Source organism: Castor canadensis, chromosome 11 (assembly GCF_047511655.1).
Source record: "Castor canadensis chromosome 11, mCasCan1.hap1v2, whole genome shotgun sequence".
NCBI classification, from domain to species: domain Eukaryota; kingdom Metazoa; phylum Chordata; class Mammalia; order Rodentia; family Castoridae; genus Castor; species Castor canadensis.
The window spans coordinates 140,027,298-141,062,811 of record NC_133396.1 but is presented as its reverse complement, the minus strand read 5'-3'; the positions used below and the strand labels follow the sequence as shown (position 1 = coordinate 141,062,811).

At 44.3% G+C, this 1,035,514-nt stretch overlaps 6 protein-coding genes, 2 long non-coding RNA genes, 4 other non-coding genes and 4 pseudogenes across 24 annotated transcripts; 7 read left to right on the top strand and 9 right to left on the bottom strand.

The window, feature by feature from the left end:
* Nucleotides 1-86,692: 86,692 nt before the first annotated feature.
* On the bottom strand, nt 86,693-88,843 carry LOC141414128 (uncharacterized). The gene is made up of 2 exons (XR_012439217.1): nt 88,406-88,843; nt 86,693-87,199 (listed from the first exon to the last, which is right to left on the bottom strand). It is a non-coding gene; the product is annotated as an uncharacterized lncRNA (long non-coding RNA).
* Nucleotides 88,844-130,126: 41,283 nt separating this feature from the next.
* LOC141414532 (small nucleolar RNA SNORA26) lies at nt 130,127-130,248 on the bottom strand. The gene has a single exon (XR_012439547.1). It is a non-coding gene; the product is annotated as a small nucleolar RNA SNORA26 (small nucleolar RNA).
* A 3,303-nt stretch (nt 130,249-133,551) lies between these two features.
* Nucleotides 133,552-204,367, top strand: Ahctf1 (AT-hook containing transcription factor 1). Of its 4 annotated transcripts, none has more exons than XM_020151975.2 (36): nt 133,552-133,903; nt 146,143-146,270; nt 148,399-148,652; nt 150,076-150,256; nt 151,569-151,776; nt 153,454-153,570; nt 158,130-158,214; nt 159,418-159,568; nt 161,627-161,759; nt 161,855-162,036; nt 162,646-162,707; nt 163,520-163,648; nt 166,630-166,720; nt 167,784-167,873; nt 170,088-170,228; nt 170,910-171,014; nt 172,100-172,193; nt 173,965-174,088; nt 174,195-174,251; nt 175,077-175,223; nt 175,771-175,958; nt 180,364-180,508; nt 180,585-180,716; nt 181,321-181,471; nt 181,790-181,940; nt 182,164-182,271; nt 185,290-185,482; nt 187,250-187,453; nt 188,094-188,496; nt 190,029-190,128; nt 191,645-191,742; nt 194,277-194,485; nt 195,813-197,613; nt 200,538-200,668; nt 201,719-201,801; nt 202,761-204,297. In XM_020151975.2, exons 2-36 carry the CDS (start codon nt 146,150-146,152, stop codon nt 202,951-202,953), a joined length of 6,762 nt encoding a protein of 2,253 aa, XP_020007564.2. In that variant the 5' UTR covers nt 133,552-133,903; nt 146,143-146,149; the 3' UTR covers nt 202,954-204,297. The 4 variants fall into 4 exon arrangements, with proteins under 4 accessions (XP_020007564.2, XP_073904914.1, XP_073904913.1 ...); XM_074048813.1 differs by having other exon boundaries at nt 187,250-187,501; nt 194,280-194,485; XM_074048812.1 differs by having other exon boundaries at nt 187,250-187,501.
* LOC141414547 (U6atac minor spliceosomal RNA) lies at nt 155,902-156,011 on the bottom strand (annotated as a pseudogene).
* Nucleotides 203,876-255,085, top strand: LOC109675838 (kinesin-like protein KIF28). Its single transcript, XM_074044802.1, is given in 28 exon segments — nt 203,876-203,917; nt 203,982-204,152; nt 213,924-214,118; nt 220,401-220,493; nt 220,588-220,882; nt 220,970-221,145; nt 222,749-222,784; nt 226,291-226,515; nt 227,839-227,987; nt 231,646-231,757; nt 233,830-233,897; nt 235,584-235,656; nt 235,658-235,688; nt 236,961-237,082; nt 238,574-238,664; nt 239,668-239,726; nt 241,451-241,570; nt 242,503-242,647; nt 243,721-243,770; nt 243,772-243,840; nt 244,642-244,749; nt 246,986-247,260; nt 248,556-248,690; nt 249,512-249,678; nt 249,860-249,966; nt 250,168-250,315; nt 250,587-250,726; nt 252,474-255,085. Coding segments are annotated over 28 exon segments (3,558 nt in total). The 3' UTR covers nt 252,630-255,085.
* A 37-nt stretch (nt 255,086-255,122) lies between these two features.
* On the bottom strand, nt 255,123-281,852 carry Sccpdh (saccharopine dehydrogenase (putative)). The gene is made up of 12 exons (XM_020151904.2): nt 281,534-281,852; nt 279,471-279,583; nt 275,308-275,388; nt 272,474-272,603; nt 268,726-268,775; nt 265,346-265,476; nt 263,647-263,764; nt 262,746-262,865; nt 262,601-262,657; nt 258,923-259,034; nt 256,700-256,781; nt 255,123-255,663 (listed from the first exon to the last, which is right to left on the bottom strand). Exons 1-12 carry the CDS (start codon nt 281,772-281,774, stop codon nt 255,558-255,560), a joined length of 1,341 nt encoding a protein of 446 aa, XP_020007493.1. The 5' UTR covers nt 281,775-281,852; the 3' UTR covers nt 255,123-255,557.
* A 38,776-nt stretch (nt 281,853-320,628) lies between these two features.
* Cnst (consortin, connexin sorting protein) lies at nt 320,629-406,453 on the bottom strand. Of its 3 annotated transcripts, XM_074048806.1 has the most exons (12): nt 406,122-406,451; nt 369,886-369,958; nt 367,255-367,684; nt 348,112-348,302; nt 344,040-344,070; nt 342,120-342,206; nt 341,338-341,452; nt 338,558-338,579; nt 338,300-338,396; nt 334,198-335,093; nt 325,515-325,650; nt 320,629-323,065 (listed from the first exon to the last, which is right to left on the bottom strand). In XM_074048806.1, the coding sequence occupies exons 3-12, from the start codon at nt 367,631-367,633 to the stop codon at nt 322,860-322,862; spliced, it is 2,160 nt and encodes a 719-aa protein (XP_073904907.1). In that variant the 5' UTR covers nt 367,634-367,684; nt 369,886-369,958; nt 406,122-406,451; the 3' UTR covers nt 320,629-322,859. The 3 variants fall into 3 exon arrangements, with proteins under 3 accessions (XP_073904907.1, XP_020007270.1, XP_073904908.1); XM_020151681.2 differs by lacking the exon at nt 369,886-369,958 and having other exon boundaries at nt 406,122-406,450; XM_074048807.1 differs by lacking the exons at nt 367,255-367,684; nt 369,886-369,958 and having other exon boundaries at nt 406,122-406,453.
* A 50-nt stretch (nt 406,454-406,503) lies between these two features.
* On the top strand, nt 406,504-432,048 carry Tfb2m (transcription factor B2, mitochondrial). Of its 4 annotated transcripts, XR_012439118.1 has the most exons (10): nt 406,504-406,950; nt 408,420-408,508; nt 418,378-418,531; nt 419,213-419,361; nt 423,066-423,155; nt 425,745-425,883; nt 425,997-426,081; nt 428,168-428,230; nt 429,455-429,615; nt 431,237-431,377. XR_012439118.1 is itself a non-coding variant. In XM_020151573.2 (8 exons), the coding sequence occupies exons 1-8, from the start codon at nt 406,638-406,640 to the stop codon at nt 431,412-431,414; spliced, it is 1,197 nt and encodes a 398-aa protein (XP_020007162.2). In that variant the 5' UTR covers nt 406,504-406,637; the 3' UTR covers nt 431,415-432,048. The 4 variants fall into 4 exon arrangements, 3 of the variants coding, with proteins under 3 accessions (XP_020007162.2, XP_073904911.1, XP_073904910.1); XM_020151573.2 differs by lacking the exons at nt 425,745-425,883; nt 425,997-426,081 and having other exon boundaries at nt 431,237-432,048; XM_074048810.1 differs by lacking the exons at nt 425,997-426,081; nt 431,237-431,377 and having other exon boundaries at nt 429,455-429,592.
* On the top strand, nt 414,407-414,536 carry LOC141414438 (small nucleolar RNA SNORA3/SNORA45 family). Its single transcript, XR_012439466.1, has one exon. It is a non-coding gene; the product is annotated as a small nucleolar RNA SNORA3/SNORA45 family (small nucleolar RNA).
* Nucleotides 427,063-427,158, top strand: LOC141414133 (small nucleolar RNA U13; annotated as a pseudogene).
* Nucleotides 432,049-441,357: 9,309 nt separating the features above from the next.
* On the top strand, nt 441,358-1,009,059 carry Smyd3 (SET and MYND domain containing 3). Of its 4 annotated transcripts, XM_074048803.1 has the most exons (12): nt 441,359-441,612; nt 540,255-540,318; nt 551,184-551,291; nt 552,148-552,205; nt 555,682-555,818; nt 870,876-870,943; nt 872,058-872,160; nt 880,449-880,559; nt 911,473-911,560; nt 917,769-917,943; nt 991,748-991,856; nt 1,008,669-1,009,059. In XM_074048803.1, exons 1-12 carry the CDS (start codon nt 441,449-441,451, stop codon nt 1,008,768-1,008,770), a joined length of 1,287 nt encoding a protein of 428 aa, XP_073904904.1. In that variant the 5' UTR covers nt 441,359-441,448; the 3' UTR covers nt 1,008,771-1,009,059. The 4 variants fall into 4 exon arrangements, with proteins under 4 accessions (XP_073904903.1, XP_073904904.1, XP_073904906.1 ...); XM_074048802.1 differs by lacking the exons at nt 991,748-991,856; nt 1,008,669-1,009,059 and adding an exon at nt 921,290-957,430 and having other exon boundaries at nt 441,358-441,612; XM_074048805.1 differs by lacking the exon at nt 991,748-991,856.
* Nucleotides 524,965-525,068, bottom strand: LOC141414353 (U6 spliceosomal RNA). Its single transcript, XR_012439406.1, has one exon. It is a non-coding gene; the product is annotated as a U6 spliceosomal RNA (small nuclear RNA).
* On the bottom strand, nt 541,517-541,617 carry LOC141414366 (U6 spliceosomal RNA; annotated as a pseudogene).
* On the top strand, nt 632,059-632,137 carry LOC141414241 (U4 spliceosomal RNA; annotated as a pseudogene).
* On the bottom strand, nt 635,163-635,296 carry LOC141414506 (small nucleolar RNA SNORA51). Its single transcript, XR_012439532.1, has one exon. It is a non-coding gene; the product is annotated as a small nucleolar RNA SNORA51 (small nucleolar RNA).
* Nucleotides 888,561-899,036, bottom strand: LOC141413994 (uncharacterized). Of its 2 annotated transcripts, none has more exons than XR_012439116.1 (3): nt 898,473-899,036; nt 892,375-896,038; nt 888,561-892,030 (listed from the first exon to the last, which is right to left on the bottom strand). It is a non-coding gene; the product is annotated as an uncharacterized lncRNA (long non-coding RNA). The 2 variants fall into 2 exon arrangements; XR_012439117.1 differs by having other exon boundaries at nt 898,730-899,036.
* Nucleotides 1,009,060-1,035,514: the final 26,455 nt, after the last annotated feature.

The following is a 1,035,514-nucleotide window of genomic DNA, read 5'->3' as shown; positions in this document are numbered from 1 at the left end:
GCTTGTGGCAAGGAGCTTCTGTACCTCAGGGAAGACTGGAATCACAGAGAAGGTCATAGATACAGCCCTCCAGGACTCACTCCAGTGACCTACTTTCTCCAGCTAGGCCCCACTCTCAAAGTCTCCAGACCCTCCCAAAATAGCACCATCAGCTGGCGAGCAACCCTTCAGTACATGAGCCTTTTGGGGGACATTTCATATTTAAAGCATTACACAAGGCAGAGGCAAGGCTCTCAGTAGATCAAGCAAAAAGTCTCACACTGTCACTGCTCTCACATATTGACCAAAGCAAAATTACGAGTCTGGGTTAGATTCAGGGAATGGGATTTTGCCTCTGGATGGAAGACAATATATCCTAAAGGGCTTGGATAAAGAAAGGTATGAATGTTTGTGCAAATTATTACATATACTACAAAAATTACATTTAGGGAATGTCACGCCAGAATATCAAGAATGTAAGGAGCCAGGTGTGGTGGCTCCCCACACTCAGAAGGATGGCGCAGGAAGAATGAATTTGAGGCAAGACTGAGCTACATAGTAAGACTCTGTCTCAAAACAAACAAAACCCCCAAAACACAGGAGACGATTTTCAAAGTGCCAAATGGACTGCCACCAGTGGGGCATGGCCACTGACCAATCACAATAATGGCAACTAAAAACAATAGCTATATGGCCAAATTAGTGTATGCTGACTGACCTGAAAGAGATGGTATTAAGGATGAAACTGATTAGGATGAAGTCAGGGACTACCCAAATTCTAACCTTGTTCAGGAGGTACCCAAGAGAACTACATGTCCAAAAAACACAGCAAGGTGCTCATCATGAGCTGGAGCTTTGGCCCTAACTTCTAGCAAAGAACTCAAGTTCTCTCTGAATAGCCTCAAACCAAAGTTGGACAAAAGGCCTACTTGAGTCTCATGCATTTTTATTCTTCCACCTGGACAGAATGTGAGGCAAAATATCCAAAGGGAGAGCTAGAAAGGGAAGTGGTTTGTTCCAAAGGCTAAGCCTGTCTACCTCAAGTCTTCTCAGATGAGGGCAGAAGCACATCTCAGATTAGTTGCAGAATGAAGAGGAATAGGGACAAGTAGCTAAAGAGAGAAAGATGCTTAGGGTTTATCACACCAGCTGCCTCATGTATGCTAAGCAGTGATCTACCAATGAGTCACATCCTCATCCCCTCTGTAGCTCGCTAGGCGAGGAATCTAGAAGAACCTAGCAGAGAAAATCCTTGAGTACCAAACACTTTAGCTCAGCATAATGAGGGCCAACCACCTGTTGGCACAGTGGCCAAGGAGTTGTCCTTAAAAATGGCGTCTATCCCATCAGCTCAGAGTAAGAGGTTGGGTGAAGGAGAGGAACACAGAGAAGACTGGAGACCAACATTATACGGCACTTACTTGACAAAGTTATTTCACAAATATTTTCATGTATAAGTTCTCTTAACAACATCTGCAACTGTTGTAAATCCCTGTGAATTTTACTTTAATAGTCAAGTTTCCATAAAATATCTCCAGTCACTCATGAGTATTCACTGGGGGCTGTGATTGTAAACAACAGAAGCCAAGTCTAACTTCAGGACTTTGCTAGAAGCTTATGTGACAACATAAAATCACTGGACAAGCAGAAGAATGAGGGAAGTTGTAGGACTGAGGCAGTGAGACTGATAACCTTTTCTCCCAGGCACCAGTGACAGGATAAATCAGCTCTGACATTTCTGGCCCTTATGTCATATGACACAAGAACCAAATCTCAAGGAAATAATGTCTGGCTGACCTTGATTGCCTGGTCATCCGTGGGACAGAAAAAAGGCATGACCTAATGAACAATTGATTTGTAGACAGCAGAGACTAATTTCTCATTTTCTAAAAGAATAGAAAAAGTTGTTGAGCCATCCAACACAGTCCACTGTGAGGTCACAGTCCCACGTGAAAGTTCTGACTGAAGAAACGCCACAAGAGCAAAGAGGTCCTGGGACTGCAGTGTGTGTGATAAGCGAGTGAGTAAAAATGGCTTCTGTCTGAGCAGTCTATATGGATAAAGAGAAATGCAGGAAATTTATATTAAATTACTGTTTAAAATTAAATTACTGTGTAAAAATACACCCAGGACTTGTTTTGGGCAGGTATAGTAAGACCCAGACACGTGAAGGAAGACACTTTTCATCTCTAGAAACAAGAGACCTGGCCCCCCCCCCACAGCCACTCTGGAAGCACTGAAGCAAGGTGAGCAGGCAGAGAAAGAGGGAACGGCAGGTGGGAGAAAGAATGGGCAAAGCAAGGTGAGTAAGAAGGATAAGCTTATGATCAAACAGTTCAGGTGACCTCAGTGGGCTCTGGGCCATGCATGGTCTATCAGTGTTAGCTGGCCCTCTAGTGATTGATGGCTGATGAAAGTGGGGAGTATGGGCTGGACTGGCTGGTTTGCATATGAGCTTGCTATCTATAGGAATTAGGTACCCCTTGGAAAGGTGGTGCTCAGGGTTCACAACACCCCAAATGCCAGAACATCAGGAACAGACAATGAGAGAATATAGTTAATAAAACCAAGGTATTCTTTGAGCTGAAATACAACCGATGACAGTCCTAGAGATAACATACAGAGTGAAGCAGGAATGTCATTCACTGTAAGCTCCATTTTGCCCACCATCCAATACAGACACCACAGACGACACAGTCTATTCAATCTCCTTCCTCCTCTCATCCTGTCCTTCCTCTAGCCATGTTCATCGTGCACAAATGACAGGTTATGTATCGAGACAGTTGTTACAGCCACAGTTAGTGTGTGAACCTATCTTCAACCACGAGAGAATGGTTTATTTGGAGTGACCATGAATGGCATATTTTCAGATTCAGAAACCCCTCTCAGATATAAATTAACATATACGTGATCTTCCAGTTTGATGTTAACATATAATAAATTCCTTGTCATCAAAAATATTTAGTATGTGAAACTAGTCCAATTTTGGGGGGTTTCTTTGTTTGTTTGTTTTGGCAGTGCTGGAATTTGAACTCAGGACCTCACACTTGCTAGGCAGGTGCTCTACCACTTGACCCATACCCCCAGCTCGTTTTTTTGTGTTTATGTATTTTCAGTGCTGGGGATCAAACTCAAGGCCTCACACATGCTAGGTAAGCACTCCACCACTGAGCTATACCCCCAGCTCCAATCTTTTTTTTTCAACTTTACTTTGATAGATCTCTGTCTTCACGTTTATTCAGTTTCTCTACTAGAATCATATTCTTATTTATTTTCTCTGTGTGCATTCTTGGGATATTTCTTCTCAGTAGACATGCAATATCCAGCTTTACTGTTTTATTAAATATATCAAGCAGCAGAGTCTCTGGATAGTAAGCCAAAAGTTGCCGCAGGGTGTATTTCTTTTGTCTACTGTGAGCTATACCAGCAGGCTCAATAGAGTGGAAAGACCATTTTATACTGTTAGCTAGATATGAGAAGCTGCTCTTGCAAGGAGAGTTGTGCTGTAGCTTTATGCCATCATCAAGAGGAATTTAAGCATTTTCTATTTTTCTCACAGACCAAATGCATGTTATCTCTGGCTTTTCTTCTATTGAGTTTGGTTAATCCCTTTCAAACTGAGAAACTGACTTAAAATATGTAGACTCTCCTTAGCCCTCTCTTCCTTCTCTTGCCCTGCCTTCTTCTTGCCAACCCTCCCCCGCCCCCACCCTGTCATTTTAAACATGCTCACACAACTTGTCTTAATTTGTATTTAACCATACCAAATTTCATCTGTTTCTAAGCTGGTTGATTTTCAGCAGTTGAAAGCGAGTCGGTGTAAGACTTCCAAAGATCTTTTATAAGCAGCGATGATCCAATGTCCCCCACAATTATTACTCTTAAAGCTATCTAGTCCTCATGCTGATGCAAGATGGGTCTGCTGACCCTGACTCTATCTTAAATCAATTCCCCAGTATCTTCATAGGACCAGAAGCCTCTCCCCCCAAATGTCAAGGTTTTACCTCTGAATTTTACACTTACTCATTGCACAAAGCTGGACAAATTACTTTCATCTTTTATTGCCATTTCCCCAGATATAAAAGTCCACTGTGTCACCACCACAGAGCACATTGGTAAATACACAGAAATCATGGTGTTCTGCAGCTTTGGTGGAGGGGAGAAACTCCACAAACGGTGGGTTGCTCCAGTCTCTCCCAAACCCTTCTCTGATGAGCCCACAGTTCCTACAGATCTGCAGCATTTCAGGTTCATGTTTCTTGCCTTTAAGGATGTCACTGATACCCACGAAGTTGAGTCCTGCACTGCTCATGCCTCAGCATGTCTGTTTCCTAAATAAAGGCACGGAATGACTTTGCTCTTGTATTCTAGAAACTACAATAAACTCAGATTATGTTTAAATAGAATTTAGTAAATCATTATGGCCACCCCACCTTCATAAGATGGCAGAATGTTAGCTTTGAAAGAGAAATGGAGGGCATCTCATCTCTGCATTTTATAGATGAGAAAACAGTTTGGGGAGCTTGAGAATCGACAAAAGTGCCAACATTAGTAAATGGCAGATATACATAGATATACATAATATGTGAATAATAAAAGTGTGTATTTATGTATAAACACATATTTTTACACATACAATTTATATGTATAATTCCCAAAACATGCAATACTTATTTCACTTTAATTAGTTTATTTTTATAAAACCATCTTTAATATACGTGTTTAAAGTTTTCAAATCTCACAACACAACTAAAATGACCTGGGATGTCTCATTTCTTTACTAAAGAATTAGTACTGTTACTTATGCCTTTGTGTCTGATTTCTAGGCTGGGGATATAGTTCAGGGGTAGAACACATGCTTGGCTTGCCCAGTGCCCTGGGTTCCATCTCCAGTTCTTCCACCTCAAAATAACAGTTTCTAAGCAATGGAATATTCAGAGGTGACGCCACGTGTTCAACATTAGTTCATCACGGTCATTGCCCGACAATTTGCATGTCTGTCTTGGTTCTACCGGCTGTATATGAGCCTGGAGTACTACTGAAAAACAGTGTCCTGTACTAGAAATGAGAAACCATTGGAAGGCGATTGCGTCATAATGAAGATATAATAGCTAACAACCTCCAAGCTATATTATCTCCGTTTTGTGTTTGTTCTACAAAATTTGTTCTTTGTCCAAAATTTAAAGAGGTAACACAGGGTTTTGTTGCCACGCTATTTCCAGTGGATTAGCTGCTAGATTTAGCTACTGGTAAAGGAAATAGAATTGAACTTCTGGAGCTGGTAAGATTGGTTGCTTCCCCAGGATAGAGTTCTTAGTGTACTATAAGATACACGTGGCTACAGATGGCCATGTATGCAATTCATGGAGTCATCATACTGAACTGGGGTGATGATGAGATACAGACTTTGTTAGCAATGTTAAGTGCAGGCTGATTTACTGAGGAAGTTTTGAACAATGCGGGTTTCACAGGTCAAGGTAGAAGTGCACTGGGCGACTTGCTTAACTGAACACGTCTGAATTGTGACACTCCTTCACCTACCTCCTTGCACATTTTCATTGTTGGGGAGCTCCCTGCTTTATGACGCAGCCTGTTTCTCACTCAAGAACTCTATGTGTGAGCTGGGCATGGTGGTACACAGCTGTAATCACAGCATTCTGGAGGCTGAGTCAGGAAGATCTCAAGTTCCACGCCAGCCTGGGCTGCATAGCGAATTGAACATAGTGAGTTCAAAGCCAGCCTGGGCTATTTAGCAAGGCCCTGTCTTAAAAAAAATAAATAAAACAAAGAGCAGCAACAGCATCTCCTGGAAACGGGTTAGTTACACAAATTCTCTGTCCCGAGTGAGAAATCCTGAGAACCGGGCTCAGCAATGTTTTCGCAAGCCCTGCAGATGAGCTGGAGCATGCTAAACTTCTAGAACCTTTGCCCTATATATAACTACATGGCAGAATTAACAAGGACACTATCACAACTCTTCAGGTTGCAGATATTGGAGATATAGCTATATTAAAATAATTAAATAATTTAACTGTATTTAAACCCTCTGTTCCCTCTTTAAATTTTTGAGACAGAACAAATTGTATTGAACAAACTTAAGACAATAAAAACATTATAGCTTTACTGATATCATTGTATTTTCATTGTAATGCAATCACTCTCAGGATTATTTACTTATTTCTAGCACAAAGCACTATATATATATATATATATATATATATATATATATTTTTTAGTGCAGTGCTGGAGATTGAACCCAGCATCTCATGGATAGCTACCAGACAGGCACTCTACCACTGAGCTGCACCCCTAGCCTGGCATTGTGTATTTTTGAGTAATACACCTGGGTTCAGGTTCAGCTGATAAGACCAGGACAGACACACCACTGTTAGCATAAAACAGAGTATCTTAGTTCGTGATGACAGGATAATAGGGCCACTCAAAGATCGAGGGGATCAGGTAGGGTCTACAGGACTGAGCTGGTGGGCCTGGGAAGGAGCCATGTCCCACTTCCTTTGTGCTCCCTGTGAGTGTACTGCCTGCATCTCCCTCCCTGCCCTCATTTCTCGCTCTGCTGCTTACGGCCTCTTCTACCGCACACAGTTCTGCCACCATGGAAAATATGACCGCCTCCCGGACCCCTCACCACACACATACCTTCACAGCCTCCTAGACCTTGACTTGCTCCTCCCCAAGCTCCAAGTCAAGAAATCCCAGAGAAGAGCTCCTAGGGCAGGAAATGTTAACAAAGGTAGGTGTTGGGAAATTTTGCTGAGCAGACAAATAATGACACCTACTGTAGTCTATTGCACAATCTATGGTCAGTGTTACTATGAGAAAAGGAAGCTGAGAAAGACCAGTTGCCTGGCTCAGATCACTCAAGCCAGTGAAAATCAAATCCTAAAAAATCTAGATGTAATCATATTTAAGACCATACTGTCGTTGCCCATTTACTAAAGTTCTTCCTAGAAAAGTTTAGTTTGGGTCTTAAGATATTTCTACTGAATAGTTTTGTAAAAATAGTTTCATGGATCTGCAGTAAAACAACGGTGAAAGAAATACAATTTTTCCTATTGCAGACACATGGCTGAGATTTTCTTCATTTATGTCATTCAAAAATGATTGTTTCAAACATCAACCTTAGCAGGACTCCCCGTAGAGGAAGGGGAAAATCAAGCCATCGAAAACATGAAGATGTAAAATAAAGTATAAAAGAACGAGTACAAAATTTTATGGGTTTTTGGTAAGAACTTTGACTTAAATTTTCCTTATTCAAAATGTTTCACTTGAGGATTCTGCTTTAGTAAATTATTATTTTATTAATGTGACCTCTACCTAACCCCAGGGTGAAAGCGTGTTAATGAAGCATCCAAGCTAGGACCATATGTGATCAAAGCATAAAGAATTCCAAAGATTCTTAAAGTAATACTCATGTGATCTCTTCAGTCATAAGCTGGCCATCTCATTTTCCCTTTGAACAATATCATAGCACATTATGGTTTATATTTTTAGGGCACAGTATAAACCATATTAAATGTGCTACATAGCTGAGTCAACATAGGAACTGTAACTCTGGAATTTCCTGATTCTTGAATGTCTAAATTCATAACATGCTGTGTTGTACATTCATGGATACTTTCATTAAAATAAGCATCGCTCTAAGTGTGGTTTCGCCTTCTCAACTTTCCGTTGACTTGCATCAGTTGAGTGGCTGTGGCTCTCCAAAACAGCCTGTGACAAGGGCTCCCGTGGGGCAAAGCAGATCTGAGCTAATACACGCCACAGGGATTCAGAGATTGAAGCTCTTATCAATATTTGAGAACAATTCTGTAGGAAATAATTGGCTCTTTTAAGTCTTAAAATCATTGTGGCCTCTTCCCCAAATTTCTGTCAAATGATCAAGCAGGGCAAAAAGTAAAGAAACCTGGGTGGCTCTTAGGTAAAAGTCAAATCTTAGTGAAATGTAAGCTCTCTATTTTTCACGACCTTTTGCATAAATGTTAAATTTGAGAAAGTAGAATAGAGGGATTCAACTTGGTTACCCTGTTTATTCACAATTCCATTTTAGTAGATAATTGGCCAAAAAAATGAAATCAGAAAAGTCTCATTCTTGTATCCATTTTGGATGCTGAAGAAGTCCACCCACACCATTTTCCACAAGCAGATTATTTCTGAATTGCTAAATCCACATCTCTCCATGCATATCCCCAAAGCCACCTGGATCTGCTCTCTCTCGTCACTCTCAACTGGGACTCAAAACTGATGCCATCCTAGAGCCACTTCTTGTTTTAGTGGCCACATCCACAAAGCCTCTGGCTTGGGTTGGAGCCTTGCTTGAAGATGTGTTTTCCTTGTGGTGCTTCTGTGCACTAACTTTCTTCTCTACTAGGAAGTCTTGGCCAGTGAGGATTAGTACGTCCGATGATTTTCATGATGACGAAGATGACATCTCGGTTGCTCTACTGGCGCCTAGGAACAGCCGGTCACTGCACTAAGAACAGCTTGTTCTCCCCCATTCCTATCTCTGGTGCAGATTAGTTCAAACATTGGAAAATAGGGGAGTGCCCAGTAGAGTGGGACTGTGCTGACTTGTGTGTGATCCCCCATGTTAGTATTTTGTAGCTCAATGCACACACGCTGATATTCTGCAGTTCATTATACACTAAGAAGCTTTAAAACGGGACATCACGAAGTACTGAGCGGGCGCCATCCATCCCACTTTCTTCCTCTTGGCTCTTCAAAGTGCCCACCGGGAAGTGTTCCTGGATTTGGTTCATTCTGCCCTCATCTCTGTAACTCAGTAGCATTGGCCTTCATACCCTCCTCCCATCAAGCAGGTGTCATCTTCTCTTAAAGCCGTGTGTTTAGACGTTTCCCTTGATAGCATTTTAGTACGAACAGAATTAATGCCAGTACTTTGGTTCCTGAGCTGTGTAGTTCTAGAATGGCCTGTCTCAACTCTGCTTTTCTCCCCACCAAACCCTCTTACTTTTGGTGTGCAAATTTGTAAAACAAGTGGTTTGTGTTTCTGTACATGTTGCAGAAGTGCCCGTCCATTACTCAGAAGGTCGTATTCAGCTCGTGCTGCTTTTCCTTTTAGCTAATGGGAGAGGACCAGAGTGAGAACACAGGCAGGAGTGCCCATGGGGCGGGAGCAGTGATCTGCCCGCCATTCTCCAAGACGGACAGTACTTCTTTACATTTAGCATGGAAGATCGCCAGAACATCTGTCACTATTCCAGATAAAGGCCCATGAGAGTAAGTTAAATGTAGGTCAGCTGGGGAGGCTGGGGAGCTCCACAGGAGAAAAGCAAAAGTCAGGCTGTGCCTAACCTGGCTTCATGGTAGGATGAGTTAGCACATTCCAGGAAACAGAAGTTGAAGATTCAAATTAAAAAATAATCCCAGAAAAGACTTCCTACCGCCCATCGCGTTCCCTTTAGAAATTGACTTGAGGGAAGCACTGCTCTCCTCACAGATGAAAACAGTGCATTTTTAAAGAAATTGTTTTACGCCGTGCGATTCTAATCTTATTACATTGAAATACACACGCAAAACCTTGGAACAGTAAACAAGATATTAATGGTATTTATTAATGTCTGAGTGGTACAATTATTATGTTATTTTCTTTTTTGCTAACATATTTTACAAAATGTCTGAAATGAACAAGTGGAATTCTTCTAACAAGAAATGATGAAAGTTAATTGTTTTTTTGCAGGTGCTGGGTTCAAACCCAGAGTCTCCCACATATGCTAGGCAGAGTGTTCTACCACTGAGCTATACCCTCAGCTCTGAAAGTTACTTTTGAAACAATTTTTAGAAGAACTTTGTTACTGTCTTTTTTGAAAATGATTAAATTTGTATTTGGGAAAGGAGTTAGTTTTTTGGGTTAGTTTTTTTTTTTTTTTTAAGATACATCAACCTTTTAAAGATTGATGTCACTCAACCTTTCTGGCCTAGAAAATGTCACAGACTAATACTGACTTTTCTCTCCTCTTTATTTCAGCTGTTCTCCATTGGCTGCCATGACAGCTGCCCTGGGCCCCACCCCCCTCTGGACCCATGTCCACACCCGAATGCACACCCCTGTGCTTGGTGACATCTTCATTTGTGTGTTTCTCTCAACACTAGCAATGACTGCAGTCTACGAGGAAACCCTGTTGTTAGGGACTCTGCAGGATGAGTCCTTCTCCCTGGAGTATCATCCTCGGCTGCTGCCCACCCGGCGTCCTCGAACAAGCGGTACCCATCTTACTTCTGAGGAACCCATGTGTTTGACCTTGGGCAGAAGAAGGCAAAAGTGGAAGAGTCCCCACTCTGTGGCCACAAGGCCACTGATGACCAAAAAGAGCTTTCCCTGAAGCCCTGGAGACTCCTGTATTTGTTCCAGGTCCATGGTAAAGAGTTGTGTTGAAGGTGGCTTTTATATTCAAGTGCAGCCCCACCCTTTCCATGGCCTCCCTTCAACCAGTTGCTGTGTTGTGCTGGTGCCTTTGGGAAGCCCTGGGGCACGGTGGCTAAGTCATCACGTTTGTCCACACCAAGCTGCAGAACAAAGAGCACATCCTTGAGGCCTTAGGCAGGGCCAAGTTCAAGTTCTCTGGGCACCAGAAGATCCACTGTGGGGCTTCACCAACTCATTCCAGTGGCTGTGAGGTCAAATACATCCCCAGTTGCGGTGTCCTGGGTAAGCTGGAGTTTTGCACTCCTGAGGGACTTTGTACTGTCCACTCCTTAATCACAGTCACCAGTAAATTCTACTTCCTGTCCAAACAACAACAAATCCATTCCTAAAATTCCCCCTGTTGCCTTTCACTTATTTGTTGCTTGGTTGCAGAAGCAACATGGCTGTGTTGCCAAAAGCCTAAAGACTACCCCTGCAGAACCTTTGCCTTTCCTTCTTGTTGACTATCACTGGGGAATTACAATAACCCACAGACCTGCCCTCACAAGCCACTTCTTAGCACCTGGGGAAAACTGCTGTACTTCCTCAGAGGTTGTCTGCGGTTGTGTCTACGTCCACCCATGAATGCTGGGATGTTCATTTTCTGCCTTTTGACAGGATGGATTTTAACTGAGCATCTGATGTTCTCACCAGTTCCTGTTCCCTGAGTCAAAGTGTAATTAATTCAGAAGCTCAGCATGATGGTCAGCTCCATAGATGACTGAGACGGCAAGGCCCCTCTGGGCTGTGTGCTGACAGAAGAGTGACCACAGTTCTCTGGAAAGATAGGGACTGTATTCCTCCAGCTCCTAAAAGAAAAGTGGCTTTCTAATGGTGTTTAGAAAGATTTATGCTAACCACTGCAATAGTGACATTTCAAGTTACGTTAGAGGCTGTTGATCTAGTCCAGTAAAGACTCAAGGTCTTAGGTTGCACTGTAGCTCAGGGTTAGAGCTCAACCCCCAGGACAAAAAACCAAACAAGGCAAATAAACAAACAAAACCCCCAACAATTCCTGGTCATAATGATGCACCATCTGGATGTAACAGCTGTAACTGGGTGGCCCCACTCACTACCTGCCTTGATCCATCTCATTTTCCCTAGGGCCATACAGGTGAGTTGATGGGGACATGGTGGAGGTCACCACCCTCGCATTCCCTTACCCACTCTTGGAGTACATAGGCTTTGGTTTACTATCCTGCTGGAGGAGGGAGTTTCAAATTCTTCCACTTGGCCCTGTCTTCCATGAGTTTTTACTCTACAGGCGGGCTATGCATTGTAAGGCTCTGCTACTGTTCACTATTTTCATCCCAGTTGTGTGACTGGGTACTGTGGTGATAAATGACAAGCTGCACTCACTGTCATTGGATCTGGGTCAGGGTTCTGTCTATCGCCTGGCTTCCCTAAGCTTCCACCATAACGGCATTTTGAATCCCCTATATCCAACAGCCCTCAAAAGACCTGGTCATTCCCTTTTTTCCACTATACATTCATTATGACACATAACCATGATCCCGTCAGGGAAGGAACAGGAAAATAATAGCTGTATACCGTAGGGTATTACCTCAAAGGGACCCAGCCTCTCCTTCAATCAATGGCCTCCGGGAGAGAGAACTGGAAAGTAGGCGAGGAGTCAGGACTTTCCTCTTCTGCAGTTGATGCCAGCTTTCTGCTCACCAAGCTCTCCCGGGCTTCTGGCTGCACATGTGAAGGGACTTCTTAGTTAGCTGCCCTTCTGTCTTGTTCCCGGATTGCTGTGGTCGATGGCAAGGCAACTGGCTGAGACTCTAACCTTGCACTTATCTGTTAAGTGTGCCACCCGGTCCCTGCTATTCTAGAATTCTCTCACCATCACCAACACTAGACAGCTCAGTTCCACAGCGGCAGAATGACTTCTGCCCAATGGAGGAGAGCCACACTTTCAGCTTCTTGAAGACACCCGTGGTCCCCTCACTGGAGCATCCTTACTGCTTCAGTGACACAGATGTCCCTTAGATCCCATTTCAGAGGATGGGTTCTCTTTGTCACATCATAAGTCCATTCTCAAACTTCCGTCTCCCTGAGCCTTCCAGCCCCTCTCACTGCTCTGCAGGACAGTTGAGCATCTCCAGCTCAGGTACTGTAGGTGTTCATCATGGTCAATTTTTAGGCAGCCATCTCAGCACGAGGACTGGCTCAGATGTCCTTGGTGGGACATGAAACTCCAACTCGTGGGAGACCATGTCACTAATGTACTCTCACCTAGCCAGCCTCACATGGTGCCCTCCCCAGTCCAACTCTCTCCAGCCCTACCCTCCATGCACCTTCCACTTCCTACCAGTGACAGAGGAGTTAGGAAACTTGATGGCTGAGAACGATGGCTTGGATGCTGATTTAAAAAAAAAAAAATCCCGTCTTGCCCCACTGACATTGACAACTTGTGACACACAGCAGAGTCTTGCTGTTGCAAAGTCCTTGTATCCCTGAGAAAACGACAGCCCCGGTCTGCACATCCAGGGCCAAGAGCTCGGGAGGAGTTGAGGATTCATAGCCCAGCCTTTAGGAGTTGATGACACAAGAGCCAGCTTCCAGGACTGACCACTTCCGTGTCCATGTCCAGGCTCCAGTGAAACCTTGGGCTTGGGACCCTCAGTGCAGACATTCCTGCTTGCGCCTTCTAACCGTCCCTTTGCTGTGCATTACTAAACCTGCTCCTGCTCAGGTTTCCTCCACATCCATCCTTGAATTCTTTCTGTAAGGAGACCAAGAACTTCCGGCCCCCAATTCAGTGACCCGGATCTATAACACCAGTACATATTAGCTGGCGCTGGAGGTGGGGAAGGGAGAGAGCAGACCCTGAGGAGGACACTCAGCATCTGTGAGGCCACTGCCTCAGGTGGGGCCTTTACGGGTCTCTGGGGTAGCAAGGCTCCTGTCCTCCTCATAGGAGACTCACTACCTCTGTGGAGGTTCGGGAGGACCTGGGGGCTCAAACTTTGACAGCTCATCCTCCCAAACGCTCCCTCCCATGTCCCAGTATCTCACACTCCCTGTCATGGCTCCAAGTCTGGCACAGAGTTATGCACTCACTGTTGTTGGAGCTTTGCCGTCCTTGTAATCCAATCCTGGGCCTGAGTGACAGACACATGCCTTCTTAAAGGCCACCATGAAGGCCTTTGGGCTTTCACCACAGGTCCTAAGTTGACAGTTGACCAACCTGAGCCTTGTATAGTCTCTATTTCTAATAGTTAACAAGACTCAGCCAACTGCACATCTGCTATGGTTTGTCAGTTGTCTGTCCCCCAAAAAAACTCATGCTGGAGTTTAATCCTCAAAGTCATGTGTCGATGGTACTGAGGGTGTAATCCAACAGGGTGTTTAGACATGGGGCCTTTGGGAATGGATCAAATTAGATCAGATCTTTAGGGTGGTGCCCCCATGATTGAATCCTGGTGCAACAGAGATCAGGCAGATACAGAGATGCACACGTGTTACCTCCATGCTGCACTGCAGCCCTTCCCAGAGCCTGCACCATGCTGTTTAGACCTTGTATCTCCAGAAATGTGAGCCAAAAGAAACCTCTTTCTTTATAAAGTAGCCTACCTCGGGTGTTTCATCAAAGGAACAAAAAGCTGATATGATATCCATACAATACACAAGTTCCCATACCATGTAAGTGCCAATTACTATGACATAAGACAGCAGTTCAGCACTCACTTGCATCTCATCCCAGTCTGTCACTGGTGAAAGTGACAGACTCAGGCATCAGGATGCCGCTATAAGCCCGAGGTCATTTCCACACCACTTATGATAAGGATGGGTGAATGATTGAGATTCCTTCTGAAGCCTTGTTTTTTAGGGTCACTGTTGGTATAATTGCCTTAGCCTGAGATTCCCTAAAAAGTGGGGCCTAAGACAAGGGTTTACATGCAGGTAATTTACTTTGGGAAGTGATCCCAAGGAATAAGAAGGGGGAACTAGAAAGAGTAAAACAGGGAAGGATGGAAAGCCACCCAAAGGTGTGTCATTAAGCCAGTCATTACTGTGAGCAGCTAGGGCTTCATCCTCCCAAGAATTCTGAGTGTCCACATAAATGCTATCATCCCACTCTGGTCAAGGATTGCCATAGGAAATGAAATTCCCTGCTGGGTTTGCACCGCAATTGTGCCAGAATGGCTGACCAGTTTGTCCTTTCAGCCCACAGGGCAGAAAGTGAGAGTCATGGCACAGCAGAAGGTGCTGGGGGGTCACACCTGAACATCGCTGGTGAACTTCGTGGTTAGGACATTGCGGCAAGTTAGCCTCATATAACCCCACCGACACTAGTCACATCACAGGGCTAGAAAGAAGAGGTGGGCAGACGGGACGAAGACACCGTGCAAAAGGCTGGGGTGGAATTCAGTGGTGGAGCATTAGTCAAGCCTGTGCAAGATTCCACCCTAGCACTGAAAGACTACATACATACATACATACATACATACATACATGTATGTGTATATGTTTATGTGTGTGTATGTATATGACACCACACAAGATGAGTCTGATAGGCACCTCTCACATTGCCTCATCTTATTCTCTTTGTCCGAACCTCTGTTTCATTACCTGTCACTCCAATCCTCCTCAGACGCAGTCTCAGCAGGGAGGCCTCCTCCGCCTGTGAAGATGGACCCAGCACCATCCTCAACCACTTTCTCTGTAGTTTCCTTTGAGAATTATCAGATTTAAAATCTTTCCTCAGGTTCCCTCTCATCTCATTTAACTTTCCCTGTTCATAAACTATGCAAAGGTGGCAAAGGTTTCTTAGGTCAGGTCCCCAGAGGCACAGACTTTGAGACAGGAAATTTGTCAGGGGGTGTCTTTGGGGAGGGACAGGACTGGGATTGGATGGAGGGAGGAGCTGAATTGGGATACGGATGCAGCAAGCGCCAGGCTGTGGCCAAAGAGCAGCCCAGGATGGCCTGCCTGTCCCATGCCATGCAAAGCAGCCTGGCTTTTGTGTCCTGCATCCATTAGTCATTGGCTGGGAACTGGCCCCAGAAGGGGTGCGTCATTGGATGAGGACTGAGAGCATTTCCTGGACAGTGACTCAGCTGAGAGGCTGCAGTGGCCAGCACTCCTAGTTCTGATGGAGGATCTAGGCAGTGCATCCATCCTGGGGTTAACACAGTCCACTCTGTTGCTGGGATTCTGCTCTGTGTGAATTAGGTTCTGCAGACAGCTGCTCTAGTACTTTGATTAGTTCTTTTTTTGGAAAGTTAAGACAAGCATTGGCTGGAAAAGCTACTGCTTCTGACCATGCAGCAATGGATCCCAAGGCTCTTCTGGCTCCTTTTCTCTTCTACCAGCCATTCTAGAGCCCCATCACCTTTAGCTAGCATCTCTGCTGGTCCCAGTGGCTGACCTGGTGGGGTGACCAGGACCCTTGTCTGTGATGGGTCTAAGACCTTGGTTGCCAAGATGAGGCTGCAACTGTGACACTTGTACACTCACCATCACAGCTGGGAAAGGGAGCACAAGGACATTCCCCTGGAGTGGACGTTAGTGACAGACACTTTCCCTGGTGCCACTGTATATCAGCAGTCCTACCTCCTCTTGGTGATCAGGGTTTATTAAGCCTGCTGAGTCCCCAGTATGATGCACTCTGGAATGGTAGCTCCTCTTCTCTAGTCTCTGATAACAGAAACCAAGCAACTGGGCAGAAACTGTAGCCTTAAGATTGATTTAGATGGATGAGGCTGTGTTCTCTCATGGAAATGGTTTCTCTTTAGGGTATGACACCTTCAAACCCACAGAGTCCAGAATTGCAAGGACAGAAAGCACGAGCTCCTGATTGTCACCGATAGCAATGACAAGTGCAGTTACCTCGAAGTCTATCTTGTATCCTAGATCTACACACTCTTCCTGTGGAGGACATGGCACTACATAGAAGTATCTGAATTAGGGTGTGTCCTGTGACCAGCAGAGTTGATGCCCCATCCTCCCGGTTTATCACCTTCAAGCCTGAGCTTCAGTGGCCCCTTCAAAGGCCATCCATCCATAGTATCTGACAGAACCCATGGTCCTGTGCCCACTTTTACACTCCTTTCTGTACAGTGGGTCCCTTGAATGGATACAATGTCAAATGGGATTCCATATTTGTGGATCAAACACTGTTATCATTCAGAAGGGGGTCCTGGCTGCTGCCCAGCAGGCAGGAAAAACAAGCCCATATCCATATATATGAATTCCTGTCTACATGAATGACTGTCCCTTCCAGGTGTGGAAAGCATCCAGTGTAATCAACTTGCCACCAAATGGTTACTTGGTCTCTGGTGGAAGATGGCGCCATGCTGGGTGTGCAGAGTTGAATCGTGTTGGTGTGAAGTTGGACATTTGGTATTTGCAGTAGCCGGGTCAACCTTGCCGACAGGAAGCCATGCATCTCCCCATGGTGGCCTACATTCCCTACCATGGCTACCACTTTCCTGTGTCCGTTGTGCCAGCACTGTGCCAACAGGGCATAGCTGGTTAAGCCATTCTGTCCACTTGATTCTCCAGCACCTCTTGCTTGGTGGATGTTCTCTGACAATTGTAATTGTTAACAATGACATTCAAAAATCTTCACCCTTTGGGCCTGGCCAAGAGGCCATCAGCATGCTTCTTCTCTGAATATTTTAACCTCAGTCTTCCAATCTTCCTGCCCCGTGCTTCTGACCAACCAGTGAAGTTAATTTATAAAGGTATCAGGCTAGGTGCACTGCCCAGAAACCTCTGCCACCTGTCTTCTAAGGCCTCCCACTGTGGGACTACAGAGGCGCCATATTGCTGAGTGACAAGTTTTCACCTTGCATCCACACACCGTGCTGTGACCCTACCAGGGCCTTTTCTTTCCTCTGTCTCCTGGTCATAGGCAGCCTCTGTGCTCCGTATGTGTGTACTGAGGACGAGGAGCCAGTGCAACAGAGGTGGAGAGCGTGAATTCAATCTTCTGGAGCTCTCCTTTCATACTTAAATACTGGACCTGGGCCTCGGTGTTTTCTCGCTCCAGTGGTAGGCTAACAGTCTGCTTATCCTACGTTCCAAGGATAAAACTTGGAATATGGATAAGCTATGTTCCAAGGAATGCCTGGCTTTGTTTGTTTGTTTTTAGCAATACTTGGGTTTAAACTGAGGGCCCCACGCTGGCTAGGCAGGTGCCCTACCATTTGAGCCACGCCCCCAGCCTGGCTTTCTGATTGTTCACTACTCACCCTCGGCTTTTTTGCTTCTCTCCAATACATGAAACGTTCACAGCAACGGCCATCTTTCCCCATCTCTCATAATTACTACTTCCATGGACTGCTCAAAGCACGCAATCACACATGATGCTGCATTACCTGCCCCCCGGCCCCTTCTCAACTGACCACCAGTGAGAGCGCTCATGACCCCACAGTGCTGCATAGTAAGCCCTGTCTGCACGCCACCAACCATGATGGCCTCCTCACTGCTAGTGTCCATGGGAGACACTAACAGCTCTAAAACCCACTTCACAGTTAGCTCCCTCAGTCTATTTCTGGAAACAACTGCCGTAGAGTCACCAAGAAGCAGACTCTGAGGTAGGGATTAGCATGCGGTACATTTCTGGCAAGGGGTGGGGCTGTCATCAGAGCCATGTCACTAGCAGAGGAAAGAAGGGAGGAGAGGAACTGCATTAAAACCACAGCAAAGGCTTCAGCTGATTCCACAGAGCTCTGGGGATGAGATGGGGCCACTTCAGGGAGGCAGTGGCTTTCTTTGATTAATGGCAAGTCCCAGAACATAATTCAGATGAGAGCAGGGAGCCACCACCACTCCCAACAGCTGACTGAATCAAGGCCCCAGTCTTGAAATGGCCTGTGGGCACCATGCCATTGCATCTACCACGAGGCAAATTCTTCTGCTCAGATGAAAAGAAGCAGTAAGCATATAAGTTCCTCCAGTACAAGGAAGCAGACTTAGCCCGGATAAATCAGGCCTAAAAATATCGGCAGTATTAATAACACAGTCATTGTGAATGACCTCATATCATCCCACGGCTGTAAAGGGAAAAGGATATCTTCTTTCACTCCCAGGATATCTTTTCCTATAATAATGGCAGGATGGAGAAGCAAAACCCTGTCTTCAAAACTTCCTAGGAACTTTTAAGATGAGACTTAAAATCAGTCCAACTTTTGACACAGGCTCTTTTATTTTTTTAATTTATTTTGAGACAGGGTCTCTGTAGTAGTCCAGGTTGGCCTTAAACTCACAATCCCCCTGCCTCCAAGTTCTCCTGAGTGCTGGGATTATAGGCATGGACCTCTACACTTGACTCTGCAGGCCCTTTTTAAATGTATTCTCCAGCAAAGTAATTCTGGAAGAGTTGAGGGCGGACTAGCCTTTCTGAATACCTCTTCTCTGAATGAGTGATACTGCTCTTGTTCCTGTGTTCCTCTGCAAATCCAGTCTTCCTGCAGGAATGTCCTTTCTTTCACCTTTTCTTCCTGCAGAATTCTATTCATTTTACAAGAACCTGACCAAGTATTCATTCATTCACTGGGGCTGGCAGAGTGGCTCAAGTGGTAGAGCGCCTACCTAGTAAGTGTGAGGCCCTGAGTTCAAGCCCCAGTACCTCCAAAAAAAAATGTAATTGTTAAGTATGCATTCATTTATAAGATTTCCATATTTCATAAATAAAGATACCCTGGTCAGATCTGAATTTCTGAATATGCCATGTGAGGTTTTCCCCACATTTCACGCAGCCTCCTTATCCATTCAAATCTTTGCTAGGCATCAGCTAAGTGCCAGAAACTACTGAGCACTGCGACTAAAAGCAGTGAATAAAATCTCTCCAAATTCCTGCTCTCATTGAGTCTGCATTCCAGAGCATGGAGCCAGGCCTTGATAAATAGATAAGTGAATATGCAATACTATCATTACAGAATATATAAGAGCCACAAAGAGCAAGGTGAGGACAGGAGCGCAGGAGTGTTGGACTGGAAGGAGGCAGTGCTGCTTTAGAAAGATCTCACCCATGAGATGAAATTCAGCAGAGACCTGGAAGGGAGAGAGTAAGCCCTATGAAGATCTGGGGGAGTGCCTACTCCAGGCAGGGTGAACCCCAAATGCAAAGTCCCTGAAGTGGAGGTATACCCGGCCTATGTGAGGAACAGCAAGACCAGTGTGGCCGGAAGACGATAAGCAGGAGGGGTTAGCTAGGAAAGGAGGTCAAAGGGCGGCCGTTGGGAGGACTTTGCCTTTGCTCTGGAGAGACGTGTCACATTTCACATGGAGCAAATATTCCTTTAATAAACATTTGTTAAATAAATTATTTCTACGTCAAAACTGACTCTTCTTGTGGCGGGTGGGGCAGAAACGAGAACATGCATGAGTCACTGGAGTGACCCAGGAAAGAGGTGGTGATCCGTGGCACCATGGTGGTTGTGGCAGAGTTGGCAAGGAGTTGGTTCCTGAACCTATTGTGGAAATACAGCGACAGGGTTCGTTGATGGATCACATATGGGATGTGATCTGCAATGTCCCCAAAGGCCCATGCATTACAGCTTCAGTCCCCAGCGTGGTTCTATGGGAGGGTGTAGAAACTCTAAGAGTGGGGCTTACAGGGAGGTCTTCAGGTCCTTGAGGGTGTGACATGACCTATCTCTGTCTCTCCCCTGCCCCCTACCCCCTGCCCCATTCCCCGCCAGGAATGAACGGACTTCCTCTACCACTCACTGCACTGTGCTGCCTCACCCTCACCACAGGCCCAGAAGCAGCCTGCTTGTCTCAGGAATTTTGTTACAGTAACAGAAAGATAATTAATCCAGGGTGTAAATAAGGGAGTCAACACAGAGACTTGAGCCTGTGGAGGATGCAGTTGCCATTTTCTGAGCTTGGGAAACCTACAGATGGCGCACAACAGGGCAGCTGCAGGAGCTAGGAGCTCAGCTTCGTGCTTCTGAGCTCTGATATGCCCCTTAGAAATCCAGGGCAGATGCTGAGGTTGCAACCGGACATTAAATCTGACGCTCAAAGGGACCTGGACCAGCTGGCAATGAGAATTTGGAGGCCACCAGCAGCATGTGGGGCCAGTTCACATGTGACTCTGAGGTCTGCAATGAAACCGCTCACTTTGTACAATTAATATATGTGATAAAAACTGATACATAAAAAGTAATAAAGCCATGGGTACCGATGTGCCCCCCGGGGAGTGGGAGGGAGTAGAGGAGAGGTGCAAGGACTGATCCCCAATCTCTGAGTGTTTATGGGTTGGGGAGATGAGTGCGAACAGAAAGTCATCACCCCCGTGGGAGGAGAAGCAAGAAAGAGCATCCCAGATGCTAACACAAAGAAAGTGGTCAGGAAAGAAGGCATGACCATCCAGGTCAAAGCAAAGGTTTCTGAGAGGTGAGGTTAGATGGGGCCAAACACTGGACTGCTCAGTGATGACTGCCTCAGTAGGGTGGTAGGAAAGAAAGTCTGGTTGGAGGAAGCTCAATAGAAAATCAGTCAACTTGGACCTGGTGATTCACACCTGTAGCTCCAGCTACCTGGGAGGCTGAGACAGGGGGGATTGCTTGAATCCAGCCTTGGAAATATAGTGAGACCTTATCTTAAAAAAAAGTGGGGGAGGGAAAGTCCAGAAAATAGAGATAGCAAAGATAGACAATGCTTTCACGGGGCTTTGCTATAACGTGGGAAAGATACAAAAATTGTCGGAGGGAGAAATGATGTTGGAGAGGAGAGAAGCAAGACCAGGAGCAATTCCCTGAGCAGGGGAGGGAAGGGAGGACCCAGACCTGTGACAGGCACACAGCAAGAGCCACGTGCAGAAGCACCAAGGGAAAAGGCCGTGCACCTCGGGGAGAGGTGTGGGCAGCTGGGCCAAGCCACCCAGAAGCGAGGAGCAACCGTGAGTTCTCACCATGGCACATTTCCTTAGCAAAAGGATGGAGGCGGAGAGGAGGGAGGAAGGCTGTGTCCTCAGTTTGGAAGAGAATATGAAGTGGCCAGGGAGGAGAGTGGCCATCCCAAAGCCGAGGATGGCCAGGCAGCACTCAGGCCTGTGTGGTCAGTGGCTGTGACTTTAAATCAGGACCACAGCCTGGTGGAGTTTCCCTCCAGTCTCATCCAGCTGTCCAATTGCTGTGCAATTCTGGCAGCCAGCAGATATGTCGACGTGACGGAGGAGCCAGGAGGCCAGTGCGTGGGCAGAGAGCGTTTGCAATGACTGCCCAAGAAGTCTAAATCGGGTTAGGAGGAGATGAGGACGGCACAGGTGGGGGCGGCAGACAGATGGAGTCCAGGGGGTTGCAGGGTTACGGGAACAAGGGTGCCAGGGAGGGCTGGAAAAACAGGAAGCAGTGGTCACTCTGGAGGGTGTGTTTGTGCAGGTTTCAGTCGTTGCAAATATGAACTCCAGGCTACAGCCAAGGGAATGAATGACTGACATGGGGTGGTGACCACTGTAGGAATGAAGCCCAAGGAATGGACAGACGTGACCCCTGGACGGACCTCCACTGATACCCAGATGTCACCAAGAGTTACATGTTGGAGTGAATGACAATGGCCAGTGTGCCGGTTTCCTATCATCACTTTGAAAAACTACAGCAGCTAACTCTGTGCAAATGCATCCTCCTACAGCGTCAGAGGTCAGGGGCCAAAATCAGACTCACCAGTGTACAGCCAAGGCGTCAGGTTGGTTCCCTGTGGAACTCAAGGCCAGAACCTGTCTTTGTCTGGCCCCTTGACTCAGGACTCCTTTCTCACAATGGCACCCCAACCTCTGCTCCTTCCCCGGCTCCCTCTCACTTACGCCCTGTGCTGATGGTGGCCCCACCGGGCTCTTCCTTCCCGCTCTTAACTCACATCTGCAAAGTCACTGTTTCCCACCTGCATGTTCACAGGGGCTGGGATGGTGACCTGATGCCTTTGGAGGGTCATTCTTCAATCTACCACCAGGTACGCCTTTCTTCCTCTGAGTCTCCGGGTTCTGATTGTCCCACTGTGCCAGGCTGAATCAGTGCACGATCCTTTCCAGTCACCTTCAAAGAGCATTTTTATATTAGATGCTAAGACCTCTATATTGGAGCATTTTGTGGTGGGTTCTGGATTAATTGCTGGTAATAGAAATAGATTCAATGCCTTAAACTTTCTCACCCTAATTGGAAATGTGAATTTCTGTGTCCTTTGCCCCAAGTAGACTGCAGAGCACACCAGGATGGGAACAACTCACTTCCTTCTCCATGCCCTAAGAGTCTACCATGATGCCTGGCATACCTATGCCTTTTTGAGCCTTTCTGAATGTTAGTAACACGAGCACTTGTGGTTCATGTATATGAGAAAAAATGATTTTCAGAATCCTAATCCAGTTTCAAGAAAATACTAAATTAGCACACCTTAGTGTTCACATGTGTCATCTCACCACTGTGTGTGCCCATCCCCAGATGTCTGGAACCAACGACTAAGCTTACCAGCTAACATATTAATTTAGGAGCACTTCAACATGAGTTTGCAGTGGTTCCACCCAGGCTAAATTTAGGAATTTTATTTTATTTTTTTACATTTGGTGGTACTGGGGTTTGAACTCTGGGCCTCTTGTTTGTTAGGCAGGTGCTCTGCTGCTTGAACCACATGCCTAACCTAAATTTAGGAATTTTAGATAGGTCATATCTCCAGGGAACTTGCCTGAATTAAAGAGGAAAATATCTTCCATCTTTTGTTCAATTAACAATTAAAGGATGAACAAGATATGCAAACCATCATACAAAAACCAGAATCCCTCAAAGGCAGGCTGGGAAAGTAATAAATAATGTCATCTACAAAATCAACTGTAGACATCTACAAAGTTCACCTCCTTTTATGATTATTATCTCAAAGATGGTAGATTACAATGAGGACTTTTTTTGTTTACTTTATTCTTATTTTTGGCAGTCCTGGGGCTTGAATGTAGGGCCTCATACTTGCTAGGCAGGTGGTTTTCTACTTGAGCCTCTCCACCAGCCTCCAGTGGGACTTTGATCTCTATAATAGCAGATGATGGTGAGTCTAGATTCCGGACACTGCGTCCACAATAAATCTTTTGTATATCAAATTATCAAGCCATAAATCATTTTTTAAACCAGACAAATTGCTCCCTTCAGCTGTGCAATCCTATAGCTGTGGGTATGTCCTTAATAGATTACAGACATGCATCAAAACTCCATCCGAGCTGGTGTAGCTCCATGGTACAGTGCTTGTCAGCCTGTGAAAGACACTGGTTTTGATCCACAGCACTGCAAACTAACACCTCAACCCTCCCAACTAAGTAAGTGTCAAAAGCATCAAAATTATATAGGCTCTGATCTGGCTTATGAACCCCAATCATTGACAAATTATGACACCTAGTTACTGCTAGGGTATTAGCATTCTCCCCACCAGGTATAGACAGATGTTGTCCTCATTGTAAGAAAACATCCCTTGAATGATCATCTAGTGCACTGGATATTCCTTCAAAATGCCAGGCCTGTTTTGTGTCAACAAATTACAGAGTCATGCTTTCTAAATTTAGACTTTATGCAAAGAACACACATATCTTGGGCTCCAGAGCAGCGCTGGTCACAGGTGTTCTGGTTTTAGCTCTTTAGAAAAGTCACCAAAGCAACTCACTCATTCAGCAGTCTTTGATTCCAGAGGCCAAAGCCACCCAAAGGCCAAGCTGTGCTCCCCTGATGTAGACTCAAGGCAGGAGTTCCACAGAGTACCAACTTGTCCCTAAAATCAGAGAAGGTCTGGGCATGTGTCCTACTGTGAAGAAGGGACACCCTCAAAGGTTCAGGGAGTGCTGCAGGTAACATCAAGGGTGAACGAGGTCAGATTCCACTCACCTTTGTGAAAGGGTGCTCGTGGGAGGTGCTGTGGTCTCACTTTTTGTCTGGGGAGTATCTACACTGTTAGCAAGCATATACACTGAGCTGAGATGATTTGTGCACAGTTCCGTCTGTATGTTACACTTCCATAGTTTAGAAAAAAAGAAAAGGGCAAGAGACTTTTGCCCAAGCTCTGGTGGAGTTGACACTGCCACTCACTCGAGTGCAGTCCACCAGCCTTGCAGCACGGATTTCTGGGTGCGAGCCAGAAATGCAGGTCTTCAGGCCCCACTCCAACCTGGCTGGGTCAGAATCTGAGCTTTCACAAGATGCCCAGGTGGTTGTTTTTATTTAATTTTTTTAATTAGTATTATTATTTTGGGCAGTACTGAGGAGTGAACTCAGGGCCTGGCACTTGCTAGGCAGGTGCTCTACCACTTAGCTACAACTTTTTGTTTCAGTTATTTTTCAGGTAGGGTCTCACATTTTGTTTATTTTGTTAATTTAACTTTTTACTACCATAAATTAATTATCCAAAGGGATTTCATTGTGACATTTACAACATGCATGTAGGATCCCACAGTTTTGCCTGGGGCTGATCCTCCTGCCTCCACCCCAAGTAGCTAAGATTACAAGCATGCATTTTACCACGCCTGCCCCACTTTAAGTTACTTTCAATGGATACATAAACACCTAAAATTACACGTATGGATGGGGCATCAACACATGCATACAGTTAGGGAATGTTTAAGTTGAGCTAAACGTATCTACCCCATGTGATCTGAATGCACGGTAGAAGTCAAGAAGCCCTGATAAACTTGTGAACAGGAAAACTCAAGATGAGAAGAAGGTAGTGAGAGGCTGGATCGAAGAAAACCCAGGGCAGTGTGCAGGCCAGAAGAGGCCCCTCTCCCCGACACCAGCTCTGTACCCCACCCCAAGCTCGCTCTCCAGCGCAGTGATTCTGGGAGGATGTAATTGAGAACCGCAGGTTTGCTACCTGCCTTATTTATGGTTTATCATTTTAGCCAAAAGTAGTAATTGGTTTGGCTCAATACAAAAGAAGCCTGAATCTCAGGCCAGAAAGAGCTGTAGTTGTTTAAAAAGATAAGAGGTCTGTATGGCTAGGGACAAAGAAATCTAGGACGGTCACAAGGAGCAGCTGATAGAGGAGCGCCTCGCAAATAATTAGTGGCTAATTTTAGTCCATCAGCTTGCCTATTTTCATTAGCCAGTGAAACCAAGTTCCAAAGGTGTAAAAATACAATCCTGCCAGAAGAGCCCCCAAATAATACTTAAGATCCAGTGATGCAATCTTAGGTAACAGATCCTGAAAGCAGGACAGCACCCCAAGTGCAATGAGCCACTGCTCCCCACTTCTGCTTGCCAATCCTATCGTCACTGTTGTTGAGTGCACAGGAATATTTGCTCTTTTAAAAGATGAGGCTATAAAAAATAAACTCCAAGTGCTAACAGTTCTGAACATCCCGGGGATGATTTCTTGTCTCTGTGGCATGATCTCTTTAATTCACCCCCGAGCCACAGTTGGTTGTTTTCATTACCATGCCACAGTGCTGACTCATCTGGCTCGAGGCCCACTCTGACATGGGAGCACTTTCTCCTACATTTTTGGTTCTTCAACCTACTGCTGTCTTGTGCCTTACACTTCTCATTCCTAAAGCTTTTTGGTCTCTGCTGAGATCAAAAGCAAATCTGGTCATCAAGGGACACTTCCTGGTAGGGCCTCTCCCAAATTCAGTATTTTCATCAAGTTAGTGATTAGACGCCCTCAGGTTCATAAGGATCCAGGAGTAATAACTCCTTAGAAATTTTCTACAAATCCTTACCAGCATCTCAGCAACTGGCTTTGAATTCGAAGTGACACGGATTCAACTGCTTACTTACAATTCCCCTTGGTCACATTGCTGCCCTCCAGCACCCGCCGCCCAGAACTGTAGATCCTGCCCCTCTAGCACAAAGGAAATAACAGTGGTCTGGCGTAATCCTCCTCTCACCAAACCCTGCCCTGGCATTAAACCCTAAGGAAAGAGGACCGCTTTCTCTGTGATCTGGCGCTCTGCAGCAAACCCAGGGTGGTTTCTGAGCAGCGTCCAGTAAGTGGGACAAAGAACGGGCTGGGCCACCAGATGCCCAGAAACACGCACAGGATAGGACATTTTTTAGTAAAAATGGTAAGAGTGATTCAAGACCTGAGGTCACATCAGAGGGCCAGGCAGCCACCCCAGATAACATCGGACCTTTTCCCACAATTCTCCTCAACGGTTTCCTGGCTCACAACGGGCTCCAGCCACAGCCGGGGAAGCTCCCAGGGTTTTATCTGAAACAGAATCGCAGACGTCAAGCGAAGACAGCCTCACACCCTGTAACGGGAACGCAGACGTGGCTGGGTTAAATTGTACCTTAGCCATGTGCAGGCAGGCCCGGCCGACAGGGGACAATTCTCCTCTGCTTTAACTTGTCCTGATTATTTACTCTGTGGCTCAAATTCCTGTCATTTCCATGAGGCTCCCTGGGGAACTATTCTCACTCCCTGGAACCCTGTCCTTTTCAAGAAGTAAGCATCATTCTTCCTTCTCCCGTTCCGACTTGTTCAAGGTCATATATCTGCTCTTTGCATGACTGGTTCCTTTTCAATGGCAGACTCGTTTCAGTGGTGAGCAGCTACATGTCAGGGAGCTGTGTGTGTGTGTGTGTGTGTGTGTTTTTCTTAATACAAGTGTTCCTCATCATGAGCTGATAGGATCTCCCCGCCAAATTTCAGCAATAGAAAAGAAATAAAGAAGAGAAGGCCAGGCCTGGTGGTGCACGCCTGCAACAAGACAGGAGGATGGGAGAGTTTGAGGTCAGCCTGCAGCTTGGGCTAGACCTGTCCCCAAAAAAAGAAACAAATCAGTGTGTATAGAGGGGGGGAAGTGGAGAGAGAGAGAGAGAGAGAGAGTGAAAGAGAGAGCAAGAGACAGAGACTAAATTTCAGGATTTAGGAATTCCTTTTTCATTAAATTCAGTGGATTGAACCTTGCTATTGAAACATGGTAGGGGGCGGGAAGCACCTGCTCTCCTCCAAGCTGAGAGCCACAGAGCATCAGAGCCTTGTTGACACCCTGACTCCTCAGCTGATACACTGACCCCTGCCCCAGCCGTCCCCTCGGTCACCAGTGCCGGAGCTTCTAGGCCAGCCCCAGAGGGCCCACCACGCTCCCTTGACAAATGCCTGGGAACCCCAGGTCCCACCCCCCCTTCTAGTGCTCCCCATTGTCTTCCCAAGCCTCCGCCCCCCTGGTTCAAAGGCCTAATGTTCTTCCAGCTCCCCCGACACCCTGTTCTGGACCCTGAGTCCTAACATGGCCTCCTTTGAATTAGTCTAGCCTCCCCAGACAGGACCCATGCCATGGAATCTCTTCACAGCCAAGTGAGCTGCGTTCCACATCGAGCCCCAGTGCGAGGTGGGGTTGAGATCAGCCCCACACCTACAGCTTGCGACCAGTGGCCCCTGTAGGAGGGGATTTTTGGCACCCAGAGGACCCACTGAATTCTGCGGGTCTGACAAAGTATTCCTTCATTCACACTCCCTCGTTCGTACCTCAGACTTAGTTTAAAAGCATGTGTTAGCCACCAACCACATGCCAAGCGAGGAAGAGCCAAACCAATATTGTTGTCCTCAAGAAGGTCACAATCTTTCAGCAGGGCAGATAAGTAAAGATAAATATGCCCAGAAAGCAGAGGGAAGAGCAGTGACAGAGATGCAGAGGGCACCGTGGGAGCCCGGAGAGGAGAGCTGCCTGGCCTGCCAGGCTCCGGGAAGACTTGGACGGGGCAGGGGGAGGACCCAACTTATTACTTGGTATGAGGCAAATCCAGAGCTGAGATCGCCAGGGAAACCAGGCTTCATCTCGGAAAATCAACTTCAGCCCACATATGGGAAAATGGGTAGCATGGGGTTATCGACCAAATGCATCCAGTCTTAGGCACGCAGCTTCTGGTATAGAAAGGTCGGCTTCTGGTTGTCGCTGTTCCTTGGGAGCTGTCTGGAGGACTCCAGGTCCACACCCCCGGCCCTGGTCGTGACTATTTCACAACAGATCTCCAGCGGGAGCAGGGTGCAGGAGACTGAGCCGTGGTTACCTCTGACGTCAGAAAGGCTGAGCGCGAGCTCAGGGAAGGTGTAGGCGTGACTGCTGGCAGAACCTCTCCTACCTAACTGTCCCTCACTGGGACACAGCAGCTCTCCGCACCACGTGCACGTAAGCCACAGGCCGCTTCCACCCAAAATGAGATCAACTCATCTGACCCACAAAAATCCAATTAATTTATAATAAAGACAATTAAGGAAATTCCCATGGAATAAGCTAGCTTGGGCTTTCAACTAGTCCTGGGAAAAAGTGGGAGGCCTAGTTGAGGTCTCTTATGTCTTAAGAGGGATCCCTACTATTTTCTTAGTGACAAGCACTTGCATTTTCCTAGTCCCCCACACACCAAAAACAAAGTCTTGCTTTTTTTTGGCAGGACTGTGGTTTGAACTCAGGGCTTCACACTTGCAAAAGCAGGCGCTCTACCGCTTGAGCCACACCTCCAGTCCATTTTTGCTCTGGTTATTTTTAGAAATGGGGTCTCATGAACTGTTTGCCAGGGCTGACTGTGAACCTCGATCCTCCCGATCTCAGCCTCCCAAGTACACATGGCTGTGTCTTGCTTTTTGTATCCTCAATGTGTGACTCTTAGAAAAGCCAGCAAGTTGGACTTGGGGTGTAGCTCAAGTGGTAGAGCACTTGCCTAGCAAGTGGGAGGCCCTAAATTCAATCCCCAGAACTGGTAAAAGAAAAAGAAAACAGAAGAAGTTAAATAAGTGTTTACTGAATGAATTTTAAAGCCCTAAATTTGGAGACAGGGTGAATGGAGAGGGAGGAAGTAGTTTGGTCTCTGTTTGCACAGGGTGGCAAATCACATATACTTGGCCTGGGTCCAACTATCCTCACCCAGAACGGAAGAACAAATCCTTATCCCTGTTCCCTTGAATTCTGAATGCCAGAATTCAAGGTCGTGTTTATTTTCTGGGTAGGGCCTCTGTTTGTTTGCGTTTCCCTCAGTGTTGTGGAGCTCTGTCCCTTCATTTGATTGTCTGCCCAAGGCAAGCTTAGGTGCAGTGGAAATGAGGCCTGTTTCAACCCCACAGCTCTCAAGTGGTACTTAAGGCACTGCTTTGAATGGAGCGTTTGGGTGACCCTAATGAGTGACACCATTCTAAATGAACTGAATACCCAAAGAAACAGCCTCTCTCTCTCTGGAAGAATACTGAATGACATCAGTGTTTTTCAAAGCACAGAACATCATTCAGGAAGCATTCCTTGTTGCTTTGGAAGTCTCTCCGCCATGCTCCAGAGCCGGGTTCCACGTGTCTGGGGCTCAGCAGAGGGAAGAAGGTAGACATGGAGAGGCCACCACATCACTGCTCTCTCCTGGGGCCAGGGCACTGTCACATACTTCCAGCATAAAAATGACTACGTCCACCCACCACTGCCAACAAAGCTCCCAGCAGAGACAGGGGCTGGGCAGCTGGGGAGTCGTCAGCCTGGGGGAGCTTCCACAGGGCTGGGAAGGACTTTACAGAGCACATGTTAAACGTCCAGTTCCACAGGTCCTCCCGAGACCGATCCAGAGGCCTGGGCTAGGACCTGGAACTCAGCTACTCCCGGAGATGCTATGGACAGAGAAGGGGCAGAAGCACTGATTCCAGACCAACCATCTGACTCTAGAGGTCAGGAGATTGAGGTGAGAAGACACAGTGACTTGGACAAGGTCACACAGTCTATATTCAAGCTTTGACTAGACCATTAGAAGCCTCTTTTTTTTTACTTCATCCTTTGATTAATGTCCTGGAAATGAAGACTTTTATATAAGCCAGTTGGTCATGTTATCTTCAGAAAGTACTTGAAGCGGTGTCATCCATGTGGGTTATTTCCACTGGAGTGGCTGCTGAAGACAAAAATGTCCCCCTGGGTACCATCTGCTGGGATGTGCACAATGAGAAGCAGTCTGCTACATGTGGAGAGAATTTAGAAAGAAACACGGTAAAAACAGAGTGGAGAAGCATGTTCTTGGGCTGGGGATGTAGCTCAATGGGAGAGCACTTGCCTAGCATGAACAAGGCCCTCGGTTCCATCCCCAATGCGACCACACTCCTCTCCCCCCAACAAAAATGCTCTCCTTGTCCAGATCCATCCACAGTGTTTACAGTTACCTTCTGTGTTAGTCAGCTTTCTATCACTATAATAAAATACCTCAGGCAATCAACTTAATGGGAGGACAAATTTGTTTCCACTCACGGTTTTGGAGGATTCACTCCATGGTCTTTAGCCCCATTGCCCCGGGCCTGTGGGAGATAGCATATCATGATGGCCGCCAGTGTTGGAACTGATGCTTACTTTACAGCAGCCAGGAGGTGAAAGGCAGAGCAAGAGGAGGGCCAGGGTCCCATTACCCTGCAAGGGCTGTCCCCAATGCTGACGTCCTCCCAGTAGGCCCCAGGTCTTAAAGGTCTCACACCTTCTCACAAGTGTCCAGCTGGACACCGAGCCTGTGACACAGAGTGTTGGGGAACATTCCAGATCCAAGCTGTAGCACCTCCTTTTGAGAGGCTGCTTTTGCCTCTGAGGTCAAGCTGGACTTCTTTTTTTCTTTTATTCCTATGTGCATACAATGTTTGGATCATTTCTCCCCCTTCCCCCCACCCCTCCCTCTCCCCCCGCCTCAATACCCGGCAGAAACTATTTTGCCCTTATTTCTAATTTTGTTATAGAGAGAGTATAAGCAATAATAGGAAGGAACAAGGGGTTTTGCTGGTTGAGATAAGGATAGCTATACAGGGCATTGACTCACATTAATTTCCTGTGCGTGTGTGTTACCTTCTAGGTTAATTCTTCTTGATCTCACCTTTTCTCTAGTTCCTGGTCCCCTTTTCCTATTGGCCTCAGTTGCTTTAAGGTATCTGCTTTAGTTTCTCTGCGTTAAGGGCAACAAATGCTAGCTAGTTTTTTAGGTGTCTTACCTATCCTCACCCCTCCCTTGTGTGCTCTCGCTTTTATCATGTGCTCATAGTCCAATCCCCTTGTTGTGTTTGCCCTTGATCTAATGTCCACATATGAGGGAGAACATACGATTTTTGGTCTTTTGGGCCAGGCTAACCTCACTCAGAATGATGTTCTCCAATTCCATCCATTTACCAGCGAATGATAACATTTCGTTCTTCTTCATGGCTGCATAAAATTCCATTGTGTATAGATACCACATTTTCTTAATCCACTCGTCAGTGCTGGGGCATCTTGGCTGTTTCCATAACTTGGCTTTTGTGAATAGTGCCGCAATAAACATGGGTGTGCAGGTGCCTCTGGAGTAACAGTCTTTTGGGTATATCCCCAAGAGTGGTATTGCTGGATCAAATGGTAGATCGATGTCCAGCTTTTTAAGTAGCCTCCAAATTTTTTTCCAGAGTGGTTGTACTAGTCTACATTCCCACCAACAGTGTAAGAGGGTTCCTTTTTCCCCGCATCCTCGCCAACACCTGTTGTTGGTGGTGTTGCTGATGATGGCTATTCTAACAGGGGTGAGGTGGAATCTTAGTGTGGTTTTAATTTGCATTTCCTTTATTGCTAGAGATGGTGAGCATTTTTTCATGTGGTTTTTTTGGCCATTTGAATTTCCTCTCTTGAGATAGTTCTGTTTAGTTCACGTGCCCATTTCTTTATTGGTTCATTAGTTTTGGGAGAATTTAGTTTTTTGAGTTCCCTATATATTCTGGTTATCAGTCCTTTGTCTGATGTATAACTGGCAAATATTTTCTCCCACTCTGTGGGTGTTCTCTTCAGTTAGAGACCATTTCTTTTCTTGAGCAGAAGCTTTTTAGTTTTATGAGGTCCCATTTATCTATGCTATCTCTTAGTTGCTGTGCTGCTGGGGTCCACAGCAACTAAGCTATACCTACTAACCTACTAACTCCAGAGTATTTCCTACTCTTTCTTGTATCAACTTAAGAGTTTGGGGTCTGATATTAAGATCCTTGATCCATTTTGAGTTAATCTTGGTATAGGGTGATATACATGGATCTAGTTTCAGTTTTTTGCAGAGTGCTAACCAGTTTTCCCAGCAGTTTTTGTTGAAGAGGCTGTCTTTTCTCCATCATATATTTTTAGCTCCTTTGTCAAAGATAAGTAGCTTATAGTTGTGTGGCTTCATATCTGGGTCCTCTATTCTGTTCCACTGGTCTTCATGTCTGTTTTTGTGCCAGTACCATGCTGTTTTTATTGTTATTGCTTTGTAATATAGTTTGAAGTCAGGTATTGTGATACCTCCAGCATTGTTCTTTTGACTGAGTATTGCCTTGGCTATTCGTGGCGTCTTGTGTTTCCATATAAATTTAACAGTAGATTTTTCAATCTCTTTAATGAATGTCATTGGAATTTTGATGGGAATTGCATTAAACATGTAGATTGCTTTTGGGAGTATCGACATTTTTATTATGTTGATTCTACCAATCCATGAGCATGGGAGATCTCTCCACTTTCTATAGTCTTCCTCAATCTCTTTCTTCAGAAGTGTATAGTTTTCCTTGTAGAGGTCTTTCACATCTTTTGTTAGGTTTACACCTAGGTATTTGATTTTTTTTGAGGCTATTGTAAATGGAATTGTTTTCATATATTCTTTCTCAGTTTGCTCATTATTAGTGTATAGAAATACTAATGATTTTTCTAGGTTGATTTTATATCCTGCTACCTTGCTGTAGCTATTGATGGTGTCTAGGAGCTTCTGAGTAGAGTTTTTAGGGTCTTTAAGATTATAGGATCATGTCATCTGCAAATAGGGATATTTTGACAGTTTCTTTACCTATTTGTATTCCTTTTATTCCTTCTTCTCGCCTAATTGCTCTGGCTAGGAATTCCAGTACTATGTTGAATAGGAGTGGAGATAGCGGGCATCCTTGTCTGGTTCCTGATTTTAGAGGGAATGGTTTCAGGTTTTCTCCATTAAGTATAATGCTGGCTGTAGGTTTGTCATATATAGCTTTATAATGTTGAGGTACTTTCCTTCTATTCCTAGTTTTCTTAGAGCTTTTATCATGAAATGGTGTTGGATCTCATCAAAGGCTTTTCTGCATCTATTGAGATGATCAAGTGGTTTTTGTCTTTGCTTCTGTTAATGTGGTTTATTACGTTTATTGATTTTCGTATGTTGAACCACCCCTGCATCCCTGGGATGAAGCCTACTTGGTCGTGGTGAATAATCTTTTTGATGTGTTGCTGAATTCGGTTTGCCATTATTTTGTTGAGGATTTTTGCATCAATGTTCATTAAGGAGATTGGCCTATAGTTCTCCTTTTTGGAGGTGTCTTTGCCTGGTTTTGGGATAAGTGTAATACTGGCTTCATAAAACGTGTTAGGCAGTTTTCCTTCCCTTTCTATTTCATGGAACAGTTTAAGGAGGGTTGGTATCAGTTCTTCCTTAAAGGTCTGATAGAATTCAGCAGAGAATCCACTGGGTCCTGGACTTTTCTTTTTGGGGAGACTCTTGATTGCTGCTTCAATTTCATTTTGTGTTATAGGTCTATTCAGGTGATTAATTTCCTCTTGGTTCAGTTTTGGATGATCATATGTATCTAGAAATCTGTCCATTTCTTTAAGATTTTCAAATTTATTTGAATATAGGTTCTCGAAGTAGTCTCTGATGATTTCCTGGACTTCCATGGTGTTTGTTGTTATCTCCCCTTTTGCAATCCTGATTCTACAAATTTGGGTTTTTTCTCTCCTCATTTTAGTCAGGTTTGCCAGGGACCTATCGATCTTGTTTATTTTTTCAAAGAACCAACTTTTTGTTTCATTAATTCTTTGCATGGTTGTTTTGGTTTCTATTTCGTTGATTTCAGTTCTTATTTTTATTTCTCTCCTTCTGTTTGTTTTGGGATTTGCTTGTTCTTGTTTTTCTAGGAGTTTGAGATGTATCATTAGGTCATTGATCTGGGATCTTTCAGTCTTTTTAATATATGCACTCATGGCTGTAAACTTTCCTCTCAGGACTGCCTTAGCTGTGTCCCATAGGTTCCGGTAGGTTGTGTTTTCATTTTCATTGTCTTCCAGGAACTTTTTAATTTCCTCTTTTATTTCACCAATGACCCATTGTTCATTAAGCAATGAATTATTCAGTTTCCAGCTGTTTGCATGTTTTTTGTCTTTACTTTTGTTGTTGAATTCTAGTTTTACTGCATTGTGATCAGATAGTATGCATGGTGTAATTTCTATTTTCTTATATTTACTGAGGCTTGCTTTGTGCCCTAGGATATGATCTATTTTGGAGAAGGTTCCATGGGCTGCTGAGAAGAACATATGTTGTGTAGAAGTTGGATGAAATGTTCTGTAGACATCTACTAGGTCCATTTGATCTATTGTATATTTTACAGCTTGGATTTCTTTATTGATTTTTTTTTGGATGACCTATCTATTGATGATAATGGGGTGCTAAAGTCCTCCAAAACCACTGTGCTGGAGTTAATATATGCTTTTAGGTCTTTCAGGGTATGTTTGATGAAATTGGGTGCGTTGAATTGGGTGCATACAGGTTGATAATTATTATTTCCTTTTTGTCTATTTCCCCTTTTATTAGTATGGAATGTCCTTCTTTATCTCGTTTGATCAATGTAGGTTTGAAGTCTACTTTGTCAGAGATAAGTATTGCTACTCCTGCCTGTTTTCGGGGGCCATTGGCTTGGTAAATCTTCTTCCAGCCTTTCATCCTAAGCCTATGCTTATTCCTGTTGGTGAGATGGGTCTCCTGTAAGCAACAAATTGTTGGATCTTCCTTTTTAATCCATTTCGTCAAGCGGTGCCTTTTGATGGGTGAATTAAGTCCGTTAACATTAAGCATTAGTACTGATAGGTATGTGGTGATTACTGTCATTTAATTGTCTTAGTTGTTTGAAGGTTTGATTGTGTGTACCTAAGTTGAGGTTACTCTCTACTGTCTTGCTTTTTCTTTTCCTGTGGTTTGGTGCTGCCTGTCCTTTCATGGTTATGTTGGGTTTCACTTTCTGTGTGCAGAATCCCTTGAAGAATCTTTTGTAGTGGTGGCTTTGTGGTCACATATTGTTTTAGTTTCTGCTTATCATGGAAGACTTTTATTGCTCCATCTATTTGGAATGATAGTTTTGCTGGGTGGAGTATCCTGGGGTTGAAGTTATTTTCATTCAGTGCCTGGAAGATCTCCCCCCACGCTCTTCTTGCTTTTAATGTTTCTGTTGAGAAGTCTGCTATGATTTTGATGGGTTTCCCTTTGTATGTTACTTGTTTTTTCTCTCTTACAGCCTTCAATATTCTTTCCCTAGTTTCTGAACTTGTTGTTTTAATGATGGTATGTCGTGGGGTAGTTCTGTTTTGATCTGGTCTGTTTGGTGTCCTGGAGGCCTCTTGCATCTGTATGGGAATATCTTTCTCTAGATTTGGGAAATTTTCTGTTATTATTTTGTTGAATATATTACGCATTCCCTTCGCTTCCACCTCTTCTCCTTCTTCGATGCCCATGATTCTCAAGTTTGGTCTTTTGATGGAGTCAGTGAGTTCTTGCATTTTCTTTTCACAGGTCTTGAGTTGTTTAATTAATAGTTCTTCGGTTTTTCCTTTAATTACCATTTCATCTTCAAGTTCTGAGATTCTGTCTTCTGTTTGCTCTATTCTTCTGGATTGGCCTTCCATTTTGTTTTGCAATTCTGTTTCGTTCTTTTTTCTGAGGTTTTCCATATCTTGAGTTCCTTCCTCTTTAATATTGTCTATTTTCATACTGAGTTCATTTATCTCTTTATTAATCATGTTCTTTGTTTCACTTTGGTGTTTATACAGTGCTTCTATGGTTTCCTTTATTTCTTCTTTTGCTTTTTCAAATTCTCTATTTTTGTTGTCTTGGAATTTCTTGAGTGTCTCCTGTACATTTTGGTTGACCCTATCCAGTATCATCTCTATGAAATTCTCATTGAGTACCTGTAGTATGTCTTCTTTTAAATTATTTTTGTGGGCTTCATTGGGTCCTTTGGCAAAATGAAGTTTATCTTCATTTTGTTGGAGTCTGGATCTGAGTATCTGTTTTCTTCATTCCCCTCTGGTTCCTGTACTAATTTTTTGCTGTGGGGAACCGATTTCCCTGTTTTTTCTGTCTTCCCATCATTGCCCTTGGTGTTGTTATTGTCCCTGAACTGTGTGCAATTAAGTATTTTCTAGCTTGTAATAATAGCACTAGTGATATTTAGAATGGAAGGGTGAGAGGGGATAGAAAGCAAAGAAGTTAAAGGAAAGGGCAAAAACAAATAAACAAGTAGAAAAAAACAAAACAAAGAAACAAACAAAAAAAGTTTCAAAGATATAAACAGGGAGACAGTGTACTAATCAACCTTAAACTGAAAAGGCATTAGAGTGACAGAGAGAGGATTGAAAATAAAAAATAAAATAAATAAATAAATAAATGAAAAAAAAATCCCCAAGTTCAAATGCAATAAAGTTTCAGTCTTAATAATTTTGGTGTTCGTCCCTCAGCCTCCAGTCCTGGAGATGGTGCTTCAGAAGTAGTTCTGTCATTGTCTCATCAAAGGGGAAAAATAAAATAAAACAAAACCGCACAAAACAATAAAAACACCACAGTGTCCCAAGTTCAAATGCAGTAGAGTTTCAGTAAGTTTTTCAGCTTGCAGGTGTAGTTCAGTTGTTGTCTCATCAAAGGTAGGGAGAGAGAGAAAAAAGAGTCTGGAGACAGTTCTGAGAATGGCTATCTGTGGCTGTGGCTCGCCTGCCTGCTGCTGTCAGCCTGCTGTAGCTGGCGGTGTTATTTATGCAGATCTCAGGGTGAGCTTAGCACTCACCTGGCCGTGCAGGCGTTGGTTACTCAGATTTCTCCTGTGCAGGAGCCTCTGCTACAAGCTTTCCCCTTTCCAAGCACTGGGGGAGGTGACACTGCACCCGCTTTCTCAGGCCTGCGTGTTTGTTTACAGTTCATGTGGGAAGAGGGTCTTCCCCCCTCTCCCGTGGAGTTTTCTTCCCACTGCCGCTTTTACAAGCTTTCCTGCTCCTGGTTGCTGGGCGATGCTGCTGCTCCTTCCTTCTCCAGCCTGGCTTGTTTATTTACAGTTCTGGAAGGGATTCCTTTTCTCCCCTCTTCGGAGCTCAGGGCGCCCCACCCTCTTTGCTATGTGTCTTTTTTGTTATTGCTTCTCAGTTTCTCTTTTTTTCCCCAGGTGGGGGTTGGTCTGTCCAGGGGGCTATGCTGATCTGGCCCAGGGTTGTCTGTGGGAGTACCACATACCACTTAACTCACTTTGTGGTCTGCGTCTTCCCAAGCTGTCTGGGTGCTGGCGTCTGGCGGTGGGGAGGCCCTCCTGGTTTCTCCTTTTAACGTGAAGTGGAGATGTTCTGCGCAGGCTGGAGGTGTGGAGGGGTCAAAGTTTTGTCTCTTCTCGGTGGTTTTTCCTGTAAGGTGTGTCTCCAGCATCTCTCCAAGATTTTACTTTAGGAGGCACGCTTTCTGCTTCCGCCCTCTAGCCACCATCTTGGAATCTCCCACAAGTGACTTGTAGACACACGCCAACAACTAAAACCATTACACATGGAGCAACCACAGACACAGAAAGAGACAGGCTCACTTTTAGGACAGCCTGCTGGCATGTGAATGAGCTCAGTCCTGTGAGAACGTCTGTGGTCCCTTCTGAAGGCAGTGTCCCCAGTCATGTCCCACCAGAACCCACCTCTTAAAGGTCCCACCAGCTCTCACTGTGGCCGCACGGAGGACCAAACTTCCAACACAGGAACTCTTGGGTGGAGGGGCACCTTCAGTCATTTCAGACATCAGCATTTGGCACACAGTGCCTTCAGCAACCTTTGCCAGTCCTTCTGCCAAATCTCTCTCCAGCCAGCCAGCCCTGTTGCTGAGTGATTCATGATCCGCTGAACACTGCCTGCTCTCCTGTGGTTTGTGCCTTTGCATATGCTGTTCCCCTGGCCAATTTTCCACTCCCCTCATTCCTCTTTGACTGTCCACCATGTCTCGGCTTACACCCTGCCTCCTCTGAGTGATTTCACACTTATCTGTTTTAATGTTTGGGTTCACTTAACTGCAAGTATTTTTATGTACCTCGGCAGTGACAGTGTGTGTCACAGACAGGTTGATCAATAAACAGCAAAGGAACACAGCCCTGGAGCCAGGATCTATAATTATAAATAGTTTTAAATAATCTCATTGAGAAACAATTCAAATACCATGCAATTCACCCAGCGAAAGTATACACCAAAGTGGTTTCCCGTAAGTTCATAGGATTCAATAGCCATCATGAATTTGTGATTCTAGAACTTTTTTGTTCTGCTAGAAAGAAACTCCACACCCACAGCCATCACCACCACCTGGTCCCAGCAACCACTGGTCAGCTTTCTCTGTGGACCACCTGACCCAAACACTTCAGGAAATGGAATTACATGACCTGAGGTCTTGTGGATCTGGCCTCTTTCTCTCATCACGTTAAAGACACACACGTGGCAATGCCTCGTTTTGTGGTAGACTGCTGTACTAATGCTCCATTGCCTGGGTTGACCACATTTCATGTATTCACTCATCACTTGATAACCATTTTTTTCTTTAAATTAGCTCTTATGAATAACATTGCTTTAAACATTTAGTCACAATTTTTTTGTGGACATTGGTTTTCATTTCTGGGGGGTTTTTTTTGGTGGTGTTGGGGTTTGAACTCAGAGCCTCCCACTTACTAGGCCAGCACTCTACTTGAGTCTTCCCCCAGACCTTGTTTGCTTTAGTCACTTTTCAGATAGTGGCTCTGTCCAGGGCCAGCCTCGAACAGAGATCATCCTACCTATGCCTTTTGTGTAGCTAGGATTATAGATGTGCACGCTGGGCTCATTTGTTGGGAATTTTGCTAAATTTTTGCCTGGGCTAGCCTCAAACTTCCATTTCCAACTCTACTTCTGAAAAGCTGGGGTTATAGCTGAGAACCACTGAGCCTGGCCCCAGTTTCATTTCTTTTGAGTAGAATGGTGTGGGGTGGGATTGTTGGGTCAGGTGGTAATTCTGTGTGGGGTTTTCTTTTGTGTGTGTGTGTGTGTGTGTGTGTGTGTGTGTGTGGTACTGAGGTTTGAACTCAGGACCTTATGCTTGCTAGGCAGGTGCTCTGCCACTTGAGCCCCAGCCCTTGTGGTCCAGTTATTTTTGAGATGGGGTCTCACTCTATGCCTGGGCTGACCTGGACAGGGATCCTTCTATTTATGCTTCCCACATATGTAGCTGGGATGATAGACATGCACCACCAAGCCCAATTTTTTATTGGTTGAGATGGGGTCTCACTGACCTTTTGCTATGGGTTGGTAATCCCTGTGATCTCTTCCTCCTGAGTAGCTGGGATTATAGGCTTCAGGTACTACACCTGGCCTTGATAACTCTGTTTAAACTTTTAAGAAACTGCCGGACTGTTTTCCAAAACAACTGCACCATTTTCCACTCCCACGAGCCTTGCTCAGCAGGCTTCCTCTCTCTAGGAAGTCCTACTTGAGCCTTCCATTCTGCTGCTTCAAAGCAAGCCCCCATCCAAGTGCATCAATTGCATACTCAGTTTGCATCTCACATCTGACACTCATATGTTGAGTTTCTTGGTAGATCAAGGTGGTTTCAGTAGGGTTAATTCATTTTCAACATATACTTATTGAACACCTGCTCTGTGCCAGACTTTGTTATTGGCTCAGGAAATACAGCAATAGACAAAGAACATATATTTTGGGGGCACAAATAAGCAAAAATCAGCAGTCCAGTAATAAAGTAATCCAGGAACTGAGAATGCTATAAGAAAACAAAGTGGGGTGACAGAACTGCAGATGGAAACGAGGTCATATTTTAGATAGGTTTATCAATGTTGGCTCCCAGAGAATGGTATTTGAGTGAGTCCTAAGGCTGAGGAACAAGCCACAGGCAAGTCCAAGATGGTACAAATGAACAGGACAAAGTGACAGCAGATTCCAGGGCTCCAGGAAGGCATCAGAGCCACAAGAAGGCAAACATGGCTGCAGTAGAGTTGGGGAGGAATCAGGGGGAGCAGGTCAAGTTCAAAGAAGCTGCAGGCAAGGTCATGCAGCACTTTGTAGACCAGGGTGAACAGTTTAGATTTTATTCTACAAGTAAGGAAAGCCCTTGGAGAGTTCAGGCAGGGAGAGGAGGCTCTGATTTACACTTGAAAGAGTGCTGTGATGGAAGAAAACAGAACAGAAATCTTTGTGACCTTGAGTTAGGCAAGAAGTTCTTCGGTACAACACACAGAGACTTGATCTACAAAAGGAGAAAGAAAAATTGGATTGCATAAAAATTAAGAATTTCTATGCCCTGGAGTGGGGGGAGAAAGTATTTCTGTTCTCTGAGAAACACTTTAGAGGCCCTGTTATGGGATTCTCCAACAGAGACACAGGACACCGAAGCAATTTAGCAGGAAGCAACGTTTTATTGTGCCAGCACAGACTCAGCAGACTCATATCCAAAGGCTGAGCCCTGAGAACAAAGTGGTCTCACCTTCTATACCCTTGCAAGCAGGTTTCAGAAGCAAAAAGCAAGGTCTAATCCACATATGGTTATATTCAATTCTATAGGCTACTTTATCTTAGTGCTACATGAACTTCTTCACATTTATTTTTAAGTTTTATCCCCCTGCTACATTATCAGAACCCAGATTTGCTTGCTTCTTTTTTTGGCCCTCCTCCCCCTTTGATGCTTGGACTCACCTAGGGTCCAAGAGCATCATCTTGATTTAAGGGTTTGTATTTCCATAGCATCATTACATGTGAGGCTGTTTTTCTTTCAATCGAGGCCTCGATGAGGCTGGAGACAGAACTTGCAACCAGGGGAGCCAGGCAGGCAGAACCAGGCAAGCCCCTAAAATCAAAAGTATAACACTTATGAGGGTTTTGAGTCCCCCAAAAGTTGAAAATCACTCCCCAAATAATATCCTGGGGTTCCAGCCTTTCTAGGTCTGGACTGGGATGCGGGCGATTTTTTCCATTTGGTCTGTGATTTTTTTATGACCTTTCCTTTATTAACTATCTGGAAGCAGCAGGTGCTCAGGTGATATCTTTTACAAACTCCTCCCTCAGAAGCCAGTGAGTAGTCTCAGGCCAAGTGGCTCTGATGGATGGCATCGCGCATCTCAGTAATTTGCTTAGCAATAAATCGAGGGCTCTTGCAGTTTCATTAGTCACAGCTTCAAACCTGATGATACAGTGTAGCATATAGATGGGACCACGGTGTCCCCAAGACCCATCCTGTACCCAGGTGGCTGGTCCATAATAATGGATTATACCCTCAGCGGGATTCGTCATCCTTCCAGTTGCCAATTTGCAAGGCAGGCTGTTTTTTTCTGGGCTTCCCAGCTTTTGTGTAATGGGACTCCTAAGCGTTCCCCCTGGCAAGTGGGAGCAGGAAGAAAGACGGACAGATGGCTCCCTACACAAAAGACACTGACCAGTTCAGGCGAAGTACAGAATAGGCTGTTTTCCCACATATCCAGTACAGTCCACCTGGTGCTTGTCCTCTGATGTCAGCACTGATGTCGTTTCAGCCTTGCTGAAAGTGAGGGAAGCAGGACAAGGGATGGGAGTTTGGTTCAGTATGGTTTGGGGATCCCCACCATTGGGTTTTCCAGGTGGTTGCATTACAGAATCTTTGGCCCAGGCATCTCAGGCTTCCAACAGAAGTTGGAAGTGTTCAATCCTTCTCCCCATCGGGCAAGACAGTTCTTTTCAATAATTGAGGTTTTTGAGAAGCCAAACCCAGTGGCTGGTGGTGCTTCCCTCACTGGTTCCTGCACCTTATTGGTTCTGTTGTGTATCCAAGGCCCTCACCCTGTCTTGCTGGGAGTGTGAGTCCCTCCTCTGGATCAAATTCTCTGTAAGCAACTGGTGAGATCAGTTCTCCCAGCGGTCCAGGGGACATACCCAGGCAACAAGGGAGGTGAAAAACACCATCTCCGAAATCCCAGACAAGCCTCCAGAAATGTTGTGGAATTCTTGAACAGGGACATGGGACACTGAGGCAGTTCAGCAGGAGGCAATGTTTTATTGTGTTAGCACAGACTCAGCAGACTCAAGTCCAAAGGCTGAGCCCCAAGAACAAAGGGGCCTTACTTTAAATATCCTTGCAAGCAGGTTACAGAAGCAAGAACCAAGGTTTAACCCATGCCTGGTTGCATGTGACTCTGTTGGTTAATTCACCCCCAGTGCTACATGACCTTCTTTATGCTTAGATTCTTTAAGTTTTATGTCTCTGCTATGCCATCCCCTCCCTCCTGCTACATTATCAGAACACAGACTTGCTTGCTTCTTTTTTGGCCCTCCTCCCTGTTACAGCCCAACCTGTAAGAAGCTTGGGAATCACAACTCTAGCTTAATGATGTAAAGAGCCAAACGAATTGAAAAATGAACAGTTATTTTCAGATGCATAAGAAAGTGAGGTCATGGGGAAAACTAGAGAGACGGGGATAAACAGAGACTCACAAATGACTGCCACAGAAACCCATAAGCAGAAAGCACTTCAGGAAGAGTGTAGGGCAAGAAAACTTGAACTGTAATTGATGGATGTTGGAGGCTCAGTAAAGATGAGACTGAGTTAAAACCTACAGGGGACTCAGTGGAGGAGGGAAGCACACTTTTGTGAGTTTTACCTCTGAGAGGCTGACCAGGTTCTCACAAGAAATATTGGAGAAAAATTCCCTTATTCTTTTCACCAGGGAAGGGAAAGAAACCATTTTGAAATGCAATTGTGCATTGCTTGACAATCAGGATATTGTCTGAGAGATGTGTTGCTGTGTCACCAAAGAAAGGAAAAGATGAGGAGGATCCCAGATAAAAAAGAGCAAAATCTTCCACTTAGCCTCCCAATTTCCATGCAAATCACAGGAACTGGAAATCCACAATGAAAGGCATTTCCAAAAGTTTCATAAAAAAGGAAACTCACAAGGCAAAAGTTTAACAAGGATTTGTTTGGCAAAAATGGGATAAAGTAGGGTGAAATAAAAAAGGGAAAAAAGAGCACACACACACCTTGCCACACAGCAGGTGGGAGAGAGGCAGGTTGAGGTCAGGAAAAGTTTGGGACAGCTCCCCCACCTGGCTCAAGGAACTCCTCCCCTTAGCCCATAGGTCAGAGGAGACAGGTAATGACCTACTCTTTCCCCACCTCCAAGTTCAAGATAGGAAAAAAATGATCTAGTAAAAGACCCCAGCCTCTTTTTTCTTCTTCTTGCTCTGCAATGGCTTCTCACATCTAGCAGAGCTGGTGGTGCTTCCCTTTGCCTGAATAAAACTTTTCTACATCACCACATTCACTCGTTCTTCTTGGATTCATCAACAGAAGAATGCAAGAACCAAGGTCTTCTGGAAACACCATTTGCTGTTAACAGGGGCAGAAAGGCTCCAAATGGCAGTCCTTGTCCCTGGTGGGTTTGTACCTTCTGAGCTGTGGAGGATTCCAGTGTGAACCTTTACCTAGACACCTGGTCATGTCACCTAGCAAGCCTTCATAGTTTTGCTGCGTTCCCAAGCATGGAGACAGTGGGTTTAGACCTGGGATGGATCTCACTATTACTTAAAACACGTAGAATGGGTGTAACATTTAGGATACTCCTTTACTCATTCAAAGAGATTGCAACTTACTAACACCTAAAGAAGTGGGGGGAGGGAGAACACTAGCTACTCTTAGTGCTTTTCACCTTTACTGCCTGGTTCCATCTTATTTCTTGAGTCTAGCCTAATTTTTGATATGTATAATTTTTAAAAATTCTCCAGTTATCTTATCTATTTCTCCTACTTCAGTTGTGGGAGTATTATAGGGTATACTTTCACAAATCTAGATGGGATAGTCAATATCTCCATGTGCCTTTGGGCTATGGTCATAGGCCAATGGTGGGGTATGTGCTTAGCAGGCATTGTAGCAAGGAAGAGGATCAGAAGAAAACAAACGAGGCCTGAGTTCTGATAAGGTAGCAGGGGGGGAAGGGATGGCATAGCAGAGAGATAAAACCTAAAGAATTCAAAAGTGAAGAAGGTCACACAGCACAAGGGGTAGAAGGGCACTTAGCACCAGGGTGAAGTAGCCTATAGAATTGCATGTAACTATATACGGCTTAAACCTTGCTTTTTAATTTTATTGCCTTGTAACCTGCTTGCAAGGGTATAGAAGGTGAGACCCCTTTGTTCTTGGGGCTTAGTCTTTGGTCATGAGTCCACTGAGTCTGTGCTGGCACAACAAAATATTGCTTCCTGCTAATTGCCTCAGAGTCTCCTATCTCATTTAGCAAACTCTCACAACATTTCTTGGGGCATCATCCAGGATTGGGGAGATTGTGAGTTATCACCTCCCTTGCCACTGGGGTGCATCCCCCCAGACCACGGGGAGGAGACCCCACCAGGTGCCAAAAGACAGCTTGATCCGGAGGGGGATTCCTCCTCCTATTGGGTTGGGTGAGGGCCTCAGATGCACAATGGAACCCAGTGAGGCTCAGGAACCAGCGAAGGGAGGGTAGAACCGCTCATCGGACTGGTAAGAACCCAGGTTCGAATTCAGGCCTGCCCCAGGAGGCAGAAGGGGGGACTGATCACCTCCCAATGAGACAATCTAGTAACCACCTTTTTTGGTGTGAAACCGTGTCTCTCAGGGTCAGGGAGCAGAGTGGAAGTACTGTGATGTATGATAGTGTGTGAAGGTGCAAGCTGAGAGGCAGGCTGTGAAGTCAGTGAGGAGTCCCTATCCTCGGTGGCGAGCTCAAAAGGTCAAGGGTGAGTCCCAACGGGGCCTCCAGTCTGGGGTTTATACAGATTCACTATGGTCAGAGAGACGCCTAAATCCCCACGAGGGGAGACAGAAGAAGCAGCTGCTTTTCCAAAACCTGTCCCCCTCTGTGTCTGTCTAGCAGGCTGGTAACAGAGGAGATGGGCAGAGGCCAGAGTAAGAACACTCCCTTGAAGTGTATGGTTAAGAACTTTAAAAGGGGATTTAATGGAGATTGTGGAGTTAAGTTAACTCCTAACAAGCTAAAGGTCCTTTGTGAAGTAGATTGGCCTACTTTTGGTGTAGGATGGCCCCAGGATGGGTCACTAGATAAAACTGTGATTAATAAAGTTTACAGAGTAGTTGTAAAAAAAAAAAAAACCTAACATCCAGAAAAATGGGAAAAGTCAAGAGGCTAAAATTGGTCTTCAAAAACAACCAGACTCTGTTGTTTATTTAAATTCAGGTAGCAATTTATTCAGCAAACTGAGGAGAAATCAGAATTTTCCAGTCTTGATGGGTAGCTTTGGTGCCCCAGTTTGCACATCCTCACCCAAAATGGGCATCCTGAAGGACTGAGGCTCAGCACTAACTGAGCTCTTACAAAAATTAACCCATGAAGGATGGACTTGCACTGATACATAAGATCTGGTCTGATCTGAAAGAAAAGGAGTGATGCAGAAGGGTTGTGAATGTAGAGAGAGAGAAGTGGAGGAATGAAAACAAAATTGGGATGAGGTCTTCATGGATGAAGTGAGGAAAGAGGGGAGAGAGGGAAAAAAATGTCATAAAATGTTTGGAGACAGGAAAACATGAAAGACTTAATACACTCCTTCACTTGAGTTTTTATGTCTTGAAAATAAAAATTAAATAGAAAACAATTTAGGATTATTAAAATATGCCAGAAATATTAACTTGCTGGCACCTTTACTTCTAGGTGTATAAACAGGGAGAACATACCTAAAAGGGTGAGAAAAAAAGAGCAACTTTGTTGCTAATAAAAAACTGTTCCAAAAGGTTGGTGCAGTGAGCTTGGTCTGTTATTGAGACAGTCCTGAGATGCTTATGTTTCCCTTGCTAATGGCTGGTCATCTACTGGTGTGCTCACAGTGTGTGTGCGTGTGTAAGCATCTTCAAAATGGTTCTTAAACTGCTGCTATGAGGTTAATATGATACTTAAGGTGACAAAAATCAGGGTTTTTTTTTTTTTAAAGATCTCTATTATAAATTGCTTAGGCTTTTTACACATAAATATACAAACATCTTGAGAACAGTTCTTATTATAGAGTCAATGTAAACAAATTACTACTCTGTTCTGCTGCTACTTTTTAAGAAAACCAGTTTTCAAACTTATTTCAATCAAGTATAACGAAGATGCAGGAACTCAGGGGTTAAAACTCCAGCTCAGAACAGAGTGGGGGAGAAAAGGTAAAGACAAGCTCCCCTGAGGGATACAAAATAAGTTGTCATAAAGGTACAGAGTAAGTTATCATAAAAGATGGAGCATATAGATCTTATGTAAGTGATTAAATTAACTAAAATCTAAGAGTTACATTAAAGGTTTTGTGAGGTTAAATTTTAATGTGCTGATGTTAAACTAAAAATTCTCTAAGCTCATAAGAACAAGACTATCTTTAAAATATTGTATTGTTCTTGATAACTTTATTTACAAAAAATTGTCTTAAAATGGTTTTTGTTGTGTCAAGATAACTGTCAGGAAGTTTTGGTGCTACAGGTTAATCCACACACTTGTCAGGACAACAAGAGTTTATTAAAACACAGAGAGGCAAGAGGCAGCTGAGCACAGGGAGTGCTGCTGCACTGGTATGAGGGTTAAGACAGATTTACTTATGTAAAGCAAAGTAAAAACAAAAAACAAAGCCAAAGTGCTCCCTCCAGACAGGATAAAGAAAAAAAAAAACTCAAAAGGAGCACTACACTGGAGGTCAAGACCTCCAGTTTTTATTGGACTCAACAGAGTGGAGGTGTTAGTCCCACTCCTTCCACATGTTGGATGGAGGGAAATTTTTCCCTGGGATGCCAGATTGGGCCTGTTATTTTAGGGGGGCTTCACTGACTACAGGTTGGTGGGATCCTGCTGTATGTCATGAGCCATGTGTTAATGTCAACAATCTGTGATGTGATCCCTCATCAACATCTGAGCCATGATTCTTGGTCATTAGGTTTCCTAACTCCACACTTAGTCCCTATAAATATTTACCCGTGTTATCTGGTGATTTTGTCAGGGTTTTAACTACTAAGGTAACTAAGTCATGTTCACTTAAGAGTTGGTTTATGTTGGGGTTAACAATGAGGACAGCCAGGTTAGGACTAAACACCCTCCCCTTTGCAGATGGCTTACCTTTATCTTCCTGGATAGATGCCAAGGACAGTTGGGGAGACAGTGACCTAACTACAACTTCTCTTTCTTGGTTGCCCAGCAACGTTATCCCTTAGTGACCTTCCTGGTACTTTTCCACTAGCCCCCTATATCTAGCCCAACCCTGTGTGTGGCAGTGGGCTCTAGCTCTCTTGCCAGGGTCCCCCTCCACAGGCTCCTGTCCAAACAATAAACCCTGTGCTGGTGTTTGAGCCATCTCTCTGCCTCTTCCATGCCTCTTATTTTCTAACAGTTTATATAAAACTTTCTAGATGACCTCATGGTTAAACAACTGTTGTCTTGGGTGATTCTAATACAGTTGGTACCCTATATGTGTCTGTGACTGGGATATTTGGGTTTACTAAAACAGTTTTTTCCCCTAAAACTAATAAAAATCAAAGGTTTTACTTCAAGAGAAACACCTAAACTAATATGTATATATAACCTCTATAGAGCTATGACACTATTGCTGGTTCCTTATACTAAATATATTTATGTTTTTCAAGTATATCAAGCCTTCTAGAATACAAAATTTAGATAAACATGGTAATAAAAAGTTAGTGGTACTGATATACTGTTCTGTTAGTTGCTAAATTGTCCATCAGAATTTTAACCATGACTCTTAAGTTTTTGTCATTACAGTTCTGATCCTTCTGGGACATTTACAATCAAGTCCATAAAAAAAATGACTCTAATAACTACTTATGTGTCAACCAGGTTAGCTTTTTAGACATCTGCTTCTGTTAGATTTTGTTTTGTATTATCCTTGTCTAGAAGCCCACTGCCTAAGAGCCACTCCTTCTAAGCCTCTTTGTTGCTTAAATTTGGCCAAAAGGGTCTAGTTGGCACTGACTCCCCTGATCTGTTTGTTATTCCCTCCTGATATGGGACCAAAACCAACCAAACAAACAAAATCTAGAAAAGAGCAACCAATCAAGAAAGATCTTCAGTCTGAGGCCATATCACCATGAATGTGTCCAATCTTGTCTGATCTCAAAAGCTAAGCAGGGTCGGGCCTGGTTAGTACTCGGATGGGAGAAAGATCTTCAGAGGAGACTGCTCAGAGACAAGCAGTTTGGAGACAAGGGGGGAATGCCATCAAAGTTCAAATGGAGTCACTCATGCCAGACCTCTCAAAAATAACCAAGGCCGAGAGCATTGAGGAAATGGTTCTTATGCATGTGTGGCTGTCTGACATTAAAGCCCTTCCAGGCACAAACTCATATTTTTAGACAGGGTCTTCTACTTAGAGACAAAATAACTATTTTTACTGGCTCTAAACATGTCTGTTGATACTTCAAGATGGTGGTTTTAACTTTTTTAAAACATGTTTTCTTGGACATACGTACTGATAATATATTGTTGCCATGGTAATTCTGCTCAGTTTTAAAAAAAAAACAACCAAACAAAAACAAAAGACAACGTCTGGGTAAAAACAAATAAATACATATATAAATAAAATGTCTACCCATTAAAACCCCATTGGAGGGGCCCTTTTGTTGTTATCTTGTCTACTCCCACCATAGTTAAAGTAGCAGTGATCGCTCCTTGGATCCACACAGTCGAGTCAAGCCAGCTTCTCTGGAGTGGGAGTGCATCCCTGATCCGGCTTCACCAGGCAGGATCACCCTCTGGAACCTGAGCACCCTCCCTCGGCAGGACCCCGCTTCCCAGGAAACAATGGAGGACCAAGAACAACGGGATGACAGCCCTGCTCTAGTCACCCTGAAAGCTGACTAGTCTACGCATGGCGGAAGCTTGAGGAGTCACCTCTCCAACAGGACAAATGGGTGTTTTTCACACCAGTTATCTCACTGTAATGCATTGTCACCCCTTGTCTGTATCTGTTGCTGTTGTTCTCACCCTAGTCTTTGCCATAGGCTTGGCAGAAACTGCCCTGCTGATTGGTCTCACGGTGAAAGGTTTTTATTAGCTCTCTTCTACCTCTTTTGGGCAGGATGCATATTTACCATTTATTGTTACTGATCTGTTTTCCTTTCCAGGCCCTAGAGCCCTCCTCCTGTGACCTATGTATGAGTACTACTCAGGCAGGAAGTGTTGTCACTAGGACTTTGCTTTTCCATACTCACTATTCCTGTGCAGGCTCTGTCATCGGGTCATGCATCACAGTCACACCACCTATTTAGTGTGCTCCATGGTAATCAGCAAATCTGCTTCAGCCCCACTTACCGCCCTCAGGAGCGATGGTTAGCGATCTGGAGTGTCCACCACTATGGGAACCTCGTCAGCCGCAGCCAGGCGTTTAGCCCCGATAAACCAGTGTCAATGCCCTTTGATGCATGTGTGGCCATAGACAAAGGTAGGTGTGGGGATACGGGCTGTGGCTGTGGAGGCCGAGCTTGGGAGAGAGCCTGTATGTCAAACGGTAAGTGTATGTGCCGGGGAGACAACTCTCGGCCATGTGATGATGTGGGTTCTTATTATTGTCCTTATTGGGTTTGTGTTTCATGGGCCACATGGCAGAGGGCTGAATATGCAGCTCTCCTTCACAAGGGGACAGCCGCCCCGACTGCACCCATGGCACCTGGAACCCTGTAAATTTCACTGTACTTAAGCCATCAGATTAAACACAGGGAAAAGTAATTAATATAAAAATAGATAAACAGGGCCTTGACCCTGGGACTCAGATGCACCTCAAATTAGTAACTGTTACCCATGAGAGCTCCTCCTACCAAGTTTTTCACTCCTTTTATGAGGAGATGAAGAGTGAATTTTCCATCACTACCAAAGCCAAAAATGACACTGAATGTCACTCCATGTTATGTTTGTGGGGAGACCAACACTGGAGACCACTGGGCTTGGGAAAAAGATGACAAATGGCCTCCTGAGCAAATCATCCAGTACTATGGTCCTGCCAGTTGGGCAGAAGACAGGTCCTGGGGCTATCGCACCCCTATATATACGTCAACCACATCATCAGCCTACAGGCTGTTGTTGAAATTATAACTAATGAAATGGCAAGTGCTCTCGATTTTCTGGCAAAACAAAGCACTAAGATGCACAATGCCATCTATCAGAACCGTTTGGCATTAGACTATTTGCTGGCTTCTGAGGGAGGAGTTTGTGGAAAATTTAACCTAAGCAACTGCTGCTTACAGATTGATGATGAAGGAAAGGTCACAGAAGAGATCACAGACAGAATGAGAAAGCTTGCCCTTGTCCCCGTCCAGACTTGGAAAGGACGGGATCCCAATGACCTGTTTGGAGCATGGTTCTCTGCCTTAGGTGGATTCAAAACCCTGATAGGAGCAATGGGCCTATCCTGGGAGCGTGCTTATTCTGCCCTGCCTGGTTCCCTGGTGCTGCAGTCTATCAGGACTATTATGGAGGCTATTATAAAAAAGAAAATGGCCTCACATGTAATGATGCTATGGAAATACAAACCCCTAAATTTTTGACCCTAGGTGGGTCCTAGCATCAAACGGGGGGGGGGGGGAATAATGTAGCAGGGAGGAGGATTAGAAGAAAACAAGCAAGGCCTGAGTTCTGATAAAGTAGCAGGGGGGAAGGGATGGCATAGCAGAGATAAAACCTAAAGAATTCAAAGGTGAAGAAGGTCACACAGCACTAGGGGTAGAAGGGCACTAAACAACTAGGCTGAAGTAGCCTATAGAATTGCATAGAACCATATACGGGTTAAACCTTGCTTTTTTTATTTTATTGCCTGCTTGCAAAGGGTATATAAGGTGACGCCCCTTTGTTCTCAGGGCTCAGCCTTTGGACACGAGTCCGCTGAGTCTGTGCTGGCACAATAAAACATTGCCTCCTGTTTATTGCCTCAGAGTCTCCTATCTCAGCTAGCAAACTCTCGCAACAGCATAAGGCCCTGGGTTTAACACCCACAGCAGAAAAAGAGAAAGAGATAAATGAGATGAACAGGAGAGACAGGAGGCTGCTGCCTGCAGAACATCGCACACTGTTTCATGGTAAAACTTTTTCTTTACACTGCTGAGGGTCAAACTCAGGACCTCACGTATGCTAGGCAGGTGTTCTACCATCGAGCTACTTCACCAGTCCTATGGTAAACATTTTTTATATATGGGAGTTCAGCCTAAAATAATGATAAAATTCATAGTACAGTGAATATATAAACTAGAAGCAGTCATTTATTATCATCAAGTGTAATAATTGCACGTAACATGCTTCCGTAGGACTGGTAATGCAGCTGGCTGCACGTGGGGCACTCATTGCACTGTGAACTTATGAGGGCTATGACATCACTGATTTGATAGGAATTTTTTAGCTCCTTTGTAATTCTCATTGTGTGTGGTCTATAGCTCACCAAAATGAGCACTCTATTATTCTTAGCAAGGTCTGCCCTTAAAAGAAATGATTTCGTGAGAGCCTAACCTGAGGGAGGGTTTTCTGAGGAAAGTGAGTACCCACTGTAGTCATCCTGTCCAGCCTGTGGGGTGAAGGGATTAAGAACCTGTGAAGCTCATAGTCTAGGGCAAAGGCTCGCCAAAACTCTGAGGCCCAATCGAAGGACTTTTGCAAACTCACCTCCTACTACTCACAGTGGACCTCCCTTCCCTCTGCATCCTACCAGTCCATTGCCAAAGGTCTATTTACCACAGGTCCTTTTACATAGTATATTATGTCCAGTAATCAAGATGAAATTACAAGGCATACTTTAAAAAAACTCAGTTCAAAGAGCAGAGAAAGCAGCCATGCTAGACTCATGAATAGCAAGGATGTTGTGAGACTCAGACTAAGAATTTAAAGCAACTATGATAAATAGGCTAAAAACTCCAGCTCAAGTGGACATCTGCAAGGACAGATGGGACAGAAATCCTAAGAAAGATTCAAAAAGACCTGCTAGAGATGAAGAACACAGTGCTGGAAATGAGGAATGCCTTCCACAGGCTTCTCAGTAGACTGGGCATGGCTGAGGAAGACTCTCAGAGCTGAAGGACAACTCAATGACAAACACCTGAAGAAGGGACGGGGCGGGAGGAATGCCAGTTGCTCTTAGTGGTCAAAACCAAAAACTGAGTGAGAAAAGAACCAAACAGAACAGAATTCCCCAGGCCTGTGGGGCAGCTACACAAGTGTAATTTATACAGGATAGGAATTTCCAAGAAAAAAAGGAGGGAAAGGAACAGAAGAATATATAAATAATGATTTATTATGTCTTCCAAATTAATGTCGGACACAAAACCACATATCCAGGAAACTTAGGGAACACCAAATAGGATAACAGCAAAACACAAAACAAACTAACAAACAGAAAGTACCCCCAAAACACCTAGTTATATATATTGAAATTTCAGAAAATCAAAGATAAAGAAAAAAATCCTAAAAGAAGCCATATAGAGCACACCAAAGATAAAAATTACAACAGACTTCTCAGAAACCAGGTGTATTAGTCAGCTTTCTGTCACTATAATAAAAGACCTAAAATAATTAACTTACAAAGAGAAAAGGTTTTCTTTGACTCAGTTTTGGAAGTTCCAGCCCACATGCTTTGGGGCTTGGTGAGGCATCTTCATGGCAGGAGTGTGTTGTTAAACAAACTCACCTCCTCAGGAAGCAAAAGACCAGGGACCCGCAACCCCATCAAGGGGATTTAAGAAGAATATTGCTTTAGGCCCCACCTCTGAAGGCCCACAGCACCTCCCACCAGTGCCACCCGGGGATCAAGCCTTAACACACGGGTCTTTGGGGGACATTCAAGATCTGAATGATAGCCTCACAAAAGAAAGAAGGAAGAGGGGCAAAACTTTTAAACTGTTCCAAGAAAAAGAAACCATCAACCTGGAATTCAGTCCTCTGTAAGATTATCCTTCAAGAGTGAAGAAAAATAAATACTATTCATACAAACAAAAGTTGAGGGGACCTGCGGCCAGTGGACTTTCCCTGCAAGGATTGGGTAAAAGAATCTCCTAAGAGAGAAGGAAAATGGGACAGGTAAGAAACTCAGACTGATAGAAAGAGAATTGTTCTTATTCTTAATTGATTAGACAGATAACTGTGTGTTTAAAAAATAGCAATGTGCTTAATTAAGGATGTGTGTGTGTGTGAGAGCGTGTGCATGTGTGTGTTTATGTGTAAGTGAAATGAAGGTCAGTACTTGGGGGGGAAGCCTATTTGATTCATTATTATCCATTTATTATGTAAATAAGTAATCAGGTTAAGATCAAACCTTACAACTTTTCTTTTTTTTGGTGATCCTGGGGTTTGAACTCAGGGCCTCAAGCTCATTAGGCGATACCACTCCTCCAGCCCAAAACTTACAACTTTTGAATGACAGCAAGGATACAAGGGCCATATATTTTTTATGAATACAAAGGCCATACACTTTTTATCTTATGTTTTATTTTTTTGGTGGTACTCAGAGTTTCAGGAATTCAAGGATTGAGAAGGTGGAATTGGGATTATTACTACCCATTAAGTAGTATAGTTATATTTGAAAGTGGGCTTAGATTAGTTGTAAGTATAGATTGCAAACTGTAGTTAAAAAGTCAGCTGAGATGCTAAGAAAGGAGAGAAAAAGCAATCATGGTTGATTAAGACCACAGAAGACAAAAATAGGAACAAAAAGAGAGCAATAAGTAGAAAACACTGACATATATGATAGATTACTGATACAGCAATCACTATGAACACCAATGGCCTAAATATGCCAATTAAGAGATAGAGATTAACAGAGTGGATCAAAACACAAAGCCAACTGCACACTGGCTGTAAGAAACCCACTTTAGGCCAGGCACCCAATGCCTCAAACCTGTAATCCTAGCCACGGGTAGGCTGAGATCAGGAGGATCAAGGTTCAAAGCCAGCCCAGGAAAATAATTCATGAGGCCCCATCTCTGAATAACCAGATGAATAATAATGGTCAGGAAGTGTGGCTCAAGCAGTAGAACACCTGCCTTGCAAATGCAAAGCCCTGAGTTCAAACCCAGTGCCACCAAAAAAAGGGGGGGGGGGAAGAAACTTTAAATAAAAAGATGCACATAGATTATAAGTAAGTGGGAGATCAAACATTTAAGGAAGAAATTATCACAATTCTTTACCATCTTTTTCAGAAGATAGAAGTGGAGGGGATAGACTGTGAGGCTAGTATCACCCTAGTACCAAAATGAGAAAAGACATTACAAGAAAAAACTACAGACTAATACCGCTCATAAATATGCATATGGAAATCCTCACTAAATACAAGTAACTTGATCCCAACAAGGTATAAATAGAATTATACAATACAACCAGGTGCGCTTTCTCTTAGGTATTCAAGGCTATCTCAACATTTAAAAATGAATGAAGCCAGGTGTGTGGCACCCATATGTGAGGCCACCTGCTTTGGGAGGCTGAACCAGGAGGATTGCTTGAGCCTAGGAATTTGAGGCCAGCTTGGGCAACACAGCAAAACCTCATCTCAAAAAAAAATGGTGGGTGCAATGATTCATGTCTATAATCTCAGCTTCTTGTGAGGCAGGAGGATCCCAAGTTTGAAGCCAGCCTGGGCAACTTAGTGAGACCCTGTCTCAAAATAAAATTAAAAGGGCTGGGGATGTAGTTTCTTAACATAAGTGAAACCCTAGATTCACTCTCCAGTACCACACACACACACACACACACACACACTCACTGTAATCTATTACTTCAACAAGCTAAAGAAGAAAAATCACATGATCACACAAATAGAAGTGAAAAAGACAATGAATGAAATCCAACACCTTTTCACGATAAAGCTTTCAGTAAACTAGAATTACAGAAGGATTTGACAAGAAATTTCTACACATACTCACACACAAAACCCTACAGCTAGCACCATATTTAATGATGAGAAAGTAGAAGCTTTTCCACCAAGATCAAGAACAGGACAAAGATGTTCTCTACTTTTCAACATTACACTGGAAGTCCTAGCTTATGCAATAAGACAAGAGAAGGAAATAACAGGAGGAGTGATTGGAAAGGCAGAAATAAAACTCTGTTCATAGATGACACAGTCATTTATGTGGAAAGATCTAGAGGAACTGGGAGGAAAAAAAACTCCCAGAACTGCCAAGCAATTATTGAGCAATTATAGGATATAAGATTAATATACAAAAGTCAATTTCTTCCCTATATACCAGCAGTGAGCAAGTGGAACTTTAAATTTTAAATGCAATGTAATTTACATTAGCGCTCCCCAAAAGGAAACACTTAGCCATAAAGCTAACAAAATATGACTTGGATCTTTAAGAGGAAAACTATAAAACTCAAAGGAAATCAACTGACTACAGAAGGGCAGAGATATTACAGGCTCGTTATTGTGAAGATGTCATTTCTTCCCAAGTTGATCAATAGATTAATGCAATCCTAATTTATCTTTGTGTGTGTGTGTGTGTGTGTGACTGGGGTTTGAACTCAGGCCTTCATGCTTGCAAAGCAGGTGCTCTACCACTTGAGCCACACCTCCAGTCCACTTTTGCTCTGGTTATTTTGGAGATGGAATCTCTCAAACTGCTTGCTCAGGCTGACCTCAAACCAAGATCTTCCCAATCTCAGCCTCCCAAGCAGCTAGGATTGATCACAGGGTGTGAGCCACTGGCGCCTGCCAAGACTTATCTCTGACAGACGAGCAGAGGAAACAGGATCAAAAAAGACAGTGTTCTCAACAAATGGCTCTGGAACGACAGGATATCCACATGCAAAACCAAAAGTAAATCGAGATGCAGACCTCACACCTTCAAATGGACTCAAAATGCATTGCAGGCCTACATGTAAAGGACCAAACAATAAAACTCCTAGAAGACAACATAGCGGGGAATCTAGATGACCTTGTGTTTGGCCAAACACCTAAGGCTCAATCCATGAAAAACTAATTGATATGTTAGACTCCATTAAAATTAAAGATGTCTTCTGGTTAAGACACCATTAAGAGGATGAAAAAAATCAGCCACCAATGGGGAGAAAATATTTGCAAAATACATATCTGTTAAGGAGCCATTACCCAAAATATGCGAAGAACCCTTTTTTTTATTCATTTATTCATATGTGCATACATTGCTTGGGCCATTTCTCCCCCCAACCCCTTGCCCCCTCCCTCTCAAAGAACTCTTTAAACAATAAGAAAGTAGACAGAATTTTAAAATGAGCCAAACCCCTTAATAATTCCCCAAAGAAGATATGCAGATGGAAAATAAGCAGAAGAAAGGCGTCCAGCTTCATGTATCATCGGGGAGATGGGAATTAAGACGACAGTGAGGTAGCATCACCCATTGGAAGAGACCACCCCATGGCTGCTGGGAATACGGAAGGACCCAGTCGCTTTTGAAGACAACCTGGCAGTTTCTTAAAAACTAAACATACCCTCAACATGCAACCCAGCGTTTGCCCTCCTTGGTGTTCACCCAAACGAGCAGGAAACATGTCCCCCAAAACCAGCACATGCACGCTGACAGCAGCTTCACGTAAGCTGCCAAAATCCGGAAGAACAAGGCGTCCTTCAGGAGGCGGATGGGTAAGTAAACCACGATCCACTCAGAACGGAAATAAAAGAGCTGGCGAGTCACAAAAGAACCGAAGGGGAACCTCGAATTCGCAGCACCAAGTGAGGGGAGCCGACCCAAGAGGCCGCGTGCCGGAAGGCTCCAACTCAGTGACATTGTGGAAAGGCAGAACTACAGAGACAAGGAGCAGACGGGTGGTAGCAGGGCAGGGGGACAGAGGAATCTGCAGACAGCACACAGGCTTCTTAGGACGGTGACCCTGTGAGGAGATACGTCATCGCTCACTTGTCAAAATCTGCAACATGCTCCTCTCAAAGAGTGAGTCGTGCTGTCACCTCTGGCCGTGGGTGATAACGGTGTGGTTGTGTGCATCCGTGGTGACATGGCCTGTCGTGTGGGAGACGTTACTAGTGGGGGGCTTCACCCCGTGAGCCGGTTGTAAATGAGGTCTTCATCCCTTCCACTCAGTTTTGCTGTGAACCTGAAACTTTTCTAAAAACCAAAGCCTATTAAAAAAAAAAACAAGGCACACATTAGGATATGTGAATCACATATCCGTCAAAGGACATATGTCTAGTTTTGGGGTTTTTTTACTTTATTTTACTTTATTTTTTGCAGTGCTGGGATTTGAACTCAGGGCCTCATGCTTGCTAGGCAGGTGCTCTACCTCTTGACTAATGCTCCAGTCCTAGATTAAAAATTTTTTTAATGTTCTAAACTCATCGGTTAGAAAACAACCAATCTAACAAGAAAATAGCCAAAGTCACGGACACTTTACCCAAGCAGGTAGCCAGGGAGCAGAGAAGCCGCAGGCGGTGTTTGACGTCATGGCCGCTGGGGAAGGGCAAATGAAAAGCCAGGTGAGCGTCCACAGCCAGTGGGACCTCTGGGATGGGAAGCAGTGACAAGATGAATGCCACAGAGCCTATGGGACAACTGGGTGTCACACGTGGCTGGGGGGATGGAAACGCCCCCAAGGTTTACACACTTCCTGAAGCTCTGCGACCCTGGTCCCCAGTCCTTACCCGAGAGAGACGAGAGCTCACACTCGCTCAAAAAGCCGTTCGTGAGGGTTTATAGTAGCTCTATTGAGAATCGCCCCAAACTGAAACAAGCCGAAGTGTCCTTTGGTGGGCAAGTGGATGGACGTACCTCCCTTGGCACGGAATACTACTCAGTCACAAAAAGCAGTGAGCGTAGAAACACTCCAGCATGAACGAATCGCAAATGCACTGTGCTGAGTGGAGGAACAGAAAGACCGCAGCCCGTGTGGCTCTGGAAAAGGCAAAACTCCAGGGACAGAAGTCAGGCCGGTGTTTGCTGGGGGCTCGGGGTAGGAGGGGGGCTGACTCCAAGGGGGCTAGGGAATATTTTAGGGTGATGGCGCACGTCTATATCTTCACTGTGGTGTTCAGAGGATGCACGCATTTGCCAAACCTGCAGAACGAGTGCCCAGGTTTTGGGGGTGACGGGGGGGAGGGGGGGAGAGCGAGGCTTGGGGTGTGCAGGCGGTGGCTCGCTTTCGGGTACAGTAAGCTCCAGAAGCCCAGCAGACACTAAGTGGGAGCCTGCACGACCCTGGAGTTCAGCAGGGAAGTCAGAGCGGGAGGGTCATTTGCAAGTCCTCACCATTTTCATGGCACTTTTGGGTCACAATCACACAAGATCCATGTCCCCTAGATTATTTCTACAGTGGCTGGTGTCGGCCTGGACATTTTCTTCAGGAGCACTGAGTCAAAGGGGATGAGGAGGAAGCCATGGCCTCGGGGTTGCTCAGCCTAGGTGTAGCTGGTCAAAGGCGAGCGAGCGCCTGCAAACGTCACCTCTGAGCCACATGTTTTGGAAGCAACAAGTTGCAGTGCTGAGTGCTTCGAAAGTTTGAACGACCACAGTCCACAAACGAACGCCAAATTCAGTGGTCCGGGAAGAGTGAGTGATTTTCTCCATGCATGTGTGCAAAGCTTCTTCAGCAAACCGAAAACATACTTTAAATGTGTGGAAATTAGCAGAAGTAACATGAACAACAGATAGTCAGACAGCCAGCATACTGGATCCCCTAGCTCCAGGGAAGAAGGAAAGAAAGAAGGAAGGGAGGGAGGGAGAAAGGGAGGCAGAGAGGAAACTGCTTACACAAATCTCTTCTATGCAAATAAAAAGTTAAAAGGAAAAGCCGGCTCCGGTGTTTCATCTTCACAGTCAAAAGCATTTTATTTTTGTTTTGTCTTGGAATTGGCTCCCTTACATAACCCACAGCAAAAATTCTGGGGAAGTGCAGTTAGCCACTGCCAGCTGACATCCCCACCCAGCAAGGACAGTGACCTCCTGGCTCCTTTTCTTCTCACTGTGGCATTGGGAGCTGGTGGCTGGAACCGGGCAGGAATTAGCACTAAGAGGACAGAATCCCAGGCTTGGCCTTCTAACTTCACAGCTATCATTATTTCCTAAGTCCCCCGACAGACTCCGGGTCGCTCTCACTCAGGCCGTGATCTGCAGGAAGGTTGCTAGGTTCCCGCAGGAACCCCACCTTGCTAAAGTGCAATTTAAAGGAAGAGGGAAAGGTGAACCAAAAGGTTTTTATGGACTTAGGCACAACTCTAACATCTTTGCTGGGTTACTTCATCCACAAAAGGAGGAGGGCATTGACAGCCTACCTTAGCACAGTGGTGCACGCCTGTAGTTCCAGCACTCAGGAGGATTGCTTGAGCCTAGAAGTTCAGGGCCAGCTGCGCAACACAGTAAGACCCTATCTCTTTAAAAAAAAAAAAAAAAGCCTACATTATAGAAGTTGTAAACAAACCCACAAACAACTTCTTGTCCTATTTCCACCAAATGCTTTCACAGGCACCTGGCAGTCCCTCGGTTCCACACCCAGCTCACTGGGCTTTTGCCGATTAGGCACTCAGAGAACCTTCAAGCTGCGTCCCTTACACGACTAGAAAGTGCCACCAAGGGGGCACTGGCAAAAGATTCCAAGTGAAGTCACCCCAAACTCCCAGTGTTAATGGTGGGAAGTAAACCTCAAGCTCTGACGCCCCCTCCCCAGCTCTCACACAAGCTGAATTCCTCTTCTCCACCTTCGACTCATCGACCGACTGAAATTTATAGGTCATTAGAGTGTAAGAAGCAGCACCGGAGATCGGAGGTAAGGAATCCGTGGTCCTTATGCTCAAGAAGTTAAGAGTTCAGTTAGGAAAAGTTTTAGATTCAGAACAGCAGAAAAAAAAAAAAAAAAACAATGCAAACAGGAGCTGAAGTGTGGTTCAGGGGTACAGCTCGTCCTTGGCATAGCTTAGCAGGAAAGAATTCTCCAAGCCAGGGTGCAGAATGGCTCGAGCGGTAGAACACCTGCCTAGCAACCACAAGGCCCTGAGTTCAATCCCCAGCACCACCAAAAAAATTTTAAGAAAGAATTCCCCAAGCCAATTGACCCAGTGCTGAGCTAGTCCTGTAGCTTTCTTGTGACCACAAGTTCTCCAGAGACCAAAAGTATTTCATTAAATTAAGAGACACAGAACTGAATAAAGCAGGTTCTGGCCTCAAGGAGCACAGTGACAGAAGGGAAGTAAGACTTGATGTGCCTGTCGGCTTTCCGCCACCGTAACAAATACCTGAGAAAATCAACTTATAAAGAGAAAAGGTTTTCCTGGCTCACAGTTTTGCAGGTTTTAGTCCAGGCTTGGTTGGCCCCATGGTTTGGGGCCTGTGGTGAGACAGCACACCATGGTGGGAGTGTGTGTTAGAGCAAATCCACTCACCTCATGATGAACCGGGGAGCAAAGGGAGAGAGGAAGGTGCTGGAGCCCCGCGGTCCCCTTCGTGGGCACACCCTCAAATGACCTAAAGATCTCCCACTAGGTCTCAGCTCTTATTTAAACCTTTGGCCGTACTGGGCTTTGAACTCAGGGCCTTGCACTCACAAGGCAGGTGTTCTACAGCTTGAGCCACACCTTCAGCTCTTTTTGCTCTGAGTATTTTAGAGACAGGGTCTCACTTTTTGCCCACACTGGTCTGGACCACCATCCTCCTATTTTAAGCTTCTCGCTGGTCACTGGGATGACAGGCCTGTGCCACCAATGCCCAAGTTTTTCCACTGACATGGGGCCTCGCAAAACAAACACCCCACACACACTCTGCCTGCTGGCCTGGAAGCACGAACCTCCCCATCTCAGCCCCCCGAGTAGCTTGGGATGACGAGCTATTGGTAGAGACGGGAGGGTCTCACAACCTTCGTGCCTGGGCTGGCCTTGAACCATGATCCTGCCGAGTTCAGTGTCCCAAGTAGCTAGGGTTACAGGCGTGAGCCACTGGCACCCTACTGGCCCTGCCTCTTGTAGGATCCACCACCTCCCAATAGCAGCACTCTAGTGAACAAGCCTTTACCACACAGGCCTTTGGGGGGACGTTCGAGATACAAAGTATAACACCTGTGCACAAATGAGCATAGAGCAAAATAAAGAATTGCAAACAGCCCAAGAGGGGTACAGCCAAAGGAGCTAGAAGTTTAAGGAAGGGACAGATTGCTTCTGTCAGAAGGTTTTAAGGATGCTTCTTAGGCTGAGCCTTGGGGTAGGTATATGGGAAAATCCCTGAGGGCTGAAGATGTCTTTAGGTCCACTGAGCCCTCACTGCATGACCTTGAGCCAAGGTCAGCTGGAAAGACCAGCAAAGGCCATGTCAGTGATGGATGTGTTTATGGGAAATAGAATAGTCTGATTAATACTGAAGTGTAGCTATCGTACGACTCTCTGACGATGTACACCTGGGCATGACTTAATTCTAAGACAAGCCAAAGAAGTGTGTATGCAAAAATGAAAAGTCACTTCACAAAAACAGAGCAACAAAGTCAAGCTTTGGCCATGTCTCATAGTTCAGAAGCACAGCAGGTAGACTGGGAATGGTTGTGCCTGCATTGAAATAGGGGTTTTCAGAGGAGCTGAAGAAGCGGTCCACTAATTTGCTCCCCTTTGGGAAAAGGCTGTCACTTAGGAAAACATGAGTGAGAGCCACACTTCAGGGAACAATACATAAAATGACAGGACGTCTCTGAGGTCCGTCGAAGGACTCGAGGGTGGACAGGGTTGGGCTGACATGATCAGGGTAAAGCCAACACTGTGGCAGCAAAATACTGCTCCCATGTGGCACGCGTGGTCCCTCGTCAGTAAATAGACAGAAAACAGTGATAGGTGAAATGTCAGCTCAGGTGCTCCTCGGTCTCTACCTGAGTGACCACGAAAATACAAAGACGTCTGTGACTTACAGCTGGACCATCGCATCTGGCAGTGGTCCTCTTCCCGTCTCCTCATCTATGTGGTTTTCTATCCACACAGTAGGTAAAAGCATTTGTTCCGTGTGCTCGAGTATGCTGAAGAAGCTTCTCAATGGCTAGAATTAAAACTTTTTTCTAATCTCACAGCTCGCTACTGGCTGCAAGCACTTTTCTCAGCTTCTTTCTAAACTCCTGAAACTAAGGTCCGATGTCAAGGGAAGAGATGGCTCTATTGCAAGCAGAGATTTTAGGTGGTCACCGGTCATCAAGATCTTCAGGACTGAAGTGGTGCCCCCTCGAGACTTGTAGAGGGTGCTTTAAAATTAAATGTGAATTGTCCACTGAGTGTACAGCTGAACTCCATGCCCTCATTTGCACAAGATCCCATAAATCCAGCCCGTGTCACTTTTCTAGGCTGATCCATTAGTACAGGGCATGAAATAAATCAGGCAAGGTTAATTGTTAAGTACCTTAAGAGTAGAACTAGCTTTTGTTTGACAAAATCCCTGATTCAAAACTCCTTTTCTTTTTCTTTTTCTTCTACCTTAAGAGTAGAACTAGCTTTTGTCTGACAAAATCCCTGATTCAATACTCCTTTTCTTTTGCTTTTTTTCCCTGCTAACTCCAGAACACAAAGGCTGACACCTAGTCAGAGACCATTCAAATGGAAAGACAGCCACACATCAGGGCTGGAGGTGCAGCTCAGTGCTACAGTACTTGCCCAGCATGTGGGAGGCACCACAAAAAAAAAAAAAGAAAAAAACTCACATGTCGAATTCAAATGGGGCAGTCAGTTTCTACTTGGGAGGCTGAGATCAGGAGGATTGGGGTTCAAGGCCAGCACAGGCAAATAGTTTACAATACCTCATCTCTAAGTAACCAGAGAAAAATGGGTTGGAGGTGTGACTCAAGCAGCGGAGTGCCTGCTTTGCAAATGCAAGGCTCTGTGTTAAAATTCCAGTCCTACCAACAGAAAAAAAAAGAAAAAGTAAAAGAAAATTATTTGTTGTTAAGAACAACAAAGGCTGGTGAGATTGTAGCAAAACAGGAACCCTTATAATACACTGTTGGTGGGAATGCAAATTAGTACAACCACTATGGAAAGCAGTATGGAGTTCCTCAAAAACCTAGAGATAGAACTGCCATACGATCCAGTGATACCGCTCCTGGGCATCTACCCAAAGGAGCGTACACAGGGTACAGTGGAGACACCTGCACACCCATGTTCATCGCAGCACTACTCACAATAGCCAAGCTTTGGAAACAACCCAGGTGCCCAGCAACTGTTGAATGGATCAAGAAACTGTGGTGTATTTACACAGTGGAGTATTTATTACTCAGCCATAAGGAACAATGACATGGAGTTTGAAGGTAATGGATGCAATTGGAGGACATCATGTTAAGTGAAGTAACACAAAAGCCACATCTTTTCTCTCATATGTGAAAGATAGATCCAATGTTAAACATATACACAAAAACAAGCATGATCATATACAAACTCAGATGTAGAACATGCTTGTGACAGTGGAACTACTCTGTGGAACTCAGGGAAAAAAGGAAAGGAAAAGAAAATGAAACAGCAACAGTAATATCAAATAACATAAGATGTGAAGGTAGAGGATGTAAGGATGTGTATTGAAAGCTGTTGAAAAGTGGGGGGGTGGGAGGTGAAGGGGTAAGGGAGAGTAATGGAAGGGGTTGGACTGTCAGTGGAGACACACTGAGAAACCCCTTTGAACATCGACTTAGATGTTAATAACGAGATTCCAAGATGGCGGCTAGAGGTAGGAAGCAGAAAGCGAGCCTCCTATAGTGAAATCTTGGAGAGACGCTGGAGACACACTTTGCAGGCATAATCACCGAGAAAAGGCATAACTTTGACTCCTCCACATCTCCAGCCGGCGCAGAGAATCTCCACTTCACGTTAAACGGAGAACCGAGGAGGCCCCCGGGCCGCCAGTGGCCGGCGCCCATACGGCTTGGGAAGACGCGGACCAGGTGAGCTTCGCGGTACCGCGGTTCGCCACAGACAAGCCTGGGCCAGAGCAGCATAGCCCCCTGGACAGACTGACCTCCACCCGGGAAAAAAGAGAAACTGAGTACTAAGCAGTAAGAACAGTTAAGACGCGCTGGAAAGAGGGTGGGGCGCCCTGAGCGCTGAAGATTGGGGGAAGGGAAGCCTTCCCGGGACTGTAAATAAACGAGCCGGGCGGGCCGGAGAGGCTCTGGCGGGAGCGGGGCGCGCCCAGCAACCAGGAGCGGACGCTTGTGAGAGGAGGGAAGACCCACTTCCCACGTGAACTGTAAATAAACACGCAGGCCTGACAACGCGGGGCAGTGTCGCCTTTCCCAGTGCTTGGAAAGGGAAAAGCCTGTAGCAGAGGCCCCCCTCCCCGCACAGGAGAACTCTGAGCAAACAAAGCCTGCGGGACCAGGTGAGTGCTAAGCTCACCCCAGAGATCTGCATAAATAACGCCGCCAGCTACAGGCGGAGAGCAGCAGGCAGGCAAGCCACAGTTGCAGATACCACTCTCAGAACTGCCTCCAGACGCTTTTTTTTTTTTTTTTCTCCCTACCTTTGATGAGAGAACAACCGAATTACACCTGCAAGCTGAAAAACTTACTGAAACTGTATTGCATTTGAACTGGGGACACTTGGTGGGGCTTTTTTTTTTTTTCTTCTGTGTGTGTGTGAGTGTAGTTTTGTTCTACTTTATGCATCCCCTTTGATGAGACAACTACAGAACAACATCTGAGGCACCACCTCCAGGATTGGAGACTGAGACGGACACCCAAATTATTAAGACTGAAATTGCATTGCATATAAACTTGGAAGTTTTTTGGTTTTTTTTTTTTTTTTAATTTCCTATTTTCCATTTTATTTTAATTCATTTTTATAAATAGATATTACTTTCATATACTTATTTTTTATTTTTTTTATCTTTGATTTTCAATCCTCTCTCTGTCTCTCTATTGTCTGTTCAGCTTACTGTCGATTAGTACACTAACACTCCCTGTTTATACCTTTGAAACTCTCTTGTCTGATACCTTGTTCTGCTTTCTCCCTCTTGTCTGTATATTTGTTTTCCCCTTTTCTTTAACTTCTTGCTTTGCATCTCAGCTCACTCTTCCGTTCTCAATATTACCATTGTTATTATTACAAGCTAGAAAATACTTAATTACACACAGTACAGGGACAGTAACAACACCAAGGACAATGACAGGAAGACAGAAAAAACAAGGAAACCAGTTTCCCCACAGCAAAAAATTAGTACAGGAACCAGAGGGGAATGAAGAGAACAGAAACTCAGAGCCAGACTCCAACAAAATGAAGATAAACTATGCCAAAGGACCCAATGAAGCCTACAAGAATAATTTAAAAGAAGACATACTACAAGTACTCAATGAGAATTTTATAGAGATGATACTGGATAGGGTCAACCAAAATGTACAGGAGACACTCAAGAAATTCCAAGACAATAAAAATAGAGAATTTGAAAAAGCAAAAGAAGAAATAAAGGAAACCATAGAAGCACTGTATAAACACCAAAGTGAAAGAGAGAACACAATGAATAAATGGATAAATGAACTCAGGACAAAAATAGACAACAATAAAGAAGAAAACAGCCAGGATATGGAAAACCTCAGAAAAAAGAACGAAACAGAACTGCAAAACAAAACGGAAAGCCAATCCAGCAGAATAGAACAAACAGAAGACAGAATCTCAGAACTTGAAGATGAAATGGTAATTAAAGGAAAAACCGAAGAACTATTAATTAAACAACTCAAGACCTGTGAAAAGAAAATGCAAGAACTCACCGACTCCATCAAAAGACCAAACTTGAGAATCATGGGCATCGAAGAAGGAGAAGAGGTGCAAGCGAAGGGAATGCGTAATATATTCAACAAAATAATAATGGAAAATTTCCCAAATCTAGAGAAAGATATTCCCATACAGATGCAAGAGGCCTCCAGGACACCAAACAGACCAGATCAAAATAGAACTACTCCACGACATATCATCATTAAAACAACAAGTTCAGAAACTAAGGAAAGAATATTGAAGGCTGCAAGAGAGAAAAAACAAGTAACATACAAAGGTAAACCCATCAAAATCACAGCAGACTTCTCAACAGAAACATTAAAAGCAAGAAGAGCGTGGGGTGAGATCTTCCGGGCACTGAATGAAAATAACTTCAACCCCAGGATACTCTACCCAGCAAAGCTATCATTCAAAATAGATGGAGCAATAAAAGTCTTCCATGATAAGCAGAAACTAAAACAATATGTGACCACAAAGCCACCATTACAAAAGATTCTGCAAGGGATCCTGCACACAGAAAGTGACACCCAACTTAACCATGAAAAGGCAGGCAGCACCAAACCACAGGATAAGAAAAAGCAAGACAGTAGAGAGTAACATCAAGTTAGGTACACACAATCAAACCTCCAAACAACTAAGACAACTAAATGGCAGGAATCACCACATACCTATCAGTACTAACACTTAATGTCAATGGACTTAATTCACCCATCAAAAGACACCGTTTGACAAAATGGATTAAAAAAGAAGATCCAACAATTTGTTGCTTACAGGAGACTCATCTCACCGACAGAAATAAGCATATGCTTAGGATGAAAGGCTGGAAGAAGATTTACCAAGCTAATGGCCCCCGAAAACAAGCAGGAGTAGCAATACTTATCTCTGACAAAGTAGACTTCAAACCTACATTGATCAAACGAGATAAAGAAGGACATTCCATACTAATAAAAGGGGAAATAGACCAAAAGGAAATAATAATCATCAATCTGTACGCACCCAATGTCAACGCACCCAATTTCATCAAACATACCCTAAAAGACCTAAAAGCATATATAAACGCCAACACAGTGGTTGTGGGAGACTTTAACACTCCATTATCATCAATAGATAGGTCATCCAAACAAAAACTCAATAAAGAAATCCAAGATCTAAAATATGCAATAGATCAAGTGGACCTAGTAGATGTCTACAGAACATTTCATCCAACCTCTACACAATATACATTCTTCTCAGCAGCCCATGGAACATTCTCCAAAATAGATCATATCCTAGGGCACAAAGCAAGCCTCAGCAAATATAAGAAAATAGAAATAATACCATGCATACTATCTGACCACAATGCAGTAAAAGTAGAACTCAACAACAAAAGTAAAGACAAAAAACATGCAAACAGCTGGAAACTAAATAACTCATTACTTAATGAAGAATGGATCATCGATGCAATAAAAGAGGAAATTAAAAAGTTCCTAGAAGTCAATGAAAATGAAAACACAACCTACCGGAACCTATGGGACACAGCTAAGGCAGTCTTGAGAGGAAAGTTTATAGCCATGAGTGCATATATTAAAAAGATTGAAAGATCCCAAATCAATGACCTAATGATACATCTCAAACTCCTAGAAAAACAAGAACAAGCAAATCCCAAAACAAATAGAAGGAGAGAAATAATAAAAATAAGAGCTGAAATCAACGAAATAGAAACCAAAAAAACCATACAAAGAATTAATGAAACAAAAAGTTGGTTCTTTGAAAAAATAAACAAGATCGATAGACCCCTGGCAAACCTGACTAAAATGAGGAGAGAAAAAACCCAAATTAGTAGAATCAGGAATGCAAAAGGGGAGATAACAACAAACACCATGGAAATCCAGGAAATCATCAGAGACTACTTTGAGAACCTATATTCAAATAAATTTGAAAATCTAAAAGAAATGGACAGATTTCTAGATACATATGATCATCCAAAACTGAACCAAGAGGAAATTAATCACCTGAATAGACCTATAACACAAAATGAAATTGAAGCAGCAATCAAGAGTCTCCCCAAAAAGAAAAGTCCAGGACCTGATGGATTCTCTGCTGAATTCTATCAGACCTTTAAAGAAGAACTGATACCAACCCTCCTTAAACTGTTCCATGAAATAGAAAGGGAAGGAAAACTGCCAAACACATTTTATGAAGCCACTATTACACTTATCCCAAAACCAGGCAAAGACACCTCCAAAAAGGAGAACTATAGGCCAATCTCCTTAATGAACATTGATGCAAAAATCCTCAACAAAATAATGGCAAACCGAATTCAGCAACACATCAAAAAGATTATCCACCACGACCAGGTAGGCTTCATCCCAGGGATGCAGGGGTGGTTCAACATATGAAAATCAATAAACGTAATAAACCACATTAACAGAAGCAAAGACAAAAACCACTTGATCATCTCAATAGATGCAGAAAAAGCCTTTGATGAGATTCAACACCATTTCATGATAAAAGCTCTAAGAAAACTAGGAATAGAAGGAAAGTTCCTCAACATTATAAAAGCTATATATGACAAACCTACAGCCAGCATTATACTTAACAGAGAAAAACTGAAACCGTTCCTTCTAAAATCAGGAACCAGACAAGGATGCCCACTATCTCCACTCCTATTCAACATAGTACTGGAATTCCTAGCCAGAGCAATTAGGCAAGAAGAAGGAATAAAAGGAATACAAATAGGTAAAGAAACTGTCAAAATATCCCTATTTGCAGACGACATGATCCTATACCTTAAAGACCCAAAAAACTCTACTCAGAAGCTTCTAGACATCATCAATAGCTATAGCAAAGTAGCAGGATATAAAATCAACATAGAAAAATCATTAGCATTTCTATACACTAACAATGAGCAAACGGAAAAAGAATGTATGAAAACAATTCCATTTACAATAGCCTCAAACAAAATCAAATACCTAGGTGTAAACCTAACAAAAGATGTGAAAGACCTCTACAAGGAAAACTATACACTTCTGAAGAAAGAGATTGAGGAAGACTATAGAAAGTGGAGACATCTCCCATGCTCATGGATTGGTAGAATCAACATAGTAAAAATGTCGATACTCCCCAAAGTAATCTACATGTTTAATGCAATTCCCATCAAAATTCCAATGACATTCATTAAAGAGATTGAAAAATCTACTGTGAAATTTATATGGAAACACAAGAGGCCACGAATAGCCAAGGCAATACTCAGTCAAAAGAACAATGCAGGAGGTATCACAATACCTGACTTCAAACTATATTACAAAGCAATAACAATAAAAACAGCATGGTACTGGCACAAAAACAGACATGAAGACCAGTGGAACAGAACAGAGGATCCAGATATGAAGCCACACAACTATGAGCAACTTATCTTTGACAAAGGAGCTAAAAATATACGGTGGAGAAATAGCAGCCTCTTCAACAAAAACTGCTGGGAAAACTGGTTAGCAGTCTGCAAAAAACTGAAACTAGATCCATGTATATCACCCTACACCAAGATTAACTCAAAATGGATCAAGGATCTTAATATCAGACCCCAAACTCTTAAGTTGATATAAGAAAGAGTAGGAAATACTCTGGAGTTAGTAGGTATAGGTAAAAACTTTCTCAATGAAACCCCAGCAGCACAGCAACTAAGAGATAGCATAGATAAATGGGACTTCATAAAACTAAAAAGCTTCTGTTCATCAAAAGAAATGGTCTCTAAACTGAAGAGAACACCCACAGAGTGGGAGAAAATATTTGCCAATTATACATCAGACAAAGGACTGATAACCAGAATATACAGGGAACTTAAAAAACTAAATTCTCCCAAAACTAATGAACCAATAAAGAAATGGGCATGTGAACTAAACAGAACTTTCTCAAAAGAAGAAATTCAAATGGCCAGAAAACACATGAAAAAATGTTCACCATCTCTAGCAATAAAGGAAATGCAAATTAAAACCACGCTAAGATTCCACCTCACCCCTGTTAGAATAGCCATCATCAGCAACACCACCAACAACAGGTGTTGGCGAGGATGCGGGGAAAAAGGACCCTCTTACACTGTTGGTGGGAATGTAGACTAGTACAACCACTCTGGAAAAAAATTTGGAGGCTACTTAAAAAGCTGGACATCGATCTACCATTTGATCCAGCAATCCCACTCTTGGGGATATACCCAAAAGACTGTTACTCCAGAGGCACCTGCACATCCATGTTTATTGCGGCACTATTCACAATAGCCAAGTTATGGAAACAGCCAAGATGTCCCAGCACTGACGAATGGATTAAGAAAATGTGGTATCTATACACAATGGAATTTTATGCAGCCATGAAGAAGAACGAAATGTTATCATTCGCTGGTAAATGGATGGAATTGGAGAACATCATTCTGAGTGAGGTTAGCCTGGCTCAAAAGACCAAAAATCGTATGTTCTCCCTCATATGTGGACATTAGATCAAGGGCAAACACAACAAGGGGATTGGACTATGAGCACATGATAAAAGCGAGAGCACACAAGGGAGGGGTGAGGATAGGTAAGACACCTAAAAAACTAGCTAGCATTTGTTGCCCTTAACGCAGAGAAACTAAAGCAGATACCTTAAAGCAACTGAGGCCAATAGGAGAAGGGGACCAGGAACTAGAGAAAAGGTTAGATCAAAAAGAATTAACCTAGAAGGTAACACCCACACACAGGAAATCAATGTGAGTCAATGCCCTGTATAGCTATCCTTATCTCAACCAGCAAAACCCCTTGTTCCTTCCTATTATTGCTTATACTCTCTCTACAACAAAATTAGAGATAAGGGCAAAATAGTTTCTGCTGGGTATTGAGGGGGGGAGCGGGAGGGGGTGGAGTGGGTGGTAAGGGAGGGGGTGGGGGCAGGGGGGAGAAATGAACCAAGCCTTGTATGCACATATGAATAATAAAAGAAAAATGAAAAAAAAAAAAAAGAAGTTATTCATCCATATCAAATGCTTATAAAATAAATTTCCAACCCTACAGGTTCAGGAGAAGAAATAAATATGGTGACATATTGCTTATGTAAAAAAAAAAAAAAAAAAAAAAGATGTTAATAACGAAAACCAGGACTGTAAAATAGGCAGTGGGGGGAGTTACTTGTGGGAGGAGGAGGGTGAAGGAAGGAGATGAAAGTGAGGGAAGATGGCAGATGAACTTCATATACTTACATAAAATAGAACTAAGAACCCTCTTGCAGTCACTTTAAATGGGACTGGGAGGGGCTGAGGGGAAGAGACGGTGGGGATGATCTTACCAATGTACCACGTAAGCCTATTTGGAATTGTCGCTGTGAAGCCCCCTATACAAAGAATATACCCTAATTTGAAAAATAAATAAGTAAAAGGAAATTCTTTACCATCTAAGTTTGCATATTGACTGGCCTAAAGGTATTCACACCATTCCTTTTCCGGGGCAATGATCTGTGACTTCGTAAGTCTGCTCTGTATGTGTGGCTGCATCATTTTTATAGTTCCTAATATGGTTTATTTGCACGCTTTTTTTCTTCATGCCCTTGTTAAATCGGGTATCCATATTAGATCCTTTCCAGGAGCTCACTTCTGCTTACATTTATTTATTCTGTTATGGCATTGCCTGTCTAAGCCTTCTTTGTTGTCAGTTTACTATGGGTCAGATGAGGCCCCTCCCCTAACATGTGTTGAAATCCCAGCCCCCACTCTACAATTTCACCCGGAAGTAGAGCCACTCACGTGCAGCTGGTTAAGTTGAGAAGGGGGTCCCTAAACCAGAAGAGGGAAGGCAGGGAGTGGGCTGTGCACAAAGCCTGGTTGCAGCCCCAGTGCCACAGGAAAAAAAAAGAAAAAGGAAGAAAGAAGGAAGGAGGGAGGGAGGAAGGAAGGAAGGAGAAAAAGAAGCAAGAAGACGGAATTTGGAGACCAAGGGCAGGTCCTGTGAAGACACACAGGGAGAACACCTGTCCAGTCGGGCTAGGAGTGACATCTCAGGACACTGAGACCTCCTGCTGAGGGAGCAGGGCCCTGCCAGCCCTTCCTCTCAAACTCTGGCCGCAGGACTCCGAGAGTGCATTTCCGTGGGTTTGAGTCACCTGGTGTGTGGTACTTTGTCATGGTGACCTCAGGAAACTGATCTGCTTTTCTCTCTTCCCTGCGTATCTCTCTATTGTCACTCTGCTGTCTATGGTGACAGACTAACTTGCATTCTTTCATGAATAGGAGTAAGGCTGTACATTTTCCTTTATACCCTGCTTTGTTTGCACCTGCCATTTCTAGACATTTTTATAATTTTCATTGCCATTTCCTTTTTAACCATGAGTTACTTGGGAGTAAATTTTTAAGACTCAAAACACATGGGAATTTAAATTAGATTTTAGTGTTGATTTCTATTTAAGTGAATTATTGTCAGACTAGAGTCCATATAATACTGAGTTTTTTAAAAAATTGTGATGAGGTTCCTTTTTAACCTACATGTGATAACCTTCTTTTGTGAAAGTTCTACCAGGGGCTGGCGCAGTGGCTCAAGCGGTAGAGCACCTGCCTAGCAAGTGTGAGGTCCTGAGTTCAAACCCCAGTGCTACAGAAAAAGAGATGACATACCAGGTTTGTACACATCTGTAAATTTCCAATCCCAGCCCTCAGGAGGCTGAGGCAGGAGGATATTGAGTTTGAGCCCAGCCTGGGCTACATAGTGAAATCCTATTTTTTAAAACAAATGTCCACAGATACTTGAAAAGAATGCACTGTATTTTCTTTGCATACTTCAGGGTATTTTATAAATTCAATATGTATGTTAGATAAAACTTGAAAAATTTTGCGTTCGAATCTTCTGGGTAGTCACTTTTTTTTTTTGCTTGACCTGTCGAAAGTGTTTTAAAATCCTTTGCCATGATAGCACATTGGTAAATTTCTCTCTAAGCCTGTCAATTTTTTCGTTATATATTTCAAAGTGCTGTCAGCTTTATGAACATCATATCAGCACACATTGCCTACTCATTTTTGTTTATAAATTCTATTATACCTGACATTAAGATTTCATACCAGCTGTACTGTTCTAAATTTTATACTATGAGCTATTTTCAAACCTTTATTTTTTTATTTTTTCATACAGCTCTGTTTTGTAGTATGCAGCTCATTTTAGGGGTTTTAAAAAATTCATTCTGATAATCTTTTTTTTTTTTTAGGTCAAAAGTTTCCCCCAGATACTGGGGTTTGACCTCAGGGCCTCATGCTTGCTCTGCTTTTAGTCAGTTGTTAACACTCCTAAGGTTCTGAGGTTGATCATACCTCAACTTTTAGCTCTGACTGTTTCCATTTTATATCTATCATTCTTTGCTTTTTTTTTTTTTTTGGTGGGACTGGGGTTTGAACTCAGGGCCTTGTACTTCCAAGGCAGGCACTCTACCACTTGAGCCACACCTCGAATCCCTTTGGCTCTGGTTATTTTGGAGGTGGAGTCGAGAATTATTTGCCCTGGCTGACCTCAAAGCACAATCCTCCCAATCTCAGCCTCATTACAGGCGTGAGCCACCAGTATCTGGTTGAAAACATTCCGTTTTCTTCTGCTGTTGGCTTGGGAGCTGGGTGTGGAGTTTTATTTCGTTTGGTCATCGTCCCTACATTGTTCTTTACAGCTCCATTTCCTAAGAGCCTCTGAAGTTACAGCACTCTCTCCTTTTTCACCGCCGTGATACTGATCTCAGCAGCTGTTAGTTTGCACTGAATACTTTTCGACCTCTGTTTTCATCTTTTACCCCCCAGCTTCTCAATTATTGTCTAGAGTTTTAGTTCATCCTTTTTCAATTTTTGTTTTGTCAGTACTAGAGTTTGAACTCAGGGCCGTGCACTTGCTAAGAAACACTGTTCCCCTTGGAGGTTTTGTTAAGAAGATTAACCTCGGTTTACTAAACTCGTTTATCAACTTCGGTGATCGTCACTGTGACCGCCTTGGTCCCTTTTTCGTGTGCTGAAATGCATTCCTTTAGTTACTTTCTGAGGGGTGTGAGTGGGGAGACCTTGACCATTGTTCTCTTGAAAATGCCTTTATCGCTGTCCCGTTGAAGAACCGTTTTGAAGGCCGGTGGCGGCAATGTGAGGCATTCCTCCACTGTCCTCTGGGGAAGCTAGCCATCAGCCAAATTCTCATTCCTATGAGGGTGACCGTCTCTTCTACCGGGCAGCTTGGAGCTTTCTCTTTCTCTTTGATATTAGACAAGGTCACTGAGGTGTGTGGGTTTCTGCACGTCCTGCTTGGAGTGCTGCGGGACCTTTCTCCCTGAGACCCCTTACCTTTTTTCCTAGCTATTAGCCTTCTCCACCATGCCTTTCACCTGAGCCTCTGAAACTCCTCGTGGCCAGGCTGGAGCCCATCACGGGGTCCCCAACCTCTCAGCTGCCCCAGGTGTTTGTGACGCCCGTGTCTCTCAGCATTGTCACGAATTCACTACCGTGTTTGCTCTTTCCGGTCCATCGCTTGTCTTATCGACTTCATTTTCACTTTAATGACTGTATTTTTCATTTCCAAGGTTTCTGGTTGTTCTTTTTACAGTCCCTGCTGATTCCGCTTCTGCTGCCATTTTCTCACCCTGTCTTGCTTCACGCATCTCTTGGCACACTCTAAACCTTCGCTCACATTGCTCCTAATGTAATTCCCACGGCAGTGGACTCACGTGTTTTTCTTTTGCTGGCTTTCTCAGCATTGCATTTCAGCTGAGGAGCTCACTTTCGGCCAGGCTCGGGCTCTGTGTCCTGTCTCTGCCTCCCTCCCTGGCCTGTGGTTTTCTGATGGCTTCATTCTGCACTTGGCTGGGACGCCCCAGCCAGACCCAGCTCTTCCGAGATCCCACCCTCAGTGACTCTGAGGTCGACACGGATCCAGGAGCCCCACCAGGGAGCGGGCTGCTCCCTTCCAGGTCTCAGGCCACAGCCCGTCCTCTCCCCAGGCCACAGTGGGCTAAACGCCGGGGCGGGGAGAGCGCCCACCGCAGCTCCTTTCATGAGCAGAGGGCCTGCCCTGCCTCTGGCCTCAGGCAGCCTGTGGCTTCAGTGTCCATCTTTTATTTTCACTCCCTCTGGAAGACCAAACTCTAGCCAATATCGTGTGTTTCCAGAACAGAGCCCCACAAGCTTGCAGCCTCTGCTCAGCTCGTGGCTTTGTGTTTCTGCGCCAGTTCCGGGCTCCGAAGTGCATGTGTAAGGGCCGCTCCCGATTACTTATTTTATCATCAGACCGGTTTGCAGTTTGCAGTGAAGATGTGTCGAAGAAGAAACTTCCATGGCCCTCTGCACTGTTCACAGAAGGCTGCGATGCATCAGCTCAGGGTTAGTTCACCTTTGCATAAGAGCAGGTTTTAGAAGATCAGCCCCTAAATAAACACTCTTCTTTCCTAAGCAGACCACCACACTTGACCAACGACCAATAGCTCCTGGGCTGGGTTGTAGCTCTGCAGCGAGTGCGGGCCTAGCACTGCAAAAATAAATAGCAGTTCTTTAAATAATCTTTCCTCAGCATCTGCTTACTTAATCATTATCTTAGCGAGTGATCCAATTCGATCATCACAGTATTGGAATAGTCAACTTTTTGCATTCCACTTAATTTTCTAATCTACACTTTTATAGAAAAATGTTGGGACTTTTCTTTTTTTTAATAAAAAGGAGAAATGTCATTTCTTAGCTCCTGAAATCTGGAATTTTCTATGATGGTTTTACCCAGTAAATAAGGCCAGGAGTACATGAAATGTGGTTTACTGCTCTTGCTTCCTGGAATTTCTTGCAGCCAGGGCAGAATTACAGCATCTCAGAGTTGGAAGACATTCTTTATATGACCACACTAAATATTTTTTCCTGTTGGTCTGCAATGAATTTATGGAGCTTAGTGACTAAAAGGCTGAGACTTTCAAGTCCTGTGGCCAAGGTGAAAGCCCACTTCAAAGGAGGTTTGGACACCCCATTGGTCCCTTTGAAGAGAACTTGTTTCCATGAAAAGTGTTCTGAAAACTGTCTGAAGGGACCAGGCCGGGCGGAGGCTGTTCTCCTCCTCTGTTACAAATGGAGTTGTGCTGCCAGTGGTGTGTCGGTACTCTCAAAAAAGGAAGAAAAAAAAATAACAGGGAAGAGTTTGTAAATCCACCAGTGGCTGACTTTAAGCTGGCAACTTGTCCTTGTTCTCGGTCCTCAGAGAACTGGGAAGAGATGGCCACAGTTGGATCTCCGGGCTGGTGAGAGCCAGCACTGGCACACTGCCATTCCAGACCCCACAGACTCTGCCCAGACCTCTGCCTGACCTCTCAGCAGGACCCACCATAGCTCTTTGCACCATTATTGAAACGCTGTTCCCTCCATCTTGATGTCACCACCTTGCCCTCCCCTTTCTTCTGGACTCAAGCTTTTGGAAGTCTTGGCCAGGCCTTCTCCTCTCCTGCCTCCCTGCATGAGAGGCACTCACACTCCATCTGGATCTGTTTGTGTTGCCTCTCTACACTTTCCCCTGGGGATGTCATCCAGCCCGGTGGCTTTAAATACCAGCAAAGTGCTGCCCAGCCTATTCAGCTGTCTCCTGTCCAGACCCCTGTTCTGGGCTCCAGGCTTGTGAGCCAACTGCCTCCTCAGAGAGCTTAGCAGCAACTCAAACTTGACTTGCTCTCCCCCTCCATCTTCCTTATCTAAATAAATGGAACCGCCATCTGTTCATTTGCTGAAGCCACAAACCTGCCTGTCCCCTCGTGTAGCAGCCAACCGTCACCAAACACGCTGATTGCACTTTGTAACGGTTTCTCAGACCCGTCCACACCTCTCCATCTGCACACCCATCGCCCCTCCAATGGACCATGCAGCCCAGCGCCCACGCCCATCCCGACTCCCGGCCCTCCCTGTGTGCACCCCCCAGCAGCCAGGCAGCATGTGAAATGTGCTCTGAGCGTTTCCCAGCCTTCCCACTGCCTTCGTGGTTTACTTACGGTGCTGGGGATGAAGCCCAGGGCCCCACGCTCGGTAGGCAAGCACTCCACCTCTGAGCTACACCCCCAGCCCCATTGCATTAAACTGAACATAAAACCTCAGTCCTACGAGCACCTGTGCGATCAGATTTCAGTTTAGTTTTTTCTCTTCATCTCCTCATTTACTACACCCCTGCCACGTGAGTTGTCTAGGCTGTCAACACAGAAACTTGCCCCACGCCGTCACATTTTCATTGAAACGTCCCCCTTTCCCTCCGGACTTCCACCTGAAACTCACCCTCTGCTCTCCACTCATCACTTTTTCAGAGAGGCCTTTCTCGGTCCCCACTTCCGGTGTCCATGACATTCTGATCACCTCTGTGTAGTGCCTAACGTGGCTGTCGTCCAGTGTCGAGCTGTCTGCCTCTCTCACGTCTTCCCGGGGCACCGGACACTCTGCGAGCACAAGGACCAGTCTGCTTTGCACTCGATGCCAGCCAAGCCATAGCAAGTGCCCAGAGAAGGCTTAGTGACCAATGAGTGAGTGAGACAGGTTCTCAGATGAACCTTGTAGGTGACACGCACACAAAGGCGACATTGGAGTGACCGCTGGCATCGAAGCTTTCAGGATGCTGTGATTGCAAAAGCAATCACAGTTCCTTTGATGGTGGGACTCTTACAGCCATCTAAAGTTGGATTAATTTGTCCCTAGGAAAGGCACCGAGGAAAAGAATGCATTCCCTGAGTGTGACTGAAATTCAGAACAAATCGAGTGGATTTGTCTTGTGAAGTCGGTGCTACAGGAGAGGTCTAGCCGGGAGTTTAGACCACACGCCCTGGAGTCACAGTCCATTCTGCCATCGGACCAGCTAGTGAACTTGAACAAACTCCTAGCCTTTCCTTTTCTTTGTCTCGAAGGCAGGGTCTCTACTATCGCCTACTTCTTAGAGTTATTGTGAGGTGCGTCAAAACATTCTGTCACCAAGTTCATTCTATCTTTAGTTTGCTTAATGTTTCTGAGCCCCAGTACTTTCATTATAAAAACGACTGAAACTTGACTTCTTTAACACCTTCCGGTACAGAAGTTCCACCTTATTCCATATTTAGTCATCCCTCAGTACCCCTGGGGATTAGGTCCAGGACCCCACAATCACCCAAGACTTCAGGTGCTCAAATCCCTTAGATGGAATTTCAATATAACCCACACACATCCTAAGTCATCGCTAGATTACATATGACACCAATCTAATGCAAATGTCATGAAAACAGTTGTTACATTAGTTAGGGAAGGATGACAAGAAAAAAGTGCAATTTTCTCCAAATATTTTCGGTTGAAGTTGGTTGAATCCATGGATGCAAAGCCCATATTTATGGAGAGCTGACTGTGTGTCCACGCCTCAGAGCCGTCCCTGCTGACCTGTGAACGAAGGGCTCTGTGCTGAGAGGGCCTCTGTGGTGCACCTGGCAGCAACAGCGTCGTGTGAGGAGATTGCAGCCTCGTGGGAGCTTGCCCTCACCCCACCGCGCCCTAGAATTAACTCACAAATGTTTTGGAATTTTTTTCTTTTAAAGAATAATACACGCTGGTTACTTCATTGCAGCAGGGGGCCATAGTCATCTCTCTTGTATCATTTATTTGTTTATTTATTTATGATGGACTTTACCTTTCAGAGCAGGTTCACAGCAGAATTGAGGGAGGACGCAGAATTTCCCATCTAACTCCTGCCTCTCCTTCCCACGCATAGAGAGCCTTCTGCCTAATCAACACCCCACCCCTCAGAGACCCATTTGTTACAGTTGGTGAACCTACACTGACACATCGTTGTCCCCAGAGTCCATAGTTTACATTAAGACACTCTTGGTGGTGTGCACTCTGTGGACTTGAACAAATGCATAATGAGATTTTTCCCTCATTAGCCCATCAGAGTAACTTCCCCGCCCCAAAACTCCCCTGTGCTCTCCCTGCTCAGCCTTCCCTCCCCCAGCCCTTGGAAACCACTGGTCTTTTTACGGCCGCCATAGTTCTGCCATCTCCAGCGTGTCACACATTGGACCGACACAGTGCATAGCATTCCCACATTGGTTTATCTCACTGAGTAAGATGTGTCTAAGATTGCTCTGTGTCTCTTCCTGACTGGCTACTTCCTTTGCAGTGCTGAACAATATCTGCATAGTCTGTATTTTCCTTTATTCAGTCACCTACAGCAGGACACCTTGGTTGCTTTGACAATCATGAACAAAGCTGCTCTCAACCTTTGTATGCAGGCTTTTGTTTGGACATAATCTGTCAATTCCTTTGGGTCAACACCAAGGATCGAGATTACTGGAACACGTTAGGAGTTTGGTTTTGTAAGGAGCCACCAAGGCGCCTTCCAAATGGTTGAGCCATTTTGCACTCCCAGCAGCACTGGCTGAGTGTTCTGCTGTCCCTCGTCTTCCGCTGCACTCAATGTCGTCAGCCTCTGGATCTGGGCCATCTTAACAGTTGTGTAGGGACAGCCCGTTGTTGTTTCTGCTGGCATTTCCCTAGTGGAGTGACAGGACATGTCTTTCAATCCTTGTTTGTCATCTCTTTTGCTGAAATGTCTATGAAGGACATTGGCCCATTTTGGAATGCAGCTGTTCAATTTCTTATTTTTTAAAAATAATCCAACTGGGTACCAGTGGCACACCTGTAATCCCAGTTTCTCAGGAGGCAGAGATCAGGAGGATTGAGGTTCAAAGCCAGCCTGGGCAAACAGTTTGTGAGACCCTAGCTCAAAAAATATCCGTCACAAAAAAGGGCTGGCGGAGTGGCTCAAGTGGTAGAGCGCCTGTCTAGCAAGTGTGAAGCCCTGAGTTCAAACTCCAGTTCCTCCCCCCAAAAAAAGAAAAAGAAAGAAACCTGTACCCCAGCCCTAGGCAGCCATTATTTACTTCTTGCTTCTATGAATTTGCCTGTCCTGAGCATTTTTTTTTGTAGTACTGGGGTGCTCTACAATTGAACCACACACACCCTCACCCCTTTTGTTTTGTTATTTTTGAATAGGGTCTTGCATTTATGCCCCAGCTGGCTTTGACCACAATCCTCCTATTTATGGTTCCTGCATAGCTGGGGTGGCAGGCACACACCACCACACCCAGCTTTTACTGGTTGAGATGGTGTCTCACTAACTTTTTGCCTGGGCTGACCTTGAACCATGATCTTCCTGAGTTGCTAGGATTACAGGCGTGAGCCGCCAGCACCTGGCCTATTCTGGGTGTTTCTTATAAATTGAATCACAAAAAATGTGATCCTTTAAGACTGAGTTCTTTCACTTAGCATAATGTTTTCAAGGTTTGTTGACTTGTTGCATGGGTCAGAACTTCATTTTTTATCACCGAATAGTGTTCTATTGGTTACACTGCATTGTTTTATTTCTTCATTTATACATCTGAGTGCTTTTACAACAGACATTCCTCCGATTTGTTGACCTTAGCTGACATTCGCTGTCCACATTCCCAGGCACCTCCTGGGTGGTTCCACCTGCACTGACACTCAGAGCTCTGCTTTCCCCAGCATTCTCTAACAGTGATGTCAGCATCTGCCTTTTCCCGGGGACAGCTTTTCACTTGCACCTGTCTGTGTGAGCAATAGGACATGGGAGCTGACACAGACGCCCAGGTTCTGTAACAGAGAATGGCTTCCAGGTTCAGCGTGGTTTCCCCTCGACACCAGGCACCGCCTCCACAATGCATTTTACCCTTGCTGTCTGCTCAGCAGAGAGGCGGTTAGGCTGAATGTCATCCTGTTCTATCTGAATTAAATAGGCTCTGCATTAGAGGAGCCCACGAGCAGATGCTGCTGAGTTGTAGGACACTGTTGAGTCCAGTGGGTGTAATTTCTTTACTAAGGGGTTCCACATCTAGTCCCTGCCTGGTGCGAGCTCCCAGCTGAAAATCAGCCTCAAGCCTGGGGACGGCCATGCACCTTGGGCCCCAGTGTCTTGGGAAAAGTTTACTTTTGTGGACAAGGTCTACAGACCTGGAGAGGCCACGGAAATTCCACCAGTCTTCTTCCAAATTGTTGTGTGGCCATCCATGAGTCATTTCACAGCCACTCGGTCATTTCTTCATTTCAGCACAGAAGAAGGTAGGAGGGCCTCAGCTTCTTGAGATCATCATGAGGAAGGGGAGAGTGGGGGACAAAGAAATTGAACTGCAGATATCAATTCAGTAGTGAAAAACAGGCCAAAGCAGCGTGGGAGAACCGAGCATGGCACGGCCAGAACCGAAGGCTTGTTTTGTTACGGGCAGAAGGGAGCAATGTCTGATTTCAGCATTCACAGTTCAAACCCAGGTCTTCCAAGCCCTTCTCCTGCTCAGGCCGGCGGCAGGAGCCAGGACCAGGGGCCGAGTCACAGGAAGCAGATGTTGGCCAGGGTTACTTTTAAACCTGCAGAGGACACAGGCCAGGGATTTTTTATTTGTAATTTTATTTTAAAGAACATTTTCATTCCTTCTTGCCACAGAATTTCATGGACTACGTTTATTTTTCCTTCTCAGGCCATAGTGTATGGATCTCCTTGCAGTCAGACGTGAGGATCAGATCCATTTCTTGAGGCTTTTATTTCTCATTCCTTACGAAATCTTCTCGACTCGTAGGTGGAGCTAAAGTCTAGATTGAATCTTAGAAGAATCATACTTCTGATGTGATCACTAAATTTCTTCAGCGGAAGAAAAAGGATAGCATCACCTTCTGACTGCTCAGGGCTGAGGCTTAGCTCCTGATTGTAATTACAGGCCGTGGCGACACCCGCGACAGCGGCAGCCCGGGTCTGTTTGGAAGAGTTCTGTCAACCAAAACCACCCGTGCGAGTGCACTGCTTGAGAGGAAGGTTCCGGAAAACGGTCCCCTCCTCCAAAGTGTCAGAGGCTAAGAGTTCAAGTCCCGTGGGTTTGCTCAGGTGCGAGTACGCACACATCTTGGTTGAAGAAGTGGTAACATTGCATCATGGAATTCGGTCCATCCACACCTGAGTTCTGGCTACACTTAAACAAATACCTACTCACCTCAGGTCCTGGGCAGAGGCGCCACATTCCAGAAGGCCCAGGAAAGCTGGTTTCCACCCTTCCCGCTCCCTACCGGCATTAGCCCGACTTCCACCATCTAGACAAGGTCTGTACTTCCCCCATTCTTTAATATTTTGGTGGCACGGGGATTTGAACTCAGGACCTCATGCTTGCTAGACAAGTGTTCTTACCCCTTGAGCCACCCCACCAGCCTTTTCTTATGATGGGTTTTTTCAAGATAGGATCTCAACTATTTGCCTGGGGCTGGCTTAGAACCATAATTCTCTTGATCTCTGTTTTCTGAGTAGTGAGGATTACAGGTGTGAGCCACCAGCACCCAAGTTAAAATTTGATATACCTTTATCTCCGGGCCTCCTTTCCCCTCTCGGTTTTCTTTTTTTTCTGATTTTTCATGGAAATAATAATTTTCAGATTTAAAGGTATGTTCCTAGGCTGGGCATAGTGGTGCGTGTCTGTAATCCCAGCTACACAGAAGACAGAGATAGAAGGATCACAGTCCAAAGCCAGCTCAGGCAAAAGCATGACACCCAATCTGAAAAATAGCTAAAAAAAGCAAAAGGGCTGAGGGAGGGGCTCAAGTGGTAGAGCACTTGCCTAGCAATCTCAAGGCCCTGAGTTCAAACCCCAGTACCCCAAAAGAGAGAGAGGGAGAGGGGAAGGGGGAAAAGGGAAAGAGAAAGGGAAAGGAAGAAAATTTCTTGCACTGATAATTCATTGGAAGTTGGCCCCACTGAAAGAAAATGTAACTATAGGGGCGTGTGACCTTAGGATGGGGCATGTGACCTTAGAATAGGGGCATGTGACCTTAGGATAGGGGCATGTGACCTTAGAATAGGGGCATGTGACCTTAGGATGGGGCATGTGACCTTAGGATAGGGGCATGTGACCTTAGGATAGGGGCGTGTGACCTTAGGATGGGGCATGTGACCTTAGGATAGGGGCGTGTGACCTTAGGATGGGGCGTGTGACCTTAGGATGGGGCGTGTGACCTTAGGATGGGGGCGTGTGACCTTAGAGTAGGGGCGTGTGACCTTAGGATGGGGCGTGTGACCTTAGGATGGGGCGTGTGACCTTAGAATAGGGGCGTGTGACCTTAGGATAGGGGCGTGTGACCTTAGGATGGGGCGTGTGACCTTAGAATAGGGGCGTGTGACCTTAGGATGGGGCATGTGACCTTAGGATGGGGCGTGTGACCGTAGGGTAGGGGCGTGTGAGAGATCTTAGGGTCCAGTCCACAATGCCTTGAATTCCTATAGCATTTTATTGTTCACAAATCACTTTACATATGTGGTCTCCAAAATTTTGTCATCATAGCCATTGGGCAGCGTAAATATTGTGCCCAACTTACAGACAGAAAATGAGGTGGAAGACAGCAGGTAGGGTGACTGCAGATCATGATAACACAAGAAAAGATTTTGAACATTTTCTTCACAAAGAAATGACCACCATTCACGGAGACGGGTGTTTTCCTGGTTTGACATTATGTGATGTATTTACTTATCAAATACAGGGAACCCCATAAATATATATGATTTTTGTGTGCCAATTTTTAAATAAAATAATTTTTAAGAAAATAAAAGAAAAATGAGACTCAGAGGATTATGAAGCTTTCTCAAACAGGCTGGGATGCAGCTCAATGGTGAGCTCTTGCCTGACCTGTGCAGGGTCCTGGGTTCCATCCCAGCACTGTCCCCCACCAAAAAATCCACAAGACCTTCTCAAAATCACATAGCCAGTTAGTGTCAAAGGTGCACTTTAGGCCTTCACAACTCCCTAAGCTTTTGTCACCATATTGACATGGCTTCGTGTGTGTGTTGATGGGATGGAGCCTGGGCCTCACACATACCGTGAAAGCACCCTACCACTGGGCTACATCCCCAGTCCAAAGACTGTTTCTGTCTTTTTTCTTTTTCTTTTCTTTTCTTTCTTTTGTGTGTGTGTGTGTGTGTGTGTGTGTGTGTGTGTGTGTGTGTGTGTGGCAGTACTGGAGTTTGAACTTAGGGTCTTGCTATTGATAAGCAGGTGTTCTACCACTTGAACCATAACTCCAGCCCCTAGGATTGCTTCTAATAGCAAAAACTTGCTATAGAAACTTATTGACACTCCAGGTTTTGCTGCCAGCCCTACTTTTTTGAGTTATGCTTGGCAATGCTCCCGCCATCTTGGAAAGAAAACGTGTATGAAGCTCTCTGCAGACATTGAACTGTCAACCGTTGAGATGGATGGGTTAAATTATCTTCTTTCCTACAAATGAAGGAAAACAACTGACTCTATGCCCTCTTGCTCCAAGAATGCTTGAAATTAAAAATATCCCAGTGCTGTGACTTGAAACTGAGTACAGGAAGTTCTGCTTTTTAAATTAAGAGTTCAGCCATTTTCTTTGCAGTTGCTCTGATAGCCAACAGGGCTCTGGACAAAACCTTCCCAGGAAAGCTGTGCCTGTGTAAGATAAAGACAGTAACAATGGCTGTTCCCTGCTACCTGACAGAAGTGTTGGGAACAGCTGTGTACTTGAATAATGTGTACTTGAGCTCTGAGCGCATAGAAAGGAAGACAGGGCTTATGAGCAAGGTGTTGAGTCACCGGTGATGTCGCGCTCCATATGTGGCTGTTGCCTAAGACACCACTGAGTTCAATGTGGCTGACATGAAGATGCTACAGGAAATTAGCAGAAGAGTTGGACAGGAAGTTATCTTTTCCTTTTCAATTCCTGAAGGACCAAAATTTATTTTGGGCTATCTGCTCCAGCTGGTCTTCCAATTAGGACTGCCTCCAAGGTTCACCAAGCACTCCTCCGCGTCTTTGTCAGTCAGGCAGTCCCTCCTCTAGCGGGCCAGGGTGCTGAGGGGCCTCCAAAATTTAGAAACCCGAATGAAGGACTTGTGTGAGTGTGAGTGCGTGAGTGTGTGTGAGAGTGTGTGTGCGTCTGCGATCTGAACTCACGACCTCACACTCGCTAGGCAAGTGCTCTACCACTTGAGCCACTCCGCCAGCCCTGGGTTCTTTTTCAGATAGGGTGTAGCCTCTTTGCTGGGGCTGGCTTCAGACCACGATCTTCCTGCCTATGCTACCTGTATAGCTGGAATTACAGGTATGAGCCACCACACCCAGCCTTGAAAAAACAACCAAAAACTTTTTTCTAAAAAAGTGGCAACAGATAGGATGATTATAGCTATGAAAATATGATAGAGAGAAAAAATATTAGAAGCATACCAAAATTTCAATTGTGGCCACTGGTGGCTTCTACTTTCTATTTTGCACATGAGTTACTTCTATATTTGGGGTGTAAACTAAAATAAACTTTGTTCTCAAAAATAAAAGAGCAGATCTTTTCCCTCTAGCATTTGTTCCCAGGAAGAACAAGATCCCAGCGTCAAAGGAGCAAGAACGAATGCTGCCCAAACAAATGAATCAGTTGTTTTCTGGCTTGCATTTTGGGAGGCTTATTCCTGGTCTCTATCTGACTGAAGAATCTAATTACCTGAGCTCAGACACCCCTTCTGGGCACACCTATAACCCCAGCATTGAGGAGGCTGAGGCAGGAGAATCAAGAGTTCAGCACTAGCCTGGGCTGCATAGCGAGACCCTGTGTCAAAGGTAAGATGAAGGTGGGAATAAGGGTCTAGGTGTGGTAGAGCTCCCGCACAGCACCAGGCCCTGAGTGCAAACTCTGCCAGAGAAAGAGACAGAGAGAGATGTAGACAGAGAGACAGACAGACAGGGACAGGGACAGAGAGACCCCTTTCCTGTGAATATATTGACAATCTTCAAAAGGCCCTGGGCAACCATGAAAGCTGTGCAAATCACTGGCGATCAAGAATTAATTGACTGTAAAAACCAATAATAGAGAGATTACATGGAGTCAGTGTCCCCAGGTTCTCGAATTGCCCCTCACCCTGAGGTGTGCATTTCCATGGCGGTTCCAAAATAAAGGGATTTTTCCCGCGTCCTTAGTCACTAATTTCCAGTTCTTCCCCTAGGATTCCAGACACCCCAGAGCTGCCTCCCGCACAGTCCAGTGCTGGGGCTGGGGCTGTTGCTGGACTCTTCGGTGCCAGCACCAGCCACAGTGACATTGACCCTCTCCTGGAACTTCATCCGTGGCCTCTGGACTCACTCTCAGTGTTTGGACTTTCACAAGCAGAAAGCTCCGTTCCCAAGAAAGGAAGTCGATAAAAGACCGTGTTTATCTCCCTTCCTCCCGCCCTGCATCCTAAGTCATTCTCAATTCACAGCACAGGAAGTAAGTCCCCTGCTGCACTGCCCTGGCCAGCCACCTACAGAAACCTGTGTGGCTGCACACCGAGGGCACCTCGCAGCCTGCTGGGCATCCTGCCCTGCCTCCCGGGCCACTGTCACACAGCCACTCTGATTTCCAGTCAGTGTGGCTTTCATTGAGAGGTCAGTTCTCCCTAATGAAAATGGGCCTTTTCCACCTCCAGGCTGGAGGGAAACTGCCCTGTGTGTCCCTCGGGGGCACGGTTCATGCTCAGAATGGCCAGTCTGTCTGGCCTGACTGTCCCTTTACAGAATGCAGTGGTCCCCTTATGCAGGGGAACATGCTCCCAGACCCCGACTGCATTCTCAAAACCACAGACAGCACCAAATTCTACCCATACAGCCCTATGGGAAAGGTTAACTTACACAGTAATCACAGTGAGAGACTCACAATAATGACAGAATAATTAAAATGATAGACACAAAAGAAGTTATTTATAAGATGTAATCTGTTCATTTGTGGGATTTCCATTTACTATTTTTGGACAGTGCTGACTGCAAATAATTGAAACCATGGTAAGTGGGGTGTGCCGTCTGTTGTCGTTGTGCAGACAGTCACCCCAGCCACCCTGCCTTTAAACATCCTTTCCTTTTGGGGACAGCCCTGACGAGGGGAGCCAGGACTCCATTCCTGTTTTAGGTGCCTCATTGCTCCCGCAGCCAGGAGACCAGCCTGTGGCCAGGACCCCCCAGGGCTGGGACACCTGCAGGGAGACAGACATCACCTCCGGCACTGTGCTGGGTACTTGAGTGTCCAGCTGCGTGGTGACAGTGTTCAGTGGTGACAGCCTGTCCGGAAGCGTCGTCAGCATACTCTCCTGGTGACTGCTGCTGGTTCCTCTCATCACCAGGGTCCCCGGCCCTCCCAGGACTCTTTCCACCGCAGCTCCATCTCCCACTGGAGGTTCCCCCAGTTCCGACTGGCATGCCAACCTTTCCTGCAGGAACACAGGGTCAGAGACAGCTTAGCCCCGCGGACCCGCCCGGGCTATTTCTTCCTTCATACTGGATCTCAACTGTGTGCACTCCGGGAATAACCACAGACGACGTGGGAAGACAGTGCCACAGAACCCCAAGTGACCCAGACAAATGACAAGGACAACAGGAAGACGGGCCCAAGGGCTTCTGAGCACCAGGGAACGCATTGATTCCTCTTTGGAAACGAAGTTTATCTTGCTCTGTACCCCAAGTGTAGAAATATTCATGTGCAAAACTGAAAGAGAAAGATCACCTGTCATTCTATCAGTCACCAACAGTCATAACTCAAGTTTTTCCTCCCTAGGACGCTCTTTCATCCTGGTCTTTCACCATTGTTTTAATATTTTTTAGCTGCTTTCTCAAGACAAGGTCTCACGATGGAGCCCAGGCTGGCATCGAACTCTTGATCCTCCTGCCTCAGCCTCCCAAATGCTGGGATTATAGGCTTGAATCACCACACCTGGCTGCCTACTAAAATTTTGAAAAGAGCAGGAATATTGCCAGGACATGCTTGCGTGCGTGTGCGTGCGTGTGCGTGTAATACCTATGTAATAAATATTTGTACACACGCAAGTGGAGACACATGGATACATCCCCGCTGTCCAGAATATAGGACAGTGAATTTTATCTTTTGATTGAAAGCAGCATTTCTCAAAAGCCTCCCAAAACATTCATTCCTCTGTTTGTTAACAGCAACTATAGCCAAAGTTTAAAGTGATCATTCCCGGGTGGGAAGGAGGATTGAAGCCAGGGCCTGATGTGCTGAGCTCTGTGACCCCTGGGTCACAGATCATTGTTGGTTTTTTAAGACCAGGGTCTCCCTATGTCACCCAGGCTATTCCCAAACTGCTGGATTCCGGCAATCATCCAGGTAACTAGATAATTTTTATTTTATCTTTTATGCTTTTTGTCCACCCATTTTACATAATAATAGATATTTTGATAACCAAAAAAATTTTTAATGAAGTTATAAGCTTGTTGGGTCAAAATAGTCATTTATTGTCTAGCCCTCTCCAGAGGCTACCTCTCCAAGAATTTATCTCACACAGATAATTAGTGCCACCTATTGCCCTTGTCCTAAAAGGGTCCTGCACACACTGGGTCCAGCTGGGTGGGACAGGCAAGGAGGGCTACAGAGAATAGGGAGGGGAAGCTGGACCCCTCACCCTGGCTGAACACGGTGGCAGGTGTCCTCATCCGCATGGGACTCTGTCCCCGTGGGCTTTGCTCAGGAGCCTGGCAGCCTCTGGGCTCTGACACCCTGACTTCCTAACATGATAGGCCCTGAGCAAGAACAAAACAGGAAAACACTGCAGAGCCTTCGGTGCCCAGAAAGGAAGCGAGGACACGGTGTCAGCGGTGACTCAGCGCTGCTGCCAGGGACACCAGCTGTGGCTCCAGAGCACGATGGACTTGTGGAAGGGACTCACATATGCGCACAGACAGACCCAGAGACACAGACACAGACACACACAGTTACAGAGACACAGACACAGTCACAATCACACACACACACATACATACACAGATACAGACAGGCACAGAGACACAAAGTCACACAGACACACACACACTCAGACACATCACAATGCCTAGAGAGTGACAAAAACTCTGACATTTGGACAACGCTGCAGCCAGGACACAGAACCAAAGGCTTTGGGAGCTGCAGACAATTGCAGAGCATGCAAGGACGTTGGACCCTGGCCACCATATCTGCTAAGACCCCAAAGGAATTGGACAGTGGTCAGTGGGGCCAAGTCACCAAATCGGAACCAGTTTGTGCTGCAGCCATGGCCCCATCTCAGGGAGTTCCTTAGGAAAAACCACAAGGTGAAATTCAGGGACTGTGGTGAATCTCAGTAAGAAGTTCCACCCTCTGAGTTGCTGGCGGGCCTGGGAGAAGATTGTGCAGACTGCAAAGAGAGTGGGATCTGCCCCACCAGCGGTAACTGTCTGCAAATCTATCATCTTATTAAAAGATGCACCTGTGACCCAGCATGATGATGCACACCAGCAAACCCAGATGCTCAGGAGGGTCAAGGTTCAAGGCCAGCCCAGGCAAAAAAAAGTTATCAAGATTGACTGAATTTCAACCAATGAGTCTGTGTGGTAGTTCGTGTCTGTAATCCCAGCTACATGGGAGGCATAGGTAAAAGGATTGCAGTCTACAGCAACCCAGGCAAAAAACGGGAGACCCTATCCAAAAAATAACTAAAGCAAAAAAGGGCCGGAGGGGGCCTTGACTCAAGTAGTAGATCACCTGCCTAGCAAGCACAAGAGCCTGGGTTCAAACCCCAGTGCCCCCCAAACACACACACACTAAAAATTTGCATTTGTAAATTCAGTCTTGACCTCAGTCCTGGAGTCTGTCAGTCTGGCTTCAATCTCCTGAATGCCTCTTCTCCACTGGACCCAAAGCAAGAAACCTCGGAGCAGAGCAGGTGTGCACCACCAGCCACCAAACCTACTGGCTGGACCAGCACGGGATGGGGTCAAAAGCAGCTTTGTTTTCTGTCGTCTGCTGCTTCTTTGAATTTATCCCACCATGAAAGCTTTTTCCCGCCATTAGATTAAAAACTCCAAGGACTCCAGAATTTTCCTGCTCACTCTGAGGTCTTAGATTACCTTTTGAGTATTTTATTTTATTGTGGTGCTGGGGATGGAACCTAGGGCCTGTGCACACCCCCAGCCCTGTATGGACATTAAAATCACAAAACACACTCTTTTTAGGAATTAGGAAATTAGGAGTGTGGCCAAGTACAGAGCGCTGACACTGTGGTACTCATTCCAAGATGAGGTCTCCCACACCCTACAGAACCGCCCCGGTGCCCGCCTCTCTGCCATCTCAATCGCTGGCCTCGGCTCTCTGGGCCACGAGGCCTACATTCCTTGGTCCCTGCTCTCTGTGGCAGCTCAGTTCTGTCCTAAATGTAGCGCTATTTTCTCTTCCTCCACCTCCTCCTTTTGCCAAGGCCATGCGGCTCCCCGGGAAGTCCCAGCGCGCTCACACGGGGAAATAAGCAAACGTTACAAGTTCAAGTTAGAGCCTTCTTTCCCTGCCCCAGCCAGAGCTGACCGCCTGCGGCCACGCGCAGGTGAGCCTCCCTACTGGGCACTTCTGGGGCAGCCAGAGGCTAACGGCTTCACTTAGCAATGAACTCCCTGGGGCAGCTGAGGGCAGCACCTGTTTTCTAGGAAAAGTGCTTTCCTAGCAGGAATGGGGAGGGGGTGGGTTTGTGCTTCTGGGAGTGGGGACAAAGACCCCCACCGAGGCCAGCTGCTCCACATCAGGCCTTTTCCTGAGCAGGGAGATGGCCCTTTGGCTGAGCAGCAAGTCACTCCAGCCGCACGGCTGTGCTCAGCCCTCTAGTCACTGAAAGCACGAAAATCTGTGCTTCATGAGAGGGGAACAGAGGGGCTTCAGTAGCCTCCTGGGATGGCGCTTGCCCAGGGGCTGCTGTGGGCATGCAGTCTAGGTCTTGTTCATCTGACTCAGCAACTTTCCCATAACTGGAGACTGTGCCAGGCTAGGAGAACAAGGCCAGAGTTGGTGAGAGCCCAGGCTGAGGGCCTAGGGCCTGACTGTGACAATTACAATGGTCCCTGAAGAATGTAGGGTAACAGAGTAAGCCTGTGAGGAAACCCTGAAACACCCTGTGACAACAGCGCAGTGAGTGAACAGTTGGCAGTGCCAAGCTTCTGAAGGGCCATAACTGTGCTGGAATCGGGGCAGAGCCCCCCAGGAGCAGGGAATCTCCCCAGGAGTCTGTGGCCTGGGAGGCTGATACTCCATCTTCTTGATCCCTAAGGCAGGGAATGTTTATAAACTGAATCCACCTGTTCTCCCTCTTGCTCCAGGTTGCTTTCTTCTCAGACTCATGTTCTTCATGGAAACTAGTTTTGGGTGCACGTGCAATTTCTGCCAGCTGTGTAGCCATTAGGTCGCTACTCCTGCCCAAACCTTTCTATTATCTTAGAAATTGAGCCAAGTGCACCATTCTAAAAATGTTAAGATAGCTACGCTGATCTCACTGACCTAGGTCCCTTGTGTCCTCCTGGGGCACAGAATCCCTTGCAAGGACACCTTGCGACTCGATGCAGAAGAGGACACAGTGTCGGCGGACAGCTTACCCCTGAAACTGAGGAGGGACAGCACCTAAGATGAGCCATTTCCATCTTTGTCATGTCACAAGCAATGTGGGAGAGAAGCTGACAAACACCGGCCCTGCTGGTTTTGTAAAACTGGATTTAGGACAGTATAGACAGGAGGAAGGGGACACTGAACGCTCACTGGGCAAAGGGTATCTGATTTGGATGTCGGATAAACAGCAGCTGTTAGGAGATGGAAACAAATTACCTATCGCACGATCCACATTAGCCAAGAGCGATGCTAAGAAATCTGGGAGCAACACTGTCCCCACCATGCTTTCTCAGGCTTAAAGGACAACTATCCCACATCTGCAGGGAACAGAGCACCCTGAAACCAAACGTATGTTCTGGAACAGGGGTGCAGCTTAACAATAGAGTGCTTATCCAGCATGCACGAGGCCCGGGGTTCCATCCCAGCACCAAGAAGAGAAAAAGTAAGGCCTGTTCACAGCGTTCACCTGCCTGACTTCCCAGCACAGAGGTCCCTGGCCTGAGTCTACCTTGTTGGGGTTGCTAAGGACCTCCTGGCTCTACTGGGCCAATTTAGACCTGACCGCACTCATCTGAAATGGTGAAGACACCGCCTCCACCCCTGAGGTGTCAAGTCTATTACCATATCCCATCTAATGTCGATGTGCCTTAAAACACAACCACAACCCAGGCCAGGGAGCCCTGAGCACCCCGCCATCTTTTCTCATGGTAAATTCTTACACAGACCTTCCCTGTTTTTAGGATGATGCAAAAGCAACAAGCAGACAGGAGAACCCACACTTAGAATTTCAACTGTGCTCTTTTCCTGGCTAGTGTATGGGTATAACACTCAAAGACTGCTGACGCTGGACAGCAGCAGTGACCCCCAACTCCCAGGCAGCCTGCGACCCTGAGCGTGACCGGCCGACACTGCAGGGTGCAGTGGTCCGCTTAGGATGCTTTCGACTGTCGATGGGGTGAGCGGGCCTAGCGCCATCCCGAGCCAAGGAGCATCTTTACCTGTCTTTGCACGTAAGTCGCCACGGTTTCTCAGGTTTTATTAGTATACATCAATTGTACACAATTTCACTGTGGCATTTCCGTATGTGTGTGATGTGCTTTGATCCTAACCACCCCATCACCCTCCTTTGTCCCCTCCATCCCCCTGCCGGTCCTCTCCTTCCCAAAGTCTCCTATTTTCATGACTTTTTTAAAATCTAGATTCCACATGAGAGACGAGAAAACAAGCAATACTCGTCATTCTGAGTCTGGCTTATTTCACTTCACATGATGACCTCCGCTTCCACCCATTTTCCTGCAAAAGACATGATTTTGTTCTTTATGGCTGGACGGGGCTCCACTGTGTATATATACTACATTTGGGTGCCGGCCTCCTAGGCTGACTCCATAACTTGGCTATTATTTTGTACTGTGAGTCACCAAATATTTCCCATAGTTCATAAAACAGTCCTAGACCGAAGGTCCGTAGGGAGAAAGCAGTACAGTCTCTACTTTGATTATCTGGGGGAGGACAGAAAGATTCCTAAGACATGTTGAAAGTGAACAGTGTAAAAGGAAAGTATCACTTTGAGAGATACTGTGTAAACTTCCCATATGTGAGGGTGTAATAAGGACAGAGAGAGTAATACAACTGGGTGTGTGCACAATGCATTATCATCTTACAGGGAAGATAAAAGCTTACACCATAAAGCTAGGCAGAGACCACTCTGCTTAGAATGAAAGTCCCAGCGCAAAGACCGGGTTTTGTTGTAGGAGCAAGAGAGAGAGAAGGCAGCAGGTACAGCCCTTTGTTCTCTGTCCTGAGGGGGAGGCTGTGGATTAACACAAGGGATCTGGGGATTTTCCTCCCAGGGTCGGAGCACATTGTTTGGGGAAATTTACTGAGCAATGAAAACAAAGAATGCTTCTCCCCCTAAGCCCTCCCTTCCTTCCTGAGCAGGGCTTCCCACTTCCTGCTCCATCTCATTCACCCCCAGCTCTTCAACTCCAAACTGCTCCGTGTATCCTTGCTGCAGAACCCTGGCAGGGTGGGAGGGGGCATGCAGGGATGCCAACCAGATACTCAGCCAGCTCATGGGGGACAAATGCCACGGAATAGTAGGGATGAAAGAGAGGTGGACTTAGGACACCCTGAAACATGGCTTTCAACATCAGTTATGATGTGAAATTTTGAGACACACATCTGTAATCCTAAAAAATAAACTAACTGGGCACTGTGGCATGAGCCTATAGTCCCAGCTACCAGGGAGGTTGAAGCAGGAGGACCAGCCTAGGCAGCAACATAGTGAAAAGTAAAAAAAAAAAAAAAAAACTCTAGAAATGCGAAAGTCAAGTTGATTTACAAACAGGGAAGTAGACAGGGCTCACTGTAAGGCCAGAGAAAACACCTTCTGGGTTGAGATACACTCTGGTGCCCCTTCCCAAGCACCACCAACCTGCCCCCAACTACTGGAGCACAGAGAAGTGAGGTTGAATCTACTCCATTACAAGTGTGCATGAAGCACAGAACCGGGCAAACCCTGGCCTCTCCTGCCCTTTGCTCTCACCTGGCACACAGAGAAGATGCAGCCACCAGTCCTATCTTCACCGGTGCTTCTTAAAGTACAGTCACCACCACCAACGTCAGCACCACTACAACTTGGAAATGTAAAGCCTCAGGTATTGACCCTCATTGTCTACACAATCAGACATGGGGTGGGGGAGTGGGTGAGGGGGTCCACAAATCTGTGTTCTCTGGGTGATCCGAGGCACATGTAAGTTTGAGAACCAAGGTTCTAATGGAGACCCAGGAGTGTGGTTGGTTAGTTAACACAAGAGCCTGGGACCAAGTTTCACTAAAGCTTGACACTCCAGAATCAATACTTCCATCCCATAGCCTCAGCTCCCACAAGGGCCAAGCAATGTGTCACCTCATCCAGGCCACTCCAGCAGTCTATGCACCTCAGAAACTGGTTATCGCCCCTGGGAACTGGAACAAAGCCACCAACCACCCGCAGAGAGGCCGCTGGGGACCCTGTATCTCCTTACTTTGTTTCCTAATCTTTAGGATCAGTGGTTCACTTCCTAGCCCAGCAAGAATGGCTGGCAGGCCCAACAGTGCCTGGAACACTGCGATCTGGCTGCGCACAAAGGAAGCAGTGTGGTTCCACTTGGGAACCACGACAGCTGAGAGCCACCAGCACACCCAGCAACCAGAGGGGGAAAGCCATTCATTCTAGCGTTGTTCTCTTCTGAGAAATAGAAAAGTTGAAGAAAACTGTAAATAATACTGTAACTAAACCCTGCATTCCCACCACCTACAATTAATAGCTGTTAGCACCATGTCAAGTTAAAAAGCAGTTTTTCAAAGTTGTGAAAACACGTCTGGCTATCTGTGCGGAGAGGGTGGGAGGGCAAAAAGAGAAACTTTAGAATAACAAGAAATGAGCGGGGTATTTCCGAAATATTTTTGAACAAAGAATGTCCTCCTCCTCTTATCAGAAAACATTTTGAATATGAGCCTTCCCCACCGCTACTAGGAATAGCCTGTAAATTTGCCTCGCCGGAGGCTGAGAATTGGAATTTACAAATAACAAGGAGCAGGGACAGTCAGAGAACAACATGCTCTCGGACAGTCCCATTCCCCGACTCTCCCCAGGGAGAGCGATCAGGCTGGAAGACCGAGAAGAGGGAGCCACGGTGAAGACCACTCCCTCAGCGCAGACCCCTACGACTGCTTGGTTTGACTACAAAGCAAGCGGATGTGAGGAGGTTGTGCTGAAGGTAAGGTCACTGCTCCTGCTCCTGGTTTTTGGGGCCACGGAGCCTGGGGACTGGTCTCCAACCCGTGCTCAGCTGGGCAAGAAGCAGAGCTTTGCTCTGACCCAACCAGGTCTGCTGCCACCAAGGCAGCCCCTACAGTGACATCAGAGGCTCTGAAGTGCTATGTCCCATCGTGAAGGGAAAAAAACGTATGAAAACCCTCCTCCGTCCCTCTCAGCCCCACCTGGGAGCCTCATTCTTGCCTAGACAAACCCATGGCCCCTGCAGGCAGGACAACGTGGCAGGAGGAGCTGAGCCGGGGGAGGGGAGTGCACCCCACATCTAATGTCCTCATCGCAGAATTTAATAAGGGTGAGTACGCGGCTCAGTGGGCAGCCTTGGATCACCTGCCTCTCCCCACCCAGAGCCCAATCCCACCAGCCAGGCCATCCCATCCCAGCCATGGCCCTGTGAAGGTCAAGTGCACTGACCCCGCACTCTGCTACTTCCTGGACCGTCTGGAACCTCAGTCAGTGCATTGAGAACAGTTTGCCCAAGCAAACTGCCAAGGGTGTCCACAGAAGTGTTGGACCCATTAAACCAGGAACGGGGAGTGGACTTTTCACCTGGTTTCCTATGGAGGAAACATATGGGGGAGGAAAAAAGTGTGCAGCGCAAGTGTGTGGCTGTGTGCACCGCCCCACCTCAGTCGCAAACACCTTCTTCCAGCAACCAACGGTTTTGGTGCCTACTGTGTGCAGAGCTCTGTCTGTGCCAGATTCTGCTGACAAATTTGAGTGGACTTCATCCCCGACTGCCAAGAGCTCAGTACCTGGAGGAGACAAATCATGTCAAAACTAAAATTTATACTGTAAGCCCTACATTAAAGGCACGTTCATCTAGTCAGCAAAGATTTATTGTGTCCGACGTGTCACCCTCAACTGTGAGCAAGTGATTCTGAGAGCCGGGGACGAAACTAACAACCCTTCCTCTCTCAAACAGGAGAGGGGAGGCTAGGGCTGTAGCTCAATGGTAGAGCACATGGCGAGGCTCTAGGTTCAGTTCTCAGAGCCAAAACAAACAAAAAACCAGGAAAGATGTGAAAAGAAGAGACCATATGGATTCTTGAAGGATGTGGTTCACACCCTTTAAAAATCCCTCATACCTGATGTGCGCTGGCAAATACTCAATGACTATCACTTGCTCTGCCCAGTGCAGTGGTACACACCTGTAGTCCCGGCTGCTCAGGAGGCTGAGGCAGGAGGATCATTTAAGTCCAGGAGTTTGAGACTAGACATATTGAGATATCTCAAAAAGAAAGAACTTCTGAAATTATATATGTGTGTGTATATTTATGTGTATATAAATGTTTATATAGATATTTGGTGTACCAAGGTTTGAACCTAGGGCTTCATGCTTGCCAGGCAGGTCCTCCACCACTTGAGCCACTCCACCAGCCCTTTCTAACAAATGAAGTGAAAAGCAAGCAAAAGTGAATAAAAATGAATGCATAAAGAACAGGCTTTCTGCCCCATTTTCCAAGAGGCATTGCCCCCCACCCAGTCAGGTGGACAAACATGGAGCATCTAAAAATCAGGCAGCTCTCAGCTCCGGGGAAACAGACGTGACGCTAATCTGAGTCTCCAAGGATGCATGGGAATGGAAGCAAGCGGCGTGCGTGGGAAGACATCCGTCCAGGCAGAGAGCAGGCTAAGGAGGACCGGAGGGACACAGAGGGAGGACAGGTCACTGTCCTGAGCTCTGTGTTTCGAGCGCTCCCACAGAGCTGCAGTGCGGGGTCTGGTGGCCAGCTGTTCCCATGAGCTTCAGATTCCAGATCCACCCAGAGGATGCCGAGTGAGCCTGAAGCAGAGCCATCTTCCGTCACAGAGCCAACCATCTTGTCACCTCAGCCACGCTGCCCGGCCACTGCCCCCGCAATCTGGACGCTCCCCAACCCTGCTCGAAGCGGCCTGGGCCCTGGCCATGAACCCTCTCGCTCAAGGCAGGATTCCCTATCTGCTGTGCGCTCTTGACCTGTCTGCAGCTCTGACCCAAGACACACTCTCCTCCCTCCACGTCCGGCCACAACGCCTTCCTGTGTCCCCACGTTTCTCCTCGCTGCTGCTCAGGTCCTCTGGCCTCTTCCTTTGCCTCCATCAACCTGCAGCTGACAGCTTCACCCCGTGCTCTGTCCACACCGCGACTTTAGTCGCATCTGTGAAATCTCACAACTACCAAATCACCGTCTGTGGCTCCAAAGAACTGTGATAAAATTTACCACCATGACTAATTTTGTAAAAATCATAACCAGGCCAAGCACCGGTGGCTCACGCCTGTCATCCTAGCTACTCAGGAGGCAGAGATCAGGAGGATCCTGGTTCAAAGCCAGCCCGGCAAATAGTTCATGAGACCCTATATCGAAAAACCTACCACAAAAAGGGCTGGTGGAGAGGCTCAGGGTGTAGGCCCTGAGTTCAAGCCCCAGTACTGCACATGCACACAAAAATCATAGCCAGGGCTGGAGGTGCAGCTCAGTGGCAGAGGGCTTACCTAGCACATGTGAGGCCCTGATGTACAGCACGGCCACTATCCATCTTTTCATCTTGCAAATCTGAAACTCTATGGACAACCACATGGTAACAACTCCCCACCTCCCCCTCCCCACGCTCTCACTGCCACCATTCTGCTTTTCGTCTCTATGAGTCGGACTACTCTAGGTGGCTCATCTAGGTAGAATCATACAGTATCTGTGTTTTGTGACTGGCTTCTTGTACTTCACACTTCATCCTCATATACATCCGTGGGATGTATATTGTGGGATGTATCAAATTTTCCTTCCTTTTGATGGCTAAATAATATTCCACTGTAGTATAGACCATATTTTGTTTATTCATCTCTTGATGGATATTTGGGCAACTTCCACCTTGTGGTTATTGTGATGTGAATCATGCTACTGTGGACATAAGTGTACAAATATTCCTTTGAGACTCCACTTCCAATTCTTCGGGGTGTATACTCAGAAGAAGAATAGTCATTCGAGGAACCGCCATCCTGCTTTCTTATCTGTACCATTTTACCTTCCCACCAACAGTGCACAAAGGTTCCAAATTCTCCCCATCCTCTTACCACTAGTTATTTTCTGGGTTTGTCTTTTCTGTGGTAGTCATCCTAATATGTGTATGAGGTTCAAAGTTTAGACTTTTCTAAACTCTAGACTTGCATAACAACTGCCTATTGGACTCTTCATCCAAAAAAAATGACCCAGGTGGGGGGAACCTTTTTATTTTTAGTTTTTGAAACAGGATCTTGCCATGTAGCCCAGGCTGGCCTCAAACTTGAGAACCTCCTGCCTCAGCTTTCCGAAGCCTCCTGAGTGCTGGGATTGCATCATGGTGCTTGACTTCCTGGGGAACTTTGGATTCAACTTGCCCAAAACTAACCTTTTTCCCCAAAATTTGAGCTCCCTGGTGTTCTCTATTCTGCCAAATAATACCACCATTCTTCCAAGTGCCAAAGCCAGAAATCAGAATGGTTTTCCTGTCAGTTCCAGCTCCTTGATAGAGACAGCCTGAATCTTCCCACTCCCCCCACACCCTAGTCCCAGCCTAGTCTTGACTCAGACCAGGACCATCTTATATGAACTCCCCTGAGAGCCTTCCTGCCTCCCTCTCTTGCTCTCACTCACTCTCGGTCTCCACTGTTTCTCTCTTTCTCGCTCTCTCTCTGATTTACTCTTCTAAAACACAGATTTGATCCCATCCCCCTTTTCCTTATAAAATCCCTGGGGGCTCCCAGTGTCTCCAGGACAGAGCTAAGCATTTAAATGAATAGCTATTTAGCTTAGCCGTGTGGGACCTGGTCCTCGCTCTTGGTCCAAGCCTTATCTCTTATCACTTCTCACTTTGTCGGTTGGAGCTCCTGTTGAATGACTTGCAGTCCCCGAAACGTGTTCTCCCCAAGAATTCTTGGCCTGGAACACTCCTCCGTCCCTTCCTTCTCCTGCCCCCGCAATCTGGGCTGTGTTCTCTTCCTCACCCATGCTCCATCACGGCACTCACCTCCCCACCCTGTCCTCTTCCCTGGAGCGCTTTCTGGCTCTGGACCCAGGGCCTAGCACAAAGGCCTACACTCCAAATGTCCATCAAGATGGTCAATGAAGTCTTCCTGGAGGTGACGACAGCCAACCTGCTCCTAATAAGTGGCTATGAATTGGCCAGGTGAAGACAACTCAGCCAGCCAGCTACCTGGCAGCAGGGTAACTGCACCGGGCCACTTCCACTCTGGGAGAAGCAGAGTTTTGTCCTTCCCGGAACAGACACGTCCTCTGGGTGCAGATGTATTGCCTGCACACAGCGCACTTACAGACTGCCTCCCCACCCTCCTTCCGATCAAGGAGCTCACTTCATAGCACAAGAGTCACAACAAGGGCTGTGCTCACTGAGCTCGTGGCCTTCCACATCCTGAGGTGCTAGAGTGCCAGGTGCCACTCCTCACGGGCTGGGGAAGCCTGGCCAGAGACGCTGCGTTCTGAGTCAGCGTCCAACACATGGCGCGGTTTTTCCAATAGCCAGGACTTCAGGGGCCATGCATGCATCAAGGGATGGCGCCACTCACCATGACCTCCAGTGACCCATGAGCGAAAGGTCTGCTTCCCTGTTCCCAGGACCTCACACTCTGCTGGCCTTAGTTTGAGAGGGAGGAAGGCGTCCACCAGGAGACGCAATGACTCCACTAAACCAGACCACTCTGGGCTCCTCGAATCAACACACCAGGAAGAGACTTGGGGCGTTGGTGGGGTGGCTGACCTAGATTACCAAGGGGAAACTGAGCACTCACCAGTCAGTAAGGAAGAGTCTGGAAAACGACACCACCACCACCAATGCCGGCAGCCCCGCTAATGACCAGGTCCTCCAGGAATGAAAGTGCAGGCCACCTGGGGGATAAGGGAACATTCCTGCTGGGCCACCCTGCCAAAGGCAGACAGGGAATGGGTGAGCAGTGGGAGAAGGTGGTCACAAACACCAGCTACGACCACGTGGCCAGTGACAGAAATGAGAACCGTCATCACGAGTATTTCCTCTTTGTGCTGTTATAAATATGTTTGGGCACAGACGTGCATATTAAGCACACACCTTTGGTTTTTTTTTTCTCTCACTCCCTGGTCATGTAATTTAAGATAAATTGACTTGATATTAGTATTTAAATATTGTTAATTTTGCATCCCAGTGTTTGTCTGGAGAGCAACAAACATCGCTCAAGGGCCTTGCTTCCCCTTCTGAGGCAGAGATTATTGCGTGTCCAGTTGTAGGCAGCAAGGATGCGTCGTGTTGAGTGGAGTTATGACCTGACCTTCTCAGTGTCTTTATTTGGAGATTAGGCATGGTAAGGAGATTACATGCCAAATTAACAAGGTGGGGATTAGTGACAGTTAAAGTTCTGTGTCAATTAGACTGGGCTGGTCTAATTAGTCAGGGGTGATGGCACCTGCCTATAATCCCAGCTGCTCAGCAGACTGAGGCAGGAGGATTGTAAGATCGAGGCCAGCTTGGGCAAAGGTAGTGGTGAGACTGAAAACAAAAGGTCTGGGGACAGAGCTCAAATGGTAGAGCCCTTGTCTATCATGCAGGATCCTGGGTTCAATCCATAACACTGCAAAAGAAACTTGACTGGTTAAGGCGTGTCCAGATAGTAAAACATTATTCCAGGTGTGTCTGTGAGGGTGTTTCTGGAGAGGTCAGCAAACCAGGAGACTGAGTAAAGATGATCCTGAATGGAACAAAAGGTGGGAAAAAAGTGGAAGAAGGGCAAACTTGCTCCAAGTTGGGACCTCCATGGTCTCCTGCTCCTGGACTCCAGCAGTCCTGGTTCTGGGCCCTTTGTACTTGGACTGGGACTTATATACTAACTGTCCTGCTCCTCTGGCCTTTGGGCTCAGATTCAATTATGCCACCAGCCTGAGAGGGCAGACAGAGGCTCCTCAGCCTCCATAATCACATGAGGCAAGTCCTGTCTATTTTAATTTCTATCCTGTTGGTTCTGCTGCTGGAAGAACCCTGAGCAATACAACAGGTGAAGGAATAGCCCCAGCAATAAAGGCAACAGGTGAAGATGCAGGTGTGAGACAGAATGAAGCATCAGAGGTCACTCGGGGTGACTGGAGCACAGGATGCTCAAGGAAAAGAGTGCTCAAAGAGAGACCAAGTTACACTTCTCAATCAACTCAGAGGAGAGATGCTATAAGAAATCCAGCCAGGGTGCCAAAGTATGGAAATACTGTACAAGACCAGTTAGAGGTGACCTAAGGAGCTAATGACTGATAGCAGGAAGCTTGCTTTCCTCACAGGGTGTGTTTGGATTAGGTGATGGGTGGCCCACTGCTCTAACCCAAAGCCCCAGGTGTTAACGGCTTGGTCACCAGCCTGTGATGCTGTTGTGAGGTGGTGAAACCTTTAAGAGGTGGGGCCCAGTGGAAGGAAGTTAGGTCTTTGGGGTCGTGACCTTGAAAGGGACTATAGGACTCCAACCCTTTCCTGTCTCTCTCTTTGCTTCCAAGCCACCATGAGGCCAACAGTTCTCCTCTGCCACATGTTCCTGCCATGAACATGCCTAAAGCAGTGGGACCAGAGGACCATGGGCTGAAACTTCTGAAACTGAGCCAAAATAACTCTTTCCTCTTCTAACTTAATTATCTCAGGCACTTTGTTACAGTGATGCAGAACTGACTAGCAAAGTACTCACTGTAGATCCTCATCACGTTTGCTGAGATGATCACACTAATGCATTAAGATTAAAAATAATAAAATACAGCCAGACGTGGTGGCACATGCCTGTAGGGAGGTTAAGGCAGGAGGCTCGTGAGTTCCAGGTTTGCCAGGGCTACATTGCATGACCCTGTCTCAAAAATGTAAGTAAATAAATAAAAATACACCTCATAATATATGCTACAATATAATAAAGGCAACCACAAAGGTGTGACGTGAGATCATGGCTCTTTCGGCATCCATCAGAGGTTGAGGAGGTGGAAGGAAGGGGCTCCAAGGTCCCTGAAATGGAGAACTACTAGTTGTTTCTACTTTCTAGGGACAAGAATCCAGAAAGTGTCAGGGGTAGGAGCAAGAAGGGCGGAGAGACAAGACAGGAGGTCGAAGGGGTCAGCACTCAGCAGAGGAGGCTGCTAATGCTTTGTAGGCCACTGAGTAAAGCTGGTCACACAGGGACAGACATCCAGAAGGCACCAGCCTAAGGCAGGACAGATCAGGGAAACTGAGGCACGGGAAACAGCAGCCAGGAACTCAGAGATAAACACTGTACTAATAAATGCTTCGATTAAAAGCCTGCAACACTGTTTCTTTGCTTGAAGCCTTACACCCCTCAACAAGCTGCAGCATTTAGTAAAAAGAAAACGGGGGGTGGGGGGTGGAAGCAGCTCCCTCTCACCTTGCGGGCTTGCTCAAACAGTAGGCGTGCTCTGGACATGAGCAAGGACGTCCTGAAGACAGACACTCCTCCTGGAAAAACCACCTGGGAAAATGACTCTTCTGGCCACAAGAAGTGTCTACAAAGGACAACCCATCGCAAGGACGGACACCTGTCTTGCGGGAGCGTCTGGCAGGATTCATCCTTTGTCTAAAGGGATGTTCTAACACCCATGTCACAGTGACTCAAGTTTATTTAATAAGCAAGCCAACCTTGAAATTCTTGGGCCCCACTGATAAAACAGTGTAACAGCAAAATAATCAAATATACCAGTTGTCAGAACAAAGAGCAGCACTTGTCCTAAGTGAATTCGAGCCAAACCCCCACCCCCTTTAAACACCGGTGTCGTTGAGCATCTGGCCCCTGAGGTCGATGCGCCCGCACGCAGGTCTGGGCTGTGGATTCTGTCTGTCTCTCCTTTGCTTTGCTTTACTAAGAGGCCTCTGGGTCTCCACCTCCACGTGTCCTACAATTCTCTGTACCCAAGGCCCAGGCGAAGGCGTCGCCCTTTTGGAGACCTCGCTGGAGCTCGCCGGGGCCCTGCAGGCCACAGCCCGGCCTCGGTGGAAAGCGCGCCGCGGCAGAGGCCGGAGCCGGCTCGGGGTCCCCGGGTCTTGGCGCTCTTCCCTCGCCCTGTGCCTCGGTTCCCCTCCCGCGCAGCGCCAGCTGCGGTGTCCTCGCCCAGACGGCTGCGCCGTGGCCTTCAGAGCGCATCTGGCCCGGAACCCTGGGGACCCGCCCGCCGCTCCTGTCCCGCTCGGCGAAAGGCCGCCAAAGCTCCGCGGCCAGGGCGAGGCCGGCCCAGGGGAGGTGCCTGGAGCCGGGGAAGGCGGGGCGGGGCCCCAGGTGGGCGGGGCTCGGGGCGGGACCCGAGAAGGGAGGGCGTGGCTCCGGAGGGGAGAGGAGGGGCTCGGGGCGGGACCCGAGAAGGGAGGACGGGGCTCCGGAGGGGAGAGGAGGGGCTCGGGGGCGGGGCCCGAGAAGGGGGGCGGGGCCCGAGAAGGGAGGACAGGGCTCCGGAGGGGAGAGGGGGCTCGGGGGCGGGGCCCGAGAAGGGAGGGCGGGGCTCCGGAGGGGAGAGGAGGGGCCCGAGAGGGGCGGGGCGGGGCGCGGGAAGGAGGGGCACGGCGGCGCTCTTCTCGCGCACCACCCGGCTCCGACCCGGATGTGACCTTCTTGCTCCACGTGTTGCCCCTCCAGGCGGAGCTGAGAACTGCAGGCCCAAGACAAGGGTGGGGTAAAGGCGACAGTCACAGGTCCTTTGATGCAAGCGAGAAGCCTGCGCATCTCCGCCTCCAATCCAGTGTCCGGTCCCCTCCACTCGGAATCCTCAGTACCTCTCCGATTTGTCCCACTTCCCCAGCTCCACCGCGCTGTCTCCTGATCAAATCACCCTCCCTCCATATTCCTGAGTACGTGCTTTTCCTCCCTCAGTCCGTTGTCCACACAGCGGTACAGAACCACTCCCCCGGCTTTTTTTTTTTTCTTTTAGTTATTTTTGAGATAAGATCTCCAGCGTTTTTGCCCGACTGACTGGCCTGGGACTACAGATCCCACCTCTGCCTCCTGCATAGCTGGGTCCCCTGGCGTGAGTCGCCACTCCCACCTTGTTTGTTGAGGGAGGGTCTCTATAACCGCCTTCCCTCGCTGCGCACGGCGGTAAATGACAGGTGCGTGCGTTCATTTATTGATGGCTCCTCCCCGCAGGCTGTGAACCCCATATCGCTAGTACCTACCATGGGCTCCAGCAGGTAGTAAATGCTGAATAATTGTTTTTGGAATGAACTCGACTGGCCTGTGGATCTCTTACCTGGCTTGCTCAGTGAGCACAGATGCGCACTGCCTGTGCAGCAGGGCAGGACAGGGGCTCCCGGTCTCTCAGTGGCCACAGTGGCTTCTCCCTGAACTTTCTTGGACCGTGTCACTGAAGCCCAACATCTGCTGCTCCTCTCTGGGTGTCCAGGGTGGTAGGGAAAAGGGAAAGCTAAAGGCCCCATAGGATGAAAGGAGCCGAGCTGGGCAAGGCAGTGGAGAGGGCCATTAAAGTCAGAAGACCACTGGACTGATGGCTTCAAAAACCTTGATGGGGCTGGGGATTGGATATAGAGTGCTTGCCTACCATGTGTGAGGTTCTGGGTTTAATCTCTAGCACTGCAAAAAATAAATACAATGGGCCAGGTTTGGTGGCTCACATCTTTAATCCCAGCTACTAGAGAGGCAGAGATCAGGAGGATTTTGGTTCAAGGCCAGCCCATGTAAAAAAAAAAATTAGCAAGAGCCGGGCACCAGTGACTCACGCTTGTAATCCTAGCTACTCAGGAAGCAGAGATCAGGAGGATTGCAGTTCAAAGCCAGCCCCGGCAAATAGTTTGCAAGACCCTATCTCAAAAAAATCCATCACAAAAAAAGGGCTGGTGGAGTGGCTCAAGGTGTAGACCCTGAGTTCAAACCCCAGTACTGCGTGTGTGTGTGTGTGTGTGTGTGTGTGTGTGTGTGTGTGAGAGAGAGAGAGAGAGAGAGGAAGAAAGAGAAAGAAAGGAAGGGAGAAAGGAAGAAAGAAAAATTAGCAAGACCCCCATCTCAACAAAGAAGCAAATGTGGTACTGTGTGTCTATAGTCCCACCATGCTGGAGACATAGGTAAGGAGGACCATGGTCCAGGCCAGCCTGGGCAAAAACTCCAGACCCTATCTTAAAAAATAACAACAACCTAAAGCAAAAAGGACTGGAGGCATTTGCCTATCAACCACAACGTCCTGAGTTCAAACCCCAGTTCTGCAAAACTAAATGACTATCGAGTAAAATAAACTCGAAGCACCCCAGGTACTTTCCCCAGGCCTCAGGGTGAGTGTGCTGTTTGAACAGTGAGGAGGAAGGTGGACACCTGCTTGAATGTCCTAGCCCGGGGCTCAGGTTGATGGGACCATTCCTTTATTGAGCTCCTGTTCTCTAAGACGTTATACGTGCCTTTAGTCCCCAGAGGGCACCCGAGAGGTGCTTCTGGCTGCTTGTCCTGGACTCAGGCCCTGACCAGCTTCCAAGGCCATTGAAGCCAGACGTAAAAGCAGCTGGGGTCCAGCCCTGTGATTACAGAGCAGACTGGGCAAGGGTGTATGGGGCAGTTGCTGTGTGTGGTCCCCAGTGGTCAGATGGGTCAATCAACATACAGCAACGTCACAGGCGCCTGTGGGGTCCAACGCCTGTTTTACCTTTATTGGAAGCAACACCTGATTGCCAGTTCTGGAAATGATATGTCCTGGGTCCACAAATGCTTTGCTGTAAATGCAGAACCTGCCTCCCTCTCCCCAGGCCTGCCCAGACAGGACAGATTCACTGACACCAGGCCCAGCTCCCTCTGCTGTCAGTGGTGGGGGCATGTACGGGGAGGACAACAGAGGGAGTTGTGCTGCAGGGGTCCTGAGAAGTATGCTTTGGGGGTCTTGGTTTTAAACAACAAACCAGTTCTAACAATTGAGAGTGGAAATAAACACACCAAAAAGATACTAGGAGCACACAGAATTGCTGGAAAGACGAAAAAATCAGACCTGGACGTCTGAGACACAGAAAGAAACAGGTCAGGCAGCACAAAGAGGGAAACTGAGGCACGGGAAACAGCAGCCAGGAACTCAGAGATAAACACTGTACTAATAAATGCTTCGATTAAAAGCCTGCAACACTGTTTCTTTGCTTGAAGCCTTACACCCCTCAACAAGCTGCAGCATTTAGTAAAAAGAAAACGGGGGGTGGGGGAGTGGAAGCAGCTCCCTCTCACCTTGCGGGCTTGCTCAAACAGTAAGCTTGCTCTGGACATGAGCAAGGACGTCCTGAAGACAGACACTCCTCCTGGAAAAACCACCTGGGAAAATGACTCCTGACCACAAGAAGTGTCCACAAAGGACAACTCATCGCAAGGACGGACACCTGTCTTGCGGGAGCGTCTGGCAGGATTCATCCTTTGTCTAAAGGGATGTTCTAACACCCATGCAATTAGGCCCTGAAATTTAGTTAGCCTTGAAAAATCTCTGGGTCCAATTAACAAGGTAGTATGACTGCAAAGATGACTGGAAAACAGCAGATGTCAGAACAGTAAAGGTAAAACAGGGTAAATTATGGTCAAACACCCAACCCACTTTTCACCATAAATACCCCTGACAGTAGAGCATTCGTTACACCTGTTATTACATGTGCCTACACCCATGTCAGGCTGTGCACTCTCTTTGCTTTGCTTTACTAATAAACTTTCTCGGTCTGTACCTTGATGTGTCTTGCTGAGGTGTAAGGGGAACTGACCTGGTTAGGAGTCAGGGAAGGCTTCCCTGAGGAAGTGACATTGAGCTGCGTGCTATTTAACAAATGGGTAAAAGGTCAGGAAGAGCTGAAGGAGGCCCGTGTGACTAGAACAGAGAAATCAAAGGTGGGCTGCACTGGGAATCGGTGGGGACCAGGGAGGCTGGCTTAACTTTTGAACAAATACGCTGTTTCCTAAAGCAAAAGGAAGCATTGAGAGGTTTGTGCTCGTGAGAGAGGGGTAAAGCAACACAACTGGTTTGCCGTGGGAAGACTTCTCTGGGCGAAAGAGTCCATGGGATACGCCAGTGGGGAGTGGGGGAGCTGCTGCAGCACCCAGGAGGAAGGAGAGGCCAGGCTGAGGACAGAGGGTGGCAGTGAAGAGAGGCAGGCAGATGTGGGAGACCCTCAGGAGAAACAAGATTTGGGGTGGGTTTTATGGGGCAAAGGAGAAGAGGGTTGTTGTGGATGACCCCTGAGTTTCTGGTTCTCATAAGTGCAGGCACCATAGGAAGTGCTAAGGAAACAAGTCTCTGCCCCAGACCTCTGTGTTCCTGCCTCCACTCCTGCCATTCCACACAGCATCGCCTCCATGTTATCACTGTGTACGTGGAAAACCCGAAGGGAAGGCCTGAGACAAAATGCTGGATTCCTGCTACTCAGAGTGAGCAGGGCTTTGTCCACCTTTGCATTATTTACCAACCATTTGGATGGCAAACAGCTTCCCTCATGCCCAGCTCTGTGTGTGTGATTGGCAGCAGAGTGAGATGGTGGGATCGGGAGAGAAAAGGAGAGGCAGAACTGTGGGAGGAGAATTGTGGAGTCCTAAGGAGCCCAGCACTGTCGCTCTCTCTGGTCCTGGTGGTCCTCTTCCTGCTCCCACTGGCTTACATAGCAATTCTGATCCTGAAATACCGGGTGTGATGGTGCACCCTTAGTCCCAGCTACTCAGGAGGCTGAGGCAGGAGAATCGCTTGAGCACAAGAGTTCCAAACCACCTTGGGCAACAACTGCGAGACCCCACCTCTAAAAAGATAAATAAAGAGCTTTCAAAAAGAAAATTTTAAATGTCCTTTATAGAAAAAAAGAAATATCCCTATAAGCCCAGCTGCCCACCCTGGTCAGACCATCCCCAGGAAGTGCCTGTGTATAAGAGTCAGCCAGTGAGGCCTGCTTCACGTCTGGGATATGTCTCTTTTATCTTTTGGTGAATTTCCACAGTTTTCCCTCACTTCATCTAATCAGCATAAGTCCAGCATTCATTTCTCTTCAGATTTTCCAAGAACCCATCACCCAGCTACTCTACAGCAGCTAATGGGTCTCAGATTACAACTCCTCTCATTCTCTCAAAAACCAGAGTGAGCTGATCAAGTCACCCTGCTGAAGACCTCCCAGGGCCTTCGTCCTCGTAGGAAAAGAGCCAACTCCTAGCCATGCCTTCGAGGCCACTGCAGGGAGTCTGATCATTTTCCTGATCTGGGCCTCCTCCTCCCTCAGTGTTCCATCACCCAGTCTTCACTCACCTCATCGGTGTTAGGTCCCTGGCATTCTTGGGGCAGGCAGAAGGTCCCGAGGCTAGCACCAAAACCAGACCCCCTGACTTATGACTGCTTGCCCAACTCCCCTGCTTTTTCTCTGATTGTTTCTCTGCTTACAAAATCTCAGGAACTTCCAGTTTCTCAACTAGCCAGCCATGTCGACCTGTTCCATCTGGTGGTCACAGATAATCAGAGACCAGAGACTCTCTCCCTTCCTCATGGCTTGGCCCTTCCTATAAAGTCCACTACTCATTCCAGCCAAGCCACTGCTCCCTGAACCCGAGAGTGACAGCCCTGTGGTCTGGTTCCTAATAAATCTTTCTTTTCCACACGTGGCGTGGTCTTTATTCGGCAGTACCTTACAATCGGCACTAAGCATTTTAGAGGTTCTAGCCCTTGGGAATTTCCTCTCCTGTGTGCACCCCTTCCTCCATTCTTTCCAATCTCATCATTTCCATGTCAGTCTTTATAAAGAACATGGTTAATTACCCCTAATTACCTCCACCACCTCTGTCATCTTTATTGTCCCCAAACCCAGCCCATCCAAGAGGGACAAGAATTTAATGCATTTTCTAGCACTCTCTCTGCCCACATTTGCAATCAGGCCAGTTATCTGAAGTCCTCTTTCCCTCAGGTGGGTCCCCTCTGAGGTCTTTAGTTTTCTCAGTGGCAACTACTCCAGTTCACCAGAGATTCAAAAGAAAACACATGGCTGGGATCTCTAGCCCCTTCCTCTCTGACTTGAGTGCTTTGTTATTGTTGTTTGCTTTTTTTGCAGTGCTAGGGATGGAACTTGGGACCTTGTTGAAGGTTCACATCCTTCTTCATGACAGTGCCCCTGAAACAGTCCTATTTCTAATTCACACACAGAGTTTCTTATTCTTCTAAAGGGACTTGTCTGACTGGGTGTGTGGCTCAAGTGGGAGAAAGCTCCAGGCCATGGGTTCAGCCTCTAGCACAACACACGCACACGCAATGTCTTTCTTTCCTCAATTTCTACTTATTCTCCCACTTGAAGCAGTGTGTGAGGACTTGACTTTAATGCAGGATAAATTTATAAAAGTGACTTGGGGGCCATTGGTTGTTAGAAACGAATTTGAGATATTGAGATGTCACTCAAGAGACGACACAACTCAAGTCAATAGGCAAGGCAAAATTTACTTCTGCAGAAGGGTAAGCAACCAAAAAAAAGTCTGGTAAGTAAGCACACCGAGCGGAAAGTCCGCTAGGGTTTTAACACAGGTCTGCCCCTCACCTGGATTGGACAGGTTTCGGGTTCACAGTCTATGTTGTTGACTAATTGGAAAGGGGACATGTCAGGAGGGGGCTTTGAAGACAAAGAAGTTTAAAAATTTAGGGAAATAATAACTGTTCTAGGTTATCAGCTCCAGAACCAGGGTGTCTAGCGGAATTTTGCCTGGCCGAGGATAAAAACCCTTTTCTCTTAATAGAAACTTTTATCAGGTTAAGCAGACTCCATGAAGCCAGCATACGGGAAGTCAGTTAGTGAGGTGGTTATTACTGATTAAATCTTTTGACAGAAAAGATCCAACCTCAGCTGATACTTACATGGGTGAAGGTTTGGCAGGGATTTGAGCCCAAGACAATGATGGGCAGTGGTGACTTTGATAGTCTCAACTTTTGTGAGAATGCTGTCAAGGGAAAATTAAACTCAAGCCTCTTTTCTTGATGAAAGATTCTGTCATAAACTGCAGTCTTATGTATTCTATCAATAGTTCCTGAATTTGGTGGAATTTGTTTAATTCTAATTCCCAGTTTATAATTTTAAACCTGTCTATACCTTCTTCATAAATTTTTAGGAAAAATCATTGAAGATGTATCTCCACCATTTTGTACAAGTTCTTTCAGATCTGAATAACACTAAACTTGTTTACAGCCAAGGGGTCGAATGCCTGTCTAGTAAGAGAAGGCTCTGAGTTCAAAACCCTATACTGCCAAAAAAAAAAAAAAACCCACCACAGTAAGAGCTTATGAGAATATCACCCTGACAACTAAGTACAAAGCAGAAAAGGGCAGGGGCAGAATGAAGAAAACCAGTTACAAGGCTTTGGTAGTGGCTCAAATAAAACATGGCGGTGTTTTGTCCTAGAATGTTATAGTTGAAGAGACCAAGTGGCTAGACATATGGTAGACAGGATTTACCTACGGACCAGTTTGGGACATGGAGGGGAAGGAAGAATGAAGGCTTTGAGGAAGAGTGGGTGTTAATGTCATCTGCAGAGATGGCAAGCTCAGGAGGATAAAGGCAAGGCAGTAAAGAATCCATTTTGGCCAGACATGGTGGTGTGCACCTAGAATCCCAGCACTAGGGAGACTGAGGCAGGAGGATCCAGAGTTCCTGGCCAGCCTGGGCTACATAGTGAGACCCTGTCTCAAAAACAAAACAAACAATAAAAGAATTCCATTTTGGGTCACATTACATTCTAATATGCCCATTAGACAACAAGTGAGGATATCACCAGGTCACTTGTAACCCATCAGCAGAGGACTAAGTGACATCAGAGGGGGACACCCGGGAGGAGAAAGACATATAAAAAAAGGGCACCTGCTGAGGACACAGCAGAGTGCACTCTCCAACGTCCTCCGAGCTCACAAGCAAGGTATACCAGCATCAAGGGACTCCCTGCTGCATGTGCCTCTCTTCTCCAGAGGACCCCTCTCTCCTGAGTGACAGAGGTCCTGCCATGTGACAGCTCTCCCTCCTGAGCGATTCTTGGTGGGACTCCCCATGGAGTACAAGCCTTACCTGCCATGGGGCCCTGTGAGGTGACCGTCTGCGTGTAGTGACTCCCCGTTGGACCATGTAACTGCATTTGAAGTGTGAATAAATGTTGCACTGACCCAAATGTCCGAGTGGTCTCTGAAGGACATTGCTGTGGTTTTGTTGCCTCTGCCCTAAGTCAATCTTGGGCCCTATCCCGATCCCATCATAGGAATACTGGCCCGGGTTCAGGACACCACTAACTTCTACCTTGTGGGAAGAAGGATAAAGTCCTGTTCAAGACACCTAAGGACCTCTGACCTTTGTGTCCCCAACTCTGCAAGATCTCTTGGGTTCTGTGTGTGTGCCTACCCCTCCCCCCAGTTCCAAACTTGCCCTCAGGCAAAAGCTGGACAACTGTGGGTGCCACTCGTTTCTTTCTCTCCTCTCAGAGATCAGCTCTAATGCTGACTGAAGGCACCCTGTCTGAACACAGTGTCTGGTTCTCTGGCTGTTTATGCCAGGAGGCCCAGTCCCATCCCAGTGAGTCCTTCAGGCCAGGACAGAGGTCACTGGCTTGTTTCTCAGTCTGAGTCAGTGCATGCTTTATCTAAAATAACTGAATTAAAAGATCTTCTTGGGCTGGCAGAGTGGCTCAAGCAGTAAGAGCACCTGCCTACACTATTCACAATAGCCAAGTTATGGAAACAGCCAAGATGCCCCACCACTGATGAAAGGATCAAGAAAATGTGGTATCTATACACAATGGAATTTTATGCAGCCATGAAGAAGAACGAAATGTTATCATTCGCCGGTAAATGGATGGAATTGGAGAACATCATTCTGAGTGAGGTTAGCCTGGCCCAAAACACCAAAAATTGTATGTTCTCCCTCATATGTGGACATTAGATCAAGGGCAAACACAACAAGGGGATTGGACTTTGAGCACATGATAAAAGTGAGAGCACACATGGGAGGGGTGAGGATAGGTAAGACACCTAAAAAATTAGCTAGCATTTGTTGCCCTTAACGCAGAGAAACTAAAGCAGATACCTTAAAAGCAATGAGGCCAATAGGAGAAGGGGACCAGGAACTAGAGAAAAGGTGAGATCAAAAAGAATTAACCTAGAAGGTAACACCCACGCACAGGAAATCAATGTGAGTCAATGCCCTGTATAGCTATCCTTATCTCAACCAGCAAAAACCCTTGTTCCTTCCTATTATTGCTTATACTCTCTCTACAACAAAATTAGAAATAAGGGCAAAATAGTTTCTACCTGGTAGGGAGGGGTTAGGGATGATAAGGGAGGGAGCGGAGGGGAAGAGGGGAGAAATGACCCAAACATTGTATGCACATGTGAATATAAGAAAAAAAGAAAAAAAAAGAGCACCTGCCTAGCAAATGTGAAGCCCTGAAATAGGAGAGTGAGAGAGACACACAGAGAGACAAAGAGAAAGTGAGAGAAAAAAAATTTTTTCCTTTCTGTCCTAAAGGCTATAATAGCATAGAAACTGACTTACAGGGAACCATGGTAGGAATTCTAGGGGAAGGAAGGGAACTTCGAAGGCTTTTAGGATGAGATACTTGAGTTGAGTCTTTAAGTGTCTCAAACATTATAAGGCCAAGCTTATAACCCTGATCACCCCAACCCTGCTTCTGCAAGCCTCCCCATCTCACCCAAGGGCAGCTCCATCTTTTAGAGAGGCTCAAACCAGAAACCTTGACTTCACCCTCATCACTGCTCTTTCTCTCTCATCCTTCATTCGACCCATCACCACATCTGGTTGGGCCCGTTGTAAGCAGAGGCAGGTGCAGCCATGTTTAGCACCTGGGCTGAGCCCCCAGGGTTTCTTGCATGGATGTTTCCCATGGCCTCCTAACAGGTCTCCTTGCTTCTACCCTGCCTATTTTCAACCCACCAGCCAGAGCGATCCTTTTATCCTTTTCATATGTAACTCCCCCACGCAAACCCTCCAGTAGCTTCCATCTCATTTAAAGTCTTCTACCATTCTCTCCTCTGCCTGCTGTCCTCAGTGCACACTGGCCTCCAACTCCTCAGACATCGAGGTGTGCTGCTGCTACTGGGTCTCTGCCCCTACTGTCACCTTCCCCTTACTATTTTCTCCCAGATTTCACATAGCGCCCTCCTTTCAAGACGTTGCTCAAATGCCTTTCTCCTTGAGCCTTCCCTGAGTACATGTGATACCTTGACTTAAAATATAAAATGTCAGTTTTGGTCTTGGTCCTAGCTCCTGGCACAAAGCTCCTAGAACCCTAATAAATTCTTGGGCAATAAGGGTGCCAGAGCTGGGGCCAGTGGCTCATGCCTATAATCCCAGCTACTCAGGAGGCAGAGATCAGGAGGATCATGGTTCAAACCTAGCCCAAGCATATAGTTCTCAAGACCCTACCTTGAAAAAACCCATCACACAAAAAAGGGCTGGTGGAAGTGCTCCTGGTGTAGGCCCTGAGTTCAAACCTGCGTACTACAAAAAAAAAGAAAAAAAAAAAACGGGAGAGGGGGTTCCAGAAGATTCTTTTCTACGAATATGTGGTCTTTGAGGAAGATAGTACCAGAATTGAGTTAAATCATCAGACCCCCTTCTGGTGTTGGAGAACAGATGTGTTGGTTGATTTCCTTTACTGTAACAAAATACCTGAGGTAACAGAGTTTAAAAAAGGACAGGTTTATTTTAGTTCACAGTTTCAGAAGTTTCAGTCGGTGACGATGGCCCCATGTCTTTGGGGCTGTGATGAGGCCATTATTCATCAGTGGTGACAATGTGTGGCAGAGAAAATAGCTCACCTCCTGACAGCCAGGAAGCAAAAGAGAAAGAGCGGGGAGGCACCAGAGCCCCAATATCCAAGGGCCCGCCCCCATATGACCTCCAACTAGGCCCCGCCTCTTAAAGGTTCCACCACCTTCCAGTAGCTCCATGGGGGGAGAGAGGGCCAAGCGTTTAACACATGGGCCTCTGGGGGACACTTATCCAAACCATAGTAACTGGACACATTTTGGCAAGGAGAGGTCTTCACCTCTCGTGTTGTGTGAAGAGCGTGAAGTAGAAGAAAAAGCGATTGCTCTTCCTCTAACGCACCAGCCCATTTAAAATTGCATTAACAAGCCAGGCACTGGTGGCTCACGCCTGTAATCCTAGCTACTCGGGAGGCAGAGATCAGGAGGATCGCAGTTCGAAGCCAGTCCGGGCAAGTAGTTCTCAGACCCTATCTCGAAAACACCCTTCACAAAAATAGGGCTGGTGGAGTGGCTCAAGGCGAAGGCCCTGAGTTCAAACCCCAGCACCACAAAAAAAAAGTGCAGTAATGGCACACCTGCCCCGGCACTCCTGTCCTCCTTCCCTGCCGTTTTCCTTTGCGCTACCTTCTGGTCTACCATAGAATCCGTTCTGCTCATTGCCTGTCGCTCCCCTCCAGAGCCACCACTAGATGGCGACTCTCCACACGGCTTTGCTCGCACTCACGGATGTCCAGCACCTGCTGACAACTCCTGACACCCGGCCAGCCTGGGGAAGCGACTCAGGAGCAAATGAAGGCGGGAGCGGGGGACGGGGGAACGGGGGGCAGGGGGGATGGGGAGACTGGGGGATGGGGGAGGGGGGACGAGGGGACGGGCTGACGGGGGGATGGTGGGACGGGGGAACGAGGGGACAGGGGGCGGGGGGATGGGGAGACGGGGGGTATGGGAGGACAGGGGCAGGGGGGATGGGGAGACTGGGGGGATGGGGATGGGGGACAGGGGGACGGGGGGACGAGGGGACAGGGGGCAAGGGAGATGGGGAGACGGGGGGACGGGGGGAGGGGGGGATGGGGGACAGGGGGACAGGGGGACGAGGGGACAGGGGACAGGGGAGATGGGGAGACGGGGGGACGGGGGACGGGGGGATGGGGAGACAGGGGGACGGGGGAAGGGGGGACAGGGGGGACGGGGAACAGGGGGCAGGGGTGATGGGGGGACGGGGAGGCCAGGGGGACGGGAGCGGGGTGGGGGTGCTTTTGAAGCATGACCATTTCGGGATGAAAAGCACTGAGGGGCGAGAGCACGACGTGACGGGGTGGAGATTAGTTAGATGGCCGTAGCGGGAACGCTGGGCACCAAGGCCGGTCGGTCATGCTAAGGTGCCTGGACTCGGCCTAAGGGCACGGAGGTGTCACAGAGAGGTTTTAAGTGGGGAGGAGGGGAGCAGAAAGATGGCTCTGTCACCCATACAGAAGAACGAAGTTGTGGCATTTGCAGGAAACTGGATGGGACTGGGAATCGTCAGGTTCAGTGAAATATGCCAGACCCAGAAAGACAAATATCGCACGTTTTCTATCTATTCTCAATCTAGATGTTAAAAAAAAAAGACATGAAAGTAGAAGGGGGACTCTTTGGGAAAAGGAAAAGGACCAGTGGGGAACAAACAAATTTAACATAAGATTAATACAGTAAAAATAATAAAAACATTACTTTTTAAAAAAAAGAAATCCCCCCCCTGGCAGAAGACATCGAGGTAGAGGTGATGAGGCCGTGTGCAAGGAAGCAGGGAAGGCTGATGGTGAGTCAGGCTGATGACCAATGATGAGGGCCTTGCTTGGGTCAGGGTCCAGAGCCATGGAAAGGAAAGGAGATGGGTCCCCGAGGCACTTAGGAAGTGCAATCTTCAGGACTGGGCAAAGTGCTGGTGAGATGCCAGGCAGAGGAGGACTCTAGGATGACAGCCAGATTGCTAGCTTGGGTGACTTGAGGGGATTGGTGTCATTGGCTGGATGCAGATGGAAAACGGTCACCCAGCCTCGCTCATCTTCCTGTCACAGCTCTGCAAAGTGCCAGTGATGATGGGGCACAAAGCCCAAGCCACTCATTGCCAGCTTAACTGGTGGCAGGAAGACTGACCTGAGCACCATTAGTCACCAGCTTCCCTTCCATTATGAAAGGCCACGCCTGAGGTATAATCTTCAATTTGAGGTATAATCGTCAATTTAGTGTTTTAGACAGGGCTTTGTGGGTTTGCCCCACATCAACTGCCCTATGGAGCAACCAGAGAAGGAAATTACACGTGGGTTTCCCTAAAGAGAAGTTCAGATGTGTCCAAGTTTAGAAAGGTGCAGGCAGCAGAGATCATCACTACCATCTTCTGCCATGACCACAGGCACTTACGCAAAGTGCAGTGCTGACACTAAACTTAGCTCTGTGCCCTTGGGTTGCCTCTGACTTCTTGATACCAGCGTTCCCTTTAGCCGAGCGGGAGGGGAATGGTTAAAGGGACACTTAGCAAATCATCCTGGTCAACTTTGGGTCAATGATCCCAGTGGTCAGATCACCCTTGCCACAAAGTCCAAGCTGTCCCTCAGTTGGCTCTGGGTGGACTAAGTGGGCAGACTGCAGGATGCAGAGCCCAGGGACAGCCCTGGGACGAGAATGTCAAGCACCTTTTACTACTGGAAGGAGAAGTGGATGGGTGACAACTGTGTCTGAAGCAAAAGGACTGGAAGCAGAGATAGCAAGGGGAGGGGAGTCGTGGATTTGGTAGGGCAGGTAAGCTTGTGTTGAGAAGCAGAACCTGCCTGTGAGGATGAAAAGACTGTTTTGAGTCGTTCACTGGGACACCAGCAGCTCACACAGCAATGGCCCTACGTTTTCTGAGGTGGAGGTGGCAGGCAGTGGTGAGCGTGAGGTTTTGGATTTGAAAGCATACACTGGAAGAAGGTAGGATATTTACATCCATTTAAAAGCCTTTATTGAGCTCCTCTGTGCATGTGAAATAATAAGTAGCAATGTAAGATTGTCACATGAGTGAATAAGCTGATTATTATACACGAGTGGAGCTGGAGGTGGCTTTATTGCTTACATAACTTCTAATGAAGCGTTTCACCTAGCAACAGGGAGGACTTGTGTATAATTTTCTAGCCATGATGCTGAAGATGGCAGCTCTTTGATCTTAAGAGTCACCTGTCACGGCTTTGAGGTAGCTAACTCCTGGACCGTCGGTGGACCCGGTTGCGAGTTTCAGTGTGTGAATCAAGTCAGGAAGCACACCTCTATGACGAACGTTTTGGAAATCATAAATGAGGCCAGCACAGCAGAGCTCCTTGTACTCCCACATACTTGGGAGGTGGGAGGATCACTTGAACCCCTGAGTTCAAAGATCAACATGGGCAACAGAGTGAAACTCAGTCTCAAATAAATAATAAATAGATAGACACATAAATAAACATTCTGAGCTTAAAAGGTCTTCATAAAGCTGGGCACTGGTGGCTCACGTCTGTGATCCTAGCTACTCAGGAGGCAGAGATCAGGAGGATCGTGGTTTGAAACCAGACTGGGCAAATAGTTCGTGAGACCCTATCTTGAAAAACCCTTCACAAAAAATTGGGCTAGTGAAGTAGATCAAGGTGAAGGCCCTGAGTTCAAACCCCAGTACTGAAAAAAAAAAAAAGTCTTCATAATTCCTTTCCTGTTGCAGCATTTGTGATGATCTTTGGAACTGTTGAGACCTGACCTGAATTAGCGGACAGAAACGAAGAAAAGAACCTGTCTAGCACAGCCAAGCAGAGCTTGTATGGTGGCCTTATCATTCTAAATGGAAATAGGTTGTTACTGTGACAAAACACCTGAGATGACCAAATGATGAAGAGGGAACATTTACTCTGGGTCATGACTTCAGAGGCTTCGGCCCATGGCCGCAGGGCTCTGTTGCTCTGGCCCTGTGGCAACACTGCAGCCTGGCAGACGCACAGGGCACAGGAGGACTGTTCATGTCCTGGGAGCCAGGAAGCAAAGAGAAAGAGGAAGGCGCTCTCACTGACCTCAGTGACCTCACTTCCTCCCACAAGGACTCACCTTGTAACAGGTTCCATGTTCCAATAGCAACACAGGCAGGGAACCAAGCCTTTATCACATGGGCCTTTGGGGGACATTCAAGATCCAAATGACAGTGTGCATGGAACCAACTTGTCTTTACACATGTGACAACTGGCATTGGAAAAAGCAGCAGGCCACTGCAAAAAATGTGAAAAGCTCTGTATATATTATAAAATATACAGAATATATAATTCTGATAGATCACTATATATTTTCCCCAAAGCACTGTCCTAACTGCTGGAATGCAGCAAAACACGCATGGGGTCCTGGGAACTCACAGGATGGCACAGCTGGTCACCCTGCACATAGTCGTGTTTCAGACACAGCTACGGTTCCCGTTTGGCTGCTTGTTTACCATTTCTTTGAACAGAAAAGAGGAAGTATTACAATATGCTTCCTTAAATAATGGCAAAATCTGTGACCTCTAGCAGGAAAAGCAGAAGATTCTAAGTGAAGTCTCTGTGAAGTGCATTGAGCTTTTGTCCTGATGGAAGGTGGACTGACACTGCTCAAAACTGGGCTTCTCACGCAGGTGGTTTCAAGGCTCACCTGTGAGATGCATGGCCTGATACACTTACAGGGATGGAGCTGAGGCGAGACTATTTCAAGAGGACAGATGACAATCCACCAAAATGTCTGAGCACAGCCATGGAAACTAACGCATTGTCACAAAGCTGAAGGATGAGCTACTCTGCTTGTTCTTGCGGTGGAGGAAAAACTCCACTTCCTCTGCCCTCCTTCAGAACTGCCCTGGAAGACCTGGGGCTGTGGCTCAGTGGTGAGCGCTTGCCCACATACAGAAGGCACTCCATTCCGCAGAGACGCAAGGCAGGCCCAGAATGGCTGCCTGCCTTCTCCCCCACAGTCAGGGGCATCAGCTGGAGACACGGGAGGGGGCCGGGATCACTGGCTCACGTCCCATGAGAGGAGCTGATGCTTGCTCCTGGCTGGGGGACAGCTGTCAGCCCTGAGACCCTCAGGAGTCCTCTCCTGACACCAGGATGCCGGAGTGCTAAGAGCAAGCATCCCGAGAGAGGGAGAAAGAGATGGAGGTTGTATCTTTCTTATGATCTAAACTTCAAAGTCATGCATTTTTTTCCTAAGTCAGGCATAGTGGCACATGCCTGAGACCCCAGCACTTGGGGAGGCTGAGGTGGGAGAATCGTAAGTTCGAGGCCAGCCTGGGCTACATAGTGAAATCCTATCTCAAAAAAATAAAAATAAAAATTGTTGGGTGCTATGGTTCACACCTGTTATCCTAGCTACTTGGGAGGCTGAGATCAGAAGGATTGTAGTTTGAGGCCAGCCCAGGCAGGCATATATGTATATAAAAATTAGGATTAGAGGCCTGGCTCAAATGGTAGAACGTCTGCCTAGCAAATGTAAGTCTCCAAGTTTAAACCCCAGTACCATAAAAAAGTGTGTATATGTATATACCATTTATATATACAAATTGTTTTTAATTTCTATTAAATTTAATTTTATATTAACTTATATTTTAATTCATATATATCAATTAAACTAAATTAAAATTTTAAACCCAAACTCTTTTGTGACTGGCACATGCCAATGCTTGGAGCCGTCACAAACCCTGCCCAGACTCAAGGGAAAGCTTCATAGAGAAGGTGACTCATAGGAAAAGTGTGTAGGATACAATGAATTCATAGATGCAGCCACCTTTAGAAAACACAATCCGCCATGATGGGCTTCTAGAAAGGTAGTAGAGATTATCTCATACTTGCTGCATGATTTAAAATTTAACCCTTTTTTTTTTGTGGTGCTGGGGATTGAACCCAGGGCCTGGGGCATGTTAGGTAAGTGCTCTACCTTTGTGAGCTACATCCCAACACAAACCCCCCTGCCTCTTTTTTCTTTTAAACAAGTTCTCTCTTTGTAGCCCAGGCTGACTCTGAACTCACAATCCTCCTGTATCAGACTCCAGAGTGCTGGGATGCTAGGCATGTACCACCACACCCAGCTTAATATAGTTTATTTAAATAGGATATCAGCCCGCATAGAAAATTTGTATTACTAGAAGCACTGAGCTGTCCCCGGTCACATCTGCTGTTCTCTTCTGTGGGTTCCTCCACTGCTGCTCTCCCCACCCTTCAGTGAGACATTTAAGAGCAGCACAGAGAACACAGTTTACTCTCTATAGATCCAGCAAATATTAGTGTTGTCCACAGCCCTGAGTTCAAACCCCAGTCCCACCAAAAACATAGCTATATTAATATTCTATAGTACTGCCTCTCTCTTTTCTTCTTGCTGAACCAACAAAAACTTAATTTTAGATATCATTATGCCACCTGTAAGCATTGCAGTTGCAGTCTGCATCTCCTAAGAATGAAGACACTAACCTAACAATCACATCGACACTATCACCAAGAAAAATAATAACGGCTTCATGGTGTTAGCTGTATGAACATTTCCCTAGTCACCCCATGACTGTCATTTTACAGATTTTTAAAAAATCAGCATCCCATAAGGTCAGGTCCAGTAGTGTGCACCTGTGGTCCCTGCTACCCAAGGTGCTTGGGCAGAAGGATTGTTTGAGTCCAGGAGTTTGAGGTTTGCTTGGGTATCAAGATGAGGCCATGTGACACACACCAAAAACAGACAGCGAGTAGAGTGGAGTGTTTGCTCAGAAATGCAAGGGCATGGGTTTGATCCCCAGCACCAAACTAGCAGAAATCACCAATACGGAGCAGAATTTTTTTTTTTTTTTTGGTGCTTAGGGCCTTGTGCACACTCACTAATGCCACCCCAAGCCCAGAATGGTAAGAGCGCATCAAAACACTGAATAAAGAGCTTCTGCTTCTAAGTCAATGAGATTACATGTGTGAATTTTGTCACATAGCATCTGCTAAGCTTGACTGTCCCGCTATGATTTTCCCCTAAAACCACATGCAGAGATGGGGAGGCAGCTTGGACAGGACAGGGCAGAAGTCATGTGATCCAAGCCCCCACAGTTACAGGTGAGTTCACAGTGACCTCTTCAGGGGACCGTGCATGAAAGTCAAGGCTCTACACACATGGCGTCTCAAGTCTGGCAGGTTGGATAAGACAACTGGACCCTCGTGTTAGCCTGGTCCCCCGAGTCTGTTATGTGGACCTTCTCGTTTGTCCCGTGTGGACTTTGTGCAACGGTGACCGCGAGTCTGATGTCAATCTTATGCCCAGCAGGGCAGTGAATCTTCTGCAGCTGGGCACACTGGACTTGGAGATCAGCTTGGAGCCTTTCCCTGGAAGAGCTGGAAGGCATTGCCTGCCCCTGTCCTTGGCGCTCAGCCTCTGGCCATGAGGTTAGGGTGTGCAGGCCAAGAGGCCAGAGGTTGTTCTCATGGAGCAGAGCTTTGTGCTTTTGGCTCTCAGGGACCTCAGGACAGGCTCCTCCTTGCTGACCCGCCTGGCAAGGGCGTCTGCGCAGCTGAGGACTGACTCGAGTCATCTGCTCGGCCATGCACTGGTGTCCCTGCACTCCAAAACAGTTTGAAGATGACGAAACAGCAGACTTCAGGACTGATAATATACCAAATGCCAATCCTCTTAGGACTTTAGGGTCCTAGGAGACTCCCGTGTGTTACCCTTACCCTGCCTGAGTCTTAGGTTCCTTTGTTTTTATTACTGAGGCTATCCTGTGGGTTTTCTCAAAATAAACACTTGGCCTGATTGTGTGTGTGTGAGAGAGAGAGAGAGAGAGGCCTCACACAAGCTAGGCAGGCACCCCACCACAGAGCCACATCCTCAGCTCTATAGAGAAAGAGCAAGCTCCTACACAAATATTCTTTTCTTTTTGTCAGCACTGGGTTTGAACTCAGGGCCTCATGCTGACTGGGCAGCTGCTCTGCTACTTGAGCCACTCCGCCAGCCCCCTATGCAAAGGCACCTCCAAGGCACCTCCAAGCCGCTGAGGCTGCAGGAAGCAAACCCGTGTCTTGGAACACCTCCAATGTGGGGAACTGTCCTAGATGTATAACGTGGACACGCACTAGTTGTCACTGCAAGTCCCCGAGGTGGGCGCCATCATTACTCTAAACTTACAGATGGAGACATGGACGCCTCAGGAACCAAGCCTTGGAGTCTTCAGAGCAGCGAGGTGACAGTGGAGCGGAAGCCTCGCCTGTCGCCTCTGTGGCTTCCTAGGAGCCCGCTGATGGTTCCACGGTGGCTCTAAGGGCTAAGTGGTGCAGCTGAGGCTGATAGGAACAGCGGGGACAGGGCTGCTAGTGTGCCAGCGCGCCAGTCCCTTTGCCCGCACGCGACTTAGTCGTGGCAGCAGCGGCCCTGGGACGCTGGCTCTCCGATTTGCTAGCTGAGTTGCAGCCTGAGGGCCCTGCTGCCTTCACTGAGGAGAAAAGCAAACGACCTCAGCCGCGAGCTCACACTCTGGCCCGGTGTCCTCTGCCCTTGCAGTCTGTCTGTCCATACGGTGGGAGGACCGCGCTAGGAATAGCACTGGCTCAGAGAGGCTCAGGCTTATCGCTCCTCACCTCCCAGGTAATGCGTGGTGGAGACAGAATGCCAGCCCAGGTGGGACGGCGCTCCTTCCCGACCCCACACTGCACGATCCTCAAAACTCCCTCCTCCACAGGGCTTGCTCTCTCAGTCTTTCCATAATCGCAGTGCACTTGTTTTGTTGGAAAAGTGGCTTTCGTAGTGCTCTATTACGGTAATACACGCGTGTGCCATTGGCATGAGTGAGAGCTTTACACAAGGTCTGAAAATTAAACGAATGGAATAATGCCCATCACAGCTGGACCTGGCCATCAGCCGGTGCGAAGCAGGTGACTGCGTGGAGAGCTGTGGGTAAGAAGTGTGAGCACGGTCAGACAGCACTTGTAGCGCCCTGGGAACAGTCGCAGACACAGCCTGGCCACATTTTCCCCAGCAACCCTATCTGTTGTACTGTCTGTCTGACCTCAGAATGGCCATGGCAAACCCAGTGTGGACAGGAAGCCAGAGATTGTTCTCTGGTGAGAGACAATTCTGTGTCACCTGGCTTCCCAGACATGGGTGAAATCTCTATAAGCTATCAGAAAAGGGGGTGCTGTGGGTTGGGTGAGCCTATAAAGATCCTATTCAAGACAATGAAATACTCACTGCTTTGGGGCATGGTGACACATGCCTGTAATCCCAGTACTTAGATGGCTGAGGCAGGAGGATTGTGAGTTCAAAGCCAGCCTGGGATGCATAGCAAGATTCTCTCTCTATATATTTTAAAAAAAAACCACTTGTAAATCAGTAAGTCAAAATTTTTGTTTGTGTATAAACTTCCTAGGAATGTGGATGTGTGTGTCCTCACGTCACTCTCCTTGAGACACAAGCATTCTAGGAGTCCTGGCATGGCCACATTTTCACCAAGCCTAGAGTCAGGTCTATGATGCTGTTACCATGAGAGGGCTGCCTGGGCCATCAGCCAGATGTCACCTCTGTCATCGCCCCTTCTTTCAACTTTCAAAAACAAGCACAGGGTTGGCTGTATAAAATGTGTGTGTGTTGGGAGTGAGGAAGGAAATTTCAGAACCAGAAGCAAGACAGGAGCCAGATGGAATTAGAGTTGAGAAATGATAGGAAATGAGGAAGGTGAAGGTAGGGACCTTATGGCTCGGGAAAGAGGCAAAAGGAAGGAAGAAGCAAAGGCTTAGCACAAGAATGAATATGAAAACACGCTGCAGGGGGGCTGGGGAGTTGGGGATTGGGGTGTGGCCCAGTGGTATCTGGCATGGTTAATGTGCTGAAGTCCTGGATTCCATCCTTAGCACCAAACAAAAAAACAAACAAATAAAAACCCCACATTGTAGGAAGATGGGAAAGTTTTCATAGTGTTGATTGGAGACATTTTATCACAGACTGAGAGATGGGCCCAAGAAAAATTGAGACGAAATCAGGATGGTCAATGGAAAGACCTAGCTGGGGAGGTGAGGCTGGAAGTAGAAAGGCTAAAATGCAATGGCAGGAGGACTCCAACCTCTCCCATGGGCCTTGCATTTCCATTGCTCCTTCTTGTAAGGGGATGATGAACTGTAAACAAAGCTCAAACACCCACATTTATTAGAACTTTGTTTATTACAGCTTTAGATACAACTGGATTTATGATAGCTTTTGGTATTATTGTCTTTTCCTTATCTAAAACTTCTCAGGGCACCTGGAATTCAAAACAGCAATAGACAGGAGGACTTCTCTAATGTAAAAAGTTACAATCAGAACCCCAAGAAATCCCAAGTTGCTACCCAGTGAGAGCCTTCAGCTGCTTTGATGACAGTATGACAGAGAATTCTGCTTGATCCAGTGCTGGATTTCATGGTTGGAGAGGAAGATCTCCACCAGCTTCAACCCAGCAGTCAGCATGAGTTGTAAATGAAAACATAGTTCTTGGAGTTGGGGTTGTAGCTCAGTGGTAGAGCACCAGCGTAGCAGCTGGAATCCCTGGGTTTGATCCCCATCACCCCTAAAACAAAACAGAAAATCCCCCACCAGATATTAGGGAAGATCATCCTATACTTGTTTTTATTAACACGTGTCTCCTTGTATTTCTTTCTTCTATCTGGTTTCCTAACAATGGGTAGAAGAGAAAATGTATTAATTTATTCACTAAAATAAAATGAAAAATGAAAACATGCCAGGCACTGGTGGCTCACTCCCGTAATCCAAGCTACTCAGAAGGCAGAGATCAGGAGGATCGAGGTTCTAAGCCAGCCCCAGCTAATAGTTCTTGAGATCCTATATAAAAAACAACCCTTCACAAAAAAGGGCTGGTGGAATGACTCAAATGGTAAGAGCACCTGTCTAACAAGTATGAGGCCCTTAGTTCAAACCCCAGTGCCACAAAAAGAACAGAAAATTTAAAAGAAGTAAACAAATATATTTAAGGCACTGATTTTTGAAGAAAAACAATGACAAAGGCACTGTTTTGCCCTAACAAAGCTCACAGTGCAGTTAGTAAGATAATTTATATGAAGTTACTAGAGTGGTGCAGTGGTATGTGCCTATAATCTCAGCCCCTGGGGAGGCTAAGGAAGGAGGATCGCAAGTTCAAAGCCAGGCTGGACTCCACAGGGAGGCTTTATCTCAAAAAGCAAAAGCGGTAAACAGTGTGATGGATAGATGCTGCCACGGATTCTTGCTCCATTTCCTGGGTAAAGGCGCCAGGATTGTTAACTGTGGGCTTATAGCAACTGTGTTCTTAGCTTCCTTGATCTGGAGCCCCTCTGTGAACACGTCAGATAGTAGTGTAAGTCTTTCCTGGTTCACTGAGCTGGATGGGGTTTGTTGCTTCTTTTTCACATCTACTTTGTGTTATGTTTCCTATCTGATTATTCTTGTTGGGTTTTTTGATTCATTTTATTAAAATATTTTTATTTTTAGCTGGGCGCCAGTGGCTCACACCTGTAATCCCAGCTACTAAAGGAGGCAGAGATCAAGAGGATTGCGGTTTGAAGCCAGCCTGGGCAAAGAGTTCAGCAAGACCCTAGCTCAAAAACATCCTTCGTAAATAAGGGCTGGTAGATTGGCTCAAGGTGTAGTCCTTGAGTTCAAGCCCCAGTACTGAAAAAAAAAATTAAATTTTATTGGTATTAAATTTTATTGGTATTTTTAAATGGGCAAGACAATGAGCTTTTTTATTTTGCTTGCAGTTGTGTCCTAAGGGTCATTAATTTTTTTCTAGAGAATAAAATGAGAGACAGAATCTTAGGAATGCTGTCAGTGTCTGTCTGAAAATTAAGCACAATTTTGAGCAAAAACCTTGACATTGAAACAAGTTGGATTAGGTAATTTCTTTTCTTTTCCCTTCTTTCTTTTTTGCCTTTTCTGCAGTACTGGGGCTGGAGCTCAGGTGTCCAGCATGCTAGACAAGCATTCTGCCACTTGAGCCCCAACCCAGACCAAATCATGTAATCCTTAAGAGCTCTTCTGACTCTGATAATCTATGATTTCTAAATGAAGTTATACATTAGATGGACTAACATTCAAAATCAATGATCAAGCCAGGCACCGTGGCACATGCTTGTAATTCCAGATACTCAGGAGTGAGAGAATTGCTTAGGCCTAGGAATTCTAGTACAGCCTGAACAAAATAGCAAGATCCCATCAACAGGAGGAAGAGGAGAGGAGGAGGGGGGGAGAGGAGGATAAGGAGAAGAAGAATATCAACAGCAACACGCTAGGTGCCAGTGGCTCACTCCTGTAATCCCAGATACTCAGGAGGCAGAGATCAGGAGAATCACCATTCAAAGTCAGCCCAGGGAAACAGCTAGTGAGACCCTCTCTTGAAAAAAAAACACCACGAAAAAGGGCTGGTGGAGTGGCTCAAGGTGTAGGCCCTGAGTTCAAGCCCCAGTACCAGAAAAAAAAAAAAAAAAAAAAAGAACATCAAAACAAAAACAACAGCAACAATGAAAGACAAGGAACTTTAAAAAAAAATTTAGGGCTGGGGATGTAGCTCAGCTGTAAGGCCCTTGCTTAGCATGCACAAGGCCCTGGGTTCACTCCCCAGAATCACACACACACAAAAAAGGTAATGTTTAAATGCACATAATCCAGTGACAGAGGGTAGCCTGGCATTTCTGTAGAACAACTCACTAAACAATGGAGAAATATACTCCATGCTATCACTTACTGCTCTTCTATTTTTTTTGTGATGGTGGGAATTGAACCAAGGGCCTCATGCACACTAGGCATCCATCCTACCACTGAGCTACACCCTAGCCCTGATTTTGGGGGTACGGGGGTTTGAACTCAGGCCTCACACTTGCTAGGGAGGTATTCCATCACTTGAGCCTCTCTGCCAGCCTTGTTTCATGTTGGGTATTTTTGAGATGGGGTTTCCTGAACTATTTGCCCAGGGTTGGCTTCGAACCTCAGTTCCTGTTATCTATACCCTCGGCCTCCCGAGTGGCTAGGATTATAGGCGTGAGCCACCGGTGCCTGGCTTTTTTTTTTTTTTCTTTTGAGAGAGGTCTCTCTTTGGCCTGGAACTCCCAATCCTCCTGCCTCAGCCTCCTGAGTGATGGGATCACATACATGGCCACCATACTGGGCTCCCCTGCTCTTAATGGCTTAGTCACCTGATGGCAAATATTTGGTGGCAGTTCAATGCTTACTACATTGCCACACAAAATCTTCACAATGGATGAGGACACTGAGCTTGGACAGTAATTTAAGGTCCCTATCCTTGGATGCACAGACAGCAAAGGATCATATCAGAGTCCTGACTCTGACATCTTTTCCTCCAGATTCACACTTTCCACTTTTCAACATGTTCCCACCGTGTTTCACACGCTCAAGGGGAGTCTCAGAGAGTGCTGGCTCCGTTGCACTTGCGGTCTGAGTCTGGTCTACACTAGGACTCGGCTCATGGTGGTGGTCCTGGCCTGCAGCTTCTGATGGCCTGGGGAGAGCAGAAGGTAGGTGAAGTTAGGAGACCGTAAAATCTCCTCCTCAGGAAGTGGACGGACATGCTTACAGTGCGTCCCATCAGCAAAGGCTCTTGGCTGTCACGGACCCCACCTGCACCGGCCACTGCCCACTGTGTGACTGATTGAGATAGACTCCATCAGCCCACAACATCCACACCAGCTGGGATTACACGGAAGGCGGCTGAGGTGGCTTTTCATACATCATTTTGTCCTTTGATGTGTCTGTAGCACAGCTCTGTTTGTCTTGTGGAGTTAGCAGGGCTGCATTTTATTCTTTGGAACCTTCGCAATCATCAAATTGCAAGGCTCTGCATCTTTTCCCAGTCCTTCGACACTGTAACTCAAAGAGACAGTAACTGCTTCCCTGTGGATCTGGTTGTCCCCTCCACCTTCCTTTTTTAGAGGTTGTTCCCACTGCCTCCTCTGCTGGGGTGACAGCTCCCTACCCTTAGTAAAGAGTGGGGTGTGGCTCACTGGTAGAGCCTGCATGGGACCCTGGGTTCTATCCCCAGCACCAACCACACCCTCCCCCCAAAACTGATGGATCAAAAGATGAGACACTGAAAGAAATTCTACTGAACACACTACCTGAGAACCATATTCTTATGGTTTCATTAAAGTTCTTTACTGCTTTCTTCATTACACAGGGATTATGTGGTCTGCTAGGAAGTAATTAACTTCCAAACGCTAAAGACTCCCACATTAAAACTTATTCTCAGAAGAAGAGGACACTAGGGCGTTTTCTGTCCATTGCTGAGTCTTCACTTAGAGCACGCTGGTTAATGTCTCACTTTAATTTTCACAAATATTCCATCATGAACAGTTGAAACCATATCACCTACACTTTTCTCTAATCAAATCCAACAAATCTACCTGAAGTTTATTTAAAAAAAATATATAGGAGAAAACCTGGAAAAGACAAAAGCCAAAAACAAAACAAATACCTTCCCTTCCCCTCAGTCTATAACTTAAACCATGTTTAAGATATTTTTGACTAATAATTTAAAATGCTTTGTGAACTTAAAGCACCATGCAAACACCACAGTCAACATAGGATGTGGAAGTTCAAAAGGATTAAAAGACACAAAGTAAGGCTGAGACTCCATCCAACAAGCTTGGCACAAAGCGTTTGTTACAGTGGGTGATGAGTCGCTCAGCGGGAGAGCAGGCTTGGCTCTAGCTCCATCACCTCCCACTTTCTTCCTTAGGTTTCCTTAGAGGCAGGGAGCTTCTAGCAAGTGAAAAATTAGTGACTCATGAGCAAAACTTGCAATACTATTGACCAAAGGAGCACGCAGCTATTGTGTATCCTCTAATTAACGCCCCTAGACGGGCTTGAGTCTGCAGGAGAGAGAAAGACTGAAAATGAAAATGCACTGATGGCTGAAGTGTAAAGCGCTTTCCTGAGTTTGTTCCTAAGCACTGACACAGAAAAGGGAAGGAAGGGGAAGGGAAGAGGAAAGAAAGAAGGATACACTGATATGGGAGTATCTGGCCTGAAGCGGACTAGAATAGCATGAGAAGTTCCATTGATGGCATTCTTTCAGCTCAAGGAATTGAAAATCAGAACTTGGATTGTCTTAGTTAAAATAAATAGATTTCATTTCTTTCTTTTTTGCTGGGGTTTGGACTCAGAGCCTTCACCTTGAGCCACTCCACCAGCCCTATATTTATGAAGGGTTTTTCGAGGTAGGGTCTTATGAACTATTTGCTTGGGCTGGCTTTGAACCGTGATCCTCCTGATGTCTGTCTCCTGAGTTGCTAGGATTATAGGTGTGAGCCACTGGCACCTGGCTTATTTATTTATTTTTAAGAGAAGGGGTCTTGCTATGCTGCCCAGGCTATATCCAAACTACTACTGGGCTCCAGTGATTCTCTTGCCTCAGCCTCCTGAATAGCTGGGACTATAGGTATGTATCACCACACCTAGCAAAATGCACAGATTTTTTAAAAATGATGTGAAAGAAAGGGAGAGGCAGAAAGCAGAAAGGAGGACAAGTTTAGGGTTTTTTTTTTTTTTTTAAGCAGTACTGGGGTTTGAACTCAGGGCCCTGAGTGTGGTAGACAAGTTCTCTACCACTTGAGTCATGTGAAAAAGAGTCCATGTGCTATTATATAAATGACATGTTATCAGCGTTTGGAAAAGAAAATAAAACTTGTGACTTTTGGTAGTACCATTTGTGCAAACAACTTTTCATATACACAAAGACTACATTCTACCAGGCATGCTGGCACATACCTGTAATCCCAGCACTAAGGAAGCTGAGACAGGAAGATCTTCAGTTTGAGGCCAGCCTGGGATACACAGGGAGACCTTGTCTCAAAAAAAAAAACCACCCAAAACCAAAACCAAACTCAAAACTATAGATTTTGTTTAATGTTGAAGGGTGGCAGCATAGAAGACCCTATAATATGCCACTTTGGCATAAGGCTTGTTTTGAAGTAAAGGCACTTGAAAAACAGCAGATACAAAAGAGACCCTCAGGGCTGAGGAGTAGCTCAGTGGGTTTGAATGCAGGGCCTACAACTGAGTCACTCCACCAGCCCTTTTTTGAAGGGTTTTTTGAGATAGGGTTGCACGAACTATTTGCCCCGGGCTGGCTTCAAACCTCCATCCTCCTGATCTCTGCCTCCTGAGTAGCTAGGATTACAGGTGTAAGCCACCAACTCCTGGCTCTACTTCCCTGCCCCACCCCATCCCTAGTTGTGACTCCGGACAGGACCCAGAGAGGAATTTCCAAGCTCTTTTTTGGGTTTTATGGAAATTTCCTTTACACTTCTGTGTTAGGAAACCCTAACCCTAACCCTAACCTTAAGAGGGTACAGGAAAGGGAAATTTCTTTTTTTTTTTTTTTTTTGGTGTTGAAAAAAAATTTTTTTTATTTTTTTGGCCATGAGTTCAACTTCATGCTTGCTAGGCAGGTGCTCTAACATTTGAACCACTCTGCCAACTCAAATGTCTACTTTTTAATCAAAACGAAGAATACCTGTTCCTCAATATTTGGGGCAAATTATTTGATAATTTGTTTTCCCATCTATAAAATGAAGTGTTCAGCCTAGAATATCTCTAAGTTCACGTGAATTTGATATTGCATATTTTGTTTTTGGTGGTGAGATTGATAAGTATTTATTCATTCACTAAACATTATTTTAGCACTTGTTTATATCTCCAGTAGCCCCTCTCACTCGCTGAGTTTACTATCAACCAGAGAAGCCAAGGGTGGGAAGTGCTCTGCAGAAATGATGAAAGCATTCCTGTCAGGATAAAGGCAAGGATGTCCACTCCAGACGATCAAGGAGCTCTGTTTTTGTTACTGTTGATGAAGTGATAACATTTTTCCATTACTGTGCATCACTTCAGTGATTCTAATTCTTTGAAATTTGATGGCTGTCGGTCGCTCTCTAATAAAACACTCCACATGGAAGCGTGAGGGTCTGGACTAGGTATTACCATGGTCTAGGCCTTTTACCAACTGTGCTGTAACTTACAACCACAAGTGAAAAAGGAATGAGGGTCGGAGCCAAGCCCACACTGGCCTTTAATCCTGCAACAACCTTGTGAAGGAAGCACAATCACATTATCTTTTGTTCTTAGCTGAGCAAACAGGCTCAGAGTGAAGTGATGCAATTAAAGCCATGTAGCTTAAGGCAGAGAAAAGCATCAAACCCAAGCTTGACTGCCTCCAAACCCCGATTCTTCTTAGTGTTCTGCTTTCTCTTGCCTCTGAAATAAGGCAAGATGTTCCCCAAGTATAGCTGGATGCCATAGGCAAGCAATCTGGGGGAAATGCCAAGCATATTAAAGTAGTACATTAAAGAAATGCTTCATTTTATTTAATCATCTTTTCCCTAAACTCTGTGAACTACCAAATTCAGATTTTTTTCATTTGCCATTTATTATTATCTCTTGAAACTAATTAAAATATGACATATGCTTAGTGAAATGGCTGAAACAGGAAAAATATTTAAGTCAGAAATTCAGCTTACAAAGTAATAAAAATAAAGCAAGCAGGGATGAAGGACGCATTTTCAAAAGATGTAGTCTGTGCTGTCAGAGTGGCTGGGAGAGGGGGTGGTGGACGGATGGAGGCAGTCAGAGGCGAAAGGGAAACAGACAAGACACGGTGCTGCCAGCACATTTTTCAAGGCAAGTTTTTAAGTGATTCAAGTGGGCTGAAGTGTAAGGGAAGAGTTCAGAGAAAGAGGCTTGGGCCAGCCCCAGAGGGATGTAAGAGAAGGGTGTGGGGGCACATGCCTATAATCCCAGCACCTGGGAGGCTGAGACTGAGGCCAGACTGGATTTTATAGGGATGCTCTGTCTTAAAAAAAAAAAAAAAAAAGTGTGTAGGTGTAGTGAATGATGGTAGCATGGTAGCCCTGGCTATAATTCTCAGCACTGGGTGGGGTGGAGAACAGATTTAGACAGGGAAGAAGAGGCTGGAGGACTGCAAAGGTCAACATGTTTGGAGGAGAATAAATAAATGATTCTCAGAAAGCACGTAAAAAAAGACAGGTCAGGTTAGTTCAGGTTTTAGACAATTAGAGAAACCTGTTTGTCAGCCAGCGTGAGGTACATGTCTGTAATCCTAGCCATCAGAAGTCTGAGGCAGGCTGGGCACTGGTGGCTCACACCTGTAATCCTAGCTACTCAGGAGGCAGAGATCAGGAGAATCATGGTTCAAAGCCAGCCCGGGGAAATAGTTTGTGAGACACTATCTCAAAAAAATCCAACACAAAAACAGGGCTGGCAGAGTGGTTCAAGTGACAGAGTGTCTGCCTCGCAAGCATGAGGCCCTGAGCTCAAGGCCCAGTACCGGTGTCCCCCCTCCAGGAGGGTCTTCATCGTGAGACCAGATGGGCTGAGACCCTATCTCAAAAAAGAAAGAAAGAAATCTGTCTGTTGGTAATGATAAAGTCAGAAGGGCCACAAAGAAGATCGGCTTATTTGGATAGTAAGTATGATGAGATGTGTCTTTACAACTGATAGGGATTTTAGACCAAAGTAAATTAAGTGTTCCTACAATGAATCCGTCAGTCCTAATCCCTTCTCTCTTGCTGTCCAGATCCTGGTTAACGGAAGTCCAGAAAGATCCCTTGATTTTCTTGTCATAGCTCTTGGGTCGACACCTCCTGTCGTCTGAGTACCGAGAGGTGCAGCCCTCAGGAAGTGAGCATAAAACAACTCCAAAGGGCGGAATGTGGGGAAGGCAGGACAGCGAGCCTACGGGACAGAGGGACGCTTCTGTTGAAGAGGTCTACACAGTGGGGCTGAGGGCGTGTGGATCGGGGTAAAGCGCCAGGTCCTGGCTCCAGCCCCCAGCACCAAACAAACAAAAAAAGAAATTAAGACATCTAAGCAAAAACCTTAGGGTCCTCTCGTAGCCCTTTTCATGCCACAAATTAGCACAGTGCCTTGTGCAAACAAAGGTTTGCCGTCAGTAAAGAAAAAAGAATTCCGCGTCTGGTCTTTATCTCACAAAGCACATGGAGAGGGGGACCGAGGCTGACTCACGTTAGCGATAAGATTGCTGCTGGTATCAATTTACAATCCTTATTTGCTACTTGGTATCACAGACATCCGACAGCCAGTCGTTGGGTGCTGGGACTAGCGTCTAAGAAAGATATCAACAACCAGGAGGTAACAAATTGAGGCCATTTCTTTCCCTTCCTTCCTGTTCGGAGCTGGGGCAGAATCCAAGGCCTCGTGCACCCCAAGCACGCGTTCTTAGCACAGCTACACCCCGGAGCATGGAATAAAAACCTGAGAAGGGTGATCACTTGGCTGCGAGCGGGAAGGACCACACCGTCACAGCGCGCGCGAGCCTGCGGCGCTGCGAGGAGGCGGTGGCCTCGGGCGACGACTGCTGCTCCAAGCGCAGGCCACGGAGACTTGCCGCGCAAGGCATTGTGGAACCTGTAGTCTTTTTCCTTCCGCACGTCGGAGGCGGGGATATCCTGATTTATGCAAACGAGCCTCTCTTCCCAGCCCGGCTTCCCTGTCCTCCCTTCCGCTCTGCTCACCTCCTTTCACGGAAAGTTTGAAAATTCCCGCGGCGCCGGCGCCGGAAGCCGGAGCCCTCGCGAGATCTCCGGCCCCCTCAGCGCGATCTGCGCTCCTCCTCCCCTCGCGGGCCACCCTCCCTCCCTCCGGGTGTGTGTGGCTCTCTGTCCGCCCAGGGTAATGCGCAGAACAGGGCCGGGGCGGTCCGAGCGGAGCAGGCAGCGTCGTGAGGGGCGGCGGCTGCGTTTTAACTGCTGAGCGGCGTGCCGTTCTGCAGCCGGCGAAGGCACTCGGGCTCCGGGGGGTTGTGGGGCTGCCGGGAGGTCGCAGGCGACGGCCCGGCGAGCAGAGCAGCAGCTTCCGCGGGCGGAGCTGCGCGCGCGGCCGTGTCTCCCGGGAGATGCTGTGACGGACCGCGCGGGACAGCTCGCGCCTCTTCGCGCGCCCAGGACGCAGCGGCGGGGCCCCGCGGGCTCAGGTAGGCGTGCCGCGAGGGCGGCGAGGGCCACGAGGGCGGCGAGGGGCTCGCGGCCGGGGCCTAGGCCGGGCGCGGGGAGCGGCGGCCGGTGCGGCGGGCTCCGGCGCTGGGCGGTGGTTACATAACCTGCTGCGCGGCGGCGGCGGCACATGGCGGCGGGGACGAGGCGAGGCGCGGCGCGCACTCTCCGCCCGGCGCGGTGGAGACCCTGGCTGGCCTGACCCTGCGGGAGGCGGCGGGCGTGCCCAGCCCGCCCCGGCGCCCCGCGTGGGTCCCGGCCCGGGCCCGGCTCCGGTGAGTCCCGGCGGGAACAAAGTTTGGCCCGTGATTCCTAAACGTGCGGCGCACGGTGGGCGAGCGGGGCTCAGAAAGGACATTTAAATACGACCGAGCCCGGGCGGACGGGGCTTGCCTCCCCGCGGAGGGTTGGAGGCTATTGCTTTGCCATCGGCCGGCTTGTTTTTGGGGGGATCGGTTAGTTTGGTTCCCAAAGCCAGTGAGTCTCGGGGCATCGGTGCGTGGAGAGAGGAAACGAGCGTGGTTTTACTTGTTTTTAGTCCGGGGATCGAACCCACGGCCTCGCGCATTCTCGGCACGCGCGATCCCCCAAACTGCACCCCAGCCGCTATCTTTTTAAAGAAAATAATCAGTTGGAGGGATTTTCGAAAGAACGTGGGTTCTTTAGAAACTGATCTTCAGCTTGTTCTCAATATCCTAAAGAGCTCGTGGATGTTAAGAATTGTTTTCCGAGAGCTTTCCCGGAAAGGCTGTGAGAACAGAAGAAATTCGGGTAGGTTTCCTTATCTTGAGGTATTCGTCAGGGATGACAAGTGTGCTCAGTGCTGTGGGAACGCCTGTTCTGTACTGTGATTTTTGATATAATTTAGTATTACATCCAATAATGTAATACTAAAATACTTCAATTCGCAAGATAGCGTGATTATTTTGTGCAACATTTGAAAAGATTATTGTATAGTTACGGGGTGGGGACACATGTCTTAAGAGGTTTTTTTTTTTTTTAAGTTCCTAACGTGAGAATTTTCAGACATTCCTTACTTCCCCCAGAATGAACTCTCCTGGCCCAGGCTGGCTTGAAGATCTCTGTAAGCCTTTTCCATCTAGCCTGGTCTGCCCACAACTTTGATTCAGTTCTCCTAAGTTTGAGCTTTGATGCTTTTTTGCTCATCGGATGGTCTTCAGCTTAGTGTCAAATCACCCTTGTTGCTATCTTTTCTCTGCACTCCCTGACTTCCCCTTAGCCCTCTTCTTCCCTGGGATTTCACAGCATGTACCTCTATTGTACCGATTATTCTTTGTATATATGTGATAGACTCGTGCTCGATGATAACCTCTTCCAGAAAGTCAACTCTGAGGTCAGGAGGTGGGGTCTCTGTCCTTACATACTGGCAGTGTTTTAAAAGTAGTTGGTGATTAATAAATGCTTTAATTATATGTGAAAGAACTGCTTAAAAAGCTGTAAGTTTCTCGGTCCACTCATAGTTTACATTTGAATCATAATATAATTAAAAATTTTTTTTGATGACACTGGGGTTTGACTCAGGGTTTTGCACTTGCAAAGCAGGCGCTATACTGCTTGAGTCACAGCTCCTGTCCATTTTCTCTTGTCATTTTGGAGATGGGGATCTTGAACTCTTTCCCTGGGCTAGCCTTGAACCATGATCCTCCTGATCTCAGCTTCCCAAGTAGCTAGGATTACAAGTATGCACCAATGGCACCCAACTTAAATCATGATTCCTCTAGTTTGTTAGCCAAGAAAAATTGCATACAAAATGTTTTGTAAAAATGTTTACATGTATTTATTGAACTAGATTAAAGTTGTTTTTTGTGGTGGAGTTTGGTTACTGTGGGGTGTGTGTATTTCACTCAGACAGCTGATTTATGGTATTCTGTTTAAATATCCATTTTAGTAGTCTGATGAATTTTGACTTCATACTGAAATAATGTGTACTTACAGGTAAAACAGGCCCAATGTTGAGGTTTTAAAAATTGTCACACTGGAGGCATGGCTCAAGATTTCACTGTGTAACATGATCCTGACGGCATGCTGTTATTCTGCTGTTCTAACTTACTGCATGTTTAAAACCTGTTAGGTGCAAGACATTGTGACTGTGAAATGCCTGAGGTTGATTTTGCCTTTTAGGAATTCATCGTGAAGTTGAAGACAAGCAAACACATAGAATTATTAACCTCCCACCTCCCAGTGAAGGTCTCACAGTGTTTCCCAAGCTGGTCTCAACTTCTGGGTTCTAGTAGCGGGGACTACAGGTGTGTCCCACCACACCTGGCTATATGCAATGATTTCAGAAAGCTTACATAAAGGTGGAAAGGCGTGAGCCCAGAGATGAGATTGCACTTCTGGGAAGTTAGTCCTTGAGATGGAAGATGAACGGTATAAGCAGGCATAACAGTGCGGGCACAAGAAACCCGTGAAGGAGGGGCTTAGGGAGCAAGGCCTAATCATATGTCTGGGCTGCTAGGACACATAAAGAGTATCAGCCAGTTACTGAAGGCTCTCAGGACTAGAGCTCATGAAGAAGATGAGTAGTAATTCCACTCACAGCCAGCAGGATGTCTGCCTGTCTAGACTCCAGAAGGGAGTTGAAACCTTGTAAATTAGTTTTTTGAGGTTGCCAATGCTGGCATGTCATAAAAGTCTGGGATCCTACAATACTTAGTTTTGTACAATACTGGGTATAGTTTCTTTATATGCATTTGTGTTTTTGGTGTCTTTATGAGATGCTCTTTCTAATAATCTAGTCTCTTCCACTTGAGCCACAAGGCCTGGTTATTTTGGAGATGGGGGTCTCATGTCTTTCCCCGGGCTGGCCTCAAACCTTAGTTCTCCCAGTGTCAGCCACCCAAGTAGCTAGGACTACAGGCGTGAGAGTTGCTGGTGTCCTCTGATAAGTCTTAAAAACCAGTTTTGCACTACATATTCACAGGTTAACTTTCTAAAAGAATTTAATGAAGGGATGAAATGAAGATAGGAGAACAGGAAGGGACTGTGCGCTAAGGATGGGAAGTGATGGTTCCAGTGTTCATTCCAGTATTTTAGGATGCTTGTAAGCATTTGTATTGGCTGAATGAATTCAGAAATAGACTCAGAAAAATAAACAGGTTAGTTGCTGAATGTGGGAGGTAAAAGAAGGGATCAGGAGAGTGGGGCAGCTTTAAGTTTCTAAGGATACCACTGACTTCACATTTTTACAATGTTAATCTTTTGGGGAAATATCTGGGCTGTAGGCCAGATCTGTAGGAGTGCTTCGAGCCTGCTCAACACTTGAAGACATGAAGATTGGGTTAGTCCAATTTTCTGGTCCTACAGATCTGGGATTAATGCAATATGTAATTGAGGCACCAAAGAATAATATTATAAGCAAATTGGAGTACAGATGTTTATGTGAACATTTTTATTCCTTTCCTTTAGATTAACTGTAGGCTCATAACTGTAGGCTCATATAAGTTCTATTTTAAGTCACCTCTCTTTTATCTCTTACAGTTTAAAACTTCTTGAGGTGGGCACCGTTGGCTCACACCTGTAATCCTAGCTACTTGGGAGGCTGAGACAGGGAGGATAATGGTTTGAGGCCAGCCAAGGGGAGGGGAGGAGAGTTCAAGAGACCCCCATCTCAACCAATAGCTGGGTGTGGTGGCTTGTGCTTGTCTACCTAGCAATGGCAAGAAACCTAAAATAGAAGGGTTGTGGCTAGGCAAAAAAGGAGACCTTATCTCCAAAATAACCAGAGTAAAAAGGGCTGGATGTATAGCTCAGGCAGTATCAGGCCTGTACTGCCAAAAAGAATAAATTTTCCTGTTGGGTTTTTCTTTTCTTTTTTCCTCATTCTAGACCATCGGTTTTCCTCATCCTCTTGGGGGTAGACACTGAAGCAGGTTTTTCCTCAAAAAGTAGCGTGGTGTGCTGTACTTAATACAGATGGCCCCAGTGATGTATAGTCAAAATGTGATACCAGAAACCATAGAACAGACATGGTGTTGGTTTTACCTTAATATTTTTAAGTCTGATTAGTTCCTGGTACATAGAAGTTTGTTCTTAAATTATACCTTCCTTCCCTACCACTTCTGAGGGGAGAGGCTTTGCATTCAATTTTCCATTCTGTGTCATTGAGGAAGGAATTTTTATTTCCAGAAGGGGTAATTGGGTTGTCCCAGGACATTATTAAAAGTTGATAATTTTCACAATAAACTGTTTATCTGTTTTTTAGTTTTGGTTTTGTTTTGAGACAAGCCAGGCTGGCTCTTGATGGTCCTGAATACTGAGACTGTTTATCTTTGTGATAATAAATAGTGCAGTGTCTGGTCTGTTACTTTCATTGATCGGTTTCTCTGTCAGTGTAATATTTTTTAATCTCAGAAAATCAGCTTTGATTTTATTTTTCTTTAGTTTTTGTTTTCCATTTCGATTCTTTTGCTCATATTGGGTTTAAATTGTTCAAGTTTTTTTTTTAATTAAGATAAAAGCTTACATTATTGATAATAAGGTCTTCTAGGTGTTTAGTGATAGGAATTTCTCTCTAAGCACTACTTCAGCTATATCTCATAACTGGGGGGGTGGTGCTGGAGATTGAACCCAGGTCTTGTATATGCTAGGCTAGAACTCCACCACTTGAGCCACACCCCAGTGCTCTTAACAGACTTTTTTTTTCACTCATATGGTAGTGTGCTTATTAAAGTAATGACTTTACAAATAATAAACTCATGTCACACTGAATATCATATCATGAATATATTTGTATACATTGAGATTAGTTTTGGGGTTAGTGTTCTTCCTCTGGTTCTTGTGATCATTCCAGGAATGAACCTCCTGTTTGATGTGAACATCCAGTGGCAACAGCTTCTCTAAATCCCTGAGGTGGGATTTGGATCAGTGCTGTGAATTCCTTCAGGCTTGGGGATTTGTACAATGGTGCCAGCCCTAATACAGGAACCAGCAAGGCCTGATTTTAGTCTGTCTGTGTTGTATTTGGTCAGTTAAAATTACAGCTAATGGATTATTTGCAAGGCTGATAAGTTGCTGGGTAGGCCAATTGGTAATGGGGTGGAAGGGCTAGGAAGAGGACAAGCAGTACCATCTCCTGTCACTAGTCAGCCCTTTGCATGATCTGCATGGAGGTAAAGTTTGTGCCAGCAGCTGTGTAATCATGACAATGAAAGTTACAAACATGGAAGAGAATATTTTTAAGAGTGAAATCCTCGAAAGCTTCCTGGTGTTCTGTTCTGTGTGTGTTCCTGATGTAAGTTGAAGGTGCTAAGTGCTGGTAGTGCAAGATCTGTCTCTTCCATCAACTATAAAGCTCTCTCTGTGACCCCTGCCACTCCACTAAAACAAGCCTGTTGCATGCTTTGCTGGGCCCCTAAGGCTTCATCTGGGAGGTCCTCAGTGGCTGCAAGCCTGCAGAGATCAGCCTGTAGGAACCACTAAGTCCTTTGCATTTGCCTTACAGATTTTGATAGGTCATTTTTATTTAGTTGAAAGTACTTTCTCGTTTCCCTTTTGATCTCTCAATTTGATCCGTGGTTCACGTAGAAGGTTTTTCCTGTTCAAGTATTTGGAAATCTTCTAGGTGCTTTTCTATTAATGGTTTATAGTCTGTTTTTTTTTTTTTTTCTTTCCTTTTTTTTTTGTGGTGGTACTGGTGTTTGAACTCAGGGCTTCACTTTTTCTTTTTTTTTTTTTTTTTCATTTTTCTTTTATTTATTCATATGTGCATACAAGGCTTGGTTTATTTCTCCCCCCTGCCCCCACCCCCTCCCTTACCACCCACTCCACCCCCTCCCGCTCCCCCCCTCAATACCCCGCAGAAACTATTTTGCCCTTATCTCTAATTTTGTTGTAGAGAGAGTATAAGCAGTAATAGGAAGGAACAAGGGGTTTTGCTGGTTGAGATAAGGATAGCTATACAGGGCGTTGACTCACATTGATTTCCTGTGCGTGGGTGTTACCTTCTCGGTTAATTCTTTTTAATCTAACCTTTTCTCTAGTTCCTGGTCTCCTTTTCCTATTGGCCTCAGTTGCTTTAAGGTATCTGCTTTAGTTTCTCTGCATTAAGGGCAACAAATGCTAGCTAGTTTTTTAGGTGTCTTACCTATCCTCACCCCTCCCTTGTGTGCTCTCGCTTTTATCATGTGCTCATAGTCCAATCCCCTTGTTGTGTTTGCCCTTGATCTAATGTCCACATATGAGGGAGAACATACGATTTTTGGTCTTTTGAGCCAGGCTAACCTCACTCAGAATGATGTTCTCCAATTCCATCCATTTACCAGCGAATGATAACATTTTGTTCTTCTTCATGGCTGCATAAAATTCCATTGTGTATAGATACCACATTTTCTTAATCCATTCGTCAGTGCTGGGGCATCTTGGCTGTTTCCATAACTTGGCTATTGTGAATAGTGCCGCAATAAACATGGATGTGCAGGAGGGCTTCACTTTTTCAAGTCAAGCTCTCCATTACTGTGCCACATCCCCATCCCTTTTTGTTTTTAGTTGTTTTTCTGGTAGAGTATTGCTCTTTTTGCCCCTACCTTCACCTCCCATAGCTGGCATTACAAGAGTATACCACCAGGCACTGGTGACTCATGCCTGTAATCCTAGCTACTTGGGAGGCTGAGATTGGAAGGATTGAGGTTTGAGCCCAGCTCTGGAGACCCTGTCTCCAAAATAACCAGAACAAAATGGACTAAAGATATAGCTCAAACAGTAGAGCACCTGCTTTGCAATTGTGAACCCCTGAGTTTGAACTCCAGTTCCACCAAAAAAAAAAAAAAAAAATTGCACCACCACACCTGGCCTATTTTTTTTTTTTTATCAGCCTAGCAATATTTTCTGCTCAGAGTTCTTGGAATCCAGCTTTTTTTTTTTTTTCATTTTTCTTTTATTATTCATATGTGCATACAAGGCTTGGTTCATTTCTCCCCCCCTGCCCCCACCCCCTCCCTTACCACCCACTCCACCCCGGAATCCAGCTTTTTAGAAAAAAAATCTAATTTGACAATCTCTCCTTTTAAATAGGAATGCTCAGATCATTTAGGATGAATGTTGACCTAATATGGTTAGGTTTAAATCTTATCAATTTTCTCTCTTTTTTTTGATTTGTTCATGGCTGGGTAGGAGGGACATCTTTTGGGTTAAATTTTTTTATTGTATTTTATCTGTTTCATTTCATTGGCTTATTAATTATATGTATGTGCTTATAGTATATACCTTTAAATTATTATAGTCATTCAAGCAGTATAGCATTTTGTGTATAGCAAGAATCATGCAAGATTGGCTCCAGTTCTCCTCTCTGGGCCTTTGTGTCGTTGTTACATGTAAGATTAAGAAAAGAGGTTTTTATGTTTACTCACCATTTCTTGCATTTAGTGGCCATTATTTGTATATAGGTTTAGACTTCCATTTGTACAGTTTTCCTCTGCCTGAAGGGATTCCTTTAACAGTCCTTGTAGTGCAAGTCTGCTGATAATTATCTTTTCTGCCTTGTGTATGTAAATGGTCTTCACTTTTCTTTTTTTTTTCTGTTTTAATTTTCCTTTTTTGGTTTATTTTCAAAAGATTTTCTCTAACTGGAGATAAAATTCTAAGTTGGTAGCATTTTTTAAAAAATAAGACTTTATTTTATTTTTGGTGGTGCTGGAATGGAACTCAGGGCCTCGTGCATGCTAGGCAAATTACTCCAGAGCTGCATCCCCAGCCCAGTAAATAGGCTTTACACTGTCAGACTTTAAATATGTTTTCCGCTGCATTCTGGATTTGCCTTGTGCTCTTACCTTGGTTCTTCGTCTATTCGTGTGCTCAGTGCTTTTTTCTCTGATTACTGAGATGTTTTCTTTGTTCCTTAATTATGTATTTTTAAATTGTTTCATCACATCTCTTGAGCTTGAGGTGCACTGAGTTTTTAGATTTGTAGGTTTATAGTTTTCAGCTAAATATTTGGGGGATTTTTTTGGTCATTATATTTTCAAACGTTAGACTTTAGTTTTTCTGTCTCTTCCTTTTGAATCTTGTTAATGTTGCCCATGGGATTTCCTTAACTGTTTTCCTCAACCTTTGGACAGAGGTTGAACAACAGATTTAATGTCTTTGTGTAGTAATTCTCACTTCAATTTTATTTCTAGGTCTGCCTTTTTTTTTTTAATTTTTTTTTTATTGGACTGGGGTTTGAACTCAGAGCTTCGAGTCTGCAAAGCAGGTACTGTACTGTTTGAGCCATGCCTCCAGTCCATTTTGCTCTGCTTATTTTGGTGGTACAGGGGTTTGAACTCAGGGCTTCATGCCTGCTAGACAAGTGTGCTACCACTTGAGCCACTCTGCCAGCCTATGCTCTGGTTATTTTTGGAAGTGGGGTCTCTAGAACTATTTGCTGGCTTTGTACCACCATCTTCCTCAACCTCAAGTATCGAGGATTACAGGTGTTAGCCATCTGTGTGGCTCTCTAGAACTGTCTTTTGATTGAATATCAGACACTACAAAATTTACCTTCTGAGTACTGATTTCTTTTTTGCATTCCTTTGCATATTCTTAAGCTTTGTTTTAAGATGCAGCTAAATTGCTTGCATTTTGAGTCTGTTTAAACAGGACTAGAACAGCCTCTAAATAGCCTTTCAACCTGTGACTTTTCTCCACTCCAAAGTACTCAGTCCTGTCTGAGTGCCCGGTGCCCCAGGAGGTGGACCAGCCTGGAGCCATCTGGCAGCCTGCCTTCACTCTGTGCTTATACTGACCACATGAAGATCTTGGAGAGCCCCTACAGATCTCTGGAGCTTTGCCTTTGCCTCTGTAGAGTAGAAATCTCAGCCCTGCTCCTGAATTCAAGGAGACCCCTCCGCTTCTTCCTGCTCTCTGTGCTAGACTCTGTACAGACAGTAAGCTGGGACAGTCCCAGAGGTCACCCGGTTTGTCTTTCCCAGGGACCCGTGTCCTGTGCTACCTTGCCAGTGTTGGAACACTTTGTCCTGCTTTTCAGCTGGGAGGGTATACCTGGAATGGAAAAATTTTCTGTGTTTATGCAAACTTCTGCATCGTGTTTGTTTCATATTAAAATAACGACAAAAGACCACCCAGCTTAAGAACTAGAACACTAACTATATTTCTTTTTTTTCTTTTATTCATACGCACATACAATGTTTGGGTCATTTCTCCCCCTTTCCCCAACCCTCTCCCTTACCTACCCCGCTAACTGTATTTCATTTCCAAGCATTTGCTTAGTTATTGTAGTATTTTTTCACGTGAACTTTGTAATTGCCTTATAAAAGTCTTAAAAATTCTTTAAGCAAGAAGTTGATTGAATTACAGTGACTGTGGAACTAGATGCTAGATGTCCATTTGGCTCTCCTTTCAATAAATACACTTTGGAAAAAGCTGCCACGTGGAATTCTGATGGTTTTGGTTCTGGAGAAATGTCTTTGGTTTTCTGCTTTATAGGAAAAGGTTTTAACTTCTGTTTGCCATTAAACTGGTTTTGTCAAGGTTGTGGAAGGCCATTAGTGGGAAAAGTAAACTGGATTCTGGCCTTTCCACCTAAAATGGTCTTTGATACTAAGACACTGTGGGAGAGAGAGAAGTACGAGTGTGTAAATAGATTGTGTAAATATAGAAGGTTTTATTATTAGAGCTAATGATTGCTACTTCCCATTGACAGGTTGGTTTTTTGTTGTTTTTTTTTTGTTGGAAATAAGGTTTGAACTCAGGGCTTCCTGCTTGCAAAGCAGGCACTTTACCACTTGAGCCACACCTCTAGTCCATTTTGCTCTGGTTATTTCAGAGATGGGGTCTCATGAACTATTTGCCAGGGTTGGCCTGGAACTGTGATGCTCCCAATCTCTGCCAATCAGGTAGCTAGGATTACAGGTGTGAGCCAACAGCATGCAGCTTTTTTTTTTTTTTTTTTTTTTTTGGTGGTACTGGGAATTGAACCCAGGTCCTTGAGCCCTGACAATTATTTATGCTTGCAATTTGAAAATACTACATACTACACTCTTCTGACTTACACTGCTGTTGTTGAAAGTCATTTTTATTTGTGCTGTCTGAGAGTCACTGGACTTGTTGGTTTTGGGGAGTGGTGTGTCTATACAAATTTGGGAATCATCTCTTAGACTGTTGCTTCCTTGCTAATACATATTTAGGGATTTAATTAGTCATGTGCTGTGTGACTTGGCTGCTACTTTCTCCTAGCTTTATTGTGAATAAGCTTTTTATGCTTGCTTTCTATTTACTGTCTTTGAGTTTATGTTCATTAAATATTAGTGTGAACAAAATAATTTATTTGGTGAATGTATGTGACAGAATATTTGTAAAAAGCCATGATGCAGTGAATATCTATGTACAGACTTAGGATCCTTATCCAAAATGCTTGAAACTAAGGGTTTTGGAATATTTATGTATTCATAATGAGATGTTTTGAGAATGGGCCACAAGTTTAAGCATGAAATTCATTCATTTAGGCAGTATTGGGATTTGTACTCAGGGCCTCATATTTGTTAGGCAGGCACTACACCATTTGAACCACTCTGCCAACCCTTTTTTGTATTGGCCTGGAACCTCCATCCTCCCGATCTCAGCCTCACAAGTAGCTACAATTGCAGGCATGAGCCACCAGCTAGCCCCAAAGTAATTTTTGACAGTATATTTAGTGTTCTGTGTTTTTTGTTTTTTGACTGTGACTGTCACATGAGGTCAGCTGTGGAATTTCCCACTTAAGAGTGTCGTGCCAGCACTGTGTTTCAGATTTTAGACTTTTAGATTAGGAATGTGCAACCTGTACCACCTCTTAAGTTTTGAAGAAAGAGCATTGCCATTACTTTGGAGCCCCTTGTGTATGCTCCTTATTTCCTTCCTCTCAAAAGTGCCACTGTGCTATTGCAAACTTTGAGTTTCTTTCTTCCTTTCTCCCCACAGTTTTGACACATACTCACATCTCTAGGCAGTATTTTCTGCTACTCTTGTTTAATTTTATATTCTGATATTCATATTGTTGCATGTGGCTGTAATTCTCATTGCTCTATTGCGTTTTTTCATGAGTTTTACATTTGATTTCATTTTTAATGTTTGGAAGTTCTCCTGTTTTTCTTATTAACTGACCGTTTACTTTATAACCGTAACATTAAAGACTCATTTTCTGTTCGGATAATTTCAATTTCTAAAGATGTTGATAGTCTGATTTTGCTGGCTGCTGATCCAGCTTTCCTGTGTGGTGTTGTTTTGATGGTAATCTCGTTTTCTTTGGAACTTCATCTTTGCAAATTCCTTGAGTTTCTAGAAGATATTTGGTTGTTTCTGTGGGCTGCATTGAGTCTTACCAGCTTGAGATTTACTGATTTAATAATAAGTAGAATAATAGCATGCATGGTGGCTTCCTTCTGTAATACTAGCTACTCCAGAGGCGGAGATCAGGGGAGAACACGAGTCAGGGCTCCTTGGAGCTTAACTCTGGACTGTCTGTCACCTTCTACCTCTCTGGAGATGGGTGCTCTAAATAAGTTAGGTCTGCAGGCTCAGACCTGGTGACTCCCAGAATTCCTACTTCTCTTCACTTCCCTGTGGCCATCTCAGTCATTCAGGAAGGCACTTGGCATTCTAACCAGCAATTCTGGTTATTTGTAAGAGAGGAATCATCTAGGGAGTCTAGTCCCCTACACTTGGAAATGAAAGATGATTTTAGACTTTCTGTCTAGTAAAAGATACAACAAACTCAATTTCTGAGATTTCTGTGAGTCTAGACATTTTCATGGAGTTTCTTTTTATTGAAGCGGTAACTTTCTGGGAGGATATATCTCAGAAGCTCTGGTTCAGTCCCCAGCACCCCCCTCCAAAAAACCAGAAAGGACTGAAGGTGTAACTTTTCTAAAATCAACACCTCCATGTGTCTCTCTCTCTCTTGCTCTCTTGCTCACTTGCTTTTTGTACGAGTGAAGTATTCTTTGAAAGTAGCTCAGGCAGTAAGATGAGTGATACCGTGCGGTTTTCACAGAGTCTAGGGACTAATATATAGGACATCTGGCTTAATGGTGTTTTCTAAGGCTGTATAAGAAATACTGTCTTAGAACATACTGTTTCTTAGGGAGACTGTATCTCAGACCCAGATGCACACAATACATATTTTGTCATCAGATTTTAGTTTTATTTTACTTACTTTTGTATACTGCCTAAGTGTGGCTCGCTTTTAGATGTATCATAATGTCGTTATCTTTCACAATATTTATAGTGGAAGCATGCGAGACTTAACCGCCCAAGTGACCAGTGGTCTCCTGCAGTTCCCAGAAGTCACTGTTCAAGCCCTCGGAGAGGATGAGATCACATTAGAGTCTGTGCTTCGTGGAAAGTTTGCTGCAGGTAAGCAAATGTTGCTGTAAATTTCATTTCCAATACAAACAATGTTTTTAGTTTCTTTCATGTCAAAGAAGAAAACATCACGGGTACATATGTGATGTTTACATATGCTGGAGCACATCAATGAGTCTGTGGAGATTAGAGTAAATTTTTCCTAGTCTCGATTTGCTGTTGTATACCTGTACCTTTTAATATTCAGTATTTGTATTTGGAAAGCAGAACTAGAACAACTGGTCTTTCATTATAATAGTAAGTTGTTATTGGTGATAAGTTTAGAAATTAGAATCTATACAGTCATATATATATATATATATAGAAACATCTGGCCTACATAGCACAAAACTCTGAATTCAAACCTAAGTACAGCCCAAAAAAAAAAAAGAGAAGAGAGAAAGAAAGAAAAATCTGGATGTAAGGTCCTGGGTGATAAATAAAAAAGAATTTTCTAGGAAGTTTTGCTTCCTAATTCCATCTGAATAAGATCTTACCATATAGCTTTTAGATTGTCTAAAATCGCAGAGAACCATACCAAAACAGCCATGATAGAGTTTAGTCTAGTGAAAGATACCACAAAGGGCTTCTGAAAGTGAGCATCACAGCCATGCTTCCCAGCAGGAGGGCAGGAAAGCACATACATCAGCTGTTCACGGTGCTGCTGTCTTGAATATTAAAAGTAGGAAAGTGTCTGTGCTAGGCAGTGCCGTTTCCTTTCACTAATACAGGTATAAAACTCTTCCAAATGAGCATTGTTCTGTGCAGCTGGGAACCAACTAGATTAAGAACTTGATTCGAGAAGAATTAATTTAGAAGGTAACACACATGTATAGGAAAGCAATGGGAGTCTACTCCCTGTATAGCTACCCTTATCTAAACCAGCATAAAACCTTGGTCCTTCCTATTATTGCTTATACTCTCTCTTCAACAAAGTTAGAGGTTAGGGCAAAATAGTTTCTGCCTGGAAGTGAGGGGGTAGGGGAGGAGAGGAAGGAGTTGGGGGGGTTAAGGGAGGGGGTGAGGGGTGGGGGGAAAAATGACCCAAACATTGTATGCACATATGAATTTAAAAAAAAAAAGAACTTGATCCTAGTTCCATAGGTAGCAAGTGGCAGAAAAGAGTTTGATTGAACCCTAGGGTTTCGGTTCCCACTGTGCCTTACTACTTTCTTAAACTACAATATGTGCAGTATACCCAGCTATCTATGTGGATGCACAATGGACACTTCAGATTTAGTAGTAAAGTTGCCATCATTCTAGTTGCTTATGTGAAAATTCAGTCTGTTCTTTTTCTTTTTCCTTTTTAAAAATGGTGCTGGGGATGGAACTCAGGGCCTTGGGCATGCAAGGCAGGTACTCTTAACACTGAGCTTGTTCTTAATACTATTTTTATTCATCCTATGTATTTAATTCACCAACAAGTAAATTCTATTAGTTGTACCTCTAAGGTAAATCTCCACGTTTCTCTGTCTCCTGCTACCAGCAGTTTGTCACCTTCCCCATGCTTCTACTCTGTGTTCACAGAGTAACGTTTAATAGCAAATAGATCATTACTGACCTGCTTTAAACCTTCCAGAGTCTTTCTATCATAGGCACAATGAAATTTGAACAGGACTAGAAGGCTGAGAAGGAGTTCTGATATTTCCTATTGCTATGTAGTTATATCTTACCTCAGGTTGTGAATTCTTCAGGAATAATAATGTTGAATTTTATGTCTGCCATAACTCCTACTTTAAAGCTTTTAGGGTATAATCTAGTACTTAAAGTGTGAATCTTAGAGTTACACAGATTTACAGTCTATTGTGCTATTTTGTGACTGTGTGACTTTAGACAAATTTAAACCGAATTAAGCTTTTTTAGTTGCCTTATCTCTATATTGAGCTATGATAAGTGATAAATGAAACGATGTATTTAAGCACACAGTCTGTGCTTTACTGAGTGATTTTGTTGTGTTTGTAGTTCAGTTTCCTTTACTAATTGGAAGGCTGCTCTTACAAATGATTAGATTTCAGTTGGAGTATGTGAAGTTTGTGTGGAATGAGCTATATACAAGGTGCATGTAAAACAGCTAACTGCTGTTTTGCTGTGTAGTCACAGCATTAAAATGAGCAATATCCCCGTGCTTCTTTCCTCCTAGGGAAAAACGGACTGGCTTGCTTGGCTTGCGGCCCACAGCTTGAGGTGGTGAACTCTGTGACAGGAGAGCGGCTGTCTGCCTATAGATTCAGCGGGGTCAGTGAACAGTCTCCTGTAGTCCTGGCAGTGAAAGAATTTTCCTGGCAGAAGAGGACCGGCTTGTTAATAGGATTGGAAGAAGCAGAAGGAAGTGTTCTCTGTCTTTATGACCTTGGGATATCAAGGGTCCTTAAAGCCGTCCTTCTGCCTGGAAGGGTAGGTGCTGTTTGATACCTGGATGTTCTGCTTTGAAAGCTCAAAGTTGATAAGAATATGTTTACTTTGAAAATCAGTGGACTGTGCACTTAAAATTGTTGTCTTTTTTTATATAAATTCATTACTCTTAAGTAAAAAGTTAAAAATAAAAGGTTTAAGATTATCAGCTTAACATTTAAAATATAATTTTATTAGTCTTGATTAGGTAATTCCAGAGCAATAATAGTTATAAATGACATCTAATGTTCTAGTAATCCTTCATGTGAAAAATATCACTGAGTCTTGTTCTTATCTCCAGTTGTATGACTATACAGCGCACAAATGTATGTATATGCATACGCATAATGTGTGTAACATGTATGTTGTATTATAAGTTATCTAATTATATACCATATATACATTATGTAATGTATACATATGTGATGCGTACAATCATAGAAAAATAGAATTTCTAAAGTTCAAAGGGAGATTAATGACAAAATTACAGTTACCTGAGACCCTGTGAGATGATGTAGGGGTCTGAAGTAGTTTATAGTCTGGTGTTTGTGCTTCCAAATTGTGAGAGACCGACTAGATTGCATGTATGTATTTATTTATTTTTGGTGGTACTGGAGTTTGAACTCAGGGCTTCATGCCTGCTGGACAAGTGCTCTACCACTTGAGCCAGTCTGCCAGCCTAAACTCTGGTTATTTTTGGTGTCTAGAACTATTTGCCCTGGCTGGCTATGGACCTCAATCCTCCTGATTTCTACCTCCTGAGTTGCTAGAACTTACCGTGTTCTTTATTGTGGGAGGTTTTGTTTTGGCTTTTAAAATGTAAACACTATGTTTTTCTGCAATGATTTGTTTTTACTCTGGTATTTTGATACTGGGTTTCACTGTATAGTGTTGCTGGCCTCCACCTCTGCCTCAGCCTCTCTCATACTGGGATTACAGGTATGCACCACCATGCCCGGCTTATTCTTAGGAGAAAGAGCTGTATGAATAATCCTAGAGTGGCTGTTTAGGAGTGTTAAAGTGAGAACAGTTTAGGTTTGTTTTACACTTAATAATTTTATGGGTTTTTTAATAACTTGGTTAATGGGCTAAGCCTTAGGTTATTTCATATTTAAACCGAGATATAATTATAGATAGTCCAATATGAAAGAATTATGAACATTTAATGAGCCAATTAGCACAAAGACTAGCACATAATAAGCTCTCAGTCAACATCAGTTACCTAATTGCATATAATACCTTGAAATAATAGTGTAATTGTTAATATATCTGAGATTTCATTATGTTGCTTGTATTAACAAATATCAAATGTACCAGTTCTATATTTGATAATACTTAAACCTTTTGTAGCTAGTAATATGCTTTCACTTCAGGATTTGTTTAGGTGGTTGGTTGTATTTTCTCACCTTCATGTTCTATTTCCTAGGTTACAGCTATTGAACCCATAATTAATCATGGGGGTGCCAGCGCGAGCACACAGCACTTGCACCCAAGTCTGCGGTGGCTTTTTGGTGTGGCAGCGGTGGTCACTGATGTTGGGCAGATCCTTCTTATTGATCTGTGTTTGGATGACTTGTCAGGCAGTCAGAATGAAATACAAGCATCAGGTAATTGGCCACTCTTCACTCAACACCAGAAATTGAGCAGCTGAGCATTCTGGTGCAAGGCATGGCTTATTGGCAGCCCAGGTTTTCTGTAGAGCCAATTGTTTATATCTGTGTGCATCTGAGCACTAGAGATGGTTCTAGCACGAGTTGCTCCACTTTGTTGAAGTGTTCATACGCTACAGTAGGATATGTAAACACTTGGAAGCTGAGGGGAGGGTCCTGAGCTCCAAGCCATTGTGGGCTACAGAGCAATACCTTCTGAAGGAGTGAGAGGGAGAGACAGAAAGAAGGGTAGAGATATTGATTTGTTTGCAGATATATACTCAGATAAGATCTGTGAAGTAAATGTAAGAAAAGGACCAATAGTACAAAAATCAAAAAAAAAAATAAAGTTCTTTCTGGTAGAATTGGGGGTTGGATCCGGGGCCTTCTGCTTCCCAGGCAGGCGCTCTACCCTTGAAGCCACGCCCCCAGGCCCTTTTTGCTTTAGTTATGTTTTCAAATAGAGTCTCCCATTCATTCCAGGACTGTCCTGGAATGTTACTCTCTCCCTGCATAGGTGGGATGACAGATGTGCACCACCGCATCCACCTTATTGGTTGAGGTGAGGTCTCTTGAACTTTTTGTTCAGGCTGGTCTTGAACCATAGTCCTCCCGGTCATTGCCTCCTGAGTAATTAGGATTACAGGTGAGAGCCACCATGCCCAGCTTTTAACCCTTATTAACTTATATGCATTTATCTAGCTAGGGCTGTTTGGTTGCCCTGAAATACAGTTTGTACAGAAAAAGCAGGGTAAATGTGTACTGTTTCTTTAAGTAGTGTTTTCACAGTAGTAAGTTGATATTTGAATACCTAACGATGATCTAACAGGTCTTCCATAGACGTAGACTTCCTCTTCACTTCCCCTTTCTTCCATTTCTTCCTGAGTATCATGATGGTATAATGCTTTTATGTCCACACTGTGCTGATAAGAGATCCCTTATGTTGTCTGACACATTCTCCTTTTGTTTTTGATACACACTTGATATCTGGCATAAGATGCACCAGGGTCATGGACTTACTTCCAAACCTGAACCAGCCATTCCCAAAAAGGGTTCTACCTTAGATGATATTTGATGTGCTGAATTTCTAAAATTACAGCGTTAAATAGAGAAATACGGCTGTTTTCTAGCTCAGCATGCTTTAATATCACCAGTCTTCTTATTCTAATTGACTATAAGTTCATTTGATTTGTTGTTTAAATAATGGATAATATTTTTTGTGTGTGTGCTTGACACATAGTTTACTCTGATTTGTCTCACTTTTTATTAGACCTTGAAGTTATAACTGGTATCCCAGCTGAAGTGCCACACATCAGAGAGAGTGTGATGAGAGAAGGCCGCCATCTGTGTTTCCAGTTAGTGAGTCCATCCGGAATAGCTGTTTCTACTCTGAGTTACATTAGCAGGACAAATCAGCTTGCTGTGGGTTTTTCTGATGGTTGTCTAGCTCTTTGGAATATGAAAAGCTTGAAAAGAGAGTAAGTACAACTTTTTTCTTTATCTATAGTTTCTTCTTAAATATTACTTGTGTCTAATTATTATTTGAAAATTAGCATGAGAAAAGTAATTGAATGTGAATAATTTCCATTGCATGAAATCATAATTTGATATAATGGATCTGGGCAAAGAGTTCTTGACACCCCCATCTCCCAAATAACCAGAGCAAAATGGACTGGAGGTGTGGCTCAAGTGGTGGAGCACCTGCTCTGTGAAGCCCTGAGTTCAAACCCCAGTTCCACCAAAAAAAAAAAAAAAAAAAAAAAAAATATATATATATATATATATATATGGAACTAATACAGCATGTAAATGTAGGTCAGTTCTTCAGTGTTTAAAAAGCACTGCGGTGGGGGCTGGGATGTAGCTCGGTGGTACAGCGCTTGCCTAGCATGCGTGAGGCCCTGGGTTCGATCCCAGCACCAAAAAAGAAAAGACAAAAAAAAAAAAAAAAAAAACCTCTCCCCAAAAAGCACTGCGGTGGGAGGGTCAGGAGTTTGAGGCTAGCTTGGCTCCATAACAAACCCTGCCTCAAAGAAGAAAACAGCTGGATATAGGAGGCACACCTATAATCCCAGCACTTGGGAGGCTGACTGAGTACCAGAGAAGCTGAGGCAACTTTGGGAGACCCTCTTAAAAAAAAAAAAAGCAAAAGCAAAGCATTGCAGTAATTGGGGTGTATCCTATGTGGTTTAATTGTATGTTTGCATAGCATGACTTTTTTTTTTCCTTATGGCAGTACTAGAGTTTGAACTCAGGGCCTTGGATTTGCTGCGCAAATGCTCTACCACTTGAGCCATGCCCCAAGCCCTCCAGCTTCTTTCAGAAGTGTGTGGTCTGTGTAAAGTAGCCATTCCATAAAGGGTTTTTTTTTTTTGTTTTTTTGGTTTTTTTTTTCTTGCAGTACTGGGGCAACTCCACCGCCCCTTTTTTGTGATGAGTATTTTTGAGATAGGGTCTCATGCCTGGGCTGGCTCTGAATTACAATCCTCCTGAGTTGCTAGGGTTACAAGCATGAGTCCCTGGCGCCTGCTCCTCCCCCCCTTTAAAAAACAAAAGTTATAAAAATACTTGAATTACAAATTTTTTATACCATCAAAAACCTCCCCAAAATATACTTTGACACATTTTATGTAGTAGTTAAGAATTTCTATAATACCGAAGGAGATAGCAAATAGGCATTGTGGTTTTTTTGTTTTGTTCTTTTATTTTTTTTTTAAGCTAAGAGTTAAGTAGATGTTTAAACTGTCCAATCAACTTTTGTTTTTGAATTGCTCCTAAGCCAGCCCCTGGAGAACCTGGCTTTTATAGCAGTTTTTCCTCAACACTGTTATTGCTTAGCTAATAATGCTTTTCTTTTATTATTCCTCCTGAGATAATGTTTATTGTGTAAGCCAAGTTGGACTTTAACTAGATGAGTAGGCCATGTACTCCAAGTCACTTAATTTTGGGGAGTGTGTAAACAGTGGTTGTGGGCTGGAGGTGTAGTTCAAAGAGCAGAGCCCCTGCCCGGCAAGCAGGAAGCCCTGAGTTCAAACCTCTGCATGCCACCAAAAAACAACCCCAAACAGTGGTTGCTTAACCCACGTTCTTACATGAGGCAGGCACCTTTCTGTATTTAAAGCTGAGTGCTGTGCTAATCTTCTTGTCTGTTTTAGATACTACACACAGTTAGAAGGTGGAAGGGTTCCTGTGTATGCTGTTGTTTTCCAAGAGCCTGAGAATGATCCTCGTAATTGCTGTTACCTGTGGGCAGTTCAGTCTACACAAGATAGGTTAGTGCGATGCATGTGGTTTTTAAAAATACTTGCCATAACGGAAAAGGGTGTTTCACTGCTGTGATCCCAGCCAGGTTCTTAAGAGGCTCAGGCCTCAAGCCAGCTGCAGCAATTGAATGAGACCTCGTCTCAATCAAAAGAGAAGGGGGGGGGGGTGTGTATGTAGCAAAGCACTTCCTTGCATGTGTGAGGCCCCAAACAATGACAAACAAAAAAATTACCTTATCAAAAATGGAACCATTTCTTTAGGGAGGCTTTCTACTGTGTTGTTTCTTTTAATGAAAGCAACATAATTCAGAGAATTGGTAAGTGGTAGTTGAAATTATTTTAAAAGTTGAATGTGCTACATGCTTGAATAATTCTAAGATAACATTAAGAAGAAATTGTACTTATTTTTCTTGTTCAAATGCTATTTGAAAAAGTAAGCCAATTAAGATAAGTAGGCAGTTACCGTAGGCAGTTTATGGCCTTCTACTCACAAGAACACTTTTTCTCATTTGTAATTACATCCTTCTCCCTCTGTTTTTTATTTGCCTCTCCTGTGTTCTCTGGTCCTTCTACTCGCCTTCCACAATACGTTCCTATGATGAGCTTGGTTCATCTTCCTCTGCATTTAGCTCTAGAGAAATCCTGTCTAATTTCTAACTATGAAGTTTGTTCATTCCAGTGCTGGAACCCCCTATCCTGTGGGGGTTCTTTCTTTGAGGAAACCATTAGGTTTGTGAAATAAATGCTGAAGTCTTGATAACTTACTGTTGTAGCTTCTCTTCTGTCCAACTTCAAATGCTGCATGCCCGAATATTGGTCAGCTTGGGGTTTTGTATTAAGTATCTACTTTCAGGTTTTGTCTTACCTACACTGCAGTTTGCCACCAGAATCAGTTTGCCACTTTGTTGTTAATGGTGGAGAAAATTGCAGTGAGATTGGAATCCTCCCCTTCTTGAATTTCATCCATAGCCCATCAGTCTGGTTGGGATGCCAGTCAGGCACTTGAGAAATGCGACTTGTGGAGGCCCCACGTGGTACGGAATGAAGGAGGGTTCACCCACTAAGTGGTGGGGAGCACTCACTCACACAGTTTTGTCGTCCATTGTTTCTCCCTCCAGCACCATCCCTTGGAGTGATGAATTCTATACACTCATTTTTCTTTTTCTAGATTCTCAACAGTAAAATTGAGAGGGATTCCCTCTTACATTGTTTTGGAACCTGTTGAATGCATCTGTGTCTTGATTTCTGGATTTTTATGGAGCTTTAGGCTTTTTAATTACTGCGATGCCCACTTTTTCCTGATTTTTTTTCTAAATTCTTATGAACTGATTTTGTATTGTTTTCAGAACTGTATATCCATTCAGACCTCAGATGAATCCATTTTAAATATGGGCATGGTAGATCTTTCTGTTTTTCTTTTTTTCAGCAGTACTGGGATTTGAGTGCAGGGCCTGGTACTTACTAGGCAGGCAGTCTGCCACTTGAGCCCTCCCCTAGCTCATGGCTTCTGTCATTCTTAACAGTACTGCCTAGTATCTACTTATCCTTATTGTTAGATCACAGCACATCAGGTAACATGGGAATAACTCTCTGTTGACTTTTAAACTAATTTCTAGTACTTTGTTTTTTCTTTTAATGAGACAGGTTTAATTTTATTTGTAATTTGGATTATTCATAAATTGTTTACTTTGTAATTGTTAGCATATTGATATTATGGTTCTTAAGGTCAAGTAGATATTGGTGGTACTGGGGTTTGAACTCAGGACCTTCTTGCTAGACAAGTGCTCTGCCACTTAAGCCACATCTCCAGCCTTGAGATCTGACATTTTTGTCTTGGGTTATGGTAGTGGGACACGCACCTGTGTGGGAATCTAGGGAAGCCTTTTAGTGTGAGTTCATAATGCGTGTATGCGTACTCATTTGTTTAAGTGACTGTAAGTCACCTTGCATACAGTTGAAGGGAGCTCATGACCTACCCAGAGCCACCTGTGGGACCCAGGTCAGGAATCCTGCTCTCAGTCATTGTAAGACTGATCTCTTGCTTTATAACTGTGTATGTTGTTGTCTGTTCTCCCAGTCCCCTGGTCCTTGAGTCTCCCAGCACTTAATGGTATTTTAAGTTGACTCAAATATGAATATAAAGTTAGTACACAAGTTAAATTAAGATTTGTGATGTGGTCTTTTTCCATTTTTATGAGGGTATATTCATTGTACAGGGGTGATTCTTTGTGACAGTTCCAAATAGTTTTACATTGTACGTTAGTTAGATTGGCTAATCTAACTATATCTTCCCGCAAAACTTGCCCTGCCCCACTTAAAGCAATTGCAAGAGATTTCATCAAAAAATGATGGTTGGATTCCACAAAGTAAATGAGCAGTGCCTTACCTGTCAAGCCCGACAGCCTCTTCCATCCTTTTTAAGGAGAGTGCTAACCTCTTCCATACATTACAGTGGTATGGTCTATTTTCCCCTGTCAGAAGAGTTTTTTGAGCAAAAGAGGGAAAAAAGGAAGAATCGCTGTGGAATGGATGTCACCATAACATTGCATGGGTATAGATTTTAAATTGTTGTCATGCTGCTCATTGATTATAACAAAAACATGCTGGTTTTGTGTGGTCTGTCCTTTTAATATCTGGGTTTTAGGAGCTATTTGTCTTTGCGTTTTAGTCATGTATTTACTCATTCAGCAGCAACTGCCCTTCAGCATGTAACAGTGCTTAACACAGATCATTTCTGTCCTTGTAGTCCAGTGGAGAAGAGAGATAATAAATGTGTAGGTACTGTGTACATTTATTTATTATTTATTTATTTATTTATTTATTTTTAAGGAAGGTGAATTCAAGTATGATGTATTTGATAGATTGTAAGAACTTTTTCTTTGCGATACTGGGACTTGTACTCAGGGCCTACACCCTGCATCACTCCACCAGCCCTTTTTTGTGATGGGTTTTTTTGAGATAGGATCCTGAGAACTGTTTGCCGGCACTGGCTTTGAACCACAATCCTCCTGATCTGTGCCTCCTGAGTAGGAAGGATTACAGGTCTGAGCCACAAGCATGTGGCTGTAAGGACTTTTGTAAATGGCACAATGTATTCCCAGCACAGCAATAAAATACTTGCATACATACATGTGTATATACATACATAAATAATGAAATAAAATTGTTACCAGTAGGAAAATCCTTTCTTTCCACATGAAACATAATCCCACAAAACCATTCAGCTGTTCAAAACTTTTGCCTTTCAAAGACAGGCAGCATAGGTCTTGCCCCGGTATGAGGGGGGAGGTGGCGGGGAAAGGAAGGAGGGTGAATGTGGTGCCAAGTGTGTACATGGAATGTAATTCAGATAGTGATGTTAAGTGTTGCAAAGTGGACCTGGGATAAGATACATAGGGTGCAGTAGGGTAGCAAGCATGAAGCCCTGAGTCCACATCCAAGCATGAAGCCCTGAGTCCACATCCTGGTACTGCCCCCCAAAAAGAAAGAATATGGTAGAGTACAGAGAAGTGCTATTTTTAGATAGATTTGAATGAAGTTAGGACTGGAAATGGGGAGAGATACAGAAGGGAAGAATACATAAGTCCTAGAAAAATGTCTGAAGGAAAGCAAGACCAGGATGGTAGAGCACAGAGTAGTTGTAGACGAGGCCAGAAAAACAGAACTTGTTCATATAGATAGATGTTGAAATCAGGATGAGGAAAATGTTTGAATTTGGTCTGTCTCCCTCCTACCTGTTAAATTAATTTCTGGTGGGAAGTCTGAGCGTTCTCTAGTGAGTCTAAAAACCAAGCAGGGTTGGGAACCTCAGCCTAGATTGAGTGACAACACTGGGGGAAAAGAAGAGAGCTGGAACTGAGTCTTGTGACCCTCAGATTCTCAGAGGTACTTGGAGATTGAGAAAAAGTGCACAGGGGAGCCAAGGATGACTGAGGAATGGACAGTGTTATGCTGGAATCCAAGTAAAGGTGTGTTGAAGGATCTGCTAGTAACAGGAGTTGAGGTTGAGGTGAAATAACTGCATGCTCAGCACTTCACATTGCACGTGTAATATAGGTGACCGAGTCCTTACTGTGTGCTCCTCATCCTCTTCATGACAAATTGGAGGGAGAGACCAGGAAGAAGGAACAAAGAACATGTCCCCTAAGGGACACTCTGTAGTCCATGGAAGCATTGTCCTCGCCTCCCTGTTAGCCACAACTTGGCCAGGAATACCATGTCTCGCCACAAAGGAAGGACGGAAATACAACTGACATTTCAGGCAGCCAGGTGCCTAATTAAAACCTGTTGAAGGAGGATTGTCTGAGAAAGATTTTTGGGTAAAAAGCTAGAGTTGCTGCCACATAGATATAACCTACAGTGCACAGACAACATCAAGCTTAACGAGTTAGAATCAATAAAAGGTAAAAATTGCTTCAAAGGACTACGTTTTGTGAAAACAACCACATAACACCAAGTTCTTCACAGTGACAGTTATGATTTGCGCTCAGTGTGGGGTAAAAAACTCAGATGGTGAGATGTTTTAGTGTGATATTTAGTGTGTCTTTATTGATTTCCCTGTCTTTCAGTGAAGGGGATGTTTTGAGTTTACATCTGCTTCAGCTGGCCTTTGGTGACAGAAAGTGTTTGGCATCAGGACAAATCGTATATGAGGTAAATGATAATTAAAATGCCATCTTTTTGGTTTTTGTTTCCCGTTTTATGTGTGTTGCCTTTAAGGTAGTGAAAAGTGACTTTTTAAATTTTTTTATTTTTGTAGTACTGGGGTTTGCACTCAGGGCTTCACCTTCACCATGCAGGTGCTCTACTGCTTGAGCCGTGCCTCCAGCCCAGGAAAGTTCTTATATTCAAGTTAATATTGCATTCATAATAGGGTGAGAGAAATAGTAGATTACTGATTGAGATGTCTAATCTGTTTTACCATTGTAGCACTCTCACCTAATTTCTCCAGATACCATTTTCTTCCAGACAGGGAGACCGGATGACTCAAATGTGACCTAATTAAAACCCTAACTTTGCTGTTCTGACTGGCATGAAGCCATGAGCTTGAGTGGCTTAGAGAGGAAATGTACCTAGACTCTCAGGTGATTGAGTTCTTGACCTAGTGTTTGAGGGTGGATGGGTGGCTTTTAGGTTATCCATTGAGTTCCTGAACTATATGTTGTTGTTGTTGTTTTTGTGGAACTGAGGTTAGAACTTGGGACTTGGTGCTTTCAAAGCAGATGCTCTACCACTTGAGCCACACCTCCAGTCCATTTGGCTGTGGTTAATTTGAAGATGAGGAGCTGCTTGTCCAGGCAGCCTCCCAAGTGGTTAAGATTACAGCATGAGCCACCGGTGCTAGTATTATATGTAGCATTTTTAAGGTTATGCATAGCCATTTTGTTAGATTGTTAAAGGAATCATTGAGTTAAAAAATGTATAAAATCTATTCTAGACCAAGAATTTGAGTGAGAACAAATAGGTTCTGCTGACCAATGGTGTATGCATGTGTAATTTTGTTTGTTTTGATGATACAGCACTGGGGATTGAACCCAGGGCCTTGTGTGTGCTAAGTATGTGCAGCTGCACCTCAGCCCTGCATACTTTGGTGGTTATTCTGTTTGCACTCCAGCTGGTATCTCATGAAGTTTCCCATGTGTGATGCAACTTTACAAGATGAGTCTAAGTTTAACTTTTAATTTTCCCTATGGTATGTGTCTGTATACACACTATATACTTGTACGGTCTTAGAGTCTTTTTCAGTGATTTCTTCTCTTTAGTCTTTGTCTTTATCTTTGAATTGTATGAAAAAAATCATTAAATTTGGGGAATGTTTACTCCTATTAAGATGTGTGTGTACATTTTATGTTACAGGGATTAGAGTACTGTGAAGAGAGATACACCCTGGACCTGGCAGGTGGCATGTTTCCCTTGAGAGGACAGACTAGTAATACCAAGTTGTTGGGATGCCAGAGTATAGAGAAATTTCGATCTCATGGCGAGAGGGAAGAAGGCGTGAGTGAAGGTTGGTTAAAAGTACTGTATGGTGCTGAGCTGTGTCTCAGGTGGTAGAGAGCTTGCCTCCCATTCGTGCAGCCCTGAGTTCAGTCCCCAGTACCACAAAAAACAAAACAAAAACTTTTTAAAAAAGTACTATACCATGTGAATGCTTGGTTGAAGATTTATGATAGGTGTTGATTTATAGTTATCAAGCCTGACAGTTAAACAAATTAGAGTGCTGATTTTGGTGTTTATTTAGACCTGCATCACATACTACGTATTTCTTGGCTTTGCAGATTGCTGTATAGAACTCAAGAATTGACTACATTAGGCTAATACTCTTTTTAAAATTTATTTATTTATTTATTTTTGTGGTACTGGAGTTTGAACTCAGGACTTTGTGCTTGCTAAGCAGATGCTGTACCACTTGAGCCATGCCTCCATTTTTTGCTCTGGTTATTGTGCAAACAGGGTCTTACTTTTTGCCCAGGCTGTCCTGGATCTCAGTCCTATTGTATGCGCCCCACCATAGCTTGGATGATAGGCCTGTGCCTGTCTTGAGATGGGATCTCAACAAACATTTTTGCCCGGGTGCCCTGGAACAATGATCTTCTTGAATACAGCCGCTGATGTAACTCAGGATGGATAGGCTTGCACCACAGGGTCCAGCTGTTGGTTGAGATGGGAGTCTCATGAACTATTTGCTCAGGCTGGGCTCAAACAAAAATCCTCCTGATGTTATCCTCCCAAGTAGCTGGGATTATAGGCATGAGCCATCAGCACTCAGTAGGACCCTTGTAATTTTAATCCAGATCTTAAAACAAAGTTTGTCTCTTTTTTTTTTCTTTTTTCACAGTACTGAGGTTTGAACTCAGGACCTCATGCTTGCTGGGCAGGTGCTCTTACCACTTGAGCCACTCTGCCAGCCCTTTTTAGTGTTGGATATTTTTGAGATAGGGTCTTGTGAACTACGTGCCCTAGGCTGGCTTTGAACTGAGATCCTGTTCATCTCTGCCTCCTGAGTATGTAGGATTACAGGTGTGAGCAACCAGCACTTGGCTGTGGTCTCTAATCTTAACTAGTGTAAACAGTCTCTCTCCCCTGTGTATACTTTGAGCCATATATGGTAAACATGTTGTGTTACCTTGAATTTTTTTTCCTTGTCTCCTTTAGTCCTCCCATCTTCCTTGTAAAATATCCCGGCATAGATTTTTCCATGCAGCATTGCTTCAAATTCTATCCCTGTCACTATGTATGACCGTCTGTAGGTTACATTTCTGAGCCCTCTTTGTCCACTTGTAAGTGGGCTGATACATGCACACCCTTTGCAAGGGGTGGTTGTGAGGTTGGAGTGCTGGAAACGCTCATTCATGCTGTTGGTTTTGTGCTGTGCTCCGAGGTTCACTCTCACAGTGAGCTCATTCCTCCCAGAGATGCTCATTTCGTATTTCCCACATCTGCATGTGATCTTGTTTTCATATCCAGTTAAACATGCCCAAAGCAGAATGTAGCGGGCTCCCTCTTCATTTTCCAGCCACATCTTCCCTATTCTATTTCTCATTGGCAGTGTCTCCAATTTTACTTCTCCCTTGTCTTGGTGATATCCCTTACTCTAGTGCCATTCCACAGCCTCTGTCCATGTATGCTTGTCTTTTTTTTCTCTTCACTGTAAAGTTACATCAGTAACTTTACCAAGGTTCCTCTAAAGAGCTAAGCCCTAGTGCCCAGAGGTACTCGTGTCAGGCAGTGAATTAACTTCTCTGGAGCTAGTTGTGGACCATCCCTGGGAGAACATTGTTTAAAGTTACTTTCTACTTTCTGCTTCCAGAATCTCAAAGTTCCTAAAATGTTAACTGGAAACAAGTCAGGCCAGAACTTTTCTGATGAGTACTTTTCAATAATGTCTTAGAAAAGAGAAGCAGTCAAAATATAAGTGAATTAGTGTTTTCTTACATTCAAATGATAGAAGTGTGTTTTGACAACTCTAAACCTAAATTTAGGAGAAAATCTTATGGTTCTGTTGATGATTTTATATTGAGATCCTTCATTTTAAAAGTGTCTTTTTTTTTTTTTTTTCTTTCAGCTCTATCTCCTGATACTAGTGTTTCAGTCTTTACCTGGCAAGTGAATATATATGGACAGGGAAAACCTTCTGTGTACTTGGGGCTTTTTGACATAAATCGTTGGTATCATGCACAAATGCCAGATTCATTAAGGTAATGATTATTTTGTTTTTCTTCTCCTCCTCTCCCTCCCACATTGGTGTGCATAGCTGACCAATGACTTAGTAATTTTTAAAATTTTCTTTTAGATCAGGAGAATATCTGCATAATTGCTCTTACTTTGCATTGTGGTCATTGGAGTCTGTTGTAAGCAGGACTTCTCCACATTACATCTTGGATATATTAGTACATGAGAGAAGTTTAAGTCGAGGCATTCCTCCTTCATATCCACCTCCAGAGCAATTTTTTAACCCAAGTACATTTAATTTTGGTATGTATGTTCTTAACTTCACCTTTTAAAAAAAGTAACATGCAAAAGTAGTGTGTAGATTATGTAAAGCTGGTGGAGTGACTCAGGTGTAGAGCACCTGCCTAGCAAGCATGAGGCCCTGAGTTCAAGCCTCAGTACCACCAAAAAAAAAAAAGAAAGAAAGAAAAACGATGGTATTTGTACATAGAATTATGTTCATATCTGACTTTTTTTGTGTGTGTGATACTGGGGCTTGAACTCAGGGCCTCATGATTGAAGGCAAACACTAAACCACTGAGCTATATCCCCAGCCTGATTGTTATTTAACATGGATAATTTAGGGGATAAACTTGATACACATATGTGAGAAATTTGGTACTTAACGTTTATAAAGAAATTAGCACTTAGTTTGAATGTAGTAGAAAATTTTGTGTCTTTCATAGTCAGTGCACTCATGATAAGGGTAGTTAATTGTCAGGGTGAAAGGGCCTGTAAAAGTTTGCTCAAGCATTTATTGTAAGTAGCAGTTTGGTTGCCTGGCAGTCTGTTAGCAGGATGACTTTTGCTTTAAGTGCATTCATACATGACATTTATGCAGACGCTCACTGCCGCACTTGTTTGCTCACTCAGATGCCACTTGCCTGTTGAACTCAGGAGTTGTCCACATAACCTGCACTGGCTTTCAGAAGGAGGTGAGTAGCCACACACAGGTGGCTCCTTGGTTAAAGTGAAGGCATGAGAGAACACGTGATGAATGTACTCAACCTTGAGTGTGCATCATGCAAACTGTTATTCCATCCTAAATGGGACTGTCTGCCACGTCTTTGAGATTAGCAGTTAAGTAGCATCAGTTTTAGTGACAACCTGCGGAGGAACAATTGGGATGTTTTAGCAGCTTTATGTGGAAGTTACCACCATTTTTTCTTCAAATCCTTTCTTCTTGGATCTTTTCTAAAAGTTGAATGAGGAGAAGGTACTGGCACAGGGAAGATGAAAAAAGAAATCAGTATATAGAAAAAGTCTTCCCTGGGGAATGGTGGCCGCCCTTTCTATTGATAATCAGCCAAATGTGAATGAATACTGTATTTATACTTTATCTCCAATCTCTGTCATGTTAGACATAGAAATAAAAGTTCATACATGTCAAGTGTCAAGATGTGTTACCAAATGCATCGGCTTTAGAGAAGGTTATGTACTCTACCTAAAATGCCTTCTCAATATCATTCATAAGTAACGAGCATCAGTTGAGTTCAAGAATCTAAAAGCCCTGGGCTGGTGGAGTGGCTCAAGTGGTAGCGTGCCTGCCTAGCAAGATTGAGTTCAAACCCCAGTACTGCCAAAAAAAAACAAAATCTAAAAACCCTTCTCCTTGGTCTTGCAATGTAGTCTTTCCATTAGGCATTTTTGTAGTTTTACTCAAGGTTTAAGTACATTTTTAATTATTCCTAAATTTGATGATTATAACTTAGTACTGATTGATGTCTTAAATATTTATATATTGCAGACTTTGACTTTTTTAAAGAAATCAGGACCATCACTCGATGAGGTCATTCCTGATGGTTATAGTCGTTGTCTTGTAGCTGGCCTTCTCTCACCAAGACTCAGTGATATTCAGCCTTCCAGTTTAAGTCAGGTGAGATGGTGTTTTTTGACTGTATTCTTTCTGTTGGATTGCATGTTACTAGCTTGCTATGCTAATAAAAATCAGTGGATAGTGTCATGCCCACTTTATATAATTAGTAGTTGTTGTCTTGGGTTTGGCTTAGGAGGTTATACTTCCAAGGTTCAATAGGCCATAATTTGGCACCAGATTCAGTTAGCTGTGTAGATGGGTGTATAACAGGAAACACACCATGACATCATCAGACATGTCATGAACAGAAGTCCTATTGCAGACTAGTGGCCATTTTCCAGCCCCCGGGGAGAACAGCATGAGTGAAGTCACATGAGTGCAAACCAAGTTGAATTTCATGACCTATATCAAAAAATGCTTCCCCGGGAACTTGTTAGAAATACAAGTTCTTGGTTCCTGCCTTACAGGTATTGAATCAGAAACTTTGGGAGTAGATGCTACCAATCTGTGTTTACCTTACCATTTGAAACTACTGACCCTAGCTCTGTAGAAACCTGAATGATATAAAAAGCCTATTAGTGACCATCCAGGTTCCTCTAGTAAAGGGAATCAGGCTCAGGAACAGAAGCCAGAGTCTTAGCTTCCAGTGGATTTTTGTATTCCCTTCCCATTACCAGTACCTTGTACCAATAATAAGGAGATACCTTACTATATAAGCAGTATCACCTGGTGACACAGGAATCCTCATTTACTCCAACTTATTTGTGAAATGTGTTCAAAGAAAGTAAATCCCATGCTTACTAACTCTTCCTCCACAAGTAGTGTTTAAGCTATTTAAATACTTACAGATACGTAATATAAGGAAATCCTAGAAAAGGAGCCTTTTAAATATCAGATGAACTATAAATACTGTGTGTGATGGTTTATCTCCACAGTTGGAATTTAATACTTGAGGGGAAATAAGAAGAAACGTGTTAATACCAGATCTTCCCCATTCCCCATGTTCATACTGCTGTACTTATATATTGTACACCATATAGTCATTCAGTAGTCTGTTGTAACATTTTTTCTTGTATAACCTTTGTTTTTCCTGGAGTTTCCAAGTGGCTTTTTTTTTTTTTAAACTTGTCCAGTCTCTTTCATACAGCCTTAATTTTTTCTTCTCTTCATCTTGATCTTTTTCTTTGTATAAAACCCCAGTAGACAAATGTTGAATATTCTGAATTAATCTTCTAATGGCTTTTTACTTTGCAATAATTTGTCTCTTGCCTCTGGCTGTACTTTCCAGGATATTTCTTCATCATTTTCCCTTTATTAGCTTTTTGTGGGATTGGGGTTTGAACTAGACTTTGTGCTTTCAAAGGAGGTATTCTACCACTTGAGCCAAACCTCTAGTCCATTTTACTCTGGTTTATTTTGGGAGATGGGTTCTCATGAACTGTTTTCCTGGGCTGGCCTTGAACCAAAATCCTTTCATCTCTGCCTCCCAACTAGCTAAGATTTCAGGTGTTAGCCACTAGCCCCCGACTTCTATTAGATTTTTTTAAAAATTAGCCTTCATTTAAAATTTCTATGAGCTCTTGTTATTTGATCATCTTTTTATAATATTCTGTTCTTCCTTTATGGATGGACTGTCTTCTATGTATATTTAAAATTTTTACTTAATTTCCTTCATTATCAATTTTCTCAGCAGTCATTTTTACTTTTATTACTTTGGTCTTGAAGCTAGTGCTGTCTTCAATTGTTTGGAAGACCTAGGTAGGCTGTCTTGTCCACGTGTAAAGTTGAGTCAGTTACAGATTGTGTGCTTCTCTCTTTTATGAGCAGAATATTCCTGGTACATCCTTTCTTTGTTTTCTGTTTTGTTTTTTGCAGTACTGGAGTTTGAACTCAGGGCCTACACCTTAAGCCACTCTGCCAGCCCTTTTTTATGATGGGTTTTCTTGAGATAGGGTCTCGAGAACTATTTGCCAGGGTTCAACTGCGATTCTCCTGATCTATGCCTCCTGCCTGAGTAGCTGGGATTACAGGCATGAGTCACCAGCATCTGGCTTCAGATATAGTCTTTACTTTAGTGTAATAGGTTAGATGTAGACTTTTTTTTTTTCCGCAATATTGTTGTTTGAACTTGGGACTTCATGCTTGTGAGGGAGGTGCTCTACCACTTTGAGTCATACCTCCAGTTTTCCCAGTTTTTGTGTAAGTGTTGCCAAAGCAAGGACCACCTTGATAATGGAGTGCCACTTTTGTTTCTGGGGCCATTCAAGTTTTTTCAAAGAAATAGGTAGGACTATCTGGCCTCCAGGTCATTTGCTGAAGTGTCATAGAAGGGCTGGACTCTTTCATGCTCACTTTTAACTTGTTTTCATATCATGTTTGGCACCCATTTCCCTGTACTTTCTCTGAACCTAGTTTCTTCTAGAACTTAGCCTAATAGGGTTCTGACTGCCAGACTAGCTCTGCTGTCCTCTGCAGGCTTCCCTGTGGGACTTGAGATCATAGTTTCCTTCACACTGTCATCTATTCCATGCTGCTTTCAAATACCTGTGGAGCTCTTGCCCATGGTACTTTGCCTTTGTCCTTGTTGAGTTATGCCTCTTTATTCCTTGTGATCATGTCTGCTTCAAATTTTTATTCACAAACAAGAACTTTCAAAAATGACTTCACACAGCTCAAATTTTGTTTACTAAAAGGATTCAGGAAAGTATTGCCCTATGGCTCATACCATACAGCAATCAGTGGGCATGCTGTATGTTTCTGCTCTTTGGTGTTTATGATCTTTCTTGTGAAGGTTTTGTGTACGTACTTGATTTCTCTTGAGTATGTATGTAGGTTTGGAAATGCTGGCTCTGTTCAACATATTAAAAGAACTGCCAGACTGCTCTGCAAAGTAGCTGTACCATTTTACATTTTTGGCTCCTTACCAGTGCCTGTTACTATCTGAATCTGATGATAACCATCCTAGTGGGTTATGATGTTTGTAGCCTTTTGCCACTTGTAATCTCATACTGTCATTTTTTCTTTCTTAACGCACGGTTTAGGAAGAACAACTAGAAGCTATATTGTCAGCAGCAATTCAGACAAGTTCCCTGGGACTTCTGACTGGTTGTATCAAAAGGTGGATAGTAGAAGGTAATGTCTTCTTGGTAATTACAGTCCATGGTTTGCTGTTTTTTCTGTGAAATGATTGTGGACTCACAATAAAGTTGTGAGGCGGGATACAGAGAGCTGTGACCCCCTTGTACCACAGTTTTTCTGCAGGGGTACAGTCTGCTAAACCTCCAACACAGGATTGCATCCAGGACCCTCTTGCTGCCCTCCCTACCTACTTCTCCTAACCCACCCTCTGACCCTATAACCACCAATTTGGTCTTCATTTCTAAGCTTTTGTCATTTCAAGCACGTTCATATAATGAAGTCATACAGTAAGCTTTTGGGATTAACTTTTTTCTCACTGCAAAAATCCAGTGGTTGTGTGTGTCACTCTCACTTGTCACACATACATAACCCCTGCACTCACGCGTGCTATCTTTTCTTCTGAATCGTGAGAATAAGTCATCAAGCTTCTTTAATATATTTCTTTATTATTTTCTACTTAAAACAAAGATTCACTTATAAAACATCATTGTGACTAGGAAAAAAAAAAAAAAACCCAAGAAAGTTAACACTAATTAAAGTCTTACGAATTGTTCCTTTAATGTCCTTTTATTGAAATTGAGGGTGAGGGCAGTCCAGAATCATGCTTTATATTTAGTTTTAGGATTTCACTGTGTAACTCAGGCTAGCCTCAAATGCTAGATCATCCTACTTCAGCCTCCTAGTGCCCACCACACCTGGCTAGTTTTCATATCTTTAATCACCCTCAGTCTGGTGCAGTTCTAATCCTTTGTCCTTTACAGAAATTCAGCTTTTTTTTTTTTTTTTTTTTAAAGCAAGCACACAAGTATGCTGTTTTATAGGCTACCTTTCACTTTGTATTCACTGATCTTCCCTCCCAGTCAGATCCAGGTTTTGTACTGTTGGCAGCACGACACATGAAATAAGGTATTCTTGGTGTGATGCACTGAGCAGGGTCCACTGTGACCCCATTAATGGTGGAATTTGGCTAGGGGCTCTGCCAAGTTTCTCCACTGCAAAGTTACCTAGTTCAGTTTGTAATAATCTTTTTTTTTCCCCTTTCATATTTACAACTAAGAACAACCAAATTCTGCTGCAAATTTGCGCTTTGTTCTTGAATGGACATGGAATAAAGTGGTTTTCACAAAAGAAGAATTTGATAGATTATGTAAGTATTACAAATCTAGATTTGGGGGCAAATTTTAATAGTTAAAATAAATAATCTTAGATTATATTTTAAGCATATAATAATAATTTCAATAGTTTTTAAGTTGTAAACCTAAAATTTAAAGTTCTAGAAGAAAATACTTTTACATTAAAGTAACTCAGATAATTTTTATTACACTTTTTTTTTTTTTTTCTTTTTTTCTGTTTCCTGTACTGAGGGCTTGGTAGGCACACACTCTACCACTTAGCCACACCTCACGTCTCTAGAGTAATTTTTGACCAAAATGTCAAAGCAGATTGTTAAAGTGTCAACATGCTGATATGCCACAAGTAGCAAGCTTCACAATTACCTTTTTATCTTTTGGTTTCAGGAGTTTAATTTACAAAATACACTTGTGAGTGGAGTAAGAGGAATGTGCCATTTGAAAAATCCTCTCCTTATTGACGTTAAGAATACTCACACATATGAAGAAGCCAGTGTGTCACCAACAGATGTTGTATTGCTGTGACAAGTCATTTTTACTGATCTGTTGTACACATTTGAGTTTGAGGTGTGCAGTGAATATTAAAAATCTCATTACGTTCGATTAGTACAAAAAAGAAGGTTGAAAGCACCATTATAGAATTGGCAGTATTTTTTATTTCTTGGTGGTTTGGGGATGAAACCCAGCATCTCACACATGCTAGGCAAGTGGTCTACCACTGAGCTCAACCCCAGCCCAGTACAATAATTAAAGATAAATGATTACCCAATAAGAGAAATAAAAAGCTTGTTTAGATGTACATGTTTTTGGTCATTTCTTTTGTGTCATGACAAATGAACAAGCGGACTTCTAAAGATACTTGATTGTAAGTAGCTTAACACAAGTTATTCTCAGTAGAGAATTTTTATTTTTAACTTTAAAAATTTTTATTTTTGGCCAATACTGGAGGTTGAACTCAGCAACTGCTTGCTAGGCAGTTGCTGTATCACTTGAGCCACACCACTAGCCCTTTTTTGCTTTTTTTTTTTTTTTTTTTTTTTTGACTAGGATATATTCATTCTACAGGGGGTGGGCAGGCAGTTCATTGGTGACAATTCCAAATAGGCTTATATTATACATTGGTTAGATTGTCCCCATCATCACTCTCCCTCGACCTCCTCCTGCCCCAGTTTTTTCTTTCTTTCTTTCTTTTTGGATAAGGACTTAAGTTTTTGCCCTGGGCTGGCTGCCTACCTATTGCTCCCAGTAGCTGGAATAACAGGTACACACCACCAAACCTGGCATCAGTAGAGGATTTTTAAACCAACAAAAACTGACTTGAATACATAGAGTTCTATAGTATTTTTAGGTCATGCTTAGGAATAATAATTATGAATGTGAAATAATTAATTTTGAATTCTTTGGCCCCAGCTAGTATAGTCAAAGTCTGGAAGAATGCCTGATAATTCAGGCAAGAGTAAAAATGTTTTTTTTTTTTTTAAGAGGAAAATTTCAGGCTGATTACACGTTTACATGCCTGTTGTATTTTGAGCGTTGTGTGGCATTTCAGGGTCTCACTTTGTAGCAGGTATTGTGGAAGCTGTGAGCTTTTGTTACTGATTAATGGGGTTTGTTGTTTTTGTTTGTTTTTTTTTTGGGGGGGGTTTGTTGTTTATTTAGCGGTATTAGGTATTGAATTCAAGACCTGTTTGAGCCCGCCCCTAGTCCTGGAGGCTTTCTTTAGTTTGAGAATAATTAAAATATGGCACATAATAAGTGTCATAAATGTATTGGAAATAAAGAAAATTAGAATTTGATTGAGGAATGATTTTACAATGAATATCATCATTGTCCAGTCCCAGAGGTTAATGTGGTTAAATTGGCATTAGAATGAATCCCTATCATGACATGTAATGGTTATGAAATCTGCTACAGGTTTTCATTGGCTGAGCTCAGATTCACATTCCCTCTCTGTCTTTGTGCTGCCTGGGGCTTGAACTCTTGCTTTCTAGCCAAGTTCTGAACTGCATACATGCATCAGGCCTCCAGCCACTTGCTCTGACTTTGCTGGTTTTATGTTGAAAGCACATTCTAGGTTTCTTTAGGCTATTTGCCGTTTCTGCCTTGTCTTTGTAAAGTTCGTAAGAAGTAAAATAATTGTTTTGAGGAATAGGAATGTAAATCTGCATTTGTGGTTTTAATCCATTCAGATTTACTGTGTGGAAACTAATCTTGTATTTTCTCTTTGAAAGGCGCACCATTATTTGACGGTTCGTGTCGTTTCATCGATCCACAAACCATACAATCTATCCAGCAGTGCCATTTGGTTCTTAGCAACCTTAATACTGTCTTAGGTTGCTTTGAAACAGAGGCACAAGAGATCACCCAGAGAGGTATGCTCTTTGTTTTCTGCAGATAAGCGTCCTATTAAGTTTTACTTCTTGACTTAAAGAAAGAATATAGCTCTTATTTCCTAGGTGAATCATTGTGTAAACAGGATGTCATTTCTCACTGCTAGCGTTTTTTAATGTAAAGCTACGGAATCCTGTTAGATGTAACATGAGCCAGTGTTAAGATAAGCTTCAGAATTCTGGGCTTAGCACAGTTCATGATTGTTAAAGAAATGTACTTCCAGTAGAATTTAAGATAAGCTTCAGAATTCTGGGCTTAGCACAGTTCATGATTGTTAAAGAAATGTACTTCCAGTAGAATTTCAAATTCTGAAGTTACATGTTCTTTTATTCAGAGAAGTGACTATTTGCCATTTCACATTTCAACAAAGGAAAAAAGACCAGTTTCACTTAAAGGCCCAATTTGAACAACCTATATTGATGATATTATACTTATTGGTATAAGATGTCCACTTTAGTTAATGACTTAATCATTTTAGTATGTGGAGGTTTGGATTAATGTCATTTTGCACCAAAATAAATTGGATACAAGCCGAATTTATTTGCAGCAAACATACTGTTAAAAATCAGTAAGCATTTAGGTTTAAAAATTGTTGAGCGTTTTGATTTTTCACTTGTGGTTGATAAGTTGAAAACTAACAACTGCTACGAACTCCTTTATAGGACTGGTGGACTTGAGCAATAAACACTTGGTTACCCGGCTCATCTGTCAGTATGCACAAATGGTTCTTTGGTTCTCTCATTCTGGGCTTTTACCAGAAGGCTTAGGTAAAATATTTATTTAGTTGCAATTACTAATCCATATATTCTTAACTGTAATTTTGTTGTTCTGGCCTGTTCTGCTTCCTTTCTTCTAACTTGTTTCCTTACATTCTTCTGTGTTTCATGCTTCACCCCCAATGCCTGATAACAGGGTCTGTGGGTTATAGTCATTGTTTTGAAAGGAGATCAAATTTGAGACAACATTTCTGTGAAAATAATGCATCTGGGTATAACTAAATATCACTAACTATAATTATATCCACGGACTATGTTTTTTATTAACCTAAGTTGCTGACCTATTCCTCATGTTCTGTTTTTTGTGGGACTGGGGTTTGAACTCAGGACTTAGCGCTAGTGTAGCAGGAGCTCTACTTCTTGAGCCACACCTCTGTCCATTTTGCTGAGGATAGTTTACAAATGGGGTCTCATGAACTGTTTCCATGGGCTGTCCTTATACTGTGATCCTCCAGATCTCAGCTTCCCAACTAGCTAAGATTATAGGTATGTAATACCAGTGCCCGGCATAGTGTTCTTTTAATATAGTTGTTAATATTTGCCATCAATTAAATACTTCCTTTTATTTAATAATTAATGCCATTACCAAGACTTTTAAAATTCCAGTATTGACTTCTGCACACTGTTTAGAACATACTTCTAAAGGTTCTACTTTACTGCATTTCCAGGCAGCACATTAGATCTTACCTTAGTGCCTCGCCCACTTCACTGGTGCTCTTACTCTTCCATAGTCGTCTTACATTCTGATTTGAACAGATAGTAAATATTGGCTTTCCTTCAAATTATTGTTTGTAGCAAGGGAGTAAAATTATTTAGAACAGTTTCCAGGGCTTAAAGCTAGCCAGCATTCTTGTTGTTACAGACTTTCATGAGGAGTCAGTTTCCTCTTTGTATATCTATTTGAACTTTAAAAAGGGTGTGCTTTATTCTTGTATTCACTTTGTCAAGCCCTGTGAGCCAGGCAGTATTATGAAGACATAGTAAAAACCACGTGGGTAGAAGGTCTGCTGTAACCTTAAATGCTACTGGGGCACTTTGGAATATGACTCACTTTTTCCAACTCTTTACCCATCCAGATGACGCTTTGCAGCTGTCGAGGCTGTGCTACAACTACCCTGTGGTCCAGAGTTACTACACCAGCCGTCGGCAGAAGTGCGGGCGCTCGCCTAGGTACAGTGCGTGTTCATAAGTTACTTCTGTCAGTCTGTGCTGTAAAGTGATGGAACAGGTGGAACGCTCAGTGAATGTCAGAATTTGCCCCTGGAATCAACATTTTAGTTGCATCGTTTGCTTTGACCTAACTTGTATACTAGACTGTGGTACCATTATTTCCTAAATAAAATTATTTGAGTTATTTGTTAAGAGAACTTAATAAGCTAAGCATTTCTTCCCTGAAAATTCTTATTCAGAAAAAAGACTAGAGTTTTCTCTTCATAAAAGCACAAATATATCACCAAAGTTCTTTTATTTAAGTTACTTTTCAAAACTTCGACCATTCTTTCTTTTTTTCTTCTCTTCCATCTTTAATGCATTGCTAGATACGAAATATCAGGCATAGTAAATACCTGAAAGTATTAAATACTTTGGATCAGCTTTTATACCTTAGCATTAAAAAACAACAACAACAACAACAAAAAAAAAACAGTGCACAACGAGTCCTGGGTGTGATTTTTATCTCCAGTGACTGTGGAAGGTTGCTGATTTGTTATTTTAATGGGCTTTCCAAAATTAGCAGTGATACTCATTCTTGCATGTCTGTTTTATTCTTGCACTTACTCATACAAACAAGAGAGCCAGGTGACCTGCAGGTGCTTATCATTCCATAACCCTAGATCTGTGCAGGCCCTGATTGCCCTCCTTATTGGAGTGGCAGCAAAAATACAGTGCCAAGCCCTGGGTGAGGTTCTGTTGGTCATGGTGTAAATGCTAAAACAAAGTGTGTCTGTAATTCTATAAATTCTACAGCAACACATTGTCTTTGGTCAGTTTTCTTTTGTTCTTGTTTCTTTGTATTTATTTTAGTTTTCTCTTAAAAAAAAAAATAACCAAAGATGAATAGCCTCATTGGTTCCTTTGAAATAAGTATTGGAAGAAGGGGTAGTGTTTAGAGCTTTTGCCCAACTCTTAGCAATTAAATAACCTTCTTCCTCCAGTTGGAGTGAAAGAATTGTAGAGCAGCAAATAACATTTTGAGGAGTGATTCACAAACATGGATTCCAGGTTTCTTAGATCAGAATCTCCTGTGAGTCAGTGCTTAAAAGGCCATGGCAGCTGTAATTCTGATGTGTGTAAATTTTGGGAGCCATGTTTACAGTAGCCAATATGGGTCAGGAACATGACTTGGGAGATTGAGTAGGTTTATTTAAGATTGTGTACCTGTGATCTCACGAGTGTGTATGCTCAGGTTTGCTACATTTCCTCATGCTGTTAGTGAATTACAGCAGCAGCGTAAAATGTACATAAAACACGTACAGGGCACTTGCTACAATAGCTTTTATTGCTAGCAACCGCTGCTGCAGATGAGGAAGGAGATAGGACAGCATATGCTCACTGCGTTGCTGGTGCGCAGTGGTAAATTTCTGGATGCAGGAATACGAATGAACAAACCAGCCCTAGAGGTGGAAAGTACAGCTCTTTGAACTGGGATGTTTCCTACTACATGGGCTGCCATACTGTGGTAATTTGTTTAAGAGAAAGGAAAATGGAATAGTCTCTGGCATTTGGCTAGTTAGACCACATTCTTTCCTAGGACTTGATCTTGTGAACTGGCTGAACTTGAGGCAGCATCTTTGTTTATCTGACTAATGCTCATTTGTTTCTGTAGTTCTCATGATGCTGAGTGAGGTCCAGTTACTTCTTTCTTTTCCCTTTTTAGAGTTTGTTACTTGTTATCAGTTACTACCATTTATATTAAAAAGTCCGTAATGTTTCTATATTACAGAGGGAAGTGGAGCCATGATTGCTTGATGATCGATGGATTGGTTTCTCAATTAGGAGATCAAGTTGAGCAGTTGTGGAAACGGGATGAAGGAGGCACGGGAAAATATCCCCCTGCTAGTCTCCATGTAGGTTCACAGTAAACGTGCCACCTCTTACAGGGTCTGTGAACGGAACGCTGGGGGGCGCTAACGAATAACTGAGATGGCTGAAGCTTTATCCTTTCTTTGATAGGCACTGCTCGACATATATTTATTAGACAACATTGCTGAAGCAAGCAAGCATTCCATCGTATCCTTCAAAGTGTTGCCAGAATCATAGGGTGTCAGAGTAGTGTGAATATTGTGTATCTAACTCAATATTGATTAAAGAAATGTTTTTTAAAGATGTGTTCCATGTTTGTTTTTCTAGGAAAAGGGTGCTTGGCTTTTATCATTTCCTCAAATGTGTCCTAAGACACTTCAGAACAACTGATTGAAGACCAGAGTGGGGGGAGGGGAGGCAGTTCAGGGTACTTGGCGTAGCATGTGCAGGGCCCTGTCCCCATCGTTCACACACACTTCACCCAGAGGAAAAACAAGAATGTGGTGAGTTCTCATTCTCCGTGCGGTTAATTTACACAGAGTTTAGAAGGATAGGTTAAGAAGCAAAATAAAGTGAAACCACCCGTAAGACTTTATTTGCTGTGTTGGAATGCATTAATAAGACCTTAAGCATTAGCTTCATGATAATGTTTTTGTGTTTCTTGGTCTATTATATAGTTCATTTGCAGTTTATCAGCTGTTTATAAGCTATTTGCCCGATAACTGGAATTTGATCTATAGCTTTGTTTTTGCACCTGCTAAGCAGGTGTCTTAATTTGTCTCTTTGTGCAGAGTGCTTTATGCTTTAGTCTCCTGTGGTGGTGGCAGTAAAATACTGAGAATAAGTGAGATTGTCATGGGACTGACTGCACCCACCTCTGGTGAAATTGCTCCCGTGGCTGCACGTCTGTGATGGCCTTGGTAATACAGTTTTGAAGCCTTTTTTAGTGGTACATTCTGTTGCCACCTATTATAAATATGTACGCACAAGTTTTCCTTTTTCATTTATTGTCCTTAATCCTTTTTTTAAAAGACCATTTATTTGCTACTTGATATTATGTATTCCTTTCCAAACAAAACAGATACTCCTATTGAATCTTTCCCAACTGCCTTTGCTATTTCTTGGGGCCAGGTTAAACTTATTCAAGGATTTTGGCTGATCGACCACAATGACTATGAGGTAAGACTGTAGTTCACTTAGTGTGTAAGCTTTGGTAAATTACTAGCATTTTAGAAAGCAAACAGATTGAATTTGATGTTAATGATGATAGCCTATATCTAGAGGTAATGTAAGAAGAACTGGGTTTAATCAGTGTCTTCATTGAGAAGTATCTCAGGCAGAAGGATACAAGGGTATGGCAGCTCAGAACCTCAGGCTACTTACTGTCTAAAGGAGGAAACAAGCAGTGAGCAGTTAAGAAAGTATACATCTGTGACTGTTAGGTTAGAGATGTCTTTGGGGTGTTGGGTGAACCATAAAAGGCAAGATTTGACACTCATAAGAAATTGTGGTAGGAAGATTTAATGAATCCTCAAAGGTATGAGACTTCATAAAACTTTTTAGAATAAGATATGCCATAGATTAAATAGCTCATCCTAGCTTGTATGTAAACTTAATTTTTAGCTTGATCTGTATAATTTTTGTTACTGCTTGCCATCTTAAAGGCTGATGCCTCTGACTAACTGCATAGGACTCTATTAATATTTAGCACTTACCATTTTTACAGACTGGTTTAGACCTTCTGTTTCACCCAGTCACTGCAAAACCTGTGTCATGGCAACATTCAAAGATCATTCAGGCTTGCATGAGTCAGGGAGAGCACAGACAGGCCCTGCGATACATCCAGACAATGAAGCCAACAGTGTCCAGTAGTAACGAGGTTATCCTTCATCTCACCGTTTTGCTTTTTAATAGGTAAGTACAATCCTTCAAGGTCTGGGCGTGGCAGCTCATGCCTGTAATCACAGCTACATAGGCGTTAGAGATGAGAGGATTGTGGTTCCATGCCAGCCAAGCAAAAAGTTAGCTGTATCCCAGCTATGAGAGAGTGGTAGAGAAGAGAGGGTCAGGTTTTGATGCAGGCCCTGGACAAAAAACATAAGACTCTACCTAGGAAATACACTAAAGCAAAAAGGGATGGGGTATGGCAAGTGCAAGGCCCTGTGTTCAAACCCAGTTCTCTCCCCCTTCCCCAAGAAAAACAACTCTTCTAATAAAATGGGATTTATGAAACAAATGGTAAAAAAGGATGTTTTACTTTGGTTGCATTATGCAATGTTATTTATGCTGTAGTGCCTTTTATCTGGAGTAAGACACTTGAAGCACCTTGAGTCAAAGGGTGCTGAGCCGAGATCAACAGTTGTGTCTGTTGCTAGTGGAACAGCATTGATAGTCTCCTGCATGGACATTTGAGGGCTGCATGTGCTGAAAAAAAAGAGCCAGGACAGACAGAAGGAAGTCATATAGAGCTGATGAATTTATGTTCTTTCCTGGGATTTTTTTGGTTTTGGTTTTGAAGGGTCTTAAACTGAAGATCATTGTGTCTCAGCCTCCATAGTGCTGGGATTAACAGGCATATACCTCCATTGTTACTATGTTTGCCATTTACTCTTCATAAAAAGAAAATGTAGGCATTTGCTTAAATTATTTAAGTATCAGCTTTTTGTGACTTAATACTTAAACCACATTTGAGCAAGTGATATGTTTGTGTTTCTTCCTTTTGCAATATCTTAGTGTTCTAACCTTCATATTACAGTTTATGTTATAGCCTTACATATCACTATAGTAATTGACAAGTTAATTGGCTGAGTGCCTGTAGTCCTAGCTACGTGGGAGGCTGAGATCAGGAGGGCCGTTGTTCAGGGCCAGCCTGGCAAATAGTTTCCAAAACCCCATCTCCAAAATAACCAGAAAAAAAGGGGAAATGTGATTCAAGTCGTAGGGTGCTGTTTCACAAGTGAGAATCCTTTCACTCAAACCCCAGTCCCACCAAAAGAAAGAAAAAAACCATGTTTGGGTATGTGGTGGTGCGAGTATTATATTTTCTTATGACTAAGTTAGTTAAGAAAATAGCTTGACCTGAAATTTCCTTCTAGGTTGTATGTACTAGCATATATTCCTTGATCATTTTTGTACTTTTGAAATTGTACTTACCCCAGATTATATGAACCAATGATCACTTCACTGTCAGCACTCTAAAGATTAAATTTTCTTTGTTCTTTTAGTTAGGTAATTGCATGCAGATGAAAAGTTTGTGTTCTTACAAGCAATGAATAGGGATGCAATTGCTAAGGTGGTCTGGCTTAGCAAAAGTGTTTAGTTGTCTTCATAAATCTGGAATCAAGAGCAATCAATTGTTTTACGAAATTCACATTATAGTTTCAATAGGTTTTATAATAACAACAAAATGTTAATGGTTGAATTAGTGGGTAAGAGCTGATGGAAGATCCTGCATAGACCACCAGCACGTACATATTTCCTGCAGCTTCTCTTTAGGGCTCTGAAGAGTTGATCTCTAGTGCTTCCACCCAGAGAGCACATAGTGGGTCCTTGAAAGAAGCATCCATGAAGGGCTGCTGGTCCCTCCCTATCTCTTTTTTTTTTTTTATTCCATCCTCTTTGATTCATCCATAGCATGTTTGTCTAGTTTGCTACACTCACTTCATTTTTTGTAGGTTATATAGTAGTCAGATCTAAATAGTTCAATTTCTTGTAGTGTTTCTCTTGAGTAAAGCCTCAGTTACCCAGTCACCAGAAAACTAGCCTGGGAAAATGTCCTGTTCATTAAGTGCAGAAATAAAACCAAATAATAATTCAAAATGCCATGTGTAGTTGAGTGTGGTGGTGCATTCCTGCCTGTAATCCCAGCACTTAACAGACTGAGGCAGGAGGATCATGAGTTCAAGGCCAGCCTAGGCTCTATAGCTAAACTCTGTCTCAAAAGACCAAAAAAAAAAGCCACCTGTTGAGATTGCTTGTGCCACATTGGGTGTTTTAAAAAATGACTAAGGGACAGGATGTTAGCTCAGTGGCAGACAGAGCTTGTGCTTAGCATCCTAGGTAAACTGACGTTCATGCTGTCTTGTGGTCAGTTCATAACTTCCCCATATACCTGTATCTCTAGTGACAATCACTCTCCTTGAACCCTGGGGCTAAACTGGTAAACTGAACTGAAAGCAAGAGAGGCCAGGCCACATGGTGGTCTAACACCCAAGTGCCATGATTTCATAATGGTAGTTAAAGTAGCTGCTGAAGTATGAGAACACTAACTCGTGTCCCAAAACTCAACTCTGCTAGACACAGAGGGGTTGCTGTTTCCTAACTATTAGTTTATTAGTCCTGAGGTTTATTAGTTAATCTGAACCCTTGAAACTGTTATTAGAGTGGCCACTATTGTGGCAAAGATGTTAAGAGGATAGTGTTTGTTTTGACAGTACTACCGCTTGAGTCATGCCTCCAGCTCTTTTTTCCCTCTGATTATTTTGGAGATGGGTCTCTTGAACTATTTGTCCAGGCTGGCCTCAAACTGCGATCCTCCTGATCCCAGCCTCCCAAGTAGGTAGGGTTATAGGCATTAGCCACTGGGTCCCAGCTTGGTTTTGTTTGTTAATAATGATAAGATATTCACCTGATTCAACATTTATGAATTATGAAAAGATAACACTGTAGATTTCCAGATTTCTAAATTTCTTCTTGGGGCACAGCCATTGTTAATCCCTCTTGAGATCTACTGGGCAGCTGTTTACCAAACACAGCACTATATTCTCCCACCCTCCCTGTGCCATCCCCTCCCTTCCCCCCAAAAAAAAAACCTTCACTGACACGTTAACCTGATAGGAATGAAGACTTTTAGAGAAACCCCTGAATGCTTTACTCCCTTAGGGTGGGCTCCATGAACAGATGGTCCAGACCCTCCCGGACACCTCCCCTGGTGTCTCCGAGATTTTCCTAAATTACTCATTGCCATAACTGATTTTGTCTACCTGCTAGAAAGTGAACATGTGTGTATGCTGCCCTCTTGTGCTGTGAAGTTGTCAGCCCCTTCAAACCTGTGACTGACTGCCAGATTAAGGTGGTCAGTCTCACCGTATACCTTTCAGAACCTTTCTTATACACCTAAATTAATCTGTAATTTTCCCAGTGCTGGGGATTGAACCTAGGGCTTCACACATGCTAAGCAAGCACACTACCACTGAGCTATATCCCCAGCCATGTTGGTTTTTGGGGGGTGGTGTTTCATTCTCACTTTTATTTTTGGAGCTGGGTCTCACTGCATTCTCCACCCTTGCCTTCAAGTTCCAGTCCTTCCATCTCAGCCTCAGTAGATAGGATGATTAGTGTGTGCCACCACACTGGGCTTTTGTAACCATTATTTACGCTATTTTAAACTTGCTTTTTGTAAACTTAATCATGGTTTTCAAAGTTAGTACACAGCCTGCCTCATACAGAGCTCACACACAGTCCATCATTCCCTGTCTAGTCTTACACATAAATCTTCACGCGGTGGTACTGGTGTTTATGCACACTGTCTTCCTTGAAATGGGATTATTGTTTCATAGCCTATAGGTAATTTTAATTTCCATAGATACTCCCAAGTGACTCTCTAAAACAAGTCTGTCCGTGGGGTCTGAATTGAACACTGACATTTTTTCTCTAAAGGTCACAGAGGCCCCTTCTGATTCTCAGAAGCTTGTATGTAACAAACACTGCTTTGTTTAAATTATCTTAGAAGGAGAGAAGGACATTTCAGCACCTTCACTGGTGTCTGTGACTGTCAGATTTGACTCAGGTTCTGCAGTCAGACCGACTCATACACTGCTAAGCTATGTCTTTCACCTCCCCATGAAGGCAGTACGCTTTTTCCCACCTGTCAGTCTTCACTTGTTCTCGTTTCCCCTCTCCTTATGCTCAGTATCATGCATTCGGTGCCTGGCCCTCTGTCACTCTACCAATCTTCAATTCTGTCCAGCCCACCTTAGCTTTCAATCTTGGGACGTAATAATAACATGAAACCACATAAAGTTAAGATGCCTGCTTGTCTTGCTAGCATAAGGAGCAAGATTCGTAGTACAGCGATTAGTATTTGAAAAGTCTTAAAAGTATTTTTAGATTGCATTTACATATCTTTGAGATTCTATAGATAGATGTCTTTGTACATTTTAAATATTTTTTTGGGGGGGTGGTGGGGATCAGTAGAGGCATTTGAGTTTAGGGCCTCGCACTTGCTAGGCAGGCACTTTTGCACTTAAGTCACTCTACCAGCCCTTAAATAGAATAAATAGAATTTCTAAAACTGAACTTTGATAAATACTGATTTCAGGTGCATGGTTGAGGCCTGGAGCTTATTGCGACAACATTCCACTCGAGTGAATATAGAAGATTTACTAAAGCATGCCTACGAAGTCTGTCAGGAGATGGGCTTGATGGAGGACTTACTGAAGTTACCATTTACAGCCACTGAGCAGGTAAACCACTTGTCAATGTAAACTTGCTGGACCTTCAGGCAAGTTGATAGTTAACAGATGTGTTTTGTTCTTCTAGGAGTGTTTAGTGAAATTTCTGCAGTCCAGTGCCAGCGTTGAGAATCATGAATTCCTCCTCGTTCACCATTTGCAGCGTGCCAATTATATCCCTGCCTTGAAGCTGAACCAGACTCTGAAGATTAATCTTATGGTATGATAAAGTCATTTTCGTTCTGCAAGCCAAGACAGGAAAATTGAACACTTTTGTTTTGTTTTTTATGTGTCAGCTTCCTTATTTTGCCTTGAATTTGGAGCATCCTCATTTCTGGCACTGTTGGGGACGGGGTACTATTACTTAGTTCTTTCATATATACCATGTATTTTCTGATGTGTGCTCACCATCTTGCCAGACTAACCACCTCCCTCAGGGAAAAGGAGAGGAAAATACAGACAACAACAGGAGCGCTACATTGCAAAGAGCATTGATCTTCAAGGTTTAGACTGATTCTTAATGTGCCCTGAGTGCTTGGGACACTTCTGTAAGATGGCAGTATCTTTTTGTGAGGTTGTGAGGTTGCAGAGAGGTATGTGTGAAGTAGCATATTGCCTGACACATTAAATTCTTAGTAAATGATAAACGTGTTTATTAGTTGTGAAAGGTCAAGATTTGGTAGTAGAAATTTGGAATGTGTTGGTAGGTAAGCAGGTAGGTGTGTGCACCCAGTCTTTGGTTTGGAAAAATGTGAGAAGATATTCTTGGATGCACACATTTTGAATGAAGATAATGTTTTCATTAATTATGATGTGTTCAATAGAATGACCGAGATCCTCGTCTGCGGGAGAGATCAGTGGCTCGAAATGCTATATTAGACCAATATGGGAAAATCCTTCCTAGAGTTCAACGAAAGTTAGCCATGGAGCGAGCCAAGCCTTATCACCTGTCGACATCATCAGTTTTTCGAGAAGGTAAATTTTTACTGAAGAATGTTGTAAATTCTTGTGCTAGCAAAGCACTGACTGATTACCTTTCTGAAACTCATCATCTTAAATACCACTTGTACTGATACATGCTCAAATTGAACAGTCTTTTTTTTTTCTTATTGGCTACTGTTTCCAGGAATAATAGTGCTTTCTTACGAGTTTTTACAATTTATTTATCAGTGTAGCACAGAAGAAAAGAACTCACCATTGTGTTCTGTGTTGTCCAGTCAAGGTTTCTTATTCTTTCATTAAAAATCCTGTTTGTTAGTGATGCAATTAAATCCTGCTTTCTCCATTTTACAGTTTCTAGACCCAAACCATTATCAGCATTTCCAAAGAAAGCTGTAGCAGGGGCAGTGGTAACAAGATCTGCTTTCATCAGTAATGTGTTATCTAGAATTGGAGAGGTGTGGGCAAGCAGTGAGCCTAGCAACGGCGCCCCGCGCTACAACAGGTGCGTTTTTCTTTGACCTTCTAAAGTCTTGCTGCTGTGTCTTCCCTGGACTTCACGAATGCTTATGCTTAATTTAGAAGTGGCCTGTGCTCGTTGTTTGTGAATAATGCAGAAATGTGAGAAGTAAAGGAGGAAGGTGCTTTGCTCTTCATCTAAGCTCACCATGCACTTTTCAGCACTCCATATGATGAATAATCAAATTAAAATTTTGTTTTCTTTGTAGTCCTAAAATAGAGCAACCATCTCCTGTAGTGTATTCTTTCCCACATCCAGAGCTGCCTGAGGCATTCGTTGGAACGCCCATTTCAAAAACCTCACAGAAAATTTCTAGGTGAGACTTTATTCAGTCTTTATCATGCTGTCTCTCTACCTCTTGAACTACACCGCCAGCCCTAAATAATTCTTACAAACACGATATTGACCAATAATTACAACTGTAATTTTTAATTGTCTTTACCATTTTATAGCTCCCATTTTGATTTATTAAAAACTTGAATCTGTATTTGGGCACAGGTACACTAATTTTAGGAAATTCCCTCTCAGTTAGTAGTATAGTAAAAATTTCTGCTTCGAAAATCTCAAACAACTTAGTGCAAAGAAACAGACTTTTTAAAACCGTGAGGCAAGCCATAGGTTTATGATTTTTATTTTCTTTATATTAGGTCTTTGTTATTTGACCTGAAAGAAGGTTGTTTTTGTGATTACCAGTTAATCTTTTTTTTTTTTTTTCTTTTATTATTCATATGTGCATACAAGGCTTGGTTCATTTCTCCCCCCTGCCCCCACCCCCTCCCTTACCACCCACTCCACCCCCTCCCGCTCCCCCCCCCTCAATACCCAGCAGAAACTATTTTCCCCTTATCTCTAATTTTGTTGTAGAGAGAGTATAAGCATTAATAGGAAGGAACAAGGGGTTTTGCTGGTTGAGATAAGGATAGCTATACAGGGCATTGACTCACATTGATTTCCTGTGCGTGGGTGTTACCTTCTAGGTTAATTCTTTTTGATCTAACCTTTTCTCTAGTACCTGTTCCCCTTTTCCTATTGGCCTCAGTTGCTTTTAAGGTATCTGCTTTAGTTTCTCTGCATTAAGGGCAACAAATGCTAGCTAGTTTTTTAGGTGTCTTACCTATCCTCACCCCTCCCTTGTGTGCTCTCGCGTTTATCATGTGCTCATAGTCCAATCCCCTTGTTGTGTTTGCCCTTGTGATTTTTGTGATTACCAGTTAATCTTGATGGGCTCATTTAAGCTCTCTCTTTTGTAACAGCTTCTACTAAAAGGTCTTACGCTGAGTCCCACATTGACCTGTGGTATTAGAAAAATAAAAATAGTGAAACCTGAGTCCACATCCGAGATGGAATTGTGACTGTAAGCACGTATCTAAGAGTGTGGGTAGCTGCAAAGTATTCACGGTCATTGGTGCTGAGAATGGCTGTCCTCGTCCTCAGTAATCCCCATGATGGTTGCGGACTTGACTGTTTTAACGAGGACAAAGTTACATTATTTTACAGAAATTGAACTACCTTGAGTTTTTTGGTAACTTGAGATGTGTTTATAAGGGACAAACAGTAAGGCCACAGACATCGGTAGACCATGGTAAAGGAGACATACTGTCAAAACTTGAAAGGGTTTTCCATCTCTTAGCTAAATTTACTATTTCTACCAAATCAATCTAATTTTTTTCACCAGAAGTCCCTTTTGCTTGGTTCCCTTTTAGTTTTAATAGACTGGGGTTCAGCAGGAGGCAATAAGATACTTTTGAAAACCCTTAACTAAAAGTCCCTGGGTCTAAAGAAGCATTTTGAGAACCGATTAATGTGAATATCTGCTGTGTATAAAAATCACTCTTAGCAGGTACCAGGCAGCTCACTCTTGTACTCCCATCTACTCAGGCAGAAATCAGGAGGATCGCCATTCAAAGCCAGCCTGGGCAAAACACCCAACGCAAAGCGGCTGGTGGAGTGGCTCAAGTGGTCAAGCTCCTGCCTAACAAGCGTGAGGCCCTAAGTTCAAACCCCAGTGCTGATGCATAATTCTTTTCCCTAATTCTGTACTTTTCTTCTGGTTTACACTACTGGGTAGTAAGTAAATACGAATTGTGGCCATATGCCTTTCATTGAAGTTGCGTAGATAGCTCAGTGGACCCTGCATGTGGTAAGGGGTGAGGGCTATTTTATGCACCTTGTGTTATGTTTATGTGTGATACAGAATGTACTTCTAACGTGGATCATGCGCAAAAGTTGTTGAGGACATCCTGAGACCTAGTACAGAACTTCACATTTCCTTCAGAAAATGCCCTTCCCATGATGCTGGCATGGACTCAGGGCCTTGAGCTTGTGCCACTTGAGCCTCCAGTCTTTTTGCTTTTAGTTCATTTTTTCAGGTCCAGCTTCGAGCAAACTTTGCCCCTGCCTCCCCTGATAGCTGGGATTACAAGCACACACCACCATGCCCAATATATAATAAATAATGTTAAGTATATTACTCTTGTTTATGGACCCTGCTCCATAAACAGTGACATAATGCAGATTGAATAGATTACATGAAAATGAGCAAACTGTTCAAAGTTCACGATTTAACTAATAGAGCAAGGAGGAGGCGGAACAGAAAATAGAGAAAGAAATGTGCAGAGTGAATATCTTGGTGGAAATTTCAAAGCTGGTCTTGTACATAGTAACAAGTGTGAAGACCCTGTGTTAAGAAAGTGCTGTTTTTTAGGAATTTGAGAAAACAGTAACCTGTGCAAATGATCTACTAGAATTTGTGACCTGAAAATTTTACTCTTGCTAAATTATTGAGTGAGAATTCTATTTATTTATTTAGCAATGGTTTGAGCTCAGTCTGCTGGCTAGGCTGTGCTTACCACCTGAGTCACACCTCCAACCCTTTTTGCTCTAGGTTTTTTCAAATAGGGTCTTGAATTTATGCCTCAGCTACCTGGATACCTCAAATCTCCCTATTTCTGTTGTCTGTGTAGCTGGTAGCTGGATGACAAGTGTGCACAACCACACCCAGCTTTTACTGGTTAAGATGGGGTCTTGGGATGTTTTTGCTGTCTGGTCTAATACCACCATCCTTCCGATCTGCCTCTTGAGCATTGAAGATTACAGGAGTGAGCCACTATGACTAGACTTTTAAATTGTCGTTTAGAATTCCTAAGTCTTTTTTCTTTTTTACTTTTTAAAAGTAATGCTAACATTTGGATGACAATACAATTGACTGCAGTTGTGATATTTACTAGTGAATATGCAAATCTGAACACTGGGATCATTGGTTGATTGTTTCCCTGGGATAACTCAGTACTGGTTACTGGGAATTCTCTCTTCACTGGTTATTTTCTGGTTACAGATTGCTGGACTTGGTTGTCCATCCTGTCCCCCAGCCTCTTCAGTGTTTGGAGCATGACCAGCCAAGCCCCACAAGCTCACCTCTGCATCTGCTGACCAGTTCAGTGCCGTTAAGCTCAAAGTGTAGAAGGTCGCATCAGAGTCCCTCCAGGGCTTCAGAATTGCTTCTACTGGAAACTCCTCTTGTGGTTAAGGTTGGTATCATATGCCTAGCCTTCCTAGTAGAGTTGGAAAGCTCTTGTTTTTCAGGTAGCACAGAGAAAATAAGCTATTTATAGTTGACACCTCTGGGTACTCAACAGCCTTAATAGTTTGTTTTCATTTTAATTTTTCATAGCTGCTGTTACAGAGTACTGAATGTTTACATTCTTCTTAAACAGTGTTAATTCATTTAACCTTTCCCGCTTAACCTTAACAACACACATTGTCTTGAATGTGATGCAAAGTTGTATATGGTTATTATAAATTGTTCTTTGCAAAATGCTCAAAAGCTTTTTAGAATCCTCTGTATAGCTCAGGTTGGCTGCAGTCTTGTAATCCTCCCATCTCAGTATTAGGAGTACCGGTCTGTGCTATTGCACTCGGTTTTAGTTTCATATAATCTTCGTTGCTCATAACATTATGCTACTTTTTCTTCCTTCCATCAAATAGTTTTTAGGTTTGTTACTTATTTTACTTTCCTAACTCCTTTGATGAAACTACCAGTTGATCAGTCTTTAAATCGCCTTCCCATCCACTCTCCCTGATAAGGTATCAGCCCACTAACTGAACACAGCTGCACAGGATTGGCAGCAGTGGCTTCGCACCTTTCCATCTTCAGAGTGTTTTTATGTACATGTCCAGGGTTAAATTGCAGAAGCTTTTTTGCTGCCTCTGCTGTTTTGTTATTCGTTGGTTCCTTGATTCTCCATTCTGCAGATTCAAGAAACGTTTTGTGAAATGAGAGAATTCGGTGCTGGAGGCATGACTCAAGTGGTAGAGCACCTGCCTAACAAGCTTGAGGCCCTGAGTTCAAACCCCAGTACTGTGCCCCCCAAAAAAGGAAACTAGAGAGTTCTTATCTCAAATCAAAGAAGACCCCTCACTAACTGGGATTCTTACGATAATTATGAAAAGGTTAAGATTATTTGGTTCTTGACTTCAGTGTCCAGTACAGAATTTCTAGCCGCTGTTTCATCTGTAAGGGGGAGGGTGGAATCACATTTTGTATTCTCTACAGCTAGGTTCAAATGAAACTAAAACGGGAAATAATTTTGTACCTCTTGCCAAGGTAGTCTAGTAAGAAATCATTGCAGTTTTGTGATGTGTCCAACAAAATTCATTCATCTATTGAGACACAGTAATCTGTTTTCCAGTGTTTTAGTGGACAAGTGAAAGAAGTATTCATACTAAATAATTGCTGATTCTAAGTTGTTTTGATTCATTATATTGAATCTTTAAAGAGTCTAATACGTAATGTAATTACTGAATTCCTGTGGGAGTTTTTTCTAAGACATACAGGTGTTGCTTCCATAATTTATCTTACTAATTGGAATTGTATTTTTAGTTGAATTTATATTGGAACTAGCCAGGGCCTTTTATTATTGTTTTGCCAGTGCTGGGGATTGAACTTGAGGGGTTTGCACATGGTAGGCAAGTTCTTTTCCACTGAGCTGCCCCACATCCCTAAACAGGGCCTTTTTTATTATTATTATTATTATGCTGGGTTGGAGGTACATTGAAGTATTTATAAAAACCAGGACCTTTTAAAAGGTTACAAATAGTTTTATGTTTTATAGCCTTACAGTCAGCAGTCTTTTGTAGAATTTTGAATTTTCTTCTGACCAATCAGAAATAAAGTTTCTATTCATGTTTGTTAGAGTTGAACATATGCACACTTAGTGGCTCAAATTAGCCAGTCTGTCCTTAATGTAAATGCCTGTACAAACTCTAACTGTGAAATTCTGTTTGCTCTTTCACAGAAAGCTAAAACTTTGGCTATGTCAGTTACTTCTTCTGGATTTGCTGAGTTTACTCCTCCCTCCATCCTGAGATCTGGTCTTCGAACAACACCTTTAGGATCTCCATCTCTGTCACCTGGAAGGTCCCTTACTCCACCTTTACGACTTAAAGAAACTAGAATTTCCTTCATGGAAGAAGGCATGAACACTAAATGGGCTCTTGGAGTAAGTGATAATATGGAGCAACAAGAAGGAATCTTCAGATCCTGCATGGTGTTTACTTTTCATTTAACTTTTTTTGAAATAAGATCACTTTAGAATTTTTTTTTATTGTCTTGCAGATAGTCTTGAAATTAGAAAACAGTTCTGAAAGAAACCTTAGGGCATTGGCTCAGTTGTTGCATTGTTGTACAAGTAAAGAAAACAGGGCTTAATAGCATGCCGCATAGTGACCTAGGTGGGTGGTGGCAGAAATAGGACAGAACACAAACTCCTCAGCCTTAGTCCATGCAGTCTGGTTGTTTACACAGTGTGATGATGTTGCTTTTCTTAAGTTCCTTATTGTTTTTATATCCAGGAGAGTATATCTTAGGATCGCCACTGTAGGTTCATTGAAGCCTACTTGCCTGGTAACTATCAGTCACCTGGTCTGTTAATTTTAACCTTCTGAAATGAATGCTTTACAATTGGAGACACATCAGCAACCATTGCTGCTTGATTATGCACCTAAAGGGAATGGATTTGGAATAGATGAATTTTAATTAAGAAGAGAACTTAGAGAAGTGAGAAGTGTAATCACGGTGGCTATGATCGCCGTGCACAGCACAGAGCACACTGACAACTTTTCTTTTCATAATCCTCACAGGCTGCAGATGACAGTAGCACAAAAGCACCTTTCCATAAATGTGAACTTGCCACAGAAGCCAGATGGCTGAAGAGTAAAGACAAACGCACACCCTTTCCCCTGAATATCCCTGAGGCAGACCACGAGGGAGTGGATGCAGGGTTGCAGGATGCACCTTCTGAGCATGTGGACAGGCCAGATGTGAGCATAGTCAACAGCAGTGCCTCAGCCACGTCCGACCAGACCACCTTAGAGTATCAGGATGCCCCATCACCAGAGGACTTTGAAGATAGCATCTTTGTGACCTCCAAGCCAGTAGGCTCCTCTACTGAGCTGATCGCTAGTGCAACTGAACACACTGGGAAGGATGCTGATAAAGGCGTGTTGGAGTCTGAAACCATGCCATACGTGGAGAAACAAATGGGTAAGACCTCCACATACTCAAGATGGCTATTTGGTATCCCACAATAAAGTTTGCAACAGAATGTTTTCCACCATAAGAAAAGCATCAGGGGCAAATAGTGATTGCATGCTTATAGTGTGCTAGGTCCTAGAGAAAGCACAGATCTTGTTCTTTGGGTTTATGAGGATGGCTTATCTTGATTGCTTCGTAAGTAGAAATGAGATTGGAAGGGAGGAGGACCTCTGCTCCTCTAATCCGGCAATAGTGTTTGGAAAAGAACAATAACCCTGAAGTGGGGAGTGTCTGCCTTAGGAGGCCTTCCAGGAGTGGTGGGAATACTGACACTGACTTTGTAGGCTAGATTGCACTTACCTAGCAGCTTCAGAAACTCCTCCAGAATAATCACTGGAAGCAAAATGAATACCCAGCGGCCCATGAATTTGTCTTAACATGTATTTGTCAGTTAAGTTTTTTTAGCCATAGCTTTTGGTTTTCTGCAGTACTGAGGATTGACACCAGGACTTGCCACGTGTTAAGCAAGCTTGGTTTTTTTTGTTGTTGTTTGTTCAAAAAAATTTTTGAGTCCCTGAAGTATATGCTCCAGTGAGCACCCTGTGTGTTTTCTAGGTGTTGAATACCATACTGAGTACAATGGACACACATCACGTAGAGCCCAGTGGACTGTATTAGCAAGCATGTACTACTCAGTTTGATCAACACTTTTCTCGGCAGTCTATGAGGGACTATGGAAGCACCAGGAAGGGAGACTTGGCTTAGGATTGGTAGATCAGGGACCTAAGCCCGTTTTTATATTTTACTCCATACACAGTTTTAGCAAGTTTATTTAAATCTGTAAAAGCAATTTTTCTTCCAGGGCTGAACTAAGTACAGCTTCTTTTGATGTTTGGATTGGGATTCCTTCTGCCTCCTCTCCTATCCTTTCGCTTACCTTCTCTCTCTCACTGGAGAGAAATTTGCACTGCCTTCTCCCCTCCTTTCCCTGCCAGGCTGGGAAAGAACCACACTCCCAGCCTGCTGTGCTTTTGTGATGTGCTGTGTTCCCCTAAAATGTTTAAATGATAAATATTAGATAGAATGTTCATATCAGGTTCTTCACTGATTATTCCTGCAGTATTAGACAGTGTCCAGTGGAAGTCTTCATGGTTTTTATGTGGGAATCATGTAGCACAAATTCTAGAGTGGAACAGGGTCAGTTTGCTTAGCTTACCAGTCACACTGTGCCGTCTGAGGGGAGCAGTGTGACCTTGGCTTCAGTTCTGTCATCTCTACCTCTTGGGCGTTTAGGATTAGCAGCATCTAAGCTAGTGAGTGGGACAGTCATGGTAGTGCCTGTTAAGATGGAAGTAACAAGTGTGAAGCTGAGGAGTTTTGAGCTCAACCCAGAGAATTAGGATGAGCTGCTCACAGTTTAACGCTAAGCAACTAAACTGAAATGAACAAAAAGCAGTTCCAACAGCTTCTTGAAAAGTAGCAGTCCAAGACTACGAGTAAAACTTTCAGCATAAATAACATGGTGTCTGTATGATTTATAGGCCCTGTAGAAGTTGCAGAGGAGGCATTTTCAGAATTAACTCACTTAAGCCCTGTTCAAGGAGTGGAAGCTTCGCTTTGTGTGTCATCAGTCCATGAAGGGTAAGTTGTGGAGACAAATTCAAATCCCTGTAGAAGAGGTTCACTGAAATCAAACCCATGGTAAAATATCCTGTGCATGTTAGAGCTTGCTTCGATCTTTGACATCTTCATTTTGGTATGTCTGTTGTGAAAGAACTTTCTTTGAACAGTTGTATATTACACAGTAGTTACCATGAAGTCTTATGGTGGAGTATTCAGAGACAGAAATTGAGACCGAACTTTTAATGTTCTCTGGTGACTGTTGAAGACCTGAGGCTTCACTCACAGCTATGGCATTCTTGCTTGCTTCCCTTAGTAGTGGTTTTTGGTGACGTGTTGAAACCCTATGTCAATTTTGTTGACAATTTGTGTCATAAAGGTAGAGTAGTAGAAGATGTAGGGCAGTGCTAGCTGTTCAAAATATGGTGTAGCCAGGTGTGGTGGTGCCCTCCTGTAACCCAAGCACAAGGAAAGCAAGAAGATCTGAATTTTGAGCGAATAATAAGACCCTGTCTCAAAAAGCAAAACAAAACAGGTACAAAAAAGCTTCAGTTATCAAGAGGGAGTTAGAATAGTTTAGTGGACTTTACCTGCATAAAATGTGGTAATTTAATACCCTGTAAATGGTTCATTGCTTTATAAACAAGAGTGGGAGTGACTCTGCAAACCACCCACAATGTTGATCACTGTGGTCACCACTACACCATCAAACTCCTTCACGTTCTTCACTTCTCAGAGAAGGTCTACATGGATAGGTCATGCTTTCACTTAAAAAGTGGCAGGCACCAGTAAGAGGCTTGTCCAGGTTTTTTAAATTTTAATAATAATGAATATTGGCGAACATTAAGCAAGAATCTAGGTGAATATTTGGTACCCTGGCAAGCTCATTGCTTTTTAAATATAAACTTATCTGGTATTTTGTGGAAATTTATTGTTGGTCCTTTTGCAGTTATTTTTGCTGTAAACGTTGGGATTATAATGAGTCTTATAGCCATATATATATATATATATATATATATACATATATATATATATATGTATGTATTTCAAACACCTTTCTCTTAAACTTTGTTAGTGTTTGTCTAGTTTTTAAAAGTTAATGCTCTTTAGTTGGATTTTAGGTAAAGGCCAGCTCAGAATAGTGAAGGATTCCTGTTAGCATATTCTGTAACTTATTTCTGTCTTACCAGCCTTCCAGGTAACATGAAAAAAAAAAACCTGATCCTACTGAGTTATAGGAAATATTCATACTTAACCAGGTTTATTTGAAGAATATGGACACTGATTTTTGAAAATCGTCTAAAGTATAATTTATGCTGATAAGCACTTAAAAATAATTTATCTGTACTGTAAGGCCATCCCATTGTTACAGAAAAGTAAAATAGTAAGAAATAGGAAAAAGGAGCAGCATAATTGTTTCTAACTCACTTGTCAAGTTTAAGTATTCAATGAGCTCAGGTGGAGATTGCACTGAGCTGTGGTTTTCATCAACAAAATGACAGGTCAGCCACTGAAGTGTACATTTCTGTTTCTAAAGGAAAGTTCTTGCTTCAGAGTCCAAGGCACCCGATTTGGATGAAGGATTACTCTCTGTTGAAACCTGCACCTCTACAATGAGAGCAGACCATAATGAATGTATGTACACTTTGACTTTAGCTGACTTCATTTTAGTGCTTTTAGGACAAAGGAGTCTATTACCAGACTTTCTTTTAAAAAGCATTCTAAGAAGATAAATCCACTCTTAAAGCAATGGGTTGCTTACAAGGCATTCCATTTTCTTGGAATGGTTTGTGTGGGCATGCTTGCTTTCCTTGGGAACATGAAAGTAGAGCAAAGTAGATAATCAGTCCTTAGCAGTGTCAGTATGTGGAACTCATTTAAATTTTGTATCCAGTCAGTTGATTTTTGCTTTTAAAATACCTGTTTTCATTTACTGGCTGCCAGAGTCGAGGGGAATATTCTCAGTGGGTTCTGGCATGGGTTTTGGCACATCAATTCCCAGAAGCATTTCCTATGTTTGCTCTCATTTAATTCTCACTGCTGTGATGTAGCTGTTATCTGACTCTAGGGTCCATTCCTTTAACTCTTAGACCTTTCCTTTCTGCAGTCACATGAGTAGGGCCTGGAACAAGCTTTGAGCTTGCCTGGTTTTGCTGCTTGATAAATTCATGCTACTATCTGACATGTAAAATAGAAACCAAGGTTACTCATTACAGTGATCTGACACTAACAATTGAAAGTTTCTTTTTTCTTGGAACTTTTCTGAGTATATTTTCCCATGTGTTGAAAGAGGAGATTTGCAAGATGGCTAATGAGTGCAAGGGCTTGAACCATACTGGCCCAGGTTGCAAACCCAGTTCTTCACCTAGCTCTTAGGCCACGAGAGGCGGGGGGCTCAAGTGGTAGAGCACCTGCCTATCAAGGCCCTGACTTCAACCCACTTGGGTGGGGTATAACACTAGGGTTTGCTAGGTAAGCAGTTTGAGACTTGAGCTGTGCTTCCAGCCCTGAGGCCCTGAGCTGAAACCCCAGGGGGGAAAAAGAAGCTACTGTGGGCTCTTCCTTTGTATGCCTGTTACTTATGGACAGTTTTAAAGGGGAATGTTGATAGGATCCAATTGTAAGAAAACTGATCTTTTCTATCAAAGTATTTGTTACCTCTTAGATTACTTAAAAATTCCTCAGGTCGCCATCTTAGGTGACTTGCATGTTTAAAGGGTCCTTGCTGCTTCTTCCAGATTCCTGTATGACTCCTTTGTCCAGCAAACTGTATGCCCTAAGCCATCCCCAAACCTTTAGCCAATCAGGGGAGACTGTGAGCCTTTGCCCTGGACAAATCCCAGGTGAGGGGCAGGTACAACTGTGTCAGGGATATAAGGAGGAGCCATGGTTGGCCATTTTGAGCTCGAATGTCTGCTCAGCTGGAGTGAGCACATGCTTGCACCCTTTTGATCTAAAGAAATTGCCTTGTCAAGATTTTCTCTGTCCCTCGTGTGTCTGTTTTCGGCACTGAAGGGTCTTTAATTCCAACGCCTGTCATACTTGTTAGGGTTAAGTTAGTTGCAAGTAATGCTTGACACGTAATAAAAGTCGGCACATGTTAGCTGTTAACAAACAATTATCACTTTTATTATCAGAAATAAGTGAGCCTTATTTAGTGTTTTGAAGACTTGCGTAGCAAGAATGGGAACTGATCACGGCCTTCTTATTGGCACTAGTGATGTTCTGTGGAGCGCTTAGCTCATTGCTTATTCTAAACATGGGCTCATTACCAGTTTTGATTTTTTGTTTGTTTCGTTTTTTTATTTCTACAGTGAGTATTCGTGTGTGTGTGTGTGTCCTGAAACATGCAAACTCAGGGCTTCATACTTATTTGGTAGGTGCTCTTCCCACTTGAGTTACTCCACCAGCCCCTTGAGACATTCCATGGCAATATTTCTCTTGGTAGACTTGGATTTGCAGAGTCAGAGGACACACAGATTTCTAACACTTTATTGTTGTCTTTGATGAAAAGGAAAGTGCCCGTTTTCTGACACTAGAACAGACCTTTTTTATTTTGTTGTACTAGTGCCTGTGTATTAGGAATAATAGCCCCAGTTTAAGTGGTAGAGAGTACCCTTCTGTGCCTGTTTAGATGCTTTCTGCCCTAAGGAAGAAGCTCATCCCATTTCACAATCCTGTCAAAGTAGTTGTCAGGCCATTAAACTTTCACAATAAGGGTGAGAATTATATTCCAGTTGAGAAATCAGTTTTGCAATTTTTTGTTTTGTCTTGCTTTCTTTTAAGTTTCCAAAGAAGGTCTAATGAAATCTTTTAAATTCACTACTTTCCAATTTGCACTATAGGGATTTAAGCTGAGGACTTTGTACTTACTACCAGTCCAGCCACAACTCCAGCCCAATTTTGCAACTTTTAAATATAAAATTTATCTTCTGCATTCTGTCTTTGTGGAAGGCATATCCATGTTGTTTAAACTAATAGCACACTGAAGAAAAATGGATTTGTGTATAAGATCAGATCTTCACAAACTTCTCACCTTTTGGATATCAGACTTTGTGGCAGTGTGACCATTTATAGATAGTATTCTCTTTTGCTTCACTTTCTGAATTGTATATCGGTTATGTTTTTCAGTTTAAAATGCAAAATGTTGACGCTGGTTTTTCTTTCAGCAGTGGCTAACATCGCTGGTGACAGTGGGAGCTCGGGGCTCGTTACCTCTGAAAGTCCTGTTGTCTCTGAACATAGGCTTGACGGGGAGATAGCATTGAACTTCAGAGAAGACCAGGAAGTAGAAGTTAATGTCCTAAAAGAAAGTATCGCCTTGCCAGAAGAAAAGCCTCCAATTTCTGACAGTCCTCCTGATACTCAAGAAACTCATGTAAAAAAAATAACTTTTTACTTCTTTGATAGTCTTTCAGTTTTGGTTTAGTTAGGTTTCAAGACATGATAGTTCAAACCTAATGTATATGTTTATTTGACCTCCATATGCTGATTTTCATGAAACCCAAAAGGCTGTGTTAAAGAAGCCACAAATTAACAACCTGATTTTTACTTATTATCTGCTTCAAATGAAAGGCTTTTGAGCCATAAGAAAATAATGATTATACCCGAGTCAAGTATGACATTTGAGTTCTTAAGGGCATGTGTGTAAAAAGAAGTGAATACAGTTAAAGAGGATTTTTCCCTGCATGCACATGTGTGGGAGAGTGACATTTACCTAGTTAATGTTCAATTTCTGTACACTCCATTAATAATTTCTTTAGTACTTAAATTCTTATCAAGAGAAAGTTTGGACAAATGAATTTATGACGAAAATAAAAACCCCTTCTAATTGTTTGTAGAAGTATGGTCGTGCAGAATTTGAGAAGCTTATTAACTCATGAAATCGTTGATTACTGTACTCATCTTCATGAGTATTCCTCGTTCCTTCCATCGGGAGGCTAGGACAAATGTGGGTGTGGAGTTGTGGGAATCCTCATCGATAGGCTATTTCCAGCCTGTCATCTCGCTGAGTGTTTGGGGAGTGGGCAGATGTCATTGTCTACGTGGGTGGTAATGTTCTACCTTCTTGGTCAGGAGATCTCTCTGTTACTTTCTACCTCCTCCTTTTTCTCCCCTTCCCTTACCACAAGGTAAATGCAAGGACCATTCCTCCTTCCACCAAACCCTTGCAGGAGTGGTACTGAACTTGAGAGCCTTAGGAATTTCATGGTTTATGCAGCCCCAGCAAAGGGAAGAGGATTGAGTCTAGCCCAAGGGAGCTTATGTAGGTGAATCGTTCTTCAACCTTCTGGGGAAAAGTGTGGATAGTTAGGTGATTTGGGATTGTCATTAATACAGTTTGGGGGTTTATTTTTCTCTGGTTAAGTTTTTTCTGGGGGCAGAAGAACTAAGTCCTTAATTGTCTCAGAACTGTTAGAATCATGATTTTCACGGTTTTGCTAATATTGTCTTTTTAGCAAGGGAAATGTAGAATTTCTAGTTATTTCCAGTCATAATCTCAAAATCTTTTTCTGTCTAGTTATTTTGAGTGAGGTCTGCTTGCTTAAATGGCTATTTTATAAAGTAAACCCATTAGTGTATGCCATGTATCAAGTGCAGTTTATGTTAAGAATGCACACACTAGAATGAGGCCACCATTAAATCCTCCAGGATTAGGTGTTTTACAGTTCATTGACCAGTCACTTACCTTTCATTCATTTCAGGTGATTGGACAGGAGAAGCTGGGAGTTCAGAATCCAGAGGAAGAGGCTCAGGATCTTCCATTTAATGAGCTGTGTCCCTCAGGAGCTCTCTCTGAGCTTCAGTATAATTTTGATACTATTGAGCAGCAGTTTTGTGACTTGGCTGATAATAAAGACTCTGCTGAGTGTGACATTGCTGAAGTAGATGGGGAACTTTTTGTGGCCCAGAGCAACTTCACCTTGATATTGGAAGGTGAAGAAGGAGAGGCTGAGACAGGTGATTCAGCAGCACTTAATGTGTTCTCTAAAGCAGCTCCTGCAGCAACCAGGGAAGAACGTGTGAACCACACAGAACGGGTTGATGAAGGACGTGCTGCAAACGTGCCATCTGTCGTAACTAGTGACCAGGAATCCCAAAAGGTAGAGACTTTGCCATATGTGCCTGAACCAATTAAGGTAGCAATTGCAGAAAATTTATTAGATGTAATTAAGGACACAAGAAGTAAAGAAATTACTTCAGAGACAGTGGAGCAGTCCATTCATAAACACGTACCTTTGATTAAGCAAAAGGTAACGTGTTCCACCACATCAGCCAAACCTATGGTTAAGACTGTTGAGGAAATGAGTCCAGTGACTACAAATGTCAGCCAGGTTGAAGACACAGTTTCCTCTCGAATTCGCACAAGAAGGCAGCACGTCCAGAGCCTGAATCTCACATCCAAGCAGCAGGAGCCAGCAGATGTCGCTGTTCCTAAGACGCTGGGACCACCAACTATAAGGAAAGCCAGGAGAACAAAAGAAACTTCTGAGGCTTCTGAAGGAGCCTCTTCTGATGGAAGAGGCTCTCAGAGCACTCTCACTCCTAGGAGAGGAAGAAGGAAAAAAGAAATTCATCAAGACACACTAGGAAGCACTGCTGCTGTGGAACAAGTGCAGGTCACTCCAGGTCGGAAACCAAAAAGGTTAGAGCCATCTGAGCTGTTGGAACCAGCAATTGAAGTAACTCCTCTTAGAAAACAAGTTAAGCGCTCATCTCTTGTAAAAGAGACTCCTAAAAGAGCCAAAAAGTCTATAGAAAATCAGCATAGTGCTGAAATTATAAACCATCTAAAGATTAGTAAAGCAGCAAGTACTAGCAGGTCTGCCAGAAAGTTGAGAGGCACTGATTCAGAAGTTTCTCAGAAAACGGGATATAAGCAAGATGAGGAAGATGGGAAATCGACTGACCAACAGCTGCCTTGTCAGAGCAGAAGGGCCAAAGAGAAAGAACCTAGTAGGTCGGATATGATGGAAGAGTCTGAGCTCGATTCTTCCCAGTTACAAGCAGAATTTGATATGCCCATTACACCTAGGAAACGTGGTAGAACAAGGAAAATAAATCCACCAGAAGATGTTAGATCCAAGGCTGTCAAGGAAGAGAGAAGTCCCAAAAAGAAAGATGTTCTCAGTGTCCGAAGATCTACAAGGAACACCCCAGCCAGGAAAGAAAATACTGATGTTGGGAAACCAGCTTTAGAAAAATCTGTTTTAGTGCCAAATGAAGAACTTGCAGTGGTGACAAGCTCTAGGAAAAAGCTTGCCAAGAAGTCTGAAAGTTCGAGCCAGACACATCCATTAGGCTCAGTATCAGAAGAACACATAGATGAAAAGACACCCGAAGAGCCAGATGACCAAGAAGAGAAGTTGCTCGCCACTCTTACTCTTCCTTCCCGTGGCACAAGGACTAGATCTAACAAGGCCCTCCTGTTGCCGGATCTTTCTGAACCAAAAAATGAGCCTTTACTTTCTCCTCCTGCTACAAAGGTTCCAAGGAAAGTAAAAGGTGCTTTTATTTTCATTCATAGGTTTTTTCCCCTCAGGCTTCTCAGCCTAAAGTTTGACTATTTAAATGTTCTATTTGTTTGATTTGAAGTATTAATTATTTGTACTAAAAAGTAATTTGTATTTACAGATCTCCACACCCTCACTTCAGAACCCCCCCCCCCAAAAAAAAAGAAAAAGCCCTCAAACAAGACTGCTCTTAAAGATTTTATGTTTCCAAGTTTGAGATTCAAGAATTCAAAGCCAGGCACTAGTGGCTCACACCTGTAGCATCAGCTACTTGGGAGACAGAGATCAGGAGGATCATAGTTTGAGGCCAGCCCAGGCAAATAGGTCATGAAACTCCATCTCTTAAAAAGGACTGGAGGTGTGGCTCAAGTGATAGAGTACCTGCTATGTAGTACAAAGCCCTGAGTCCAAACCCAGTTTCACCAAAAAATAAATGTCTAAAAAGGTGATAACCAGCAAAATGTCCATACTGTGTAGCTCACCAGGTGCCATTTGTGGAAGCGATGTGACAAGCATGCAGAATGTAGGAAAGTCATGGTTTGACATTTGAGTCTGAGCAAAGCACCTGGGGGCTTTGCTGCTTACCATATGAATTTTGTAAAGCATTACCAAACCTCTTGTGTAGTTGCCTACTGGCTTAGGATGGCCAAGAGAAAAGTTATTTAAAACCTGCAAACTGAAATGCTGTATCTACAGAATTAACTGTGCAAAACTCCTTAAAATACAGTGTATGTTTGCAGTCACATGACAGATGGTGAGCCTAGGAAAGTGACCCCCCCCATAATTGATATTTGCCTCAGATTGGTCATTGCAGGAGATACACACGTACCCTGGTTTTTGGTGTTTTGGTTTGTTACTAGATCTTTGATTTTAGCAGTGCTGTATTTCACTTCATGATTCTTAGGAAAGTGGTTTCTACCCACATGTTTTGCATGGTGGAAAATGAAGTGATAAAATGTGGGATATTTTAACTAACTTTATTAAGCTACTATTTTATATAAAAGTTAAAAATCAGTGACAGAACTTTTAAACTTTTCTCAGACAAAACTGTGGGTGATTTTGGTGTAACATAGCAAACATCTTTCAGTTGTTCTGGTCTTTGTCCTCTACATAGTTATCTGTACCCCTGCTAATTGTACATTTCTTTAATGGAGTAATACACGCCATCTGCAGAAGTAAAAGTTCATCCAGCCGTCTAGAGAACCGGTACCGCTCATATTCTCCTGAATGTTCTTACCAGTCATTAGTTTGTTAAAAACCAATAAACTGGATGTGGTGGTGCCCACCTGTAATCCCATAATCCCAGTACTAGGGGAGCAGAGAGGCAGGACCGATCCAGAGTTAGAGGCCAGCCTGGGCAACATACCAAGACTCTGTCTCAAAAAAAAATTTTTTTTAGTATGTGTTTCGCCTACTTATTTCAGACCATTTTTGGATACTTTTTGGGGGGGTGTGGGGAAAGGGTGGATTGGGGTTTGAACTGAGAGCCTTATACTTGCAAAGTAGGCACTCTGCCACTTAAACCACACCTGCAGTCCATTTTGCTCTGGTCGTTTTTTGGAGATGGAGTCTCTCGAATTATTTGCCCAAAATTCAGTCCTCCTGTTGTGTGCCTCACCTCACCCCGCCTCACCCTGCTGGCACGGGACAAGACAGGAGTATGGGCTGAGCACCTTTCTACGAGACTAGTTTTGTGTTCCTCTTGTTCCTTTGAAGTAAGTGTGGAAACAGGTGGAAGTTGTGAGGGACTCTGAGAAGCCGAAGGAGCTGCTGCTCCAGGTAGGCAGAATGATAGTGTATCGTTTCCTAGAAAGCATGTGCACTTGTGTGTCTTAGCCCCAGAAGGGGGCTGTTACCATCGGTGGCCCTTCCAGGCAGCAGAGGTGCCTTGTCAGGTGCTTGAAAAGCAGAACGTGACATCTGATGGAATTCTTGACTGTAACAGTGGGTGAAAGAACATTGAATTGTCTTTCAGGGGTTTCTAAATTTTTTGATTCTTCAGGTTTTTGCCATGTAGCTCAGCCTCCCAGGTGCTGGGATTATAGGCATGCACCACCATACCCAGCTAAGAGGTTGCAAATTACCTATTTGAAATAATACATTAGATGTAAAAATCTATTATTTGTAAAGCGCTTTGCTATATATTGCTCTAACCTTTGAATCCTCACAGTAACTTTAAGATAGGTGTCGTCATTAATCCTGTTCTATAGAAATTGAGGCATGGGGAAGTTGTAAGTAACTTCCTTTTGCTGTCACAGCACTAAGTCCAGAAGCTGGAATTTGTCCTGTCAGAGAGCACTGTCCTGCTTGCATAGTTAGTGCGGTGTGACCAATGCCTTGGAAACTATGTAACAGACCCATATTAACCATATTTCTTTCTTTTCTTTGTTTCTTTGTTTACTTTCTTTCTTTTTGGCAGGACTGGGTTTGAACTCAGGGCCTCATGCTTGCTAGGCAGGCGCTCTACCTACCACTTGAGCCACTCTCCCATCAGCCATATTTCTTTTTATTACTTTGCTTAATTTTTCCTCCTATGGCATGAATTTTTCTGTCTCCTTGATGGGAACAAGTAGCTCAGGATAAAGAGGCTGAGAAGAGGGTTTGACTCTTACCTGTAAATGGCAACCTTGTCCACAGGTGACCACAGGAGACAGTTAAGTCTTGCTTTTACGTTCCATCAATAGGTAGCTTGCAGCATTCAGTGTTGCTGAATGTTTGGTTTACCCAAATGGTCATTGGTCATGCCCGGTGTGGGTGGGGAGGTCAGGTGGCTCGTTAGGTCAGGGTCCCATGTGCCTTCTGGTCTTGCATCTCTGATGTGCATGGCTTGGCCCAAGCTTTTTGTTGATGCATAGGTGGATACTAAAGATACAGAGATACAGGTACAATACTATGTTTGTTTCCCAATTTCTCTAGCTGATAAAGTGGAGGCTTCTGCCCAGCTGAAAGACTTGGTTTCAGGTTTATCTTCTCAGTTTGTCTCCTCACCTCCTGCTTTAAGGACTAAGCGAAAAAACACAAGTACATCCAGGCTTGTGGATGAACTGGTAAGGAAAGCATGATTTTCTGCATATATTTGTCCAAATGTACTTTGGGTTTTCTTTGAGGCAGGGTCTCCTCGCATAGCACAGGGTGGCCTCAAACTAGTGATCCTTCTGCCTCAGCCTCCTGAGTGCTGGGATCACAGGCCCATACCTTTTATTTTTTTAACTTGTTTCTTTAAAGATAACAGACATTTATACTAAAAGCCCCAAACTCTTGTCTACACCTTTGGAGACCCTGCATTTAAGACAGATTTGCAGTATGTTCCTGATGATGTATTATGAGCAGATTTAGTTCAAATTCCGTGTTAGGGGAAGGTTTTTAAGCTGTACATCCATCAGAACGCAGAGGACCCCGGAGAGAATGAATCCGTAGATTTGCTGCCCTGGTTGCACGTAGCCCCAAATGGGCTCCTCCAGTGTCAGTGCTTGTGACTTTAAGTCATGAGTAGCTCTTAAAAATGTCTGCTGGGAATCAGTATATAATATAAGCAAAGGCTTACACAAAAATAATTCAGCTGACAGTTAACTGCAGTTTAATTGGGTAAATATTTGATTGTACAATAAGAATCATTCATGCCCAAAGTTCTCTGTAGACAGGACATATAGGAGACTGGCATTCCTGGCAGGGAATACTATAGATTCAGAGATCAGGAACAGCAGTGGCAGGCGAGGGGATACAAGTCACAAACTAGCAGATAGCAATGTGTGTTTTAGGTAAAGTTTCCATGGAAGATGGATTCTGGGGAAGAGAAGATAGTCTCTGGTGGCCTACTCCCTGCAAGATGGAGATGGCCTGGGTTTGCGACTGAGGCAGTGGGAACAGAAGGACAGTGGGGAGTAAGGACATACCAAAGTAAAAGTGACAAGACTGGAGAGCTGTCCAAGTGTGGGAACAGCATGGCCATGGCTTCTGCTAAGGAGTCAATGGAGTCTCAGACCTGCTAGCTTATCCACTGTGTTAGGCTGCCCTCCTTGACCTAGAATAGAACTTTAAATTCAGATTTCAAATGGTTAATTACTTAAGATTTGTCTCTTTACAATTCTGACCCATAGAAAGATGACGCTGAATCAGTACAAGCTGTGAGAGAGCAGAGAGTGGAAAGAGCCAGGACCACGAAGAGGAGACAAGCACGCAAGTAAGTCAGAGTGGCTCTTGTAGCATAGCGCTGCTTAGCCAAGCACAAGCCTTGACCTCAAATCCCAGGACACCAAAGAGGCTCATTGGAGAAGGGTAACTTTTTTGTTTGTTCATTTTTTTTTCTGCTTTTTTTTCCTTTTATTATTATTGTGCTGAAAGTACAATGTGACATGTACAAAAGTTCTTACAATGTATCGTAGTTGAATTCACCCCCTCCATCATTCTCCTTTATCCCAGTCCTGGAATAGTTTCAACTGGTCTCACTTCTCCGTTTTCTCACATGAGTACATAATACTCCCACCATACTCACCTTCCTACACCCTTTCCTTATATCCTCCTCCCCCTTCCTGCTGGTGTCAGTCCCCAGACAGGGCCCATTCTCCATGTTTGAAAAAAGACATTTCCTATACAGGAAATTTCACTGTGACATTTCTATGTATGTATGTATTATGACCTGAATAAATCTTAGTCTACTTCTTATGGTGATTTCAACAGGTTTAAAAGTTCTATTATTCATTCTTTCATAGAAAGTACATCAGCCATATTTACCTTAACCTCCTCCTTTTATCCTCCCTTTCCCATTAGTGACCTCCCCTCAGTGACCTATTTTGAGAAGGGTAATTTTTTTTTTCAACTACTTTTTATTAGCATACATTAAAGAACAGGGTAATTCTTTGGTTTTTTGTTTGTTTGTTTGTTTGTTTTTCCTGAACTCCAGACCTCCCACCTGGCCTGCAGTAATCGTTTTTGGCCATCCCATCTCTCACATGAAACCTTAACTCGGCCTGTAATTTGGTTATGTGACTTTTAAAGCTGTCCTTCACCTCCCTGGAAACTGTTGTCTGTCTTACAAAAGAGAGGCAAGGTCGCTCCAGAGGTTTCTCCCATGGTGTTGAGAAGCCACTTCACTGATGGATGACAGAGTCTTGTTCATACTCGGTTATGGCTTTCTTTCAGAAACACAGAAAAAGAAAGCTCCTGGTCCCCTCCTCCAGTAGAAATCCAGCTGATCTCTCCCTTGGCAAGCCCAGTGGACGAAGGGAAGAACAAGCCAAGAAAAGCTGCAGACCTCGAAGGGAGAGCTCTGGGGAGGGGCCGGAGGAAGCTGTCTTCCTTCCCGAAGCAGATTTTACGCAGGAAAATGCTATAAATTTTTTTTCCAAGATTTTAATGTACACCTATTTGTAAAGTCATCAGAATTGTGTGGATTATTAAAAATGGTCTAATTTGGAAGAAAATAATTTATATAAATTATTGTAAATTTTTGTAAAGAGAAGGGTCTTCAATAAGTCAAGTAACTCCATGTGGAGTGTGATTCTTTTAGTCCGGCATTTTTCTATTTTATATTAAGACTTCATACATTTATATAATATGTAAATACAGCTTATTATTGGAATGTCAAATAAATTACTGTAAAGTATACACTCAGTGTCTGTTAGATTTTTGAGATGGGATTTCTGCTTTAGTAATGATTTTATATGCTAGTCAGCATTTGTCCTGTGTCCATTCTGTAGGTAAAATGTAGACCAGTGTTAAAATGAGAATCATTGAACTATATTGATTATTTTTAACATTATTATTTTGTAATTTTATGCACTTTGATTCTGTGATTAAGATTTCTAACCATTATGTATTTTATTTGTTGGGTTTTGCCTGTTACTATGTTGAAATTGAATTATGGGCATGTAATTTTACTGCCTTTTTGTAGTTTCACAGATTTTGTGTAATCTACCTCAAAAGAGTAATTTTCTGAGTAATGCATTGGTTAACTCTTGCAGAGGCATTTCTTGTTCAGTAAACTTAAAGGCTGTTTATCTTTCGCCTCTTAGTTCAGAGACTACTTACCCAGGTTAGATTGACCGGTTCACTGCTTACTAGCAACCTCATGGAAGGATTTGAGAAAGAAATGCAAAATAAATCTGTTTTACTGATCCTCGCTCGGTGCACCTGTGTGTGCCAAAGATAGTAGCAGAAGAATTTTCTTGCTGTGAAGGTACTTGCTACTGATCACAGAGATCCTGGTAGTCATCACAAGCTCAGGCACATATGTGTGTGAAGGAGAGGGGTGGGAGATGCAGGGAGGAAACAAGCACCCTGCTCTGCAGCCGGCCTGTGTGCGAGGCTATCAATAAGTAAGTGTCCTAGGAGACATTCGTACGTTAGTAACGGGTCATCTAGAAGCAGCCTGCTTGTCAGCTGGGCTTCTCGGGTTTCAGTGCAAGCACAGCAGTGCGCTTCTGTGTTACTTTTCTACCAGAAAGCAGTGTGGACGGTGAGAAAATGATGAAAATGCCTGTGCTGGGTACTGACGGCCTGACAGTGGCGGTGCGGGTGCGGCCATTCAGTCAGGTCAGTGCCAAGTGTTACACTGCCTTGTCAAAAACCTGACTTCGCTTTTACTAATTTTTTAATGACAGTTATCAAATTTGTATTTAAGATGCTTGTCTTTTATGGAATATTAAACTTATTTAAATGAATTTGTTATACTCGTAAACAGGATCTCTACGCAAGTGAATAATTTCGTTCCTTGGCACAAGTAGTACAATAAAAAAATTGATGAGAAATACATGGTCACGTTCACAATCTCTGAGATGGCTGGCGGTGCAGCCCAGGTGGCCTTCACCTCGCCCTCCTCCTGTCACAGCCCCCTAGTGCTGGGTTACAGACTACAACACCACCCCCCAGTGAATTCTTGGGTTTTCATGAATTTATGTGTAAATATATTTGCATAGTTTGGCCTATTTTTTTTTAAACAAAGATAAGCTTCATTTTAAAATAACACGAATTATACTCTAGAATCTTAAATCCTTTATCAAGACACTGGGTAAATTTTAAGGTATTTCTGACAATTGACCTATTCAGTAAGCTTTTAACTATGTGCTAGGAGTCAAATGGCACTGGGCACTGAGTTCAGAAAGGATCCCTTTCCTCCAGACACTGTGCTTCCTGCCACAGCAGTAAAGTGACATGCCAGAGGAGGATCAGGTGCAGGTATTTCTCCCTGGACAGACTTCCAAGGCTTCGTGGATCTGGGTGGAAACACTGCAGTGACAGTAAAGTCAGTAAGCGTGGGCAAGGGCAGTGCCAGGCAGCACGGCACACCATGCACAGGCCCGCATGTGGTCTTAACCTTCCTTACCACTAGACTTTTCCTCCCTGGTGCACCAGGACAGCTTTGTGTACCTTCAGGTGGTGTCGTTTCTGTCCTGTGCTCAACACAGTCATGTGCTGTGGAAGGCTCTTGGTTAGCCAGGCAGCTGTCTAGTTGACTAGCTTCGGTGAGATGAATCCCTAAATAGCCTTAAGTGCAGCAGCTGGTAAAGCCCCTCAAGTAGCATGGGTTCTTAGGTGATGAAAATGTTGAAGGATTAACGGCCAACACAATAAATGTTTGGCCCCCAAAAGAGATGAAACCACTGTCCAGCCTAACCCTTCATCCACAGTGGCCTTTCCTTCTGGTCTCTTCCACCGACCTCTGGCATTGCTAGAGTGAACAGCTGCAAGGTTTTTTGCTTTTGTGGGTTTTTCACTTGTTTTAGAGCAGTGCCAGGGTTTTGAACTCAGGGTTCCTCAGAAGACAGGCCCTCAACCACGCGAGCCATGCCCCCAGCCCCAGCTGTAAGTCTGTAGGAGTACGCACTGAAACAGTTACATGTTTCTTTTGGGGAGGGGGCATGGAGGGATGCCCACCTCAATGGTGCCTTTTTTCCTTTTCAAGAAAAAGTAGCATTTTATTCAAGCTCACCACCAAAGTTTATTAAGCTTAAGACCAGAATAGTGAGCCAAGGAGGGAAGAGGATGGATTTGGGAGAATTTACAGCAGTAGTTAAGGAACACACATGGACAGCTGCAGTAACCTCCAACACCATCTTCCTGCTCCCAATCCATTCCTAACCTAAGGGGGTGGCTGGTTGAGTCAAGGTCTCACTATGTAGCCCAGGCTGGCCTTGACCTGGCAATCCTGCCTCAGCTTCCTGCGTGCTGGGATTACAGGCATGCACCACCATACCCGGCGTGCCTACCAGCGCTATCTTTTAAGGACTAGAGGAGATAATCTGCATAAATCACAGTGCTTGACAGTTTCATTGGTGGTGCTGGGGATCAAACCCAAGGCCTCGTGTGTTACACAAGGGCTCTTCACTAGGCTATACTATTAACCTCGCACCTCACCTCACCTCCAGGTGTGACGGTAGCATCTGTCATCCTGCCTGATAACCTGCCCCGGATGCTTCCTGAGAACAAGTCCAGGCCGTCAAGTGACGGGCTTCAGTTAGTATGTGTTCACGGCCCATCCATTGTAGGAAACTTCAAAAGTTCAACCTTTATGTTTGAGTAGTCAAATTTCCCATTGTGTAGACACACCAGTTTTTGTCTATCCAGTTGGGAGACAAAACTTGTGTGGTTCCCACCTTGATAGTCCTCTTAGCATTTCTGTACACGTTTTTATGTGGACGCGTGCATTTCTCTCGGTCACATACCTAGGCGTGGAGTTGCTAAGCTGTCTGCAACTGAATCATTTGAGAAACCCAACCGCCCACAGTGCCGGAGGGCTCCGGTTTCTTGCAGCTTGTCATGTGACTTGCATGACATCCCCCTATTGCCAAGAGGCCGTGTGTCCTGGTTTTGCATTTCCCTAGTGACCCATGGGGGCAAGTTCTCTTCGCGTGTTTAATCCCTGTTCATTTACCTTCCGTGGGGAAAATGTCCGCGCAGATCCTTGGGCTTTTTTAATTGGGTTACCCATATTATTGAGCTGATCTTTGTAGATTCTAGACACAATTCCTTTTTAGACACGTGATCCAAAGATGTTCCTCGTCCTGTGTGTTCTGCCACACTCATCAGTGTCCTTTGAGTGGAAACTTTCCTCACTGGGGAAGTCCCAGTTAGTTCACTGTTTTTGTGCCTTTAGAGCTTACTCTGAGAATCCTTGACCCAATCCACGGTCATTTCAGCTCTTACTCTTTGCTCCATTTCAAGGTAATTTTTGCATGGTCTGAATTAAGGCTCCAAGTTTTTCTTTTGCATGTGGCTATCCAGTTCTCCTGGCGCCATCTCTTGAAAAGGTGGCTCCCTCCCTACTGGACGCTCCTGTAGTCTTGTGGAAAATGAGTTATTCTTGGCTCTTGGTCCAGAAAAACTCTGTCCGAGTGCATTGAAGACCAAAAAAGGTCTTTGAAGCCAGGGGCTAGAGGCTCACATCTGTAATCCCAGCTACTCAGGAGGCAGACATCAAGGAGGATCGAGGTTCAAAGCCAGTCCAGGCAAATAGTTCCTGAGGCCCTATCTCGAAAAAACCCAACACAAAAAGGGCTGGTGGGGCTAAAATAAAAGTCCTTGAGACACAGAAGAGGCAGATGGATGCAGGACTGCACGGAGTAAAATTTATGGTCCTGAGTGGCAGCGAGCTCAGTGGTTCCTCACGATTTCAGAAAAGGGGGTCTTACAAAGTAGTCGGGATAAATGTGACCTCAAGCTGGAGTCCATCTGGTTATCTCAAGCTAACGTCAATAGTTCCCGAACATTCCTGGTATTGATGACACCAGGGTCCATTACTAAAACATGGCTTTTTTTACTCAGAGCATGCTGGGAAACTAGGGACAGCTAACCAGGGTTACTCAGGGAGTAATGGTTACAACTCAAAATGGCCACGATCACGTCAAGCCGGGTCCCTATATCCCATCCCCTTAGCCAGTCTCTACAGTGTCATACGCCCCTCCTACTTCCACGGTGCGCCCAGAGCCTGCAGGAGGTTTTGATATTTGGCAGGCAGCGGGCCTCACCCACGGGTGAGCAGAGGCTCGTGCTGGAGAGGCACAAGAGTTAGGCAAAAGACACTTTCCCTCCAGGAGCCCCAGGAACCAAGCCAGCGGCCTAGTGTGTCTCCACAGGAGGGGCTGGATCACAGAGGTACTAATTTGTGTTTTCATGTGCGACCTGAGGTGTGTGACACCGGGGCTGGGTACATCTTGTCTTGATAACAACACAGGTTCCAGAGCGAATGGCTGGGGGCCACAGCTCTGGATGAGAGCACGTGTTCAGTAGGGGCCTGTGAAGGCGAATGCGTCAGCCAGCGTGGTGGTCCTCAGAGTGGGCTGAGCAGACCGCGGTGTGCACGGCAGCGGGGGCTGAACACGGCCCAAAGGTGCTTTCTTTGCCCTCAGCGCATGAGCTCTGATCACAGGTCCAGAGTCCTCCAGGATCCACGGCGATGATGCTCGCAGAGGGACCAGGCCACTGCGCCCCACTGAACGGCCGGCCCCTGTCCTGACTCAGTGGCTGCTGTGTGCAGAGCAAAAGGGCTGTCCCTGCCCGGAATCCAGGTGCACAGCTTGGATGCAGGTGGCCCTTGGGGCGGAGTGGGGAGCGCCTTGGTGCTCACAGGAAATCAAATTGAGCAAGCTGGCTAGGTGGGTTTGCTGAGGAGCCGTTTTCTCTCCACCTGCCGAGGCGACATCGCAGAGGGGAGCGCTGTGAGACAGCATGTGTTTGGGGCCAGTCCTGGACAGCCTGTCCTCCGAAAGGGGTTCCCCAGTCACTGTCACTGTGATGCAGGGACCCAAAACCACGCCTAACCTCTCAAGGCCAGTGGTGTCTGCTTAGCTTTCTTGCTAGGAAAGCCTAGTGCAAGGCCAGCAGCTGTGTCTGCACAGGCCAAGGCACATCAAAGGGACAGATATAAGCAATCTGCCAGTCCCTTGTGGGATGGGCAGCTCCGTGTATCCATCCCTGTGTGGGTCAAATGTCGTGGCTGTATTTCAGGGGTGGTGCTGCCTCTTAAGCCATGCTGTACCCCACTTGAATATGTGCACTCACCAGGTCCCCCAGGCAAGCGAGGGACCTAACACTGTCCACAGAGTTGCACAGTGCTGTGTCGTCAGCACTGAGGCCAGTGAGGTCCCATTCTAAAGGTGTCCAGATCTGGCTCCTGGTCGGAACCGTGACCAAAAGCCTGTAGCTATCTTTTGTCCTTTTCATGCCCACCCTGTGCCATCTGCTGTGCGGGTGACATCTAACTGCATCTGCACACGTCGTGACGGGGTGCCCAGAGCCAGTGCCTGGGCTGTCAAGCTCTTCCTGCTGGGCACATGCCAGGCCCCAAGACTCCCTTCTCCTCAGCCCGTGGCGTGGGTGTCGCGTGAGTGGGATGGGGTGTCACGACCTGCTCATCCTTACTGTACAGGAGTCGGGAAGGTTCACGCTCGTCTTCCTCTGGGTCCCGGCCCACAGCCCTCCGAAACCACCTGGGCCCCAGACCAGGCTGCCCATCAGCACGGCCGGACCTGCCGCAGCGGTGGCCTTGTTCCCGGTGAGCGCCACCCGAGGCCGTCACCGGCCAGGGGCTCTGGGCTCCTCTCGGTCGTGATGTTCCAGGCTTTGGCGAATTGAACAAAGAACTGGCCAAATGGCACACGACACATTCTGAGAGCGACGGCCACACCCGCGGAGGGCGAGGACGGGTGGGGCAAGGCAAGGCGGGACTCTACGTGGGTTGCAATTTAAGGCTGAGGCTGGGGCTGAGGGGAGCGGGAGGGGGGCTTGAGGGGTCCCGCACAGTCGACAGCTTTGGCTGACGCGGGCTTTACCTGACTTCTTTACATCGCACGCGCTCCTTCCCACCACGCAACAGGAAAGCCCAGGAGAGGACAGGGCCAAAACCGCAGTGCTACTGTGCGCGGGCCACCGTGGGGCTGGCTGGGGACAGGGTCCCTCTGCACCAACTCTGGGACCCTCCCTTCTGCACAGACACCCTCTCGTCCTAATGCAGCTACTACTGAGTTAACCACCAAGGGGCGTCCCAAGGACGTCCCCAACCAGGTGTTCTTCAAGGGGGCAAGTCCTAGCAGGCCTTTTCAGGAGATTTTTATCCCGTCAGTCTCCACCCCTCTTGAGCCGTCTGGACTTCCCTTTTCCCCTGCCTCAAGGCCTCTGGGCCCCCTAAGGCCCTCGCTCTGGGTTGACCTTGGCTCCACCCGCAAGGTCTGGGGGGAGGGGCATCCCTCATCCTCCGCCCTGGGGGCGGCAGAGGCTACCAAGGCCCCATTGTGTCCACTTGCCACACCTGGTCTCTAGCTCGCCCGACTGGCCCGATTGTCTTCTTCCCTCCCATTTTTGCCTGTCCCTTTTTCTTACCAGGTTTTGTGACATGGTGCCCCCTGTCCTGACCACACTCAGTCAGTCCAGGTCGGGGGTGGCCTCACCCATGTCATAAACATCCTGTCCGACAGTGAGCCGAGAGGGGCGAGGGGAGCCCCTTCCCTCCTCAAGGGCGTTTTGTAAGCCGCTTTTTCACGCCAGCCATAAACATCAGCCTTTGAAACTCGGCACGAACGGCTGCTCGAGCGCCCAGCTCCGTCCCTGGCCTGACAGAGGCCGCTCGTGCCCAAGGTGGCCAGGGTCTAAGGAGTGAATTCCTCAGGCCTGGCCGGCCTCGTGCAGCAACGCTAAGGACCAGAGCGCTGGTGACGCCACTCGCTCAGCTTCTTCTCTGCCGGGGAACATGGTGGCCCACCACAAGGTGCCATGAGACCAAAAAAGAGGCAGACAGGCTCAGGATTGCAGAGTGAAATCGATTGGAGACTTAGTGACAGAAGTGTGCTCTTGGTGGCAGCAGGATCAGTGGAGCCCCACAATTTGGGTCAGAGAAAGTCAGAACAAAAGTGACTTCACCCAAGCTGTCATGTACCGGGTTTATCTCAAGCGAAGACCAAAGACGGCAGGCGCATTCCAGGTGCTGACCCCACCAGGGTCTGGTCACAAAGCCACACCCCACTCTAACGGTTTGGTTTTTATGCTGAGAAGCTGCAGGGAAGCCAACTCGAGTTATTTGTGGCGATCACAGAGGGCAGGGCTCAAAATGGCAGCAGTCACGTCAAGCTGACGCCCTGCGGCTGGCTGTATGTCCACCCTTCTGCCGGTAGCACGTCATCTCCACATGAGCGGGAAAATGAAGGGTAAATTCTCTTTCTTCTTCTCAAGCTCACGCTGGTCTTCTGGGTCCCCTGCAATGCTGTGTGTAGGGACGGCGTCAGCCTGGGCATCAGTTTGGAGGTTATTGCCATCCCAACAATGTCGTCATCTAATCCGGCAACATGGGACTTTTCCCAGTTATAAAGTCCTCTTTCTACATTTTTTATAGTTTTCAGAATGTTTTATGTTTCTTTTTTTTTGTTGGGGGCCTGGGGTTTGAACTCAGGGCTTCACATTTGCGAAGCAGGTGCTCTACCACTTGAGCCACACCTCCAGTCCATGGTGCTCTGGTTATCTTGGAGATGGGGGCTCTTGAACTTTTTGTCCAGGCTGGCCTCCAACCTCAGTCCTCCAGATCTCAGCCTCCTAAGCTAGGGCTACAGGCATGAGCCACCAGCACCTGGCTTTACATTTCTTTTGTTAACTTTAGTCCTAAGTATTTAATTATTTTGGTCCTGTCAAAAATGGAATTGGCTTCTGTCCTTATTGTTTTTTATTTATTTTTGCCTGTTTCTTTTTTCTTTTTTTTTTTTTGTACAGGGTCTTGCTGCTTAGCCCAGGCTGGCTTCTAACTCTCAATTCTCCTGTGTTCACCTACCAAGTGCTGGGATTACAGGTGTGCACCACCACACCTGGCTGGAAGTGGTTTTTTTCAGGTTAATTTTCAGACTGTTCCAAGCATTTAGAAAACAGCTGACTTTCGTATATTGCTCTTACATCCTGCAACCTTACTGAACTCATTTATCCTCCCCTTTGTTTGCTTTAGTGCATTCCTTAGAATTGTAAGGAGCACGCAAGCCCCTGTAACATACAAATAAAGATAGTTTTACTTCCTTTCCTATTGTTACCAAGCCCCTATCCTTAAGGCCTGGGTCCATACACTCACCTGCTCTAAGAGAAAATGTCGTAAAATATTTACAAATAGAAAATGAATTTGTTTACAGTTTCAGCCCAAACTGGGAGAGAACCATTCTCAGTCGTCTCCACCCTCCCCGTGGCAATGTCGCAACTTACAGAGAGGAAGGAACGAGGGAGGCAGAGGCAGGAGGACGGCAAGACTGAGGCCAGCCCAGGCAAAGTTGGTGACACACTATCTCAAAAGGACTAAAATACAAACAAATGGGCTGTGGGATGGCATGTCTGAGACCCTCAGCTCAAACCCCAGTACAAAAAAAAAAAAAAAAGATGGAACAAAAGCCAGGAAATACTCGTGTGTGGACTCCGCTGTGGTGTCTACAGAACCAGCTCAGAACACGACGTGAGCTTTCCCCGGCCTGGCGCGGGGCCTTTGTGGGTGGGTCATTTGTCATTTTTACTCCCCCTGTGACATTTCCCATGGGGAGCTGAAGCTGAAAAAGACAATTTGAAAACCAAATCCTTGGGCTGAGGTGTGACTCAAGTGACAGCTTTCCGAGCAAGCGTGAGACACCACAAGAAAGAAGTGAAAATAAAAATCTAGTTCAGGATTGTCAGCATTTTCTTTCTTTTTCTTAGCTAACTGGCCTGGCCATGGCTCCAGCACAACATCGACGCCAACTGCCAAGGCCTGGCCGTGGTGTCGGGGAACCTGAGCAAGGGTGGGGCTCCTCGCTTGGGTGACTTGGGCCCCTAGGCTGTCAAGGTGGGTGTTAGGTGTTCAATACCTGTACTTGGAATGATCTGGGGAGGGAATGAGTTAGATGGAGAAGGTGTTCTTGCGCTTTTACAAGAAAGGCACAGGACTTTCGTAGCCCTGGGAGGCACGGTCTTTCCAGGTCTTGGATGTTAAGAGCATCATAATATATAGAAAATTTAAAAAAATCAAGAGGGCATGGCGGCACACACTTGTAATCCCAGCACTGGAGAGGCTAAGATGGGAGGATCCTGGGCTACAAAGAAAGACCTCGTGTCCAACACCCCACTCCAAAAATATGACGATTTTTCCCCGTGTGAAACCAACCTCCCATCCTAGGGTACGTTCCAGCTGGCCGTGGGTCAGCGCTAGTTTTGTGGGTTGCTGGATCCGGTTTGCAGGGTCGTGTCGGGGGCAGCAGCAATTCCCGTCTAAACTCCATCTCCTCGGGATGGCTGCGGATGCAGCAGCAGAGTAACGCTGACTTCATAGGATGAGTCTGCGATCTCCTTTCTCCTCCGGCTTTCGGAAGAGTTTGTGAGGAACTGGACTTTCCTTTCCTTGAGGCAGGCCCTGGCCTCCGCTTTCATCACCGCTTCACCCGTGGGTCTGTTTAGACGCGGCTCCTCAGCCCGCTCCAGCACTTCCCGTATTTTTAGGAATTGGGCGTTTCATGCACATCACCTAATTTGCTTTGTTCCATTGTTCATAGTATTCCTTAATAATTCCTTATTTCTTTAATCATGGTTTCCTTTAGTTCTGTGAATTTTTTTATATTGATGACTTTAAAGTCTGTTTCTGACCAACCCTGCTCTGATCATTCTCACAGTTTTGCTGGTTTTTCCCAGTGTGTAGACCATGCTTTCCTAGTTGCTTACATGCCTCATAATTTTTTAACTGGAAACTGAACATTTTCAAATGGGATACACAGCTCAGGCTGGCCTGTCAGTCACTCTTGATCCTCCTGCCTAAGCCCCCCAGTGCTGGGATTACAGGCATGTACCACCACGCCCAGCTAGATGTTTCTTCACTTACTGTTTGCCTGAAGGACCATTTCCAAAGATGTAAGTGGTTGCTGTTTTCATTTTCATTGACAATCTTTCACCAGTTTCAATTGGGAGCAGCACAATTATGTTGGCATTCAGTCTCTGCATTGCCATCGTTATTGCTATCAGTGTAGTTGAGTGTTAGACAGCTATTCTAGAAAGTTAATATGACTAGAGACAAACCTTTCAAAAATTTGGATGTACAGGGTTTGGGGATTTAGCTCAGTGGAAGAGCACTTGCCTGGCAAGTGCAAGGCCCTGAGTTCAGTCCCCAGCACTGAAAAAAAAAAAAAAAAAAAAAAGGAAAAATTTGGACATACAGAAGCAACTACCTGTCATAACAGCTGCTAAGAAGAAATCAGTTGAGGACAAAAAAAACCGAATAGTGATAAGTTCCTGGCTAAATTTCCTGTTAGATCTAAAGACTTGCAAAAGAATTGATTTGGACAACAGAGACCAACCATGATTGACTGTGAGTTTGTACTTTGACGGCAGAGAGAGAAGAACTCTGGGAGCAAGTGTGTGGTTTCCATGTAGTCCAGGACCTCCATCACCATCCAAGACCCTCGGGATCCAGACCGTGTGAAGATGTTCATGTGTGACCGGGTGTACTGGTCTCACAGCGGATTCCAGAAGGATAAAGATGGCGTCCTTGTTCCAGCTGACCCTACTAGTAACTTTGCAAGCCAGGTAAACTATTTTAGAGGAACGTCTATGGCAGGCTTACTGTATTATTTTGTCTGATAGGCTATTGCACTGTGAACACATCAGTAATTTTTATGCCAGCATAAATGCTTCCATGTGAGAGTTTTATTTTTTAAGTTTACTGAACATGAAGTCCAAAAATGCAGCAATTGCCTAAATAAATTTTAGACATTCAAATCAGCTGTCTTGATCTTCTTTGAAAAAGGAGTGAAAGTCAAATCAACTAGATTTTGCCTCCCAGAGCTTAAGCAAAATAAGGGAAATTTCTGTTTGACCAAGTGTTTATTATGTGCCCTTCCCTGTTCTGTCTTAAAGCTGCTCACAGTTTGGTTTATGGGGACGGGCAGGTAAATGCACACAAATGTCACAGCTCTGTGATAAAGATGTGTACCAGACGTGAGGAACAAAAAGGGAGGTGGTCTTGTTTGGAGGGTGTTTGACTGAAGGGTGTGTTGTTTGGACTGAGTTTTGAGAGACAGGTAGGTAGATAAGAGAAGTACATAGAGAAAGTTTGGGGAGGGGAAATGAACCCAGCATCAGTGACCTGTGTGGATATTTCCTGCACATCCGTCACTGGAGGCACATAGAGGATGAGTGGTGAGGTGGCACTTGAAGAAATGATGACAAAAACATTTCCAAATTTGATGGAAACCATAAATCCACAGATCCAGGAAGCTCAATGAGTCCTAAGCAGAACTAACGCACAAAAATCACACCGAATCCTATTTTAATTAAATTACTGCCATCCAGTGATAAAGAGAAAAATCTTAAAAATGACAAGAGGAGAGCTGGGTATGGTGGTACATGCCTGTACTCCCATCTACTCAGAAGTGAGTTCAAGGCCAGCCCAGGCTAAGTTAGCCAAGCCCTATCTCAAAAATCAAAATACAAACAAAGGGGCTGGGAATATGGCTCAAGTGGCAGAGCACTCTCCTTGCATGTGTGAGCCCTTGGGTTCAATCCAGTACCGAAGGGGGAAAAATGTTGAGGAAAAGGAAAGAGGAGCACAAAGGATGACAGCCAATATATCACCAGAAGAATGCAAGCCAGAAGACAATGGAGAGGTGGTTGTGCGTACAGAAAGACACTGTCAGCCTACAATTCTACACCCAAGAAAAGTCTCAATCTCAACTAATTCGTAATCTCAACTGACTGTCAAAGCAAAAATAATAACAGTGTCTCTGGGATTTGTAGCATATATAGAAATAAAATGTCACTGGAACATGAGAGAGAGAATAGAACTACATTGTCTTAGATTTTATTCACTGTGTAAAGTAATACATTAGCCAACAATAGGGTGTGCTAAATTTAAAAAAAGAAGAACATTATAACCCTAGAGTACACGTTTCCAAACTTTTTGGTCCATGACTCCTTTATACAATTGAAAAATGAGAGCTGGGTACCAGTGGCTCACGCCTGTAATCCCAGCTACTCAGGAGGCAGAGATCAGGAGGATCACAGTTTGAGACTAGCCCGGGCAAATAGTTAGTGAGACCCTATCTCAAAAATATCCAACATATACACAGACAAAAAAAAAAGTGCTGGGGAGTGATAGAGCACCTGCCTAGCAAATGTGAGACTCTGAGTTCAAACTCCAGTACTGCCAAAAAAAAAGTTTTAAAGTCCCCAAGACCCTTTGCTGTTGTGGGTTTTATCCATTACTGTTTGCTGTGGTAGAAAGTAGAGCTGAAGGTATGGGGCTGAATATTGTCCTTAAAAATTCATGTCCCTCCCACAATGTGACCTTCTGGGAACTAGGGTCATTGCAGATAAAATTAGTTAGGATGCAGATGTACTGGGGTGGAGCAAGCCCTCCATCCAATGTGACTGGTGTCCTTACACGGAAAACACAGTGACACAGAGGCACACTCGTGGGACAGGCAAACGTTGCAGCCATGCGGCTCCAAGCCCAGGACCACCCGTGACTGCCAGCAACTGCCAAAACGCACGACAGGGATGGGGCAGAAGCCCTGAGGACCTGAGAAGGAGCCGGTCCTCCTGACACCTGGACTTCAAAAACCGAGTGACCAAATGTGGGTGCTGTAAGCCACCAGACCCTAGGATGCTAATAAGCTGAGAAAATTTAAAATATCTGTCAGTCTACTGACATGTATTAAACTCTATTCTGAGTTAAAACAGTAGCATAAAATAACATTTTGAGAAAAAATATTTTTATCCAAGTCAACAGTGAAGAAAACAGCAGCATTTTCCATTTTCTCAGGTCTCTGTACAGAGCTGGCTTCTCTTACAGCAGCACGTGTCACGCAGCCGTGGCAAAGTCCACCGTACACCTGCTTCTGCATCGAGAGACAATGAGACTGAGAGAGGCAGGGGTGACCATGGCCATGAAACCTCAATCCACAGGTGCCTGAAAGCGTCTCGCGAGCCTCTCATACTTGAGACTGGCTTCCCGAGAGCACTCAACAAAAATAAAGCAGAAGGATGACTACTTGTGAGTCAGTGTGGGGGAATGGAAATATAGAACATTCTTAACCCAAAAAATGGCAAGAAAAGAAGGTTGGAGGAAAGAGAACATTAGCAATTATAATACAAACTGCAAGATGGATGCAATGCCAGCCACATCAACGATAAAATTAAATATAAATGCCTGACCGTGACAATTAAAGGGCAATGATTGCCACATTCGATACAAAGAGCAGGATTCAACTATACACATATCTACAGGAAGCCTGGTTCAAATATAAAGAAAGAAATAGCTGTACACCATGCAAACACTAAGAAAAGAAAACTAGGTAAGGTACATTTTGTGACAAGAAGTGACTGCAGGACAAGAAATACTTCCTAATCATAAAGGAATCATCCCTCTGAGAACACATGACCGTCCTGTGTGGCTGTGCACCTAATAAATGAACCTCAAACTACGTGAAACAAAACTGGTAGAAGAGAAATAGCCAAATCTCTGATGAGTTCAACTCTCCTGTGGCAGCACAGATTGGAAGAAGGCTGCCAACATGGTTGAAAATCGCATCACAGGGGGCTCCTGCCACGTCACCCCCACCACAGCACTCCACGCTTTTCCAGTGTGGAACCTGCGTCAACACGGACCATAGCCCAGCCCGTGACTCCTCTCAATGAAAGCAAGGTGACAAATCACACAGTGTGTATTCTCTGCCCCCAGCAGAAGTACACTGGAAAGAGACAACAGAAAGATACTGGAAAACGGTAGACTTTTTGTTTTGTTTTTTGGTAGTGGGGTTTGAACTTGGGACCTTGCACTTGTAGGCAAGCGCTCTACCACTTGAGCCACTCCAGCAGCCTGCAGAATGGTGGACTTCTAAACAATCCATAGGGCAAGGAAGAGCAAACAAGGGACACTGATAGGTTTGAGTGTCCCCAAGGCTCATGGGTTGACAAGTTAATCCCCAGTGCAGCAGTGTTGGTGGGGCCTTTAAGAGGGACCCGCCCTCATGAGTGGGCTTGTGGGTGGAGGGCAGACCCTGACAGAGGGTGCACCTGGTCCTGTTCCTCTCCTTCGCCTCCTCTCTACCCCTCACCTCTGCCACGAGACCATGCAGCAAGACTCCCTCTCCAGAAGCTGGCGCATCAAGCTTGGACGTCCCAGTTTCTAGACTTGTGAGCCAAGAATTTCTGTTCATTGCAAACTGTCTGTTCTCTTACAGCATCACACGACAGACTAGTAAGACAGAAATTAGAAAATCTTTTCAACTGAACGAAAATCAAAACACCTGTCAAAGTGTGTGGGATGCATAGAATAATCTCAAATCCACATTAGAAGCTTCTGCCTAAAATTTAGAGAAAACAATAAATTAAATACAAAACAGAGAGAAAGGGATGAAAACAGTAATTAATGCAATATAAAACAGAAAAACATGGGAAGCTGAGATGGGAGGATCTGAGGCCAAGGCCAGCCTGGAACAATTCCCAATGAAAAAAGAAAGAAAGAAAAATCCCCAAACAAAACATAACAAAACAAACCCCAAACAACAACAAAACACAGTGGGACGACTTTGTCTCAAAAAACAGAAGAACCCCAGTAAAACAACAGAGAAAAATCTGTGAAACCAAAGCTGTTCTTTGAGGACAATTGGCAAAACTGAAAAACCTCTTTTCAAACAAATCAAGAACAAATATGAAGCATGCAGATCAGAAAGCAGGAGGGACAGTACTAAGGTCCTACAGCTGCTGCAAGGACACAGGGGATGCTGAGAATGACGTAATGCCATCCACGTGACAAAACGGATACAGGCCACTGACCTCACTCCAATTAACACACAGGTGGCCCTGCATCTACTGAAGAGATAAAATTTGGAGGTGGAAACTCACAGGGAAGACTTTAGGCTCAGACACCTTTGGTGCTGAATTCTACCAAAGGAAGCAGTCTTGCAGGTGATAAAAAGGAATACTTTCCATCTCATTTTTCAAGGGCAGTATTACACCAAAACCAGCCTAAGATGCCAAAATACGACAGAACAGCATTCTTCTAAACGGGAATATTTAGCAAACAGAATTCAGTAACATATTTTAAAGATAATACAGCATTATCACCTGGGCACCAGAGGCTGAGGTCAGGAGGATCAGGATTCAAGGCCAGCCCAAGCAAATAGTTCTGAGACCCCCATCTCCAAGACAACCAGAGCAAGATGGACCGGAGGTGTGGCTCAGACGGAAGAGCACCAGCTTTGCAAGTGTGAGGCCTTGAGTTCAAATCCTAATACCACTAAAAACATATATACATATCCTGCCGGTTGCAGGTTGAATAAAAGCATAGCGATGCAACTATGTACAGAACACAGCTCTCGTAAGTCACAGTGAACAACAGTGTCACTGGGACTGACAGATCGCTATTAGTTTCATCTGTCTGCAGTGCTGGGACGGACTCACTGGGCAAGTGAGCCAGCACTGTGCTCTCGTGCCTGTGTGGTTTTGGAGGGCGATCCCTCCGCTCACATATGCAGAAAAGTACCGTGACACTGTGGGTCACCTCTCGTGCTGTCCGGGTCTCTTAAGTCCCCAGAGGACACAGCGGTGATTGACCTGTACTCTACGTGGACTTGTATCACGTGTGTACAGTGACAGTCACCCAATGACCCGTCTGTCAGAACACAGCCCCGTCCTTAAGTGACACATGGCTGTGATTGATTACAGCAGAGTTAGCAAACCAACACAGAGTGCTGAAGACACCGGATATTCCCGTGGGAAACACGCATCTTAATCCTTCCCACACCTCGTGGGGAGAACGAGCTCAGGTGGGTCACAGACTTCGCGGTTAGACCTCAGATTCTAAAAGCGCTAACAAAAGGGCGAGGAGAGAATTATTGTGACGTCAGAGTGGGAGGTAAAAAGCATAACCATAAAAGAAAATGCTCGATAAATGAAGTCTCATTATAAAAGCAACTTTTGTTCTTCAAAAGGTAACAGTGTGAAAATGAAAGGAAAGCCACTGGGAAAGGAATTTGCAGAAGAATATTTGCAAATATTTGGTAAGGCATCCAAAATAAATATAAAAGCTTACAACCTAAGAAAAAGAAGGAAAAGGGGCCGGATGCAGTGACTCATGCCTGCAATCCCAGAATAAACCTTTCCTCTTTACAAATTGGTTATCTCAGGTATTTTGTCGCAGTGCTGGATAACTGACTAACATGATGTTTTTACATTTGATCTCTGGAATTAGAAGTGTAGCTCTGACGTCTCAGTTCATTTACCATACACACAGTATTCCAAAGACATTTTAATGGAAAACTGTAAGCAACAGCTAAAAATTATAAAATAATTCTATTCTCTACCTAAGATTTAAGCTATTTAACAAAATTTTGAATTACTTGAAGTTTTCAATTCATAATAATTAAAGGCAAAAAAAATCTGTAAACTCCATAGTGCTGAGAAGAAAAGACTAAGAACCCATCACTTCATGAAGCCTGGTAATGAGTCACCACTTAGCTGGGGCACAGCTTCTGAAGTGGGAGTAGACGTGTTACAGAAATGCATTGTGTGGGAAAAGTGTGGTCAACAGTGTTTTGGGAAACGACGGGTCCAGTTCTGCATTTTGGGCCTGGGGCTCGTGTAACCCTCAGTGCACTGTTTATTCTTTTGTCGTGAGAACAGGTTTGTCTGCTGTCCCTGTGTAAATCACACACCTTTCCCAGAGGTGAAAACTGTACAAATTCTACCATGTGGGCACATACGGTTTATTTCGATAAAATAGAGCAGGCAGGGAAGACCCCTTGAGAGCTATGGTGGGCGATGGCCACGACCCAGATGAGAAAAAGGGGCTGGGTTTGCCCCCAGCACCACAAAGCGGGCAAGGAGCGTCCCCATTCCCCCTCTTCTGAGCAGCCGCGGGCACAGGCACCGTCACCCACTGGAGACGTGTTTGTGACGGTGTGTGCAGTTAGCCAGCTTTCTGTTACTGTGACAAATGCCTGAGGGTCGATTTATGGAGAGACAAGGTTTATTTGGGTCCGTGGTTCTGTAGGTCCCAGTGCACGCTCAGCTGGACCCACAGTTTTTGAGTCCATGGCTGCACATCACAGCAGGGAACGTGTGGCAGGGAAACCCGCTCGGCTGGTGGTCGAGAAGAGAGAGCCAGGTCCCAGGATCCCCGTCAAGGTCATGGCCCGCTGACCTGACGACCACACCCTGGGTCCCCCTCTTCACGCTCCCACCACCGCCAGGAGCACCGAGCTGGGGCCCAAGCCTTGAACGCGTGGCCTTGGAGAAGAGTTTAGTTCAGACCATGGGCTGGGCGTCGTGTGTGCGCGTGCGTGTGAGTGTGTCGCTCTGGACACTAGGCCTGGTGACACAACACTTGCTTGGCATCTTCTTTCCAGAGCTGTTCTTCCAGGACGTCAGGTGAGGACTTCTGGACAGTGCCTGGCAAGGCTACAATGCCACCCTCCTGGCCTACGGGCAGACCGGCTCTGGGAAAAGCTACTCCATGATCGGGTTCGGCGCCAACAAGGGCATTGTTCCAAGAGTGTGTGCGGAGCTCTCCCAAGCCATCGAGAGCTGCGAGAGGGCCCAGCAACACCAGGTACACCGAGGGTGGAACCCTGCGTGGAGTGGCAGCTACCGGTGTCTCTGTTCCAGGATAATTACGGACAGACACATCTATAGATCCCAGACAGAACCCCAGTCCTCCTCATCTCTGCCCCTAGGTAGCCAGGATCACAGGCAGGAGCCACTGGCTTTTTTTTAAGACAGGATTTCACTGTATAGTCCAGACTGGCCTCGAACTCATGATCCCTGTACCTCGGTTTCCCAAGTGCTAGGATTACAGGCAGCAAGCCTGGTAAAAACAGGTTTTGGGTTTTTTTGTTTGTTTGTTTTGTAATACTGAGATCAAGGCCAGGGCCTTCTCTTGCTAGACAAGTGATCTACCCCTGAGCCACACCCCAGCCCCGCTGAATGTGACTTTCTTGGTGTTCTGTCTGTCTGTCTGTCTCTCTCTCTCTCTGGTAGTTGTATCTCCACTGACCTCCGATATTCTATGTGTCTTTTTTCATTTTATCATGCTTGACACTCGTCCTTCAATTCTGGAGGCTTTTCCAATATTCTCTTTTAAATTCTCCCCTATTTCCTCTTGTCTTCCATTTCTGGAAATTCAAATTGGATCTTGAACCTCTAGTGTTCTAATTTTATTATCTTTTCCCACCTACATTTCTTTTCTTTGTTGTTTTCTCTGCATTCCAGTAGATCTCCTCTACTGTATTTTGTTTCCTTCTACTGTTTTGGCTGTCATTCATAAATTTAATTTACAAATACTCTTTCTTCTCTGTTCACTCATTTTTTTTCAGAACTGGGATTTAAACTCAAGGCTTCACAGTTACAAAGCAAAAGCTCTGCCACTTGAGCCACTCCTCCAGCCCTTTTTGCTTATTTTGAAGATAGGGTCTCGCTTTTGGTCTAGGCAGCCTAGACCGAGATCCTTCTGAGTAGCTGGGATTACAGGGGTGAGCCATAGCACCCGGCCCGCTAGTCCTTTTTTTGGTGGGTACTGGGTTTGAACTCACGGCTTCACACTTAGTAGGCTGGTGCTCCACTTCTCGAGCCACCCCTCCAGCCCTCTGTGTTTTAAGAGCACGCTGTCTTTTCATAGAGCTTTAAAATATGCCTTCTACCCTCGCCACTGCCCGTTCTCGATTCCTGTTTCCTGCCTGTTCTGTTTTTCATGGTAGTGACTTTCCTCTTCTGGGGATCCTGGGCCACATTCACGTTCACGGGTGACGTTCAGCGCGGTGGGCAGCTCTGTAGCCGCGAGTCTGGACTGGCCAGGCTCATCCCAGACTGTGACAAGCCAGTCTCTCACAGGTGCAGGTGGCAGACTTTTCCCCGAACCTAGCCAGCAGGTCTCCGCAGTCCTGCTCGGAGGTCAAGAGTGGCCACCAGACCGTAGAAGCCCAGTCAGGGAGGGCAGGTTTTCCGCACCATTTTGCATCTGCTTTGCATCTGTTTTGCATCTGCTTTGCATCTGCTTTGCATTGATACTGAGAACCTCTCCGATTATGCAGAGGGCTGCATGGTGGAACAGCGTCCTGTGCTCACCACCCGCGTCCCCTGTGAGCATTTGCACTGTTTCCACGTTCCTGCCTCCCATGGTGACAGTGACGCTTTGTCTGTGCTCCCTCTCTCTGCAGGTCACGTTCAGTATGCTGGAAATTTACAACGAGCAGGTACCAGACCCCATTTTCTGCTCTCTCTCTCTCTCTCTCTGGTGTGGGACGGAAGCAGGGCCTTGCACGTGCTAAGCACATGGTTTGCACTGAGCTACAGGCCAGAGATCGTGTCCTTTGCTGTTGCGGTTGCTTTTCAATCACAGAGCCCAGGCTGGCCTCGAGCTCACGACCCTCTGCCCCTGCGTCTGAATGCTGGGGTTACAGACATGGAGGCTGTGACCACGCCTGGCTTCCGAGAGATGATGCGCTCTGACACACAAAACTGACTGCAGTTTCATAAGCATGAAGGACCCCAGTCGCCTGCCCTTCAGTAAACCCTGTGTCCTGGGACTGACAACCCAGCTCTCCCTGCCTCTGCAGCTCCTGTGCAGAACATGTCCTTCTTTCAGACATCTGTCCTTCCTCTGCCTACAATAGCCCTCATTGCTTTCTCAACTTTAAGGTCCCTCTGGACGGTCAGCTCCTCTGCACAACCTGGGCCCTCAGGAGGGAACAGCACAGTGTGCAGTACCGTGACTCTGTCTGTGAGGTCCAGAGGGTGAGCGCACTAGACTTTGAGGACTTGGCACCTCTGTGGCCTCCACTCAGCTCTGCTTTGTGGGATAAAGAGAGCCACAGATGATACAGGGTAAGCAGGCACGGCTGTGCACCAAGGAAACCATTTATGGGCACGAAGATTTCAATTTCAGCCAGGCACCTGTGACTCATGGCTGTAAGCCCAGCTACTTAGAGGTAAGAGATCAGGAGGATCATGGTTCAAAGCCAGCCTGGACAAATAGTTTGAGAGCCCCTATCTTGAAAATACCAACACAAAAAAAAGCTGGCAGGGTGGCTCAAGTGGCAGAGTGCCTGCTAAGCAAGCACAAGGCCCTGAGTTCAAACCCCAGTACCACCAAAAAAAAAAAAATTCACATCATCCTTGTGTGTCACAAAATATTATTCATATTTTGATTTTTTTTCCAACCATTTCAAAGTGTGAAACACATTCTTTGCTCAAGGGCCACAGGAGACAGCTAGTGGCCTGAATTTGGCTCATGGCTGGAGCTGGTCCACTCTCTGGCTTCACATCCAGCTCCTCGGGTGCAAGCCGGGTGTCAGGAGAACCACCTTACATTGGCTTCCTCGTTTAAGATGTACTAAATCTTGCATTTCTTTAAAAAATTTGGTGCTGGGGATAAAACCCGAGGCCTTGTGTGTGCTAAGCATGTACTCCACCGAGCCCACCCCAGCAACTAAAATTTCAATTCGAAATAGTGCCCAGAAAAACAGGACTCTTGAGCTGGTGTTTTTCTTCTTGTTGTTGTTGGTTTTTTTTGTGTGTGTGGTATTGGGGCTTGAACTCGGGCCTTCACCTTGAGCCACTCTACCAGTCCTTTTTTTTGTGAAGGGTTTTTTGAGATAGGGTCTCAAGGAACTATTTGGCCCGGCTGGCTTTGAACTGCGATCCTCCTGATCTCCGCCTCCTGAGTGTCTGGAATTGATTACAGGCGTGAGCCACCAGTGCCCGGCCCTTGAGCTGGTGTTTTTGCTTTAATTCTGCCCCTTCCCTGTGCTCACATTATGCTGAACTGTGCGTTTTATTTACGATTTTGTGTGCAGTGAGTTCCTGCACACATCTTTTGGTCTGTAGGGCTCGGCGCTCTGCTCCCTAGAAACCTGACAGATGTGTCTATACGGGTAGTTTCTGACAGGCAGAGGCCACAACCTATTAGTCTTTGTGTAACCCCAAACGACCCAAAGCTGAGCACCTTGTTTCATTTATTGCCAGTCCTCGTGGGGAACAGTGGGAATGATGGCATCTTACTATCGTCCCTGAATTGAGATCATCAGGATGGACTTAGCGCTTCTCTGACAGGCTCTGTGGTGACAGGCTCTGTGGTGACCGACAGGCTCTGTGGTGACCGACAGGCTCTGTGGTGACAGGCTCTATGGTGACAGGCTCTGTGGTGACCGACAGGCTCTGGTGACCGACAGGCTCTGTGGTGACCGACAGGCTCTGTGGTGACAGGCTCTGTGGTGACCGACAGGCTCTGTGGTGACCGACAGGCTCTGGTGACCGACAGGCTCTGTGGTGACCGACAGGCTCTGGTGACCGACAGGCTCTGTGGTGACCGACAGGCTCTGTGGTGGCCGACAGGCTCTGTGGTGACCGACAGGCTCTGTGGTGACAGGCTCTGTGGTGGCCGACAGCTCTGTGGTGGCCGACAGGCTCTGGTGACCGGCAGGCTCTGTGGTGACTGGCTCTGTGGTGACAGGCTCTGTGGTGACCGGCAGGCCCTGTGGTGACAGGCTCTGTGGTGACCGGCAGGCTCTGTGGTGACCAACAGGCTCTGATGACTGACAGGCCCTGTAGTGACAGCTCTGGTGACAGGCTCTGTGGTGACAGGCTCTGTGGTGACCGACAGGCTCTGTGGTGACCGGCAGGCTCTGGTCAGCCGCATATTCCTTTGGAGATACCACTTCCAAGAATGTTTGTGACATTCTCAGTGTTGGCTGAGGAAAAGGCTCCCTGGGGAGGGCGATGTCGTCTCCCTTGTGACATTTTCTCGTCGCTGGCACCTTATGTCCACCATCCCGATTTTTGCCCAAACTTCAATCTGTGCCCCCGCCCTGCCTGAAGTACTTCAAGCCGCAGAATGCGACAGCTGAGGGAGCTCTCGTGGAGAATTTAATCTGTCCCCTCGGGTCCTGAGGAGAAACCGGGAATGGGAGAGACCTTCCAACGTCCCACGGCTCAGGAGCAGAGCCGGGACCCTGACCAGGTCTTCTGGTCCCCAGCCCAGGCCTCCCTGCCCCACGATGCACGCGACATCCTGCAGGCTGTACCCGGCCCCACGGCAGACCCTGCTTTGCCTTCCACCAGTGGCTTCTCGGGAGGAAAGGCGACATGAGCTTTTACACAGGGCCGTGGTAAAGTATGGCGTCACACAAACTCCAGTGACAAGATCCCCAGATGCCCAGGGCCTCCAGTGCGGCTCGGCTGTGACGAGCACAGCCTGGGCTCAACAGTGTCCCTCGGAGGCGAGGGCTCGGGCATCGGCACTGGGAAGGTGTGTGGCAGTCAGAAACTTTGAACTGCGTTCATTTGCTCGTGTCCCGTTCTCAGAAAGACTTCGTTACCGTGGGAGACAGAATTTGTGATTTTGGATTCCTCCTGGGGGAGGTGTTCATCAAGTGAGGCCACGGCCACCCTTGCGTCCACAGCCGCTCTGAGTGCGCCGAGAGAGCAAAGATAACAAGGTTGCATTTTTAGGACGAATTCTGGAGTTGGTTTTTAGAAGTCGGGCTTCTGATTTCACTGATGCAGTGAGTTTTCCCCCTTCTTTCTCGCGCGTTTCCCAGTCTCGTTGGGAGCTCAGTTACCAGGTTTCCGGAGCCTATCAATATTTACTCCCTCATCAACCCCGCTCAAGCGCTAGTATATTGAGCAGAGACTTGAACGTGAAGAAAGGAAAAACTCCTGCCTTCTTGACGTTTGCACCGTTTTATCCCCTCCCCCCCAGGTAAGAGATCTGCTTTCCAGAGCCAAACAACCCAGTGGGCTTAAGGTCCGGGAAGATCAGCAGCTGGGCTTTTTCGTGGAGGGCCTGACCTGGGTGCCCTGTGAGAACCACGCGCGAATTGAGAAGCTGATGGAGCAAGGAACCAAAACCAGGACCACGGCCTCCACCAACTTGAATGCGGGCAGCAGCCGGTCCCACCTGCTCACTGCCATCCAGTTCAGGCAGGTGAGAGCCAGGCACAGGCCGGGCCCTGGTCCCTCGTGGCCTGGGGCTGGTGAGCCTTCTGGAATCTTCAGACTGGACCTGCAAGTGAAGGTGGCCGCCTCCAACCACAGGAGGCAGGGTCAGAACCAGGACGGCGAGGCACCTGCTCTTCCTGCCGAGCGAGCCCACCGCTTACGCACGTGGTCGGCACCTGCCAGGCCCCCCAGCGCCCACAGCACGCTGAGGCTGTGCCCCCTCCAGCAAACCCCACACTCCGAGGAGTGGCTTTGGCTCCAGGTTGCTCGAGGGGTAAACTGTGAGACTCTGAGGGTGGCCCCGTTTATCGTGGGAACCGGGTCAGTGCAGGTCCACAGGGTGCAGCGGGAGGAGCAGCGTCCAGAACCACCAGCCAGGCCCTGAGGTGCCTCCGTCATGCCTGGAGGCCAAAGGTCAGTTCCTCAAAACCAGGGAATCCACGCCAGAGACACCAGGGCGGACGCTTCTCCTCCACCCTCCCTGTAGGGGTAAGAGGTAATGTAAACACCCCCAGTTTGTTCCAGAAATGGTTACCCACGAACACAGGCGAGCCTCACAGCTGGCTGTGCACCGCCCCGGCCTCTGTCACAGCGCCGTCACAGATTAACATCAGTCCACAAACCGTCCCGCTCTCACACACTCGGGACTGTGATAGGGTTGACTCTCTCAGCACAGCTCTAAGGCTCTGCAGATCACTGAGGCTCCCTTGCCTCAGTTTCCCCTTCTGCACGGTGGGGTGAACGGCTCTCCTCAAGGGAAAGTTGGGGAGGTTGAAGGAGACGCTGCACATGAAAGACTTTCCTGAACCTTGAGGTCCCCTTGGCTTGGTTTTACAAAGTTAATAAATTCATAAACTTTATAGATAGTTTGCCCGGGTTTTTTAGCTTTATATTTTAGAGACAAGAGAGGAAGTCAGGTGAAAATAAATAAGGGAGGAGGCGTGGCACCATGTCTCTGGCGAGGCCAACAGTGACAGGAGCGCCCACGGTGTCAGCTTCATCCTGACCTGGAGCCCGCCAACGCCCCCGGGAATCCGAAATGCCCACAAGTTCACGATCGCCCCGCCACGGGACCACGCGGTCCTGCAGTTACTGATCCTGCAGATGTCAGGGTGTTTGTGTTTTAAGAGTTTGTTGATAGGCTGGCGTGGCCCCTGGCGTCTGCTGTTTCCCTGAGGAAGCCCTCTGCAGATACGGGAAGGGGCCACCAGGTCCCGGGGCTGGGGGTGACTGCTGTAGAACGGTTGGAAAGCGTCACGGGTTTATTGTTTGAGATCCTGACAGCTCTGCCTGCACTGTGTCCCCACAGGTGTCCCTGGACGGGGCCTTCACCAAGCAGGCCACTCTCAACTTGGTGGACCTGGCGGGCAGCGAGAGGCAGAGGGCCGCAGGCGCTGAAGGAGACAGGCTGCGGGAAGGATCCCGCGTCATCCTGAGCTTGACCAGCTTGGGAAACTGGTATGCAGTTTCATCAGGTATGCAGCCGGGACGCGGGTATCTGTGCCATAAAAATGACACCGTGTGTAAGGGAACAGAGGCCAGGGCCCCGGCTCCACCCTCAGCGCCAAAACAATCAAGCAAATGAACAAAGACGGAGTGTAACCCTTGCTTCATGACTCCGCCTCACCATCGGTTCAGGCCTGACTTTCCCATAAGCTTAAACGGATTGTTTCACAAATGACACTAATGAAATCTCCACCTCCCCAGGCCTGCTTGGTACGCGTTCCTCCCCTCCCCCGCCCGGCCCCACCTTGCTCATCCCACCTGAGTCTTGTCACTTACGCAGAGGTAAGCTGCTGTGTTCCCTTCTGCGACTCCCGGAAAATTTTCCCCTTAAGTTAGAAAATACACTAACGTACACAAATCACAGATGTTCAGCTCAATGAATTTGTGTGTGGACACGCGTGTGTACACACGCACACACACACATGCACGCTCCCATGTGCTTACCACCCCGAGAGAGATGCTGAACAGTTCCAAGACCCAAAGGTCTCCTCCCATCCCTCCCAGTTCGTTTTCCCACCAAAAGAATTGACCTTCGACTTGGAATTGGTTTTGCCTAATTGTCTGCATTTTTAGAGAAATAGATGGTTTACGCGAGGTCACTGGCTTGTACATCCTGCTTCTTTCCCTAGGCTTGTATCCATGATATTATTCAAAGTTGATGCATGGAGCAACTCTTCATTCTTTTTCATTGCTGTATAGTCTTCCGAGGTGCGCCCATATCACCGTTTATGTGTCAGCTCTACTCATGGGCATTTAGCTTGTTTCCAGGTTTGGGCTAATATGAATATTAGCTCTGAACATTCGTGTTCCTGTACCTTGGGGAGGACAAGGACTCGTTCCTCCTGGGTATGTGCTCTGGAGACTCTGAGAGTTGACATTTTTTGTGTGGATGCTGAGCACCCCCACCCCAGTGCTTGACTCTACCTTATTAGCAATATCTAACAGGCTATGTGTCCCCGCGGCTCATTTACTTCTGTTCTTTCAGGAAACATTGTATCTACAAGATGCATCCTGTTTGTACATGTAGCAATTCGCATTTTTCATTGTTGCGTAGTTTTCTGCTGTGGAATATGCAATTTGGTCTCCTGTTGATTGGTGTGTGGAGTTTCCTGTTGGATTTTTGCTATTACAAACGGGGTTACCATGAACATGCACCTGCAAACCATTGGGTGTTAATGTCACCTGCGTTTCTTTGTGTCAGACAAAGAACGGAAAGGGTTGGGCTCCAGGGTATGCAGACACCTAATTTTACAAGATGATGACAAACTTTCCCAAAATGTCAAGCAGTTTACATCCAACAGCAGTGTAGGGTCTGTTCTGGTGACCCGTGCCTTTTCTGAGACTCAGAATTGTCAGGTTTCTGCATTTCCCAGCCGATGGTGTAATGCCGCTGACCGAGGGCTTGACATTCCCGGTTCCAGTGGCTCCAGCGTGTCTTGGTGTTTGTCAGCAGCTTTTCCAAGAAAAGCCTGCTCCCCTTTCCCTTTGACACTAGTGATTTGTAAGACTCCTGTACTTTTTTTTTCTTTTTTGGTGGAACTGAGGTTTGAACTCAGGGCTTCAGCGCTTGCAAAGCAGGCGCTCTACGGCTTGAGCCACTCCCCCAGCCCATTTTGCTCTGGTTGTTTTGGAGATGGGGTCCAGGCTAGCCTTGAGCTGTGATCTTCCTGATCTCATGGAGCTGGGAGTAAGGCGTGAGTCATCAGCACCTGGCTGTGGTTTGTGTTTTGCATGTTTTGTATCTTAAGAAAATCAGGGTCAGAAAAGTGTCACACTTAAGTTCCTGTCCGACTGGACTTGACTTCTGTGTCAAGGTAGACGTCCTTCTTTTCCTTTGAACGGTCCTTCTTTCTCCAGTGGACTTCACGGCGTCTCGGTCATGTCTGGAGGTCCCACAGATGCTCAGCCGTTCAGGGGCTGGGGGCACCGTGGTGAGCGCTTGCTCAGCTGGGTTCCACCCCCAGCACCTTGTCCTCCTACTGGATGACATGGGCTCTCCGCCCTCATTTATAACTGTCACGTATTTCAGTTCCAGTCTTCTCTAATCCCAGACATCACTGCCACACCTCATCGAACCTCTCTGTCCATCTCCCTCTCCAGCCTCTGTCTCTGTATGTCTGTCTGTCTCTCTCTCTCTCTCTCTGCTGGGGAGCAAACCCAGGGCCTCGTGCACACTAGCCATGTGCTGTACCACTGAGCCACACCCCAGCTTTATTTCCTTTGTAAAGGATTCTTGCTGTGCATAGGATTTCAGATTGATGGAATTTTCTTTCAGCAGGGCTGTCTCCGTGAGGCGGGGAGGGCAGCACTGGGTTTGAACTCAGGGCTTCAGCAACTCTTCATTCTTTTTCATTGCTGTATAGTCTTCCGAGGTGCGCCCATATCACCGTTTATGTGTCAGCTCTACTCCAGCTGGCCTGGATCACCGTCCTCCTATTTCTGCTTCCCACACAGGCAGGTTGACAGGCATGAGCCACCATGCCCAGTTTATTGGTTGAGACAATAACTTTTTGCCTGGTTGCTCTCGAACCATGATCCTTCTGATCTCTGCCTCGTGAGTAGCTGGGATTACAGGTGTGAGCCACTACACCTGACTCCTCCCTCACTATTTTCAATTGACAATTTAATTGCCACTCCCTTGAGGATCATCCATTTTTCTCCCTAGCTACTTTGAAACTCTTTGTTTTGGGTCTCTGATTCCAACATACTGTATTTGAGCATAAATTTCTATTTATCCTCACGGGATTCCTTGGACTTCCATCCCTTCTGAAAAGTCCTTGGCCGTGATCTCTCACACACTGCCTCTGCCATTTTCTTTCCTCTTCTGAAACTGCAGTTGGACCGTTTGGAGCATGTTGCTTGGGTCCTTGTGTCTCCTGACGTCTCTCTCTCGGTTGGCACCACTGTGGCTCTGGCTGCCACCCGGGTCATTTCTTCTGACTGTCTTTTCACCATATGTCTAACTTGCAGTTATAACCATCCATGGCCTTCTTAATTCCAATTGCTCTTTTTTAAAAGATCAGTTTATTTCTTTGCCAAATCTGACGTAGTGACATCATGGATTTCTCTTCCCTTCCTGTGATTATCATTTCTTACAAATGGGGTCCCTCTCCTCTCCTCCACTCTCTTCTGTGTTACCCAGGCTGGTCTCGAACTCATGAGCTCACACAATCTCCTGTCTCAGCCTCCTGAGCAGCTGGGACTACAGGTATGAGCCACCTCACTGGGCTCAACACTGCCTCCCGTGGGGATTTCTTCCTGCTCGTGCTCAAGCTGTGGCCATGAGAGGGCCCAACCTGATGGGACCTAAGGCAGCAGAGGGACAGACAGACAGGCAGCCAGGGACCCCACAGCCTTCCGTCACAGCCCCTCTCAAGACACCGAGCTGCAACAGCCTACAGTGTGCAGGTCTGAGCACCTTAGCTCCTGGGTGGGACTTCACTTCCTCCCAAGCTTTCCCCAGGGTTGGCAGAGGGGACCTGGTGGCCCTTGCAGGACCCTGTCATTGTCAGGTTCATGGGTTGGGATAGGTCGGGCCGTAGCTTACCCGGGAGGCAGGTTTCTGGTTGACACCTGGTGGCTGATGTCCTGTGTTCTCTCCCTTCCTCAGCGGTCTGGCGGACGCAGCCACGGGGAAGAAGTTCTGGCACATTCCCTACCGAGAGTCCGTCCTGACCAAGCTGCTGCAGTCAGCTCTGGGTGGGAACAGCAAGACCACCCTGGTACAGGCAGTCTTCCACACTGCTCCTGGGGCTATTGTCACCCTGCGAGGGCCGGCCATCCCCACGTCCCCACCCTGCCACCTCCCTGCCACAGTGCTAACTTTAGCCTTTGCTCAGTCTTCCAGCTTTTCTACGAGGAGCGTGCATTGCTGTCTGCTGTTTTTATCTGGTGACACTGGGGGTGGACCTCGGGGCCTCGCACGTGCTGGGCAAGCGGCATCCCGAGCCTGGGATGGACACGACTTTTTCCATCAGAACAAATCTAGTGCCGTCCAGGGCCGAGCACGGGAAGTGCCGAGTTATTCTCAATCGGCCGCCAGGGCAAGGCTCGGGCTGGAAGTCAGTTGGGCTGCGTGGGAGAAGAGACACATGGCACCCTGAGCGCAGCCAAGCCTGTGTCGCAGACCCCAGGCCTCTCTGTGTGTGCCACATGGGCGCATGGCGCTCAAAGCGGGGTTCTCTGCTCCCCAGCTGCAGAGACGGGCTGCGGGGCGAGCTCTGCCCTCTCCCCAAACTCACAGGAAACACATCCTTACTTTTTACCCCTTAATCTTGCTCAGTTATTTTTAAGCACTTCATGTTGATGTTTTTCTGGCTTCATGGATGCCTGCAGGTGTCCATGGGACATTTTCCAAGAACCTGGAATAAACCAATGCACCTGTGGACGGGGGGTGGCTCAGTGGTGAGTGCTGACCTAGCATGTGCAAGGCACTAGGGTTCATCCCCAGCACTGCAAGAACAAAAGGAAAAAAAGTGTCCATAAGACACTTTCTGTGTGTTAGACTGCAAACTAAAATCCAGCAGCTCTGTGCGGTCACCTGAGACTGAGAACACAGGACAGTGTCTTTGAGCATGGACTGGCAGGGGTTGCCTCAGGCTTAACTGTGGGTTGGTTTTGTTTTGTTTTGCAATCTCACTGTGTAGCCCAGGCTGGTCCTGAGTTCCAGAGCCTCTTACCCTGGCCTCCCAATTGCCGGGTTTACAGGTGTGCACTACCACGCCTGGCCTCTGTTTCTTTTATTTTTGGTCTTTGGGGTGCAACCCAGGGCTTCATGCACACGGGCTACCACTTAGCTATCACTGCAGTGCTTTAACACAAAATGTCAGGCCACCGATCATCTCAGGAAGCAAATAAAACAAAGACCCCACAAGGCCACTCTCCCATCTCTGTGGTCTCTGCAGTGCCAACCCAGTGTCACACAGATATCTTCAGAGTTCACTTCCTTCATTTCTGAAGGTGGGGCCCATATCAACAGCCCCCTGGCAATGTTGCTGTGTGACCAAGAATAAGCTGTAAGAGCTGTGAAATTAACAACTTCCTGTATAGTTCCTTGTGACCCTCTCAATGCTTGGGACCCCGGGCCTCATGTGAGCAGTTAGCCACCCCATGACCCTGCCACCTGGAAAGTTACTGAAAAGTTTGTTTTCTGAATTCTAGAACAATGCAAAGTCAACAGCCAAACTTGCAACAGTACTGAGAGCGGGTAGGAATGAGCAGAGCTGGCAATCGCTGCACTGCTGGCACTCAGCACTGAAAACTGCTAGGTCTCAGCCCTGGGAGCCAAGGCCTTCTGAGCCAGTGGTACAGGGATTAGAGTCAGCCAGCACGGGTTCAAACCCCAGCTCTGCCAACTTCGATCTGGGGTGACCTTGGGCATAGTATTTTTCTCTTAGCCTGCTTGTCTGAGTTCTTATTTTGGTGGTTCTGGAGGTTTGAACTCAGGATCTTGTGCTGGCTAGAAGGTGCATGTCTACTTGAGCCCTGAATTGTGAAGTAAATTATACGATGCAAGACTGTTCTGTGGGCTGAGCACTGTGGCTCACACCTGTAATCCCAGCTACTCAGGAGACTGAGATTAGAGGATCACAGCTCAAAGCCAGCCCTGGCAAATAGTTTGAGAGACCCTATCTCAAGAATACCCAACACAAAAAAGGGTTGGTGGAGTGGCTCAAGTCATAGAGTGCCAGCCTAGCAGCATGAAGCCCTGAGTTCAAAACCCAGTAAGCTGTTTTAATAGCATCGACAATGAACTCTTTCATTAAAAAAAAATCTGCACGGGATGCTTCCACAGTTCGCAGCCATAGGCCCAGCTGACATCTGCTACGAGGAGACGCTATCCACTCTGAGAGGTGCTGAGAGGTGCGCTTATGCATTTGAGAGACACTGCGGTTCTAAGTTCCAAACCTCTCCGCCCTCTTCCCGTTGACGGGTTGACGTTTGGGGTGGGAGTGCAGAAGGACAAGGTGATGATATTGAGAGGAGAGCGGAAGTAAACACAGAGAAGAAGGATTCATTCCCTTTGGCCTCAATGTCGTTTTCCCGGGCCCATGTGAGGGTCTGCACTTTGGAGGAGGCCCCGGAAGGGGCTGTGTCCTGCAGTGTCCCTCCAGTCCCACTGGCCAGGAAATAAGCCTGCTCATCAACAGCAGGTGTCTGAGCCCCTTCCATGCCTGCTTCCCCTGAGCTTGTCAGGAAGCTGAGGGTAGAAGCCCCCTCCCCACCCCCCCAAGCCCACTCCTCCCTCCCATGGCCAAGGCAGACAGCGAGCACCCAATGGGATCCACTCTGCAGCCCGTGGCCCAGGCAGTTAGACCTGGCCTGAGAAGTGAAGCTTATCTGCCCACCCTGGCCAGTCACTTGTCACTTGTCAGGTCTGGTGGGTGGGTAGGTCAGACAGACTCTGCCACAGCAGCTTGTGGCCCTGGGCAAGAGAACCTCACCCTGTTCCCACAACGCCCACTGGCCAACTCCAAAGCCACTGTGAACCGCTCCTGGCCAGTTGTAACCGGCAGACGAGGGACGCTCAAAGTTAGATCCTGCCACCACAGCAGCGCCTGTCCACCAGTCTCCCCTTCAGCGTCTTCTCGGCGATGGAACCCTTGTATTTGAGATGCATAACTGACATCTGTGCACAACACTGCATTTTCTTCCACATTTCCACCCCTCAACTCTGGAACTGGGGATGGAACCTGAGCCTCGCTGGCTAGGCAGGTGCTGTACCCCTGGAGCTGTGCCCCCAACCCTTTGGCTTTCATTTGCTTTTTGAGATAGGGACTTTCTAACGCTGTCTGGGCTGGACTTGAACTCGCAGTCCTCTTACCTCTGCCTTGCAAGTAAGCTCAGATTTTGAGGTCCGATTTTGGCTTTAGCAATATCTAGAGCGTTCGGTTTCTCCCTGCCCGTCAGATGTGAATCTGTTGCCAGCAGTTTCCCTGTGAGGGGCTGTGCAGAGCCGTGGGAGAGACATGGTACCCAGAAGTCGTGGGCTCTGGCACCAGATCTGGTACAGACTGTGTGACTGGGGCCGTCCTTGTTGGTCATCTCTGTTTTAGTCTCTCACAGAAAATGAAAAGTGTGAGGTTCCAGATTTAGCAAACACAGATGCTGGCTGGGGTGCAGCCCAGCAGTGGAACAGAGCTCTGCACGCACAAGGCTCTGGGGTCCCCCATCAGTTAAACTTGAATTTCAGAAAAAGAACAAGTCGTGTTCTAGTGATTATGTCCCCACAATACTTGAAACACGCCACGTTTTCTCTGTGGCCCAGTCAGCCAGGGCTGTGGCAGCAGTTACTGTTGCCCAGGGTTTGATTATTTAGAAGGATCAAGCATCAAGGGGCTGCCCCATAGGCTGAACAGCACGTGGTAAATGTCTCTGTGAACTGTGCAGGTCACAGCGGTCACTTTGGTCCTATGGTTCAGGGGTACCAGTAGTCACAGGCTCCCACAGGGGCTGGGTCCCGAGGACGCCTGCTGCTGGTGCCCAGTGCCTGGGGGTGCAACTTTGGCTGCAAAGGACCTGAAATGTGTTCATCTTTGCATGTGAAAGGGCTAAAAGGGTTCGGACCAAAGCTGTGGTCAATACCTGGACGCTGGCGAGAGTCGAAGGCAAAGAACACGCCGCTGCTGCTTGGATGCGGAAACTCTGGAACAGGTAAACCGAGTCATCAGTCAACACGCAGCCCACACCTGCACAAGAAGGGGGGGTCTGGATGAGGCCCAGGGGCTGGCTGGGAGGGGATGGGAGGCAACAACTGGCTTGGGGCAGGAGCACCAGGAATCAAGGATAGTCCAGGTACCAGGCACGGGGAGATCCCGGGTCTTTGGGGACTTTTCGGTCAATTCTTTAAAAGACACTTTTAAAAACAGCTTTATTTTGAGAACAATGTAGACTCACTTGAAGTTATAAGAAATAATGGCCTTGCCCTTTCTGTTTATTTATTTTGGGTTTTGGGTTTTTTTTAGACAAGGTCTTGCTATACAGTCCAGGCTGGGCTTGAACTTGAGGTCCTCCTGCCTTAGCATCCCGAGTGCTGGAATTACAGATGTGTGCCACCACACCTGCTGGCTGTGTCCTTTGCAAATGGTCATTTGGGCCTCATCCTTTATTGATGTTTTAATTCTGAAGCTGTTGTTTCTGCCAGGACAATTTTCCTTGCTAGATTGGACAGTGGCCACTAGGCCTTCACCATTTTGTGCAGTTACAAGGCACTAAATGACTCGGTTGCCTGGAAAGTGCCAGCCCAGCTGCTCCTTAAGGATGCTCAGCCCTGTTTTCACATCAGTCACCTGGTGACTGGGCCCCACCAGGCCAACTAACCTAGGACCTGGGGACCCATCATTTTGAAGTGCTGGTGACTCCAGGTGTAGCGACCAAGACCCACTGCTTTGAGTCGAGGCCTCGGTTTTCAGTTTGGCAGCGGGAGGACATTGATCCTGTTATGCCCATTGATGATTTAAAATGCACTGGGTAGGAAAGGGAAACAGAAATGCTGAGGCACAATCAGTGGAGTTCGAGTGTCAAAACGACAGTATAGGTAAGTCCAAAGCCGTGCTCTGTGCTCCTGAAGTCACCACCCCTCCCTCAGTCCCTCATCCCTCCCCAGCGGGGCTTAGGTAGTGACGAGTGACAGCCCACCTCCCATCCTCACTCTGCTCAGACCTGGCATGGGAGCACCACTTGTACATATAGGCCACCTGGCTGACTTGTTAAGGCTTCCACCTCATCAAACCACTGCCTAAATTAGGGTTGTTCAAGGGACTGGTCCACGCCTGGCTCTGGCTGTCACAATCTCCCTAACACCAAGCACTGGATGTTGACCTCAATACCTGCTTCCCTGAGGGCCCAGGGAGACTCGCTGAACTTACTCTGTGCCTCACCTTTGACAGTGCACACCTGGAGCTTAAAACCCCTCCCTCCCTCTAGAGCAGCCCGCCTGTTTCCTGGCAGAACACTGGCTGGGGGCTCAGGCAGCTCAGGGCACCTGGGCACACCTGTTGGAGCAGGCGCACAGAGAGTGGGAGCAGCAGTACGCAGCCATTGCGCAGGTGAGCTCCCCACTCCGCCCCACACGCTGCTGTCCGGGTAGCAGCCAGGGCCCTGCTCTGGTGAGCACAGGTCAGTGGCGTGTACGAGGTGACGTGGTGCAGGGCTTCCGGTATTACTTATTATTGGCAGGGCAGGGGGAGTGGCAGGGCATGAGAGGCAGGGGGAGGGTTCCTGATACATACTGCTGGCTGAGGATGGGGTTCAAGGCTGTTGTAAATGGAGTTTGGGGAGACTGAGGGACATAAGTGTCCCTCACTCGTGGGGCTGTGGAGGGGCCTGAGTCGTGCTATCTCGCCTGCCAAATCTGTCTCCCATTACCAGATCACAACGAGCCCAGGTGTGGATGGAAGCCGGGGCCGTGCAAACGTAGGCAGGCACTTACCACTGAGCCACACCCCCAGACCCTGAGCTGGGCTGTGAGTGCCGTCCACGGGGCAGGGAGATACCCTCTCTGCCTCCCCTCGGCTCCCCACCCCCACCCGATCTTACTCCACGCAGCCGTGACCGGAAAATCTGTCACGGAATAGAAGAACGAGACCTGTTGAAACTGTTCAAGGAATGGGAGGAGAGGAGATAAAGGAGAATGATAGAGAGGGTGAATTGTACGTACTTTGGAAAACGTCACAACGTACCCTCAGTACAAGAACAGAATAATTTTATTTATTTATCTATTTATTTTTGTGGCACTGGGTTTGAACTCAGGGCCTCGCACTTGCTAGACAGGCGCTCTACCACCTAAGCCACTGCACCAGCCCAAGAACAGAATAATTCTAAAAAATGAAAGTCTGTGATGGATCAGCCCTGGAACACGTGGGAGGGGTGGGAGAGCCAGTCTGGATTCTGGAAGGCTCTGGAAGCCGAGAATAATCTTCAGGGGCGGGGGTACAGTGGAGTGGGGTCTGCAGCAGCAGGAAGCCAGGTCAAGTTGTAAAGGCATGGGCGTGACCCAGGCACGGCCGGAAGCCCTTCAAGTGCATCCCATGGAAGAGGTGGCAGGTATGGGTCCAGGATGAGCCAAGTAGGGTTCCGTGTACGGAATGGAAAATTTGTGTCCTGCGTGAACAGAAACTGCTGGAAGGGCTCTGTCCTCTTTAATCAGGAAGTTTTCAAGGTTTAAGTCTCCCTGTGCCTAAGCTTATTGTGGTTCAGTTTGTCCGTCCTCTGTCAGCGCAATGCCGGGCAACACCTGTAGTATTAAAGACTGAAATGTCCCTGAGGGAGCGGGGAGGGGACTGAGGCCAGCACCGTGTGCCATCAGCACGAAGCCCAGCTAGCAGCAGCAGCAATGGGAGAGGAGCCTCAGGAGGGGCCTCAGGAAGGGCAGGCCCAGTTGGGAGCAGGGGACTGGGCACACCAGGGAGAAGTCAAGGCAGGAGGGCCCACGCAAGGGCGGGGCGTGGGCCAGTCCTGTCCAGTGGAGTCGGCAAGGTGTGCATAGCAGGGCTTTGGGGAGAGGTGGGCAGGAGGACAGCCCTGTCCTCTCCCTCCAGGAGCGGCAGATGGTGAAGACCCTCCCTCACCTTCGCAACGTCCACGAGGACCCGCAGCTCAGTGGGGTCCTCAAGCACTTTATTCAGGAAGGTACTCCCTCCACCTGCCTGTGGTCCTCCCTCTCTCCCTCCCTCCTTCCTTTTACACGCTGTTTTAATTGTGGTACAATACATAACACAGACCCACCACTTCAACTGTTTCTGACAGTACAGTTTCCCGGCACTAAATACTACTCGATCCTGTGTAACCATCACCACCATCCACTCCAGAACTTTCCATCATCCCCTCAAACTGAACTCTGCGCCATTAGGCACCAACTCCCTGCTTCCCTCCCCCAGCCCGGGGAACCACCATCCCACTTCCTGTGTCTGTGGCTCGGACCATCCAAGCCCCTCACATCAGTGGTCCACAGTACCGGCCTTCTGTGTGGCTGTGGTTTTACCACATCGCGTCCTCAGGCACAGCACGCACGAGAATTCCTCCCTGTGAAGGGCGAATGACACTGTGCGCGCACCACGTTCTGTTTATCCATTAGCCATGCACATTTCCCACCACATTCTGTTTGTGATTCTGAGGAGACAGCAGCCTTTGATGCCTCGGATTTAAACGTATACAGAATATGTCAGAAGTCAGCACCCCTGGCTTTCCCCTCTCTGGCTGCCGTGTATACCCAGGATGGGCTCAGGCTTCATGCGGGATGGCAAAGATGGGCTGAGGGAGAAAGCCAGGCCCACCAGGAGCAGCAGGGAACATTGTGCATAGCCCATGGGGTCAGCACTAGTCAGAAACCAACAGAGCCCCCAAAGGCCCTTTCCTGCACAGGCCTCCATGCATATCTGAGGCCCAACCTAATAGTTTCTCCCTCCAGAGTGCCTGCAAAGAGGGCAGGACTTTGAAAAAGTTAGGAATCCCCCAAAAAAGGCAGAAGTAAAACAATTATTCATAAAGCAAGGTCATGTCCGAGGGCCACTGTAACTGACAACCCAAGTTGGAAAACTCTTCATAAGATCCTACTAGAGAGAGAATGCCACTTCTAAGGCACCAGACTTACCAGGCTCAAGTTCTGACAGTGAAGTGTCCTGACTCTTCTCAGGTTCGTGTGATGCTGGCCAGGCTGCCTCAAATACCATCACTCTTCAAGGTTTGGGGTGAGTATCTGAGAATCAGCATCTTTGTGCAGGACTGGGGACTCAGGATTTCTCAGTCCAGAGGAGACCATCAAAGGCTACCTAGATATGACAAGCCAGACCACAAATCCTGCTGGACAAGTAAGATGAGAAATGTTCCAGACCCTCCTTGGCTACCCACTGAGCACTGCTGCCAGATGGCTTCAGGAGGGTCTCACACTCTAACCCAGACCCCTGTGGTCTGCTCACTGCTTTCTTCACCAGCTGAAGCAGTGAATCTGGGAGGAAATTCCCTCAGGAGCCTGTGTGAATCCTGGGGTGGGTTTTATCCAACCACAGCTGTCCTCAGCTATGATCTGCCTGCATGGGAGGCCACTGCTCCCGGTTCTTGCTCCTGCCCCCAGAATTTGGCCAGCAGGGGTGATCTGCTCTCTCAGAAAGAGACCTTAGGGTCCCTTTCAAACCCTAGTACTGTCAAATACATATCCCAAGGAAGGAGGCCTCGCTGATCACTAGCAGGCCTCCCAAGTGCTTATGGGAGGGGTTGGTGTGTCCTGCCTGAGGGCCAGTTGGTACTGCCTCACTGCACTCCAGCCTCCTCTGGGTCCTTCCTGGGGATACCCCTCACCTCCCTTTCCAGACCACTTCCTTAGTGCAATAGACAGACAGCTCTGTGCTTGGCCAAACTCCCTTGAGGAGCTGAGCTTAAAATCTTCCCTGCAGGATCCCTGGGCCCCATGCATACAAGGGCTGTGGATGGGCATGCATCTCAGCATCTAGAACATCCTAGAAGCCAAGGAATCCAGGAAGAGCAGTTAGGAAGCTGGTCATGCAGGACACACATCCAGTGACAGTCACGCTGACACTATCATGTCCATCCCCAGATCATGTACCATATCATCTAGTTTGTACAGATAGATAAAGGCCTAGAAGCTGTACCACACAAGGCTCATTAGGAGACATCTTCTAAGAAAGATGTTTCTGACCAGCACAGTACCTGTCCATTTTAAGGGGGACAGAGCAGCATTTCAATACGTGTGTTCAACGTGCACTGATCAGAAGAGGGTAACTGGCACACCTGTCACCTGTTCCTTGTGTTGGGAACACTCGAAATCCTCTCTGTATTCAGTTCTTGTTTCAATCACTGTAATCCTGCTATGTTGTAGGACATTACAAGTTACTCCTGCTGACCCCATTAACCATCCCCCCTCTGTCCTCCCCTCCCCACACGCTTCCTGGGCTCTGGTAACCACTGTTCTGCTCTTTACTTCTTTGAGATCAACATCCTCGCTTCCACATGTGACATTTGTGCTTTTGCCTGTCTGTGCCCGGCCTGTTTTACCTGGCACAATGTTTTCCAGGTCCATCTATGTTGCTGTAAACATGAGGATTCACTTGTGGCTGACCAGTAGTCCCTGGTGCATATGTGCTCTGTATCATTTATTCATCTGTTGATAGACACCTAACTTGATTCCATGTCTTGGCTCCTAAAACATGTTTTTTATTTTCCCCACCACTGGGCAGTGAGCTTTTGAGGACTTGTGATGGTCCTACACCTGCTGGCTCTTGACAGCTGTAGGTCCTCAGCTGCTCTGCTGTCCCCCGATCTCTGCGCTCTGTCGGGCAGGGCCTTTCCCTCTGTCTGCACTCACGGAAAGCCACGGCACCCAGGTGTACATCTTACTTCTTGCGAACTGGTCACTAAGGTCATAATTCACTGGTGCCTGGGACAAACTCCTGTCGTCTTAGAAGTGCAGATAAGCTTCCTTCACGAATTTGGATGGTAAAGTGACAGTCACTCCATACGACGAGAGCAACGTAGTGGTTAACGGGGTGCCTGTCACCACCAGGACAAAGCTGCAGCACTTGGTAAGTTTCCTAAGCTGTACTGGAGGGTGAGGCTGGGCGCTGCCACCTCTGCTGGACCTCGTGGTGGTGACAATCTGTGCCTAACTCGCTGTGTGTCATGAGCTAGTCCCTTCACTTCTCTGGACCTCACAGTTGCTGACATGAGATGATTTTGGGGCCTGGCCTTGGGAAGGGTCCTTCAGCCTCTCTCAAACACAGGTCCTTCTGAGTTTCGCTCCATATCTAATCGCCACCCTCTCCGGGTCCCCAGGGCCACAGTGGCTCTCACGGGGCTCCCTGCTGCCCTGTCCCTTCTCCCAGCTCCTTCTCACCGCCTCTAGATAGGAGGGGTGCTGGGCCACTACCCTTCAGTGATATTCGGGACCCCTGCGCCTCAGGTGGCCCCCCAGCCTCGCACCAGCTCTTGCCCCGCCCATGGGAGGTGGCCCTGTCCGCCCCTCCCTACGGCCCCTCTCTCTGTCCCTGCTCACCCACCACGGCCCCGCCCACTGCCCCGCCTCCTGCGGTCCCTTCTGCCCTCCGGTCTAAACCCGGCCCCGCCCCCTCACCACGGCCCCGCCCACTCCCCCTGCGGTCTCCCTTCTGCCCTCCGGGTCTAAGCCCGGCCCCGCCCCCTCACCACGGCCCCGCCCACTACCCCCTGCGGTCCCTTCTGCCCTCCGGGTCTAAGCCCGGCCCCGCCCCCTCACCACGGCCCCGCCCACTCCCCCCCTGAGGTCTCCCTTCTGCCCTCCGGGTCTAAGCCCGGCCCCGCCCCCTCACCACGGCCCCGCCCACTCCCCCTGCGGTCTCCCGGAGGGCTGAGCCGGGCCCCGCGGGCCCGCGCTGCAGTTCACGCGCCTCGTGGAGGGTGCGCTCCCGCGGTTGCAGTTTCCGGGTCCTCCTGGGCTCGCCCGGGCTGCGACCCCCTTTGAGGCCTTGTCTCCCCCTAGGACCGGGTCATTTTGGGGTCCAACAGCGCCTACCTGTACGTGGGGTTCCCGTCGGAGCGGGGCGGCGAGGACTGGAGCAGGTTCGACTACGACTTCTTCCAGCTGGAGCGGGCGGCCGCGGCGGGCCTGAGCGCGGGCTCGCTTGGTAGGCGGCGCGCGTTCACAGCGCGCGCTCTCGCGGTGCTGGGACGGAAGCCAGGGCCACGCGCCGGCGCGGCCGAGGGTGGAGACGCCGCCGAGACGCGTTCCCTAAGGAGTGAGGGCGGAGCAATGGGGAAGGAGTGCCGAGATAGGAGAAGGCAGTGCCCTGAGCCCCACCCCGGGACCACGCAGAACCGGGGCCCACGCTGGGCGGGAGATCGGAGGAGCGGGGAGGCCCCAGGTCTCTGAGCCAAGCCCTCCCTCCCCTGCCCTCCCCCTCGCCCCACCCCACAGCACTGCAGGAGCCCTCCCAGCCCTGAGGGGTCCCGCACCCCCTCCCTCTCCCAGCACCCGGGCTGTGCCCAGGACAGCTGGACCCCTGAGGGCCTCATGAAGCGCTGGCCTCCAGAGGAGACACCTGCGCTTCACTGGCCTTCATAAACCGCGTGGACAGCGGGTGGAGGGCAGTGGGGTGCCCTGTATAGGTGCAAACTTGGTCCTCCCTCCTCCCTGCACCAGTGTGTTTCTCAGAATTTTGCCAAAGGAATTGACTTGAAATTCACCTCCTCGCTCTTCTGCTGAAGTTCTTGACAAACACCCGACAGCACTAGATAGTGGTGTCACAACCTCAGACCTTGGGTTTGAGGTGTCTGGTCCTAGTGAGAACTGGGGTCCAGCAGAGCAGCCCAGGGGCCAATTCTGGGGAGTCAGGCCTGGGGAACTGTGCGATCCACAGAAACAGCTGGCAGGGGGCTGGGTCTTTGGTCATCCTACAACCCTCCTCCCCCACCATAAGGAAAGTAAGAGTAGGTTGCTTTCATGCCAGCAGCAGCTTCAGGACAAAACACCAGACCTGTGGCCCACCTGATTCTACCCACACACACACACCTGGACAGTCTGGAGCCACCTTGGGTCCAGGACCTTAAGACCAAAATGGCACAGAGCCTCCTGTCAGGGTGCAGCTGAGCTTGATGGATGAGACAAGCAATTACATGAATGAACGGACAAGCATTGAATTTATTTATAGCTGGAAAGTGTCACAGAAAAAGACTTCCACATCTACTCTGCCTTTCACAGGTAGCATGAACCATGGAGATGGCCAACCAGACCCCAGCGTCCTGGCTGTAATTCCAGGACTACATCAAACTCATGCCACTGGTTGCAGAAGCAAATCAAATGAGTGAAGAGCTGAAGAAGGCAATTTAGCCAAGCACTGGTGGCTCACACCTGCAATCCTAAATTCAAGGGCGGTAGAGATTAGAAAGCTTGCAGTTCAAGGCCAGTCCAGGCAAACAGAAAAAGCTGGGCGTGGTGGGGCACACCTGTCATCCCAGCTACTGTGGGAAGAAGTATAAATAGCCTGTGCAAAAAGCAGGACCTTATCTCACAAAATAGCCAGAACAAAAGGGGCTGGAGGTGTGACTCAAGCAGTAGATCACCTGCCTAGTAAGTGTGAAGCCCTGAGTTCAAACTCTAGGATCACCAAAAAAAAAAAAAAAGGGTAATTTATCTATAGCCTGAAAATGGTATAGTGTCAGGTCCAGAAAGGACATCAAAGTCTAGAGAAGTGTGGAGTTCTCCTAGACTAACACACAGGCCTTTCTAGCCAGCCTGAGCAGCATTCCTGCCGACCAGGGCCCCTAGGACCCCAGACCAACATTTCCCAGCTGTAGCCACAAGGTCCCTGATTGTCCCAGCACCTCTCTGAGTCTGGGTGCCTTGACAGCTGCTATGCTACAGAGAGGTTCTGGATTGGGGTTAGCTCCTGGTAACGCAGGATCCTGGTCAGCAAGAACCTTGTGAGAGATTTAATCACTTAAGAAGCATGACAACTGTTAGTTCCAAGCTATCGTTGAGAAATTCTGGTGTTCTGCCATTTCTCTTGGTGGGAAGCCCAAGAAGCAAGAGTTGAATCATGTTATTTGAGAAAGTCTGAGTGTGGGCGAAATGGAAAAGAAATTGCAAAAGCGGTAAGCTGAGAAGTATTCCTTTTACCAGGGACTGTACATGGAATTGAAGTTGAAGAATTTAGGATCGTCAGATTCCAGGGGCTATGACCTCCAAAAAGAGGTCATAGTGAAGGTGACCAACCAACAGACTCGACAGGTGAGGCCCCTTTGGGCAGGTGTGAGTCACAGAGGGTTTCATTTTTACCTGGTGGACACTCAAAAGCTGCTGGATATGTCCCAAGGATGAGCTGAGGTTCTGGGGGCCCTCTTCCATGTTCTCTTTGTCCCTCCCACATGGCGCCAGCTCCTGGATCTTTCTTAACGATGCTCAGTGAACATGCTTTGCTCATGTTTAACATGACTTGAAATCTTTAAGGAGTCTGAAAGTTTATCCAAGTGATAATGGTGCCCATGTGCACACATGAGCATGTGAGACTATGTGTGCACGTGTGAAGTAGTGAGACATCCATATCTCATAAGACCACAGAAAAGGCTATTTCACAGCTCCAGTGACTGATTACTCCAGAGTTAAGTTTTTTTTCTTTGGGTTTTTTTTTTGGTGGTACTGGAGCTTGAACTCAGAGTCTCACACTCGCTAGGCAGGCGCTCTACCACTTGAGCCATTCTGCCACCAACTCCCGAGTTTGACATTACTGTCAGGAAGGTCTTTTTTAGGAACATAAGACCCTGTTTCTTCTCCCACTGCCTTCAGAGAAAGAAACAGGCAATTCCAGGCCTGTCCTGTGGTGACCCATATGTACATGACACCTCCTGAGCAACCCACACACCCAGCTTGGCCAGCACCTATCCTCAGCCTGCCTGGAGAGGCCCTGCTGCTAATTCTTGAGGGCTCTCCATAGTGGGAGAATCTGAGCAGCTGTTGCTGGAGGGCTGGCCCTGAATTTGATGGTCTGCTCTGCTGAGCGACTGAGACTTTTCTGGGTTTGGAGCTTCTGCTGTTGCCCTGAAGTTGCTCAAGTGTTCTAGGTGAAGGCCAGCCTCTCCCCGCCCCCACCCGTGTGGTGCTGGGGATGGAACCCTGCACCTTCTTTCTTGTGCCCAGGACAAGGTCCAGTTTCAAGGTCAAGTTTCACAGGCCCAGTTTCACAGGCAGAGAACTCATTTCATAATTTTGGTCATCTCAGCTCTGATTTGGTGTGATGTGTTGATTCCCATTGTCTTAGCTCCCTGCCTCAAGGCCTTCAAAAAACCCACAAGGACTAGAACTCGGCAATCTTGCACCACCCCGGTGGGTGGGTGGGGGAGCACAGTGGTTCTTCATGCTTCTAGAGGCCCACAGAGACCACAAGGCTGCATGAAGAATGTCGTTTTCATCTCAGAGAGGGAGTGACTTCTCATGGTTCTTTGTTGTTACTCTAGTTCCCAGGGAAGTTGCTTGGCAGCTGCTTCTGATGTGACGTTTATGATTAAGAAACTTGCTAACTGGAACCCCTCCTACTGCAGCTTAGGGGTTGTGTCTTTCCATGGTAGGTGTTCCAGGCAGACAGTGCAGGCTCCTGGCCTGGCCTTGTGCTTCCTGGGGGTGAACCAGGAACGAGGGACTCGACCTCTTCAGGTCTCTGTGAAACACAGATAAGGGCACCCACGTGCTGCCCGTGCGCTGGGGAGCCTCCCAAGCACCTGCAGTGCAGCCACTGTCCGGGTGCTCCAGACCAACTGCCCTGCATTTGTCTTCTGTTCACGCTGTGACAGGTTATCACAAACTCATTAAATGACCCAAGTGTTAACCTTGTAGCTCTGCAGGCTACAAGTTCAACATGGGTCTCTGGGCAATTTTTCTCTCCGGGGGCCAAATGGGAGAATCTATTTCCTTTCCATTTCCAGTTTCTAGAGGTCACCAACAAGCCTTGGTTTGTGGCCTCTTCCCCCATCTTTTGTCAGCCACACAGTACCTCTCCTGCCTTGCTTCCTACTTCACACTTAAGGCCCTTGTGATGACTCCAGGCCCACCTGGGTAATCTAAGCTCGTCTCCTTGTAAGGTCAGCTGATCAGCAGCCTTAAGTCCCCTTTGCCATGTAAGGTAACAAACCTACAGGTTCCAGGGATTAGGACACGGGCTTCTCTGAGGGCCATTCTTTGGTGTGTCCCAAATCCCAGACCTCATTTTTCCTGGAGGGTCTGTTTTCTGACTCCATCGTCATCTCCCCTAAGTCATTTCCTGGGCTCAGGAGACTCAAACAATGCTGAGGTCACAGGTGCAGGATGAATGTGGGTTCTTGAAGGGCGTCACCACAGCTGAGTTTGTCAAGAGTGCTGTGTGGTCTTGGGTACTGGAAGTCTACCCACTGGAGAGAGCATGCTGGGAAAAATTAGATAACTGTTAGAGTGTCACCTGAAACTACATATTGGTGACTTATGCTTGCATTTCCAGGTGTGGGTTTGGTCAGAAGCCAAGTTCATCAATAGGAAATTCCTCATGGAGGAACTTTACCAGCGCTCTCTAGATGGAGAAGGCAGCCACGTGGCTCAAGACGATGACCCTTTCTGGGATTCTGCTGAAGTTGTGCACGTGGGCTCAGCCCATATCTGGCTCCAGGCACTGGCCTACTGCATGAAGTTGGAGGAACAGGTGGAGTTTCTGAGCTGTGACGGGCTGGAGGAGGCCGTGCTGCACATCTGCATCACCCCCTGCTCCCCAACAGGACGGTAGGTATCATTTGGGATTCACACATAGAAAATCCAGAACAAGCCTGAGTCCTTGTGAGGGGGTGGTCAGCTTGGTACTTGAAGTGGTCATTAGTAAGACCCGTGGATGAGCTCATTCATTCATGACTTGGCCAAATGCCCAGCTTAGCACTGCCTGGAGAACTAAAGGAATGAGGAAGAGATCCTGCAAAAAGGCAGGTGTAGTAGGAGCCTTGAAGAAGCACCAGAAGACTGAGTTGGCGCCATCAGTGACTCTCGGAGGAGAGAAGTCAGTGTGTTGTGGGACCTTCCCACTTGTAGCCCTCTCCTGACCAGAGGTCAGCATCCATCATACACAGGACACTGTTTTCCTGCTGAAGACTCATCCTGCTGCCAAAGCTCAGAGCCAGAGGCAGAGAGCTGCTTCGCCAGCTTTGGTAGGTGCCTGTCTGTTCCTTTGTTCTTTTTCTCTAACAGAAAAAATAATTGATTGACTTATTAACCATGTTACTTCAGGTTAGCTTTCCTGTGTAAAAACGAAAGCAGAGAGAACTTCATTATTGTGCCAATAAAAAACTGGCCCTCTGGGGAGATGTGGCTGCTATGTCTCTAATCTTGGGTTTTCCAGAAGGCCAATAAACAGAGCTGGGCATGGTGAACTGTGGGAACAGATTTATTCTAGGTTGTCAGTTCTGACCTAAACTCTGCTCCACTACATTTTACCCTCCTCTCAGGCTACTGTATCTGCTTTCTCTTTAGACCCCAGGCAGTTTATACAAAAGGAAGGAGGCTGGCAGAGGGCTGGCCTGGGTGCCGGTCCTCCACAGCAACCCTTTCGTCTTGCTGAGAGGAAACCAGCTCAAGGGAGTGAAAACCTCAAGGTTCTGGTCAACCAAGAGACCAAGCTGACCAAAACACAGGGACTGCAAGGCAACCCCGGCTACCTCAGCCTTCTAGACTGTCCGATGGTTACACTGCAAGTTAATCATGCCATTATAGTTCATAGGCTTCAAACATTGTGGGAGGTCCCTGTTGGAAAGCTGTCCAAGTCCATTTCAGTTTCTGAGCTGGGAGGCCCAAGGTGGACTCTGGACTGTACAGAATTCTCCAAGGGAAAGTACAACTAGGGAGGCTGATCTTCCCATTGGGACCAACCTAAAGCTCCTTATGAGTTTGGGCTGTATTGTTCCTTGAAGCACCACGAAGAGGGCTTCTTGCCAATGCATGGATTCTGCAACTGACCACATCTCCCACCCCTCCACAGCGGAATGATACCCAGTGCTGACCGGAGATCTGTGTTCCCCTCTCGTCTGCAGAGAACGTGGTGAGGAGGAAGTGGTTACTGACCCTTTAGAGCTACTGGGCAAGAGGATCGATTTCCAGATTCACCTTGACCGGTGCCTTGGTGTCAAGTGGCTGAAGGAAGACGCAAAGCGGGGCATTCAGATGGGGTACTGGCCAGTGCACATGCCTCCTACTGCATGGCCCTGGGGGGCGGGAGCCTTCCTTCAAGTTTTAAAACCAAGTGCATCATGAAATTCTCTTGTTTCTGTTTGGTCAACTCCATAATGACTGGAGTAGAGAAGCCACATGTCCCTCCAGGTCGCTGGACTAGGGTCAGTGTACACTGAACCTTTTACTGTTTGAAGCGGTAGTCAGAAATTTTCAATATCAGAAACGATGTCCAGTAAAACTATCTAAGCAAAATGTTTTTTGCTGGAAACAAAAGAGCTGTAATGTTATATGGCAGGTGCTCCAGAGTTAGGCTATATTTCAAAGTAAAGCAATGAAGGGAAACTGAAGTATAGAAACCAAGCAACCACTTCACACGGAGAACTAGCAATTTTAGAGTATCTTAAGTAGAAAATACTTATTAAAGTCTTTTTTTTTTTTTTTAAGCAGTACTTGGGTTTGAACTCAGGGCCTACACTTTAAGCCACTCCACCGGATCTTTTTTGTGTTGGGTTTTTTCAAGATAGGGTCTCGCAAACTATTTACCATGGCAGGCCTGGATCTGATCCTCCTGATCTCTGCCTTCTGAGTAGATGGCTTGTGGTGTGAGCCACTGGTGCTGGCTAAAATCCTTCTTATTTATGAGACATTGCTGGTTACAGTGACGATGCTCCTGCTGAGTGATGGGTGCTGGGGCAGCAATCACCAGAACAGATTCTAGATCATCTTTTCATCTGACTAATGGTGTTTTTGGCTTATCTGAATTTCTCTTTATAAATGTTTTCCTTCTGGTTTCAACTATTTTATGTGCTTTTCTCAGGTACAGAGTTTATGATCTTCCAAACACTTTATATACCAAACCTATCTGGGAAGGTGTGAACCCCCAAGTTGAAGAGACTGTCCACTTCGCAGCCCTCCAGGCATCGCAGGAGTTCCTCAGTTACTTGCAGACAAACGCCCTCATTGTTGACTTGTGGGGCCTGCAAGGTACCTTGTTTCCTCACTGCTTTGCATGGTGTGTATTGTAGAACTGCAGAAGAGTAGGGGGAGGCAGTCAAGGTCTTTATAGCAGGGACAGAAGCCAACAGGGGAGTCCATGGCTTACCATGTCCTCAAAGGATGGACAACTGTCACTTCCATCCTTGGCTGTCTCTCCTGTACACTACAGAAGGCTGCACCCAGCTGAGCTGCTCTCAGCTGGATCTCCTGGTCCCAGGTGAAGGCCACATCATGGTGGACATCAAGAGATTTTCCAGTGTGAAGGATATGAGCCAGGTGTGTATATGTGACATTAAGATGGCCATCTCAGGTGACAGCTGCTTGAGGGTCCTCAGTGTTCCTTCCCTTTAATAAAGGTTTCCTTGATGATGTCCTGTGTACCCAAGGGGCCTACCCCTGCCCCCCACGTCCCTATCTTGCTACACAAGGTAGCAAGAATCCCCAGGTCACCTAGCTGAACAGACATATCCTTTGTAGACCACACCAAACCAGACATCGGAACTTTGCCTGAAGCTGCTCAAGTTAGAGCGGGAGACCGAACTGCTCAGGAATGTGAACAGAGCCCTGAGAGAGGAGAACATGTTTCTCAAGGAGTCCCTGGAGAAAACGAGCTCTGGGCAACGAGGTGAGCTGGCTCCAGCTGTGCTTGTGTAGCTCACCGCAAACTCCCACGTTTGGGGTGTCCTCTCTAAGACATGAACTTTTTCATGAGGTTCACATCTTGTATCACAAACATTTTTTTCTTCTGCCCTGTGAGAGTTCTTTGGATGGGAACAAACTCGAGCCATAAATCTGCTGAAAAATGCAGATCTAGAAAGTTCCCAAGTAAGGCAGCCCAGGGATGCCTGGGGAGATCGGTGAACGGTGAGTGCCTTTTCTTTCTATTCCTACTCTAGCACGCAGGCCTTCCAGTACCCAGAAGGTAACTGGGATGACAGCACCACTGCTGTCAGTCGGAGAGACTAACCTGAGTTGTGCTCCGGAGGCCAGCTGCGACCGAGAGTTGGCCCGAGCACTGAAGGTGTTCACCGAAGCATGAATGTGGCCAGAGGGCAGTTTCTCCGTGAAACAGCGTGAACCTCCTGTAAGGAACAGCCTCCTGGGAGTGACAGGACCCTTTAGACGGTCTGCTGTCACTGTGTGTGTGCTTTCTGAGCTGGGACATGTGCTTATTAAGCAGATGGCAAGTTGAGGGCTTAAAGTTGCTCTGTGACCTCCACGTGCCTTTGCTGTGGCCTTTCTGTTCTGTGCACATCGTTTATTTTACGGTATGCAGCACAGCCCAGGATACAAGTGCGGTTCATCGTTATAGACCCAGTGATTCAGCACGTTAAGATGAATTACAGAAAGATAATCTGATTCCTCTGACAGATGCAGGAAAAGCATGTGAAAAAACTCTCAGCATCCTCTGAAGAGAAACATCTCGGAGAAGTAGGGTGACGATAATCTCAGCAAGCACTCAGCAGGCTAAGCTTCCCCTCCCAGGGAGAAGTCAGGGTGCTGGGCAGCCCTTCTGAATCACAAAGTGTGAGGCTGCGAGGGGACCAGTAGCATCTGCTTATAAGCACTTTGCGCTGACTGACTACTCTCACAACCACCGCCTCTGAGGAAGACGCTGTTACTTACTTTACACCTGTGAGCCTAAGGCACGAGTCAGGCCATGTAATGTGTCACATCTGGACACAGCAGGGCCAGTGCTGCTCCAGTCTGTTGGTCCCATGCGCTGTGTGGCTCCATTATTGTTCCCAAATGGCATGCTCATATAGATAGGAAATGCCAAAGAATTTCTAAAAAATAGTGCTACAGAGTATGAGTCTTAAAATATTTACAGATATTTAAAGACTGGTAAGGGCTGGCAGAGTGGCTTAAGCGGTAGAGCACCTGCCTAGCAAACATGATGAGTTCAAACCCCAGTGCCACCAAAAGTAAAAAAAATAAAGACAGATAAAACGTACTGTTTAAGGATTGTGTTATAGGTGGTAAACTGCTCAGAAGTGCAACAAAATGGTTATTGCACAGGTCTGGCTAGCAGCTGCCTCTGGGGAGGGGAGCGCGTGTGAGGCCGAGGCAGGGCCTTGCTTCAGCAGGTGCTCAGGGGACATTTGTGCATACCTCACAACACAAAAGAAGGAAACACCGGCTGGACGAAAGACACACCAAAGTTAAGAATAAGCACAGCCTGGGACTTTGATCTGCAGGTTGGAATGCCATATCCGAAATGCTTGGGAAAGGAGTTTTCACATTTTGGAATATTTGCACAAATGTACTAGTTGCTGGCCTCTATTTATCTTGGAGTGTTTGTTAGTATTTTTAAAACGGGAAGCAGACATGGAAAGTTCACTGGAGTAGGGTCTGAGCAGGCATTTCCCTAAAACACTGTGCCAGGCCACACTGACTGCTGGTTATCTGTTCCCGTGCTCAGTGGTCCTACCCCTCTCCTCTGCCATTTGTCACTGGCACGCTGGGCCATGGTATCCCCAAATCTCTTCTGCTTCTGGGGTAGAGGGCACATCAAGTTCCTTTACAAACCTCAGCACAGGCACGGTACTGAAGAACCTGGAGCACACCCTGGTGAAGTATTAGGTCACCTCATCAGTTCTGGGCACTCAGTTGGCACTTTGAAACCAGTCTGCTGCTCTGACTTCCCGACCCAGCTAGCAGCTTTCAAATGCAGTTTTCTGCCTGAGGAGAAAACCCACTACAGCCTATTTACATACGCAAAGTGCTTTTAACTCTAACGATACTGTTTACTGCTTTCCTTTCTTCTTTCATGTATTTTTTAGGACGATGACCAAATGCTTCGACCCCTTGTACACCTACAGTCTCGGATGCTGAAGGATTTCGGGGACCTGCTTGAATCCAGCTTGTGGAAACTGAAAAATGACGTTGCTCTTATAGTGAGAAAGAAGAGAGAGTATTTAGTGCATGTCAAACAGTGAGGGCACACCCACAGGACTCTGCAAACATTTGACTGAGTTGTGAGGATTGCCTGTGGAGTTCCCACTTAACCCATCTCTCCTATTATTTTTAAGTAAAACTCTTAGATTAGATTTTTTTGCGACAGGGTCTTCTCACTATGTAGCCTCAAGATCTTCAAGGTCCCACCTTGCAAGTCCTGGGATTGCAGGCATGCGCCACCTCCATGCCCAGCCTTGCTTTGCTTTTTGGTTTGCAGTACTGGGGTTGAACTCTGCCTACACTTGAGCCACTCTACCAGCCCCACCCCCTTTTTTATGATTTCTTTTTTGAGATGGGGTCTTGTGAACTCTTTGCCCGGGCTGGCTTCAAACGACAATCCTCCTGATCTCTGCCTCCTGAGTAGCTGGGATTACTGCCGAGCCACCGGCTCAAGTGCTAAGGGTGCTTGCCTAGCAAGCATGAGGCCCTGAGTTCAAATCCCAGTGTCACACATACAAAAAAAACTGGGTTCAGTCCTGGTTAAATCAGGACCACTTACCAGCTGTGCAACTTGGGGCAAGCAGCTCCCTCCAAGCCTCTCCTCGTTGGTTATGGGGATGAGGATGGTATTGTAGCAGGTGGTTAATGAGCGCGAAGTGACTGAAAGCCAGCCTGCTGCACACAAGCCATCAGCAAACATACACCATTAATATTTTGAGGAAGCCATTCAAAACTTCAAATAGAGCTCTCTGACCTACAGACAGATGTTATTTCATGTTTCTCAGCTTGTATTCTTGAGCAAATTTGAATTCCACCTCCACGTTTCTTCATAGGCTTACTTGAAATACATTTGATCACGGAGGCGCTGGTGCCAGCATGGTGGGACCAGTTCAGTGCATGGTCTGGGGTACAGAGATCCCGACTGCCAACCCTGCAGCTGACCTTGAGTGCTCAGACTGGTTGATGACGTCAACCACGTCATGTACCCTGGGAAGAGACCGTCTAGCAACACTAACGGTTACAGTGCTTGTCACGTGCCAGCACTGATCTAGGTGCTAAAGGTCTGTTAGTGTATTTAATTCTCACAGCAAGGCTGGGTTCAGGGAGACAGCACTACCACCGAGAATGCTGCCACCTGTTGGTGGTGGGAATATAAACTAGCCATTCTGGAAAACTGTGGACGTGCCTCAAGAAACTAAAAACAATTGAATCCAGCAAACCCCACCAGTGGGTATGTGCCAGGGGAACTGCAATCTGTGTTGCAGAGCTGGCTGCCCTCCTGGGCTCACTGCAGCATTATTCACAAGAGCCAAACACGAAACAACCCAAGTGTCCATCAATGGATGAGATTTTTTTAAATGTGGCATATAGGCACAATGAAATACTATTTAGCCTTTAAAAAGGAAGGAAATCCTGTCATTTGTGGCGACATGGGTGAGCCTAGAAGACATTACATTAAGTGAACTAGCCAGGCACAGAGAGAAGTATTCTATGATCTCATACGTAGAGTCTAAGGGAAAAGGAACTGACAGAAGTAGAGAGTAGAATGGTGGACACCAGAGGCTGTGGGGAGAGGAGTGGATAAAAAGGTAGCCATGGGTTCGTGGGTGCAAAATTACAGTTAGGAGGAGTAAGTCTGGGAGTTTGATCTCACGGCAAACTAGTGACATATTTTCAAAATGGCTAAAAAAGAGGATTTTAAATGTTCTCACCCCAATAAATGGTGGGTATGTGGTGTCACTGTGATTCAGTCATCCCACAGTGTATAGAGCCAGCACCAGTGACACACCTGTAATCCTAGCTACTCAAGAGGTAGACATCAGGAGGATCCTGGTTCAAAGCTAGTGAGGGCAAACAGTTCCTGAGATTCTACCTCGGAAAAAAAAAAACTCACAAGAAAGGGCTGGCGGAGTGGCTCAAGTGGTAGAGTGCCTGCCTAGCAATTGTGTGGCCCTGTGTTCAAACCCCAGTACTGAAAAAAAAATCACTTTGAACCCCATAATATAAAAAGTTCTGAAATAAATTGTAAAGATAACCTCCCTCTTCACATAGGACACCCTCCCTCCCTTCTCCTGAACAGATAGCAGAAGGGGTCCCCTCACCTGCATGTGTTTTGCTTCTCAGCAGGGCAGAAACTCCAGAGGGCACGAATGCCATGTGAGTTTATCATGCAATTACTACAAGAAGAGCTCTTTGGGTCTTCAGTGCAACCTGGTTAAAATACAAAAAGTAAATCTGAGAAAATTCTGCTTAGGCAGTGAAGAAAACATTTTTTTTCTTTTTTTTTTTAGGACTGGGATTTGAACTCAGGGCTTTACACTTGCAAAGCAGGTTCTCTACCACTTGAGCCACATCTCCAGTCTCTGCTTAGGCAGTGAAGATCAACATAAACTTCCAAGCTGTTTTCTTAAAACTCGTACAATTGAAGAACCAGACAAAGTAAGAATGTCAAGCCCAATTATTGGCAGTAAACGGGTCAGTCCCTTTTTTAAGCAGCTTATATCTATCACTGCACAAATAGGTCCAGACAAATGTTCAGTTGACAACTCTTTTATTATTCAACTTAGGCAAACAGTCCAAAATCAGTCAGTGTAGACAGATGAGAAACAGGGCTAAAATAGAGAAAAATGCAGCTCATTTAGCAGAAGCTCACGCCTCTGTAGAGAAACTCCCTGGAGGGAGAGCCCAGCACCCACGCACCTCACAGAGAAACGCAAACGCTGCTAGCTGCAGACAGCCACCCCGCCCTCTGACCTGCCACTCGGCACCAGAATTGACCAGGAACACGTCAATGAAAAAGGTAAGCATTAGTTTTCTCTCAATAAAATGTGAAGCAATAAAATGTGAAGTTTAAGTAAGCTAGTACAATTTCCTGCTTTTAATGTGTATTTTACACTTGAAGAATTTCTCGTATCAAATACAGGCGCTGTTAATTCATGCATTTAATGACTTCAGTTAGTTTCAAATGTTCAGACTTCAGAGCTGCTAATGACACTAAACTCAATACCACGTTGGTTGAGTCTGTCAATCAACTTTGTTCTGGAGAAAGCGGCTCCAGGTGTGAAGACTCCGCCCCTGTAAAAACAATAACAAAGAGAACCAGCAAGTCACTGCCCAACTCCTAAAACCTGAGTCCTCCCTCCATTACGGCCACTTCTGGCTCCCAACCAGCCAAATGAGCGGCCAGCTAGCTATTTATTCCCAAGAACCCTGTGCCACAGCGTCCTCATGAGTGACTGCTGCAGCAGGACCAAGCAGAGATTGACGGGATCAGGCTCAGTCTATTACCATAAACAGTACCTCCTCTGCATGGAAGGGAAGTCTCTTTAAATATGATGGATAACATTTGTAAAACGCCAGCGGGTACTTGAAAATTTCAATTAGGTTTTACTACATACAGGCTTTTTTTGTTTTGGGTTTTTTTTTTTTTTTTTGCAGTGCTGGGGCCTGAAGTCAGGGCCTTCACCTTGAGCCACTCCACCAGCCCTATTTTTCTGAAGGGTTTTTTGAGCGAGGGTCTTGTGAACTTTTTGCCCGGGCTGGCTTTGAACCACGATCCTCCTGATCTCTGCCTTCTGAGTAGCTAGGGTTACAGGCGTGAGCCACTGGCGCCCAGCTACGGATTTTATTTTTATTACTTAGTGTTTCGTTGCTTAATTTTGGGTTATGCCTGATTTACTTCTCAGCTGCAGGCCCATGCTCCTTTGTAGAGTTGCCTAGTTTTAGGGTAGCAGCTAAAGACAGTTAAGAGTGTTCTCAGTGACCACCTAGCCAGGATCCATAACCCTGTTCCTGCGTGTTCAGCCAACACTCCCTGCCCACGCTGCTCAGCACTGCCCAGTGAACCACGGGGACCTCTCCTCAGTGGCTAACTGTTTATAGGGACCTGACGCCGCCACACTTAATGGTTCTCAGCCCTTCTATGTCTCGCACCCACCTCTGCAGTTATCCCAGAGGCTGATAAGGACATGTCCTCACTACTTTCACGTGTCTGGATCAGAGGAATTCTAAATGCTTATGTGCAGACCCAAAGCCTACAAACCGACTCAAATAAACGGAGCTGTAACACAGAGGAAGAAGGTATCTTCTACTTAGGAAAACACACACTTACCCCTTAGGAAGATCAGGCCCATCATTTAGAAGAGTCATGGCGGCCTGAACCATGGCTATGGGGGTAGCCACGTAGCCAGCCTCTGCAGAAAACAATGATCAAGGAGAAAGAATGTGTTCATGAAGTAAACAACATCCAAAATCAAACGGTAGATTTATATCTAACTTCACGTACACACTATTTAGTTTTAGTTTGGTAGTAGTGGGGTTTGAATTCAGGGCTTCCACTTGAGCTATTGCTCCTAATCCTCTCTGCTTCAGGTTTGTCTGGTTTTTTTTTTTTTTTTTGTGGTACTGGGGTTTTGAACTCAGAACTTTGAGCTTGCAAGATGGGCGCTCTAGTGCTCCAGCCATGCCTCCAGCCCTGCTTTAGTTATTTTTCAGGTAGAGTCTTGTGCTTTTTGCTTGGGCTGGCCTCAGGCTGTAATTGTCCTACTCCCGAATAGATGGGATTACAGGTGTGTACCACCATACCCAGTTCCACAATTTTTTCAATAGATACTCTTCAGTAACAAAAGTAAAAATTAACATTTACATAGTATATCCCAAAATGCTTGGGATTTGTCTTAAATTTTGAATTTTTTTAGATTTTGCATATGCATAATGAGATCATTGTGGGGAGGGCACCCATGTCCAACCACAAAGTTCATACATGTTTCAAATATATCTCATATTGGGTGTTGACGGTGATCTGGCTGTGACATCTGTCACCACATTGATCGCCAGGGTTGATCTGGCTGATCTGGATGGCTAGGTGGGTGTCCCCATCCTCCCTCACCGCCTCATGTGTGCCCCCGTGAAAGACAACCATCCCTGACAGAGGAGGACCGTTCTTCGGTCAAGGGTATACGAGTAGCTGCGCTCCCCTGCTGGAACCTCCAAACAAGTTCCCAATTGTACCTTACATATATAGCCTGGAGGTAATCTTAAAGAACGATTTTAGTGTACCACCACATAAGGTAGGTGTACGATTTCCGCTTGTGGTGGTCATGGTGGTACTCAAAAAGTTTTGAATTTCGGAGCATTTCAAATTTCAGACCTTCAGATTAGGGACATTCTACATTTATTAAACACACCAAGTGGCAGTAACAGAATATAGTAAGTGCTTAAAGTCTACTAAACTCATTCAATTTTCACATCAGTTATGTGCAGCTAGTCTATTTTTTTCTCTCCATTTTGCAGGTGAGGACCCTGAGGTACAAAACTCACTCAAGTAAGGTAGTGGCTGAGTCAGAATCACGAAAGCTATAGCTGTAGCTCTAGGCCCTGCACTGCTTCTCAGCAGTGAATCCAAGGACTCTCAGCTTCTCCCTGTTAACACGCCACACTGACCCCTGTCTGCACGCACACACTTCACTTTCACAAAACAATGGACTAAACCAAGTAACAGGAAAAGAGTCTACAAGCAAGAGGGACGTCAGTGCTTACGTCACTGCCAAGTCATAAAGCCATGGTCAACTTGTCTGAAAAAGCTGAGCGGGAGTCTGCAAAGGAGGCAAGACGCAAGCGCCTCATCGCCATCTGGCTCAGTAATACCCCCACCATCAGGACGACAGTGTCTACACTTACACTGCAATCCACGAATGCTCCAACTCTGTATAGTTCTCTAAAGTTTTCAGCAAAAGTTCTTCAGTCATTTTAGCAATAGATCCTTTTTCCAACCTATGAAGATCTACTAACTGTTCTTCGAAAAATGCACACATGCACACAGTTCACAGACATCATCAGGGTATGCAGAAACTCCAAAGAAACCCTGGACTCCAGACTTGACTCATAATTACACCGCTTCAATACGAAACCAAAACACACAAAACAACTGGCCCCTTGTCTTCTTAACAATAATTAAATTTTAGTGATTCTTAAATTTGAACTATAGCACAGTAATGAAAAAGAAAACGAAAGGGAAGGACGCATAAATAAAGCTGGTCTATACTAATAAATCTCGCCCTTCTGTTGAAATTTGAGTAATTTCAAATTACTTAAATAACTCATGCAAGTGTATTTCTAAAGCAATTACACTTTAAAAAGAATGTATTATAGCTGGAGGCATGGCTCAAATGATAAAGTACTCACCTAGGTAAGCACAAGCCCTGAGTTCAAACCCAGGACTACCAAAAAAAAAAAAGACGTCTGTATGTGTATATACACACACATACATGTACATATAACACGTAAGTTAAGGCAATGTGAAACACTCAAGCATGCTTAAGTCACATGAAGGTACCTGGGCCTTTCACCTGAGTACAAATTCTGACATTTGGTTTGTTCTTCTCAGTACTAAGGCCTTGGCTGTACCCCTGACCAAAGAAGGTAACCGTGAACGAGGAGCCATCTATCTGCGAAGGAGAGAGCAAAGAGTTCATTTGCTAAGTATGTCCTTTACTCCTGGAACACAACAAAACTACCGTTCTACTTCAAGACAAATTTTCAATAGGTAAAAATGTTGGTATTTCATCTGCCACAATATCTTGTCATCCTTTAAGCAGGGTGCAAAGTAAATTCACCAAAGCTATAAGTCTTGGGTGACTGGTGTGTTGTGGGAGAGGGGAGGGGATAAGAAACAGGGATGAAAGAGAGATGATTCTTAGGTTGTGATGAGAAGAATGACAGCACAGGGCTGGCAGAGTGGCTCAAGTCTTACAGCAACCTACCTAGCAAGCGTGAGGCCCTGAGTTCAAACCCCAGTACTGCCAAAAAAAAAAAAAAGATTGACAGCACCATTAATAATGGCAGTTTAAAAAAAGCTGGCAGTAGTTTTTGGGGGTTGGTAGAACACGGATATCTGGCTTTAGTATCTGTTTGAAATGACAAGGCAAAACAGCACACAATGGAGCCACGGTCCTGGGGCACAGATATGGAGCTGCACCACTTGAGAAATATAAAGACTCCTTCAAACAATGAAATTCTCGAGGACTTATCCTAGCATCTTTTACAGTCACTAAAGTTAGGAGTAAGATGACAATCTTAGTTGATACTTAATAAAATTTGTTTGTTCATGATGAATTCTTTGTCGCCTTAGGTCCTGAGATGTGAATAAAATATAGGCTCTTGCCTTTCCCAGAGCTTACAATTTACTGAGGGAGAAAGATATAAACAGACTAACAACAGGAGACTAGAACTAGCAGATCCGGGAAAAGCTCAGAGAAGGGCACTGTGAGTGAGATCTCCTGAAGCACGGGCATATTTTTAATGGATGTCTATGCTACAGTTCCAGAAAAGAGAAACCATTACTTACTGGCAAGAAAGGATGAATAGCATGGTGAATCTACAATTTACAATTTGAGAGGTGAGGATGAGGTCAGACACAGGCCACACCATCCCCTCCCTTGCTGTGGCACACAGTGTGACTGACTGTAACCCTTATGCAGGCCAACCACACATTCATTCAGCTTCAGAACTATTTTCAACAGTCTCAGTGCTTATGTCCCAATTAGTCAGAGGTGGATGAAAAATGAGATCTGTCTGCCACCCAGAACTCATGAAGGCTGAGGTGGCCACACCTCTGGGGAAGGACTGCCTGTCAACCAAGTTCTGCCATGTGTACCAGTCACCCACAGGACCAGAACCTCCTGCTTCTACCTAGTGACCACAGGACCAGAAACTCTACCCAGTGAAGGACTACAGTCCAGACCAGCCCAGGCAAAAATGCAAGACCCTATCTCAAAAGTAACATTAAGCAGATGTGGACAAACACATCTGTACTGCTGAGCTACGGGGAAGAAGGCAAAATGGTACAACTATGAGGAAAAACAGTTTAGTGGTTCCTCAAAAATAAAAAATAGAATTAATGTATGATCAAGCACTTCCACTTCTGTATATACCTACAGAATATAATTCTGGATATACCTACAGAATTTATAGCAGAATGATTCACAATATTCCAAACCTGGAAGCAGCCTAGTGTCTCCACATATGAACAGATAAATAAAACATGATACACATAAAATAGAGGAACTTTTGACACTCGCTACAGCATGGGTGAACCCTGAGGACACTAAGAGAATTAAGCCAGACACAAAAGGCTAACTACTGTGCGACTGCATTTATACGAGATAGCTAGAGTCATCAAATTCATAGCAAGAGCAAGTAGAATCGTGGCTGCAGGGGACAGTTACTATTTAATGAGTGATGGTGTCTCATTTTTTCAAGATGAAAAGAGCTCTGGAGATGGAAGGTGATGATATCTACACAAAAATCTGAATGTACTTAATCCACTCAACACTTGAAAAGGTTAAGATGGGGTAAACTGCATGTTTTGTGCATTTTACAAATTAGAAAAAAAAGAGATAAGGAACTGAACCAAGGCCGCTGTGATAAAGTGAGAGAAAATTCTAGAATGATGCCTATGTTTCTGACTGGGCAGATAGCGGTGTCACCAACTAAGATGGACAGTCTAAAAGGAAGAAGAGAATTTGGGGGAAGAGAGTTCAGACTCTGGCATGCTGAATTTGAAGTATGTCTAGTAAAATTGGTGGGCACATCAACCTGGAGAAACATGGCCACGAAGAGCCGTTGGGATCACCCAGGGACAGTGAGTGAGAAGTGGGCTGAGGATGGAGTCCTGGGGTGGCTGACATCTGAGGAAGAGGAAGGAGATGAGAATACAGCATGGCAAAGGAGAAGGAAGAGAAAGGAAACTAAAGACAATCAAAGGAAGCAAGTGTTTCAAGTATTTCAAAGAAGGACAAAAAAGTCAGAAACAGACTGAGGACTGAAAGTATTCGACATCTTTAGCACTTACAAAGTCAACAATCACTTCAGCAAAGGGATAAAGAAGGGTGAAGGAAAGGTCCAATGCTCTTTCTGAGGTTGGAAAACCTCATTGTGAAAACTGCCATGTTTTCAGAATGAGGAAAAAGAACCTAGAGAGGCAGAAGGTAGAATCAAGAGGAGAGAAAAGGAACGACTGACTGATGGGGGCAGCAGGGCACCTGATCAAAAGCCAGGGTCATGGTAAGACTAGGGTGTTTGAAATTTAGGATCCTCCAGTTCTAGCTATGGGAACTTTCCCAAGTAACACCATGTTTATTTCCTCACGGTAAAACTAGGTTGAAAACACCTTACGTGGAGGACTGAGATGTAAAGTGAGCAGCCTCGTGGCTGCAATACAGGAATGTTTAGGTTGTTAAGAATGCAGGTGGTTGGGGGCATCGGTCTTGTGCAGGGTACTTCTTCCACAAAGAGTAAAGGTAATGGTGGGAACAGCGAGGACAGATCTGAGGAAGGAGCTTGAGGAGAACGCGCAGATGTTCTCAACCCTTCGGTGAAGGAGCAGTGGGTGGAGGTATGTAATCAAAAGTAAAGCACTTAGCAAGTGGAGGACTCCCCAGACCGTGTAGAGGCACAGTGTGGTGGCACCCTCTGTTCAGCAGGGAACCTCCCCACAAGAGCCTGGCGTAAAGGAGGTGAGGCTAAATGGCCCAAGGCCTGACTCTGGGTTGGGATTTGTAAGGGAAATGGGAGAAAATGAGGTAGTCCTACTGCTGAGAATACTAAAAACATGGTAATTTCTTTCACCTGCACGGGATTCAGGGGATATGGAAAAGGAAGTAAAAGTGAGGGGCAGAAATAACTGAGAAATGGAGGAATAAAAATAGGTGCGGTCCCTACAAAATGAAAACAACTTCTGGCGTCAGATGGCTGGCTTCTCATCCTAGCCTGACCACTGTCTGGCTGCGGGGCTGAGCAATGCTCTTAGCCTTTCTAAGCCTTTGGGACATGGGCATAACGATGCATGCTCCCAGGGGAGTATGAGAAGGTCAAGAGCTCAGGCAACACAATTTATTTAAAGAGCATCTGGAACTCAGGACGTGCCCAAGTCTTAGATGTTACTGTCACTGCAGGGAGAAGCGAAGATAGAAAAACAGTATCTTAAATATATGGAAACAAAAGAAAGGATTACCTGTTTTTGTGTTGGGCCTTGCTTTGAAAAATAGCCAAAGGAGAAGAGCCATGGGAACTAAAGGGGGAAAAAAAAAAGCCCTCAGTGATATTTTTTAAATGGATGAAATACTTTTAAAGATCTAACTTCGTAGACTGTTACTTACTTTTATGAGAAGTTGCCTTCCAATGCCAAATCTCACAAAGAATAAAAAGAAAAGTCCTGCAAACATCAGCTTAATAGCAGAGGTGATGCTCCCCACAGTTACACAGGCAGCGTACTGGACCTAGAGAGACAAAGTTAGACGTGAGCCCCACAGCCGTGAAGGTGCAGCTGCTCCCCACTGACTCTCCAGTCACAGACAACAAAGCAGCACCACTTTACGAATATACCACATTCATATGGTTTTAGAGACGTTCTTACGAATGGTAATTAGCCTCCTCTACTTCAGCAAAAACAAGCCACAATATATCAGACTTTAGCAGCAATACATCAAGGAATGCACACTCTGGTAAACTCCCCCCCCCTAAGAAAAATAACCATCACTTTTTTGGGGGGAGGGGAGGGACAGAACTGGAGTTTGAACTCAGGGCTTCACGCCAGTAGGCAGGCACTCTGCCAATCCCTAACCACTTCTTAACCTGAGTGGACATACAGTTTCCTCTTGAAGTCTCAGCAACAGATCGACCACTTCCCTCACCAGAAGAGTACACTGGTTTGCCAGAGGTAGCAAGGAGACACTGAGGGGTTAGGGGTCCTAGACGTCTCTACAAGCCATCACAGACAGAGGCTCCAGCAACTGAAGCACTAAGCAGAGATCACTGGGTTTTTATGACACCAGGATTTCCTGTGTTGAATTTGCTGCCACTGAGTTGCACTGGCAGGTATTTAGCAGACCACATTTGAATTGGGAGGCCAGGCTCTGACCACTCCCATGGAGCCCAATTCTGTGTATTTCTGGAAGCTGAAGCCTGCATTATTTAGTTCTTTCTTGTTTTGTTAAATTCACAGGGAAACTGTAACAAACACAGAATTCTCTGTATCAATAAATAAGCATATTTACTTACTGGTGATTCCTCTAAATTTTCATGCAAGTAACGCTGAGTGCGCCTCACAACAGACATATCAGATCCCAAGAAAGGAAGGGAATATGCACAGAGTTCTTTACAATAGGAAACTGGCCACCTGTAAGACAGACCCATCAATTTTCTTTTTCCTCCAATTACAGTAGACCACAACTTCAAATGCTAGTTTTTTCTTTGTCTTTTTGATGGTACTGGGGTTTGAACTCGGGGCCTCACACTTGCTAGGCAGGCATTCTTACCACTTCAGCTACTCTGCCAGCCCTTTTTATGATGCATTTTCTATTTGCCTGGGCTGGCTTTGAACCTTGATCCTCCTGATTGCTGCCTCCTGATAGCTAGGATTATAGGCATAGACCTCTAGCACCCAGCTTTCTTTTAAATTTTTTTTGAGACAAGATCTTGTTACACAGCCCAAGTTGGCCTCCTACTTGCCATCCTCCTGTCTGCTGACTTACAGGCATGTACCACCACTCCCAGCTCAGCTGGTAAATTTGAGAATTAAAAAATAATTGGGAACTTGGGCTGGAAGAGTGGCTCAAGAGGTAAAGTCCTGACTACCAGGTGTGAGGCCCTGAGTTCAACCTCAGTACTGAAAAAAACTCAAAAAATCAGCAACTTTTCTTGGGGCAATAATAGCAATAACGATGCCAGCTGTGCTTTTAAGTAAAACCTGATTCTGGTGGCTTTCCTCTGTTCTTCCAAACATCTACACCCAGACAAGTAACAAGTGGAACAGCCTCACACTCTTCACACCGTGGATGCTCACTCTTTTTCCCATCAGTGTCACTGGAGACTGATTTAAAAATACTGAACAACCCAGCTGCTCTCCTGTCAGCTAGCGTGCTCACATAAGAACTACCAATGAGCCGGGTGCTTGTGGTCCTCACCACTTAGGAGGCAGAGGATCAGTTTGAGGCCAGCCCAACCAGTTTGTGAGACCCTATCTCAAAAATACCCAACACACACACAGACAAAATAGGGCTAGTGGAAGTGGCTCAAGTGGTACAGCCCCTACCTAGGAAGTATGAGGGCCTCACTACAAGCCCCAATACTGCCAAAAAAAAAAAAAAAAAAAGCGCTAGTAATGAAGCCAGGTGCAGTGGCTCCCACCTGCAACCCTAGCTACTCTGGAGGTAGAGACTGGGAAGATCACAGCTCGAGGCCAACCCCAGCAAAAAGTTTGAGAGACCCCATCTCAACCAACGACTGGGATGGCAGGGCATGCCTGTCACCCCAGCTATGTGGGAAAGCACAAACAGGAGGATGACTGTCCAGACCACACACAAAACAAGACTCTATCTCAAAAATAACCAAAGCAGAAAGGGTCGGCAGAGTAGTTCAACAGGCAGAGCACCTGCTTCACCTGAGTTCAAACCCCACACCAAAAAACCCCAAACCCTACTAAGATAACTCACACTTTCATCGCACTTTAAGATGGTGGTTTCACTGCATAAAACCCAAATGACATTTAGTTTTTACATAGTGAGGTGTCATCACAGAAATGTACTTTCAAAAGTACTATGTATAAAGTGTTACACTTAGGAGAATGTGTAAATTACACTTCAGCTTTGAGAGCAATCCTGGACTTACAAACCTCCAAGTTCTTAGTAGCACACTTTATTCATAGCCAACCCAACAATACACTGACTAGATATACTACATAGATTTTGGTTTAATATACCTTTTTTTCAACTTTTGACCGACGACGGGGACAGGTTTTAGATTTGATGCACTTCGCAGTCTTCTCAAACTACTCTTAGCTCCAAAACCATAAATTGCTGACTTCCAGGTGCCATCATGAATACACAGTCCCTAGGAAAAACCGTTTTGAGAGTTAAGAGACATGTCCCAAGGGTAACACCCCAAAGAGAAAGCCAAGTGACTCACTGTTACAAACAACACTTGTAATCCTCTGAGTTTTCACAGCCAGCTATGCAGCACAAATGCTTGCTCATTTGCTTGATCCTATCTACACAAGCCCCTTCTTTCCTTCCACTTATTCATGCTCTTCGTCATAATAAGTAATTTAGTTTCATTTTATAATTTTTACCCAACTAACTGACCCTATGCCTTTGAAAATAGCCACTTTAGCAGGTGCCAATGACTCACACCTGTAATCCTAGCTACTTAGGAGGCTGAGATCAGGAGGATCATGGTCCAAGGCCAGCCTAGGCAAATAGTTCTTGAGACTACATCTGTAAAATAACAAGAGCAAAATGGACTAGAGGTGTGGCTTGAGCAGTAGAGCACCTGCTTGCAAATTGAAGCCCTGAGTTCAAAACTGAGTCCTACCCAAAAAAAAAAAAAAGCTACTCTAATTCTATTCTATGCAGGTTCCTCAAAATGTCAAGATACACTTATGTGCACATCTGTGCATGCATACCTATGCAACAGCCCACCATCCACTCATCCATCTGGGGACAGACCCATATGGGGATGGGTTCCCTGTCCTCCTCCAGGACCTCTGATTCCAGCCCCAGCTGTTGTATTAGTCTACCCACTTCAGTTTTCTGAAGAAGAATTTAACTCACTAATGTGATTTTCATCTTCTCTTCTTTGCTCAATACCATGATTTCTTACTGATACTGCAGCCAGACTCACACTCATGCAGAATTTCACTCTTTCATAGTCTTCCACCCTTTCAGTTCACGTACACCTTTCCCAGCCCTGTCTCCAGCGCCTCCAGCTCCAATGAGAAACTCGAGGAGAGGACAGGCCTCCTGAGCACACTGGCACACTGCTGGCCCTCTTCACCCACTTTCTAGGTGTCTCTGAATTTTAGATTACATAAATATTTTAACTACTTCTTATTTTGATTTTATATATCTATTATGTCATTCTATGTTGTTTACCTTGTTTAAATAAAGTCATCTACAAAGATTTAACACTAATTTTGTAGCTGAGCATGGTGGTGCACACCTGTGAACCCACACAGGTTTACAGACTGAGGCAGGATTGCCACCCTGGGCTACACAGCAAGACTGGGCTATACAGTCAGATTGTGTCTCAAAAAAAAAAAAAAAAAAGAAGAAAAGAAGCCAGGTGTGGTGGTCACACTTATAATCCCTTTGAGGGCAGAGGGAGGAAGAATTGCAAATTTGAGGGCAGCCTGGGCCAAAGTTACTGAGACCCTATTTCATAAACAGCTGGGGCATAGCTCAAGTGGTACAGTGCTTGCCTAGCAAGCATGAGGCTCTGAGTTCCAAAAAAAAAAAAAGGAGCCAAGAAACAATAAAACCATGACAAGATCCAGGTTTTTGTAATTGTTGAAAGTTGTTCTTGCGCTGTGGCCCAGGCAGGTCTTACACTCCTGGTTCAAGCAATCCTCCTGCCTCAGCCTCTGGAGTAACTGGGAGTACAGGTGTGTGCCACAGCACCCATTTATAATTTCTTTCCTATTTTACTTCTATTTTTTTGTGGTACTGAGTGGGGATCAAACCCTTGCCTTGCTCATGCTAGGCAAGGGCTCTAGCACTGAGCTGCCGTGCCCAGCTCAAAATTTCTTTTTTTCTTTTTTTGGAGGTGCTGGAGAATGAACCTATGGCATCACGTTGCACACGAGGCAGGTGCTCTACTCGGAGCCACGCTCTCAGCCTGCAGGCGTTCTCTTAGCTGTGACACCAATAAGCACAGACACCAAACCCAATTTCCAACGTGGTACAGACTGATTCCTTTTATTAGAAGTGTTAACAGAAATGTATGTCTTAAAAGGCTTAATTTGCTAACCTACTCAACCTAAGTCTGGACAAGGTGAACTACTTACAAATGTGAAGATTTCCAAACACCAGGAGACAACAGCTTTTAAAAAATACTTTTTTTCAGGACTAAGGGAGTACCTGACGTGGCAGAGCACCTGCCTATCAAGCATGAGTTAGGCAGGTACTCTACCAGTTGAGCCACTCCGCCAGTGCTGTTTTGTGTTGGGTTTTTTCAATAGGGTCTTGAGAACTATTTGCCCAGGCTTGCTTTGAACCTCAGTCCTCCTGACCTCTGCCTCCTGAGTAGCTGGGATTATAGCTGTGAGTCACTGGTGCCAGCTCTTAATGGTGTCTCTTAATAAACCAACATTCTTAAGTTTGTAAGCAAATTTATCACTTTTTCTTTTACGCCTCTGTGTTTTTTAAGAAGCCATTCCTGCCTGGGAGCACTTCAGACTCCGAATCCTCAGATTAGGCATGCCCAATCTGTACTTCCTCTTCCTTCACATTCAGTCCTATCCCACCTTCTCCAGAAAGCTCTTCATCTTTGGCCTCCCAACCCGAGGGGCTTTATGTTCTCAGAAACCTACCGTATTGCATCAGGTCTCTCCACTCACACCATCTCCTGCCAAACTAAGCTATTACCTCTTTAGGGGCACGGCCTCCATCTTCAGCTACGTGTCACTTTATCTTACCCTTCTACACACTTGCACGACAGACAATACTTACCGAATGAATACATTTTAAAGAGAACAGACACTTCTGAAGCCTAACTTAGAGCTGGGTTAGGAACTACTGGCAATAAAAGAGCTATGATAAATTATGGTCCTTTCCCAGAAATGCAACTGTCTAAGTTCCTCAACAGGCTGCAAGCTCAGTAAGACTAGTTTTACATCTTTTATGGTCACAGCAGTACCTAATTCCAAGTTAGGCACCCAACAGAAATGCACGGGGGCTGGCAGAGGGGCTCAAGAGGTACAGCACCTGCCTAGCAAGCACAAGGTCCTGAGTTCAAACCCCAGTTACCCCCTCCCCACCCAAAAGAAAAAGAAATGCAGGGACTTGCACTAAAGTGATAGTTTTCCTGACCAACAACATTTATTACACAGTAATATGGATGTTTTAATGTTGGGATCATGGTAATTCATTCTAATATAATCAACTGGACAGTTGTTTTAAAAGTAAATTATATCTGAAGTCAAAATAATTATCTTTACTTTTTTAAATTAAAGTGACTCTCCACACTAAAAACTACAAATACATATAAAATTTAGTTATCTCAATCTTTTTTAAGAGACATGTATCACTTCCAAAATGGTTTTAGTATTAACTTGAAATGCACTTAACAAACAGAAAAACTAACCTCAGGTCCTGAATTTATAGTCAGGAAACTTTCCACAGCAGTCAAAGTACCTAAAAGGAGAATAGTAGAAGTAACATCAAATAAAATCTAAATTATTCAGCCAGAACAAGTAATAAACTATTCCTACTCACTTAGGGACCTACAGCTGACAGCCAGGAAATCTGTACAAGTAACAGTTTTATGTTATTGTTCAGAGACTTCAGAAGCAGTTAAGGCCAAGTAAACTGTCACAAGGAGTTCAGCACAAACCTTTTCTCGTATTTACCCTGATGATATCAGCAATCTTCCAGTACAATTTAACGCACTCACCCTGGAAGGCCCATCACAGTTCTCAGAATTAGATCTACAGGTATTATTCTGGTTTCAAACAGAAATAGCTTTCAAGGGCTCATTAATGATGGCTTATACTGACTGTCCAGATAGCTTATAAAATACTTAAAACAGGGCTGGGGATGTGACCTACTGGTAGAGTACTTGCCTAGAATGCACAAGGCCTTGGGTTCAAAACAAAAAGGGAGATAGCAGCTGTATTAACCATGAATACTAACATATATGCATAGTGGTCAAGTATTTAATTTCTGAGTTTCTCAAGAATACGAAAAACAAAAAAATCTGAGTGAAATATATCCATTCCTTAAGAAACACTGTTCCTAGGGCTAGTGGAGTGGTTCAAGTGCTAGAGCACCTGCCTAGCAAGCATGAGGCCATGAGTTCAAAGCCAGTCCCTCCAAAAAGAAGTTAAAGAAACCACTATTCCTGGTTTTAATTCCAAGAGAAAATAAAACAGGCAGCCTTGACAATGAGCAAGGAAACCACCAACCATGTCATCAAAAAGATGTTACAGCAGAACTGTAGCCACATAACTGTTGCTAGTCTGACCACTGACAGAAACCAAGAGCAGATGACTAAAGTAAAAGCCACCCCAGATGCACTGGGGACTGGTATGTACGTGGCTCCAGATCTAACCCCATACACAGAAAGATCACTAACTTAGTGCTTAAGTATGTACTAACATGTGGACCAGCTCTATAAAATCAGTTGAGGCTCCTGTTCAAATGCTGACTTCCAGGTTTCAATGTCTCAAAAAATATTTTAACAACCTGAAAGTACTATTTATTTCTCCCATAAGAAGATAAAAAGACTTATTCAAAATAAAAACTACTGGTCAGGAGTGGGGTGGAGATTGAGAAGTCAGCCCAGGCAAAAAGTGAGACCTGATCTCAGTCAGCAAACTGGATGAGATGGTATGCACTGTCATCCTAACTATGCAGGAGGCCATAAGTAGAATTCCATTCTGAGGCACTGGCCCTAGGCAAAAAAAAACAAGACCCTATCTGAAAAATAACCTAAAGCAAAAAAGGCTGGTGATGTCTCAAGTGGCAGAACGCTTGCTTAGCATGTCAAGGCCCTGAGTTCAAATCCCAGTACCACATAATTTAGAAACAATTTCAATAAGAAATATATAGGATTACCATGAAGAAATTTTCTACACTTCAGATCATAAAGAATAATTTTTAATAAACGGAGACATACCAAGTCCATGGACTGGAAGAATAAACATTTTAAGAAGGATGTTGGAATCCCTCTTTTCAATGAGAATGGGATCGGTGCGTCACCATTAAACGTGACACTTACTATTGCTTTCTGATATTTATTAGTTAAGAATTCCTAAAAATCTGAAATCAATAAAAGTGAATTTTCATCTTCCAAGTCATGTGTTGAGATGGACACAAAGGTGTTCATCTCTTATCTTCTGATATGATTGGGTAACTCCTTAATGTCTTGACTGTGGCACACTCTTTTAAGATGCCATTGCAGATGGACATTCGTTAAAATGTTCTATGCTGTTTTGCTTTTCGTGTGTGTGCTCTGTCGGACTTTGGCTTCATAGTTAATTCTTTAACATAAACTAGGACACATTCCATAAGCTCTAGAACAGTTTTAAGTGACCCTGGAGTTATCTATTTCAGGTCATTTTCTAAATTAACACTTTTAAATATTTGCCAGCTACACATCATACAAAGGACTCATAACCAGAATATATAGGGAACTCAAAAAACTAAATTCTCCCAAAATTAATGAACCAATAAAGAAATGAGCAAGTGAACTAAAAAGAACTTTCTCAAAAGAAGAAATTCAAATGGCCAAAAAACACATGAAAAAATGCTCACCATCCCTAGCAATAAAGGAAATGCAAATTAAAACCACACTAAGATTCCACCTCACCCCTGTTAGAATAGCCATCACTAGCAACACTACTAACAACAGGTGTTGTCGAGGATGTGGGGGAGTGGGAAAGAACCCTCTTACACTGCTGGTGGGAATGTAAACTAGTACAACTACTCTGGAAAAAAATTTGAAGGCTTCTTAAAAATCTAAATATTGATCTACCATTTGAGCCAGCAATACCATTCCTGGGGACATACCCAAAAGACTGTGACACAGGTTACTCCAGAGGCACCTGCACACCCATGTTTATTGCAGCACTATTCACAATAGCCAAGTTATGGAAACAGCCAAGATGCCCCACCACTGACGAATGGATTAAGAAAATGTGGTATCTATACACAATGGAATTTTATGCAGCCATGAAGAAGAACGAAATGTTATCATTCGCTGGTAAATGGATGGAATTGGAGAACATCATTCCGAGTGAGGTTAGCCTGGCCCAAAAGACCAAAAATCGAATGTTCTCCCTCATATGCGGACATTAGATCAAGGGCAAACACAACAAGGGGACTGGACTTTGAGCACATGATAAAAGCAAGAGCACACAGGGGAGGAGTGAGGATAGGTAAGACACCCAAAAAACTAGCTAGCATTTGTTGCCCTTAACGCAGAGAAACTAAAGCAGATACTTTAAAGCAACTGAGGCCAGTAGGAGAAGGGGACCAGGAACTAGAGAAAAGGTTAGATCAAAAAGAATTAACCTAGAAGGTAACACACACACGCACACAGGAAATTAATGTGAGTCAACTCCCTGTATAGCTGTCCTTATCTCAACCAGCAAAAACCCTTGTTCCTTCCTATTATTGCTTATACTCTCTCTACAACAAAATTAGAGATAAGGGCAAAATAGTTTCTGCCTGGTAGCGAGGGGTTGGGGGGGTAAGGAGGGAGTGGGGGAGGGAAGGGGTGAGGGGAAGGGGGGACAAATGACCCAAACATTGTATGCACATATGAATATAATAAAATAAAATAAAATTAACACTTTTAAAACATGCAGACATTAGTATTAAGATATTCTCTCCATTCTTAAACAATTATCTACATTTTATAAATAGGAGTAACAACATACAAAATTACACATTCGATACTTCAGTGGTCAAAACTAACAATTTTCTTCTTTTGCAGTGCAGGTGGTAGAATCCAGGTCTTGCACACACTAGGCAAGTGCTCTACCACTGAGCATACTTGCAGCCCTAAACCATCTAATTATATGTCTAATTGTACTTTAAAATGTGCTAATTCCTTCAAAAAGCAAGTTTGAATTTATAATGGTTACTAGGGATATTATTTTCAAAAAATTATACCGCTCTAACCATATGTAAATGAGACTACTCGGCCTGTCCCTGTAGTGTCAATAGCATTTGATGAAAAGCGGGGCTACGTTAACCACAAAGCACAAGTTTAAATATTCCCCTTTGTAGTTATGTCTCTTTTCCCAACTAGATATTAGTTATCAAAATCACAAACCTGAGGCTCTTCTACTGTTACATTTGAGTACTGCTTATTGATGAATACTTACCATTAGTTTTATTCCTGGTATATATTACTCCTAGATCGGCTGGAATGGAGTCAAAGCCACTGCTTCCAATGATATAAACCCCTTTTTCTGCAGCTTTCTCATGGTACTTCCAATACATTAGTTCCAGAAACTAAAAAATTCAGGACAAGAATTTGAATCAGTTTGTAGAAATACCTAGACCAATATTAAATGAATTCTCTTCAAAGACAAAGCAATCAAACTGAAAATGGACTGGGGTGTGGCTCAAGGTGTAGAGTGCTTACCTAGCAAGCAAGGCCAGGTTCAATCCCCAGTACTGCCAACTGAAAATGCTAACCGATATGGCTTTGCAGCAAAATACTAACTATTAAAATGTTTTTTCACTTATTTAGCAAATACTAACCAGGTGCCATGGCAATGTGATCATCCAACTTAATGACACTATTAATTTTTTAGGATGACTTTTAAATATAAAAGTAATGACTATTTTGTAAAAAGACAAAAAAAGTGAGCCCAGGCTGCATTACCCAGATGAACATCATTAGAGCCAGGTGTGACTATGCAGTGCAGTGAAAAGGGGATTACAGACAGGGAATAATGTCTGCTCGAATCCTTTGCCTGGATGGGTGGTGCTCACGCCTGTAATCCTAGCTACTCCAAGGCAGAGATCAGGTGGATTGCAGTTTTGAGGCCAGCCCAGGCAAACACTTAGGGAGACCCTATCTCAAAAATTTCCAACAAAAAACAGGGCTGGTAGAGTGGCTCAAGTGGTAGAGCTCCTGCCTAACAAGTGTGAGGTCCTGAATTCAAACCCCAGTGCCAAAAAGAAAAAAAAATTCTTCACTTGATTCCAAAAATTACTTTGTGTTGTAATTTTTTGTAGCACACAGGGCCTTGGGTGTGCTAGTGCACTCTACCACTAAGCAGCATCCCAGTTAAAAATTACTTTTAGAACAGTTTAGGACTGATAGAAAAACTGAACAGAACAGAGTTATCATGTTCCTGAAAGCCAGTTTCTCCTATTAGTAACTTTTTTGGATTTTTAGTGATCGTGGGGTTTGAACTCAGGGTTTTGTGCTTGCTAGGCAGGCACTCTACCACCTGAGCCATGCCTTCAACCCTTTTTGTTCTTGCTATTTTAGAGATGGGGTCTCGCTTTTTGCCCAGGCTGGCCTCAAACCACTATCCTGATCTCAGACTCCCATGCAGCTAGGATTACAGACATAAGCCAAACCACCCAGTTTATTAGTGACGTTTTATATCAGCATTTATTACAATTTATGAACCGATACTGATACGTTAGTAAAACCATGTGCAATTCAGATTTTCTTAGTTTCAGCTAGTGTGCTTTTCCCATTCCATGACCTGGATACTCCATTAGCTGTCGGGTCTCCCTGAGCTCCTGACTGTGGCAGTTCCTTGCTTTCCTTGTTTTTGATAACCTTCATCATTCTGAGGAGAATACTTAGCTACTGGAACTGACCTCATGCTTTCCTCAAGACTGAACTGGGGTGATGGGTGTGGGGAGGCGACTACGGGGTAGGGTGCCATTCTCAGCAACCCTTTCAACATGAGTTGGTGATGCTGATCTTGGACACCTGACTGAGGCAGCCTTTGCCAGGTCTCCACCGTAAGGTTACCTAGTCTTCCTGAAGGCAGAAGAGCTACATAAATGACTGCAATTCTTCTATTTCTTCTCATCAATCTGCCTTTGTTAGGATTGGGCTGTGTCTCCATAATTGAGTTTAAAAAGTTCTGTCTATGCTGGACCTTTATTGTCTTTGTTTTTGTTTTGTTTTGGCAGGGGGGGAGGTTACATAGGAGGTTTTGATTTTGTTTGATTTTTCTTCTTGTGGGGCTGCAAATGGAACCTGGGGCCTCATGCCTGCATTGAGCCCCAGTTCCAGCCCCATTAGGCTTTGGTATTACTTTTACGGTAGCTCATGAGATAGAGTAGAGCTTTCCACCATTTTCTATGCTCTGGGTTATTTTTAAGTAGCATAGGAACTGGTTTTTCTTGAAGTCATGTTTCTTTCCTCTTCTTGAACCAATTTTGGTAATTTACTCTGCTGGTATTTTCCCTTATATACTAACAACTGAGAGCCTCTACTGGTGGACTACACTGGTACACTGATTATGATAATCAGTAGCCCGAAGACACATGAAGCCCCATTTCAAAAGTGGCTGTGCAGCTGAGTGCCACTACTTCCTTACAGCCAGGCCAACCTCAAGTCCTAGTTCTACTGACTGGTGTGGACCCTGAGCAAGTCATGAGCCTTTCAAAGCTTTCATCTCCTCATTTAGAAGACAGGGAGGTTTTCAGTTACCTAAAATGCCCAGTACAGTGTTGGGCATGTGGCAAGCATTAAATAAGTGTGAACATTTAAATTTAATTTCAATCTTTTGGTGCCAGAGATTGAACCCAGGGCCTCATACTTGCTCAGCATGTGCTCTACCACTGAGCTACATCCCCAGCTCATTTAAAATGTTTAGGTTTAGGGAATTTTACATTTATTTCTCTGTGTCCTGATTTTAAAAAGGGAATTCATAATGAAAAAGTTGCAGAGTGTGAGATTCTGAGAATTACCTACAGCACACTATTGTAATTAGTTCAGCTTATAGCACTCAGTAACTAAAAATCAACACATTCCCTACACAAAGGGAGTAACTGAAGTCCTGGGAAAGAAAGAATGCAAGAAAGCCAAAGCTGAGGCCTTGCCACCATAAACGTCTTCAGGCTATCCATGACGCCATGGGAACCCATTTCAAGTGCTGGACTGGTGCCTTCACCTGCAAAACTGCACTGAACAGCTCCTCCTCGTTTTCAGAACTTCTGTGCTTTTTGCTTCACATACCTCAGGTTCCCCAGAGATGTCAATGCAACTGGTTCCATTTTCAATACAGGCTTTCACTACAGGTTCGCCATAAAACCGATACTGGGAGAATAGAGAAGCAAAGGTCACTCGTACTTGACACGCTTAATTGAATCCCATACCATCCAACCTTGGAGGTGTACGCTTGGTTAACAGGAAAGCAAACGTTAATAAAGCAGCCTAAAGGTAAACTGAGAAGAGGACACCGCACTACACCTGTCAGCGTAAATAAATAATCATGCCACCTGGAACCCAAGACAGTGGGGAATCTTAACAAAGAAGGATTTTCCAGGAAAAGGAAACATCCAAATAAAGGCAAACTATGCACAAAGGCTTGGGAAAGGGGAGCTACTTGTGCTACCTGAAGCACAGGTGGTTGTGCAGGAAGCAGGAAGAGACGAGCCCAAAACTACTGGGCCAGGTCAGGGACCATGAATGCATGCTCACAGTCTGTACTTTATCTTCACTACACTACTGTCTCTCCCGGAGGATGCGCAATTTGGCAGTCTTGTAAGATTTACATCTCACACATCTCACCCTGCCTGCAGTGCTGGAAAACAACACTGGAGGCAGGCAAAGACAGGTGAGGACTAGACAAAGGAAGTGGCACGGTACACTAAGGATGAAATACACTTAAAAACCAAAACTGACCAGGTATAGTGTCTATACTTCCAGTGACTCTGGAGGTGAAGACAGGGAGGATCATACTTTGAGGCCAGATGGCAAAAAAGTTATTGAGACCCCCATCTCAACCAACAAAATGTTGTGGTACACATCTGTAAGCCCAGCTATGAGAAGCATAAGTAAGAGGAAAATGGTCTGAAGTTGGTCCAAAGCAAAAACACAAGACCTATCCTGGAGAGAAAAAAAAAGGCTGGCATTGTGGCTTAAGTAGTAGAGCACCTGGCTAACAAGTGTGAGGCCATGAGTTGAAACCCCAGTACTGTCACACACACACACAAAAAAAAAAAACAGACAGAAATGATAATTCTTCCTGATTAGCTGGGCTGGACATACAGGCTATTAGCAAAAACTAGAAAAAATAGGAAGGCAGGGTTTGAAGAGTAAGTCTAGTTCTGGACAGAGTAGACATTCTGAGCTTGTATAATTTTTGGCTCTCCCAAATTATCTGTTGCTCAAACTTAAGGAATTACAATTAAAACGTTACTCTAGGAAAGTTATGCAGCAGTCCATTCAAAAGCAGCCCGTTGTCAAGGCCAGGTAAGGAGCAGCAAAGACAGAGGCAGGAGCTTATCTTTTGTATCCAGTCAGTGAGAAAGTACAGGACACCTCAAAGACGGCCCCCACGGCGACTTCAAGTGCAGTCCTCCCCCAGCTCCTGCCCCTCTTACTAAGAATGCAGTAGGAACATTAAACTTGTACTACATATGTAAGATCTTATCTATGTTGGTTGGATTACAGAAAATAATAATTCTCTAAATAGTCAAAAAAAAAGAGAACAGCAGATCACAATGTTATCACTGGACCGGGAGAAGTGGACAGCATTCTAGGTTCTGGTTTCCCATTCTCGTCCACTCACTGTCCATACAGTGTGTCCTGTCTTCCTGCAACATATCCATAGAAACCTCTGTTTCAACCAGTCTAAACCTGAATCTATTATCTTTCTCTCAAAACCATTTCTCCTCCTTCACTTCCCAGCATAGGCTTCAGAGAGGGATAGAGAGAAGTGTAGCTCCAGCTCACACTGCCTGGTCCCTCTCCTAACATCTTTTCTCATGCACTGCACAAAGAAGACTGAGACAAAACTGTGCCAACAGCTGAACAGTGTGGTGGTCAGAGCAAACTTCATCCATGCTCTGTGATCACTAGCTGGGTGAACTTGGGCTGCTTTGCCTCTCTCTATAAGCTTCAATCTCTTCATCAAAAACTGGAGACAGTCATAGCACCTCCTTCATTAGGCTGTTCTGCTGATGAGGTGAGAACACAAATGCTGGGCACACAGCACTCAGATTCATTCTGTTATTGCTAAGGGTTTCACCTGCCACACAGTTCTCAGGTTGGAATGCTACAAGCCATCCTTCAGTCTACCACCACTGGAAGTCAGCACATTTTACCTAATCGGTCTCCTAAAAATTCCCTAAAAACACCAAGTTAGTCACCTCTTTCTCTACATCCAACTCTCAGTCCAGACCCTGTCTCCTCTCATCTAATTTTATGTAAATAGCCCCTGACTGGCTTCACTGAAGCCTAACCAGCCCTATTTCCAAGGAAATATCAAACTCTTATTTTAAAATAAAATCTCATGTGGCCTTTCCTTCTGCCCCCCACTCAAAATCTATCATTAGCTGGCACTACCTACACTGTATAGTAAAAAGCCCAAACTTGGCATGTCGTCAAGTTCCAACTTTCACGTCCCAGCAGGTCTAGGTTCCTGTAATTGTCTAACAGGATGTTTCACATCCAGCTTGTTTGCTTCCACTTCCTACATCCTCCTCCCTCTGCCCCAGTTCTCCTGGGCTCGGCCCTAAGCGCCAAAGGCTCCCTTCACTTGCCTCACCAGTGAGCCGCAGCCTGCCTCAGCCAGCCAGTTTATCTCCAGGTGCCAGCAGGCTGCAGGAAGACATGAAAGCCTTCCAAAGTACCAGTCATTCCCTGTGGAAGAGCAGGCATTTTCTTTCTTACCACATCTACCCATTCTTTACACTGTATTTTGTCACACCTTGCCGCTTCTCCATGTGTAAACTGAGGCTGACACGCATTTATCCCTAATTACCCCTAACTTATCCCTATTTTGTCATTACATTTTTCTTCACTTAGTATCCTGTGCTTGTACAAGCTGAGTGAAGAAAGTCAGGATACAATCTCTGAACTCAAAAGCAGAGTTCTCCCATGGGAAGCCACTTAGCTTAGAGGTCAGAATTGCAATTCCATTTTCAAGGCTCCATGTTCTAACCCATGGGCCCCCAGGTAGGCGTGCCTCCCCAAGAGGATTAAAGCAATCTACCAATGTGGCAGCAAATATGTGAACTTTTATTCACACAAATCTTTCCAGGAAGCACAAAAAAAAAAAAAAGACTCACTTTATTCACAGTTAACAAATGGATTCATTCCAGCACATTCCCTGGGCATGTCAAGCAGTCACGTGTTGATTATAGGATACAGCAGGCAACCTGAAGTGGGCATGGGAGAGTTCTACAACATGGGGAGGGTCAAGTGATGGCCTCACTCTGTCATCACTGCCAGCATATTGCTAACTAGTGATGTTTATATTTGCTTAATAGACAAGAGTTTCTAAAGCTTGACTTCTGAGGCCATAGGCATTCAGAGGGAGAAGGATAAAAAGATCCAACAGAGGAAACACAGGAAGCTGATGAATAGGAGGAGAGAATCCAGGAACCGAGAAAGGAGGAAGCAAGTAATGGATGAAAATGCTGAGAGGCTGCAAATGAGGACTGAGTATTCATTGGAGGAGGAGAAAGGCCTGGCAAGAGCAGTTCAAGACAGAGTAGGAGGTGAGAAAGTGGAGGCAATGAATGACAAGAACTCTTCCAAAGAATTCTACTTTAAAAAAAAAAAAGGCACACAAAAGTGGAATCATTGGGTGGAGTGTATGGAATCAAAGGAAATCCTTTTTTTTTTTTTTTGGTGGGACTGGGGTTTGAACCCAAGGCTTCACACTTGCAAAGCAGGCACTCTACCACTTGAGCCACACCTCCAGTCCATTTCAGAGATGGGGTCTCCTGAACTACTTGCCCAGACTGGCCTTGAATCGCAATCTTCCTGATCGCTGCCTCTTGAGTAGCTAAGATTATAGCATGAACCACCAGTGCCCAGCCCTTTTATATGTTTTAAACATGTATTTGTATGATAATATAAGAACATAATGATAAATAAATTGGGGTATACACTCAAACTTTTTTTTATAGTTAAAAAAAAAAAAGTAGCCTTCATAGCGATAATGATGAACCAGCTCAGCACACATTCCCTGAATATGTCACAGAGAGCTGTCATTCTCTCAGAAGATTTTGGCCCTCATAAGAAGGAAAAAACTCCCCATATGGGGTTAAGGCTTTTAACCAGTTCTTCTGCCCTCACCCTGATGTTCCTCTGGAATATAAAATACCAGCTTTTATGAGAAATGAATGGATTGTTTATTCTGATACAAAGAAGAGCTTATTACTTACAGGTCCTACGCAATTGAGGACAAGTGTTGTCTGTTTAGCCATTTCATCAAGTGAGGCTGGATTAGTGATGTCACAAATTATTATTCCAACTTCAGATGATAGTGTTGGTCTTCCTAAAATAAAAAACAAATCATTTAAAGAAAACCCTATTATAATTTTACACCTTCCAGATCTTTTTATAGCAATTGGTGCAGAAAATTTACTAAATATACTAATATACTGAAAGTTACCCCTGCCAAACTAAAGATACAACTGTTTTTAATCAGGTAATTAAATAGGAAAAGGCTATGAGGAAAATGTAGTTAATGCTAAGGGCTACTAAAAAAATTTCTAACACAAGCAATGTACACATGACAATTCTGTGTGACAGGACAATCTTACAATCTAATATAGATGATTTGTCCTAGAGCAGATGATTTGTCCTGACTTCTCCACCAAGAAATTTATATAGTAGAAAAAATAGCTTCTTATTGGGCACCTATAACCCTAGCTTCTGGGGAGGCTGAGATCAGAAGGATCACAGGTAAAGGCCAGCCTGGGCTAAAAGTTTGTAAGACTGCACCTCCAAAATGGGCTGGAGGTTGTGGCTCAAGCAGTAGAGCACCTGCTATGCAAGTGTGAAACCTCAAGTTCAAACCCTAGTTCTGCAAAAAAAAAAAAAAAAAAAAGTGTATATATGTATACACACAGACACACATTTTCTCATCAGTCACTAAACAATTACATATATCCAACTATAGGGAGTGGAAGGAGACCATCAACATCAACATCATGAGAGCAAAAGAGGACCACTGGGTGAGTCACCCAGGTTCACACAAGGGGAAAACTGGAGTTAAGTGACCTATAGAACACAAAGGTTCCTAAAGGTGAAGGGGTATGTCCCACCATACTTGATCTGGGTGATAAAACTGGTAGGGAACTAGGCTGTACTGTATGGTCTTGTTGAGCAGGAAAAAGAATGTATTTTAATAACATTATGTCTTTTGGAAAAGTAAAAGCCCAAAGCTCAAAGTCCTGTGTGTTGGCAGAGGCAGCAATGAGGGCTGGGAGAGTCTAGCCTGCCTTCTGTCTTCCACACATGACCAGGAACAAGAGTCCTCATTCCCAGTCTCAGCAGGGCTCTGTGCAGAAGTGTAGGACCGAACAGAAAGAACACAGAATGCCCCCAACTCTAACAGGGGCGTCGCATGTGGGAGGGGAGTCTAGGGTAGAGGTCTGACTGCCAAAGTTCAAGGCTGCTGAGTCCTAAGTTAGGTGCCTCCCCTCTCCCCACCTGTGTGGACGCACTTAGGTGGGGACCTGATGTGGAGCCCACCACTTAAGAAATACACGCTGAATGGATGCTGAAAGACTAAGTCAATGTCCATCCAGAAACGCAAAAACGTTTTTGATGAAGATTTCTGGAACATTCTTACAGGAGGGAAAAAAAACAACTTAAAAGCAAATGCACAAAAAATTAAAATCAGGGGCTGGAGGTGTGGCTCGGTAGTGTGTGTGGGTAGCTCAGAGGCCCTGGGTTCAGCCCCCCAGCACAAAAATAAAAAAGTAGCACTGGTAATCCTACCAGTAAAGCTCAAGCTTTCCCAGCCCCAAAAAAGATCCATCACCAAGACACCGACCCCCTACTCATTCCTTTTCTGACCAAGTTACAAGTCCCCATCACGCGTGGGTCCCCAGCCGAAGAATGGGATGAAGGGGACGGAACCACTGAAGTTCCTGACTGTCACAGTGGGACTCCGCAACTACGGGGGAAACTGAAAAAGGTGGAGAAAGGCATGTTGAAAACTTTTCTTTCTTGACTTTAGGATGGAACAAAAGCTGGGCAGTAGATGAGCACGCCTCTCTTCCAGTCCCGGGGCAGAGCTGGGGAAATGGGGGACGCAGGGCTAGGAGCACAATGGGGAGCACAAGGCTCGGGGACAGAGCGGGGGGGCACGGGGCTAGGGGACGCAGTGGGGCCGCAGGGCTGGGGTCCCAGGGCCGGGGACACAGGTGGATCGCAAGGCCGGGGTCCGGCGGCTCCTCCGGCGGTTTGCGCCCGGCCCGCCCCGCCGCCGCGTTACCGAGCTTGAGCGCCGCCCTCTCCAGCACTCGCTGCAGCTTCTCCCGGGAGCGGCCCGCCACGGCCCAGGGCAGGCGGGAGCTCCGCTCGGGGGTCGCCTGCTCCCGGGCCACCTCCTCGGCCACGAACTGGCCGGTGAAGCCCGAGGCGCCGAACACCACCAGCTGGAAAGGCCTCTGCTCCGTCGCCATGACGAACAGACAGTGAGCCGAGGCCCGGAGCGGGCTGAGACCACCGCGCATGCGCCTCCGGCACAGACGCGAGTACCCGGCGCAGCAACCGCCGCAGTGCTGACCGCCGCCGCCGCCGCCGCGCCACGCTCCCTTCACGCCGCGCGCGCCGCCGCCCAGGAGCCACGCCCATGCCCTTGCCCACGTGTACGGCCACGCCCCTCGCCGCGCGCCGCCGCGCCGATGCGACGCGCATATGCACGGCCGCTCCAAGCCGCCGCGCGCAGGAGCCACGCCCATATGCGCGGCCACGCCCTCCGCCGCGCGCCGCCGCGCAGGAGCCACGCCCATGTGTGCGGCCACGCCCCCCGCCGCGCGCCGCCGCGCGGGAGCCACGCCCATGTGTGCGGCCACGCCCCCACCCACCCCCTCGGCCACGCCCCCACCCACCCCCTCGGCCGCGCGCTGGGGAGGTTCGGATCTCGGGGGCTTAGGGAGATGCCCCGCCGCCCATGATTCCTGTTCGCTGTGCCCGGGGGTTGCGCAAAGCGTTGGAGAAATCCCGAAAAGCGAGGGGCCTACGCCTGACTCCAGCTCTCGAAGCCTGCCTGAACTATCTTGCAACTCCATGTTAAACGACATGTGTAGGTGGGTATTGCGTTGGCCTGGTTCCGACGCGGATTAGCAAGCCAAACTCCAGATGAAATCGGCAGGAGTCCTTCCTGCTTGATGAAACGCGCTCGGACTCCACGCAAAGCCGAGTCCTGGCTGGGTGACAGCCGCTGGACTGTGATCGGACCTAGAGCCAGTTCGTTAAATCAGCTGTGATCAGTGCAGTTGTGGGCTTTGCTTCATTCACGGCCTGGAGGTGAGCTGATTGCTCTGCCAGGAGCTCCTATCACTGCCATCCAGAATGACCAAGAGACGCCCAGTGTTGCACGATGTTGGAACTGTGAAGACTGTTGGAGATTCCGGGAGAAGGATAGAATGCATTTTGCATTATGAATGAGATGCACATAGCCTCTTGGAGGCCAGAGTCGAAATGTTATGGTTTAAGGAGATGTGTTTGGGTATCAAATTGACAAGGGGTGGATTGTGAGGGTTAATCTTGATCGGCAAATTGATTGGATTGAGAAACACTTAAGCGATTAGTAAAGTACACCTCTAGGGGTCTTTTGGAGGGTGTTTCCAGAGAGGATTAACTAAGGGGAACACCCTCCCTGAATGTGGGTGGTACCATCCTACAGGCTGGGGGCCTGGGGTACATATGAGGGGAAGAAGCAGGAAGCGCAATAGTGCAGGCGTGCTCTCTTTCTGCTTCCTGGCCACCATGCCTGACCCTCTGTGGTGGACTGAAACCTCTGAAACTGTGAGCCAAAATAAATCCCTCTCTTGAAAAAAGGGTTTGTGTGTGGGCACACAGCTGTAATCCCAGCACTTAAACTTCAATCCTCCCAACCACCACCTCCCAAGAAGCTAGGATTACGGGTATGTATCACCACACTGCTCATGAATTTTTTTCTTTTTTTGGAACTTAAACAGGACTGATGGGCTTTGCTTGGCTAACATCAGTGCACAGGTTTGGTGTTGAGTAAGCAAGGAAGTACATCCAAGCAGTGTTCAGTGTCAACCCCACAACGTGAGGCAAGAGCTCCAGATTCCCATAAGAAAGAGACTCTTGTCGCCCCTTGCTGAACAGTTCAGTCTTTAAAACTTTGACACCTGCTGGGTGTGGTAGTGCACTTGGGAGGCAGAGGCAGGAAGATTGAGAGTCTGGGCAACCAAGTGAGACCTTGTCACTAAAAACAAATGTAGCTCAATGGTAGAGTGGTTGCTTAGCATGTGCAAGTCCTGGGTTTGAATCCCAGCGCTGCAAAAAAATAAGGTGGTCTGTTGAAGTGGCATGGAAAATTGACCCAGATACATTGTAAGTGAAAAGAATGAGCTTCCTTATAGTACAGTAGTATAAATCTTTTATCTAAGGTAAACAGGACATGTATGTATACATACAAAACATTGGGAACACATAATAAATCTTAATAATAGCTGTGAAGTACTGGGAAACCTGCCTTATACATGGTGACCCCTCAATAAACGCTAGCCAGCAGGAATAGTCATTATTCCTGGAAAGTGGCTTTGTATAAATTATGCCAGAGGAAGAAGAAGGCTTATATTTTTCACCTTTCTTTATTTTTTAATTGCTGTTGTACTGGGGGTAGAAATAAGGTGGGTTTTCCCCCCTTCGGTTGTATTGGTGTTTGAACTCAGGGCCTCACACTTGCTAGGCAGGCGCTCTATACTAATAATTTTTTTTAAAGGAGCAGGGACTGGATTTGCAGAAGGGGGCCAAAGAACATGTTTGGGAATCACCCCTCATCTCCGAGCCCTGCCACTGAGGCCATGTCCCTGTTGCCACCAGGGAACTTTTCCCGTTTTTGTTCATCGTAATGCACAACAACATAAACAAATCTCAGAAACTCTAATCTAGCCTGCCTAGGAAGCGAAAGGCCCAGAGTTCAAACCCCTGTGCCACCAAAAACAAAAACAAAAAAATTGAAGAGCTAGATGTGGAAAGCTTGGCAGAGCACTTGCCCAGTTAAAAACTGGTTTCACAGAGAAAGGAATTTCTTTTTCCTGGCTTCATCAATGACTCACATTAACACAGGCAAGCCACTTCACTTCTGGAGTCTTGGCTTCCTGAGGACAAAAAGATAATGGGCCTGATGATAAAGCCCTGTCCTATGAAATTCTTATGAAGCAGCAGAAATACTCACTTATGAAATTTATGTATATCATCATCTCTGTGATGTTATTTAGTTAGGCAATACCATTCTCAAGTAATAGACAAAAAATCATGAATCATCTGTCCCAATCACCTATCTCTAAATGTAGACAACATCCTATGAAGCAAGACATAATCTTAATCTTCCAGTGGGCACGAAAACCTTAAATATCTTTTTAAAAAGGTTTTATTCCTACTGACAATGCCAGCCGTCACAACCCAACAGCACTGTGCTGTCCGGTTGCAGCAGAAATCTCAAAGACTTTCCATCTTCACCAAACCATGTCATCTTCCTGCCAAGGCCCGTGGGAGACCAGCATAGGTCCACAATGTCTACTGTGTTATTTTTTTTGTAGCATTCATTCTTAATTTTCAGTGGATGTGATACTTTTTTTTTTTTTTTTTTTTGCAGTACTGGGATTTTAACTCAGGGCCTCATGCTTGCTAGGCAGGCACTCTACCACTTGGGCCACACCGAATCCCTTTTTGCATTTTTTTCAGATAGGGTCTAACTTTAAGCCCAGGCATGTCCTGGACTGTGATTATTCTATGTACGCTTCCCGAGTAGCTGGGATGACAGGCTTTTTATTGACTGAGATGGGGTCTCAGGAATGTGTTGCCCAGGCTGGCCTTACTAGATCCTTCTGATCCCTTCTCCTGAGTAGCTAGGAGATTACAGCTGTGAGCCGCCAGGCCTGGCGGGAATATGGTACTTTAAAAAAAACATACCCCTCAAAATTAATATATGAAACTGAGTGTGTACTGTGAATTAGGAACCATTTGAGACCATTAAAAAATTTTTTGTCAGTGCTAGGGTTTGAACTCAAGCCACTCCACCAGCCCTTTTTTGTGTTGGGGATTTTCAAGATAGGGTCTCGAGAACTATTTGCCTGGGCTGACTTCAATCCTCAATCTTCCTGGTATCTGCCTCTTGAGTAGCTAGGATTACAGGCGTGACCACCAGTGCCCGGAGTCTATTTTAGACAGTGTTATTTTGGGCAGGAGGTAGAGCCTTAATTTGGTTAAGCTATGATGAAAGCAAGCTCACCAATCAACCTTTGAGCTGGAGCTACAAAGACTAAATTTTGAAACACTTGCCTCTTAGGAACCTCTAAACCCCGTCATACTAACAGTTTCCCAGTGGGGTGAGCAGTTATGAAGCCAGTTTTGAGTTTTTGGGTCCTTATCCAGGGTCAGTTGGAGAATGACAAGCCTGGACAATGGGTAAGTGGCACACAAGGAAGAAGTGCATTAAAGTAAAGAAAGACAGAGCACCCATATAGTGGGAGCTAGAAAGACAGAGCCATGGCAATTGGGACATGTAGGAATTTTTAATCTAGTTTTTGGCACGCTTTTGCAAGGTCCTGGAGACAGCTTTCTGAGAGGTGGGCCCTGGAAACAGATTTCTGGAAGGTGGGCCCTTGGGTGGACCCAGGAGATGACTTTCTGACAGGTGGGCTTTGGGTGGGCCCTTATTCCCTCCCTACTCTGAGCCAAACTTCTCATTGTCAGGGCTGTTTTGTGCTATCCCTGTTCATGTCCCGTGGGCCCTTATTCCCTCCCTACTCTGAGCCAAACTTCTCATTGTCAGGGCTGTTTTGTGCTATCCCTGTTCATGTCCCTAACATCTGTCCCCTGCTGACCTACTGCTCCTTCATGGCTCCAGTCCTAACTCCTAAGATCGAGCTAGCTCCTAATGTAACTCAAAACCAGTCCCCTGGCCTCAATGCCAATTGACAATGTACAAATAGTGAGGGTAGGAAATAAGAATTCCTATTGTCAGATGAAGAGGAGGACAGACAGGTCAACCTCTCAAACTCTGTCGCCCCACTTCTGAGAAAGAAAATGTCTGCTTTATAAAGGGGAGTTCAGGGGCTCAGCTTGACTGGGTGACCCGATGCATGTCCACCATGGCTACTGGTCTTGATTCTCCATGTGTCCAGTGCCACTTCTACGAAATGTGTGTCTTGGTTGGTAGGTCTTCTGCTCTGGTGGTCAGTAAAAGATAAGGGGTAGAGAGCATCTTGGGCTACTTAGAGAGCAAACGGAGTTAATCTTCATTACTGGACTATTGGAAGAAAAATAATCTTTTCTATCAAAGTATCTGTTACCCTCTTAGATTACTTAAAAATTCCTCAGGTCGCCATCTTAGGTGACTTGCATGTTTAAAGGGTCCTTGCTGCTTCTTCTGGATTCCTGTATGACTCCATTGTCCAGCAAACTGTATGCCCTAAGCCATCCAAGCCTTTCGCCAATTGGGAGAGAGTGTGAACCTTTGCCCTGGACAAATCCCAGGTGAGGGGCAGGTACAACTGCGTCAGGGATAGAAGGAGGAGCCACGGTCAGCCATGTCCTGTTGCCTGGTTGTGGTGGCCCCGAGGTTCAGCCGAAGGCGACAACTTTCCGGATCTGCGAATGAACTTGGTCTCCAGAATTTCTTTTTTTTATTTTTTTATTTTCATATCTTGGAATCTTGTATAAAATTTTATTTACAAACAATTTTTACGGATACAGAAATTGTGTTCCATATTTCTACTGAGGATTATATGTGCCACAAACTGTAATGAATACTTTTATAAAGGAGGACTGGGTTTGTCAACTAGTAATTGAGTGTGTGAGCGACAAGAGGAGATGGAATATGCCCTCTGTGGAGACACAGTCCTGTAGTTCTGTTTCCATTTAAAGAAAAGGAAAAAAGACAAAGAAAAAACCCAAAACCCCGGGATTTACTCTCCTCCCTTCTCCCCCCATAACCCTGCTGTTCCTCCAGCTCAGGTGCCAGTCACCCCCGCCACCATCCCAGGCTTCTGCCTCTCCACCTCCCCCTCCTCACCCTTCCACCTCCACCCCTTCCCTCCCTACCTGAACCCCTCCCTATCGAGACCCCAAACGCAGTTAGAGCAAGGTCATCGAGACACTGAGAATCTACCTTTTCCTCAGTCTGAAGAGGAAAACCCCACTCACTCTTCCTCTCAGGAGGTCCCCCTCAGAGGAGGTGAAATTGGGTTTGGAAATGCCCCCTCACCAGCTCTGAGGCCTGAAATTTTAAAAAGGAGTTGTGACCCCTTCTCGAGGATCCCTTCAGAGTCTCAGAACAGGTCGATCAATTTCTAGGACCACAGATAGATTCTTGGGCTGAGTTAATGTCTATTGGGAATTCTGCTCTCAGGAGGAAAGAGCCATGACCCGTAGAGAGGCAATGGCTATCTGGGAGCGTGAACATCCCTGGGACAAAGTGTCCTGGTGGCTGATGTTAAGTTTCCTAATCAAGATCCCCGATGGGATAACTACTCCCAGAGCAATGAGAAAATATAGGGGACTTGAGAGATTCAATGATGAGGGGATAATCGGGGAGGTGATGAACACAACCATTAGCTTTATAAATTTCCTGGGAAGCCAGGGACTTCGTATTTCAAAGAATAAGTTACAGTTTGCTGAGGCTGAAGTAAAATATCAGACATTTGATCAGTAAGGGCCAACAAGGGATGGGTCCAGAAAGAACAGAAGGAACCACTGGTCTCCCGCTCTCAGGAACCAAACAAGAATTAAGAAAGTTCCTTGGCTTAGTGGGATACTGCTGGTTACAGATAGACACATATGCCCTTAAAACTAAATCTTCACATCTCAAATTGACCCAAGAGGCACCAGACCCCTCCTTTGGACCCCCGAGGAGATAAAAACAAGCAGATGAGCTAAAACAAGCCCTATCACAGCCCCAGTGCTAGCCTTGCCCTCTCGTGAACAGCCTTTCACCTCTTTGTAAATGTAAACAAGGGGGTTGCCCTTGGGGTGCTAACCCAAAAACATGGGGGTCAACGTCAACCTGTGGCTTTCTTATCTAAATTCCTAGAACCTGTCATCCGAGGTTGGCCCGAGTGCATTCAGGCAGTAGTGGCCACAGCCCTTCTAACTGAAGAAAGTAGAAAAATCACCTTTGGGGGAAGTCTACTTATTAGCACTCCCCGTCAAGTTAGGACAATCTTAAACCAGAAGTGGGTAGATGGCTGACTGATTCCAGGATCCTAAAGTAGGAGGCTATCTGGATAGAAAACGATGACCTGACTCTACTGATGAGGCCCTAAATCCAGCCACTTTCTTGGAAGGGGAAGCAGGAAGGAGGAGACCCACACATAAATGTTTAGATGTTGTTGAATACCAAACAAAAGTGAGGCCAGACCTCAGGGAAACTCCTCTCCAGACCGGGTTCCATTTCTTTGTGGGCGATCCTCTTGGGTAACTGAGGGAAAAAGACATAATGGGTAGGCCTTGGCTAAAGTAGAATCAGGCTGACTCCCTAACAATTGATCAGCACAAACTTGCAAACTGCTGTAAATCAGATTCTTAAAAATCAGCCCACTAAGTTAGTCTTAGAGACCAGATTACCTTGGACTAAATGCCCTCCCACAGCACTACTCAGGATAGGGATGGTCCCTCAGAAGGACATTGGCCTCTCCCTCTATAAAATACTTTATGGGCTTCCTTACCTTAGCCTGTTACTGATGTACCTTCCTTTGAAACCAAAGACTATTTCCTCAAAAATTATATGCTTGGATTGTCCTCTATTTTACTTTGTCACAGGAAAAAAGGATTGTTAGTGTAAGGTACTGCCGAATAAAGACCATGCCACGTGTGGAAAAGAAAGATTTATTAGGAACCAGACCACAGGGCTGTCACTCTCGGGTTCAGAGTGAAGCGGCTTGGCTGGAATGAGTAGTGGGCTTTATAGCAAGGGCCAAGCCATGGGGAAGGGAGAGAGTCTCTGGTCTCTGATTATCTGTGACCACCAGATGGAACAGGTGGACATGCCTGGCTAGTTGAGTAACTGGAAGTTCCTGAGTTATTTTGCAAGCCAAGAAACAATCAGAGAAAAAGCAGGGGAGTTGGGCAAGCAGTCATAAATCAGGAGATCTGATTTCAGTGCTAGCTTTGGGAACTTCCACCCACCCCAAGAAGTCAGAGACCTAACAGTTAGCACAGGCTCCTCCACTTGACTTTCCCGCTCACCCACACCAGCCTGGCGAGCATGTGCTGATCAAGACCTGGAAAGAAAATAAGCTTGAGACAGCTTGGGAAGGACCCTTCCTGGTCCTGCTGACCATGGAAAAAGCTGTCCAGACTACAGAGTGGGGATGGACTCATCACACATGGGTAAAGAAGGCACTCATGGACCAGAAGAAACAATGGACCATGCTCTCACATCCAGGTGACACCAAAGTGACTTTAAAAAGACTATAGTGAAAATATTCTTTCTGTTTCATCTGGGAAGTGGTATTCTTATTATTAATGTAACTCAAAGTAATTTTCCCTTAACTATTGAATTCAATGCACACCAGGTCCTTCCTTGTGGAGGCCTTATGTCCCAACTCCAGCTCTAAGGATATTCCCTTTATATGTGTCCCATCTCGGGACCCACAGGGAAGGTGATACCTTTCCAGAGTGGATGGATGTGGGGTGAAACACTGGGAATAAAGGACACACTTCTCCTTTTTATGACAATCCTAAGACTGGACCAGACCCCAAGGCACTGATTAGACTCCAATTTCCACCATCCAGAACAATCGACAATCTTTTAATGAACTACAGTCAAAATTACAGCTGTTTCAGACAAACCCCTCTCCTACTTGTAAAGATAAACAATGTAACACACTTAGATTAGTCATAGAGAGCCCTCAGAGTATGACAGAAGAACCGTCTATATTTCGTAGATATGGGTTGGGGACAGATGTCTCAGGGACAGACCTGTTAGGTGCCTTTGAGCTCCATCTAGCTCCCAAATGCTCCCAGGTGACACCCAGTTCTACCTCCACTCCAACATTACCTCCATGTTTGCACAACAATCAAACTCAGGTAACCATAGTAGAAGTCAAGGACCTAAGACGATCTGTGGCTATTGAAATCAGTAAAGGGATACAACTGCTTGGATGGAATGGAAAAAAATATTCTGTCTACACATTAAAGAAGAGCAATTGCTATACTTGTACTACTGGGAGACTAGAGTCTCAGGTGGTCCCATTTTCATTACGATGGTCCTCAGACCCAGATGGAATGGATTGCATGTTGGCTCTGTTGCAGGATGCCAAGGCTCAGGGCAACAAATCCTACCAGACGCTATCACTACTGTTCCCAGAGGTCAGAGGTCCTGCGGGTCAGCCCCTGAGGACTATTAGGCCACCCGCCCTAGACATCAATTATACCTCGTCTCACCAGACGGAGGGACAATTGACAAATGTGGGAAACCTGACAGGATGCAGTGAAAGCCGGTCCTTCAACAGCCTCACAAACCAGTCCACACTCTCAGTGGGCAGAGCCGATGTCTGGTGGTACTGCAGAGGACCTTTACTTGAGTCTCTCCCAGGTAAGTGGGCAGGCACCTGTGCTTTGGTGCAGTTGGCAATCCCTTTCACCCTAGCATCTAGATCCCCAGCCCGTGCCACAACGTCTAGAAAAAGAAGAGACATAGGCATAGACACTGCACTGCATAGACTCTGATCCGCAGAGGCTCCTTTGTCCCCATGTTTACACTGATGCCATTGGGGTTCCTAGAGGGTGCCAAACAGATTTAAAGCCAGAAATCAAATTGAAGCAGGATTTGAATCAGTACTCTTCTGGTGGTCCACTACAAATAAAAATGTTGACTGTATTAATTATATTTATTATAACCAACAAAGGTTTGTTAACTCTAGCAGAGATGCAATCAAAGGAATAGCAGAGCAACTGGGACCAACTAGCCAGATGGCTTGGGAGAACAGGCTCGCATTAGACAGGTGTTGTGCTCCTGTGTCTGCTCAGCTGGAGTGAGCACATGATCAAAAGAAATTGCCTTGTCAAGATCTTCTGTCTCTCGTGTGTCTGTTTTTGGCACCAGAGTGTCTTTAATTCCAACACTCCCCAGCAATTAAACAAAGAGGAAAGAAAGTTAGTTTAATGAACAGAATAAACTGGCCAGCAGGAAGCTGGCTACACAAAAAATATAGTATAGTTTCTTTTCTTTTGTAGTCTCTGTTACATTTTCTCCACTGTCAATTTATTCCTTCCATTTTTATGGAAAAGGGGTGAAGTAATCATCTAGCTGCTTCCTGCCTTTAGTTAATTCGTGGGCCCAAGTAAGGAGCCAGTGCTCCTCAGCAAAAGCAACTTTTAAGCCCCTGTTACTAACAGACATTCATTTTGCCTTTACAGCAGACTCATGGTCCTAATAGCTACCCATCGTTCATCAATTACATGCCAGACACTTTGGAAATATTTACAACTCTTCAAGTTACACACTTAAACCACATATTAAAAATTAAAGCTAAAGGGCATTAACTTTGCCAAACCCGGATGTGTAAGAATTTGAACCCAATCCTCTCAGTTTCAAGGCCTCATTATTTTTTCTATAGCAGTGTCACTTTCCTACAAAAAACGTCCTCTTTCCCACTGGTAGGTGTTTCCAGAAAGAAGGTATTTTCAAACTGTAAATGAGGTTGAAAATTATGGAATAATTAGCAAAAACTGCATTCTTACAGCAATGAGCCTAGGACCTGAAATCGCTGACACTTCCATGGTTTCATAGGCACTTTTCAAAGAGCCAGCGTCAGAAGCCGGGCGCCAGGTCTATGCCAGTCATCCTGGCGACTCAGGAGACAGAGGATCAAGGTTCAAAGCCAGCCCAGGCAAAAAGTTCAGAAGACCGTATCTTGAAAAAAACCCCATCACAATAAAGGTCTGGTGGAGTGGTTCAAGGTGAAGGCCGTGAGTTCAAACCCCAGTACCTCAAAAAAAAGAAAAGAGCCAGCATTAGGATGAGGTGGGCCTCACCTCGCCTCAAGCACAACTTTTAAGGAGCTCAAAAAATTCTGTAATTGAGGTAAATACTATTTTTTAAATTAATGCATAAGGCCTATGATGAACAAACTATCAAAACTGTAATTATAGCGAGTCCAGGTACAGGCTCGCGGCCCGACCTGCGTACCAATGCCGGGGCAGCAGTTCTTGCGCAATGACTTCCCTTGCAGATCCGGGGAGGAGACCAGCGGCACTCCCGAAGCTGCCTCCGGAACCGTCGGGCGAAGGAACTTACGTGCCGGGGGAAGGGAATAGGCGGCGGACTCCGCGACGGAAGTCCGGCGGAGGGACCCGCAGTGGTGGGAGGCCGGGTGAACTTCCTGGGGCCCCGCGGATTCTAAGGAAAGGTTCCTGGGGACCCAGATTGGAAGCGCGGAGCGCAGTCAACCATAGCAGGACGGAAATAACAGGAAGCTCAGGGCTTTCGGGCGACCCTCATGAAGGAGGACCGTATGTGAGGTAGTGATGAGCCCTAAAGAGGAAAATAAGGCAGGAAAGGAAGGTATGAAAATGAGGTTTGTCATAAATACGTGTTTATATATAATGCACTTACATATTTATTTTATATGTCTCTGGTCTGCTTGGCACAAGTTCATTTTAAAACTGGAGTCTTCCTAGTGACAAGGGTGTCTTTTGTGTGGCCGGTGGCCGGGGGCTCCTAGACGCCAGAAAGACCAACGTGTGATTAAGTTGGTTAAGTCAGCCCTATTTCCCCACTCCAGTGTTGCCAGAGGTCAGTGTAGCCATCGGGATTCTTGAGTCCAGCAAAAGATTTCAGACAAAATGTGAAATACAATGAAAGTGATGCTGAAACTAGAGTTTTGGACCTCACGCCCAAACTCCTAGGTTTCCACGTCAGGTCCAGCTACTTGCCCCTATAGTCAAATAAAGAGACATGATGAAAGCATGCTGTAGGAAGAGGCAACATAAGCACTCAGCCCATCTTCAGCCATCCTCAGAGTACAGACATGGACTTTAGCTTTAAATCGACAAAGGTTTAGGGCAGGACACAAGGTATGCGTAGATGAATAGTCCCAGTTGCAGGTGTGGCCTGGTTGATCAGGTCTGGAAGTGTTCTGGGGGAGTTGAATCACTGCCGTCACTGGAGGGAAGCAGTCTGTTTCCCAAGACTGATTACTCCTACTCCAGGGTGCAGCCTAATCATTATAGGTAATTACTCTCATTTGGAGAAGCTCTGTCCTGCAGTGCTCCCTGTTCCTTAGGGGTAGTTTTGGTCCCTTGTCATGAAGATGTCTGTCCTTCCTTGACTCCAAGGTGGCTGCAGAAGAGAATGGCTCAGTGCAAAGGACAACAGGTACAAAATGAAGACAGAGATGCTACACTTTTCTCCAGTTTTTAGTTAATTGTGAGTCGAAGACAAGAGTCAGTGCTTTTCAGCAAAAGCAGTATAAGGACCTCTTACAATAGCAAAATGTATTAAGAATAGTAAAGTTTATTAGGATAAAGAGGCATTTTCAGAGATGAAAGAGGGTCATCTCAGAAAGACAAGTGTAGAGCAACACTCAGATCTGCCCAGGCACAGACTTTATTGAAGTTCAAAGGGCTTGAAGCACCAAGTTCCCCTCCAGGACCAGCCTACAGGGAGTGATTGACACGATGACATTGCAAAGAATTATGGCATGCCTCAAGAATCACTCTGCATATGCAACTACCTAAGAAAAAAAACATCTAAAAAACCCCAGGGGTGGAGTGAGAAAATTGAAGAGTATCGGTGAGATGATAGCAGGAAGCTTTCTGAGTAGCCCACCTTGATGGGCTTAGACCAGAACTTGATTTTCATTTGGAACCTGTTGCAGACAGACATCATGATATGTACACTTACTAAAGCAAAATCAGGCCTTCTCTCTTTCAGTAATATTGGGGTGTCTTTTATGTTTGCAGGCATTTTACAAGAATGTGGAGCCAGAGGGCCTAGGTCAAGAAAAATTTCACTTGAAGGATATAAGCCAGTGTGAGAGAGTGGGAGAATAGGGCCCTCAGCATGTGTGCACTGAAGAAAGGATCCTATTTTAGGCTCCCTGTTCATATCCCCATCTCTCATGTCTAACTGCTACCCATCACCAGGAAGAGGGCAGCAGCTGAAGACTGAGTTGATCTGATAATGAGTCATACCTATATAATGAAACCTGTAAAAGCTGAAGACAGGATCTGGAGATCTTTGGGTTATTGATTAAGAATATATTCATCTGCTGGAATGTGGTGTGGTGCAGGATCTTCTATCCCCAGTTTCAACAGGAATAGCAGATTCTGAAATGGGACCCTTCCAGTCCTTGTCCTGTGTATCTCTTCATCCTGATGATATATCCTTTAAAATATCCTTTATAGCCAGATGCTGGTGGCTCATGTCTATAATCATAGCTATTTGGAAGACAGATCAGAAGGATGGTGGTTTAAGGCCAGCCCAGGCAAATAGTTCTTGAGACCCCATCTCCAAAACAACCAGAGTAAAATGAGCTGGAGGTGTAGCTCAAGTGATAGTGCTCCTCCTTTGCACGTACTCAGCCTTGAGTTCAAACACAGTCAGACGAGTAAATAAATAAATAAATATCCTTTGTAATAAATGCATAAACACAAGTTACATCTTTCCCTGAGCTACCATAGCAGATTAATCAAAATGGAGGAGGCGGTGATGAGAACCCCCAGTCTACCTCATTGGTCAGAGGACCGATCACAACATAGGGTTTTCTCCAGGTTTCTGAAGAGCGGCAGTGTTGTGGAACTGAGCCCTCAACTGTGGGATCTGATGTATTTCCAGGTAGATCGTGCAAGAGTTAAGTAAGTCAGCACACCCAAGCTGGTGTTTGCTGGAGAATGCAGGGAAAAACCCTGAGCTTCTGGTGTTAGAAAGTTGTGTTGAGGGACTGTGGTCAGGGAGAGGGAAATCAGGAGATGTGACAGGTCAGAATGGGTGGTATGCAACTTTTAGATGTAATGGCCAGGGTGCCTCTGAGGGCAGCCCTCAGGGAGAAGAGCAAGCTGGCTGTGTAGATTCCAGAACATGCCAAGCAAGTGCATCACATTACATGCCTGGGGCCTTAAAGGACCAGTGAAGAGGACATGCAGTCTGACAGACTGGTGAGAGTACAGTAGGAGGTTGGAGGTTAGAGACATGATGGGAGGAAGGTCACATAAGGACCTCTGAAGATATGCTGAGGACTGTGCTTCTGCTCGAAGACAGGTCTCTGTCTCTCTCTCTCTCTCGTACTCTCTCTCTCTCTCACACTCTTCTGTCTCTCCACTTATTCTGGCGTCTTCATTGGGAGTAGACTGAAAAGAGAACAGGTGCAGACCCAGAGATATGCCATGAGGCTTTTGTGTAGAACCAGATGACAGGTGATGGTGGCTTAGGTTGGGGTGCTGATGGTGCTCACAACATAGCTTGCTTTTTGCTTTTTTTTTTTTTAACTGGGATTGGAACCCCTGTGTTGTGCTTGTCAGGTAGATGATCTCCACTTTAGCCACACCTCCAACCCTTTTTGTTCTGGTTATTCTGAAGATAGGGTCTCCAAATGACCATGGTTTAGTAACATGGCAGCCTTGGGACCTTGATAAGGACAGTTTCTGTAGAGAAGTGGGGGTGAAAATCTTACAGGGTGAATTCAAGCAATGTTATTGTAAAGGAGGAAAAGATAAAAAGCAGTAGCTAGAGGAAGAAAGAAAATCGAGAGAGTTTTTTTGGTTCATTGGTTTGGTTTGATGTTTCTGTTTGTATGCTGATGGAAGGTCCAACAGAGATAAAAAGTGGTGATGCAGGAGAGAAAAGGGAAGATTCTTGAAGGGGTGTTCCCATGGTTTACATGTTGGTCCCATCCCCAACTCATGTTGAACTTTAATCCCCAGTACAGCGTGAGGCAGGGCCTAATGAGAGGTGTTTAGATCATGGATCAATGCCGCTGTCCTGGGAATGGGCTCCTGATAAAGGATGAATTCCAGCCCTTCTCTGCCCAGTCCTGTTCGCTCTCACCTCCCTTGTACCCGTGGTCTCTCATCACGTGCTACTTTCTGCTGTGTTACGACACAGCCAGGTGTAGTCTTTGATCTTGGATTTCCAGTCTCCAGAACCATGAGCCAAATAAATTTCCTGTGCATGGTGTTCTGTTACAGCAGTACAAAGCAGATATCACATACGTCTTTAAGTAAAAGATAAGGGGATGGAACTTAAGGCCCGTGCGCATCCCAGACAGGTGTCAGTGACACTAGGAGAGAAGGATGGATGTGGGTATAAGTGAAGGACAGGCACAGTGGTGGTGAGAACTTGGGAAAGTTCTCTTCCAATGTCTTGGCTTTCTGCAATGAGGTAGGAAGCTGCATCTCCACAAGAGAGTGAGACCTTTGGAAATAAAGTCATGAATGAAGGGCTCAGAGGGAGAGGAAGTTCTTGGTCAGTGGGTGCTGTGTTGCAGGTGGCTAGGAGCAAGAAGTTCAGGTGTGAGCTGGGCGCGATGACCCACACCTGTAATCCCAGCTTACGCCTGATCCTCCTGGCAGAGGTCAGGAGGCCTGGGGAAACAGTTTGCAAGACCCTATCTTGAAAATACCCTACATGAAAAAGGGCTGGTGGAGTGGCTCAAGGTGTAGGTCCTGAGTTTAAGCTCTATTAATGCAAAAAGATAAAATAACAGAGGTTTAGGTGTGCTATTGCAGTCAGGTGACTGGTAACAATAGTATACTGTACATTTCTAGAAGAAAGGACTTTGAAATTTTCACTATAAAGAGATGACGTTTGAGGAGATGGCTATGTTTAACTGATTTAAACATTATGTAATTTATATTTGTATCAAAACATTACTTGCCCCCCATTAATATATATGGTGCACTGTGTTTCATGTACCAGTTAAAAATAAATTTAAAAAGAATGAAAAGGTCACTCACAGATTGGAACTACTGGTCTGAGCACCCCCTGAGATTAGTGATCAGAAATTCAGCTTTTTTGATTTTTTTTTTTTTTTGGCACTACTGGGGCTGGAACTCAAGGCTTCACACTTGCTAGGCAGGTGTTCTACCACTTGAGCCATTCTGCCATTCCAGAAATTCAGCTTTTTGTCTGACATCTTAGTGAGGCCACAGTTGTCACTGCTTCTCTCCACACTTCAGAGTACTGTCCAAGGATGACAAGAAGGAGAAAGATGCCAGAAAGTGGGCCAAGAAAGGCAAAGACACAGTGAGTAAGCCTGGAGGCAAGGCCAAAAGAGAAGTGACCAAGGTCAAACTCAGTAACGTAGTCCTGATGGACAGACTACTACTGGCAAGCTGTAAGGATGTTCACAACTCTGAGCTCAGCAGCCTGCTGTGGTCTCCGAGAGTGAAGAGTTGCGGTTCCCTGGCTAGGGCCGTCCTTAGGGAACGACTCATTAGTTTAATTGCAGAGCATAGACGCTGGACTGGGACGGTGCTCAGTGACAGCATGTATCACACACAAGGCCCTGGGCTGCATCCCCAGCACTGAAAAGAAGCCCAGAGCCCAGCTAATTGACCCAGAAAGACCAAGGGCAGAGAGTGCATCATCACTTCCCGTCTCTACTGGACCATGGATGTCAGCATACAAACAGAAACATCAATCCAAATCAATAAACCAACAAATAAACAAAAAACACTCTCTTAAAGGTGAAGATGTACCAATAGGTCCAACCAACTGCTTATTTGGAAAAATAAAACTTTATCAAACAAAAAGAAGAAATTTAAGCAAGACTGATTGGCCGTGGTTGTGTTTACTCGGCCAAGGTCATTTGCACAGGCATGTTGCTGAGTAAGCAGAGTTGGATCCAAGCAGTACTGGACATCAGCCCAGCAACGTGAGGCAGCAAGGGTGACGGCTGCAGATTCCTGTTATAAACAGGCGCTTTTCAACAGAAGGGCAGTCAGGTTTTTAAAATTTTTGCTTCAAGTTGTGCGTGTGTAGTAACGCATGCTTACGATCTCAGCACTCAAGAAGCAGGCTTGTAGGTCTCAGGCCAGCCTGGGTAACATAGTGAGACCTATCTCAAAAATAAAAAGAAAAAACTTTTTACCAGGTGTCTTATATAATATTTTTTCAGATCCTGGGGTGTCTCTACTCCCTGAAGTAACGAGGTGACCATTCCCGTACACAGGACTGGGCAGTCATATAAGTAGCAATAGTTGAGTACTCATATTTAACTCTTAGCTCTTAGCAAGCTCTTATCTCTAATTAAAAAATAGAAATTAAAAATAAAGGGCTTAACTATTTTATCTGAATGAACTCTTCCACAGAGTTGCTGTTATGACTTTGGACACATCTTCTCCAGTGCTGACTGAATTTATTCTGGGCAGAAACTCCAAATCCTGCTGCTGCTGCAGGTGAGTGAGCCTCACCTTCACCATTCAGGATGGATAGACAGAAGGCAAATGATACACATAGAGAAGCACATGCTGTGCACCACCTCGTATGACTGCAGTCACCAGTGTCACAATGTCATTATTTCGGCTTACTGGTATTTTTTAAGATGTACTTAGGGCTAGCACTTTCTTATTATAATTATCCCCCAAATATTACTAGCTATGAACATTAGCATCTCAGTAGGTGTATACTTTTTTATATGAAAGCCATTGAGTGGCATTTCATTTCATTGAGTGTTTATTTTGGTCCTAAATAGCTTAGTTAACCATTATTTAGTGTGTTTTTCTATAGGCAAACAATTTCAAAAAATAATGGCAGTATTTACAATTGTTGTACCTTTCATTTCCTTCTGCTTCTGTATGTGCAGGACGGCATATCTAGAACGATGGTGCCTGACAGCCGTGATACGTCCTGGTCTGCTTCTGTTAAAGTGAGGCCTATAGAACTGTAACCTGAAAATTATGCTGACATATGTATCTATGAAATAAGTTATAGCATACAAAGACAAAAAACATCAAAATCTATATTATGTATTTGGAAAAGGAGGTGTCTGGCTGGGCACCAGTGGCTCACGTCTGTAATCCTAGTTACTCAGGAGGCAGAGATCAGAAGGGTCATGGTTCGAAGCCAGCCCAGGCTGACCCTATCTTGAAAAAACCCATCACAAAAAAGGGCTGGTAGAGTGGCTCAAGGTGTAGGCCCTGAGTTCAACCCCAGTGCCACAAAACAAAAATGAAGAAAAGGAAGTGTCTATGCAAATAAAATAACAAAGGTGAGGGTGGCTCCAGTTCCTTAAGAAAAAGAGATCACAGGGCATTCTCCAGAGAAGTAAATTTCGTTGGTTTATTAAGCATCTATTATGGATAGATTCTCTTAAATTTATAGCCAGTTGCTCAACCTTGGCCTATTGACATTTGGAGACAGATGATCCTTGTTGAGGGAGCTGTCCAGTGCATGGTAGGAAGCTTAGCAGCTTCTCTGACTTTTTCCCATTAGATGCCACCAGCAGTCCCCAGTAGTGACAAGCAAAAGTTTCTCTAGACGGTAGCAAATGTCCCTGGGAAGGGGTAGCACAGTTCCCACAGTGGAGAGTCACTTTGTCACTTGACCCTTGCTAATGATCATCAAGACATGGGGAGAATCCACACTTGCCTTCATTAGGGAGGAGACACTGCCTTAGGCCAGTGGGGAGGAGTCAGGGCCGTGAGCTTATCAGGCTGCTGTATCTCTGGATCTGACCACGTGGAACTTCAAATAAGAAACTAAATATTTCTCAGTGAGGGGAGAAAGTAGCATAGGAAACTCTGTGTGTGCGCGCACGCGTGCATGCATCGTGCATGCTGGGGCTGGAACCCAGGTCTCTCGTAGGCTAGGCAAGCACTCCATCACTGAGCAGTGCTCCTAGCCCTGCTAGGAAATTGAAGTTTCCAAATTGTTGGTTGGTGTGATGGCTAATTTCATGTGTCAACTCAGGCTGTGGTAACCCAGTTTTTGGTCAAACAGTAGTATAGATGTTTCTCAAAGGTGTTTTTCAAATGAGGTTAACATTTAAACCAGTAGATTATGAGTAAAGCTTCCTATCAGCTGAAGGCCATGAGAGGAAGGAAGAGGCATTCTGCTTCTACAAAGCAGAATAAGGGGCAAGAAAGTGGGTTCTCTGGGTTCAAGGCTGCAGAGCCAGCTCCCTCCTGAGAACAGCCTCCTGCTTAGGCCTGTGATGGTAGACTTGCCAGCTCCACAACCCTCCCAGCAAACTCCTTAACATAAACCAGTTTCTTTCCCTCCATCTCTCTTTCTTACACACACACACACACACACACACACACACACACACACACACACACACACACCACTTAATTGGTTCTGTTTCTTTTGAGATTGCTTATTATTGTAGTTGGTTTTACTTGTAACAGAGTGTGCTTTAAGTCAAATCAACTAGATTTCCAAAGAAGTACCTCTGGGATACTCATTAATACCCTTGTGATTGGCCAGCTGCAATATCAATGAGGGCTGTTACACAGTGGAGTGTATAAAGATCAAACTGCCGTATAAGGCATCATCTGGATGGCTTCGGGAAGGACTATCAGAGTTCTACAAGGGTACGTGAGAGCGCGAAAGAAGAGGCTCACCTGGAGCCATCCTCAGCACCAGCCACAGATCAAATTGTGGCAAAAAAACCTTAGGACAGAAAGCTTGCTGACTCCTAAAGGCCTAGAAAGTCAGCAAACAAAGCACAGATGGCTGGCAAAGGACTCAGTGTGGGTGTGCATGGTGCCGCCCACATGGGCGTACTTCCAGGTCATGTTGAGAACTTTTGGATGGACCAGAATCCCCGGAGACTGGGCTGAAACACAGATGGCTGGGCCCCACCCATAGGGTTTCAGGTTCATTAGGTCTGGGATGGACTCTGAGAATGGGCATTTCAGGTGCCCGGGCAGTACGGTGCTCTGGTCCACGGCCGCTATTGGAGAACCAGGGCTGCTGGGAAGCACCAAAGAGGACGGGATGAGGGGCGGTGCACTCACCAGAGCCCTCATCTAAATCATTCAATGCAACACACATTCACTGAGCACTGCTAACTACCAGCACCAGGTAGGTGCTCAGTGCATTGAAAATATGGACGCCACCCCTGCCTTCTGCAACTCATTAGCCTTACTAATGAGAGGAAATCCAGACTGCTACAAAACTATTGGACGTATACCACCCTCCAAAGCCTGGCATCTACATACAACATCAGCGCTGCCCCCCACCTCCTCCTTCATGCTTTGTGACTTAATATTAAAATGCTCACCCTTCCCAAGCTTATCATGACTGATTACACCCACACCTTCTTTCTGTCTCTGCACATCTTAATTAAAGCTTTGAACTCAAAAGGGAACCCAGACTTTTCTTTAACCACTAGCCTGGAACATTCCAGATGCAAATGCACAGCAATACCACATCTTTTTGCATGTCGTTAGGCACACTTCTCCTTCCTGTGGTCCGAAGGCCCCATGTGGAGGGAGTGCCCCAGTAGCATTCCTGCTGCCCTTCGCCCTGCTCTCCCGTGAAGGACAGCTTTCCCGAGGGGCGAGATGGCAGAAGGAATAGGAGTTCTCCACTTGATGGTGCCTGCTCTCTCTAGTCCAGTTGTCAGTGCCAAAGAACAATGTCCTATAAAGTGAAGGTGTAGGATGCCCACTGTGGCCACACATTCCGCCTTCACAAGGGACCATTAAGCAGGTTCTTGTTTTTTTATTTTTATTTTTTGGTGGCACTGGGGTGAACTCAGGGCCTCATACTTGCTAGGCAGACACTCTACCACTTGAGTCACTCTGCCAGCCCTTTTTTGGGTTGTGTATTTTCGAGATAGGGTCCCAGCTATTTGTCCAGGTTGATCTCAAACCTCAATCCTCCTGATCACTGCCTCCTGAATAGCTAGTGTTACAGGTATGAGCCACCAGTGCCTGGAAAGCATGTTCTTTTGATGTCTGTCTGATGCCATTCCTGACCTCTACATTAGATCCCAATTTAGGCTGGGAGGAGAAAGTTACTTCATGGGTCTCTTTACCACCAACATAAATGATGTATTATTAGCCCATTATACAGCTATTAAGCTCAGTAAAGACTACATCATAATCATTTTTGTACATTCAAGAAAAACGTATTGCTCTAGAGGCATGGAATGATGAGAACACACCTACTGTGCACAAAGCCCTGGATTCAAACCCCAGTACCACCAAAAACCAACCAAACAAAAGGACTGGGTGTGTGAGACCCTAGGCTCAATCCTCAGTACCACTGTTGCAGGAATCTCAAACTGAGATACCCAACACTGAGGCAGTTTAGCAGGAGGCAATGTTTTATTGTGCCGGCACAGACTCAGTGGACTCGTGTCCAAAGGCTGAGCCCTGAAAACAAAGGGGTCTCACCTTCTATACCCTTGCAAGCAGGTTACAGAAGCAAAAAGCAAGGTCTAATCCATATATGGTTATATTCAATTCTATAGGCTACTTTACCCTAGTGCTACGTGACTTTCCCCCTCCCCAGTGCTATGAGATCCTCTCCACATTCAGATTCCTCAGGTTTTATCTGCTGTGCCATCCCTACCTCCCTGCTGCTTTATCAAAACTCAGGCCTAGTCTGTTTTCTTCTGATCCTCCTCCCTGCTACATCACCGAATAGAATAAAATAGAATAAAACAAAAAAAAAGAAAACTACATTGCATACCTGCTATATGCGAAGCAGGGCGTCAGTCACTGAGAACGCTGCACTGACTGAAACCAATAGCACTGCATGCCTGCTGAAGCTGTGGTGTGGCTAATGACGGGGGGCGAGGGACGGGGAAGACAGTGGGTAAACAGAACCTACAGTGTGTCTCGTGCAGCCAATGTTACTGGACGGACAGTGCTGGAGGAAGGATCACAGTTTGTGGGGAGAGGTCAGGGAAGAGCTCACTAATCTGTTTGAGAAAGCAGCCAGGAGCCCAGGGAGATGGGACAAGATGAATGTGGAAGGGTGAAGAAGGAAATGAGGTGAAAGGAAGTTCAGCTCTCACACGGGAAGCCAGTGGCAGGAGCGTTTACATGTTGTGACAAAGATTTTAGAATTTTAAAACCAAAATTAGGGCCCTTGAACATTTTCAATACATTAATTAATGGCCTAATCTTCTGTAAGAAAGTCCTATTTACAGAGTTATTTACTTTTAAAACATGTCATTTATTTGTTTGCTCTTCTGTCCTTTGTCCATTCCTTGCTATGGCTGGCACGTGGTTTGACCTCAAAGGTGTTTGTGTTGGAGGTTGGCCCTCAGTGGTAGCAATGTGGCAGTGGAACTTATTGGGAACTTAAGTAAGTGGACTTACTGGGAAGTCCTTAGGTCTCTGGGGACGTGCCCTGAAAAGGGATTAGGCAGTTCTCCACAGTTTCTGAAAGTGAGTTGTTACAGGAGCAGGCTGACTCCTGAGTTGCTCTCTGGCTTCCTGTTTTCAGATGTGACCCTTTCCTCCCTGGAATGTTTCTGTCACGAAGTCATTCATTAGGCCTTTGCCGGTGGCTGGACCACTGGGACTGCCTAATCTTGGACTTTTAGCCTCCAAACTTCTTTTCTTTATAAAATTATCCTCCTTATGTATTACAGTAACCCAAAACTGACAAATACATTCCTTTAGTCAATGCCTCACACACTCTTGTGGGCTCTGGGATTGCAAAGAACAAGACCCAATTCCGAATCTCACAAACTTCCAGTCTAGTGGAGGAAACTGATAGTCTTTATAAACACATGCTCGGAAGCTGTACATATTTGTGTGTATTGTGAGCACAATTTTGTGTTCTACATCTTTCTCCTTAGCATTTTGTTACATACACTTAAGGTTTACACGATGTGTAACAGTTCATCTTTTTCAGCAATCTGAATAATTTTTAATGAAAATTAAAATACTGTCAAGGGAGTCTGGATGAATGTTACCTATTACTTAATCACGTACCTACTCCAGCTACTTACACCCCACGTCTAGCTGTTAGACACACTATTTCTGCTGTGGCCATCTGTTGCCTCCATATGAGTTGCCAAATTCGTATGTGACGTGACTCAGAGTCAGCAGGGAAGACAGTGTTTTGGTTGCCTGACTCTACCTTCTAAGAAGAGCTGCAGACACACAGGGAGTCCAGCTCTGGGCTCCCAGACCCAGGTCTGCCGTTGTGCCATGGAACATAACTTCACGCCTTCATGAATCGTTCCGTGAATGCTAGCTTCCACTGGCTTTAGGCCTTCCTTTCTTGTATCTTTAGTCTCTCTCTCTCATAAAAATGTATACTTTATTTCCAAAATAGTTTTTACTAATTTTTCCTACATTTTATGTGAATCCAGTAGCATTGTGTCAACAAAATCTTTCCTAAACTCCAGTAAGAAAAACACCCCATCAATACTAAAAGCTAGGACATTTTAATATTCTATAACCACGATGCGATACGACTTACAAAGCAAAGTGATAACACACCAGCACCCTGTGTGTCACATAGAAAGGGCTGGAGCTCCTAAGTGAATGGAGATTACTTAGCTGTCATTTTTTGTTTTATGAACTTAAGACATCTCATTGTGAGACAGCCTTGTGGGGTGGGAAGTCGGCCATTTCTTACATGTCTTGCTGTGTCCTTCGGTGCCTGTCGTTTTATTTCCAAGGTCCCTCTCTGGTTCTGTGTGTGGGGGGGTCCTGATTCTTCCTAGTGAGGGATCCTATCAGGAAAGACCTGGTGGGAGTCGCTAGGTGGAGCTCTTCAGCGACTCTTGCCAGAAGCCTGGCTTGTGTTCTCCCAGATAAAAGCACCTCTGGGTATTCTCCTAGCGACCCTTCCCATTTGGGCTATAAATAGTGAGTCTACCTCCTCAGCCTCCTTAGCCTAGGGCCCGTGTGTCTCTCAGGACACAGACTGAATCTGTGTTTCATTCTTTTCCTGGTTTATCCCCAGGATAAAGCGTTTCAAATCGCTTAATTTTGTTTCATTCTTTTTTTAGTAGGGACCCACTATGTAGCCCAGGTAAGCCTTGAACTTGAGCTCCTACTGCCTCCACCTCCTGAGGGCTGAGATCACAGATGTGTACCACCACACCCAGATCAAATGAAGCATTTTTTAGACCAAAAGAAGCATTTACCGAATACAAGAGTCATGCCAGCCTTCTCCTTCCCCTTGCTTACTAGTTAGTTAGCATGAGAGGGACAGGTAGGGGACACAGGAACACAGGAAGCACTGAGAGTCAAAGTTGCCATTTCTTTTACTTGTCCACACAGAACTTTGTGTGTGAGTCATGGCAGGCACACAGGTACCTGAGAAAAGAGGACTTCCAGCATTGCAAGGAGATTATTAATATCTAGTAATCAATGTCAGTATGAAAAATCTCTGAAGTATCCAAGGCAAAGGAGGGGCCCCAATAATTGCTGCACTGGGAAGCGAAGCTGGAAGGGTGGAGACTGCGTAGAAAAGGACCACCCATGGCGGTCAGAGCACAAAGTGAAAGATTTTGTAGAAGGATCAGTAAAGAGACACTGGCCCCATTATCCAGCCCCAAGTGGGTCCTTAATCATCCATGGGTGTGGCAGTCAGCTTTCTGTCATGATGACCAAATACCTGAGACAATCAACTTAGAAAGAGGAAAGGTTTGTTTTGGCCCACAGTTTCAGAGGCTTCAGTCCATGGTCACTTGGCCCTATTGCTTTTGGACCTCTGGTGAGGCAGCACTTCGTGGTGGGAACATGTGGCAGAGTGAAACCACTTACATCACCAACCAGGGAGCAAAGAGAAAGGCACATCTCCTCCAAGGGCATGCCCCCAGTGACCTCACTTTCTCCCACTAGGCCCAACTCTTAAAGGTTTCACCACCTCCCAGTAGTGCCCAGCTGGGGACCATAGGCATTGGGAAGACATTCCAGATGCAAACCAGAGCAGTGGTCAGAAGGGGTTCTGACTGTCCTGTGGGAGCACCTGGGTGTGATGACGGGGAGATGTGATCGCCATTCTCCTTGGCTCACACAAGTCTACCAGAGCATTTCCAGCCAAATTCTCTGTCTCCAGCCATGCCCATCAGAATCAAGCAGTAAATCCCTCATGAGACCTGGTGAGGCACACCTGTAATTCCAGCACTTGGCAGGCTGAGTCAGGAGGATGTGAAATTCAAGGCCAGTCGACTACACAGCGAGACCTGGAGACCTTGTCTCAAAAGAAAAAGAAAAGACCAAAGTAAATCATTCAACTTAGAGTCCAAACACCTCTTTGCCTATGAAACTTAAGTGAAGAGAAGAAATGTGATTTGATTCTTGCGCTGTGAATAATGAGAATTAGGACAGGGCTGAGGACCTTGACCCAGCAGCAGAATAAAGGACTGCCTTAGGGCTGGCTTTCCCTTTCCTGTTGACTTCCCAGTGTCCAGACAGAAGCTGGCCTCTGGGCCGGCCGGGCTCCCGCGCTGTGACCCTCGCTGGGAAGGACAGGGGGCGGTAGCGGGGGGGGGGGGGGCGGGGGTCGGGGTTCCCATCTCGGTTCCTAATCCTCGGATGAACGCGCAATCCGAGGGTCCGAGGACCCTGGCGTGCAGTCTCCACGCGGACTTGAGACAGGGCTCTGCACCCTCCCGGTGGGCTTGGGACGGTGCTTTGGGGGGACACCTCCCTGACCTTGACACCGCGCAGACGACCCCGCCCGGCCCTGGCACCCGCTCCCGGCCCCGGCCTGGCGCAGTTCCTCCGGCCGCCGCGAGGGGCGCTGCGGGCTGCATCTGTGCGCGGGGCGCACCGCGCATCGCCGCTGATGTCCAGCAGCTCCACCCGCAGTCACCCAGCGCCACCAGGAGCCAACAAGTGGCAAAGGACACCGCGCCCATGGGTGTCGCACCTGGCCACTTGCGAATGCTTTCTCCGTAGCTGCTGGGGCGGGGGCGATGGGGAGTGGGCACCGCTTGGCCTCAGTTTCTCCGACTGTAAAGGACGGAGAAAGGACCTTTGTGCACAGGTGCAGTCGGCCCACTTCCTGCACCACACTCACAGCGACACAGGTGTTGGGCCTCCTCTGGCTGGGGAAGGTGTCCAGCAGAGGCCGAGAGGTGGACAGACCTGGTTTAATCCCAGCTGGAGCAGCAGCAACAGGTCATGGTCTTGGAAGCCATGACCATGGTCTGTGACCTCCCGCTTCCTCTTCTTGGCGCTGGGTTTCGGAGGATGTAATCTTTGGTGGGGGTTGGGGCGAACTCAGGCCTGGCTGCATCGCTTACTAATTGTGGGCCCCGCGGAGAAGGTCACAGTAAGTCACTGAACCTCCCGGCCTGTGTGGGGACACCAGCCTCACAGAGTTAATGAATACTGACCAGGCCCAGGACACACGGGACCCAAGTGGAACTGTCAGTCACCAGCACCAGCTGCCAGAACTACAGTTTAGTCCTCAAGCTGTTATGTTTGTGGCCTTGCCTCCACAACAGGATTTTAAACTTTATAAGGTCATAGGTCATGGGGCTACCACCATGCCCCGCAGGCTGGTCAGCACAGAATAGGCAAGTGTATGCCAAGCACATATCAAAATATACACACCTGGACATCTCCGTTGATCCAGGCCATATTTGAGGAGCTGCTACCTTCACACTTAAAATTCTGGGACTTCTTCTTCAGGATTTAAAGTTTTTGTATGATGTTCTGTATGTTAGCTGCTCCCGGGAATAGTCAGCCTATGGCTAATAACAACAATGACAATGACAACAGTAACGATGACAGCTAACCTTCACTAGAAGAAGGCGTTGTTCTGGGGAAGACATGAGCCATTACCCAAGCACAGTGGGATTCATGCAGTGATCCGTCTCCTAGGGGACCACATGGAATCATCAAAGGACTTGGGACTACCCTGGTGTTCCTGAGAGACAGGTGCCCGGGTCACAGGCAGGGCCTGGGTTTTGGAATCACTTCTTTGGGGAAAAAAACGTGAGCCTGCCACAGAGCCAGTTCATCCTTCAAGTGCAGGACGATTTGAGCCACCATCCCCAGGAATCATGAAAGCCCAACTGTGGAACTGGAACTAGGTCACCAAGTAATGTCTTCACAGTGACAAGAAGTAGATCTGGGAAGGACAGCAACTCTTGCTTTACTTCCTGTTAATCACCCATATTACCAGGGAGGATGAACGAGAGATAGCTTGAGTGTACAATGCAGTGTCTTTTAAAATGAATGGTTCTAATGTGGACACACACACACACACACACACACACACACACGTCCTCTGGTTCTTGCTTTGGCCTTATCAAAGCAGCTGGTGGTAGCCATGGAAACCAGCAGAGGAGTCAAATCAGCTCCCACAGTCAGAGGAGAACCTGAAGTTATTCAGAGCTGAGCCTTTTGAAAAGAGAAAGTGTCTTGAACCTGGATAAGCAGGCACTGGAGTTCTTCTGGAAAGTTTTGCCTGGCTTGGAAATGTTCTGGTCTCTCTTTTCTTGTGGCACAGAATCTAACAGTACACCAAGAACTGGTTCTGGTGAAGCCCAGTTAGGGCTCTTCACACTTGCCAGAGGCAGGAAACTAAGTCAATCTAGGTTAGAAAAGAGAGCAAAACAAAACAAAACAAAAAACAAAGGGATTCATAAGTGGACACTGACAGTGGTAGTATTTAGGGGCTCTGCTGTGGCTTGGATCTTGAGTGTCCCCCAAAGTCAAGGTCCTCACTTTTATGGTACTGGGAGGTGGTGGAGCCTTTAAGAGGCGGGAAGTTGGACTGGGGCTCAAGTGATAGAGCACTTGCTTAGCAAGCAGGAAGCCCAGAGTTCAAACCCCTGTTTATTTATTGTTCAAAAAATAAATTACAATAAAAATAAAAAACAGGTGGGGCCTAGTGGGAGTCTGGAGGCCGTTGGGGCTGCCCCTCGAAGGGGATCCCAGCCCTTTCTCTTTCTCTCTTTCATACCCTACCATGAAGTGAACCAGCAGCCCCCAGCCCACACTCCCACCATGATGCACTGCCTCACCACAGGTCCAAAGCACCAGGTAAATGGGTCATGAACTGAAACCCCAAAATTGTGAGCCAAAATAACCCTTTTCTCTTTTCAAGTTGTCTCATCTCAGGTATTTGTTATAGTAGCAGAAATCTGGCTGACTCAGGCTCAAAGATGGTGGGACCCCACATCGTGCCTTGGCACCTCTTGCTGCCATTGCGTCAGTGGCTCCTCCTCGTCAGGGGACATCACAACGGGCAGTTCAAGGCTTACAAGCCACACTTCTCTGCTGTAGTTCGAGACTGAGGTTGGCTTCAGATGAAAAAAATCCCAGGTGGGTCCTGACTGCCTCAGCGCAGAGCCTTGGCCCACCCATGAGCCAGCCCCATAAGGGAAGTGTGTTGGGCAGGACATGGGCACCTGAGGTGAGAGGATCGCAGCCCACGGCAGCCAAACAAGAGGGTGGGCAAGGGCTCTGCAGGGACACTATCTGCCCGGGGCTGGGCCACTTCACCAAATTCTTCTCAGACATCCAGGTGTTGAAAAGGATCTAAAAAAGCTAATTCTTGGGGCTGGTGGAGTGGCTCAAGTGGTAGAGCGTCCGCCTAGCAAGTGTGAGGCTCTGAGTTCAAATCCCAGTGCCGCCAAAATAAACAAATTGTGTTTCAAGTGTGTACACAGAAGGTGTCTATATACATTGCTGTTCCCAGGCAGTGCACACCTGATCAGTCCCAGGCCCTTCAGGAGAGAGGAATCATTCAGTCACTTGTACAAAGTCTCACGTGAAGCCCTCTAGCTATGGAGAGGATTAGCGTTGTGGAGAGGGACGGGCCATGCAGTGAGCACAGAAATGGCAGATGGAAGGGCCAGGCTGAGGGCCAGAACCCTGAGGAAGGACCCCGCACCCTCACCCGCACCCCAGGGCTGAGTCCTGGGCCGAGGTCGCTCACTGAATGGCAGGGAAGTTGTTGTGTGCATATGATGGCACCTTCTGGAAGCCTGTCTCCTGAGGTGCTAGGGACAGTTGCTCATGGGGATTTTCCTGGCATCCAGAGGATGGACAGCGCCGGGGTGCAGGGCTCCCAGGCCAGGCAGGTGAGGGGAGCGTTGTCTGCAGGTCAGGTGGGAGCTGTCATCTGTGTCATCTGTCTACCTGCCCAGGAACCTGGTTCCTGGAACAGGAAGCATGGAGACCTCCCCTCCCTCCACAATAGCCCTCCAGAGCCCTGGATTGCCAAATTTCAGTGCAAGCTAGCAGAGGAAAAAAATAGGCCCAGGTGCATTTTCTCAGGATAGGTATCAATGGGTGAATCCCAATTGGATGAGTTACACCACACCCAAGATATTACTCTCTGCTGGGGAGCTGGTCAGATTAAAAAGCCATAAAACACGTTTAGATCTGAATCTAATGGCAGTAAGATGATTCCATTAGATTTTTCCACTTTTGAGCAGTACTGTGACATCTGCATGAAGATTCCTTTTAAATACTTGAAATCACTGTTTGTGTTGGGTGTGGTGTGCACGCCTGTAGTCCCAGCCACTTGGGAGACTGAGGCAGGAAGATTATTTGAGTCCAGGACTTTGAGACCAACCATGGCAACATAGCAAAACAAAGCAAAAACAAATAAAATCACTGTGAGAGAAAGATTGCTTCTTTCTAAAGAGAAACGAAATCGAAATTCAATGTACTGTTTTAAACCTGTCGGCAAAAAACAAACAAGCAAGCAAGACAATGAAGCCCAGTGCTGGTCAGTGCTAGGTACAGACCTTCAGTATATTGCAGGACTTCAGACTTTCTAGAAGAAAATAACAGATCAAGTCCAACACCAGGGCAGCCAGCAAGGAGGGTGACTCTCAGTCTGCTCATATAGCCAGAAGAGGGAGGCGACAAGGGCAAATGTACCAGTCACTGCAGTCCCCCATGCGTGCACCAATGATGTATAGTCTGTAATGCAAATCGATGTTTGCAGCAATCAAAGGTCTTCTTTTGGCCCCAAGTTGAGTACAAACTGCTTGCTGGGGCAGTGCCTTCTCCAGCTGGAGTCCTGTGGCTGAGGGCAGTCTTGGCTCGCAGTCCCTTGCTCAAGGCACCCAGGGACCAGAAGGGACCTGGTAGCTGTCAACTAGGGAGTTCAGTCTCCCCAGACAGTAACATCTCAGCACAATTTAAAGAAAAATAAACTATCAAAAGTGCTCACATAGCCGGGTGCTGGTGACTCACGCCTGTGATCCTAGCTACTTGGGAGGCTGAGATCAGTATAGAGGAGGGCAAATAGCTCACAAGATCTCATCTCCACAAAACCAGAGCAAAATAGACTGAAGGTGTGGTTCAAGAGGTAGAGCGCCTGCTTTGTTAGAGTGAAGCCCTGAGTTCAAACCCCAGTCCCAACAAAAAAAGGCATGCATGCAACAAAGGATTATCAGTAACAGTAGCAGTGCTCGTTCACTGCTTACCTTCTGTCCCAGTGTCCCAGGGAGAGGTGAGTCCCTGCCGTCTGTCTCACTGGGACCCTCAGTGTAGTGCTGCTTCTTAGCCTACTACTATCCCATCTAGTGAGGGCACGTCCGCTTTGTTTTGCATAAATAGACCTGCTCCTGCCTCAGTCCCTCTGCGTCCATCCTTGAATTCTCTCTCTGACACCAAGAACTTTCTGGCCCCCAGACCTGGTGGCTGGAATCCCCGAACAGTAGCATTAATTAGTTTTCAGAAAAAAGTAGAACCCAGGCATGGTGGAGTGTAATTCCATGCTTGTAATTCCAGCCAAGACAGGGGGACCATGAGGGTGAGGCCAGCCTGAGCTGCAGTGTTCTGGGGAGATTGTGAGGGGAGACAAGGGGTAGGGAGGAGAGGGGAAGGGAGAGGAGGGGAGGGGAGAGGAGAGGGACCCCCATCTTCCTGCCCCGTGGGGTTTCTGTTCTTTGACAGTTTGAACAGTTTGCATTGGTTGTTATTTATTTATTTATATTTATTTTTTGCAGTACTGGAGTTTGAACTCAGGACCTACACCTTGAGGCACTCCACCAGCCCTTGTTTGTGTTAGGTATTTCTTTTTTTTTTTTTTTTTTCCTTTTTTTTTTTTTTTCCGGTGCTGGGGACCGAACTCAGGGCCTTACACTTGCCAGGCAAGCGCTCTTCCACTGAGCTAAATCTCCAACCCCTGTGTTAGGTATTTCTGAGATAGGGTCTTGTGGAATTATTTGCCTGGGGTTGGCTTCGAACCTCCTGATCTCTGCCTCCTGAGTAGCTACAATTACAGGCGTGAGCCACTGGTGCCAGGCTGGTTGTTATTTAAATGGACTGGTAACTAAAGTCCTGGAGCCTAACACGGCCTTTCCATCTGTTCTACGTGCCCCGCCCCCCGCCCCCCCTCCCCCCGCCCCCAAATCCGGGATGCTTTGCAGACGGACAAGCAGGCAAACGTGACGAGGGTGCTGTGTCCACGAGGGAGGGAGGGTGGCTCTGCAGGGACTCTGCAGCCTGCACCCACGTCCCCTTCCTGCCCTTCGCCAGGTGGGCTTGGCTTTGGCTAACACTGACACACTTCTGTTGAAGAGGAATGATTTTAGACGAGAAATGAGATTTGCTGTCCTGAAGAGGGCCACACAGGGGGACCGCCTGGGGACGCGGGTGCACGGTGAGCACGGGATGAGCCGGGAGTCCGTGCGCTGAGAACCGGAGCGGAGCACGCACGAGTGGGTTCCGGACACTATGCCGCACACTTTCCAGGTGGTGATTAGACTCTCGCTTTCGTGAAAGATTAAAAAGTTTAAATTCTACACTCAGGTTTCTTTTATGTTTGGCAGTTCTGGGGTTTGAACTCTAGGCAGGGTCCACCTCTCGAGTCACTGCCCCAGCCCCAGACTCAGACTCCACACTTTCCGCCCTCAGCAGAGACTTGTTCCCATGGCCTGGCAGGCCCTGGGCTTCTGTTTAGAGGCCATGACAGGAGGCTTAGGAAACCCAGAAGGGGCTCCTGGTGACGACCCCCTCCTCTGGTCCTGAGAGGACTGCTAGGCTTAGCAAACACGGGATGCTGGTGACATCTTGAATTTCAGATGAACAGCAACAGATTTCAGCGCAAGTATGTCCCAGGAGTCCTGCATTTCACCTCACAGCACAGGAGCAGCACGCCTGGCAGCCTTGCAGATGGAGTACCTGTCTCTGCTCTTTCCCCACGGGACACCCAGGCACAGTGACCAAAGGGACTGCGTTCTAGGTAACAAAAGAGCAAGGCCTCCCTCCCTCTCTCCTTCCCTCTCCCTCTCTCCTTCCTTCCTGGCTTTAGTGTGCTAAGCACACCATGTGTCACCGAGCTGTCCACAACAGACATGTTCACTTTCTCAAGTAGATCTGCAAAGTCCCAGAGAAACTCCTTGGACCTCAGCTTCATTCCTGACACAAAAAGCAAATTATTCAGTGTTTACACAGCCTCCCGCCTCTGAAGTGACATGATTTTAGAAAGCCAGGCAGTGTTTACGCACAAGGTCTGTTGTGTGGGAAATGGAGCCTTTCTCAGGTTCCTTGTGTAAGGAGCACCTGTAATAAAGGCATTCTCAACGGGGCTTGGTTGACTCAAGTGGTGGGGTGCTTGAGAACCAGCCTGTTCTCTGGTTAAATGGCGGTGCCTCTGCCGTCCTGGGCTCTCCCGCCCTGTGCTCTTCCCTGACACCTGCCAGGCTTCGCTCCTTGCTTTTGCCAGGACAGGATGCAGACTCTGTGCCCCAGATTCAGTGACCTGAAAGGACCTTCTTGGTAGATGTGTCTACTTAAACTGCAGATGCCGTGTTGTTCTGCAGATGGGCGCTCCCCCAACCCCAACCTCATCTGGGTCACTATCCTCCCTACGTGACTGCTGTCACCTTCCAGAGCTAGGACTGCAGGCCACTGTGTGGTTCTTCCTCAGAAGGGGACACAGAGCGAGCTGCAGTCTGTGGGACACTAGACCCCACCTCTCAAACGACCCCTGCCAGGAACCCAAAGGCAGCCGACAAATGCAGGAATGAGAGCTGCCTGTTCTCAGTGGGGGAAAGGATCCTTTCAGAGACTCAAGGACAGAGGAACTGAGTCCAGAGTGGAGCCCAGCCAGCTCCTTAACCTCGTCCATCAAGAAAGAGTCCCTCCCCGGGAGTGCTTCCCCCTTCCTGAAAGGCTCCGCAGGGCTCCCCACGCCACCATTCCTATCCCAATAATTTCCTTGCAAAAAAAAAAAAACCTCAAATGAAAGAGGGAAACAAGAATCTGATTACCTGCATCCCTGCATCGCTAGTCCCATCCAGATCGGAAGCTCAGGACAGGGTGTTTCCTTTTGTTTCTGCCGACCTTGTCACCCCCACCACCACCACCACCACCTTGTGTGCTTGGAAAGTAAGAACCAACCATGAGTGGCCATCGTCCTGCTGACGGTGATGTCAGCCATTTCTCCCTAAGTGCCTCTCTCCTTCCTGACCTTTGCTCCAAGGCAATTAAGAAAAGCAATGAGATCATGAAACCTCACTTTTGATCAATGCGTTCCGGTCGGGAGACCCTGTTGTGCTTACGGCACGTCTATAATTAGATTCTAGGGCTTGGAATTTGGACGGCTGTATCAAGTAGGGAAAAAAAGCAGTTTTTTTTTTTTTTTTTGAGATAGTCTCACTCTTTAATGAGGCCTAGGCTGGCCTTGAACTCTCAATCTTCCTGCCTCCACTCCCGAGTGCTGGGATTACAGGCGTGCACCACTACAACCCTACACCACCAGCTTGGTATTTCAGAAGGAACTGGAGGGATGTGAAGCAGTGAGCAGAGTGAGTCAGAAGGCAAAGCATTCCTCCTGATCTCTGCCTCCTGAGTAGCTGGGATTACAGGCGTGAGCCACCAGTGCCTGGCGAGTTTGCCACTTAGATACTTCATATTAACACAACACAGGTGTCTCACTTAGCATGTTTTTAAGCTCTGTCCACGTCACCTGGCTCCTGTCATCAGTCTCACTGTGGGTTTGATCATCGGGGAGGCATTGTCTTCTTCACTGTGCATTTGTAAATCTCCCTTGGAGAAATGGGCATCTCAGGGCCTGGTCCATTTTTAAACTGGTTTTCCCCTTGATTTGCAGGTGTTCTTTATTTTGGATAGCAAACCCTTACAGGACATATGATTCACAGACATTTTTTCTTTGGTTTAGCTTTCCATTTTCTTCACAATGTGTTTTGGTGTACAAACTTAATTTTTCAATGACAACTAATTTATCTGTCTTTTGTTTTTGTGCTTTTAATCACATCTTAAGAATCCATTGCCACATTCTCAGTGATAGAGATTTATCTCTGTGTCTTGGTCAGATGGCTTTTGGATTTAATTCCTGTTTGAGGCGTTGAGCCATTTTAATTTTTGTACACGATGTGAGCCAAGAATGCAACCTCGCTCATTTGCATGAGGAATCTCAGTTGCCGGGTCCCATCTGGCGCTCTCAATTCGACTGGTCTACGTCTGTCCTTAACCACTGTCACAACGGCTTGGTTACTGTAGTGTTTAGTAAGGTTTTTTTGTTTTTTCTTTTGGGTGGCACTGGGGTTTGAACTCAGAGCCTCACACTTGCTATGCAGGTGCTCTACCGCTTAAGCCACTCCACCAGCCCTAGTTTGTGTTGTTCTTTTTCAAGATAGGGTCTCTCAAACTATTTGCCCGGACTGGCCTCAAACCTCAATCCTCTGGATCTCTGCCTCCTGCATAGCTGGGATTACAGGCATGAGCCACCAGTGTCTGGCTGTAGTAGGTTTTAAATTGGGAAGCGTGGCACTTCAACTTTTTCTTTTCCAAGACTGTTTTGTGTCCCTTGCAATGCCATATAAGTTTGATAATTGACTTTTCCTTTCCTGCTGACTCTCCCCGGAATTGTGATAGAGGTCGCATTGGCTCTGTAGACTGCGTGGATCTTGACAAAGTACGTGAACACCGGCTGGCTTTACGTTTACTCACTGTCTTTAAATCCCTTCAGCAATGTTTTGTAGCTTTCCGGATTCAGGTCTTTCACCTCCTTGGCTAATCTTATCCCTATCTTGTTCTTTTAGTTGCTATTGTGAGTGGGATGGCTTAATTTATATACAGATTTTTGGTGACAATGGGGTTTGAACTCAGGGCCTCGGGCTTGCAAAGGCTCCAGGCCTCTTGTCTTCTTTCTGATCTAAGGGGGACATTTTTAAGTCTTTCATCGTTATGGGTTCACCTGTGGGTTCTCCACAAATGCTTTGCGTCGTGTTGAAGACGTACCCTGTGCTGAGCACCTCTCCCTCGTCCACTGAGCTAACGTGAGTCCCCGCTTTGTTCTAACGACGCAACTTGACGTTCTTAAGCTGGACTGTGCTCCCGGGCCGGAGGCGCTTTCATGATCTGATTTGTTAGGCAGTGCTGGGGTTTGAACTCAGGGCCAGCGGCCGCTGCACCAGCGGTGTTTTCACTTCATCCCTCTCCCGGGTGTGTAGACTCAGCGTGAATAAATTTGCAGCTCCTTTCCTGTGCTCGCGGTCTGCAGCGCTGAAGCGTGTGACGTGACACCGGTTGTGCAAGATCTCTACAAACTCTGAGTCAAGTCTCACCGCGCCCTCCCGCCCCTGGGCTGGCCTTCATCTCGATGGTCATGACGTTTGACAAGCACGTTTTCACGTCCACTTCGGGGGCTTCTCCCTTTTACGGTTTGTGCATTTTTGTTCTGAGTGAGAATTCTGTTTGCTCAAACTTACCAGAAGCTTCTCGTGCTTTCTCCTAGCTGTGCTATAGCATTAGGCTTTGCGTTTAAACTCATTTACTCCAGGTTAATTCATGTTCATTTACTTCCCAACTGGATATACAATTTTTCCAGCTTTTTTTTTTTTTTGGCAGCACTGGGGTTTGAACTCAGGGCCTCACTCTTGCCAGACAGGCGCTCTTACCGCTTGAGCCACGCCACCTCCAGCACGACTTCTGGAAAAGACTTCCATTTTCCCCCGACCTGCCCTGGCTCCTCTGCAGGTCACTGGACGTGTACGTGCAGGCCGCCCTGCCACCACACGACGTGCGGACGGGAAATGCGGCTGCTGCAGCTGAACAAGTGAGCCGGCCCCTCCCTGCCCTTGTTCCTCTGAGAGCTCTGGTGGCGGATGCACCCTCTAAGAGACGTCAGGGCTTTTCTTGAAGTCATAATCTAAAACCAAACTGTTAACTCCTAAAAACTGCTGCAATCTCAATTAGAATTGTGTCAGATCTGTGAACTGATCTGGTGCTAACTGATTTCTTAACAGCACCCCAACCGCGAACAGACTACATCTCTCACTGTGTTCAGCGTTCCGTCAGCACGTTTTGTTTGGTTTTTTTAAATCAATTTCAGTGCACGTTTTGCCGGTATTGTGTTAACCTTGTTAGTTTGATTTTTTTTGAGACAGGGTCTTACTGTGTACGTAGCCCAGGCTGACCTGTAACTCTTGATCCTTCTGCCTCACCTCCCACGTGCTGGGATTATAGGTGTGTACCACCACAGCTGACTGCATTTCATGCTTCTGACACTGCTATAAGCAAAATGAATTTTTATTCATAAATTTATGAATTTAAATTTTTTATTTTAAAAAAAAATAAAAAAAATTTTATTTTTAAAATTTTTTATTTTTTTTATTCATAAATTTAAACTGTCCACTGACAGTTTGCAGAAATCCTGTTGAGTTTTTGTATTCTGATCTTGCATCTTGTGACCATAAGTAGCAATTTGTAGATGCTGTGGGATCTCTTTACAGGCAATTATGTCATTTGCAAAAGGTCTTTCTTCCTTTTTTCCTTGCTATAGGATCTCCAGTACAATGTCAAATAGACATTGTCCGGATCTCAGGAAGAAAAGCATTTTGTCTTATTCCATTAAGTAGCATTAGATGTGGGTTTTCATAACTGCTCTTTATTGGGTTAAGGAAGCCCATATCTAGCTCCGTGTGCCGAGTTTTTTTGTGTGGATTTAATGCATATTTGCTGATATGGTTATAGGGATTTTATTTTAGTTTGTTGGAATGAATTATACTGAATACATTTTAAATATTAAGCCCACTCTCTTCCTATGATACATTTCATTTGGTCATTGTAGGGTATAACACCTTTCATATATTTTTAGAATTGACCTATTTTATTCAAAATTTTTGTATCTAAGTTCATCAGTGATACTGGTCCCAGTGTGGTACTTTTTTTTGTCTTTGTCTTGTTTTGGTGTCAAATACTGTTTCAAAAATGGATTAGCAGGTATTCTTTTTCTGAAGGAGTGTGTTGTAGGGTGAGTTCTGTTTCCTAAACAACTGGTGAGGCTTCTCAGACTGGAGTTTTCCTTGTTGGAAGATTTTCAGTCTGGGGCAATTCAGACTTTCAGTTCTGTGTGCGTGTACATGTGTGTATGCACGTGTACGTGTGCGTTTGTGTGCAGATAGGTGTGTATTTGTGGTGGGGACAGAACCCAGCGCACTGGACCTTCTAGGCGGTGCTCCACCGCTGCACTGCCTCCCTGGCCCCAGACTTCCAGTTCTGAGGAAGGCTCTGGCAGAGACCCGCCACTGCCGCACTGTCAGCCCCACGCGCGGCTGTGGGGAAGGAGTCCCGTCCCGATTCCCATGGAGGTGCTGTGCAGATGACCTGGACAGAAACTCACATTGTGAACCAGGCATGGCATGACAGGAAGAACAACCTGAGGTTGCCAGTCCCACAGGTAGCATGTGCCCCAATTTTTTTTTCAGTGCTGGGATTTGAACTCAGGCACCTTGAGCCACTCCACCAGCCCTTTTCTGTGATGAGTTTTCTGAGATAGGGTCTCATGAACTATTTGCTGGGGCTGACTTTGAACTGCGATCCTCCTGAGTACCTAGGATTGCAGATGTGCGCACTGATGCCTGGCGTCTTTTATGTATCTCTTTGCACATACATTTCCCTTAACAGATTTTTTTTTTTTTTTGGTGGGAGGCAGGACTGGGGTTTGAACTCAGGGCCTCATGCTTGCTAGGCAGGCGCTGTATCACTACAGCCAGGCCCCCAACCCCAAATACTGAGTTTTTAAGCTGGTGCCATTTGTTGTTTCTGGAGCCACACAGGCACCGCATGTCTGTTGAGGCTCAGATGGCAACACACACACCAGAACTTCTGCACCAACTCTGGGGTCACAGGCAGAGCTGAGAACTGACCTTGGGGTCACAGGCAGAGCTGGTCATTTGTTTTTTTTTTTGCGGAAGTGGGGCTGAAACACAGGGCCTTCATCTTGAGCCATTCCACCAGCCCTATTTTTTTTTTTTTTTTTTGTGTGAAGGGTCTTTCGAGATAGGGTCTCGCCAACTATTTGCCTGGTCTGGCTTCGAACTGCAATCCTCCTGATCTCTGCCTCCTCAGTAGGTAGGATTAGAGGCGTGAGCCACCAGCACCCAGCAGAGCTGGTCATCTTTGACCAGCAAGCAGAGATGACCACAGGCACGCCATTTCTCAGTCGCCTAAACCTAGGGAGGTTCAAGTAGTGGTAGAATCCCCCAAGAAAAGTTTAACTCACTGTAGCCTTCTTTCCTTCTTTTTAGTTTAAGTCAGGGTCTTGCTGTGTAAGACAGCTCGCCTCAAACGCATGGTCCTCCCGCCTCAGCCTCCTGAGTAGCCGGGATTATAAGCAGGCACCGCAGTTCCCGCTCACTGTAGCTTTCAGAGGCTCAGTGCATGAGGCTCAGTAAATTCTTTTCTTTGAGATTAAGACAGAAGATGACACACTAGAGTCTGTGACATCAATCCTAGAATATCTCATTCTTGAAATGAAGGCAACATGATAGAATAGAAAGTATAATGGAGCTGGGATTTATAAGATCTGGACTTCAGGGATATGTATTTACTGAGTTAAGCACTAAGTGAGTGAATGTTAAAATGTTTCAAATACAGCATAAAATAGTGAGTTAATATTAAGTGAGCCCAAAGAAATGAAGAGAGTGACACAGGCCATGTCAGCAGTGAGATAAACATTCATCCCTCTTTTTATGGGGAGTGTATGTCACAAGGCCAGTGCCCAGGAAACAGGTTAAAAGCTAAGGATTTTTTTTTCTTTTTTTTGCAGCATTGGGGTTTGAACTCAGGACCTCACGCTTGCTAGGCAGGTGCTCTACCACTTGAGCCACACCTCCAGCAAAGCTAAGAAGACTTTTTTGTTCTTTTCCACACACATGCCTTGTTTTACTCCAACTCCTACACATTTCTCATTCCTGGTACCCCACTCACATCCTCCTGCCAGTCCAGCACGACCAGCTCAGACCTGTCCACATTGAGAGCCCAATCCACAGCATGAGAAAGCAAGCCTCACAGGTGATTTCACTCTCAAATCTCAAAGGATGCATTTGGGAGTGGGTTCCAGGGATGTATTTTAGGAATGAAGGCCCCTTTACTTAGGGACCTCCTAGGACTCCCCAAATAGATGGTATTGACTACGGGGTCAGACCAACTCCTGAGGTCATTGTACTTCTGCTTTAAAGCAGTCTTCTCGACAGCTAAGGGTGCAAATAAACTCCGAGACACTTTGTTGGTGCAGATTTTAAATTACAAGCTCAATTTGATACCCTCAAATACAGTTCTCAAGGAAGATTAGTTACAAATAGTTGTCAGTACTTTCAAACGAAAAGAAATTACATTTCAGTAAAACTAGATGGATTCTTTATGAGTGAGATAACAATCCTTTCATTATCAGGTGGAATTATTCCAATTCATGCAATAAATGACTTACATTTTAAAAGTTGCCCTAATTTTTCTAGGTGAGATTTCATGCCTATTTTAAGTCAAGACATCCCTATGCTCCTGAGCTCACCTCACCATCCTGGGAAGTGGTGAGGGCGCCGCTGGTTCCTCTGAGACATACAGGGACCCTGGTTGGCAAGGTGCTACCTCGGTGAAAGGTCCCAGCAGGTCCCGGCCCATGTGGCCCAGAGACAGACACAACACCAGAGACGCTATGTGACTCTGACAGTGACCTAAATAGGTAAACAGGAGGGAAATCTTAACTTCTCTTGACATAGGAAATCTTAACTTCTCTTGACATAAAATAGCCAGAAATAAGGATCACCAAATTCCTGCAACTAGAATTCCGAGGGTAAAACAGAGGTTTGTCTGTGACAAAGAGGCCCCTCCCTCTCAGTGGCCTGTGAGTGAGTGGCATTTACAGAGCCATTTAGATAGTACCGTGACACACAACATACTTTACATACAATCTCAATAAAAATTCTTAAAATTTATAATAGGACATTAAAATAATCTTCTAATAAAATCAGCCTTCAGTATAATTAATCTAGATTTCAGCATCTCGTACACTTCTAAATAAATAACTTTGATCTACAACCATTGAAAATATTACAGTTTATGGTGACATGATAGAGACAAGTCAAACAGTATAATAAGTGGAAATAAAACATCCACTTAAAAATAAGCCCCAAACACAATGAACTGAAATGACAGAAAATCAACACCAAGTACAGATTAAATATGTAGCACAGGGATGACTGAATGCGTGCACATCAGCGGCTCTCATCTCACACAAAGCTTTGAAATTCGTAAGAGAGACGCACAGGGAGGTACTGAACCAGCCAGTAACAAGAAATCAACCTCTCCCTTTTGCTTTCAAATGATCTGAACAGAAAAACAGGAACTAATGATCACTTGCTAAAAAACTATAATTCATGTTTTTTTATGGTTCCTAGGATATAAAAAGTCAAAGCAAGGCTTCCTAAGTGTTAACCTCTGGACCTTATGTAAAGACTGGCCACCTAGTGACAGACTTAAACACCCTCAGACACTGGCCTTTTCATGCTGTCTGAATTGCCACTACGTGACCCCACGACAGGGACTAACCCGAGCCCACAACAGGTATGCACAATGCAAATGCCTGACACGGATCTTTGGGTTCTGAGGTCCGGTTATTGTGCGGACATCAGCAAGCAGGGAGAGCATCTGGTCTCCGGGTTCTCGTAAGGGCTTCTGGATGAGCTGGGTCCAGCATTCATCCTTCCAGGCAGAACTGGGGGACTCCAGAGTTCCCGAGACTCAGGAGTGCCTTCATTTTGCCTTCAGGCCTCTGGTTAATTCCCGGCCAGTCAGTCAACTTGATCGCCACACATCTGTCACAGTTTCTTGCTTCAGGGCCTATGTCTCCACAGTTCATCTATCCTACAGGTAAGCCTTCAAAGATCTGTGCCTGCACATCATAGCCAAGTTAAAAGAATAGAGATAATCTTTGTTACTCTGGGTCGGATATTTGCTCAGGATAACTGTCTGAAATGTGTGTGCATACACCCACACAAACATTTTACAGATGGAGAGCAGAATGTGGAAATAAAACAAAAAGCCTAAGTTACAAAGCTCCCAAGGCTAACTAAAAAAATGACCTTGAAACCGTAAGTTAACTGATTAGAAACAGACTGTGTGATGGCAGGAGCAACAATGGAGACCAGGAGTGTCCTTTGTCCGTTAGCACGACAAGGTGGCTAAGAGCCGTGTGGCTCCAAGCCTGTCCTGGTTACCCCAGGGGACAGTGTGGGGAGAGGGGACAGATCTCTCCCTCCGCCCCAGTGCTAGGCCAGCACTTCCTCTTGGCCTCATCGTGTGAATTGTTCTGAGTTCCTCTGATCGCCACTGAAAGCTGCCACGGCCAGCCCGGGTCGTCACCGGGCAGGGGAAAGCTCCAGAGCTCCTGAAGTGAAAGCTATGAAGAGAGTTCTGCATCTTTCATCCTCGTGCCCGGCCTGTCCCTCGTGATCCTGCTAGGAGAGGTAGATCCAGTGTCTGACTTCTGCCACACCCTGCACGAGCTTCGTGTAATAGAAGTCCATGTTGTCTGCGAAGTCTGTGCAAACAGGTGACTCCATGTCACCAAAAGCACAGTACAGAGCGGTGCCCCCCATACTGAGGAGAACCGTCACGATGCACAGCAAGATGAGCAAGATGCAGGAGCCGCCTCCAACGTCCTCTGCAAGTGCCAGGGAGAAGATAGCGTTAGGTCGCCAAAGTGCAAACCCCTCCCAGCAGATACAGACCGTTCCAGGTGTCAGTCCTCTTGGGGTCAGGACTTACAGACAGAGAAGGCGTGCATCTGCCTCTGCCACACCCTACCCCGAGGAGCTGCACAAATCCACACTTGGGAGATCATGAACGATGAAATTAAAGGGACTCATCTCTACTAGGAGCATGAACCACACTTCACGGGAAGGGAGAGGGTGGCGGTGTTCCTGACTCACTGTGCTAATCTTAGAACTCGGCTAAGATTGCAAGTCCCTCCACGTTCACAGCTCTGAGCACCTTCGGTACAGTCGATCGGACATCAGACACCACAGACGCCTGTGCGCGGCGCTCCGCACACTTGGGCTGCGCTCCCTCCTGTTATCCAGCGGAAGAGCGGCTCTAGCCAGCACACTGATCTTATGTTGCTTAACAGCTCTGGCAGGTTCGTTTTTAATTAAAAACATCCACACCCGGCTGGCGGAGTGCTCAAAGTGGTAGAGCACCTGCCTAGCAAGTGTGAGGCTCTGAGTTCACACCTTAAGACCACCAAAAACAAACAAAACATACACACCAATTTTCCTACACTGAAGAAAAAAATTATTCACTGATTGAGAAATCTTAACGATCACTCATAACTAAAGAAAACATATTTTGGAAAAAATAAATGGTTTACAATTTGCAGTATGATGAAGGTGTATAGAAACTGTTTTGGAAAGTAACTTTACATTATCTATTAAAATTTAAAATTAATTTATCTTACTACTTGGAGGTAAAGATTGGCAGGATCATAGTTTGAAGTCAGCTCAGACAAAAAGGTAGCAAGACCCCATCTCAACAAACAAGCTGGTATGATGGTAAACATATGCACTACCACCTACATTAGAGGCCTAAGTAGGAGGATTGAGGTCAAGCTGGGCTGGGGCAAAAAAACATAAGACCCTACCTGAAAAATAAAGTAAAAAGGGCTGGGGGTATGGCTCAAGTGAGTGGAGCGCCTACCTAGCAAGCACAAGGCTCTGAGTTCAAGCCCAGCACCACAAAAAAAAAAAAATTATCCTCTAGACTGGACGCTTTCAGAGTGAAATACACATTGCCTGAATGGAACAGACGGATGTGAGGCAGGACTGCCTGAGGCCAACTGACAGCATGGCCTCGATTTAACCCAGCAAACCCACACTTGGGAATTAGCCTACAGACAAAATCACATATTCACTGCAGCAGAGTTTATCACAATGAAAAGCAAGCTGAGAACCCAGTTAATCCAGGAGCAAGAAATAATTTAATCACACGCTGGAAGATTATACAATCACTTAACAGAGCGTGGTGACATGAGTGTGCTCTCCCATGCAAAGAGGTGCAAGACTCATGATGAAACCCTAAAAAGCAGCTCCCTAGCAGTGCACAGAGAACGTGTCCTGAAGGAATGATGAGAAACTTCAACTGAGCCTCAACATGCAGACGTGGCACGAGTGTGAAACACGTCCCGCACGTGAAGACTCAATGTGAAAATGGGTGCAGCGTCTCTGTAATTGTTTCTATTTTGATCTCATGTTGGAACAATGCTTTTGATATGCTAGATTAAATGAAATATAGTGGAATTCACACTCACTCCCTGTTTCTCTTTACTGCTGGTAGACAGCACTGATCTGGAGCAGAAGTGGCTGTTAGGAAGATCCTAGCACCGCGTGAGCGGTCACCATCCCGAGTGTATCAAGAAGCTTCCTAATCATCAATGTGTACCCAAGCACACCACCTGAGGTGCTTTTCAGCAAACATTATTCTACCACAAAGATGTCGGCCTGAGTCTCCACAAGTTAGTGACGTGCTGTGAGATAAGGTATCTATGACGTGAAGCGGGGATGTGACAGTCACAGCCAACACCGTGTCACATGGAGGAAGCACACCAGGATGTTTACATGTGATTTCAACAATGCAGTGTTTTGTACACACAAAAGCACAGGGGCAAGTTCTGGGCTGTGTGTTCAGCCACCCTTATTTCCCTAAGCCCTCGGCAATTCTATCTGCAACCACAAAAGGTGGCACTGTTGCTATGGCAGCCACCAAGCGCAGGCCCAGGAGGAAAAGCAGGCCACAGCAACAGAGCCAAACTGCATCCTTGGGAGATACTCTCCTCTATGGGGTGAGGTGTACACTCACAACAGAAAAATATTTCCTGCCATAAAGGAGGAGTGCTAACTAATCATTACACAGATTACATTGCAATTTGCTCACTTATTTGAGCAAAAATGCTTCAAAATAAGACGATGGCTTGATTTTTTTCATGCTTTTTCCAAAAGGATTAAACGATTATGTTCTGATGAATTTTTTTTTTTTTTTTTTTTTTAGCAAAGATCATGCCATACAGTGAATCGTTCTTCAGCAAACACCGATGGCTAGGCCAGGGCTGAGCGGTTTACCTGGATCCAGGTGATCATCTACCTCCTGGAACCTCACTCTTCGTTTGGATGGTTTCTGATGCATGTGGGCAGAATGACTTCCTTCTGAGTCACTCCTCTTCTTCAGTATAGACACCAGCCCTTCGGCAGGAACCACCTGCAGAGATCGCAAGGTCATTTGTTATACCAAGGTGGGATATATCGATGGTGCTCCCCACATAACCGTGAGGAGGCTAATACAGCTCCATAGACACTTGAGTGTATGAGAGTTGCATTGAGGACACACACACACACACGCACACACGCACGCACGCGTCTAACCCTGACATCTCCTGACCCGATTTCCAGGATCAGGTACACAGGCCACAGACCAGAAACCAGGAGCCTCCCTTAAGCACCTGGCTTACAGGTGAAGCTTCCCTGTAAGTCACTTGTGACTCAGTCACTGGCTTGAGCATTAGTGCAAGGTCCCATTTACAGTGGAGGTGGAGGCTCTTCACTGCCTTTTTTATTCATCAGTGGTTTTTAAGAAACAAACATGTGAGACTTAAAATCTATTTGATACCAAACTTTTAACATCGAACGAGTCCTCAGCTCCTCTCAGAAAGTATTTACTAAACAATGCCTGAACTCAAAATACGTTTTGTAAATAAAATTGAACTGAAAACTGGCCAAGCCTTCGTCTGCACATTGACCACAGACAGCTGCTTTGGCACTGTAATGGCAGAGCCGAGTTGCTGCAGACCAGAGCCTAGGGGATTCAGTTTGACCCTGTGCAGGAGAAGCATGCTGTCTAAGTCCCCTTCAGCCTCCCACCCTGCCCCCTCTATGCTGCCTTCTAGTTTCCACTTGGGCCACCACTCCCCTGCCTATGCCTGACCTCTTATTTAGAGGCCAAAAACAAGCTAGTGTGGTGGTGCAGTCCTGTAATCCCAGCTCTTGGGAGGCGGAGGCAGAGGCAAGAGGATCATGAGTTTGAGGACAGCCTGGGCTACTTAGCAGGACTCTGTCTCAAAATCACCATCACCAAAAGCAAAAAGAAAACTGTTGCCACTTAGGAGCTATTGGCCTCCAAGGCTCAGGGAGAAGAAGAGGACCAATGGGAAGGGCCAGGCAGGATGTAGGAGGCCTCACCCAGGGCCCCTGGGCAGCAGACTCATCACAGAAGGGACTTGTGAGCTGGCCTGCTTGTCCCAAGCTGCAGTTGACCACATAGGGGGCACTTTGAGCCAAACACTGTGCAGGGCAGTGACTTGCTGGTATCCAGTCACTGTAAGCTACTACCTGCAATAACATCTGTCCTATCAATGGCACAAAATACTTCACGTGATTCTTAGTTCCAGCCAACAGTCTCTGATAATGTGCTATGCATAAACATTACAGTTCCCCAGTTCTTTTTATAGCTCAGGGCTTTTAGGGCCAAATAACTCCAGATGGTCTTCTACTAAGCTTTTGTGAACACGGATCTATAGAAACCATTATTTTACAAAAATCAATAAGCCAAGCAATTTATTCTTTTTATAGGAAATACATATTTCAGCTGTCCTTAGTCTGAGAAAACTAAAGAGCTTTACTGACTTTAAAATGGTAAGTACAAATGCCTAAGGGAACTGTTTATTAAATCTTTCTTAAGAAAGCTATGTTGAAAGACTCCTTCCTAAAACAAAGAAAAATAATTTTAGAAACCCCTTGCTGAACAGAGAGGGAAAGAAATCCTAGTAACTTTCTAAAGAGCATGGGATGGAAAGTGGAAATTTATTTATTTTGTGATAGGGCCTTCACCTTAAGCCAGTCCTTTTTAGTGATGGGATTTTTCCAGATAGGGTCTCTTGAACTATCTTCCCCAGGCTGGCTTCGAACCATGCTCATCCTGACCTCTGCCTTCTCAGTTGCAGGGATTACAGGCATGAGCCACTGAGTATCAGGGATTACAGGCATAAGCCACTGGTGCCAGGCTGGAAATTGATTTTAATGAATACATTACTCTGAAAGATATCATCACTGATATTCTATTTCTAGTAAAATAAAAAACAAAGGGGCAGGGAACTTACACATTCATTCACTATTTTTCTATTTTCTCCACAAATACCAATGGAGAATTCACTATGAAAAGTTTCTTTGTTTTTTTGCTTGTTTTTAAGATGGGGGTCTTCCTATTCACCTAGGCTGGTCTTGAACTCCTGGGCTCAAGTGATCTTTCAGCCTTGGCCTCCCCAGTAGCTGGGGCATGCCCTACTACACCAGAGACTCGGGAGTTTTTGGTGGTACTGGGGATGGAGCCAGTACTAAGCAAAAATTCTCTAGCCCAGCTCAGGAGTTTGTTTATTTATTTATTTATTTATTTTTAAATTTTTTTATTATTCATATGTGCATACAATGCTTGGGTCATTTCTCCCCCCTGCCCACCCCCTCCCTTACCACCCACTCCACCCCCTCCCTCTCCCCCCACCCCCTCGATACCCGGCAGAAACTATTTTGCCTTTATCTCTAATCTTGTTGAAGCAGCTCAGGAGTTTTTAAAGTGCTGTTTTAACTTAGAAAAAATCCTATTAGGAACAGTTCTTAGGACTGGGGGTGTTGCTCAAGTGGTAAAGTGCTTGTCTGGCAAGTGTGAGGCCCTGAGTTCTATCCCTGCTACTGGCAAAAAAAGAAAAGAAAGAACATTCCAAGGATGAATCCCAGAGTGGCATTACTGTTAACTGCGCATCTATGCGATATGAATTTTGAATCTGTAAATTCAAGAGACAAACAAGCTAAATGGATGTGGTCAGGCTGAGAGCAGCTCCCGCGTCCTCTGGAAGGCACTTGGAGCAGGCACAGCAGGCCACCGGCCTCCTTAGCTCCTGCTCAGTCTATGGGTGTCTGGCTCTGGAAGCATGTTGGTAGGGCCCCTGATAAGACCTGCGCCCCTACCTTATTCACTATGGGTGGTGAGAGATTTGGGCAACCTTCTGAAAGAGTAAGGAGGCAGAGTATGAGAAACTACACTTGTGTGGCTGGATCCACGTTTTGACTCCTCTTTCCTCATCTCTAAAAATTTAATCGTCCTCCCAATCTCTTCTGTCAGGGAGTGCTCTGTCCACTGCCTCCCCCAGGCCTTCTCAGGCCTCTTCTCTAGGTTTTTCTTACTTTTGCAACAGGGGACCACAGAGCCCTGCTGAGCACAGGACGCACCAGGAGGGTGCGACAGATGGAACGCAGAGGCTTCACACTTGCACCCCACAAAGAATTCCCATTACCACATCTGTCTGTCAAACACCAAGAACTAAGAAATGGCTTTGGTGGATGGAGTTGGCCTGAATTCTATCACTGAAGGGCAAGTATTCAAAGATGAACAATTTTATTTTTTAAAAACCTGTGTTTGTTTATTTGTGGTACTGGATCAAACCCAAGGCCTTGCCCAAGCTGGAAAAGACAAAGAACTGTTTTTATAAGTTTTTTTCTTCTTCCTTTTTTTGGGGGTACTGAGGTTTGAACTTAGGGCCTCACGCTTGCTAGGGAGATGCTGTGCCATTTGAACCACTCCAATAGCCTGACAGAATTTTTTAAATCTCAAAAATACAGCTTTAAGACTAAATTGATTTGTTTTCCACTTTAATTACCAAATTGCTTTCCTAACCAAACAAAATATAGCAAGCCCTTCCACTGAGAACACAAAGCAAGCCTGAGCCATAATTAATGTGATTGGTGTTGGCATTCTGTGAATGCAGAGCCTAAAAAGTCCATGTGCCCAGTCCTCTGTATAATAAATAGCTGTTCTTCCTCACTGTACGCCAACCACTATCCTAAACAGCATCTTCAAAACCAACCGGTTATAAAACCCAATTACTTTGCAGCTCAACCGGAAAAGTAATTCCTAACATGACCTAGAAAACATTCAGAACACACTACTCAAGATGAGAGGAGAAAACAGACACCAAATAATCTTCCTTTAATCATGCACTCTCTGCTCCATCCAGAGCCTCAAGGCTGGTGAATCTGGAACAAGAGTACAAGCTCGTTCTCATTCTCTCCTACCAGAGATGACCTGCTCGGTCTACTGAAGGTTATTCCTACTCCTTCCCCCCAGCCCCCCAAAAAAGAGCGCCTGCTTGGTTTCCAAGTAAGTGGGGAAGTGACATTCACAAATTCATTCATCCATTAGCATGTTGCACATACTTTAAATGACCTCAGCACTCTTCACTTAAAAAACCAGTGACTGGGGCTGGCACAGTGCCTCAAGTGGTAGAGCACTTGCCTAGCAAGCACAAGGCCCTGAGTTCAAACCCCAGTGACACCAAAACAAACAAACAAACAAAAACAAGTGATAAGCCGTAGCTGTGGCTCAGTGGCAGAGCACTTGCCCCTCACAGCTGCAGCACCAAAACAAAACAAATGACAACAAAAAATCCCAGGAGGTCCTCTCGTGATGCCTCCATGTCTCTGGTTCCAGAGTAAGAAGTAAGTATAACTCAGCAACAATTCTTGACTCTTTCACCTCTCTGCCTGCCCCATTTCACAGACAGGAAGCAAACTGGAGGCTTGGGCAACCTATGTGGTCTACAGCACCACTGACCAGCAGAGTTTGAAGATGGCCCCAGGATAAACCTCCTGCTGCTCTCCAAGTGTGAGGGAAGATCACATTAAAATTTTGCTGCCATTGTAACAATGTTCTTGTTACAATCAAGGTGAACCAGAACTTCCGAATAAGACTAACACGTTTTGTTGTCTTTGCAAAGACGTTCACATGTCTACCAGAGGCTCTCATCTGACAATCTCCCCAGCTAAGACATACTTAAACTAGTGGCTAAATTGTCAATCTAGAGACGTGAAGAGGGGTGGCTGAGGACAGAGCTGTGTGGAAGCAGATTAATATAGAGCAAATTGAAAGAGTGAGTCATACTTGGACCTGAGGGTGACAGCTACATGAAGGAAAGCCATCTTCCAGAAAGGCCCTGGTGGTCACCTCAGATCCACAAGCTAACTCTTTGAACACTCCAGTGAGGAGAGAGTGCAAGATAAGAAAAACAAGGTTATGATGAAGAACGTCAATGTTGAATTTTTAAAACTGATTTAAGAAGGAAACAGCATTTTGTTAAAAACAAAACCAGGAGCTTTACAAGGCACTGAAGTGTCTAAATGAGGTACTGCCTCATGCTGTGATTTGTTGTGCTTGAGGACAGGGACAGTGCAACACGTGCACAGCAGAGAGGACACGTAAGGAGGCCAGGCACTGAATGCCAGCAATGCAGCTCGGCTGCACCCCTGGGGATTTCATCACAGCCTTCCCAGTGTTTGAGACTCGCTGTTCGTTTCCACACAGCTTGCTCAGTGTGGGCATCTCTGCTAGGAGATCAACCTTTCAGAGCAGGGCCCTTCTCTGTGCTCGCTGCAGACTCCCCACTTTCTACCACACAGTAGGGAGGTCCTCAGTGAATATGCCAGAGTAGACATCTGTCTATACACAGATGAGGCACTTACACAGACAGTGCCTTGCATATACTTATTTGAGAAATGGAGCATTTTCCTTGAAAAGAAAATTATACAAGCCATATAAATTATAAATATGCAACATATACATTAATATGAAGATAATTTATATAAATATGCAACAATTTATATAATCTTACTTTTATCAAACTATTATTCTAAAGTGAACTAGGACAAAAAACCCTCATTGGATATTATGACTGTTATTTACAAGTCTACAAGATGTGCTCAACAGAAACTCTACCCTGAAGGAGTTATGCCGTCTGGTGTGGGAGATGTGTATCCTGTAAGAGCAGGTGAGATCACAACTGGACAAGACTTCAGGGGACACTGCTCAGCCTCCTCCTCAATCCAGGTTCAGAGCTATAGCTTTGGTGACCACAAACAGGGCAGCAATGGGCACTCACCAAGAGCTGGCCATAAGCTGGGCTTGGCCCTGGCTGATGGGGAAGTGTGTCACAGTGTGAGGCTCTGCTCGCATGGGGGCTCTGGACTACATCCTGTCACCATTTTCAATGGCTTTTTACAAATTTATTTCTAGACTTGGTTTGTGGTTGTTGTTGAGATGGGGTCTCACTATGTAGTCCCAGTAATTTGGGAAGCTGAGGCAGGATGTCGCTTAAGCCCAGGCGTTGGAGACCAGCCTGAGCAATACAGTGAAACCCTGTCTCAAAAAAAAGACTGAGTTTTATAAAATGTATCCAGTGTTCAGCTGTGTGTCACTCCCTTACCCCACGCTTGTGGCAGTCCACGTGAACATGTGGAAAGCCCATAGTGGAGGGCTCTTACTGGCAGCGGGGGTTGGAACTTGTGCTACCTTGTATCCTGAGAGCACATTTCTTCTCCTAAATTCTGTGTGTTATGCTTCAGGAAAGGCAGCTGCAGAGTTCAGAGTGAAGATACCTCAGCTCTTCCAGGTTTCAGAAGCAACCAAATCAGCAAATCATCTGCACTGCCAGGCTCCAGGAAAAGGGGCTTTGTTTGTGTTTTGACATTAAATAATCCGTGTTGACCTATCATGGGTACTCCACTAAAATTTTATCTTTTGCCAAAACTTGGGATGCTCAAATGCAGCAAAAAAGACACTTTTGGGCTGGGGATATAACTCAAGTGGTAGAGAACCTGCCCAGCAAGCCCTGAGTTCAAACTCTGGTACTGCCCCCCTCACCCCCACCAAAAAAAAAAAAAAAGCATTCTACACTGTACAGCTTGAACTACATCTCCAGTCCATCTTGCTCTGGTTATTTTGGGGATGGGGTCTTAACAAACGATGTGCCTGGGCTGGCCTCAAACTTCAGTCCTCCTGATCTCAGCCTCCCAAGTAGCTAGGATTAAGGATGTAAGCACCAGCACCTGGCTTTACCTGTGTTTTTAATGACTGCATCTGCCATGTTGCGGAACTCTCAGAAGAGTCAGTTGTAAAACTGACTGACTGTAGGAATAAATGAATGACTTTCTAACTTGTTGTCTGATACAAGTAGTAACTTGTTTTTCTTAAAAATCTGTGAAGTGAGGATGAATGTTTTTGATTTTTTGGGGGGTATCACTAGGGTTTGAACTCAGGGCCTGGTGCTTGCCAGATAAGTGCTCTACCACTTGAGCCACACCCCCAGTCCACAAAGTAAATGTGTAACAATCTATTTAACATCATTGCAGGAAATTAAGTTACTTTTGTTAACCTCAGCTTTTGGGGTTCTTAGTAGAACTTCAGGAGATGGGACAATAAGCATTAATTTCACAGAAAACAAACTTTAAATACATGTAAGTCCCCCTGCTAGCTGCTATTTAATAAGAAAACATAATATGTTATGAATTTCAGGAATGAATATTCCATTTGTCGAAACATACATTAATTTCATAGTTTGATGACTCCCTATATCAGAGATTTGGCAAGAGAAAATAGAAAGAGAATAAATGTTGGTTGAAGTGCTTTACTATTTACTCTATTTGTTTTTTAAACTATTTTTTAAATTGTGCTAAAACATGTAACATAAAATTGCCATTGCAACCGTTTTAAAAATATGCAATTCAGTACACTATACTCACAATGCTATGCAACCAGGCTGGTGGAGAGGCTCAAGTGGTAGAGTGCCTTGCCTAGCAAGCATGAGGCCCTGAGTTCAAACCCCAGTGCCACCAAAAAAAAAAAAAAAAAAAAAAAAGATAACAATGTACAACCATTACTACCATCTTTTTCCAAAATTTGTCATCACTTTAAACAGATACACCACACCCATTAAGCAGCAATAAATAATTTTAAGAGAAAAACCAGTTTGTAGGAAACTAGCTGTAAATGACAATCACATGGTCTGATTAAAATAAGCAGGTGGATGGATGACTACTGGGCCAAATGCTTTAGTATTCTAACTCTGTCCAAACAAATCAAGAAGAAAGAACATAGTTTATGAAGAATTGATTAAAAATGGCAGAAGAAAGAGTAACATAGCAGTTAAATCATCTTACAAAGCTATTCACAGTTTCTGTTTCGATGATCTCCCTGAAGTTATTTTTTTCAGTGATGATGCTGTCAGAACACTATAGGTGTAAACAGGATTTAGGAGCCAATTTAGAGAAACAAATTAGGGTAGAGAGAAAGAAAGGCAGCTTGCATTCTAAGTCTCAGAGGCAGAGCTGGGCCTGTCTGCCCTACCCAAGGCTGAGACCTGCTCTTCCCTCATGGCTTTTATCTTGTCTTTTCCTGAACTTTTTTACAAAGGGGGAAGGGCCACCTTTCTTTAAGGTTTTTTTTTTTTTTCTTTTCATTTTAATAGCTTACACAGTCATCTACCTCCTTCCTACCTCATATTTTAAAATGGTTCCCCTGTTCTGCTATGCTGTTTTAGAGAATTTTAAAAACACATCGGTATGAAGAAGAAACAGAAGATATATGAGAAGAAAAACAAGCTTTCCTTAACAGAATGTGCTTAATCTTGTCTTCATCATAATTCTCAGGAAGGCCAAATGAAAACCACACAAGGGTAAAACAAATGGTGCTCATAGTCATCCTTACTGTCTCTGGAGGCATCAATATAAGTTATTGAACTATAAACATTATAATGATTAAAAGACATTTCATTCAATACATACAAATAAAACCAGGAATGATTAAAAGTTTAAAACTAAAATTTTCTCTTATGTTTGAAACCAGGGGAAACAAAAACAAAGCACTGTTTTGTACATACACTGCTTTCTAGACTTTGACTTTACTTCTAATCCTACTACACGTCTAATTTACCTCTGCAATCTCTATCCTTTTGGCAAGATCATCGAGAGAGAGACAGCTACCGTCAGAAGGCAGACCCTCCTGCACACTGTAGGAAGCCTCTTCGGGAGAAAGGTCCTGCAGGAGGTCAGAGTCTGGGTTATCTTCATGGGAAAGAGAGCCTTCAGTGTCCTTTACGCATCCCTCCAAAAGGCTGTTCAGATAGTCTTCTGTTTCTTTACTGACTTGGTCTTGCTCATCCCCCTTTTCCTCTGGGGCCATCCACGGTTCCGGAAGCAGTGTACTTAGGTCAGACGTTTTACTGTTTTGACAAAGTGCATCCTCAGAGCCAGTGTGTGCGCCAGCCTGGCTGGGTGAGTTTCCATCACTGCCTGTGCGATCAGGTTGCTGCGGCTCAGTGAGAGCATTGTTCTCCAGCTGGGCCAGCCCCGCCCTAGCAGCATCCTCAAGTGGCAAGTGGAGCTCTTCTCTTCGAGTCTGTGAATGTTTACCCTCAGAAACAAGCCCAGGAGGTATATGGTCAGAGCCTGGCAAGAGCAGTGCCTCTCTCACTGACTCACCAGGAGGGCCCACCTGAGGGACGGCAGCACTGCCCTTTCTGTTGGCCACATCTGGGTGGCCCTCTGTGTGAGCCGCCTGCACAAGGCTGTCATCCTCACAGGCATTCTTGAAAGAGTCTGGCCCTGCCCCATTCCCCGCTGTCTCCGTCTCTGGGGACTGGGTGTGGAGCTCCAGTGTGGCTTCCGTGCTGCAGAGCAGCTCCTCCACGTGGCCCTTTCCTGCAGTCACTGGAAGGCCAGGGGAATCTGCCTGTGCGTCCATCTGATTGCAGCCGGGGCTGCTCTCTTGGGGCTGCTCTTTATGCTGGCTTTCTGGACTTGATTCCGGGGCAGAACAAGTTTCACTCTCTAAAAGATGAAGAAAATGAATCGGTTTAAAATGCCAATAGAGCTTTATGTAGAGGGAAGAGAAAGGGTGGGAGAATGAGTTGTGAAATACTATATTCTAATCAGCCAGAAAGTCTGTGACATTCTAATGTCCTTAGGTAGGATATACTCAAAGTATTTAGTAAATAATATTAATTTATAAAAGATAACAGATTATTAAGCTGAGCACTGGTAGCTACTCAGGAGGCAGAGATCAGGAGGATTAAGGTTTGAAGCCAGCCTGGGCAAATAGTTCTTGAGACCCTATCCCAAAAAAAACAAACACAAAAAGGCTGGTGGAGTGGCTCAAGGTGTAGGCCCTGAGTTCAAACCCCAGTACCACCAAAAAAAAAAAAGCTAACAGATTATTTAAAAGTGTTACTATGAATAAATAATTAAGCCTTCGTTATAAGTGAAAAAGCCATTTTTCAAAGGTTTACAAGGATTTTTGCATTTAAATGACTACATCTATTGAAGTCAGAAAAATTATTTTCATTACATTTAAAACATGGCATGTTAAGTAAATATTTTTACATAACTTCATTAATAACACAAAATATAAGAAAAGCAGTATTAATTCTACTAAAACCTCAAATTTATAATTTGAACACAATACCCTTAACAAATGTGCTTTTGAGTTACTTGCAACTTCTTACAGCACAGTAGCAAAGGTAGTGATAAAAAGAGTGAGTGCTGGCAGGCGGTAGAAACAAGTTTGAATTTTGACATCTCTTTCAATTTTTACTTGAAATAAAATCAACGTAATACATATGTTTTGGACTGGAGAGATGGCTCAAGTGGCAGAGTCCCTGCCTAGCAAGCATGAGGCTTTGAGTTCAACCCCCAGTGCCGCCTCAAGTTTTTTCTGTTCACATTACACAGTTAACGGCCTTCACGTGGACGGTGAATGGGAGCTGCGCTGGGTGGATGGCAGGGAGCAGCTCGCCCCATTTCTTGCTGTACTTGGTATTCCTGCTGTGTTAGTATGAACTTTTTTCTCTACCTGTACTATTTCATTTACACAAATAAGGGGCTACAGGTGAAGATGGGAGATAAAATAGCCTTATTCCATTTGGTTATTCATTTATTGGTACCTTAATAATTACCAAATGAGAATCAAAACCCATACCAGACCAAAGAAAAGGCATTTCTTAAAATGCTGTCTTCAGCTTTCAGAGAGAGAAGTGTGAAGCAGGGCTGGCGACCTCAGCTCTGGCGAGCAGAGAGGCAGCAGCTCCCTGGTTTGCAGTACCTCCTCCCACGCCTGACCTGGATCAAGAGAAAAGCCATCTGTTGGCAAGTCCTGAATTCCTTCTCTGCTCCTCACTCCAAAGAACCAAAGTTTAAGAGACTGCAAAAACACCTGGGCATTTTGTGCCATGGGTTGGGTTCTTTGCTTTGCCACTGTGAGACTACAAAAAGGAGGGTCATAGCCAGGCAGAAAGGAGGGCAAGCCTCTCTCCACAAGTCCTTAGTGCCCAAAGGTCGAGAGACGGCCCTCAAAACACGTGCACAGGGTTCAAAGACTGAATGAGATTGAGACTGGAACTGTTATACACAGGGAGAGCTCTCCATCAGAATGCGTGTGCTGTCCAACTGCAGGCCACATACCCAAAAGACTAGATGACTTGGAGGAAGCTCCTGGTTCTAGTTGTGACTAAATGTACCAAAGAAACGACTTTCCACTTGGCGCTCAGCTTCCCTACCTGTCCCACACATCATACCAGAGATGGGCTAGAGGCAGCTGGCCCTGGGGAGCAACTCTGCTTAGACTCAAATTCTGAGCCCAAAACAACACTCTTCCTGAACTGTACACCATGGAGACAGAGTCACATCCAAACTGGGTGGCAATTTTGGGATTGACTTCTCCCTTTAAAGTTGTTATGAACCTGCGTTTACTCTGGTTTCTGATATACAAATGACTAAAAAAAGAGACAGAAAGAACTGAGCACGGTAGGTAAGACTCAAGCCAATATACCTAACTTGCCTCACAAGAGCAAAGGAAATACAGATTTGAAAAATAAAAGTGCCTTTAAAGAGGAAATAATGGCTGTGGAGTGGTTCAAATGGTAGCACCTGCCTAGCAAGTGACTCTGAGTTCAAACCCCAGTATCACCAAATAAATAACTAAATAAGCAAGCAAACAAACAAATAAATAAATAACTAGGAAAGGACTAATTGAAGGTAGCAGCAGCAGTTGTATCTTCAAGGCTCTCCCTGCAAATACTGGAGAGTTCTTCAATATTAGGGCTCCCAGGCCCAGGCATTCAAATCAAGAATAAAACCAGATGTCAGAAGAGAACCACCCTAAAACATTTGTCAATTTTTATTTTCTAATGGTTTTATAATGAAGAACATGCACTTAGGAAAAAAATCTCTAAAAGTCATTGACAAACGGCACAAGTTCGTATGAAACACTTTAAATATATACATAAATTCAAATACAGCAGATGTAAGTTAACAAAAGGGAAGAGGAGCAGTTGCTGTAGCTAAATGATCAAGACATGGAACTCTGCCAGGCGCTGGTGGCTCACATCTGTAATCCCAACTACTCAGGAGGCAGAGATCAGGAGAAATGCGGTTCAAAGCCAGCTCAGGGAAATAGTACTCAGAGACCCTATCTTGAAAATACCCAATATAAAAATGGGCTGGTGGAGTGGCTCAAGGTGTAAGCCCTGAGTTCAAGCCCCAGTACCACAGGGGGGAAAAAAAAAAGACACAGAACCTTCAACCACCTAGATTTGCAGAAGAGGTTTCTGGTAAAGTCCATTTGGTAATTATTTTTAAATAATAAAGAATGTCTAAATATACCAAAACCATTTCAGAGCATTTTTATATAAGCTTTTTTTTTTTAGGTGGTACTGGGAATTGAACCCATGACCTTATGCATGCCAGCTCTCTACCACCAAGCTATATCCCAGCCCCTGTATAAACTTTCTATATTCTGCTAGATACATTTAATCACTAACTGAGAAGATGGAAACGATTTGATATTTGTTGGAATATCTACTGCTAGATATCTAAAGATGAAATCACACAACATAAAAACTGTTGCTTTGCTATTTCTGCAGAGAAGGTGTATATACAAAAATGTAAATGAAAAAACCAGGGCAGCAACTGAGACAGCACTCATAAACATCACAGAAAGCAGCATCTTTTACCACTCCTAACTTAATTTACAAACATACCTGACTCTCTGGCTGCAGCTCCTCTTCCCCTTGGATCTTCAGACACTGTTAACTGTGTCAAGCATTTCCTTCCCAGGCACTTTTCCACAGCTGCTATCTAAAAAGTTTTAAACAAAACAAAACAAAAACTGTTACATTATATTAGAAAGCCCACAGTATCTTGAGAAAGGTTTCTTTATTTTCTAAAGCTGCCCATACAAGAACATATGACACTAATATCTTCGCTATAAACATTTTCAAAAGAAACAAATCTCTTACCTTGTGTTTGGGTGAAAGAGGACTGTAGAAAAAAAAGAAAGAAAAAAATTTTAAGAAGAACAGCATGTTTCCAAACAAATGTCACTGAAATGGCTATAAAAAAAAAATACAGCGTCTCTGGATTCTAATATTAGCAGAGGACGTCTCCATGACTGAAACATTACCACGGGTCACACATTTAAAGTGCAGCTATCATGTGTTAATCTCCTTGCACAGCCAATCGCTACAGATAAGCCCCAATGAAGATACAAAAGCTAAGACCCAGAGTAAAAAAGAAAGTTCACCTTTTGTTAATAAGATATTTAAAGACTGTTTCACACAAAGCTGCGCTTATAAATTTGTTTATATCATAGTCCAAACTAGATATGGCAGAAGATAATTTTTGTTGGAATTATCCCTGAGAACAGATTACCAGAAAAGTAACTAATTCTTAAATATTAAACTTCAGGGAATATCCAACATAATAGGATATTTACATCCATCTATCTATCTATCTACGTATGTGTGTGTGTGTATATGTATGTATATATTTTTATATATCTCTAGCAAATGCATGAGCAAAAATATTCATAACATTCAAAACTAAGACAGCAGAAGGAACACATCTTGGTGGGTGCTGGTGGCTTATGCCTGTAATTCTAGCTACTCAGAAAGCAGAGATCAGGAGGATCAAGGTTTGAAGCCAGCCTGAGCAAATAGTTAGAGACCCTATCTTGAAAACCCTTCATGAAAAAGGGCTGGTGGAGTGGCTCAAGGTGAAGGCCCTGAGTTCAAGCCCCAGTACAGCAAAAAAAAAAAAAAAAAAAAAAAAAGGGCCCCATCTTGCTGCCTAGCTGTACCATGACCCTATACGTCAGGGAAGCAGCAGACTGCGTGGTGAAGCCACAATGCTGGGCACCAGAAGCTAGCACATCAAGCTGTGCTCTGTGTGGCTCCATTTCTATGAAATCACAGACCAGGCAAACAGCCAGGTGGATCTGGAGGTGGTGACCGCTGGAGTGAGCATGGATGTGGCACTGCACCGGCAGCCTTCTGAGAGGCTGGGCTGTTCTGTATCTTGGCTCTTTGCTTGGAATGCTGGTCATATAGATGTACACATGAAAAATTTCATCAAGTTCACATACTCAGTGCTCATCTACAACAAAGTATCTTTACATATTTAACTGTTATGAGTAATAATTTGGGAGCAGTTACACAAAGATATGCCACATTCTAGTCAAGGAAATATTTGTTTATTAAATGCTTGAATCATTCATAACATGTTAAGATGCTATTAGGAAGTGTCTATATTTATTTTCTTTCTTTTTGGTGGTGGGACTGGGGTTTGAACTCAGGATCTTGTGCTTGCCAGGCAGGTGCTCTACTACTTGAGCCACGCCCCAGTCCTGTGTTGAATATTTTGGAAGTAAAAAAAAAAAATGATTAAAAGATTTTAAATGTTAATGATTTATCATTTAAAATGTTATGAAATTTAAGATTAACCTATTTAACTGGCTAAGAATTTAGACTATAATTTAGAATCCCTGGGCTGGGGTTGTGGCTCAAGTGGTAGGGCAGTCTGCCTAGCAAGCTGGAGGCCTTGAGTTTAAATCCCAGTACTGCCAAAAACAATCAATCAAATGAATGAAATAGAATGCCTGAAAACACTGTTTCAAAGGTCCAAAGTGACTGACTGAAAAACACTGTCATCCTGAGAGCTGAAGGAACGTCCAACCCTAAACCTAGAAGGCTCTTCCAAGGCTGGTCGCCACACCCATCAGAGCTGAAGGCAAGTTCTCTGTCTCCTGCATGAGCTAAGGGACAATGACTTGGGCTAGCTTCATTACTAATGAACCAAGCTTTAGGTTACTCCTTGTGATGCCAGCAGTTGGAAACTCCTTCAGTTTCCTTTCCATGGAGGACTCTCGTCCAGATCCCAGCAGTTTGCCCTACTGTAAGCACTGTCATGCCCCTCGCATCCAGAAAGCTGGGCCATCAAATACATGTTTTTAAAACTGTAAGTGCTATATGAATAATAAAAGAAAAATGGAAAAAAAATGTAAGTGCTTCATTATTACTATAATTTAGTTTATAATTTAAAAATCCACTTTGATAAAAATTAAGCAACTGAAAATTACTTGGTAAATGAAGTTTTCCTTCTGCAAGTATTTTGGCTAAATACATTAATTGTTATTTAATGTTAATTAAGCACTATATTTGCTTCCCAGAAAATTCTTAAAAATGTTACAATTTTTCTACAATGCAAACACTAACAAATGGCTACAATAAAATTCTTTTTTGTGTGTTTTTTTTTTTATTGTCATAATATTGTTATACTGGGGGAACACTGTGACATTTACAAAAGTTCTTACAATATATCATAGCTGAATTCACCCTTTCTGTCATTCTCCTTTATCCCCTCCCCCCATTGCTGGAACAATTTCAACAGGTCTAGAATAAAAAAGTCTTAATATACAATTTAGTTTATCTGAATTGCCTAATGTCTTAACTAAAGTATATCAATATTACAGGCTTAGCAAAGTGCAAAGCCCTGAGTTCAAACCCCAATATCATCAAAAAAAGTGTGTCAAAATTAAAAGTTATATTTTAAAATGTGTAATTAGAAGGATCCTTTTACTGGCTTTGGTCTAAGAAACATAAAAGCTTAGAAAGGAGCCCAGTAATTTTATCATACACATTTTAATCTCTCAAGTTGGAATCATCACCGAAACAGAAGAATGGGAGGTATATCTCAATACCAGTCCATTCCAGCTCCCGGCAATAAATCATGAGGTACTTACTCTTGATGTGTTGTGCATAATTCAGCAAGCCGTTCAAAATCTTCACCAGTAAATCCTTTCTCTGAATTCCTTAGAGGTGCAACTCTATGTGATTGTACGGTTTTCCATTTTGTTTCTAAATTTAAAATATTTGTTAGTCACTGGCTTTTGCACAACCTAATCAGGAGGAAAAATAGTACCTGGCATCACTGATAAAAATTCACGTGCAAAGTCATCTTTTCAAACAACCAAACTTAACACGGCTAGAAGCAGCAAATGTGTTACTTTGCAGTGTAAGTGAATATCAACTCAAGACACTGAATTAGCCAGGAGGGCAGGCAATGTGCTAAAAAATGCTGCAAATAAGCCAGGTGCTAGTGGCTCACACCTGTAATCCCAGCTACTCAGGAAGCAGAGATCAGGAGGATCTCAGTTCAAAGCCAGCTCGGAGAAACAGTACTGCAAGACCCTATCTTGAAAATACCTTTCACAATAAAAAAGGGCTGGCAGAGTGGCTCAAGGTGTAGGCCCCGAGTTCAAATCCCAGAACCACAAAAAAAAAAAAAAATCAAAACCAAAACCAAAAACCAATGCTGCAAATAGCTATAATAGCTGTAAGTGTTCTTCTCTTGGAACAGATGCCAAGAACAAAATACAAAGAACCTGTGGTAAAACTGAGCTACTGTTTAAACTGACTGTGGACCTTCTACTTTATGATCTAGGAAATCAAGTCAAACGCCTCTTTCTAAGTAGCGATCTGCGAGTTTACTGGTAATTCCGTGTCTGTGGAGGTCGGTACTCACCCCACTGTTGTTGAATGGCAGAAAGGTTTGCAAGCAATTGCTCATGATATAATCGCTCAAGCTGAATGAACTTCATTGCTTTCTCATCTGAATAGAAAAGTTCAGGAAAACAGAATCAAGGCTATTTAAATTATACCCATATCCGATGCAAGTGAGAAATTTGCATCTGATCAAAAATGACTCTACATACTTTTAAACTTAAGCACATCAAAAGAAAGTTTCTTGCTTTGAGGAAGGCACTTTCACTCCAGTGCATGAAGCAGTAGCTACCTGGGCGCCACACAGTCAGCAGACAGCAGTCTTAAAAGCTTTAAAGCTGAAGGAAGGACTGCTGGCTGATGTATTTCCAAGAGTCAACCTGAAGTAATTCCATTGGAAATGGACCTTCTTGGAATCTATGTTTTCCTTTTAAATTTCTCTCTTTAAATGACTTCTGTTGAGCAATTATGTGACCCTCTGGGCAAGTGTTTGTTTCTGGTTTCAACTCACCTTGGCCCTTTCCTTATTTCTCACTGAATGCTTTTCTCAAGAGCAGAGTATCATATGCCTAAACAAGGAGAGGGCAAAAACATACATGGATCTTTGTAAAGATTTAATTAACTTGCCACAGTGCTTTTTATAATTATCATGAATTCCACTTTTTTGCAGCTCTTATAGTCCATTTGCTATCCCATCTGTGCCACACACATTTGTATCTTATGAGGTCAAGGACACTGTCTGACTGCCTACCTTCCTCTAGGCACTGTTCTAAATGTTGACCCAGAAAAAAAGAGAAAAACTCATGGTTTAGCTTTCTGTCCTTCCCACAACACTGAAGGTTCAGCTCTCCCTCGTTCACCATCTTAAAGCTGTCTCTGCGACCACACAGGAACAATTCCTGTTCTCTCTGTCTGGGACTTCAGTAGACCAGTGTGTCCCAAACTTTATTCAATGTAAAATGACCTGGAAAACTTTGTAAGACAGAGATTCCTGGGTCTGACCCCGGAAGCTCTGATTATGAGGCCTGTGAACCTGCATTTCTAAGAAGCTCCCAGGCTGCCTCGGGCCCGCGCTGCACTGAATCACCAACTCATTGCTCGGCTGAGAAGCAAACTGCCCCGTGTGAACTTGTACCTTAGTCTGCCCGACACACTCAGGCCAAACACTGTGTACCCTAAATCTGGTCAGAAATGGGGTAAAGGTCAACAAGGCAGGAAGAAAACTAAAGGACACTAATGAGAATGCTTGGGACACATTCTGTCTGCAGAGTATATACTGGGCCATCCCCCAAAAGAAAAGCAATTTTTGTAAAAGGAAACTGGAAAAGTAATAAATTTTTCTTAAACAAAAGTTAATATGAAAACTTATATTCTGTTTATGACTAGGAAGGAACTATCTTTCCTTTGCAGCTACTCATGAGCCATATACATTGTCAGCCATAAAATTACCTTGCCTGGTAAAGCAGTAACAGTTTTAGCACGCTGTCTGTGCAATAACAAAACCACATAACAGTGCATTTCTTTCATGGAGCTGTAATAGGACAGTATGAGATTTGCTATGTCAGCACGCCTGACATGCTCTCCTCTGTGCATACTGCTTGACTTCATGTGCTTACGAGAAAGAAAACCAATAGATTTTTAAACTATAATTTTTCAGCAATGCATGCGTTTTTCCCTTCTCCTGAACATAAATATTTAAGTTTGGTAAAATGAGGGCTTGTTTGTGGATGGTCATAGGGAGGTGGTGCTAGAGAATTTTCTGGAGTGACATATTGCTGAGTGGTTCCAAGGGTTCAGGCACCTATTAAAAGACAAAGCCAACTTTTGAAAACAGCTGATTGAAGCCACATGATCTGGATATTTCTTGCACAGACCTCAATTTTAAAGATGGTGGTTCTTTAAGAGCTATGTGAATTTTGTCTTATAATTAAGAAAAGGATACAGTCCTCTTCCTGGAAATAGGACTCTGCTATCTGTTAAAAACAGAAAACAGAAGAAATTAAATGAATATTTGGTGGAAAAACAAACTTGGAAGAGATGGAGAGCTTGAAACCCTGACTGTCTGATTGAATCTGACAGAGCTCTTAGGCAACTGCACTCTCCATTTTTCGAGAGTGCTGCGGCATAGGACACAGTGCTGGAGTCTTCCTCATGTCCAGCAAGGCAAGCGCAGGTCTTCATAACTGCTCCATCCACTGTCCTTCAAGTCAAGTGAGCTTCCCTTATTCCTTAGCATTTCGAGGTAAGAACCCTGTGCGTGAGGCTGATGAAGGTGTGACACAAATGGGAAGAGTATTCTGCTTATCATGAAGTGAAAAACAGAAATATTTCACTTCATGTGAGACCTGCGCATCACGCTCATTTCACAAGCCACCACCTGAAGACCTCGTGGGACACTGACTTTTGGCTTATGTTTTGATATTTTTAAAAAGACCGGACTAATGGGCTGGGGATACAGTTCTGTTGGCACAGCATTTGCCCAGGGTGCATCAGGCCGTGGTTTCAATCCCCGCAACAAAAAAGAAAAGAAAGAGAACAGAACAGCAAAGAAAAAGCAGCAGGAAGAAGACAAATGTAGGCCAAGTGCTGAATTTATCGAGACTGCAGAGCTTATGCACCATAGGAACTCTGGCACAGCGTTCAGACTCGGAGCTGGCCCAGCTGAGGCCTGTCACTTATTCTCATTCTAAGGTACCTTGCTATTAAAAACAAACAAACAAACAAACAAAAAAACTCTGAGCCAGGTCCCTGCCTGTAGTCCCATCTATCTGAGGCAGGGCTGGGGGATCAGTTGAGCCCAGGAGTTTGAGGCCAGCTTGGGCAACATACCAAATAAACAAATAGGAAAAGCTATTTTATTCTAAGAACTTTGTTTTTTAAGTTCCTATTTTGACACGGTATTTATGAATACATCAGTAAAACTAAAAAGTATTTACTGATAAATACTTGCATAACTGCTATCATATTTAGAATATGTCACGTCAGTACTTTATACTTTTAAAACAGTTTTCCTTGATTGTCACCAGGTATCTAGAAAAGGCATTCCACAGATCCATCTCCACCTCCATTTTCTAGGTAACTGCTGATACAAAGAGCAACGAAGTACCTGCCAAAGTGACAAACCAGCAATAAAAAGGAATGGTGTCTCTCCACACCCAGCGGAGACAGTGTACTTGGGAAGGAAAATACTGCCTATTAAATCTGTTCTACAGAGGAAACTTCTCCACGAGCAATGCAGAGGACAGGAGTCAGTCATCTCTGATACACGTTTATCTAATCTAAAACAGGGCCCACTTGTACGTTGTGTTAAGGGCTGAGTGCAGGGCAAGCTGTCTATTATTAAGCTTTCATCAGCTCGTATTCTAATATGTTATACAAGTATTGGTTTGAACTAAATCAAATTGCCAGTGTTAACTATTTTTTGAAATGAATAAAGAGGACTTCATGGGGTGGTGCAGTCAGTGGTTTAGCAGGTGACTATGGGCACAGTGGGAGCTGTGACTTGTAGTGCCCACACATTTCCATGGTGTCTGTACTCCCATCGTGGCTGCTTTGGAGCTGCCAATGTGACGGATGTCAGTGAGCGTGGTCATGGTGAGTTGGCACCTGCAGGCCACAGCATACCTCTCCAATGGAAACCTGGTGAAAGTAAATGGCACTGCACACTGTTCCCCTCCCAAATATGACATGAGATACAGTTTCAGGCTGCCTTTAAAATAAAACATCTGGCTCTTCAACGCCATTCCCCTTGCCTTTGTGCAGTACTACACCACTGGCTCATAATTTTTATCCTTTTTCTTGGGAGATATATGTGCAAGTACTCAGAGACAAAGTGACATACTGCTTGCAAATTAAACTAGTTCAGTAAGAAAAATGTGTGCGCGCAGGTGAGCAAAACAGAAAGATGAGCACAAAAATTGATGAATTTAGGTGAAAGGTACAGCATGACATGCTGGGAATTACTGAAAGAAATGAACTGTATCTCATCCACCCTGGCCTGTTGTCCTGTGGGAGGAGAGAGGATATCTGTATTCTTGCACTGGGGAGGCAGGTAAAGGCCCCAAGAGCCTGGCGTCCTGAGGACGTGGGCAGCCCTTTGACCCCAACCCTTCTTTCTAACACAATCTTTGAATTGTGATGGTGAGGAGAGTTGTAGTGTGTGACATTCACTTGGATTTTACTGCACACCAAACACCACATTGAGTGCTTTTACACGCTAACTCATTAGGAAGAAACCACAGCCATTCAGCGCATCAGCGGCAGGGCAAAGCCTTCACTCTGAGCCAGTGCCTTGCCCTCGTTGTGCTTCCCAGGAGAAGCTAGACCGCTGACATCCTTAGGACTCACTGTCTAGTCTGTGTCTGGGAGAGGGGAGGCCTGGTCAAGATTGCTCCTTGCCTAAACACCTGTTTTTGTTTACTAGATTGGCTTCTGTTACAGGGTCACCTGCCCATCAGGAGAAAGGGCCATTCTGACCTCCACTGTAAGAACAGCCTGCACTTACTATTTCCATCTCTGTCTTCAATGTCCCTTTCCTGTCCTTGGAGATCATCCAGAGGATTTCAAAGAATTGGAAAGTCAACATTCACACCTTTCTCCTAGACTTGGCAATGACTGACATTTTGCCAAATTTACTTTCTCTGCCTCTCCTTCTCTTACATGGTTTTTTCCCCACTGGCAAAAAATATTTTCTTTCCTTTTTTTTTTTGAGACAAGGTCTGCTCTGTAGTCCAGGCTGACTTCTAACTCCTGCCTCAACCTCCCAAGTGCTGGGATTATAGGTATGTGCCACTCTGCCAGCCTTCCCACTGAAATATCTGAAGTAAACCCAGGCATTATGTCAATTCACCTCCAAACACCTGTGACATACAAGAGCAACCTACAATGCCATTGTCCACTCTGGGAATGATACCTCGACACAATACTATTGATATGCAGCCTACACTCAAACGTCCCTGGGTTGTCCTAAAAGTAGATGCATTGAATGGAACAAATTCTAGCACCAATGCCACAAAGACTTCACTTTGAGGGGAGCCTCAACTGCCCCACTGTGGACAGATGATGACAGAAGTCGCTGGGTAAGGGCATGGGGAGGGTGGAAGAACAGTAACTGTGAACATCCTTCCAAGCTGGGCATAGTGGTTCACATCTGTAATCCCAGCCACAAGGGAGGATGGAGGAAGTAGGATAGAAAGTTCGAGGCCAGCCTAACCTATGTAGGGAGACCCTATCTCAAAAAACCAATAAAAAAGAAAAAAAAAAAAAAAAACCAATACACCAAAAACAAACCCTTGCAAGCTCAGCCCACAGCTTCCAGGGCTGAAAACAGAAGGCTGTGCTGGTGCTGGTGGACCTGCACACTGGCAAGTCAGTGCTGCCTTGGAGACCACGCATCAGTACACCTTTGCTAAAGGTCTTCCTCAAAGCCACAGAGGAGGTGACACAAATTTGTACAAATACACGTTTTCCTTCCTCGAGACAAAGCTATTTTACTTTTTAAAAATAAAAATTAGGGTTGGTAGAGTGACTCAAGCAGTAAGAGCTCACCCTAGCAAGGGTGAGGCCCTGAGTTCAAATCCTGATGTTGCCAAAAAAAAAAAAGAAAAAGAAAAATTATTCCTTCTGAGCATGCTGGCTGGGCTCTGCCTTCCCCTGCCTCATGCCTTCACACCTCCTGGGCAAGTCATTCACCTGGTTTGTGCTGCTGAATTTTCCTAGAGAATTCTCCACTCATGTATCTGCATAACTACTGCTCTTGCTCCTTGGTGGTGCACCCAACGATGTTCCTGTAAGAAGTCTTCCCCAGTGGCTGGCACGGCTTTTGCACCTAGCTGGCTTAGCTCACTCAGCCTTTGCTGGATTGACTCTGTGCACAGACAAATTACTGAACAGAAGGAGTTGGCCACTGTCCAAACTATGGATTCTCTAAGTCAAGGAGTGGCCCTTTCTCCTGGGTTAAAGCAGACTCAGTTTTGGAGAGTTGGGCTATGGGAAGGGAGGGCTTAGTGTAGTACCTGATGCAGGCAGAGGGGAAGTGCTCTTGAGTCCAACTGCTCAAGCCCACTTTGGATGAGCGAGAACAGAGGCTGCAGAGTGGACTTCGGAACCTCCGGAGGGTCATTAGCATTCTCTCCAGCGACTTCTTCCTCCCCCAGAGCTTGAGTGGCTGCACTCGGCATCTTCCCCTGCATGAAACATGTATCTCCTACAGAAAGTGAAGGAAGCACCTGCGTTAGGAAAACACCCATCACAGGGGAACACTAAATCAACCAGAAAACTTTCAAATAAAACCACTGGAAAAAAAACCCCAGAAACCACCAGTCGTTGTCTTCATTAAAGTCATGTCGACATCTTACTGCTGCTATTAGCAAAAATGTAAGCCACTTCTGTAGAATTATAATCAGCAGTATTAATAAAAAGAGATCCAAAGACGGGTATGCAGGTTAAAACCTGACCAAAAGCCAGGCATGGTGATCCTGGCACAGGAAGGCTGAGGTGGGAGGATCATGAGGTGGGAGGCCAGCTTGGGCTATATGGCAAGATCTGCCTCAAAAGAACAAAGAAACAAAAAAGCTGACCAAAACCTTGACTCTCCTAAAGGAGAACTAGATCAGTTATAATTTACATCTTGGCTGGCCCCCAAAAAAACGCTGAATAGGAAGGTAAGTTGTTACTCTGTGAAACAGTTGATGACTTTGAGCCTTTCTCTTTGAACTATGATCTGATAACATAAGAACTATTTCCAGATCCCTGGAGAGTGGGGAGGGGAATTCACATGCCAGAACGATTTGCCACTAAAATGTTTTTCCTACTAAAAACAAGTTACGCAAACCCCTAAAAAACCACTGATAAGTAAATTCTTGATCCTTATCTCCTAAAATGCACCAAATTTTTACTCATTATAAACTGTAACTTCACCAAACTTTCAGTATGAGTTCCAATTTTCATGTTTAAATCAAATATATCTGCCTGTGTTCCTTCAGCTGGTCTGTCTAGAAGGGACCTTTCCAATAAGGAGCACATCCACACCCACGCGGGCTGCCCCACCTCTACTGTGTGCCCAGAACCCTGCCTCCTCTGCCCTCCACGGAGCCCACTGCTCTGCTCTGGCCAGGCTGGTCCTTTCTTCTTCTCCCGAGTGAAATTCTCTGTGCCTTTCTGAGCAGCTACAGATTGTAAATGCTGACATACTTCCTTCCCATCTATGCCTGCCCATGTTCCAGCCTAACAAACTGTGCTTCGTCCCCTGTAAAGTGGCCCCAATGTCCACCTGCTTTCCTCGGAACGCTGGGTGTGGCCTTGTATCATACCTGGTTGTCTTACAGTAAGTGGTGACTCTCATCTTTATTAGCTCATAGCTCTGCAGCACAGGGTTAACCTATATATGTTACCACTTTCATACGGCACTGTCTTCACTAAAATTCCCAGAGTTACATTTCTTTAAAAGAATCAACTACATTGACTTTGGAGAGCTCTAGTCCACACGTTCAGTTCAGGTGGCCCTAGATATACGAGACAGAGGTGACTTGCCACTTTGCAGGGACATAAGTGATTGTTTTTCTTCCTAATTTCTAACCACATGGTAGTAGGCCCAAAAGAGCAAGACATGGTACCAGGAGCTTTGTATAGAGGACTACAAAGAAAGGAAGAGGCCATGTTCCCCCCGCCCCCAGACACAATACCATTCCCAAGACATTTGATCTCACACCCAAGGTGACAATACCAGCTTCTCATGTGCTATTCATCTCAATTAAATTCTTCCCACGTAGTTAAGAAAGTATTACTTCATGCTTCTTTTTTGCTAAGAAAAAATCAGGTTGGCGGTGGGGGTGAGGGTGTCTCAAGTAGTAGAGTGCCTGCCTAGCAAACTCGAGGCCCTGAGTTCAAACCCCTGCCTGAAATTTCAAAGTGCTCATTTTCCAGTAAAAGGGAGTTCAATAGATTTTTTGAAGACTATTACCAAAAAGAAAGGGCCCCAAGGGTAGGAATAAAGGACAGAATTGGTGGCTCTTTTTTCTAAAAAAGGTCATAAAGGGTCCTAAGATGGAAGTGGAAACTTGCCGTCATTACCTCAGGCATTCAGTAAGTACAGATTCCTAAGGGCAAGATCCCTGCTAGATCCAGTAATCTGAATTACTCACCATGTATGGACAAGGCTACACTGCTAAATAAAGTTGTATGGTTAAAAAAATGTAAGTCACAAAAGACTTAATCACAGAACACAACCAACAGGGATCCCAAAGGCCTACATAAGTCTAAGCACTAAAAGAGAAATGAAAGCTAAGACAGGCAGAAAGAATATGCCAAGTGTGGGGAGGGAAGAAAAAACACAGCCTTCACCCAGGCTCCAATGGGTCACTGCAGATGGGCCAAGAGGTCAACAAAACTTCTAAGACTCACACCACAAAGGGACACCTGCTAGCCATGAAGATCACGAGTTTCAGAGATAAATGAACTGCAGCACCACCTCACCTAGAGACAACCTTCCTTGATGGGACAGGATGTAATATAAACCAGACAGCACAGACCAGTAGCCGTGGACTTCAGTTTTGCCTGTTCTTCCAACTGACCTTGGTTGGACTAGACATTTCATTTCATTCCCTGTGCTACAGGGTCCTAAGGGACAGGCCAGAGAAGCCCCTGAATCCTCTTAGATCTGACCACCTAAAGCCTTCAAGAGCCTCATGCAGATGGTGGTAATACAAACAGATGGACTGGCTGAGTGGTTCAAGCAGGAAGGGCATCTGACTAGCAAGTATGAGGCCCTGAGTTCAAACCCCAGTGCTGCCAAAAACAAAACAAAACAAAAACCAGACAGATGAAGATAAAGGTCTTGCCAGTTTTATTTTAAATTTTCAGTCATGAGGGCTTGGCTGTAGCTCAGTGGTAGAGCATTTGCCTAGTGTTCAAGGCCTTGGGTTCCACCCCCAGCACTGTACACACATGTCTGTGCACATAAGAAATAGAAGGGAGGAATATAACAAGGTTGTGAACAAGCTTGAGCAATGATTTAAGGAAGCTGAAGGCAAGGTCACCCCAAGATAGAAGTATGTTCTAGTGTGCCTACAAACCTCTGTTCCTCCTTTGCTTAGATTGTGGTTTTTGGTCTTACAAGAAGAGTTCCACAACATTTAATAGCAAAGAACGGGCTCTGTTCCCAGCTATGCCAAGCTTTTGTAGTAGAATTGTATCATGGCTAAATCACCATGCAAACTGTTACGTGTTATTAAATACCACGGATCCACTTAACCGTGGGTACATCTAAAAGAAGACGGCCAGAGTTGGCCATAATCTAGCTGCATGGAAGTGCAGATGCCCCAGGATGTGGTGTTAGTAGTTTCACAACATTAACGGGGTAAAGCACTCACCGCAGAAACAACCCACACCCAAAGAGCTACAAGAGGGTGCCAGTGGCTCACACCTGTAATCGTAGCTTCTCAGGAGGCAGAGATCAGGAGGATTGCAGTTCGAAGCCAGCCCGGGCAAATAGTTTACTAACCCTATCTCGTAAAAAACCCCTTCATTTAAAAAAAAAAAAAAAAAAAAAGGTCTGGTGGAGTGGCTCAAGGTGTGTAGGACCTGAGTTTAATCCCCAGTACTACAAAGAGCTACAAGAAGAAGGACACGGCCATCAGGAAAGCCTGCTTCCCGCGCTGATTCCCGGACTTTTGCCAAGTTATTTAATCTCTCTGATTCCCGGGCTCTCCCCTTTGTAACCTGCAGAAAATGACAGCTACCTTGTAAGGTTACTGTGAGGAGTAAATGAGACAGAGCACACGGAAGGCAGGCGTGCGCCCAACCCTCAGCCTGAAAGAGGCTTCAATGTCACTGGAGTAGAAAATGTCACAGGACAGGTAAAATACTTCTGAGGTGGTTCAATTTTTTTTTTTTTCATTTGCAGTAAAACATTCGAAGGCAGGGGAAATAAAGCTGATATTCTTAAAGCTATGGTGAATAAGAATTCTGAGAGCCATGTTGGAGAGTAAAAATGCTTCGGTTACTCATCAGTATGGTCTGCTTGAACACGATGGAACTTGTTTGTTTTTGCTGAACACAGTGTGCAGCACTTCCAGCTTGGCTCCTTTTACTTAGTACTCGGCATGTAAGTTTCCTCCACAGCTTTTAATGGCTTAATGACTCATTTCTTTTTAGCCCTGAATAATATTCCAGAGACTTGTTTTTAATGAGGGCACAAGAAAATAAACACTAACATAATCATGAGTACTCAGACCAATACGTTGTTGTGAACTGACTCCTTTATAATGTACTCGAAGCTTTTAAGATAATATTAATTAAGAATTCATAATACAACATTGAAGTTTTGGTATTTTTCCATGTGGATTTCAAGATAATTTTGATGCCACATAAATTCCATAAAAGTTTTGCTTGAGAAAATAAATCTAATTATATTTCATGGGTTAGTATTAAAATTTCTTCTGATACATACAAGGTTTTCTGATAAAATTACATTTATAGTCAAGGAAAACCAAAGCCGGGTGCCAATGGCTCACACCTGCAATTCTAGCTACTTGTGAGGTTGAGATTGGGAGGATTGAAGTTCGAGGCCAGCTTAGGTAAATCGTCCTTGAGATCCTATCTCCAAAATAACCAGACCAGTTGGACTGGAGGTGGCTCAAGTGGTAGAGGGCTGCTTTACAAGTACGAAGCCCTGAGATCAAAACTCCAGTTCCAGCAAATAAATAAATAAAGTAAATGAAAACCAAACCAAAACATGAATGGCCACATGGAATTTCTCTTTCAATATGAATACAGCTTTGTATTGCCATGTATGAATCCATACAGTCAAACAAAAACAAAAAAATTCCTGTTTACTTTCTCTCTTAAAACCAGATGAGGGCTGGGCACTTGGTTCAAGTGTTAGACCACCTGCCTATGGCAAGTGCAAGGCCCTGAGTTCAAATCCTAGCACCAAAAAAAAAAAAGTAAAACCAGAGGAGTTACAGTTAAAACTGGCCATTAAGCAACATGGTGATGCTATTTATAATTTTTATGGACAGTGACAGGCAAATTCATAATCCCCAATTTAACTTCACACCTGTCAACTTCATCAAGCAGTGAAGTACGAGAGCTCAGTTGACAAGCACCTGTTGAGGTTTTATTTATTTATTTTGCCGGTACTGGGGTTTCAACTCAGGGCTTCGCTCTTGCTAGCTAGGCAAGGACTTGCTTGAGCCATCCCCCCAGACCCATAACAACTGGGAGAATTGCCTCAGTTGAGATGTTCTATTCACATCATCCCCCACCTGACTCCGGTGTGGGTTCTGACACATGACTGAACCACTCAGCTCAGAATGTACCCCGCTGGGGGTCCAGAGCATTCTGTGGAAGAATGGACTTTCTGTTGAAACTTTGTGGCTCTTGCACCCTCCAACCCTTCAGCACTGATCTGGCACCTGGGAATATCACTAAGAGACAACCATTTGCTTCCTGCTGGGGAGAGTGATGTGCCTAGATGACTTAAAGGCAAAATCTCACAGCAGCACTTCAGTCTGTAAGTAGTGAAGAACATGAAAAATCACCTCTAATGATATGGGGACGTGAAGGCCTAGGAAAAGGCAGTGGCAATGTGGTGGCACAGATGACCTGAGCCAAGCTGTGGTGATGCCTGGGAGAGGACGGGGTTGTGAAAGGCCTGACACATTCCACACACTGTACACTGCTACTCACGGTCTAGGTACACCATCCTGTACACAGGCTTTAGGGGAATCTGACTTTGTTCATGCTGCCTCTCTGCCAAGACGGTCAGCTTTTAAGAGTCACCATTGTGACCATGGGACCTACACAGAGCTTAACACTGAGCAGACACTCAAACACTTCTTGGGAAAAATGTGGCTAATATGTGTCGTGGAATGTAACAGCACACTATGTCCCAATAATTCTGTGCAGCAAATATTAGGAACTGTAGCAAAGTAACTGAAATCCACCAAGGAGGTTAAGTGAGGGCATGGGTTCTCAAGTCAGGCTGCCTGGGTTTCAATCCTACTTATGCTGCTTTCTAGTTCTGTGGCTTTGGGCAAGCCAGTCCCTTTAAACCTTCATCTCCTTGGGCTACAGGTGTGGCTCAAGAGGTAGAGCACCTGCCTAGCTAGTGAGTGAATGTCTGAGCTAAACCCCAGTGCCACCAAAATGAGTAAAGTGAACCTTACTTTCCTTGTATGTTAAGTGGGGATACTGCTTTATTATCATATGGACTCTGCTAAAGAATCACATATAAGTAAGAAATAAAGTAGGAGGCTCTTCTATTTACTTGCTATTCTCCTTCTTTCAAACAGGAGCACTGGGTTTTTGGAAGGAACATATTGGATACAAACCACATCTGCTGCTTTTATAAAAACACTCCCTCTGACCCAAGTGTTGAAGATGAAGGGAGGCTTTCACTGAATTGAGCCTCCATCTAATGACAAACCCGAGAGTTACAGCATCACTCAGAGAGAATTACAGAAAAAGCCAAACTCCACTGCCTCCCTTAGCAGCGAACCACGAGCCTCTTCTCCGATCACATTTTCTCTTTGCTGAGGCTGACACTCAGCTACCAACACACACAGAGGAAAAGTACACTCAATAACTGTCCTGTGGCATATTGTGGCAAGTCAAATTCAAAACACAATTCCTTAACACACTTTAAAATTCAGCAAGTGAGACAGTACAGTAACAATCAGAGAGAAACTTAAGTTATCTTGCCTGGGATTAAGTCCTGAGGGTGTCACTTATGAGCAATGTGAACTGGGCAAGTGAATTCATCTTCTCTGCTTCAGATCCCTCTCTCTATAAGTTAGGGCTAATTGCAGAGCTGCTCAATAAGGCTATGGTAAGGATAAATTTAAAAATACAAATAAAACACCCATCCTATTCAATGAATGGTGTATGTGTGTATAGCTTGCAAATAGTATGTTTGAAGAAATGCTCAAGAACTTGTGTTTTAAAACTCAGTAACGGCCAGTGGTCCATGGCTTATGCCTGTAACCCTACCTGCTTGGGAGGTTGAGATAGGGAGGTTCTAGGCCAGCCGGGGCAAAAGTTCACAAGACCCCATCTCCAAAATAAGCAGAGCAAAATGTGTTGGAGGTATGGCTCAAGTTAGAGCGCCTGCTTTGCAAGATGGAAGCCCAGTCCCACAACCCCCTCTCCAAACAAAACAAAACAAATACCTCATTAAACTTCAATCGAATTAAGCTCTGTTGAATTAAGCTCTGTTGTCCCGGCACTGAGAGGGCCATGAATTCTTTGTGATTTTAACCACAGTGAAGAGTATAATGCAGTGACATTGAATACAATCCCAGTATTCACCAATATGGCTTTCCAAAGCTTTCTCATTATCCCAGACAGAAACTCCGCACTCATTCAATGCTGCCATTCCCTCTCTCCAGCCCTCAACAGCTACGCTACTTTATCTCTATGAATTTGCCTGTCTTAAGAACCACGTGCACGTGGAGTGTGGTTTTCTGTGTCTAGCTTCTCCATGCTGCAGCACACCTCAGATCATCACCCCCATGTTCTGTGTGTCCATTCGCCCACTGGTGGACGCTGGGATTGCTTCTACCTTTGGCCACTGCTGCCATGAATCTTGGTGCACACGTTTGAGTTCTTACTTTCCATTCCTTTGGGTGCACACCTAGACGTTAAATGGCTGGACTATATAGTAATTCTATATTTAGCTTTTTGAGAAACGTAAAACTGTTTTCCTGGAATTCTATGATTTAAAGTTTATCTCAACCACCGTCTTGAGACTTCAATATTTGTGTGTGTGTTTTTTCTCCACCTCTAAAACAGAGATAGTATTACTTCCTAAAGATTTATTTATTTATTTATTTATTTTTGAGCAGTGCTGGGGCTTCAACACAGGGTCTCACACTTGCTAAGTAGGTGCTCTACAACTTGAGCCCCTCTGACAGCCATTTCCCAAAGCTTAATTGGTTGAAGTCTCTACATCAATGGTCTCCGTCTCTAAAAGATGCTATTGTACAAAAATATCGTGCCACATTCTTTTTTTGGTGGTGGTTCTGGGGTTTGACCTCAGTGCTTGCTGAGCTTACACTTGCTAGGCAGGTGTACTGTCTGAGCCACCCCTATGGCTTTTCTGCTGTGGTTACTCTGGAGAGAGGGGCTCACTTTGTTGCCCAGGCTGGCCTGGCCCATGATCCTCCTGTTTTATGCTTCCTGCCATAGCTGGGTGACAGGAGTGTGCCACCATGCCTTGTTTTATTCTGTTGAGATGGATTCTTGTGAAACTTTTTGCCTGTTGTTGGCCTTGAACCGAAATCCTCCCAATCTCAGCTTCCCAAGTAGCTAGGATTACAGGCGAGAGCCACTGGGACCTGGCTATGACACTGTGCTCATTGCACTTAGTCCCATGCTCTGGACATAGTTCTTGCTAGGATGCCCTAAAATTAAAAGGCCTTGAGGAACAGCAAAATGGCAGAAAAGGCAGCTCCAAACTCCTGTGTCTCCATGGAAAGACCAAAAAATCACTGGGACTATCAGCACTAACAGTGTCAAAACTCTGGAAAACAAAGGTCTACAACAGAAAGACTACTAAATCAGGAAAGAGAGAATGCAAAACTGCAGGAAAGCTTTGTGGCATCTTTCCTTGCCTGGCCTCACCCAGCTGGACAGCAGTCTTGAAGGCAGTAGCCTACTGTACTAGTATGGGACCCTGATCCCTGGCTCAGAAGGGGCAGGGTAAACCTTAGCTGCAAATCACAGATGTTTGTCTCATCTACCGTGTCTGTGACTCCCTGAAGGACTGACACAGGTGCTCGTCTCTGTATTGCCTAATTCAGAACCTGTTCAGAGCCAAAAGGAAGCAGGCATGGCTGGAAAATATTATCTGTTGATCAAAAACCTGCAGCCAATAGGGCAAAAAATTATGGTTGAGTCATAAGATGGCCATTTAAAGCCAGGTAGCATGCCTATAATGTCAGCACTTGGAAGGCTGAGGCAGGAAGACTGCAAGTTCCAGAGCACCATGGGCTGAGCAGTAAGACCTTGTCTCAAAAAGAGAAAGAAAATTCCCTAAAGGCAGGGAGGAAAAGTTGGAGGAAACCACGGCATTGGAAAGTGCATGTGTACTCAGGGGAAGTTAGAAAGCATGCATGTTGGAAAAAACCTGAAAAGACCCCAAATGATCGCCTCAGGGTGAACCAGAAACCAGGGCAGGCAGGAAGTGAAAGGTAAGGCAGACTGGTTAACTGGGCTGGCTCTGCACTAAAGGAGCCCCTGATCCATAAAGACCAAAGAGGAACACCAGGTAAGACTTCAGTAATGCTGAGCTGCCCACCTCAGTACCCAGGAAACCTCATTTACACAGTTACTACAGAGAGCATTCAAATGTCCAGCTTCCAATGACAAAGCCACATGGCATTAAAAACTGTGGTGTGCCCGTTCAAGGAAAGAAATCAAGTGACAGAAAATACTCCTGAGGAAGCATCCACATCCAACTTGCCAAATAAGCTCACCAGCTGAAGAAAGCCATAGGCCAGGAACTACAGGAAATCAGAAGGATGTGTGGACAAACAGGAATGTTATTAAAATGACAGAAGTTATAAAAAGGAACAGGGAGTTCGTGTTTAAATGTGTACAGACTCTCAAGTAATAAACATTTTGGAAGCAAATGCTGGTGACACCTACCTAACATTATGAATGCAATTCACGCTTCTGAATTGAACACCGAAGGTTCAAGTGGAAAATCTACGTCATGTTTTACTGCAGTAAAACAAGAATAAAACCAGTGCCTTCCATTCTGTGATTTTATTTGATGACTTTGAGTCCTTGCACTCCTTCAAATGCCCTGCCCAGCAACGCTGCCAGAACTGTGGAAGGCAGATCAGATGTGAACTTGAACACATGGTTTACAGGTTCCTACAGCTTTGCTCTGCACCTTGTTCCCTCTTCTCCCCCATTTCCTCACTCTAAGGTTCTGATTAAGGCCAGAAAATATCTTCAATCACTGTCTAAACTCTCTGAAGTGGCAAAGAGGAAATGTCCCTTCCTTTTCCTCAACTCCAGACACTAGTATTATGTGTAAGACAAATCTGAACTTGAGCCAGAGTCCCTGTGACCTGACCCAGGGTCAGAGGCATAATTACAGGCTCCACGTGGCAGTCTCCTCCCAAGCCCTTAGGTTGCAGCCTTTCCTTCAGAGGGAGGACAGGACGTGGTTGGGAGGTGAGGCTGGAGTCAGATGCCCATTACTGAGAGTCACCAACCTGACTCAATCTACCACACACAGAGCAATGGCAAAGGATGAAGGAAGGTGCTGTCCAAGGTGTACCCAGAACCCCAGGGAATGCACAGTAGCTCTCTCCACTGAGTTCCATGTCAGTACAGTGGTGGGAAGACAAAAACAGCCACTGGCTTACTTTAGGTGGCACCCTGAAATTGACCGTGATCACTTCACAGATGTTTCAAGGTAGGGCTGAAAGACACCCGCCTCGCTAGCTAAGACATCTGCATCATGAGCACTGTCATAGCAGACTGCACAGCAACTTGGAAGCCTTCAAAAGAACACACTCCTTTTCCTCTCTGGGAAATGTCACAAAGAACTTCTCTGAAGCAGAAGGAGCAAGCCCTTTTTATAGCCTGTCTGCTCTGCTGGGCTCTTAAAGAGGCAGGGCTCTGATTTCTCACTACAACCTTTCTAAATCACACGGAGCCACAGCCTAGGTCAATAAGCCTCCCTTAGAATTTAAGCACCTCTGCCTCCAGTCAGACCTCTTGAAAGACACTATTTTTTTTCTCTTTTCCAATAAAAGGCTTATTACATCAGACACACTCCACCCTAAGCTCAGGTTTTAGATTCTATAGATACATGGTGGATTTGAAAAAGCATTTCACAAGATGCACTCATGAAACAATAAGAGAATTCAACAAATGCATGCTAATGGAGCCCCCACCAGGCAGTCCAAGGCCAGCCTCTAGTGGCCTCTCCTGAGGTGGCAGAAGCAGGTGACCCAAGGGCAGTCACACCCTTTTTATCACTGCACTTTCAACCATTTCCTCCAGTGTCACCACATCTAGAGCTTACTCCAGGCAGTTTTCATTTCCTATTCAAGGCACAGTTACCACAAACAAACACTGCTGAAATTTAGACTCTAAGTTATGTAGACATCTCAATTAGCACCAATGTTTGGAATCCCCAATTTTCCTCTTAGACGCTTGACTAGATGCTTTTAAACTTTAGTGTGTTTTATTAAAAACTAAAAATTTTCAAGGGATTTGCACAAGCATGCAATTAGTTAAGCCAATTCTTAAACTTCTTATCTAGGTCCCCAAAAAATCCACAAGTGGACGGAGGTGTGGCTCAAGTGGTAGAGCCCCTGCCTCGCAAGTGTGAAGTCTTGAGTTCAAACCCCCGTCCAGCCAAAAAAACAAAATAAAATAAAATAAAATTTAAAAACCTGTAAGCACTGAAGTTTCCCATGAGATCAATAGTGGTTTTCCATTAGCTGTATACTCACTCTGCTAATACTGAAATGGCTAAACTGCACCATATTGTTGCATTCATTCTAAGAACAGCGGATTCATCAGCTATCAAGTCTAAAATATTTCTTGGATCTCCAGGACAAGTAAAGATAAATACAACTCTCAAATTTTATGTGGCTTTATAAGAAAGCATATAACCCTATATGACTAAAATACATATTTCATTTCTCTAACAAATATAAAAGGCATATTTTAATTAAAAAACTTAGAAATAGCCAGGTTCTGGCGGCTCACGCCTATAACTCTAGCTACTTGGAAGGCTGAGATCAGGAGGATTGCAGTTTGAGCCCAGCCAGGGCAGAGAGTTAGCAAGACTCCCCATCTCCAAAATAACCAGAGCAAAATGAACTGGAGTGGTAGAGCATCTACTTTGTAAGCACAAAGCCCTGAGTTCAAACACTGGTCCCACCAACAAAACAACCTTAGAAATAGTATTTGTAGAAGGGGAGTGACTAACCAAAAGAAGCCAAACTGAAATTTTCCTTAAAATGGTTCCCCCGTTTAATCTTCTATAATTCACTAAAAGCAACTGACATCAGAGATCCTCTTGGATTAACAGAATTGTACAAGAAAGGAAGACTGAGAAACCCAGGTGTTAACTATGAACTTCTAGTAAGCTAAAAAAACAGAGAAATACATTTAATGGCATTTTATTATACAGTTGACAGAAAACTAGGTTATATCAAATTCTATTATACCAGGAACCTTTAAACTGAGAAGAAATGGTCTGTACCTTGTTTCTTCCCATCACCAAACCAACCACCACCACATTTCAGTTTTTCCTCTTAATAATTTCCTCTTAATAATTGTATGTCATACGACATACAATTCAAACGCTTTGGTATATAGCATTGTACAACCATCACCATAATTTTAACATTTTTCATTACCTTCAAGGAAACTCCATTTCTTCAGCTATCACCTCCAATCCTTGATTGACCTGAGCCTTCCCTAGTCTGACGCACCCACTAGTCTACTTCCTGTCTGCATGCGTTTGCCCACCTGGACACCTCTTCCACACTCTCAAGCTCATCCTTGTTGCAGCGTGATTAAGACTTCATTCTTACTGCCGGATAATGTTCTACTGACTGCATATACTTTGAATTTGTGCGGCTACATTTTTCATATCCTTATCTGTGTGATTTTTCACCGTTATAAAGGCCTATATATTAAGTGTTAAAAACACAACAGGACTAGGGGCATAGCTCAAGAAGAAGCCCTGGGGTCAATCCCCAGTACCACAAACCGGAAACAAAATAGTCAGGCTGGGGATACAGCTGAATGATACGGCAGTTGCCAGCATGTTTGAGGCCTTGGGTTCAATGAGAGAAAGAGAGAGAGAGAGAGAGAGAACGAACAGAAACATAGACCATAAGAAATCCTTGAGAGACACTTAGACACGTTTATTTTAAACAAATGAAGATAAGACATGCACTCTTTATAGGGATCAGGGTCCAGCAAAAAGCTGGAGCAAAATGACAAACAAAAGGGGAGGACTAGGGGCACTCCCACTGGAGAGTCTGACTTTAAGGCAATGAGAAGCGCCCAGGCTCCTAACCCCACTTGTAGAGGTAGGCTCCCATTAGCTCCATTAAGATGTATCCTGGGAAATCAATACCTAGATGTTCTCAGACAGTCTTAATATAGCCCATAAAATGGGCTCTAGCAATACTCACATGAATTTAGAGTGCAAATTTCTTAATTTTCTTCACATACAACTTTACATTACTTAAAAACCACACATGATGTTACTTCATGTTGATGGAGACATGGTTTTAGGACAGCATTCGAGAGGCTGCATTACAGTGACTCTCTCTCTCTCTCTCCTTTTTTACCTTATCTTATTTAGATACGAGTTTTAAGAGCATGACTGAAACTGTGAGTAGAGTAGACAATGAGAAAGAGACTCAGGAGGTGGCAGAGTGGCTCAAGCGGTAGAGAACCTGCCTGCCTAGCAAGCTTGAGGTCCTGAGTTCAAACCCCAGTACCAAAAAAAAAAAAAACTGGAAAAAGAGGCTCTCCTGGAGACTGTGTCAGGGGGCCTCTAGAATGGCCTGGTGATCCAGCCTCTTGTCACCTCCACCCCCGTGCAGCTCCCCAACAGCCCCACAGCTCAGACCACTCCTCAATTCAGATCCCAGCAGAGGTTTTCGCAGAAGCCCCTTGACTGGTTCCATCACCTAAATTCTTCCATGATGCCAACCCACTGTGCACACTTCAGACTGAGCAACTGCTGCAAGAATGCAAAGCCTGCGTCATGTCGCTGTCTGTTCAAACTGGTTAGCATAACAAAGCTTTATCATTTGGACCTGGTCAGTCTCCCAAGACTCAGCCTCTCTCCCACCCTACTCGCTATGATTTCCCCTCACTCACCCCTTCCCTTCATTCTCCTCCAGCAAGTGAGCACTGATTGTTGCCAAGGCAATGTGTGCTGCCCTTGTTTTCTAGGCTCAGCCCATGGTGAGTCTGCAGCTCTGACATCCTTCCTTTTCATCCCATCTCCTTCACCTGACTTGCACTATTTGTCCTGTCTCAGCTTAGCTATCAATTCCTCCTGGAAGCCTTCTACCTGGCTTGCTTGTCCTCAGTAGTCAGGTGAGCCGTCACGCAAGAGACCTCCACTTCCATTTAAAAATACAGAACGGACAGGCAGGTTCACCACAAAGTTTGCACTGCCTTGTGGCCCATGCTCAGTAAATATCTGTTGACTAAGGAACCCTGGACAGGCTCAAATAAATGTAATGAAACATTTTCTGAAGTGAAGAACTCTTCTGTTATGTAAAGTCATCTTAGTCTACCTTAATAAAATATTTTTGTGGTGGGCAGAATAATGGCTTGGCTCCCAGAGATAACTGGGATAATCCTCAGAACCTGTGAATGTTACATTACATGGCAAAGAGGAAGTAAAGTAACAGATGGAGTTAAGGTTGTTCAGCAGTTGATCCTTGGGTTATCTGGGTTGCCCAATGTAATCACAAAGGCTCCATGAAGAGGCACTCAACATGGCTGATAGGCGGCTTTGACAAGCCATTGCTGGCTCCGAAGATGGATGGATGGAGGGAAGGTGCCAAAAGCAGAGGATCACAGGAAGTCTCAACAAGGCAAAGAAACAGATCTCTCCCTTGGAGTCTCCAGAAAGAAATTCTGTCCACTGAGAATCTGATTTTAGCCCGGGGAAAACAATGTCAGCTTGCTGACCCACAGAACTATACAATAACCAGGCATGGCAACTCACATCATAATCTCAGGTATTTGGGAGACAGAGATCAGGAGGACCGCAATTGTGGGACAGCTCTGGCAAAAAGTTATAGAGACCTAATCTCAACAGTAATAAAAAAGGTGGGCACGTAAGTGCATGTGTCATCTCAGCTGCAAGGAGGCCATGGGTAGGAGGACTGCTGTTCAGTCTGGCTTGGGCAAAAAACTGTAAGATCCTGTCTGAGAAAAAAAATAATGAAGCAGAAAGGGCTGGGGATGTGGTGCAAGCAGTAGGCTCTGAGTTCAAAACCCAGTACTGCCAAAAACAAAACCCCAAACTGTATGATAATAAATTTCTGTTGGAAATGTTGTGGCAGCAATAGAAAATGAATACGTTTTTATACTGGGGCTCCCTCCACAAGGGCATTTTGGTCAGGCATTGAAGTTTCTTCTGATTCTAAGCTTATTTGACTGTATAAATCAGGAACTCTTTTACTCTGCTCCTTTGCAGGGACTAGCTACTTTCGGAGGGGAGGTCTATCTTCACTTACAAAACCCTTGATGAGGGAGGAGCAAAAAGAGAACTGCTACTTCTGATGTCAGTTTCCAGAGAAATCTAGTTTGCCTAGCAAGCCTGAGGCCCTGAGTTCAAAGCCCAATACCATCGAAAGAAGGAAAGAAAGAAATCTAGTTCAGAAGAGCTGGAACATCTGCTAGGAGCAGAGATAAGGTGAGCAGAATTCAAGGTTTTGGATGTGTAATGAGGAGTCTGTGAAGAAGCTGTCCACTTACTTAGCTGGTAACAGAGTGGGGTATGATCTCTAAGCATCAGCCCCAGCACATGGTTCCTCCCCTGTGTTTTATTTTAATGCACACAGGTAGTGTATGTACGTAACTACTAACCACAGTCCCCATCATTCCCAACTACCTTAGTACTGGCCAGAACTCTAGCAAGATGTCAGCCAACAGCCTCCATGAGGCACTTGAGTTTGGAGGCCAGTTATAATGGGGCTGCTATGGCCAAAACCAGATATGTAAAATACAAGTATGCCTCCGGGATTAGTATTTTATGGCATCACTAGTAATTAGTTTAGATATCAGATAACATTAAAATAAGATAAAGCTACAAGTATATTTTTAGGAATATATGTTCAGGAAAGCCTGAAAAGAATATTTATTAAGAAGAAACCCGAAGTTAAGGACGTTACTGACAAAGAACTAAGAGGGACTCAAGGTCAAGTTAATTTCTCAATTTTGCTGAGCTCTGCTCCCAGACGTGTCACTTACAAAACCCTTCTGTGAAACACCTGAACACAACCTCCATTTACAAGCAAGTGTTTTTGGTTGGGTACTTTACAAACTGGTTACATACAGGATTGCTCAGATAGGATCAGCCCTCTTTACAGATATTAAAAACAAGGAAGAAAAGGAGTTCCCGGTCTAAGACCAATGGGGAAGAACAGGTAGAGCCACTCTTGGAGCCTAGAGGTCTCACTGTACAAGGTGGAGTCCCTTCCAGGTTTGCCTTCCTGTAGCTTTAAGCCCTTTGGTCATTGCCCAGCTGGCCACCTGTGAAGGCCTCCAGTGAAACATCCAGGACACTGCAATGGCAAGTCCATTTAGAAGAATCTTCTTGCTGGTGGAGTGGCTCAAGTGGTGGAGCGCCTGCCTAAAAGGGGCTTCTTTTCCCAGTTTCCACGTGCTACCCACCTCTGGCTTCCTGACATTTGCTGAGCTACTTGTCAAAGTCTTAGATACAGTGGCAACTGGTGCTGGGTAAATAACCGATGTTGTCATGGCAGTCATCAGACACTTCATCTAAACTCGTCTCTTACAGCCATAACAAACTTACAGGCTACTGGTTGCCAGGGGCTGAGGGAAGGGAGGAATGGGGAGTGACTGCTAATGGGTACATGGTTTCTTTTTGAGGGGATAAAATGCTCTGGAATTAGAAACTGGTGGTGGTTGTATAATTTTGTGACTACACTAAAACCAACAAACTGCAGACTTTAGCAAGGTGAATTTTATGGTATGTGAATTACATATCAATAAAAAAACTGTGACTATAATAAAAGTCCAATACTAACAAATGTTGGCAAAGATACAGAGAAATTTTAATTGTCATACATTTTCTGGTGGTACAGTTGCATTGGAAAATAGTTCAGCAGTCCTCAAAAAGTTAATCAGAATTACCTTATGATACAACAACTCAACTTCTAGCAACATATAACTGGATGAATGAAAACACAAGCCCACACAAAACCTGTACACATGTTCATAAGAAGCATCAATTGCAATAGTCAGAAAGTAGAAACAACCTGAATGCCTATCAACTGAGGAATGTATAAGTGAAATGTAATCTATGCCATGGAATATTTTTGGCCATAAAAAGGAATGGAGTACTGATACATGATATAACATGTAGCATAGGTGAACCATGGAAACATGTGAAATGAAAGAAATGAGTCATAAAAGACTATCTATTGTATGACTCCATTGATACAAAATGTCCAAGTAGGCAAATTCACAGAGAAAACAAAATTAAGTCATTGTCTAGGGCTTGGATGGCTGGAAGAAAATGAGAAGTGACTGCTAATGGTTATGGGGTCTCATTTTGGAATGACAAAAGCAAGCTAACATTGACTATGGAGATTTTAGCGGGAGACAGACTTGACGACCTTGGAAGAAGGGTCCCAGCCAATGGACTCCCGAGGACAGCTCTCCAGGCTCCTTCCAGGTCCAAAGACTCCTTCCATGCAGTTTAAAATTCTTTTACCTACTCGAACATACCTTCCTTTTAATAACGAAACCGGAAAACAAATGCAGCCCTTAAATATACAAATGTCTGTGGATGCACTGGTGGTGACTCACGAAGTTCAATGGAGTGGAGCCCATCTCCATTCAGAAGTTAGAGCGGTAGCTTAGGAGCCCTGAGGTTTACAGGTATGGTCGTCAGCACACATAGCACATACACTGGATCAAAGAAGACGCAGTCTCACCACTCGGTTGCTGAGCCCCTGGGCTCCCAGCACTCAGATGCTGAGGTGGGAGTGCCACTTGAGCCCAGGAGTTCAAGGCCAGCCTGGGCAACACAGGAAGAATACATTAAAAAAAAAAAAAGCCAAAACAAGCAAAAAATCACCAAGATCTGAACTCAAGTTTTATAATTCCTGATTAGATTTTTTTACTCTTTAAACTCACCTTATTTATCTGAATTTCATTAATTGTAATTCAAATGGATGAAGGGATAGTGACTCTACACATATCTTCTAACTGATCAGAAGAACTAAACAACTTCAAACATGGTTGACCCTTACAGGTGTGCAACTAGGTATCAGTTCTCAAAGCCACAGAAAAATAAGATTAGAAGCACAATTGTGTGCCTTGAATGAAAGTCTACAGAATAAATCCATTTATGTAACATGATCTTTTTACCCTCACATATTTTAAGAAAAATGTGCTTATATCCCATGTCAGAAATTATGTATTTTAACTCAACTAAGGAAAAGACAAAGGGATATAAAAAGCCAAATTACATTAAAAATTTATCAAATTATCTTATTGTACAAATGAGAATTTGTAAAGTTTTGTGTTTTACTCAAATTACAAAAATACAAACAAAAAACAGGACATGGAGTGACTGACTGCATCTCAAAATCAGTCAAGGAAGCCTAGGGGAGCAGAGGGCACAAGGAGACCTTTGTCGTCGTTCACTAGTGCCAGGTGCACAGAAGCTGGTGGCTCGGGTGAATGTGTCACACTGAGGAATCCTGCACTCAGCAACTCCAGCATGGAGTGCTTCTGACCAGAGGTGACCAGAGGCAACTAGAGGTAACCAGGGACTACCAGAGGCTGCCTCTTTCCACAGGCTCCAAAGTCCATAGCTGCAAACTTCACTGCCGAACTGTACTAAGTGGGACATACTCTGAATTACTGCGCAACCGAAGGAATACACAATAATTAAACTGCTGTAAGCACTGGGTTATAATGCATGTGAGCCCGCATTCATTTCTATTACTCACCTACAGAGAGACTGGAACATCCTAAGAGGCCTCACTAGCACAGAAATTCACAGCTTAGAACCCAAAGCCATAGTGATAGCAGAAGGAAAATTGTAAGGCTAGTACTGGTATAAAATGGGGACATTTATAAAGGAAGACTATAATATTTAATACGTCTAGTGTGGAAACTGGCAAAGAATGTCAATTTCAGCACTGTGTATCATAGCAAAGGAATGGGAACAGCCCCAAGCCCTAAGTTCAAGTGTGACATACTCACACACAAACACTGTGGAGACAAGTCACACGCATGGATACCACATCTGGGTCCGCATGTGCTGCTGCAGAACTAGGTCCAGGATATACGGATACAGGCAAGACGCAGCCCAGTGTGCGCAGCTTGGGACGGGAAGGAGCTTGCTTCTTATTAAAGGACGGTCAAGGGCAGTTTTAACATACCTGGTGGGGTCCTCCTTGCAGTGCCTCTTTTGCCTCTTGTGCTTCGTTTTCCAGGTACTGCTTTGTCCTCCTCCGAGAAGGCCTGTCCCCGTTTGGGGCCTTCAAAGGGAATGCTCTCCAAGTTCTCACTTGTGGCCAGTGCACAGCTGGCCAGGCAGCTTTCATTGTTGTTGAGACTGTCTTGCTCACACCCTTTAGTCCTCCCCATTGTGTTGTCACTGCTGCTCAGATGCAAAGGCCCACCCCCATCAAACTGGTTTTCATTTTCATCAGACGCAGAAGGCACGTGTGCTACTGTCCCTTCCACGCTGTCACCAGGATGACACCCGTCCTGTGGTTCTATCTGCAGATCATCTGTAGGAGTGTCACTGTCATCCATTAGCGCATCCTTTGTTGAGCTGTTTAAAGTTTCACTGAAGTCCTTCCATGTCTACAAAGACAAAAAGGAAGAAGCGACTTCATTTTCTAACCTCTGGGGATTCAAGGTGGTCTCTGATTTCCCGCTTCTCTTGAATCATTTCATTGAAATTAGGAAGAGACAGAAATGACAGATTCATTCCTTTTCCCTCCAGCAACCAACCCAAATTTTGCTTAGTTCTTGTGTCCATACAGAGGCTCTCAACACTGGCTGTACCTTGGGGGGGTGGGGGGTGGGTGGGATGTGTGTGTGTGTGTGTGTGTGTGTGTGTGTGTGTGTGTGTAGGGGGCAGGGGCTGCCCAAATTCTATTCTAGATCTGCTACTGGTATGTTTTTTAAGCTCACTACATAATTCTAACATGCATCAGGTTGGGACTGCTGACATAATGAAAAACATTTACTCACTGCATAGGTTATCTATTAAAATCACTCACTCATGTTATCCCTAAATACTTGCCAGAGAAACTAAAGCTAGTTATAAAAGTACATGTGTGATACTAGGGATTGAACCCAGGCCTTTGCAAGCTAGGCAGGCACTCTCTCACTTGAGTCATGTCCTCAGCAGCCCTTTTGTTTGTATTTTGTTTTTGAGAGAGAGTCTCATGAGGCAGATCTCCAGCCTCTGCCTTCCTGAGTACTGGGATTACAGGTGTACCACCACACCCAGTTTAGTTATTGTTTGGCTGAACAGTAGCAATGTCCACAAGTGAAAAGATACACTGTTTCAAAACTCTTTGAAGAAAAGCACACATGAGAAAGTTGAGGTGGTCACATTGTACTATAGTCTCATTGTACCTTTCATTTCCTGAAAAAGTCACTGGAAAGCACTGTTAGTATTTTGCCAACAAAACAGTTGTAAACAATTAAATTTTAAAAAGGGAGGGTTCTGATAGGCTGACCAGTGCAGAGTTGGAAAACTAAATGTGCTCCAAGGACACTGCTAACATTTTCAAGATCTACCAAAGGGCCTATGGTCTTAGACACTGGGGAGGCTGAGGCAGGAGGACAGCTTGAGCCTAAGGGTCTTAGGCTAGCCTGGGCAACATAGCCAGGCCATGTCTCCAAAATCCAACAAGCAAGCAAACAAAAGATCTACGAAAGATCGCAAGCCCTGTGTCAGTCGCTTTTTCTCCTTACCACCTAAACATATTACATTTTAAAGAAAATTATGCCCGCCAGATTTAGATATTTTTATGCTTGCCAAATACAATTTTGGGTCTTGGCCAAATACTGAAGTAATTCTGAAAAATCCTCAGTGATAGGACTTTAAAAAATTCTTCAAATGAGTAAATAGAAGTTTTTACTCTTTAGAAACATGCAAACAATATACAAATTCCTTTAAAAAAAAGCATACAATATTAACTTTACGCTAACTGTACCATGTATCTTATTTAATTTTGGACATAAAAACATTGCTCAGCAAACTAAAAACATCGAAATCTGCCTGGTATCATTTTCTTTAAAATATACACTACTTATCTCCACTGGGCCTATGACACTGTAAATATACTCAGCTCCTTTCTAATTTAAGTCATCAAGAAGCATCCCAACATGTGTTTATGGTTGCAAGTATAGGGTGCTTTATGGTTGACCTGCAGGAGACCCAGAGGTCATGTGCCAGGGCACAGGACAGTGGAAACAGAAAGCAGTCTAGAGCCCAAAACAGTGACCAAGGCCTTTGGCCGAGTCTCCTTCCCTCACCCTCAAGCAGTGCTGGCTGCTTCAGGAAGTGTTTTCTAGTTCTCAAGAGCAGCCTGCAGGGCAGGGCTCAGTGTCTAAGCTTGGAGGGGTTCAGTAACTAGGATCACCTGGAAAGAAGGGCACCTGGCCCAGAAACCAGGCCTTCCTCATTTGGGATCCTATGCAGTCCAGCATACTGGCTGGGAGGAAAGGCAGACCTAGGTTCAAATGCTACCTCTGTCTTCTAGCAAGCTGTCTGTGCAACCTTACACTTGTTTTCCAGTACGCAGAAGTCCCAATTTCCTCTTCTGCAAAACTCAAAGAGTAGGTGTTATCTGTTTTTGTATAAACTTTTGTTTTGAACTCAGGGCCTCATGCACTTCTTAAACAAGAGTCTAGCATTGAGCTACACTCCGAGCCATTTTTAAAAGTATTTTGAATGCTGGGTGTCAGAGGCTGATACCTGTAATCCTAGCTACTCAAGAGGATCAAGGTTGGAAGCCAGCCTGAGCAAATAGTTCACAACACCCTACCTGGAAAAAATCCGTAACAGAAAAGGGCTGGTAGAGTGGCTCAAGATGTAGGCCCTGATGTCAACCCCCAGCACTGAAAAAAAAAAAAATTATTTTGAGACAGGGTCTCACAGTGTAGCCCAGGCTTGCCTTGAGCTCCTTAGGTGACTCATATTGGCCTTGACTCCTCCTGCCTCCGCCTCCCGAATGCCAGGATTACAGGTGTGCTCCGACGTGTACAGATAGTGTGGTTTTGATGCTTGGACAGCACTGCAAGTAAAGGACCTAGATGAGGACTTGACCCCCAGCAAATGCTCACCCAGAGCTGTCACTTCCCAAGAGCCTCCCAGGTGCCACTGGGCACAGGGAGACTTATCAAGTGGTCCTCAGCCTCACTGCAGGTTCAGAAACAGCTTTTCCCAACAACCCAGAGATGAGCGGGCTCTGGATAACAGACACGCCAACTGCCCTCATGAGAAATCTGAGTCACTAGCTCAGGACGGGTACATCTCACTCAGCTTCTGCAGTGTGAAAGCCAGGGTCCTGAGCACCCTTTTAGAAGACAAAGAGATTTGGAAACCAGTGACTAGAGCTCACCAGATGTGTGCTTGCAGCTCCGTTGAGTGTCAAGTCCCAGCCCCCTGAGGTCAACAGCTGTGTTTAATTCTCATAACTATCCCAGCAAGTAGGTACTTTCACCTGTTACACTGATGAGGAAGCCAAGACTGGAATCTTGTCAAGTCATTCAGCTAGTAAGTCTAGAATGGAAATTGGACCACCTATGGTCCTGAGGCCACTCTCAGTCATTATGCTCTACAGACAGTGCTAACAGTCATTGAAGGAACATTACACACCAGCTGTGGCACACCCAGCCAAGCACCATGTGTCCCTTGGAGAGGACCTGCCTCTAAGAACCAAGAGTCCCTTAATATGCTGCTCTCTTGCCTGGAAAGTGCCGGATCCACACAGCATGCCACTTCCCATGCAGCTCACGTTCTTCTTTCTGTGGTCTCTGGACAGTGGGACATACCATCTAAGGAAACAGCTACTCAGTGCAGAGGGACTTCTTTCTCTGGGTCTCCAGACACTTTATCTTTTGTGCTGACACAATCAATTTAACTCTCAAACTAACTCTCAAAAGGAAATTTAACAACTTTCTAATGTGGATTCTTTCTTTCTTTCTTTACTTACTTACTTATTTATATATAAAAAGACCATTTACAAGTGCAGCCAGGCCTGGCTGGAAAGTCACTTACTCCGTTTGACTTCTCTGACCTTCCCATCAAGAAGACCACACCTGATGCACTCTTCTGCAGCACTGTCTCAGCCACAGTCCTTCCCAGACACTGCTTTGCACTATCGACTTCCACATAAGTGACATTAGATTTAAGCCACTTGAATGCTCAACCTACTCCTAAGTTTTATTCCCCACAATGTCTAGCCTGGCCTCATACTTACTGAACACATGAAGGAGTAGGGAAGTAGAAAGTCAGACACACAGATTTGCATGTGTACCCTGACCCAGTTCTAACAGATAAGGAATCTGTTGCACAGTATTTGGCTTCTGTTTGCATTCTTAATACAATACTTTAATTTAAGCAGTATGATAAACTTATTTTTTTTTTTTTTTGGTGGTACTGGGGCCTAAACTCAGGGCCTCATAGACCTCATACATGCTAAGCAAGTGCTCTACCACTTAAGCCACTTCGACAGTCCTTTTTTTGTGTTAGGTATTTTTGAGATAGGGTTTCTCAAACTATTTGCCAGAGCTGGCTTTGAATCTAGATCCTACTGAGTAGCTAGAATCACAGGAATGAGCCTGTACTAAGTTTTGAACTCAGGACCTTGAGCTTGCTAGGTAATTGCTCTACCACTTGAGCCACACCCCAGTCCTTTATACTTTAGTTTATTTTTTAGGGAGGATCTCACTTTTTGACTGAGGCCAACCTCAGACCTCAAACCTCCTACCTGTATTTCCCATGTGTCTGGGATTACAGCATGCACCACCACACCAGTGGTGCGCTGATTGAGATGGGGGTCTTGCTAAATTTTTGCCTATGCTGGCCTCAAACCACACTTCTCCTATCTCTGCCTCCCAAGTAGCTGAGATTACAGGCAATACCCAGATGGAGTTATCTAATCAGTAGAATTCTAATGCTTTTGGAAACAGTTACAAGTAAAATGTCATGGGCCGGAGGTATGGCTCAAGTGGTAGAGCACCTGCCTAGCAAGCACCAGGCCCTGAGTTCAAACCCATCAAAAAATATAATCAAGTCAAATGTCATATTTGTCTCTTCTTCCTCCCACATGGGGGAGAAGAATGAGGCCCAGTCAAGTAGCAGCAGTTCAGAATATGTGAACAGGGCATGGGGCCTGGGATTTATTGCCCACCTGAGACTACATTCACTTGTCTGCTCTCTTCTGGAGAGTCCTCATCCAGACTCACAGCAGTTACACCTGCTGTGCCATGGTGGTGATGGCTCTAACAAGTTTTGCCGCCCGGGTTCCCAGCCTCTCAAGGCAAGACAGCATTCCACTCGGCACGCCAACACTGTGGCTTATGAATCTCAGGCAAACATGCAAGCAAGGCTCATGCAAAGCATGAAAACTACAGGGCTCTGAGGAAGAATCGAACAAATCATTTAAGACTAACAAAGAAGCCTGCACTTCACCAAAAGCATAGTCTCAGTCTCACAGAAGACTTGACTTAATTTCCTTACACTTCAGTGTGCGGTGAGACTAAACACCAAGTGTCACTAAAAGTTTTAAATAACTTTCAGGAATAAGCAGATACTAGTCACTATTTTAGTGGAGTCTCTGGGTACCTACCATCTTTCTCTAACTCATACTGACCACACTAAAACACTGAACTTCTACCTTCAGAAGCCAAGTTTCTTCTTAAGAAGTAACACTGACCTCCAAACTAGAATTTGGCAATTTAAAGTCAAAATCAAAGGACAGTGACCAAACAAAGCAGAAACTCTGTTAACCCAAATTCAAATTTGTCTCCTCCTGGTCCATGCAGAACTAGGGGGAGAAAGTCAGCATGGCCGTATGCTGGTCTTTCTATCATTGTCATTTCGCACAACTTGGCATTCATTACATATGTTCCAATACCACTTAAGCCCGTTGGTAAACCTACAGTTCTCTCTAATTGATGATCTGTTGCCTAGACACATATGTGTAAAGACAAACTTGACTAGACCAGCAATCAAAATTACGCCTCACAGGAATGATTCTCAAAACACTTGTGCCTACAGTAACAACTTCAATTTTCTTTTTTCAGTGCATCATGGTAGGGAGCAGGTGGTAGAGAGCTCACATCACAGCAGACAGAAAGCAGAATCAAGCAGCACAAGGAAGGAGCAACAACTTTATTTTTCATTCGAGATCCCGTGCACACAAAATATTTACATCTATATAACTAAAACAAAGGTTTCTTAAAACTCAAAACGTGTGGAGCACTGATATCTTCTTCTTTGCATTCAATACTATTGCATATACTTTCCTTTTTTGGGGCAGTACTGGGGTTTGAATGGTAGGCAGATGCTCTATTGCTTGAACTAAGTCTCTGCATCTCTGGTCCTTTTTGGCTCTGGTTATTTTGGAGACAGCTTCTTGCTTTTTGCCCAGGCTGGCCTGGACCTTATGACAGGCTTGAGCCACCATGCCCAGCTTTTTTTCCATTGAGATGGGGTCTCATAAACTTTTTTTGTCCAAGCTGACCTTAAACCATGATCCTCCTGATCTCAGCTGCATAGCTTGGAAGGAGAGGCCCATACCACTATGTCCAGCTATCGGTTGAGATTAGGTCTCTTGAACTTTTGCCCAGGCTGGTCTTGAGCTGTGATCTTACCATTCTCAGCCTTCCAAGTAACTGGGATTGCAGGCATGAGCCACCAGTGCCTGGCTCATAGTTTTCAAATACTGGTCAAGCTCTGCATGGATTTAATTTATCAGTAACAAGTGCTGACACAGTACAACAGAAGGCAGTTTCCAGGAACCAATAGCATCTCAACCTGAGGACCACTGAGAAGCATAGAAGGCTGTGGTTATCTCCATGTGCTTTCTGGAAAGACTGCATAGTGCACAAAACTCCAACATGAGCTTCTTTTAAAATGCAGTCCTCGTGACTTTAGTGCAACAGTTCTTCTCATTCCTTTTATCTGGAAAGATAACTGAAAGTCCACCCTTGATTCAGGGTTCCTTAGCTGACAACTTCAGCTGTCAGCTTTATTCTACACAATGCTATCCCAGCTTTATTCTACACAACGCTATCTCATATAGTAGTCACTAACCACACGTGACTACTGAGGAAGTGAAAATACAAATTTGCACAATTTTGATTGCTGCTCTGCTGACCATTGCTTACAGGTAACATGTCTAAACAATGACAGCTCTGATCCAAGCAAACTACTTTTACCAATGAGATATAAGAGGCACTGGAACATAGCTAGTGAGCAAGATGGCAAAGGGTAAAGTGGTATGAAATGACCACTTACACAGTAAATGAAATTTCATTTTATGTGATTTTAATTAAGTTAAAATTAAAAATGGATATTGATTCAATAATTGAAAAACCTCAAGTATTTTTGGAACAACTTCAGTATGTGAACCTTTCTCACCTATAAAATTTATGAAATCAAAACACAGATCAAATTCTAGGTGTAGTGACATAGGGCTATAATTCTAGCATTTGGGAAGCCGAGGCAGGAGGATCATGAGTTTGAGGTCAGCCTGGGCTGCACAGTGAGTTCAAGGCCAGCCTCAGTTACTAACAAGACCCTGTCTCAAAAACACGAAAAAGAAACAGATAAAGCCAGATACGATGGCTTAGTCCTAGCTACTGAGGATGTGGAGGTAGGAGGACAGCTTGAGTACAGGAGTTTACAACCACCTTGAGCAAAATAGTGAGACCACTATCAAAACAAACAAACAAACAAAACCCCCAGAATCAACCATTTCAAGAAAAAACTGTACAGGTTGAAGCAGGATGATAGCTTGAGTCTCAAGGTTCAAGACCAGCCTGAGAAACATAGTGAAAACATCTCAAAAAAAAAGAATAGAACATTCAAGAAAATCAGAAACAAGCATTTCTAACAAAAACTGTCCAAATAGAGATGTGCTATATTTATAAAATATATACTGCATGCCAATAAATTAGTATGAATAGAAAGAATTCAATAATTTTAAGTATTTATTACAGTTTGAGTTTTCAGCCATACTACCCTGAATGTTCCTGATCTTGCCTGATTACATGTTAAAATAATATTTTTGAAACAACAGGCTGAATAAAGTATTATTAAAATTCATTTCAGTTGGTGATGGGTATAGCTCAGTGAAGAGTATGTGCTTAGTGTGTGTGAGGTCTTGGATTTGATTCCTAGTATCAAAAAAAATTAAATTTCACTCTTCAAAAGCTTTTTAAAACGTGGTTACTAGAAAATACCACATGTGGCTGGTGCTACATTTCTGTTGGCCAAGGCTGCTCTCTGTGACAGGACCGACAGTCAGCAGAAGTCCTAGCTCACAGGGAATCACTCTGCACCAGACTCTTGCTAACCCAAGTTATGCCACATTCATTTCCTGACTACAGACATCACACTTTGCATAATACAACAACATAAACACCTACTGAAGGAAGTAGACACTGCATGTCTCTACAGTTGCTTTGTGCATATTACTTCCTATCTTCAGAATGGAAACACCAGGATCATCACGTCCCTTTCTGTCACTTCCTCATATTGAAAACATTCTTGGCACTTTCTATAAGTTGCATAGCAATTATAACTAGCAAGATAGCCTCTCAGTAGCCTTTCTAAAGACCTGATTTCTACATAAGAGTAACTGAAAGTAAATCAGGGCTGTAGTAGCTTAGAGGTAGAGCACTTGCCTAGCATGCAGGAGGCCCTGGGTTCAATTAGAAACTTCAAAAGAAAAGTGAATCAGATTGCATTATTATTCCTTTAATAAGAAAGGTCAGAAGAAGAGAAAATATATTGTACAGTAAGGAGGATAAAAATGAGACAAAGTATATAACAAAACCTCAAAAATATAAAAGGAGAAATGAAAAATAAATGTGATGATGATGCTAACTGAGAAAACATAAAATGTGGCTTTATTTATGCAGGGAAAGCATGCTTAAAGATAGGAAGAAACTGAAACTGTGTGACTGCTGCTTGACCTTAAGGCGGAAACAAAAGGGCAGGAAGCACAATTGTCTCCTTCCTCAGCCCTCCCTTCTGTCACAGGCTCCACTCAAGACAGCGGGCCTGAGTTAAAACCCACTACATAAATGCACAAGGCAGTTCCTGGCCTCAATGAGGTATAGTTAGTAGTGCGCCGACAGTAATCCTCCCCTGTCCTTTGCTCTTATACACAGACACACGCAATGTTTCACTTAAACAAAATAGAAGCCAATCTCTATAATTAATAAACAAAAGTAGTAAGAAACTGTTTCTCCTCCAGAGTGACTGAGTTTCTACTTCAAACTGTTCCTAGAAAGTTGTAAGTCTGCTCCTCCCCTCAAGATAAAGACCAGGCAAATCTTTGCATATGACTTTATCAGCAGCCACAAGCACTTTCTTTAGTTTCACAGAGTTAATGACACACACAGAAGGAAATCAGTAAGTTTAGGGGAGGAAATCATTCACCTAGGCCACACATGCTGTGTTTACTTGGACTCAAATACCTTTTTGTTGTGAAGTACACTGCAGTCATTATTTTTAAGCCACAACCAACAGAATCTAAGAATTGAACGTATCTTTTGTTTTAAACCATAAATCACCCTTTTGAAAATAAAAGTCATAAATCATGTTTACTGCTATATATTTACTATTTCCTCATGGAAACCTGGTTTTTGTCATTTCTTGGAGTGGAACCCAAGGTCTTGCACATGCTAGACAACTGCTCTACCACTGACCACAGGGGAGAACTGTGCAGCCACTGTACAGCTACAGGGTCTTTTTAAGACGGGTTCTTGCTATGTAGATCAGGCTGGCCTCAAGCTCCAGATCCTCCTGCCTTAACTTCCAGACTGACAGGATTATAGGTAGGTACCACCACCCCCTGTTTTTGTTTTGTTTTCAAGGCAAAATTCACTTCTGCAGAAGGATGTGCAGGCACACGGGCCCTTTTTGTTTTTTTGAGAAAAGACTCTTGCAGGCTCGCCTCAAACTCAAGCAATCTTTCAGACTCTCAAGTAGCTGTGACAACAGGCAGGCATCACTGAGCATGGCTATCTTATGATTTTTTTTGGTAGTGCTTGGGATCAAACCCAAGAGTCTTACACATGCATTTTGCTACACAACTAAACATAAAGCAATTCCATATAATCATTAAATATACACATAAAACTACTTCATTTTAAAATGTTAATTTTTGAAAACATAATGACAAAAACAATGTATTAGAACCTTTCTTTATAGGGCCTCACCACATAGTTTGCATTATTGGAATACAATGCTAATGTTAACAGTAATCAACAGTTAACTAAGGAATACCAAGAATCAGGGTTTAGCTTGTTACATGTATAATTTAGTCCTAATACTAGTTCTAAGAAGTAGGTCTATAATTATTTCTAGTTTTTACAGAGGAAAACAGCAATAGCACATTAAACGAACAGGCCAAGAACACACTGCGAGTATGTGACAAAGTGAGGACTCATACCAAGTCAGACTCCAGAGCCTGTGCCCCGAGCCATTGGTAACTATTTTTGAATTAACGTGAAAACATCCATTCGCAGATGCCTATATTGTAAACATCAAATCGCTAGTTCCCAGGAGACAAGACGAACAGTTTCCAATATTGTGATGTTTTTCAGATATACAGAATTTAGAAGAATAGGTTAAGCAAAAAAGTATGAAAGCACTGATAATACTTTTTATTTGTTGTGTTCTTTAAATGTAACGGCCTTGAGTTTCTATGTTAATCTATATAAGATTCCTGCTAGAAATCATTACCAGACACTTGATATTTACTCTCGTACATATACGATAAGTTCTATGAGGCAGTTCACATGCACTTAGGGAGCCAACATTCTAGCTGAAGAAGGCAGTAGAGTGTGAGGCCCACATCTTGGCAGTGTGCTGTAATGAGCAGAGAAACCGACTAGCGCTTGCTCACTGGGTATGCTTGTCCGTAAATTACATGCACACACCTTTACCAATGTGTATGCATGCATTTGAAGCACATACAACAGCAAACATAGAGAAAGGATGAAAGAGTTCTACTTCTGGAGGGCAGACCAGCTCATCTCAAATTCTACTGTTATTAACAACCAGAAAAGCTAACATATGCTTCAAGCTGGAGGCAGAAAAGCTCAGCAGAGCTTTTAATAGACTCAGAGCTGGTGGGAAAACCTCAGTTCAGGACCTGCCACAAAGAGGCTTTCAGATGGGACTGGAAAGGGCTGCTCCCTAGAAGAAAAGGTAAGCTAGAAGCACACTAGCTCAGGATTGACGACCAGTAGAATCATCTCATCTCTGGTTAAGGGGAGCTGCCTTAACCTGCCTGCTAGAATCCTAAGTAAATACTCTTCAAAGAAAAAAACAAAAACCAAAGGCTCAAATTAGTTCTACAAGTTCTTATCTATAATTTCCAGTATGTAACCCCAAAACCCAGGCATATAAGAAATCAAGTTTTTGGGAAAAAACAGTGAACAGAAGCAGACTCCTAGAGATGTGCGTGTTGGAGAAGCAGAAGGGTGTTGTGCCAGAAGGGCCTTGGGAAGTGTACAGAAGGCCTAAAACAGCCGGCTACTGCCCGCCAGCCTTCTCCACTCTGCAGGGCTGTGTACACCTTCAATCTCACATGTAAACAACTCAATGACAGCTGACAGAAGACCTACATTGGGAAGGCCTGAGTTTTCCATTTGGAGAGAGATTTCGCTGGTCTGTCTCAACACCAGCTTTCACTTCTCCTCTCTTCATTCTGCATAGCTGCCATTTTTCTTCCCATTTCTTTATGTGGACAACTGGATGTCATTTCTAGACTCTCTGCCTCTGGTTTATTGGGTGTGGATTCAGGTCAGTGTTAGAGCACATGCTTAGGATGCCCAAGGCCCTGGGTTTGTTTCATCTCCAGCACCACCAAAAAAAGTCTTTATTTCCTTTCCTTCCTTCTTTCTTTCCCTCTCTCCTCCCTTTTAGGCAGGTGCTTTACCACTTGAACCATACCCACAGTCCTTCTTGATGTTAACTTTAAACTATATCTTATCTCTTAGCGATTTGGGATTTTTCTAACTTAAAGACTAAGTTCTTGACTCTATGTAAGAAGGGCAACATATTGAGTTGAGAATCAGAAAACCTGAGCTCTGATATCATCTCATCTCTTGGGATTTGAGATTCCTCCTAACTTTAATACTTAATTTTAATTTAGTTCCAAAGTCTCTGCCATTTGTCTTTCACTGCTTTAAGTATAAAATATCACTTTCTAGTTCATTGGATATGGAAGTTGCAGTCACTTGCTGTCCACTTTAAAAATATTGCTACATGGACTGGAGGTGTGACTCAAGCTTCATATATGTGAAGCCCTGATTTCAAACCCCAATCCCATCGAATAATGAAAAAGTATTGCTACAGGCAAATTCATGCATTTTCTTCTGCCACCTACTGTCTGTCTTATCTTGAAAAACAAGGATATAAGGTTGTCCTTTTGAAGTTCCCGCCCCAAATCCAGAAGAATGCTGGTTTTGAATTGGGGCACAATACAGGAGCTAGATCTTTGTTTTTTCTTTTCTTTTCTTTTTTGTGGTGCTGGGCTTTGAACTCAGGGCCTACACCTGCAGCCACTCCAACACTCCTTTTTTTGTGATGGGTTTTTTGAGATAGGGTCTCACAAATTATTTGCCCTGGGGCTGGCTTTGAACCGGATCCTCCTGATCTCTACCTTCTTAGTAGCTAAGATAACAGGTGCGAGCCACCAGTGTCCAGCTAGTTTTTGTTTTCTCCACTGCTTTTTGTAACCAAACCACACACATAACTAGCATTAAAGGCTTAATAGGAAGACACAAACAAAATGAAGCAAATTATGTGTCCATACAGAGGCAACTTTGACCTCACAGGCTGAGTGCTTTAGCTGAGCTAACCAGATGTTACTATAATCAACCTGCCCTGTTTTCTAAACTGGCCAATAAACATGGAGTTTATGCTCTATAGGAAGTGAGCTGTGCTATGTTTCTGCAAACCCTGTCCTAACCTCCCTTCTTCCCCAGAGTCTTTGCTACAAAGAAAAATGTGACAAAGGACAGACGAGGCCTTTGAGAATTTCAGGAAGGTTACTTTTACTTCTGGAGAGAGAGAACAATTGTAACAGGGGTTTAAAAGCTGCTTTTGCTAAGGAGCACTGACTCCTTACTTGGGCCCAGGAATTAACTAAAAGTAAGACAAACAGTTGGCATCCCTGCCTCCATTTTCTAGCTGTGTCCTCTGCTCTGAGCCATTTACCTTCCTTGGAATCCAGGAAGGACAGGACTTATCCATAACATGGTTGCAGGAGGGAAGGAAAAAAAAACCGTCCCCAAGGAAAGAAACAGCAGAGACCCTCAGGGCAGACCAACAATGACTTGTTTATCCTGACCATAGATGACAGCTTCTCCAGAACCCCTCCTGAAACAAGGACTGAGATGGTGATCCACCAGAACACCCCTGTGACCAAGACTGTTTAATAATTATGTACTCCTGTCCCCTGCTCCCAATGCTTATCTATTTAAGCTAAAGCTCATGTCTATTCCTGGAAGATGGCTGAAGATGGGTTTACTTTACCTCCTCCCTCAGTGTGTCCTGGGCCTCAGAACAAATCTCCTTTCTCTGCCCCGCACCATCACCATCTCTTTATTTGTCATATAGGGGCAAGAGGCTGGACCTGACAGGTGGAATCCCAGGAGTTTGGGCCTGGGATCTAAACTCTGGTTTCATTAATATGTGAATTAATATTTAAGAATATCCAATCCTATTTACATAAAATAAGAGAAACAAGTAAGCCAGCTGTAGTGGTGCACACCTGTAATCCCAGCACTTGGGAGGCTAAGGGAGAAGGATTGGGAGCCTGGGCTGTTATCTCAAAACAACAACAACAACAAAAATAAAGAGGGAGAGAGACAGAAACAAATCAGAAATGAAAATAAGTAATGAGGCAAACAGCTTTTGGAGCTAAATATAGAAAAAAGCAAATAGAGCTCATGTGTGCCAAACAAAAGAACGGAGAACCACCAAACATTCCTAATACCATAGAGGAGACATCAACACTCACGAAAGTACTGATATTCTTGAGGCATTAAAGCAAGCACCATGTGTGACATCCATTTCTAGACCTCTGTGCCTTTGCCCAACAGCTCACCAGCACGGGACAGCACCACCTGGTGCGTTATGCCTGCATTCTCTCACAGGGCACAGGCTTCTAGGCATCTTCCATCTATTTAGCTGCCTTGTTCATCCTCTGTTCTGGTCTAAACCATCAGCTGAGAATGCTGATGGGGCACAGAGCGAAAAACAGCTGGACACTGTGTCACCTTGCTCTGAGGTGTGTGCTCCTTCCATGATACTTACACCCTGACCCGAGTTCATGGAGGGGCTGTCTCAGGAGAAGCAGCAAAGGAGCAACTAGAAAGAAGAGTAGTGTTTGTGTGATGGCACTGACTGCCATTGACCCATGAACCAGAAGTGAGTGGCGCTGATTCTGACTTTCTGTATTTGGGACCAAGAAGCCATTGAAAGGACTGGGGGTGTGGCTCAGTGCACAAGGCCCTGGGTTCCATCCCCTGCAGGGGCATGAATGGAGGGAGGAGCCAATTAAAGGCCCTCAAATATGGGGCCAGAATATCAGCTAATGGTAATATGCACAATGGATTAGAGGAGAAGCTGAGCTGGAGAGAAGAGATTCTGGTCAGAGTGACAGTACCAGAAACATAAACGACAAAGAGCTGCAAGTGGAATTCACAGCTTGGGGTACAGCGTGGAAGGTAAGGCCAAGACAGTCAGGAATCCAGGACACCTCTCAGACTCTGACCTCAGGGCTGAGGCCTGTGACGAACTCAAAGTGAGAAAGCAGGAGGAGGAGGAACTACTCCGTTTACCAGGCACCTTCATCCCAATCACAGGTCTGCTAGGTGGTTCCTCCAGATACAGGCTTCTCATCCTTAAGTTGTAACAGATGATAGAAAAGGCAGAGCGAAGACAGTGCCAGCAAAGTTGTGTCTAATTTCATCTTTTTGTTTGTTTGTTTTTGGTGGTACTGGGGTTTGAACTCAGGGCCTTACACTTGCTAGGTAGGTGTTCTACCACTTGAGCACTCCACCACACTCTCTTCTTTATTGTTGTGCTGGGGGTACACTGGCATTTATAAAAGTTCTTACAGTATATCAAGTATATCATAGTTCAGGTCACCTGCTCCATATCCTCCTTTGTTTCCCCCTCCCCCATTCCTGGAATAGTTTTAACAGGTCTCATTTTTCCATTCACTTATATGCGTACACAGTTTTTGTACCATATTCACCCTCCCACACACTTTCCCCACATCCAGAACCTGTTCTACTCTCCTAGAGTTGGATATTTTCAAGATAGGGTCTCAAGAACTCTTTCCCTGGGTTGGTTTCAAATCTCGATCCTCCTGATCTCTGCCTCCTGAGTAGCTGGGATTACAGGTGTGATCACCAGTGCCTGACTTAACCTCGTTTTTGGATTTGTATGAAGGATGAGGAAATCTGGTAACTCTTAAGCATGTGCACTGGGAATTTCATCTTGCTAAGAATAAGGAGGACATATAAGATATTAACGACTGCATAGCTGACTGATACATTAGCAGATACCTCACAGTTTTCCCTGAAAACAGTTCTCCTTTTTCCCTACAGAATCCAGTTCAGACATAGGAATAAAAGTAAGTATCAGCAGGCTGCTGCAAAAGAGAACCAGCTAAGCAAGCAGTATTCTTTCAAGAGTCACAAATAAGGGCTTATCATCTCTTTAGAGAATTTTTGTGAAAGCTTCAAAGAAAGGTCAAATTGTGAGATGTAATGGGTCCTCTTGGACACCTAAGGGGCTGGCCCTGTGATGGAACACACTTAAGCAACTATGTGCTTTACAAAGACCCAGCTGAAGTTTTCTGAAAGACTGGGATGGCTGGGGATACACTGTGGGGCTATTGGTAGGAGTCTATATAATGTGGTTGTTGCCACACTCATATAGGACTGGGTAAGAAAAGCATAGAATTACAAAGAAAAACAGGACAGAAACAGCACCCAAAGACGTAAGATCACTCAAAGGAGCATCAAGATGTTAGTGGATATTTTGGTGAGCTTAATTTTTCTTACATGTTGCCAAGAAACCTTCAGAAAGACACCAATGCTCTCAAAATTAAGTCCACACAAATATGATCAAGCTCTGAAAAACAGAAATCAGGAACAGTAAAGCAGAGAGTAAAAAGATATCTCCTTTCCACACAGAGGCCATCAAACATTTGAAAGCATGCTGTGTTCATAGTACTACTGACATTAACAGAACCCATTTGGAAAGAGAAAGGTATGCGCAATTTCTGTTTCAGGTCCTCATGATAGATTGTAATCAGAGCAAAGCAACTAGATGACTGTTCTTACCTTTCCCTCTGGTCATCAAATTAAGGTATCCAAAAAAAGTATATTAGTCAAAGGCAAAATAACATCTTACTGTTATGATAAAATGATTAGGAATTATTTTTAGAGTTTACTCAAAGAATTTCAACATTTCTATGCAATCACTTAATTTCTGACTGAATATACTTTAAATTTTTCATAGCCTTAATATTTATATGTTGAGAATGAAATCCACATATAGGCCTCAAAAGAAGACAGAAGGTTGTTTTGAAGAAAAAAAAAAATCAAAGGAAAGCATCAACAAAAACAGGCAACTGAGGGGTAGGAGTTTACCCAAGTGTTACCCAGTACCTGCCTTGCAAGCACAAGACCTTAAGGTCAAACCCCTGTATTGCCAAAAAAAGATACCAGACAAAAGAAAATAAGAAAAAGGCTGAGTTCTAGTTAGGTATGGATCATAATATCCTGTGCAGTTTGATTCAAACTTTCTGAAAAACTGAAAACAACCTTAGTATTCATTAAAGGTAAACTGGTGAAATAAAAAATGGTCCATTCATGCAATAGAATTCTGTGAAAAAAATAGACAACTGATAATGTCACATCTCATTGAAAAATTTAGATGGGCTGGCAGAGTGGCTTAAGTGGTAGACTACCTGCCTAGTAAGGGTGAGGCCCTGAGTTCAAATCCTGGTAGTGAAAAAAAATTAATACCATTTGCAAGAGTGTAAGTCCCCATCATTCACAGGTACAGAAGTTCCATTTCAAAGCAAGAAAGTAAGACTAGAAGGGACAGAGCAGTGGACAGGAAGCTCTGCTCTGGAGTTATCCCTCCTCAGTCAAATATAGCCTCCTTGCCTTGACAGCTGTGAATTCTTAGACAAACCCACTCTATGAGCCTCTCTTTGTTGGTTATAAGAATGACATCAAATAACATACAGCAAGTTGCAAGGCCATCTAAAAATTCAAGCAGTTAAAAATGCCCTTAATAAATACTCCCTTGATTTCCCTGCACTCATAAAATCCCATGCTTCAGTTTAAAAGTCAACTGTGACCAGAGACATTTCTTGCCATGTGTTTTATGTACAAATTTAGTTTTATTTACTCTGCTTAGGATGCATTATGATTTTTGGATCTAAGCGTTCAGACTTCGCAATTCTGAAAAATGATGGTCATGTCTGTTCTTTGCCTCTTCCCCCATCCGCACTGCTCTCCTTCTGTAACTCCAGTCAGACCTACTCTGGGTTTTCTTACTCTATGATCTCTTAACAGTTCTTTTGCAATTTATATTTGTGTTGAAATGTGAGCTTGAATCAGAATCTAACTTCGCAACCATCTTCCAGTTGACTACTTAACCTGTCCACTCAGTTTACGCCTCTGATCATCTTTGATTTCTAGGAGTCATATAAAGTACTTTTATTTTTTATTTTTCAGTGCTGGGGCTCGAGCCCAGGTCTTCACAAGGCTAAGCACAGCCAAGCTACACCTCTGGTCTCTGCAGTAGTACTTTAAACGGCCAATCTCTTCTCGTTTGTTTTTGTTCTTTGCTGTGTGGCCCAGGCCAGCGGTGAATTTGCTCCTGCCTCTCCCTCCCAAGCGCTGCAACTGCAGAAGTGCACGCCATGCCGTCCTAATTTTCCACATTTTAAATTCCAAACTCTTAGCATTTAGTCTGAACAATTCATTTTTTAAGTTCTTAGAAGACTAGACGTTACTTGTTTTTGCCACGCTCGTCCAAAGTGAATGACTGTGGTTTTGGATCCTGAGATCTGAAGTGATTGGCTTTGCCTGTGGGAGCCATGCAAGGCTGAGGTGAGGACCCGTCCCTCACAAGGGCTGTGCTCTCACAGGCATGCCAGGTGTTGCTAACCAGGCCAGCTTTTTACACTGCTTCCCCGCCAAGGAGAGCGTTAACAGGAACGTCAAACCTCAGTGTTAATGCAGCCGTGGTTACAAATTCTCTACAAGTTTCCCTCCTTAAGAGGATGTCTAGGGGGAAGGGAGGAGAAATGACCCAAACACTGTATGCACATATGAATTAAAAAAAAAAAAAAAAAAGAGGATGTCTAGGATGAGACAGAAAAACTTTTTGGCATTGCTGGGGATTAAACCCAGGGCCTTGTGAATGCTATGTAAGCACTTTACCACTTGAGTTATGCCCCCAGCTACTTTTTTTTTTTTTTTTTTTTCTGGTAGTAATGGGGTTTAAACTCAGGGCTTGGAGCTTGCTAGGCAGGCACATTCCACCATCTGATTTATGCACCAGCCTAGAGAAACTTATCCCTTTTTTCTATGGAGCATGTTCTGCCACCCCACCCTGCTGCACCCTTAATCCAACACTTTTGAGAACAGATCTTCAAGGGTCCTAGCTTTATGTGGAACTCTCAGCTCTAATGCTCTATTTGGGTTCCTTGCCTCTGCCCAAAAGGCAGTTAAAATTCAAACCTGTTCTAAAATAGCTGTTGATATTGAACATTTAATGAGCACCAGATACCCTAACACTGTGTCTATTTCACTGACTTCTCATAAACACTTTTTTCCCATCTTAGAGATAAGGAGACAGAAACCCAGAAATAAGGAGCTTGCTCACGCTTTCCAGCCAGTGAGTCAGTCAGACTGAAGCGAGCCTTGTGTGAACTTGGAATGCGCCCTGTCACCTTCTGTACACGTTTTTTTTTTTTTTTTTTTTATTCATATGTGCATACAAGGCTTGGGTCATTTCTCCCCCCTGTCCCCACCCCCTCCCTTACCACCCACTCCGTCCCCTCCTCCCTCAATACCCAACAGAAACTATTTGCCCTTATTTCTAATTTTGTTATAGAGAGAGTATAAGCAATAATAGGAAGGAACAAGGGTTTTTGCTGGTTGAGATAAGGATAGCTATACAGGGAGTTGACTCACATTAATTTCCTGTGCGTGTGTGTTACCTTCTAGGCTAATTCTTTTTGATCTCACCTTTTCTCTAGTTCCTGGTCCCCTTCTCCTATTGGCCTCAGTTGCTTTTAAGGTATCTACTTTAGTTTCTCTGCATTAAGGGCAACAAATGCTAATTTTTTAGGTGTCTTACCTATCCTCACCCCTCCCTTGTGTGCTCTCGCTTTTATCATGTGCTCATAGTCCAATCCCCTTGTTGTGTTTGCCCTTGATCTAATGTCCACATATGATGTTCTCAGAATGATGTTCTCCAATTCCATCCATTTACCAGTGAATGATAACATTTCGTTCTTCTTCATGACTGCATAAAATTCCATTGTGTATAGATACCACATTTTCTTACTCCATTCGTCGGTGGTGGGGCATCTTGGCTGTTTCCATAACTTGGCTATTGTGAATAGTGCCGCAATAAACATGGGTGTGCAGGTGCCTCTGGAGTAACCTGGTACACACTGCTTCTTAAAAGCTCTTCCTTATGCCTAGGCTGGAGCCAGAGGCTTCAGAGCCACTCAGGAGCAAAAACCTTTGCCTTCAGTGTGCGAGCGCAGTAGAGAAAGCCGTGAATAAGTATTTGGTAGATTTTGAATGAAGTAAGATTAGATGACCCAAACAATGTATGCACATGTGAATAAATGAATATAAGTTTTAAAAAAATATTTTAAGTGACGTAAAAAAAAAAAGGCACATCTACACTTAAGTTACAATATTAAAATGAAATGTCTGTCTTATTGACCATTAGTGGTATCATGGACTTTCTAGTGATAGCAAGATGTGTGTTAAGCTTCTGATAAATGTCCCATTTGTCATTGTCACCACTGAAGAGCTGCATCTTGAGAAGATGGAGGACACATGTGCAGAGATGAGTGGCAAGCAAGGGACTAAGGAAACAAGTGGTGGAAGGGCAGCTGACAGGGACCTGCAAAGCTGTAGGATGAGACTCACATTTTCTGATGTCAATTCACTCCACAAATTAAGAGGACAGACAGTAAATTCATGTTAAAACAACAAAATTATACAGCAGAATACAGAATTCCAAAAATTCTTTAGGTTTATTGAAGTGAATGCTTAAATCTATTGTGAAGAATAACCATAACAACAGAGTATAACAAAAAACTTACATGAGCTGGGCACTGAGGGCTCATGCCTATCATCTTCAGAAGCTGAGACAGGGAGGATCGTGGGTTGAGGCTAGCCTAGGTAAATAGTTTGTGAGATCCCATTGTCAAAATAACCAGAGGAATATGGACAGGAGGTGTGGCTCAAGCACTAGAGAGTCTGTTTTGCAAGTGTGAAGCTCTGAGTTCAAATCCCAGTCTCCTTCAACCCCCAAAAAATTATATGGTGCTTACTCCACTCCATGCATGTTATAATTCACTTGTCCTCACAATGATCCTATAGGGAGCTGTTATCAGCACTGCCATTTTATAGATAAATAAACTGAGGCACTAAGAGGTTAAGCAACTCATGCAAGGTCAGTTTTCAGAATTAGACCTACACATGGGGAGATGGCTTTAGTCTGCACTGTCTCTGAGATGATGGAGGGCATGAACAGGTGGAATTTGAGTGAAGTGCTGAAGAGGAAGAGTTTGGACAAGGCAGGAAGTAGGAAGGGAGACTGTGCACCACTCCTTACCCTTAGGAAAGTCCAGCCACAATGGGACAGTGCTAACACAAAGCCTGCAGCTACGTTTCAGAGGCCGAAGAAAATGAAGTTGCACTGTACCCATCTCAGGTATCCAGGGTACATCCTCAAATTTGCTTCTTTACTGCCTTAGGGTTTATTTCAAGTTATCTCATGCACGTATACTGTTATTTTCCAACTGGAATTTAAGCCTTGGAGAAAGGATACATGCCTATTGCTTCTTTTGCAAGTCCTCACCACAACACAGCCAGGGCACACATAAAAGGTGGTTAATAAATGCTCATCCAATTAACTACGATACTAAAGCCTCTTTTTCACTACCTCTTACCTAACAACTCAGATTTAGAGAACATATTTATAGCACTTATGGTAACGTTTTAAATTTACTTAACAAAACTCCACAAGTATTATCTAGTAGGAAACAGAAATTCAAAGGAAACTTCACAGCAGAGAGTATTTTTGTCACTGAAAGATTAAACACAATAATGAACAAGTCAGCAAGTTCCAAAAATGCAACATGATTTGTTAAAAAAAGAAGCTGGCATGGTGGTGCAGGCCTGTGATCCCAGCACTTGGGAGGCTGAGGCAGGAGGGTGGAGGAGGATCAACCCAGCAGGGACTACATAACAAGTCCCAAGGCAGCCTGAGCTACAGAGAGACCAAGACCCTGTCTCAAGGGGAAAGACCAGAGTTGAACAAGAAAGGAAGAAGTAATGAATGAAGTTAATGGCCTCACTCTACTTTCCGACAGCACTCTGTGAAAATTGTGAGTTTGTAGTTACAAGTCTTTGTTTCTTGTGAGAAGCAAATTAAAAGATTAAATTTAAAAATTCAGAGTAACTGCTTCACATTCTTTTCTAAAATGGAGATGAGGCATGGGGTTAGAGCAGGTCAAATCTACTGTAACCAGCCTGTCCATTTTTGTTTTTCTGCCTATGACTTTACTTGAGACGTTCGCCTTCTCACATTTCTACCTAGGCTTCTCCACACAGAAGAGAACCAGAGGTAATCTCATGCTCAGGACAGAAGCAACAGGGAAACCTGTAAAACAAACATGGAACTGGTTCCACCCTTACTGAAGTTAACAGAATATTTTACTTCCCTAAGAGGACGTGCCTGAAAATTTAAAGGTAAAAGACTAGAATAAGCTGGGAGTGGCAGTGAAATCCGTTCTCCCAGCACTTAGGAGCAGAGGCAGGAGGATCATGATTTCCAGGCACCCAGGAACTACACAGCAAGACCTTACTCCACCCCCACCCAAAAAAAGGACCAAAATAATAGTAATCTTAGATGCCCAAATAGAGACGTACTTAGAGAATCTGACTAATGAGTAAGGGATGTGTAACAGGGGCTTAAAAACTGCTTTTGCTGAGGAGCACTGACTCCTTACTTGGGCCCACAAATTAACTAAAGGCAGGAGAAAAGCTTGGCACCTCACCTCCAGTTTTGTATCTGTGCCTTAGAGCCACCTTGGAATCCAGGAAGGACAGGACTGTGTGGTAACATGTTTACAAGAGGAGTGTCCCCCCCACCCCACCCTGATCAAAACAAGGACTGAGATAATGATCCACCAGAACACACGTGGACCAGGACTGTTCAGTAATTATGCACACCTCTCTCCCCTTGCCAGCACTTTGTCTATTTAAACCTAACTCTTGGGTCTGTATCTGGAAGGTGGCTGAAGTTGGGCAGAAGTGCTTATGCTTCCCACAGTTGCCTATGCTGGTAATAAACCTCCTTTTTCTGCCCTTCACCGTGTCTATTTGGTGGCCAGACCTGACATGTAGAATCCCAGGAGTTTGAGCCTGGGGCCTAAAACTCTGGTTGAGATGGAGAAGACGTTGTCTATATTATTGATTTCAGGGTAACTTCATTTAGAATTTAGCTCAACAACAGATCCAGAGGATGGTTAAAGGGTTTAGAAAGAGAACTGGAATGAGGTAAATGAGGTTCAGAGGTTGGAAACTGGGCTGAGGTGTAGCTTGGTGGTTCGTGTCCTGTCTTCCACCCCTGGCATGGGTACAAAACGTCAGAAAGGAAATAATATGGTGGGGGAAGCTGGGGCAGGGAGGAAGAACAGCGAGATCATAAGATTTTAACATGGATTCATAAGACTGATGCATTGTGAGGGTGCTTTAACCACAGCTGCATCTTCGCCTCAACAATTTTCTTAGTGGGTGTCTTTTCCTTCCACCTTAGTAATCTTCCAAAGAATGGTAACTTGGCATTATTCCATCATGAACAAAAAAGAAGAGGTCAGGAAGGTCTCTAAAAACATAAGAACATAATTCAATAATTAAAACTTTTTAAAGTAAAGACATGTTGGAACAAGCCTTCCAAATGTTTCCATCTGGCGCTGGCCTGAATTCTGAAGTTTCCATGGATTCCCACAGGCGAAACTAACTTCCTGTATCAAACACACACAAGAGTGCTGACTAAAGATATTTTTACCAGGCTCACTGCAGAGCGGGGGTTTGGGGGTGGTGGAAGTTAACAGGATAAAAGAATTAATAAGTGTAAATTGTGTCCAGGAATACTGTGTTTGAAGAGACAAACATGCATGTACAAGAAACAGACTGATGTAGTGGGGCATGCCTGTAAGCCCAGCACTTGGGAGTGAGACCCACCGAGCTACATAGTGAGACCCTGTCTCAAAAAAAAAAAAAGAAGGCAGAAACAATAGTAAAGAGTGTGCTTTTAGTGAGTGTTGAGAATGAGAGGAAAGGTGATGGAGCATAAGAACGAACCAGTGGACTGCACACAATGAAACTCTAACCCAAGCTCTGTAGTAACTTGTTCGCGCTTGGGCAGGGCACTTACACCCTGCGAGCTTTAACTGCTTCAGCAATAAAATCCCGTGACTGCATAGAGGTCTTTAAGGGTTCTTTCAGTTCAAAGCTATGCCTCTATTTCTCTTGAAAGATTCTACTAAAAAATATTTAGGAATGGCCTTCAAGTACTCACATGTTATTTTTTCTTATAATCACACAGATGTAAAGCCAGAATTTTATATGATTGTAATTAACACAACTATTACACTAAAATAAAATTACAAATTAATACAAGCTATAAAAACATCAATAAAATCAAAACAACATTAATTTAACACAGTGCAGTTCTGTAAAAAGGAAATTCTGTTCTGAAGCTGAGTCTGGGACACACTGAACCACACAGGCCCCTTCCAGGTCAGCACCTGCTTATCAGGGGCATGTGAAGATTCTTTGTCCCCACCTCTCTCCTCTACTGACCATTTAGAAATATTTGTTTCTAAGACATGCCGCGACATTGTCACAAAGGCATAATTTGTTAATTTCCCCATATTAATAAGCAGAAATGCAAATTTGGCATTGAAGCTCCATGTCAGAATGTTGTTTTAAGATGTCAGTCTGAGCTGGCTGCCAGTGACTCGGATTGGGAGGCTGGAGGTTCAGGCCAGTCCCCCCTCCCCAAAATAACCACAGCAAAATGGACTAAGCGTGGCTCAAGTGGTAGAGCGTCCTGCTTTGCAAGCTTGAAGCCCTGAGTTCAAACCCCAGTCTCACCAAAAAATTTTTTAAAAAGTCTTGAACTTGAATAAGTTTCTGTTAGTTTTAGTTTATCATAGAAATAAAAACAGGGAATTTAAAATTTTTAATTATTTTTCTCTGTACTTGTCTGCACTTGTAACATTTTCTATAATAAACATGCATTTTTTTCTAATTGAGTTTTTAAATGACAGTTTCATTAAGATATAGGTCATATACAACTCACTCATTTAAAATACATAATTCAATGTTTTTAGCATATTCACAAAGTTGTGAATAACCATCATAATTGATTCTGGAACATTCTCATTGTTCCAAAAACAATCCCCTTGCCTCATGTCCCACTAGGAATCACTTCCCTCTCCCCTGTGTCCCTTCTCAGTCCTAAGCCACCATACATTCTTTTTGTCTCTGGATTTAGTGCCCTGGATCTTTCAGGTAAATGGAGTCAGACGACATGCGTCTCTTGGAGCAGCTTCTCTCACTTACTACGATGTCACAAAGGTGTATCCATGTTGCAGCATATGTCAACTCTTTTTTAGTCCCAAATATTTCACTGTAAGGATATGCCACATTTTATTTGTCCACTCATCCACTGGTAAACACTTGGGTTATTTATACTTTTTTATTATTACGAATAATTGTTACAAACACCTGTGTACAAGTTTTTGCGTGAACACGATTCTCGTCAGCATAGAGTAGGAGGAGAACTGTTGGATCACATGCTGCTTCTGTGCTGAGCTGCTTTCCCCACAGGTCCACCTGCCTGCGTGAGGTGCATGCTTTCAAATTGCATTTCTCTGTCAGCCCATGGCTGGGCCTCTTCTCAATGTCATGCTGGTTGTACGTGTACCTTCGTTGAAGAAATGTCTATTCAAAACCTTTGCTTATTTTAAAATGGGTTGTCTTATTGAGTGACAAGTTGCCTGTTTTTTTTACCCTAAATAAACTTTTTATGGAGCACTGCACTGGGAATGTAGCTCAGTAGGAGTGCCTGACTAGCATGTGCAAGACCCTGGGCTCACTGCAAAAAAACAAAAACAAAAACAAAAAACCACTGGATAAATGCTAATATTGTTTTAAAATGGCTGTGTTAGTGAAGAAATCCTTCCCATGACAACTGAGTTCTGGGTTATTTTATTGATGGTGCTGAGGTCTGAACTCCAGGCTTTGCACTTGCTAGGTAGATGCTCTACCACTTGAGCCATGCTCCTCACCCACCACAATCTCCCTTCCTAGGATTGTTCTCTCACCCCACTCGGGAAGGTGGAACATTTCATCTGATTGTTACCTTTGGTAAGAACTAAGATTGTCTAGCTCAGCTACCTTCCTTCTGCCTCTTGTGAGCCTGTGCAGAGACATGCTGTGTTTAAGCTGGCCAGGCCTCCGGTGTGGGAAGACACACAGGAAGAGACTGACTCACAGTAAGAAAGAGACGGAGATACAACAGTGCCCAGTACACAAAGACAGGGAATCTTGTGAGGAGCCAGTACATCAGCTAGGCTACGAGAGAAAAGTACAAAAAGTAGAGGGAGCCTTGCCTCTCATCTCATACTGCCCCTGCCCTAGTTCAAGCCCTGAGGGACAACTGTAATGAACATATCACTCACCACAGTCTCTACTCCCAAGTCTTTTCCATCTCCCTGACTTTATTTCCTACTAGTCTTCCATAAATCCTCTTCCCTAACAAAAACAGGTGATTCATTTGCCTCTCAAACTAATAAGGGTTTTTTGTAACACCTGTGTGGGCTTAGTGATATACATCCTGTCACATGCATGTAAACTGGCACAGCTCACCAGAAAATGATTTCACAATATGTAAGGCTAATATTAAAACAATTAAGGACTTTCAGTTTTACTTCTTTATTTATTCACTCATTTGTGAGCTGGGGATTCAACCCGGGGCCTTCGGTCAATTGTTTTTATTCCTGGGGATTTGTGCAAAGAAAATATTCCAAATAGCAATAAAATGGCAGAGAAAAAGGGGGGAGGGGAATACAGGGCATCATTTTCAAGGCTTGTTCTACATATCCTGTCCATACTTCCCCAGCCAATCTTTGTAACTCTTACAAAGTATCACCTTTCACTCACAAATGAGAAAACTAGAAGGAAAGTAGTTAGGCAGCTTGTCCAAGGTAACTCTGGCACTGACTGAAAATTGGAAACAACCTCTATGTTCAACAACAGGGGATGACTAAGTAAGTTAGCTTGTACTCCAAATGCTATGGTCACAAAAAGTGCATTGTAAGTCTCTTAAGAAGATGAGGGGAGTGGAACTTAAAGCAAACTATTAGTATGATCTCAACTATGTAAAAACACTCTCCAAAGAGACTAAACAGTTTACTTTATTTTAGAGTCTCAAAGAGTCATACAAGGCAACTGTCACAACCTACAGCACCAGATTTCTACAAGACCAGGCTTGAGGGCATGAAGTGGAGACCTCCATGGGAGAACTAAATACATCTTGCAAATGAACTCAACTAAATCACTAGAGAATCTCCCCTTCTATGTTTATAGAATCCTAAAGGCATTTAGGGAAAGCGATACAGGACAATGTTGGAGGGTGAATTCAACTGATATACTGTAAGAACTTTAGTAAATGTCACCATGTACCCCCCCACTACAACAATAAAAAAATTTAAAAATAAAAGGAGGCATTTAAAGTTTTGGCAAATTTCAATAAAATTTTACATATTACCTACTGAATTGTAGATTATGCTAATATAAATATGCTAAGTTTCCACACATATTTCCTTTCCTTTCTAAATAAAATTTTGGAGCTTGTACCTCCTATCATATGTCTTGGTGAGGGGCTTCCACAGGTGCCATGTGCATCCCTACCGCAAGTCCCTCGGTGCTCACATAGAGCTGATGACCTACAGGGCCCAACATCAGCCATTAAGCTGATAGGAAACAACACCAAGTTCAGTCACTCACAGCCATCGTATTTCACAGTTATTCACAAGAGTGGCAGATTTTCTTATATGTGTTTACCAGAATATGTTGGCTGATATGGATTATGAGCTAACCACAATAAGGATATAATATTCCACGCAGCAAACACAGCTTTAACCACCAGCTCATTGACTTCCTTTTCTCCTTTTGAATAAAGAGCAAAAACTTACTAGTTCTCTTGCTTCAGAAGTTAAGAAGTTTCAGAGTTTAGGCTGCTGTTTACTTTTAATTAAGGGCTCTCATTATTTCACATCTCTTTCAATCCATCCTGCAGAGGAGAGGCACATTAATCTTCAGAAAACAGGACCTCTTTTACATAATAAAAATAGGAACTCCATATAGCTGTGGAATAATTCTTCAAGCATCAAAAATGTCTAATGACATGTTGTGTTACTCTCTGCTCGATTGAGCTGGCGTCACCCTCTCCTGTTTTACTGAGCATCCAAATAAACATCTCTGCCACTCAGATGAGCCTTGACCTCTCCAACACCCCACAGTCAATACCCCCTGATATGGCTCTAAATCCTGTCATTGTTTACTCTCCATCCCTAACTTCCACTACCCACACTGTTCAACCCATTATGAACGCCAGATGCCTATCTTTTTGTTTTTAAGCTAGTCAGTTTCCCTCCTTCTGATATTACTTTCTTTCCTGTGCAGCAATGAATGTGTGTACAATTCTCTAGACACTTCCTCAGAACCCAGCCCTGATCAACCTAACCCCCTTCTCTTTCTTACTGCCAATCTGCCCTCTCCTACTGAAGAAAATCACAATAGGTAGATTGGTATAGAATCCACACAACCTTGGCAGGAGCCTCAATGCTGACTAGATATCCTTCCTCACTAAGCTCTGGGGTCAGCAAAAAGCCACCTTCACCACCCGCTCCAGACCCTCACCTAGCCCTCTTGCAGTCTCAAGTAGCATGTCTGCTGTCCAAGGACACTCTTTCTAACTTACCCAGTTTCTCATCTCCTTCCATTTCATCACAGAGCACGTCTGTATCAAACCTACCTAAGGCCATTTCTCTCACCAGGAGGGCAACAGTATAAAGTACAAGTCTCCTTTACCCCAATCCCAATCTGTGAACCCTTTGGACTTCCAGCAAAAACACAACCACGGGAACTATTCACCTTCTATAAAAGACACAGAAAGCCAAAAAAAAAAAGATAGAAAAGTTATCCTACAAGGTTCTAGAGAGATACAAAGAAAAATTCCTACAGGAATACAAGATAACAAGGTAAGACACATGAGGAAAATTTGGTTTTTAAAAGAATCATTGTCTTTTTTTTAGGATTTGATTTTTTTAATGGTTGTGTTCATTTATAATAGTTGTACAGAAATCTTGTTGTGACATTTCCATATATGCATATAATGTACTCCAGTTTGATTCATTCCCTCCATTGTTCTTTCTCTTCCTCCCCCACCACGCTTTTTTGAATAAATAAATCTATTAAAATATTTTTGTTTTAAATAAAATAGAGGGATGGCGTCTGGGTCATTGGCATGGCACTTGCCTAGCATGCATGAGGACATGGGTTTGATCCCCAGGTCCACACACAAAAACATAAATAAAATAAATGAAAAATAAAAAACTATACCAGACATGGTAGTACACACTGTAATGCCAGCACTCAGAAGGTTGAGGTATGAAAATCAAAAGTTTGAGGCCGGCCTGGTCTACATAGTGACATCCTGACTCAATAAAAATCCAACAAATAAATTACTACTAAAAATGGAGCTTCTACACAGGATACTTAAAAAACTATAGCTGCAAACATTGATCTACCATTTGATCCAGCAATACTACTCTTAGAGATATACCTAAAAGACTGTGACACAGGTTACTCCAGAGGCACCTGCACACCCATGTTTATTGCAGCACTATTCACAATAGCCAAGTTATGGAAACAGCCAAGATGCCCCACTACTGACAAATGGATCAAAAAAATGTGGTATCTATATACAATGGAATTTTATGCAGCCATGAAGAAGAACGAAATGTTATCATTTGCTGGTAAATGGATGGAATTGGAGAACATCATTCTGAGTGAGGTTAGTCTGGCCCAAAAGACCAAAAATCGTATGTTCTCCCTCATATGCAGACATTAGATCAAGGGCAAACACAACAAGGGGACTGGACTTTGAACACATGATAAAAGCAAGAGCACAAAAGGGAGATGTGAGTATAGGTAAGACACCTAAAAAATTAGCTAGCATTTGTTCCCCTCAATGCAGAGAAACTAAAGCAGATACCCTAAAAGCAACTGAGGCCAACAGGAGAAGGGGACCAGGAACTAGAGAAAAGGTGAGATCAAAAAGAATTAACCTAGAAGGTAACACACACGCACAGGAAATTAATGAGTCAACTCCCTGTATAGCTATCCTTATCTCAACCAGCAAAAACCCTTGTTCCTTCCTATTATTGCTTATACTTTCTCTACAACAAAATTAGAGATAAGGGCAAAATAGTTTCTGCTGGGTATTGAGGGGGTGGGGGGGAGAGGGAGGGGGCAGGGTGGGTGGTAAGGGAGGGGATGGGAGGAGGGAGAGAAATGACCCAAGCATTGTATGCACATATGAATAATAAAACAATAAAAACTAAAAAAAAAAAACAAAAAACAAAAAAAAACTATAGCTGCTTCTAAGAAGATTTAGGAAGTATATATTGTGGAGAGTAGAGCACATAAGCATAGCTATGTCAAATAAACTGCAGGCTGAGTTTGGCACAGCCCCAACCACAGAAGTGGCCAAGATGCAGCTCAACAGTTTTTCCTAAGATATTTACATTCAGAGAGAAGTGGTCACAGGTTCCTCCTGTTCCTGAGAATTACAGTGTCATGCCCTCCCCCCCCCAGAACTGCTGCTCCACCTGGTTTTGTCACTGTATATAATAAACCCACTGGAGGTGGAGAGAGCTGGTGTGTCTCCATCTGAGCACCCAGCCTACCTGGACCCAGCTTTGTGCATATTTTGTCTTCTGTCTCTTGTCCTTTCCGCACCTCCCGTCACCCCCCAGTTAGGTTTCTAGGATGAGCTCCTGTGGGATGCAAGAGAGAACATATAATAAACAACTAAACTCTAGTTAATTCTGTTGTTTTGTAGTCATGGACCCCTTGAACAATCAGATAAAACCTGAAAATTCTCAGAAAAACAGACATATGCCACACTAAGTTATAAATGTAATTTCAGGTAGCCTTCAGACCCCTGAAGTCTATTCTTGGGTCCTCAGTTAAAAACTCTGATTATTTAAAAAATTACTCTATTTATGTGTTTTTGCAGTTCTGGGGATGGAACCCAGGGCCTCACATACGGTAGGCAGGTGCTTTACACTGAGCAACCCCAAGCCCAATGAGTTCTTTTTATGTATTTCAAATGGGTAGCTACAGTCTCCATTCCTACTGTAAAACATCTAGACAAGTATGTACGCTACGATTCCTTATGCCGATGCTTGAGATAATGTTGACAGGCTGACTTCTATCTCTGATACCCTGAAAGTTATGAGATAGGAAGGAAGGGAGATAGGTGTAAGAATGAATGTGCTTAGCTGGGCACCAGTGGCTCATACTTATAATCCTAGCTACTCACAAGGCAAAGATCAGGAGGATTGCGGTTTGAAGCCAGCCCCAGGCAAATAGTTGTTGAGACTCTATCTCAAAAACAGGGCTAGCAGAGTGGTTTAAGGATAGCCTAGCAAGTGAGGGGCCCTGAGTTCAAACTCCAGTGCAGAAAAAAAAATGAATGTGCTTTCTTGAAATGAGTCATCCAAGAAAGCACATTTTGATGGGGTTTTGAGAAAAGAAAAAAATTCCAGAATAAGGGCAGTTTATTCTTAGGAGTTCTAAGGAAAAGGAAAGACAATAACACAAATGTGTACAGGAGGCGAATACCTTCCAGTGCTTTGAAGGCTGTGGCAGAGTAGATGTGTAGTGTAGGGTCTTGAGTGACAAGTTTCCTTGTCCTTAAAGCTTCCTGCTGGTCAATCCACCACACACCGTCAGTAGGATGGGAGACATCAATGGCTTCTGAAGGCTATGTAAGTTTCTACTCTACTCATTTTATAGAAAAAATGCCAACTTTAAGGTAGCTATGTTTTCCTCAGGTTTTTCAGCTTTTTTTCTCTTTGGAGAATTATTATTCTTATAGGAGGAAAAGAGTAAGACTTATATTCTTACTTCTCCTCGTCCCCCTTCAAATTTATAGTAAACTATGATCTGTTCAGCTTTCCGTGCAAGATAGGCAGGCCAACAACAAAAGTTCAGGGAGAGCGGGACACCCCAGTAGGTGTTCTGGATCTCTTTCCAAATACCCTGAAGAGCCAGGCAAACTGCACACTCCAGCAAAGGCTTTACAATTTACAGTTTTACAGAGTGTTACACAAGCATGTGGAACATTAAAATCTGTTTCCCCAGCCTAGACAGGTGCTTCTAGAGCAGAATTCTTGCTCATCAGTTTTCTGCACACAGACACACTCTGAGGCTTTCAGGAAAGGTTACCATGCAGGTTCATGAGGCAAGCCCTGGGCTTCCCCAGTTACACTGTGTGTGTGTGTATGTGCGCGCATACATGAGTGTGCATGCGCAAGCCTGTAGGCATCAAAATGTACAAAACTGTAATCAACTAAGAGACCACCTGCTAGAATAGAAACTAGCCTCCTGAAATACATACTTCTTATGGCTATTTTGAATAGATCATTCTGGCTAGCAAAAAGATGAGCTTTGATCAATATAAGACCTATTAGTTGGATTTTTAAACAGGAGTTCAAATGTAATACCAAGAAGAGAAACATCTTTTCTCTTCCTAGTCACCAAATGTTAATTATGTAACTAAAATAGGGAAGACACATGACAGCATTTCTAATTTCGGCTTTTTATAGTGCTTACCCAATGCTTTAGGTATAATTCTAATTAGCACAGCAAAGAACTCCACAACGAATCTAAAACTAGTTGAAGCAAAAAGAATCTACAGCAGGTAGGGATATAGCTCAGTGGCAAAGAGCTTGCCTAGACTGTACAAGTTCCTAGGTTTCATCCCCAACACCAGAAGAATAATTAAAAAAAAAAAAAAAAAAGAACCTAAGGATTACTTTGTAACTTGTTGAACATAAAGCCTTATGGTCAAATTTGGATTAAGATGTCACAAGTGAGTACACATAAAAATATTTTCAAAAAATGAAATTTTCAGCCAGGTGTAGTGGCTCATGTCTATAAATCCTTGTTACTTGGGAGGTAGAAATTGGGAGGAGCAGGGTCTGAGGTGGGGAAGGGGAGGGAGTGAAAGACCTGGGGCCGGTGGCTCACACCTATAATCCTAGCTACTCAGGAGGCAGAGATCAGGAGGATCGCAGTTCAAAGTCAGCTTAGGCAAATAGTTCGAGAGACCCTATCTCTCAAACAACCTGTCACAATAGAGGGCTGGTGGAGTGGCTCAAGGTGTAGGCCCTGAGTTCAATCCCAGTACCGCAAAACAAAAACAAAACAGTTAGTGAGACCCCATCTCAACCAATAAAAGCTGGGTGTGGTGGCCCAAGCCTGTCATCCTAGCTACACAGAAGAGTGAACCTGAGAATCTTAGTGTAGTCTAGGTTGAGTATAAACATGAGACCCTATTCAAAGAATAACTAAAGCAAAAAGCGCTGGAACGGGGCTCAGGTGGTAGAGCACCTGCCTAGGAAGTGCAAAGTCCTGAGCTCAAGACCTGCTATGGGGAGAAAAATCCACATCTTTCCAAGCAGCAGTGTTTCCACAAACTTCTACTCTTCTTTATTTGAGCTAGATCTGAGGGAGGAAATAATGCAGGTTGCTTTGTATGAATCCTTATGAATTATATAAGACCAGATTTAAATAAACATTTTCTATGTTCATAAGTGGAAAAAATGTAAAATTATCTTTGTGGCTTCATAAGGTAAAAATAATTCCACTAGGTTTCCATAAATAAAACACATTTTCACCAATAAGTCCTCATTGAAAAGTCTTAAGCAACGGCTTTCAGGTCATCCAAAAATTCTACTTATGATTAAGTTGTACATTGGTAATAAGTGTGCCTGTAGAAGACAGAGAGTGGACGACAAGGGCAAGGCACTGCAATAGTGAGAGGTACATTCAGCCTTAGACTGACACTTTCAAATACAGGAACAGTATTCTGTCTCATCATAAAGTTCACACACTTTAAGGAAATCATTCGCTTCAAAATTTATAAGATGCTGAGTGTGGTGGAACATCTTACAGTCCCAGCCCTTGGGAGGCTAAGGTAAGAGGTTCAAGTCCAGGCCAGCCTGAGCTACACAGCAAGAGCCCCATCTTAAACAAAACAAAACAAAACAAAAAACCATGTATAGTAAGTATTTTAAGAAGTTATTGTACCTTCATTCAAATTAGAAAACCACAACCACCTGATTCACGGAGTTTTCAAAGCACAGCTAATACAGAAAAAATTATTTAATCAGGTAGTAGTTTTCCAAGAAAAACAGGGTAACTATTCTCATAAGACTTTAACAGACAGTACAATTACAAAGAATGTTAATTCCTACTCACTTACATACTGTCAATTAAAATGTCAAATGCCCAATGTCAACAAAGGTTACTAAATGTGCCATTCCCTGTTTCAGAATTTAACTAAGGAGTCTAATGGGAAATTACTGCTTCATCAGTACTTTGACAGGCACACTCCAGCCTTCCTTTCCACACAGCAAATAATGATGGTGAACAAGCAAAAGACCTAAGACATGGCACAGTGAGGGTGTCACGGCAAAAGGGCCTCTCTCCCAGTGTGTTAAAGAGGATCAAAAGACCAAACAAGACACCAGAAAACTTCAGAATTTTTAAAGTAATGTATTTCTTTTAAGAATATCTTATATGAATTATTTCAACTGCTTGAAAAACAAAAGTATTCCCTTATTGAAAGGAAATAAAACATCCACCAAGGGAAAGATTGCTAAAACAAGGAAAATACCTTTGTTTGAATCTTGACGACCCTAAACTGGAGAGAAAAATGGTTTCAAGACCTACATATGTTAAGTTAGAATTCCTTAATACGAACATAAAAATATTGGAGGCTCAGGGCTTTTTTTTTCTGTGGTACTAGGACTTGAACTCAGGGCCTACACCTTGAGCCACACCACCAGCCCTTTTTTGTGAAGGTTTTTTTTGGGGGGGGATAGGGTCTCAAAAAAACTATTTGCCAGGGCTGGCTTTGAACTGCAACCCTCCTGATTGCTGCCTGAGCAGCTAAGATTATGGGAGTGAGCCACTGACGCCCTGCTGCAAGGGCTCTTTTTAAAGATTGAAAACTGCCAGACTTTCAATTATTTTTTCACAAATAACCAAAATTAATTTGCTAAGGCTGACTTGAAGGAATCTGTGTGCTTGCTTTCTTTTCTTTCTTCTTCTTTTCCTCCTTCTTCCTCCTCCCCCCTCTTGCTCCCTCCTTCCTTCTCCTCCTCTTTCTTCTTCTTCTTTCTCTTATTTTTTTCCTTCTAGATGGGGTCTTGCTATGTTGCCCAGGCTGACCCTGAACTCCTGAGTTCAAGTGAGTCTCCTGCCACAACCTCTTGAGTAGCTGGGACTACAGGTGCATACCACTGCACCCAACTTTTCTTTTTCTTTTCTCTCCTCTCCTCTTCTTTCCTTCCTTCCTCCCTTTCTTTCTTCTCTTTCTCTACCCCATTTCTTTCTTTTAGATTTTTGACACAGGGCCTTGCTACATAGCCAGGGTTGGCTTAAAACTCATGATCCTTCTGCCTTCACTTGAGTGTTTTAAAAAACAAATTTTACCATGTATAGCTACATGATATGCTGCTATAAGATACATATGTATAGTAAGAGGGTGATTACAGTGAAACAAGTAACTCACTGCAACATACTCACCCTCTCACATGTCTACCCATTTCCCCGGGTGGCAGGAGCAGCTATAATCTCCACAGAGGCTGTTATTAACTACATCTCTCAAGCTATGCAGCAGATCTTCCACCTGTTTATTTTATAGATCTGCTACTTAGTATCCTTTTACCTCTATCTCCCCACTTCTCCCAACCACTCTCAGCTGTGCTTTCTTTCTTATCCAGCTACAACTGGGCCAATGGACAGTCAACTAGTTTTAAATGGAAATGAAAACACTCACTTCTACAGAATATGCACACATCTCTGACAAAACAAGAATATCCAATAACTACTCCCTTCCTCAGTTCTGCATTCGATGGTATAATACACTCCACACAATTTCTATACTACTGACTGCCCAGGCCATTTAAAACTTCTTTACTACTGTAGAGGCTGGGAAGGGGACTTGTTTCCTGCACAAAATTACAGGAATATTGATTAAGCCCTGAGGCTAATTTTGACATTGACTGTAGATATAACACATTACAACTGAAGTACTTAGGGAAACACATTAGAGCACAGGGACCAAAGACAGAAACAAAGATGGGTCTGATTGAACCCCACTGAGGTCAGCTGGCTTCAGGGTCTTCTTTGAGCTCTGAACCACAGCTGGGAAAAACGGCTTACAAGCACCTGACAGTATGTCAACTACCATGATTCCTGTTAAATTTCCCCAAAGCCACCAAACATAAACTCAGGTTCCCAGAGTTTTAGAGCCATAAAAACATACCCTCTTCCTTTCAAAATGTCGTTAATTTTTTTTATTGACCTGAATAAGAAATACCATGATATAGAAAAGCACATTTCAAAACTATTAGACATATCTGAAACTGGTTCAGAAACTAATTACCACAGCAGGTACTCTACCTGTTCACAAAAAGATTCAGTCTTGAGTGGTTCCTCAAGCTCTCCCTACTGAATGCCAACAGAGTTAGCAGACAAAGACTCACACAAGTGCCTTGACACACTGTTGACACGCATATGTAAATAGTTATAACAATGACACCCCAGGAAATGACTGGGCACTCTATTCATCTCATGAACCTCACTAGACTCCTTGCTCACTAAAGGAACACAGAGTTCAGTGTCAACACCGAGAGGAAGAGACTTCTTAGAACTCTTCTGGCACGGAATCTACAATCTCCTCACTTTGAGGATGGTAGCATTTCAAAAAGAAACAGCAGCAAAGGTGTTTTCCGTTTACCTGTGCAGAATCACTGGCATGTAGGAAGGCATTATAGCATCAAGTGGCAATCTTGCAGACCCGGCCTGCCCACTGAAGGAGGCATTAGCCACCTGTCACTACTGACACCTGAAATGGGGCTGGCCTGACCAAGGTGTGAGTGTGAATGCACACCAGAATGTGCACCTTTAGTATGAAATCTTGAAAAGTAGCTCATTTTCAACTGTAATCAGCTACATGTTGAAATGACATAGGATGAAATATATTACTAAAAATTAATTTCTTATGTGGCTTGCATTATATTTCATTTGAATGCTGCTGCTATAGACCTAAGTCTTAATTCTGATGGCATGCCAGAATTAACACTTGGTATTTCACAATATAGTTATTTAAAAACTAAAAGAAAAAGCAAGGGCTGGTGGAGTGGCTCAAGCACTAAGAGTGCCTGCCTAGCAAGCATGAGGCCCTGAGTTCAAACCCCAGTACTGCCTAAAAGAAAGAAATAAAAGAAAAAACAACCAATTTAATTGAGAGTGTTAAGAAAAATAACATTAAGTAATCATAAGAATAATCAGCAGAATCACTTTTTCTTGGCATAGTTTGAAAGAAAGATTACTACAGAAGGGCCAAAATAGCACAGGATGCAAAACCACAACCCTTAAGAAAATGAGATGGAAAATAGTTTTTTTTTTTTTTTAAATAAAGTGGGTCTATATGCAGACTTTCAAAAATCCATCTTCAAAGTGAAATGGACATTGCTTTCATCTTTAGCACCCAGAGCCTTCAACAACAACAACAAAAAATTTGTAAGATTCTGTCATTGTGTTATTCAAGCACCTGAAGCCACAAACAAATGAACCATTGACACTATAAAAAGGGAAATAGCAGGGTGGGTGTGGTGGCCACAGCTGTAATCCTTACAACTGGGGAGGCTGAGGCAGGAGGACGCACAGGTCAATGCCAGCCAACCTGGAAAACACAGCTGAACCCTGTCTCAAAAAGACACGCTCTGGAGGGTGTAGCTCAATGGTAATGTGCTTTCCTGGCATGTGCAAGGCCCTGGGTTCCATCCCCAGTAACCAGGTAGGGTGGGGATAATTACCAATTCTCTTTCTCCAAACCAAAGGACAGTTACACCACTCAAAAGCAAAAATAAATAACCCATTTCTCTAGGACTGAGTGGGTTACCTTTGGCTCACAGACATCATGAAATAAAACCTGTTTTAAAGTAAGTACTTCCTGGTGGTAAGGGAGGGGGTGGGGGCAGGGGGGAGAAATGAACCAAGCCTTGTATGCACATATGAATAATAAAAGAAAAAAAAATAAAAAATAAAAAAATAAAATAAAATAAATAAATAAATAAATAAATAAATAAATAAAGTAAGTACTTCCTGCAAGAAGTACATTTATTTTTTATGGTACTGGGGATCAGACCTAGGGCCTTAAGCATGCTAGGCAAGCACTTTACCACTGAGCTACACACCCTGACCTAAAAAGAACATTTTAAAAGTGAGAAATTCAAGGGTGAATTGTGTCCTCCTCTACCACAAGACATCCTGTTTCTTCTTCTTCTTCTTTTTTTTTTTTTTTTTTTTTTTTTTTTTTTTTTTTAAGTTAGGCCTCCAGGGCTCTTGGGGGGAAAATCTAGCATATTTATTAAAACTTTTTTAAAATAAGAGGAAAAAGCTTTCTGGGTGTTCAGAGAACACACAAGTCACCTCTAGAAATACTGCAAGAAGGAAACTAAAGAAGAAAAAACTTAAGGAAATGAAGCTCAATGAACGAATCCCCAGGGCTTCCATCAGACAGTTTCTATGGTGTCCTAACAAGCTAACAATTCAAAAAAGGGCACGTTGAGCTGTCGGTTCTTCACGTGTTTGAGTTTCATCAGCAAAGGCCAATCGTCAGACTACTGGCCAGGTGATACATTCCTCAGAAGCCTTTTCCTCTTGCATTTAAATACCAAGCTCAATTACGCTCCAGTACAGTAAGCAGAAAGGATTGCACCTATTTTCAACTAGGGAGTTGATTGGCTGCAGCCTCCTGCCTTGGTGGAACACATAATGGGTAAAGCTCTTTCTGATGTGATCCCCAAACACCAAAATCACCCTCCAAGAATCGGGTATTCCAACATTGCCCAACTCACGGCCAAAATTCCTATTAGAGCATCCTATTTTTAGAGTCTTTGAACTGGTCTTTTAAATTGCACTCTACAGTACAATGTGCTGGCTCAACTAAGTTTACAAAGGGAATAAAATAAGCATCCCCAGGTTTCCATCATTTTACGCGTAGGAAGGAATCTAAGCTTTATTAAATCTTCAATTTCTTAAATCCTAAAGTCTTTCAAACATGCAAATGAAAAATTTGGTAAACCTTGGCCCAGAGGCAGCAGGCGGGGGACACTAGGAGGTTGCTGACCACCAAGGTGATGGTGGTGGCGGGGGACCCAGGTACCCGAGAATGAAAGGTGTCGGGCAAGCGGGGGACCCATGGCCGGACAGGGACAGGGGACCCGCTGCCCGCCGCGGGAGGGCGGAGGCGGCGCAGCCGGAGGCCCCTGCATCCCGCGCTCCCTCTCCTCACCTGGGAGTCCGAGGCCACAGGAGGGCTATGTTCGGACGCCGGGTCTGTTCCCAGCCCCGCTCGCTGACATGGCGGCCGACGAGCTGTCACTGAGCTTGCTCGGGTCTCCCGCGGCTCGGGTGGATTAGACGCCTCCTGCCTTTCCGCCCCGCCTCCCTCTGCGCACCCCTCCCGGCTAGCTGGCGGACTGGCGGCCCAAGACCGCGGAGCATAGAGCGCGAGCGGCTAGAGAGGAAGCGCCGAGGGCGGACAACCATAGAGTTCGCGCCTGGACACAGCCGGATGGTCCGTCTCTCCCCGTCAGTCCACTCACAAGCCTCCCGCGGCTGAGCCGGTGCGGAAGCGGAAGTGACGAAAGAAGGCAGGCGCCTCGCTCGTGCGCTTGCGCAGTACGTAGTGTTTACTTCCGCCCGGCCTAGTCGGGTGGCCAGGGAGGGTTCCACGTGGGGCTCCTGGCCCTGGGTTCGTACCTGTGGCGGCCCTCGGCGATCATTGGAGCAGACCTTAGAGACGAGGATGTGGGGCCCAGCGACGCGGCTCCCTCCGCGGCTGACGCTGTCCGTTTTGGCGGGCGCTGGACGCTTTTGCATCTTGAGGTGCGGAGGAGCGACGCGGAAGGACTGGCCGGCGAGGAACCGCCGTGGCTTCTCTGACTCGCACCTACAGCTGTTGCCTCTTGCGAATTTCGGGGAGTCGCGCTCCAGGGCACACAAGTACACTTCAGACCACAAGCGTTACGTAACCGATCGGAAACTGGCTGAGACTTTAGCACAGATGCTGCGGAGGAAATTAAAGAAACATCGACAACTGGTAATGGAGTGCAATCCAGGTGAGTCTAGCCAGAGGGCGTTCTTTGAGGCCGGAACTTCTGCACGTTTTCTTGGGCCTTTTCCCCCTCCCCCCCCCCACAGGGTAGGTGCAGTTTGAGGCGCTGCCCTGTCCTTCGGGCTTTCGGAGAGGTCAGGTACCTTAGGCCTGCGGTCTCTACCAATAGCACCGCAAAGTGCTTCTGCGGCAGTTTGCACTTCACACAGTGCTTTGATAAGATTTCCTCTAGGTTGTCACCTTTTCCTTGGCAGCCCGAAGTTTATCTCAGGCTTCGCTCACATTTTCTGTAGAACACAAGATTTAGAGTTTTTTTTTAAATCATATATATATATATATATTTGCTTGTACTGGGGTTTGACAGGGCCTCAAGCTTGCTAGGTAGTCGCGCTAGTTGAGCCACTCCCCCAGCCCCTTTTTTGTGTTGGATATTTTCAAGATACGGTCTCCTGAACTATGCTCAAACTGGTTTCAAACTTCCATACTTCTGATCACTGCCTCCTGAGTATAGTTGGAATTACTAACATGAGCCATCGGTGCCCTGCTCAATAGTAACTTTTTTGTTCTAAAAGCAATACTGGGGTTTGAACTCAGGACCTCACGCTTGTTAGGCAGACGCTGTACTACTTGAGCCATTCCACCAGCCCCTCAGTCATAATTCTTAAAGCACCATTTCCTAGAGTAGGGAGTCAGTTTGGACTAGGCTTGACAATAGGTTTTTTGTTTTGTTTTGTTTTGATGCTGGAGATTGAACCCCAAGCCTTACTAGGCAAGCCTTGTCTGCAGCCCTTTTTTAATTTTGTTTTTGAGACAGTTTCCTTTTGTTGACTTTTGTCCAGGCTGGCCTCCACTTCCCCATCCTCCTGTTTTAGCCTGCACCACACACCTGGCTTTGACAATAGTTTTGATGGCTAAAGCATTCAGATAGTCTGTAAGTGAGTAGTAGGACACAGGCAGTCTTTTCTGATTTTCATTTTTCCTTCCTTCTGAGAGGCAGTGAAGTATGGCAGAGTGCAGGTTTTGCAGTCTTTGACAGAATGGATTCAAAACCGTGTTGTGCCACTTACCCTTTGTGACTCTGTGGACTCAAGTGACTATCTAATCTCCTTTCCTTACATGTGAAAAGAATAATGTCGGTTTTGGGGATGTTGTAAGAGTTAAAATTTAGATTACGACCTGTATAGCAACCAAGGAAGTTTTTGTTTTGGTTTTTGGTTTGAACTCAGGGCTTCATGCTTGCAGAGCCGGCACTCTACTGCTTGAGCCGCACCTCCAGTACATTTTGCTCTGGTAATTTTGGAGGTAGTGGGTCTCTCAAACTATTTGCCCAAGCTGGCTTTGGACCATGATTTTCAACTTCCCAAGAAGCTAGGATTACAGATGTGAGCCAGCACATCTGGTCCAATAGAAGTTTGATATGATGAGATTGTTATTTCTTTTGTAAATCAACTTTGCATTCTGTTAATGCACTAGGTCCTGGAATTCTGACTGAAGCATTACTTGAAACTGGTGTTGACGTGATTGCCCTTGAAAGTGACAAAACTTTTATTCCACATTTGAAGGTATGCTTTTATTTCCTAAAAGTAATTTATTGTTCAGTCAGCTAACTTTTAGTTAAGAAATTGGAATTAATAACAACACATAATCACCTGAATAGACCTATAACACAAAATGAAATTGAAGCAGCAATCAAGAGTCTCCCCAAAAAGAAAAGTCCAGGACCTGAAGGATTCTCTGCTGAATTCTATCAGACCTTTAAAGAAGAACTGATACCAACCCTCCTTAAACTGTTCCATGAAATAGAAAGGGAAGGAAAACTGCCAAACACATTTTATGAAGCCAGTATTACACTTATCCCAAAACCAGGCAAAGACACCTCCAAAAAGGAGAACTATAGGCCAATCTCCTTAATGAACATTGATGCAAAAATCCTCAACAAAATAATGGCAAACCGAATTCAGCAACACATCAAAAAGATTATTCACCACGACCAGGTAGGCTTCATCCCAGGGATGCAGGGGTGGTTCAACATACGAAAATCAATAAACGTAATAAACCACATTAACAGAAGCAAAGACAAAAACCACTTGATCATCTCAATAGATGCAGAAAAAGCCTTTGATAAGATCCAACATCATTTCATGATAAAAGCTCTAAGAAAACTAGGAATAGAAGGAAAGTTCCTCAACATTATAAAAGCTATATATGACAAACCTACAGCCAGCATTATACTTAATGGAGAAAAATTAAAACCATTCCCTCTAAAATCAGGAACCAGACAAGGATGCCCACTATCTCCACTTCTATTCAACATAGTACTGGAATTCCTAGCCAGAGCAATTAGGCAAGAAGAAGGAATAAAAGGAATACAAATAGGTAAAGAAACTGTCAAAATATCCCTATTTGCAGACGACATGATCCTATACCTTAAAGACCCAAAAAACTCTACTCAGAAGCTTCTAGACATCATCAATAGATATAGCAAGGTAGCAGGATATAAAATCAACATAGAAAAATCATTAGCATTTCTATACACTAACAATGAGCAAACAGAAAAAGAATGTATGAAAACAATTCCATTTACAATAGCCTCAAAAAAAATCAAATACCTAGGTGTAAACCTAACAAAAGATGTGAAAGACCTCTACAAGGAAAACTATACACTTCTGAAGAAAGAGATTGAGGAAGACTATAGAAAGTGGAGAGATCTCCCATGCTCATGGATTGGTAGAATCAACATAGTAAAAATGTCTATACTCCCAAAAGTAATCTATATGTTTAATGCAATTCCCATCAAAATTCCAATGACATTCATCAAAGAGATTGAAAAATCTACTGTTAAATTTATATGGAAACACAAGAGGCCACGAATAGCCAAGGCAATACTCAGTCAAAAGAACAATGCAGGAGGTATCACAATACCTGACTTCAAACTATATTACAAAGCAATAATAATAAAAACAGCATGGTACTGGCACAAAAACAGACATGAAGACCAGTGGAACAGAATAGAGGATCCAGATATGAAGCCACACAACTATAAGCAACTTATCTTTGACAAAGGAGCTAAAAATATACGATGGAGAAATAACAGCCTCTTCAACAAAAACTGCTGGGAAAACTGGTTAGCAGTCTGCAAAAAACTGAAACTAGATCCATGTATATCACCCTATACCAAGATTAACTCAAAATGGATCAAGGATCTTAATATCAGACCCCGAACTCTTAACTTGATACAAGAAAGAGTAGGAAATACTCTGGAGTTAGTAGGTATAGGTAAGAACTTTCTCAATGAAACCCCAGCAGCACAGCAACTAAGAGATAGCATAGATAAATGGGACCTCATAAAACTAAAAAGCTTCTGTTCATCAAAAGAAATGGTCTCTAAACTGAAGAGAACACCCACAGAGTGGGAGAAAATATTTGCCAACTATACATCAGACAAAGGACTGATAACCAGAATATACAGGGAACTTAAAAAACTAAATTCTCCCAAAACTAATGAACCAATAAAGAAATGGGCATGTGAACTAAACAGAACTTTCTCAAAAGAAGAAATTCAAATGGCCAGAAAACACATGAAAAAATGCTCACCATCTCTAGCAATAAAGGAAATGCAAATTAAAACCACACTAAGATTCCACCTCACCCCTGTTAGAATAGCCATCATCAGCAACACCACCAACAACAGGTGTTGGCGAGGATGCGGGGAAAAAGGAACCCTCTTACACTGTTGGTGGGAATGTAGACTAGTACAACCACTCTGGAAAAAAATTTGGAGGCTACTTAAAAAGCTGGACATCGATCTACCATTTGATCCAGCAATACCACTCTTGGGGATATACCCAAAAGACTGTTACTCCAGAGGCACCTGCACATCCATGTTTATTGCGGCACTATTCACAATAGCCAAGTTATGGAAACAGCCAAGATGCCCCAGCACTGACGAATGGATTAAGAAAATGTATTATCTATACACAATGGAATTTTATGCAGCCATGAAGAAGAACGAAATGTTATCATTCGCTGGTAAATGGATGGAATTGGAGAACATCATTCTGAGTGAGGTTAGCCTGGCTCAAAAGACCAAAAATCGTATGTTCTCCCTCATATGTGGACATTAGATCAAGGGCAAACACAACAAGGGGATTGGACTATGAGCACATGATAAAAGCGAGAGCACACAAGGGAGGGGTGAGGATAGGTAAGACACCTAAAAAACTAGCTAGCATTTGTTGCCCTTAATGCAGAGAAACTAAAGCAGATACCTTAAAGCAACTGAGGCCAATAGGAAAAGGGGACCAGGAACTAGAGAAAAGGTTAGATTAAAAAGAATTAACCTAGAAGGTAACACCCACGCACAGGAAATCAATGTGAGTCAATGCCCTGTATAGCTATCCTTATCTCAACCAGCAAAACCCCTTGTTCCTTCCTATTATTGCTTATACTCTCTCTACAACAAAATTAGAGATAAGGGCAAAATAGTTTCTGCTGGGTATTGAGGGGGGGAGCGGGAGGGGGTGGAGTGGGTGGTAAGGGAGGGGGTGGGGGCAGGGGGGAGAAATAAACCAAGCCTTGTATGCACATATGAATAATAAAAGAAAAATGAAAAAAAAAAAAAAAAAAGCAACTGAGGCCAATAGGAGAAGGGGACCAGGAACTAGAGAAAAGGTTAGATCAAGAATTAACCTAGAAGGTAACACACACGCACAGGAAATCAATGTGAGTCAACTCCCTGTATAGCTATCCTTATCTCAACCAGCAAAAACCCTTGTTCCTTCCTATTATTGATTATACTTTCTCTTCAACAAAATTAGAGATAAGGGCAAAATAGTTTCTGCTGGGTATTGAGGGGGTGGGGGGGAGAGGGAAGGGGAGGAAAGGATGGTAAAGGAGGGGGTGGGGGCAGGGGGGAGAAATGAACCAAGCCTTGTATGCACATATGAATAATAAAAGAATAAAAAAATAATAATAATAATAACAACACAATTTGTTTTTAAAGAATCTCTTCTAGGCGCTATGTCTTGCATATCTTGTGATCTATAGTGATTTGGATGGCCAGGCACTGGTGGCTCACACCTGTAATCCTAGCTGCTTGGGACACAGAGTTCAGAAGGATCAAGATTCAGAGCCAGCCCAGGGAAGTAGTTTGCAACACCTTATCTCAAAAATACCCAACACAAAAAGGGCTGGCAGGATGGCTTGAGTGGTAGAGCACCAGCCTAGCAAACATGACACCCTGAGTTCAAACCTCAATACCACCAAAAAAATGATAATGACTTGGACATGATAAGTATTCAGTGCTTATTAAATAAATATTTGGGATTTCTGATACTTGTATGCTAGGTCTACCTCTAGTTAGTACTTAGAAAATGATATCCCAAAATCTGACACTGGCATCCTGAGTGCTTTGAAACAAGGAATAATTGGCAGACTTGGAACCAAAGTCTCTCTGACCTGCTCTCCTGCCTTCTCCCCCAAACCAGATCATGGAAACCAGAATTCCTATTCCCAAAGGCAAGTCACAGAAACTAGAGCTCCTTTAATCCAAAGCAAGCCATAGAGCCCACAAATACTGCTGTAACTCTTCCTTGCCTTTCTATGTGAGAGCTAGCCATAAAGATCCTCTCCAACCTCCCCCTCCTCCTCCCCCCGCCTTGTCTGGAAGGAGATCACGGGACACTTTCCAGAGCAGTCCTGTCCCACAACCAGGAGGAAGGGATGCCACAGACAGGAGACCAAGAATCTGAACAGACCACCCCTGCCGAGTTTCCCAGCTTCCATCTATGTCATTAGGTCACACCCTTTTTGTCCACTCATATCTCCACACAGCTTTGCATTCCTTGTTGAATCTAAGCATAAAAATGGACGATTTTCACTAGACCTTTGGATCTTCATTGAAAACTTTGTTACATAAATCTTTAGTTAAATTTGTCATGCTTCTTTCTATCTGGTTTTTTTTTTTTAGTGCAGACTGTGACCATAATGATGAGGAAGAAAAGTCTCACCCCTTCCCCTCCCTCCCTGCCTCAGGCTCCTTGAGTGGCTTTGTATGTAACTAGGCTTATTTTCTCATCTTTAGCAAGCTGTTCTGTGCTCCTCCTTTCTGTGAGCTTAGAGTGCTAAGATTGGATTCATGTACTATGTAAGCTATACTTAGGGTTTCAGAGACAAGTTTGATATAGCAAGATACAATTGTAGAGTGCAGGGGTCATCCAAGTGCATTTTCAGTAATTCTCCTCCCATAGTGAACAACCTCACATAACAGTAAATAAGTGGAAATTCATTGCATTATTAGCAATAATAATTATTAGCCAGTCTCATTTTTCTTTCCTTCCCTCTCTTCTTTATAAATTTCATTGAATTTAGGAAACTCATACTTTTCTCCACCACTTTCCTAAAACCTTATAGAATGAATGCATTAAACAATGCAGTGAGACAAAAAAAAAAAAAAAAACTTGTGGATATGTCAGAAATTTAATCATTTAACTTTGAAAACTAAAACTTTGAACCTTAGAGTGTTGCTGTTGTAGTAGTATAGCTCAGTGGTGGAGCATTTATCTAACATGGGCAAGGCTCTGGGTTCAATCTGTAACACTGCAAAAAAAAAATAATTCTGCAACTGACTGCTTTGAACTGATGTTAAATCTGCTGGAGTCCAAGAAGCAAAGAAAAGAAAAAGAACAGATAGTTCATAGTTGGGGGTGTATCTCAGTGGTAGGGACTTGCCCAACATGTGTGAGGCCCAGGGCTCAATCCCTGTGACAAAATAATTTGTTCAAAGATTTAATGAGTATAGCCATCTTTAATTTTGACTTGGAACTTCAGAACAAGAAAACAGTTGGAGCTGGGTGCCGGTACCTCACTCTTGTAATCCTAGCTACCAGGAGGCAGGGATCAGGCACCAGGTGCGAAGCCAGCCCAGGCAAATAGTTGACAAGACCCTATCTTGAAAAAGCCCATCACGAAAAGAGCTGGTGGAGTGGCTCAAAGTGTAGGCCCTGAGTTCAAACCCCAGTACTGCGAAAGAAAATAGCTGAAGGTTGGAGGCATGGTTCAAGTGGTAGAGTGCCTGCTTAGGAAATGTGAGGCTGTAAGTTCAAACCCCAGTACTGCCAAAAAAAAAAAAAAAGAGAAAAGAAGAAGATGATAGCGGGACATGGTGAAACACACTGTAGTCCTAGCACTTGGGAGGCTAAGGCAGGAGAATCTCAAGTTCTAGCCCAGCCTAGGTTACGCAGCAGGATTCTGTCTTTACACATAATACATACATACACCATACAAAGAGGACAATGTCTTCGCTTGAAAAAAGGCCTCCATTTGAATCTAACCTAAGCCACAAAATAAGATGGCATTTAAATGTCTTTTTCTTTTTGAACTTTGTTATCCTATAGCACTATAGTTGCTTTTCAGTGAGCTCTTTAAAGATAACAAACTTAAATTTAAAAATAATTGCTTCAGTTGAGGCTAGAGTCCACACTTGAGTATTGCTATTGCGTTAGTGTGCTAGAGTCCTTGAAGAATGAATGCTGACTTTATTCACTGGCTGCAGGCCTCATGGCACAGTCAGTCCCCAGGTTAGTGACATGCTACAGATCAGCCTGTACAAATGTTAAGTTCATTTTCATAGCCAATTATGGGGATTCTGTATTTTGACTATACCATTAAGAGACCTCCCATAGACTCTTCTTCAGTGATTTAAGATTTTTTTTAATTCAACAAATGCATGAGGTGCCTGCTATGTGCCAGTCACTGTTACACACCAGTGAACAATTTAGACTGCAGTGGGAAGACATAGGTACAACATAACATCTGACTGCAATGAGGCTATGAAGATGGTTGCCGGTCTTCCCAGTAACCCAGGTTACCTTGGGAACATAGGCATGAGGCATTACCACTTAAAGAGGAACCTGAGCTTCTGTCCAGCTGTCAGCCTTGATAAACTGGACATTGATCAGTGCGCAGACATGGGTAAACACTGCCAAAAACAAGACTGGAGTTGCCCCATCATTGATGAGGTGCGATCGGGCTCCTACAGAGTTCTGATGAGGGAAGCTCCCTGAGCAGGCTGTCATCATGAAGGCCGGTTCTTCCGCAGAAGAGCTGAGGAGAGATTAAGGGGGTGTGTGTGAGGGGGTGGGGGTGGGGATATTGTGCCTTAAAGTCACACAGAGGGAGATACATTACATTTTTTTAATTCATTTATTCACATGTGCATACGTTGTTTGGGTCATTTCTCCCCCCTGCTCCCCCATCCCCACTCTCTCCCCTCCTCCCCACCTCACTTCCAGACATAACCTGTTCTGCCCTCATCTCTAATTTTGTTGAAGAGAAGATGTAAGCATAATAAGAAAGACAAAGCGTTTTTGCTAGTTGAGTTAAGGACAGCTATACAGAGAGATTCCTAGCGTTGCTTCCATGCACAAGTGTGTTACAACCCAAGTTGATTCATCTCTAACTTATCTTTACACTGGTTCCTGATCCCCTTCTCATGTTAATCTCTGTTACTTTAAGGTTTCTGTAGTAGTTCCCCTGGAGTGGGGTCATCAAACGCTTTCATGTTTTGGGTTTACTATCTATCCCTATACCTCCCCTGTGTATGTTCTCCCCTTGTCATGTGACCCAAGTCCAAACACATTGCTGCGTTTGCCTTAGATCTAAAGTCTGCATATGAGGGAGAACATACGATTTTTGGTCTTCTGAGCCTGGCTAACCTCGCTCAGAATAATGTTCTCCAGTTGCATCCATTTACTTGCAAATGTAAGGTTTCATTCTTCTTCATGGCTGCATAAAATTCCATTCTTGATCCATTCGTCAGTAGTGGGGCATCTTGGTTGTTTCCATAACTTGGCTATTGTGAATAGCGCTGCAATAAACATGGGTGTGCAGGTGCCTTTGGAGTAACCTGAGTCGCATTCCTTTGGGTATATCCCCAGGAGTGGGATTGCTGGATCATATGGCAGATCTATGTTTAAATTTTTAAGAAGCCTCCAAATTTTTTCCTAGAGTGGTTGCACCAGCTTGCATTCCCACCGGCAGTGTACAAGGATTCCTTTTTCTCCACATCCTCGCCAACACCTGTGGTTGGTGGTGTTTTTGATGATGGCTATTCTAACAGGCAAATTCTAAAAAATAAATCAATGAAAATAATAATTGCTTCAATGAAGAAAAGGATTAAGAGCTAGAGAATTTCTGACATGTAATTCTTAAAGGAATATCAATAAAATGTTTTTGAAGCTATAATGTACATACCATTGATTAAATCCAGTCTTGAATTAGAACAATTTTTTGTTCCTGTGTGTGTGTGTCCCCTGCCCCCAAGTGGGGATTGAACCAGGACTCACATTTGCTAAGCACATGTTCTACTACCAAGTACACTGCTAAGGAACTCAGTCCTTAGTGCATGTTCTTTCATTAACTGTCGTTTCCAAAGAGTGAAAAGCCTTTCAAACAATTTTTTTTTGTCCAGTTCTTGGGTTTGAGCTCTGGACTTCATACGTGCCAGGCAGGTGCTCTACTGCTTGAGCCATCCCTCCTAACCTCAAAGTTTTGTGTGAATTCATCTATTTGTAAGAATAAAAGAAAAGAAAGAGGTAAATAGAACCTTTGCAGCCCTAAGTCAAGGACCTAAAATGGTACTCTTAGACAATCTGTCTCGTGTTTGTTTTGCTGATTTTGCTTCTTCGCATGGGGTATCCCTATGTAGTCCAGGCTGACCTCGAACTAAAGACCGTCTTGCCTCAGCCTCCCACATGCTGAGATCGCAGGCCTGTGTCCACCCTGCCACATCCCACATGCAGTTTCTGACAATTTAAAGGTTCTTAGGTTTTTAAATAGAAGCTGAAAGGATTTTCAAAGGTAATACTTAAGTCTGAATTTTTGTTTAACTTTGAATTCCTTTCTTTCTCCCTGCATTCCCCTCATGAAATTCCTGGAACTCCACAGAACTCACATTTCAGCAGGAAGGTATTGCCCTGTCTGCATGTGTGACACACAGTGTGCAATATACATGGTGCAAATTATGTTCCATAGTAATAAACATTTGAATCTGGAGATTTTGTAGAAATATCTGTGTTCTGTTAAACTTGTCTTATTTTAGCAGGAACTGAGCACAGTCTTCAAATCTGGCAAAATCTCAGCACTTAATAGCACTTCGTAGCTATTAAGCCCCGATCTCAAGGAAGTAAATTAACCTTTCTGAGCCTATATATAAAACTCAGTATTGCAGGACATTGTGGTGCATGCCTGTAATCCCAGCACTTGGTATGCAGAGGTAGGAGAACTGAGAGTTCTAGGCCAACCTGAGCTACATAGTGAGACCTTGTCTCAAAAAAACAGAATGAATGGAGAATAAAGACATATTAATATCTGACTTATGACTGAGCAACTCAAAGATTACTTTTATTTCTGTCTTTTTTGCTTTCTGTTTTTGAATTTAATACAATCTAAGGTTTAAACTGTGACCTCATGATCATTATGAACCGAATCCTTTATTTTGAAGGTTTGGCTGCCATCGTGTTTGAATTGTTGAAAGTTAAGTGACAGGTACTAAAGCAAAAGCACAGGTCCTTTCAGAATGAAATGGAGCAGAGAGTACAGCATGCTCTTTCTTTTTTTTAACATGTCTACCAGACCAAAATTGATTCCCTTTCCTTAACTAGAAAAATGAAAACCTCTTTTCTATACCTTGTGAGCTATGTGAGCTCATTGCATCACTGCACATGTTTAAAGATGTCCTGCATGCTGGCCAAGCTCTCCTCCCCTTCGCCCCGTGACAGTGCACCCCATGACAGTGCACCCTTCTGGTTTCCTCCTCACGTGTGTTCTCAGCCTCTTGTCCCTAGGCTGAGTTCATCATCCAGTTTCTCTCTAGAGATCTGTACTCCTGCTTTAATTGCCTTCAGCCCTCAAACTCTCACAAATTCATACCTTCAGTAGGGACCACTCCAGGTACTTTTTCAAACATAGAACTTCTTACCTGACATCTCCATTTGGGCCCTCTGGTTGGCATCTCAAAATCAATATGCCAAAGCTTTATGGTTTCTTCCTTCCAGTCTTTTATTCCTCTAGTCTGTATAAATGATTATCTTGAAAGTCACAATTAAAATTTGCTGGATTTACAAAAACCAGACTACAGGTTGAATTCAAATGCCTAAGAAAAACTAAGTTTTTAATTTATCCCTTTACATTGCACAATCTCTTCAAACCTTAATACATCCCCAGCCATCAGTTTATTGACATAGGGTCTCACTGTGTAACTCAGGTTGGTCTTGAACTCATGATCCTCCTGCCTCAGCCTCCCCAGTGCTAGCATGTACCACATACCTGGCTATGTTTACATTGTAGTGTTCCTTTTTGAAGTACATCTTTGAATTGTGGCAAGGTCTGTGCAATGCTGAGCTGTCTTAACATATTAGCTCTTTGTCTCTAGTCCTTAGGGAAAAGTCTGGATGGAAAGCTGAAAGTGATCCACTGTGACTTCTTTAAGGTGGATCACAACCACAGTGAACCGCCAAGATCAGCCATCACCGTTTCGCATAGGCTTTTCCAGAACTTGGAAATAGAAGCAGTTCCCTGGTCATCAGGTAATTTTTGTTATTCATACTGTAAACACCTTACACTGTACTAGCTTTAGCAGGGTACTGCATTTGTTTACTAATTCATGCAAAGTCCACTTAGGTATAGATTTATATTCAGCTCGTGAGCAGCTGCTCTGATGTTGAGTATGTTACTCCTGTCCCCTGGAATCAAGTAGCTATTTTATTTCCTTAAAAGCCCAGTTTTGTATCAAGGAAAGAAAATGAGACTTAGTTTTAATTGAAATAAAATTAATAGGAAATAAAATTGCCAGGAGTGAGTGGTCACCTGTAATCCTCGAGTTCTGGAGGCTGAAGCAGGAGGATTGTGAGTTTAAGGTCAGCCTGGGCTGTATAGCTCTTTCTTTCTTTTTTTGGTGGGACTGCGGTTTAAACTTGGGGCTTCTGGCTTTCCAAGCAGGCACTCCACTGCTTGAGCTGCACCTCCAGTCCACTTTCTCAGGTTATTTTAGAGATGAGGGTCTCCTACACTGGCCTCAAACCTCAATCATCCTGATCTCAGCCTCCCAAGTAGCTAGAATTATAGGTATGAGCCACTGTCACCCGATAAGACCCTGTCTTTAAAAAAATAAAATTAACATTGTTAACTTAGTTTGCCTCAATAAAATGTGGTCATAGGAAAAAATGTTAATAACTTTATCCAAATCTTTTTGCTTGTATTCCTAATAGGTGTTCCTTTTAAAGTAATTGGAATCTTCCCACTTAAAAATGAAAGAAAGGCACTTTGGAAACTTTTATATGATCTATATTCCTGTACTTCTATATATAAATATGGACGGGTAGAACTAAATATGTTTATTGGTGAAAAAGAATACCAGGTAGGTTATTAACAAGTAGCTGTTTTGGTTTTGAAAGAATTCTGTAATTCTCTGGGTAGTCTGTGCAGTTTTAGTTTAGGCTTATGACACTTGAAAACTAAGATTGTAAATTTCTGCAGAGGAATCTTTAGATTGAGTTGTGTCCTTTTCTTTTGGCAGTACTGGGCTTTGAACTCAGGACTTTGTGCTTGTGAGGCAGGTGCTACCACTTGAGCCAAACACTCAGTCCTTTTTGCTCTGGTTGGTTACTTTGGAGATTCTTGCTTTTTGCCCAGCTGGCCTTGAACCAAAATCCTCCCAATGTTAGCCTGCTAGGAGTGGGTGGTGCACACCTGTAATCCAGAACAATGTCTATTCAAGTCCTTTTAGTAAGGTGTTTTGTTACTGAGTTTCAGGAGTTCTTTACATATTCTGGGTAATAATTCCTTTTCAGATTCATGATTTGCAATTATTTTCTTTCATTTTGTGGATTGCATTTTTTTCCCTATTGATAATTTTTTTGTTTTGGAACCAGACGTTGGTTGTTCACGCCTATAATCCTAGCTACTTGCGAGGCTGAGATCAGGAAGATCACAGTTCCAGGCCAGTCTGGGCAACTAGTTCGTGAGATCCCTATCTCCAAAACAACCAGAGCAAAGTGGACTGGAGGTGTGGTTCAAATGTAGAGTGCCTGCTTTGCAAGTGTGAAGCATTGGACTCAAACCCCAGTCCTACCAAAAAAAAAAAGAAAGAAAGAAAGAAATCACTGCTACATCCAGTCTTGTGAAGCTTTTCCTTCTTTACATTTTCTTCCTAGAGCTGCATTGTTTCTGCTCTTAGCTTCAGGTCCCTGATATATTCTGTCATTTTGTGTGTTCCTGTCAGGGTGCAAGTTTCTTCTTTTGCACGTAGACATCTGTTTCTCAGCATCATGTGTCAAAAAAGCTGTTCTTTCCCCATTCAGTGGCCTTGGCACCTGGTCAGAATATTTTGATCATGTGTGTAAATACCTACTTCTGGCCTCTGTATTGTACTCCATTGGACTATGTGATTGTACCTATGCCAGTATCACACTTAGGGCTTTTTTTTTTTTTTTTTTTTGGCAGTACTGGGGATTGAACTTGCACGCCAGGCAAGTGCTCTACCACTTGAGCTCGCCCGAGGCCTTTTAATGTTTAGTTTGTTGTTTTTTGTTTTGGTTTGGTTTTTGTTGTACTGGGGCTTGAACTCATGGCCTTCACCTTGAGCCACTCCACCAGACCTATTTTTGTGAAGAGTTTTTTGAGATAGGGTCTCATGGAACTACTTGCCTGGGCTGGCTTTGAACCTCAATCCTCCTGATCTCTGCCTCCTGAGTAGCTAGGATTATAGATTTGAACAACTGGGGCCCCAATCTTAGTTTGTTTTTAGATGGGGTCACATGCTTTGTTGGGACCAGCCTCAGACTGTGATCTTCCTACCTCTGCCTCCTGAGTAGCAGGGATTATTATGTGTACACTACTATACCTGCCTTTCATCAACTTTTGCCATGTCTGGCCTTGTACCTCAGTCCTCCTATCTCTGCCTCCCGAGTAACTTGGGATTAAAGTGTGCATCACTATGCCTAGCCCTGTTTTTTGTTTTTTGGAACAGGGTCTCTTTGTGGAGTCTAGGCTGGCCTCCAACTCTTCATCCTTTTATTTCAACCTTGCAAGTGCCGGGATGACAGGAATAGGTATCTATACTAGCCATACTTGTGTTACTGTAGCTTTGTAGTAACTTTTGAAATCAGGAACTGTGAGCTCTATAGCTTCATTATTTTTTTATATAGCTTAAGCTATTCAAGGTCCTTTGAAATTCCAATAGAAAATGGGTTTCCTATTTCTGCAAAAAATGTTAGGCTTGGAAGGGATTGATTAATACCTAGGGTTTTATTATTATTTTTGATACTATTACAAATAGAATTTTCTTTTCTGATTGTCTATTGCTGTTGTCCAAGTATACTTTTGTGTGTTTTTGTATCTTGCAACTTCATTGAATTAGTTTATTCTAGCAATTTTTTTGTGGACTCTGGAGTTTTAGACTTATCAAAGGACAAAATTATAACAGTTGAATTTAATGGTCTTAATTGAATTTATTTTTGATTCTAGAATTTAGCAATAATTATTATTTTGGTGGTACTGGGGCTTGCACTGAGAGCCTTGTGCTTGTTAGGCTGGCTCTCTACAGCTTGAGCCACTCCACCAGGCCTTTTTTGTGTTGGTTATTTTTAAGATAGGGTCTTGCTTTTATGCCCTCGCAGGTCTGGACTGCAGTCCTATTTGTGCTTCCCTGCCTGCACAGCTGGAATGACAGGCACTGGTCACCAGGTCCAGCCACTGGTTGAGATGGGGTCTCACTAACTTCAGTCTTTTGGTTCTCCACCTCCCAAGTAGTTAGGATTATAGGCTTGAACCACTGCACTAAGCCAGCAACAGTTCTTTATTTTATAAATAGAATATGTTTTCCAGTGAACTTAGGAGGCTGGTTTTATAAACAGAAAAGGGCTGAAAAGAGCAGAAACGAAAACCAAAAAGCTGGTCCTTCCAGAGTTACTGTCCTTGTGAGGCAAAAATGATTGGTTCAAATCGGGCTACCATTTTTGAATAAAGATTAGAGCGTGATATAGTCTATATCATGCCAATTAAAACTGGCCTGTTTGGGAATTTTGACTGTTACCTCTTTAACCCTGGTTTCTGGGAACATCAGATAAATGGCCTCTCTTCAGCTTCATTGCACTTTCGGTTTGAGTGACTCCATTTTGATTTTTAGTGTGGCTGTGGGGCCTGACGCAGGAGCTTCATCCCGACAGTGGCCTCTTGGGTGTTGCTGTGGGGTTACCTTTCTTTTAGCTCAGAATGCTTTATATTCCAGGAAGTCCTTACTTGTACATAAAAGAGCTACAGGCGGGAATAGTAGGGCAAGGAATGCAGGATGACTTATCACCCAGAACACTGGCAGGACATGAGCAGAGAAAGGAAAGACTTGGGAAGTGCCCTGTCAGATTCAGTGTTCCATGGGGAAGATGCTGCAATGGCAGGACTCCTACTGCAGACTTCCTCTGTAGTGCCCTTTCATTCACTGTGGTGACAGCTTATCCAGCACAGGTTAGCCACACACCTGTCTCTTCCCATCACATACCACAGGTCAGTTAACCACTCAAGCCATTGGCTGATGCTTTCCCTCTGCTTTGTTGTGGGATCTAGAGGGCAGGAATCTTTTCTGTCTTGATCAGCTTTTATAGATTTTTTAGTTTTTTTAAATGTGATTTTTGTCCTGATAGGTCACATTGATTAAAAGAAAGTCTCGGCGGGGTATCCATGACTCATGCTTGTAATCCTAGCTAAGTGGCTGAGATTGGGAAAATCATGGTTTGAGGCCAGCCTGGGCAAATAGTTTGCAAGTTTGCATCTCCAAAATAATCAGAGCAAAATGGGCTGGAGGTGTGGCTCAAGCAGCAGAGGACCGGCTTTGCAAGCGTGAAGTCCTGAGCTCAAACCCCAGTTCCACCAAAAAAAAAAAAGTCACATTTATTGACTTTTAAATATGACGACATATTTCAAAGTGAAAGTGTAAAAAGATGCTGAAATATCGCTAACACCTTGCTCTTAATTCTCATTTTTAAACTTCTATGTGCTACTGAGCTCCAACATTTGATTTTGGTTGAGTATAATTAAATACAATGTGATTTTTATTTCCTCCACTAGAAACTTATGGCAAATCCCAGAAATCCAGACTTGTATCAAGTGTTAAGTGTGCTCTGGCAAGTAGCCTGTGACATTAAGGTTCTGCACAAGGTGAGTAAATCCTTCCAGATGTTAAGAGAGAATTGTATATTAATTTCAGAGAGCCTTGAAAGTGGAGATTATGTACTAAAGATTAAAGTTTTTCCAACTATTGGAGGCAGGTTAATTTTGTAGCATTTTTATGACAGGCATTTTTTTTTCCTCTTGTCATAAAAATAATATATACTGATTATAAAACTAAGAAACTTGTTTTTCTTTAGGTTTGTTTTGGTATTTGAGATAGGGTTCTACTATGTAGCCCCGGCTGGCCTTGAACTCATGATCCTCCTTCCTTAGTCTCCCAAGTACTGGAATTACAGGTGTGCACTACCATCCCTGGCTAATGATATTTTGTGTTGTTTTTTCCACCTCAGAGCAAGTAGTTAGTTGTAAGCATCATCCTTGTCACTGAAGGTTCTTCTAAGTTGTAGTGGCTGTTGATTACATAGCAGTGCCTTTAGAACATTTCCTTAGGGAAGGTCACAGTTGTCCAGTGGATATGTAACACAGGTCACATATGTAACTGCATTTTTAATTAGTTGGTTTTTTTGTTCCCTTATTTGTTTATTTGTTTGTTTGGAGATGGGCTCACTTTGTAGCCCAGCTGGCCTGGAAGTCTGTCCTCCTGCCACAGGCTTCCAAGAGCTGGGACTGCAGATCTGTGCCAGTATGTCCAGTTAACTTGACGTTTTTGGTAGTCAAGTTATAAGAAATAAAAAGGACTGGGCAGTAGTGGCTCATGCCTTTAATCCTAGCTACTTGAGAAACTGAGATTAGGAGGACTGAAGTTTGGGTCCAGCCTGGGCAAAAACTTTGCTAGACCCTTTCTCAACCAATCACAGAGCACAGTGGCACTCACCTGTCATCCCAGCTATGGCGGGAAGTGTAAAATGGGGTCATGATCCTGGCCATCCTGGGCAGAAATCTAGACCCTACCTCAAAACTAGAGGATAAGCATGGCGGCCGTCAGAGCACCAGTATATCCCTGGAGGCTCCTGACAGGTTCTCAAGTCATGCATCAGGTCTGTGTCTGGACCTGAACCTAGCACCAGCCCAATACTCTGTTCCAGCCGCTACCATGCTGCCAGCTCAGTTTCAAGGCTTCAGAGTCGTAGCTCACAGATGAAGAAACCAACATTTGCTGGGCACCCGTGGCTCACACTTAAAATCCTAACTGATCAAGAGGTAGAAATAGGAGGATCGTGGTTCGAAGCCAGCCTTGGGGAAATAGTTTGCGAGACCCTGTCTTGAAAATACCCAACACAAAAAAGGACTGGAGATGTGGCTCAAGTGGTAGAGTGCCTGTAAGCATGAAACCCTGAGTTCAAACCCCAGTACCGCCAAAACAAACAAAAGACCCAACATTTATGAATGAGGAAGTCCAAACTTCCTGAAAAGCTTTAAAAAATTCATTTCATCTCACTAAATTGAAAAAAAAGAACTAAGCAGAAAAAAGGGCTGGGGGTGTGGCTTCAGCAGTAGAGCACCTAGTAGTAAGTGCATAGCCCTGAGTTCAATCCCCATACCACCAAAAAAGTAGAAAGGGAGAGAGTGAAATTAGTAGTATTAGTGATTAAATTAATATTAGTCTTAAATAAAATAATTTTAGTTTTTCCTCAAATATTTTTTCAATCCATAACTATTTTTAAGTTAGTTATTGTAGCTATAATTTATATGTCTTAGTACCAAATTTTTTTTTTTGTTTTGTTTTTTGTTTTGGTTAGGACTGGAATTTGAACTCAGGACTTTGTGCTGGCATAGCAGGCGCTCTGCTACTTGAACCACTCCTCCACTCCTGTACCAAATCTTTGAAATCCACTGTGCTTTATACAATTCCAGTGCATTTCAGTTCTGAACCACTTTAGACATTCGATAGTCACAGGTAGCTAGAAGCCACCATATTTGGTATCAAAGGGCTAGAATATCAGAAGAACAATTATAACTCTTATTTCTTTTACACCATAGTTTGCCCATTTTCTTATTTGTCACAGTGACCCAAGTGTGTGTGAAATAGCATCACGGGACATATATAGTCATCCATCCGTGTTTGCAAGTTTTGCACTTGTGGGTTTGGATTCAAAATATTTAAAGAAAATTGTGACTATACTGCACTTGTACAGACTTTTTCTTGCCCTTATTCCCTAAATAACACAGGATGACCATTCTTTATATAAGCATTGACATTGTGTTAGGTGTTCTAGGTAATCTAAAGGTGGAGCTTTGGCATAGGAAGGGGTCCTGAGACCAGTCAATCCCCTACACGTACCAAGGACTGACTGTAGTCATGTATTTTGTAAGCCTTTGTTTTCCTGAGGATGTATTGTTGAAATTTAGCAGTCTGTCTGTCCGTGTCGTCTCTGTCCTGCTTTTGTCCTGGAACATGCTAAGCCCTGTCTCTACATTGTGGTTGATTGTGGTCAGAAATGTTACCGCAGTTAAACTGAACTCTTTCGGGGGTGGGGGTTGGAGTCCAGGCTGTGAGCTGGCTAGGCAGGGGCTCTATCACGTGAGCCCAGCCTCCAGCCCCTTTTGCTCTGTTATTTTGGAGATAGGGTCTCACTTTTGACCAGGCCAGCCTCAAACACAGTGCTCTGTTTTCAGCTTCCTGCTATCCCTTGGATGACAGGCACACACCAACATGCCAAGGAATCGGAGAGATGGGGTCTCTTGAGTTATCTGTTGGGGATGGTCTCAACAGCGATGCTCCTGACGTCAGTCTTCCAAGTGGCTAGGATTACAGGCATGTGTCACCCGCGCCCAGCTTGAGGTCCCCCACCCCCAGGTTGCTCAGCTGTATCGCTGAGCCTAGTGTTTTGTATCTGTCACGTTCTCGTTCTTTCTCTGTCTTCCCAGAAGAATCTGTTTACACTTGGTCTTTGCCTCACCGTCCCGCTTCCTGCCTGCACTGTACGCTGTGGCCTCAGTGCTACAGTTTTTGGTTTGTGAAAACTTTCTCCCATTGATGTCGTCTCGTCCTGTGACTTCTCATCTCAGCTTCTGCAGTCCTTAAAGCCTTCAGCGGGTTTCTTCACAGAGGCCTCCTGAAGACTTGTCGGTTTAGGGTAACACTGTCTCCTTCCTGTTAGAAGTGCTCGTTTCCCCAGGTCCTGTGCTAAGTCTGCCCTCTGGTGACCTGCAGAAAGGAGTCTTCTGGCCATTGTCTCCAGCGCTTGCTGTCTGTGAATCTGCAGGTGCAAGCACAAGTGCACCTTGCTTCCCAGGTCCTGGCTTCCTTCTGCTGTGACTTGTAGCAGGAGACAGTGGTCCTCTGTCCCACTACCGTGCCCACACTGCTGGGCTAGACTGAGCGAGTGCCGCAGCCAGAGCTTGCCTTCCTCCATCCCCTGAGTGCCACACCTGGCACCACAGGGAAGTGCACAGATGGACCTCAGCCGTAGCGGCTGCTCCACTTTTACTCCACTGCACTCTAATAGCCTCCATCTCAGCATGTAGCACTTTAACCCCCCAGGGCTTGAGCGCAGGGCCACGCCTTGAGCCACTCTGCACTCCTTTTTCATAAAGGGTCTTGTTTTTTTTCTCATGAACTGATTGTTTGGCTGGATTTGAACCTTGATCCTTCTGATCCCTACCTCCTGAGGAACTAGGATTACAGATGTGAGCCACTGGTGCCCAGCAAACTATATATTTTTTAATATAAGGAATTGCTTTTCAGTTGGGTCATCTTTTTAAAGTGCTTCATGCACAAAACTGTACATACACAAGTTGCATAGAAAAAAGTAATTTTTTTTAAAATTGACACAAGTGTCTTATCTTTTATGTACTAGCATATTCAGATCACTTTGAATAGGCTTCCTTACTGAAGTAGAGCAAATAAATTCTTAGTATTGACTGAAAGCCTTAAACAGATGGTTCTAACTATAGTACAGTAATAGTAACTCTTAAAATTTAGAAATTAAGGTTCCTTTTATGGTTCATAAGCATGATTGGCTTTTCATACCATTATGTGAGACTCCTTCAAATCTTGTCACACCCTGGACATATTATCTATTTGAAATGAAAGAAAAACAATATGGCTTAAGAACCTATTTTCACCGGGCACGGGTGGCTCACATCTGTAATCCTAGCTACTCAGGAGGCAGAGATGAGGAGGATCACAGTTTGAAGCAGCCTAGTTTGTGAGACCCTGTCTCCAAAAAACCTGTCACAAAAGAAAGGGGGGCTGGTAGAGTGGCTTAAGGTCTAGTAGGCCCTGAGTTCAAGCTCCAGTACCACAAAAAAATAAAGAAGAACCTATTTGCATTACACTAACAGTAACTGTCCTTTATCAAAGTAAGTAGGAGTTAGAGGCTGGGCCCAGTAGCTCATGCTAGCTACTTGGGAGGTATAGAGATCAGTAGAATTGTGGTTGGAGGACAGCAGCCTGGACAAATAATTTGGGAGACCCTATCTCAAGCAGTGACTGGGCATGGACGTACATACCTGTCATCCCTAGTTCATGGGCAAAGCAGAAATAGGATTGGGGGTCAGGCCAGCCTAGCCATAAAGTGAGATATTATCTCAGAAATAACTGATGTGAAAAGGGCTGGTAGAGTGACTCAAGTGGTAGAGCACATGCCTAGCAAATAGTAGGCCGAGTTCAACCCCAGTACCCAAAAAAGAATCACATTGAGTAAACTTTTGACCCTCGTCCTGTTTATCTAAAAAGAATTATGATCCAGATGCTGGTGGCTCACACCTGTAATCCCAGCTACTCAGGAGATAAGGATCAGAAGGAAGAATAATTATGAGAGAGATACTGTGTATAATTAACCATCACTAGTTGTTTTTAACTCTGGTAAGTCTTCACCTTGGATTTCATTGTTGAGGCTTTTTTTTCTTTTGTTTTCTTTTTCCGTGGTATCCGGGAACAAACCCAGGGTCTGTCACATAGCAGGCAGGTGATCTGCTACTGAGCTACATCCAGCCCTTAATCATGGTGTATTTAAGGCAGTAATAAGTTGGGGCATTTTGAGCAAAGAGAACTAACAGCAGTGTTGGTTTGTTCCTATTCCTCTCCTCTCTAGGAGCCGTGGTCATCATTTGATGTGTATAACCGGAACGGACAGCTGGGAAATACAAAGCACAAGGTGGGAGTGAGTTTAACACCTTCCCTTTTCTCCACTTAATAAAACTTTCTGGTATTTGGTGTTTACTTAAAAAATTTAGCCGGGTGCCAGTGGCTCACGCCTGTAATCCTACCTACTCAGGAGGCAGAGATCAAGAGGATCCTGGTTTGAAGTCAGCCTGGCAAATAGTTCAAGAGACTCTTTCTTGAAAATACCTAACACAAAAAGAGCTGGTTGGAGTGACTCAAGGTGTAGGCCCAGTATCACCAAAAAAAAAAAAAAAAAAAAAAAAATTATTTTTTAAAATTAAAATGTTTTTTAAACATTTGCTACTCTTTTATAGATGAAAATTAAAGGAGTGTTGTATTTATTAGCCATTCTACAACAGGTGCCAGCACAGAACAGAGAACATGACCCTCCCCCCTCTTTTTTTAAGTCTCTTTTCAAATGAAGATAAAGAAAAAAATATATGAAATAAAGATACATCTCAGATTTGGAAAACAATTAATATTACAATTAATTAATTAATTACAATTGTTTGTAATTCAAACAAATTTGTAGTATTAATAGTTGCATATTTGAATTCACTGATAAGTACATCTTGGTTCTAACCCAGGGATTGGGGTTTTAATTTTTATTTATTCATTTATTTTGGGCAGTACTAAGGTTTGAACTGAGGGCTTCACGCTTGCTAGGCTTGGTAGGTGGGTGTGCTACCTTTTGAGCCACTCTGCCAGACCTGTTTTTTGTTGGTTCTCAAAAATACGCAACACAAAACAGGACTGGTAGAGTGGCTCAAGTGGTAGAGCGCTTGCCTCGCAAGTGTGAGGCTCCTAGTTCAGACTGCAGCACCGCCACCAAAATAATAAATGAGTTTTTACTGTTTCTTACGTGCTGAACTTTTCGCTTAGACAGAAGGTGTTGTTTACACGTCTGGCTTGTGGAGGGATGTGTAGCTGAGGTGGATGCTGTGCACTTAGTGGGCTTCTCTGTGCTGAGGAGTACACAGCTGGGGAGTCACCCTGAGCTTTATGTTGGGGAGAGTGTTGACTGTCTTACCCTTCAGTGTTGCTTACTGCACACAGTTTGGAGGATGGCCCAAGCAAAGAAGCTTTGCATTCATGGATGGTGTGCCCAACAGAAAACCCACATACCTGGACTTCCATATACCTGGAAGGGTTAAGGGACCGAGTTTTGCTCTAATGATATTCTATGACTAATACAGTTTATTTCCCTTCAATCCAGGAATTGTTACAACGAATACAACAAAACATGTATTTAATTCAAATGACTCCTCGCAGAAATTTATTCACAGAAAACTTAACTCCTATTAACTACGATGTGTTTTTTCACATGGTGAAGCACTGTTTTGGAAAGCCCAATGCCCAGCTAATACACCACTTACAGTAAGTGAAAGAATGAGAGCAAGTGTAAAAGTAGCAGTGATCTTTCATCTTGGGGACTTGTTTCTCATCTTCATTAACAGTGAGGCGTGCCCTTGGTCTAGTTACCTGTTCCTGGAAAATCTTCCCTTTTCCCTGGTCTACATTATGTGTCTCCCCCCCCGCCCCCCCCCCGTCCCCACCCCCTGCATTCTCCCCGTGATATTCCTTTCTTTTCCTTCTTTGAAAAGCAACCAGAGTTGCCCACCAGTTGTTGTATCTTTATCAACATTCGGGAAAAAGCTAGCTGCTCACCACTAATCAGGGTGGAAAGTCAGAATGACCATGGAATAGCCACTGTCTGCCTTGTGTCATGTGCTTCCTGACCAGCGTAGGAATGCATTCTTAAGCCACCCTGGTCTTCTCTTGGACCGTGGTCACCTTTCTACCTAATGCTTTGTGTGTGCTTTGTTTCTATAGAGGTATAATTCTATATGGGGCTCATGTGTAAAGTTGCACATTTCTTCTAGCAGTCAGCAGCCCCTGGTCATTTAAAGCATTGGCAGAAGATAGGCAAAATGTGAAAATAATCATTTTAATTAGTTTAGTCACTTAATATGTACCTCTGAATGAGCTATTGACTAGAAACCTTTGCATAAGAGTAAATGTTAAAAATGTCAAGTAAATGTAACCTACTATTTTTCATCTTGCCACTTTGTGTTGGTGGCTGTTTTGATGGAAAATATCAAGGAAATAGAAAACTAAGGAATACATACAGGAAGTAATCATGCAGATGTTAAACATTCCCTTGATGATCTTCTATGTGACCAAGATTCTGTTCAATATGAAAAAGTACTGGGAATATTTTCTGACAAAAGTTTGTCAGAAGGTTACTGATGGCTTCTTGCTGAGCTAATACATAGGTAGGTTTTTTGCTTTATAATTTATTCACTAGTGATTGCTACGTAAAAATGTGCAAAATGATTCTCTCCTTAAAAACTGCCAAATAGTCAACTTCTGCTGTGTCTCCTTGCTGAACTTTTACATGAATCGGAACCAATAGAGTTAAGAATATTTCTGCAGGAGCCAGGCATGGTGATACATGCTTGTAATCCCAGTACTTGGGAGGCTGAGCTCGGTGGACGGAAAGTTTGAGACCCGCCTGGGTCATATGACAAGACCCTGCCTCAAAAAATGTTTTTCTTGCTGGGGGTGTAGCTAAGTGGTAGAGGCATAGGCTGTGTACTTAGCACTCATGAATCCCCGGGCTGGAGCCCAGCACCTGAAAGTTATTTTTCAGATAGTAAAGGGATGAAAGAGGTAGGTAGAAATTTAATTTATTTGCAGTGCTGGGGATGAATGAAACCCAGGGCCTTCCATATGCTAGGCAAGGACTCTACCAGTAAGCTACACCATCAGCCCAAAAAGAATTTGTTAAAAGGGTGATGGCTAAACTAGAATTTTGTGTAAAAATTAAGTAGAGTAGGTGAAAGTCTAAATCTGCTGTTTTCTGTTACAAGTTATCTGCCAGGCTTTAGGACTAAACATATCCAAGCTCTTAAAGTAAATAAGCTTAACAAGTCAATATTAGCTGACAGTTGTTACGTAGAAGAATTAAGCACATTTACTTTGTATTCTTTTGCAGTGCACTAAGTCCAGTTGATACAAAGGACATACTGACCCGATCAAGAAAAAGTGAGAAAGTGAAAGTAACTGATGTGTTTCCTCAGGAGTTTAAACGCCTTTTTGAAAAAATAGAGTGTTCGAAGGATTATGCCTATAGGTGGCTATATGACGACATTGTGGACGACTTACACGGGTAGGCAGGCGGACTGTCCGGACATTGGCTGAGCAGCTTATTAAATTGGAATTGTGACACAAACAAACTGAGCTGGAAGCTTGCCTCCTTTCCACGAGATGACTCTCCTTCTAGAGCACAGGATAGGCAAGCCATTTCTTCTGACCTGATACATTGGGACACGGATGTGACAATGGCTGCTCTTTTATTCACAGTTGAATAAATGGAAACTTGGGTTAGTCGTGGATTTGATCAGATTGAAATTGTTCTGTTTAGAATTCCTGTGGTAGAGCACAGGCTTAGTATGGGAACAGCCCTGGGTTTGATCCCCAGTGCAAAAAGAGAAATAATTTCCTACTACTGTAAACGTACTGGCAGTTACAGGTATTACCAGATGAAATTTGGTTTACTTTTAAAAATCTTTTGGCCAAACACCTTACATTGTGTTAATTTAAATATTCCATTTGCACTGTTGCTGGTTTTTGCTTCTCCCAGAGGGTGAAAAAGTTCATATGTTATACAGTTTGGAAAGCAATTCAGACTGATTTAAGTGGCGCGTTTTACCTTTCACTATGTTGAAATGTATTATCATGTATTGTACCGTTTAATTATTTAAATTTTAATACTTGAACTTTTGGAAATTAAAATATTTAAAGTAATATTTTATTATGATTTTTTGTCTCTAAACACTTTAATACTAGTTTGATTCCAGCTTACACTTAGTTAGTTCTATCATATAGAGTCACTGCTTTCAATGAATACATAATCCAATCCGTATAACTCAGAAGTCTTTCTAGGAGCTGGGCACGGTGGTAGCTTGTGCTTGTAGTCCCAGCTACTGGGGAGGCTGAATTGGGAGGATTGCTTATGCCCAGGAGTTTGAGTATAGCCTAGGGAAAAGAACAAGACTTCATCCAAAAAACTTGTGGGGTTTTTGTTGTTGTCATTGTTTAAAAACCCAACTCTTGTATTTTTGTTTCATCAGCCAAGTTCAGTTAGGGCTGATGGAGTGGCCCAAGTAGTAGAGTGCCTGCCTAACAAGCATGAAGCCCTGAGTTCAAACTCTTGTACCACCATAAAAAAATTTCAGCTGAAGTTAGATTTTTATAAGAATCTAAACTGAGTTAAGATACTCGTTTAGATCACTGAGGACAGTTCTAGGTTTTAGCTGAGACACATCTAATCTCAGATTTGTTTGCTTTTGTAACCTAAGGAACACTTAGCTAAACCAGATTTTCCCTGACTTCCTTCTATTGTCATTGGTTTATAGTTTAATGTGGTTGCAAATTCTGAATCCTTCCTCTTGTCTGTGTCTTCCTAGCTTGTCATTACATAAGCTTACCTACTCTTCATGAAGTGACAGTGTTCTTCTCACTGTTTCCTCGCCAGCCTTCTGCCTCAGGCCTGGATTTCCACGCAGATGTCTTAACTCCCTCTCTTCATCATCTACGATCTTATTGCTGTCATATTAATCTTTCTAGACAATCTGTTTCACTGGGGACTTTCGTTTCCCCAGTGCTGGGGGCACCATAGACTCTTGATCAAGTGTTGAGGTTCAAGAAGCCTTGGTTCTTCAGTGGGCGATAATGACATCTGGCCTAGTGTCACAGGATGAGTTAAGAAAGCCAGCAGAGCAGGGGTCACAAGTTTGGGACAAGGTATTTTCTTTCCCTACCCTCTTCTGTATAGGTAGCCAGAGGCCTATGATATCTTTGTTTTGTATCCAACAAACTGGAGCTTAGATGTTAAAAGAAGGGAATTATATTAGGGATGTGACTCAGTGGTACCCACAAGGCCTTGGGTTTGATACCCAGCCCTGTAAAAACGAAAAATCAGTCCCCGTTTCAAAAAAGGGGGTGTACTGGGGGTGTAGCTCATAGTAGAGTCTTATCTTGCATGTGGGAGGCCCTGGGTTCAAGCCTCACCATTGTACAAAAGGGACATTTACAACTGTCCATTCATTGAAATATAAAACAACAAAGCATCATGTGTAGATAGCCATTCACAGTAACTTGGCCCAAGAATTTGAAGTTTAGCTTTGCTCTCTTTTTACGTAATAAAACTCGGGAGTTAGGAATGCCAAGCCTTTGGGGAGGTTAACCAAGACAACCAACACTTTGCATATGCTACAGTCACCTGTGACGGAATACAGCCAGGCGGCCAGGGTGATTCCTTTCTCCTTTTGTCCTATTTTCTTCCATAGAGACCCCAACCCATGGGATGGTGCTGCCCACATTCAGGATGGGTCTCCCTCCCCTCGTTAATTCTCTCTGGAAGCCCCACACACCCAGAGCTCTGCCTGTTAATCTAGGTGAAGGTGGTGAGGGTGGGGAGGACACAGTGAGGTTCCCCTGCCATGTGCCCTAACCATGGTGTGCTGCCTTGAGACAGATTCAAAACAGCCCGACTGACCATGGACTGACACCTCTGAAACTGAGCCCGAATAAATTTTTCTCAGAAGTTTATTTATCTCAGGAATTTCGTACATAACAAAGCTGTCTAACACAGGTATGCTGTATATTAATGGTTTTTTTTTTTAAGTTTTCATGTTAAGGAATATTACCATTTGTTCTGCCATTACTAAATTATGGAGTAGCATATAGCAGGTTACTTTACCTGATTTTGTCCTCTGCAAAGTTAAAAGTATGTAGCTTCCTTTTTATCTGTGAAAATCTATAATCAACAATATACTGAAAGTGTACCTCTTATGCGGCCCACTACATAAGGAAAATCTGGAGAGTGAAGGATCAACAGAGAGACAGGAAGTACAGTCTGGCCCCAGCCACACCCAAGGCCACACAAATGCTTGAAGCCATTACGTTTTCCTTTTCGTTTAAGGTAGTTTGAGCTGGAATTCTATCACTTTCCACCAAGAGTCCTGATATAAATTTTATTTTAGCAGCACTTGTCAGTAGCATTTGGTTCTCAGTCCTAGAGGGGCTTTCGGCACGTAGCTGCTAACGTTAGATGCTCTGGAGGTGCTATTGATGTTGCTCTCCAAGCCGGAAGCGTTGCCCTGGGGACTGATGCGGAGAACTGCATGGCTGTGATGAATATGTGTTCACACCATTTTGAGGCTTGAAGAAAAATTCCAGTTTCCTCACATAAACGTTAGGAAATAATCCAGTAATTCTTTGGTAAACCTTTGCTGAGTTTACTACTCAAACTGCAGGGTAATTCCATATTAAACGTTTATAGGTACTATTTAATTTACTTCTTGCTAATAAAATCGTGTGTTAAACTTTCAATTAGGGTTTATGGGGAATCGAGGCACATTCTGTGCTTTGCTGCTTTCCTCTGCTCATTAAAAGCAAGGATGTGAGAATAACGGGAAAAGGACAAGAAAACATTGATGTTTTTGTATTTTAAAAATTCAATTTAGATTCCTTTGAAAGCACACTAGTAGAGTTTCATTAGAAACATTACATGGAACAGGGTGTGGTGGTGCATGCCTGTAATCCTAGCACTTGAGAGGGAGCAGGAAGATCATGAGTTTGAGGCCTGCCTGGGCTACATACTGGGATCCTGTTTAAAAAAAAAAACCACAAAAGGGCTGGAGCTGGAGTGATGCCTAGCAAGCATGGCCTTGGGTTCAATTTCCAGTACCAATACCACAAATATAAACAGACCCAAAGTTAATATTTGGAATGAGGAAAAAAATCATAACAAGTATTTAAAATTTTTAATAATTTTATTGGGGGGAGGCAGTACTGGGGTCAACCTAGAGCCTCATGCTTTCTAGCCAGGTTCTCTATCACTCGCTTGTCCCCAGCTCCTGGGCTCCCTTGATCCTCCAGCCCGGCTTCTGGACTTCATGGGGCTACAGGTGCACCACCACACCCAACACAAATCTCAGGTTTTTAAGAGCAGATGAATACCATAAACACAGAAATCCAGAGAAAAGTATCACCAGCACATCGTCTGCTATGCTTGCTTGCATGTGGGATTCTTTGAACATTTCTTCATAAGACAATTTTATAGTATCAGTTTGTACAGAGAGAATGAAAAGATCATTCCTCTGATGTAATTGGTTGAAATTTCTCCTCCTCCCTCTCTCCCACCACCAGGGAAATTTCTTTTAGCCTCCCAATGTATGGCGATTCCAACTTCCTCAGCAGAGCCTGGCACCAATAACCACTTCTGCTCTAAGGGTAAGCCTTGCTGGTGCCAGCCCTCGAATCTCCCTCCACAGGGTCACAGGCCCAGCAAAGGCAGGTCTTCCCCAATCTCTACCCCCTGCTGGCTTGCTCCTGGGGCTTGGTCAAGTGGCAGTGAAGTCGGGTCACAGTGGTTCCCAGGCAGCAGCTCACTTTCCTTGGGATGAAAGATGAATTCTGGACATCAGTGAGGTCTAGCAGGGTCGGAGGGTGCTGAGGGCTGGCAGACAGGAAGGTGGTTCTGGCAACCTGAAAACAACCACTAGGGATAACAGGTGGTCCCTGGCTGTGGCAGAGCTCTGTGGCTCCCACTCACCTGAGGCTGCTGCTTCCTTCCTGTGTCCACGGAGAACACAGTGGGCTAAGGAACGGGGTTTGGAAGCTGATGCTCCTTAGTTTCCCTTTTCCTCATGATGGGAGCCAGAGATCTCCAATTCTGAGCTGAGTGCCCAAGACGAAAGTCAGGGAATAGTTAGGTAATTCCGTGCCTCAGCGTGGAGTTCTGGCTTCGCGGAGCATCTTGATGACTAAAACCTGCCTTCTCATACTTTGAGCTTGCCCCGGAGAGCTCAGCCTTCCCTGACTGATGCACTAACGCCGGCTCAAGACCACACTCACATTCAGGAGGGGCCAACCTGTGGGGACCCGGCCGGTCACTCACTTCTCAAACCTCTGCGTCTGATTACAAGCAAAGCATTGTGAAGGGCTGCAGGAAGAGGGGTTCCCACTCCCAAGCCGTCCTTCATATCTAGATGTCTGCTGGTGGAAATTCATGGTGCCCAGTGCCAACTTCTGAGATCAGAAGTCCTGGGCTGCTCTTGCTAAAGAGGGGTCCAGATAGAGACCTCTCAGTACACAGCGTCTTGGACACTGAGCGTTTCTGGTTAGCACAGATGACCTTCAATCAGCAGCTGGATGAAAATTCTGTTTCTCCTGGCCAGAAAAAAAAAAAAACATTGGATCCTAAGTCCAGGATTCTGCAGCCTGCACCCATGAACTGTTGGACCCCTGTTGTGAAATGAGATGAAAATCAAGAATAGTAACAAAGAGATACGTCACCCATACGCCATCTGTCAACTTCATTTGGACCCCAAATCAAACAAACCAACTGTAAAAACAAAAAGTGTGCTGGAGGCCAACCCAGGGCCTCCACCATGCGAGGCAGGTGTGTCACACTGAGCAACACCTACAAAGAAGAATTTTTGAAGGCAAGGTGATGGTATTTTCCTGTCTACATTTTACTGGGTAAATTTAAACATTAGTAAAGTTGAAAGACTTACAGTGAAGCCAAAATAGCATGCTCAGTGTGCACGAGGACCTGGGTTCAATCCCCAGCACCAAAAGAAAAAACAAATACAGTGGGTACAACTTTAAATAAAAGGTGAATTTTTGCTTTGTTTTTTCCATTGTAGAGGGGATTCAGTGTGACAATTCTGTATAGCCTTACATTGTACATCGGTTAGATCGTCCCTACCATCTCCCCCTCCCCCTCTTTCCCATCCCACTTAAAACAATTGTGAAAGGTTTTGTTCTGTTTCATATATGTATACGAAGCCCATCCACCATGTTCCCTCACCTTCATCTCCTCCATTCGCCCTCGCCCCGCCACAAGTACCCCGTGCCTAGTTTACAGTCCTGTCCTTCAGTTTTAGTTCCAAACTCAGTGTTCAAAAGGATTTCTCCGTGTATCCCAGCTGTGGATAGGCTTTTCTTTGGTCAGTTCAACCCCCTTCATTACTCTCCTAAGGACCAAGCGCCGGTGCCTTATGTCTGTAATCCTAGCTACTCAGGAGGCAGAGATCAGGAGGATCACAGCTCAAAGCCAGCTCAGGCAAATCGTTCAGAAGACCCTATTTCAAAACACCCAGCACAAAAAAGGGCTGAAGGAGTGGCTCAAGTGGTAGAGTGTCTGCCTAGCAAGCCTGAAGGCCCTGAGTTCAAACCCCAGTGTCATTAAAAAAAAAAAAATCAGGCAAATTCAAGAAAAAAAATCTTTTACCTGATACACTGGTATATGCCTGTAATCCCAGCACATGGGAGGAGAGGCAGGGGGATTGTGAATTCCTCCTGGCAACATACTAGTTTTGAGGCCAGCCTGGGCTACATAGGCAAGACCCTGTTTCAAAAAACCAAAATAAATAAATTGATAAATTGTTTACATGCTTGTGTAAGGTCACATGGTTTGAGGAACAGCTAAATTCCAGTCTCAGAGCTGGTCCAGGAGACCATGCTGCTGACACTTCTAGCAACCAGAATTGCCAGAGCTACATCAGCCCCCACAGTCCTGAAGGGACAGTACTGGGGTTTGAGCTCAGGACCTCAGGCTTACAAAGCAGGTGCTCTGCCCCTTGAACAACACCTCCTGTCCCTTCCACAGCTTTGAAATGGGTAGGTTTGACGGGCAGACAAGGACTTGGGCTACACATTGCTGCAAGAGTCTGGGAAGAGTCAGTATTGGTGCAGCTCCTCCTCTTTCTTTTTTAGACAGGTTCTGTCTATGTAGCACAAGCTGGCCTGATCCTCCTGCTTTAGCCACACAGTGCTGGGATTACAGGCATGAGCCACCTGGTCTGGTAATGTAACTGTTTTAATAAAGACCAAAATAAGCTGTGGTGTAAGTGCAAGCTGGTGAACAGTTTAGGGGTGCAGGGACTTCCTTTCTAATTCCACCATTTCCTGTGATGCTGTGTTTTTCATTATGGTGGCTGGCTCACCGTCAGTCCTAGCTCTCGCCCGCAGGGAATGAAATAGCAGATTAGGAGAAAGAGTGGAAGATACCTGGGGACAATGCTCTGAGATTTGGGCCAACTGACTCTCAGGGTTGAGGGAGGGGAGCCGTACATTAGGGGAACTGGGTTATGTCTGGGTATCTGAATTACACCTTGGAACAGGCGAGGCGAGACTGTCCCGCCCGGCATGTTCTCTGAGAACTCTTTCTCATGACCTCTAGGTAATTGGGGATGTTTTATGGTAGAATTAGTGCCTGGTTCTCCGGAACCCCTATGATATGTAATTTAGTTCAATAACAATTTCTGACTTCCTCCCATGTATCACGCTTTATGCTAAGCAGTGATATTGCAACAGAGCAGGAGGACACTATTTTGCTTTCCTCCTTTCCCTATTAAACACTCTTCCTTTTCAGTGGTTTTCTAAATTCTAAAGACAAGCTCTGTAATGCCTCCTCCCCTCCTCGGCTCATTATGAATTGACTTGCAGAAAAATGACATGTGCCTGAAAAGAAAATGCAGATGCTGGTCCCAGGGAGGTTGAGGTACAGATCAAGGTTGGAAGGAGGTGACAGCTGGCAGACAAAGGCCCCGCATAGGGCAGAGATTCTCCCCCTCCATCCCTTATCAGTGTACCCCCTGTGCATCCCATAAAGTCCCTTTGAACCACCGAGCCCCATCCCCGGGATGGAGATTTGAGACAGAAATATCTCCTCTATTTTCCTCAGGGTCACCCTTGAATAAAACTTGGTCCTTCTGCTAATTTCTACCTCCTGGTTTTTGGTAGAGGGACAAGCAGTACAAACCTTTGATTCCGCTGATGGTGTAATTATACTGGTAGTAGGCATTATTGTAAAAGAAACTCAAACTGCCTTTGCTGAAAAGCACTGACTCCTTACTTGGGCCCACAAATTAACTAAAAGCAGGAGAAAAGCATGGTGTCTGTCCTCCATTTTGTATGTCTTTGCTCTAAGCCATTCTCTCTGCAGTCACTTTGGAATCAAGGAAGGACAGGAATGATAGATAACATCTTCATGACAAGGGACTGAAACTCCCCCACAACAGTAGACCCTCCTCTAGATGGACCACCTGCCTGGTTCTAATTTTTTTATTTTTTGTTATTTTGCGATCCTGTGGTTTGAACTCAGGGCCTTCACCTTGAGCCACTCAGCCAGCCTTTTTTGTTTTGAGATAGGGTCTCACAAACTATTTGCCCAGGCTAGCCTCAAACCTTGATCCTCCTAATCTCTGCCAATGAGTAGCTAGGATTATAAGTGTGAGCCACGGGCATAATAGAGTGAATTCACATGCTCAACCTATCAATTACCAAAAGCCACTCCAAGGTACCACTGGTCCCACGTTGTGTATACATATCCATCCAAACCAAGACAGTGGTGCTCTTGAGCTACAGGTCTGCTCTTGAGCCATCTTGCTCATAGCCTGCTGCCCTCTTCCATGGGGAGTGTACTTTCCTTCTTTCACTCTTGATAAAACTTTGCTGCCATTTTGCAATCTGTATGTCTCTGCTCAGCGATGCCAAGGACCTGAGATCTTCTGGACCAGAGACCATCCACTGATAACATTATCTACTTTGTACAGATAATTCAGGCTTGGAGATGTGACCTAGGTCTAACACTACTTTATTAGTATCAATATTGTAACAGAAGTTCATTTGAAACTGTCCCTGGCTTCCCCTCCCTAATCCTTTCATTTATTTGTTTTTTTTGGTGGTACTGGGGTTTGAACTCAGGGCTTGGCACTTGCGAGGCAGGGGTTCTAATGCTTGAGCTACACCCTCACCTCTAATCCTTTTTGCTGAAGACAGTTCCTTTAATATCTGGTTAACTACCTGCAGACAGCAAAGTCCATCATGAGGTTCCCACCAAAGAGGGGGAGAGAAGACATGCCCCTGGATAACAAAGATCCTGCTCAGTGCATGAACTCCTTGCCCTTGTGTCTCTGTATTCCCCCCTTTTCCTCCCATAAAAGTTTTTTGTACCCTAAACCCCTCTGAGATAGAGATTTGAGACAGTCTCCTCTGTCTTCTTTAGAGCCTTTTTTTGGCAGTACCACTTTAGTCATTCCACCAACTCAGGGCTGGTTGTGTTTCCTTCCCCATCCTCTGTCTCCTAGGTTTTCTTTTAAGCCACAAGCAGTATGTACCTCAGGTTCTGGTAACAATATTGCAGTATTACTTACTAAAGGTAAAGTGTACCTTTATTATGAAGAGATCTAGAAGCCACCTTTAACCAGTTGACCAAAATTAATTTTATTAATTGCTGAACAATGTTTTTTTTTTTTTTTGCCTGTGGTAGGGATTCATCACAGGTCCCCATGTACCAGGCACTGAGCTCGTATTATGCATCTTCTGATGTGCTGCAATCAATATGTAGTAGGCAGCATTATTTGTATTATTTATTTATTTTTTTGCCAGAAAAAGTTTTTCTTGAATCAAATCAATCCTTTATATTCTAGCATGTAGACTTAGCCTGAAGTTTACAGGAGATATAGGGAATAGAGGAACAAGTTAAATGACACCACGAAAAAAATATACATAATGTGGACTATTTTACAAGATTCCTTGCGTGTACTTTTAGGAGTCATCGGGGGAAAAAACGCGTGGCCTTTAAATGGATTCTGGCAAGGAAACAAACAAAAACCCAAATTTCAAAAGACATTTTTCAAATGAATGCTTTTTGCTGGCTAGTATAATTAATTTTCCGAGATGTGAAAACGATATCGTAGTTTTACAGGACATTGTTCTTACTCTGCGAAAATGCATGCTACAGTATTTAAGTATGAAATGTCATGATGTCTGTAACTTTCAAATGGTTCACCACCAGCAATCTAAAATGGCTTATTAACAATACAGGCTCATACACATACAGATGGGGAGAGAGCAGGGATGGGGAAGGGTACGCAGGTGTGCAGCGCACTGCTGTACCCACTTTTCCCGACACGTTATAATTGCAACACCACGTGGGGAGCTCAGAAGCCGCGGGCCGCACGCTCAGGACCAGTCTGCGCATGCTCGGAGCCGCGCCCGCCCCGCCCCTCGGGCGTACGCCCCGCCCACGAGGCGTACGCGTGCTCAGTGCGCAGGCGTGCGGCCGGGGTAGCCGCGAGTCGCCAGCTGAGAGACGCGGCGGACGTCTGAGGCGCCGAGCTGAGGGAGGATGGAGCCGCTCAAGGTGGAAAAGTTCGCGACCGCGGATCGGGGAAACGGGCTGCGTGCCTTGGCTCCGCTGCGCCCCGGGGAGTTGCTGTTTCGCTCCGACCCCCTGGCATACACGGTGTGCAAGGGGAGTCGTGGCGTCGTCTGCGACCGCTGCCTACTCGGGTACGTGGCTCGGTGCGGCCACCGGGGACCCGGGGTGGTGCTGGCGGGCCGCGCTCCCCTGACGCGCGTGTCGCGGCGGGTCCCTTCCTGCAGGCCCGGAGGCCATCAAATCCTCCCCCACCCCCTCACTCGGCTGCAGTCCTAGGGGAAGAGTTGGGCCGTGGGAGATTTTGCCCGGGAACAGCAAATTCGTGTCCTGCGTGACAAGCTTCGCTGTGGAAATCCTCGGTGGCACGGTGGGGGCGGGTGGGGAGAGCGGGCGTGTAAATCAGGCTCAGCCTTGGACCTTCGGGGAAGGAGCGGGCTCGAACCCGTGGAGCCTGGGCTGCACCGTGCGCTTGGCTGCTGCACTGTTTGTGGCCTGCGGATGTGGGGAGGAACCCGACGTATTCGAGCGTCCTTAGTAGCGGATCAGGAGAGGGAGTGAGGGTGAGGGTGAGTGTTACAGGGTTGCAGGGACGTGGAAATGGCTGCACGGGGAAGTCTGACTCGAACCTCCCCCAGATGACCGAGATTTGGAAGCCGGAAGCACACGGCAATGTGAAGTGCTTTGCAGTTGGTGGGACTGTGTAACATTGTGTCCCTGTCACAAATCTTGTTGAGCTCACTTAGGGTAAGTGGGTTTGAGACTCGGGACGATTTTATGCACGGCCGCCTTTCCAGACCTGCCAGTCCGAGACTGAGGGGGGGCGGTGTGTTGGGGTCACCTGTACTTTGACCTTCCTCTCACTGCATGATTGAGGAATTTATTTGATTTGCATTTTGAAGTTACCAAATAGTAATTGTATCTACTCCTTTACGAGGTAATCATAGCCACACAAAGAAATCTGTTGAGGCAAGAACACCTTGACGTTTTTTGTAAACTGTGTGGTTGAAAATAATTTATTCCTTTTAAGGTTTGATTTTTATGCATGCAAGGCTGGTGCTCTACTACTTGAGCCACACTGCCAGCCCTTTTGCTCTGGTTATTTTTGAGATAGGGTCTTGCTTTTTTGCCCAGGCTGGCCTGGACTTCGATCCTCCTGTTTTATGCTTCCTGTATTAACTGGGATCACAGGGGTGCACCACTGTACCCAGCTATTGATTGAGATGGGGTCTTGCAAACTTTTTTTTTTAACCTGGGTGATCCTCCTGATCTCAGCCTCACAGGTAGCTCTGAAGGCTCCAGTTTTTAAAGACATGCTGCCTTTCTCACTCAGTCAGGACTCTTCATTTTATTCCATCCTTTGGAGGAGTGTATGCAGAATTTGAATGCAGGACTGGAGTTGTGGCTAAGTGGTAGAGCACCTGCCTCACAAGCATAAGGTCCTGAGTTCAAACTCCAGTACCTTAAAAAGAAAAGAAAAGAAAGTACACTGGAAGAATTTGGATGCTTTCCAAAGTAGAGAACTTACTGTTCCTTAAGTCCTATAATATTAATTGATGAAGAGGGTGTAGGTCGCCTTGCAGATAAAATCAAAGAGTACCATGTTATTTAGTACTTGGAACAGAGAACTGTGGTCATAAATAAATAATGACACATTAAGAACCGAATTCTCAGAACTGGATTTGGGTCCTCAGACACGTGGAATTACCAGTTTTCTAAAGTAAAGCACACACACCTTTCGTGGGTGGCAGTGCCTCATGATTTAGCATACTACGTCATTACTTCTGTCACTTGTTTGCAAGAACTGTGATGACTTAAGCAAAAACTGAATTCTTGAAAGGGAATTGGGGGAGTTCTTAGCGTTGTTTCAAGGGCTGCTGAAACCTGGCTTTGAAAATGTGCAGGAGTGAAGTCGGAACCACAATGCAAGGGAAGTTCGGGTTGGGGTTCAAGCATCCCACTTGTGCTGCCTGTTTGGAATGGATTCTGCAGCACTTACCACCAGCACCCCTGGACCCTGCTGCTGCTGCTCTTGGGGAAGCCAAGAGCTCCAGAGGAGCTGCTCTCTGGAGCAGCCATCATCTCTGATGGTAGCGTCTCATTCAGAGTCCTTAGGGCCTATCTTGTATTGGCTGAGCTTAGGCCTCGGCCTGTACCCCAGCTGCAAGCGGGGTGGAGAAAGGATTTGCCTTTCTGATTTTAAGGTAGGAAGCAGGAGCTACTTCTCACAAATATTCACCCAATGGGAAAATCAACACGTTCACCTAAAAAATGGACATAGTAAATGCTAAGGATCCAAATGAAACAAACTGAATAAATGGATTCTTCAGACTAACTTTCTTATCAGTTCAGAAGAGCTCCAACCGAGCTGATGTGCGTATGCAGCTCGCTCGTGTTTTTGTAGGCGCTTCGGAGAACACTCACACTTGAGTGGCCACAGTGTCCCGAGGGGCCTCTCTGGGAAGCCCTGCACTCTGAAAGCATGGTTAGGGCAGTACTGGTGCCCGCCCATGAGGGGAGGTAATGCCGGTCAGTGGGGATAGGTTTCTGCCTTCCCTGTCCTGTAAGGAGAATTTATTTCTCTGTCTATTTTCACTAGTGCAGTTGCAGTCTTTCAGAGCAAGATGCTGCATATTTCACTTTTTGTAGCCCTGATGCCCAGGGCATAGTAAGTGCTTGGTTTGTGATACAAATGTCCTGCAGAATTGCTGTGCTCACTCTCCCTGCCCTTCTGTTGTCTTCCATTTGAATTATTAAGATGCTTGATAAAAATGTGAACTTTGTGATGTGGGGGTATGTAAACGAAAGATACTTAGTATCATTACTTCATTAGTCTCTAGCAATTGCTGTTAAGAGGTTCTCCCTGCTTTCCTTTGTCCTGGGGCTGTTTTGATTAGAGCTTTAGTTCTGCTTGTTTATTTGCTTGCTTCCTTATTTATTTATTCACTTCTTTTGGCAGTTCTGGGGTTTGAACTTAGGGCCTCATACCTAGGCAGGAGTTCTACCACTTCACCCCACTCTCAGCCCTTTTTGCTTTCATTATTTTTCAAATAGAGTGTCTCTTCTATGCCCAGGCTGGCCTGGACCACGGTCCTCCTATTTATGTTGCCTGTATAGCTGAAATGATAGGTGTGTGCCAGCACATCTAGCTTTTTTTTTTTTTTTGGTGTGGTACTGGTCTTGAACTCACGGCCTTCACTTTGATCCACGCCACCAGCCTTATTTTGTGAAGGGTTTTTTTCGAAAGAGGGTCTTGTGAACTGTTTTCCTGGATTGGCTTTGAACCACGATCCTCCTGATCTCTGCCTCCTGAGTAGCTAGGATTACAGGTGTGAATCACCATGCCTGGCTTTGTTTTTTTTTTTTTAATGCAGAAACTTGAACCTATTTTGAGGTTTCTCTTATTGAGGAATGGCTTCTGGGTTTTCATCTTCTGAGTAGAAAAGAAAATGAAGGGCCTGGAGAATACAGCTCAGAAGTGGAGTGCTCCAGTACTAAAAAAAAGAAAAAAAAAAAAAATCCAAGCAACAACAAAAAACCCCAAAACTGTGCAGGTCAGAGAAAGTTGAAATTGTGTCCTGCTGTTGTATGAATTTTTAGTTTGTTGATGATACAAAAGATTGATTGGCAAATGGGCTTATGTACTTTGTTTTGTAAAATTCCATTGTAATTATTTTGTGTGTGTGTAGCTCTCACTTCCTGAGGTTGTGATCTAAGTCTGATCTTTGTATCCCTAGTAAATAAAGCACACAGCAGATGCCATTTGGTGAAGTTGTGAAAGGGTGATATTTGGGAACTTCCAAGTCACTGTAAAGTGTGTTTGTCTTTGTTTTTCCATAGCAAAAACTACTGCTGGCAAACTCCAGTGATTCCTTCTGTCGTAAAGGTGATCTCATTTGTCTTTAAGGCTGAGGTTGAGGATGAGGCATAGTACCTCACAGGAGGAAGGGTGAATTGGAAGTGGAGAGTCCATCCCTTTTTATTTCTGGTGGGATGTAGAAGGAAGGGAGATAGAGATCGGGGAAAAAAGCTTGTGAGAATTACATGTTCTGAACTTTCTTGTCTGGCCGAAGTTCTGGGGTTAGGGTGGGATAGTAAATGGATTGAGGAGACAGTTGACAGCACTGGGCCTTTGGCTCTACTCCTGATTCGGAATCTTGTTTTCTTTTTTTGCAGTACTGGGACTCTAACCTGGGCATCACCCATGCTAGGCAAGCACTTTATCACCGAGCTACATCCCCCCATCTTCTTTCTTCTTTGTAATCTTGAGAGGAGACAGCTCTGCAGTTTACTGCTGTGCTAATGCTGGGGCTATATCACAGCAGTAGAAAAGGAAGTAGCTAGACAGAGGAGCCTGTGGAGGCAGGGGATTCTGGGGTGGAGCAGCTTAGAGGCCTGGTGGAACAGCAGGCATCTTACAAAGCCCTAAGTCAGGGCTTACTGACTTGGATACTAGGGATGGGAGCCAGCAGAACATCCCAAACGACGAGGTGGCACAGGGTCTGATTACTTCTTGTAGCAGAGACCAGTGAAGATCCAGAGAGACATTACACATTTCTCATAAGACCTTGGAGAAAACTTACCTGAAAGCAGCTACTTAAACAGCTCCAGTAAGGAGTTCAAGTCTAAATACTAATTAGAAGAGATTGAGGTATTGTGCGACAAGTTTTACATTTTCTGGCTACTTATTAGGGTAGTGGTTATGGAAAATAATAGTTACAGAAAAACAACATTGTGTTCAGGAGACAGATCAGGTGAATTGTAGAAAGCAGGGCCAGCCACATTTGAATGGCAGTGTGGCTAACACAGGAATACTGGGTGTAGTGGGGTGTGCTGTCCTTCTTGGCAAGGCTGAACCTGGGGTGGAGGCAGATTGGTGTAAGAAGAGGTGCCAGAGAAGCCAGCAGCACTGTTAATTGGAAGGTTGAGACAACTAGGGGAGTGGTGACGTGATTCCATCTTAGAAGGAGGTTTGAAGTAATCTAGGAGAGAAGAGGAAATGCCTAGCAAAATGTGGGGCTGTGAAGTGCAGGGAGTCCATTTAAAAATTGTATTCATTTATTTAATGTGTGAGTGCTCTGCGGAGTGGAGTGGTGCTTTTTCCTGTTCCAGTGGCCAGCTGCTTGGCTGTGAGCATTAGATTAACCCAGAATTGCCAGGTGAGTGTGATTGTTGGTGGGGGAAGGGGGAAGGAACTCAGTTGTAGGTAGGGGCAGGTGTAATCGTGGACCTTGGTTTCTAAGCTAGGGAACGAGGTGCTGAGGAGAGTGATGGACAGTGATATGTGGCACAGTCGTTGGAATAAAGGTCTTGATGTGGTGGAGTGGTCAGTGTGGGTTGACTTGACACATAATGCATGCAAGTAGTGTATGTCTTATTATGACAAGGTTTGGGGCAAGGCAAACAGTGGCTGAGGTTAGGAGTAAAAAAAGATTGTTGAAATGACCAGGAATCTGTGACTGAGTTATTAGATGATTCTTCTCAATATGTGATGTTTCCAAGAGTGGGAGACAGTGGAAGGAAGAGTTTAGCAAAGGCACAATTCTCCCACTGGCTTCCTGACCCAAGTGGAGACTGGGAAGCACCCCCTTGGTCCAAATAATTTATAAAAGACATTACTTGGGTTCATGGCTGATTTTATAGGTGCAAGTGAAACATTTCAGTCTTATAAACTTTTCCTGGAGGAGGGGCTCTGAAGATCAAAGGATGAGCAAGAGAGAAAGAGATTTGAAGTCAGGATTTGTGGATTCCTGGGCAATGGCTAATGGGCAACTGATGGTCAAGGACTCGGAATGAAGTAAGGTGGCAGGACTGATGATGAGGGAGGGCAGAAAGGAAGTGCAGGAAATGCCTTCCATCTTTCTTTGAAGTGGAGGTGATAAATTCTTTTCTTTTACTTCTTTTCTTTTCTTTTGCAAGGTAGTTTGGGAAAGGGTTGTGTGGTGAGCTCTGAGCCTGGAAACATTTGACCCCTGTGAATGCCACAGCAGAGGACATTCTTGATCAGACAGGATGGCCTGCTTTGTGGATAGCAGTAAGTTATTCTCCTTTTCTAGACGGTCTGGTGCTTGATCAGAGTGCTTAAGATAAAGGATCAGCAGCACAGGCTCCCCTTACCATAGCCCTTGTGGCTTCTGCTGCACAGTTTGCTTTCAGTAAGAACTGATCCTGGTTCCCTAAGTGGCATCACACCCATGGGACCAGCCAGCCATCTGCTGTCAGGTGTTCATTTTATATTCTTTGCCATGGAGGAATCAGGGATTGGCTGTCAGTGAATACTCGCTTCCCTGTACTTGGATTTGTCTTCATGCCTGTACCACCATTTCTGAAATCTACTGAGAATCTTCTGTAGGGCTGTGGTATTCCTCACACGGTTGCCTCTGACCTTCACTGAAGAGCATCTAACCAGTAGGCTAACTGCTCTTAATGCGTGCTGTCATTTGAGGCAGCCCCTTCACATTTCTAAAAACTATTGAAATGGATCCAATAGGAAGAGTTAAAAAAAATTAGTGAGGACACTGAAGAGTTTTGTTTATGTGGGTCAAATCTATTGCTATTTATAGAATAAAAGTTAAAACAAACATTTTGTGTTTTTTGGTTGGGTTTGAACTCAGGGCTTCATGCTTGCAAAGCAGGTGTTCTACTGCTTGAGCCACATCTCCAGCCCAGTTTGCTCTGGGTATTTTGGAGGTGGGGGCTTGAGAACTGTTTGCCGAGGCTGGTCTCAAACCATGGTCCTCTTGATCTCAGCCTTTCAAGTAGCTAGGACTGCAGGTGTGAGGCACCAGCACCTGGCATAAAGCAGAAACATTTTCAAATATTTATTTAAACGTACTAAGTAAATGTATTCCATTTTAACAAAGTTTTAACAAAACAAATTTCTAAAACAAAAGAAATTTCAGTGAGAAAATTTGTACATATCTTAGCATGTCTCTTGATGTTTAGCTGGATGGAAGACTGTTGGACTCTTACAAACGCTTCTGCATTCATTGTATTGCAAGGTCCTATGTCATGTAGCCTCTGGAAGCCTCCGCTTATGTTCATGAGAGAATGCAAATAAACAAAGCAAAAAAAGTCTTTGTATTATGAAAATAATTTTGACCACGGGGACCCGCAAAAGGGCCTTCGGGGTCCTAAGGGTCCCAGGACCTTACTGCCTAGGACAGCAGACTTGCCTTTGCATGGTTTTGAGAGGTTGGGGTTTGTTCTCTGCATATGTTGTGGACCACAGACAGTGCTTGGTGCTTGGTTTTGGTTTTCTCACGGCCTTCTAGGATAGAAGGGCAGAAACCAGGACTTGGGGTTAGTGCTTCTCAGTGGGGGTGACTCACTCACTGTTTGCTCTACTTTAACTCTGGGCTGCTCTTTAGTGTTCAAAAAAGGTGTTCAACTGTAGCCCATACAGCCAAGTATAGGGTAGTGACTGACCCTGGTTGTCAAGGGGAACTAAGAGACCCACTTTCCTCTTTTCTTTCTTTCTTTTTTTCAGAGACAGGGTCTTGCTATGTAGCCAAGGCTGGTCTTGAACTTGTGATCCTCCTGCAGCAGCCTTAAGTGCTGGGATTACAGGTGTGCAGTACCATGCCTGGCTTGCTACTTTCACTTTTTTTTGGTACTGGGTCTTGAACTTGGGGTCTACACCTTGAGCCACTCCACCAGCTCTTTTTGTGAAGGGTTTTTTTGAGATAGGGTCTCACAAACTATTGCCCCTAGACTGGTTTCGAACCCTGATCCTCCTGAGTAGCTAGGATTACAGGTGTGAGCCACCAGCGCCTGGCTTGCCTCTTTTTTCTTGCTTTCTTTTTTTTTGTGGTACTGGGGCTTGAACTCAGGACCTTCACCTTGAGCCACTCCATCAGTCCTATTTTTGTGAAAGGTTTTTTGAGATAGGGTCTTGTGAAGTATATGCCCCACCTGGCTTCGAACTGTGATCCTCCTGATTTCTGCCTTCTGAGCAGCTAGGATGACAGGTGTGAGCTACTGGTGTCTGGCTGGCTTGCCACTTTCAATTTTGCTTGTTACCACAATATGTGGTGCTTGAGTGTTATAACTTAATAGTTAGTAATTATCACTTGTTGAGAATGCCAGACATGAGCTCAAGTGCTTTGTTCTGTGCAGTCTTTCACTTTATCCTCACAATAACCCAAAAAAAGCCTTATTCCCTATAAGCAAAACTATAGACTAGGGTTAGATGTGCTTTGCCTCTTTGGAGGGCAATTTGGTATTCCCATTGAAATTGAAGACTCTGTTATCCTAAGCCTACTTGGGAGTCCAGCAAATTAATTGTCAGTGGGTGTACAATGTTTAGCATAGCACTTTGGTAATTAGAGAAAAAGGAGAATTTTAAGGCCCATAGATAGGGTGCTGGTTAAATAATGGCATGGCCGTATTATGCAATACTGTTTTTTTTTTTTTTGGTACTGGGGTTTGAATTCAGGGCTTCACGCTTTGTTAGGCAAGCGCTCTACTGCTTGAGCCATTCCATCAGCCCTGCTTTGTGTTGGGTGTTTTTGAGATGGGATCTTGAGAACTGTTTGTCTGGGGCTGGTTTTAAACCATGATCCTCCTGATCTCTGCCTCCTGAGTAGCTAGGATTATAGGTGTGAACCACTGGTGCCTGGCTAGGATATCGTTTTGCTGTTAAGATTAAATGGGTCAGTTTGAATAGATATGGATGAATAAAGTTGTGTGTGAATAAAATTGTAGAGAAATGCATGTATTTTAAATCTCTGGGGGTTTGGGGGTATGCCTCAGTGGTGGAGTGTGTGCTTAGAGTGTACAAGGTCCTGGATCAATCCCCAGCACTAAATAAGTAAAATCATTGTATATGTTGATATGTAATTTTTTACTTAGAGAAGGTTTGGAAGAGCACAGGAGAATTCTGATATAAGCATTTCTGGAGAGTGGTTTTTGAAGGGGGGAGAAGACACCCTTTAGACACCCTTTTGTACTTTATTCATTTTGTATTTCTCTAGTAAAGCATGTATCATTTTCTGTAAGTGGAGATTTAAGTATACTGAAGAATCTCCTAGATTTTGCTTCTCTTGAAGTCTTACAAAAGGTGTGTGCTAGTCATATGAAGATGCTTTGAAATGTTTGCTAGCTTCTGTCCACTTTTTGGGGAAGTGCTAGCAGATGAGAGCAAGACAGAACTCCCTGATGCAAGGTGAGCCCATTCTCGGGTTGGGCATTGGCTTCAGAATTCACAGTTCACAGTCAGGATTCCTGCCGCAGCAACTCCCCGTTCTCCTGGCCTGCCCGCTCAGGCTCCTGCTCAGCTTTTCTGGATACTGGGCATCCCCAGCACCCGTTAGGCCTGTCCGTGTTCCTTGCTCTGGGCACACGTGACTATGTTTCCTAGCCTCAGCACTGCACTGGAGTATGACTCAGGGGTTATGTAAGCCTTTCCCAGCCCACCATAAACCATTCTGTGCCATCTCTCCTGCCGTTCCTCCTCTTGTCTTGATGCCTGTGGAGGCTTTGCGTTGAGATGGAGAAACAAGCCTGGGTTGTGGCGTGTGGCTCTGGAGACTCTCCTGCTCGCGTCAGCTGCAGTGGGAGCAGACCTCCAGAGTTTGGTCCTGGGGCTCTCAGGGCATGAGTGCCCTGAAGGCTTTGCTAAGGTACACATTCTGACTCAGGTCTGGGTTGGGGTCTGAGATTACGCATTTCTGAAACATACCCATGACCATGTAGTGGTATTAAAGCTAGCGGTCTGCAGACCGCACTTGAACAATGGTGACTTAACAGGGTGAAATGAATGGCATTTGCCGGCTGTGAATGGTCAGTAAGCACTTACCAAAGAGATGCTGCACCATCCCGAAACAGCCTGGATGCGATGGGCAGGGATGCAGGCTGAATGTGCGTAACCGTGAGTCTAAGTTACTCCTACCTGTGCATCTTTAGCAGGGAGAGATGGGTGTGCTTAGGGCTTTCTGCTCTTATGTATTGGGGGCTGCATTCTTTTATATTGTTGTACAGACTCCACATTGTGACATTTACAGAATTTCTTATAATATATCATAGTTGAATTCATCCCCTTTACCATTCTGAGGGGCTATACTTGGTTTTAGTAGTACTTGTGCAAGAAATTATATGAAAGTTAGAACCTTGGGTTAATTTCAAAGTCATTTTGAACATTCACCTTTAGATTTACTGCCTCTTTGATTTGTGAAATGATGCTTCTCCATGTACCTCCATGGAAAGATAACACCTCTCCACCACACCACAGTTTTAAAAAATTTAAAACTGTGGGCCAGATGCTGGTGGCTCCTGTCTATAATCCTAGCTACTCGGGAGGCAGAAATTAGGAGGATCTCAGTTCAGAGCCAGCCTGGGCAAATAGTTCAAGGGACCCTATCCTGAAGAAACCTATCACAAAAAAGGACTGGTGGAGTGGCTCAAGGAGTAGGCCCTGAGTTCAAACCCAATTACTGTAAAAAAACCAAACCAAAACAAAAACCCTTTTATTTGGGAGTAATTTCAAACTTACAGGAAAGTTGCAAAAATAAGAATAATACAAAAAAGTCTGTATTTACTCAGATTAAGCTGTTACCATTTGACGTGGAGCAGATATGGTGGTGCTCACTGTGATCCCAGCTGCTGGGGAGGCAGAGGCAGGAGGATTTGGAAGCAGGAGGATCTGGAGTTCAAAGTCAATCCAGGCAAAGAAAGGGAGACCCTGTCACAAAAACAGAAGCAAAAGGGCTGGAGGTGTAGAGTGCTTGCCTAGTAAGTGCTGGGTTCTGGGTTCCATCCCCAGTACCATACACACAAAACAGCATAAGCCCCCAAATCCCCAAATGTGACCTCACTGACACTATTTCTTCTTTCCCCCAACCTTGCATTTATCTACACACTGTCTCTGTCTGTCTGTCTCTCCTTTCCAAAGATGCTTGTTCTGCATATCTTGGCCCTTTACTCCTAAGTACTGTAGTGTGTGTCATCAAAGACTGGACGTGTTATCACATGAACTTCAGTGAGCTCAACATGACTTCCATACTTACCAGCTGGGGTGCCATTTGTCCACTGACCCAGTAATGTTTCCTTTGCTTTTTTTGTGGTACTGGGTTTTGAACTCAGGGTCTATACCTTGAGCCATTCTGCCAGTCTTTTTTGTGAAGGGTTTTTCGAGATGGGCTCTTGCAAACTGTTTGCCTGGGCTGACTTCGAACCATGATCCTCCTTGTCTTTGCCTTGTGAGTAGCTAGGATTACAGGCAGAAGCCACTGCTCCCTTTTCTTTTCTTTCTTTTTTTTTTTTTGAGACATGGTCTTACTATGTTGTCAATGCAGCCTGAAAGTGGTGATCTCCCAAGTAGCTGGGGTTACAGGAATGCACCACTGTGCCTGACTGGTGTTAGTTTTGATCGTTGAGTCAGGCTGTTTGATTTCTCCACTGTTCTTTACTTCTTCCTCTAGCAGTTAAGAATTTGAGGAGAAACACTTTAAGACCATGCAGACAGCCTGCTCATCAACAGTTTCTGTTAGAGGTAGTGTCCACAGATAGTTCTTTGCTCACTGAATCTTTGGTGTCATGGTGAGAAAATGCTGAGTTTTCATCTACATCACTGCCCCCACACTTGCCAGTTGGTATCCAGCTCTTATTTTCCTGAGTGAGAGCCCTTCCCTCTGTCCTTTATCATTAGTGTGGATCCATGAGTTTCCTTCAGCGGTTTATAATGATGCTTCTGATTGTTGGGTGCTCATGTTGTCCCATATTTTGCTAGGAGGAAACCTCATGGTGGACCACTTGTCTTGTGATAGCCCCTAACTTTTTTTTTTTTTTTTTTTTTTGCAGTACTGGGGCTTGAACTCAGGACTTTCACCTTGAGCCACTCCACCAGCCCTATTTTTGTGAAGGTTTTGTCAAGATAGGGTCTTGCGGAACTGTTTCTCTGGGCTGGCTTCAAACTGTGATCCTTGTGATCTCTGCCTCTTGAGTAGCTAAGGTCACAGGTGTGAGCCACCAGCGCCAGGCTTCCCTAACTTGTTTTTAAAAAGCATTCGCATACTTTCTGGCATGACAAATGTTCCAGGCTGCTCCTGTGCCCATTCTGCCCCAGCCCTTGAGCCAATATTCTCCAAGGCTTTCTGGTTGCTTTCAGTGAGGCTGTTGGGATGTTTTTGCCTTTAGACACTTTCGACAGACAAAGCTGGGAAATGTAAAGGTTGCTGTGAGCAGGGACATGCAGATGGATATGTGGACACGTTTTAGGAACCGAGTGACACCAGCTTCGCTCACTGATGTCCCCTTAGTGTTCCTCCACAGTGAGAACTGTGGCCTCAATGCAAACTGTATCATCTAAACTTGCTTACAATTGCTTTGGTCACACCGTGACAAAACAACCTTTTCACAACACTTCACAATTTGTATTTTTCCCCTTCCCTTTTCCCCACCGAAGACTGAGGTTACATATACTGTGCTCATTTTGATCTTTCTCTCAGGACTTCACACTTGCAAAATAGGCACTCTACAGCTTGAGCCACACCCCCAGTCTATTTTGCTCTGGTTATTTTGGCGATGGGGTCTCCCAAACTGTTTGCCCAGGCTGGCCTCGAATCGTGATCCTCTGATGTCAGCCTCCCAAGTAGCTAGGATTACAGGTGTGTGCCACAAGACTTGGTTTGTTTTCCTTAGTTTTGCAGCCTGAGTGTACAGTCAAGCTTTGAAATGTTTGCTAATCTGATGGGTGAGAAGTCAAATCTTAGTATAGTTTGAATTTGCAATTGAGTTATGTTATGAGTAAAGGTAAAGGGCGTTTCTACTGTTATGTGAGCTGTCTGTAGATGTATCTTTGGTCCATTTTTCTGGAAGATTTTTGGCCTTCTACCCCCAACCCTTAAATTTTTATTTTGTATTAGAGGAATTAGCCTTTCATCTTTGAGAAATGATACAAATATATTTTCTCAGGTTGTATTCTATTTGTTTTTAATTTGGTACTTGGTTATGATAGAATTCACCTATGTTTTCTAGAACTTGTTTACCTTCAACCTTTATGTTAAAATCTTGGACTCATTTAAAGTTTTTTTTTTTTTGGTGGTACTAAGATTTGAACTCAGTACCTTGTGCCTGCTAAGCAGATGCTCTACCACTTGAACCATGCCCCCAACCCTCATTTAAAGTTTTTTTGAGATCTCGCTATGTAGCCCAGACTGGCCTCATACTAGGGATCCTTTTGCCTTAACTCTCTGATCTGAGTGCTGGGATTACTGGTGTGTGCCACCATACCCTGCCTGAGATCATTCTTATGTGTGACAGAAGGAATGGATCTGATTTTATTTTTCTCAAGTGGCTACTCAGTTGTCCCATCATTATTGAGATTATTTTTGTGCCAGCGATGTATGCCAGTGATTATATTTTACAGCATACACTAGTGGGCTATGTTTCTGGGTTTTCCAGTTCACTCCATGGGTCAGTCTGTCTGCTCCTCTCCATTCACTGGTACCATACTGTTTTAATTATAGAGATTTAATTTCTTGGAATACACTTATACCATCTTCAAATTCATAGCTTTATTCCTTTTTCAATTTTTATGCCTGCAGGTATGTAATTTTATTTAATAATGCCTCCAGATAATGTTAACTAGAAGTGAATATAGTGAGCATTTTTGTTATATTCCTTAAGAGAATAGTTTAGAATTGAGCGGCTCAGGTGGTAAGAGCACCTGCCTAGCAAGCATGAGGCCCTGAGTTCAAGCTGAAAAAAAAAAAACCAAAAACACCAAGAAAAAGAATTGAAGTACAATACATATATCATGTTAGGGAAGTATTAGTCCATTTATCTTTTCTCAAGAGATTTTATTAAGACTAGGTGTTATAGCTTAAGCTGTAAAGTGCTTGAGTTCAAACCCCTGTCTCACCAAAAAAAAAAAGGTGTTGCATTTTGCCAAAAGTATTTTCTTTGTCTGTTGAGATAGTCAGATAACTTGTTGATATCCTTCCACAATATCTATCTAGCAGTTTCACTAGGTATAGTTGAAATTTTTAATTTAAGATGCTAATAGTAGGATCAGAAGTTAGAAGGTTTGAATGGGATGCCATCTCAGAAAACATCTAATTCAGTGCTTTCAGTCAAGAGTCATCAATGGGTGCCAAGATAAGTGTGCAAATTATGATAAGAAATGGTTTCAGTGAGTCCCCTGGCAGCGGGTATGGTGGCACACATCTGTAATTCTATCACTTGGGAGGCGGAGGATTGTGAGTTCTAGTCCAGCCTGGGCTACATACAGAGACTCTGTCACAAAACAAAACAAGAGCTCCTCACTGGATACTTACTAAGTACAAGGGGAAAAAAAAGTAATTTTATAGTGGAAAAACTTGGCAGAAACTACTTTAACCAAGTGATCAAAGTTCACCAGTGGTAGGGTAACCAACAGCTTGTGTCTCCTGACCTGTGCTGAGCTCACACTGCTTCTGAGATGAGCAGATACAAAAAATGCATAACCTGGGCTAACAGAGTAGCTCATATGGCAGAGTGCCTGCCAAGCAAGTGTGAAGCCCTGAGTTCAAACCTCAGTGCTGCCTCCCCCTCAAAATGCAATCATGAGGAAGCACCAGACAAGACCAGATTAAGGGTAGTCTACAAAATACTTGGTAATGCTCTGCAGAAGTCGCAAGGTCATACATAATATGTATGAACTCCTTCAGACTTGATGAGACCAAGACAGCATGACCTCTAAAATCAAAATGTGATCTGGGATCAAAAAATAGGACATTAGTGGGACAATTGGTAAAATTTGAATAAAGTGTATAGATTAGATAATGGTAATGAATGTTAATTTTTTATTTTGATACCGTTCTTTGTTTATGTAGGTGTCAACATTTGAAGAGTGTAAAAATTATATGCAAATTCTTTGTACTATTTTTGCAGCTTTTTTTTTTTTCATTTTTCTTTTATTATTCATATGTGCATACAAGGCTTGGTTCATTTCTCCCCCCTGCCCCCACCCCCTCCCTTACCACCCACTCCACCCCCTCCCTCTCCCCCCCCCAATACCCAGCAGAAACTATTTTGCCCTTATCTCTAATTTTGTTGTAGAGAGAGTATAAGCAATAATAGGAAGGAACAAGGGGTTTTGCTGGTTGAGATAAGGATAGCTATACAGGGCATTGACTCACATTGATTTCCTGTGCGTGGGTGTTACCTTCTAGGTTAATTCTTTTTGATCTCACCTTTTCTCTAGTTCCTGGTCCCCTTTTCCTATTGGCCTCAGTTGCTTTAAGGTATCTGCTTTAGTTTCTCTATGTTAAGGGCATCAAATGCTAGCTAGTTTTTTAGATGTCTTACCTATCCTCACCCCTTTCTTGTGTGCTCTTGCTTTTATCATGTGCTCATAGTCCAATCCCCTTGTGTTTGCCCTTGATCTAATGTCCACATATGAGGGAGAACATACGATTTTTTGGTCTTTTGGGCCAGGCTAACCTCACTCAGAATGATGTTCTCCAATTCCATCCATTTACCAGCGAATGATAACATTTCGTTCTTCTTCATGGCTGCATAAAATTCCATTGTGTATAGATACCACATTTTCTTAATCCATTCGTCAGTGCTGGGGCATCTTGGCTGTTTCCATAACTTGGCTATTGTGAATAGTGCCGCAATAAACATGGATGTGCAGGTGCCTCTGGAGTAACAGTCTTTTGGGTATATCCCCAAGAGTGGTATTGCTGGATCAAATGGTAGATCGATGTCTAGCTTTTTAAGTAGCCTCCAAATTTTTTTCCAGAGTGGTTGTACTAGTCTACATTCCCACCAACAGTGTAAGAGGGTTCCTTTTTCCCCACATCCTCGCCAACACCTGTTGTTGGTGGTGTTGCTGATGATGGCTATTCTAACAGGGGTGAGGTGGAATCTTAGTGTGGTTTTAATTTGCATTTCCTTTATTGCTAGAGATGGTGAGCATTTTTTCATGTGTTTTCTGGCCATTTGAATTTCTTCTTTTGAGAAAGTTCTGTTTAGTTCACGTGCCCATTTCTTTATTGGTTCATTAGTTTTGGGAGAATTTAGTTTTTTAAGTTCCCTGTATATTCTGATTATCAGTCCTTTGTCTGATGTATAATTGGCAAATATTTTCTCCCACTCTGTGGGTATTCTCTTCAGTTTAGAGACCATTTCTTTTGATGAACAGAAGCTTTTTAGTTTTATGAGGTCCCATTTATCTATGCTATCTCTTAGTTGCTGTGCTGCTGGGGTTTCATTGAGAAAGTTCTTACCTATACCTACTAACTCCAGAGTATTTCCTACTCTTTCTTGTATCAAGTTAAGAGTTTGGGGTCTGATATTAAGATCCTTGATCCATTTTGAGTTAATCTTGGTATAGGGTGATATACATGGATCTAGTTTCAGTTTTTTGCAGACTGCTAACCAGTTTTCCCAGCAGTTTTTGTTGAAGAGGCTGCTATTTCTCCATCGTATATTTTTAGCTCCTTTGTCAAAGATAAGTTGCTTATAGTTGTGTGGCTTCATATCTGGGTCCTCTATTCTGTTCCACTGGCCTTCATGTCTGTTTTTGTGCCAGTACCATGCTGTTTTTATTGTTATTGCTTTGTAATATAGTTTGAAGTCAGGTATTGTGATACCTCCTGCATTGTTCTTTTGACTGAGTATTGCCTTGGCTATTCCTGGCCTCTTGTGTTTCCATATAAATTTAACAGTAGATTTTTCAATCTCTTTAATGAATGTCATCGGAATTTTGATGGGAATTGCATTAAACATGTATCGACATTTTTACTATGTTGATTCTACCAATCCATGAGCATGGGAGATCTCTCCACTTTCTATAGTCTTCCTCAATCTCTTTCTTCAGAAGTGTACAGTTTTCCTTGTAGAGGTCTTTCACATCTTTTGTTAGGTTTACACCTAGGTATTTGATTTTTTTTGAGGCTATTGTAAATGAAATTGTTTTCATACATTCTTTTTCTGTTTGCTCATTGTTAGTGTATAGAAATGCTAATGATTTTTCTATGTTGATTTTATATCCTGCTACCTTGCTATATCTATTGATGATGTCTAGAAGCTTCTGAGTAGAGTTTTTTGGGTCTTTAAGGTATAGGATCATGTCGTCTGCAAATAGGGATATTTTGACAGTTTCTTTACCTATTTGTATTCCTTTTATTCCTTCTTCTTGCCTAATTGCTCTGGCTAGGAATTCCAGTACTATGTTGAATAGGAGTGGAGATAGTGGGTATCCTTGTCTGGTTCCTGATTTTAGAGGGAATGGTTTCAGTTTTTCTCCGTTAAGTATAATGCTGGCTGTAGGTTTGTTATATATAGCTTTTATAATGTTGAGGAACTTTCCTTCTATTCCTAGTTTTCTTAGAGCTTTTATCATGAAATGATGTTGGATCTTATCAAAGGCTTTTTCTGCATCTATTGAGATGATCAAGTGGTTTTTGTCTTTGCTTCTGTTAATGTGGTTTATTACGTTTATTGATTTTCGTATGTTGAACCACCCCTGCATCCCTGGGATGAAGCCTACTTGGTCGTGGTGAATAATCTTTTTGATGTGTTGCTGAATTCGGTTTGCCATTATTTTGTTGAGGATTTTTGCATCAATGTTCATTAAGGAGATTGGCCTGTAGTTCTCCTTTTTGGAGGTGTCTTTGCCTGGTTTTGGGATAAGTGTAATACTGGTTTCATAAAATGTGTTTGGTAGTTTTCCTTCCCTTTCTATTTTGTGGAACAGTTTAAGGAGGGTTGGTATCAGTTCTTCTTTAAAGGTCTGATAGAATTCAGCAGAGAATCCATCAGGTCCTGGACTTTTCTTTTTGGGGAGACTCTTGATTGCTGCTTCAATTTCATTTTGTGTTATAGGTCTATTCAGGTGATTAATTTCCTCTTGGTTCAGTTTTGGATGATCATATGTATCTAGAAATCTGTCCATTTCTTTTAGATTTTCGAATTTATTTGAATATAGGTTCTCAAAGTAGTCTCTGATGATTTCCTGGACTTGCATGGTGTTTGTTGTTATCTCCCCTTTTGCATTTCTAATTCTACTAATTTGGGTTTTTTCTGTCCTCATTTTAGTCAGGTTTGCCAGGGGTCTGTTGATCTTGTTTATTTTTTCAAAGAACCAACTTTTTGTTTCACTAATTCTTTGTATGGTTATTTTGATTATTTTGGTTATTTTTTGTCAATCTGAAATTATTTCAAAATGAAAAGGTACAAGCAAAAACAGTGGAAGGTTTTTATCTTCATGAAATACATAGGTGAAGCTACAATGATCCGGGGTTTGCTTTAAAATAATGTAGTTGGAAGCTGGGTGTAGTGGTTCATACCTGTAATTCCAGAACTTGGGAGGCTGTGGCAGGAGGATTGCAAGTTCCAGGCCAGCTTGGCCACATTTTGGTCCTTTGTTTCAAAAAACCAAAAAGAAAAGAGAAAAAAGGTAGTTGGAAGGTACCAGTGGGGGTGTAGGTTATACAGCGTTGGCCATGCATTGATAATTTTTGAAGTTGCTCAATAAATTTGTCTGGTTTTGTTATAGTGATACCATTTTCTCTGCTTTTGGGAATGTGTGAAATTTTCTGACAAAAAAGAAAAGAAAAGAAAAAAGGGCTGATGCCACCTAGCAACTGTGGTGGGTCTGTTTTTACTTTCTCTTAAAGAATTAAAAGACAGGAGACCACAAAGCAGGACAGAGAAAGTCTTTACTGCAAAGCAAAAGGAAAGGCTTCTTGAGAGTGAGAAGCAGACCCAGTCCCTGAAGTCCTCAGGGAGTTCCCCTTTTATGGGTTCCCCTTTTCCCCCTCTCCTGTGTCTGGGTGGTTGGGTTGGATTTGGTGCTGAAGGACTTGTCGGGAATTGGTTGGGGGAGAGTGTAAAGGTGGCGTCTTCACGCACAGTCCCCTAGGAAGAAGATGGCTCATTCCTTTGTGGGCACTTCCTCTCATTGCCATCTTTAGAGTGGCCCTGGCAATTCCCCTTTCAGGGCTGTTCTCAAGTGTCTGTTTTTCTCTTTCACTTTTGAGTCTGTGTTTTGCTCTTGTTTCCCTGGCTGGGTCTGGAACTCCTGGGCTTGATACCCCTGCTTCAGCTGGGGCTATAAGCACAAGCTACCACTCCTGATTTAGGTTGTCTTGACTAGTTTAAGAGTGAGGTCCTAGGGCTTGAGGCCTGGCTCAAGTGGTAGAGTGCTTGCCTAGCAAGTATGAGCCCCAGAGCCATCAAAAACAGAGACACAAATAATGAGGCCCTAAATGTTTTTGATTAATGATCCTTTTGTTGAAAAAGCGAATCCAGGCCTGTGTGCGGCTTGCCAAGTAGGTGTCTGTGATTGCCTGGTTGTCTCCCAGTTGTCAGGGGTGTTTTCAGGCTGCTTGGCTTTTCCAGAAAGGACTTGTAGCAATTAGGTGTTGGCCAGTGAAGCACAGCTATCGAGGGGGTGAGGATAAAGAGTGCAGGAGTAGTCCCCTAACTGTGGGAGCTGCTGAAGATGCTGCTGTCCTGGTGTGGTGAAGGGACTGGACGCAGCAGCCCTGGCAGGAAGCTAGGCGAGCTGTGGAGTGAGGGAGAACAAGAGCAAGCTGGGTTTATGCAGAGCTGGTGAGCACAGTGGGGACCTGCTTCTGTCTCCATGCTTCCCTTCTCCATGGCGCGCTGATGGACTGTGGACATTTCTGATGCTCTTTGCCACAGGACTGTTTGTGTCTGGGACCTGTAACCTGGGGAAGGTTGTCACGCGTAGGGCCTGGCTGCTGCCCTGTGTAGCAAGGCAAGCTGTCAGATCCCGAAGCAGGCACGGGGCCTGGTGCTCCACACGAACCTGCAGAATACAGTGGCAGTTGTTCCACCTTGGCTTCCTAGTCTCATGCATCTTTTTTGTTTTTGGAGGCACTGGGGTTTGAACTCAGGGCCACACACTTGCTAGGTAGGCACTCTACCACTTGAACCACTCTGTCACCCCTTGCACATGTCTTGTGGCTGGCCTTAACCTGAATCATGGGGAAGGATACTGGAGAATGTCACTCAGCTTGTTGTGCTGATGTGTTACAGAAGCCAGCACTGTCACCCTTGTGACACACCTCATTTTGCCATACTTTTTCTCCCCTTGTTTTGGTTTGGGGGATGGAACCAGGGCTTCATGCATGTTAGGCAAGTGCTGTACCACTGAGCCACACCCCCAGCCTTTAATCTTACTTAGAACTGTACTTCAAGACAGCAGCAAACTCATTCTCCCATCCAGCTATCCTTTGGACAACCAAATGCAATACTAACCCTCTCCCCAAAGAGTATACAAAATCCCTTCCCATACTGGAGATTTTGTTCTTCTTAGAGCTGATGCTCCATAACTTTGTTCTCCTGTAATCTGCTGTCGTCTTCTGCACTGGCCAGACGGGCCAGTTAAATGGTGATCAACTTCCTCTGCATCTCTCAAGGCATTGGTGGTGGCCTTCATTCCTCCACTGGGCTCCAACCCAGGACCTTGTACATGCTAGGTGAGTGTTCTACCATTGTCATACACTTCCAGCTCTCACTGTGTAGCTCAGGTTGATCTCCAACTCTTGATCCTCCTGACTTAGCTTCCAGAGTGCTGGGATTATAGGTGTATGCCACCTGGTTAAGCAATACCTGGCTTCAGTATTGGTTTTGGTTTACTATTTAGGTCAGTAAAGGTGGTTCTGGTGGTTTGCACTTGGACTTTTGTATCATAATAGCTATCACTCTATGGGTAAAGGAGCAAGCAAGAGGATTCTGATAGGTGCCAAGGATGTCTCTTCCTAATGTGCATCCTGAAACTAGAGAATCTAACCACAGGCTGGGTTTGTGGACCTATGGATCCGTTGAGATGACTCTGAACTGAGCCCCAGTGACCCCTGACTTTTGCTAGCTCCTGTTACTGTGACCTGGACCAAGCAGTATTTTGGGTTTTCAGGAATTACCTTTGGTTCAGAGTCAGCGTCTGTAGCCTGCTGAGCATCTGGTGCTAGCCCTTCCTTCCCTTCTTCATGTATAGGCATCCTTGTAAGTGGCTGTAGCTGTGCTGGTGTGTGAGGAAGGTTCATGGAGTGTATACCTGTTCTCGGGCGCTGTGATGAGTAGCAAATGCCAGAGACTTCTGCACTTTAGATTTTTTTGTCACTCTTTTGCCTGCCATTATAGTAGCCACTCCCAAACTTGCTTTTTTTTTTTTTTTCGGTTGTTGCTTTTTGAGCCAGGGTCTTACTGTGAAGCCCAAGCTGGCCTCAAAATTGCCATTCTTGAGTGTTGGGATTATAGATGTATGCTACCATGCTTGGCTCCAACATTGCCTTTGATAATTAACTGCTGTTACTTGATCCTTGCCATCATGGGATCTCCTCATCCCCCACAGAATTCAAGAACCCCATTTATGGCAGGCATTTCTACTTTTATTCGTGGCCTATAGAGAGCAGCCACCACAGAGCCTTTAAAGGAGATGGACTCTTCTCATGAATGTGTTTCTCAGGCATAGTGAATGGAAGGTTTCTGGATCCTCCAGGAGCGTAGCTAAGGGATGTGTGAAAGGCCTTGAGCATTCTGGTCTACCTAAGCATTTGGTACTTCTTGATCAGTATGCCACAGATTATCTGATGTTTGCAATTTATTTAGGGAAGATCACCTTTGGATTAAGCTGTTAGTCAGTCAGCTAGGCACATTGATAGAACTTCTCCAGGCTGCTCTAAGCAGTCTACTGGTGCCCCATTGCAATAAATTCAACTTGTTCCAGCATTATTTTTCTCTCCCCTCGTGCTGGAGTCTTAGCCCCATTCCCAGATGTGTCTTCCGAGTTCTTGTTGGCCCTGCAGTTTTTCCCATGTGCATATGCACCCACACTTCACGCTTGCCACCCGGGGCTTTCTGAGAAGGTGCCTGGCCAGGGTGGAGACATGGAGACGCTGAGGACTGGAGAAGGCAGTGCCTGAGGACACTGAGCCTTTGCACAGCAGGCACCTAGGGGAGACTGTTGCATGAGACCACCCTCTGCAGAGCACTTGTATGGCACACGCGCTCAACAGAATTTAAGGGTTCAAGGTATAAAGTTTCCCTAACGTTTGCACCTCAAATTTAGTTTCACTTTTTGCCAGTCAACTCTCCAACTTTATGTAAGGGTTAAATTGCTTGGCCTGGAGGCTCAGTCCTGAAATCTCAGCTACACATGGGAGGAGATGGAGGATCATGGTTATAGGCCAACCCAGTTAAAAAGTGAGACCCAATGTCAAAGAACAAGCTGGGCATGGTGATTCACTTCTGTAATCCCAGCTACATGGGAGATGGAATTCTAAATAAGAAAATATGAAAAAATACTAGGTGTATAGCTCAGGTGGTAAAGTGCTGCTAGGTAAGTTCAAGGCCCTGAAATCCAAGTCCTCTACATTAAAAAAAAAAAAAATAAAAAGAGTTAAATATGTATGGTTGGCAGTCAGTATATATTGTAAGCCAGCTCTTGCTACTCCTAGAATGTGGTCTGAGGGTCCACAGCGTCAGGATCAGCTGGGGCTAATGAGCACTGCACAGCTTTATGATCAGTGCACTTTTCCTCTACGTGATTTCAGGATGTCTGCATGACTCATATGCTCATTAAATTAAGATGAGCTGATTTCTGGCTGGGTTGGTGGTACATGCCTATACTTCCAGTACTTGGGAGGCTGAAGCAGGAGGACCAAGAGTTCAAGGCTGACCTGGGCTACATAGCAAGATCTTATCTAAAAAAATCATAAATAAAATAAACAGTGTAGGTGTGGTGGTTCATGCCTGTAATCCCAGTTACTTGAGAGGCAGCGATCAGGAGGATTGCAATTGGAGACCAGCCTGAGAAATAAGTTAGCAAGACCCCAACTCAGCAAACACGCTGGACATGGGGGTCCACTTCTTAGCCTAGCTACACGAGAGGCCATAGGTAGGAGGGTAATGAGCCAATTCCGGGCAAAAATGTGAGGCCCTGCCTGGAAAATACATAAAGTGAAAGGGCTGGTGGAGTGCCTCATGGTAGAGCTCCCTCCTAGCCCAGGAAGTGTGAGACGGTGAGTTCAAGCCTCAGTACCGCCCCCAAAATAAAGTGAAACAGTACATTGTGGGAACATTTCTCTCTCTCGTTTTTTTAGAGCTGATTTCTGTACTTTTAAAATTCCTAGGCACCCAGTTGTTGGATTGATATTTACTGTGAGATTTTTTTGGGGCCTATGTTTAGATTGGCATTTCACCTTAGGCATTCCATCTTGCAGATCCAATATTGGATGCTTCTCTATTTCCATCTGGGAAAATCCTGCTGAGATCTTAGTAGAATGCCCTGCTCCCTCTGGTGGACAATGGGGTGAAAAGCACGCATACAGTTTTCAGAAATGGCTGTGAAACTTCTCAACCAGAGTGGGGTGCAGCCCTTGTCAGGTATGGGTGAGGCCCTGGGTTCCATTCATGCACTTTCTTTCCAAACTGTTCTCAGTTTGGAATGTGACACCTAACTCTTACTTGGAATTGGACCAAAACAAGGGCAAACAACTCAAATTTTGTCATATATATCTGCATAAAGCTCACCATAAGAGAAGAGCACTGGTCACATTTGTATCTATTATGACTTATTAATAATACAGTAATAATATTTTCACAATTAGTGTCACATTTGACTTCGGTACAGTCTGAGGGAGAAGTTGCACTGGTTGATCCTGTTGTAGTGGGAGTTAAAATTGGGAGATTTTGTGCAAATGACTTCTTTACCCTGTTTCACTATAATTATGTGGCAGGATGAAAAAAATTTAGGTGACTGTGGACTACCTTTTCTCTTGTTTCACATTTTAACTTTGGAACTGGGATATTTGATTTCCCAGGAACACATACCTTAGAGCGTGAATTAATTAATTTTTTATTGTTAAAATAAAAAAAAACTGTGCTTGGGATGGAATCCAGGGCCTTCCATATGCTAAGCACGTACTCTACCACCAAGCTGCACCTCCAGCCTAGCAATTTATTTTAGAAGAGTAGAAGTAGACCATGTCCATATTTACTTGTTTCAATGGAATAAAATGAAGACATTTCCTGCAGTCCAAGTGGTTCACTCTGTATTCTTTATGTATCTCCCAGTGAGGTACACTCGAGGTTACTGTCCGCTACACTGACTTGACTGTTGGCACTTAGCACGGTTCTCTCTCTTATCTCTCTGAGACGGTCTGGCCATGTTGACCAGGCTGTCCTCGAACCTCTGAGCTCAAGTGATCCTCCTGTTTCAGCCTCTTTAGTAGTTGGAATTACAGATGTGAACCACTGTGCCTGGCTATGATCTCATAATATTTTAAGCCTTTATAGGTAGTGCTGATTCGTAGCTATTGTTGAGAACCTTTGGGATGGGTTGGCGGGGGTGGGGGGGGGGAGAGAGGGAAGAAGAAAAAGAGGGAGAGGAGAAGGAGAATTAACTGAGGGGCAAAAACCCCATGATTCATAGACTTTAAGACAGTCTTTTTGTCATATGCTTCAGTTTTCACTGCATAAACTGAGTAACCAATATTATAGAATCAAAAAATAAAAATTGAACTGCCCACATAAAGTGTTACCTAAATTCCCAACCATCACTGTGCTCGATTGTAGAAGATGCTCAGCCCTCAAAAGAAACTGTATGCCTTAAGGCTGCCTTCCATTCCAACTAAACAGAAGAAAGTGTAGGATTAAACCTTAATTTATCCTGCCTGACTTACCTGCTGTGTGCTTCACAGAACTACCTAGGAAACACTTCTAGTTCATGCTGGCACCTTGCAGTGTCACCCCACTAGGTGGCAGTGTGGGAACATCAGGTGGGAATGTGGCTAGAGGAACAGGCCTGTGCAAGTCACCTCTACTTGGAGTGTCTGTGCTATCCCTGCCTCCTCCTAGTCTTGTGGATTGAAAGTCTCCTGCTTGGAGGGTTTGCTGATGCAACCAACTGCTTCCTTGTCATCGAGACCAATCTTAAAGGTCCTCCGTGGGTTCTGTCAGTGGTGGAATGGAGTGACCATTTTGCCTGTTTTATTACTGTGCTGGTATCTGAGAATCAGTTACTTAGAATTCAGGTCATTTTTTCACTTCCTTTTTGCCCCAGCACATCCCGGGGTCTCTTTCTTCTTTGCACTGCTTCTCTTTTTCCTCCAGCTTGAGCCATGGGCACTTTCTACTGCCTTTGCTGGAGATTGGGGTTACCTGGGGAGTTCATAAATTTCTGTAGCCTAGATTGCCTTCAGAGACGGGGACCTAGACATCATTAGTTTCAGTTCTGTAAGTGCCTACTCAATTTTGTCTGTCTTTATTTTCTATTCAGTCTGTAGAAAAAAAAATGCAGCATGTTAACTAGAGGTCTACTTAAGGTTCTTAGTATTTCGGTGGGGGAGGGGCCCTGTTCCCTCTCTTAATCGTCAATTTCCAGTTCTTTTCATTCTTCTTGGAAACTCACTTCCTCCCAGCTGCTCCATTCCACTCTTCTGATACAGGCTCTCATTTTGGTCAGTGAGTCTGTAGTTCAGCAAAGTTGGGTTTATTAACCTGTTGTGGGAGAGGACCACACACCGTGGGCAATCGTGGGATGTACCAAGGATGTTAGAGGCATTCTATATGAGGCATGGCTTGTGTTAGGAGATTTGGGGAGAGTTCCAGGAAGAGCGGTCTTGCTTTGGATGGGGTGTGGTCCAGAAATGGGGCTGATTCTTTGACTGGGCCTGTTAGTACATTTGGTCTAATCGCATGTGATTGGTAAAGAAACTGCAGTCACTTACGTTAGCCCAGACCAGGGATGCTGGACCATGTTTGTGTCTTGGACAGAGTTTGCATTTTGGTCACATGTTTAGATCTGATTTCAGAGTGGCCTTGTCTAATGTCAGTATTTGTGTCTAACTCCTGTGAGGGTTTGATCAGCTCCTGTGTGTCAGTGCAGCTCTGCCTAGAGCCACTTCTTACTTGATTGATCCTCTGTGTGCGCTGCTGTATCCTCAGACCTCCCTCTCATGACTGAGTCTTAAACTCATCAAACATCGGCAGCTGTCCTGGCTGGCTCTGTTGTCCTGTACACCTGCCTGCTGTCAGACCTTGGTGTCCTTGGTGCCTTGAGCCACTCCATCAACCTTTTTTTGTGATTTTTTTTTTTTTTTTTGAGACAGGATCTCTCAAACTGTTTGCCTGGGCTGGCTTTGAACCATAATCCTCCTGATCTCTGCCTCCGAGTAGCTAGGATTATAAGCGTGAGCCACCAGCACCCGTATGAGACCCTGTCATATTCACCTGCATTTCCAGAGCCTCTGACGGCATTGAGTACACGTGGATACTCAGTTGATGCCTCTGTGACTGAGATTTGCACTTCATCTACGCAAAACATGAGAGACACTTGCTGCTCCTTTCTGAAGTCTTATCTTAATTATTGCCACTGTTGATCACTTGATATGACTGGTTGGGGAGCTACTGTAATTTGGACCATGAGCTGACTTCTTAGTACTAAAACTGTAATTCTGTGTGGTCACCAAAAAGGTTACATGCAGCTAGTGGAGTGGCTCAAGTGGTAGAGTGCCTGCCTAGCAAGCATGAGTCCCTGAGTTCAAATTCCAGTACTACCAAAAACCCGCCCCCCCCCCCAAAACCAAACAACCCAAAAGGTTACTTGCACCAAAGTAAATGTTTGTAGAGCAGTATTCAATTCATGTATTAAAAATGACCCAGCTGGGTATGGTGACTACTTACTCAGAGACTGGGCAGGAGGGTCATGAATATGAGGCTAGTGTGGGTGACATAGTGACAACGTCTAGCACTGCACTTTTACTCCCCTTGGCCTGCTCAGCCTACTACCAAACTTTAACCATCCCAGCAGTTTCTTCAGTATTGGCCTTTCACATGTATGCTGAGTGACACAAGATGATGATGTGCTCCGTTTGGTTTTGTCTTTTTAATGGTTTTTATGTTGCCAAACTTTGTCTAGCTCACTCCACAATCCCTGTCTAAGAGTAAATTTCCCTTCTCCTTTTCTCCTTACTTCTTTACTCTGAGGCATTTTAAACACATCGCATGGTCTTCCTGGGGATTAAGTGAGAGCACACCAGAGTCCCTGGATACTGCCTGGAGATTGCTCTGCTCAAGGCCTGGTCTGCCCCTCCCAGTAGAGCTTCTGGGTGGAGAAGGGGACTGACCAAGGAGCTGGATATTGGGGCTGGTGTGCAGCTCAGTGGTAGAACATGAGCTGGGTTCAGCCCCCAGCTGCAATATTAAAAAATCTGGATGTTAATATCTTACCTCAGAATAGCTAGTAAGCACAGGAATCCACATTCTACCAAGCTCCCAGGGGTTGAGCCCTTGCAGGACCCAGACAGGTTATTTTGCATTTTGTCTTCCACCTGCCTTCTTGGTCTTGTTGACTCTGAAGTTTGAGAACAACGGGCCTAAGGAAACATTAACTGAATACTAAAAGTAGTTGCAGCAGTTGTCAATAACAGCCTGACTCTACTAGTTTTTCCAAGCTTAGCTCAGACTTTTTCTTAGCAGGCTTTACTTCTATCATAACTTTGCTTTTTGGCTGAATTTACTGAATTTGACCTTTCTGCATTACACAGATCTGTAGTACAATCTCTGTTTTGTTAGTTTCAGTCAAGATATACCAGTTATGCTAACAGATGACTCCATAAGGCCGTTTTTAAATGCCCAGACTTACTTTGAATATTATGTATGAGTAACTACTTTAATGACTCATTTAATAGTCACAGATCAAATAAATGTATTTAGTTGTGCTTTGGAGCTTAACTTTAGTGGGAAGAATTTAGTGAGCAAGACACTTTGGAAGATGGGTTTAGGGAGAGGTCAAGCGAGTCATTGACTGCGACGTCTTGAAAATGCTCACACAGGTAGATGGAGTCAGGGTTTCTCTTGCACGTTGGGGTGTCTTTTATGACTCTCCTTTCTCCACGGCCCTCCGAGCGGATGGTTTGAGTATTCCCGTTTGTTTAGAGTGATATTCCGCTTCTTTATGTGCCCAGCATTACAACTTTAACCACTGACCACACAGTAGTAATGTTTGCACTGAGCCAAAATCCAATCGAGGACCAAAGCCTGTATTTTACTTTAGTTTATTTTTTGGAGATGGGGTTTCGGTGTGTAGCTCAGGCTGGCATCAAACGTGTGGGCTGCAGCAGTCATCGTGCCTCAGCTTCTAGAGTGGCTGAGACACAGGTGTCACCACCGCGCATGACTCCACATTATTTTTGTTTTGGTGGGGCTGGGCTGGGTCGGATGGCTTCACATTATTTTTGTTTTGGTGGGGCTGGGTCGGAACTCAGGTCCTCATGCATGTCAAGCATGTGCTCTAGAGTGAGCTCCAGCCCAGCCCTGAGGTCACTTCTTAATTAGCATTTACTGTGCTGCTAAGTGACGCTGAACTTAGAGCAAGACAGCTTAGGTTTGAGTCTTCCAGTTGCCAGGTTCATGACCTTGGGCAAGTCACTTACTAATCTCTTTAATTTTTATTTCCTCAGCTACAAAATGTGGTGTGGTGAATATCAAACAACTTAGTATTCCAAGAAGTATGTAACTGTGATGTATTATCATAATGGTTACGCTCATCACAGGTAGTTTTTTTTTTTTTTGCGGTACTGGGGTTTGATCTAAGCGCCTACACCTTGAGCCTCTCCACCAGCCCTTTTTTGTGATACTTTTTTCGAAATGGGCAGCCTGGGCAAATAGTTCGAACCTCGATCCTCCTGATCTCTGCCTCCTGAGTAGCTAGGATTACAGGTGTGAGCCACTGGTGCCTGGCCCAGATAGTGTTTAGAGATGAAAGATCAATAAATTGAAGAGTTGGGATTGGGTTTTGTTTCTTCTCTTTTTGAGTAAAAAGTTCAGAGTGAGTGTAGATGCTTACAGATCAGCATCACATACGATGTCAACTGGGTAAAGCGTCTGCTATCACCCATACTTCCTCTCTTGACTGTTTTGAGACAGAGACTCACTATGGCCCAGACTGGCCCTGAACTTTTGATCTTCCTGCCTTATTTTTATTTTTAACTTAGTTTTACAGCAGCTTATTTGAGACATAATTTGCATACTGTAAAAGAATCCATTAAAATGTGCAATTCAGTGCTTTACAGTATACTTGCAAAGTTGTATCCTTCTCTTATTTTAACTAAGTTAGAAGTCTAGTTCCTGAGACTCTGTGTGAGATTGCCTGTTGCATGTTTTTAAAGTACTTTTTGTTAAACATTTTCCATGTTGAAACATCACAACAGCTGGGCTGTAGCTCAGTTGTAGAGCACTTGACCAACATGCAGGCACCAGGCCCAGGGTTCAACCCCAGCACTGCAAACAAGCAAACAAAACATTAAAACATAAGAAGAGAGTCATCGTGCTTCCTGTGTGGTCACCCACCAGCTTCAATGACCATCGAACATATTTTTTTACTGTGTTAAAATGCTTCAAAACCTTGGCAAGGTAAGACTGGTAAATACTGCATTCTAAGACAGAGGGAGAGGGGCAGAACTACGTTCTCTCTGATGACTATGCTGTCACGTCAGCTCTCTTACAGGATGGCACTGTACAGCAAGAACAGTTTACCAGCAAGGGATATTCACAGAAAACATAATGATCAATTCTGTGGGCTTCCACTCTGATATTCTGGGATCTTCTGATAAAATAAAAGCAAATTTCCAGCCAGGCATGGTGGCACCCACCTAAAATCCCAGCATTTGGAAGGTAAAGGCAGGAGCATTGCAAGTTCAAGGCCAGCCTGGGCTATCTATCAATCAATCAATCAATAAATAAAGTGAATCACAATGTAATCCAGGTGACCTTTATTTCAATAATCTCTTTTGATCTCTGTCCATGAAATAATCACCAGGAAAAGATGATAGATGTAACAAGTATGTTCCAAATACTTTAGTTCACTAGGCCAGCCTCTTTCTGGGGAGCTGTGGTGGTTAATTTTATGTGTGAACTTGACTGGCCTTGGATGCCCAGGTGTCTAGTTAAGCATCATGGCTGGGTGTGTCTGGATTTTCCTGGAAAAGATTAGCTGATGGACTAAGTGAAGTTGGCTACCCTCCTCAATATGGGTGAACATCACCTAACAAGTAAAGGCCGAGACAAAACAAGTAGTGGATGAAGGTTAAAATGAGTCTCACTGCCTGAACACTTAAGCTGCTCTTCACACTTGCATTGGACTTGTACATGGCAGACCGTGAGACTTCTTAGTCTCCATAAGGATGTGAGACAGTTCCTTACAATGACTCTCATCACCCTCCACTCTCCCCCCCACCCCACAACATGTATACCACTGACTCTTGCCTCTGTTTCTCTGGAGAACACTAGTACAGAAGCTAAAAAGAAAAAACAAAAACAAAAACAAAAAAAAAACCTTCTTGAGCTTCTATCAGCTCAGAGCATGCAATCTTTGTACTAATGGTTTCACCCAAGGGCACCTTATTTAAAGCTACTCCAGTCTCTTTGCTGGTATTACAGGTATATACCGAGTAGGTCATATTGACCCTATAAATTGACTGGCTGTGTAGCTTCATACATCAGTGCATAAGCATCCAGGGTTTTCTTAATAGCTACAATGGCCGATAGAAGCCACCCATCCCTTTCGTGGCTCAGATCAAGGCCAACTTCAGCCTTCTCCCTCACCATGGTGGGCTGTCCTAAACCTTTACTCAGAGGTGCCAGTATCCTGATCTCACACAGCAGGGGGAAATTACTACTGTGGTTTAGACACCGTTTGTGTTTGTCACCCTGTGTTGGAAGCTTGGTCCTCAGTGTGAGGCCTAGTGAGCAGTAATCAGGTTGCTGAGGGCCTTGCCTGCTGGATGACATAAGGGCATTCTCATGGCCCCTAGTTAGTTCTCTCAAGAGGTTGTTAAAGAAGGCAGGTCAGGTCCAGCCCCTCCCTGGTCTCTGACTTCTTGAGTCACCATGGAATCTCTGCCCTTTGCACACACTCACACCATAATGCCATCTGCCATTATGTGACCCAGACAAGAGACACTCCCCAGAGGCCAAATTGATGGGGCTGCCTCCAGAAGTGTGAGCTAAACAAACCCCTTTTCTTCATAAAATACAAGCCTGAGGTTTTTTATTATAGCAACATAAAACAGTAATAGAAACAGCTACTCAATCTCAGTACAGCTTTTTTTTCTCTAAAACAGTCCATAAACTAATAGACACATAATTTAGTCCAGTAAAACTAAGGTAACACATTCCACAGTTTTTGTAAATGTTAAGACAGAGTGACAAACAAGAATTGCTCCAATTTCAGATGTGAGGAAATCAGAGTTGTGTACTTCTCAGCAGGGAATATGTCAAGACAGACCCTGGAAAACCACCAGTAGGGGACAGAGGAAAAATATCACACTGCAGACAAATAGGGACCAGGAAACCTCAGAGATCCCATGGGTCTATCACCACATGTAGATTCCCAAAGAGATAACAGGCATGTTCAGGTAGACACCAGCCTTCTTCTAACTGGGACCATGTTCCCAGCACCGTCAGGCTGACCCCACACCCACTCTTGAACCTAAACAAACTCCAGTTGCAGACAGAGAAAGGATTTAGTGCTCAAAGCACCGAAACTGTTTGTACCTTATTCCGATTACCTTTTTTGAAGTGAGCCTTTGAAGGTTAATGTACTCAAAGGAGGCCCCTTGGTGATCTGTGTGCCTCAGCTGATGTGCTGGGACATTACGCAAAGTTAAGCCTGGTGTTCTCATAAAACATTCACATCAATTCAAGCAAAACAGTTAAGAGCATTACATAATAAGTCACACTAAATGGCAATGAAAAGAACCATTAAGACACCAGAGCCCTGGTTACCTCCAGTTATCACTCACAGATGAAACTATGTTTTAAGACTAACATCAAATACTTACCTGAGCCCCTAGAAGGATGCTACTCTTCCCTAAATACACATTTACCACAAGCGCTCATACACATGATACAAAGACTTCTCTACAAAGAAAAGAAAGAGCTTCTTTGGAAGACCATCCAGTTAGCTGTCTCTACTGACCTAAAGGCTTAAAGGACTTTTTATGGAAAAGTCCTTTATAACTGTGCAGTATGTTATCTGACAAAACCACACCAGCTTTCTTACAGGAGCATGGAGCAATTAAGATGGCACAGCACAGGAAAAACTTACCAGAAGTGAGCATTGGTGGAAAACAGTGGTTAGTGAGCATTTGGGGAAATGTAGTGATCAGTACCCCCCCCTTCTCCCTGCTTCTCTGCCACTCTGCTTTTTTGAACCTTTTTCATAAAAGAAAAGTAATCTCCATGAATTCAAGTAATCTTGAATTCATATTCTAATAAATATATCATTGGTTTTTCTAACACGCCAATCATAAGAATTTTTTAAAAGATATTGAAAAAATGTAAAACCAGTAACATCAACCTAAATATCTGAATTACTGGATTAGCTGTGCATTGCTAGGGAGGGCTTTAGAGATCAAATCTTGTCCATACATCTTTCCCGTCTCTAAAACAGATATTATTTTATTATCAACGTTATAGCATCACAGAATGTGTGATTAATGATGACAAACGACAGGTTCCCAACAGTTCCTAAAAGCTTAATTAATAAGAAAGATACTGGGCTCTCAGTTCAGGCAGAATTAGCTATTTAATGTGGGCAAGTTATAACCTTACCAAACGTTAGTTTCCCAATCTATAAAATATGACTAATGTCTATAGAGCTCTCACAAGATTTTGCAAGATTAAGGGAGAGGATACACAGGAAAGCCCTGGGCGGTGTCTCTGATAACACGGCTAGCATTCCGCTCACCATCCTCTGCGCTGACTGCTTACTTATCAACCAAGGACTCTATCAGGCTTTGTGCTGGATGCTGGACACCTTATCATCTCCCTTCTTACCTATTCTCCCACTAACCGTGCAAGGGTGTTTCCATTACTAATGAGGAAGCTCAGAGTAACCAGAACCTGACAACGCAGCTCCTCAACAGAGGTGACACAGGGACAGGCCCTCAACAATGGGTGACAGTACCGGGAAGAGATAAACCCAGAGGCAGGAAGATCAAGAGTTCAGGGCCAGTCTGGGCCATAGTGAATCTCTGTCTCAAAACAGTCAAGAGAGGAAGTATGGGTGATAGCAGACGCTTTACCCAGTTGACATCGTATGTGATGCTGATCTGTAAGCATCTACACTCACTCTGAACTTTTTACTCAAAAAGAGAAGAAACAAAACCCAATCCCAACTCTTCAATTTATTGATCTTTCATCTCTAAACACTATCTGGGCCAGGCACCAGTGGCTCACACCTGTAATCCTAGCTACTCAGGAGGCAGAGATCAGGAGGATCGAGGTTTGAACTGTTTTGAGAAACCCCATTTCAAAAAAAGTACGACAAAAATGGGCTGGTGGAAAAACTCAAGGTGAAGGCTCTGAGTTCAAACCCTAGTACTGCAAACATAAACAAGTAAATAAAGTAAAAATAAGAGAACGAGGTGTACTTTCTTCTAGTGCGGCTTACAAATGTGAATGTTCATGAAGACTGGATCCAGACAAGGGCCAGGGAGTAGCTTTTTCAGTATCTGCACTGAACAGCTCATTCAGTATTTATCATGAGCTTTTTACACTCCAGCTGCTATTTAAGTGTCAAGACGGCAGGGAGTGAAATCGACAAACTCCCTGCCTGTTCTCCACACATCTCAAGCACATCTCAGGCATTCTACACCTTGTCCACACGCCTGCCAGCCAGGCGTACCCTCAACCAAGGTCTGTTTAGTGAGCCACCTGTGGGTAGTGCACTTTCTGTTGCCAGCAACAGCGGAGGTGACCAGAGCTAGAGGTGCTAGGCCGAAATCACACAGTTGTAAGCAAGAGTTGGCCCTTCCCCTCCCTTCCTCCCTCCCTCCCTTCCTCTTTCCTTCCTTCCTTCCTTCCCTCTTTCTTTCCCTCCCTTCCTTCCTCCTTCCCTCCTTCTTTTCCAACAGGGTTTCATCATGCAGTCCAAGTTGGCCTCAAAGTCATGATCTTCCTGCCTCAGCCTCTGGAGTGCTGGGATTATAGGCATGTACTGCCATACTCAGCCTCAGAGTTGACTCCTGAGCCAGATGTTCCTGCCCTTGAGCCTGGGCTCTGAAGCATGGTCCTGCATTGCCTCCAGGAGCAAGGATGGATGTGCAGATGTGAACACTCATATATACAGACACGTACTTTCTCACCCACTGATACTGTTACTCCAACTGTCCATGGTATTTAGCTGTGCTTTTACATGAATGTCTTGAAATATAATCACGTCTATCACTTAAAGTGTCATTATTGTGATTTAGGTTTTAAGTTGTCCTAGTCTTTAGTGTCATCTCTCCTACAGTTTGGTAAATTGTATCTGGGTACCTAGTGTGGTATTCTCATAATAGGTCTTCAACACGTTTGTTAGGTTGAAAGTCTGAGAGGGCCTTAGAAGCTGATCTCCTAGTCACCTTCGTCCTTGGCTGCACACGTATTCTTAGGTTGCCTGAGGCTGGCTTCTCTGGGTTTTATCCCCATTAGTTGGTACTTAATGATTGGTTGTCTTAGTAAAATACCAAAGGTGTAGGTACTGCTGATTTCTGTGCTTTTTAAATGAAACCCATTGTAAGTATATGGGCAGTGCCTGTCTCAGTTCAACAGTCAGTGCTTCCCCGCTAGAAAGGCATGACCCTGCGGAGGTCCTGGGCTGTGGAGTCAGAGCTGGCTCAGATTGGAACTTTTCTGTTTACTATGATTTTAATAAGTTGTGTAAGTTTCATGAGATCACACTATCTCTTTTATAAACAGGAATCTGTAATTTATATTGCAATCATAATAATGGTAATTGAGTGCTTCCTCTGTGTGAAACAAGAATGAAGAGACAGTAAGTTTAGGTAAACCTTTCCCCAAGCCACAAAGTGGCCAAGGTGAGTGTGAACCTTGGTCTGCCTAATTCCAAAGCTGTGACTTCTTTCTGGTAGGTTTGCCATAAGTAATTGTCTCTTGTAACCTTTCTTGAGGTAGTTTTTCTGGTTTCAGAAAGAGTGTTAGGATACAGCCTTGTTAAGAGGTAATGTTAGAACACCAATTTTTTTTTAACTGTATGGTCCCTGTTGGAGAAATCTATTACAGTTAATTTGTTACCAATAGGACTAAAATTTAATTTAAAAAGCTAGTAAGTTCCTTGATTACATTTATTCAAGTATCAAATAAGGGGGAAAAGTAGGATGCTTAGGTAGAGAAAACTGAATAGTCTTAAGGTAAAAGGGACTGTGAAAGAGAATTTTTAGAAGTAGCTTGAATTTGGCACATAGAAACAGGGCTTAAGTGAGTTAGGAATTAGCCATGTTTTCATTGGTCTAGAGTCAGACGCACAAATTGGCTTCAGTTGACATCAGAGATTTCTTTCAATGTTAGGGCCTAAGTTGTGTTGTTTTAGTGGAGAAGCATGACTAGTTGGAACACTGTCCTTTCATAATCCCTGCTTATAAAGTCACTGAGCTGGTGTGTTCCAGAGACAAGCTGTCCTGTGCAGCTCTTGTTACGTATTTGACAACTGAAGAGTCGAGAGTTTTGTGTCTTACTGATGTGTCTGTTTTTACATGCAATGTTCAGTCAGATACTAAGTTGAAAACTTTGTCTGCAAAAAAAAGAAAAAAGAAAGAAAAACAGTTTTTCTTGTGTGCATTTGCATGGGAGGCTTTGTCACTAGAGTAGGAAGAAAGCCATTGCCAGATCAATTGTGTTTTAGGCGGTCTTGAGCCTCCTTGTGAATTGGAGCTCTTCTCGAATAGGTGGAAAACTCCTGATAGGGTGAGGCTATCATAAAATGTGTGCATTTTATGTATTTGTATGAACACAGCACAGTGAAATCTGCTGAAATTGTTCTAAGAAGGGGGAGAGGATGAGGGAGAATGATGGTGGGGTGAACCTAACCGAAGTACATTGTAAGCGTATGTGGAAATGTTACAACGAAACCCTCTGTGCAACGAATACATGCTGATAAACATTTTTTAAAAAAGAAAATAGCTCCTTGGTTTGGTACACAAAGATATAAACAAAGGCCTTTTTGCTTCAGTGACTAGGTCCTAAGTTAACCCTTACCCCTGCCTACTGCTCAGTTGGGTACTAGAACAAGTGGTTTAGAGTCTTGATGCTAAAGTGTGGTCAGTGGTCCAGCAGCATCACTATAACTGGGTGCTTTTTGGAAATGTAAAATCTCAGGCCATCCCTAGGCCAGCATCATTAGACTCTGCGTTCCAGCAAGACCTCTGGGTGACTCGCATGCTGAATGAGCATGAGCTGTATAGTCAGAGCCCTGAGTTTGTCCTCAAACTGCCCCTTTCTAACTGAGTGGTGTGGTGCTTAGCCTCTCCAGGCTCCTTCTGACCTCGGTCTCTTCATCTGTAGAGCAGGGAGAATGATGGTCGTTCTGTGTGAGTGCTTAGGGGAGTATAGTCGTGGGAGGTACTCCAGCAGAATTTGAAAGACATCTAAAAACATACCACACACTTCACAGATGAGAACCTCATAGTTATTTGTCAGTAAAGTTAAAAAAATAGATTTAGTATTATCGTTTTGAATCACATTTCTGTATTACCTGTCATGGAGTGACAAGGTGAAGTCTAGGTGACTTAGGAATGGTTTTGGACTGGTTCTGAATGTGAGTAAAGCCAATTAAATTAACGCTTCAAGAAAACACTTCCAGGAAGGAGGTGTGGCTCAAGTGGTACGACACCTGCCTTACCAGTGAAGCCCTGAGTTCAAGCCCCAGTACCACAAAAAAAAAAAAAAAAAAAAAAATCAAAGCAAACACTTGTAATGCGCCATATATCGCTGTCAGGTTGTGATTGAGGACTTGAAAGTCCTGAAGTCAGCTTCTTAATGCAACGGGACACTCAGCACCTTAGTTCTCCTGGGCTAGTGCCAGGCTCAGGTCCTTCCACCCTGTGCCTCAGGAGTTGCCTCATATCTGTTGCTGCTTGTTGGAAGGGGTGGGAGCAGAAAGGAGGACCAGGAGAATGGCCTGCAGACAGCCTCCTTGAAAAGACAGCTATAGACCTCACAGTCTAGGGAAATCAGAATGTCTTGTATTTTATTCCAATTGACTTATTTAGGTTTTATCTATGACTAAGCATATGTAGATTAGGTTACAAATAAAATTTTGGGAGCTAGGGGTATGTCGCAGTGGTAGAGTGCTTTCCTAGCATGAGCAATGTCCTTGCTTCCATCCCCAACACTGCGACAAAACGAAATAAATCCAACGCATTGATAGCTTCTGGTAGGGATGAGGTATAGTGAGATTGAATGGCCCTAGAGATTTGTTTTGTTTGCTTTTGCAAAGCAGAATTTCAACTTTCTTAGTGATGGAGCACATGAGAGAGTCGTGGCAGCAGTCAGTCTCCATGGAATTAGGCCACAGAGGCACACAGTCCCAGGGGAGCCCTGAAAGCCAGCCAGCATCTAGCCTGAGGGCCCCCAACGTTTCCTGTTTTGGAAGTGTGCTCCCCCACTGTGGTGATGTGGAGAGGTGGGGATCTTTGAGAGGTGGGGGTCTGCTGGGGTGTTAATAGGTCATTGGGGGCACTGTCTATGGAAGGGGTTAAGGTAGCTCTTGTGGGCTCTTGATTTAGGGATCCAGTTTGACGTGATTACAGCCACCTTGGTAATGATGGTGCTCATCATGTGACCCTGGCACACAGTCCAAATACCACAGGATAAATGGGATCCTTAACATAGTCAGCCAAGCATTTTGTCCCAGCATTGATGCCTGAGTCTCCTAAATGATGCATGACACATTAATAGTTTTCAGAAAGGCCAAGTGTATACTTGTTGTCTGGAGTCACCTTTGTCTAGCTTGACGTGTGAACCCTTCCTCTTGCTTTGGGTGTGGGAACTCCCCTGTCTTGCTGCTGTCTGACATACCTTTCTGCCTAGAAGTCTCTAGTAAATTGAATTTTGTGCAGTCTTGGCTCTGTCTGCCCCTTTCCTTGGTCTCAGCACTTTTTGTCTTTGGCAGCTGGCTCTTTTACAGCAGGATTTCCTGAAATCAGGAAGTTGTTACAAAAGAGCAGGCCTCACCTCTGAATTGCTCTCAGGCTTCCTGTCTGCTGTGTGGGCTTCCCGCAAATGTGTGCCTGCCATGATGCCTTCACCATGATGTGATGCAGCCTGCCATTTGGACTTTGAGCTTCCCAAGCTGTGAGCTAAGTAAACCATTCTTCTTCATAACATACTCAGCCTCGGGTATTTCATTTTAGCAATAGGAAACAGACTGATAACGCTGGACAACTGCAGGCTTTCTCCTGAGGGGCAGGGCCTACCTTTTTACAATTTTCCACATGGAATAGTTACTCCTCCCCCTCCAAAATTCTGAAGGGTTTAGCCGTGTATGTTCAGCTTCTTGGTCCAAATTCAGCAACCAGATGTCATAACTGGCTTTTAGATTGCTAGTGCATGGTTTCTGTCTGCCATGGGAAGGAGAAATTTTAGTACATAAAAACATTTTCAAACACTATAAGGCCTTTGAGAAAGTCTTATTGTTAGCTAGAAGCCACTGAACTTGTAAACTATATTTTTAGAAAAATGGTTCTGCAATAAGCCCAGAGCAGTAATTTTTATAGAACTAGTCATAAGACTTTTATTCCTCTGAGATAAGCAGAATACCCATCAGCAAAAGTAATGAGTGAGCAAGGCATTTCCCCCAGTTTTTAAAAAGTATATATAATAAAAGGAATAACAACATAACAAGTCAGATTTATCATAAATATATTCTGGAGCTAAACTGCTAACGTTCTTTCTGTCTCCAAGATGTAAAACCAGTTAATTTCAAGCACTAGTAGTTTTCCTTATTGCTAGGATGGAAACCTTAGTTAAACTAAGAACCTGAGGTACTGCATGAGGAAGTGCAAACGTTCACCGAGAAGCCAGCTGTGCAGAACCGCTTGTGTGAGGTTTGCACAATAGCAGGCTTGGGAAGCCTGAGGGTCTTTGTGAGGATTCGAGGCACTCTACAACACGCCCCCAGCCAGACCTTCAAATTCCAATTTGAATTTGTTTTCACTGCAGCTGACCTCGCCTAACTGACACGTGTGTGTGTGTGTGTGTGCGCGCGCACGCACATCTAGAAATTCGTGTACATGTATGTGTTTCTAAGAAGGAAAAAACAGTCCAACAAAACTACCTATGATTTATTTGGAATTTGCAAAAACAAGCCCAAAGCATTCCTGCTTTTCTGTTCCAGACTTTGGAGGTTTCTCTAAGAGCATGTGGGTTGTGTTTTCCGCAAGGAACTGCCCAGTGTGTACAGAAGCATACTGCTGCTCCATTCCCACTGTGCCTCAGTGTCCTTCTTAATACCCTTCTCTTCCTGGCAGGCTACTATCAGCTGGCCTTTGTTGGGATGTGTTTGAAACCCATTTCTTTCTTACATCATGAGTGAGGGACCCAAGCAGCCTCAGCTCTCCAGAGCTCCATTCCCCACCATTCTGTTAGGAACTCTCCAATCTATGTCTTTGATCCTGGCTAGAATGGCTGGATTAGCCCCAGGCTCTGCTCCCTTGGTGGACCTCTCTTCCTTTCTTTTAGCTTTAGCTGATCTTGGTGTTTCCCAGAGGCCCTTGTGTTACAGGCCTGGTCCCCAGGATGGCACTATTGACAGGGCTGGAACCTTCAGGAAGGCTGGGGTCGTGCGAGGTCCTTAGGTCATTGTGGGTGTGCCTTAAGGAGGGTTTTGGAGCCCTGGTCCATTCTTTATTCCTCTTTTATTTCCTGGCTCACGAAGTGAGCAGTTTGTTGTGCCACCCACTTCTGCCATGGTGTGCTACCTTGTTAGAGGGCCATAGGAATGGGGCCACTTAATCTCGAACTAGAAACTCTAAGACTGTGAGTCAAAATAAACCTTTTCTCTTTGTGAGCAATTATCTCAAGTTTTTGTCATAGTAAGGGGAAGCTGACTAATGCAAAGAGGAGCCAGTGATTTATAGCCTGTGGAGGCAACATTTTTTGGGGGAAGCAAAAGGATCATGAAATTACAACTGCAGAGAGTAAAATGTAATCTTTTTTGGTGGTGCTGAGGGTTGAACTCAGGTCTTGCACTTTCTGGGCAGATGCTCTGCTGCTTGGGCCAGGCCCCTTTGACCTTTGGTGAGCAGTGCTCTTTATCAGGTCCACCCTGGAATGGAGTTGCTTAGACTTTGCCCTTGATCAGCAGCATTGACCTGGAAGTCTTTACCAGCGCCCCAGTCCAGACCTGCTGCTGCCACCACTCTGCTCTGCAGGTGGCACCATCACTGTGTTCCACAAGTTCTCTAGCTTACTAGACTCCAGGGACATTGTGGGAGTGAATCCTAAACCCAGATGGTGTGAAAAAAGATGTGGCTGGAGGAATTGGAGAAGACGTGGAGGAATGTGTGGGATCTGATGGCCCTGTTTTGGGAAGGGAAGAAAGATAATGGAGTAGTTGGTAGAACAGAAAAAAAAAAAAAGGAAATTTACCTTAAAAGTAGCCAACAAAGTCAAGCATGTGGTGCATATCTGTAATTCCCGCACTCAAGACGCAGAAGCAGAGGGCTTGCAGAGTGGCTCAAGTGAGGCAGAGGCAGGAGGATCTGAATTTGAGACTTCTCTGGGATACCTAAGGAGACCCTGTTTCAAAAAACCAACCGTTACCATCACCACATCACCAGCAATGTGACCAGCAGATGAACTAAATTAGTGCAGTATGATGAGAGGCAGAGCAGGTTCATGGGCTAAGATACTATTCCCTAAGTCATAATAAATGATAGGTAATAGATATCTAATGGTGATAAATAAAGAAAATGGTGGTGATTATTCAGGAATTTGAGAGAGTTCAAAGATCCTAGTAATGAAATGGTTAAATATGTCTGCCTTGGGGGAGTAGGACAAGGAAACCCTTTTGTACTGTTTGGCTTTTATTTTATATTATTTGTTGAATAAAAATAATAAAATAATAATAATAATTTTTTTGCAGTACTGGGGTTTGAATTCAGGGTCTATACCTTGAGCCACTCTACGAGGCCTTTTTTGTGAAGGGTTTTTTTTGAAATAGGGTCTCGAACTATTTGCCCAGGCTGGCTTTGAACCAGTCCTCCTGATTTCTGCTCCCGAGTAGTTAGGATTATAGATGTGAGCTACTGGTGCCCACCTGCCTTTTTATTTTTTACTTGAAGTTTACTTTCATGTTTTATTTTTTGATGGTATTAGGGCTTTAACTTGTCCTTGTGCTTGCTAGGCAGGCACCTTATATTACTTGAGCCATGTCCCACCCTTTTTTGCTTTAATTATTTCTCAGTTGGGGTCTTATACTTTTAGCCAGGGGCCAGTATTGGACCATGCTTCTTCTACCTATGCCTTCCAAATAGCTGATATGAAAGGTGTGAAGCACCATGCCTGGCTTATTTGTTGAGATGCAGTCTCACTGAAGTTTTGCTCAGGCAAACCTCCATCCTCCTGATCATCATCTAAGCCTGGCTGTTTGACTTTTTACTTGTATAGTAAATATTAAAAAATGAAAAACAAAACAAAAGGTGCTTCTGGCTACTGTTGAAGCAGACCCACTAAGGAAATTGCAGAGAGGCTCCCTACCACATTTCTGGGCTTTCTCACAAGGCCAGTGTCTGATATTGAGCTTGCACAGGGCACCTCGGTATTGGTGCTGGGTGGTGGGTTTGTGGCATGTGGTGTGTGTTCTGAGGCCTTTGCCACTTGTGCTGCAGGGCTGGGTAATCAGCTTGTGGTTTGTACTCTCATTTTTGAAACATAATTTAAAGACAGTGAGAAACATTGGAAAACTAAATTAAGTATTCTTCGGGTTTTGTTCCCAAGATGGGTTGCATGCCCTCCACTTCCCATCTTTGACTCCTGGCTCCTGCTGATTACGTTTATGGGCTTAGAAGACATCTCAGAGCCAAATTTGTAGCTGTGCAGTTCATAACCTAGTGATCTGTGCATGCACACAAGAGCAGAGGTAGTGTTTTCATCTCTTGGGGCCCTGATGAGCCCCAGTGAAATCCAGCAGAACAGTAAACAGAGCACCAGTGCTAATTGCTGTGTGCTCAGGTAGAATCTGTGCATGGAACATTTATCTGTGCTTGAGAGCTCATTGGCCTTAGATCATCTTCACTGGAAAGTGCTATCTGTTGGCTTGCTGGTTATGGTTGAAATTAAAGGTGAAGTGCAAATGCTGCCTTATTTCTAAATATGTTTTGTAATCAGTCAAACCATTTTTTAAAAAAACTTTATTTGGGAATGATCTCAAAATCACAGAGAAGCTAGAAGCACCAAGAGCTCCCTTCTGCCCTTCACCCAGACTCAGAAAACGTAACTCCCCCACAGGCTTCGTCATCTCTGTTTTCTTCCTGTCTTCACATGTCCACACACAACTATTGATTTTTTTTCTGGACCATTTAAGAGTAGGCTGCATACATAGTGTTCCTTTACTTAATTCTTCAGTGTGAGTTTGCTGTGCTGTGATCAAACCTGCTGCCACCAACCTGCACCCAAACTCTACCCGTGCTTTTATTTACAGTCTGGTTCCAGTTTGTCAGTTGTCGCCTGCTTTTCCTTCTGGTCTGAGGGCCAGTCCAGCATTGCACGTTACACGTACTTGTCATGGCTCTGGTCTCTGTAGGGTAGAGTACTTCCTCAGTTATGACAGTTTTAAAAACTTTTTTGTCGTTTAAGAAATGGCATATAATAATTGTGTGTATTTGTCGAGTAAGTGCGATAATTTAATAAATCAGTAGTTAGCATGTCCCTCTCCTTCTCATTGTTATGTCTTTGTGTTTACACACTTCAAACTCGTGTTCTAGTGTGTCACAAAGTGTGAAGTTCGGCCACTGGCTGTGCCAGGAAACATTTGCGTGCCGCCTCCTGTGTCACCGTATTGGCGCCCAGGGTCCACACGCTCCCTGTCCCTCCTCCACCCTTCTGGCCTGTACTGACTGCTGTCTTCCTACTTCTGTGAAATCAAGTTCCTTTTATTTTTAGCTTCCACATATGAGTGAGAACATGAAGTATTTAAGTATTGTTTTCTGTGCCTGGCTTGTTATGTCCTCTGGTTCCATTAATGTTTCTGAAGATGACAGGATTTTATTATTTGTTTTAAGGCTGAACGATATGATAATATTCCACATTTTATACATACATATGGAATCTCTGTGTACATGGGTATGTATATATGCTATATATATATGCATGTGTGTATATTATATTTTCTTTAGTTGATGGACACCTTGGTTAGCTCCATGTCCTGGTCATTGTACTAGTGCTGCACTGACTGTGACATGCAGGCATCTCTGAGATAGGATGTTATCACTTGCTTTGGGTACTTACCCAGCAGTGGGATAGCTGTGTCATCTGGCAGTTCTAATTTGAGTGTTTGAAGCACCTCCATACTGCTTTCCATAGTGGCTGTGCTGGTTTATATTCCTTCCGGTGATGTAGGAGAGCTTCTGCTCTGCAGCCTGGCCCTTTTTGCTTTAGTTCTTTTTTAGGATAGGGTTTTGCTTTTGCCTCGCCTGGCCTTAGGCCATAACTCTCCTACTCATGCTTCCCATGTAGCTAGGATTATAAATGTGCATGACCACAATTGGCTTGTTTTTTGAGATGGAGTCTCCATAACTTTTTGCCTGGGCTGGCCTTGAACTGTGACCCTCCCAATCTCTGCCTTCCAAGTAGCTGGGATTAAAGGTGTATGGCACCAATCTGGCCTGGTATCAGGTACATTTTCCATTGAATTTTATGTATGGTAAGAGGTAGGGTGTGGTTTCATTCTTCTGAATATAGATATCCAGTTTTTCCATGCCATTTATTGAAGGTACTATTTCTTCTTTGGTGTGTATTCTTGGCACCTTTTAGGGGAGGCAGTACTGGGGTTTAAACTCATGGCCCTGCACTCCTGGGCGAGAGTCGACCACATGAACTATGCCTCCAGCCCTGCACTGGGATTTCAGCTCAGGTCCCTGTGCTGTTAGGTAGGCTCTGGCATTCAAGCTATGCCACCAGCCCTATTTTAGATCCCTTTATTGAAGATCAGTTGGCTGTGGGTGATGGGTATATTTCTGGGTTCACAGACACATTAGTCTGTGTGTATTTTTGTGCCAGTACCATGTTATTTTGGTTACTATTGCTGTGGTATGTTTTGAGGTCAGGTATTATGATGCCTCTCGCTTTGTTCTTTTTGCTCAAGATTGCTTTAGCTATTTGGTGTCTTTGTGGCTCTATATGAGTTTTATGATTTTTTTTCTGTTTCTGTGATGAATGCTAATTTGTTTTGATGGTTGGTTTTAAAGACTTATATTTTTGGTTCTGAGGATTGAATCCAAGGCCTTGCACATGCTAGGCAAGTGCTCTACTGCTGAGCTACCTTTTTTTTTTTTTTTTTTTTTTTGTAGAGACAGGGTCTCACTAGCCCAGGCTGGCTATGTATCCCAAGCAGGCCTTGAACTTTTGGCAGTTCTCCTGCCTCAGCCTCCAGAATTGCTGGGATTACAGGCAGTACCACCATGCCTGGCCCACTATTGGTATTTTGATTGGGATTTCATTTATTATGTAAATTCCTCTGTATAGTATGAACTCTTTAACCAATATTAATTCTTCCAATCCATTAACATGAATGCCTTTTCATTTTTCCTGTCCCCTTCAGTTCCTCTCATCAGTGTTTTGTAATTTTCACTTTAGAGGTGTGTTAGCTATTCATTAGGGTAACAAATGAAAATCAGCTTAAGAAGAGTGCTGAGATAATCAGTTTAAGAAGAGGAAAGGTTTATTTTGGCTCACAGTTTGGAGGTTTCAGTCAATGGTTGGTTGGTCTCATTGCTTTTGGGTGCTCACCTCATGGTGGCCTGAAGTGAAAGGAGGGGAAAGAGGAGGGCCTAGAGTCCTGTTCTCCTCTAAAACCCAGTGACTCCTCCCACTAGACCCACCTCTTAAAGGCTCCACCATGTCCCAATAGCGCCAGGCTGGAGACCAAGCCTCTAACACAGGGCCTTTGGGAGACATTTCAACCCAGACTCTAGCAGAACTCTGCTAAATTTATTTGCAGGTATATTTTGTGTAACTATTGTGAATGATACTGCATTCTTAATTTCTTTTCATGAAGTTCATTATTGATGTATAACAAAGCTACTGATTTTTATATGTTGATTGTGTAGCTTGCAAGTTTACTAAATTTATTAGCTATAACAGTTTTTTTTTTGTGTGGAATCTTTAGATTTTTCCCTATATAAAATCATGCTGGATAAATTGACTTTCCTCCTTTTCTATGATGACTTTGATTTCTGTCTTTTGCCTTACTACTTAGGCTAAGACTTGTACTCACAATGAATAAAAGTAAAAGTAGACATTCTTTTCTTCTTTTTGATCTTAGAGGACATATCTCCAGTTTTTTTTGGGTTTGTAACATACACAGCCTTTATTGTGTTGAGATAAGTTCCTTCTATACCTGATTTTTGAAGGTCTTATCCTAAAGGGAATGTTAAGTTTTATCGAATGCTTTTTCTGTATCTTGAGGTAATCGTGTTGTTTTTCCCTTCATTCTATTGACAATAATGTATTATGTCCATTGATTTGTACATGTTAACCATATGAGACCCCTGTCATAAGTCCTACTCGATCATGTATAAGCTTTTGGATGTACTGTTGGATTCGGTTTGCTCGTTTTTTATTGAGAATATTTTGCATCTGTTCATTGGAGATAATGGTTTGTAGTTTTATGTGTTCTTGTCTGGTTTTGCTATCAGGGTAATGCTGGCCTTGCAGAATAATACTGGAAGATTCCTTTCAGTTGTTTGGAATAGTTTGAGAATTGGTGGTGGTTGCTAGGAACTGGTGACATTCTGCAGTGAGGTCATCCAGTGCTGGACTTGCTTTTGCTGGGAGATTTATTATCTTACGGGTTGGATGTAGTGGTTCATTATCAGTCAGCTGTGGTTTTCTGTGTCTTCATGGTTCAATCTTGGTACATTCTTTGTGTTCAGAAAGTTGTCCGCTTCTCTAGATTTTCCAGTTTGCTGGCAGGTTGTTTATAAAACACCTAATGACTCTTTGTATTTCTGTGGTATCACCCTGACATCTTTCCCAGGGTAGTGGGAGGGTGGGCAGGGCTGCCCATCTGCTTAGGGTGGTGACCTGGCTTCTTCCTGAGGCTGAGCTAGGGTGGGTGGAGCTATGAGGCTCCTTCCTGGGTCAGCAGGGGGATAGATAGGTGGCAGCACCTGGTTGCCTCCAGGATTGCTCTGTAGGCCACGCTGTTCAGAGTAGGCTGTTCAGTGTTTCCTGGGGCCAGCGGAGGGTGGGCAGTGACTCCCAGGTGGTTTGTAGGACTAAGTTTGCTAAGTAGCTGCCCAGCTGTTTTTCAGGTCTCTGGTGGGTGGTTTCTCAGGTGGCAGAGTGCCGCATGAGCCTGAGGGTGGGGGCCACACGGTGGGCTGGCTCTTTCTCCTGGGCAGTGCAGTGGCATGGTGACCCTGCAGCTCCCTGACCTGGGCACAGTGCTAGAAGGCTTGCAGGCATCTCCAGCAGCACAAGCTGCAGTGGAAACTATGGGGCCTCCTGCCCGCCCCCTCCCTGCTGAGCAGGGTCCCAAGTGGTGCGGGGTTGGTCTCAGGAGATGGGACAGTGGGTGCTGTGTGCCTGGTTCCTTTTGTCATAAGGCCTTGTGGATCCCATTCCTTCACGGTCTCTGCCACATCCCCTCTGCTGTCTGCCTCACACACTCCAGGGAAACAGTTACTGTTTTTCTTTGCTTTGTCTTTTATGGAGGAGAGAAGTCGCCAGGCATCTCTGCCCTAAGTTTTTATGATAGATGTTTTGGGGTGTGTGTGTGTGTGTGTTGTGTGTTGCTGGTGATAAATCTGGGGCCTGTGCATGCTAGGCAAGTGCTCTACCACTGAGCTGTACTTGCAGCCCTTAAAACAGATGATACAATATTGGTATTTCATGACATTCCACGTTCTTTTTATTATTATTATTATTATTATTATTTTTTTTGTCTGCCACTGTGGTACCTGGAACAACATGTCTAAGTGTTTAGAAAATACTCTTGTTGCTGGAAGTGGTGGCGGTACACCTGGACCTGGGAGATGGAGATTTAGGGTATCATAATGTCGATCTGATAGATTGACAGCTCTTCGTTTACAAAATAGACATGTTTGAATGAATTTTCCTTGACATGAAATCAGATTCTTATCCCTCAGTCACTTGGGAAAGATAAGAATTATCAGAAAATACCCCAAACTTGCAGTATTTGATATATTCTTACATTCTGTTAACTTTTATTTTTCAGATGTTACCTTAAACGACTTCAGTCACAGAACACAGTGGTCTTCTCTCCCTCATGGTTATCTTTCTCCAGGCTGATAGCCTGATGATGACTGGGGTTTGGCCTGCTTAGCATTCATTAAAAGTATGATGGAAACTCACTAAATCTGTGCTGAGCTAATTAGGAGTTGATAATAATTTTGGCATGCTGGTTTGAAGTTTCTTTGCACTGTTGAAGGCAAAGAGAAGGGGATTTGTTTAGCTAATTAAAACTATAAACACGGAGAGATGTTTAATCTATTGGAAGCAAACCAACTGTTCTCAAGTCCTTGTAAAATCAGCACAAACGAGGCATATACCAATTAGAATTATTTTTTATTAATTAAAGTGCTAATGGATTCTCCAAGGCCCTCTTCCTTGGCGTTTGTTGAGGTAATTAGGAAATAGGGACCTAATGATACTTTTCAAATTCTTTTGTTCATGATTTACATTAAGTTATATTACTATCCAATATAAACACGTAACCAAAGCAAATGTTGTAGAAAACAGTATTTAACTATGTTTCTTATTCTCATTTATTTCAAATATATCAAACATTCTTCTCTATTTCTTGTGTATTTCAAATATTCCAAGTGCTTCCCAACCCACTAAATTGATTTTTAGAAATTAAGACCCACACTGTAAACAACACAGTGCACTTGCACTTGGTGGTAAGCATTAGTTGCTCATTTGTCTTTGACCAGGTGCTACTTCCTGTCTGGCACTGAGCAGGCACTCAGTTGATGTTAGCTGAGGGAGTTTGTGGTGGTGAGAGGGGTAAGACATGAAGTAGGAGTGGATGTTTTTGGCTATGAAGTTCTTGGATGTGATAAATGCAGCAGAGATCAAACACTTTTGGTATTTGTGTTTGGTTAGTTAGCTCAAGCAAAAAAAGAATAAATTAAAATAATTCAGGGTGTTTCAGAGAACTGAAGGGTAAAGGCGCATCTTGCAACTTGGGGAAGGATTGAAACTAGCTGTGGGGAAATATTTTTAAGAGCCCAAAAATGGTAACAGCTCTGGTCTTCTGTTTCCCTCTTTTTTTTTTCTTCTTCCCTTTCTTCAGGAGAATCGTTTTCTCTCAGTCTATACAGCAATTCGTTTCCAAAGATCCTGCTTTTATATTTCAGGTTGTGCTTTTACTTGTTTTGTTTCGGCAGTACTGGGGATTAACTCTGGGCTTTTGGCACTTGCCAGGCAAGCACTCTGTCACTTGAGCCACATCTCCAATCCTTTTGCTTTTAGTTTTTCATATGGGGTTTCCTGCTAACTTTTGCTTGGACTGCATCCTCTCATCTCCACTTCTTTTGTAGCTGGGATTACAGGCATGCATCTGGCTCAGGTCCAGCTTTTGATGTTACATGTGACTTTTGTGTGGTACAGTAAATTAATCTTTTGATATGTGCCATACGCTATGTGTTAGTTTTAGTCTTACTCTAAAACACAGTGACTCTAATGGCTCTGTTTCATTTGTAGGGCCATACAATACCTTTTAAGTGCATGCTTGTATATTATAATCATTGCTTGCAAAAGTTAATTAATTCATCACACTTTTGTAGCACGGGTTCCTGGCACTAGGTTTGGCTGCAGGATGGCTATGAAGATGAATATAATGGATTTAGAATGAGTTTGCTACTTGAAGGTTATGGTCCTATACCAGCAAAGTATATCCAGTCCTGCACAGATGGGCGGTGTTCATGATGTTAGTGCAAAACTAAACAGTCCTTGTGGTATAGTGACAAATAGTCTCCCCAAAGAGGTGACATGGAACTGGTTATTGCAGCTCTGTAGTGTTTGGATGGTGGGAGCAATGGATTGGGCCTTTTTGCTGTAAAAGCAGCTTGTCTATAAGAAACATGTGAACTGACGGAGTGTGCTTGGATGTGAACAGAGAGAATGAATGGCTGTGGGGATTGGCTGGAGCCATGCTGAGAAAAGCTGTGTTGGCCATGGCAGAGAATTTGGATGTCATTCTCTAGGAGATCCATGAGGGTTTCTGATGGTGGAGATTTGTGCTTTCAAAAGATAACTGTGACAGTTAGCCTGAAGTGCAGAGAGGTGCTGATTTGAAAGTCTAGGCTGGAGCTGATGAAGGCTCCACATGAGGCTGTGGCAGGGAGAAGGAAGAACTGACATTTGGTCTCCTTTATGGAGGGACTCTCAGAACTGTTGCTGTAACATGATGCCAGGTGTAAATCAGTCCAGTGCACTCAGTGTATCAGGATGGAGGTTAATAAAGGCGAGCCCTAGGTGTGCCTTCCCTGCCCTGCTGTGGCTTCCTTCATGACTCTGATACCATGTCTGCTTGCTTAATCTTTTAGCTCTGCCTCCAACCTTCAAGTCTTGCAGTTATTCCTACATCTGACTACAGAAAGTTGATTTCTTTTTGGCTTTTTGCTACCACTCATCCTCTGGTGCCGCTCACTTGTGGGTGCTTTTGACACTAAGACAAACAAAACACAAGGAAATAGCCATCCAGGAAGATGTCAGTCACAGTAGATGGTGATAAATACTTTGATGGAGGCCAGGAGGAGGGACTACAGGTGCCGCTGTTGTCGGATGTGCTCTGGCTTAGAGAAGTGTGAATTTCTATGGGATATTCAGGTGGACCATCAGCAGATGGTGGAACTGTGTGTCTAGCAGAGTGTGGGTCTCAGCTGTGGCTGCCCTTTGGGGAGGCTATCCAACTGCATCACACCCTACACCCATGCCTGAGTCCTAACCACAGAGATTCTCATCTAATTAATCTGAGCTAGGAGCCAGCAAATGGGTTTTAGAAGGGGCCTAGGCAATGCTAAGGAGCCGCCATGCCATCACTGTCACTCAGCAGGGGCTTCCCTGGAGAAGGTGGAGCCCGAGGTGGCTGGTGATGGCTGAAGCCTTACATGGAGAATTTGGGAACAGGCAGAGTGAGAGGAACAGAATCAGAGGCGAGAACCCTGGGGAACACCAGCATTATGTCAGGTAGCAGGGAGGGGCCAGGAGAGCAAAGCCTGAAAACACAATTCCTGTTTGAATTTAGGCTACTAACGTGCACTTTGCACAACTTTGCCCTCTATGACCCAGAGCATCCTGCATATTGGGATACAGCTAAGTGCCCGCCCGATTCACACATATATGTTGATTGGCAAACTGATGCAGTTGATGTTAGTCCTTTTATCACTGATGTAGGAAAACATGACCTTTAATTCTTATCAGCAGCAAATACCCATATCTGCCTCCAAGTTTACTTAAAAGACGAATGCATGAGAGTAACATTTTTCAAGAATCTCTTTTATTTTCTGAGTTCAAAGTCACCTGTCATTTTTGCCATAAATTCTTTGAGGCATGAAGTAGCCCGCCACTTGTCTGTGGTTCTCAAAGCTAATGAATGCTTATCAGTTTATTATGGGCAACAACCTAGCTGCAAGTTGTAAAGAAGACTCTGTCACTTCTGAGCACTTTGCCTCAAGGCAGTGCCTGCCTTTTCCACAGCACTGGAAGCTGGGGTCCCCAAAGCTTTTAGTGGAGCACATTTCTTACTTGGAAACCTCTTAACATTTGATCATAGCCCAGTGAAATATTGGATGGCTGTATCTTGCTTTATGCAGTAGACTGTGCAGTAAAACATCTTGATGTAAGATTGTAAATAAAATTTCTCCATGTACACTGAACCACTACAGAGTTTAATTCTAGAGATATTTAATTCTCATTTTTGATTCATATTCCATTCAGTTTTTACAGGGGTGACAGTTTTCTAGCTCTCTAGCCTCTTGGTTAGGTAGTAAATGATTGGAAAAATAGGACTGTTTCAAGCAACCTTACTTTTAAAGGCACACTTTTTTCCCCATCTGGAAGAGAGAGAACTCCCCTGAATCTGAGCTTTCTGATCAGAGATTTGGACTTGACTGTATCTTTATTTCAAGCAAGCAGGCAAGCAAGCAAGCAAGCAAACAAAAGACACCCCAGTGGGCTCCATGTCTTGTTAATTTTGCATCTCTGACGCTGAGCAGTGTCACAAAGCAGTAAATGTTACTATGACACTGACCTGGATGAGGCTGTCGAGGTAGTCATGGAATTTGTTTGTCATAGCAGCATAGCTAGTGCTGACATATAGCTACATGTACTCAGTTGAATGTTAGCCCTGTGTTTCACTGAGAGCCATCCCCACGGCTTGCTTCCAGTCCTGGACTTTAAGAATTGAATATTTTGATCTGTTTCATATGGCTTATTCCATAAGAGCTAGTACTCTGATTTGCATATTGTAGTGGTTAGTTAAGTTAACCACGTAATATGCTTTAGTGAAGTGAAATAAACATTATTGAGGTTTATTTGAAGCTTTACTGTGTTGTCAATAAAATCTCGTTGATGATAGCCATTGCTTTAGATTGTTCATCTGTGTACATTTCAGAACATTTCTTGTGATACCTCTAAGGAAGTTGTGTGGAGAACACGGCTGCCCATGGTTGCTGTACTCATTTCTTCTCATGCTTGCTTTGTGTTCTCTTCACGTTTGTCTCCCCATTTTATTACAACTCATGCAGAGTTGTGCACGTAGTAGGGAATCTGTAAGTAATTGTTCACTGGTCGCTTGGCTGGTAGGAAACACTGAAAGTGTTTCTCCATCTCAGTGAGTAGTGGTTCCTTAACAGTTGTGTATCTGTCTCATAAAAACACTTCCTAGAGAGAACCCTAGTTTTCCTTGTTAATTCATTTCATAGTTGAATGAGCCCTTCTGCACCTGTGTGCGTGCGCGGTGTGTGCTCGTGATGGAGCTCAGGGCCTCATGCACACTAGGCATGTGCGCTCCCTCTGAGCCACACCCTGGCCTGAGGGAGCCTTACTTTCAGGAGGCCTTTCTGCTTAGGCAGGATGTCTACTAGTGCAGTGGGCACTTTCCACACATACGACCTGGCTGCCTCGGCTGTCTAGGAGCAGCTGAGCAGCTGTTTACCTCTAGGCATCACCTGCTCGTGTCGGTCTCTGTGAGACCCCCCTTTCCCTAGGTTGGAGCAGTTGGTGCTGCTGTGTGGGTGTAACTGAGGTGGGCCACACTACAGGAAAGCCGCTCTGCTGTCTCCATGCTTTTGTGCTGTAAGGAGGGATTGTTGGAGGTGAGCCTAAGAGGATGGGGTTTATGTTCACAATTAAACCTGCAGAGTTGCACATTTTTATTCAAACAGAAACAGTTGTTTCCTTTAGTTTCCAGTTATTTTGCCTTTACCTTTCTTTTTGGTCACTAATGAAATCAGAATCTTAATTTTTTTTAACAATATGTTTTCTGTTTTTATTGTTATTTTTGGCTGTACTGGGGCTTGAACTCAGGGCCTTGCACTTGGTAAGCAGTGCTCTACCACTTGAGTCACACCCCAACCCTTTTTGCTTTATTTTTTAGATATGGTCTTGCATTTTTTTCCCAGCCAGAGTGGACCACATCCTCCTATTTATACCTCCTAGGTAGTGGGAATCACAGGTGTTTGCTATTGGTTGAGATGAGGTCTTGCGAACTTTTTGCCTGGGTTAATTTAGAACTGTGAGCCTCCCAATCTCTGCCTCCTGAGCAGCTGGGATTAAAGCTCTATGCCATCACCTTGCTGGTTATAATATTTGCACATAGAAATACTATTGGGTTTTTGTACATGATTTAGAGTAGTTTTAGGTCAGTGGTAAACTCGAGAGGCAGGTACAAGAGTTCCCATATGGGTCCGGCTCCCATAGGCACAGCCCCCCACTAGCTACATCCCACACATTTGTTACAAGTTGGTACATTTATTCTGGTTCATGAGCCCTCATTGACACATTAGTATCATCAACTGCATAGTTTACTTTAGGATTCACCTAGTTCTGTCCGTTCTATGGGCTTTGACAGTGTATAATGTCTTGTACCCACCTCTGTAGTGTCATTCAGAGTAATTTCAGTGCCCTAAAAATCCTCTGTGTTGTGTCTTCTCCCTCCGCCTACATCCTGGCATCCACTGTCCTGCCTGTCTCCATTTTTCTGTCTTTTCCTGGGTGCCACATGCTTTGGCAGCGTACGATATGGAGCCTTTGCAGATTTGCTTCTTTCATCAATAGTAGCGTTGAAGGTTGCTCCATGCTTTTGCATGGTGTAAAAGCATGCTCATTTATTTTCAGTGCTGAATAATTTTCCATTGCCCCATGAAGATTCTCTGAGCTAATAATACTCCTTGAAAGCCAGCAGTGTGCTTTGCCACACTCCTTGACTCTGGTCATGCAAGTGATCGGAACACACAAGAACTGTATCTGTTCGAGGAGCTCAAGAACCCAACAGGAGCTGCTGAATGCTAGTGATTGAAGAGTGCTTTTGCCCATCAGGTCATTTGGAGATTCTTCTTTAGGGCCTGAGTGTGGTAATATGCACTTATTTCCACTAGGTGGGGGTAGGCTTATGCATCCCGAACACTTTGTAAGGTAATTAAGTTACTAATTGTTTGCTTATAAACGTAGTTCTCTTTGTAAGAAATTTAAATATGTTTATATTAATTTGCTAGCATGTAATCATTAATTAAAATGGGAAGTTTAAGACACATCTTTCAGAATAGATCCCGATACTTGTGGAATTCTTCAGTTTGTCTTTGTTTAATTATGAGGCATTTACTGAGATCCAATTCCAGTCATGGTCCTAGTGTTGAGAATTCAGATTCCTGAATGGGATTTCCTTTATGTCCTCGAGTGGCCACGGTTTAATGAGGGAGACAAATGTGAAAAGAGACACATTTCACACAGTGCAAAGCCTGTGCTACTGGACCATCATGTGGGGTTTGGCAGACCTGCACACCTGTGTCCCCCATGATCCTGTAAGTTACAGGTCATCACTGCCTTGGCGTGGCCAGGTGCAGCTTCGTAAGCCTTGAGAGAAGAATGCAAATGCTCAAACTAGTTTTCTGCGAGTGTGGCCTGCTCTCTCGTTACTATTCCCAGTTCAGGTTTTGTCCTGTGAGTCCTGATCCACTTTGGTTTTGTTTGTGAGTGCTTTTCCGTCATGAGTTGTCAAGAGAGTGTAAGACGGATGCTAGAACATGCATCCTTTACTCTCTCTCAGAAGGGCTCAGCTCCACACTCCTGGTGCCATGACTTAAAAACAAATGAAACAGGAGACAGCCCCCAGCCTCATAGCAGCAGGCTGTTGCATCACAGGTGCAAACGTCTGAAAGCTGACAAGCATGGCCAAGTAAGAGCAGCAAACTGCACTGACCAGTTACTGTTTCAGCACTGCTCGTGCCCGTCACCCCTCCTCGGGTGGCCTAAGCAGTGGGAGGTTTTGTTCCCTATGTTGAGAACATCAGTGGAAAACTGGTGCTTAGAGACTGTGGAGCTTGCAGAAGGTCATAGCTAGAGGAGTCAGATCTTGAATCCCAGTTCCCTCTGGTTCCAAGGGAGCTTCCCATCCTTACCCCACACCCTCCAAAGAAGGAATTTCAAGTTACAGAGCGAACACGCCACAAAAGTAAATTGGGGATCTAACTTGTGTTGTAGTTGTGGAAATAAATGAAGCACATTCAAATGAGAGCAACCATGGCCGCTTCTCAGAGCCTGCAGATCCTGGCAGCCACTACCCCCTAATTTGACGGAGATTCAAGGGAAGATTCAAGCTAGGCAGAGAAGCTGTGGTGGGAACCAGGAAAGGCCTCAGCGGGGCCTGTGCTGGAGACTGTCCGTATGGAGATGCTGCAGGCTAGTCGATAGAAGCCTGGCATCCTAGCCAGGCATGGTGGTGCCTACCTGTAATCCTGGCACGCAGGAGGCAGAGGCCCAAGGATCATGAGTTCCAGGCCAGCCTAGGCTGTGTATCAAGACCCTGTCTTAAAACAACAGAACAGAAAAGTAGCAGGCCATCCTTTGTGATTGGTTCAGGGTGTGCTTTTGACTTTCTCCAGTCCATCCTACAATGGAGGCAGCTGTGAGTCATTAGTGATGTGCTGACCACTTAGGGTTGATGTGGGGATGTCATGTAGCTTCCTGGCACACTGCTGGAGACACAGTCCCTCTGACTTCCTGAGCTGGTTACTGTAGTCACTGGGTTGGTTGCCTGGGCTGGTGGTGGCAGGTGTGGGAGAGGTCACATTTTATTTGTGGTCTGGCCATTGCCCATGGGTTTATTCAGTCTCTCACAGTAGCTGAGTTGGAAATGGGTATTCCTTGCTAAAGGCTGGATGACTATCTAATACAGAAGTGCAGTGTTATCTTCATAGGATAATAACAGTTTCATTTTCGGGAGGATTGAATGCACTTACTGGGCAAGTGCTCTACCACTTGAGCCACACCTCTAACCTCCCCCCATCTCCCCCTGCCCCCCAACCCTCCTTGTTTTGAGTCAGCATGTCTCTTATGTAGTTCAGGCTGGCCTCAGCCTCCCAAGTAGCTGGGATTACAGGTGTGTGCCACCACACATAGCTGACAGTTTGAGTTTTAGAAAGGGAAGAGTAGGGGAAGGAGAGAAGCACATTCCCCGAGTGTCTTTTTCATCTGAGTATGAGCATTGTCTCTCAGTGTGGTCTCAGAACCAGCAGCTTCAGATCCTGTGGTCACAGGTGTCAGCCCAGGTCTGCTGGCTCAGAGACCCTGCAAGGAGCCCAGCACTCGATGGCTTCAGAGCCTTATAGGTATTTGACGTGTACTAGACTGAGGAGTCCTGATTCACAGTACTCAAGCTAGCCTCACCCCCATTTGGCTGGTAATATCAGTGAGGTTAAGGTTGGCAACTTTCCTGGGGGTATGGGACTGGTTCATGCAGAGGGGTTGAAACCCAGGCCAGCCTGGCTGAGAACCTGCGCTCCAGTGCATCTTACCTCAGTGAAATCGACCTACCAAACTTAGCAAATATGTCTTTAGCTTCAACATAAATTTGGTGACATTTTTAAAAACAAAAGACATTTATTCTCTCATAGTTCTAGAGGCTAGAAATGTGGTCTCGAAGTGTTGACCACATCCTCTGTAGAGGCCCCGGGCCTTGCTTCTTGTTGTGGCTCCTGGCAGCCTGTGGCAGCAGGATTCTAATCTCTGCCTCTGTTACTACATGACTTTCGTTCTGTGCACATCTCTGTGTGTCCTTGTCTTATAAGGACACCAGTCATTAGATTAAAGCTCAGTTTAAGCCAGTATGTCCTCAATCTTAACTAATTATGCCTGAGTGACCCTGTTCACAAAAATTTATAGTCTGAGGCTCTGGATGGACATGAATTTTGGGTATACTGTCATTTACTACAGGATCTTTGTAGACAGTCAGCTGACAATACATGACTCTACTTCTGGGCACTGTGTTCTGCCTGTGGGTCTGTGTGTCTGTCTTTATGCCAGTACCACACTGCCTTGTTTTCTTTAGCTTTATAGGAACCCTTGTCATCAGATGGTGCTAATTTTCCTACTTTCATTGGAATAACTGTCTTAGCTACTTTACATCCTTTATTTTTCCATATAAATTTTAGAATTATCTTGTAAATTCTACAAAAAAATCCTGCCGTGGTTTGATGGAATCTATTGACCAATTTGTCTTCTTATTAATAGGGATTCTTCTGATTCGTCTGTCTTTCATTGCTGCTTGACGAGGTTTGAGGTCGCACATCTCTGTCCTGCCTCTGCCATCGTGTGGCCTCCTGTCTGTCTGCTCTCATAAAGACAGTTGTTGCATTTAGAGCCCACACAGATGGTCCAGGATGACTTCATCTGCAAGTTACTAATTTCATTACATCTGCAAAGATTCTTTCTCCAAATAAGGTCACATTCACAAGTTCCAGAGGCAAAGCACGTTCATATCTTCCTGAGCACTCACTCTAAGAACCACGATCAGTCCCCTGCCCTAAAATTGTTGCTTTATGGTAAAAAAACAAAACAAAAGGAAAGCATGTTTAGTACTGAGTGAGTCTCTGAGGGTGGTGGGACTGCCTCCTCTGACCACCTCTGCACAGCTGAGATGGCTCCCTGGACTCTTGCCCCACTTCCTTCTAGCTGTTTTTCTAGCACTGTGTGCGACCATGCACTGTACCGCTGCCTTGGTCCCCTCCTCCAGAACTGTGAGCTCTGTTCCCTTATGCTCATTCGGTCTGCCCAGGGTCATCCGAGTAGACGACTCCCCATCCAAACTACTGACTCTCCCTCATTTGCCACCCCTTACTCTGCTGTTTTCCTTCTAAGCACACTGCCATTTGACGTGGTGGACTCTTGCACAGTCTGATGTATTGCATAGGCATTTGTCTTCGTAGACTGCTGTCTTATGAGCCCTGACTCTGCTGTCCATGAATATATCTCCAGCACCCAGAGAGCATCTCATGTGGCGGGCAGTGCTCAGCATTTTTTTTTTTTAAATTCAGTTAAATGAATGAATTGCCCAGTGGATGATTCTCTTTGGTAGGGAACTAATCTTTAGGAAAAGAGATGCCTTTAATCAGGTGTGTTAAGGCTCAGCCTTTAAAAAGCAGCAGCTCAAAGAGACTCCTGCATGTCAGATTTGGGACCATTTGAATATTAAGGAGGAATGCAAAAAGAAAATAAAAGTGAAAGAATACAAACTTTAATTGTTTTTCTTTTACTTTTTGGCCATGCTGAAGGTTGAGCTCAAGGCTTTGCACATGCTAGGCAAGGGCTCCACTACTGAGCTATAACCTAGCAAGAGATATTCTGATTAAGTTAAAAACCCATTTAGTACATAGTGGTACTTTAAAAGGGTAGTGGATCTTGGAAGAGAGGGAGAAAACAGGAAGCACATCTCTGTCTTGTCTTTTTCTTTTTCTTTAAGCAGAGCTTTGTGCATGCAAGGCAGTGCTATCACCAAAGTATATTCCCACCCATGGTAGAATACTTTCCTTTTTTTTTTTTTTTTTGGTGGGATTGGGGTTTGAACTCCGAACTTCACACTGGCAAAGCAGGCACTCTACCACTTGAGCCATACCTTAGTCCATTTTGCTCTCGTTATTTTGGAGATGGAGTCTCTTGACTTATTTTCCCAGACAAGTCTTGAACCTTGATCCTCTGAATCTCAGCCTCCCAAGAAGCTAGGATTACAGGCATGAGCCACTGGCACCTGCTTGTAGAATGCTTTCTAATAAGTATAGATGAATTGTATGAAAACCATTATTTTGTAATCCTCAGTGTAATGGTAGAGTCACTCAAGGATCATGAATGGATGGAAGATGTTGGTGACAGGTTGTTGGAGAGCAGGATCTATAGGTGATGCCACAATTGCAGGGGAATCTCACCTTGGCAGTGGAGCAATGTGATAGCCACCACTTCATTAAGTGATCCTGAGTTTGTGCCCCTGTTGTGATGTGGTGTGAAGTCTATATCAGCCATGAAGGATTATTGCAAAAATGTTTAAGTTGCACCTAATCAAGCCTGTACTGAACTTTGGTGGAAAACAACCACATAAATTCAAAATGCAATACCAATTAATAGGACAGTTTTCTGGGACTTTAAAAATGTCATTGTCATAAAAAAAGATGTGCATATGTGACTATTCTCTAAAATAGGCAGGTAAGAGACATGATTGCCCATTGTGAAGTGTGAACTTAGATTGAATTTGGATGGAAGGGAGAAGTTAGAGCAGATGCTGTCCTTACAGTTGGAGAAATGTGAACCTAGACCTACTACGAGAGATTATCATGCACTGTGATCACGTGAGAGATTATGATCTTCTCAGGAATGACATGCTGCAGTTTCTAGGGACAAGTCAAGATTTTGTAGCTTTGACCTGGATGAGCAAAAGAACATGCACTCATGTACGTGTAGAGAAGTGAAGCAGGCATGGCAGATTGTTAACAAATGTTCAGTCTGAGGAGGGTGTGTTAGTGGTTACACATTGTTTTCCTCCTTAACTTTTCTGTTTGATAGAGTGGGGAGGAAACAATCCTCCTAAAAAGCTGGAAGCGAAACAGTGCAGCTCAGTAATCCAAGTGGTGACTACATGGCAGTTCCCTTCCACAGAGATGAGGCTGCTATTGGGAAAGGGCATTGACTAATGTGGAGCTGCCTGTCCCCTGTGATTTATGTCATGTGAGCATTCTGCTAGTTCTCCTTACTGTGGGCACTTCTGCAGATATAAGGTTGAAAAATAAATATCGGAAAGATAATCATCCCTTGGATTGAGATAATTGATCTTAAAAGACAGGTGAAGCAACTTCAGGTATGTGGCCTGTGAGCCTGACTGCCTGCCTGTCTTTGACTGTCTCTTTCTCCCTCTCATACTGCATTTTGGTAGGAAAGTTAATAGGGATCTGGGCGTGGTGGTGCAGGACTACAATCCCAGTATTTGGAGGCTGAGGCAGGAGAATGGCGAGTTTAACGTCAGCCCAGGGCACATGGGGAGACCTTTTCTCAAGAAGAAAAAGAAAGTTAATGGGACCAACACAATATAGTGACACATTTTAATTTACTTATTTTACCACCTGCCCAACTTCTCAGGAAAAGGTAAAACATCACAGATTGCTTTACAATTAAATCTGGTTTCTAAAGGAAACATTATAATGATAAGGCATTTAACATTTTAATAAAATGTTCATTTATAGGGTTTGGTATTGTTTCTTGAAAGCAATCTAGCTTAAAATCTAAACCTTGCTTTAAGTTGTGGTGTGATGGAATTAGCTAGGAAGCCATTCCTAAATAATTCCTGTGTTGCCACAGTGATGGGAAATTCCTTTCCTGAGGCCTGCGTCCTCAGGAAACTTGTAACATTCATCCCCATGTGGCACCAGTCTAAGTCACAAGTGTTAATTGACTTCTTAGAGATGAACCCCTCCACAGTCAAAGGTCTGATGCGAGCTCTAAGATCTACTTTGAATGACTTTAGAAAAATAGAGCTCTAAGTTTCTAATGTGAAAGTTCTGTTTACCAAGGATTATTACCTTTCTTTTCCCAGGTCACCACACGTATTGGTGATACAGCCTTTCCATTTTGACATTCTTGGAATGATTGTGGTGTGCATATAGTAAATTGTCACATCTTTTCTTGCAGGATAAATAAAATCTAAAGTTGTCTTTAGGACAAGGGGATGTAAGCATTGTGAAACATTGATCCCGTGTTTACTTACTATTTGAACATATAGTGATATACTGTTGAATACTTTGGCCATGATTTTGAGCTCTTGTTCCACAAAAGTGATGGGAAATCATGCAGTATCTTAGTCACTACCTCAATACTTGGTCTTTATTTTTTCATGCAACAGATACACGTACATCCTGGGTCTTTTGACTTACTAAGTAGATGGAAAGGGAACAGTTAAAAAATAATTCCGTTCTAGTGAATATTTTTAAAAGTGTGAAATGGAATTAACTGCTTGTGATCATGCATGAACTTGATCTGTGGGGGTGGTTCATTTTGGGCTTCATATGATGTTCAGTCTTAACAGGTATCTAGTGAGGCATTACTTTGCATTTTCTGATCTATCTTTCTTTCTGCCCTCCCCATCCCCCATGTCCACTGAAAGCCAAGCTCCAGGCCTATTTCAGAAGTGAGAATGTTTGTGGAATTAAGCCTAGGTCATCCAGAAAAATTAAGTTCTTACCTATATTAAGCTCCCTGAAAAATGAGTTGGGATCCCCCCTCCCCCTGCCATACTTGCTTAAGGTAAATTCTATAAAAGACTATGTCTTGACAGCTATATTTTCTAACTTAACCCTCTTAAGTTCATCTTCTTTGTTATCTGGGCTTTTCGTTATTAGACTCTGGGCATGTTAAGCACAATTAAAATCAGATATAGATTCGAGAGTGGCTTAAAATATAGCAGAGTTTTAAAATATTGTGAGGTTTTACTTTGTTGCCCAGGCTCATTGCAAACTCTGGGGCTCCAGTGACCCTCTCTCCTCAGTCTCCTGAGTAGCCAGCCCTGAGTTGCTGGGACTACAGGTGAGCATCACAACGCTGGCTAAAAAGCAGCAGAATTTCATTGATGTTTGTTCTTCTGGTCGGTAGTAAGATGGGAAGATAACTGGGGTTATCTTTGGAAGGCAGTTCTTGGGGATATAAAGCACATTTCCAGTTGAAAACAGTATGTCTCTGTTTGGTCTGAGTTGACTGGTGCCACTAACAAACCTTTCTCCTTTCCAGCCTAAACTGCTGGCCTAAGTGGGCTGTGGTTCACCCTTGGGGTAAGTCCTTCCTCCTAACCTTGTGAGCTTTCTCACTCTGTCAGCATTCATTGGACGTCTCCTATGGTAGGTTTTTGTGACAAATGCCTTGTGTTATTTTGTCCAATGCTCACAATAATTCATTGAGGTTTAGACACTCATCATTGTTACCATGTACCACTCCTGTTTTGAAGATGAGTTGATGAGCCTGAAGGAGATACTGATTAAAGTCATCTGGCTGAGAGTAAGTGGCAGAAAACCCCAGACGATCTGGTTCAAGAGTCCAAGGTGTGCCCATGTTGAATGTACCTGTCCTAAAATGTTCACCCATTGTCCTGTGTCTTGATTCTGCTTCTGTGCATAGAGCACTATGATTGACAGTTTTGTGTTTTGCATGCCTGGCTTTCAGGTCTGAGTTAAGCTCTCTGGAGCTGTTTCTTAGAGTAATTGCCTTCAAGCTGAGGTAAGTATATGCTTGGGGCTCTTGGAGACTTTCCAGAGATTTTGCATCCCAGATGGTGTCAGTGGAGTTCAGATGCCTGGCATCCATATTTACTCTGCCTCCCATGGTTCTGAGCACCGGTGGCAAGCCAGGTCTCCTTGCCTACCTCTCCACCACACATTACTTTTCTCCCAGGTGACATGCTGGGAGAGGTAACATGCTGCAGCATGAAGTCTGCAGTTGTCAGTTGTTTGAGAGATCATTTAAGGCTTGTTAGGTTCAGGGTGACATGTTAAAAATAGCTAGGTAAAGAGAACTTCAGTCAGAATCGAAATCGCAGTGACTTCTCCCAGGGAACACAGATGGTGGGATTTAGATTAGTCCAATTGCTGTGTCTGTGGGGAGGACTTACAAAGAAAGATATTAGCAACTTATTTAATTGAAAAGTGAATTTTTCTGACAGAAAGTAAGTTTGGATTGATTATTGGTTTGGCAGCCTTTCTACGCCCCGCCCCCCGCCTTGTTTTTGGACAGGGTCTCTGTGTTGCCCAGGATGTCCCAAACTCCTGGGCTCAGGTGGTCCTCTCGCCTTAGCCTCCCAACTGCTGGGACTACAGGGGTGGCCACCATGCACAGCTCACAGTTTTGCTTTATTGGTAGTGTGTACTTTGATGCATTTTAAAATTTGATGAGGTTTAGTTTATGTCTCCCCCCTTTTTTTAATTGTGCTTTTGGTATCATATTTAAGAAACGGTTGCCAGGTACAGTAGTACATGCCTGTAATTCCAGCACTAGTTATTATAGACTCATTTTCTAAAATGAGTTCAAGGCCAGCTTGGGCTACATAGTGAGATCTAGTCTTAAAAATCCAAACCAAACTAAACCAAACCAATCAACTAACCAGTCAACCAAAGAACCAACCAAACAAGGTCAGTTGTTAGTCCAAGATCAAGAAGATTTACACCTACATTTCCTTCTAAGAGTTTTATACTTTCAGGTCCTACATTTATGTCTTGAGTTCATTTTGGTTAATTTTCACATGTGGAGTAAGGCAGGGGTTCACATTTATTGTTTTGCATGTGGACTCTCAGACTGGCATTCTTCCCTATACCTGTTTGGCCTGTTTACACCTCTGGAAATATGAAGGAGAAAGTGAATTATTTGTAGATTTACCCATTGATTTAGTAACATTGGATCTAATGATACTCCTTTTTTTCTTAAACAACTTTATTAAAGCATCATTTGCTTATGGTGAAATTCATTTATTTAAACAGTACAGTTCTTGTGAGAGGGGAGAGACGCCATTAGCACACTGAGGCCAGAATCAGACCTCGCTCTGGAACTCACTGAAGGACATGGAAGGCCATTGCTCTTGGTGAGCTTGGGAGCATTTGTCTTAGCAGATAGAGTGTTTTGCTTGATTCCAAAGTGAAGGCATCGGATAGCTTCCTGGGCCTTTCCTGTACATAAAGGGAGATCCAAGGAGCAGGAATTGCTGGCCTGAGCCTAGTGCATCTCTCAGGGCCGGGCTATAGCTGCCTGTCATCGTCTGGTCTTGGTGGAAACTCATCTGCCTGATGTGGTTTTGCAATGGAAATCTGATCACATGAGATATTTGCAGGAAGAAAGATACAAATAAAAGCCAGCACTTCCCTAACTCGATGTTATTTTCCTATTTTTGACATCGTTTATATTTTGGCAAAGAGATTGGCTCTCTTCTAGAAGACTTTCCTCTGAACAGTTGCCAGGGCCAGTTTACTGTCGTTTCCAGTTAGAAAGGCTTCTGCTTTCTTACATGGCGGGTGGGAGGGACAAATAAGCTGCCATAGAGAACTACAGAGGGTTTCCCTCTATTTGATCTCTGATCTTAAAACAACTTCTAACCCTGTATACTCTCCTGAGAGATATGAGAAGATACTTTAGAAGGCAAGATTATGGGGACCATGAGTACATAATTGATGTTCTGAAAGTATTCTGCCAAATAAGAAGCAAGTGCTTTTAAGAAATCTTTATCAGCTGAGTTCTGTGTAGTTTATATCTAAATGCATTATTGCAATTTAGTTTTGGATTTATTGTTAGGGAAATCATGAGACCTTTCTTGATGCTAGGTCAACAGCTAGGAAAAGTATCATACCCATGAATGATAAACAAAACTCTAATTAGGTTTTAAGATTAAAAATTGCATTAGAATATTTTATTTTGTAGTTTGGAATCTTGCTTTTAAGTTGACTTTCCAATAAACTTTAAATTTGTTTCAATCTTATCTTTTAGCAAACAAATTCAGGCATTAGTACAAACAAAATTGTGACACAGAAAGAACTTCTAATCTTAAACCATGACAAAATCAAACCAAACAGAAAGCCAGACAACTGCAAGTTCATGATTGTGTTGAACCCCAGAGAGCTGAGATTACAGGGTAGCCCATGAGTTGGAGGTTTAAGCAGAGACCCGCCCCCAAGGAGAGACATGCATCCTTCTTATCCAGGAACTCAGCTAGAAGGGTGAGTGAGTCTTTGGATGCTAGCTACATGCCTGGGGCTGGCAAGAGAGTGTGGAGTCACTGGAGGCTGTGATAAGGGAATTCCTGCCCTCCTGGAGGAGTTTCCCCACAAACTGCCAGGTGCTCGGAAAACAGGTGGATTCCCAGGACAGCAGCTTTGCAGGGATCCAGGAGAAAAGCAGGTGCTGCAGAAAACGGGATCTCTGCCAAGGCTCCTCTGCTTCTCCTCTATTGAATGACCCCCATTACGGGGCTGAGATGGGGCCCTGTGGCCCCAGAAAAAGAAACTACAGTTACCTCTAGGGTACTGGTGAAAGCCCACTGCATCTGGGAGAAGGGAGCAGAGGGGAACCTCCGTAAGGGAGCATGTGGAAGCCACAGTAGGGAGGAGGAGGGCAGAGGCAATGATGAGGCCCCATCCTGAGCTGCAGGCTCTGGAGTCTCCCTAAAACCTATGCCTGCGCAGGTCTGTGCAGCACAGAGGTCCCTGCTCCCTTGTCCAGGCGCCAGAGTAGCTGCTGGGTCACAGCCGGACCCTCCCTGAGGGAAGAACTGAGGCTGATGGAGGGCAGACACTGAAGAGACCTCAGCCAGGCAGCTCCACAGAGGAACTGAAGACCAGGTACAGAGGAATCTGCCTTCATGACCAGACAACCCAGCCTAGCCTCTCACTCAGTGACCCCGCCCTGAAGACCTAGCATGAGAAAGGAGTGCTTCTAGGCATAAAAACCATTCCCTTACTCTCCTTTTCTTTTTCTTTTCTTTTTTTTTTTTGCAGCACTTGGGTTTGAACTCAGGGCCTCACACTTACTAGGCAAATGCTCTACCACTTGAGCCCCTCTGCCAGCAGTAAGTTTATTTCTTAAAAGTAAAAATGGAGGATAGGAAGGTAAAGCAGGTCCTGTCTGGGGTTTGGCACTAGTCAGAGGGAGGAAGATACCAGGAAAGGGTGTAGGAGGTGAATATGGTGGAAATATAATGTACTCATATATGAAAGTGGAACAAGGAGACCTGAAACTGTTCTAGTACTGGGGGAGGGAGATAAAGGACAATGATGGAGGGGGTGAATTTAACAATGATATATTATAAGATCTTTGGTAAATGTCATAATGTACCTCCTGCAAAACAATAATATAATAAAACAAAATGAGAAAATCAATATGCTTTTGAAAAAAAAAAGTATGGATTAGTAGCTCTGAAATTGTATGTAGAGTAGAACTAAAGAAGTACTAGATTATGAAAGCTTAGTTCCTCACTGTCAGAGAAAGAAATTACCAGTAAGGAAAGGTGACAGGTAAGAATGGGCCTGTGGTGTTGACTTTCAGCAGAAGCGTCAGTTTGAGGTCGTTCTGATCGTTAGCCCTGGAACAGAGGTGGATAATGAGATGAGGTGTGCATGGGTGCGTACATAGTCTGTGTCCATTTGCCTGCTGAGGGGTGTAGAGCAGGTGGCCGGTGGTAGGGAGAGTACCCGATGTCCACAGCGTGGTTGTAAGTGCCACTGTCTAATAAAAGGAAGCAGGTCCTGGGAGAAGTGGTGGATTCCAGGCCTTGGGCAGTGAACACAAGATGAGCCCGAAGTACCTTGTGCTGGAAACAAGGACGTCCTTAAAAAGGGGTGGGCATGCTGAAGGAGACAGGAACCACACCAATGAACTCTCCAGCCCCAGCTAAGGCACATTCCCTGAGTCCCCAGTACATGACTGAGTGACAGTGGGGGAGGTGGCGTTTAGAGGGAGGGGATGGCTAGCCACAATTATGCGGCAGTGGCCGTCCCAGGCTCTGGCCACAGATCGATGCGAAGACTAGCGAATGAAAGCTTGAGAAGAAACAAGATATTTGTGGAGCCTCCAGGTTTCTCCCTCAGGATATTAATTACAGGGAAAAGACAGAAACTTTGCAGTGGAGAAACCTGGCAGACACCACACTGCCTGAGTGAGGAGCTCGTCACCTCTGTGATGGTCATTCTGCTGAGGTGCATTGCCTGATACTCTGATTGCAAGAGAACATCGGCTTGACCCAACACAACTCACCGTTGCTCTTCAAAAACTCAGATGGCAAAGACAAGGACAATCAGGGCTTGGAACAGCCTGGAGGGGACACCTGAATTCCCTGCACAATCCAGGAAAAGAACAAGGCTTGTGACGGCAGAAATTTATTTGATGAAGGGTGGGTGGCATGGCTCAAGTGGTAGCACACCTGCTTAGCAAGAATGAGGCCCTGAGTTTAGACACAGTACTGCCAAAAAACATTTGGGTTGTGCTGGGTTTTGAACTCAGGGCTTCATGCTTGTTAGACTGGCACTGTTATCTTTTGACCCATGCCCCCAGCCCTTTTGGTTTTAGTTATTTTTCAGATAGGCTCTCGTGCTTCTTGCCCAGGTAGCCTTGGACTGTGGACTTCCTACCTGTACCTCCCACCTAGCTGGGATTACAGAAGTTTATCACCATGCATGGCTTGTTTGTCGAGATGGGGATCTTACCAATTTTTTTCCTAGGCTGGCCTTGACCACAATCCTCCTGTCTCTGTCTCCTGAGTAGCAGCGATTATAGGTGTATACCATCACGCCTGAATTTTATAATGATTTTAAAATAAAACTTAGGGTCTGTGGAGTGGCTCAAGTGGTAGAGCACCTGCCCAGCAAATGGGAGGTCCTGGGATCAAGTCCCAGCACAGCAAAAATAAAAAAAAAGTTCAAGGGAAAAAATTGCAGACTGTTTCCTCACTATGCTGCTGCTTAAGATAGTCTATAAAGATCAAAGCTGCCTCATTGCTGGAATGACAAATCTATAGCCATTAGCTCATTTCAGGAAGATCAGGCTATTTTCCAGCCTCACCCTGTTGTGGTGCAGCTTTCTTAAACGGGATGCTTCATAAACAGGGTTCTCCTGAAATGTTTTAGGGTCTTTACATTTATCAGTCAAGTGGATGAAGGACATTTGAGCATGCTGTTAGGGTGAACATAGGACAGCCACATTAGGACGGATCCTGTCTCCCTCATAGGTGACTTGTTAGAAAGTCTCCACCTGGCCTCAAAGAATGGCAGACAACCATTATCTTTGGAGGGTCAGAGGGCGATTGGAGATTTTCCTGGGATTTCTCCACCAACCTTCTGTATCTACCCTGAGTCTGTAAGTAACACTGGGCTCCAGTGTCACCTTGGTGACATTCCATCTCCTCCTGGCTCTGGCCTTGTATGGTCAGAAGCCTGGTTTCTTCTTAGGGTGCAGCTTCTGTCTTTGCAGCCCTACTGATGGGTCACAGGTGTCCATGGGCCATACCAGCTTGTGCTCATGGTAGAGACAAACTCACTGCCTACCACTGCAAGGCAGTGGAGGCCCAGGAGGATGACTGACAGTAGCAGCTCTGCCTTGGGGACAGAAGGCATGGGCTGTGCCACCCAACTTACCTAGAGTAGCTGCTGGACTAGGGAGTCCTCAGTGGCAGACCCCAGAAGTGGTCTGGTGGTTACAGTCTGCTGCCAGTGTACTGCCCCTGGTCAGGGCAGGAAGCAACTAGAGGGCCTGGCTGTTGCAATGCATGTAGCAGATGAGCACCCCTACCCCATCTTCCTGAGGCTGCTGGGCCTCACTTCACTGTGACTTCTTAGCTGTACAAAGCATTTTTGTTAGCAGTAAGGATTGGGCAACAGGTGGGGCCTCCAGCTGAGCCGTAGTAAACACTGGATTTCAGGCCTATTTTGTAGTCTGATTTTTTTTTTTCTCCCAGATGGCATAGTGTTCATAGACCCCACCACCTCCCAGCAGCGCTGCTCAGGGACCCAGCCTTCAACACCGTGGCCTTTGGGAGACATTTCAGGTCCAAACTATAGTGAACTATAGGGGATAGGTAAGACCTGAAGTATGTACACACTCCTCAACAATGCCAGCTAACCAGCACTGCACTCTGAATTGCAGCTTATCCGTGCATCTACATGAAGACACGTTTTGGCTAACAAAGGGAGTATCAGTTTATCTTTGTAGGGGTAGTGATTATCACATCAGTAAATAAATTTCAGGTCATGATTATGGTCATTTTCAATGCTGAACAACTTCCAGAAAGCGGTTATGGGACATTTTGTAGTGTATGCTAGTGAAGGCATGGCACGGATACGATAAGCAGAAGGTGGTCTTCAGAGAGCTGCACGCTCATCAGCTGGCAGCCAGGACAGCAGGAGTACCCATCACTGCTCTCCCACTGATGGTGCAGGAATGTGCAGGACCACTCTGTGTCCGTCCCTCTGCCCTTGAGCAGGGAGGTCAGGCTCTTCTTCAGTCTTGCTCGGTGTGCTTCACTTGCTTTTACGCTGTCTCTGTGCTGTTGATTGAATTTGGCGTGAAGCGTGAACCTTCTGGTTCATAATGTCTTGATGTCAGAGGGTTGAGCTGAATTCATAGCTCATCGGTGTTTATTAAATGTCTGCTCTGTGACAGAGTTGGTGCGGTTTGATGTGATGTGCCTGATCTCATTTGGTCTGGTTTAATTGAATGAGTTTGCAATATAGCTGGGCACGATACATTGTATCAAGGGCCGAATTGTTCTGAGCAAAGAGGTAATTGTGAAACCAGAACTGGTATTTTAAGAGTTAGTAATGGGACTTTGGAAGGTAGTGGAAGAATAGAACAGAATGAAATTTGTCTGAGTAACATGCAGGAAAGCCATTGCTACTTTGAGATTAAGGTTGTCTGCATGCTTTGAGAGTCACTGGTAACACTAAGTGTTCCTGATGACATGTGACTATAATGTCTACTCATCTGCAGATGTAAATTGCTCTTTTTTTTTTTTTTGGGTGGGACTAGGGTTTGAGATCTTCATCTTTGCAAAGCAAGTGCTCTACCACTTGAGCCACACCTTCAGTCCATTTTACTCTGGTTATTTTGGCAACGGAGTCTTGTAAACTGTCTGCCTGGGCTGCCCTCAAACAGCGATCCTCCTGATCTTAGCCTCCCAAGTAGCTAGGATTATGGGCATGAGCCTTTGTGTTTGGCTATTTTGGATTCTTGATACATTTATTTCTTGAATAATCTCTCTGCCTAGGTATCCTCTAATTAACTTTTTAAAAAGCACCAAACACTACCAACTGCTACCTCTTTAAAATCTTTTCGTGAGAATAAGCAGAATGATTAACTTTCTAATCAACATGTGGTGGTATAGCTATCAAAAATACTTTCATTAAAACAACTTAATTTTTTAAAGGTAGCCAAGTACATATGTAATCGCTCTCTAGAAAGGGTGGATATAATTAGGAAGTGAGTCAGTCTTTTATAGGGTGGCACATAACTGATAGCCCTGATGACTTCCTTGGAGAAAGCTAGAGATGGGGCATTCCCACTTACCCAGCAGTCACGTCTGAGTTTGGCCTTTTATGTTACTCCCGTGTCTCACCTGCAATTATGCATGGAGGTTTAAAAAAAATGCATGTATATTGGACTGCCTGAGCATGTGTTCTCTCCCAGAATACAGCCAGAGACATGGGTTTTTAGGAACAAATGATTTTCTCAGTTCTTGTAAGTAAACTTTTGAGTTTTTTTTTTTTTTAATTACTCCTATTATAGAATAGTCTTTTCTTAGGTAAAGAGGAACCGAGTAAAAATGGAATTTGAGATTGAACTTGGTGGTCTAGATAGTCATCTTGACAGATTTGGCAGAACTGCAGAGCTGTTTGTGGAGCAGATACACATAAATCTGCCCCCTTTGGAAGGGGTCAGAAAGAAGTGTGACCTCATTTGCATACCTGTCATCAGCCTTTTCTGAGCAGAGTGTTTGCCAGGTTTTGATTTGGTCTTTTCCTCAAAAAGTTAGCATTGTAATCAAAGCAAAAGATGAATTTGCACAAAATAGCAAATTAGTTATGCTTGTTAAATTTGAAAATCTTTTTATGTGTGCTTTGCAGCTGTGCTTTGTTAGGGTAAGCATCTTGGAATTGGGTCCAGTCTATTGTTTGCAGACATGATTTTCCTGTAATTTTTTGCAAACTTGACTTCCTGTCCACCTGGCTGACCTCATCTCGGTTCAGGGGCAGTCTTCTTTGGCCTCCTTCCTGGTCTCCCTGTGTGCACTCACACACTGGTCCTCCACTTCCCCTGCTTTCATTTCATCCCAGCACAGGCTGCAGGACTAGCTGATTACTTATCATTGTCCTCATACCTTCCCCATACCTTCCTCTTCCTCTGCTTGTATGGCCGTGGCTTGTTCTGGTGAGTGCTGCTCCATCTGCTCAGTCCACCAGTGTTGGCGTTCCTCACAGTGTTGCTCTGGACTCCTTTCTTTTGCAGACATGTCAAATCCTCCCAGGAAAATGACATTTGTTCCCTTAGCTTCAGCTATCATCTATTCTTGATGGTTCCCAGATAAAAACTCTTACCCCAGATTTTCCTGAATCCATACCCATTCTTCGCCGGCTTCTGGGCAGCCCCAGTGAGTGAGAAAAGTCACGAGATGTCCCGAAGCCCCTTAGATCCTCTCTAGGGATTTGCTTTCCACTTCTCTGGCAGTGTCATTTCATATTCCACTGTACTAAAGTGCTGACTCTCTGCTCTGGCCCAGAGGTTGCACTTTCCTGTTGTGTTCTCAGGCTGCAGGCCTCTGTTTGTTATGTAGACCCCATCTCTCACAGATGCCAAGACAGCTCTGACAGCGGGATACCGGAGCTTTCCTGGATCCACTTAATCTACATTAACTTGTGCTTTTCAGGAACCCCTCTATTTTATTGATACCCATCTAGTGACATTATTATGCCAAATGCCAGAAGACAGACACAAGGACCACATGTTGGTGATTCTATTTATGTGAGCTGTCCACAGTGGGCAAAGATAGATTAGTGGATACAGGCTAGGAGGTGGGGGTGGGATGGGACAGGAGCAACTCCCAGTTGACACTAAGGTTTATTTTTTGGGTGTTTTAAAATTAGATTTTGCTGATGGCTACACAGGTACACACTAAAACTTATCAGATCATGTACTAAGATGAGTGAATTTTATGGTAGTGGTTTCTTAGAAAAATAAGTGAAACTAAAATAATTCAGCTGGATGGTAGGTATGGTAAAGTTAATACACAAAAGTCAGAGCCTTCATGAACATAAGCAGTAACCAGCTGGGATATGTATAATGGAAGAGGAAGACCCAATAGCAGCAAAAGTAATAAACTCAGGAATTAAACTTTGAAAATGTACAAAACTTATGTGGAAAAAAAACCCAAATAAACCTTTAAAACACAGCTGAAAGGCTGTGAGGTAGAATTGAAGAAACTGAAGGTCTATGATGAAAGATGTCATTGAAGTCATGAAGGACTCAAGTGTGCATGGTTGTTAGGGATGGGGCTTCAAGAAGCACTGTGAGGAAGTGGGAAGCAAGGCAGGACAGAACGAGGTCAGTCCTGGATGTGCTTTATACAGGCTACTGCTGTCCCTCTGGGGACCTTGGTGAATCTCCTAGAGTCCACCTTGGAGTTATCTTACTGAGGGCAAAGAAGCCAGGTGTTTATTCTTGAACTTTGTCCAGCCATGGAGCTTCCTTCTGCTGGATGTTCTTCCCTGTCCCAGGCACACTCCCAGCCAGCGAATGCGCTGATAGAGTAGCTGTGGCTTGCAGAAGAAAGCCAGAGGCGGGGTAGGGGAGTGGTGAGTGCTGTGCTTGTGCTGCAGTGGCATTTCCAGTGTCAGTGAGGTGTGGAAGGTGTGCTAGTTTCAGACTCTGCTGAGAGATAGATGACCCATGGTCCTTGTTGTCTCTCCACTCCCAGGAGAGCCGTGGTCTTCTCTGAGTGTGAAGGGGCAAATTTGTTTGGTTGTGGTGTAGCTTGCTTTTCCTTTCTCCTGTTGAAAAGAGGCAGGGCTCTTCCACTCACCACAGGTGTGTTCCCATGCCCACTTGGAAACCTGCTCTGGCTCTTGGAAAGAGCTGGGCTGTTACTGCTGAGACATCTTTCATCACATAAGGCCTGAGTTTTTGCTGATTAAATGTAACTGATAAGATAAAGTATTGATAAGATGTCTATTTAATTTTAATTTTATTGTTATTTTTTGAGCTAAGGTTTTGCTATATTGCCCAGGCTAGTCTCGAACTCTTGAGTTCAAGTCGTCCTCCTGGGGGGGTGGGGGCAGGGGGGAGAAATGACCCAAGCCTTGTATGCACATATGAATAATAAAAAAAAATAAAAAAATAAAATTATAAAAAAAAAAAGTCCTCTTGCCTTAGCTTCCTGAGTATTTGGGATAATGTGCCTGGTGCAGTTTTGTGTGTGTGTGTATGTGTCTATCATCCATCTACTTCTTTGCCTATGCCAATGTGAACTCTAACATATTCAATACCCGAACACTGTTATCACTGTATGAAATAAAGTATATAATTGTATGTTTTGCAAACAGAAATGTTTATGTGATAACTTTTTGAATGTTGACTGAGAAGCTGTAGAGTGTATTAAGATACATAATGGTTGTTTTAGTTATTTTTCCATTGCTGTAACAGATGTCTGCAATAATCAGCTTAGAAGGAGAGAAAGTTTATTTTGACGTACAGTTTTGGAGGTTTCAATCCATGACCAATTGATTCCGTTGCCTTGGGCCTGTGGTGAAACGGCACATCATGCATGGCAGGAGTGTGTGGGGTGGAGCAAGCCCAAATACCTGACAGGCCTGTGCAGAAGAAGAGGGAGGGGAAGGGGTAGAATCCCACAATCCCACACCCCTAGTGACCTACCTTCTTACACTAGGCCCGCCTCCTAAAGGCTCTGTCACCTCCCAGTAGTACACATGGGCCCTTACGGGACGCTTAGCCAAATGTAGCAGGTTCTGTGAACCAAAGTTGGCAAAATTACTTTGCTTAATATTCTTATTATAATTTCTCAATTTCTAATTTTATTGATTAAATAAAATTAGACTTAATAGTTCTAAGTTTATTTAGGGAAGTGTAGCTCAGTGGTAGGAATATATGCCTAGCATGGACAGGCCCTAGGTTTGAGCTGCATGGCACACACACACACACACACACACACTACACACACACACACACACACACACACACACACACTACAGAAAGTTTGTTGGGATGAGAACTATTAACAGTAAACCAGTTGGCTAATTAAGAGTATCTCTTAATTTTGAAAACTATGCCCAGGTATTTTGTGACAGATTGAAAGGGAAGCAAAGTGGAATGACTGTGACATTTTTGTTCATTAGTGAGGATGCTGGCTGCCAGCTTTATTCTCAGAGAATGCTGTAGCACAGTACCTTAAATATGTTGCTTGTTTGGTGTTTTTGTGCCATGTTTTATTGAGTGTTTTTGTGTTCCGTTTGTATTTTGCTTTCTGTTTTGCTCTTTTCTTTTGATTCCTGCATTCCTTTGAACTGTTTTTGAGATTTCATTTTCTCTCTTCCTTTGTTTTCTTAGATGTACTTCTTTGTTTCTTCATTGTCTTATTGTTGCTTTGAATTTAAGGTGCTTATCTCTAATTTATAATCTACACAAAATACTACTGCACCTCTAACATGCACTGAATCTAAGGACCCACAGCTGCAGACTCCATTTCTCCCTCCTGTTTTTGTCCCATTTTAGTCACGTGACTAAATTTTACTGTGTGACTCCATGGCACATTTCCTTATTATTTCTCTAGACAGTGAGCTGTCTTTCAGATAAAGTTGTAGGCTGTGAAAGTAGCTTTATGAATTTGCCCCGACGACATTTCCAGCACTATTCACTTCTTTGTGTTTGTCTGAGTTTCTGACTGGCACCCTTGTTTTCCTTGGGCCAGAAGTTTGCGATTAGCATCTGTTCTTCACATTTGTCCTACGTTTCTATTTTGCCTTCCTTTTTTTTTGTTGCAGTGTTGGAGATTGAGCCCTGGCTGTGTGTGCTAGGCAAGCACTGCATTCCTGAGCCACTCCTCTAGCTTTACCTTCTTTTATTGAGGAGAGGAGTAACTAGGGTTTGAACTCAGGGCCTCATGCTTGCTAGGCAGGCACCCTACTACTTTAACCACCCTGCCAGCCCTTCTCTCATATATTTTTGTAGCTCAGGCCCCCACCTCATGTGGCCAATCTTCTGAGGGAGGCACTCTGTACCTATCTTGCATATAATTGTAATTCTTTCAGCTGTGTCTTCTAAACACTACTTTGTTTTTCTCCATAACACCTGCCCACCTATCACTTTGTGATGTGCTGTCTTTGTTTATTGTTTTGTTTCTTCAGTTGAATTTTAGATCCTTTTAGGAAGGAGTTCTGTCATCACCTTTTAGAACAGTAGCTGGCACATTGTAGAGGTTCAGTAGATTTTTGTGGCAAGAAGAAAGAAAGACTTTAGTTCATTAAGGAGGTGGTTGTAGAAATTTTGTGATGAAGAGTTAGCCTGTCAAAGGACAAAGTTATAACAGTCTGTAAGCATGTAAGGTTCATTTTTCATGTGATCTGCATAAAAATTGGTGGTGAATGTTAACCAAGTAAGAATGCAGATCTGAATGCTGAGCATCAAAAAAAAAAAAAAGAAAAAAAGAAAAAAAAGAGCTTAATTAGAATATACAAGTCACGTTAGTGGTCCCTCTGCAGGGAAAGTCTGCTACAGTACTGTGGCTTAGAACTTTCTTGTTGTTCCGCTGGAGGCGTGGCTCAAGTGGTAGAACACCTGCCTAGCAAGTGGAAAGTCCTGAGCTCAAATACCAATACTGTCGTCCCCCCCCACCAAAAAAACCCCAAAAAAACCCAAAAGCCTTTTTTGTTGTTCCAACGTCTACAGTGATTGGTGACCCTGTGTGAATGGGAAATGTGGTATGAGCATATGAAGTTTGAAGATGGTTCATTTTTATCAATATTCTACACCAAGTTAAGTGTTTTCCCCAGGGGGGAAAACGTGGCCTTACTCAGTGACTTAAACCAAGGGTTCCTCAGAAACTCATATGTGAGGGCATTACATTGGATGGGACATCAGAGATACCAAGAAGTACGGGGTGAACTTCTACCCAGTGCACTTACATGTGAGGAGTTTATACCCAAATAGATGCAATTCAAGATATAACTATATTAATCGCGCATGCAGGACATTAAACAACACAGAGTTAAAGAGCATGTTAGACCACCATAAAAGTGACGCCGAAGTTTGAATAATCATAGTGAGACAAACTATACAGGCTATGGTGTTCAGTATTTTTATTTTAAATTGTGCACCCCCATTTTTTTCTTCAAATTGAAGTGAAATATGTAAAAATTGACACAGGGCCTTGCGGCTGTCTTTAGAAGTCACCCTGTCCCTAGGAAGCATCTCCTGTGGAGTCCTGGGGTGCGTGCTCAGGCCAGCCCAGTCCCAGTCCTGCTTCCCTGGTGCAGGGAGCCGGTTTTCGCAGCATATGATTCAGTCTGCAGGCTGAGGCCACACAGCAAGGGTCCCATGCCCAGGCCTCAGATGTGGGGCCAAGTCGTTGACCGCATGCAGCTGCTGTGTCAGGTGCCCCAGCCTCAGAGTCACCACTGTGATTTGCATTCAGGGCAGGCAAATGAAGGGTGACATGTTGGTGGCTGTGTTTATTTATTTAAGATTACAGGGGGCTGGGGAATATTATAGCGTTGGAACGTCGGCAGGCTGGCTTGACATGCCTGTGTAGTTTGCAATCCAGTCCAGTTGCTCATCCAAACGAACATACATTTCTGCGAGAATGTTGACTTTGAATCAGGGTACCTGAGGTGTTTCTGTGCTAGTTTTCTTCTGAATGTGAGTGTGCTTCTTACATTTTGAGTGTATAAAATGGAATATCATTATTGAATGTAGTTGTGTAGAATTTTTAAAAACTCAGCATTAGGTCAGGTGCCTGGTGGTTCACGCCTGCAACCCCATCTACTCAGGAGGCAGAAATCAGGAGGATTGCAGTTCAAAGGCAGCCCTGGGCAAATGGTTCAGGATACCATAGTTTGAAAATATCCAACACAAAAAACAGGACTGGTGGATTGGCTCAAGTGGTTGAGCTCCTGCCTCTCAAGTGTGAGGTCCTGAGTTGAAAATCCAGTCTCGCGGCCTGTGCACATTTGTCCTAGAAACCTAACTGAGAGGGATGGGAGATTAAGAAAGGACAAAAGGCAGAAGACAAACATGCAGAAAACTGGGGTTAGGTGGGCTGGGCATGCTGATGGAGACACACAACAGCCGTGTCTACCTCCAGTGGGTTTATTATATACAGCGGCAAGCAAGGAGTAGAGCAGCAGTTCTGAGGGGAGTGACATTGTAGTTATTGGGAAACAGGGAACCTGCAATCACTACTCTCTGGACATAAACATCTTAGGAAAAGCAGCTGTGCTGCATTTTGCCCTCGCTCCCTTCTGCGGCTGGGGCTGTGCTAACTCAGCCTGCAGACATGGGTGTGTTTATGTCAAGTTCTCATAGGCTTCTCATAATCTACTCTCCACAATCCAGTACCACCAAAAAATCCCAAACAAACCAAAACAAAAAACCACATTACTGTTTTTCTTTTGGTGGCACTGGAGTTTGATCTCAGCTCTTTCTCTTGTTAGGTAGGCTTGCTACCACTTGATCCCCCAGTCCTCAACATTACATTCCAAAGATGCATTGATATTGTTGCACATAGCTTTAATTCATGTTTATTGCTATATGATATTCCACGGTGTAGCACATACCATGCTTTGTCCCTTTTCATGCCATGGACTTCTGGTGTGTTTTGTGGTTAAAGGGTCTTAGAATTGTTTATACCTTTAGGTGCATTATTGTTTGAAAACAGTGAGGGGAGGAGATAAATTATCCACATCTCAAAGAAGGAGGGACCTGAAAGAGAGGGCCTGGGAATACAGGCTCTGCAGTATTTGAGACAGGAATAAGAGAAGAGAACACAACTGGCAGCATTTTCTGAGTTCTGGAACAAAGCTCGTACCATCTATTTAAATAGTGAAGAAATGGACAGACCATGGAACTGTATGGCTAGTACGAGGTAGGAACTGAGAAGTGACCATTCTGATCTGAGTCCTTGTGCTGCTTATACACAGGGCTAGAGCCACGAGGATCACGTGGACCCCGGGGGAGATGACATATACAGGAGAGGAGGGCACCCTTATTCTCTGTCCCTTAGAACAAAAAGGTCAGTGTAGTGCAAGGGAGTTAAATGATGGGAGCTTTAGGATAAAGCCTCCTGCCTATCGATGTCAGCCAGGAACTGTTCCCACCCTCTGTTCTGCATGGGCTGAGGCTCCATCATGGTCAGCGCATCTGATGAGCATGGCACAGGGAAGCTTTGTGGCTTCACTTGGTGGCACCTCAGCTGTTGTGAATGTGAAGGAGGCATTGATTCGTAGAAACCTTTGGGGCTCAGGATTGCTGGAGTCTGCCGGATCGGCCTCTGTGAACCTCCCTAAGCCTTCCATTTGGTCTGAGAGACAGAGGGACCCATGTCCCATGCCACTGAGGCAGCTTGCGCTCATGCGGGGATCGTTTAGCAGCGCTGTGAGCTCTGAACAGCCTCATTTCACATTTGACCATGGGTTTAATAAATTTCAAATCTAATCTTGAATGTGCTTATTAGGACGAATGCATATCTGGGTTCCAATATTAAATGTTTGATCTGTTAAACCTGCAATATTGCGTTAATGTTCCTATGATTTCTACGAAAATTTTGCAGCTCTGCCTTTTATCATTCTCATGGGAAATGAAAGGACAAAGTTGATGTGTTATTTAAGGAGGTTGTTTGTATCCTAGGATAAAATGTACAATGACTAACCTTAAGATACTTCGAGTTGCTGGAAGTCGCAAAAATTACTACTAGTGTGTTTTCAAACTTTATGGTTACTGTATGTCATGCTTTATTTAATTGTCGAATACTATTCATGTTTTCTTTTTGAATTCTCTTTGGTTACTTAGAAATTTTCTTAAAGCTTTCGAAGGAAGCTTTGCTTTGAAAATGATCACCAAGGCCATCTACTTGGGAGGCAGAGGTCAGGAGGATCAAGGTTCAAAGCTAGCCTGGGAAAAAGTTACACAGATCTCAAGAAATAAGCCAAATGTGGTGTTCATATCTGTAATCCCAGCTATATGGGAGGCATAGGTAGAAGGATTGTGGTCCCAGCCTGGTCTTGGCAAAAGTGAGAGTTTAAAAAATATAGCCTAAAGCAAAGTGCTTACCCTTGAATTCAAATCCCAGAAAACGAGAAAAAGATCATGGAATTAATGTAAGGAAGTAAGAGTCTTAAGAGCCTAGGATCTTGTAAAACTTCAAGTTGTATTCCTTTTTTTTTTTCATTTTTCTTTTATTATTCATATGTGCATACAAGGATTGGTTCATTTCTCCCCACTGCCCCCACCCCCTCCCTTACCACCCACTCCGCCCCCTCCCTCTCCCCCCCCCAATACCCAGCAGAAACTATTTTGCCCTTATTTCTAATTTTGTTGTAGAGAGAGTATAAGCAATAATAGGAAGGAACAAGGGGTTTTGCTGGTTGAGATAAGGATAGCTATACAGGGCATTGACTCACATTGATTTCCTGTGCGTGGGTGTTACCTTCTAGGTTAATTCTTTTTGATCTAACCTTTTCTCTAGTACCTGTTCCCCTTTTCCTATTGGCCTCAGTTGCTTTAAGGTATCTGCTTTAGTTTCTCTATGTTAAGGGCAACAAATGCTAGCTAGTTTTTTAGGTGTCTTACCTATCCTCAACCCTCCCTTGTGTGCTCTCGCTTTTATCATGTGCTCATAGTCCAATCCCCTTGTTGTGTTTGCCCTTGATCTAATGTCCACATATGAGGGAGAACATACGATTTTTGGTTTTTTGAGCCAGGCTAACCTCACTCAGAATGATGTTCTCCAATTCCATCCATTTACCAGCGAATGATAACATTTCGTTCTCTTCATGGCTGCATAAAATTCCATTGTGTATAGATACCACATTTTCTTAATCCATTCGTCAGTGGTGGGGCATCTTGGCTGTTTCCATAACTTGGCTATTGTGAATAGTGCCGCAATAAACATGGATGTGCAGGTGCCTCTGGAGTAACAGTCTTTTGGGTATATCCCCAAGAGTGGTATTGCTGGATCAAATGGTAGATCGATGTCCATCTTTTTAAGTAGCCTCCAAATTTTTTTCCAGAGTGGTTGTACTAGTCTACATTCCCACCAACAGTGTAAGAGGGTTCCTTTTTCCCCGCATCCTCGCCAACACCTGTTGTTGGTGGTGTTGCTGATGATGGCTATTCTAACAGGGGTGAGGTGGAATCTTAGTGTGGTTTTAATTTGCATTTCCTTTATTGCTAGAGATGGTGAGCATTTTTTCATGTGTTTTCTGGCCATTTGAATTTCTTCTTTTAAAGTTGTATTCCTGATGACAAGGTTCTTTTGATTCATAAACTTCAAGTTTTATTAATTTCCAGTGTGTCTGAAAATTATAGTTGCATAATTTCCTTCCATTTACCTTCGTACTGTTGGTATTTTCCAAGGAATATGTGCCTAGATACCACGTGATTTGTAGTCCTCCTCTTCTGTGCTAGAATAATGAAATACAGACATAACACACTGGGTCTTTTATTAACAGTTAATATTGTCCTGTGGTTGTTTTGTCATTTGCTTTGTGTTTAATAAATCTTTCTTTCTTTATGTGTGGTACTGGGATTTGAACTCAGGGCTGCGTACTTGCTAGGCAGGCGCTCTACTGCTTGAGTCATGCCCCCAGTCATTTTGCTTTGTTTCTAAAAAATACTTCTACTTTTTTAAAATCTCAACTACAGTAACCATAAAGGGACAAGGATTACTCTTCAGGAAATAGCCAGGAAACTGCATTGTATCAAAATGTAGGAAGTCATAAAACAGCACAATTAATGACTGATATCAACTGTAACAATTGTTTCTTAAAGTTGTCTGAAAAGCTCAAGTAATTTTTTATGGTGCTGATGTTTGAACCCAGGGCCTTGCTTATGGCAGGCAAGCTCTGTACCACTGAGCTATACTCCAACCTCACAGGTAATTAAAAAAAAATGGATTTGAAACAAAATGTTCAAATTGGAGTGGTAGCTAGTGTAGCTGCAAGGATTATTTGTAAAAAATACCTGTTACAGTATTTTAGTTCCTTATAAGATGATTTTCTGGCTAGACCAGACTTTGTGAAGACAGAACTGTTTCTGTTTGCTCCATGCTTATTTCCCACTGCCTGTCATGGTATCTGGATAAATAAACAAATGACTTCTTGCACTGATGACCCAATCTTAAAATTAGTCACCTAGCCATTGAGCATTTTAAAAGGGTTATGTATCTTATGTATTTTTGATCTTGGCTTTTTAATAGTCTAAGGAAAACAAAGAGAAAGATGAAAGTTGTAGCATAAAAAGTGTGTGTAATTTTAGTTGTCTTGTTGGCTGACTTGTTGATGTCAGATTTTGAAGGCTTGAATGCAATGAATACATGATAAATTCATAATGTGAATTCTCTGATTTTCCTTCCCAATCATTCCTTTCTAAGCTTGAGTTCTTTGTCCACACGAGCCTCTATGATTGATGTCAGTGCATCTTGTTACAGGTGGATCATCTCTGGTGAAGTTTCCAAAATGGCTTGTTCTCATGCCTAGTTTTTCTCATCTTGTTTCTTTTTCATAGTGCTATGTCAGTAGTAGTTTTACAAAATATATTAAATTTTTTGTCTACGTGAAACCTTGAGAAAATCTACTGCTATCTTGATGGCTCTTTCGTGGCATGACGAGCTGTGGAGGCAGTGGCCATGCATTATTCTTTTTACTAAGAGTGGACAGAGATCTAGTGTTGAATCACGTTTGGTCCATCCATCTCATACAGCTGAGCTTAGACTATGATTCTCCAACTCTTGTCTCCTTGGCTCTGTGAGTGACTCCCGGTTTTTCTTCGTTCACTTTGCATATCCTGTTCTCAATTCTGTCCTCCATCGGTCGTCCTCCTTTTGGCTTTTGCATTTCCTTATAGCCCTGGCCTCTTCTGCCCCCTTCCCACTGATCTGAGCCTGAGTTATTCAGACTGGTTACTGCCCCCTGAATGTACTTGTCCCTTTGTACGTGCTTTGCTGTCTGCCACAAGCAGTCTTTGCCTTATCAGCAGGGTGGAGAGCTCTCCTAGCCTTAAGAAACACCCATGCAGCTCATTTGGCAAGCTTTTCTTGACATCCTCACTACCCCATCTTATAGATGTCTCCATTATAGGCTTACGGTACCTGACTAGAGTTTTTTCTACTAGACGTGGTGGGGGAATGGCAGTAATAAATATATATATTTTTTGTTTTGATGATGAAAAGCAAGGGACTTAGTTTAGAATAATTCCTGTGGTTCTGAGAGACTTTTCCAATGCAGACCATGAAAGGTACTATTATCTCAAGGAGTTAGGAGACCACAGAGCCAGCATTCTGTGATTATGTCCTAAAAGGCAAATGGGAAATGGTGCAGTACAGAAGTTATAAGGATTCCAGATAGTCTCTAGAAATTTGAATTCACAGTACCACACTCTTTATCTTGTCCTCAGCCACACTGCGTAAAGAAGTAGTGTGATTCTCTGTTCACCTAATTCAGTATGGTTGTTGACTATGTAAAAGCAATGGTCATCTTATAAATATCAGAATAAACTGAAGCATCATAGTTTTCTGGTTTTATTGAAGTTATTCTGAGTTAGTTCATACACAGGAAGTGGAAGGTTCCCATGTGTTGATGTCGTAATCCTTTGAACTCAGAGAGCTCTCGGAGGATCCAAACAGGGAACAGGAAGGAACTCAGAGACTGTGTTTCCCTAAGTAATTAGTAGTTAGCCTGTGGGAACTAAAGCTTTTCCGTAACAAATAATCAGGGAGCTGAGAATCTACAACTAAAATTCCTGAAGAGTACAGGACAGAGGAAGAGGGTGGCATGTGGTGCCAGTGAGATACAGATGTACATGTTCCTGAAAAGTCCAGTTTGCACAAGTAGTGAATCTCTATCATTTATTTGTGTGCAAGCAACTCGTACTTTCATTGTAGTCTCTAGGTACATAGGTACACCAGGTGTTCTCAGAGGCCCTCGTGCTTTGGGTTGTGTTTCTAAGGCCCATGGTGAGGGGATACAGGAGCCTTCACATCAGAACCCACTCCTGAGTACACTCTTCCTCCACTCACCTTCCTTTTTCCTGGTGGACCACCTCAAGACATTTTATTTACTTCCTATGTTTAAGTCAGGTTTTACAAGCTACTTCTTTCTCATGCACCCAACACAGGTGCGTCACACCTGTGTGATGGCCTGCTTTTCTTCTCCTGGTGGTGACAGAGAAGAGGCACAGGTTGGAATCTTCTTCCTGCCTCCACAGTAGGGATGCACACAATCATTCGTGAAAACACGATAGTTAGTGATTTGGTCCTCTCTATTTGTGGAGAACTCCTTAGGTTCATTTGTCTCAGACTGAAGGGAAGTAGAGAAACCAAAGATTTCCCATGGGAAATGTGCTGTTAGTGTCAAGGCTGTTGTTCATGGAGTGTTGAGTTGTTTCAGGACAGAGCAAGATGACACATGTCTGTACTTGGACTTTGACTCTGTGAGGTTCTGTATGTTAATACACTTAGTCTGTATGTTGTAAGAGGTGCACTGTGTGTTTCTGAATTGGCTCTTGGAATAGTGGTAGAGATGCAGTTTTCAGTTTTAAATATGGGGAGTTAGACTCCTTCCTTGGCTTTAAGCCTGGCTGTCCAAGGCAGACCTATGGAGAAGTGACCAGTACTCATGTCACATGGTGAAATGTAACTAAACTCATGAGTTGGTCGCTACTCTGTTTATTATCAGTCTCTTTACCGGAACAGGACTTAGACTTGATCTCTGTCCTAAGCCTGGCATCCAGTGAAATATAAAACCAGGTTTCAAAGACTGTGAAAGTGGTGAAGATCCAGCCTCTCCCCAACATTGAAAATGTCCACTCAATGGATGAGCATCTCTGCAGCGAGGCAGTTCAGTGCTTCTCTTGTTAAGTTTGTGAAGTACACAGGAATCCAGGGCACAGAGTCAGGCTGCCTGTGCTCAAGTTCTGGTTCTGCCATGTAACGCCTGTATGATAATAAGCAAGCTGAATTTTTAAAAACTTTAAATTTTTTTTTGGCAGTACTAGGGTTTGAACTCAGTTCCTCATGGTTGCTGGGCAGGTGCTCTACCACTCAAGCCATACCCCAGCACTTTTGCTTTAGTTACTCTTCAGAGAGCATCGGCTCTGGGGTCAGCATCGGGTCGAGATTCCTACCTATGGCCTCCCATTTAATGGATTACAGGAGCACACCACAACACTGCTTAGTCTTATTTTTAATTTAGCCTTATTTTTATAGTATTTATTAATTGTACAAAAAATACGAATGCTTCATGAATTTGTCGTCATCCTTGTGCACAGGCCATGCTAAGTCTTCCCTGTATCTTTCCAACTTTTAGTATATGTGCTGCTGAATCGCAGCTTATTTGTTGGAATGGGATCTTACTAGCGTTTTGACCTTGAACCTCTATCCTCCTTATTTCTGCCTCCCAAGTAATTGGTATTACGGGGTGTACTACCATGCCCAGCCCAGGTTTTATTTTTTTAAAGATAGTTTAAAAAACCTTCATTGATCTTTAACTCATATCCCCTACAGTGTTTGGTTCCTGACAATACTGAATCCAGACCAGACTTCTGTTTCTTTTACTTTCCCATATTGCACAGCACAAGTCCATACACCACAGCAATTTCATTTTCACTCCATCTCACCAAAGTGCTCCGTTTTTCATCACAGGCAGTCTTTGCTGTAGCAAGCCTGTAACCCTAACTGGCGGTCTTCGGGAACTGAGCTATGGCCCCTATTCTGCTGCCTTTGTAGTCAAAGTGTGGTGCGTGACCTGTGGGGGCACAGGACTAGGGTTTGAATTCAGGACCTTGCTCTTGCTAGGCAGGCACTCTACCACTTGAGCTGCGTCTCAGCCCTGGCACCTTGTTGGAATGCAGGAACACCCACTGCAGCCCGAGGGGACCAGCATCTGCGTTTTTATGGGGTTTCCCATAAAAACAGGGTTTCCCATAAAAACCCCATAATGTCTACTGCTGGTGTCCACTTTGTTTCCGTTCAGGGACAGTGTCCTCCACATTCGGGCAGCTGCTGTTTGCACAGCACTCTCCACTGGACCCTCCACATAGCCGTTCTTATCCCCTGACTTCCTTTAGGGCAAACACCTCTCCTGTTTCAGTGACAGACACCAGCTCCTTTCTCTCCAAGTAATATGATGTAGTTCAGTGTGCAGGGGTTTGAATGGAATCAAATGCAGGAAGCATTAAGCTCTAAATAGTTATAAAATACTGCTTAAAAATGCAAAATACTTTAGGCTGCTAGTGCTATGCCAGTGCGGAATAATTTACCTATTAAGTCTAGTTTGAAGAACATTCTGGAGACAAAGGATAAATTTTCAATGTTTGAAAATTTGAAAGAGTTTATCCAATAAAAAGGCCAGACAGCATCTGTCCCCTCCAGAATCTTATTTTTTTAAATGTGTGAATGAAAGGTTTCTTTATTAGAAACGCATCAGGTGTTTATCACCCGGGTCACAGCAGCGTTACGTAATGTCCCATGGGGGAAGTTATTCTAAGGCAGGGAGGAAATCAGCTTTGCAGCTACAACTCTAACCTGTGACAACTCACAAGCAGGAGGATTGATTGACTCCTCAGTCTTTTATCACTGGGATATTAGAGTGTGTTTTTCCTTATCATTTCTCTTTCAAACCAAGGTTTCTTAAGGATAGTAATTAGCGATGTTATTGATATACACACAGAAGTGTATTTTCAGGTTCTGTTTCGAGTGTACTCTTATCTTCTGTCACTCATCTTTATATTCCCATAATATTCTTTGCTTAGAGCATTATGGGAATTATTTTTTCCTGTTTCAGTCTCAACTTATACATGCAATGGACCTTAGAAGGTTACAACACCTGACCTGAGAGAAGGATGAAAAGCACATTGTCTAGCCTGGGAGGAAGCTGCTTTCTGAAGGGCAGTTATCTCTTGGGTTCCATATGACACTACAGCTCCAAAACAGACAATGTTTTATTTTCTGTTTTACCCAGAAGATGATAGTGGCAATGGAAACCTGTTACCTAACGCCATATATAAATGGAGAGTGAAGGTCAAGTGTGTTTCCTGCACTCCATCTCTTGTCTATACCACCTTTTTTTATCAGGCCCGTGTAAATGCCTGCGGGCCCTGAGGCTTACTTTTGGACATAATGACACCTCCCTTCCAGATCATTTAACTTAGTTTAGTGCCTTTCCCTTTCCCCTTCCCCTGACCACAGGTTTCTCTGCTGTGTCTCCCTTCCACTTTGCTCTTGATGTTCTACAGATATGAAGACCTGAGTAAAAACTGGCAGCTTTGCCATGTACAGGTTAGGGCAGGCGGAGCAAGGGTGTTGGGATGTACACAGTGTAAGAGGAGGAGCAGGGTTGTGCTGAAAGTGATTATTTGTGGATGCTGGTCTGTTAAGGAAGCAGGGAGACATGGGCAAGGGTGAAGGGAAAGGAATGTGAGTCTCCCCTGCGGTGAATGTGCACTAGCAGCGGGAATGTGTCTGGTTGGGGACTGACCGAGTGCTCATCTCCTATGTGCCCTTTCACTGTTCTTTGGCTGGTGACAAGAGCTGCTACTCTGCTCATTTTCTCCTGTGACCGGTGGTGGTACTCAGTGAGGAGGGAGGCCGGTGGTGAGGATGGCAGCTCTTTCTTGGGGTAAAGCCATAAGGTCTTTCCTGTGACCAAATATTTATAAGTCACCTGTTAATTGCTTGGCCATGTACCAGGTGCCAAGAACTCCAACCTGGAGCTACCGTTACAGAGGAAGTGAGGACAAGAACACAGGAAGAAGCACCGAATGAACCTCAGAGCAGCCCAGCCTAGTGAGGGAGGATTCTGCGGTGACTGACTTCAGTTATCCTCAAGTTTAAATATCCGGGGACGCCAGACTTTATGGCAGCTGTCTTTTGGAAAGACAGATGAACTTTGAAAAATTCAATGGAAGACACATTTTAAAAGCTTTTTCTAGTTTTTACTTGTCACTTTAATTTCAAAATTGCGCCACTGAGGATAAGACATGACATCAAAAGCCAGTTTGCAGTTTTTAGAAGTAGCCGTTATGAAGAAAATGGTAGATGTTTGATAGTGTGATAGTGTTTGATGTGCTGTCTGTAGTCCTGGGCGGGCACAGTACTCGTCTATTTTCATGACTTTCTCATTGGCTTTTGCCTTTATCCGTATACCTTTCTTGTATTCCTGAGGCACCTGTGTACCTGTCCTCTTTTGCTGTAGTGTTGTTAATGCCTCCTACTCCTTCACTAGCTTCCTGTTATCTGTAATTCTGCTTCTGCAGTTTCAGTTACTCCCGGTCAATGATAGCCTAAAAATATCAAATAGGAAATTCCATAAATTTTCAGTTGCATACTATTCTGAGCAGCATGCTTAACTCTTATTCACCCTGCTCTGTTCTGCCTGGGGTGTGAGTTGCCCTTTGTTCAGCATCTCCAAGCTGTCTGTGCTACCACCCATCAGTCATGGAGTAGCCAAAGGTCACCAGAGCCACTGCTGTGGATCACGGTGCTTGTGTTCAAGTAACCATGATTTTACTTAATAATGACTCCAAAGTGCAAAAACAGGAATGCTGGCAAACTCAGATCTGCCACAGGGAAGCTGTGAAGTGCTTCAAGTATTTATCACCAGAAGCCTGAGTGCAGTACAGTGATGTATTTTGAGAGAGCAATTCACAGACTTTTATTATAGCAAAGTTAGCATTGTTTTGTTATATTATTCTAGCTATCTCTTACTGTGCCTACTTTATAAACTATTCCTTATCAGAGGTAGGTATGTACAGGAAAGAAACAATGTGAATATAGTTTAGTCCTCTCTTTGGATTCAGGTTCCTCTGGTGATCTGGGAACATATCTCTTGTGGATAAGTGTGGACCCCGGTACTAACACCCTTCACCAGTAAGTGTTATGCCATCTTGCAAGCCTTTACTAGAATCTTACATATTTAATTTTTTTGGTGGCACTGGCGCTTGAACTCGGCCTTGTGCTTGTCAGGCAGGTGCTCTACCACTTGAATCACACCACCAGCCCCTTAACCTTAGATATCTTAAATTTGAAGTTTCGTGTTGGTGCAATAAACTAGATCTTTCTCAATTAAAAAAAAAACCAAATTTATGTAAAATGACAACTGCCATTTGAAAATGTCAGTTTGTTGAGTAATTGGATTGATGTCAGTGCTCTACTTTTTTGATTCATTTCTCTTTGGCTCAGTTTGATGTAATGAGCTAGTATATATAGGTTTGTGTGTGTTTATGTGTGAGTGTTTTCTGACCTAAATTTTATAGAGCAGGGGTAAGACATCTTGATATTTTGACTGCCTTCCAAAAAGTAGCATCATGACTGCTTTTATGTCAGATGTTAAATTTTGCTGCCTACAGTTCTGAGGACAATATATTTTTAAACCACAGATGTTTCATTTCCAAAATGACTGCCTATAAATCCATTTCAGATAGGGCTATTGGTCTTCCTTCATGTTCGAGAATGTTTTCTCCTCTGCTGTTTCACTTAGTTACAGCTCATATGTGGTACTAAACATAAGAGCATTGATAATTTTGTCTCCCTTCTTCACTGTCGGTCACAGTGTCTCTCATCACTTCCATGTCATTTCTAGGTTTGCTTCATAACCTATACGTGGTACAACAATTTCACTGATGTACTTAATATCCCCTGGTTTACATGTAAGCATATCCTGGGTTTACTAACTCTTTTAAATGTTTTCACCTTTAACAGAAAATGAAGACACTTTTGGATTGTGTTTAAGCCTTTATTTCCGGAGCCTTTCCTGGGACTCCTGAAGCTAGGGCTGATCTCAGTTCTTTGGCTCAGCTCTCTACTGTCTGCTGACGAGCAGGTGGGGAAGAGCCTCAGCGTGTGAAGGGAAGGACAGCCTGCCCTCCAGTTCTGACCCCTGATGGAGGCCTGGCCAGGGGTGGTACAATCTGGCCAGAGTGGATTGAGCCTTGTTGTGGAATTCTTTTGCTCTTCCTTTCTATGGGAAGCACAGAGCTTTCATTACATTACAAGGAAAACACTTTCCTCTGCCCCATCTCCCTCTCCCTGTCATACAGTGGGCTGAAGTAGCACCGGGAATTTACCTGATGTGTTTTTCTGTGTGCCATGCACTTTACATTGAAAGTGTACAGTGCAGTTTTTAGTAAATTCACAGGGTTGTGAAACCATTATCACAGTAAGCTTCAGAGCATTTTCACCACCCGAAAAAGAAATTCAGAACTCATTAGACACCCTCCATCTTCTGCAAGTCTCCTATGCTAATCCATTTTCTGTATGGACTTGAATCTTCTGGATGTGTCCTCTCAGTGGAGTTATATAATATGTGATATCTTATTTTCAAGGTTCATCCATGCTGTAGCATGTATGGCTGCTTTATTCTTTTTGTGACTGAGTAATAACCCATTGTGTGCCTGTATCAGCTCTCCCTCCTCCCATTTGTCAGTTGGTGTACGTTAGTTGTTTCTGCTTCTTTGTTATTTTGAATAATGCTGTTATGCACATTCAGTTTTTGTGGCCTTGGGTTCAGGGGCTGAAGTGACCCTTGTGCCTCAGCCTCCTGGGTGCTGGCACTGCAGGTGTGGGCCTCCACACGCTGCCTACCACTGTGCACCTTCAATGCTTTCCCATTATTCGGAATGCTGCTCTCCTCTTAATTCATTTTATTAATTGATGAATTCATTCCTTCATTAATTAATTCATTTGCTAATTATTCATGAGCAAATTCCTACCCATCCTGTCAGTCTAACTCCCCCCAACCACCCTAAATGAGCTGATTTCTGGTGGCTCTCTGTCTCTTTTCCTGAACTTCTCTTGATCTTTTTACATATTTTTACATCACAGTCACTTGCATTAAGGGTGTTTTAAGAGCAGCAAATAGTGCAGTGAGCACTTCCTCTCAAGTCAGATAGCGTCCAGACTCATTTATCACTACTGCACTCCTAGCCCCAGAAGGCTCATCTCTCCTCAGCGGGGCTCAGTTTCCCTTGTTCTCTCCCCTTGCCCTCCTGCGGGTCCTGTAGAGAGGGCTCTTAGCAGGAAACTCTGGGCCTCCTCAGGGTTGTCTGTGGATGTTCCTTCATCTTGCTCTGCTGAAGCCTGGCAACTCCTGCGGAAAACACTTCCCACCCTTCCAGCGTGGCTGTTCTTCCTCCTATCCTGAGCCTTGGGGTGTAAGTCTGTCCAGCTCCTCTGAAGCATCTGCCATCACATTTCTCATCGCCTCACCTTCCAGTAGTTGTGACCCTCCTTGTCTCTGCTCTTCCGTCTTCCGCATTCTCAGGGAACCGAGCGTCGTGCTAACTGTCTGTGCCCACCCTGGCTGCTTTCCCAAGGGGCTTGCTCTAGAAAGTGCTACTCTGATCCTCACTTGCATGGTTACCCCTCTCATCCTTAGTTACCGTACTGCAGGCATCTAGCCTGGCCCCCAACACCACGCAATCGGCGCTTAGCAAGCACTGCTGCTGTTGCCGCCCTTTTGCTTCTGTTCTGGCATCACCCATGCTTGAGAGCCAGGACTGTGTCATCCTGATCATGGTGTCCCCAGAACCTGCCGCCCTCTGTGGAACAAAAAGATCCCTGACACTGAAGAAGGGCCCAGTGAAAGAAAGAGCAGCCACCAGGCAAGGGACATGACATTCAGAACACCCAGCCTTGGGTCACATCGAAAGTTCCCATTGAAAATGCCATGGGATTTAAAAGAGCTTTGGTGTAATGACATTTCAAAAATGACTTTCTTTCTTATTTTCTCTTGGGGAAAATAGATGCTTTAATTTATTGCTGTTGGGATTCTTTTAGTTTAGTCAAGGTTGATCAATTACAAATTTGTATCTTTTGAGGATTATCACAAATGAGCTATAATTAGAAGATTGCTTTTTAGTGATATGGTTAGCTTACCTGAGAAGAGTTATCTTATCTGGGTTGAAAAATTTTCATAGTATCCTAATGGGTAGGTGAATAAAGAAGTTGGTGTGTTCAGCTTGTCACAGCGGTATTCAATGCCACTGTGTTACCTTTAACTCTGTTTTATGGGATAAGAAAAAAACATATGAAATTTTCCATTTGTTTGGATGGGGATGTTGACTGTCCAAAACTCAAGTTGCTTGACAGTGTTCCCCAAACACCAGGTAGTTGTTACAGTGTTCATATTTGATTGGTTTGAGGCTATGATGTAATTACTATTTAACTGTACATCCATGATTATTTCAACAAATAACCTCTATTTGTACCTAATCATTTTTGTCCTAATAATTTTTCAAATTTAGATATATGAAGGACCTGAAAATAATGGGGGCAATATTCCAAGTGATATAAATACTTAAAGGTTATAAGATTCTGGATTATTAGAATGGCTAAACTGTTTAATAAATAACTTCTACCTAGTACTGAAATATTTCAAGTGATATCTAGAAACTTTTTGTGAATTTGCTATAAAAAATCTTAAAATAATAAGTGTGATGATAAGAGTAACACACACATAAAATACTATATGCATGTGCAGGTTAAATATGTTCTGCAGTGCTGGGGAGCAAAGCCAGTGCCTTGTGCTCGACCACTGAGCCCCATCCACCCCAAGCGTACTGCTGAGCACTTCCCAGAACCGGCCAGCGTGCCCTTACTTTACATGGCTGTTTTCTGCGGGACTAGGGTTTGCGCCGAGGGCTTTGAGCTTACAAAGCAGGCCCTGTAATGCTTGAGCTGCACCTCTAGTCCCTGTTGCTCTGGTTAATTTAGAGATGGGGGCTCTTGAACTTTTTGCTCAGGCTGGCCTTGAACTGCGATCCTCCTGACCTCAGTTTCCCAGATAGCTGGGATTACAGGTGTGAGCTGCTGATGCCTAAATGGTTTTATTTAATTCTTGTTACAGATGTGTAATGGTGATACAGGTTAAGTATCCCTCATCTGAAATCTTTGAGACTGGAAATATTTCGTATGCAGGAGTGTTTTTTGTGGGGGGAGGGGTTAGAGTATTGCATATACTACCAGTGGAGCATCCCTAAATCTGAAGATAGGAAACACTCTACATGCTAATGTTTTTGAGTGTCTTGTTGGCACTCTAAAAGGTTCTGATTTCTGAACATTTTAGATTTTGGGTTTTTGGATAAGGGATGCTTGACCTGTTCTGTTATTTATTCTCACTTTACTTCAGTGGTTTAGAGAGGGTAAATGTTTGGTATCACACAGCTACTAACTGATAAACCAAAATTCAATTGCAGGTCAATATGGCTATTGTGTGAATGATTTAACCTCTGTGTTAAATTCTCTTGGGAGCCTTGCTGAGACAGCCCAGGAGAAATTAATTTCCAAAGCACACACTCAACAAAGGAAATGCAAAAAAAACTAAGTACAAATGAGTGAGACAAGCAGGTGAGACAAGCAGGCAGTTCACACAGAGACCGGGAATGGTGAATGACTGACTGCTTGCCAGCACACCCAGTGAAAGCCCAGCCACACGGCTGACTGAGAGTTCGTAGGACGAACACCAGGAATTGATCAGGTATAGATTTAAGGTGCCCCTTGCTGTCCTCCTGTGGGGGTATAAATTGCTACAGTTACTGGGAAATTGCTCAAGTGTGCGTTCTCACCACTCTGCAGTTCCAGGAGTTACATTCTCTAAGGCACTGGAATTTAAACAGGGTCTGGTGACCTCTGGGGTCCCCAAGGTTCAGGAATCTTGTATAAACTTTTCATGGGTGGATGTGGTGGTGCATGCCTGTAATCCCAGCTACTTGGGAGGAAGAGCTCACAGTTTGAGGACAGCCAGGGAAGAAAAAGTACTGAGGCCCAAATGTAGTTAGTAAGTTGGGTGTGGTGTTGTATGCTTGTAATCTTAGCTATGTGTGAGGTGTGAACAGGAGAACTTCGGCTCAGGCTGACATGGACAAAAACCAAGACTCTGTTTGAAAACTAACTAAAGTGAAAAGGGCTGGGGACGTGGCTCAGGTGATAGAGTGCCTGTCTAGCAAGAGCAAGGCCTTTAGTTCACACTCCAGTACCACCAAAACAACACTCAAACAAGCCAGCAAACAATGGTCCTCACTCAGAAACCTGTCTTCTAAACGATAGTTCGGTGCTGCCTGCCTTTCACCCCGATTCTATCTTGAGTGTAGAGTGGTGTTGTCTACAAGCTCCATCACCACATATTGAACCCAGAAACCACTGAGACTGCGTCTGCCTTCTGTCAAGCCAGATGTTAGAGAGAAGGGCAAGTAGGAAAACAGTACCATGGCCTCACTACTTATTTTTCAGGAAATGAAGTTATTTTTCATCAGAATGTGTATGTTAACATGTAATGAGATTGTTTTGATGAGTTAATATTTTCAAAATGTCTTCATTTTAATCTCTGTTAAATGTCAATAGATATAACCTATGTAAATAAAACCTCTTTGGAATACTTCAGTAATTTTTTAAGTCTCAACTAAGAACAGAACCATTTTTGGAAACCATTACATTTGTGTGCATTTTGAGTAAGTGTTCCTGGAGGATTGTTACAATACTTGAATCATTGTAGTCAACCCTCACATTCATGTTCATCCATCAGGACAGGGCTCAGCTCTGTCAGCATGGAATGGTAAAATAAGTTGTGATTCAAATTCACATTAAAATTTATTTTAAAATTAAGATAAAATGCATATGTTTACATATATACATATTTGTATCTGAATTAGAATATATCTGGGAGACATTCTTTACTTGTGCAAAGTAAGATGGATTTTTTTTTTTGGTGGCACTGGGGTTTGAACTCAGGGCCTCACACTTGCTAGGCAGATGCTGTATTACTTGAGCCACTCCGCCAGCCCCAAGATGGACGTACTTATGTCTTTGTGTATTTAAATACATAATAGAATTAACTGCAAAGTTTATCAAGAATCAGATTTCAGCCACTTCAGATGATTGCTCATCCATTGCCCTTAACCATAGCAGGCAGAAGTGAGCTTGAGGTGGGACCACTCCTTCACCTACCTGGCTGTCGGTGCACAGAGCACCCTCGGTGTGGTGTTTGAGGAGCACAGCAACTTTCGTGGAGACGGGGAGTGCCACTTGGCTACTTCTTTTTACATACATTTCCATTGTCGTGGCTTGGCTTATTTATCTCATCCAACAATTGAGCTGGCTCTCTGATGCAACAGTCTTTCTGTGTGGTGACATATAGCTTCAGACTGTCTGCAGACAGTCAAAATGGATCAAAAAGGTCTCACTAGAAGCACAGTTGATTCTTGTTATTCTCAGTAGTTATGTGTAAATAAGTCACCTTGAAAACAGAATTAGCCGAACTGACTGTTGTCCCTAGGAGCTATACAGGAGTAGGTTCCAGAAAGCCTTTGATCACAAGGTGTTTGTACACTGATCAGTATGTGACCTTGTTATGTATGTTTCTGTTTGAAGATACCTTACGTAGTTGATCTGTTCGCATTGAATTTGTGGCCAACAGCAGTGTAACTCGTGCTGAATGAAGCTTATCTTGTGCACTTGTCTTCTCTCCAAGACACGTGGCAGCGTTCTCAGGCTTAGTAGCACTACACAGCAGTGTAGCACGGTGCCTGGGGCCATTGGCACCAGCAAAAATGAGAAAAATGTGGCACTCAGTCGACTGTGAAAAGGATACTTCACAGTTTGGAAGCTGAGACAGGAAGGCAGTGTCACCTTGTTTGACCTCAGATGGAAACATAATACATTGTGCGGGTCTATTTTTTTGCCTGTCTACACATGTCCATAACTGACTGCAGAAATGCTACACTTACAGAATTAGGGGACAGGTAAAATTTAGTGAGTATGTGTGTAGTTTAGCCTTCTTTCACTATGATAAAATAACTGGAGAGTTAATGTATTAAAAGAGAAGGTTGCTTCAGCCTGTAGTTTAGGAAGTCCCAGTCCATGACTGTCCCGGTATCTTGGTCTTGTGGCAGGACAGCACATCATGGCAGAATAAAACCTCTTGTATCATCAGCAAAGGAGAGAAGGAGAGAAGGAGAGACCAGGGTCCCACTGTCCCATTGTGGGCCTCTCCTTAGGGCCTGATGTCCCATAGATTCTACCACCTCCTGGTAGTGCCACCCTGGGACCGAGCCTTTAACAAAGGGGCCTTTGTGGGACTCAGGATCCAGGCTATGTATAGCATAGCCTGGTGAGTTTGCAGCTATGGAGTCTGGAAGACTGAGAGCTGTATCCCTTTCCTAGTCATCTGGCCTGTTCTTATGCAGCCAGTGGCTGTGGACAATATGATCTCTCACAGTTCACTCAGCTGTGATTCATTCCCATGCCTCTGGCAGTCTTCCTCCCTGAAATCAAGATGTCCTTGTCAATTTAAAAAAAGTGGTGTTTTGACCCACTACAAATCAGAGCAAAAGTTAATAGAAAAGAATAATGAAGTTTTGCTTTATGTGGCTGAATTCTAAGTCAAAGCAAACGATAAAACATGAAGCATCAGATGAAGTAGACATGTCTGTTCAGAAAGAAGTGTTACCCAGTTCCACGTGGCAAAACCTCATCTTCCTCTTGTGAAATGGTTGCTCTGTTCATGTTGTGGAAGACATTGAGTCTAGAAACCTTAGTCTTTTGTGTGTAGTGTGACGACACTGATGTTGTTATTCCAAATTGCCAACTTCAGATGCCATTAAAAACTAAGAAATGTTTCACTTGATAATATCAATGTAGAAAAAGCCATTTAGAATTGAATTCAATTAGTAAAGTATAACTTAACTGAAAATTTATGTAAACAAAGTACGTATTTATGCTGACAGCTCCATACATTGGAAGTTGTAATTAAAGCTGGTCCTTCTATCTGTCTCTCTTTTTCTTTCTCTCTGTTCCCTGTTTCAGACTAAAAACATGTTAAGATTTTAAAATAAAACATACTTTCTTTTCACTCATTTTTAATTTCTTTTTTTCTTGGCAGTACTAGAATTTGAACTCAGGGTCTTACACTTAATAGGCATTCACTCTGCCATCTTCAGTCATTTTTATGTTTGTCTGATGGAATTTAAACAGTCTTGTTTAAGAAAGTTGGAAAATTAAAAAAGGAAAACTAGAGGGGAAATTCATGGCATTTCATCTCACTCCAGGAGAAATTCAATCATAAATTGAAAAAAAGTTAATTTTATGAAGTATGTATAATGTAAAACTCCTTTCACCATTTAACTAGGTATTATTATTGTTGCAGTGTTCATGATCAAACCTATGGCCTTGACCATGCTAGGCAAGCACTGTACTACTGAGTTACTTCCTCAGTCTCTATTTTTATTTTTAACATTAGTATAATTTTAAGGGTATATATATATATATATATATATATATATATATATATATATACACACGCACACACATATGTAAAATATATATATTTTTTTCTCTCTCTTTTTGGTAGTACTGGATTGAACTCAGGGCCTTACACTGGCTAGGCAGGTGTTCTACCAGTCAAACCATTTTGACAGCCTCTCTAAGATTTTTTAATAAACTTAAATGTCATTTCATTCTTCAGACAAGAGTGATTTGTGATTTCTTTTTCGTTTACTTTCGGGAGGACTCCTGCAACTTACAGTTGACGTAGTCGAGGAGTGTAGGTTGGTGGTAGAGCGCTTGCCTGGTGTGTGTGAGCCCCTAGGTACCATCCCCAGCAATGCAAAAAAAAAAAAAAAAGAAAAAGTAATATATTTAACTATAAAAAGAAGAGGACATTATTGAAAGCAGGGAAAATAGGAAGCTGCTTCCCTGCTGCTGAGATGAGGAGACGGCTGTAATTACTGAGTTTCCTTTTTTGTTTTCTCATCATTGAAACTAGTATAGAAACATGGTGCTGATAGCTTCATTTTCAGACTGGAGGAAGAATGATAGATAAGTCACTCAGAGAGGCAGAAACGGTTCCTGAATCTGGACACAATGTCTTTCATTTTGCAGGCGTAAGAATAGAAATGGATTGATGGAAATATTGATCAGACACTTCACGCTGTCTTCAGAATTTTACCTCTCGTACTTTGACTATTTATGCTGTGTGATATTTGAGTAGCAGTACTTCTGTACTTAAATGGAATTTGATTTCACAGTGAGAATTTTTCTTCCTGATGTTTCAAGATTTGGGGAAAATGGAACACTCTTAGAAGATCCAGGTTGTGTTATGAGAGGAGGCTGAAGGATTCCTATCTACAGACCCAGGTGGTGTGGTTGGAAAAGCCCCTCTCCTGCAGCTCATTTTGGTCATAGGTTTCTTAAGTCTGCCTGGAGAATGAGCCAAATGCCAAATGTACCAGCTTTCAATTACTAGCTATCAAAGTGACCTGGAACCTGTACAGCCTCATAGCAGAATGTGCTTAAAGCAGGAGACTGTAGATATAAAGAGGGAAGTTTAAGTTTGGGTGCTTGTAAAGATGGGAATATGCTCTTTCTTCCTAATGGACATGGCCTTGTTTGCATAAAGTGAGCAGAATGCAGGAGTGGCCATCACCTTTTAGTATCAGTGAAGGTTTAACAGTCTCCGTGAGTTCAAATCCACCAACGAAACCTTCAAAAACATTTTTACTACTTCCAAGTTAGAGCTCTTAAGAGAGACCACTTCAAAGTCTGTCATTCCTACTGAATTAAAAATAACAGTATTAAGAATGTCAGTGCTTGTGTAGTGAGCAGTGAAACTCAGGATGGTAGGCAGAGTTTGAAATTAGCGTCAAGTGCCATTGGGCACATGTGGATAAAAAGATGACACTAGTGGATTGTCTGGGTGACATGAGTGGAAACACCTACGTTTGTGGCATGGGTGGATTTTGCTATCTTGGCAGCCATGGAGGAGACATACAAGAAGCTTTGTTTTTCTGATGTGGCACAGGAACACGTTGGACATGCCCCTGGCAGTGTCAGCCTGCGCTTGGGTGGATGCTCTGCTCACCCTGTGTGACCTCATCTCACGAGGCCACCAGAGCTCACAGGAGTAATGGCTCCTGCCTACTTCCCAGAGGACGCGGAGACCCAGAGAGCTTCACGGCCGCATACGAGGAGGGGGGAGTTTGCACTACAGCATGTGAACCCAAACTGCTGAAGGGTTTCCCTTACCTTCCCCAAAACAGTCCTGCCATCTCTTGTGTTTCCACTGTACCCATGGCAAAGTGACTTTTCCTTCATCTGAACTTGGTGCTATGCAGCCTGTGCTGCTTTGTACTCTAAGCGTGTGTTGCATGTGGATATCCATCTGACCTTGACTGTGACTGCCTGGAGCAGATGTGCATCCCTCCTCTCAGTTGTGCACTAGCAGCCTGCACGGTTCCATGGTTTTATTATTCATATGTGCATACAAGGCTTGGGTCATTTCTCCCCCCTGCTCCCTCCTCCTCCCTTACCACTCACTCCGCCCCCTCCCTTTTCCCCCACCCCCTCGATACCCAGCAGAAACTATTTTGCCCTTATTTCTAATTTTGTTGTAGAGAGAGTATAAGCAATAATAGGAAGGAACAAGGGTTTTTGCTGGTTGAGATAAGGATAGTTATACAGGGCATTGACTCGCATTGATTTCCTGTGCGTGGGTGTTACCTTCTAGGTTAATTCTTTTTGATCTCACCTTTTCTCTAGTTCCTGGTCCCCTTCTTCTATTGGCCTCAGTTGCTTTTAAGGATCTGTTTTAGTTTCTCTGCGTTAAGGGCAACAAATGCTAGCTAGTTTTTTAGGTGTCTTACCTATCTTCACCCCTCCCTTGTGTGCTCTCGCTTTTATCTTGTGATCAAAGTTCAATCCCCTTGTTGTGTTTGCCCTTGATCTAATGTCCACATATGAGGGAGAACATACGAGTTTTGGTCTTTTGGGCCAGGTGACCTCACTCAGAATGATGTTCTCCAATTCCATCCATTTACCAGTGAATGATAACATTTCGTTCTTCATGGCTGCATAGAATTCCACTGTGTATAGATACCACATTTTCTTAATCCGTTCGTCAGTGGTGGGGCATCTTGGCTGTTTCCATAACTTGGCTATCACCCCAGGCTTTGTGCACAAGATGTACAGGAAATATAAATGAATCTTACGTTTCTACCTGCTCTCCTCCCGGACATACCTCAGATATACCTGCAGATATCACAAAATCAGAAGATGTCTGAAGTCAAAACACTTCTGTTCCCCAGAATGCCTGATAAGGGTACCCAACCTGAACTTTCACGTAGCGGGTGTACTGGATTTAAAAATTCATAAGGAGAGATTAATGTCTCTATGAAATGAAGTTTTTTGTCTAAATGGAATTTCTGCATATTAATTAAATTTATGTTAAAACAGTGGTGGTGGTGGTTAAACAAAACATGAATGTTCTTAATGCTGCTGCTTAAAAATGGTTGAAATGTTAAATTTAATGTGTATCTCATACACAGTTTAACAAAGAGCACTAATGGTTATGTAAACCTCACACTGAAGGTGGAAGCAGAGGTTCACCCGTGTGACATCTGCAGGGTAAAGGATGGACATACAGAGTGGGCAGAGCGTGGCTTCAATATGTTCACTTCTGCTTTCTTTCTCCCACTGTGTTTGTGTCTTACTCATTTCCTGACGTGGACCTTGTCTTTTTTTAAACAGGAAGGAAAAGCTGATGCGATGTTCTCAATGCCGAGTTGCCAAATACTGCAGTGCCAAGTGTCAGGTAAGACCACACCTATGCCTCAGCAAGGCTTCACGCCCTCGGCTCTGTCCTCCACTGAACCTGTTCATGGGTTTCTCTTTTCCTTTCCTTTCTATTCCTTTCCTTCCCTTCCCCTATTTTTCCCTCTTCCTTTCCTTTTCCTTCCTTCCTTCTTTCTCTTATCCCCTACTCCCTCCCCCTTTCCTTCCTTCCAACAATATTTAAATTATTTTTCCTTCAATTTTAAAATTAGTATATATGCAGGTTGAATATGCGAAATGATTGGCACCAGAAGTGTTTCAGATTTTAGATTTTTTACATTTTGAAATGTTTGCAAAGATTTTACTCGTTGAGCCTTCCTAACTCAAAATCTGATTTTAGAGCATTTCAGATTTTAGATTGATGAGGCTTAATTAGTGTAATGGTAAAAATTATGTGTGTGTGTGTGTGCGCGCGCGCGTGCACATGATTTCTGCAGTGTTTTATGGTAGAAGGGCATGTTGGAGGAACACTGCTCAACTCATGGCCATATGAAGCAGAGAGAGAAGAAAGAGAAAAAGTGGGGAGAGGGGAGAAAAAAGGAGGGAGAAATAAGATATACTCCAGTGACCTTCTTCCTTCAAATAGGCCCCACCTCCCGCTAGCCCAGTTAGCCCTGAACTCATGAGCAGACAGATGCATGGATGAAGTTAGTGCCTTATGATCTAGTCATGTCTCAGTAGCACTGCCAGTAGGACCAAGCCTGTAACACGTTAGTCTTTGGGGGATGTTTCAGATCCAAACCATAGCACCACTGTCAATTTTTGTGCAAATATATTTGAATATCTAGCTCCCATATTTACAAAAAAATAGATATGGGATACTCTGGCACAAATTCTTCTGTCCCTTGACTTTCTTTTATACTTAGTAATCTGTTTAGAGGAGCATTTTGTACCATCCGTGTATTCCATTGTATAGACACACTGTAGTCCTTAATGAATGTTTGCAGTTTTTTCTGTATTCTGTCTTGCTGTTAATGCACCCAGCATCCTTTTTTTGCACATTTTTCACACTTGTGAAAATTAATTATAGGATAAATTCCTACTTGTATTATTATTTTTTTGGCAGTGCTAGGGTTTGAACTCAGGGCCTCTGCTTGTTAGGCACTCACTGTACCACTTGGGCCACTCTACCTACCAGCTGTTTTTGCTTTGGTTTTTTTTGAGTTAGGGTCTTGCTTAAAAATGTGGAGTGCTTCACGAATTTGCTTGTCATTCTAGTGGAGGGGCCCTGTGAAGCTTCTCTGTCCTTCAGTTTTAGGGTGTGTGCTGACATGAGCTCCCCACATGTATTTTTTGATAGAAGAATATATGCAGTTTGAATTCTCAGAGATAATGCTAAATTGCTTTCCAAGAGATTAAGTTAATTTATAACAAATACTGTTGTTAATATATTTGGAATTCTTTAAAGGATTAGTAACATTCAGCATGACCTTTACTCTAAATTCGATGATTAATTATTTAATAAGAAATATAATTATGTTCTAATGAATTATACCATATTAAAAAATCTAATGGGAAGTTTTGTGTCTGTGTCACTTGCCCCCCCCCCCCCCACTGCAGGTCCTTGTTTGTGTGTATACATACACACACCTGTGTAGAGTTCCTTCTTCTAAATGCAGGCCATGCTTATCTGAGGGATTGTCTGATATCATCCCTTCTCCTGTGAAAGAAATTTCTTCAGAATGCAAATCAAAGGCTCCTAATGGAAAGTTAAATGTACACAAATATTAGGGGCTCCAGGCTTTTGTGCCAGTGCTGCTATCTTCTAGTTAAGTTCTCTTGGGGAAAATGTGAACTTTGTTTGGCCTAGTTTCTGAATCTGTGATGATAATAAGAGGTGATGCTTCTTAGACGTCTGCTATGTGCTCGGCACTATTGTATTCCATTCAATTTTATAAGAGTCTTAGAAGAATTAGGTACGATTACTGTGGTCATTTTACCAGTAAGAAAACTGAGGCCAGAGAAGAAAGCAACTTTCCAAATACCCGAGGGGGAGGCTCTTGGATTTGGGAACCAGGTCGTGCAACTCCCAGTTTTTAGCTGATCTTCTAAATATTCATTTTATTCTTTTTCTAACATTCTGATTAGGTCCAGTTTTCCATTGTCTGTTATATCATTCTGTTGTTTCTTGGCTTATTGATTGATTGATTGATTGATTATGGTGCTGGGGATAGAACCCAGGGCCATGTGCATCCTGTGTAAGTGCTTGCCACTGAGCTGCACACCTGGCCCTATTTGTGGCTACACTCTATCCCCAACGAATGCAAAGTAGAAGATTTAAAAATAGTGATGGAAAAGTTTCACACTTTCCTAATAAAAATAAGATAGGAAATGTAAAAATAACTGAATTACTTTCGTGTCATTCTGTAAACCAAATATTCTGTCAAAGTAAGATCCTAAATTTATATAAGAGCATTACAACCATAACCAAACAGAAAAGGAAGCTGACTTGTGCTTTGTTTGTAAGATAGATCCCTGGATGCTGTTCTGTGGTGGCATTTGACTTCTTTTATTCATGTGAAACTGGCCACGTTTCCCAGTATGCTAGATCAAGCAGATTGCGTATTTAGCCAGTGGATTATATATTATTTAACACACGTCTTTTAGATAAACTTTCTTTCTGATCTCAGTGGCCTAAACATTTGCTTTTATTTTCCCCTGGTTTTATGAGCATTTTTTCTCCAAGGCTACTTTCTCTTCTTGCAATACCAGGGACAAAAAGTGATTATCTGTTTAGAGTGAGTGGAGGGAGTTTGGTAAAAGATATGTCATTTTGATTCATTGTAGTTTGTATTTTTTTTTTTTACTACATACATTAGCTGTTTACTGAAGCATCAATAATAATGTCACTGTCAGATATGCTGTGGGAGGTATGGGAAAATAGCTGGTAAGATGAACTCCTGAATAACAGTGTGTATGGGGTGGGTGAGTTCATGTGGGTAAGACATGGGAGTCAAAGGTTAGCCAGAAGCATGCATTTAAACTGCCCTATTTATCTCAGTCTTAAGATACAGCACTAAACATTTTGACCATTGTGGGTCCTGAGAAAGCAGCACAAAGCTAAGCTGACACACTGAGCTATGGATGATAATGAGCAGGAGTCAAGAGCAAGCTGAGTGGAAATTGACAGAGAGAATGTGACTTTGTAGCGTAAAATTGATGACATGGATACCCAAGGGGAAATGACTTTGCCTCCTAACTTGGCCTCTGATGTGTGGGGCTATGGCATCAGCTAGTCCAGAGGTTGGGGTGTTTCAGGGTGTAATATGTCCCTTGTGCCCATAGAAAGGCATCATTGCTGTCAGTATTCACATTTCATTTTTAAACACAGGCGATACAGATACATATTTTCATTATGAAATTAACACAGGGTCATACCGAGGAAAAAGTAAAAGTATTTCTCTAGCCCCTTTTCCTACTTCTATTTTCTAGAGGTCATCTCTGTGTGTCTTTTTGTACATTTAGGATACTCACCCAACTGTTAACTCCATGCTTCATGTATTGTCAATCTGTCTATTTCTGTCTTTATGTTTGTCTGTTTTTCTCTCATCTCTCTCTTCCCTCCCTAACTCCTCCTTTTCCCCTCCCTCCCGCCCTCTTCCCTTTCTTTCTGTTGCTGTGCACAGTATTGCTTCTGATACTGACAAATATTTTGTCATCAGCAGCTTTGTATTTCTGTCCATTCCTTATTGTGAGATATCTACCATATAATTTCATAATGGGGGAACCAGTCTTATTAAACAGAACATCCCAGATGATTGTGAGATTGAGAGGAGGAACAGGCTAAGTTTTCTTATGAAAAAGCATACTCAAAATAAAAAATGGTAGTGTTACTGGAACTGGTGACATTCCAGGAAGGAGGTCTCCAAAAGAGAGGAGGCCTCAGCCTGGCCCTTGGGTACCCAGTTCATGATGTGGTCGCAAAAAAGAAGTAGAGATCAAAAAAGGTTATTAATACAACAAAGCAGAGATAGTGCACAACCCAGTCATGGGTGCAGACTATCTGAGTACAGGTGCAACAATTCTCTAACATCAGGGGTGTTTATGGTGAAAAGTGGGTTGGGGGTTTGACTCAAATTCAACTTAGGAACAGTGCTCATGGTATATTTTATCATTTTTGCTGTCGCACTATTCTGTCAACTGGACCTAGAGACTTCAAGGTTGGCCTGCACGTCAAATTTGACATAGATGTCTGAACATCCCTTTAACAAAGTGTGGGTCCTGCCACATGGTCCCTTCAGAGTATTTCTTTGTAGATTTTTTTTTGGGCCCAGAGGAGTTATTTTCCCAGGACAAGCTGCCCTTGCTCAGTTCTCAGGGTGCGCTAATTTTTTTTGGGCAAGTGGACAATGTCAGAGAGAGTGAGCTGCTCTTTCCCTCTTTTTAGTAAATATTGCAGTTTGTTGAATGGGTGTGAGCCTTAAAGCAGAGAGCAGTGTCTATATGTTCATGAGGACAGTGCTTATTTGCAAATTCCTGGCTGCTGTTCCCATGCCTCCACTTCCCTGATCTGTCCTGCCTCAGTAGCAGTATCGATAGCAAGGAAACCAATGTCAAGCAGACTCACCAAGTAATATTTCACCTCTTCTAGACTTGAATCATAATGTGTACATTTCTAATTGAATTAATTGCTGTGCAATATATATAGCCAGGTTCTGCTTCAAATTATAGTTTATATTCTTTATAAACAACTGTATCAGCAAGGAGAGGGTCTCCTTTATGTTGAGAATTTTAGACTTTAAGTATGTGAATCAGGTTTGTGGGTTTACATTTTACACTTAAATATAGAATGATTTGATCCTTCCTTCCTTCCTTCCACTGTCCCTGCCTCCCTCCCTTTTTCCCTCCCTCCCTGTTTGAACTCATAGCTTTGCCCTTGCTTCGCCCTTTAGCCACACCCCATCTCGGTTTGATTAATATTTGATGGGTGAAAATGAATCTGACATTAGTAAGCATTTAACAGTGTGACTTAAGTTGTTTTCTGGCATACCTCCCCAAAGTGGTGCTAATGAAGAAAGCCAAATCTTCTGTTTGTTTCATGAGTAGTTCTGTGCCAGGCCTCAGGCCGATAGGATATGCACTGAATTTTTATTTCTTTATCCACGTGGACAATCTTTCTTATTGGCATTCAAGGTGGTTGTTGACATGGCTGTACTAATACTAATCATATCTGTTACTGCTTTCTGTTTCTTCTCTGTGCTTGCTCTTCTTACTTATATCTCTCACTATTTTCTGCCTCTTGTGTTTTGCTTGAGGATTTTTATTTCAAATGACTCCATTTTCTCTCCTTAACTGTTGTTAATGGTAGTCTAGATTTTGCAATGTACATTTACAATTAATCCAAACCTACTTTCAAATAATATTTTACTGCTTCACAGATAATGTGAGCACCTCATAATAAAGGTAACCCTTTTCCTCCCCTTCTACCCCACGTCATTGCTGCCATTCATTTCACTTAGACATAGTGACATTCTGTACACTTATAGATAGATAAGCTGATAAAATCACATACATTGCTGGCATTATTACTCTGAACAAACTATTATTTGTTAGGTCAATTAGGAATAAGAAAAATAAAAGCTTTTATTTTATCTCCCCTATACTTTCTCTGATGGTCATCCTTTCTTTATAGAAAGCCTGTGTCACTGGTTGTCTGAGATCAAGGGCTTAGCTATAAAGGGGCCCAAAGGGACTTTTAGTGAGTGATAACCTATTTATATCTCAGTTTTGGTGTTGATAGCTGGACAGATGTGTGTGTGTGTGTGTGTGTGTGTGTATGTGTATTTATATCGTATATGGGATATATATATATATATATATATATATATATATATATATATATATGTCAAAGATCATCAAACTATTTTAAAATGCCTTTATTTTATTGAAATGTAAATTATACTTTTGTAAGTTATTTAGGAAAATAGAGTTCACCACAGAACCATTGTATACTGATCATATTTCTTTTTTTGGTAAGACTGAACTGTAGCCACTTAAAAAATGAGACTGTTGTTTGAGGCAAGAAAACACCAGTGTGGAAGAGTGAGGGCAGGAGGCCAGCCAGGAGACGAGCAGTGTCTGGACTGGAGAAGTCAGAGACAGTTCATGTGGATTTTCCATTTAACCCTCCATTGCTTACTGTAAGTCATGCCAGTGGTAGGGAGGTGATTCAGACATTGATGACTGGTTAATTATCTTCTTTTTCAGCCCCATTTTCTGTCTGCTATATAGATTTTCCTTTTAGATCCTTGCTGGAGTTTGGCCCGCAGGTTAGCTCCTGTCACCAATGTGCCTCATTGGCTTTTTCTGCCCTTTGTCTGCAGCCGGCAGTTGTTACCACACTTTTAGACTTTCTGATGAGATTAAGCCCCTTAACCATTTAGTTCACTGGGGAGTTAAAAACCATATAATTACTTATGTTGGAGAAAGAAAATGAATGGTCCCTTCTGTCATGTTCAAGGAGAACCTGATATTGATACTTTGATTTATCTAGTCCAGAGGTTTTGTTCAGGTAGGAGAGAAGTCCATAGGAGGGATTATTTGTTTTGTTCTTGCCCTAAAATGTATCAGTTGAGTCAGTCCATGTTGGTATGATCTCTCAGTAGATCAGGGCTTGGCACACTTTTTCTTTCAAGGGCTGTATATTAATTATTTTAGCTTTGTGGGCCATGTGATTTCTGTTATAGCTGTTCAACTCTGGTAGCATGAAATGAGTGCCTGCACCTAGGAATGTGCTGTATTCCAGTATAGCAGTGCAGAAGGAGGGGCAGGGTGGATTTGACTTGTGAGCTGTACTCTGGTAACCTGTGCTGGGTGATGAGTGACTTACTTTGTGTCACTGATGTTACTTATTATTGCCTCATGTCACATGGTTTCTGGGTTATCCAGGAGACTTAATTTCCATTTCCTAAGTGGCAATAATTTCTTCTTGTTTCAGGTTTCTGATAAGTTGTGCCTTCGTTCTTTCTTTATATTTGGCCCTACCTATATAATTTGGTTGGGGCCAGTGGGAAGGTGTTCTTGCTCTGCATTTGATACTGATGCAGTAAGCTTTTAAAATGATAAGTCTACTGTCGATCACTGAATCTCTAGCGTGCTCTAAGGAGGTTTCATGCAAGATTTTAATCAATACCTGTCAGTCAAGAGCAGCTGTTAGACAGCTGGCTTAGCTTTCCTGTTTTCTTTTCCCAGATCCCAGCTTTTCTGATCTTCTTGCATCTGACAGGCTGTAATTCAGTGTTGAACTTTTTGAAACACAAAGAGGAGGTATTATTTATTTGCTATCAAGTAGTCTGGAAGGGAATGGAAAACTTTCAGGCCTCTCTTCCTTCCTGCAAGATGCCTGGCAGTTTAACTATGAAGTTTTGTCCATTGGAAACTTCAGCAGATGAGTGTTCATGAGTGGAGTGAGTTGTGAGTGGAGTGGAGTTGTGAGTGTGGAGATGAACAGTATCACATGTTCCATGTGGAAGATGTTGTTACTGGTAGTTGTGTGAAATTGTTGGACCGTTTGGCTTGAGGTAGTTACTTTTCTCTTCTACCTATTTGAAGCCTGCTTCTTCATCCGTAATGACCCAAAATTTGAGGAAAGTACAGTTCCAAATTTTCAGTGCTGCAAAGTAGAGGTCAAACCTGCTTTGAAGTTAATCGGCTATTTGTTGGGACTGGATGTCACAGAGTCACAGAATTTTATCATTGAAAGGCTGCCTCAGATCTTTGAATACAGTCCTTTGACACAGTAACTATCTGATGATTTATCTGTGACGCACCATCATCAGTGCCATAGGTGATGGTCTCTGCCACACTCCATCTTACACAACAATGAATTGACCCCAATGGGTCTCTACTCACCAAAGTCCAGTGCTTAGCAGCATTTAAATGCATAACTGAGTGAGCTATAGTTATTTTGTGTCTGAGGAGGAGAGGAAAATAATAATGGTAGAAGTGTTATTTTGTGTAAGAAAGAACTAAATGATTCTCCTTTCTGTTGCTGTAGCTTGACATTCTATGCCTTTCCTCATCAAGCAATTCGGAGCCTTTCAGATTCTTCAACGGTCATTAGGGATTTTGCTTTTATGTCTTCTTTTGGAATGGCCTTAGTTTCAAATGATAAGTGATAATATATAGTAAATTTTATCAGGTTTTAGAATAAGTGAGAAGATGTCTATTGAACCCTGTTACATGTGAAGTGCATTCATTAAGGAAAACCAGATATAAATAAGGCCAATGTAAAAATAATTTGTTGATGAGTCTGAATTAAATAAGATTTCATTGGTGTCAGTTTTTTAACATTTACAAAGTAATGCATTCACATGATACTTTGATTTGCCAAAAACTTCAGTGCTATTAGATCTATGTAGAAACAAGTAAAAGAAGGTTTACTTCTAGCCAGGTGCTGGTGGCTCATGTCTGTAATCCTAGGTACTTTGGAGGCTGAGATAAGATCAACGTTTGAGGCCAGCCCAGACAAATAGTTCATGAGACCCCCCCCATCTCCAAAATAATCAGAACAAAAATGGAGTGGAGGTATGGCTGAAGTGGTAGAGCACCTGCTTTGTAAGTGCAGAGCCCCACCAAAAAAAAAAAAAAAACGATTAGTTCTAGGCTATGAAAATCACAAAGAAGTTTTTGCCTGTATAGAATGTCTGGCAGGACATTTAAAATTTGTGTTGGATTTGATCAGTTTTTGTCTGATAGAACTGGTTTACACAAGATTTCGAGCATCTAGTGCTCTGTTCAGTAAGTGCCCATCACACCCTGCAAGCATTGTAGCAAACAAAAATACCCCTCATAAATTTCCTAAACAACTCTGAAGATAGCACCCGTTGAGAACCTGGGGATAGCTAACTAGTTTGTATTGTGAGCAGTTGTAAGTGCTGCATGAGTTATGCAAATGTGCAGAGTTAGATGCTGTCTCTTTTGATTCATGCACATGCCGATGGGTGGAATTGCATCCTAGACATTTTCATTTCCTTTCTCCCCATCTAAAACTCTTATCTCCTGTTGTTCATAGGAAACTTTTATTTAGAATACTTCCAGTAATATTCCCTTTTGCTTTTTTGTCATTTTTGGGATTTTTTAATATGAAAATAATGGACATCATCATGACATTTGCATACACGATATAATGTGCTTTGATCATACTCACTTCCATTCTCTCCCCTCCCCCCTTCACTGATGTCTTTGCTGCTGCTGTTTCTTCTTTTTAATTTTCTTCCTTTTTGGCAGTGCTGGGATTTAAACTCAGAGCCTCAAGCTTTCTGGGTAGGTGCTCTACTACTTGAGCCACACCTACAGTCCTGTTCTTGCTTCTCAGTGCAATATTTTAATTTCCTTTTTCTCTCATGCCAATTCATGTTTATTGTATTTCACTGTGAATTTCAACTATGAGAACAGAAAACATTTTTGTGAACAAAATCTTGGTTACATCCTTACTGGCATAAATAGAGGAGAATAGGATACAATTCAAGAAGTTCCTTGCTGAGAAACTGCCACTGAGGTCTAGACAAGGCCAAAGTCTGTACAGTGAGGATCAGGTTTTGCTTCAAAACCAAATGGATTTGCTTAAAAGATTTCTTTTAAGCTTTTCTGCAGTGTGTTAAGAAGCAGAGCAGTAAGTCCTAACAATTATGATTTAAAAGCATGGGCTTTAATATGGTAAGTGGAGTGGCTGAAACTCGGAACAGACTTGTGTCAAGGGGTGTGACCACTTTCCACATCCATACCTAGATGGTTGATCTAGCTTTTAAGTGAAAAGAATAAACTATTTTTTTTAACTTAAGCTAACAGGAAGGTAAGTGTGTTGCCTGATGTTTTCATGCAATGATACAGAACTAGCCTTAAGAACATTTTGCCTAGTTTCTAATCATTATTGAGAAATAAGAACTCAGTATCAGTTATCTTATATACCTAAAGTCATTTTTACATGAAATCTCCCAAATTTGGATGTTGAATTGCAAATAATGTCACCTAAGTGATGGGTTGGTTCATGATGTGAGGTACATTTTGTGCTTATGGTTCCCTGAGGAGGCTGAGCTGCTCAAATCTAGAGGCTTCAAGCGAGGGCTATAGATGACCTCTTGTATGCATTGATTAAAATGGGCTCTGAAAATCTTTTTTTCCAAATCATCTCTGCCTTATTTTGCTCAGTGTGGTCCTTTGCAACTGGACACTTCCTCAGGCATAGAACCAGAGCCTCAGGTACTTTCTCAGGACCCCCTGCCATACCGTCTGTCCCCCTAGACTTCTGTGACCAAATGAACACTTTTCCAGAAAAGTTATGGTCCAGTCTTAGTTCAGTGTTAAGCAATACCAACACATTAGTTTCTGGTCAGTGTAGAGGACCCTGGATTGTCTGCTGAACCTTCTCTCATTCACAGGCACACCTGTGGCCATCCGTGTATACCAGCTTGTCTCCCAAGGATGGCAATGCAATGACAAGCCAGGGAAAATATGTGAAAATTGATGCAAACTTCCTTAGTACATAGCATTTAGAACTTTTCCTGAGCTCAATGTTATCTAAGCAGGTTCTACATGATTTTGTGTTTTTCAAACTTTTTTCACAGTGGAACCACGTGAGTCCCCAGAAAACAAACTTTTGTTTTCCTACCAAGTGACATTTTAATACCATGCCTTCAAGTGAGTATGGCAGTAGAGTGATATTGTGACAGGGCACTGTAGCTGTGAACTGTTTGTATGCATTGTGCAGCCTGGTGACTAGCATTCTTAGAACAAATACTTTGCATGGCATATATTTCTATTTCCTATAGATGAGAATTATATAAGCCATCAGTGTAAGTGTAAGTTAAATTTTATGTCTCTGATGTCCTTCCCACTCTTGTACAGAAAAAAGGTTGGCAGGACCACAAGCGGGAATGCAAATGCCTCAGAAGCTGCAAACCCAGGTACCCTCCCGACTCCGTGCGCCTCCTCAGCAGAGTCGTCTTCAGACTTGTGAGTTATCACTGCCTAAAGAGGCTTGGGGTTAATTCAATAAAAGCATTTGTCCTTGTATTTGGTATTCATATTGAAGGCTAAAGCTGAACCTGTGTTTAGGTAGAAGGTAGATTATTCCAGGCAGTATCTTAGGATACAAACTTGTTTTTCCTATTAGTCATGGGATCAGTGGCAGTGAAGTGCACAGCCTCTCTTTGAAGGCCCTGTATCTCCTTCTCGGAATAGAGTTGTGAGGTCCCACGTTTGGGATGTCAATGCTAGTAATCAGTAACTGTTAAATCGCCTTTGTAACTTTTGAACTGTGAACCAGTGCACAGGACATGTAAGTGCTTTCCTAGTTGCTTGTTCAAATGAGATATTAGTTATGTAATAAATAATTCATAATAAGATGAAGAATTTTTGTCCTTTTTATTATAGCCAGGATTTCTTGCAGTGATTTCTTAGCCCTTTTTCATAAGTGACAGCACAGGTTCTGAGAAGTTCTGCCCTGAGAGGCCTTCCTGATTGTTGGTTGGGCTTTGAATATCTTTCTCAAATTGTTCCAGGCTCCACCTTTGTTCTTTCCATTACATTTTTACAGTCTGAGATTTTATAGAGGACTTTAAGAATGTAAAAGTATGAAAACATCTTGTAAAACAGTTTTGCATTTGGAGATTAATCTGGTAGGTGAAGTTGTAAGCTAGATTTTAAAATTGTTTCTGATTAAGTACTTCAACTCTAATAAAAAAGTGCTGCAGATAAGGAATATGTAGTAAATAGCAATTTTTAGCTTTATGTTTAAATATCCAAGGGTCCCCAAGCGTAATACAGGAGCATTTCAGCTTGTTTTTGCTATTCCCCCTTTCCCTCATAGATGGAAGAAACACCTTCAGAATCGGAGAAGCTATACTCATTTTATGATCTGGAGTCAAGTAAGTGATTGCTGTCAACACCTTTGAAAATGCTGAGCTGGTGAGCTGACCCCTCCCCCCAACACACAAACACACACAATAGGGTTGAATCCAAGGCCTTACTTGTTCTAAGCACACACACTGTCTGTGAAGTCTCTCCTCCGCTCCACCCACTGCTTTATTTTTAACTTTGTTTTTCTGTCTGTTACACGAAAGAAATCTAAGAAAAATTTTTGCTTTTATAAACAATGGACACGTAAGTATATTTGGTTGATTCCAGGGATTTGGCTGTAGAGGAGTTTGCAAAGCACTATGAAGATGTCCAGGAAAGGCAGAGTAGTGTACCTGAGACAGAGCAGAGGAACCCTCCTCTCCCTGGGGACTGGGGCAGAGGTTTGGCACTGTTAAATGTTAGTTTTGTGTTAAGTTTTCCTTAAGCCTGTATCGTTAAGTGTCTTATAATGCTTTCTTCTGTGAATGAATAAAATCACCAAAGGAGACTGTTCAGGCCTTTGAATGGCACAGGATAGATCCTGACCTTATGCCTGGACCTGCCAGCCACGCAGCCTGGCTGTCCTGGACACTTTGCCATCACTCTGAGGACACTCTAGCTGCAAGAACCCCTGTAGCTGAACCCCATCTCCTGCTCCAGGTGGACTTGCTCCAGGCAGGACTGCTCCAGAAATCTGCCCCAGCTTGGAAGTCAGCATCCCAGGCAAATGGAGCCCTGGTGAGCTTTGGATGACCCTGCAGCTATTCTCACTCAAGACTGGAGAGGGAGCAAGAAGCCAGTGATTGGTGGAACTGGAAGCTGGGCTGTGATTGATGGAAATGCAATGCTTCATTTGCATGACACAGTCCCCTTCCTGTATATAAAGCTGGCTGTTCAACTCACTTTTTCAGTGGGTTGGGAGAACACTCCCTATTATGCCCTCTGGGAATTGCCCAGCATTAGGCCCAATAAGAGACTTCCTGAATGGTCTCTTCTTATGTGCTTGTGATTTTTATCTTAAGTAGAATGGCCTGTGTGGTAACAGAAAGAGGAGTGGAGGTGGTAGTGGTGCAGCTGTATGGTGGTGAGAGGGGGTCTGAAGAACTCCGGAGAGTGACCAGGGCAAAAGCAGCGGAGAGCAAAGGAGATGGACATGATGGAGGAGTCAAGACTAAAGAAGGCATTGGATGAGGGACTACAGACCCCAGTGCTGGAAGCATTCCTGGGAGTTGTCAAACCCTAAAGGTGGAGGGTCCTGACATCTGAGGCTTGAGAGTTGCAGTGTTAGCTGCTGTAAATGCTGAGGGTCCTGACACCCAGGACTGAAGAACTGTAGCACTAGCTGGTGCTGACAGTTGTGGCCAGCTCATTCTTAGAGCGGAGGATTTCATTAGCCACTGAGTGCCTGGTTGCTGGCAGCGGGAACCCTGAGTAGTAAGCCCCTATCTAAGCACCTACAATTGTGAGTGTCTGGTTTCTAAAGGCTGGAGCCATAGCTTCTAGTTCCTAGGACTTGGTGCTATGGGCCTCTGAGTCTGTCAGCCCAGTCCACTGCCAACAGTAGCACTGCTCCTCTTTGCCTACTGGTGATTTCCATTCCAGGAAAGCAGAAGGACCCCAGCAGGCCCACTGATAACTTCTGTTTCTTCTTTCCCTTTCCTCCATTCTTCCTTTTCCTGGTTTCCTTTTCTGCTTTCCTTTTGATATCGGGGAAGAGTGAGGTAGTGAACAGGGAGGTCCAGGGAACTTTTGGATACTAAGGAAAGCTGAAGGCACAGGTGACTTAGGCTGCATGACAGTATTTAGTGTTGCTCTCTTCCTGAACTAAGATGGTGGTAGTCAGTTATAGGGTGACTGAAAGAGTGTCAAGACGGGAGTGTCAAATGCTCATCGGGTTTATTTTGCTTTGGTATTGGCACAGAGTCTCTTCATTGATGTCAATGATTGTAATCTCAAACTAGGTAGAACTCTTAGAGCACATATGCTACTTACTCTTTAACGTTTCTGGACAGAGACGAATACTACGACCTACAGATTATGGTTATGGGATCCTAAGTGCCAATGGTAATGAATTGTTATTTAAGGAATCATTGGGTTAATTATTCTGTTGAACAAGTAATTTAAAGAAAATGTGCACACCTGACATAAGAACAGAGTTATGCTGTAGTTCAACTTGATGTGTCTTTTCAAGTTTTAATAGAGAGCTAATTAGTCATTTTTTCTGCTGCATTCCTGCTAGGTAATTAGCATCTCTTACGGAGAATTTTACTATTAACACTGGCCCTGCTTAGTAGCACTGTCATACACACCGCCTAAGTGACATGTTCTCAATGTTCTTAATTATATGTTGCACTCTTACCCTTCATGCACCGTTTGTGATATAATTTACACTGATTTTTGAGGGGTTGTATTTGCTTTAGAACCATCTTTCTTTTTTTCTTTTATAATAATTTAATTGACACATAGTATCTGTACAAATTTATGGAGTATATACAATAATTTAATGTGTGTATATAATATGTAATGATAAATCAGGGTTATTAGCATTTCTTTCTCAAACTTAATAATTTCTTTTGTGTTTTGCTTTGTTTTGTTTGAGACAGGGTCATGCTGTGTAGACCATGCTGGCCTCGAGTTCTTGATCCTCTTGCCTCATCCATTAACATGGATGTCTTTTTTTTAATGTCCTCTTTAATTTCTTCCATCTGTGTTGTATAATTTTCATTGTAGTGTGGTCTCTCACTTCCTTGGTTACATTTCTTCCTTGATATTTTATTTTTGAGGTAGTTATTATGAATGAGATTTCTTTTTCAGCAAGTGTGTTATTACCGTATAAGAATATTAATGATTTTTGTGTGTTATGTATCCTGTAACATTACTGATTCATGTCAGTTATAACATTTTTCTGCTAGAGTCTTTCTCTTTGACCCAAACAAAAAGAATCATAAACATTTCTTTGCATTTCTGTTTGCATGAAAGCAGCACTAGATATATTTATTCAACTTAGAAATAAGTCGAAGTTGAGATTTCTTTGGTCTGTATGACAAATTTTACTTTTTGAACTTTATCTGAACTTTTTACTTCTTGTTTTTTGTCTTCTTGTCTTTGAGATGATATTGTTTATCAGTTAGTCATGACCTAGTTGTAAATTATTTCATGGAAAAGTCAGTTTGGATTCACTGCCTTCATTAGGATTTATGGTGTACATGTGTGGATGAGGATGTAGAAGATCAGTAATGTATAACCTTACTGATTTTGGTTTTAAGGTTTCTTCATCTGTATGCGCATTCATTTATTTCTTGATGGGTGTTTGATCTTATATCATAGATAAGATTTGGCAGAATTTAACTGATTTAAGTATGTATCATGATTTGTAGTTGTCCAAGAAATAAAAAGGCGTTAGAACAGGCAGGAAATACCTGGTTTAACAACCAGCATTGAACACCTGACAATTATCCATTATGCTTAGTTGGTGATTGTACCATTTATTTTCTTTTTTAAAAAGATGTTAGCAAACTGACTGAAGATAAGAAAGAGGGCCTCAGGCAGCTTGCATTGACGTTCCAGCATTTCCTGAGAGAAGAAATTCAGGATGGTTCTCAGCTCCCACCTTCCTTTGATGTGTTCGAAGCCTTTGCAAAAGTAAGTGCTGAGTCTCAGTTCTTCACTGATATCGTAAATCAGTCTTTGCACCTTGGATTCTGGTTGGTTATAGATTCTTGATGTGTATGTTAGCTATACCCAAGGGCACAGAGCTCGAGAGAAGGTGTGCTTATGAACACTATTGTCGGTGTTCTTGTTTTGGCCTGAATGTGTTCCTTGTCAGCCCTCAGCATACTTTTCGGAGCAAGGATCTGCCTTCTGGTTTTTCTTTTTTTTGGCGGTACTGGGGCTTGAACTCAGGGCCTACAACTTGAGCCACTCCACCAGCCCTTCTTAGTGATGGGTGTTTTCGAGATAGGGTCTCTCGAACTGTTTGCCTGGGCTGGCTTTGAATTGCAGCCCTCCTGATCTCTGCCTCCTGAGTCGCTAGGATTACAGGCGTGAGCCACTGGTGCCTGGCTCAGAATCTGCCTTCTTATCTCAGGAGGAAGGAACACGTATTTTGTTACTTCTTACTAAAGGGTTAAGTTTATGGTGGTTGTTTCAGCACGTGACCTGCCTTTGAAGTGAAAAGCTCACTGGAATCCACTCTGATTAAGTGAGTTCTAAATAATATGAAAGCATAGCTGTTGCTGATTTAAAAATTTGTTTAAAAATCTGCTTGTTTCAGATGACTAAAATCTGAGGTTAGAATAGGAAAGTTTTACCTATCATTTCACCTGTGGTCTGTCAGTAATAGTTACCTGAGGTGTTCTTTTAGGAACTGGTGCTTGGGGAGGAGAGTGCAGTGATCTCCCTGTGACTGGACAGTGTGACCCATGATCTCTCCTCATTGCCCCTGGCCTTCTGTCCTGCTCTTTTCTATTGTGTGTTTGGTTTTGCCTTCATCTTGATCACATTTTAATAACAAGTAACAATTTTACAATTGAAGATAATTTCCACTTACTTGGCAAGTTAATTTTTTTTTTGTGGTGTTGGAGATGGAACCCAGGGACTTGGACATGCTAGGCAAACACCACTGAGTTTGTTAGCACACATTTAGTGACATATTTAGCCCATGAATATTTTAAGATATGTTTTCAAATCTACCTATTTTTTAAGAATTAAAATGTGATAAGTTGCTTGCTAGAGATTTCTTCTAGCTTTTCCCAAATGTATTTTTATTCCTTAAAGTATTTTTTATGATTTTCTGATAATGTCACCTTAGCATTATATTCTAGCTTGCCTATAATTAATGTAAAGTTGATTTCAAAATGCAGTGGGTACTTCTGATGAGTCTGAGAATTTCTCATGCCCTTACTTCATGGGCTCCTGAAAGTTACAACTGTAGTCATGCTGTGTGTATCGCGCACTCAGGCTCTTTTGATGTTAAACACTAAAAACACCACTGAAGGACAAAAATGTGTCTTAAGATGACTGTTACTGCATTTCTGCTGTTATGTCTGTGGCTATTCTGTGGCTTTGCTTCTGTTGTGGGAAAATGTTCAAGGGCTAATTACAAGTTCAATTGTGATTAATATTCATGAAAAATATCTTTAAAATTTCCTATTACTAAATGTAAACTGTGAATTGCTATCTTATTTATCTTGTTCATTGTTCAATGATTTTAATCTCATTTATAATGAAATTCTCTACATGTTGTATGGGGGGTAATTCTGTCACTGGAATGAGGTGGATAATTTTTTGAATTTTTTTTTTGGTGTGACTGGTGTTTGAATTCAGGGATTTGCCCTTGTAAAACAGGTGCTCTACTTCTTTGAGCCACACCTCCAATCCATTTTTCTCTGGTTATTTTGGAGATGGGGTTCTTGTGTGAACCATTGCCTGGGCTGGCCTTGAACCTTGATCCTGTTGATGTCAGCCTTCCAAGTAGTTAGGGTTACAGGCGTGAGCCATGGGCATCTGGCTGACAAATTCTCAATAATATTCCACCCTCCTCCCTACATGCTTGTATTTGATTTTTCTACAAAAGTAGAACATATATTTTGAGACTTTGGAGTGTGACTGGATTTAGATGTGTCTTTTCTGCTTTGAAATATAGTAAATTTTGTCACTTGTTATTTTTTTGCTCGTAAATTTGTCTTTAAGATAGATCACACTCTTCTTCCTCTTCTTTTTCTCCCTCCTTTTTCCCCTCCCTTCTCTCCATCTTGTCCCCTCCTTCTTGAGGATAGAATGGTCTTAATCCAGTGAATGGGTGTCCTGCAAATTTTAAGGATGAACTCTTGAGCTCTTGGCCTTGCACCTGTGTGGCGATACATGTCTTTCTTGGACACATTGTAAGTGGGTGGAGAGACACCTGTCCACTTTCCTGCCCTGTTTTACTGCCATCCATTGGTTAGAGAGAGGAAGTGGGCACCAGAGAGAGTGCCCCTCTAGTGGCATTGTCTCACGTAGGTATGTACGTATGCATGTGTGTTCAAACAGTCTGGGGGAGTTCTGTGTGGACCTGCTCTCCTCAGCTATGAAGAAGGCTGTGTTCCCAGCCTCAAATACTGCCCTGCACTTGGTTTTGCCCCCACTTGGCGTTCACATAGGCTCTGTGTCAGCACTCAGCATGCTGAGCTTTTGACTTGGTCCACCTCTTTGTCACGAAGTCACGTGGCGTTCTGAGACCTGTTCTCTTTGGTTTTTAAACTTTTTGATTATAGACAAAAGTAGAGAAGCTACTGTGATGAATCCTCATTTTGCCATCACCTGGCTTAAATAATTCTCAAACTTGTTCTATATCTGATATTTTTAATGCTTAGATTTCACATAAATCCTTAATTTGGATTTCAAGCATTCATTAGACTTGGTCTTTTGTTATATGAGCTTCGGGTCCCCTGAGAAGTGTTCTAGTGAACTCACTTGGTAAATTCAGGGGGCTGTTGTTTCTGAAGGTGTGCTGTGGGCAAAGTACTCTTGGTGGAGGGCTATAGGAGCATGTGGCTAAATCGCAACCTGAAAATTATCTATTAAGGTCAAAAGTTACTTGAGGATATGCTTATCTTTATAAAACTTGTACTTGACCTAAAAGAAATTAGGTCAGTGAAGGAGAAAAAGTTTTTAATTCTGAGATTATGTGTCATTCTTTGCTGAGTTGGTGGCTTTTTCTAATGAAAACATGTGATTGTGTGCCTGAAAAGTTTAAATATACACATGTAGCCGGGCACCAGTGGCTCACCCCTGTAAGCCTATCTACTCAGGAAGCAGAAATCAGGATTGTGGTTTGAAGCCAGTCTTGACCCTATCTTGAAAATACCCAACACAAAAAAGGGCTCAAGTGGTAGAGCACTTGCCTAGCAAGCTTGAAACCCTGATTTCAAATCCCAGTGTCATCCAAATAAACAAATGAATAAATAAATATGCACATATATATTTGGTAGGAGGGCACCAGGTTTAATCAAGCTGGGTTCTGTAGAAGAGGGAGTATCTTTTGGCAGTTTCTATTTTGAACACTTTTTGAGTTTTTGGTGTGTTTCATCTGTTGGATCACTTTCTTAGACTTGGGTGCTTCTGCTGCTTATGACTTGGTTTTATCTGGAAAACATTCCCTCATTACTCCAGAGACCTTACTGCACAGTCATTTCCTGGGGCCTATTCTGAAGTGATCCTTCTTTGCCCACAGACTAGCACTAGTGTTAGTGTGCTGTACCCCACTCCCACATAAGTACACATGTGAACGTCAACTGGGGTCTACATTCTAGGCGTTTCCTGTATAAATGTACTCTGGTCTCTCATGAATTATTGCTTGTTTATAAAAGCAATAACTAGCATGGGCATAGGATGGAAAGCTTTTCTCTAGTGTATCGAGAAAGTAGAAACTGGCCTGAATCTCTGGGGAGAGGATGGTGATGGGAGGCAGTTCCATGCAGAGGTCCAGGGGTGCTGGCGGGCAGTGCCGGCCCCCCATCCCTGGCTGAGGAAGTATAGTGAGCTCCTGGGAAGAAGGCCGAGAAGGAAGTGTTGACTGTGTGATGCAGGCTCAGTTGCATTTAGTGATTCCAGCAAGAGTTTGGACAGAAGCTTGCTGGCCAGCGTGTTTTGTATGAGATGGTGGCAGAGACTGTGCCTCCAGAATGTGTGCAGAAAAGCTGTGTCTGGTGGATGGATGGAGAGACAGGTGTGGCTAATTACTGCCAGCTTTATTTGCATGGTAGGTTTTTAAAAAAAATTATACTTAGTGAAGGAAATAAAAGTATGAAGTGTGAGAAATGGAAGGTGGCTGAAGGGAGCGAGCTGGCTGGAGACGTTTGCTAGTGAGAACACATGATTTTCCACTCATGAAAGGTAATGGCCATGCTCTCCTCTGCTGGCTTCACTCCAGACTGCTCAGGGAGGAGAGGCTGCGTGTTTCCTCCCTCCAAGTTCTTCCCTCCCACTCCATGCTTCTGTTCCCTCCATTCCCATCTTCTCACAAAATTTCTGATTCATCTTGGAAGGACACCGGCCCGGATTCCTAAACATTTGCTAAAATACAGAAAATGTCTGTCCTACTCATCTCAGGTACACACTTACAAGGTCAGAGGACAACTTGGAAGGGAGGCTGAGAAGTTTGAAATGAAGTTCTGCCCATGTCTGTTTGCTTGTCTCTAAGGGGAAGAATGGTATTACTTCCTTCAAGGACAGAAGTGAGGGTTACCTGTGAGCTGCTGGCTGGAGCACCTGACAAGTACTGCTAATTTCTACTCCAGCTGCCCCCACCTCCTTGGATTATTGGCATTTGAGTGTAAATGTCAGTGTTTTATGTCTCCTTGCGCTGGCATAGAGCCGTGAGCACAGCCTGACTGACTGCACATGGGAGCTTCAGACGGCTGTTTGCAGTCGTGCTGTGTCTGTGTCTCCCGAGCGTCACCTGTCCTGATGAGAAGGAATTTCACAAACAGGAAATGGTGTTTTGCCCTCGGAAGCTGTTTGATCTCAGCCCCCAGCCATTGTGATGCTCTGGCCTGCACTCAGGGCAGCTCCATGATTTCACAGTGGTTTCTTGGAATTTCACGTAGGTAACATAAGAGGGGTGATAGGGACACTTTCTCACACATCTTACGAGGTTGGAATTTAATCACAGGCATGTTTCAGTTCTCACAATCTACTGAAATGACAGAGGGAACATGGGTATTTCTGAAATCTGTCTTTCATAATTATTGACAGTGCTTAGTAATGGGTTGAACAATTTTAATAAACTCATTTTGAGGTTATTTTCTATGCACAGAAAAAACTTCATAGGGTTATTGTAGCGGTTTCTAGAAAAATAAAGTTCTCTTTTTTCCTGGACTTATGACTTCCTTTCTGAAATGCACTTGACAGACTGATTAACGATGTGGTGAGGTCCGAGCAGTGAAATGAACATGAAGAGTAGTGTAGAATGTTCCATGACAGACATTCAGTCGGAAGCAGCAAGGATAAAAGTGACCTTCCTGACCACAAAGCATGTCACTGTTAGCATGCCAGAGTTCCTCAGAGCACTGTTTAATTTTGCACAGCTGATTGGAAATTTCACATCTGTTTGAGATGGTCCCTCCCTTTTTCTCAAATAAAATAATAAATCTCCTGGCACATATGTGACCTCTCGAGCTTGGTGTTCCAAAATATAATTTTAATGGTATTAGCTACAGCTGTTTTCTCAGTAGCACTGTGGTTGTGTAGATTTCAAAGAGAATTTTAGAAATTGTTTTTTGTATTGTGATACTTAAATTTAATATTTCTGTTTCATTCTGAGTAAATTTTTTTATTAGAGGAGAATTTTTCTCTTACTGGAGAAACAATGGAGAATGCTCAAACAAGAATCTTGCTAATTCATGTTATGAGAAGAAATAATGATTTAGTACTTTGAGGCATTAGAAATAAGGCCGGAGGAAACAGTAATCTTGCTGTATCCAATATTCATGCCTGCACTTGGTTGGCAGGTACCCTAAGACCTATGGTGTTAACAATCTATGTGCTATCCTGCCATAACCTTATAATTTTAGCAGAGTTTAAAATCAGTGAGAAGAAAAATTATGAAATAACTGTTTCTTGTGTCATTTTTATTTCCTGGTGAACAGTGAACCTCAGTAAAATGAGGAATGAAATCTGTCATAAATTTCCAGCTTTTACTCTTCAGTTCTCAGTTCCATTAGCTTTCTAATTTGGACCCACTGGTGCTGTATGGCTCCAGTTCTGCTCACAGTCTAATTTCTGGGCTGAATGTGACCTCTGTTGTGACTTGAAAGGCCACAAGTGTGTGTGTGTGTGCTGCACTTGAGGACTTCAAGTTCACGTAGGTCCAGGTTTTAGAGCCTTTTTGTTGATGAGCTCAACTGGATTTCATGACTGCAGCATGCTATAGAGTAGTAAAGGAAGCAATGTTTTGAATTAGTGAAGTGATGGATTATCTAATTACAAAGTTGATGTAAAGCAGCGGTGAGATAACTGTGATTGCATTACTAACTGATCTCAGTGACTGGTCAGATGATCCCTGGTTCCATTAAGGAAAAATATGCCATTAAATATTTAATGCCCAAAGCAAGCATCTGCACGCACCAGGATTGCTAGCCTCCAGCCTTGGGATTCACGTACCTGTCCATTTGGCAGTGAAGCTGGGTGAGACCTTGCTATACACTGCTCAGAACTACAGTTGGAGGACTTAGCCATTGGGATTATCCTTTTCTACTGTCTTAAGAAAAGCAGGCTAACAGCCAAGACACTTAGCTGCATACAGGTCCCGGTGTTCTAGTCATGAAACGTTGAGGCACTCCTGATTTATGTTTTTACCATAGCAGATTGACTCTTGAAGGATTCAAGATTTGGGAGATAATTACTCTCAATGATGTTCTTCAGCTTTCTGGTGAAGTTAATAGTGTAGAACACTTGGGCTGGCAAAACAAAACAAGTCCTCATCTCAGTTTTTCGTGTTGATACTTTTTTATTGTGTTATTCGTTTTTAGCCATTTGGTTAATATTTTCCTGTCTGTGTTAAACAACCAAAGATGGTCTGGTGTATGTCAAAGACCAGATGCCTTCTAACTCTGAAGGTAGGCAGGGTAACTGGCAGGTTCTGTGTCATTATTCCTGCTTGTGTTGCCAAGGATAATTGCTTATGTTAAAAGTATTAATGGATAAACTGTTCACCCAGCCTCATGGCCTTACCTGCTTGACTGTGTACAGCCCAGCCACAAATTCAGGAAATGGTGCATGTCATTGTAAATGGCAGAGGTCACTCACACTGCTTTGCATTTTTCTTTAGTGGCAAAAATCTCTGCTGGGTATTGTCTCCCTGGTGTGGAGTTAGGAGTTACATCTTACTTATTTTGAATCCCTAGCAACTTTCATGGTATGCAGTAGGTGTTTAATTGTTGACTAGGAGCAGGAATACACGAAAAGCCTATCCCTTTTCTGTTTTATGTAGGATACTTTGATAAATATTTTTAAACAGTTAATACATTCTATATGTAAGGCTTGGCAAGAAGTCATCTTTAATGCCCTGGTAAAGTTCCTGATGTTCGGTAAGTCAGTTGATACTCCAGGATCATAAGCACTGCTGTGATTTTCAGTTCTTCAGGAAATTAATTGTGACACTAATTATTCCTGGGCTCTGGAGACTTTTCTGTAAGAGTACTCACAGTAAGGGTTTAGGCCTACAAGGCCAGCAGACGAGAGACCCATGACGCATCTTGGTGATTTTTAGCATGTATAAGATCATGACATCTGCTCTCTGTGACAGCTTCTTTTTAAATTAAAGAGTGAGCTATTTGAAATTGACAAAAATTGCCTATATATATCATGTAGAACTTGATCTTTTGTTTGTTTTCTGAGACAAGGTCTCACTATCTAGCCCAGGGAAGGCTTGAACTTGTGATTCTCAGTGCTGGGATTGCAGGCCTGTGCCACCATGCCTGGCTAATTTGATGTTTTGAAATATGTGAACCTTACAAAATGACTAAATTGAGTTCATCAAAACACACCTTCCTGTGTGCACTTAGGCATCAGCTTCTTAGCTTTGCGGTGGTAGCCACAAGCTCTGTGGACAGCCTTAGTGAAGGACATGAAACTCTGTTTATGACACTGAACAACGACTTTCATGGAATTTTCACATTTGCCAAAATACTCTTTTTATTTTTCCAGCTACCATATAAAAATTTAAGAAGATATTTTTAGCTTGTACAGAAGCAGCTGGCAGGCCAGATTCTAGATGTGACCTGTTTGTCAATCCTAAATTCTCCTTCTTAAGTCCGAAGATGTTCTGTACATGGTAGGAAACAGAGTACGCTGTCAGAATCCTTAATTGAAAAGGAGAGGAAATGTTTTTTCTTTTCTTCTAACAAGTCATTGATCGCTTACTTTTGCATTGCCGGCAGCATTTGTAAGTGCACTTGTGGACACAATAATATTTTTGCGTTTATTATGATGATGATGATGCTTTTTTTTTTTTTTGTGGGACTGGGGTTTAAACTCAAGGCTTCTCACTTGCAAAGCAGGTGCTCTACCACTTGAGCCATGCTGCCACTCCATTTTGCTCGGGTTATTTTTGAGATAGTCTCTCAAACTATTTGCCTGGGCTGGCCTTCAACCTTGATCCTCTGGATCTTAGCCTCACAAGTTGCTCACACAGGTATGAGCCACCAGTACCCAGTGAGTTTGCTTCTTAACTCTAAGCTAATTTCATTCAGTAACATTAAAAGTGCTTCAATTTTAACAATGTGGGAAAAGATGCAGTTATTTTACCAAGGAGAGAAAAATAAAATAGTGAAAAAGAGTACTTTATTAATGTCTTATGTACTTAAAACTATATTCTCTTTTCTTTTTTGAGTCAGGATCTTGCTATGTAGCGCAGGCTGGCTGGAACTCATAATCAACCTGCCTCAGGCTCCCCGGTGATGGAATTACAGGTGTGTACCACCATGCCCATCCATGTGTAAACAGTGACAGAAATGTTGATTAAACTGTCCGATTATATTTTTTAACAAGTAGAGTGATGGTTTTGAGGGGAGAAATCAGATGTTGTCCTTTGATGTGGAAAGTAAGATGATGTGATTTATTAAAAGGTAGATGAGATTGGTGATGGCTTTTTTAAAGCCAAATTTAAGAAAGAAATGTCCTGATCAGGGACAAATAGTCTCCTCACTATCTACAACAATCTATTTACATTGTTTTATGTTCAGTACCCAGTGCATTTTTAAAGGGACATACCCAAGTAAGCGGTCCTTTATACACATGGTGAAAGGACAGAAGACCTATCATTTTAGGCACAATGGTTGTGAGTCAGTATCTGAAGAAGCTGTGTTTTGGCTGATCTGGAGCAGCTTAATGCCACCTTTCCTTCAGACTGACAGCCACATGTTGGTTGGTTGTCTAAGGACTGTTGATAGATTAAGTACTCTCTGAGTCTGAGTTTGTCATGTTCGTGGTGCATCCTGGGAGGAGGCAGTAGTATGTTCTCTTTCCTCCTGTTTACTGAGGTTCTGCTTCTTCCTGAGGTTTCAGCTCAAATCCTTGGTGAAATCCATTTGACCAGGGTTGATCTTTCCTTGTAAAATGGTCATCACTGGTGTTTTCTACAACAACTGATTGTCAACTGAATATTCTGTGGTGTTAGCCATCTGTCTTTGTTTCCTGGGCTCTTGTTAGGTTGTAAACCCAGGAGAACCCGAGTTGTACTTCCCTCTTCCCTTCCTTCAGCACAGTAGTATCACACAATTTTAGGACCGGAAAGACCGCAAAAGTTGTCTGAGCTCATGAGCCTGCCTATTCTCTCTGCTCTCCGTCTCCGTGATGCATCAGTTGCTGGAGGGGAGGTTTAGTTGTCACCCATTGACAGGAAGAGAGCTGTCTGTGTTGATGCTCGTGAGTTCTGAGCTCCCTGCTAAACAAAAGCGAAAATGTGGTATAGCAAACAGAAGTTAGATACAAACAGCTTTTTAGCCAGAAAATTAAGAGTAAGTCCTGTAACAGACTGTTCTTACCAACATTGAAACCAGATTAGGCTGTCTCTGTGATGGTGAATTTCAACTTTTGAGATGCTGCTGTCTGTGTTTAAAGGATTGTGGCTTTCCAAAGTAGCCAGCTGTCCTTTTCCCAGACAGCTCAGTTAGAAGCAGAATGTCCATATTATAAGTGAACAGTATGTGAGTTCTTTTAGTTACAGTGTCTGACCCCACCCTCACCAAGAAGACATGTGTTCATTGATAAAGGACCTGCGAAGGATTGTTCTGGGTCTCCATGCTGCACTACTCAATTGTACTTTTGATTTTGAATTTTTTTTTTTTTTTGGCAGCACTGCAGATTGAACTGAGGGCCTCACACTTGCTGGGCAGGTGCTCTACCACGTGAGCTGCTCCACCAGCCCCTTTTTGTGTTGGGTATTTTGTAGACAGGATCTCCCGAACTCTGCCTTCCAAGTAGCCAGGATAACAGGTGTGAGTCACCAGGGCCTTGCCTTGATTTTGAAAAATTTTTAACTCTGCAAAGTATGTTAGCATACATTGTCTGTTCTCTCCTGCACCAGCCCTCTGAGTTACTGTGGTTATTTCTTTTGCAGATGAGGAAATGCATAAGGCCACACTATCTTTAAGTAAGGAATTGAAGCTTTACCATGCTCTTTTGAGTTCAGAGTTCTTGTTTTTCTTATTCTTCCATCATGCATACTGTGTTGTGTTAGTTCTGCATTAGGGCTCTAATTATGGAGTGCGCTATGCCTTAGGAGCAAAATCCAGAATGAGACTAGAATGAGAGAAATAGGCACATTTGATAAAGTATTGATGTAAACAGAGTAGTAAATTATTTAATCAGGATTCCTGCTGTTTATGTACAGGTGGTCACACACTCACATCTCACCAGGTGCTGTGGGACGGTTGGGTATGGGTGAGTTGTTTTCGTTTTGAATGTTCTGCACTGAGGATGCACTTCCATGTCAAGATAAAGGTATCGGAATGGGTTTGTGTGGAGTCGCACTGCCTTTTAAAAGCTGAATTCTGTGGTCTGGAAGTACTATGTATTAACACATTAATTATCCAGGAGCCCTCAGCTTGGGTCTGTACTGTTTCAAGCCATTATCGGGTATGTTTCCCCTATAATTCTATAGATACATATTTTTTAGATTAAAGCATTTAATAAAGCAATCTACTATATATAGAAAATAATTATCTTTGGTTTTATTAACTTTTTCTTTCAGGAATATTTATTTAACATAACATTCATACTTGATATTAATGGTATAAGCAAATACTTCAAAGATGATAGTTTTGAACAAATTCTTATCAAGCAAAAGAAAAACATTGGGACTGTGGTATGTCAGACCAGACTGGAGGGCAATGGTGGGTGCTATTTCAAGTTTTAGTTATGTTGGTTTTAGTTTTGATGCTTACAGGAAAACTTTATCAAGACACTGTGTATGCAGAGGTGTGTCATCAAGTCTGTGTTAAGAGTCAGGATTCACAGTGCCTTCTGCAGATTCCTCTCCGCCCTTCTCCTCCTGCTCGCAGCAGTGGCAGCATTATATGGACAGAGGAGAGCCCCATAGTGTCTGCAGAGGCCTGTGTAATTGTTGGCTGGTGTCCTGGGATTGATTTCCTCTTTTACAGCCTTTCAGGTTTAGAGCAGAAGTTGGTAAGATCTTGTTGTTTCCATGCCTTAGAGGCACTGTCTGTTTGGTTTCTTTCCATCTGCCCAGTATTCCACAGAAGGTGTGCACTTTAATCTCAAATATGTAGATCTTTGTTAACTTGTGACATTGTTTACCTTTTAGAAATCTTTTTTCTTTTTTCTTTTTTGTGTTATGGAGCTTTGAACTCAGGGGCTTGCACTTGCTAGGCAGGTGCTCTCTGCCACTTGAGCTACGTCCTCATCTCTAGTTTGCTTTATTTTTTTTTGGATAAAGTTTTGTGTTTTTCCTTGGGGACCAGCCATGATTGCTGTCATCCCACCTATGCCTCTGTAGCTCAGATTATAGGTATGTGCCACCCTACCTAACCTCGCCCTTTAGAAATCTTCTAGCTGGCTTCTGTGGCAGCACTGGCCCATGATTCTCTTCCCTTTGTCATCATTTTGTTTAAGAATGACCTCCTCCTGTCCTTCTCCTGTTGCTTGTGTGCTGAGGACACTGGAGCTTCGTCTCCTGCCTTTGTATGTTTTGTCCCATATCTTGTGCTGCTTCATGAAAATCCTCACCTGCACCATCCATCTTACTTAATTTCCTCATGCCCAGTGCTGAAGCTCCATCTTCTCCTCAGTGGAGCCTTTTCTACCTGCTCACTTGGCATGTGGTCTCCTTGAGCCAGCCATGCCAGAAACCTCAGCGGGCTCTCTCACTGTCCCCTCCTGTTGTACGCCCTGTGCACGCTGCTTCTCAAGCATTTCTTCACCCTGCTCTTTCCTTTCTGTATCTTTTTGCTGCAGCCCTACTTTGGGTCCTTTTCGTATCTTACCTCAGTGGGCTCCAACTAATCTCCTTGCTTCTCACTTTTTACCTTAATCCCAACCAGTTTTATATGCTGTCACTAGAGATGATGATGACGGTGATAAAATAATAAATTCCCAAGTCCAGATCTGGATCATTTAATTCCTGGCAAAAAAGTGCAGGAATTAAAGTGCTGCCTTTGTTCTCTCTCAGTGCTTTTAAATAGGGCATGCGAGGGCCGCCAGCTTCATTCCCTTCCTACCCTCGTGGAGCTGGCTGGCTCCTTCCAGACTGGAAGCAACCCCAGGGCTGCAGCCCCTTCCCAGTGCCTCGATGAGGTACCAGAGAAGTCAGGGATTCAGGCTCTGTGCTTTAGTCCTGCACATTGTGGTCAGCTTATTTCCTGAAGCTACTCAAGCTTGAAGAGGCATTGTGATTCAGTTCCAAGTAAACGCAGGCAGGGCCGTGCGTCTTCTAGAAACATCTTTGAGGGGCTGAGGTATTTTGGAATCAATTTATAAAGCTGGTCAGGTATAGGAGACCCACAAGAAGAGGCCATCAAAGTCTTTGACAAGTAAGCAGTGGTTGGTGTGAGCGTGTAGAAATCACTGCTCCTTTGCTGCTTGGGTGGAAGGTACCTTTGGGTACCCCACCAGCAGTGCTTGGTAGACTACTGCTTTGTCAACATTTGCTAATTAGATAATTGCAAGGTTGTGATGAGATTTTGGAAATCATTCCTGGAAGATATCCACGTCTCTGCTGATGGTTGTGGCAGGCTTCTAGCTTTTACGTAGAGCAATTTTACTAAAAAGATGTTTTTGGTGCTACAGATATTTTGCTCAAAGCACTGAGATCAGAATGATATTTGTTACTTCCTTTCTCCTCACAGACAGCCAAGAGAATCTTCAGAGTCCTTCACATGTTTACATACAAGGCATTTGCTCTCCACAGTTAAAAATCAGCTCTCTCTTTGCTGGAGTAGAAGAAGGAATGCTTAGACGTGGGTTTTGGTATTTAAAGTTCTTTTCTTTTCAAGTGCAAAGTTAAAGAGGACTGTCAGTGAGTGAGGCCATTGGGAAAGTCACGTTTGCTGGTTGCTGTCAGCATTGGTGGAGTGGGAACCATTGCAGCTCAGTTGTCAGGGACCTTTCAGCTTAGTTCCTTTCCTTCTTCCAGCCTTTGTTCACACAGGTCCTTCATCCTGCCTGAAAGGTTCCTTCCCACTCTTCAAGGTTTTTCCAGGAAAATTTTCTCAAACTCCTGTAGACATTGTCCATTGTGGCAGGAATGGAAGGTGAAAGAGCAAGAAGTTCTCTTCTGCCCTCCAGTTAGTTTGTCACAAGAGGTTGTGTCGAGAAGCATCATCCATGAGATTGGAGAGGACTCATTGCAGACCTCTGTGCATCCTGCCCCTTCATGCTATGCTCTCTCTCTGATAAGTCTTGTCTCTGATCACTGTGATTGTCTATACAGGGTCACAGGGTCATAGGGTTGATTAGATCAGTATCCTGTGTATACATACATTGCAACATCATGTTCTGCTCCATAAATTTGTACCATTATAGATTACCGAACATAAAATGAAACTTAAAAAATAAAAGAACTACTGTTTTGTGAAAAAGCAGGTCTTATTCCTGTAGTTGCTAAGTTACTAATAACTGCAACTCATTGTGTTTATAACGAAATCATAAACATATAATTAAGTGCTGTATTGTGCACTGTATGTTTTCCTGGAAGTCTTGCTTGCAAATTTAATTTCTAACAGTATACCAGGTGAGAACTTGGAATATTTGGTGATTAACAGTGTTTCATTATGAATGTTGTTGTGGAAGAAGATTTCTTTTAGTAAGCTCACTGCTGTTTGCAAACCTGATTTCTAGACATGTAGTGTCTGGCTATTTCTAAGAAGCTGCGGTGTGATTAGTTCACTCTGCTGGGAATTGTCCTCCTTTTCAGAGACCAATCTGTTCTTTAATGGATTTCACCAAATATTTGAGGCCCATTTGCACTTCCGTTTCTAGAATTGGGCAAGGTCTCTCCTGCTAAGTTGTAACTCACAGGACGAGCATGGTGGACTTGGCTCTTGAAGCCTCGTGACCATGCCTCAGCAAGTGGCTGCCTCCTCTCCAAAACCTCGTGGTGTCCCCGGGAGCGTTTCCGTGGGAAGCCCCTACTCCACAGTCCAGCCCACTGCTCTCCAAATGGAATTGCAAAGCCCAATCACGTCAGCAGGTGTTTACGTGGACCACGATAGACACAGACTGGGAAACAAAACAGGATCCTGAAACTTCCTACCAGGAGAGCAGAGGAAGCGAGGCTCAGAGTACTCCCACTGCCTTTCACCCCCTGCAGCCTTTAATTCATCTGACATATAATTTGACATATTAGGGCTTTAGTTGTTCTCTTGCCTTTTGGGGTGAACTGGCCAGTTCTCTGCACTGTTGTTTGACTGGAGAAGTATATAGTAACCCAAGTGACTGCTCTTAGTTTTTTCTCTGCATATATTATTTTGTCCTGCATCCCCCTCTGTGTCATAATGTGATAACATGTTTTAAAATATGTTGTTTTTCTAGAATTTGAGCCTGTTCTGTGAATTAGAAAGCCTGTGAGAAGATTGTAGACCAATATACTTGCCACCATTAAATGTTTTTAAACAATTAAAAATACATACTGATTTTAGAAACAACCTGATGTTCTGTTAACTATATTAATATGGAATGGATGCCTTTTAACATTTTTTAGTATAATTACTTTTTAAAATCTGAGGCTTCTAAGCAGTTTTCCATTTTTGTAGATGGATGCAGGGTTGGGTGCTTCCTGTGATGTATATAAAACTGTTGATGTTGTATCCTTTCTGGCTCTGCTGTGGAACGAGAGCAGAGTTCCAAGTATAAGAAATGTGATTGTCTCCCAGGAAGTCATGGGATCACCCTTTGCCTAACAGCTGCTTTCTATTCAGAACATGGGACATAAAATCCTGGTCTGCCTTTGTGCTGTCATAAATTTTAACTGTGAACCATTCTTCCTCATAGGGATCATATGACATTGCTCTTTTGAGTTTGTTGGTGTGGTAGACAGCTTTTCTAGAGTCTGCTCTTGGAGTTGGCTGTACTTCTGGCTCCAAACTCTTCTCTGCTCCATATGTTACTGTGCTGTTCAGTATTAGGTGTTGGCAGTAAAGAAAAGGAGAATTAGTTTGCCTTGTCATTCCTAAGCTCCTTTTATTGCTTTCATATATTGGAGAAATGAGGAAATGGGTCACAATTGAGCAGCGAGATTCTTAAGTATTTTAGGTTGGAAAGTCAGCTTAATACATTTCAGTTCAAATTTGTGTTGAACAGCAGTATGTGGAAAATGAATAGTTAAGACTTACTACAATTCGAATATAATTATATTGAGAGTTCTTTGAAAGACTGTGTTGCCACCTTCTTCGTTTTTAAAAAACTTGATTGTCATATTCAGTCATTGAAGGTATTCAGTGTTCTCTCCAATGGACTTTGATAATGGAGGTAACAGACTAGCGATGGAGATTTGAGGGTGGAAGACCATTTGATTTGGGCCTTCATTGGAAGGTATTAGTCAGCTTTCTGTTATTAGAACAAAGTACCTGATGTAATAAACTTAGAAAGCATTAAGGTTTATTTTGGCCCATAGTTTGGGAGGTTTCCGTCCACGATTAATTGGTCCCATTGCTTTTGGCTAGTCAGTACATTGTGGTAGCAGAGCAAAACCATTTCCCTCATGTTCAGGAAGCTGCAAAGTGAAAAGGGAGAGATCATGGTTCTGTAAGCTTTTTGAAGGGCACACTCCAATGCCCCAGACCTCCCAGTAGACGCCCCCTTCCTAAAAGTTCCACCATCTCCCAGTAGTGCCACCCTGGGGACTGATCTTTTACCACATGGGCCTTTGGGGAACAGTCAGTATCCAAGCCTATAGTAGAAAGGTGTTCCAATAGAAGAGTCAATACCGAACTCTTCTATTAAGAGGATTTAACAGCTCTGTTTCAGAAACACCAGTGGGGAACCCACTGATTGACAATCAGAGGGTTGTCAATCTGAACTCCAATGGAGAAAGCGACCCAAGGAGAGTGCACTGTTGATTTGTGCTTAATAGATGTGGGTGTTTTGTTCAGGAGCTTTGGCTCAAGTCTTTGAGATTTTCTCCTGGGCTGTTGCAGTGGGCCTCACTTCCTGTGAAAGCCCCAGGCTGCTTCCTCCATGCTGGCAGGAGTCCCTAATTCAAGATAGTGGTGTTTAAATGGGAAATATGGCTTTTATATATTTTGCTTTTTATTTTCTGTTTTTCAAAGTAAACTGAGGAAGATCTTTACAAATACATGAAGACAAGGTTTCATCCTGCCAGTGTTCCAGGTAGTTTGGGATTCATGAAAGAAGCGTTTCAAAAGGAAGATGGCCACCGTTTAGAAGGGCAGTGACTCAGCATTGAATCCCGCAGTGAGAAACCCACTGACGCCATTTTTATTATTCAAGTGGACTCAAATTATGAAAATTTTGAAATTGAGTGATTATGCTGTTGGTGTTTTTACTGAAATGGTGAGTTATATTGCTCCTGATGCAAAGCCAAGTTACTCTTTAAGTCACTTGTGTCCAAATCAGCGTGTTAGGTCACCAGCCTCACAATCTGCTGGTGTGGCGTATAGTGTTTCAGGAGGAGCTGCAAAGTCAGTAAATTAGGATTTGGCAAACTTTACGGTGTCCTGTAACTAAACTGTCCAGAATGAGGAAGAGGGCCATCAAAACAGTCTTTATCTGAGCAAAAGTTCACTTTAATGAATCCGTTGTAGAGCGTAATTTTATATTACTATACCTTAAGAGTGGTGCACAAATTTAATTTTGGGAGTGCTTACACCCTAGTAAATTAGAGGTGAAGGACTATTTTTATGTGTGAGGTTTGTTCTCATACTCATTGTATTAAGGCCACTGAAAAGCCCTGTCTGGGCTGGAGGAGTGGCTCAAGTGGTACAGCACCTGCCTATCAAGTGTAAGGCCCTGAGTTCAAACCTCAGTACCACCTACCCTCCCTCCAAAATAAGTCATATATGTTTGTGGTTCTATCATGTTATTGAAGTAATACAGTTTAGAATATAGAATATAATTTTATTCATTTCAAACATTAAAATAGAAAAAATATATTCATCCCTGTTTTAAAGCTTTTTTTGTTTAAAGGAATATAATGCACAGTTGCAGAGAAGTTTGAAAATATATCTTGTTGACTGTTTTCATCTCAATCTCCATTTCTGATTTGTAATGAAGATAGGAGCAGAGCTATGTTTTGTGGTGACACAAAACACACATAGCCACCTGTCGTCTGAGTAGCCCGCTCACCATCCAGCTGCAGCTGGTTTCAGTCCTATGCTAGTGAGAACTAGGGTAGTTTGCCTTGGGTCAGGACTGGGTGCTGCCATGAGATACAGGAGCTGATGATGAGGCAAGCTGGGTTCCACATCCAGAGACCATTACAGTTGAAATCATAGGACCAGCTCATGTCGTATACTTTAAAGAAAGGCATCTCCATGTAGTTTTGTTTCTTTTTGTTTGTTTTTTTGGTGGTACTGGGGTTTGAATTCAGCTCTACCACTTGAGCCACTCCACCAGCTTGAGTCTTACATTAGACTTTCTAATTAGGAATTCTGTGGACATTAATAAAAAGTCCAATTTCAGTTAGAAATTTTCTTCTTGATACATTCAAACTTATTCCTCAGATGGCTTTATTTCCATTCTTGTCCCTCTTAAATATTCATTTGAATGCATTTCTGAGGAAGGTATCCCTTATCTGTGTATTATAAAAAGCAGTCTGACTTGAACATTAATTTTTCCTAACGTAGTAAAGTGTGAAATTACTATGACCCCTAGTTTTTTAAGTTAAAAGGATGATTTTTGTTACATTGAAGATAATGAGGAAGCTCTTATCCTAAGCCTTGTGCTGAAATGAGGTTTCTGTAATTCTATTAAATTTTTGTTGAATGCAACATTGTTCTGGCAGCAATTTTGCATCTTCTTGTAAAGTTTTAGAGTCAAATGTGAAACAGAATCTGTAACCGTTGTTTCACTAAATGGAGCCTGTGTTTCTCAAAAAGCAGGGTGAACCTCTTTGGATTCGGTGATGATTACTGTGAGATTGGGCACGTGTTCTCACCTCAGCTCGAGGCAGCCTCAGGGAGCATGCTTTCTAGAAAGGGGCGCTCCTCACCCTGCACGATTGATCACTCGTGTCAGACTTTGGCCTGATTCCTCTGCATGCCGCAGGGATGCAGGATCACACAGTACTCTCTGGAGGTCCACGTGAGCAGCAGCAGGGCTGCTCTGAACCGTGGGGCCCAGGAACATAAGACATCACAACAAAGACCAAAGTTTCACATTTCTTTGGCAGTTTTTAAAAGCAAATAAGCAAGCAAGCAAGCATGGAAGACACAGCCCATGGAGATCTATCTATCGCAAGGCTGTTCCTAATAACTAGGAGTTTATTAATTTGTAGTTTATGACTCAAAGGCAACAGCACAAGGACATTAAGTTCAGGCTTAGCATCACAGATTTCTGCAGAGCTGGTACATCATGCCACTTTCCAGTGGTGGAGTTGGGGTGACTTGCTGTGGTGTGGGATGCAGAGCACACTCCAGCTCCTGCGGTGTGGCTATGGGCAGGTGTGGGCTGTGACTCATTGGCTTTGATGTAGATGGTACAAACCTCTGTGATAACACTTTTGTCACTATTTTTTCTGGCTTATGTGTTCATTGAAGTTTTTTTTTTTTTTTTTAAATCATGTTTTCAGGTGCTTTTGGTGGCTGGTTATTTACTAATAGAGAGATATTCTTTAGCTGTGTGCATAAGGAATTCTTTCAGATTTATTATTTTGTGGTATACTCTGAGTATTTTTTAAGCTGAAATATATTTCTGTATGTACGGTGGCTAGTCATAGGAATTTCTTCAAATTTACCCTATTTTGCTGCTTGATTTATACAGATTTTTACTATTGCATTTGTTTTATCTGTCTATGTAGGAAGTCATTCAAATGTGTTTTATAGTATGACTTATTTCTTAGTGACTGGTGTCTGAAGTATAGTACCATTACTAATGGTAGCTCACACAATACTCCAGTTTAATTCACCAGTAACATTACTATCCATTGTTTCATGCTAAGAATTTGTTGATCCAGTATGCATTAAAAATAACTTTGTGATCTTTTATTTTAGATTTAATTTAGTAGATTCTTGTTGCATATCCTAAACTTGTTTATTTCCAACTGGATTTTACTCAATAGTATGTGAACATAGTTCCTTTCTAAAAAATAGCTGTAAAATCACTCATTATGTATACTAGGAAAAGCATTTTTATAAGTTGTCTGCCCCAGTTCTTTGTGTCATTGGGATTTATCTTATATTCCTTTGTATATTCTATGCCAGCAAATATGGGCTAAAGGATCTTTGTTAGGAGAATTCAATTTTATTTTTTTGCACACACAAAAAAGGGCCTCACACTTGCTAGGCAGAGGCTCTACCACATGAGCCATGCCCTCAGCCCTTTTGCTTTAGTTATTTTTTAGGTAGGGTCTCATGTTTTTGCTCCATGCTGGCCTTACTCCATGATTCTCCTACCTGTGGTCTCTTACGTAGTTGGAACCACAGGTATTTCCCACCACACCTGATTTGTCGATTGAGATGAGAATCTCACTAACTTTTTACCCTGGTTGCCCTCAAACCTCAATCCTCCCGGTCTCTACCTTCTGAGTTGGTGGGATTGCAGGTGTGACCCATAGCACCCAACTCAAAATTTTATTTTAAGTGCACCAGAATGTATATTTTATTGGAATTCCGTAGTAATAATAATAGTTAATATTTACTGAGGACTTAACTATGTGTTCTTTTTCTGTATTTTTTTTTTTTTGACACAGGATCTCTCTGTGTAGCCTTGAACTTGTGATCCTTCTGTCTTAGCCTAATGAGTGCTGGGATTACAGGTGTGTGCCACCACACCTGGCTGTTACACTGTGTTCTAAGTACCTTATAAATATACTACATTTCTTTTGCTCCATAACTAATGGCCTCAATCTTCATGGCTTAAAACAGGCCTCATTTATTAGACAGAGCATGTACACCGAAGGGCTGCAGTCTGGGGCAGTTTTAGAATTCTGCCAACACAGTAAGTGCCAGCTCATTTACTCACCACACATCCATGTGATGTAAGCACTGCTACGAGTGGCGTTTTATGGACAGGCAATCCAGAGCCTCAGAAGCACACAGCGGGAGAGCCTCACAGGCTGCTTGGGCAGCCTGGCTGGAGAGCAGAGCTCCCCTCACTGTTTTCACCTCTGCACCTGCATCCAGGTGCTGTGAAGAGAGAGTTGGTCGGTGAAGGACCCGCACAGATTGTGCTCCCATAAGATGACAGCCAAGCTGAAAACCCCTCCTCCTAGCAATGTCGCCTCTGTATGTTGGAGCACAGCACTGTTGCGTTTGTGGTGGGGCTGGTGTCAGCAAACCCACTGTGTTGTGGGAGGTACCACAGCAGTGTGGCTATGGGCAGTACATGACAGTGAGCGTTAAAGACTGTGTCACTGGTGTGTGTATGTGGTTATTCAATGTACTTTTACTTGTTACAAAAGTGTCCTGTAGAACTGGGTGCCCTGGCATGCCCGTAGCAGCTTCCTGCATCCCCTGGGTGCCCTGGCATGCCCGTAGCAGCTTCCTGCATCCCCTGTTCACCATGTCTCTTGATGGCATAATTTTCTCCTGAGCTTGATTCAACCTCATGCAGTTTTGTTCACCATGGCCCTAGGAGCAATAGGCTGTCACTCTCATTCCCCCACACCCTCCACTCACCCACTCACCTTCCTGCCGCCCCAGCCTGGATGTGCAAGGCTGTACTGTCTAGGCTTATAGAGGTGTACTCCATGATACTTCACAATGATAAAATCACTAGGCATTTCTCAGAACATACCCCTCTTGTTAAGTGACATACGACTTTCTTTGGTAGGAGCGCAGCCTTGTAGCCATTCCTCCTTTCTTGTTTTCTGTATGCCTGGAGGAATTGTCTTTCTTTTAACACAAGTGCTTCTCAGAACACTCATGTAGTTGTGTTGTTTTGAAACCTTTGCTTGGGTCTACACAACTGTGATATGGATTTGAATTTACTTCCTTGGCCATTTAAGTCACAAACCTAGTAGACTTGTTTATGTGGCTTGTATATTATAGTCATTTTTTTTCCCTTTTTGTTTTTGGTATTAATTGTTTTTACACTTTGAACGTCTAGATAGCTTTTTCTTGAAAATTTGGATTTGTGCAGAAAAATGCTGGGTTTGGTGGTGTGCACCTGTCATTTCAGCTACAGTGGGAAGTTTAAAAATGTAGAATTGTGGCCCAAGTTGGCCTGGCAAAAAGACAGACCCTATGTCCAAAAGAACCAGAGTAAAAAGGGCTGGAAGCAGTGGTTAAAGTGGTAGAGCTCCTGCCTAGCGTGATGCCCTGAGTTCAACCCCCCAGTATCAAAAAATGAAAAACAAAATCAAACCTTGGAGCTGTGGCTGCACTGTGTCACTCTCCATGTGGCAAAGACATCACTGAGCTGGAGAGTAGCTGTTTTTAGTGATGTGAAAGCAGTAGGGTTTGTTCTGACCAACCTTCTTGGCCAGCTCCAATTCATTCTATCAGACTTAATCAAATGTAGGCTTGACATATATGTAGGTCATGCCGCATGGAGTCCCTCTCTATTTAACCCCCAACCACATTCTTCACTTGTGAATTCGAATTCTTATTTCCATGAACTCTTACAGAAAATCCAGCCCAAACTGAACAAATCATGAAAGGAGTTTGTTGGCTGTGAGCTGAGAATGAAATTGCCACGTCTGCTAGAGCTTGATCTCTCCCCATTGGGAGGCTCTCTTCTCCAGGTGCTTCTCTGATGGCCTGCCTCCCTCCTCAAGGCTGTGGGCAGAATTCCAGGTTTTCATTCTCTCAGCTCCAAAATCAACAGGAGAAAGAATCTTTTTGGAGGATGCTTAAGTGGAGTTCCCCAATTAGCTGTGAGTGTATCTCACTGGAAGGGAGAGGCATGCATTCTTGAAGTCATTGCTGTAACCATGGGAACGCACTATTGTGACTTGTGTGGCCAGGTCACATGCCCATCCTGTGCTCAGTTCCACAGCAACATAGACAGATAATGAGGGTGAGTTGATTAGCAGAGGAACACGGAGATGAATGCTGGGTGAGGAGAACAGTGCGTGTCTTCATTGTCCTCGCTCACCTGTGTTCTCTTAAACCTGTCTAATCCCAGTCATCATTTATTTACTCACATACCTGCCAAACATTTATTTAGTGCCAGTGATATAGGTATTGTGCAAATGGGTGGGAATGCAAAGGTAGAGATCAGGTGTCCTTGGGAGTTCACATTCAGTGCCTGTGGGTTGTCATAAGCATTATTGTGCCTTCATGGCATGCTGTGTAGTGTTTGCCACAGAGTAATCTCTTGATGGTATAAAACTTGTGGGTGCATCTTACTAAAACATACTTCATGAGTCAGAATTGCTAGATAATGAGTTAATTTGTGACCATTTCATTTGTGCTCAAACCTGAAAAGCCTTCTCAGTGTAGCTGTGCTATTCTCCTTTGACCCTGAGGAAGTATCCTGTCTGTATCAGGTTCCCGTGGAGAATGGTGATTCTCCCACACTCCTCTGGTTTTGTGTTGTGTCAGTTAACCTGTTGGTTTATCCTGGCTTCTGCACTGCAGTTGGATATCCCTGAAGGCAGCGAGTAGCTTAATGAATGTTTACTGATTCAAATCTGTTGAAGGATGAGTGTCTGCTTTGATCTTAGGGACTTCTTTCAGTTCTTTTCTTATCAGCTATTTACATTTTGTTTGTAAGACTTTGTCTACATTTTCCCTCAAGTTCTCACAAATTTAATGGGTAGGTGTGGGTCTTGGTGTTCATTCAGTTTTCCATGTGTGCCTTTGGAAAGGGTTGTGTTTTCATACTCATTGTACACTCATGGTTGGTGCTGATCATCAGACAGGGCTTGTGTCTTTGGAAAGCTAAGCCCTCCTCAGGATGGGTAGCACTATTTATAGAAAGAAACTGAACTCTGTCACGGGCGATCTGAAGTTAATATCCTTGTTTCTATTTTGTTTGTAATAAAACTCAGACTTTGATTTCCTGAGGTGTTTGTAATTGGTAATGAAAAAATAAACTTGATGTGCTTTGTGAAGGAAAAGAGCCAACACTGGGTACTGGCTGTGTGCCAGGCACTGTCTTGCATATATTATATTTTAAATCTTCGCAGCAGTTCAATGGGATCGGTACCATTGTTGTCCCTGTGTCCTGAGAGGCTTAGAAAGGGGAACAGACCTGCCTCGGGTACATGGCAGAACTGGATCCCTGACCTTTGTGACCCTGATCTGACAGTCCATGCTCTTAGCCTCTGGAAAGCACAGGGACTAAGAATTTGGGACTTTAAGAAGTCCCAAATTCACACCTAGCAAGGTGTGAGTATACACAGACTCCCAGAAGAAGGTGGTGTCACCCTCGTTCTGATGGTGCTTTATCAGAATTTGACAGACTGATTTCCTCAGTTGTGCTCCCAGGAAGGCGCTTCTATATTTCCTTAATATCTTCAGTAATGACGCTAAAATGTAGATAAGCCATCACATTGCCTTTAACATGTCTCAGCATCTCTGATCCTTCAGTGCAAACAAAAGCCATTGTCTACAGCACATGCAAACATGTAGTTTTTCAGTTGTGCTAATGCATCTCACGACTTCTCTGAAATGCTTAGTCAGGCTAAAATTAAACTTTATATATGTGCAGCATAGAAAATTAAAATATTAAGTAAAAGCAGAGTCCAAAGTTGTGTCCCGGAAGCTGCACTCCTGACATTTGGGTGTGCAACTGTGTCCACACTTAGTATATATCCATGCCTGCACTCTTCAGCTGTATGAAAATGTTAAGATGTCATTGATCGGCAACCTATTAGGTTATTTACAACTCGTTTCTACTGCTGGGACCTCAGCATTATCTATACATATATACATGAATCACTAAACCAGTGAAGGGGTTTTTATGTAAGATAACAGAAATGAAGTTGTGGAGACAGGTCTTTTATTTGTTACGTGTGATGTCAAGTTGTGTTCCTGTGTACATTGTTGTGGTTTGCGCTGTTTTCTTGCATTGTTATTTTTTTAATCCTTGCCAGTCTTATAAGTTGTAGAAATAACTTTGTAATTTTAAGTATCATTTCTTTAATTGTTTAGTTCTGATGAGTTTTAAATCTTGAATTTTGCTTTATAAAACCATGAGCTATGGGGTCATGACAGTTGTAACCAGATGAAAGCTTTTCCTATGGTAGGTATGTTTCATCCTGCTTTATACGATGGAGTGTAATGCACAGGGAATAATGGTCTGGTCATTGTCATTACATAATGACAGCATTTTGTCCAGCCTTCTTTTTAAAGCCAGGTGTTAAAGGTATTGACTGTTCTTCTAGCAAAGGTATACCTTTTCATTTTTGAGAGCAAGATGTCCACCTCATGTCTGGTATTTGATGAGGGAGTGTTAGAGCTGAATGAGGCAGCTCCTGTATGACCTGTGAAAAATTAATTTCCACCTTTAATTTTATCAATGTATTGTCTTTGCAGTATGTGACAGCACACAGTTGTGTTCGAATGCTTTTTCTCTTGCCTGATGTGATAACTGCTAATTATTATTTTTTCCTCAGAGAGGTATTCTTGCCTTTCATGAACAGTTCTTCCTAAACTTTTCCGTTTCTCTTTGGCCGTTGGCAGAACTGTCTGTAAATCTCCAGGTTTGAATAAAGAACAAAGCTCACGTTGCCTTTCCTGAGTATGGTACAGTGAGAGAGGAAAGAGCAGCTGTCCCAACCCCCCTCCATATAGGCATCTTGTAAAATGTAAGACGGGGAAATACTCATTATGTAGAAAATATTTAGTTATAATTCATAAGTAACATTGGCAATTAAATCCAAGGTGTCCTGTTAACAGAAAAGAAAAGTAGTGCTATCTGCTTCTAAAATATGGAGGCCATTTTCCCATGAGACCAGGATGAATGGAGATAACACATTTAGGACTGAAATGGAAGTCTTAGAAGGAAAAATCTCTTAGTTTTAGTGAAAACCTTTACTACTCCTAGGTAGATTTGTAGTATTGATGCAATGAATCTGTGGTATTTACATATTAGGAAATACAAATGAATTGTTGGCTTTCAATAATGCATCAGAAAATATTCCTAGTTTTGCTAAGAAATACATTTATACTGCTAGGATTTTTTTGAAGTACAGTTTAGCTTCTGAGTCAAAGTAATTAATTTGTAGTTCTTGCTTTTGGAAACTGATGCTGCTTCTGTTTGTCTGGCTGACAAAGGGTTATGTGTAAGCCAAAATCACTTCCATTTGTTGGAGATTCTTGATTTTGGTTCTGAGAGCACAGGACGGTGTGTTTGGTGCATGCTTAGCCTTGGGTAGGCTAGTTTGGTAGGCTAGTTTCTGAGTTGCTGCTGTGTTGAAGCGACTTCACAAACATAGCTAGTCACATCCTAAATGTCAGGTGCAACATTGTTTTTCTCTTGCTGTGCTCTCTTTGACCCTCTGGGCATGTGGTGTTGACTGCTTTCTTCATGAAACCTTTTTTTTCCATGACTTTGTGAATGCCTTTGTCACCTTGCTCTTTCTGTACTCATCTTTACATGTGCTCTCCCTTCAGGGTCATGCTTGTTTCTCTCTTGTTCTCTTTTTCACATTGTTTTCTTAAGTGATATCTACAGCTATTGTCCAATAAGTGTTCCTTATCTCAAGTTTGACCCCCCTCAGGACTGCCCACCCTGTATTTTTGGCCACACATCCCATCTCATTATCCAAACTTGTATAGCTTGGATGGTTATCTAGCACTTTCCCTCAAATCTGTGTGACTTGTGTAATTTCCTTTACCTTATTTATTTGATGTTATCACCCCCCATCTAATTTCTTCAACCTAGAAACCTTGGAATCTGTCTTGACATTTCATATGTCTTCTGAAATGTAAGAGGAGTATCTGAACAAAAATAGTTACTGTACTGGATGCATGTTGCTTATTTGCTTAAGTAGATAATACTTTAATTATTTGAATTTAATAAAAATTGAAATATCTGTCTAAATTTTGCTGTAATCTTAAATGTGTTTGAAAATTCCTTTCAAGGGGGTAGGAGACAGTTCTCTAATTTGTACTGAAAATAGAAAGCTTAATTTTTTTATGTAGATGGTGTGATTACATGCTGGTTTTAGGACAATATTGTAGGAAATAAACTACTTCTGTATATAAATATTTGTAAAATGTTATTTATGCATATATTTGTACTGACTATATAGGTGAAGGAGTTGACCAGCCTCTTCTATCACAAATGCTGGTCTTTTTCCTACAGAGCCAAAGGAGTTGAGATTTTTATTCTATTGTCTTTCAAAACATTCAGGATTCATATACTAATTTGTAGTATCATTACAAATCAAAAAGAAATGATTTGATCATAGCTGACGTCAGGAGAAATGCTATTTTGGGCAGTTGCAGAAACAAGTCCTTGAAAGTCTAGGAGGAGAGGGAATGCATCTGCTTTTCATAGGCGTGGTGGAGGCTTGCTGACTGAGTGGACATAACATCAGCCCAAGCAGTATGTGTGGCCAGAGTTCAGAATGGCTTAATAACAATAACTCCCCTCCCCTTTTTGTTTAGAGCCAATTTATTTTGAATATGTCCTTCTGATACTTTTTAGATTGAAAGCAGAAGGTTAAGTCTCCCAAGGATGTCCTATAGTGCAACCCCTCCCTTTGCATGTGTGTGTACACATGGTAAAATAGCCCCAAAATCAACCTTCCAGGGGTTGTGAGGAGTTTAGCCTTTCTAATTCATACTTCCTTTGAGGATTGATTTTGTTCTTTTGATGAACTCCGACTTTCATGTTCCGTGGTTGTCATCTCAGTGGTTCAACCATTTATTTTTCTTGTTCCAAGAATTGAGTCTTCCAGACCATATGCTTGTAGCTTGTGTTGGTACCAAGGTCAAAATCTTTTAATTTATTGATGGAACTGGTATTATAACCTGAGGGTCTCCTACTGTGTATTTAAATCCTGTCATATTGCTTAAAAACAGTCATATCTTGGCTTCTGATCCAGCAGATACTTTTATTAAATTCCTTGGTTACATCTAGTTTACTTTTCCTTGGGAGAAATATAACAGAATTACAACAGCATCATGATCACAAGTAGATTGTTACCATGGCAACCTCACAGTTTTTAATATTAGAATTTTCTGGTTGAAGCAAAACTTACAACATAGGGGACCTTTCCCTGACTGGGAAAACTTTATGTTGTCTCTTATGGTTGGAATTACAGTGTCCGATCAGAAAACTGTTAGTACTCATTAGTAAGAAAACAATTAATTTAAACACTTTGTTTCCTCATCAACTCCTCAGCTGATATGTCAAGCAGACCTTTGCTTTCTCATGTGGACACTTTCACAAGGGTTGGGTACCGATGAGATCTGTGGGACACCATAATTAAAGACATTCACACTTCTGTCTCTGACACCAGAGTGCTTTGCCACCTCTTAGTGCATGCATGGTCTTGGGAAATTGTTCAGGTTCCCTGGGATGGACTTGATAAATTCAGAGTAGGAATACTAATGTCTGTCCTGTTTGTGTCAGGGACTGGTCTTAATAAAGTGTTACATACAATACTTATTATTGCTTTTTATTCACAAAGAATAGCAGGAGTAAGATATGCCAGTGTGTTGAATTTATGTATTATCTCACTTAAGCAACCCTATGAAAGATGTGATGTTCTCAATTTATGCGTGAAAACATTTTTGGGCAGAGCTCAATTGGTTTGACATATCACAGCTACTAAATACCAAGGTGGACTTGGAGCCAGCATCACGTGTTTGTATTTCTAGCATTCCCACAGTAATTCTTTTGCCTACACCAGGCACTGGCTGTAGTTGACTGATGAGTGGCTGAGCAGAAGACTTCCAAAAGATGTTAGTGTGCCCTCAGCAAGACTGATGGTTTGTAGATGAATGGAGTGTAGTCTAGTCAAGAAATTAGAAATTGTTAAGCAAATTCTGCAAAAGGACAGGCAGTTTTAAAAAATTACCCATTCTGTGGGTTCCGCAGACATTGCAGTCCACAGGTGACTGCACCTTTGGAATCCAGAGAGAAATAAGCCAGTCTCTGCAGCCAGTATCCTGGCTGACTGTTGTGTAACCAGGCTTTGGGAAGGTAGAGAAACGTGTTCAAGTATGTACAATAGTTTATTAGACGCTTATTCTGTTATCAAGATAACTTTGTCATTAAGATCTAGAGACTATCCCATTCTTTAGCCTGTTGTTAGTACTTAAAAACAGCAAGAAATACATTGCTCTGAGGTTCTGAATAAATTCAACTTGGTATGGACATGTCAGGTGTTACCTTTGAGTCAGATTGTTGTTTGTTCATCTTATTGTTTGAATGCCAGTTATTGAGGGCTCTTTTGTGCTAGTCACTTACACTTGGTTACTCTCGTAGTGTTAAGATGAATTTCTATTGGTTCATTTTCTCAAGTTTTGGCACCCTTGCAGGGCAGGGGGTAATGCCTTTCAGAAACATAAGGAGTCTAGCAAGAGGAGCTGACCTTGGGGCTAAGAGGAAAGAGACGCAGGAGCTGCAAGCGTGAACCTTTCATTCCAGTTTGGACATTTGAGTGTGCCATACTCATGGCACATGCATGTGGATGCATTCAGAAGGGTGCTGGGTACGTGAATGAGTCTCAGAGAAGATTTGGGCAGGAAATTGAGAATTGAGAGTTCAAAAGTGTATAGATGATAGCCGATGCCATAGAAATAATACAGGAGAGGGCAAAAGAGAAGAAGTAGGAGTGTAGATGTCACCTTGGGGACAGGAATGCTTAAGAAGCAAGTGGAAGAAAGGAAGATGACAAAGACGACAGAGAGGGTGTGAAGGAGGAGAACATGGAGAGAGAAGCTGTAGAAACTAAGGGAGAAGAAACCCTGGCAAGGTCACTTATGATAAGGGCTGAACATGGTCCTTGAACTTGGCAAAGGGATCTTTGGTGAGCTCTGTTAAAGTACCAGAGAGTAATGGGTGCTGGGTCTTTTTAAGAAACTTGACTGTGAGTAGAAGGAAAGAAGAAGGCATGAATTAGAAGGAGAAAATAGAGGTTTTTTTGGGTTCAGTTAGTTTTCTTAAGCACATTTGAGTAGGTGAGCCAGTAAGGGTGAGAATGTGAAGGTAAGTGGGCAAGAAGGTTGGTAGTGAAGAAGCGAGAGTCCTGAGAGGTGACTGCCAAGGAGTTTGCTTGAGCCCAGCATGGAAACTTTTCTTCCTCTGCTGTGGGATCTTCCCCTGTGTAGGCCACAGGTTCCTGGGTTGTCCATTGGGGTCCTCAAAAGCAGGTGTGCCTGTGCCATGTAGAGGCCACAGTCCTCTAGTTTTTAAACTCACCCTCTCTTAAGAAAGTGTCCACTGAGCACAATTATATCATGGCAGTCTTCCAACCGTCCAGGTGCCTAGGGTGTCATTGAGCATGTAAAGTGCAGTGTGCATATAGCAGATATCTAAGAGATGCATGATGTGCTGTTCAACTGCACAGCCTGACCCAGTCGAGAAGGTGTCCAGGATGAGAGTGCTCACAGGTGGAGGACCTGTACCTTTTCTGTGGGGGATTCACAGTACCTTTTTATTTTGTGGTACTGGGGTTTGTACTCAGGGCTTTGTGCTTGCTAGGCAGGTGCTCTACTGCTTGAGCCACACCTCCAGTCCACTTTGCTCCAATTATTTTGAAGATGGGGTCTTGCAAACTATTCACCCAGACTGGCCTTGAACTATAATCCTCCTGATCTCAGCCTCCCAAGTAGCTACAATTACAATCATGAACCACTGGTACCTGGCCTCACAGTACCTTTTTGGTGAGGGGCTGCAAATTGGCCTCATAATTACCACCATTTATGGGATACCATACATGATCTACTTTTTGTTTTTTTAAAATAGTACTGTGCTTTTTTTCTTTTTTCTTTTTTTTGGTGAGATTTGAACCCCTTCCCCGACCCTGTCTGGTACTGTTGTGGTACAGATTCAGGAAGAGAGAAAGGCATTGACACATTGATGCAGTGGTTTGGGATTTTTATTTTTCTTTCTAATCCTTTTTGATTTCATCTGTAGAATTTCCCAACTCATAATTCTGTTTTCAACCTTAACTCTTTTTATTCTCCTTTTTACAGTGCTGGGGACTGATATTCCTCCCCCTGCCCTCCCTCCCCCTTCACCCTTCCGGGGGCCTTCATCCATGCTAGGCAAGTGCTCTACCACTAAGTTATTCCCCCAGTCCTCAATCTTAACTCTTACCATTTTCACTAAAATTATAAAATTATTTCTTGAACATGGCTATACATCGATTGCTTGTTTTCTCACCATCCCCACATTCTGCCTGATGTCTCGGTGTCTTTGCTGCTTTCTGTTGTGGACTCCTGTTTCAGCGTGACCCTTTTGCCCTTAACTGCTCTCAGGTGGTAGAGTGACAATACCTGTTCATGATACTTTGATTAGGGAAAGATTACAGTATGTCATGCCTTTTACTGTGTCCTTTGGTTCACTACAGCATACTCCTACAAAAATTATATTGTGCTGGGCTGAGTGACTGGTGTGTTGGAGTGGATTTTTATTAGCAATATATTTGCCCATATAGTGATCATATCTTCTTCAATATGTGACAGTTATAGTAAGGTTAAGATACTGACATATTGGATTGTTTGTGGGAGGTGGAAATGCCTTCTTTATTACTTACCTGAGTGATAATCAAATTCATTTTTTCCCAAGACCATTATTTCCTTCTTTCCACTGTAATTAGGTTCCTCATTCTGCAAGTTAACTATGATTATAAATACTGAATACTTGGCATGTCTTCTCAAGTATGAAAATAAAAGCTTTAGTCAACATGTGAATTACAGCTATACAAAGGTCCAGGCATATGGTTATTAGTGTCTCTTAAATCACGGGACTTCTTGCCATTGCTGATACAGATGTTCTCAGAAGGCCTTCAAATCACCTCCTTTTATGTCCTCTGTAAGCAAAATAAGTACATTTTTAAATGCATATAAAATAAATACATTTTAAAATTTTTATAATTTAAGAAGTTTCTCTATTGAACCCTTCATTTGGAGCCCCACATGTAAACAAACAGCAAAGCCAGTGGTGAGAAGTCCACATGCCCTGGGTTTGCTCAGATGCCCTGCAGATTCCAAACATTTGGTCTAGTGTTCTGGCTGGAAGCCAGCAGCAAATTATACTCAGTGCAGCCCTTTGGTCACTCTCTCCCTTCCCAGAAAAAGTACTCATAAGACATCAGCTTTGAATTGCAAATTTGTGTGTGAATATTATTTTACAAGTAGCTAGGAAAGAAACCAAAGGGGAGCAATCCCCTAATTTGTTAGCAAGCTGTATGTGCAATTTATAACTAGGCTCATCTTGACCATATAGTCTTCAGTATTCTATAGATTTGGAAATGCAGGTATTCTCAAGTCTTTCTTTTCTTTTTTATTAAAAATCAATTTATTAACCTACATAGTTTCTGTTGTACTTCAAAGCTTCTTTAATATCAGTATGTGGTGTCTCCTACCTGTAATCCCAGCACTCGGGGTGGAGGCAGGAGGATTGCAAGTTCCAGGGCAACTTGGACTACATAGCCAAAAGCCTGTCTCAAAAACACAAAAACCCACCTCCCCTGAAACAAGTCTTCTTTAATTGTATTTCTACAAGGTCACAAGTAGTCCTTGTGTGTTTAAACAGGGAAGATGTATATTATTTTATGTTGTGGAAAATGGCCTGTTGTAAAAGAAGGATGTCACCTGAGAGCTTCTTCTCAATTATAACTTCCCTTTCTGCTGCTTTGTAAATGGTGCTGGGGTAGTTTTGATGAAGACATCAGTGTCTGTGTCTCATTGTGTGTGCTCGCTTCACAATAAAGCTAGATTGGCACTCCCAAGCTAGGTAAGGGAAAGAGATGGGGTGTGTGTGGGAATGAACACACATGTACACACGCCTGCACACGTAATCCCAGCATTTAGGAGGTGCAGGCACAGCCTTGAAGTTGTAAATTTTTTCACTTTATTGCGTGAGGCTTTTTTACCCCTTCTGTCTTGGTAGTTGTAGGATTGACTGTATATTAATATTAGGGAAACTATACTCCAGACACTTGATAGAAAAATAAGTACATTAAGGATTGCAAGTGTCTGTGGCCTTGGTACTGTGTTGATGTGGTTGAAATTCCTGTGCTCTGAAGCCAAGCCTTGACATTCCTTGAAAGCCTAGTTTAAGATTAGACGAATTATTGTTTTTACAGGTGTACTTCATTTATGAAACCACTTCCTCTAGAGAAATCATACCTGAGGAATTCATAATTTAAGAAATTACCCTTGTATCTCTTCCTGGATGGCTTTTTCTGGAGAACTTTAAGGTCTCTTCTCTTGGCTCCTGGAATGAGAACAGAAACTGAAATGTTTGATTTACATGTATTTTATTACAGCAACAACAAAGTTGCCAAAAGTTCAGTTAGATATCTGTATTTTACTTTATTTATTTTGGTGGCACTGTGTTTGAACTCAGAACTTCACTCTTGCTAAAGGAGGTGCTCTATGGCTTGAGCCATGCCACCAGCCCTTTTAAATTTAAGTTATTATTACTATTTTTTAAATGTTGGGGATTGTATTCTGGGCCTCACACTTGCCAGGCAAGCAACCTAACAATGAGCTATAACCACAGCCCCTCTTTAACAATCTTTAATGGATGAAGAAGGAATTTAGATCAGGAAGCTCCCTTTTGTCCATCTCTTGAAAGAGAATTTTTAGGCCTTCCTTAGTTTCCTCTCTGTTTACACGCTAGTACAATTACTTTGTTGTATTTTTTTTCTCCTATGGCCATGATTTTAAATGTCATCCAAATATTACTGTAAAGTATGGAGGAACATGTGGTCACCACAGAGATGGCTTCTTTTAGATCAGTGTGCTTGGTTTTGCTGTTATGGTTCTTGTGGTCCCCTGTCCCGTGCTCCCCCATCCCCACCCTGTCCCATGGACCAGCACAGTTACTGTGGGAAATATAAAAGTGATTCTTGCCATCTGTCACAATGCTTTGGGAATTACTGTGAGCAGAGTGGCTTCCCGAATTCATGGAGATGTGTATATTCCCTACTGTGGAAACCTGCCATATGTCTGCTGACCTGGCATTGCAGTGGATTACTCCTTGGGACCCCTGCTGGTGAGTTCAAGGCTGCTGTTAGAGACCAGGCAAATCCCTTGTAACCACTAGCATCTATTAACAAAAACATGTTTACGGAGCACTTGCTGTATGCTGTGCGCTATGTTAAGTACTTACCTTGAATAATCTTGTAAAATATTCATTTAAGATTAGAGTTAGTGGGCGGTAGATTTGCATATACTGCTAGATCTTTGAAGAAAAATACCATATCAGAGTATAATTTTCAAAAAATTCAAACCTGAGTCTCAGAAGTACAGAATGAAATGTGTAAAGATTTATTAACTGTTAGCAAGGGAGCCAGGAAAGGTCAGTGGTTTCAGGAGTGTTTAAGGAACTAAGTGCTTATAGACATCAAAAAAAAAAATGTTAGAATAGCATTTCTAGGTGGGAGACAAAACTGGTAATGTTCTGTCCCAATAAAATAGTGACTTTCAGTGTTACCTTTTTTTATGGATAGAAATCTACAAGTTAACATGTAGCTGCATGGTTTCCTGCTTGAATGAAATAGTAAATAAAGAAGTCAAATGCAGGGACCTTCTTTTAGAAAATTAAATAATCCTTGCGCAAGCCAGTTAATCACTAAAAGTCACACAGCTGCTTCCCTTTTTACTTTGTACATATTTTGGATAACTTTAATTAATGATGACTTCTTTATGTGTACATCTGAGCTGCTCTCTTGCTTGGGTAAGATGAGGAAGGTGCAGGATTGGTATTAGTGCTGCTTCTATTTCTTGTGGCTCAGAGCTTTTCTCCATAGCTTTGCTTCCTGAGGTAGATACTCCGCCCTTTGTACCTTCTGCTTCCTGTGCTGCCGTGACAGTGGGAGCAAGTCTGGTTTCTGGCTTGATGCACCTGTCTGCCTGTCTAGTGTGGCCTGTGTTCTTGGCATCCTGTACCCTCCTGTCCAGGTCTGCACATTACAACCCCCATGCAGGAAGTCCAGGATCCCCTGCATTCCCTATGCATGGGGCTGTGGTTTTGAACCTCAGCTGAGGCTGTTCTAGAACGAGGCTCTAAATCCAGGCCTCATGTTGGAGTGACCTGGTAGCACTTTTCATGATCACTAGTGCCTGGATGCCTCAGCCAGGCCAGTGGGAGCTTGGAGGGCAGGGAGAGGGCATTGGCAGGTTCAGAGTGGTCCTTAGTCGGTTCTGGGTCTTGCCTAGCTGGGAAGCTGGCCTCTGGTGGGAGCTTCTTACACCTTGCCCTTCATTACAACTGATGTTTTCAGAAGTTAAAGAACACACTTTCTTCTGACAACACTTGACTCGAGAATTTTGTCTTGTCACTGATTTAAAATATTGATTTTGATTGCCAATATTGAACATTGAGTCTTTTTCTTTGTATTCCTGTTTCATTAAACCTAAATATCCTTTAGGCAAATGGGTATCTCTGGCCAAATGGAGACGGATTAGATAAAGGAAACACCAGAAAGCAACGACACTTCAAAACTAGTACTCCCATAACTTGGTGCTTTACCTCTGCTTGAGAAACATGGTGACTGAGGCAAAGAGACATTTACTATGACTTGTCCAACATCCCTAGGCAGGGAAGGAAGTGGAATTTTAGACCCATCTGTCTCATCCCAGCTGTCTGAACATGGAGGTAAGCTTTCTTGAAATCCCAAATTAACAGTTGGAAGGCCAAATACATTCTTAGAAAATATATCGAATAGTGATTAGTTTTACTGCAGAGGCTTTTAAAATTTGAAGTGAAACTGTAAAGTGAAATCTTTAGTTCATCTGACAATCATTTGAAACACCATTAATGGGAGAGAATGCTGTGTAAGTTCAAAACAACTTTGTTTTCACATTTATATTGGTAAATTATTACCACACAAATTTCTAATGTAGAGATTTCTTTTACCTATTCATGGAGGAGGTAGGAAATAAGCACTAATTTCTGAGAATCAAGTAAAGAATATGTGTCAGTATATCATACTCAGAAATCTGCATTGAGGTGAAACTTGTGTAAATAATTTATGTGGTCACTCTTAAATAAATCTGAACTTTCCTAAGACAGTGGAAAATATTTGATTCTAAGAGACACAGAAGCAATGTGGTGATTTGTGAGTGTCATTTTTTTTTTTTAAAGTGTTAGCTGCCAGAAGGCAAGATTTTATTATTATCCAGTGCTAAGTTTTTATGTGAGGTAGCTGCTTTGCTTTCACGTTATTGCTCAGTGTAGATGACACTGGGAGAAGTTACCTTGATGACCAGGTGATCTCTTGGAGGGTTCATGTGTTGCTTGGTTGTGGGAAGTAGTGGACTGTGCCTGCGCCATCTGTCCTGCTTTGCACACAGAACTCACCTGTTGGGAGACTTAACCTGACTGCCGAAGCATTGACGTGCAGCATCTGACAGGCCTGGGTGCCAGTCTCTGGTCTGGTGATGTTGATTTTAGCTCTGAGGAGGTGCTTGCAGGTGACAAGGAATGTGCTTCTCTACCCATAGTTCATTGTCAGGGAGTCACGTAGTCTTTACAGTGTTTAATTTTTCCTCTGGTTGACTTACTATTTTAGCTAGTATTGGTGTGCTAAATTTAAATGGTGTGTAATCTGGTGTAACACTTCTTTTGTTATTTTCTAGTCAATTACTGGCAGCCGGACTGAGTGATGTTCCTGGAAGTTACTTGTGGGTCACAGTCGTCACAGGACCTGAAACCTGGAATGCGCTGTGGTTTTTGTTTACGACTGGCATGTGTGCAGAGTGGAGCATATAGATAGTGAAGATGAGGCAGCAGGTCCTGCTAGATTTCTGTGATGGCCTTGGGCTTTGGCTATTACAGGAGCACCAATTATATTTTTGTCTGGTCTCACAGAATCAAGGGTCATTAAGGTACATGTGGGGTAGAGTGCCTTAGGAGCTTATTGGTCACTTTGAGATCTCTGGTTACCATAACAATTTGTGCATAGGTATATATGATTGAGAACTTCACTTAGGGCCAGAGCATGGGGCGCTTTCCCTTGGGTGGGTGATTGGTAGAGAGGGATAAGTGAGGAGGGAGGCAGGACGGACATATTTCACACACTCAAAACCCACTTCAATTAGAGTAGAGACTCTGAGGTCCTGCCTCTGCTCAGGGTGAGAGTCGGGATAAGACCTTGGGCAGGGAAGTAGGATGTGGTGAAAACTGGTTCTTATGGAATGCTTATTTCTAGGTACTCTTATATCTCATGTGGAAAGGTGGTGACTGGCCCAGGATTATGGAGATGTGCAGTCTGAACTCAGGCAGTCTGGAGTCCAGAGTGCAGAAGCATGGCCATGCTATGTTTTCTGTGGGGGTCACATGCTCCCTCAATAAAGTTTAGATTTTTAAATTTAAGCAGAAGAGCCATTAAAACTACCTATTTTGGTGTTCTCCTGTTTTGCTGTCCTGGGGAAGGTGCAGCACTCTTAGGATTGAGTTCCCAACAGGATTCGGTACAGGGTAGGAAAATGTATTAAGTATTGACAGTCCTGAGACTCTGGGCTTACTTGCTCCTTTTGGGGGACAGAGCCAGATTGCCAGTTCACTCTCAATATTTAACAACTGCAACAAGCCAGATTGATTTATGATATTTTCTAGTCAGTTTTTGTTGACTGTTTAGTTATTTTAGTCATGAATACATTTTTCCCATTTTTCCCATAACATATGTTGGAGCAGAAGCCTCATCTGTTACAAGCAGTATTAAAAGTGCTTACATAACAATAATGCTGCTACAAAAGAGCACTTGTATCCACACAAGCAGTGTAGCCACTGTTCTTCATTCATCCTATCTGGCTGAAGTGCCAGGAAAAGAGACGTTGAAAGAGAAGGGTAGATAAGGAAAAGAAAAAATATACGTAACCTTTTGGTGAACACCACATTTTTTGGATCTCTACATTGTATTTGTTTTCATGGTTTTTGTTTTCTTTATTATTGCCACAATTTGTATATATTTAGTTTCCATATCTGGGTCTGCAAAACCGGATTCACATAGCTCACATCTTACAGAAGCATTTTTCAAATCAGTTGATATTTGTGTAGGAATGCTACAAAAACAGAGTCAAATTTAAATTTTACTCCTCTTTCCATCTTCCTCTTCTTAATCAATTTTAGGTGCAGTACAGGCCAGCATAGAGTGTGTCCTTGTCCTCTAGTCTTGGAATTCCTTTCCTGTTTGGCTTTTGACTGATTGGTATTAGCTGTTTCCATAGTGTTCTGTTGATTGGTGCCGTGGGGCTTTTTCTTTTCCCACCATAGTCACGTGTTGGTGTCTGTGTTCGGGAATCAAAGCCTTTCCTCTTCTTTCTTTTCTTCCACTATTTTATCAGTGCCTAAGGACAGGTCACGCCCACTGTGTGCCTTTGTCAATGCTTCAGGACAGGTCATGCACACAGTGTGCCTTTGTCAATGCCTAAGGACAGGTTACCCACACAGTGCAACTTTAGTTGCTGCATTTAGTCACAGGTTCTGTGGACAATTTTTGCATGCCTTCTGTGCCAGGTGCTGGGGTATGATAGGATTTGAGGGTACAAACATGACAGTGGCATAATTCCTTATTTTTCAAGGTGTTCAGTGTCATACAGGAGAAACATCTGTTTAAAAGAAAAGCAAGCTGGATGCCAATGGCTCACACCTGTAAATCCTGGTTTCTTGGGAGGATCAAGGCTCAAGGCCAGCCTGTCCAAATACTTCTCTAGACCCCCATCTCCAAATTAACGAGAGTAAAATGAACTGTAGGTTTTGGTTCAAACAGTAGAGTGCCTGTTTTGCAAGCACAAAATCCTGAGTTCAAACCCCCGTCCCACATAAATAAGTATATAAACAAATAAACAAATGGAAGACACTGTAGTGCAGTATGATGAGTGTACAATAGAGCTTTCCTCATCCACAAAGTAAGCATAAGTGTAAATACTTATCTCACAGCATTCTTATCACAATGGATGGAAAGCTCCTAACTGCAGTATCTGACACATAGGTTGTCAAAAATAGTAGGCACTAAGTTATAGAAACAGCCAAGATGTCCCACTACTGACGAATGGATCAAGAAAATGTGGTATCTATACACAATGGAGTTTTATGCAGCCATGAAGAAGAACAAAATGTTATCATTCGCTGGTAAATGGATGGAATTGGAGAACATCATTCTGAGTGAGGTTAACCTGGCCCAAAAGACCAAAAATCGTATGTTCTCCTTCATATGGGGACATTAGATCAAGGGCAAACACAACAATGGGACTGGACTTTGATCACATGATAAAGCGAGAGCACACAGGGGGAGGTATAGGGATAGGTAAGACACCTAAAAAACTAGATAGCATTTGTTGCCCTCAATGCAGAGAAACTAAAGCAGATACCTTAAAAGCAACTGAGGCCAATAGGAGAAGGGGACCAGGAACTACAGAAAAGGTTAGATCAAAAAGAATTAACCTAGAAGGTAACACGCACACACAGGAAATTAATGTGAGTCAACTCCCTGTATAGCTATTCTTATCTCAACCAGCTAAAACCCTTGTTCCTTCCTATCATTGCTTATACTCTCTCTTCAACAAAATTAGAGATAAGGACAAAATAGTTCCTGCCAGGTATCGAGGAGGTGGGGGGGAGAAGGAGAGGGCGGGGTGGGTGGTAAGGGAGGGGGTGGGGGCAGGGGGGAGAAATGACCCAAGCATTGTATGCACATATGAATAATAAAAAAATAAAAATTAAAAAAAATAGTAGGCACTGTTACAAGTATAGTAAGTTCACAAAGACGGAAAGAGAACGAGTTTCCTGGGCCAGTTCAGTAAATGAGTCTCATGACCTGACACCAGGGAGGTAGGCTGTGCCACTGTGTGGTGTCCAGTCATAGCCTAGAGTTTTGACTTGCAAATGTGTCTTTTCAGTAATTTGTGAGTGCCTACCTGCAGGTAGGTGCTGTAATTCTGAGCATCTTTTCTTCCCTTGGTCTTTTGGAAATCTCCAAATGTTTGTTGAATGAATGAATTTGTGGAATAAATAGTGACCTGAAATAGTTCTGTGAAATTCTAGTATGATTTTAGTGTTGGGGTCTTTGCAAATAAAATAGGCAAAGCCATGAGAAAGGCATCCTTCCACTAGCCATCTTTTCCCCATGTCTTATTCTTGATGTGGCCATCTGATGCAAAGCAGGTTCAACTGTAAAATGCAAGAGGCCAGCAGGGGTCACTTTAGTACCAGCTTTAGTTGCAAGCACAGTGGAATGAGGATAGAAATGACAGGAACCATCCAAATAACAAGGTTTCTAATTTCAAACCACAACAAAAGATTGTGAAAAATTTAATTAGGTATCTTTAACAATTTTTAACGGATTAAGAAGTGACAGTTAAACTGTAGCATGTTGTATGAGTTTCCTCTCTTTTCTCTGACAGGCAGCAAAGGACATGCAGCCAAAACTATCTTGCCTACTGTTCACATTGACCTATCCTAGAAGAATCCTGAAAGTGTCGTGTGCATTTCTTTGAGTGAAGTTACTTGTTAGGCTTTGGAAAGTAGTACTTTGTGCCTGTTTTTCCCCTAGCCAGCTGTCAAAATAAACACTGTTTTGTATAGTTTGCACGTGAAACTTCAGTATTTCACAGTTACTTATAGAAGGAACCAGATACCAAATGTCAGTAGTTCACAGTTACACGTGCAAGAAACTGGTCGTGAAATGGTTACTTCTGGGCACTAGAATTCAAGAAAATAGTCCCTAACTACTATAGGTTCCTTTGTTATCATAGTGGGTTTGAATGGCCTTTTCTTTGCAACCTAGAAATGTATGGAGTTGACATTTATAAGACTAGGCTCCCAAATGCTATGAATTAAATGTTTGCTGAGCTCAAGAGTTCTGCATGCTAATGTTACTGAGAATAGAATTCCAGCAGATAAAAAAATGATTTTCCTGTTCCCTTCCTTCCTTCGTTTTTTTTTTTTTTTTTTTTTTCTGGCAGTACTGGGGTTTGAATTCAGGACCTCAGCTTTCTGAGCAGGCATTTTACCACTTGAGTTTTCATGATGCCTTAGCATACTCCCTTCTCCCCAAGCAGGAGCTCCTTGCTCTGTACTATTTAGCAGGCCATTCATATCTTTGAGTGCTGTACCTGTGTCTCCATTCAAGTGTGGATCGAAAATATCTGAAAACGATTTCATCTGTACTGTTCGTGGCAGCCTCTAAACAGTACAGTCTGATGGTGATGTACACAATGGTACGTTGTATTAAGATTCACAAGTAATCTGGAGATGACCTTATATGCATAGATTATGTGCAGATGCCATGCTGCTTGTCTAAGGGACATTAACATCCTTGATTGTGTACTGTGAGGGGTCCAGGAACCTGTCCCCTCCAGACGCCGTAACTGTTTAGCTAAAGGTACGCATGAGAAGGCTTAGAATGATAAGACTACTAGACCTGGAATCCATCTTAGGGGTCATATGCCCTGTTTTCTAGGGGAGGGGCCCTGCAATGCAGCGTCGACTGTCCCTGGCAGAGCCTCGTATTTCTACATCACCCTTTCCACCCCAGAAACCATACTGTCTTCCTTCCATGTGTGGGCTTGCCAGGTCCATATTCTGCATGCTAAATAGATCACAGTGGTGAGGACACTGTGTTGTCCTGCTTCCCGCTTCCTCTTAGCTGTGGAATAGAGCACCATGCACATAAGGACCTCACATCCCGGCTTAAATGTCTCTTTGGGGTTGTTATGAGTCAAGTTCACTGGGGCCACTTAGAGCCAAAAGGTGTGTATCTGTCCACACAGGAGCCGGTTACTGGCTTTAAATGGCTATAGTACTGTGTTCCTTGCAATGCTTCAAGGATGTTTTGACACCTGTGGCCCATGTATGGAAACATGTTAGGGCCTGGAAGGTGCTGGGCTTACTTGGCTGGTCCTTATGTGTCAGGAAAGAATAAGGGGCAGCATTACTTGTGGAGCAGGAAGTGGCTGAGTGGTTTTGACAAGAGACAGACAGCTTTGTCTTGCACTTTTGTTCCTCAAAGATTACTGTATTTTTAACCAATTAAGTATCTCCTTTGTATTTTTTTATGTGTGTGTATACCAAATCCCTGCAAACATACTGGCTTAAAATGTTTGTTTATCTGGACCCCCACTTTCTGAGGGTTTAGGATCCAGGCACAGCTTAGCCGTGTCCTCTGCCTTGGGTCTCTGGGGCTCTAATCAAGGTGTCAGCTGGGCGGAGTTCTCATCTGGAATTCTGGGGGAGAATTACTTCCAAGCTCTCTTGGGTTGTGAAAGGGTTTATCTCTTTGTGTGGATAGGCCCGGGGCCTGGCTTCTTGCTGAGTGCAGTCTGCCCACAGTCTCTGGAGACCTCTGTGTAGTTCCTTGTGGCTCCATGTGGCCATGGAGGCTTTCCCCATGTGGCCACATGCCTAATCAGGTTGGTGAGGATAGCTGTGCTGCAGGTCTACTAACATGGCGGGGCTGTAGTGACGCCAGCCACAGATCTGCCCATGCTGGAGGGGAAGGTGCAAAGCAGGAAGGCATAGCACAGAAAGGGAAGTAAGCGAAAGGGAAGTGAAGGTGTAGGAAACTTTCCCCCAGTTTCACTTAGCATTCGCATGTTGCCAGGCTGACAGGAGACTTTGAAAGTTCCTCATTTCTTGGTCTTCATTTACCTTTGTTTGTAGTTTTGCTCCTTCCTCATTTCTGTCTCCCTGGTACCTTTTCATTTAAATAAATTTGAAATGTAGTAGTGTAGTTTTTTTGTTTTTTGTTTTTTTTTTTCAGTTTGAAGAGTATTAACCAATGTCACCCACTGTAAATAGTTGCTACCTGATTAATCAAGATCTAATACTTTCCATCATCCCAAAGCTGCCTTGTATCTTGTTGGCAGCCACCCTTCCACACCTCTGGCTGCAGCAGCTGTCCATCTGCTTTGTGTCTATGGACTGGTTACTTTTGGTGTCTGTTTTTGACTCTCACATAAATGGAGTCATGTAATATTGACTGCAGTCCATCTTTCAGTTGGCATGATAACTTCTGAGGTTCACTGATGTTGTTTGTGTCAGTTGTGTGTCCCCCTTATTTCCCAGAGGAGTCTGTGGCGTGGGTGCAACCTCCTCACCTGGTGATGAGCATTTGTGTTTTCTGCAGAGATTAAGTGCTGTGATACAGCTGCTGAATATTGATGCAAGGTCCTTGTGTGGACATATGATTTATTTCTCTTGGATAAATACTAGTATTAAAATCACTGGGCCATATAGTAAGTGTATTTTTTAATTAACAAGCTAGTACTAAACTATTTTCCTAAGTGATTATACTATTTTAAACTCTCCTGGTGGTGGATTAGAGTGTTAGTTGCTCTGCTTCTTCACCAACATCTGATATTGTCTCTCTTTTTAATTTTTCCATCTTAACAGGTGCAGTGACATCTTATGCTTTTAATTTGCATTCCTTGGTAAGGACCGATGTGGAACGTTTTATATGGTCTTATTAGCCATTTGTATGTCTCCTTTTATGAGACCTTGCAGCTCCTTTGAAACCAAGTGTCTCGAGCTGAATGCTTTGTTTCACCTGTGTACGTGATCACAAAATGGCACCATCTTTGATACAGAATTACTCACATATTAATGTAGCAAGCATATATTAAGCACTCAGTGTGTGCTAATCAGTCTGCACACATTAGCTTGTGTGTTTATCTTCATTTCATCCCTATGAAATTAATGCTGTAGTTACCCCATTTTTCCAATGGGAAACTGAGACATAGAAACATTAGGTCACTGATGATCCAGCCAGGTAAGAACACAGTCAGTAATCACCTTTGAGTGCCTAACTCCATGTCTGGGTTTTTGGCCAGTAGCAGGTAAATGACAATCTCCAGGGTCTAAACAGCCACCCCTGCATGGATGTGCCATCCTTGTCCGTTACAGCAGCAGAGGTGTGTAGTGGCAACAGAGATGGCTTGGCTGGCAGAGTCTGCCCAGTGTAGGAAAGTTTTTTGGCCTCTGCTCCTGGCCGTTGTGTATCTGCTTCCTGTCTGGTTCTGAGGAATGAGCCTCTCTGACATGCAAGAGGCACAAAGGGAAGTGCCAGCTTGAGCTTCTTGCAAACAACTTCAACCTAAGGTAGCAGTCGCATCTGTCAGGTGTTCTAGCTGTGGGAAATGCTAAACTTTCTGTGTAAACATGATACTTGTACCCCACTGCAGGCCCCAGTAGTGTTTCTGCTTCAGGCTCAGCATTTCCAGGATGCTATTGAATGATTGAATTCTGATCTACAGAGAGACAGGGGCAAGGCTGAGACCTGGGTCACTAGCTCTCAGTGTTCATTTGGTTGACTTTCATGTCACCTGCACCTGTGATGAGCATTTTGTGTCATAGGGTTTATGAGCTAGTCAAGAAAATCTAGATGAGTTTTGACTGGGTGGAGGGACTCTAAACTTTAGTTAATGAAAACCTCAAGTTACAGAATTTCAAAAATCACTATATTGCTTTCAGTTACATATAGTAATTTAGTTATTTCAAAGCATGAAACAAATACGCACTTTTGGAGAATGGAGTTTATAGCATTCAGCGGCAGTGGCTTCAGGCAAAGTCGAGAATAAAAAACACTGGGCTGAATGTCCGCATGCTCACATCAGTGTTTTATTACATGACTGCTTTCTTTTTATAAAAGTCAGGCATTGTAAGAAACCTAAAATAGTAATGGCAAGAATAATAAAAGCAAAGGAAGAATCCTTTACAGGTTTGTAGAACATAGATGATAGGGAAGTAAGTAGCTGTGGGAATCATGATATGTTCTCTGACGTAACCTTGAAACTTCATTTTTATGTCTAATGACTCAGAACCCATAAAAAAAACCCACAAAGAACATTTCAGAGCATGAGCTAGTGTTGGGGTCCCTGTCTCCTCTCATTTGAACACACAGAATTAATCTGTGTGGATATATGAATCTGAGACAAGGATGACATGATTGGAGGGACTAACCCTGAAACCTCACAAAGGGAAGTTAACATAAAAAGGAGTAAGTTTCCTAGCTTTACAATATAAAAAATTAGGAAGAGAAGAAATAATGCAAAGCTAGAAGGAAAAGAGAAATTATAAAGAGCAGGCAGTGGTAAGTAGAGAGCAGAAAAACAATAAAGAAAGTCAATGAAATCAAAAGTTGGATTCTTGAAAAGATCAACAAACTTGACAAACCATTAACTAGAAGTATGAAGAAACATAGAGAACTCAAATGACTGAAATCAGAAATGATACTGGGGCTACTTCTACCAATTACAAATGGAAAGGATTTTTAGAGGGTGCTGTGAACAGTCATATGCCAAGAAACTGGATAACCTAGATGATACTGACAATATCCCAGAAACAAAAAATCTACCAAGACTAAACATGAAGAAAGAGAAAATCAGAATAGATCTGTCACAAATATGGACATTAAATCAATAATCAAAAACTCTCCCAATCAAGAAAAGCTTTGATTTGATGCCTTTCATGGGTGATTTTGGTAAACATTTGAAGAAGAATGAATACCAGTTCTTCTCAGACTTTTCCAAAAAATTGAAGGGGAGGGAATACTGCCAAATACATCCTGTGTACCCAACATTACTAGATACCAAAGCCAGGTAATGCCATTGTGTGAAAAAAACACAAAGCAATATGCCTTATAAACACTGATGTAAAAACCTCAGCAGTATACTGGCAAACCAAGTCTGCAGCATAATAAACAGGTTATACATCATGACCAGATGGGGGAGTTTAACATGAAGACCAGCATAATATACCACATGAACAGAAGGAAGAAAAAGCCACTTGACCATTTGAATTGATGCAAACAACAACAACAACCCCCCCAAACCAAACAAAAAACATTTTGTAAAACTCAACGCTTTTTCATGACAATAGCACTTAAGAAACATAGCCTATAAGGAAACTACCTCCACATAATAAAGCCATAGGTACAATGCCCGCAGCAAATACACTAAATGGTGAAAGACCAGAAGCTTCTCCTGTAAGATCAGGAACTGAATAAAGATGTCTGCTTTTCACTTTTTCTGTTCAGCATGGTTCTAGAAGTTCTAAATAGATCAGTTAGGCAAGGAAAAGAAATAAAAGGCACCCAAACTGGAAAGAAGTAAAATTACCTCTGTTCATAAATGATATCATTTCACATGTAAGAAATCCTAATGTTTCAAAAACAACCTGAGAGAATTTAGAAGTCATCAAAATCTAGACACCAAAGATGGGCGTGGTGGCATGTGCCTGAGGGTGAGGCAGGAAGATTGTGAGTTGAGGCTAGCCTAGGCTTCATGGACAGACCCTGTCTTCAGCAGGAACAAAATCTAGAGACTTAGAGTGGGGCTGGCCAGAGGCTGGGGAGAGAGGGGTGGGAGTTATTCTTTAATGTGCAGAGTTTCAGTTTGACAAGATAAAGAGTTCAAGGATGGATGAAGGTAATGGTTGCCCTGCATGATGAACGAATGTGCTTATTAACATTGAATGCTTAAAATGGTTAAGGTGGTAAACTTTATGTTACACATATTTTACACAAAAAATGCTATGTACACATGTATGTAAATGGAAAAAATGATATTTATTGAATCCCAGGAATTTGGGGGGTATGAAGTAGAACAGTGAAAGGGGTGCATTCAAGTATGATATTTTTGCCATATTGTAAGAACTTTTGTAAATGCCACAATGTACCCCCACCCAGCACAATAATAAAAAATTTCTTTTTGAAAGAAAAGCTGAGTTTCAACCATTGAGGCCTTAAGATGCAACTATACTTCGAGAAATGAATGGTTTGATATAAATGCATAGAAGCAAGAGAAATAAATATCTGAGTTTATATAATAAGTTGTCTATATTTTAAAGCATTTTTAATCATTTTCTCTGGGTGAGGCTAGTGTCCAATTCATTCAGACACTAAAATTCCAAGCTGATAAGGCTCCAATTTGATCTTAACTTAATGATTATAGTTGTAATGTTAATAATTTATCCAACCAAAATTTACTGAGAATGATGTAGACAAAAAGAGATTGTGTACAAATTCACCAACTTGCATGCCCCCTTTGTGTGAAAACACTGCCCTTGGCATTCAAATCTTATTCTCCAGGAGCCCTTGAGGCAGATCTCACCACCAGTCACTCAGGAAGAACTCTTGGCAGAATAGTCAAGGGCCATTTTGTAGAATGGGAGAAAGAGGGTAGGTCTGTAAATTGGGAAGGTTTGGTTTGTAAGTCTGGCTCCATCACTTAATGCCAATTCTTTATCTCTGATCCCCAGTTTCCTGATGTAGGAAATGAGAATATAATATTAATATGAGAAAGTGAGGTTATGAAAGCCATCTAGCATTTGTTGAGATGTTGAGGCTACTGTGTCATCAGTGTATCTACCAGGTACAGTGAGGTACCTAGAAAGGGTGATGTCAGCTAGTTTCAGAACAAAGGAAATGAGACAGTTCATGAAGGAGATGACTTAACCTTGGGCCTCAAAGGATATGTTAGATTGATCGTACAGTGAATTCAGAGTACAGAATTGGTCATACAGAGTATAGAATTGGTCGTACAGTGAATTCAGAGTACAGTGAATTCAGAGTACTTGCATTCAGAGGGAGATTTTCTTTTAGGTTTGAAGACATGTTTGGCGATCTTTAATGACATTCCCATAGGATTGAGAACCTGTAATTTTTTATTCTTCAGCTATTTCAGATTAGCGCAATTATTATAAGGCTAATGATGTGTTACTTAAAACTTGACCATTTTGTTTATAGAGATAGGATTCCCAATTGACTGTTGATACCTCGATAAAATGCATAAGAAATGCTAGAGAAACATAGGTCTTTAAAATCCAGAAGTCTGTGTGTCCCATCTTCCAAAACGTTACACCTAGGATAACAAACGGAGTGAGTCCTACCTTCTCTTGCACTCAGAGACAAAGGCAGAAAGGACCTCACTTCTATAGAGATTGACAGAATAAAGATGATAGGAGCCAGATGTGGTGTGCACACCTATAACTAGCACTAGAGAGGCAACGGTAGAAGAATTGTGAGCTCAAGGCCACACTAGGCTGTATAGCGAGACCCTGGGTCAAAAAACCCAAGCTCAGGTGTAGAGCGCTTGCCTAGCACATGCAAAGCCCTAGGTTTGATCCCCAGTGCTGCCCAAAAAAACCCCCAAACTAAAGGGCTCTTGGAAAAGAAGTCTTTGGGAGCTAGAGTTGATGACTGAAAGCCTAGTTTTTATTTATTTATTTATTTAATTTTTTAATTATTCATATGTGCATACAATGCTTGGGTCATCTCTCCCCCCTGCCCCACCCCCTCCCTTACCAGCCACCCCGCCCCCTCCCTCTCCCCCCAACCCCCTTAATACCCAGCAGAAACTATTTTGCCCTTATTTCTAATTTTGTTGTAGAGAGAGTATAAGCAATAATAGGAAGGAACAAGGGTTTTTGCTGGTTGAGATAAGGATGGCTATACAGGGAGTTGACTCACATTAATTTCCTGTGTGTGTGTGCGCGTTACCTTCTAGGTTAATTCTTTTTGATCTCACCTTTTCTCTAGTTCCTGGTCCCCTTTTCCTATTGGCCTCAGTTGCTTTTAAGGTATCTGCTTTAGTTTCTCTGCGTTAAGGGCAACAAATGCTAGCTAGTTTTTTAGGTGTCTTACCTATCCTCACCCCTCCCTTGTGTGCACTTGCTTTTATCTTGTGCAAATAGTTCATGAGACCCTATCTTGAAAAAACCCAACATAAAAAAGGGCTGGTGGAGTGACTCAAGGTGAAGGCCCTGAGTTCAAACCCCAGTGATGAAAAACAAAACAAAAAACCACCCCAGAGATTCCTGCAGTCAGATGGGAAGGAGGAAGAATCCCAGGCTGGACCTCATCCCTGGGTTGATCTGTTTGTGTAGACCAGGAATGATTGAGCACAGGGAGGATGTTCCGATGAGTACTTTAAAATGTTCCCCTAAGTATTATTCCTGTGAGATTTTTAAGGATTTACCTATGAAGTGGGAATAATCAAAATAACCATTTTTTTTTCTGATCTTAGAACTGGGCCAAGAATATACATTTGTGGGGTTCGTATGACTTGATAAAACTCAGTTCATCACCTCTGATTCATATTCTGTCACACAGTTATTTGTTTTGTAGGTTAGCATCCAGGTAATATTTTATACTTGTGGTCCATTCCCCCCCCACCACTTTTTTTTTTGGTGGGAATAGGGTTTGAACTCAAGGCTTTGTCCTTGCAAAGCAGGTGCTCTACCACTTGAGCCACACCTCCAGCCCATTTTGCTCTGGTTATTTTGGAGATGGGGATCTCACAAACTATTTGTGCACACTGTGCTTGAACCACAATCCTCCCGATCTCAGATCCCAAGTAGCTAAGATTGCAGACATGAGTCACCAGCATCTGGCTCCCTTTTTGGCAGGGGCTGGGTAGGGAGGGGTGCTGGGAATTGAATCCAGGCCCTTGAGCATGCCAGGCAGGCAACACAGTCTCCGTTTGTGCAAATGTGTACTCAGCTATCTCTTTGCTGGTTTCTGTTCAGCCTATGTATATTTATTACAACTTTGCTCTTTTTCATCTTTAATCAGGCATGCAAATATTCTAATAAAAAGTTTCAGAGTGAATTTTTTATGACCAAGAACTAAATATGTATTCTGTAACTTTGGGAAAAGTCATTTGTCATGTTCATAAAACTACACGTAGCTACCCATAAATAAAATTGCCCTAAGAGGGGTTTAATGAAGGAGAATTTAGATGCTGTGGTGAATGAATTAGAAAAGTAACACATTTTTTGCAGTATATTTTTCATGTGGGATTGTACTCCATTTTCGATTTTTAGTGGAAAGGTAATTTCCCTTCCTCTTTACTATTTTAAAGACTATAATATCGTAACATTTTTCTAAATAAGATTATTATGAGGCATTTAGAGTTGCATTAACAGAATTATTCAGCATACATTTATCAATCACTCTGTACCAGGTGCTTTTGAACATAAAAGAATTTTGTTATATGGCAGATGAACAATCGACTATAGCAAATAGATTAGTACTTCAATTGTAATATGAACACAATAGTCTGCAAATACAGAGGAAGGGTCTGATAATTCCGTTAGTGTGGTTTGGACATCACATTTGAGCTGGTTCTGTAAAGATGAGTATAAAGTTGCCTGATGGGAGAAGAATGGGGGGAGGGTAAAGTGTTCTCAATTCAGCTCTCTCCTTAACAACAACAAAGCTGAACTAAACAGTGATCATAATCTTTGACATACTATGAACAAAAAATTTAATAGATGACCATTAAGGATGGATTGAAGTGAAGGGTTGTGAAAGATGGTTTGTGTGATTCCTTTTGAAATGAAGTTTTCAGAAAATAGAACTGAAGAAGGTACATAGTGTCTTGAGGAACAAATGATTACAAACTCAAAATTCCAAGGAGGGAGTTAGCTGCATCTGCTTTTTTGCAGTAGAATATGTGAACCTTCAACGTTGGTGACATGTGAAGGATGAGTTGATGGAGAGCAGTGTGTCTCAAACCCAGTATCGTGGGGGAAAACTCAACTTCCCATTTCGGAGTCTGTGTGTTAAGGTGATGGGAATAATTCTGTACGTAGTCCTGCTTTAAAAAGTCAGCACTGCGGGAACATTTTCTGTTGGTTCTTTGGCTCATCAAGATGCCCTCATAGGCCTTATGAACAGGCTGGATGACAAGCTGGTTTCTTGAGATGTGTGATGGTCACCTGGTACCACCATATTTCTGACGTCTATTCTACCTGCTGACTTCTCATTGCTTCATGTTTAGGTGGTACCCAAGAGCTGTCATCCCTGACAGAATCTCTGTTGTCTCTTTCTGCTGGCTCATATTTCACCAGTTTATTCTAAAAAGTAAAAAATATAAAGATATGTGACCAGATGCTTTGGTCTAATTTATTTTCAATAAAAAACCATGCCAGAGCAATTAGGGAATGTTTACAGAATCAGAAATGGAAGTGCTCCCAGGTTGATTTGATTAAGTATATTTCTCTTCACTTGCACCTTTTTCAGACCCTGTTTCTCTTCTGCATATATTACTCATTTCCTAACTGCCCTGTCTTCTCTAGACAGCCTTTGAAATGCTCTAAGAGTCATGTTCCAAAATAACGTAGATCTTGTTACTGTGCTCAGAAGTATCCAAACATTGCCCTCCCTGTTTTGGTCACCATTGATGTGCAGAGAGTAGATTGGGAGAGTGGCCTGGTTGTGCCTCTGTTTGTCTAATCCTTGACACTGACATTTGGCAAGGACCCCAACCTCTCTGCACTGACTTTCCTCACTGTCAGAAGCTATGAGGCTGGTCAGCCCCAGTGCAGAGTGTTTGCTATAGAGTTGATACTTAATAGATATTGGTGTTTTAGTCTCTGTCTACCCCTCAGTAAAATGGGTTTGATAATTTCTGCTCTGAAGATTGGTGGATAAGTTATGTGAAAGTGCCTTTCATGAGCTGTTCCTAAGCATTCTTTTCAGGTTGACTCATTTCATTAATTAAAAGTTAATAACTGATCACATCTCTTTGATGGGATCTACATTTACCATGTGTGCTGTGGCACTTTTGCCCCTCCCTGTCTCTGTCCACGGCAGTCTAGATGCAGTTAGTTAGTTCTTAGCCCTGCTGTAATTTATGCATTGTTCCTTTTTACTATGGTGTGCTCAGAAAGATGCTTAAAATGGGCCCTTGGAAAGATGACTGTGCTGAAGTATTGTATCAGAGCATTTTGACATACTAATTAAAAAGGAGATGGATGTCCAAGTGATAGAAAAATAAAACAAGAGCGACTGGTTAATATCCACGGATCTTGTATCCATTCGTCTTCCCACAGAGGCACGTTGTGTAATGCTGAATTTCTCTCCCCATAGTTAGCTATAAAGTTAAAAACCACATACACACTCTCCTACGCGCGCGCGCACACACACACACACACACACACACAAACACACACCTATACATGTACAGACTACATATGCATCCTCACACACACACACTCTCTCTCACACACATACCCATACACAAATACACACCTCCCATCAAGACACTTGTTTCTGTTCTACTCAGAGAATATGGTCTTTTGGCTAGAACTCAAAAATTAAAAGTTTGACTTACTGGTTTTGTAGGCATCTTACATCTAAGGAATTAGGTTGAATTAAAGTAATTCACTGATAAAAGATTAATTGGGCACTGCCAAAAGGAAGGAACATAATTACTTAAGCAAGTTACTGTCTTACACGTTTGTTATTTAAGATATGACTAAGTGGCCAGGCGCTGGTGACTCATGCCTGTAATCTTAGCTACTTGGGACGTTGAGAGCAGAATTATGGTTTGCAGCCAGTCTGGGCAAAATAGTTTGTTACTATTTCCAATATAACCAGAGCAAAATGGACCGGAAATGTGGCTCAAGCAGTAGAATGCCTTCTTTGCAAGTGCGAAACCCTGACTTCAAACCCCAGTCCTCCCCTATTCCCTCCCCTCCCAAAAAACAAAACCTAAGAGGTTAATATAATTCCTTTTTCTGGGATTTTAAAAGATGTCCATACTTCTTATTAGAGTGTGATCATGACTTTGGAAGGAATTTGTATTTTCTTTTTAGAATGAAAAGGAACAATTTTTAAAGGGTATGTAGAATCATGCAGAAAAAAAACAATTTCATTATTCTTCCTATTAAGTTATAAGCATTCTTTTGAATGGTAGTGTGCCGTTCAACTAAGAAAACTAAAGAAGGTGATTTTTGGACCCCACAGTATGGAGATGAGCCTGTTCAGCTCGGCATTTTCCTGCTCTGAGCATCTCTGAAGGCTAGAGAGTAGAAGGAAGATCTCAGCTCTTGTGGCTCCACCCCAGGCCTCCCTAAGCCCGCACCCCAACACAGTGCCAATGCTGAATGAGGCCTGGCTGTACCTGGCACGTACCAAATGTTGTGGTACTGTGTCACCCTCACAGTCCTCTCTGAAGGACAGGGTAGAAGAGAGGACACCTGCATAAGAGGAGGAAGGATATAGATGGCAGGGCATGTCCTGACTCCTCTGCTCGACTAGGAAGCAGCTGTACCTTCTGCACTCCCTAGAGTAAGTGGTCTTTACTCGCTCTGATTATCTTCCATACCTGTGTGAGCTCCCATGCAATGTTGGTGATGGGCTGGGCGTGGTGTGCAAGTCACACTCGTGACATGCTTAGAGATGTGCAGTGTGTGCACAGTTGTCAAGGAGGGGGTGTCACATGGCACACTTCCTCTGTCTGATTCTTAGGGTGAAGTGCTATTTGCCACCTGACATGGGGGTTCTGGGTGTTCAGAACTAATGAAGTAACTTCTCATTTAAAAAGTCATTTTATTATATGTTTTAGTTAGTTAGTTGAATTAGAACATATTTTCAGGCAATATAAACCTGAATCCAAATAACTCTTTAAATGTCTATAATTCAGTGAACATTCATTGAGAGCCAAACATGGCCTGGACTCTGTTCCAAATGTCAAAGGTTATCTGACATCGTGGAATATTTGGCATAGAGCTTGCTAGAAACAGAAAGTACTAAAGACAGATTTGTTAACTGAAAGGAAGAACAAGGTTGGAATTGTGGTCTCTTTAAACTGGCTCAATTAGCTCATGTCCTCTACGTTTGTTTCTTTATCTGATAAAATAAAGAATAATAAAACCCAGTAGAGAGGGCTTGCCATTGAGGTTATGTGAGTTAAACTATGGCAATATGCCCAGAACTGTGTCTGGCGCATGTAATTAGCTGATTAATTATTGTTAGTCCCATAGCAAAAAACAAATGACATTGTGTCCCAATTTCTGGCAGTGTGAAGGTTAAAAATGGGATTCTTGTGCACTATGAGTTGGACTTTGGTTACACGTTCTTGTGTTTGCTTTAAAATTCTGTCTGAGGTTTACTAATGATCCAGAGGGGCTTTGGACTCTATAAAAGAATCCACACACTCAAGCACACCTCCCCATCTGGTCACGGGATTCATCACTCTTGTTTGGTGAAAAAACTCTGCACGTGGTTGTTGCTGCGTGCTGTGGATGCCTCACCTTCAGCTGCCTACTATGCTAATGACGCCCACAGCAGAGCTGTGCTACTGTAGGGCGGCGAGCTCCACTCCACACAGAGTGCGCTGTACAGCGCAGGCTTCCCACAGACACGCATCCCAGCCCTTTCCTTCTCATTGAGAACAGACAGGAGCAAACAGGGATGCCAAGAGATGCAGTGATGCGCACACAGGTGACCACGTGCCCATTTGTACACGATGCCGCCTGTTTTAGAAGCCTGCGCTTGCTTTCCTAACAGGAAAGGAAGAAATCTTCTCCTTCCAGACAACAGTGAATTGGTTTGTTTTATTCCTTTTTGCTGTTTGTTTTTAATTGCTAGCATTAATTATTATAGAAGCAAAGTGTTTTTACTTGTTAAGGTCAATTACTAATTTGATATTTTTTGGTTGGATTTTTGTTTTTAGAGATAGGATTCTCTCTATGTAGCCCAAGTGCACTTCAAATTTGTGGTCCTTTTTCCTCAGTCCCCTGAGTACTGAGATTACAGGTGTGTGCCACCACTCAGCTAATAAAGTGTTTTGAACTTTTCCTATCTTCAGTTAACTATTTAAAAATTTTTGATGTCTGCACTGATTTTATGTATAATTGTTTAAATCTCATAGCTTGTATTGGTGACCTTTCTATGTTTATTTAACATTTTTCTTTGAAGATCATTATATCTTTACTATAATGCAATAAACTTATTTTCTGAACTGAAATTATCATTGACCCATAAAGTTTTGTGACTGTAAGGCAGCATTAAAGCACCATGAATAGTGGTAGAACACCTGCCTAGCAAGTATGAGGCCCTGAGTTCAAAACCCATACCACCATCAAAACTAAATAACACAAAACAAATCCCCCAAACACCACACCATGAAAATTTATTAAATTTCAGCTACACATTTTTAACCGTTTCAGATGGGTGCTTGAGTAACAACTGAGATGTCAAATAACATAAAATTTAAACTACATTTCTGGTTCTGCACTGCCATCGCACAGTATTAAATATTAAACATTAATTTACTTCATGCTGCTGGCGGGTCACAATGATTCAGGGTATAATGAAGAAAACACTGCCTACGTGATGAGTTCTGTGTTCTGTAACAGAGCTGTGTGTTTACCTTAGATTAACAGGCTTTGTTCTGCTAATGCCTACTTAAACATGATTGTCATGTATGAATATGCCTATTTCAGACATAATCCATCCCTTAATTCTTTAACTCTCAAAATAAAAAATTCTATAACTTTCATTTTGGTAGGACTGGGGTTTGAACTCAGGGCTTCACACTTGCACAGCAGATGCTTGAGCCACTCCTCCAGTCCAAAATCCTGTAACTTTTGGAAAGTATGTATTTGTTTCTTCTCTGAAGAAAGTTCTGTAATCAGGACAGACTTCATATCCAGGTGCCTTGTACACAGGGATAAGTTTAATGTATGTAATAAAATCTCACTATAAAGGGAATCTGAAAGGAAGGCTGCTCTAAGTAAAGGGACTGAACTTTGGAACAGAATTAAAACAGAAACCTTTAACACAGAATGAATGCACGTCATTGTATTTTAGGGTCTATGAAGTTATGCATATATTTGTCCATACCATTTGCTATCTGTGTGATAGCACAGGCATGCTTTTGACTTTTTTTTAACCTGTTAAAATGGGTATTTGAATAATTCATACCTGATATTGTGACTGGCAGTTAGCTAGCACTACCTAGGGTTCCCTTTTATTACCATTACATCTGGTGTATATGATCAGTCCTGGTAGAGTAGAGAAGCCAGCAGGATGAGCCATCCGTAGTCATTTCAGTGCAGAGTTTGAGAGCTCTGCTAGGGTGCAGCTGGGTGCTGTTGCATTTGAGATGTGCCCTAGTCACAACATCATGTTCTGTGGAAGGTGTTGTATATTTACCTGTAAATATACTTACCTACAAATACCGATGGAAAGACACTGCCCTTGAGAGTCAGCTCAGGTAATTTCCTTTATTAGAAAAAGTTTTTCCTTGTGAAGCCCCTTATCCTGCCTCTATAACCCCATCCCAGCAACAGTCCTGACCTTCACCTCAAATGCATTTCCCCCACCCAGGTCTGGGTTTGTCCCATTTGTTGATTTTCTCTGTATTAAGAAGTCACACCTGAGCTGGGCACTGGTGGCTCACACCTGTAAGCCTAGCTATTTAGGAGGTTGAGATCTGAAGAATTGCTGTTTTGAGGCCAACCCATGCAAAAAGTTTTGCAAGATCCCATTGCAAATAATAGCTGGGCAAGGTGGCCTGCACCTGTCAATCCTAGCTATGCTGGAGGCTAAGATCGGGAGGACGACAGTTCCAGGCCAGCTCAGGCAAAAAAGTTTGCAAGACCCCATCTCATCAAAAAACAAAACAAAACTTGGTGTGGTATTGGTGTGGTAACGTGTGCCTGTCATCCCAGCTACAGCAGGAAGCATAAAATTGGAAGATCAAGGTCCAGGCTGGCCTGGGCAAAAAGTGAGACCCTATCTTAAAAATAACCAGAGCAAAAGGACTGGAGGCATGGCTCTAGTGATAGAGCCCCTGAGTTCCTGAGTTCAGGACCCAGTACTGCCATAGAACAAATGGACAAAAAAATCAGACACACAAAAAAGGAAATCACATGTGAAACAAACATACAAACCTACACGTAGGGCTGAATAGAGTAAGTTCATTGTATTTAATTTTTAGAAGAGCTTCAGACAGTTGGTGTCCAGGGTTCAATTTTAGGTTATTGGTCCCATAACACTAGAATCATTGAAAGATGGCTGCCCCTTTTAAAGTTTGATTTAGGAGAGTTGTATTTATAGTCCAAAACTTTATAGTCATCTTTAAAAGATATACATCAGAGTGATTTTTTTTAATGTTTTGTTTGGAAGAATTCTAAAAGCATGAAGATCTCCTTAAGGGAACTTACTGTCATTAATTACCCTCAGTAGACACGTGGTACCCTGCTTCTATTTGGACAGTGTTTTTGTAGCTGGCTGGCTACTTCTGAGGTTAGCAGTGGGCTGCTTTGTGATCCTCAAGGTGCCCTATAAACGTAAGGACGTTGTACAGGCTTTCTGCACACTTTCTGTTTGGTCTTGTGAAGATTTAGGTTTTGAAATGAAGTTTTCTCTTATATGAAGTGCAGACATTGCATGTCTTTCCACTTTGCTTATGTGAAAAATTGTGTTGTATGCTGTAGCTTTGTAGTTACTGAAAATAGTGCTTTGAGCTTAGTTGTTTTCTTTAAGGAGATGCACCATGACATCTAAATTTGTCAAGCTGCAGTCAAAGATGTGAGTGCTGGAATATGAAAATGAAGTGTCAGAGCAGTCACAGTGATCAGAGAGTGTGAAGGCATTAGGTAGTGTCGCCCAGTGTGTGGAAGAGAGAGGGAGGAGTCTAGGATCAGTAGGAAGAACACATGAGTGCAGAGAAATCCAGTTTTGAATGTCAGATTTCAGAGTAAGATTTTTAAGGCAGTTTTACAAGCAGTCGAGAAGAGAGAAGGAATGTGTTTGAATTTACTCTGTAGCTACTTAAAATTCTTAATGGACTCCAACATATTGTGCTGGACGATGACTCAATGTGAAAGTAAGCTAACATGACTTGACTGCCTAGGGGAAATGGTCTAAGCAGAAAGGAGACAAAATTTAATATAAAAAGGACAAGATCATCTGTCCAGGGGGATGTAACTCGTGAGCTCATAGAACATTTGCATCCGGGAACCAGTACCAGAACAGATAGTGCAGTAAAAGATGAGGGCAAGAGAGCTATGTGACCATACCTTACGAACCGATAGCAAAGACAAGCATGGGAAATACGTGTACATGTCACATGCTTCTACGTGCATACACACATGCACACATGCATGCGCACGCACGCACATATGCATAGACACATACACATGAATACACGCATATCACACATGCATGCACACGCACTTTCTTGTAAAGAGGAAAGAGAAATTATATTTTTGATGTTGCTTTTTTTTTTCTCATTTTTCTTTTATTAGTCATATGTGCATACAAGGCTTGGTTCATTTCTCCCCCCTGCCCCCACCCCCTCCCTTACCACCCACTCCGCCCCCTCCCTCTTCCCCCCCAATACCCAGCAGAAACTATTTTGCCCTTATTTCTAACTTTGTTGTAGAGAGAGTATAAGCAATAACAGGAAGGAACAAGGGTTTTTGCTGGTTGAGATAAGGATAGCTATAGAGGGCATTGACTCACATTGATTTCCTGTGCGTGGGTGTTACCTTCTAGGTTAATTCTTTTTGATCTAACCTTTTCTCTAGTTCCTGGTCCCCTTTTCTTATTGGCCTCAGTTGCTTTTAAGGTATCTGCTTTAGTTTCTCTGCGTTAAGGGCAACAAATGCTAGCTAGTTTTTTAGGTGTCTTACCTATCCTCACCCCTCCCTTGTGTGCTCTCGCTTTTATCATGTGCTCATAGTCCAATCCCCTTGTTGTGTTTGCCCTTGATCTAATGTCCACATATGTGGGAGAACATACGATTTTTGGTCTTTTGGGCCAGGCTAACCTCACTCAGAATGATGTTCTCCAATTCCATCCATTTACCAGCGAATGATAACATTTCGTTCTTCTTCATGGCTGCATAAAATTCCATTGTATATAAATACCACATTTTCTTAATCCATTCGTCAGTGCTGGGGCATCTTGGCTGTTTCCATAACTTGGCTATTGTGAATAGTGCCACAATAAACATGGATGTGCAGGTGCCTCTGGAGTAACAGTCTTTTGGGTATATCCCCAAGAGTGGTATTGCTGGATCAAATGGTAGATCGATGTCCAGCTTTTTAAGTAGCCTCCAAATTTTTTTCCAGAGTGGTTGTACTAGTCTACATTCCCACCAGCAGTGTAAGAGGGTTCCTTTTTCCCCGCATCCTCGCCAACACCTGTTGTTGGTGGTGTTGCTGATGATGGCTATTCTAACAGGGGTGAGGTGGAATCTTAGCGTGGTTTTAATTTGCATTTCCTTTATTGCTAGAGATGGTGAGCATTTTTTCATGTGTTTTGTGGCCATTTGAATTTCTTCTTTTGAGAAAGTTCTGTTTAGTTCATGTGCCCATTTCTTTATTGGTTCATTAGTTTTGGGAGAATTTAGTTTTTTAATTTCCCTGTATATTCTGGTTATCAGTCCTTTGTCTGATGTATAGTTGGCAAATATTTTCTCCCACTCTGTGGGTGTTCTCTTCAGTTTAGAGACCATTTCTTTTGATGAACAGAAGCTTTTTAGTTTTATGAGGTCCCATTTATCTATGCTATCTCTTAGTTGCTGTGCTGCTGGGGTTTCATTGAGAAAGTTCTTACCTATACCTACTAACTCCAGAGTATTTCCTACTCTTTCTTGTATCAACTTAAGAGTTTGGGGTCTGATATTAAGATCCTTGATCCATTTTGAGTTAATCTTGGTATAGTGTGATATATATGGATCTAGTTTCAGTTTTTTGCAGACTGCTAACCAGTTTTCCCAGCAGTTTTTGTTGAAGAGGCTGCTATTTCTCCATCGTATATTTTTAGCTCTTTTATCAAAGACAAGTTGCTTATAGTTGTGTGGCTTTATATCTGGATCCTCTATTCTGTTCCACTGGTCTTCATGTCTGTTTTTGTGCCAGTACCATGCTGTTTTTATTGTTATTGCTTTGTAATATAGTTTGAAGTCAGGTATTGTGATACCTCCTGCATTGTTCTTTTGACTGAGTATTGCCTTGGCTATTCGTGGCCTCTTGTGTTTCCATATAAATTTAACAGATTTTTCAATCTCTTTAATGAATGTCATCGGAATTTTGATGGGAATTGCATTAAACATGTAGATTACTTTTGGGAGTATCGACATTTTTACTATGTTGATTCTACCAATCCATGAGCATGGGAGATCTCTCCACTTTCTATAGTCTTCCTCAGTCTCTTTCTTCAGAAGTGTATAGTTTTCCTTGTAGAGGTCGTGCACATCTTTTGTTAGGTTTACACCTAGGTATTTGATTTTGTTTGAGGCTATTGTAAATGGAATTGTTTTCATACATTCTTTTTCCGTTTGCTCATTATTAGTGTATAGAAATGCTAATGATTTTTCTATGTTGACTTTATATCCTGCTACCTTGCTATATCTATTGATGATGTCTAGAAGCTTCTGAGTAGAGTTTTTTGGGTCTTTAAGGTATAGGATCATGTCGTCTGCAAATAGGGATATTTTGACAGTTTCTTTACCTATTTGTATTCCTTTTATTCCTTCTTCTCGCCTAATTGCTCTGGCTAGGAATTCCAGTACTATGTTGAATAGGAGTGGAGATAGCGGGCATCCTTGTCTGGTTCCTGATTTTAGAGGGAATGGTTTCAGGTTTTCTCCGTTAAGTATAATGCTGGCTGTAGGTTTGTCATATATAGCTTTATAATGTTGAGGAACTTTCCTTCTATTCCTAGTTTTCTTAGAGCTTTTATCATGAAATGATGTTGGATCTTATCAAAGGCTTTTTCTGCATCTATTGAGATGATCAAGTGGTTTTTGTCTTTGCTTCTGTTAATGTGGTTTATTACGTTTACTGATTTTCGTATGTTGAACCACCCCTGCATCCCTGGGATGAAGCCTACTTGGTCATGGTGAATAATCTTTTTGATGTGTTGCTGAATTCGGTTTGCCATTATTTTGTTGAGGATTTTTGCGTCAATGTTCATTAAGTAGATTGGCCTATAGTTCTGTTTTTTGGAGCTGTCTTTGCCTGGTTTTGGGATAAGTGTAATACTGGTTTCATAAAATGTGTTTGGCAGTTTTCCTTCCCTTTCTATTTCGTGGAACAGTTTAAGGAGGGTTGGTATCAGTTCTGCTTTAAAGGTCTGATAGAATTCAGCAGAGAATCCATCAGGTCCTGGACTTTTCTTTTTGGGGAGACTCTTGATTGCTGCTTCAATTTCATTTTGTGTTATAGGTCTATTCAGGTGATTAATGTCCTCTTGGTTCAGTTTTGGATGATCATATGTATTTAGAAATCTGTCCATTTCTTTTAGATTTTCAAATTTATTTGAATATAGGTTCTCAAAGTAGTCTCTGATGATTTCCTGGACTTCCATGGTGTTTGTTGTTATCTCCCCTTTTGCATTCCTAATTCTACTAATTTGGGTTTTTTCTCTCCTCATTTTAGTCAGGTTTGCCAGGGGTCTATCGATCTTGTTATTTTTTCAAAGAACCAACTTTTTGTTTCATTAATTCTTTGTATGGTTTTTTTGGTTTCTATTTCGTTGATTCAGCTCTTATTTTTATTATTTCTCTCCTTCTATTTGTTTTGGGATTTGCTTGTTCTTGTTTTTCTAGGAGTTTGAGATGTATCATTAGGTCATTGATTTGGGATCTTTCAGTCTTTTTAATAGATGCACTCATGGCTATAAACTTTCCTCTCAAGACTGCCTTAGCTGTGTCCCATAGGTTCCGGTAGGTTGTGTTTTCATTTTCATTGACTTCCAGGAACTTATTAATTTCCTCTTTTATTGCATCGATGATCCATTCTTCATTAAGTAATGAGTTACTTAGTTTCCAGCTGTTTGCATGTTTTTTGTCTTTACTTTTGTTGTTGAGTTCTACTTTTACTGCATTGTGGTCAGACAGTATGCACGGTATTATTTCTGTTTTCTTATATTTGCTGAGGCTTGCTTTGTGCCCTAGGATATGATCTATTTTGGAGAAGGTTCCATGGGCTGTTGAGAAGAATGTATATTGTGTAGAGGTTGGATGAAATGTTCTGTAGACATCAACTAAGTCCATTTGATCTATTACATATTTTAGATCTTGGATTTCTTTATTGAGTTTTTGTTTGGATGACCGGTCTATTGATGATAATGGGGTGTTAAAGTCTCTCACAACCACTGTGTTGGCGTTTATATATGCTTTTAGGTCTTTCAGGGTATGTTTGATGAAATTGGGTGCATTGACATTGGGTGCGTACAGATTGATGATTATTATTTCCTTTTGGTCTATTTCCCCTTTTATTAGTATGGAATGTCCTTCTTTATCTTGTTTGATCAAATGCAGTACAATTTCCGTAAGTTTTTCAGCTTGCAGGTGTAATTTGGTTGTTCTCTCATCAAAGGTAGGGAGAAAAAGAAAAAAAAGAGTCTGGAGACAGTTCTGTGAGTGGTATCTGTGGCTGTGGCTTGCCTGCCTGGTGCTCTCAGCCTGCTGTTGATGGCGGCGTTATTTATGCAGATCTCTGGGGTGAGCTTAGCACTCACCTGGTCCCACAGGCTTTGTTTACTCAGAGTTCTCCTGTGCGGGAGCCTCTGCTACAGGCTTTCCCCTTCCCAAGCACTGGGAAAGGTGACACTGCCCCTGCGTTGTTAGGCCTGCGTGTTTATTTACAGTTCATGTGGGAGGTGGGTCTTCCCCTCTCTCCTGTGCAGTTTTCCTCCCACTGCCACTTTCACAAGCTTTCCTGCTCCTGCTTACTGGGTGGTGCTGCTGCTCCTTCCGGCCGCCATGTTTGTTTACAGTTCATGTGGGAAGTGGGTCTTCCCTCCTCTCCTGTGGAGTTTTCCTCCCTCCTCCACTCTCACAAGCTTCCCCGCTCCTGGTTGCTGGGCGCACACCCTGCTCCCGCCAGAGCCTCTCCAGCCCGCCCGGCTTGTTTATTTACAGCCCTGGGAAGGGTTCCCTTCCCCCAATCTTCGGCGCTCAGTGCGCCCCACCCTCTTCCCAGCGTGTCTTAACTGTTCTTATTGCTTAGTACTCAGTTTCTCTTTTTTTCCCGGGTGGAGGTCAGTCTGTCCAGGGGGCTATGCTGCTCTGGCCCAGGCTTGTCTGTGGGGCTACCGCGGTACCACGAAGCTCACCTGGTCCGCGTCTTCCCAAGCCGTATGGGCGCCGGCCACTGGCGGCCCCTGGGGACCCTCCTCGCTTCTTGATGTTGCTTTATGTAAAACTCACACAGTATCACGATTATCCAGTAGGAATTTAAATGAAAATTTTTATGGAGCCTACTTTTCAGAAATACTTTATTCCAGTGCATCCAGAAAACTAGAACATAAAATAACTAAAAAGATAGCTACATAGTGTTCACACTGGGTACTTTTCATGAATTAAAACTTGTAATAAATAATAGTGTGCACACCAATCCTGTCTTTTCTGTGTTCTGTGTACAGTATCGAATAAGTGGTATCGCCCTGTGCTTTTATTGTGCTTTACTGTTTCATTCCTTGTTCTTGATTTCATGTGACTCTTAGAGACACTCTACAGCTCACTGGAAGTCAGACGGTGGCACGGCTCTCCTGAGGAAGTGCTGGGTGAGGTCGCAGGCAGTGTTTGAAGCCTGACTGCCAAGCAATTACGTAAGGACAGGGAGCAGAAGTCACTGAGGAGCCTGACTGACTTAGGAAAAGAAGGGTTTGATTCCAAGCAGAATTTGATTTGGGGGAAGTGGTGGAGACTAAACTGTGTCAGAATCTGTGCAGAAGAGGTGGTCTCTATGAACCAGGACAAGCACACACCTAGCCTGGCATTGAAGCTGTTCCCATACTTGGTAAATTTGTTTATATAGATTGATGTGACTAAAATTACTCTGGAAAATAATATTGTCTTTGTTTGGAGAAGTTTCAAGTTAGGAAACAGCAATTTTGAGGTAAGACAGGAAGATTTGAAACCTGTGACATCTTTTCAAAATCCAGAACTGAGTCATTCAGAGCCCAACATCTGTTTTGGGACAGGTTTTCCTGTCTGCATTGGCTGGAGGGCATGATATGATTATGTGGTCAGGACCTATCTGGGCAAAATTGTGAAATCATTGTTTTTTGTCTTTTGCACTCCAGTGTCCTTTTCTTATGGCTATTTTTTATTTCAGACACCTCATCAGTGACTCAGGGTCGTTATCTCTGACCAAGTCTACTCAGAAGGAATGTCCTCTTTCCTCATTAACCATTTCAGTTGAGATTGAAGTCTTGGAGCAACAGGTTGAAGGTCTTTCTGTAGCTGTGGGCCTCGGAGGGTGGGCGGTCAGGGACAAGGAAATAGGAAACAGTGTGCTCCCATCACTCATGAAGACTCGCCCTGAAGCAGTATTTACCCCCAACAGCTACCTGTCCAGGTGCTAGGTACCTGGATCCTGTTAGTACCTGGATTCCTTTGGAAGACAAGACTACCAAAATTTTTCAAAGCAAATACTATAACCCAGTAGCCGTATTTTTTTTTTTTAAGGAAACAGCTCCTAGGTAGAAAATAAAAAGTGTCAGTGTAGTTTTTTTTTTCTTTAAGAAGCATTTTGCCAAACAAAAGGTCATGTATTTTGTCAAAAGAAATGAAACCTGAGTTTTTCGCATTGTTCCAGTAGCACATACAGTTTGAGTCAGGGCCTGAGTGATTTCCTCCCGAGCCGCACGTGGACTTAGAAATGCCATCTCCTACTTGCATTGCTGGTTGGGCAATTTGTTATAGTGAGCAGGTAATTTTTCAGCGTGGTTCCTCTGGGGCTCAGCACAAAGTCATCCAACACAGCTGACTGCCGAGTAGCAACCTGAATTCAGATCGGGTGCACCTGAGCTTACAACTCTGACCTTCAGTCTGATAAGGATGTTGTTTACAGCATTTAGTCTTGTTTGATTTAGGAGTATGATGTTTGACCTTTATATTTTAACATGCATACCTAATCAAAAAATATGATGTTCTTTAAAAAAGCATTTTAATTGTTTGAAAATTTGAATTTAGATGTGCTTGACCCCATGTGAGATACTACACTGATACTCAGTGTGTAAATGCTGGAATCAGGCTCATTGGGTTTGAACTTTAGCTAAAGCGCAGTGGTACTGGTGTTGTCTCTGTGCCTCAGCTTCACATCTGTAAAGTGAAGATGGCACAAACAGCAGCTCTGTGTGGAGTAGATAAAGTCATAGCTGTAGCATTAATTCACAGTATAATGTACCCAATAGTGATACTCTTACTGCATTCGATTGAATCTGCTTGTGAATATGAAGCGTGGAGCTCCTTTGACAATAGCATATGTGTGTGTGTATATATAGCATGTGTGTGTGTATAATATAATATGTTATATTATATATATATATATAATGTGGAATATGAACATCACTCTTCATGAGTTGGACTTGCTCTGAAATAATGCAAAGTACTATTTCAACTTCTCCATTTATGATAATGACTGGTGCTCTTTTTACAAGAACCCTGGCTACTCAAAGTGAGTCAAGTAGATTGTCCACTGAAAAATTCTATCTTCATACCCCATGTAGAATCTCATTTGAAGAAGTAGAGCAGTGTCCAGTGTCGCCACATTTCCATGTCTACAGTTTATGTTAATGAACTTACTCAATACAAAGAACACTAGTGAACAAGAAAATCTACAGGTATACTTAAAATCCTGCATTTCTTTATTTGTGTATCATAATATATTTGTACATACATATTTATGTGATTTAGTTGTCTTTATGGTGTTCAGCTTTTGTGTACAGCAGGATTGTTAGTCATCCTTGTAGGTTGAGCAGTTGCAAGCTAGAGTTCATTTGGGGCTACGTGCCATGGTGATCAGGGATCTGACTCTGTTCACTGGGTCAGTGATGCTCTTTCAAGGCCACATCTCCTAGCTAACTTGATCAAGTCTCTTCCTTTTCTGTGACTGCTGTGTTCTTGGCTCATTCATTTGGGATACATTGCTCTAAAACTGTCCTGCATGCTATCATCAACAGGGTGATTTTCTCAGAAAGAAATATCAGGACTTATTTACCCACTTCAGTCCCCCACCCACACTTGATCTCAAGTGAGCATCAGACCCTGAGCTGCTGTCTTTAATATAGATACATATTAAATATACATAATGTGCATACATGTATGTGTTCGGTTATTGGGAAAATAAATCCTTTGTTTTCAAATTACATTTCTCTCTTGGGTCAGAAAATCTCATCAATATTAATTCTCTGTCTTGACTGAGAATGCTAAACTGCTGTGTAATTCATACAGGGCACAGGTGGCGATGCGTTCTTAAGAAGGTAAAGTCCCTGAGTCCCTTTGGTTATTACATGGAGACCCGCCCATCTCCTAATTACTTAGCCATTTGCTGTCTGTATCGTTAAAAGATTTCCCAAGTTCAGTCTGGTCTCTCTCACTGTTGCATCACCAAGTTACCTTGTCACAGATGAAACTGGACCTTTGTTTTTTTTCTTATATGGATGGCAAATAGCCAAGTGACTGTGCTTCCCTTACCAATTACCTCTTGCTTCCCAGTTTCTTTGGTAACAGCTCTGTGTTCATGATCTCTGGAATTGCTTATCTTATTTAAATGCTATATCAGTGGTTGGTTCAGTGTGATCTGGTTCGGCCAGGCTCTATGCCACAGAGTCTGTGGAGTGAACTTTTGTCACTCTACAACTGTAGACCTCATGACAATCTGCCATCATCTGAAGGAGAAGTAGACATTATTTCTTTTTAAAATTATTTTTAATGACCTTGTCCTAGTAATGGGTTTATTAAACAGGCCTTAGGCATGGGTAAGTTTCCATGTGTACATCTGGCTATGGATTAATTCACAGAAATCCTCAACATAGAGACTGAATTGGGGAAAGGATGGCTTGCAGCATGGGAGAATGTACTGTAGTAACCCTTTATGTCAGAACTGTTTGGAAGCTTTGAAGGCGTTTCAGTCATTATACAACAGGAGCATGGACATGCCTGTTGCCCAGTGTTGGGTAGCCTGGATCATCCCTGAGTTGTGCGCCTCTCTTCTGCCATGCTGGAATTTTGACTAAAAACAGATAGAAAGTATTTTTCCCAAGATATGTGCTATAGATTTAGAAAACCCCGATGGATCCATCTTACATGAAAGTCATAAGCCTTGTGGACTGTAATGGTTCCCCTTGGCACCATGTTCAAGGCTGTTGACCTCACATGGCCCTACCAGCTACAGTTCCTACCACATGACCTCCATCACTTTCCGTTGGAGCCAGAACCATTTCCCCACCATGGTACTTTAACTGAGAGGCTTTGTATCGAAAGTAATAGAAGCTAACTCTGCCTACTTCATGTAAAAGGGGAATTGTGCTGGACCTTAGAATGTTTGATGGGATCAGAGGAATTCTTTGTAGCCAAAACCTTTGACCAGCTCATTCTCCAGAGGCTACTTAGATGTCAACGCTCCACTGATTTCCCATCTCTGTGCAATTTGTATATTCAAGCATATTCCAAAATGTTTTTGGTTCCAGTTCTATTATTTTTAAACTTCACTTTTGAGATAAAAAGAAAAAAGAAAATGTAGAATTTGCAGAATTCCTTTGTGAACTTCACAGAGTCCAGCTTCTTGGTCTGTTTGACCATAGCAGAATTTATGAAAATATGAAACATTAATGATGCCTGAAAGGCACGATCCACGCAGAGATGAATGCACTGGATGTCTTGATAGAGAAGTAAGGAAAATCGAAACTTCAGCATTTTGAAGATCACTGAGGTACCATTTTGTCTGTGTCCAGAATATTTCATTAGTAATGTTGAGATGGAGCCCGTATAAGCTCAATTCATGTGAGAACTGAAACATTTTTTCCGTGCAGTAAACTGTTGTTACCACACAGTAAAAGAAGATATATTTAAATGTTTATAGTAGAAATCAGAAAACGCTGTGGAAAATGCAGTGAAAGCAGTAACGGGTGCTTCTTCTCCTTTCTTACGGCACTGGAAAAGTACAGAGTAAAAGGAGTTGTGACGTACAGTTAGATCTCTCACGGTGCGTGTCTTATATCTGCCGAACAGACCAACAGAGATCTCCCACTGTCAAACTGAATTAGCTGTGGTTCTTTCAAACTCTTTTGCTTTGAATGGAAATGCTTTTTTTTTGTCTTTCTTTTTTTTCTTTTATTATTCATATGTGCATACAAGGCTTGGGTCATTTCTCCCCCCTGCCCCCACCCCTTCCCTTACCACCCACTCCACTCCCTCCATCTCCCCCCAACCCCCTCAATACCCAGCAGAAACTATTTTGCCCTTATTTCTAATTTTGTTGTAGAGAGAGTATAAGCAATAATAGGAAGGAACAAGGGTTTTTGCTGGTTGAGATAAGGATAGCTATACAGGGAGTTGACTCACATTAATTTTCTGTGCGTGTGTTTACCTTCTAGGTTAATTCTTTTTGATCTAACCTTTTCTGTAGTTCCTGGTCCCCTTTTCCTATTGGCTTCAGTTGCTTTTAAGGTATCTGCTTTAGTTTCTCTGCGTTAAGGGCAACAAATGCCTTAATGCATTTACCTATCCTCACCCCTCCCTTGTGTGCTCTCACTTTATCATGTGCTCAAAGTCCAATCCCATTGTTGTGTTTGCCCTTGATCTAATGTCCACATATGTGGGAGAACATACGATTTTCGGTCTTTTGGGCCAAGCTAACCTCACTCAGAATGATGTTCTCCAATTCCATCCATTTACCAGCGAATGATAACATTTCGTTCTTCTTCATGGCTGCATAAAATTCCATTGTGTATAGATACCACATTTTCTTAATCCATTTGTCAGTGGTGGGGCATCTTGGCTGTTTCCATAACTTGGCTATTGGAATAGTGCCGCAATAAACATGGGTGTGCAGGTGCCTCTGAAGTAACCCGTGTCACAGTCTTTTGGGTATATCCCCAAGAGTGGTATTGCTGGATCAAATGGTAGATCAATGTTTAGCTTTTTAAGTAGCCTCCAAATTTTTTTCCAGAGCAGTTGTACTAGTTTACATTCCCACCAACAGTGTAAGAGGGTTCCTTTTTCCCCCGCATCCTCACCAACACCTGTTGTTGGTGGTGTTGCTGATGATGGCTATTCTAACAGGGGTGAGGTGGAATCTTAGTGTGGTTTTAATTTGCATGTCCTTTATTGCTAGAGATGGTGAGCATTTTTTCATGTGTTTTTTGGCCATTTGAATTTCTTCTTTTGAGAAAGTTCTGTTTAGTTCACGTGCCCATTTCTTTATTGGTTCATTAGTTTTGGGAGAATTTAGTTTTTTAATTTCCCTATATATTCTGGTTATCAGTCCTTTGTCTGATGTATAGTTGGCAAATATTTTCTCCCACTCTGTGGGTGTTCTCTTCAGTTTAGAGACCATTTCTTTTGATGACCAGAAGCTTTTTAGCTTTATGAGGTCCCATTTATCTATGCTATGTTTTGCTGTGCTGCTGGGGTTTCGTTAAGAAAGTTCTTACCTATACCTACTAACTCCAGAGTATTTCCTACTCTTTCCTGTATCAACTTTAGAGTTTGGGGTCTGATACTAAGATCCTTGATCCATTTTGAGTTAATATTGGTGTAAGGTGATATACATGGGTCTAGTTTCAGTTTTTTGCAGACTGCTAACCAGTTTTCCCAGCAGTTTTTGTTGAAGAGGCTGCTATTTCTCCATTGTATATTTTTAGCTCCTTTGTCAAAGACAAGTTGGTTATAGTTGTGTGGCTTCATATCTGGGTCCTCTGTTCTGTTCCACTGGTCTCCATGTCTGTTTTTGTGCCAGTAAGAATGGTAATGCATTTAAAGAGCAATAGTAAGTGATTACAGTATGCACCACTGGTGCTCTCACTTTGTTGTTTTGTACACATTAGATCCTATTTATTTGGCAGAGTTCTCTGAAATGAGTAGGGGAAATGATCTGACAGATCAGGGCTTTTTTTTTTTTTTTTTCACATTCATTAGTGAAAGCCTCTTTCTCGCCAATGATGTGAGTCAACATTTCAGATTAAAAATTCTAGTGTGAAGACAGTCCCAAGGTGTTGGGAACCAAAAGCCACAGTCTGACAAGGTCACTGTGGCTTTGCAGCATTCCGACAAGGTCGGAATCTGCAGGTGCACCATGTCTCTATCACGGTGGGAAGGAATGCTAAATGGTTTCCCTTGCCTGAAAAGAAGTTTATATTTAGTTAAGGACACTGGCAGTAAAAATACAGGATGGCAAAAACAGAAAAGTTGTAACTAGGTCAGAGTGTTTTGATGTTTAAATCTCTTCCTCTTTTGTATAAAGCTTGCTGAGAAAAATAAAATTTTGACATCTGGTCATCAGCCTGCTGGTCCTCTTGGTACGTGTTTTGTCATTCCCTTCCTGAGTAAGTGAGTCCTTTTGTGTGTCCTGTCTTGTTCATTCTGTTCTTGAGCCTTTTCGGGTCAAGGACCTCTGTGATACTGGCACCAAGATGAAGTTCAAAATGGCGTCACTTAAGAAGGTGGAATGTATGAGAACCCCTGTGGACTTTTCAAGTGTGGGAGATGAACATTGATTTGTGGACTACAGCTAATGCTTTTTACGGTGTATGTTTAGAGCCTTGTGAAAACAGGAAAGTGCTTGGTGATAATACTTCCCACATATAAGAGATGATAAATAAAAAAATTTTTTTTACATTGAAACCAATTAGAGATACTCGTGTGTGTGTGTGTGTGTGTGTGTGTGTGTGTGTGTGTATGTGTGTGGTACCAGGGCTTGAACTCAGGGTCTTCACCTTGAGCCGCTCCACCAGTCCTATTTTTTTGTTAAGTGTTTTTCGAGATAGGGTCTTGCAAACTATTTGCCCAGGCTGGCTTCAAACCGTGATCCTCCTGATCTCTGCCTCCTGAGTAGCTGGCATTACAGACGTGAATCACCGACACCTGGCTAGAGGTACTCTTTTAATAAACAGTTTGGTTTTTTTCTTCTCTAGTGGAGCTTCCGCTAATCCATGGGGCTAGGAAAAAACCCGTCACAGTCTGTTGAGTCTCTGTTTGCCAGGACACAGAGTATTTCTGACTCCCCAGAGCATGTGTGCAGAGTGTAGCATTGTTAGGGATGGTGGGTTGAATTTCAGTTGTATTTCACCTGAGAGAGGGGGTTGGTTGGTGTTTATCCTTTATTTAAAATGTTTTACCTCTAAAGAAGAAAAAAATTAAAAATATAGGCATGTGTTGCCTACTACTCCTCAGGAAAGCTTTCCTCAGGGCACCGAATCACTGACTGTGAAGTTACGGTTCTTTCTCATAGTGCTGCAGACAAAACGACCGAGCCCATTTTCATGTGTACTGAAGTCAAGATTCGACGTGAATAAAAGCAGTTGCTGCACGGTATGAATTGCATGATCTGATTTAGGTTAAAATGCTGTTGTGCTTGTATATATTCATGTCAGAATGTTGGAAACTCTCACTGCTATTTGTTACAGCTCTGTGCATATTAAGGTTTGAAGGTTTTTCCTTTCATCAGTTTTCTAGTTATAACACTCGATGTAGATATTTTGCAAAATGAGAGTGTTTGAAACCTAGTGACTAGAATGACTTGCCAGACAGCATCGAGTGGGAAGAATGTGTCTTCAGGGGGACAAACGTGCACCTGATGTCTCGGTGGATATTGACATGGAGGTGGCCATTGAGAAAGGTCTTGAACAATGGGTGTAGTTTTCCAGACTGAGGTGGGGATGGGACTGTGCCAGTTATTCCTGGCAGTACAAGGGCACAATCAAAATCCTATAGACAAACACTCTTTCGTGCTACTGCTCATGCTTCTGTTGCAAGAATGAATTCACACCCGTTGAATAGGTACAGGAAGGGTACCGAAGCAATGTGCCAGTCTCCTTGGTTTGTACACGACTTTTCTTAGCACGTTGGCTTAATGGCTTTTGCAGCCAAATCCAATGCTATGGGATTTGGATTTTTGTGAGAGGAACACAGCCCAGCAAGGTAGAGGACAAGGGGAGCAGGAGGTCTGAGTCTCCTTTACTGCCTGTTCTCTCTTCCCATTCTGTGGTCGGCAGCTTTCTGTTTCTCTAACAAATACTGGAGGTGATGTACTTATGTAGAGGAAAGGTCCATTGTGGTTCAAGGTTTCAAAGTTTCCGGGTCCTGATTGGTTGGCCCCATTGCTTTGGGGCCATGGTGGAGCAGCCTGTTATAGTGGGGAGTGGGTGTTGGAGCTCTGTCCCATTTCTCTGGAGAGAGTCGAGTAGCTGTTCTGGACAGAATGAAGCATGTACAACCCTGGAGAAGAGAAACGTTGACTGAAAGTGGTACTGCTGTGAGTCTAATGTTGCCTGTGAGCTGGAGATGGCCATCTGTCTGTCTGTCTCCACTCCATCTGTCCATCTTCTGTACATCCATCTTCTCTCCCCAGAGCCTTGCTATTGCCCAGCTGGGGACTACAACTGTATTTGCAGTTACTTCTCCCCGATCAGATTATCAGTAACTGAAGCCAGTGGTTATATGTCATGATTTTGCGTCCTCCTATGTAAATAACACTGGTAAAGACAAGCAGGACCTCATTGTGTGGCTGGAAGGTAATGGTTATTCGTAGTTTAGTAGAAATTGAGAATAAGTCTTCAATCCTGGTGAACCAGAAGGGATTAATAGGACTTGGAACACTTTCCAGTTACAATGAGTTAATCAGTGTTAACTCTTATTCTTTCTTTTATGATTGTACACTTTCCCTTTAACATTACATTTAAGGGCAGGTCTACTAATGAGATTCTACTTTTTGTTTTTTTCTTTTTCTTATCTCAGTAAGTTGTTCAAAAGACCTACTATTTTTGGTAGTAGAAGACTGGGAATTTAGTGCAGAGAAAACCTACAAACCTGTGCCATGGGACAGTTTTAAAGTCATGCTCATTCGGCCTCTGTGTCCCTCTGCAGTCTCACAGGTCACATCTGATTGCCTTTGCTCCTGTTTAAATGGACAAATGAGTATGCTTCTAGCTTCAAGTCATGTAGTCACAAAGGCTTCTCGTATAAGTTTTAGCTGATGTTTACATTCTGTGTTTTAAAATTCACATGGCACATCGTGCTTCACTGTGTTAGCTCTTGAGCATTTCTTACCATGCAGGTTACACGCACTATTCTATTACATGAACTGTTCCAAGGTACTAAAGTTTAAAATATGCATAGTGGCATGGACAGGCTAGTCACCATCCCCACGGGAGCAGACAGAGCACTTTTTCTCAGGATGGCATGTGTTCTTCATGGAGCCATTGCTTTCTGTCATTGTAATTCGCTCTGCATCCATTACTACTGCAAACTAATGAAAATGCTGGGACTACAAAGCTTTATCTTATTGTTGAGAATTCTCAGTGCTTACACAGTTATGTACTGCCTAATTCTCTTGACATGGCCTTTAAAAAAATAGTAATTTTTATTTTCAATCCACTGATCCATTTCATTCATTAACCCCCTAACCACTGAACAAGCTTCATGTCACAAAAGAGCTTCAAAAGGAAGAACTGTGCATTGGATTTATTATAAATATTGATGCTCTAATCATTCATGAATTTCATAAGCACGTGTGCACACGCCTGTGCATATATGTTCATGTTTTCACTGGTATTGAAACGTGGCTTTTCAGTCAGTCTTGGAGCAGATCAAAGTGCTGGAGCAGGAAAGCAAATGCTGGGTCCCTCCTAGAATATGATCTCAAGACTTATAACTGTTGCCATAACAAAATTAGGTTAAATTTAATAAAATCTGCTTGGTGCTCCCAAAGAAAAAACCAAACTAGGGCAGAAAGATTTTCATGTCACCCTTCCCTTTTCACTTGATTTCCTCTCTTTAACATAAAATAAACATTGGTTTTACCCCTCCTTTTGAAAAAATTGATTTACCGTGGCAAGTTGACAGGTCTTGGATCCTGCACAGGTTTCTACCCACGAAGCACTAGCCATTCATGCATGCCTGTGCCAAGTGCTGTGTCGGATGACCGATGGAGCCTCAGATGATGAAGGCTTTTTGAACTGTAAGGGTATTAATTCTCTCTGGGCCATTATGAAACATCTCATGATCTTATTTTGATGTTTCCCTTGCAATTTAAAGCAAGCAGTACTTTCTCTTTTCTGTATATCATTGTCAGTGTGTAGGTGTACATTTTAGTAACAATCAAAATCCAGTTTTTGATGTGGAGTTTCCAGTTATTATCTGAGTACTTTGGAGACAGCATAACTGTGTTTCATGTGTTATACCTTCCTGTGATAGGAATGTGTGTTTGCTCATTTTATGACCCACACTTATTGCTACTGCTGCTACCAGCTCTCCTGTGACCACAGAACCTACTTTCTGGGCAGCGTCTTTGTAATGCTCTGAATGTGTCTACAGCTATATCAAAAAGTATGGAATAGGAGAGAAGACACAACTCTGCTTTCATTTGTTTTTGTGTTGTTGTTGGGGGGGGGGCACAGATATCCAACCCTGTGCACGCTAGGCAAGCGCTGTACCACTGAGCCACATCCAGCTCAACATACCTCTTTGAAAGTAGTGTGTCAACTGGGGTGAGAGAGGAGAAAGGGTTATTGTAGTTTAAGAGAGTGAAAGACTGCTTTCAGGAAAAGTGACCACAATCTGAGCTCATTGAAAGCTTAGCAACAACCTGGGAACTCACCAGGCAAGACAATACTGAGTCCCTAAGAATATGGAATCCATAATTTGGAAAACTCTCTTGAATTGAATAAGCTAGTTAGATACTTAACTAGATTGATATATTTAGGTGAACATATACCTCCTATGATTGTTGTGTCAAATGTAAGAAACTGAGTAAGGAAGATACCATCGCAAGAGAACTTTTTACACACTCAGGGATCAGAACTGCACCATCAAATATGTGGCTACTACCCATATCTGGACATTCAAACTTAAATCCAGTTGGAATTGTTTTTGCGATTGCATTGATCACACATCAAGTGTTCCTAGGCATGTGTGGCTCATGGCTGCCATTCCAAGTGGTAGTGTCATAAAATATGGCCATCATTGCTGGAAGTGACACAGCACAGCCCTGCTCAGGAAGAGCTCTTCTTAATCAGGACAAGGATTGTGATGCCATTCTTCTTCCCAAAATGCTTCCTATTAGCAGATAGTAAGATGCTACACTTTATAGAGGTAAGCCAAATGCTGTAATGGTGGGGCCCATGTTTTACAGAGAACCTCTCCCCCCCCCCCCACCCCCCCCCCCACCCCGCTCTGCTCTCCTCAGCTCTACTGTAAAGTTCCTCTGTGGCTCTTTGGATTTCCTGTTGGATCCCTCCATATGTATGACTTGCCTTTAGCTGTCCACAGGACACTGCAGAATGTGTTTGTATTCCAGCCTAACTATTGGCACCTCTTTCTTATTTTGCTTAGGCTGTGACTTCTTTATGCATATATTTAAAAATGTGTTAACTCATTGTATTGAATGTGCTTATGCAAAGAACTTTAAATCTTTCTGGAGGTCTGGTATGGACTAGAGGAAAATGACCATTCTCTTTCTCCTTTGATTTCCATGTGTGAGTGTGTGTGTAGAGGACAGAGAGAAAGAGGAAGAGAGATTGAAAGAGAGAGCTTGTCCCAGAGATCATAGCAGCTGGTATTGGAATTACTGAACTGATCACTGGAATGATTGTAGGACTCTTCAGCCAGGATAAGGCCATGCCATGTAGGAAATGCACTGGTTCCTAAAGGCTTGGTGAATTTCCAAGTTAAGAAATCCATAGACATTCCTGAGATTAGTGTTTAAATCCTATGTTTTTGAAAATTATTATGTGCTATGGACAATGTAAGTTACTGCCTCATTTGGGATCCCCCTTGCTGACAGCTAGAAAAACCTAAAAGGAGGCCCCGGTTTTTAGGGCCAAAGATATGTCTAAGTCTGTTTCAGGTGTTTGTAGACATTGAAATAGTTCTAGTAATGTGTCATTTTCTGAAAAGCTAAAAATACTTGAAATGTCTTATTGTATTTTGCATTAACTCTGTAAGATTGATACGGGATAGTTATAATCATTACCCTCTATAAAGAGAGCTCAAAAACTTTAATTTCATTAGCTTTAAGAAAATTATTGGTGTTTTATTAAGAGACGGGCTGAAGTAGTGTATAACATCTATTATTGAATAAGTTATTGCTAACTACTTGATTTAAGTGGACATTAATTGCTTTTATTTTTAGTAAGATAAGTGGATTTCAAGGAATTTTAGAAGAAGAAGACTATGAGAAACAATATCCAAAATTTAGAATTTCTGAGGAGAAACGTAGTATAGAATTTTTGTAGATGAACAATAAAATAATAGGACATGTTCTAATATGATTTATTCCTATAATAAATTTAGGTTTTAAATTAATCAAGTGCTAATTGGAGTCTTGGTGAATGTGAAAGTGCATTGGAGCTTTAGTGTAGGAATTATTTCAGCCACTAAATGTCTGCTCTTGCTCTAAGTGAACTTTATTCAATTTTGAAATTTATCTGAAAACTTAAAAAAATATATCTGGCCCAAAAATCCACTTCGCTGGGTGCTGGTAACTCAGCCCTGTAATTGCAGCTACTTAGGAGGCAGAGATGGGGAGGATTGCAGTTCCAGGCCAGCCGAAGCAAAAAATTTGTAAGACTCTATCTCAATGGAAAAAGTTTGGGCATGATGTTGTCTGTCTGTCAGTCCATCTATTATGGACAGCATAAAATAGGAGATCACACCCCAGGACAAAAAAGCAAGACCCTATCTCCGAAATAAACAGAGCAAAAAGAGCTGGAGGTGTGGTCAGGTAGTAGAGCACCTGCCTAGCAAGCTTGAAGTCAGAGTTCAAACCCCAGGACCACAAACCAAAAGCAAAAACATAAACAAAACAACAACAAAAAAGCCCAACTCCCTCCCTCCCTTCCCTCCCTCCATTCTTCCCTCCTTCCCTTTTCAGTTTCGATGTGGAGCTATGTAAGGATGACAGGAACTTTTAAAAGCAGAATAAAAGCTTTGTGCAGTGGCAGTATTGTAGCCAATGAGGTTTATCTGAGGTGTGATTATTGCTAATTTAAAAGAAAAATAAGAAAATAAAAGCAGAATAAATATCCAAAATAGTAATCATAGTTAGGAGAGAAAGAGGCCTTATTCTTTTAGAGGAAACACTGAATCTAGAGGGAGGGAGGGTTTTCATTTTTTTCATAATATCTGATAGGTACTAGAAAATACTCGTTTTTTATGTGTCCTGAAACCTCCTATGTAAAGGAATAGAAGAATAGAAGTTTGGACCTTAAATTACCACTTCTGTAACCATAAAAATGTGATGTAGATATTAAGAATTTATTACCTTTCGGGATTTTATTTGCCTCTACCTGCAGTTTTGGCCCTGGCCTATAGGATAAACGATTTAAAAGTGGAAGCCAATTGAATCACTCAGTATTAGACTTTTCTGCAGTAATCTTTAAAATGAGAACATGAGGTGTTATATAAATGTAGTAACTCATCCATGTGATGCAAAGCTAGCTCATGAGACTATCACGTTTTTAGATGAGACTTTAGAAAACTTATTTGAATATTTGCGTGTAAAGTAGTAGTGAGGTAGGTTAGAATTAGGGAAAGTCTGGGACTGAGACCCCTGCCTGTCTCAGCTTAAAGAATGGGAACTTCCTCCCTCCTGGGTGGGACACCTGAGAATTAGCATAGATGTATAAGCAAGCTCGCCCAGCTCCTCCCCTGGCTCAAAGGAACTGCCCATGCCCCGCCCACTCATTGGTTATTGGGTGGGAATCACTTGGTCCATGGGTTAGTGAAGGTTTTCAAGGGAAGCATGCTCTCTCTACCTGTGCCCACCACGTTCCCCTTTGTATTTTCCTTTCCTAACTTTTAATAAACTCCATTTACACCCACGTGTCCTTCTGTGGATTCTTGCCACGGGACACCAAGAATTTGGAAGTCTTCTGATCACAGATTACACCAGCACCATTAACAGTAGCATTTTAATTTTAGCTATAGGGGCCAGGAAAGTGTAATGATCTGCTCACGATCAAACTGTTACTAGAGTGGCCAAAGGGACCAGGTCCCCAGCCTGGAGTCTTAGTGCAGTTCTGCTCTTGAGTTCATGAGCTGGGAAGAAAGCATTGAAAGGAAAATATGTAACTAGTGTTACTTAAAATAGAAACTGCTTTTTCCAGTAAAAGAAAATGGAAAAGTTCATCCATGTACTGGGATGTGTTCCTAATGAAAGTGTCATTCTGCTTCTCCTAGGTCTTCCATTAGCATGAGGTTTATGGGAAATTGAACTTGGCTAATATTCCCTAGCCACGGGAATGATATGAAGTATTCCTCTGCTCTCCCCAAAAGGCTCACATGTCCAAGGCTTCATCACCAGCTGGTAGATCCAATCACTGAGAAGTGATTGAACCCTGAAGGCTCTTACCTAGTGAATGTATTAATCCTTTGATGGATTCATTACATGGTAGCATTATTGGAAGGTGGTGGGAAGTCTGAGGTGGGGCCCAGCTGGAGGAAGTAGCTTGCTGGGGCTGTGCCCTGGAAAGGTATACCTTGTTGATTTCTTGTCCTGTCTCTCTGCTTCTTGCCTGCCATGAGCTGAGCCTTTCTGCTCCACTGTGCACTCTTTGCCAGGATGTTCTGTGTCACACAGGCCATAGCAAGGGGGCTAAGTGACCACAGACTAAAATGTATGAAATTATTAGCCAAAGTAAGTATTTCTTCCTTTAAGTTGTTTTTCTCAAGTATTTATCACAGTGATGTAAAAGTCACTAAAACATCCTATGATCTAAGATTATTTGAGTTGTTGAAGTATAAGATTTAAAGTCTATAATCCCAGGCAATCAGCAAGTATTATTAACATTAAAGAAAGTTCTAATAAGGCACCTCACCTAATAGTAAGATACTAAAATTTATGAAAGGATTTTGAAGTCAAGGAAGATGAACTGTATGTGATTTGTAAGGTCTTCTTGAGCTTTCAAATTTAGTGAAATAATTCCTAGACATTTCTGCCTTAATATCTTTCATATGACACACTTAATTATGTTGTCTCCTTAATTATGGGTACTTGTGTGTTTCTAGTTTTCTCAGAGATGAGTGTGATACTCTCTTAACAGAGTTACCATTCTCTGTTCCATGTGCAGATTAAAAAATCAAAGCAATGAAGCTATAGAAGGACTAGAAACCACTCTGTTCCTCAAGGGCTCATCAAAGATTTGTAATCTGGGTAGATGGCCACAGAGATGGTGATGGGTATTACAGCTCAGGGTGTGAGTGACAGACTTTCCTTAGGTTAATGAGATAAGTAATCAGCATCAAAAGATGGAATCTAAGTAGACTGTACCATGGACTGGATGTTTCATTTTTGTATAGTGTGTAATTATCCTTGAAATAGCCATAGATGAAAACATAACCTGTCTCATGTAGATTAAACAGATATGAAGCAATGGCCTTGTCTATATAGAAATTTTCAAAACCGTTTCAAAAACTCACACAGAGCATGCTTAGTGTGAACAAAGGTCTTATGACAAGATAATGCCAAGGTGTGGGGTGTCTTTACAGTACACGCAGGAGCTCCCTATCCGTCTGAGGTGGCCAGCCCGGACTTCAGTGCATCATTTAGCCCCTTCTCTTCAGTGATTCCCATTACATTTGAAACAGATGTGATTTCTTCATTTCAGTGCTAGTGTGCCTGCACTAGTTTACCTCTGTGTCATCTTGCACCCATCCTGTTGCCCACCTTGGCCAGCGGAGCTTGCTCCTGGCTCCCCAACATACCAAGTTCATTCTTAAACAGGGCCCTTGCAGTTGCTTGTTTCTGTGCTCAGAAAGCTTAGCCCTCAGCAAGGCCCTCAGCCACTGAGTCTTAGAGCTCTTCTTTACATTGCCATCGTGTTCTCTCTGCATTTGTTGTTTATTTGCTTAGCTGTTTATTGGGTCTCAGCTCCATGAGAAAAAAGCCATCATGTCTTGTTCTTACCAGTCCATAAAAAAACTACTGTTTTAAATGAAAGATGTTTGAAAAGAATGCGTTTAAAAATATGTTTTAAATCCTTTTACAGATGTGAAATCTGTAAAACTAGAAGATTTTTTTCTCCCAACCCCTTGTCTCCTCATTCACAATGTAGCCCAGGCGCAGGGCTGGGCTGAGGCGTACATGGGGCAGATTTACTTTCCCTCCTCTTGGCTGTAGTCATTGTAAGTAAGCATGTAGATTGTGGTGAGTACCAGGAGGCCCGGAAGACTTTTCTGTTTCTTTCGGTATTCAATCAAAACTGATTCTGGAAGTTAAACTAAATGTTATGATATGATTGATTCCATCCAAATGAAATGACAGGATTTAACAATCCTGAGTACTGTAATGACTTTCTCATAATATCCTACAGGATCATCAAAAGCAAACACTTTCCGCCAGCTATGTGTGTCAGGACTGAGGAAAGTGAATGCAGGAGGAGGGAAATGTGGAAGGGGACCCACTAAGGTGACACTAAGGGCAGGGCAGGTCTTTGTGCGTCTTTAATACCCACATAATACTTACAGTGCAAGTCTATAAGAGAAGCGGGGTGAAGGGGTGCGGGGCTCTTTGGTGTCCTGTCTTCTGACTCTGACTCCATTTTCCACACATCACCAGAATAGTAGGATGAGAAAATACTTTGTGAAGTGTTATGTCACCTTGAGGATACACAGGAACAAGAAACTACAATCATGGAAGATTGGAAGGGGTCTGAGATTTTATAGGAGATTCGGGCTGTATTGTTGATTGGCTTCCATTGACACCACCCTCTCCTTGTCCTTGCCTACTGTGGACTCTTGCTTAAAGAGAGTCCTGGTTCTTTCTTGAGGAGTTGGGCAGAGAAGTGCTGGAAACTCCAGGGAGGAATTTTCAAAGCACAGGAAAATCAGTGACTTAATGTTAGGATGGTTCGTATGTGACGTGGAGTGTAAGGTTGAGCTGCTGGACAGTGTTCATACGGTAGGTATAAAATTAGAATCTTTGAGCACATATGACTTGACATTGAATCCAGCATGGTCATCACACGGGACCGCTCTCTCTTTTTCTAAGCTATGCAGCGATCTGCTCGTTATTCCAGCTGTTTCTGAGAAGTCACTGAGGGTGATGGTGGTTAGAGTTTACTGCAACCTACACTTTGTACTGCTCTCTAGGTTTAAAGTTTTCCACGAAATATGAGTCATCCTTGACTTGTTTGGGAGGAAATAAGGAAAGGTTTGACTTTCATTAATTAAGGAAGGTAATAGTCATTTTTTATTTTAAAACCCTACTCTTTGACAGGTATTCTTGCCGAGAACTTTTTATGTATTTTATGTAAATCTCTGAGGAACTTTCTGAATTAGATTTTATTGTGGCTGAAGTTCTGAAAAATAACAGTTACTTGCTCAAGATTCTCCAGCTAACAAACAAAGCTCAGGTGGGCTCCAGGTCCAGTTTTGACTTCTGAATTCACCGCATGTTCTGTGTCATGGATGTCCATGTCTTCTTTCTTCTCCATAACAGAGATGAAGTGATTATAATACTGTGTACTTCCTTGAACAGAGAATCAGATGATGGTGAGTGCAATGCTTGTACAAATTCCAAGCTTTATTATGATTACCAATAGTAACATAACCAAGGTGTTCTTTTGCATTATTTGTCATTTTGTACTAGGATTTTGATTACACGGTAAGATTCTGTGAAGATTTCTAAGAACATTATCAATGTGCCCTTTTAAGTTAAAGCTGTCATTTCATATCAGGAATCCATGTCATGACTCTGTGAAAATTTCTATCTGCAGCAGTGGATGTTTTAGTTATTTGTTAGACTCTGGGTGGTTATGTTTGGGTTTCTGTGAGATTGAGCTTTACACCCTTCCAATTGTTGGCAAATACTCATCTTGCAGGAAACTACCCATCTGTTCAGCTGCAAGCCAAGATGTCCCAACAGTCACAACAGCAGACTCAGCTCTCAACGTGTGTTAGGATGAGACCACCGTGGAACAAAAGCCTGTCTTCTCAGCAGATGTGGGGGAGGTGCAGGTCCAGCATTTGAAGTCTAAACTGCTCTCGAGTCTGGAACTTTTTAAGTACTTATGTGTGCTCAAAAAGATTCAGATTTTGGAGCATTTTGGGTTTCAAAAATTCAGATAAGGATACTTGACCAGTAAAGTCTGTGCAAAAATTAGAGTTTGAAAAACACTTTGGCCTCAAGCATTTCAGATGAGAGGTGTTCAACATGTAGCATCAACTTGGGAAATCTCGAGATTTTTAACATGTAATACAAAGGCTGGGTTTAGAGAAACATACCCACCAAAAGTTGTGTTTATACATGCCATTAGAGTTGGAATTGAGAGGACAGAGATGGTGAGGGAGATCACTAATTATCTAGCTTAATCCCAGCCGGGGTTATAGACAGGCAGACAAGGCAGGTTGCTGTTTCTCTGTGGACTGAAATGCTGCTTGACATGGCTGGTCATTGGTTAATACTGTGTTTTCTTGAAGTATGTGCTTTGCTATCATCTTTCTGAATATTACTGTTTTTCTCATTCTAAAGTATGTTTGCTGCTTCTAGTACTATAATAATTTTAGCTTTTGGCTAGGATACCAATGAGTATTTTTGTTTTGTGATAATAGTTTTTGTATCACTGAACACATAGAAAAATATTTCATTATAAGTATAAATTAGAAGTAACAGCCAGCAGAAACTACTCCAGCACTTAGTCAGTCTACTGTTCAGTAGACAATGTTGCTACTTCCTTTCACCCTCCTTCTCTACCCCTGGAGTAACTAACCACTGCTGTCCTGAGTCTTGTGTTCTCTTTCACTGGCTTTTCTTTATAGTTTTTGTGTATGTATTTCAGTCAGCATTTAGTTTAGTTCTGTATGTTTTAGGTTTTGTTTAAATGAGCAAGGATGTGTTCATTCTTTTCTGCCCAGCATTCTGAGACTTACCTGTGATGACACATACTGCAGCAACTCAGTTAGATTCATTGTTGCGGAGTTTTCTAGGCTATGAGTGATACTGGAGTTTCCTGAGCTTAACTCATGTCCATTTCACCGAGATGAACAGTCACGTGCTTACCTTGCTGAACATGCACAGGAGTTTGCCTAGGGTTTGTAACTTGTAGTGGAATTGTTGGGCCATGAGTTTGCTTATCTTGGCTCTACTAGAGAATCCCAAATTGTTTTCCTGGTAGACTGTGTACATTACACTGAGCCACCCCTATATCGGCACTTCCATTGTTCCCAGTCTCTACCACTGTTTGACTGTGTAGGATATAAGAATCATTGCCAATTTTTAAATTAGCATTTTAATTACAATTGTATTTTGCATTTCTAGAAGTTTTTGTGCCAAGATGTTAAAATTTTTTTCTTTATCCTTCCTCATATTTCAGGCTCTTTTCTTTAAACATATGAAACATACTTAGTATAAATTTTGATAATAGCTGATTAAAAGCTTTGTGAGTTGAATTAACTGTGTGATGTTTCTGCTGAGTCTTGCTCACTGGTCTTTGTTTCATTGATTTGCTTGTGATTTTTTTTTTTTTTTAATTGAAAGCTCATACTGTTTAGAATTTCTTTGAGGCCTGGATCAAAGTGTATTTATCCAGAGTGATTCTGCTTTACATTTTGTTACTTAACTAGGGCATTACCAGGCTTGGATGTCTCTGAAGCTAATTTCTGTGCTGAGGTTTCTTTGACCACAAAGATAACATGAACTTGGGCTGTAAACTTGGTTAGATGCCAGCTTACCATCATGAGTCAAGAAAATCATCATCTGCTGTGACCGCTAAGGTCTGACCCATCACCTTGGGTACTTTGTGGCATGCCTCCCAGAAATAAAGGCCTTTTACCATGCTGGGTCACCCTAGAGAGTGAATAGTAGAACTCCACATTTCACCTACTGCCAGTGCATTCTTACATGTCCCAGCTGTTCCTCAGCATCACCTGGCTATGTGTTCCTCAACAATGCAGTGTTGCCTTTTTGTTTATGTGTTTTTTGTGGACCTGGACCTCTCAAGTGGAAGATACAAAGGTGGTTAGCTCATTACCTTTCATCCAAATAGGTTCAAATTCTAAGTTTTTGTCATATCAGGATTGTGCTTTGGGATTTCTTCTAAAAGCACAGTAAAAGCAGAAAAGACAGCTTGTCTGGCTTGTCTTTGGCTTTTTTGTTAGCAACTGGATTCTGCCCACCCTTTACTGTGTCGCATTCCATCCAGAAGCATGAAGATAGGGCAGGGTGGTGATGAACAGTGCTCCATGGAACTTCATGGAAGAAAACAAGCCCATGTAGCTGCTCATTACAGCTAGCCTTCGGTAGGCCTCAAGACTTGATGAATTTAATGTTGACTGGCATGTTTTTAAGGTGGCTCACAACTAGAAAATAAAAAACACAGTGCTGTTGAATGGTGTAAGCGCCGAGTAAGAAATCTGGACATGTGCCTCCTTTAACTGATCTCAAGGTTAGCTACGGAATTCTGTGCACGAAGGTGGTGTACTTCTGTCTTCGTCAATGACTTCCTCACAGCTCAGTAGGATTTCAAGCATTTAGATTTTATATGTCCTGCACCTGCCCCTGACAATATATGTAGACTGTGCAAATAAAGATTATTTAGTGAAGAGCCTGTGAACTATCTTATTACTGCTTGATCCCCACCCGAATTGAGCCACCTTTTCAAATTCTGTTTAGGCATGTGGTCTAGCCATCCAGACCTCTCTTCTGTACATGTGTGGCTTTGGTGCTGATAGCTGGTGAGTCTTCCATTTTAATTTGAATGAATGAAAAGAAAACTCAGTGAAGCATTTGTAAAGGAGGTAAAAACCTTAAAAAATGAAAGAAAGGGAAGAAAGAAAAATCAGGCATATCTGTGAATTTTAACTTGATGGGAAATGGAAATGTGTAGGCCCCAAAAGTGACCACATGGAGAGGAGTGATCTGGCCAAGAGATTCTTTATTGCCGGGTGGCAGAGGGAGAGAGCCAAGAGAGAGAGAGAGAGAGAAGGGCAGGGGCTTAAATACCCCTCAGTGAGACTCAGCATGATTTGATTGGTTAGGGTCTTATGGTTCATGCTGATTGGAGGTTGGGGTAGAAGGAGGATTCAAGCTAGACTTGAGGCAGGACCTTGACCCTGGGAAACAGAAGCTTAAGGGTGCAGTAAGAACCAAAACCTATCAGTGCCATTATTGCCAACAATTTTTTTTTTATTATTCATATGTGCATACAAGGCTTGGTTCATTTCTCCCCCCTGCCCCCACCCCCTCCCTTACCACCCACTCCGCTCCCTCCCTCTCCCCCCCCAATACCCAGCAGAAACTATTTTGCCCTTATTTCTAATTTTGTTGTAGAGAGAGTATAAGCAATAATAGGAAGGAACAAGGGTTTTTGCTGGTTGAGATAAGGATAGCTATACAGGGCATTGACTCACATTGATTTCCTGTGCGTGGGTGTTACCTTCTAGGTTAATTCTTTTTGATCTCACCTTTTCTTTAGTACTTGTTCCCCTTTTCCTATTGGCCTCAGTTGCTTTAAGGTATCTGCTTTAGTTTCTCTGCGTTAAGGGCAACAAATGCTAGCTAGTTTTTTAGGTGTCTTACCTATCCTCATCCCTCCCATGTGTGCTAAAGCTTTTATCATGTGCTCATAGTCCAATCCCCTTGTTGTGTTTGCCCTTGATCTAATGTCCAAATATGAGGGAGAACATACGATTTTTGGTCTTTTGGGCCGGGCTAACCTCACTCAGAATGATGTTCTCCAATTCCATCCATTTACCAGCGAATGATAACATTTCGTTCTTCTTCATGGCTGCATAAAATTCCATTGTGTATAGATACCACATTTTCTTGATCCATTCGTCAGTGGTGGGGCATCTTGGCTGTTTCCATAACTTGGCTATTGTGAATAGTGCCGCAATAAACATGGATGTGCAGGTGCCTCTGGAGTAACAGTCTTTTGGGTATATCCCCAAGAGTGGTATTGCTGGATCAAATGGTAGATCAATGTTTAGTGTTTTAAGTAGCCTCCAAATTTTTTTCCAGAGTGGTTGTACTAGTCTACATTCCCACCAACAGTGTAAGAGGGTCCTTTTTCCCCCGCATCCTCACCAACACCTGTTGTTGGTGGTGTTGCTGATGATGGCTATTCTAACAGGGGTGAGGTGGAATCTTAGCGTGGTTTTAATTTGCATTTCCTTTATTGCTAGAGATGGTGAGCATTTTTTCATGTGTTTTCTGGCCATTTGAATTTCTTCTTTTGAGAAAGTTCTGTTTAGTTCACGTGCCCATTTCTTTATTGGTTCATTAGTTTTGGGAGAATTTAGTTTTTTAAGTTCCCTGTATATTCTGGTTATCAGTCCTTTGTCTGATGTATAGGCCAACAAAATGTTTTTATGCTACCACTTCTGCACCCACGGGAAGATAAGTCTTGTGGTTCAGAGACCTTAGCTGAAAAATGCCTTTGCCCCATTTCTTTTTTTAAAATGATTAGTGCTCAGAAAGTTCTGTTTCACGATCTTTAGATTTATCTCTCGTAGCTGTATTTAAAAATATTTTGAAAATACAGCTAGCGATTCTTATGGACAATGGAGATACAGCAGTGCCATCTGTCTGTGTGGCAAAGTCACTTGTCTAAAACAGTTTCTTAGAACTTTTTTTTGGAGGTGGTGCTGAGGATGGAACCCAGGACCTGTGCATGCTTGGAAAGCACTTTGCCACTGAGCCACACCTCAGCCCTTGGCTTTTTGAGGCAGTGTCCTTATGTAGCTCAAGCTGGCCTTGAACACATGATCCTTTTGATCAGCTTTTGATTACAGGTGTACACCACCACGCCTGGCTAGTTCTACTTCTTGGAGGTGTCTTATGTTTCTTACTTGCTTCATATATGCTAATTTTCCTTCCTTTCTTCCTTCCTCCCTTCCCCATCTCCCCCTCCCTCCTTCTCCTCTGTTTCTCTCACCCCCCACACCCATGGTACTGGAGTTTTGAACTTATCCTTTTGCTTTCTAAGTAGACACTCTACCACTTGAGCCATGTCCCCAGTTCTTTTTTCTTTAGTTATTTGTCAGATAGGGGCTACCAATCTTGCTCAGTGCTGGCCTCAGACCATGATCTTCCTACCTATGCTTCCTGTGTAGCTGTGATTACAGGCTCACACCACAATGCTCAACTTATTTGTTGAAATGGTGCCCTGGCTAGCCTCAAACTGCAGTCCTCCTGCACATCACCTCCAGAGTACCTGAGATTACAATGTGAACAACTGTACCTGGCCCTGAGCATGCTAGTTTTTTAAGACCTTGGTTTTTATTTTAAATGACTTCTTCATGCTTTCCATTCACCTTACAATAAATTAACTGCTATTGTGATCTTTAACATGTTGGTTTCAGACCTCTTCTCTTTGCCTCTTTCCTGGCCATTTTCTTTTTATTTATTTATTTAATTTTTATTTTTTTTATTATTCATGTGTGCATACAATGCTTGGGTCATTTCTCCCCCCTACCCCCACCCCCTCCCTTACCACCCACTCCGCCCCCGCCCTCTCCCCCCCACCCCCTTGATATCCGGCAGAAACTATTTTGCCCTTATCTCTAATTTTGTTGTAGAGAGAGTATAGGCAATAATAGGAAGGATCAAGTGTTTTTGCTAGTTGAGATAAGGATAGCTATACAGGGAGTTGACTTGCATTACTTTCCTGTACATGTGTGTTATATTCTAAATTAATTCTTCTCGAACTAACCTTTTCTCTAGTTCCTGGTCCCTTTCTCCTATTGGCCTCAGTTGCTTTTAAGGTATCTGCTTTAGCTTCTCTGCGTTGAGGGCAACAAATGCTAACTAGTTTTTTAGGTGTCTTATTTGAACTGTGTTGCCATGCCGGCTACATTCCCACAGAGATGGGCTCCTCAGAGCTCCACTGCTCTGTGGAGCTCTGTGGCATTTGATATCCATCTTCTTTGCCTCCCATCTATCTTGCATTCTTTTAATACAGAAATCTTGAGAGTGCTTTCTTACTGATTTGTGACCTGGAATGAATAGTATAATCCATCTGGATTTCAGGACACCTTGTCTTTTTCAGTCTTATTCTCACAACTTTGCATTATGAAGGCTGTGAGACCAATACCATCTCTTCAAAAAAAAAAAAAAATCCCTCAGAGTCTGACTGATGGTGGAGCAGTAGCTGAAGATTAAACAATGAACATGGTTTGCCTTGTGGTGTCAGAGGAACTTTTGGTGTTGAGCCACCTGAAGGGCAGGCCATGAGCCAGATCTGTGGGTCTGTAGAGCTCTCAGCTCAACAAGCGGTCATCTGGGGAGCCCTGGGAGCAGGACTGCCCTTCCTGAAGGAGGGGGAGGAGCTGCGCTCAGTAAGAGAAGCTGTAGGCCACAGCATGAAGCAGAACCAGTGGCCACTGTGAATGTGGAGTTGTCCTGGGGACTGGAGGAGGTCACCATGCTGCAGTCAGGGAGGGACCTGGATGTGCCTCACGTGGGCTGATCTTGAGCCTTGGCCAGGGCCACTGTCCCAGCTTGCACATGCAGCTGGCAGGTAGTCTGGGGACGCCAGAACCTGAGCACTCTGTTACCTTGTCCCTCCCTGTGTCGCCCATGTTGTTCCTTTGAATGCTGGTTTATTCTTAGCCTTTGTTTTTTTTTTTGGCTTCTGTGTAAATTTTCAAGGAGGTTTTTTCTGTTTCTATGAAGAATGTCATCAGTAGGAATTCCTATCGATTACTCCAGAGAGTATGAACATCGTAACAGTTTTCCAATCCATGAACATGGGATCTCCTTCCATTTTTGTGTTCTCTTCAAACTATTTTATTAGCATTTTATGTATATATTTATATTTATTTATTTTATTTTACAGGGCCTTGAACTTTGGGCTTGTGCTTGCTAGGCAAGTGCCCTACTTCTTGAGCCACACTTGCAAGCCATTTTGCTGTTGGTCATTTTTCTGATAGGGTCTTGTATTTTTCCTGGACTGGCCTTGGACAGCTCTTTTCCTACCCTATGCCTCTTGTATAGCTGAAATTATAGACACATACTGTTTATTGAGATGGGGTCTCACTGACTTTTTGCCCAGGCTGGCCTTGAAGTGTGCTCCTCCTTATCTCCCTCGTCCAGGAGCCAGGGATTGCAGACATGATCCACTTTGTATTATGCTATTTCATTGTAGATGTATTTAAGTTTTGGGAGGGTCGCCATTGTAAGTGGGATTGTTTTCTTAGTCCTCCCCCTCTCCCCTTTTTTTGTAAAAGTGTGTTGGTCGTGTGTTTTACAGCCTCCCTGAACTTGTTTATCTGTTCTAACAATTTTTTGTGGCGTGCTTGGGTTTCTGCATGTGGTATCATGTCACCTGCCAACAGGAATAATGTTTATTACTTATTTTTCCTCGCCTTATAGCTACAGTGAGGTCTTTCAGTGGTATTTTGAATAAAGGCAGTGAGAGTGTTCATCCCCATCCTGTTCTGGATCTTAGAGGAAGCACTTCACCTTTTCCCAGTTCAGAGTAAGGTCAGCTCTGAGTTTGACATACATGGCCTCAGTTGTGTTCAGGCATAGTACTTCTCTCTGCAATACATTGAGAATCGTTATCACGAAGGGATATTCAATTTTATCAAATTATTCTGCTCCTACTAAAGTGGTCATATGTTTTTTTTCCTGTGTGAATATGGTCATCACATTTATTGCTTTACATGTGTGGAAGCGTCTTTGCATTCCTGGAATAAATCCCTCTTGATTACCATGTATAATCTTTTTGATATATTAGAATTAGAATTTGCTAGTAAAATATTTTTGAAAATTTTTGCATCTGTTTTCATCAGGGATATTAGCCTATGATTTTATTTTTTTATTATGTCTTTGTCTGGTCTTGGTATCAGGTAATGCTGGTCCTGTAGATTGAATTTGGAAGAATTTCCTCTTTCATTTTGGGGCCAGGAATACGTTGAGAAGAATCAATGTTAATTTGTCTTTAAAAGTTTGGCAGAATCTAGCAGTGAAACCAGCACAATAGTAGTTTTGTTTTGCTACATCCTTACCAATATTGCATATTGTTATAAAACTGAAAGTCTTTGGATTATAATTTACTCATCTGTGTTTAAGATATTACCCACATTAATGGAGGCATTTGTAGTTACTAAAAAAATATTTGAGTTCTTCTGCAGTTATTCTGTAGTTATTTATCCAGTGATTTCTACCCAGGATGGTACAGGCATCATATTTAGTTATCTTTATGACACTCAGTAGGATCTGAGATAGTAGCTGCTCAGTAAATGAAAAATACCCACCACACAACGGTCAGTTGGACTGCACCACTTACTAACACCTCTCCATGTATTATGCAAATGTCAACTCTGCTCCTGGGAAAGCACCACATTTTCAAGTTCATTATTGTCGTATGAAGAACTCATAGGTAGAACATAGTGATGTACTATACTTTATTAATTAATTAACATTTATTTGCTTACTTACTTATTGGTGGTACTGGCTTTGGTAGTCTGGAGATTTCTAGGCAGGTCTACCACTTAAGCCACACCCCAGCCCTGATGCATTGTATTTAAATTAAGAATTCTTATCCGTTCTCCCCATTCCACTTTCCCCCAATGCACTTTTTCTCCTTTCTTCCTAAAGTAAATGTTGTCATTCTGTGTAGGTTTTCATCATAGTCATTAAATACCGAGTTTGTGTGTGTTCCCATGTAGACGAATTATAGATTGTGGTATTAGTACATGATCCAGTAACGCCGGCACTGCTTCATAATAATGTAGATATGATATGAGCGCTGACAGTGGCATGAGATGTATATTAGCCAGTTTCTGAAAATCATTTGCTTCTGTGTTTTGTGGGCATATCTTGAGGATCTACATTTAGGATGATAATTTATGCTAATGGCCTTCGTCTCCCAGGAGGTAGCAGTTCTCAAATGGCAGAATGAAAGGGTCAAGCAAATAAAGTCAATGAATTGTCAGATAATTTTTTCCTTCATCAAACAGGCCCCAAAGCACCCTGTGTTATACTGACTGTCCCCCAGTCTTCGCTCCTGAACCCTTAGGCTGATTTTGTCCTCAATTTTTTTCCCCCATGAGAGAAAAATTAGTGAATGTGTTTGGTCAGTGGAACAGAAGGTGTTTGAAAGTAATACCTTGGAGCAGTGTCTCAATCTTCAGGAAAATGGTGCTGGGGAAGTATAGCATTGATTGCTGTTGCTAGGCAACATCTTACAGAGCAGATGTGTGGGGACAGTGGTGTCTGCCAGTGCACACACAGGATGCAAAGCTGTGCTGCAGTGCTTCTGAGAAACTGGACTTAGAGCCCTGCATTGCCTCTGTCTGCTCAAGTTCCTGTGATCCCTACTTGAGGTAACATCACATGGTTAAGTACATAGACTGGGAGAAATTCGGAGCCCTTTGGGGATTTGCAGAGAGCCATGAATGGATTTGTAGAGCCAATTCTAAAGAATCAGGATTCCTGTTTTCTTCCAGAAGCACTACCAGTTTTCCTGTTCCTGCATTTGTCCATTCGTGCATGTGTGTTCCCCACACATTCACTTACTCATGAACTGAATCTGAACATTCAAGGCACAGCTACACTTAAGAGTTGGTGTTTCCTCACTGCTGACTGTATTATATTGCCTTGACTGTGTACTGTGTGTACCATTGTATGGGTGCATGTGCAGTGTAAGGAAGAGGATCATGGTTCTGAGCCTTCATGGCACACGGGAATCTTCTGGGTGGCTTGTAAAAAGGTTTCTCAGTTCCACCCTGGTGATCCTGTTGCCCAGGTCTGGAAGGTAATGTAGGAATCTGCATTTTAAACAAACTCCTAGATGATTCTCAGAGTGGTGGTAGAAGGGCCTCTCTTGACAATTCTGAAGTGGATGGGTCAGCAAAGATTTCATCCATGCAACTGTTAGTCCTAATTCATTTGTGAAGCAAGCACTTGCTGTGGCTTTGTGTGTTTAATCTTTGTCCCTCCTGGGTTGGTTCTTCAGTCTCTTCATCTTGGAATGCATTTGATTGAATAAATACTTAGAGTAGTTTGGGCTCCTTATGGAATCTGGTCTCAGGATGTCTCTCGGGGACTTTGAAGAGTAGCATTCTAATTGAGACTCACCCAAGATCATGAAATGTGAGTACATAAAAGCACCCAGCCTCAGTCCTAGTACTATGCAATACAGAACCCAAACTCCAGTGCCACACACACACACACACACACACCCTGCAAAGATCGAAATTCCATCCTGCATTTGCATGGAAACAAACCAACAAATAGGCAAGAAAACACATGAACCAGCTGGTCACCTACTTTTTTTTTTTCCTTACCTCAAAGCTGATTACATTTCAATGGTCTGTCATTGTGAATCTAACCAACTGTTTAATAAGGCCATATTTGCTTATAAAGTACTGATGTAGATTAAGAAGTAATTGTTGCTTACACAGGCTTCAAACATTTTTAAAATTTTCTCCTGTTGTGTATGCTCTGTATCCAGTTGTGACCGTAATGTACACCATATTAGAATCTTGGCCCCAAGCCACTTAGTGGTACAGATTAGTATTGGTTATTAGCCTGCATATATCCTTAAGCATTCATTTATCAAGTTAACGGACTTGTAGATGACTTGTGTATTTAAAAGTTTTCAGAAGTTATAAAGGTCTGTAATTTATCATCAGAGCCGTTTGTGACCTTGTTCTAGGTTTTTTACCAGAATAGTTTCACTGAATGCATAAGAGACAATGTGAAGAAAAGTAACTTGTGCCAAGGGCATCACCAGCACAAGGGGGAGGTTTCAAATGTCGGTAGTAATCAATAGAAAAACTTAATTTATATACTTTAGAATGGAGGCATTTTTCATTGTATTTATGTTTCTAAATTAGTCACCCTCATTTCGGTCTATGCCCAAGAGTGAGATCGTACATTTTCTGAATCCACAGGATCGTATGTGGATTGACCTTCAGTTGGACCCAGTAGTAAAGATCAAAATGAATTATGTGTGGGTGCAAAGGGGTTTTAATGTTGCTCCTTGATTGGTTGTTCTTCATCCCACGTGCTGTTTGATATTTTAATTCAGTGTGAGTGATCGTGAGCCCAGAATGGATTTTAGTTGGTTTTGGCTGATGCATCTTTGCCCGTAGCACCTGATTGGCTTCACATAAATAGCATGCATTCTTGTATTGTCTGCGAGAGGAAAGGCAACATGATTGCCTGTGGACAAGAGGACAGGGCTCTGGCTGATGCTCTTCTCTTGGTACAAATAGGTCACTTCCAGTAGTCCTCACAGGGCAAGGCCTGCATATTTGCATCTAGGACTCCAATATTCAGATATGACAAGCAGTGAATGTTTGAAGAGTGTCACTGAGCCTTTCAAATGAGTAGGAAGGCATGAATTACTTTGAGAGCTGGGGAAGTATGGCAGTTCCTTAGAAACAGGCTGTCAGAACGTTTAACTCTATCTTCAATGGTATATTAGTGAGAAGGGAACTGTCCACATCTGAGACTCACCTAGGTCAGTAGAATCTGTGTTCCTTTTACAGTCCTATTGGCTCCCTGGCAACCCACTGCCTCCCAAGAAGTCAGTGGGACAGTGCAGTTCTGTTCACAAGGCCTGGGCCCTTCAAACCCTGCTTGTGTAAGTAGCTTGTGTTACAGTGACTCAATGCAGCAGATCTGCTGTGGAGGTGAGAAGCACGTGCAGAGAGAGAGTTGAGCTTTCAGTTAGCTTCTGGGGTCAAGACAAGAGTCATTCTAGAATTATTTTATACCCTGTAGACACAAATCATAATTTTACTTTACAGAGTAGATGCATTCCCTCAAAGCTTCTCACCTGAACTTTTGTGTGCTAACTTGTTCCTTTCATTTTTCTTTCTATAGTTAGAGGTGTTTACCCAGAGGAAGTCTTTACACAGAGATGTAGGTAATACTACATTTAAGAACATTTAAGTCGTAAGAAAGTCTCTTTAAGAATTTAGAAATCCTAGATTTATGAGGAATTTTTTTTTTCTCAGAAAACATCTTGTAAAAGGGATTTGTGGACTGGTTTGGACTGGAAGTGTGGGGTGCACAGCTCTTGCTGCTGGCTGTGTCCTGGAGCAGGTATGCGTTAACTGGATTTAAACAAGATGGTGGTTTGAGATGGGATGTTGACAAATAGCTCAGGACAATTACAGATCACTTATCTCACAAAACTTGAAAATGACTTGTTACTTGCTCTGTAAGTTTATTTCATATTTCTGTTTGTAATAGTATGCTGTGTAGTTTACGAAATGGCTCTGTGCAGAGTCCCTACACTAAAGTGTTTCCCAGTGACTCGACATCTGTCTGAGAGAGTCTGTAACCATAAATTAGCGGTGTAGCTCAGTGTGGTGCTGTTGAGTCACGGCATCTTTCTGTTATGCCATTATTTTATCATTTCACTCTTGAAGAGGGAAAGTCTAAGGCCAGCCTGATTTTTGTTTCTTTATTTTGGCGACTTTCATTTCCCTCCTACCCAAAACCTGCATATATGTTCATATTTCATGTTTAACTTGAAAGTTAAAAAAAAAAATGTCAATTTGTCTAGGCACAAATCCTTTTTCATTAAGCCTGCATAAAATACTGAAGTCCCTGATGATGCCAGATTTTGATATTTCTTTAGAGTAGAAAAGATTCTTGAATTGTTATCTTTATTACTTCCATTCTGCTTGCTTTGCTTCTTTGGAAGTGCCCATTATTCTCATTGGCTGGGTTTCCATAACATGAAAGCAAGGTGCAGTGATGTCTCTCACCAAACAGCAGGGGCGTGGCTCACCTTGCATCCCTATTGGCATCTTTTCCATGGGTGACACTACAGGGTGCAGTTTTATGGAGCTTCTCATCCACTTCCCCAGCACTGTCTCTCAATAGGAGACAGAGAAAGAGACATATTGTTCCTGGTCACTGCTCAGTTTTTAAAACTTTGAGAGGGTAGATTTACTTCTGCTCTGGCAGTTAACAAGAGCAGTTAATGCAAAACAATAACCCCAAATTTAGGGCTCCACAAGCCCTTCAAAGCACCGTCTCTGTGGGACTAATGTGGTTCCTGTGAAAACTGGAGGTAAGTAATAGAACTGAACCTCTACCCGAGAAACAAATCTCAAGGAAAGTCATGGGGAAGTTCTCTCCTGCCAGAGGCATGTGATTGATTTTTCTTTCTTCTACATAGAAATGAGAAAAAAGCCAACCAACAAAAACCCCATGCTTCATATCCCATAGTTGGTGTGCTTTTGTAGACTTCAGAGCTATTTGGTTTTCTTTTGTTTCTCTTTTTAGTAGAGTTTTTCTGCAACCTTTGTTTGGATATCCCTGGGTCTTTACTTTGTACACAAGTGTCCTTGACAAACATGACCCTAAACGGCTGCTTCCTTTCAGTTGTGTTCTGCTCTCCATAGCACCTTAGTTAGCAACTCCCGGTCCAGTGGCCTTTTCCACTTCTATGCTGCACTCTTGATGGAAATAAGAGGATGCATACTCAGGAGCTCCATCTTGGAGCACTGGCAGGACTTGAGGTTAGCAGATTAGGTTAACATAAAGATGGAAGCATGGAAGAAGTGATGTTGATGGAAAGAGAAGTGTGAGGGCATGGGTGGCTCACTCCTGGCAAGTGCAAGGTCCTAAGTTCAAACCCCAGTACAACCAAAAAAAAAAGAAGCGTGCGTCTAGATAATAAGCAATAAAGGTCTAGTGGTGATAAAGGTGAATTTGAATAAGAGAAGTGACATAACCATGACTTGTACCCAGGAATTAAGATTTCATGGTGTTTCATAAGTGGCAGATCCTATTCAGATAGCATAGATGTGACAAAACAGCTAATATTTATGTCCAAAATCCAGTGTCTTTAGAAGTGACTGCTGATTACACTTCTTTTAGGCAATGTGAAGTCCTAAGCCCTGCCACAGACACAGTCTGTCCCCTGGTAATGTCCAGTGGTGAGTTGGTTATTCACAGAGCTCAATAGCCACATTCTAAGTCTGCCAGTGCTTTTGTCCACTTGCCATATTAGAAAGGAATTGAAAAATTGCTATGGACTATGTTACTATGATTTTGACTTTTTATAGTTGTTAAATCAGTTGAATTTATGAACAGTTTCTAAAACTGTTAAAATTTAATATACCTACTCCACAGTGGCTGACTTTTGAAGGTTTTTCTAACCTTCCTGGAGTTGCAAGAAAGCATTGCGTATACAGGGTTCGCTTTACCACGGAGCAGTTAGTCACGTGTGGTCAGATGACAAATCCACCTGTCTGGGAAGATGCTGAGTTATGAGTTCTGTTCAGGCAGTGCCCAAATTGCCTTTGTACGGTACAGTGGGGAAAAATCCAGAAATAAAATTGGTTATTGATTTTGCTTACTTTGCATTTGTGTCAAGAGAAAAGTAATAGTGATAATCTTTCTTTGAGGCATACACATTTGTGCAGTTTTTCTCTGTCATTTTTGTGTGGTTTTTGGTACTGCTAGAACTTTCCATAGGGTCTGAGTTATACCTCTGTGACATTCAGCTTGCGTGAGCACTGTTTAATGTGTTAAAAAGTTCATTTGCCCATAGACTCTGTCTTGTTTTTTTACAGGATAACTTACAGCTCCTTTTACCTTCTCAGTGGGCTTATGGTGGATTATTGATCTCAATGAGGGTTTTCTCTCATCTTTTACTGTTTAGTTTTGTATGACCTGGACCCATTTTTCCATCTTCTTTGAAAAAATTAATTTTAGTCTTAAATTGTTTCTAGTTTTTAAAAAATCAAATACATTTAGTATTATCTATTTTTTTCCTATTTCCACATCTAATTGAAAAATTTCCAAGAATACTGGAAGAACATTATTTCATGTGAGATTTTCAACAGAAAATCTGATCCTTTCTGTAGATGTCACACCAGGGATATGTGAGGGTATTTTCTCAAGTCCAGTAAAATCTTAGCTGAGATGGAAGTTCTACTCAGTGAGAGCCTTGGTTTTCTGTTGGAGATTGAAGTAGAGGTAAGATAAGTATTCCACTTACACTGAGAATTTTCTCAGCCTTCCTGGGTTTTAATTACTATCACAATCTGCTTTCCGCAGGTGAGGAGATGTACACTTATTTGGCTCATCACAATTGTGGAACTGAGGTTTTAATCTATCTTGTCTGATCCCTGTCATGCAGGAAGGGATGTCTGACCTTGTCCACTGTTCCTCACACTAGGTGGGGTGTACTGCCCTGGGTTTGTCATGGACTGGAGCTCCATGGGTATGACTCTCTCCCTTATGCTGCTTCTTACATGGAAAATGAGGTCATGGAACAGTGAAGAGAGCAGTGGGAACTTCCTGCTCGAGAAAATACTCTTTTTAGAAAGGGAGTCATTCAAGTCTCCCCTTGCGCTAACTTACCATTGCTGAACTATTGCATGAACCACCCCAGGTTTCTGTCTTTTTGTATTTAACCCCATTATTATAGTCACTGTCTCTTTGTAAGAGCAAAAACCTCTTTTATTGTTGTCTTCATAAAGCCCACCCTTCTGGAGATATCTGACCACTCACAAATAAAGAGGCAAATGAGAGGAGAGTAAATTCAGTAACAGAACAACAAATGGGTATCCCAGGAAATAAGTCTGGCTTTCAGGCTAATAGATTAGTACGTGATTGTGGCCAGATATATCTTCCCTCCAAATTAAGTTCTGATGGAATAGTTCTGAATGAAGGTGTGAAGAGATCACTTATTAGAGAGGTCAGTGAATGTTAGCCGTCTGTCTTCACAGCTCTTAGAATTTTCCCTCACCTCCTGATGTTTTAATGCTCTAAAATGTTAAATGTGCAGATAAAGGACCTCTTAAATTAGATAATACCAGAACTTCCCTTTTAAGAAGCTAGATTCTGGGATTTGAAGGAAGTGCTAGAGTGGTGTGGTGGGTGGGAATCAGTGAGTTATATAACCAGTGAGTCTTTTCAAAGTTATTCCAGGTCAGACTCTTTGCTTCACCACTCCTCCAATTGCATCTTGCTCTACAGACAAAGCCAGTTGTTGGTTCAGTGACCTTTCGCCTGAGGCCATACTCTGTGCTGGACTTGGTGCTGAGCATTGAGTATATGGGAGTCAAACACACCCTATCTGCTGTCCAGGAGCTCACATTTGAGATGAAGGGTGACGTGTGACATATGGGGCTGAGTAGTAGAATACAGGAAAAGGAATTGGTGCAAAGAAGCCTGATTTCAGAAATGTGAGGACTGAGGAGTTGAAGAGGTTATGGGAAGGGAGGGGCCACATGGGGGGAGAGAGAGAGAGAGAGAGAGAGAGAGAGACAGACAGACAGAGAGAGAGAGACTGAGAATACAGGCATATTTAATTGTTTTTGGCTACCTACAGTTTTTTGATTATTATGCTACACTGGATAAAATTTTGGAAATTCCACATAAACATATTTCTGGATTGTCTATAAAGTCAGAACAGGTCACCTGGGCTCTGTTTTCACATGAGACTTTAGCAGCTGGCAGTGGGAAGTGCTTTCCACCTTCATTCGGGACTGGTTCTCACTGGCTCACTGTGATTGGCTTGTCTTCTGTATTTGACTTGGAGGCTCAAGGTGTTTCCACATCTTGTCAGTGAAGGGAAGCAGCCAGACTGAACTGGGGGAAGGTCTGTGTTAAATGCAAGTTGTTGGTACTTTAAATATTAAAAGGGTTTGATGATGTTACTTACTGAAGGACAAGAGTCAGTACTAAGTGAGAGACCCAGGGAAAGGGGACAGTACTAGAGGCTGAATTTTATTCTCCCAAGCTCTTAACCCTTAAATCTCAACCCTCCTACGTACCTGAGCATATAATTGTATTTAGAGATCATTTAAAGAGTGTGGTATCCTAATCCAATAATGTCCTTATGAGCCAGAGGAAGAGACCCTAGGGGCCTGTGTGCACAGAGGGACAGTTCTGTACGGGCAAGAGTGAGGCCTCAGGGGAAGCCAGGTCTGCAGATGTCATACCTCAGGCCCTCCAGAGCTGTGAGAAAATAAGCTTCTGTGTATGCCATCCATTTACAGCATTCTGTTAGGCCAGCCCTTGCATGCAGATGCATGAGGGTCCTGGGGCAAGGAAGGGGGGATACTTGATGGAACAGAGACTGTGGGCCCTCAGAAGGCAGAGACCATGACTGAGCATTGCTCGACAGGTCTCTGGTGTCTTGCACATGTGTGTTTAGGAGTGCAATCAACATTTATTGAATTAATTTAACTTGTTAGAGGAAGCACAGCTGGGGTCAGAGGGGCTCGCTGTGGATGTGGAAAGAAACTTGGGGGTGTTTTGAAATTTCCGGCTATTATCCTGTGTGAAGATGCTGAAGAGTGGTGGGATTGGATTGTTAACCTTGGCATCACACATTCTCTCGCTAGCTGTGTGATGCTGGGTTTGTATGTAAGCACTACCATATATGCAAACCTGCCCCTTCCCAGACAGGTCCTCACTATGCAGCCCAGGATGGCCTGGGATTTACAATCCTCCCACTTCAGCCTCCTGAATGCTTGGATTACTGGTGTGCACTACCATGCCCAGCTCCATTCTATCAGCTAATATGAAAGCGAGAATTCCTTGTTGTTAAGGATTGCTGTTTTCAAGGAAGAATGGCATTTCTGAGATTGTATGTGGGTGTGATGCTTCACATCTTGATAGTTTTATTGGGGGAAGGTGACAGGTTAGAGGAGTTAAGGTAAGGGGGACATATTTGGAAAAGCCTCTGAGCAAAAGGGGAAGGAGTTAAGTTGTTCTAGTAGAACTCTTATGGCAGTCAAGGCCTGGCCTGGGGGTTCCAATAATGGGTCCTGTGCCTGATCTGGAAGCCGACCTCAGCACTAAGAGATTAGAACTCTTCGTAGGCCAATGGGGAAGGTTATTGATGAGAAGTGAATAACTACTTATATATAAACAAGAGGGGACAGAATTATTTCATTTATAAGATAAATGGTTCCATAAAAGTGTTTCAGGAGCTTGGATAGCATATAAAAATGTGTATATATAAGTTCCTGTTTTTTTCAATGAAAAATATTTCAGATTATAAAAGTACATTGTAGAAATTATTAAGAAGGAAATTAAGTAGCAATCACCCATAAGCTCACTATCTAATAAATTCTAAATAACCATTAATGTATTTCATACAATATATTTTCAGTTTTCCCAAGTTTATGTCAGTATAAATAATCTGAAATGGTTTTTATGAAGCCCGGGGTCCAGAAATGAGCAGTGTGAGTAATGACTGTGCTTAGGTGACATTTCTTGGTTTGCAGTGTGACAAGGCTTCATTTGAATACCACCACCCTCATTTTGCTGCTGTCTCCCCTTCACTTCCCTTCTTCCCTCCCCGCTGTTCCAGGTCTGCAGGCCAGAACAGCCAGTGGTGGTGTATTGCTGATGAAGTATTTCATATTGAGTACACATGCCGTCTGCTGAGGTTATAGATACAGAGATCCAGACCATAGTAGAATAGCACGTGTGTGCTGGCTGAAGCCTATGTAGATGTGAATGCATGTTTTCTAAGGCAGAAAAATGTTGGCTTTGCATTGGTTTAAAGGATGCTTCTGCTTCTGACTCTTAATGGTGAGATTGCTTGCCCTTAGGCACTAGCAGTGTGTGTGTGTGCCCACATTCTCACTAGTGACCCATGTTGCTGTACCATATAGTTGGGACGACAGACAGAGGGTGCACTCTGAGCTTGTGCAGGTGGCAAGTTTGTTAATTTGTCCTTAAGAATTCCATGTTTCCTTGATTTTGTTGTATTCTGCCATTAGGCAGAGAAACTTCAGATTTATTTGTAAACAGGGACGAGTGTGGCTGAATGGAAAGGACTCGGTGACTGTTGTGAAGGAGCACAAGTAGCAGGAGGGTCAGAAGAGCTGCAGTCAGGAGCTGTTCTTTCCAGGAGAATGTGATTTCAGAGACAGCATGGATTGAATGTTTGGCATGATGGGAGGGTGACAAATGTCTTTCTTTTCCTTGGAGACAGAAGAGAACGGGAAGACTTAGTTTTGATTCCATGTGACTTTAGCTAAGTAACGTGTGCTCTGTGGACTTCAGTTCCAGCTCTAGTAAAATGGAGCTGACAGTACTCATGTGATGAGTTATTTGGAGAATCGAATCAGATACAGGAAGAGCAAAATGCCCAGTGTAGTTGCTAGGGATGAGTTGGCTGGTTGTACCCCCTGCTGCTGCTCTGTTACAGCCAGCATCTGTATTCATACCTGCTCAGCTTCCATGCCTCTCTCCTCTAAGACCCACATACTTGTGTTTGCCTGGGTAGCTTCTCCTCTGTTTTTGGATAAAGGTTTGGTGTAGTTATCAGTAAAAATCCTCTGGTGAACACATGGCCCAAGTCAGCCAGCCAGAGTGCTCTTTTGAATTTTGAGCTTTGTGTCACAATCCTGCAAAGGTGTAGGACAGTCCAGAGAGAGGGAGCAGTTCTATTAGTTGGAGCCTTGCCACTGCTGTGGCCTCTCAGAGGAGATGCCTATCTCCCTACCCCTTTACTGGTGCTGGGGCTGAACCCAGGGCCTTACATGCTAGGCAAGTGCTCTACCACTGAGCTTGCTCCAAGGGCCCCTTTAAATTAGGACAGTCAGGTTGGTAGTGTTGATTATATCCAGAGTCCCCATTTAATCTGGAATCATTTCATTGCAGATCCAGTCCTCCATTGCCTCTCTCTTCACATACACAGTGCAGGTGCTGGAGTGCATTCAAAGGAGGCAAGGGTGATTTTCTTCCTCCCTAGTTGCTCTGTTCGGGGGCTTCACAGGGGCCCATGCTATCCTTGCAGAGCAGGTACATGGAGCACAGCCTGAGGCACAGTCCCACTTGGTATTAGGTGTGGTGATGGTTGATCCAACTGTATAAAGTCAGCTAAGGCATTTTAAGTTTAAAAAAAAAAAAACTTCAGTGCTCATTGGTTAGTTATAGTCTCCTTAAAGAAAAGCTACTTTCAGACTTTTAATTTGTTCACTTAATTTCACCTTTTTATTCAGTCTGGTCAAGAAAAAAAAAAACTAAGTAGTTTTATATTAAAAATTAGGCAACACTAAAATCCTGGGCTTTTGTGAAAATGTGACCTTTGGTTATTTATAGTGGTAATTCATTTCTCCTATTATGTTGCTGTTACAGCTCTGAACTAAGATCTAATAATTTAGGAGCACCAAAGGCTTTGTTGGCCCAAGAAAAGGAGCCTTTAATGACTGTCTCTGACAACACAAGCCACTGCTGCATGAATATTCATTTCAGGAGCATTCTTGGTTGGGAAGGCGCAGTAAATCTTGTTACGTGTGTACTTTAAAAAAAAAAATGAGTGATGCACTATGCATTTTATTTAAAGTATCTTGAGATATTTTCATTAAATTGGTTTTGCTGACTTCCCTTACAGTTTTCCTCAGTTTCACCTGACTGTTAGAAGCAAACAGTGTACACATCATGGGGCATTACTGACAGCTCTTAAAATCAACTCTTGCTCAGAGATGCTAATCACGTTGCTGGGAGCATCTGTTCTCAGGAAAGGGAACTTGCCCTGACCAAGTGGGGGAGCAGGTTGCCAGAGGCTTGCGCCCAGGGTTATTAAGATCAGGCCCCTGGCCAGCTGTTCACTGGATGTGACCACAGTGATGGTGACGAGAGGCTTACGCCCTTCTGATCTCACTGTGTCTTTTAGAAGAAAGCAGGGTTTAATTACATTGGATGTAGCCGAGCCAGGTGGCTGACAGTAGCAGTAAGTATGTGAAGAACAAACACGTGGTGAAAATCAGCTTAGGCACTGGACCTGGATTCAAGCTCAAGCTCTTTGATCTCAGCACCCACTCGTAAATTTTTTATTTAAAATTGTTATTAGCATATATTAATTGCACAAAGAGGTGTCTTTGTGATATTCCACACATGCTCATAATTCACCCCTCCACTGCAATTTCTTGTCCCCCCCCAACCAGTTTTTAACAGGTTTGATTATTCTGTTTTCATACACGCATATAAAATAGTCCCATGATAATCCATCCCCTCATCTTTTGTCCTCCCTCCTCCCAAGCAGTCCCCGTCTTGTACTCATGTCATTCTTTTTAAAATTTTTGCTTTGGTGTGATTCTGTTTGAAAGAGAACATGCAGTATTTATATTTCAGTCTGGCTTATTTTCCTTAACATAGTGATGTCCAGATCTGTCCATTTTCCTGGAAACACATGATTTCATTCTTCTTTATGGCTGAATAATACTCCATTGTGTATATATATTCCACAGTTTCTTTATCCCTTCATCTGTTGATGAGCATCTGGACTGATTCCATAGTTTGGTTATCGTGACCAGAGCTGCTACAGACTTGGTTGTGCAGGTGTCTATTGTATGCTGACTTACTTTCCTTCAGGTGTGTGCCCAGGAGTGGTACAGCAGGGTCATATGGTAGTTCTAGGTTTTTTTTTTTTTGTTGGGGGCGGGTGCAGCAGGAGATACTACCATGGTTTGGACTCAGGGCCCTGTGCTTGCTAAGCAAGCACTCTACCACTTGAGCCATACCTCCAGCCCCTGTTAATCTTTTGATCAATATGAGGAACCTTATACTGATCCCACAGTGGTTGCACTAGTTTACATTCCCACCTCCACGTACTAGGGTTCCCCCTGCCATCCTCACCAGCATTTGTTTTTCTTTTTTTCTTAATGATAGCTATTCTTACTGGAGTGAGGTGAAATCTTAATGTTGTTTTGATTTGTATTTCCTTTATGGCTAGGGAAATGAACATTTCTTCTTGTGTTTATTGCCACTTGTACTTCTGAGAACTCTCTGGTCAATTCATGACCATTTATCAACTGGAGTTTTCTTTTAAGTGTTTAATTTTGAAATTCTTTCTATATTCTTTATCCAATAAATGTCTGGCAAAGATTTTCTCCCATTTTGTATGTTGTCTTGTTTTGTATATTGTCTGGTAATTGTTTCCTTTGCTGTGTAGAAGCTTTTTAATTTGACGTAATCCCATCTGTCAATTCTTGATATTTCTTGAGCAACTGGAGTCTTTTCAGAAAGTCCTTGCTGTGCCTGTGTCTTCAGGTGTTTTCCCTATGCTGTCCTAAGGTAGTTTCAAATGTTATATTAACATCTTGTATCTATTTTGAATTTTTTTTTTTTACACAGTGAGGGATAGGGACTAGTTTTAGTTTTCTATTTGTGGATACTGCATTTTCCCAGCAACATTTATTGAAGAAGCTATCTTTTCCCCAACGTGTGTTTTTGGCTCCTTTGTTAATAATCAGATGACTGTAGCATTGTGGGCTTGTTCTGGATCGTCTATCTTATTCCATTGGTCTACGTGCCTGCTTTACCGTGGCTCTGAATATCACAGTACCTCTTGCGTTGCCCTTTCTGCTCAGGATTGCTTTGGCTCTTCAGGGTGTCATGTGTTTCTATATGAATTTTAGGGTTGATTTTTCCGTTTCTGTGAAGAATGTCATTGAGATTTAGTTAAAATTGTGTTGAATCTGTAGATTGCTTTTGGTAGTAAAGCCATTTTCACAATATTATTTCTGCCAATCCTCGGGCATGGTAGGCCTTTCCTTCTTCCAGTGTCTCTTTTCAGTTTGCTTCTTCAATAGTTTATAATTTTCATTGTATAGGTCTTTCACTTCTTGGTTAGGTTTATTCCCAGGTTTTTTTTTTTAGGGCTATTGTGAATAGGATTGTTTTCCTGATTTCTTTTCCTGGCCTGTTCATTATTGTGTTTAGAAAAGCTACTGATTTTCTTAGGCTGATTTTGTACTTAGCTGTTTTGCTGAAAGTATTTATCAGATCTGAGTTTTTTGGTGAAGTCTTTAGGGTCGTTTAAGTATAAGATCATAACATCTGCAAATAGAGATAATTTGGTTTCCTATTATTTCTTCCTCTTGCTTTGTTGCTCTAACTAAGGATTCAAGTGCTCTATTAAATAAGAGTAGAGGCAGTAGACACCCTGGTCTTATTCCCAACTTTAGAGGAAATGGTTTCAATTTTTCCCTGGTCAGTACGATGTTTGGTATGGATTTATTGTTCATTGTACATTGCCTTTCTTATGTTGAGGTATATTCCTTTTATTTCTAGTTTTTTAAGGACAGGTCCCACTTTTAAGCACAATTATAATGTCATGGAAATAGATATTTTAAAAACAAATAAAAATTGTATGTAATATGACTCAGTGTTAGAAAGATTGTATGGTATTTTAAAATAGACTTTTGGCAGTACTGGGATTTGAACTAGGGGCCTCAAGCTTGCTAGGCAGGTGCTCTACTTTTGAACCACACCACACCCCACATAGGCTTGAATTTAGAAAAGTTTACATTTAGAGCAAAATTGTGAAGATAGTTACAGAAAGTTCCCCATATACTATGCAGCAGTTTTCCTCATTAGCTCCTTAACCTAGTGTGGTGGTGTTATAATTAATGAGCCAGTGTTGATGCCCTGCTGTTAACTGAAGTCCACACCTTGTTCAGATTTCCTTAGCTTTCACTTAAAGTCCTCTTCCTGCATCAGGCTCCTACACAAGATCCTATGTTACGTTTAGTCACCATGTTGTGCTGGCCTTCCGTTCCCTGTGACCATTTCTCAGACTTTGGCTTTGATGATGGCTGAAGACCATTTGATGATGGTGCTGGTGTCTTACATCTGCTGCTGTGTAAGAGGACTCACTATGCCCCCCCACGCTCCACCTCCTTGACAGATGGATATGGTAATTACACAAATTACTTGGAGTTTTTCTGAACAGTAGATCTGTCTCTTCATCTGTTGTTTATAACAGTATACACTCGTAAGTACTTACTTTGAGCTTTTTTTATGGTTCTGGGGGTTGGACTCAAGGCTTCATATTTGCTAGGCAAGCACTCTACTGCTTGAGCCATGCCTCTAGCCCCTTTTTGCTCTGGTTATTTTTTAGATAGGGTCTCATTTTTTTGCCTGGGCCAGCCTAGACCATGACCCTCCTACTGTATACTTCTCACCATAGCTGGGATGACAGGTGCGTGCTGATGCTTGGGTACAAGGCGCTCAGCTACCATGGATTCTTGTTCTCTATTACTTTAAAGAATTGAAGAAACACTGGTGAGGTAAAAGCAAAGAAGTCTTTATTGTCACAAAGCGAAAGTAAAGGCTGCTTGGGGAGCCAACCAGTGAGACTGGAAACCAGTAGTCTGCTGAAGTGCTTTGGGGTTTTCCTTTTATTGCTCTTTTAGTTTTCTCTTTATTCCTCCTCCCTCCAAAGTTCACTTGTCCCCAGAGAATGCATCCAGAGCTTCTGCTTCTTGATTGGTTGTTACCATCCTGTTGCTGGTGTGTTGCTGCTGCAGGTGGGGACTTATGAGAAGAACCACCAAACTTTCTCTTACTGCCAGCTTGTAGAGTGGTGCTCTGCAGTTTCCCCCTTCTGCTGCTGCAAAGATGGTCTTGCAGTCTCTACTTACAACGGTGCTATTTTAGGCAGACACCATTGTGCAAAAGCAGCTTGCCCCACAATACCAATTGCTCAAGGCATTGCTGGACATCAAAAGCCAGCAACATCGCTCTCCCTTTCAAGACCCCCTCAGTGGCTGCCCTAACTGCTACTAGGAAAATGGATAAAGTAACCTTATACTAGCTACTTCCTGCTGAGAAGAGGCGATGTGGGGCCTGCGGCATCAGGACTGGCCACGAAGGGGACCATCCTCGGGGCGGTGGTAGTATGTGCTCTTCATTTCCATCAGCATCTGAAATTTAAGTTTTTCTAGATGAGAGGAGACAAATTTAACCACAAGGTTTAGAAGGTAGGGCCCAAAGATTACTAGAAGGATTATGGCAGGTATGGGACCCAGAAAGGGTAAAAGCCAGGTTATCAATGGCAGCCAGGATTTTATTTGTTTTTTTCCCTGTGAGGTGACCTGAGTTTTGAGAGACTGCTCAAAACTGCTGTAGAATATGATCTGTATGTTTGTTCACAATGTCAAAAATGTTGATATAAGTGCAGTAGGAAGTGTTAATAATTGCACATCCTCCCCTTCTGCTAGAGGAAAGTCTAGGGCCAGGTGGTGATTCATAACCATCTTGGCTAGAGAGGATAGGGACTTCACATATCTTAAAGTCAAGATCAGTCTTGTCTGAGGCTTACTCTATCACCCTAGTGAGATCTCTGGTAGTTTCATTGTTGGAGATCACATATGGGTTTTTCCAGCTAGTGCAGTAATGACTGTGGTAATGCCCAGTACTACTAAAGTGACAGTCTCCTCTTTTCTCTGTGGGAGCCTGTCTCTTTTCAATGTGAAAACTCTGTTTGTTGGATTACAGTGTTGTTCCAAAAGGAGACAGGCTCAGGGATGGCTATAATTTATCCTATTGCCCAGAATCCTTGGGTGCAATTGGGATTTAAACAAGGAAGTCCCCACACCCATGGTTTTGTATAATTAGGCCACTATGGCCAATGAACAGGCAGCCCCTCTTTAAGCACAACACATTTCCTGGGGCTGTGGCATTTTGGAATGGTTTGAGCTCTTTGCCTATTTCTCCTTTGTACCATCCAATGGAGGAGTTTATCCAACTATATATATAGGGTGGCTTTGGGGAAGGTAGAGTGTAAGTTCCCCAGACTCGTGCCACTAGGGCAGTTGCAGTATAATTGCAGGTTTGACCCAATGTTTATGGCACAACAGGAATGAGTAAAGTTAGCATAAATCCTGGCCGTTTTTGCTTCTTCTATGATGGTCCCTGTGCAAGCCATTTGGTCATGGTTCTCTATCACAGCAAGATATGACTCAATATTATTCGTGTAACACCAGACAGTGTTATTGATAAAGGAATCAAAATCAGAGATGTCATAATATCCCTTCCTTGGCCCTGGCATCATTTGCTCTGGGCTTCTGAAATTTGGGTCAAAAGCACCAAGAGACATATCAGGGAAATGAAAGTTGGTTTGCCAAATGAATCCCTGCCAGTCAAAGGCTCTAGCAGGGTGATTGAGCCAAGGTGCTCCAGTGAGGGGGACCATGGCATGGGATTAGTTTCTAGGTTCTGCTGTCAAGCCTGGGTAAGGAGGGGAATCAGTGAAGGTTAAGTGGATCCAGTGTGGCAAATGAGCAGCTGCTGGTCTTTCATAACAAATCCAGCAGTCTTCTAACGGGGACCTAAGGAAGGCAAATGCTCTGGAAAAATTTAAGGAAGTGTTTTTACCCCATAGTTATGGTTTGTTATGGTCTTCCCCTGTTGGGGAGATCAGTGTAGCCAAAGGACTAAATCCCACAGCAACACAGCTAGCAGATAAAAGAACAAGTTAATGCTGCTGTTTGAAATCTCGTCCAATTAGAAGTAGCAGTAGCAGCCAGTACCACCCCCACACACAAATATGAGCACAAGCAAAATAAACAAACTTAGCAGAAGGTGGTGTAGCCCGATTCAGGGGGCTTATGGGGGTGACTTATCTGAGGGAATGGGTGTCTTTCCAAAGGTTTGCACAGGAGGTGGCTCTGGTCTCAGGTCCAATGGTGGAGTTGACTCTGGGCTCTCTGCTGTAGCCGGAGAGTTCCAGCATGCAACTCTTGAGTGATGGATTCACGTGTCCAGGCCTACCACTTGTATTGCTGTGGGGATAGATAGAATGCCTGGGTAGGAACCCTCTACAAGGAGGTGTAGTTAGGCCCCGAGCTGAGACTAAGGATCTGAACCTTTAGGTGGGACAAGAGATCCCATCCCAACAAATGAGTGGGAGTTTCTGGGACAATCAAAAAAGAGTGACTGAAGTGGTGATCTCCCCAGAAACAGGCAAAATTGGGTAAAATAATGCTCTAAGGGCTGGCCCAGTATGCCCCAAACAATAACTTTTTGAGGACCTGGCTCCAGGAGAAAAAGGGATAGCTGAAAAACGTGTTCCTATGTTGAGGAGGAAGCTGACTTTGTGCCTTTGCTTGTAAGTACAACCCAGGGCCCCTCAGTTCTTATGGTAGTTACAGGAGCCTGGATGGGAGGCCCTGGGACCCCTCGGATGGCTGTACACCCAACTCCACCAAGAGCTGGGGACAACCTGCCTTCCAGTGGTTCCCCTTACAGATGGGGCAGGGTCCTGGAGGCTGTCTATTTTGCTTATTCCTCTGTGGGCACTCCCTTATGTTATGGCCATCTGTTCCCACTGGAAATATGTCCGCAGGCTTGGACCTGGTTCAGAAGAGGCTATCCGGAGTGCAGCGATCAAAGCCTCCAGACGCTTATCCTTTTTCTCCTTTTTTTAGGTTCCTATCATAGTATACCAATTGGGCTGTCCTGACCAGTTGGTCAAGGTCCTTGCTCCCTTTAACTGCCAGTTTTCCAAGCTTTTTTACAGATACCTGGGGCTGACTGTGTAAGAAATTTATCTTTTAGAGTGATCTCCTCCTCCAGAGATCCTGATCCTGATCACATGGGTATGTTTTTCTAAGGCATCTTTAAGTCATAGTAAGAATGCCACAGGGGGGTTCCATTTTCCCCTTTTGTACAGTTGTGACTTCCGCCTGATCTAGTGCCTGACTCTCTTCCATTGTAGTCAGAATTTGGTCTAGTAATGATACCACATCTTTTTAGGCCAAATCAAAATTTTAGTTTACCTCCCAGAATGCCTGAGTATAAATTTGGGTTCAGGTTCTCTGTGTAACTATCCAGATTTTGTTTGATCTCATTGAGTTTTCTCAGTTTGAATGGAACATGGACCCTCTCCCTGCCCAGGAGGGCCTATAAAGGAAACAATCCTGATGGAAACTTATGAGGCTGAATGCCACCTGAGTAAGGAGGCAGAGGAGTAGTGAGGGATGAGAGTAGCCTGTTTAGCCCCTCCAGATTAAGACAAATCCCTGGAGGCTTTTTGAAAAAGGGGTCTTTTTGTTCTTTGTGGGAGCTCTCCTGCATTTTTTGTTAAGTACAGGAGGATTCAGGATGCTTCTGGGTTTTGCTATTTGGCCAGATATGGGGGCTTTCTGCAAAGGACTGACAAGGTTTGGGGATCTAATTTATATTTCCCTAACCATTTTGGGTGGTTTCTCAAATAGAAGAAAAGCTGGGTGTAGGCCTCTGCCCATTTATCTTCTCTTCTGTAAAAGAAAAGCTGTACATATGGAACCTCCTCCCATTTACCCTCTTTTCTACAAAACAAGTCAAGTTATAAGATGGTACTATAGTTGATGCTCCCTCCTTTTGGCTATTTTTTTCTGATATCTCAGAGGATATTGGGAGCAGGCCTGGGCACAATAGAAGATAAGACTCTTCTTTTGTAGGCTTTTTGGTTTTAGATGGTTCTGGTGTTCAACAGACAGACAAGAGGGAGTTGATGCTCTGGGAGCTTTAGCTCCCAGCTAGAAGAGGGACAAGAAAATTGGTTACTTTTTAGGATCTAGTCTCCAACCGCCCAGGTGCCCCCAGGGGTGAGACCTCCTACTTGGGAGAGTGCATTCCTCCCTCTTGTGCTCTCCCTCCACTGCCACCTGTGGCTAAGGTTGTGGGGAAGACATTCAGGTCTGTCTGGGTTTTGACCACTGTACTGGTGTGACCCTGATCAGTCCTTTGTCATTTTGCCTTGTGATCCAGGTATTCCGGCAGTAAAGGGCTATAAAGAGGCCAGAATGGCGTACATGGCCAAAGGGAGGACCCCTGGGGTTCTTTTTGGTAGAAAATTCCTATCCTCCTATATATTCTACGAAGAGAAAGGGAGTACAAAGGGATATTGGTTTTTTTTGCTGGTGATAACAGACAAAATTGGAGAAGACCATTATAGCCACCCTTTGCTCAGGTAGTTCTCAGGGAAGGCACTCTTTCCTCCCCTGCTGGCAGACCACAGGGACATGTTCGTACAGGTGCTGAATAAGAACAGCAAAGTCCTAGTCAGAGAGTATCTCCTTCCTGTGTACCCAATCAAAATGCAGGGTGCAAAAAGGAATTGGGAGTTCCTGGGAGCATAATCTAATGACCAGGTTTTGGACGGAGGGGTGCAGGGACTTTTCCCAAGCCCACTGTTGCCTAGAGTGGCTAATCATTTTTACCCACAGGAGAGAAGGTAAAAGGAGAGTAGAAACAAGAATCTTGGTATGCTAGGGTTTTAACCCTGCACCCCTCCTTCCGGTATGGCAGTCCGGTATAAACCCCTGGCCAGTTCCCAATATCTCGGGTTGCCTGCCTGTTTGCTGTAGAGGGCTTGGGGCATCCTACCCAGGTTCCCAAGGGGAAATCCTCCCTATCAAGAGAAAGTGAGAGAATCAGTCAGCCAGGGAGTTCGACTGTGCTAAGCATCGTTGGGGGAATCCCCTGGAAGGAAAGTCCACAGGAGTGCTAGACAATCACAGTCATTTCCCAGGTACTCTCCCCCAGTTTGGCATGACTTCTACTGACCTTCAGATGTTGATTGGCGGGGGGTCCCAAACCTTGATGCCCCACATTGGGCACCAGAAATGATGCATGGGTGTGAGGGGCTCAGCTACTGTGTGTTCTTGTTCTCTACTAATTTAAAGAATTAAAGCAAGGAACACTTGTGAGGTAAAAGCAAAGTCTTTATTGCCACAAAGCAAAAGTAAAGGTTGCTTGTAGACAGATCCCAGTTGTGCTTAAGCACTTGTGAACATTTACCTGTTGTCACAGAGGCCTCGTGCCTCAGTGGTGCTGTCAGGTGTTAAAGGAAATCTAACCAAAATTGTATGCTAATGCATGTGTAGCTTTGATAATGATGCTATACTCAATAAAGATTTTTTGCACTCATTTTAAAAACCATTAGGTATTCAGTGAGTTCATAGTCACAGGAGTCTTTTTTGTCTCCTGGTCTGCAGAAAACACTAAGCACAAACAGTTCTGCCAGTGACCTGGGAGTTACACTTCCTGTGAGCCAATCAGTGTCCAGGGAACTTGAGATGCATGCAACAGATTGTTGCCTTTTTCTGATTCAGACCTTTACAGAAGAGGTTAGGAGGTAGTAAGAGATGAAAGCTGAGAACTCTCAGTTGGCCAAGTGTGGCTAGAATATTGCAGTGGTGAAAATGGTGGGGCTGGAAAGAGCCTCTGCTGAGGCTGTGGGCTCCTTGCAGCTATAGTGCGAGGGAGGTATTCCCATGTTCCAGGGACAAATGTTCTACAGCATGGAGAGAAAGACTCATACAAGCAGCTTTCTCGGATGATGTCCTTCATACCGTGCTGTATGTGCACTGCCACATGGGTCTGATGAACACCTAAAATGTGATGTCACTGAGAAATTGCATTTTAAATTGAATTCTACATCTTATTTCAAATTCAAGCTACATGAGGCTGGTGGCTGCCATTTTACCACTTTGGTAAACACACCATTTTTCCATTTGGCTAGCACAGCTCTACATGTCTGTGTTTTGTCATGTCTGTGCATGAGATAATGTCTCTGAAAGTCCGTGACATAGTAGATGTCCCAAGATACTTATTTCCCCCTTGGGTAGTGTGTAGACCCCCTTGGTAAATAACAATCTGGAGGTGGGAATACCTTTCCCACCATAGTGAAATTGGATTGGTGGTCCTGAGTTTGTGTCCTGGTATAGTCGATGACTGAAGACGTGGGATCAGGAGTTAAGAGTAAAGCAAGCACAAAGCTTATTGAAAGGATAGCAAAGCTCCTTGCATGGGAGGGGCTTAGTGATAAAAGCTAAGCCAAGAATGGCTGAAGTCCAGGAGATGATATAGGGCTCTGTATGACTAAGGTCCTCCTAGTCTACATTGAAACTCGTTTGTGATTGGATGTCATTTTAGTTGACTTCTCACTGAACCTGACTACCTGGTCACCCCATCCTTATTAAACCGTGCATTCCAGAAGGATCTGGTCAGCTCATCCAAGCCTTGAGGCCTTGGTGAGACATCTGTTTTACTTTTCTGGAGAGCCTGGTCTCTGTAGATGTCTCCCTTATCTAAGACAACATCATTTTTGTTATTTGCTCCCCTCACAATGGCACCACGGTACCCTTCAATTTCATGATGAAATCAGAAGCACTAGAGGTATGAGTTGTAGAGAAGCTCTTGAAGACAGCCCATCTCCCTAGTGAGGTCCATCCTGATATGTGGCCTAGGTTGGGAGACTGTGATTAGAAGCCTTGCTACTTTACCACTTGCACGTGTGTTTTCCCTTCTTGAACAAAAGGGATATTTGAAAGGGGACACCGAGACAGCAAGAAGGGAAAAGAAGGCCTAGAAAAAAGTAAGGAGCGAAAGGAAGGGAAGTACTGGAGAGCCAGGGATACCACAGTTTGCAGCTTGGAGGAAGTGGTTGTGTATTGCTGAAGGAAGTGTGTTGCTGGGTGGCTGGGTGGAGATGGCTCTGAGAAAGGAGAGATGGCCCTATGATTGAGCTGATGTAGCGGTAGGGCCTCTCTGTCCTCTGACTGACTGTGACCAGCTGCTGCCAAGCATCCAGTTTATACTGTGGGGAAGATGCCTGGACTGGAAGACTCTTTGCTGTCTTCACACATAGGCCAAAGCCCAAGGCCATGCTGGGTTCTTCTGTGTCCTGGACCAGACACCTGGTCTAGTGCTTTCTAGTACACTGCACAGTCCCAAACATTACTTGAAGGGTAAATTAAAAATATTTTATAAATACTGCACAGATATGCATGATCTGAAGATGTGTGTGTGTGTGTGTGTGTGTATGTGTGTGTGTGTGAGAGAGAGAGAGAGAGAGAGAGAGAGAGAGAGAGAGAGAGTGAGAGTGCACAATAGTCCAATTTTGAGCTCCAGATAAGGGGTAATTTAACTTTTTGGATGTCTTATCATTGGATTACTCTGACTCCCACATGGTCTTCCAGTATTTGAAGCATTAATCGACCCCTCAAATCTCTTCTTATTTTCCCTACTGATTTCTGTCACACACGTTTATTAGTGCAACTCTCAGGTCATCTCTGATTTGCCAGAGTCTGTGGAGCCGTATTTTCTCAGCTGGAGTTAGTACATGAGACACAAAGTTACACGTGAGCTGAGGATATTTCTAGTGGAAATTCTTTAGTTGTTTTGATGTGCTTTTGGGGTTTAACAGGAGTGTGGAATGATTAACAATATAATGCCTCAGTTTTCTGACTGTATTTAGTTTTCACCTAGCTTCTACTAATCAGAACACTTCCAAGTTTCCTAAAGTCATCATGTTAAAAGCCTCCAGGATCAGTTAAAATGCATCCTTTTAACCTAGTTGTTTTTATTTTGATTTTACATTTGATCTTTTTAACAGAAATGAGTGTAAGAGTCTGAATTTTCCCATAATGTGAAAACTTTAGTTGTTAAGGTTTTCAGATTGCTTTGGCATAAGTTTTGCAGTGGTCCCCAAACATCAGAGTGCATTAGAATTACTGTGGATTCTGATTTAGTGGCTCTGAGTGGGGTCTAGGTTCCATTTTGAACTGTCCTTGGCTTGCTGACACACTGGTCTGGGCCCGGTCATTCCAAATGACCATGTGACCGTGTGTGATCTCACAAGAACTTGGACAGGTACAGACCAGAAAATGAGGCTGGAAGAAACTCATCATTTCCCTGGGTGCACACAGTGAGTTAGTGGTTGAACAGGCACCAGAACCCTGGAGAGTTTTCTTGTTTTCCCCTGTTCACATTGAGTTCTGTTCCCTATAACATCCCTGTGAATTCAAATACGTTTGATTTTCTTGCCTCCAAGCCGTGTGTGCATTTAGATGTGATCCCTCCAGCACTCACATTTATCCGTAATGTACACTTGAGACTTTTTCTCTTAGGGAGTTAACTAATAGTTTTGCCTAAAAACATTGTATAGGTGTTAACGCCTTCCTGTAGAAACCGAACTCCTGTCTCACATGTGAAGACCCCAACATAGGGTGAGACAGGTGAATTTACCCTGCAGCTGATGCTCTGGAGTTGTTTTCACTTGAATTTGCAATGGTTCTGGGTAGAATCACCGCAGTGGGTCCAGCCAGCGAGGGTGGATCAAGAAGGATCAGCCAAGGACTCTTGCCTCAGTAGACCTTGGCAGAGGAACTGTGCCCTGCTTTCAAGGACTTTGCCATCTTCTGCTGCTTTCGTGGAGAACTAATGGCTGTTCTTCTTTAGTTGGTTCAACCCACTTAACCTCTGGTGTGGAAAACAGTGACAGATACAGGGTGAACTATGCCAGTTTCTCTCGGGACTAGACAGAGTGTGGGAATGTGATCTCAGAACTGCCAGCCAGTATTCAGAATTTTTCTGACTTGGTTTTTTAGTGCCATTTTCTCTTGCTGTCCTCTTCCCATTCTACTTTGGTCTTGGATTCTTGAAATACCTCAATCCAAAAAAGTAGTGAGAAAAAGAGAACAGCTAAAGAACAAGTTGGAAATCTTGACCTTCACTGTCTTCTGCTGTCTTCACTATTTTTTGTTGTTGGCTTTGGGGCAGGAGGACAAAGAAAGCCATGGTGTCTTGAGTCTCACTGAGTATTAATTTAAAGCCATGTGTGTCACCTATTCCTCCTTCCTCCCATGCCTTTTAAAGCTGGCAGTAAGTGCTCAAGCTGTGCTGTATGTGGCGCTTTACTTGGTCTTCAGCCTTTAGAGGTGTTGTTTGAGGGAACAGACTCAGCGAGGCCACATAGCTTGGCAAGGTCTTCACTTAGCGTAAGTGATGGAGCTGGGACTTGAACACTGCTCTTTTCAACTTGTGCATTTAGTCCTAGTCTACTGTAGCCACTCCCTTGAGACCACTACTCACATGGGAGTTATATTTAATAATCTTAGATTTCTTAAAGAATTTAGGCTTCACAAAAACAAAATCTTGCTATTTCCCATTTGTTATTTGTCTAGTCCTTTAAACAGTTTTTCTTGATAAGAGGAGTTTGTTATTTGGGAGAGCTGCGCACCGCCTTGCACTTGCAGCCCATGGGGTCTTGCCGTGGCTGTGCTGGGAGATTTTACTGTAGTCAGTTGGGATTTAAAAGCAGTACATGGTGGGGCTCCAGTGTGTCTCAAAACTGCAGCATGGTACCATGAGGAGGGCACCAAGGGACTATAGGTTTTTTTTTTTTTTCCTGTTGCCCTTCGAGATGTCTGCAGTTTCAGACCTTGACGCCCCACTGTGTGAAGCTAATAGAGGATGGTTCCCAGAGAGGCCACTATGTCTCTTCCCTGGGCTCTCCTGTATTTGCAAAGTGTTTCTGTCCTTCCTGTTGTTCCTTATGTGATTCATTGCATGAGTATATATTTTAGTAAGGAATTTCTTAACAGCATTAAGATTCAGAACTGGGGATTAGTGACTATTACTAATGATAACTGTGTTTTCCAAACAAGCATACACTGACTCAGATGGGCATTCGTTGCTTCAGTGTGAAGTAATTTATCACTGAGTCTTGGATTTGCCCTTGTGCTTAGCAGCTTTGAGGAAAATCACCCATTCCCTGGGGCATTAGTTTTCTGCTCTATGAGAAGGTGATGCCGCCATCTCCCCCTCATTTGTAGAGTTGGATGAAATGGGGTACATGGTGCAGCAAAGTGCCTCTGTCCAGTGGGTAGAGGCTGAAAGTGCTTCTCTCCTCAAGAGCGTGGAAATGTTTGTCTTCTGCAAAAACAATCACAAAATGAAAACACAATGGCCAAAGTAGCATATATGCCTCTTAGAGAAATAGATAATAGACAAGCCTATGATTCAGTTGGCAGGACAGATATCTTTAACAAGGATATATCAACCATCAACCAGAAATGATATTAAAAGGGAAAGTTATCACAGTTTTCTGTTTGGAATGACAAAAAAGCTCTGGAGATAGTGGTAGTGGTTGAACACTTTTAATTAATACCACTGATTCTCTTCTTTAAAATGGTTATGGGCTGACTAGTGTAGCTCAGTGGTTCAGTGTGTGCTTAGCATGTGTGAAGCCCTGAAATTGATCTATAGCACTTCAAAAAATAAATACTTAAATAACTTAAAAAGTAGAGTTTAAAAATTATTGAAATGGAGAACACTGTTATATAAGAATGAGGGCTAGCATGTTGGATCATGCTTGTAATCCCAGCTTCTTAGGAGGGCGAGATGTGAAGGACCAGCTCAGGCAAAATGCTAGTGAGACCCCATTTCAACCAATAAGTTTGGCATGGTGGTGTAGGAAAACTGTGGTCTCAGGTCAGTCCCCAGGGAGAAGCAGGTGACAAGAAAGTAACTAAAGCAAAAAAAAAAAAAAAAAGCTGGGGGTATGGCTCCAGTAGTAGAGAGCCTGCCTAGAAATTAGAAGACCCTGAGCTGAAAAAGTTCAGTACCTCCAAAAACAAACAAACAAATAAGTAAGTAAGTCAGCGAGGTGAATGGTCTGAGTGCCCCGGGCATTCCCCAGGCTAGTGGAAGCCAGAAGCAGGAGCAGCCCGGACAGTCCTGTGACAAGGACACCCACCATGAGGAGTGTGATCCTGAGACTGGAACCCGCACGAGGTCAGGAATCTGAGCGCTCAGGTGTCTGTTGGATTTCTAGCCCCTGTCAGGAAGGCCAGACAGGAAGGACAGCATTCTCACAGCGAGTTGGCTTCACACTCAGGGAGGGAACACACTGGTCAGTGGGCGACAGTATGGTCCCTTTACCTGTCAGCTTGTCCTTCTAAGTTAACAAGTTGATATTTAGTAAATGTTCTTAAAAATCCTGAAACATCTTGTAAGCTCCCATCTTGTCTCTACGAGGTGTCTGAAGTAGTCTTCACCATGGCTGGGCCACCGTGCTGTGGCTTCTGTTCACTGCAGAACGCTGTCCTGAGGGGTGAGGGAGGGGACGTCCCACACTCCCACAGTCCCCATGTGGAATTTGGGCCGGACCTCGGAGGACCACCATCTTTCAGGACTGGCTCCATCACAGTGGCTTGTTTGCTTGTTTGGCTTTCTGTTAAAGATGGGTTCAGACTTGTTAGTTTGGAGACATGAATAGAAGTTAGTGGTCCTGCTGGGGCCACAGTGCTGCTGAAGAATGAGCCGAATCTGGAGCATTTTAATGACGTTTGAACCAAGTTTGTTGGAACCAAGTTTGTTTTCAGTAGAGCTGTGAGCACCTTCAGCCCCTCCTTCCTGTGTTATCCGTGCTTCCTGCACTGAGGCTTGGGACAGAGTAGGAGTGGAACTGGGCCAAGTTAAAAAATGTCCCCTGGGTGTGGTGCGGGATGCAGGCACAACCTGGCCTTGTGCTATTCCCCCGCCTCTCGCCCCCTGCAGGCCCACGCCTCACCTCTTGCTCAGCACGCACCTTTGCAGGTGTGGGCAGCTAGTGGACCGGGTTCTTCTGCTCCTCCTCATTTCCTATGGTTTTCCGTCTCTTGTACACACAGGAAGTGGCTAATGGACATTTCCTGTTGGAAGGTGAATCATCCAGTGATGTCGTGGAAAGGACCTGAGTTCAAATACTGCCTTTACCCTTACTTTTGTGAGGAACTGTCATTCTGAATCTGTAACTTTCCCCTCTTCCCCAGTATTGAGTATGTGTTGAGGGCTCCCACTTGCTAGGCAAGCCCTTTACTTGACCCACACTCCCAGTCCTTTCTGCTTTAGTTATTTTTCAGATAGGGTCTCCTGCTTTTGCCCAGGGCCAATCTCAGACTGAGATTCTCCTACTGCTGCCTCCTGCATACCTGAAATTACAAGCATGTGTCACCATGCCTGGCTTGTTCTCTGCTATAGATTCTCCCTAACTTTTTGCTCTGGTTTGCCTCAAGTTGCAATCCTCCTGTCTCTGCCTCACAAGAAGCTGGGATTATAGGTGTGTGCTGACCCTGTTGCTCTGGTGGGGTTATTGTGGGTAGTAAGAGGGATGGTGTGGGGAGCAAGCGCTCTGTAACCGTTGACATCCTGGGTCAACATTGTAAGTCTTTGCGTTGGTGTGAGATGAACTTGGGCCCTTTTTTGAGGCCTTTCAGATTATCAACTAGACAAGGATTCTGAATTCTGTGTTTGGCAGACCCACCACACTGTTCTCTAGTTTCAGGATACTTAGAAAATTGTGAAAGCGTTAGGGATAATGAGGAAACTTTGGTGTTCTGTTAGCTCAACCCATCAGGCTATCTCTACCTTTTGTTGTCTTTGAGCTGCTTTGTAATTGGATGTGTCATAGAAAACAGGTAGTGTGGCCTGTGATTCTTGTGTATAGAGGCTGTGTCTGGGGAACGCAATGTATCATTCTTCTGTGCTACGCCAGGATAGCATAACCAATTTTATGTCATGCTGACTTTTGCTTTTTTGAGGCAGGGTCATGCTCTGTAGCACTGGCTGGCCTAGAACTTGCCATCTTCCTCTTTCAGCCTCTGCAGTGCTGGGATTATAGGCGTGAACTGCCACGCCTGCTCATGCTGGCACTTTTGATATTTACAAGCTTGTTTCCTATTTGGATTCTCCTTTGAACTAATTATAACCTTTTAACTGATTCCCTAATTGATGAGTTAAATAAAACCCTTTACACGTGTCTTTATTTTTTGAGGGTCATGATATTACCTTTATAAATGCTGTTTTCTTCATAAGTGAAGAACACGGTCGTGGGAATTTCATCTGGAGGGGCCTCGTGTGACCACCTCGTTTTTGAAACAGTGAGATTGATTAGATGATCTCTGCTCTGTGGTCGTATGACTTCTGTGGTTTTATGATTTAATACTCTCTGAACCCAAAGTGACTGTCTTAAACTTGTTAACATCTAAGTGTATTGTCACAAACTCAAGCAACTGAAGTATCTGCCTTTTTTCCTTTCCTCTTTTCTTCTCCTTTTCTGTCTGTAACTCATGATCCTCCTGCCCCTGCGTCCCGAGTGCTAGGATTGCAAGTATGTATCTTCACTTTCAGTTTAAGTATCTTTCTTATATAAAAGTCACAATTGACTGGGCACAATGGATCATGTCTGTAATCCCAGCTACTTGGGAGGCAGAGATGGGAGGATTAAAGTTCAAGACCAGCCCAGGCCAAGTTTAGTTTGAAAGACAAACCCAAAGCAAAAGAACTGGAGGTGTGACTTGCTGATGCCAGAATTCAATCCCTAGTACTCAAAAAACCCAAAAATCACAATCGAAGTTCTTTGTAGTAATTTTAGCACATGTATATGTAAATGAGCATTATACAAGATATTTGATTTGGTGTTTATCTTTCTTGCTATTGGCAATTTTCAGTAGTGAATAATGAAAAGGGAAGTGTTCTGTAAGTAATGTTTTTGATAAGAAGAAAAGTTTCCTGCGAAATGGAGCCCTGGCTTATCACACCTCAGTGTGATAGGAAGTGATGGTTGTTCTAGGCAGTAATTTTTGTTTGTTTCTTTAACTGTCATCGTGTTTAGAAATGCATTGTGAAGTGCTCAGCCTTTTTCAGCATGCATTAGGACATCTAAGAAGCAAGCTGAACTCCCATTCCTTCTGTGTGGGTGGTCACTGTCACATATCCTTAGAGTAGATAGACCTCAAGTCAGCTCAGGATGGAATGCCACAGTCAGGTGTTTTTAAAAGTAAAAATTTCTTTTCTCACATTTGTGGAGGCTTCTGGCTCATTTAGTTCTTGTTGAAGGCTCTGTTCCTGGTTTGCAAATGGTGCCTTGGGCCAAGTCTCCACATGGCTTTTCCTCATGAATGCACACAAGGGAAAGGGAGTGAGTAACTTCAGTGGTCTCTCTGTCCCCACCCCCCTACTGGTGGCACTGGGGTTTGAACTCAGGACCTCACGCTGGCTAGGCAGGTGCTCTACCCTGAAGCCACGACCCTAGCCCTTTTTGCTTTATTATTATTGTTCAAGTAGGATCTCACGTTTTTTTGCCTGGTGCTGGATTGGATCACAATCCTCCTACCTATGTCTCCAACCTATGCTCCCCATGTACCTTGGATTGCAGCTGTGAGCCACCATTCCTGCCCTCAGTGCTGTCTCTTCTTATAGGGACATTAATCTTATAGGATCAGCTCCCCAGCCTTTTCACCTCATTTACCATAAATTAGTTCTACAGAGGCTATGTCTCCTAAGCACAGCCTCTCTGTGGGTTAGGACTTTATTGTACAGATTTTGGGGGGATTAAAAAATCAAGTGTGTGATGCTTTTTGATCTAAGGCTCATGTTGGAGATAAAAGAAATGCTGTACCCAGGCAGGCTGGGTCAGGGATGGAGGTCTTAGCTAAGCCCTGGGGACGTCCATGTCAGAGCCTGTGCTCCCCTGGGAGGTCAGACTTAAACTGACCCACTGCTGTCCTCCTCAGTTGTCAGTTATTATCCTCCAAGGTTTTCCCCACAAAGAAACCAGAGGAAGCACTCACTCTTTCCTTCTGATCTTAAAGCCTGGGCCTCTTTGGGCCAGAGCTTGTCTTCAGACTCCTCCAGCATGTGTCTCCACAGCCCAGGAAGGACAGGTCTGTGTTCCCGAGGTTCTGCGCTTCTCCACCTGCCTGCCTTTCCTGGTGTGGAGCTCACAGGAAAACAACCACCTAGGGAGTCATAAAGAGTGCTCTCTCAGGGCTCTTGCCGTGGCCTCCGTGGCTATGGTAGCCCAGTGTGGCACAGACGGAGATGTCTCCAGGCCTCGCACTTGACTTCTATGCTGGATGCCTTTTCTTGTCGTTCATTAATGCTGGCCATGCTCTCAGGCAGTGCCTCCTCTAGCCACACTGTTCTGTTCCTAGGGTGTGAACACTGTTTGTTTCTACCATTTGCTCTCCCTCTGGGTTGCTTTTATAGGATCTTTAACTAGCTAGTGTTCCAGGTTATTAATTTAGAGCAACCAGCCAAACAGAAGCTTCCTCCTCACCTGTGAGGATATGACCCCTTTTCCTTGTTTCTTTAAAACCTTCAGTGTGGAAAGTTGAGTTTTCTGCATCTTTTGGACTAGTACTTCATTTCCCTGCTGTGTACGATTTTGCAGCCTTTCTGTCTTCAAGACTATACTGGGTCACCCAATCCATTGCCATGTCTCTTCCCTCACTCAGTTCGGATTTTTTATTTAATTATTGTTCTTTACCTTGTATTAGACTGACTTCCTATTTGTATTTTCCCCACTTCTCTCACTTGCTTGGTTCTGACCTTGTTCTGTCAATAGTGAAGGGATTTAGCTGTTTTCTGTCTTAGGGCGAGCTTCTGGTCAGCTGTGGTTAGAGCTCCAAATTAAATGGTGCCTGTTGAGTTGTGCTTGGGTTTGCACCTGGCAATGTGTTCTTTGCAGTGCTATGAAAGGTGCTATGTCTTGAAAACTGCCTGTGGAGTGCAGTGTTCACGGATTGGCCTGGTGTATATGGAATTTCTGTTACTTTTGTTGATGTCCTTTCTTTGAATCCATCACTTTATCTATGTGTCCTTGGTGCTAGATTTTTACCTTCAAAGAGCAACTTGGGTAATTTGAAGAGGCCTTAGACAGAAGCTAGAACTATGATGAAAAGATTGAAGGTAAAGCACCTCCTGTTACTTAGCCTGCTGAAGGTGAGTTTTTGGAGAAACTGAGTCGTGCTCTTATCCAGACCTCTCCTGCCAGGTCAGCAACACCCCCTGTACTTTGGGACTTGCTAGCTGCCTTCTCACCCTGAGCTGGCACTGTGCTTGTGCCTCGGGAACATGGAGAGTCAAGGAAGACTTGGGGTTGACTTGGAATTTCTCCTGCAATACTGTGCGAGTGAGTGGGGAGGGTTGTGGAGTTGGCTGTTGGCCTCCCCGAGTCTTAATCCCAGGATGAGAAGGATTAAGAGTGAAGGAAGTTGAACTTTGAGGTATCTTCCAAGATACAGAATTCTAACCTGATTGCTGTGGTCAGTTTTGTCTCATTTTTTGAATCGTGAATCAAAGTCCCTTTATACAGCTAGAGAACAATAAATGCCTTTTTGGTTTCTTAAATTCATCTCTTGGATAAGGCCAGTGAATGGCTTGGACAATGTGGTATCATGGAGAGCACTGTCTGGTGGCTAGGGGAGGCCAGCTCTCCAAACAGCTAGCTTCCTGCACCTATGCTTTCATCACTTCCTGCCTAGGGTTTCTATTTCTATGCCGAAGCTGGGACAGAGGAATTCTTAGGACCCCTTCAGCTATTACAATGGGTGACATTAGAGTAAGGTAATATCTAAGAGAGTTGACAGAAAAGTAGGGAGGAAAGGTGACCGAGGATCAGGAGATGAGAGGATCAAGCAGGGTGAAGGCTGTGGTGGTTGGAGAAAGGAGATGAGGCTGTTAAGGAGACAGTATTTATGGCTGCCAGTATGGGCCATTTCTTAGTTTTAGAAGTTGTTTTAATCAGCTTTTTATGGTCAGGCAGTGCCATTGTTTTGGCGCCTGTGGCAATATTTTTGGGTACATCATGGTGTAAGTGTGTAAAGGATGTGTGCATCTCATAGGGCCAGGAATTAGAAAGACTGCAGAGTGGTGGTGGGGGCTGGGATCCCAATACCCCTTCAGGGGCATGCCCCCAGCCCACCTTCCTTTTACCAGGTCCCACCTCCTGAAAGTTCCACCAGTTCCCAGTGACACCCCAGGCTGGCCACCAACTCTTTAACACATGGCCTGTTAGACATTCCATATCCAAACCACCAAACCATAATAGAAATTAATCTCTCTCTCTTTTTAAAATTGGATTACTTTGTGAGGATTTAAGACAGATTGCTCAAGTATATTTCTTTTTCTTCATTATCGGGGTAAAATAGTGTGCTTTCTTTGAAGATTTTCAAAGAAACCTTTGCGTTATTTTTAAGAACGGTCCATGACCTTAGCAAAAGCAACTGCTTTGTAAGTGGAGTAATGAAGGGGAGGCAGTTTACTCAGGAAATCGGAGCGCTGGCATTGAGTCCAGGGTTTCAGCCTTGTCTCCTCAGCTCTCGGCTTTGAACTGGGCACATCTGGAGGATTTGTTACTTAGCCTAATAATGCTGGGACACAGGTCCCAGAAGTAGTAACAGATCTCAGAGATATGTCCTGCATCCTCTGGACCTCCAGTGCTCATCTGGAGATGAGGGAATAGAACCCAAAACCAGACCCTAGATTATGCCTCTCGTGGGGTTCAATTCCATCAGTTAAGAAAAATTGCATGTCCTTGGGGAACAGATATTCTGAAATTACCTGTGGTTTTTGTATATGGAGGGAATATCTCGTTGCTCAAAGTGTAATTCATGAAATGATGCAATTCATAGTATTTTCCTTGAATTTTCTGAGTCCTCTGTGCGGCAGAGAGGGCATCAGATGTATAGTTGTTAGGGAGCGGGGCCCTTGTTGGGGGGAGGGGTGTCAGATGGCAGCCTGGAATAATTAATGGTAATCATTGTAACAGTGCAGTATTAATTGATAAGTGTAATCGTTTGGCTAGAGTCTTACATCACAGCTGAGAATAATCCCAGGACCCTCCCCTTCTGCTTAAGTGAAGGGGCATCTGTTTGGAGTGGGGTGGGGTCAGTGCAGCAGAAAGTCTCCCTTCCCTGCCGTTGTTTGTACTGCACTGGGATGACAAGCTCGCCTGCCTTACTCTGCTCCCTGGGGACACTTGTGCTAGCTGCTGTCCTCCGTGGAGGAGTGCTCTGCTCACAGAGCATGTATTTGCACTTTCACTTCTTAGGATGGGGTGTACAGAGAGATGGGTATAGTGACCATTCCCTCTCTCGGAAACAGAGCCTGGGGTCCACCGTGGGATTTTGTTGCTTTTAAAGCCCACCCTGACTCTTTGTGGCTCTTCATATCTCCTGCTCTTTGTGGGCGTTCCAGGCAGTGTTTCTGGAGGGAACTCGTTTCTTACTGGAAACTAATCACGATGATCAAATTAAATAAAAAGATCTCCTTGCCGAAGAGGCTTGAGAGAGGCTAAATGGTTCTGAGGTAGATTACATCTTCACCTACCTAACCCCGGACCTCGGGCATTTTTGGGCTTCTGAGAAGGATGTGGAGAATATGATCTGGAGGACATTTCAGAGTTGCAAAGGAAACCTTTCTTAGCTGCTTTTGGGGACATTAGGGAATGAACTCATTGTTTTGATAACTGTTACACAAAGGAAGAGTCTAGTGTTTACCTTGCTTTCCTTTACACATTATACCTGAGGTTACCCCTGCAGTCGATGAGAGAGACTCTCCTTGTGGAACTGGTTTAGCAAACAAATGAGAAAAATGGCTCAGAAAGAGGACTTCTGTGTTGTGAAAGCCCATGAGCTAACAGATCCAAGGGTGAGCACCGGCAGTTGATGATCTGGGGAGAGACCCCAGGGCGCGCCACAGCTCCTGGTGAGGGACTACACTCAGCTGCATTGTCACCCACAGTTCCAGCTGTAATCTGGCCTCTTCCTCTGACTACCAGTTAGCAGAAAGCGTGGGGCAGGAACAGAGTGGCTTAGACAACAGTGTGGCGATACAATTTAAAAGCAAATCTAGACCCTGCAACTCTCCAGCACAGATAACTGGCATACCAATGACAACAAAATCATGCCAATTAGGGAGGGGGAAAAAAAAAGGAGGATGAAGTCTGTATTTTCAAACAACTTAAGAGATATATCAGTGAATCCTATTTTCTTTCTCTACTCCCTGACTTGGAACTCAGGGCCTTGTGCTTACTAGGTAAGCTCGCTACCATTTGAGCCATTCTCCCAGTCCTTCTGGATCTTTCTATTTGATGCCAGTTTATACAAGTAAATATAAAAAATTATAATACAGTTTGGGGATAGGTACATTGCCTAAAAGTTTGAAGATATATGTAAGAAAATACAGCATTGAGGTTTAAAAAATGAATTGTAAATATTGACGTAACAGCAGATGGAATGGTTTGAGAGCTGGTATTTGTGCCCAGGGACATTGAATGAAGACAGATTGTCCATGATTACTGAAGCCAGAAGATGGTTACATAGAGAGCTCTTTTCACATGTGAATGTGGTTGAGATAGTCTGACAGAATATGTTTCAAAATGAACTTTAGGTGACTGTGCAAGGTAGCTTTGGGTTCAGTGAAAAAGAGGGGAGAGGAAGAAAGGAGACAGTGCTTCATGTCAACTTGCTTCGTGTCTGCTTGCTGGCTGTTACTTTTCATTTATTGGGTGCACCTGTCCATGTACCGTGTGCTCACCAGTGCTCAGGTCAGTAAATCGTTGTTGGGCATGCTTGTTGTGGCAGCAGGAAAACACTTCCACAAAGCGTGTGGCTGGGGCAGAGTCCACCCAGCCTCAGGGTACTCTGACTTGGACTCTTTCTGCAGTCTTGGAACTGTGTGTAAGTGGTTCTATGCAGGCAGATGTATGTATGGTGTCATTCCCCAACATTCAAGTTCAGCCTCTCGTGTTCTCCTCAGGATGGCTTTATTCATCTGCGTGGGCTCCTCTTTCCTCTTAACTCCTCCGACACTTGAAGGTCAGTGGTGCCACCCACTTGGCTCCAGAAGGACCTGCTCTGATCTCTGGCAGTGTTCATTCAGGTGGCTGCCACCCGAACCCTCAGCTCCAGATTCTTGTGAGATTCCATGGCAAAGTGCCTCCCCTGCCATTTCGCCTTCAGAACTGTTGTTACACTCTGAAGATTTTCCAATTACTATGTCTAATTACAAGGAAGAATAAATTACAGGAGCAAGTTAAATTACCTTGTGTGTCATAACAACAATTAGCATTCAAACAGGAAGCTGCTGCCACTTGGCAAACATGAGGAGTGGAGGCGGCCCTTCCCCCCACGCTAGAAGCCAGAGGGCATCCTCCCCAAGCCCTGGTGAGTGACGATGGCTGCAGAGTTGCTCGTCTGAGCATTTAGAAGATCTGTGTGTGAGCCTTGTGTCAGGAAAAATTGGCTTCATTGTCCTGCTTTTATCTAAACCCTTCGAAAAGGCAGCTTTCTCATCTCGCTTCTCACGGGCTGCATGTGTTTCTTATCTTTTGTCCTCCATGTTTCATGGAGGACGGCAAAGACATTGCAGATCAGACTTTACTTGGGTAGCCTTCACCCTGCTTTCAACACTCACCCCTTGCCCCACTCAGTGTACTTATCTGCTCTTCTGCCAGGAAACATTTATTCCCCTGTGCAGGGCTGCGCCCTGTGTGGCTGCTTCATCCTGTGTGCGTGCGTGTGTGTGCGTGTGCGTGTGGTCGGCTCCTTCCTCAGTTACTTCATTTTCTAGCCTAGTGCCATTGCACGTGGTGTTTGTCTGACTTAATGGCAGTACTGAGTTGGTAAACTGAAGGGGTACAGTAAGAATGCTTTTTAAATCACTGAGGAAAGGCTTCTCAGAACATTGTGTGGACAGTTAAAACTCAGCATGGGCTAAGAAGATCAAGTGAGTCGGTCATAGGAAGTTGGGATCATGAATTGCATTTATTTATTCAGCTAGCAGGCCTGAAATTTTTCCCAGATTTTTCTTCCTTTTTGTTTGTACTTCTCTTCTCAATTTTGGCTGGTACAGACCATGTTTGTGCTTTGGGCATGGTTTCTTTAGCTCAAGAGTGGTCACCTTCACCCTCAGCATCTAGAGAGCTTTACTGGCAGAAAGCCAGAACCAGTGTTCTTCTCCCGCTTTGAAATGTTTTCTTTTGTCGTGGCCAGACCTTGCCCATCCTTTCTGACGTTTGGTAGAGCACACTACTTTTTATTACCATGTCAGTTTAATACGCTGGATTCTCGGTGGCGAGGGTCCGTTGTTTCGTGCTTTGATGGAAATCAAAGGCAGACTTGAGCAGCAAAGATCAGAAAAGTTTTATTTGTAGAGAAGAGAAAGAAATGGCCACATGAGGGCAGGCAGTGGCACCGGAAACTGGTCAGATTGGATGGCAGGTTTTATAGTTTTTTATTGGCAGTGGGAGGAGTATGTTTCAGGGCAAAGATTTTGACACGAGCAGGTGTTTCTTGGGAAGGAGAGGGGGCATTTCTCCCTGGCTAATCACCACCTTTGGGAAACACGTGGACCTCCCGCAGTCTTGATGCATGTTTTCAAAGTGTTTTCTCTAAGAGCTTTCTAGAGCCAAGTATGACTGTGAAGTTTTGGTCTCTGTGCAGCAGGGCAGCGGTGGAGAAGAGACAATGGCCTTTATCTACTGGTGCTTACCAGAGTTGTTGGGGGAATGCTAGTTTTGTCAGGTGACCTCTAATTTTGGAACTCCACACTTTTCTTTCTGAGAGTCAGTGTCATGTAAGAAATAAGAATTATTTAAAACTTACTGGTGATGGGCTTGGGATGGAGTTTGGAAGAGTCAGTGAGAAGGAAGGAAGACTGGAGCAAATAAAAAATTATCTCTCATGATTTTTTGTTTTGTAGCACTGGGGTTTGAACTCAGGGCCTCACTCTTGCTAGGCAGGCGCTCTACTTCTTGAGCCACTCCACCAGCTGACTTGCTGTTTTTGAATAACTAAATATTCTAAGAGATGCCAGTGCAAATTGCTTTTTGTGGAGAATATATTGAAGATTGGAGGCTCCTGTGAATAAATCATGTATTTTGAAAAAGGATTTCTATTCTGTGTACTGTATAGCATAGTGCTTTTGGAATTCATGGCTAATTCACATACATCCCATTTACAATGAATACGTGGTAATTAGGTGATTGACACATTCTCTCTCCTGACAGTCACACATTCTGGTAAACCAGCCTGTGTTTCCAGGAGCTTCTCTGATGGGTGTCTGAAACTTTGCCTAGGAAATGTTCAGCAAAACCGGGGGAGACTGGGGTGCTGCGTTCCACACATCGAGTGAGCGCTCACCCTAAGAATCCAGCTTCCTTCTTGCTCTGTGAAGTTCTCAAGTGTGGTTCAAACTTAAGTAGCCAGACAGCATTGTTGAAGTGCTTTAATCCTCGGTGAAGGGTTTCACAGGGAGGGCAGTTTTGACCGCCAGTGTTTGTAGAAAACCTCCGTTTTGGGCTTAATGTGTGGACAGTTGTTTCTCAGGCTCTGCAAAGCAGTCAACTTGAAGACGTTGACTACTGTGTTTTATCTCCGATTCCAGTGGAAAATGCTATGCTATGCTATACTATTACATAGTATTTTCTAACACTATTTCATAAAATAACACGTATGATTTTACTATGTTCTGTGTTTTCTATATCACTAACCATCCCTTCTACATAGGGCATAAAGTTACTTCTTGAGCCATATTTAATATTTTGCCCCAAAATGTTCTTTAAAAGCTTGAGGTAACATTCACAAACAATAAAATGTGTGGATTTAAGTCTGTGGCTTGCAGAGGTTTTCACACAGGACATAAAGTGTTTCACAACCTCAGTCAGGAAGTATTGTCACATCTCAGTTGTAGCAGTTAATGCAAGTGCAGGGAGGTCCTCATTTTAGCTGTCAGGTGCTTTGTGGAGAAAGGACAAAGAAAGGCAGACATGATCAACAGGTACTCATTGCCGACCTCTCCTCTGTGCAGTGGGCTCTCCCAGTCCCCAGAACATCTGCCATGATTAACCAGCTGGATCACGTCTGGGCCATTCAGAAGCCATGAAACCCTTGCTGCCCTCACTAAGAAAAGCGATCCAGAGTACCATGATTGAGAGGAGAGGACAGGCCAGCAGAGCCAGGAGAAGGAGGAGCTGCAGCACAGGTGTCAGAATGGAACTCAAGATAAAAAGCTCTAAGCGTAATATTAAAAAAATACCCTGTTCTCCAGTTATCTTCAGAACAGTACCAAAGTTCTTGGTTGGACGTAGACAATGTTGGCTCATTGCATCCTGGGAAACTAAGAAACTAACTTTTGGATTGAAGTAGAAGTCAACTTTTATTTAAAAAAATTAGAATGGAGAACATGAAACTTGTAGAAAGCAAACAAAATTAAACTCATAAATTTGTAATTTTTTTTTTTTTTGGTGGTACTTGGGTTGAACTCAGGGCCTCATACTTGCTAGACAAACTCTCTTCCACTAGAGTCATGCTCTAATCCTTTCATTTTTCTTAGTTTGATTTTCAGATGGGGTCTCATGCATTTGTCCAGGCTGACCTGCAACCATGATCCACCTGTCACCACCTCCTGAGTAGCTGGGATTACAGATATGGACCACCACACCAGGCCTATTTTTGAGATAGGGTCTCACTAACTTTGTTTGGGCTGGCCTCAAACTACAATCCTTTTGTCTCTGCCTCCTGAGTATCTAGGATTTATTGGCATGGGCCACCAAGAAATTCATAATCTTAAAATGCCATTCATCTGCTCTGAAACCATAGAAAATACTTTTTTGATTAAAAAAAAAAGAAAACTGTATTTTGTATATAAAAACTGACACATTTTCAAATAAAGTAATTGCCACAAATACCACAAGAAAATATGAAGAAGAAATCTACATTTCCCTCCTCTTTGCTATGTATCTTAGACTGGCCTCAAACTCAAGATCCTCCTGCTTTAACCTACTGATTGCTGCTGGGATTATAGGTGTTTACCACCATGCCCGGCCACAGAAACAAACTGACTTTAAGAAACAAAGATGATTAATAGGAGAGACATGCTCTGTTATAGAGAAGTGTTATAAGGTGGCAGTATTTCTAAACTAAATGTTTTTGAGGCATGTTTATTTGGAAGGAGGAATCAACAACATAGTATACTGTACAATGCACAGAAAATCTGCAGAAGCTGCATCACAGTTTGCCTATATGGCTGAAAAGTATTTAACCTTATAGTAGTTGAAGAAAGGAAGGCGCTGTGTGAGAAAAATTAATGAGAAGTGTTACTGCTGGAATGTGACAAAATGTATGACAGGCACACTCATATTGCTACTGATTTTGTGTAAAGTGATTAAACTTAGAAATACTTATCAAGAGTACGAATGACCAATTCTAAGTGGTCCTTGCTTGGTGAACATAGTTTTTTGGTTTTTTTTTTTTTTTTGGTTTTTTGTGGCACTGGAATTTGAACTTGGCCTCACAGGATTTGAACTTGGCTAGGCAGGTGCTCTACCTCTTGAGCGACTCCACCAGCCCTGTGAACATAGTAATTGTACTTTTTTTAATAACAGAATTCCAGAATATGTTCAGCATTATGGAAGTGGTTAGGTAAATTATCAGTTGATTTAAACACCAAGTTATACGTGGTCATTAGGCATTTTAGTAATATGGGAAAATAACCAGGTATAGTATCAGTTAAAGATCGTTAGTTCAATAAATATATTATATGTGTAGAAGATATGTTTAATTTTATGTCGTTCTGGGGAGTGAGGAGAATCAGTGTGTTAAATTCTTCATGTTAGGATAAATACAAGGTACGTGATTTAATTCTGCTTTTAGACAGTCAAGAAGCAGTGTTACGTTCTTCAGAGCCCCATCTGCTCCTTTATATTCTTTGGTTTCTGCGTTTTCTCTTTTCCCTTCCACCTCCTCCGGCCTCCTCCCTCCCCACCCCCAACCGTCCCCCTTTTCCAATCTTGTCACATTATTATTTTTGTTTTTTAGGACTGGATTCTATGGTTTCTGTATTTTCTGTCATGCTCAGGAAAAACAAAGAAAGAAAAAGGAAAAGAAGAAAAAAACCCAAAAACTCCAACAGCAACACATTCTAGTTGTTAGCTGAACTTGAAAATCACAGTTATCTTCATAATCTATGAAAGATGAGCCTTAAGGTTCTTTTTGGATCCAAAGGTCTTGTGGTGTTTTTTAAAAACTGATAACAAAGCCAGCACTCAGACCTGGGCTCCCTGTACCTTTGCCCTTCCAGACATCTTTAACTGTGATCTGGGACGAGCAGGAGCGTACTGGTGACAAGCTCAGGACTTATTTCTGCTTATTTGTTATTATTTGTTACCTATTTATTTCTACTTATTCACTGCTCCAGGAATATTATTTTCGTCCTAGGATCAGTGTATAATCAAGCTTGTCCATTTCACATATATTATTAGAAGTTTTCCACAGAAAGAATGTCTTTTGCTCTGTAACTGACTTTCACTAAGCCCCCTTCTCTCTACTTGGAAAATGAACATTGGCATTTTTTCTGCCAATTTGCTCATCTCTGACACTTCTCCCACTCTGTCCCCTTCAGTACTGAACATAAGTGGTAACATGTCCATGACCCATGACCCGTGACTCATTCCATGCTCTGTCCTTGGCAGAGCTCACACCTTGAGCCCAAGTTAATAAGTGTGTCGAGGTTTACACTTGGTGGGTGGAGGGGATGAGAGGGAAGGTCTCCGGCAGCTAGAAAACTCAAACTCCCTGAGGAATTCCAGTGAAGAGAGGACTTTGTTTCTTTTTAAAGCACTGCAAAATGACAGAAGGAATTACAGGTATGAAATTGTATATTACAAATTGAAAGCTTAATTGGACCAGGGTATCAGTAGGTGATACTGAACTGTTACCTAGAAGAGTATTCGCCTGTCAAGTACAGGACATTGTTGCAACCCAGAGGCCTTTGTGTGTTGACCCTGGCTTGCTGTCTTGTTTCACTGAGCCTCATCTAAAGACCACACATGTGTAGATGGACCAGCAAGATAGACTCTTTACCACCATACACACCATCCTTAGGCCCAAGCATGTGGACTGCTTGACATTTTGCCTCTGGGTGTGGTGAAGACTTTTCTATACAGAACCAAGTGAGTGTTGATGCTTCTCAGCCCTGTACAACAGTTTATTCTTTCACTAGTCATGAGAGATAGGTTTACCAAAGAAACCATGTTAGAAAACGCAGCAGCTTAAGCATTCTTGTCCTTTCTCACTGCCTAGAAAGAGATGGGGAGAGGATCTGACTCTGTTTTGTGTCTCTGTCACCACAGTGTATCCACAGATGTGGATTCTGTCATCATCTTCTTTTTCTTCTTTGGCAGTACTGGGGTTTGAACTCAGGGCCTCATGCTTGTTAGGCAGATGTTCTACCACTTGACCCACACCTCCAGCCCTTTTTTTGTGATCGGTTTTTTCAAGATAGGGTCTCACCAAATTTTTGTCTGGACTGGCTTCGAACCATGATCCTCCTTGAGTAGCTAGGATTACAGGTGTGAGCCACTGGCGCCCAGCGGGTTCTGCCTTCTTTACAAAAGTATAGGAATGCTTTTCACTCATGTTAAAGAGGTATGTAATGTCAATATGTGTAGTTCTTTTCATTATTTTGAGAGCATTTTGGTCTTTTCATGGAAGCAAACTACTGAGACTGCCTCCCTGAAGTTTTCTTACTGTGCCACACCAGGTCTGGTGGAGGCTCACGCATTTCTCCATCTCTGTGGGAACATACATGCAACTACATGAACGTGTGTCTGTGCATGTTTCCTGAATTTTGAAGCATTTTATAGCTTTTATGAAATGTGTGGTAGATGTTGCTGTAAGTTAAAACTGTTAGGCTGCATAATACTCACCAGCCTCAGCTGGTAGCTTTGCCAGGCAAGGTCACATGGCGACCTTGCTGTAGCACGAACCCAGCAGTCTGGTTCCCCAGCATCTCCTTCTAGCCCCTGAACTGTTACTATGTCATCATCCTAAAGGAGGACTTTGCTTAAAAATGACTGATGAGAAGCTGGGAAGAGCCCGGGCAGGCGTTTCTCCACAGAAGGCATACCTCTGACCACCAGGCACGTGACAAGATGTCCCATCATTAGTCATGCTGGAAGTGTGACTCTAGAATACAGAGCGTGTCCGTGCACCTTGAGTTGTTCACTTGAAGTGGTTAATTTTATGTCATGTAAATTTCACCTCAGTCAGAATCCAGCAGAATGATTAAGGTATCCATATCCAGCAGCCCGTCAGGTCCTGGTTCTATAAAGCATGCACCTGTTACCTGACAAACAGCAAGTTAGGCAGACATGGTCATCAGCACACACCTTGGGTATTTAGCATTTCCACGTGCCATGACTGAGAGAGTTCCCAGACTCTAGGAACCCACCATCCATGAGAACAGACAAAGAACAGACAAATATGGAGGCTCCGATGAAGGAACACTCAGCAAACGGAGGACTTACATTTGGCAAGTCCTGGACAGGGCGCCTGTCATACAGCAGCAGTGCTTGTGTGGGTGACCTGGTGGTGTCCTCCTCCTCCAGGTGCATGTCAGTCATGCAGCTGGTGACTGAAACAGTGGTTCAGGTGAGGTGTGCAACTGAAAGCCTCTGCACAGACATGTACCCACTGCTCTTCACAAACAGGCAGGGCTCATGGTACACCTATGTGTGACCTAGGCCTCCAGGCCCCAAGGCTCTTCAGTTGAGTGAGAACCTTTGCTGTTCACAGGTTCTTCTCCATGTCTCCCAGAAAGATGCTTTTTAGTGTGTATCTCCTCCTGCCCCACAGCATCCCCGAGGACCTGTGTGGAAACCACTCAGACTTTCCTTTTAGAAAAGGAAAACTTGGGAGAGAGGTGTGAAGCAGCTCACCTGGATTAGGCCTCTGGGTATGAGGCACACATGTCCCATACACGTATAGGTGCAGATGCACCACTCACGCAACCCTCTGGGGACTGATGCTGGGGCTAGCCATTTCTGTATTTCCAGGTCTCCTGTCCTAGACTTGGAGTGGTATTAACTTAAACCATGTATGCATCCTTGTGTCACTCAGGTATTTTCTTTGGTATTGTTTATTTGTTTAGTGGTGAGGGGATAGTACCTAGGACCGCCTGCAAGCCAGGCAGCTGCTCGATCACTGAGCTACATTTCCTGTCCTCCAGGTATTTCCTTACTGCTTAGTTGTGCAAACTTTATATCGTCTTTCTTAAGTAAATTTAATTATTAAACATAAGCCACCTTCTCCCCTTCCTGATTCCCATCCCCTCCACCAGTTGTCAACTAATGTCACCTGAACTAGCCTGAGAACCTGTGGCCAATCTCTGCAGGCTGCTTCAGTTGCCCTTGCCCAGAAATTTTCCCAGCCAGAGACCATCAGGTAGCAGCTTTTTTCAGCTCTCCCACTGTCTGTCCCTCAGCCCTGAAGTAACATCAACCCTGAAGTCATGGGCACCTTTCCTTTTCCCATCCCACAGCCCCAGTGGCAAAGGTGTCCCCTGCTTTCTCGAGTCTGTTCTTTTATTTGTCATTTTTACAAGAATGCAAATTTGATGCTAGCAGATGCATTGCTGGTCCCATTCCAGGGCAGTGTGCCTAATGCATGGTCGGAAAACAGCGGTTTGATCCAATGAATGAATGAATCACCCAGGACAGTCCTGGTCCTACAGTCTGGCAACCTCCGTGACAGACTTTTCCCTCTCTGTGGGCACTCCTCACAGAAATGACCCCAAGATCACTGGGAACCACAGCTGTCAAACTTTTCTGCACCCCAGTCTCACCATTGTTTCTCCTGCTATGTTAAGTAGGAAGTTAGAATTTTTTTTTTTTTTTGAAATCTGCCTGCCTACCTGCCTTTTCTCCTCCCTTCTTTTTTCTTCATAGGGGGAAAAGGAAAATATTAAGCATAAAAGAGTCAGGCGTAGTGTTGCAGGTCTATAATCTCAGCTACTCAAGAGGTGGAGGCAGAAGATTGTTGAGTGGTAGAGTGTTTGTGTAGCATGTGTAAGACCCTGGGTTCTATTCCCAGTATTTCCCCCCACACAAAAAAGAAAAGATTTGGCTCACTGGGGCAGGTCCTGGTGGCTTGGGGATGCCATGGTCTCTGGGATCCTCCCTCTGCCTCCTGTTGCTTTTATACTTCTCCTTTCCCTCACCTGGGGTTACAGTTCATTCCTTTTGACATGCTCATTCTGTAGCTCGCTGAGATCTGACAGTGTGTTTGTGCCCTTGTAACACTGCTAAGTTGGGACACACATTCAGTACTCCCTGCACTGTTAAGTTTTCTGATACGGGTTGGTTGTGCTGGAAGGTGGGCAGGGTAGAAGACCTGGCAGAGAAAGGCGTTCTCTTTAGTGAGGGGAGATCCTTTGCCACATCGCAGAGTGTGCCAGAAGCCTTTGCCCTAAGGTCCTTAGGGAGGTGGTGACTTTCCTGAGCCTTTTGCTTACTTTGGGAGCACACTCAACTGTCACAGGGACCTGAAACCCCAGGTCTCCTGAGCACCTTCCTTCCTTCTCACTGTGTTCTTCTTGCCTCTGTAAATTGCATTTGATTCTCTTAGGAAGTGACAGCAGCTAAACTCATCAAGATGCCTGTATGTTCCATTTTAACGAGCATCTAAATTAATAAATAGCAAGTGTAGAAACCTAATCTGAATTTATGTTTTTATTGAGAGCACTCGAATTAAGCACAGGCTTAAAAAAATAACCATCCAGATCCTTGTGCCTCCTGCAGAATCGGATCTGCTTCCAGACAGTGCTCCACGCCCTGATTACTGCCTTTATCTCCAAGTTCAGAGGCACAGGTAGATGAAGACTGGAATGGCTTTGGTAGGGAACACATGTAAGCCTGAACAATACATACAAGTTGGTTAAAGAGAAAGAACATTTCTATTTCATGAACGCTTAGTATTGTTAGAAGGGCACAAGCGCATTGTCAGAGCTCAGTGGGCTACAGCTTTGCTGCCTGATATGCTTAATTATTTTCAAGGTCATTTCTTTTTTCTAAAACCAAAGCAAGGTGGAAAGTGTCAGACAGCCTACAAGTATAGAATGAACCCCTGTTTTTATTGTTGGGTTGTAGTCACATATGTTGTGGTTTTGAGCTTCCTAGTTAGAACCAGTCATTGAGCATGAGTCACAATAATTTACAATACTGGCAAAATGGCATCCATTATCTTTCCATTTACTGATGTTCTGAGAATCCTTGCAAATGCAAGAATGCTGCTAATTGATGTGTTCTGGGAGTGAGGGTCTTTAGCGTGTCGAGTTAACAGTAGATGAAGGTGGTTAACTGTGCAGTGGGTAATGAGATAACTGTTACCAAGGCATACAGTTGGAGAGATTGTGCATTTACCCCAGCCCCTGGGGTATGTGTTGAATAAGCTGGTGTGGGTTGCCATTCAGCTGGACCTAGTGAACGTTACTTCTCCTTACATAAAGCAAATACCTGGTAATGTAAGTACTGTGTATCTTGCAGGTGTATGGTATAGTTCGCATCCTTTCACAGAACGTCTGACATACTAGCCACATCTTTGTACACCTGCAGTGACCCTCATTCCTTAGCTCTGCATCATAACTACAGATCAGACCTCAAGTTGCAGATTTTCGCTGTCATCGGCTGTGAGGAAGCCCCAGTTATTTTCTAATGCTGCCCCAAATCCATGGGCTCCTCTGTGGTGTGAAATTCAGATTCAGAGGCAACACAGCCAAAAATTGCAGATCCTGGTAAATAGGAGATAAGAATTTAAAATAGCCTGGCTATTAGTTTAAGAACAATGAATGTATCTTGAACAGCAGTTGAGTTCAGATCAGTTGGATGCAGTCTTCAGAATTATTTCTCATCATGACTCCAGCCTCGCTGTTTCTGAGGCAGATTCCCTTTGTCACTTGTGCCTGGCACCCCGTAGGTCATCAGCTTGACCCAGTTCTGGAACATTCAGTGGTGGAACTTCAGAGAAGACTCACCCTTACCCATGGGGAGATAGACAGTGCTTTCTTTTGGACTGTTACCTCACTCCTTCCTTAGACTCCCTGCTCCCATAGACTCAGCTTGTCTGTTAGTCCTTCTCTGGCAGATTCATCAGGGAACTGATTTACCTTAGTCAGCCAGGAACTCTTCAACATAGTTCTGCCTTGCTGGCTACCCTGCGAGCCCACACTCTGCCACACTGTCCTCTTGTCTGTTCTTGGAAACTCCCCCAAGTTCTTCAGTTTGTATGGCAGCTGTCACCTCCATTTGTGATTCCCGTCCTGACACTCCTGCCCTTCACACATGACTGTTGCCTGGCACTCCTACTTCCCCAGGCCTTGCCCTAATCCAGGTACCCTTATGCTGGCAGACGTGCCCTCCGCTGGCCCCAGAAGGTTAGGTTTCCTGTTAAACTGTTGCACACTCACAATACCCATCAGAAGACCCTCACATATGTAGATATTTTGCTCATGGCTTAAACCCACTGGGCAGGGGTAGTGTGGTGTGTTCCCTAATATATCTCCAGGGCTTAGTGTAATGCCTCATGTGTGTGAGGAACAGGGTACACACTCGTGGGGTGAAATAATGCTAGTGCATCTGAATTAGCACTCATGTTTCTGGGCTGAAGATTGCTCTCCAATTAACAGGAGAAGAGAAGTGAGAGTCTGCACAGAGGCCAGGCTCCCCGGTGTTGGAAAAGTGGGATTTGGGAAATACTGACATTAGAAATACACTTTTCCTGCACAGATCTGAATTTAGTTATCTTTTTAGTCTTTAGAAGAAATGTGTTTGGGTCATCCATTCGACAAGAATTTGTTGATCAGCTAACTGTTTTGTTATAGCTGTGCTACTTGGCCCTGTGGCATATGTATTGGGGGAGATAGAGAAGCAAATTAGTGATTACTGTCTTAGCTTGTTTTTCATTATGAAAATGAAATACCTGAGCCTGCACACCATAGAAAGAAAAGAGGATGTTTAACTTGTGGTTCTAGATGTTCCATAGTCTGGTGCTGGCATTGGCTCAGCTGTGGTGAGGCCGCTTTGGCTATATCACCTTGTGGCCGTGTCAGTGGTGGGAGTGTGTGTGTGTGTGTAGAAGGGATCATATCTCAGAACAGGAATTTTGCCAACTCTGTCTTCTAAGATCTCACTCCAGTGGCCCAGTATTCCCTTCCCAGGGCGATGCCCTGGTGACCTGAGGGCCTCCGGCTAGGTCAAACCTCCTTGTTCCCCCTGCTATGCTGAGGACCAGGCTCTCCACACGTGAGCCTTGTGGTGACAGACAACAGCCCAATGAGAGAATTGCAGTAGAGCACCACCAGGATAGAGGTTCGCAGGGGCACAGAGAGGCCATCCAAGCTGAAAGGAGGAGCTCCTGGAGGAGGTGTCTCAGTGCCCTCGTTGAAGGCTCATGGAAGCTAGTATGTGCCGGTGACTGCCGTGTGGACATAGGCACTGGACAGGGGTATGGCAGGGGAGACTGCAGCTGTCTGCATGTAGCTACATCTGCAAATCACTTGGGACATGGTAAGGTTGGCACAAGGTGACCCTGGAGTATGGGCAGGGGCCGGTCAGAAGCAGTTCATTTCACAGTTAATAATGAGTTTGAAGTTCACTCTGAAAGCTACAAGGCCCCAGAGAAGTAGTCTCTGGGGAAAACAGGCCTTTGAAGTGCAGTGAAAACAGCCAGGCGTGCTTGAAGTGTGCAGTGGGCTCCCAACAGCTTATGCATTTGACTCTGTTTTGAGGTGCTGGGTGTGGGAGGGGGTGCAGTGAGGGAGAGGATGGAGCTCACCTAGAGCAATTCCTAGAGCCCCGTTCTGTCTAGACCCCAGTGTGCACAGCAGCCATGTTCAGGTGACATTCCCTTCCATCTTTCCAGTGCTGGGGTTAGAGGAGCCTGCAGGGCCTCGAGGGGTCCAGCCTTACCATCTCCTTTAATCTTTCCAGACTTAACTAACGGCCTGTCCTGGGGATAATGCCTGCCTACAGGTTATCACAGAGCCCTCCTCAGTGCTGCCTCTCTGCCACATGAGCAGAACAGGTTTTGGGTTGGTGACAATGTTGCTAGCAGAGCAGAAACTGGGAGAGATGTCCTGTGAGGTTATTCAGCGGCCAGCAGCCTCTTATCTCCTTGCCTTTCTCCATTTTCCTAGACCTCTTTATTCTTGGATGCCTGGGAAACTCAATTACCTTTCCTTCATTATGCAGAGCAATTTAACTCTCAAACATCCTTAGGCTCTGGGCCACCTTTGCAAATTCAGAAGCTCATTAATGTTTTTGTGGTGGATGGCTGGCAGGGGCTTGGAGATTTCTGCCTTGTCTTTTTCTCTCCTTGGGTGTCTGAGTGAGAGGAGTGTAGCTATTTATTTCTCATAATACTCATTTTCATATCCCCAACTCAGCTGCAGGTGGAGGCACATTCTGTTTGGTTTGCGAATCCCCCACCATACCTGTTAGGTAGGTAAAGAGACACATGGCAGTCCCTCGATACAGAACTTCCAAGTAAATGCAACTATTGAGCACTTTCAGAAGTGCTGTTTGTGGATGTGAGTGAGTGGGGCAGCAGGCAATAGCCAGAAAGTTTATGCAAGAGGATCCATTCTGCAGAAGAGGGCAGGAAAGGCCCGCAAGCATGACCTCGAGCCAGGTCACCCTGGGTTATAATTCTGTCTCCTGTCATTTCTAACGTTGTGAACGGAGGAGAGGCACTTAGCCTATGGAGTGTGCTTCTCTAAAACAATGAAACTGCACTGGGCTGAGTGGTCTAAGAAAACGCTAGTCCAGGAGATTCTAAGTTCTTTTGTCACCTGAACAGAGAAGTGGACAGAGACACAAGTTGCAAAACTTTATTGAAGGAAAAGGAAAGAAAGAGGAAGCACCACAACAGAAAAAGTGGTGGGCTCCTGCCAGGTGGTACAGAAGCCTTGATCTCTTTTGTTTGGAAACCAATTTATAAGTAGTAAGGTGGGAAAAATTTTGGGGGAGTCCTTAGGGTGGCTGGCAAGTTTAATTAACATACTTTATCACATAACATGGAGTATTTGGCACACGTGCTTATGCTAATTTAGGCCTTTAATTATATGTGTGAGATGTGACCAGTATTCATAAGGTCTTAAGTAGAGGACTTTGCCTGAAAAATCAAGCTGGGGACAGACCTCTCTTTTACCAGACAAATCTGGCTCAGAGGTGTCTCTTTGGATACTACCTTGCAAAGATATTTACAGTGTCAGGGCATTTACAACTTAGAGGGAATTTATGGTCCTAAAGATGGCTCAGTGTGGTGCTGTGGGGGGTAGTAAAAAAAAGTCTAGCATGAGGATACCTGTTTGCTTAAGAGAAGGGAGTTCCATGGCAGATTATTTTCCTGTTGCTAGCCCGCCTCAAAACTTTGTGCTACAGTTTGAATCTGCAGTGTCCTCTAAAGGACATGGGTTAAAATCATGGCCCTTTGAAAACTGGGGCTTTAGGAATTAGGATCACTGCAAGAAATACTATATTGGGAGTGAAAGTGGCTGTCGGAAGAGCCGTGGAGCCAGGGAAAAGACTTCTGTCTCAGGAGACAGATGATCTCCCAGTTCCAGTAAGTGGGGCCCACGGCTGAATCTACTCGGCGTGTCCTAGATTTTGTCCCATCTTTTCTATAGGTTGTAACCCTGCCAAAGGGCAAGGTGGGAATGGATTGAGAATTTTTCCCGAGTTTTGACCAAAACTGTAAATAAATTCATTTTCCATATATATAGATATAGATATATAAATGTCATTTTCTCTTAATAAAGGCATATGTTTGGACCCAGAACTAGCCTCATGGCCTAGAGTTCTGTTTGCAGAACTTGGTGACCCCGAAGGGACTTGAATCCCAATCTTCTGACTACTAGGAGTGGTGGAAACTTCAGGGGTTCTAGTAGGAGGTCTTCCAGTCAGTGGGGCATGCCCTTGAAGGGGACAGTAGGAATAAGTGTGTTCTTTCTTGAGGTGAGCAGGAGCTCTCCTGCCATGATGTTTGTTGCCACATATCCAAAATGGTGGGGCCAATTGATCGTGGACTAATACTTCTGAAATATTGCACAAAAAGAACCTTTTCTCTTCCTAAGTTTTCCATTTCAGGTATTTGCTACAGAAACAGAAAGCTGAGTAATACATTTCTCAAGCTTTACAGTAGCTCTGGGGCAGTGTTCATGGTAGACTTACGGGAAGGTTTTGTGAGCAGGGCTTCTGGGGTTTGCAGGTATTTCCTGACCTGAAGGGACTGCCTTGGATGGCTGGACTCTTCTCCCTTCTCCACGTGAAGTCATCAGAATGCTGAGGTACTGCTCAGCAGTAGGGCAGCCTTCCAGAAAGCAGAAGAAGTGGAGCCCAGTAACAGGTGTAGCGAAGCGTAATATGAGGTACGTTGGTCCCTACTGGCATGGTTCCCTTGTGAGAAAAAGAACCCTGTCTTTGGGCATGCCATTTTGTTTGGTGTTCTGCTGGGAGCAGCTAGATTTAGTTGTTCTGGGCATGCCTTTTCAAACCCCACCACTGTTTTGAAACTAAGTTTTTAATGGTTGGCTTTTTGTCTTTATTGAGGGCTCACTTCAATGTGACATCCTCAGAGAAGTTTCCTGTGGCCATCCCAGCCATGGTGGAGCTTCCTTCCTCACTCTCAAGGTATATCTCTGTTTATTGTCACCAAATCATGAGTCTCATCTGGAGTTGTCTCGGCACTACATGTATCACGCCCTGTAGAGTTAAGCGCCACTAGAGCAAGGCCCTCTGTGTCTTGTTCACTGCTCTAGCTATGCTGTGAACTGTGTCTAACACAGAGCATTTGTTCAGTCAATATTTCTTAAGTGAATAAAAATGTTATTATTTACATTAAAAAGGCACTTTTACAATCCAGTCTGGAGTTTGTCCTGGAGAGGAAAAATAAAGTGAAAATTCATGGTGCTGGACTGATTATCTATCTATGCATTTCCTGTGCTTGTGTATATTTCCTCTATATAAATGTAATTCATAGAAGGTAACACATACGTACAGGAAATTAATGTGAGTCAACTCCCTGTATAGCTATCCTTATCTCAACCAGCAAAAACCCTTGTTCCTTCCTCTTATGGCTTATACTCTCTCTACAACAAAATTAGTAATAAGGGCAAAATAGTTTCTGCTGGGTATTGAGGGGGTGGGGGGGAGAGGGAGGGGGTGGGGGCAGGGGGGAGAAATGACCCAAGCCTTGTATGCACATATGAATAATAAAATAAAAAAAATGTAATTCATAGCAATAAATTCAGCACTTACGTGCCAGAGATTCTAAGCACTTTCTGCCTTTTCATATTTTTCAGTAGTTTGTATTAGAAGATAGACATGGGCTGGAGACATGGCTCCAGTGGCAGAGCACCTGCTTAGCAAGCGTGGAGACCTGAGTTCAAACCCCAGTACCATTAAAAAAAAAAAGTAAAAGACAGACATAAGGGCTTGGGGGGTAGCTCAGTAGTAGAGCATGTGTTAAGTATGGACAAAGTCTTGATTTCAGTCCCCACCATTGCAAAAACAAAACCTGATTTAAAACTCTACACCCTACTCTACCTTTTCTGTGTAGTTGTAGGGAGTTGAACATAAGCCAGGTTCCTCTTTTGACCATTGTGTGCTTTTTTGTTTATCTTAAAGTGAAAGTTGAAGTGTGTGGTAAACTTTCTACTAGAACTGCATCTTGTTCCAGTGAAAATGCTCTGTTTCATCTCGTACATCTCATACATCTGGCTTCCTGTAAGAGTGTGTGATCTTAAAACTCAAGGTGGTCTTCCCTCGCTGGCCATTTTGAAGGACGGTAGTACCAGAATGAAATTTCAGCATCAGAAACATTCAATTAGAAAGCCACAGAGCTGTTTCATTTTTCACCAATGATGGAGAAAAAGAGCTGGGATAATAATGAGTTTATTTTTACCTTAACAGAGCAGCATTTGGGATAAAACATCTTTATTTAGAAGTCAGTCATTGCCTGACTGCAGACCCATGCAGGCTTTAATAATTCATTCTGAAATGGTGCCTTCCATGTCTGGTGCTCCTGACTCTTTACTTATTTAAAGGTGTGTTTACCTCTTGTTTTGTACCTGTAGCCATCCCTTCAGTTTGCTGGGTATAGCCAGTGGAGAATAGCACTTTAGCTAGAATAATTTAAGCACCTTGGCTTCCTCAGACCTCAGTGTGTTAGGGTCGCACTGGCAACAGATTTCTTCATAAAGCTCATCTTTCATCTGAGTCATGATTCCAGATCCTCAATGCAGTTGTCACAAACTTGGGGTTCTCTGCCACTGGAGGGCTTGGAATCCCCATAATGTATGGTCTGGTTTGCAAATGCAGTGGGATTGATAAAGTCGTGCATGTCTTTGTGCATTTAACCACCATGATAAAATGGAGCAGAATACAGATGAAGCTTGTAGACCTGGGAAAAGACCACAGAGTTTGTGGTGGCAAAAAGGGCTCTACTTCTTTATTGGGGGTTACCTGGGAGACCTTACCATGGATGTAGAGGAGTCCTAGTATTAAAAAAGCCCTTTTGCATCTAACAATGAACAAATTTAGAGGAAGGATGTGAGAAGGAATGGCTGTTAGCATCTGTTTCCTTGATCTACCCATGATGTCTCCCACATGTCTGAAAAGAACAAGTTCAGCTCAGGTGATCGAGCACCTGCCTAGTGACTGTGAGTTCCTGAGTTCAATCCCCAGTGCCACCAGAAAAATAAAGCTGCAGTTTCTTACGCCAGGCTATATAGTGGGTGGTGAAGAACACAGGATAACCCATGGCCATTTTCCCATCGTCTTGGCGAGTTATTTACCTCACTGCTGCAGCTCTGTCATCTGTCAACATGGCAGTCAGAGCTACCTAAAGCACAGGCTGCAGACAGGGCGCAGCCTGGGAGGACAGACGTATGCCGAGGTGCCCAGGCAGCTCTTGTCCTTCCTCGGGACTGATCCAAACCATGGGTAGGAAGTCCCTGCTCCTCCAAACAGATGTAAGGCAAAAGCTTAATCTCTGCTTCTGTGCCTTCATGTCCTTAGGGTCTCTTTTACATGAATGGTGCTCACGTTGACTTGGTTGCCCAAACCAGACACCTGAGTTTTTCTTTTATGTCACCTGTCATCCAACCAGCCACCAAGTGTGGTTTGTTCTACCTTCCTACTACAGGGTTGAATAGCACTTATCCAAAAATGCTTGGGATTAGAGTGTTGCAGACTTTGGAATATTTGCCTAGATTTTACCTCTTAAGTATCTCTAGTCCTGAAGCTGCCCCAAATCCAGGAATGTTTCAGATTAGAGATGTTCAACATGTACCATCTTCTCAATGTATCAAATTCCTACTTGACCTTCACTTTCAGCTACAAGATGGTCTCTTTGTAGTAAGCATTCTGTGACACTCAGTGTGATTCAGATTCCCTTTCTTTGCTCCCCGCAGCAGTTCTTGAATCTTACAGATCATATTCAGAGCATGTTCTGTAGTTGTCAATTTGTCTCCTCCCCAGACTCTGCCTTTGTTGTGGTATTGGGTTTGTATCTGCACTTGGCAAAAACCTCACAAAGAAAAGGCGTTTAATGTTTTCTGAAGAAACCAAAGAAGTGCATTTTGTTGGGTTGGCCTTGGATTGTGACCATGATGATGTAACTTCCAAATGACTTAGATGTGTTAACTTTAGAGTGCCAACAGATAGCATCCTAAAAGTGCCTTTTCTTAGAATCTTTTAAAAATTTAATTCCACATAGTGGTGACTTGCTTGTTTGTGTGCTCATCAACGACATCCCTGTAGTAAGACTTTAAAAGTCTCCTTTTACTTTTTGTCACCCATTTCTGAGACTTCAGGGACAAAGGGCTCTCTTATGAAAGGTGTTAGCGGCACTGGTCAGGAGCACAAGCAGTCTTTTTACACATCTAATTCATCGTAACTACAGTGGATTTGTGAAGCGAAAAGCCAAAGCAAAACTCTTGGAGCTTAATTTTTTTTTCATTGATTCTTCAAAGGCCCCTAGTTAAGATTAATGTGACCTTGATGATGGTTTTTGGGTCCGGCTCTGAGCATCTCTGGAAATATAAATCTCGCTCACTTCTCTACTGCTTGTGTTTAGCACAATAAATGTTTGGTGAGAGAGGAACTAGTAAATGAACGGTTATATCCCTTCTCAGTTTTATTTGATGATCAAACTTTGTTTGATTACTTTTTATTGTAAAGTTATTTTTTTATTACTGTAGAGTATAACTGTTTGGTGGGCTTGGAATTTTATATTTGTCTTTAATCAAAATATATAGAAACAGTTAGTTGCACTGTTTCTATCAGATGCTATTCTGAAAGAAGAAAATTACAAAATTAAGGAATGAAAATTATCTGTTTTATGCTGTTGAAAGAGTTGGAATTTGCTTTGGGGTTAATGATCAGACAATACTTCTTAAAAAAGTAATAGTGGAGTAATTGCCAGCATTATTTTTATTCATTATTAAATTTCTCAGTTCCTCTCATTCTCTTTATCTGGAGATGAAGCCTAAATATGGTTTATTTAAGATAATGGAGTATGGAAGAGAAGAAAGGCAATTTGTTAATTCATTTTGCTAGTTTATTTTTGGACAATAATTTCACTTATTTAATACATTGCCATTATAGTAAATTAAGTGTAGGAATAATGGAGCAAGAAGCCTTTCTTGTTCTGGTCCTTCTTGTCACAAAACTTGTGTAGGTTTTCACTGTTCAGGAGCTCATTGTTAAGTTAGAAAATGTTAGCTACTTCCCTGGTGTTTTTAATGGACAGCAGGAAGCACTGGGTCTGAGCCAGCATTGAAAGATGCTATAGCCATTGCACTACCACTGATGGAGCTGTGCAACAGCCTGGTGTGTGTTCTGGGCATCTTTCTGGGTTGTGAGCTGGGTAAAACTTTGAAGACTTACACCGGGATCATGCTCCTTGGTCTCCCCCTGGCTGCTTCTCCTTGGCCTGAAACCCTGTTCAAGAGTCTCACATCTTAACAACACCTTCAGCCTCTTTCACCCTGACTTACAACACTTTATTCGTCCCTTTGTGGACTGGTTGCTAGAAAAGAAGGACTCTTGCTATCATCGCCATGTTCCAAACTTTCAGCCTTCTGCAATATAAATCCTGATGAAAATAGTTTTGCCCTCTCAGATTCTCTCCTCTTCCACCTCCACTTCCTCCTCCTTCTTCTCCTTTCTCTTTCTTGCTCTCTCCTTTTTGTGGTGCTGAGGATGGAACCTATAGTCTTGCACACGCTAGGCAAGCGCCGTTCTGCTGAGCTACACCCCCCGCCTGGCATCTTAATGAACTGCGTACTGTCCTGTGCACTGCTGCCCCCAGGCTGTGCTCACAGGCACTCCCTTTCCTCCACTGCACCACATCATGGTGTCCTCAGTGTCTTCTGTCTCTTCCATGTGGGCTGCCTGCCGGGACCCTCTCCTTTCTCACCACCCGACAAGCCTTTGTTTTCTGTTTCAACAGCCACTCCACTGAACTCTTCACCTCAGCCGAGCCTCTTCTGCTTCCTAGCAAAGGAATCAGTTCCCAGAAACAGCAGTCTTAGCAAGCAGTTCTTCAACTGTTCTTGTTTGGCCCCATCCCCCAGGGAGCTGACGGCAGACTTGGGCAATTGGGGTGGTCTACTTGCAACTTCCTTCCTCTCTTTATCCGTTAATTATCCTTTGACCAAATTTGTGACCATCTCCTTCTTCACTTTGGGTGACTGCTTTCCCAAGAACATTCTCAGTTCTTACATCTCCCTAGGGTAGTGAATATACTCCAGGGTTGAAATGGACCTTAAATACAATTGTGCTTCCCAGCTGCAGTGCCACATATCTGTAATCTTGGGCAGCCTGGGCTAAATAGTGAGACCCTGTCTCAGAAAAGAAAAGCAAAAACAAACAACAACAAAAAAGCAAAATTGTGTTTATCTAGTCAAGTGACTTTCGGACCTGTCTACTGGTGGAATGGGGCGCTCTGGAATAGATCAATGTACAATTGTTTATTGAGTGTCTACCAGATGTGCAGCCACAGGGCAGTCCTTTTCAATATTAATGTTACTATTTTCTTTCTTAGAATTGTTTTTTCAAGGATTGGGAGACTGAAGGCTGGAGATATTACAATTGCTTGGTTCATTGCACTAAGCAGCAGAGCCAGGATTTCACTGTGGGGCTTGGCCTTAAATCCCAAAGTCTTCCTGCCATATCAGGAAAGCATTAGACTTTCTTTCCTCCACTTCTCTATAGCATAGCCTCCAACAGGACCTCCATCCGTACTGCACATAGAAGGACACAATGATGTATGGAATGGGGGAGGCTTATAGGGTTGTGGTATCTCCCCCTCAAAGAATATTTTATGAGGATAACTTCTGTAGCATGTCGTTTCAACCTGAAGCCAAGCTTCTGAATGAGCTGCTTCCTCCGCTGTTACTCAGGTTGATAAGCTGGAGACCTATGCAGAAAACAGTTTCGTTTTTGGCAGGCTCTAGTAGGGAAGTAACTAAGCCCTGGGGTGTAACTGGGAGCAAGGATAGGGTGTTTGGCCTTCTCCCAAAGCCCTGCCTCTCTTGACTCTTGTTGGGTTCATGCTTTTCTTCCTTGGACAAGCAGTCTTAGTCTGTGCCCTCCATACCTCGGAGGAGAAATCCTTGTTGTGGGTGTCATTGTGTCCATGTGGTCACTCTTGTACCTTATACCCATATGCAGATTTAGCAGTGTAGTACTGAGTCATTCTAACCAGCCATTGTGTTTTCTTATAAGGCCTCATTGCAAGAAGGGGGTGGGCTATTCTCCTTTTCTAGTGGAATCTCAGAGCAGCAGCACTGACCAACTGTGGGCAACAGCATGGTGAAAGGACCTAGGAATGAAAACTGGGTAACCGACCCCTAAGGACAATATGCTTATTTGCCAGTCCACTCATTCATAGGGTGTTTATGTTCATATTTAATATGTGCTGACCCCTGTTACTTGCACATAGAGAGTTTTGTCAGAGTGGCATTCTGTTTGAGATGGTTTTGACTGAGGTTTTAAGGCGGTTGAACATGGTCATTTCATGAGAGGTGGGACAAGGTTCTGCAGTGATTAAGAACGAGTGGTTTCGATCACAACCTGCAGGAAGATGAATCGGTCTATTTCCCAAGTTCAATTAAAACTACTTCCTGTGCTTGTGTTGAAATTAATGGTACATCAAAGATTAGTGACTTGCTTTCTGTTGAATAATGTGTTCAACATGAGTAAGTGATACTAAACATTATAGAACTTAAAAATGAGTGAAATGCAATTAATCCCACTTGATTAAAGCCATTTTTGCTCCCAGTTACCTGAGAACTAATGTCCAAGTGTGATGTGTCAAGATTGGGGCAGAATGGTGACAACCTGGTGGCCAGGAAATATGAAATGCTTTGAGGAAGGATGGAATAATGTTACACTGCTATCCTCTTTTGGGTGATACTTATTTCTTTGGGTGTTTACATTTTCTGGGAAAGAAAAGACTGTGATGTTTTCTTCCCAGGCTTAGAAGCTTGTAAGGTTCACGTAGCAAATTTGTGTTTATGGTGCACATGACCGTGGCATTGTTTTCACTAGACTCAGACCCAATGTTCCGAATTTCTTTACAGCTGCCCGTGCAAAAGAACTATCAAGAAACGCCTCTTCTTCATGAGTTCAGAAGTGAGTGGTTGATTCGTATAAGGTGTGTGTAGAGTCATGAATTTCTTACCATGGGTTCAATGGTAGCACAGTCCTTGAGTTGAATCGTAGGCAGAAGGACCATCTGCACGGATGAAGCCTCATGTCTTACAGCTGGTATTTCATGCTAGCGGCGAGAGTACTGGTCTCTATTTGAAGGCACTTAAGAGTCAAAGTTAACTTCAGTATTCTGTGTACTCGGCATATTTTGGATTTTTGTCTGATGTAGCAGAAAATTTCCTAGATGGTAATTGTAAATCTTGATCATGTTGGATTAGGGCAGTGGAAGTATTTCTCATCTCAGCTTTTAAATTCATTAAAATAACAAAAGTGTTTCTTCGCCTGGGTGTTTTTAATGCAGTTTCCCTCTCCAGCAGACTCAATCCCTTTGTTGGTGAAGGTAACCTTTCCCTTCTGAAAGGAAAAAAATCACCTCCAATTAATCTGATACCATTTGGGGCTTTTTACACGTCTTAGGGAAAATCACATAAAACTAAAAACCAGTACTAGTCACCAGGAGCAGGAGGCCCAGTGTGTCTGGATGGGACAGAAGTTCTCCTGAACTCCAGTCTGCTGCTTTGTATTTAGCTCTTGTCTTTGACAAGAGGTCACTCACTGTCTGAATCTGGTTTTTACATGGAAAGTCAGAACCTGGATTTAGAGCCCCAAGGTTCTTCTTAGTGCTCACTTGAAGTCAGTGAGTTGAGATATGCAGGTCATACTTGGGCTTTTGAGTCAGTTGTGACTGATGGTTCATTTTCAGACCTCATTCCAGGACTGCGGCACTAATTTCACTCCATTGTCCTTTAGAAAAACTCTTCTCAAAGGTGGTGTCTGGGCTCCTTTCCCCACTTCCTATCCTCACTCACCACCCTTCTCCTTCACTCCCGCCTCCTGTCATGGTAGTAGAATCACTCAGCTCAGTTCTCCTATGGCCTTTTGTGATTCAGCTGTCTTTTGTCTGTCGGTCCTGGTTCTGGAGTGCAGCCTTTCCTTGTTGCTTCCTGAGAAGTCAGATACCCTGGTCTTGGTAGTGCTGTAGTTCCTGCCTGGCCTCATCCTTATGGCACAGTTGACAGATGCACCATCATCTTGCATGTTAACAAGTAGAGGCTACCTTGGGAAGCTGCTGGGGGCTGGGATGGTCACTAAGTCACCATTTCTCTGAGGTACCTGTGTACCTGCCTAGCTCAGTGCTTGTTGGATCACAGCCTTTGCACCTATAAGGTTTCCTCTGTCTTCTCCCTTCCATTCTTCCTCCAGTGGAGCTGCAGAATGCATCCTGGTCGCACTGCCTCCCACAGCTAACGAAAGCGTGTTCTTTGTGGGGCAGCACAGCCCCCCCCCCTCCCGCCTCTCTCACTGCTGCTCCCCTGGCTGTCCCTGTGGCTCACAACAGGAGCCCTCTCAGGTACGGCCTTTCTCCAGCAATAAATCATCATGCCACCACCACTCCACAGGCCAGCCTCTGCTACAGCTGGAAAATGAAGAGAGCTGGATCCCCTCTTTCCCCAAGGGTTTACCCAGACAGTTTGCGTACGGTGAAAAATGTGCCATGTAGCCCCAGCTTAACCTGGTCAGCAGATATGTGGACTCAGATGACAGTGAGACCAGGGCATTATAAACACACTAGGGTGCTTCTGCCAGGCACTGCCATTCCCGGTGCAGATGAGCTGGAGAATGGCCTGCCTCATACTCCAAGAGCTGCAGGGTAACTACAGGCTCCTTGGTCAGTTTATGCAGTGACTAGACAGGCCACACTGGAAGGAGTCTGGAGGTTTAGTTGCTGCTGTCTCCTTTTTGTTCTGTGTCTCAATCTGCTCCTCCCACCCTGGTGCACTCTCCCCCTTTCACTGTATCTTCCTTATGACTCACCTGAGGATGGCCTCTGTCAGCTCTTGTATCTCAGGTCCTATGTGTCCATCCTGAGGGCCATTTGCATCCACTGCCCCCTCAAGACTTGCTGAAGGAAAGGTTTTGATGCTTGTTAAAAAGCTCGGCAGAGAAGAAGGAGGTTTAGATAGGGCTTTCTTTCTCATGCCCTCTACTGCCCTGCAGGTATAGTTACCTGCTCTCTCATTGACTTTATTTTGGTCTGTTTGTACTCTTGGAGCTTGAATCTTGCTACTCAAGTGTCTTGAGCTCCTGAACATCTCTAGAGATTTGGTTTTAAGAAAAGGTATGGATTGGCATGTTGGCTCATGCCTGTGATCCCAACTACTTGGGAGACAAAAATAGGAACACTGTTCAAGGCCAGCCCAGGCAAGAAGTTAGCAAGATGCTCATCTCAACAAATAAGTCAGGCATGGTGGTACACACCAGTAATCCCAACTATATGGGAGGTCCTGGGTGAAAATGTAAAAGACCCTATCTGAAAAACTAACTAAAGCAGAAAGGCTAGAGGTAGACTGCCTGTCTAGCAAGCATCAGGCCCTGAGTTCATGCTCTAGCACTAACCCCCCAAATAGAAAATGTGAGATTGTGAGGTAATATAAGCAGTTTTATTACTTGGATTCTTCTAAAACACCCCATATTTATTCCCTTCCCTATTTCACCTGCGTAGTGGTCCCTTGACTTTGTGTGCAGTAGCGTCCCTTTACCTGTGGTTCCATTTTCCAGTTTCAGTTACCTATGGTCAACCATGGTGTGAAAATACTGAATGCAGAATTTTAGAAACAAACAGTTCATGAATTCTAAGTCACATGCCACTCTTCTTCATGTCCCTTTCTTCAGGGCCTCCACGCTGTCCACACTGCCTGCCCTTTCCGCTGGTTCCCTATCGTTTCTCAGATCAGCTGTGGAGGGCTCACAGTGCTCCTGTTCAAGTAACCTTTGAAGTACAAGTTTTGGCTGGGGGAGTGCTCAGGTGGTAGAGCGCCTACTTAGCAAGTGCAGAGCCCTGAGTTCAAGCCCCAGTTCCACCAAATAAAGAAAGAAAGAAAGGACAAGCTTAGCAATGCTGACAGTTTTACTGCAATGTGTCAGCATGATTTTTCAACTTTATGACTTGATGTTACTCTCTAACTGTGCTTAACTTATAAATTAAACTTTATCATAGGTATGTATGTATGTATGTATGCATTATAGGAACAAACGTGGTATATATAGGGTTTAGCATTACCTGCATGTTCAGGCTTCCTCAGGGGGTCTTTGTCATATGCATCCATTGTATAAGGGACCACACATGTTCCATACCAGAGCACGTGGCAGATTATCTTGTAATGTCCTGTCTCCTGTCTGCTTTTCTAGATGACAAGTCCCTGAGGCCAGGGAGACACTCTGCTTGTTCAGAATTATATCCCCATAGCTGGTACTTTGACCAGCACCCTGTAAATATTCCATAAATACACATTAGTGAACAATGATGGAGACCAGATTAAGAATGGCTTCACAGGTCAGGGATTAAAGCTGGGGTTGAAAGCAGACCTGCGATCAATTCCCGCCTCTACTCCATATCTGTAAGACTCTTTAGTCCTTCTGAGTTTCAGTTCCTCACCTGTATCAGGTTTGATCTTGGGCGATTGGATGATAACCACTGATACATACTGGTCACTTAGTGTGTCTGAGCGTACACTTAGCAGTCTGCATGATCATGATCTGAGACCTCACTGAATTCAGGTGAATACTCCATGGTTCTTACCTGCATTTTTCAGGTCAGAAATTCAAGAAGCTGGAGCTACTTGCTAAAGACCACATGACTGGGAATTAGACTGAGTTACCATTGTCAGACTCTCTGACCTTTCTTAACTTTGCAGGCTCCTGAGGCAAGGCCATTGGGTGGACTATAACAGCTCACCTGTCACAATGTGTCAGTACTCAAGTCAGGTGGAGGGCAGGACTGTGCTTGTCTCTAACCCCGGGGTGCTTAAGTACTGACAGTGCCTTAATGGTCTGAACACCAGCATAAAATTATGTAACTCGGACCAACAACTCAGCATATTAGTGTAATTGGATGTGTAATTGTGAGAATAAAAGTTGCTGTTTCTTGAGCAGCTACACACTGCCAACATTTTGCATACATAGATTTTCATGACAACCTTGTAAATTAGATGTTAATTTTGCTCTTTCATTTTGTAAATGAAAACTTGATCCAGGTCACAGTGTAGCTGCAGCAGCCGAGCTTAGGTTGAAATTCAGATCTGATTGCCATTCCATGTTCTTTCCACTCCATACAACCAGTGCAATGGATCGGAGAGCCCAGAAGCCATGGGGATCCTCGAGAGCCAAGGGGCCACCTCAGGCAGCTCTTGTCACAGTCGGCTTCCTGCATAGCTGTGGTGGGTGACAATGTTGTGACTTGTAACGTTGTTTTAGGGATTACTTTATTCCTATTTCTTTTTTGTTGGGGGTTCCTGGGGTTTGAACTCAGGGCTTCACATGTGCTAGGCAAATGCCCTACCACTTGAGCCATTCCTCCAGCCCTGTTTTATATTGGATATTTTGATATGTGGTCTCACTTTTTGCCCAGGCAGGCTTTACTCCTGATTTCTGCATCCTGAGTAGTTAGGATGACAGATATGAGAGCCACAGGTGCCTGGCTTATTCCTATTTCTATTTGAAAAAATATTCTTCCAAGGAGCCTGGTATTCTGTGAGAGGAGTAACTCTTAACTAAAAAATGACCTTGTAGCATTGTTTTCTAAAGGAGTCACTGTCCCCATCCTCCACACACCTGCACTTCCTGACTCCAGACTCACAGTGTTGTTCTAGAGACAGACCCCAAGCCATTTTCAGGCAAGTTAAGTGTATATTTCATCCTAAAGCCACAAAACAGACATTTGGTTATCACTACATTTCCCCTCATGTTTGTTTGCTTGTTTAGTAGAGACCGGGGCTCACTGTGTTGCCCAGGTGGCCTGGAACTCCTGAGCTCAAGTGTTCCTCCCACACTAGCCTGCTGAGTAGCTGTGACCACAGGTGTGCCTGGTTTCCCAGCATAAGATTAAGAAGTAGTTCCTCCTCTAGATTTGATGTGTTAGTGAAAGACTCAGTATCTAAAAGGCTTTTCATGGCACCCACACACAGGGCCCACCTACAAGGTGCAATGTGTCATTCTACAGGACTTCTGTGAGGTTGTGGGTAAGTCTGTGGCTCTTCTGTGCCACCCCTGCTTCACAGGGGTGTTCCCTGTGTGTCACAGGGAAGTTGAGTGTTCCTGTCTTCAGTGAAGTGAAATCACAGAGGCTATGTCCACATGTTTTGTGCCTTTCTGTAAAGTCAGCAGTTTTCCAAAGGTCTTGTTTTTGAAGACTATTTGTTATGCAAAGTAGGAGTTTATGGATAGTTCTGTGAAATTATTCCAATTAAAAAGAAGTGGGGAGATTGCCAGTCAGTGTCAGCTAATTAAATGATGATATGCTCTTGTCATTAACAAGGACTCTGGAGAAAAAAAAAAGGATAAAAGTAGCTTCTTGAAATTTGTTGATGGGAAGTGTATATTACTTATCTGTTCTCGTATAATCAGAAGAATAAAACAGCTTCCTGTTATGGATTTGAAATAAGGAAGTCTGTTACTACTTTCTTCTAGGGTATAATCAATCAATTTCAGCCACAGTATTTTAGATATTCCAGTGAAATGAAACTTCATTAAAAACTGTAGCTTAATAATAATGGGTCAGTCAGATTGACACTGTTGCAAGCATAAAAATGAGCTTCTAATGCCAAAATCACACTCCTTCTTCAGCATCACACTGGGAAGGAATTGCACTGCGGAGGGCTGGCTCCATCTCAGAATTGTGCCATGAGGGAGGGAGATATTTTAATCCCTGGCTTGTGCTCACAGTGCTAAGGATATGGTGGCAGTGGTGGCAGTAACATCTCAGGTCTCCAGCAACACTCTGGCAAGTGTAGCCATCAGCTCCTGTCAGCCGTACAATGCGGCCGTCCATCACATGAGGAGAGCCTGCTGGCTTGCGTGAGTGGTTTGCGAGTGGTCAGCTTTCCTTGCAGTGGATGTTATTGGTCGTCACAGGAGTTCAAAAGCAGTTGGTAGCCGAATGCTGCTGTGTGAGGGAGAAGAGCAAGGCTTTGGGAAAGCTCCCTTCATCACTTACATCAGATGTCCATTCTGCTACCCCGTGTCCTGCTGAGGTCATGTCGCTGCACACTCCTCCAGACGTGCAGATAAATGGTACTGATTTACCAGACCAGGGGTAGAGGGGCGTCCAGAAGCACAGGGGTAGCGGTGGGGCTTAGGGGACCCCAAGCACAAATAAACAAAGTGGTGAGATTTCGACTTAGCCTGTTTGATGTTCTTGGTGATTCATGTAGGGCGGCTTTGAAGTCTTTGCTATCAAAATGTATTGTAAAGAGAACATGGAATGCCACTGTACTCCCCCCACTGCCAGAAGATGGTTAAAAGTGTGCCAACTAAGAAAGACACTTATGTTTTAAATCCCCTAGGGAAGACGTATTTCCCAATTATAGATGATTTAAGAGTAGTGCTTGTTCTTTATGCAAGTCCCTGGTCCCTCTGACTAGTTTGGGAGTGTATGTGTATGGGGGTGTGTGTGTGTGTGTGTGTGTTTGTGTGTATTTGTGTTTTATGTATACCATGGCAGTATTTCCTTTAAAAAGTATACTGTCATCAGGTTGGCTTTTCCCCTGTTAGCCCACAACAGTGACTTGTTTTTCTGTGATGGCTGTGATTCTTACCATGTGATGATGGTCCACGAGGGTTGTGCACAGGCTCTGCAGGTTAGAGATGTTGGTGCCATTCTAGTGTGACTTGCATAGAGCATCCTGTCCTTATGTTAATTCCATGAAGAACACCTAAGGCTGGAACTAAGGCCATCAAACCTCTCTTACTTTGTCTTCACTATCGACATTCTTCATGATGTGATGTCCGGAAGATAACAGAGTCCCTGGAGAACTCACCAGTGAGGCAGGTATGTACGATTGCTCCCTGTCACCAGGCACTGAGGGTCTGACTCAGTGTTGAGAAGGAGGCTATCTCTCTGGGAGGAAAGTAAAGAGAATGAGGTATGTGTAGGTTGGAGGCTGGGGCCAAGTCATGTTGGCCTCCTACTTACATTAAATGTTTTTAAGCATGTTTTGATCCCTTGGGAAAGACCTTTTGTAAACATAAGGTTAAAAGGTTAATTTTAATGTCTTTGGGCTATAAAAAAAAAATCACAATTTTACAGGATGCTTGCTTAGTCAGTCCTCTGGAGCCAGGGGCTTTTTTGCTGCTCTTGAGTTATTAATGGAGGACCTCCTCAGGGCGTTCATCTTCCTGTGAAGGAAGATGAGACCTTAAGAGGCTTGGTCCCCTGTGACTGACTGTGAAGGCAATGTCCCCTGAGTCCCTGTTGTCCCTACTATGCTACAGCCCTACCAAGTGCTGGGTTGCTGGGAGGAGATGTGAAAGGGACTGGATTGTGTCCAGCAGACTCTCTGGTCTTAACACTTCATAAAATACTTGGTGCCTCGTCTATAGAGAGCAGTTCAGTGAAATGAAGGTAGTATAGGTGGTATTGAAACATAAAATAGGCTTTTTTGTTAGTTGATAGGAAGCAGTGAACTGACCAAAACACATTGTTTTCTACTTCGTCTTTTTTAATCCCAGAAGCTGAATGTCGTAAGCATGCCTGTTCTAACACTAGTGTCTTCCATAGCTGATGTGAGCATGTGTGTGGAGCATTGGTCCTCAGAGTGCAGCCCTAGGACCCGCGTGGGGAAGGGACAGGTGAGGGTGTGTGCCCCACCTGTGCTATTTGTAAATTTACTCTCCTGGGCCATGTTCACAGAATGAGGGAAATGAGTAAAAAAGACTCGCATGTTATTTTTGTTTGGCTAGTTTTGATTGTTCTGAGGAATTTCTTTTTTAAATTAAAGCTGTTTTGCATTTTTCAGAATGAATCCGAGAGAAGACAGTGCATATTTGGTGGGGAGGCATATGAAGCCCAGTGAGATGTCTTCTAGAATGCAGTGTCTGACCTCTGAGGGACGGGAGGACTCAATCATTTGAAAATGTGGTGCTGTGCACTAAAGAGCCACCCAGCCCACAGCAGATCTTCCACATGGCCTTAAAGTAGAAAAATAGTCAACTGAGCTGATAACCCACTGACTTCATCTAGTCACTTGCAGAGAAATACACGTGCGATCCTGGACAGATCTTGGGTTCACTCTGGCTTGTGGGAAAGTCAGTGATGATCCAAGGCTATAGAGCCAAGGTGGGCAGTACAGTTGTCCATCCACTGAAGTCTTCTTCTAGCCTCCGCACTCGGGTTGTTACAGCAGCCAATGCAGAGAGAAAGAACTTAAACTCTGCAGGGGGGAAGCAAGTGATACTTACATTTTTAACATTTTTATTAGTTTATAATAGTTGAATGGGGGGCGGGGGTTCTTGTGACATTTCCGTATATGTGTACAGCGTAACCTGGTCTGGTTCATCCCTTCCATTGTGCTCCTTCTTCCTCCTTCCCCTTCTTAAAACTACCTCAAAGGTGTCAATGTTACATATTTATACACATGTAGAAAGTACATGTATCATATTCGCCTTCCTTTACCCTCCCCCTGCCTTGAAAAGGCAGTACCTTGAAAATTGCTACTCACCAAGTGAAAGTGAAAATGCCACATCGGGTAGGTAGGAAAGAAGATGTCTTCTTTGGCCCATCCTCAATCATGTATCTGCCACTCAGAGTATGCCGCGTGCAGATGTCCGTAGTATTCACTTCAGGGAGCTATTCAAAACAAGACAAATCCATATTAGATTAAAGCCTGTCAACCCCATGGACAAGGGCGGGGGGCAGTGGGAAGTGACTATAAAGAATAGGTTCAGGGTTTCTTGTTGGAGTGAGAAAAATGTCTGGAGTTAGGTAGTGGTGATGGTGCTATCACTTTGTATATGCACTAAAGCCACTAAACCCTACACAGTACAGCACAGTTATCATGGTACAGGAATTATATCTCAACTTTTTGAAAGTTCGTTGATTCCCAGATTTTAATTGTGTGCATATAAGGTGTTGGTCTTGCGGAGTGAAACGCAATAGCTTAGCTCATGGTGCTTGTGCCTGTTGCTAGGCTCTGTTTCCCCGGTTGCTTTGTGATAGATCTTCCTGCATAGTGATGAGAAAGTTCAGGGAACTCATGGCTCTTATGTCAGTCTGTGTGTGCAGCTGCCCAGCTCTGAGGGTTATGATGTCTTCCCACCCTGCACTTTAGGAAGGATTCACTCTCATTGCCTTACTGGCTGCATCTCAGTGCTAGTCCTCCATTCGTCAACTTCATTTATGGAACAAGTCCATAAATGAATTGGGCACACAGTATTATGTTTGCTGTGCATTAAACATATTGAAAAACATATAAAAATATAATACATTGTAAAACCTATAGGAAAACAATATTGTGTGCACTTGTAAGCCCTATGATGTAAACAAATACCATATGGCGCTGGATATGCAGATCATCTAACCCTAAGCTGGTGCCGATAAACTGGTCTGCTACAAATATTTAAACTCCACTCGCCACGAGACCATTGGCAATCAAGAGCAGCACCTGACACTCTGCACCACCCGTCGATTCCCTGGGCGTCCTGGAGGCTTATGGAGACTGAAAACTAGCCAGGACTGGTTCAGAGCCAGCCACCAGACCAAGATTCACATCGCAAGGTGAGCACAGCTTGGGGAAGGCTGAGGTGCTATCGGGCATAGGTTGTAACCCCCTGCAATAAAGTGTGTGTATGAGCAACTTAGTTCCTGGATAAGTTAATTCATTTAGCACCTGACTGACAGTCGACTCTGCACCGTTGTCTGCTCAAGACATTATCTTAACATTGTTCATTGATTGTTGTTTGCTCTGTGCAGTCTGCAGAGCCCTTGCCGTTCATCCCCCCCTCCCCCGGCCTTCTTCCCCCAATTCCTCCATCTCCCAGGTGTTTTCGAGGCTCTTCTTGCATCCCACCTCTTCCGTGCACCTTCTCCGCCTCTGCATAGCCAGTTGTCTCTCTCCGTGTCCAGTGCAGAACAGAAGATGGTCAGCAGGAGAATCGTGCTTTCCTCTGCAGACGTCCGGAGAGCTCGCCAGGCCTCCAGCTTTCCCGGGTGAGCGGGATGGCCCTGTGCTTTTGCAGTTAAGGACTAGCTTACTGAAGAACAGAGAACACTTCACCTGCTTGGCAGCTTTTTGTGCTATTACAGGAGAGTGACTGTGAATCAGGACAGATGTATGCATCCATCAGAGTCGGCTTGAGTTTTCACCTGTATAGGATGCACTTTGTGTGTCTGTTCAGCCAGTCTTGGTACTGTGTTTTAATGGTGGTTTGGGAATGTGTCCAGACATGAGTGACAGAGCCCTCCAATCCCACGATACCGTGTGCTGCGGTCAGTGGGGTTTGAGAACCCCTTTTCTGATCTTTTCTTCTTTTCTTTCTTGTTTTGCATGATGAACAAAGAACGGTGTTGGAAAGCCTTACACTTAATATGCATTGTGTAATCTCCTACAGACCTAAAAACAGGGCAAAAACTTACTGTCATGGTAAAGGGCCAGCTTAGAGTTTGGCGAAGACTCCCAGCAGGTCCTTCTATGGACTCACATGCTTCTCTTTGATTTGAAATTTCATTTTGATTTGTATGGGAAAATGATTTCATCTGGGCATTTCTCCTCAGTGTGTGTGTGTGTGTGTGATAATAGCCAGATTTGTTTTAATTAAGAAGTGTTAAGGTGATTAGTGTTGAGACAGCTTATTTCCTCTACATTTTAAGCCAGTTTATGTCCTTCGCCTGATCATGTCTGTTTACTAGTGTGAGTTGTCATGAGACAACTCAAGGAATGCTTTGAGAAGTGATATTCTGTGGAAGAATCTGACAACCATCCTAAGATGGCGCATTTTATGGCCCTCTGTCATTTTAGAGCATATTTAAGTTATGTAAATTAGGATAGCTTCCAAAAGTTCACATTATCGGATTTAATTAGGTCATATCATATAAATTAATCAAAACCACTTTTCAGTGCCTTGCTAACGGGATGATGCTAGCCGTGGATGGATGAGACTGAGGTCTCTGAGCAGTTTGCAGGGAGCCGTGGAGACAGACCTGTTGTAAAAAGTTTGAAACAAATGCTTTCAAGAAGATGATGACTGTTTCAGTGTGTCCTGGTAGAGAAAGACCTGCTTCTGGAATTTTTATGAGCGTGTGGACTTTTAAATAATACTAATCTTCTTGACGTGAATTACGAATGTAGTTGCAAGGCAGGGACGCTCTTTTGCATTTCAACTCCTGCTTCTGACTGCAGCCCTAACTGAGGAACCAAATAGTAGCCCCCAGCCCAGGTGCCAAATGTCCTTTGTGGGTTGACTGAATATTTCCTAGGGGCTGTGATTTTTAGGTTGCTATAACATGCAGACAAGAATCCTTTAAGTGTAGTTATTGTTTGGTGCTTGAGTGGAAATTAAAAATGAGTCATCAACAGGCATTGAGAGGAAAAGGAAGATGTGGTAAGCCAGTTTGAATTGCACATTGATGGAGAAGAAAGTACAAAGATACCTAGTTGTTTAAATCCTCTGAATGCCACAGGCCTGTCTCCTGTTCAAAGATGATGCTTGGATTTAAATAACATAATGGCCCTTTTGGAATACACCAGTAGCTCTTAACCTTTGGTTTGCAGATTTTCTTGAGAAACTGTTAAAAGCTAAGCACATATACATGTGGACACAAAACTTGCATATTAGGGCTGAAGGTGTGGCTCAAGCCATAGAGAGCCTGCTTTGCAAGCTCAAAGCTGTGAGTTCAGCTTTTTTTGTCCCACAAAAAAAAAAAAAAAAGCAAATTATTTTGAAGTGTTCGTGGATCCCAGAGACCATCACTAGCCTTACTAGCTGCATAAATAGTGTGATTTATCTTATGAAAATTGTATGTATAGAATCTAAATTTTCCCTGTAAAATTTTCAAATTATCTAGATTACTTATAAGTTGTATAACTTGTCTAGTTGGGTTGAAAACATAAATGTTAGCTCAGTGCTATTTTCCATTATGTTTTCCTGGTGTCTAGGCTGGGGTTGTACTTTGGAATACTATTTCTGAGCAAGAGTTATTCCTCCTGAAATGTCAGCCATGTGCCACTCCAGAAGGAAAGGCAGGAAGGAAAAGCATTGTTTTTAGTATAGCACAGCAAGTGACCCTGTGAGCTGGCACACTTACGCAGGTAGGTAGGTCATCTAAGTGTCATTTTACTGAAGGTGCCTATCTTTGCCTCTGCGTGGAGATGGGGTTCTTCTGGTATAAATATAACACATTTTTAATTAGCCAATCATTAAAAGGATGTATTCCTTTTGAGGTACTTTTAGCCTACAGATAGCAATGGTTTAATTATAGTTTTAAAATGAAAACTGGAGTTAGGATATGGTTTTAATTATAACATCAGCCACAGCAGTGTCAATGGTTGCTTAGCTGTGGCTGTTATTAAAATAATGAGATGTTTCTCAAGTATTATTTTGGTAACAGTTGAGTTCATCTGTCTCTCCCCTTTTAAAAAAGATGAGAGAGAGAGAGAGAGGGATACTGATTTAGTTTTCTTTGGAGGGCATCTTTCCTGATGCTCAGTGAAACCACACGCCTCCTCGGTTGGGACCAGCCACTTGGATATCATGATCAGGAATCTTGTCAGTGACTGTGTCTTGTCTCCTTCCTCCTTCGTCAGTGTGGCTAGACTGGTGTTCATCAAGTCTGCACGCTTCCTCCTTCGCTCTTCGTTCTGATTTTTGTTGATTCCTGTTGCTCCCCTTACCACTTTTCTTCTGCTTGCATAGGTGTATTTGGCTCTTCTTCTCCTGGATTTTCAAGGTGGGGCCTTAGATTGTTGATTGAGAGTCTTCTCTTCCTAATGCAAGCATGCAGTTCTATGAATTTCCCTGTCACATTGCTTTTGCTCTGTCTTACAGGATTTTTAAATTTTTTTTTTTTTGGCAGTACTGGGATTTGAACTCAGCCTCATGCTTGTTAGGCAGACACTCTTTCTTGAGCCCTTTTTGCTTTTCTACCCCCCTCCCCAGGTGTCATGTGTATTTTGCCCCTGGCTGGCCTCAAACAGTGATCCTCCTACCTATGCCTCCCATGTAGCAGGTATTGCAGTTGAGCATCCCCATCCCAGCTTTTTTGTTGAGCTTATGGGGTCTCACTAACTTTTGCCTGGACTGGCCTTGAACTGTGGTCCTTCTATTCTTTGTGTCCTGAGTAGTTAGGATTACAGGTGTGAGCCACCTGGCCTTCTTACATTTTTGATATGTTGTATTAAAAAAAAAAAAACCTGCCTTTTTAACCCACATGTAATTCAGGAGTATTGTGATTAGTTTACAGGAGTTTGTGGAGTTTCCTGTTAGCTTTCTGTCCTGGGTTTCTAGCTTGATTGTTGTGGGTAGAGATAACAACTTGTCTGATTCCATTTTTTAAGTGGCACAGGATAGTCTGTCTTGGCATTTGATCTGTGGTCATTTGAAAAGAATGTGTGGTCTGCTGTAATTATGTGGATTTGTCTACAAATGCTGGTGAGACCCTGTTGCTTGCTGCTGTTGAAGCCTCCTCTCATCTCCATCAGTTTTTGCTTCAGCTACTTTTCAGACTGTGGTTTGCACAGGTCTTCTTTGTAAACTTCCCCTACCACACAGTGTCCCTCTCTATCTCTGTTAACTATCTTTGCTCTGAAGTCTGTTTTGTGTGATATTTCTTTTGACTAATACATAAGTGGCATGGCATGCTCCCCCCTTCCTTTCACTTTTACTTTCAACTCACCTCTTTTGTATTGGTGGGAAGTCACTTGTAAATGGCCAGGTGTCTAAATCCATTTGCCATTGTCTTGTTTTGAGCATTTGTGAGACGTCTGCTTCACCTCACATGTTGGCTTGTTCTGGTGGCCTTTTCTTGTTGGAGGTTTCCTTGGGTTTTGGCAGGGGCTTTTTCAGTTGTGTATGGAGCATTTAGAGTCTCACACTGTGAGATGCTGGCTCTCACTTAGACCAGCTGTCTTGGCAGCCTACTCTGATCCCGTGTGGCAGGGCAGGGAGGAGCCGCCTCCGTGTCATCAGATAAAATAGATATCAGACTGTACACTTGGCTTCTGGTGACTCTTGTAGCACCTGGCTCCTGCTGGTTGGGATGGGAGTTGAGGCTCCTGACCAGGCCTCTGCTGGTGAGCCAAGGTGGGGTGCAGGGAGGGCCTGTCACCACTGATGCTGTACAGGAATGAAGGTCTGGCCTCCTCTCAAGGCTGTAGTATGAGAGTGTGTCACCTCACTGCTGTGGGATGTGCTGGAAGCGCTGCTGTCCCAGGTGGCCACCACTGTCCCCTCAGTAGTGGTGGAGACCCCACTCCCAGCCTGACCCTTTCTGACTCCCCTCCAGGAGGGTGCCAGGCAAGTGTGGAGTCTGTTGTCCTGTCAGCTTTAGCTGGCTCAGGTGGGGATGGCCAAGGTCTTCCTGTGGTATTTCGTCAGAGCAGAGCAGTTACCATCTCGGTTTCCATCTTAAGAGGCTCCTCTGTCCTGGGGCTCTGGCAGGAGATAGCAGGCTTGTTGAAAGGTATTTAGTGTTTGCTCAGGACCCACTTAGCCCTCAGTTGTGGCTTCTTCAGCTCCACATCCAGCATCAACAGATAGGACCTCAGCCAGCTCATCCCTGGCCCCGCATCTGAGGCCCCCAGGTGGCTGGCTTCCTTTTCTTTGTCTCTCAGAGCCACTTCAGTGCTGTCTTACCAATAAGGTCCAGAGCTTTCCTGAACTTCATGAGAATAAGGGGGAGTATGTGTACTCTGTCTTCTCAAAAAGACAAAAAAGTCCCTTGGCAAATCAAGTAGCTTTTAAAATTAAAAAAAATCCTGGATGCTGGAGGCTCACACCTGTAATCCTAGCTACTCAGGAGGCAGAGATCAGGAGGATTGTGGTTTGAAGCCAGCCTGGGCAAAGAGTTCACAAGACCCTATCTCAAAAAAGAAAAAAAAAAAAAAAATCACAAGAAAGGGCTGGGAGTGGCTCAAGGTGTAGGCCCTGAGTTCAAACCCCAGTACTGCCAAAAAAAATAGTGGTAAAGTACTTGGCACATAAACTTTCCGATCTTACCACTTTTAAGCATTGAATTTTTAAGTTTGATGTAGCCCAGTTTACCTGCTTTTGCTTTTATTGACTGTGTCATACCCAAGAAATCACTGTCAAATCCAGGGGCATGCAGCCATCCTCTGGGCTTTCCACTAAGGGTTTTAAAGTTGCGATCTTATATTTAGAATTTAGGTATTTTGATTTAATTTTTGTGTATAGTTAAGATAATACTCTTTTGCAGTGCTGCACCAATCCCAGTACCTGCAGGCAAGTGTGTGTGCTCAACCACATCTCAGGCCTGCTTCAGTCTTTTCCGTTTAGATGCCTTGCTTTTGCAAGACCATTTGTCAAAATACTGTCCTTTTCCCATTGAATTTTCTCAGCACCCTCTTGAAAATCATTTGACTACAAAGGCGTGATTTCTTCGTGGGCTCTGTGTCTGTCTTACAAACTGTTGGTTTGTCTTTATTGCTGTACTGCATTCCCTATTATTGTCGCTTTGTAATAAGGCTTGAAACCAAGAAGTGTGAGACCTTCAACTGGGCTCTTCTCAAGATCCTTTTGGCTTTCTGGAGTCCCTTGAGACTCCCTGTGAATTTTAGGACAGAGTTTTCTTTTCTTACCAAGAAAACTCTATTGTGGTTTTGATAAGGATTCCATGGAACCTGTAGATCACTTTGGGTAGTAATGACATCTTAACAGTGAGATTTAAGCTTTGTAATCCATGAATGGTATATGGGTTGTTGTTACATGGCTCAATTAATTTTTTTTTATTGTTTTATTATTCATATGTGCATACAACGCTTAGGTCATTTCTCCCCCATGTCCCCACCCCCTCCCTTACGACCCACTCCGCCCCCTCCCTCTTCACCCAACCCCCTCAATACCCAGCAGAAACTATTTTGCCCTTATCTCTAATTTTGTTGTAGAGAGAGTATAAGCAATAATAGGAAGGAACAAGGGTTTTTGCTAGTTGAGATAAGGATAGCTCTACAGGGAGTTGACTCACATTAATTTCTTCTGCATGTGTGTTACCTTCTAGGTTAATTCTTTTTGATCTAACCTTCTCTCTAGTTCCTGGTCCCCTTCTCCTATTGGCCTCAGTTGCTTTTAAGATATCTGCTTTAGTTTCTCTACGTTGAGGGCAACAGATGCTAGCTAATTTTTTAGGTGTCTTACCTATCCTCACCCCTCCCTTGTGTGCTCTCGCTTTATCATGTGCTCAAAGTCCAATCCCCTTGTTGTGTTTGCCCTTGATCTAATGTCCGCATATGAGGGAGAACATACGATTTTTGGTCTTTTGGGCCAGGCTAACCTCACTCAGAATGATGTTCTCCAATTCCATCCATTTACCAGCGAATGATAACATTTCGTTCTTCTTCATGGCTACATAAAATTCCATTGTGTATAGATACCACATTTTCTTGATCCATTCATCAGTGGTGGGGCATTTTGGCTGTTTCCATAACTTGGCTATTGTGAATAGTGCCGCAATAAACATGGGTGTGCAGGTGCCTCTGGAGTAACCTGTGTCACAGTCTTTTGGGTATATCCCCAAGAGTGGTATTGCTGGATCAAATGGTAGATCGATGTCTAGCTTTTTAAGTAGCCTCCAAATTTTTTTCCAGAGTGGTTGTACTAGTCTACATTCCCACCAACAGTGTAAGAGGGTTCCTTTTCCCCCCGCATCCTCGCCAACACCTGTTGGTGGTGGTGTTGCTGATGATGGCCATTCTAACAGGGGTGAGGTGGAATCTTAGTGTGGTTTTAATTTGCATGTCCTTTATTGCTAGAGATGGTGAGCATTTTTTCATGTGCTTTTTGGCCATTTGAATTTCTTCTTTTGAGAAAGTTCTGTTTAGTTCACTTGCCCATTTCTTTATTGGTTCATTAGTTTTGGGAGAATTTAGTTTTTTAATTTCCCTTTATATTCTGGTTATCAGTCCTTTGCCCATTTCTTTTTTTTTTTTTTTCATTTTTCTTTTATTATTCATATGTGCATACAAGGCTTGGTTCATTTCTCCCCCCTGCCCCCACCCCCTCCCTTACCACCCACTCCACCCCCTCCCGCTCACCCCCCTCAATGCCCAGCAGAAACTATTTTGCCCTTATCTCTAATTTTGTTGTAGAGAGAGTATAAGCAATAATAGGAAGGAACAAGGGGTTTTGCTGGTTGAGATAAGGATAGCTATACAGGGAGTTGACTCACATTGATTTCCTGTGAGTGTGTGTTACCTTCTAGGTTAATTCTTTTTGATCTAACCTTTTCTCTAGTACCTGGTCCCCTTTTCCTATTGGCCTCAGTTGCTTTTAAGGTATCTGCTTTAGTTTCTCCGCGTTAAGGGCAACAAATGCTAGCTAGTTTTTTAGGTGTCTTACCTATCCTCACCCCGCCCTTGTGTGCTCTCGCTTTTATCATGTGCTCATAGTCCAATCCCCTTGTTGTGTTTGCCCTTGATCTAATGTCCACATATGAGGGAGAACATACGATTTTTGGTCTTTTGGGCCAGGCTAACCTCACTCAGAATGATGTTCTCCAATTCCATCCATTTACCAGCGAATGATAACATTTCGTTCTTCTTCATGGCTGCATAAAATTCCATTGTGTATAGATACCACATTTTCTTGATCCATTCGTCAGTGGTGGGGCATCTTGGCTGTTTCCATAACTTGGCTATTGTGAATAGTGCCGCAATAAACATGGATGTGCAGGTGCCTCTGGAGTAACAGTCTTTTGGGTATATCCCCAAGAGTGGTATTGCTGGATCAAATGGTAGATCGATGTCTAGCTTTTTAAGTAGCCTCCAAATTTTTTTCCAGAGTGGTTGTACTAGTCTACATTCCCACCAACAGTGTAAGAGGGTTCCTTTTTCCCCGCATCCTCGCCAACACCTGTTGTTGGTGGTGTTGCTGATGATGGCTATTCTAACAGGGGTGAGGTGGAATCTTAGTGTGGTTTTAATTTGCATTTCCTTTATTGCTAGAGATGATGAGCATTTTTTCATGTGTTTTCTGGCCATTTGAATTTCTTCTTTTGAGAAAGTTCTGTTTAGTTCACATGCCCATTTCTTTATTGGTTCATTAGTTTTGGGAGAGTTTAGTTTTTTAAGTTCCCTGTATATTCTGGTTATCGGTCCTTTGTCTGATGTATAATTGGCAAATATTTTCTCCCACTCTGTGGGTGTTCTCTTCAGTTTAGAGACCATTTCTTTTGATGAACAGAAGCTTTTTAGTTTTATGAGGTCCCATTTATCTATGCTATCTCTTAGTTGCTGTGCTGCTGGGGTTTCATTGAGAAAGTTCTTACCCATACCTACTAACTCCAGAGTATTTCCTACTCTTTCTTGTATCAACTTAAGAGTTTGTGGTCTGATATTAAGATCCTTGATCCATTTTGAGTTAATCTTGGTATAGGGTGATATACATGGATCTAGTTTCAGTTTTTTGCAGACTGCTAACTAGTTTTCCCAGCAGTGTTTGTTGAAGAGGCTGCTATTTCTCCATCGTATATTTTTAGCTCCTTTGTCAAAGATAAGTTGCTCATAGTTGTGTGGCTTCATATCTGGATCCTCTGTTCTGTTCCACTGGTCTTCATGTCTGTTTTTGTGCCAGTACCATGCTGTTTTTATTGTTATTGCTTTGTAATATAGTTTGAAGTCAGGTATTGTGATACCTCCTGCATTGTTCTTTTGACTGAGTATTGCCTTGGCTATTCGTGGCCTCTTGTGTTTCCATATAAATTTCACAGTAGATTTTTCAATCTCTTTAATGAATGTCATTGGAATTTTGATGGGAATTGCATTAAACATGTAGATTACTTTGGGGAGTATCGACATTTTTACTATGTTGATTCTACCAATCCATGAGCATGGGAGATCTCTCCACTTTCTATAGTCTTCCTCAATCTCTTTCTTCAGAAGTGTATAGTTTTCCTTGTAGAGGTCATTCACATCTTTTGTTAGGTTTACACCTAGGTATTTGATTTTGTTTGAGGCTATTGTAAATGGAATTGTTTTCATACATTCTTTTTCCGTTTGCTCATTGTTAGTGTATAGAAATGCTAATGATTTTTCTATGTTGATTTTATATCCTGCTACCTTGCTATAGCTATTGATGATGTCTAGAAGCTTCTGAGTAGAGTTTTTTGGGTCTTTAAGGTATAGGATCATGTCGTCTGCAAATAGGGATATTTTGACAGTTTCTTTACCTATTTGTATTCCTTTTATTCCTTCTTCTTGCCTAATTGCTCTGGCTAGGAATTCCAGTACTATGTTGAATAGGAGTGGAGATAGTGGGCATCCTTGTCTGGTTCCTGATTTTAGAGGGAATGGTTTTAGTTTTTCTCTGTTAAGTATAATGCTGGCTGTAGGTTTGTCATATATAGCTTTTATAATGTTGAGGAACTTTCCTTCTATTCCTAGTTTTCTTAGAGCTTTTATCATGAAATGATGTTGGATCTTATCAAAGGCTTTTTCTGCATCTATTGAGATGATCAAGTGGTTTTTGTCTTTGCTTCTGTTAATGTGGTTTATTACGTTTATTGATTTTTGTATGTTGAACCACCCCTGCATCCCTGGGATGAAGCCTACCTGGTCGTGGTGAATAATCTTTTTGATGTGTTGCTGAATTCAATTTGCCATTATTTTGTTGAGGATTTTTGCATCAATGTTCATTAAGGAGATTGGCCTATAGTTCTCCTTTTTGGAGGTGTCTTTGCCTGGTTTTGGGATAAGTGTAATACTGGCTTCATAAAATGTGTTAGGCAGTTTTCCTTCCCTTTCTATTTCATGGAACAGTTTAAGGAGGGTTGGTATCAGTTCTTCTTTAAAGGTCTGATAGAATTCAGCAGAGAATCCATCAGGTCCTGGACTTTTCTTTTTGGGGAGATTCTTGATTGCTGCTTCAATTTCATTTTGTGTTATAGGTCTATTCAGATGATTAATGTCCTCTTGGTTCAGTTTTGGATGATCATTTGTATCTAGAAATCTGTCCATTTCTTTTAGATTTTCAAATTTATTTGAATATAGGTTCTCAAAGTAGTCTCTGATGATTTCCTGGACTTGCATGGTGTTTGTTGTTATCTCCCCTTTTGCATTCCTGATTCTACTAATTTGGGTTTTTTCTCTCCTCATTTTAGTCAGGTTTGCCAGGGGTCTATCGATCTTGTTTATTTTTTCAAAGAACCAACTTTTTGTTTCATTAATTCTTTGTATGGTTTTTTTGGTTTCTATTTCGTTGATTTCAGCTCTTATTTTTATTATTTCTCTCCTTCTATTTGTTTTGGGATTTGCTTGTTCTTGTTTTTCTAGGAGTTTGAGATGTATCATTAGGTCATTGATTTGGGATCTTTCAATCTTTTTAATATATGCACTCATTTGCCCATTTCTTTATTGGTTCATCAGTTTTCGGAGAATTTAGTTTTTTAATTTCCCTTTATATTCTAGTATCAGTCCTTTGTCTGATGTGTAGCTGGCAAATACTTTCTCCCACTCTGTGGGTGTTCTCTTCAGTTTAGAGACCATTTCTTTTGATGAGCAGAAGCTTTTTAGTTTTATGAAGTCCCATTTATCTATGCTCTCTTAGTTGCTGTGCTGCTGGGGTTTCGTCGAGAAAGTTCTTACCTATACCTACTAACTCCAGAGTATTTCCTACTCTTTCCTGTATCAATCAATTAATTTTTTAATCATATAAATTCAGAGCCTGGAATAACCTCAGAACCTGAAATTTAATATTGATGATGTAATTCTTGTCTGCTTAGGCCCAACTTCTAATCAAATCTAATCAATTATAAATCCAATATTTACATGGTTTCTCTCAATCTTGTATCATCTATAAATACTTTCTGTGATCAGCCAAGTTGCTTATTGACACATTTAATAAGATTTTTTTGATCCCAGAAGATCATAGCAATCCTCTAGAAATGGTGCTACACACTGAATAAAGATCTCAACTGTCAGGACACGTTCTTTGGGCATATTGCACATGTAACTGATGTCATTCTCTGTGGGTCTTTGTTTTCCTCTGAAGTACATAAAAATGTCCTGGTTGCCTACTATAACCTTCCTCTGACTTTCAGCTTTTGTAACTGTATGAAGGGGGAAATTGTTTTGTGTAAAGTATTTTAATAAAATAAATCTGTCTTCAGTTGGCCATTGTCTTCGTACGTGTGCATCATGGTTTAATAACCAGGTCTAGTTTTCAGAGAGATTTATGTCAGACTTAATCATCATTCTCACAAAAATCATGAAATTATAGCTCAGACTCACCTTCTGTAGGAAATAATTTGTGTAGTGTAGAAGGGAATGCTTTGAATAAAAACCAATCAGTAAGAATTGTAGCTGAAATTTTTTTATGTTTCAGAGCACCTCATGGTGTTGGGAATATGGCTTATGCTAAGTCTTTTTTAATTGACTGAAATAATTAAAGTACCAACCCTCTTGTTATTTCTGCTGGGTTGAGTGTGTGTGGCCCACTTGTGCAGGAGAAGGGGTAGTGGGCAGCACCCAGGAAGGAACAACTTTTAGGCCTGGTTTTGACCCAGAGTGTCTCCTCTCCTTTTCCTCTTCCTCCTGATGGATTGGGGATTGAGGCATTTGCCCAGTGGGGGCCACTCAGGCCCAATGCCCCGAGAAAACCCCTGAGAGGAGGCTGGTGAGATGTAGAGTGGAGGGAAGTGATTAGTTTGGCGGTGGAAACAGATCAGCAGAGAAATAGGGCTCTCTCTAGCTCTCTCCCTTATCTCTCTGCAGCACTGACAATGCCCAGTGGTACGAGCTGGATAAACAGCACCTCTACCCCCCTGCACCAGCCCAGTAATGCTTTTGTCTCCAACAGTGACATGGAGGTCCAGTGGCCCCCAGGACTTGAAGCCCTGTCCTCCCTACGGGACTTCTTCTCAGGAATATTGTAAGGAGAGGGGCTCTGTAGGTCAGATCACATGAGCAGTGGCATCATTAGCTCTGCTTACTCTGGCTTACTCTGTCCTTGTGTGACCAGCATTCTGGGAGAGCTGCTCTTCCTGATAATACTGCCTTGCCACGGTCCCAGTAGATATGAGGGGTCAGTGGCGCCCCAGAGTCCCCTGTGTGCATGATCTGCCTCAGCCACCTTCGTTGCTCCTGATGTAGTGGAGTCTTGCAAATGGAGGGGCATTTCTGGACCTTCTTTTCTCTCGCTCAGGACATGAAGTCCATTTCTTTCACTCGGCAAGCATCACTGAACAGTAGCTGTGCCCAGAGAGCTTTGCAGGTTCTGGTAATCTGGAGTTAAACAAGATAGGATTCTCGATATCATGTGATATAGGGCAGAGGCAAGGCAGAGCATGATAAAACAATTATCGTTGGTTGCACGGTACAAGTACACAGAAGGAACAGGTGCTTATGACAGCGAGGGCAAACAGTTTTTGTACAGAACAAGGGTAACCTTAAACTTCAGGGGCGGGGCAGGCAAGTGGAGGCACTGAGGAAGCCAGGTGAATAAAATCCCAAGGCCTCTGAAAGGGACTCACGTCTGTCCCCAGGCCTTAGAGCTCAGGGGTACGGAACCAGGTGGTGTTGTCAGGCCAGGAGAGGTAAGGCAGGTTTGGTTATGGGGTTTCTTGAATGTTGTGGTGTAAACTTTTGACTATTCTGTAATGAATAGGGAGCTGTTTGAAGTTTCCAGGCAGTAGGATGAAGTGACTGTGATGTCATAGAGAGAGAATTCTGTAATACTGTAAGGATGGATTAGAGTAAGGGATGGAGGGATAGAGCCTGGCAAGCCAGCACAGGAGTTCAAATCTCTTACAAAGGTCAGAACCATCTGCAGTGCAGAGTAACACAGAACCATTGCCTTCAGTGCAAGCAGACTTTTCTTTCTGTGCTTAGGAAGAGACTCAAATTCTGTTATAGCTAATTCTCTGGTAGAAGAAGAAGAAAATTGGATCTTAAAACAAAAAATGCACAATTTTCACAGAAGGTTTCTAGCCTCTTTTTACATAATGAAGACTGGTTTTCTTTTGGTGATAGAGTTGGTACGTTCTGTAAGAATCGACACACTTTAGCACAAATGCTCTTCCTGTGGGAGGCAGTCTCTGAGAGTCACCATTTTAATTGAACATTTGTGGTTGGGGGTTATAAACTGGGTTCATTATGTCTTTACTAGGAGCCCAGCTGAGAAAGTATTCGTAACGCTGTTAAGAACACTGAAGACACAGATGCTAGAGACTGCATCTAAGCCAGACATGCCTAAGTATTCTGGTGATAATTTTGTCTGAATACAAAACATTGAAGCTGTGGTTCTGAGCTGTCGCCTTTCTGAGTGATGGACCCTACCTGCTCATGTGTGGGGTGAATCTGTGGTTCTAGAAACTGAACATCATGTTCACTCTGCCTGTAGCTTATGTTGTCCCTTGGCTCTGGAGAACCTTGCTGGCATGCTCTTTCCTCTTGAATTCCTTCTGGAAGGAAGGATGGTATCACTTACTGTTCTTAGTTTTCTAATCCCTCTGCCTTTAAATCGGAGTAGACTAAGCTATAATTATTCATTTGATTTTCCAGAACCTTCAAGGACTTCCGTGAGGGTCATGCAAAAGAGATGGGTCATGATTCAATTAGTGCACAGTGAGAATGACTGGACAGGCTCGTGGAGTTGTCTCACCTTCTATCTTTACACCAGAGAGAAGGATACATTCAAACTTCCTCAACCCTGGTGGGGAATTATTTGTAGTCTGAGAAGAGATGAGTGCTCTGTGGCCGCCTCTGTCATGTGACCTGTAGTGAGTCCCTAGACACACTTTACTCTCCTATGTGCACAAGCGCTTTATTTGGGTTTGATTAAAGGGCAGGTCTCTGTTCCCTTTGGTCTACTTTGAATAGTGAACTCACAGCAGAAAATGCAGCGAGTTGAAATCACATGGAATGTCAAAAGGTTAGTCCCTCAACGACACCTTGTCCAAATACGAAAACATAAAATGTCAGTTAAAAGTTGACATCAACCATACTCCGCTTTGTTCTTAAATTTTCAATTTTTTACTATGTTTGATGAGGAATTTCCTTTTTCTCTCATGAAATGGTTGGGTGCTTGTCTTTCTTCTGTTTTAAAGTTATTAAGTCAACAGTTACCTAGTAAAGCTTTCATGACTCCTAGATTGAGGTGTTGAGAAATACAGACCCATGGAGACATCATCTTTAAAAATCAGCTCACATAAAACTTGGAGGAAGATGGACTCCCTTCCATGCCCTGGCCCCACACTCGTACTCGTTTTCATCTTGTATGTTTGCTAAGGATCCCAGTGAGCAGGAGGGGGTCACAGGGGGGCCCATCACCCAGGCTCCTTTTCTCTCTGAAGGGAGGATGTTGAGGTCAGGCCTCTGTTGAGGTTCAGTAGCAGTGACTATGGGTGAGGCTTTCAGGTTGGGCTGCCGAGGCTTGGGAGCCCAGCCACTGCTCACTGGCTGTCTGTCAGCACTAAATCCTCTGAACCCGTTTGCTCATCTATAGCATGTGGATTAATCATATTTAGCTTTTGGGCTTCTAGAGTAGGATTAAGTGAGACCCTCTATGCAAGGTAATTATGGGTGTGCCTGGTCCATTGAAAGCATTTGTAAATGGTAGATGATATTTTTCTTTCTTTCCCCAAATATGCACTGGACACCTGCTAGGTCCAGGCACTATTTGGGGTGCTAGAGTATACAGAAAACAAGTAGTGATGGATGTTCCCTCTTGGAAATTATATTCCAGGAAAGGAGGTAACCATGACCATAATAAATAAGTAAATGATGTAGTGCCGGGAGTTTATAGGGTTATAGAACAACATTGAGCATCATAATAGGAATGGGGGTGGGGGGTGGAGGGGTGAGGCAGGAGGTTGGGTAACTTGCAGGTTTAAGTGAGAGTGACTTTAGGGTTCATTGATAAGATATTTGAGCAATCACTGGGAGATATTTGATGTTATTAATTGTTCCAAATGGACTTTTGCTCTGTCCCTACATCAAGTGAAACTTGATGATGATAATCATAAGTGAAAAGAAAAATTTTATACAGATAATAGAAAGTATAATAAACTGTGGGGGTACCTATTTTAGCTACCTCCTTTTCCTCTTCCTTTTTCATGTTTCATTCTGTCCCACTGCAGTGAGTTTAGGGATTAGGCCACTTTAAAAATCAGCTCTTTAAAACCTGAATAAAAGGAAATGCAGAATTCTTCTGTGGATTCAGGATTTCCTCATTCCTTTTGTCAGTTCCCCCACCATTCCAATGCAGTCCCATCACACTAAAACAGCAGAATTTACAAAAGCGCTTGGGCTCACCTCAGTTGACTTGGTTAGCAGAGTACCTCTCCTCTGTGAATGAGAAACAGCCAGGTGTTTTGGCAGACTGTGGTCAGTGCCACACCTGACTCAGGTGGGCATGGGGTGCAGTGCCCCTCAGCAATGATCAAGAACCCGCAAACCATGGGGAAGCTGTCCTTTTAGAGCTCAGTAATGTGTTGTCTGTTATTATTTCTATCCTGTGGTTGTGAGTGCGTGGTACCTTCTCTTTCAACATAAGCATCACTTGAGTTTTTCTTTTTTGATGGGACTGGGGTTTGAATTCATGGCTTTGAGCTTGCAAAGCAAGTGCTCTGCTGCTTGACACACACCTCCAGTCCACAAGCATCACTTTTTGGTACCTCTACACTTTGCCTTTCTGTGTAGGAACAGTGAGATCCACTCTGCAGGGGTCTCTGATGAATCCCAATCCTATTAGAACCAGTGTCCCCTCTTCCATAATAGATTTTGGAATGTACCACTTATTTCTGAAATGAAATAAAGTAAATAAGTAACTGTATATAATTTAAAAAATTGAATTAATATTACAAAGAAAAAGTAACTTTTAATGTACTTTATTGTGTAAAAGTTTGCTGTGATTATTCCAAGATATATATTGAAGTCATCAGGTGTTTGGACCTACTTGTAATCAATAAGTCTGGATTAAAGGGAAGTAAAACCACATTCAATGGAATTTTGGCAAACGTTTTACCTTTTTATTTGAAACTTTGAATAAGGGCTAAATAAGATACCCAGAATTGTCACCTACCAGTGTGGGTTTTGCAGGCGTGTTGTTGGTGATGTAAACTCTGTAATTGTTGACATGATCTTCCGTGACAATGCACAACTCTTGATATAGTTCCAAACAGAACAAAGTAGAACTTCCCCAGCCTACAATGAAGGAAGTTGCATTCCTTGAAAAATTCAGTGTGTATTGAGCTATGCAAGAGTTGCCTGTGCCTGTAAGTAAGAGGGGAATGGGTTGTACATCCAGACAATTATCAACAAGATTTTATCACTTGCCAGGAAGTCTGGTGGGACACTTGAAAGGCTGTCCAATGCAGGGTGATTCTTATCCAAGCTCATCCTGTCTAGCATGCCTGGCTCCAGTCTGTCAAATGCCATTGTGACAACTAAAAGCAGATGAGCCAGGCATGGGGGCTCATGTCTCTCATCCCAAGCTATGTGGGAGGCTGAGATTGGGAGGATTAAACTTCCAGGCTGGCCCCAGCAAAAAAGGTTTGCAGAAACGCATCTCAATGGAAAAAGCTGGGCATAGTGGGCATGCCTGTCTTCCCAGTGAAGGGGGGGAATATAAAACAGGAGGGTAATGGTCCAGGCTGGCTTGGGCAAAAAGAGAGAGACCTTCTCGCCAAACCAGACTAACGGGCTGGAGGCATGGCTCAAGCAGACTCAGGCCCCACTCCCAATGCTGCCAACTGGTGGAAAGTTCTTTGGTGTCTGAGGGGGATGGTGTCCATGTGAGGTCCTGTCTACGTGCTGTGCTTTGCAGCTTGTGACCTAGATTGGCTGCACCTTGTGTAAAGACCACCACTGCCCCTTGCTGCTCTGTTTCAGTGGCTGGCTCAGAGTTTCTGGAGATTCTGAAAGGTCATCCGGGAAGCTTTGATTCCTCAGTTCTTCTCTTCAAATAGGCTTACAGGCTCCTCAGAGGCTGTGGTGTGACGGGAAAATGACAGGTATTACCTGTCATTTTGTTACTAGCACTCTGACTACCAAAACTTTGCTGTTGATTATGGGCTTTATGGATGGACAGATCCACTGACCAGCTTGATCCCTCTGTGGTCACTTAGTGCTCTTGCCGTGTGCCAATGTCTATTGGTCAGGGTCCCTGTCAGGACTTCTGAGCTGCCTTTTCATGTCTTGTAACTTTACTAAGGAGCCTTTTGTCCTGTGTCACCCCTCCTTCTAAATGTGTCCTTCCTTTGAATTCAGCAGTCAACTGTGTTTTTAAAATTGTTGTCTAGCAGTATATTACGTCCTTAATGCTGGATTGCTTCAATTAAAAAATTTATCCCGATTGATTCTGCCTATTTCAGAATCAAGAGACATCTCGATCTGACCTACTTTCTACGAACCTTGAATTTTTGTTGGGGAAGTCTGTGTTTTGGCTGCCATATTTACCACATACGTGGGTATGGTTGGAGCCCATCTGAAGAAATTGAATTGTGTACAGCCGTACAAGTTCTTGGTTGAAAAATAAAATGTAACTTTCATTGTAGTGACTTAAATAGTACTCTCTATGCAGGTTTTTTTTTTTTTAAATTGAATGAGGATTCTAGTTTAGTTTATGGAATTCTAAGGAAAATTATTCAAGGTTTAAAATCTGCTGTCATCAACATCTCAACCAACTAGAGTAAAGTTCTATCATCACGGAGACATCAGAAACCTATGAAGGGACATATGATCAGATATTGTTTAAAGTAGGTTCTTCCACTACACTGTCAAGGTTGGCCCGGGGTCAAGCTTCTCCAGGTCTCTGTGTATGACCGTAGGTATATTCTAGATGGTAGGCATATTCTATCTTGATTGTGTCACACCCAGTGTTTATATCTTAAATTATGCTCTTGTTTCTCTTTCTGGCTCTTATGTTGTATTTAGTCTATTACTCACCTGTCTGCCCTGTTAGGTTGAACCTCGAGGCAGTCGCAAGCCTGTTGGTGCACTTGCATTGCCCAGGACACTGTTTTACACTTAGTAGGTGACACTGCACATTAGGAAACTTCACCCTTTTATTATGGTATTGCATCTTTGGATTTTACGCTACTACTTCAATTGCCTTCAAGGACGTTTAGATACTACTTTAGTCTGATGACAGTCTTTCTAATGATGCTAATGATGGCTGTTCTAACGGGGTGAGGTGGAATCTTAGTGTGGTTTTAATTTGTATTTCCTTTATTGCTAGAGATGGTGAGCATTTTTTCATGTGTTTTTTGGCCATTTGAATTTCTTCTTTTGAGAAAGTTCTGTTTAGTTCACTTGCCCATTTCTTTATTGGTTCATTAGTTTTGGGAGAATTTAGTTTTTTGAGTTCCCTATATATTCTGGTTATCAGACCTTTGTCTGATGTATAGTTGGCAAATATTTTCTCCCACTCTGTGGGTGTTCTCTTCAGTTTAGAGACCATTTCTTCTGATGAACAGAAGCTTTTTAGCTTTATGAGGTCCCATTTATCTATGCTATCTCTTAGTTGCTGTGCTGCTGGGGTTTCATTGAGAAAGTTCTTACCTATACCTACTAACTCCAGAGTATTTCCTACTCTTTCCTGTATCAACTTTAGAGTTTGTGGTCTGATATTAAGATCCTTGATCTGTTTTAGTTAATATTGGTATAGGGTGATATACATGGATCTAGTTTCAGTTTTTTGCAGACTGCTAACCAGTTTTCCCAGCAGTTTTTGTTGAAGAGGCTGTCTTTTCTCCATTGTATATTTTTAGCTCCTTTGTCAAAGACAAGTTGGTTATAGTTGTGTGGCTTCATATCTGGGTCCTCTATTCTGTTCCACTGGTCTTCATGTCTGTTTTTGTGCCAGTACCATGCTGTTTTTATTGTTATTGCTTTGTAATATAGTTTGAAGTCAGGTATTGTGATACCTGCTGCATTGTTCTTTTGACTGAGTATTGCCTTAGCTACTCATGGTCTCTTGTGTTTCTATATAAATTTCACGGTAGATTTTTCAATCTCTTTAATGAATGTCATTGGAATTTTGATGGGAATTGCATTAAACATGTAGATTACTTTTGGGAGTATCGACATTTTTACTATGTTGATTCTACCAATCCATGAGCATGGGAGATCTCTCCACTTTCTATAGTCTTCCTCAATCTCTTTCTTCAGAAGTGTATAGTTTTCCTTGTAGAGGTCTTTCACATCTTTTGTTAGGTTTACACCTAGGTATTTGATTTTGTTTGAGGCTATTGTAAATGGAATTGTTTTCATACATTCTTTTTCCGTTTGCTCATTATTAGTGTATAGAAATGCTAATGATTTTTCTATGTTGACTTTATATTCTGCTACCTTGCTATATCTATTGATGATGTCTAGAAGCTTCTGAGTAGAGTTTTTTGGGTCTTTAAGGTATAGGATCATGTCATCTGCAAATAGGGATATTTTGACAGTTTCTTTACCTATTTGTATTCCTTTTATTCCTTCTTCTTGCCTAATTGCTCTGGCTAGGAATTCCAGTACTATGTTGAATAGGAGTGGAGATAGTGGGCATCCTTGTCTGGTTCCTGATTTTAGAGGGAATGGTTTCAGTTTTTCTCTGTTAAGTATTATGCTGGCTGTAGGTTTGTCATATATAGCTTTTATAATGTTGAGGTACTTTCCTTCTATTCCTAGTTTTCTTAGAGCTTTTATCATGAAATGGTGTTGGATCTTATCAAAGGCTTTTTCTGCATCTATTGAGATGATCAAGTGGTTTTTGTCTTTGCTTCTGTTAATGTGGTTTATTACGTTTATTGATTTTCGAATGTTGAACCACCCCTGCATCCCTGGGATGAAGCCTACTTGGTCGTGGTGAATAATCTTTTTGATGTGTTGTTGAATTCGGTTTGCCATTATTTTGTTGAGGATTTTTGCATCAATGTTCATTAAGGAGATTGGCCTATAGTTCTCCTTTTTGGAGGTGTCTTTGCCTGGTTTTGGGATAAGCGTAATACTGGCTTCATAAAATGTGTTAGGCAGTTTTCCTTCCCTTTCTATTTTGTGGAACAGTTTAAGGAGGGTTGGTATCAGTTCTTCTTTAAAGGTCTGATAGAATTCAGCAGAGAATCCTTCAGTTCCTGGACTTTTCTTTTTGGGGAGACTCTTGATTGCTGCTTCAATTTCATTTTGTGTTATAGGTCTATTCAGGTGATTAATGTCCTCTTGGTTCAGTTTTGGATGGTCATATGTATCTAGAAATCTGTCCATTTCTTTTAGATTTTCAAATTTATTTGAATATAGGTTCTCAAAGTAGTCTCTGATGATTTCCTGGACTTGCATGGTGTTTGTTGTTATCTCCCCTTTTGCATTCCTAATTCTACTAATTTGGGTTTTTTCTCTCCTCATTTTAGTCAGGTTTGCCAGGGGTCTATCGATCTTGTTTATTTTTTCAAAGAACCAACTTTTTGTTTCATTAATTCTTTGTATGGTTTTTTTGGTTTCTATTTCATTGATTTCAGTTCTTATTTTTATTCTTTCTCTCCTATTTGTTTTGGCATTTGCTTGTTCTTGTTTTTCTAGGAGTTTGAGATGTATCATTAGGTCATTGATTTGGGATCTTTCAGTCTTTTTAATATATGCACTCATGGCTATAAACTTTCAGGACTGCCTTAGCTGTGTCCCATAGGTTCTGGTAGGTTGTGTTTTCATTTTCATTGTCTTCCAGGAACTTTTTAATTTCCTCTTTTATTGCATCGATGATCCACTCTTCATTAAGTAATGAGTTATTTAGTTTCCAGCTGTTTGCATGTTTTTTGTCTTTACTTTTGTTGTTGAGTTCTACTTTTATTGCATTATGATCAGACAGTATGCACGGTATAATTTCTATTTTCTTATATTTGTTGAGACTTGCTTTGTGTCCTAGGATATGATCTATTTTGGAGAAGATTCCATAGGCTGCTCAGAAGAATGTATCTTGTGTAGAAGTTGGATGAAATGTTCTGTAGACATCAACTAGGTCCATTTGATCTATTGTATATTTTAGATCTTGGATTTCTTTATTGATTTTTTGTTTGGATGACCTATCTATTGATGATAATGGGGTGTTAAAGTCTCCCACAACCACTGTGTTGGCGTTTATATATGCTTTTAGGTCTTTCAGGGTATGTTTGATGAAATTGGGTGCATTGACATTGGGTGCATACAGATTGATGATTATTATTTCCTTTTGGTCTGTTTCCCCTTTTATTAGTATGGAATGTCCTTCTTTATCTCGTTTGAACAATGTAGGTTTGAAGTCTACTTTGTCAGAGATAAGTATTGCTACTCCTGCTTGTTTTCGGGGGCCATTGGCTTGGTAAATCTTCTTCCAGCCTTTCATCCTTAGCCTATGCTTATTTCTGTCAGTGAGATGGGTCTCCTGTAAGCAACAAATTATTGGATCTTCCTTTTTAATCCCTTTCATCAAGCGGTGCCTTTTGATGGGTGAATTAAGTCTGTTAACATTAAGCATTAGTACTGATAGATATGTGGTGATTCCTGTCATTTAGTTGTCTTAGTTGTTTGAAGGTTTGATTGTGTGTACCTAAGTTGAGGTTACTCTCTACTTTCTTGCTTTTTCTTTTCCTGTAGTTTGGTGTTGCCTGTCTTTTCATGATTAAGTTGGGTTTCACTTTCTGTGTGCAGAATCCCTTGAAGAATCCTTTGTAGTGGTGGCTTTGTGGTCACATATTGTTTTAGTTTCTGCTTATCATGGAAGACTTTTATTGCTCCATCTATTTTGAATGATAGTTTTGCTTGGTAGAGTATCCTGGGGTTGCAGTTATTTTCATTCAGTGCCCGGAAGATCTCACCCCACGCTCTTCTTGCTTTTAATGTTTCTGTTGAGAAGTCTGCTGTGATTTTGATGAGTTTACCTTTGTATGTTACTTGTTTTTTCTCTCTTACAGCCTTCAATATTCTTTCCTTAGTTTCTGAACTTGTTGTTTTAATGATGATATGTCGTGGGGTAGTTCTATTTTGATCTGGTCTGTTTGGTGCCCTGGAGGCCTCTTGCATCTGTATGGGAATATCTTTCTCTAGATTTGGGAAATTTTCTGTTATTATTTTGTTGAATATATTACGCATTCCCTTTGCTTATACCTCTTCTCCTTCTTCAATGCCCATGATTCTCAAGTTTGGTCTTTTGATGGAGTTGGTGAGTTCTTGCATTTTCTTTTCACAGGTCTTGAGATGTTTAGTTAATAGTTCTTCGGTTTTTCTTTTATTTACCATTTCATCTTCAAGTTCCGAGATTCTGTCTTCAGTTTGTTCTATTCTGCTGGATTGGCCTTCCGTTTTGTTTTGCAGTTCTGTTTTGTTCTTTTTTCTTTGGTTTTCCATATCCTGGGTGGTTTCCTCTTTAATGTTGTGTATTTTTGTCCTGAGTTCATTTATCTGTTTATTCATCGTGTTCTCTGTTTCACTTTGGTGCTTATACAGTGCTTCTATGGTTTCCTTTATTTCCTCTTTTGTTTTTTCAAATTCTCTATTTTTGTTGTCTTGGAATTTCTTGAGTGTCTCCTGTACATTTTGGTTGACCCTATCCAGTATCATCTCTATAAAATTCTCATTGAGTACCTGTAGTATTTCTTCTTTTAAATTATTCTTGTGGGCTTCATTGGGTCCTTTAGCATAGTTTATCTTCATTTTGTTGGAGTCTGGATCTGAGTACCTGTTTTCTTCATTCCCCTCTGGTTTTGTACTAATATTTTGCTGTGGGGAAACTGGTTTCCCTGTTTTTTCTGTCTTCCCGTCATTGTCTTTGGTGTTGTTACTGTCCCTGTACTGTGTGCAATTAAATATTTTCTAGCTTGTAATAATAACAATGGTAATATTTAGAATGGAAGGGTGTGCTGAGATGGAAAGCAAGAAGTTAAAGAAATGGGAAAAACAAATACACAGACTGGAAGGAGAAAACAGAACAAGGTATCAGACAAGAAGCTTTCAAAGGTATAAACAGGGAGCTTTAGTGTGTAATTGACAGTAAGCTGAATGGACATTAGAGAGACAGAGAGAGGATTGAAAATTAAAACTAAAAAAAATAAAGATAAGAATAAAAATAAAAAATAAGTCAATGAAAGAAAAATCTATATATAAAATGTATTAAAATAAAATGAAAAAAAATAGAAAATTAAAAAAAACTCAAAAAGACAAAAAGCCAAAAAACCTCCAAGTTTAAATGCAATGAAGTTTCAGTCTTAATAATTTGGGTGTCCATCTCAGTCTCCAATCCTGGAGATGGTGCATCACATTTTGTTCTGTAGTCTCATCAAAGGGGACGCATAAAGTAGAACAAAACTACACGCACATGCACAAAAAAAACCCCACCAAGTGTCCCAAGTTCAAATGCAGCACAATTTCCGTAAGTTTTTCAGCTTGCAGGTGGAATTCGGTTGTTCTCTCATCAAAGGTAGGGAGAAAAAGAAAAAAAAGAGTCTGGAGACAGTTCTGTGAGTGGTATCTGTGGCTGTGGCTCGCCTGCCCGCTGCTGTGAGCCTGCTGTTGATGGCGGCGTTATTTATGCAGATCTCAGGGGTGAGCTTAGCACTCACCTGGCCCTGCAGGCTTTGTTTGCTCAGAGTTCTCTTGTGCGGGAGCCTCTGCTACAGGCTTTCCCCTTTCCAAGCACTGGGAAAGGTGACACTGCCCCGCGTTGTCAGGCCTGCGTGTTTATTTACAGTTCATATGGGAGGTGGGTCTTCCCCTCTCTCCTGTGCAGTTTTCCTTCCACCGCCACTTTCAGCAGCTTTCCTGCTCCGGTTACTGGGTGGTGCTGCTGCTCCTGCCAGCCGCCCTGTTTGTTTAACAGTTCATGTGGGAAGTGGGTCTTCCCTCCTCTCCTGTGGAGTTTTCCTCCCTCTGCCAATCTCAGAAGCTTTCCCGCTCCTGTTTGCTGGGCGTGCCCCCCCCCCATCCCCGTCCCCGCTCCCGCCAGAGCCTCTCTGGCCTGCCCAGCTTGTTTATTTACAGCCCTGGGAAGGGTTCCTTTCCCCCAATCTTTGGCGCTCAGTGCGCCCCACCCTCTTTCCTGCGTGTCTTTATTGCTCTTATTGCTTATTACTCAGTTTCTCTTTTTTTTTTCCCCCGGGTGGAGGTCAGTCTGTCCAGGGGGCTATGCTGCTCTGGCCCAGGCTTGTCTGTGGGAGTACCGCGTACCGCGCAGCTCACATGGTCCACGTCTTTCCAAGCCGTCTGTGCGCCAGTGACTGGCGGCCTGGGGGCCCTCCTGGTTTCTCCGTTTAACGTGAAGTGGAGATTCTCTGCGCTGGCTGGAGGTGTGGAATTGTCAAAGTTATGCCTCTTCTCAGTGATTATGCCTGCAAAGTGTGTCTCCAGAGTCTCTGCAAGATTTCACTATAGGAGGCTCGCTTTCTGTTTCCTCCCTCTAGCCGCCATCTTGGAATCTCCCAGTAGGGACTTTTTAAAATGAAACTGTGGACAAAACTACACTTTCCAAGTTGGAAACAAACTTAGACAGGTTAAGTGACTTTCCCCAGATCAACTCCCAGGTAGTGATGCTACTGGACCAGGTTGTAGGCCAAGGTACTTTTCAAAGAGACTATTATCACTTTATAAAAGTGTTGATTCACAATGATAGGATAATTTATCATAAATTGAAGTGTTTATTGACAGTCGTTATGCTCAAAGTTGTAAGTATCGTCAGTGAAGTGTATGCAAAGACAAATTTAAAATTATCTTGAAAAAGAACTTAAGTAGAAAGATTTAAAAATAAAGAAAACGTATTAAAAAAGGAGTGGAATGACAGGCTAGTGACAGGTCACAGAGGTGACCTGCAAGACTCATTAGAGGATGGAGAGGGAGTCTCGTCCTTTGGTGCTGGAGAGCCTACTGTTCTGATAGTTCTCAGAAAAGAAAAGAAAGAAACTAGGAAGTTTGACATTTCTTTGTAATGGTTTAATGATACCTTTTGAACTTTGTATGCTACCTTATATAAAACAATAGAAACATGTAGTACAATTTTAATAGCTCCAGTTTTATTAGAAACAAAACATAAAGACACAATCCAAGGACTGGCACTGCTAGGTGAGTTGCAGTTTCCCTGTGCAGAATGACTCGGCTGTGCATTAGGAGGTGCTTCTGTGGTGCCATCGGCTGCCTGCTGTGAGCAGCTCCCCTCAACTCTGCAGCTCCAGTTACTGACAGGTGTCCAGATCCAACACTTCAGGGGTCCATAGTGTTTGAACTCCAGAGTTGACTAAAGTTACTTAATCTGAGACCAGGGTAGGAAAGGAGAATTCACTGTAGGACAGTCTCTTTTCTCCCCTCAATCATTTTCCCTTTGTGCTTCTCTGGGCATTTGCAGAGACTGTGGTTTGAAAAAGTCAAAATAAAAGCCCCAAATCTGAAAGTATGCTTTCCCTCAATAGAAGCTCCATGTGAAGAAATTCCATGGTCCATAGATTTAAAATGGAACCTGCTGCAGGATGCTTGTTTTTTGCCTGACGTTCATGATGGCTGCCCTCCTCATTACCTGTCAGTGTGAATGTGAAAGTAGCCCTGAATAGCGGGGCTGGGTGTTTTGTCCCCTAAACTAGGACATCTGCTGACACACACGGCCATTTTGCATTTGGTTACTGACTGATGAGAATAACTATCTGGAGTTGCCTGGAAGTGCTCAGCTCTTAGCTTATACACCTCCTTCAGGACTGGAGTCATGGCTCAAGCGGTAGAGCACATGCCTTGCAAGTGTGATGCTCTGAGTTTGAACCCCAGTCCACCAAAACATGTCTTTAGTCAGGTGTATGATTTGGCCTTTAATCAGTTTGTGCACTTTTGAAAATTTCTTGGCAGTAGACCTATTTCATTAACATGTAGCAGGATTCATGTTTAGGGAAATTATGTGAAGATGTTTTAACCTCAGCAATTTGACAGCAAGGAGTGCTTTTCAGAGCTCCTGGTGCCATCGACATGGATGCATGTTCACAAGGACATTAGCTTGTGTGTGCTGTACATGAACACATACATGTTCCTGAGGTCTTGTCTACCTGAATGAGGAGAGCATTAGAAATTCTTTTTCTATATTTGCCAACTATACATCAGACAAAGGACTGATAACCAGAATATACAGGGAACTTAAAAAACTAAATTCTCCCAAAACTAATGAACCAATAAAGAAATGGGCATGTGAACTAAACAGAACTTTCTCAAAAGAAGAAATTCAGATGGCCAGAAAACACATGAAAAAATGCTCACCATCTCTAGCAATAAAGGAAATGCAAATTAAAACCACACTAAGATTCCACCTCACCCCTGTTAGAATAGCCATCATCAGCAACACCACCACCAACAGGTGTTGGCGAGGATGCGGGGAAAAAGGAACCCTCTTACACTGTTGGTGGGAATGTAGACTAGTACAACCACTCTGGAAAAAAATCTGGAGGCTACTTAAAAAGCTGGACATCGATCTACCATTTGATCCAGCAATACCACTCTTGGGGATATACCCAAAAGACTGTTACTCCAGAGGCACCTGCACATCCATGTTTATCGCGGCACTATTCACAATAGCCAAGTTATGGAAACAGCCAAGATGCCCCAGCACTGACGAATGGATTAAGAAAATGTGGTATCTATACACAATGGAATTTTATGCAGCCATGAAGAAGAACGAAATGTTATCATTCGCTGGTAAATGGATGGAATTGGAGAACATCATTCTGAGTGAGGTTAGCCTGGCTCAAAAAACCAAAAATCGTATGTTCTCCCTCATATGTGGACATTAGATCAAGGGCAAACACAACAAGGGGATTGGACTTTGAGCACATGATAAAAGCGAGAGCACACAAGGGAGGGGTGAGGATAGGTAAGACACCTAAAAAATTAGCATTTGTTGCCCTTAATGCAGAGAAACTAAAGCAGATACTTTAAAAGCAACTGAGGCCAATAGGAGAAGGGGACCAGGAACTAGAGAAAAGGTTAGATCAAAAAGAATTAACCTAGAAGGTAACACACGCACAGGAAATTAATGTGAGTCAACTCCCTGTATAGCTATCCTTATCTCAACCAGCAAAAACCCTTGTTCCTTCCTATTATTGCTTATACTCTCTCTACAACAAAATTAGAAATAAGGGCAAAATAGTTTCTGCTGGGTATTGGGGGGTGGAGAGGGAGGGGGCGGAGTGGGTGGTAAGGGAGGGGGTGGGGGCAGGGGGGAGAAATGAACCAAGCCTTGTATGCACATATGACTAATAAAAGAAAAATGAAAAAAAAAGAAATTCTTTTTCTTTGTTCTTCCCTTTCTGTGGTTCCAGTCTTTCCTTTAATTCTACAAAGCATGTTTAGTTTTGAACTTTGAGGTAATAAAAGGGGATTTTACCCTTCCAAAATATTCTACATTGCCACACTAGTTCATTTGAGGTGGCCTACATTATTTTTAAAGAATGTGGCAGGCATTATGGTAGCTAGAGTTTTTCTTTTGGATGTGGAGATTTGTAATTTGCTTGTGGTGGTGTGTCTGGTTAACTAGCACTTCTCCATCCTTTTGTGGTGTTGTGATGCTCGTGTCCTGGTGATACTCCCAGAGCCCATTGTTATCCCAGGATGGCAGGTTAGTTATCACTGTACAGCTAGTCTCCAGAGCATGGACTTCCCACAGTGGCCATCTTGTCATCTTATCCTTCCATTTCAAGGATCTAGTTGTCATTGATTTTAGGACATGATAGAAAAGTAGTCAGCAAGGTTACTTGTCTGGGAATACATTAAAAAATAATTATGTAGACCAAAAAGTACACTGCATCTTAAGTCCTCTTCTGTTTCTTTTAATAGAAATAATTTAGATGAATTTGAGTCTCTTTCATTTTTCAAAGAGAATAACTTAAATAAGCAATAATCCTTGGCAAAATAGGAGGAATTTCAAAATTCATAAAATGACGAATAGTAAAAAATTAACCCCTCCCCCTAAAAAACCACAAGGAAGAAACGTCACACTTAGTGTGTAAGGCATCAGCTAGCTCCGAAATAGTTCTTTGTGGGTAGATGGGTTATTAAAAACACCCAATAGAAGAAGAAAAATCCATGTTAGGATAATGACCTAGTCTTTAGTATTTCAAGATATGGAAGCCTAGCCATGATTGCAGGTGAGGGCTCACACACAGCCCGTGTTAAAAGGCTTACTTCTATTTTCCAGCTGTATTCTCCAGCCATTACCAGGACACAGCCTTCTCAAAGCAGGGTCACGTCTTACTCCTTTTTGTCTCCTTACTGCAGCAGTGTGTAATGAAGAGATCGCACACTGTGAGAGTTGACACTGTGGAAATATTTGTTGAGTGGGAGGCAGGGACTTGATGCTAGGTGGTCCCTGCTCTGCTGGCTCTCGCGGTGCAGCTGGAGAGGCACACATGCAAATAGCTAGCCCTGTGTGCGACTCAGTGGCATGTACACAGTGTTCTGAGACACGCCAGAAGCGCCTGCTGGATGAGAGATCATGGTTTCACATTCTTGCTCTCGTAGGCCAGGGATGCAGTATTTATAAACAATCTGTGGCCACTGAGCTAAGGTCCTTGTGAGCCTGGAACTGTGGCACGTGGGAAGCACACAGAGATGAGCACCAGGAGCACATTGTTCTGCAGACGGCAGACACATGTTCCCAGGATGAAGGACCCAACACAGAACTGCAAGTGGGTGCTGTGAGCGAGAGGAGAGTCATGCTCGCAGAGCTGGGGATAGCAGGGCTGCAAAGACCGTGCAAGGGGGAGGGGGTCCTCAGGGGTCCTCGTGTTCAGGAAGGGGTTACAATTTAGTAAGAGGGGGGTGTGGAGTCTGTTCCAGGCAGTGAGCCTGATCTATGGAAATTTGGGCATTGCAGTTGACAGTTGTACAGGATGTGCTACCCCAAATCTGTCATGTTGGCATTTGAGCAAGTAGCAGAGGCAGGAAGTTCTCTCTCTCCTCCCCTGTAACAGGGCACAACACCTGCATTCTAGAGGTGACCTGTCTATGTCCAGAGGAAAGAAACCAAGAATAACTTGACTAACCAGGCCTAGCTATGTTCCTCCCAGTGTGTTACCATTGTATCACACCCCTTGTGCAATCACACTTGCCTTGACTGGCCACTCTTCACCAAACCCAAGCATAAATGTGCCCATTTGTCCTGCCTCTTTGGGCACTCATTTCTGAAGGTCCCAGACCATGAAAAACTTGTTCTGTGGATTTGTGGGCTTTTTCCTTGTTACTCTGCCTTCTGTTACAGAGGTCTCATTGGGTGAGAAAAGGAACCTTTTCCTCCCTACATAGAGAACCACATTCTGAGGTGAGATCTGGTAGCCTGTGGCAGGAAACGAAGCAGAAAAGATGGTAAGACTTGGAGCTTCTGATGGGTGATGGAGTCGTGAGAATCGCTAATGTCCTCCCTCTGGAGAATGACTTGTATTTAGCTGTAAGTAAAACTCAGCTGCAGCAGCAAAGGTACCAGAGTTTTTCCTCTCATCTAAAGAAAGCTTGGGATGAGTACTCCGGATCTGGAGGAGGACCTTTAAAAAGTCCTCAGAGATCCAGGACGCCTATGTCTCCTGTCTGTGCTGCACCTGACTTTCATCTCCAATGTCATGCAGGCTCAAGGTGGCCATTAGGGCACCAGCCATTAACCACTGCATTGAGGAAGAGGAGAGGGGCTGAAGAGCATAGAGTGCATGCCTTGTGCCTTTTAAGTAAATTTACCTATTTTTATTTAAAAAATAAAGTGAAGGTCTAGGAGGAAAGGCAGGTGAGTGTATCTGGCATTCTCTGCCCCTTTGGAGGGTTTTCAAACTTGGATTTTAAGCATTTCCATGCCAGATGATGGAGGATTTGTTGGGGGTATGAAGTCATCATCAGATTAACAAAGACAGATACTCCACTTGTTTAGAGGGGCTGCTGGGATGGAACCCAGGGCCTCATGCTTGCTAGTTAAGTGCTGTGCCACTGAGCCCGTATCCCCCAAATTTATCTTCTTAATGCTTCACATCGCTGACACACTGCAGTGGGTGCTAATCCTGCTGCAGCGTGGCTCACTTTGCCCACGGGGTGCATGCGTACACTGTCCCCCAGTGGGGTTTGACTTAGGCTTCTTGGATGTCTCTCAGTGTCTTCAGTGCATGTGAGATGAAGGATAGGGTTGTGGGATAGCTCCAGGGATTTCATTTTTGGGAGGACCCTTTACTTGTCATCATCTGCTTGTGTGTGTGTGTGTGTGTGTGTGTGTGTTCCACAGGACAGTTTCAGAATGTGCATGAGATAATTTCTGTCTCAAAATGAAAACCGTTTTTAAGAGAACAAGATTACAGGAGTTGATGGCAGCCTGGGCTTTGCCTCTGCTCACATGGGCTTAGAGAACTAGCACAGTGTCCTTGGGAGGGCCGCAGCAGAGAAGCCCATAGCAAAGCACCTTCTTATCTGCGTCCTTCTAAAAGAACCTGTGATGCTATATGCACTGGATAGAGAGGACATTGAAGTTGAATTAGTATCTCTCGTTTGTTTCAACCTAAGTGACTAATTCAGATTCCTGCTTGTCAGTTTTAGCTCAGTTACACAGATGTTGCAAAGTAGATGTAATATTTGTAGGGTTTTTTTTTTTTTGAGATAGAGTCTTGCTATATAACCCAGACTGGCTTTGACCTTTTCATTTTCCTGCCTCAGCCTCCTGAGTGCTGGGATTATAGGTATGTGCTACCACACCTGGCTATATCTGTAGGATTTGGTGTTCTTAGGTCTGACAGGCAAATGTAGAGTGGGTTATTTAGTGCAGTAGACTTTTAATGAGGCTGTTTTTCTCCAGCATCCCGTGTGTTTACAGGAAAGCAGATGCTCAGTGGGATTGGGTTTTATTCCAAGATGTTTATCCACTGGTGTTACAGCTTCTGATGAAAGCCATTGCATTTCTTGTGAAAACAGGGGAAAGTTAATGCCTTTGGCTGAATTTTAGTTTTGGAGTTTGTTAGTGCTCTAGTATTTTTTAAAATGTTGCCTTTGTAAATTATTCTCCCTATTTGTTAAGAGGAAAAAGGTCTTTGTTAAAATTAACAAACTGACTGGTCTTGTGCCCTTGACCTTTGAAAATGTATTACTGAATTAATGGAAGGAGCATTGTTTTTCTGAGAGGATTGCTAGCTTCGCATTCATGGGCCTAACTGGCTATGTTTACTGTGTACAAAGCTACTGTATTCCTCGTTAAAGGTCTGTATTTCTTTTCTGGATTTAAGGACATAAAGCAGCATAGTGGAGGGCTGTCTGGCGTCTTGGTGTCATCTGTGTTTCAGGGAAGGGCAGTGCTTGGTCACCCAGGCACCCAGTGCTGTAGCTCAGCCCTGGAACTGGAGTAGTCAGCAGACTAGGCGTCCCCTCCACAGGGGATGCAGTGAAGATAGTCGGGGTTCTGTTCCAAGTCCATTCTGGGTGCTGTTTTCTGTGGTGGTAAATGTAATATACTGCTTTCTTTGTTACAGCCTGTTTTTGTAAAGTGAGCTGTGGAACAGATGGCCTCAATGCGACCTATAATGTAAGAAGCTAAGGGTTAGTTGTAGTCGAATGGAAGGATGCAGAGTAGAGCCTGTGCTTTAGCAGAGAGGGTGTTGAGGGACAATCTTGGGTGTAGGACACAAGATGTCAGGTCATTCTTACTGAAGCCTCCTCTCACCAGCTATCCTGCCTGGCAGCTGTCAGTTTTCATAGTGCTCTTGTAGCAAAATCACTAGTCTAACTTCCTTAAAAAGTGGTTTCCTCCTCCTTTTCCTTCTCCTTCTTTTTCTTTCTGGAAATAGTTATTGGAAAGTTTTCTTTCTGGAGGTCTTGTTTTATTTCTTTTCCTTCCTTTCTTTTTGCAGTGCTGGGTATTGAAGCCAGGGCCTCACACACACTGGGCAAGTGCTGCACCACTGAGCCACAGTGCCAGGCTGGAGGTCTGATCTTTAAGATTTTGTTAGGTGGGACCAGAGCAGTGGTCATGACTAAGGCAAGACCATCTTGGTCTTCTATCCAATTCCCCATGTACCTTGAGGGTCTCTGCTCTGGGCAGAAAATAGACAGTGTCTCTGGCCTTGGTTGTGTGTCTGGCACTGCTACTGCTAGACCTCCACCTGGGTCTGTCCCTAGCCTCTAGTCCTGTGCACATGTGCTCAGTATTCTGTTGAGTTCTCACAGGTGGCCATCACTGGCTTGTGGGTCTGACCTGTTAGATTTGTGAGCTCTTGCCCGCATAGTCTGCCTGGACTCTCAGCTTTAGGGCCTTAACTTGGGGATGCTCCAGGCTCCCCATGGCTCCTGGCTCCCTGATCTATGATCTGCAAACCCTTGTGGTGAATCAGCTGGAGCAGCCTGCTTGCTCTCTGTTTCCCAGGGACTCTGTCCTTGTCCGGTATCATGAAAGCATATAGTTTGGGGTTATTTCATGTGGAAGTGTAAGCACAAGTCTCTAAAATCACTCTTCTTGGCTGGTAACTCAAGTGCCTATGTCTAAATTCTTAAAACTCTTCCCTGCTTGATCCCACGTGAATTTAGTGTTTTTGCCTCCTCCTGATAGCAGAGTTATGTTAGTGTATAAGTGCAAGTTGTATGTTCAGCTTGAAGAACTGTGCAGCACCCCAAGAAATCCTGTCATCATGTTGCCTGGTAGACCTTGCTTCCTTTTGTCAACTCTGTTGTGGGCTGTCAGAGTGCAAGAGGATGGTCATACCTGTGCCTGATTGGTGATTCCACCCTGAGTAGGCAGCCTGCACAGGAGCTGGTCATTTCTGAGCAACTGTGTTCATTGTTATACATACCCTCTTTCTAAAAGGTTCAAGTGTGAGATTATAGGTAAGCACATTTTGGAAGTTTCTCTGAGCCAGGCACTGTATGCAGGTGTGAAGCTCCAGGATGAGTGGGAAGCAAGTGTCCTTGCTACGGGAGCTCACTGTTCATGGCAGAACCAAATATGCAAGAAGAATTATAATGCAAGGTAAGAAAGTATGGCTTTCCCTGGCTGGGGTGCCACTCAGGGACTTTTAGGAGCCAGAGACTCTTTAAATTCTGTCTTTAATTCTGTGAGCCATTTCAACAAAAGCAGAACAATATCAGAGCTCTGCTTTTTATACTTCAGGCTTCTTGATGTAAATGAAGTTCTTATTTATCAAAACCAAAAAAAAAAAAAAAAAAGAAAGTACAAACATTTCTTTCAAACTGTCTTTACCCTCCATAATACTTTTTTAATAACTTGTTTTGTTTGTAGCTACTTAACTGGAATTTGCTGTTTATTCATATTTTTTTCTGATTGCTGATGGGTTTTCTTTTGTTTAACAAGTAGAAAGCAATTTCAAGCTTTGATCCTTAAAAACATGTATTCCCCTTGGTGGTGGGCAGTTTTGTAGAAAAAATAGAATTGTCATTTTTTTAAATTAAATTTAGTTTTTATAAAACATCTCTAGAAAGTTTGGTTTTCAGTTGTTTTTACATGCTGCAAAGCTTAATCATTTCTGTAAAGTCTCATCCCTGAAGCATAACTATTCAATAAGGTAGCATTCAATACAAGTTTCTTTTCTTTTCCAAGTATATTTTAAAAGAATGTTAGTATACCCTGATTTCTACCCTTTGTTTGGTCTTGTGCTAAACACACAAAACAAATGAAATATTACTTCTCTAAGCTTGGCCTTTTAAAATACAAGTAATTCAATGTACAAAATTTCCAGCTGTCTTTTGTAGTGAGTGAGGGAAGATAGCTGGCTGTGTTTATCTCTGATCCCTTTTCTGGTAGCAATCTACATGTACCTAGCTATGTGTACCAATTGGCTCCTCTTAGGAAACCCTAATTATTATCCTAATTTAGGAGAATTTAGTAAAGAATTGATTTGGAGGAAAGCAAACAAAAACCAAATACAATAATTATAGAACCAATCTTTTTAACAGAGACTTATAAGAACATTTGGCCACTTTAAATTTTACCCCAAAATTGACATATACTGATTTTTTTTTTTAAACAAGTGAAGGAACTCCTAAAGAACACAGTTCATATTTGGCATTTCAGGAAAGTGGAAGTTGGCTCCTTTGGCAATTTGCTTACCTTTGAAGAACCATGAGTATTGATTTCAGCTAGTGGTAGCACACAGTACAGCCTCACTCTGTTGAAAACAAAGAGGTCATCCTGTGTGTTAAACTCGCCCGCGATAAGAAGGCCACTCCGAGGGGCAGGGTGCACCATACATCATATACTCCCTTTCCCAGCTTGGTGGCATACAGGCCTTTACAGTGGATTTAGCAATTTTACAAGTGTGGCCGTGTGCAGCCCGCTCTATCCAGGTAAACACCCCTCACTGAAAAGACGCACTCCTTTCCAAGGTTAAGCTCAGTGCAATTTCTGTGAACTGACCGCTCCTGGAAGTCCATCATTGGGCAGGTCTACTGACCAGGCCTCATGAAGTGGTCTAGGAAAGACATTGTCATTGATCCTGTCCAGATAGATGGCTGTGATTGTAGTGCTGTATAGAGCAGCAGAATGCAGTGAGACCCCATCTTTTTCGTGACTGTCAGGCACTTGACCTGAAAGGGAACCCAGAAGGAAGGGTCGTGCAGCGTAGAGACATGACCACATGAGTGAAGCCATCCTCCTGATGCAGAAGCGCTTAGACACAAGGGCAGGCAGATGTATTTCTGAGCAAAGGCACAAGCAGAAGACTGTAGTAGAGAGTTTTCCGGCAGCTCAAGAGGCCACACGATTGGCAGGCTTGCTTGTGCAGCCTGGAAAGGACCACTGCTCTTTCAGTGGCCTGTTAGCCACATTGACCCAGATGAGTAGCTATTGAGATCATTTGTTCTGAGTCAAAACAAGAGGACACTGAACTTAGTAGGTCAACATGGCCAGCCTGGTTATGCTGGTTGGATTCTCTAACATCTGAGTTGCTTAATGAAGAAAACAGTCTTTTCTGAGTATGAAAATTCTCAATGAGCTGTGAAGGAGGTCAGGAAAGCCCAGGACACGCTTCTGTCATGTGAAGACCACACTGTACTCTGTCTTTATGCCGGGGTTAGGATTGTTGGGAAAGCATTTCCTAGGAGTTGGACATTTGTTTCTTCTTCCATGCGCAGTAAAAGAGAAAACTCCTCCTGAAGGTTTTTCTCTTCAATTTGCATTTGAGAACTAAAACCCTAACTTGCCATAATTTTCATGGTTTAGAACCCTGACGTGGAATCATCCTGATTTGGAATCACTGGGGACCTACAAGATGCCTGATTGGATTCCTCGCAGTGACTTGTCCTGGATCACATGCCTGCTGGAGCCTGAGCCAGGACAGCCTTGATTTCTCTCTAGCCTGTGACCCTTCCCAGTGGTTCCCATTCACCTGCTGACAGGGCTCGCGGCTGAGAGAGGCTCTGCGTTGGAGTAGTGTAGATTGTTGAGGAGCTGGGACTGAAGATACTCACTCTTGTGCCACAGCCGAAATGCAGTCATTTTAACCAGATCACAGCTGCTTGTTTGGATTCGCACCCTCACCCTGAACACTCTGCCTTGCTGTGGCTTGGGGCCACCTGTAGGGAGGGTGCTCACTCCCAAGCCCTGGTCTGGTCTTAGCTTCAGCTGGTGGCTCCTAGACAGCAAGTACACAGACATCTTCCCGGTAATGTGTGTGGTTTCCCACCTCAACAGACCCTGCTTTGCAGCTGCAGCCCCAGGAGGAATTAATTTTAGTGAAACAAACTTGGAGACCAGGCTGTCTGTACTCTGTGGCTTGGTAGTAGGTGAGAACTAGGTGGGAGGTTTCTGTTCCTTTTTTGATGAGAGCTGGGTGGTGAGACTGCATGGAGCCTGCATCTCTAACTTAAGCATAACAATTTTCTTGGAAGCCAGCAGGCACTGGAGATTTTCTTCTCCATAAAGAGATTTTAGCTGCAGATTAGGGTTTTTTTTTGTTTGTTTGTTTTTTGAATCCTTCAGATTCTTCTGACACATTGTGCTTATTTTTTCCTAATAAAATCTGAACTTAAGCTTAAAAATAAGTTTATCAGACGCTATCCTGCTTTCCTGTGAGCTAGTTTTGAACCTCATATGAATTATGAAGTGCAGAGTGGCTGCTCTAGGATGGCCTTTAGTGGGCTGGTGTAGTGGAATGGTGAGGAATCCATTCCTAAAAATAAAGGGTATGCAAGCAGTTTCCAAGATTGTAGCATTGTTTCTATATCAGGCCTGGCATAATATTATCTTTGTAATGTAGTGCACTGCCAGTCTGCTAGGCAGTGATATCCTTTATTAGATGTGTGACTAGAATGGATCAGTAATTCTCTTAGTTTATCAGATTTTTATCAGATACGTTCTTTGTGTCATGCATTATGCTAGGTTCTGGGAGATAATTAAGAAATGGTCCAGGAAGAATAAAAGAAATAAAATACCCAGGCAGTTATAGCATCAGCAGTTATTATAGAGGCAGAGCCAAGATGTACCTTGTGTGGAGTCAAAGAAGACCACACAGAAGAAAAAAGGGAGCGGGCAGAGGGCCTGCTATGAAGAGGGTCTCCTGTGCACAGCAGTCTGAGGGAGGACAGTTGTCTGTTAGCACTGAGCAAGTTCCGTCCCACCTTGCTTGGGAAAATGAGCCAGTACTTGATCTGCCAGCTAGGAGCTATGCTCAATGGTTGGACCCGCATCCTATACCGAACAGGAGCTCCTGGGCTTTTCAGTAAGGAGTGAAATCAATGTCGCATCTGAAGAAATCTTTATGCGGTGGACAGAATGAAGGCTGTGTGGGGACACTAGAAATGGGGCCACTGAGTGGAAAGGGTAGATCTGGACCGCATCATGGCAAGCCTTATAGAGAAGGCGGGTTGGAGAGGTGGTGAACACTGACAGCACTGCTCATGGGAAGGTCTGGGGCCTGTTGAGATTGGAATTGGGGTAGTCTGGGATACACAGTGCCACCTGTGCCCTCTTTGTTACTGCATTTATGCCTCTTTGTCACTGTCAGTTGCTTCCCTGGGTTGCGAGTTGTATTAGTGGTGGTCCCACAGCATCTGCGACAGGGTTGAGGACCTAGCAGATGCTCAGCCATGTCCAAATGTTTGGATGATGGGGCCATTGATGTAAGGGGCTCTTCTGTTGAATTCTTCTTTTGCCTCGAGTTTTATTTCTTGTCTGAAACAAGACTAGCTCTGAAGTAAGTACAATCTCACAGGTTCAGTTTCCTCGGGCTTCCATTTCCCAGGAAGTACCCAGACTTGGATTTGACTGTTCCTTTCAGACAGCTCATGAAAGCCTTGTTCAGCGGTTACACGATGAAGTGTACAAATGCATATGCAAGTCTTTCTTCATTATCTTTGGCTCTATGATACAGTGATTCCTTTCTAGGTTTATTTGTTTGGAAGACTTCTTAAATAGTCTTGTTTCTAGCCTTGAGTTGAATGCATTTACAGCTGCCGTGGGGGTTCCCAAGTCACCTGCAGCTGGAGGGCTGGGCTTTGCAGGTGGCACTGAGAGAAGGACAACTTCGCCGAGTATCAATGACCTTGTGTATGGCTTCCATCTGCTTCTTGTCAAAGGACACAAGTATTGGGGTTTTAGTTATTTAATGGACTTTGTTTGAATTAGCTAATTCAGTTAACTCTACATTCATTAGGGGAGAACATGGGCACACACTTCAAGGATTCACTCTGTATTTCTTGTTGAGGGGTGGGTAGAGGAAAGGACAGTCCCTTCCTTAGCTGTCAACTACCTGACATTCTGAGCTTTTCTGTTATTAAATTGTCATACTAGAATGTCTTTGTGAGCTTGCCTGGTTTTGGAATAGGCCACATATTTAAAGGGCAATGTTTAGTGAGATTGTTGGCTCCATTTTTGTTTGTTTTCTAAAGGGAGAAATAGAAATGCTAATATTGCAATTTTTTTTCATTCAGTCTGTTGTGTTGCCATCTTGTATTTCACATTTGCACTGTTGTCATGCTCACTGCGCTGTTCAGAGCAGTGTTTTGGGGTGGAGGTGCAGCTCAGGGTAGGGATCTTCCCTAGCATGCAGGAACTCCTGGACTTGATCCCTAGCACAGGGGAAAAGCAAAACACCCCAAACCCCCTAATGTTTAAAAATTAATAAAATTCCCTTAGTAGGTTTTACCAAGGTTGGTGGTTGTTTCAAATGCAGGTCTCCTAACATGGCAGAAGTCTGGCCATTCCATCCATTGCCGTAGCTCCTGTGTACTGAGGGGTGACAACTGTGCCATGAAAACCGATGGGGGGGTACATCCCAGTTCTTCCTCAGTAACTGCAGAGATCATAAATGAATTACGGTTCCTCTGTGTGTCAGGACTTCTTATTTCTGTTGTCCCCAGAGCAGCTGACTCACTTGGTCTGAGTAGCACACATAGGAGCCATGGGTGTCACTTGCCTTGTCATTTAAAAATTGTCGTGGTTTTTGTACTCTCATCATGAAATAGGCAAGTTCTGAGATCAGTTTGGGGAATATCTATATCAAGACAATGCATGAGCCATTTCACCTTTGTAAATTTAATTCCAAGGTCAGTGTTAGACTGCAGTCATCATAAATGAGATATTTTGTCCTGTACCCTTCACCTCAAGGGTTTATCTGCCACTGCTGTGGTCTTTTAAGGAGGATTTTCCCACCGCCTGGGGGGTTTAGGATACACTGGCAAGAAGGATCAGGAGTGGTTCTGAGTGCTTAACCCAGCTGGGGGTGGTTAATTTTCTGGATATGGGTTGGCAGGGTTCCACGAATAGCACAAGTCCTTGAGAGCAGGATGAGGAAGCTTCCAGGGCTCTTAACTCCTGTCAAGCAAAACTGCCATGCTAGGCAGTGAAGCCCCCTGAATAGGGAAAAGACTGAAATTGCTTTATCTCACCATAGAATGCTTGTAAATTTTATTCAATTAATTTACACCTGCAGGGCTCATGAGACGAAAATGAAAGTTTGGTAAAGTTTGCAGAAGGAGGCAGCCCAACAAGTCTGAGCCACAGTGGCTGCTCTGGAAATGAGCTTGCAGCCATGTACAACTAGAAGGCTTGGACAGCAGGAGCATGTCGGTCTGCCGTGCCTGCTGGGTTAGCCACCCGTTCTGGGCATTCTGCTCTCTCCCAGCACTTCCCCAGGCTAACCTCCAACACTGAAGTAAGCACCTTTTGTAACTAAGCCTCATCAGCCCAGTACTCTTAGAGAGCCCGTCTTATTACTGGAAATCGGCTACCTGTACTGTTTCGGTCTTTCTACACCCTGACAGCCTGCTCTTTTGCCAGTCATGGCCAAAGAGTCACAGACGGGAGGGACATAACACAGGCTTTCAAATAATGTTAAGTTGATGGAGGTTTTGCTAGGTGTGAGGTACATGCCTGTCATCCTAGTTACTGGGGAGGTATAAATAAGGAGGATCGAGGCTGAAGGCCATCCTGGGCAAAATGTTCTCAAGACCCCATCTGAACCAATAAGCCATGCATGGTGGTGCACACCGTCATCCAAGTTACACGGGAGGCTCTATAGGAGGCTCACAGTCCATGCTGGTCCAGACAAAAGTGAGAGACCCTACTCAAAAAACAGAGCAAAAAGTACTGGGGGCCTGGGTCAAGTAGTAGAGTACCTGCTTTGCTTCACAAGGCCCTATACTCAAGCTCAGTACTGCCTAAAATAGAAAAAATAGACAAAGGCTTCAAAATAGCTTTTATCACTTTTTGGGTTTTAGTGAAAGGAGTCATTGTCTTAAGTTTGGGCAGGAAAAGTCCATGGTCAAGATTTAGTAGTAACAAAGATTCTTTTCTTGAGCAATGTTAGTCAGGCTTTTGAGCCCTCCCCCCCAAAAAGGCCATCTGTTCACTTCTTTGTAGAATGCAGCGGTTTTTTGTTTTGTTTTGTTTTGTTGTTTTTAAGACAAAGTCTTGCTGTGTGTCCAGGCTGACCTTGAACTCAGAGTCCTCTGCCTCTACCTCCCGAGTGCTGGGATCACAGGCTGGTGCCATCACACCTGGTTTATCAGAATCCAGTTTTCAATGAACCTTTCTCAGTCAGGTTAGCCAGCACCTCCCTCCCCAACCTCCATTTCTGACCCACTACAGTACCCAGTTGGCTACTAGCGCCAACTCTCACAGGTGGTGGTCTTCAGCAAGAATCGTGTGAGGTTGGCTTCTCCAGAGTTCTCCTCACCCTTGGTGTTTCCTCTTTGTCATTTCCCATCACTGACCTTCCCCTGCTCCTTGGCTGTAACTCCCCTGTTGCCCCTGCTGAGTTCAGAACCAAGCATAGTTCTACACGGAGTTCTTTTTCCCTGTCGCAGTACTCCGGAATCTCTGCTCACCACCTTAACTCCTATCCAGCTCTGGTTCATCCGTGACAGCAATTTGTTGAAAGAGTCATGGAGGAGGAGGGTTGTAGGATTGGGAAGGGACATGAAGGTGGCTTTGACACAAAGTATGTTTTATGGCCCAGGGAGGAAAGGTGGCAGGCAGATATGGAAGATACATGGAAGAGAATGGTTGAGGGTCATGGAGCCATATTACTCCGTGCTAGTGCTTTTCAAGCTGGCTGCATTGGAAGGCCGTTTCCCTCCATCGTGGACAGACACGTGGGTCTCTTGCACTATGGCTAACCCGCACTCTGCCCATGTGCCCCGTGGCACAGGAGTTTGACAAGACCAACCAGCCAACACTTTCCATGAGCAAAGCAAGTGCTCAGGAATATTCAGCCCTGGTCAAGCCTGGGTGCCTCGGACACATCAGGTCACTCATCTGTTCTTCCTTTGGTTCTTACCTCACAGCCCGAGCAGGACAGTGTTCCTGGTCAGTGACACTGCATAGTCGAGCTAGTCTGTGTGTCAGAAGTAGTTAATAATAAAGTGTCTCAGTCATTTTGGACATATTTATGTTGTCGAAGTATTTTATTCTAACCTATTTACCTATTCTGCACATTCACCCCCTTTTATTCCACAAACGTGTCTTGATCTTGGAGCTGCGTTTGGTGCCCCTAAAAATGTAGTGACAACCAAGATGTTTCCCATTCCTGTGCGAGTCTATCATGTAATGAAGACAGCTTACACGAAGTCAGCAGTTTTGAGCACTGGTTTTGCTACAGACTGTGTCTTAGTATCCACAGATTGTGCTTTACAGGCTTTTCATCGAAGGAGTTTCCATTTTATAGTCAGGACACACCCAGGGTTTCGTGTTCCATGTCAGGTGAATGAGCTTCATGCTATGGAAATTCCGAAAAGTCAGGATTTGTAGTTTGGCAGATTGAAAAACTTTGTAGGCCAGAAACTCTCTTGGACTGGGTCTTCTGGAAGAATGAGTGGGGGCTTTTCAAGTTAGTGAAGTGGTGAAGTCAACCAGCAGATAAACAAAACTGGAGAGATGCAGGTGACTGCAGCTTGAGGCACACTGATGGGCTGGTTGGTGGTGCCTGCAGTAAGGATGGTGAGGTGAGGAAGGCAGGACAGTACAGGGCCTTGGATTTCAGACTAGGAAGCTTGAACTTTTTCTTAATCACACGAGAAAATTTTTTTGAGACAGAGTCTCACTATGTATTACTGGGGGGCCTGGAACTCACAATCCTCCTCTCTTAGCCTCCTGAATGCTGGGTTTACAGGTGTGCACCACCATGCCCAGCTTATATGATACAATTTTAAGGGATGTTTTGGTTAAGGCTTAGGTAATGTAAAGAGTGTGTTATTAAAGGGGAGAGACTAGAGGAGGGAAGGCTAGTTAGAAGGTTGCTACAGCAGTGTGAGTGAGCTATGATAATGGTCTGTGAGAATCCAGAGAAGAAAGTAAGTCTAAAGACTGTTCTAGCTGCGTGTGGGGGGTGTGGAGGAGTGGGACTTGGAAAGAGAAGGGCCAGGTGAGTGTCAGAGCTTGTCTACACAGTGACCCAGACAGGGACAAATAATTTGTACATCTAAGAGGAGAGGGGGTAGAAATACCACTTCTGGTGGCCTCAGTACTCTCAGAAAAGTGAAAAGCACTATGAAAACTGAAGCTGGGGACCACGGGAAGTGTGTGTGTGCCTTGGGGACTAGAGTGGGGCTTCCTTCATATGTGACTGGGTTTTCTGATGTAGACCTTTGGCTGTCCCTGTTGGATTCCACATAGCCACTTACTCTTCAGTTTTTAACGAAGGCTTATCGGGTTATGGGCTCGGGGGAGAAATGTGAAGCATACATCCTGCCCTCGGAAGTCCATATGCTGTAATGGAGGATGGTCGTTTACACACAGCAGAATGGTGGGTAACAGGTCCATAGGAAGGACAGCTATGTTTGCTAAAAGTGGGGGCTATGAAGACATTGGTGGAGTTCTCTTGTGGTACTAATTTCGTGTGTTAGTTTGACAGGATCAGGAGGTGCCCAGACAGGTGGAAAGACATTATTTTGGTAAGTCTGTGAAATTAGCTCTTGAGCCAGTCGACTGAGTAGAGCAGGTATGCCCTGTCAGTGTGGACAGCCGCCATCAGATCTGCTCAGGCCTGAATAGGACAGAAAGCTGGAGGAGGGGGTAATTTATCTTCTGATCTGAGTCTGCTGCACCCACTTTACCTGTTCTGCTCTCTGACATTGGTTCTCAGGCCTCTCCCCTTTCCAGCTTCCCCAGTTCTCAGGCCCTTGACCTCTACTGGGAGTCACATATACTTGTCAGCTTCAGCCTTGGAACTGAAATGTCCTGGAGCCTCTCAGCCTCTGATCTCAGTCCCGTGATAAATCCACCCTCAGGCACATGCAGCCTAGCACAATGAGCTCTGAGAACAGTCTTAAGGGATGAGGATGTGGGACTGGTGAAACAGGTTAGGGGACCTCACAAGAAGGGAGGAGTGTAGAGTTTTGGGGGAGCTGATAGCCAGGGCTACATTCCCACAGTCCCAGTACCACACAGGACAATTTGTGGTTGAGTAAGGAAGAAAGAAAGAATCATTTAATGGTTTAAATGGTGGAACCATGGCTCAGAGCTGGTGGCTGTCATGTTGGGGACAAGACACCACACGAGGTGTCCAGTAGGCATTCAAAATATTCGTGTGCAAAGTCTGTGGTGAAGAAAAGGACAAGAGGACTTTCGAAGACACCAACATGGAAGAGTGGTGGGTAAAATGGGTAACAGAGATGTTGACAGAGACCCAGCTAGGAATTTCAGAAGACTGTCCTATGTCATTCCTCAGTTAAAACTCACCACCAACCACAGAAGGTAGCAAGTAGGGCTGCTTTCAGGGTGCTGAGTTCAAAAGACATAAGAAAGCAAATTTACATGTAACCAGCATTTATCTCACACTCAGTCTACCAAGAAGACTACAAAGACAGGCTCTCTTTGCTGCCCAACTGTCCAAGGGCTCCTGGGCTCACGTGATCCCCCTGCCTTAGCCTGGGACCACAGGTGTAGCTGGGACCCCAGACATGTCACTGTGCCCATCTGAGAGAGATAATTTTTATAAAATTTACATTAGCTGCATTTTTTTAAAGTGTGAAAAGATGCTTGTGATGATTGGGAGGAGAGCAGTTACCTGGCAGATCCCCTGCCAGGTAGAAGGTGAGGATGGAGATGCGTATGGGAGCACTTCAGGAGTTCCAGGCAACGCCCCATCCTTCGTAGGCCATTGGTGTAAACCTGGTACTGTGTGCCCCTCTGTCGTTGACTTTAGACCTGGAAATTTCATCTTACAGATATGACACTTGGCTACCACTGACTGCTGGTGTAATTTCAGCCATGTTCGGAAATTGTAAGTGGCGGAGCTTCACACAGTAAAATTCTTAATCCAGAAAAACGATCGGTGCATCACTAATGATATGGACACTGAAAGGACGTAAGAGACTCCTAGTTTTGGCAGCACCCTAGTGACCTGGCTGGTCACTTCGTTTGGTTTTTTTTTTATCCTTTATCCTCAAAGCCTGGTTTTCCCCCATGATATTATCCACAAGAGTACATCAAGGAAATGCTCAGAGAATAAAATATTTGTGGGATCTTTTTTTGTACAGGTTCTATGGTGTAAACTCAAGGCTTTGTACTTGCTGGGCAGGACTCTACTACTTGAGCCAAACCTCCAGTCCCCTCTTTTCTTTCCTCTTTATTTTTTGGATAGAATCTCATGCTTTTTTGCCCAGGGCCAGATGTGGACCCCATCCTCCTGCCTTTACCTTCTGCATAGGTGTGATTATAGGTGCACACTACCACACCTGGGCTTGTTCTTTGAGATGGGGTCTTGCTAACCTTTTGCCCAGCCTGAGCCTCCGGTCTCCACCTCCCAAGTGTCTGGAATTACAGGCATGAGCCACTGTGCCTGACTTTTGGGTAACTTTTATGTGAAGTGGGCATCGGGTTTGTTGTGAATCTTCTGGGGCAGGGGCACTGCCCTGAGTGACTCACATGTCCAAGCATACCAGATGTGGCCAGAGAGACCTGTTCACGGCTCGGTGATTGGGTGTCCTCTGTCTTGAAAGCAGACTTCTGGTCTCTGGAGCCAGGCTTGTCCAGCCCTGGAGGGCAGCAAGCGGGCTGGCAGGTCGGGAAGCAAAGGCTGCAGGCAGCTCTGTGGGAATTGTGGGTAGCTGCAGCTGACACAGGCACCTGCACCGCAGGGCAGCCCACACCTTGGCCTCCTGGGCAAGGGGATCTAAGCAGCAGACGAAGCAGCAGTGGCAGCCCATGGCGGACACAGGCTGTCTGATTCCCTTGTGCCCACCTGGCCTTTCCACATAAAGGAACTGTTCTCGCCAGCACCGCTGTGCTGTCTGCTGAGGTCTGTGGGAAGGTCACGCTCATCTAAACAGTCAGGATGAGCAAATGTGGTCGTGAGCAGAACCCAGCATGGCCAGAGATGAAGTCATTTGTTACTATTTTTAATTGCCTGAGAGTTGAGAACTGCTTGTCTTGCTGGATCATTGTAACTCCTTACCAGGCTCGGTACCCGTTACAGTTGTTTAATGGTTCAGTCAGAAAGGGAGGCTTTGGGTTTCTGATGCGGCCACGGGAGCTGGCAGTTAGCGAGCTCATTGGAACTGGAAAGAGCTGTCAAAAGGCCCTGAGAAGGTCTGTCCCGAGCCTGGGTCTGCTGCAGCTGAGGGTCTTACTAAGTCATGGCATCTCTACCAGGAGAGAGCTCTAAGCAGCTTCCTGCATATTGCCGCAGATGGAATTATTATCAGCATTGTGATGGTAGAGTTTGTATTTTTTCTCTTCTGTTGTCATTGAATCGGGGTTGAATACACAGTATTTTTTTCTTAGTCCCACGGGGACCCATCCAGAACTGATTTTTTAATTTCTGTAAGTGCTTTCGGGTTTGAAGCATTATTACTGTGAACAACAGTGTCCTGCTGCTGCCGGTGGCCCGGTTCTGTTCCTGGGTTCCTTCCTGTCAACGGACAGCTTCCCAGGACTCATGGCCGCTTGGACACCAGTTTCCTGCCACAGAGAAGCAGGTGGAAATGGTCAAAGCCCATTGTCACTTTACTGAGCTTAGGGGGCTGGTTATTTCACAGCCAGTCATGAGATGCAGGAATTTTTTCAAAATAAATGCTGAGTCTCATGTGATTGTTAGGAAACTATTTGCCTGCCAGGTCCAAGGGGGCTGTGATGTCACTGCCTTTTGTTCTCAACTCCGCAGCCATAGCAAACCAGGCAGACGAAGTCATCAGCTGGAAACTGGTGAGGGACTCCAGGGTTATTTAAAGATGGAGGCTGTTGGAAGACTATTGCCTGGCTGAGCAACACTGAGGGAGAGGAAAATTAGGGGACATTTTCTTCCTTTCTTCACAGAAGTTCCACTTTCTCTGCTTAGGGACAGCCGGAAAATAGTTTGGCTTTAACATGTGTTTATGTATAAAACTCAAAGGATTGAAAGTGTGTGTGTGTGTATGTGTGTGCCTGACATACCTGTCTTTATGTAGTAATCATGGGTTTCTTTGTTTTGTTTCTTTTTCTTTTTGTGCCTTGCTGGGCACTGGGCGCAGGGCCTCCAGCACGCTAATGCGTGCTGAGCAAGACTCTACCACTGAGCCACCCTGCTCCACACCCAGTAATTATGTTTTTGAAAAGTTGAGTATGTTAAACTTTTTGTAATTTAAATGCCACTTTCATAGCACAGGGAGGCTGTGTGAAGAAATACAATGTCATATTCTGAGTGGTTAAGTGTAAGATTTTTAAATGTAAATTAAGAATAATATAGACAAACAGTGTAGATAAAATGCAGTGTGATGTTTGTTTTTTCAGTACTAAGTATTGAGCTCTACCACTGAGCCATGTACCCAACCCCTTCTTAAAAGTTGTATTTTGAGACAGGGTCTGGGTAAGTTGCCGAGGCTGGCCTCAAACTTGTGAGCCTTCTGCTTCTGCCTCCCAGTAGCCGGTGTTACAGAAGCGTGTCCCCATGCTTCCAATACTTCATTATCTAATCATGCACTCCTTTTTTTTAAAGTGAGCTAAAATACTACATGGAAATTTTCCAAGAGATTCTTTAAAGAAAATAATAGCTCCTAACTTACTGGCTTTAAATATTTAAATGTTCAAGTAGTGGGTTTTTTAATAAATGTACAAAATGTAACTTATTTTCTTCCAAAGTCCATGGTTGTTGCTTTTTGACCTTCGTGAACTCTCAACACAGTAGATTCTTGAATGTGCAGGATATCTGGAAACTAGGGTCATTCCCACAGGACTTAGGATTTAGGCCTTTCTTATATTGACCATGACTGACTAGTGACGTGCAAGAGGCAGGTGGATGTAGGGTCAGTAGTTGCTGAAGGATTTGACTTTCCTGTGGGGATTGCACTGGAACACTGAATTACAGAATTATTTGTGTGCATGTGTGAGATAGTTTTTCCCAGTTTATAATTCATTTTAAGGGCATGTCTTTATCTTCTTCATATTTTTATAGAAATAAAATATAAATATAAGTCTACTGGTAATTTATAAATAAATAGACACAGGAGGAAAAATAGAACTGCAACAAAAGTGAAACAAACACTGTAAGAAACCTTTCAGAGTGGTAAGAAAACTAGAAGGTAAAGTTAATGCCAAGAGAGCATCTCAGAAACGTAAGGTAAACTGAGCCTCTGACGCTACGTTTTTTCATTTACGGAAACATATTTGAGAAGGAAATAGATGGGGAAAATTCAGCTACATTTAGGACTGTCGCTAAGGCAATGTAGGACACCTCACATCCTGCTGGGATGGTAGGTAAGCGGTGGGCAGGCTGACTTGGGTTTGGAGCAGGCTGTACTTGGAACCTAACTGCTCCCCGCCAAAGTGGGAAGGGCTGGTGGGGTGTGGGCATCCAGCCTTCTCCTGCTTCTCAGTGCTTGGCACAAATGAAATACAAATTTGAAACATGGATTCTCTTCAGAGAATTCTGTTCTTAGGGAGAAAGTATAAGAGATCCGAGTGAGGTTTCTTTGAAAAACCATATTTTTTACTTCTTAATGGACTTCCCACATATTTATGACTCAAGAAGCAAATGAGTTGTCTTAAAAGACTATTGATAGACCCGTGGGGCAAGCAGAAACTGGAGACTGACGTCTTCTCCTCGTGGGTCTCCTTAGATTACTTGGATGGCACGTGTTGGAGCCCACAGTTCTCTCTCTGGTGACAAGATGGGCAGGTCACTGGGCAGTTGTCCTAAGTGTCTCTGCTCGTAAGCTGTACTTGTCATGGTGTCATTGGGCATGGAGAGGTGGTAAACATTCCCTAGAGCCATAATCCCTTTGTTAGACAGAAGCAACTCTGGTTTGTCCCGTGGACTTTGTCTTGGTCCAGCACTCTTCACTTGGTGGTCCCCAAGGCCCAAGCTGGTGATGCATTTTGCTTATGTCTCTGTGTAGAGACTCTGAGTACTCTCGCTAATCAGGACATTCCCCGTAAGCACTGTGGGCAGAACAGAGGTTATGGCTGCTGAAGGAGTTCCACCTCAGTCACTCCTCACACCACCATGGTTTTCCAAGAGCTGGCATCGGTGACTTATCTTTCTGTTTATTTGGTTACACTTCTTGCCAGCAAAGAGGCCTAAACAAAAGGTAATAATGGCTTGTTCACACAGAGCTCCTGCTGAGTCCACCACCACGCCCTGGCAAGGGCAGCCAAGCTGAGGTACTTCAGATCATCTGTTCTGCGTGCTCTGAGTCAGCTGATGGAGGAACATATGTGTGCTGACAGGAACTGTAATTGTTGCATGTATGCTCGGTGACAAGATAGTCCCTACCTCCTCTTCATGTCCTCATCTTCATACTCATCAGAAAGCCAAGCGCTCACCCTCCAACTTAGAGATGGTGCAGCTTCAACCATGCCAGTTGCATCCCTCCTCACAGAACGCACTGCCAGTATTCAGACTGACGCCAGTGATGTGTGCTCAGTGGGGAGGATCCAGTCCAACATGCAGGAGAAGGGAAGGCTATTGGGAGGAGATGGTGGCTGAGGGGAAGAGGATCATTGGAGGATGTGGAGAGGTCATTGGTGGGAGAGGCATAGCGAGTCCAATGGTGACATGAACACAGAGCTTGCTGTGTGTACCTGAGGCTAAAGAGAAGGAAGGTCTAACTGAGGCAGGGAGGTGAGTGTGGCAAGGAGGAGCCAGATTGGAGGAGGCTGTGGTGTGGTCCGCAGACCTTGGTGCAGTTAGATATGAACACTGAGAACTGTGATATGTCTCAGGTCTGTTAGGTTCCAGTTTCTGATGTATTTGGAGGGATACAGAGACAGGAAGAAGTGAAGTATGGCTGATGTGGTGTGTGACTCTAAAGCCCTGAGGGACAGCCACAAGGAGTCCTGTGTATTTTGTTGGGAAAAGAAAACAGTGATTCCAGACCTTGGTGTGCCTGCCAGGGCATTCATTGAAGGGTGATTCTTTGGCTCATATGGCACAAAGGACTCAAGAAGTCTGGAAAGTTATGGATTGTGGAAGGGAAATTACTCTCCAGAAGACCAGCTTAGAGGAACCCAAAAAATCCAGACACACTAGAATAGTAACTTTACATGTGAGGTCCTATAGACTTGTGCAGAACACTCCATGTGCCGGCACTGCTGGTGTGGGGGATCAGGGAGACCCCACAGGGATGGAGAGCCCCCATCTTTCTTAAGCACAGTAGGAGATTTGTCACCAGCCTTCACGGTTGTGTTGTCTCTAGCCAGAAATAGCATGGGTGTTAGAAGTAGAGCACAATCCAGGCACTGTAGTGAAAGGGACTGGAGAAGTCCCCAGGTGGGAATGTGTCTCCTCCCCCAGGGTCTACTGGCAGCAGGACCAGTGTCCCTCACAGTCACATGGGTATTGGTATTTTGACACAGCCCTACCCTGTCCTGAAGAGAGTTAGCAGAGGGGCAGTGAAATACCTGCCACATGTACTTTAAGGAAACCAGAAATTTGTAGATTGTGTGTTTCTCCTCCTCCTACTCTTATTATGTTTGTGGGAGGGACAAGGGACATGCCAGTACATCAGACTGTCTTTACATCCTATACGTATGCACATACATTCATTCTCCCTCTTCAGATTGTATAAATTTTTTGCCTTTTATTTGTATCCAGATAAACACAGGGTTCTTTGATACCATTTTACATTTCTCTGTCTTTGTAAATATAATTTTGGTTGAAATTTTAAAATAAGCAGGGAAATTATTTCTCAGTGTTAGAAATGACAACCAAAGAAACACACACAGGTCACTCAACCAGGCAAGAAGAAAAGTTTTACTTCTACAGAAGGGTGCAGCCACAGACCAAAGTCTGACAGGCAGAACACACTGAGAGGGAGTCAGCTCAGTTATTACCTCTCTCTGCTCCTTACCCTAATGGACAGGTTTGTTTTCCCAATCTTCCCAATTTGCTAGCTTTTGTTTTGGGTAAGGTCAGGGTTTTCCAGAGCAGTGACATTTTTACAGGTCAGTGAGAAAGTGATTTCTCAAGGTCCCCTGAAGATAGGGGACAGGGTATGATTTCACTTATCAAGCAGTTTGAGATTAGGGGATCTGGTGTAATCAGCTCTTTGTGACTGTAAGAACATGCAGGGTCAAAGCATAGGCAGCAATTCGGGGAGGTTAGCTGGCATCTACACATAAATTCCTAAATTCCTTCGCCAGAAAAGACCTCACTGTAGTTGATTCTCACACTCAAAGCTATTGTGTTATTATTAGAAACTTAAAAATTTCATGCACAGGGTTGTTTTTTAAACTTCCTCTTTTCTGACAGGCTGTGGGAGATTTTAAACAGCAGTTCAAGTTTGTGCTGTGCCAACTAAAGTTCTGAAGCCATTTCAGCATTGTTCCACCCTCATTTGGAAAAAAATAAGTACTTAAAAATAAGTACTTAAAACTCAGCCCTGATAATGTAAGATTATGCATCTTAATCCAATTTTATCATAAGTAAATATAATACTACAATACATGCTTTAATCTAAACTGACTTTTTGCTTGCAGTAAGATTTGAATGGATAAAATGCATATTTAGGACAAAATCTTGTAGAATATAGATGACTAAAAGTAATATATGCACTGTCTTTTTTATTTTTTTTTCCTTTGCAGTACTGGGGATTGAAACCAGGGTCTCATGCTTGTTAGGCCAGTGCTCAACCACTGAGCCACACCCCCTGCTGACCTGTGCACAAATGATTAGAGGATGGACCCAGATCTTTCTGTTTGGGATTATTACCCTATTACTGGCTTGGCTGGTGATAAAAGGCTGTGCCTGGTTAAGACATCTATTTTCTCATCTGTTTTGTCTCTAAAAGTCCAAAGGAAAGGTATTGTGGAGATTAACGTTTACATAAAAACCTCTTGAGAGTAACGGTGAGAGTAGCATTTGAAGCACACAATTCATATTTCTGGTATGGAGTCAGCTCCAAGCTAATGATTCACGCCCATCGGTGCTACATTGAACTCCATGAGTGCGTACTTTTCCCAGAACTGTTAGGATTTCTAACAAAGTGTCAGTCATACACATAACTTGGTCTTCCTCACTCAAGAATGTTTAAAACCACTGCCTGTCAGTGTGAGATGGAAATTCCAGTGCACACATCAGTAGCGTGTTCTCCTTGACCATGAGGGAAAACAGCCACAGCCAAATTTGAAGTACATTTTCCCAGTGTGAGCTCACAACCAAATTCAGTTCTTGGCTGACTTTGAGTTCTATTCAAAGGAATGTGTGCCCTCTTCAAGACCAACTGATGACTGTCACCAAGGGACTGGGGAACAGCTCTGGCACAAGCACTGTTATGTGGACTCTGCTTTTCTGGAATTGGTTTCTGACCCTTTTAGGAACAAAGGCTAGGATGCTGGTCACCTTTGCTATCTATAGACATCTTTGCAGAGTTGCTCTAGATTCTTTCTAGTTTAACATTTTAACATTCTGTCCATCTGCAGTTTAAGCCTGGATTTGAGACAGTTTCACCTTGACTTTCACAGTACTAGATAATTCCTCCTTCCATAACAGTAGAATGCAAGGTAGATTCTGAGGGCAACTTACAAAGTTCCAAGAAAAAAATAGAGGGAGAAAAAACAGGAAAGAAAGGCTAGGGTTTTTAGCCTCAGCTGTTGGAAAATGAAAGAAGTTTCCCTGCCCACATGTCCCCTCCCCTTCCCCTGAAGAAGCCCCTCCCCACATAGGTCCTAACACAGCATCATGGTGACAGTGGGAAGTTTGTAGAGCAGGAAAGAGTGGATGTGTGTGGCTGGCATTGGGGGAGGCACATAATTAGAACAAAATCTCATGTAATATGAATGAGCAGAAACTATAGAGGAGTGAGATCCATAGCATTTACTCTTAACCAGGGCTGGTTCTCCTTTCAGTGTTTTCTGCTTTAGTTAGAGAGCCCGTGTATAAACAGGAGCGATGCTTTATCAGTTTAAATGTAAGTATTTGTGTGGTTATAATTGTCAGCTATGACTGGGAGGCCATCTTGATAACAGTTAGAGGGTGCTGAGCAATGAGCATTGCTCTCCAGATCTTCATGTTGAATGCAGAATACACCTGACCAATGGTACTCTGTCTAGACTTAGGCTCATGGGGGCTGGATGTGGCTCAAATGGTAGAGCATTTGCCTAACAATTGCAAGGCCCTGAGTTCAAACCCCAATATTGAAAAAAAAAAGAAGAGTCATGGCAGTATTGATATTCTACTTTGTTCATTTTACTTGTTAAAAATTAAAATGAAGCCAGGTCTGGTGGCTCATGCCTGTAATACTCACTACTCTACTTGCTGAGAGCCTAATGGTAGGTTCATCACCATGGCACAAGCACTGTGAGAGTGGCAAATGGCCCATGCTAAAGAGGGAAGCATGTGGCCAGACAGGCATCAAGAGGCCAGGGAGGGGCCTGTGTATAACAGACCTGCCCCTCCTTGGACCTCATCCACTCCTGGGAAACATGGCCTACTCCACAGACCAGCATCAATGCACCCAAGAGGTGTAGCCCCCATGACTTCACTACCTCCACTAGACCCACCTCTTAAAGACGCCACTGCCTTACCACCACCATGCTGGGGGCCAGGCTTCCAGCACATGGACCTTTGGTGGTCAAACCCTTCTTGTTTATTTGTTTGTTGCTTGTTTGTTTAGGTGCTGGGATGGAACCCATGGCCTTACATATGCTAGGCAGGCAATCTGTTGCTGAGCTAGACACTGTGACAGATAACTAACTCTGATTTTTTCCACTCCAGCTTTTATAAGTGCCTTTGGGCCTGCTTCTCCCATTGCTCTCCATTGAAGAGAAGGAAAGAAAGTATCAAAGCCCAGAAGTTTTCTTTTACCCACTCATTTAACAAGCTTTTACTGACTAACTGATATGTGCCAATGTGCCAGACCCCGAGATACAATGGTAACTAAAGAACATGATGTCTTGGCGTCATGGAGCTTGTAGTCTAATGGGAGAAGAAAGATGTTGGATGAGTGATAAAAGTAGCAAGAAACCTTCACAGCAAGAGTGACAAGGGGGAGCTCGAGATAGTCTCATGGGCTTGTGAGTTTGATGGCAAGAATCTGAGGACTCTTCTAACCAAAAGTTCTGTGGATTCTGAGCTGTGGGAGGAGCGTTTGTCTGCTGGGAGTTGTGGGGTAAGTGGGGTTTGGGTTTGTGGAGAGTTAGGAAGGCCTCTTGCTGCCTGTCCATGGCCATGTCTTGCCCTCTTTAGCATGGGCCATTTGCCCATTAGAGGACGGGGAGGCTAGCAGGAGATGGATTCAGGGCCAGGCAGGAGTAGTGTCCAGGAGAGGACAGTGTGCTGCATGTGTCAGCCCAGTGGCTGTCCCTGGCTTCACTCATGAGTGTGGCTATTGGCAGGAGGAGGTGGATCCTCTGAGAAGTGCCTGCTCTGCAGTCCTGCAAGAGTTCCCTGTGGTCATCCCTTGCTCTGCAGCTTCCTCACTGGCTTTTACGTGCACATCTGTTCATTTTTATGTCATAGCAGATCTTGTGCCAACACACAAATATAGCTTACTGCCATATCAAAATAGGATGCAAAATTGTTTAAACTGAGCACTTTGGGTGCTGTTGGGCTCTCTGTATGTTGCTGTGAAGATATAAATGTATTGAATTATCTTTGTCTTTAAAACACACCATTCAAACTCCTTTGCATTTATAGGAGCTATCGGTAAAGAAGACAGCAAAGCTGCAGTCATACAGTGCCGTGACTGCTGTCCGCCTCTTCCCTGCCATGGGAGCGAGGGGGAGAGAAGACTCCTCGGTGTCTCCAGGGGTGAAATCGCTTGGGGCTGCTCTGCTGCATTTTGCTTGAATGTATTCTTCTCCCACTCATACAAGATTTCCAGCTGTCATATTGAATCCATTCCCAGAGCTGGAGTTTTTAGGCATTTTATTCATTTTGTCTCAGGGACTGAAATATTTCACTGTCTCCTTCCCTGAACTGTTTTGTAAATGTACAGCCTCTCATGTCACTGTTTTTGCCATTTGTTCTCTTGACATTTGGATGTACGCAGGGTGACATACCTGGTGGTATCCTCTGATGTGTATTTGTTCTAAGCGCCTTGACAAATTCCTTGTTACTGGCTGTTTGACACCGGAGCTGCAGGAGGAGAGTTGAAGGTCTCCCCCAGCTAGTGCAGGCCAGGCAGTGTTAGGGAAAGTGAGTCTCAGGCTGCTCAGACAGAGGTTGTCGTTTACTTGCCAGCAGGTATAGAAACTGCCCTTCTGCAGACATGGAACTGCTAGCTTCTTGTCCTCGGAGGACCCCTAACACGCATGTTTCATGGAGCGATGCACTTGAAGCAGATGCAACGTCTTCACGGTTTGGCTCACGCAGTTGCAGTTGGTTGATCCAAATCCACACATATTTCATCATAGTATCAGGCCAAGAGAACCCATAAGGAAGATGTGCGATTGTGATGGTGTCCCTGTCATGTGTTATCCAAACCAGGTGCTTTGAGAGAATGGGGAAGCCAGGAAGGGCTGTGACTTGGGACCTTGGCAGGTGAATGTGAACCCATGGGTTATTGTGGCCCTTGGGTGTGCTAAATTATCTTACCCTGTGCAAAAGCAAAGGAGATTTCATACTGTTTAGCCATCTGCATATTGTTTCACCCTGGAAGTCTTTTCTGTCATCTATAATGCAAATTAGCAAATGCCTTAAGTTTGATCAGAGACACAGATATTTGAAATCTGTTTGTAATGTGGGGAAGGAAAAATTTCCTTCTTTGTGCCCATATTGGATTGGTGGTGGGGCTCCTAAGGCAAAAGACAGATGAATGAGAGAAAACATCCAGATATATTTAAATTCTACGGAAGAGCCTTCCTAAGGAAATGAAGAGCTGAAGAACAACTGAACCCAAGTGTTTTTATGGTAGTTTTAATGGAGAGTCCCCGAAAGGTGTGAAAGGACAAAAGGGGCAGACAATGTGATAAGCCCATGGTCCCCTGCAAGGAGACAAGGAGGCCAGAGTGACCTTCCTGCCTCTGCTCTTCTCTTACTTTCCTTGACTTGAAGTACCCAAGGTGCCATATGTGGGAGTACCATGTTCCCAGCCCTGTGTGCAGCTGCCTCTGGCCTGGGGACCTATCATTAGTGCCCATCAGATGATCAGCAGTCACCGCTGGAGTGATTCTTCATTAGGGGACTTGAGATGTAACTGAAGCCATTAGGACATGAATTGAAATGAACTGAAATAGCTAGAACCCACACTCAAACACTTCTGTAGGGAAGCATTTCAAATCTATTGCAGGCAGCCTGACAGTGCCTTTGCAGGGGATGAAATCAAATGTCAACTTTTTAGTTTGCACAGGCTTAAAGCTGCATTGAGAGAAAATAGAGACGTGGTGTTACCAGCAGCTGGTGCTTTCTTTTGTGTGTTCTTGTGGGCACTCGAACTGTAAAATATTAATGCACACCTCTAGGGCTAAAATAGTGCTCTAAAGAGCATGGTGATAGTTGTAATTACTTACGAGATTTTTTACTAAATAATTCAGTGGTGGCACTAAAGGATCAATAATCGGTGTGCTGAAGAATGAGCAGTGTCATTGATTTACTTTTCTTCTGTTCTGCCAGTAACAGAGCAGTGAGTTTGCCTTTCCTGCGCTTTCTTTGTACCTAGGAAGAAAATGCACCAAAGCCTTAAAGTGTAAAGTGTGTCTTTCTAAACGAGTGAGACTGTGATGTTCATCTAAACCCCATAAGAGGTACCTCCTACAGATTTACTTTTGTAACAAGTGAGGAAATCAGTAGAACAATAAAATTAATTTCCAGAAAATTCCAGACATGGTGTGTTTATAGGCACTGACAGAATGCTGGGATGTTTGTGAGATTAGTAATTTGGTTAATGTTTCACAGGACAACAAAACTGTAATCTTTGGCTTATCTTTCCATCAGAGGAGAATCATTTACATCCACGTGGACAAAAATGTATAAATTAATATATAATTTATCACTCCTGACCTTGATAGGTAATAAATCAAACGATGCTATCTATTTTAAACTCTTAAATAATCCTTCTGTGGCCTATTTAGACAGTAGACCAATATGATTTTTATTCATTTCCAAATTTTCCTTAAAAATTTCCCTCCCTCCCTCCTCCTTCCCTCTGCACAGGGTCTCCATCTTCCTGGCTCATCTCAAGTGCTGGGATTATAAAGATGAACCACCATGCCTGGCTCAGCTTTTTGTTTGGTGGCTTTGGTTTTTATTAAATTAGAAGATTCTCAAGAAAATACCAAATTGTGAGCTTTGTGTGAATATTGTATGTTTTGTTTGTATGTTAATTTGTTTGGTGCACAGTGGATCTTCAAACACAGTAAGAGATGGGCTCATGGTTTTGTCTTGTCTGAGATGAAACAAGACACGTGTTTTGGTTTGGAGTTTGCATTCTGGGTGAAGGGAGTTCAGTTTGGTCTTCGTGCCACCTAGATAGAAGTGCATCTGTGTTAAGTTCTTTCTAGCAAGTGGAAAAATGTGCTCAGTTCTGAGCTGCCACACTAGTAATTAAAAAGTAGATGCTAGCTAAAAACAGTCCGTCTGTATTTGGGCCTGTAACTTGCAGAAGTTTTTGTCTTCTTGTGAAGTGGAAGAGAAAAATGCCTGGTTGGGTACAGAGAAGTCTTTCAGGTCTTAGGTTTTTGATTTTGATCTAGGTAAGACTTTAGGTTTTGACTTCACAGTTGTAGGCAACCACCCTCTTCCCAGGTAGAAATCAGATGGCATTTCTCCTTCATCAAAGCCGAGGTCATAGGAATTAAGCTGTTTTGCATTTTCCTTGTAGTGGATTGCATTGTTTGATAGTTTGTACTTAGTTTGCCTTGGTGATGGTCTGCTTCCCAGAGGTTTTGCTTCTGATTGACACACACTAATTATCCTTTTGAAAGTAGGCATGAGCTTCCAAAAATAGCCTTGATTCTTCATCCACTCAGTACCTCCTGTTAATACCTGTTATGTGTCAGGCCTTGTAGTAGACTTTGGGGGATAACAGTGAAGAACAAGCGAGAAAAGGTCCCTGTTCTTACAGAGTTCAGAAGATATTTGTACCTACAGAGCTTGTTTTCTAGTCCAAGAGATAGACAGTAGCCTAAGATAAACACAGGGCTGGGTCTTTCTGTGCTTGTGGAGTCAAAGAGTTTAAAGTATCTTGAGGATTTAAGGTCTTAAATTAAAATTAAATTAAAGAATTTAAGGTATCTTAAGGTTAATGTTGTCTTAAGGATTTCACCTTTCATGTGGTAAGAGGAAAATAGGTTGCTTTTCTTAATAGACATAGGTTTGGTTTGGTTTGATTTTCCTTTTCTGGATTCTACACTTTCTCTCTCTCTCTCTCTCTCTCTCTAAAAAATTTTATTAGCATATAATAGTTGTACAGGGGGATGCATTGTGATATTTTCATATATACTTAAAATGTATCTTAGTTGGATTTACCCCCTCCATCATTCTCCCTCTTCCCCTGTCCCGCCCTCCTTAGAAAAATTTCAACAGGTTTCATTCTTCCATTTTCATATATGGATACAAAATACATCCATCATATTCACACTCATTCCCCCTTTCCTTCTGCCCAGTCACCTCACATCTGGTACCCAGACCCAGAAAAGACTTGCTTTTCAGTCTTGCCTTTCATTTTTAAAAATTAAGTGTATATAAATAGTCCACTTATTCATTCACCTTGGTACTTCAGGTCTGTATATATCATGCTTTAGTCAAATTAAGCCCCCCATTACTTACTCATTGTCTTGTCAGCATGCTCCCCTAATATTCGAAGCTTACCGTGCAGTACGTTGTATTCTAGGTAGGTGGGTTATTTAAATAGTTGTCATTCTCTAACATTTTCTTTCTCTCTCCCGCCCCCCATAGTCCCCTCAGATGGACTCACTGATATAATTTTGTTCTCTCTCTCACTATATATGTCTCTGTGTTATCATATATATATTTATTTAACATAGGTCTAACTTCCACATATGTGACCTTTCATTTTTTGAGCCTGACTTACTTGTCTTAACATGAAGTTCTCCAGTTCCATCCATTTACCTGCAAACAACATAATTTCATTCTTTTTTATGGCTGAATAAAACTCCATTGTGTACGAATACCCCATTTTCTTAATCCATTCATCAGTCATGGGGCATCTGGGCTGCTTCCAGAGCTCGGCTCTTGTAAATAGTGCCGCGGTGAACATGGACATGCGGGTGGCCCTGTCGTATCCTGGAGCACATCTTTCGGATATAAGCCCAGGAGTAGTATCGTGGGTCATCTGGGAGTTCTGTTTTTAGTTTTTTGAGGGACCTCTTATTGCTGTCTGTAACGCTTGCACTAATTTACATTCCCACAAACAGTGAATAAGAGTTCCTCTTTCCCGAATCCTCACCAGCATCTGTTGTTTGTGTAATTGGTGGTCGCCATTCTGATGTGGGTGAGGTAGAATCTCAGTGTCGTTTGATGTGCATTTCCTTTATGGCCAAGAATGTTGAGAATTTCTTCATGTGTTTATTGGCCATTTTTCTGAAGCTTCCTTAAAGGACTTTCGCTATGAAGACACGTTTGTCATGGAACATTAACTTTATTGCTGATGCGAAAGTAAAAGGCACACTTAGAGATCCCAGACAAAGGATTGCTTTAGAGTGTGTAATGGTGCATTTTCCATTGTATGGGCCCCTGCTGCCACCTGTTACCTGGCTTCTGTGTGTCCAGTTTTGTCTTGCTTCAGCCAGGGATATCTCTCAGCAAGTGACAGAAGCACTGTTCTTTTCATCCTGTGGTGCTTCCTGTTGCCCATGCTCCTTGGCTTGGCATTAATACTGGTCTCTTTCCCAGCCCTGCAATGTTTTCTCTTCTCTAGAGAGTTTTGAAGACACTGCCTCACTTGGCTGCTTTGCACCCCTGGGGCCACACCTTTTCTACAGACCTTGCCCTGAGCGCCCTAGTCTGGGTTGGATACAACTCAGTTGTACTATTACGGTGTCTCCCCTAGTTAGGGTATTACCCCATGGGAGTCAGACTGTTACCTGTCTGCCTTTTCTAGAATTTTGTCATCTCTTTGAGGCAAGGACCTGTCTCATGAACTTTTGTGACACTGTAAACTAACAGGTCTGAGATACAGTAAATGTTTGAAATATGGATAAGCTTCACATATTCTTCAGGACCAAAATAGACTGAATATTAGAGCATTCAGGGTAGAGGAGAACCAGCCAACTAAAGTCATTTCGTCACTATGGTTAGAAATGGGCTGAGATTGTCCTGAGGAGCAGTGGGAATTGGGGGCATTTGGATTTAATGTGGAATTTGAGGGAACAAGTCACATCATTCTTTTAATTAAAAAACAGAGTTTTTTGAGGAGCAAATTGGCTTTTTTGGCACTTCATGAGTTGGGTAGGACCCACACACTTTAGCAAGGGTGCTGTAAGGAGCTGAGCAGAGGCAGAGCCACAGCAGCCAGCTGTTTCCAAGGTACCTTTCCTGTGGAGTCCAAGCAGAGGGACTGACTGGAACTGGCTTGTTTGGGCTTTGCCCATCATCTCCGTCTCGACTCTCAGAAGTTCAGATGTGCAACTTAATTTCGGTTTGGTGATGTGGAATTCAGCATCAGGACTCCATTTAGTTGGGTCTGTTGGGGCGTAGGCAGGAGCTCAGTCCAAACCAACGCCTCCAGAAGATGTCACTCTTCTCTCCCTTGGGTGTTCCTTTTTTTTTTTATTGATTTATTCACATGTGCAGACATTGTTCGGGCCATTTCTCCCCCCTGCCTCCCGCCCTCTTCCTCTCCCCCCAACCCTCCAATGACACAGTGTATGTACGGGGAACCAAATCCAGAGACAGAAAGTAGATGAGTGGCGTTTTTTACTTACTTTTTTTTTTGCTGGGGCAGGGGTTTGAACTCGGGACTTTCGGCTTTGCAAAGCAGGTACTCTACCGTTTGCGCCACACCTCCAGTCCATCCCTCAGGTATTCTAAGAGTAAATTAGGGTGACAGTGGTCCAAGAATGGGTGTTTGGGGTGAAGCTGTGTTTGAAAGACCTAGGTAAAAGTTGTCCCATGTGTCTTACAGTGAGAAAATACCAAATAACAAAAAATTTTTTCTTTTCTGCTTATTTTGTGAAGGCCACTTTTTAAAAAGAATTGTGTAAATCCACACTTTCTTCTTTTTAAGTCATACTGTACTTCCTTCTTTACATCAAGACCTGGCTGGGTAGCCTTCTAGGTTTCTAGGTACCAGCAGTAAGTTTTTAGAATTTGATGAAGAGGATTTAAAAGAAGCTGCTGAGATGGACTTTACCGACCTCAGCAACAATCGATTTTTATTAAAACTAAATTTGCAACTTTAGGAAAGGGAAGATAATAGTTCTCTTTTCATTTGACTAGCCATCGTGTTCTTTTTAAAATGAGAATATCACCAGAATGGCGGAGGAACACTGGAGAATTTGCAAAAGAGATTACACATTGATTTTTGCCACATAATTATTTTTCTTCTCTCAGGCCAGTGGTGTTATCTTGTTCTGTTGTTTGACCTTCTTGGGTATTAGGACTCCAGCAAGGAATAGGCTCATTCCTCTAATCGCTTCTTCCCATCTTTTGAAAATTACTCTTTGCTGCAGGCATCATATGTGGCTGGCAGGTCAATCCCAAGCCTGATCCATCCAGGCTGTGCTGCAGTGCCTCCTGCTTGCTTCTGCTGTGGAGTCACTTGCTGTTTGCTGTGCACTTGACCTCCACCCACTTCCCCCAGACCAAAAGCCTTTGGTGGAGGGACTGTGTGGCATTTGTGTGTTCACTCATACTAGCCTCATTTGGACACATAAACTCTCAATGAATATAAATCGATAAATGATGAAAATCTCCAGTGGATTCCACTGTCTATCACATGGCTTCAAGATCTTCAGTTGGACGTCAAGAGCCACTGTAACCTGGTTCAAGACTGCCCACCTGTGTTTTCTCTCACAGCCTCCACTGTGTGGCCTGCCTGCCGCACCATACTGGGGTGTCGTGTCCCCTCAGTGTACTTCTGGTCTCCTAGTCCTGTTTTTATTTCTCTACCCCAGTCTAATCCCCACATTGCTTATTCTTCAAAGACCAGCTCTTCCTGACTCTCCAACTGCAACAACTGTCTCTCTCTTTCCTGCTTCCATAGACAGTCAACCTTGCTTTATGTTCACTGTATGTCTGGCTTACGTATTTCACTTATGTCGTAGAGGATAGGGGCCATCTTACCAGGGTCTGGCGATGTTGGCCAGCTGGCTGAGGGCCCACACCACCACACCTGGCCTTTATTAGTCATCATTCTGTCCTCTTTGCCTGGCAAGTAACAGTCCTTCAAGAAGTACTGTGTTGCAATAAATACATTCAATCAGTCATCTGGTCAAGATGCTGAAGCAAAAGCATTTTTTGTTTTTTACCTCAACCAAAAGAAAAAGCACTGAATAATTTACCTATCTTCGCTATGGCAAGTAACAGTGGAGTGCTTCAGGAAGCAATTTGGGCCAGCAAGTGATGACATACCTTTGAGTTATTTTGTAATATTTTGGCTATCACCACAACTGTTCTTAAATCATTAGTTTATATTTTAGCTAATTGATCGTACAGTAAAGTCTAAGATTTTGAATGGTTTTTAAAACCCAAAATAGTTACATTGAGACAAAATTTGATTTTGCTCTGAACGGGATTTATTCCAAAGACAGTGGCCGAGCTTAGCGCTCTGGGTTGTGGGTGATGCCCTGTCGTGGAAGTGAGGCAGTCACTGGCTGACCATGGGAAATGAAGCTCCAGCTCTGTTTCTTTGCTCTCTTCCTTTCTTGGTGGGATTTGTGAAGACAGGCGGCAGAACTGGGGATGGCTTTGTCCTTTGGCCTGTTGGCATCTTCTTTTTGTAGTTTCCTGCTTTCATCGAGGGGAGACTAGACAATTAGAACACTTTAATTTCGTGTGTGTGTGTGTGTGTGTGTATCTAGATCTGTAGGTATATCTCGTACCACTTCTTATGCAGATGGACATATTGGGAAGGAATGGATGAGACATTTGCTGGATGAGACTTTAAAGTAGGATTTCCAATACTACTTACATGAAAAGTCAAACCCATGGGAGGGTATCAAAGGAGAGGGTTTGGGAAGTGCTCTATAGTGTGATCCCTGGAAAGTCCCAAGCATATTTGTGTATTAAAGGATGAGGAGTTCTGCAATGAAACTTTTAAAGCCATGCTTATCTCAATGCTTTGAAAATTTATCAATGACAGAACACTTTTTTCAAATAGTACTTATTTTGGAAAATGCTGCTTTGTTTTACTATGGTTCTTGTACTTTAGGTCTACCATTTTACCAGTTACTTTTTGTTTGTCCTGCCTGTCCCCTGTCCCTTGTGCCTTCTTTCTTGCCTTCTTTGAGTTAATTGGAAAAAACCAAACAAACCTGTATTGTATATTTTCACTCTTTGGCTATCTCTTTACATCCTTTACTAGTGCTTTCTCTTGGGGTTACGATATGCATAACATAAGTTCGTGCAGCCTACTTCGGGTTAATATTGTAGCATTTCGTGTCAGAAGCAGAATCCCCACTGTCTATATGTGTCATGTGTGTTGCATCCCCACAGGATAGCATCTTACTTTTTGTTTGAATCATTGGGTTTATTTAGAAGAAATTCTGCAGCAGAGTCCCATGTTCAGCCCCATCTTTACCATCTCCAGTACTCCCCACTCCTTTATGAAGCGCCAAGTTTCCATCTGGCATCATTTTCCTGCAGCCAAAAGAACGTCCTTAGCTCTTCTCTGCCAGATCTGCTGGCAGGGAGTTCGTTTCCTTTGCTTTCACATTAAAATGTCTTTTCTTGACCTTCATTCTTACAGAATATTTTTGCTGGATATGGAATTCTGGGTTGATGGTTTTATTTTCTTTCCCTCCTCCCAGTACTGTTCCTGCTGTAAGAAATTCACACAAACCCGGTGGCATGATAGTACAGAACTTTCCCTTACGTACGGTTCAGGAAGTTGGAAGTCCACAGTTGGTCTCACCAGTCTACATGCAAGGCCAGGCAGAGCTCTGCGTCTTGCTGAGGCTTGGGGGGGATTTATCTCGCTACCTTTTTCACCTTGTGGGACACGGGGCCTCACCCGTCCACTTTCAATGCTGCACTGAGTCTTCACTGCTGTCTCTTGGTTCTCTAATCTGTGCCTCCTTATGAGCAGTATCGTGGAAATATCAGGACCAGCTGGATAACAGTACAAATTCCCCTTGTCAAGGTCAACTCAGGAGCACCCTAAGTTTCATTTTGCAATGTGGCCTGATGTAGTTACTGGTTTCGGGGATTAGGGCTTGGGCAACTTTGGGATGGCCATTATTTTACTTATCACAGCTCTTTTAAAGCTGTCCCACTGACTCTGACCTGTGCATCTTCTGAGAATGTAGCATTTGTTTTAATCATTGTTCCCTTGGGCATATGTAATGTAGTGTTTTCCTCTGACTGCTTTCAAGATGCTGTCTTTGTTTTCCCACAGATTCAGTATGACACACCTAGATGTGGATTACTTTTCCATTTATCCTACTCATGGTTGGTTAGCTGAAATTTTTTGAATATTTATTTGTTATGCCTGTCTCCAAATTTGGAGAATTTTGGTTATGTTTTCCAGCAAGTTTTCCATCCCCCCGTCTTCTGTTTTCTTTTGAGGACTCCATCAAAAATTTAGAATTTTTGATGCTCCTGATCTACTTTCACTTCAAAATCTTATTCTGTACTCTTTAGAGTGGATATTTCACTGACTTTTCACTGACTTTTTCCTGTTATTTCCAACCTGATATTAAACAATCCTACACATTTTAGAAAGAATGATACATATTGCACTTTTTAGTTTTAGAATTGCTGGTGGGGTTTTTTAATTCATTTTTTGAAAAATTCTCTGTTGATCTTTTGCATTTGTTCCAGTCTTAAAAGCATGTTTCCTCTTCCTTCTTTGGGCCCAGTAATGAAAGCTGGCGACAAGCATCTTTATCCGCTTAGTGCAGGATCTGCGACCTCTGTGGACTGCAGTTTTTCCTTGACAATGGCTCACCTTTTCAAAATCCTTTATCCAGATGTCCAGTGATTTTGGATTTATTCGGAAACTTTTTCGATGTGGGCTTCTGGGTTCTGTTTCATTCCTCTGAAGAGTGGGTTTTTGTTTGCTTCAGCAGGCTGTTTATTCACTTGAGTGAACCAAAGCTCCAGATTGTGTTACCTGCCTGAGGCACAGCAGGGAAATTGCCTTTTAGCTCTTGTAGCTCCTGGCCCTCTGCCCAGGGCCTGGACTTCAGGGCACTGAGAGATCCAGGCCATTTGTATCCTGAATGTGGGGTTCATCTCTGTGGCTCTCATTGGTATTTTTCTTCTTACTTTCTTCTGTTTGTTCAAGTCAGAAAGCTGCTGGTTTCTATCTGAGTTTTACTTGCCCCAACTGGCACAACTGGAAAGCTTCTGGCTGCAGCCCAAAACATATTAAAAAGAAGAAACCTATCTTGTCAAGTTGATTGGATTGAAGAATGCCAAGAAAATTGGTAAAGGATGCTTCTGGGTGTGTCCATAAGGGCGTTTCCAGAGATCAGCTTGTGAGTCAGTGACCCACTCCGAATGTGGGTGGCATTGTCCCATTAGCTGGGACCCTGGGGGAGGGGAGGAAAAAGGAATAAGGGGGAAGCTCCCACTCTTGCTCACCTCTCTCCCCTGGAGGGTCACTGTTTTTCTTATGTCCCTTCTGCTGCCCCCCTGCCCCAGTCCTGGCCAGCAGGTTCCCAGGTTACAGAGTCTTTGAATGTGGACTTGCACCTGTGGCTCTCCAGGGCTTTCTGGAGGCTGCATATTGGCCCCCCTCATTCTGAGGCATTGCCTCTACACAGAGCAGCTACTGGGTTCTCTGACTTTCCAGCTTGCTGAAGGCTATTGTGGATTATTCAGCCTCTGTGATGGTGTGAGGAAGGCTGGTGGAGACAGACAGACAGACAGACAGACAGACACACACACACACACACACACACACACACACACACACACACTCACTTCTGTTTTTCTGGAGAACCTTATCTGATACCCATTGAGGGTTTTTCACTTATTTTAAGCCTTCACTCCCCTCTAGCTCTGCCTGCTTTTGGTCCCTCCAGTGCCTTTGGTGGTTGTAGTCACATTTTACCCAGGGTTTGCAGTTATTCTAGGAGCCTCTTGGTGTGTGTGGGAGGAACTGCCTCACCATTACCAGAGGCTTATTTAACTGTTGGTGATGGTCACTTTCAGGACATGCTTATAGTTTGGGTTTTCGCCATTTGGGAAAGCCAAAGAAGATAATTTTTTCTTCTTTTTTTACTTTGCAAAACATTTTGCTCAGAATTTGCTTGAGTTCTCAAAGCCAATGAGGTTGGAGCAGACCACCTCTTGGTTTACTGTGGCCCTGTTTGCTACCCTCTTGTCTTAAGAACCTCGGCCAAGGCCATTGTGCCTCTTCTTGCCTCTATTTTCGTGAAGCTATGCTGGGACATGGATCTCATAGGTGGCAAAAGAATGCAGTCCTACGTTTTGATAACATTCAGCATGGTGCTTTCCTAGAACCTCTGAGAACTGGATTTCTTCAGCCTTAGTACTACCACTGTGATTAGTTACAGTTGGATATAAACAAACTGAAATCTAAAAACTGTTTTTAGTTGCAAACACAATGTATGCACACAGTCATTTCATGCCAAACTAAAATGCTCTTTGGTCACTGTCTTTAATCTCTCCTCCTTCTCCACCTGTCCCACCTTCTTCACAGGTAACTGTTGCTGGCGCTTTGGTACGCAGCCTTCAAGACTATACACAGACACAGGAAAAACAGATTGGTATTAATGAGTAGTGTCTTATCTGTACATCCCTGTGACACCCTATTTTCACTTACTAATATGCCTCAGATATGTTTCCATTTTTATTAAATTCAGATGTATTGCATTGGATATTCCATACTCCATCATTTCTGCTGCTAGCCTTAATTTATTCTGTTGTAATCTCCTTAGGAAATCCTACAGCTAGTATTCCTAATTGAACCAGTAAAGCTTCATTGTTCTGGAGCCTACTTACTTGAAATTTGTGATAATTAGGTTGAGAGCAGAATTACAATTTATGGCTGTCAATTAATGACTTGAAAGAATATTTTTCCTAATTAAGAGATAAATAGCTTTTAAACACCAGTTTAAGATGTAGCAATCACACATAATTTTTTATCTATGTTCCATTATCTAGCAAAGCGGCAGCTTGTTCTACTCATTCTGTTTGGTGAACACAGTGAAAGGTACATGCCATTAAAATAACCCTACAGCTGGATTTATCAATAGTTAGGACTGCTTGTAAGAATTTAAACACAATGCTCCCTTATCATTTTTTGTTCTGTTGCTTTCCAGTTAGGGTTGCCACAGACCCCAGGGGGAGGATCTCCATTCCTGTGAGGAGCACTCCCTTGGCTCTGAGCCTTGGGTATTTCAGAACAGGGAAGCCAGGGCTCTCTCTTTTAGGCTTGCATGGTTCTGGATGTCGTTTTCCAAAAGGCAAATGGAAAGGGTGTGTTCGAGAACTAATAATTAAAAGCCTATTGTTTTGAAGTGGATGCATTTATAAAGTCTCTTACAGATTGCTACAAGATATGCCCAGATGCGACTCTGGCTAACACCCAGAGAGTGTACTTGGATCTGATCATTGTTAGATATGGCGTCCTTTTTCTCCTCCCTCTTTGAGAATTAGACTCATTTGTGGCATCTTTTCCTCACCTTCCATAAAAAGTCGGGGGAATCTTACCAGTTTAGCACCCAAAATGGACAATGACAGGGAAAGAATAGGACCTGAGAGCTCCAGCTCCCTGCCAGGTGGTGTTCATGTGCTCCTTGGTAGTCTCTGTGATCCCTAAGTCCCCAGTTCTCAGCCTTAGAGTCCAGGAGGGGAGGTGACTATCTCCCAAAGCTAGAAACCAGTCTCTCCATGCATGGGCCTGCTGAGAGAGGGAGAGGCAGTGGGGCTGCGCTGAGTCACTTCTCTACCCAGAAGGCTACAGAGTGAGGCTGTTGGGGGGCATGGTGGTGTCTGAGGCCTTGCCCTTGCCATCTGAGCACTCCAGGGAGGAATTAGAACATTTTTTGCCTAAAACTAGCTGAGGGACTTCAGCTTTAGCAGTGGCTAGAGTGGTACATGTTGAATTCTCCTTCAGAGGAGGCAGCAAAGGGTTGGATAGAGAGGAGCTGGAAAGCAGCATGGGCGCTGGGTGCAGCAGTGGGAGAGCTGCCTCGCATGGCCAGGCCTTGGGTCCCATCCCTACTACCACAAAAATAACAAAACCAAACTGCCTTTCTCTTTTACGTTGGCTTTCCTTCCTGATTTGGGATAGTGTTTCTGAGTTTGGCTTATTTATATTAAGCAATTGCAAAAATAACATTCATTTAGGAACTTAGCTATGTTTAATTCCTGGTACCTTTTTGTCCATAAATGGTCACATGGTTTAAACCCATTGCATTGTGGTTAGCCCATAACACCTGTAGACAGGCCCACTGTAGAGCCTTCATATCTAACTCAGGAGCAGAATGATCACGACAGCATTCTGTCGTTTTATGTGAAATGTGTTTGATAGTAAGGTCAAGTTAAAGGTGTGTGGCATGAACTCTCCTTAAACAGGAGAAAACTGTTAACATCTTTGGCAAGTTTTCAGTTTGCTTTCTTTTATCAAAAGATAACATTTGATTTAGACTTTTCTGTTTCAGAATTAAACTTTTTGTGGCAGAACAGGTGAGGCAGCTAGTGCCATGATGAAGAGTACAGAGTTGAGAGCCAGGCGGACAAGCAGTGTGACTCTGAACAAGTCACTTAGCATCTCTTTGCCTTGGTTGCAGTGTCTGAAGCCATAAGCCAGTGTTGTTCTTCTTGCCGTGGTGGGTTTTGATGTTTTCACTTTGGAGAGGGAGATCATTCTTCATTCACTCTTCTAGCAGACACATTAAGACATAGCTGTGGCCCAGGCTCTGCTGGAGTTGTGGCTGGTATATGTGGATTGATAACCTAGCAGATGCATGGCTGTTGTGCTTGCAGAGCTGGTACCCCAGTCCATATGAAGGAGAGGGTTTGGTTTGTTCCTAATGAGAGAGGTACTTGTTATTGTCGTCCCACCCAGGATGGAACCCAGGGTCTTGGTGCGAGGCAACTGCTATACCAGTGAGCTTTACCCCAGCCCTTACTGTGGCTTTTATTAGTGCCATGGTAGTGGATGCACACTCAGTGGACATGCTAGGGAGCCGTGTTTGTTGCTATGGACAACACACTCTGTCCACGGCTGGACTTTGCATAGAGATGAGGACAGTGGCTAGGGTTGGCTTGCGTACATGTTGCTGGGCACATGGGCTCTGACTTCATGCTCTTGGACCTCCCACAGCTTTTCTGGTTCCTTCCTGACCGTATCCTCCTCCTGTGCACTGCACTGGTCCAGAAATGTTAAGCTTAGTGTTTAATCTGTTCTGCTGCTGACTGTGTCATCAAAAAAAGAAAGTTACAAAACACGGATCTGAGAGGACCACATTCTGGCCTTTAGAGAAGCCAGCTGCCTGGGTGTTCTCTTTCTGCTGACCTGTAGTTTAATTTCCAGTGTCTAGACTTACTGGTCTGATTTTAACACAAGGCGCATAAACCAAATCATGTGGAACAGATTCTCCACACTCAGCGTTTCTTTCAGCTCCTAGGTTCCAGGAGGCCCCTTCTCCAGCCACACCTCCAGATGAAAATCTCTTAATTAACCCAGGAAGATTTAACCCAGCTTAATTACTTTCCTAAACACTGCCACAGGCTGGATTTACTGAGGGTGAGAGTCAGTAGCCAGTTGTAGACCGCAAATCTATCCTCACAGGCCTCCCATACTCACTCTCGCTCCACCCTAACAGGGGTGCTCAGGCCCATTGCTCCCCTCCCAGTGTCACCAGCCCAGTCAGTGCTGTAGTGTGTGGCCTTGCAACCATGTGGGGTTTCCCTGCCTGGTGGCATGCTGAGCTAGATCTGTCCTGGGCACATTGCCCGTACAGCGGCGAGGTGCTCAAGGTTGCTGTGCATCTGCCTTGTGTTCGCATAAAGGAGTAGAGCAGATTTAAATGGTTCATGCAGCCATCTTCCTTGGCAGGTCCTCAGTCAAGGTGCTGAGTTGCTCTGGCTTGGCAGTGGGCTGCGGGAGGAGGAGGCTAGCTTTTGTACCAGGAGCCACAAGGCTGCAAAGCAGCTTGAAAGAAATTGGGAACCCTCAAACGCAGGTGATAAAACCCAGATGCCTCTCCAGCCTACTCCTTTCTCTACTCCACAACCTGGGAGTGGACTTTTTATCTTTTAGTCCAGGAGTTCGAGTAGAGAAGTATGGTAGAGGGAGTACAAGTGGATGAGGGAAATGCTTGGCTTACTTGCTAATCAGATAGTTCCAGCTCAAAATAGTGTTCTAATTAAGAGCAAATAAAACCATTCACCCCCACTGGCGGTCTGTACATAGACAGATAGGGACATATGTGAAAACAGATGCCGTGTTAGAATTTGATGTGTTTTAGCGTTGTGGTAGGGTTTCCTTTATTTTATCACTGAGGTACTTAGGATGTTTGTCACATCCACCAGTCCCTCCCGTTCTCCTACCTCTGCCTTTATTGAGCTGTACTGTCTTCTTGTGGCTGGTATAGTGACTCTGTGAGAGACTCCACCATCTGTTCTTCAACAGAGTAACCGATTCCAAAAACTGACTAGTTCCCGTCTCTTCATCCTGAAATAAAGAACTGAATCCTGCCATACTCTCCTCCCACCCAGACTGTAATTATAAAACCACATTCACACTGGGTAGTAACCTTAAATATTTTAGTATCTCTCCCAGCAGGAGACAACACATAATGCAGCATGCAGTTACACAGAAAAATTCATCTGTCCCTGACCGGGGAGCTGTGCCCTGTGAGCAGGTTAGGGTCATGCAGCAGGCAGGGTGCTTGGATGGAGGATGGGACTTTACCCAGGTAATGAGGTTTCACAGCACTGACCTGTCAGGGCCTATGAAAATCCCGCTGATAAATTTAGAATTCAGTTCGGATTTTATCAAGCAGTTTAAGCAGCACTGTCTTCTTTGCCTTTCATTGTGGTCTATTGTCAAAATTTCCTTCCAAGATAGTCTCAGCCTTACTTGTTTAAAAGAGGTGGCAGTTTAGGATATAAATTCACAAAGTTTTGCCTTTGCGGTATTTGTGGAAAATGATTTGAAGAAAAAATAGTGTTGGGAAAAATATGAAAAAAATAATTATTAACCTGTATTGAAAAGCCACTTTTCAGGTGGTTTCTAAAGTGTCTTGTTTATATCCAAATTATTGAGAAGTGAGTTATAAATCTGCCAATTCATTAAAGTCAAACCTCTTCAGGATAGCCACAGACCATCTTTTTTTTTTTTTTTAATTAAAAAAATTTAAAAAACTTTCTGTGTTCACAAGCTACCTTTTTTTTAAGGCTAGTTTGAATAACTGACTTGAAGTAAATTGAACTGAACTGCCTTTGGAAGTTTGAGTGTATAATAGATTCATAAGAGTTTCCGTCTGGAATCCAAATGAGGAGTGAGACATTATTAAATGTAGATGTTTACGTGGCAAGGAGATTTAATTCTTACAGAGCAAATTAGTGACAGTTCATAAAACCAGGGCAGATATAAATGAGAAAAACAAAAACTCAAAGAAGAGATTCAAAAGTCAGATGTAAGTAGTAGATATTCTTCTCTTTTGTTTTTTGTGGTGTTGCCGTGTGCATGCTAGGCAAGCACTCCCCCCTGAACCACATCCCCAGCCCATTTCTTAAGAGAAAAAGGGGGGAAGGGCTCACTCTTTGAGGAAGCCTCACGTTCCCTGGGAGCAAGAACTCTGTCTTAATTGCGGCAGTGGCTTAGCACCTAGGGAGCAGTGCAGTCCTTGTCCGGTGGGAGTGGGGATTAGCGGGCTTTGAGAGCATTCGCACATCCGAAGTGCTAATATTTTGTGGTGTGAATTTGGTGATAACAGGGCTTCACTGTTTAATATTAATTTGATTTTCCTGGCTGGTTATAAAGTTACATTTAGAGGTGAGGAAACAAATGAAGAGCCTGTGTGTGAATGCGCAGTGGAATCCAAAGACTGATTCTCACTGCACTTTCAAAACTGCCTCAGCATAGACATCTGGGATTACAAGGCAGATATATTTGGAGTGACTGTTACCCCAAAATTACTTCATTGATTCATCGTGTTTCTTCAAATAGTAAACATCTCTAGCAAATTTAGAATTTGGTTCTATGCAAATAACTTGTTTATATATAGCTTTTCAGTAGCACGTTGACTGAGTGAGGCAAGGTGCATATCTGACACACTTCTTAAAGTCCTGTGAAGACAATCGGCACACACCTGTGCATTCCTTTATTAGCCTGGCTTATTTGCAACGAAGTGAGCTGAAGAACCAGAGGAAAATACTTCCTTTTGTTAAGCTGTACCTCACTATACTTTGAATTCAGCCAGTACTGTGACACCCTGAAATTCAGTGTGAGTGAAATCGTCAGCAGACAAGGTTGGGAAGGCAAGTGGGAATCAGAAGCAGGATAATATGAAGCTCAGGCTGTGAGGACCTGCACAGTCACTGGAGAAAGACCACACAGTTGGCTGTTGGCTCTTTGGACAAAGCCAATCCAAGAGAATAATAGGGACCGTGTGTGGGCCATAGTCGGTCACATTTAGTCCTCCCCCAGGGCAGGGGCTGGAGCTGAACTCAGAGGGACCCTCTGAAATTGGGATGTTCACTAAGTCATCAGCTACATCTTAAACCTGAATACTTTGTCAGTTACCTCAAAATTACTGCTAGACACTGGGGGCACTCCGTCCATACCCTTAGGAACACAGTTTGCATGGGGATATACCAATACAGAAGACAGGAGATGGCAGTGTAGGAAGTCTGTGGCGGGGAATGAGCACAAGGTATTGTGACCCCCCCAGTCCAGACTGGGGAGGGCCAGACTGGTTCCAGCAGATGCTGCAGCTTGTTCTAAGAGACACGTCTTCTTAGCCCGGGCAAGGCAGGAAGTACTCCAAGTAGAAAGATGTGCTGGGTGGCAAAGCATTCTGAGAATTGCCTGTGATGGTTCAGCTTGCTGGGACAGAGAGTCCCAGCGTGAGAAGCGTTGAGCAGTGAGATGGAGATGTAACAACCTGGGCACATTAGAAAGGTCCTGGCACACCATGCTCAGGAGGAAGGTCTTCGGCTCAGGAGGTCCTGCAGAGGATGGAGCCCCGAGGAGAGGTTCTGTGGTGATCAAGGGAGGGACCACAGAGGCCTGGCTTACTGTGGGAGAGGGAGTATGGTGAGAAAGGGACACAGGTGGCTGTTAAGGGTCAAAAATGGTGAGATTTGGCTGTGAAGAGATGAGGGAGTTAGGAGTGGGACCTGAGATTGTTTTTGCTTTCTGGTATGGTTACTGTGCAGAAAAGAGTTCACACACCAAGTCTAAATTCGTATCCTTGAATTGGGCACTGGCAGGGCTGGCCCTTGGCCAACCTCTGGCCATCAGATTTCATGAGAACTTCCCCATCACTGGGTAACAGTGGCTCACTGTGCCTGAACTGTTGATAGAAACAATATGGTTTATGCTAGTACCTGCTATTCTGAGAGTCTGAAATTGGAGGCTGCCCCTGTGACAGGCTGCCAATAAAAGTCTCTAACACACTTTCCTGGCTGGCAGTGTTCCACGTACACGTTATCACAGCTCCTTCCCAGGGAGTTAGTGTGTAACTCCACTGGGAGAGGACACTTGGAAGCTTACATTTGGTTTGCCAAGACTTCTCCCATGTGCCTTTTCCTTCTTGGCATTCTTTCACTGGAATACACTATGGCCATGAGTAAAACTGTAAGCTGAATCCTGTAAGTCATCTTGGTGATTCATGGAGACTGGGGTGGTCTGTGCTGCTCTGGACACAGCAGAGTGGCAGGGTATAGGGCAGGAACAGTAATGCATTCTGCTGTAAATTTTACCCGTATTGCTTCACTTGAGTTAATTTTGAGCTAGCATTCTGTTGTTGACTATATGTTGCCCATTACAAAATTAATTTACTTGAAAATCCATTTTTTTCAATGTACTTTCACTTGCTAATTCACTCAGAAAATATTTGCTGACACTTCATTGAACATTTGGAATTGGTCAAGCATTTTAAAATGCCATACTGATGCTTAAAAACATGGGTTAAGTGTTCAAAGAAGTCGATTTCACTGGGAGGATAGGAGACTTACCTGTGGACAACAAAATGGCTTCTGTTTCAAACATGGAATATTTCAGTGGGTAAACATTCTTGTCACTGACAAATTGCCCAATGTGATCCTGAGTTAATAAATGTCAAGATGAGTCCTGTGCCCACTTGGGAAGATTGTACTTGGTCCCAAATGGACACTCAGCATATCAGGTTCATCACCATTTGGGCAATTTTACTCATCTTCTAATCTTAGAATATGTTTAAAACCAAGACTCAGAGCTTTTCCATTGGGCGTTTTGGGCGTTGTATTATATGATAGTCACTTTGATGAGGTGCCTTTCTAAATCCAGCACATTTTCAAGCATCTCCTGATGAGTGTTTTTTCTGGTGGGGGGGGGGCAGGTCCTTCTTAGATGGTGGACTTCAGGACCCCTAACTCAGTGATGGACATCTCCACTGTCTCAGGGAGGTAGTCTTTGATGTTTTTGCTACTTCTGCAGAAAGAATCTGGATGATTCTCTGTTGCTGTACCTTAGCAACGTGGGTCACAGGTAGTTGAGCCGTACCTTCCTGACACTTGGCCCCCTCGGGCAGTCACCACAGAACTTGCAGGATTCATTTGTTTTGAACTTAAAAACTTGAAGACTTTTGGCTTGAGATTTCTAGGATCCTAAAGAATATCAGCCAGGTGAGTCAGTTTGTCAAGTAAGTGCCAAATCAACTCACCTTCCCATTCAAGTTTTTACAGTCTAACATCATGGCCTGTTTTTCCTTCCATAACAAAAAGCAGAAGTTCAGCCTTTAGTTTAAATGCTCTGAGCAGCACTGCCTGGCTCAGGAAGTCTAGCAGCAGAGCCCTCTGTCAATCCAATCTCCTTTCATGTCATGATTCAAGCCATTGTGTCTGCACTTTGGTTTGTCTGAGTGTATTTCATTAAACTTAACACTTGGTACCGCCTTGTTGGATTCAACGATGAGTCTCATACTGCACATTTGTTCCTAAAAGAGCACGCATCAGCACGTCTCTTTCCAACTGATGTGTGTTTGCTGAAATACTCAGCGTGCTCACCAGTCCCACTCACATACCATGTTACAGTTCATCTGTTATTTCACCAGTAAGTATTTAAAATTCTGTTTCTAATGAAGGCAAGTATCTCAATAAAACCAATTCAGTTAGGAATGAAAGAGAAGGAATGGGTGCCGAGTAGATAACCAGTAATGTCCACAGAGCAGTGGGAGAGAGAGACCAGCAAATAGCAGGAAGACGTAGGTTCTGGCTGTCTCAGTGGGAGCGATCATGTCAGAGCTCAGATCTAGAACCCATTTTGCAAGGGGAAAAAAGCACAACTAAAAATCGTCAATAAAATGGTGCTTGAAGGAGGAATTATATACTCCAACTTGGCACTTGCTGAGAGATTATAACATTTGTTAAAATGAGGTGAGCTGATGTGCTCCATTACTGCTTTTCATTTCTCTCATCTACAAATATCAAGAAAGATATCCTGTGGTATGAAAAACAGCCACACTAGGGGAACTCACACACAAGAGGGGAGGGTAAAAGAAGGAGGTTAAGAGGTGAATGTGGTTGATGTACTTTTTATACAAGAATGAATATAGAATTTTCAAACCTGTTGAAATCACCATGAGGAGAAGACTAAGGTAGAAAGGAGAAAAATAGAGGAGATGAAGCAATTTGGGTTATAATACATATATACATGGAAATGTCACAAAGAAACACCATGTAGAGCTAGCTACCTTATACAAACAAAAATGTCTTTTTAAAATTTTCAAAAACAGAGAACAGGAGGGCAAATCAGGTCCTGTATGGGGATTGGCACCAGTGGGAGAAGGGAGGATATAAGGAAAGGGTATAAGAGGCTGAATATGGTGGGAATATTATGTACACATGTGTGAAAATGGAGAAGTGAGACCTGTTGAAACTGTTCCAGGACTGGGGGAGGGAGATAAAAGAGAATGAGGGAGGGGGTGAATTCATCCATGACATATTATAAGAACTTTGGTAAATGTCACAGTGTATCCCCAGTACAATAATAATAAAGAAAACAAAGGTATTCTACTGCTTTGGGAATGCCATGTCATTTTTGTCATTAAGTGAAAATGTTCAGAATTAAGATGTTATTAGGATAGGGTAAAACTTTATGAAATATTCTGTCATGAAAATATATACAACTCTTAAGCCAGCTGTTTAAAATGAAATATTTGATTGGAAAACCTTGTCAAATACTGTGTCGTATTAGAACAACTTTTCTTAATGTTTGAAGCACTATATTTAGTGATCTCTGAAGTAGTTCTACTTGTTACCACTGCCAAATTTGAAATTATAACAAGTAGTTTGTGCTGTATCCTCTATTTTGATTTTCATATTAACGTTTAAATGCCTTCTGTTTCAACATGAGTAGGTTCTGTTTAACAAATACTGCTATCAGGAAGGCTTTTGTCAGCCCAGCAGCAGCCAGGCATTTGTCCTCGGTTATTCTGCTCACTGAACTCCAGAAAACAAAATATTACCTCACCACTGAATAATTGTATTTTATTTGTCTTATTCTTGACATTTTTCAGAGAAGTTTAATACCTTTTAAAAGGGGAGGAACGTTTTGCCCCTTAACAACATCTGTCCCTCAGCTTCAAGTCTTGAGAGTATTTCTGGTAACTTCTAAGCTATATTCCTTTTAGCTGAGATTGTCAAGACTGCCACACTGCGATATGATAAAAGCTGGCTCAGCTTACTTGCTAATAAACTGTGAGTAAATGCTTCTTACGCCAGGGGAGTTAGCAGACGAGCCGCCTCCAGTTGGCAAATCCCAGCAGAGTTACAGGAACAGTGACTTGAAGGCCTCAGCAGTTCCTCCGTGAATGTAGGAGGTTCACTGCCCTTGGAATTCACAGGTTCTGCACCTTCTCCGTGGTCACGTGTTCTGTGTTCTCTGAGCCTCCTGCTTTGGGACATCAGCAGACGCATGTCACTGGGCTTGGCTAAAGCAGCCATATCCAGAGCCTTCTCATTTCCTTTTCCCACCATGACTTCCAAGCTCATTAGGGATGTGGATTTGGGTAGGTACATAACGCCTTTGTTGACTGGAAGAAACAGATCCCTACGTTACTTTTATTACACTTAAAAGCTATTCTTTATGCTATGTAATTTTGAAATTTCCTACAGTTTCATTGTTTCCTTAATAATAACAGTTTTGCTTCTCTGAGCTCCTGCAATATAAGAACAGGAAATATTTTCATATGGCCGTCAGACTGCCAGCTGTTAGACTTGGCCATCATGTCTTCCTCCGGCTTCTTCATTCTGGCTTCTCAAATGGAATCTTCCAAGTGTTTGAGAAACTGTAAAAATTTCATTTCCCTAGGAAGGGGAAGGCAGGAAAAAGCCCCAATTCTGCCAAAGATAAATGAATCATTTATCATTTCATAAGATAAGGTGCTGCTTCAGGTTCTCCCTGGGGTTTGCTGTTACCATTCACAGTTTCTGACATGTATTTTTAAAAAGATGATTTTATTGGAGAGGTCACAGGTTTAGAGCAAAATTGAAAGGAAAGTGTAGACGCGTCTCATGTCTCCTGCCCCACACGGGCTTGGTGTCCCCACTGTTATCATGTGGTTCCCTGCAGCCTATTTGTTACAGTGGCTGAACCTAATTGACAGATTGTTCTCACTCAGAGTCTATAGACTACCCTATGAGTCACCCTGATGCCATGGATCCTGTGGGTTTGGACAGGTGTTGCATGTTGACAAGTGTCCACTGTTTTAGTATTATATGGAGTAACTTGACTACCCTAAAAATCCTGTGTGTCCCACCCTGCATTGCTCCTTCCCTTAGCCACTGATCTTTTGGCTATCTTCATAGTTATCTTTTGTGGAATGTCAGATAACTGGACTCATATAGTGATTCTCTTTCCATACTGGCTTCTTTTGCTTAGTATGGCATGGTTAAGGTTGCTCCCTGTCTTTGCATGGCTTGAGTCATTTCTGTTCAGTGCTGAGCAATGCCACCTTGCTAGAGGCCCCATAGTTCCTTTATCCACTCACTTACTGAAGGGCATCTCTGTTGCTCCCTAGTTTTGTCATTGTCAGACATAGTTGCTCAACTCATTTAGGTAAATAGCACCAAGTGAGATTGCTGGATAACGCGGTAGGAGTAGATTTAGTTTAGCTTTGTAAGAACCTCCACTCTGTCTTCCAAAGTGATTGTGCCATTTTATATTCCCACCAGCAGTGGAAGAGAGTTCCTGTTGCCCCACAGCCTCGCCAGCATTTGGTGGTGTGTTGTCAGCATTCTGAATTTTGGTCATTCTGATAGGTGCAGGTGGGATCTCATTGCTGGTTTAATTTGCATTTTGCTGGTGACATGTTGAGCATCTTCTCGTGCTTATTTGCATCTGTACCAGTATACATTTTTAATGCAGAAGGCTTCCCAAGAACAGTAATGTGCTTTGAGGGAAGGAGGAAGGGAGGGAGGGAGGGAGGGAGGAAGGAAGGGAGGGAGGGAGAGAGGGAGGAAGGGAGAGAGGGAGGAAGGAAAGGAAGACATCAGTGAACACCTATGAAAGTAGCTTTTTCTTTTCAGTTTTCTCTACTTCTGCCCCTCGCTATCATAGATGGAGTTTAGGGAAGAAGGAGGCTAGTGTTTATTGGGACTTTCTTATGCCCCTGATATTGTAGGAAGGGCTTCCCCTTCAGGGTTTGTTTGCTTTTCATCACAAAAGCCCTGCAAAGCAGATGCAGTTAGTCTCTCTCCAGCAGTTGTGAGAACATTAGCAGAGATGATGTCAGGTCCCTACACAGGACTGGGAGTGGGAAGTGTGACTCTTTGTGCTGAAATCTCCACACCCAGCCCTGCAGAAGGTACAGAGGAATAGCCAACGACAAAAGCTTTGAGAGCACTTTGCAGAAGGTCTTAAGTGTGAATGGAACCGTGTGTTTTCCATACACAGTGCTCATCTCTTGACTGTCTCTGCTTTCTCTGGGTTTGCAGCTGGTGAGCTCACACTAAGGGAGGTTTTGCCATCACATCTGTGATGACTGCAAGTTGGGCTCCATCATTGGCTCTCTGTGTGACCCAGATAAGTCACTCCACCATGCCAGAGCAGCTTTCTAAACCTTAGGTTTCATCCTTAAACCTGCCACTCCCAGTGGTGCTACACTGACCAGTGAAATCCACCCTCCATCACAGCCAGTCAGTGGGTGGGTTTTCTCCACTCCCTTTCCTCCTGCTTTCTGTAGGAAGGAAAGTGAGCTGGCTCGGCAGGATGGTATGGGCAAAGGCAGGGAGCAGAGGCATAAATTATATTCTTGCTAATTTGCTGGTGCATTTTTTTTTCCCCTCATCAACTTTATTGAGCAATAATTTTATACAATTAAATGAATCTATTTAATTGGATGGGTTTTGGCAGTTTTATACCTCCATGAAACCACAGTCACAATCAAGATGGAGGCATCCATTACCATTGCTCACAAGATTCCCAAAGACACACACACACACACACACACACACATTTTTTTTTTTGAGAGGGGTTCTTACTGTGCAGCTGTACCAAGCTTCTGCCTCCAGTGATTCTCCCCCCATAGCCTCCCAAGAGTCAAAACTACAGATGCACACCACCATACCTGGCTTTATGCTATTTTTTAAAATTGCAGTAAAAAATATATATATAACATGACAGCTGTCATTTTAACCTCTTTTTTTTGTGGTGGTTTCCAGGGTTTGAACTCTGGCCTTAGGCTTGCTAGGCAGGTGCTCTACCACTTGCACCATGACACGCCCCAGTTCTTCTTGTTTTAGTTATTTTTGAGTTCGGGTTTTGTATTTTGCTGGGCGACCTGGACTGTGACCCTCCTGTTTATGCTTCCCGGGTAGCTGAGATGACAGTCATGAGCCCATGTAAAGAATTTTTAATGTAATAATGCATAATATAGAATGAGGCATGTTATTTACATATATTATTTATACATATTGTAGATACATGTTTATAATATAGTCACCATTCTAAAATATAATATTATATCTAATATGTAAGCCAGTAGCATTGAGTACACTCATATTGTCATATACGCCCGTCCATCTCCAGAACTTTCATAACATTTAAAGCTGAAACTCTGAACTCAGTAAACAGTAACTCCCTATTCCTCTGTCCCCTGGTCTCTGGCAATTGCCATTCTACTTTTTCCTCTCTGATTTGAGCATTCTAGGAACCTCCTTCAGGTGAAGTCATACATTTGTCCTGTGTCTGGCTTCTTTCACTTAGCAAAGTTCATCATTACAGTATATGTCAGAAGTTCCTTCCCTTTTTAGGGCTGAATAATACTTTATTGTGTGTTTATGTGTACATATTACATTTTACTATAGTTCATATATGTTTATATAATTTGCACAGAGGAGCAAAATATGAAACCTGAGGTGGTAGAAGAGAGAGGTGAGGAAGGTGGCAAGCAGCCAGAGCTGAAGCCAGCCTGACCTCCTCTTTGACCCTTTCACCTCTGCTTCTCTCCTTGGTTGGCACCTTGTCTGTGACTTCTCTCTCCTCTTGTGGCTCTTGGTCTTTTTCCTCCTCTGTGTGACTCTGGGCTATTCTGCATTGGAGGTATTCTCCCTGCTGCCCTCTCCTTTCTGGTCATCATCTGAGATGCTTCCTCTTTGCAGCTCCTTGGTCAGAGCTGCAGATGGAGACGCGGGTATCATGGTCTCCTTTGTCCTGATCAGCACTCTCTTGGGGAAGGGGGGATCTTGATTGTGTAGCTTTTAAGTAAGTTTTTACATCAAGTAATGAATAACATCTTACTCAACCTCCTTCCATTCTGTTCCCTTCCCTTCCCTTCCTTTCCTGTTTTTTTAGTTGATTTGGCTACTTTAAGGAGTTTTTTCTTTAGATTTTTACAATCAGCTTGTCATATTAAAAAAATCTTGATATTATTTTGATTAAAATAGTATCGAATATAGATCACTTTGGGGAGATTTGACCTCTTAATATAGAATCTTCCAATCTGTGAATGTGGTATATCTCCAGGTTTATTTAGAGATCTTACTTAAGTCTCTCAAATATTATTCTCTCTCTCTTCACCCTCCCCCTTCTGCCCCCCCCTTTTAGGGGGAGGTACTGGTGTTTGAACACAGGGCCTTAGGCTTGCTAGGCAGGCTCTCTACCATTTGAGCCCTCCCAGCCCTTTCTTGTTTTAGTTATTTTTCAGATAGGATCTCAAATTTCTGCCCGGGGCCAGCTTTGCACTATGATCCTGCTACCCTATGTCCCACAGAGGACTTGCTTGTTTAGAAAATTGCTTTGGGATTACCTCTGAAATCTGTTTTAATTAGCCTGCATATTTTTCTCTCGTGTTTGTTTCATCCAGATAACATCAGGCATAAAATGTGCCTCGTACTATCAGCACCACGTGGGCAGTCATTAGGATCCCTGGCCTTGAGGTCATCACATGCCATCCTACCGATGTGCCTGTCCCCTGACACTGCTATCACCCCCGCATGAGGTCTCCCAGCATGGGGGATGTGGCACTCACTTGATGAAAGTTGTCTGGAGCCTGAGTTGTGCCTTGTGGGTCTTCCTTCCTCCTTTTGAAGGACAAGAAAAGCGAATGGGCTGTTTTATCACCCCGTTCAGTCCTCTGATCTTCAGCAAGGAAAATGCGAAAAGGCCTGGTACAGCAGTTTACAATCTAATTAAATGTGTTTTATCCACATCATTATGAACTTCATTAAAGCTGGACTTTGTATAAGAAACAGGATGAGTTAGATTTATACAGAACCATCTGGGTCTTTTAAATTCTGTGATCGTGCCAGCAGTGGCTGATGAGAAAATGGTCGAGTCTGCCTTTCTGACTTAGTTGGTCATTTATTTTGGGGAAAGTCTTGCTTCCCATTTTGCTCAAAGAAAAAAAATTTAACATTTTTTTTTTTTATGAGCAGACACTGTTCAGAATGATTAAGAAGAGAAGCGCGTTGCTAGAGAGAGGACCACGTGGGAGCAATGCGTCCTTGTCTTAGAAGCCTCTATCATTTGAACTTCTGATGTGTGTGGTAAACAAAGCAGCTGAAGTCATTGGCAGGATCCAGGTCGGAGGGAGGTGGAATTCCGTGTTCCTTGCTGTTTTTTGTTGTGGCAGAAATCAGTTTTATGGCCTTCGGTTTAACTGTGAAACTTTTTCCGTGTAATCTAGGAGTTGATTTGAAAGGAGGCAGTGACTCACGCAGGTCTGTGCCTCGCAACTCGGATCTAAAGACCTGAGCGCTTTTATTGACTTTGAGATAGTGACCAGCTTCTTAAGTTTGCTGGGTACTCTGTGACATTTCCGGACACTCTTATGATGAATTCACCTCTCCATCATTCTCCTTTATCCTCATCCCCCAGTCCTGGAACAGTTTCAACAGGTCTTGTTCCACTTTCATGCACGAGTACATTATATTTCCACCATATTCACCTCCTACACCCTTTCCTTACATCTTCCCTCCTCCCAGTGGTGCCAACCCCCAGACAGGAATGGTTTTACCTTTCTGTTCTCTGTTTTTCAAAAAAGACATTTTTTGTTGGTTTAAGATAGCTACAATGTTTCCTTGTGACATTTCCATTATAACCTGAACTGGTTCATCCCCTCTATCTTTCTCCTTTCTACCTTAGTCCCCTTCTTATGGTGATTTCAACAGGTTTAAAATTTCTGTATTCATTCTTGTATAGGAAGTATATTAACCATGTGCACCTTCTTAACTTCCTTCTTTTACCCTTCCTCTCTCGTATGTGACTTCTTAGTGTGGCCAGTTTTTCAGAATATTGCTTGTATTTGTATTGAGTTATATTTCACGTAAGGGAGAAGGCATGTGGCCTTTGGCCTTCTGAACCTGGCTAACTTCACTTATAATCATGATGACCAACTTCTGTGTGGTTCCCCCACCTGTCATATTAAAAAAACAGTGTTTAGCTGTGCTTAGCAAAACACTTATCCTTCAAAGCATCACACTTGGGATACCGCTCTCTTCGTAATTTTATATTTTCTGAAGGAAGTTTTGCCTGTTGCCTTGAGTTCGCCCATCCTTCAGCTCCAGTCATGTGATCCTCGTGATACCCTAATGCTTCCCTATTTGGTTAATAAACTCTGTCAGTTTAACTGTTGTGCCCTGAAAGCCTGACTGGCTATTCAGTGAGGTCTCACGAGCATGTGGTGTGCTGGTTAATGCTCAGGCAGGGCACTGGCTTTGCTCATCTCCTCTTAGGCATGAGCGCTGCGCCTCCCTCACTCCCTCTTTGTTCATATGCATGTGTGCACCTGCTTAGCCACCCCCCCACACTGCAACTGGACCACATGCCAGGAGTCCTGCAACACCCTTTCTAGAGTCTGCAGTTTTAGTTCTAAGCCGGTTACAAAAACCCAGTTTGCTGTGTTCAGACCTTTAACTCCTGGTCTTCACGTCTAGCCCAGGACTTCCTAGGCTTTCGTGACTCTGTGTGCCTTGGATCTGGCTCAGAACCCCTGCTTGCTTGTGCATGCCTGTGCCTCCTTCCTTGGTAGTGACTGACATTGATCCTCTAGGTAGACTGACCAACCTTCTGGCCCAGCTTTGAGACTCTCCTCCCTTGCCCGTCCTCTCGGGCACAGTGTCCTCCTTTTAATTTATCCAGTGGTTATGTTTTAACAAATATGTAGTATGATGAGCATCTTCGAATTCATAGTTAGCTAAAATTATCTCTGCAAAGTGTGTGTGCATGTGTGTGTGCACATGTGTGTGCATGTTGCACTGAGCCTCCTGGCTGGAGATCGTGATGGGACCACTACTTCAGAGCTTGGGATGATGCTCTTAATTAGAGAAAGAAGGAAAAATTCCAGGCATGACAGTGTGTCTAATGAAGGCCACCAGTGATTCCTGAGCTGTCATTTCACAGTGAGAGGAACACGGTCTTAATTAATTTATGGATGTGATCTCTGTATTTTGTGAAAGGCTGTATGTTGGTTGTGTACACACATTTACTACTACTCTCTTATGTTAAAGGTTTTTTTTTTTAATAGTTTGAATTAAGAGTCTTGCAACATACCCCTAGTTCTTTTTGCTTTTAGTTGTTTTTTAAGTAGGGTCTCACATTTTTTGCTAGGACTGGCCTGGACCCACCCTACTCCTATTTATTCCTGACAAGTAGCTGAGATGAGAGGTGTGTGCCGCCATGCCGCCATGCCCAGCTTTTTCATTGAAATGGGCTTTTACTAACTTTTTGCCTGGGTTGGTCTCGAGCTGTGATCCTTCTGATCTCCACCTCCTGAGTAACTGGGATTACAGGACAGAGCCACTGTGCCTGGTTTAAGTTGTTTTTCTTATAGTCAGTTTTTGTTTGTCCAGTATTTGCCACTTTTATCTGATCATTTGTGTACTTTCTCTTGATTGTGGTCAGTATTTGCCAGTGAGATACTTAAGTGGTAATTAATCATTAAAATAATTGGGAGGGTTTTGCAGTGCCCACTTCCTGGTAAGATTTTGTGTGTCATTGAGTAGGTATGAGAGGAATTTCACAGGCTGGTTCACACATTAGAAAGTGATCACTTGCCATGAGTTTATGTCTTCTGCACATTTTACTTAAAGAACTAATTTGCTTTCTAATTAACATAAAAGCCAGACTCCTGGCCCAGTTCAGACAAATTTTGTTAAGTGCCTACTGCATGCTTACTAGGCTTTGAGGTAGAAACTCACCGCGGTAAGCTCACACAAAGCAGGGGCTTCATCGCAAGGGCAGGGCTGGCTTCTGCAGGCCCTGGCCTGGCTCTTACTCACCTAGGCATGCTCCCACACTGACTTTCTCCCTCTCTCCCTCCTTCTCAACCATGTAGGGCATCTGCGTGCCAGGCTGCACACATGCCGCCTTCAGTCTCCTTTTCCTACAACTGGCCAGTACCCCACAAACAGCTACAGTTCAAATCCAGTGTAGTTCACCTGAAGAGCCATTGTCGCCTCCTATTTGGGCAAAGCCCATCACAAATGGACAGTATACACATTTGTTAGTTCAGGTAACAATGAACAAGATCTATAGTACCTTGAGAATGGAATCCCACTGTAGATATTACTGTATAACTCAGTTTTTTGAGTTTGATTTTAAGAACATACTTTTTTTTAAAGATATCTAATTGAAATGTAACCTTGTAAAGTAGATATTCTTATCCATTTTGCTGATAATACTGAGTTCCAGTGAATTTAAGTAAGGTGCTAGCACTCTCTAGGTGGGTAAAGCCGGGACTCAGAATGACCGTCTGCTCCCAGACTCCAGAGACTTGAAGGCCTTGTGCTGTGTCAGATCCCACCGCAACAGACACACTTCTTTAAAGTGACAGATTCTTCAACTTCCACACACTGGCTGCAACTGACACAGTCTGCCCTGCCCCTGTAAGTGAACATTCTCAGTGCTTTTTAACAAAATATTGCGTTGTGGACATCTTGATGTATACAGCTTTGCACAATGGCATGTGGGAATTTTGTCTATCTGACTGTCTGTCTGTCTTTCCATCCATCCATCCAACCTTTCGTTTTGTTTTTGAGACAGGGTCTCACTTTGTAATTTAGACTGGCTGGAACGCACAATCCTTCTGAGTGTTGGGATTATAGGTGTGCACCCCAAGGACCAGCTGTGGATTCTATATTTTAGAAGATGTTATAGTTGGGGTGTATAGAGTCCCAAAGAGACCTGTGCGTTGACGCCTTGGTCCTCAGCTGGCAGCACTATTGGGAAGTAGTGGAAACATTAAGAGGTGGGACCTAGTTGGAGGACATAGGTTGTTGGGGGTGTTAGAAATATGTTTGGGATATTGGGGTGTCATGAGAGAGATTGCACAACTCAGAAGTCAATAGGCAAGGCAAAATTTACTTCTGCAGCAGGGTGTACCACAGACAAAGCACATGGGGCAGGAAGTCTGCTTGGGTTTTATCTAATACAATGCTGCCCCGCACCTGGATTGGGCAGGTTTCAGGTTTATAGTCTTCGTGGTTGGCTAATTGCAAAGAGGGGATAACTGGGGAGAGGGGCTTTGGAGACAAAGAGTCAATAACTGTCTTAGGTTACCAGCTCCAGAACCAGGGCATCTAGCAGAAACAGGAACTTGCCCGGCTGAGGTAAACAACCCCCCCTTTTTTTCAGTTCTGGGCATTGTGTGTAGGTAGCATTGTATTATGGAAATCAAGAGTGTAACCAAAACATTTTTCCTTATATGCAATGTAACCAAATTAATGAAACTACAGTTTCCACGCCAAGTATCAGTTAATCAAAGAATTCTTCCATGTAACATTGCATATGTGCTACAACTTCACCTAAACATTTTAAGCATTATGATTTCAGATTTTCCAGGACACACCAGCACTAGATTGGACTATCACTACCTAGACATGAAAGAATTGGGGTCATAGTTGTAATTTTTAGAAACTCTTTAAACAAACCACATTAGTTTGAGGAGGTTAAGTAAAAAAACTAATTTGTGAGTTGCACTATCCCAACCAGATTTGTATCACATATGCAGACTGCAGACATTCCTGATAAAATAACATGGAAGGACCTCTGCACACTGCAGTTTTAGGTACAGAAGCCTAAGTATCTTAGACAACTCTTTGTTCTTGTTAGAAACCTCTGTCAGGTCAAGCAGAGTCCATGAAGTGTATGAAAACGGGTCAGTGAGACTAACATTTGTAACAGTGGTGGTTACTGAATAAATCCTTTGACAGAAAAGATCCAACCTAGGCTAATTCTTACAGGAGGCATGTCCTAGGAGTCACATTGGGACCCCAGCCCCTTCTTCACACTGTGAGGTGCGTGGCTTCCTTCCCTGCCATAGGTGTAAGAGCAATGCAGCCAGCTGCCCATGGACTGAAACCTCCGGAAACCTGAGCCAAAATAAGCTTTTCCTCCTTAAGTTGATTTTCTCAGATATTTTGTTACAGTGACAGAAAAATGACTAGCACAAAGGTATAACCAGGTTCCCCCAAAAGAATAGTTTGGGATAGATTATAAGATCCCCTAAGTGTATCTGCCCAGTGAGCCGTCTTCCTGGTCTGTTGGTAAGTAATACTGTAGGACTTGATCTCACTTGACCTAGACAGAGAATCTTTTTGCACTTACTGTTGTTCGGGTCTCCTCTTCTGTAGTTCATGGATACTACTCCTTTATTCTTACATAGCACTGTTTGTCTACTCCTTATCAACTTGTAGGTTATTTGTGACATCAAGTCTGCTCAGTGTTTTACAGACATTTTCTGGTGATACCGTTTGTCTTTGGGCTGTATTAGTAAAATGCCACATTTTTTTCACTGAAATATGACTGGAGGGTTTCTGATTTTTTTCTAGTACATTCATTAATTTTTAAAGTTGAAATCCTTGGTCCATCTAGAAATTATTGTTGTATATGGTTTGAGATAATACAGCTTGGTTTTCTTTTTTTCCATGTGGAGAGGGACTTACGCCATTAGCTTTTTATTCTAGATCATCGTTTTCCTCCTCAATTGAAAGTCTCCTTCGACATCTTGATAAACTCTGGGCTTCTTTTCCCATCCTCTCTGGTTAGTTAATTGTTCTGCTTCTTTGCTCCTGCTCCAGTGTCCCCTTCCCTTTGCACTTTCTCCTTGCGCATGGTTAACAGTGCTGTGTTTTGCAGAATAACGTCCTTTCCCTCGACATGTCCTTTGTTCCGTTTTCTCACTTGTCCTGCATGGATGTCGTGTCAATTGAACTTTAAAATTACTTCACCAAGTTAAAGAAGAAAAAACAGTACTGGATTCTTATTGGAGTCTATGGGATTACATCTGTGTATCAACTTCAGAAAGCTCGACATCTTAAGAAATTAACCTTCTCTTTAGGAACGCATTTGTCTGTTGGTTCTTGTATTTTATAGCCTTCAATAATATTTTGGGTTTTTTTTCTTCTCACAGTTACATGTTTTTCTGATAAATTTAACCTACACCTCTTGATATATACTGCTTTTATAAAATATTGTTCATTTGAATTTCCAGCTGTTTATTTTCAATATAGACAGAAATTAATGTTTTTTGCATAATTACCTTGCATCTGTGCCTCTGAGTAAATTCTTATTTCTTAGGTATTTTTTAGATTTGGATTGTCAAAGTACATAATCTTATCTATAATAAAAATACTTCTTCATACGTGTTTTTACATATTTCAAAAAATAATTTCTTCTTATATCAGGCATGTCCTCCAAAGCAGTATTTTGGAAGAATAATTGACAGTCATTCTTGTCACACTTCTCATTTTAATATAAGTGGCTTCAGCATTTCATCGTTAGCATTATATTTGCTCTGTGTCTATAAATGGTCTTTGTCATATGGTAGCAATTGTCACCCTTCTCACTAAAACGCTTTCACTTGACTTATTTATTGACCTAATTTGTTGAATGTGCACACACATGGGACCTGTGTCCTCTACAGGCAGAGTTGTCCAGAAAATCGTGTACTGCTGACAAGGGCTGGAAATTTCGTTTGCATGTGTTCGTGTCTAAGTGACCCATGGCTTCTCTGCCAAGCATGGGACAGAGCCCAACTCTCCTCTCCCTTAATTCTGTCTCTCTACACTTGCAAAATGTGGCCCACACCACCTATCTGTGAGGCTCTTTATATTGGACCATCACTCACTGTGTGGTGCGGTTCTCTGAAGGCAAGGCAGGCATTGTGTAATACCTAGCTTTTACCTAGGCTAGGCACCAGCGTGTTGTCTAGAACGTTAGGTGGTGTGCATGGATGTAGACATGCTTACATCATTTCCTAAAGTTGACCCAGGAGTCATTATAATTTGCACTGAGAACTAAGTCCATGTAACAGTTTTTTTTTTTTTCCGCACAATGAACTCCCTTTAATTTAGAAAAATACATTGTGCGTCAGTTCAAATTAAGTGTCTGTTTAATTATTTATGAAACTATTGATTTAGAAGAAAAGTGGAATGTGTGCTATTTTGTGGAATGACTTCTTTCCATTTTTAAAATAGAAGTTTTGGAGTAAGCAGGTTGCAGGAGAACCATGTTGAGGTCTGGGAGAAAAGCAAAGCATGCTGAAAGCCTCCCTCGTCAGCGGGAGCCAGCCAGGGACACCCCAGCAGCAGCCCTCGGAGGGCACCTGCGGCTTTGTGCCCTTCACCTGGGGGTCCTGGTTGTTACGGGAATCATCCACAGTCTTCTCCACACTCAGGACTTCTGCCTCTGGCAGAATTGTCGCTGCAGTGTTCACACCAATGGAAAAACTTGCTGTAAAGGCCTTGGGCAGCTGCCAGGGAGAAACTACCCCCAGGCCCCACTTCCTGTGCATGGACTTCATTAGTCATGGCCTCCCAAGTATGTTCATTATAAATACAGTCCTGTCATAGTGCAAAGGTAAACAATATTTATCAAATTACCCTGCAGTGTCTTGCTCCAAGCCAGCCCACACAGTGTTCCTCACTGCAAGCCTGTGCCCTGCAGGGAGACGTGTGTTTATTTTTGTCCCATCAGTTGCCAAAGCGCTGAGAGCCACTCAAGTGGCCCACAGAGTGTTCCTGCCCATGTCCCCGGACTGAAGTAATCATCTTGCTTTGTTCCTGTCCCAAGCTGTATTTAAATATATGTACCATTTAACGTCTTTGTGGATCTTTCTGAGTATCTACAGTGGCGTTCCAGCGTTTTGTGTTTGGAAGATGTGAATGTCTTCATTGATTTACTTTTAGTTCTTTAGTATGTGCTCAGGGAACATTGTTTAACTGAGTGGCAGGATGCGTGGTGAGACTTCTATAGATTAGGGGGTTTTGTGTGGATTATCAGAAATTATTATTATTATTTATTTTTACTCCCATTGCCTACCTTTGACATTGAGGGTAGTGTATACAGCAGAGTTAATCCATCTGTGAACTCTGTAGAATGGATGGATGGGGTGGTTTGTGTATGTGTTTGTATGTACACTTAGGTGCAGGTATGCTTCCTGTTTATTTGTATGCAGTTAAGGGTGAGGATGGTAAAATAGTGACAATGGGTGAAACAAGACAGCAGTTTCCCAGTGTGCTTTGGGAATTTAGTTAGGTCACACAGGTGGGCTGTGTAATTTTCCTTTACCCCATGCGAAGACATTTATTAAACATCCACTAAGAGAGCGGCCTCTAAGAACTTAGTCCAGGAAGAGATTCCCAGGAACATGTGGCCAAGACGTGGATAAAGGCACTCGTGGTCTTGGAGGTGGAGGGGAGGCCAGCTGGGGCTCAGGAAGGCTTCAGTCTTGGGCTTTGTCTGGAGGGTCAAGAGGGAGTAACTTGCCGAAAGAAGGCGGAAGGGCTCTGTGTGATGGAAGCCGTGGACGTGATGACCGATGAGCGTGGCTCAGTTCTTCTTGGGGAAGGGACATTTGCAACTTCAGGTGTCACGCTATGCGGCTGGTTTAGAGCTGGCTTCTTAGTAACATTAGCTCTTACTTGTGGGTAGATGAGTGACGCTGCCACACAGAGCAGAGATTAAATCACCACTGAATACCCTGAGGTCCTTGTGTGCCTCAGCTGACGGTGCGCCTCATCGCTTAATCTGACTTTAGGAATTTATGGACTGTATGAGTATATGGGGTTTTCCATTTGAATTAAATTCATTTTTAACTGATACATTAAAACATAAAAATTGTACGTGTTAATGGAGTCACACATAATCTTTCAATACATATGTGCATTCTTGTAATATTGTAATCAGGTCACTCATTTCTTTCTGTCTCCTCAAACATTTATCTTCCTTCCTCCCTCCCCTCCTACTTCTCTCCTCCCCCTCTTTCTGTTTTTACTTTAGGTATTTTTCAAATAGGGACTTACATTTATGTCCTGGTTGGCCTGGACCACAATCCTATTTTATGCCTTCCACTTAGCTGGGATGATAGGCACACACCAGCATGCTTAGCTTTTTATTGGTTGAGATGGGGTCTTGCTAACTTTTTCCTTGGGCTGGCCTCCAACTTCAATCCTTCCTGTCTCAGCCTCACAAGAGGCTAGGATTACAGACTTGAGCCACTATGCCCAAATCACTTATCATTTCTTTATGGTGAAAACTTACAATCTCTTTCTTCAGCATTTTGCCATGTACACTTCATTGTTGTCATGTACACTCACTGTGCTCACCTTCCTGTGAGATAGCACACCAGGCCTTCCCGCTCCTGTTTAACTGTAACACAAACATGAGTTCTCCATGGACTAGCATGTCATCCTTGCATGGGAGCCACCAGAACCTTCCCTAGTTGGTCCAACTTTAATGTATGCGTTGTGACGTAGGTGTAGCATAGAGTTCCTTGTTTTCCTTTTAAAGACAGGGTCTCACTAAGTTTTGCAGGCTGGCCTCAAATCAAGATCTTTCTGCTTCACCCTCCAAGTGCTGCAGGTGCACCATGCCCAGTTTGTGCACGGTTCCCGAAGTGTGATTTTTATTCTTACACATTCCGCCCTTCATTTTTTCTTGTGTTAATTTGTTTCTGATTTCAACTTTCCTCCATTGTTTAATGTTTACTACGTTTCTATAAATCCCGAAGGGTATCAGAGACTTTAGTTAGCTCTGGAAAAGGTCAGAAATGCAAAGGCTGGCCTGTATGAGGGTACTTTAGAGGGAAACAGACACCCCTCTCTTTCTACCTGTGTACTCCACAGCGTAGATAGAAAACACGGGCATGGAATCAGGTGGACCAGGTCACAGCCTCGAATGTCACTTATGGGTCGTAGTATCTCAGACAGTTTCTTCCACGGAGACATGAGCACAGTAAAACCAGCCTCATGTGAACAAGTGTTTCCCTGAAGCACATGTGAGGCTCAGGAAGAACTGGCTATTCCGAGTGCAGTTTCTTCTGGGCATACGATTAAGATGTAGCCATGTGTATTTGATCCTTCCTTTTTGTTTCTGACAAAGATTCCAGACCATCTGCAAATTGAGTTAAGTAACGCTCCATCTGAACTCACAGAAGAAGAGGTCGTAACCTCTCTGATTCTCTTCCAGACCAAAAATCAGGATTTTTTTTCTGCAATTCCCAGTGTATTGACCACTCTGGCTGCAGGTGGCTTGCTTCCCAGCCTTTAGGATTCCTTGCTTAGAGAGCATAGTCATTGCAGAATTGGGGTGTACCATGTGTGCACCGAGGGCCCTGGTAGCATCTCTATCTCTGTTCTGTGGTGGAGTTCTTCAACAATTGTACATCAGAGACAGAAAGAACACAACCATCTCTCTTCCGGTAATTTGCCTTTTATGCAATATTTTACATGAGTTTCAACAAAACTCAAAGCAGCAAATACTAAGATTCTGTATAATCAGTGAAGTGTAGACCACAAATATCCGAGCTCTGTAGGAACTTAAAATTAAACACTACACAAGTTTTCAAAATATTTTAATACAAAACTCATTTTCTAAAATGAAAGAGGATCCAAGAGCCCAGCCAGTCATTCTGGTGAGGTTGTTGTATAAGAAGGAAGGTGTCCTGGGAGCCTGACTCCTTTCCTGTGTGATCCCACCCAGCCTGTCAGACCTGGGGTGGTTCTGGGGCTCAGAGTTTGTAAGTACTGGCTTAATACAAACCCCAGCTGGGATCCACAACACCCATGGGATCTACCCCAGTGCCTAAACACAGATCATTCTCTTCAGGGGCTGAATTTTGAGTAAATTTGGCAAATCCTACCAAAAAACCGTGCTTTGAGGGAGTGTCAGCTTCGTGGGATGTTTCCTCTGAGAGAAGTGAAACATGGGTCAGGTCAGTATTTTCTGAGGAAGAAGATGGGCCACCAGTGCTTTCATCCATGGCGGGAAGTAGGAGGAGGAGGTCTCAAGTGAGCTGTGACTGGGCTGTCCAGGCCAGGAAGCCTTATTCCCAACACTTTCCCTATCTCTTAAGCCCTTTCCTGGGAGCAGATTAAATCCATTTATACAATAGATCCACTTAAGCTTTGTATGTTAATAATATTTGGATTGTGTGCCATGCAGAAAATGTCCCAGAGAGCCCCAAATTAATTGTGAACCAGACTTTAGAGGACATCTGTTTGACAAGTGGACTCTTTACTTTCGTTTGAGGATCTTGGGAGGCCGACTGAGTGAGTCAGTTTAACTCTGCCCTGGAGAACGCCTGCTTACGGCACGTGCTCACAGAGCATGTGGAATCACCGCTGTAGCTTAGACAGTGGTGCTGTGCACCCTGAGCGCATGCTGAGTAACGCCGGTACTTGCCTTGAATTTGGGCTCAGCTGCTCTTTTCTTCCTGTCTCTTTTGAGCTGGTAGCAGGATGATGTGAGCACTCAGGTCTGTCCTTGCAATACAGCAAAAGTAATTGGCAGAGAAAGAATTGAACCTGTGACCCCTCTCCCCTTACAACGTGACCCAGTCAACTGAGAGCACTTCTAGCCACAGCTTGCCTCTCTTTACTACCATGGAAGTGATGTTTGTCACCTTGTGACTCAACTGAACTGTCACCAGTTCCTCCCACTCTTGTGGTCCCATGTGGTACTCCTGCACATCAGGTCTGGTAGGATGTATTCGAGCAGTGAGTGAGTGGAGGATGAACAGTGAGGGTTTGAATCAGTTGAGACTTCACAGGGGTAGCCCTTAGCACCTCCACATTTCAAAGGCTGCCTCCGGCCGTCGTGGGTGTTGTGATTATTACTGAGATGTGTCTTTATGTTTCCTCAGAGCTTACGTGGACCTTCAATGCTTTGATTTGCTGGTTTGGTCTTGGTGCACATCCATTTCTAATAGGCTTTCTCAGGCATCGTGAAGTGAAGTGTGTACGTGTGTGCACACATGCGTGTACCCATGTTTGTATCTGCTCACTCATGTCTGTGTAGAGAGGGGCAGAGTGCCCAACTACAGCTTCAAGGATTCTTTTATAACCCAAGTGAGAAATTTCAAATTGATCTTCCCTGTTTCCATCTGCATTTTTTAGGATTCAGATCCACACTGAAACCTCAAATGTCCGATTTGTGTTTCATTCGTTCTGCTGTAAACGTCTGCTTTTCCATGGCAGGAGGAAGTAAACAGGGCTCATTATGACTTTGGAATCTCAACACCAGTGCACACTTGAACAGCCAGTCTAAGAGAAAATCCTCATCTAGCTTAGAATAAATAACAGATATTTAAATTTATGATATTCTCCTTATAGAAATTCCACAGAGTCACTTGTAATTTGTAGAAGACAAAACTAAGTTCTTCACAAATGCAGGCCAACAACCTTTAGACCGGGGTTAGGGAAACAGGTTTTGTCTTGATACAGGTAAGTGTGGTGTGGGAGTGTAGAAGGCAGTAGCCCTCAATATTGCACACACTTGTGCCCTTGACCCAGCACCTACACTTAGAGGAATTTACCCACAGATATTTTAGCAAATACACAAAGTGACCAACGTGTAAAGCTATTAACTGCAGCCTTGTTTTGTAACAGGAAAAGAATAGATATAATTTAAATGTCCATCAGTAGTTATGGTGCATTCACTCTGTGGAATACTATGAAGCCATACAAAAGATGAGGAAGCTCTTTATGTGCCCAGGTGAAATTAACACTTCATTGTATTGTTAAGAATGTAGAGAAAATAAAAATGTGTGTAGTATGTGACTTTTTACAAAAGGGAAGGACTACAAAAGCATTTTCATATAGATGCAGGAAATAAAACCCCAAGCATGATAAAAATGGATGTCTTTACTAGGAGAGGCTCACCCTTTTCAGCCTTCTGGATCTTCATTAAAGGAACATAATAGAAATGGACCAGTTGGTTACAGTCTTAGACCGCTTTCATCTAAAAATCTAATTGAGAGAAATCTCAAAATTCTATTCCCTGACTTGAGACTTGAAATAATCTCTTGACTTGGAGCAGAAGTACTGAGGGCAGAGCCAATGTCACCTGCTGCCTCCAGTAGCCTCATGAGGAGGCCAGGGCCTCTTGTCATCCCGTTTCAACCTGGGCTAGTTGTGTCCATTCCAGACACTGCTTCTTCAATCTTTGTTTTTTCCAGCCTTCTGAAAACCAGTAATGCAGTGTATTTTTTAAAATGCTCTACTGCTGCAGGTTCGGGGCCAGTTCAGGTTGCTTCTGTCTTGGGATCTGACACAGTGAAACTTTCATTTCTCTTAAAATAAACATAAGCTTCTTTGTTTGGAGCTGTGTCTCATGAATGCTTATTTTGATGTGGAGCAGGTTGTATATTACCAACAAACAAACATTTGGACAATGAGAGGATCAAAACATAGGAACCAGTGCATATTCTCAAATCTGTCTCTATTTTTTTTTTTTCTGGGCAAGATTTGCCTGAAGTGGAAAGAGTTGAATATGGATGAGCGTGCAGCAAACTGATTCTTGGTTGTAATTGCTTGCAGTAGCAAAACAGGCAGAGAGTGAGGATTGGGAAGATAGGCAATCAGAGAGGAGAGCCCTCCGCCTGCCAGGTGCAGTGTGCAGCACACAGGCATCCACAGAGAACTGAAACGCCGTTCTCCTGTGACAAGAGGTTCCAATTACTGTGACTCCGCTGCATCTGTCTCCCAAAAGCTCACCTCACAAATGGACAGGCCAATCCTGCTGATGGAGTCGGTCAAGGGCTCATTTTGTGAGTGGGATGGGGGCATCCTGGGACCTGTGCTGGTTGGCTGTGGCCCTCTTTCCCTTCTGTTTACATCAACTCAGGAGCAGCAGCTGACAGGGACACTCCTCGTGGAAGGCGTGTGACAAGATGGCGTTTGTATGGTCAACGCCATTCTGGGAGCATGTGGTCCTCAGAGCAAGGGCCTGCAACCTGCCAGGTTTTGATGGCTGAAGTAAGATACATTTACCACGTGAATCTTGGCATGAAGATTCTGGCAGTCCGTGAATTCTTTCAGGCCCTGATTTAGAATGGAAGAGTTTAAGCAAGGCCACGTGATAAGCATGTATCCTGGGTGGGGTGGGAGGGTGGGGCCCGAGCTGCGTTCTGCCAAAGACGCTGAGGCCACGCAACGTGCTTCATCATCTGTGTAAGCCATGGGTGTGGGGTGTATGCGTGTTTCATGTGTTTTCTCTTCCCTTACGTGGAGTACCCGGAGCTTCACATAGGCCAGCAAGGGGCCTGGTCAGGCAGCAGGGCACACGAGGTGCTCTGCAGCAGCAAAGCACCAGAGATTGCCTCAGTCCTGCTCCTGCCTACAGTGTCCACCCACCCCACCCAACAGTGCTGTGTAGGACCAGCGTCCTGTTAGCTGTGCCTCTCCTTTCACTGTCCCACCTGGGCCAGCCATGGAGCCACACTCCAGTCCGTGCTCCCCTTGCCCCTTCCTGAGGTTTTGTCACACTGGTCTCGTCTCCTCTTGTTCTTCCAATCTTTTATGCAGGTGTAAGCTCTTGAGCACAGGAGTTTTTACCCATTGCATTTTCTTTCTTCATTGTCTGTCAGAAAACATTCTAATTAATTTTTGGCCTGATTCTTTTAACTTGGCCAACTAGATCACAGTCCTCTCCCACTTATTCCACTATTCACTTATTCTTTTCTTTCTTTCTTCTTCTTCTTCTTCTTCTTTTTTTTTTTTGGTGGCACTGGGTTTTGAACTCGGGGCCTCAGGCTTGCTGGGCAGGTGCTCTACCACTTGAGCCACACTCCAAGCCCTTTGTCTTGAGTTTGTTTTTGAGGTAGGGTCTCACTAACTTTTCTCAAGCCTGGCCTCAAATCGTGTAGCTGGGATAGTGGGTCTGAGACGCCACATTCAGCTCACTATTCACATTCTTGATGGAGAAAGTTGGTGGTATCTGAATCTCAGTTTTGCCATGGGAGTGTGGATTAATTCTATGTACTGTGAAATAATACACATTTCCCCTAAAGCTGAGATTTCCAAAAAAGCTAAATGTACCAAAAAGTATGTGTATTGTGATTAGACCCTTCTTGTACAGTTACAAAACAAAAATCTACAAGATATTCTGTCTGTCTGTCTGCAAGTTCTTAGAGGAACAAAGATGAACATTAGTGAACCTCCATTATTGCCAAGAACTGACTGTACTAGGCATTTTCCATATATTGAACAATTACTTAAATATTGCTCGATTTCATGTATTATTTAACCATTGAGTGATCTTCTAAAATATACACCTTATTTCTTTGAGTTATACCCTTTATTTTGAGATAATCACAGATTCACATACAGTTGTGAGAAGTCACAGAGCTCTCCGTGTCATTGGGGGATCGAGCCCAGGGTCTCACACACTACGCATGCACTCCACTGCTAAGTCCCATCCTTGCCCCCCGTGGTAACACCTTGCAAAACTGTAGTGAAATATCACAGCTGTACTTTCCTCGTCACTGTGACCAAATGCCTGACAGAAACAACTTACGGGAGGATGGTTTCAAAGGTTTCAGTCAATGGTTACTTGCCTCGTGTTTTGGGCAGGACATCGTGGTGGCACGTAGGTATGACAGGAGGTTCACCTCACAGCGGACAGGAAGCAGAGTGTAGAACAAGGGCAGGGACGACCCCAGTGACTCACCTACTCCAACTAGGCTCTACCTTTCAAAGTTCCCTCAACCTCCCAAAATAGTGCCACCAGCTGGGGACCAAGTGTTTGACACATGAGCCACGACCAAGAAACTGCTAGCCATTTGGCCAAGTGGAGTGTTTCCAGCACCCCGAGAGTCCTTCCTGTCACCTTTCATATGCCACCCCCTACACCCTCTGGTAGGAATCCCAGCTCCGTTTCTCCAGCTGTCTTTTCAAGAATGTGGTATAAATAAACAACACAGTGTGCAGCCTTTGAGGATTGGATTTTTTCCCTTAGCACAGTTCTCTGGAGCTTCGCTCGGACTGCGTGCATCGAGTCTGCTCCTTTTGCATTGCTCAGGCCTGGTCCCTTGTCAGCAAGGGCCACAGTCAACCTCCCCAGTGCAGACAGCTGGGTTGCTTCCCGATCTTGACTATTGCAGACAGCACTGCGGTAGGCTTCCATGTAAGGCTTTATGAATGTGTTCTCACTTCTGGGACAAATGCTCTAGAATTGGTGGCTTGTGTGAAACTTGCATGTGGCCAATTGTTGGGTTGAGTTTGTCCTCTTAATTTTCCTATATTGGGAGTTTGGTCCCTGGTGTGGGCTGTAATGGAACCTTTAAGAGGTAGGGCCTAATTGGGGGAGGGGAACCTTTGGCCATTGGAAGTTGGTCTGAGAAGGAACTCAGGACCCCAGCCCCTCTGGCTTCCTGTGTTGAGCTGTGACCCTTCCTTAGACACCTGCCTCAGCAGTTGTCACCACCGTGAGGTGACACAGCCCACAGGCCTCTTACCAGAACCTGAGCCAGGCTGTAAGATGCACAATGCTCTTTTCTTCATGGATCTTCTGCCTGAGATGTTTCCCTGTATTAATGCAAATGAGCCATTAGGGTACACAAGGTCCATGGATCTGTAACGTATGCCTTACCCCTTTACTACTACTGCTTAGCCATGAGGAAACTAGAGCCCAGCATCGGTGGTTAACGTGCCCAAGATTTGATAGCTGTCAAGAGATAGACCTTGACACTTGCTCCCTGATCTGGTTGTCTCTCCACATTTACTTTTTCCCGTGGAGGATTGTGCCACGGTGTGTGGCCTTTTACACGAACTGTGTGTGGGATGAAAAAGGAGGGGTTCTGCTTTACCTGACCTTGAGTCACTAAAATGAGGGGGTGATTTCATGGTCGTCCTACCAAACATGATTTTTTTTCTCAAAAGAGGAGAAATCAAACGTCAGTACAGAAGGTCCATGGTAGATATATCAAATTAAGATTCTTGGCATGTTAATGCAAAGGCAGTGACTGTTTCCATACCATCTGCTGAGAGGTTGAGAGGCTAGAACTGGTTGCTCAGTGAGTCTAGGGAAGTGCGGGACTTGGATCCAAACTCTCTGTCCTCTCCTGGCTACCCTCTCTCCTGCAGTGTGGACAGCCATCAGTGCTGGAGCAGGCAGCGTGGAGGCTGGCCATCCTCAGACAGATTGCATCAATTACAGCTGTGTGTATGGGGAAGGTGTAGATGGGGCCAGGGGAGATGGTGACGTTCCCTGATCATGGCAGGTCCTGCAACTCTGTGATTATGAGATGAACCCTGTGAAACTGCGGCCCCATGTATAATCTAAAGGGGTTGCTTCTGGGTAACATCTTGACAGGAAGGTGTTCAGTGTGTCTGACCAACAGGTAATTATTAACAGTTCATGCTTGATAAGTGGAGTCATGTTTCCTCTACATTCTTTATGGAGCTGTTGGCTTTTTTGTTTACTCTTTCTTCACAATAAAAAGGAGAGGGTTTTATTTAGCAGTTTGAGAAAATTACAGTCAGCAAATTGCACATTGCTGCAAGAATGAAAGGTTCTTTGCAGTGTAACTTTAGAGGCTGAATAATTTATGCCATTGCAGGAATATCCCTTCTGTTTCAGAATTTTAAACAAAGGTAGGTGCTTGCCACTGCTTTCTACAACCTAAATAATGCTTCTGAGTGAAAATGACTGATTGACTTAGTCTGCAGACTACTTTGAAGTGGGAATGAAAAAACCTAATTTATGTTCATGCCAGTAAAGCCTTGTGAAGTCAGCTTCTTCTGTAACTTCACTTCTTTAACCTGAGGTGAGGCTTATATCCCAAGGTCAGTATTACTCCTATTGTGAAAAAATAATGGATTTTTTCCTGTTAATACTTCACTTGGTTTCTGATCTCTGTATTTAATAAACCCATAAATAAGATTGCAGAAGTTGCTCTAAGTCCTTACTCTCTTTTCTTGGCAGGTAAATAATTTGCTTTTAGGATTGTTTAGTAGGATCTGTTATAATGATTGTCATACTAATGGTCTCTTTGCTCATGTGATTTCCTGTGAGGTCCCTATAAATAGTCATAAAACATTATTGCTAGAAGCATATGAAGAAAAGTCTAGTCTAAACCCCTCATTTTTGTATAAGGAAGTTCCTTACCTGGCAGGTGATCCCATATTTAGTTTTGCCTGGGAATAATAATAATAAGTATTATTACTGACAATTAATAATGCACCAGTGATTTTGCAGCGGTGTTCTGGGGAAGCAGTCCCACTCACTCCCCCAATGCAGGCGTGCTCATGCACCGACACTGGGAACATCGTGTCACTTGTGTTTGGGGGGTCCACATTTTTGGGTTGTTACAATGTTGTTTGACAATAAGGGTCCCACTGCAAAAAAAAAAAAAATTGAAGACTATCATCAAAGTGCATACTAAAGCTTTTGAGGGCTCTGTCATTGATGAGAAATAGTAATAAGATGTAACTGTGTGCATGTAAGTATTTATGATCTGAGTAAAGGCTTGGCAGCAGTGGAACTTTGAAGACACTCACTTTGTAAGATCCTTTTTAAACTGCTAAAGCAAATTGGCTGCCTAGAATATGACCTTTTATTACCTGCTTGATTTTGCATGTTCTATAGGATTCTGAATTTTATCCATAAGTCCAGTAAAGATGTATCTAAAAGAACATCCAAAGACAAATAGAAAAACCTTAATTCTGTATCATTGAGTGTGTTTCCAGGCTCTGTGAACAGGGTGCTAATTTTGCACAGGACATGACTTGGATGGCAGCACTTGATCCAGGGTCTCTTCCTGTTTCCCTCTGCAGGACACAGGGCAGGTCCAAGAAGGGCTGGGTGGTGTTTGAGAAAAGGCCTTCTCCTTTCTGATGTATCATTAAAACCACCGGGCTCAGTGTTGTCCTCAAGTCATCCTGAATCACACGGCGAGGCGTTTGCCGTCGACTTGATGGTCTCTGCATAGAATACTGGGACACTTGCATAGAGCTCCTTGGATCACTGAAAATCTTACTGCTCCTCTCAGTGATATCCCTAGGTCTCTATGTCCATACAATTTAATCATAAATGTACTCAGATGGCAGAAAGGAGGGACCTTACTCACCATCTTCATCACAATGCATGTTGCTGGCTTATGGCCCACATCCCTCTCTCTGAAATTCCTGCCTCCTTTTTGGTGTGGCCAGGAGAGGGTCCAGGACATGGAGTGGCATTTCCTAAGTTACAGGCTCTTAACCTAACATGATTCTCTCAATCCATTAATTCCGGAGAACTGGTCCTCTCAGTCACTGATGCCTTATTTCTGTTTGCACAGGGATGTTCCTGGTCTTTACGCTCAGCACACATTGGGATGGAGGGGACAGAACCTTTCTGGGGGAAGCCCTTGTGCTCAGGGTGATCCCTCTCTTTTATCTCCTGGGTCAGATTTGCCAGAACTATCTTTCTAGATGTGTCTGGACACGTCTTCTTTACCTTCTGTTGTTCAGGAAGAGATTATACTGAGCTTCCTTTTTCTCTTTATCTTTTTAATTTTTTTGGCAAAAGGTGCAGTGTAAGCCATGTTGTGTATCTCTGACAAAACCCTAGAATATTTCCTGTATTCCTTCTTGTATGCCATCTGGCAGGAAGCAGAATCTGATGCATCGTTAAAACCACCGGGCTCAGTGTTGTCCTCAAGTCATCCTGAATCACACGGCAAGGCGTTTGCTGTTGACTTGATGGTCTCTGCATGACTGTGTTTCATCCCTCCACCTATAGTGACACCATGTCATAATACTGAGGTCATTGATCTTTTGCTTTGTTCAGTTTCTCTAAGTTGTCAATATTTGCCATCCACAGAAGTCTACCACAAACAACAGCTAACAGCTTCTTGGTGCATACTAAGTGCCAGGCACGGTCTTAGAAGAAGCCTTCTGTGTTAACTCATGTTACCCTTGAAATCATGCTGTGAAGGTTTCTGAGGTTCAGTAACTTGCCTGACATAAGCAGCTAGAAAGTGGAGAGGCAGGATTTGAACTCTCGCTCCTTACTTGCTGAGCATTCTTTATTTTGTCTACGTTGTCTGTCTCTCTCTGTCTAAAAGTTCAAAGCCACAGCTTCATTTTCCAAAGATATCTGGCCCTCAAAGTGGAACAATTTATTCTCAGCACCATCCTGAAAAGGACAGACCTAAAATACTAGTGATTGGAAATGACAAAGAATGACACTTCTCTAGTGAAATGTGAAGGGAAGAAAGTGATTCATCCCAGGCTAACAAAACGACCTCGCTCTTGTTTAGTTACATCCTGTTCTCCTTATGATATAAAAAAGGAAGTAGACATTCTCACAGTTTTCAATGAGAAAACTGAGAGTCACAATTGTCAAGGTGGCTGTTTCCTATTGCAAAGCACCATGAGGGTGTGTGAGAGCCTCCTGCTCTGCAGCCACCAAACCGCCACTTCAAGTCTGTGTCCCTGTAGACCTCCCTCATGTAATCCACACATGCACGTGGATTAATCAATTTATTTAGTAGAGATTCAGGGTCACCTTTCTTTTTCCTTTTTATTTTTCTGGATGTGGGTTTGACCTCAGGGCCTCATGGTTTCTAGGCAGGTGCTCTACCACTTGAGCCACACCTTCACCCATTTTGCTTTAGTTTTTTTTGGATAGGGTCTCCCATTTTTGCCTCAGACCAAGGTCTTCCTACCGCACCTGCTACCACATCTGATCAGGAGTCTCTCCTTTGCTGGTTGCCGTAGGGTCATGTGTCAACACAGGCAAAACATCTTTAATACTACCTGGCACATAGTAAGCCCTGACTGAATATCAGCTACTATTCTGATTATTGTTGTGATTCAATAATTATTATTATATTGTCCTTCTTCTAACAGACTCCTTTCTTGTAGCACATTAAGAAGGAGAAGAGGCAAGTGGTTAGTGTTTTGAACACCAAATGAGGCTTAGTGCTTATAGAGCAGGAAACAGAACTGGGAACTTGAGTTAACCCCGAATCAGGTTTGCACAGCTCATCAGGGAATGTGGGCTGCAAGGAGCCTTCCTGTGGGGTTAGCACTTTCTCATGGAAAACCACAGCTCTAAGAGCACAGTTCACCTGGGGTCTGTTCTAAAGGTCTGTGCTGGAGAAGGGGAGCCAGCTCCATCTGCCTGCTGTTGCTCTGTAGCTGCATCTCGCTGGACTTGGCACGACTGCGTACTGTGTAGTGGTGGCTGCTATCAGATCTGTCTGCAGAACAGGGATGTGGTTCTGCTCAGCTGGGGCCAAGACAGAGACATCCGAGAGCAGGGTGTGAAAGCCCTTGGTTCTGAGGATTCAGTGCTTGTGCAAACCACAGTAAACTGCCCTGGCAGGCCAGCAGCAGCCTGTAAGCTAGATGATAGATGCCACGTGTGCGAAGAGAACTATGCCTTGCGATCTCCTTGAGTTCTGGTATATCTTGTAGAGCTCATTAAATTATTTCATGCTGTTCTGCTATATTTCTTTCTAATACCTGAATTCCAAGAAAGCAAAGATTTTATTTTTAATATTACTGTTTATTTTTAATATTTTATATATATAAATTTTTTGTACTCTGGTACTAACCTCACAAGGATTTGATAATTAAATTCGTGGGTGTTTAAGACGTACAGTTGTACCCAGATAATATAGATGTGGATTCCTGACAGTGGCACAGACAGACTTACGACTTTGTGGACAGAGGAGCCTCTTCATTTTGTGTCTCAGTTCACAGGATCCTGAGTATTAGCAATGAAAACATTTCCGTTTGTCTTTTTGGCAATGCCTTTGGATTGTAGAAGGTTCCGTGACCAGTCTTCCCTCTGCTGGTATTATAGGTGTGCACTACCACACTCAGCTGTGACTCTTGTTCTTACTGTCTCTCCATAGACTGGTCATAAGTGACTAAATGAGGTAGAACAAATCAGGAATCTTGGTTAGGAGTTGGTGGTGGGGCTGGGAGAGAGGGGAGACACAGTGGCCCAGAACTGGTCTTCAGAATTCAGGGAAAGGGAGAACGTTCCCATATTTGCCTTGGAGCTGGACTGGCAAGGGTGACTGGGGTATGGCCTGCTGTTCATTGGGGATAGTAGTGTGCACTCATGCTGTGAGCGGAGGGAAAGATGTGTGAAGTGAGTTTCTAGTCTGTGTGTGGCATACAGGAGTGCTAGCTGGCCTCCACCTGAGAGCTCAGGACTCAGCTTTCTCACTGTGGAGCAGAACTAATCTTATGGCTCCCAGACTTCAACTGCTGTCCTGTTCCTCTAACGTTAAAAACACACTTCCTGTGTGGTGCGCCATTTCTAGGGCTGGGATACACCCCAAAGTATTGAAAGCAAGGTTCAGTCACGTGTTCCTGTACCCGTGTTCATGGCAGCACTATTGACAGGAGCTTCATGATGGAAGCAACCTGTGTATCCCCCAACGGTAAGTTTGAACTATGTGTAAAATGGAATTCAGGCTTTGAAAAGGAAAATCAGACATCTGCCACCACAGGGTGACCTTGGAGTCATTACGCTAAGTGAAGTAAGCCAAGCCCAGAAGGACTTGTGCTGCCTGATTCTACTCTTGGGAAGTCCCAGGGAGAGTCACATTTATGGAGTCAGAAAGTTGGGTGGGGTTGCTGGGGTCAGCGGGGAGTAGGAATGGTGGGTCAGGGTTTAATGGGTGCAGGCTTTCTGTTTGAAAGATGAAAAAGTTGACAAGCTGTACAGTAAGTATGGAAAAATGGAAACGTATGTCATTTATCTTATTTTTTTGTTTTATTATTCATATGTGCATAAAACACGGGTCATTTTGTATGTCATTTATTAAATCACAGTTGTTGGAGTGTCTGCTGTACATGAAAGAACTTTTCTGCAGGCTGTTGGATTTGGATATTCCTTGAGTTTGCAGTTCTGTGGCTAGATCTTCATGACTGTCTTAATAGGACATTAAGAAGTTACCACTGAAGCGCCCAGCACCTACTATGAATAAATAATCCTTTAAATAACCACCATAGCACTACAGAGGATCTGTTTTTATATCAAATTAGGAATCCGGGAATTAAAGTGGTACTATGCGAGGTTAACCAGCTATGTGTGGTAGAGTCAGGGTTAAGTCCCTGGATCAGAGTTCATACTTTGAGCCCTGGGAAGCCTGTTTCCTCCAGAAAGTGCAAATATGCTGTTACCTGTCGCCAGGAAACCACGTGGGCTGTGCCCCCAATTTGTCGCTTAGAACAGATGCTTTCTCATCATACAAACCTGATAACAAAAGCCAAACCTGTCCAACGCCTTTGAATTCTAGTGTTATATTTTTATTTCCCCTGTAATCTCTTTTTGCTTCTGATGAAGTAAAATTAATGAGAGATTGTAAGTGGTACACCAGCGAGGAAAAACCTTGCAGGTGGAATTTTCTAGCTCTCCCTTATCTTTTCTCCAAAGGTAGGAATGGACATTTGCTGCTGTGTCACAGGACCACAGGAATAGGACAGGAAAAGCATGTTGTCTCTTTATAGCACAGCCTGTGATTTTCAGTGTAATTTCCTCATTTCAACTCATCTGCTTTTATACAGATACCTTCCAGCTGCACACGCCAGGCCACCTCATAGCTGGTGTCCCTGTAGGCTTGAGACTTACCCGTCAGTGTTGGCGCTTCATTGCTTCATTGACTAAATTTGCATTAATGTTAAGTTGCCTTAATAAAAAATAACCCATAAATGCAAAATTAAATAAATGTAATATATCAAACCAATAACTGTTCCATTACAATCTAGAAGTCATAGTGCCTGCTGCTACATCATAAAATTCTGTATGCAGATGAAAAAGTGTCATAAGGATTGAATGAGATTCTTAATGTGGCAGTTCCTCGCATTTACAGTACACACAAAAACCTGTGAAATGTGACCTGTCTTCTTGGCACATTTGAAAAACAGTCTTGAATTCTGTGCTTTCCTTGTGGGAATGTTATGTCTGTACCTATTTGTTCCTTTCAAATATTACACGAGCTCTTTTGGAGTGGAAGAGTGAAGGTAGTACTCATCAAAAATGGACAATGGAGTGGTTTTTGTTTTTTTTTCCTTGATGTGAATTGAAAACATGAGTCTTCCCAAATCTTAGGTCTTCTGTCTTTTGCCTAAAATGTATCCCAGGACCTTGTACCATACCGGTCCCTTTCTGCTATATGCACAGCGAGGGCAGGTGAGAGACATATGTGTGGGAATGGAAGTAAGAGCATGCATGATGGAGTCTCTTCCCTTCTGTGTTTTCCCTGCTAGGCTCTTTCCTTAAGGAAAATGATTCCTGCCTGTGTGTAGATGATTGTGTGGGGAGGGTGTGTGATGGACAGGGTGACCTTTGATAAAACGCATCTACACAGATCCTGACGTTTGCCTGTTTGCATTTGCATTTGTCATACAGAGCATATGTACATGCTACCCACAGAGGTGATTACAGAAACTGCCAATGCCCCCTGGAAGTTGCAATCACAACCTGCTATGGTTTCCTGCCAGGGAAAATGTGGTAATGACAGCGCCACCTGTTGTTCAAACTAGAGAACTGCTTCAAGTTCTGTGCTCTAGCTCCTTATTTGTAATTTCACACCTTCCTGTTAAACGGGCTGTTGCTGGCTGAGGACTTCCACACTCTATAGAAGGGTGGTTTATTGGAGACATGCATTGGGTCCTTGCCCACATTGAGGTGTGGGTTTTGATGCTGTTTTACGTATGCTGGAGCTTAGGGTCTCAATGTGTATGCCTTTTTTCTCAAGAAAATGAAATGAGAGAAATTTCCCTACAGTGATTACGATAGATGAAGTAGGAAAGTGTTTGGGACTGGTCTCAATGCTTATGCTCAGGCGATTGGTATGTATTGTCAGCTGAGAATGACGTTGGTAGCTGTCCCAAAGCTGTCATTGCTTTGTATTTGGACTCGCCTGGACACCTGAGGACTTGCTATATTCCCGGGGGCTCAGCCCTCTGCAGGGAGGCCAGGACATCTTTTGGATATTAAGAATTGGTGTGAAATCCTGCAGTGGAATAAATGTGAATTAGCAAGGAAGACTTTGTGGATGAGTGTGCGGGTCTTGGTGAGTCTTGTGAGCTATCACACCACTTGAATTGCTGGCTGCCAGCATCTGCTGTTAGTTACTCGGTTTCCCGAATGAATAACCATGGTATAACTTGGTGGCTTTAACAGAGTAAAAGACATCTGTTGAAAGCCAGGTAGCTGGGTCAGAGGGCAACACAGGGCCAAGGAAAGGACACCACCCCATTGGAGTCCAATCTTGAAGCTGTTGCTGTTTTTAGACCATTTCTCAATTCGCAGTGTCTATGCAGCTTGCGCTGGGGCCTGGCTGAGTAGAAGTTCCCCCTCACAGCATGGGCAGGGCCTCCAAATTCTTCCCTTCCTTCATTCCTTTCTAAATTTCACACACCTGGGCCAAACCACTACTATTAAACTGGCAGTTGTGGCGCTCAGGATCGATACCACCTAACGATTTTGATTGGTATTTGTAAATTCGAGAAAGTGAAAGCTCAGGCAGAATAATGGTGGTGGAAAATGTGGAACCAGTGTGAGGTTATGGATGGGAGGTGGAAGACACTTGAGGACTGGTTCTCAGCCTGCTATAAGTTCTCACACTTGGCTTACCCATCTGTAACATGGGGGTTCAGAGCAGATCAGAAGGTTGTTTGACGTCTCTTCTACCTGTAAGTGTGTGATTTATTTTACATATGTACTATTAGGTCTCTAACTCTATAATGGTACTTAGATGCAGATTCCAATGCAGTATTAGACTTTGCTGGCCCTGGATCACATGTGGTGAGCAGGTGGCAGGTGACAAGATGACTCTCTTCTGACCCATGATCCTGGGAGAATGTATCTTAGTCTGTTTTCCTGTTGCTATAACAAAACAGCCGAGCCTGGGTCAGTACCCAGTAAAGAGGTTTATTTAGCTCACATTTTTGGTCTGATATCCATGATCAGGTGGCCACATCCATTTGGTGTCTGGTGTGGGGCTTCTGGCTGCGTCATAACGTGGTGATAACATCGCATGGAGGGAACTCATGTGAGAGAGGTCAAATGGCAAGAGAGGAAAGAACAGGCAAGGGCCAGGCTCTCCACTGTCAGAGGAACGAATCCACTCCTGCCACACCTCATCCAGTCAGAGAGATCCACATCAGTCCTCTCCATCACCATGCAGCCACTTGCAGTAGGCTCCACCTCTTAAAGGCACCGCCTCCTTTCAGTGCCATTTGCCTTGGGGACCAAGCCTCCAGCGTACGAACCACACCAAACCATCGCTGCATGGTCCTTGTCCTTCCCTTGAAAGAAACCTTCTAACATTTTCATGGAAGACAGTAAACTTTCCTCGGGGAACACCATCACCCCAACACCCTTCAGCCCAGTGTGCCTCATCTTCAGCACGTGACATCTAAGTTCATGGAGTAAACACCCATTGAGAGCACATCAGACTTGACGCCTGCTGCTTCTGACTGCTCCCTCCAGGAACAGCTATGTTCAACCTCCAGACCTTAAGCATGCTGTGATTTTCTTTATCCAGGAAACATTTTAAGATGAGAAATGAGCTTCCCCACCTCTTTCTCTTCCCTGTTTGGACTTTCTCCATTGCACTACTTATTCTACGAGTAGGCAAAGATAATTCAGTAACTGCTTGCCAAAAATGCACTCAGTGTTCTCCTGCAGGCACTTATTTTTAAGTAAACCAAAGTCGCCAGAGATGGAGACAAGTGCTCCTACTCCCTCCCTGCACCACTGGGTGCTAGGACGCCTGACCTGGCTGCTTGCCTCAGCTGAGGTCACTTCTTCCCTGAGGTCTGCTCACGAGCTGGCAAAAGGAAGGAGAAAGCAAGAGCAAAGTTGGCTCTGAAAGTCCCTTTTTATCCTGCCACAACCAAATTGGTGTTCTAAACAGAAAAGATGATCCTGTATTCCCAACAGAAATCTAGAAAAAGGAGAGAAAGTTTTTACAACACCCATACATGTGTGCTTAGGCTGCAGCAAATAGCTCAAGCCCACTAACTTCTGTGGTGACTACTTGTCCCCTGGGGTGCATTCGTGACACAACAAATGGCATTGTACAGTCCACACAACTTCATCCTCTAATTCCCTGCTCAATGGGATGGAAAGCTGGTCCCCAAAAGGAGGGCTGAGCTGGGACTGTCTCTAGATGCCCTGCAGATCTCTCCCTCGGGAAGGGAGTCACTGTCCCGTCTTCTGTGTGGCCTCTTCCACATTGGACACCACCTTCCCACCAGGCCAAAGACAAACTCATAGCTACACAAGCACGGTCATGGCGAAGGTGCTGAGTCCTGCTCGGTCAGCCTGGGGAGGGGTCTGCCTCCATGGTAAGCAGCTTTTCTCTTTAATACATGGGGGACTTATTACCTCCTAGCTCAGTTCTGACCTGAGCCCCTCTCCACAGGGGGCAACTGTGACAATAAGAAGGAAGGGCAGAAGACCACTTCCCTGCCCCTCATGGGTGTCCAAGTTCCAGCTCTTTCTGTTCTTGAATTTCAGGGTGTTACTTGCCGATGTGTCCTAGGGGCTCCACATTCCTTTGCCTTGTTCATTATCAAGTCACCACTAGCCTGCTCCGCGTGTTCGTTGTGTCCGCGGAGTTGAGCACAGTTAGTACTTGTGGGGTCTGCGTGGCACCCTTTCAGAGACAGCTCACTTCCCAACGGCAGGTGCTCCATCTGTGTGCTCAGGGGTGAAAGACAGGTGTGCTGTTCTGTGAGACAGGTCAGCGTTTGCACCTGTTGCCTATTTAATTGTCTGTTGGTTTACACATCAGGAAGGCTGTAAGCTGAATTCAGTGTCTCAGTGTGACTCTTTTCCCTTAAATTGTTAGCCAAGTACTGGTGGCTCATGCCTGTAATCCCAGCTACTCTGGAGGCTGAGATAGGGAGGATCTCAGATCAAAGCCAGCCCAGGCAAATAGTTTGTGGGACCCTATCTCGAAAATACCTGACACAAAACAGGTGTGGTGGAATGGCTCAAGTGGTAGAGCTACTGCCTAGCAAGTGTTAGTCCCTAAGTTCAAACTCCAGTGCTGAAAAAGCAAACAAAAAACATTTAAATTATTGTCCCCGTTCTTTTACTTCTGGTAGTCTGCATCTCATGGGTCTCCCAAGGGCACAGTGTTTACTTGCTTCCATTTTATGAGTCGCCCCCACCCCGCCTTACCCAGGCCTGTGTGCTCATCTAAGGCTAGGGTCTCCTGCATGAGGAAGCTGAGGAAAGCCTGGAAAGGTTACTTTGTTTCAATTCTTTCCTTGAAGTTCCTTTGGCCAAGGACCCAGGCTGGAAATCATACCAGAACCGTTGTGTTTCATAGTTAAAGTATAATCGGGAGACTGTAATTCATGGCCGTTAAGTTGCTGCCTTTGAAGTATAAGAAAAGCCAGAACAACTTTTATGGCCCTTTAACCCACAGGATTATAGTCACATGAATTAAAGTCAAGTGCGTTAGGAACTTGCCCAGGTTCTGAGGCTGGCAGAATTCCATCCGCACCCTAGCTCATTAATTGGTTGGCTTTCAAGTGAAAACCGGGTGGGGGTATGAGAATCTTGGAAGGCTTTTCTTCTCTCTCTCGTTTGTGCATTTTGATAAAACATATCACAGATGAGAAATCTTACTCTGGTGGCTTGACTAGAAATGAGGGCGTTATTTCCCAGCTGGGTCTCTTTAGGCACTGGCAGCAGCAGGAGAATTCCGGTCCGCCTAGCACCTTCTGTGTGTCAGTGCCCAGCTGGCTAGTTTGCTTACCTGTTTGCGTGCAGTCTTCACCACAACCCTGGGTGTCAATATTGCCATTCCCACCTCACAGATAGGGCCGGGAGAGGGCAGAGAAATTACGTAACAAGTCCAAGGTCTCTCAGTCTGTGGTAGAGCCTGAACCGCAGCTGAGATCTAAGCCAAAACCTGTGCCTTTGCCCCACTCAGTGCTGCTTCCCAGGATGTGAGCCTGAGAGCTCTCTAGAGCCCCATCCTGGCATAAGAAGTCACTGACATTTACACTCTCCTGTCTGTTCTTAAGGGGATTTCATGGGAAAATTGTGGCAGAAAAAGCAGCAAAAATATTTATTCGTATTTAATGACTAGACACCTGAGATATTTATATCTTATAAAAAAGAACCTGTGGTCGTGTTTCATATTGTTCTATCTATATGACTTAAACAGATGCTCAAAATAGCTATCACTAGAAAATTAAGGAAGGTATGTTTACACTGCTAAAAAAGAAAAGTATATCTTTTGAAAGGTCTTTAAAATCTCAATGTTAGCTGAGCTGAATGGATTGGGGATGGGGAAGGGAGTCGTTCACAATACAGACTGTGACATTCTGCTCCATTTGTTCTGAAAGCAGGAAATCCACAGGTCACGATTCTCTGTGAACCCCGGTTGTACATATTGGTGAGTAGGGTGTCACCTGTGTTTATTGCTTGGAATGCTTACAATATGGAGTTATCCTGAACACCAGATATCCTGAACTCCGCCATGGTAAGTCCTACCACTCCACTAGATGGCGCTGTGGTAGCACAGATTCCCTGATGCCCCATGAAGGGTTTGAGAAGTAGGTAGAACTTTCTTTTGGGACCCTCTCCCTGACCCAAAACAAACAAACAAGAAAAACCTAAGGCAGAGGGAGTTTCACAGCCCTGTGTCCAGTTCCTGTGTGCCTGCACATCTTCATGTGGCACCTCTTTGCCATCTCCACCTGAGGCCTGGCTGCTGTACTTACCGTATGGAATCTTCCTCATCTTCCCCCACCCTTCACACCTCTTTTCTCTTTGACGAGTGAGGAACGTGTTGACGTGGTATACAGGCAAACTGGGGTGTCTTTATTGAGCCCGTGGTGGAAGCAGACAAGGGCAGGTGAGAGGAAATGGTCTTCTTGCCCCTTACAATGGGCCTGGTCTCCTTGGTGTGCTCATCTCACTGCTTCTCCCTCTGGTGATTTTGGTGCTGTTTGGTTTTAGCAAATATGACCAGAGAAAGGGCAGGACACCGCAGAGGGGCGTTGGCCATGTGAGGTGTGTTCAGAGTATCTGTGTCCTGTTGGGGTCCTCTAGGCCCAGGGCAAAGAGGGCAGCTGCAAGAAATTGCCTAAGCCTCTTGTGTTGAATGAGGAAAGACTGGTCCTGAGGGGCCTCAGCCTCCTCCCAGCTGGCTCAGTGCTTATCCTGAGTGGCAGCTGGCTGCTGAGGGAGCCTCACTGTGCAGAGGGGAGCCTGGCAGTGCAGGAGCCGCATTCTGTAGACTTGCAGAAAGCGTGACCTGTGTGGCTACCATCTATCTGTCTTCCAAAAGGAAGACCAAGAAAAACTCTCACGACGTTTTCAGTTTTCCTCACAAGGTATTAGTCATTGCCCTCTGGAATTACGATTAGTTCTATCTTCAGACCACAGCTTGCAGACCAGGGTCGTGTGGCCTTTTAGACCGTGGCAAAGGAAGCTAACATAAAGACTGCCTGCGTGCCGAGCACGAGGTCCCACATCCCTTGGTTTCTGTGAGGCAGCTCCCACAGCACCTGCAGCAGGGAAAACATCTACCCTCCTGTGGCACTGAGGATGGGTTGCCAGAAGGGAAGGTGCTTGTGGGAGTGGAACTCATGGGAGGGCAGACGTGCCTACACTTGCTTCTGTCGTTTCCTTCTTGACACAGTTCATCTTTTCTTGACACAGATCTTCCTCAGTAGTGGCAGCACCTTCCAGATCTCAGTTAATTCACACTGTCAAGTTCTAAGAAGTGCACGGGAAGAGGTTGGAAAGCCATGCTTGCAGCTGGCCAGGTGTGACCCTAAATTCGGTTCTGCGTGGTAACCTAAGGGGTGTCATTTGCATTCACCTTGCTCCCCTTCTGAGCCTCTTTCTGGAGACTTGGGTGAAGGGGTGTCAGCAGGTTTATTGATGGGCTTTTTCTTGCCATCACAGGACTTTAAATGTTAAGTGCAACCATACTCAAGTGCAACAAAGCAACATCTAAATTCTGTAGACATGCAGCCTTTGGGAAGGGTAGGAAATGATCTTTTTGCTCTGTTTATCACAAGCACAAGACACAGATAGCTAATACTCACTGATTCTAGATTGTGTCAGATACGCTCTTTGACTCCCAGAATCCTACAGTTCATTAAACAGGATGAGTTCAGTGAATAACCAATAACCATTGTAAGGTTTATTGACCTTGTGTCTGAGAGCTCTGTGATCTTTTCTAAGGAACACTATAGAAATGACATTCCATAATAACTGTTTTGGCCATGTTGCAAAATAATAGGTCTTGATTGTTTTTATGTTGGGGAGGCAACATAAAATGCTTATGCATTTATGTTGGGGAGAAGGGGAAATAAGGCTGGTCCCCTTGTAGTCCAAAGAGAGTTTGTAGGGTATAGAGAATTTTCATGCTATCTTTGCACTGGGGGCATGCTTAGTGTTATGGGAAGTTGTTGAGAGAGATGGAAGGTAGGAGCCTGTACAGATCCAGATCACCTCCTGCTTCCTCATTGAGAGAGAAGGAAAAGAGTGACAACCCATCTCTTACTTCATGTCCTGTTCCATTCTGTCTGCCATCTTCCTTCTTTCCTCCTTTCTCTTCTCTTTTCCCACCTCTTCTGGGAAGAAGTGAAAAAACTGATATATTGGTGTCCTGCCATATGTCACCATCTGCCTGACTCCAGGGTAGGAATCAGGGTGAGGCACAAGGAACCAGGTAACTGTTTTTGTCTGTCTAGCCTGGCAGTCACAATGCCTTCATTGAAAAAGTAAACACCAGATTTTATGTGTCTTATCATTATCAAGAAGTTTTTTTCTGAAGAATTGGGCAAGAGAAAAACTTCAATCAACTATTACTAAATGCCAGCTCAGAGTCAAGAGCAGGCACACCTTGTCTCTGGCTTGCGTAAGGAGCCCATGGGGTGGGTGTGCCAGTTGCATGTACAGCAGACGACTAGGCCTCAATCCTTGCCTGGTGCCAGCAGAGAGCTCTCAATGCTGTTAAGTGCAGACGTAAGAAAAGTAAGCTATCGAGTCAGGGCTTAGAACCGATTTTATAACCTCAGATCCAGCACTCTTCCTGCTTCATTATCTGTGTTCTTGAGGGGAGATCGGACGTATTCTGCACTATGTATTAACAATGAGTGTTTGACTTGACAATGATAAGAATATGTTGGCTTCACTGGCCTTTGTCACTCTCTTTTGCTTTATTCTGTAATTACGTATTCATCCCTGTCCTTAACCTCTTGTTTCTAACTCACTCACTCGTTAAAAATACAGTTTCTGGCTCTAGATTTCCTGGATATAAATCCAGGCTTTGCTACTTCCTAGCTGTGTGACCCTCATCAAATTACTTAACCTCTGTGTGTCTTTGGATCATTAACTTTTTTCCCCTATCCTATCCCTTCCCTTTCCTTCCTCTCCCTTCCCTTTCCTTCCTCTCCCTTCCCCTCCCTTCCCCTTCTCTCTCTTCTCCCTTCCCCTCCCTTCTCCCTTCCCTTCCATTCCCCCTTCCCTTCCCTCCCCTACCCTCCCTCTCCCTTTTCTTCTTCCGTTTCTTTTCTTTCCACTATGGTGGTTTGAACTCAGGGCTTCTTGCTTGCTCAGCAGGTGCTCTACCACTTTAGCCATGCTCCCAGCAATTTTTGCTTTTAGTTATTTTTCAGGTAGGGTCTGGTGTTTTTGCCCTGGACTGGCCTTGGACTGCGATCCTCCTACCTATGTCTTCCAAATAGCTGGGATTACAGGCATGAACCATCATGCCCACTAACTCTTTGCCTAGGCTGGCCTGGAACCACAGTTCTCCCAATTTCTGCCTCCCAAATAGCTGTGATAATAGGCAGAACTGTTAAGTTTAAAATAAGGTTGATAGTAAACCCTATAACAGGGAGTTTTGTGAAGATTGTATGAGAACGGCTCCTGGCACAGATGTGCATGTGGCTAATATAGCACTGTTGTTAACACTGTCATTGTCCTGTATCTATTTTTACTCCTTTGTTTAGTTTTCTGGCAGTGCTGGGCATTGAACCCAGAGCACATGCTAAGCAAGCACTCTACTAATGAGCCTCAATCTGTACCTTTTGAAGTATGTCATTATACCCTCTGTCTCTTAAAAATTTTTTGGCTAACCTCTTTATTTTAATTTTTGTATTGATTTTTTTCCTTATATTTTCTTTTTGCAATGTTCATGTATAGTAAAATATATGTGACATACAACTTTCCATTTCAACCCTATAGGTTTGTGTCATTGGTTTTTTTTTGTGCTGGGAATTAACCTGGGTCTGGAATGTGCTGAGCTCCTGTTCTAGCACTGGGTCACATTTCAAACGTATGACTGGTGGCATTGCTCAGTCACAGCACTGTCAAAATCATTGCCACTGTCTAGCTCCAAAACTTTTCCATTGCCCTTCATAGAAACTCCACCCCAGTAAGCAATAATCCTAGTCCCACCACCATTCTACAATCTGTGTTTGTGAATGTAACTAGTCTAGGGACCTCAGAGAAGTGGAGATGAGCAGTATTTGTCCTTTGTGTCTGGCTTCTTTCACTTGGCATAATATCTTCAGGGGCTCATCTTTGTTACAGCACAGGTCAGGACTTCATTCCTTTTTATTGCTGAATAATAACATACAATAGCATTATTCTGTGACTACATTTGGCATATCCATTTGTCTGTGGATGGGCACTTGGGTTACCTACACTTTTTGGCAAATAATTGAAGATTGAATAATAACTTCCATATGTACCGATGTGCAAAGATTCGCCAGCTCTCAGTTTCCAAGGTTTACTCCTGGAAGCAGACTTGCTGATCTTTAGTTGTTCTGTGTTTGACCTTCTCAGGAAGTGCCAGGCCATTTCCCATGGCAGCCACACCATCTTACGTTTTCCCCAGCACTGCACAAGGATCCCAGTTGCCTTTCATCCTCACTGACATTCATTTTTCATTTTTAAATAAAAACCCATCCTAGTGGGCGTGAAGTGGAATCCCATTGTGGTTGTCACATAATCTCATAGAAATATTAGCCAGTAAATAAAATAAAGCAAATCTATAATACAAATGAAAGACGTCAAACTAGGGACGTGAGTCCTCAGCTAGGGCTCTGACTTCGGATTGCTTATTCAGGAAGAGTCCTGTCTCCTTACAAGCCATCAGGTTCCAAAGTCCTGGGAGCATTGTACTTTTGACCCTGAGTTAAACCATGCCCTTCCCACAGGTGGTGTGAGATGAGTGGGGTGTCACCTGGGAACTGTTAGGGGAAGGTACTTCCTTATTTTCATTGCTCTTGGTGAGACACGGCGAGCCAAGTCTTGGAGGAGTCAGCCTGTGACAGCACGTTTTGAAATCACTTGCTCACGCGGTTTGGCGGCGCTGGCCCTGGCCCTGGCCCAGCAGATTTTCCCTGGAGGAATACCATGCTGTGGTTGTCCTCCTGCAGACTCTGCTGTTGTCACATCCTTCAGCCAGGATCAGAGAGCTTGGTTTGTCCCGGCATCACCAGAACAGTACCTCTTGTCTGAGTATCTGCCAGCAGAAGCTGTTATCTCTGCAGGACAGTTTAGGGTGTGCAGATAACTCAGCAATGGCTGGTCCCTCTCCGAACTGTGCAGACCACTGTCTGCCTTGCAGGGCCTCTGTCCTCATACTTACCTTTTGAGTTTCTCCGGCATTCTCCACACTTGGCCACCTCGAGTCATGGCGTATGCATTTCCTGTGGTGCTGGAGGCATGGGGATTCTGGGGAAGGGTTTGCACTGTGAACGTGGGCTGCAGCCCTTGCTCACATGCACCCTTTGCATAGTTAGGCGGTCTAGGGGAGGTCCCCAGCTGCACAGCACTACCTCCATCTCGCCCTGTCCCAGCCACACCTTGGCTTTTCTCTGGGAAAACAACCCCTGCCGCCACTGATTCACAGATCAAATGAAGTACCATAGCAGGAGGTGAAAGTGCTTTCCTCACTGACAGTGTGAGTCGTCTGGAATGTCTATGAAAAGCTTCTGGAGTGGGGTGGAGGTCTCCTACATCTCATAGCTCGCAGGGCTCAGAGGAGAAGCTCGGGAAATCCCAGGCCGCAGGTCCCAGCTAGGACCCGTTGTTTTCCACTGAACTTAGGCGACTCAGTGCTGTGAGACATGGCACGTTTCAAGTGGAGCTGGAGACAGCTTGTGTTCTGTTCCTTTTGCTTCTTCACTTAACAGGAGCTCCCATACTTGACATAGTCAAATCAGTGCATTAAACGCATCGTTTAAGGGCAATGAGTCTTTTCATTGGTTAAAATCCATGCTGAGGGAGTTTAGAGGCCCTGCAAGAATCTGAGCTGATTGGCACACCTGTGGGAAATGCTCCCCGTACCCAGGCACCAGAAGCCGGTGCCACGTGTCCTGCAGCTGCTGATGCTGACCCATTACAAACTGGTAAGACCCTGCTGTACTGGGTACAGAACCTTCATACCAAGCAGAGGCATCTTGTGATAGAACAAGAAGCAGCATGAGGAAGCTTAAATGTAAGGCTGGTAAATAGCCCCCCAGAAGCCTTCCCCCCATAGCCTTTGGCCCTGTAGGTTCCTCACATTTGTATTGTAATGTAGAAGTAGAGGTCTTGTGTCTCTCATCAGTTGCCATTTGTCAGATATTTATGAAGGTTCTACTGTGTGCCTAGTACTGGCCCAGGCTTTGGAAGGGTGGCAGGTCTCGAAGTAGATGAGACTCTGGCCCAATGAGCATACCCAATTGCTCCATTTTTCAAGTGGCGGAGCCCAGTGTTTAAAGTAGCCTGTACTGTAAGCTCCATTCTATGTACACCTGCCAACACCACATCGGGGAAAGTACTGTGCATCACAGGATGAGGTGCCCGAACCTGGGCTGGTTGGCAGGCTCGTGTGTGCTGTGCATCACAAGGGCCTGGGGAAGGTGTCATCAGCTCTGGACAGTTTGTCACCTGTCAGCCAGGAGGTTTTCATCCAGTGTGCTCTGCATGCCTAGCAGCACACAGAAAATCTCCTCAGAACGTGCTCCTTGCCAGCGTTCTTTCCATTGGCCTCTAGGGATCTTTTTACAAAGTAAAACCAGAACATATGTCAGCATTTGTTATGCTGAGCCCTGCAAACACCAGGAAGGCGCATGCACTGAGGAAGGCAGGCATGGCAATGGGTATAAATCTCAGACCAGAAACTCCTAGGGCAAGAAGTAGCATTTGGTGTTGGCAAGGATACAGGAGAAAAGAAACCCTTATACACTGCTGGTGGGAATGCAAGCTAGTGTAGACACCATGGGAAACAATATGGAGGCACCTCAAAAAATTAGAAATAGATCTGCCATACGATCTAGCAAAGCTCTCCTAGGGATATACCCAAAGGAATGTCACTCAGGTTACAACAAAGGCACCTGCACACCCATGTTTATTGCGGCACTATCCACAATAGCCAAGTTATGGAAACAGCTAAGATGCCCCACCACTGACGAATGGATCAAGAAAATGTGGTATCTATACACAATGGAATTTTACTCAGCCGCAAAGAAGAGAAATTTTGTCATTTACAGGTAAATGGATGGAACTGGAGAACACCATCTTAAGTGAAGTTAGCCAGGCTCAGAAGGCCAAAAAATCATATGTTCTCCCTCATATGTGGATTATAGACCCCAAACAAATGCAGTAATATTATGGGACATGGGTCACACACTAAGTGGAGAATGCATGGGAGGGATAGGGAAAGGGAAGGAAACTTAAAACTTGAATGTGGTTGATGTGCTCACTAAACAGGAATGAATATAGAAATCTTAAATTGGCCAGGGCCACTATGGGAAAGGACTAGGGAGCAGTGAAGAGGACTGGTAGAGATGAACCAGTTGGGATTGTAATACGTGTACGCATGGAAGCAACACAAGGAATCTCACTGTGTAGCTGTCTTTATGGCAAAAACTCCATGTTCCTCTTACTATATTTTATGTTTTTTCTTTTACAAAATTGGAGAATAGGAGGGTGGAATAGGTTCTGCTAGGGTGGGGTGCCGTGGGGGGTTGGCACCAGTGGGAGGGAGAGGTGGCAGGGAAAGGTGTAGGAGGGTGAGTATGGTGCAGATAATGTATACACAAGTATGTAAATGCAAAAATGATACCTGTCGAAACTGTTGCAGGAATGAGGGGAGGGGGATGGAGAGCAGTGGAGGGGGTGAATTCAAGTATGATATATTTAGTATATTGTAAGAACCTTTGTAAATGCCACAATGTACCCCACCCAGCACAACAACAACAATAATAAAAGAAATAGCATTTGAATTGTTTTCTTTAGCACTGCTTGGTTTCTGGCTTGAGCCTGCTTTCCACTCTCGTGTTGGGCAACTTAGTCTTCTCTTTTGGTGTTCTGAGATCATCCCCAGGACTAGGCTTTTAGGGTAGTGGGTCTCTCATGCAGATCTGGTGGCTCTCTGGTGCTTCCTAGCCACACATAGGACCCAGCAGTTGCATCTGTCCACCCAGACTTTCCTCTTGGGGAAGTTGGGCTTCCAGGGTAGCAGTGCCACCAAGAACTGGTCCAGGGCCCTACTCTGCCAGATCTCCAGGGCTTATTGGTGCCACATACACACACTCATCCTGTAGTTTGCAGGTGGCGTCTGCTTCTGCCTCACACTGCCTCAAGGCATTGAGTAGAGAGTCCATGGGAGAAACAGAGAGGCAATCCTTGCCCTGTCATCTCCACAGCTCTTAGTTGTGTAACCGTTAAAGACCACCAACATGCTGCCTCATTCTTGCAGAACCCATGGGTCTGCTACTGTTCTGCTCCTCAGGTGCATAAACAGGCGTAGCTTACGTGCTTATCCTTTGAGTGGAGTAATGCAGACAACAGATACCTAGTTGTTTCTGGTCCATCTGCTGAACTTCCTGGAGCACAGGCTGCTTCTCAAGCATAAGAAACATTGAGGTAAAGAGTACTTTTTGTTCTATTTATTCATGTTCTGTATTAAGTTAACTTTTAAGGCTAGATTTTGCTTGTGTACTTTTTACAATATCTTTTATTGTTTTGTTTTATTTATTTTTTGGTGATAGTGAGTTTTGAACTTGGCCTCACGATTTCTAGGCAGGTGCTCTATTCCTAGCCTTATTTTTTTTGTTGCTGTTTGTTCATCTTTCATCTTCCCCATGCCCTCCACTGCACCATGGCTTTGATCTGCCTATGGATGGATAACAAGGGGAAGTGATTAGTGAACTAAGCAACATATGCTCTTACCAAGGGCTTAGAATTGCATTTTATGACCAGGGTCTTCCCCATTTCTTAAACTAGGCCAGAAATGTGCTGCGGAAGTGACGTGGGAAACGACCGCAGTGGAAAAGAAGAGACCTGGAGCCCCTGGCTCCACAGCATACCAGGAGAAAAAGCCCATTCCAGAGGGTGAGGACAGGGAAGGGTCATGATCCCACAGAGCTGACGAAAGCGGGTGGCCTCACCATGTCCCTTCTTGGCAGCCCACGTGCCCACAGCAGCAGCTAAAAGGAGCCCAGCTGCCAGGCACTCACTCACGGCTGGGCCCTGTTATACTTTGTTTTCCGTTGGTTGGGCCAAACTCTGACTTTGGAAACATGCCAGGACCCATCTGGGGAAGGGAGTAAAGGACGGGTGTAAAGGGAGGGGAGAAATTCTGAAGGCACAGGCCATGGAGCCCTTAGGGGGCAACATGTTGATCAGATCTAAGAGTTTTTTGGTGGAGTCTCTAGGGTCCTTTAAGTCTAGGATCATATCATCTGCAAACAGTGACAGTTTGACTTCTTCCTTTCCTAGTTGTATTCCTTTTATTTCTTTCTCTTTTTCTTTTCTCTTGCTCTGGCTAGGCATTCTAGTACTATATTGAACAAGAGTGGACACCCTTGTCTTGCTCCTGACTTTAGAGGAAATGGTTTCAGTTTTTCCCCATTTAGGATTGTATTGGCTATAAGCTTGTCATATTTTGCCCTTATTTTGTTGAGGTATGCTCTATTTCTAGTTTCTTTGGGGCTTTTTATTTTTTTTTATTTTTTTTTTCATTTTTCTTTTATTATTCATATGTGCATACAAGGCTTGGTTCATTTCTCCCCCCTGCCCCCACCCCCTCCCTTACCACCCACTCCACCCCCTCCCGCTCCCCCCCTCAATACCCAGCAGAAACTATTTTGCCCTTATCTCTAATTTTGTTGTAGAGAGAGTATAAGCAATAATAGGAAGGAACAAGGGGTTTTGCTGGTTGAGATAAGGATAGCTATACAGTGCATTGACTCACATTGATTTCCTGTGTGTGGGTGTTACCTTCTAGGTTAATTCTTTTTGATCTAACCTTTTCTCTAGTACCTGGTCCCCTTTTCCTATTGGCCTCAGTTGCTTTAAGGTATCTGCTTTAGTTTCTCTGCATTAAGGGCAACAAATGCTAGCTAGTTTTTTAGGTGTCTTACCTATCCTCACCCCTCCCTTGTGTGCTCTCGCTTTTATCATGTGCTCATAGTCCAATCCCATTGTTGTGTTTGCCCTTGATCTAATGTCCACATATGAGGGAGAACATACGATTTTTGGTTTTTTGGGCCAGGCTAACCTCACTCAGAATGATGTTCTTCAATTCCATCCATTTACCAGCGAATGATAACATTTCGTTCTTCTTCATGGCTGCATAAAATTCCATTGTGTATAGATACCACATTTTCTTATTCCATTCGTCAGTGGTGGGGCATCTTGGCTGTTTCCATAACTTGGCTATTGTGAATAGTGCCGCAATAAGCATGGATGTGCAGGTGCCTCTGGAGTAACAGTCTTTTGGGTATATTCTTTGGGGCTTTTTAGCACAAAGGGATGCTGGATTTTGTTAAAGGCTTTTTCTGCATCTGTCCTTTTTTCTGTTTATGTGCTGTATTATGTTGATTGAGTTGCATATGTTGAACCATCTTTGGAATGAAACCTACTTGATCATGTATATGATCCTTACAATGTGTTGCTGAATTCATTGTGCAAGTGTTTTATTGGGAACTTCCGTATCTATGTTTGTCAGGGAACTTGGTCTGTGATTTTCTTTTGGTGTCTCTCTGATGACTCACTTGGACAGAAGTCACCTGCCTGCTTATGGCAGCTCAATTGACAAACCTTCATGGTAGGTGACTGCAGCCTCTGGAACCAGCAGGGATCCCACAGTGTGGCCCGTCGTCAGTTGACTGTTGGCAGCCTGATTACAACCCCAGCAGACAGCATGAGCCAGCCCATCTGTGTGAAGTAGGGTCTGTGGCCTTAAGCTGCTAACGTGTTAAGCAAAAAGAGATAACATCTCTGTTATCTCTGTGTCTGTCTGTTTGTCTGTCTATAATGAGGTCACTTTGGAGCTGTGGCTCTATTCCTGTTTTGGCACCAAGGAACTAAGAGGTGAGGAATCTATCTCTGTGCCTGCTGTTGGTGAATAGGTGATCGGCACTGGGAAGGTAGGTCACCCAGGGTTCCTCCCAGCAACTGAGCCCTCTGGAAATGATGGGCTGCATTAATGAAGAGCACACTTTATCCACAGGGACAAGAAGGCGGTTAGCTGAAGCATCCTCTTTCTCGGGCCTCTGTGAGGAAAGTTTGATGCTCATATCTGAATAACTAGCTGGGCCGTCATCTTGGTTGGATCACGAATTTTAGTAATGTCTTCTTTGTCTAACTCAGCTTCACCTCATCATCATGCCTTATTTTCAAGTTCCATGTTTGATGAACTTGGCAAATCAGGCAGCACCCTGTGTGTGTGGGAGGAGACCATGCGGATAGCAGTCAGCGGTATGGAAGTCAGTGTAGGGTTTTCCATGACTCTCCTAATAAAACACGACTGGTGCAGTGGCTTGAAACCCTGCACATTTACATCTTACTGTTCTGTGGGTCGTAAGTTCACCATGGGACACACAGGCCTGAAAGCCAAGGTACGGGAGGGGAGGGGCTCTAGGGGAAGTCTCCTTACTGCCTGGTCAGCCTCCATTCCCTAGCTCAGGCCCCTTCCTCCAGAGCAAGGTGGTTCATCTCCGTGAAGAAGCACCGAGTTCCTGAGAACGTGGCTGACAACTGGAGTGAGGAAAACCCATCCGCTCCCCCATCGCTTGCTTGCACATTTTCTGTCCAACTGTAGCCGTCAGAAATTACAGCAGAGCCAAACCCATTCAGGTTCAGATAACTGTGAGTGGGTGGAGGCAGGACCAGAGAAGGTGCCTCTCTCGCCTCATTTCTCACTTTCAAAAAAGTTAGTTACAGCAAATGTGGGAGAAACAGCTCCCAACACCCTTAGCTAACCCAGGTTGATGCTGAAATTTAGAGCTGTGAGGGACTAATTACAGACGAGGTCTAGGAATAGAGGTCTTTGATTTGGTGCGTGTAATATTTCTTTAAATTGAGCTTTTTATACCTTAAGGCAGAGTATTACAGGACTCGAGTTTCTTCCTTTATTGCAGAAAACTTTATTTAGGTATTAAGCTCTGAGTGGGTTTAGGGAGATTGGAAAAGACTATAAACCACTATCTGCCCCACAAACCCTCTGCACCTCAATTGAACTGTAAGCCTCTGGGGAAGAAAAATAAAAACCAAAACCAAACAGTGCAAGATGGAGAGTGTGTTTCTCTTTGACCTTCGAGGTGCAGTGAAAGACGAGTCCGATGGCAGAAGCATTCTGTCTCATTTTCCTACCATGGATCTTTCTACTGTGGATCTGGCTGACCACACAGGCAGCATTTATCAAGCCGGATACACGTCCAGCTCCACAATGGGTAATGGGCGTGCCCGGTAGGCTAGATCGGTGCTCCTGCACAGCTTGCCTAAGAACAACAGTGCCAAGGGACAGAGGATGTTCTCAGGTGCTCACAGCCTACTTTAGAGGGAGAAGGCATGAGAAAAATCCACAGTGAACTTAGGGATGGAGGAGGTAGCAGTCAGATGCTGTGGATGTAGCAGAGGCGAGGTGATCTGCTCTCAGAAAAGACCTCAGAGCAGATCAGGCATTTCCACTGGGCCCTGAGGACAAGTAGGATTTCTCAAAAGGAGAAGGGTGACAGGATGTTTCAGGCTAAAAAAGCCAGGCAGGTATTAATTATGTAAATTACCTAAGAAGTCATGGATTCATGTGTTTGGGATTGTTTTCAGCACGTCTGTCCAGAGAGTTCTGGATAAATTACAGTGTTGTCAGTCTGGCTGTAGGAAAACAACCTCAAGCCAGCTTAAATGGCAAGATTAGGGGAAATCATTGTTTCACATGTCTCAAAAATATGGCGTTAGGTCAGACTTCAGATGTAGTTTGATAGAGACTCTTAGTCTCCAGTCAAGATGGCTGGTGGTTACAGGTCTCGTGTTGATGAGCCACACAATCTGGAAGAGGAGATACTCCCTTTCCTTAAACCATCAAACAAACTTAAGTCTTTGGGGTCATTCTGATTGGACCATTTTAGGATACACTGCAGCCTCTATCCCAGGCCTGTCTCTGTGGCCAGAGGACCTCCATCTGCTGATTCATCTACACTGTGTCTGGTGACTATCACTGGGGCAAAGGAACCAGCTGGAGGCTGACTGCACTAGTCTAATCTGGACACACTTGATAAAGGTTGGGCTTAAATTCAGCTCCCCACATCCTGTGGCCACTTTAGTAGATGGGGCAGTGGTGGTGATAAGGAGATACGTGCTGTAGAGACGGCCAGCATTGTCCACACTTGCTGAGACCTGGGCAGGTGGTTCAATTCCAAGAGGACAGATGTCACTTGTCACTGAGCACCCCTGTAATTCTCAGACTAAGAATGCATGTTGATCAAGGCCACACAGCTAACAGTAGCCAAGCCACAAAGGACCCTGCGGCCTCCATATCCAGAGATTGCACAGCCCATCATATGACAACGCTCGGGGGGAGCTGCTTCCCGAAACCCTGTGGGAAGCCCTGGTTGTTAGGGCCCAGAGTGTGATGAGTCACTTGCATGTGTGCATACATGGTCTGGGTAGCTTTGGCTTTACCAACGATGCAAAACCAATCTTGCCAGCTGGCAGTCTCTCTTGCATCCATTCTGCTTTTGAGGGGCAAAGCAGTGGGCCTCATGCCCACTCAGTATGGTAAGTGTGCAGCTTCTGGCCTCTGCACCATGTCAGCTAAACCAGAATCTGGATCTGGGGCCTGGAAACTTTAAGTTCCAGAGATGATTCTTTAGTGCCAGTGGCCTGGGAACTCCTACTTTAGAACACGAGCAATCCATCGTCTCTTCTGTATTACTGGCCTGATAGTGAAAACCCAGGTTCCCATCTCCCACGGGCATTTGCCGCCCCTGGCTCTGGGGTGACTAGCAGCTGAGCTTGGGAGCAAAAGACCAAGTTCAAATTCCACCTCCATTGCAGGGAGGTCATACAGGACCTAGGGCACGTCTTAATGTTTCTAAACTAGCTTTCTTATTTTTAAAAAATGTTGTGCAGGCTAAGTTAAGAAAATGTGAAATTGCTACTGTGAAGCCTGGCACAGAGAAAGGCCATGGTGGATATTACTGATAGTAATATTAGTACTAATATTGTTACTGATAGTTCTTCAACCTCTATTGTTTCTTTAACTCTTTTTAAAAAATTTTTAATAATGCATGTTTTAGGTCCCGTCTTTTACCTCTAATTTTTGGCGTTTTCTAGGCACATGTTGTGTCACTGAGCCACACCCCAAGCCCTAACTTTTGGTGTTTTCTAAGTTTTGTTTTGAAATGTGATTCCCCCCCACCCCCAACATACTTTCTACAAGGGTCATGGTGGGGGTAGATGCTAACACACAACTCCAGATGTCTGAGCACATCAGTGAACGGTAGGTCTGTAAAGCACATCCTGAGGTCTGAGGGCGAAGTTTCTCTGGACTCAGCTATTCCCTGGGACTAAGCATCGTGGAGTTCCCGTGCTGCTTGAGTTGTTTTCTCTTGGAGTTTTCAGTGGGTGATTACAGGCACATCTGGATCCTCCACGATTTGGGGCATTCATTCTTAAGCTTGTGCTCCAGTCTTGCTGGGTTTGGAGGATTGAATCTGAGTTGGTTTCACCATAAAAGTGGCCATTCCCGCACCACCTGCCAGCATTTCTCTCCACGTGGAGCCACCTTGCCCCACAGTATGTGCACTGGTATTTATGGAAGATGCAGACACATTCACTTCCTTCTGCTTATCTTGCCTCTTGACTCTCACAGGCATTCACTTGCTGAACAGCTTTCTGTCAGATATCTGTAAGGCAGGACTGCCGCTGTCCTGGCCTGGACAGGGTGTCCTGCAGCCTGTTCTGAGGTGCTCAACGCACTGTACCTGGCTGTGGGTGTGGCTGGGGGAGAGCCAGAGTGCAGAGATGGAGCCTCCTCTTGTTCTTGACTTGAGCATGGATAGGGCTTTTCAGGGCCATGAGGACTTCCCTGAATACCACGAAAATGCCTGAAGGCTGCATGTGTCAGCAGTGGAGGCATTTACCACCCGCCTTAAACTTTTTATGCTTTTGTTTATGGTGTTGCAATCTTAAAAAAGCAGCAGGCTCATGAGGGGCTGTGATCTGGAGCTTGGACCAGCTACAGCAGCAACAGTGCAGCCAAACATGGCCGAAGTGAATCTCAGAGTGGCTGCCTGACTGGCAGGTCCAAAACCAAGCTCAGGTTCCTAGAAAATGGAAGGTTCCCAGATCCGGTATCCCTCAGCTTTTCCATTCTTCTCCATCCAGAGAAGGAAACCTGTTGTAATGAGAACATTCCTCAAAAAAAAAAAAAAAAAAATCTTCCTAACCATTCCCAATTTCAGTGTCTCCTCCCCAAACCCTTGAAGAAATGAACAAGAAATCAAGTGTGTTCCTTTTGGGGTGAAGTAAGTACATGATGTTGATGTTGGTTGTCTAAAACTTAGTAGGAGTGAGTTTAAAAACTAAAAGTGATCCTGAAATACTCCCTTAGTCACCCTGCCAGGGAGTATGTTCCCTTGTTCAGAGTTTTTGATATATGTTATTTAAAAATAATTTCAGGCATGAAAAATTGAGCCAGGCATGATTCTCAGCACTGAGGACTGAGGCTTTTACCCCTGAATGGTGCAGTCATAGGCCCTGTAGGTCATCATCTTAATAGGGGCTGCATTCAGGAAGAACGGGAGCCAGAGGGGCCTAAATCAGGGAAGGTTTTTGAATAAAAGAGAATAATGATGCAGGAGTTTTAATAAGTAATAACTTTCCGGGCACAAGGAATAGAACATGGAGACATTTTTATTTGTGAGAGAACATGACATGTTCAAATATGTAATCAAATAGTTTGGTGTTGCTGGAGCTTAAAATATAGAAGGAAGTGATTAGAGCAGGGTTAGATAGAAGAGAAAGTCCAAATACTAAAATCCAGAGGCCAAGCAGTAGAGCTGAAAACCCACTTCAGTGGCAGTGGGAGCCATTTTAGATGTCACACGGAGGATCACCATGTAAGATGTCTGTGACATGAAGATGAGGCAGACAGAGCATAGCAGCCCAGAGGCCTGGACATAGACACTGCATGACAGACATCACTCTGGAGCAGCAGTCATGGAGATAGGAACAAAGGACAGATTTTGGGCAGAACTTGGGATCTTGTGGGTGTGAGAGACAAGACTGGCTTATGTAATTGGAGGAGCCGATTCTTTAGGTAGAAAATAAAGGAAGGGAAACTGGAGCAAGGCAGAAGCCTAGGCATTAGTGACTTTGTTAGGCAAGTAACAAAAGGAATTTTCTAGTTGGTGGCCACCATAAGTACTTACTTAGCGTGTAGAAATCTAACCTTGAGAGGCGTGAGGATGTAGACAGGCTAGAAGGAAGTCATGGGTGAAAAATGTGTCCAGTGAAAAGGACCAGGCCCCTAGGGATCACCAACACTTCGGGGAATGGTGAAAGGCAGACATTCCAAGAAGGGAGAGCCATTGTGCAGTGAGAGAGGCAGGAGAAGCCAGAAAGAGGGCTGCTATAAACCCAGGGGAGGAGGGAGTGCTGTGAGGGCGGGAGAGCAACGCTAGCTACTACAGAGAAATTGAGAAATGGGGTCTTCAAAGTCACCATGGGCTGGAACCACTTTTTCCTGCAGGATGCTGGGATGTGCTGGCTCAGCACGCTTGAGAGGACAGATGTCCAGTTGCAGAGCAGGGAGGAGCACACTGGAGGGAAGCAGAGCCGTTCTCTTGAGAATTTGAATGTGCTCAGCAGGACACAGGAGAACACTTGCCCATTCCCAGTGAAGTCAGGGGACAGTTTGTTTGCACATTAAGATGATAGGAATTTGAACACATTGTGTGCTTAGAGAAGGGAGCAAAACAAGGGAGAGGGTCAAAAATCTGGACGACGTGGAGGAGAAGGTCCTCATCAGTGTAGCAGGCCCTAAGACGCTGGCTCTCAGGCCTGCTCTGGGGCCAGCAGTGACAACAGCACCTGGACATTCCTTAGAAATGTAAATGGACCTCCTCAAAGGTCCTCAGTCACAGGCTGGGTTTGGGGCTCCACAGCCTGTGTTACCCTCCAGGTACTTCTGCTATGCACTCAAATTGGAGATTGGGGAGTTGGGTCCAGGGCCCAGGTGGGTGCACACCCTTGCTCAGTGACTGGGGGGGTCTTCTGAAACGGACAGGGGCAAGTAGATTCATAGTGGATGGTTGTGAAGTTAATGGACTTTGCTCCTGGCTGCATAGTTTTTCTTTCTGAAATGATAAGCAGTCTTGTACACTGAAAGGTCCTGGGATAAGTGTGAGGTTGATTGAGTCCATTCAAATGTAAGGTTCGGAAATGTCGCCTTGGAGTTGAAGGAGAACATGGTTAGTTTCAAGCTGACGTGTCCCTTCATTTTCTCCCTCAATCCATTCTTCATCCCAGCCGTTTCTCAACAGGAGCAAACTGCTGAGCTTGCTGGCAACTGACTCCGCCCAGCCAGAACGGTCCTGTCCCACTGTGTGGGAGACTGCGTCGTAGGCATTTGCAGGGAGCTTTTTATTTGTGGTGGCTTCAGTGGGGTTTTTTAATCTTTGCATTGCTTATTGGACACTTTAGGAGATTGCTGACATCACATCCCCCAGAACCAGAATAAACAAGGCAATCTGAGCACATCAGACCATATGGGAGATTTTAGTAACACTTGCACACAGAAGGTTTGAAACAAATACAAGAAAAACGGCACATAGTTTTTAGGAAGAAAAGTCAAACAGTTTAAGAATTTACTATGAGCATCTGGTCCCAAGTCCCAGTGGGCCACATAAAGGTGGTCATTGTACAGGACTTTGATGAAGAAGCAACCCCTTGGCACATCTGGTTCTTATGGAAAATGAGGAATCTGCTGTAATTAGCTGTAATTTTCTTTTCCTACTTCAATTCCTTTCATCTCCTCCTCCTTTTTTTTGGGTAGTTCTGGGGTTTGAACTCAGGGCTTGCTAGGCAAGTGCTCTACTGCTTGAGCCACTGTACCAGCCCTTCAGTTCCTTCTGATGAAATGCATTTGCAGTGTACATTAATTCTAACATAGGTACATGAGCCTCCAGTGAGAAAGAGTCTGAAAGTTGCAAAGTAGGGGAGGGTGCAGTTAAGTGTAGTGAGGCGAGGGAGACCAGACAACTTATCCCTGTGTGACCCCAGAGACAGCCCTTCTGGTTTGGCACTCAGGAGCGAAGGTCCTATGGCAGATCATCTGCCACCATGCAGAGTCCCAGCTCCGTAAAGGTTCACACAAGAAATGGCTGCCCCATCTCTAAAGTGTGACCACAAAAGAAGTGGAGGCTGCTCTGTGTGGACCCCAGCACTCCTCAGAGCAGTGGGAGAGCCGGGCCTTTCTGAGCTTTTGCTCACCCTGTGCAGTAAATAAATGTTCCCAATTTTGTGAAAACACTTTAGTGGACCTTGCACATTTTTCTGAAATACCTGGATTTTGTTATGGGAAACATGAATTAAATATGAATTAGGTAAGCTTAGAAGGGAATTTTTTTAAAAAAACTAAGCTAAAAATTCCTATTATCTTATATTTCTTTGAAACAAGTATTTAACTTATAAAGGGGTCTTGATTTTTATATTACATCAGCTCTCACATTGACTTTGATTGTTTCATTTTTTACTAGAAATGTGGACAACACCTTTATTTTAATAGAAATGTGATATTACAACTGTGAAATTAAAACTACCACTTTTAAAGATGGAATTCAGTTTTAATTCTTCCTTCCCTCAAAAACCAAAACTATAAGGGAGGACTATGTAAGAGTCAGAGCTCTACAAAACCCCTAGAAAAGCAACACTGCAGAGCTCTGGGTCCAGGTCCAGACTGGAGGGGGCGCTGGAGAGCCGCTACCCAAGTCTGGCTGAAGATTGGTGCTGGAGGCAAGAGCAAGAAATAGAAAGAGACAAATAGTATCAAATTCTTTCTTTATGTAAGTTCTATATGTGATCATTTCCAAGCTACAGGGCCCCTGCTTATTTTGAATCTAACCATAAACAACTTTATTGGAGACAGAGCTTGCACAAGCTTTTTTTTTTTTTTTTAATTTTTATTTTATTCATATGTGCATACAATGTTTGGGTCATTTCTGCCCCCTTCCCTCTGCCCCCTCCCTTACCCCCTCGCCCCCCTCCCTCTACCCCCCACCCCCTCGCTACCCGGCAGAGACTATTTTGCCCTTATCTCTAATTTTGTTGTAGAGACAGTATAAGCAAGAATAGGAAGGAACAAGGGTTTTTGCTGGTTGAGATAAGGATAGCTATACAGGGAGTTGACTCACATTAATTTCCTGTGCGTGTGTGTTACCTTCTAAGTTAATTCTTTTTGATCTAACCTTTTCTCTAGTACCTGTTCCCCTTTTCCTATTGGCCTCAGTTGCTTTAAAGTATCTGCTTTAGTTTCTCTGCGTTGAGGGCAACAAATGCTAGCTAGTTTTTTAGGTGTCTTACCTATCCTCACCACTCCCTTGTGTGCTCTTGCTTTATCATGTCATCAAAGTCCAATCACATTGTTGTGTTTGCCCTTGATCTAATGTCTGCATATGAGGGAGAACATACGATTTTTGGTCTTTTGGGCCAGGCTAACCTCACTCAGAATGATGTTCTCCAATTCCATCCATTTACCAGCGATTGATAACATTTCGTTCTTCTTCATGGCTGCATAAAATTCCACTGTGTATAGATATCACATTTTCTTGATCCATTCGTCAGTGGTGGGGTATTTTGGCTGTTTCCATAGCTTGGCTATTGTGAATAGTGCTGCAATAAACATGGGTGTGCAGGTTGCACAAGCTTTTAACATGAACACTAGATGACCATTTTCAAACGCCTGGCTTTTCTGCCTCTTTCTTTGCTTTTGTTATGGCAGAGTGAATTGGGCTTTTTCTTTCAGGTCTGGAAATCCTTTTCTTTTTTTTAAATCAGTACCTCGAACGTTTCTGTTTATAAATGTTTGCTTCTGACAGCTGTTTTGGGTTCAACTATGTGCGGGAACCCTGAAGTTTGAACAGCTTCGCGAGTGTTTATTCCCTTAAAACCTCTCTAATGTAAATGAACATACACAGCAGGAGTTTAAGGCCCTCCCTAGTTAGGTTTAATCTGTCCTCACAGCTCAGCATTATCAGGTTCTTGTAATGGTTATCCTTGGATGTTTGTCCATCCTGGTGCCCACGGGGTCCCCTGGGTAGGTCATTAAGCATGGAGCATCCATGATGGTCTGACCTCCCACAGCAGGCAGAGCCTCTGAACGGTGGCCTAGCCAGTGGGCATCTCACCAGCTCCAAGGAGTTTCACTCAGGACTTACTGGCTACACGTTCATTATTTACCCAGCTTCAGTGAGCATTCCTCCTGGCTATTGTGAGGTACGGGGCTAAGTAGACACTGTCCTCTTAGGTTTAATTTTTAGTAGGTCTCGCCGGGAGGGTCAAGATTAGGAAGGGTCAGCAGCCTTCTGGAGAGGGCAGGTAGTAGGCATTTTCAGCTTTATAGTCTGGGTTATAAGCAAGTCTGCTCTGCCCATGTCACACAAAGCAGCTGTGGTCAGGGTGCTGCTGAGTGGGCAGAGCGAGTGGACAGTGAAACCCTGTTTACAAAAGCAGGTGCCATGTGCCTGGGCTGTAGTTTTTCAACTGCTGGTCCAGATAACACCAATCCAGGGAGGCGTGCATGTGCACAGTGTGCCCTGGGTTTGTCTTTCACACTGTACAGCCTCTGTCCGGTCAGCAGGGAGCACCATGAAGAGGAAGTACATTTCACAGCATTTGCTGGCTTTGACCAAATTACTGCCTGCCGCCTTTCTCATATTCTTGAGTCGTCTTCTGTGCCTTGGGTTAATAGGTTTTCCCATAATCCTCAGTGAGGATGTTTCACCCTGACTTTTTCTTCATGTCATGTGTGCGGTAAGCAGAAAGGAAACAGTTGACAGCAGGCCATCCTCTGTGCTCCATGGTGTGTGGATCATCACTCTGATCTCTGCCCATCTTCATATGAGAGACTCCATGCCTGTGTTCACCTGACTGCCTACTTAAAAGACCACCAGTCATACTGGGTTAGGAGCCCGCCACGTTCCAGTGTGACCTTGTCTTAACCAATCACGTACAAGAGACCACCCCCATCCATATTATTTTTACCCTAGGAGAGACAGTCTTACAGAATGACTCAGCCACAGTGCCTTGAGCACCATCACTGTCATGGAACCACTCAGGGTGTCCAGTGGAGCTCGTTGTACCTCAGCTTGGCTTTAGCAGGCTCCAACCAGTGGGCAGACCTCCCTGACCAGCTGAGAAGTGTCATGACCTAGTATTTGAGTGAAGAAACCGGAAAATCCTAAGGAATTCGATTTCCCTTCCTTCTGCCTTTGTAGATAGACAACAGTCTGGTGCTAGGAACTCACTGAGACAGATCAGAGCGCGGCCTGGAGTCAGAGCATTCAAATCACTGCTCTGTCCCCGTGGTACGACCACAGTGCCGTTCAGCAGGGGCCAGCCCATTGCAAGACCAGCAGTCAACAAGGGGCAGTGCAGGTGGCCGTGCTTGGACAGACAGCACAGTGCTCCACTCTCCTTCACCTGTCTTTGGGATCTGAACCTCTTTTTTAGTCACATAGCAGGTATGTGACCTTGGACACATTCCTTAACTGTCCTAAGCCTAAGATTTCTCATCTGGGAGGTGGGCTGATTAAATCTAGTTCCCACCATTGTTTCAAGCATTAGTGATCAGGTAAGCAAAGGGCCAACCACAAAGATGCATCTAATTAAATGATAGTTTTATTAAAGGCCAAAACAGCCCTGGCAACTGTGAGTTGAGTGCCTACTGTGTGCCAGGCACATGTTAGGCTTGGAGATTCAGAGATGAAAGCCAGTCCTTGCCAGTGTCAAGAATATTTTTAGAAGAACAACCACTTACGCTCAGATGTCCCCCAGGAAGAATAATGCAGCTAATCAGACTAGAGTGTGTACTCTGGCAAATGGACTGAGTAAACTGGAATTGTACGTAGCCAATTTGGGTGCAACGAGGTATTCAAAGGAAACATTGACATTTTTATATGTGTTTTAATAGTCCTTATGATAATGTCAGCCAAATAATACTTTTTAGAGACGCTTGGTTTTTACACACACTTTGCAAGGTAATAAAATCTCCCATTAATGCTAATAGCATTCTGACAGGGTGAAGACAGTGGGTGACAAAGAGTAAGGTACCTTGCTCTTCTTTTAATGTACTCTGAATTTCAAAACAACACAAAGGAATGCTCTCAGTTCTTATCCGGAGACTTGTGTGCACATTGAATAGAGATCATTTGTCTTAAGCAGGAGAACCCATATTCATGGTTCGTTTTTCCCCCTCAATTAGTTTGGATTTCTTGAAACCCCATTGCCCTTGGAAGGACTGTGTGTGCTGTTAAGGAAATGAAAATGGGTTTGAGTTTGTGCTGACTGATTTACAGCAGGATGAATTCAGTTCAGAAAGCAGGTCAGACAAAGACCCTGGTGCTGAAAATCAGCCGACTTCCATAAGCAGGGTTTCCAGGGGCAGCTCTTCCCCTGCTGTAGAGAGAAGCCTTGTGACCTGGTGACATCATCATCATCACCACCGCCACTGTCGCTAGAAGTTGTCCATCTGTTGTTGATGGTGAGCGAATCCATACTGCTCTGTTTTCTCATGTTCTAGCCACTGAGCAGAGCTTGAGTTTTGTGATTAATTATCGCAGCAATCCTATGTTCATTTTAGTTGATACTAGCTCTCCATTTCTCAGATTAAATAAGAAATCTAGCAGTTATTTTATTTTGGCTCCCTTCTGTCTTCAAGAGAATTCACTAGTTCCTATGTTTTGGGGAGAAGTAGAGATCAGTTGAAGTAGTGTTGCCAGGACAACACATTTTTAACTTAAAACACTTTTCAGAGGTTGCTGTCACAGGACACAGGACAGTCCCTAAAGTCTGGAAGTTTCGGGGTCTTGCAGTACAAGGTATTATGAGGGAGAGGAAGAGGGGTTCTTTCCTCCTTCACAGTGGCTGGAGACATCTTACAGCAACACTTAGAACCATAGCAAGAGAGAAGGGGCTGCGCCTGAAAGGCTGAAATTTACAGCACAGCAAAGATGTAGACAGCTCGGAATTATTAAAATGAATATGCCAAGTCTCTGTTTGGATCTGCAATCTACAGATGCCAGAATCTACTGGCATTAGATTCATTTTCTATGGGAGAACACGCAGTGTCAGAGGGTTGATAACGTCTCCAAGGTCATGAGATTAAAAGGTGCCAGAGCCAGGATGCGAGCTTACCCACGGTATCTGCCTTCAAAGTCTGCACCCTGCTTTACCTCACAGAGGTCTCGGGTAAGAGGCTTTGGATGGTCTTCTTCACTGTGACATAATTCCTACATCATTTGGTTGAAATGAGACTTTTTTTTTCACACAATACAGTGTTTTTTATTTATTGATGTGAGGAAATCTATTTCTTTTCTATTGTTTATACATTTATTCATAGTGTATACATTGTTTGAGACTTTCTAATTCCTTCTTGTAAAAGGAGCGTTTGGGCCTCGCAGGACAATCGTCACGGGGGGAAGGCTGGTAAAAGGCATTTCAGGTGGAAGACACAGCAGGGGCACAGGGGGGAAAGTGGTCCTGGGGAGGATTAGCTTAGAGCTGTGGCCTACAGCTACTCCTACAGCACTGTGTGGATTGAAACGGAGATGAACCGAGGGAGAAGTAACACTCGTGTAAGCTATCAGGGAAAGGAGAAATCTAAATTTCTTTGTATTTGGCTCAAGAACCGTGAACATGAGACAAGCATTTCCCAGGGCTGTGGATAAGTATAACTGTACTGGTGAAGTGTGTAGCGTTTGGGGAGTTAAGGATCATCTTAGCCACAGGGTGGATGCTCAGAAGTTTAATAGTCACTGTGAGTGGTGAGTGGCGATGGTGATACACAAACACTCGTGTGTCCTTCTGCCTGCTGCCTCAGGACAGCCATTCCACGAACCTGCACTTCTCCTCTGGCTATTTGGGTCAGTCAGTCACAAGAATAACAGTCCCTAAAGTTAATGCTCTGCCGTTACCCTTCTGCTTAGGTTTTGATCTCTGTTACTTTAACTAAGAACTTCTTGGGTTATGCCTGCCCTCTGATCTGAGGCCCCTAAGATGTCTGTGTCACACAGCGAGCAGTCCAGCAAGCAGCCCTCCAGCCAAACTGAATCTGAGTTACAGGTTTGGTGGTGTTGGCCCCACATGCTCCTTTAGGTGTCACAGGCCAGTGTTTCTTGCTTCTCCAAATGAACAAATGCTCAGCACAACAAATCTCCAGGGCCATCCCACTCGTCCTTACTTGCCTGTGTGCTGTGGGCTTGTGCCAGGGACTTGTCCCAGCCCTGTGCCTGGCATTGTTTCAGGAGGTGATAGAGCTTCACATGTGAAAACTGGCATTTGAAATATTGAAGTTCTTTTCATTTCTTTTTCTGGTAACTTGTTCATAACTTTAAATATAAACAACAACAAAAGACTCAGAAATGTTCAGACAAATTTGAAATGGCTTTGTTCCTACCAGACAGTGAGCTGTGTCACACAGTTATATTAATAAAGATGATATGGCACTAGAAAACCAACACGAATAAGAATTATAGTGGAGTAAAAACCTTCTGGTTTCTTTCTGCTCTCACAAATCATCTGTTTCCCTAGAATGGCAGGGAGAATGAGGATGGAAGCACAAATGCTACTTTTGATGGACCAAGAGCCATCTATACAGTGTTCCCACCATAAAGACAGCAAGCAGCTGGAGGTCAGGATGAACAGGGCAGGGTGGCTGAGGTCTGAGTGCCGGTGGAGATGGGTGCCGAGGTGGGTGTGGTGAGAAGTAGGCTACATCCCACAGGACTCTGGGAAGGCTCAGAAATGAATGAAGCTAGGGAGGATGAGTAGGGGTGGGGAACCTCTGTTGCCTACAGTCAGGGGGCGGGGTGCTCACTGTTAGGGTTGGGGGTTCTGGAGAGAGGCCCAGGTCCCAGCATCTCAGAGAACCTGCAGAGCTCTTGGAGGTAAAACTCACACTGCACCCTCCTCCTTCCTTGACTGGTCCTGTGGATTTTGGCTCTGCCTTATCCACACCGAGCCTCTTGTAATTTGTCTGTCCACACTGAGCCTTTTGCAGTTTGTCCATCACAGGTCAGACTTCCTACCCCAGTACCAGTTCTGTGACATTTCTGTGGACAAATTGTGATTCCATGTACACCCTCTCTGTCACTCCAGTTTTTTGGGGGGCAGTGCTTTGCCCTGTGACCTCATGTCTCTGACAGGTCTAAGACAAGTTACTGATTTTTCAATTTGTTGAGGCTTTTACGTGTGTTAGAATAGAGTTGTGACTTCTAAGCTCCTCACGTGCCAGGATAGGACCAGACATCTCGTCCTGTTTTTAAAACAGGGCTTTGAACATTTTTATTTTCCTTAACACAGTGCTATCAATGGGAGCTCTGTAGGAATCCAGTGGTTGCTAGTCTTAGCCTACACAGAAGGGCTTCATGTCTCACCCGTTAAAAGCTCCTGACTCTTTAATATTTCATCTAAAATCCTAATTTTTGGCAAGGTCAGAAACTGTTGTCCTTTTGGGGTTTTTTTGTTTGTTTGTTTTGTCATCTACTTAAAATATACCAAAAATGAGCCCATGAAAGGCAGAAGACAGAGCTACTCTGGTTTTTCCTCTATGGATAGTTCTAGAAACACTGAAATGATGGGCTTTGCTGCTGTTGAGGTCAGACCTCAGCTGGAGGTTTTGTGTCTCTGTTTTCTTTCTGCTATTGGATGTTGCTCCTGTGCAGGGTTCTGTTCCTCCTTCCCTCTACCTCGTCTGGCTGATATGTTGGCAACTGACCTTAAAGCCACATGGCTGATACAGTTGGAAGTGGTAGGGGTGAAACAGCCATGGGGACAGTGCTGTGCAGGGTCTCCAAGGTCCGTGGCATCAAACTCCAGGAAGAACTTGGTGACCGTTCAAACCTGTCCTTATTTCTTAGTTCTAGAATCAGCACTAGCAGAATTATATTTCTGACAGCAGCAAGATTCACTAATTTTTTCTCATGTAGTGATAACATAAGTCGAGATATGAGTAATTAAGCTGCTTGCTTTGAGCACCGAGGCTAGTGGCAAAAACAAAGCGAGAAGGGAGGCTGTTACTTGCAGCCTTTGGCTCTCACCATGAAGTCACCTAGTGGGAAACCACCTAGAAGAAGCAGAAGAGCGTTGCTGGCCCCATGCAGGGAGGCCGGGTATGGGGTAGTGTTTAGGAGTGGGGCTGTTTGAGTACACTAGGCCTCTGTCTCCTCACCTCCTCATATGTAGAGTGAAGGTAGCCTTTGTTCCTCCCTGCTGTGGCTGACTATGGTTTAGACCATGGTGATTTAGGGCCTGGTCTCTTCCCCCCAACCCCCGGGATTGCACTGTTGGGAGGTGGTAGAAAATTTGGAAGATCCTATGTCATTAGAATTTGTTCCGTAAAAGTTTCTGGGGACTCCTTGATAGTTCTCAAGGGACTGAGATCTCATAGCCTGCATTCGGCCCCACCCAGCTCTCTCTGCTTCCTGGTTTACCATGTGATCCTACCACCTGCAGTCTGCCTTGGGCCCCACCAGAGCCAGCATCATGCATTTGGACTTTCAGCCTCCACAATGGGTAACAACCGTCCTTTTCCTCATAAGTAGCCTGTGTCAGGTATTTTGTTATTCTGGCAAAAAAGCATATCCTACCTCTCTAGGGCTGCTGTGAAAACAGCTAGAGTCCCAGTAAACATGTAACTCATTCGTTCTTTCATTTGTCCATTAAAAAGTCTTTTAGCAAGTCGGTTACTGTGTTCTAGCTCTATTTTAAACACAGGGTTGTGGCAGTGAGCAAAGTAGAGATTTCAGTTTTCATGGAGCCTACATTCTCATAACAGATATTGATCGTAGTGAAATGTGTTTAGGAGACAAGGCACCTCACTCTTTGGCTCCAAAGGTTCCTGAGAGCAGTGTGAAACCCACTCCACCAGGCCAAGCATCTGAACACCCGGGACACATTCAGAGTGGGAAAACCTTGGAATTGGATGAGCGTGGATGTGCTCCATTACTGAGCATGTGACACTGCCAGAAACAGCAGGCAGGAGAAGGGTGACTCCCGTGTCTGCTTTTCCTTCCCCAGCCATCGTGACTGCCTGCAGCTGTGCGTCTTAACTTTTGCATCTCAGTCATGTACGCTTGGACTTTAGGGTGCAAGGGTGAGAAGGGACTTGAGATCCAAAGTGCTGACAAGGTAAAATGCACTCTCCAGAGGCTCATACCCTAAAGGATGAGGAATGACCCAGATATCTTCCCAGGATCGAGGAGCCAGGAAGGTGGGAGGCTTAAGGAAGCCATCGTGGGGAATCGTGCCTTGGAGTCGGGTTGACTTTATATCAGAAAGTGTGCAGACACAGCTGTGTTGACGGGGTGTGAGGAGAATGTCTGAGAATCGAGTGGATGATGAATCTGTTTCACGACTTGTGCCCACAGCCTCTGACGCACACACCCACGCACTCCACCACCCAGCCACACCCTCAGCCCCATTCTGTCAGTGCCTTCAATTCTTTTCTGATGTCTACAGACACTTCTAACTCTACCTTCCCTCTGTGCTTTTCAAAGCCATCTGGTAGAATTTCAACAAATAGAGTTGATTGAGGGAGGTGGCTAGATTTTTAAATTGTTATCATTTTAAGAGTACATCCTACCCAGAAGACCTGGCATCCACACGAAGCAGATCCCAAGATTGGTACAAATTTCCAAATGTAAAACTGCCTATATAATTCTCCCTTTCTTCCTCCCTGAAAAATGACAAGGATAACTTGAAAAGCTGGGTAATTCCTGCAGACATTTAATGATTTTACAAATTCAGGGTGAATTAGCTTATACAGCTCATTGCTGCCCTTTTTTAAAAAGATTAATTCTTTTCACTGGCACCATCAGTTGCTTTCATGTCAGGATTATTTTCAGGCAGAAAATATTTTTGTCACTAAAATTTCAGGTTTCATAACAAAGAGTGAGGAATGACAGAGCCAGGTGAATGACAAGCATTAGTTAATAGACTTTTTCCTGTGGCCATCCACCTTGCAACACAGAGAACTCAAATGTGTTTCTCAATAAAAGAACAAATGGTTGTGTCATCATGGATCTTCAGCATCAAGCGAAGTCAAGTGGGTGGCGTTAAATAGTACAGCGGGTTAGAGTTTCCAAGTCAATGCCAGCTTCCCTTTAGACTCAAATTTTATCTGCATTACTTTTATTTCTTTTTTCAGAAAGCTTCCCTGTCCCGTGGACGCACATACAATGTAGACTTTACTTATTTTTCTGGTGTATTATACTCTGTTATTTAGAGAAAGTTGCTGTGAGGCAGCGATGCCAGTGTTAGTACAAGAGGAACTGGCAGAGGCTTCAGGTATCACATGCCCTGTGAGGACACAAGCAAGGTGCTTTCTTAGACATGGAGTCAGAAGGTGTTTTAGAGTCCATCTAGCTGGTCTTCTTTTATAAATCAGGAAACTAGGTAAGATGATTATCTCCCAAAAAGGTCACACAAGGGCTGGTGGTGTGACCATGTTGTCTTCAGAAGACATGGATCTGGAGCCATCTGGAAGTGCAGGACACAGGACCAGGGTGGGGCTGGGTCCTGTGGCTGCACCCTCATATGCTGAGGAGTTCTTCAGTATTCCTGGGTAGTGTTACCCAGCTGTGCTCACACACCCCTCGTGAGATAGTCCACCCCAGCTTCCAGAGACTTCTGAATGGTGTTCCAGATCCACCACCTAGGATTTTTGTCCTTTTGTCTCAGTTCTTTTCTTTGGGACCACAAGCAGCTATGGGATATCAGTCACTCTGCTATATGCTAGAGATACAAAGCAAATAGAGGGCAAGTCTTCCCTTCCAGGGGAGCCTTAGTTAGCGAAGCAAACTTTGTGGTCCAGTGGGATGAGCACCATGGGGCGGGCTCAACCAGATGGGGGGCATTGGTGAGGAAAAGCTGAGAAAAGGCAAGGAGGACGTCACGAGCCATACCAAGGGCTTTAGTGGGAGAGCAGCCCCCTTACGCACTCATTTGTCAGACCCTTAGAGCTCGAGCCCTCCAAAATGCCTTTAGATTGCAGCATGAAGATCAGGCAAACTCAGCTTCGGTTGTGACACCATTGCAAAGTCTCTCAGAGCTTGATCTCCTCATCTGTAAAGTGAGGGTGGTAGTAGCTTCTCCCAAACTTCATGGTGAAGAAGGAGTGTGGACACCCACTCACACAGTGCCTGGCTCAGTGTGCATACAGAAAATGTCCACTTCCTCTTTTTCCCGAAGTCTGTTATGTTCCATGCAAAGTCCCTGCCTTAATGACTCTTTAGGCTGGGATTTTTGTTGCAAGGATCCTAGCATTTTTTAAACCTGATCACACAATTCTACACTGTGGAGTGAAATTAAGTGCAAAGTAAAGGCCTCCCTCATCGCTTCCTAAGACTCAAGAGAAATGGTAATTAGAAAGGTAAGTTATGACTTTTCCACACAACCTGCTTTTAAAGTCAGAGGATGAGGGTCTTTGGAAGAGATGGAAAGGGGGCAGAAAAGCCAGGGATGCTGTTGGGTTTGATTGGCGCCTGTGGAAGAGGTAGTATTGACATGACAGGTGAATACTGTTTGCAGAAGGGCTTGGAGACTGCTCAATACAGAAGCAATATAGCTGGAGCAGAGGGTGTGCATTTGTCAAAACAGATGTAAGAAATATAGCAATCCTAGGAATATCCAGCATGCGAAACAGAGTGGAGTTACTTGCGGTGAAACAGTAGCTCAGACTGGAAAGTCACCAGCATGCCCAGAGAGAAGGTAAGGCCAGAGGCCAGTACAGGCTGCTCTTGAGGGAAGAGAGCAGAAGAGAAAGGTGGAAGAGGGGAGCAAGTTTAGTGGAGCACAGGGAAAAGGAAAGGGGAGGTCGAGAGGATTGGAAGAAAGGGCAGCATGCAGGCTTCATTTGTATATCAGAATCACCGCCTCCCTCCCTTCCCCTTCTCTCCCCTTCCCTCCCTCTTCTTTTCTCTTTTCCTTCCCTCCCTTTCTCCCTTCCTTTTTCCTTACAAATCAGTCTCAATTGTGACTGTGAATACAGACATGGACATGTCACAGTGAAACTCCCTGTAGTGCTATCTTAAACAAACAAAAGGTCATTTTTTTTTCTTTCTACAAAAGCAGAGAACAGGAAGGTAAATCAGGTCCTGTCTGGGGTTTGGCACCAGTGGGAAGGAGGAGGATATAAGGAAAGGGTGAAGGAGGGTGAATATAGTGGAAATATTATGTACTCATGCATGAAAATGGAAAAATGTGACCTGTTGAAACTGTTCCAGGACTGGGGGGAGAGGGGATAAAGGAGAGTGATGGAGGGGTGATATTGTAAGAACTTGGTAAATGTCACAATGTACAACAACAATAAAAATAAAAGGAATGCATGTGGTAAAAAAATTACACACTTCATTATTCCATTGATATGACATTCTGGAAAAGGCAATTCTGTAGCAATGAAGAACAGAGTAGTGGTTGCCAGGGTTAGGGTCCAGGGGCCAGTATGGCTACACAAGAACAGCACAAGGGAGTTTTGGGGTCACAGACTTATATATCCTAATTGCCTAAATTGTGTATGCTAATTATATAAATGTATACATGTGTTAAAGTTCATAGAACTGTATACCAAAAAAGCAAATTTTACTGCATGTTAAAAATAGTTGCTCAAAATTAAAATCCTGGAGTCAGAGTGAAATGAACTCCTGTGAATAGAACTCAGTTTTTGGGAGAAACTGTTGACAGGCTTCTGATTACCTTTGGATTTAATTCCTTTCTATTTATTCCTGTACCTGTTCATTGGAAGTCACTGGCTGGCGCTGAGGCTGCGCTGCGTTCATGTGATTTGTCTCCCTCCCCTGCACTTTCACTGGCAGCTTTATCCTGAGGCTTGGCTACTATTACAGAAAAATGAGAAATAGACTGACAGCATGTTGGAATGGTGACGGTTTTGTAGGAGTTTGGTTCTGCGGAGAAGTTAGCATGAAATATGGTAAAAAGACAAGCAGAGTAGCGCAGCTGGCTTAGGATGGTGTGCAGCATGCAGCCCAAGTGATGGCGTGGGGAAGGCAGGGAGGGAACACCAAAAAGACACTTCCTCCCACCTACCCAGGTCCTTCTCAGAGCCATAGCTGCCCTCAATCCAGAGGAGATCCATAATGGAGGAGGAAGCTAGGCAGTGAGAAGAAGCTGGCTTAGGGTTGAGCAACAGTTACAGGGAAGAAAGGGACACTCGTGAACCTGTAGTCTATAGGGTGCAGAAGTAAGCAGCTAGGATTAACCTTGTAGAACATCCTGCTCTGCCTACCCTAGTCAGGGCAGAACATGATGCAGCACAGGTCCCGTGTGTTTCCCTTGCTTGTCCCATCTCAGATTTCCTGTGTCTGTGTCTGTCCACCGCTAGCTGCAGGGGCCAACACGTTTTGTGGATAAATGTCTCAGGTTTGCCGAGCATCTGAGAATGTGGTGGATCCCAAGGAGGAGGCGGGCACGGTGGTTACGCGTCTCCTTTCCCTCACATCCTGCATTTGTCTTTAAAAAGTGTTTGTGGAGGGTGTCCAACACTGTGTGCCAGAAACACTGGCAGTGCTAGTATGGCAGGCACCATGGCTAGTCGCATAGCCTCCTGATAACGAATACTTGAGTCTGCTGTTTTTTCCTCATTACAAGCAATGTCGCTGTAGACGCTCTCCCTTAGGTGTCCCCTGGAGCTCATTTGCAAGGGTTCCCTTAGCAAAAAGGATAAACTGTACCTGTGTGCATCAGCAGACATGACTCTTAGGGACACAGTGCTGAACCCCAAAGCCTGAAACAAGCAAGTTTTAAAATAATAGACGCAGTAGGATTGCACTGATAAGAAACCAGAGGCATCCAAAGAAGCTCAGTGGTGGCTCGGCCAGCAGTTGAATGTGGAATGAACTTTCTTTGTCTTGCCCTCTGTTCCTCACGACCCTCTGTCCCTCTTGGCCTGCATCTTTAACCTGAGTCCAGGTACGTACTGAGGAAAGGACGCACCAACCACACCTGAGGGAATATTTGTTTAGGTGCACCTGCATATAGGGTAAGCCTGCCACACAAACAGAGGCCTAGAAACACAAAGTCAGAGGGTACAGACAGAATGAGATGGGGTGCAGCACAAATGATGTGGTGTTGTGCCAGTACTCACGGTAGCGGAAATTGCTCTGTCTTCAGACTATAGCAGCATATAATACATATAATAATATGTATGGATCATAATCTCAAGGAGCTTGTGACTTGTTGGAAAAGAAAAGGTATATAAGCAAAAGAATGCTGTAAACTGCCCAAGAGATGAGCATGGGGGCCAGCCACTTACAGTTCAGCGTAGAGACGGACTTTTCATAATTGCTTTCAATTCAGAGCAGAACCTGGTGGGGGTCACGGGCAATGTTTGAATGAAGTGTTGGGAACATAGAAAAGCATTTAATGGAATGTAAGAAAGTTTCTTGAACGAGATGACATTTAACTTGATCTTGAAGCATGAGTAAAATTATGAGAGCTAGATGTGAGAAAGGCATTCGTCAAAGAGGGAACACTGTGAATTACACACCACGTGAGGACAGGGCATGCCTGAGGAATGGCCAAGGAAAGGACCTGTTAGCCGACATCTTCAGCGAATGCTGGATGTGGTAGAAAGATAGGATGGGTATACGGTGGTGAGATTTGAACATCGTGCCAGAGCATTTTGTCTTTATTCTGTAACCACTAGGTACATCTCATGTTTCTCTTTGGAAAACCAAATCCATTTTTAAGAAGGAGCTCGATAGTGGCAGTTTAAAGCATAGATTTGGAAAGAGTGGGTCCAGAGAGTCTGTCTTGGAAGGTTGCGACTCACAGATCCTGACAAGTAGCAGCAACAGAGGTGGAAAGAAAGGGATGAATGTGAGAACTGACAGGAGTGGGCCAGTGCCTGGCTGGTGGTTGAATGTGGAATGAATTACTACTCTCTTTATCTTACCCTTTGCCTTGGCCTGTTCCTCACTGCCCCTTCTGACCCCTCTTGGTCTACATCCTTATCCTGAGTGCCAGGTACTGACTGACCAAAGAACACACCAACCACACGTTAGCGAGCATCATCAAAATCCTTGCAGTGTTTGAACAACTATCATAGGTACTTAAACCAGGGCAGGTGGTGAGGACTCAGGAGGAAGTGACTTTTCCTAATTGCAGTGTTCATCCCTCAGGACATTGACCGTTTGTTAGTTAATATGTAAAAACGCCTAATGCCCTATGTTATTTTAACTATTATTCTGTTGTCTTTTTATTTTTAATTTGTTCAAAGTACAGAGAATTATTGGATTAAAAAATCCTTTTTTATTTTACTAAGACTTGTGGGAAATCTTACCAATGTTCTGTTGTGCCTTAGCAGGTAAAATTTATTAGCACATCTTTGTCTTACTCTTCGCTAATCCCGTAGGAATTACTTGTGATGTAGTACCGAGGCAGACCAGGCAAAGGACTCATCACAGACACAGTTGGAAAGTGTATATGGGTTTTTTGTTCACTTGTAAAAACTAAATTCTACTTGTCAGCCAGTTTTCTTCAGTTGCTTCTCCTCAATCACTTGAGAGTAAAATCTTGAGAAAGTACTTGTAGTTAAAGATTTGCTATAGTTTGGAGTACGTTACATTAATACATCATCAAAGTTCCCAATGTGGTGAATTTGAAATAAGAAGGAATGGAAATAAGATAATCTTATCTTACTTTGTTTCTTTCTCCCAATACGCTAATAACAGTTTGTAATAGGACCAAAGAGATCTAACTGTCTTGAACTCCCCTTTGTGGGAACCTGTCAACACTTTGCCCACAGGTGTTTATTTTTGTCACTCTTGGGGATGTTTTGGGGATTTCATGATTACATGCTATCCAATTCCTTTGTTTTAGATTCTTACAGCCTCCCGCTCAGCTCTAATTGCTGCCTACACTTTCTGAGAATTACCTTTCTGCTTGGGTTCTAGTGTCTGACTTCAACTGAAGCTACTGTCTTCACCTTGATCAGTGTCGGGCGTACATCACCCCCTCCCTGCATGAGGGCAGCAGTTGGATAGTTCAAAGGCTTTCAGAGGGACTCTACATGCTACACGCACTTGAGGGTGTTTGGGAAGTTCACCCTCGTTATCGTAGGAAGTTTTTATGACTCTCTGCAGCAGTGTGTGGCCAACTGCTCTGTTTGCCACCTCTGACTATGTCACGCTGTTGAGCGTGTTTCTTTCACACAGAATGCTGCCCACACTGGAGCTTGGACCTGCTGCATTGTTCATTACCAGAAGCATTTGAGGAGCTAGAATCACAACCTTCTTAGGTTGGTTTGGCCATACTGGTGCCCATCACCCCAAACATCCACCTTCTGATTTATACCAGTCAGGCTGACAATGGACTGAGCTATCATCAGGTGGCCATCATTGTCTTTTCTGTCTATTCTTGTCAGTGTTCTTTGTGACAACACAAATATGCACTGACAGTAATTCTCCTGCTTCTCTTTCCTTCTGGCCATTGTAACGTTTTGTTGTCAGTTCACTCATTCCCTTAATTCTCTTCTTGTCATGCTGCTTTCTCTCTCATTTTTGCTCCATTCCCAAAGTAATCCTGACATTTCAGTGTTTTAGACTTGTCTTTTATTGATAGTGCTTTAGCTTAGTTTTCTCCTTCACATAGGTTTTCCAATAGTAATCTTTTTTCCATAGTTCTATGATAGTATAATTAGCATACAAAAATAATCTTTACTTAGGGGCATTTCTGTTTTATTTTCTTTAAACCCACATTTATTTTCCTGTGATTGAAAACTTTTTGAAGAAGAAGATTAATTTTCATTTGGACTATTATGTTAGTCATTGTCTGTGAATTCAAAGTTGGAAACCTCACATATGCAAATTCATTTGTGTTTGCTGTAATTATCAAACCCTGATTCCTTTAGTGAATATGATCTGTTTTGCATTTAGATGTTGGGGAAAATGAGGAGAGAGTATTTACAAAATAAAGCTGGAGGGAAAGAAATAATCATTTGCAATTTTATTTTTTATTAAAAATAACTAATTAAATCTGTATAGCTCAAGAAAAGAACTTGACTGTTCTCTGTTTAATAGAGAGCAACAAAGCAGCTGGGGTTGAATCTCACAAATGGGAAGTTTTGAGCTCTCCACCTGGTGGAGGTGGTACTGAGCAGTGATGGTTAAGAAGGGCAGTGCAGAGGAAAAGCAGTAAGTGTGAATGGTCAAACCACACACAACATCCTCTGACTTTTGGTAGCTGGAGTTGTGCATGGTCATGAAAATATTTAAAGTATCCGAAGACGACACGAGCGAGCGTCATGGGAAAGTGACCATGGGGGATGATTCACTCTCTGATCTTTGTGTAACCAACAAGTGCAGTGGGTTCTTGGCCACCAAGATCGTCTGGCATTTTAGATCACTCACTCCCTGGCTTTGCAGTTCAAAAGACTGACACAGAAACAATGCCTTCTGTTTTTCTTCAGTTCCTGCAGTTTTTATAACCACCATTTCTTTGTTGTGTTTTTGCCGTGCTGGGTGTCAAACCTGGGGCAAGTGCTCTATCAACGAGGCCCACACAGCCTCTTGTAAACCTTCTCCAGTTCCCTTATATGTTCAGGGATCTTGGTAGCCGGCACTCTGTAACAAACAGTTGTCTGAGGTTCTGTGCAGTGTTCAATACTTAGCTCTGCCATTTGTCAGACTAATGATGAAGGACTGTGAAATCGGTCCTAGTTTCTCTACCCAGACTATTTGCAAAAATGCTTTCACTTGGTTATTTAGAGAGAACTATGCCATAGGTGGAAAGAAATGTGAACCTGAGTTCTTAAGTAGCTGGTTTAAGTCCAGTTCCATGAGAAATTGTATGGCTTAACTCAGAATGGGAAGAATCTGCTGGGACCACATGTGCGTTGTCATCTCCATAGCATAGATACCATTGGCACAACCACTGAATCTTTATGCGGGGTCTTACTGGGGATTTTGAGTGACTTAGGATAGTATGTCCTATGACGACCGACCCAACTCTGGTGAAAACAAGAACTGTGAAACTAGATGTAATGGCGAATGCCTTTGAATGCTAACAGTCACGGGAAGGGCCAGCACGATCCAGTCTGTCCAGTGGTGAGATTCTAGGAACAAGGGGAGGTCAGAAACTCAGGGTGTAACGTGGTTGTGGTGACAGAAAGACCCTGAACTCAGCTAGCTGTTACACAGATTACAACGTGAAATTTCTGGTAGCCCAAATGTATGTATGGTGATGCCGTATGTACTTCAGGACTGCAAGGTCTCCAATACTGGGATCAGTTTTGCAACTGATGGCTGACAGAGATCAAGTGTTCATGGTTTTTCTTGGTGTACTAAACATGATGATAGACTATTTAAACGGGACTTATAGCTGATGCACTACAGTAATAATTATGATCTTGCTACCTTGACTCTTCCTGTGTCTAGGAGTCATTCTAAGGCCTATAGGTCTTTTCTTAATCAATCTTCCAAATACCTCTGGCTTACAGCTTTCTGGTCAATTCTGGTCCTTCCTCTGAGCTCTTCCTGATCAAAATGAATTGAACAATGGCTTATAAAGGCAGGCACATTCACAACTTAGCATGTTTACTCCACACAAAGTGCCTTCCTCCTGGTGGCTTTACAGGTGATTGAGGGGGAAGGCAGAGGCATTCAGGAAACTAGAGAAGGCAGCGGGTTATTTTGGGGGAGGCAGGAGAGGGCTGGGCTGGGAGGAAAGGTTCTCTTCTATTCTGTCTCTCATCATTCTGTATGTGAGTGCAGACAAATGCTGTGACATTCACACGACAAAGTGCCAAGCCTTCATCTTTTCTTTCTTCCTTCAGCCACTTGCTGTTTTGTAGCTGATTTATCTTCCCAGCCCACACTGGGGACACTGTCCTTCTCTTTGTGACACTAATTTAGGAATAGTGGCTGGCTGCAGTTAGACAGTGGGGAGTAGAAAATTCAAAAGCCATCCATTTTACCATAGGCCTCCCCACTGATCTTCAGTAATCCACAGCCATCCTTCCTATGGATGATCAAAGGGGCGTGGAGAACAGTGCCCCTCCCAGGGCCACCAAAGACCTGTGACTCTTGTGTTTCTAAACTGAGCTGGCAGATTAGATGCTGCCCTGTGCTATTCCAACATGGATTTTGACAGAGTAACTTAGAAAGAAATGTGGCCAGTAGTCAGGAAAATCATCTTTGGCTGAGGAAGGCTAAAATTTGTCAAAATCCGAGAGAAATGTGACATCTTTTCATTTTTATTGGACTTACTTGGAGAGTATAATAAGGCAAAATGGTGCCTGCTGGCTCTTACTGAGTGACTAACATGTCTATTTCTGCTGGCCCTGGCAGCCCTGTGTTCCAGACCTGTGCTGAGCTTCCCAGCTGGCATGGGAGAACACGTGACTAGGTCAGAGGACAGAAGTCTGCTGAGTCCCCAGCCTTCTAGTCCTGGAGATCCTGGGCTAGTTGCTCCCTGTGAGGGCTTGGAGCAAGGCTAAGTGCTTCACCGTGGCGTAGAACTGTCAGGTGTTCCTCTCAGGCAGGGTTAGCACGGTTTTCAAGAGGACTGTGGATTGGCAGTGTGATTTTCAGGAGGCCCTTGCAAAGGGTAGAGGAGCGTTCGGAGGACAGGTGGGTGCACAGCACAGGACACCATCCCCTGCTGGCTTCTCCTGTGTCTCCTTTCTGGCTCTTTCTAAGAAAATCACAGCTTTGTGGTATTCCAGGCAGCACCATGTTTAGTGCTGTGTTTTTCTCCTTTTCTCAGTCAATGATGCGGAGTGAGAACAGGACTCGTTGTTAGGGCATGTGAGACTTCTAACCAGGGGGGAGTCGTGGTGGGCCTCCATTCTCCTGCTATGGCAGAACCTTACGCTCCATTCCTGTTACCTCTGAGTGTGGCACCTGATATTATCGGATGTCTCCGCCTTCCACTCTTGAAAGTCACGCTGGCCTGTCTATGCGTTAAGTTTATGCCAGGTCTCTCCAGTCTGAGGAACAGGGACATTTGTATAACGTGGGCTTAAGTTGATGAGTTCTCATTATACATCTTGGGGAATAAGAAGCTGGGGCCGGGCTTGGGACTCCAGATTCCAGGCACCTCCTTTGGTGCCCTTTTAGGGAAAGGGAGTTCTCTCTGACCTGCCCCAGCCACGAACTGACCCAGGCCTGGACTGCTGGGTACTCATGCAGTTTGCTTGGGGTTTTTGACTGATGCAGCTGTTGCCTGGCTGGTGTTGAGTTCTCGAGTGCAGTGTCTTTATTACACCTGCTTGGAGCTCCTACAGCTGGCCTGCATAGGCGACTGGACAAGTGTTTATTGTAAGAAGGAACAGAGTGAGAGAACTCTGAGGTCAAAAAATCACTGTGCTACACTGCCAGATGCAGGCTGGACATGTGGACAAGCGCTGTGGTGCCCAGTCAAGAAGTCTCCGCCCCCAGCTGGGCAGACTTGGTGGGCTTCCCCATGATGGAACCTCAGGGCTGGGCCTCAAAGGCTCCGCAGCACCCAGTGTTGGAGAAGGGAGGGAGGCCATTCTAGGTGGCATGGTCTGCCAGTCCTGCAGAGACCTGAGGAAGAGTAGAAAATTCAGGACAGCGTGAGTCGGCAGGCTCCTGAGAAGAGCCTGGAAGAGGTGGTGGGGAGCAGATCCAAAGCCAGCAGCCAGCCGCCAGCCTGTCTCCCTGCAGCCCCGGTGTGTCCGTCTTTTAAACTCAAGCCTTCAAGCCTCTGCAATGCTTTCTCACTCTGGAGAGTCCCTCCACCCAGCCTTGATGCTGGCCTTCTGGACAAGTGGCTGGAGAAGGAGGAAGGGCAGTCAGGAACAGCCCTGGGGGGACAGGATGAACTATGATCTGTTTTCTCTTTTATTTCTTTCTGTATTTCTGAGAATAAACACAGAGCCCGGGAGATCACGAGAAGGACTGGCTGACCTGGGCCTCATTTCTTGTGGCCTCTCTACTGTGTAGTTGGAGTCATGACTCACTGGTCCAACCCATGGCCTTTGTAGCCTCTGCTCACTTACCAGGCCGTGTCTAGAGATCAGGTGTGTGTGGCAGCCACAGGAGGTGTCCCTCATCTGCTGCTGCTGCCCACTGAGACAGTCTGGGGCAGTCATCCCCAAAGCACTGCAGTGTGAGTCCCCGCAGCTCGTGGGCGAGTCCCGCACTCTGCACAGGCCGGGGTGTGCAGTATATGCTTCTAGGCTTGTCTCCCTGAGGTGTCAGACACGAACAAGGTGAGCATTTCTCCTAGGCAGAATATCCATCTTCACTTCTGCATCAGACGACTTCCCTTAACACAACAGGGTTCACCTTGAACTTGGGAATTGCGTTAAGCAGTGGGTTGGTGTTCAGTCTCAACTTTCACGGGGGACATTTTTCTATAGTTTCCTTTTCTTCATTAGGTTGATGGAAAAACATGAAAGCTTTCATCCACACACTGCTGTATTCAGTTCCACCTCAGTCAGGTGATACACACCACCCGGCACGCTTCGCTTAGGGGCTCAGTACTGGAACTAAGACAAATGACATTGACAAACACCAGCCCTGCCGGGTGGGTTTCCATACCCGTTGTGTGGAAAGGGAATAATGAAATCAGATTATCTTGTACGAGAACATTTTTTGGAGACTGACACTGAGCAAAAGGTTGAAGTGGGATCTGTGGGGAGGGGTGACTCATTGTGGTAACATCTGGATAGGAGCGGGTCCAGATGAAATTTGCAACACAGACGACGCACGGCAGAGCGGTAGAAAGTCACCACAATGTCTTGCGATAAATTATTTACGAATGCCATAGTGCTCTGAGCCTCGGGACGTGGGAGGAAGATTAAGCAGTGGAAACGGTATTACAGAGCTTTTGCTATGTGCATGTCTGACAGATGTCCACTGCAAGCGCTTTTCCATCAGGTGACTTGCAGGGGAACCGCCTCAGAGAAAGAACAATGGGCAAATTTGCCTTCTGTTATAAGGGCAGCTGTTTAAAGTATAATAAGTTCCATAAGTAAAGCTCTTGGAAAATGAAAGGTGGCAGTTTTCAGAAAGCAAGCCAGCTATCCACAGGGGCTTTGTTCGCTGTCACTTGGCACTTTAGCTTTGGGAAAGGGGTAAAATGGCAAGCATGGTTTTACGGTGCTTGGAAAGCCATTGTTGACTGTTCTGAGTCTCTTGTGAGAGTTCCATTCTGATCCGAGCTGTGACAGACACTTCTGCACTTTTGGAAACGGTGGAGTGTACCAACAACTAGAGGCACACCTGTCCATGTGTGTGTTACATGGGATGGAATAAAGAAATTCCTTACGTAAGATTACTTTATAATTTCCTTGGCTTGTCTAGAAGGGGAATTTATAAAAATCTTTAAGACTATAAATTGATTTCCTATTTAATCAGTAATGCACATGGCTTAACTTGCTTTAAATTATTTTTATATGAAAACATTAACACAGAATTTTAAATGGGCTTTTGTGCTTTGGTCTTAGGTAGATCTTGCACCCGTGATCTGATGTTCCATACCTTACCATTTTCTCTTTAAGAAACCAGTGAGGCTGGGCCTGGTGGCACACACCTATAATCCCAGCACTGGGGAGGCCAAGGCAAGAAGAGCTCAAGCTTAAGTTCAGCCTGGACTGCATAGTGAGACCTTGTCTCAAAAACAACAGAAAAGAAAGAGAAACCAGCTGGATTATATTTTATAATTTTCGTGTTCTTTTTCCAAGTCATGAGATCAGAGCAAAGTTTAGATGGCCAGAGACAAGCCTATTTCTGTGACCACCCTGGGGACTTTAACGTCCTCATGCCATCTGCTAAAGATAAAATTATGTCTCATTTAGAGCTATCTTAGGTGTTTTGTATGGATTTCAAACCAGATAAAAGTCCTTATGTGAAACACTTAGAGACAAATTTATAGAACTATTTTCAAATACCTGGCCTCCTTCTGATAAAAAGTTCAACTGGCAAGTGGTCATTGTTCACACTTATGGGTGTGACGTGGTATTTTGATACTCGTGTTCAGTGTGGAATCATTGCGTCCTTGGCAAATATGCCGCCTCCCAGCATCTTCAGGGTGGGACATTTGAAATTCACTCTTAGAAACCGAAATGGCGGAGCGGCTCAAGTGGTAGAGCACCTGCCTAGGAAGCGTGAGGCCCTGAGTTCAAATCCTAGAGCCGCCAAACAAACAAAACAAAAAAAGAAACTGAAATGTATAGCACGTCAGCACTAACAGTAGCCACTGCTGTTCTTCTTGTTTAACTGGAAGTGTGCAAACTTGGACCAGCACCTAAAAGTGTGAATAGTATTCCAATATGTACACATGCCACCTTTCCCTTATCTGTCCCTCCACTGATGGGCACTTGGGTTGATTCCATAGCTCGCCTGTTGTGAATTGTGAGCATGGTGCATGAGTCTCTTACTTCAGTTCCTGTAAATGTATGCCCAGAATTGGGATGGCTGTATCGTATGGTACTTCTAGTTTTAGTTCTTTTGAGGAACTTCTGTGCCATTTTCCACAATGGCTTTACTAATTTACATTCCTGCCAACAGTGTGCAAAGGTCCCTTCACTTCACATCTTTTTTTTTTTTTTTTTGGTGGGACTGGGGTGTGAACTCAGGGCTTTGTGTTTGCAAAGCAGGTACTCGACCTCCAGTCTATTTTGCTGGCTGTTTTGGAGATGGGGCTTCTTGAACTGTTTTCCTGGGTTGGCCTCAAACCATGGTCCTCCTGTTCAGCCTCCCAAGTGGCTAGGACTGCAGGTGTGAGCATCTTTTTGACAGTAGCTGTGAACAGGCATGAGGTGATACCTCAAGGTGATTTTGATTTGCAGTTCCCTAATCACTAGTGAATGAGCATTTCTCAGGAACGTTGTGCTATTGGTACATCTTCTTTTGAAAGACGAGGTGCCTATCTTGAAGTGTATTTTCAAGTCCTTTGTCCATTTTAATCGGGCCGTTTGTTTTCTGACTATTGAACTGAGTTCCTTGTGCATTTCAGTGTTAATTCCTTCTCCCATGCATGGCTTCCCTGTACCTTCCCTCTGTGCTGCTTCACTCCCTGTCTCCTTTGCTGATACAATTCTACCCGTCTTTCCTTTGGTTTCCTGTGCTTCGGGCTCCTCTCTTGCTTTTTGTCTTTAATCAGTGATCCACTTGGTTTGCAGACAAAATAACAGGATTAGGAAATGGTGGAAGGCTCTGTAATGTCACCGCTGTGCAGTGACAGCCTTAAGCTTAGCCTCTCCCCCAAAGATTCCCCAGCATGTCTGTGATCACAGGACTTTTTAAAAAATTAAAATGCCAACAGATGTCATAAATACCCTTCCCCTTCTCAGCCCTCTGGAAAAGCGTGTGTTAACCGGGGTGGGCACAGTGTCCCCGTGCTGCCACCTCTCTGTGAGCCCACCTCCCTTCCCGCCGGCTTCTCTGCCACTGTCTTCGCCTCGGACACTGCAGTCCCTTCATCCTAGGATGGGATGGAGCTATTTTGTGTGACAACTGCTGGTCCTTTTCATACCCTTCACTCCACAGAACTTAGAACAGCTGAGTGCAGTAAAGTTCAAGTTCACCTCTCAGCCCTCCGATGGCAAACTGTGAAAGTCCAGTGAGCCAAACCTTCCGCTGGGGCCACAGGTGCACAGACGATGCAGGCAGTCTTTACATCCACGTCAGAAGCTGAGTTCCTCCTATTGAAACATTTAAATTTTCGCCACATTTTTTGAAGCTGGAGGTATTATTTGAAGTAGGCTGTGTAGATCAGTAATTAGGAAAAGGGAGCTAGAAAGTGGTAGTTCTATTCCAGTCAGGAATAACTCTGCTCTGGCCAGGCTGCAAGTTTGTTGAGTTTTTTGTTTTTATTTTTTGGTGGAACTGGGGTTGAACTCAGGGCCTTGCAGTTGCTAGGCAGGTACTCAACCACTTGAGCCACACCTCCAGCCCTTCAGCGCTTTTCGCTTTAGCTATTTTTCAGTTAGGGTCTCATGCTTTTTGCCAGTAGTCAGCCTCATACCATGATCCTCCTACCTATGCCTCCCTCACAGCTGGGATTACAGGCATGTACCACCATGTACGGCTTGTTGGTGGATCTAGCTAACGTTTGGCTGGAACCACGATTCTCCCGATCCCTGCCTCCCAAGTATCTGGGATTCATGTTGAGCTACATGCCTGGCCCTGGGTTATTTATAGCTTTCTTATTGCCATTCAGCTTTGCTACTGCGAGGTGAGGGACGTAGTGGGTTTCCCTCATGTCTCAAATATCTTCATTTATCCACTTCCACTGTAAAACGCTTGTAGTTTTAAAACTGTGAGGGGAAATGTGGACTTTGAGCCTGTGGTCTGTAAAGTGAATATATGTCTCTGAGGTATCCATGTTGTGCCTTGGTATTGATGACATTTGTGTCTGTTCTACAGGGAGTTTTTCACCTCAGAAAGCAAATGTCACATTCTAGACTGATAACCTGCTCCAAAGGACAGAGACTAATCCAGTTGCACTTTCCTGTTCCTGCAAAGACAGGGGTTCACTGGCCACTGTGCTAGCCCTGTTTCTGTCACCTCATAGAGTGCAATGTTGTGAAGACTCAGTTATTTTAAAGGAAAGTTATGAGGAGCAAACTTCACATGCAGTAGTGATAACTATACGTTCCAGTTTCATGCTATGGGAATTATTGTTACAGCAACACCCATGCTTGATTTTTAGAAAGAAACTTTTAGCCTAATTGCTTTTAGTTTCATTGAAATAATCCTACTGGTGTGCTTTTCTGAATGTGTCTTTGTAAAGTATTCATTCCTTAGTATTTTGCCATGTGCAACTCCCTTAGAAAACTGTTTATACAAAGCTAATACTTTAAAATGCCTTAAATTTATTTTTGGACTTCATTTCCATTTGTTTATTTCTTGACACAAAGCAGTTCTTTTTTTTTTTTTTTTGGTGGGACTGGGATTTGAACTCAGGGCTTTGCACTTGAGCCACACCTCCAGCCCATTTTTTTCTGATTATTTTGGAGTTGGGTCTCAGGAACTATTAGCCCGATCTTTGCTTTCCAAGTAGCTAGGATTACAGTAGTAAGCCACCAGTGCCTGGCCAAAGGGTTCCTTTCAATTGTTGCCTGAACAGAATGGAAATACTATCTACCGCTTTTTTCATTTAAAACTGAAGAAACCTGGAGCTCCCTCCCGTCCATCATGGCTGTGTATGTCAAAAGTGTTCCTTGTAATGTTCTTTGTAATTAGATAGTTCCAAGGTGACCCGGCGTCTTTAATAAATGACCCTCCCATTCCCCGGCTCAAGGAGACCACCATGTAATGTTCAGAAGAGCACGAAAGAGGAACTTGTCTAGAACTTGTTAAGTAAAACCTCAGAACACCTTACTTATGTTGAAGAGTAGTGCAGGATGGAGAGGTGAGAGTCACAGATAAAAGTGAAAGCAGGATAGAGAAACAAGGCAGAAAATTAAAGAAAAAAGGAAAGGTGCCAGAGAAGCTAAAACAGAGAAGCAAGGATCACATTCATGCAGCAAGCACATATTTAATGCCCAGTGCACGGGACCTCATTTTTAGCCAGAGAATCAAGCAAATCCTGTGCTCAGCAAATGAAAAAACCTGTGATCCATGTCCTGGAAAAGAGGGGGAGCAAAGGAAGGTGAGCCTGGAGAGGAAGAGTGGACGGAGAGCAGCAGCAGGACACAGTTGGAGAGGGGTCACTTCCACCCACTCCCTCCATGGCAGAACTCCACATCTCTTCCACGTTCAGGGCCCCTGTGACTTGGGTTGGCATCTTCCCTGATGCTATCCTAGATGGTGGCCGTGAGGACCACGCCCACGCAGCCACCATCTCTTTGACATGCGCTCTTGGTGTTTTGTCCATGCCGGTGACGCTCCACCTGTGTCCTCAAGGACCTTGCAGGCTAGTTGTGTCTGGTGACAAGTGAAGGGGTCAGTAATGACTGCACACGATAAATGCTGCTAAAGGGATGAATAGAGTCACCTGTGCTTCCCAGAGAAGGACCACCCCGGTGACATGACCCTTGTCACCTGTCCTCTTTAAAAGTTCCATTGGAATAAATACATTTTGGAAAAACCTTTAATTTGCTTCACAGTCCAAAAAAGTTTAATTTTGACTTGATTTAAATGTTAAAAAAATGAGGTCTGTTTTCTCATTGGTGAATTACTTACTTACTCTAATGTTCTTATTATACTTTACGGTGTGTGTTAACATTCACATTTCCTCCCCAAATTCATACCTGCTTTAAAATGTTTCAAATTTCAGAAACAAACACGGAAGCGTTTGTCCTGTGTTTTATCATCCATTGCACACACACATGCACACACAAAGCAAATGACCCAGTATTTGTGTAAAACATACAAGTGTCCACCCATTTATTTCCTGATGTGAACGCGCAGTTTATCAGACTTGGAGAGGAAAATGCCCATGTGGCAGGTTGCTGTGGCTTTCGTGAAGGACTCAGAAGACACAGCACTTGCCATACTTGGTGTTTGCTCATCTCACCTGGCCTGTGGCCTCTACCTCCTACCTGTGTTCTGCACCTCCATCCCTGCCTTTAAATAGTCTGTTCTCTACACAAGAGCTACAGTGGGCCTTCCAAAACAGAAATCATATCCGTTCACTCCTTGGCTCAGAATTAGCCCAATGTCTGTGTCTCCAGCAGAATAAAGTCCAAATGTGGCTCCGAGTCCTGTATAATGTAGCTCCTTGTCTGGTTTCGTATCTTACCAGCCTGTTTGCTGTTGCTCTGTGTACCCCAGAGCATTCTTACCCCAGGGCCTTTGCACTTGCTCTTCCTCCTGCATGGATCTGCATTGCCTATGTGTGCACAGTTCCTGCAGCCCACTGCTTAAATGTCACCTTATCCTAAAGAATTTCTTGACCTCCTTTTCTTCTTTCACTTTACCTATTTCTCTTCTTAGCACTTATCCCAATGTGATTTTTTTTCTGTCATTTTTTTTTTAATCTGTCATTCCATAGAACTGAAGTTGTGCGAAGCAGGAGCTTGTTTTCCCATCCAGTGCTCTTTCACTAATGTCTGTGTGAGGCAGAATCATGGTGCCAGGACCTAGTTGTACTGTGCTGATTCCTCTCCCGCTCCCTCCCAGACCTTCCTACACTTATTCTGTTGCACAGATGAGGTTTTTTAGTCCCTTGAGCACAGCAGTTGTGTATTTGGTTTCTTTTCCGGGTCCACCCAAAGGACATGGGCACATGACACATCCGTGTTGGGCTCTGTGTGCCCAGTAAGTGCCGTGGCCTGACTGACTGAGCACCCTGTGCTTCTGGTGTCTGTCATCAGCTCCCAAAACACCTCACTCTTTGTAGGAATAAAAGACAGGCTGCTGAGTTCCTCAGATACAGTGGCATTAGGACTGAAGCAGTTTCACGACGTAGCTGTTTGGGTTCTGAGTTTTGAGCCTTTCGTGTAATCGGGGTGGTCGCTTATGCTACGTTGACTGGTTTCTGCGCTGCCTTAAACCTGGGTTATTCCCTCGGACATTGATATTTCTGCACTAGAACAGTGGGGTCCTTCAGGGGACCTTGCCCCAGAGAAGTTATTTTGCAAATCACAGGGCATCCATGTTTGGTTTGGATCTTTCCAGAGCAGCTACTAAAAGACGCCTACATTTTATTCTGGAGGTCTTACTCTGTTGCCTAGGAAAGTTTCTTAGGTGACTCTGGTAACCGTGCCTGTCCCCCCTGTTTTCACAGGTGATCTGCAACTCGTTCACCATCTGTAATGCAGAGATGCAGGAAGTTGGTGTCGGCCTATACCCCAGGTACAGTGGGCTGTATTTTATTGACTGGAAGACATGACTAATTCCCAGCCAGCCTTTGCTGGTAGTCAGAGAGGCGCTTGCAGCAGCTGCCTCAAGAGGCCGGTGCACAACTGAGTGAGAAGTTAAAGAAGTTGTGAAAATGTTAAGTGTTAACTCTCCTCGTTACGTGCTGTGGTACTGACTGGAGAGGCAGGGCTCCGACCTCAGTGTTCCTTATTGTTACCTGTGAACCTGAGATATCAGCTTCCTGTCTTTCTTCTCACAAGTGTCACTCGGCACAGGTCAGATCTCTTAGTAGCATGACTCAGAGCTGTTCAGAGGATGGCTGAGTTCAGGCCACCTGGGTCACATTCTGTCACCACTAACCAGTTGTGCATCCTTGGGTGGATCAGTTAACTCCTCATCCCAGTCTCTGCACCTGGAGATGGAGCTCATGGGATCGTTGTGGTGACTGAATTTGACAAATACACTCTAATGCTGAGAGGTGCCTTCTGCACAGCAAGCGCTCATCCGAACGATGACTGTTGTAAGGTAGCAGCTCAGATGCATCCCATCTGCCAGATGGTAAAACCTCCAGGGCGATGGAGTGACCAGCTCTGGACAGAGCACACCTGATGTAGATCACAAGCCCTCTTCAGCCTCTGTGGAGAGAGAATCCCCGGTTAGCCCTCGGTGTAGCCATCGGCAGGGTCCAGTTCCTCCAAGATAACTCAGCAAAGGAAGCTGGTCGTGGGGAGGTTAGTGGAGGCTGTGGAGACTGCAGCATTGGTTGAGGCAGCCCCTTGGCTGAAGTTCCTTCCTTCCCCATCTTCATGTTGGGTTCCCTTACTGACTGGCATCTGATGAGATGAGTATTTCTGCACTCCCACCCCAAAAAGGATTCAAAACTTGTTATTAGCCAACTTCCCTAATTAGTCTCCATCTTGGAAGCATTTTACTTCATAGAAGAAGGATGAGGTCATTTCTGTGAACACACCAGAGACTTCACTTACCCATGGCCTCACTGAGCCTGACTCTGCCCCCAGCCTGAAGTGTCTTTGGCTACTGCATTCATTACGTATGACCGTGTGACTCTAGACGCTGTGCACTGATGGACTCTCTTTTTCTTCCTCAGCATGTCCTTGCTCAATCACAGCTGTGACCCCAACTGTTCGATTGTGTTCAACGGGCCCCACCTCTTACTGCGTGCAGTCCGTGACATCGAGGCAGGAGAGGAGGTAAGGAAACAGTGTCTCCCACACAGCTCTCTTATCACAGCTCCCCCAGCATGGTCTGTTCCTAAATCACCTGTGCCCAAGGGCAGCTCTTGTCCTCCTGCCAGTGAGAAGATTCACAACACAGTCGCCTCTGACCAGCAAACAGTCAGACCTCAAACTAAGAGGGGCCAATATTTGTTCTTGGTCACCTTGTCCCTATGGATGTTGGCTCTTTAGCATGGATGCAAGAGGTGCCTCTGCATGGCAGAGGTAGTGTGTTTTATGTAAATGCACAGGGGTCACTAAATCATCTCCTTGGCAGTAGGTCACCAACCTGTCACATCCCAGCAATTGGTCACTCTTGCCTGGGCAGGGAGGCAGCCAGCTTGTGACATGGATCCCATGGCTTGCTTACTCCCAAAGCCACTAAACACATTTTTAATTCCGTGTTAGGAAAGCAGACAAGCTTTACTTTTTTAGGCCTTTGTCACTAGGCCTTAACAAACACCTCAGCATCTCTAGGCGATTGGTTCAGCAAACATGCAGAGCGAATGGAGGCCTGGATGTGACCTCCAGCAGTGCATTGACCTTGACCCTTGACCCTGCCAGGTGTGTAGACAGCAAGCCAGCCTCTTTGGGTGAGTGAGGAACCATCACCCTTTCTAGAACCCCATTTCCCTATACCTTCCAATTTGCTAAGTGGATATTTATTGCAAGTAAAACAGGATCCTAAGCTTTTACTGCATTTATGCAGCACTTAGCTGATAAAATCTAAACTCAGAGGTACTGTATTTTACAGAGACAGGGATTGGCTTTGACAAGACACCCTCCAAACTGATTTCAATGGAACATACTGTCTCATACACAGCAACTTGCTAAATTTCTGTTTTTTTCAGACCAGGGTACCAAGTACACCAATACATCTGTCGATAATATGGAAAATTTAAATTTATTTTTTTCCAGGGCCATATATGACTTTGACACAGGGAAGACAGGGAACCACTGTCTATCTTTAGCAATAGCATGCACTGGGCCCTCTGGGTTCCATCCCCAGCCTGGAGAGAGGGAGGGAGGGAGGGAGGGAGGGAGGAAGGAAGTTGACAAGCAAATAGAAAGCTGTTACTAAGGTTGGAATTTTCAGAAACAACAGAAAGCTCTCCCTTACATCTCATTTTCTAGGCTTGGATACCAGCTGCTCCTGCAGTTGAAAACACCTGTCTTTGGGTGCTTATTTCACCTTTTCACATACCCCCTTTGTGTGTGTGTGCTGGGGTTGAACTCAGGGCTTGGTGTTTGTGAGGTTGGTGCTCCACCACTTGAGCCTCACCTCCAGCCTGACACTCTTCTCCGTCTACCACCGGAGCATTGAGCAGATCCTTCCTCTTGCCCAAAACAAAATGTTTCTGGTCAGGATCAGGCCTATTTTCCTCTGTGGTATAATCAAGGCATCTCCTCAACAAAAGAGCATTCTCCCTATAGGTCCTTCTTCTGTCAGCTTGTTAAGAAAACAAACTTTAGCCTGTCATCATGGCTCACACCTGTAATCCTACCTACTAGAAACGCAGAGATGGAAGGCCACAGTTCAAGGCCAGCCCAGGCAAAAAGTTCACGAGATCCCGTCTCAATCCATCATCTAACTTTGGAAGTACACGCTTGTCACCCCATTACTTAGGAAGTGTAAATAGGATGCATGACACCCTATTTGAAAATCACTAAAGCAAAAGAGGACCGGAGGCTGGCTCAAGTGGTAGAACAGCTGCCTTGCAAACTCAAGACCTTGAGTTCAAACCCCAGTACAGAAAGAAGGGAGGGCGGGATGGATGAAGGAAGGGAAGGAGGGAAGGAGGGAAGGAAGGGAGGGAGGGAGGGAGGGAAGGAGAGATCTTTCTTCATTCCATTACATACACTTTGGTGAGTGGCACCCCCCTGAGCAGTCATCCTCTGCTGGCCATTTCTACCTGTCTCACATCCTGTGAAGGCTGTTTCTTTTCTTTTCTTTTTTTATTTCTTTTATTCATATGTGCATACAATGTTTGGGTCATTTCTCCCCCCTTCCCCCCGCCCTCTCCTGTTCCATCTCCCCCTCCCTCTCCCCCCTACCCCTCGCTACCCTGTTTCATACACCATCTCCTCTGCAAAGCTCTTCCTTGTCTCCCAGGGAGGGAGGCCTCCCTCTCAGTGGTTATTAATGTAGATGGATCTGTATCCTGGCTCTTCTGGTGATTTCTCTATTTACCTGTGAGCCTCACACCCAGGAGACATTCCATACCTCTGCTGAGTTGACTCTGTTGGTTAAGTAGACCTCAGAGACCAGCTGTGGGTCGTTAGCTCAGAGGTAGAGCACCCTGGGTTCCATGTATAGCATCACAAAAAATTTTAAAATAATAAATAAATAATACCAGCTGCATTTCTCAGAGGGGCACTGTCAGCATTCTGCATGGAGCTGCTCCTCACCGTGTAGGGTCGCTGACCTCAAAGAAGATTTGTGTCTCTAGTCTCTGCTCAGTTAATGCTGTAGCAATCACCTCCAACAAAAATACATCCTGTGCACTTAAAACTGAGCCCACAGAGTAAAGGTAGGGAGAGGGAGAACCGTGAGAAAAGACTTTCCAAGACATTGGATGCAAGTCTTAATTTCTATTTATTTAGTTAGTTAAATTGGAGGGAGTGAGGTAGACAGGTCGGTAATTTCCTAGCTTCAGCTTTGCATCTGGGCTTTGCTGTTAGCAGAGTCCATGTTTTAATGTGGATGGCGTGTGATATGAACACAGGAATGTAGGCTCAGAGTGAAGACTGGACGGCGCCTGAAGCAGGAGGTCCTCGGTCTGTGTGTGTTGAGTAAGTCAAAGAGACTTGCTAAAGAGGCACAGAGGTGGAAGGAAATCTAGGAGCCACTTGCAAAGTGTATCAGTCCATAAGCAGGTCCCATGGCTCCTGGAGAGAAGGGGGCAGTAGAGCTAGCCATTCCTTGTGAGTTGAGAATGTCTCAATCCTCACACAGGGAGACTCAGAAATTTTACCTCGTTTCTCTCCACATAAAACCATCCATTGGGCCACTTCCTTTCAAACCAGCACCATTTGTAACACTTTGCAATTTCAGGGTGTCATTGTCCTGCTGAGCCATTTGGTTACCTGTTTTCCTTTTGGCATTTTGTCTCCTCATTCAGCCACTCCTGCAGAGGGATGTTTGTGATCTGGTCCAGGTTTGATTGCGCGTTTGCTGCTGCTGCCCCTTTAGAACTGTGTTCAATTGTTCATGAAGTATATTTGACGGTCTGATAGAAAACACAGATCAGGGAAGAAGGCAGGAAGGTCCTGGCTACCCTCACGGGAATCCCTGGTTAGGAGAACTGTGACTGTTATAGCTGAAGCTATTGGCTGTGCTGCCAGCATGGCTGGAGTCATGTCATGTGGGAGGAATGTGCTTTCAGGATTTGGGGATGCCTGTGCCCCTTGTGGCAGTCTTAGGCTAATGTGTTTTGGGATTAGGCCAGTTTGGTTCTTTGCTCAGCATGTCACATGTTAAATCATTTGACAGACTCACTGAGGTCTTGCTAGAACAGCAGTTCCAGAAACTTTGAGGAACACAAAGATGAGTAGGGGCTAGTGTTGCCTTCAGGAGGAAAGTGGCACAGAGAGAAAACAGGGACAGAACAGGAGATGTGCCATTGTGTACATGTGCACAGGGCTTTGCAGAAGTTCTGAGCAGAGCACCCAAGATGGAGCAAGGGGCAGAGGCTGAGGGCCATTATGGGCCTTCTAGATAAGCAGTCCCAGATCTGAAAGGATGCCTACAGTGAAAGCTGGGGACGGCTTTGTAGAGAATGACACAGAGGCTTCAGTCATGTAAGTTCAGGGAGCATGAGCAGTTCATGTCAATAGACTGAGGAATTGAGATGTGGCAGAGACGAGGGAAAATGTGGGGACCGAATCAGTGAGCCCTGGAGACCCTTATCCCAGACCTCGGTTCATCTGGAGATTCTGCAACAGTGGAGTCACTCAGTTAGTATTTGTGGAGGGGAGAGGGACAAGCAAAGGGACGTTGTTGACAAGTTTAGACAAAGGAGCTGCATGACCAGATTTTCTGTGCATAGATAAGATTGAGAGAACAAGGACCAGGATGACCCCTGGGTAACAGGGCAGTCTGATGTTGGGAGGTCAGGTGGCAGTGTGTGATGAGGAACTGAAGTGTTTAGAAGCTGAAACTCACAGCATCTGTGAGACAAGGAGAAGAGAAAAATGACACTCAGGTTGTCTTTAAAAGAAGTGAGATTTTACAAAGTTTGTTTTCTCAGTTTAGAGCTAGTGTTAGAAAAATTTGTAACTTGATACTCTTAATTCCAGAAATGATGACAGGTCTCATTTTAACTTGGCCTCATTAGCCACACATTTATGGATGGAAAGACAGTTTCATGGGAAAGGGCTTCATTTGCCTTTAGTGCTGAATGTCAGCAAAACATTCAGATCCAGAAGGTCTCCAATGATCTTCCTCTAATGTTGGAAGTGACTTACTGCATTTTCCACAAGAGCTGCAATACAGTGGCAGAGTGGTGGTCAGTGGCATTAATATTTTAATACAGCTTTGTGCTACATCATTAAAGCATCCGCTGATGGATAGCCACATTTGGGATGCATGTTCCCACTAAATGAGCCTTTCATGTAGTGGGCAGATACTCCATTAAAACTGGTGAATCAGTGAGTCTGTAATAAAGGCTTTTATCTCCAGCTGATAAGATGATTTAGCATCATGACCACTCAGTAATCTGCTGTGTGTTTTCCAGGACGTTTTTGTAACTGAGCCCTTCAGTTCTGACAAGTGTTTTGGCAAACTTCAGTGTCATGAAAGAGACACAGGGAAAAGGACCACTATCTCTGAGGGAAGGGGCAGACCTCCAAGGTAGGAGTGTGTTTAAGCCAGGATTGCGATGAGCGTGGGAAGGGTCCTGGCTGGTGAAGGCATCGATGCACAGAATGCCTTTGGCATGGTGAGCGTTGGTCCAGAGGCATCACAGTACACATGATCGTGACTGGCTGTAGGGTGCTGGAGACGATGTTGAGACCAGAAGGCAGACTGACAGTCGGGAAGGGGAAACCTTGCATGATTCATCCCACAAACGTGAGAAACCCTCAGAAGTCTGTGTAGAGAAACACCACGATCAGATGTGAGTGTGGGAAGATCTGTCTCAGGCAGTTTAGAAGAAGGTCAGCAGAAGGTGGTGGGGAGGTCAGTTAGAAAGCCATCACGCAAGCCAGGTATCAGTTGCGGGCAGACATGGGAGACTGAGGGTGGCTGTTGCATCTGTTCATTAGAGTCGATGACTCCATTCACTGGCATGGTCTCTTGTGGGTTCTGGCCCTCAGGATGAAGACTCCAATTACCTTGGAGTTGGTGGCTCCATGTGAGGTACACAGTAACCACCCGAGAACACTACCAGTGTTCTGCTCTGACAGTGGGCCTGTGACTCAGAGCCACTGGGCTGCAGTGAACATGAATGTCCTGGATTAGTCCAAAAGGAACACAGAGGTCAGCTCATTTGCAACCTCACCTTAATGAGGAGATGTGATACAGATAGTCTATGGCTGGCTGGAAGAGAGTTTGTACCCTCAAACTTCCTGACAGGCACATGCTTAGAGAATGACTGTTTCAGCATGGAACCTGGCGTTCTCAGGAAACCAGAGGAACTTCCTAACACATAGCCCTCTAACCTGAGAGATAGTCCGGGCTTCCAATCCAGACGCTGGAGAAGGGTCCAGGGAATCAAACGTGTGTAGTGTGGGCTGAGGAGCCCGGGCCACAGAACTGGAACGCTTTCTCGTACAGGTCTGCACTTTTCAGTGACTGAGGCAGCTCTGGACCACCAGCCTCTCCCTTGGACCCTGAGGTGTGAGAAGTGCTGTCGTGTAAAAGAGTTTCAAGCTCGAATCAAGAGATCACCAGGTGCAAAATCAGGAGTTACCCGAACCCCAGACCTTTGCTGGTGTCAGTGTTCCACACTGTCCCAGGAGTGCCCAGCTCATAGAGATGCTTGGCAACATGGCTGTCTGTGCTCCTGTGTGCAAAGCAGAATATTATACCTGCCTGACATGAAGAGTCGACAGACAGCCTGCCAGCCAGGTGAGCTGCGGCCATTGTCGCCATGGTGGTGGCCATGGTAGATCTGACAGACCTGGCTGGTCAGACCTCCTCCTCCACAGGCAGCCCAAGTGAGTGAGGCCTTCCCAGAGCTGCTTTCTGTCAAAGAGGATGGTCTACTCTGCCCTTCTCAATTTCAAACAAGTAGTGTCATGTTTTGTAGACATAAGACGCTTCTTTTAAGTATAAGGAAAACCATTTGCTTTGCTCTGGGGAGGTTCTCAGCTCTCAGTAGCTAATCCTACCTTCTTCCTCTCCTGCAGCACCCCTTCTTCCCCTACCACACACCTCCCCCATAATTACTTCTACACTTAAAAGCAAATGAAGAGGCAGCTTATACCGTACAGTACAAGCTGACATATGTTGCAGGACAAACAAAACAAACCCAGAGACAGGTGAGGGAATTAGGAGTGCTGGGGTAGGGTGGGAACCAGGTTGTTATTTTAAATAGGGTGACAGGTTAGGCCTCATTGAGAATGTGATATTTGATTGAATCAGAAAGAAGCAATGGAGGTCACCATAGTGGATATGGGAGAGGGGCAGAGGAGTGGCCAGTGTGAGACTGGGGTGTAAGTGCAGGGACAGCAGGAGACCAGGCTGGCCAGAGCCACAGGAGGGTGGGGCGTGAATTCAGAGGGGAGGGGCTCAGCTGAGGTGAGCCCGCTGCTTCTCTGACTGCCTGAGATGAAAGAGCTACCTCTCCCCCTGACTTATTTGCAGACCAGTGTTCTTTATGAAAGTTACTGAAGAAGAATTCATAGAAAAAATAAAAACTAAAAAAATAACGAGGTAAAGGTACAGTGTTTTAGTATTGAAATCACATAAAATTACTCTTTCCAAATTAGCATAAAAGTCTGTTAATGTCGACTTTGAGTTTCTTTCTTCACTTCATGGGGGTAGGAAGGAGTGGGGCTAGCCTCCCTATGGACAGCTCCAGTCTAGGAGACAGACTTGAGTTGCAGTGTGGAGTCCATTGTAAAGACTTGGCCCTAAGGGGGCGCTGTTGTGGCATTTCAGGCAGAAGGAAGCCCTGATCTGACTTCAGTTTTAGTGAATCACTCTGGCTAGAGGATGGAGCGCAGGAGACCTAGGGGAAAAAGAAGGGAGACCAGTCCCTAAGGCTCTTAGATTTCACGGGTAAGAGATGAGGCTGGCTCATATCAGGGTGGTATGCTGGAAAAGGTGAAGAATGGTTGGCTTGGGATATGTTTCCAAATTCCTGCTGGATTTGGGTGGTAGAGTCAAGGACGCCTCTGAGGGGATTTGCTGAGTTTGGGAAGGCTCTGAGATGGAACAGGTGGGCACATCAGGAGTTGTGTTTTTAGGTATTTGAATTGGATTTAAGTGCACTGGAGACCTCGTCAAGTGAAAAACGTTTAAGGGTCACAAGGTGGCCTCAAGACCTGTGACACAAAGTGGCTTCTTGGAGAGAAGCCTGCAATCCCTTAACCACATCCTCTCACCGGGACTTTCACTATCTGAGGCAGGGATTAATTGCTGTGTGTGAAGGGCCCGAGGAAATCAACTTGGTCTCCGCTGATGGTCATCAGTGCTCTGACGATCCCCTTTCTCCATTTGGAAATCATTCCACTTTTTTTTTTTTGCTCTAGTAGCAAGTAAGAGAATTATCTCCTAATTTCAAAGGCTGCAAAGTAGGATGACCCTAAATTCCATAAGGCAGCTGTAGAGTTGATTAGGATTTAAGAGCAATCTGGTTATATCATCTGCTACCCATTTGATTGCCAGGATGAGCTTGGCTTCTCTGATTGCCAGGGGTTACAGAATTTACAAGCTGAACCTTGGTAATACCAAACATACAACAGCTCCCGGCAGTTTTCTGTTTAATAGGGAGAAAGGCAAGGTACAAAAATTTACAGAGGTCGTGAGCCCAATTCTTCAAAATAAATAGGTGGTATTTATATATATTTTTTCACACTGAACAGATATATATTCATATTGAAGTTATATATATTTATATATTCACACTGATCAAAGGCTGGAAGAAAATCCATAAAAATTTGACATGAGATTGTTCAGGTGAGAGGCTACCTTCTCTCTTACACTTGTTGCTGTGTAACAAACAAGTTTTGCTCTGATGAGTAACAGTAATAATTACTGGTAGGTAAGGCAAATGAGCACAGTGGCCCTGTGAACACTTCCCTCTTGGTCCCTGCAGCTCACCATCTGCTACCTGGACGTGCTGATGACCAGTGAGGAGCGTCGGCAGCAGCTGAGGGACCAGTACTGCTTCGAGTGTGACTGTGTCCGGTGCCAAACCCAGGACAAGGTATGTTGTATGGAACCAGATTGGAACACTTCCCAGGCAGTACCTCAGAGATCGCTCACAAAACTCTGCCTTGATTTCATTAATCCAAAAGTAAAGGATGCTGAGAGCATGGTGGGAGAGGCGAGTAAGTAAAACAGAGCTTTGCGCAAGTACAGTTTTCTCTTCTGGAACTTCTGTTGGCCCCAAGCTGAGGTTGAGTCCAGGCGAAGATCTACAAGGCTTAGAGTGTTTTGGGAATGTACACATTAAGCATAAACTTGCAATCGAAGAATACAGAAGTCCAGAGCACTTCCAGAGCGAATAATGAGAGGGCTGAGTTACATTCTGATTAGCGAGAGTCCTGACTCAGACACACCATCGAGTGGAATCAAGATGTTTATCTCTTTAAAATTTGTTCCACATGGCTGTCTTCTGCAGCACTGTATCAGATGGAGATCACTCGCCTAGCAACCCTTATCTCTGTAAGGAAGAGGAGCCAGAACAAATGCCATAGAGATATGAAGACACTGTTCTCCATCACTCATGTCTTCCTCATTTTGAGTCTATTTACTTTGAGTTTGCACGCAATTGGGTTATCTGATGTATCCTTACTTTTGTAGGTGTTTATATCGTTAGAGTTCTTTAGTGATCAGTATCTCATTTACTGTCAATATTGTAAATAAATTAGGAAATCCAGAAAGGTTCAGAGACATGCCTCTGGGATAGGAGGAAGGAAAAAAATAGCAGAACCAGGTGTCACACTCAGATTTTCTGATGAAATTGAGCACTGCATACACTATCCCATGGCTATCTGTGACTTCTGCTGTGAGTCAGTATCAGTGGAGGGAGGTAATTGCTCTCACTGCCCAAAAGAGGACCACGAGCTCATTCTAAAGCTGCAGGAATCAGTGAACATAGTTTTACATTAAAAAGAACTTTTAGAAACATTTAAGTGGTAAATATTAGATCCACTGCTGATAGCTTCCCAAAATTCAGTCTACTCTAGTGTTACCTGTTTTTTCACTAGACAGCATGCCAGGAATCCTAAAGGATCCCTTGGACTTGCCCCAAACTATAATCTGGAATTGTACCATGCCAGCTTCCCATCAGCATCCGTGGTTAAGAATGAAAGACTCTTGGATTTAGTTCCTCTTAAGTATACTGGACCTTCAGGAACTCTAGAGTGAATGAATGTTTTAAAGATGGAGATCACGTTCATTTTCCAGACCACAATAGCCAGGAAAGGATTTGGCTACAAATAAAGGTAAATAAACCTGGCTTTAGTAGGAGGGGTTTATCTGTCTTGATTCTGGAGAAGTAATCCAAGACCAGAGCTGCTTGCAGATCTCATTGTAAACCCCAAATCATTCCTGCCCCCCTCAACTGTCCCTAGCATCCCTAGACAGGGAAAAGAAGGGGCTACAAAAGGCAGAAAGCAAAGGGAAGCTCAGCTACATGTCACTGTGCAAAACTGCATCACTTGGCTGCTGCTGGCTGTGAAAGAGGCTGAGAAACTATATTTTACTTTTCAGACTTGATACTGAGGAGCAGAGGGTGGGGATGGTTTGGGGATATGTCTCTGTCCCATTAGACCATTTTCTTTACTCTCTATTAATCTGTTGCACTAAAAGCTTATTTAATACTGTGTTAATCAGAGTTCTACAGAGAAACAGCAAAAAAGGACACACACACACACACACACACAGAGACAGACACACGTGTACATGCGTGTCACTTGATGGTGGGGATGCATTCTGAGAGATGCATCATTAGGCAGTTTTCTCATTGTGCAAACATAGAGTAAGACAGAATGCCGTTTTACAGTAAGCGTTTTGTAAGTAGAAGGCATGCACTCTAAAACAACCATGAAGTACAGTGTGGTGAATACATAAGCCAGTTACACGGTTGCTTGTTGTCGTTAAGTGTTCTGTATTGCGCGTAATTGCTTGTGCTGTCTTTATTCTCCTTGTAGTGCAGTAGGTCTGTTCACCTGGCAAACGCGTGAGTAATACGTTGTGCTGCAGTGTTACAAAACTGCATCACCTGGCTGCTGCTGGCTGTGAAAGAGGCTGAGAGTTAAACTGTATGTTACTTTTCAGACTCCATACTAGGAGCAGAGGGACACTACCACAGCTGTGCAGTGGGGTCTGTTCAGCTCCGTCCTATTCTGTTCAGCTCCATAGTCTTACATGCAGTCTGAAATGCTAATATGCAACTCGCAAGTTGTGTGTGTGTGAGAGAGAGAGAGAGAGAGAGAGAGGGAGAGAGAGAGATGTGATTAATTGATTGTAAAGTATTGGGTCATGACATTATGGAGATTAAGAAGTCCCAAGACCTGCAGTTGGAAGCTAGATACTCAAGAGAACCAGTGGTGTGAGTTGAGTTCCAGCCCAAAGCTGGCAGGCTTCAGACCGAGGTCAGGAAATGACCTGGGTCCCAGCTTAAGCAGTAAGTTAGGAGTTCCCTCTTACTTGATGGAGCCTTCTTGCTCTGTGTAGGACTTCACCTGTTGAATGAGGGCCCACCCACACCAGGAGAGCAGTCTCCTCTGCTGCACAGTCCGTGGCTCAAGTGCCGGTGCTGGGCATTCAAGCTGACACACAGCTTTGGCCATCACGAATATTGAGTAGAGATAGGCCAGATGGTAGAGCCAGAAAAAGTATCTGATGGCTGGAGGTGTGGTTCATTCATAGAGTCTCTGCCTAACAAGCACGAAGTCCCAAGTTCAAACCCCAGCACCACACATACACACAAAGTATTTGGTTACTCTGCCAAATTTCGGTCCATTCAGTATCTAGCACACTGAGTGGTCTTGGGCAAGCCGTTCAACCTCTTTAGATCTGTTCATCCGTAATACAAGAGACTTTTAGTAGATGGTCGTAACACCCCCCAGCTCTGCTGTTGGACGTTTGTGTGTAGAAGAGATGAGGGTATTTTTGTAGGTGAGAACTACACTTGGTTTGCTCTTGGTTCATGAGTTATTTGTTTAGGTTTCCATTCATCTAGAGTTTTGTTCTGTTTGAGCTGTATACATCCCTTTGAAGTCTCTGTACCGTTATTTTACTTAGGAGGAATAATTCAGTGGTAAATTCAGCTTAGTGCATTCCCCAAAGATCATAAATTCAAATTTAATGCAGTCAAAATTAATTGTTCTTCAAGTCCTAGATTTAAAGTTTACAAGCATGCTTTTCTGCCTTTCTTGGAACCCAGAAAGTTCATCTTTACCAGGTCTGTGCACCAAACTGTGTTTGTTGCATGTCTTCATGTGCGTGTTGCTGGACTTGGTGCTACCATGTTGCAGGAAGGTAGAAACCTTGCATAGCTGGCATAATTTGCATGTGTGGAATTGCTATTTGTAATCACCAATAGTCAGTTTCTGGAGGAAACAAAACTTACCATCTAGGGGAGATTTTGAAATGCTCCAGACTCTCTTCTGGCTTCCCCATGTCAGAATCCAAGGCAACACATGCAGAACAGACCAACTAGGATTAGTTTCCCTAAGTTTGTGAATAGTACTTAGCGTGCTTCCTCGGATGTCACATGCTTTACTAGGAAAAAAAATCTTTTCCTTCCCAATGCCTGTTCCATTTGGTTCTCCTTTTAAGACACCACAAAGCCCTGTTGCCTCCCTTCTGGGTTGTGGAAGTGCCTACTTGTTCTCCTGGCCTTGGTTTCTTCCCTGCATCCATCCAATGTGCCGATGAGCAGTATCTTCCTCACATCCACTGTTCCCTTGCTTTGCTCAACATTAAACGTTCTCTTTAGTGTTCAGGGTAAACTTTACACTCTTAGCTTGGTATTCATGTTCTTCAAAATAACCACCCAAGATCCAGCCCTCTGTTCCATCTGTTTCTCAGCGTCACCAACTTCCTTCATCTAATTGTAACCCTCCCCACCTAAAAGATTCCAAAGTCTGTGCATACACACACAGACACATATTCACATATATGTGTATAATTATATACTCATATACCATACAACAGCCATAAATTTTATATTTATTTGAGGAATAAGAGTGACAAGAGACAAGATGAAAACTGGTTAGTACCCAGAATGCATGCCAGGTGACATAGCATGTCTTTGATAAGCGCCCACAGTTTTTTCTTTTCTTTTTTTTTTTTTTTTTTTGGTGGCACTGGGGAAGCCTAGTTCCAAAACTGATAGCAGCCATACAGTTGAACACATGTGTCCCCCATCCAAATCACAGTTTCCTTACAGAGGTGCTCACAAAACGTCCCTATGAGATCCACAACAACTGAAATAGCTGATGTTCACAGTACTCCTCAGTGCGTCTGGTTGATGTAATTTCACAGCATAACTTAATGAAAGAAGGAACAAGATGGGTAAACAATGCCACAGTGAGACCTAGCTCTTGATGGTTTGCTGCATTCCAGGTATAAGACCGAGTCTGTAGATGGGAGCTGGGATGTTGTATGCTCAGGTAGTCTTCATTAGTGTCATTTCTTGCAGCCAGGATTTTGCATTTTTATCATTTAATTTTTTTCTAAAGTGAAGGAAGTATACAGTTTGAAAAGCCAAAGCACTCTCTTGAAAACACTAGAACCCTTGACCACTTTTCCTGCTCGGGTCCTGCCCTAGAGACGGCCTGTCCCACTGCGGTGTGTCCCCTGCTTGCGTTTCTAAAGGTGAAGCTCCCCTAAGTAGGTGCTAGGGGTGGCTTTTGCTATACAGAAGCCTTGATTTAAAGACTATTTTTTATTTCCAGGATTTCAAATTTACTTTTTTCTCTTTTGAGCTGCTGGGGATGGAACCCAGGGAGGGCCTCACGAATTCTAGACAAGCACTACTACCACTAAGCTCTAACCCGGCCCTCAACTCACTTTTTCATTTCTCTGTGTTTGTATCCTATTTCTGTTTTTGTTTTATGGCGTCTTGTTTACCTCTCATGCATGCTCCTATACTAGTTACCTATTTGAACCACCTAATCGTGCTTGTTTAAGTCTTAGTACCACAAATTCTCTTTCAGAGAGAAACCGTGTTCTGATGGTTTTTGTTAGTTCTCTTTCTTAAGCATGGCAGTTCACCTCCACATTTTGGAATTTTCTACAGCAGGCTCATTTTCAGTGGACAGTTGTTTTAGTTTTGTTCCTCCTTCTCTCCTGTGCTTTGTCTTCCTATCTCATACATCCTACAACCCCCAGTTCAAAGTCGGACTTCCTGGCACACATGTCTAAGCACCCCTGTATTGTTGAGGCAACTGCAGATCTAGTCACCTAGATGTGGGCTTCATGGTTCTCTGTCTGCTGCCTCTTCAGGCGCACAACTTCCAGTCCAAGGGAACAGATCATCAGCCTTGATTCTCCAGACTCGATGGCTTTTCTAAGCATGGAAGCTGCACCCCGTTTCCTGTCATTAGGCTGGGATTCTGCTCACCTTTCTTGTGTGGCACGTTTTATTCCCAGCTAACACCTGGACCCGAATGTGTGCCCTGCTACCTGCTTCCAGACCCGAGGTCAGGAACTTCAGCTTTGCTTACTGATCTTAGTTCTGTTCTAGTTTTGGTCCAAAGAGATCTTATCTTGTTTTTGAACTGACAAAGCTATTTTTAGTTTCTGTTTTTATATTTTACCCAGCATCACTCTGGGTTTGGAGTAGGGTCTGAACTGACAACATCTGGTTTAGAAGGCTGTGGTTTGCTTTTCAAATACATAGGGAAGGTGCAAGTCTGAACCATTATCTAGTTCTCCCGAGGGTCCCCAGTGTAGGTGCACTTCTCCTGGCACCAGTGTTCTGGGAGCAGAGATCTGAGTCTTCTGTGTCGTAGGTTTTCTGTGCAGAGGGCTGAGCTGAGCAAAGTCATTCTGGAAACAGCTTCATAAATGGTTCTAGAAGCTAATAAGCTTCTCATTCCCTGAGGCCACAGTTCTTACTGCTTCTGTACAAGTAAAGCAGTGTTAATTATTGTCTTCGGTAATCATGTCAGCTTCTTTTCAGAGGTCATTTTTGCAATTTTCGTGATACTACCTTTGTTGGTCCTGTCTGAGACCCTCTACAACACCCAAGTTAGGGAGCCCTGAAGAGCCCATCGCTCCCCAAGGAACGGCTATGCTGGTGCAGCGTGGGGCAGCTCCATCCCATGCGTGTTGTGAATCATCCGGGTTGTAATATTAAGTTGTGAAACCTGGGGAAAAGGGCGAGGTGAACAGAAAGCAACAGGAAGCCACAATGCCTGTCGGAAGAGGAAATAAAGCCATATTAGGGTTAAAGCTACATTCCAAGAAGTGAGGACTTTCTGCCTCAGGAAAGTTATGGAAATTTGAGTCTTCTTGAAATACAAGCAGTTACTTAAAGGTCTTCAGTAAATCTAGATATTTTTCTGCTGCCTTTGCCTGCTTTGCTAGTTTAATTATGAGCAGAAGTGCTGGATAACGAGCTCAACCAGCTCAGAGTTGTTTCATGTTTCAAGTTCAAGTTTTAAAAATCTAAGCAGAATGTGTTTCCTGTCTCTAAAGTTTCCATCATAACCAAGATAGGTTATGTTCAGAAAATTAGGAAGATTTAACTCTGTGTGGGTGTTTGTCTCATTTGAAGGAGTTCTTAAGCAGTGAAAACCTAACATCACTGCCTGCTACCTCCATCTTCTCTAAGTAACCAGGAGGATGGGTCTCCTGGAGCAATGCCAGCTGCAGGCACTCGTGTTAGCATGAGGGAAGGAACCCCTGATGTCATAACAACAGAATCCCCTCTGCGGCATTGCTGTGAAATAACAGAGAGACTCTAGGTATCATCCCTATGATAAGCCATGAAGGTGGCTGGAATGGACTACAGTGGGGACATGGCAGCCACACCGCCTTCTCCAGGGACAGGAGGCGGGGCCCCAGGTGCCTTCATGTGGCTCCATTGGGTCCAAAAACCCACCTCAGTTTCAGAAGAGAGTGTCCACAGTGTGTAGGACACAAATGCCACCTCACAGCCTTTCCAGTCCTTGCACAAGTGCCCTTTCCCACTGGTGTTCTGTCTACATGAAGCTCCTTGGACAGCTTTGGTCCCTGCAGCTGCTGTGACACAGAGTGCATACTTTTGTGACGCAAGGCGCTGCCCACTGTGCATTCAGGACATGTGATAGAGTATGGTGGCTCTCCTTAGAGAGCAAGGCAAATTTCAATCCCTGCTGCAAGTTTGGTGGCGCCAGCTGTTTGCTGGATTTCCTGCTAGCCGCCGTGAGCCTCTTCTCAGTCTCTGTGGTTTGGGAAGGTCATGGTCGCTGTCATTCCCTTCTAGCAGATGAGGTAAAGGGCCTTCAAGGGTCTAGCCTTAACCACTCTACTGTGCTGTCTGTTTACCCATCAGTAACAAATATACCTAGCCTGTCCTTTTAAAAACTCGAGAGTAATTTGCTATCGGTGAAATTCACCCTTTTTCATATACGGTTATATCTATTTTGACAAAAGCACACAGTCTGTGACCACCAACCATCAAGACACACAACTGTTCCATTACCACCACCCCTGTCTTGTTGCAAATGACAGGATTTCATTCCTTTTTTTAGAGCATAATAGTATTCCGTGTGTCTGTGAACCATGTTTTCCTTATCCATTTCATCAGCTGATGGACGCTTAGTTTATCTCCATTTCTGGGTTATTATGAACAGTGCTGCAGTGCACCTGGTCGTACAGACGTCTCTTTGTAGTGATTTAATTTCTGTTGGATACATATCCAGAAGGGGGACAGCTGGATCATATGGCAGTCGGATTTTTAATTTTTTGAGGAACCCCTGTACTGTTTTCATAATGACTGTGCTGATTAACATCCCACCAAAAGTGTATAAGGGACAAGTACAAATTTTCCTTTCATTTGGGTAAATATCTAGGATTGCAGTTGCTGGGTGGAATGGTAAGTTTATGTTTAACTTGATAAAAATTACTAGACTGTTTTTCCAAAGTAGCTGTACCATTTTTCAGTTCCAGTGGGTGAGAGTTCTAGCTCCTTCACATCCTGTCTGCTCCTCATTTTGTCAGATTCTTTCTTGTTTTTGTTTTTAATTATGCAAAAAGTGTGTGGTGATACTGCATTCTGGTTTGCCCTACCTCAGTAACAAAGGGTGTATTTTTCAAGTGCGTGTTTGCTGTGTGCGTGTGCGCACGCATGTGCGTGCGTGTATCCTGTGTGGCGATAATATTTGTTCAGATCTTTCAACTATTTAAAAATGGTATTGAGTTGTAAGTCCTTTACTCTGTCTTTTAGACTGTCTTTTATCAGATATGTGTTGTATGGGTTTTTACCTCAGTCTCTGGCTTGTCTTTCCATTCTAATGGAATGTTTAACCCAAGACAATAAAGATTTTCTCTCATGTTTTCTGTTAGAACTTTTATAGTCTCAGCTTTTACATTTATGTCTTTGATCCACTTTAACTCATGTGTATGGTACCAGGTTCATTTCTTGCGTATGATGTCCTGTTACTGCAGTACCATTTGTGAGTCAACACCTTATTTGAAGGCCTTGGATAACATAGGAAGAGTGCAGAGTTCCATGTAGGGGAAGCTGGGTTCCAGTCTGGAGCCTCAGCTTGTTCCCATGGTGACCAGCCTGGGAGAGGAGCTCTGGATGTTGGTAAGTGCGTGATGTGGTGGAAGAGCTTGTGCTTTGCGGGACAGTGGTCCTGGCTTCTGTGCTGAACAAACCTTTTGACACAAGCAGCTTCCCTATCTCAGGCTCAGTTTTCTCTTTTGGTCCACACCTGGCAAAGCCACTCGGCTTTCAGTTAGGTAACGTGTGCAGCATGGGAGATGGGAGATGTCCACTAGTCCCTGTTACCATTGTTCTTAAATGATCAGGGGAAATAATATCTTTTGAATCTGAGAATTTCTAGAGTCCCATCACTTGCTGATCAGAGCCCCTCACTTAATCCTGATTGCTTTTCAAGTCTTCCTGCTTCTGCTGTTGCTCTTCTCTGCTTCCTTCCTATCTAGCCATCTTGGTGCTTCCAGGGCTCACTGAGCTGGGGTGCTTGGTGCAGTCTACCCCCGCTAGCCTGGCTCAGAGTGAGCTGACAATGAATTGTCCACAATTTAGGAACACAACCCCACCTTTCACCAGGACTAACTCTGCTCTCTTCACCCTATAGGTGAACCTGACCTTGTGTGTTCTCCCTGAGGGTGTGGGGGTATGGGGAGGGGTGCTCAGACTGAGCAAGAATGCAGCATGAGTGGCACTGCCCAGGGACACAGCCAGGTCATTTCCCAATTCCCTGGACAAAGTGGATGTCATATGTACTCTGTCCCCAAGTTCTCTTCCAAATGAGACCCATGCCTCTTGTAGAGTTTGCTAGGATTGTTTTCTCTTTCTGGGTGAGACCGCACTTGGAGCCGTTGCTCGCAATGGAAGAGAAATAACCAAGCATCATGGGACATTGCCACAAACTTCCCTTGCCATTTACTCCTTATTTGTTACTGTGAGTGTAGGAGGGGTACATCCCCACACTTTGATGGCCAAAATCTGAGAAATGGTTTCTTCAGCAGTCACAACAGCTTCTGGGCTCTAGGGTGGGTGGAGAACAGCTCTCTCTGAAGTGGGAGTGGGTAGCAGAAGTTCTGAAGCCTACAGCTAGCCCTCCAGTGGCAAAGGAAAGCATGTCTCCTTTGGCTTATAACTCATACTGACAGATTTTATCTCCAGTCTGTTAGTGAACCTGCTTGGGTCTTTCTCTTCCTTCTTCTCTCCCTCCTTCCCTTTCTCTCTTCCTCAAGTACGTTGTGAGGTGAGGTTTGCCATACACCAACCGTGGGAATCCTATCCCTTCCTGCAAGTGGCTTGGGTTCCAGTATGGAGACACAGGCCCGGGAATTGTGGCAGCTATCTTGATTGCATCTTTAAAGTGCAGTGGGAGCAGAGAACTTTTCCTGGTCAGTCAGAACAGAGTTCACAGAAGAGGAGACATTTGGTTCGAGACTTGACAGTTGTATCTGAACTTTCTGAGGATGGCTCATTGCAGGCTAGGTGTATCCCCATGAAATGTCTGAGAAGAGAGAATGCATCAGGGAATTGCCCGTGGGATGGTATTACTGGAGGACAAAAGCCGATAAGGTTAGTGGTGGAGGTGAGGGATAAGGTAAGCCAGGCAGCATTTGGGTAAAAATCATGGATGGACTGGAGACCTCTGAAGAATGGGGACTGGGACCATATCTTTGGTCAGCAGTAATCAGAAATTATAACAGCATGTAGAACCAATAAATCAGAAACCATTGCACAAAGACGGAGAATCAAAAATGCAAAGTCCAGGCAAGGAAACCACCATGATTCCCACACTGTTACACAGAAGAAGGGCCTCTGGAGAGCTGGTTTGCACAGCGCTGCAAGCAGCTTACCTCAAGCAAAGCATGAGATGCTGGGGTCTGATTAATACCTAGATACATAGGAAATGGTCCGTTGCAAATGCTCCCTGCTTCTAGGCTATCTCTGGCTGCCCTAGTGACAGGTCACAGTGTCACTGATTACACTGAGCGGCTGTGGGGTCCTCTGCACCAGCCGTGCTCCCCCTACACCCTCTGCTTAGGACACTGGAGGGCATCACTTGTAGGCATCAACCCATCTTCTGTGTTCTGTTCTTTCCACCTTCATTGCCAAGTCATTTTCAGACCCTGAGAACTCTAATAAGTTCAGGCTTTCTCTGTGTCTTTCTGCATATGCAGATTAGGGACCTAGAATTATTAAAGCACTGTCTATAATGTTAACGTGCGAAAGTTGCAGCTAACAGCCACAAAACAGTGGCCCCCACATTTGTTGCTGAGCTCCTTTAGGCAACAAATACCCTCATCCTTAGTTTGGAACCATCTTGCTTTTCTCAGAATTTAGTTAATCTTGGCAACTTTTCATTATCTTTTTAATGATAATGTATGTATTGTACCTTTTAAAGATGGAACACATAAAGTGCAGCCAATTAATAAATTGTTTTCCACAACTGAAACGAAAACACCTAAGTTATTTCTAAACAATAGCCTACATTGCACATGGGCGAGGGCTGCAGTGGAGCCACATAGCCCACGTTTGCCATCGGGTAGATGTGTGTCTGCTCTTCGCAACAGCCTCGTGTTCGGGGAAGTTCAATTAAAAGTGCTGTACAAGTTGTGAATACTGACTTCCTTAAGCTGAGCACGAGGCCAGAGCAGTGTTCTTCACAGCGTGGCCCTCTAGGTGCACTTTAACTATGTCAGGGACCTTGCCACCTGGTCAAAGAAAAATTCCGGTGTGGTCAGAGAGCACCAGGTGAAGTAAGACTGAAGGGAAAGACCAAGGATTTAGTCCCCAGGGCCCAGGAGATGGTGGTCTCATCCAGGGACTGACCTGTGCCAGTCTCTCCAAACTTGGGTCAGATGGCTGACCTGGACTTAGTTTTCTTTCTAAAGATACAGTGGTGTGTCCTCTGGGAAGAGGGGGTTTTCTGAGAACCAAAGTCTCTCTCTTCTGTCTGGTCTCTCAATTTCTCCCACTTCTCCGTCCTCAAGTTCTGGAATCCTTGACCTGACTGGTAAGTCCTTGGAATTAAAAAGAGAAATCAGATATTCTGCCACTTTAAACTCTTTACCTTATAAAATTTGAGATTTTTTTTCCTTGTTTAATTTACCCAGTCTGGGTTTTCAGCTTCATCTTTTGTTTCTTATAACAAGACAAACAGCAAGAACTTACTGAACACCCTATGCGTTCACAGGCCCACAAGAAGCCCCCTGAAAACTAAACCACAACCAGACAGAGATGAGACAAGGATTAAGCCTATTGGTTTGTGCCCAGGTTCTTATGGTATCAGCCCTGACACCCATAGCATGACTTTAAATGTGGCTAGTGAGAACAGCGCTGTTGAACAGTCAGAAAGAAGTAATACCCCTGGCCAGTTCTTGAGCTGTGGCAACTCCAGAAGAAACACACTATCACACAGGAAATAAAGTTCTAGTCTTCAATCCTTGTTAGTGAGCTTCCACTGCTGAGAAAAAAAACCAAAAACAATAAAAACACTTGCAATAATCCCCTTACAAGGAGGACAGATTTATTTTGACTCACAATTTCAGGGGTCATGGTTTCAGGGGTATCAGTCTCTGATGAGTCCACAATGAGTGAGTTGGCCCCTGGGCTTTGGACCTGTGGCAGCAGAGGAAGGACATCACAGTGGGAGCATATGGCAGAACAAGCCACTCCTCTCCTGTGGCAGGAAGTGAAAAAGAAAGAAGCAGAGGAAGGAAGGGGCCATGGTCCCCATATCTCCTCCAAGGGCACACCCCCACGACCTAAGAGGCGCCACCTCCCAGGAATGCATGGGCTTCGGGAAACATTTAAGATTCAAACTATAGCAAGACCCAGAATCTTGTTTTTGTTTTGTATTCTGTTATGTTTTTTAATCAAGAAAGAGAGAATCGAGTTTATTTGTATTTGCTTTCTTCCGCTCACTTGTTCCATTTCATTCACTAGTCCCAAACAAGTGGAAAACAGCACAGTACTCCAGGGTGTCTCAGATTTCTTTGGATGGTCTCAGGACTTCAGCAAGACACTCTGTCAAGTTTATTGAGAGAATATGCTTCTTTCTCGGTACTTTGAGCTTACTCTAGATGTTTCCCAAGGTAATCTACAACCACTCTGTAGTTTGGGGAAAAGTCCTGTTTCCGTAACACTAGAGGTTTGGTTACCAAGGGTACACGTGGCAAAGGGCAGAGGGCTTTTATTATTAATAGCAGAGGTTCAGGCATTATTTATGCCCTTTTCCTGTTTCTTTTCAGGCCTGAAGATTGGACAGGCTTAAATGGAAAATCACTAATATTGTGAATTTGGAGCAATTACTGGTGATCAGTCTCGGTTTCTCTAACTGTCTCAGTGCGGCAGTGTTAGCAAGTGGAGGTCCTCCCTCTGAAAAGCACGGGGCTCTTCAGACAGCCTGCCAGGGGAGTGCCTTTATCGACCGAGCCTTCACCATGCCATAAACTCATCTCAATTTGTTTCAGGAAAATTACTACTGCTGCCATCCAGCCTTTCAATTAAGTATGCTTTGCTATGAGATGTATCATTTAGGTTTTTATTAATTTAAGCATTTTATGTCAACAGAAGGTGGATCATTATTAACTGGTGCAGTGTGGTGTCTCACAAAATACATACGTGTCATAGAAAAGTAATTAACTCCCTCATTCTACTGCAGAACAGATGTATAACTGAATAAGACTGGGACCGAAGGGTGCTCTTGGGCTCTTACTTATTAACTTCCTAGTCATTACAACTGTTGACCGAGAAACCTCATTGCAGGTTTCTCAAACTTTGTTCTCTTTTTCTATCTCAGCCCCTCCACACACGCATGCACACGCGCGCACACACGCACACACCTGTGATTGAAAGTAGTTAAGGGCTATCAAGCTTTGGCTTACGTTCAAGCCATAGATGGGCTGCTCTGGGTTCAGGTGAAAGGAAAGCTTGGTGGCTAAGAGTAGATCTGCAGGACTTTGTCACTGGAACCTGGAGGTGGGTTAGCAGCAGCTGTTGGGGGCAGCCTTGGTGGGCAAAGAAGAAACGGTGCCTCCCAAGCAGCAAGCCAGGAGGAAGTTGAACAAAGCCCTCCAGACTGACAGTGCAGCCTTCACTTCTTTCTGTCCTCTCTTCCTCCAGTAACTGTGCTTCCAGCACCATTTTCTTTTGCCTGGACTACTCTCATGGTGCCCTGGGTGATGGCTGATTTTCCTTCTGCCCCCCTGGACTTTTATTTTTGCGTGGCAATTTATGACTGTTTTCTGGATGTGCTTCTGCAGCAGCTCCGCAGTCACCTGGCCTGGCTTCTGTGCATCTTTACAGTGTCATCCCTGGCTCATGGTGGGGGCATGCAGGTTCTTCCTGCCCCAGAGCCTTGGCACTTTGCTTCCCTCTGCCTGAAATGCCGTCCTGTATGCTTTGTGCTCGCCTGGTTGTGTACGTGCTTCAGCTGTCAGCTTCAGCCTCACCTCCTCAAGGAAGCCATCCTCAGCCATGCTATGAAGATGAGGCATCGCCTGTCCTTTTCTGCTGGGTTGTTTCCACTCAGCACAATCATTGCGTGTTTTTTGCATTTGCTTGCTACCTGCTTACTTGCTAAGAAAATGCACCTGGTTCTCTGGTGCATTAATGCACTGTGTTGCACGAGTGAATTGCTGATGTTCTTAGCCCAGCCTTGAGGTAAGCTCTGCAGGATAGTCCAAGTACCGTTACTCCTTGACAGGCGCAATGGCGTTTTCTCATAGAACAGTCTCATGGCGTTTAAAGGAACTATGAGGAAAAGAGATTCTTATTCTTCCTTCCTCCCACAGTTTTTAAGCTTTGCCCATGACTGCACCTGCTTTCCTGCACCAAGACACACACTTCGCATGCAAACCATCCAATGGAAAGACAGATGCAGTTTTCCAGTCACCATCTCGAGAGAATCTTTCTGTGTGCAGCTCATGGTCCTGGCATTTTCTCTTCCCAGAAAGCACACAGTGCCAGGGTTTAGGAAGCCAGATTTTACTAATAGGCCTGATTAGTGCTAGGCATAGCTACAAGTTTTGTACTCTGGCAAAAAGCATAGATGTTATCCTGGTGGAGGTCTGTGTGGTTTTATAGTTAACAAAGTAAAAGAGACATTTCCTAGAGGCCCATAAGCCTAGAAGTGAGGGGATTTGGAGTGGAGGCAGCCATGAGGACACTTTCAATGGACATGGCAGCACACTGCTCCGAACAGATCATTCAGTCCTGTGCCTGAAAGTTAGTTAATCTCATGAACTGAAACTGCCTCTTCTAACTGACGTCTGGGTCCTTCTGCCCCGTGGAGCAGTAAAGGAAGAGAAGGCTCCTCATCCACCCGCCAGTCCTTAAGTGCTTGGATATCTGATGCAGTAAATGACACTCAGGCTTTTGAATAAATGACTGGGAGTGGACACCCATCTTCATCACTTCTGAGCTCCTTGAATTTGAGGCGGTTACGTCATCTTTCTCAACTGCAGACTGTCACCTCTAAATTAGGGACTGAAGTGGTTGTTCACTTAGGGATGATTAAAGGAGATAAAGCATTTGAAGTAATTAGCACAGTAACCCTCAGTACCTGTTGCTGTTGTTATCTGACCTGCAGCTTTCCAAAATTTAACCTCTTCTGTAGAGAAAGGAAAATGATTCTTACTGAGGATTGAGCCAAGGTTGGCGTCAGTCTGTGTGACTGACTGTTCAACTAACCAGAAATGTGTGTGCATCCTCACCATCTTACACGCAGAATATCATGAAAGACCGTGAAATCCTTGTTGAAATGAAATGATAAGGTGTCAGTAATATTCACCTGAAACGTATGCAGTCTCCATGGAAACCAGGTTCAGACATGCAGGACCTGTCCTGGTGTTCCTGCACCATCTCTGGAGTCTCAGGGGGCATCAGCCATAGGGTAGCAGTAAGTCCCCTGCCGGGAGGCTCCCTCTCTACAGACCGTCATTTTTACATGTGTGTTTTGAGGACCATAGTTGCCCCACTCTGGTCTTCTACTGGCACTTCTCTCAGTTCTTCAGAGAGAAATAACACTAAAAAAAAAAATGGATTATTATCATTAAGCAGTTATCTGCATTTGAAGATCTGAATTATTATTTGTAATTGAAGTTACAAACTTTTCTAAAATAATTTATTCTGCTCTTTCCTGTTTGAGAATAATTCTTTGGGGAAGGAAAAAGCTAAGAACCCTGTAGCATTCTGCGATGTTGATGCTCGCCTGCCGGCTCCCAGCCATGTCTGTCCTGCTTTAAGGAGCCCAGCATGGGGCCTCGTTCAGCTCCATCTTCCACACACTCTGCTCTTCTGAGAGACTGAGTGTCCCCTGGTCACCGGAACTGTGCCGCTGGCTGCGTGCAGCACTCTGCACACGGGATCTAGTTTGATCTTTCCCACAACCCTGTGAGCCAGGTCCTCTGGTTCTGTTCCTGCTGGGAGATGCATAGAGCTACAGGGCCCTCAGATTTTGTTCCAGGGTGGGTGAACCTGTGCCCTTACACAAATTAGAAATGAGTAAAGCAAATGTACACTGAAGTGACTTTTACAGACTCATTATTTTCCAGTAGTTTAGTGACTGTGCCTCATTATCAAGACTGCAGACTCTTCATTACAGAACAAAAAAACAAAAGTGAATTGAAAATGGAAGTGGAGAGCTGGGGGGCAGTCCCCCAGCCTGTTACAGAAGTGTCACCGTTCTTCCTGAGGCTAAACAAAAGACCAAATTGACTTCCTAGGCTAATAGTGGTTGGAGAAAAGGAGGGTCATTTACTTTTTGGGAACCTCTCCACATCTGGCTCTCCGCTTTCTGTCCATCCTCATGTTGGCTTCCACTGACCACTTCAGCCACCCCTTTCCCACTGTGGATGACGTCAGTGCTGTGTTCCAGCACCCTGTGGTGCAGGGTGGTGCTGACAAAAACCTTGGTCCTATGGGACCCTGAGGCTGCTCCAGGCCTTCCTTCTGCTCAGTTCTCACCTTGCCAGGCTGTCCCACGTCTTCATTCTCCATAGCATCCCAGGGCCCCACTGCTGCTCCATCCTCCTAAATCCCTGCTCTCTCCTGCCATCAGACAATGAGATCCCTCACCTCCCACCCTAGCACTGCCAGACACAGCTTCATCTGTTCCCATCTTCTCATTCTTCCTCCTGTCAGAGGAAGCCATTTCCTCTTTGCCTCCTCACCAAAGTCAAGCTCCTGCTACCCCTTCTACCACAACCCATGCTCTTGGCCATCCCTGCCTCCTCCTTGGCCAGGTTCCCCAGCCATCTCCGGGTGTGCTCTGCCTCTGGCTGCCTCCTGCCCTGTAGTTTGAACATGCTCATGGCTTTCCTATCATAAAAATAATCTGCCCAGCCCAGCCTTTGCCTCCAGCCACGGTTTCTTCTTCAACCAGTGAACCCCTGGAGAGAGTGAGTCACCCACACACCTAACGACCCTTCACTTCCTTGACTCGACGCCCACTGATGGGCTCAAGCTATCACCACACACTGAGACTGCTGTGTTCCAGAGTCATCAGTGAGTCTCTGGTTCCTGGTCCTGTGGCCTCTGCAGGACCCTCCAGTTCACTCCACAGCAGCCTCCCTCTCCTCCTGGGAGTGTCACACCCCCTTACTTTCTGTAGCCTCTTCCACGGCTCCCCCAGTGCCCCAGTTCTCCTGGACTGGCTGATCCCTGCCCCTGTGTTTCAGGTTCCACCGGTATAACACTGACTTCCAAATCTGTACTTGCACCTTTGCTTGCCTACTTTCATAGTCCCTGCTCCCAGGGAGGCAGTTCCACCTGGATTCTCTGCAGACACCCGCTGCTCAGCATGTCCCAAAGTGAACTCATCTGTCCTGACCACCTCCTTCATCCCTTTCTCACCCCAAGGCTTCATCATGCTCCAGTCACTGGAGCCAGGCACTGGGCCACCATCCCAGTGCTCTCTCCTTCCCTCCTCAAACTGTGTTCTCTCAAGTCACTGCCCTGCTAAGCTGCCTTAAGTTAGTTCTTCCTCTATGTCTTTCCCTGCCTTACTCAAGTTCCTGTCATCTTTCTGCATGGTTGCACCCTCTACTTAGCTGGTCTTTCTACCTCCAGGCTCTGCCATGGTCAGGGTATTTTCTACATAGGTATTTGTAAAACATAGTGTTTACACTTCAAACCCTCCCATGACTCTATGTTTCCTGTACGGTATCAGACTCACCTTCCTATCTGGTCCCTGCCTGCCTCTTCATCCTCATGTCTTAGTCTTTATCTTTTTCCCCTCTTCTCCCCATAAACTGTTCAACTCAGCCTTGCGTTTTTTGGGTTTGTGGACTTATTCTGAAGTAGGCCTCCAAGTTGGGAGAAAAGAGCTTCTTTCTAACAGCGAAGAAGCAACATCTGAACAGCAAGTAACTGCAGACCAACGGGGAGCAGATGGAGGGGTGTTGCCCCTAACCCCTCTTTCCCCCGGCCCCCCATGCCTGCCAGGCACAGCATGCTCACCTCTTTTACTTCTCCTGTGGCTCCCTGACTGGACTGGCTGTCCTTCCTTCCCCACTGCTCCTGGCTGGTGCTTCCGTAGCCATCAAGACTGAGCAGGACACTTGCCTTGAATCCTAAGTGGGCAGGTTCTCGTCCCCCTGCTGTAGTCACCCAGGGCTTATGTCTGTGCTACTGCAGGCCACGTTTAGAATAGAGAGACTTAAGTGGCATTTCAGCCACTAAACTGTAAGCCTCTTGGGGCCAAGGCCACTACTCACCAAAATCTTTGCAGTTCTGATGCCTGGCCTTCATGTATACCTGGGAGGCATTGCTGTGTGTTGAACCGAGGACAGTCCGAAGGGCACACTCACGGTGCTGTCTTTTTTGTCACTTTTGTGTCTGTTGTAAATAATCTAACTCGTGCAACAGCAGAAAACGTGGGAGGGCAATTGTGAATTAGTAGACAGGAAGAGGATGCAGCCAAAACCACAGCACTGGCAACATTTCTCCATGGTATTACCACCAAAAGACCGTGTGATGCAGCAAAGACCAGGCTGGCAGACCTTGGTCCTGGCTGCATGCTGGAATCACCTGGGGAGCTTCCAGGGACAGCATCTGCTTTCTCCCCAGAGCTCTGATGCCATTTGCTTAGACAACTTGGGCCTGTGCTCCTGGAAGCTCCCCAGTGGCTCTGAATACATAGCCACACACTGGGTCCTGGGGACACAGAAGAGCAGCAGGGTGCTCAGTCTGCTCTGCAGCCTGAAGGGAAGTCAAGGCCTCAGTAGCTAAAGACCATTTCTGGGGTGAGTGTGCCAGAGGGTGTGCATTGCTGGTCGGTGCGATACCAACTCTGCAGTGTCCCAGAGTGAATGAAAGCCTTGATACCTGAAAATAAGCAGACCCTGAGCAATCCAGCTCCCGTGGGGATGAGAACCTGATGTCTCATCCAAGAAACTCTGAATGGAGTTCTGTCTGCCTCTTGTCCTCTCACTAAGAGAGATTTTTATATTTGTTTATTTCCAGAAAAGAAGCCCTTACGTATTCTAGTTTATAAACATTTACTAGCATGAAAATACTACTTTCAGAGCCATGTGGAAAGTTAAATGGATAATAAATCAGAAATGACTGTTACTAGCTCTGACTCTATACTCTGAACTCGCAAAGAGTATGACCTCAAAACCAAACAAAAACTGATCAAGAGGCAATGGTTTCATAGGTCCTCTGTGACTGTCATCATAGCATTTCCTGGGGCGAGGGAGAAAACACAGGTGAGAGGGTGTCATGCCATCTTACAGACCCAAAATTCCAGCTTGGCACCTCGAATTTGATGCAGTCCTTTTCAGGTACTGATTGTCACCGTTCTCTTTGGAGTGCATAGACTTGATATTGCCAGCATGCCAGGTTCTAATGAAGGGTGCCCAGGACAGACTGGCTCGGGAACGGCTCTCTGGGAGCAAGGTATTGCGAGGATGTATCTGAGTCTGTAAGTCCACCTCTCTGCAGGTTTTCCCAGGAGGTCCTGAGTAAGGTCTCTGCTCCCTGACTCTCTCTTCCTGTGCTGGGGAGCGGGTGACATGGCTGTGCATCCTCTGGTAATGTTTATGAAGCTCCACCAGACCTCCGATCCGTCTGGAAGGCTCTGCTAACAGTAATGCATGCTTGGTTTATGAGACAGTTACAAGAGAATGGAGGTGGAGGCAGGGTGCCAAACATGGCCAGAGCTTTTATCTTTGATGTTACAAAGAGGTGCCCTGGCCACGGGCCAGGCTGAAGTTTACTGGAATACGAAATACAGACATGTGCTTTCCGTCTGTGGGGCGCCCGGGGGCGGGGGGGGGGGTAGGCTCGCCATGTGGCCAGCCTGCAGTTGCTTCACAGATGCACATTTGCCAGGAAGAGCATCTGAGTTGTGCTGATTTTGCTCAGGGTCTCTCATGGGTATGAGGTGGGGCACAGAAGTGCTGTGCCAAACAATCTGACCAGCCCTCTCCTCCCACACCTGAGAAAGGCGTGGCCCTGCCAGGCCTGTAACCCAAGAGTAACTGTCCTCTGGAGTGAGATCCCCACCCCCTGCCTCTAGGAGTGGGTTTCTGTGTGGATTAATTCATGGACTTTGGGATTGTGTTAGAATAATTGAGGGCCTTTTCCCACTGATAGACAAAATATGATTCAGGGTTCTTTTGAAGTAAAGCTGTGATATTGTTTCCCTCAAACTGTGACCTCTTCCTTTTGAACTTTCTGACGCATGGTCTGAGGATTTCAGTGCTGTCTTGCTAAATGTCAGTAAGCCCTGGGGAACCTGTGCAGTCCAGCTCTGAAGAACACAGGGCAGACTGCTGGAAGCCGCATTGCGGATGTCCAGGAAAATAATCTCCTTTGGTCACCCCTGTGCTTAACCTCTTTAAAAAGTATGGCTAGCCGTGTGTCCCAGGACTGGAGTCTGAATTTGTCAGCATGGGCCCCACCTAGACTGCCCCCTTGGTTTAGGACCATGCGTTAAATAATCTGATGCCCTTGCTTCAGGAGCTGTCCCAAGTGTCAGGTTGGTAGAAGGCAGTACTGTGTTGGGTAGTCTTTGTTCTCTCCTGCAGACACTGCTCTGGCTGGGGTAGTGTGTGCATGAGAAAACTCAGCATGAAATAGAAGCAATGAGGAGATGTACAATTTGGTTTGCACAAGCAAACATCCCCAAATCTCTCCTCTCAGAATTTCAGGTCTCTCTGCATGCACGTCAGCCCTCTGCACAGGTGACTAATGGAGTGATTAGTCTCCATCTCCATGGTAACCCCATCTAGTTCTCACCTGGGGAAGCTGAGCCAGGAGGCACTGTTAGTGCTGGATCTCACAGCTGGCCTGCAGCAGAGCTGCGATTGGGGTCCAGCCTCCTCTTGCCACATACTCTCATGTGCCGGGGACATGGACCCCAAAACATGATAGTGTTCACCCCTCTTTTTTATTGCGGTGCTGGTAATCAAATACAGGGCCTCGTATATGCTAGGGACGCTCTCAAACTGAGCCCCACCCCAGCCCTCCCACTACTTGAAATGTCTCTGGGGCAGGCATGTCTGGTTTGGCCCAGCCCTCCCTGTCAGGTTGCTGCTCCTAACCCTGACCCAAACCTGTTCTGCTGCAGTTTAAAGCAATTTCCTGTCTGTCTGCAGAGAGCGGAAGCAGCTGCTCTCAGAGAAGAAAGTAGAAAAGATGCAGGAGTTGAGACTGAGGTTTCACTCTCCATTAAAACAAAACCTGCCCTGAAATTTGGGGGTGTATTTTATCTGAATAGCTGTCACCGTTGGAAGCATTTTCCTATAAAATCTTTGCATTTTTTTCCCCAGAGTCTCAAACCTCCCACCTCGTGGCGTTTACTCAGTGAGACGGGCAGGACCCCGCCAGGCGTCATAGGCGTTTACAGCTGCACAAGCCATCCATTCAGCAGCCTCTCCACAAATGGGAAAAGAATGTGCTTGAATGTGCTTTTGCGAGCTGCGCCATATAACACCCCTTGTACATTCTCAGGAACACATTTTTCCCTGGGGGAGGGTGCAAGGTGGTATCTCCTCTCCGCAATGTCTTCTGTGATGTTGACTGCCTTTGTGTGCTGGCCAGGCAGGCCCCGTTCTGACACGCTGCATGAAAAGGCTGGTTTTCAGCAGGCACCACTGATATGTAGGCTCTCAAACTGCCCAAAGATGTATGTAGATGCTGGTTTGAATCCAGATTGACTGGATTTTATATAAGCAAAAGAGTTTTCCCTGAGAAGGAGTATTACACAGTGGGAAGTGGTGGAGGCTACAGCTGGGAAAGGCCTGTGGGTTCAGAAGCTCTCACTTCACATACCCAAGGCTGCTGTCCCTTTCTCAGAAGCTATGAAGGGAGCATCCCCCTCCCTCTGGCAGTTCTGTGTAGCTGGAAATTTAGCCTTGAGCCTGTGGTTGGGTGGAAACTGTGGCCCTGTAGGAGCTTTTAGTTGCACTAGAACCATGTTTCTGTCCAAGCAGTAAAACTACGTGGGCATCTGCAAATGCTGACAGCTACATGGGGGGCAGAATGTTGCTAGCAGCTTGGGCTGTTCCACGGGTCTCCTCAGCTTCAGCTTTTTCATTGGGTGGAGCTTCGTACCCCGAGTTTCCCACGTGCCCCTCATCTGGATCCAAGGCCATGACAGGAATGGATTGCTGGAGGAAGGCTCTGTGGCCTGGAAGAGGACGTCTGTCCTGGAGACAACCAGCTCAGGGGAGCAAGAAAGGGAGGCTGGAATTAGGGCTCCTGAGGTGATGGGTAGTTGCTTGGACCTAAGTTCAGAGCTCTGCTGCATCCTGCTCGTGGGCATCTGTAGAAGACACTGAGGTCTCACAGTTGGATGAAATACAAAAAACAACCTTTGCAAGCTAGTTTAGTTTAACCTATGGAAAGAGACCAGCACCTGGATGGCATCCTTGTGGTCTGCATCACAGTTACACTCATTGCTTACAAGATAGTAAAATAGGCATCATGGAACACAGGGAAACATGCACAGAGGATGGCACCTGCAGATGGCCGAGGCTCTTTGGCCTGGCTCTTGTAGATGAGAGGAGTTTGTTTGCATGGCCAGGTTGAGGAAGAGCCTTCCAGGCAAAGGGACATGGGATGTGCAGAGGGTGGGGCGTGGCCTAATCAGTTCCTGATTACATGGCTGCGTGCTCCCTCCTCCACTAGTACCGACCTGTTGTTTTTCCACCAAGGTAAGCTGATGCTAGTTGGCCCCTGTTGGCCCATTGCCCTATATGGTGTGAAAACTCAGACCACTGGGCCATACATGGCAGTAGTGGTTCTACAGGGGGTGCCAAGGAAAGCATCAGAAGGTGCATCTTCTCAGGAATAATAGCACTGAAAAAGCCTGGCTTCAGGGAGCTTCGATGACTTGTCAAGGTCACAGAGCTTTGGAGCAGGGACTCCACTCCACATCTTACGGAAATCCAGAACCAGTTCTCCTAATAAGTCTGTGCATTTGCTCGTTGATTGCTGATTAGAACATAGGACAGTTTGCTGGAGCTTCAAGCTGAGAACATTCCTCCCTTTCCTTGGGCCCACTCTGCCCATTGATGGTCTGTGGCTGATACAATAGTGAATGCTCTATTTTTAGCCACTGTTTTCCACTGTGTGAAAGAGCCATTTTCCCCTCAAGTTAAATCTGAACTACTTTTAGCTGTCCTTGCCGAAGGACGTGGAAATTGGTTCCAGCAGAGATGTTTCCTGCTCACTGTAAAGGTTTTTGAAAGGATGTTCTGTATTAATCTGTTAGTCCCAGTATATTACTCATGAGCCTGAGCACTGCAGTCAAAGACACCGCACACTGAACTTTGTTTCCTTCAGGATTTTGGATTTCAGAACTTCCCAGTCTCCTCTCTGGGGTGCAGAGACTCTATGTGAACCTCATTCCATTTTAAAACCCCAAAACCAAAAACCCCTTCCTCCTTTTAAGACACTAGAACTATTGAATTACTGGCAAAGTTTGTAAAATCCGTTAATTGTATTTCCTGTCCTGTACTCATCTCTTTCCCATCCACTCTAATTAGAGTTTACATGTGGGTCAGATAACAGGAAGTACTAGAAACCAGATTGCCTTTCTCCTTTTCCTTTCCTTTTTAATAAGAACCATCAGAAATAAGCCCAGAGCGAGAGTTTCAGCGTCATCCTCTTAGGAGCCAAGGGAGCACACGTGCTAAGCATCCCAGTGCAAGGGGGAGCTGGATGGCCTTGACTGCCGCCTCATCTGATGCTTAACCCAAAGTGACCAGGGGCCGGTCCCTGAGGATTTGCCTGGCCTCCTTGCTGGACTCCATGCTTGCACTAGTGAAGAACATGGCCCCTCCTTCACAGTGACCACTGCACCTGGCAGATGTATGTCCTAGTGAAACCCAAAGGAAGCATGTGACCAACTGAGTGCAATTGTGTTGTCTGGCGCCCCTTTACTTGGTGGGGAGGTTATGTCCTACCGTGTGGTACCTGTTTTACAGCTAAAGAAACTCTCTGGGGTGCTGATTCAGCAGCTACATGTGAGGGACTGTGGACGGCCTCTCTGATACATCCAGGGAGATGGGGCCGGGGACCTCTTGACCAGGAGAGCCACAGGAGGCTTAGGCTGGTGTTTGGGTAGAAATGGGGAGGTAACTGAGCCTACTCCCTACATAGCCTTGGTGCTGTTGTCTGAGAGCGCGGGTCCTGGAATGAGGTTTCTTATGCTGTTAAAGGGGGTCACAGTTAGATTCTAAATGATGACCAGTTCACCACAGGTGCAGTGGGAACACATAGTCACAATGACATCATATTAGAAATGAGTCACGGTAGAAATATGGTATGAAAAGAAAAACCTTCAATTTCCTTGGTCGGGATTCTCGCTACTGTTGAATTCAGGTATTTTATTTCGCATGGCTCAGGGATTGATTCTTCTCTCCCCTTGCTCACTCACTCTGCCATCGAACATACACCGCGTAACTTGACTTGTGGCCTGGGTGCACGTACGAGTATGGCCGGGGTCCCTCAGAGAGCTCTGGCTAGTGGTGGAGATAGTCGGGTAGGTGATTAGTGCAGCTGGTGGGGAGAGAGGCATGCAGAGTGGCTGTCCAGGATCCAGGGTAGAGTTAGAGGCCTCCTGGTGGAAGCCTTGGGGGCTGTTGTACAGGGAGAGTGGGAAGAAAGCCCAAACAGTGAAGGAGTGGTGGCCAGGGAAAGAACAATAATGGCAGCCCAGTCTGCACAGATCACAGGGAAGTTTCCAAAGGGAAAAACAGGTATGGTGTGGAACAGGAAAAGAGGGACAGGTACGGGTGGGCATCTGGGGTGTAGCTATGAGGGTAAGGCTGAGGCAAGTGGATGGGAGCGGTGTGGAAGGAGCTTGAGTGGCCAGACAGGGAATGGAGCAAGTCAGAAACCTCAGTCTTACCTGAAGACATCGGGCAGAGTCTGGCCTCAAATGAGCCATTTCCTTGTCTTTCCAATAAAGTGAAGACTAGCCACTTAGGGCTTATCAAGCTGTGCAAGAGTGCAGTTGCTAGGGCTCAGTTGGCTCTGCCTTGCTTCTTTCATCTCTAGAATGGTCCATGGGAGAAGGTCAGTGGTCAGTCAGGGCAACATCCCGCTGTGCAGGGGAGGAAGCCGAGGGCCTGGGAAAGAAAGACCAGCATCAGTTGGTTCTCGGAGGGGCTGCCAAGACCAGCCTGTTCTTAACCCCAATCTTTCCCTAGGAGGGTGACCTTTCTTGGGGATCCTTTCACTTACATTCGGAATTATTTTTCTCATTTGTTGAAAACTTAATGGTAGTTTTTTGGGTTATTTTTTGTTTGTTGTTTTTTTGTGGTGCTGGGGATGGAACCCAGCGCTCTGCCCCCGAGCCACACCCCAGCCGGCAATAGTACATTTGATGTTTCAAAAATATGTAAGCATGAAATAAATGTTTTCCACCTTCTAAAGACAAAAAAAAAGTAGGACTCACCAATATATTTATTTATTTATTTATTTAATCTATTCATCATTTTAATCTATTCATAATTGTAGGGCATCTAGGCTGTTTCCAAAGTTTGGCTATTGTGAATAGTGCTGTAATAACATGGGTGTTTGAGTATCTCTATTCTTTCTCAGTTAACATTGCTTCAGGTATATGCTGAAGAGTGGAACACTGGATTGTGTGGAAGGTCTATTTTAGTTTTTTTAGGAATCCCCATACTGCTTTCCACAGGCGTTACACTAATTTACTCTTTTTTTTTCATTTTTCTTTTATTATTCATATGTGCATACAAGGCTTGGTTCATTTCTCCCCCCGCCCCCCACCCCCTCCCTTACAACCCACACCCCCCTCCCTCTCACCCCCCCTCAATACCCAGCAGAAACTATTTTGCCCTTATCTCTAATTTTGTTGTAGAGAGAGTATAAGCAATAATAGGAAGGAACAAGGGTTTTTGCTGGTTGAGATAAGGATAGCTATACAGGGCATTGACTCACATTGATTTCCTGTGCGTGGGTGTTACCTTCTAGGTTAATTCTTTTTGATCTAACCTTTTCTCTAGTACCTGTTCCCCTTTTCCTATTGCCTCAGTTGCTTTAAGGTATCTGCTTTAGTTTCTCTGCGTTAAGGGCAACAAATGCTAGCTAGTTTTTTAGGTGTCTTACCTATCCTCAACCCTCCCTTGTGTGCTCTCGCTTTTATCATGTGCTCAAAGTCCAATCCCCTTGTTGTGTTTGCCCTTGATCTAATGTCCACATATGAGGGAGAACATACGATTTTTGGTCTTTTGGGCCAGGCTAACCTCACTCAGAATGATGTTCTCCAATTCCATCCATTTACCAGCAAATGATAACATTTTGTTCTTCTTCATGGCTGCATAAAATTCCGTTGTGTATAGATACCACGTTTTCTTAATCCATTCGTCAGTGGTGGGGCATCTTGGCTGTTTCCATAACTTGGCTATAGGACTCACCAATTTAAACCCTTTAACATTAGTAAAGCTGAAATTAAAAGCAGATTTTCTTTTTCCTAAATAACTTTGCCCTGAATGATAGCAAGTGTCTTTGATGCCTTTAGATAAGAAATAATAGAAGCAAAGACACACATTCGCTAATTCCCCACCTCAGGGAGGGACTTTGAAAATAGAACATACTCATTTACTCTCATAGTTTCATATGGAAAAAAAAAACAGATTTAAATTATGCTTCCCTAAGTAGTTTTCTGTTTATGTGGAGGAGTCCTGTTTATGCACATATGTGACTGAATTTTCTCCTGTTGCAGTTTTTATGGCGACAAGAGACTCTCACAGTTGTGAGGGAGCTGCAGGTGGGATGAGGGTGCAGCGGCATTCTCCAGCGTCTGGGAGGCGAGAGATTCAGCTCTGAGCTGAGTGCAACCTCTACAGCTGCTGCACAACGTTCCCTCATTGCTGTTGGTTCTGATGTTGGAACCAAACACTCAGAAAAAAGCCACTGTAACATTTGCCCACTCTTGGGTTAAGGGAATGAAGGTTTAGAGTGAACCCAAAAGAGCAGATAATCAGATTATGTTTGCTGGAGACAGAGCTGGTTGTGAAAATAATTCCCATGTGATACTGCCCTGTTCTGGATCATGGAATCACCCAGCCTGGTGGAAGAACACTAGCTCTGTGGGGATTGTACTTTCCTTCTTCAAATGCTAGCACTAGGCAGATCTTAGGACCCATGGCTGAAGATACTTTGAATTTGTTAACTCACAGATAGAAGCTCCACCTTTTAAGAAAACCCAGGAGAAAAAAACAATCCAAATTGCATGAAAGTAGTCTAGTGGAAAGAGCAGGGGCCAGAGCCAGCACACCTCACTCTGAATCCTACCTCTGGCTGCTGGGGTGGAGAGACATCCAGACAGCTCATAGGCCGCAGGGCTCTCTCGTGCCTCGCGTGTGAATCGTAGTCATCCATGCCTTGAGAGATGCTGTGAGGAATAGTTGAGATTCCTGCAAGAGACATCCAAGCCATGACCAAATCCAGGGCCTCTTCTTCTTCAGAAGAAGGCTCTCAGTGGAGCATTTGTTACACACAGTCCTCTGAGCTGGGTATTTGGGAGAGGCCCGTATTTAGCCCTGGAGGGCTTATGTGTAAGTGAGGAAGACAGGACGTACAGTGCACAGGCTGGGGCTGCAGTGACTTTCTCACTCTTTCTGGAACGTCATAGGCCTAATGCCACCTTGATACTTTGATACTTGCTGTCCTTTTCTCTAGACCTCTTATCTCCTACCCTCTGCCATCTGCAGACCTCTATTCAAACACCATCCTCGTGAGGCATTTGCAGGACACTGTAACACTCCTGGTGCCGGTACTCCCCATCCCTCCCCTGGGTTTACTTTCTGTCACTCTCAGCAACTCTTACCTCTCAGTGCAAGCACCAGGATTTTTTTTTTTCACTCCTCCCACTGCCCTCAACAGTGGCTTATGGGCACCCAGTGAGTGGTAATGGGATAAACGAGTGGTGAAATCAGTTAACATCAGGCACACAAAGGGCCATGGGCAAAGCTGTGATGGCCAGAAGTGCAGAAGGTGCGTCAGGGACTGTGTTAGTCTCCTACTGCTTCTGTGACAAATGATTATAAACCTAGTGGCTTTGGACAACACACACCCATCACCTATGTGTGTATATGTCAGTTGCCCATGCATCTCCGAGTTAGAATTACATGGCATCATGGGGCCGCTGTCCCTCTGGTAGCTCCAGGAGGGGATCGCCCACCACTTTTCCAGCTTCCAGAGGCTATGTGGATTCCATGGCTCGTTCCTTCCTCGTCCTCAAAGCCAGCCACACTAGCTGAGCTTCTGTCACCATCACTCTGGCCCACTCTTTGACTTTTAGAGGCCTCCGTGGGTAGTCTGTGATGGCTCCCAGTTTAAGGCCAACTGATAAGCAGCTTCAATCTTGTCTGCATCTTATTTCTTCTTTGCCACATCACCGGATCTGGAGATCAGGACATGGACACCTCTGTGGTCCAGTGTTCTGCCTACCATCGGGTCTAGGAAGCGAGATGTTTTCCTTAGATCCTGAGATTTGAACTGCCAGTAACTAAATACAAGATGGGAACATTTAATCCTCACCCACTGTGACTCTGAGGCCAGGAATGAGTCAATGGAACTCAGATTCCAGGAGCTGAGCAAGAGTGCAGGGTGGGGGTTGAATTCTGAAGGAAGCTGCTGTCTGCCCCCTAGAGGGCCTGTGATCCTTCCTCTTTCTGCATGCAAGGAGAGAGCTGTGTGATAGAGGTGCCAAAAGATGGCAGATGCTCTCCTGGGATCTTCCTTACAACCACTTCCATATGTCACACGTGTGTGCAGCATATTCACACAGAGACTGTAAAGCCCCAATTCATAGACACTCCTACGACACCATGTCTACTTAATGCTCACTCACTGCCTCCCCTGTTTGGGGATCTCATTTCCCTGGTTCTCAGTGACCTCGCTTTCTTTCCGTCATCACACATCTGGGTGACTTCCCACCAGTAACAGACTTCCTGTGACAGAGACTGTACCCCCAGTTGGTGGTTAGGAATCTCCAGAGACGTGAATAGTTCGAGAAGGCCTGTCCTTCCTCACCTTTATCTTTGCCCCATGCTGGCTGTGATTCAGCTTCCTAGTTTGGCCCTCTTCCCTGACACCCACGCTGGTCCCCTGGGCACTGAACACCTGGACTGAGCTGAGCTGAGAGGTGTCTGGCAGCACTTCCTGTCCTCTGATTGCCTCTTTAAAGCAGGCTGTTCAACAGATGCCCTGAAGGGACAGCCTGCTCTCCTTGTGTGGAGCTCCTGGGATGTGGCTAGTGCAGCTGAGAAACTGGGCTTTTTGATGTATTTAATTTTAATTAGCTTAAGTGGGAACAGCCACAAGTGGCTGGTGGCTACCATGCTGGGCTAAAACTGGCCAAGCATGCTGAGGAAGTCCTAACGGTGTTTGTGGGAGGCAGAATAGTGCACTGGAACACAGCCTTTGGGCGTCAGACAGACCTGGCTTTAAACACTGGCTCCATGCTTATGATTTTGGGAAAGTCACGTGGTTTCTCTGAATCTAGTTTTCAGATTCAGAGTTTGCTCAGTGGTGTAGCAGGGAGTGGAGCAGAGCAGCAGGTACACTCTGACCTGGAGGGGAACAATATTTTACCTCTGATGGCTTAGAATTGTTGCCTGGTGGTAAAATGCAGACCTACTTTCTGTTGATTTTATTGGTTTTTTTTTCAATATTTTAAGACTGTGTACCTTGTCACGCTTGATCCGGGGTGGGCTGAGCCCCTCTCTGTCCATGCTGGTGCACTGTGGATGACCTTACGTAGTGAGGGGACTTGTAAAGAAAGGGGGGCAGTACAGTGAAGCACCCAGTGCTGTGCCACGCACACTCAGAACCCTGAGTGATTCATTCAGTAGTTCTGACTGAGCACCTACTGTGTGCTGGGCATGTGCTCAGGGGGATACAGCACCCTCTGAGTTGGAGCTGTAATAAATGGCAGCTCATACTTTTATTTTGAACTGCTTTAAGTGCTAGGGTTTGTTTTTAGCCTTTGCAGAAGGCAGCATTGGCTCACACAGGTGCACTTATGCTAGCCCCCTCCGTCCCGCCTTGTTCAGTCATGCCATATGCTTTGCTGCAGTGTTACTGAGGGCTTCCAGCGAATCATCGTTTTTCTCGGCCTCTTTCCGTGATGGTTTACAATGGCTCAACACAGTCACTCAAGCATATTAATCTGTGCTCTGTGGTCCATTTACAGAGTTGCACAGTCAGCACAATTGATTTTGAGAGCATTTTGGTCATCCCCAAAAGGAATCCTTACCCATTAGTACTCATTCCCCAGTTTCCTCTAATTGCCTTAGCCTTGGGAGACCACTAAGTTATCCTATGTCCGTGGATTTGCCTGTTCTGGACACTTCATGTAAATGGAGTCATATATCACCTGGTCTTCTGTGACTGGCTTCTTAGAATAATAACTTTCATTATTTCAAGATTCATCAGTGTTGCAGTGGGTACTAGTACTTTGTTTATTTTGTTGTTGGATAATATTCCACTGTATGGATGTTTGACTTATTTTTCTATGCATTCATCAGTTGATAGATATTCGAGTTGTCTCCACTTTTTGGCTATTAATTACAAACTATGAATATTTGTGTACAAAGTTTTGTTGAACATGTTTTCATTTCTCTTGGTTATGTACCTATGAGAGGAATTGGTAATAGGATAACTCTGACTGGTAATATGGCAGCTCTGTGTTTAATTCTTGGAGGAACTGAAAAGCCTATAAAATTTTACCTTGCCTCCAGTTTCTCTACCTCCCCACCCATACTTCCTGTTCCGTCCTCGTGGTTACAGCTTTGCTAGTGGGTATGAAGTCGTATCTCACTGGAGCTTTGACTAGTATTTTCCTGATGGTTAATGAGGTGCAGCACCTTCTCGAGCGTTCCTGGATTTGTATGTTTTCCTTGGAGCATACTTTGCCCATTGTTTAATTGGGTTATTTGTCTTCTTTTCCTGCCTTCCAATCTGGCCTGCACAGGACGCTGACATGCTAACCGGTGATGAGCAAGTTTGGAAAGAAGTCCAAGAATCCCTGAAAGCAATTGAAGAGCTGAAGGCACATTGGAGTATCCTTTAACCTGCCGTTGAGTGGGCTGTTGAGCTTGCTTCTTTATTGCTTGTAACTTGGTGCTAATGTGACCAAGGGCAGGGCTTGACCTCTCCATAGGCTTCATTCTGTTCCATGGCCTCAGGCTGCATCTCTGAGCACAGCTCAGGATTTGGGTGATGGGTTGGGGGGTGAGTGCCTTACCCCCAGCAGATAACATAGCCCTGTGATAGTAGGAGAGTAAGTAGTATTTTCTTTATATGTAAATGACAGCACACTCCTAGATCCCTTCCTCCAATGACTGCTTTCACCTCTGAGGAAGAATAACTTAGAATCTTCATAACTTAATACCACTGACCCTCAGGCCCAGGGACTGCATAGCAGTTCGGCCATGACTACAGTAGCAGGGGACATGAGTGATAAGCCGTGCAAGTGGGCGCAGTTCTGAGCACAAGGAGACAAGCACATGATGGAGGCTGTCCAGGAAGGCCCACTGGTGCTTGACCATGTTGGAGGTGTCCTGAGTCAGGGACAAGATTTGGGTGGTCAGAGGCGAAGAGGGAGGCCACTCCCAGGAGAGGCTTACTTATGAGCAAAAATGTGACCAAGGCAAACTGTAGTCAAGAAAGAGACGTGAGAATTAAAAAAAGATTGCCAAAGTCCATCAGCTGTCTTGGGGTGATTATATACCAGGCACTAAGACAATCTGCAAAGGTTTTTAATCTACAGACAGTGCTTTTAAATAGTTGTGAAGGGCAGGAAAAGTGAGTGGATGGATATTCCGACTTTTAAGGGCGAAGTATAATTTAGAAATCTATAGCCCAGTGGGTTTGTTAGCAGTCTGACTAAAGAATCTAGACTTGGTTACTAAGAGGAACATAAAAAGAAAACTGTGACCACCAGGAGGTTGCACAGATTCACTAGAACAAGTACACATAAGAGTTGTGGGTTTCTTTGGTAAACTTTGTAGCTGAATGTCCTAAAGGGATTGAAAAAGATGAAGTCAAGAGATTTATATTAGAGCCTAGCAGAACCAGGCATCCTGCTAAATGGTCTGATATCTATAGTGAAAGAATAATGCTAGTTGAAGCATCGTCACTCTGGGCTGCTCTGTTCCCATCTCAGCCTCTTCAGCCTTGGATGTTCGCTACCTTGAGTGAAGACACAGAGCACAGGTTCACCGGTGCTACAGGTGTGTAAATGGGAAGGGTGACTGAGGATGGGCAATCGACTCAAGAGCCTTCCACCTGAAAGGCAGAAGGGCGACTGAGCTTTGAAAGGTCAAATGTGACCAGAGTGCACATAACACCTTCTGTTTGGGTCAGAAAGCTCAGGCCTATAAATATGCATGAGCTTAGCAGCAGAACACGCAAAAGAATTGTAGAGCCATGGTAAATAGCCAAATTGAGTGGAGTATAAGACTATGATGTAACTCTGCATGAGACAATTGTGATCTTGGACTGCATTCATAGAAACAGAGACTGCAAAAGGACATTGGGATATTCATAGCTGGAATTTTATATTTCAGCCAGGGGTGGGACATAGTAAGAGGGACGTAGAAAACTGAATGAGGAGTGGAACAGAGTTAAGGAGAAATTTGAAGTCTTACCGATCGATGGGTCAGAGACACTGGAAAAAACAGCCAACTCTGGGAACAGGAGGTCAAGTTAATAAGTTCAGAGGTCCATTACCCTGCAGAGGAGTGGACTTGCTCTCTGTGGTCTAACGAAACAGAATTAGGGTCCATGGATGACCAAGCTATAGTTCAGTCTTGACTGGGTAAGGTTTTACTGGAAAACTGACTCTGTGCCAGGTACCTAGCCAGTCCTAATCTACCTTATGAGTCAGAACTTAGAAGACACAGCCCTGCACTTACAGCTCTCATGCACAGTAGGCAGTAAATAGGCAAATTAATACATGCTGTGCTTTGGATGAGTGTCCCCAAGTGCTTGGTCCTCAGGGTAGCACTGTTGGGAGGTGTGGCAGGACCTTAAGAGGTCCAGTGGGAGGGCCTTAGATCATTGTGGGCATGTCCTCAAGGAACCCTGGTCTCTCAGTCACTCGCTGCTTCATGGCTTGAGATGTCAGCACTTGCTGTAACACATGTCCCCATCATTGCCATCTGGTGCCCTCACTAATGAGGCCACCTGATCTTGTCTCAAGAACCATGAGACAGAGTAAGCCTTTCTCTCTTTTACAAGTAGGCCATGTCAAGTATTTCTTTACAGAGGTGCAAAGCTGACTAATTCAGTACATACTTCACTGAAGAGATGTGTCTATAGAAGCATCAAAGGCACCTCTGTCAACTGTGAGAGGTCAAGGGGGTTTCACAAAAGAGGTGACAAGTTCTCTTGTCTGGGTGCCTTGTCCGGAAGGATGAACAGCAGTTCCCCAGGCCAATGATGAAGAGAGGGAAGAATTGTGTACAGAAGGCAGCATAGCACACTGTGGAAAGATGGACGGCTGGTCAGTATGGGAAGAGGGGTGCCTGGCCAGCCGTAAATGCCATGTGCAGATTAGAGTTTCTAGGTAACAGGCACCCAGACTGATGGTAAGCAGAAGAATGGAATTAGATGAGCAAGCTCTCCATGGTCTGATAGTCTTTGAGTATTAGGAAGTTGACTAATTCTGAAGTGAATCTGTACCCTTTTCTCTTTTCCCTAATCTTCTTATGACCATCTCAGTGTATTCAGAAAAAAAGTACCTGTCCTGCCCATGGCCCATCTGTTTTCTGTGGTGGGCTTTGTAGCCCTGCTTTGGTCCGGGGCTCAGCTCCTGATGAGAACAGAGTGACTTGTAGTCAACACTGCACAGGTGCCAGGGACTATTCTTTAAGCAAATATATGTCTGCATTAGCTTGGGGAAAAGCCTCTTAGCATTATTCCATCTCTTTGCTCACTGGGGTGTTTTATAGGAAGGTTTTGCCTGTTTGCCAGGAGACAGTTGCCAGTTTGTGGAAGGAGATTAGCACTGGTCCTTTCCAGCTTGTTGGGGAGACAGTAGATGTATCCCATGAGTGGCCACAGAGCACCATGTAAGACTTGGCACCTCAAACATCTGTCAAAAGAGTTGGAACACATAGATGCAAATAGGCAAATAACAGTGGAAGTCAAACAGCACAATGTTAAAATAAGGTGCATGTCTTGCCACAGAAATGTCTAGCATTGTGTAAGAGATAGTCATTTCTCCTGAGAGTTCATCAGGAATGAAATCCTGGAATGAAAAGCCACAGAGGTTAGCCCAGCAATCTGTTACAACACCAGTATATTGCCTAAGAAATCCCTTCCCCGGCCCCTGGGGAACACATTCAGCAAACTGTAAACATCCATGTCAGGAGAACACAAAGAAAAGCACTTACTCACTTTTCTTCAATAAGTGAGTCTCTTCTGGAACCAGAGGCAACTCAGAGCCAGGACTTGTCCTAAGATGCTGGGGTGCAACACAAAGGACCCTCAGCTGGGCTCTGAGGCCTTTGAAATTCCACCAATGAAGTTGTGCTTTGGGGTAAGGTGTTCTGCCTCAGCTAAGAGGAAAACGTATTTCCTGTGAGGGTTCGTGAAGATACTCTGCTCACACAAGTAGCTTGGTTGGTAGTAAAAGCATTCACTGATGTGTTGGAAAGCAGTTCCCTGAAGGTGTGAAGACAAGAAAGGAGGATTTACCAGAGAGCGGATAAGGAAGCCTGGCCTGCTTGAGCGAGGATGTCCACGAAGGCTTGAATTGAGCTGAGTTGGGTACAAAGCAGTGGAGCAGAGTATACTGGGATGTGAAATGTGAAGAGACTGGGCCCTACAGAAGTGGGGGGGGAGCAGTTCCTTCAAAGCAGAGCCACCACCCCTTTTCCTTCAATCTAGCTTAGGTCAGAGGTCATGGCAGGAAGGCACTCAAGTCTGTGTAGCTGTACTTTGTACATGCTACTAAATGTTTTTCCCCTGTGCTGATGACACTCACAACTCTGCCTGGCTCACAATAGAGCACAGAAAGAATATTTTCAGGGCTGCTGGAATGGCTCAAGTAGTAGAGTTTCTGTCTAGCAAGTCATGAGTTCAAACCCCAGTACTGCAAAAAAACAGTTTTCATTTTATAGTCAATGTTTTACCTTACAGTAACATGAGGCATTTTTATTTCTGGCTGATCTCAAAGCACTTTGACTTTGTCAGAACCTCAAATCTGACAAACAGCAGAGCTAGCTTACATTGAATCCAGGTTTATCCATCATCAAAGGCTGTGCCATTTCTGCTACAGCTGAAATCTCTGTCTCCCCCAACTGGAATTGCAACTTAGGAAAGCAGAAGAGTGTGGAGGGGTACTGGTGGAGGGTGAGGGTAAGGAGGAGTATGGGACAACCCCAATCCAGTGTCCCCTTGGCCTCCATAAGTAGAGCCTAGCAGCATGGCAGGTCCTACAAATTCATCTTAAACTGTGCTACCCAGGTAACTCACGTGGGAGGGATTCAAGCATAGTCTGTGCATCATGTCTTCAGCGTCCTGATGGCCTCAGTGAGACAAGAGGGATTTCCAGTATGAGGTTAAAAGCTGCATGTTGGTAATATACTCCTGGAGCGAGTTTTTTCTCGCTCCTGTTACTACCACCCTAACTGGCCTAACTGGGGGCAATAGGAGGTGCAGAAAGGACAAAACTGGGATCAGGGGCGTTGGGCACTCGAATGGAGATGCACAACAGCCTTGTTGCTTCTTTTACTTCTCTTTACTCTGCTTCTTTTCTCTTTCTTTATCCTTTAAGGCCTTGTTCCTAAAGTCATCTTTTCAATTCTTTAAAACCTCACTTCTAAAGTCTTCTTTTCTGTTCTTTAAAGTCTCTTTCCTTAGACTCTCTCTGTCCCATGTTTTCTCCTAGCTTTTCTTTAGCGTAATCTCTCTTAGAGTCTTTGCCCTAAGACTTGCACTGGCCCATGTTTTCTTTAATCTCTCTTAAAGTCTCGATGCTCAGACTTGCAGACAAACAACAGCAGCCACGTCTAAAAACTGCATTAGCATAACTCTCAAAGTCTCCATCCTTAGACTTGCGCTGTGCCAGGTTCTCTTTAGCTTTTCTTTAGTGTAACTTTTCTAAAGCCTATGTATAAAGTTCTCAGTGCAGAAAGCTGCTCTGGTGGAGACACAGCAGCCAGCGACAGCATCAGCCAATCAAAATCCCCCGTCAAAAACCCCAAGTCCTCCTTCAGGGAGTCTTTTATATCCAGTGTAAACACAGAGGTGGAGCAGCAGTTCTCAGGTTGGGGCGTGACACTGTAACAGGAGAAGCCTGCATTCCTATTCTGTAAACGTAAACGACGTAGGAAAAGCGGTTGTGCTGCATCTTGCCTGGGCTTCTCATAACCTGCTCCCCACACATGCCTGTGGTCTCTGCTACCCAGGGTGCTGAGATCAGACAATCAGTGGAGCCCAGGAGCTTGAGACCAGTCTGGACAACACAGCGAGGTTGTACCTCTTACGGTGGAGGGGGTGGGGGCGGGGGCGGGGGCGGGGCAGAGGCGCACCAAGGCTCCGTGAGACTCCGAATTGACTTGTAGTTTACCAGAACATCAGTGTCGCTGAGAAGTAGGTGCAGGGACTTCCCGTTGTTTTGAGGCACCGTTTCCCCTTGCTCACATTTGTGCTCATCAGTCATGTTCTTAATCTCTTCTTTTGCTCTTGGGGGTTAAAATACGAATGCCTTCACTTGGGTGAGTATAGCCTGGGGTCACTTTTGCTTTATAATAAAAAATTTAATACAAGATTCAGAGGAAATTAATTTCTTCCAATCACTGCTCCTAGTGTGCGTTGCAAATTTGGATGGGCTTGGTTTCATGCATGCCCAAGATGCAGGTGACGCACAAGCTAAGGCTTCAGGTCAGTTTTTACACAGACACTAACAAAGTAAATCATTTCAAACTGAGCTAGATCTTTACTGCTAAAAGTTTCATAACTGACTTCGTTCATTGCATGACTTTGTTTAAGAAGAATGCATGTAGAAGTGTGAAGAAAGAATGGTTCTCTGGATATTTTAATCTCCCTTAGGCTTGGTGGGAAGATGATTTGTTGTTGTAAACAGAATTTTCTCCACAGAGCTGCCACTTAAACATGCCTTTGTTTCTCAAGTGCATTTCCAGGCAGCTCCTCTGTGCACACCACGGGTGCTGGGAGCTCTTCAGCTTCCTGGAGAATCTGTCTTACTTTGTTCTCTCTCCACGAAGACAATGAGTCCTTAACTAAGGTTAACAACAGAGTGGGAGCAGGTTCTGGCCATGTGCCAGACCATCATAAGCCGCAACGCTGAGCGGCTTCCCGATCTCAACGTGTACCAGCTGAAGGTGCTGGACTGTGCCATGGATGCCTGCATCCACCTGGGGCTGCTGGAAGAGGCGCTGTTCTACGGTATACGCACCATGGAGCCCTACCGGTGAGTGTGGAGATTCAGGGGCAAACCACCATGCTGGGAAGAATTCCGACTGCACCTTTAGGCTTCTCAGGGTGTAAAACCAGGCCTTGCTCTCTTCACTCCTTTGTTCACTTATGTATGCAGTTGCCAGCATTTGCAAAGCTCCTGTGCAGGCACTGTGGTGGCACAGAAAATAAACAGACACTGTTTTGGTGTGGAGCAGGTGGTTATGGTGTGGTATGGAGCAGGTGGTTATGGTGTGGTGTGGTGTGGTTCTTGCAGGGACCAGTGCAAGCATGGGGTGCTGAGTAACATGTGGCTCTGATCTAGCTCAGCACACTGTGTCCAGAGCTTCTATTGGTCCAGGTGAGGAAGGCCAGCATGCACCTGGGCTATGACTGGCAGTGGTGATGGTGCCTTCTATTTGTCAGGTGACATGGCTGCCACAGTGCTTTGTTAGACTGAAAACGCAAGGAGAGACAGGCAAGGAGATGGCTCAATGGCAGCATAGGTTTTATCTAGGAAACAGATCCTGAAGAGGTGGGTCTCTAACAGAAGCTAGAACCCACTGCTGCTTACAGACACGGGGAGGGGTAGATATAGAAGGTTGGTAGAAAAGCACCCGGAACAAGCTGGGCAGGCAAAATGTTTCTTTTTCTCTCTGTCTCGGTCTCTCTCTGTCTCTCTGTCTCTCTGTCTCTCTGTCTCTCTTTCTCTCTCTTTTATGGGTAGCTAAGGAATGCCATTGAACTAAGGAAGATAAGCTGTGGTTAGATTGCCCGATTGTTCCATTGTCCCTGGCATCCAAAGATAGCGGTTAACAGCTGTCCCTGGCCTCTTGGAGATAGAAGGCTGAAGACAGGTGCTTACCATCTAGGGTGGGGAGGGGAGGCTGGCTGAGATTTTTGTAAGCCAGTGTGAGTGATCAGAAATGGTGTCTGGTCCTAACAAGGCTATCCTTAGTTCCACCCTACCATTCCTGCCTTTTGAGATATATATATACTTTTTAGAAAGGGATGATGAAAATCGGGTAACTGCTACCTGCTGAACCAGGCCATTAGGGGTCTCTTAGGGGAGAGGGTATTGGCAGGGTCTTCTTGTCTCAGACAGCTTTCGTAGGCTCAGTGGAGGAACAGTATTGTATTGACCTGTTTTGGGGTTGTATCCTAGACAAAGGCATGGAGCCCCTGGGAAACAAAACAGGAAAACAATTTCAAAATACAAGGTCCTAAGGTTGGGAGAATGAAGAAAAAATAAGGGGTCCCAGTAGAGGGGTCATCCATGGCGTCCACTTAGCCCAAGCAGACCACTGAACCCAGCTGTCTGTCACTTGTTGGAGATCAGAGGCATATTCCTGGAGCTTTCAACAGCATCACGGACAGTCCCCGACTGGTTGACATAAAAACAGCATTCTTCCTATAAAAGAGGGATGTTCCCCGCTTTCTAGCAGTTAGGAGGTCACACCCTAACATACTTTCACCTGGCTTGCTGTTTAGCCACCCGTGACCCAGGCAGAGAACATAGGCTGCCCCACTCAGAGGATCATGGAGCCAGGGGAAGGAACTACTGGGGATTCATCCTTCCTTCCTCCTTCCTTCCCTCCCTCCTTCCTTCCCTTCCTTCCTGCCTTCCCTCTTTTCCTCCCTCCTTTCCTCCCTCCTTCCTTCCCTCCTTCCTTCCCTCCCTCCTTCCTTCCCTTCCTTCCTGCCCTCCCTCTTTTCCTCCCTCCTTCCCTCCCTCCTTCCTTCCCTCCCTCCTTCCCTCCCTCCTTCATTCCCTTCCTTCCTGCCCTCCCTCTTTTCCTCCCTCCTTCCCTCCCTCCTTCCTTCCCTCCCTCCTTCCCTCCCTCCTTCATTCCCTTCCTTCCTGCCCTCCCTCTTTTCCTCCCTCCTTCCCTCCCTCCTTCCTTCCCTTCCTTCCTGCCCTCCCTCTTTTCCTCCTTCCTTCCCTCCCTCCTTCCTTCCCTCCTTCCTTCCCTTCCTTCCTGCCTCCCTCTTTTCCTCCCTCCTTCCCTCCCTCCTTCCTTCCCTTCCTTCCTGCCCTCCCTCTTTTCCTCCCTCCTTCCCTTCCTCCTTCCTTCCCTTCCTTCCTGCCCTCCCTCTTTTCCTCCCTCCTTCCCTCCCTCCTTCATTCCCTTCCTTCCTGCCCTCCCTCTTTTCCTCCCTCCTTCCCTCCCTTTTTCTTATTTGCTTTTTTGAGACAAGGTCTTGCTGTGTGCCCAGGCTGTCTCCAAATCAGGATCTTCCTGCCTCAGCCTCCTGAGTACTGGGAGTATAGTTATGTATCACCACACCCAGTGGTGGTTCACTCTTTCTTCCTGGCCTCAGCTTTTCTAGGCTGGTGGGTGTTTTGCCCCTAAATGTTCTTGAAACTCAGAGGAGTTTTGAGAAGAGGGTGGTGTTGAAGTCAACTACTGACAGTGTGTCACTGTTGGGCATGGGACTCCAGTCTGCCATGGGTAAGAACATAGTTCTAAAAGTTGAGACCGAGCTCAGTCCAAGGAAAAGGGCACAGAGACATATGAGCTATAATCAATCTGAGGCTGGAATGTCCCTGTCTCCATCACAGAACAAGGTCACTGCTAAAACTGTACCTGGAAACCACTTGGGATGTAGAGGGGGCAGTCCCTGAAGCGGTGGCCGCCATTCTACAAAGAGTTGAGCTTCTCAGCACCCAGTCCATAGAAACACAGTATCAGCCCAAAAGGGCTAAGCAGAGGGAGTGTCCACATCCACACCTGTGCAGCCTGGGATGGCAGGCAGAGGCAGGCTGTTCCTGCCCAGGCTGTTCCTGTCCCCACTGGAGGAAGAGCCTAGGGAGATAGTGGGAGAAAAGGGGACCAGGATCTACACGACAAGGGCAGAGGCACATCAGGACCTAGCACATCAGTGAAAACACATGTATAGAGCAGAAATGAGACACGCAGTCAGGAGCCAGGCCTGGGCCAGGAGCTCGGTACAGGCAGAGGAGATAGCAGAGGCCCACAAGGCAGCCAGGGGCACCAGCGTGACCCTGAGGGCATTTTCAGACTGCCTTCTGTGGAATCCACAGCTTTGGAATCCAGACTGTGAGTCAGCTTTAGTCAAACTTTGCACAAGAGACTGCCTCAGGGCTGAGCAGAGATGTTGCCATGTGCAGAGAAAGATCTTTTCAGCACGGTGGACCTTGGGGCTTCTCAGGAAGTATGAACTAAATAGAGATAAGGCTTTTCTCAGAGCCTTGGTGTTGCAATGAGAGGCAGATGGGGCTGGTTGCCATTTGCTCTTGAATGCTGTGCTTGCTGTCAGCAGGCCAGGCCACAGGCTGCTGGCTGGGTGAAGAGACCCCAGCCAGAGGCAGCTGACTTAGCAAACCCTCCTTCTTCCAGGGCCCTGGTACCACCAGCCCCACAGTCCTGGCGAGTCCACTGCCTATCCTCTGCTTCCTTTGACATCCTGCCAGTGCAGAGCACAGCCATTCAGCATTTACCGCTTAGTAAAGAAGGCCACACTGCTTTGAGGATTCCTGCTCTCCACAGTTTTGAGTCCTTTTTTCTCCACACCTGCCAAGGCTTCTGCCAAGCACTGATTTACCCCTCTGTTAACTGGTGGTGTGACTGACTCACTTTCTCAGAAGAGAGGCCAACATACAGCCTTTCATGTTGAAGAAACATTTGGTTACATTTTCATAGTGTTTACAGGCCACAGTCTCTGCAAATGTGCTCTGGGTTACAAATTTGAAGCCTCCCTTTGTTTCTCTTCCCTGGGCCTTGTTAAGGCTCTGTGGTGTGAGGCAGTGTCCCATTCAAATGAGTGACATGTGAGCCATTTACTATCAAGCCGTCCTGGAAGAAAAGACTAAGTAATCCAGAACCAACAAAGTTAAGACAGACCAGAGTGACAGGTGCCTTCAAACTCAGTTCAGGCAAAAGTGAACACAAGGACTGTGTGTAAATGAGCCAGGTGCCTGCAAGCCCTGACCAGTCTTAGGATGTGAGGCAGGAATGTGGAAGCCGTTCTCCAGTGTGCGTGAGGATTTCACACTGTGCTGTCAGCTGTCCACACGGTCACCCTGCAGCTGGTCTGGGTGGGCTTTTGCTCACCTTTAAACGCCAAGGACATGAACAGTTAACTCAGCCTGAATTATGAGAGGTGACTGGATCGCCACCTGCCATAACAGTTTTACAATGTTAATATACTGTTTTCGGTGCTTAGATTGAGGTCAAGTCTCTAGTGAGCATTTAGTCACTCCTGACCTTAGCTAAGATTTAACTGCTGACCTTAGAGGACAAAGTGTCCATTCCATTTTTATCCAGATCACTGCTGTCAGCTCTCTTCTTGCTGCTCTGTCATTTATCTTTTACTCAATAGATTTTACTCATTTTTTATGATGCAATTTGTTGCTAGATTCTTTATGTGTCATAAAGATGTTGGAGTGCTGACACGTAACACAAGGTCTAAACTTCACCTTTCCCTTATAGCGTGACTTCTGAAAATACCCGTGTGTGCGTACATGATCACATATGCATGTCCTCTGTCCTTTAGCGTTCTGCGCACTAAGTAAAATGGAAATAATTTAAAGGCATTTTGAAATTTTATTAAAAATTTAAGTCAGTGAAATCTTAACCACAAATGGACCAGGTCCCATAAGTTAGCTTGCCAATTGATTTCTGAGAAGTTGGAATGCGTTTTCATCTTACAGATGTGATTACAAGTATGTGAAATCCCCAGGCTAGCCCAGGAAAGTCTGCTCAACCCATGACATAACTAAGGTACACAATAAACTGAGATGGGATAGGGAGGGACGGAGGGAGGGAGGGAGAAAGAGAGAGAGAGAGAGAATTGAACATAATTTATTTTAAAATTAAGTAGCATATTGAGTACGAATTAAACTTGTTTTGTTCTGTAGGAACCATGGAGTGATAAGGAGGTAAAGGGACTTTTGGTACTTTTACCTGTGTTCTGTTAGTGTTTGTTGTGAGAATTTACACTTTTAGGGAAGAGTGTTTCCACAAAGTCTGTTAGCCAGCAGTCTATCACCATAACACATACAAGCAGAGAAACTCATAGGGAAAGGTTACTGGGCTCAGGGCTTGGGGGGGGTCTCAATTTATGATTAGTTGGCCCACTGCTTTGGAGCCTATGGTGAGGCAGACATCATGGTGAAAGCAAGTGGTAGAGCAAAAGTGCTCACCTTGTGGCTAGGAAAAGAGAGAGCGAGAGAGAGAGGGAGAGAACACTGAAAGTAAATAACTAATCCCGACACTTGCCAACATTTGTCAAAGAACATAAACAATAATTCTGTTCAAAATTCACTACAATATTGCCTTATGCTCTCTCCTCTGTTCTTTTTACTGTTTACCCGATCTTATCCTCACGAGTCTTTCCCCATCAAAAATGCCCAGGTGGGCTCTTCCCTCTTCATCCTCCTTTCTTTCTGGGGAAAGACTAGGTCCCCACCAATCTGTTAAACTTGCCCAGTGTGGTGGCAAGTTGGGGACAAGGGAGGAGAAGGAACAGAAGGAAGCCAAGGATTGTCCTTAGTGGGCACAAAGAGTGACCACTGTTAAGTGGAGTGTAGGCACCTGTGTAAACCGGCTCCTGAATGCCAGCCACCTTTTAATAGAAATGTTTCATCCCTCGAACATACCATGACTTTTGGATGCTCCCTTTGGTTTCCACTTTTGCTCGCTGTGTCAAAAGTGTTATTATTGACATGAATGTACTTGACTCTTTGTCTGCTGATGTGATTGGATCCACATGTTAAATTCCTAAATATCAGCTCACGGCATCATAAGTCATGCTCATTTTATCGGTGTACATGAAATTTATACAATAAAGGATTTCATCATGACATTTCCATGTATGTATGTAATGTACTTTTACTATATTTATCTCCTCTATTACTCTTTCTTATCCCCCACTCCCCTCTTTTTCCTTTCCTTCCCACCTCTGTAGTAATCTTCCTCTTACTTTCATGACCTTGAGATTTTTTGTTTTGTTTTGTTTTCCCCTAGTTTCTATAAATGAGAGAAAGCATGTGGTGCTCATCTTTGTGGGACTGGCTTATTCACATTTTCTTTATTCATCCGTCGATGGGTACCTAGGCTGATTCCTTAATTTGGCTATTGCAAATAGTGCCATGATAGATGTGTGTAGAGAGATATCTCTATAGTAAACTGGCTTTGAATCTTTTGGGTTCGTGCCCAATAGTATGGATAGGTCAAATGGGAGCTCTATTTGTAGTTTTTTGAGGCACCTCCAAACTGATTTCCATAGTGGCTAGACTACCGCTGATTTCCATAGTGGCTAGACTACCGTGCATTCCCACTACCAGTGAATAAAAGTTCTTTTATTCACCTGCACCCTCACCACATTTGTTATTTCTTTTCTTGATGATAGCTCTTCTGACTGGGGGAAGGTGGAATCTCAGTGTTGCTTTAATTTGTATTTTTTTCAACTATTTATTGGCCATTTGTACTTATTCATTCGGGAAGTATCTGTTCAGTTCTTTTGCCCATTTATTGATTGGATTTTTTTTATTTTGGTGTTCAATATTTTGAGTTCTTTGTATATTTCTACATTAATTGTTATATCCTCTTGATGGATATTCCCTTAATCAGTATGAATGACCTTCTTTGTCTCTTCTAACTTAATTTTGGTTTGAGGCCAGGTATGAGTGTATCTGCTCCTGCTTGCCTTGGGGTTCTGTTTGCTTGCCTGATCATTTTCCATTCTTTCGCCTTAGGTCTGTGTCTGTCTTTGCCTAGTAAGGTGCATTTCTTCTAGGCAACAAATAGTTGGGTCATGTTTTTTTAATCCAATCTGCCAATATGTCTCTTTTAATTGGAGAATTGAGACTGTTAACATTCAGAGTTATTGAAAGATATGTGCTAATTCCCGTCATTTTGCAAACATTTTGGTAGTGTTTGATCCTTTCCTAATTCTCATTTGCATATTTGCTGTTCATTCTCGTATTCTTACAGTTGTATTTATCTTCCTCTCTTGTGTGTGGGATTTTTTTATGTATCTTCTGCAGTAATGACTTAGTTATCATGAATTCCTTCAGTTTTTGTTTATTATGGAAAGTTTTTTATTCCTCTTTCAATTATGAAAGATCGCTTTGCTTGATACAGGGATTTAGCTTGACAGTATTTCTTTCAGGACTTGAAGTACATCATTCCTTGCTCTCCTGACTTTTAGAGTTTTTGTTGAGAAATCTGCTGTTATTCTGATGGGTTTGTTTTTATATGTGACTTGACACTTCTCTGTTGCAGCTTTCTTTGTTCTGTTTACTTAATGTTTTGACTATAATATGATATGAACAGGTTCTTTTCTGGTCTTATCTGTGTGGCGTTCTACAAGCCCTCTGCAGTTTGTCAACCATCTCTTCCCCATGATTTTGTGAATTTTCTGCATTTATTTATTTATTTAGATGGTGCTAGGGCTTGAACTTAGGACCTTATGCTTTCTAAACAGGTTTATACCACTTGAGCCACATGTCCCACCCTGTTTTGCTTTAGTTATTTTTTATAGGGTCTTGTGTTTTTTTCAGGGTCAGCCTTACACCACAGTCCTCCTAACTATGCCTCTTGCATAGCTGAGATTACAGTTATGAGCCACCATTGCCCAACTTATTTGTTGTGCATGGAGTCTTGCTAACCTTTTGCCTGGGCTGGCCTTGAACTGGGATCCTCCTGATCTCTGTCTCCTGAGTAACTGGGATTATAGGTGTGAACCTGGTGTAGACCTAGCCATTCTGCTGTAATTTTATTGAATGTTTTCTATACCTTCAGCTTGTACCCCTTCTCCTTCTTATAAGCCTAGGATTTGTAGGTTTAGTCTTATTGGTGTCTCAGAGGTCTTGTTTTTCCTGTATACTCTTTCTTCTTTTTTCTTTATCTGAATGTTCTAGTTCATCTACTTTGTTTTCAAGCCCTGATACTCTGTCTTCTACTTGATACCAGTCTATTGGTCAGGCTTTCAATGAGGTGTTTTTCTTTCAATATTTTTATTGAATTCCTCTTTCATATCCTGTACTTTCTTCCTCATTTTATTCACCTATCCATGCTGTTTGGGTTCAGTTAGATGTTTTATTTGTGTCCCTTTAGTTTCATCATTCTCATGATCATTCATTGGAAGTTTTTGCCTGTGATTTCATCTACTTCTCCATCATTAGGGTCCATTCTTGTGGCATCATTTACTTATGGAACAGTCATGTTGCCTTGTTTTTTCATATCTCTTGTGTTTTTGCACTGAGATCTGCACAGGTCAAGTCATTCATTGGAATTTTCAATCACCTGTATTTGTTCAGTGAAATTTTTCTCAATATTCAAGCAGAACTGGGTAATGACAGAATGGAAGTGCAGTTTCTTGCCACCAGACTGAAGATGTAGCTCAGTAGCCAAATACCTGCCCATAAGCTCAAGGTAGCAGGCCCAATCCCTAGAACCATTCAGAGAGAAGAAAACTAGTTGAAGTTCCCTTTAGTTTCTGCTGTTTGGCTGGTGCCATGTGTGCGCTGAGGATGCAGCCAGCTAAGGGTCAGTTGTTGGCTTCAGGACTGCCAACTTTCCCTTCTTTGTGTACTGGAAGCCTCTCCTGTCCCCAAGGAGCTTTGCCACCTGTCTCCAGGCAGGTTCCCATTTGTCCACAGGCCCCTCACTTTGTTTCCACAAGGAGCAAGCATTCAAGCCTAGGGATAGCTCCCAAATGTATTGTAGAGTGGGAGAAGTAAACAGAGCACTGAGTTCTGCCTTTGAGGGGGAGAAGTGAGGGAACTTGGCACTCAGCAAGTTGGTTTCAGTGCTTTCAGACCCTACCCAACAGTTAATTACCCTATGGGAGAGAGAAATCCAGGAATCTACGGAACTGAAGCTTAGTGCTCTCTCCTGCTTAACAGCAAACTACACACACCAGGGATGCAGCTCTGGGTGCTGAGCCACCTGCCAGCCATGAGCTCGGAGCTCTGTTCCTGTAGTGATCCTCAGGCAGTAGGGTTTGCTCCTTGCCACAGAGGGTAGGGCCACCAACCACTGCACCTTTTATTGCCTCAGCTTTCATGTGAGAATTCCCACTTCCACAACCACCTCTTATGACTGTCTCCCCCCCAGAGATTGTGGCAGGGTGTCCCCAGGCTCCCTGAGCTGGAATTACACCTGTTTTTCAGGTTCTCAGAGTATCTCAGTCTTAAGCAATAGGGCCCCTCTCAAGATGGGACCCCACTATAGTTCTCCAAGGTATGGGGAGCCACAATGTCAGAGGTTTCCTCTCCAATGCCAGCCAGCCACACAGGATGAGTCACTGTTACACTAAATTCTCACACTAGATTTACTGCTCTTAGGCACTTCTTGGGCTAAGTCTGCCAGTCTGTTTTCACCAGGGCTATTATCTACCTTGTGGTTGTGGCTTCAGCTTCTCCTTCCACCAGAGTTGGGGTGACTCTTTTGTGATTCCTGATGCTTTTCTCTCCTTCTCCCTTTGTTATATATTCTCTTCTTTGTTACCCTGACTCTTCTTGCTCAGAATCACACAGAGGGAACTTCTAATCTGCCACCTTGTCACCCAAACAGCTTAACTTAGTTATGCTCATTTTAAATTCGGACAACCATCCCCAAATTGTGCTCTACCCACCCACCAAGATTCCACTCTGTCCTCAGAAGACTATAGAAAGAATGGCATCCTTTGATTTATATTTCACCTGATCTAAATTCATGTCAAAATGTGAAATTCTCCTTTTCCTTGGTCAGAGTCTGCAGGGTAGAGTGGGATGAGTTGACAGTACTTTTGTGGTGGTGGAATGATACCGGTGTGAGTATTCCTGGGCACAAGGCAGAAGAACAAGAATGATGAAGAGACTCACACAAGTGGTAGGCACAGATGTGCATGGTCTGTGGGCAGAGAAAGAGGGGAAAAGGAGAAGCCATGCTCAGGAGAAGAAAGCTGAAAGAGTAATACCTTATCTGAGATAGTTTGAGGTACTTCAGTGTCAGAAGAAAATGGGCACCAATGGGAAGAGCAGGAGGAAAATGCAGCTGGTACTTTTTGGGCATGACACATTTATACCTCAGGTGCTGTAACTCAGAGATTGCCTATAATTACATAAGAGCCACACCAGTTTTCATTTTGCTAGTCATTTTTACACTTTTCCCTTGGCAGAAAGTTGATGAAATACAAGTTTTTCTCCCAGTGGGAAAGGCTGTTTTCAAGCTGGCTTTTCTTCCCAAGGCCCACAGTGCCTGTTGTGGGTTGTTCTAATCAACCGATAAGCATTTTAGGACAGGAGCCAGCAGAACTTGCCAGGTGCACCTGGCAGTGAGGAGACCTGGGCAAGTGACAGGTACATTCATGTTCCCATCCCTCCTGTGTGCACAGGTGCAGTTAGACCCCTCTGAGGATACTTGTGCATCTCTCACCGAGGCTCATTTCTAGGGTGCAGGTGGCCCACAGCCTGGCTATGTCCAGATTACGCCCTGCCTCCTGACTCCATTTCTAGAGAGCATTGCTCCCCAGGATTTCTTCTTCTGCACTGCTTTTCATGAATTTGGATCCAGCTGAAGTCAGCTGTCTTTCCTGGAGAAACAATTCCTTGCTTATGGGACTTCCACTGCGTTCAGCAACTCCAGAGGAAGCCAGCAGCCTTGCCAGCATATTCAGGAGTGATTGGAGTAAACCCAGACACCCCTCCTGAGCAGCCTGGTGGGCACAAGTGGCCACTAGAGGACTCCTCCTCCTGGAATCTAGCTCCTCGGGAATCTGATAGGAAGAGGTAACAATTTGACTTGGCTTTTCATAAAACCATTGGAACAGCCTTGTAATTAAATCCTTAAAACCCTCAGCTACCTTGTTCATAAAACAATGAGTGGAATAGAGCTTCTTCCCAGAGAGATAATCTGCACAAAGCACTTCCAGGTTCTTCAGCCCTGCCTACAACTGGTTGCACAGTTAAGTTCCTACAAACATTGCACAACTGCATGCAGTGGAACTCCTGGGAGCCTGGGGACCGTGTGAGGTGTTCCAAGAAAGCCTGTAGGCCAGCGTGATCTGTGACACTGTGACACCACTTGAATTTTACATTTCAGTCCCTCCCCTACCTCCCATCCTTATCTGAAGCAAAGACATCAAACCGTCTTTGCCCCAAACCCATTGGCACACATCGCCCTCATCCATTCCCAGGGCTGTCCTCGTAGGCCTCCAGGCTAGGCCATCACTCAGGAAGCACACAGCTGTTCTCTGGCATCACCCCACAGTGAGCAGAGGACTTCCAAACATCCATTTAAGGCTAATAATCTTGTATTACTGCCACTTTCCATTAAACCTGTACCCAGACAAGAGTGGGACCAGGGTACCATGCCAAGATGTCCCCTTCTGCCACTGCATGTCTGTGGGATGCTGTCCTCATGGTGGTCACACCTCTGACTCTCTTGACAAAGAAATGTGTTGTCTCCATGCACTGTCCAACTACCCAAATGGCTGTCTGCTTGGTTTCTTTTGGAAGGTGTTGTAAAAGGCCCTTTTATGTTCACATTCACTTATTTACTAGTAAGTGCCTGGTGAACAGGGGTCCAGGTCTGGTAAGGGGCATGCTGACCCATGCCAGCACCCAGGGTATCATCTGTGTGGTGTATGCACTTCACTAATCTCTGCCAGGAGTTGGAGTGTCACCTGCTACTTCAAAGTGCTCGGGTGTCTTCAAACCTTTTGTTTTTTTTTAAAGCAATGTGCAAAATATCCTTTTGATGCCATTTCTTTCCAATTGTCCTTCACCAAACCCTGCTCCTCCTAACCCATCAAGCCCCCCACTTCAGTTCTCGAGCTCTCCACCAAGGACCACATGCTATGGGGAGGTGCTGGGCTTTCGTGACAATCATGATCCATGACTCCTCCTATCACTTTGTTTACCTGGAAAGGGTCAGACCAGGAGTGCCACCAGAACCTGCCTCACACTTTTGGGTAACTCTTCTCCAACACAGAGGGACCCAGCCCTGTGCCTCAGCCTAACTAAGGAGAGTGGAAGTCCTACCTGTAACTCACCCAATCCCAGATGCTCACAGTCTGTGAAAGGCACCCTTCTCTGGAACTCTCAACACTTCGGGTGCTGCCTCCTGAGCTGTCTACAGAATCAGTGGAAGAGCATTTGTCCTGGCTGGCTAGTGTTTCCTCTCTTTCTCCTCCTTCTGTCCCTCCCTCTCTCCATCCCTCCCCACCCCTCCATTGTTCCTTTGCTGGGCCAAGGATATCAATTCCTCTTGGCCCCCAAATCTCAGAGCCATGGACAAACCCCATCCATTTCCAAACTCCCTTGGCCCCTGAGTCACAGGTCAGGGCGCGGGAACTACTTTTTCTTTGTTGTACTTGACTGACCTTCCCTGTGGGACAAGGAGCAAGCCACTGTCCACCTGGGGCCAGGTCACCTGCACAGAAAGACATTTCCTGCTCCTCTGTGTTCACCGGCGTTCACCTGTGCATATGAGCAGCTTGTATTTTCAGAATGGTCTCCAAGCCTCTTATGGATGGGAGCATTTCCAGGAAAAACAAAAACACTTCCGTTCCACTTTGCTTTTTCTTTTATACTTGCACCAGTCATCATCAAAGCACTTTGACTTCCCTGACAGACTGTCTTCAGTTTCTTATTACAACAAATTGTACCCTAAGCATCAGAACATCAAATCCGAAGGGATCTTGTAGGATGCATTGAATCTCTCCTGCTGAATCAGTCTTTTGCCTGGCTGCCCTTACAGCTACAAAACTGCTGGCTCTTTTCTTTTTCTCACCTCTTGCAAGAGAAACCAGGTAAAAAAATCTTATTTTTCCTTGGAAGGGAGCAACAGAAATGGTGGATGCAAATTTAAAAGACCTCAAAATAATTGATTAAAATCTGTCTGAATGCATATCAACACATGCTTTGTGACTGTTAGAAATTTGAGTGGCACACTTCCATGCTGTTTTTCTGTGTATTTGGAATGAAGTACATGACAGGTTTTTAAAAATTCTCCAGGGGTATATGAATGAATGGAACTTCAGTTAATTTCCCAAGTAAACTGATTTCTCAAAGTTCATAAATTTGGTCACCTAATAGGGAATGGTCATAACATTTGTAAAGAGCACTAAGGGGTCCTTGAAAGAAATGAAAAGTGTGGAATAAATGTCCTCCAAAATGACAGTTCCTAGTTTTTGAGATGGCCAAGTTATTCTGAGCAAGGAAATGTCCTCTGAGCTACTTAACAAAAAGCTCTTGAGCTTGTGAGAGCTCACTACATGGAAAATTTGTGATATTCTCACTGTTCAATAAATTCAGGGGAAGTAGCCCTGAAAGCGAGCAGGTGCTGTGGCCCCCGAGCAGGGAGAGCGGGGGCTGTGGGAGTGGGGGAGGTAACGTGGAGATGGGGCCACTCTGAAGAGTGAGATGGACAGCAGAAACCACTCTTGCTGGTCAAGGGACGCCAGTCATGTAATACTGCCCTTCAGGATTAAAGAGGAGCAAGTCCACCCCCACCTGTAACGGGGATATCACTGTAACATCCTCTCAAAGAAGGACAAATTGGGGTCTGTCAGCCTTGGAGAACTCTCCTGCCTTCCACCTGTCTTAGGCTGGGAAGCGATTGTGTTGCTTAGGTGAGTGCCATGGTCCAGGTAACTTGCTCATCCTCCACCCCTCACAGACACGGTCAGGAGGAGGTTACCTGGCCTGTCTGCTGCAGGAGGAGCCTGAGGTCTTCCATGACTGGCCCACTCCACAGTAGAGCCCTGGTTCAAACTCAGGCCTTGCCATCATTTATTTCATTTGGCTTGATTCTTTTGTGATTCTTTTGAGTCAGCTTGACTCCAGATGTTGTGATATGAATATCTAATGTCCCCAAAGGCTCATGTGCTGAAGACCTGGTCCCACAGCAGTGTTGACAGGTGACTGGATCACAAGGGCTGTGGCCTCATTGACGTAGTCATAGCAGAACGGACTAGCAGAAGGTGGCCTAACAACTCACTGGAGGGTGAGCCTTTGGAGGAGGGTGTATCTTATTCCAGGCCCTTCCTCCCCCGACCCTGCTTCCTGGCCTCCATGAGGTGAGCAGTTTTGCTCTGCCATACGCTCCCGGTATACTACAGCTCTAGACTTAGAGGTGCACATTTTGGAGTTACCTCTGTTAGGACAAGAAAGATAGGTGCTGGCAGCCCTACCAGGGGCACAGGTTTGGGACAGGGCAGAGTTCTTCAGGAGCATTGAGGGCAAGTAGATGCCAACCTAGAGTTGCAGATGTCCGCCATCCTCTGCCACTCAGAGAAATAGTGTAGTAAGAATGTCAGCAGAAAAAGGTTGGAAGGTGACAGAGATCAAGGGCAATAAAGGAGAGACTGCAGTGGCACTGCCCTCTGGACAGCAGCAGGACCCAATTGGGCCACTCTGGGCACTCGGGACAAAGAGTGTGCCCTGAAGAGGAAAAGATGGATCCAGGAGGCAGGCCAGGCCCCACCTGCAGCAGAAACGTGGGGTACCTGCTGGCAGTGTGTCTCCAATCCTGGTGTGTGTCACCTGTCTCTGACTGTAGAGTGAGTGGATTCATTTTGGAAGTGCTGTGAAGAGAGAAGGCTTTGATTTCAGCAGGGCACTTGATTGTGCTTTCCACGTAGACGGACAAGTGGGAGCCAGGCAGGTGTCTGTGCCTTTGAGACATCTGTCTGTGGCTGTAGCCATTAGCAGATCGATGGGCTCCTTGGGGAATTACATGATGGTAGGCCTCAAGGCTCCATTTTTTTGTCCTAAGTCAACACTTTTATAAAGATGGAATAAGATGAATACACAGGAGTTGTGCATATTATATTCGTAAGGGCTTCAAGCTCAGAATAATAGTTTGGGAGACTGAAGCAAGTTCAAAATTATCTTCTTACTCAGAAACATTTGGTCAGTACTACCAAGACTAGTGGGGCACTTGGAAAAGTCTGCATTTGGAGCTTGGGTGGCAGACTGAGAATGCAAATGAGTCAGTTTATATACGTGTGTGTATGTGTGTATGTGTGACACGTAGACACTTCCAGTCGGCTGTATGATCTGTATGATTGGAAACTGTGTGATGGTGTGTGATTTTAAATTTGCAAACTTTTAGAAACTAGGAGATTTTCAGTTTTATACCTGGCTCTGCTTGGGGAATGGAAAACCAGGCAGTGACTGCACCTTCCCCCAGTGGCAGCAGAAGCCATGCTGGGCAGCAGCTGTGCTTTTAAACCTAGCTGGGCTCTGTCCCCTTTGCAGAGTCCCGTCTGTCCATCCCACGTTCTCCCACACCCCCCACCCTACCACTGCTCTCCCTCTGGGCCGGCTTTACTATCTAGAGCTTGCCCACCCCAGTGTCCTTGAGTGTGTGGCACCTGCCCTAAATGTTGCTTCCTCTCCACCAGTGCCGCAGCTGTCCTCACAGTGGCCGTGTGAGGGGACAGTGGCACAGGAGGGAGGCTTCTGCCTCGGGCCTTCTCTGCCCCAGAGAACAGAGTCCAAAAGCCAGTGTCTGTGTGACCCATAAGTGTTCTAGGACAGGACGGTGGTTTCACTGTAAAAGTTGATGAAAATTGTGGAATGAACGCTGTAGGGGACAGGAGGATCCACCAGGGCTTCTGGACTATAGTGGTGTATAGCAGTACCTGCTCCTGCTTCCTTGCACCAATTTCTAGTCCTCACCCTAGCCTCCATCTCCAGGGCCCGCAGCACAAGCTCCGGCCTCCACTGCCTTGAGGAGGGTTTCCCAAAGTCGGTTCCCTGAGGACAGTTGTTCCTGTAAGTTTGGGGAAAGCTAGTCAGACAAAATGGTCTCAGGTCAGTTTGCTGAAACTCAGTGACTGAAAGTCAATCCATCGAAGCCAGCTCACCACGTGCTGCTGCAGTGAACACCTGCTGGCCAGCTGTGCCGAATTCACCAGTGGTGGTTTAACCATTTTGTCAGAGTTCAGTTGAGATTGCTGATCCTGGAAGACGCTCCTCTGAAGGTCTGCTCTACTGAGATGCTTCTGTCAGCAGTGAAGAAGTCCTGCTAGGCCTGCTGGGGCACACCTGTTACCCCAGCACCGGGGAGGCCGAGGCAGAGGGATCGTGAGTTCCAACCCCGCCTGGGCCACACAGTGAGACCCCGTCTCAAAACCAACAGCAACAAAAGCTAAAAATAATAGAAGAGTGGCAAAATAGAGCCCTGTGGGAAATGTAGTTTTCTGTCTGAATGTTGGGCATTTTGTATGCGCATGGATTTTTCAACTACATTTGATTTCTTTTGAAATGCACTTTCTTTTTAAATTTAGGAATTTAAAAATGTTCTTTGATTCTTGAGTAGCATATTAGCTTAATTTTGTATTTCTGTCAATTTGGAATTTAAATTAGATTTAACTTAATCTTGATTTCCTTAGGATGCTTTTGAATTCATATTTAAAATTTTAAATGTTTAATTGTTAGAAATAGAAAGTTAAGACTGATGAGATATTGGAGGCAAAAGAAAAACTTAAAGTACTTGAAATTTTAAGCATTTAAAATGGCGTTCAGAAATGTTGAAAAGAAACTGCCAGCAGCCTGAATACCCTCATTTGTGGACAATTATTCATTTGTATTAATTTTTTAACTTCTTGGATGTTCATTATTCTTTTGCCACTTACTTGTTTCTGCAAAGCTTTGAAAACATTCCCACAATAAGTATTAAATCTTGAAGAAAAGACAGTTGGTAAATTTACTAAAATCAGCAAATTAATGATTTATCAAATCGATCTTTTAGTGACTTGTTCTGCATCCACACAGAGTTAAGCTGGTTTCTTTTCTGCACAACTTTTTAGAATTTTTAGTGACCTAATGGTTATTTCAAATCTCCAAATGGAGTATTTAGAATAAGCCAACATTTCCCAAACTTAAATAACTATAAAAGGCACAATCCATAAAGGAGGTAGTTTTTATGCAGTGCAGGCATCCCTCCATGTCTGTGGGGCATTGGGTTGACAGACATGAAAATACATGGCTACCCAAGTCTCGTGTATAAAATGGCATAGGGCTGAGTGTAGTTGCTCACAGCTGTAATCCCAGCTTGTCAGGAAGCAGAGATTGGAAGTATCACAGTTTGAGGCTAGTCCAGGCAAAAATTTGGCAAGGCCCCATCAAAACAAAGAAGCTAGTGGTGGTGGCACATGCCCGCAGTCCTAGCTACAAGGGAGGTGTAGGTAAGAGGATCACAGTCCAGGACGGCCCAAGCAAAAAACGTGAGCTCCTATCTAAAAATAAACCAAAGAAGGTTTAGGGCATGGTCCAAGTGGTAGAGTGCCTGCCGAGCAAGTGGGAGGCCCTGAGATCAATAAGAAACAGAAAGAAATACATACAAATGGCATGGTGTTTGTATGTAGCCTTCGTAATCCTCCTGTATGCTTTCAATCTTTCTGGATCACTTACAGTACCCAGTGAAGGCACTGCGGTGTAAATAGGTGTTGGTCTGTTTGATCAGGGAGTAAGGACAAGAAACAAATGACTGCAGGCGTCCAGAGCAGACACCGTTTTCCTTCTGAATATTTTCTGAGGTTGGCTGAATCTTACCTAGAGATGGGGAACCTGTGCACACTGAGTGCCGACTATATACTTTAGGAGCAGCTACTCAGGTGTCAGGGGATGGGCCTGACAATTTTTAATTGTATCTCAATTTAAAAATAAAAGGCCTTTCTGGCCTGCTTCTTAACAACAGTTTTTTAAAAATCATTTGTATTTTCAGTGCTTCTTATAGTATTTTTATGCCTCTAAGTGATGTTCTTAAGACTTACATTGACTAATTTCTAGCTATGAGAAGTAAACAATGTAGCTACCTTTCCTGTCTCCCATCTGCCTTTCCATTACAGAACTCATTTAACTCTTTCATCCATACCCACGAAACTTCAAACACTGGATGAAAGTTTCTTTCTTCTTTCGTCTACCCTAGGCAGCACCTCTTGGTTCCTACTCCCTTAGATGGGGGTCCAGTTCTCCATACTTGATAGAGAACTTGTGTGTGGAGCCGGCTGCCTTTCACTCCTCTGATGGCCACTCTGTCTTCCAGGCCTATTCTTTGATGTTTTCAGTCCACATTGCTGTGTCTGGGCCTCCAGGGTACTTTTCTCATTCATGCTGGACGGTTTCATTGTAGTCTCTTCCTGGAGCTTTGGGAAATTATTTTCTGTTTTTCCTTTCTAGTTTCATTTTCTGTGTTCTCTCTGTTCTTTCTTCTTTAAAGCTCTGGTTTGTCACAGGTGAAACTATTTCCAGTGTCTTAGGTGTTTGCTTTAGGGTCTTGACTTTATCTTCCAGCTGGAAATTGAATTGTATTGTAGCAAACTGCTTTGCCATTGACAAGGGCTCCGCCTTCTTCTCAAGAGCTTCTGTCCCATTTCTCCCTTTTCTTTTTGTTTGCATTCAACGTGTTCTTGAAACTTAAGGATTTTTTTTTTTTTTTAATTCTCTCCCATTTTCTTTGAGCTCATTCTTTCATTGAGTTTTCTGGAAATTTAAATGTTCCCTGGTTGTCCATACATGTTTTTAAGCAACTTATTGAGGCATAAATCATGTACCTGTAATTCTCCCACTTAAAGATACAGTTCAGTGGCTTGGAGTATATTCAGTTATACACCCATCACCACCATCAGTTTGGGATATTTTTATTATTTTACCCTAAGAAACCCCAGTGTTCCTTAGCTGTCTCTCCCCAGTCCTCTCTCTCACATGCTGTCCTCAGCCCTAGGCAGACACTGTCCCTTTGCATTTGAAAACAAGGAATTAGAAGGACTGAGCCACCTGTGAGGAGTCCTCAGCAGGGAAAGAGGATCAGGGGAGGTTGAGATGGAGTCCAGCATGTCAATGCTCAGGGCCACAGGCTTTGACACTGTCGGTGACATCACAGCGCCACTGGCCGAGGGCTCATGAGGGTGGGCCTGAATCACTCGCTCACAGCCCTATCTCCTGCACCTAGCACACTAGCACTAATATTGCACCTAGCAAAACAGTACTGGGTACTGCTCTACCTACAAATGCGCATGTTTGTAGACGTCAGTGTCTACACTCGTGTGTGCTTCACCCTGTGTGCACAGTGTGCTCTGTTTATGCCCTACCTCATTTTAGAGGCCGGGTACATGGTGGACTCTCCGTGGCACTAATGTGGCTGCCCACAGGGCACTTTGCTTGGATGGGCCCCTTCCACAGTCCTGTTCCTAGCTCTGCATTTTTCACTCTTGCATCCTATTTCCAGAAGAAGGCCTGCGATGTTGTATTTTGCAGCGTCAGCAGAACTGGGAACCCAGATCCATTCTTCCAGACACAGCGGAAGGGATCTGTCTCAGTTCAGAGCTGTGAAAGTTGCCCAGACAGTGAGCACCTTGCCCAAGGACAAGTCCAGTAAGCGGCAGAATGCGCCCGGCCCTCTCTGCTCCCCACGGTGAAGGGGTGGCTTCTGACTGACACCTGGGTCAGGACACTAGCACAGGCAGTCTGGGTCTACCCTGGAGGTGACAGCAGGTCGGGGGCGTCTGAGCCTGGTGGTGACAGAAGGTGGGGTGTCTGTCTCCCACATTCACAGACTGCCCCTCTGGCCAGCAGAAGCCCAGCACAGAAAGTCTGGACCCCACCCCTGCTTTACCCACACATTTCAGTGTAAGTTGTAAAAACAAAAATCCTTTGAGATTAATTTGTCTGAGCAAGAGATATTCTGAATCCTCCTTTCCATCTCTGTTTCTGAATGAGACTTTTCATCTCATGTTGTTTCATGGTCTTAAAATAAAACGCTCGTCCACGGGGATGAAGAGAAACTGGAAATCCCACTTTGAATGCTGGCTCGTTGTGCATCGCTCCCAGGTGGGAAAATCAGTGTCTGCCCACAGAGGCTTATGGTGGACTCCGCGTGGGGGTCAACCCTTCCTACTGTAAAAATTAACTCACCCGCATGCCTTTCCACTCCACAGTGCAGTCCATTTCATGCTTCCCATTCCTCAGACACAGATGTATGTGCTTGGAGTAGAAAGCTGAGCTGGTGGTGCCTGGAGGAGTAGAGTCTGTGACAGCACTGAGCTGATGTCCCCAGAGGTAGCACCCGTGTCCAGGTGGCTCAAGGCTGAGTCCCCAAAGGCCAGCAGCCCCTGGGCTGATGGGATATGGGCTCCAGGAGTTTTGTTCTGAGCAGGATTTCTTCTCATGATATCATCAGTTGAGCATCTGTTTAGGCAGGATCACCTCTCATGGGGACTAACCTGCGGTGATAAGAGGTGCAGAGGGTACGGAAGCTTCCTTCTCCACATCTTTCCTACATGCACTGCTCCTCACCGTGCCTCGCTGGACCGAGAGCCACGCAGAAGCTCCTCCAGGGGTTACTGCTCACTAAAGCTGTTGCCGTTTATCGGCCGGACCTGGGTGACTGGAGCCAGAAAAGATGGGGGGACTACTGAGTCTTGCTCAATAGCCCCTTTAATGAAGATCACTTCTGCTTTTTATAAACTCCTTTTTCACAGAGAGCATTTAGTCAGGAAAAGCTTGCCAAGTATTACATGTCAAGGTTACATTAGCACAGGGAAGCGCAGTTAAATTAACTCCATCTTTGTTACGTCTCTTTTAAAACGGGCGCAGAGAGGCAGGAGAAACACACGGTCAGCATAACATTCTTATTTACATCTGAAGGACACGAAGCCATCTGGGGAACCTTGAGCACTGTTGTTTTTCTAGACATCTAGTCCTGAGACCTTTGTCTCAGTTCCTTGGAGTTTTCTCACAAGGCCAAATGCCAAATCACACAGGCACGGTCCCACTGCTAGCTCTGACAAAAGTGTTAAATACTAGCTTCCCACTTGGGCAACAGCCATCACCCCAACCCCTCTGCACAGCCATATAGGTTTCCCTCCAAGGGAAACCCAAGAACAAAGTGGTGTAGTCCCCTTGCAGCAATGGGCACTTCTGGGCCCCTGCTCCATTGCTATAGAAACGTCTCTTCTGATGAGTGAGTGTGCCATACTTACTGCTGGATGTGTGTGTGTGTGTGTGTGTGTGTGCGCTAGGATGGAACCCAGGGCCTCACGCATGCTAAGTGAACACTGTACTGCTGAATTGGTAGCCCCTGTGGCATGTCATAGATAATTAAGTATTAAAGTATTAAATAATTTCATATAGGTAACTTGAAAAGTCACGCTCATTTCTGACCACATCTGATAGCTTGAACCTGTTGAAATGGACAACAGGCTCTTGTTTGATGTCCCAGTTCCTTAGCAGGTGGAAGACCAAGTTGTCCATCTCAAGATTGAATTTCTTTGCTTCTTCAAGGCTTCAGCTATACTGGTGACAGTAAAAGTCACATCTGGAGTCCCAGCCAGGACTCATGAGCCTGGTGCCAGCCCACAACTGGAAGTGAGAGTTCTCGGAGCCCCACTTCCTTAGAAGAGCATATGTGAGCACCAAAGAAGGTACCAAGCCAGGCAGCATCTGTCTGTCAGCAGCATAAAAGGCTAGGCTAGAGTACGGATGACAGATAGGCTACCATGGGGAGCTCAGCAGCAGGTGAACATGTGAGCCACTGATTCAGAGCATGGCCTCAGGTGACTTTTTGCTGAGCCTGGCCCAGACCAGTGGTGGCCATTTTGGAACTTGATATCTCTGTTGTTTTCCACTGCTCGGGTCTGTTAACTCTTCATAAACAGACTCTTCTCTTCAGAAGAATGCTCTGGAGCCCCAAACTCCACAGTGTGTACACAGCCAGTTTAGGGCCACACAGAAGGAGAAACGCCCAGGACTGTAGGTGGGAGCACTGGGACCCAGCTTTCAGCCTTGTTTGATGGCAGCCTCTGTGTCTCCTCGGCTCAACTTAAGCTGGATTCTACTGGCTGAGTCAGAGCTTTGATTCCGTCCTGCTGGACTCTACTGGCTGAGTCAGAGCTTTGATTCCGTCCTATCTCTTCCTAAGTCTCCTGCCTCTGTGTATATCCAGCCCAAATGGGGCCACCCTCCTCTCCTGGCCACAACAGCATTTTAAAGCTAACCAGTTGCCAGGATTCGTGTTTACCAAAGGGTATTTTTCCCAGTGGCTTGAGAGATGCCTGTGAGGGTCGCTTTTGCAGAGGGATACCATCAGCAGGAGGTAGGGCTCTTGTTTCTGGCAGGAAGGAGGCAGAACCTGAGGCTCTAGTCCCATGGTACAGAGGCACCTCCTAGGTGACACAGGGATGATGGAACCCTTGAAAACAGGGAACTACCTGTGCCTGACTGAGCAGCCCTGTGGGTATGGTCAGGGAGGGAGGCAGATGAAACACAAGGAACTCAGGTAGGTCCCTTCCCCAAAGGTTAATGGGGGACCTGAGTTCATTGGTCCTGGAGCTGGGCAAGTCTGGAACGAACTTGTTGGGGATGGCCCCACCCTGTCATTCTGCCTGTCATTTGATCCCCTCCTTCCCTCCAGCCCTGCCTTGCTGATCACTCCTCTGGCCCCTCCAGGGCTTAAGGCCCTGCTGTCCCTGAGCCCTTTCAAAAGCCACACTCAGATCCATCTGTTCCGCTGGGTCTCCTGACTGGCACTCCTGGACCTGGCCTTTCTAGGGCCATCTGCATTTTAAGAGGTCAGTGCCTTGAGGTAAAATGTGAGAACTCTGACAACCAAAGTCTGCTCACCATGCTCACCATGCACCACCCAGACCAGTGGTGGCCATTTTGGAACTTGACACCTCTGCTGTTTTCCACTGCTTGAGCTAAAAACTGCCCTGGATTTTACTTTCCTGCCTTCAAGCCCTCTCTCAGAGCAGACTGGGCATGCATAGCAAGGCGGGTTTTGGCTGCCCTCTGGAATCCTCCCATAGGCAGTAAAGATGCCAGCAAATTGTGTGTGCAGAGACAGCGGGAGAAAGGAAGTTCATCTGGACACTGTCCACAGGACAAGACCCTTAGCCTCCTGCAGTAGCTCTGCCTCATTCAGGGGCTCACTTCTGGGCTGTGGCATCTGTCTTTTCTCTCACGGTGCTGTACAGTCCAGACATCACTTTGAAATGCCTCCTGCCTCCCGAGATTGTTCTTGAGGGCTTCCCAATGCTGGATGTTAGAGCTCCAGGCCTGTGTAGAATTTAGCCTGTACCATCTGATGTCAGCGTGAAACCATCTACAATGAACAGGAGGCTTGCAAAGGAAGGGCCTTCCAAGTCACTCCTCAGCTTCTTTGCACTCGGTACCCCTCCCCACCTCTTTTGTCAGTGCTGGGGATGGAACTCAGGGCCTGGCACATGCTAGGCAAGTGCTCTATCACTAAGCCACACCCTCAGCCCTTGGGCTTTTAAGACAAGCTTTTCTCCCTATGTAGCCCAGGCTTGTCTCGAACTCTTGATCTTCCTGTCTCCACCTACCAAGTGCTGGTATTACAGGTGTGAACCACTGCACCTGATTAGCAAAAAAGCTTTAAACAAACTATTTCATTTAATATTTACACTATCTTTAGCCAAGTAGATATTGTCCCCATTTTACTGATGATAAAAACGAAGCTTGGTGATGTTAACAATTGTGTCCCACTGACCAGGACTTCAACCCTAGCCTGTCTAACTCCAAGTCTCATCAGGTCTGGGGGTGCAGCTCGGTGCTAGAGCACTTCCTAGCATTCATGCAGCTCCAGATCCAACTCCAGCCCTGCATAAAACAAAAGAATTCATTCTTGTCTTGATAGAAAGTGGCAGATTGTTTAAAGTAAAATGAATAGCTGACCTCATTTATCTCTAAGCTCACCTTGTCTTATAGTTGAAAAGGCCCCATTCCTGTACTGTGGGATTGCTCCCCCAGAGACTTCTCATGGGACTTGTACACTTGCATATGCATGCTGCATACTGAGTGCTGTCATTTAGGAGAAAACATGAAACCCTGTGTCCTAAAAGACCTTGTCCCCAGCCAAGGCAGAACCAGGGTCTGAGTGACATGGGTTTCCCTCTGGTCTGCTTAGGGGCTGGAGTGACACTTGCACAGTATGGAGTTGTGATCTTCTGAACTGGAACACTGCCCATCAGGGCCACTCAGAACTATGGAACAGGGTTGCCTAGCATGTCTGTCCCCCTGCAAGGACAGTGTTCTTCTGAAGTCCATTGTATCAGAGCTGCATGAGGCCAGGCAGTTGAGGGCAGGAAGGTTGGGGAGGGGTGCAACCCAACCTCATTTACCGTGCCGCTGGGAGCGGCTCTGATTCGACTTCTGGAAGGGAAGGGGCCCCCGGGGTGCTCAGCCACCTGTCTCCGTCAGTTACTCCTTCATGCAGTGACAAGGTCAGCCTCTTCATAGGACTGTCATCAGCACATCCATCCACAACTCCCAGAAGTGCTAGCTGAGCGAGCACTGGGGTGGACAGGGTCAAACAAATCCATTTAAAAGCATCAGGATTGTGGCCGAGGACTTCAGCAGCTCCGGAGGGCTCTTCTGCAGGTGGAAACCAAGCCAATGTCAGGCTCTGGGACCAGAGGCTGAGTCCATTTGCACCTGATCCCCAAAGAGGGCCAGTAAGCTCAGGTAAAAGGAGGGCTCCCAGAGAAAAGAGGGCTCTGTGGGGAGATGAATTTGGAAATCACAGGTTACTCAGAGTCTCTGCAGTACCTTCCATTCTAAGACTAGGAGCTCAGTGAGTCTTTGCATCAACATCTGATGCAGGGCTGGGAAGGAATGGAACAGGGTGAGGGAGACAAGTTGCCTGGGGTGCAAGTTTCAGGTGGCGGGACCCTGGGCATGGCAGTGTCTGGGGCCTTGCTTGCCTCAATTTCCACCTGGCCCTGGTCAGAGCCAACCTGCCTGGCACCGGCTGAAGGTCGGATGTGACAAGATCATCCCCACCCACACAAGAGTCAGGGTTGGAAGATGCTTATTCATCTGACAATACCTTAATTGTGACCTCTTAAATTGAATTTTAACCATGTCAAATTTTAACTTAGATCCTTTTGTTGTGTCTTTAAATGTCTGTTAAAACATTTTTAAAAAGGAGACTGACCTTGCAGTGGAAGAACTTGGTGATCAACACCTTACTGAGTGATAAGCTCAGCTTCTCCAGTGCTACAGTCAGAAGCACACCTGAATGTGGCGTGTTTTACAGAAGCTCTCCACGCCATTTAGTCTTGAGAAAAATAAGAGATAAACCCAGACAGGACTCCTTGCACAGCGTACCTAGCCACTACTGTTCCAGGCTGGGAGGAAAAGATGGCAAAACTGCCCCAGACCAGAGGAGGCGGGGGCAGGACCTGTCTCTCAGGTGGTTCCAGGTAGAAGGATGCACTGGGGAGACACTGATGAGACTTACAGAGAGGCTGGAACTACTGGGCAGTAATACCCACCGTTCGTCCTTCGCCTTGCCAGCGTAAGGTGTTAACCACAGAGGACACTGGCAGAGAGGCACATGGGAACTCTCAGTGTTGTCTTTGCAACTTTTCTGTTGATCTATTATTTGTTTTTATACAATTAACAAAAACATGTATTAACAAAACATATATAACAAAACAAATAAATATATATATATATACATTTATATATAAAGTTGGTTATGAATCAGCAATATAAAGGCAAGTTTTCTGTCCTGCCCCGGAAAGTAAGTAAAGACTATGAAGATCACATAGCTCTCGGGATGGATCACAGAAGCTCCACTGTGGTGAGGTGACGTGCTGTTCTTAGAACGTTGACTTCTGCATTATGAAGAATGATCATTCCATTTGTTGGCTTTCTGGCATGATGACAAAATGCCTGAGATGATCAACTTGAAAGGAGGAAAGGTTTATTTTAGATCCTGGTTTCAGAGATTTCATCCTGCGGTTGCTTGGCCCTGTTGTTTTGAGCCTCTGGTGGCACAGGACATCATGGTGGCAGTGTGTGGCAGAGGAAGCCCACTTACCTTGTCATTGCCAAGAAGCAAAAAGAGAGGGAGGGCTGGGTTCAGTGCCTCCTCCAGGGCATGCTCCCAATGACCAGTTCCTTCCACGAGGCCTGCCTCTCAAGACTCCAGTTCCTTGCAGCGGTGCCATGGGCTGAGGACCAAGGTGTTAGCACCTGAGCCTCTGGGGACATTACAGGTCCAGACTGTAGCACTCCACCCCAAGAATCTGCCAAGAACTGCCAGCCAGCACTTGAGTGAAGTTCACACAGGTTAAATACCCTGAATTTTGAATGTTCTGAAATCTGAAACTTTTTAAGGGCAAACATGACACTGCAGGTAGAAATTTCCACACCATAAAACTTTGACCCCTATGAAAAAATTTTAAATATTATATGAAATCACTTTAAGGTCATGTGTATATGGTGTGTGTGGAGCAAATGTTGTGTTTGGACTGTAGCCCCATGGCCACGATCTGTCATTGTGTACATGCAGATATCCCAAAATCTGAAAAATCCAAAATCTGGAACAATTCTGGTCCCAGGCATTTCAGATTGGGGTACTGAGCCCATGATTTCCACTCCCATGTTGTTCAGTTAAGGAACATATAAGACTATGCGTGTTTCAAAGAGGCACATGACACTCCAATAGTTACTCTTTTATAACATTCAAGATTATGTTAGCCAGGCCAGGTGATGCATACCTATAGTCCCAGCACTTGGGAGGCTGAGGTAGGAGGATTGAAAGTTCAAGCCCAGCCCAGGCTATATAGCAAGAACCTATCTTTAAAAAAAAAAGAAAAAAAATATTGTTTATCCCAAAGGTATAAAAGAGATTAAGATCGCAAAAAGTTTATAAAATTTGCCACTGTGATATTTAATGTGACTTCTGATGGTCAAGAGTGACTCATAAACCTTTAGGTTTTGAAGGCAAAGAATGATTGTGTATGGACTGTAATGAGATACTGAGGAGGAAAGGTTTTAGTTCTCATTAGAGAAACAGGCTTTCATTTACATAAAACCAGGCGCTCTTAGAATCCCAGAAATGAGGCAGCAGTGGAAGGCATTTTCCTATACTTTCCTGCTCTTGCAACCCTGGGATCCCATAGAACATGGTTTGGGAAAGGTACTCCATTCTGTTTGCAGCTGTCCATTTGATAAAGGATGAATTCTTGGCCTGAAGACTGCCACAGTTGCAATCATGAAATTCAGGGGTGCCTTTCACAGGCACAATTTACAGTTTCTGAACCCAGAGGTGCTCCGGTGACCCTCCTCCCTGAGTGCTGAGCCATGTGACAGATTCTGGCCAGACTCGATGTGATAAGGAGCACATTCACCAGAAAGAAAGCCCAAAAATCATGGAAGGGACGCAGTGGTCAAAAGCCTCCTGTCCCTCCCCTGAGAAAAGCCACAAGCCTTTGTAGGAAGCTAACAGCGCTGCTGAGAAGAATCAAAGTCCACACTTCCTACTTTGTTCAGACCACGTCTGGCAAAGTTTCCTCATCAAGACTCCCAGCCAACGTTCAGCTACCCGCAGCGTCTACACACACATGCACTTTCCATTTTTGGCCTCCTCCAGAATCACCACCATCTTACTGAGCGCCAGGTTGATGGACGTTTGCCCACAAAGCCTTCCGTGGCAGGGTTTCCTATTCCCTGGTCAGCCATGAGTTAAATGTCATTCCACATTTGCCCTCATGAGGACTTTACTAATGCCACTCCCGGCTCTAGAATGACCTTCAGTCACTGGAAAACACTGAAAACAACTTCAACTAGATGAAAAATATTCTGCTGGACTCCATCCAGATGTGTGAGTGAGCAGGAAAGTGGTCTGGGTGGCAGGTGCGTTGCTAGCTGATGGAAACTTCGTTGTTAGTGGCTCTTCTGGACTAAGGCTGCAGTGGCAGGGCTGGCTCCTGCTGTGACAGAATAACAAATGAGAGAGGAAGACTCAGGCACATGCTTTGACCAAAATAGCCATGGGTGGAGGGTCTGAGAGGACCCAAAGTACTCATGGGACGTCTCGGTCAAACGCTAGCTCCTTCCCGTGGTGCCTGTGGAGAGACCACTGTGCTCCTTGCAAAGCGTGTGTCCTGGTCAGCACTCCATCACTGTAAACAGAGTGCTGTGTTTTGGCTAATTCATCTTTTGAGATCCTGGGTTTACTTCCATCATGAAGGATGGTCATTAACTTCAATAAAACAGATCATTGTCATAGGAAAAGAGTAACTTCGGGACGCCCTTCCTAAACTGCTGTGGAGCGTGTTGTTCACACAGGCCTATAGGACCAGACTTCTGAAGTTCAAGTACTGTTTACTCGAGATTAGCTTGAATTTAGTTAAAAGGCATGTGGAATTTGGATGAGGTTGTTGATACCACTGTTTGTGGTGAGAGAAACCAGGCCAACACTTGTGACCTAAAGCAGGGAGTGGGCCAGGGGTTCCTGCTAAGGGGCCACCCACCAAGAATGTATGAATCTCTCTAAACGCAAGTACTGAAACTCAATAGAGACTTTGTTGGAGAGGGGAGTGATGACATTTGGAGAGGAAAAAGAAATACCTTTCTGCTGTAGTTTGGATCTTAAATGTCCCCCAAAAGCTCTGTCACCTTTGTTGAAGGCTCAGTCACCAGCCTGTGGCTCAGCTAGGAAGTGGTAGAAGCTTTAGGAGGCGGGGCATAGTTGAGGAAGTTAAGTCATTGGCTGTGCCCTGGAAGGGGATGTTGAGCCCTTCCTGTCTGGCTTCTTGGCAGCCATGAAGTGTACAGGCTCCCTTACCGCCTGTTCCCCCATGGTGCCACAGTGCTCGAAAACAATGGGACCAACAGACTGTGGACTGAAACCTCCAACACTGAGGTCCATGTGAGGTACTGGTTTCTTCCTTTTAAGCTGACCATCTCAGGTATTTCTTGTGGAGATGGGAAGGTGACTAACACGTGTCTTCTCTGGTTGGAGGAAGCCCTCCATGTCTCGTATGGATTTCAGAGAACCTGTAATTCATTCATGCCACTAAGGCGGGTATAAGTCTCAGCGGTGCCTGGCACCGTCTGGAATTTGTTCTGTCTGAGCAGTCTGCCTTCTGTGGTAGTCTGGGCAGTATTTGTTCAGAACCCCCCCACCCCATGAACCAAGTTTTTCATCCAGAAATTCCCCAGGGGAACACTCCACAGGTTTACAGAGGATCAGCCAATTCTCTGAGCCCATTGCCTGCTCGTACACATTGGTCTGGGGACCATCTTTCTCTCACCCTCCGCATGTCTGCATGCTAGGTGATGCATCATCTTTTTCTTTTTTGACAGGTTTATTGAGATGTGATGCAAATAACATGCAATTGACCTACATAAAGGACACAACTCAGTGGCTTGTGGTATATTTACGGAGTTCCTCCACCATCAATTTTAGAACATCTTCATCACCTTAATAACTGCCTTGTGCCCCTTAGCAGCCATACCCCAGGCTTCCCAGCCCCCCAATCTGTGGGCAGTCATCAGTCCACTTTCTCTCTCTGGTCTGCCTGTTACAGACATTCTTTGTGAAAGCAGTCATGCAATACGTAGGCTTCTGTGACTAGCTGCTTTCACTTTGGGTATTTTCAAAGTTCATCCCTATTGTGGATATGTGAACACATACCTTTGTATTGCCAAGTAACGTTCCATTTTAGAGCCATCCCAGGTATTACTTGCCCATGTATCAGTTGACAGCTGGTGTGCCCTCTCCACTTGCTGGCTAAGCGTAGTACTGCTGTGAACATCTGGGTATGGAAATACGTCTTCGTTCTCCGTGGATGTGTATCTCAGAGTGGGATTACCCTAGCATGTGGTAACTTATGGTTAACACTGTGAAGAACCTGCCAGACTTTTTAAGCGTGTACGTGATCTTGCATTCCCGTCAGTAATAGGTGAGGCTTACGGTTTCTGCCTTTTGTCACTGCCACTGGTTGTCTGTGTTTTGAGTCAAGCCATGCTACCGAGAATGCAGTAGAAGCTCATTGTGACTTGAATTTGCATTTTCTTGCTGCCTGAGGATATCAAAGGATGCCGACCGGATGTTTGTGTTTGTTCTTTAGAGAAATGTCTATTCAGATCTTTGACCCATATCTTAAGTGAGTATTTGTCTTTGTACTATTGAGTTGTAATTGTTCTTCCTTATTGAGTTATTATTTATTTATATTTATAGACAGAGTCTCTACATAATCCAGGCTCATGGTCCTCCTGTCTCAGCCTCCCAAGTGCCGGGGTTACAGGTGTGCACAGCCACTCTCTCATTAATAGTTCTTTAAGTGTTCTAAAGACAAGTGCTTCCCCCATATACAATGCAAGTGTTTTCTCCCATTCTGTGGGTTATCATTTTGCTTTCTTTAAAGCACCAAAGCTTTTAATTTTAATGCTATCAAATATACTTCTACTTTCTGTTGTTGCTTGTGCTTTTGGTGCCATAGCTAAGAAACCATTGCCCACAACAAAGCCATGCAGAATTACCCCTGGCTTTGCGCTTACATTCAGGTGGTCTGATCCATTTTGAATTAAGGTGTGTACCTGGAATGCAGTAGGGCACCCTACCCTTCCTGGATGCCCAGTCATTGAGCATCTTTTTAAGAGAGGAGAGCAGGCACCCCCTCTGGGCAGCTACTCAGGTTTTATTAGAGACCACAGAGCCTCCCATCAACCATCAGAGAGGGCAGGCTAACAGTACACCGTGACCTGGTCCATTACCCAGGTCCCTATGAGCTCTGACCCCCAAAAGCAGCCAGCACCCTCTTCAAGGGCAGCCAGGCCCCTGATATGCATTTTTGGTTGATTAACTGTATAATATCTCCATGCTTTAATTCCTAGAATTATTGTAAAGCTAATCATTTTAAATGATATATTCAAGTATTTTGTGAACGATGAAATGTCTGCTTTATTTTTTAGTGGCAAGAGACGCAGGTAGCTGTAAGAAGTCAGCAAACCTAAAAATGAGGTGAATATGCATTTCCTAGAAGGTGTAACTTCATTTTCAAGGTCCTAGAGATCCAGCAATCCTTTAATAAAGTTAATTTATTAAAGAATTTTGAGGTGATGAAAAGTTAATGCCCGCTCCAGGTGTTCACGCGTCACCCTGGAGAGAATCGTGATCCCAGGGCCTTCTCACGGTAGCAATATTGAGACGGGAGGGGGCCAGGGAGGAGGACAGAGAGGATGTCTTCTCCTTCAGCTATTTAATATCTGGTTAAGAACTGGGGATTTGCACGAGTCTTTATTCATTTCTTTCTGTTCAGTATTCCTTTTCATCTTTCCCCCTATAGAAATAAAAAGGTAGTTCTTTCATATTGTCTTAACATGACTGAATATAGAATTTAACCTCTCTTCCCTTGCGTCTGCCCCCTTAGGGCCCTAGAGCACAGCTCTGAGGCTGAGAAAGGGTGAGGAACCTGCTCGGGTGGTGTCAGCAGCGGGAGAGGACCATCCAGGAGGCAGAAAGTGGGCTCTGGACCTGGCTCTTCATTAGCTAGCTCGGTGACCAGACAAGCCACTTCCTGTCTCCGCATCCTAGTTTCCCATCTGGAAAATGGTGTGTTAAGCCTGGTGCTCCCCGTGGGACCGTCCGACTCTTCAGTTCAGCTCTGTGGCATGCCCACTCAGAAAGTGTTTATCAGGTGCCTGCCCTCCCCCGATGCTGTTAGGTGGCCTGCTGGGCAGGGGAGCACATGCCCCTCCTTTCAGGGTCCTGTCCTAGTGCACAGGCTACCTGTGAGAGAGTGTGCACCGGAATTCATCCCCACAAGCCAGGGAGAAGCAAAATTCAGGGAACGTTTGTAGGAGGCTTGGACCTAGCTGGAAAGCGGGAGGGAAGGGCTGGGCCTAGAGGGAAGCTTGGGATTTTGGATTGGGCCTTGACGTCCCCTGTTGTTTCTGGGCCTCTGTGTTCCTCCGTATATGGGCCATGTCCCTGGGCTCACTGAAAGGCAGTGGAGATCCACGATGGGCTGCTGGCTAGCAGAAGGACTTGCTTTGCTGCACTTGAAGCTCTGTGACCTTGAGCAGGTTGTGTGCTCCCTGGTCCTCGGCTTTCTCATCTGCAGATCACAGAAATGAGCTTGAAGAGTTGCTGTGGAGACTGGGTGAGAGGATCGGCTAGATGGTGTGGCTGTCACAGTATCAAAGACGAGTTAGTGAGTGCAGGGGGCTGAGTTGCAGGGGCTGCACACAAGCAAGCCAAGAAAGGTGAGCTTCTGCAAAGCCGGGCGGAGCGCACTGGAGTGCCCAGCTTCAGAGGAAAGGAAGTCCCATCACACGCGGCAATGGACACACATGAGGACATGGGCTGAGATAAACAAGGACACCACAGAAGGGCACGCACGCAGGATTCCCTCACTGGAGTTATCTAACGCAGGCAGGGGCTGGGGGGAGGGGATTGTTCAACAGGAACAGAGCTTCAGCTTTGCAAGATGAGAATGTTCAGGACATCTGCTGCCCAGCCGTGTGAATGACTCTGAAGCCACTGGACCACACGCTTTAAAAAACATGGCAGAGCAAATCAGGATGCATAGACTTTCATTTTTATTTATTCAAGTTAACACAGTACACAAGGTACTAGCAAGGTTCCGAGTCAGAAAGAGATGCCAGGATGACTAAGGTGAGGGAGGTCCCTGCCTTCAGGGAGTTTAGGAGAAAACAGAGTTTTTGCAGAGAACTCAACTATAGTCCTAAGTATTCCTGGTGCCTCCAAAGGTTTTGGTACAGTGCCTTTTTATCCTGGAGCAAGTTTGGCACCAAAACAGAGAATTTCCTCCACTTTTCTTTCCTCTGTGGCGTTCTCCCCATGTTACCTGTTCTCTCTTCTACGGAATAAGAGAGGTGAAGTCCTTGTCTACAGGCTTCCCCAAGGGTCACCCAGACTTATGGGTTTCTCTGAAGGGTCACCCAGCAATGGAAGTGAATGACTTGAGGGGAAAGCCAAAAGGTGGACTTACCAGGAAGTGGCATGATTGGGGAGTTGGACCAGTGAGGGCTTCTTGAGTGGACAACTGTGAAAATCTGAGCTTGCTGAATCCCACGGAGGCTGTCACAGGAGTGGAGCTCTGCCTGGAGCAGGCAGTTGCCCAGGAAATGGCAGTGATGTGCAGCACCAGTTTCACATGTGTGGACTTTGACGGGTGCGTGCTCTTCCTTCCTCTTCTATCGTCTTTCCATCACGTGCTCAGATCCCTATAGCCTTCAGATGAAGGAGAGGGGGAGGTGGAGAGGCAGGGTGGGAGAGAGAGAGAGGAGAGAAGCAAGAAGTGCTCTTCTGGGCAGTCTCCCACTGCTGCCGGCACTGATACACTGAGCTGGGCTTGATTTTCTCCTCCCCTGAGCTGGCTTGGAATGAATACAGAGATGAGTCCCATCTTCTTGGGACATGCAGGAGAGGCTGACCATCGGGAGAAGCTCCTGTGAGCTTCGCTGTACACACTGGCTCCTCCCGCCCACCCCAGGCTTTGACCAAACACCCCAGAAGTGTTCTGTCCCATCTCTCCCACGGAGGTGTACACGCTTTTAAAAAGAGTCATGCAATGCCACGTGCCACTCACCTAGCAGGTGGCTGTGACCTACACTTGGAGAGGAGCTCTCAGGAAGGGGAAGGATAGAGGATTCAGAATCACAAGTGCCAGAACCACACAAGGCCTGAACCACGAAGATTTCTACTTGGTGAGACAGCATTTTTAGGGTACAAGATTCCTGAGTTTGTGAAAATGGAGTCTAGTTTCTATCTCAGGCATTGATGTGGTGAGGCCACAGCAGTGGAGACACTTTGTAGCCTGTAGAGTGCTAAACAGATTACCTGTTGTCTCCACCCTCATCTAAGCAGGGTGGCTGACACCTTCCAGCAGGACAGTAGCCCCTCAGAGAGGCACTGCAGGGACAGTGCCCAGCAGAATACTGTCCCTGGATGGCACCTGAGTGCCTGCGATACTCAAACCTTGACAGGCATCAGAATTACTTGGGGACTAAGCATGGTGGCTCTCTAGGCTACACCCCTCTAAAACCTTGTTTTTGATCGATTTGGGGTCCATGTGTTGTCTGCTTCCCCACTCTTCTGGTGACCTTGAAGAGAACTAGAGCACAGAACTGGCCAGGTGAGCGTGGAGATGGCTGCCAGACAAGAGAGCACAAGTGCAATGTCTGTGTGCCCCAGGCTGGGACAGGGGTGCTTCCTGCTGAGTGAACCCACAGCTCTGCTTGACTCTGCCACCATGCTGACCATTCACCACCTATCACTTCTTTGCGTGTCTCTGGGTTTCTTTTGTGGTTGGGATATCTGGCTTCTTGTGGCTGTGGATGAAAAGCAACATTGGGCTACCGATATCTCTTGCTGGGTTTGGATCTCTAACTGCAGGAGAAGACTTTCCTACCCAGAGCCTACCACCAGGCTGCACACACAGTGCCGTCCCTGTGTGTCACAGAGGGAGGCCTCAGTAACATGGGGTGGTGGCCATGGGTGGCTGGCTTCTCTTTGTACGCTGAGAGCCCAGTGTTGGCCCACCTCACTTACCTTTGTCTTCCTCGGAAGTTGTCCAGAGACTTAGAACAGGGCCTGTGGCAGCGTCCTGCCCTGGCTCTTGGGACCTGGATGATCTCTGTGAACTTTACTCACTCTAATAGAGGCCTCCCATGAGGAAGATGTCCAGGGGCCGTCCTGAGGTCATTCCTGAGGATCTCGGCACTGAAGAAAACATGCTGACCGGGAATTCCAAACTTCTGTCCGGCAGAAGCCCTGGGCTCAGTGGAGCTAATAGGAAAGCCAGCAGAAGTTAAGTGACCCCAAATCCTTTTAAAGGAGCAGCTCCCTGGCAATTTGGTCACGCAGCCCAGCAGAGCAAAATGCTCTGTGTGTGCTCAGCAGAGGACAGGACACAAGAGCCAGTCCTGGTGCAGTGCAGCCTTTGCTGCCACACTGAGCTGTGGCCATCCGTGCACGTGCGGCTGCTTACATATTTTTCCACTTTGACTTTCTAACGTTTCTGTGAAGATGCTGGTTTGGATAGTTAACTGTAGCTGTGAGCTGACATCACTACTGAATTGTTTTCCTTCAGAAATGCAAACCCTTTCCCCCAGAACTGCAGGTCAGGCCACCTCAGTACTTTACATAGCAAGCAGGCTTCACACCCTTGCTTCGGCAGGAGGGACGGCACTGACTGGATTATGTTGCCTTTGTAGCTCCCCCAGGATGTGAGGATAACAGCTGGCCTTCCTCTCATTTTTCTTTTCTGATTATAAAAGTGATGTTGTTGTATTGTTTTTATAAAAAACATACAAAAAAGTGAAACAATGAAGAATTCCACAAACAACCCCACCACCTGCAAGCAGCTGCAGTGTTGGATTATTTCATGTGCACAGACAAGGCTCCAGAGGATGGACCCAAACGGAGCCCAAATGAGAGGGCAGTGCTTGGTGTCTCAATGCTGCCTAGACTTTGAGTCTCATCTGTCTCCGAGGACAGCTCTTCCACAGCACCAGCCTTTCCCAGCTTCCTGGCCCTATTTGGAGGTCTTCTGTGGACCTTGTAGAAATCACAGGAAACCAGAGGACATGCAGAACTGTTCCCCCGGGCCTCCATCCTCACTGTGAAGGTCAAGTGCATTGGAGGACAGGCCTGCCCTTCCAGCTCCTGCCAGGTGTCTCCTCTTACATCATTGCTACTTGAGGACTTCTCCCAAATGCCTCACGGCTCAAGAGCAGCTCCCTCACTCAAGGGCAGCTCCCTCACTCAGGGGGCTTCTGCCCTTTAGCCCTGACCTTGAGGCCCTGGTGACCTTGCACCTGAGTAGGAAGGTTGGCCTGTTATGTGTCAGCCCTGTAAATATCAACCTAGGGAAAACTTTCAAATGGAAAAGTTTGCCTCCTTCCCAGTCTTCTGCACTGTCCGCTCCCTGAGTCAGATTTGCTTCTGATAAGCAGTGGCCAGCTTCTCTCTCAGCCACCCTTCAGGGAGAGAACCCTGTGAGTCTGTCCTTCCTACCAGGTGACTAGAGATGTCCCTCAGGTTGCTCAGAAGGGGATGCTTCCTTTCCCTTTCCCCTCCCCCCATCCCACGCATGTTTCCGCCTGCCTGTCTCAGGGATGAGCGGCAGTAGTTGTGCGGGTCACTAAAGAGGAGACAGGACAGCCTATCACAGAGCAGCAAAGTGCACTGGTGACGATGTTCCTCTTCCCTCATTCACTGGTCACACAGCAGTTGAGGGGCCAGGGGAGGGAACTCCCAACCCTGAGCTGCTCCTGCTGGGGACACTGCCTCCTGCCACAGTGCCGGCCCTGTCTTGAAGCAGTTCAGACTCGGGCACAGAACTGTGGAATTAGCGGGACAAGAAAGTCCTCTCAGCATGGGAGGAAGGTCCAGTGAGCCCACGTGACTCACACACACATGTGGCTGATGGACGTGTCCTGCTGCTGCTGAGCCCTGTCAGTGGACTGCCTTGTGTCCTGGAGACCAAACCAATCTCAAGCTATTGAGCACGATTGTCACCTGCCTCCAGAATGGCATTCCACATCCCTGCAAACGGACAATCCATTTTGAAACAACCTGAGCAAAGAACAGCAGTGTGTTCTGGTGAGTTTGGCGTCACGCAAGCCCGTGGTCACAGCAGAGTTCTGCTTGCCAGCTGGGTGGCCTAGGGCAGTGCATCCAACCTCTCAGAATGCCAGTTTCCATCATTTGTGAAATGAAAATGACAGTAATGCAGTCTACAGGGTTCCCCAGAAATACTAATGGATGTGACCATGGAGCACCCCCCGGCAGGCATGCCACCTGACTTACCGCTCAGGAGAAGTGGCTGTCAGTCCGTCACTGCTGGTGAGAGCTGGGCTCCCTCTGTGTTGAGGAGGAGAAACTTCTTCATATCAGAGTTTGTTAGGGATGTACTAGAAAGGGAGCCTGGAAATTTCCACCGTGGTTGGAAAGGCAAAGAGAGCCAGCCACATTAACTGTCGTAAAAACTTCTAATGAGCTGTTTTTCACGTTCTGAAAATCCTAAGCCCAGTTCTTTAGAGAGTAATGTTAAAATACAGCGTGGAGGAACCCAAGGCTTCTGACATTTCAGAGTTGCCCAGGAATGCAGATATTGAGAGCATAACGGATATTTAATGAAATGTGCCCTTTTGATGATAATTACAGCATTCTGAAGTAGGCTTTCAACACATCTGTGTATGTGAACTGCTTCCAAATCACTTGTTTCAAGGGGTCGTGCAGTGTCTCGCTACACCTTCGAGCTGGGTAACCACTGTTTAAATTGATGGCAGGTGTCTGGTCTACGGTAAGACTTGCGCTTTGTACTTGAGCACTGTTTGCTGCTGCACAGCGTTCGTGTGCGTCACACCAGGCCTTCGAAGTCCAGAGGTGTGTGCCTCCCTGGCGCCCACCAGGCGGCCTCTGTGCTTCCGGATCCGGAGAGGACATGGTTCTCCTTCCAAGAGGCCCTCACGGACTGGAAGTTGCACCAGTAGGCCTGAGAAGAGGTGAGCAAATTGTATCAAAGAGAAGTGAGCACTCTAGGACTTTGGCCCAAATATCTGATGAGCTCAGGAGCTGCGAGGGAAAGTCTTTTTTCCCTATTACTTCTTCCAGTCGGCCTTCATGTGTCAGCTGCATCTCCGGGCTGCGATGTGGCATGCGAGCTGCCTCAGCCCTCTGCAGGTCGTTGCACAAGCGGTCTTAGCTTCCCCTGGGGAGACAGGTGCCTCCTGCACAGCCCTGCTCCGCTCCTTGTTCACATGTAGCATTTGCACACGGCTTACATAGGCTGGATGAGGAAACGCCAACCGGTTTTGCCTTTCTCCAGCAACTCACACCAAAAGCTGCTGTTCCAGTCCATCCCTGTGGACCCCTGGATGTTCCTCAGAACAGTGGGCTACCGCAACACGGTCCCAAGGGCTGCTGGGCCCGGACCCCTCGCCAGCCTGGAGGGGCAAGGGTAGGGGTGTTGCACACTGGCTTCCTGAGCTGAGCGCTCACAGATACCATCTTCTCCATCCACTGACCCTCACATTTCTGGAGAGGAGCAGGGGAGCCTCTGAAACGATGCCCCAGCCCAGAGCAACTGGCCACAGGAGGGCCTTCCCAGGGAAGGGTCATCGGTACAGGCTGCTGTGCGGCAGCAGGGCTGGCTCTGTGACGGCCTCGCACAGGTGCAGGCAAGAGGCCTCTGCTTGGTGTGTGGCAGGGAGGCACCATGGCCCCTCACAAGCTGCTCCACTGTGGGACTAGGCTTCCTGGGAGAAGCTCACGAGGCACCAGCAGAGAGATGGCAGCAAAATACTGCACCCGACAGATGACTCCTAGTGGCCGGATAGCGCCAAAATTAGTGACTTTCCTAGATTTGCCTCTGAGACCAACCTTGCTCCAGTGTTGAGACCGATTTCAGCCACTTCCAGGTCTCAGCCTGGTGACTGTGTGCTGAGGGCGCGCGAGCCCCGCATCTGTGCAGGTGTCTCCACGCGCTCCCAGTGGGAGGGTGTCCAGGACGTGGGGGAGAGCCTGCTCCCACTCGCCTTCCTCGTCACTGTGGTCATCGTGGGCCAGCGTGGTGCTGAGAAGCCACTTTCCTGGTGAGACAGAGCCTCTCTGTGTCCCGTTCGTCCTAGTCAGGCCCAGCTTGTCCTTGCATGTGGTCTTCCCTTGGTCATCTGTAGAGTGGGTCCCAGCTGTCACTCCCCATTTCTCTCTAATCTGAACCTTTTGTGATCATGGGACCATCTGCCACCCTGGGATGCCAACAGCAGGCACCCTAGAAAGAGGCCCTTCAAGTCTCAGTGTGTAAGGTTAGAACTCTGCTTTCCTCCCTGAGAGCCCATAGGAAGGACGGATGGTGTTGTGCCCTCTGTGATGGGACCCCAGCTGGGGGTTCCTGAGGGAGACACCTTCAGACCCCCTGAAAGCTTAGCACAGCATAGTGTCAGGCCCGGGGTGGGAGAAAGGAAGTAGGTGCACAGTTGGGGAAAGCAGCAGATGACTGCACAGATTGCTTCTCTCATTTTCCTAAAGGATGAAATTGCAGTGTATTTACCCAGCGGTCACTAATAACATGACCATCCTGGTGCTGTCTTGACAGCAGTGATTATCAGGAGCCACAGTGGACCACTTAGAGACCTTGAATAAAGCCTTACTTTGAACCCAGCCTGACTTTTCAAAGCCACCACCTAGTCTGTCTGTATATAAAAATGTCTGTACCCATACGAGCCAGTATCACGTTTTGGAACATCAGGAGAGCAGGTAGGGGGCACATGTTTTTGTGTGTGTGCGTATAGTGTATGCTGAGGAGGGAGACGCATGCCCATGCTGGAGTCTAGCTCTGAGAAGCCAAAGAAACAAGTATATCATCTTTGGATGTGACTTAAAATTTAAAAAGAGAAAGGCTGGGTGCAGTGCCTCCTATCGCTAATGTCAGCTACTCACGAGGTAGAGATCAAGAAGATGGTGGTTAAAGGTGTGCCTACACAAAAATTTAGTGAGACCCTCTGTCAACCAATAAGCCAGGTGTGGTGGTTTGTGCCTGTAATCCCAGCTATGTGGGCGGCTCAGGTAGGAGGATGGGGGATTGGCCAGCATAGACAGAAACACAAGACCCTGTCTGAAAATTAGCCAAAGCAAAAAAGACTGGAGGCCTGGCTCAAGTGGTAGAGTGCCTGTGTAGCAAGAGTGAGGCACTGAGTTCAAACCCAGTTACTGACAGAGAGAGAGAGAAAGAAAGAGAGAGAGAGAGTGAGAGAACATCCCAGCCAAGAGCTGTTATCTGTTTAATGTACCAGAACTCAGTGGCAGGAAACTGGTTCCGAATTAGCATGTCAGGAAATGTGCTGCAGCTGCCTGGGGAGGGAGGGTCATATTGTTGCTGGGGGCCATCCTGGGTTGTGATCTGGAAGAATCCAAATCACCCTTTACAGCTTGCTCTGCTCTCATTTTGATTTTGGCAGTGGCAGAAGAAGAGAGAACTCCCGAGAGATTCAATTATTTCCCTTCAAAATTCTCCTGGAATCATAATGCTATTAAAACTTGAAGGCACCCATATCTCACGCCGTTCAGTTTAACTGGTAATTAAAGTGCAATTAAATTTTTCACGGTGTAGATTGTGTCTTTTTTTTTTTTTCAGGGAAATTACAAACTTGGGCCCTTGAGAATTCTGGGATTAATCTATAGATGTGTAATAATTCAGCTTGGATCAGATGCTGTCGCTAGTGGAGCTGTGAGGAGACAGAACAGAGTGTAAAGGATTTTTTTTTTTTTATGGTGAATTGTCATTTTGCTTGATTTCTTAGGAACTGGAAAATGACCAGCAGTCCATGAGCAAAAGGCTGCTGGTGGGTGCAGTTGTGACTTGGCTGTGTCACTGTCACTTATGTGTGCCAGTCATATCTCTGCTGCCAGGCTGGCTTCCCTCAAGTAGCTCTGTGCCACTCGGGGTACATTCCTGAGTTGTCACCAGCCAAGGAGGCGTTGACATTTGGTCGGCAGTCAGGAAGCTGAATTGTTCAGACTTTCTCTGGTCCTGGCCCATGTTTTTCTCTCTTCCTCACTCCTGCTTTTGTTTCCTTCTTGGTAAATACGCTTGCATGGCAGAGCTGTACTAATATGTAATTTCTGGACCTCTGTAAGGTGTTTTACTGGCCTGGGGTTGTGGCTGCACAGAGACCCAGGAGAGAGGAACCCGGTCAGCCCGGCTGGATGTGGGAAGGAGGGTGGCCCGCTGCAGCCCACCTGGCACAGGACTCGCTGCTTCCTGGCTTCCTTGTGCCTGTGCCGCACAGCCATGGGGTGCTAGGTGGAGAGGACAGAGTGGGCAGTGGCCTGGCCACACCCACGCTTGATTGGCAGCTGAAATGATCCTTAGGCCCATTCTCAGCCCCCAAGTCATCCTAACTCTTGGTAAGATAAATAGCTTACTTTTAAAATTTTTTAAACCACTTTGAAAGTTCATCTTAAGAAACGCTGCCCGTCCCCGTGGCCAGGCGTAATTACAAAATGAGCACCAGCGGCGCAGCAGCAAGGGCTGTGCTGCTGGAGTCGCCTCCATTGCTTTGAGACACTCTCCTTTAAACCAGGATCGAGTCTCCCCAGCCGAACGCGGGCTTGTTAACTGTGCCAGGCTCCTAGGTAAGTGAGGATTAAGTGACAGGTGGCACAGGTAAGTACTCAACAAATATTAGCAGTCACTGTTTTTATCATTGATCCTGGGACAGAGTGCTGGCCCCCTTCCCCAGCAGACTTTCACTCTGCACTCCGCTCTGGAGTGGTTTTAGAATATTCTGGTGTGGCTCCAGGTTAGAACACTTGCTCTTCTTTCTCTTCCTCCCATCTTTCCTGGGAGTACAAAGACGTCGAATAACTGAAAAGACCATCTGACTGCTTACTGTCTCCCCAGAATCTGACATGTTCCCTACACATAGTAGGCGCTCAGATGGCCGCAGGGATGGCTAGATTGGTTAGATAGAAGGTGGGGTGGCAAGAGCAGAGCCCGCTCCACCTCAGTCATCTGCTGTCCGCTGAAGAGCTTGGCAGTGTGACGTAGGTCAGCGCTCAGACGCCCAGCCAGGGGTCCGGGCCTGGGTTCTGCGGGCGTTTGTCTGGAGACACAGACACTGGATCTCGTGGTGCTTACGGGAGAGGGCAAGGCATATGATTTTCTTTTGCTTGCTTGGAGCCATGGGTGAGTTCAACACTGAATACTGATTTTCAAATGGTGACTAACAAAGGGTTAAACGCCAGGTTTTGAGTTCTAGCTTCTCTCCTGCTCATGCTATAGACTTTGGCAGTGAATTACAATCAACCTGTGTTTGCCCAAAGCAGAGAAACTAGAAGTCACAGGACACAAATGAGCAGAGGCTGTCTCTTCATGCATTGGACTTCAGCAAATGCTGCCAGCCCAGAAAAGCCCAAGTGACCTGACACTGAGCACCATCTGACTCTTACCTTCAGAGGCTATTCTGATGGTTTGAATCTGTGAAGTCCAGCTCCAGCTCGTGGCTGTGCTGTTCTGCACAGTTCACCCAGCCTTGTTTCTGGCCTCCAGTGAAGACATGATAAGCGTGTGTTTGTCTCTGTTCTTAAGATTTGACTCTGAGGCAGCCCGAGTCTTCCCTTCCCAGCACTAGAGGGTGGCACACTGGCTGAATCTACAGATGGGAGAAGGCTTTCTCCTGCTCCTACTGTTTTGAGGGGAAGCTTTCTTTCACCTGGAATCTTCGATAAGCAGTTCATCTCTGCTTGCTTCCAGCTACCCGGACCTTGACTCTGTGAACTAGAGCCCTACGCTTTTTTGTGTTTTCAGTATGAAGTAGGTCCTGCCTGTTGTGATTTAGCTGAACATTTTTATTTATTTATTTATTTATTTATTTTTGGTGGGATTAGGGTTTCAATTTGGGGCTTTCCACTTGCAAAGCAGGTGCTCTACCACTTGAACCACAGTCCATTTTGCTCTTGTTATCTTGAAAATGGGGGTCTCATGGAATATTTGCCCAGGCTGGCCTCAAACTGAGATCCTCCCAATTTCAGCCTCCCAAGTAGTTAGGATTACAGGCATCCAGCTTAGCTGAACATTGTAAGGGAGTTTGGTCCAGCATCACGAGCTCTTGTGTATATTATGGTTGTTACCGCGAGTGTAAGTATGTGTGTTAAGAAGAAATGTATTTGTCTGTGTAACAGGGTCTAGCTTCAGGAACGGCTGGATCCAGGACTCAAAAGATAAAGCAGAATGTTGTCTCTCTGTCCATTTCTTCTTGTGTTAGCTTCATAACCAGATGTTTCAGTTTTTAGAATTTTTTTAAATGGATGGGTCTGTGCAAGTCTGTCATTTTTCCTTTCAACCTTTGTTAACTCTAGAAATTATGAATTTTTCTCACCTAATTCTAAAACTTTCCAGAAGGTGCTTCCATAATTGTCTCTTTGCTATATAAAAGCCCCTTAGCGTCCAAGTGGCCAGACTTTTCATTTGGGTTGTCATCCATCTTTCTGCTGGCACTGCCCCCAGAGGAGGTCCTGTGGGACTCGACGTTCTCTGGCCACCAGCACTCTTTGTGTAGAGTTTGCCATGGGACACTGTTGCTCGTCCACCATTCCTGATGACCAAGTTAGCAAGCCCACATAGCTGACCTTCAGGTGCAGGCTCGCTGGCTGTGCTTCTCAGAGGCCACAATTGTGCCAGGGAGGCCTCGCAAAACCGGCTTTTTTTCCTCACTTGGTTGCTGGTTTGTTCCTGGTGCCTGTCCTGCGCCTTGGTGGGATAGCAACAGCCAGAGGCAAATGACTCGTGTGTGAGCACACGGCAAGCCACTCATGCACCTTGTCTTGAGATGACCGTCTTTCCTGTCACTGTCGGACGGTCCAGACAGGATTGTGAGTTCCACATTAAATTGGGCTCCTGACTCACCTAGTGAGAAAAGAGGATGCATTTGCAGAAGCCGTGGTGCTGCTTGGCCAGTGCTGCCAGTCTTGAGCACCCTTGGTTTTACCTCATTTCTGGCACCTGTGGGGGCAGGGGTAACCTCAAGTTCCCAAAAGGCCAGCCTGCCTGTATGCCCAGGCAGTCAGTGGATTATAGGATTCAGAGCTAGACAAGGCTTAAAGATGCCCTGGCTGCAGTCCCTTACTTCTCAGATGAGAACGTCGGTCTCAGTGGGTCCAGAAATGTGCCCAGGGTCAGAGCGGGCCGGGGGTGGAGGGCTGTGAGGCACCCGGTTCTGCTCCTGTCTTCTTCCTTCAGTCCAGAGCAGCACCATCTCCAGAGGCGGACATTAGGCTCTGTCCACCCATTTCACAGCTGCCGTTGAGGTGGAGCGGAGAGGAATGTAGTTAGAGGCCATCCTTGGCAAAAAGTTAGCAAGACCCCATCTTAATCAACAAGCCAGGCATGGTGATATGCTTCTGTCATCCCAGCAATGTGGAAAGCATACACAAAGGCTGGTGGAGCAAAAAATCACAAGACATACCTGAAAAATAACTAAAGCACAAAGGCTGGGGTTGGCTGGGGTGGCTTGAGCACCTGCTTAGCCAGCTCAAGGCCTTGAGTTCAAACCTCAGTACTGTCAAAAATTAAATTTCTAAGAGAATAAGTGAATAAAATAAAACAGTCATCCTGTTAATATCAAGTAGCTATTTTCATAAATTGTAGTTAAAATCAAATAAAAAGAAAGGGACCTTGTGATCTGGTTCCACTGAGGACCTCAGTGACTCAGAGCATTGGGCTCCTGATGAACTTGTGACATAAAACCTCCCAGATCTCTGTCTTGGGAACACCATTGAGTCACAGCGCTCCCATTCTGGGGTCCTCAATTTTTTTTTTTTATTAATGCAGGTTTACTCTGGAAGTTCCTCAATGATTTTAAAATAGAACCCACCAGAACACGTCAGCAGCCATGTTCATACAGTCCTGCTGGCAGCTCACTGGATTTGTCGCACTTGTGCTACAATGCACAGCCGGTGGGACTCATCAGCTGACACAGCAAGGCTTTAATCGGCCTTGTTGTGTTTTGGAGCAGCATGATTTGGTGGTGTTAAGCAGTTGGCCTTTGGTTTGGGTGGTTTTGTTGAGCAGGAGTTTGGTCACTCGTTTGTTTTCTTTGTGTATCTTTTTTTGTGTGGATGCTTGTCTAGAGCGATCTTCTTGAAGCTGCACAGCTGTAGCTTGGTAATGATGGCTCGTTTAAGCCCATTTTTCTAATTGGAGACTGACTCTAGTACTGTTTGTGTTAAGAAAGGTAACTGGCTGTACTGGCTCACGGCCCGTGCCTCTGGATTAGTTGTGCACAGTGACTCAGAGGAGTCTTCTTGTCCTGTGTGTAGATGAGGAGGTGGAGTTTCCAGTGGATTCAGCCTCAAGGCTGGGGTTACAGGGGTGCTGTCCCTTCCCTCAGCCTCACGGCAGCTGCAGATTTACAAACATATCCTAACTATCTTCCTCCAAATCTGGCTAAAAACCTTGGCTAAGTCCAGGCCAAGGCTGGCGGCTTCCCAGTCCCTGCAGGCCAGTGGACCTGATAATCACCATTTTCTGGAAACACTTCTCCACCACCTCATAATCCACCTTGTCAAATCTGATACTGTGTCCATTGACATTAGTACTGCTTTGAATTCTTTTACATACTTAAAAGTTTAGTGACTTTAAACGCTTGTAATTGGTTCTGGTATAATCTATAGCTTTGCCAGACAAAAGTAAACTTGTTTAAGATCAAATTCTCTGTTTATGGGGTTTGTGTACCAGAAACGGGCCCTTAAAAGCCAAATGAGATCCTGTCAGTTCTGGCACCCCACATAATACCTACAGGGCTTTTGCAACTCAGGGTGTTACGTGATGAACCAAGAATTTGTTGCGGGTCCCTGCACCCCACACAAGTGAAAACCATGTAAAGCCCATTCTACCTCGAACCACAGTGTGCTCTGTTCCATGTCCTCCCCATTGGGAGGGCAGCATAAATCTTAGCCATATTGGCCAGGAGATAGCCGTCTGTCTTCAGGCACCTGGAGACCTTCCCTCTCCTGCAGCCTGCCCCCACACCCCTCCCTGCCCTTGTTGGTGCTGGGATGGCTACTGCTTGCTCCTAATTGAAGAAAAGCCCTTGTCTTTCCTTATGGTCTACAAAACGCTAAGACCAAACCTTTCTTCTGCTGTTATCCCGATGTCATCTTTCTCAACTACTTTCATCTGTAAAAGCTAAAATTAATTTACCAAGGCACATCTTTTATTAGTCAGATTTTCCATCTCTGTGACCAAAACCCTCAGAAAAGCACCGGAAGGGAGGCAGGATTTGTTTCAGCTCAGTTTCACAGGCTCGGTACACGGTCACTTGGTTCTGTGTGCTTGGGTACATCATGTGACAGGAGTGTCAGTCACCTCATGGAGAAAAGGAAGCACAAAGAAGGGACTGGAGACCTGATGCAGCCTTCAAAGTCACGACACCAGGGACCTACTTCTTCCAACTAGGCCCCACCTCCTAAAGTTTCTATGACCTCCCCAAATAGTGCCCCCATCCAGGGAGCAAGCGTCCAACCCCTGAGCCTGTGGGGCATTTCCGACTCTGGCCACCGTGCATCTGCATGCCGGGCCCGTGCTCTGCCTTCCGCCTCAGCCATCTGGGCCTGCGTTCTTTTTTTTTTTTTAATTGATTATTTTTTTCATATGTGCATACAATGTTTGGGTCATTTCTCCCCCCTTCCCCCACCCCCTTCCCTTACCATCCACCCCACCGCCTCCCTCTTCCCCTCCACCCCCTCAATACCCAGCAGAAACTATTTTGCCCTTATCTCTAATTTTGTTGTAGAGAGAGTATAAGCAATAACAGGAAGGAACAAGAGTTTTTGCTGGTTGAGATAAGGATAGCTATACAGGGCATTGACTCACATTGATTTCCTGTGCGTGGGTGTTACCTTCTAGGTTAATTCTTTTTGATCTCACCTTTTCTCTAGTTCCTGGTCCCCTTTTCCTACTGGCCTCAGTTGCTTTTAAGGTATCTGCTTTAGTTTCTCTGTGTTAAGGGCAACAAATGCTATCTAGTTTTTTAGGTGTCTTACCTATCCTCACCCCTCCCTTGTGTGCTCTCGCTTTTATCATGTGCTCAAAGTCCAATCCCCTTGTTGTGTTTGCCCTTGATCTAATGTCCACATATGAGGGAGAACTTACGATTTTTGGTCTTTTGGGCCAGGCTAACCTCACTCAGAATGATGTTCTCCAATTCCATCCATTTACCAGCGAATGATAACATTTCGTTCTTCTTCATGGCTGCATAAAATTCCATTGTGTATAGATACCACATTTTCTTAATCCATTCGTCAGTGGTGGGGCATCCTGGCTGTTTCCATAACTTGGCTATTGTGAATAGTGCCACAATAAACATGGGTGTGCAGGTGCCTCTGGAGTAACAGTCTTTTGGGTATATCCCCAAGAGTGGTATTGCTGGATCATATGGTAGATCAATGTTCAGCTTTTTAAGTAGCCTCCAAATTTTTTTCCAGAGTGGTTGTACTAGTCTACATTCCCACCAACAGTGTAAGAGGGTTCCTTTTTCCCCCGCATCCTCGCCAACACCTGTTGTTGGTGGTGTTGCTGATGATGGCTATTCTGACAGGGGTGAGGTGGAATCTTAGCGTGGTTTTAATTTGCATTTCCTTTATTGCTTGAGAGGGTGAGCATTTTTTCATGTGTTTTTTGGCTATTTGAATTTCTTCTTTTGAGAAAGTTCTGTTTAGTTCATTTGCCCGTTTCTTCATTGGTTCATTAATTTTGGGCGAGTTTAGTTTTTTGAGTTACCTGTATATTCTGGTTATCAGTCCTTTGTCTGATGTGTAGCTGGCAAATATTTTCTCCCACTCTGTGGGTGTTCTCTTCAGTTTAGAGACCATTTCTTTTGAAGAACAGAAGCTTTTTAGTTTTATGAGGTCCCATTTATCTATGCTATCTCTTAGTTGCTGTGCTGCTGGGGTTCCATTGAGAAAGTTCTTACCTATACCTGCTAACTCCAGAGTATTTCCTACTCTTTCCTGTATCAACTTTAAAGTTTGGGGTCTGATATTAAGGTCCTTGATCCATTTTGAGTTAATCTTGGTATAGGGTGATAAACATGGATCTAGTTTCAGGTTTTTGCAGACTGCTAACCAGTTTTCCCAGCAGTTTTTGTTGAAGAGGCTGCTATTTCTCCATCGTATATTTTTAGCTCCTTTGTCAAAGACAAGTTGGTTATAGTTGTGTGGCTTCATATCTGGGTCCTCTATTCTGTTCCGCTGGTGTTCATGTCTGTTTTTGTACCAGTACCATGCTGTTTTTATCATTATTGCTTTGTAATATAGTTTGAAGTCAGGTATCGTGATATCTCCAGCATTGTTCTTTTGACTGAGTATTGCCTTGGCTATTCGTGTGGGCCTGCGTTCTTGAACCATTCCTTCATCTCAGCCATCTAGGCGTTTGTTGAGTACCTCTCACGTGTGAGCACTGTTAGATATTGTACTGCTTTTTTAAAAGTGCATATATGAACCTTGTCACTGGACAGCCTGTATGCTAGTGTGAGCCACAGGCATTAATGCTATCATTACCAAAATAGAGCAGATGGTTATAGACTATGCTGAGAGCTAGGGGGGGAAGCCGTCCTGTCCCGGGACTGTACGTGGAAGGACTGTCAGAACCATGGCCATGGCCCATAGTAACCAGCATGAGCTCTCCTCCAGAATAATATGGGAAAGCAGGACAGCTTGGTGAAGGGGCAGCCTGGTCAGTGTCAGAAGCCAGGGTGGGAGGAGAGCGATGTGCCGTGCTTGTCCCTCCCATGGTCACATCATCCATGCTTTACACAGAGCGTGGCACGTCTATTCACGGGAACTCTTCTGTCCCCTGATCTGCCTCAGGGTAGCCCAGTGTCCTGTCATAAACATCCCAGCCTATGATGCTGCGATTTCTTGTGAAAGGGGAGGGGGTGGGACTGAGTGGACGACAGCCCCTCCGCCTGTGCTAACACTCTCTGCTGGCTCTGTGGGTGAAATCTTCCAGATCCTTCAGAGAGCCCAGGTTGAAGGGGGTCAGAGGGCAGCAGTCGGAATATGGAGAGCTGAACTTTTCAGTCAAAGGGCACTGCCACCCGGCTCAGGGCAGCCCTACTCGGGAGTCACACTGTCCATGGCCAAGTACCCTCGCTGTGTCTCCATGGCATTCCCAGCGTCCTGCCCCCCAACAGCTCTCTCCACCTGACTTGCGTGGGAGCCTGTCCTGTGGCTGCTTCCTGCCTGGGGTTGGGTTCTGTTCTCAGAGCCAGGTAGGGCCTGTGGAGAGCAGGGAGGGAGCAAGGAGAAGAAGCGATGCCATCAGTTGGATAGGTGCTTGGGTTACCGACAGGCCCTGGACATCTGCAGTGAGTGGTACAGGAAATAGCAGAGCAGGATGGGGACACAGACACAGTCCTAGGGGACTAAGCAGAGCAGGACCTGGGCCAAGTGCATTGTGGAAGAAAATGGGCTGAAGGGAAGGATTTGACGATACCGAGCACTGCTGAGGAGGAAGAAGCAGCTCTGGGGAGAGGCGGCTATGGCCGAGAAGGGGCACTGCCCACTGCTCTTCAGCCTCCTCTGGGCCCATGCTGGCTTGGCCACAGCACGTGTGGGCACCAGAGAGAACTGAGCCCAGGGCCCTGAGACAGCTCCCCCAGTCCTCTCTGCAGCGGGTGGCTCTCAGGTGTGGGGAAGGCCAGAGATGAGCCATGTGTGTTGAAAGGCCACAGCTCCCCAGTCTTATGGATTCTCAGACTGAACTTGCCATGACCTGAAGCGAGGGTGACACAGGCTTAGCTGGGCACTGCCCTGCTGGCTCGTAGCAGCCTGATCCAAGAATCCTCTGTGGTTTCCCGGAATTTGAAACAGGCAGTGATGGTTGAGAGTTGTATATTTTGTCTTAAGTAGGAACGTTTCAACTTTCTAGACAAATTTATCTTGTAGCATTTGTGCCTAATGAAGAAAGCTTCATCTGGTTTCTGTGCCCTGCGCTGCAAATCTGAGGTATTGAGCATCCTTGAACCCGTCCCGTGAAAAGCCCTACTGCTGTTGAAGGTGGAATTCCCTGGAACGCACAGCTTATTGTGCTTGGACAGTAAACTCTTGGTGCAGCTCTTTTTTGGAACCCAAAAGTACACGAGAAGAGGTGACTTGGCTTAGTATTGAAAAGCAGCCAGTAGGGGACATTTTAGTAGACCTGACATCTCTAGAGCAGGCCATTTTCTGTAAGGCCCTGATCAAAGGGACACTGCACCGGACCCCCTGACAGTCTGTGTCTGGACCTTGGTCCTGGAGTAGAAAGTTCCTTCCCAAACCAGGAATCCTTTCACTCGCTTATCTCCCTAAGCAGCTGTTTCCTCCCCAGCCTGCCCTGGAGTGCACAGTTGCCAGAGCTCTCCTTGGTCCTCGCAACCATTGCTGTGCCTTGGGGTACAGCACCTTAAATCACGGCCTTTCTCCTCCCACTGAGTCAGTGTGCCTTCCACAGAGAGTGAGTGGAAACAGACTCCCCGCTTCAGCACACGCCGGCTGCATGCTTGGAAGCAAAATGGGGCAGTGATGTAGCTGCAGTAAACGGGGAGCCAGGGATGGGGCTGCTGGGACTGGGGAGCTGGGGCTGCACTCTGCAGGTCAAATCTCATTGGTCTGGCCTGACTCTGAATTTATGGGAATTTAGAGAAGGCTTGGCTGATGTTCAATTTCCAATGTCTGCAGAAGGAAAAAACGTTTCCTAAGGAAATGATGGATATACAGGAAATTATAGAGGAAACGCCAGCCCATTCCTGCTGTTTTTACTGCGTGCTGCCCAAATAAACATAGTTAATCATAGGCAGCTCCGTGCTGTGCGTTAGAGCAGCCCACAGAGCCTCCTCTTGGCGGTGATCTGTAAGCCGTTACTCTGCGTTATTGTGCAGGTTTACAACAAATCAAGAGCATTTTTACTAAAGAATCCAGAATTTCACTGCCATCCATTTGGGCATGTCATCATCCAGTTAGTCCTAACTGGTTAAGTTTTTTTTGTTGTTTTTTTTTTTTAATTTTTAAGAAAATATTCAAGTGATGGAATTTTCAATTGTTTAGACATAGCAGCTTTTTAGTTCCAGTTAGTACCGTCATCTAAGTCTTGAAAAGGAAATCAGACCAGTCAACCCAAGAAATGTGTCCCCTTTCTCATCGGACATGCCTGAACACACTCCTGACCTTGTGTTTGTAGGTAGGCTGCTGTGGGTGACAGATGGGTCAGCAGGTTTTGTCAGGAAGACACAGTGTGGGAATATCGTGAGTGTTTGCAACTTTGCTCTGCCTGGCTCTGTGGTAGAGCAGGAGAAGCAGCCAAAACTGGGCTACTGAATGTGCCAGGGGTATGATCCACACCCTGTGGCCTGGGGCATGGAGTCAGCCTTGCTGAAACCAGGGCTCTGTGGCACCCTCACCTACAGGAGGAGGTGAGAAGAGCAACTCCAACCTGCGCCTGCAACAGTGACTTCCGTGACGCTCGGTGTCTGCTGACCCTGCCCAGGAACGGAGCCTCACCGCTTGCCAGCTCAGCACTGGACTCCCAGTGTCCCTGCCACTGCAGGTCCCTGGGCCACTGTTTAAGATTCTGTTCATGATGAGGAAACAGTGTTGAGAAAGGGACCGAGGAAACCCACAGATAAGACATTCTCTCCACATGGAAGTAAAATGATAGGATGAGAGTGATAAATACGTTTACATTCCTTAAACAGAAACAGTGTCCCATGGGAAGGGGCAAACATAAGTGCAGCAGGGGCAGGAGTGCAGGAGCAGAACCAAGTAGAAACTTAGCAGTGAAAACTTGTCACTGAAATAAAACACCAAGGAAAAAATGTTGAAGGAGAAATTAGCCCGAAGAATGCAATTTAGAACAAATTTCCTAAAATTCCAAAAAAGCAAGATTTTAAACAAAAGAATGGAAGAGAGGACCAGCATGCTTAACTGTCCAGAGTCTGGAAAACAGACGAGCCAATCTCTGTCTCGCCCCCCTTTTCTCTGAGCGGCTCCCTTCCCCTTTCTCGGCTCTCCTGTCCTTTCTGGTTAGCTCTCATTGTCAGGCTCAACAACACAGAACGCCCTGATCAGACTGTTTCTGAAGCTTTTGGATTTTAAGCGGGCTGCATGTGTCCATCAGTGTATGTAAATTCCTACCAAATGCTGCTTTATGAACCTGATTTACGCCATCTTTCTGGACTTGCTCTCAAGAAGATCAAGTGTGCCTAGGAGCTTCAGGAGGGTTCATCCATGCATTCATTTCTTCAAGGAATGTTTCTTCAGTGCCCACAATTATTCAAGCACTGTTGTAGGGTTGCATCCTGCTCAGTGAAAGAAGGAGGCTGCTGTCCTGCAGGACCTGCTGGCTGGAGCGTCCTCGGGGACTTCCAAACACACACGACCTCCAGCATTCAGAAGCCAGCCAGCTGGAGGCTGAAAGAGACCCCAATTTCTGTTTAATAAATTGAATTTCTAGCAATGTGAGTGTGAGTGTGCGCAAGTCCCCTCTTTGTCCCTCCCTCCCTCCATTACTTTCCTAAGAGATAGATAAACTCATTACCTTCAGAAAACGGTTATCTGTCCAGCAGAGCCCAGCTCCACAGCCCTGCTGAAGAAAGCAAGACAGTGCTCACATCAACCTTGGGTACCGGGGAGACAGTGTTGCCTGCCGTGCCCTGAGTTTGGGACTCCTGCCCCTCCCCGTGCTACTTTGCACAGTCAGTCAGTTAGCAAGATGAACGGATCCATTGTGTTAAATAGCATGGCAAGTGGTGCTCTGATGTGGGAGGGATTCGGGAAGACTCCTGTGTTACCTACCAGGCCTCTTTCGAGGAGAAATGCAGTTTTCTTCTCCCAGTGGATGTCATGCCCGTTAGACGCCCAGAGGAGTTTGGTGATGGCGTGCCCCGTGCCGGGGGCTCAAGGTGGACCATGGGAGTGAGCAGCTTATCCCAGGGTGGGGCCTTCGCCTGGCGCAGTTTATTGAAGACAGCCTGGATGGAGCCCCACGCAGCCCCTCCCTCGTCCCTGTCTCAGGACAACCACCAAGTCCACCGCAGATGTTCAGGAAGGGGCCGTTTGCATACCTGCCTTTACTTTCCCCGAGTTTTTGTGGCAGATGTAATACGTTTCAATTCAAAAATACGATTTTCTCAGAAATGCAGGATGAATTAAGCAAAAGTTCACTTATTTCCCAGTGGATCTAGTGGAGCTGGTGATTAGATGAAACAGTTCCATCCGGAGTCTTGGATTCAAATTTGACCCCGAAGCCGAGTCCCAACACTTGGCAGAGCCATAAAGATGTTCAGCCGTCTGTCCCAGAATTAGCAATGTCTGTGCAAATGACTCAGGTGATGGAGCCAAAGGATCCTGGAGCCACTCACCTGCACTGGGGCTGAGCTGGGCAACCCTGCATCAGGACTCGGGCCACCCTCTGCCATGAAGAGACTTAGCTTTTGTGTGTTTTTCCAGAAGCATTCCCGTTCATTGGGTGCTGCTTATGTGCCTGGTTTGGAGCAGAGTGTAGAGGAAAATCACCATCTGGCTGACCCTGCCTCTGACCTTGCTCTCCCTCGCTTGGACCTAAAGCATCAGTGGGGGACCAGAGTGGGCTCCCATTCATCACCAGGGCTGATTCAGCTCCTCCAGCATGCAGCATCTCCACCACTGCAAAATGGCACTCTGTAACCCCTGTACATGCAGGAGCCTCTAGACTTTCTCTTTAATCAGTTCCTTGAGTTCTCTGTGTTGTTTTGTGCCACAGGACCTCTGCACCTACCATTCCTTCTGCCCAGATTATTCTTCTTCATCAGCCTAATTTTGACTCATCTGTCAGCCCCCAACCCAGATCTCTCCTTTTCTGGGACATTTTGATGACCCTGCAGGATAGGGTAGGTCTGCCTGCCCATGGACCCTCTGGGAGCCTTCCCAGAACACCTTAATCCCCCTCGATGCAGTCACCTCCATAGCTGTGTCAGCTCCATGATGATCTGAGCCACTGTCCACCTTATTTCCCATGTTATCTCCACAGGACCTGGCGTATATGGGTGCTCAGCAAATGGTGGTGTAGACTGCGAAGGCTTGATTGAACAAGTGAGTGCATGAACGAGCGAGTGGAGGGTCCTCCCAGTGTGCCTCTCCCAAGGCATGCACCATGTCAAGGGTGTAGATTTCCTTTTATCTCTGGGTATCTTGGAGCAATGCAAAGTCCAGTCCTGTGAGCAGGGAATCCATGAACCACAGACCACCCTGTGCAACCGAGCATAGAGAGCGGCTGCAAGATGTCAGCTCCCTGCCAAGTGCAGGTGGGAAAGGGTGCAAAGATTACAGCACTTAAAACTCTTTCTTTAGACTTCATTTACCTGGCACCAGTATATTTTGTTTCGGTGAGACTCGGTTTTGAACTCAGGCCTTTGCACTTGCAAAGCAGGCACTCTACCACTTGAGCCACACCTGCAGGCCCTTTTTTGCTCAGATTATTTTGGAGATGCAGCCTTGTAAACAGTTTGTCTGGAGTGGCTTCAAACCACCATCCTCCCAGTCTCAGGCTCCCAAGTAGCTAGAATTATAGGCGGGAACCACCAGCCTATGGCCTGGCACGGGTATTTGGTATGAAGGAAATTTCTAGAACCTAGACCTCACACAACTGTAAATAAAAAATATCTGAAGGCCAACATCAAGGATTTGAGGTTACGCTTATTTGTGTTACCCCAATCATTTGTCCTCTCTCCTTTAATTTAATAACTAAGTTGACTACAGCTTTGTCATTGTCATAAATTCTGTCTTATTGTACTGTATTGTGGTATCATGGAATCAGCCCAGGGCCTAGATAGCTCAATGGCACACACGAGCCCCGCCACTGAGCTGCGCCTCAGCCCTAAATTCTATTTTTCCTAACTGGACCCCTTCTCGCCCCTCACTTGCAGTGTCACAGACTCATAACACACTCTGGGCCCATCCCTCTGTGACAGCAGTGCCTTGTAGATGAGGGGTGATGGGGACACCTGTCTCGTTAGGGTGCTGCCTATGGAAATAGCACAAGGCCTCTGAGTCCCAGGGCCGACCTGGACTGGACCTGTGTCACAAGTCCCTTGCCATTTCTTTGGGTGTCCCCTGCAGTCCTGGATTCTGGCAACTCCTGTGCTGTATTTCATGAGATGCCCTTGACCTCTTTTTTTGGGAGACTCCATGATAGGGAGGCTTTGGGAACACGTCTCTGAGAGCCAGCTTCACAGAACCCTAGTTCAGACCTCTCCCTGAGAGGACGAAAGAACTGGCCCAGTTTCTGGAGTCTGTGGTGGTAATGAAAGGTGCACCATTTGCCACAGTTATGCCACGACCTCAGTAAGTTGGACTGTCCCCTCGTTCACTGTGGGGTCTTATTCTGGACTTTGGGTGTGACCCATAGCTGTCTCCCAGCAGAGATAGGACTGGAAGGGAGAGGGAGAGGGAGTACTGGGAACTCACATTCAGGACACTAGGAAACCAGCCACTAGTTTGCAAGTACTAATTTAGCACCTTTTGTGTACCAAGCATTACAATAGGTCTGTAGAAGGACTTGGGGCAACGGTCTAGGTGATCTTGTCACCCTCTAAGTGACAGGGCTGATGGGGGGATCTCTGGCTCCTCATAGCTCTGAGCAGGTGGTTACCTTTAATAACCGGAAGCAGGGCCACCCAGCCTGTTACTGTAGAAGGGACGAGCCAGGAGAATCACCTGACTGCCCCAGTCGCACCGAAGGTTAGCAGGGGAGGATGGTAGACCACAGAGCTCATGGTGCAAATCTCACCAAATCTCTTCAGCTTAGAAAGTAGGAGGCGCCCAGACCCCTCCTCTCCCTGCTTAGTGGCGGGTCCAGTCAGAGGTTTCCCGTCTCTCCCCATCCTGCACTTGCTGGCAGGGCTGAGTAACATAAAGGATGTCCGCAGCAAGCCCGAGCTGTGACCAGCAGGCCACTCACCTCCAGACCTGTCACACTTGGCTGTGGCCCCCACTCACATGAGACTCCTCTCCTCTCCAGGTTGGTTTTCAAAATCCTGTGAGGCGCTTTTGCCCAAAATGATGCTTTCTTCTCCCTGACAAAAATTCATCACGTACTATGTGGTTTCAAATTTTATCCATTGGGAATTCTCTCAAGTTAATACAAATGTCTCCTTCAATATGCAAGGGCACCTTTGAAATCCTTAACCATCAACGACTGGGATTCGATCAGAGTGCTTGTGTTCCACCCCCCAACACACCCCCAGTGAGATCAGGCTTGTCTAAAGGTTTGGAAGGCGGGAACTGGGGACAGGGTCCCTGGGAAGGTGAATTTCGGCTTTGAGAGCAAGGAGGCAGTTGGCAGGTCCTTGGCCTAAGTGTCAGGAACCAGGCGGAAGGGGGTGGAGACAGACAGACAGTGCTGTGCCACCCAGCACTGCTCCTCATGGGCTCCTGGAAGAGCAATGGTGACACACACACAGCACAGGGAACTCTCCTGCATGAGGCAGTGAGGTTCTTTTCCTTGGCAGCAAAAATGAGCCCCCACTTTTTTTAAAAAGTAAGAATTGCTATAACTTACATGTGGTAGCACTACTTCCAGCTGCACAAATCCTGAAGTTCCCTGTGCACAGCCAGGTGACAGGGCTGCTCCTGACACGGTGTGTGACCCTGGACAGCTGTGAGGATGGGAGACAGTCCTGCAAGGAAGCTGCCATGATAATGGGCACTGCTCTGCTCACGGTCTTTCTTCCCCAGCAGGTTCCATTCCTCCATCCACACCGTGGCCATCAGCACTGTCATCAGAGACTGGAGAGCAGAGGAGAGGCCCTCCTGCTGCACCGTCTCATTGTCTGACCCCCATTTATGTGAGCATAAGAATATGGTCGTTATTTCATCCCCACATGTCTGGGGGAGTCTTGCTCAGTAGTAAGTAGGGCTGGGGGCATGGCTTAAGTGGTAGAGCGCCTGCCTAGCAAATGTGAGGCCCTGAGTTCAAACCCCAGTACCACAAAAAAAAAAAAGTAAATAACTACGACGACCACTTGATATCCACAGATGCTCAGACACCCCTCTGGCATTGCACCCCACCTGCATCTCCACAATGCAGTGGACAGCCGGGAACAGAGGGACACATGGGATGCCCAGAATCAGTGAGAGTGCTGGGCTCCTGCCTTCTGCTAGTTGCTGTACTTCTAAATGCTGGAGGTCAGATAAAGACCCTCCCCCTCAATTCTGTTCTTCTTTTTCAAATTTATATGAAAAGGCTCTAGTTTCTTTGCTTTTCCATAGGAATTTTAGAATAATCTTATTTATATGTACAAAAACACCTGCTGGGATTTTGATAGGAATTGCTTAACCTATAGATCACTTTGGGGAGAATTAACACTTTTCCATAGTGAGTTGTCCATACATGGACTCAGAGTGTCTTTCCATTTTATACAGATCTGTGATTTATTTCACCTGTTTTTTTTTATTATTATTAATTTTCAGCATACGACAGTGGGCAGGTAGACAGATGCTGGGCTCTCACACCTGTAATCCTAGCTACTTGGGAGGCTGAGATCAGGAGGCCAGCCTGGGCAAATCGTTTGTGACACCCCATCTCCAAAACAACCAGAGCAAAATGGACTGGAGGAGTGGCTCAAGCAATAGAGCTCCTGCTTTGCAAGTATGAAGCCCTGAGTTCAAACCCCAGTTCCACCAATAAATAAATCAATGTCTCTGAACAGTGTCTCAGTGTCTGCCAGGAACGTCACATACAGACTGCCCTTGGCAATTGTGGCACCTACGAGTGGACAACAGATTGCTGTGCTCAGACTTAGAAACTGATGAGCTGAGGTAGGAATTTTCTCTTGCCTCTCCAGTTCCTGAAACACAGGAGTACGCTGAAAACCAAATTGGCATGCCCTCTGCCAATGCCCTGCAAATCGCAGCCTCTCTCACCATGTTGTTTAGGGCCCCCACACATGTCAGCATTTAGGCTGAGACACCCAGTCTTCCACTCTTGCCACTTCACCCCTCCTCTTACCTCCACCTCCTGCATAGCTGGGATTACAGGTGTGAACTACTACACCCAGTTCCAAATATATCATTAAATAGTTCTTTTGGTCAGAAGTTTTACATGGGCCTTTCTGGTCTAAAATCAAGATGTGACCATGGCTGTGTTCCTTCTGGAAGTTCTATGGGAGGATTTCGTTCTTTAGAAGTCAGTTTCCTTGCCTTTTCCGACTCAGAAAGGTGGCCCACATACATCAGCTCATGGTTCCTTTCTGCATCTTCAAAATCACAATAGGGCATCTCCCTGATTGCACATCTGTCAGCAAACCTGGGAATGGTTCCGCCCTTTTAAAGATGGTGTGATAAGCCCAGATCCACCTAGATGATTAGGATCATTTCCTTTCTCTGAGTCCTTTGCCCTCATCACACTGGTAAGGCAATGAGTTCACAGATCCTGGAGATTAGGATTGGGTTTATTTGGGAAACATTTTTCTCCCTGGCATAGCAATTCTATTGATTTTGAGTTGAAAACTGAGCATTTTAAATAACAAGCTGTAACTGCATTCTGTTTTGCTGTTCTGAGGGTGGTTGTTAGTCATTTGTTGTGTGTTGTTTGTCACTTCCTTGAATTTAAGCTGCAGTGTGTGGACAGTACAGGACAGCTTGCTGATTCCATCTTTCTTTGGCATTTTAATCTTTCTTCCCCTTTTTCATCTTTTTAGCCTGGTTTCCAAGAGGTCTCCCTGTGCCTCCACAGCTTAATAGTCAGCCAAGGATTTGGGCCAAGGAGTTGCTCAGACACCTTGACTGATGCTCCTCTTTCTGCTGGTCACTTGTCCCAAGAGGTTCACTGATGTTCTTGTTAGGGTTTGGTCGTGCAGTGTCCCCCAAAAGGCTCATGTGTCAAAGGTTTGCTTCCCAGCTGGTGGATACAGTCATTGAGAGGTGATTGAGCACAAGGACTGTGATCTGGTTGACGGATTAATTGTCCTCTGATGGATCTGTATTTTGATGGCATTATTAGGAGATGGTGGACTCTTCTGGAGGTGGGGCCTGATTCGAGGAAGTAGGTCACTGTCCCAGGCCCCTTCCTCGGTCCCTCTTTCTGCTTCCGGCTGCCATGATGAGGGCAGCTCTTTTCCCCCACAGTCTGTCCACCATAGTGTTCTGCCTTGTCTCTAGAGTCAGCTGCCATGGACTGAAATCACGAGCCAAGTCAGGGTGTCAAGTTATTGCTCACAAGTATTTGGTCACAGCAGTGAATGGTCTGACATTGTCAGTTCTCAAGCCTCCTTTGACCTTCTTTGCTGGGTTTGTGTGATGTGACTTCCCAGCTACCCCGGTAGTATACAGAGCTTATCCTTTCCCTGTAAGGCCCACTCAGTGGGAGAGGTGAACGGGAATAGCCTTGGGCAAAAAAACCCTACAGCGGTGCATTTCTCAGCCTAAGCTAGAGCTGTTCATAAAGCATAAATGCTTCTCCGTTTGTTACCTACCTTTGGCCTCCTCTCGATACCCTAAGTGATTGCCTCTGGGAATTTTGTCTAGTTTTATCATCGCATTTGCAAAGAAGAATCACTGATCACATTATCATCACTGAAGGGCACTTGCAAAAGATTGTTTTGAGAACCAGTAGAGCTAAAATATACAAAGTCCCTGCATCCGTGCCCGGCATGCTGCAAAAAGGCTCTCACCACAGTAACCGCCACTGTTATCAGTGTCATTATTCAAAGACAACTAGACATTTCTGGGACATATTTACAGTTGTCTATTCTAGAATTTTCTTTGGTAAAGGATCCCCATGCTAGCTTCTTATTCTTGCAGACCAGGCATTGGCAATTTTTTCTGTAGAGTGCACAGTGAATATTTTAGGATTTGCAAGCCATAGTCACCAACCCGGCTCTGCTCTTATAGCACGAGGGCAGTGGCAGACAATATGCAAATGAATGGGCATGGGCAGATCCCAGTAAAACTTCATCTATGAAACCGTGTTGCAAGTGGAATTTGGCCTTAGCAGCAGTTCACAACCACTGTTCTAGACCCACTTTCTTCTATTCTATCTAAGCAGTACCAGGTCCTCTGCCCCAACAAGCTACCTTATGCCTTGAAATCACTCAAGAAAATATTTTATAGCAGGGCCTCCCACACCTGTGCTTCGGGAGCCCGTCCTAAGACTTCTTCAAGGTTCTTGGGTTCCTGAGTATTTGGCATCTGTAGCAATTACTTAGTGAAATATATGTCGTGGCGTTGGAGACCATTATAAATACAAACATATACAACTTGGTAAGCGTATCAGTGCTAAACTATATTTTATCTTCCACTTAAATAAACTGTGCAACTTCTTCATTTTAAATTCGTGTAACTTAGATTTGTCCCTTCTAAAGAAGGGACAGGTTTGATTATCCTTAGAAACCAGTTTCCCTTCCTACTGTTTCAACACTCAATCTTTGAGATCATTAAATCCCTAGATCAAGTCTTGACCTGACTGTTCTTCATGGCTTTATACCAAAATTGAAACAGAACATTTGGCCATTTTGAACACTTTATTAAATATCCTAATATCATCTGTGGCAAAGGGTCCATGAGTCACAGACAACCTGTGTAAAGAACCATGAAGAAAGTATGGTGCAACTGCTGGATGTTCCTTGTGGAGGCAGGAGGCCCTAGAACACGTAAGTCCCATTTTCTCCCTACTAACCTGTTTGTCATGAAAGATGGCATTTTACTTTTATCTTATTTATTAATATATATATATTTTTGGGGGATGGAACTTGGGTTTGAACTCAGGGCTTCACGCTTGCTAGGCAGGTGCTTTACAGCTTGAGCCACACTTCCAGCCTATTTTGCTTTGGTTATTTTGGAGATGGCTTTATTTATTTTTTTTTTTCATGACTTTATTTTTTTTTTTTATTTTATTATTTTTATTTTATTTTATTTTTTTCTATTATTATTCATATGTGCATACAAGGCTTGGTTCATTTCTCCCCCCTGCCCCCACCCCCTCCCTTACTACCCACTCCACCCCCTCCCGCTCCCCCCCCCTCAATACCCAGCAGAAACTATTTTCCCCTTATCTCTAATTTTGTTGTAGAGACAGTATAAGCATTAATAGGAAGGAACAAGGGGTTTTGCTGGTTGAGATAAGGATAGCTATACAGGGCATTGACTCACATTGATTTCCTGTGCGTGGGTGTTACCTTCTAGGTTAATTCTTTTTGATCTAACCTTTTCTCTAGTACCTGTTCCCCTTTTCCTATTGGCCTCAGTTGCTTTTAAGGTATCTGCTTTAGTTTCTCTGCATTAAGGGCAACAAATGCTAGCTAGTTTTTTAGGTGTCTTACCTATCCTCACCTCTCCCTTGTGTGCTCTCGCGTTTATCATGTGCTCATAGTCCAATCCCCTTGTTGTGTTTGCCCTTGATCTAATGTCCACATATGAGGGAGAACATACGATTTTTGGTCTTTTGGGCCAGGCTAACCTCACTCAGAATGATGTTCTCCAATTCCATCCATTTACCAGCGAATGATAACATTTCGTTCTTCTTCATGGCTGCATAGAATTCCATTGTGTATAGATACCACATTTTCTTAATCCATTCGTCTGTGCTGGGGCATCTTGGCTGTTTCCATAACTTGGCTATTGTGAATAGTGCCGCAATAAACATGGGTGTGTAGGTGCCTCTGGAGTAACAGTCTTTTGGGTATATCCCCAAGAGTGGTATTGCTGGATCAAATGGTAGATCGATGTCCAGCTTTTTAAGTAGCCTCCAAATTTTTTTCCAGAGTGGTTGTACTAGTTTACATTCCCACCAACAGTGTAAGAGGGTTCCTTTTTCCCCGCATCCTCGCCAACACCTGTTGTTGGCGGTGTTGCTGATGATGGCTATTCTAACAGGGGTGAGGTGGAATCTTAGCGTGGTTTTAATTTGCATTTCCTTTATTGCTAGAGATGGTGAGCATTTTTTTCATGTGTTTTCTGGCCATTTGAATTTCTTCTTTTGAGAAAGTTCTGTTTAGTTCACTTGCCCATTTCTTTATTGGTTCATTAGTTTTGGGAGAATTTAGTTTTTTAAGTTCCCTGTATATTCTGGTTATCAGTCCTTTGTCTGATGTATAATTGGCAAATATTTTCTCCCACTCTGTGGGTGTTCTCTTCAGTTTAGAGACCATTTCTTTTGATGAACAGAAGCTTTTTAGTTTTATGAGGTCCCATTTATCTATGCTATCTCTTAGTTGCTGTGCTGCTGGGGTTTCATTGAGAAAGTTCTTACCTATACCTACTAACTCCAGAGTATTTCCTACTGTTTCTTGTATCAACTTAAGAGTTTGGGGTCTGATATTCAGATCCTTGATCCATTTTGAGTTAATCTTGGTATAGGGTGATATACATGGATCTAGTTTCAGTTTTTTGCAGACTGCTAACCAGTTTTCCCAGCAGTTTTTGTTGAAGAGGCTGCTATTTCTCCATCGTATATTTTTAGCTCCTTTGTCAAAGATAAGTTGCTCATAGTTGTGTGGCTTCATATCTGGATCCTTATTCTGTTCCACTGGTCTTCATGTCTGTTTTTGTGCCAGTACCATGCTGTTTTTATTGTTATTGCTTTGTAATATAGTTTGAAGTCAGGTATTGTGATACCTCCTGCATTGTTCTTTTGACTGAGTATTGCCTTGGCTATTTGTGGCCTCTTGTGTTTCCATATAAATTTAACAGTAGATTTTTCAATCTCTTTAATGAATGTCATTGGAATTTTGATGGGAATTGCATTAAACATGTAGATTACTTTGGGGAGTATCGACATTTTTACTATGTTGATTCTACCAATCCATGAGCATGGGAGATCTCTCCACTTTCTATAGTCTTCCTCAATCTCTTTCTTCAGAAGTGTATAGTTTTCCTTGTAGAGGTCTTTCACATCTTTTGTTAGGTTTACACCTAGGTATTTGATTTTGTTTGAGGCTATTGTAAATGGAATTGTTTTCATACATTCTTTTTCCGTTTGCTCATTGTTAGTGTATAGAAATGCTAATGATTTTTCTATGTTGATTTTATATCCTGCTACCTTGCTATAGCTATTGATGATGTCTAGAAGCTTCTGAGTAGAGTTTTTTGGGTCTTTAAGGTATAGGATCATGTCATCTGCAAATAGGGATATTTTGACAGTTTCTTTACCTATTTGTATTCCTTTTATTCCTTCTTCTTGCCTAATTGCTCTGGCTAGGAATTCCAGTACTATGTTGAATAGGAGTGGAGATAGTGGGCATCCTTGTCTGGTTCCTGATTTTAGAGGGAATGGTTTTAATTTTTCTCCGTTAAGTATAATGCTGGCTGTAGGTTTGTCATATATAGCTTTTATAATGTTGAGGAACTTTCCTTCTATTCCTAGTTTTCTTAGAGCTTTTATCATGAAATGATGTTGGATCTTATCAAAGGCTTTTTCTGCATCTATTGAAATGATCAAGTGGTTTTTGTCTTTGCTTCTGTTAATGTGGTTTATTACGTTTATTGATTTTCGTATGTTGAACCACCCCTGCATCCCTGGGATGAAGCCTACCTGGTCGTGGTGAATAATCTTTTTGATGTGTTGCTGAATTCGATTTGCCATTATTTTGTTGAGGATTTTTGCATCAATGTTCATTAGGGAGATTGGCCTATAGTTCTCCTTTTTGGAGGTGTCTTTGCCTGGTTTTGGGATAAGCGTAATACTGGCTTCATAAAATGTGTTAGGCAGTTTTCCTTCCCTTTCTATTTTGTGGAACAGTTTAAGGAGGGTTGGTATCAGTTCTTCTTTAAAGGTCTGATAGAATTCAGCAGAGAATCCATCAGGTCCTGGACTTTTCTTTTTGGGGAGACTCTTGATTGCTACTTCAATTTCATTCTGTGTTATAGGTCTATTCAGGTGATTAATTTCCTCTTGGTTCAGTTTTGGATGATCATATGTATCTAGAAATCTGTCCATTTCTTTTAGATTTTCAAATTTATTTGAATATAGGTTCTCAAAGTAGTCTTTGATGATTTCCTGGACTTCCATGGTGTTTGTTGTTATCTCCCCTTTTGCATTCCTGATTCTACTAATTTGGGTTTTTTCTCTCCTCATTTTAGTCAGGTTTGCCAGGGGTCTATCGATCTTGTTTATTTTTTCAAAGAACCAACTTTTTGTTTCATTAATTCTTTGTATGGTTTTTTTGGTTTCTATTTCGTTGATTTCAGCTCTTATTTTTATTATTTCTCTCCTTCTATTTGTTTTGGGATTTGCTTGTTCTTGTTTTTCTAGGAGTTTGAGATGTATCATTAGGTCATTGATTTGGGATCTTTCAATCTTTTTAATATATGCACTCATGGCTATAAACTTTCCTCTCAAGACTGCCTTAGCTGTGTCCCATAGGTTCCGGTAGGTTGTGTTTTCATTTTCATTGACTTCCAGGAACATTTTAATTTCCTCTTTTATTGCATCGATGATCCATTCTTCATTAAGTAATGAGTTATTTAGTTTCCAGCTGTTTGCATGTTTTTTGTCTTTACTTTTGTTGTTGAGTTCTACTTTTACTGCATTGTGGTCAGATAGTATGCACGGTATTATTTCTATTTTCTTATATTTGCTGAGGCTTGCTTTGTGCCCTAGGATATGATCTATTTTGGAGAAGGTTCCATGGGCTGCTGAGAAGAATGTATATTGTGTAGAGGTTGGATGAAATGTTCTGTAGACATCTACTAGGTCCACTTGATCTATTGCATATTTTAGATCTTGGATTTCTTTATTGAGTTTTTGTTTGGATGACCTATCTATTGATGCTAATGGAGTGTTAAAGTCTCCCACAACCTCTGTGTTGGCGTTTATATATGCTTTTAGGTCTTTCAGGGTATGTTTGATGAAATTGGGTGCGTTGACATTGGGTGCGTACAGATTGATGATTATTATTTCCTTTTGGTCTATTTCCCCTTTTATTAGTATGGAATGTCCTTCTTTATCTCGTTTGATCAATGTAGGTTTGAAGTCTACTTTGTCAGAGATAAGTATTGCTACTCCTGCTTGTTTTCGGGGGCCATTGGCTTGGTAAATCTTCCAGCCTTTCATCCTAAGCATATGCTTATTTCTGTCGGTGAGATGAGTCTCCTGTAAGCAACAAATTGTTGGATCTTCTTTTTTAATCCATTTTGTCAAACGGTGTCTTTTGATGGGTGAATTAAGTCCATTAACATTAAGTGTTAGTACTGATAGGTATGTGGTGATTCCTGCCATTTAGTTATCTTAGTTGTTTGGAGGTTTGATTGTGTGTACCTAACTTGATGTTACTCTCTACTGTCTTGCTTTTTCTTATCCTGTGGTTTGGTGCTGCCTGCCTTTTCATGGTTAAGTTGGGTGTCACTTTCTGTGTGCAGGATCCCTTGCAGAATCTTTTGTAATGGTGGCTTTGTGGTCACATATTGTTTTAGTTTCTGCTTATCATGGAAGACTTTTATTGCTCCATCTATTTTGAATGATAGCTTTGCTGGGTAGAGTATCCTGGGGTTGAAGTTATTTTCATTCAGTGCCCGGAAGATCTCACCCCACGCTCTTCTTGCTTTTAATGTTTCTGTTGAGAAGTCTGCTGTGATTTTGATGGGTTTACCTTTGTATGTTACTTGTTTTTTCTCTCTTACAGCCTTCAATATTCTTTCCCTAGTTTCTGAACCTCTTTTAATGATGATATGTCGTGGAGTAGTTCTATTTTGATCTGGTCTGTTTGGTGTCCTGGAGGCCTCTTGCATGTGTATGGGAATATCTTTCTCTAGATTTGGGAAATTTTCCGTTATTATTTTGTTGAATATATTACGCATTCCCTTCGCTTGCACCTCTTCTCCTTCTTCGATGCCCATGATTCTCAAGTTTGGTCTTTTGATGGAGTCAGTGAGTTCTTGCATTTTCTTTTCACAGGTCTTGAGTTGTTTAATTAGTAGTTCTTCAGTTTTTCCTTTAATTACCATTTCATCTTCAAGTTCTGAGATTCTGTCTTCTGTTTGTTCTATTCGGCTGGATTGGCCTTCCGTTTTGTTTTGCAGTTCTGTTTCATTCTTTTTTCTGAGGTTTTCCATATCCTGGCTGTTTTCTTCTTTATTGTTGTCTATTTTTGTCCTGAGTTCATTTATCCATTTATTCATTGTGTTCTCTCTTTCACTTTGGTGTTTATACAGTGCTTCTATGGTTTCCTTTATTTCTTCTTTTGCTTTTTCAAATTCTCTATTTTTATTGTCTTGGAATTTCTTGAGTGTCTCCTGTACATTTTGGTTGACCCTATCCAGTATCATCTCTATAAAATTCTCATTGAGTACTTGTAGTATGTCTTCTTTTAAATTATTCTTGTGGGCTTCATTGGGTCCTTTGGCATAGTTTATCTTCATTTTGTTGGAGTCTGGATCTGAGTTTCTGTTCTCTTCATTCCCCTCTGGTTCCTGTACTAATTTTTTGCTGTGGGGAAACTGGTTTCCTTGTTTTTTCTGTCTTCCTGTCATTGTCCTTGGTGTTGTTACTGTCCCTGTACTGTGTGCAATTAAGTATTTTCTAGCTTGTAATAATAACAATGGTAATATTGAGAATGGAAGAGTGAGCTGAGATGGAAAGCAAGAAGTTAAAGAAAAGGGGAAAACAAATATACAGACAAGAGGGAGAAAGCAGAAGAAGGTATCAGACAAGAGAGTTTCAAAGGTATAAACAGGGAGTGTTAGTGTACTAATCGACAGTAAGCTGAACAGACAATAGAGAGACAGAGAGAGGATTGAAAATCAAAGATAAAAAAATAAAAAATAAGTATATGAAAGTAATATCTATTTATAAAAATGAATTAAAATAAAATGGAAAATAGAAAATTAAAAAAAAAAACAAAAAACAAAAAACCAAAAACTTCCAAGTTTATATGCAATGCAGTTTCAGTCTTAATAATTTGGATGTCCGTCTCAATCTCCAGTCCTGGAGTTGGTGCCTCAGATGTTGTTCTGTAGTTGTCTCATCAAAGGGGATGCATAAAGTAGAACAAAACTACACACTCACACACACACAGAGGATTAAAAAAAAAAAAAAAAAAAACCCCAAGTGTCCCCAGTTCAAATGCAATACAGTTTCAGTAAGTTTTTCGGCTTGCAGGTGTAATTCGGTTGTTCTCTCATCAAAGGTAGGGAGAAAAAGAAAAAAAAGCATCCAGAGGCAGTTCTGAGAGTGGTATCTGCAACTGTGGCTTGCCTGCCTGCTGCTCTCAGCCTGTAGCTGGCGGCGTTATTTATGCAGATCTCTGGGGTGAGCTTAGCACTCACCTGGTCCCACAGGCTTTGTTTGCTCAGAGTTCTCCTGTGCGGGGGAGGGGGGCCTCTGCTACAGGCTTTCCCCTTTCCAAGCACTGGGAAAGGTGACACTGCCCAGCGTTGTCAGGCCTGCGTGTTTATTTACAGTTCACGTGGGAAGTGGGTCTTCCCTCCTCTCACAAGCTGTCCCGCTCCTGGTTGCTGGGTGCGCCCCGCTCCCGCCAGAGCCTCTCCGGCCCGCCCGGCTCGTTTATTTACAGTCCTGGGAAGGATTCCCTTCCCCCAATCTTCAGCGCTCAGGGCGCCCCACCCTCTTTCCAGCGTGTCTTAACTGTTCTTATTGCTTAGTACTCAGTTTCTCTTTTTTTCCCGGGTGGACGTCAGTCTGTCCAGGGGGCTATGCTGCTCTGGCCCAGGCTTGTCTGTGGGGCTACCGCGGTACCACGAAGCTCACCTGGTCCGCGTCTTCCCAAGCCGTATGGGCGCCGGCCACTGGCGGCCCCGGTGGCCTCCTCGGTTCTCCGTTTAACATGAAGTGGAGATTCTCTGGGCCGGCTGGAGGTGTGGAGGAGTCAAAGTTATGCCTTTTCTCGGTGTTTATGCCTGCAAAGTGTGTCTCCAGCGTCTCTCCAAGATTTCACTATAGGAGGGTCGCTTTCTGCTTCCTACCTCTAGCCGCCATCTTGGAATTTTTTGGAGATGGCTTTAAAATATGATCTTTCTGATCTTAGCCTGCCAAGTAATTAGATTACAGGCCTGAGCCACCAGTGCCCAGCTTTTGTTGTGTTTTTAATCCATGAAAAATCGTAGTTTTTATTATTTGTCAGTATTCATACATTTGTCCATGTCAGGTGTTCTCTGCCTTCACTCCTTCTTTATCAGACCTTACATTGAGAACTGCATTCCTTCTACCAAGAATCTTACAAATTCCTTCTGTGAAGATCTGCTTGACAAATTCTGTTTTTCTTTGTCTAAAAATGTCTTTTAAAGTACAGCTTTATTGAAATATAATTCATATACTATACAGCTTATCAATTTAAAGTGTATATTTCTATGGTTGTCAGTGTATTTAAAAAAATGTGCAACCATCATGTGTAAGTCAGTGTTCTGTGACTGTGAGAGAATTCCTGAGAAAATCAGCTTAGGAAGAAGGAAGACTTACATCTGCTCACTCTGTATGCTTTCTGCTGTGCTTCCCAGGCCCCTCTCTGTGCCCCTGAGCCTGGATTCCAAGGGCCTTTAGAATGAACAAAAACTTCTGTTCTTAATGTCTGATAAGAGACTCTTATGAACAATGGATCACATACAAATAATTCTTAACTGACAAACTTGTGAGAATAAGAAAACTCTGCCATTTGAGTGAAAGGTCTAATTGGTACAAAATTGTTAAGTGATGATGCCCCTGGAAAGCAGCTGCAACCCAGACAAACTGTGTAGGTTGAAGTCATGGTAAGAACTCGTTCTCATTCTGACATGGTTTCTTAGACCGTCTTTTTTCTTTCTTTGGTTTTGTTTCCTAGTAGGATCTTAGGGAGAGAGAAACAGACACACAGAGAGAAACACCCAACAGATGTATATTACAAGTAAAACTGCCCTACTACAAAGCCCTAAGTCACTTCCACACAACAGCTGCTTTAAATTAAACAGAGCCAGGCGACACAGAGGCCCAGCTGCCTTTATGCCTTTGCCTGAGTCCGGGCCCCAGTTCCCCACGTGTGTGACCCACAATTTCAGAACTGAAACAAAGCCTGTTAATTTGAAGGTCAGCAGAGCTGCTCCTGCTGCTGTCCTCACTGTCAGGGCAGTGTGGAATACCACTGCACACCACTCACTGTACATCGTTTCATTTCTATGTATGGCTCAGCATTTAGTGAAATTCCAAAACTTTGTGAAACTTGAGGCAGCTTTCTACCAGAGTCCATTTATTTATTTATTTATTCTCCCCTCCTTCCTTTTCCTTCTCTGTAAAAGTAAACTTTTAATAACTACTTTTATTACTTAAGTAATGTCATTACAAAATAGAAACGTCTGAACTCTTCAAAAGGCCCTGGCTAAATAATTCCAGGACAAGGTTGTCTTGAGTCCACTGTCAATGAATGTAGGTGCAGAAGGCAAAGTGTCTCAAGAGAGAAGGGTCTGTCATTTCTGAAAGTGGAAAAAGTAAAAGTCAATGCCCTGGATTTTCACTTACAAAAATTTCAAATGTACACAAAAGCAGAGTAATGTAATGAAGTACATAACCCACCATCCAACTTCCACAGCCATGAACGCTTTACCTCTCACCTCTCCTCTGCTGGATCTCCTTTGTGCAAGTCAAAGTGTTTCTGAATCTGTGAGTTGCTGTCTTTCATCATGTTTGAAAGTTTTCAGCCATGGCAGCCCATATGTTGCTCTTGTGCTTCCTTCCCTTTTCTCATCTGAGGTTCCAGGTAATGCACATGAGCCCTCCCACATCCCTGCTTGTTTCTCATTCCTCTCCCCATGTTTTATAATGAATATAAGTTTTTGCCCCACCTTCATTCATGAATTAATAGCTGTGACTAATCTGATATTCAAGTATTGAGTTACTAATTTTAGTTTTCTGTTTTTCAATTCTAGAATTGCAGTTATTTTTACATAATAATTTCTGATCTTCTGCTAATATTATTTCCTATTATTTAAGTTCTCAAGCATATTTATTACAGTTATTTTAAAGTACATATGAGAACCTTGTTTTGGTACTTATACGTCTGTTTCATTGTCTCTGTTTTTTATCTGGCTTTCAGATGATTGTCTTTTAGTTTGCCTGGTTGTAATTTTATCAAATGCGGAACACTGTATAGAAAAAAGTAGAGATTATTCGAGGCCTGGGACGATGTTCTGTCCTTCAGGGAGGTTTAACTTTTGCTTCTGGAGTCAGGGTAGAAACAAACTACCTTAATTCAGCCAAGATTTGAAAGTGAGCCATTCTCGGTGATGTGTAGTCTGTTTCTGGTCTCTTCCTAGGTTGTAATCCTTTAGATGGTCGCAAATGAAACCCAGAGATGTTTGCCTAAACTCCTTCTCATCCTGGTTGAAACCTTAATGCCAATTTCTGTGTCTCCTTTCAAATCATCAAAGGGAAAAGTCGCAGCTTCCAGCCTTTGCACAATTGTAACTCCTTCAGACCCTGCTGCCTCAGTGGCTCTGTTATGCCTTCAAATAGTTTTAAAAATATTTTGCCTGTCTTCTTCTGAAGCAAGATAACCCACCATTGCTGGACATTTTGCTGGGAGGTATTTAACTCAAATCCCCAGCTTCACATCATTTAATCCATATGCACTTCAGTTCATATCTCTCAAAATGTGGACATCGTCTTAAATCCACAATGCTGTTTTATGTTCAGATTTCCTTGATCCACCGAGAAATGTAATGTTTTTTACCATTGTTTGGTTTGACTTAGGCTACACAAGTTCAGCATATGACACATGGTTGTTATATCTCTTGAGTCCCTTTTAATCTAGACAGTTCTCCTCCATCCTCCCCACTTATCTTTTTCTTTTCATGCTACTGACCTGTTGAAGACCCTGGGTCAAGGTCCCAACCCAGGACCTTTTACTTGTTCCTCTATCTTTGTTTTCCCTCTGAGATGGAATTTAATCTTATTCCATTTTGTTTGGTTTGGCAAGGATGCTGTGCTAACCCACACCGATAGCACTTCATATTTTAGTGTCCATGTCATTGATGGAGACTGATCGTGGGGTTCAGATAGCAGCATCCCAATCCCACCCTGTGAGGTTCTCTATCATCTTGACACCTAATGGTTCCGTCTAGTGACACCTTCTCCCTAGGAGTTGCAAAATGATGGTTTTTTTTTCAGTTCCATCACCATTCCAATACATCTCAGCTGAAATTCACATAATGAGAGCTCAGTTTGAGCAGACAGGTTAAACTCTCCTTGTAGGTTCAACAATGTGCTTTGCATCTCATTTTTAAAACCTTCCTGAAATGCTTTCTCCTGCCTTATGAGTGCTGAAACTGTTACCTCTAATGAAGCCAAGCAGTGATTGGAACATACAAGAAAGCTTAGCAGACCACAGAGGTAAACCAGCAGGTGTTTCTGTGTGCTTTGAACTCAAGCAGTCCAGATCCCTGACTCAGCCTCCTCGTGAAATACCACAGAAGACCTTGGTGCTCACAGGATGGAGTGAGAGCTGGTGTGTGCCTCTGTCTGCTCTGCTCAGGATACCTCGAGAAGCACCAGAGGCCACTTTCCCTTTCCAGGCCTGGCGTGTTCTGGACATGTGGTGCTAACACTGTCCACGTGAAAAGGAAATTTACTGTGCCCAACAAGTAGACTGCCTAGTGGAATGCTCTTGGTATTTGAACAGTTTACTTGCATGTCTCTGTGGAGGTGTTCCTGTTTCTGAATCTGGGAGTCAGCTGTGACTCTGCTGTACCCAGCAGGTCCCCAGGTCCTGTAGTCATCTCTGCAACCTTTTTTGTATCTAATCTTCTCTTATTGTCACTGTCCTAGCTCTTCTCTCTCAGCCACCTTAAGTAGTGCCTCACTGCCTACCAGAGGAAGGACGGACAATGCTGGTGGTGCACTGACGCCCCATCTAGCCTGGCCAGACCATTGCACTCCTTCGCTCCAGGCCATCGCCAGAGCAGTGTGGTTCTTCCTGTGCCCAGGGGCTTGGCCCAGGATCCCACTTCTCCTCCAGTCCAAAGCAGCTCATGCTGGCTGCTTCCCAACTTGCCTGGTCCCAGCCGCTCCCGGGTACTCACTGTCTATGCTGTGGTCCGGTAGATCTCAGGCTCCTCTCTGTGTTGTGACTTGATTTGCCTTATCGCTGCAACTTAACTGTTGTTCCCCATGGGCAGGGACTCAGTTGTAACTTCTGCAGTCCTGGCATCAGGTGGCCTGAGCCCAACATCTTGCAGCAGGGGGCCTGAGCCCACCTTCCCTCACCTTCTCAGCCAGATTCCTGCTTTGTCCTCAAGTGTGTCCTGTTCCTTCTCCTGATCAGGCTTGATCAGGAGATCAAGATCAAGATCAGTCTGGCCTTGATCTTGCACAGTGCTGCATTTGAACACCACCGGCAGGCCATCCACCATCCCCGTCCCCAAAAGCCTGCACCCTGGGAGGGGAGCTTCTCCCACAGTGAGTGTCACCAGAACTCCACAGGAGTGAGCATCACCAGGGCTCCTGGGGTGCCAGCCAGTGCTGATCAGAATTCTTATCCCAGGAGTCAGCTAGGAAGCCTCGGAAGAGAGGCCCACAGTCAGCATGTGGAGCACAGACACTGCTCCCAGGAGACTCCTGGGGACTCTCACCCTCTCCTTAGGAGACCTCGTCTCATTTAATCTTTCTGGTGCCCACACAGGTACCTGACACGGCATAACTCACACCACTGTCACTGCCATCATTCAACCAAAGGTTTTCTTTCCTCCTGCTCTCCAATGTGTCAGACTCCCATTTAGTGCAGAGATTATTAGTATAGAGGGGTTTTTTTTTGGCCTTTAAATTTAATTACACCACATTCATAGCAATAAAATGAAGTTCTGAATCCAGGTGCGCCTTTCAGGGAATGTGTCCAGGGTAATTACCTTCTGATAATGGTGTCCAGCACTTAAGCCTTTTGTCTGCAGATCTGACAATCTTTTCCATACAAGTAGATAATGGCGTTCATCCTGTGGGAAGAGAGAGATGACAGCTCTGACCCAGCATTCTCAGGAGGTGAGGACCCAGGTGTCTCCTTTCTTTCTCCCCTTCCTGGCTTTTCAGTTCTTTGCGGGAGGCTGGCGGCCTCTCCTGATGCAGTGCTGTCCTCCCAGGTCTGCAGCCCGTCTTCTTAGAGCGTCAGTGGAAAGTCTCTGTATCACATTTCAAGGAAGAATCCCAGAAAGGGCATGGTGTGCAGAGTGTCTGTGACATGGGGAGCTGAACTGTGGCTCTGGGGGCTTGGAAATGAAGGACAGGTAGAGCAGGGCAGGCGACCTAAGGGGTAGCTCCTGGGCTGGCCTTCTGCAGAGGCAGCACCATCCTGTCCCTCTGAAGAGCTCCAGGGGAGTGTGTCCTTCCTTCTTCTCCCTAACACATGGATGCAGGAGCTTCTCTCCTCCCCCTCCCCCAAGCATTTCTGGATCCTTGGGGGCCAGCTATGTCCAATTTCCTGCTCCAGGAGGCCTCCCCCAGCCCAGCCAACCAGCAGTCACCTCCTCTTCATGGAACACTGTATCAGTTTCTCTGTCCAGGTCAACACACTTGACCTGGACATTTGCATAAAGTGTAGCCCACCCACCAGATCTGGGCACTAAATCGAGATGCGCCCAACACTAGACTGGAAGTGCACCTTGTGTCCGATGGCACTTTGGCGGGCTGGGGGAGGGAGCTTATGTATGTACAGTGCAGCATTTCCCCGGCCAGACATGACCCTTCCTGTACAGCAGTGTGTACAGCAAGCTCTTGCTGAGCGGAATTAATGCAGCTCTTCATGAGGCCTGAAACATGGACCCCAGCCCTTGCTCTTTGGCTTGCCCAGCCCCCTGTTCTATTCTGTTCTCTGTGGAAGAGGTCAAGTCTGTGCAGTTCCTCCTGCATGCAGACATCCTGGAAAACACAGGCAGGCTTCCTAACAGAAAGCAGGTGATCCAGTGAGATGGTCAAATGAGTGCTGGGAGAAAGATAGACTGTGGTGAAGTCTACAGCTAAGAGTCAAGCAAGCTAGAGGCAACGGTTCACATCTGTAATTCCAGCTACAAGGAGGCCGAGATAGGAGGATCTTGGTCTGAGGCCAGCCTTGGGCAAAGACAAAACACCCTATCTAAAACATAACTAAGGCAAAAAAAAAAAAAAAAAAAAAGAACATGGCTGGAGGCATGGCTCAAGAAGTAGAGTGCCTGCCCGGCAAGAATGAGGTCCTTCTTCCCTCCGAAAAAAAAGTCAATCAGAGGACTTTGCAGTAAGTGGAGAGGTGTGGGGGAATCACAAAAACTTTCATTCAGCCACTCAACAAACGTTGTCCACAGAGAGGCTGTCCAGGGCTAGGCTAGTGCTAGAGTTTTTTGGGAAAAAGGATGGAGGAATTTGCATTCCACAGTGCAACTTCATTGTCCCCCCAGGCGTAATGCAGGGGCAGGCTTCTGTTTCTGTTCTCCAGTGTTCCTAGGGAGGCACGCAGGCCTGTCGTGTGGCTTTTCCTAAGGCAGAGGGCACTGGGGGCTGAGAGCCACCCCCACAGTGCTTTCCAGATGGTGGAGTTAACTCCCTGTCCATTGCTCCGCGTCTGCCACGGCAGAGGGAGGACTGCTCACCTGTTGCCTTTTGCTTCCCTCCAGGGTTTTCTTCCCAGGAAGCCACCCTGTCAGAGGTGTGCAAGTCATGAAAGTGGGCAAGCTGCAGCTGCACCAGGGCATGTACCCCCAGGCCATGAAGAACCTGCGGCTGGTGAGTGGCCAACTCAGGCCCTTCCTCCTGCCTGGGACACCTTTCTCGGGCTGTTGCAGGCCCCACATGCGTACCCCAGCCCATAGAGGGCAGCCCCCTTCTCCACGCCCACCAAACAGCCCATCTCCTGGCATGGTAGGAAGACCTGACCATTGGTCTGCAGTCCACCTATGCAGCCTCTACATCCCTCCCTCCCTTCCGCTCCCCACTCCCTTGTCACACCCCCATTACCCAGCCTGACCTGCTAACTCCTACAAAGCCACCTCTGCTGCCTAAGTGCCGCCACCACCTTGGCCTGGCCGAACTCTCCTGGTCCTGTAAGGCCCAGCTCCAATGTCATTGTCTTTGTTATCGCTATAGCCCTTGGCTTACTGTGCCAGGGCTGCATATCACTTCTGCATTATGGTAGCTATACCTGCTCACCCATTCTCCTGACTGCAGGAGCCTCTGGGGTCTTTGTAGCTAGCTCAGTGCCATGCAAGATAGGTGGAAACTAAAAAACTGCAGTTATTGGTGAAAAGGGAAGAGGGTGGTCAGGACACTCTCTACCCTCTTAGTCTCCTCTGCCCAGAGCAGCCCAGGACTCTTTGCTGGCCTGGCCCTCCCACTCCTGCAGGACTCCCTCAATTCCAGTCCATAGTCACCCAAAAGGAGAGCTTGGGAGCTCCTCTGGCCCCTACATAATAGGTCCTAGGAAGACCTGGCATATGGGGTTTCATAGGGAGCACTTGACACTGTTACAGGGTCCTCTGGGCCACAGTGTCCTTGTCTCAGAAGTGCTGTGGTGGAAGGATCCAGGGGAGCTTCGGGGTTGCTCAGGGAGTGTCCAGGGGCTGGCTGAGCCCATAGCACAGGCATCTTAAGGTGAGAAAAATGATAAATACCTAAGAGATTCCTAAAAATAAGATTCCCTAATGTAAAGCTTTGTCAAATGCTGTTCCTGATCTCTAGTTGAAATCAGTCCACAGTCAACAGCAGGAACACTAGGACTTCCTGAAAGCACTCAGCTCTTTCTGTTCTTTTTACTTGGTCTGACATCTTTTTTCCAGACCAGTGGAAGGACCTAGCAGCTTCCTACTGTCTTCCCTCTCCTAGTCTGGCCAGGACTTGTCAGCCAGACCAGCAGAAAATGCTTATTAAGCCTGGTGCCATAGCTCACACCTGTCATTCCAGCTATTCAGGAGGTCAAGATTTGAGAGGATTGTGGTTTGAGGCCAGCTCAGGCAAAAAGTTAACAAGATCCCATTGCAACTAATAAAAAGCTAGGTGTGGCATCATGTGCCTGTGATCCCAGCTACATGGGAAGCAGAAATAAGAGGATCACAGTCCAGGCCATACAAGTCATAAAAGCAAGACCCTACTAGAAAAATAATGAATGCAAAAAGGGCTGGGGACGTGGTTCTAGAGGTAGAGCACCTGCCTGGCAAGCTCACGGCCCTGAGTTCAAACCCCAGTAGTATTCCCACAAAAAATTGCTTATTGAGGGTCTCTGTGTAAAAGTTTTAACCAGAAAAGAACATGGAGGAAATTTCACCATGTTTTGTAAATGACCGAATTACTCCTTTATGTTTACATAGGGCGGGAAGCTATTGATACTGCTCATACATTCATGGTTTTTCTTGTTCCTCATGACAGATGACAGCCCATATGGGATCAGTGGGACAGGCATTTTCATTCCTATCCACGCACTAAAGCATGGAAACATTCAAGCACCCGTCTGAAGTCACTGAGGCAGAGCCAGGTCTGGCTTATTCCCATTAATTCTTATTCTCTGAATAAGACCCAGTGTTGTCCTGACAGTTTAGTGGAGGAGACAGCCACACGAGCACGTCATTAAGCCAAGGCTAGGATCCAAGGCTCCTCTCTGTCTTGGAACCCAGCTGGCCCCCTTCAATAGATGAGGCATTCAAGGAACACTCAGTATGTAGAAACCTCTTAAATCCAGCTGAAGTCCTGATGCCGCCTGAGAGGACAACATGCGTGGGAGGGAAATCAGAGAATGCTTGGATCTTTCCTGCTCTTCCCCTGAGCCTGAGTCCTTGCCATCACACACAGCTCTCTGCGGGGGCATTGAACACTGTCAGCTGCAAAGGCAAGCAGGAACCAGTCCAGACGGACATCTAGCATGGGTTTCCAGGTAACATGGTCTGGCCAATGGTGCAGGCCACCATCAGCCCTTATGATGGCCTTCCTGTTGCCCTTGATGCCTCTCATGCCCAGTTCTATCCTCCATGGTCCTTGTGTCCATCTCCTGAGGTTGCCTCACCTCTTCCAGAAGCTTCCCTCAGGAATCATCTTAGTGTTCTCTGAGATAAATACAAGCATGGACCCTGATAACTGCCGAATGAAAGGTGTTGTGGGAGTGATAGAGGATTGCTGTTATGAGGCCTGAGCTTCAAGTGTAACCTACCCCAAAACTTCCTGTTTGACTCTAGACAAGTCCTGGAGTCTCTGGCCACAATCTGATGATCAGCCCAGACAAGGGTACCGTGGAAGATGGCAAAGTATCATGGGGCTTGGCGTTCGAGTTGGACGCCCACATTACGTTCCAGGTTCATCTTTGTGTGTGTGTGTGACTTGAAGTGAAATGCTGAGTCTCTGTGAATGTGATATTGTTCTGTGAATGAGGGCACTGGGGGTGTCTAGCCAGTCTCTAGCGCTTGGAGACCGTGGAGGAGTGTTACTGTGATAGGACGTCATTTCTTATCACTCTCCCGCTGGCTGGTCCCTTTAGCATCTGTGTGTAGTTCAGGGTTATGCCCTGGTTCTCCTGACACACAATGACATTGTTCACGTGGGTGTGTTGTTTCCACAGGGAAAGACCATTGAACCTTTTCTACCTCCTGGGACCTCTGAACACAGACATGCCCCAAGCACAAAGTTCTGTTAAATCCAGGTTTGCATGGATGGATTTCTAAAAGAATAGAGGACTTTCAGAGCCCCTCCTGGCCCTGTTCTTTGAGCTGTAGAAGCTAATGGACTTGACTTTGTCATGACCTTTGCTGAGCCTCTGCTAGCAGAATAGAGGGATGACCTGAACATACCCATCCCTCCAAAGGCACGGACTGTCGGGTTGTCCCTGCAGAAAGCCTCTCTCCTGAGCTTCCTGGGAACTCAGACAACCCAGGGAGAAGAGAGAGTATATTCTTTGCCATTAAAGCCATGGGGCCCTGTCAGTGGGCACCCCTGGGTGCTCTTTCTTTTCTTAGAAACCCTGGAGATAGTGGGATGAAATAGCTTGGAGAGGTTTTCAGAGCCTGAGCAAGGAACAAAATCAGAGAAGCTTCAGAAACAGAAATCTGTTACAAATTCAATTAGGAGCCAGTCTTCTGCAGGACGGGAATCCACTTAGACTGCCTTGATTTGGTTTGGGTTTCTGTGTTCACTGGGCTCTGCAGAGATTCTATTGGTTGCTGCCACAGGATAGTCCTGGGTTCCTTCATAGTGCTCTCCTCCTGCTTCCTCTTCTCTCTAGTCTGCTTTCATTTCTTTCCATATGTTTCTTAGAGGGATTTTGTTTGCCATTAATTTGATTCTTGACTATCTAGGACAACTGGCCCCACCTGGGCTGTCACTTCAGCAGGCATATTTCCTCTCTGTAAGCTCTATGTGCTACAGGCTCCTCACTCTGGCCCCAGCCCAGCTGCTTTGCTGGTGCTTAGCCTGTGGAAGTCAGGTCATACACATTGTTTCTCCTCGGTATCAGTTGGTTCTTAAAATCCAGGTTCAAACTCCTTGCAAAATGCTGGTTTTTCCCTTTTTTGTTTTGTTTGCCTTTTCCTACATCTGAACAGGGAGTACAGGCCCAGAAGCTGCTCTTTCTGTGGTGCACATTTGTCTGCTATTCCCTCTCACCACAGAGAGCTCAAAGCACAACCATGCTGGTCTCTATCTGCTCCAGTCCGCACCCCAATTTCCAGCCCCACTCCCGCAGTGCCTAATTGCAGCATACAGTTCGATTTGCCCATCTCTTAATTGGCTTCAGGGATTCCTAACTCCTGATCATGGTCTTATTTAGGAGTCCAATGAGAACCACTCACTCCCCAGAGAAAAATGCACATGTACACAATTATTTGTGTTGAGTGGGGAAGGAAGCTTTGGAAGCCCTCTGAAGCTTTTTCCATGGGCTCTTTAAACATCCATGCTTCCCCTCAACATACAACACCTCACTTCAACATGTGGGAAGGTGGAGAGAGGGAGGAAGAATCAGGAAGTAAGAGAGACAATATACCACAATAGCCACCTTCTGACCTTCAAATAAGAAATATTAGTTCAGTTTCAGGAGTGTGCTTCTGAATGAGAGAGAGAGAGAGCTCATAAGGAAGAAAATGGTGGACAAAATGCAAGATAGTGATTAAGCCATCTTAAAGGAAATAAAGAAACGTCCCTATTAGGAATTATAAGCAATACCATAAGTTGATGTGGGAGCCTGGACTTTCACCTCCACCTGATACTAAGCAAGTTGTCATCCCCCCTATTCTCCTGCTGGAGTGAGGTCAGAGAGAGCCAGCTAAAACCTGTTTTGGATACGATTCAGAATCTCGTAACAGAATACTCAAAAGGATCACATTTCAATTGAATTCACTCATACCAAGAGCCAGAAACATCCCAATCTTGATGAAAAAACAAAAAAGCAATCAATAGAGGCAAGCTCCTCTATTGATGACAGAGATGTTAAAATTACCTGACAATTTAAGAAGAGCCATTCAAAAATGCTTCAATAAGTACCTATAAATACCCTCAAAAAATGAAAAAAATATAGAAAGTCTCAGTAAAGAAACAGAAGATGTAAAATAGCAGCAGATAGGAATTTAAGAACCAGGAAATGCATAACTAAAATAAATACAATAGAGTGTGACAACAGAACAGAGGTCACAGAGGAATTCATTGGTAAACTCAAAAATAGAATAATACAAACTACTCAATCTGAAAAATGGGGAAGGACTGAAATATGTAAAATTTAACAAAGTCCCAGGGACCTGTGAACCAGTAACTAGAGAGCTACCATTGTAGTCCCAAAAGGAAAAGAGAAATAGGTGGGTAGAAAAAGTACTTGAAAAAAATGATGACAGAAATATCCAAGTTGAAAAGGAGAAAATAACATTATCTCTGTTCACAGATGACATGATTTTACATGTAGAAAACACATATACACACCAAGAAAACCCTTCTAGAACTAAGAAATGTATTAGCAAAATAGCAGGATACAAAATCAATATGCAAAAATCAGTCGTTTTTCTACATACAACTAAGGGATAATTCAAAAAAGAAATTAAGAAAATCATTGTTAGGTCGACGCTGATGGGAAGGCCAAATTGGAGCCAAATAATAAAGCAAGCAGGCTTTAAGCAGGCTTTATTGAGAGGGCGCTCTCGGGCGAGGTTCACCATCCCCAAAGAGCAGGGCCGGAGAAGTCACGCCGGAGAAATGGCAGCCCAGTTTTTATATCCTGGGTGAAGTCAAGAGCTTAAGGTATTATGGGGCATCGGGATAGGTCGAGGTTTGGTGGGGAGGAGCTCGGGGTAATATGGGTCAGGACCCATTGCCTGCCGGCAGGAGTTGCCATGGTAATCATGAAGGGAAGGAGGGGATGGAGTGGAAAGTGAGCAGAGAGTCCCTGATCACCATGGGGTGGCTGCCCACCGGCCAAACATCCCAGACTCTTTGGTATAGGGGTGCAGAATCGGTTCTGGCTACTTCCTGCTGAAAGGGGGCGAAGTTAGGGGCTAGGGATGTTTTGGGCCACTTGACCGGTACAGCCGGACCCCATGGGGAGGAGCTGGTAGTCATGAATCCTGGAGCATCATCTGGTTGAACATTACCCGAGTTAATTGGCATATGAGTGAAATCGATCTGCCAATCTTTACCAGGCTGGCTACCATGGAGTTGTGGAGGGATTGGCGGAGATGGAGTCTGCCATGGGGGTTTGCTTGACAGCAAACAGAGCAGGCCTCCTGGACCCGATGGATGGTGGATTGGAGGCCCCTGGGGTGAAACAAGGGTTCCAGGAAGGAGAGAAGGGCCTTGGCTGGGGAGACCCAGTATCCCTTAGAGGCTAGAAAGTTAAGGAGGTTGGCTGTTCCCGTTTCAGAGTCCTGCTGGAAGGGGGAGCACAGAAGGAGGTCATCGACATATTGTAGAAGTGTACTGGGTTTCTGAAATAGGAAATTGGGGTCTACAGGGATATTGGTTAGGGTCCATAAGAGAAATGTGGATGGGTGAGTGGTGTGTAGCCACAACCAGGACTGAGATGTCCCAGACAATGGGGTTGACTGGAAGAGGAAGGGTGGGCGGAGCAGGTTTAGGAGGCAAAGGGGTTAGGTGGCTGGCAGAGGCCAGAAGGAGTGAGTGGGAAGCTAGAGGTTCTGGTAGGTGGGGAGGGATGGTTATGGAGGCCCCAAGCTTTGTTACAATATCTCGACCTAGAAGTGGGGCAGGGCAGGATGGGATGATAAGGAAAGAGTGTGGAAAAATACCTCTAGCAGAGCAAGGAAGGGGCAGAGTTTTGTATGGGAGAAGGGAAAGCTGTCAATTCCCATAACAGAGACTGATGAAGGAACTGTTAAACCCGAGTGGGCAGGCTGCAGAGAATAGGTAGTCCCCATGTCCAAGAGGAAGGAGATGGACTTACCCACTACCTGGAGTATGACCCTGGGCTCGGCGAGGGTGATTGGGGTCCCCAAGTCAAGGCGTTGTCAATCTTCTGCCAGTCCAAGAAAGTCAGGGATCTGGATAGCTGGTGGGGCTGGCCCTCCACGAGGAGCCGTAGGGGGTAAGCCCTGTCCAGGACAGTCTGATCCCCAGTGACCCACCTGTTTGTATTTTGGGCAGAGTTTAGTTGGAGGTCTCGGGTTGGGGCACTGGCGAGCCCAATGGCTTTTTTTGCCACGTTTGAAGCAGGCCCCCAGAGGGGCTGATGGGAGGTTTCGGGTTCCTCCTTTGACTCGGGGCTGTAATCCAGCCGGCCACAGGGCTGCCACCAAGGCTTGGGTTTGGAGGGCCACCTTTTGTTGGAGGTGTTTTTTGGTGGGTTGATTTTGCTGCCTCTTTTTGGGCATTAAAACTTTAAATGCCATTTTCATCAGATTCTGTATAGGGGTTTGAGGGCCATTTTCAGCCTTTTTTAGTTTAGTTCTAATATCTGGTGCGGACTGGGATATAAAATGTCCAGCCAGGATTGGTGCCCCAGCAGGGGAGGTAGGGTCTAATTGGGTATATTGGGTGAGGGCCTCCTGGAGGCGGTTAAGAAAAAGGGTCAGGAGGCTGTGAGGCTGATGCACGGATGACACGTGCAGGAATTTCAGATGCTCAGGGTTCTTGAGCCTGCTCTGAGAATGAAAGCACAGGCAGACTCCAACAGCAGAGGTCGGAAAGATTTTATTTGCAGAGAATTTAATTGGAGAAAAGAGAAGAGAAAGACTGCATATTGAGAATGCAGGGGGACCCGGAAACCGGTGATCCCGTGGGCCAGGGTGGGGAGTGGGGTTTTATAGCCTATTTGCATTGCCTGAGGGTGGAGATGCCTTTCAGATGCAAACAGGCATTTCTTAGGGAGGAGAAGTGTCTCCTTGACCACTTATCGCCCTTTTGGGACTTCCCGCAGTCTGTCCTTCAGTCCTTCAAGGCCTCCACTGTGTAGGTCTTTGGCACATCTCTACGTCAGTGTCCCCGCCTGGGCTGACAACCCAGGGCTGCATGGGGCAGAGGGTTTCCCTTATACATGTTCTCTCCCTGAGTGCTGGGTTTTGAGGAAGCCTCGGAGAGTGGCCCTTCCTGCGTGCATCCCAAATATTTCCTGGTGATGTGCTGGGACCTGGCCGGGCAGGCTCCTGAAGGGAGTGCTCTCCACTGAGCCCTGTAAGAGGAGCTGTTACCCCAGCACAGGGGTCCACATGTGCAGTGGCCAGGGCAACTGCAGCTTTTGGCAAGTCCAATGAGTTGGGTGTGGACTGAGGCTGGCGTGGAGGAGCCTGGGTGTGGAGGAGAGACAGGAGCCCCTAGCCTGTAGTGCTCTGTTCCCATAATCACTGAGGATGACAGCCATGTGGAGGGGCCCTGGAGCCAGTGACCCTGTACAGTACCCAGACCTGGGCTTTGGGTAGCTGGCTTAGGGGCCTTATGTCCTGCCAGATGTCCTCTCTGTTCCTCTGCCTGGTAATGGAGTACAGTAATGACAGCTTCCAGAAGGTCATTGACGAGAAGAGAAAGGAACATGGACTTGGACATGGACATGTTCTCACCTCTTGGAGAGGACAAAGGAGAGGGGGTGGGGAAGGGCGGTGTGAGCGAGTGTAGGAGGCTATTGGGGATGTAGGAGGGCAGGGAGTAGGTGGAGCAGAGGGTGTGGGAGGCAAGGCCAAAGGAGGAGGAGGGCAAGGGAAAGCTGGATGTGACAATGAGGGTGGCTGTGGTTGGTGGTGGGGAAGGGGCAAGGAATTCAGTAGATTCAGATAAAGGAGAAGGGTTGGGGTATGGGGGAGGGGACCCAGAAGAATTGGGTGTTAGAAGGATCTGGTAAGGGGAACATTGGAGGCACAGAGAGGGGCGAGAGCGCAGTTCCCAGAAGGCCTGTGTATATGGGACCTCAGACCATCTGTGGGTTTGACGGCAAAAAATTGTCAAGATCAGTGAGGATATTAAAATCAAAAGTGCCCTGTGGAGGCCATTTTGAGTTGTTGTTTAAGGTGTATTGTGGCCATGCCATGGTGCAGTAGAAAATGAGCTGCTTGCGGTGGAGGTCTGGAGAGAGTCCCAAATTTTGAAGTTTGAGACGAGACAGGACAAGGCAGTCCCTGAGTCCGGCTTGGATTGGGAGGACCCCATCCCCGAATTGTCGGAGAGTCTCAACCTTTAAAGAAGCGTCCCTCACTGGAAGAGGAGACCCGGTTTGGAGGAGGCAGCCTGGACAGGGGAGACGTCTCTCCGAATGCCCAGGTGCGAGGAGAAGCGGAGGGGCTGATCCTGGCGCGGCTGCCGCGACTAGGACAGGGGCCCGAGGAGGAACAAAACGTGACTAGGACAGGGGCCCGAGGAGGAACAAAACGGGGAGGAGACTCACCCAAGCCGGAGCCGGAGTGTCGATCGGAGAGGAGGAAGGGCCTCAAGCCAGGGCCCAACTGCCTGGAGTCGGGTGAGGCTCGCTTCCTCCCGGGTTTCGGCACCAAATGTTAGGTCAACGCTGATGGGAAGGCCAAATTGGAGCCAAATAATAAAGCAAGCAGGCTTTAAGCAGGCTTTATTGAGAGGGCGCTCTCGGGCGAGGTTCACCGTCCCCAAAGTCACGCCAGAGAAATGGCAGCCCAGTTTTTATATCCTGGGTGAAGTCAAGAGCTTAAGGTATTATGGGGCATCGGGATAGGTCGAGGTTTGGTGGAGAGGAGCTCAGGGTAATATGGGTCAGGACCCATTGCCTGCCAGCAGGAGTTGCCATGGTAATCATGAAGGAAAGGAGGGGATGGAGTGGAAAGTGAGCAGAGAGTCCTTGATCACCATGGGGTGGCTGCCCACCGGCCAAACAATTATAATAGCATCAAACAGAATAAAATACTTCAGAGTTAACCAAAGAGATGAAACATATAAACTAAAATCAGCAAAACATTGCTGAAAGAAATGAAGGAGAGCATTCTGCATTCATGGATTAGAAGCCCAAAGTGATCCACAGACTCACTGCATCTCCATCAAATCTAATGACATTTTCTTCAGAACTAGAAAACTTAATCCTAAAATTCATGTGGAAACTCAAGGGACCCTGAATAGACAAAAAATAAATTTTTTTTAAAGAACAAAGTTGGGTGGCTCACGATTCTTTATTTCAAAATTTACTACAAAGCTGTACTAACCAAGAGAGGGCGGTACCAGCATTAAGGATGGATGCATGGACCAATGGAATACAATAAAGAGCCCAGAAATATGCCCTTATGTATGTATCATTCTTCCTTATTATGTGGAAGAATGATTTCCAGTGAGGATGCCAAGATCACTCAGTGGTCAGCAGCTGGCGTTAGGAACACGGCGCATCCACGTGCAGAAGAATGAAGCTGGACCCTTACCTCACTTGTGTACAGGAAGTAACTCAAAACAGATCAAAGACCTAAACGTAAGAGCTGAAACTACAAAACTCTTAGAATAAAACATGGGACAATTTCATGACATTGGATTTAACAATGATTTCTTGACTGTGACACCAAAGACATAGGCAGCAAATGAAAAAATAGACATAGTAGGCTTCATCAAAGTTAAAATCTTTTGTGCATCAAATAACACTGCCAGCAGAGTAAAAACTTCACCCACAGAATGGGGTGTTACATACAAGCAGTGGACTATTATTCAGCCTTATAAAGAATGAAATTCTGACCTGTGCTGCACAGTAACGAACCTGGAAGGTGTCATGCTATGTGAAATGAGCCAGACAGAGAAGGACCAGGGCATAGGTTTCCACTTATATGAGATACCCAGAATAGTCACATCCACGGGGACAGAAAGTAATCAGGAGTCCTCCGGGCCCTGGAGGTGCCAAGGATGGGGTCATCATTTAGTAAGTTTCGGTGTGCATGATGAGAAAGGATTGGATATGGATTGTAGGAATGGTGGTACAGCAATAACGAATGTACTTGATACCTCTAATCTGCACACTCAAAATGGTTTTTTTTTTGCCACAAGAATCTTAAAAAATGGTGGAAATTGATCCAAATTTGGCAAAAGATAGAAACCTAGAGATTCAAAAAGCTAAGTGAACCCCAAGCAAGTTAAACCCAAAGACATTCTTATTAGGACTCATTACTCAGACACAACTAAAATCCAAAACAAATCCTCAAGCAGCAAGAGAGAAGTGACTCTTTACCTACAGGAGACAACGTGAGCATGATTTTCTAATCAGACACGTGGAGGCCAGATGAAAGAAAGCTGCACAGTTTTCAGGTACAAAAAAAAAAAAAAACTCTTAACCCAAAAATCTGTATTCAGCAGAAAAATCCTTCGGGAATAAGGAGAAATCAGGATGTTCTCAAATGAAGGAGAACTGAAAGAACTTGTCTCTGCCAGAGACAATTGAGAATTGTCACAGGAAACAGAAGAAAAAGAAGACGATAAAAGAAAAAGTCTTGGTGCATCAGGAATAAAGAACACAATGAGCAAAGATATGGGTGATAAACTCTTGAGTTTATGATTTATCAAAACAAAGCTGGAATTGCTATACAAATATCATATAATATCAGGACAAGAAAAGTTTTCTAGAAACAAAAGACATTATCTAATGAGGAAGCGGTCAGTCTACCAAGAAGGCATAGCAATACCAAATGTGTGTGCACCAAGCCATGCAGCCACAAAACATCAGGAACAAACGGGCGGAACTGCACTCAGGAGGTGGGGGTAGAAGAACAGTGCAGCCCCGTCTCAAAAACACAGCAGCATGAAAACTGGTAGATCTGAAAGGAGACGGTCGAGGGAACCACAAGTATAGCTACGGACATCAAAACCCCTCCATCCACAGCTGACAGACAACTACATAGAAAATCATCAAGGATATAGGAAAATTCAGTAATGAAACTGGATCGTTGATCCCAAGTTCGTGTCCTGGCATAGACAATGGTTGAAGATGCTGCACCAGGAGTCAAGAGTAAAGCAAGCACAAAGTTTATTGAAAGGACAGCAAAGCTCCCTGATGGGTGGGACTTAGTGAAAGAGCTGAGCTGAACAATGGCTGACGTCCAGGAGATGGTACAGGACACTAGCTGGATTAGCTCCAACTATTCTACCTGGAAACTACATTTGTGATTGGCAACAAGCCAGCTTCTTGCTGAACTCGGCCACCTGCCTGTCTCTCTCCTTAGCAAACAGAGCATTCCAAGAAGGTCTGGTCAGTTTGACCTTGAAAAGTCTGCACAACTTGTCCTGGCCTTGGGGTCTACTACCCACATTGTGCTGCTACATCTTGTTATTTTGGTAAAGAGATTGTTATTTCTCTGAGAAGCCCGTTGTTTGCCACGCCTCTTCAGATGTCTGCTTTTAAAGTGCCTCTCTCATCCAAAATGGAGTCACCTCTGTTACTGCTTTCCTTACAGTAACACCACCAGCCAATGGGATCTGATTGGCATTTATAGAACTCTCCTCCCAGCAGCAGCAAAATGCTTTCTTTTCAAGTGACTACAGAACATAGTCCATGGTAGACCATTTCATGGGCCACGAGAGAAGTCAGTACATGTAAAAAGATTCATAAATGTAAAAGTCATATAAAGTAAATTGACCACAGTGGAATTAAATTAAAAATCAGTAGCAGTACTTGGAAATAAACCCAGATCTCCTCTTCCTGGCCTTGTATGTGTGCTCCACACCATACAGCCCTGGCACATGTGTTGCCATTCCAGTTTATCTGGTCCAGGATCTTCATTTAGTTGAGGAAACCTGGCTCGGAGAGGAGATAGGACTTCTCCAGGGCTCTCTGGTGTAACAAGTATTTATGGGATAAATGGATTAACCAAACACAACGGCACAGCAGGAGCTCTTTTTGTGGAATAGTTACTGAAACTGGCAAGCACCAACCTGAGCTGGTCACCTCTGTAAGCCCTCCTGAGGTTTTCCTTGGTGGCCCACTGTGCATTTCTTTTTAATAGTCATTGTTTGCTGTGACAATTTAGTGGTGAGACTGTCTCTCTGAAGGGCCAGAGATCCTTCCAAAGCAAGGGCCAAGCCTTACTCTTAGTAGCTGCTTGGACAACACCCAACACTGTGTGAATGAATGGACTAGTGTTTTCTCCAAAGAGATCCTGCCTGCCCAGAGGGCAAACCCCTCCATGGAATCTCCACTTAGAGAATTGGTTGTTCCCGTGCAGGGTGGCATGGCGTCCACAGGGCACTGTGAGCTCAGATCGGAGGCTTGGGGGATTCTGCTGTCTGTTGCAGAGAGCTGTTTGTGGCTTTGCAGCCTCTTGACGCAGGCAGCTTGCGCTTCTGACGCCCCTGCCTCGCACGCCCCCAGCCCTTCCCCACCTGTGCACGTCTTCCATCTGAGCTGGGCATGGTAAGAAACTCGCCTCCTTATTTCCCTGCTGTGATCCGATTCCAGGGTTCTTACCACGCATTCATTTCTCTCCTCTCAGATTTTACATCCGTATCTCAATCGCGCTGGGGCGTCATTTATTAAACTCCTCGGGCTCTCAATAGAAAGGTTTATGAGATCCTTGATAAGCTTAATATATTTGTATTAAAAATTAATATGAAAGCTATATTGTTTCCAACTTGAAATCATAATTCATTTTATTTAATATATGACCACAGTCCTAAAATTACTTCTAAAAGATGTGATGAGATTGAAATCAGTTCGGGGACCCTTTCTTTATTCCTCGGTGAACCATGTGCTGTCGTTTGGCACACAATCTCTGCTGCCATTTCCTACGTGACAGTTAGAATCTGCACGTGGGTGCAGCACCCCCACACTTTGGAGGCTACAAATGAGTCCTCCATGAAAGATTAGGTTCAGGATCCTTTTAAAATGCTACCATTAAAAAATAAAATTTAGTGGAAAGAGATAAGCTTTCCCCAACACGAGCTGGCTCGACTTTATTTCCTTAATCTGTTTTATCCACTGCTGTAGGAAATTAAACTGCAAGCGTCCTCTCTGGCGTGTGTGCGTGTGTGTGCATGTGCGTGTGCGTGTGTGGTGTTTCCCAGGTGCTGGGAGAAGGGAGCGGCTGAATGGCTCGGACAGTGGCTCTGGTTTCTCAGGGACTCAGTGTAACTTAATTTTGGGGGAAGGAAACTCTCCTGTTTTTTGCTGGGCTGAAGAGGTATCCTGGACACCTCTTCTTACATCACCGGGACCTGTTTGCTTCAGTTTGCTTCTCAGCCTGGGTGATGCCCAGGACCAGGGCCCAGTGTCGTCCATCAGGTCTGAGTTGCAACCTCCTCCCATCAAGTGTGTCCATGGCTCAACCATCCTCGCACAAGTCATCTGTCACATGTTACTAAACTGCTTCGTTCTCTCCTGTCTCTTCTACATCTGCCCGTCACTCAGAATCATAATAAGTTTTTGTCATAAGCCTATCTGGTTTAAGTTTGAGTTTCTAGACAAATGATGTTGGATTTTTTCCATCCTCTTCAAATTAGTGCCCGGCCCCCCCACCCCCCATTCACCACCAATGCCTAGTTCCTCTATCTCTGGCCACCTTGGTGAGTCCCCAACCCCAGTGCTGGCCCGGGCTGCCTGCAGTCTCTGCTCCCAGCACTGTCACATGCATTCGCCAGCAGCGTTTTGGCCCTTGACTGTCTCAGAGCTGCATCCAGGAGGCCTGGTTCTCGATGACCAATCGGGTGGCAGTGGACCCCTCGCCAACCTGCTGGTGCGCAGGCACTTGCCCTGCTGCCCCTTGGCACACAGAAAGACTCCTAGCAGTGTCAGTGAAAACAAGCTTTATTCTTAGAGGCAGGAGGGGGGAGAATGTGAAACTTAGGCCTGGAAAGGAGAGGAAGGAAGATCAGACCCGGAAAGAGGCCAGAAACATGCAGGTTACCTTACAGTCAGGGTGACTCCAGACACCTTTGTGGTTTCACGTGTGCGTGGACTCCTCCCAGAGGAGGAGAGCCTGGGGAAATGGAGGCAGGAGATAAGGAGGCAGGGCTTGGGAGCTCTGAGTATGTCAGGCCCCATGGCTGGACACCCAGCGGGGAAGGCAGGCGGCCCTTACAGGTCAGTGAGCCTTTCTCAGGGCAGAGGAGAGCTCTCTGCAAAGAGCTCCCCCCTTCCCCCAGTACTTCCTTTGTAGATCACTGGCACATCTGCCTCTGTTGAGCAGAAGGAAAGAAGAGGCAGCTGTCAAGTACAAGAAGTTTCCATGAAGGATCTTGATGTCACACTGGTCTCTGCCTCTGACCTTGGAATGTCCAGAGCAGCAGAGGACCCGAAGCAGCATTTGTTTTTAATCTTCTGCCCAGAGGGTCCTCCCAGAGCTTGGCTGCCTGCAAGATAGGGGCAGGTCCCAGACACCCCTGCCTCAGGACTTGTTTGCAGATACCGTGTTCCTGAGGGCAGAACCAGTCAGGTTCATAGGAAAGCAATCCTCCTCTGTGGGCTGACTGCCAGCCGGTCACAGCCCTGCAAGTCCTGGGGCCTGCCTTCCCTTCCCCTGCTCCCCAGCAGCTAACTGTACCCCCACACTCACACACATCTGCTTGTTTTCCTTTCTTGAAGTCTAAAGAGGCAAAAAAAAATCAAACACAAAACCACAGCAGAAAGCACCCACCCACCCAAATGCTTCCTTCTCCTGGGCCCAGCCATTCCCCTCTGAGGAAATGAGGGTCTCACAAGGTGGGAGTAGAGAGGTCCCACTCTGTGACCTGCAAGATGCCTTCCAGCCTCTAAATTGTGACGGCTTCCACCCCTAGGAAGTTATCTTAAACAAACATTTGGCAAAGGCAAAAACAAAACCAAAAACCCAAAAACCAAAAGTTATAGGCTGGAAGATCCATCACACCATGAGAAAAAACTGAAAGTGGTCTAGTTTATCATACATTGGTCTGTGAATGTACAGGAGTTATACATAACTGTTAAGACGGTACTTATGCCGACTCTAAATTGACGTTGAGTCATGGATGGTTGCTGTCATCTGTTGGAGGTTACTGTGCTCCTCGCTCTGAACCCTGGGCCGGGGCCTGGCCCCCAGAGAGCAGTCCCAGGAGGTCAGGGCAGGCTGTGGGCACAGGTGTGGCTGATGCTCTCTGGTTGGTACTGCTGTGCCCATCACGGGTCACAGGTCTGCAGGGCTCACTTGTAGTGACTACAGTGTCTCTGGAGCTGTCCCTCGTCCCTACACCCACACCCCATTGAGGCAAAGTTTATCTCTAACTTACTTATTGCAGGACTATTTCTGAGGGTGTCCTTGCTCTTCCTCACTTCATAACAAACCAACCAAAACCCAATGGAGTAACGACAACGAAACTCTGTTCACGGAATCTGCAGGTCAGAAATGGAGCCAAGCTCAGCAGCCTGGCTTTCCGTGTTTCTGCAATGCTGGCGTTTCATCTAGGAGGACACTGCCTGTGGGTTGCCTGGGTGCTGGAACCTCCTGGAGGCTTTTCCAGGCATGTGCCTGGTGCCGTGGCTGAGGCTCCTTAGACGGGCTCGGCAGGGATTGTTGGCCAGAGCCCCACGAGTGGCCTCTGCATGTGGCTGGGCTTCCTCACAGCATGGAGGCCAACACACAGCATGGAGGCCAAGAGCAAACGCTAGTGAACAAGGCAGAGGCTTCGTGGCCTCTTACGTCAATAGCTTATTTCCACTGTCGTCTTACTAAAGTGGTCACAAGCTCACCCTATTTTGCCAATACTCTGGAGGTGGAACTGGCGAGGTTTAGTGTCACGCTGAACATGGAAAGTGAGGCGTGTCCTCAAAACACCAGAGCTGCAAAGTCATATGATGTGGGAAGAACACGAGCGTGTGCACACAATAATCGTGGCACACGGAGATGGGAACCCAGGGCAGCGGGGAAAACAAACATTGTTATAAGGGAGACAGCGCCGTGTTCTTGCTATGTGTGATTTAATCACCTTCCTGACTTCTCACCTAAACCTGTGACTGTAACTGTCCCCAAGGCTTAGTGGTGGTCATAGGCCTGGAGCATGGCCTGAGCGTCCAGTCTACACCAAACAGCACCCTGTCACTTCCATCCCTGCCCAGTAAGCACATGGCCACCAGCTCTGTGGAGACCGCTGGCCCTGCACACCTGCCGGCCACCAGCCCCAGGCACAGTGGGGAAAAGATGGCGAGTGGGGAGGCCTCAGCGACAGTGGGGTCTGATCTGTCATCTCTCCTTTCCCTTCTAGGCCTTCGATATTATGCGAGTGACACACGGCAGGGAGCACAGCCTGATTGAAGATTTGATTCTGCTCCTGGAGGAATGTGACGCCAGCATCAGGGCGTCCTGAGGAAGCAGTGCAGGGAAAGGTGGCTTCTGTCTCGAATGCCTTACCAAGGTCACACTGCACCGTTGGCCGCGTCAATCTCCCTGTTAAAACGCTTTTCTGTTTCTGTAGCTAAAACGTGGTTTGCCACCATAAGAATCGCTAGTCGTAGAGAAGCACGATTACAATAAATGCTAAAAACTTAGTCGGAAAGGCCGTCTAGTAACTGTCTCCTTTGCTTACCCATTGGCAATCTGATGTCTAAGATCTCAAAATTCAAGTTAGAAAATCCTATTAAAAAACAACAAAATAAGTTCAGCTTTCTCTTTGGATCTATTTTGAGATAATTGGGTCGAAATCACTATTTTCACATTTACTTCCAAACACAAACTTAAGGTCCATTTTGGCAAGAAACGGAATTTTAAATTATTGTTAATTTGTTTTTAATGTCTATTAATGGTACATCTTAGTGGGGTTCAGTGTGATATTTCAATACACATACGCAGCATGGAGTGATCAAATCCAGCCTCAGACTTCCACGTAAGAGAGAGAATATGCAGTGCTTGTCTTTCTGTGTCTGGCTTACTTCATTGAACATAATATTCTCCAGTTCTGTCCATTGTACTGTAAATGCCAGGATTTCACTCATCTTTATGGCTGGATAATATTCCATTGCGTGTCCACACATTTTCTCTGTCCATTTGTCCATTGATTACACCTACTGGCTATTGTGAGTGGCCTCACAATAAGTGCAGAGAGGCAAGTATGGTTTTGATTTGTTGACTTTATTTCCTTTGGTCTGCCTAGAGGTGGGATACCCGGATCTCTTGCTAGGCCTATTTTCAGTTTTTTAGGGGCCTGTTATCTCAAACAGTCATACTAATTCTATTCCCACAGTCTATGTGAGTTCCTTTTTCTCCACCAACTCGTCAGCACTTCTTATTTTTTGGTCTTTTTGATAAAGGCCATTCCAATTGGGGTGAGGTAAAATCTTATCTTAGCTGTGATTCTCAGTGCTTGATAAGGACTAATGAAGTATTTACATGTATTTGCTGGCCGTGCACATGTCTTCTTTTCAGAAATACCTCTTCAGATCACTTGTCCATTTTGTAATTAGATTGTTTCTGTGTTACAATTTTTGTGTTCCTTGTATATTACAGATACTAGTCCTTTGTCAGATGAATAGTTGGCAAAGATTCTCGCTTCCTGTAGTCCCTCTGTTCACTGTTGATTGTTTCCTTTGCTGTGCAGAAGTTTTTAAGTTTGATATACTCCCATTTGCCTATCTTCACTTGTCTCCTTTGAGTTTGGTCATGGAAAATCATTGCCCATACCCCGTCTTTAACTGCTATTTTGTTTGTTTTGCTTTTTTTTTTGGAAGTACTGGGGGCTTGAACTCAGAGCCTTGTGCTTGCTAGGCTGGTGCTCTGCCACTTGAGCCACACTTTCAGCCCCCCATACCCCGTCTTTAAAAGTCACCGTCTGTCTCAGTGTCTAGGAATGTCATTGCTGCATGGACGTGGCTCTGAATGTCTCTTCCAGCAGTTTTAGTTCCAGCTCTTACACTTAGGTCTTGGGTCCATTTGAGTTCGTTTTTGGACAGGGTGAGAGACAGAGGTCAAGTTTCTGTGTTCTGCCTGTGGACACCACGCACTGAAGAGGCTGTCCTTTCACAACTTTGAGCAGAACGAGTTGGCGGTAGATGTGTGGGTTTCCTTCTGGGATCTCCTCTGTTCCAGTGGTCGTGTATCTGTCTTCCTGCCTCTGTCATGCTGTTCCTTTACTGTGACTCTGTAGTTTGTCTTGAGGTCAGATATGCTGCCTCCAGCTTTCTTCTTTTTGTTCAAGATTACTTCTCTATCTGAATTTTGAGACATTGTTACTGCTCTTTGTGATAAGTGATGTTTATGTACATTATTTGTTTTCAAATATATATATATCCAAAACAAGAATTTGCATCTTAAATTCCAGGAAGAAATCATTGTAGGTGTTACAAGAAAAAGACAAGAAATCTTAACGTAAACAGAGAAAGAATATTCCAGCATCTCGCTGATCTTTGTTCAGATCTTTCTCTTGAGCACCTCATAACTCCTTGGGCATGGAATTCTTTTTGCTAGATGCTTTTCTTCTGTAATTACCCAGATCTGTGGTTCTGTCTCTGGACAGAGCAGGAAGGGCCATTAGCCTGCAGTAGGCAAGTTCTACATCTCTCACTGAAATCAGACTTGAGTAGAGTGCCTGCTTTGCAAACACAAAGCCCTGAGTTCAAACCCCAGTCCCACCAAAAAGAGAAAAAAAAAATCAGACATGATTTTTCTTTTTTCCTTTTTTCTTTGGCCTACTTTTCTACCTTTCTGTGTGAGACAAATACAAAACCTTTATCCTTTCCCTCAAAAAAACAAAAATAAATAAATAAAGGCTTTTGTGGCTCAGTAACCCTGGGAGCATTGTAGTCTCTTAGATAGGCCAGACTCTAGTGGAGACAGAAGCCCTTGGATCCCTCAGGTGCAAGTGTCCTCAGATGGCAGGCTGCCATGCACATCTTATTTTACAAGTTAGGAAACACAGTATAGGGACTGAGGCCAGAACCCTGTTCAGGAGCCCTCCCTGACCCTGGTGGAGGGAGCAGCAAGTCCTTTGGCCACAGGACTGGTACCATCACAGTGACACAGAGATGTCAGCCTGAGGGAGTCAACCTGACTTTGCTGCAGAGGAAGCTGATGACTGGAGGCTGGAGTCTGCTCGCCAAACACCTGGTAACCTCAGAAACATGGCGCCCTGCTTGTTGCTGCTGTGTTCCAAGGCGCCTCTCCAGGCTTGCTTCCGCTTGTCCTACCCTGCCAGCTGTCATGCATCAAGCACACTCTTCAGCACACGCCATCTCTGATAAGCACATAGCAGACACATCAAGGTATGTATTTTGAAGCCTACTTTATAAGTGAGGAATCTGAAACCTGAAGTCAGGAGTTCTAGAACCCCTCCTGATTTACTGAGTAACCTTGACAAAGGGCCTGAATCACAGTGCTTTTGGGAGGTCATTTCCATCCAACTTAACAAACACAGATTGAATGGCTCCCACATTCATAGGAAAAGGGATACAAAGTCCAAAGAAAGCCCCAGCCTTAAATCTCATACCGTCTGGGCTAGAACTCATGTCAGCCAGCTTCTAACTGTGTAACAGGCCACCCCAGAACTGAGCATCTTACAATAGCATTTGTTTAGCTTGTGATTCTATGGGGCACTTATTTGGCTGGACACTTCTGGCTGGGCCTGCGTGTGGCTGATCATAACTGGCAAGTCATCTGGGGAAATTGGGGTGACAAAGCCATGTACCTTATCAGGTTGACCCAGCCTTGTCCACAGGAAAGCAGAGGTCCAGGCAAAGGCCAGCATTCCAGAGATTTGCTAAAACCTTGTGAACCGAAGCCAGTCTCGAGGTCAGCCCTAAGTCAAGGGAGAGATAGATGCTCCTCTCAACAGGAGAAGCCCCAGCACCAGGGCACGGCTGCGGGAAAGAAGAAATCATTGCCAGCCATGCAGTTCACAGCAGTCCTTAAATTTTTTTGGTGTTACAGAACATTTATGAATTTGATGAAATCTATAGGCTGTCTTTCTAGAAAACACATGAGCAATTTGCTTTTAGGATCAGGGACTCAATACACTCCCTGTGGCCCATCAAGGGACTCCCTGGGGTTTTTCATCAAGTGAAAACTAGACATTCTACTTCAAAAAACACTGGAAAGAAGTGTGTTGGTTCTTCATTTTTTATTCATCAGGAAATACAAAGCCTAAGAGAGAGTAGGGGAGCAGCTCATACAGCAAGCAGGCGGAGTTTGCTGATAGAAGGCTGTGTTTGCTAATTTTCTGAATGAAATTTGTCAGTCATTGATGATCCTGGGTTAAGAGCTTTTCCTTCATGCCTTCTAGAAAAGTATGATAGGCTGTGAGATCCGTCTCGGCCATTTGCTGTGCTGTGAGAGGAAGGGCCCTGCCAGCCTCCAGTTTACTAGAAAGCAAACATTTAAGCAGAGGTAAAAGTTTACCCACCAACTGTACAGCAAAATAACTTTGGAGAAGGGGGAAAGGGATGGAGATCATATTTTAAAGTCTATGTCACCAGTGGCTGGCAATTTATTGCCACCCCGGCCTCCCAGATTGCGATTTCATTGACCTGTAGCCATTGTAGCAGCAGACCTTGTTCACATCGGTCACTTGACGTCATCAGTCACTCCTATGGGAAGAGAAGTTGTTTGAACGAAATGAACACACTGGGCAGAACTTGTATCTGTGCCACGGGAATGCCAGGCCTGGGGCAGCAGCCACCTGAAGCCTGCTGCCCAGGCCACTCGGCCATGCTGCCTCCTGCCACACACCACAGACCCACTGGCCACACACCACACCATGGGGGGAAGAAAAAGCCATATGTGGGGCCTGCTCTGAGCTGTGTCTCCAAAGCACATCTGTGCCATGGGTTGACGCCACGTTCCCTCGGAGTGGGGATTCCCCACAGGATCCCACGGGGAGAAGCTCTGGGCACTGTGTGAAGTGAAAGTAGTCATTGTGGAGGCTCTGGGAGGGCAGTGGAGCCCGCCTGTCCTCTGAAGTCTGGAAGAGGTCAAAAAGGAGGAGAGCCAGCAACCCCCAGACGACTTTCCCATGATTCTTGGGGCTCTGGAAGCACCCAGTGCTGTTGGCTCACAGCCAGTGAATCCAAGACAAGCCCAGGTCATAATCAGTGACCAACTCCGGGCCTCCCACCTTTACCTCAGCACCAGCACTGTCACCGTCACCACCTCTCCTTCATCAAGAAATAAATTCTGTTTGTCCTCTGAGTGCTGTTCACTTCTTAGCCACTTTCAGCACCTTTGCAGGCCCCAGTCACAGTGAGGTCTCCACCTGCTGCCCCCACCAAACCCCTTTCCCCAGAGCTGCAGAGCGACCTCCCGGCAACTCCTCTACTCAGAAACAGAGTGGCTCCCCACTGTCACCGATGACCTGTCCTCAGAGGGCGTTTGTGACCTGAAAGTGCTGAACCCCAGCTAGTCTCCAGGTAAACCCGCCATTCCAGCTGGGCTCGTCCCACACCCTATGCTGGGTTACACCCTCTTCACTGCCAGCGCCTTGTTTTGTTCTAGCTGACTAAATCCATTTCTTCTCCATTATCTAAACCTGACCCACTCTCAAAGGTCTAGCCTGCACTTTTTAAAACATTCGGTGTGTTCTAGTCTATAGCCATAGCTACTGTGGCTGCTCAGGTAGTATCGTCTTTGGCTGTGGGGTCTTTAACTTGGCTCCTGATTCAGGATCTTTAAGCTAGAGGATGCCTCTCCAGTGATTAGGAGAGACCCAAGTAGTAATGGAGCTGTTACTCCTCACAGATCCGGGCTATGCAGCAGGCCTGGAGACCACACCCCTGCAGATTAGGACGTGCATAGAGGGAGGAGTGGACCTCTTGCTTTATTAGGGCCTAGGATGGGGAGCAGGAGAGTGCATGTAAAGCAAGCAGGCATGAGATTTGAAATAAGCCAATACAAAACCCTGTCATCTTAGAATTCTGCGGGCTGTACTGCCCAGGTGTGAGGGGCTGAGAGCTCCCTGGCCTCAGCCGCACAAGGCGGACTCCAAGGCTACATGTTTGCCACATACAGGGCCTTTGTCCCATGAATTCTTACGATTTTTAAGATACTTTTTCACTTTGGGCACAGCCGATGCTCCAGGTCCATCTTACACTTTCCTTCTCTAGGCCGGAACCAGGCTCACTGGTTTGTTTAGTAAGGAATGAGGTTGGGAAGCCCTGACCTGGGCACTATGTTTGCCTATTGCTATCAGGGCCATTGCCTTCTAGGCCTTTTTAAAATTGTGACTTGACACTGATGGGCCATCAGTTGAAGGCGGCATCCGGGGTTCTTCACCTTCTTGCTTCCCTCTCTGTGCTCCCCACACACACACAAAACGGTTCTGGAATTACTGTACCCACTACCAGCAGCAAACTGAGGAAGGAAATTTAAGATTCTTTCCAGTGCTTCCTCCTTAAGCAGAAAAGTTGTGTTGTCAGAATGCTGTGTTTAAAAGTTAGAGTTTCCCCATTATCACTGATTTATATCGGCTTAGAAATAGCAACACAGTAAATAATGTTCCACATTGTCACCGATAGCGCTGTGACGGGCGGCCTTGAACATATTCGCTCACCCTGCTGGGCTGTTTCTCCAGGGCACTTTCCTGGAAGTGGAGCTGCGAGGTGTGGAGAAATGCATAAGCAGCTTTGTTAGGGTTCTTAAGTTCACCTCGAGAGTGCCACGCAGAAGGGCTGCTCCCTAAGCCTGCCGACAGCCCGGGTGGTCCAGCTTCTGAATTTACTGCTGAGCTGACAAGTGAGAAATGGGATTCAGTATAGTTTTTTTAATTTAATTTTATTTTTATTATCATTATTGTTGTACTGGGGGCACATTGTGACATTTACCAAAGTTCTTACAATATATTGTTGCGGGAGTTTGCTAGCTGAGATAGGGACTCTTGAGGCAATTAGCAGGAGGCAATGTTTTATTGTGCCAGCACAGACTCAGCGGACTCGTGTCCAAAGGCTGAGCCCTGAGAACAAAGGGGTCTCACCTTCTATACCCTTGCAAGCAGGTTACAGAAGCAAAAAGCAAGGTCTAATCCACATATGGTTATATTTAATTTTATCGGCTACTTTACCCTAGTGCTACGTGACTTTCCCCTTCCTGGTGCTTTGTGACCTTCCTCGTGTTCAGATTTCTCAGGTTTTATCTCTCTGCTGTGCCATCCCGACCTCCCTGCTACTGTCTCAGGGCTCAGCCCGGTCCATTTTTGGCAGAGATGGAAAATTCATTTTTCATCTCCTCATAAAAGGAGTGAAAAACTTGGTAGGAGGAGCTCTCATGGGTAACGGTTACTAATTTGAGGGTATCAGACTCTCAGGGTCAAAACCCTTTTTATTTATTTTTATATTAATTACCTTTCCCCGTATTTAATCAGATGGCTTAAGTACAGTGAAATTTACAGGGTTCCAGGTGCCACAGGTGTAGTTAGGGACAGTTTTCCCTTGTAAAGAAGAGCTGCATATTTTGTCCTTTGTTAAACCAGATCAGTAACCATAAATAGTAAATATGCATCCTGCCCAAAAGAGGTAGAAGAGAGCTACTAAAAACCTTTCACCGTGAGACCAATCAGCAGGGCAGTTTCTGCCAAGCCTATGGCAAAGACTAGGGTGAGAACAACAGCAACAGATACAGACAAGGGGTGACAATGCATTACAGTGAGATAACTGGCGTGAAAAACACCCATTTGTCCTGTTGGAGAGGTGACTCCTCAAGCTTCCGCCATGCGTAGACTAGTCAGCTTTCAGGGTGACTAGAGCAGGGCTGTCATCCCGTTGTTCTTGGTCCTCCATTGTTTCCTGGGAAGCGGGGTCCTGCCGAGGGAGGGTGCTCAGGTTCCAGAGGGTGATCCTGCCTGGTGAAGCCGGATCAGGGATGCACTCCCACTCCAGAGAAGCTGGCTTGACTCGACTGTGTGGATCCAAGGAGCGATCACTGCTACTTTAACTATGGTGGGAGTAGACAAGATAACAACAAAAGGGCCCCTCCAATGGGGTTTTAATGGTTGGACATTTTAGGGTTTTCTTTTTTTGTAATCTAGACAGTATTTTTTTAGTAGAATTACCATGGCAACAATCCAAGAAAACTTGTTGTTTTAAAAAGTTAAAACCACCATCTTTAAGTATCACAGGATATGTTTTGAGACAGTAAAAATAGTTATTTTTGTCTCTATTTAAGTAGAAGACCCTGTCTAAAAATATGAGTTTGTGTCTGGAAGGGCTTTAATGCCAGACAGCCACACATGCATAAGAACCACTTCCTCAATCCTCTCGTCCTTGGTTATTTTTGAGAGGTCTGGCATGAGTGACTCCATCTGAACTTTGATGGCATTCCCCCCTTGTCTCCAAACTGCTTGTCTCTGAGCAGTCTCCTCTGAAGATCTTTCTCCCATCCGAGTACTAACCAGGCCCGACCCTGCTTAGCTTCTGAGATCAGACAAGATTGGGTGTGTTCAGGGTGGTATGGCTGTAGACTAAAGATCTTTCTTCTTTCTTGATTGATTGCTTTTTCCTGGATTTTGTTTATTTGGTTGGTTTTGATCCCACATCGGAGGAGTGGGAAATAATGAACAGATTAGGTGGGAGTCAGTGCCAACTAGACCCTTTTGGCCAAATTTAAGCAACAAAGAGGCTTAGAAGGAGTGGCTCTTAGGCAGTGGGCTTCTAGACAAGGATAATACAAAACAAAATCTAACAGAAGCAGATGTCTAAAAAGCTAACCTGGTTGACACATAAGTAGTTATTGGAGTCATTTTTTTTTAATGGACTTGATTGTAAATGTCCCAGAAGGATCAGAACTGTAATGACAAAAACTTAAGAGTCATGGTTAAAATTCTGATGGACAATTTAGCAACTAACAGAACAGTATATCAGTACCACTAACTTTTTATTACCATGTTTATCTAAATTTTGTATTTTAGAAGGCTTGATATACTTGAAAAGCATAAATATATTTAGTATACAGAAACCAGCTCTATAGAGGTTATATATACATATTAGTTTAGTTGTTGCTCTTGAAGTAAAACCTTAGATTTTTTTCATCATTTGGTGGGAGGGGGGAACAGTGCCAAGTAGCCCAGTCACAGACACATACAGGGTACCAACTGTATTAGAATCACCCAAGACAACAGTTCTTTAACCATGAGGTCATCTAGAAAGTTTTATATAAACTGTTAGAAAATAAGAGGCATGGAAGAGGCAGAGAGATGGCTCAAACACCAGCACAGGGTTTATTGTTTGGACAGGAGCCTGTGGAGGGGGACCCTGGCAAGAGAGCTAGAGCCCACTGCCACACACAGGGTTGGGCTAGATATAGGGGGTTAGTGGAAAAGTACCAGGAAGGTCACTAAGGGATAACGTTGCTAGGCAACCAAGAAAGAGAAGTTGTAGTTAGGTCACTGTCTCCCCAACTGTCCTTGGCATCTATCCAGGAAGATAAAGGTAAGCCATCTGCAAAGGGGAGGGTGTCTAGTCCTAACCTGGCTGTCCTCATTGTTAACCCCAACATAAACCAACTCTTAAGTGAACATGACTTAGTTACCTTAGTAGTTAAAACCCTGACAAAATCACCAGATAACACGGGTAAATATTTATAGGGACTAAGTGTGGAGTTAGGAAACCTAATGACCAAGAATCATGGCTCAGATGTTGATGAGGGATCACATCACAGATTGTTGACATTAACACATGGCTCATGACATACAGCAGGATCCCACCAACCTGTAGTCAGTGAAGCCCCCCTAAAATAACAAGCCCAATCTGGCATCCCAGGGAAAAATTTCCCTCCATCCAACATGTGGAAGGAGTGGGACTAACACCTCCACTCTGTTGAGTCCAATAAAAACTGGAGGTCTTGACCTCCAGTGTAGTGCTCCTTTTTTGAGGTTTGTTTTGGCTTTGTTTTTTTTTTTTGACTTTGGCTTTACATAAGTAAATCTGTCTTAACCCTCATACCAGTGCAGCAGCACTCCCTGTGCTCCTCTTGCCTCTCTGTGTTTTAATAAACTCTTGTTGTCTTGACAAGTGTGTGGATTAACCTGTAGCACCAAAACTTCCTGACAGTTATCTTGACACAACAAAAACCATTTTAAGACAATTTTTTTTTGTAAATGTTATCAAGAACAATACAATATTTTAAAGATAGCCTTGTTGTTATGAGCTTAGAGAATTAAGTTTGTAGTTTAACATCAGCACATTAAATTTTAACCTAACAAAACCTTTAATGTAACTCTTAGATTTTAGTTAATCACTTCCATAAGCATCTATAAGCTCCATCTTTTATGACAACTTACTCTGTACCTTTATGACAACTTATTTTGTATCCCCTGGGGGAGATTGTCTCTATCCTTTTTTTTAATCCAAAAGCATTTTTTACCTTTTATTTTCTAAAACCATATCTTTAATATCATGTTATTTGTTGAAACTAATTTCTAAAACCTTTTAACTTAGAACCTTATATTTGTATGAAAAAAAAAACAGAAATAAAGTAACCTTAAAATTTTTTTGTATAAAAACAATTCATAGAAAGCCCATTTGCTAATAGACCCCTGTATTATCAGAGAGAATTAAATTCCAGATTGTATTTATGACAGAGTGAAACATGCGAAGGTCATTTCTTTAATTACCCAAATTCCAAGATTTCTGCTGCGGGCTGTGGCCCCCCTATTTCTGCCCCCCCCACCCCACCCCGCCCGGTCTGAGCTGGAGTGTTAACCCCTGAATTCTGCATCTTAGTGAGAACTGATTGAAATAAGTTTGAAAACCTGCTTTCTTAAAAAGTAGCAGCAGAACAGAGTAGTAATTTTTACATTGACTCTATAATAAGAACTGATCTCAAGATGTTCACATATTTATGTGTAAAAAGCCTAAGCAGTTTGTAACAGAGATCTTTAAAACAAATACCCTGATTTTTTTGTTACCTTGACTATCATATTAACCTCATAGCAGCAGTTTAAGAACCATTTTGAAGATGCTTACACACGCACACACACTGTGAGCACACCAGTAGATGACCAGCCATTAGCAAGGGAAACATAAGCATCTCAGGACTGTCTCAATAACAGACCAAGCTTACTCACCAAACTTTTTTATTGACCAGCAAAAGTCAAAGTTGCTCCTTTTTTTTTTTTTTCACCCTTTTAGGTAGGTTTTCCTTGTTTATGCTCCCTAGAAGTAAAGGTGCCAGCAAGTTTAGTATTTCTGGCATATTTTAATAATCCTAAATTGTTTTTTATTTACTTTTTATTTTTAAGACATAAAAACTCAACTGAATTTTTATTAACTGAGTGTATTAAGCCTTTCATCCTTTTCTGTCTGCAAACATTTTATGACATTTTCTCTCTCTCTCTCTTCCCTTTTTTCTCTCCTCTTTCTCTTTCTCCCCTCTCTCTTCTTTTTTTCTCTCTCTCTTTGCTTTACCAATGAAGACCTCACCCCAATTTTGTTTTCATTCCTCCACTTCTCTCTCTCTACATTCACAACCCTTCTGCATCACTCCTTTTCTTTCAAATCAGACCAGATCTTATGTGTCAGTGCAAGTCCATCCTTCATGGGTTAATTTTTGTAAGAGCTCAGTTAATGCTGAGCCTCAGTCCTCTTTCAGGATGCCCATTTTGGGTGAAAATGTGCAAACTGGGGCACCAAAGCTACCCATCAAGACTGCAAGACTGATTTCTCCTCAGTCTGCCCAGTAAATTGCTACCTGAACTTAAATAAACAACAAAGTCTGGTTTTTGAAGACCAATTTTAGCCTCTTGGCTTTTCCCATTCTCCTGGGTTAGGTTTTGGGTTTTTTTGTTTTTTTCTTCACAATTGCTCTGTAAGCTTTATTAATCACAGTTTTATCTAGTGACCCTTCCAGGGGCCATCCTGCACCAAAAGCAGGCCAATCTACTTCACAAAGGACCTTTAGCATGTTAGGAGTTAGCTCCATAGTCTCCATTAAATCCCTTTATAAAGTTATTAATCATACACTCCAAGGGAGTGTTCTTACTCTGATTTCCACCCATCTCCTCCCATTACCAGACTGCCAGACAGAGACAGAGCAGGAGGGGATTCCTCACTCAGTTCACAGCTAGGCTGTGTCTCAGCTCGCATTTTCACATACTCTCACACAGCACCGTACTTCCATACAACTCCCTGAAACTGAGAGACATGGTTTCCCCACCAAAATGGCAGTTATTAGGATGTCCCATTGGGAAGTGATCAAGCTCCCCTTCTGCCTCTGGGGGCAGCCCTGAATTTGAACCCAGGTTCCTACCAGTCTGATGAGCGATGCTCCCCTTCCCTCGCTGGTTCCTGCACCTTACTGGGTTCCGTTGTGCATCCAAGGCTCTCACCCCAACTCACCGAGAAATGAATACCCCTCCAGATCAAGCTGTCAACTGGTGCCTGGTGGGATCTCTTCCTGGCGGTCTGGGGGAATGCACCCCAGTGACAAAGGAGGTGATAACTCTCCATCTCTGCAATCCCGGACGCCCCAAGAAATGTGCAGGAGTTTGCTAGCTGAGACAGGGACTCTTGAGGCAATTAGCAGGAGGCAATGTTTTATTGTGCCAGCACAGACTCAGCGGACTCGTGTCCAAAGGCTGAGCCCTGAGAACAAAGGGGTCTCACCTTCTATACCCTTGCAAGCAGGTTACAGAAGCAAAAAGCAAGGTCTAATCCATGTATGGTTATATTTAATTTCATTGGCTACTTTACCCTAGTGCTACGTGACTTTCCCCTTCCTGGTGCTCTGTGACCTTCCTTGTGTTCAGATTTCTCAGGTTTTATCTCCCTGCTGTGCCATCCCTACCTCCCTGCTACTGTCTCAGGACTCAGGCCTAGTCTGTTTTCTTTTGATCCTGCTCTCTGCTGCAGTATCTTAGGTTAAATTCACTCCCTCCATCATTCTCCCTCCCTCATTCCTGGAACAGTTTCAATAGGTCTCACTTCTCCATTTTCATTCATGAGTACGTAATATTCCCACCACATTCACCTCCTACACCCTTTCCTTATATCCTCCCTCCTCCCACTGGTGCCAACCACCAGACAGGGCCTGTTTTATCTTCCTGTCCTCTGATTTTGAAGAAAGACATTTTTGTTTGTTTATGGTAGCTGCACAGGGAGTTTCATTGTGACATTCCACATAAGTGTGTATTATGACACAAATTGCTTCATCCCCTCCAATTTTTTTTTGTGGTTTTAATGTTCATTGTTCCTCTTAGTAGAGTGAGGTGTCTCTTCAAATATTTAAAGCCTCATCTGTCTTTTTGTGAGTGAACTTCATGTGTCTTTTCTCACTTTTCTATAGATGGGGGTGCTCCCCTTGATCTTGAATCCTTTATCTTTCAGGACCTTTCCTCTTGACCTGTAGTCCTTAATCTCCCATTTTGTCTTTTGCTTTTTTATTTTGCTTTAGGTTTTTGTTTTGTGTTCTTTGGATAGCATTTTCAAAAACATTTTTTTTTCATTTTTCTTTTATTATTCATATGTGCATACAAGGCTTGGTTCATTTCTCCCCCCTGCCCCCACCCCTCCCTTACCACCCACTCCACCCCCTCCCGCTCCCCCCCACCAATACCCAGCAGAAACTATTTTGCCCTTATCTCTAATTTTGTTGTAGAGAGAGTATAAGCAATAATAGGAAGGAACAAGGGGTTTTGCTGGTTGAGATAAGGATAGCTATACAGGGCATTGACTCACATTGATTTCCTGTGCGTGGGTGTTACCTTCTAGGTTAATTCTTTTTGATCTAACCTTCTCTCTAGTTCCTGGTCCCCTTCTCCTATTGGCCTCAGTTGCTTTTAAGGTATCTGCTTTAGTTTCTCTGCGTTAAGGGCAACAAATGCTAGCTAGTTTTTTAGGTGTCTTACCTATCCTCACTCCTTCCTTGTGTGCTCTCGCTTTTATCATGTGCTCATAGTCCAATCCCCTTGTTGTGTGTGCCCTTGATCTAATGTCCACATATGAGGGAGAACATACGATTTTTGGTTTTTTGAGCCAGGCTAACCTCACTCAGAATGATGTTCTCCAATTCCATCCATTTACCAGCGAATGATAACATTTCGTTCTTCTTCATGGCTGCATAAAATTCCATTGTGTATAGATACCACATTTTCTTAATCCATTCGTCAGTGCTGGGGCATCTTGGCTGTTTCCATAACTTGGTTATTGTGAATAGTGCCGCAATAAACATGGATGTGCAGGTGCCTCTGGAGTAACAGTCTTTTGGGTATATCCCCAAGAGTGGTATTGCTGGATCAAATGGTAGATCGATGTCCAGCTTTTTAAGTAGCCTCCAAATTTTTTTCCAGAGTGGTTGTACTAGTCTACATTCCCACCAACAGTGTAAGAGGGTTCCTTTTTCCCCGCATCCTCGCCAACACCTGTTGTTGGTGGTGTTGCTGATGATGGCTATTCTAACAGGGGTGAGGTGGAATCTTAGTGTGGTTTTAATTTGCATTTCCTTTATTGCTAGAGATGGTGAGCATTTTTTCATGTGTTTTCTGGCCATTTGAATTTCTTCTTTTGAGAAAGTTCTGTTTAGTTCACATGCCCATTTCTTTATTGGTTCATTAGTTTTGGGAGAATTTAGTTTTTTAAATTCCCTATATATTCTGGTTATCAGTCCTTTGTCTGATGTATAATTGGCAAATATTTTCTCCCACTCTGTGGGTGTTCTCTTCAGTTTAGAGACCATTTCTTTTGATGAACAGAAGCTTTTTAGTTTTATGAGGTCCCATTTATCTATGCTATCTCTTAGTTGCTGTGCTGCTGGGGTTTCATTGAGAAAGTTCTTACCTATACCTACTAACTCCAGAGTATTTCCTACTGTTTCTTGTATCAACTTAAGAGTTTGGGGTCTGATATTAAGATCCTTGATCCATTTTGAGTTAATCTTGGTATAGGGTGATATACATGGATCTAGTTTCAGTTTTTTGCAGACTGCTAACCAGTTTTCCCAGCAGTTTTTGTTGAAGAGGCTGCTATTTCTCCATCGTATATTTTTAGCTCCTTTGTCAAAGATAAGTTGCTCATAGTTGTGTGGCTTCATATCTGGGTCCTCTATTCTGTTCCACTGGTCTTCATGTCTGTTTTTGTGCCAGTACCATGCTGTTTCAAAAACATTTCTTAAGAAATGCAAATGAAAACAACACTGAGAGTCCATCTCACCCTGGTCAGAACAGCTGTTATGAAGAAAAGAACCAATGCTGGCAAGGACGGGGGCACAGCAAGACACTGTTGGCAGGGACACAAGTTACTGCAACCACTGTGGAAATCAGTATGGAGCCTCCTCAAAAAACTAAGTAGAACTGCCATATGGTCCTGCAGTAGCACTGCTGGGTACACACCCCAAGGAATGCAGACACCTGCACACCCCTATATATGGCAGGACCATTCACAATCACCCACTTGTGGAATCCATCACACCCTAAGAGAGGGTGTGAACACAATCAAAGTACATTGCATGCACTGTGAAACTCCTCCCTTTGTACAATTAACATATGCCAATGAAAACATCCTGCAAGAACTGTGCTCCGTGACTGACCACCGGCAGTGGCGACATTAAGCATCACCAGCCTTCTCTCTCCTTAATTCCTAACTCTTCATGAGTAGAGTTGATAGTTTGAAATTCTTCATCTCTACCCATTCTATGACCTTGTCTTTAGCCAGCACCTTTCCTGGTAAAGATTTTTTAATTGGTGGAGTAATTCAGTGTTCATTCCTAAACTGTCTGGGACTTTAGTGGCCATACTTTTGGGGGTTTGATTCAATTTCCTATTAAACTAGATGATATAGTTACTTCAGGGAACCCCACTCCACTGCCCAGCAATGTTTAATGGTGGGATCATTAACAGAACCTGCTTCTTTGTTGATTCTGAGGTGTGAAAAGTGGCCATGTGGCAGCTTCTGTAATAATGCAGACATGTTTGCATTCCCTGGAGGAGTCATCCATTCTTGGAAACTGAGTCCTGTTGTGTTGCTAGTGAGCTTGTGTAACATGTGTGAGACCTGGGTTCAAGCCTCAGCCCTGCAAAGGAAGAAAGGGAGGGAGGAAGGAAGGAAGAAAGGAAGGAAGGAAGGGAGGGAGGGAGGGAGAAAGGAAGACATTTAAGCCAGCAAATCACAGGTGCACAGAGTAGAAAGTCAAAATTCTGAAAATGCATTGTTCATTGTAACCAGGAGGATCTATTCCCATCCTCTTACCCCCTGCTTGACTCCCAGGACATGTGTTCTGCCCGACACACAGGTTTGTGTGTCAGTCAATGACTTAAAGCTTAAGCTACTCCTATGCAAAGCACCTCCCTCACGAGGTTGTCTCCCAGCCAACGACAAATGAGTTCTGTCATTCTGCCATGCTGTCAGACCAGGTGCTTCTGGCTGGGGGGTTCCAGTGTGTCCAACAGCCAGGTACTTGAGCTAATGGCCACACCTCTGCTATGGAATCATCTCCTTCTCCAGAGGTGGGCTGTGAGGAACCATAGCCCACTCTGCTTCTTGAACCTGAAACTTCATGTCTTTCATCAACTTGGGAAGTTTCTTGAAAATTCCCTCTTCAAATATTACTTCACCCCATTGTTTTCTCCTTCTGGAGTTCATAAGTGGGTTTCACACATTATTATTTCATGCTTCTTTCACATTTTCATCTCTTTACTTCTCCATCCTTCTGGCTGTCTTCCTCAGCTCTGTTTTCTTCTTTACTAATGAGATTTTCAAGTGTTGAATTTGTTTTTGTATTATCTACTGAGCCTTTAATTTCAAATTCAAAACTTTTGTTTCTAAACATTCTATTTGGTTTTTCGTAAGGTCTCATGATTTTTCCTACACGTATTTGTATCTGATTTTCAATTCTTTTTTTCTTCTATAAAATATTTTGGGTGTGGTATTATTTTTGTTTTGTTTATCGTGTGTGCTCCTCTCCCTCAGCGGGCAGCTGTGAGGTTGCTTTGTCGTTTGGATTGTGAGTTTGCTTTCAGCGTGCTAGTCTTGTGTACATGTGACATGTACATGAAAGGGAACGTGGGTGGTTTTGCTTTTCTTTCTCGAGTATGACTGCAATGGGTAATCTTAATTAGAACTTGACTGGATTGACAAGTGCACAGGAGACTAGTGGCGAACACAGTGGGGGTCTGAGGGCGTTTCCACAGCTGACTTGATCCTGAGGCTTTGACTGGTGAATGACCAAGCCCCTGATGGATTCGTGATATGATGGTGTTACTGGGAGTGGTGAAGGGCAGGAGATGGGGGCTGGCTGGAGGAAGTAGGCCACTGGGGGCCTATGTCCTTGGGGGTCTATGTCTTTCCCTTCCTGCATTACCCCTTTTCTCTGCTTCCTGGCTACTGTGATATGAATGTCTGTTGCTGCCCTCCCCTCCTCTCCATGATGGACTGTCACCTCTGAAACTTAAATTCTCCTCCTGTAAGATGCTTACATTAGGAATTCTGTCACAGTAACATGAAAAGTAATGAATACAACCTTTGTTTTCAGAATCCCAGAATGAATGAATATTAAATTTATATGTGCTTGTATAGTCCTGCAGTACACCCTAATATAAATCCAGGGGAAAAAATAAAACATTCGTGATTATATTTATGTTCCCTCTACCCAGAGCTCTGGACTTAAGCGCCTTACAGTCTTCACGGGGAAACAAAACAAGATATAATTCCATTACTCCTGGCATCTTCCATGTCAAGTGTTGCAGAAAAAATAGAGAAGTTGTAGGAAAGGAAATAAACAAAGAAATAATTGTAGAAAAGAGTCACAGACTAAAAGACACTTCAAACTCAAATAGACTGTGTTGCCCGGTACACGAGTGAAACTAAACCCACATGAAGACACCAGTCCTGAAACTTCAGATCACCACCAACACAAAGAGCACATGATGGCCGGAAATCTCCAGAAACCGATGAGCACATTGATAAACACACAAGTCCAAAGGTCAGTGACCCCCAACCATGATAAATCAAAAAAATGCACAACAGAAACACCATTGTGAATTCAGAGAAAAGAGAGAAGAGAAAATCTCTAAAAGATTGTTTTAAGAGAAAAAAAGGCAGGTGACCTCCAGAAAAATGTTTGTTATGTGCACTTGACATTTCAATTGATAAAAGAATTGCTATCCTGGAGCATTATACCCTGCAAAAAAATCTTTAGAGAATTAGGGTGGAATGAAGGGATTTTTAAACAAAATCTGAGAAGACTTATTACTAACAGACCCTCACTGGGGAAAAAAATCAAAAAGGCAGAGCAGAGGTATAGCTCAGTGATAGAGCACCTACCTAGCATGCACAAGGCCCTGGGCTCCATCCAGAGCATGGAAAAAAAAAAACCTAACAGTTATACATCATGCAGGGTGGACAGGATCGCAGATGGAAGATCAGGATTGCAAGAATGGAAAAGAAAGAAAATGGGCAAGTAGCATCAGGCACACAGAAGCTCCAGGCTCTGCACATTGTTCTCCAGGAAGCTGTATCCTGCTGCTGCCTGCTTTTCAATGATATCCTCTTCCTCCCCTTGGTCTTTCTTTTGAAAATGGTTTCCAGGGTTGAGTTCTTCTTTTTTCTAGCATGCACCTCAACATACACAGTTAATAGCTTGAGGGGGTTCCGAGAAATAAACTTAAGTCTGGGCCTTTGGTCGGCTTCTTTGAGCTTGAATGCAGTGGAGAGTTCACTGTTCACCTGCAGAAAGCAGTGGCAGAATGCTCGTCACTGTGCTTCCTTGGGGCAGAGGATCTATTCAAAGATGGTTTTAGGTTTCAGGAGAAGAGGTTGCCACCACACCTGACTACTGTGACAATGATGACTGCAAACAGTGTGTAATGGGATAACCATTCCTGACCATGCTGGAGAGATCCAGGAGGAAAACAAAGAGTATTCTAAACTGTGTTAGTTGGCTTTGCAGTACTACAACCTGAGACAAACAACTTATAAAGGTAAAAGCTTTATTTGGGCTCAGAGTTTTAGAGATTCCAATACATGGTCCATATAGACTCACTCCTTTCAGGCCTCTGGCCAGGGTGCTGATTAACAATGGTGGGGGTGGTGGGGGAGTGAAAGGTAGAACAAAACTGCCCTTGTGGTGGTGGGGAGGGAAGAAGAGAGTGAGAGAGAGAGCCACAATCTCCTTTGAGGGCACACCCCCAGTGACCTTCCTATAGTATCAAGCTGAGGACCAAACCTTCAACACATGATCCTGTGGGAGACATTCAAGATCCAAGCTGGAGCATAAACTCTTTCCTCAAGACACATTGCCAGGCACAGGTGGCTCACACCTGTAATCCTACCTACTCAGGAGGCAGAGATCAGGAGGATCATGGTTTGAAGCCAGCCTGAGCAAATAGCTTGCGAGAACCTTACACACAAAAAAATACCTAACACCAAAAAAAGGGGCTGATGGAGTGGCTCAAGGTCTAGGCCCTGATTTAAAGCCCCAATACTGCAAAAGAAAAAAAAAAAAAAGATACAGTCAGGAAGTGGAAATTTCCATTGCCCCTAAAAGGATTATTTTTATAGCTATCACTGTGGGTAGAATTCCCTGATAGCTGAGTTTAGAGCAGCACAAGTCCCTTTTATAAAGTATTGGCAGGGAAAGAGCAAATCTAAAAGAGGGTTGTTTGGGGGAAGTTGAATTAAAATGTCCACCTTGAATCCCAAATATCTTTGAGCCTTCCTCACCAAAGAAAACCTCCCGCTCCTCCCAGATTTGTTTACTTTCCCTTGATGGAGGCTCTGGAGTTGTCACCAGAAGCACCTGCTCCTGAGGCACACTCTCACTCTCCCCCAGGCCCACATCTGCCACCCTTCATTGCCTCAGACCAAAATTAGAGCCAAATTTCTAACAGCATATGAGGACCCCCAGGAAGAGATGTTTGAATATCCTGAAGAACATGTGTAGGAGTTGAGTCTAAAAATACCAGAGCAAAGCTCAGGCTGAATGTGTCAACAGGGAAAGACAAAGCAAAGGCTATGAATTGAGTGTTTCTGCCTGAGAGCTGGGAGGAATTCCAATAATTTGTTTGCTTGACTGACACCTAGACTCAGTCCTCTTATTCAGCAAGATGAGGTGCGGGGAGGGGAGAGGAGGGGAAAAGGGGAGGTAAAGTAAAGGGAGGGGAGGTGAGGTAAGGTGAGGTGAAAGGAGATGAAGTGAGGGGAGAGAAGAGGAGGGGAGGGGAGGAGATGGAGAGGTATCAGGACTTGCAGGGGGGATGAAGAGGAAGCAATCCAAAGAGGTGAGGAGAGAAGTATGTTGGGATGTTTTGTCATGGTTGCCTTGTCCTCACAACCACCCATCTGCAGAATGCCCCACAGAGGACACTGCACTGAGAACACCAGGTGAGGGGACACTAGAATTCTTGGAAAACCCTGGCTACGCTCAGAACCCGGGTGCCTGTGAGGGAGGTCAGCATTGAAGCAGGTTCTCAGGTTTCACCAGGCATGATGAAATCCCAGAGGGGCAACACTCACTCCCAGAGACAAGGAGGGACAATAATTATAGTTTGAACAAAGTGACAATCAGAATGTCTTGACTTCAGACAATTATCTTTTCTATATCAATTTGCCAGGACCACAGACGCAGTTTGCTTTATAGGATGGACCCAGCAGGTCACCTCACCATTTTGCTTCTGGGCTGACCAATTCTGGTTTTCACACATCTTAACTGTCCTGATTTCCAAGGAGCATCACTTTGTTCCACTGTATTGGTAAGATGGTATTGGATTGACCTGAGGGACAGAGTAGAAAGTACTGTCCCTGACTTAGTAAGACATGCCACCAGGAGCGCAGCCTACAGTGCAATTTCTAGGTTGGAGAAGTGTAGAGGACTTCTTTTTCCTTTCCGGAAAAGTGGATGGTGCATGTTGCACCTTGGAGCTCCTGCATAGAGAAAGGGGGTCGGCACTGGTGGTTTCTTCGGAATTTTCAGGGGGCATATCCCATGTTTGACTGGGCTGTTCTGACCCACTTACTGAGTGGAGTCCAACAGTATGGAGAAATTTTGTATTTTATGAAGAATCAGCTGGCCTGAAGGTGATTCTTGTGGGATCTGGTGCCTGGTGGCACCAGAGCTGCCTGACGTGAAGTAAGTGTCATCTGGCTCACCAGGACCTCAAGTTTAAGGATGAAGATAAAATCTGATCAGTCAACAGAGAAAGAGAAAACATGGGGCTGTACATGTGGTACTCTGGCCTTGCCAGAGTGGAGATGTCATAGGGCAGTGTCAAGGGCATGCCTTGAGGACAGTGAAAGCCAAGTCTCCCATGGGCAGAATGTCAACAGCTACATCTGGCTCCCCCTCCTTTAGATGAAAAATACCTGAGGTGCAATCCTCACTAACTCATGGGGGTGGCCCAATGGTCAAGTGCTTCATAATAAAAATCGGCTCCAGACTTTTAGTGAAGTCTGTGGCTTTCCCTTGAAATGAGTGTCTATGAAGACAGACGTACCCATTTGATCACTCTGGATGACACCTAGTACCAAGGTCACCTCCGTAATCAGGTAGACAAGGTCATTTATTTTGGGAATGCCAGTCTCTTTTCCCAGCCACCCTGGCATATGACCAATAAACTTACGTACAAAGTGGCCCCGGAGGCAGGGATGGAGACCATGTATGGGCTTAACAAGGTCAAATTCCTCTTCCCAAGGATGACCTGACTGCTGTCACGACAGAATACCCAGTTTGCCAACAGCAGAGACCAACCCCAAAACTGTACCATTGCCAGTGAAACCAGCCGGCCATCTGGAAACCGGCAGAGGGGGAGAGTAGTTTGTCTCTGAATGTGGGGGGTCTTCCTTCCCACGGTCCCCGCCAGAACCACCCTTTGTGTATTCCCACACACCTCATTTGCCTTCTTGGTATCCTGCACATTGCTCCTTTAGTATTGCGGCGTGCTCAGGTCCATGGAATTTACAAGTCTTGTTACTCACCCCATCACCCAGAAGCAAGTGTGCTGACAGAGCATGGCCTGAAGAACTCACAGCTGTGGCACAAGCTCAGAGCCAGGTCAGGGGCATCAGTGTGGTTGTGTTGGTGAGGATTCGGGGAAAAAGGAACCCTCTTACACTGCTGGTGGGAATGTAAACTAGTACAACCACTCTGGAAAAAAATTTGGAGGCTACTTAAAAAGCTAAACATTGATCTACCATTTGATCCAGCAATACCACTCTTGGGGATACACCCAAAAGACTGTGACACAGGTTACTCCAGAGGCACCTGCACACCCATGTTTATTGCGGCACTATTCACAACAGCCAAGTTATGGAAACATCCAAGATGCCCCAGCACTGACGAATGGATTAAGAAAATGTGGTATCTATACACAATGGAATTTTATGCAGCCATGAAGAAGAACGAAATGTTATCATTTGCTGGTAAATGGATGGAATTGGAGAACATCATTCTGAGTGAGGTTAGCCTGGCCCAAAAGACCAAAAATCGTATGTTCTCCCTCATATGCGGACATTAGATCAAGGGCAAACACAACAAGGGGATTGGACTTTGAGCACATGATAAAAGCGAGAGCACACAAGGAAGGGGTGAGGATAGGTAAGACACCTAAAAAATTAGCTAGCATTTGTTGCCCTTAATGCAGAGAAACTAAAGCAGATACCTTAAAAGCAACTGAGGCCAATAGGAGAAGGGGACCAGGAACAAGAGAAAAGGTGAGATCAAAAAGAATTAACCTGGAAGGTAACACCCACGCACAGGAAATCAATGTGAGTCAATACCCTGTATAGCTATCCTTATCTCAACCAGCAAAACCCTTGTTCCTTCCTATTATTGCTTATACTCTCTCTACAACAAAATTAGAAATAAGGGCAAAATAGTTTCTGCCGGGTATGGAGGGGGTGGGGGGGAGAGCAAGGGGGCGGAGTGGGTGGTAAGGGAGGGGGTGGGGGCAGGGGGGAGAAAGCCTTGTATGCACATATGAATGATAAAACAATGAAATAAATAAATTAATAAATAAATAATCAGTGCTCAGCACTTGACTGACTCATAGAAGAGAGGACAAGGAAAATGCACACTGTGAAAATGTAACTAGATGCCTTCCAGGTACAAAAGACTGTATCAGAGAGTTTACTAGACTCTGCATCAGTGAAAACAAGGTCGTCATGGCAGAAATGTTACCAGGCAGAAGAGGAACCCCAATGGCCAAAAGCGTCACGATCGTGCGCTCACCCACATAACAAGTGGGAAAGGCACACTTAAGCCACAGTACAGTGTCACTGCATTCATCAAACTGGAAAGAAAAGTTTTGGCAGTACTGAGGGTCGGACTCAGGGCCTCACGCTTGCCAGACGGGTACAAGGCCCCACGGGCCACTCCACCAGCCCCCTTTGTGTTATTCTTTGGACAGGGTCTCGCTTTATGCCTGGTCCTGAGCCTCACATTTTGTTTTCCTGTACATCTGGGGTGACAGATGAGCACCGCTGGGCCCAGCCCATGGAGATGGGAGTCTCAAGAACTTTTTGCCTGGGCTGACCTCAAACCAAACCTCAACCTTCCCGATCTCTGCCTCCTGAGTAGCTAGGATTACAGACCTAAGCCACAGGAAAAAAATTGTAATTCCAAAGTACAATGTTGATTAGGAAACAGAGTAACAAAACCATCTTTGCAAGACAGTAGAATTTATAAAGCACCTTTTTTTAAAATTTTTGTTGTTTTATTATTCATATGTGCATACAAGGCTTGGGTCATTTCTCCCCCCTGCCCCCACCCCCTCCCTTCCCACCCACTCCACCCCCTCTCTCTCCCCCCCACCCCTTTGATACATAAAGTAGGCCAAAACTTGTCTGCGTCTTCCCAAGCTGTCTGGGCATGGGTGTCTGGTGGTGGCCCGGGGGCCCTCCTGGTTTCTATGTTTAACATGAAGTGGAGATTCTCTGCGCCGGCTGGAGGTGTGGAGGGGTCAGTTTTGCCTCTTCTCGGTGGCTTTGCCTGTTTTGTCACCTCCTGTGGAACAGCAGTCCTAAGGGCTGGCCTTCTGTGTGCTCTCCAGGTGATCCAGGAGCGTGGGGCACCACGAGAGGAGCTGGACCGGCACACGTGAGTCCAGCCTTCTAGAAGTTCATCTTCTCCCTGTGTCTTCACATGTTCTTCCCTCTGTCAGCCCTAATTTCATCTTTCTATCGAAAGAACATCAGCTTTGTCTTTCTTTCCTTGTACTGGCAGCAAGACTGGGATTGATTTATTCTCAATGTCTTTCCTCCTTGATTTTAGCAATAAAATACTCTGCAAATGGGAAGCTGATAAAATTATGTAAGTTAAGACACTTTCTTCCCAAGCCCACTGGTTCATTCCCAGAACTATAAAGAACCTTGATAAGCAGTTTGGCCTTCTCTGGTAAGATTTTTATCTTTCGTCATCTTTTAGTTTCAAAATTTTGGTGTTTCTATCATTCAGATACTTTTATAAATAGCGAAGCGTGGATGGTTAAAAAAAAAAAGATGTCTGGCCATGGTGGCACACACCTAATCCTAGCATTCTGGAGGCCGGGGCAGTGAGTTCAAGGCCAGCCTGGGCTACATAACAAGAACCTGTCTCAAAAGAGCAAAAACAAAACAAGCGAAAGAAAACACCCCTCAGTCTCATCATCTTATCTTTCAGGTGGAATACTGTTTATGTGATTTGGTGTGTCTATGTTTGTACTACTTGCTTTCTGCTTCCATTGGCTGACCTATGTCTTCTCTTAGATGTTTTTATAACTGCTGTTAGCTTACAGTTGCACTCCCAGACTGTCAGTGTTTACCCAAAAATCACCACAGGCAGCTTGAAGGGACATGGATGCAATTGGAGGACATCATGTTAAGTGACACAAGCCAGGCTCAGAAACACAAAAGTCACATTTTTTCTCTCACACGTAGAAGATAGATGCAAAAGACAATGTATACTCAAAAACAAGCATGGTCATACACAAACTCAGATGTAGAACATGCTTGTGACAGTGGAACTTCTCTGTGGAACTCGGGGAAAGAAGGAAAGGAAAAGGGAATGACAGAGCATCAGTAATATGTAAAACATAAGACGTGAAGGTGGAGGAGACACGGTGTACTGAAAGCTGCTGAAAAGTGGGGGATGGGAGGTGAAGGAGTAGGGAGAGTAAATGGAAGGGGTTGAACTGACCAAAGTAAAGTAGACTGTCAGTGGGGACACACTGAGAAACCCCTTTGAACATCAACTTAAATATTAATAACAAAAACCAGGACTGTAAAATAGACAGTGTGTGGGGGGAGTTACTTGTGGGAGGGTGAAGGAAGGGGATTAAGGTGAGGGTATATGGCAGATGGACTTCATATACCTATATGAAACAGAACTAAGAACCCTCTTGCAATTGCTTTAAGTGGAGCGGGGAGGGGGTTGAGGGGGAGAGACAATGGGGGTGATGTAATGAATGTACAATATGGGTCTAATCAGAATTGTCACTATGAGTCCCCCGTGTATAACAAATATATCCTAGTAAAAATTTATTTAAAAATCTTCCACACACACCTGTGACTTACCAACATTGACTTTTAGTGTTTTCCTTCTTTCCCAGATGATGCAAAATCCTTGGAACCCTTAACTCCATTCCACGTCTCCTGGTGTGCATGTGTCCTTGCTGTGTGTTGTACATATTGTAAATTGCAGATTCAAGCCCATGAGGTTGTTGTGCACAGAGTCAGTGTCTCTTTGGATCTATCCATCACTGTGGTCCCCAGCTTCCATGGCTCTCACTTCCCTCTGCCCCCGAGTGCCCTTCAGCATTCTCCATGTAGAGCCTTTGCTGCTGACCAACCCTCTCTGGTCTCTTTGTCTGACAATGGCTTCACTTCACCTTCAACGTGGAAGGTTTTCCACTGGAATTCCAGGTCAGCAAGTATTTTTCTTTCAGCACTTTGGAGAGTTCTTTCTATCGCCATTGACTTCCATCATGTCTGTGGAGATGTCAGGTGTTAGTCCACAGTTGCTTCTTAGACCACCATGTTTTACCTTCCTACCCTGCTCTTCCCCACCCCACTTCAGGCAGTTTTGCTGTAATATTTACTTGAGATTTCTTTCCATTTATCCCACTTGGACTTTGTAGGGCTTTTGAACCAGGGTGAGCTGGTTTCTTTCATCTGTTATGGAAAACTCTCAGAAAATAATTATTCAGACATTACTTCTGCCCCTTTTTCAGTATTCAAAGACTCCCATATATCTGGTGCCTCCCCGTGCTCCTTGTCTCTTGCCCTCTCTTCCATTTTTCCATCTTCTGACTCTATTACTTTATTCTCTATATTTTCATCAGAGTTTTCTTCCAGTCTATTAGTTCTCTGTTCAGCTGAGTCTAATCTGCTATGAGATGTAACCATTAAGCTCTTAACTTCGGCTGTATTTTAATATTTTAAGAAGTTCTTTCTGTGTTTTTAATAGCCTAGTTCTTGTGAGCATTCTCAACTTTGTCTTTCTTCTTTCTGACTATATTAAGCCTATCTATTCTAAACGCTATATTTAATAATAATTCCATTATCTGGGCCTCTTTGTATCTGTTTCAAGTATACATTTTTTTCATGCTATTTTGTCTCTTGTATACCTGATTATTTTTGTTGAGTATCAAATATTGTATAAAAAGAGTTATAGAAATAATTATGACATAAGGCTGGATGCTGTGGCTTACATCTGTAATCCTGTATCAAGAGGCAGAGATTGGAACGATCGATTTGAAGCCAGCCCAGGCAAAAAAGTTAGTGAAACCCCATCTCAATCAATAAGCTGGGTGTTGTGGTTCACACCTGTGGTCCCAACTATGTGGCAGGCCAAAGATAGGAAGATCACAGTCAGAGGCCAGCCCTGGGCAAAACCATGAGAACCTACCTAAAAACAACTACAGCACAATGATAATAACAAAAAAAAGTACAGACATGGGAATGGTATCTTCCTCTAGAGCAGTTTGACACTATTTTTTTTCTGGGATATGGCTAGGAAAAATAGAAATGTTGGACCACCTTAATTCACTTTCAAGGACTGAGATGATTCACAGCTAAGTTCCTGTCACTCCAGTTCACACTGACTCCTGAGGTGGGTCTCATGTCCTTTGGGTTCTCCCCACATTGGAGAGCAGCAGGCCTCTGTTGAACCCTAGATCTAGTCTTTTCTCCCTGGCTCTATGAAGCTGTCAAAGTGATCAATGTTCAGGATTTCAGTTTG

Coding starts and splice junctions, on each gene's coding strand:
- Ahctf1 (XM_074048812.1), top strand. CDS start 146,150: ATGCGAGACTTAACCGCCCAAGTGACCAGTGGTCTCCTGCAGTTCCCA. Junction 166,721..167,783: donor CAAAAGGTGGATAGTAGAAG/GTAATGTCTTCT, acceptor TTTACAACTAAG/AACAACCAAATTCTGCTGCA. Junction 194,486..195,812: donor CTGATACTCAAGAAACTCAT/GTAAAAAAAATA, acceptor CATTCATTTCAG/GTGATTGGACAGGAGAAGCT.
- Sccpdh (XM_020151904.2), bottom strand. CDS start 281,774: ATGCGCGGTGGTCTCAGCCCGCTCCGGGCCTCGGCTCACTGTCTGTTC. Junction 256,782..258,922: donor TACTCAGGTGAAAGGCCCAG/GTACCTTCATGT, acceptor TGTTTTCTGCAG/AGGCTGGCTACGTGGCTACC. Junction 255,664..256,699: donor GGGCCTGATCTTCCTAAGGG/GTAAGTGTGTGT, acceptor TTGTTTTTACAG/GGGCGGAGTCTTCACACCTG.
- Cnst (XM_074048806.1), bottom strand. CDS start 367,633: ATGGATGACAGTGACACTCCTACAGATGATCTGCAGATAGAACCACAG. Junction 348,303..367,254: donor TGCAAGGAGGACCCCACCAG/GTATGTTAAAAC, acceptor CACTTTCTGTAG/GAGATACATGTTTCATGCAG. Junction 323,066..325,514: donor AGATGATCACCTGGATCCAG/GTAAACCGCTCA, acceptor TGGCACTTGCAG/AGGACGTTGGAGGCGGCTCC.
- Tfb2m (XM_020151573.2), top strand. CDS start 406,638: ATGTGGGGCCCAGCGACGCGGCTCCCTCCGCGGCTGACGCTGTCCGTT. Junction 419,362..423,065: donor TTGGTGAAAAAGAATACCAG/GTAGGTTATTAA, acceptor TTCCTCCACTAG/AAACTTATGGCAAATCCCAG. Junction 429,616..431,236: donor CAGCTAATACACCACTTACA/GTAAGTGAAAGA, acceptor ATTCTTTTGCAG/TGCACTAAGTCCAGTTGATA.
- Smyd3 (XM_074048802.1), top strand. CDS start 441,449: ATGGAGCCGCTCAAGGTGGAAAAGTTCGCGACCGCGGATCGGGGAAAC. Junction 540,319..551,183: donor ACTGCAGTGCCAAGTGTCAG/GTAAGACCACAC, acceptor ACTCTTGTACAG/AAAAAAGGTTGGCAGGACCA. Junction 870,944..872,057: donor GGTGTCGGCCTATACCCCAG/GTACAGTGGGCT, acceptor TTTCTTCCTCAG/CATGTCCTTGCTCAATCACA.